This window comes from Phalacrocorax aristotelis, chromosome 8 (genome assembly GCF_949628215.1).
Source record: "Phalacrocorax aristotelis chromosome 8, bGulAri2.1, whole genome shotgun sequence".
In the NCBI taxonomy this organism is placed as follows: domain Eukaryota; kingdom Metazoa; phylum Chordata; class Aves; order Suliformes; family Phalacrocoracidae; genus Phalacrocorax; species Phalacrocorax aristotelis.
The window spans coordinates 28,267,818-29,293,279 of NC_134283.1; the positions used below are offsets into that span (position 1 = coordinate 28,267,818).

The 1,025,462-nt window shown below is 39.1% G+C and overlaps 5 protein-coding genes and 1 non-coding gene across 17 annotated transcripts; 3 read left to right on the forward strand and 3 right to left on the reverse strand.

Annotated features, from left to right (window-relative positions):
* The first annotated feature begins 170,945 nt into the window (after window positions 1-170,945).
* TENM2 (teneurin transmembrane protein 2) lies at window positions 170,946-803,008 on the forward strand. 2 transcript variants are annotated; one of them, XM_075102131.1, is made up of 31 exons: window positions 170,946-171,054; window positions 262,321-262,611; window positions 311,181-311,456; window positions 485,653-485,736; window positions 566,747-566,956; window positions 618,533-618,767; window positions 631,812-632,050; window positions 671,830-671,952; window positions 682,800-683,005; window positions 690,828-691,023; window positions 692,773-692,874; window positions 712,311-712,505; window positions 718,510-718,710; window positions 720,206-720,391; window positions 748,214-748,360; window positions 759,189-759,399; window positions 763,970-764,089; window positions 765,605-765,866; window positions 766,740-767,007; window positions 768,155-768,298; window positions 769,834-770,083; window positions 773,016-773,036; window positions 777,035-777,267; window positions 778,676-778,830; window positions 779,325-780,199; window positions 786,925-787,100; window positions 788,678-788,913; window positions 793,501-793,797; window positions 794,706-796,320; window positions 799,754-799,884; window positions 801,117-803,008. In XM_075102131.1, the coding sequence occupies exons 2-31, from the start codon at window positions 262,386-262,388 to the stop codon at window positions 801,876-801,878; spliced, it is 8,382 nt and encodes a 2,793-aa protein (XP_074958232.1). In that variant the 5' UTR covers window positions 170,946-171,054; window positions 262,321-262,385; the 3' UTR covers window positions 801,879-803,008. The 2 variants fall into 2 exon arrangements, with proteins under 2 accessions (XP_074958232.1, XP_074958233.1); XM_075102132.1 differs by lacking the exon at window positions 485,653-485,736.
* Window positions 803,009-818,727: 15,719 nt separating this feature from the next.
* Window positions 818,728-893,265, forward strand: WWC1 (WW and C2 domain containing 1). Of its 3 annotated transcripts, none has more exons than XM_075102134.1 (23): window positions 818,728-819,214; window positions 854,294-854,403; window positions 860,231-860,434; window positions 862,116-862,192; window positions 863,105-863,184; window positions 864,119-864,248; window positions 864,793-864,939; window positions 865,995-866,068; window positions 871,267-871,509; window positions 872,978-873,067; window positions 875,428-875,957; window positions 880,089-880,197; window positions 881,985-882,065; window positions 882,989-883,075; window positions 883,837-884,029; window positions 885,377-885,529; window positions 886,125-886,225; window positions 887,030-887,177; window positions 887,877-888,041; window positions 889,484-889,576; window positions 890,436-890,666; window positions 891,865-891,986; window positions 892,521-893,265. In XM_075102134.1, exons 1-23 carry the CDS (start codon window positions 819,096-819,098, stop codon window positions 892,585-892,587), a joined length of 3,354 nt encoding a protein of 1,117 aa, XP_074958235.1. In that variant the 5' UTR covers window positions 818,728-819,095; the 3' UTR covers window positions 892,588-893,265. The 3 variants fall into 3 exon arrangements, with proteins under 3 accessions (XP_074958235.1, XP_074958234.1, XP_074958237.1); XM_075102133.1 differs by having other exon boundaries at window positions 819,007-819,214; window positions 875,464-875,957; XM_075102136.1 differs by lacking the exons at window positions 818,728-819,214; window positions 854,294-854,403; window positions 860,231-860,434; window positions 862,116-862,192; window positions 863,105-863,184 and adding an exon at window positions 863,423-863,441.
* Window positions 893,266-894,081: 816 nt separating this feature from the next.
* Window positions 894,082-912,541, forward strand: RARS1 (arginyl-tRNA synthetase 1). Of its 4 annotated transcripts, XM_075102143.1 has the most exons (17): window positions 894,095-894,191; window positions 895,886-895,985; window positions 897,351-897,487; window positions 899,599-899,733; window positions 900,225-900,413; window positions 904,125-904,236; window positions 905,237-905,337; window positions 905,827-905,948; window positions 906,249-906,369; window positions 906,682-906,811; window positions 907,132-907,236; window positions 908,172-908,350; window positions 908,891-909,000; window positions 909,714-909,819; window positions 910,923-911,095; window positions 911,763-912,010; window positions 912,394-912,541. In XM_075102143.1, exons 3-17 carry the CDS (start codon window positions 897,437-897,439, stop codon window positions 912,501-912,503), a joined length of 1,992 nt encoding a protein of 663 aa, XP_074958244.1. In that variant the 5' UTR covers window positions 894,095-894,191; window positions 895,886-895,985; window positions 897,351-897,436; the 3' UTR covers window positions 912,504-912,541. The 4 variants fall into 4 exon arrangements, with proteins under 4 accessions (XP_074958247.1, XP_074958244.1, XP_074958248.1 ...); XM_075102147.1 differs by lacking the exon at window positions 897,351-897,487; XM_075102144.1 differs by lacking the exon at window positions 895,886-895,985 and having other exon boundaries at window positions 894,127-894,191.
* Window positions 911,062-965,953, reverse strand: LOC142061300 (rho GTPase-activating protein 7-like). 6 transcript variants are annotated; one of them, XM_075102139.1, is made up of 12 exons: window positions 965,849-965,953; window positions 928,537-928,608; window positions 926,991-927,072; window positions 925,566-925,629; window positions 922,973-924,321; window positions 922,340-922,510; window positions 921,471-921,630; window positions 919,873-920,071; window positions 917,945-918,164; window positions 915,935-916,049; window positions 912,963-913,134; window positions 911,062-911,149 (listed from the first exon to the last, which is right to left on the reverse strand). In XM_075102139.1, exons 1-11 carry the CDS (start codon window positions 965,853-965,855, stop codon window positions 913,006-913,008), a joined length of 2,568 nt encoding a protein of 855 aa, XP_074958240.1. In that variant the 5' UTR covers window positions 965,856-965,953; the 3' UTR covers window positions 911,062-911,149; window positions 912,963-913,005. The 6 variants fall into 6 exon arrangements, with proteins under 6 accessions (XP_074958240.1, XP_074958239.1, XP_074958238.1 ...); XM_075102138.1 differs by lacking the exon at window positions 911,062-911,149 and adding an exon at window positions 912,110-912,183; XM_075102137.1 differs by lacking the exon at window positions 911,062-911,149 and adding an exon at window positions 912,396-912,510.
* Window positions 965,954-986,025: 20,072 nt separating this feature from the next.
* TRNAD-GUC (transfer RNA aspartic acid (anticodon GUC)) lies at window positions 986,026-986,097 on the reverse strand. The gene has a single exon. It is a non-coding gene; the product is annotated as a tRNA-Asp (tRNA).
* Window positions 986,098-991,649: 5,552 nt separating this feature from the next.
* On the reverse strand, window positions 991,650-1,017,744 carry PANK3 (pantothenate kinase 3). Its single transcript, XM_075102148.1, has 7 exons — window positions 1,017,027-1,017,744; window positions 1,007,276-1,007,628; window positions 1,005,167-1,005,420; window positions 1,004,353-1,004,529; window positions 1,002,628-1,002,751; window positions 999,383-999,508; window positions 991,650-998,103 (listed from the first exon to the last, which is right to left on the reverse strand). The coding sequence occupies exons 1-7, from the start codon at window positions 1,017,052-1,017,054 to the stop codon at window positions 998,053-998,055; spliced, it is 1,113 nt and encodes a 370-aa protein (XP_074958249.1). The 5' UTR covers window positions 1,017,055-1,017,744; the 3' UTR covers window positions 991,650-998,052.
* Between the last annotated feature and the right edge of the window lie 7,718 nt (window positions 1,017,745-1,025,462).

A 1,025,462-nucleotide genomic window follows, 5' to 3' on the forward strand; every position in this document is an offset into this window, starting at 1 on the left:
ATTGGCTCTGTTCTGTTTTCCCTGAGATGTGCAGGTTTCATAGCCCCCAGCACTGTATGGCATATAATAGATAGTTCAGAAGAGTAGCAGCTCAACAAGATTCAGCCTCTCCAAAATCAGCCAGCCATGGAGCTGTGTGTGGTGATGACACTTCATCTTAGCAAAGTGTTTTCCTAGTGGTTTACAACTCTTGTATCTGTAGGAGCCTTATCTAATTGCTCTCCACAGAGTGTCTGCGTGTGTATCTATTTCTTTCACCCCAAATATCTTCACTAATGGCTGGTCCCTTTGTTTCTCAGTAGTAGAGACAACAGCATACTTTTGATCTTTGCTGCTTGTATGATGATTTGTTTTCCTGTGAGCTTTCTGGCTCTTGCATATATGATATCTTTAAATCACAAACCTCTGAGAGGACTGTGAAATTGTTGAAGACATCCAACATTAAAACCAGCCTTTGTGATTTTATGATACCAGGGTCTCTCCCTCTTTTTTTTCTTTTCTTTTTTCCTTTTCCCTTTCCCTATTCCCTTTTCCCTTTTTACTTTCCCTTGGGGTTTTTTTTCCCTATTCTTTTTCCTTTTCCTATTTTGTTTTTTGCCAGAAACCATATCTCTCTTTGATTTTCCATCACATCTGTCCTTTTTGGCATTGTCAATATGACGAGTGTGATCATGGAACAGGAATCTGTACCATGAACTGATCAGAAAAAATAAGCAACTTTATAATGGGGAGAACCTTGCCATTTTTTTAACCTACAGTACTCTGTTAGTAACTGACTTGAAGTTAGCCTGAATTTCACTGAGGGTATTCCTGAAGGGTTTGAGTCTGTTCACCATTGCTGATATTCTCAATGCATTACCTGACTCTTGTTTCAACCTGTGGGTGACATACTGGCCCCAAAGCAATTAATTCAGGCACACAGCATTATGATTGCTGTTCTGCAAAATATATGTTTTCTGTTCATAACCTGCTCTATCAAACTCCTTCCAAATGCTAAAGTCTGTATTTTGTCCTGCATGGATATCCCAATAACAGAGATTTCTCTTGCTGCATTTCTAGTATTGGTTTCCTATAACCTTAAGGAACTTTCCACAGCTTTGGATATTTCTTTTTAGACTTTGGATTTGCCAGGTGTAGCTGCATGGTTTTGAGAGTGCCTAGCATAGGGGTTTTTTTCATTTCTTACTTAGCTTTTGTTGAGACAGTGACATCCCATCTAAAAAGTACCGTAAGTACAAACTCCATGTGCCAAGTTGTTACAGCCTAAGACAAACAGGAGATTTGTACAGCAAAAATCACATGGCTCCATGACTTCTTTCATGGCAGAGTGGTTTTTTGCTCTTGTCTTAAATATAAGACAACCTTGAGTCAGCTAAGTATGCTTTTTAGTTTGTGAACACACTGTTATATGTCAGCTGCCCTGCTTTGCCAGCCCCCCCATTTACAGTCTGCATCTTGTCCACAGAAAAACTTGTGTAGTATGCACCACTCCCCACCCATTCATGATAATAAATTTTGAATAGCTTAGCCATGAAGGCTTTTTTATGATCCTTGCATTTCTGTTACAACAAGTTTAAACAGTATCTCATTAATTTCACTCTCTTGATCATCTGTTCAGCCTCTGAATTAATTTTGTTGAATTGCCTCTTCCATCTCAGGAAGCACATGGACAGAGACAGTGTCAGGCCCCGTCCACATGTGATGGGGTCCTGCTCCGACTCTCTCACTAGAAATCAGTAGTATTAACTGTGTGTATAAAACTTGACAGGTATAAAATATTGACTTGTAGATGCTTTTGTTGAAAATGTCAAAAGCACAGAACTCTTTTCCTCTGAATGAATGTTGTACTATGTAACTTGTGCCCAAATAGGTGACAAAGCTTTTTAAAGAGGCAGATTTATCAATTATGGAAACTGTAGTGGTGTCTAAACGTGAGGAGGAGGATCTGAAGTATTGTGGGGCTACTGTAAAATGGAAAAAAAAAATTTGGCAAACTTCTTAAAACTAACAGTGTGCACTGGAAAGAAAAGCATCTGTGTGTTTCACAGTAATCTGGTCCCTGGCAGTAATTTAAGGTCGTGGAAGTGAATCTGTTAATCTAGATGGTATATGAATGATGAAAATGTGATCCAGTTGAATTTTATTTAAAAGAATGAGTCAGTGGGCCAACTTTAAAAGATCCTCAGGAGTTATTATGAAACATGATCTATATAATTTGTAAATACATAATTTTTATCTGGCAGTTTGACATGAGAAATAGATATGCTAAAATGTTACCATTGAGAGACCCACAGATAATGTGCAGAAAGTCTACAGGGGTGTGGTCTCAGCTGGTGTTTATATTCTTCACTTTCTATTCAGTGAAGTTCCTTTATCCTCTGTTTGGCTAGTAATGGAACATAAATTTTAAGTGAGAAGAAGGCAAAGCAAGTTGTGTTTTTAACTATTTGAAATAGAATTGGTGTTATTTTAAGTTATTCCTGCAATTTGTGTAGACGTGGTTTGGCAGGTCTTTTTTGTATGTCAGATACTGTAGAACTGCTGGAAAATGATTATTCCAGGCTTTGGAGAGGTTTGTTCCTGGAATGACAGGGGCAGGATTTCAGCTTGTAGTGAAAAGAGAAAGTAATGGTTACAGGAATGTTTATACTTCCATGTATTTTAAGGGAAATCTGAAATTCTGCAAGATCTTTTTAAAACAAAAAAGTCTTAGAAGTACGTTTTTCTTTAACTGGTAACTTGGCAAATGTGTTGATGATACTAATTTTCAAATAAGTTTTCAGGTAGCTTTCTGTATTGTTTACATTACAAGAATTTTGTAAATTGAGTTTTCATACAATGACTGCTTTGTGGTCAGGCAAAAAATAGTATAAAAGCATTGAGAAAAGCTCTAGTGCTTTAGTAGGTCAAATCAGACTCCCATTAACACTGAGTTTAGAGTTAAACCTTTGGACATTATTAATATTTTAATTAATTTCCTGCTAAAATAATACTAATAATATTCATAAGACAGCATGTGCAGGAAACACAAGCTTTTTCTTAACTTTCAAAACCAAAATAACAATGCATAGGCAATATAGTAAGGGTTATTTTTGAATTTTGACAAAGGAATGAAACAATCTACTACCTTATGTGTATAATATATACTATTAATATTTACTGTTGCAGTTTTTGTTTTAACAGTGTTTGTATTGATGTCACATGCAAGGTGAAGTTATATTGTTGGACTGGACTCTTTTCAGTGGTGCCCAATGACAGGCCAAGGGGCAATGGGCACAAGTTGGAACACTACAAGTTCCAGCTAAACATGAGAAAAAAAATTCTTTCCTGTGAGGCTGACAGAGCAGTGGCACAGGCTGCCCAGGGAGGTTGTGGAGTCTCCTTCCCTAGAGACATTCAAACCCCACGTGGACACATCCCTGTGTGCCTGCTCAAGCAGGGGGGCTGGACAAGGTGATCTCCAGAGGTCCCTCCAAACCCTACCATTCTGTGATTCTGTGATATTGTCCTCAAGGATAACAATAGACTCCTCTTATTTCAGTGTTTGTGTAAGCTTCCACAAGAGCAAGTTTTAGATTTTGCTTTTTTTTGCTGATAACAAACAAAATTAAATTCATGAAATGTCATTGAAAAAAGTATAATGCTAACGCACCCAAGCTGTGGATTGTAGAGTTCAGTGTTTTGTGAGTTTAAAGTGAATTGTTCAAACCTGTTTTCTCCAGGACTGGGAAGGAGTACTCATCGATAGGATTTTGCATGTCTAGAGAATATTGATAGCAGAGCTTTAGTTTTTTCTTCTCAGTTTAAATAAAACATATCAAAAAAAGCAAAGCAAGCCAAATTCAGTTGAAGGAAGAAAAATACAGTGAAAAGAGTGGACCATAGGTTCTGTTATGATTAATGATCTGGGGCATCTTTCCCAAATAACTGTCTGCAAGTTAATATTATACAATAATGGAAAGAACCAGTTATTTACAGTCTGTGCTGTCTATTAGGTTTTCGTGTAACCAGTTGCACAGATGAATTGAAGTGTGTTTGGAATTTTCTAATTCTTTTTCTCCACAGTAGAGCTATGAAGTACAACTATAGATAGAAGAAGATCATAAATCAATATATTATTATTCCATGTATCAACTGGTTTCCTTTCTGCTGATCTGTGAATACAAACATTTTAGGATTATACCTAATTGGTAAGAATGCATTGAAATGATTAGCAGCATGATACTTGACTTTATATTTAATAGAGTTGCTTATAAGACTCTTCTTGCCATACTGTTGCGCAAAGAGAAATCACATGAGCATGGTGTTGGGATCTTTTTTTCACAAAAGCATATTTTGTTATTTAGTATGAGGATTTTTTATACCAAGTAATTACGTACAAACCATTCATTCAGTGTTATCCAGATTTTCAGAGCTGCTGAACACAATAATTTTTCAGTGAAACTGAAGAGAATGCTCTGTTTTAGTTATTTTTGAACGTATAGCACAGTGGAATGATACTGCTGTACAATACTGCACTTTTTACTCAGCTTTCGCTTTTTGCAGTTCAGAAGTGGCTCTTGCTGGCTTATATCAGTTGTCCTGCAGGAGGATTTGAGCAGTCATCTGTTTCATAATTGCCATTCTTTCCTAAATCATTTGCATCTGGGTTGAAGAAATTCTTCTTTTTAAATGTTCTGCAAGACATGTGGTTTAAAATCAGATATTGTCATGTTAAAGTGTAAATACCCACAGGTGAGTAAGAGCATCAATTCGCTCTCCAGTTTATGTCCAATCACATAGCATTTACTTTGCAAAAAGGAAAAAAGCCCAAAGGCCCAAAATAATAAAAAAATAAAGGTATCCACCAGAAAACAAAACCACTGTCTGTATTACCCCTAATTACATACCATGTGCTTTGAAAACCACCCACAAAAATATTACACTGGAATTACAAAGAAACCTGTCCTCTTTATCTCTCTTATGGAATTAAAGGAATAGCAGTTTGCACAAAACCATACAAATTTAAGTAGCATTTTAAACACATCAAAAAGGGAAAAACTAACAAACTTCTTTCATATTGTGATATTCAGAAAATGACGAAAGTTGCAAAACACTTCCTTCCTTCTGTGAACCTATGTTTCTTTTTCAAAAGTGACTTGTATAAAAAAAAATTTATGGTGTGTAAAGGATTGGTTAGTGGATTCTCAAAAGTGCTTATATACTAACTTCCTTTGAAACAAATGTAGTTTGGAACTGCTGAACATCACTGTCATTGCCTGTCTGCTTCTTCAGAACTATCTTTAAAAATATCTGGTCAGTGGATATTTAGAAGACTACTGCTTAAATCATTTGGGACGGTAGGAGGGGAAGACTTTTTCTTCTCAGTCAAGTGAATGCTTTTGATTTCTTTCTCTGTGCCAATAAGTACAGTCCTCAGATGTCTGTCTGTGATACAGTTTTCTTCTGATTTTTTCCCTGTTATTTTGAGTCTTCTCCTTAAAAATTAGCAGACTGGGATGTGTCTGCTCCGAAACTGTGGTTAGATTGAACAGCAAACTTCACCGTGTAAGCCTAGATGGGAGTTGGGGAAGTTTGATAGCTAGGAGTAGAGCTGCTAATTTTTATGTTCCCAGCTGTTAAAGAATTCATAGCCACAAGGTGTGTGGGAAAGTTCTCCAGTCAGCGCCTGGAGGGTCAAGCAGCTTGGGAAGGGGGTCAGTGGGAATTTCTGCAGCAGCAGAAAGATGAAGATGACAACAAGAGCATATCTTGAACTTTTCTTCATGTGGAATAGAGTTCTTCAGTTGAAGGATGAATTTATAACAGCTTTGTCACATGAGAATGGACAAGGGCATGTGTGTGAGGATCAGCTCCCATGTCCTCTCAGAGGGGTGGTATTTGGAAAGGATAGTGCAGTAGCTGCCTGGTTTGGCATCGAGCCTGGGCCAATGAACTTCACACTTCTGATCCAACAAAATGTCATCTTCCTCTTTTCCTGCTTATGTTTTACACTTAGAGATTTTATGTTTGCCTGATCTGGGGCTCACGTGTAGCAGGGAGAATTAATGAAATAAAACTACTTTACTGACTGCTATTTAAAGACAATTTAATGATTAAATTAATGACATTTTCTCTGAAGCCTTCCCCCATTACTTCTTCCAAGTATTTTTGATTTTCTTTACCACGACCTAATTCTCAAAAAAGAATCATTGTAAACTGTACTATATTTTTTTGGCACAAGAAATATGCTTACATTTGTTTCTTCAAAGATGTAGTTGCTGATTTTGGGCTCTTTATATTAAATACCATAAGGTTTTCAGATTTTAAAATAACAGGCACGTTCAAAATTCGAGCGACTACTCCTCCCATGTGTTGTTGTTTAGCCCCAGTCAGCAACTAAGCACAACCCAGCCACTTGCTCACTCCCTCCACCCCAGTGGGATGAGGGAGACAATCAAAAGAGCAAAAGCAAGAAAACTTGTGGGTTGAGATAAGAACAATTTAATAATTAAAACAAAATAGTAATAATGGTAATGATAATAATAATGATTATGATAATAATAATAATAATATAATGAAAAGGAAAATAATGAGAGAGAGAAATTAAACCTGGGGGAAGCGGAAAAAAAATGCAACAAGTGATGCAACTGCTCATCACCCACCAATCGACACCACCAGTCCCTGAGCCGTGATTGTTGCTTCCCATGACCAGCTCCCCCCAGTCAATATACTGGGCATGATGTCATATGATATGGAACATCCCTTTGGCCAGTTTGGATCAGCTCTCTTGGCTGTGCCCCCTCCCTCCTGGTTTCTTGTGCACTTGGCAGAGCATGGGAAGCTGGAAAAGTCCCTGACGAGATAGGCACTACTTAGCAACAACTAAAACATCAGTGTGTTATCAATATTATTTTCATACTAAGTCCAAAGCACAGCACTGTACCAGCTACAGTGAAGAAAATTAACTCTATCTCAGATGAAACCATGACACAATGTAATAAAGGATGTGCAAATAATTCAAAGGTAATTCAATATATATTTGTCTCTCACAGTGATGCTGAAGACTTTCTCCAGTCAGCATGGCTTCAAGCATGTACATCTGAGATTCTTAAGTTTTCATCTCACTTTTTCCATTCAATTTTTATCCACTTCTTTTCTCTCCCTTCTTTCTTTCCATTAACAAATAAGATAATATAGAAAAGTCACCTTTCCTGTGGGTTCTCTGGGATTATTTGGTTATAACAGCAAGATTGAAATTTCTGTTGAGCCTTTTTAGAACTAATGAAAATTATCAACATGTCACACAGCTGCATTTCAGTTTTGTTTGTCAGAGCCCAGAACATAACTGATTTTATAAATAGATTCTAAATGTGAGCATGGAATATGCATACTGATGAGTTCATTATAAGATTTTGTTTAGAAATACTTTTACAATTTACCCAGGAAGATGAAAAAGAATTATATGTCAAACAGAACAATGTAAAGCAGTTTTTTCCTAAGTCATTTATGCAACTCCATATCCTTCACAAAATATCCTACATAAGTGGTTTTTGCTTTATGCTCATTGATGAGATAGAAGGTTTCACGTGTGTTAGAAAGAAATCAAATGCTCTGGAAAATGTAACATCTTGTTTTGCTGTAACACAGATTCAATGAGTCTGACAGGGCTTTTTTAGATAAAGTTAATTAAAATCAAATTGATCTGGGCTCCTTTTGCCTACTTGAAGTTTTTTATGATCATATTAATGATGGTGAATGAGAAAAGAGGGAAAAAAGAATAGCTCTAGCGGGAGGTCAGAGGTTTCCTACATCTTCTCTAAGAACAGCTCCTTTTCTGCCATTGACTTTCCTCAGCACAGAGGTGTGGTAGCGGCTCGTTCTGATGTCTGAGGAGCACTCGCTTTTTAGTGATTTGGGGGGCTCAGCTAGTCAGGTAGCTAATAAAATGTTACGGTGGTACCCTTATGTAAGCCTTTTTATCTCCATTTGCAAACTAGTTTGAGCGCTGATTGTTTTTCCCATTAAACTGAACTGTGCAGGTTCATAACTGACAAGCCTTTCATTCTGCCAAGCTCCAGCAGAGCTTGCATATGCAATACACAGTTCTGCAGAGTCTGAATAGGGGGTGGCAATACAGTTCTTAAGGTCATGTGAAGACCCTGCTCTTCATATTAAAATATTCATCCCGCGACAGCATCACTATGCAGGAGTTACATTAATCTACAGCTGTAAGGAATTTGCTACATTTATATACCCAGCCTGAAGGAGAAAGTAAGAAGAAACTAAAGATTCTTCAGCAAACAGATTTCGTTTAGACACCCACAGGACGGTGAAGAGATTTGTCTGTTGTTGTGTCTGTTGCAACCCAACCAGGGTCCCAAGCTTGTTCTGGTGTATCTCCTCAGGAAATGAGCCTTTCCCTGCAGGTGGACTGTAGCATTCCCGCGCATAGGATGGCCACCCTAGTTCACAAGTTTGTTCTGGTATTTAAACCATGTATACCTCATGGTTCCAGTCTTCACATACCCACACTTTTTTGTTTAGTTTTGGGTTGGTTTTTTGTTTGTTTGTTTGGTGGTTTTTTGTTTGTGGGGTTTTTTTTATTGTTGTTTTTTAACATCTTGAGCAGTTCTCTTGACAGTTTCATTGCATTTTTCAGAATTGGAATCCAGCTCTTTTTTTCTGATATTGTGGAGCCTGACACAGGCTGTGGAGCCATGTTGTAGTCCACAGAGAAAAGTTCAGAACTTCCAGGTTTGGGGGGTTATGCTGTGCTTTTACCAGAGGTGGGGGTACTTGTAAACTAGTTTGCCAGCTGGAGTTATGCCCTCTGCAGTATTTCATATTAGATTTTGGCCAGCTGGTCTACCTTCTTTAAGGAGCAGATCGCTCCATCCCGCTCAGCTTGGATCCAACTTTGAAGAGGTTAGACTAGATGACCTCCTTTGGTCTTTTCCAACTTAAATTATTACATGACTGGATGATTCCTACTGCTCATAGAATGATTTAATTTCTAATAAGCAACAGAGGAGGGTGAGTACTGTTCTTTCAAAGCCTGGATGATGCTGGTTTCCAGCATTCTCTTCATAATGTTAATACTCAGATTGCTGTATCTGTTTGGTACAACTTTCAGGGGTGTCTTTAGGATTATCCAAATTCATGGTCTGCAGTGACCTGGAAATCGTTTCTTTCTCGTTTTCTTATAATAATCATATTATATTGATCGTCAAAATATAAAAGCTGATTGGATCATGATAATTTGGTTCTGGTTATCAAAGCCATTTGTATTGAAGGAAAAGAAGCAAAAATCAGATATATAGCACACTTTCCATCAAAGCTGAAATGTGCTTTGCTGTTTTGAATTATAGAGCAGGTGTACCCCCACTATGTGTCATCCAATTGCCAAGGTATGGCCTCACTGAATACGTAAAACATGACTTTAGAGAAACTGTGCACATGATCCACCTATGAAATAGCATGGTAGCACAGCTTAAATCAGTGGTATCACTCTGAAGAGCGTGTACAATCCACCTAATGCTGAGTGGCTTCTACAGCTTGGCTGACATGAAAGTATTATTCTCTAAATCAGTGATTGTAATAACCATTTTGGTTTGCAATGTTCAGAAAATAATATTTGTGCCATAGAACGGTTGTGGATATATTTGAAAAATCAGCATCTGATCACTGATGGGAAAGTAAAATTACCTGTTTAGATTCCTAGGTATTGATATTTGTATTGAACATAACCAGTATGGCCGACGTCGCTAGTAGTAACATAAGGAGCAAAAAACAGACACATAAAACATTGGATCAGAGCTGAAATGATGTTTGTAGCACGTGTACGTGTTGTATTAAAGCTAAAATAATTTTCTTGGGGTTTTTTTGTTTGTTTTAAAAATTCATGCTGCCTTAATCTATTTTCCCATTAGTTTCCATATTATCCTAGCAAGAACAGTCATTCATTTTTCTTTAAGTTATAATTTGTCAACTACATTTCTCTACCAGATTATTTTGTCACTGTTGTGCTATGTAGTCCTCTTAAAGTGATTTACCTTTCTAGTAAGCACTCAAAAAGAAAATGCATTGCAGAAAATTTTGATTCAGCCACCCTGCAGAAGTGAGCATTGTCCATGGCTTTGATTTTGACAGATTAATACTTCTGCCTTCATCTCTCTAAATATAGTGTTGACACCATAGCTGAGAGATTAGTCCTCTTCTTAATTCTGTTCCGAAAACATCATTGCTAGCTATGAATTTATATGTTGTACAAAATTAATATATAGAACAAAGGTTGTCAGATCGTCAAGGACTAATTTGGGTCCTTTTACTTCAGTTTCTTTGAGAGATAAAATGCATTTTGTGTTTTTGAAGGAAAATTATTTTTAAGTGCATTCTCTTACTTTAAAGATCTCATTCTTAGTAGTTTAGGCCTGGGTGGGTAAGGGTAAATAGATGCACTGATGCAAATCCATGGTTTGATTTCGAGTTGGATCAGTCCTTGTAATTCTGTGCCACAGATTTAACAGAAGGTGCCTTATACAAATTACAGCTTGTTCAAAATGTAGCTGCCAGAATATTAATTTGAACAAAATATTCACAACCCACATTTTTTCCAACTTCTGGATCTTCTGCTGAGTTTTCCAATCTGTTGATTTTGTGCTTCTGTGTATTTCTTGATTAACTGGCAAGTTCTTGAAAAAAGCCATTTTAGGGATTCCTTGTGTTCCTCTGAACCCAGGCTGATTCCTGGCTTTTTGGTCATGCTCTTTTGAACGTCTGCTTCTTCGTCCAGCACATATAAATGAATGGCTTGTATGACTCTGTTTATTTGTGAGTTATTTTATTTTGATACAGACTGAATCGATTCATTCTGGCTAATCTACAAGAGATCATTCCAGTCTCACTTAACTAGACCTGCTGGCCTGACTTAAATTTTCCATGGGATTGAAGTGTTTTTAAGTGGCAGATCATGGAAGCAGATGTGACTTTCATATCTAAGCTGGACATATCCCCCCCCTTCCACATTTTCAGAAATATGCTCTCCTGGAGAATGGCTCTGAATACAGACCAGGAGCCTCATCCTGCCTTCCTGTCTGTCCAGGCTTTCAGGTGAGATTCCTAATTTGCAGAGGGCTCACAGAAAGGCTGTTTGAAAGTAAACAGAAAGAATAAAGAAGAGGTTAAAGCTGAAGAATAATGTCTAAGCACGTGTCATAGGCTGGCTGGCGGAGAGATACCTCTGCCTTCTGCAACAAAGTAATACAAGGTATAACAAAGCTGTCATAGCAGTGCGTGGTCTGTGCAGGCGGATGTGATGTATGGCTGCTGCCTCGTGTCTGTGTCCAGTTTGTTATAGTCTCTCACAAAATGGAGTTCTAAAACAGTTACAAAGTTGAAGATTACCTTAAAGGATATTAATATACTGGTTTGATTGTATTTGGATTGCTTCCTAAGGAGAAAGTGTTATTTATATTATAACTGTCAGAGAATGGAAGAAGAATTGCATTAACAAATGCATTACATCCATGCGTTTATAGATCCAGACTCCTTTAGGGAATGCTGCCAAACATGATATTCCTCACACTTGGTTTGTAAGTTGCATCTTACAGTAGAAAAGTATATGCTGTAAATGGATTTTTATCCTCATATCTGTGGCCTTGATTGAATAGAAAATTTAAATGCACCCTTAAATCTCACTGAGGCTGGGTGGGGCATAAAAATAAGCTGAATACTAAGTGTACGTTCAATGTTTTTAATGGCTTGGCTATTTTATATTGCTGGGCCCAGAATTTTAAGAAATGTATTTTGAAATTATTCTGATGTGGTGCAGTGTATTTATAAAGTAAACATCCTTTTTCTGCTTTTTTTTTGTCTCAGATATACTCATTTCACAGGTCTGATTTACTCTTTCCTATTGCTAAGTCTTTTGACTGCAGTGTGTGTCCTGTATTTGAATAATAGGAAATAAATGTATAGGAGTGCTATCTTTAGGCCAGAATCTGACATGTCCACATTTCAAAAGATGACCTACTCTTAAGAGTACCTTATTAAATTTATCTTATTCTCAGGATAAGATATTTCTCAGTATGATCAAGAACAGCAAAATCTGATATATACATTTGTTGTACCTTAGAAACATAGGCTCATCCAAGTGGCCATCTCAAGACAAGGCTTGTAGCTCTTAGTGCTGCAGAGGCCAGTGTCAAGGGTCCTGGTTTTAGTTTTGCTTTTCTTATAGTTGCCTTTTGAAAGTTAATTTCTGTGAAGGACATTTCTGTAAAGATATTTGGGGAATGGCAGTGGCTACTAAAGTTAAAGCTTCATGTTGTCAATATGAGACTTAGTCTCATGAAATTGTGATGCAATTTTCCAGGGTGCTTTGAAATCCAATATCCAGCTGAAGCAACTTTTGACTGTGAGGTGAGTACTAAGTTAAGGAAATACACATAAAGCAATCTTTTTATAACATATAAATGAGAAACGTTCCTTACATAATTGATCTTTCCACATAGTTTAAATAAGATTTCCATATGCTTAATTAAAATAAGATCAACTGTGGAGAAAAAAAAATTAAAAACATGGAACATGTGAGTTCAACACTAGCTTGAGTGAGAGAAAATCACATTTAAACTGAAAATATAAACCCACTCTGACATAAACTTATATTGTACCAGAAATAATAGTCCATGCTTTACAGAAATTGTGGAAGTCTGCTGATTTTCAGTCTTGCAAAACATGTGCAGTAATTTAAAAGAATTAGGTGTTAATCTGTGCTCTGCATATTTGGCGTACAAATAATTGTTTTAACCACTGTCAGGTGCTGCATCTCTGGAGGGTAAGATGTTTCTAAAAAAGAGTCCTGATCACTTGCAAACAGGTTGCCCCAAGAGCAATGACGCAGTGAAACAGGATTGCTGCTGTGTTTCTGCTCTGGGTCCCCACAGCCTCCATCACAGTAACTGTTGTCTCCTCATTTGTCCCCACATGAGCATACTACTCCCCACTAGACACATAGTGTATCCTTGGGATGTCTGTCCTGCTTGGCCACCGGTAACGGGCATGCCTACTGCAGTGCAAACATCTGCTCACAATGGCAGCGATTTAAAATTTTCTTGGCTACTAGGTGAAATATTATAAAACTTACAAATATATCATTATAAATGAAGCCTCAGATTTAACCAAACTTGATTCTAGAAACAGAGATTTTTGAGGAGGAGCAAAGGTGGCTGGCAGCTTTCTGCAGCTCAGTGCCTATGCATTATTGCTTCAGCAACTGAGAGTAAAGCAGCATTTTCCCACCCTCTAATTAGGAAGTTATTATCTATAGGTGCTTAAAAAGGAAGCAGCTCTAAAACTTCAGGGGCATCTTCTGCATTCATCTTTTCAAGCGTTCTTTTCCCTGTTTCATCAAGGAGGGTATCATCGTAAATATCAATACAAGTTACATGAAAACTCCTCTTAGGACAGCAGTAATGTATTAATGGAGTCAACAGGTGAATTTTCATGCAGTGCTGGGTAGTTTAAGGTTGAAGGAAACTTATCATGAAGACCTGCAAGAAAAAAACAGAGGCTTAAGGCAACTCTTAACTTTAGGTGTGGAAGGTGTTGTTAGGAACTCTAGTCTTTAGCAATAAGGCAGATGTCTATTTTTGGTTTATGGTATGAAGTGTGTTTCAAATCATTTGGAAAGCATTAACTGATGAATAAGCAGCTTTTACCGGAAGCTTTTAATGTGGATTTTTTGATCGTGTATTACAAGCAGTGAAAATCTCATAACACTGGAATGCAAAAAGCAATGTACCTTATCAGCTTTTGTGAAAAATAAACCATATTACATGTATTTACACTAATTGTATAATTAGACATTCAAATTACAGTATGTAAATACTTAGTAATCAGCTGAAATTTGCTTTGAAAAACAAGATAATTCCCTCAACACAGGTTACCTTAAAAGAATGTTAAGTTGGGAGAAACCCCATGAAAGTACAATGAGAAAATTAGCCTGCAGTAATGAAAGCCTCAATAACTGGGGAGCCATGTGTAATTCCATCATTTCCTTTTGTGCACAGCTATATTTAACGATTCAAAGCCTAATCAGGTGATGTGTTGAGCACAGTGAAATAAATAGTTCTCAAGAGCCTGTATTGTTAGAGCCTAGCTCACTTTAAGGGTTTGCCTTATTTCCCCCAAAAAAGGGGAATCTCTCTTTTCTCTTTAGAAGACCTCTTGCTCTTTAGAAGATCTCTTGGAAGGTACATGGAGTGAAGAGTTGAAAGTATCAGTGAGCCACATAGTGAAACTACTGCCAAACATACTTAAAAAGGCAGTACTGGGCCTGGGGAGTTTTGCTAAGTTAACAAAACCCTTAATATTTGTTATGGTTATTCCATCTCAGCCTGTACCTGTTCTAGCTACAGCGTGTAAATAAAAACATTTCTCCCCATGGAACCTTACTCTTCCAGTGTTAAATAATCGAGCATCATTTTTGTAAATTGCTGGTTGTTGTCCTTGACTGACATGTTTACTCAGATAATGTAACAGTTTTTTCTCAAAGAAATCTACTTAGTGTCTAGATGACATAAACATGGAGGGTTTTGTGGAAGAAATAATTTCCAAGTGTTCTTTACAGTTCTGCCTAATTCTCTTTCAGGCTTACAGCCTCATTTAATATTTTCCTTTCCTTAATACTGGTTCAATTACAGTCTATATTTGCCTATATCTGTGAAATGGTTTCGGTGAGACTAGGGATGGTGTCTGCTTAAACACCTTCCTCATGGGTAGACTGAACCTCATGAATCAATTATAGCTTGTGCTGCTGCTGCCGCTACTGGTTTTGCTGGCTGGCACAAGGGCATGTGATAAGCCACACACTTTGCTTGACACTGATCTTACCTAACGCTAGCTTGCTTTACTTTTGTAAATGTGGACCTTGCGGCAGTGAAATGAGAGGCAAGGGACTACAGTCGAATGACACAAATCAGCATGGCTTTCATATGGGAAAGTGTTCTTCAGGTTTAGTGACTCAGAAAATGATGGTTAAATCCTGACCTGTGTGCTGACACTTCTTCACTTCTGGTATAATAGTAAATGCTAGGAGTGAGAGGCTGGGATAATTTGGAGATGTTGAGAATTTTGGGAAAAAGAGAAGTACGGGAGAGTGTCATGAGATGTACCCCCATGTCAGGTTTTCTTAGCAGATGGAAAGCTTTGAAATTTACTGCTGTATTAGAATTAAATTTGGAGCAGCAGTAAAACTGAGCCAGTACAATAACAAAGAGCAATAATACTTTACTAAAATGTTTAAGCCATCATATAACTACTATTATTAATTTATACTATCATAAAATAATATATAACCCGTTACTATTATAATTGTTGATACTTAAAACCTTTGTCTGGTTGGTCCCCAAGACCTAAGTGGAGAGGTTTTGCTTTTTGTGACAAAACTGGTTGATCTCAGACTATTTAACAAAGAGGGAACAACTGTGTGTTCCTTCCTGGCTATCCACAGTAGGGAAAAAGAACCAGTAAATAGGGCCATCAGGTCTATCATCTCATTGCCTGAATTGCTGAGGAACTCCTGGCAGGTACTGCAGCAAAATTGGGTTTTCAGCCACTGAAGGGCAGTGTGCTGGATCATAGGTTTCTTTCCCAAACATAAAGTGTGCTGGTAAAGAAATTTAGCATGCAGTGAGAAACGCTGCTTTACACAGAATTAGGATGGTAAGTGGATCAGCGTTGTCCCCAGCCCAGCTGAGTCTGGACTGCAGCAGGAGCCAGGAGCTGAGAGCAGCTGCTCGGCCCCAGCTCCAACCCCACCAGGAGCCTCGGCTATGCCTTTGCTCTGGCACCTGGGTTTCAGGGTGCTGAGCATCTGGTTATAATAGAGCATAAGATTATGTGCAGTAACAACTTGAAAATGTTGAATAATGGTCATCTTGACCAGCTACAGCCAGCCTGCTCTTGCAGCTTATGATTATATACTTACAGGTTATATGTTCAAAAGCTTGAATTAGGTAAATCTACTGGTAAATTGAAGTAATCCAAGCATGGCAAGGGCGCATCCTTTGTAATCCAAACACATGGTTGGAATAACCATGAATATGTTTTGCACTGAATACATAATGAAAGAGCTTAGAACATAGACTTACTGCGAAGATAGCCATGATGAGCAAATTATTGACTACAGCTGATGGACACTTGGAATTCAATGGTTACTGAGGGGGTAGTGATAATACTGTATTGTATTGCAAAGTTATTTTGCTTTAATACTTCAGTGAAGACAACCTTAATGAAAACCAGCAAATTACCTCTGTAGCCATAAATTGACCCAAGTTTCCAAATTGATTCACAGGAAGACATTTTTGGAAAAGCGATTGCTGGTGTAGGAGACATGACAAGGATAGTGATGATAGAGATGGGAAAGACTATCAGTGCTGTGATCTCAAGACAACTCACAGAGGCTGACAAGACTGAGTCATTCCAATTAAAAACAGTGTAGTCATTACTACTGATAAAGATACTAAAAAGATTCCTTTGACGTTCCCAATATTTGAAATTTCCTAACCATCCACTCTTAAAGAAGGTCCCTAACTTTATAAAACCAATAGGCTTCTGTGTTCCATACATTCCCCAGTTCTACTAGGAAAAAACTGAATTGTCACTCACTAGAAGAAAGAACTACAGTAAAGTATTGTAATATCCAAATGAATCCCTAGGGATTTCCAGGAAACAAAAATTAAACCCAACAGTCAAGATGGCAGTGCTGTTAAAAGAACTGTCTTTCGTTACAAGATGGGAAAAATTCCCAAGATGACAGTGACAGTTTCTCCAGTAACTCACTTGAAGGCAATTTAGATCATTTGATCTGAGACAAAAGAGCATATTTGAGCATACCATAGTCACAGATCCAGGTACAAAGCAAAAGATGTGTCAGCTCTAAAATCCAGTGTAGTTTTTCAAGTCTATGCTCTTAGAGGGTCTCTTGCATACAATATTTTTCTTCTTATATCACCAGCCATCAAGTACCTAAACTGTAGTCTCCTTAGTTTGTCACATACTGGAAATACACACAGCAAAATACTCCAGTACTTATCAAAGATTTATTTAAAATTAATAGCAATTCAACACTACAAAAGCCAAAATTTGCCATAGTATTTTATTTCTGTGTATGAAACAGGACTTTCTGCAAGCGTTTATTTCTGACCAATACATATTGTCTTATCATGACCATCAGGATAATGGTTCTGTGTTGCTTTCCCTCATCTGAGGGCATATATTTGATCAAAAAATCTCTTTAAGCATTCTTATGTTAACACTTTCTGTCTAAAGGAAAACTGATAGCTTAGTTTTCAAGGAGAGTTTTTTATTAACCCCAATATATGGACATTTATTAATGGGTTTCCCTTGAGCTTTGCTTTTTTTTAACAGAACAAAATGCTTCAAATGATAGCAATTTGAAAAACCTGATTCTCCTTCTTGTAATTTAAGGTGTCTTCTTGTCATATATGTATTTGGACAAATACTGTTTAGAATTTGGATTCAGATCAGTTCTATGAAAAGCGGTGTCTTTAATATTTCTTCCAACAATGTTGCTCCATTACCTATTGTTGCTTTTTCATGTACATAGCTGTCAATGTTACTGCTGGCACGTTTCTTTAGGGAGACTTGATTAAAATCAATAAGTTATTGGGAAGTGCTCAATTAGCAGTCTTTCACTTCTGGTGGTGATGCCTGCTAAGCCTCCTGTGCTTTTAGCACAATATTTCTGCATGACTTTTCAGTCCAGGTGTACACATTAATTGAATGAAGAGTAAAACAAGAAACCCTGAGTGTACTACTGTGTCTTTGATTAGGACACCCGACTGGACGATGGTAGGCACAGGTGTACATGGAAGTGGCAGGCTGAAATCTTGTTAGTATAAGATACCAATCACTCCAGTGGATCAGTAAGACAATAATTAGGTCCCCACAGTAAAATAAAAGAGAATGAAAGGGAATCAAGTTTTTTTTTTCCTTCACTTTCAGTTCAGTCTTTTGGATTTCCCCATCCCTTTTGTCTTCTATGCTTGCCCTGATAATACTACAAAGACAAAAGACACACACAGAATACACACAGAATCGTTTAACTTGGAAAAGACCTTCAAGGTCACTGAGTCCAACCATAAACCTAACACTGCCAGTTCACCACTAAACCGTGTCCCTAAGCACCGCATCTACACATCTTTTAAATGCCTCCAGGGATGGTGATTCAACCACTTCCTTGGGCAGCCTGTTCCAATGCCTGACAACCCTTTCAGTGAAGTAATATTTCTTAATATCCAGTCTAAACCTCCCCTGGCACAACTTGAGGCTGTTTCATCTTTTCCTATCAACTGGCACTTGGGAAAGGAGACTGACCCCCACCTCACTACAACCTCCATTCAGGTAGTTGCAGAGAGCGATAAGGTCTCCCCTCAGACTCCTCCAGACTAAACAAACCCAGTTCTCAGCCACTCCTCATAAGACTTGCTCTCCAGACCCTTCACCAGTTTCGTTGCCCTTCTCTGGACACGCTCCAGCATCTCAAGGCCCTCCTTGTAGAGGGGGGCCCAAAACTGAACACAATATTCAAGGTGTGGCCTCACCAGTGCCGAGTACAGGGGCACGATCACTGCCCTGCTCCTGCTGCCCACACTATTCCTGATACAAGCCAGGATGCCATTGGCCTTCCTGGCCACCTGGGCACCCTGCTGGCTCATGTTCAGCCAGCTGCCGACAAGTCCTTTGCCACTGGGCAGTTCTCCAGCCGTTCATCCCCAAGATAGTGGTGTAGATTTAAATCTTTTTTTCTTCCACTAGGTTCAAGTCCACTGTGAAATCCAGGTTCTTCTTCTGTGAGATTAAATTTTAGGAATTCATTTTCATAGGCAGAACCATAAGGTGCTGCCACTAAGAATTCATGCCAGTTATTTGTACCAACCAATAATCCTCTTCTGTGTCACTGTGTTTCTGTGTTCCAATGCAAAATTTTTCTTCCAAATTTCCCTTTTTTAACCAAACCCTAAACCTCATTCTAACTAAACAAAAAGGACAAATTACTCAGAAATGCAGTCTCTGTCAAACTGTCAAGCGGTTATGGGAAGATAGCAATTAAGAAAAGCTAGAAGCAATTTGAAGGCAGAGTTTCAGATCGATAGGCAAATGAGCAATCAGCTTTCACAGACCTTTGGCTGGCCATGAGATGTTAACACTGTGCAAGGCAAGTGCCTGCTTTATGTTTTTGAGCATGCGTATTCTTTCCATGCTTCTTGGAGGTGTCCATCACCTGGTATCAATTCCTCCATCTCAGGAGATGCTTGGTTGACACATTGTTATTTTTTCTAAATTCTAGATTATATAGTACATGTACATAGCTTGCCATACTTGGATGGGGAAAAGAGAGTATTCAGAATGAGTAATTCACAGTTCCAGCTGTTTTTCACAGCACTGACTACATTTTTTTTTTTTTTTAATATCTATTACCCTGGACCTGGAAAGAGCCACTAACTGCTTATTTGTGGGTGTGGTACAGACTCACTTCAGTAGCATTTGTTACTAGAAAGTACATGGACCTTGAATTAAAGTAACTTTTTTGTGCACTATTAAAAATTAAATTAATAAAGGCTTTCAAGCATCTACATGTACTTCTTTAGCTTGTCAAAATATTAGCATTGCCCTGTTTTTGGCAATTTCCAAATACATTACTGTGCAATGTGTGCCATCTGCTCACTGTTTTGTAGAGCATTGCAGTGAAACATTGAGATTGGTATGAAAGGTCTCAGCTGAGCTTCTTCACCAGTGCCATTGGCACCCCAGCACAGTCCTCTGAGCACTTCCCCAGGCCTCCTTCATGGCCTGGAGGCTTTCTGAGGCCATCAGCCCTCCTGCCCTGCTACTTCTTGAGCGCTGCCATGGAGCTGCATGACTGCATTTGTGGGTTTGGGTGAGTTGGGGATTGAGTGAAAAGAAGAGTCATGATGCCAGACTGAGGAAGAGCACGTGTCCATTATACCTCCTCTGACCCATTGTGGTGAAAGGCAGTAAAGGCAGGGACAATGCATGTATCTTCTTCCTGGGGTCCCACCCCAAGGGTCTGAAGAGCAGCTGTTTCAGGATGTGTTCCTGATGGCACAGTCTTGTCACAACCCAGCTCTGAAAGCCAAAGAGATCACACATTTCAGAGTTGTTGTTGCAGCATAAAAATCATGTAGATATGTCTTGGAAGCCTCAGGGATATCCCACAGGTTTTCTTATGGATGTGGTGAAGGGAGGGAAAGTCACAGTGTTTTCTATGATGAATTACATTTACACTTCTCCTCTAATTGAAAAAAGTAGTGATTACATGTAGAAAGAAATCTTCTAAGAATTTATGCTCAGTGGAAATGAAAAACGTTGTTTTAGTTCAGATTAGGTACCACTGTAATTTTTCTTGGCCACTCATTTCCCTTTGTCTTTCTCACTGCTATGTTGAACTTCCCTGTTCAAAATTTTAGGCTTCATTCTCTGTTCTACAATAATCCCTCCTCCAATAATCGACCCTTTTCCAAATTGGTTTTCCTTTCTTCTTCTTTCACTACAATGCAATGCTGTTTCTTTGTTGACCTTATTTTTGGTTTCTCACCATTCTTTTTTCCTTCACTTGCCATGTCTGCCAAATGTTCTGTAAGATACTCGTGGTCACAAACACTCCCTCTCTGCTCTTTTTTAACTGCTATTCCTTCTGAATTCTTCCAGTTCTCACCTCCCTATTCTGAGCCCCATATTTCATCTGTTCCAGGTTTTATTACTGCCAGTGTTTATTACTGCCACTTTTATCTGTGCCTCCTTCAAGCTTCCATCACCCTTTGTGTTACAGCAAACTAATGATAAAGTGGGAAATATATCTGCTTTTTTGTTCTTTCAACACCGGTGTGAATAATCCTAGACTTTCTGATTGGCCCATGCAATGATGATTGAGCTGTCGCTCACACTTTCACCCTGTCTTACCATTGGTATGAAATTGAACTTCAAACCATGAAGAGCATTTAGCGCTGTCAGGAAAACGTGAGACATTAATTTACAAAGTGGTTCTGCATTTCATGCAATATCTCACCTTAGGGATGCAGAAAATACTCTGTAGGACTTCTTAATGAATCAGGATGCAGCAATGCCACTACGTTACGTAATCTTGCATCCCTCAAGATGAATGAATTATGGATACAAAACCATTATCGCTCCTTTTTGGCAATATTTTCACTTTCTTTCATACTCTATACCTGTAACTTGTTGCCAATGCTTCATTTCCTCCTTCCCCCAGTATATTGCAAAAGTCCTGGAAGCTTTGTATTTTTATTATTTTGTAGAAGTGCTTTCATTGTTTTTTGCACTGAATTTCCTTTCCTTTTACTATTATGTCATTAACCTCTTAAAGCTTACATTTATTGCTTTATTCATTTAATAAATTTAATTTGATGAATGAGAAACATCATATAATGCAAAGCATTCTCAAAATCACTGACAAATACAATTGATACCATTAAGGTTCTTCTGTGTTTATACTGGAACTTCTAATGCAGAAAATTCAGAAATCTGGGAAGACCACAAGGAAAACTGTCTTTGTCAAAAGTATGGGTACCTAAATATGAACATGCGGTCCAGGCTCCCTTTAAAATTCTGCTCACGATGCTGGAAGAAGAATCTTATGGAAATGAAACTTCTCGTATTAATAAGTGAACTAAATTTTTTGACATCTGCAACTCAGATTTGAGACATTTTTTCTTTTAATGCAAATGTCCTCTTTTTCTGATCAAAAAGCCCATACGTGAGGTTCCTTCAATGGCATCTTTTCAAATGTATCATCGTGCATATTCAGTATAATTTATAAATAATGTGGTGTGTTAGGTCAAATCATCTTATAATGTTACATCAAGAAATGGGGACGTGGCAACTTTCAAGGCAGAGCTTCTGTAGAGGCAAGGCAGTGTATTAATCTCTTCTCGTTTTTGATTCCACTCTTCCCTCTCAGGCTTTATAATCCACTTTCACAAATGGAGTCAGTAAAATGAACAGAAAATGGGAATATACCTTTAAAAAGCACAGTGAATCGGTTTCTATTAAACCTCACTGTGTAAGAATGGGCCAGTGAAACTGGCACAAAGTTGGATGAGCGAGAGAGATTAATTCATCTTCTGTCACTTCTGAAAGCAGAGTTCAAACCAATCTAAGGAGACAAAAAAAGACTTTTTGCATGTGTGCTTAATGTGTATAGTTGTCAGCAGTGAGGTACTTCAAACAGCTCTGCCCTAGTTTCCAGTTTATAGAAGTATCACAACCCCAACTGCAAGGTCTTGGTTTTGGAAACAGCCCAGGAGCTCAACTCAACAATCTGTTACTTTGTTAGCAGCACATGGGTAAGTTAAGGTGCTGCTGGAAGGGCCTGATTAAGGGATGCTATGCCAGCAGACAAGCTTATTCTTTCAAAGACTCTGAAATTGCTGTTTAAGAGAGGCATTTGGATGCTGTGTGCTAGGAGGATGTCTTTTTTAAAGAAAGTAAACTCAGAATAAGAAGTGAAAATAATGTCAGTCATTTGATAATTAATTGTCTACTTGTTGACCATTCTAACACAATCAATAACACATAATGCAAATCTGGCCATGGACCATTTATAGTTTCTGAACAATATGATCTCAGCTGTGGCTCTGACCTGTGGCCCTGGGAGAGTTTAAGCAGAGACCAGAGAGGTCCCCTGTGGCACAGGGTGCCTGAGGCAGCTTCAGTGAGCCTCAAACCGGAGCAGGAGGGAGCGTGACTCCTGCTACATCTTTTAAAAGTGTACATATTATGCTTCTTTACATGTGAGACCAGACTGGGGAAGTTAGTGCTATTATCAGTGCAAGGCTAATCCAGGCTTGCACGCAGATATTATTTCCGTTCCCCGAAAAAAGTACTTGAATGTGTGTATACACAGAAAAGGTTACATGTGTCCTCCAGCTTCCCTCTCTGCCAGCCACAATCAGGTACTGTCAGTACATGCAGGAACTGCCTCATAAATTTGGTTTATGGCAATTTTGTGATACAATCCTATAGAATTTAATACTTCTAAATCAAATAGCTTTTGATAAAATGCATTTGATAGTTTTCAATAAATGTTTCTAACACTTATAGAAAGCAATAAAAATATTATTTTAAACTTTTTAAACTACAAGACACATTTCTGTAATAATTTCTATAGGTTTAATATTTTACTTTTGTCCATTGTCTTCCATAGAATACTCAAATGAAGGCCGTAATACGGCAGTTTCAAAGCAAAAATAAAGTGGAGGATATGTCAGTAGAATTTAACTGGATGCCATGAGTAGCAGGCTAGCTTTCTGCAGCAAAACAAAGGACATGAGGCTGAATTTTTTTGTTATGGCAATGTTAACATTGCCACTTTTTACAACCCCTAAACAAGATGTAATCTCTAATGACAAATATCTCTAATACTGTGTTAGGACATTAGATCAGTGTTATTTCCAAGAGAAATATACTGTTCACTGAATTTCTGTAGCAACTTCTGATAACAGTTATTTTGGTTAAAGCAAAAACTGAGGCAAGAAAATTCAGATTTTTATTGCAAGCCAGCCAGTAACTCACTCTGTACAGCTCAGGAGCTGGACTGACACAAAGCACCGATGCAGCTTTCATTAGTGGTATGTGGGAAGATTGAATGATTAGTCTCCATATTTCAAGTCCAAAGATTCTAGTTCTTTAACAGCCTTGTAAGTGTAAACAGTTACCTTTTATTGTTGTTTTACATGTTGCAGACATGAAAGCACAAAAAAAAGATATATCTTGCACTTCTATTCTTGCAAAAAATGTGCGGGTTTTAATCTGCTGACCGGATTATGTACAATGCATCTCGTGTGCCCAGCTGTACTTTACTTGAGCTTGGCTAAGGAGGCTGTGACTAGGCTATGGACCCCACAAAGCTCCAAGAATAAGGAAAAGGCACATGATTTAGTCATAAGGCATATCTTGGACCCATTCTTGCTTTGTTCTAAGAGCATCTACCTCCATTGTTTTTCTCTTCTTTTTGATATATTCTTGAATGAATGAACTTTGCCTGAATTCATAGAAGTAGCCTCACCAAGTCTGTCTGGATTTACTTTGTTCTTTTACCAAGAATTGTCAGATTGTGTCAAACAAGTTCAGCAGTGAGTCTGCATACGTATTTCTGCTCAGCATTTTGCCTGTAATTTTTCTTCTCTCCATCTGTTAATTATATGTAGTGGCTTATGAAGGATTACATTAAAACACTTTAAATAATTGATATGATAGGGGATACTATTAGTCACCATTATCACCAATAGGTGATAATTTTCTGCTCTGTCCCTTCTGTTTGGGGAAAATGTAGGGCAAGTCTGCTAACAGGGAAAAGAAATGCTGGGTAGATTAAAGAAATGTTGGACTGGATTCATTTCTCACACGCACTGTATCTCCACTGATTTCACAGAATTGCTCCTGATTTATATCTCTGTAATGTAGAGGAAAATCAGTCCCTTAAACTACACTACTGTATGTGATTCGTTTTGTGTTTTGTCATCCTATAACATATATTTTGTATTTTTGATATTACACTACAGTCTTTCAGATCAAAATCAAGTTATATGTAAACTCCTAACTACAGTATTATCTATCAAAATACAATGGTGTTTCTTAATATTTTAGACTCCTGTATGATATGATTTTAAATATGGTGGTCTTCATCTTTTCTGTAAGATGTGAGATTTTACATATATATGTTTAATATTCTTTGAGCAAAGTATTTAATTCTCAGTATCCATTAGGCATTCTGACTGATGAGAGCAGAGTTTTGGATTTAAAATATGTCCTCTAGTATACTTGAAAATATAGAATGTAATACAAATATTGTTAAATAAAAGTAGAACTGCACTGTTCAGAAACAAAAAGATTTCTAAACAAGAACAGATTATAAAGAGAGCTCTATAGAGTTTTATTAAGATTCTCTAATTGGTGGGAAAAGTGAAAATTGCAATTGTGGATGAATAAATAAACAACTATTGCACACTTTTCCTTAAAAAAACAAGACACCTCCCCCTTAGGTTTTCCTCTAAAAACTTTTATCGTTAGAGGAGTGGGTGTGATCTTAAGCTATTGCAGAAAGCCTCAGAGATAGGCACATGGAAAGTGTGTTGGAAAATTCACCTTCTGAAGCCATGGTATATCGGTCTAGAAAAAAAACCCTAAAGCAATTGCATAGCCATTAATAGCTGTCCAATACATCAAAGAGCTTAAAGAGTGGAAATAGGTTCGTGATGTCTTAGACATCACCAGTTATTTCTTTATTCAGCTCACATTTTTCAATAGCATAGCAGGGTTTGCATAGATGTTTCATTCACATATAACCTTGAAGTCCTGAAGGATCAGGCTACCTTGTATTGTATTTAACCTTGAGGCTAGCCCTGCTTTCAGTGAGGGGCTGGATCGGATGATTTCCAGAGGTTCTTTCCAGTCTGAATTATTCTGTATGATAATATGATGCAGAGACTTGTTAATCAGCTTCTGTTGCCCAATTCTACAGGCAACATAATTATTAAGGTGCAACATCCCACTGAAGGGCTGAGTACATAATGAGAAACTAATGATTAATAAACAAGTTCTGTCTGAAATACAAATTGCAAAATATCACTGTGTGGATGTTAATGTACAGATGTTCCAGAACACTTTTCACATTTGATGAAAAAAGTCTCCTGATCCTAAAAGAACCCTAACTTTTAGCATAGTTACTAAAGTGAAAGTGTACAGCAGCTTTGAACTTAGATTATTTATTATTCGATCACGCGATTACCAAAGAAATAATAATGTGGAGTGACTGGCTATTGAAATAGCAAGCATCCTATAGTTTGGAAAAGCATAAGCAGTTTATGAGAGAGTGACAGAAGAGGGATATATTTGTAGTTAATGCTGTTCACCACAAAGAGCTTTGACAGATCCAGTTAAAAAAAGGAAAGAAGCTATGTTTAGGATAAGGATTATGCAGAACCAGTATACTGCACTTAAATATTCCTAATCTCCCTTCCCTATTCTTCTCTCAATCAAAAAAAAAAAAAAAACCCAAACCACCAACAAATGCACAAAAAAAACCAAAAAGCCCCAATGAAATTCTTCAGCATCTGTGGAAACCGGCATCAGAAGAGAGTAAAATTACAGGAGGAGGGACTGGGTGGAGGGTATGAATCTGAACAAAGAGTCAGAAAGGTAAAGGCTCCAAATGAGGTACCATTAGCAAACTATGTAAAAGGCAGAAAGAGCATGCTTTTAACATGCATAAGAAGCCAGGGAATAACAAAAGGAATTGTCGGGTCCTCTGCTTAAGAGGGTGGAAGAAAAAAAAAGGTATGTAGAAAGCTGAAAAGCTTAATAGCTACTTTGTGTTAGCCCTCCACTAAAAAGATAATAGTTACGGGCTTAATGCACTAATAGTAGTGAAGTAAAGGTGAGATGGAATCAGGAAGGAACAGGTTAAAAAGTGCCTACCGATTTAAGATGGAACACATTAAAATAATCTCTGGAGAGCCAGGCAAAATTCTCCCTGGAGTGATGCAGCATTAGTATCAGAGCCATTGGCAATTTAATTAGTGAATTCATGGAGAGGAGGGAATTTCACTGGGGCTGGAAATGAATGGCATAGGATGAAATCAAGCAGGTGTAAGATTCTCATACTCAAATTCTGCTTTTTCAGTTCAGATCGTTAGACCCAAGGGAATATTCTGCTGCTCTGAAAATCTATTGTTCAATATGGTATATGGCCCTGACTGAACAGCCTGCGAACCTGTCTCGCTAATTAGTACTTATTTTGGCAGTGGTCATTACATGGCCAACAGCCAGTCTTACAGGATGCAGGGACACATTCTGCAAAGACATGGGCTTTGAGTGGCAAATATTACATGATTTCCTACAATAGTAAGTCAACCTCTCAGTCTGCAATGGTACTAACTGATTGATAACTCTCATTATTTTTCAAAGCTGAGGGACTCAACAACATTGTGCTAAACACACACGAAGAGGAAGCATGAAATCACTGGTTGCTGTCCAATCTTTTCTTTATAATTGTTTCATAAGCTGCCATATATAATTAAGTTTAAACTGCCAGTGGTTCCATAGCATAGTGGTGTCATTGATAATAACGTACACAATTAAATAATCCTTTCTATTGGTAAACATCAAAAAATCATGGCTGGGAATATATAATGCTTTTTTCAAACAAGAGAGCAGATAAAAAAGAAATTTCAATGGAGTCTTATACACCCATATTCTTAACTGTTGTCATCCTTCCTTTTTTCTTTTTAATCTCTGCAAACAGGATATTTTTGGATCTAGAATATGTCTACATTTTGTTTGTTAAACAATCATCCTCAGTTAAGTTCAGGTTCCGATTTCAGAATGCAAAGCAAACAGCAGCAGAGTTCAGGTAGGATTCGCCTTTCAGAATATTGCATGTGTCATTTGCTCTTTGAAAATTCCTCCAGATAGTCAAGTCTCCTACCTTTTCCAGTTTTCCTATGTTGAGGAGGTATTAAAATCTGTCCCTCCTTTGGGGAAAGCTTATGCAACCAAGCGTGCAATTCTTATGACCCCTTAGGCTGTCTCTATTAAAAACCTAAAGCAGCTGTGTACCAAGCAATGGTAGAAGCATAGATGGAGATCAGAAATATTGCCGAATAAGACAGCATGTTCAGTAACAGGAGAATGACTAATTTCTCCAGGCACCCCTCGCCCATGGGGTCCCTGGGGCAAGTCTGCCATGCAGGAGTGGTTCTTACTCTGTGGGTGAATCCTCCCATTGATCAGCAGAGCACAGGAGCAGTGAAGTGTAACTTGCTTCACCCAATGTCTATAAAAGATGATGTAAAAATCCTGGGTTTATAGTCTATACATAACAGGCACAATAATCATCTATTTATATATGGTGTATATATGGGTATATATTTACCCGTATATTTGTACACTATCGATGACTGCAGTCTCTTATAGTTTCTATTGAAACACCTATACCACACACATGATCCTTCCTCCTCCTTCCCACCCTCAAAATCTCTGGCTAAGACTATTTGTATTCATCTTATCCAACTTTAGAGGCCACATATTGTCATACCCCATTGCCGTGATTCTCCTTGTAGATGGGACAGTTATGCTCCCTGTCCAAATAAAAGGAGAAAAAAAAGCCCTTCCAGGATGTCTCTAGTGACATCTCAGTCTTGTGCCCTCTTCTCAGCAATCATTTCTGTCTGCCTCTCATTCTGTTTGTGAACCCATCTGGGATTATGTGTTATGTTAACATAGCACACAGTTATATGTGTGCCAAATCCTTTCTAATATTTCTGTAAGTGATTCAATAGATCTTCAGCTGTACAGCAGCAGCTTGGGACCAGATGGGATGCAGTCAAAGGTGTGGAGGGAGTAGGCCCATGTCATTGTGAGGCTGTTGTTTACTGTCCTTGAAAGGTTGTGGTGAATGGGGAAGGTTCCTCGTTGTAGGAAGAAGCAAATGTTACATCCAGCTAGGTAGAAGAAAGGAGGAGGGTCCCCCAAGAAGGATCTGGGGGTCCTAGTGGAAATGAAATTAATTATGAGACAACTTAGCCCTTCTTTTAAAAGGAGATTTTAGTGGATGGTGGCAAGGCAACCTTTTAACCTTAATTCTTCTATGACTTTTTGCATTTCTCTGACTTTGGTATATATAGGATTCCCAGCTCTGGCCTTGTATGACTTCATGGGTTCATCCATCCTTACACCCTTTTCCGATAGCTCCCACATTGGCCATTAGAAATCCCAGAGCTCTATGTGCTCCGCAGCAAGCACGGGGGAACCCTGTGGAGGGTCACTTTGTTTGTTCCTTGCTACCCAGGGGGGCTGCGGGGTCCCCAGAGATGGCATCAGGAAGACGCCTGCTATCTTGCTTCTTTGTATGGTTCTGATGAAGGTGCTGAAAAAGTCTATCAGCTGTGCACAGAGAAAGTGTCATCCCCTGCAAGCGGTCTCCAAAATATGGGGGCGGGGGAACGTTCAGTCATTTGTTCCAATTGGATTCATCTGTTATTCATGTTTGCCGATACCATAAATCCTGGCTGTAGACATTTGGCTCTTTTATTGCTACTTGGACGGGCACCTGTGTTGCATAATGGGAGTTGGATTGCAGAACAAGAAGTTTTTGAGTGTGGTCTGTTTAATGTTTGTCGATTTTTTAAAAATATTTTTTTTATTCTGCCAGCAATGTACCATTTTTTGACTACTGTTACGGAATATTTGGGGAGTGGCTGTAGTAACACTTTTTCTAAAGAGGTAAAAGCAAGGGGTCTCATATATCTGCAATATATATGTGATAGTAGGTATGTGAGTTATATGTTGCAGTGTAGATAGCAGTTTCCCTGGAGACAGCATGGGTGACTGTGAGGGCAGGGTGGCCTAAAGATAAGGGCTATCTGCTATCTTGGCATGAAATATTAGTAGTGAGCATTTAATGTGGTTTTGTTTTCCCACTTTTTTTCAAAGCAGAATTAAAAGGCTTTTGTTGCATTAAAACAAAAACTTTTGCAAATTAATATCCCTGTCAATGCTTGCATTTCATATAACTTTCCCAGTCTGACAGTGAACAACGACAGTGAGGGCAGACCATTTTTAGGAAGTTGCTTTAAAGAAAAAGCAGAGAGAGAGACCTTTGTAATTATAAACCCTGATTATGTAAAGTAGTCAGATATGTGCTTTTTCACTTGGGTTGTGTGTTTCTCTTTTAAGATGTCTTGTTTAGAAATCCAAGTGCTGAAATGGAGGATTTTCATTTAACATTTAAAATGAAAATAAATATCTGCTTCCTTATTGTGTAGCGCTCTGCTTATAATCTTTAGAGTTAGCTTATTTAGCTTTGTAGCAGCATTCCTGTATGCTGTTTGGGTCTTTGAACCTCGTTGCTCTCCGTCCTCATTTTATTATCATAAAATTCAAAATACTTGACAAGGGAAAGGACTTCAGAGACTACAGCACAATCATACTTCCCCAAGATCAAAGTGAGAAAAGACTGTGAGACGAGCCATCTTGACCAACATGAAACAGGACTTTGACATTGTAATGCACTGACATCACTCTTGTTTAACCTTTTCTTTTTCCTTGTTTTTTAATTTTATTTTTTTATTTAGGGCAGTAAAAAGGGGATATCCTAAGGACACTTATGACTTATGCAACCCATAAGCGAGCAGAGGTGTAAAAAGCTTCTGTAACCCCACTTTGCTTTGAAAAGAGAATCAAATCTGCCAAATAATATAGGGATTGCCTGGCTGAATGTCATATACAGTGCTTAATGCTCTGATATTTCCTTCCTGGCCACTAAAATATAAAATAAGAAATTGATTTATTATACCATCTTAGCAGCGAATAAATAGCACTTGATGCTGATAATACACTGGAACCTAAAAACACACAAGCCTTATGGTATGCCAGATAAATGTGACTCTTTTTTTTAATTATTTTTAATAATGGGAAAACATGAAAATCCTATTCTTTGGTATCCTAAATTCAACCCCAATAAGCTAATGGTATTATTACTGAAAAATAGTTCCTTAGATATAAGTTGGAAAAGAGTTACAAGAATCATATTGTCATTATAAGAAAATGTAGTTCTTTAGAACCTGGGAAATATATGTGCTTGAAATGCAGTTCATTGAAGGCATACAATTACACACTCAGGAAAACTCTGTTTGTAAACCAGTTAAGTGCTTTATACAGTACATCTTATAGTTTCACAGCTACTGGAAGATTATTGCACTTTTGTGTTACCTTGCCTGAGGACAAGGGCTCTTTGCTAAATTCTAAATTATTTGACTTATTGTGCTTAAATATATTTTGTTGGGATTATTCAATAGATGAATATGCAAAATTGTTTTTTATCCTCAGTGTGACACTGATAAGCAAAGTCTATGTGCTATATTTTGAAAGTGTCAAAGTATTAAGAGTAAAATCTTGAAAAAACAAGAAAAAATAAATTTAAAACATGAAAAAAGAAAACAAAAAGCCTATTGGGGTATTTTCTGATACTGTCTGCAGCACATCATGATGTTATGCTGTTACTCTAGGTAGAATGTGAGCAGAGCTGTAAGCAAAAATGAAATAAGTGCATTTGAGGAAAAAAAATAGAATTTTAGAATTATTGTAGTTTTAACACTTAAGAAATAAGTTTAATGAAAATATACGTCACTGACAGCATGCCTTTGAGCTACAGTATATATTTATGGACACAATTGTATTTACTAAACATTGGATAGAATATATTAATGGACATAGTACGACTGGTGCTATAATTACATTATTATATTTTATTTTTCTTAGGTTCCTGATGTTTCTTATTAAATAAACATTTCTTGATTAATTAAATAGAAATTTCTTTTAAATAGAATATGGTTTGCTGTATATTGAATATGAAGTCACAGTAACATATGAAGCCTTTAAATAAGAGTGTAGATATCCAGCATAAGTCAGCTTTGAATGTGCAACCTTTATATCAATAAATTAGGTATTTTTTTTTCTCGACTGCTTTGCTTCTGATTGCATCTCTCTAGCACCATTATGATAAGTAATTATCTATTGAATCATTTGGAGCTAGTGCAGGGAAAGTAGCACATAGTGTACTTACCTGGCTAAACTGATAGGGAGTGCTTTATAAAAGTAAGGCATTGCAGAAAAGTAATGATATTTGTGCTCTGGTTTTTTATGAGAAGTAGCTGTCTTTCATCATCTCATCAGAATGTTTATTTTATATTATCCTATGCCATAAATCAGACACAATGCTGTGCATTATGACAGGCTGAAAAAAGATGTTAAAAGGGTAGGAAATTAAGACAAAAAAAATATTTGAATTGTCAGTGATTACTGAAAAGGATATTACACCTGTTCTCTCTGGTATAGTCAGGAATAAGCAAGTTCTGCTGTATTTCTGAAATAGTCTGCTGGTGTGCGTGGAGAGAAGACAAGGACACTGATGTACAGACAAGTGGTCGCTGATTTTTCTCTAAAAGGGACTTAGAGCAAGCACAGGAGGAAAGTCTTTTCCTGCAGTAATGCAGTGAAGTCTGTTGTTGCCATGGTCTCAATTGGGTGCCTGGAAGCACTGATGTATGTGTGAAATGTTTTCATATCACAAACATATTAGCAACTTACTTGATAACAAGCACAGAAAAAGAAACCCGTACTGTTCATGCATACCCTTGTTTTCCTCTTTTTTGTATGATAGTAAAGTGAGGGTGGTTTTGGCAGCCAATTTGATGTCAGGTCTTTCTGTGATTCTTTCTTAGTGCTCATCAGGGTGCCGATAGACTAAAGCCATCCAGCATGAAGAGATTTTTCACATCACAGTAGCAGAAGCAAACTACTTCTTGCCAAGCACAGAAAATACCAATAAACATTACATATTCACATTTCCCTTTTGTTGTTTAATAAGGGAAAGGTGTCCTGGTGATTGCTCAGCCATCAAGCAGGAAAAATTACAACTTCTTTTCTTCTCTTTTTGCTCTTTTGTCAACAGAGTCCCCTTTCCTCAGCCTTCTGATGTAAACTATAGAGTGCATATAGAGAGTCTCAATAGGAAACATAATGGGAAAATATGAAATTGCACAGCTCGGTTGCCAATCGCAAATGAAGGAGCCTCTCTTCTTGGCTGTTCCTGGGTTTCTTTGTTAGCCAGAATTGTTTCCCTGATTTTCAGAGGCCTGTTTATATATTTGGGATATGTCTGCTTTCTCCGAACACTCTACTGTAAGATTTATTATTGAGAGTTGTAAGCGTGCAACCTAGATTTCCCCCTTTGTCTTTTTAGTAGGTGGGGGGTTTTTTGGTGGGGTTTTGTTTTTTTGGTTGTTATTTTCTTTCCCCTCTGTAACAGCTACCTCTTCTGTTGTGTCAGGTATTATACAGCACTGCTCTGCAAAGCACTGCCCAAATACAGAATAGTCTGAGGAGCTGCCAATTTATTATATTAACCAATTAATGAAGTGTGTGTGTGTGTAAACAAAATTATTTGCTTTAAAGTCCCATTTGCTTAATTTTAGTGCCACCACTGACAACTGTCATCTTCTCCTCACTACTTACACTGTAAGTTTCTGCTCAGGGTGAGAAAGAAAATTTGCCCAAGATTTTTTGGTCCCACCCCTTTTTCTATTTTCCCCCAAAGATGACAGAATCCAGATCCTTCTGCAAAATAGCTATGGAAATTCCTTCTTCCTTAGGCTTGAAATATCTTTACTAATCTTCAAGTCTGCTAATTTACTCTGTCTGCCAACAAGAATTTGGCTCAGTTCCTTACATGACACTAAACCACTACTAAACTACTGTTACTATCTTAATCTATTTTGTATACCAGTAGTCATAATAAACCAGCGATAATAAATACCATCAGTAGACATAAATACTAATATTCCAGCATGATATTATCTTTTTTTGTTTTGGTTCACTCATAGTAACAACGAAAGAAAATTGAAAAAAACATGAACCCTTCCCATTATTCTGAAAAGGTTTGCTATTAGCCTTTGTGGCCATTCAGTAACTTCTGTGGTAGGCATGTACTTCTGTTGTACATGAACTGAAGGGTGCAGCAAATGCATATACTTTTGTCTTTCATTTAAATGGTGACTCCAGCTTAAAATCATCTGGTCCTTTCAGGCACTTGGTTTTTTTCCTAGTATTTTGGGCTTAATTTATGTCTTACAGGTAACAAAATGTGTATATGTTGAAAATAAGACAGAGTTCCCACAGTGCTGTTCATGAACAGTAGTCCAGTGTTTTACTTAATGTCTGCTTCTATGTCTCCTTAAATATGCAAGTCAGGCCTGACCTCCATAGCTGGCAAACCCTTTAGAAAGTAATACATCTCAATGCTTGTAAAAGTACTGATGTAATTTTACTTCTGTAGCAAATGTAATACCTATTATATAGTATATATAAAATTTAACATTTGTTTTGTAACACCTGTACCAAAAGTATCTTGGAAATACATAAGAAACATACAGATCAACTCTCAGGGAGTCATCTAGTGTGCTGTATTTTTCTCAAATTCCAGTCATTTTCCCAATAATTTCTGATAGCAATTTTGGTTTAGTATGCTAATTTAGAAAGTAATCATACAAAAATTATATACTCTGGTATATAATATTTAGAATACTAGGAAGCATCCTTATGTAGCTTCATATTAGAATACAGACTGATTGCTCTTAATTCTGAGATACTAATTTATATGACTGGCTGCTCCGGGAAGTTCTGGTAAGAGTTTTCTAATATATTGCTTGGTAAAATAATCATACTGTATTGAATGAATTCATACATTAGCATGACTCACATATAAGGCTGAGCAGTTGTACGGTTAAGCCAGCCACTTTCAAGAAATAGAATTAAAAATCTCATGTTTATTTTAATTTACTGTATTGAATATGCATTATTTCCATGTTATTCCAAGAAAACGTGATTGCTCGCCCCACCCCACTCTCTAATTGGCAGGTAGGAGTGACACCTTCTCAGGTGGCTAAAAAAAAAACAACCAACTTTCACATGTGGAGTCATATTTTTATGAAACTACATATCTTTTAGAAAACAGGTCCCTGGATGCAAATCAGTATGGAAAGACAAGTATGGACTTGATGAGCTTAGAGGTCTTTTCCAACCTTAATGATTCTATGATTCTATGACAATGCCGAAAACCTGCCTGGTAGAAAACAGTTAAAGCTGTTTGACCAGGAGGTCTCGTCAAACTACAATTGTTTGGTTGTAGGTTTGTACCTTAAAAAATAATATTTTTTTTTTTTAAAAAGTAAAAAAAAAAAAAAGGAAATATTAAGAGAGAGAAAACTGAGCAAATGACACCAACACAATTAGAGCCTCTGAAAGTGTCCTATTCTCTTTAGAAAATAATGTAAGTCTTGTTGAAAGAAGTGCTTTTCATATCACTGTATACAAAGAGGTTTCAGATACTGAAATCAACTCTAAATGTTTTTCAAGATGCAGAGGTACCCTGAATCTCTTTAAACTAATCTTTAATACCTTAAAAATTCTGATTTAGAAAGTTATTTTAGAAAGTGGCTTAAGCTTTTTACTTTGGACATTTATCTTTCCACTGAATTGGGCACAAAGAGTTCTCATGCATCTTCAATTATCTAGTTGTTTTCAGCCCATTATCTTGTACAGGGTGGGATATTTTGTTTTGTCATCATTCACTCTTACCATCCGCCCTGCCTGAAGGGGAGTTACAGGCCAGTATCTGGCAATTCACTGCATGGAGATTTGGATTGTAAAATTACATTCAGTATAGGTAAGCATAGCTAATGTGAGGGTGAGTTAGGGTGAGATGTAAGTATAGCACACCTGATTTACTTCTCTGCATTACAGCCATGCAGGTTTATGTTTAGCTTTTTGTTTTCAACAGTTAAAGCAAAGAGCAGTAAGGAGGTGACTTTTTACCTTCTGTGAAGTCTTTCATTATACTCCAGTGGAATTCCATTCATATTATTCTTCTAATGGACTTTTCCTGCTGTGCTGAAAAGCAAGCTTGTTAAATAAGATCATATAGAAATACAGGACAAGTGGAAATTATTCTGTAATTTTTTTAATTGATGTGTAGGGAGAATCTTTTACTGTAGTGCACATTGTGGAGTTTATGACACAATTCCTAACTGATGGGGAGGTGCAAAATAGCATTGGAGTAGGGGAAACTGTAAGTTTCAGGGAAGGGAAGGTTCTCCTGGTATAATTGTATCATTGCTGGGGATTAGAAACTTGCATTTTAGTCTCCAATCAGAACATTGTTTTCAGTTCATCTGCAGGTAAAGTTAATTTGGGGCAGTAAGTGCTATCAAAAACATGGATTTCTTAAATTTGCTTCTTCTTCATTTACCTTTTGCCATAATATCTTGCATCTCACAGAGTCTTTTTTGTGCCCGTTTTCACATCATCAGATAATAGCATCACAGGATATTTTAGGCCAGAAGGGACCTCAGAAGGTTGCAAGTCCAAACCTCCTGGTTAGAGCAGGGACAGCTCTAAGGTCAGCCCAGGCTGCTCAGGGCTTTCTCCAGTTTAGTCTTGAAAACCTCCAAGGACAGGGACTGCACTACCTCTCTGGGCAACCTGTTCAATGCCTGAACATCCTGTGACCCTGAGGTTCTGCTGTCCCTATTGAATAAGTGGGAATAGAAAAATTCGAACTTTCTTTGCTGAAGGTAACTCAAGTTACAGTGTCGTCTCTGACAGCTTCTCTGCAAGTAAAAATCGCATTTAAGAAAGCTGTTGTATCAGGAAATAGAAGACACAGATCAAATTAACGGAGTCCAATAATAACATACCATACAGTAATCAATTCGTGTACGGTATTAGTTTGCAGTGTGGTTGTTTCACTTGAACTTGACTCTACTGAAGTTATTCAGATTGACTCTGTAATGAAGTTGTAGCCCAAATTATTAGTCGTGGATGACCTAAAAAGCCTGGGATGGAAGGGAAGACATCCTCTGGTTAAGAGTCTGAATTTAGGAGCATCTTAACCAGTGAATTGGCATACTCCTTCATAGCAGGAACTGTGGTGAGACTTCTTGGTGGGTTTTGGCTGTCTGACAACTTTCCAGCCTTCTTTTATCAGGAAAATTAGGAACAATTCAGTAGTCCCTAAAGGTATTTGTCCTGAGAACTGATAACTATCATAAAGCATTAGCACTATAGAAGAAGAGGAATAACAAGTAGCCTGAGAAGTATGCAAACAAAATGTATATGTGAGAAGTGGTTTCCATGCTAAATACATTAAAATGTTTTAGGATACGTTTATAACCTCATCCTTAGATTTGTGTGTGTGTGTGCGCGTGTTTTTTCATGCCAGAAACTCAAAATGGATGGACCACTTTCTTACAGCAGGGCGCACATCACAGCATGCATTAGAAATGGTTTGAACTAATTGGAGGCATCAGTCCTTAACTCCAAGTCCCCAAAATTCACCCAAGGTGATTTATGAGCAGCCAGTTGATGCATACCCTTCCTTAGGTGCATTGCTGCTGTAGCACTGGTGCGTGGATTATCTGCCAAGGTAGTTGTCCGCACTTCACCTGTCGGTAGCCAATGCTTCTGTATTTCACTGTCATTTTCAGACATATTAAAAATTTATCACAAACATTTAAAGAAGAAAATGCATTGACTTTTCTGAAAGCAATTTGTTAATTAACATCAAAGGGATGAAATTTGCCTTACATTGCCTGGTGAGTGGCATTCTTCCATCGTCTTGGTTGCTATGGAGATGAAGGAAACTCGTTTGTTCCGGGTCACTCCTAAATTTGCACATGAAAGCATTAGAGATTACTGCTGTCTAATCAAGTTATATGGAAAAGTTTAAAGGGAGGTACAATGTTTTACAGCCAGCAACCCTCAACAGAATAAAACACAATAGCTAAGAAAAAGGATTATTTCGTGCTTTTAAAAACATACTAGGAAAGTTCAAAATGGTATGAAAGCTTTTTTAGCCAAACATCTCGATTTTTTTTTAAATGCTATTTTCTAAATGAGGAATGTAGAATCACATTTCTAATAGAGAATTAGTGTATGCATTGCCCAACACCAGGGCTGGATTCAGCATAATGAATAAGGCATGTGCTATGCATACATTAAATTATTTTAATTTTGAACTCCAGAGTCTTCTGTGTCACAGTCCTTGGTATCGTTGCATCACTACTGAAGTACAAAAAAAATATTGTTACTCTGAGTATGAACTGAAGTCAGGACTGACACCGAACTTCCAAGAGGAAGCCTCAGGAGTAGCCCACATCTTGCTGCAGACACTTATTGGCAGCAGAGCCTGCGTGCAGCACATGTGGACTGTATTGTGATGGCATGTTCGAAGATGTTCTGCAATGCTTTAGGAAATACCAGATGCATACCATGGTAGGGATTGCATTTTTGAATGAGCTTGTATTTTCTTGTATGCATTAGGTTTTTTCTCCATTTTTTAGCCATTTTAAAATTTAGTTTTGTTGATTATTAGATCATGTGTCAGTCATATTAAATGCTGTTTAAACAGAAAAAAAGTAGACCTTTAACAGCAGTTTGAAAACAGGTCCATTACAGAACAGAACATTAAGTTCCCTTAATTCTTAATATTTATGATTTAGCAGTACTGTTGAGAGTCCACAACTGAAAAAAACCATAATGGGTTCTTCAAGCTGTCTTTTAAATTCAATATAAACAGACATATAGCATCCTGTATCTTAATTATATATGAGGATATTTTTGCTATAAAATAGCATTGTTGTCATGGAAGCAATCAAGACTTAGCAACAAGGAAACTATGTTTGATTGACCAAGGCTGTTTTTAACAATACAAAGTAAAAAAAAAAATCTGTTTTAAAGTAACTGCTGAAGAAATGTATCTGCTTAAATGTTGGCTTATTTTTCAGTACTAAACTGGGATTTTTTACTAGTGAGACAAAGTATAAGATATGTTTTATGATGGTACAAATTAGTAGCACAAAAATGTAGAAGGAGATTTTGTGTACACATATGTCCTTACTAAGGAGGGATTAACTATAGTAAAAGAACATTGAGGTATGCATCCATGTTTGCCTATATATGAGGAAAGATCAGTTAAGAATGATATATCAGTTACATACATCTATTAATCTGTAACTTTGTCACATCCCATACTGCTAGGAAACTCACATCTAGGACGCTCTTGATTCTCAATTTGAGATTTTTCTGTGTGATTTCACCCCTAGCATTTTCCTATGGAGCAGAAACATGCTTATGTTGTGTATTAATCTGTCTGATCTATTTGTTTTATAACCTAGGTCCAGATACCCGTCAGTGTTTGAGGAGCACACTCTATAAATATGATGGAAAGAGTTAGTATGTATGGGAGTCTGAGATTGATAAATTTTTCCATGGCTCAGGTGAAATCCAAAATTACAAAGACTTAATCACATACTTTGTAGCCAATTTATTATTTTTTGATCTGCTGTCTTCTGCTTTCTAGCAAAAGACTTATCACTTCCTAAGTTTCTAGGTTTTAAGGTATAAGAAGCGCATGTATCCCCTCTTATGCACGAGGTATATAAATTCATCCAGGATTGCATGTGCAACATAGAAGTCCATATAGATACCTGATTTCCTTACACTTGCCTAACGAAGAAATCTGCTGTGTGCCGATATTGACAACCGTTCTGCTCTGCAGCCTCTCACAAGGAAACACCTGGTAGCTCTTACCCTCTGCCCCACAGCAGAGGCCCACCACACAGCGGGGAGGTAGTTGAACATTGGAGCTCTCCATTACTTTCCAGTTTGTCTAACCATCACTTCAAGATTATTAGGTTCCAATATATGGCAAAAAGAGCATTTTACTGAAGCCAATAGTAATCTTTTCAGCAAAGTGATTAAGTGTGTGTTTAAGTGCCTCACTAGACCAGTATCTTCAATATCACTGCTGACTCTAGTGGAGCTGTGGTTAATCCTCATATGCTAATATTTATGTGGAAGGGCACTTCTGACTCATAGTTCTAAAAAATCAAACTCAAGTTAATAAAAAAGAATAAAATGAATGTAAAAAGGAAGGTTAGCTATATAAATTTTTCTCTCAAGGCTTAGTGGTGACATTATCCATCCGTCAAAAAACCTAACTGACACGCATGATGTCACCCATTTTTTAGGACTCATTGTTTGTAATTACATATAAAATTGTAAACATGGATTATCAAATAGTGAAAAAAAATCACAAACATTACTTGAATTTGAGAGGGCTTTTCTATTCTTTATTGTATTGGCTATTTTTAAACAGGGTTTGCTGGTGGAATGACTGTTCTTTGTAAAAAAATGGCCCCAACCACTTACAAGCAAAGATATTCACACATGAGTAGGCATATTTTCTATTCTCCAGTTTAAAAGTGTTTCGTCTACACCAGGAACAAAAGCGATACTGTGATTTTAGCTGACCAATTGCACATCATGAATAATGCAGAGTAAAATGAATAACTCATCAGCAACTGTGATGCTGAGATATGTTCTCACCCAGGGTCCACTAATTGTGATCAGATTCATACAAAATAGCCTGCTTATAAATGCATTGTGAACAGATAAAGGAATACATTCTCAACAAACAGTATTTTCAATAATTCTACCAGCTTCAGTCACAACTTTTCATTTCAATTCAAAATCTAGCTCCTTATGCGGTACCCTATTTTGATTTGAAACCATAGAATTAATTTATTTCCTTATTCAGCATTTTAAAAGCATCCATTTCCTAACTCAGCTTCACAGCAAATCTCTCTGTTGGTTACTTTTTAAGCATACAAGAAAAAGAGTACTTTATGAAAATGAAGAAAGTATCAGAAGGACCCCATATTTACTGTGATTGTGCTCCCTTTCTCTGACTGACTTAAGGGAGAAAAAGAGAAAAGTGTGCTATGTTCTCTTTAGCCCTTTTCACATCCTTTAAATATACAATCTTATATAATAAGCAATTGGCAATTTTAAGAAAATACTGCAGTTAGGAATTATAAGTATCCATTGCATCATCTTGCATTTTCATTTTTATTTTGGAATTGTGATTCTACACTCAAAACTGACTCAAAACTGGACGTATCAATAATTTAATAGGAGATGGAAATAGTATTGCTTTTCTCCTAAATCAGTGCAAGTAAGAAAGATTCATTACTTAATGAATGACTTTTAGAAGATGCATTGTGAAGGAATGGAGCCTGAGCAGCTGCCTAAACAAATAGAGAGCAAAAGAGATGAAAAAGTTATTGAGAAGAAAGGTGGGGGTTGAAATATAAGGAACAGAAAGCTGACAGCTGAGGGCCCAGGTTTTCCTTCGAGGAGCCTTCCAGATATGGCTTTTTGAATACTCACATGGGAGAATGAGCCATCTCTCTTCTCTCTCCCTGTGCTATCTTCCATAGTAGCAGGGCATGGGGAGATTTTCAAGAGGTGGTTACCATTCACAGCATCCAATGGTAAGGGACTTAGCTGGTGAGTCTTCAGAGGCTGCTCAAGGATCAGCAGAATGACATAGTTTGCTCCAGAGGTCACTCGGCTCCTCTTGCACTGAAGTCGGGTGATCAAAATATATATCTCCACAGAAATTACAAGATTTTAAGCATCTTTCATCCCCCTTTATCCATATTCAGGGCAGTTTTCACAATGTCAGTGTGGATACATCATCAGAAAAAAGAATGAGAGAATGTGGAGACCTTGTTTCTGTGCTGAATGACACCAGCCTCTGCTGTCCTGCCTTCACACCCCCCTTGTGGGTGCTCCAGCTGGAGCAGCTCAGAGTGTTTCATCTTTCCCATACAGATGGTAATGGTGCCACACTGATCCTATTCTGAAAATAAAATTAAGTAAGAGTAGTAATGTTTAGAGACCTTGGTGACAAGTGACAGGTAGAAATGTAAGGATTTCTGCTTCTTCATCATTGTTTTAAAGCTGGTACAGGTTTGCAGCAGTGTGAAAGTTCATTCCTAATAGGCAAGTGCTCACATCCCAAGCCTCAGGCTACAGTCAGATATAATTAACACCCTTTGACAGTTGCAGAAGGGAGTACAAAGACCATCTGAGCTGGGGAGGTTGAAAAACCCTGTTTCCATTGCAGCTGAGATATTCAAGGCAGAAGCACTTTGCTGAGAGAAGTGTGGAGAAGTCAGCATTGCTGCTGTCTGAGCTTTAGCTCTTCTGCTGATAATCTGGGTATTGTGGACTGTGACTGTGGAATATTTCAGTAGCCTAAAAAGAAAACCTTTTCCCTAATGTTAAGTGAAGTATTAGAAAAATAAAAACGTGGCATATAAGTATCAAATGCATGAGAACATTCACAGTTCTTATTTAAATTAGTTTTGATTCTCTTAAAAAAAAAAGGCAGAAAAAATAGAAGCAGCACTGTCTTACAGTATGAAATCTTTCTGGCATTGGTGGAGCGGTCTGTTTTCTAGCTCTTCCAGTACTCATTGTTTGTTCCAGATTTGTTACAGTAATATTGCTTTTTCTAGTGCTATATTGTTGTGATAAATGCATGTGTATTTTCTTCAGCCCTGAACTCTGGCTTCAAGGAATCAATTCAGACTAGTATTTTTCACAAATAAGCTATTATAAGAACTTCAGAGAGAAAAAATAATTTTAGCTTTCAAAATGAATTGGTTGCTGATATCAGGAGCTGGAAATGTCAGGTGTGGCAGCTGTAGTTACCTTGGACTTTTGGGGTCATGTGGAGGTGTGGAAGTGAGGAGGGGCCTGACTTCCAAAGATGCTGGAGTTCCTGAGAGTTGTTAGCATTTCTGATAATTATGCCTATTTTATTTCTAGTTATTTCTTTAGGACTGAATTTTTAGCTTTTCAAAATATTTTATATTAAATTTTATTATTGAAAATAAAGCATAACTTAGTTTTTCGATTTCATCTAAATGTTAATAAATTTTGAGAGGCATACTAATATTTCTGAAATGCTCAGAAAGCCAAAATAGTCTCTAGGAGCAGTTTACCTTCTGAAACGGTTATTTACCTGCTAAAAATCAGGTGGAATATCCAGATTTCTAAAGGTTTAATGGAATATAATCACTAATGATTTGGTAAATTTTCCCTTAAGCATTTGGTTATACTTCAGGCCATGAGACAGAAATCAAATGGAAACAGAAATATAAGGGAGTGCAGTGAAATGACAACTGTTGCTATACTGTACTATGCATATGCATACTGCACATATTGAGTTTCCTGTCTATGAATTTCCTGACTTGGGTTACATATTTCAGTTATTTTGGTTTCCTCAGTTCATTGGTCTGAAAAGTCGAAATAAAGCATCCAGCTTTGCATAGTAGGAGCAAGAATCATAAGTTGCCAAATGCTGCACTAACTTTTGAGTTACTTCCAGCTATCACAGCTACATGTATCATTTCAGAGGCATCCTCCCCTTTTTTAGCTCTGAACTCTTCTCAACTCATTCCTAATGAAAATTACTAGAAGCACACTCGTGAATGTTAATAAAATACAATACAGTGTTAAGAGCTAATCCAGTTAAATCTCCATTAGACTCTGTAGTTCTATCTATTTGTCATTCATGCAAAAGCAGATTTTACTGGCGTATCTTTTACAATGCTTCAGGTTCATTTTGTGCCCTTCCTTAGCTCATGGCCTCAGAATAAAGAAGGAAAAGTGTTGGTAATATAGACTGAAATGAAATATGTTTGTTTCCCTCTGCTTTTTTTTTTCTATACTGCGTGGCTCACAAACTGCTGTGTACTTGGCACTAAATCCACATGAGAAAGTAGAGTTATATTGTGAAATGGCAGCAGTTACTGCAGCATGGTTTCAGGACAAACTCACAGCTGTCAGCTTTTGGATCAGTCAAGTGTGGAGTTAGTGCAGGGAAAATGTTTAGCCTCAAGGGGGAGAAAGCCAGCTGCCATGTCCATTAGCACCCTTTGTTGACCATCCAAGAACACCGGCGTCATCCAAGGCAGCTTTGTCCCAGCTCTCTTTGCTGGAGGAAATTATTGGAGGATGCCCAGTATGGGGGCAGAAAATGGCATAGGTAAAAATAATGGAGGGGTAGAAATGCATTTAGATTTTGAGGTATAGGTTGTTTGATCCTTTGGGTATCCTCAAACAGAGACATAATTTGTACCTGTCCTTTCAAAAAGAAAGGGATTAATGAAACACAACAGAAGAAAAGACCATTAGCCCTTTTGCCTTGCATGGTGGGTACAGAAAAAACAGGGCCCTCAAAAGGATAATCAACAGAGTGTGCTAATATTTGAGCCAGCACTTTCAAAATCCTCAATTAATTTTGGGGCTGAGGATATTGGGTGCTCAATCTGAGCACTCCAGCTGCACTTGAATTATCTGAGAGTGTAGATGCTTGGGATCTCCTGAAATGAGATCCCAGCTGTTTCTGGTTGATAAGTCTAAAATTAGTAATCACTTTTGACAATTTTATTTTAAATTAAAAATTAAGTCCTTTCATTCATTATTTGTATTACATCATAGCACTTGGGAGCCCAGTCACAAATCAGGACCCTACATTATTCAGTACATGCAAAGAACCAAAAGATTATCCTTGTCCCAGAGACCTTATAGGTTAAATATAAGACCATGTATAAGAAACAAAACAAAGAGTACAAGGATACTATGAGATATAATTCATCAGCATTGTCTCAACAGTATCAGGAGCCTAAACAGTGGCAACTTGTTGCTTTTTTTGTGAAAATAAATATTTAAAAAAACAAGGAGCAAAGATTTAAGGGAAGATTGAAAAGAAAGGAAAGCAGCAGCTCTTTTAAATTAACCATCAAGCTATACTTCACAGTCACTGTGTATATGGTGCTGCAGTTGGTATGGAAAGTTTTTCTTATACCTGCAATGGATGGATGTCTCTGTGTTAGTATTTCAATACGCTACCATTTGTTCTTGTTCTAAACTTATTGTTTCCTCTTTTTTTTTTTTTGTGGCTATTCTTCCTGGGACTATAATCAACAGATAAAGCATTATTTCTGTATAGATTATTTCTGAATAACTACTTAACATAAGGCAGGACAGAGAAATTACCATTGATGTCCAGATGAATATCACCCAATGAACTTTCTCAACTTTAAGAGTTACGAGAAGTACCAATCAGAAAAAGGTACAGTTGACACTGATGAAAACTCACACAATAATGCAGTGTGTTTATACTTTATAGTAATTTCCTCATAAAAGCTTTAATATTTGTGTGTACGTTGAGTTGTGTGCTTTCCTGTATTGCATGGATGGATGAAAATAAAACATACAGGAAAATATTGGAGTACTTTGTTCTCCTTTTGTATGTGCACTGCTATTATTCCCTAACTAATTCTTATTATAAGACTGAAGCACTGCATTTCAATCTGTGAAAAATACGCCATTGTTTAAATAAACAATGTAGAGGCAAGAATTTGTTTGAGTCATTACAGAACGATGTATATGCAAAGAACAAAATCCTTAGAACGTAGCTTGAGAGTAGTTATGTCAAGTCTGCCTAGCACGGATGGTGAATCCACAGTAGATAAAGAGTATTTATATGTGTACTTACTGATGGCAGAAGGAGAAACCGTATTGACAATGCAGACAAAGAATTTTTGAAGAATTGTTTACAGTTTGCTGGAAGAAAGGAATAGTACAAAGCCAAAGGATAGTAAACCTATACAGTCGCCATTTCTGTCCACATTTTTACTTTTTAATTCATTTTTATATATGAGACTGAGCCAAAATACTGAATCTGATCATCCTATTTGGAGAAGACTACAAAACAGATGTGGATTTTAGCATCCAGGTATATCCTAGCTATCTGACTGGCTGTCTGCTGGTTATTTTTTATCATTTTAATCACTTCCTCAACTACATCACATATGTTTGATCTGGGCCACCAACGTTTTTCCATCTTGGCGTTAAGTGATAAGGAAGTATTCCTCTGCATAGATGCAGGTGCAATGAAGAATTATCCTGACTGCTTATGGCTTTCTAATTCAAATGAGATAATCATAGAAGGTTGTGGAAATCTAGTAACAGCTGAGAATATGCCCAAAAATATCCATGCAAACATCTTACAGGAAATGTTCTCTCATGGACCCCAAAAGTGAATTTTTTAAAATCTGGAAGTTTCTTGCAAAGCTCCATTTAAACTATTATATTTACCTCAGACTTTCTTGTCTTCTGCAGGACCCTCTAGCCCTGAAAACCTTTCTTATCCTCCTACACTCCACATTCAGCTTGTTCTTGATTACAGTTATTTTACCACTGTAAGAATTCTACTTCCAAAAATACATAAAAAAGCTTTTTTTTTTCTGTGCTATTCAGCAGAAAATAACCACAGCATGAAGGCCACAGAAAACTGTGGATCTTTTTCCTGCCTACTTGCATTAAGCAGTAAAGAACTGAGGCCACCAAACCATTTCCATCCACCTGTGTGTGTATCTCCTCTGGAGACCTGATATTGAGCTTTCTGTCTCTAATAAGCCCTTCCACATGATATACTGGTCATCTCCACACTCCAAAACAGTATTTTGCTTAATTACTTAGGCAAAGATAGGCTGAATGTCTTCCAGTGAGGGCTTGTCCTGTTGCAGGGTGGGGCGGGGAGGGTGCAGCGGTGCCAAAAAGCAGGAAAAGCCATTTTGGCTTTAGATTCCCGGCTTTCACAATCAGGATGGTCACAATAATTTTAAAATAATTCTATTCCAGATTATCAAAGGTTTGTTTGCAGTCATGGGTGGTGAACCTTGAGCCAGTCTTAAAACATTTCTAGGAACATTTACCAATATCATTTGATTTGGTCATTTCCCCAGAATTTCCGGAGAAGATACTAATCCTGACTGTTTTCCATTAATGGACAAGGGGATGAAGATTAGGTACAATATTAAACTGCCAAAAGGGCAGGTTCATTGATTTGATTTTTTTTCCTTCATGAATTAGTATTTCTAGAATTATATTTAGCTGGTGAATCGAGGAGGGGTACTGTTACAGAGTCTCTCAGTAGGGCTGAAAGGAGACATTCTGTATCCTTGATTTCCAGGGAGTGGTTGTTATTAGCTCAAAATAAAACCAGTGTTAACAACAGGACAATGTGTCTGTAGTTAGATATAACTTTAGTGAAAATTATTTTCAGTTAGGTGATCAGACTGTTTATATTTGGGTACACTTTAATGGAATTAGATTTAAATATTTATTGTGAAGGTGCTGTTAATAGAACAAATGATAAGAGAATAAAACTGCATGAAAATCTTGCCATGCTTATAATAATTAATGTTTTTATAAATTAGAAATGCAGTAAGTGTTTTTGGGTTTGGGTTTTGGGGGTTTTTTTTGGCCATTCAACCAACCCTAACAGCAAACCTCTCTCTTTTAAAAAACTACTTAAAATATCGACATTTTGCAGCAGTAAAATGAAATGGTGTTTTTCTCTATGGAGTTTAATATTCAGCAATTTCATAATAATGGATTAAAGTTTTCCCTCAGGATGGATCTTAAGCATCACTGAAGCCCAGTTTTAAGAGTACAAGCTTGATTTGTGACATTCACATCTCTTAATATACAAAGAAATTTTGTGAAAGATTGTTTGTTTTTTTCTACTTGCATCATTTTGAAATGTTCACAACTAGTCACCTTGGGAGCCTGTTAAAGACTTCCCCTTGTTCCACAGCTGTTTACCAGCATTTCTAGAAAGTTAATCTACTTGCCTGCCTTACTCCAGTTCAGCGACGCTTCCCCAGCCATCACAGACCTTTCACAACACACTCAGTGGTCTGTGTTTCACAAAGTAACATAGGTGCCACAACAATGCAGAGGGTATGATGAATGAGGCTTTCTGTGGACTCCGCTTTTCTGCATGCTTAGTTCATCATTTTGATAGAGTCGGATACATGAATTTATGTCAGAAAGGTCATGTAATCTGATTTCTAGGTCTGTGCACAGAGCTAGGTCTTTATCTAAATTACTCCTGTATAAGAGGAATTACTTATTTTTATGAATAGTATACTTTGGAAATCCATTCAGTCTGGGTTTAAAGATTTTAGGAAATGAGAATATACAAATTCAGTTGGTAGTTCTTTCCAATGATTAATTGATGTTAATGTAACATGTCTTTGGATTAGAAAAGGAAAAAAGATTCTGACATGATTATAATAGGAAAATTCTCAGCTTCAGAAATGACAGATATTTCATTGTGTTTAATTTTCCTTTCATGTATGAGTTTCTGCAAATTTGCTGATAAACTGAATAGAAATTGGAATAGGTCCTAGTAGCTCAAGTGTTTAATGAATAATAAAGTCTGTTAACTATTCTGTTTACTATAGAAATACATTAGAACAAGGTGCTGTGTGTTCTTTTTTTTGTTGTTATTTTATTTCTGGGTTTAGAGTTTGCGGGTTTTCACTTTTGTTTTCTGTAATAGGAGTGACAGAATTAAGTGATATCTGTGGGGTTTTTTTTGTATTTTTTACTATCTTGTACGCATGTTTTTAATACAAGGATGTAAATATACACCAACACTAGGAAACTGCAGTTTCTGCAGAGCAGAGTCCTCTGAGATTTCAAAATCTAAGTGGAATGTTTAGGTTTTGAACTAAGTCTTTGCATGGAATAAATTTCTCTGCCAGAGATGTGGAGCTCCAGGTGGAATCCAGTGTACAACTAGGAGTGTTTAATAAATAAAATAAAAAATGTTTAGTGTGTCATTCTTAATTTGAAAAAAAACCCCACCACAGTGTCAGAAGAGTTTATTGCCTTAAATTTGATGATGCCTTCCTTACAGACTTAATTTTTTCCATTTGAATGAAAAAATATCATGTATTCCCCCAATTCAAAACTTGTGAGACCAAACAATTTTGTGGATTTTCTTCATCTTCTCATCTTTTAATAATTTTCTTGCTGCTGTAGAGAAGATGGTAATATAATGGGCAAAACATTACGGGCAAAGCATATAAAATTTCAAATAGCGATAGAAAACCCCTGAGGAAAAATATTTCCATCACAAAGTGTTCTCTTTTCAAGGGATCTTTGAAGTCTGTCATACGACTCCATATTCAAAAATATTCCTGCTTTGTTTCTTTTTTAAATTAATCATTTGAACATTTTTGGGGGCTTCAAATGTTTACTGGGTGATTATTAAGACACTGAAGTACTGAAGAAGACTCATGAGGCTACATATTCACCCTCATAGCCTTTTTATATTTTATTTTGACAAACCATCAATTGGAATTTTTAATTCAAACTATTCTCAAATGTTACAGCATTTTTACACAGTATTTTATCAAAGTATCAAGTCCTTTGATAAGGGTAATTAAACACGCCAAGTTTGTTTCCATAGCCCTAAGTCTGCAGTTGCTTAGTCTTTCATTATATTACACAACTTCAGCTCAGTCTATTTACAGCAAAGCCAATGGCAATGCTGCATCCAGTTCTAAATGGTGGTATATTTATCATCAGAGTTAATTATAAAGAATCATTTTGGAATGGAGAATAAAACAATAGATGTTAGAAAAGTTCATTCACAGAGAAATAAGTGTCAGTTTTACACTGATTATTGATGAGAGTTGTCTGGCTAGAACAGGAGTTTTATCTTTGGGAAGACAGAAGAAGAAATAAAACGGACATCCTTATTTCTCAGTAAAAAAATGTAATGGGTTATATGAAGGAATAATATTTTTTTTGTTAAACATATTTTTAGATTTAATTAAATCCACAAAGTCTGTAGATTGCGTGGATCTTAATGTAGTATAAACATAGGTTTTGTGAGGTTTTACAAACCCATACCTGCCACATAGTAAGTGTCATGAGCTTCATCTCCTAACCGGACCTGAAAATGCCAACCCAAGGAAATACTTGCTTTTGCATGGTCTCCACTGTTGAAGCTGGAAACCTACTGTAAGGTGTGGCCATCCTGCAGACAGCTTCTGCACTTAGTATGAACGTTTGGCTATGTGAGAAAAAGCACATTTCAAGTATTCTTCACCACTGGTAATAAGAGTATATCTGTGTTTTGAAAAAAAAAAACCAAAACACTTTGTATTAGAACCCAAATGTTATTCTAGTGGGATTGTTTTCCCTGTCCTCAAGTTGGCACTGAGTGAGGCGGTTTTCTTCTTTTTTCTAGCCAGGTAATGAAGAAGAAATCTCTAATGGTCTCTGATTGCCTTGTTTTCACAACATAGTATCTGCTTTGTGACACATATGCTGGCTGATCCTTTTTATTTTCCTTCTCCTTGTCTGAGAGTGATGGAATTTCCCACTGTTGTGCCCCTGTTTTTGTCATTGGAATACATCCTAGCAGAAATTTCAATTCATGGAGCAAGGTCCTCTTTATTTTAGACTTGTGTAAAAGTTAACAAATTACAAGTGTTTTAATAAAGGCAGTGGTGATAGCTCAGGAATAAGGTTTAGACTTAATGTCTGTGCCAGGGAGTACATTAAGTCTAGTCAAAAATAAAAGCATGTGAAATGGCATACTACTGGCATGAGCTGATTATGATAATGCCTTAGTACAAATTTTTGAAAATCAGATACTATAAAAATATACCATTAACTTTATGTTAATAAAATATTTTGCTTAATGCCTTTTAAATTATTCATTTGGAGTAGTCTAAAAATATAAAAGAACTCTTATTATCATTCAATTTACATGATTACTTTAAGTTCACTTTTTTGGTTTAACATAAACAGAGTATAAAATTCCCATCAAGCTTTTGGATATTTAAAATGTATCATTTTTATGCAAAAATTGGAGCCTGCTAGGATGTTAAGGTTGTCATTAGTATAAATATAACTTCAATTTCTGATTTGAAACTATTTTACACATAGAAATTACTGCGTTTGCTGATTTGACTCATTATTTCTGCTTTGATTATTCATGTGCTCTTTTGAAAAACAGTTTTAAAAAATGAAAGCTAAAAAGCTGTATCAATTGACTGAAAATATTATTATGAGAATTTCTTCTAAGTAACGCAGGAATCAAGGTAGCCATGGAAAGAGACATTTGGCTTATTAAATATGTGAGTTGTTATTTTTTAAGTAAGCTGAGCTTTGTATGAGCAGCGGCATTAATCCAAGTATTAGTAAAGCGCTTTCGGACTCTCCAAAGCAATTAAAGTGAAGCAGGTGTTTTTTCTTGAGATGGAAGCCTCCATCAGCCCTTGCAGGGAGGCTGAGCGACCTCTCTGTTTTATTTGCCAGTGGCTGAAATTTGGAGGTGTTACCTGATTCTCCGCTGTCTCTGGTTATGTGAGATGAGGGAGTCGTACAACCTGCTGACTTTTATGATCACTGTTGTTTCCCAGACATAGTGGCAACTTCTAGAGCCTCAGCTAATTTTTTTTGTTTTCCCTTATCTATTTCTATTTGACTCTAAAGTCTATTTCCTTTGACTGTAAATGCAATTTTAACAGTGCAGACTTGTCGTCAGACTTTTGAGTCTGGTTCAGCCATCTTCATGAACACTCAGTGACTTTAATACCATGACCCACCCGGAGTCTCCATCTCAGCACTGCATTTAAACGTATACCTGAAGCAAGCCACCCTGACTGAGCGAGCTATTCCCCAGTGCCACAAGTACACTTTGTCATGTGAACACAAAACTGTGGAAAAGGGTTGATGGTTGCAAAAGTCAGCTCTCAGCACTTAGTTTTATGATGATGAAGGGAATTTTATTTGGGACTTCCTATGGAGAGCTGTGTGCACAAAGGATTGCAAGACTGGGGAGATAAACCTTGACAACTGGAATAAGGCCACAAAATTAATAAGCCAGCTTTTCAGTAATTCACAAGGGATACAGCTTGAAATCAAGTCAGTCCTGGATTGCCATCAGCCAGCATATGCAGGGGATTCTCACAGCTGCTGTCAAGCCTTGTTTGTTGTAGGAGGTCACAGAAAATAGATGGTTTCATTTCTTATTTCTAAGAGTCACCTCCATTTTCTGTGCTATAGACCTAATCCACACCAAAGCCACTCTGGCTGGGAAACACTAGACAATGTTATTTCCTTCTGATTCTTTTTCCCAAATGGTTGTTTAATCTCCATATCTAGGTTAATCTGAAATAGCAACTGAGAACACAGAGACATCCAAGAAGGAAGGAAATATATTGCAGTGCTTTGCTGAAAAATTATCTTGACAAAGTAAAGGCATTTGGATGTGGTGGTTGCTATTAAAAGGCACTTTCCATCATTGATACCGTTTGCATGAGTACAGGACTGTCTTAGGCTTTCTTTCTAGAGTGCCTGTGGAAACTGAAGTTAATGTGATGGGAGTTTTGCAGGTAGCCATAGAGTCTAATCTGAGGAATTCAAATGATCTTCCCAAGACAGGCAGCTTGTGTCATTGGCTATCTGGATACTTAAGGTGGGAGAGGAAGATAATCTTTGAAGCAATCCAGGGAAGTCTAAGTCAAGACTTCTCTAAGTCAAGGCTCTTTCACCCTTTTTTATTGCTATACAGAGGACCCAATGGTTAACTTAGGGGTTTCTACTGGATATAAGGCTAAGTAGTATAAATATTCCTCCCTCCCCTTGTTGTAGTTTAGCCATGAAGCATGATTAAAACAGCTGATTTTTGGGTTGTCTTTGACTGATGCCCCTAGAGGTTTGTTAGTGAAAGAGAACTTCCAAACAAAGTTTGACAGAAAATTCATTGCATGAAAACACTTAAATCCCAAAGATCTCATGAACGGGGGTTCCGTAATGTAATAATCCATGTCTTTAAATCTTTTGTTACCTTCAGGAGCTTGCAGAGCCAATAAGCACTGCATATTATCCTAGATATTTTCTTTGTAATTATATCATTGTGTTTCTCTGGTTTAAGCTGGTAAATGGCTGCTGGGTTTGATGACAGCCTGTACCTCAAAGGTGTCAGCTACTAAAACACAACTTAATTTAGAACTGCAAGGTTTAGAGAAAGGTTTTCCCCTAACTTGTAAATACAGAAACAGTAGTAAAGGTTTTGGGTTTTTTTCCTAGGTACCATTATGTAGGCATCCAAGTAAGGAACTGTCAGTCAAGTGCTTGGTAGATGCTTTTGTTTTTCTCATTCCCCCAAATTATGTAGCCCAAACTACAGAATATAAAAATTATCTTCATTGGCATTCTAACCAACAAATGTATTGCATTACATAGAAATACAACTAAAACTTGTTATCTGGTTGCATTTTTGAAGATTTAACATAACCAAAGCATCAGGGATTTGAAAAGATTTGATAGAGGCATAACAGTTAATCATTTTTCACTAGTATGCAGTTTGGCACGACTATGTTAATGACATTCCTGAGATCCATAGCTTCATATGCAGTGTGGACATTAATGTGTCACAGAAGCGAGAAGGCAAGTTATGTTTGGAACCTGGGGCAGTAATTACTCACAAGAAGTTACAGACAGAGAAAATGTAGCCTAAAACCTCTTCCAGGTAGTAATTCCTAACAGAAGGGTTAGAAGCAAGTTTGTGTAATATATGAGGCTCTGAAACTGAGAAAGCCTGTTGGGGATGTTTTCTTTCTTTAAGTTGGTAAGTCATCTTGTGATGCATAGTATTAGGTCATGTCAAATAGACAGGTGAAGTGACAAAATGACCATCAGTTCAGCAGTGTAAAACAAAGTGGTTTTCTTAAATTGTCTTTTGTTTAACCTTGTTAAAAGCAGTGATATAGAGAAAAAGTGCCTCCATTATTCAGTCTTTTCTATAGAATCAGACTAATTTTTTGTGTAATGAAATTCAGGATAGAGCTATTAGCTCCTTCCATAATTGTAAAAATTGCTTGAAATGTGACTGTGCTACTTGGAACCATAAAATCAACTTAGAGATGATTGATCAATAGATATGTAATGGATGTCTGTTGAACCAGCTGAAGAGAAGTGTTGTGACCTACCAAGCATACATCAGTATAGCTCTCCTTTCTCACAAAAAAGACCATAACTCTTCCCTTCAGGAAGAGATAGGGAGTACAACTCTTTTGTCTCCTAAATAAATCTGTACTCTTAATTTACAAATGTCAGGTTTTGGTGAAGGGTGTGCCACAAAACTCTCTTCCCTCTGAGTTCATCAGTGTCTGTTGTTGAGCCAGTGTGTGCCCCTGGGACCTCCTGGGTAGACTGTATCACTAAATTGACTGAGGTGAGAATTTGCCAAAATCACTTAACTTTTCTGAAGAACTAATTATGATGGGTCTTCAGGGGTTCCAGGGCAGGTGCAGTCTGTGGAGTCAGAAATGTGATGCGGAGGTCAATGATAAACCTGTCTTCTCCCAGCAGTTGGAGTGAAGCGCTATCTGGACTCCCTCCTCACCAAAAGCCAGGGAAACTTGTGAGCCTTTCACAGTTCTGACTCTTACATGTTCATTATGAGGAGCAGCTTATGAGCACAAGTCATACGAGGAGCGGCTGAGAACTGGGGTTGTTTAGCCTGGAGAAAAGGAGGCTGAGGGGAGATCGTATTGCTTTCTACAGCTACGTGAAAGGAGGTTGTATCAATGTGGGGGTCAGTCTCCTCTCCCAAGTAACAAGCAATAGGACGAGAGGAAATGGCCTCATGTTGTGCCAAGGGAGGTTTAGATTGGATGTTGAGAAAAAATTCTTCATCAAAAGGGCTGTAAAGCTTTGGAACAGGCTGCCCAGGGAAGTGGTTGAGTCAGCATCCCTTGATGTATTCAAAAGACGTGTAGATGTGGTGCTTAGGGACATGGATTACTGGTAGACTTGGCAGTGCTGGACTTGATCTTAAAGGTCTTTTCCAACCTAAATGATTCTATAATTATTCCCTGTGATACAAGTTTGGACCCATCAGCAATTCTAAAAAACTTTGACATCATTAGAAAAGTTAAAAAAGCAAAGGGATTTCATACCAGTTTCCACATTCCATTTTTATCTTGCATTGTCCAAATGTCTTAGCTGAAAGTACAAAATGTTAAATTTGGCACTCGTGTACTTACAGAACTGTCTTGTACAATATGTAGCCTTACTAGCTGGAGACAAAGCAGGACGTTATGCAATGAAAGTGTTTTTACTTTGTGCATTAGTTTCTAGCTTGAGGGGTTTTTTAAAGTTTAGTTTAGTTTCCAGTTTCTTTGTTACTTTATCCTCCCCTTTTGGTCAGCTCTCACAAGACTCGTGCCAAGGTGTGAAACATTCTGCATTGTTTTGCAGCAGCATTTGTCTCTCTGGGAGGAATCAGAGTTTGTTTCACTGGCAACTATGAAATCACCACTGGGTCTGTCATATGGTTAAGGTGCAGATGGTTTGCATGAGTTGCTTGTTTCAACTGTACGAAATGTCCCTCTGGACTCTGCTGTGATTCTGAGGAATATATGCACTATCAGCCACATGAAAACAAAATAATGTTTTACTTTCCTGTGACGTTAATCCTCACTAGCTGTAGGTTTAGTTGTACAGTTCAGCTGCTTCTTCAGGTGAGGGAAGGAAGATGCACCAGTGGGATGCAATAGTAAGCTATAACGAACCTTTCACAGGCATCACACAGCCTGGTTTAACCTCAGGAGATACCATTGCTGATAGTCAGGGATGGATGGGAAGGAAAATCCTCACATAGAAGTTTATATCTAATATCATATCAGAAAGGAAAGGGTTTTTTTCCCTCAATGCATGGCGAATACAAAAAGGTTTCAAGTAAATCTAATAAACAGTTTTCTCCTTTACAGTAATTTCTAAAGGATACATTCTCTTTTTCAGAAGAGAATATAGAAAACAGAGGCAGTGGTGGACAAGCTACTTTCCTCAATAATGTAACATTTTTATATGCAGCCATGCTTCATGTGAAAGCCACAGGCAGTGCTGCAGCTTGTTGTTGATGGTTTGTCACTCATCTAGTTTCCCTGGCACAATTTATGTATATGCAAATACAAATTCTTGTCATGCTGCTAGATATTTTAAATGTCAAAAAACTCTGGTTACCCTGTACAAGAGCAGAGGCTTACAGTGCTTGCATGTGCATCATGGTTCAGGAGATTACAGGTCAGCTGAAATTATAGTAATATTTCACATAGTAAATACTGAATACATTGAGGAGGAGATGTTATTGTCTTTATGAATTTAAGGCTCATGAAAGGTGTTCAGTTCTCACACCTGAAGTTTCATATCTAATTATTGTTAACCTAAGACACCAGCACATTGTGGTTAGAGACAGCAGGGCAATGTTTTCAAAAAGTTTGTTCATCATTTAGATACTGAAAGAAATGGCCACACTTTCATATATTCTCCTGATGTGAGATACTGACTGGGTAGAAGTAGCAGGAGGGGAAATTTGAATGTTGAATCTTTCTGAAAATCTCCCATTTATTCTTATCAAACTTTAAAGATCCCCAAATATATTATTTTGTTACTCATATGCATTATTTAGCTGGCTCATAGAATTTAAATGAATGTATTTCATACTATTTTTAAAATACTGAATAATATTTTAGATTCCAGAGATGGACACTCTAACTGAATATTTGGATCTCATTAAAATGAGATGTTTAATTTGACACAACATGCAGAGATGGTCTGAACAGAAGGGCAGGAGACTAGCCTGGTCAGCCTCTAGGTAAATAAGATGATAAAGAAACTACAAATGTATCTCAGGTGAATAGGATTTTGATATGTCAAAGCTGTAGATGGGATGCAGAAGTCTATTACTGAAGAGTTGTTTTCATTAAAAAGAAACAGCTTGTGGGTGAAAGACCTTAAAAAATTTTACTTTCATCTTGTGGCACGACACTCAATCTGTAAGACAGAGAGTCACATTTGCTCCTCAGATTCTCATGCAAGACCCAACCTGATGCTTTCAGCATTAGGTATCAGTCGTCTGCGTCAGAGGCAAACTGTGGTCAGTTGTCAGACTTCTGTGATGTTCTGGTGAGAGGATATGAAACCATAGGCTGTAACAAAATACAAGATATGAATGTTGCATCTTCCCTATTTCCTTTTTCTCTACTTGAAAGACAAAGTTACAAACTAAATAGGAAAAAGAGAACCTCTGCATTTTCTTGTTAAGTAGAAGTTCCTGTCTTGAACCCTTTAGTTTGTGAAAGGGGTACGGGGTGTGGAAGACACTTTGAAGTGTTAAGCTTTGTATTCCTGGGGAGTAACTACATGTAAAGGCAGAGCTGCGATATTGGCTTGCCGAGTGTTGTGCCACCTGCTCTCCATGTAAGTGACCTTGGGATTGTAACACAGTCACACAGCAGTAGTCTGACGCTTCATGTCTGAAACTGTTTGCTGATGGAAGCTTTATTTTATTTGTGTGGAAATTGCTCAGCTCTGACATTTATAGCATGATTGTTGCTCTGCTCAGAGCCTTCTCTGATCTATTGATCTGTGCTTTCTTTTCTAGTGACAAAGTATTCCATACTCATTTATAAATCCTTGAAATTAGCAAAAGTCATCACCAGAATGTGTTATATAAATTGAGCATTCACAAACTGCTGAAAGGTCATGCTGCCGGTAGGAAAAAATGTGACCCAACCCCCAACCTTAGCAGCAATTGTATACAAGCTTACAGTATAGACTCACATTCTCAATTTTTGTTTTCCCCTTTCATTAGTACGATTGGAAAAGTAGCCAGATTTGGGAAAAAGTTGTCTTGCACAGTGCCGGAGAGTGCAGCTTTTGATTGCATCCCACACCCTTCTGGGTGTGAAATATGAGAGGCTGAAACTATCCCACGTTAGCTGTGTTCAGCTGATGAGTGTCCTGTGCTGCACTACCACTAAGCTCAGCATGGGTAGGTCTGTCTTGAGGAAGAGTCCCTGTACATTCCTCTTCTGCACCAGAAAGAAATGTGGAAAAGCAGATAAGGGAGGAATGATACCAGCAGTTTGTATGTCTAAAACAGTTATACTGTTAAATATAACAGTAAATAATTTTTAATTGCTAAAAGAATTGATTAATAATTGCTTGCAGATGTTGTGTCAAATGCAGACCAAGTTGGCAGTGGCTAAAATTTTCTAATTTGAGCACTTGAGATGTTTAGTGGCAACTTGAAATTGTTTTGAGAGCTATAGTCCATCTCCCTGTTGATACATGTCTACATTACTAATCATAATTACATGTATTTTTTCATATTTGCCAAGAATAGAACCGGAAAAGCGCTCAACAGTGAGATAATGATTTCCATTCCAGTTCACATAGATTATCCTTTCACTTCATTTGGAGAAGTGAAATTTCTCACTCATAAGAGACCAGGCTGTTGGGACTTACAAAATCTGTGCTGATCATGATGATAACGTACTGTTCAATATACAGAAAAATATTTTGCCAAAAGCTTCACTAGCAAAAAGAGATTTGCTTTATTTATAAAGTTTCAGGCCTAGGACATGACTAACACTCTCTTAAGAAAAGAGATCCTGTTTGAAATACAACATGGATTTCTTCAAACAACATAGAGAGTTAAGATGGTAGGAGCAAAGAGAAGTTTTACAGGAACTGTTTACTTATTAACCAAGGCACATAGCCTGACTCATGTACTTTGGAAATAGATCAGACACGCTGGCAAAAGATCAAGGATCATATAGAAGCTTAATGTGATTTGTCATTTTTACATAGGATTCTGTCTCATAACTATTGAGAAGTAGTCATTGATTGCTGCCATAAAGGAAAAGAACAGCCACTCCCCATGAAGCACAAATTAACAGTCATATGCAGAAAATATTGGAATTCATGTTGGATGCCAGCAAGTAAGAATAACAAAAAAGCATGACTGCGTGAATAAGAACTTCTTATTGCTCTTTAAATAACACTTCTAGAGCAATTTGGAACTGCGTTAGTGTACTGACAAATGCTTCCTGGAAAGAGTAAAAATTGTAAAGGTTTTTGTGGCATTGTTTAAACATGTCTGAATTTTAAGGATAGAATGTATATATGAAGAGAAGAATAATTCAAGAATTCATGTACAGGAAGAAGAAAAAAAACCAAGAAACTGGTGCTAAAGAGAAAAACTCATGAGAATTAGATTGAAAATTATCTTTAGCATTTGCCATTTCTCCTATGAACTTACCATTCTTTCCAGCTGGTGTTTTTATTAAAGGCTTTGAACAATGCAAAACATTGGGAAAACTTGCGACATATTTTTCCACTCTTTGTTCCTCCTAATGTAGTTGTTCAGTCATAAACAGAAAAGGATGCATAACTTTAGCTCAAACTTTAGATACAAGCAAAAATTGATGATTGGGAAAATTCTCATAGAATTTCTATACACCATCCTTATTTCCAGAGGATCAATAAAACTAAGGAAATAAAGGAATCCAGTGGCTACTATAATTGGTAATAAAAAGGCTTTTGTGACTCTCAGTGACTTATTCATTGCATCAGTGACTGTCAAGTGTCAGGTGCACAACAATTTCTCTCTTCCTCAGACTAATACATTCACAATCAATAGTTGGTGTTTGTGGAAGGATTATAGAGTTTGCAGATCAGGCAAAACATGAGAGGAGGCATTCCTAACCTGGCTTGACAAATGCCATTATATCTTAAAAAATCAAGTCCGGGATGAGCATTACCTGGTGCACCTTGGTCTGGGGCATGCTCAGAGACCCCAGTTGTCTGCAGTCAGTAATAACATAAACTTTTCCTCTGTTACGTTTTCATGTCATCTTTCTATACATAAGTTGTCATGAATGAGGTGGATGGATTTCACAGGAGTGATGGATGTTATCCATCCTTTTGGATAATCCAAGTTATCCTGCTACCTTTATTGTCTTAGATACTTGTGCCTGCAGTCCATTCTCCTGGCGTTGGAATAGATGTTTTGTCTGGATGTAGAATATTCTTAAAGGTATTTTCATCCCCCTGGTGTCAACGTGGTGGATCCATCCCTTGTTGGAGAAGGAAGGCCTTTTATAAGTAACAATAGAAGACATTAACTGTCATTTGAATAAATTCCTAAATAGAAACATTTGAAATTACACTTTGTGTTAGCTACAAAATACTTCCTCAGCTCTTAATGTTGAAGTTCAGCTATGTAAGGCCTTGTCATTTTTTTCAGAGAAGATTCCCATTCTTCCAGAAAGACTAGGTATTAATTTTTAAAGTCATATTTACAAGTAACCTACATCAAACCTACTGATATATTGAATTTTCATAAGGCATTCTGTTATGAATTACAGATTCATAAAATGACTCAGTAACTGTAGCTTGGGAATTTGAATGTGTCATGGCTACTCCTGGTGCAATGCATTTTCCATTATAAATAATATTCTGCTTATAAGGCCTGTCCCCCAGTAAACTGCAGTAAACAAGATATTGTCTCTATTTGAAAGACATTCAGCTGCAAAACAAAATGGATGATAGAGGCCTGCTTGCTTTTCCTTTTTTTTCCCTTTTTTTTTTTTAACTGTGACAAAATTTCTTATGGTTCATTCTTCATCCACTCCTAATGCACTTTAATATTTTAATATATTTAAGGCCCCTAAAAATACTGAACTGCACAATATTCAGAAATTTTAGCTGAATACAGTGAGCAGAAGTCTCAACTTGAATATATAACTGAATAGAAAGTATTAAAACAGTAGCACTCAGATGAGTGTTAGAGTCAGAAATGACTTATGCTGTTAGGGTTCATAAAGTCTTGGCCATCAGATGAGGAGCCCTTCATCATAAATGTAACACAAATAGGATCTAAGCTATTTAACGTTACCAGTCCCTTAAATGCACTTTAAAGAAGCATCTGCTTCTTAACTGTTTTATAACCTGTATCAGAATTGAATAGCCACACTCATGTACGTTCAGTTTCTGCTTAGTATTTTCACTCAGTATATTTGAATGTGGTTTATATACGTAGTAAAAAAACTGTTTATCATTTATACTCCTTTTGAAGGTTTGGTTTTTTTACAATTTAGAACTCATTCTTAAGTATGTTGAGGAAGAAAACTTATGTAATATGAACACAATTACTTCAATAGCATATGCCATTGTCATCTACTTGCATGCAAGTTAATTTGCAAGAGTAGTTTAACTGATAATTGAACTTTTTAAAACAGATGTACATATGCTGTGTGTATGTCACAAAAGAATGAAAGTCCTCATCCCAGTTCTTGGAGAACTGAATGTGTCTGATTCAGATGGCTCAATTTTTCACATGCAAGGATTCATCAGAAACCTCATGAAATCCTTAAGTTCCTCTGTAAAATGTCACAAATAAATTTTATTGCAAAAATGGCTGATCCAAATCAAAATCTCAGATGTTTATCCTTAATAAAAGGACCCTAAAAAATTCAGGTTGTTAAAATGTTGTGACTTTGAGGGGGAGAGGGTGATTATCTTTGTGAGAAAAAGCAGAAAAACTCCGCTGCCTCCATATTTGGTTTATATACTTTCTTTCCTAAGATGAAGTATCCTTCTCTGTTAAGAAAAAATATTTGTCTAAAAAATTTAGAAAAGAAAGAAAACGATCAAACCCCCAGCAACTCTTATATGGGTAGCTACAGAGAAGGGATCAAATTCCTATGAGCTCCAGAATATTTATTAAATCTGCTAATGTCTTCTCTATTTAGAATCATATAAAATAAACAACACACCAAATTTAATATATATGTGCAATCAGTGATCTGATAAAAACTGTAGCCCTTATGCCAAATTTGTATGCATTATCCCCCCTTTTGCAATTATACCGATATTCTCCGTTGTGAAACACAATAGAAACTCTCATATTATTAAAAAAAACCCAAACCTATCAAATTTGTAGAACAATTATTCACTGTAGTTGCCTGTAATCTTCCAGAATCTTTTCTTTGTGTGTAGATACTTTCTTATAAGTACATTAATAAAAAATAAATCTAAACAAGATAAGAAGAGAAAATTGGAAGCATTCTCAATACATTTTCTTCCCCACAGCAGGAATTACAAAATAATTTTGTTTCTTTTTTCCAGTTCTTTGTTGTTGCCCAGCCAACACCTGAGGGATCACGAACAAACCTGGGAGGAAGTAATTAAAATTCAAAGCTTCAGCATTCAGATGCTTTTTACACTTTTTTTTGCTTCCAACTAGCAAGGAATTTTCCAGACAAGCTTTTAATTAACAGGTGAGTTTAACTGATATGTGAGTTTTCTGTAAATGGAAAGGATATCAGTGAGAAGTATGGGAGGACTCTTTCATACTCACAGTTTAAGACCATTAGTTTATTTGCACATTGATGTTTTTGATGCATCAATTTTCTTTTGTGAATGAAGAAAACAGAAGATATAAATATTGGAAAGAGCTGAGGAATAGTTAACTGGAATGATGGCTAACTTTCATAGCACCTCCAAACATGAAACTCTACCTGAACTCTACCTGACAGAGATTAGACTGCTGTCTCTATTAAAAAATAAGTGATGGAAATTCATAGGCACCATCAGTAATCTTATGCTTAAATAAGCTTTATGTGATTTCATTAGGTTGGGACTAATTTCACCTAACTTTGCCATCTAAAATACAGGTGTCAACTGGACTTGTATTCCAGTGAGTGAAGAGTGGGAAGTATTGTTGAACCCACATTAGAATGAGGAGAGTCACCTTCTGTAGGTGACTAAAAGCCTTGCTTCAAAATGCCTTGATTTAGACAACAGAAATTAATTCCTTAAAGTTAACATGAATCTTCATCGCTGCAATTTAAAACTGTTGGAAACTGTTGGGTTGTTTGGTAGTTTGATTTTTGGTTGGTGTTTTTTTGTTGTTGGTTAGTTGTGGGGGTTTTTTTGTTTTGGTTTGTTTGGTGGGTTTTGGTTTCTTGGGTGTGGTTTTTTTTTGCTTACCAGGGGTATGGAATTGTAAGCCTGGCTTGGGCTTTTTGCCGCTTTTTAAATGGTTGCTTTCTGAAAGATCCATATGAGTCTGGTTGGGGAGAAAACAATGGTATAGGGTAGTTAACATGCTCTTGACGCTGAGTTCCATATTTTCATCCTACTGTCACACTTTTTGAGTATTTGTTGCCATATTTATTTGACTCAATATACTTATGTGTATAAGCGTTTTCTACCTTGAGCAAGAGTGACCTAATGGAGCATTTGATATAAAATTGTCTTGTAATTGGATTGTGCAAGCTCCTACAAGAATGTTTATAAATTCTTGTGTTCGTATGAAGACAGCCTAGCTTTTCTCTGAGAGTATTTGATCTGTCGTTGTGAAATATGATCTTTCAAGGAAGAAAAATGTGGAGATTATTGTTTTAAAAAAAGTTTTTCAGTGAGGTACATTTTTCATAATAAACATTAAAGTGACTCCAGCCTTTCAAATAATTTTTACAATTTCCCACCTTATGAGCATTTTATAACACCTTTCAGGTGAAACTGAGGGTATGGTTAAATACAACATTTATTGTATTTGTAAGGAGTGACCAAGCAGTTTTCTGCTGCAGAAAATACCAGGTGTATGTTATAGGAAAAAACGCCAAGTTGTCTTTCCAAAGGTATGGGTATCCCTTACAAACTCCTTTCTACACAGGCAGTGAAAATGAATAGGCTTTCTGATATGATGGAAACAGGATACAACTTTTCTCTGTGTGTGTTAATCAGTAAAGGACTACATCTCATATACAGCCCACTTAAGCTCTCCTGGTATCACCTTGCAATCACTGTAGGGTAGACTGTGTTGGTTGCACTGGTTGCACTTGGCATACTGTAGCTTCGCTGGTTATGTTTGACAGTGAGGCACAGTTTTTGGTTCATTTAGTTGGCTTGGGTTTGGTTTTTTTTTTAGTGTACAGTTGTGTCTATGGATTAATTGGAGTAAGCAAAGGTGAGAATTATGTTAATTTGCATTTATGACTTCTGAAATAGGTTTAGGATGTTGCCTTTCTGTCTTGATGGCTTTCTTTTGTTTGGCATCAATTACCTTTTTTTTCTCCTGTTCAACATGTATAACACGCTGCTCAGACAGATTCTTTATTAAAAAAAAAAAAAGGCCAAGTGGGAATAAAATGGTATGCAATATAATATGCTGATGCTACTTAACTCCGTTTCTCAATATATGAAAATGTGCCTGCTTCATGAACAGAACAACTTGTTTAATTAGGCCCTCATTTCCATGAATACCATAGTCCAAATGTATCCTCCTGTCAAATGGGCTTGCCTTTATAACCTCGCAATGCATCATGGACATGTTAGAGGAAGGGAAGTTCTAGCTAGAGAAGCATTTTGTTCTCCAATTCCTAATGTCTACTAAACGAACTTCCATCTTTTTAATTTGCTATGTGTACTTATTTCTTTAGAATTAAACGTGAGCAATGATCCCTACAACAAAGCTGTACATGTATAATTAATCTTCTATTTCAGTACATAAACTTAAAAATGTGAGGTTTCAATAGGAACTGGAGAGCTCAACTACCAGGCTAATTACCAAAACGCTTGTCTCCATGCACTGACCAGCTAGAGAACATGGTTCTTTTTTCTTCTAAAACAGATGGTGCTTTCAGCGTACTGTAAGGTCACCAAATTCAAGCTGTTACAAACCAAAAACCAATTCCAAAGTTTTGCAGTTCTCACAGAGATGGCTTTGCCAAGCAACCCACTCTGTTATAATGTGGGGGAACGAGTGTACTAGGCGCACTAGTGGCAGAATGTCACTGAGCATCTGGGAGGCTGATCTAAGTCACTCTTTGGGACTGATCCAAGGATCAGAGAGTAAAGGCTTAAAGCCACCTTTAACTTCCCAGGAGCTGAATTGGGCGTCATAATACTAACCCAAAGAACTGGCTCAAAGCTTTATGAAATTGTAGAATATGTGAAAGCAAGCTGTGAAGGCTTAATCCAGATAATATCACAGTGGTATAACGATGGGCTGGGGCAGCAACTGGAAGATTTGGCAGGGGCTATGCCACAAAATGGCCAGCATTTTTTTCTTCACGGTTCTTACTTCTCTGTTAAAATAAAAGATAGGTTGTTAAAATGAATATTTTGAAAGTATTTCACCGTACAGTGAACAGTGAGCACTGCTGTTCACTGAGAAACAAATTAATGAATCAAACATTGTGGCACTATCCACAGGGGCTCGTTTAAAACCAAATGCATGACAGAGCTGGAAACCAGCTTAAATGCAAATGAGCCAATGTGACGAAATCTGTAATGTTTGATTCATTAATTTGCCTCTCATTGTACAGCAGTGATCATTGTTTAGTGTGTGCTACTAATGAAAGACCCTTAAAGACAAGGACTTCCAACTTTCTAGGTGAGTTGTACTTTAACAGAGAAGTTGTTACAAAACCTGTTATGATCATGTGAGATTCTTTCAGCATCTGTACTAACTGGTTTCATATAAAAGTAATATTTAATATATATTTTAGTTTCTTATGATGCAGGCTAGCAGATGGAAAGAAGGAGAGCCAGCGTCACATGATCTGCTAGTTTTCCAAAGGCCACCAGCAGCTAATATGTTATAGTTTAAAGGAGGAAAATACTGGAAAAATAAAATCTTGGCTATGTGATAAAACAAAAGAGCCACCCTTCCCCACCAATCTTTAGATGCACTTACTTTTCAGAAGGTTTTAATCCACTGTAAAAACATGATTGAATAGCCAAAAAGGGAGGGTGGTGATGGTGGCAGTGGTCAACTTTATTGTTTACCTTTTATAGGATTTAAATGTCAGTTTTGATAGATATTCTGGTACTGGATATTCAGTTTTGTATAACACTGACATCAGCCTCTATTTGTTAGCTCTTTAACTCTCAGCCTATGGTCCTGTTTCTGTTCTCAGTTGTTCACGGGACTATAAGATTGGGGAAGGCAGAATAGAAAAGGATTATCAAATTCAGTGGCCGCTGTAAAGCATATCATAAAATGTAGCAATCTGGGCTCCAATGACAAAAAAAATTCTACCTGGGTCAGTCTCAGCATTTACAGCCATAAATACAGGAATTTGTAGAGGTTTGCTTTTGTTAGGATTCATCAGTATGATGATGTCTTTGATTAGTAAGGATCTCCACATATAATTTTTGAGAGATGGGTGGCACTAGCTTCACAGTGTACCAGGAAGAAAAAAGAAAGAGAGAAGCCTTTTGCAGCTTATCAGCAGCACATAATAAAAAATTGGCTGGGTTAGGATTCATATTTTTCAGATTCTTGTTCCAAATCCAAACAACATGCACTAGGCCAATCTGTCTATTTATTTCCATTCTGTATTTACAATGCGGTGACATTTAGGCAAGTACAGCGTTAACTGCCTTGCAGGTACCTCTAGGTATTGAAATCTACAATTAATCATAAAGTGGGTACACTCATGATTCAAACATACCGATTTTTATCACATCACCATAGAAATGTGGTTTATTTACCAGATTCTGAAGCCAGTTTTTTTCTGATAGGACAGTTTCTGTTCTCTTGGCTTTTTTTCTGAAATGGATGTCAGATATTGTCTGCTACAGAACAGCTAGGTCTTGAGGGCAACTAGAGAAGGTTGTCATGTCACAGATCTTTTCTGTGGAAATGACTGTCTGAAATCAAATCATAGAAAACCTGGCCCTGCTGTAAACAGAATTTGGTTTTCATGACATACTTTATGCTGACCGAAACAATACACCCTTTTTTAATGGCTACCAAAATCATGGGAAAAAGGGGATTGAAATAGTTGTTTAGGAGTGTATGAATCATGATCAAGATTTTATCAGTGAAAAGTTTCTGTAGTCTTCTGTCCTTAGATGTCTTAGATGTGAAGTAAGCTGTCATGGTGAAGTTTTGGAAAACTAGCCAACCAACAAAAAGAAACCCATGTCTAAAGACAGTGGAAGTAAATTCCATGAAAATTTAATTTCTGTTTTCATGTAGCATTAAACATGTGTTACACTTTGATATTTTGCTTAAATCTCTTTTTCTATGCATAGTTTTCTGTGTGGTAGCCACTTAGTTTTCAGCTTCCCCAGCACCATTTAAACTCCATTTCTGCCTACCATCCTATCTTACTGTAGATTAATTGTCTTATATATCTTCTCTGGATTAAAAATTATTTTGAAATTTCTGGGAAGAAGATAGCTAATTTTTTAGTCCACTAGTTCTGTCCTGCTAAAGCCAGTGGCAAAAATCCTTCTTGTGTCAATCACTCAGAACCAAGACCAAAGAATGCTGCAGTGCACTTTGCATAAACCATAGCTTTACTTGCCTGTTTCCTTTAACCCAGTTAAAAATAATTTTTGTGGGTGTTTTTGAATTTAGCAAATCACTATTTCCTGAAAAAGCAGCAGCATCTACCCTGGAACTGGGGTGACATTTAATTATCTATGTCCCTCTTTTGCATGCATTGTCTCCTATTCTCTCTGATTAGAAATACAATATCTAGTGGGCTTTCCACCCAGGGCACAATGATTTGTGTGGCTTCTTTCTGAAAAGGCAATTGTGCATTCTGTGGGTAGGCATGGGAGCAGTGTGATAAAGAGCTGGGCAAGGTAGCTGTTGTGCCTTCCAGCCAAGAAGCAAACTGCAGGTGTGCTGCTAGAGATATATAGTGGGGTGAAACACAGGATGGAGGGTTGAAGAGGCAGGCTCAGGAGAAGAACTGTGGAGCTGACTGAAGACAGCTGACTGCTGTGTTGTTGAAATATCTATTCTCTTTAATCACTAAACTGGTTCCACAGTGTCGGCACCAAAGGGTTAACAGACTAATACCAGGGACATAGATTAAGTCAATCTTGTGCTTAGTATAACTTTTTTGGTCTCTCTTCTTTTGTAATTTTTGTATTGCTAATTTGTGTCTACTAGGACTTTTCCAGTCTTTGAAGTCCTACCTAGCATGCTGGGTTTTCTTCTTCAAAAAAAATTTTTGCTTGTCTTGAGATTCACAGCTTTGTTGTGACTCTCATGTTGATGAAACATTTTCTTATGGTTATGTTTATTTCGATTAACAAACTATTGTGGGTCTATTGCTTCACTTCTGAATGTTGTTCCATTTCCTAACAGCCTTTTTCACCATCTCTTTTAGCATGTCCAATCCTTCACATCAGCCTTTCAGATGGTTTTAATGCCTCGCTTCTTCAAGTGATGGTATCAGACCTGTTTATGTTACTAGGCACAGCCAACGAGTTATAACTTGTATGCGCCGTTCCGCTTCATGTACGTGTTTATTAGTAAGCTAGTAATGTTATAAGAAGTTGCGCTAGCCATTGCCTGATGTAGTGTACAAAAGTTACAGTACAATAATTAAAAAATGTGTTATCTCAGAAAAAGGTTGCGCTTATGAACTTTTACTTTCTAGTCAAGCTACAGCAGGTGGTTTTAGTTAGTTAGAACTTTTAAAACTTTTTTTAAGGTTACTTTAAGATATTGTAAAAGCTTCACAAATCTAAAGATGTTGTTGCTAAACAACTGAATACTTCACAAGCCACTAGAGATTTTATTTCAGCATTTTCCAAAGTGTTTCTATTGAACAACAAAATGTTGTGCCTTTCTCTTTACTCACATTCTATTTTAATGTTATGTAAAGCAGCTGTCAAAAGTGACAGTCACTGCTCCTAGTTCACAGTCTATATCCAAGAACATTTTTAGTTTTTCCCTTAAGTGTTTAGGAAATAACTTTGTAGTTTAAGTAAAGGCATGAGAAAACAAAGAAACTGGAGATAACAGAGGAGATTTAATATCAATTAAAAAGCTGCAGCTGCTTAAAACTATTTCCAAGGTCACTGACCCTTATGTTTAAGATCTTGAAATAACAAGCATTGGCATGGTGTGAAGGCTCAGATGTGGTCTGAGCAGTGCCCTGGTCACTACACCACACTGCAGACATGGTCAGTCAGAGGAGCGCAGTGCAGAGGGAGTTTCTGAGATAACTGAATGGGTGCCGCTGAGCATATGAGACAGGGCGGGATTCCTGGCAAGGCTACAGCTGCCTCTGTACAGCGCTGTCTGAGTGCCACTGTGCCCTGAGTGATGTAAAAGAGATTCTGTAAGCTAATTCTGTTGCACTGAGTCCCAAATGGCAGAGCCATGTATTAGTTTTATTCTTGTCAGACTTTTTAAGGATTCTGCACTAAACAGACTGACAAGCATATGACAGAAAGGTTGACTGAGTAGTTTGCTTGGAGTGTAAATGAAAATAGAACAATCTTGAATTTAAGAAGATTTTTTTAATTGGAGCTGAGCTGTAAAAGAAGATGATGAGTAACATCTAAACCCTACTGAGAAATTCTGCTGTCATGGCCGCCTTCTCCACAGCCATAGCCATTCCTTGACACAGCGAAAAAATCCTCATGCTGAAGAACAGTCCAGCACCGGAGCAGGTTGCCCGGAGAGGTTGTGGAGTCTCTATCCTTAAGTTTTTCAAGTCTGGAACAACCCCTGTGTTGAGCTCAGGGTTGGGACAGACTTCCTGAGGTCCCATCCAACCTCAGTTGTTGTCCTCTTCTCTGATTGTAAACCCCGTACATTGACCATACTGCCTTTTCCATTTAGTGGACTATTCAGAAATAATAATACTGGTTAACTCGCAGTTAGCACCTTTCCATGAACAAATCTCAAAGTACATCTAAAAAGGGATACAGGTGTTTTGGGGGATTACTGGGACAGAGTGAGCTGAAGCAACTTGTTAAAGGTTACCCAGCTGGCAGTTCTAGAGCTGCTGACAGCCAACAAATCTCCTGCTTTCCAGTGCTGTTCCCTTTGCACATTGCACACACTTGCACAATTGTAGGGATGCACCAACTGGCTGAAGGCATGTTCCTGAACTACATGGCATTGTAATGCAGAACTAAGAAGAGAGCAGCTGCCAAAGCATGGTCTTGCGTCCATGTTCACACATACCACTCATGATCAGGGCTGATTAGTCTGGAGGCAGCATCAGGCTGACACAGGCAGACTGGGTCTGGTTCTGGGGCTGGCTACCTTGGGCCGGGGTAACACAGGTCCACCACACCATACTCAGTTGTGAGTCCTGGACTTGCCCACTGCTTTTCCACGACAGGGGTAATGTTGGTTTGCAACCATATCATACAGATGTTATTAGAGGTTTTTTTATTATATTTTACAGAGTGTTTCTGAGAAAACATGGAAACCTGATCAGTATTAGAAAGAAAATCTCCTGTCTGTCAGAGAGAGCATGGGAGCCAGTCCTGGCCTCTGAACCAGTCAGCTGAGAAGCTTAAACTGCATAAAGGAAACACTTATAAAGTGAAGTCCCCCATGAAGTTTGTAAAATTAGATGAGCCGTAGCACCCTTTGACATTATTCTTAGTGCCTTCTAGATATTTCAGGAGAGCACACAGGAGCTATCCTGTCACTGTTATAAAACCAAGTGCTCACAGCATGCGAGGCTGTGTTAGGATGAGGTACATTTGGTGCATGGCACTTCTTAAAGGTTGGTTCGACCCTTTGTGTAAGTTATGTGTGTTATTAGCAATAGAAATTGATCCCATGAAAGCAGCATAACATAAATAGATCAGTTCTGAAGACTCATTACCAGGATAAGCGAATATCATTTATTATGTTTTGTAATGTATTCTTTTATTTCATTTTTAAGTACCACATAGCTGATTAATCAAAAAGCAGTAGTACTGTCCATTTTCCTCTTGTGTAAAATTTAATTTCATTCTTGTGAAGAATCTTTAAGAAATAACATCAGGAATTGCAGTACATGTCAAAAGACATTGTACAGAAAAACCTCACTGACTTCCTAGTTAGTTAACTGGTCTTTCTTTAGACCTGAGTTTCCCCTCTTTGTGTTGTACAACATATGACTAAACCAATTTGGTCTTTAATCCATAGAACATGCTGTCAACCTCGCCTGTCTGTTTTTGTGTCATTGCTTACTTGACTATGACTACAGATGTGAAAAATTGAATAGTAATAAGCCTCTTGCTTATATTTGATATGCAATTTTTCAATGTTTTATGCTATTTCCATATATACATTTGTTGCAAACTAGTCTTTAAAATTACTTTTTACTTATCTTCATGACTGAAGTAATACTTCAATGACAGCTGAACTAAGACATTTTAACAGTTCCTGAACAGGGTCTGAACAGACCTCTCGGTATTCTGTACCATGCTAAAGAACTCCTTCCCTCTTGAAAGTTTTATCATGTAGGAGGCTATTAAAGTTATGAGTTCAGGCTGAGGCATGAATAAATCCTGAGTCTTACTGATGATGTCATTATAGGGGTCAATAAAATACATAGAAGCAAACGCTTTTCATCCTACTAAGATCAGCTAACCAAATCAGGATACACGAGCAATTAACTCTTTAATTAAGATGAATGGATGACATTAGCCCTCCTTAAACCCTGCTCGTCAGCATTTACAAATAGAAAAAGATGGATGTCTCCTTCCCAAGAAATCTAGCTTTTATTTTTCATTCTTTGACAGCATCTCATTCTTTCCACTTTGTAAACAAATTCACTGATGAACACTGCCAACCGCAGAGATTTAAACAGCCCTGTTCAATCAGTGCTATTTTGCATTGCTCAGGGGTAATGTATATGAATTTAATTTATTTTCAAGGCAAGGTGCATTGAATCTGTGTTTCTAATTAAGAAAAATAAAGGGCTTTTGATGCCCAAATATATAAGATCATATTAATTCAATCAGCATGACGTGTTAGAGGCCACATAATTAAGTACTATGAAACTTCTTGCATTTGAACTGGGTTATTACTTCTCACAAAGGTGTGCATAAATTGTAGGAATAAAGTCTCCCAGTTCTCTGTCCTTGCAAATCAGAATAATCTGTCTGGAACCGGAGAGATTATCTCGCCCTACATTTAATACGCATATTGCAGTGTATTTTCAGAAACATTCAAATTTCCCAGTGATTGAGGTATTATTTTCTTTTGTAATCCTACAAAATTGTAGGTTTCCTACTAATAAAGTCAACTTATTGCTACTTTCTGCTTTTAATGATATTCATATGCAAATTCTGGAAAGGAGTAGTCTGTTCTCCTACTACGTATATTCAAATACCATACCCCACATGTGTAGGACACAATTGGAATCAACATAACTGCGGGAAATGGGAAGTTGGTATTGTTTTCACTAATAATTCTCCATGTGTGTAATGTTTTGGGTACAGCTTTTATCTGTATTGATGTTGCTGTTGGTAATTTCTGTGTAGCAGAATTTTGTGAGGCAATATTAGGATATTGCTTTCTACTCCTGTAACAAGTTCTTTGTTCAGAGTCAGAAATGCTGAACATTTATTTAAACCCAGCCTCTGAAGAATGGAAATGTGTGATCTTTCCTCCCACAGTTGCACCATCAACTGGAAAAAAAGGGTTCACTGCATCTATTATGTTTCTGGTAGAGCAGTATAGGGTTGCAGCAAAGAAACAGAAAAGTTCTTCTTTGAACGCAGACAGGTTTTTGCATAGTCATTGGTTTAACGGCAGTTAAGAATAATGCATTTTCAGATTTCATGTACACTTAGCCACACATTAAAAGAAGTAGTCCAAACATTTTCCTGAAATATGTTAGCCCTCTGTCCTGACCTAATGCATCTATATCCTGCTGCTGGTGTCAGGTGCATGAAATTATTCAGGTCATTTTCTCATCCCTATTGTCTGATGTTCTGTTAACCACAAGCCCCATCCACAAGATGATTCTTATGATATGCTCTGCCAAGATTATTTTGGTTTCTTTTTACTTAGGGAAAAAAAAAAGTTCAAGAAGGTGTAGACATGTATATATAGGAACTAAGTGGGAAGTACAAGAATTAAAACCAAAGCTAAGATTAAACATATGATTACACAACATGTGTCTATATCAGGATGTGGAGAAGTTGACAGGAGTCGATGTCCTCGTGACTTTGTACCAGAGGTGTGACAGAGGGCTTTTCCATTCAGGAAGTCCTTAATGGTTCGGATGCATCCACAGAACTGGCTTTAACTTTGCTTAGCTAGGTCCAGTGAAGGTGAATTGACATTTTGTCCCAATTTAAATAGCTGAAACAGAATGGCATGGTAGCAGAAGAGTATTTTTTATTTCCTTTTCTAGGTTCACAGGCTATGGAGCCTTCTATGAAATCATGTTGCTTTTTGATCTCTGCGCCATGGTTACATGGAGTGTGGCTAGGTGGGACTTAGGGTAAGGAAGGACAAGGAAAGGTGAGCAAGGGTGCCATTTGCCAAGTGCAAACAGAAGTTCCTGTGTCTGTCAGGGTTATGATTTCCCCAGCTGTCTGCAGGGGAAAGATCCCTCTTTTCTTGCACAAGCAAGCTCTGGCTCCAGTATTTTCCCTGCTCTGTGGCTGCCACCATGCAAGGCTGGAACATGAGGACATAATCCCTACAAGCTATTTTTGTCATGCTGTACTCATGGCAGAAGGCCTGGTGGTACCTGTGATATATATGACGTTGTTACTTGCAATACCTGGAGCCTGAGGCAGTCACCTAGTGTGTTATCCAGCGGTGTGGTTTTCAGTAAGACATTCTCATATACAGTCAAAACATCCTCACTTAGCAGTTTGTAGCTCTGTTCTCTTAAAGAGGAAGGTGCAAAAGCTTCCATACTCAGGGAAAACTGTTATGGAGAATGAGGTTGAAATGGTGAGGAGATGAGCTGAGGAGCTAGATGATGACAGGGAAATAGCCATCTGCGTTTCAAGCAGATTTTTTGGCTTCCTGACAGAAAATTGAAATAATGCAGCTATTTGAACTGCCCCACGATTGCCTTACCCACAGGTCCAGTCAGGTAAGATACTCTTTCAAAAGCTTCAGATGATACAAATCTACATGTACAGAGAAAGATACAGGGATGTAATTGTAAAGGGCACAAGCCCAAACAACACAGATTTTATAAGTGAACTCTTGCAGCTATTAAAATGTTTTGGCTTCGTAGCAGAATACAAATCTGCAGTTTTGCCAAAACCTAGACGTGAGGCCTCTGCGGAGGTGACACTGTCACTTTTTACAACTTCGGGAGCAGTTTGGCTTACAGGGTGCTGCCTGCCTGGCACCCAGCTGGCCAGGCCACACCCGCCCATGTGTGGCTTCCTTTGCAATGGCAGGGCATGGTGAGGAAGGGTACCTGGGGGCTCTGGTCACCGCACATGCTTCTCTGTGTTTCCTTTTATCGTGCCATTGCACTAGAGTACTGAAATTTCTAGCAAACTATTTAAAACAAGGAATGAAAACAATGCTTTATGAGTATTAGTCACACAGGTATCAAAGAAAGAACATAAGAAAGGAGTCAGACACGAGGCGGTTTGAAAGCATGCAGCTATGCTGCAGCAGCAAGGCTGCTACATGTAGTAAATCAGTACATGCTGCTCTTCCTGTTGCTCTGGCTGGTGCTGCTACTTGTACCCAAGCAAGCTAGTTTAAAGTTTAGCTTTGCATCTCTGTGTTACACTGCCGCCTACTCTTTGATGCACCCTGAGAGCTTGAGCCAAGTCCCACAGACTTCAGTGCAAGCTGGATTGCTGGCCGCACAGGGATGGGAAAACGTGACATTAAAACATCTCCAGCGGAGAGGTGAGGGGGCAAGGGCCCAGGGACTGTGGAGGCTGTATCACCACCAATGCACGCGAGGCCAGACGCTGGGCGGGCATCAGCCTGCATGACTGCACTGCTGCCAGCTGAGCTGCACTGTATCAAACCCGAGGTGGGAAGGGCTGGGAGCCTCACACCTGCTCCTCAGCCCAGCCACGCAAGCTGAGTTGGTGCAAGGTGAACTCCTGCACTCACCTCCACTCCAGCAGAGAGGGGCTGTTTCCGTTTCCATAGTAATGGGCCCCTCTCATGGCCATTGGCTCCTGGGAAAACTTCCTACCCACTGCACAGGACAGTTCATGGCAAGCCTTTCACTTCGATCATTGCTTCTGGTGTGGATGTAATTTTACAGCATGTCGGTATGATGGCTTTTGATACTTCTGGTGCTTATTTATCATTAAACTTACCATCATGTTCCCACATTTTGATTATAATTTTAGTCATTTCGGTTTTAGAAGGCTTAAGGCGATTGCACTGGGATGTGAGGATGCTTTTATCCTCCACGTCAGCCTTCTAGGGCTGACACAAATTGCTTGTGTTATTGCTTGGTACGTGATCAGTTCTGCTGAAATGATAGGCTGACCACTTGCCACAGAGCTGTGGTTATCTGCATTGATATATTAGCTTTACTACTGATAGCTCAGATATAAATAACAGTGAAGACACAGCAGCGTAGGTGGGTGTAGAGCACAGGCTGGCTCCCCCAGCATGCGGCAAGGAGCCCAGCTGTGCTGGCACGGCCTGCACTGCTGCCTGGGCAGGAAGACTGCCACCAGCTCTGGGTGCCTCCGGGTGCACCGCTTGTGTGGCCTGCTTCCAGCATGAACATGGGCAAAGGACTGATTTGGTAAAATAATTCTCTGTAGTTGTAACTTTGCTTTGAATATTAAGTGCCAATCACTGCTTCTAATAAGGACCATACCTTCAAGATTAGTTTGAAATGTTAGGCCTCTACATCCATGTAGGCATGTATGTAAAGTGATCAGATTGCTAACTTCTAGGCATCAGTCTCAATTTGAAGTCATTCTGCTTCTTGAAGTCTTAAGAAGAAAACTGCTGGAAACTTTACACACAAGTCTTCTTTAACAGGGTCTTTAACATTGCTGACAATGAAAGGAGATAGGACTGTCAAAGCCCAAGCAACTTAGGTAAGAAAACCTGTTCAGAGATGAATGTAACTTATGCATCTGTATCTTAAACAATTTTTGACTATTCCATTACATTTTAAAGCAGGAATTAAAATGATTTTCATATATACCTAAGCATATGTTGAAATATAGAGATGTGCATACAAAATTATTTTCAAATACATATATATGTCTCTGTAGTTATGGGGGAAAGAAACTCAACTCTTCAAATTTTGCATCCAGTTGGTTGAGATATTAGTGCTTATGAAAAGGCAGCATTCAACGCTTATATGTTTGTAAAAAAAATAAAGTAGTGCTATGTAAAAGGTTAGAGGACATTAAGAGGGAAGACATGAAATAAATAAAAAGTCCATAGTGGATATGGAGAATAATCAGAAATAAAGTTGATTACTTCATTTTGCAACTGACAGTTCAGTGAAGTTTCTGTTTTAATATTATGTGCAAGCCAAACTGCCAGGTTTTATTTATCATCTGATATAACTCTAGCTCTAGTCTAGGATACTGGAAAACCTCTCTTGTAGAGTTTTACCTCTTTAACCTCAAATGAAAACTGGCATTCCATCTGGATAGTGTCCAATGTGTCACATTTTGGTAGTCATCAACTAGCTCGCCTTATAAATCAAGAGCACTGATTAAATAATCAAGATTTTTGAAATGCCTTGAGGGAGCTGTACGTTTTTTGCATCAGTGATTAGTATGCAGTGGTAATACTGAAATCTATTTGAGCTGCAGATATAAAACTGCTTTTTGCATACTAGGCATAATCAGAGAGATTATATTCAGAATGTGTGCTTCCCATAAGACAGCAGAAGGTTATGACTTTTGCCATGGCTCCATTGTTAGTTTAAGTGAGCTTTGTCCTTGCCGTTGTACAGCCCTTCATTCACCAGAATAAAATCTTTTCTGCAGCTGTGTACTGGGAAAATGAAAACTCTAGGTAATAACTTTCATAGGGCAGCTGGTTAAATAAAACTCTAGCCCCTGAATGGGAAGCAATTTTAATTAAAGATCTTCTCAGTTATTAAAACTTAGCTTATATTGTATCATTTCTTTTGTTGTTACAAGTAAGCATTTTGCCATTTAAATAAATCCCCCAAAACACATATTACTGGCAATGAGGGGGACCGCAGTTTACAAAAGAGACAATAGTTATTCATTGCAAAAGAGACTGGTTAAGAAATAAATAGTTGTTCATAAATAGACCTAGAACCTAAGCCCTAAATCCAATAATGAAATTAAAAGAAGTATAAGGAGTATAAATTGAAAAATGCTTTCCTGAAAACCCACATGCAGGTTGTGCAAATCTTTGCAGCTTGTGTCCATTGTTTTTACCCCCTTCCTCCTTTCTAATGTGTCAGCCCTGCATGTCTGGGTACCCACTCAGATCTGAGTGATGAGAGCAAACTCTGCACAAAATGTAGTAGTGACTGAGAGCTAAGCTGCCCAGAGCCTGTGAGTTCAGGTGTATTCCCCACAGTCCTGCTGCCAGCTACAGGGTTTTCCTGGGCAACACTAAGCAGTGGGAGATTCTCCCACTTTGCAGACTCATCTTCCCACCTCCCAGACTGACCAGTTGTAGCTAAATGGACGTGTATTGTGTTACCCTTTAGATAGGTTGGAGAAACTGTCTGGAGAGCGCTACATTTCCCCAGGTTTAAGACCACTTCTTTTGTTAGGATAGCATGCCCTGATGTTAAGCAATTATATTTAAATTACCTTTACCTCAAAAATTTAAACAGTAAAAAAAAATCCTTGCAACTGTCAAAAGAATGTTTGAGCCACGATACATTGATCCATAAACTTCCTATAACCTTGCAGTGTAATGTGTAATCATACTTAATACAGTCTGCATAAGTGGCCTTAATGCATGCTCATCACTGGCCTGGAGGTGATTAGAGATGATGATGTATAATCATTTGGAAGGGGGGAAGGAATGATGATTTGGGGCCGATCTGTCCTGCTTCCTAGCCCTGTCCTTGATGGCTCTGACAGCCTTCCGTATTCATTCATAGCCCACTGAAAGATAACGGTAGTAGTACCAGTGCTCATCCTGCCTACCAGCAACCCTCTAGACCTGAAAAAAAAGGTGGGGTTTTTTGTTTCACTGCATCAGTTGGCCTTAGAAACACAATAACTTTTCCTTCAAACTTTGCTTGCTTTATCTGCTATAAAAGAGGGCTCTCTCCCAGGAAATGGAGGGCCTGAGTTCACAGTCTTTTTTGATGGGGAATTTTCCCCTCTCACATTTTTCTCACACTCCAGTTGAAATTCTGCTATGATGCAGAAGGGAATTCAAGCCTTATCCCACTCATGAGTACGGGCACAAGAAGTAGCACGGACTCTGGTGCAGGAAGCCCTTCCATTCAGCTTTCATATCTCTGCGCTGTTTTTGTATTTTATGTTAAACAGTTATTGGGTAAAAATGCGTTACATGACAATAGGGTTCTGTCTAGTAAAGAAAATGGGGCAGAATCTGGCATGACATTGTGCTCATGCATACAGCTAGATTTTTGTATATCCAAAACAGGCAGGGTGGGAGTGGTCTTTGGCCAATGCTATCACCTCAACTGCATGCAAGAGTCGTCTGGGAGAGTGCTGGCTGACTTACGCCAAAAACACATTGAGGATCACACTCCTGCCTGTGCCTGGCCCAGGTGTAACCTCTAGCTTCCTGTCTAGTGAAATCCTTACAAATTAGGCATGTAACTACTTTTCTGAATCTAGCCTTAAGGCAGAAAGCACTACTGTGCACACTTCTGTAGATGTGAGACTAAATTAAAGCATGGGAAATATTTTCAGATTCCTGGATGACAGAAACTGTGTAACTGAAAGGTGTTATTGCTGCATTGTTTTGGTAGGTATAAATACATAAAAATATTGACAAAGACACACACAAAATACTGACTAAAACCAGAAAAAGGCTTAAGATAAAAGAGTGGCTGTTAATAGCCCTACCTTCTCTTGGTCTTGTGCTAGGAGTGGCATTGCTTAATAATCCCTGTTGTGGTAAAAATTTTATAGTCATTAAGATCCAGTATCTGCAGAACTTAAGCAAAGCTAGATGTTAGGTGGGAATGAAAAAAAAGAAAGGATTTGGGTGTAAATGTAGACACTCTGTAATTTTAAGCACATACTATTTTTTTCTAGGTCAGGTTCATAGCTAATTCCACCGACATTTCATACGCTAGAGTATGTGGACTGTGATCTCTGCATGTTCCATCTGAATGCTTCTTTATTTCATACAGTAAATTGGAGATTAAAGATGTTTGACCCTACCATACCATACTAGTTTTGGTGTTTGATTAATATACTGTCCTTCAGTTGCTGTGTCAGTCAGTTATCTGTTATTGGTGAAGGCTTTGCTTGTCTTACTTTCAAAGACAGCTACATTTTAACCCCCATTTCTCACTGATTTTTAATAATAAATAGCATACCCTGTGAGAAGTTCAGCTGCTTACTTTTTAAGTATACTATTATCCAGCCCTGGTAGCTTCTAAGCTACTGCGATTACCTATTTATTGTCAATCAGTTCAGTATCTTCTGGTATGGCTAAAACTTCTTCATCTTTATTTTCATGAAAATAATATCATAAAATAATTTGTTGTTGACCATGGCTTCATAGTATTGCAGGTCCTTTTCCTTTAGTTGATTTCAACCTAATTCCTACTGTTGGCATAAAAAAAAAGTTTGGGACCATTAGCTCTCGAGGTATGTATTTTTTTTCAACTATTTTTGGGGCAGACCTCTACAGAATTGTCATTTCGCTACTCTGCGATGCCACTTTTCTATGTAGTAGGTTCCTTTCCGTTCCTGTTGGTCTCCCTTACAGGCTTGTTGCTTGGTAGCCTGGAAGCATTTTTTACTAGTAGTCTGATGGCTGTGACTCCAAATTTCAGTCTTCTATTTCACCTGAAATATAAGCACTTCTCTTTGGTTTTATTTAAGTCTCTTTTTTAAAGATGAAATTTTTGCTTTGCATTAAACTCTGGTATTTTCATTCTTCAGGTTTAATAGCTGGACTTACATCTTGGCATATACAGAGAGACACATAACATGGGCAGAGAGGATTCTTAACAGAAGAAGGAGAGAAAGACAGTTTTGTGGTTTGGTAGACAAAAATCAACTTTAGAGATTTAAGGGCTCATTTGCAGGGTACAATGCATTATTAGCTGATCTTCTCAGGAAAATTCCCTGCTGAGGTTTGTGAATGTTTTGGTGGGAGTGAGTAGGGAATACTGAACAGAGCCCATTGATATGGGTATTTTAATCCATGTGCCTCTTAGCTTAATACAGAACATTAAATTACTCTGCTGAATAATTAGGCATTTATCAAAGAAAATAGATACTTATTAATGGATGATTTGCCATGTTTCATCCTCTCCACAGAAGACATGCTTACTATTCTATTTGTTAGAGAGTGCAAAAAGTTCTCTGTATTCATCTACTCAGTTATGAACCTGAAATCTCATTCCCTTCATTCAGTGATGTTTGTATTTAGAAACTTCTGACTCCACTTCTCTTAGTTTTTTTCAAACTGTAAGTTCTCATAGTTCTTTTACATTATGCTTTAGTTTATGTATTTTTGTGAATAAATGTTTCTCAGACTTGATCTCTGCACTGTGCACTGGAGCACTGTGTCCAGTTCTGGCTCCCCAGTACAAAAGAGATCTGGAGCTACTAGAGAGAATCCATTAAAGGGCTGCTAAGACAATGAAGGGTCTGGAACATCTCACGTATGAGGAAAGGCTGAGAGAGCTGGGACTGTTCAGCCTATTCAGCCTAGAGAAAAGAATGCTCAGGGAGGGATCTCATCAATGTGTACAAATCCCTGAAGGGAAGGTGTAAAGAAGATGGACCCAGGCTGTTTTCAGTGGTGTCCAGTGACAGGACCAGAGGCAATGAAACACACACTGAACACACTGAAACACACCAGGCTCTGTCAAAACATCAGGAAATGACTTACTGTGAGGGTGACCGAGCACTGGAGCAGGTTGCCCAGAGAGGCTGTGGAGTCTCTGCCTTTGGAGATATTCAAAAGCCATCTGGGCATGGTCCTGGGCAACCAGCTCTAGGTGGCCTTGATTGAGCAGGGGAGTAGGACCAGATGACGTCCAGAGGTCCCTGCTTACCTCAGCCATTCTGTGATTCTGTGTGATTGTGTATGATGATCTTGAGTGAGCTCTCCAGGCCAAGTGCAGGAGAACCAGGGGATCAGGGCCAGCCAGCACAGCTTCATGAAAGGCAGGTCATGCCTGACCAACCTGATCTCCTTCTCTGACCAGGTGACCCACCTAGTGGATGAGAGAAAGTCTGTGGATGTTGCCTACCTGGACTTCATTAAAGCCTTTGACAATGTCTCCCACAGCATCCTCCTAGAGAGCTCGCAGCTCATGGCTTGGATGGGTGTACTCTTCACTGGATAAAAAACTGGCTGGATGGCTGAGCCCAGAGAGTTGTGGTGAACGGAGCTAAACCTAGTTGGCGGCTGGTCACTAGCGGGGTTCCCCAGGGCTCAGCGTTGGGGCCAGTCTTGTTTAATATCTTTATCAATGATCTGGATGAGGCGATTGAGTGCACCCTCAGTAAGTTTGCAGATGACACCAAGCTGGGTGGAAGTGTTGATCTGCTCAAGGGTAGGAAGGCTCTGCAGAGGGACCTGGACAGGCTGGATTGATGGGCCGAGGTCAGTATGAGGTTTAACAAGGCCAAGTGCCAGGTCCTGCACTTGGGTCACAACAACCCCATGCAACACTACAGGTTTGGGGAGGAGTGGCTGGAGAGCTGCCTGTGGGGAGCAGGACCTGGGGATGCTGTCTGACAGCCAGCTGAACATGAGCGAGCAGCGTGCCCAGGCGGCCAAGAAGGCCAATGGCATCCTGGTTTGTATCAGGAATAGTGCGGCCAGCAGGAGTAGGGCAGTGATCGTGCCCCTATACTCGGCACTGGTGAGGCCTCACTTGGCCGAATACTGTGTTCAGTTTTGGGCCCCTCAGTACAAGAGGGACATCGAGGTGCTGGAGCATGTCCAGAGAAGGGCAGTGAAGCTGGTGAAGGGTCTGGAGAGTAAGTCTTATGATGAGAGGTTGAGGGAACTGGGTTTGTTTAGTCTGGAGAAGAGGAGTCTGAGGGGAGACCTTATCGCTCTCTACAACTACCTGAAAGGAGGTGTAGTGACATGGGTGTTGCTCTCTTCTCCCAGGTCACTAGTGACAACGACAGGAAATGGCACCAGGGGAGGTTTAGATTGGATATTAGGAAAAAATTCTTTACTGAGAGAGTAGTCAGGCATTGGAACAGGCTGCCCAGAGAGGTGGTAGAGTCACCATCCCTGGAGGTATTTAAAAGACATGTAGACGTGGCACTTCAGGGCATGGTTAAGGAGGCCTGGTGGTGTTGGGTTGATGGTTGGACTTGGTCATCCTCGAGGTTTTTTCCAACCTTAATGATTCTATGGTTCTGTGAAGGTCAAATTCACCATGCCTGGACAAATGTAGTTTAAAAAAGCTGATGCCACCTTCATGTGGACCTGCATGAATATATTGTGTACCTGTATTTCAGAGTAAAATATGGCCATGCTGCAGCAGTTAATAAAATACCAGTTGCTAAAATATCATTTTCTGAAATGAACAGAAGAGATGTGGTATACTGTAACTAAAAGTGTGTGAAAGTCTTTCACAATGATATAAGTATTTCTTGTTACAGGAGAAGCACTATTTTCTGCTGATACTAGTGAGAGCAGAAGCAGGAGGCAGTAATAAATAGGATTTGAAAGAGTTTAAAAGGAAAACAACAAAAACAACTAGTCTGATATTTTTGGCTGCTCTACCTATTAGTGGCTACATGTAAAGAATTATCTAAGAAATAATATATTCAGAAAGTGACGTAAGTAATTGAATTATAGAAGGGTAAAGTGCTCAGTTTCATCAGGGGTTGAACTCCATGCCCACTGAATGCAGTTGCCAGACTCTCATGGGCTTTAGATCAAAACTCAAATAAAACAGTTTGATTAGTGCTGTTTGACGAGTATAACAGCAAGTCTGTGTGAACTTAGTCTCATGCTGTGTTTTTAGCATATTCAAACTGATTCTAACATAATGACCAACGTGCTGTATGCCTTCAGTCTAATAAACCCAGTGTATGCAATTTTCATTAATAAAAAGGCTCTCTTGCACTTATTTTAGTTATTGATGGATGTTTGGATCTCCTTTTTTAATTCATGCAATACTAGTTTTTATTGCCTCGCAAACTAATGTTCTCCAGGATAACCTGACAAGGTAAATTGTAAATGGGATGTAATGGGAAGTTTCTCATCACAAATGTAGATGCTCAGGACACATAAAATTCCCAGCCATTCAATTCCCTATCAGAACTAGGAGAAAATTCTGCAGTTTATACCCAGACAGTACACTGACCACACAGCTGTAACGGGCACTCATAACGGGGATAAAAAAAACCCCAACAACTGATAATGTTTATAAAAAGCTTGCAGTGATAGAAGACTACACTTTATCAGCATGCTCCAGACTGGCCAGTCACTTCTCTGGCAACACTGCCATAAAGTGGTCTGACATGCTTCTGTCTCTGAGATTCATTCCAGTAATAAAATCCCATACCATTTTGTGCATTTATGCTCACTTAGCTGCGTTGTTTCTCCACGCAGAGAGGAGGGATATCTCACCTCCCTCTCAGAACAACTGCACTCCAGCTGGCAAACACTGTTCTAGCTGAACAATTCTGATAAGTATTTATAATAAGCTATTGCAGCTGCTCCAACTCATTCTTTGCTTTTGTATATCAGATTTTGCATTTCATATTTTCTTTTATGATTTCATGTTATACTAGCTAGATTCCTCACAGATTCACTCCAAATAGTAACAACAAATTATACTACCATTAACAGAATTGTGTTACGTTTCTAGTAATAACGGAATATTTTCCACAATTTAGGCTACATAAAGTGGAATAAACAGATAATCTGCTATTCCTTAGCGGCCTTGTTTCTTCTCTATAGGAGGCAGCAAGTCTTTCATTTCAGCATGCTGTCCTCAAAGTTCATGCCATTTGGAGGCTAAGCTGCGGATGACAAACTGCAAAGCTGACAGGAAAACATGCAAAGTTGATATATAAAACAAGTTACGCTGCTCGTGCTTTGACTGTCATCACTGCTTTCAGGAAAATAAATAATACTGCCTTGGCCTGTGCAACACTCTTCAACAGTTTCTTCAGCTTACGGGGGCAGTACTGCAAATTTCTGTGGTGTAAATTTGGAATCTAAGAGCTGTAGTTTTCTAAATCAAATTCAGAAGGAGAAATATTTTTCCCCCCAAACAAATTCAGAAAAGAAAAAAAGCTTGAATAACTTGTTCCCAAATTGAGCAAAGCTAACGGAAAAGTGATGGTCCCTTTCATGAACTGTGAGAAGTGCTGTAGATATTTCTCTGGCTTATCAACCAAACAAAACCATTCTCTATTCGCCACTAGCTCTGCAAATTTTGCTGCAAGCTCCAACAGCTTTACACCACAAAGACCCAAAGGAATTTTCCATCAAAGCAGAAGTGTGCACCACATGAGCAGGTGAAAATGTGATGGAGAAAGGCGTGATGTCTCTGTGTTTGCTGTGAGCTTAACCCATGCCAGCCTTCATCTAATATACAATATTTTGTTTTATTTCCAAATTCTTGTGGATTTAGGAGATGAATATTATTTTTGTGAGAAATTTATTATTTGGCATTGATGGACATAATGATATGTTAATATATCCTTAAAAACTCTGAATTCATCTTGTCTGTTAACATGCTGCAAACTGTACATGTAATAGAAAGGGATATTTAATACATCTTTATTTCATTATCTCATTTATTATGTTGTAGGTTGGCAACTAATTAATATAGATATTTGAAGTTACAGATTGAGAGAAACTAAATTACTGCGCTATAGTATAATTAATCACAGAAAACTTTTGTTCAGCAGCTAATCTTCTATTAGCTACTTCTTCGCTTCTTGTTGATATTCATAACTTTGATTAAGATTTTTGGTGCTTTATTTCACGTCATAGCTTATAAATATGAGATTCAGTGTAGTATCTACCACCTCTGGAATAACATTCCCAGAGATATTTGGAATGAAAATCCTCCTGGTGCTAGAATTCAACAAGAAATAGCACACACAAACCACCAAGGGTTAATGTACGCTAACAGTCCATTGGAGAAGAATGCCTCGGGGTATCAGACATTCTTTCTGTTCATGCCCCTCCCTCCAGTTACTCTCCTGTGCTTTCAGATGTTTGGCCTACTAAGTATACAGCCACAGCTAAAAGTGATGGAAGAAAGTAGTAACCCAAACCAAGACCAAGATTCTTGGTGTAGCCCCTTTAGCACCCTGTAGCAGAGATACTGCAAGGGCAGAACTCGGTGGCATTTTGTCAGTTATCATTGAACCGTTCGCATGTACATGAGAGAGTGGGACAGGGTCTGCGTCCTGTATCTGATTCGGCCTGATTTAAATACCTGATCTTACTTTAGTCCTTGAGATGGTATGCTGTTCAGCACTATTTCCTATCCTTTCATTTACCTAGACAAATTATCTCTGAGAAGCAGAAATATCTGGTAATATTTCAGAAGTGGAAATAAATTATCCCATAATAAAGTTCAGTAACATTGTACTGTTGTTATGATTTTCTTTTTGGCTGAAAAACTGACAGGATATATTGGCCTATGTTATTTCACGACATAACCTATCCTTGAAAAAAATATAAAGCCACTTTCAAGAAGTACTTGCACATACTTCAGTCTGTGCCTGTATTCTGGCTCAGATCATTTCAACAGGAATGCAGGAAGCTCTAGGAAACTTCGAATTTACAGTCCCTGCTTCCTAAAACCTTCCTGATTGCAGTCCCTCTACTGCTAAGAGATCATGAAGGAGTTTCCTCCTCATTACAGTTACAGGTTGTGTTGGCCAGTTTTTGCTTTACAGTCTCCAACGCAACTGCAGGTTTATCACACATCTGTACGCAGGTCTGTCTTTCTAAGATGATCTGCTCATAAATTCCTTTGGAAATATGTGGCAAGCATAGACTATAGACTGTCATGGTGTGGAAGAAGAGATAATATCATTTATTAGGCCAACTAGCAATGTTAGCTTTTTGTGGTTTGGAATCTGAAAAAAAACACACTTGTGTGTCCGCATGCTTGTCAAGTTTTTCAAATAATGTTTGCTGGTCTAATTGAAAATACTGTTTCCAAAACAGGTCTTGCCATTACTTTCATTGCCAGTGAAATTATAAAGAGGTATTAAATTATGAAAGTAAACATGTAAATGCTTAATCTGTAAGTTTCTTAACCTAAAGGAACTTATCTAGTCAAATGGTTACTAATGGCACTTGACATATGAATAAAATATATGAGCAATCCTTTAGAAATGCCAACTGAACCAGATGACAAGCCATTGACCAGTCATTTGGGAGACACACTTTAGTCATTTTACTAAATGTCAGACTATTTTAAAAAATAATTGTTTTTACTGTAACAAGGCATTACGTAGAATACACCAACAGAAGATAACTGGTGTTAAAATAATACCTTTTGTTGGGGTAACGTATTGGTAAACATTTTAAAATTCCTAGTTTTTAATTGATTTCACTGTGCGTATGAGTCTTTTGGTGTAATTTGACACAAGTGTAACCTATATTCTTACGCTAACCATGTATTAACGTTCAATAGTTACTTGCAGTTCATGCTTTAGTGGCCATTTATATAGTTTTACTTATCATGTCAGCCAGCTCTGACATTATCACATTATTCCTATTTGTTATATGCTTTAAATAATGAATAGCAAATAGACAAGGACTAAGCAAAGCAAACACCATTTTAAGAAAAACCATAAACTGATACAGTAGTAATAATGTATGTATAGCGAACACTTTCTTTTAACCAAAATCCACTTCATGGCATGTTTGCAAATAGGAGGACAGAAAAGTTATTGGACAGATGGCCTGCTAAAATAATATTTATGGCTCAAATAATTATATTAATACCATTGAACGTGGAAGTTTGTTATAGGAGATAAAAATATACTTAGAAGGTAAACACAGTTTTCCTCATTTTCTTGTAGTAAGTGGATAAGTTTTCTGGTATATACCCTAAGGGTTTTTTTCCCCAAATATCATTATACTGGGATTAATTATAGTAAAAAGTAGGAAATGTCATATGAATAACAATTGTGTATGGCTGAACAGCTTCCGGTATCTTTCAGGATTTTATTTTGGAAAATTTCATAATGAGAAAAAGCTGTTAGAGCTCAACTCCCCAAATATTTGTAAGAGCAGAAGAATATACATATATAAATGCAAGACACTCCCTTTTTTATATTCTGATGGATTTTTAATTGCATTTTGTTCTTATCCAAAATTAAGATTTTATATTACAAGTTTAAGTGACACATTTCTTTAGACACTAGTTTTATATATGTACATATAAAAAGAAACGCACAAATGTAGAGCACTGGGCACTACTAGGCTATAATACTTTATGGTTAGTGCTCCCTTGTATTTATGTAGTAATTTACTACTTTTCTTATTTTCTTAATGATGCTTGAAAACAAAAAGCCAGCTGCATCGTTCTATGAAGTACAAAATAAATGCCCATTTTACAGAATCGGGAGTCGGAATCAGAGACGTGTGATTGTGGTCACACTGTATTACACCGCTTGATTGCTTTTTAAGAATTTGTTTGATTTGCATGGAGATCATCTGTAAATTGCTATGAGACAACACGTTAATGGACTTTTTCTTATCAAAATCCCCAGTGATATCACCAGTCCATATCTAGTGAGAGCGATGATGTGAATGTTAACACTCAGAGAAGTGCCAGTATTTGGTGCAAGTCTCTGGAAAAAACATGTTTTGGATGTTACTGTGACAGCATCTGAGACTCTTTCTGTTCCAGCTCTCTTTGTTGCTACAGAGAAGCTGTGTTGGTACTAACAACAGTGGGAAACGGTGAACACAAAAATTCACTTTGTGCTTTCCCTTTAGGAAATTAATATGCCTGTTCTCCTCCTTAGGCCTTGATCTCACCAAGAAATTAAAACCATGCAAGTCATAATTCTACTTAAACACATTTTTGCTGGCATAATTCATGGACAAATACTATGAATAATCATACACAGGTATTATTACTGTGTATGGTCTCTTATAAATAAATCAATAGTAGTGCACGAATTACAGACTTCCAGCAGGAGTAGGGTTTCACACAACCACAGGCTTTAAGGCCAAAGGGGATCATTAGATTGTGTAACCTGACCTTCTCTATAGCATATCACATAATTTCATCCATTTACTCTGTACTGAGTCCAATAACTTATGTTTGACTAACACATCTCTTCTATATTTGCCTTTATATTGAGTTTCTTGACCAAAAATCCATTACCATTTTTGTCAGTTCTACCATCACCTGAAAGAACTTTTGAGGATTTCTTTTACAGTACTAGAAACCTGTTGTTGAGAACGTGGCGCTAAGCTCCTTTAAATGGCAGCAATTATCCCAGAGTCTACAGTTTTGCATGATGAGTAGTGTTTGTGTTGGGCTTCTGAGTGAAATATGCATCAAAAGTATACTACCACCTGCTCTATTTTCTTATTTATAGTTTTAACAATTTTTAAGAAGGTTGGTACATTAGTAAAAAGACAACGTTTCTGCCATTTTCAAAAGAAACATTGGATACTAAAAATGCATTCTACCACCATCCAGACCCTTCCCCTCAATCTTTTTTTATCCTATATAATTCCTAACAACATCTGATCTGTTCTTGCTAGCATTGTAGCACAGATGATTAGAGAAGGATTTTTAAACAGGAAAGGGAGATTTGGGAAAACATACATTTGAACTGTGTGGCTGTTGCTCCCAAGGTGGACATTGCCAGCATTCTTCAGCCTCCCAGATGTAAACTGGCATGCACAAATAACGGTATTGTATTTAAATCATCCATCTCCTCTAGGCTGTTAGAGATTTGCATTCCCAGAATTTGTCTGTTTGTACTCAGCTATATTTTGAAGAGATGTTTAAAGACATGGTTTTACTTTACGTCAGGGATTGTTCATCAAGTCTTTTTTTCAGGGGAATTTTTAGGCTAAACAAAAATTATTTTGGATCATCAACATGTAAAACTACTCTAAAGTATTTCTATAAATTTGATTCCTGTAACATGTTCCTTAAGGTATTACTTATCCTCTTTGTAAAAAACAAATAAAACCCCAAAGGAAAAAAAAAAAACAAAAAAACCTCCCTCAAAACAAAAAATGAAGAGTGGGTATTCCTCCTGTAGATCTCCTTGGAACTGAATAGAGGAGGCTTTTTGCTTGCTGGCTATCTTAGAGCTTTAAGAGGACTCCCAGTAAAGCTAATGAAGACTCAAAAATTCAGTCGGATCGTTTAATTTAGGAGCCTTATTCTCTTCCTCACAATATCACTTATGTTCCTACAGATACTTTAGTGTCAAGTCCGATGGTGTGAATACCTGTGTGTGGGCTGTGTTCCTGAATGCATTCTGATGGTACCCAGACCCAGTTGTACTAAATGCACTGAAAGCATGAAATGAAGTCCATGAACTTAAATTCTTTATAACTTGGTTCAACAACTGTATGATATTTTCAACAGCAATAAGGAAAACAACAGTAACTTCATGCACAGACTGGAAGGATTTATCTTCATAGATTAGCATATAAGGTTTAAGCATCTTGTAAAATTAATTGGAGGGGAGCTAGCGGTTACTGAAGATGTCTCATGCCTGCCATTACTTCTAAGATTTTGTTTTGTTACTTATCTAAAGGTGATCGTATGTTTTTGGCAAACCCAGTGCTTTCAGATTCTTTTAACTAATTCACAGTACCAAGTATCTGAAGTACAGAGATTTTATAATGAGCAGCAAAAATGAGAGATATTTTATTAGGCTGTGTAACTACTGCTTGCCGATTACTTTTAATTGGTGAAATAACAAATTGCCGTTTTATCTCTTTACGCTTTTGACCTAATAACTGCACTGTTTTTCATTAAACATCTCCTTTGGATGTGGCTAGAGGCTTTCTCAGTGTTTTCATTCATAAACATATAAATTACTCTCTGGTAACAGTTATTAGCTAATATACTTTTCTAACACTGTACTTATGATTCTCTAGTAACATACTACGGTTCTCTTACAGCTTTTTGTGTGACTTTTCAAATGAAAAGATCTTTGTCAACCAACTCCTAGGCACCGCGTCACACACAAAGACTTGCATTGGCTGTACTATGAATTGCATAGCAGCGTTGGTCCTGTCTGTCCCCTCTCCTTCCCCCCCGTCCTTGCAACCTGGTCTTTGCCATGTCCAAACATACAATTCAGTTTAAAAAAAGAAAGAAAGAAAGAGAGAGAGAAAGAGAGAAAGAGAGAAAGAAAGAAAGAAAGAAAGACAGACAGACAGACAGACAATCTCGGCACCATATCGCAATGTATTAATACTACTGATATTCTCTTATTAGAAGATAAATATTAGTATAAAACTACAGGAATAGCCAAAAAAATTATGTAATCGTGTCATTAACTCTTTCACTTCTAAACTATAAAAGAACAAAAAGGAATAGATACCCAGATATTTTGTTACTATTTATTACGCACTCAAGATACCTTTGCAATTTTTACTGAAGTAACCATTGAGTATGGGTTTCTGGTTTAATAAATGTAAGTGATTTGATAATTTTTTTGGCTACCCCTTTTTTTGAGGATTTTTTTAAACAGGGATAGGTTTGCTGCTTTGTCAGTGTTCATCGCTTCTGATTGGTTATTCCCTGCATGGCCAAATGCAGCCCTTGGGTAAGCGATATAGATTCTTCCAAATGAAGTGATTGCTCACTGATTTGTAGCTGCTGTGAGCTACACTGACCTGTTTCCAGCTACATGTGATGTTAAAGCTGGAGGTTAAAACAACTTATTGGACAGGAAGACAGACAGAATGACTCACAAGAAAAATTCTATTATCAGATAAATATTTTTAGTAATGAGAGAGCAGGATATAGTCATGCTAGATGCTTAATCTGAATGCCAACAACTCTTCAGATCACAATACCTTTGTAACATTTTCCATTTCCAAACAATAAGCAATCAAATATTAGCTAATTAAAATGCCTCCATTGTCAAAGAAAATACAAAAACACATGAAATTATCCAATTAAAAAAAACAAACAAGAGACTGATTTGTCAGCCTCACCACCACTTTACAAGTAGCAGGAGCTAAGGTATCCCTACATTGCATATCAATCCATTTTACTTTTTACAGTGGATAAGATATTCTCTAATTAAATTATCCTTTAATTGCCTTTGACTTTTAATGCAAGGAAAATGGCAATATGCTTTCCATTAAAACACTCCTTACTCATTTCTGTATACTGTGATTGTCATTATGCAGTTAAACAGTTGTTCCACAATTATATCAAGACTCCACATTTTCTCCTTACACAAGGATCCTGAAATAAATGCGGGGTTATTTTCTATGTCCTAATATAATTCTTTTAAATTGTTGGCAATATTGAGTAATGCCCACTTATACTCCGTTGTCATTTTCAGAGTTACTCAAATAGCATCTTCAAAAGCATTTGATTCCATGTGTGACTGCATTTACAATTAGAGTGCCGGTCCTGGAAAACACATTCTCCCTACTTCTCGCACTGAGTTACTAATTACCTTTCAAAATATTTGGGTTTTATAAGACTGTCATGAAGCACATAGATAGAAGTCATATTCCTGCTTTATGCTCTGAGAATTAAAGTTAATTATAGTACAAAAATGTGTGTCAGTAAGAACATGCCAGAATTAAGACTGTAGATCCAGTTCAGCCTCTCAGCACCAGTGTGGCTGTACCGATGAATAGAACAGATCCAAGATGTAAAGTTTAAAGAGGACTCTTCGCCAAGTATCTCTTCTGCATCTGCAAAGCAAAGAGTGGGAAAGAAGCAGGCAATTTCTTGACAGTTCCTATTCTTCAATTCAGAAAACACAGGAGTGTTTGGGGGGCTGGTATTTTGGACGATTCAAACCATAACTTCATTTTAATTCAGCTCAGAAGTGAAGAAAGGTAAGCAAGCTATGAACAGGCACTGCTGCGAGATATGAAAGCAAACCCAGAAAAAACAACAAAAAAGAGACAACTTGTTTCTCTGAGCTTTGAGATAACCAGACTGGAAGAAGTGTGGCCATACTGCATCTAGTTTACTGTCTGACCCAAAAGTTAATTTCTACAGCAGTTGCAAAGAAAACATCACCTCACTTGTACGTGAAGGCTTCTGTCACACAATTACTTGACACTCGGCATTCACTCAGTGCCATGCGGACCTAATGCTATGCCCCTTGCACCTGGTTTACAAACAAAGAAAGAAGTACTGCGGTTATATTTTCCAGCCATTTGTTCGGTGAACAGGTGAAGTTATAGCCAATGCTGAGACATCTGATGCGAGTAGTGGACATTTTAGTCCCTGCACGAGTCCTTAATCTTCCTAGGATCCACAGGAAGAAAATAATTTGATATGAGAACCTTTGATATTACAAGTTGTATTTAACATTTCAAGGCTCATTTGAACCAGCTCAGCTCACTGAACTGCGAAAGCATACAGGACAACACATCCTGCAGAGAGGAGAAATCTATAGATCTGTATTGTAGTCGAAAGGAATATTACAGAAAAATGAGTTGCTAAAGATAAGGCCCAAATTTTTATAGGTACCATTCATATGTGAAGTAATCTGACAGCCCAGGCCTTGTGCATTACAGAGCAGAAGGGTAGGTGGATCAGGAACAAAAAGTAGTACTGAGATTTCCATGACACACTGGGGAACTTCTTAAGACAGAAATTCTGTTATGACCCATGAATACCTGTAGAGCATGAGTTAATGAAATTTCGTTTTGATGCAAAAAGTACTATAGCATAAAACTGTCATGATTCCTTTCCCCTGTTGTAATCTATTAAGTTGCTAGAAAATTGGATTTTTCAGTAGAGATGGGCAGGCAGTAACATCTACCTACAGTGCCTTGACAATGTGCAAATGGCTACTGCCAAACACCGACTGCAAGCGTTCAACCAGGTTTGTACCCACAGCAGAAATAAAGGAATAAATATGCTTTTACCCGTTTGTGCTACTCGTGTTAACACATTGTTTTATAACCTCAGTATAAAATAGAATAAAAAACAAATCATGTCAGGGGTTATGTATTTTGTGGTACATTGAAGATGGAATCCTAAACAGAAGGTTTTATGCCTTTAGAAAAGTGTGTCTTTGTACTACTCAAAGTGCTTGGCTTCTAAGTCTAGCACTATAAAAAGAGTGCTTTCTGCAGATCTGTCTTTTTAACGAAATATGTATGCCGATAATGTTGAATTGATTCTGAGGCCTTTACTCAGGTGGCATTCTCAGTGATCCAGTGGGACAGATTTGGCAGGGGGGCATTTCTGTTAACAGGCCTGAAGGATTAAACTTCCATTTAATTTCTAAGAGCAGCACAGTTTTTGACAAGACACTTATACTTCTAGGATGGCATAAAGTTATTGCAAAGAATGCATGATATAATGTGCACATTTTCTTCTCGCTGTGTTTATTGGAGACAATGCGAGTCAGTGGTCAAAGAATGAAAAAGTCAGAAAAGTCAGTGAAAAAAGATGTAATTTAGAGGAAATCAAACTGCCTGCTATCTAAGCTTGGAGGTGTAGTAATAATAATCATATACCACCAAAGTGGTACCTCCTAGGAAGCACGAAAGGACGCAGCGATACATTGCCCAGCTACTGTAGGGGAAGGTCTGGTGTAGGCTCTCAAAAGTCAGTGCAATTCTCTGTGTTCATTCCAGTTGATTGTGGGTCATGTCCTAGTTTTATAGCAATTACATTAAAAGTATTGTGATTAAAAACAAACCCTAGCTTTTTCAATATATATAAATACATCAGGAATTAACATATGCCTTACAAGATCTTTCACAAGTGCAGTTAATTTCCATGTTGGTTTTTTTTTTTTTTAAATATACTAAGCAATACTCAAAATCCAGAGGAAGAGGTTGCAATCTGCGGGAAGCTGGGAGGTCAAATTTTAAAATTATATAAACTTTAGTATAATCAGGCTGACAAAAAAGATATAAGCGGTAAGGTAATGAAACTTGCACTTACCGGGTATTCAAAGAATATGCAAAATCATTTAAATTCACATACTGAGGGGGAGACAATGTGGTTTAGCAGAGGCAATTAACATGAGAAAGTAAGACAGATGCTGTGCAAATAATTCATAATGAATAATTTCTTTGCTCCATTTTGTGTTTGCAAGTTTTCCAAACAAACTAGTTTTTCTGATGTATATGTTCACACTGCTTGCTGAATAATATCTATGCATAATTTTTTGCCTGTAATTCATTCATAAGCACAGCTCTTTGAATATTCAAGCATTTTTGAATGGGTATGTAGACTGTACAACGCATTTCTCTTTTCCAATTGGAGAAACATAACTTATAGGTTCTGCTATGAATAATCACAATATTTAACAATATTTGCTTCATTATTTTACCAAACATTCCTGCTAGTAAACTCATTTGTTAAAATCAGCACCGAAAAAGAGATGCAAACAAAAGCAAATAAATTAGCTTGGCATCCCCTCTTTTGTTACTCATTTGAGAAAAAATAATTGCACTGTCCATAATTCCATTTGTCTTTAATTAAAATATATGAGGAAGCTGAAAATACAAAATCATAGTCTTAAAGATACTCAGATGCTGTATCTCTATGCTGTAGCGCAGAGTTAGACTTAAACACATGGAGTTCCTTCCCCAAATGGGTGTGCTCTAATTTACTCCCTATGTTCCTGGTGGCTGCGTTTCTGCCAGTCGTGCAGATCCACTACATGACAAAGTGGTGTTTCAGAACTGCGGCCTCCTCTGCCAGCTCCCTCGCTGGGCAGCCGACGGGATGGGCAGCTTGCGCCTCCACTTACGTTACGGCTGCATTTCTGTCCGTTCTGTAGCCCAACACGGTATCAGCTTCTGCGGTACAGCATGAAGGAAAGATTCATGTGTAGGAAGATAATGAAGATAAATATACTATTTGTTGGCAGTCAAGGTGATTAATTGCGAGAGAGGCAAGCTTAATTATGCCAGTAGTAATCATTGGTGTCATGGACAGACAGCAAGTTTTTTATGGCCCATTTTTAGAAATGTGTTCAAGTTTGAATCTGAACGCATTGATGAATTAGTACAAATTGTGTCTTCTTACATAACAGGCATATATTCTTAATTACATTTAGAGTCATATTTATTTGGAATGCTGGGAAAGTCAGTTTTTACTCTTTCTGTAAGAGAAGCAGGTCATGAGACCTGAGATACTGCAGCATTCTTATGATAGCTTGTGTAAGATGAACTCAATGATGAATGAATTTCATTTGCAGAATCTTATTTTACATTAAAAAATGTATTTGATTTTATATATTTATTTCATAGATGTCTTTATATTTAATACATTTATATTGCAGAGTTTCAATTTTAGTTTACTATTTCAATAGTGGTAATAAAAAAAATCTGTAATCTTGGTATTAGTAAGCTAAGTTTCACATTCCTAAGGAAACAGTGGGAGCATTTTAAGTTCTCTTTTTGAGGTACTTTTATACCCCATTTGTGCACTGGCACTGAGGATCTGACAGTCTCAGCTTACACCTTTTTTCCGTGAGATCAGAAGTTAGCCTGGGAATAGCTTATGACATGAGAGGCACAGAGGATCCCCCAAACCTTTCTAACACTAATAGGACAGGAGAATGCAGAGACCATATAAATATGGTTTCACAAATGTCAATTCTGCAAACATGTAGCAGGGTGAAAGTTCTGCCATTCTAATATTTTACACTGAATAATGTGAGACCACCCAGACAATTATGATAAGTAGCTGACGTATACCTATATGTCTTGGGCAGAGAATGGAAGTAATAGAATAACCGCCTCACCAAGTCCTGGTGCAGCAGTGCATTAACCAGCAATTACAAGTTCCTTTGGGTACAAAGAAATGATGTCTTTATGAGCATAGCAAACTAAACAATTGTTTGAAAATGCAGAAAAATAACAGTGAAGTGACACTAAAACTAGAAGGAAATCATACTTCACTAATGTGGCAGTTTTTATATAACAAACATGACTTCATTTTTTTAAATGAGGTACATAAATTAATGTAAGAAAACATCAGAAAAGAGAACATCCATTAAACTGATCCGGTTGAGTATATATTCTCATTGTTCCTTGGCTTTATTTGCCTTCTCTTCTCTTACCTTTTTCAACACTTGAAATTTCAACTTCATAAAACAGCTAGACATAGTAAACCTTACAATGATTATGTTTTATTGTGTTTTTTCCTATCTATCTACAGTTTAAAAGAACATGTTTTGGAACCTAGGTATTTTGTTAGCAATTGCTGTAATACTTTATTTTTGTAATCTTAAAACAGACAGTCTAGATTACACATCTCTGCAAATATAAATCGTGCTCTAACTTCCTGTTCTTCTAAGGCTGCTTTCATTTCTTTGTGCACTGCAGGAGTTCTTACTGGTAGGAGTGATAAATGAACATGTTTCTTTGCATTATACACATTTACAGCAAATAAACTGTGTATACCATATCACTTTATAAATCTATTGCCTGGTGCTGTTATAGCCAATGCATTAAATATCGGGCTTCTTGTGGACAGCTCGCTGCAGTTTAACACAACAGATAATGAAAGGAGATCAGGCATGAAAACTTCCTCTTTATCTTGCACCTTTTGTCACACAAAGTAACTGATAACAGCTAAGTTCATCATCCTTCTTTCATACAATATTCAGGAAATTAGGCACTTAAACCATGACCTTCACAGAGAAAGGACTGTGTCATCTTGTTTAGTCAGTAGCAAAAACAGGGCCCTGATCCCGAATGGGGTTGTTGGATTTTTTCAGAAGATAAATAAAGCAAGTGAGTACTTTTGTGTGCTTGTGTGGAACTTCTGTTGAAGGAAAATATTTTGCATTAAAAGAGGGTAGAAGGCGGCACAGACTATAACAATTACTCATGAAAGATGGGGCTAAATTAAGGTTAAGGAAATAAAAGTAAAGCTGTTTAACAAATAGCTTACTTAATAATTTGTTACATAGTCTCTATTATTTCATTATTTTATTAAAAATGCTATGCAATAACACAGAATTTATTCTATCTGTTGGAAAAGTTATTCTAATCCTCAGAATTTTATGTGCTTTATTATTATGTAGTGTTTCTCATTGTCTTGGTAATTCTTGCATACTAAGAAAATGAAAAAATATTGTTGTTTTCTGATGAATTCTAATTCTTAGAATTCTAGGAATTTCTAACTCTTTTTTTTTTTTGTTCTCCTCCGTCTTTCCCCAGTCATTCTTTGCATTTTTATGTGCACCTTCCAGAGACGATTTGTCTGCACCTTTTACCTGCTTACTGCTGAAGCAGGCTGCTAACTTCATACTGCTTTTGAGCCAGACTTTAAGTCTTGTACTGACTGAATTAATGTCAATATTACGCAAAATAGCTACTGTATCCTCTATAACTTGCTAGTTTCTTTTTCTCTGCTCTTTCTCTATGTGTTGTTCCAGATCCATTATTCTACCACTTTTTGTGCCTATAACAGTTTAACTGATCTTTCACCTAGACTAGATACTAGACCTGTCTGTGTGTGTTGCCATCTACCTAAACTTAGTTTCATTTACTGTCTTGTGCAGAGTATGTATGTGTGGTGTACCTCATCCACAGCAATACCACTTCACGCAGAGCTGAGAAAAAAATACTTCTGTTATCAGAAATGGTTGGTTTTATTCCCGGTTCACTTTGTCAATGAACTCATTGTTACTAACCAGAACGCTCCCTGACACTCGTGGTTTTCTTCCTAATCACCTCGTAGTATTTTCTCCCAGACCAAAAATGCAAAGGCACTTCCATATACAGACAACTACATAAAGCACATACTACTTCTTTAATGTAATGGTTACAACCTCTCAGCAATTACTGGAGGAAGGCAAGTGAAAGTGTTCATCCTCTGTGGTGTCAGAGCCATTAAAAAAAAAATAGCAAAGAGAATTAACATTGTAATAGCTTGCAGTTACACTCAGTAGCAGTCAGTAGCTTGCAAAACCAAACTAAGGAGTAGTTAACAACTGGATCTTCCATTTATGTTACAACAGCAACGCAAATAGAGGTTTCAGTATTCAGGAACTGGAATCTAAAATGTGTATCAGAAACCAGTATGACTCCAGTAACTGGATGCGCCAGAAGAAGTTAAGAGACCTGGGTCCTGATTCACATGAGTAAGAATTGCTCCGATACTCAAGTATTTAGTTTAACATCTGTATTAGCGGTTTAGGATTATCACATAAGCATTTTTAGCACAGTAGCTCCGTGGAAAGAGTGTGTTCCACCAACTCTTCAGCAGTGACACCCAACTGCAGCACCCACAAGGTGATGTTCCCTGGGAGCTGGACAATCAGGACACAAAACTTCTTCTCAGAGCCCAGTGAATTCTCCTCTTGATCTGCCAGATGAGGAAAGGTTCATCGTTTGCTTAGAGATGGCACTAGTCCACTTCAGCAACATGTTGGCAGCCATATTCTTCAGCATGCATTTGAAATATTTGTTGTCAGCAAAGATAATATAGGGGAGAAGGGGTTTAGGCATGTGAGTCTGGAGTTTCGTGTATGTAGAACATGCTGTTGACATGCACTGGGACAGATAGGTGGTATTCTACTGAATTTTGGGTGGGGATGGGGGTTTTATTCGGGATGGCTGTGCATACTGAATGTGCTCATTTGTAGACAGCAATTTCTCTAAAGAAAAATGATCCCTCTTTCAGTACAACGGTGTTCTGTGCCTATAAAAGTGCACATTTTCTTTACTTTCCACTAGGCAGGTATTACCTACAAAGACTTTCCATCTTTTTTTCCTCCTCTTCTTCTTCCAGAACTGCAAGCTTGTTGATGGCTTTGAATTGTTCAGAGCCGTTCAAGCATATAGCAAGTAGCTTTCTACCTGCTCGGTACTTCCATTTGAGCCATTTCAAAGACAGGCTATAATTCTTACAAGGTAGATGGGCTGGCTGTGGAAGAGAAAAAAAAAAAAAAAGGCTAAAGGGACTGGAAACTACCTGAAAATACTAGTACAATTTCAACACCTTTCTCTTCTTTTGGTTTGACAAATTATGGACAGCTTCTGGCAATATTTAAAAGGTGACACAAGCTCCCTTATTTTAATGTCAAACATGTACCGCATCTACTGTATTACCAAAAATGGTAATTCCAGTGAGTTAAAATTCTGTATCTTGCTGCTGCTCCTCCTCTGTTGGTAGCTCACTGCAAAATACTTGGATATTTCTCCCCTACCACTGTGCAGTTACTTCCTCAGAACAGATACTCCCATGCCTATTTTTCTTATTATTTAAAAAAAAAAATATTAATAATTCAGACAGCTGTTTGGAGGATGTATTTCTTACTATGCAACTGTAGGCATAGGATTAGGAATGAAAAGAGGCCATCTAAATCAGGTGCAAGTAATGATATTCCAGTATATATAATAAATGTGGGAAACTGTACCAATTAAAATAATCCTCTTTACAACGTGTTAAAGCATTTGAGAGGCATTGTTCACTAAGATAAGCTCTCTAGTCTGAAGAGTCGAGTTCTATGTTGCTATGGTGGATCATTGCATATCATGATTTATAACTTACAGGTTGAAAAAACCTATGGTTATCAGCTGGTGTGACCTCCTGTGTAACGCCAGAAAGTGAACTTCACCCAAGTAACCACTCCATCAATCTATAACTAACATCTGAGATGCAACATATCTTTCAGAGATATTTTTGGTTCTATTTAAAGACTCCAAACAACAGGGAATTCACTTTCCATAGGTAAAATGTTCCAGTCATTAATTAGATGCAGTATTAAAATTTCACCTTCATTGTACAATGCATTTACATAGCACCAGCTTCCAGAAACTGTCTTTAATTATGGCTGTTTTGATCAAACTATAGCAATGTGTGTGGTGGAGCAGCTACAGAGTAACAGAGGAATAATGATATATAGGGGCACACTGGAAAAACAGCAGTTCCAGTTTAGAAAATTCAAACACATGCTTAAAAGGCAAGGGGACAAGTATCCAGCATTTATCTCCAGTAAACTGCAAATCATTTTTGTTGTCTCCTTTTTCCTTTCCCTTCAAATCACACCAAAGGTCAATTTTCCAAAGAACTGTGAGAAAGAGAGGCACGGCCATTCTGAAAGTGGACAAGGTGTTCCCATGTCAGCAGGTTCTGTAAGTGACCAGGTAATACCAAGAGAGACTCTAAAGGTATGAGGGACTGAAGCTAATAAGGTGCACAGGTTCTGGGCTGTGCATCACATGCCTGCATTTTCAGCATCTCAGGCATGGAGCAGTCACTAATAGAGCCAACGGGAAATGCTTGTAGCCCAACTCCTCAGGCACCTGCCTAAAGGCTGATGAATATGCTTAAGTTCACCTGGGAGTCATTGCTTGGAACTTGTTCTTGAAGGGACGCACTAACATTCTTTCCTCTAAAGAGCTAAACAGAGCTAAAGGATTTAAAACATGCTACAGGAGGAGTAGCAGACTGTGGTCACCATGTATTTACTAATCCAGTAGTTAAAGAGTTCTAACCCAAGAAATGAGGTATTTGGTTTATTTTCCTCAGCCTCATGCATATTCAGTCCCATGTCTCCCATTCCCAAGAGAATACCCTTACCACCAGATTAAAGAGATGGGAGCAAACCTCCCTTCCATCAAAGTAGAATCACCACATGTAAAAGAATCCAAGATCAATTTAAATAGAGATGAGGAGGAAGAGAGAGCATGGCTCCCTGCCTTCTATTTAGGACTCTCCCTTTAGGCAGAAGGCATGGTTACCCTTCTAAAACATACATTAACTGTCTCTTAGATGTTCTAATTTTTGAATGGTTATTGTTTATCCTAAGCATGGACATAAAGCCAGTATTCCCACATTGGTCTTACTAATAATGCCCAGGCACATAACTTTTGTTTATTTTTGCTTTGATACTCTCTCCGCTACCCAGCCACCCACGGCCGTCACCTTTATGAGCCTGTAACAGTGGGAGCATGCATTCATTTATTCACCTGGACTAACTAATGCTGTTCTCTGTGAACTGCCTTCCAGAAAACAATCCCCCAACCTGAAATGTAGCCCGCCACCTTTTTCACTAGACATCTGACCTTGGCTTCAACACTTCTGTTGAACAAATGAGGCCACCTTGTCACGGCACCTGGATTGGTCTGTGCCACTAACCCATATCCATCATAATTGACCATCAACAAATCTTTGTTGTGTGGCATTTAATCAGCCATTTGTTTGTTCTCCCTCAAATCATCAGTATATTAAGTAGCTTTGGAATATTCTATATAGCGCTACTAGGAATACTTCAATGAGATGATGATTTACAAATACGTTTAGATTGTATGGGCTAAATGTATTTTATTTTTTGCTAATTTCTGTTTAATCGTCATAAGGATCAAGTCACGTGCTTTATGGACTATTACAGACATTCCATTACCTTTTCCACTGAAACTTGGCATTGTATCAAAATGTAGGTTGATAGGATTTGTTTCCCATCTGGGTGTAATTCTCATGCTTTCTGCCTGATAGGGACAAGTCATTACTTAACTGCAACAATCTTTTTAATACATCTCTAGCATTCGTTTTTGCAATATAGTTTATTTTCAGGCAGAGAGATTATTGCCAGTAAAATGACTATCACGGTATCTCTGTACAGACGTCTCTCTGCAGGATCAAGACATCACCACGCACATTACATTAAAATTTAGACCACAGCATTTGAGACAAGGACACATCTTGAAATCTGTGAAACACCACAAAGATGAGGCCAGGGAGAAGTTGTGGCTACATGGATCTTCTTCACCCCTGTGAATAGATGCAGTCCTCAAGCTACAGCATTGTATATAATTTACCAAGTGCTACTAGTATGCTTGGCTCTCCCCTCTTCTCAATTAACCTTGAAAAGCTGAGAGATACACCCCTGCTGATTTCTGGATTGCCCCTTAAAACTCCTGCTCTTTGTTGACAGTTACAATAGTTGCAGTTGGAAAATTAACTCTGCTGTAGCTTCTCTCTAATCAGACATTTACAGTACACTCTTCTCTGCTACCGGTATTCCAATGTGCTCTAGTTTACTTCATTTCTCCACACAGATCTTCTATTTTATGGAATATAAAGATTGTTGTGTTTTAGCAGCACTGTTAGCCCCGCCGCTGTGCGTTACCCGTGCCTAAGGCTCGCCGTTGCTGTTTCTGTACATCCCGGATAATTTAAGTTGCTGCTTTCCCCTAGCTTTGCCAAGAATCTGTGCAAACTTCTGTAGGTAGACATCAGCTTGTGTCTAGCAGTTCACCATCCTCTCGTTTCCTGATCTACTTTTGTTCAGCTCTCCTTTCTTTGGTGCCATTTTCACAGATGTGTAGCAAGGGCGGGGGGGGGGGGGGGGAATTTAAAGTTAAATCACAATGAACACTTAATTACACTGTACAGAAAAGGTAAGTATTCCGTACGCGGCATTTGGAACACGGTGTCTGAGGCTCACCCGCTACCACGTCATTGAGAAGGGGAAGGTTATAGCTAAAGTGATTTCTTTCTGAGGAGCGCAGAACTGTTTGTCGAAACGCTTCTAACTCGCGGCAAAAAGACGGAAGCAATTTTTTAACCCTTTGTTCCCGTGAGGAGGTTCTGTCGTTGCCGCCGTCGCCGCTCCCTGCCGGGCCCGGCCAGCCGGCAGGGTCACCCCGCCGCGGGGGCAGCCCGACCTCTGAGCTGGCGGTGCGGGGGGCGGCAGTGGGGCCGCATCCGCCCTCGCCTCAGTGCCGCCGCATGCCCGCGGCTCCGGCGGGGAGGGGCCGGGCCGGGCCGGGCCGGCGGGGGCCGCGGCCCTCCGCAGGGGCGGCGTCCGTACTTCCCTCCCAGTCCGCGTCCTCTGGCCGGGGCGGCGGGACGGGCATCCCGACGCTGGCCTCGCCCCCCGCAGCCGTCAGCCCGGCGGGAGGCGAGGGGGCCTTCTCCCGCTCCCGCACCTGGGCGGCAGCGCTCGGGCCAGGGCAGCGCGGCCGCTCCGCCGAGGGACGGCCGCGGCGGGAAGCGCTGCCGCCCGCTTGGCGCAGTGGCGCTGGGGACGCCCGGACACTGGCGGCGGGGGCCGAGGGCGGGCTGACGGCGGGGCGCTGCCCACCCGTCCCCGTCCCCGCGCGGCAGCCCTCAGCGCCGCCCGCCACCAGCAGCGCGCGGGGGGGACCGGCGGCGCGAGCACGGGCGGGCGCGCGCGGACGAGCGCGGGGATTGGCTGCCGGCCCCGGCCGCGGCGCGTGCAGCCGGGTGCCGGCGGGGCTGCAGCCAGAGCGCGGCTGGCGCGCGCGCTGGCGGGCGGGCGCGGGGCCCGCGCTCCCTCCGCCTGGCCTGCCCGTCCTTCTGCCTGCCTGTCCGTCCATCCGTCCTTCTGCCTGCCCGCCCGCCCACCGCCTCGGCGGCTTCTCTGCGCCCCGCCGCTCCGCACCGCTCCCTTCCCCGGGGGCGGTGGGAGGCTGCTGCTCCCTCTGCTCCGCTCCTCCCGGGAGGGACGGGACGGGAAGGGAAGGGAGAGGAAAGGAGAGCAGAGCAAGGGAAGGGAAAGGGAAGGGAAGGGGTGCCCCTCGTCAGTGAAGGAATCCGCACCGGTGCTAAGTTATCTCCCAGAGACGGTGTGAGGCATTCGGGCTGCTCAACCTGCTGCTGCTGCTGCTGCTGGTAAATGCTCTTCACTTCTTACTTGCCTACGTGCTCAGGGCTCTCCTTGCCGCTTTTCATTCGGCAACAGCGCCTAAAGCTGCAGCGTTTCTGTCTCTGTCGCTCCTTTCCTTCCTACCTTCCCCCCCCCCCCCCCCCCCTTCCCTTAGCGGAGTTGACAACTTCTGATATCCGTCTTAAAACCAGGCAGTAAGTGTTTTGTTTACTGGAGCCGTTTAATTCAGCAGTTGGAGAGGTCATTAGTTGCGTGAGTTCCAGGAAAAGAGGGTTCTCTGCGCCTCTGCAATAAGTGCTGCTGCTGCCTTTCTGCCCGTTAATTTTCATCCTTGATCGCTGGTATTTCTTTTATTTTCACGGTGTTTTAATGATGCCTTTGTTCTTTAAGCTGCTTCTTTTTATGTTTTTTCCTTTTCCCTTTCTTCTGGGATTGAAGTACAATATATTTTTTTTCAGCTTTTGCCAACAGTCTGGAAAGGTATCGCCGATTCAGAAACTATTGTCCACAGCGTGTCTTGGTTAGGAACAGGCAGAAATAAGAGAAGGCAGGCATTGGTATTCCGAAAGGGAATTAAAAAAAAAAAAAATGCTGCTTTGCATCATTGCTGCAGATTTGCAGGAAGCAGTAAGGGACAATAATACTATGTTGTTTGCAAAAATAATAAACACAGAAGCGCTTTGGTGTTTCACGTATAACCCTGCGTTTGAGCTGTTTCGACATTGCACTTAATAATAAATTCATTGCTGTGGAGGAAGAGATTGCTGGCATGTATTGCATACATTGCTGAGATAATGTACCGACGTATGCTAAACACCAGACCAAGTCCCTGTGTTAGACCTTACGTGGAGTGGCAGTTTGACAAGATGCTATTTTGTTTCTTGCATACTCCCAAACGGAAATTAAAATAAGGTGGCTTAATGGATGCAAATTGAGCTCTTAACTCTTTATCTCCGAACCAGACTCCTTTTTCAACAGTCCTTGCTAGGGTGCTTGTAAATGCTAGTTTGAACGTTTATCTGTAGCAATTTCAGGCGTTTTATTACTGCTGATGTCTTAATGTGTGCCTTTTACGTTGGTTTTTTGTTGTTGTTTTTTTCTTCTTCCATATTTAAGTGTTCTGTCCTTTTAAAAGGCTCAAAATGTAATGGCAAGTATTGTCGCTGTGTGTAAATGTGTGTATGTAAATATTTATGTATATAGACTTTGGCTCGTACTTGTTTAAATTTACCAAACCACGTATTACATGGAGAAAACAGGCATTATACCAGAATTGAGATGTAGGAACGCAGAATTAAAGGAGACCGTGTTTATAATATTTAATTCTATAGTTAAAACATAAGATCAAAGAAATTCAAAATGCATGCGTTCTAAAGAGGTAAAGCCTAGAAGTAGTGGTATTGTAGCAATTTAAGAAAATACACCTTGACTGAAGCAATACGGAATGCAAGCTGTCCCTAAATATGTGTAGTTATCTGACATCCTCATAGAGTGCTTTATGGAATGCTGTTTAAAATCTGATAAATTTAAGAGTGTAGTCTTTGTTAAGTGCAGGGTTAATGAAAAAAGTAATATCACCTGTTAATGTGGTTACTTTATGCAAGTTTAATAGTTAATTCTGCTTGTACAGTCTCAAAAGTTTTTCTTCAAACTTCAGAAGAACTGAGAGAGGGGTGATTCTTTCTTCAAGACATTTGTATTATCATTCACATTGTACTGGGATGAGAAACCTGTGAATCTCCACCGTGTAGAACGATGACAGGTATTTTTCTAAGGGGCTTGTGTAAGTGCTAGGTAAAGTGGATTTTTACAAGGGCCTGACAGCCTAAAGATTGGTGGCATTTCTTGCATTGTCAAGGTTTAAAAGATATACAAACAATGTATTTGGGCATCATTTTCCTGTTCATTGGCAAATCGGTAACTAGGTTGACGATTAATTTAGTTTGGCCCATGTGCTGAGGTTTCTAGTTGCTGAGTAATAAATAAAAACTGTTCATATATTACGCTGATATAGATTGTGTTGTATTCAAAAAGCCAGCTGTGAGGTCTGAGCTTTAATTCATTTCAAGAGGAAAACTTTTTTAGCTGTGGTTTCTTAGTGTTCTGGCAATGTCGAAGAACTCACAAAATTAAATTCTTCCATTTGATAACACACTTTCAGCATTAAAAACTTTGATCCGGAAAATCTGTTTGAATTTTTATTTTACTTACTTTTAAACACTTCCTACTAAGACAGTGCTTATATGAAAACAATAATCTTTTAATACTCATGTGCTTATTTTTCATGTGGATAATGGAAATAAAGTAATCGTGTTTCTGTGTCATTAGATTTCACCTATTTCTGTAGCTTGGGGAAAATTAACACATGAGCATCACTAGTGATTTTTTCCTCTAATTAAATTGAACTGTATTTTCGTTTTTAATATTTTGTACGAAAAGTCAAAGAGCTGCATGAGAAAATAGAGGAGGCAGTTACTCTTGTTAGGTCATGGAGATTAACAGTCATAGGAGCATTGATTTGGGAGGGCTAATAGTTTAATTTCTTTGCCTTTCTAAAGAACATTTTTATTTCTGGGAGAAAGATGGAGAGATATCAACTTGTGATATATTACAGTCATGGCTTTGGCATCTTCCTGTCAAATACTGTCATTTTTGTTTCTGCAGTCAAAGAATATTTGTTGTGAAACAGTATTACTGTTAGAGTAAGTAATGGTGTAAGCTTTATTAGTGATCTTGTGCTAAAAATTATTTAGAACAACATAGAAAAGGCAAAATGTTTCTTCAGTTCAATCAAGGTCAATGTCTAGACTTTCTTGCCTGAGAGGTCAAACTAAACTGAAGGTCAAATTAGATGGAGACAAAGCTTAAGCCACTGCTAGACCACTCAAGTCAATATACTGATGTTTGAAAAGCTGTTTTGTGTTTGTTTGCAGTTTCCTGTGAATTTAATCCCTCAGTCTTTAACGTTTTTGGCAAAAGGCATGCATAGGAGCAGCACCTCTGAAGTCCGTGCTTATAGATAAGACCAAAAAAATTTTAGACTGATCCTTTAAATAATAGAAGTATCCATTTATACAAAAGAATAAGAAGTCTGCCCTCCCCTGCCCTGGATCTGTGAAAGGAAATACCACTTTAGAATATAAATTTAATTTATTTCTACTAAACTGTTGATAAGAGATGTCTTAGTCCTGACTTGTTTTTTTTCAGAAGATTAGTATTTAACAGAAATGGCAAGTTTTTTCCAGGCTTTTTTTCTTTTTAACTGTTCTTTACTTAAAACTACACAAGATCTTTATCAGGAAGAATAGTTTTGTATAATACTTACTGTGCTACAATAGAAAAGGTAGTTTTGCTGATACTAAACATGTGCAGAACTGGTCCTTACTTCCTGACCTGAGGTGTCCCATCCCAGAGCCTTCATACCAACTGATAGTGACTCATCTTTCTAATTTCTTACTGCACAAACCAGCTTCTGTACCATGTACTTTTAGTTTATGTAGGAGACAGTGTGAAATGACTCCGCCTCAGACTGTTCCAACCACAGACCAGACCAAATTTGTGTCCCGGTTGTCTTGTCGCTTCAGAGAGCCCCTTGTTCTGATTCTTATTCAGGCACTTAGCTGAGCAGCTACAGTGAGGTGTAAAATGTTTCCTGCAATATAGTTTCACCTAATCCACATACAGATTTAAAAGATACTTTTGGGGCATTGTCTGTTAACTGAATTTTGTTTCACAGTTATTGGTCTGCGTTGGGATCTCATAATGCTCTTGAAGTTCAAGTACATTGTTTTAAATCCACCTTGCCGATTAACTCAATATTATCAGGAAGACTTTTCAGATAAGCAGCAAGCATGCTAAGATTAGGTATTACTCATTTTTTATTATTTTTTAAAATAGATTCCTTTTGGTTGCATTGCTTGACATTCAGTGCCAAATAGTAATAAATTATCTACTTTTATGTTTATTGCTGAACATTAATAGCCTAGTAGTCATCCAAATAGGGATGTAATTATAAGATTTTTAGCAACAGGCTGCACAACACTGAATTCTAATCTTATGTTTAGCTGAGCAGGTTGTGAATGGATACGTGATGCATGTACTGCCGTACCTATTCAGACACATTCAGGGGTAGTGGTTAAGGAAACAACTCACGCTTCTTTCACGCTTAACTCACACTTCTTTAAGTCAGGAACAGGTTTTGTAGAGGCTATGTTTTATTGTCTGATGGATAGAAAGCAAAGTTGCACTGAATAAGAGGTTTGGCTTTGGAGTTTGTGGATTTTTTTTGTTGTTTTGTGTTTGTTTTGGTGTTTGTGTTTTGGTCGTGTGTTTGTTTTGTTTTGTTTTTTAAACTGTACTGCCAGTCAAGCAGTATGGGGAAATGACCGACAAGGTATCACCCTTTTTGGTTTTGGATAATAGTGTCTTTATTCTAGTTTTGTTCTAAAGGGACTTTTTTGGTATGTAAATGTCTAAATTTAGCCAAAACACTAACTATAACCCTTCAGAATTACAAATTGTGTTAAAACTGTGTAAAATAGGTGAGTAGCTGCTCTTGAAGGATCTTCGCGATAGTTTGGGGTACATGGTAGCTGCCCTTGTGTCTTTAGTAGAAGCATTTAAAGCTTTCAGTCAGTCTCAATTCTCCAGATTTATCTGTTGTTTTTCAGCCCACATAGGCACAGAAAGCACCAGGGATCAGTCAGAGGGGTATGCGAGCCTATCAAAATCATTAAGGAACATATCAGTGAAACGCTTTAAGAGTGTGGAAATGACTTCTCTATAAAGTCCTTGTGGAAGATACTGTGTGAAGTATGTGGAGAGGCAGCAACTGAAGCCCAGAGCTGTACCTGCACTGTAGCTGTGCATGCAGAGTAAGCACGGCAGGCAAGAGCAGCGTATAGTTTTATGCTGATGTGCTGTGTGGGGGAAGCAGTGTAAGTGGTAGGAACAACACTGTCTTCTCTTGCTTATCCTTGTTCTTGTATGGCTTTTGTGGGCACAGGGATATCAGCTAGCGTAAATTTTTTGAACCACAGTCTGAGAGATCCAGAGAAGCTTTTAGTGCGGATGTGTGTGCAGGTCTGCCGAATTCTAGCATAGCACCTTAATATTGCGAGTCATCTTTTTATATTAGTGTGGATATGTACAAGAGCAAACAGAGCCCGTTTTCCCCATGTGTGTGCTTCTGTGGTTAGCTATGTAATAATCTAGATGCCTCCTGGGAAGTTTTATGTGTGTTCCCTTAACTCTGAACACAAAAATCTGTTTTTTTGAATTATTTTTTTAGAGGAGGAAAATGAGAATGTTTAGGAAAGTCACTTTGCCTAAACTAATGAAGTTAGGAGCGTCGGTTCTGTTGTATTTTTGAATGGCTCGGTACACTGCTCCAAGTAAACTATACTGTGGAAAATAGAAGTTTAAATAGGTGTGGATGAACAGATGTAAGCGGAAATGATACAATTCTGTTCTGAAGTAGTTCTTACATAGTAGCGTAGGGCTTACGTGTAAACACATGTAAAAACAGTGAAATATAGAAAGTTCTATTAAATGTAAACAACAGATTTTTCCAAAGCTTTTTGCGAGTATAGATTTCCTAGTGACTTTTCTAATCTCTCTTTCATCTATGGTGAAATAAGTTGTCATGATAGTGTGCTCCAACATTGTACTGCATACTGAAAATAAATAATGCTAAGCACCCTTTTCAACCGAACAAATATAGTTGAGTATTTAGAAAGGCAGAGTACTTGATGTTGAAATGTAACAGTGACACTAGAGGCAAGATTTTTGATCTTGAAAATAAAGTTCACTTTACTTCCCACACTTATCTTGCCAATGTTGTAGGAAGTACTGTGTTTGAATCAGATTCTGGGGGGAAAATTAGGTGTTGGCTTTAGAGTGATTGAAATAAAGTACAAAGGTAAATATTAATTGCATCATAGTATATAAAAATGTATTCTCTAGGAAGGAATGTTATACAGTTCAGACTTGCAACATCGAGTTTTCTGAACCAAATTACAAGTGATATGCAGCTTAATACACTTAAAGAAAATTTAAAAAATTAAATTTCATTAAAAATGCCTATCAGTGTTGCTGTGTAGATACCTACATTAAGCATTACTGAAGAATTAGGCATTTAAAGAAAAGAACTTCTTATCTCAGTTCACATTTACATAGAGCACAGGTTTGGATGTGCACATGTGCAGGATCTTGGTGCATTCGGTTTTGGTTTTGTACCTAGGGATGTTCAGAAAGCCATGCTCCACTGGGAGTTGGCGAGAGTATGGTCTGGAACACAGAACTTTCTCCTAAGGCATGCTTTCTTGCCTAGGCATTTCTTCGAACTTTTTGCTACATAGCTGTGACACAGAGAAAATGTTTTTATTGTTGACTGGTTTTTAAGAGAGTGAGCTATAGCTGCTATACTAGTTTTGCGTAAGAACGTACAAACATGAACATCCACAAAAACATTAGCTCGTAAAAGGGTAGGGAAATAGTTTCCTCTTCCACTTTGGCACAGCTGACTGGGCACTAAAATCAAAAGGATTATTAATGAATCTCATAGAAAAAATAATTGTTTCAGCAGATTCCTTACAATCAAGGGGAAGTTTTAGAGAAATCTTAAATTAGAGAAGAATATTTGAATGAGTTGAAACTTTATACTTGTAACTGTAGCTCTAAGCAAACACAACAGTACCATGAAAGTGGATCTGTAATTTTAATAATCTTATAATAGTTTGATTTGTCTGAGTGTTTATATTACATGTATACAGTTACCTAAAACATGATAGAGTTTATGTAAACATTCATGTGACACATGAAGATCTGCTAGCAATGAAGATACAGAAGATTTCCACAGTGAATGGCTTCAATGAGTTCCTTCTGTTTTGGGAACATGTGGCCTAAATATCAGCTAAAGAACACCGACAAACACTGTTGAGGGAAACTGTAAATGTGCAGATTGCTATTGGAAGTGAAGCAATAGAGAACAGATTTTTAAAGGTTGACTGTTTAGAGATGAGTGGGTGCCTATAAGATGATCAGAACTTCCTATTAGCTTTATTCGCTTTCAGATCAATTCTTAATGTCCCTCTGGACTTCATTCTGCATCTGTACCTGCAGAAAATCCTTGAGGAAAAAAACCTGCATCTCGGTATTTCAGTTGAGGCACCAGAAATAAATGCGTGGTTTTGGTTGTTAAGACTTTTTAGGAAAGATATATGAGAAGTAGACTGCCAGGTAGATTACTAATAATCTAAAAAGCAAGGTATGGTAATGAAGACTTGTATATAGACTTGGTCACAAAAGGAACTAAACCTGATTTTTTTGCTGAGAAGTGAGCTAGCTTTAGTTGTCTCCCTGCATAGAGACTAACCTAAATCTTCTCCTTTTCCCTTTCTCTCCAGCTGCTTGTTGTGGGCACAGAGCAGTCTGAGGAAAAGTCTCTTAGTGCAATGCTAAATTTGGAGGTTGCAGCTTTATTAACCAATACTGAAGTACATGGTATTCTAGTGCAAATCTTAGCTGACACGAGTGGCCCCAGCTACAGAATAAAGAATGAGCTGTGCGGCTGTCTTTCTTCCAGCTTTCCTGCCTGCCAAGGGATGCTGACTGAAATCCAGAACACTGTCACCTTCTTTCTTCTGTGGAACCTACTTGAGGTTGAGAGATGACATGAGAGTGAAGCAGTACAGGACATACCTTTTTAGAAAATCATGTCAGTGGTCAGGACCAATGCCTGACTGACTCACTGTGTAGCAGAACTTGCTGCAGCATTTTTCTAGGGAATCAAAGTCACAATTATTTCAGTAATCCTTCTAAAACAGGCCCTCTGGAAGGTGGAAATATCTTCATGGTGCTTTGACTGTTTCATCCTTGCAGGGCAAAGGAGAGAAGTAGTCTCTTTCAGATCACAATGCTGATAACCGACATGCCTCCTCTTGGTAACTGATCTTACGGTCACAGAAAAAAGGCAGAAATAGTGAATCCTCAGTGGATCACTGTCATTGCTCTCTTCCTCCTGCTCATTTAGGATCATTCCCTTGCAAGGCGCTACCTCCTGCTTCAGGACCCTGGCTACAAACAGCAGCCTCTTTCCCTCTGGGGCATGAAGAGCGGAGAGCAGGAGAGTAATGCAGGAAAACAGTGACCTGAATATTGCCTTGCCTGCCCTGGGGTGTGTCTTTTCCCTTTCAAAAGTGTATTCATGGCCTTTAGCTCCACCACTGCTTCACTGTTGCTACAGTGAGTGCCTACAAGACCTCAAGCCCTGCATTCTGCCTCGGAGCAGTGGAGGGAAGGGCTGGCAGCTCCTCCTGGTATTGTGCTCCTTGTTTTATTACTAGTGAGGATTACTAACTAATGAGTTGAATGAGAGAGACCTTTACCTTTGCTTTCACAAGCAGCTGTCACTGCTGGAGAGAAGAAGTGGTGAGAGGTGAGAAGAACCTGTGGATTGCCTGTGGTGTATTTATTCTTTTATTGAAGCTCTAATTACCTAACTGAAACTCTTCTTCCATCTCTCCAGCAAGCCCAGGGGCCTCCATAGGTTCCTCTAGTTTAGCCGGTGTTCTATATCAGCTACCTCCTGGCTTAAATTGTCTTTCTTTTTCCTGCATTGTTCCTTTAAAGGAGCAGTAATCACTTCCCCCTGTGTTACTCAAACCATCCAAAATATAAGCCCTTAAGAGTGCTTTTTTACAGAGCAGCTTATGCATCTCCTTAATGCCTGTCACTCTTTGCCCATAACCTTAACTGACTGCAAGTATTGGAGTTTATACATTGTCAGTTCTGTAGGTCTTGAGTTTAGTGTGTGTTACAGGATTGAGATTTACAATTGTACCCCAGTTAGTTTAAGGCCAGCTTCTGGATGGCCTTTCCCCTATGCGCAAGGGTACTGGGATAGGGAGAGCTGTGTCATTCTGTTTGCCTCAGCAGTTGTCTTGGGGAAAGTCAGAATTCTGATTCTGTAGATACTCGCAACACAGATGGTCATTCCCTTCTTCCCTGGTGATGCCATGCAAAGGAGACAGCTGCAATACTTTTTAATTCCCTTGCTCCTATAGAAAAGAAGCAGTATGAGGTGTGGGGTTTTGATCTTTTGAAAAGCAGCTCTGATTGCTGCATTGTACTACCTCCATTTGCCAAAGGTTTTCCATGTAGCCCTGGATACCAAAGAGTCTGATTACTGAAAATTTCCTGGCCCCTAGAATGAAGAGTTAGAAGCCCTACGTATAGTCAGGTTGGGTTAGTCCTGGGAAGGCTGAAACCTGGTGGGTATTCCAAAAATCTCTAAGCAGTTTCCATGAAAACAAATAATTTGTCCCTATGAATTGTAATGTAGGAGGGTCTTAAAATTTGCAACAATACAATGCTTAGCTACAATGACAGGTAAGCCTGACTTAGCTATGTTTGAATATTAGGGTCTGATCCTGTGAATAGTCATTATTGTCCTGCTGTTAAAATGACTGTGTGTGAGAAAGGATCACCTACTTAAGGCAAGCTCTGCTAGAACTTGTTTTTCCCACTGTCATCCATTTGCAGTTTAGTTTAATTGATGTATTTGAAAGACAGACACTTAAAAGATGTCACTTTTAAATTTTGTTAGTGAAATGCTGTTTAGTACTTAGTAGGCCATAATAATGGCACAGCAGAACCTATAATTTATAGCTTGCAATTTTTATTTTCAAGATAAGCAGCAACAAACATATATATGAGCTTGAATTTGTGACAGTTGAAGTTAAAGATGGGGTACCACACATTACATGAACAATTGCAGAGGTTAAATTAGAAATACCCAATCCTTGGTTTAAGATTGCTCTCCATTCAGGCAGTGCAGACAGAAGAAAGACCAGGGAGTCTCCTGGTAGTTCAAGAGCAACTCCAGTAGTTCAAGACATTCCATCTGTGTCTTGCCTTGTTTGCAAAAAAGAATATTGGCAGGCATGGCAGGCTGGAAGGACTATGGCTGGTGTGCTGTTTCCTGGGTCCAGGTAGTGAGCTAGCAAAAACGTGGATGAAAATCTTTCTTGTTGCCCTGCTTCTCATTTCACTTATCTGCTCTAAACTTAACTCTGGTACAGCTGTATTTCAGGGTACAAGACATAAGCTCCATGACCAAGGGTTATTTGACTTGGTTTGGTCAGTTAATGAATATTTTGGAGTCTAGTTTCCCAGATTTATTATGAAAAGTCTGCCTGTGTCAGAAGTCAGGGTATGCATATCACTGTGTATTTTAAAAAAATGCTTTCTGTTTCAGGTGGTTGGGTGGTGAATTTGCCCACAACCCTAAAAGGGATCTCTTTGGTTGGATGGTGGTACTTTTTCTCCCTTCCACCTTCCTTCCTTCCCCTTCCCTACCTTGCTCCCTTCAGGCATGCCACTGATGGGTAAGGTTTTACAGGTATAGTTTAATATTTGTAGTTGACTAATTATCTTACTGCCCGAAGTTGTATGAATACTTGGTGCCATCTCTTCTGTTGTGTACAAAATCTTATTTGTGTCCATTACCAGTGATTATAGCTAAACGTTGAATGTTATAAATGAATGTTTATTTCCACTTTGATTACTTTGGAAGTCCATAGAGCTATTATTCATCTTCCCTACTTAGCAGTTATTCAACATATCAGTTTGCTCACATAGTGAATCTGTAATAGCTTTTTGTATTATGGAAAACAATCCTTCCTTTAGTAGGAAGCAGTGGTGCAGGATAAGCTAATGCACTGAAAAATAGGTTTATTCTTCACATAGGAAAAGAACTGTTGCAGTCCCACAGATAAGGGTCTGGATCCATTGCTTCTGAAGAGAAGACAAAATTCTGCTGCTCGCTGCACCCGCTCAGCTTACAGACTGCACCTTCCTGCCAGACCTGCTGTAGTAGATCCATTTGGGAACTGGATTTACTGCCTGAAATATATCAGCCTGGTGGAAAGATGCATGTCCTTAGGTCTGCTAATTGCACACCTTTTGCCCATGTTATTTCTTTTTTATCACAAATGTTTCAATTAAAGTGTTTTGGAAGATGACCAAAGTTGGATGAGGTTCCAGTAGTGTAGGAGGGAAAGAAAAACTAATCCTATTTTTAATTTCAGACAAACAGCTTTATTGTAGAGGCTGCCTTCTCCCTTTGTGATTAGTCTGAACATGTACAAGAGTCTTTTGAAATAACTAAAATAGCTATATTTGAAATATATGGTAGCTAGCAGACCTCTTCACTGGTTGCTTTTAGCACATTATGGGACCATATTCTTCTTTCAGTTACTGAGGCTCAGGTTCAGTAGAATGAGTGCCCTGTTTAGCCCTTCTCTTTAAACTTCTGGAAGACTGAAGTCCTCTGAGCCGGGCAGAACTACCTCACTGGTGCCCATGACTATGTGATATAGAGCAGAAGCACCTGTGCCTCTCCTGAACGAAAACTGCATGGCAGCACTAAAATCCTGCTGTCGTCTTGTTTCCCCTTTCCTTGGGATCTTTGAAGATTTATGTTGACTAAAAGCTGAATTTCTGGAATGCAAGAGCTGAGCTCCTCTTACTCCAGGGACACACCTGGCAAGGACTATTTCAGTCTTCTCATGTGACCTGATCCATTATACCTGTGAGTAATGGAATACAGAGGCTCACAGTGGAATACAGTGGCTCAACGGGAAGCATGTTTTTGGGAAAACTGAGTCAGTTATACCTTGGAGCTACCTGCTTTTCTTTGGTGGTTTATTTGTAGATGCCTCCAAGTCTGTTGTATATGAGTTATTCAAGACTTTGCAAGAGGAATTTGCACAGTTTTATTAGCAGAGTAGCTTCTTTCACCATTAGATTTCCCCTCCCACCCCCCATCGTGTGCATGTGTTACAGTTTAAGCTTGTTTCCAGGGCACTGTTGTCTTCTGAGTGCCGTGACTTATAATGGCAAAGACTTTATACCTACATACAAAACATAGCCACAAAGGAACTCTTAACCTGGCTCCCCAGTTCCTAGCTACCACTTCAACAACCTCTGAGTTATGTTCATCTTAGTTTTGAGGTCCACGGCACTTCTCCTCAGACCTTCTCATCTGTGTTCCCATGTCCTGGCAGAAAGGAGCCTTCAGGCCCAGAAAGAGTATTTGTTCTTTCCCACAGTTGCCACAGTGCTTCACTTCACGTACCCTTTGCACAACCCTGCTTTCACTTAGGACTTCCTTAAAGCTTGAATTGTTTTCACCAAGAGGGATTAGTTAGAGAAAACAAACAAAACCAAACCCCCAAATCTTCTTTCAAATGATAAAAATAGTGAAGCGTTGGAATAGTATTCTGCAGAGGCCATGAAATCCTCACCATTACGGGTATTACAGTACAAACTAGATGAGCATCCATCTAGGGTGATAGCATTACCATTGATACTGTTTTGCATTTAGGGGACAGATTAGACAACTTTGCAGTGGCCTTCTCTGCCACCTGTTTTTCTACAATGTACTGGACTAGCACTTTGTAATAGAAATAGGTGGATCTAAACAGATGTTTACCAAAAACGCTCCAATTTATTTCCAAGTATGTATCTTAGAAATTTAATGTAATTTCCAAGGTACTGAACTGGAATTTTGATTTAGGACAACTGCAAATTTAGGTAATTTGAGAATGGTAAGAATGGATTATAGCAGTTAGTGCTATTTGAGATTAAATAGGTATACAATATGTATCTATGCATGCATGCACGTGTAAGGGTGATTACAAGGTGGGGATGTTGTGTTGTTCTTGTTAGTGTTTTTCCCGTTTAAGGCTTCCTATCTAAGCAAGCCCTTAATGTATGGAAAGAGGCTAAGATCGTGAATAAGGTAGCTGTTTTGCTGAGCTGTTCTGTAAGTGCTGTAGCAAACTTCTAATTCCATAGTTGAAATTTTGCACTGAAGAGTATTTGTATATTCCAGGCAATTCATTTGGCATCATGTATTCTAAGAATTGCACCCAAATAGCTAATGAGACTTCATCAAATAACATGTAAAGAAAATGAAAGTGTCCTTATTTGGTAAATGAACCTGACATGAGAAAAATAAAAGCAGAGGAAAATAGATCATGCTTTAGATCATACAGAAATGCTGTGAGGAGAGGATAACAGGAACAAAGTCTTCATGGTAGTCCCTAGAATGCACATGAAATAGAGTAAGATGAAAGATTTAAGCTATAATAGATTTGTGAGGGAATGCCCTGCCTCTCTCCTTGTTTCCCAGTATTGCATCAGTACTGATCTCTTTAAATGTGGAAATAGGTGCCCTCTGCGACTACCACTATCAGTACTACAGAACAGCCCCTTGAACTCTGAATTCCACTGAGGTATCCCAGATGCCCTAGATACTGTTGAAGCTTTCCCTAGGAAACAAAATGGTTCAGAAAAAATGACTGATCGTTCAGGCTGGCATAACCCTCCTGCATGCTTTTATAATATAAATTGCAGTGGAATTAGAGAGTAAAATATTAAATATTGTCTCTTTTAATACTATCCTTTGAAATTAATGGTAATGATTCCTGAGTTTGGGGAACACGGTAGTGGCTTTCTAGTGACTAATAGCTTCAGTCAGTAATGTAATAGATTTTTGCAACAATAATGAAAAAAAAATTCTAATGAAGGTCAGACAGCAAATGGCTACTAAATTGTCAGTTTTAAAAATCTGTCAAACTTTGCAATAATTTTTTCAGGTTTTGTTAAACAGGCTTTTTCACCCCTAATGACAGAGCTGTGATCATTACAGATACTTCAGTGAATTTGTTGGAAGAACAGACCTAGTCTACTAGGCTCTTGAAGATAATTGGTGCTGCTTAGCTTGATGCATGATGTCAAAGCCCAGTTCAGTTTGCAGACTTGTTAGGTGAGATGGCACTGTTGAGTCTGACAGTTAAAACAAGAGAGTGCAAAGTCGCATTTTGCCTATTTACTTGCTGGTTGGATAGCCGTCCTAGATAACCCGATGGCATGATGCGCCATGAATATATTGCTGTGGAACTAGTAAATGCTTTCCGCTATATGTCTCTACTGTAGATGACTAAATCAGTTACTCAGTGATGCAAGAATATCTAACTTTTAGACAGAGGTTGTAGCTTTGTAAGTTCGCAGGTTTTTTGTTTGTAGTGGTAGTGTTGCTGATTTGGGTTAGTGGGTGAGGCTTTTTGTGTTAGACAGGTAGAGGACTGTTACAAGGGCATTGGAAGGGTTGTGTCTTGTCTTAGAGCATCTTGTAAACACGTTTCTATATTGTGGCTAAGATTAAGTGTGTTTTCTTTTTTCTATAATTTTTTTTCTCATTTGCATTTGTGAATCATTCATCTGTGTGTCATCAGCCAGTGATCTTTCTAAAGTAAGGGAATGTCTGTTAGCTACCTACAAAGTAATTTTTTTCTACAGCATACTGATTCCTGTTATGGCCTAGTTATGTTAGCTACATAACATTTATCCATGAAGCATTAGGTAATTGTGATTATTTCCTTCAGTGACAGAAAGCAAATGCAGAATATAAGTTTAAAGAAATAGTCTCAAATCTTTGAGTATGAACAAAAAATGATGGAACTGCCTTCTCCTGTAAATCAGTAGTTTAAAGTGAGGGTAATACTACAAAAGTATAGTTCAAGTTAAGACTTGGCAGACAATAAAATCTTTGCTGCTCAGAATCTATTTTGGAGAAAGCACAACACCATACAGGCTGTTATTTTGTTCCTGTGTTGAGATAAATTTGTTTAACTTTTGGAAGGATATGCATGTATACATACGATTTCCTTCAGAAAAGTAAGTGTGGGAAGCTAAATTTCTGATTACTGGTTATGTGAAGATGGAAGAGAAAGTCTGAAAGGAATTCTTCTTAAGGGGAGGTATTTGACTATAGAATTATTATTGAATTAAATTATTCTGATAATGTCTGACCTTTTTAATACCCAAATATTAATTGTTTCCCAGTTTAAGATCTGTATGTGAAAACTGGAAAGGAATACAGATACTGACATTTTAAAAAACCCTAAATCTTCATAAGATATTAAAAGGCTTCTGATGACTGATCTGAAAAAAATTTTTTTCCATTCAGTATATTGGAGAAGGGGCTTATATATTGTTTCAGAATTTAAAAGCAAAACACAGTATAGTACTTGATTGTACTAAACATGCATAATATTGTCCTAATATTAAATTTTTTAAAATTAAAAAGAAAACAAGTTAGAACTGCTGTGGAAAAAGAAAGCATCAGTGTGTCCCTCGTTAGGCTGCATTTAACTGCTATAACAAAACCAGACAAATACAAGCAGTCAGCATCTCTTACTGTGTCAGAGAAATAAAAAAATACTCTTAAAGCTTTATTAAATTATTTGTCATTTTCAAAAACATTTGTCTCTTTAATTTGCATCTCTGTTACCCTTTCACAATATGCATTTTTGGGGCAAAACCTATCCAAACAGGTTTCTCATACATCTTCAGTGTAGCGATTATTTTTGCGCAATGACTGTTAAATCCTTGATTATGTTGTGGGAGAAATGTAATGAAGTTATCTAGCACCTTGTCTGAGAAGGAATAGCTGTTGTGGTGTTAATATGTTCAGCTTGGTGCTTATGGAGCTTTCTGCAGTAAGATTTTTAAGAGGAAATTTGTATGTTGTTCAGCTGATGCACTGAAGATTATAAATTCATAGCTGATGCTAGGTGCATTTGGTTCTTTGGCCGTACAGGATGACAGAAATGCAGGCTAGAGGGCAGAGTTAGTGGTCTTGCTGGCTCTGAATTCGTTATAGTCCTAATCTCTGTGATTTTTCTTCTGTGTAATGCAGAAAACTGCAGAACTTGTTTTGCCTGAGCAGTTCACACTGCTTCCTAATGACCAAGGCACATCAAAACCAATTGCATAACATGGTGTCATCACCTAATATTTACCTTTTGCTGGTACAGCATGAGCCAGGCATGGATGTTGGCAGAACTGCTTGGGTCAGTCCTGTGTGACAGCAGGATTCACTTTATTTTGCCTTTACAATATGTGCCCTTTGTAAGAGAAATGGCTGCCATGCTGCAGCTGGGGTCTAGCCCTCTAATGGATCTATGACGTGAAGTACTAAGTGAATGAATTATGCTGATTCAGAAGGGTAGGAATTCTTAGATTTGTTACCAGGGTGAGTTGTTCTCTCCTCTTGCTTGATGCAGTAGTGCTGTCCATCATCATTTTATCGGTGTGGTACCCTGCATGAGAAATTAAAGAGTGGATGCTTAATACCTACAAACAGATTTTTCATTTTGTAATCTGTGACAAACTGACAGAACATGAGAAAATGTGATGGCCTTTCTGCTTCAGACATATCTATCTGTCTAGGTTGCAAGTACCTTGTCTGTGACAGCAGCCAGTGCAGAGAAAGTACCTGTGATGGTTAGATATGCATGGATATGCCTGTGCATCTCCAAATTAGATGCAGAAGGTATTGTGGATGAACTTTTTAAACCAAAGTGTGTTGTAACAGGCCTTTCCTGAACAGTTTATGAACTTTCATACTTGATCTCAATCTACCGGCACTTTGAATTCTGGGCTTTTCCAAGCTGTATGGAATGGTGAAGCAAGGTTTATTCCATTATTCTCATTGCCATATCCTCTGGAAGTGGGCCATTTGTTTATTATGTGTTATTAGAAGTGAAATATTGAAGCCCAGGTAAGTGGTACTCTGATACCCTTCCACAATCGAAAATGCAAGCTTCCTGTTAGCCATGATTTCTCTCCCACAAAGGATGTGGTAAGTGGAGCAAATACCATGAATGGACTTAAAATTCTAATCTCACCTGCAGCCAACTCTTTTGGTAGATCTGAAGAAAATGAGGTGTTTCTTTATCCTGGCCACTTGCAAGTATCATCTCAATTTTGCATAGTAAGCACATCATTTCAGAGGAGCTTGGTGATAAAAGGTGGGTGGTTTATCACCTTGGTTAAAGGTGAGGAAGTTCAGAAACAAAAAGTTACAAGAAATATGAATTCTGTGTGTGACTCAGACTGCGAGTGCTACGTATTTCTTTCATTCTTTCACAGTTCTCAGAAAATATATTCTAAAAGGGACTGTATTTCATAATACTTAAAAATCCAATATAGCTATCATAGCTTTTTCTTCTTTTTCTTCTTTTTTTTTTTTAAAGTCAGCTTTGATTCCTGCCCTGCTGAACAGAAATGAGCAGCCTAATGTGGAGTTTTCAGACTGCTTACCAAGTGGTGTTCAAACACCTGGTGTTACATCTAAATAGATGGAAATAGCTCTGCCTCAGACTCAATGAAAATGGATTAAATCCAGTATTAAATAAACCACTACAAGATCAGACTTCCCTGTCTTTCATGTATGAACAGTAAAGACTGGGTCTACTCCCTTCTTGTAAGTTCTCTATTGTTTTCTTCTACGTCATTATTTTTTTTAACAACGTTACCAGTGTATTATACTTTTAACCAGTCTATTGGTGAAAATGAAGTCAGGCTATATCTGGACCAGTTTTGGCAACTTGCATCCCTTTGATAGCTAGGAGTTGTGAATACTGTGTTAAAGTGTTCTTTTCCACCCTGTGCTTTGTGAAGATCCATTAGTAACCCTCCATTTGGGATGTCCTGCTTCTGACTTTATCCACCGACTTCTCCATTAATTGGAAGATATCTTTGCTTATGTGACTTGAATTCATACAGTATAAATGCCTTAGTGTTTCAAGTCAATTCACTATGTATGATAGCATGATAGCATTTTATTTCTCTCTAATGGTAACACTTTATTCTCTTCAGCTCTTTAACAGCACACAGAGATGATGAAGAGAACTTGCCATTCTATAGTCCTGTACGCTCATGACTCTTCTCCAAACTTCTCCCATTTAGTTCTGTGGATGAGCTAATCTCCTGGTAGAACTTGGGAGGAACAGCTCAGATTTAGTGTGTTAAGTTACCACTTTGAAAATTAGTTAATATCACAGAATGGTAGGGGTTGGAAGGGACCTCTGGAGATCATCTTGTCCAACCCCCCTGCTTGAGCAGGCAGACCTAGAGCAGGGGGCACAGTAATGTGTCCAGGCAGGTTTGAACGTCTCCAGGGAAGGAGACTCCACAGCCTCCCTGGGCAGCCTGTGCCCCTGCTCTGTCATCCTCACAGGAAAGAATTTTTTTCTCATGTTTAGCTGGAACTTGCAGTGTTCCAACTTGTGCCCATTGCCCCTTGGCCTGTCATTGGGCACCACTGAAGAGAGTCCACTCCCATCCTCTTGACACCCACCCTTCAGATATTTATAAGCACTGATGAGATCCCCCCTCAGGCTTCTCTTCTCCAGGCTGAACAAACCCAGGTCTCTCAGCCTTTCCTCATAAGGGAGATGCTCCAGTCCCTGATTGTCCTGGTAGCTCTCCGCTGGACTTGCTTGAGCAGTTCCCTGACCTTAAACCGGGGAGCCCAAAACTGGACACAGCACTCCAGATGTGGTCTCACTGGGGCAGACTAGAGGGGGAGGATAACCTCTCTCAATCTGCTGGCCACACTCCTTTCTATGCAGCCCAGGGTACTGTTGGCCTTCTTGGCCACAAGGGCACATTGCTGGGTCATGGCCAACCTGCTGTCCACCTGAACTCCCAGGTCTTCCTCGGCAGAGCTGCTTTCCAGCAGGTCAGCCCCCAGCCTCTGCTGGTGCATGGGGTTGTTCTTCCCCAGGTGCCGGACCTTACACTTGCTTTTGTTGAATTTCATGAGGTTCCCCTCGGCCCAGCTCTCCAGCCTGTCCAGGTCTCGCTGGATGGCAGCACAGCCTTCTGGTGTGTCAGCCACTCCTCCCAGCTTAGTATCATCAGCAAACTTGCTGAAGGTTACACTCTATGCCTTCATCCAGGTCATTGATGAATATGTTGAACAGGATTGGACCCGGTACAGACCCCTGGGGAACACCACTAGTGACAGGCCTCCATCCAGAGTCTGTCCTGTTGATCACAACCCTCTGAGCTCTGTTGTTCAGGCAGTTAAATCACATATCTTGACTATAGTTTTCATATTATATGGGTTAAACTGATTTTTAAAACATCAAAATGTTTCTTGACCTGCAGATGTCAACAGACAATTGCATTGTCTTCAGGAAGACAAATGTGTATGCTCTCACCATACACAAGAAACTTTACAGTTTAATTTTAGCAAAGTAAATGTAAAATTGAGTCACCAAAGAGAAAACAAACAAGTACTCCTTATTTGACAAAAGAGGATATGTTTTGGTATGCATAATTTTTGAGAAACGTGAGAAAAAGTTTCTCTTTCAGATTCCTTTCCCAATATTTGAGACAGATGATAGAGAAGCTAACATTTCATGATCTCACTACAGTTATTGTTGTAAAAGATTTGAAAGGATTGCATGCACATCTGGTTATTTGATGGAAACTTTTTGACAGTCAGTTTAGGTTCTATAACACATCAGCTTTGAGGGATCTTCCCCAGCATTATTGTCCTATCTGATTGAGTCTGCATTTACTAGAGATTACAGCTGTAATTATATAACCAAGAGATATGGGCAGATAGATAAGGATGAAAATCCTTTGTATTTGGCTTTGATTTTGTTTTGTTGTGGGTTATTTTGCTTTGGGTTTCCCTCCGAGATTTGAGTTGAACATAGAAACTTTAGAGAAAGTAGAACACCACAGATGTGGGAAAAGAGGGCAGTGCATTGCAGTTAGAAACTCTATAAATCAGGGTTCTTGAGAAGATGTGTCACCTTTATTATACATATATTTTCTGTATGTGTCTATACATATGTATGTGGAAAGGCTTACAGTGCTGATGCCCTTGCTATGAACTCAATAACAACAGTATTTTTTTTCCGATGAAATGTAAGTGGTTCTTTGTTAGTTCTTAATTTTTATCTGACCATTTTTTATTTGGGTGAAGGTGATAGTGCTAAGTAGTTGTTTTGCAGTAGAAGAATTCAAACTTCATTAGCAAGATGCACAGCTATCTTCTTTGCCATCTCACTCTTTATGGAAGTAGGATTTTACACACAGCAGTGTTAACTACAATTAACTATAGCATTCTAATTTGTTGACTTTATTTATTCAGAACACTATTAGCATTAAACAATTAATGTAAGTTGAACTTTAAAGTGGATAAGAATGTCATTCTAAGCTGTAATAGCTTAGTGGATGAGCGTATTGTCCTAAATTGGCTTAGCAACATCATTAAATGGTTGCTGTATACAGTGCACGTAATTATACGATGACTGAATGCTGTTAAATGTATCGCTCTTTTAGGTACACGTCACAATATTGTAGCAAATGTTTCTAAAAGTTCCAGTTACAAAAATTTGTTGTTTTAAGCACTGTCCTTAAGTGTTTACTGGATGAATTCTAGATCAATTTACAAAAATATACAGGTCAGAGGATTTGATTTATTACCTAAATGTGGTTTTGCAGGTATTTTTACTTTTTTGGCAACATTACTTTTCATTTGTGCTGGTAGAAAAACTATTTTAGACTTTGCTCAATAGGTTAATTCTGTTTCCATACACTTTCATTTATAGAGGATTTGCATTCATAACACATTTTTCCATTTAACATGCTTTATATTATAGTAGGAAATGGAGGCGAGAAATTGCCAGGCTGTTTAAAAATTCAAATAAATACATATTTGTCTTGTGACTTACATCTGAATTCATACTTTTGGGCATTTTTTTGAATTGCTAAGTTCAGTAAGAATACAATCCAATGACAAAGTAACCAGTTTTCTAAAATAAAAATATGCTAGCACACATACTTTAAAATAAATATACGTAGGAAGGATATTTTCTCTTTACTTTTGCATTAATGTGTGTGGGAAGGATATTTTCTCCTTACTTTTGCATTATAACCAGATGCACACAGACATATCGATTTATCTCTCTATATTTATAAATCTAGGCTATTCCTTTCAGGCTGTAGTAAGGCAGTGTATGAAGTGGGAGCAGTCCAAGGCAGAAATAGTGTGACTGAAAACAGCTGTTGCATCCTGGTTCTCCCACTTGCTCCCTGGAGAAATAATATGTTGCTTATCTCCAGACAGTAGTTGATTATTTTCTCCTACGCATTCCTTGGCTGTTAGTCGGCTCATGGATGAGACGAGGCAGAATCACAGCACCATGTGACTCTACGTAACTCTGAGAGAAGAAATAGTGTCCTTTGTCCTCTGTTCTTTGCCATCAGAGAGCCAGCAGTGGCCTACACAGGAGAGTAACTGATTCATGCTCTCTGACCTTCTGCATGTAAAACAAGAAATGTTATCATCCTCGTTTGCACTTCTGTATTATTTACTATAGTGATAAAATCAGAGGACCACAGACACGTTTGCAGTGCTGTTGTCATGGGTTCTGCATATGTAGAAACTGGTAGCAGTTACCAGGAGGATGAGGTTTCAGCACTGATAACGACAAAGTCCGAGGGACTTTGGGGCTCAGGTGTGCTCCTGCTACCTTGCTTGATGCCCCAGTGCTGTGGTGCTTCACCCCTGCTCTCCAGAATGCACTGGCTGCTCTCCTGTTCCCTGGTATGCCAGCTCCCCTCCAGACCTGCAGGCCTCCTGCACAGGCATTCTTAGCCTCTAGTTTCATGGATTAGCGTGTGGAATATTGTGTTCTTGGGAGTTAAGAGGTGTCTTAGCTCCTGCCTCATTTCATCAACTGCCACAGCCTTGAGAGGGGCTTATTTTGTGTTTAACCTGCTGTCTTGAAGCCACCCTTAGCTCCGGTCAGGCAAAAGACAAAAAGCCAACTGAAAGTAGTTACAGCATCCAAATGAAACAACATAAATATTGCTGCAAACAGTGTGAGGAATAAAATTCTTAATTCTTACAAAAAATAATTCAGTAATTTCTTCCTCACCTTCCTACTGTCAACTGACCTGTAGGTTTTCCTGGCAGTCTCTCCTTTTGCATCCAGTATGTCTTAAACGCCTGTTGCAGAGAACAACAACTTAGTGAAATGTAGCATTTACTGCCAATACTGTTGTGAAGTCCTTGGCCTTAAAGGAGAAAGCTGTTTTCTTTCTTTCCAAAATGACCTTATTTTCTTATACCAGAAAATAGTGCAGCTGTTCCTATAAATTATTGGGTGTTGTCACTTTCTTGAGGATCCCTGTCTGTGACTCCATGTTTTGTTCCCTGTACTTACCTGGCTGTTGGTCACTCCTCCCCTTCCCCTTTTGGTGATTCAGTTGTTTGTTTCCCAGCATGAACTCTGGTGGGTTTTCTTCTGAACTTAATACTTCTGTGTCTATTCATCCTTAAACAAGCATAGTTGACACAAATGTCTAAAGTGGGTGAGGATAGGTGGCTCACTGCTGACTCCTCCAGCTTGAGACTAAGCACCATGGTAATCACCATTTTGTGAACACTAGGGTCTTGGAGCAATTGACCTCCATCATCTGGCGTTCAGTGGTACAGAAACACAGGGTTCTAGAGGCAAGCCAGAAGCACAGACCAACGGGTCTGAATTAATTGGCATTTTAAATGATACCTTTCCAAATTTTATTTTGATTCTGACCCTCCCTGGACTTTGTTAAGCAGCTATCAAGAGCGCTCTATCAGTGTGACTAATGATGTTGAACATCATCTTTACTACTTTACTAAATTGGTTGTAATGAACCTGTTTGAACAGATTACCCTAAACTATGAAGGCAGTTACACTCCATTTTCAGTGGTCTGTCAAGACCACCTTCAGTAGCAAACATTTTTTTGTCAGGGTTTAAGTGTGGTTTTTTGTTTGTCTATTTAGAAGCGGCACAACAGCTCTGCTTTTTACTTTGGACTCATATAGCATATTATAAAAAAAGTTATTCTTGAGGCTCAAGATTGAGCTGATTTTGCCCCACCACAAGTATTTTGTGGTCTAAAATCAGTCTGTGTTGATCCACAGCCAGTCTGCGGGTTCTCTCTGTGGATTCAGTTTTGGAGGAAAAGGCAGGCTAGATGTGGCATTATGACCCCGCACTCCTTTATTGCATAAGAGAGGGACTAAGCATGTGTGCTCTGAGGGAACAGATGTGGACAGTTAATTCTCTTGCCCTGACCAAGTGATTAAGGGAATTAAACCTGGCCCATTCCATTATGCTGAGTGTCCTTACACCCACTCCTGTTTAGAAGCAAAATACTGCTTAAAGTGAAGAGTTATTGAAAAGCAGAGCACAAAACAAACATTATCAATCACAGATGTGACATCTAACCTCTGTGCCTAAACACATGCCATCATGAATATGAGATTCCATTGCTGTGACCAATTGAATTAGACTACTCAAAAAAAGAATACTGTGAGACACCCATTTGAGTTGTGCATTGTGATTAGATTTCATGAAAATTGCACCTATTAAAAAGGGCTAGGGTAGTATATGCACACAGAAAAATTACAGTGTGTTTTCTCTATAGTGTTGGGATATATTTTGTTACTGGTTTTAAACAATATTGCTCTACGCTTCTCTATCAAGCTTTGCCCTAGGGTGACAGTTTAGAATTTTTAATTTAACTTTGTCTGTTATGACAAATGTAGAGAACTAGGCAGCTGGGAAATCGTGAAAGTTGGTTTAAAAGGGAATTATCAAGTCCTTCCACTCCAGTGAATTTAGCAAACCAAATTTTACAAGAACACTATTGATTATACTTGCAGAAGTAAGAGCACAATCTTATTCTTAAAATATGGCCATGATAATCATTACTAATTTTTCATAACTAAAGGACTGTAGTGTTCTAGAACTGGAAGATTAAACATGGGCTGCAACCTTGAACTTGAAGCTTCATCTTCAATGTTTTGAACGTTGTATAATGTGGTAAATAGAAAAGGAAAGGTTACCAAGAGCTTGACTGGGTTTTCAAGACCTGAAATAATATTAGTTAAACCCTGAATTCCAATAACTGCATAATTTATGAGGTACTCTTATTTATTGGTATAGAAAATTGACATACTTGGCCAAAAATAGATGAAAGGGGAGAAAAGGGTGAAAGTGGATGGCAAGTAAGTTCAGAAGCAGTACTGTATAAAGAATTTTACCTCTCACAGCATGCTCTCTTCTGATGGGGTGTTTCTACTGTACCACACCCTTGGACATGTCTTGTGCTGTCTGTGAAGACAAGAGTTCAACCTTTATAGCCACTTCAGGCAGGAAGGTATTCAAGAAATGTGATGATTCAAGAAAAGCACAATGGCCTCTCTTACTTCAACTCCAAATCTGTAAGGATGCAAAACTACTCCTATGTCTTTACCCTCTCCTTCAAAGCTTCCTGTCTATAGGTGAGGGGAAGAAAAGATAGATATGCTATTCTTTCTGTTCCTCATATTCTCTGCTTCTCTCAAGGAAAAGTTTGAGTCCAGCCCTATGACTTTCTGAAGCAGTAGCTGCAGCATAAAAAATAAACTGCAGAACTTCCTGCGAGTTTCCGAACAAGAGCTATGAAGCTAGTCTTTGCCAGTTGTTTGATTCTAATGTTCATCAGTATCCTGAGCTAGGGGAGAAGTGCTGAAATAGCCTATAGATTGAGGAAGGCAATGTTGTAGCTGTTAACTTCCTGAGCCGTTAGAACTAAGTCCTGTCATTGAAACTCTGTGCATAGAGGTGTCGGTGTTTGAATTTTACAGAAGCTGATAGCTTAGACCACTGCTCACTAGGGAAGTATGTTCAAGTGTATTTTTCAAGTGTTGATACATTAGGCTGCTTAATTTTATGGTCCTGTGACTGAATGTAATTAATATTTTTAAATTAATTTCAAGCAACCTACTTAGCATTCTGTAGTAGTAGGAATTAATGCTAGTACCTATTTTGTTTTCTTACGCACAGTTATTTTGCAAATATTTGCTTTTGTCACTGCTGTTTGAAAACAAAATGAAAGCTTTTTATTTTAATTGAAAACAAAATGTGTCTTTTCAAAACTAAAATTTTATGAAAGTTTTTGAACTGCATTTCAGCATTAAGAAACTTAAGAAAATTACTCTTTTCCCCCTTGTTTATGATATGTTGCAGAGTATTTAATGTCAACTATATTTTCTTCAAGACCTTCAACCATTTTGGTTCTCTTTTAGTATGGCATGCCTACAGCCTCAGTCTTTTGGGCATATCTTAGACTTCTTGTTATCATCATGTTAGATGGAGCTGGGGTTTTTGCCTTTTGAGCACTTGAAGGTGCAATGTTATTTGTGAATCTTTGAATAAAAAACTTTTCTAAACAAAATTATAACTATATATCAAGTGCAATTGTACTCTAACATAGTTGGGTTCTTGCTGATTTTGGGGCTCATCTGTTTTAGTTCTGGCTATCCTTTATTTCTGCAAGTTTTGCAGCAGCACATATGTTCTTGCATGACCTCTGAGCCTACTGCTTGCAGAAAAACTGGTAGAGGGAAGATTGCATTAAATAATGATGAATGGAAGTGCAATGGGCTGTTCCTCTCTGTTCTTAAATGGAGGATTTGTGAGACTGAATCAGCTCCTCCATACTCTTCCCCTTCTTTCCCTTGCTGTACCCATGGCTGGAACAAACTAGAGAACCCCTTGACTTTCTTCCAGTAGGCCTCGAAGAATGGGCCGTGACTACCCCTGGTTTCTGACACTGAAGAGGTCTAAAAGCTCTCCCTGTCCTTGCATTTGTTACTACTTCCAAGTCAGCAGAGTTTGCTGCAGCCAGTAGTCTGTGGCTGCAGTGTTAATGAAAAGACCTGGAATGGCATACAAATTCTGTCCATTCTGCCATTTACGTGAGGGCTGAAGAGCAAGCAGAAGAGTTGTACAGGGAATTGATCAGAATAGGAAAAAATTGAAGTAAGATTAGGAAGTATGATTTTTGGGGGGGTTTAACCTGTGAAACAGTATGGAGTTATTTCTCTTTCTTCTGGGGCAGACTTTTAGATTATATTCCTGGATGTTTTCTAACAGAGTAGAATGACCCAGTAAGCCTGACAGCGGCCCAGCAGGCACATGCCTTCCAGTTTCTGCGTTCCCTGGGAAGGTGGGAGTATTAGTGAAGCTGTACGTAATGATTAGTATAGAAAGATGGAAATATTAGGAGGGCACATTTGTGTGTAAATGTATTTACTTTTGATAACGTGAGTTGTCATGTAAAAGGTTAAAATTCTTTAGTATAAATTCTAGGGGTTTTTGGTTTAATTACCAACTTTTTCCGATGTCGTACAATTTCACTTTGAATTAAGTGTCCAGCTGATTTTACACAAGGATGGTCTTTCCTAACTTTAGTTGCTGTCTTTTGCCGTACGATTGTTGATGTGTTCTATTAATCTTGCAGTCATTGCCCTTCTGGTGGTATGCTGTTTGATTTGTATCCTGCAGTATCTTGGAAAGAATGATAGAAGGAAAGACAAAATGCAAAGTTATAAGAACAAGATGAAAGCAGAATTCGGGATCAAATGCTGCAATAGCAAGCAGCATTTCTTTTTATGTCATCCTGAGTCAAACACAAGATAGAAATACCTGGGATACTTCTTGTCTAATAAACTAAACCATGAAACTAGTGTGGATCCATTCATCAGCTGCAAAGAACCCTCTCTGCTGGTTATTGTTACTATACTGGGAAAAGGAAGGAAAAAGAAAAGAGAAAATGCTTCATTTTTTTCACTGCTGTCATCACTCATCCTAATGAGGACAAAAAAGGTTACCTCTATGAGGAGCATGATGCTTTCATGTACTCTGAAACCCACCTGCTCACTTCTTAATGAGAATGTAAGGTTTGGAGGTGCTGTGATCGTGTTAGGTTATTTCTGAAATACATTACACAAGAAATAACTGTCAGCTGTCTATTTGGTAACCATGACTTTTTAAATTCAGACATCTTATGAAATGCTCCTGAAATGAATTTTGGAATCCTTTATTCTGACTGTTTTAGACCTTGTCAAGTGTCAGACATCAGCAGTAACTGTGTCTTGGGGGTTTTTAGGTTGCATTTTACACAAACATATTTCAGCATCTGCACATATAATATGCAATATATATGTATGTATATCTAAATATCCAGATCAGCACTGTGGTTTGAATATAGAAAATATCTGACAATGCCTATGAGCTTTCAGAGACTGTTAGTAAGAGGAAATGATTTTTTCATAAGGTATTTTTGACATATCTGACCCACAAATTTCATCTAGTGTTCTGCTTCAGAGTTTGTGTGTGTACCTTGAAGTGCCATCACCGTCCTGTGCTTTACAGCTGGGGTGTAAAGGGGAGTCTAAAATTATGAAGATCAGAAGGAGATGGTTTTATTTTGAGATTGAAAGCTGCAGGTGAATTTAGAGCTGTGTGGGGGTTTTTTGTGTGGTGGTTCCCGCCCCCCCGCCGCCTTTGGAAGTCAGGGCATAATGCATATCATATTTCATATACCACAAGGCATACAGCTTGAGTTTTCTCCTGTACCTATTTGCTAGGTATATAAAACAGAAGTAGTATATCTGTAAACTTCAGTGGTTAAAACCTACTCGAAACTGATAGGAACAAGGTGTTACCACCTTATTTGTGGTCACTTGAACAAAACAACCAAGAGAAAATACCAGCTTTGGAGCTTTGCGAGTGATCATAAAATTAACCAGCTTTCTCAAGTGCTGACTGAATATAGAATCATAGAATGTGCTGAGTTGGGAGGGACCCACAAGGATCAAGTCCAGCTCCCGTCCCTGCACAGGACAACCCCAAATTCACACCATATCTCTGAGGGCGTTGTCCAAGTGCTTCTTGAATAGCGTCAGGCTTGGCGCCATGGTGCCTTCCTGGGGAGCCTGTTCCAGTGCTCCACCACCTGCTGGGTGAAGAACCTTTTCCTAATATTCAACCTAAACCTCCCCTGGCACATCTTCCTGCCATTCCAATATAGTCAAGCACAGAAAGCTTTACTCCAGTCTCTCCATTTTGTTCATTTGAGTATTGCTATTGTTAAAAGCTGTGCACAGAGGGAGAAATAGATCCTCTATGGCCAGCTGCCAAATCATTTCAACACTGCTGGGGAAAAAGCAACACTTGGACTTACATATGCGTTTTTACTTACTGTACATTTGGATTGGGACTGGTTAGTATCTTTACTTCTCAGTGTAATTTAGATTAGGTAGTTCAGAGTTGCTTTTAGTATTTATATTTTTCCTTGATTTAATTAATCTGCTTTATAATCTAACCTTGTGACTTTCAGTAAAATATAATATTTTATTTTTTGCTTGCTTGATAACAGATAGATCTGGTTATCCAGAACCAGCATGTGGGGTTTTTGTTTGTTTGCTTTTTCATTACTTAAATTGTGCATGAAAAGAAATCAGCTTGCCTCGGAGGTGCAGGTTTACAGTAGCAATCAATTGCTTCCTCTAACACAATATGGTTAAACTTGATGGAAGGATTGCTTAAGTTGATTTGTGCTGAATAGTTGTCCGTTGTCAAAAATTCATTATGGTCATTGGTCTGCTAATAAAAGTAGCTCATAGAGCAAAGCAATCTTGAGTTAGAGGAACAGACGTAGGCTCATTAGTGTCAAGGAGTTCACCATCAGGAGTTCAAGCTGAGTAATGATTAGCCAATGGAAAGTATGACTTAAAATTCTTTTAACCCTTGCAAATACATATCTTTTGAGGGCTAAATTGGCGTGATAATTTACAGTGCAGTCGGGGTATATCAGACTGTAAAAGCTACATGAGAGCTGACAGGTGGGGTGAACTGATCCTTGAAAAGGGCAGGTTAATGCTCAGTGAGGGGGAAAACAAGAGGGGCACATGGTCATGTCTGTTCTTCCCCCTCCCCCCCCCCCCCCCATTTTATCAAGAATTGGGAGGGGGATTTCTGTTCTTTATCCCTTTAATTCTCCAAATGTCCTTAAGCAGCAGCCATGGGCTTCACCCTAACTCTGAAAGTGGAGTAATCTGTCTTCGTGCTTTGGGATTGTTCGTTTCATTTGAAGGGAGTAGAAGGAAGAAGTGCTTACATGGCAAGAATTATGTGTTACAGGGTTGAAAATCTGTCCTTGCTATGGTTGCTATTATTTAACAGATTTTTAGCCTGATTCCAGATCCTTGACCTGATGTTTCTAGTACAAGAGCTCTTCTCTTGCCTCTTGAGTCTTTTACTAGCTGCCCAGCATTTAGAAAGAAGCATGCCCTCAGTGCTGGAGCTCCTACTGACTTAACGCTCGATGATGCAACAACTTTGCTGTGACCTTAGGATGACAGGTGAATGGTTGCAATACTGTGATAGTTTCTTTCAGAGGGTATTAGTTTCCCCCAGTAAGTGAGTGGTGCTGTTGGTCTGTGTAGGGGAAGTTAAAAGGGCATGGCATAATGCCCGTATAAGTATAATTTTTTAAGTCATTTAATTCTGTTTAAACCAGGACATCATCTTTGAATCACTGAATGAAGAAACAAATGAAGATTTCTAATATTATTACAGTATATTCCCTCAGGTCATAAAAGAAAGATTAGTGTTACATAAAGACTTTCATCATAAAAATTCATATTCGGATGAAAAAGAGATTGTGTTAATGACATGAAACTACTGCAAGATAGTGCTACACAATCATACGTTACAGAAATCTAACATTTTGTCCTTCAACTTGTTTACCTTCCTGTTGCATATTGTTAATATTTCCTGTATCTGACAAGTGAACTCAATAAGATGTTTGATAGCTATTCACTGGACAAAAATGGTTGAATTTTTGTAACATAAGCATAACTATATCTTCTCACCTGCCTTTTAACTGTGATTTAGCTGAGAGTTGAAGCATGGTTGGTCAATCAACATTGAATCAAGTCTGTAAGATTTATACTAAGATGTAAGTGTAAAAACCTTTATTTTAAAGCTTGCCAATCTCCACCCCGAATTTTCTTACTCTTGTAGGAGCTGATAACATCGCTAACACGTCAGTAGAATTGGAACAGTATTTCTGGTGGTGATTTAAGTGATAGTGATAATCTCTTCTCTTGCTAGAGAGACAATGCTCTAAGCTTAGGTCTGCACATGAAAACAAAAAAAGAATGTTTCTAATACATTGTTTGGAAATATATGGGGTTTGTTTTAAATTTTCTTCTATAAGGTTTTAGTATAGTTTTTCTAGAAATAGAAAGTTATTTTGGGTTATACAAGCTATGAACCAATGATGAAGAGTGACACAGCAATGGGAGGTTTATTTGGTACTTGCTGAAAATGGAAATTATTACAATTCCCATTATTAGAAAACTGCAAAAGGAAACAATAAGTACATAGCAAAATACATTTGCCAAAAAAAAATGCTGTGGACTGCAAAGTAGATAAATATTCAGGATGGTTGTAGATAGAGTTGGAGTTCGTTTTTTTTGAGGAAAAGGTTATCTTAGAGCACAGAGATGTGACAAATGACATTATGATTTCCTCCCCTCCACTGAACTGGTAGGTCTGTATTTCTCTCTGTGAATGTATGTGCAAATATCTTCCTTTTTTAAAAATTATTTTTCTGGCAGAAAATACACAATGCTTTATCCACACTTGTGTCCATATGTGGTCATCTACCTGTCTTTTTGTAAGTGCTTGATGTTTCACTTCTGTGACAACCATCTATATTGATTTATTATACAAAAAGAATACTTACTGTAAGATGATGGTTTTGTAAGAAATGTCTGTTCTTCAGTCTACTTTGTAAACACAGTGCAAATTAATTTTACATTTCAAAAAAGGCCATTTGTTGGCCCAGAATAAAACTGTCATGAGCACAGGTGGTGAAATGAATCTTTGAAAAAATAAGGCAGATCTTGATCTTTTTCTACCTAGCTAGTAAAAACATCACTCCATTCCATTCTGCTGGTCTCCAAGTCTTCCTCTCTGGTCTCTGCTGTAAGGGTATAACAGGATGGAAGTTTTATAGGACAGAGAGACCCCATTTTTTATTTTTTCCCATTTTAACTTCTAGAGGGGCAATGTGGGAAATGTTACGGAGGAGAAATTATGGGGGCACTGGAGAAATTCCTGTAACAAGATTTTCTGATGTAAGTATAAACCCATCATCTTCCAGGCATAACAAAAATCAAACAATAAAATTAATGAGTAAGAAATTGCTTTACTCTCTCCTGTCTTTTTAATAATTTCTCAATTTTCATCCCGGGCTCCTCTAGCTTATACATCGTTAACTGTTAAATAAAATGAAGAATAGCATTAATGTACAGTACTGTTATAATGTTAAGAAATATTTCGCTCAATAAATGAACTGTCATCTATCACAGTATCTGTTGAAGGTAGGGTTGAATGTGTTTCACCTACTGGTTTGTGTGTGGTGCTCCAAAGAGTATTCCAAACATGCATGTGCTCAAACTTTTAATTCTCTTTTAGATGTCTGAATTTGTTCGGTTAGTTTTTTTAAACTAGCAAAAAAGTGTGAGTACATTAATATTTTAATGATATTTTTATAGACTAAGTTTTCAACATATAGTCAGGCTAAAATTCTGTATTCACTTTTCTATTTTTATTAAAGCAGAGAGAACTGTGTAAACCACAGGTAGATGCTCAGTTTACCCCTGTAAGATCAACGCATCACACTGAAGTGCACCTGAAATCCATATGCTCTACGTTTACTTGCTGAACCTGTACTGCTTTATGTAGTGTCTGTCTTGCCTGTGACAATTTATTTAGTTCTTATACCTGCTATGTTCACCTTGGGGCTGCTGGGCAGGTGGGAACAGACTCAGTTTGCAAGGGCACACAGATACAAGGCGCCAGTCCTGCTCGCAGTTCTGTTTTTTGTGTGGAGGCCCATCTTTTAAGGATCCTGCACTTTACAGAACAGCCAGACTGCTCAGTGACTAAAAGGGCAGGCTGTGTTACCTTTGCAAAGTTGGAGTTTTCTTCTGTGAAAAAGGCTTTTTATTTTGTGATGATTGGCAGATCTGGTGAATAAGATGGTGTCAGGAATATGCTTCTGGTTGTCTAAAATCCAACTGGTGTTTGTTGGAATATTAATAAGCTTTTTGAAAAAGTACACTGTGGAAGTACAAGCTTGATATGTAAAATTGTCAAGGATTTGACAATCAATCCCACTTGACTTTTTTAGACTTGGTAGGCCTGTGCATGTGCCACCTTCCTTGGGCTTGGGGCAATGGCTACTCTCTGAGGTGGCTACTTCCAAATGCTCTAGGCTGGTATAGCCAGAGCAAAATTAGGCTTACTTGTGCTACTGTAGATGTCGGATTTATCTGTGACTGCTGGCTGCAGTCAGGGAAGCAGTGGTCTGGCAGTACAGAGCTCCTTAAGGTTTAGTTTCTATGAATTCTTTGCAGAGCATGCTGTGTTGCTGTGCTCCGAAGCAACTAATACTGGAATTAGATAATTTAAAGTTTGTACTAGCTACACTCAACTGTAGGTAGATGCTGATGAAATTATTTCCTGCATTCCTGGTCCCAGACAAATGTCCATTACAAATATCTAGCCATCCACCCTGAAAAAAGGACAGATTCTGAGATACGTTGGGGCTGAAAGCCATTTACAGACTGTATCATTCTAAATGGTGGACTTGTTTAGGGTAATACATAGAGCTTTATTTTTCTCAGTCTTCCTTCTTGAGTCTCGGCAATACTTTTCTGCATAATTTCATGCTTGTTGATTGTACTGTGCTGCTGTTTCATTAATAAAGAAATGGATATTATTCGTGGTACAAAGAGAGCTGAAGTCTTCTACGGGTTATAAATCCTATTGCTGTTTCTAGAATTCAAACCTAGTTGTCAGATCAAAGCATTTAAATCCTACCAAGGCACTCCTCACCTCCTTAACTTTGACTTCCTTGTTTCTGCAAAGGCTGCATATATAGTATCACAGAATCACAGAATGGCAGGGGTTGGAAGTCAATTCACTATGTATGATAGCATGATAGCATTTTATTTCTCTCTAATGGTAACACTTTATTCTCTTCAGCTCTTTAACAGCACACAGAGATGATGAAGAGAACTTGCCATTCTATAGTCCTGTACGCTCATGACTCTTCTCCAAACTTCTCCCATTTAGTTCTGTGGATGAGCTAATCTCCTGGTAGAACTTGGGAGGAACAGCTCAGATTTAGTGTGTTAAGTTACCACTTTGAAAATTAGTTAATATCACAGAATGGTAGGGGTCGGAAGGGACCTCTGGAGATCATCTTGTCCAACCCCCCTGCTTGAGCAGGCAGACCTAGAGCAGGGGGCACAGTAATGTGTCCAGGCAGGTTTGAACGTCTCCAGGGAAGGAGACTCCACAACCTCCCTGGGCAGCCTGTGCCACTGCTCGGTCACCCTCACAGGAAAGAAGTTTTTTCTCATGTTTAGCTGGAACTTGCAGTGTTCCAACTTGTGCCCATTGCCCCTTGGCCTGTCATTGGGCACCACTGAAGAGAGTCCACTCCCATCCTCTTGACACCCACCCTTCAGATATTTATAAGCACTGATGAGATCCCCCCTCAGGCTTCTCTTCTCCAGGCTGAACAAACCCAGGTCTCTCAGCCTTTCCTCATAAGGGAGATGCTCCAGTCCCTGATTGTCCTGGTAGCTCTCCGCTGGACTTGCTCGAGCAGTTCCCTGACCTTAAACCGGGGGGCCCAAAACTGGACACAGCACTCCAGATGTGGTCTCACTAGGGCATCATGCTAGACTATTTGGATATTTTTTCACTAAATGTTGATAGTGATCCATGTTAGCTGATATTTACATATTTGTATTTAAATTTTGTTAATATCTTGCTCTCTTAATCTATCTACCAACTCAACTGAGAAGTTTCTGTATTCCTGTTGCTTTATTTTACACCTTATTCAGCTTTTAATTTTTATTTCAAACAAATCCTTTCTTTCTTTAAGCAGTACTGTAACAGTATGTAGAACGCTATATAAATATACAGCTAGTTAAGTTAGCCCAGTGCAGTAAGACCTGAAAATATAAGTTCCCATTTTGTTTTTCAACACACTTTCTTCTAGTTGTTAATAAACATAAATAGTATGTTGTGTTCAGTAGCATCACAGATTTGCTGGCAGTATTCAAAATCCTTCATGAGATGAATAGGAATACACACATAGGAAATACGAAACCTTGTTGATGGCTACCCATATAAAAAATGTGTAGCTGTAGTAGGAGTTTTTACCCATATTCTTAACTACTGTTTTTCTGAGAGGCCGTTTTTGTAGAAGAATAGACCTGTACCGTACCAACTTGATGGTGTAATGTCCTGCTTCCTGTGTGCGCTTTTTAAAATGTTAGCTTAATCCTGCAAGCAGTGGTTTGCATCTGATGGTGTGTTACCATCTGAGGTGAGCTGCCCCTGCTGCTTTCTAGGACAGCTCATGATAGAAGGGTTTGGCTTGGTATGTGGGTGGGTTTCAAGTTCAGTACTCCTGCCTCATTCCGTGGTCCTGATGTCTTTGTGTATAACCAAAACTGTAATTTGGCAGTCCAGCAACATTCACAAAATCCTCGCTAATTGATTATTAACATTGTATGCCAAAGACTTGTGGAACTTAATTCTCACCACCGAAACGAAAGGTGCCTCTAGGACAGTTTTTAAGACAAGTATATTTGCACTTTTCCTTCCTCCATTCAGATATCTTTCTGAATTGGTTTGGATAGTGGTTTCTGAGGAAAGAATGGGATTTTTAGTGTTATTTCTATGGTTAATAGAAAATAATTGTTTCATCATTAAAATATTTTACTCCTTGATTTCAAATGCTTTTTTCCTGGTAATATTAAAAGTGATGAGGTGATCTTCAAATGAAGCAAAAAATGTAATTTGAAGTTGAGATTCGATTCACTTCACACTGCCATGAATCCTTACTTTTTCCTTTTGTGCAAAAAATACAGCTAGTATCAACATAAACCTCTCCCCCCATGAGTCAGACACTGACCCCCTTCATACCTCCCAGCCCCCCATGAAAGTGTTTTTCTTACAGACCTACTCAAGAGGCTTTAGCCACTGTATGGTGCTCAGACAGCAGAGCAATGATATCAGTTTCTGAGCAAGAGCTCAGGTAGTTGTGGTTGTCAAGATACTGTTTGTTGTTTGTAGCTGCCAAGAAAGTTTTATTTTTTAATTAAAAATAAAAAATTCTTGGTTGGACATTCTGCACTTCCATTACAGGCAGCAACTAATGGAGGGTATTTTTCTAAGACATTACATTTTAGAATATCTAGAAGAAAAAGATCTTCGAGTAGCTCTGGCTTTAATGTAAACAGTTAGGATCTCAGCTACCTCATATCTTTGTGTGTTTCTCCAGCGGTGGAGGTGTTATTCTTAATAAAACTTCCAACTGGTGGCAACTGAATGCCTTTATCTCTCCTGTTTAAACTCGTTTTACTTCTTTGAAAGTCGTTTGATCAAGAGGGCATAAAGTGCTAGCTCTTTCTTTCCCCTTACTGAGGGGGCTGGCTGTCCTTTGGGGAGGAGAATGGAACTTGGTCAAATTTTGGAGACCTGGTGTAAAATGTTTTCTGGCTCTGGGATGACTCTGAGCTACTCGTCTCTTAAACTTAATGTAACACTGTATTTGCACAAATATATTGAAGGTAACAGAAAAAAAAAGTTTTAAAAGTAAATGTAGATTATTTATGATTAATAATTCTGCACTTTAATAGTAGAAGACTATTGTCTATTGATGAGGTAGCAAAGCAGATGATCATATAAATAAGCATAAAATGATTGATAGAGATGTTTATCTGAAAGCTGTGGTAACATATGCGTGCTTTTTTCAGAATGAAATTTTCTTCCTGATGAGTTGAGATGAATAACCAGATTTCTTTGGGATAGTAAATTAAGTATCTTACTACTTCTGTTAACACAATGTGCCAAACTCTGCTCTGGCAGTTTATCGTATGCTTCTGTGGTGCTGAATATTTTTCTCTAAGGTTCAGTATTGTTAACATGGGTTATGCTGGTATAATTTTCATTAAATGATTGTGTAGCGATTTCAGATATTCAATAATGAAAAATCAAGTTATTGAATCTCCTCAACAGTAGGTTTAATTTACACATGTATTTTATATATTTCTGTCAAATGAATACCTATGCATTAATGTGCTCATTAATGACATTATAAAGAAATTATATATTTGTATATTTTACATTCCTAGAGTTTTACTTTACATTGTTCTCTGCATTAACCATGTTAAAAGCGATGAAGTTGTGCATAATAGTTCTATTGTTGTAATGCATTATGTTAAGTAATAAGTATCTGTTTGTTTTAGAGGAATTGAACTACTAACTGTAGGTAGCTTTTCAGGCTGAAGTTTCTTAAGTACCTATGTATATGGCAGTGCACCAATGCACAGTCCTCAGCCTTGTAATTTTAGAATTCATCATAATTTTAAAAGGCATCTTAATAAGATCAAATGGGTAATTATGTACAGCTCAGTCTGCTGCCTTCACTCACGTTGAGTTGCAGTCTACTCTAGGATTGATTGTAGGGGAGGAAGATGCAGTGCGGCATTAAGAGGGATGGCATGTTTTGGGGTCTTTGTTTAAAAATTTAGTGGTGCTGGGTAAAGAGAACTTGATTGTAGCTGTTAAAATCAATCAAATTAATGAAATACGGATAGCTTCATGGTATTTTTTCTTTTCGTACTTACTGATGTTTTCAAAGAAAACTCTTTGTGCTGTTCTTTTATTAAACTGGAAGTGTGTATAGCCCTCTGGGAGAGGTGGGAAGACAACAGCCTTAGCTCTGTCACAAAGATGTTTGGTTTGTAGATGGAGGGTGTGACTACCCAAGTGCTATCATCAGGATCACTACTACTAACCTAGGCTATTACCTACAGTTAGATAAGGAGTAGGGCTAAATGGGCTGCCATGTCTGGGGTTTTTTTTAGGTAGAACGTTACTTGAGCTATGTTGCTGGCGTTTTGGCGTATGCATGACCCTTTGGGTGGTCAGTACCCATAGGCAGTGTGTTTAATCTACAGCCTTTCTCTGAACAATGTTTTTCTGCCTTACATCAGTCCTTGACTTCAGCACAATGTAAGGAGTTTACTCTGGCAGTTCTCTTCCCTGGGATCATCACAGCAGTACAGAATGGAATACAATGGTGAGAAATGAATGAATGGGAAGTGGCACTAAAAAGCAGTGTTTGGATATTATTTGGTATCTGAAGCTCAGAAAAGTGAGGAGCATTCAGATCTTACAGTATTTGTTGCTGAGTTACCACAGTAAGATGTTAAAATCCTATAGTTTCCTCTGTATAGGGCTCAAAAAGTTTGGTCAGAAGGAGAAGGGGAACTTGCTTTGTCTACAGCAGACATAAATTTGAAAGGCATTTTTCTGTATCCTAAGACTTAACCAAAACAATCATGTCATTAACTGTGTTAATGCATCAGCACTTGCATCATGAACTGTTCTTACCATGTCTGTTTCTGGTCAGGAGATGACATGGTAAGAACAGTTAATGGGAAGAACATGGTTAAATCAGTTATTCAATCTGTAGTTATTCCAAGTCTCTCTGTGTCTGTTTCTGCTCAGAAACCTTCTGTTCCGGAGTCAGATATGGAGAGACTTGGAATAACTACAGATAGAACATCCAGACACCAGTCCTGGGAAGGATATTGGGAATCTTTCTAAAGACTGATTTACAAAGAAATCAGCAATAGGGATGTAATTCTGGGTATGCGTAGCTTTACAGGAAATGAATCTTGAGCAAGCTCTGTTTTAGTATTTAAAGAAGTTCAGAAGTTTGGCTGATAAAGGTGAAGGTGTAGCTGTAACAGCCCTTTTAGAAAGACAGTTCTTCACATTGCATGACATTGCAGTTTGAAAAATAGCACTGCCCTGTATCAGTGAAGCACAAGTTAAAGGGATTAAGGACTGGCTAACTGACAAACCTAAAAAATTAGTCATAATAATAGAGTGCAGCTCCATAGGGATCAGCACTGTGCTTGACACCATTTAACAGTTTCATCATTGATCTGAAGTACATGGAACTGTGATAAAATTTGCAGATGACACAAAGATTACCAAAGCAGTAAATAATGAGGGCAGGGAATAATATAGAACTATCTATACTGATCTTGCCTGTATTCAAACATAATGTATTCTGATTCAGTCAGATGCTAAGCTTTACAGCTAAGATGTAAAAGCTTATTAAGAGAAGCTAATAAGAAATGGAAGAAATGAGAAACCTCAGGACTCAGAAACTGACAAATAAGGACTACTTCTACAAATCCAAGGAAGAGCCCAATCCTCACCTACGTAGACAGAGAAATAGTGAGTAATAGACTGATCTGCAAGCATTAGGATAAAGTACCAAAGGAAGTAGTGAATTATCTGCCTCTCTGAACCTTTACATAAAGACTAGGAGTTCTGCCACAGTTTAACATGGTTTATTGGGCTCAAACCAGGAGTAATCAATTGTAGTGTCACAGCATTTTGATGTACAAGAGGTTGGGCTGTATGAACTAGGATTGCCCCTTGGCTGAAGTGTATCTATAAAAAGTACTAAGTTGACTTGCAAAACTGTTTGAAAAACGTTTCTGGACAAGCTGTTGTACTTCTTGTAGGAAATTACTTGTCCTTTTAATTAAGGGTTGAAGCTATATTTTTAGGCTGCTCTAAAATGTGCTGTTTCCCACATGCTAAATCTAGATAAATTAAATTGTCAATTTTTCTGGCACAATAACATGCTAGTCTGGAATGTTGGGGATTTTTTAATTTGTTTTTCCTTTTAAGTTTGAGGCAAAATGTCTATAGAAATTAAAGGCTTCCCAGAATGAGATACATTTTTCATACTGCTTCTGTGACTTGTGATAAGAAGCCATTCTGGCCTAAAAAGTTTATTTTTGACATAGGGAGGGAACTTCTTTCTAGATGTGGAAAGTAGGAATACTTATTTCAAAAGGTTTTAAGGGCGGATTTGGAGTTGAATCCTGGACACCTGTTGTCAGGCTTAAACTAATCACCTGTGAACTTGTAAGTAGGGTGACACAGTGCTGTGTTGTGATGTTCATGTTTCTTAAAGAACTGGTTAATGTTCACAGGGACTGAAATTCTGTTGTGGCAGCACTGGAAACGTGGAGGCTCTTTCCGCTCTTTTCCTAACATATTTTGAAGCAGCAGATATGCTCCACAGTCCCTGCTGTTTCAGTATTTTATCTTTACCTTGCACTTTCTGTGTGTCAGTACCTATATGGAGCCTTCACAGTACTTGGGACGCAGGAGCGTTGCTGAAGGATTGGCAAGTCCCAGACCAGTCTCAATCTCAGCAGCGCTCACTGTCTGTGCAAATGTAGAAGTACCTTCTGAGGAGCAGAGAGGGAGGATCTGCGTTCTTTCCCCTCTTATCCCATTACTTTTCCCACTTCCCTTTGGGCTTGTGATCCCTCATCTTGCTTAGTAATTCCTAGTATTGAGAGGCATTCATGTCCACTAACAAGAAGCTGCCAACTTCAGTGCCCTTGCTAAAAGGTTACATTTTCTTCTGTAGTCAGTCAAATATGTCAAGAATGATTCAGACTTGGATGTAGGTTAAGGAAATACTTGTTAGCAATTTTACAGGGAGTTTAAGTGCCTATGTCTTGTCTTTCTTTAAACTCCTAACACTTGCATTACCATTACATCCAGTATAAAAAGTTTTCTGTTAAAGTAGGGGTTATATTTTTAGATACAAAGATAAAATGATTTCATCTCAGACTTGAAAATTTTTTGTACTCCTTGAAGAAAGCAAAAATAAAGACTGCTGTATTCACCTTTCTGCGTGTTTTGCTTTGTTGTGGGTTTTTTTTGAAGTGTGGCCTGGATTTGTGTTTTCCAGCCCTGCCAAAATTTTAATTTCCTTTTTAAGTTAAATTGCAATGCTGTTTCAAATCACCTTCCAAAAAAAGGTGATAGCAGCTCTTCAGAGAGATTCTGTGTGTGACAGTGGTGTTGGTGGAAGAAGGGAGTGGCAGGATGGGGAGTGATGTGTTCTCTTTTTCTTGTGAGTTAATTTTAGTCCTTGGTATAAGTAAATTTCTATTAAAAGTGATGAATAGGGCTGCTATGGACAACAAAATTGTGTCCAAGTATTGCAGGACTATTAGCAGAACGATGGTGTCCTGCTGTTGAAACCCAGAGGTGGGATGTTGTGGAGGTCATTAACTTAGCATCCTTTAAGTGAAGTGCATGGTAATGACACATGCTTTGTCTTCTATAGAATGCATAGATGCACAAAGAAGTATTTGAAGCCATAAAAGTGAGATGACAAATACATGAGGAGATTAGTATTATGTTCAGAAAAACAGCAAAAAAAAAACAAACTTCCTCAGGAAAATTGGGGTTGCGTAGTGTGAGATTGTAATACAGCCATGAAAAAGCAGAGCCAAGTAGGAATTTTCTGCTCTCATTGAATAAGGCTCTACACATCTTTTATCTGGATTCAGGCTCAGGCATATTATTATTATGCTTACTCACTTGGTAGTCATATCATGTGAGGCCTGTTAATATTAATCCAGACATGTAAACGCATTTGAGTTTTTCTTAAATGTAGGGGGAACTTGGGACATAAAAGTCGGTAACAACAAAGCACCGACTTTAGGATGAAGGTGTAGAGTTGGGTGGGAGAGGCCAGGAGAATATTCTTGGTTCTTTTGTATGAATTAGGGCAAAAAGAGAGAAAAATGTTGGAAATGGGACACTGGAAATTATGTCTTTGAGAAGAAGTTTTTCAAAGTATTCCAGTAAAGAGCATAAAATAAATCTTGCTTGGAGTGCTTGTGTCTAACATAGCAGCATGGAGGTGTCTGGAGTGTAGTCTGAGAAATTTGTGACATTCACGCCCAGACTAGGGGTTTGAAGGTCAGCTACACCTGAACATTTGAAAATAAAGAGACAGCATGAGTAGTAAGAGGAAGTTATTTCACATGTGGAGACCCCAGATGAAGAAAGCGTATGAGCTTGCGCAGAAGAGCCATACTGCTGCTGCACGTGTTCCAAGTTGCAGTCCTAACCAGTGAACTGTCTCTTACTGCGGAGTCCACATAATGCTTGAAAGGCAGAGCACAGTATTGCGCTCATGACTACCTGAAAATCAGAAATAAACCAGAAACAAACAAAGCAGTGATTCACACCCAATGCTCCAATGCTGTTATACTTACTGTTGCAAAAAATACGTGGTTGAATGCTGAAGAGAATATAGCTCTCTGTGGGCGCGCAGCTGCCTTCATGTTCACATGAAGCAAATGCGGGACACCCAGGGGATCGGGCTCAGCCAGCATGGGTTTATGAAAGGGAGGTAGGTCCTGCCTCACTAATCTGGTCTCCTTCTATGATAAGGTGACCTGCTTAGTGGATGAGGGGAAGGCTGTGGACGTTGTCTACTTGGACTTTAGTAAGGCCTTTGACACTGTCTCCCACAGCATTCTCCTGGAGAAGCTGGCTGCTCACGGCTTGGACAAGTGCACTTTGCGCTGGGTTAAAAACTGGCTGGACGGCCGAGCCCAGAGAGTGAATGGAGTCACATCTAGCTGGTGGCCAGTCACAAGAGGTGTTCCCCAGGGCTCAGTGTTGGGGCCGGTCCTGTTCAGTATCTTCATTGATGATCTGGATGAGGGGATTGAGTGCACCCTCAGTAAGTTTGCAGATGACACCAAGCTGGGTGGAAGTATTGATATGCTGGAGGGCAGGAAGGCCCTACAGAGGGACCTGGACAGGCTGGATCGATGGGCCGAGGTCAATTGTATGAGGTTTAACCAAGGCCAAGTGCTGGGTCCTGCACTTGGGCCACAACAACCCCATGCAACGCTACAGGCTTGGGGAGGAGTGGCTGGAAAGCTGCCTGAAGGGAAAGGACCTGGGGGTGTTGGTTGACAGCTGGCTGAACATGAGCCAGCAGTGTGCTCAGGTGGCCAAGAAGGCCAATGGCATCCTGGCTTGGATCAGGAATAGTGTGGCCAGCAGGAGCAGGGAGGTGATCGTGCCCCCGTACTGGGCACTGGTGAGGCCGCACCTTGAATATTGTGTTTAGTTTTGGGCCCCTCAGTACAAGGAGGACACTGAGGTGCTGGAGCGTGTCCGGAGAAGGGCAACAAAGTTGGTGAAGGGTCTGGAGAACAAGTCTTATGAGGAGCAGCTGAGAGAACTGGGTTTGTTTAGTCTGGTGAAGAGGAGTCTGAGGGGAGACCTTATCACTCTCTACAACTACCTGAAAGGAGGTTGTGTTGAGGCAGGGGTCGGTCTCTTCTCCCAAGTAACAAGTGATAGGATGAGAGGAAGTGGCCTCAAGCTGCGCCAGGGGAAGTTTAGGAAGGATATTAGGAAAAACTTCTTCACCAAAAGGGTTGTCAAGCATTGGCACAGGCTGCCCAGGGAGGTGGTGGAGTCTCCATCCCTGGAGGTATTTAAAAGAAGGGTAGATGTGGTGCTTGAGGATATGGTTTAGTGGTGGACTTGGCAGTGATAGGTTAGCGGCTGGACTCAATGATCTTAAGGGTCTCTTGCAACCTTAACAATACTATGATTCTATGTGCCTCCGTTCCCACATCCAGGGTGTGGGGAGGGTAACTCGAATCTTTGAATCACTGCCATTGAGTTAAAGTTATAATGGTTTTGAAAAGAAGTAATAAATCATACATTTTTCCACTGATTAAAGCTAAATACTTAATTAGTGTCAGTGGGAAACAATATGTAAATTTTATTGATATAGTAACTTTTTTTAACCTAAGGACTTCATAATGGAATAATATGATTTCTGTGAAATACCAGACCGTACGTGAGGTGGTCTGATGCTTTGGAGCAGACCGAATCCTTAACCAGGTGTGCTTACAGCTGAACTGGTTTGAGATTAATGTTGTCAGAACCAAAACCCCCACCATTTTAATGCAAATTGTTGCAGGAATTAAGGGGAAAAGGGGAATATTCTGATTTTCTTAAATATTTTTATAAAGACTATAAAAGATTCAGTCTCTGCATGATCCCTTTATAACTGAGAGATAAGTGTGATAGACCTTCCAATCCCCTGCCACATGTACACCTGTACAACACTCTGAGATGGTATAAAATCCTCATGCTGAACTTGGGCATTTGGCTATTCTGCAGACCAGGGCTGATCCAAAAATGCACAATCGTGTGTTTTACCAGCCAGCACCATTCTCCAAGTTTTAGGATGTGACTTCAGTGGGCTTTACATTGGACTTCACCTGTTAACCTCTCTCTGCATGAGGACTGCTGCTGGTTTATTGGGATTCAGAGCATGCTTGAATGACATCGAAGGCAGGAAGACCCTCTGTTGGAGGTAAGGATTTTAAGGGCAGTGAGTTGCAAGGAAAACCAAATAATGTTTGCGGGTATGAGAGTCATACAATGTTAGATAACACTGCTCCAGCCAAGCAGAAATGATAGGATCATATAAAAATAGGGCTGGAGATGACTTTAAGAGGGACGCTGGTTCACTTCTTGCCTGAGGACAGGATACAGTCTCCTTAATGTCATTCTTATCAGGTACTTGGTGAAGCCATATTTAAAGGCTTCCAATGGTTAATCTATGAAACCTCTATCCCACCTACCCAAGTCATTTTCTACCTCTATCATTAAAAAATATTTCTTGGTCTCAACCTTTGCTTCAGTTTGTGCTGTTAGATTTCTTACTGTTGATAACTTAGTAGTCACATGAATATGAATAAAACTCTTCCTTTTCTTTTTGCTTTTGCATTATATTCAGTTGAAAGTGTATTATCTTGTCCTATCCCCTTCCTCTATTGTGTCAACTCCTCTTTAGAGTAAACAATCGAGATTTCTTTCAGTCTGGTTTTATGTAGGCCATGTTTTCTCTGATTATCCTTGTAGCTCTCTTCTGGACCCTGTCTGGCCTTCCTCATTCTTGAAGTGCAATGCTGCAGACTATGTGCGGAACTGAGACTGAGCAGAGTTGGAAGGATTATTTGAGAGTCTGTTTTGTTTATACAGGCCTATATAAATATAAACATATATTTAGAGAGTGAGGAACATTATGATATTGTTGATGCATGTGCAGCTTGTGATCTGCCACAGCCAACAGCTTTTTTTTTTTTAGCGCAGAATTGCTTGTTTCTCATCTGTTGGTGTGCAGTGGAGTATTTTTGCATAAAGGAAAAATCTTGCCCTTTTTCTCACTGTTACGGATTCTTCTTTTCAGAAATATTTTGCCCATATGTCAAGCTGAATTTTCATTTGAACCCCGTCAGGTAGTGCACTACTTCCTCATCTTTATTTTGTTTCTAGATTTAGATATTGTAGATCTTAGTTTGTAAGATAGAATAATTTCATTTGGAAGGGACCTTGGGAGGTCATTTGGTCCAACCCCTTGCTGCAGCTTCTCAATCAAGGTGTTTGTTGCACTACAGCCAGCATATGTCCCTACAGATCTCGCCACAATGAATTCTTGTATTTTGACTGTGATCCCTTAGAGTATTCTGGGATAGAGTATTCTGGAAATAGCTTTCTCCCTTTACCCCTTACGTGTATAACTAGGCTGTGCTTCACTAACTTGGTCAGATTGTCCCTTCTGTTGTCAGATAGACGGTCAAATTGTGAGATTTTTAGAAGAAAATACTCTTTAATTTCTCACTACTACTTTACTTCAGGGTTAAACAAAAGCTTTAGGTGGTCTGTGTAAGCATTAACTGGCTCATAAGTGAGGTTACTAATTTGGCTTTTCCTTGAAGCAGTACCTGGTTGTTAGTTGCATATTCTCAGGGCATGGTCTTATTATTTTGAGAAATAAAGCAATTTTAGCTGCATCCTGCACTAAGATGGGAGAAGCCAGCCCCTTTCAGAATGCCAGGTTTTGACATTATGAGGCGAAAGGCCATTTTGAAAAACGTGTATTATTGGTAGTAGTTGTTGCTATATATCCCTATCTGTGGTGAGCTGATTTTGGGAAAAGATGCAAATCCTTGTTTTGATCAAGTGCCTGTTAGAGATAAATTGAGAGCTGCCTGATGACTTTGGCATGAATTTACCTATAAGAGGTTGGTGCTATGTTCTGAGGGAGCTATGTCAAAAAATGGTAGAGAGAAGCAGAGCTGTGATTAGATTTGTCGCAGCCTGGCCTTACGCTGCAAGGAGAGGTGAGGTTATACAGCTTTAACTGCAGGAATAATTATCAAAAACCATTAATGACTTGAGAAAAGATTTGGCCACATGTGCTATGATTGACTGAGTTAGGGCCTGTAGGGTTAGGATTTGGTCCTGAGGCTGTAGGGGACAGTGGGGCAGGTTTTGATGGTGGTATTGGGCTAGATAAGCAAATTCATTTAAAATCAAGATTTCAAATTTCTTTAACAAAGACCAAGTGGTTTAGAGCTACTTAATGGATTAAACCAACGTCTACTGCTGTGTTTTTCTTTTTGTGCAAGATATTCTGGGTTCTAAGCATGTAAAAGGAGCTTAATGGCAAGGTTCAATTTAAAAAAAAACTTTTTTTAATAAGGTGTGAATCATATTTGCTATTCTGTAGTCCAATTAAAGCTAAAAATCTGCAACAGAATACAAAATTGTAACACCATCCTACAATTGCATAATTCCGTAGCAGCTTAAAAAGCATCGTTACCAGTTCTTACCCTGTAAGTAAAGTATTTGGATGAGTATGATCATCCTGTACTGCTCCACAGTATGGCCAGCGGTGCTCATGCTTTTTTCAGGTCCAGTTCCCTGGTAACATTGCTGCCTTAGTCTTATGTGTAAGTCCAGTGGACTTGTGGAAAGGCCTGTAAGTACCTTAGGAAGTTTTGGGTCAGGTTCAAAAAGCACAACCCTTAATCATGTATGTACCTGTGTGTACAGAACAAATGGCTGCTTTGAATTTCTAGAAACTTGGCAAATTCTTGCCAATGCAAGGTGGTAAATGCTGTCTCTGAATAACTATGAGGTTACTAGGTGATCTCACAGCGAAACAGGGGTGTGACCTTTAAAAGTAATACCTGCAGATTTAGCAAACTCAGTATTGATGTGTTTTAGGGCTGGGGAGGAATGCTCAAAAGAGAAAAGCTAAGTGTTCTAGTGAAATGATTAGTCTTTGCAGCCTGTATCTTTCTTTGAAAGACTGTTCTGAGAAACTTAGTTGTGTTGTATATGCCGTGCTCTATTCTAGCACGGTCTTGTAAGGAGATCCTTTTTTGCTAAATCTGAAATACTAAATTTTGCAGAGGAGGTCATCAGTCCTTGTAAATGAAAAGGTTTTTTTAATGGCTGAGTGGGCAAAAGAGGTGGAATATATATATTTTTTAAAAAACATTATAGATAGTAATGTGTATCATTCAGCCAGCCAGAGAGCCTTTCTACAGACATCATAACAAAAAGCCCCAATAATATTTTTAAAGCAGATTAGAAATAATCTTTCTGCATGACCTTGCCCAGGTGACCTCCAGGTTGGTTGCTTTTTACTTAGTTGGGCACTGCATCATCAAAGCAACATTTTGCTGTTTAAGGTGCTGCACATGAAGTGGCATTGTAGCTTTACCTATACTTCATCACTGGAGAGAGGAGTAAGGCAGTACACTACATTGTACGAAGTCTGCCTGCTTTGTGTAAAACACATTCAGAGAGCAATGTCACTCGGATAATGATATGCTCAATGACACTGCAGCAGACACGAGCAAAAGAGGAAAATACAATACAGAGAATCTTGAAAACTTCTTTTAGTTTAATTTAATATGAACTCTATGTATAATTATTTAGTATGATTCCCTTGTTTACCAAGTAATTATAGCTTTAAAATCTGTTTGGGTTAGCATTTAGCTTCTCTCCATCCAAGGGGATCATAATATTGATGGAATATGTATTAGCCTGTTCTTGTGAGCAAAAGTAATTAAAAATATATCTTTATTATTCTCGGTATGATAGTAACCTATAATAAATTTTGAAATGAGCTGTTCAAACAAAATATCCAAGTAATGTACTTCTCTTCCTTTGCATATAGAAAATGAAGTCGAACCTGCTTCATTTTACAAGGTTTTAATTAAATTAAGGGCTTCTAAAATGACACAAATTATGAAAGTGAAGCATGAGTGGTTTAGTATTGGGGAAAAAAAAAGACTTGACACCAAAATTTAAAGTGTAACACAAACATTGAAGTGGCCTTCAACAATGACTTGAGGATTAGAACAGTGGATATCAAGAATTAAAGGATTTCAAAGGAATAATCTTTCTGTTTTGATTGTTACAAGCTACTACTGATATATTTGACCTAAAGGAAAAGCTTTTTCCTTTAGCTATGTACCATCTAATAGCTTTTATTGTTTATTGTTGTTCTCATTATAAAGAACATATCTGTAAATGAGTGCTTGAATGTTAGCTTTTTTCTTACTTGGCTGTAGTAACATTGGGAGACAAATATATAAAAGTATTTATTTTTCCAGCTCAATAGTACCATCTTGTTTTTAATGTACATACTTTCTAGATTCCAGTAGATGAAGACTTATATTCTAAAATACTGATTGAAGTAAATAGTCTTTTGAGGCTTCAAACACGGTATGAAATGTAGACAATCCAGAAAACCACCTGATTTTGTTCTAACTTACATTGTAAGTAGCTGAAGTGATAAGGTAGATTCATAGATATTCTTATCTTCTAAGCTCCTGTAATATATGGAATCTTAACGTTCTTAAACTGATAGTAATCGTTTTACAAGAGTGTGTATATTAGGCTTTCTGAAGTGTTTTAATACCCCACATCTGCATATTCAGAAATAGAAGCATGCCGTAGGAGAAAATACTAAATATAAATCTTAATGAAATGTTTTTATAGATGGAAAAAATACATAAGGTCAGTTTCTGGCCATTAAAGCTGAACAAGAATTTGGGACTTGAGATACAATTCTGAACATTCTGAGGAAGGAGAGTGTACAGTGTCCCAGAAGTCATGATAAATTGCCAAATATTTTTACAAGTTCTATAGTACTCATAGGTTTTGTGTTTTAGTTTTTTTCTTTAAAAAATCACTAATAATGTTACTACCTTTATGAAAGTGTCATCTATAAAATATACATATACACAGAAATATTTAAAGGGATGATGTTTTGTTGTCAGAAGAGCATACTGAATTACATGTATTCCAAAAGCACTTTGTTCAATCCTAATGTTTAAAAAACATGAAGTATCGACAAATCATTTTAGTATCTTGTATTTCGGCAGATAGGTTAATCTGTAAAGTGCTTAAAAGAAGAAAAAAATTAGGAAGTGACACTGTACAGGCACTCTCTTTCTCTCTTGTATTGTTGGTGCCTCCTTTCTATACTCGGCCTTCCAAGGAAACCCGACTTGAAGGTCAGATATTTTCTCCATTTTCCCTAATGGTCAGGAGATATACATGCAAATGAAAGGGTTTTTGAATGTTATTTAAGAGTAAGGATAATATCGGTATAAAGCTGACCCAGTGTCATCTTTATTAGTTTGAAGTATTGATCGAGATAAAACCAGCTTGATCTTTCTGAAGGTTATTTTTGACTGGTTGTTACCAAAAATGAATTAATCTTGTTTGGTCATTCCTCAGATACTATGTTTCAAGTTTCCTGTAGCTTTATGTGGTATCAAACTCATGCATCTATAAACATTCAAGCAGGTCACAGCTGTGACCACAAGATACGCAGGTCAGGAAGTTTGTATTACATATAGAAAGTTGGCCATTTTGGTTCAGCACCCAGCATCTTGCTCTAGGGACAAATGGCCTGATGCAAAAGTACATTCAGTGATGCCTTCAGACATGGGCACATGCTGGCCAGGGCAATCATCTGGTGTTAAATAAATGCATGCATCAGCCCGATCTCTGCTCAAGGACATGGAGGGCTGCAGAGACGAGGCTCTCTGAATGCACCAAGAACAGATGAGGATCTTCATGGAGCAGCCAATGTCCTCCACAGTAGTTGGATTGAGGAGGTGATAGAAATTGCTCCCATTGGTGATGTGCAGCCAGTATTGTACTGCACTCTTAGTAGCCAGTCCATGCTCTTGCAAACCATGACCAAGTGCTGTAGACTTTGGGTGCAAAATCAAGCCTTTGTGTTGCTTTGTTATTTTTGAAAGAGGTTTATTGTTTTGTTTTTGTTTCCCATGAAGAGGGCTGCTGTTAATGGAAAAAAATAACTTCCATGTGAATGTCATAAGAAAAAATAATCATTATTTCTAGTGAGGCAGCGGTTAGAAAGTATTAGCTTTTCTGTTGTTTTTTAATTTTCTTTTGTCTCTTGAGGGAGGTGGCAGAGACATGGTCATTTAAGTGTTATCTTTACTGATTATGCAGTAGCCAGAGGAGTGCTCAGCAACTCTGTTTTGCTTATTCTGTGGCTTCCCCCCACTCTGCCCCCCATAATGATATTCAGGCTGTGAAGGGGTTGAAATATCAACCTCGTATCTGAAGACAAATTTACATTTCACTCCAAACACCATAATTTAATGAAGGTTTTATGCTGTTGTGGGTACTTAATTATGCTAGAGGCAGAGCTGAAATTTAATATTGTTCCACACACAGGGAAGATTTACTAGTAGCTTATTTTCAAAAGTTCTCTAAAAGGCTATTGTTTATGCAGTCTACTCTTGTTGTGTTTTAAAGCAGATTGGAATAACCCAAACTTTCGTCAATAAAATTTCATTTTAATTGCTCAATGAAGGTAATGTATGTCTTTTTAGTTTACAGGGTTTTGAGAAAGAGATATCTGGATTAGCTGGCTTTGCAGCAGTGATAAATGCAACGTTTACTGCCCTTAGCAGCTCAGCCTTGATGATCTACATGTAATCATTCAAGACATGTAATGCTGTACATGCTCACGTATAAATCAAGATGACAATTTAAAAGTTGTTAAACAGCATACCTGTTGGTATCTCCTGTAACAGTTCTTCTCTTGCACAACAGAAACCTGCCTTTTCAATCTTAACCTACTGTGTTCCTCATAATAAATGAGAGTATGCTTCTCTGAGACATTCCTTTCTCAGTTTTGAGTCACGACATCATCTAACTGTACAGCGCTATGAGTCAGTGGGGTAGAAGATGTGGTAGCTGTTGTTATTAGGGGACTCGGGGTCACTGTGATGGGAGCTTTCTGAGAGACCTAGACACCAGGGAAATTTCCAGGCCTCAGACAAGTGTGTGTTTATGTACAACTACTAGGAAATCTGTCTGACTGCAATAAAAAGCAATCAGTAATGACATATATTAGTTCAGCGAGTGTGAGCTGTATTATACCATGTTGGTGATTTGATACCGTGTTGCTGAACTTGAAATGTCCAGGTTCAAGAGCTCTTGGAGGGAGCTGGAGCCAAAGTGGGTGTCGTTGCTCTACCACAGGCTTTACTGGTTGGCACACACATCGTCTGCAGATCAAGACCAGCCTTTCTCTTTTCATGGATCTGTTCTGGCATTGGGATGGATGGTACCTCCTGACTGTTGGTCAGTTCCACCTGCTGCAGATGTGCATTACCGACTTGCAGCCTGAGTGCCAGTCATCTGAGTGCTTTAAGTAGTCGCAGACTGGATACTGTTGTCATAGGTTTCCTGTGTTTATACACCTATGCCAAGTTTACTCTACTTCTGGCACTAACTGAAGCTGTCTTGAGGTATGTCTGGGACCAGGGCAATCAGAATGTGTTAGATTATGGTACAAAGACACAGCTGAAACATATACAGGACTGTATTGTGACAATATAAATTGGAACTCTAGTGGTAAATGTATTAGTAGGATTTATTGCTGACATACGGGCAATGTAACTGAGAACTCAATGAAATGACAATTGTTGTGATTAATGTCAGGTATTAGTAAATTTATCTTAATTAAAAATAACAGTTTCTGCCCAGTGCATGAAGATACTATATGGGGTTGTTGGGTTTTTTCCTGTACACATTGGCTGCTGATACTCTGTTAGCCAGACAGCAAGATGTCTTGACTGTTTGTTTTCCTTTGTTCAACTGGTGTTGAAAGAACTGAGCATTTCTGCAGTTCAGACTTTTTCTAATGAAGCCTTTAAAACAAAATCTGCTGCCCTTTTTGGGGGAACATTTTTCATTCAAAGCTATCATCTCATTTAAATGTGAAACATTTTCATGCCTGATAATTTTTCTAGTAGTAATTCCATGTCACTGAGAACCTAAATATGACGTTCTTGAGTCTTAGATGTCCTGCTTCTTGTCACTGAGTAAGAGAATTAGACTGAGTGACTTCAGCTGGGGAAACATCTGCTGTAGTTATGAGCTGATTGCTGGCTTTTGGCTAAGCTCAACTCTAAATCATTCTGTAGTTAAAATAATCCATTCTGGTTATTTAGAATTGAAATCATTAAATGAGTACCAAGTCATAAAGCAAGCTTGTTTTTTCTTAAAGGTGAGAAAACTCTCTAGCAATTTCGTGTATGTTTTATTATTATTGAAGCTGTTTATATTTGGAGGATTTCTTGGCAGAAGGCATCTTTCAGCACAGCAGAGCTTGGAGTCAATGTTTCTTAGATCACAGTGAGAATCCCCAAGTTTTGTACAACAAGGGAGGTGCTATTATATTTGGGTTGCATCCCCTCTGCTTAAAAACTTATTTACTTTTTGCCTTCTGCCAGTTGGGGAAGCAAAGAAGTTCTACTAAATGTTTGGCTGTTGCTCCAAAAGAGAAAGTATATGCTATGTGCTTCAATTAAAAGAAGCCCTGTAGCAAAATGTGTTAGTCACAGGCAGAGGTCAAGTGTATCATTATTCTGTAGGAACAGCAGTCAAGGTAATGAACGGCTAAGGACAGCGGACAATGGAAAGTGAAGCATGTTGTGTCAGTGCACTGTCAGCGGAGTCTGGGCATGCTTTGCATTAGAAAGTGCTGTGAAATTGCAGGGATGTGGCTGATCTCTGGAGAAAGAGTAGAAGGTTGCTTAACGGCATGTAGTAGTTTTAAGACTGATTTAATACTTTTGCCATAATAACGAGAAGACTTAAGAAAATAACTTTGGTGTTTAATTCTTTCCTTGCTTTGAGACAAACAGAAGCTGTTTCTTGCTTCCAGTGTGTTTTACTTTGAAACAGTAGACATTAAAATCCAAGAGAGTCTGGTATACTTTCCTGTCCTAGGAAGTATATCCCATACGTAAACAGCTTAGGTGAGAAGCATGTTATATTGGAGTCAGGACTTCAGCAATTACACTGGAGAAGTGGCAAATCTCAAAACCAATGTTACGTACATGATCAGTCTAGTAAATACCGAGCTCAGGATTCTGACTCTGTGTTGCAGCTGTTAAGCATCTTTCCAAAATCAGGACTGCAGAGCCAGCATACCACTAGTGGAAGAGATAGCAGCATGTAGAGTGAATGTTACACAGAGAAGGAAACTGGTGAGTTTGGAAGAAAGAAGAAAGAGAAAGGTGGTCAACAAGTTGAAGGGGGAGAGTAGCAAAGTGCCTGTTTCGCAAGATAAGAGGATGTGTTGTTTGCCAACCCTGCATATTATATACAAATCTGGGGAAATATGGAAAATGAAGGAAAAAATAGTAATATTACGTATTTTAACAGGTCACAAAAAGGTAGCTGCAAGTGCTGAAAGAATACCTATTTTAAAACTGTGTTTTGTTTTGGTGGTTTTTTTAAGATGTTAATATTATCGTACAGGTTGCTGGAGCATGTAGCATGTTTATCTGCTTGCCACTTGTGGCAAATAACATACTCTTCAAAACAATAACAACATATTTCTAAGGAGTTTCTAACTGTTATAAAAATGCATTTGAGCATTATTATGGTTTAAAACAGAAAACAAAGCAACTGCAAGATGTGATTTATGTTCTGTTTAGGGGAAACAGAAAGGAAAATAATTTTAGCCACATTGCTCTGCAGATGTTCCACTTGAATATAGAACATGGTGCACAATAGATATTTAAGTGGTATTTGATAGTGCCACCTATTGCTAGAAAAGCAGAACTGAAATTAGTGGGTTTTCTTTCACATATGTCAAAGTTGAGCAGAAAAATGAATGGTAACTGTTCATCTTCTAACTATTTCAGGGTCATTTTAGCTATGAGGATATAAGTTTGACCTTGTTTTTATGGCTATGAAATGGACTATACTTTTAGAAAATGAATTTATCGTACAGTACGATAAGAGAGGGTGTGGTAAGTTTCTGTTCCAGAAAGCTTGCAACTGTTGGCACATGGTGCGGTGCCAGTGTCTGTATTTGGGCTAAACCTATTACGCCTGATTATTCCCCCCTTCCCGCTTTAATTGATGACATTAAAGTTCATGTAATGCACTAGAAGATTGAGCCTAATAATCCTAAAATTGCTTTAGATTTAGCAAAACACTGAATGTTAGTTTTCTCTAGTGCTTAAGTTTTAGTTTTATGTTACATCTGAAGAGAATAAAATGTTTTTTAACATGCCTCCAAAAATTCTCTGAAAGGGACCTGGCTAATGATGAGAATTTTTTGAAGACAAAGACTTAATGATCTAGATGCACCTTAATACTTAGTACCCTTTATCAGGTCTTTCAATTAATAAGCATGAAAGCTGATTTCTCCACCTGCCCTTTGAAGGATGATATGTGTGTTGCTATAGAAGTCTAACTAATGCTAAGAATAATGAAAGATTTACAAGGGCAGCCTGAAATCAATTTTAAGTTTTAATTGTGGTTCTTAGCATTACTGATCCTTCTTACTGCCTCAGCCCTGTTGTTCGTCTCTACTAGTGAAACACTGTACCCTAAAAAAGCACATATTTTTGCCTTGTAATCTTTAAGGGAAAGAAAACATGTCTCCTCTGCGTTGTTCTCCTCATGAAGGATCTAGATGGCAAGGTAAGAGCAGGAAAAGGTGGAGGAGCTTGGGAACAATTTGTTCTTTCTTAGGTCCAGGCAGCTATCTCTCAGGAGTTTATTGCTGCTTCATATAACTGATATTCTTTGGCTGAAGCTGTTCTCCTTCAAAGATAGACAAGTCTGTTACTCTTCCTGAGCTTCTGAAGAACTAGGTTACTGCAAAGCTTGAGGGAATCAAAGGAAGCAGCTCTTGAGTATATAGGCATCTGTAGATTTAGAGAAGGTTCAGAAGGAGAAATAAAGGATGACCTACCCATCTCCTGATCAGAGAAATCTGACTTCATCATCCTAGTTAAGTTCAGGGCTGAAATCTAATTTAGCCAAATGGAAAGTCTTTATTGATCTTTTTTTTTAAATTATTTTTTCTAACTTCCTTTTCTCCTAGTTGCGTCTTGGACCTGAATTTGGGGTCACTTGTATACTTTGTCCCTTTCTCTACTGATCCAAGATATACTTTCTCTTCCAAAACCTGTTATAACGTCTTTTTCCCTGTGTGTTTGTGTTTAGTGCCTCCCTCTTTCTCATTCTGAATGCTCTAACAGCCAAAAGAAGCATAAAGCCTTTAGCAACCACACTGTGCGGTATGGAGAAGGATGTAGCTGCCTAACAGTTTACTTCATGGATGGATTTTGTATGCTCTCTCTTCTTGAAACTCCATGCTGTATAAGTTCCTATACATTTAATCTTCTATGTTGTGTTTGTAGCTACCTGCTCTCTTGGTGTTCCTTAGCATTGGTCCACCTATTTAGTTCTTTTCCTGTCCATTCACCTGCCTGCCATCTATCCACAGAACTAGAGCATCTAGGCAAAGCAAACAAAGTTTAAATTGGTGGTGCAAAATTATAATTCTCCCTAATGCAGATCCTGTTGATGTAGAAAGGAAAATAATTTTCAACAGTTGAATTGTATGTCTCTGTAGTAGTCTGTATGCCCTCTTCTGATGAAGTTCCATATTTTACAAAAGTTGCATACGAAATGTATGAGAAGGCATCTGGAATCGCATCTGTATGGGTGAGCCGTGGGGCACTTCAGCTTGAAAATGAGAATAGTGCTGAAAGCTGTACCTTTAAATTGGATGTCTTTGTTTAAAAATGGAATGTATTTAAAAACTGTTAATGAGAATCATTTAGGAAAGGGGCATTTGCATTGTGATTGCTGCTTTGTTGGCGCTGTCTTCTACAAACTATGTATCTGTGGCCAAACACCATTGTACCGTAGAAGAACTTGGGAACTGAAGGAGAAAAAATGCTCTCCATAGAGTTTAAGGTGTGACTTGACTGAAAGAAATTATATGCTTGTTGTGACCTTGTGTCATCTAAAATGGAACATAATAGTGTATGTTAAAGCCATCCTTTAAAAACTTTTTTCCCCAAAGTGGGTACTTCTGATTTCTTTTTAGTTGTGATTTGATTTATTCTTTTAATTAAAAAGCAACTGAAATAGGAGAATACTGCAAGTTATTAGTTGATTTTTGTGAATGACGGTGTAAATTATTTAACAGCAAATAGTAATCTATTTCCCCTTTAAATCCAGTGCCGGTATTGTTATCTTGTAATACAATACTAACATATGATTATATCTGCCATTAATGCATTTAACAGTAGATGACAAATTTTATTAAGATAAGAAGGGCCTCATGCTCTCCCACTCGCCCTGGTGTAAATTAGGAGTTACTGCCTGGAATTGAGAAGATTTATTCTTGTGTAAGAATTTACGGGTGTAAATTAGGAAAGTCAAGCCTGACATGCGGTGATGTACCAAATTATATTACAGGATATTTAAATTCTGTCTCCCACTGTGAACAGCAGGATACCGTTTTTATCCTTCCTGTTGAATGCAGAATCACTTTTCCATTTACAAATTGGGCCTGAACAGAGTGCTCTCAGTATTGGCTGTTCCTCAGTTACTCCACATACAGAATGTATTAAGACACCTGTTCATCCTTGTAAGGCAAGCAACAAACAAACCAAAATACTTTCCTGTAAACAAATTGTTCTGTGATTAGTGGAACTAATGAATCTTCACTGCCTGCAGATTTCTGTCCTTCATCCCTGATCCCCTCAGCAACCCTCCCACCAGAGGGATTACCAGTTTCTCTCTGCTCATATTCTCTATGATCTTCCCCTTGTCCTTTTCCCCCTACAGTAATGCCAGTTCCTGTTTTCCTCCATCCTTTAAACCTTCCTGCAAAACCTTCTGCAGGTTCCTCCTGCCCCCTGTAACCATCAACAGCACTTCTGCCTGGCCCTGGGTGATGCGGGTGCTGAGTGGCAGCTGGTCTACTTGCAAACAGTTGTTAGCCTCAGATTTCTCTTCTCAGAGGTGATGCTAATTTGAGTCTCTTGTTTTACTCTCTGACAGATTTTCCTGGAGCTCAGGGGAATTTAATATCTTCAAGACAACTGCCCTCTGATAAATTTCATAGAAATGCATCAATAGATATTAAAAGCATGTCTTTATTCCCTCTTCCTTGTTCCAGTGATTGGTCTGTCTTAGACTAATTTTGATTTGTTTTTGCTAAACTGCTGCTCTTTCTCCTCTCTTGCTCTCTCTTGTTTCACAAATCAAGTGCAGTGGTTACCACCCTTGTAATGAAATTATTAACTGGATAGAAAGCAAGCACAGATCAGGAAAGGAATGCTGAGCCCTTTTTAAGGGCATGGATGCAACTTCTATTAGTAAACTTCTAGATCTTGCACTTGAGGACAGTATGAAATGACAGCCTTTAAGCATACCAAGAAGAAAAGAGGAAGATGAATACTGAAAAACTAGCTTCAAAAAAGAAAAAATAGCAGATCACACATTTACATCATATAAGTGATATAAATGTTGTAAATAATGATGGAATGTATCAGGCTGGAAGGAAATTCTGAAATTCTACCAGTTCCTCTTGCTTCCAGAGTCCCTCTGAAGTTCTTGTCTGGCTCCCTGCTCAAACAGGGGCAACCAGGGCAGGTTGCTCAGGACTGTGTCCACTTGGGTTTTGAGTATCTCCACAGATGGAGACACCACCACCTCTCTGGGCAACCCGTTCTGGTGCTGGAAAGCAGCATTTAACCGCAATGTCCTGTGTCTCAGTTTGTGCCCATTGCTTCTTGTCCTGCCAGTGGGCTCTTTTCAGTTACACCCTCCCTTTGGGTACACGTGCACGTGGGCGAGATCTCCCCTGAGCCCTCTCTTCTTCAAGCTGAATGGTCCCAGCTCTCTCAGCCTGTCATATGCTGTATTACACAGAAGTGTGTGCAATGTACAAATGAATATAATTTGACCACCATAGTATTAAGGGGTAAATGTCACAGATTAAAGATTCTTACCTGAGAAGGAACAGTTCTGAATAATAGCCTAGAGGTGAACATTTACTTTTCTGGTGAAAGCAGAAAAAGATGTAAAAGTCTGAGAGCTGAGCATCACTATGTGAGAATAAAAGTTGGATGACAGATTCTCCTCAAGATGGTTTCTTGAGGATTCTTTGCAAGTAGCATGATAATGTAGAAATTATTTAAAAAAACTTAAACCCAGCAGACATTCAGACAGAATTTGTTAGCCATAGCTACAGAAGGTACAATTCTGGTATATTTTTTTTTTTCCCATCGTGGGATGAATGGTTAGCCATTATGTTTATAAACACTTTGTATATAATACTTTTTTATATCAGCAATATTTGCTTTGGATTACTGAACACCTAGGTGCAACTCGAGTATTCTTTTATAAACCAAGTATTTTTTCAAAAGGTTGTTTGAAATTCTGTACTCTGAAACGTAGATACTCTTATGTTTTCCAGAGGTTTACTGCCTAAAAGTTGACCTGCCTGTGTAGGTATAGATATTTGAGGTTACCATTTTCATTGTAAAGGGGAAACTGTTCAAACTTCTTGCCTGTTATTGTTTCAAGTTAGCAAAGCCAGGAGCTATCATTGTCTTTTTAGGCTCTGCTTTTATCAGTGGCTATGTATAGATTCCTTGTCTTAGCTTTTAATGCTTGAAAATCCTATCTAAGTGTATTTATGCTCACTTAGGTGCTCTCCAGTATTTGGTATCCGAGTGTCAATATTCTCAATCGAGGCCTTTAAGCTCGTTTGTTGCGTTGAGTCTTTTCTGTGTTTTGTAAAAATGAAAGCTTGCATCGTATTTTTTATCAATATCTATTTAATGAAACCATGTGTGAGTTTTAAAGTTGTCCTGTTTGCTCAGTGCAGAGCACTGGCCATAGAAATAGCTGGGAGCAGAAGAATTACACTGTGCTTGGCAAGATGACTTTTTGCTTACTCTCACAGCACCAAATCTCCTGGTGAATATAAAGTTGTTTTCTCCATGCATTACTTTCCCAAAGGTGTCTTTAAAAAAGAAAAAAATACATTTTTTTTCTCAGTAAATATATTTTTTAAAAAAATCTGAGATTTTTAGACTGTAATGGTTACCATGTAAATGTACCGAGCAGAAATTTTTTGCGGACGAATAAACCAGAGTCAGTGAATCCTGCACAGGCAAAAAATGTACACGTGGCTCTTTAGGGACTAATGAAAAAAATGAAATTTTTTCCATTAATGAGGGACTACTGATAAGCCACGAGCATTTACACATATGCATGTTTTATTGCTGTGTTGTATCAAGGTCCTGCCTTGAGCTGTAAGCTAAGAAGTTAACAGGTATTGTAAGAGGTAAGGACTAGAAAAAATAAACAGAACCTACACAAAAAAAGGCAAATCTGCCTTTTAAACTACGGTCTGTAAAAGTAAGTTGGCTTCAGTCTTATGATAAATATTACCCTTACCTAAAAGGCAACTGGCAACTCGATTCTATTTGGTACTGCTTACTTTGAAATTATTTTGGAAGCAACATCCAATATATATGCCAGATTTTTTTAATCATTGTTGTGTTGTTTGGTTTTTAAATGAACTGTGAAGGCTCTTGCCTTTTCCACTTTCATAGCCGAGAGATGATAGGACTTGAAAATATGTAATATTAAAATATTTTATGATTTAGAAGTGCTGTATTTTTGTTTATGTATTTATGTACAACATTCTGCAAAGGTAACTAGGTAAAAAAACCCCACACAATAAAAAGATCTATGAATTTCTCTAAACTGCTTAATGAAGCCTAATATAAAATCTGAATTTCAAATCACATTAGGGTTGTTGTATGCCCTAATTTCAGATGACAGTTCTGGCTTGCCACTCAGTTGGCCTTTTATTTTGTGTCACAAATTAACCAACCATGTAGTTTTATGTCACTGTTTTATTAGAGCAGCGCTATACTTAGAGATGGGGAAATTTCATTACAGTAGTTTTGTTAGAACACAATTCACATTCTGTGAGGAGGGGGAAATACAGGCAGTTTCAGGCCATAGTTAGGTATTTTTAATGTGGATAAACATAGAGGAGTGAAAAATTTCTTCCAGTTTCCACACTTCCTAAGAATATGGTTTAGTGCAAAGTGCAGTTTATGCTCATTAGCAGCAATGTATCAGCATCAAGGTGCTACATTGCTTTTCAGCAGCGTTGCTGTTAATGGATGACTAATACTGTAGACAGTAGAGAACATATTTACAGGTGAAACAGTTCTTGAAAATATATGGTGTTTGTTACACTTTGTGAAATGGTGTCTGTAACTGAAGAAAGATGATCTACTAAAATTGTGAAAGGACAGAAAGCAACTGTGAACTGTGTGGGGTTTTTCTGAATCTGCTGTTTGCTGAAGGGGGTTAGCACTTCATAATGCCTTTTGTTTTTTGTTCTGTGGCTTAATTCTGTGCCTCTAAGTCATACTATCCTGTGGTGCTAGGTAAATAAGGTAATGCATAGAGTTTGATGCACTGAATTAATGTTCTGGGATCGGATTAATAATCTGGGGAAAATGTACCTTCTTGTCGTCATTTGCCTGTGCAAAAGGCATTAGCAAGATGAACTGGTAGGTATCAAGCCAAATAATGCTTTTCTGTCTCTGTCTAGAGGTAGAGAGACACTAGAAGGAACAATAAATAGAGTGTAGGCCATACTGGTTCACATCAATGGCCGTGAGTGGATACCTGGGGACAGTAAACGAGGCAGTCATAATTGAAATGCCACTTACTCTTTCCCAGGCTTTCAGCCCTTTTGGTCCTGGGACTTCCTAAGCTGGATGTAGTCTTGGCTTCTTGGGAAACCTCAGTGGGGTTCTCTTCTGTGGATCTTTCTTGCTTTGCTTAAATCCTTGTAAACCTGTGGCCTCACCAGCATCCTCCAGCAAATGCGCATTTGCTGTGTAACAAACCACCCTTTTTTAAGGAGGGGGGAAGTAAGAGAAATAAAAAAGAAAAAAACAAACCAAACTGTTTTGAACCAGACTACTGCTAGTTCTATTTGATGTCCCCTGGTTCTTGTATGGAAAGAGTCAGGAAGGTCGGGATAACATACCTTGCAGCTTTCACTGTGGTGCCTTTTCCTCTGAGTGGTATGATTTTGTCAAAGGGGAATATGTTAAGTGCATTCCACGCTGTTTGCTGTATTGCTGTTTTCAGTGCTGTTCACAGCGTGGGATGAGGAGGCTCTGCCCTGTGGCTTTGGGAGGGGAAGCATTCCCCCTAGATGCCCAGGCAGGGGAAGGGAAGGTGATCGCTGCTGTGTTGCTCATTCTATTCACATCCGGTGAAAGCACACTGGGATTTTGACCACTTCATGTAAAGAGCTGTGAATCATGGCGTTCTGTTGTTGTGGTCTAGATGGTTTATAGGAATGCATACCTGTGCAGGATCAGGTAAATGACAGAGGCAGTTTTCAGGCTTTCATATGCATGTGCCTCCAGAAACTCAGTTTAGCTGCTTTTCGTATATAGAGTGTGATGTGTGTGTAACCCTTTGAAAAAAAAAAAATATATATGTTTATACACACACGCACTTATGTCTCTGAATGAGAGACAGAGTCTCCTGGAGTAACTTTATTCATCCCTTTTAAAGAGACAATCTACTGGTTGTCGCAGTGTGCATGTAAATGATAACTCTTAGCCGAAGACAGTGTTTGGGATTGCAGTTACTACTGATTTTTCATAAAATAGTGTTGGAATAGTTCTTCGTTTATTGCAATGTTAAATTTGCTTATATCCACACCAATTTCACTTGTAGTTCTAGTGGTGCCTGATGATGGTGCTGTGAATGGTTGCAGAGCTTCCTTCATCCCACCAAAAGAATGTTTCTCCATGCGTGAAGCTCCTTCGGGCATAATGTGAAGAAGAAAAGACAAGGACTTGATTTGCAGGGTGTGTTATGATTCAAGGCTGCAGATCCATTTAGGTGTTGACCAGCCATCACCGTGTGCCAGCTGCTAGTAGCAGCACTAAATGGCTGATAAAGACAGGGCTTCTGCCTCCCCTGCTGAGGTTCCCTTCACTTTCGGATAGCCTTAGTTCCTTTCATCCTCAGGTGAGTTGTGCTTGGACTATAGGATTATCCACCTCTTCTGTTCCCTCTCCCCCTCCCCTGATGGTTGCAGTTTCACCTAAGTAACTGTTGCTGTTTGAATCCAGTTACTGTGATGACCATCTTTGATGCTTTGTTGCAGATTTGAGTGTTAATTATATTCTGGTGTTTCCACTGTATGTTTTATTCTTTTCTCCATTTTATCCTTTGTAATTGGAAACTCTCAGTGTAAAGTAATAGTAAATACAGTCTTATATTTATTTTTATGCTTATAAGTGAAACCCCTGATTCATTTGCTCTGGTCATTATCTACTTGGCTGTTTATATCTGAATTGATATAATCCATTGGACTCAGCTGAGTCAGACTGCTAGTTGTTGTGGTTCTGTGTGCACATATATACATTAACACTTTGCACCCTTTAGTAATTGCTTAGGTTTATTCTGTCATCTGTACTCTGCAGTGACATTGATTAATGCTTTGCTTAGTTGAGCTACTTAAAAAGCAGAACTAAACCAAAACTAAATATCAAGAGGATAGTGGTTTTCTCGTTGGTTGGACAGATACAGGCTTTACTGAGCCACAGGCTGTGGTGGGCACAGCCCGGAATCTGTTTCTTGCTGGTCTCCTGCACAGCACCAGAGTGCCTTTCATGAATCTTACTCAGACACTTTGCTTTCTCCTTCCAACTCTTTTTTCTTCCTCTTGAGAAACTAGTGAATTCTTCACAAGTGGCCTTTTCTTCACTCTCCAAATTATTGATAGATGTTTTGTGTTTACCTGATGCTTTTTTCATTCCTTTGCTTTGTTTTATTTGCTAGCAAGAAGTATTACTTGTAGGTGTTAAGTACACACTGTACCTGTTCTTGAAAAATTTAATAAGCTTTCCTTTCAGATTTATCTTTTTAAATTCCCAGGAAAATGTTTGGTTTCATTTTTTCTCCCCTAGAGTTTTTTGGGTCTTTTTCTTTCAGGTTCTTCTCATTGCAGTTTTAGGAACTTGTGATACCCTGGAACAGGACAGAATCTTTGAAGTTTGTTATGCAGGGGTTTGTAGTCTATCTAAAGCACTGTTTGTAACTAGATATAGACCATGGATAAATCACCCAGCAGTGGTGGTGAATGATTTTTTTCACTGAGCATAATTTTGTTTTATTAGTGTCAGTTCTCCTGATTTGTATGCTAGAAGAGGCTTCTTCCTGCAGGGATGGTACTACAGCTGTTGCTTGTTAAGCACCAATTTTTAGTGTTACTCCATTGTAGCATTTTTAATTTATCTGTGGAATCATGGCCTCTTTCGTGTTTTGGATGACCAGATTGTTTCACTTCAGCTTCTGCATTCTTTCTCCCTGCTCCTCTTGATACATATTTCAGTAGATATGTCACAAAGGCTGGTATATTTTTCATTTTTACTGCTTTTCTTTTTATTTGGATTAAGGTTGCTGTGTTTCTGAAGATGTGAGCAAAGTTACTTCTCTCGTGTATTGTGTTTTGTATTCTGCTATGATTCAGCTGCGATTTTCATTCTCTGCCTCTTGCAAGCAGTGCTGTTAGATTTCTGCCATGATCTTTTCTCTTACCGTCAAGGACTGCATTCCTGTTCTTGTTGACTTTGGTCAGTACTTCTCTTGAAAATTTAAACTCTTATCTTCAACTATTACTAATATTAATTAGAAAAACAGATTTATTTTTTTTTAAGCCAGAGGTTTGTAAAGATGTCAGTTATGAAGTGGTACAGAACTTACTTGAGAAATCTGTAATTTCTTCTTTTTTGTAATTTCTTTTTTTTTTTTGTTCTACAGCTGTAATATATTGAAAAAAACTTGTGTTTATAAATTCGTGGCTGTGAAGCTGCTATTATGATTATTATAATTATTAGTAGTATTATTTACCAAAAATTCAGTTAATTTCTATTTACTAATCTACCACTGTCATATCTGTTGCTGGCTAATAGGATGAAGAAATCACGTTTTTTCTTTCCAGTTTTGCCTAAAGCTCATAAACATAATTTTCATTATAGGTAGTGATGTTGGGAGGAGGAAGAAGGTATCTTGACAGTTTTACTATCATTTGTCAAAGGTGTTAGGTTTTGATCAATATCACTTTCAGTAATTGGCATCCATGTTAAATAAAAAATTTTAAGTATTCCTTGATTTGTTGGAATGTTTGGTATTTTATAAAGCGTTGATTTCTTGAGGATGATAGTGCTATACATTGAATATAAAGTTTGTACTGTACATTCAAAGTAAGCTGACATAAAAGTACTAGATTTCTTAATTTTTTAAATGATGTGTACTGTTTTTACTTAAAAGTAGGCTTTCTGCAAGCATCTATTGTCTTTATTGAAACATGGGCTATATTAGAGTACAATTATTCAAGCTGCCAAGAAAAAAAGGGGAGGGGGCGGAAAGTAGAGGATTCAAAGAATAGCAAAACTAAAATCTTTAGCTTGAATTTGTCCTGGCCTTTGGGTGAAGTTGCCTGATGATATCTTTTCCTCAGGACACTTCCTTTATGCAGTACTTTGATCAGATGCTATGAACATATTAGTCTTGCGAACACAAGTATAGCGTCATTTTTAAGGTCACTGGTTTGGGGATTTTTTGCTGCTAGGGTGAAGTCAATAGAACAAAGAGCTCAGGAGGAGGGTCATAATCTTGTAATGTAAATTGTGTGTGTTCTCTTACACTACAATTCCACCATCAATCATCAGCACCTGATCAGGACATCCCTGCGTGCTCATTCCTGCCCCATGCACTCCCTACAGCCCCATGTGCTGGCATTATGTACTTACATGGCAAGGCACTGATCCAGGTTAAAGAACTGATGGAAACTATTTTAGTAAAGTGCCCCATCAGGTTCTCTGAGTAGCAGCATCAGCTCCTGTCCTGGCTCCGAGGAGGGGAGATGTTCCAAAACTAGAAGCCACTTGCTGAGGGAAGGAGGTAATTGCCTCTGGTAGCAGTATGGCCTCTTTTAGCCTGCACACAAAGATGATGACTGCTACTAATGTATTCACGTGGCTGCAGTGTTGAGGAGAGATGCAAGCGGGAATCTGTGTCCCATAGCCTTCTGTATGGTGATAGATACCTGTATTAAACAGACCATGGCATAGCCAGTAAATGCTTACTTGTTCCTTATTTACTGGATACCTTCATTTATAAAAATGGTTATCATTCTCATCTTACAGCTGAAGTCGTTCTGAGCTGTCCTATAGCACACAAAGTGCTGTATAATGCTAAGTGCTGTGAAAATTGGACACATGGTGTTAGTGGATGCTTCAAGTCTTCCTGTGCCAAGATCCCAGCCAATTAAATGGGAATAGTGACCTCTCAGGTGTGGTGAATGTCGAGTGGTTGGTGCTGCGTGACACTGGGCGCTGTTGTGATGAGTTAGGGAGGCTGCCTGGCCTGGGGCTGCAGTTTCAAAAAGGAGCAGGAAATCTTCTAGTGATGCTCCGTGGGTACATACCTTGCATGAAATGATCTAGTGACTTTAAAAAAAAAAAAAAATTAATACTAGACTACAATATAAAGTAGGTACTGACCAGGATGAAATATAAATTGGCTGTGTTAGGTAGATTTTGCAGTTCCTGGTCTTCTATACGCTTGCACCTGTGATGCTCCATTCTTATCATTACTCTGTGTGTAATCTATAAGGTTCATCTAAGAAACAAGACTAATTAATCTTTAACAAGGGTGAGACATGCAACAGCATGAAGTGCGCTAATTCCTCTCTCAAAGTTTAAGTGCCTGACTGCAAGTAGATACCATCTCAGTAGTACTGGCAGGTTACTCTATAAGGATCAGATCTTGCAGTATATAGTAAATTTATGGATTTTTTTGTATCAATTACTCCAGTGGCACTTGAAGTAATTTTCAACCTTTCTTTACATTTAATTAACCCTCTTTGTACTGTTATTAGGTGCACTGTTACTGTAGTTACTAGCACTGTTGGTATTAGCTGAAATCTAAATGGCAGCATAGACAGTGGCCTAAGCATGGTAAGTGTTTGTACACATGGGCACCCACTGGAATTTTTACATCTTTACACATGCCTCATTCTCACTGACATAGAGAAGGATTATGGAAGTGTGCAAACCCCACTGCAGTGGCGTGTCCTCACAGAGGCCCCTGCAGCCCCACTGCTAGCGCCTGGGTGTGGGCACCCCATATAATTAACAGAACGTAACTGGCAAAATTACCCTTTTTTACTTTTTTCAGTACATACTTAATTCTCATTTCTCTTCCTCACTGATTAATTGACTGTTTGATGACATTTCTGTCATAAAGTTGCAGTATGGCTGTGAAGCAAATAGGTACTGGGAAGGTATTCCCCTGTTCCTCCTGCTGCTTAGAAAATAATCATCTCTCATCATTAGATGCTGATCAATTAGGAGATAGAGTCAGACTCCAGAAATGCTTGGTGTCAGTGACAGGCTGTTCCATGGGACATGCCTTCTCTTTTGAGAAATAGTGTACTCTATTTTTATGTTGGTTGTGTAGTATTTGCAAAAATTATTTTTAAAGAAACTGGTATTATTTGTTGTTGTAAGAGGAGCCTGAAAGGAGCAACTCTATCCTGTCTATTTTTGCTTCTTTTCTTGCTTGGTTTCTGTTATTTGTAAATGCTGGTAGATGCATACAAATATTTCTCGCCTGTCCTCTTAGAGAAAGGCACGTGAAGGTAAAAAATTATATGTTAGGATTTAGAGAGGCATTTCAGCTTGTCAGAATCCATTTTTAACCAGTCTTGGTAACAAGTAGCTTACTAAAGAACCCTGTAATGAAACATGGAACTTGTTTTTATTTTTGTTAGTTAATTAATTTACTACATGGATTTAGGGTGGTTTTTTGTGTGGTTTTTTTTTTTTCTTTCCACTTATGGCTAGACTGTTTTGTTTTTTGTTTTTGTTTTTCTTTGGACCTCTCGCATGTAAAACAGGCCAAAGGAGAAGCTGAAACAGTAATTGGGGCTCTACTGCAGTTTTTTACAGTGTGAGAGGACAAAGAAAATCAAATGCTTTTAAATCTCCTGTGAGTTTGAAAAACTCTGTACTTACTTTAGGCTTCTTTCAAAGTCATTTTTGCATAATTTCTTGTCTCTTCCCTACAAATTGCTGCATGAGAAGCCATGATGCCAGCAGCGCAGTGGGAGTCAAATCAGAGCCAGTGTGTGCAGCTGGGTTCCAGGGAGACACTCCCTTGGCGGAGCGGTGGGTGGGGGCCGGTGGGCTGCAGGGCATCTCCTGGTGAAGGGCTCGGCCGCAGCTCAGGCCTGAGCAGGGGCGCTGGGGGCTCCCATTACATTGGCTTTCAAAGTCAAAATACTGCTCAACTTTAGCTAGGAGAGGCCACGCGTGTCTTTCTGTTAAGCGATGGCTCCCCATAGTCAGTTTTAAAAGCCAGTATAAGATGGTCGGTCTTGAGGATTAAAATGCGATCCCACATGTCCAGTTGCTAGTTTTTGTGTGAGTCTGACTTGAGGCGGATTTTAGTTCTCCCAAAGTACTTGCTGTTCTTTTTCTTGGTAGATTGTCAGTGTTTGTATCTCGGTGTAATCTGATGCTGCCCTTCTGAATGTTTCTGTTCCAAATTCAGCAGTTCCTGAAATAGTGGTATACAAATAGGGAAGGTATGAAAGAATTAGTAATTTTAAGCAAATAGAATTACCAAAGCGGGAGGTATGTAATAGAAGTGTAATTTGCATTGAGACATAGGTTGGTAGGATTGCATAAAAGAAAGTAAGCATAATAGTGAAAATAAGGAGATTATGAAAGTAAAGACTGCATTCCAACCCCTAATTAGTGAGGTTATCTGTATTTCAGCTTTCATACTTGTGAATTAAAAGCACTGACGGTTTTTTTTCATTGATTCATATTCTTAGAAGATCTTATGCCATGATTCTGGCCTTAAAGATTTTACATGATACTAATGTACAATGTCTATCGAATTCTTTGTCTTATTTAAATAATTGATGCTTTATGGAAAGCTCTTGGCCTGAAATACAATTATGCCGATTCATTTCCAGGGAGATAGACCTCAGCAGTTAAGTAGTGCTAGTACATCAAGCTTCTTTTTTAACCAAAAATAAGTACCATTAATTTAAATTCAGTGAAAGCAATAGATAAAGCTGGCAGTGTTAAATACTCCCAACGTTAACAGAAAATTGCTTAAAAGTTGCATGTGTAACAGTGGAAAGCATTAGCTTGTCTTTATAGGTTTTTGTAGGTATTTATGAAATATTTGGCTCTAGTGTTGATGGTTTGCTTGCCTGTGGTGATTTTGTATTTTTTTGAGCGGGTGGGTGTCAGCTGTTCAAATGTCTTCTGCAGCATGATCAATCACTTCTTTGCTGTTGTTTCTTATTGTTTAGTTTCATAATGCAAGGTGAAACCTATGTTTCTTCCAGGTCCTATGTTTTCTCCAAATAGCTATGGCTCTACCTGGATCATTTCATTGACCAGGTGAAAAATAAATCAATTGCTGAGGCTGTGGACATGTTAGGCAATTTCTCTTGTCCAAAAATACTTTTAAGGATAATGAAAATTCTGAAGAAAATGTGGGAACCAACAGGTAGTATAAAGCATTGCATACTGAGGGAAAAAAAAATTGACAGAGGAAGCAAGAAGTGATCTGTGAAGTGGTGACATCTAGGAATACTTTAATTTAAACTTTTTGCAGTGAAGATTCCTGGAGGAGAAAATGTCTTGAACCAAAAGCTTTGAGTACTCTCTGAGGTTAACATGTCTTCTTTCTGTGGGAATTTTGTAGGGAGGACATGGTCCATTCCTATCTGTTAGTTTAGCAGCGTAGAAATTAAATGACTAAGCAATTTCATTGCTTGGGTGTCTGCATTTGGGGCAGAAAGGAGGGAAAATGAGAGGCATGAGGAAAGATGCATCTAGAAGATTATTTTTTACATCCTGGAATAGGTAGATTATGTTGCCCTTTTGGTAGGTAAAAACAGTGAGATAAGTACCAAAGTACTTTTAAAGTCTCTGCTTATTACTAGTATTTTACAGTTCATTTTTGTTGAAGGTTATACTTTTTCTTTCTTCCTGACAGATCCTTCTTGCTTTTCATTGCCCAGCACATTAAGAATTCTCTCTCACCTGATGCGCTAAAGACTCGACCCATAACGACTGCAAAAGAGAGCATTGCCGACCTCCCCTTTCAGTGAGTAGTCACAACTTCAGTTTTGTATGTTGTTTTGCTCTGAGATGTGTTTATATTCGGCCAAAGTGCTTCCATCTATGCTTGAAAAATGCCTAGAAAGATCTCTGCGGGAAAGTGTTTTTGTAGAAGAAAGCAATTTGTCTCAGCACTTTCCTTTACAGAATCTACTTCAGTCTTTTCCAGCCCAACTGAATTACTTCAGAATGCTTCACTAAAAGAAATACGCCTTTTTCCTACCTACCTGCATTTTCATTTGCTGGAGTTGCCCATCCTGACAAATTCAGGAATAAATGAGGATCTTAGGAATTTATTGCTTCTGTCATAAAAAAAAATTTTTCTTCACTCAAGTGGGACTTTTATTCAGATTCTTAACACAAAAACTGTTTGGTCTTTCTGAATGGCTGCGCACCATGAAGTTGTAAATCTGCGTGTCCTAGAATATACGCTGTGCAAAGAAAAGATAAACACAGAAAAGAACCTTTCAAATTATCTGTTGTCTTGTTGTGTCTCTAACTGCTGGACAGAATGCTCATGAGATACCCTATAATTTAATGTTGTACATACGCCCTGGGAATTCACGTAATTACATACAGTAACACACTTACCCCAATGTGTCCAGCAGAGGAAGTAGGCTATCCTGCCTAGGAGTAGCTCAGGAGTAAAGGAAATATAACCTTCAGTTCATCAATTCCGGTAAAATTTTAAAGCTTTGATTTTTTTTTTTTTAAATTTAGAGCTTTTTATTTTCATGTGGATTTTAATTTTACCAAATACAGTTTTTGTGATACACCTGAGAATTCTTACTCAAGCTATTTAATTCAGTGGCAGTATTTCTTAAAAACTACTTCTAGATTATGCCCTTTGTAAAAATAAATAGTTTAATTGCAGTTGTTTTAATATAACATTTTTAATTGTATCACATCTCTTCCAAAGCATGGCAAAATTGTGGGTTTTTTACATATGGAAAGCACCAAATTCCAGGTGAATTCTTTCACTTGCACTGGAAAAGTCAGCACATCCTTCTGCATTCTTTGCAGAAGGTTATTTTCTGACTCCATGACTCTATTTCTTCCGTTATTAGACCATTAAAATCTGTGCTCCCTACTTGTAAAGTTATTCTAAGTGCCTGAATCTTTGAATTTTCAAAATTTATGTAGTATAGGAAAATTAAAATGAGAAAAACAGAAATGCTACAGTATAAGTAAGTCTTTATATTGGGAAGGAAAATCTGATGGGATCGTGGAGGGGTTTTTTAATTTCTTACAAGTCTGAGTTTTCTGCCAATTCTGTATAATTAGAAAAATGAAATAGGGATTCCTGAAAATTGTTTTTACCTATTACAAATGTATCCATATACTCTATGTAAAAGTTCATATATTGGTTTTAAGGGATCTTCATAGCACGTCTTCAAATAGTCAAAAAACAGATTGACAAGTACTTCTCATATCAAAATCTTGGGGAACAAACATTAAGTGATAAAAGATATTGGTCTAGAAGCTCTTGCTTTTGCTCTGTATCTCAGCTGCAGTTTGTCAGAAAAAGGTTGCAGAAGTAGGTCCTCAGTGCAAATTTCAAAACACCTGATAGCTCAATCTCAAAATCCCCTGCTGTAGTCTTGGTTTGTTTGGTTTTGCTGCCGGGTTTTTTGCTGGTTTTTTTTTGAGGGAACCTGAATAGCACCGAGTGATCTCCCAAGGTCAGACAGCAGGTCAGGAGCAAAGCTGAATGTGAAATCGCATTCATAATTTGCTTCAGTAATTGAGGTTGAGAATGTGTCCATTTAAACCTTTTTTACATTGCTCTGGAAAATACTGAGGCCAGGAAGGATTTACAGGTACAGAGGGGAAAAAAAAAAACCTTCTTACTGACAATGAAATCGGGAATAAACCTTGTAACACCAATGTAGTGTTAAAAGGCAGGCATTCTTTATTTACAGTGCCGGATGCATGGGGGATCGCTCCACCTAACGTGCATACCTTACACACCTTTCCTATGTGATTTATATAGACCAAAAATATACATATTCATTTTAGCCGTACATATTCAATATTATTCTCTTTGGTGATTGGTACAAACTTGCTCGCTTCACCTGTAAGTTATTGTGCAGACTCAGTTGTTCTTTCCCATTGTTCTCTTTTGAGTAGGTGGCATTACTTGGGTAGGTGGTCCGTGAGTCGGTGGTCGCGATCTCCCCCTGCCAGAATTACCTTCTACCTACTTGGCTCTTAATCTTGGCAGTGCTGGCCAGTTTTTTTATTCCACTACATGAAACCATATGTTGTCATCCTCTTCTGACAGAAACACATTCTCTATTGTTTGGTTCGCATTAATGATTACCTAGAGACTAAAATACAGATCAAGGAATCCACTGATTTTTATACTCCATGTCCCCAGACTTAATGTCCAGTTGGATAGGGCTGTACAAGGAGTATAGCAACATCCATGGTTGGTTAATTCCATCACCCTGGTGACACTACTGCTTCTCATTGTACGGCTGTGGGAGTTTGCTAGACACATGCTAGGACAAGAGAGCTTAGTGCTGTTTGTGTGGAGCAGAGCCTTCATTCGGTAGCAGAGAGGTCATTGCTTAAGAGGATTTCAACCAATTCCTTCAGCTTAGAGAGGAGTCCTCACAGACCCCCAGGACAGGGGGAGAATATAAGTACCACAGGAAGATCGCACACAGTGTATTACTTCAGCTGATTTGGGGTTTTACTTTGTGGGCTTTGGGGTTTTGGGAGATGTTCTGTCTTTACACACCACAGTGAATTTTCCTTAGCTGCGGGTTTGGGGTTGGGAATTTGTCCTGGGTTTTGTCCTGGGTGCTGGTGACGTCTCTTGTTTTCAGCCTGTCCTAGGCTCTGCTGTTGACTTCGCAGTGTTGAACCAGTACCTTCGCTTCTTTATTTCCCTCATTAAATTTGTGTTCTTGTGGAGTTGCTTGTGTGATGAAGTGCTGCTAACTTCTCAATGACTTCCCTTTTGTGTTGTTTGCCCACCCTCTGAGCACTGCCTGTTTCTGTCTTTTGATTTGTTCCTCTTTATACAACTGACAAAGACTTGCCGTCAGTTCCCAAGAAAATAACGAGACTCATTTCCCTCCATTGTATCCTTCTCCAACATCTTCTGTGGTATTCAGTGGCAGTTGCTGTGACATCAGTGTTTCAGCATATTTGTTAGGTTTCCTTTTTGTTTTGGGGTTTATTTGTTTTCTTTTCAACAAAGGCTGCTATCATCCCTTCATCGTGGATCAAAGCCTTTAGAAAGTCACTACCTTAAAGAAAAAACAAGTTTAACTTCTTGAACAAAACCCTCCTGGCCTTATCCTCAGGGGAGGATTCAGTTTCTTAGCTTTATGCATCTTGACTGTAAATTCCCTTCTTCTGTGGGAGTGGGAAGAAAACAGCCTCTGGATCACTCCCATTTTCAGTTCTCTTCTTAGTCCTAGGTCTGGAGGATGCAGAATTTTTTGCATCTTTATGGGTGCCGCTCTGTATAAAAGAGCATATTCTGTATGGTTGGAAAACTTTCTGTAAAGTCACGTTGGTACGAATAATCAAAACTACAGAAAATTGCTGAAGTAGCCCTCTTTTTACTGTCAGGCTTACATGCCTCTCTGCTGTGTTTGATTTGTTAGTTTTCAATGATTTTTTAAGGGAACAGAAGTATACAAAATAATGTGAAAAATTCTTGGATCTTCTAGAGTGACAGCGTCCATCACCAACAGTAATGCTCTGGTTTTGAGCATATAGATCAAAGATTTATTTGTGTGGTTTATACCAAATTCCAGGGCTACTTCTGCCCTTCACACATACCTTTGTATCCTGTTATGTTTTGGCCAGCTCTTGAGGGGTACCTCCAGTGAGAGTTAACAGTGATTTCTAGTGTGCTTGTGCTTAATGCTTTTCATAATTGTTTAATTTTCTGTCTCCTTTCCCTTTTCTAGTGTAGTTCTGTGCTCACAGCTGCACTGTCCCCACCACTCCCCACTCCTGCAAAAAAAAAAGCAAACCCCCAAACCCCAAATGAAAACACAACCACCAAAAAACAGCCCTCCTGCAAAAATCCAAATGCCACATCCATTGAACAGATTCACTTCCATGAGATTGCATAAATGCATTTCTTTGTACCTTTTAAAGATACAAGATATCGTTGTGCTGAAATAGTAGTCAATAGATGTGAGGAAGAAGTCTATATTTTCTAAATAAGTAGTCTTGTAAACAATTTTATTTTTAAGTATGCTCTTATCCATCCCTAAAGCAAATTATTTCCTTTCCATTGATTTTTTTTTTTAAATTCATTGTGTTTTTGAATAGTTGTCTTTTATTTCCTAAGCAGCAAACTCACAATCAGAACTTGATAAATAAAATATTTGCACTCAGAAATGGAACCACAAAACCAGTGTAACTTCTGCTATTGATTTTTCTCCTACTTAACTGTTTTGGCAGCAAAGGCAGAATACCATCCCGTGTAAGCATAAAACTTATTTAGAGTAAATTACTCTAAATTATAAACTAACCCATAAATCAGTCGTGCTACATTGTTCTCCCTTTCTCCACCCGTCACCTAAAAGCTGTATCCCAAATCAGAAACAATGCATTGCAAAATTTTTTTTTAATTAATTCAGTAAAATGGATACTTCCTAGATTATCAGCAGTAGTTCAGCATGATGACTGAGCAAGGATAGGGACTGTAGTAGTATCGTTGATGGTTATGGAAGTAGAATTAATGTTACCCATACTTTTGTGTATTATGCCATATCACCAATTACTTGTTACATATGTTAAGTAAGAAGAAACACTATTTCTTTACATTTCTATCTTTGTTATGGAGTTTAGTAGAATATTAATGGGGTTTAACCTACTTAGTTTTATGAGCAGCTTTAAATTTATCAGGACATATGCCCACACATTGGCCTTAGCACTGCGAAAAATACTTGATGGGAGAGAAATTTATTTAGCCGCATTTCTTAAGACCCAATATTTGATTTGAGAAAATAAATGAGACACTGTCATTTCTCAAGTCCTGCATGAAAAGATGAGAAATTGAATCTTATTTTGGATAAATTCAGGGCTCTGTCAGATGTATGGAAGATGGGAATAATTCAAGCAGAACAGCAAGTCTAGGATTACTTCAAAAAAAGGATTGCTGTATCTCAAAATATTTTTAGTGGACTCTAGATATGAGTATTCAGACTGAGAGGCAGTAATGAGAAAAACTAACTATATAAAACCCCAAAATTATCATTAAATGTCAAGTAAGAATGTACTGGCAAAGATAACTAGATGCTTTAAGTCCTGGATTTTTGAGTAATTACTATGTAGCATAAAAAGTTGAGTGTAGATAAATAAATGCTGCTAGTATTTGGTATTTTATAAGGATTCTCTTGGAGTTAGGTACAGATTTTACTAACAATAATCTGCATTCTGTGCCATGAAGTTGTATAATTCATATACTTTTTCATATACTTCAGTATAATTTTGTGAAAAAAAGGCTCTGGGGGGGAAAAAAACCAAAACAACACATTTGAGCTTGGACCTTTGATTTTTCTAACTAAGGGCAGGTTTTAATAATGTTGTAATTTTAAAAAGAAAACTAATCTTTTTGTTTCTATGGGAATATGGGACTGTGGGTGAAAGGGTGGGGGGAAAATGCTGTACACATTCAGGCTGACCTACAATGCAAGCTTGAGGGAAATGTTAGGATAACTACCTGACTAAAGCAAGGCTGGAATGGACAGATCTTGACTAGAAACTGAAATGGCATTCTGTGTCTGTTCTTGGAGAGCCCAAAGAAGAGTTACAGCTCATCACAGATGATACTCTCTGAAATACTTCCATGTAACCTGCTACAAGTGCTGAACAAGGTATCTGACATGAAGGAAAATGTAAAATCCAGTCTGTGGTGCTCTTGGTAACCTCTCTTTTATCTATGGTTTTATCCGTTCTTTCCTGTACTGAAAACTCAGTGCTGGCAATTCTAGTTTTTTGTGGAACCAATTCTGAAGTCTTACTGGAAACTTGGTGTGATTTTGAAAGAAATTCTTTGTGCTTGAGAATGATGTAGCCCTTCATGTTTGATGATGAATGCTGAGCTGAGTTGTTTCAGAGCTACCTCGTGAAAAAGAAAAGGTTTGGAGTCAGCATCCTTCATGGAAGCAACCCTCTGTAATTACTTTGTGACTGGGGTTTGAGGTAGTGTGACTATGTAGGTGTCTGAATAAATGGCTTTGGTAGAATGGAGCACACATGTGAGGAATGAGTGGATAAAGCTGCATTTCAGTTCGGGTTCATTCCAGTCCAGGCTGGTGCCTTTGCCCTCATGAACAGCTTATTTTTGTGTGTTAAGGAAAATCTTTAAGATAAGGGAATCTTGTATAAGTAGACAATTTCTTCCAGGTTTTTCCTTTGCTTTTCCTTGCACCATGTGTGTTTATAGATGTAGGAGGTGTAAACTGGTTTGTTAGAGTTTGAATGCCTGTTATAATATACAGTCCAGTTCTGAATCTGTCTGAAATCAAATCACAAGTTAACTTATAGTCGGCAAGCTATGTCTGCTTGGATAGTACCTTCAAAAATCAGGTTTTAGAGAAAGAAAAAAGAAGTAGATAGAGGTAAACTGCCATCACAGTGAGAAATCAAAATGTTCAGCGCTTACAGACATTTTGGTATCAGGAAGAACTACCACCATCAGTACTCCATCTGACAGCTATATATATTTGCCACTGAAGGTGGGACATGAATCAGTTACAATAAGCCTGAAAACAGGCTCAGATGTCATCCTGGAGATGGCTGCTATTGACTCCAGGAAAGGAGATATTAGAGTGAGCAAGATACCTTGCAAGAATAAATCAGTTTTGAGTAATAGGGAAGTCCTCCAAGGGTGCTAATAGTGCAGTAGAAAAACATGTCAGTAGGGCATTGGAGAGTGACAAGATTACGCTGTGCCATAGCAGTGTTGCAATTCCAGTAGGTATATGAGGCAAGATGATTCATAGCACAAATAATTTTTGTTCTACACTTTATTCTTCTTTTAAATTTGAAGTTGTATGCAGGGAAGGTTGTGGTTTGCTAGTTGTCGTCAAGCTATTATTTAGTCTCAGTTTCACTGTGCCTTATACAAGTTTGTCTTTTACATAAACATTTCTCATAATGTTAGTATGTTTACAGTGTCTTGAAGTGGAAGACAGTAGGACTAGCATTGTCTTACATGATCTCCTATAGAAAACCAAAATATACCTCACTTTCAGCAGAAAAATTTAAAAATTATAATTTTGATAAAATAAACTGAATAAACTGGGTTTTTATTTTATTTTTTTTAACCTAGCACCTGCTCACCTGTTTTACTGGCAGATGGGTATAATCTTGCCTTTTGAGCATGAACAGTAGAAGCAGCTTTGCTTCATACAGGTCTTTACTGACCTAGCTTTTTATAGCCCCTGGCAATCTGGTCTGTGCTTGTACAACATGAGGTTAATTACACTAATGTGAGCATGTACATTAAAACAGCCTACTTACTGGTAGAGACATTTTTTTGTTCTACAAGATTGCGTCTTTCTTCTTATTTTTTAATATTAGCTTTGTCATAACTGTAATGTGGCACATTTCACGGATAGTTGAAGTTTCCCTCACTTTAGTAGAATTCGAGCTTATTATGCAGATACCCGCTTTTGACAATGAGCATCTGCAGCTACTCAAGACATAGAGTTGCTGGTGTATGTGTCTAGGCATCTTCATTTGTTATGCTATGTTGTCCCAGAATAAATACGCAGAATATATTGCAGTAGAACAATCACAATGCAAAAAAAGAAACACACTGGTGTTTTATGTGATAGCTGGCAGTGCTGCTGGTTATAAAGCAAGTAGTTTAATCCGAGTGGAAGGAATTTTCCTTTCCAAAAAAATATTCTAAATATTTGCTTTATCTCATTTTTTCTTATTCAATCTCCTTAGCAACAGAAACATCTGTTTCTTTTCTCTTAGTCATTACATTCAAAGAAAGTAGCTGTTTCAAAAATAATGAAAGCAATTTCTGTGAATTGGGTAGCTATTAATTGTTGCCAAGATGCTTTAGTATGATAATAAGACATGCAACAACTGGCGCTTTTCTGTAATTGAAATATAGCTACCTAGTTAACCTGTGCTGGTTATGTTAGCTATAACCTATCAGCTCTTACAGTGCATTTATTGTGTGATTTTTTTTTTCTGTGTGACAGAGACAAGAGTGAGCTTGACTATTTCAGGTTTATTTAGGATTAGGAGATACTTAATATCAATGTGTGTATTGTTGCTGCACCTAATGTTTTATTAATTTGTAACTTCAAAGCATGTTGATGAAGAGTTTGCCTTGAAGTCAGAGATATAAATAAATATGCATGGCCTTACAAATATATGTTTTTGTACGTCAGTCTACAATATGAAACAGTATAATTAATTCAAAATACGAGCTTGGTTTTATAGCGATGCTCTTTTCAAATTACTGTATATTTTCCTGTATATTTTATAACCTAATTTAAAGCAATTATTTGGTTTCAAAAAGGCTTACTGATCCATAATCTGTGTCTGTACGGCCAAGAGTGCATTCCTAAATTACAAGAAATTGGCACGTGCAAGTGAGGTTTAGAAATAAATGAGTTAGGACTGCAGGATCAGGATATGAACTGGTCTCTCCAAGCCAAAAGAAACAGACTTACCTTTACAGTGTTGAGAGGGAAGGCCCTTTGCTACTACCATAGTCTTGAAGTGACTGTTGTTTAGAGCTAACTGCACATGGACGGACCTGCACACATGCTTGAGAAGTAGTGCAAAAAAAAGGAATTTATTTCTTGCTAGCGTGAACCTACTTAGCTTCTCACATGGAGATTAGTAACAGTGTTGGGTTGGGGGGGAATGTTTAGATGGGTGAAATTGGAAAGGCTTAAGTTCAACTGGAGCTAAACTAGCAAAAGCTAGCAAGAATAACAAGGAGGGGCCTTGCAGGAGAAGACTTAATGATGGACACTATGGAAAAAATGTAAATACCTGATGCCAGTTTTGCCTTGTTTGTCACAAGCAAAGTCTAACTCCAGACCTGTGTGTGCCATCTTGGTTTGAGGAGAGAGGTGCAGCCAGACTGATAAAAGGCTATTTTTATGCCTGTTATACACGATGACCAGTCTAACCTCAGTCCTGGGAAAGATCATGACTGAAGATTGGAAAGCCAGTTGCAAAGACGTCAAGCATATATCTTCTGTGCAGTTGGTGGTAGTGTGGATTTACTAAAGGGCTACTAGCATTTTACCAATTTGTTTACCTTCTGCAATGAAGTTAATAGCAATGCCAGTCATTTTACACATTAGTACCAAGTTCTTCTTCAGTGCACTTGCACACTGAAGCCACACAATAGATTTTCTCGGATACTTCTACAGCATATGTATCTTGTGGTTTCTCTTCTGTGTTTTTTTTTTTTGTGTGTTTTTTTTTTGTTTATGTTTGGGTTTTGTTTGTTTGTTTTGGTTTTTTGTTTGTTTGGGGTGGTTTTTTGTGTTTTGTTTTGTTTTTTTGGCAGGGTGGGGTCATATTCTCTTATTTCTTGTAGTGCTCGCTGACTATAGCATGTGTACAGCATGACAAAGCCAATAAAGCCTTTGACCTGAATTTTCCTCAAAGGACTAGCCAAACTTTGAATTAGAGAGGGAAAAACTAAAGAAAATGACTGTTATGCTACAACCTTCTATCACGTTTGTACTCTCCCAGATGCTTTCTTTTTCTTTGTCTCTCTCCAACCCTGAAAATTCTGCATGAGACTACTTCTGGCACATGTAGGTGGCAAAAATGGTTTTGAGAAGCTTTACCAAAGAACCATCTGGTGCCTGTATGAGGGCCAAGAACACTGACAACTTCGTCTGTGGAAGAACTGATGAGCTGGGTGGAGTAGTGAGCAGTAAACTATGGCTGTAACCCTTTTAACTGGCCAGCACACCAGACAGATGGGCAGGCTGCCCAAATGCCATTTCCCTGGGAGTTTTAGATACCAGGCCATGCTCTGATTCACCCCTTAGGTTGTGCTAAAGCAATAATGGAAGCCATCTGCATTCACATTAGATGTGCAGAGTGGTCCAAAACACAAACACTAAAACATTCCTGATTCCTCAGTAAGTGCGTGGTCTTTGTATCCATTGTACGCTGAGAGTAGAGCTGGTTATCAGAGCTCCTCAGGGATGAGGTTGCTGTAGACAGGTAAAGAGAGATGGTTTTGGAAAGGCTGGGAGGGGAGAGGCTAAATTTTAGTGAAGATGGGCACCATTGTTTATTCATTCTACTGTAACTTTTGTGGATGGAGGAGGAGGAGGAAAGGTATGTGCAGGAGGACCTCAGAAGGGAAGACTTTAATCAGCTGTGGTCAGGGACAGCATTACAAAAATGACAGGTATTGTTGCAGGGCAGAGCCTTACAAAAGTACCAAACCCTGGGGTCCTGCTATGTAGGCAGGGACACATGACAGGCTGCCACAATAGATGTCCGCTTCTCTGTAGGCAGTGTCTTCTGCCTGATCCAGGCTGTTAAAGTGGGTGGTTATTCCTGCTGGGTGTGGATTTTATTCAAAGTGAAACAAATATTAATCCTATAAAATAAGAGTAGCTAAATAATTGAAATCTTACTGCCAGTATCAACTTCTATCAATATAAGTAGAACAGGTATATTAAATCGGTGGTCATGTATTTCCTGTGAACTTGCATGTGTAGTTCTTTAGGTTAGCTTCCGAATCTCTTCTAGTTGAATTGTTGGAATAGGAGGCCTTTTCTTGGAAGTAGATGATGTGATCTCTTTTGTGATCTCTGTAAATCAGGCAGCGAGGAAATATGTTGTCACTTGGAGAAATAATACAGTCCTCAGTACGGTTCTTTGCAAGATGCCATAGTTCTGTAGGAGTGCCTGGAAGTTTATGACTGCAAGGTGGGAAAAGAAGTAGTTGGTCTGAGATAAGAAAGGCAGAAGCTTCAGTTACCTGATGTCTCCTGGGATGACCATCCAGCCATTTCAAATATGAAAGTTTTTTTTGTCATTGTTGTTGTTGCATTTTCCTGCTTTATCCTTCACTAAAAGGCAAAACTTCCCATGGCACCAGCTGTCTCGGTGTTTCCTGGATTTTGGAAAAACATTGCTTACATATTGATGCTCTTTGTAAATAAATGTAGATTATTCCTTCAGAGTATTTTGGAGTAAACTCTGCATTTTCTTTCATGCTTTGTATGTTTAGGTTTCATGTGCACACTATCTGTTACTGCCATGGGTTTGCTTACTTGGTTACGATGGGATTTATTTAGGTGAAAATGACTAATTCTTTTTTCATTCAAGTGAAGTAAAAAAGTAACACTGGGTGAAAAAGAAATAGCAAACAGGGTGCTTGACAAAGATAGCATTCTGGGTGGCAGTGCTTCCATGTATGTTTAATGGATATAACTTTTCAAATGCTTCCGATAGCAAATAGGTGTCTTTTTAACCTTCTCGGTAAATTACTACTAAGGGTAATAGCTAATAATTCTGCAGCTCTTTGTGATGTCTGTCCAGAGTTATTTTTAAAGGCAGACTTCTCATGAAGAATAATTCTTTGATATTCAGAGAAAGAATCCCAGTCTGCTTAATGCTAATGTGAATAAGGCATGTTTTTTCATGTTTCAAGTTTAATTCTGATTTAACTTGAAATTACTACAGTTGGTAACAGAGGAGAAAATATACATATAAAGGTAATATTTTTGAAGTAGGTGTTAGAATATAGGTATTAAAATGCGTACTTTAACTGGATTGAATATTCAGAATTAGTTGTTTGTTTTTTTTTTTTCCCTGAACTGTTGTCACAACTGCATGCAAAATATGTGAACACAAATTATTTAATCAGTATTCTTGCAAGGACTGTTTCATCTGTGGTTTCTGTGTGGTTTGGGGAGGGCCAGGAGGGTTGGTTTGGATTTCTGTGGGTTTTTTTGTTTGTTAAAACTAGCCTAAGAACAGTCTGAAGTAATCACCTTAAGTTGGATCTAGGTTCTGTCACAATGTTAGAACAGGTTCTTTGTCTGATAAAGTGACACTGTACTCCTGTAATAAAAGAAAATATTTCAGAAAGAAAGCAATGAAAAGTAATTGTTTTCAAATGTTTGGCAGTTACTGCTCTAAGACCTCATACTTATTTTGACTTGAGGGTAAATTTTCAGTAAAACTACCGCATAAGTTAGAATTACAGAACCCAAAAGTACTTAGCTATTGATTTTTTTTTTAACCTTACTGTAATGGTTATTCAGTACTGTGAGAGATCACAGTCACACACATATCAATACTGAAAGCCATTTTTTATTATATATTCCAGGTATTCTTTTAAAGAATCATACTATTTTTAACAAATTTATATTATAAGCACCTTCTCTGTAGAACCTACTGTTGTGTGGAATCCATTGTGCTCTCCGGAGAAGTTTAGAATCTGTGGAAAAATACTTTTCATCCACCAAAGGAAACAGGGTATTTGACAACATGCATTTGTCTACAAAATGTGAAGCAATATCTGATGAAATACACTTTGTCAATAAAATAAATCGCCAAACAAAATCTAATCCTTCCTCAAAATACGTTTAGCCTACACAGTGAAATAAGCTACTTCCACAAAGTGCATTTTGTTGCTTGAATTATTTTGATTTGCTGTCGCTCAGAATCTGTAGATAAAGTGGTTTTTTGTCAGACACTGTATATCAACCTTATTTTATTATATATAGATAAAATACATTTAATTTGAAGGTAGACATTTGATAGGACACCTTAAACTGGTATTGGTTTAGTTGAAATGATAAACCGCGGACATGCACTGTTTGTGGTGTGAGATGCTCGCTTCTCTTCCTAACTCTGCATATAAAATAATGCCTCTGTAGTTTGTAATTCAGCTACTGTTGCTGTGACTTAGGTGCATTTAGCTTTCCTGTGGTGAATAGTTTCCGTGAATTGCTCACCGTACTAAAGCAAAGTATGTAACTGTTTGGCTGATTGACGCAAATGTTGGTACTTGTTCACATTTTCATGCTCTGTCAGTCATATAGCTTGCATTACCTATGCCAACACGTGAGCCTCGGGTCCTCAGCTAAGCCTTTCCCTGACTTTTACGGAGATTCTTATCTAAGGATTTGCAGGATGGGAAGAGGGAATGTCTGAGCTGAGGAATAGCTCCTCAATTTTAAATTAATGAAAAGTTTTTGCATTATTATAATTCCGTTAGAAGATACAATAAATTTTTCTTTTTCAGTGAGAATTTCTTACTGATTTCAAAAATTTAAAAAGATCTTCATTGTGTATAGGCAAAGCTGCTTTAGCTCTTATGTAGCTGTGAAGACAGACATAATTCTTCTTGGAAAAGGTTGCCAAAAAGTTAAATATCTCTAGAGAAATACAAGGCTCCTGTTGAGTTTTTGAACACTAATGTATGTTGAAGTTTGTACTATGGGGTCTAGAGTTCAGCTCTGTAACATAATGTTCGGAAAAAGGATTACAGGGCTTCCTATTCATAGTTCTTGTTAAAGTTAAAATCACATATGAGGACTCTGAATTTTCATATAAAGCAATAAAAGTTAAGTTACTTCGAGGCTATCTTTGTATCAATCGAAGAAGCACTAGTTGTTGTGATAAGTAGATGTGCAAATTTTTAATTTTTAGTTTGGAGGTACAGAACTGAAGGTGAAAGCAAAGGAAAAGTCTCCAACCCAGCTGAAGTATCTCCTGAATAGAGCTACTGAACCTCTACTCAAGTTAGGAAAATCGTTGCTTGCTTTCCTGATTGCAAGAGTAATAAAAGAAAATGTCTGGAGAGTGCAAAGGCTTTAGTTCAGCTAAATAAGTGTCTACTCAAAAGTTAAGTTTGCGCTACAGTGTTTTGAATGAGAAAGGAATTACTTATAAATGTAAAGAAAAGTTGAGGTCTGTTTAAAAATAAATGTATTTGGCTAAATAGAAATTAATGCTAAGCTTTTGCATCTTGTGGAAACAAGAATACACAGTGCTACAAGTGAAAACACATCACAGGTCTGGTTCCTTCACCTTCCATACAGGTAATTTTCCAGTTGTTTCAGGAAGAGCTGCATGGATATAATCGTGTTTATTTTTGTGTGCAACACAGTAGAAATTACATTTTTTGAAAATGTTATTTCATGTACAAGAAAATAGAAGCTTTCTAACTATGAAAATGCATGTGTATGTAGAAATGGGAAAACTGGACTATTAATATTATCTGAACATTGTTAGGAAGTGCATGCCTTCTTCCTTTCCCCTTCAAACCAGTGTGCTTCTGTTGTTAACATTATTTGAGTGAAGTGTGCCTACCTGAATGAAATTATTAATACGATATTTGTTCTGATATTTTCACCTTAATTTGGAGGATATTATTTCCTTTTCCCTTTCAATGCCATGTTTCTCAGCTAACACAATAATCAGACATTATAAAATACACATTAGCTTGGGACATGAGAAAGATTTGACAGAGGGCTCGCTTGGCAAGAAGCAGACTAATCTATAAATGGCATGTAGGAGCTGTTTTTCTCTGAACAACTTCATCGCTAAAATGAGAGATGAGCCCAAGTACCTGAGGATAACTCGGGTACTTGGGTAAATGTCAGAGCTGTTGCATTTCTATTTTAATGTAAATCAGGATTGCTCCCTCTTTCCTTGTGTGATTTAATGCAGTAAATCTTTATAGGAGCTGTCTGAAGATTAATAGCTGTTGTAGAAGAAACTCTGTAATAGATTTTTAAATTACGTGTTTGAATTATGTATAATTTCATATTTTATTACATAATTGTATATAGCACAACTAATGAAATACCAATTAAGAAAAATACAGTTGGTTTTTGAATATGTAGCGCTCAAACATCAATCCATTCTTTTTGCTTCAGCTCGTTAGTGCACCAGGTGTTCCAGAGCTGAAGTGTAAAAGTGGTCTATTATGGTTTCTTTTCATTGCTTAAATTCATGGTTGGTCCTGTCATGTTGCTGCTTTCATTGAAGATACTTCTTTAGACATAGGCCGAAGATCTGTCTCTGTTATTGCATGTGTCCGTGTGGACTTTGAAGACAAACTTCTTACAATTGCCCTCATGCAACCTTATGCTGCATTTTCACATATACATCTTGCCATAGGTCTGAATCCATGTTATTCATGTAGAGTTTTATGTTCCTTGAAAGGAAGGGTCCTTTGAGTCAGTCATACATATTATTTCTAGCTTGTTTCTGTTTAGGGCCATAGACAAAGGAAGATAGATGTTTAAGGACTGAAAATCAGGCATATGGGAAGGTAAAGAGCCACTTCATTGGCAGAACTCAGAGCCTATTATGCACGTAGGGGAATGCTACTGGAAGAATGAGGACCGTCTGCAGGTACAAATATGAGAAATAAGCAGGTACTGTAAAAATGAGTAACTAATGTTTAATATGGAGATAATACTTTTACTGCATAGAATGCTAGCCTGGTTGCAGATAGGAGTAAGTGAAATGCCCAGAAAATAGTTAAGTCTTTTTAAGTTGCTGGAAAATATTCCTTCCGTGCTATAAAAAAAGGAAGTAAAACTGGGTGAAACAGTATAATAGTAGAAATAATCTGTTAGCTTTAATGCTAGACCTTCATACTGACATGAGAAGCCAACCATTAGACTTTTACTTTGGAAAGTTCTCATTAAAGAATGCGCAAAGTAGTCTCACTCTTGCTCATTAAGCTGCTAGAAGTATGTGTACAACTCATAGTTATGCTCCTTTTTATTCTGTTGAGTGTACAATTTGCATTCAGTTTGGGGAAAAAAGGTAATTTCAGAAAGCTGCTTCTTGTGTGGTTAGATTACAATTATGCTTCCCACTTAATGTATTTTACAGTTTAAATAACCTGATGCACATTATTCCATGTGAAATTGGAGGATGGGGTGCTATCAGAGATCAGGACTGCAAAGTTGTTCTTGAGGCATTTTTAGCTGCTGCATATGATAACAAGGCTTATGAGACCATGTTTTCTGCATCTCGTGTCAACCTGTTCAACCTGAATTTTGACCTTGTTCACCATGTCCACTGACTTTGATTAACAGCTAAGAGATCTCAGAGATAACTAATCTCCTGCAAAATGACACAGAACTTTCACATGCTTGTATTACAGGGAGCCCTCTGAAGAGAGAATTCATTTCAAAATGCCTCAGCTACAGAAAAGTGTCCATCAGTGAACGTACCTTGTAAGGCACCAAAGTCGATCAACACCCCCTTTCCCCCCTGTCCCCAGTTATCTTATGTATCTTATCAGCAACAGAATTTCATTAGTTCCATTGCTCACGGAATTAATAGTTTTTATTAAGAAATCAACAATGCAAGGTTTCATCATCAGGGATTTAAAAATAGTTTGGGTTTGGGTTTTTTTTGTAGTTTACACATCTTATTTTCTATTATTGTTTCTGGCAATATCTCTTTTCAAATGGGTATGTTGAGTTTTCATGCAAAATTAATTAAAATACTGGGAAAAAATACGTGAAAATGTATATGGACCTGATAAAATTTGGTGAGGTTGTAGTGTAAATGTAGATAATTCTATATCCAGTCTCTGAAGTGGTTTCTTGTCCTATATATTTGCACTTATATGAAGATATATAGTATCAAATTCTTTCCCAATACACTGATATTGATTAGAGATAAACAATATTTGAGTTTAATTACTTTTGAAGAGGCCTCATAGTTGGAAGCCAAAAATGAGTATTTCAGTCCCAATGTTCAGAGTACATAGACGGTGCTGGAGTTTTCTTCAGGTTACATTGCATACTTCCGATTTAAGCACTCTAATAGTTTTAAAAAGAGGAAAGGAAATGCGCATGTTCATTTGGATACTTTTATAAGGTGGCATTACACACAGAAAAATGAAAACACTTCAGGAGAAAAATGCCCTGCATCAATTTTTAGAGTAAGTTTCTAAAATCTTGAAATGGCAATTATTAAAACAGACTTATACATGCTGCTTTAGTGGTTTTTAAAAGCTGGCTGAAGTGATATAAACCAATTTTGCGTGTGTGTGTGTCTCTTGTCATTCTGTGTTAGTGTGTGGTTTCGAGGCTTTCACTGTCAATTGATTCCCTCTAGCAACAGTTCCTTACACTTGGGTTATTTTTTTTGAAGGAAATGAAGCAGTCAGTTTCTCACTGATAACTAGCTATATCTCTTGTTGATCATGAATATCAACTCCATGAATTATATTAACAATTGTTGGTCCTGAGTGTCATTGCTCAGGGTGAGCAAAAAGTGAGGGGCAGTCGGTGGTGTTAGTTTTGGCCTCCTGCATCACATCATGTGCTCTCATAGTCCATCCTCAGCCAGTCCAAAACCTTGAGCTAATGAGAGGACAAACTGACTTGTAAATCTTGGTTGCCAGGAGAACCAGGATCTTTCATTTGTTTGAGGGATAGAAACCACTTTAGTTATTCAATTTCGGTTCAAATGCACTGTTGCCGTTCCCTTTGCAGTTCAGGTTTTCCATGTCCTTTTGCATTTGTTGTTGACCTGTCATCTTAAAAGACTGTTTAGGATGTGGTAAGCCAGTAATGCAGCTGAGATTCAGATGAGCACTAGTGCGATGGAATTAGACATCCATGTTTGGGTTACATTTCTCTTGTGTGCAAACACTGTGTTAAATTTGCACAAGTCAATTTTAAGGGTAAAGATATTCCCGTGAGTTCCTCACCGCACCTCTCTATATAGGAATTGTTGGAAGTAAATATTATTTTGTTCATGTTCATAGATTTGTAATGTAAAATATTTGCTTCAGTATCTGTCTCTTGCCATTTCTTTCACTTTACATAGATTAACTGATGGGAACAGAATGAGATATGAACATTCCTAGTTACCAGCAAAGCGTGTAACAGTGTTGTGTGGATAAAACATAACTTGGATTTTTCTGGTATTTCATAGAAAAGCCAGTGTTGTTGAGCAAGCAGAGGTATTTCTTGGAGCTGCCACTTAAAGATTAGCAACAGTTTCTTATTTTCAATTAATAATTAGTCAGTTACTGAGTTTGTTTGTATTACTGTAAGAGTAATAACATTTCTAGACGGATTTGTGTCAGACTTTGCAGTTGACATAAAGAAAGTCTGTCCTCGAACACTTGGATAGGATCCTGCAAGGATTTTGGCATTGAAAAATACTGTGGACATATTTCTGTCTGGGTTTTAGTACATTTTTCATTACCCTAAGTGCCAGAGTCACTTCTGTCAGTTAAACAATTCTGTCAGGTATTTCTGAGTAGTGTTTCTCTGTGCTTTATTACACTGCATCTTCCTGAAGCCTTTAGTCAGCTCTTTTAATCAGAGCTTTTCACTATGATGGTCTTGCAGCTTCTTCGGACGTGAACTGTGTTGACATGGACAACTTGCTTTTGCAGTACAAGCCCGTATTTGCTCCACAGTAGCGAGCAAATCATTGCATGATGTGGAAAGTGCCTTATACTGAAATTTTCGGTGTGAACTTAAGATTTTCTTCTTTCCTGTGACTGTGGCATTTTTTGTCACAAAAGTTGTCAGGGACCAGTGGTCCTCAAAGTGATGGAGCTTAGTGCTTTGGTTTGCTCCTCTGACTGAACAGGCTTCCGATATCCGTTGTGGATACAGGAATTATATGCCATCAAACTGGCACAGTGATAATACATGCCTTTCGAAATTCTCTCTTTCCGTATTGTACATGTCATGCTTCAGTTGCTGCAGTTCTTCAAAAATTGTTCTGAAGTGTACTTTACGTGGCTGCTTTTTTTTCAAATGGCTTTTTTTTTTTAAATTTCTCATTTCTGTGTGACTGTGTATATGTAGGAAAGAGGCCTAAAGAGCTGTGCCTCGTAACATAATGTATGTGATGTCCCCTGACTTTATTTCTCATTATTAGTTGACAGAGTTTGTTTGGAAAGAGCTACCAAAACCAGGAATTACAGATAGCACAACTGAGATTGAAAATGAAACTTTTTTTTGTCAGTCGTGGGCCTCTGACTACACTGGAGTAAAATTTACATGATAGTTTTCTTAATATAAACCTTCGCATATGTTTTGGTAGACATTATGTTAGTGCTGAAATTCTGAGGCAATTGGATTTGTCCTTTATATAAACACCCTTAATGCAAAATAGTTGGTTAAAAGTTGAGAAAATGTAAAATATTTGTGGAATTCAAATGGTCCTTGATAGAGTTGGGAGGATTCAGTTCTTGGGAAGGGCAACTGCAGTCTCAATCTGTAACATAAAAAGAAGAATAATTTTCAAGAGAAGGTCATAATAAGCATTCATTTAATTAGTTTTGCAGAGGAACAAAATATAGGAAAAAAACCCACTGACATTAAAAAAAGTATGATTTTAACAGTATGATTTTAAATTAAGCTGTAAATGAGAATTGCAGTATTGGTAAGTTGAACAAAATCAACTGTCTAAGGAGGATTAAAAAAGCAACGTGTAAATTTTACCAGTAAAATAGCTTTATGCAAACATGTGTTTTGACAAATTGTTGTGAAGTATTATGAATGGTTTTTGAATTGAGTAATATGCAAGCCTTCATCCAGGGGTGAATATATCACCTGGAAAAAGGACCACATAATGTCCATGCAATTTTTGACTATATGAATATAATTGCAAAATGACTAAAACATAACCTTAAAATTAAGTCAGGGAACTTACAAGAAAAATTAAACAACCAGAAGATAAACGGATTAACAGAAGGGAAGAACTTAAATGCATAGGAATGGAAATGATTAATTCAGCTAACATGAGATTGCTCATTATATTAGTTTTATACTAATATGAGATTATTATATACTGATTAGTACATATGCTTATTTGTTTTTTTAAAAAAAGAAATCTGATCTGAAGGAGTTCTATTGACCTTATGTCCTGAATTATTGCGTGTTGTATTCCTTTAACTGTGAGAATGTACGAGCAGTCTGATGCAAGCCTGCAGTTAAGTTCTCGAGAAAGCACTTTGTTAAACTAAGCAAGAATTTCTAGTGGTTTGTTTTTTAAAATACAGGGCCAAGATAGCACATGGTACCAGTTTATTCTTAAGCCAGTGAAACTTTGAATTTATCTTCCTAGCCTGAATGTTTCAATGCAGAGTGTACAGCAGAGTTCTGTTCTATGTGCAAGAGTTATTAAAAGTATACTCAGGATTTAGGATAAATTTAGAGCGAAGTCATGGCTAATTCATGCGCGTCAATGAGGTCAGATTTTATCCATGATATCAAAATCTAGATTCTCTGGACCACAAAGGGCAAAAGATTTCTTAATTTATGTGATGGCCTTAAAAGTTCTTGTGAGGTTTTTCCGCTTCAGAAGAGGGGAGCAGGAGGGTAAAAGCTGTCAACTGATGCAATATTGCAGTGTGATTATTCAAGAAGGAATTTCTTTTGTTAGGGAGTTGCAATATTTTTTTTTATTTCTATAAAGTAGATACAATTCGTATTTCTCAAATGTATTATAATCAGTGCATCAAAATATACCAAAGAACATAAATATTTACCAAGACTTGCTATTCTGGTCCATATGGTTTTGGTCCATTTTTTAAAGAAATAAACCATGTCAATATTTACATGTAAGAAAGAACCCAGGTGTGTCTCCTGCACAGTCCAGTAAATGACATGTTCAGGTGAAGCATCTCAGTTTGCATCCCTAATTTAAAAAAAAATTTTGTCAACTCAAAGTCAAATTCCTTGTAATATGGCTAATTAAGTTCATGGCTGCAGATGACAAATACTCAACTAAAACAAGACATTTGTGAACATAGCGTATCTGAAATTCTGCCAAAGTAAAAGGAAGCAATGAAATAACAGCTGCCCTGTGTAATAGAAGAGAAGGAAGCTTGAACTCTTAAAAGCAGGAGATATGTGAAATAGTTATTGATGTGAATGAATAATTGATTGATCAGGTAATAACTATCCTAATTTAAACCTGACAAGGAAATTGATAGTTGATATTGTTACATATCCTCTAATGAGGCAGAAAGGGGACAAAAGAAATCCTAGAGTTGTACGAGTATGGCATGAGCGTTGCTTTGATAAACAAATGCAATATGGAATGACTGGGAAACAATAAGAGATGATAAAAGGTACAATTTTCTAGTCGTTTTTCAGACTATAAGCATTATGTCTAGCATGTACAATGGAGGAAAATGAGGGAAATTACTGAAGCTAGAAAAACATGGCATTATCCTTTGTTTACAGTGAGTTTGCGTGTGCCCTACGTTGTTATTACATCCTAATTATTTTAAATGAGCTCTATAGAAGCATTATGTCATTCCTAAATTTCCTGGGAAGCTTAAGCATCTGAGTTCTGTGAATTTTTTGTTGTGTTTTTGTCCTGTGTTTTTGTTTGTTTTTCTCACATCAGATATGTGGGATTTGCAAATAATTAATAGATTTAACACATTTAACAATGTCAGTATGTAATTTCCACTTCTAGGTAAATTCTCGCAGAGACCCCACTGTGCCTGTGAAAGAGGTCATAAAAACCCCACAACAACCTAAATTCACAGGTGATTTACTTTCACTTACATTATTGTTTGTGTACTTTTAAAATACCTAATTGAAGGCAGAAAAAAAGAAGACACAAGTTATTGCTTTTTGCAATTGTCTAACATATGCTTGTAATTTGGTAATCTGCTCTCCTGGGCAGTCAAAAATATACTTTATCCGCAGAATTCTAAGGGAGAACATCAGAAAAATTTCAGTGAAGGACCAGACTATATGGATTAGCCCTTAAGTATGGGGAAATAAATTTATGGCTTGTGACATATTGTGACAATTGTGACAATTGTTGCACTCGAGTAGCTAAGGAACCCTTTATTGACCATGTTAATTATTAACAGCTATTGAAAATGCATTCTGAAAATGTGCACAAAGTTAGTCTCATATCAGGTTTCAGTCTTCTGGATTTTTTAATTTTTTTAAATGAAAATAATTTCAAGGAATGTTCAAGGTAAAACCAAATATCGTTTGAATTACCCTAAAACCAAAGTATTCTATTGCGTAAATTAAGGACTAAAGAGCCTGTGCTATGTGAGAATTGGTGCATAGGTGGCAAAATGAAAGCGAACAGTAGTCCTAATTAAGATGATCCTTTCTCCCATGTGATTAGAAATTTTTCTTTTTTGTGCCTAATGTAAATTCTACTTGCTTGAAATTGAAGGGGGTTTTTTTTGTTTCCAAAATGAACCAAAGCTAAACTGTGTTTTTCTAAGACAGAACACTTAGCGAGTTATCACACTATAATTTTTTGTAACTATTGCTTTGGAAAAATGAGAATTTTGAGTGGTTCTTTTGGAAGTATTCCACCGGGGCTTAATGTAATTAAGAAACATCACTGTGATGCAGATGCCGCTCTGTTACAATAGTGACCAATATGGAGGTAGAGTATGCTAAAAATAAAGTAGTTAAGCTCCATCCTTATGTTCATAGCAGAAAGAATAAATAGCATGGAGGTAGTATGTACACATACTATTTTGAAATATTATTTGATAATAATTGAAATATGCTCTGGCAAAGTTACTGAAGATTTTCATGTGTGTCACAGAACTTTATAATTTGGATTAAGAAAGTCTTAGTATTTTGGGTGTTTTATATAGAAATTTGTGTGCAACAAGTATGAGAGGTTACTGATATGTTTAGCAGGCCTCTTGCTTCAACGTTTCTAACTCTTATCCATAAAGCAGTGACTTTCTACTGTGCTAACTTGCAGATGTCTTGTGAATATTCAGAAGTAAATGGAGTAATCACAGTGTGTTGGAAATCTTTGTAGGATTTGAACCTGAAGTGTTTTCTTAGGTCAGTAAAAACACCTGGCAAATGAAGTACCATTAAGACACTGTTGAAGACTTATGAAGTGGGCTCTTTATACTTCACTTTAGATTCCTAGGATTTTTGTACGGATTAAGTGATACTGACTACCTGTAGGGGCTGTCAGTGCTGAGCATAAAGCCAGCTGATGGCTCTCCATCCAGCTGCTATTTTCAGAGCTTCTGGGCAGACGAATATCCTTCGACTCTTGCCCCATTTCAGGATACACATGGCTGAATAAAAGGTCCAGGGTGCCTCTGTCAACTTAAAAAACCAAGAGTATAGTCCTCTGATAAGGTTACCTATTACTGTGTGAAACATCAGCGTTACTGTCACTATTGTTTTCTCCTTCCCTCTGTCTTACTTTTTAAGGAGAATTAATGACAGGTACCTGGTTTGTGCTGTATTTGTTGCCGCACAGAGGTGCAGCACGTGTTCTGGGTGGAGGCAGCAGCGCTATTGCCCCATTCCTTAGTCGCCGTGAACCTGAGGTGTAAACAAACGCTGGGGCAGAAGGGCAGAATAGGAAAAGGCTAGTTAGTGAATTTTATTTTCTCCTACGTTGAGCACTATGGAGCATGGGGTATGGTATCGCTTCTTTAACTGAGCTCTGTAAGTGCAAGAAAAGGGTATTACTGTAAAATGAATTGTGCTTACTTGAGCAGTATACCAGATATGTGAACTTTAATAGAAATACTCATGAAAGAGAAAAAGGATGTTCTTGTAAAAGTGAAGCCACTCAAGTGATGAAACACACGCTCAAATATGTGCATCATTGGGAATTAGATGAATGAGGAAAAATTTATGGTGATATATCGGTTACTTCCGTCAGCTCTTGGTCTGAAATGATCCTCTTTTGTCAATACATTTATTCAGAGATAATGACATCACTTGAACCAATCACCTCCTATTGCCAGTAGCACTTAGCTCCTGTTAGCTCTCTGTGGAACCATCAGATCAAGTGAATTAATCTGACATGCACAGTAAAGAACAGCAGCATTTATCATCTCTAAGGTCATCCCTCACAGCAGCAGTCCCTTCTCATAGCAGGACTTTTCACTAAATAAGTGACCTTGATAGCCCATATGTTCCTGCTTTATTTGTTTCAGATGTATAGCTTTCAAAGCACATGATAATGAGGATTGTACAGAAGCGGCATGGAAAAATATTATGGTAGTGATGGCATAGCAGACCAGACTGCTATGAATAGATGGGGGGGCAGGTGGGGTTTGGTGTTTTTTTTTTTCTGTTGTTCTGATTATGTTTGGTTTTTACTTTTGGAATGGAATGTCCTGTTGGAACATGAAATTTTGGAACTGGAAGTCAGAAAATTCAGGCGATAGATAAAATGACATATCTTCCAGAACTGCGGCAGTAGGAATGGAAAAAAAACCCAAAACCAAATCAAACCCAAATGAACAAACAAAAAAACCCAACAAAAATTTCTGAATATGGTAGAAAACACCATGGGTAGGTTAGCTGACTTTGAAAGAAGCTAGTATACTAGAATTCATGACAGTAATAACTACTTAAATAGGCAAAATTGACATTGACTTGAAAAGACCATGAGTTTGCCATCTACTCGCTAGGAAAATCTTGTATTTCTTTTGCTCAACCTTGTAGCTGGGGAGCTTTTGACAGCAGAGGGGAGGGATGTTTGTTTTATGAGGGATGTTTGTTTTATTAAGAATGTTTATCCTTTGGTCTTAATGTGATGATGCTGTCAGTCCATCCCTGTTTTCCCTGCTTCTGCCTCTTCCTTTCTGTCCTCACTCACTTTTAAACTTTAGACCGACTTCTTCCAAATTTGACAAAAAGGTGAATGTCTTAAACATAGATAGATTCTGCCAGGCTATAGGATAGACAATCCTATAAGCTTGAGGGAGGACTGGAATTGTTTTGCCCATTGCTGGAAAACGGAAAATTTATCGTAAGTTTCCTGGACATTCTCTCTTTTTCTTCACAAGGATTTTGTTTGGGTGGGTCTTTTAAGGCATCCTTTCTATGGCGGAGGTTTCAGACACCTGGCAGCACTGTGTCTGAGGTTGTGATTGCCCAAGGTCAGCAGCTGCAGCCTGCAGGCATGCACAGCCACTTTGGAACCTGCACCAAGGGACTTGCAGACCAAGATCAAGTCTAATGTGTTGGAAGTATGCATACCAACAGTTTAAAACAGAAAGAGTATTGAGACTGTGCTACATTTTATATGTGCAATGTGAATTTCCTTTGGAGATGCTGTGGTAGAAAGGCTCCCAGCTCCCTTATCCACAGGAACCCTGGACTGAAGCCTTTTTTTCCTGGATTACTAGCTCTCTGGATTTTATTTTATTTATTTTTCCCCCCTTTTTCTTTTTTCCCGTGTGGTTGGAGCATTTATATGGCTTCCCTCTCAAAGGACATGCCTGATTCTTCTTAACAGGACAAGAAGAATCAAGTCTAACGTGATTATCATCATGGGAAAATCTGCGATTAGAAAAGTGTTTGTACCATTTGTACTTAATGGTCTGCTTCTCCTAATGATTTCTTTTACAAAAAAAAGATAAGAACAACAAAAAAGGCACCTGCATGGGTATGCATAAGTTTCAAAGACAGAAATCAAACTACACTGTAATTTATTTGTGTCTCCTATATTACAGAGAGTTCAGTTGTAATGTAGCTGTCTTGTTAAAACTATGCTTTTTGGTAGAAATTTTAGCATTTGAAATATAATGTCAGAAGATAAAAGATGAGAAAAGATGAGGTAAAGTTACTGTTTTCCTTGACATTCTTTTTATGGTTTTGTCTTGTTACAGCAGGACTTTGGGACAGTGAGAGAGAGCAATGGACTTCTTCAGCATCTGTTATACCTGTGCTTTTTCCTTACAGATCCCACATACGGTGCCAGTATCTGTCTTTTGTTTTTATATGTTCCTTAACTTGTATGCTTTATTTCAGTCTGGTGGCTGAAATAGGTGTTTGGTCTTTGTATTTATTTAGTCCTCCTTACACAGCAGAAGTTTTATTGTTAGTATAGTTACTCTTTTTAGATGAAAGACGACTGCAGTCTGCAGCTGTTCCAGAGCACTCTTGTATCTCATTGAATATTGTACATCGGTGAATATAGGTGAGACTCACAGAGCTGACGACTATCTTCACCAGTAATGATACCTCATATGATTGTTTTTTACAGGAATACCTATCTATATAATGATTTAATTATATTTTTGTTCAAGGTCTGTCAGTCGAGTGATTTGCCACTCTAATGTCAAATATTTGAATACTAGTTCAGTATCTCCTAAGTAGATAATGTCAAAGTAGCAGACTTGTAATCAAGCTGAACTGAACAAATGATCAAAATCAAAATGCCTTTAAGTCACTCTGTCAAGGGACACTTAAAATTCAATATAAAAAAAATTAGGCTGGGTCAATTTTTATGGTATAGTCTTTAAAGGATACAGTCCATTTTTATGTGCTTCGTTTTCTTCCTGTGTTTGGGTGGGGTGTGGGTTTGGTTTTTGTTGTTTGTTTTTTTAAAAGACCGTCTCTTTGACATTTATAAGCTTATTAGCAGGGCTCTTAAGAGGTTGATGGTAGTTTGACTGTTACCTTTCCAGGCCTGTGTTTTCACCCCTAGCTGCCAAGTGCACAGAAATTAGAAAGAATATAAAATAAATGGTTCTTTTGTTTGTAATTATCTTTGGCTCTCATACTTCAATGACGTGTGAAACACTGTAGCCTTTGGTATAGCTGTAGCCTGAATTTAACATAGTATTCAAGTAGGTGATTTAAAGCTGGTGGAGATGCCTGTATTCTGCAAAACCCTGAAATATGGTGTTAAGTTTGTTTTCAGCAGGATGTTACTCTGTTCATGAGTTAAAACTGTTGTTCGTATTCTGAAGAGAGTTTGGTGTAAAGACTGGCAGTAATTACAGTTGTAACAAATGGATATATGATTTGCAGTGGCCTTGTGTGGTAGGGCCAAATAATAATGAAAGCAAACTGAGAAACAATAGTGCCTCAACTTCAATGGATGCAGTCACTGTCATAATAAAAGGAACTAAATGGAGCTCATTTATTTCGAGAGAACTTGAGAAGGGATATTGCTGGCAGAGTATTGCCTTTTCCTACACTGATAATGGCAGTTGAAAAACCTTGCATTGAGGTGCCTACATCTGAGTCCTTCGTTGGCTGAAATACAAACAGTACAGATATTTTAGTAAAACTGAAACTAACTTGATTTTTTTTTTGTTCATAAGCATCTTACACCTTTATTATATGTAATTGTGGACTTTCTTCAGTAGTGCAGATAGCTTGGATTAGGCTCTCTGCCATGATATTGAGGGGCATTCATTTTGTGTGTAACATTTTGCATGTTCATAGTGTCTTAAATGGTTTATCAGGTTTGAAGTTAAATATTTGGTGTTTTTAAATATTTTTTGATTTGAGTCAAGACATTTAATACTCTCTTATTTTTCCTAATCCTTCTCGCTAGGGTTAAGCAGGCAGAGGATGAAGGCTGTAAATATCCATCTGTATTCACAGCAGGATTTGCTTGGCCATAGCGTAGGGTTCTAGGCCAAATGGCCAACAGCAGTTTAAAGGAAGCTATATACATCAAAGAATTTGCATGTATAAAGGCAGGTCACAATTTTTTTTTAAATGTATTTTGGGGTACAAATTATCTTCCATTTCTGAGTTTGACATTTCAGCCATGTGATCCATGTCTTGGGCAGTGCCAAAATCACTCAGTGCAAGTTGAATAGAAGGAAGGAAGGAGGGAAATTGTGCCTAAAGAAGTCTATGCTCTTCTGTTTACCAAACCCTGTGTTGATGGGTAGTTACTCCCATGGGTTGGTATTTTTCCCTGTATCAAGCTTGCCCAGTCTGCCTAACATCACTTCTTACTGAGCCCTGGGCACAGAGGTAATTGATTGTGCTCAGCCTTTTGCAATTAAATGTCAGATGTCACGAAGTATGACATGTCCAAGAGGCAGTATGCAGTCAGTACCTGCTCTTGAATCCAGCCACATAATGAATCTTTTACTTCATTAATGGATACCAAAACAGCTGTGAATTAATGTATTGTTCAATAGTGGTGTTTAAATACCATACTGCGGACATACAGAACAACTCTTGTGAATTTATAATTGTGTGATTTTGCTTTGATATGACTAGGTTAGTATAGAGCCATTTCATCAGGCAAAGAAAGGATATGTTTGGCCGCGTGAACCTTAGTCTTTTATAGAAAAAATTTTAAAACTAGGTGAGAGTTGACCTGTAAGTAGTCCTTAGGTTGTCTTCTCCCACTTAAGGAGTAACAATAGCAAGTGATTCCTAGCTCCTTGTTTCTTTATAGAGATAAAATCCACAGTATGCACTGTTTCCAAACACCTCTGCCTTTGCTGAGCTGCTACAGTATACCTTAACACCAGTGATAAAGCTAGGTATAATTGGCTCTGTCTTCTTTCTGCTATTTTGTGAGTTTGATTTAGCAAGTGTTCATATATCCTCACTATTGATTTCTCATAGGTGAAGGTCTGCAACAAAGGAGGCACAAGTGCATGGTCAAATGGAAAGGATAGTTAAATAAAGGGAAAAGCATCTAGGTAGCAGGTGTGAATCAAGTGGTAGTTGCTGATTTTTTTGAAGGGTCTGATCAACGGAATCTGATTTTTGACCCGTCTCTGCTGAGGAAGGCAAACAGAAACCCTCATGATGCAAGAGTCAAGTAGTGATGACACTGAAACTAACAACTGTCTGAAAAACTTACTCTCTTGCTGTCGACTAGAAACCGGTTAGTGAGTTAAGTGAACAAAATTTTAATTTCTGTTAAATTTCACAAACTGGCCAATCTATGTATCTTGCTGAACTTATTTTAAAAACATGTTGAGACAAATGCACTTGCCTGGAAAGGTTTGAGAAGGAAGTCAGGAAGACTGCATGAAATAAATAGTTTGTTATCTATATCTAATCTAATCTAATACCTATTATCTATAAAGAGCAACATATAAAAGAATTCACCCTCACCCTTCTCATCAGGCATTTGTGTCATTTACACATGCAAATCAACTATGTGAATTACTAAGCAATATGACATGAAAGCCTGCATTTAGAGTAATATTTCTTTTTTTGATGGAAACCTCCTACCTTACAGAAAGACATTCGTTTCCCAGTTTCCAATGCTGGGCATGAATGGTCATGGACTCCCAGGAACCACTGAGTGCCAGATTTCTAACTCTGTTCTCTGAAAGAAGGACAGATAATCTGCTCAGCTGTTTTTCAGGAGCAGCATATGCACAGCACAAAAACCAGAATGTTATATCATGGCCAGGGAAGCAGAGTCTTCACTGACCATATGGCCCTCTGGGGACTTGACTGTTTGCCTTTTGATTCTGTATACTACTACACTGCTTGCCACACCATAAATTAACCTACCTTTTCTGAAAGTCTTCCAACTATATTTGTTCGTAGATTGGAGAAGAATTCTGATAAGGATATGTATTTTTTAATGCCTGCTTCCTTCCACGATTCTGAGCTTGTTGGCATTTCTTTAAAAGAAAGATCAAGTAGAAGCCCTCAGGCACATCCTGCCAAGCCTTTAGTGCTCCTGTCTGTCACAATCTGAAGAGCATACTGACATCCCTTTAAAGTGGTCCTTTCTTCCGGTGCTAGCGGTTCTCATAGAGTGACATGCTTCCTCCCTGGCAATGGTGGCTCCTGTTAGCAAAAATTTACCTGGGGCAGTTGCTCTGAATATCTGTGCTTGTTCGAATGTGATTTTGAAGCTTCTTTTACCTCATGACTCAAGGACCAAAGAACATCTCTGTTATCCTGAGAGAAAGCAAAAGGTACTTAGCCTGGCGTTTAGCTTGAGTCTGAAGTCAGTCAATGTATAGGCTCTTCTGGGTATTTTTATTAATGAACCTTTTGTTGCATCTCTTCCAATCTTGAAGGCAGATGAGAGACTGTCAGGTTGCCAGTTCGCTTGCCTGCAAACAGAATATTGCTGGGTAATGAGCTACCTGCTGTAATCTCACTCTCTGAGTGCCACTACTGTTGTTTTGTGTAATAAAACACAGTATAGACGTGTGTAACCCAGAGCTACAGCCTGGGAATGTCTGGGTGGCAAGAGGGGCCAAAGTCATTGAAGTTTACTCAGCACTGTGTTATCTTGTAGTCTGGGTTGGATGATACCTTGTGCCTCAGTTTCTGTGTTGATTTAGATGAAAAAATAGCTCTAACATATGACTGTGGATTTCAGAATGGCCTGAAAGAATCTGTACTTTTTAAATATGAAGGTCTACCAAAAAAATCAAAGTGTTTTTGGAGATTTAGTCTCTGAATTGCCAGTCTTCATTTATGTCTGTCTCTCTTATTTGCTTTCCCTGGAGGCACTCCTGAAACCCACTTGCCATTCTCACTTCTCTCTCTGGGCCGTTGGTGCCCCAAGCTCCGACACCCTGCGACAGGAATGCCTCACTGCTTCATCTCTGGGTCCTGGGGTGTGCCAAGCGAATGAAGCTCTCTGGCTCAGCCAGCTGTTCCTGCTCTCCCTGACATTCCCCCACTTGCCAAACTTGCACTAGGCAACGAATGGCCTTTTGAGATCTGCAGCCATTCGCTGCATAGGCGGCTGTGTTTATCAGTGCTTATAGACAATGCTGCATCTTCAAAGAAAAATGGGAATTGTTTCTAAAGCACTATTAACTAGGCGATACCCGTTCTCTAAAACACCACTCACTCAGGGACATCCTTAGCCATTTTCCTTGCCTTTCCTGTGTGAATTCGCAGAGGACATAAGGTAAGGCAATGTTGATTGCTCGTGCTCTGGGAAACATGTTAGATATTAAAACTGAGGATAGTATTCTTGCCTAAACTTCCATTTGGATAGATCAACTTACCCTCTCCAAGTACTTCAATGAAATATGCATTGGGTTTGTTTGGGTGGCTCTTCTTGTTTTGTTTTTTTTTGTTGTTGTTGCTGTTAAATGTTAGAAAAGTGAAGGAATAACCTCTGTGGCATAATTAGAAATAGTTATACTTCTTATTGCGACGTTGGAAGGAGAAGTGTAAGTATTGCTTGTCTAATAAAAATTGGCAGCCCCTCTGGTGCTGTATTTTAAGTCTGTTTTACTTTAAGTCAGACTGAAAATAAAACTAAGGGATATTCCAACAAATATCCACAAATACCAAAATTTCCTACAAACATGAAGAAAAAACTTCAACAGAATTTCAGTGCCCTCACATTTTAAATTTTTTTTTCTTTGAAAGGGAGAGGGGTCCATTCTGTATAATTAAATGTATTTTAATTGAAATTACTTTAAAAAAAAGAAAAAGTGAAAAAAAAAAGCCTGCTTTAAAAGATTAGGTTTCTGGGAAGAACATAGGCTAACATCTTATATTCAGGTAAACTGATTTTATGAGGGCAATGAGCTTTCTCACTAAGAATTAAATTAATTTATCACTTATGTTTCATCAGTCGCTATTCTGTTGTGTCTAAAATTCTCATTTTGTTAAAGAAATACCTGTGTGTATATGCAGGTTTGCATGCATAGCCACCTAATTCTGTTAGTAATAACTTCACATAGAAATGTTCAAGAGAAATTTCTTTGTTCTTTCTGGAGTGTTACAATCAAATGTGCTCAGGTAATATTTGTGTATCATGGAATTTCTCATACTTGCAAAGATTATTTCTACTTCTTTTTTTTTTTTCCCCAAAAAACTTATTTCAGGGAACCTGGGTTCTCTTGGTAGACAGAATTACCTTATTTTGGAGCCTTCCAAATATACAAATAAAAAAAGAAAATAGCAGGTATTGTAGACACAACATAAACTCATTTTGACTCCTTAAAAAACCTTACTCTGTATGCTGAATGAAGATTGACTAGTATGGTAGTGTCTCTTTAAGATTATTGTTAAGAGTAAGGATGTATGAAAATGATTCACCAGGGCTGCCGCTTGTCTCCAGGTTCCTGTAACAGGGAGATGATCTTAATCTGCCTTCATGCTGTTAAAATGATGCATAAGCCTACCGGCATCCTCAAATGATGGAGTATTATTGCAGCCTCTTAAAAGTTGGGCACTGAGATAATTTGGCTGATGTTGGAGAAAGAATGTACCATAACCCCTGTGGCTCAACTTTCATTGAATAAATATGGCATGCTGCTGCTTTTGTTCTCCTTGCGTATGGAAGAACGATTAACATGTCAAAAAAGAAGAATCACGGATTTTTCTGGTTCCTTCCTGTAAAAGCGCAATTCCACACTGAGCTGTGTTTTTGAAGTTATTGCACAAAATTCAAGATTTTATCTCCAAAATATCAGAGGTAGTCAGTCTTATGCTTCTTATGGAAAGATATGTTACTGAAGTTGGAAGAACTAATGAATACCATATTACTTTAGTACATCTCATATGTTTTAAGAATAGGGTGTATTTTTATTGTGAGATGTAAACAGGATCTGCAATATGACTACAGCACTAGAGTTGTAAAAAGATGGGTTTTATGTAGAGGTAGAAGATGCCTATGATCATAGTTGCCTTTTGTTTTAATTAAATAAAAATAAGCTTCATCGGTTGTCCACAATACCTTGTTGTGGGAATTTGTTGAGCTGAGGGTTTCCATTCTTCTCTTTGGCTGTAGGAGAGATACTGTAAGAGATACTAAAACCTTTTTAAGCCTTCATTACAGATTTACATATTTTTCAGGCTTTTGGCAGTTATGACCTTAACTTACTTTTAAAAGTAGAAAATTATGCCTTCTTTCTGTGTTTTCTTTTTTTTGGCCTTTTGTTTTTGTTTTGTTAGCCCCTTACCCCTTATTATTGATGAAACTTTGCTTATTTGTCCAGCAGTTTAAAAAAGCTTTGGTGAAATATAACTATTTAGAGTTTCTAGAGAAATTTGATCTTTCTAGTTTATAGTCTGAAATTTGCATGAGAAAAGCTGTGAAGAGCAGATTCATTAGCTGTTTTTATTGAAAAACTTGTTAATTTTGGGGTACATATTTCTGAATGTGGAAAACTGCATTTCTGACAACAATATGGAAACTTAAATTCAGTAGAACACAAAATAAATGGAAAGCAACTTTTATAATTTCTAATTCTCTATGTGAGAATAAACACCGATTAGTTCTTCTTAGGGTTGTTTGGATTTTATTCTGTCTAAACCAGATACAGCTTGCTGATACCAAAATAATGATTGGAAGATAAGTGGTAACAGATGAGAAGCAAGCATAGTTTCCTATTAGTATATGTTTTGCAGAAGGCAAGTGCAATAGCCTGCTTTTTGTGATTAGAGCTTCTTTAAAGCAATTTGCAAATCAAACGGTTGCAAAATGCCCTATTTTGTAAAAAATAGGAAACTAAAAATATTAGAATTTGCAAACAGGCAACAGTAATACTAAATATTTGTTACATCTTTAAATAATCTGTGCAAAATGATAAGTATCTAATAGCAGAACAGCAATCTTTTAAGACAGTATTTCAGGACAGGTTTGTGTAACTTTGCAGCATACTCTTCTTTGGTAACACCTCTGTATTGAAGCATACTTTCTAAATAATTTAGGAGTTCACATTTTTCTTCTGAAATACATTATAAGATACTTTTTAACCTTTATTTCTACTTGTGTTTAAGGGGGAACCCTGAGAATCATAATTTCAATAAACCAGGACATAAATTTTAACACTAACATGATTGCACCTACCTTGAGAAAGATTTGTTACCTCTTAAGGGTTTTCTTAGTGCGAGTGCAGCATATAGGTGACTGCAAATTGCCTTTGCGGCTGTATGTTGTATCTTGCTACTGGTGAAGCTGAAGTGCTCAGTGCCATGAAAAGAGAGAGAGATAGGCATGACCTTAGTTTATATTGTTCTGTCACTGAAAAAAACGCAAGATAAATATGTGCCTCTGTACTGATAAGAACACATCTATAACAGATACTCAATCTTTAACTTGACTGCTATGACGTATCCTGCTTATTAGGTCTTACCCTTTCTCTGGCCTCAGTGCAATTCTGAAATCCAATAGTTTTGCCTAAGATGAATTGGGTGATTCTGAATTCCTGTGGCAATGCTATAACTTCTGTTTTGTGAGGAAGTATTTCCCATTGTACCATGTTTCAGTCTGAGGAAGAACATGAGATGATATAATCATGCTGAATAAAAATATCCTTCATCTTCTTTTAGTAACATCCCTTTCTGCATCCTATGCATGGTAAAACTTAGGTTCTAGAGTCTTGAAAATACAAAGTGTTTGGAGATACTGTGATCAAACGCTGTAGATCCAGTGCTGCCGCATCAACCACCTTGTATCCAGATGGGTATACTTTAAGACTGCAATACACTGCTTCCGAAGAGCTTCATGTTTCCCCTGTGTCCTGCTGTACTGATCGTTTCTGCACTTCGTAGTGATCATGTACTTTTTTATCTGCTTAGTAGTTTTTGGCAGTCCTCATAGGTTCATGCCACTCACACAAACTGTTGTTCTGAAATGTAGCCTGAAAACTCCCAACCTCAGAACTGTGCCTCAGAGTGTTGTGCTTTGCAAGAGTCAAGGATTTGCCTCTTCATTTCTAGAGGAATGTAGATTCCTAAGAGTTTCCTCTACAGTCTGATCACAAATTTCTCCCTCACTGGATTTCTTGACTTATGTATTTCCTACCCTTGATTGCTTGGAGGGCAAATGTTGCAGCTGCTGGCACTGATTGGTTTTTAAATATAGGGAAATCTTGCTACAGGATCTTTTGAGACAGATCTGATAAAAGAAAAGGTGAGAAACTCCTCTCTGTTATCAGAAAGTGGTAGTTCGAGATAAATTTTATGTGGGCCTCTGTAATTTATCTCGCTGCTACAACCTAGATGAAAGATGAAATTTACCCTTTTCTGTGTAGGTCTCAAGTACTCAGTCTTTGGGTGAGGAATTAGACTAGATTTGTAGCGTTAGCGTTTATCTTTTCACCTTTCATTAAGGTGGACTGCTAAGTAGCACTGTAATTCCTCTGTGATTCAAACCGTAACACTAGTGACGATGCTTTTCCATTTTCCCCATGAGATCTCTCAGGGTTGTAGGTCACCTAGTGTTGACTTTTAGGGTGGACCCTGCGTCGTCTGTTCTTGTTCTCCACAAAGCTTTAACTCTGCACGAGTTAAATTTGCAATGATTTATAACTTTTTTCTCAGTGTGCTTTTTTCCCCTCAGCTGAAGTCACTGCCCTTGCAGCAAATGTCTGTGGGGCTAGCATTGCAGAAATGTCTAGTTAGGTGTGAAATCATTACCCCAATGTGATAATTTGACAATCTGTTGTGGCAGGAGAAAATCTTATGCGCTAGCCCCAGTGGCTATGTTACATCATGTGAAACATACCCTTCATACTGAGGCTGCTTCTCCATGTTTCAGAGGTCTTGTTTTGCAGGTGAGAGAGGTGCCATTTATTCACAAAGAATAGATGAGAATTAAATTCACATGGCTTATATACAGAAAACCACAACAATGACATGTTACTTTAGCCATGTCACAGCTTGGAAGCTTGATTGCAATTATTCTGTACTTAACTACGAAATGTCATCCCATTATTTATCTTGTATGATGGAAACATAAAAATAAATATATGAGCACCTAAATATGCAAGGAGAGAAAAATATTCAAAAATAAGCCTATTGCATGAGGACTAGAACCCTCTCATTCCTTCTCATTTTGGCTTTTCGTGGCATCACTGGGCACAGGAACTGTGAAAGCAGTCTTTTCTTCTGTTCTGTAATTTAAGGGACACTTGGAACAGTTCACATCCAGACTTTCAAACACAGAGACTTTTGAATTAGGAGCTTTGAAGGAGCTCACCATAGTGGATCAGTGCAAATTAACCGCTTTCTGGGAAATACATCATAAAGCTTACTTTAAGGGTTTAGAATGTAATGTAGTCTGGTGCTCAGGACAGTTTTGATGTGTGTGGCCTTATGAAAGGTAGCCTTAATCAGAAAGAGGTGTCAACTCTGGAAGATGACTAGGATGAGAACTAGAAGATAAGGATTATTTTAAGTGCTGAGGAGTTGCTATTGTTATAAAAGTAGAAAACCCAGGCACAGGGTTGGTTTTTATCTTGAATGTTAAAGCTTGAAATTTGCTATAATTTGATTAGAAGTGAGCTTTAAAAACTCTAAATGAGGTGGACACGACAGATACCTGTGATCTATGTGTTGCTACTGAGGAAGAGTCAAGCCAAGTTTAAAAAAACCATTGGAATGTTTTCTGAAACTGTTGGAGAATATTTAAATATGGTCCTTTGCTAAATTGTTTGTTTCCTGGCTTTTAAATGTGATTTTCTTTTTGAAAGATAGAGCAAGCTATTTCATGTTGTAACTTTAATGTTAATTCTTGATTATATTTTTTTCTTTATTGTTCAGTTATGTGCCTTTTTAAAGTATATTATGCTTTCAGTCCCTAGTGCTGTTTCGTTTGTTGGGGACTAAGGTACATTCTGTCAAAAAAGACGTATAATACCCTCATAATTGAAGTAATAACACAGACTAGAGGAGCAAGATTGATGGAAATGGTGTTATCCAGGGTATTTTCTGCCACAAATTTCTGTATTTGTCAATTCATATTTTTATTTAGAGAAATAAAAGGCTTCACACATTTGCAGGGAAAAAGAGGAAAAAGATGGGTCTGTATGACCATAAATACATATGAATTAAAGACTGAGATAAACAAGTGACAAGCATTGTGAATAAACTTCTAAGTAAAGCTTAAAAACAGAGTCATGAGTGCCACCGTTATTCCCTTCACATTGCTTTTTATCTTCCTTTTTTTGTCCTCTGCCAGAAATGTTTGGTACCTAACACCAGATCTTAATGATTTATTTTAGATAAGACTCTTTAATGTCAATAATGTTTGACAGTTTGTCATGGCTGCAAAAGGAATGTAAACATCTTTGATTTAGTCACAGTTTTGATCTGCTTCCTTTTTTGTAAATTTTCCCTAAAACACCATGCAGTCCTTTCTGTGTATTTTTTCACCCCCAGGAGCAAATGTTTCAGTGTTCCTTTTTCTGTTATAAAGATCAATGCCAGAAGCCTGATGCTCATGAGCAATCCTATTATAGTAAACCAGTATTCACATACACTGCAAGAGAACAGTTTAGTAAAGAAAAAGATTTAAGTTTAAAGCTTGCAAAGGATTACAACAAACAGCATAGAAAAAGAATTTTTTGGAAAATAATTACAAGTATCATAAAATTATCCCTTTAATGTGATTTAAACATGCCTTTGTGTCTGTAATAAGTATACATTTACTTTTGATGAGCTACTTGCAAATAAATTTACGAATGCTAGAAATGAGGATGCTTTTTTCAGTCACTTGTGTCAATTGCAGGGTAATTGGCTGGTTTTTCAGAGGACTTGTGGGAAAAGCATTGGAGTACTGTCAGCATTTGACTATGCTTTTTTATTTCCTTACTATAAAGTACCCATAATTCAGCATAAGTTGCAGGCTCTAACCACAAAGATTACTGTATGCTAAAGAGCCTCTAAAAGGAAGATCAAAATGCTGCTATGTGGACTAGGTGGAAATGTCAGCTACAACCTGTGTAAAAGCTGAAGAGGAGAGTGAAATTAAATGTATGCTAAATAGATCCTCTTATTGTATGTAGCGTGCTCACATTGATAGAATGAATGCATTAATCAGTGTCATGGTCTAACCCTAGCCAGCAACTCAGCCGCTCACTCACTCCCCGGTGGGGTTGGGGAGAGAATCAGAAGAGTAAAAGTGAGAAAAATCATGGGCTGAGATAAAGACAGTTTAGTGAGTAAAGCAAAAGCCGCACACGCCAGCAAAGAAAACAAGGAATTCATTCACTCCTTCCCATGGGCAGCAGGTGTTCAGCGTCTCCAGGAAAGCAGGGCTCCATCATGTGTAACAGTGACTTGGGAAGACAAGCACCATCACTCCCAATGTCCCTCCATTTCCTCCTCCTTCTCCCAGCTCTATATGCTGAGCGTGACGTTATATGGTGTGGGACATCCCTTGGGTCAGTTGGGGTCAGCTGTCCCGGCTGTGTCCCCTCCCAGCCCCTTGTTCCCCCCCAGCCCCTCACTGGTGGGGTGGGGTGAGGGGCAGGAAAGGTCTTGGTGCTGTGTAAGCCCTGCTCAGCAGGAACAAAAGCATCCCTGGGTTATCAACACTGTTTCCAGCACAAATCCAAAACACAGCCCCATACTAGCTACTGTGGAGAAAATTAACTCTACCCCAGCCCAAACCAGCACAATGAGACTATATGTATATCTCTCTCTCTGAACTAACGTGTGGTGGGGTTTTTGTGTGTGTGTGTTTTAAACTAGCTGTTGTGCTTCTATGTGAAAGTGATGGTTAACACAGCTAAAAAGTGAAAATTATGCATCTCATCTTTAAATCCAGACCTGCTCCTTGAAGACAGACAGGCATCTACAGAAAATGTTAAGGTGAAGGTGTTAGGTGCTTGTGTACCTGTGGTACAGCAAGAGCATTTTGGGTAAAGGTTACAAATTCAGACAGATACTCTTGTTTTAATCTAAGCTATTGTGTCTGGTAGAGGCAGGGGTGTGTATGTTGCATGGCAGAAGGTGACCATAATAAAGTGTCAGCATGTGGTTTTTTTTGTCTCTACTTTTATCTGGCTTAGGGTTAAAGGCAGACCATTAACGTTATTCTAATATAGCGTTCTGTGTTTGCATGTTCTGTTACAAATGCAAGTTGAAATACACTGTGATATAGTGTACTCTGTAAGAATTTGAAATGGATGGATAAGCTTGGCTACTCAGAAACAATTTTTCTTCCATTCTGAATTTGAGAAGAATACTGCTAAATAAGGCCTTCATTAGCTGTTAGTTAATTTGTGACAAAATACTGCACTTAATATTTAGTAAATGGAAATGAAGGTGTCTCATGCTGATTGATTTTTATTTCCCTCATACATTTTGCCCATTGCTCAAGCCGTGGCATTTTTGATACCAGCTAATTAGGTTCATTTGGTGTAGATGGACAGCCAAAGTGACTCAGCAGGGCAGAGTTAAATTACTTCTGTCCATCCTGCTATGCTTGTTAGCAAGTCATGAATATCCTGAAACTGGTTTTTTATTATTGGTTGGTAAGTTTCAGTATTTTCTTCAGAGAAATTGTGAATCATGGGTTAAGAATTACTGTACAAGAAGATTTTAGATATGTTGAAGGTGATTATCTTTTTCCTCATAAATATCCTATAACCTAGTTTTGCCTAAAAAGTTTTGTTGTTCTAATAACTGTACTGACTCTTTGAAGTACGGCAGCTTTGCACAAAAACTCTTTGCAAACATTTGCCATATGAAGACCAGTAACATAATTAATTTGCCTTAGTATAAATTCTATATTTCCGAACTGTGTAATGAGATGAACTGTTGCAGAGTTGTTAATACTGGAAAAATATTTGAGACCTAGAATCCTTTGGAACGAGGAAAAGGTACAAAGGCAGAGGATTACACGTCATTCTTGTCTACGTTAGTGACTCCAGGAAAAGAACAGGTTTTATTAGGAACGTAACTAAATAGATGCATCTCAGGGACAAAACTGGTATAATGTTCTTATATTTAGCATAAACATAGTTGACATAGACAGACTGGTCTGACAAAGCATGCCATGATGTTAATTTTTTTTTCATGAGAGGCTTTTATCTTTTTACATTGTGTTTGGTTTTAGCATTCATCTAAGACACTTCCAGCATCTTGGACACTAATTGTTCAATAAGCAGCAGCTGTTCCAAATGAATACTGATCCAAAAACATTAATTTATATTTACCATTTCTTCCTGGATCTTGATAGCTAACTGGTTATGCTGTTTGCTGAGCAGTCTTCTTGATTCCTCCATGTATTACCTTAAACATCATTTGGGTAAGGAAAGCTGTAGTGGTGCCTCAGATGTTCCTCTCTACTGAGATATAAGATTGTTTGTGGACCGTGGAATCAACTGTAGATGTGTCTCTGACTGAATTTCCTGTTCGCTTTAATTAGGCAGAGACGCGAGGTTAGCTGGTGCTAAATGAGTAAGCACTGGTCTTCAGCATACAGCTTCCTGTGAAAAATCCCATTCTGCTGATGGGAACTTAGTAAACTAAAGGATTTTTCTTCTGAGTGGAAAGTTTTCTGCTTTTTCAAGTGTGACTCAGTAAACTTCCAAAGCAGCTGAGTGTAAGGCTCACCCATATAAGCACACAGGCCTATCTGTTAAACAGCATTTGCATAATGTCTGTATGTTCAAAGCCTACTTCATGATCTTTTAAGATGATGAGGGGTTTTATTTTAAACTAAATATAAAGCCACCTTAAACTACAAACATAAAATATTTAATCAAACTGAAATGCCTGGTATGATAGATTCTACAGGCATAAAGCACGTTTGCCTGGATGCTAGTTTATGTTCACAGGTAGAAATTTCTTTTAAAACAGTGTTGTTGTCTTGAAAATATGGTTGGTTTTTTTTCAGCAAACTTTCCCAAATACATAATCTTTGAGAGTTTCAGTGAAATGTTAACTATTTCCAGAATCCTAACTTAAAGAAATCCTAGTTTAAAGAATCTTCAGTGAAAGTACTTTTTTTAAACATCTCTAGCACACTGGTAGGTGCTGTGCGTGCACATTTGCTTTGGAAACCTCTGATTACATGAAACAGACTGGCTTGCTACAAACTGCTCAACTAATGGGTCTTAATATTATTAATCCCAGGGTGTTAAACATCTTGCTTACTCTGGGGTAGATCTTTCTCCTGCTTTTAAGATGAGACTGGCAAGAGCGAGAGATGTGCACACAGTCAGAATGCATGTAAAGCTTTGGATAACATAATTGAACTGCAAATACAGACATAGAAATGGCTACACTGCTATGTATGTTTCAGTGGTTTGAAGATATTATCTCTAGTATACATTGAGCAATGTATTTAGGAATTACAAAGATAGATAACTGAGATAATTTCATGTTTTTTTCAGTTTATCTTTATCTCAGCTACATAACCAACACTGAGTGGTTTTTTTCCCCCACAATTTTCTTTGTTGCAGTAGGATTGAAGAAATCTGATGAAATATTACTCAGCCCAATTTCAATAATGAGCCTCTGATAATTGCTTTGGTTACTAAATAAGTGACATGAACTTTTTGTTTCCCAAATGGATTCCCTCTGGGCATTGAATTTTTCAGCTGATTTCCATCTTGATTTTAATGCTTTTGTAACAATGAATAAAGTTGGTTGAGCTTAAAATGATTGATATGACCAGAAGAACGTCTGAACGTTGGAGGTGGGTTGGTTTGTTTGTTTGTTCTGGGGTTTTGGTGGGGTTTTTTTGTGTGTGTGGTTGTTTGTTTTTTTTTTTTAAGCTTCTTACTTGGCTATATCAGAAATATCTGCTAGAGTTAATGAAGGAAAAGTGAAGCTCTAAAGCTTATCATATTAATACTGCTTTGGGTTTCCCAAGAGAGAATTTCTCATTTGTCTCAAGGTGATTTTTTTTCTGTTGTACTTAAGTTGTCTGAATGATAAATAGTGCCCTAGGTAAGTTGCAGGCTGTATATGTAACGAAAAATAATATTGCATTGAAAAGTTTTCTGATAAAGTGGAATCCAATTTTTCATTGAAAAGCTACGATGAATTTTAACCACTAGTAGGCTGAAATTTCATCAGTCAGTCTGGGCTTATTAGGAAATGAGCAATTATTCATTTACATTTTTAGTAATCAAGGACTAGCAAGATAATTTTATTAAAATAATGTTTTTCAAGTAAAGTTATAAATTATTCTAATTTATTTACCTTGCTTTAGAGGCATCTATATTTACATAAATATCTATTACATATAGTTATATTTTATATACATAAAATATAAATGCATACACAGCAATATATATAGCTTTATATATATTTCTGCGTTGTTTAGCGTAAGAAAAACTGCAGAATAACTCTGAAGTTTAATTGTGTGGGTGCTAACATTAATATGAAGTTATTTCAGTCATCAACACATTTACAGATAACTTCCTTATTTTAATGGGTTCCACTTTGTATCAAGATGCAGTGAATAGAGCTTTACTAGTACTTCTGGCTTAGTTTTGTAGTTCATTTTCAGCAAGACCATGGCACTCAATTCCATACATAAACTGTATCATACATACAATTTTGCAATAGCTCCAAAGAAAGCTGCTTATCCCACCTGCGCTTAGCTGGGTGGGAAGTTTAACAGTTGGCTGATAAACTGAGAGTTCTGCATCTCAGTAAATGACAAATTATTCTCTAGCAATCTGACAGCACAAGTAAGAAGTCATAGGGCAGGTTAAAAAGGACAAAACTGTTTCATGTGTGCAGTATCTAAATATATTTCCCACAGCTAAAGCCAGCAAGAGGAGGAGTATAGTAGCTGTTTTACAACACTTAGCAAAAGACCTGGGTTCATAAATAACTTCACTTTCCGTTGTTTCAAAGGGGTGTGTGTACTGAACATGAGTAAATATGGTGTATATATTAAAAATACTTACTTTGAGCATGAACAAAATTTGTCCTCTTACCCTATTTTTATTACCCCTGTGTAATAAAAGCACTTACATATATCATTAGATAGGCAATATTTTTACATGTAATTACACTTATTTTTCCAGATTACTTTATTCACCAATTGCTTTGGGTAACTAGCTCAAATCTGTATTCATAAGTCTGTTCTGAATATGTTTAGAGCAGAAACACCTGTTAATGAAGATGTCTTACAGGATTGTTGAGTATAAAACAAGGTGGTTTGGTTTTTTTTATTATATTTGTGGAAGGTTTTGCTTATGGGGTGACAAAGTTGTTGGCAGGAGCACTGGGTACTGTGGGAGAACTGAGGTTTGGAAAGTCTTCAGTTCACTGGGAGCCATTCGGTATTGTACCCTGGCTGGCTGACTTACCCCTGGGACTGGATGAATTTCTTCTCCTACCGCTAAACCCTGGGGGCTGATTCACAGCCTGTTGGTGCCAATGGAAAGACTCCTGTCGAGTTTTGGATCAAGCCTGAGATCTTACCGGGTGGTTAGTCAAAGGGGCAGGGTTGTGCTCAAATATCGCCCACCCTCGGGAGCACTGGGGCCTCTTGGCCTCCTGAGTATTTAAACATCTCACCATCTGTTTTGTTGTCTGGAGATAAAAGGTTGTCTGTTTTGTGGCCTGAGGGGAAGAAGTTGTTACAGGGTGAGAACTCCAGTTGTTGGTTCCATGTGGTACCTGCACAGACCTCTGGTAAACGACACTGCCCGTTTCACTAACGATGGAAACAAATGAAATGCGTTTCCTTAATAAACACTTATTTGGATTTATTTGAAATACTAAAAGCAATACATTCAAACTAATATTCCAGAAAATTTCAAAAGTCATGTACATTATCTCTGTATCATGAACAAATATGTCGTGTCTGCATCATATGAGGTTCTTTCAGAAGGGTTTCTATCCACTTAATCATTTATAAGGCTTTTCCCTGCCAAGAAAGACCATGCTTGGTTTGTCTTCCGTGTTACTCAGACTCATAGCTAATTGCTGTTTAAAAGGAAAAAAAGCAACCAACAAACAATTCAAAACAAAAGTCTGCTCCCAAACAAAGTAAAACAGCACACAGAAAGGTTACAATTCTGAAGTCCAGACAGGCAGTGTACTTATATCAGGTAGGCTTTCACATCCTGTAGCTTGACTGGAAGTTTGTCTTATGAAGTTGTTAACGTGTACATACTTTAAAATTGTGCAGTTCGGGAAACATCCTTCTAACACAATTAGTTGTTCTTGAGAGTTTATTTGGAAAAAATTTTTTTTAATCCCTTTTTTTATTTCATTAAAATGACTAGTTTAGACTTTGTGGGAGAGGTGTGGCAGTTTATGTTCCTCCGTTGGGCTGTTCATATTGCACCAGTTGCACACTGTCACGTTGACATTTTATAAATTCCCTTTAGGAGGCAGAGTATTGTCATTCTGCTGTTAGGAAATGTAGAGGCATCAAAATAGACCACTGGAAAAAAAAATCAGACCTGTATAGTCTTTCTCCACACATGCTTCCCTTTCTCCCCCAAAATGCTCATGTTTGACTGCTGTAATTGTCCACAGATCACTGCTTTGAGGTACATACCCATTGTGCCCAGACACACCTTCAGGTATAACCTCTTGGGATTTAGTTGGTTGCAGGTAAAGGTGGAAGAGAGAAGGGTGAAGAGATGCAAGTAGTTGATTTGCTGATGTGGGAGGAAAAAATAAGAGGGGAAACAACAATTTCCTACAGTTGGTGAAAGCAGAGAGGCATACTTACATGATAGCTTTCCGATCAAATTCAGTGGCTTTAGGGCCTCTTCAGTTAATCAGTGTTATTTCCATGCCTCCTTTGACTCAAACAGCTTTGGGATTTGTCTGTCTGTGTCTCCAAATGGGTCATTTACTTTTTCCACGTGCTGCTATCACCTGTTTTTTAACTCTTCTGCTTGTGATTTCATGCCTACCTCGCCGCTACATTTCATTCTTTATTAGTTTTCACTGTTTGAGAAACGCAAAGGAAGTTTCTTATCTCAAGCTCCAAATAGTCTGAGCAAGAATAGCAGACATATATTATGTGCCCCTTTTCAAGGACTCGCTGTACGAGTGGCTCACTGTAATCGGTTCTAGAATGCTTTAATGTTTTAAAGGGCGCAGAGATCTTGATAGTTGACTTTGTTTCTATATGTGTGTATTTATATTTCTAGCACATTTGATAAAGTACTGTTACACAACTGCCTCTTGGCTCCAGTGTTAGTCTTTGTATCAATGTGTTTTTTTTTAATGCTTTGCAATGTGATTCTGTAGCAATCTGTGTGTGTATTAAAAGAAGGTTCTCTTTCTGCTATACTAGCTATGTCATCTCCACTTTTGTATCCTCTACCTGTCAGACCCTTCATGTCTGACTCAAGTTTAAAACACTTGTCCTAATTTCTGAAACTTTTATTCCAAACTCTATTTAAAACTTCATATGTTTTAGCATCCCCCTCTTTTCTTCTCTGCTGATTTTGTGCCAGTCTTCATCTTATGGCTGACCCACTTAAGTACCTGTGACTTTTTCCATGCTAGTACTTACAACTGAAGCTGTTTACTTTGCTTTGTGTTCAAAATACATGTCTCTCCAGATCTTTTTTCAGAGATCAAGAACCCTCTTTACTTATAAGTCAGATTCTCCTATAGAGAACTTGTCATCAATATAGCCTACTGGCCTCACTAAAATGACCCGCACATGATTTCTCAAAGTCCAATTTGTACTGAAGCAGAAGCTCTCTCATGTTATATGCTTCTATAATACCAAAGCAAGTTGCCATTTGGTAAAATTCACAGTGATAATATATAGCTCTCTGGCACCATTTTTTTCTCTTTAATTGTACTGCTAAGAGTATATTTTTGTCTTAATAAACAAACCCTGTAAATTAACAGAATATTTTTTATTTTATGGCTCTTACAGAAAGGTAGCAACTGTAGGGCAGGAACAAGAGGGGAATTTTTACACACCACCTCTTGTCTTGTTACTCCATTACTATGTTTTAGCCCATTCTCCCAGTGGGAAAGTGTGAAGCATAAGTGCAGGCAACAGAGTTAAGCTGGAATGTCCTGCAGAGATTCACTATCACAAAGGGTAATACTGCTTTATCGATCCTTTCCATACTGTCTCCCACAGTTGTGTTAAGCCTGTAGCAAGTACAACCTTTACAAAACAAGATCAAGAGATATGCTTTACCATTTAAGTTGAATACTGGCTTTAAAATAGGATAAAAGGATGTTTCCTAGGCATGACATATTGTTGGCATTTTAGTATACACATGATAAAAAATCCACAGAGTGGAAGTTCACATTTATTGGAATAATTATTTATTTTTGAGCCCTATATCTGTGGATGCAAGTGATAGGGCCAACTTCACTTTATATAAAGCATAACAAAAAACCAAACCAAAACCAAAAACCAATGGATTTTCAACTCTGACCAGACAGCTTTTCTAGAGAACTCAGTTCCCCATTCCTCCCCATATTCTGGGATATATTACTTAGTCATTATTTGGTTATTTGTACTGTAGGAGAGAAAAAGATTGTCTAAGTTTTAACAAAAAGCATCAGACATCTTTTCATAAATATTTGTGTTATTCCCACTTCTCTGTTACACACGGTTCCATTGCTGCAGCACTTGCAAAAGACGCTTATAAAATTTTTCACTAATATTTGCTTACTAAAGCACTAGTACCCCAGGCTTTCAAAAGAAAGCTGAAGGTCTTTCAGTTCAGGAGTGCAGATCCTTGCTTCAAATGTTGGCCTGTACTTATCGAGAAATATATTAATATGATAGATCTTAATTTCTATTTTGAAAATCACCAGAAAAGCGTTGAGTGCTGTAGATCTGACTGGATGCTGAGATCTGTTATTCTGTGCCCTACTGGATGGCACATTATCTTCAGATGATTGAGGCAGAGCTGGGATCAGAAAAAAACCAAATGAAATTGGCTGTTCTGTTCAGGCAGGCACTAGTAGTGGTGTTTTGTCATGTCCTCTGCCCCATAGCCGAAGTGCCTCATCTCTAGAACCAAAGGTCATTTGTCCTTGAATGCGATGCACAGGCTTTGCTTTGCAGCTTTTGCTTGTATGCAGCTTTGCAGGCCTTTATGGAAGGAGTTCTTCCACAGCTTTGCCTTGATGGTTCAGCCAAGCCTAAGTGCCTTGTGCTAAACTTCAATTTATCTTAAAGTTATTTCTGTGACCCACTTGAAGAGAATACTCTTTAAAAAAAGAAACAAGTCCAAACCCATACCAAAACCAACAGCAGCAACATAAAAAATGACAAAAAAAACACAACCTGAAACAAAAAGCCACCTCAAAACCACGAAAAATCCCACCAAATCCCATGTCCTGCATACCAGGGTATCTTTACTTCTCCATTTTCTTTACCAGAATAATGTTACCACTTGTACTCTCGAACAGTGTGGTAACAACTATTACGTGACCTGTATTTTGAGGAAGTTACGGATTTTCTGTTTTGGTGATGTGGAAGCAAGAATACAAAGACTTCCGGAAAATAGCAGAGTTGCAAATAAAACCCTGCTCATCTCAGTCAGTCCTGTGTCTTGTGATAAAGACTGCTTGCCCCATAGATGATTTGTCCAGATGGGAAGTTCAGCAATTAATTGGGAAGAAGCCAGTAGCTGCCAGTAGCTACCTTTAGACAGGAGTAATAGAAAATAACTCCAGGGAAACAGTGCCTCAGATAACCCCCTACTGCTCTGCTTTTCAGGATGGTTCAGCCTTAGACTCTTCTGCCTGTACGTTGTTATAATGAATAACATAAATAAACTTTTAAATCCCTTATATTCAATTTTAGATGTAATAAAAATGGTTAAGTACATTGACTATATTGCAGTGATCCACTGAATGTATTGTTTACATAGATTACTATTCACCAGCAAAGCAATAGGACTGCAAACGTGTAGTTGATTGTCACTGAAGCCGGACCTAACGCTGTACTCTGTTCTTTTTGTTTCATGTAGTATAGGTATATTTTTAGAAAAAAAAGTATTCAAGACAAAATGAGTTGTTATAAAAATCAATTTTGAGGGCAAAAACCAGGTAATTGTAATTTTTTCCATTATTTTGATAGCGAATAGATTAAAAAATATCTCTGGTATGCACAGGCCACATGAATGGAATTCACAGAGCTTAGGAAGTACAATATATGCCATGAAGTATCTGATAAATAAAAGCAGAATTCTTTATTTCCTTAAGTAATTTTAACACTGTAGAGAAGTGCTTCATTGTTTTGAAGATCCTGATTCTCTGGTGCTAATGACATACTTCAGTATTGATTTAATGATTATCTAGCTAACTTTTATTATTGTTGTATAGTATGAAACTAATAATGTTAAAATACTTCATTTCTATGTTTAAGTAAAGAAAATATGCACCTTAATAAAGCACTGCTTTTTCATGATCTAGATTGCAGGTCTGATAAATTCCAGTATAATTAATTAAAGTCTGAGGATGAACCCAGGCCCGGAAGGGTGGACTGGAGAGGTATTGGCTTAAAATACAACGTGTACTTGGAAGATAAATTCCGTGCTAATTTAGATAGTTGAAACCCTTTAGGGGGTGGTTGATAGCAAAAATGAAAATCTGCTTATAAACAGACTACTAGCAAGCATGGGTACTTACGTAAAAAATAATTCTGAGGATGTACTCATTTTTACCACTGTTTATAAATGATGAATGTCTGTTATCTCTTTCGAAGTTCATTTTTCTACCTGTGAGATGTAATCAAGAATATTTATAGAGGGAAAAAAAGGTGGTAAGATGTTTGGGTTGATAAACTGCAACTGGAACAGTTGTTGCCTTTGCTACTGATATATCAAAAAGTTATGGGTAAGCCAGTTAATAGGACTGTGCCTGAAAAGTAAAAATAAATATATGAAAAGCCCATATACTTTTCACTCTAAACTATATTGACACTCTGGATAAAAAAATCTTCATGTGGTAATTTTAGCAAAAGTCATTACACTGGTGTCACTGCATTAAACACAGTCATACAGTCCAGCATAGTCACAATAGAGTAGTTGCTCAAATACAGGAATTCAGGTTTTAGGGAAAAAAAATTTACTGTGTTGTTATGTATGCATTTGGTAATGCACAGTAATGTGCTGTACTTTCTTCATCACCTTGAGCACCACCCTGTGCCCCCGGAGTATAGAGCTACCAAGATGATGAGGGGACTGGAGTATCTCCCATATGAGGAAAGGCTGAGACCTGGGTTTGTTCAGCCTGGAGAAGAGAATCCTGAGGGGGGATCTTATCAATACCTATAAATATCTGAAGGGTGGGTGTCAAGAGGATGGGACTGGACTTGTTTCAGTGGTGCCCAATGACAGGCCAAGGGGCAATGGGCACAAGTTGGAACACTGCAAGTTCCAACTACACATGAGAGAATGCTTCTTTCCTGCAAGGGTGACAGAGCAGTGGCACAGGCTGCCCAGGGAGGCTGTGCGGTCTTTTTCCCTGGAGACATTCAAAACCTGCCTGGATGCGTTCCTGTGCCCCCTGCTCTAGGTGTGCCTGCTCAAGCAGGGGGGTTGGACAAGATGATCTCCAGAGGTCCCTTCCAACCCCTACCATTCTGTGATGTCTTAGAAGCTTTGTATTGAGCCATTGTTTTTTAATTGCATTATAGGAGAGCCACACACAGGAGTTGTTTTGCTAATCCATAGCTGGAAAATATTGTACCTTAAAGTACTTGGTGTATTGCCCATGTGCACGTAGAATATACTGCACATTTTGTGTACTTCAGTTGCTTTGTGAAAGACAGTAGCTGGGAGTAAGTAGCTGACACCAGGAACTTTATCCATCCTATTTCCCAGCATGTTGTTTCCCAGAGGCTCATTGCCATCCCCTCCCAGATTTGTAAGGGAGACGCTGCAGTGAAAGATGTCCCTTGTGAATGGGCAGATACTGGTGCTGGTCCATTAATCTGTACTTCTGACCTTCCCTGTCCTGAAAAAAATAAGCTTCCCAAGTGAAGATCACAGGCTGAGATTAATAATTCTAGCAGACTGAAGGCAGCACATGTTCTACAAGTTAAGCACTTCTCTACAAGGGTTGTTCCATAGCCACTGGCAGTGCTTCAGGTGTGTATTTAGGAAGTGATGTGGTTTATGTGGAGCTACGTTGAGGGTTTGGGCCTTTATTTTTGATTGATAGCCATAACATTAAAAAGTATTAATGATTCTTTGGTAAACTGAGAGGTGGTAATCATTGGGTAAATGATATACTTGTGTTCCAGAGATGCATTCTGAATAATTATTCAGTTCTGATATTCTGGTTAATTCCAGTTTGGGTTTTTTCCATCTGAATTATTTATAGCTAGCACGAGGCACATCCTTTTAGACATTTCAGTCTATTGTGTATGTATTATGCTTTTATGTATGAAAGGCATAGATATACTAATAATCCTCTAAATTTGTGTAAATTTGTCTATAGTCATGATGTTGAAAGCATGTTTGGGGTTTTGTGATGGTGATGGCTTTCAGAGAGCTATGTGTATATGTTTGTATGTCAAGGATTGCAAAAAAATATATAAGGCAGAAGAACTGATGCATGCGTACCCTTAAAGCTCATCCTGACCCATGAGTCAACTGCTTTTGAGATTTGGAGGGGAAAAGAAAGTTCTGTATTGCCATTTTTGCACAGCTTTGCTATTTGGTTCCATTAGGGATAGGGAACGTGGAAATATTATGGAATAGTGTCTGTCAATCTGAGCAAAACCTAGTAGTAGTGGAAATCTCATTAGCCTGTCTGTCAGGTGAGATCTGAAACTGAGGTCTTGACCACTTGTGGTCATTAAAGAATTCGCTCACTGTTCACAGGAGTAAAGGTGTTAAATGCAGTGTCTTGGATAAATTCCAACTTGTGAAATTAGATTTGGTCTAAATTTCCTACCAGTTTAATTCTTTGCAGCTTGTTCTTAACTACAGTATAATAATGCATTGAGTTATTAAACAGCTGCTCACTTGTATCCTAAGCATGTCTGCTTTGCATTGAGAGGAGAAGTTTTATAACTGTGTATGTTATACCTTAATGAAGTAACGTAGAAAAAAAGTTACAAGCAATCTCAAGTGGAAACTACAGTGTTACAACTTTAACATGTAACAGCTTGCTCATATATTGCCAAAAATATATATGCTGTGCTTATTACTGGCTCTTAATTTTGAAGCCAGACCCCACAGGTTAGTAGCAAGCCATCTGAACACTGTGGTAGGATTGATGCAGAACCAATCTGTGGCATATAGTGCAATCTTACTCTCAAAACACACCCTTCTGACACATAGCATGTAAAAATGTATAATGGAAAGATCCACGTAACTGTAGAATACATCCATTTTCTGATCAGGTTCACTTCCATGTTCTGCATTGCTTTCTAGGTCTGCCTGTAGAGCTGAACTGTTGGCTGCTAAAGCCATGTCCAGCTTGTAGGCATCTATAATTCCTGCTTAGGGGTGTGTATTTAAATACTGCATCTGTAGTGATTAAAGATATATTTGTTCATATACATATTTGTCCCTATATACTAACATTAATTTGTTCTCTCAGTCAATTTGCCTTCTCTGTGTTTGTTCTCATTTAGCACACTGTGGGGCTCAGATACCCAGCAATACCTATAGAAGACATAGGCATTCTCCCTGTGGCGGAGAATGGGGACAGCACAGCAGGCCTCGGTGTCTTCCAGTAACCTCACAGATTACAGTAGCACTGAAGAATCTTTCCAGTCTGCAGAATAAGGCAGTCATAAATTATCTTTTCCCCTCCTTTCAACTCCTTGGCCGATGGCAGTTAGCCGTATATGCAAAGTCCTAGTTCTCAGAGTGCAATCTGCACTCATTCATTCAGATTTCATCAAATATCTAAGGACTTCATCAGGTTTCGTTTTGTAAATGTTCTCTGCACAGATTGATAACACTGTCTTATTTAAGACATAGACACTTTCCCTCTCATCTGCCAGGGACTAGGGGAATAAATGTACCTGGATTTCAGCTTATTCTTTTTTTCTGAACCTCAGTTAAGTTAGACCTATAGGAAGTGCCAGAAGCAACATATAGTGAAGTGATAGTTTACAAGTGGATGAGCAGAATTATTGCATTCGGGATTGAGGGAGTGGCATAACTGCATCCCCTTATGTATGCAGTGAAAGGAAAGAGCTATCTCATTTCAAGTATTTAGAAATGTATGAAACCTGTGTGTTTAAGCATCTCCTTGTATTTCCTCTCCACAGGTCGCATTTCAGACATGGGCACGTTTTCAGGTTATTGCAGAGTAAGTCAGGCTGTTTTCACAAGTCATCTGCTCTGCGGTGACTGACTAATCGTGTTCTTAGACTACATCAGATGGTTTTGTCACTTACACGCAAACTACCTTATATTCATGGAGTACAAGGAGTCACACAGTCATATAGGCATGTTGATGCAGCATGTTTACAACAGACTTTACTTTCCTTAGTTTGAGTGTCCCTTTCCATTAGTTGTATGAGACGTGTTTTTTTCCTGTTATTTTGTTAAAAAAAGCGCATATCCTCATTTTTCATATGCTGCCTATTTCCTATATTCATCCAAGTACTCTTTAGTTTAGGCTAGTACTAGCCTCTGAATTATGCATACTCAGCTTGTCATTCAGTGCAGCACTTAGAACATTTCTGTGGAAATTACATTTCGAAGTCCTTTCCTCAAAGACATATTTCTGGAACATTAGTGTGCTTTGAAATCCAGTGAGAATACACTCTAGAACCAGGAGGGAAACACATAGATAAGTAAAAAAATTATGTATGAGTATTTGTTGTTAATAGTAGTCATTCTGCAATGCTCATAGGAATCCAAACTGTTGTTTCTCACACATGTGCAAAATGTCATGTATTTCCTTTTAAATCTTTATTCTTTAATCTTAAAAAGTGTGCTTACAAACATATATAATACAGACATCTAGTTTATTCAATATGTTACTGTTCTCCTCATCTCTTTGTACTTTAATAACAAGGTAAAGCAGGTGAAAAATAAATAGATACTATTAGGAGGGCTATAAAGTATTATTTATTTTATGAAGTTTTCAGGTTTGTTTGCAATTAATCAAATACTACAGTTATCAAGGGGAACAAATCTTTACATTTGTTGTGGTTCAGCCTCAGTTGGCATCTAAACACCACGCAGCCGCTCACTCACTCCCCCCACCCCTGTGGGATGGGGAAGAGAATCAGAAGAGCAAAAGGAAAAAAACTTGTGGGTTAAGATAAGAACAGTTTCAAATAATTAAAATAAGATAATAGTGGTGGTTATTATAGTAATAACAGTAATGATAATATAATAAAAAGGAAAAGGAAAAGAGGGGAAAAAACCAGAAACACAAACGATAAAACTGCTCACCACCTGCCGACTGATGCTGTCAGTCCCCGAGCCGTGATTGCTGCCTCCCTCCCCCGGCCAGCTCCTCCCAGTTACATACTGGGCATGACGTTACACGATATGGAATATCCCTTTGGTCAGTTTGAATCTTCTGTCTTAGCTGTGCCCCCTGCCCTCTCGGCTTCTTGTGCACCCAGCAGAGCATGGGAAGCTGGAAAAGTCCTTGACTAGCACAAGCCCTACCCAGCAACAGCCAAAACATCTGTGTGTTATCTCAACATTGTTTTCCTGCTAAGTTCAAAGCACAGCACTATGGCAGCTGCAGTGAAGAAAATTACCTCTATCCCAGCTAAAACCATGACAACACTGATGATGTATAGTTTATAAAACTACACATATTTTATGTCCTCCACTGATCAAGGTACAAGGGCTTTGCATTGTGAATTATGAGGAATACCATTTAAGACAGGAACTACGTGTCAGTAGAGTTTTGTCTGTGTTTAAGTGTTTGCAGGGTCAGCACTTACATATGCTTCTCTCTTACTCGGGTAGATAACAGTATGAAAGCAACTTATTCAACTCTTAAAGGATTTTGTAATCCGACCAGGGAATACAAAAAACATGTCTTTATTTCAGTACTTTGCTTTTTTGTGGCAACTCAAATATTAGCCTATTTTGCATATGTATCTTGGCATGTGAGTAACTTTATTAATATTTTGTCTCGTTAATGCATTGTCCAGTAATACCTACCTCATGTTGACATATCTCAGTAGAATGGTAACCAGTTCCTGTCAAAAGAAAGCCACGTGGAATAAGAGCCTGTTTCCTTTTATTGAGTTTGTGGATGCGTCACCAGTTTAGTTGAAGCCTGTACAGGTGATGGGAATCAAACAGAAAGGAATCTAGCAAATGTCTTTTTATTAAAATTATTGCAAGTGGAGTGAATTCTGTAAAGGATCTACATGCTTTTATATGGATGCCAGCTTGCTTTCTTCTTTCTGCTTTCTTGCAGTTTGAGTTATCTTTTAATTTTACTCTTAACTTAATGTTTCAAACAAACGGGAGAATGAAGTGGTTGTGGGGTTTGGGGATGGGAAGGAAAAAGTTCAGTGGCTCCTTTTTTCCCTGGCATGGGTGATCACTGAATGTCATGGCAGGTCCTGGGCTGGTTCACTTGCAAAAGTGAGAATTACTGTACTTTTATTGTACAGCCACCCAGCTACTTAGTAAGCATCTCAAAGATACAGAGTAAAAACTAGGGAAACCATCAGTCAGGTCTCCCTAAATGCAGTGAGAATTTTACTATTCTGAGGGATGGAAAATATGCCCCTGAACCTCTGCCCAGGTAGGAATTAATGATGATAGATCTCCAAGGAGAATTGCAGCCTCCCCTCATAGGATCAACTCAGACATTATGCCCATATTTTGTTGGATTTAAAGCTGGTCTGTTGCTAGAAGAAAACATTTTCTTAGTAATTCCTTTTCCTGTTCGATAAGCAGAATAGCAAATATAGTGTAGGATTTAGGAAGCTTTGGGTATTTAAATTGATGAAAATTTGTCTTGCTCAGGCATCTGTTAATTCACAACAACTACGTCTGACTGTGCTGGGTTTCAGTCTGCAACTCAAAAAGCTTCAACTTTAACCAAGGGAGGTTTAGTTCTGTGCTTCCAGGAACTGTTGTGTTACTGCCGATATAAATCATGTTGTCTACAGCCAGGCAAATGAAAATGCTTGCGCATAATTTTCCAGGTACTCTGTTGGAAACTAGACTCTTTTTTTTCCCCCAATATATTATTGATTGATTTTTTTAAAATAGCTGTCTCCTGATATATTTTTGTCTGATTATCTGTTGCAAGAAGATTCTTTTTTTTTTTCCCATTTAAAATTCTAAACTATATCCAGGGCTTTTTTGTTTAGGAAAACAATCTTATTTAAGCTACAGTCTATATAATTGACCCACTACAAGTTGAAGTCATACTGCCTTTCCTAAATTTATGAATAAAATCCTGCCATAGACAGATTTTCACTTATGAATTGCCAGCACCTGTAAAAGCAGGGAGAAATGTTGGATGTTCAAGGTAAGCTGGGTTTAAAGTGAAGGTATCTTCCAAAACATAATCATAAAGTCTTTGCTATTTTTTATCCTGTAAATGGATGAAGATGGTAAATGGCAGTGTTACATCGTAGGAATTGTATTTCTGGTATTTCTTATCAAAAATGATGGAAAGACATTTTTATTAATTTAAATAAATTTAATTTAATGTTGAATTCAGGAAATAATTGATCACATGCTTAAGACGGTGAGTAGTCCTGCTAGCTTACCTGGGCCTATTAATTGATTTAAATTTCAAGAAATATGTAAATGTTTATGTGATCGCATCCCTAGGCAGAAATAAAATAATTTGGCAATAAATTTTCCCGTTAAAATAATGTAGGCATTGAATAGCTAAACAAATTTGTGTTAATCTTGGAACTAACTCATTAAGACCAGGGATAGGTCTTCCTAAGGCTATTCATATGAGTGTATAGCTGGCAGAATTGGTGGGCTAGAAAACAAAATAGACAAGAAGTTTTCTACACACCAGCAACAGAGAGTACTGTGAAACACATCAGTGAAATTACGTTCTCCTGCCTTTAATTCTGGTTTGAGTGACCAGGTACCATGTGTTGATGCTTCCTCATTTATTCCTCACGCATCTTATGTGACGTGTTATGATACCTTCTGTTTAAGTACATCAAATATTAAAGGAAAAATATTAGGATGTAATTTTTGAGACTGCATTCTTTTTGGGTGAGGAATATATTGGGTATAAACAGCTTGGAAGAACTCTTATGTAAATCTTCAAGGCAGGAATTGGTTACTCAGTAAGCTTGTACTCTAAACCTGCTCGTGGTTCTGCTGTATAACAAATTAAACATAATTGGTGTTCAGTGCCTAGGCAGGCCTTTGGTTAAATGTGTGAGAAAATGGAAGTGTCTATTATCTATAAACAGGTAATCTCATTAGATTAATTATATTCTTTGCTGATGATGTTAGTATTTCTGTAAAGCCTGCGTTACTTCAAGATACATGCTTTGCTGTGAATATGTGTTCTGTGGTAACAATTTCTGCTCTTAATGTTCTTTTTGTAAAAAGCATCAGACAGGTAGTACAGGCCAAATAAGTCTAAACTCAGACCTTCGTATCTGTTCGTAAATGAAACTAGTTAAGTCCCTAAACCTGTGGTCTTGTTTGTCCTGTGTAGGAGGTCGTACTGACTATATTGCTGAAGCTTTGTGTTAAAGATTTTGACTGTAGAACTGTGCAGTCTCGAATCTTCTGACATAAAAGCACAGAATCATAGAATAGAATCATAGTATAATTTAGTTTGGAAAAGACCTTTAAGATGATTGAGTCCCACTGTTAACCTAGCACTGCCAGGCCCAGCACTAAACTGTGTCCCTAAGCTCCACGTCTACATGTCTTTTGAATACCTCCAGGGGTGGTGACTCAATCACTTCCCTGGGCAGCCTGTTCCAATGCCTGACAGCTCTTTTGGTGAAGAATTTTTTCCTAACATCCAATCCAAATCTCCCCTAGTGTAACTTGAGGCCATTTCCTCTTGTCTTACCGCGTTTTACTTGGAAGAAGAGACCAATACCCACCCATGTCATAGTTTTTCCATGCAGAAAAATTCTCATCGAGGCAGAGATCCCTAAGTTAAGTAACTAAAGTAACTAGAAAGTTTGGCTAGATTGCTCCCCTTGCCTCCCCCCTCTCCCCCCAAGTTTTTATGTGTATACAGTGAATTATGCAGGTGTTACTTTATTTCACTTTTGGAAATAGTGGAAGCTGAAGGATAAAGGTTATGTCTTGGGTTTGATATAATATCTGCTGACTAGGATACCTGATGTTATTTGGTTAGTCACTGAGATTCCTTGACTGATTTGGGAAACATGGCTCAAAAATTAGATTATGTGGAATAACTTGTCAGCATCAGAGTAGTGGATCCCAAGTCTCTTCACTTCTTGACTGCACAGATTAGACATGGATACAGCAGGCCGATAGAATGATTTTAGCACACAAGTGGCAATAATGATAGGTTAATTTTAAATGTATTAAATAATCATTAAAATCTGGGAATTTCATTATGCTTGCGATCAATATTTTCTCATCAAAACCTGAAATGGAAATTACATGGGATAGCGTGTTGTCATCCTTGATTGCCAGCCTGCAGGACAGTAGCTAAGTTTGTGGACTGTGAATGGATGGACCAAGATGGGTTTTAATATGGTTGAGTTACAAAATCCTACTTCAAGGACCATGTGTGGCTTTAAAGGTTACTGTAGTGCAGTAGCATGGAGCTGCACACCATCCCTGTCTTTCTGCTTCTCCTCCTGGTTACTAAAGCTTTCCTGCTTCCGTATTTCATACTTCCTTTCTACCCTCTTTAGGATTCTGCCTCTGTTCTCTAGTGATAGTGACTGATAGCAAAGAGGATACGTGGCTGCTCTCCACAGCAAACCGACCACAAGTTTTTTTCCCCAAGTCTGTGATGCTTTTTGACCATGTCCTAAAATGGTGGCGTTATTCCATTTGATGAGTAATTACTCTTATGTTGTGTTTGGTTAAAAAAGTATGGGTGGACAGCAGGAGGCTGTATCTTTACATTTTTCTGGGTGCTGGGTACTAAGAGGGAGGAGAAGATATGGCTCCGGAGGAGGGAATGCCTTTTTCCTTTGGTGAAACCGAGCATGCTTGGTAACAGGAGCTTATAGATCAGAGGGTGCACCTGGTGTATATTTTCTGTATTCAGAAACCCAGAAAACCATACCCTGTTCCTTGTCATAATACACAGTCTTTCTAGTGTGCTCACATAAGCTGGCGAAGGTACATTTCACAATGCAAACCAGCTTCTATCAGGCTTTTAGAGTCTAAGCCAGGGATACGTCTCTTCTGGCTGAAAACAACCAGTCAGCACATACACTTTCTGCTCATCTGTTGATCTTAGAGATGCCTGATTTTTTTTTTTTTTTTTAATTATTGCTTAAATGCTCAAAGGGTAGTTCATAAGCCCCAGGACAAACTAAACATACACAATCTGCCTTCTTTGCTGGCAAGATGATCAAATAGCTGTTGTGATTGGTTAGTTAGGTTGCAATCACTGAAGGTCTCTACTGCACACTACTAACAGGTCATGTGTTCATTCAAGCTTGATGCAGGGGCTTGATTTATCTTCAACTTTATGTAGTCACACTTGGAATTAATAAGAGCTTAAATTCAATAATGACCGATAGCTACCCACAAAGGAGTGTCTGATTTTGCAGTCTGGAAGGTGATAGCTGAGCCTTTGCTGTTTGTCAGGCTGGGTTGTATCTGTTTTTGTCAGGGGTCTTTCTCAAGTTATGTAAACCTACCTTTAAAATCCTTTTCTGTCTATAAAATACTTAATGCTTATTATAAAGCTTGTGAAGGGAGGCAAGCAGAAAGAAGGATTTACTTGGTGATTTTTCTCTTTTACTACAGTTTTTTAATACTCTTCTGTGAAACATACAGGAAACAATTAGCAACTCCCTCAAACAAGTAATTGTTAGTTTTTAAGTTCCATTCCACCCCATCTTCTTTCCTCCTCCCATTTAGTATTTGGCCTAATGTAAAATCTAAGAGGATGTACATACAACTAGCGAGTCTCTTGTCATTCTACCTGCATGCTTTGGTTTTTGTACATTTGACTGGCAGCATCTTTCTGACTTGTTCTGGGGCCTTTTACAACATCAGGCTAAACGCCAAATATTCAGGATCTGCTTGTACTCCCCAAAAGAAGGGAAAGTAAATTTCTTACCTTTACTATTTATATTGTATACCCACCTTGTTTATATAAAGATGAAAATCACAGAATAACAGAATGGTAGGGGTTGGAAAGGACCTCTGGAGAGCATCTTGTCCAACCCCCTTGCTTGAGCAGACACACCTAGAGCAGGGGGCACAGGGATGCATCCACGTGGGTTTTTTAATGTCTCCAGAGAAGGTGACTCCACAGCCTCCCTGGGCAGCCTGTGCCACTGCTCTGGCACCCTCACAGGAAAGAATTTTTTTCTCATGTTTAGCTGGAACTTGCAGTGTTCCAACTTGTGCCCATTGCCCCTTCTCCTGTCATTGGGCACCACTGAAAAGAGTCCAGTCCCATCCTCTTGACACCCACCCTTCAGATATTTATAGGTATTGATAAGATCCCCCCTCAGGATTCTCTTCTCCAGGCTGAACAAACCCAGGTCTCAGCCTTTCCTCATAAGGGAGACGCTCCAGTCCCCTGATCATCTTGGTAGCTCTCCGCTGGACTTACTTGAGCACTCCGCTGTCCTTCTTAAACCGGGGGCCTCAAAACTGGACACAGCGCTCCAAATATGGTCTCACTAGGGCAGAGTAGATGGGTGCCTGGTTTGTGCAGCAGAAATAAAATCCTAGTTCAGAATGTGTAGTCAGCCACAGTGTGCTGCTGTGGCCAAGAAGGCCAACAGGATGCTGGGTTGCATCAAAAAGGGCATCGCCAGCAGAGATAAAGAAGTCATCATCCCACTCTACTCGGTGCTTGTCAGGCCACACCTGGGGTACTGTGTACAGTTCTGGTCCCCGCTATACAAAAAGGATGTGGACAGGCTGGAAGGGGTCCAGAGAAGGGCCACCAGGATGATCAGAGGACTGGGAAGCTGCCATACAAGGATAGGCTGGGAGGGCTGCGTTTATTCATCCTTGAGAAAAGGATGCTCAGAGGGGATCTCATCCCCATGTTCCAGTACTTGAGGGGCAGCTGCAAAGAAGATGGAGCCTCCCTTTTTACAAGGAGTCACATGGAGAGGACAAGGGGGAATGGACACAAGTTGCTCTTGGGGAGATGCCCAATGGACATGAGAGGGAAATTTTTCACAGTGAGGACAGTCAACGTTTGGAATAATCTCCCCAGGGAAGTGGTTGACTCGGCCACGTTGGACACCTTCAAGAGTCATCTGGACAGGGTGCTGGGCATATTGTCTAGAGTGTGCTTTTCCCAGGAAGCTTGGACTAGATGATCCCTGAGGTCCCTTCCAACCTGTGATTCTGTAATAGAAAGTTGGTTTTATTTTAACTGGAGTTTTGATGCCTGCGGAATAAAAATAAGTCTGTAGTGTTTCTGTGATTTTGGGGGAGTACTGGGGGGAGATTTTTAGACAGTAGTCGTTTTTCAATAATTATGCAAGGAGTGGGATAATTTATGGAAAATAATCATTTGGTGTTTTGAAGAATAATAGAATCTGCTGTTAAATTGCTGCTCTACAATGGATTACTTTTTAAAATAAGACAGTTTACCACATTTAAAAATTGTAGGAGAAGCATCTTGAAAGCAAACATATAAGTTGGTCTTTAAAAAGTAATAGCTTTGTATTTTCCCAAACGTAATAATTTTTTTGATTTTTCCTTTTGCTCCCCAAAATATAGCATACGTTCTGATGGATTTCTGGGGACTGTATTTGACTTCAGAAATGTAATATTACAGAACAAAAACCAATAAGCATGTTTGAATAAGGATACGTCAATACGCATAAATTGGACAGTGGCTTGGGGACTAAATTAGCCTAATAATTTTCAGGAAGTCTTAAATGCTAAATAATTCTGTTAATTTGTGGTCTTTACAACATGTGTAGCATCTTTGACAAAGTTTTACAACAAAGAACTTGCTTTGGCTACAATGGCAATTCAGAAGGAAACGGGAATGATCAGAAGCTCCTGAAAGGTTTGCAAGGGGTATTGTAGCTTTACAATTTCTACCAGATGCAGCGCTGTCGTCAGCTTATTTGTATGAGAGGTTTGGTTGGTTTGTTCTTCTAGTGTGTCCTTTTTTTTTTTTTTTTTGTGAGTGTGTAAATGTTAGTGCATCATTTATATATATGCCTGTAACACCTAAGTGGTCCCTGTTTTATCCTCTTTTCCTGTTAAGTTCTACTGACTCATTTTTAAATATTGACTAAATTTCAAATATTGCTGGATCATAGTTTTTGAGACACATAATTTATTTTGTGATTAGAAGGTCAATTATAGCTAATGCTTTACTGCCAGGCCTTATTGGGCTTTGTGTCTTTTCATTGTTATCATGCTTATGAAATAAAACTAAATGTCCAGAAACTTGTAATTAGTCTTTCTCCCCTGTATCAAACAGGTGTTGCTGTTGCATTCTAAGGGAGGGTGGCATATTGCTGCCTTGGAGACACAGTGGAACAATGGATGGAGTTAGTGGTCAGGAAAAGGATGATCATCAATTGATGTCAGATATCATAGGGAAGATACCTTTGAAAGACTGGGACTGGTGAACTGCTTCAGAAAGGCTTAAAAGTACCAGAGACTGGAAACTGTAAGCTCTCGATATGCATGCAATGAGGTGCATAAAACATAAAGCAGTATTACTTTGTATCGTCACTCTTCTACAAACTACTTTGTCATACCCACCCCGAGCTCCAAGGGAAAGCTTGTGGTCCCAGCTGTCTCATTGATCATATGCCACTAGTCGTTGCAGCACACACAATTGAATTGCTTTTCCCTCAGGGAAACAATGTCTCCAGGTGTGCTAATAATAAAATTAATAGCTTAGAGAAACTGCTTGCCACAGCAGCCGTGGCTCTACAATGAGAGGATCGATTCTAGTGTTTAACTGTCCTAATTCCATAGTGGATACCCGACTCAGCCACCGCTGAGATACGTTCAGCCTCACAGTTAATCAATACATCCCTGATTTAAAACAAAGAACCAAGATTCGGGATTAGAAGTCTTTCTGAATAAAAGGATGTAGGTTAAAACTGTCAACACCCTTCAACTATCATCCTAACATAAAAGTTAGGAGTGCTTTAGCTAGTGCCTCCACAGGCAGTAAGTGTGATGCTACTGAATATATCCTTCTCATTTTGTGAAACATTAGCTTGTAAATATTAGAATATAAAATGGCACTTAAATCATACTGAGCTGGCATTTTGTAGAGCTTCATGAATTTTGATTGTAATTGATAACATTACTTTAGTGTGGATAGTGTATGTAGTCGTACACTGTAGTTATTACTCTGTCACATAGTGCTGCTCTCAGTAGCCACAGATTTGATTGCCAGGAATGTGTCTTGAGGGGCACACGTACTTTTCATATTGGATTTTGAGAAGATCTCAATTCTGAATGCTTATAAATGTCAAGGTTTGACCTGTATATGAAAGAAAATATGCATTTTTATAAGTTGATAGTGGGAAGTGAAAGAGCATTACACAGTACTGTGTGGGACAGGGGTCTGAAATTTCAGTGACAGCTTTTCAGTTGTAAGAGGAATGAGAAATTTGTGAAAAATTGCAACTTGTTTGCCAGACTTTTTTTTTTTACCTATAATTTGGTCTAATGACAGCCATTATTGTTACTTGTCTTGCTTATATCCTTAGATGATTACAGCTCCACTGTAGCTACCTACCACAACTTAGTAGTTAGGGAGGGAGGCAGCTGAAGAGGTCTGAGACATTTCTGTTAGCCATTAAGCATGGCAGTTCCCTGCAGAGGGAAAATAAATTCTCCTTTCCTCTCCATCAGATTTCAGTGAAAGGAATCGAAATCAGCTCTCCCTATTGCATTCAATACCACCAGAGGAGTGTGGCTTCATTTGATTCTTTAGAGTTTAAGAAATCTAACGCTAACCATTAGCAGAAGTTTGAGAGTGCTGCCCTAATCTGGTGGAGGCTTTGTAGGTAATGGGCAATTAGAGATGGTACCAGACCTGAAAAAAGAAATGAGTTATGGACAGAAAGGCTTCTAAACAAACCTAAGTATTAAAATGCTTTTCATAACCTAGAAAAGATTGATGTATGTGATATGAAACGTGCAGAGGTATTGCTGTTACTTGCTTTATGTCACATGGCAGAGAGGATAGGGAAAAAACTCTCCTGTAACAGAAGTATAACTGAGCTCTGAGCTATACCATGACATCATCTCCCAGAAGATCTCACCACCACACTCATACCTCAGCCACTGTACTTGGCAGTAATGTGGCTTGGCGGGGACAGATGAGAGCAATGAGAAAATCCCTTAGAAAAGCATGTTTAAAAGAGGACTTCAGCCACCTCCTATTTACACTGGCAGGTAAAATATCGCTTGTATAGCTGGGAAGCATCAGCACTGAAGAAGTGCTGGCGGGATTTGCAGGCCTGAGGCGCACGCTGCGCTTTGTTTCAGACCTGTTGCTTTTTGTCTCAACTGCCCTTCTTTTGCATTAGTTATTATGACAGATGTGGGAGAGGCCTGTGCTTCTGTTTTGATCAAGTGTGTTTCAGTGATTTTGCTTCATAATAAATTGCTGTAGTTTTTTAGTCTCTTAATGAATGAAACAATGTCCAGAGATAAAGTGTCTCAAGATAAATAGTTTCAAGAGAGTATCTAGGGCCATGACTGGATCGCTAATTAGTTGTTTCTTCTTTTCTCCTCTGTGTCCCAGTGTCATACACTTTGTACACAAAGGTTAAGGGCAAGAGATAAAGATAAATTTGTTAAGCATCAACAAACTTTTTCCTAACTGGGGAGCATGGCCTAGTTATGAGGGCAGGGAGAGTCTGAGAATGAGGCTATATGGCATATTTCAGAGGCAGTTAACTTTAAATGATTGTGGGGAGCAATTGATAGGAATGAAAGCAATCCTTTGTGGTTTTGATTGTTTGAATAAATAAATTTGTTAGGAAAACTGTGCTTTGAGTTATTCAGATACGCTGCTGGACACAGGCTTCCAATGGGGAAGCTCTTAAAGGTGTAAATTAGAGTTTGGTCTGTTGTTTCAATGCATTTGCAAATAGTGGGGCTGAGACTCTGAGTAACGTTAGGAGATCTGTAGGATTATGTTCTGGAAGAAGTCCAATGAATTGGTTTTATCTGAAGAACAGAGTTCAGATGGGAGATTAAAGAAATCATGCTTCTCCTACCATATGAGGGTGTTGGTCTAAATAAGCCTACATTAGGTGAGAAACTTAGAGGTCTTACTCACGGAGACAATTCTTTTTTTTTAGTGGGTGTCATTACAGGTGAAGTTTTTCATGGATCTATGAAAAATCTGGATTGTATTTTCAGTCTTTCCCTAACAGCTGCAAGCATTCAGCTCTTTATTAAAAACTGTCATTTTCAAGAACTGAGTGTATGCTGCAGTAGTATACCTAAATTGTCTATTGTTCTGTCTTCTGAACTCGTGTGCTGAGGCAGGAGACCTACTGACCAAAGGGGTACATGATTGGACATTTAGCAGTGTAATGTAAGAAAAAAAATTCTTCATGCAGTATCACAACAGCTATTTTGTCCTTGGTTATTTCCATTTTCATTAGTTCTTTTCAGAACATGCATATTAAGTGAAATGTTCTCTAAAACTGTCAGGTAAAGCATATCCTTCCAATGTATGACTACAAGTTGATTGCTCGCTCCAAGATATGTTGATTTTTATTAAGATTAATATACCTGTTAAGCATCCTAGTTATGTGAGTATAGTTTTTGCATCTGTATTTTTGGTATAAGATAAGGCGGATGGTCCAGAAGCGGTGTGTAAGTCACATAGCAGTAGAGCCTGTGGATGGTATTGGCCTAACCATTTTGTGTTGCATTAGAAAATGAGAGGGTTTTGTTGTTTTAAAGTATATTCAGCTTTAAGAGAACTAGTTCCATAAGCTGCAGTAGAGCATCAGCAACTGAATAATAAAGCGACGCCATTTAGTTTTCATGAATATTAGACTTGCTGGATTAAAACAATGAATTTTTATTAAATAGGCTTGTATAAGAAGTCATTTCGATTAAGATGCCATCTTTTCATATAACGGATGTTGGTTCCATACAGAGTAACAGATGAAAATTGCCTCTAGAAAAAAATAAAAAGAATGGAGAGAGAGAGGGAAGCAAACGTTTTTCTTCATGGCTTGCCAATATTCACAAACATGATTTAACAATTATTTTGTCTGCTTTTAATTTTACAGACTTAATAGTTGGGTTAGGGTCATGATACATATTTATCGTGTTAAAGCACTTCTTTTGATGTTCTGCTTTATACTTAATAATTTTTCTTACATTTTTGAAAATAAATTTCAACTAACTAGAGAGTTTTAATATTGTGGTGTAGACTTGAAAGATGCTACCAGTATGTTTAAAAGCACAACAAAGAAACTAATGAGTTGCATTGGTACATCGGGATTGAATATGTCTAGCTGTAAATAAGAATCAGTGTGTGGATGTGCTTTTAAGTTGGTTTCAAAGAAATTCCAAAAAGCATAGCACGTTGTATCATACATATCTGTAGTAAACCCTATCAAGATTCTCATCATAAATTGAAACTTGAATTTTCTTTGCAGTTGAGCTGGAGTTAGGCTAGCTGGCATGGAAGGAGGGTGTGTGAGCTCGGCAGCAAGCGCAGTGCAGATGCCAAGTTCAGGGGGTATCTGCAGTCCAGAAAGTGCACTGCTTTGTATGTTGTATGGAGCGGGAAGAGGAAGAACAGGTGGTGCAGCTGCTGGTGCAGAGCTGTGAGTTCAGTTCTTACATTTTCAATTTAGAGAAGGCTGCAGCTCTGTGGGAAGCTTTTCCCTACTATCTTCCTCTATCTCTTTGTACCCCTTCTGCATTCACAGGGCCTCAGTTAGGGCAGCAAAGAGGGGACCTGTCTCGAGAAAGTTCATCCTAAGTTGTCACTATTGCTACTGTACTGACATCTGTGCACAGCCAAGAGAAGGGGGTGGCGAGGGGGAAACAAAATTCTGTGCTAAAGCTCTGCTCAAACTAAATAAACTCTCATAAGGGGAAAAGGCATGTTTTCTTTAACCCTTAGGCTATCTCCTTCATAAATTTCAAAGGTTTACTGTGAGCAACAGAGGTTTTAGTACTTCCTAAGTAGCTTGTAAAATGTGAAGCTAAGCCTTGAATTAAGATGTTAAGCTTTGTACAAGTTGTCTTATCAGTCCCTCCTGTAACTTCCCAGTATAACTTCCCAAAATGGGAAGTTTTGATTTGTGATGGCATTAAGAAGATAGTGCCACACAAGTGCAGATCCGTGTCTTCGGTTTTTTTTTTTTTTAATAATTTATTTAACGATAATGTAAGTGCATTTTCTGGTGTGAGAGAACAAGCGTGTTGTATAAAAAAGAACATTTCCTTTCATTCCTAGGCTTGGGCTCTAGTAAGGAAAAGGTGTTGTCAGGGATTAATTGAAATCATATTCAGATTCTCATCTCTTAAGAATTAATTCAACAAATTAATCCGGGACAGGCAATATATTCAGTCATTCCTATAAAATGTAGCTTTGTGTTACCATTCGAAGTATAAATATCTACAAGCTACAGTTCTAGAACACAGGCATGGAAAAGAAATATAAATGCATAATAATTCAAAGGCCATGGTATTTATTATCCTTTTAATGAATAGCTGAATTACACTGCAAGGTTATAAGCCTTCTGTGAATATTTTGCTTTCTTGCACAATGACTGTTTAGTCTCACTTGACCTCAATGAAATTATATGAGAGGTGAATCTGATTATTAGTTACAATCTGAAATACTCTTTGATTAATTTTGTCAGCTTTACTTTTTCCTGTGGGATAGAACCGTGTTCCTGAAAATGGCTATAATACTTTTATAGGTTTTCCTTTTCCTTTTTTTTTTCTCTCCCAGATTCAGAACTTAGGAGAAGGAGGATCTTCTCTCCATCCCTAATTTCTTTGCCAATGTTTTATTTTTATTCTGTGATAGCCAAATGCTATTGTTTGATAGCATATTTGAGCTTTTGTCCATCAAAATTAAAGGATGTGTAATACATACTGTGCCGGAATACTTACAGGAAAAACAACATTACAAACATGGGTGCCCAAAAGGCAGAGATCCGAGCTGCTAAGCGTTGCTGCATTCAGTTACTAGGACGAGTCTTTTTTAGACAGTTACAGAAAGAGAAGACTGTAAAAGTAATTTTGAAAGAATAGTAATATTTATTCCATACTGAATGTAGACAAGATAAGGCTGGCATTTCATTTTGTAGATGCTTTCCTAAGACTGTAGAACATCAACATCTTAGGAAGGGAAAATCATTTATGTAAGCTTTAGGTCATGAATGTGAAAAAACCCCCTCTATCATTAATACCAGGTGATGTCAATCACTTCTCTCATGCAAATAATCACTATAAATAGAGCAATTACTACATAAGCAGTCAATTATAAACTGTTGCATTGTAGAAAAAAACACAGTACATTGGTTTGCTGTCATTTCCAGAAAGGGTTTAACCTTTTACTAAAAAATAAGTGATTATGATTCAGTGGGAAAGATCTAGAAAAGCTGCTAAAAAGGAAGAAGAAAGTGGTGTTGCTTTCACTTACACAGGAGTTAGAAATTTCAGTGTTCCTTAGCTGAGTTCCTTTTCTTTCTGAGATTATTTAGTTTGAGATGCTAGATTGAAATGAAGATCCTTTGTCTTTGCAGGGCACAGGGGCCACAGTTACTATTTGACTAGTGAGAAGGAAAGAGTTTTTTGAGAAGAATGTTCACAGCTGCAGTTTAGTTCTTCAGGCATTCCTTCAGCAGGGTGGCACAACACCAGGCATTACAGGACTGACTCAGCTCTTCAGCAGATGTGGATTGTTTACAAACCACTTTTCTTTTGTTCCTGAGTAACTTCCCCTGTGTGCCTTAGAAGAATTCAGGCAGGCATTAAAATTACTGAGTGATGGGCCACAGTTACAGAAATTAGCATTCTTAAATGTAAATGGTAATATGATACACCAAAATAGAACCGCCCTCTCTATTATTTAACATTTCTGCAGATTATAATTTTGTTACGGATAGGTAGTGTCATGGTAAGTCTTACTCTGTTCCAGTGACACAATTAGTTTCTTCACTCTGTTGGAGTTAGAAAAAACCCGACGTGTATTTGAAACATTCGGACTCTGTGATTGTAGAGGATTTGTTAGATATGTTTGGACACCAAAGTGTCCACGTTCTGCACCAGAAAACCCCAAAGTAAACAGAATTTTTGATTAATGTAATGTGGAGTGATGGTCAAAACTGGAAAGAAAGAGAAATGTGATATGAGTACTGGAACATTAAGTTAACCTCCTAGAAATAAGTGGTAAGGTCAATTGGACAAGAAGAGAGTTTACATGGGCAGGCAATGGAAGCAATGACATCAGATGTGTTTGCAACTACACCAAGAACTTTTGGGCAAGTTTACCTCTGATAGCGAGGGAGCAGCCATGTGTCCTCTACTTTCATCTCTAAGCCTCAGTGCTGTAATTTTGAGGGCTGTTAATTGACTACTCTGCTTTTTTTATTGAGTTGGGACTCTGTACATCTCAGTTAATACTCTGTAATGAATACAGTAAATGTATGTGCATCATTAGTAAAATCTGGGAAGAGAGATTTGATACCTCTTCATACATAATCAGTGATTCTCAGGTCCTTAGCAGTCTGTTTCACAGCAAAAACAAATATGTTGTTCTTGTATTAATATTATAGTAAGAGCTCCTATGTATCCCCATTTGGTTATGTGTTTAAATGAAGAAGAAATCCTCACTGTATTATTTACATACACTGCATAATATATAAGCAGTACTCGCTGTTGAATAAGCTGAATTTAACTGACATTGTATGTTATTGTAATTACTGTAGTCATAACAATACTGAAACTTTTCCTCACAGCTTTCTGTCACTGATGGTTTTTGAATAGGCTGACTTACCTTGGGAAAGCTTTTCTGAATTGTCATTGAAGTGACTGTGTGAACTGCACAAGTTTTTGTCTGGAAATAAACATTGAACAAAGTGAGACACATTCCCAAAATTCTGTGTAGGAAACTATGTGTAACCCTTGGTCATCTGTGGTAGCTACAAATAATTACAACTACTCTGTGGTGAACATGAAACTTGTTAAAAGCAGTAGCATTTAAAGGGATCAAATGATTAGAAGTGAGCTCTTCAATCAAATACATCTTGAGACTAAAACAGGCTTTAAAAGTACATACCTCAAACACTAGCTAATTCTGTTTCTGCGATGAAGAGAAAAGCGAGGTCAGAACCTACATAGAAGTTAGAAATTGTGTGATATCAAAGAATAGGGGTGTAATACTGCAGGATGGAAACAAAGTCTGGCTTGTATTTTGTGAGCTGTTTCATATAATGCTGCTGTGCTAGAACACAGGTTTATGGATAAGAAATTTAATTTTGAGACCTTTTATATATAAAGAATATAGTTCTCAGGAGGTGAAACTAAAGGAAAAAAGAGATCTGTTTGTCATTTAAATTATTATTCAAAGTGTTCAAGTTGGTTGTTTTGAAAAATGCCTGAAGTGAATCAGATACAGTGAAGAAATCTTCGGTGTTTAATTACACAGTACTGCCACCTAGCATCAACTCACAGATTTGTGTGTGTGTTTGTGGATTTACAACTATATCACTGTCAGGCTTTTACTTAAATTTATTTTTCTGTTCAACCTGGTTATGACCTTTAAGAGTATAAGCATCTGTGCTGAAAAAGACATTTCTTCAAGCCTCGAATATTAATGTGAAAAGCTTTTTAATTCAGACAAATGGACATGGGGTAGTAAAAGCTTTTTTTATTAAATAGATAAAATAATATTGTAGCTAATATTAATGGTTTCCACGTTTTTCTTGGTAAATGCCATGTTAACAAATGTTACTGTTTTAGCAGCTCTCAAAATAAAATGTTGCATTTTCAGTTAGTGATGTCCTTCCAAGATCAAGTAGAAAATGGAAAAATGAAGAAATCTTCTCATGTTTTTAGTGTATGTAGATTTACATGTTCCTAAAAGGAAACATGTCTGTGGGGTGGTAATAAACAGGGTCACAGTAATCAAGACAAGACTTATTCTGTATGTGGCAGCAGCTAGATACTTTGTTTCTGGAAGATTGTGAGATTTGTTGAGATATTTCATGCTGACTTAGAAAGGAAGTACCAGCTTTCTTAGTCATATATCCTTTTAGTATAGCACAGTGTGAAGTCTTCCATCGTACTACTCTCAAGTGTAGTGAGAAGTTAACACATCCAATCAAAAAACTGCTTTACCTTAATAGTCTTTTAGTGCTTTGTTCTATTTTATTTCACTTTATAATAAATTTTAAAAAAATCAAATACCAAAATATTACATTTAAATTGATGCTGTATTTAATGAGTCCTTTATAGGTTGTAATACCAAGTATTAATCAACAGACATGCTAGAATAACTTCCAATACAACCTTGTAGAGTTTTTAAAATTAATTCTTGGTAAAATTATTGACTTGTTGTGACTTACTGGGGTTGCAACTGGAGCAGTTTTTCATCCTAATTAGGAGGTTAGGTTCCACTGCTCAAACTGCAGATAATAGTGTAATGATTGTCATCCTGAAACATAAAAATCAATGTGCGATGCTATCAAAATCTGCTGACTGTCACAGATTGTGGGTATTATTCAGGGTTTTAAAAATACTGCTAAATAGTGTTCCCTTTAATTCTTTATAACATATTCAAGCACAACTACTCAAGACAAGGTCTATTAATATAAAGCAAATATCAAGTGGTGCTCAGATAGTTAGGTCCACCTCTTAATCTGTGATGTAATTGACAAATATTTTAGGAGAGGTATGGAATAGTCGTATTTTTAGTACTATTAAAAAATAAAATATCTTATTACAAATTATGTAGCAGGAGTTTATATTGTAATTAACACTGTGCTCTGTTTTCTGGTCAATTTTATTTGTTTATGCAAAAAAGAAACTGGAATGTGAAGGTAATGACCACATACATGCTTGTACATTTCCTTCTCTGCTAACATAATGAGAATTAGAAAATTTTAGGTCATTCAATAGATATATATTCCATCTTTTACTGTTTTCACACTGCTATGTCGAGGGGCAAAAATGAGAGAAAAAGGAAAAAAAAAAAGGTTAGTTGTCACTGGAGCTGTGCTTCAGTTACAGGTTATTTATAGTGAGTTTGTTTTTAATATTTGATGTACACAGACCTTTCCATCTCAGTCAGGTGTAAATCTGAAAAACTCCTCTGCTATAATTGCCTTTGGAGGTCTATGGGAGGTTTTAAAGCCTCCCATAGATTCTGAAAATAATCTGAAGATAATATTTTCTACCTATTCAGATTAAAAAACCATCAAGTAATAACAAACTGGAAGGTTTTTTACTAAAACTACCCAGAATATTTGCTTGTAGAAATAAACATCCAAACACATGAAATGCACAGAATTTATTCTCATATCTTCTAATGTTCCATGATGGAAAAGTGTTCTGCATGTTTTAAATGTTTGTGTATGTTATGTGTAAGGGGAAATGAGGAGCAAAACCTTTGGTTCCAGAAGAAAACTACGGTAAAGCTTGCATGTGAAATTCACCAAGTTGCCTTCGTGTTGGTCCTTGCCTTCTTGGGAAGTACCTTAAAGCAACTAATTTCAAGTTTTGTAATCACAGAATCACGGGTTGGAAGGGACCTCAGGGATCATCTAGTTCAACTTTATGAAGCATTTACAAGTTCTGGGTCCAAATCTTACATCTTATTTTGTGTTTTTTTCTCCATCATCTATATATACAGGGAATTGCTGACAATTCTTCATAATGGTCCTTTAAAAAAAGTTATTATTTTAGAGATAAAAAAGCATAGAATCACAGAGTAGTTGAGGTTGGAAGGGATCTCTGGAGGTCACCTTGCCCACCCCCTAGATTATGTAAGATATCTCAGTTTTCTTCTTTTCTTTTTGAAGACTTTTTATTAAAAAAATAAAGCCCATGCCGTTTTCAAGCATGTTCAGTCCCCACACGGCCAAGTATGGGTTCCAGCTGGAGTTAAAATGAACAAATGAAAACGGTTCTTCATACAGCAGATGTGGAGGCTCACAAGCCCAGGCTGCCAACGCATACTGTGGCTGCAAAAAATTGATGTAGGCTCCAGAGGAGACTTTCAACTTGAGTTACCTCACATCAGTTTGAGTAAATCCTGACTCTGAGTTTGGACGCATGAGACCTACATCCTCTCTACTTCCTTTTCCCTGGAATTCTACTTACTGTTACTGCTGTAAACAGGGTACTGGGTGGGATGGACCCATTGTCAGAAACCCTTCGTCCTCCTGGGAAGCAGTAAGTGTGGGGCAGAAAGGGAGGAGGCCCCGGGCGTGACAACTGCAGGTTTGAGAATTTTTTTGAGAATTTGAGAATTACCAGCTGCCTTAATTTTACATTTCAATTGTCTATGATCTAACAGTGTCCTGTAGAGAGAGAATTTGGGAAACTTTCTGTTGCTAATGGTAGGATATCAGCATTGTTTTGCTGTGGTTTAAGTATGTTTGAAGTTTAAGAAACAGAAGGGCCTTTTACAGAATTGTAGACTGGGATGTGATACAGATCTCTTTCCTGAGAAGTATACCTCTTCTTAGATGATCATACACCCGAGATGTGCATACACCCGAGACTGCAGATACAGTGTGAACGTGGCATACATGTCCAACACCATTTTATTGTTCACTCTTGCTCAGACATTTAGAATCAGCTGGTATGTAACTCTGTTCTGTGTTGAACTGACCGAAAGTCTAAATGATGTATTTAAATTTTAATGCAAACATATTTTTGACAAAACCAAAACTTTTACTGGTATGCAACTTTGCATTTTCACTGAAAAAGAGCTTTCAAAATGGTGATGCAAACCCTGCTTGGGAGCAGAGACTGGCAGAATTCTCAGCTGATGCAAATCAACATATCTCCATCAACTCAGTGGAGGTGAAGTGATTTATAGGAGCTACAGAGCTGATAATCATAGTGATCTTTGTGTGAAGATGATAAAATAGGCACTGAAGATCTACCCAGTAGATAATGACATTATTTGAAAAGTGTTTATTAACCTTGCGCTGTTAACTAGAAAGTATCTTCTGGTGTGTCTTACAAGAAAATGCAAGATTTATAAGACTTGAAAATGAAACAATAACTTTGGCCTTCTCATCAACATTACTTATAGCTTGAAACAGCTATGTCTATGGTTTTGTAGGCTTTTGAAAACATGCAGTTGTGTCCATATCTGGATTTAAACCTGCACACTGCTCGCACTAACCTCTCAATAATTCTTTGAATTACTTGGATGATGAAACAGAATTTGTTGGAAGAAAGCCTGTTCTATCAGCATTAATGCCCTATTCCAAAATTTAGGTCTTATTAAATTCTTTCTAACACAAAACAAGGAGAATTGTGACTACAGTAATTAAAATCATATTAACTAGCACAGGCTGCTTTTCTCTATTATAGTGTCAAATTCAATCCTCAGTGTGAAAACAAAGCAAAACATAATTTTAGTTAAATGTTTGTTGAATAAGAAAAGAAATATTTTCCTTTGTAGACTCTTTAGAAACAATTAAGCATTAGCTCTGTCAAATACTGAATTATAAGTGAATTCAGTTTAAAGTATGTGAACCATACATTCTTTGAAATTTGCCTGAAAAGACTCATTATAAAAGTAATGCGTGAAAAAGCACTCGTTTTCAAACTGGGTAAAGTACCTGAATAGTTTTTATGAGTGGCTGCACATGTTTTGAAAGCATTCTTGTAATGCCTAAAAACCTTCCAAAGTACCTTTCAACCAGTAAATTTCATATTCAGCTATTCAGCACATCTGTGTTCCTACAAGACTTGTAGTAGTAATCAGATTGGTTAACTATGCTTTTTTTTTTTAAGATTGATTTTAATGCTGTTATCGATTTGAGGCAGATAAACTCAATTGTGCATGAAATCTTATTTATTTTAGGACAAAATGGAATTGTGTCTTGGTAGAAAAGAACCTTACTTTCCAGGGAGGAAAAGTCTTCAGACTTGACTTTTTAACGCATGTTCAGCATACTTAAAAATTCATAATTTTGTCAGTATTACTTGTTGGATATAGAGTTTAGTCTGTCGGTGCATTTTGGAACAAGGGCAAGTTACAAGTATTAATGAATTGTACTGCAGATACTGGGATAGCGGATTAGCTATTTTTCTTTTATCAACCCATTCCTCCAAGTGACTTTTACTGGCTAGTAATGATTACTTCAAAGAGTTGCATATAAATATACACAGTAGAAACTGATTAATTTTCAGTAATTTTGGAAATGCACATGAGGAATAGCTGCATTTTGCAAATCTGTGCTGTTGCCCCGTGCTGGATTCATTTATAAAGAGGACTGTAGATTGTTTCAAGTGCAACTCCACCTAGAATTTGTGAAATGAAGAGAAATGAAGGAGTAGGATTTCCAGAAATGCAGATGGGTTTAGGGAACAGTCAAAATTAAGAAGCTTATAAAAGCTGAGAGGCAAAAATGGGTCAAAATCAAGTAGCTGAAACCCAAGGAATGTTAATGAAGTTCTGATTATAAATGGAAAAGAGAAAAGTCTTACAGTATTGGCAGTATAGTCTCTGAAATGTGTGCACTGTACTCTGACCTTTATTGGTTTCCTTTTATTTCTTTTTATCTTTTAGTATCGCTTACTGCTCTACAAATTTCATACTTAGTTGTCCATTAAATCTGTTTTGGGCACTTTCAGTGTGACTTGTTTTGCTTTTTGTCACGCTGTGATCTAGAGCAAAGTTCTCTGCTGCCCTGAATTCTTTTCCATTGTTGTTACTCTGGCTTTTATTACTGTACAGGGCTCTAACATGAGTCGGAGAGGTTTGGTTTAGCTGTGGAGCTTGAACACAGCGCTTATAATCTAATGCCTGTACAGTTTAGTAGAAATTGTGGGTGGTTTTCATGATATGACACCTTGCTTTTCCATAGTTAAGTTCTTCCTGGGAATGATAAGGAAACATGCTTTTGGTCCTTCTGGTAAATTACGTTACTTAGTAAAATGAGGATTAGCCTGGTGCTGCATACATAAGTAGAGTTATCCTTAGACTTATCTGATTTCTGGAATTCTTATGAAGTATGGATAAGTCTCTACATATGAAGAAATGACTTTTAAAAGCATTTTTATTCTTCATTTAATAAATCTAATTAACTCATATGTCATAATTTCATGTTGAATTACAATTTTTAAATCATACCCATTTGAAGCACTGATCTGACCGTCTATCCGGTGATGCGCTTGCACTGCATCAGAACTAATATTATTGCAGTCTAAATGGAGTCATGGAACTACAGACCAATTTGTATTTCATTCTTATCACTTAAAACTCAATTTCTAAATGGGACATTTCCTAATTCAGTAGTTTCGATTATCGGAAAATATTCCAGTAGCCTCATGGAAGTTGGTGGTTTTTTTGTTTTGTTTTGTTTTTTAAATACTGACTATAAAAACATTTCAGATGGCTAAATGACTTCAAGAAAGGCAGATATCTATCAGTTTTCACCTCTGCAAAACAGAGAGGAAAGATTGCTTGTTCAGGCTACAATTTCTGAGAACTAATATTAGTTCTGAAAACTTAAGCCAATCCAACAAGAAAACTGAGGGTTCCTTCAAGATATTCTGTGAGTACCTAGATTTCCTTTGAAGATATTTACAGGAAATGAGATAATTAGTTTTATTTTCTGCTTAAGAATCACTATTTTCAAATAAAGGTTATTCTACCTACATAAATTGTGTTGCAATTCAGGTTACTACAGGTGTGTCTTCTGGGGAGTTGCCCAAGTCTTGGGCATTGAGATTTGTGTGTTATAGAACCTCTCCTCTGCAGATCTTGTAATATATAAATGTAACCTGCAAATATAAATTGCAGAGAGATAAACCCGATCTGAAAGCTACACTTGAGGAATCATATTTATTTCTTGTGCTCTTTTTATACATGTTATTATTTTAGTGTGTGACCATGTTATTACACTATTTAAAATAAAAAGTTGAAAGTTGACTTAAAAATAACATTAAATGATTCTTTTTAAAAAATTAAAGGAATAAGGGTTCATGCAAACTGTTTTGTCCTTGAGAATATATCAATGAGAATGAGGAATGGGACTTACAACCAAAGTAAATAAATAACTTGTTTATTTATTTGGAGGAATACCCTATGCAAAAATTAAAGCAGGGAAATTTGTAAGTTGCATATGTATATCAGATCTTGACTAAATCTTAATTTTCAATCACAGTTGTGGAGCTGGACTGTTCTGTTAAATTGCTGAAGCTTGATTTCTTTTGCTTCTGTTCTCAGTTGTTGACTCGTAGTGTGCTCACTCAGGCTGGAGGTTGTCATTCTTTTAGCTTGCCTCTCAGGAAATGGGAAATAAACAGGGGATGCTCGGTGATCTAAATGGAAAATCCTTTGTTCTTACGGTAGCTGAAATTTTAAAAAAATTGATCATGGAACCTTTAATGGTGTTAGAATTGAAAGTGGCTTAGTGGTTTATTCACAAATTCTCGGTTTGTTTTTTAGTCTAATTGCATATGATTGAACAAATACTTGTTTCCTTTTTCTGGTTTACATTCTAGCTGCTTGCATAAGCACAAAACTCTTGTCTGTAGAAAGTTGGCTGTATGGTTCAGGTAGCAGCTTTTTCTAGAATAAAGCCAGGGTGAATTACTAACAAAGGAGGTATTCTTGCTGCCTAACGCACTGCATTTGGATACAGTCTTCTATGTCACCTGTTATTCTGTGTTACTGGAAAGACAGAAATAAAGTTGTCCAGAGTCCTGCAATAATTTCTGTCTTGCAGTAAATCTTTACAGTAGTGCGATAAGAGAAGTTGCTTTAAGTGGCTTTGGCTATGCCACTTACGGAATACTCAAATGTACACTTTTCAATCCTGCTCTTTTTTGGGTAGGAGGCTCTGTTTTGGGGGAATATGAGAGGTCTAAGGTTTGTAAGAAGCTCTTTAATTCTATGCTACCTGGAGTTCTCTTGTCAGTACCTGAGGACCACCGCCTTACCTGGTCACAGGCTGAGCTCGCGGATCTGGCATCTCTGGGAGTTGGTGGTCACAGTCTCAACACCTGCTTGTGCAGAATTTACTTTCAAAGAGCAACATAAACATACCACCAAAATCAGCATCAAGATAGATAATTCTTTTCTCTCCTTTACTTTTTGCTTTTTATTTTTGATTTTAATACTTCGTAGAAGATTTCATGCAAGTCAGAAATTACTGAGGTCATTTGGACACCTGAGTGAAGTGGTAATGGTATGTGGATCATTGTACCTGTAGGTCATTGTGTGTCCAGGTATTGACCTAAATGTACAATCTGATGGCTCTTAATGCATATGAAAAGCTTTGTCAGTTATCTTTCCTATCCTGTTTCCTAGCAAATTAGGTTAAAATTGTTCATAGCTTATTGATTTCTATTTAGGATAATAAAGCACTTATAGTGTTTATTTCCAGTTTGCTTCCTGCTCTCAGAGGTACAGAGATAGGAGACTATTTTTCCCACTGCATGTAAGGCAGAACAACCTACTGAAGCTTAAGGGAGGCTTTAAATAGCAGGGTTGCCCTGCAACTTCGCTCTTCTCTTTGCCTCAGTAACTTTATGTATTAAGATAAGGGATTGCAGCGCTTTTCTTTGTGAAGAGGAGAAAAGCTTTAAAGGTGGAGCATTAGTAAAATCATTTGTGAAAGATGTAGTAGGATGTTACTTAGTATTTGTCTGGGGGATTGAGGTGTTTCATGAACATAGGAAAATATAGCTTGAAATCCTAGACCTACCCACATCGATGGCAACTTGTCTCAGACTTAAGTGCAAAAAAGGCAAGTTACAAAGGAGATGGTTAATTAGGACACTTTATTGACTCTGCATATCTCAAGAACTACCAACAGTAGTTCATGTAATGTACAGAAGTATTCCTTCCTTCACAATTTCTACTGGTAGAAATTGTCCCTCATCCTGCAGACGGTCTGCAGCTCTTTGAAGAACTTGTAGGAAAGTGAAGATGCTGGGAGAAAAGTTGAGTATTTAGTTAGTTTGTTTGCTTTTTACAGTAAAGCAATCACAACTTTTTGATGCAGTTACTGTAGGTGATGCTCTCTCTAGAGATCAGCTCCAATTCTGTTGTGTTTCCTCCAGAACAAGACTGTGTGGTGTGTAAAAACTGGAAAATAGAACAAAAAAGCCCAGATAACTTTAATGGGTTTTCTGCCCTACTCAGAGGACGACAACTCCTCCTCTGACAAAAACTAAAAACTACCACTGTTAACAATGGACAAACTTCCTCCTGGTTCACCAGGACACCTGGGTGGTCCTGGGAGACCAAACCTTTCCTATGCTAATTCCAGGAATGCAGTTATGTGACTGTGCCGTCTGTATATGCAGGCCTAGTAGCTTGTGTTGTCCACATACAGAGAATAACTTACGCTTTGAATTAAATACAGCAGAGAGGAAATGTTAGGCTCCCATTAGGGGGGCTAAAATTATATATTGGCTAAAATTAACAAGCCTTTTGCAGTTGGGCAGACAGGGTTCTACAGGAAGAGGAACCACCACTGACTTTTGTGGGGTCATGGGTTCATACCTGCTATCTGTGCTATATTCTGCAGTGGAAATAGAAATGGAAGAATTTGGTAGGTAAATCGCTATAACAACTTCAGCTTTTGATATTTTTTTTTTTGTTTTATGACAATATATAGCTTTCCAGACAGAATAATATACCATATATCAGGGTATCATGCACACACATCTAAAGTCGGTAATTGGCCACATATCTGTAGCATAGGCACAGATGAGTACCATGCTTGCTGGGCTGCCAAACAAAAGACAAAATCCTCAGTGGAAAAAGAACATGTCTGCATTGATTTACATGACATGGGAACGTGGCTGTGACTAGTGGAGAGGTGGACTCTCGGGTGTTAGAGGTTACAGTTCCTTTTCATGCTTTTTTTCTCATTAGATTTATGGGATGGTGGTGTCATAACATATGGCACAGTTGTTTTCTTTTGGATTTATCTTCATTTTTTTAAGTGACTGTTTCAAAGTCAGCACTGTCAAATGAAATGTTTGGAAACGTATGAGCTTGCAGAAATGTATTGGGAGTTTCGATAGAGCTTCTGCTTGTTACTTTTGTTAAACTCTGCTTTTAGTTCCTGTAGATTTTCTTCACTCTAGAACTGCATTTCAGGCATTTTCTGTTCCCTCGCGTGGTCTGTATTGTGAAACTGGAGAAACAACAAAGCCCATTCTGCTTTCTGTGCCATACCATTTCCGTGTGGCTTCCTTTTCTGTCATCAGCATGACTGTGTAGCAAGGACCCTGCTGCAGTGATGTTACTGGTCCTCTGCAATCTGCCCGTGTGTGCAGACATAATGTAGCCTCTGCCTTATTGTGCTGTTGAAGCTTTGAACTCAGCTTTAAACCTGCCAGCTGAGATGAATTTTCAAATTTAAAAAGCTCTGACTTTTTAACCTGCGTGCTCAGCTTACAAACTTCCATCATGTGTTCGCTTTATGGTCTTGTTGCCTAAATAAATAAGTTTTTTTGATTTTTCTTTGTTTAATAATTATGGAACTTTTCCTAAATTAAGCCTATCACAGAGTCACAGTCCATCGAGGCTGGAAGGGGCCTCTGGAGCTCACCTAATCCAAGCTTCAAAGCTGAACTGAGGCCAGGTTTCTAAGGGCTTTGTGCATTTGTCTTGAAAAGCGTGCAAAATCCGCCAGCCTCTGCAGCAGACCTCTTCGAGTGCATATTTGTCCTCACAGTGTTTTTTACACACCTCATTTCTGATCGGAACTAACTTCCTGTACTTCAGCTTGCACCTGTTTTCTCCCTTGCCTGTGGTTCCCCTCACTAAAGACCCTGGCACCCTTTTCTCCATAGCCGCCTAGGTACAGGAAGGCCACTGCTAGGTCCCACTTAGCCATCTGTTCAGCAGGTTAAACAAGCCCCCTTCCTTCATTTCTCCATGCAGATCATGTGCATCAGTCCCTTGAGACACTGGCATCCTTCCCTGGACTTGTTCTAGTTCATGGACAACATTCTTGTTTTGTGGAGGAGCATAACTCAATGCAATATTGTTACCATCTGTAAAGTACTGCTAAAAATACTATTAAGAAATCATTTACCTAGGTAGATAATACAGCATTGGAACAAAGACAGCATTTTAAGACTTGTGTTTAACTTTTAACGAGTTGGTTATGACTGTAGAAAATTCTAGTTTCATGATGTAGTTTTTGTTAAAGTGTATTATTTATTTTTGTTCTCTGTACATATCATCTAATCCTTAGTAGGAGAATCAGCTAAGTTTTGGACCTCTAGTTATTTTTCTGTTTTGAAAAACAAAGCTATAAACTTTATCAATTCCAAACCCTTTAGAGAATAAGTAATTTTAATAGCAATTTAAAAATATTTAATATTTCATATACTGTAGATGTAGAACAGGTGTCTGTATAGCTGTACAGATACAATAGATAGCTAAAACCAAGTGTCTTCATTGACATTATAAATTTTATGGTGCAGGAGTCAGTGATACAGCTGAATAGTAGGTGAACTAACATTGGTTTGAAATTAGTTTTCAATCTTTTTTGCCAGGTTCCCTTAGGTTTTATCTCTATGCTTGTCATAAAATGCTGATACTTTTGCCTGGAAGGTTTGTCCGTGGCAGTCGAAGAATGTAGGCATGTCTGTTCTGGATACATGGCAGTCTAGGTACCAGATGGCAAAATTGTGGGGGCTGGCTTTAACGCAGTGAGCTTAGTCTTGAGAAGAAATTAGACATTGCAGCTTTGTTATTGTTCTTTCTGTGAAATAGCAGTGAAGAAAAGGGCAAAATGGATTTTGTAAAGATTCCTTGCAATTTTGAGAGTGTTTTTAAACTGGTTAATTCCTTGTGGCTGTTCTTACTTTCTTAAATTCAGCCATGCATGGTGAATAGGAGATGGTTGTTTGCATTTCTCATGCGATAACTTATCTGAGAATATCCCCATGCGAGCTCCTGTGTTCCGTGCTGGTACAGCTTAAGACCTTGCTGTCTCCAGGTGCCCTCAGGCACCTCCTGCTTAGGTGTTGGATGAAGATCACATACAGGGTTGAGAATTGTGGCAGCTGAGGAGCCAGGATGGGCTTGCTTCTGACAACTCAGTCACGTGAGCAGTGACTGCTGACAAAGCGACACAGAGGAAACCTCTTCTCTACCAGCAAATGCCAGGATTTCTTTGGAGATACCCACAGATAGAGGATACTAAGCAAAATGATGGTCCTATCCAAAAAGTCTGCAGAAGGAAGTTGCAGTATGAGAGTGCGTGTTAGGTTACACCTACTGTCCTAAAAAACCTGTTGCTAACATGTCTTGAGGCATGTGGCTTTTCTTCTAGAGTCATTTTCCTCCAGTGTGATGTGGCCTTTTTCTTGGTGATTCGGAGATGGAACAGAGTATGTAGTAATGTCTGCACAGTGACTATGCAGTATTGTGAGGTGTTTGCTGCTTCTTGTTGTCTTGGACTGGTTGATCTCCTAGACGTGTTTTTTTCTTAAGTTATTAAAAAGATTTCCATTAAGCAAGATAACCCTTTCTGTCCTCTTCTGCTATGATAATATGCAAGCAAACCTTGCACTGCAGGTTTGGGTGGACCAGCTTTCAGGGTGACATGACCTCAATTCTGCTCCTGCCAACCCCTTGCTGTGTGGATACTGGAAATTTACATCAGAGATTTTGAGTTACAGTTGGTCATTTTATACAGTAGTTGTATTCATCTTATCCTTTGCTGTGAGGTTTAATTAATTTTTATAAAGCAATTACTTTTCCTTCATTGAAAGATGCAACAACACTTGAGGTGTAGTTGTAGCTGAGAAACTCGGTGCAGCCTTCTTACTTTGTTATGCCAAGTTTCATGGCTGGCTGAGGCAATATAGAATTTAAAATGCCTCAGAAAATTCTTTTATGGAAGCCATTGAGATAGTGTGTCATCTATTTCCTGTGTGTTAACATGATGTTCCATTCATATTTCTTTGTTCCCTTTAACTTTCTCTTAGCTCACTTTGAACATTTAAAACAAAGGATTGCTTTGAGAAGTTATTTCTGATAAAACCTATGTGTTTACAAAGGCAGAGAGGTCCCAAGGAGTAAGGCTAATAGTTTACACACAAAAAAAGGACTCTTTTTTTCGTTTTTTTTTTTTTTTTTTCCTCTTTCCTTTTTTCTGCCCAATAGAGAGGAGTATCAGAGCTTATCTGAGTGGGTTATTTACTTGTGTAACTGGGAATAGTTGTCTTTACTGAAATTCTACAAAATACTATTAGGCATTTAAAAATATTGTTGCATTTTATTACCATGATAAGCTTATACAGCCTTAATAATGGTCTCTAGTAAAACCTTCCTCAAAGAATACTTTCCTACTTTGACACTGCTAGCAGGGAGAAAGCACATTAAAGCATCTTGTTAATGAACGTATGAAAATTGTTAGTATCGAATTGAGGCAGGAAAGATCCTATGGAAGTTTTAAAGAAAGAAGGGGAGTATTTCTTACACAGAATGAGGGAGAATGATGTAAGTTTCGAGTCAAAAGCAGGTGGTCTCAACTGAAATGACCAGTAAAGTACATAAACTCATAACTGTTGGCATGTTTACTACATTTGATGAGTTCTGAGAATACTCTTGTAAAGGTTTGAAAATAGCTGAGAAACCTCTTCAGCAACATCATCTTATAATAACATCCTCTGAAGAGATGTACATGGGAACTTTGCTTGATCTCACGTTCTGGAAAAGTTCCCCTTTAACAGTGTGTTCATCTGTTAATATTAAGCAGGAATGAAATGTGCGTTCTTAATGGTTTTATTTTGGCTGATCTTTTACCCAGAGATACAGCTTCTGCTATAGCCAGCAGCAATGAAGGTGCTCAACAGGTGTAGAATTAAAGAATGGTCTTATATATGGAAGTGGAGAAGAATTAGGAGGGAACTGTCTTTAAATTCTTGGCATTGGACCTGCTTGGTGCAGGAAAAGTCCTTTCCTGTCAGTTACATTTCTCCAACTGTATAGCACAGTCATATGTTTAAAATCAAAACCAGTGAGTCTAATGTGGAAGCACAGTGACCAGGAGTTCTCAGAGACCGCGGATGGATTAGCCTGGGTGGAAAGGAAGAGCATTCAAATCAGTAACTGAAACTATGGGAATAAATAAGATTTTTGAGAAAATTGAAAGGCAGAGGAGCCTGACAAGAGGACAGAGTAGTGGAAAACGTGTGTAAAAAATTAAACGAACTAATGACTAAGCGTTGGTGAGAGCAAAAGAGAGAGGGAATGGCTGGAGCGCAGCTTGTGCTCCAACCAGCTTGGTGTCTTGGCTCTATTGCTAGTAAGGTGAAAAATCCCATTAACTTAATTAAAGATAGCATTCTACCCTATGATTAGAGGGGGAAAAAGAACATCACCAATGGACAATTAGATAAAGTAAGTTGTCATTCATTGCATTTAGATCTATCTCCCTTCTATAAATGTTGATCAGTTTGATCAAAGACTTAATAAAAAATTATTTAGACAATTATTTCCTGATTTAAAAGTATTCTCTAGTGATAGGAAACTATTATACAGAATCGTTAAAGCATGCTTAACTGCATTGTGTTAATTATGCAATGATAAATTATTCTACCTTTCTTTATTCACAGCATTTTACCAGTAGATTATAGTACTATTTGTCCTTTCTAGGCAATAGAAGAGTAATGATATTCTTTAGGTAGTTATTTTTAGCAAACAGTCTTTTGAAGTGGACAGTTCATATTTGATCTTCAAATCTATTTTGTGAACTTGCTTAGCTATACTAATTTTAAGTAATTATATTAAGAAGTTGACTTTTCTTTTTTATCTGACTGTGTAGAGTGATGCAACTATGTAGATAGGAATTATACTGTGAGCAGGAAACCAGAAACTGGGTCTCGTGACTCCCAGTGTGCAGCAAACTCGTTGTATGACCTCAGCTTGGACACTTATCTTTCCAGTGTTTAACTTCTGTAGAATAAGAATAATACAGATTTATCTCTCATGGCTGTCCTAAAGCCTAATCACAGAATCACAGGTTGGAAGGGACCTCAGGGATCATCTAGTCCAAGCTTCCTGGGAAAAGCACACTCTAGACAAGATGGCCCAGCACCCTGTCCAGATGACTCTTGAAGGTGTCCAACGTGGCCGAGTCAACCACTTCCCTGGGGAGATTATTCCAATGGTGACTGTCCTCACTGTGAAAAATTTCCCTCTCATGTCCATTGGGAATCTCCCCAAGAGCAACTTGTGTCCATTCCCCCTTGTCCTCTCCGTGTGACTCCTTGTAAAAAGGGAGGCTCCATCTTCTTTGCAGCTGCCCCTCAAGTACTGGTACATGGGGATGAGATCCCCTCTGAGCATCCTTTTCTCAAGGATGAATAAACGCAGCCCTCCCAGCCTATCCTTGTATGGCAGCTTCCCAGTCCTCTGATCATCTTGGTGGCCCTTCTCTGAACCCCTTCCAGCCTGTCCACATCCTTTTTGTATCGCGGGGACCAGAACTGCACACAGTACCCCAGGTGTGGCTTGACAAGCACCGAGTAGAGTGGGATGATGACTTCTTTATCTCTGCTGGCAATGCCCTTTTTGATGCAACCCAGCATCCTGTTGGCCTTCTTGGCTGCAGCAGCACACTGTTCGCTCATGTTGAGCTTTCTGTCCACCAGGACCCCCAGGTCCCTTTCCACAGAGCTGCTCTCCAGCCAGGTGGATCCCAGTCTGTGCTGCACTCCTGGATTATGTTTTCCCAGGTGCATGACCTTCCACTTCTCCTTGTTGAACTAATGAATATTTGTAAATAGAATCACAGAATCCCAGGCTGGAAGGGACCTCAAGGATTATCTGTTCCAACCTTTCTTAGCAAAAGCACCATCTAGACAGCCCAGCACCCTGTCCAGCCAAGTCTTAAAAGTGTCCAATGTTGGGGAATCCACCAGTTCCCTGGGGAGATTATTCCAATGGCTGACTGTTCTCACTGTGAAAAATTTTCCTCTTCTGTCCAGTCGGAATCTCTCCAGGAGTAACTCATAGCCGTTACCCCTCATCATTTCCCTGTGAATCCTTGTAAAAAGGGAGTCTCCGTCATCTTTGTAGCCACCTTTTAAATAGGTTTGAGTTAGGAGTGGACCTATGTTATCCCAGGGTAAAACATCTACTTTTTTTATTTGGACGGTGTTTGGAATAGGGGGGGATATTAATGCCTCATTCAGAAAAGAAGGAAACACTCTCTGAAAGGAAAAACTTGAAAAAAATCACACGGCTGAGAAACTCCAGGAAACAAAAAAGTTTTTACTGTCGCTTTCTGTTCTTTATTTCTCCTTCAACTCTTTCTACTGTTTTACCCCTGTGCATCTAGGACGTAGCTGTCATTTCATCCTCATTTATATGACTAATAATGTTCTAATAAGTACTAATTTGAGTGAGTTTATAAGCCCTTATAAGGAAAAATGAGTTAAACTTTTTGCTATTTGTAGATGTCTGTACTTTTTTGATTGTTTGTGTCACGTGTTTTTAAAAAACATGGCCACCTTTCTGAATCAGTATGATGCAATCTACTTCTAAGGCTGGTGTAACATCTAGGACAGGAATCAACATGATAGTTGCCATACTCTTTTGATGACCAGCTACTGAAATATATAGAATGCAAATAATATTTTAGTGAGTATAAAATAAAAATAAAATAAAAATAAAAAATAAATAAATAAAATAAAAACTTTTCAGGAAAAATCATGTAAATACACTGTGTGGGCTAATAGAGGCACTAAATTGGTTTTGTGTGATGGAGGCTTAAAGGCTGATGTTTTTCTTCCTTCTCTGGAACCTATCACATGTGTTTGTGAAGCTTGCTATTTCTCGTGTCGTTCTCAGGCGGGGAAGCTCACAGTTCATAGCAGATAAAATGAAAATGAAGAATTGGTTAATTCATTTGTGCCACATTCTACCTCAGACCTTGAACACTGGCAGATGCTTAGCTAATAGTGAGATTTTACAGGTACAGTTTCTGAATCTCTGGTCATCCCCAACTTATGAGGTTCATAAATCAGAAGCCACATTTAATAACATTTAGGAATTTGTATCCAAGTGTGTTGAGCTGCTTTTTCAACCGACAAAGTATCGTTAAGAAAGAAACTCCCCATTTTTCTTCACTGTCAACTGGTTAACTGTGATTCTGAAGGCACTCGGTATGGAGAAGAGGATGTGCTCACATGTATCAACCATGACTGCCCAACACTCAGTGGAAAATAAGGGGTTAATCCTTCACAGTCAGTGACTGATGTGAGACTAAGATTGTTAGCTGTCTCATAGCTCTTGGGCTTTTCATCAGTTCTTGATGGCATGTTATTTTCTTAATGGGATGTTATTTTAATCATAGATTTAAACAGTTCTGGGATTTATAAGAAGTTCCTGGAGTACAGAAATACCAGAAGATAGTCTGGAAATAAAAATATGTATATTTAAGTAGATAAAAATACATATATAATCTAAATATTTGGCACAGTGTTTGATTCTGTTGTTGTGTTTACAATTTTGACTGCCCTTAGTCTGAAAATACTTTCTATAGCTTTTATTTACTAAGAAACAAAAAAAAAGGAAAAAAGCTGGTTTTCTCTGCAGTAAAACAACACAGAATGCCTATAAGCACTGTATGTATTCTATTGCTTAAACTTGAATCATTCATCAAAACTGTTCTGAAATAGCTATTTCACATGTCATACTAAATACATCTAATTTGCAACACAGTACATAGCGTAGTTACACTAAAAGGAAAATTCAGTATTTGGAGAGGGGGAAAAAATGCAAAAACTCAGAAGAAAGACTTATCAGTGGAAAATGAGATTACATTATTACGTTACACTAAATGGACTGTCCAAGTACTTCGACTTTTGGCCCGAATCAAAACCACCATACTTGTTCACCAACATTATTTCATCTAACAAAGTATACATACTATACCAGTATTTCATTTTAAAATTGATTTTTATTTATTGCCTTTTTTAAAAAAGTAGAAGTGATCCAGATGTAGAGATGTACTTTTTCACTAATACTAAAATCAGCAAAAAATACAGCTGTTAAATAACCCTTTTATTTATTCCCTGAAAACTTATACTGTGCCAAAGCTGAATTATTGAATTTTCTCATTTCAAAAATAGTCTTTGCATAAAATAATGAGAACAGCATTTGAATCTCTAAATCACAAGCCTGTTTCCAATTGTTGATGATGAAAAGAAGTACAGGCTTTGAGAGACCTGTTTTTTAATGAACAGATTGGTACATGGTGTACTACTTCTTTTAAAAGAAAAAAAAAAGAAAAAAAGACTGTTTCTAATATCGTATGCACTATTGTAATGTTTTGATCTAGTTGTGCTAGGTTATTTAGGGGCACAAAGTAAATGTGAAGTGCTTTGTTTTCTCTTGAACTTCCAAGTGATTACTGCATTCTGTCTATTGTGAGTGGCAGTTCTAATGGCCATGTATGCTTTAATAGTATAAAGGATCATTAGAAAATGCAAGAAACACACATAACTTAACTAAGATCAGTGTACAAATCAACTTCAGATTTAAAAGGAGTTTTAGCGTAGGCTTTGCTAAGCCATTAAAATTCTTTTTGAGTCCTCCCTTCATGCCTCCTATTGATTTGACTTTGCTAACACAAAAAGAAGTGGTCAATTTTTAAAAAAACCCTAAACAAAAAAAATGTTTTTCCTGCCTCTCCCTCTTTTCCCTCTCTCCTCTTCCTCTTTTCTCCTCTCCTCATACAACTTTTTAATGACCTTGGAGTACCCCATGGTTACCCCTTATGCTGTTGTTATCACTGCTGTAGTTGTGTCCAGGTAAAGAGTTACTGCACATGAACACAAGAAAACTTGCATTTGGTGAATAGTGAGTCCAAAGTTTATTAGACACATGTAACTTGCACCACATGCGACATATGTCTGTGCACCAGCAGCAAATATGGCATGTCCCATTTATTGCTTTAGGTTTACTATCCTTGGAAGGTCTAGATCAACTGAGACTGCACACCTTGGAAACTTGTCCAACCCTTTTGCAATCCATAAATACCTTATTCAGAAAGTTAGATGGGGCTCCTGTTAGTGCTTCATACATAACTAAAACAATGACAGATGAGAAAAACAGTTGTCAGTTGTTAGTGGTTGTACTACTCTGTACTGTAAGTGGGTGAATTTAAGCAGCTGTAGTGGAATCCTTTGAAACAAAAGAAATTATTAAATCAGTTACTCTTTAGGTCAGTTACTCAAAATAAGCCATTCACAGAGTGCCCTTGAGACAGGCAAGTCAAAGAGTACTAGGAATTTTAAACTCAAATTGAATATCACCATTATTTTTGCTTAACCAAAGCTATCGCGTTTTACCTTTCCTGGAATACATTACATAAAGGTTTGACTGTCTAACAGGGAAGGTGTTTAACGTTGAATTGAAACAGTATTTCATCTAGTTAAGATAAGTATGAGCAAAATGTGAAACAAATTTTCTAGGAGTGTTACAACTTCATCATATTTTAAGGCACAGATGGTGACATTCTTGTCTGATTTTTAAGAGTGGTTTGTTGACAATGTTATGGAACTGTTTTTTGCTGGACTGTTTTGTTCATACAAATCCCCAAAGCAAAGATGAGGAGGAGAGAAGAATCTATGAGAATACTTTGTTGCATTTAGGTAAATGTATTAACTCTCGGGTGCTTGGGGTTTGTCCTCAAGTAATAGAAAAATCAGAAAAAAACATAGAGGTACTGTAATAAATATGAACAGGTCATTGGATAAAAACCCCAATAAAAATGTTTTTCAAATTATCTATAATATTTTTAAGCATCTTTTAAAATTTAGTAAAGTTCAAGATATTTTTAATAGTATAGCATTATAAAGATCAAGTTATTCACCAAATTATTACGATGACTGATTCTTGTAACGAGATTTTCCTTAAGAAAGGTCAAAGTAAAGCTGTATTTTTCATATTTCTAGATTGGTTTTCTTGTGTTAACCTGTTGGACTTGTCACGGTAATGACAGTGCAGACATTGTGCCTTGCATTCTGCATGAGGGTGGCTGAGGGATAGTTCTTGGCATTATCAACAGTTAGAGCATTGTCTTACTATTTCCTTTTATTTTTATATTTGTAGGGTAATTGCACAAAACTCTACAAAAGAATGTTTATTGAAGGAACAATTTTGAAGAAATCTTGTCTGCCTGAGAAGATGCTTTAATAAGCTAATATCATGGAAATACTCAGAAGTTCTGTCTTGGTCACAGTAAATCCTTCTTTTAACTATAGTAACAAGTAATTAAATGTTCTTTCAAAAAACATAGAAATCAGGCCAGACAGCTTGAATTTAGCAATCATAAAAACAAAAAGCTGTTTGTTTTTCTGAACTGATAGACAATACTTTCATATGGAATAATAGGCTTTTGTATTGAACAGTAGAGTGAAGACATCCAGACAGTAATTGGCAGGTTTTGCTCAATACTGTACTGTATATTATCTGTTTATGTGTTTTATAGTTGTGATGTATTGATATCTGAATTTGATGAGATAATATTGAACAGGGATCAAAGAGTCAGGTGTTGTTAATCTAAACCATCATATATCTCCTCAAACTTCAAGCAAGTGTTTGTGCCACCACTGTTAACATGCTTGACAGTTAACATACTTTACAGTTTAATAAATATTACAGGACCAAAGAATTGAACTGAATAATTCAGATATAGAGAAGTCAGCTTAGCCACTAGATGTTCAGAGAGGTGAGAAATGGGAGTGTATACGGAGGCTGCCTTTCCCTTTAATCTAAAATTCAAAACTAACCCTCCCAGTTTTAAGTGCTGAACATTTTCGGGTTTTGTTTTGGCTTTTCTGTGTGTGGTGTTTTTTGGGGTGTTTTTTTCTCCCCCTCTGAAATGTACCATCATAGTTAAAAATAAGAGAAAAAGGAGGGAAAAGTAAGCATGTTTACACTTTTTATTGCTCACAGATTGCAGAATACCAGTGGGTGTCTTAAAGCAGCTGTTTCTCCTGGTTACCTAACTTTCTTCTTTAAAATAAAGAAAATAAATTAAAAAAAAACCAACAAACCACAACAAGTCTAAATGTCAGAGTCTAAATGAAGCCAAGAAACCTCTTCTCAAGTTCACTAGCTCCTCTGGCCAAGTACATTTATTCTATCTCAGGGGCATAATCTATTCCACCCAAAAAGCAATGATTTAGCCAATACTTACACCAGTGTTATGACCTCCTCTCCTACGGGTGCAAACAACTACAGCAGCGAACGACATGACTGTCTTCTGGGTTTTTTATCATCTTTTGCTGGAGTTTGTTACGTTGGTTGCAGAGGCGGCAGAAGAAATTGTGAAATTGTACTGTTGCAGTGCTTTGGGTAGTGTAAGACTGGCCTGGGACTGGGTATAGCTGGCTTGCAGGACCTGCTCCTGTTCTGCTGGGAGGGCTTTCGTGTAGGCACATGAACTGAGAGGGGACAATGAGAAAGAAAATGTCTTCAACTCTCCCAGCTACATTTGCCAAAACCATTTTTTCACCTGTTTAGCCATGCATGTATAGAAAAGCAGAGGTTTTGTTCCAAGTTGTGCTTGTTAGCAAATCTGGGTGGTTTTTGCATGGGAAGATTTAATTTCCAGCAAAAAATTTTGTCACGAGGATTCCTCAGGACTCATAAAGACCTGGGCATAGGATGCCATGAGAGAAAGATATACATACAAATACCAACTCAAAATAATTAGTACCCCAGTGGTTAGGGTGCTCATGCTTAGTGTATTTCTTGCTTTCCACACTTTCTTTCATTTTGCAGTTTATGCATGCTAACTGTGCATATATTAAAGCATATATGCCACAGTAAGGGCATCCTAATTAAGCAGACTGTTAAGAATCGATCTCTTTCTGGTCCAGTGAGCAAGAAGATATTTGCACAATTTTGAAGAACTCCAACTGCTGAGATGGATAAACTGGTCATCTTAAGGGACTGTGAAGAAGAGCATCTAGTCATGTTCTGTGGTGCCCAAGAACAGCCCATTCCCAAAGCATGTTCAGATAATCATAAAAATGCAGGAATGTCAAGGCTGGAAAGGACCTCTGGAGATACCTTGTTCAACCTTTTGTTCAGAACAGGGCCTTGGATTATGTTATCCATATTTTATGAATAAAATCAGTTGCCTCCTCATGTGAACGCGTTGTTAAAGGATAATGTACGCCTTTGTAATGCATTAATGCTGAATAGGTATAATGTCCTCTATGCAACAATCCTGCATGCTTCATTCTTAATTGCAAGTCTGCCTGCAGGAAGAACGGAAATAATTAAAGCTGTTTTTCTTTGTACTATTGCAAAGCAGGAACAAATGTTATTCTGTCAGTTCCATGTTGTTATCACTTCTCATTCAAAAATCAAAAGATAACAGTGTTTTTGTTTTAACATTATTTTTTAAACTCTTCAATGAGATGATAATTTAGATAGAATGCAGTTCTTCTACAGCATTTGATTTTCTTCCCCCTTCCCACTGAGGTCAATTATATCAATTTCTAAGGATGCATCATGTGGGTCTTCTCTTTCTTCTTGATCTGTGCTGCATTGTTCTTCAAGGATAAGTCAGGGAAAGTAGATTTAAAAAAAAAAATAGTAGCAACACTGCTCACTCTTTTGTTATCCTTTCCTGGTTTTAGGTGGCAGTGACTTACCCCAAATACAAGAGTGGCTTTTTTGAAAACGTCCTACCTGACTCAGAATAATGGATATAAAAGATAGAAGACACCGTTCTCTGACGAGGGGCCGATGCGGAAAGGAATGTCGCTATACAAGTTCTTCACTGGACAGTGAAGACTGCAGAGTACCAACTCAGAAGTCTTACAGCTCAAGTGAGACACTGAAGGCGTATGATCATGACACCAGGATGCACTACGGAAATCGAGTTTCTGACCTGGTTCACAGGGAGTCAGATGAGTTTCCAAGGCAAGGTATGTTTGAAGTCAGAACTGGTTTCTTTTACAGTAATTCTGTTATAAGGGGCTTGAATGAAAGAACTGTAGGAGAATGGATGCCATTTGACCATTATTTCAACTGTTTTGTGTTAAATTAGGAAGCTATTTCTCTTCTCAGATTTCTGATGCTGTCGGAATTCACTGTTTGTAAATGGGTCAAACCAGGATACACCGTTCAGAACATCTGAGAAACACAAATGCTGGTGACCCTTAACCAGGTGTTATATTGGTCATGGATCTTAGGGTTGGCCAACATGCTACCTCCGTATTCTGTTTCCTAGGTTCATTTTAGAAATAATAACGGCATTTTCACCTCAACTTGCCTGTCTTAAACAGAGTACCTGTACTGAAAAGATAACTAAAACACTGTTATGGTAAAACCCCATATGGCTAACACATACTCATTTTTAATCAGGTGCCTCAGAATTCCTTTGCTGTTCTTAATTGCTCTGTACTCGAAATGGGGGGATGGGAATTGTGTTTGCTCTGACTTCATTTTGTCACCGCTTACCCTTACTGCTTACCCTTCACCTCATAAAAACCGGAAGGAGGAAACCCATCTAATTACTTTTATAATGGGCTGTAATACGTTATTGCAGCATCGAGATCTTAGAAATAATATTGGAAGTAAACTGCCTGTGTGAACTTGTAAGAGAGGTGAAGTAATCTCTTAGTTTGTAAGATGTTCCTCTCTTTAAATACCTGTTATGTCCAATAAATTAATGAATTAACAATCTAAATGGTTTTGGTTGAAAAAAACTGTGATTATGCCTTTGCACTGTAACACACATTCTTACTCTCATTCCGGTATTTACTTGTTTGAATAAATCATAAGTCTGTGTCTTGAAACCATTAGTGAACATTGCTTCATAGGAACCATGTTTAATCATCTGGTTAACTTGACCAAATAGCCTGGTTAAATTGTCACTCAGTCGACAACTAGATATGTTTCTTAAAATAAATTACTTGGTTTAGTTTCAGTTGAAGAGTCAGATGTGGTTTGTATCAAGCAAGATATAGGCAGTTTTGAGGCATAAACGTATAGCCCTTTGTGGCCCTCTCAATGGAAGGTAAATTATCTAGTACATCTTTAATTGCTGAAACTACATTTTTATGTATGTGCTTGTTAATGGCGTATATTAGTTCTCTACTACACATTTCTAATATTGTGACTCAGGCTATTCTAAGTTATCAGCTCTTTGGAGATCATTCAATGAAAGGTCATTTTTTATACTTCATACCATGTCATGCAACTTGTTCAAAGCATTCTGCCAGCAGTCAGTGTCTGTCTTCACCTTTAAAGCAAAATATCTATTAATTAGCATCACTAATTAAACCCTTGTCTAATCCCTTGTTTCTCTAACATTTGTGTACTGACATTTGGAAGTGTTTGCGTTGTGCTTGGTCCCTCAAACACCCAGCTCTATTTTCTGAGATAACCTCTGTTCTTGTTAGGGTCTTTCTTTGGTTGTAGGGATTTATCTACAGATAATGCATCAAACTGTAACTAGATCATATGAGCTACTGGAGCCATTTGCACTGTGGTTTGTTCAGCCTTTGTGTACAGGAGTCATCTAAATATTACTTTTCCGTATCTGGATGATTGATGCTTCAGCTCAAGTGCCTCATTTTATTTTCCAGGTCATTATTCGGCATTTCATGAGGGTGTTCTTTTTCTCTTGATTACTGATTTGACGACTGTTCATCCTCCTCCTGCTCTTAATGTGTTCTTATCTGCCCTCTTTATGAAGGGGAGTGCAAATTGTTGGTGACTGAATTGAAATGCTCTGAAGATTTTATTTTCCCCCACCCCCGCCTTCTAGTCTGTGTTGTTATGTCTAGATGAATAATGTTTATTTTAGAGAGCTAAAGTAGGTTTTGTGTTAAATAATATGAGCAGTAACTCCTTATTTTCCTGCTTTTAGTTAAGTTCAGAAAGCAAATTTCTTTAGAAAATAAGTCTGTATGATGATTCTTCACATTTGAAAACTTGGTATCTTTCCGATGGTAAAGTTCCTCTACTGACATGAAATTTGAGGTAATGGGGAAAGTAGATCTAGGTTAAGACTTGGTACACGTTCTCACTTTCTACATTAATATTATATGGATAAAAATGTGGTTAATATAGTAGGAAATACTGTTCATTACATCTTATGCATGCAGTTTCCATCTGCAGACATCTAGGAATTTATGCATGTAAATTTATTCTAAATTTGAGTGGGTGTTTTGATGGGATTAAATTCTGTAGGAAATAAACATGCTTAAAATAAATAGTCTTTAGAGAATTTTGTATTCTTCTATTATAAAAAAAACCTTGACATATTTTTTTAAGCAATCATAGATATTTTCTGCAATATTTTGTCTCTTCTGTTAGTAAAACTATATGCAGTTGACTTATTGAAAAGGATCTGGTTTAACCATGGCACTGGAACTGCCCAAAGCAGTTGGTTTTAGCTGCTGCCTGCTCATATGTTACTTGGTTTTGAAAATCTGTTAAGTGCAAGACCGAGTTGTACTACTTCCATTTTTGTTTATGATGGTTCAACAGTGAAATGCTAATAACAAAAACTGTATTCAGAGCTCAGAAGTTTGAAACAGATCTTCTTGGTTCGCTTTAGTGTTTTATTGTCCTTCTGTTCTGACTTGTTTGTCTCATTCTTCACGAAAAAGCAGATCTACAAAGCATAAATAACTCTTTGAGCTAGTGTGAATAAAGCATTGGATAGGAAAATTGAATAGTGGTAGAAGTTTAGCTCTGAATATACAATTTAAAAATGTTGTCATTGTTTGCATGTTTTGAAATAAGATTTTTGTGCTAATCATTGACAAATGTGCCTACCCAAGAAAGTTCCTCTTGGACGTAGATGCCACTTTCTGGTGTGGCATTTGGAAGTTTTGGTATAAAGGCATGAAGGATGACATGAATATATATTACATGAAGCAGTTTAGTCTGGCATTACATCTGCTGTGCTTTTCCTAAGATGTTTACCTGTAATTTTTCTAAGTAATAAAATTCCCCTTTTAAAGTCTGTTTCTAATGAACCCATAATAGTATTTGTACAAAGTCATTCAGAATAGGTGCAGTATTTTTGTGTCAAGCTTATTTTCTGATCGTCTTTAAAACAGGTTTTCAGATTCTTGGCTAAAATGACAGGTCCAGTGCATGCTCGACCTACTAATTTGTCTTACATTCTACCTAATATAGATGGAAATGTATTTGTAATTCAATACCTGCACTGGATATTCATTAGTCACTTGATCTGAAAAATAGTCCTTTGGTGGATCTGAGAGAGCATTCAAACATTACAAGTTTTATTGAAAGTTGAGGAGTCCTTTTTGAATATTGTATTTTAAGATTAATAGAAGCTTTCTTACTTTTGGCTAGGCTATGTCAAAAGCTTGACAATAGTTCTGACACCTCTGAATATTTGCAATATTTTACAGTCATCTGGTAATATGTGAATTTCTCTGTAGGCCGTGTATTTTTCCACCAAAGAGAATCAATTATCAGACTTTATAATTTTTTTATTTTTTAAAGAAAATACCTTCTTTCTGACCTTGTCTGCTGATGCAGCATGATAAAGGTAGATGTCCTTTAAGGCAAAAAAAGGATTTTGGAAAACCATTTTTTAAAGAGGTTGCTTTGAAAGGTGACGTTTCTTCAAATATACTTTGTAACCAAATTGTGCTTAAAAGAACACTCTACTGAGTTACCAAGGGTTTTAAAGCCAGTTTCAAAGGGGCGATTCCAGAGTTCCTCACTTGGTGTTCATAGCTCATGGATTTTTTCTGCCTGAGCCAAATGCCAGGCTTCAGCTAATGCAAAATTTATTTGCCAATAGTTATACTGAATTGACTGCTTTCTCATTCTCAGGTCAGATCTAGTTTGGCAGTAAATCTCTTCTGTGATATGGTATAAAAACTAGAGTATATGATTGAAGTTATTATTAATAAGTCTAAAAAATCCAATCATATTTAACTGGACCCAACAGTATTCTGAAATATTTTGAATTTTTTTTACCACAGTTGAATTGCTTTGTGTATGTCACAGCATCTCTTTTGTATGGCAGGATAATTTCAGTAAAGAACAACAGCCAAAACCTCTCTGTATATCAGCTCAAATTCAATTTTCTTATTGTTTTATACCTAAAAATGAGTGCTTTTTGTATCCTGTTTAACACTATAGGTATGCTAACAGGAGTTAGAATTGGTGAGAATTATTATAATAAATCCCTTATAACGTCCCTTAAGGTTGTCCAGTATTTTTATTAACATCAAATAGAAAATTAAGCTATCACAGTACAGTCCTCAGAGAGGGGCCCTTGGGAAGGCAGTGCACTCAGTTTTCTTCCACATGAAGTTGTGTTACTATGCCTTACTACTCATCACCTCTTAGGAATTTCATACTGCATCTTTTCTATGTATATATATGTTGAAGAGGTTTCTTGGAAAAAGAAGAAAAATAGCAACACCCCTGGCCATGCTCCAAACCCAAAGCAACCTAAACCAGTTTGATGAATCTAGGGCAGCTCTGATAGCTGAGACGAACAAATACTGTTTTCTCTTCTTGTTCTTCACATCATAAATCTGTCACCAAAGAATTTACTGGGACTCATTCGAAGAACCACACTGCAGTAAGAACATTTCATGAGTGTGATTAAGCTTGTTCAAATTTAAAGTTATTGTGGTCAGGTATGCTGTGTTCAGCAACGACTAATGGGCTGCTCTATAGAGGGGATAGTTGCTGTTAAAAGTTCTTAGGCTAACTAGACTTTGTCTCGCTGCTTGTATTCTCAATAACACCAAGATGAAGTTTTCGTCACCTTGTCATCAAACATGAGTCATACTCAACTTTTAAGCTCAAATTAGTGTATCCCTTCCAAATCCAACTGAGTTTTACTACCTTTAGTTTTAATGTTTCTTTCCAGAACCTGTGACCTTTTGAAAATTAAATAGTGTATATATAGATTTGGATTAAAGTCGCTAGAGAAAAGTTTTCCATGTGCTCTGGTTAGAGTGGGAGCACATTCTTAGTTTTCCTTTGTCACATTAGGTTTTGAGTGGCATTCTGCAATATGTTTCTTTTCAGTACATCCGTGCACTTACATAATCAAACAAAATCCAAGGTTAGAGGCAGGTGGCAGAATCTTAAGGAGGAAGCCCTTGATGTGGAATCAGATGTAGGGTAGCTTGTGTGGGGAAAAAGACCTCAAGGCAAATTTCCTGTTATAATCGGTACACATATGTAACTTGCATTGCTGTTGAATCAAGATTTACTTTGGTTTTAATGGTTACCTAAGAGATCCGCAATCCAGTGTAAAGTATTTATTAAGGTGAGACAACTGCATTCAGTTTCTCTTCTCTAGAAAGCACGGTATTAATGACAAATAAAAATTTATCTTTTAATACGTATACTTTATTTGCTAAAGCAAAGATGTTGAATAAAAACTCCCTCCCCTACCTTCTCCCTCCCCAGTTCATAAAAGATTATATGGTTCTTATTGTTACATGGTTTAAAAACATGAAAACACTTTTCATCTGTGATTTAATCTGTGTTGATTTTGTTAATAAGGGAGCTAAGTGGCAGCATTACTAGACTGGCAAATAAATAAAAGTACAAACCTTTATTGCATGCTTCCCCCAGTGTGCTTTTAGGAAGGGAAAACGTAAGAAAGTCTAACCCAAAAATCTAACGTGCCTCCTTTCATTTATACTCTAGATTCAGTCAAGTGGCCTTTTAAGCTGTAGTATTAAAATCTGCTGATAAATAGGAATTAAGCTAAAACTGTGTATATTAGAGTCACAGGAAATCTCTTTAGAAGTGGCTTTTTAGGGAAACATCATGGAATAGACTCTAAGTCTTTGGGATACTTCCAAGTACATATGCATAAATAATTTCCTCTTGCTCTTTGGTGGGTTTTGTGGTGGTTTTGTTAGGGTTGTTTTTGTTTGGTTGGTTAGTTTTGGGTTTTTTTTATTGTTGTTGTTGGTTTTGGTTTTTTGTTTCGCCCCTCCCCTTGAGCAGCAAGCTCCCTGATTTGTAAATGGTAGTTTAAATCGGTTGTTCTGATAATCTCTTGCTTTCCATTTACCTTTCAATCCCCTCTAATCCTCCTTTCTTGGTGTTTCACCATTTTATATCTTCATACATTGGGACTTAATTTGCCTCCTGTGGTTGGTTGCTCAGATCTGCTGGAACTAACCATTGGGAAGTCAGACCGCCTGACCCGGCCTTGTTGAATGAAGATGTAACTCTTGCTCTGTTAGCTGTTTGCCTAGTTGAACCAGCTTCTAGATCAGCATCTTGGCCATCGGTCCAAGGTATTCCAACCTAGCAATTCAGAGGTGGCCATTGCAATACAACATGTTGAAGTATTTCAGATGTCATTGCTATGGAAAGAATGTAATCAACTAGGAAGCTAAATACACAATGTAATCAATTAAAGTATTACTGGCAATCTGGTTCTAGGTGACCATAATAAAGATGCGCTTGGAATTTAATAAAACACTGTCTTCTGAAACTTTATATAGAGAAGCTATGATGCTGACAGAGGACTCTAGTAATAATTAATATGGCCAGTGCTGAAAAGCGCAGTGCTACTCTAATATTAATATGTATTTGTAGAATAAACAACAAACAGCTAGACATAATATGCGAATTCTGTGTACACACACAGTTTCTCTCAGGAAATAATTTTTATTCTTGGCAGTTTCTCTCTAGTGATCCTTATTAAAAATCAGTATTTGCTTACAGTTTAAATTAGAGAATCAGAATGCAGGGATTTCTGATGCAAATATATAGGTATGTATAGATTTATGCTCCTTTTCTTCTAAACAGTTATTTAACTTCCAAAAAGAGCTTTGGTTTTTTTTTTTACTGCTGCTCTACTGGACTCCTCATTAGTTGATGATTAAGTTAAACTAGATTCTATTTTTTTAACCATTTACAAAATTACATGAACATTATATGAACTAGATATAAAAGGGCAACTTCTAAAAAGTAGATGTTACCAACTCAGGTAGTTAGTGCACGCTAAATTTTTTTTAAAACTGCAGTTCTGCTCTAGAATAGGCTTAGTAACCATTTTAATGGAAATACCTTTTCAAAAGCACTTCAAAATTAAGAAGAATTATACTTTCTATACTTTTTAATTACAAATTTGTATCAAGCAAGAAGATCTTGAGCTTCAAAATAGTGTTTGCTCTCCTTATAATGCTAGGACCTATGTGAATGTTGAAGAAATCCTGTTCTTCATATACTTTTTTTCCTCCTCATCCCTTGGCTCTGCTATGTAATAGAAGTCTAAGACTTTGGATATTGAAAATAGTAATTTCTGATCCTATAAAACCTTCCCCATTTTCTCAGACACACATGTGCACACTCTTCTAAGAAGTTTATAATATTTAGGCACATCCATGTGGATGTTCTTTCTCATATTAAAATCCATCATAAAGGGAAATAAGGTACTCTAAGAAGCTGAAATAATATTTTTCTTTTTAAAATAACATCCTCTAAATGAAAATACTTGATTAATCCTACTAACAAAAATGGCTAACTTGCACAAATTCTGCAAATATTCCACCTTCTCTGGATTCCTGTCTTCATAAGGATCTGCAGTTTAACATAGATATTTTTAGGGTATATTTTTCAGCAAGAAGAGTTTGGAAGGGAGGCTGATTACTTGTAAGTGTTCTCAAACTGATGAAAGGAAGAGAGTCAGATGCTTTTCTAGTACACCTGTTACTCTGGAAATCTCAGATTTAAAAAGATTTAACACTTAATCTGGGTTTGAATTGGGCATCTTTGTCCTTGCATCCTAGGCATGTACCAGAAAATTAGTCTTCACAAGTCATGAGGTCCAGAATTTGCATTAGTGAGTATCACTTTGTTACTGCTGTGAACATGGGAACCCCTCCAAAGCTTGTTTTCTGGTAAAAAGAAATTAGGCCATTTGCTTCTCCTCTTCCTTTCTCATAACAGAGGTAAAAAAAAATATTTAAAATTGAAATCTGAAAATTTTTTTTGTCAATTTAAAATGTAAAATTATTTTCTGGATACATTGTTGAACTCTTCAATACCAGATGTTTTTGAGGGCCACATCTTCAGGAAAATAAGGAAAAGATTAGACATTTGTATATTTTTGGAGTGTGTGGAAGATGGCTTAAGCACCAGAGTGCTCTGCACTGCTTCAGTGTGCAAGTCAGTTTTCAGCTCAAATGCATTGGGAACAGGTTTTAGGTGTTTGTTGTGTTTATTCTGTAATTGTCTTTTACACCTTATTTTTTTCCCCAGGTTCTTTTGAAATATCTTACTATTGTTGGGAACTAAAGTCTAGACTCAGTTGGATAACTGTTTGGTCTGTGGTGATGATTACTATGTTTATATTTGTTTTCTTGTCCCTGTTTGTTCTCCTAATACCTCAATGGATTATGTGATTTTCAGAAGCTTTTCAAATACTGTGACTGGACCCAAATACACACAGTTTACTTAGTAAGAAAAACATAAGGAGATGTCCAAACAAACAAACAAACCACACCCAAAACTCATTTTCTTCCTTAGAGAACCATGGGTGTTTTGGAATTGGGTCAAAGTGCTGATGACCAATTAATTTAAAACCTATAAATAGGGATCAAAATTAGTAGAAAAGAAAATGAGCCACAAGTATAATTGGGTAAGCAGGACCCAGCATTTTTTATTTGTTCTTTTTGTTTTATATTGTCTCTGGATTCAGAGTTTAAGGTCAAAAGCTTTACCAGTTATCTTGTTTGGCCTCCTATTCAGCGGCTCATTAACTTTAATCAGATTATTTCCACATTAACCCCAGTAATCTCTCCTTGAATGAAGCACATTCTGGAGTCTTAAAAACATCAACAGGCAGAAAGTCCGTGATTTCCACTGGTGAGCAGTGTCTGTGGGGAGTTCACCTCCACATTAAAAGTAGATACCAGCTTCTTTTTGGATTTTGGAAACTCGCTTTAATTGCAAGCCATTTGCTCTGGTGATGTCCTTTTCTGTTTTATTGGAACACACATAAACCCACTGTTTTTTCTTCACAGATTTGATTAGATGCTACAGTTAAGACAGTCATCTTTCCTATGAGCTCTACCTGTCTATCGAGGTAGAGCTCTTCAAGCCTCTGCCTGTATAGTGTCATCGTCTGTCCTGAATTCAGATTTGTTGCTCATTTCTAAGCACTTTCCTAACTTGTTTTTCTCGGAAGGAAGCAAAAGGTACCATAGCAATGCCATATATTTCTCAGTGACGTGGATAAAGACATGTTGAAGAGACAGTGACATGTATAAAGATAGCCCTTTCATGCTACTTTCATGTTAGCTTTTTCTGGTAGCAGTCAGGTCCTGTTGAGCAAGGTTCCTAACTTATTTCAGTCTAGATAGCTGACTAGACAAAACAGCATGCAGATATATTTTATATATAGCTATTTTTTTTATATGAGCGCTTAGCTGGAAGTGTCTTACAGTCAATGCCAAAGTACATGTCTGTGAATGTAGACCATATTGGAAACAGAGATTTACTGTCCCAAAGCGTAATGCTTACTCAGCCATCTGATTAGATTTGAGCACTAAACAGTTTGAGAAGGATGCATAAAGCTGTTTTATTACAAGATGCTGTTATGAATTGTAGCAGCTTTCCTTATGGTATACTGCTGTTGCCAAACAAGTTGCATGCATGTAAGCAGTTTTATTTGTAATTACTTGCTTACACTTCCTTAGAATATTTGGGTTATAGCTGTTTGTGACTTCTACTTCTCTGCTGGTGGCAATCCCTACATCCGGTTTAATTCAGAATCCAAAGATATCTTTTAAAACTGTTTGGAGAAAAGCCTCTCTGAGGAATGCCATTTCTTTTACATGATATAGAATGGGTCTCAGATGTTTGTGTGTGTGTGTGATAGAACCTTGTTAAAATGGATGCAGAAAGCTTATGCATTAAAACTCAAAAAGAGAGTTCTCTGTTTCCTCTTAAAGCAGTGAAAAGGAAAGTAAGAGATTTAATTTTAGCTGAATTTGAGCAAGTCCAGGAAATTGAGAGAGGAATTATCCACCTAAGGAAATGTTATGGAAAACACAGTAAAGAACTAGGCTATTTTCTGAACTTTAGTCAAAAACTGGATGTTGCAAACTGAATTTGACACTTGAAAATGTTCTTGACATAATACTAAAAACAGTGCCTGTTGTCTTGCTTACGATTTTCTAATTTGAGCTCTGTGTAACTACCGTCAGGTTCAATGGTGCTAGTTAGCTCTGTTTTCCTTATGACAGTCAAATGTTTTCACAGTCATTACTTTCAAAGTAAGATACTTGCTTGAAGTAGATCACAAGAGCAGAACAGTTTGATCATCAGTGCTGAAATGTCTCTTCACTGCAGTTTGCCCGGTGTAATTTTGAAAGTCAAACTTTGGTCTTCTGTTGATTACCATGCAAGATGCTTCTTCAGCTTAATAAACATTTTGCTTGGAAGATCTTGCCAATATCCATCCTGTTCTACTCCTTGCATCCTTCATTTATCCACGTTATCAGCCCAGGTATGCCTTGCCACTCCTAGTGTTGTAAACATCTTTTAGCTGCATGCCTGTCACTGTCCTATTCCTTCTTTCCTTATCAGCTCATTTATCCACTCTTAAATTCTGAATCTTCATACTTACTGTCACTGTGTTTCCTCTCTTAGCACCTTTTGAATGTATTCATGTGTGACCTAAACTTCATTGGAAGTTTCACGTATGATGGGATTACACAAAGAGCTATAGCTAAGGTTTTTTTAGTTTGGCAGTTCTACCAGGTGTTGTAAAATGTAAAGAAATATCTGATGTTAAGAAAATTTAAACAACTATCCAACATCAGTAGTATTTTTTCCGGTATTGCATGTGAAAAAGGTAGAATAGCAATTGATCAGTTTTAGCTAGAAATCAGCAAGTTGTTTGCTGACTGCTGGCTAGAAAGAAGTTTAGATTTTCATTATATGAAATAGTAATTGCTCAGTTGCAGGATGATTCAGTTTGGTACAACTTTGTCTTCTGAAATACACTAATCGCTCCAGTTTGTATAAATAGTGAAGTAAAAAATACCAATATTTTAGGTTTTGCTACTTAAGCCAGAGACAATGTCTCTGATAACTAAGTCTCTGATTATCAAGTGTGATAATCTTAAAAAAACAAAACAAAACAAAACAAAAACAACACAAAGAGAAACAGACAAAAAAAAAACACAAAAAAAACCCCAAACAACCATCAGGTTGCAAATGTGGTAGCTGGTCTAGCACAGTATTCTAGCTTTTTTTGACTGACTTCTAATAGAATACGGTTTTAAAGATGGCAGTTTAAGATGATGTATTAAATATTATAAACATATTAATATTTCAAATTATGTAGTTACAGGAACAAAAAGCTTTTTTATAAGTAATATTCCATTTGATTTCTTAGCAATATCCAATTGTATCTTGGATTTTTTTCAATGCCTGAGGCATTTGAACAGTATTGAAGCAAAGCTAAAATGGTGCTTAATCTTTGTGGGAAACTATTACCTTTGAAAATTATTCACAATATGCTAAAAGTTGACGACACAAACAGTGATAATCTGGACATCATTCTCGCTTAAGTGATCCTACCAAAGAGTTGGAGAGATGGGGAGGGTTGTAATAGTCAGATAGTTTCTTGGTTTGGGTTTTAGTTTCTAACGAGTCTGCTAAATTTGGTGCAATTATATTTTGGCACTAATTTTAAAATCATGACAGTGAACAAAAATTTGTGTATGGATAGCCAACTAAGTGTGTGTGCTCCTATTAATTTCTTTTCTGAATTCTTACAAACACAAAGAGAAAGCTCTTAAGACGTTATTACCCACATCTGCTTCAAACACTGAGTTTATAAAGTAGGTTGTTAATAATGTGAGGAATGATACATCATAGCTGTAATGCTGTGTCTTCCAAAGTTAATGAACATTATAATTTTCATAATGAAAAGTTAAAATAAGGTTAAGGTGGTTTATAAGACTGGCTACAGATCTAGCAGCAGCCTAATTAGAAAAAATAACCTTGGACTTGGAAATATATGTTATCTTGGAAATATACATCAAAAATCTTGTACTTGTGTTTAGGATTGTTGGAATGTGGACGATTCAACCAGAACACAGCACAGAAAAATGAAATGTTATTTGCTCTCTGAAATCACTGTGTACACAACAGATTGTGGCTTTAGATGTCTTCAGTACTTCAGTTACGTGATTCTGTCTTGTTGACTCAGTGCAACAATCTCTCATCTGTGTTTGCCCATTTCTCTACCGTTTCTTAAGTGAAATGAACCTTTGTGCTTGCTTTTACTATTAAAAAACTGTAATGAGGCTTTTGTTACTGTGCATTGGCTATTCTGGGGTAATTGCAACAAAGCAACACAGATGAGGTGCTGGATTAATATATTAAGGTCTTCTCAAAAAAGTCCACTACCCACAAGTATTTGCCTTTGAGAGACAGTATTGCACAGGTAAGACTTAGCTTGATTTTTAGAATTGACCCTTCAAGAAGACGTCTAACTTCCATGATGACATTCAGCTTCAAACCACAAGAAGCTGTTGTGACATGTTTTCTGTGTTCTTGCATTGCCCCAGGTATCAGTGCAGGGGTGGAATATGTGCTGCGTGATTGGAAGCTGTGAAACTGCCTCTCTTACCACAAGTGTTTGCCCAGGCGAGAGACTGGGGAGACTCCACTGCATGTAGGGATGCTTTGAGACATTGACAGGATAGAAACTGAGACAAGCGTTGTAATACTGCGCTTTCCTAAACTTGTTTTTTCATTTTGTGTAATCCAGAATGACTGTAATTGAAAGTATATTTGGAATAAGCAGGCTTTGTGGTTATCAAGTATGTCAGCTTTGCTTTTTATGTTTATATGTCGGTTTTCTAATTCGTATAAGCTGTTATTGCATGACAGACTCCTCCATCTTAAATTCAGTCTCTTGAATTCATCTTCATCCTTCTTTTTTTTTGACAGCATAACAATGTTATACCTGATCCAAGTGTATCTGTCCCACACGGGGTTTTCTGTTTGGTGGGGTTTTTTTTTGTGGACATCACTATACTAGGCAGAGCAGTCATTGTTAATAAAATTCCTCTGAAGTATTGTTTGAGTGAATTTTCTCTTGATCTGTGTGTTTTCTCATTATTTCTACAGCTTGCAAAAACATAATGGGATAGGATTTATCCAATTTTTCTCCCCTGTCTCTTTTACTGCTGAGGATCTTAGTATCCAGTTTAAGAAAAAGTATACAAAAAAAACCCCCACAAAACCAAAAAACCCAAATCAGAAGTGTGGCAACGTATCCTGTAACCATACAGATGTGATATTTCTATAACAGAAACTGTGGCATTCTGAAATGTGATGATTACCTGTCGAACAAGATGAGGTATATGTGCACAGGTACAACTTAGAATAAATAGAATGACTTGGCAAATTAAAGAACCCCAAAATTAAGAGGTGATTTTCACAGTTGTAATATTCTGTTGTTAAATATACAAATATTGTTTAATAGTACTGATTCAGTTACTGAATCTAAAGTATCAATTTGTTCAGCTGTGGAGTAATGGATTGGGAGAATACAAATTTAATTTAGGTTCAAATTTGTTTTCCTGAAAATTATGCTTTTCCTAACATATAGTGGTTTTGAAGGCTGTTCTAAGAATATTTTCATTATTTAAGCTATACTTGGAGAAGGAGAAGTTGATGCTCTTTTTCTCTGTTGCTTTCAGTTTCTTCCAGATAACAGAGGCATTATAGTAGTTAGTGTATTTGTCAGGCTTGGGAAAGACAAATACACTTGCATTCACACCATGAATGTGCAAACATTAAACAAATGGCTCAAATTGATAGAGATTTACTTTAGATCCTCTTCATGTGACTTAAATAATGTTCTACAAGAGAAAAGATATGGTAGCATATTGAAAAATGCTGTTACCAAAATGCACAGTAAATTTCCACAAAATGATTGAATAAATTAAGGCCCTGGACATGTTTACGGTACTGTTGTTTCTGAATAGGAATTAAAATCTATGTCTCTGGAGGTCATATGACTATTTAGTAAGGAAACAGACTCGTGGCTATTGGTAGCATCAGTGAATATCAAGTAAGCTTTTCAAAATAAGAAGTATTGTACCTAAAGTGTTTAAAGCCTACATTAAGTCCAGCAGTATAATTTACTTAGAGCTATGCTTATACAATATGCCTGAAAAAAATTGCGAAATTGTTGTTTACATTAATCTCATTCATGTCTAAAGAGATGTTTAAAAGAAGAACATACATTGTTTGCTCATGTAAGAGAAATTCTCCCCTACAGAGATGACATATCTAAACGGCCTTTATCACTTCAGCTTTCAAGAGAGAAGGTGAAGTTGAGCTAAATCTCTGTACAAACTTTACCTTCCTACAGCCTTTTTATTAAAATATAATTTTCTGTTGTCAGCAGCTCTGAGAAGAGAGTATTGTGGTTTAATTCTGTGTATGATCTTTGGCAGCCACAAACCTCCCCCCCAAAAAAACCCCAAAGGAAATCTGTTAGCAGTTCGAGCAACTGAAGTAGTAAGTAGACCCTGTTGTGTTAGAGGGCAAACTGTGTATCCTTATCATTTAACTCCCTCCTGTTCCACTTAAAAACATCTTTGTATGGACTATCTTAAATTTCTGATGACTCGAGGTTGTAAATTAACATACAGCATAATCTGAAATGCAGATGAGGGGAGAGAGGGCACTTGTGGAAAGTGGCTTCTTGTCTTACTGTCAAGGAGACTGTTTTGCTTGAAGTTTTATATTTCTGCTGAAATCTGTAGATATTTTTGGACATGCAGGTGGTAGAGTATGTCAGATTTTCTAGTTCTTTTTCCTGTCAAGGAATTCTTTGCAAGAATATTTAGATTCTTGGCAAATGCATTTGTGGTTTCTTTTTTTTCTCTGCACTTACCAACCAATTACACGATTTTCTTATGTTGGTTGTCCTTTCTTAAGGACTCCTAACCTCTGCAGACTGATACTGGTAAACAAAGGCTTTTAAAATCCCAGAAAAAAGTTTTCTAGTGAAGCTAAATGAAGCGGCAGTATCTTCAGTGTTGAAAAGGCAAGGTAAATTTTGAGGTATGAGGATTGATAAAGAGAGTTGCCAAGTTAAAGAGAAAGTGAATAAGGCTAGTCAGGAGCAATGTCGAAAGAGGGATGAAGAAAGAAAGGTATCAGTACGGGCTTTAGGGTCCTAACTCTGGACAGAAGCACCAAGAAGAGAAGGCATTAGCAGAATTTTTGGAACTAGCTCTTATCTGGAAAGTCTTATCAATACAATGGCCATCCCAACCATGGAGAGAACTGGAAGAATGGCTTTGCAAAACAGCCTAGAAGGAGATAAAAGGAAAAGCATGTGCCAAATCTATCAGTTGGCATTGCTCTGTACACCTTGGGAATATCAGCTGGTGGTGGTGATACAAGATTGGGTTTTGCTTCTTGCCTACATAGTAGAATTACTATGGACAGCATTGACTTCTTGTGGGGGACTTCAACCACCCTGATGTTTGCTGGAAAAGCGACACGGTGAGCCATGCATGATCCAGGAGGTTCCTGCAGACCATCAGGGATAACTTCTTGATGCAGGTCGTAGAGGAGCCAACAAAGCATGATGTGCTGCTCGACCTTACACTAACGAACAAGGAAGGGCTGGTTGAAGATGTGAGAGTTGGGGTAGCCTTGGCTGCAGTGATCACGAGATTGTAGAGTTCAGGATCCTGCATGGTTGCAGGGCAGGGCAACAAGTACGATTACAGCCTTGGACTTCAGGAGAGCCAACTGTAGCCTCTTTAAACACCTGCTTGAAGGAATCCCATGGGTGAGGGCTCTAGAAGGCAGGAGAGTCCAAGAGAGCTGGGCAGTGTTCAAGAACCACTTCCTCCGAGCTCAAGATCAGTGCATCCCCAGGAGGAAGAAGTCGGGCAGAAGAGCCAGGAGACCCGCATGGATGAGCAAAGAGCTTCTAGAGAAACTCAAATCGAAGAGGGAGGCCCACAGTATGTGGAAAAAGGGACTTACTACTTGGGAGGAATACAGGAATGTCAGGGTATGCAGAGATGCGACGAGGAAGGCCAAGACCCACTTGGAACTAAATCTGGCAAGGGATTTCAAAGATAACAAGAAGGGCTTTAAATATATCAGCAGTAAAAGGAAGACTGGGGACGCAGTGGGCCCACTGCTGAACAAGGAAGGGGCCCTGGTGACACAGGATGCAGAGAAGGCAGAGTTACTGAATGCGTTCTTTTCTTCAGTCTTTACTGGTAAGGCTGGCCCTCAGGCATGCCAGCTCCCAGAGGAGAGAGAAAATCTGGAGAAAGGAGGAATTCCTCTTCATTGAGAAGGATTGAGTCAGAGATCACCTAGGCAAACTGGATCCTCACAAATCCATGGGCCCCGGTGGGATGCACTCACAAGGGCTGAAGGAGCTGGTGGATGTTCTTGCTGAGCCACCCTCCAACATCTTTGAAAGGTCAGGGAGGACAGGAGAGGTGCCCAAGGACTGGAGGAAAGCAAATGTCACTCCAGTCTTCAAAAAGGGCAAGAAGGAGGACCTGGGAAACTATACGCCAGTCAGCCTCACCTCCATCTCCTGGAAAGGTGATGGAGCAGATCACCCCGGAGGTCATCTCCAGGCGTGTGGAGGAAAAGATGGTTATCAGAAATAGTCAGCGTGGATTCACCAAGGGAAGATTGTGCTTGACCAACGTGATAGCCTTCTATGATGGCGTGACTGGCTGGGTCGACAAAGGGAGAGCAGTGGATGTTGTCTATCTTGACTTCAATAAGGCATTCGACATTGTCTCCCATAACATCCTAATACAAAAGCTAAGGAAGTGTGGGTTAGATGAGAGGACAGTGAGGAGGACAGAGAACTGGCTGAACAACAGAACTCAGAGGGTCGTGATCAATGGGACAGAGTCTGGATGGAGGCCTGTCAGTAGTGGTGTTCCCAAGGGCCCTGTACTGGGTCCATTCCTGTTCAATATATTCATCAATGACCTGGATGATGGGATAGAGTGTAACCTCAGCACGTTTGCTGATGATACCAAGCTGGGAAGAATGGCTTGTACGCCAGAAGGCTGTGCTGCCATCCAACGAGACCTGGACAGGCTGGAGAGCTGGGCCGAGGGGAACCTCATGAAATTCAACAAAAGCAAGTGTAAGGTCCAGCACCTGGGGAAGAACAACCCCATGCACCAGTACATGTTGTGGGTGACCTGCTGGAAAGCAGCTCTGCTGAGGAGGACCTGGGAGCGCCGGTGGGCAGCAAGTTGAGCATGAGCCAGCACTGTGCCCTTGTGGCCAAGAAGGCCAATGGTATCCTGGGGTGCATTAAAAGGAGTGTGGCCAGCAGGTGGAGGGAGGTTATCCTCCCCCTCTAGTCTGCCCTAGTAAGACCACATTTGGAGTGCTGTGTCCAGTTTTGGGCTCCCCGGTTTAAGAAGGATGTGGAACTGCTGGAGCAAGTCCAGCGGAGAGCTACCAAGATGATCAGGGGACTGGAGCACCTCCCTTATGAGGAAAGGCTGAGAGACCTGGGTTTGTTCAGCCTGGAGAAGAGAAGCCTGAGGGGGGATCTCATCAGTGCTTATAAATATCTGAAGGGTGGGTGTCAAGAGGATGGGAGTGGACTCTCTTCAGTGGTGCCCAATGACAGGCCAAGGGGCAATGGGCTCAAGTTGGAACACTGCAAGTTCCAGCTAAACATGAGAAAAACCTTCTTTCCTGTGAGGATGACAGAGCAGTGGCACAGGCTGCCCAGGGAGGCTGTGGAGTCTCCTTCCCTGGAGACGTTCAAACCTGCCTGGACACATTACTGTGCCCCCTGCTCTAGGTCTGCCTGCTCAAGCAGGGGGGTTGGACAAGATGATCTCCAGAGGTCCCTTCCAACCCCTACCATTTTGTGGTTCTGTGGATCTGCAGCCCACGTGGTGGTGTGCTGAGACCCTTTTTGCTCATGTGAAAGGTAGGGTACCTTGGTAGGGTATCTGTACAGGGGAGTCGTTGCTGGCATCTTGGGAAACAGTTCTACCTAACTAAGTAGAGTTCAAAAAAAAAAAGCTTTCCTTGTTAACTGTGATCTTTAAGTATTACACTAGGTCATTAAAGAAGAATTTAGTAGGAATGTTGAACTGTTGAATGGAATCCAATGTTTTCCTAGCAGTATATGTTCTTTCAATTTTTTTGTCAAGCAACAATGCATTAATATTATAGAAAACCAAGGAATTAAAATAACAAAATATTATGAAGTAGGTATGATGATTCCACCTTCCAGGTAATTTTGTGTTCATTTTGTAGGATAGATACAGCTAAGAGTGCTACGCTTGTAAGTGGCATGTTAAAATGTTGATATATTAAAAAGCTCTGTATGTACAAGTTGATCTGCTAAAGTTGCTCATTGGGTGAACGCGAAGTTGAAGGTAAATGGGTTTTTTTTTGTAGCTAGATGAAGTTTCAGTACATCTTGCTGACAGGTGAAAAGACAATGATGTTTATATTATATGGAGATTATTTTTTTGTTTGTTTGTTTTCCAGAACAAATCATAGTAAGACTTTCAAAAGCAATTTGGACAAAAAAGTAAATTGGAGACTGGAAAAGGAAAAATTGTGGAAATAAAGCAAAAGATCAGAAAGCAATGATGTTCTATGTGTGAACACAACAATTGAAATGCTGTATATATTTTTACATCAGTGTTTTATCATTGTGTTTTATCAACCGCAAAGGTTCGGTCTTTTTTTAAAAGACTTTATGATCTGAGAACACATTGTTCTTTAAGCAGGATAAGGATTTCTGTGGTCACCTGACACCCTTTGCAGAGTTTAGGGATTTTTATTTGATGATTAAATTTTCAAGTGCATTTAAAAATACAGTATGAAATCACATACAGTGATAAGCAACATAAAAATTATTTTTGAGAGTGCTGTTGTAGTAGGTGGTGGAAAAATATATTTCTTTTACACACACACCACTGCCCACCACCCCCACCCCCCAAAAAAAAAAATAAAAATTGAAGAATATGTTTAAAGATGTTTCTTAAAGAACTTCAGTGGAGGTCTAAGTTAATAGTACTGGGAAAAAAAATTTTAAAAATCCCGAGGTACCTGAGTTTGGGGGCAGAGTTAGTGTGTGGTGCATTATTAGGTGCTCTTCTGAAGCTCAGGCAATGCTGAACTCAACAGGCAGCATTTGCATAGACTTCCATGGATTTTGAATTGCTCTTGTCGTATCATCTTTCCTCACCTCAGTTTTTTTTTTTCTCCACAATCCATACTTGTCATGTCTGTGACTGAGCTGAGTGAGACTACTTCAGAGCTTGAAGTACCGTGCTGCTGCAGGGCCTATAGGAAGAATGCTGCCTGTTTCCCACCTCCCTTTTCATCCCCCCACCCCTTTTCGTCCCCCCACCCTTTTTTGTCCCCCCCTCTCGTCCCCCTTTTCATTTCCCCCCCCCTTTTCATTTCCCCCCCCTTTTCATTTCCCCCCCCCTTTTCATTTCCCCCCCCCTTTTCATTTCCCCCCCCCTTTTCATTTCCCCCCCCCTTTTCATTTCCCCCCCCCTTTTCATTTCCCCCCCCCTTTTCATTTCCCCCCCCTTTTCATTTCCCCCCCCTTTTCATTTCCCCCCCCTTTTCATTTCCCCCCCCTTTTCATTTCCCCCCCCTTTTCATTTCCCCCCCCTTTTCATTTCCCCCCCTTTTCATTTCCCCCCTTTTCATTTCCCCCCTTTTCATTTCCCCCCTTTTCATTTCCCCCCCTTTTCATTTCCCCCCCTTTTCATTTCCCCCCCCTTTTCATTTCCCCCCCCTTTTCATTTCCCCCCCCTTTTCATTTCCCCCCCTTTTCATTTCCCCCCCTTTTCATTTCCCGCCCTTTTCATTTCCCGCCCTTTTCATTTCCCGCCCTTTTCATTTCCCACCCTTTTCATTTCCCCCCCTTTTCATTTCCCCCCCTTTTCATTTCCCCCCCTTTTCATTCCCCCCCTTTTCATTTTTCCTCCTTTTGCTCCCCCCTTCTCCCCCTTCTACCCCCCTTTTTCTTCCCTTCCCCCCCTTTTTCTTCCCTTCCCCCTTTTTCTTCCCTTCCCCCCCTTTTTCTTCCCTTCCCCCCCTTTTTCTTCCCTTCCCCCCCTTTTTCTTCCCTTCCCCCCCTTTTTCTTCCCTTCCCCCCCTTTTTTCTTCCCTTCCCCCTTTATTTCCCCCCCTTTTTCTTCCCTTCCCCTCTTTTTTATTTCCCCCCTTTTTTCTTAATTTCCCCCTTTTTTTCTTCATTTCCCCCCCTTTTTTTCTTCCCTTCCCCCCTTTTTTCTTTCCCTCCCCCTTTTTTTTTTTCTCTTTTTTTTTTTTTCCCAAACACTTAATAATTAGCAGACATGGTATATCTGAGTTCACTGTAAAAAAGCAGCTTTACAGTTTTCATTATGACATTATTAATGCTTGCTTGCAATGATTTTGTGACAGTTTTGCCACCACTACTTTTCATGTACTTGAACGCTCTTTCACTTCATGGTTCTGCATTGGGGCTGTGTATAAAGCAACTGTCACTTTGCTAATGTGAAATGGAATTTCATGTCAGCAGGACAATCCTATGCTAACTTGGTTTTATTTGTTCCAGAAGAATGTCATGTATTATTCTCCTAGGTAGTGTACAAATATTTTAAATGTTATTAATAATGGAACTTTTATATAAATCCATAAGATGCAGGTAACATTTTTATCTGAATTAAGATTTTTACATGTTAAGAGTAATTTTTCAACTACAGAGCCCAAAGTATTGTATTTTTTTCCTTTTGCAAAATGCATTCATGTAATAGATCTATTAATAGAATTGTGTTTATTTTATATAGACATCATTCCTACCTTCAGAAAACAAATGTACTTTCCAACAATGAACATTTATTTACTTAGAATGTAGGTTTTACTTTCAGAGCTTTTTGATTAGAAAGGAAGAAAAGCAAACTAATTATTATGAACTAAAAAATTACACAGAACTGATTTTATTAAGCAGTAGGTAAGCCAGGACACTTTAAGTTGCAATTCTTTTTTCATCTTTTTAACAAGCCTCAAAATGATAATGAACTTGCCTTGATGTGCATGCTAATTTGTGGTGAAAGGTGGTAAATGTGAAGAGTTACCCAAGATTTAAAGTCTAAGGAAAACAACTTGAAATCCATCTACTTCATCTTTTGTGTAGCTGAAAATGATATAAAATGGAAAAAGGCAACGACTTAGTTGAATGCTTAAGAGTGAAAAATGTATGCATTTTAAGTAATTCATAGGTGGTGGTTTTTTTTTTTCCCGGAGAGAACAAAAGCTAAGATTCTGTATGTCATACTGCTGTACTAAATCCTATTTAAATAATTATGAGATGTTTGGATTTTGTTATTTTTTTTGTCTTATTCTAACTCACGTATTATACCATTGGGATAAATTATGTTGGTTCATTCCCATTTTACAGAGAAAGTGTGAGAGAAAAAAAGAAGTGAGTTGCTTAGGGGCATGAATAACATTGTGAGCAAAAAAAGGGAAAAAAAATCTTGCACTTAGATTAGTAATCCATTTTTATTTATATTAGCTAATACTTTCACTGTTTTTTCTTCCTTATCTATTTTCTAGCTAGCATGTATTCTTAACAGATCAAAAATTATTTTGATTCTAAGCAAAATTCTCTGATTAGTGAAACTTCAAGCCATTCATCACAAGGGAGAATTTCAGTTCAGTTAATTCCATGTTTCTTGCCTTTGTATAATTTTCTGGTGTTTCTGGCAAATACATACTGCCTTTATCCATCACAGAAATTAAATAATCATTTAGGAAAATAAAGCTTAGAGTGCTTTATTTGTTGATGCAAAACAGAATTTAAAAATATGGAAGTGAAGTCAAAGACACACTTCTACTCAGTTTTATTAACATAGGAATTACTCATGTTCAAGCAGTTTGACAGCTTTATTAATATAATTTATTTAATAAAGAGGTCTGACACTGCTGGGTAGGGGAAAACAAAAGATAGTCAAAGAAATGGGAAATGTAGGCTTCAAGAGAAACAACAGTAGAGGCTGAATGACAACTCTAACATCTTAGAGTTGAATGCTAAAATTAAAGGAAAAGAAAATTAAAGGAAGGAGGGAAGAAAAAAATTAGCTGAATTTGCCAAAATTTTTAGAAGACATCTAGCTCTGACTTTTAAGTGGGACTAGGATCTCCGAAGTCAGTGATAACTGTGCCTTTCATTGTGAATCAAAGTTCATTTTCTCACTGTGGTGACTCCACAAAAGATATAAATACTACTTGGCTGAGCATGTTTTAAGACGACTTTTGCCTTGCTGGCTAAACCTGGTATTCACTATGCAGGATCTTTCCAGAGATAAGATTTTTTTATTGATGCTTTGAGTGATACTGTAAATGAAAATTTACCCCAGCCTCCATTACATTAATACTCTCTTATTTATTAGAGTCTTGTGGTGTCAGGAGATCTAATCATAAATCAGCTTACCACGGGGAAAAGGCAGCAGGCAAAATGCAGCCCCTGATCTGAGCATGGGTGGGTGTCCCTGCATCACAAGGGAGGAAAAAAAACAACGTTTAACATGGCACAGATATGGCCCCTTTCATATTTGGAAGCCCTAGCACAAATATTTCAGCCGCCCTTTTAGTCTAAATCTGAGGGATTTTCGTTATTCTAGCAGAGAAGTGCTTTTGTGGTTGAAGTGCAGAAGGAAAATTATGCTTCAAGTATGCTGTTGTGGTCACTTGATTCTTTGCAATACTAGTGTTGATAACAACTTGTATTGCTTGTGCCAGTATAATTTGTAGTCCCAGCTGCAATATTTTCAGTGTTTAGCAAAAAATGAAGTCGCTTAGACTTCCAGACTGGCTTATGCAGACTATCTCTTCCTTCTAAGCAATATAAATCATGCACTGCATTCATTAAAAACCTGAAACAAGATAATTTGCTGTTTTTCTGAAATTTAGGATGTATCTCATTGTCAAAAATAAATACTCATTTTAGAGAATTATCTAGCCAACCTTGATTTAAAACATGAAGTTAAAATGCAGGGTTTGAGGAGTTGTACTTTGGCCAATAATCCTTCTAAGTTTCAGGCAAGCACTCGTTTAAGAGCTCTGTTTTGCTCTCTGTAACACAGAGGGCAATGGTATGAGTCACTTCTCTGTGTGATACTTCGGTAAATTTGCAAAGTATGAGGTACCTTAAACATGGGCAGTGCTGAATGTACACGTAGAGATTATACGTGTGGTGACCAGCCTCATCTGTCCCTGGAAAACAGGAGTTTCTTTACCCACCCATTTATATTGAGAAAGCAAGAAAATATGAGTTACCCTCAGGTAACTGTAAAGTGCAGGATAAAATCTTAAGAATTCATGGAACTTTAGAAAAAATGCATGCAATAAGTATTTTAAATTCCAGGTAATTTTAAATGTACATGGTGAAACAAAACAAACCCATCCATACATAATCTTGAGTAACTTAAAAATCCATTCACAAAAGTAAAAAAATTTTATATGGAGACAAGGCTTGTAATTATCATTGCCTCCAAGAACATTAGCAGTATCCAAGTGAAGACACTGAGAAAAAAAAAAATCATTGGAGTTTAAAACTGCATTAACTCACTCTGTGGGCACTCTTATTCAGAATTTTAGTGACCTTACTTCAGTTTTGTTAGTTGATTTTTTTGGAAGCCATTACATCGAAGTAAAGCTATTACATTTCTATAAAATTGGAGTTTGTATAGGTATATTTATTAGTTTAATCATCTAATTTTCTTCTTAACATTTCTGGGTTTGTGCAGTTAAATTCATACCCAGACATATTTATATAGATAATTCAGTTGTTATGAAGATTTTGGCTCTCAAGCATTTTAAGGTAGTGATCCAATGCAGAAGTCCCAGCAGAAGTCAAGCTTCTGTTCCCATGTCACAGTTGTGGCTGCAAATGGTGTTCAGCTACAGCACTGATATCACAGAATGAGGGGGGTGAATATTTTGTTCAGGAGCTTCCAAATAATAATGAGAAATGTTCTGAGTAAAACTAAGTGTTCTATATAAATAAGCACTTTAATGGCACTGTTCTATGAAGAATGTATGTTCTGACCTATTTTATGAGACATTTGATGATGATTCTTTTTTCTGTTCAGAACAGGTGTAGCAAAACCAAGAAACCTAAACCAGAGTCTTCTGTCATGCCCTTTCCATTGTAATTTACCATTAGTTTCTGTTCTAGTCTGAAAAAAAAAACCTTGTTACTATTCCAGTTTGGAGGTGCCATTAACAAATTTAGGTCCAAGGGTCACTGTCTCTTTTCAGTTCATGTACACGAAGCAGAAAGAATCAAGGCACATCTGATACTGTCTAGACCCAGTCTTACATTAGTTTTGCCTTGCATGTAATGCAGTTTTCAATTCACAGCGGTCATTAGCCTGTTCTTTCCCGGCCGTGAAACTGCGTCACGGTGAAGGTGAGGCTGTGGTAGTAGGGTACAGAAGTTAAGTTTCTGGTTTAATGCTGATCTACTTTTCGGTCTTGAACCATACCCTTCATGTTACATATAAGTGGTATGTTGTGAATCATTATTGTGTTTTCTGATAACTGAACCAATAGACTGGAATTATGCAGCTGTTTTTTCCAGTCTTTCTCATGCTGGAATTATATTTTCCTTGGGCTTACGGTTTTCTGATGGTCAGGGCTATGACTATTTCAGTCCTAATGATGAACGTGATATAGCTGGTCACAACACGACTATTTCTACACCATATTGCTTTTAAAATGTATGCATAATATGTTGCCAGTTAGGAATTTTGTCTAAATGTGGCCTTTCAGTAAACAATTAATCGGGTAAAAACTGATCTAATTGATTCCTTACATTTTTATACCAGGGTTTATTTTAATTCTAAAGCAGGAGAGAAGCTTTACACAGTGCTTGGTAATGTTCCTTCCTCACTTGAGAGGATAGCAGGTAAGTGGGAAGAGAGCCAGCTGCAGCTTTACATGCTTGCAATTTCAGCTGGACTGTTCCTCTCTGGATCTCTTAACATAGCAGATATTGTCATACATAAATGGGATTCAAATCAAATAGAAATTACTTCAGGTTTTTTTTTTATTAGTATAATTCACAACACAGAGTCCCTATAAACTCCTATTAAATTTTGAAGTCTTTTTTTATATATATACTGATACATAGGGCATTACTAGCCTTCATTTTTTATAATAGGAAAATGTTTGGGGAGATAAAACCATAAGCTGTAACTGATCAAGCAATGGCAGATGAGGATTTTGTTTCCTAGTTGATTCACCTCCCTTTCCCTTTTTCAGGCTGGGAAATCACTTAGAGGTGGCTTGAGTAGAATATGGCTCATTGATAGGGAGGATTTTGTGGAATTTATGGAGGGAAACTGAAAATATGCTTCAACAAGTGAGGAAAACTAAGGGGAGTAAGGAGAGTAGACTGAGGTGTAGGAGTAGACTTGTCTTTACTTGGCTTTGTCCAGGCATTAATAAATGCAGACTTCAGCCCCACCTGACTTTAATTAATAGCTCTTTGCTGTGAAAAGTAGACTTGCTAAACAAGTGGATAACAACTCCAAAGGAAAAAGAGCTAATCTGACATAATATCTCTATAGGCACACAGAAAAATAAATGTTTTGTTTTAAGAAATATACCATAAGTAATTTGTGATCTTCCTTAATCAAGTGACAGTCTAGGGAGGTAATTTCTGACTCTCAAAATGAATGTAGTACTGTTGTAATTACTGCTTATTGTGCTGCAGTTCACAAGGCTTGTTTCTTAACATGATTTTACTTATAAAAGAAATGGAGTAAGCTGTTCTTGAAGTTAGCTTAATGGAATAAAACAGATAGCATGCCCTTGAATTTTGTAGTGTTACCAGGGTTTGCCTATAGTTATACTAGGAAAGACAATTAGAATCCTTAATCATTTCATCTTGATGAAATCTCTACCACTGAAGTTTAAGTAATAAACACATAACACTTTATTCTTTGTAACTGAAGATGGTGTTCTGGTTTTCCAGCTTTATAGTTAAAGTAAGGCAAGACTTAAGCTATATTGACTATAACTGTATCACGCAAATGAAATGAGGGCTATTTACCCCTATATGCCTGTTCTTTTACAATATGTTTAAAATTCTTTTAAGAGGAGGAAATATTGAATTTATTCTATTAAGAAATTGCACGGTGTATTTTCTCTTTGTGCTTTATTTTTTGCAGAATATTTTCGCTGTGCTTTTTCATATTTAGAACATGTTTGAGTTTGAAATGGAAGCCTAAAGGTTTTTCTGATGAATTGCTGGGGTCTGTTAATTTATATGGTTCATTTCTGCTCTCCATAGCAAAGCTGAATTTGCTGGTGCATACTTTGGTTTTGTCAGAAATGCAGTTATATTTTAAAGCGATATTTAGTCCCTGTAATATTTTTTTCTATCACTGTCAAGGTATTTGGAAGGCTGAGTCTCTGTAAGGTTGAATAGAGTCACTTCAGGAAATAAAAATAAATCGTATGTAAGAATTTTGCGAAGGGAAGCTTCAGTGGCTGGTGAAGGCTGTTACAGGAGTACTGAGGGGACGAGAGGAGCTGTTTAATACCGACTCTTCCTGTAGCCTGTCAATTTATTCATGCAGTGGACCTTGCAAGCCCAATCCACAGATGCTATTTTCTGCTCCTTACTGAATAAAACTCAGTGCTAGGTCCTGAGTGTAAAGATTAATTAGTCAGTGAGTGTTAAAGGTCTGTTAAAGCCATTATGGTGTATGTCCACAGAGACAAATAGGGGCTATAAAACATTGTGTTTGAAACCTAATTTTACATGTGTATTTTTCATTAATAATAATGATGGTAGTAGACGGTAGTCTTTTCATCCTGAAAGCTCTCAAAGGACTAAATGTGTGGTACAGTGCATACTGTGTAGGAAGGATCATGCCTTCCATCACTGAAACGCAGTCTTTCTGAAGGCATCCTTCAAGTTAAGTTGAGCTCAGCCATTGCTGAGCAAGTTGGCCATTGCGCAGACAGCTGTGCAGTGCAGGTCATCCAAGTAAGTGCTTTTTATCCAAAAATAATTGTTTCCTGAGTTGAGGGTACTAGAATATATATGTCACTGTTGAAAATGGCAAGCAAAGTGCATATAGTTTTCTATATTTTACTTTTTTTAGTTTGACTTCAAAAACATTTTCTTCCAATTGGTTGCCTGCTTTCATATAAGCTCTGAGTTACAACATCCTTGAATGTTTGACTATTCATCAGAAATTTTTAGCTAATTTAATAATTTTTAGCTACTGGCATAAATGTGAAGATTTTTTTGTAAATATAAACATATGCATGAGTTGAAAATACTCTTGCTCATTACTCTAGACTAAGCTGCAACTGTTCTGTGTGTAATGAAAATGAATGCCTGCATTACCAGCAGCTTGACAAGTGAAGCACTCCTCTTTGCATGTTTTCCAGACTTCTGTGGGCTTTTGCGGCATTTTTGTGTATGCTCTTTGGTTTGGTTCGCTTTTTGAAAACTGCGGAAGCTTAAGCCCATTGAGATGAGTGAAGTAGCAGGTATGGCCTCTCTCTTACGGTTATAGCTGTTCCAGTATGTAAAACTAGAATTGACTATAACACATGTGAAAACATTCCTCCTTTCCTCTCTACAGAATGACATTTAAGCAGGGATGGAAGTCCCTAAAGATGCTTCCAAAATATGTTGTGGATTTGTTTACCCCAATAAGTGCAGCTACGTGGAGCTTGTTTGATTAACATAAGCCACATTTGCGAAACTTAAGAAGGAATCCAAACAGGCTATGTATATTCCCTGTCTGGTTAGAAATGAAAAAAGATTGTCACCATGATTGGCAGAGAACATCCTCTTCTAGGTTGGACACTTGTGTTGATTAGTATTTTCATCACAGTGCAATATTTGGATCAGAAGATGCCAAGGTATATTATATGTTACATATAGAATACAAAAGATGGCATTTTTCGTGTCACAGCAATGGACTGTCAAGTCAGATTCCCAGATTTTTATGTCAGAATGCTTTCCAGACTCCTTGTTATACATTGATATAATAGGTAATTTTAAATATTTGTTGGTTCTCTCCAGTAATGGAGGGAAAGGCTTGCATTCACCAGCACATGCATAAGAGTTCTGGGTTTTTTTCCTCGCTTTTTAAATTCTCAAACTCCTGCAGTATTTAATGGAAATCTTGTTCCTTTAGGACCAACAGTAAGCTACTGTTTAAGCAGTTGTATTGATGTCAAACCTGGAAAACGTGGACAAGAAATAAAAACATGATGATTAGTTGTACAATAACTGCATAAAAACAGAGATCACAGAATCACAGGATGGTAGGGGTTGGAAGGGACCTCTGGAGATCACCTTGTCCAACCCCCCTGCTTGAGCGAGGACACCCAGAGCAGGGGGCACAGGAACGCATCCAGGCAGGTTTTGAATATCTCCAGGGAAAAAGACCGCACAGCCTCCCTGGGCAGCCTGTGCCACTGCTCTGTCATCCTCATAGGAAAGAAGGTTTTTCCTCATATTTAAGTGGAACTTGCAGTGTTCCAAATTGTGCCCATTGTCCCTTGGCCTGTCATTGGGCACCACTGAAGACAGCCCACTCCCATCCTTTTGACGCCCGCCCTTTAGATATTTATAAGCACTGATGAGATCCCCCCTCAGGCTTCTCTTCTCCAGGCTGAACAAACCCAGGTCTCTCAGCCTTTCCTCATAAGGGAGGTGCTCCAGTCCCCTGATCATCTTGGTAGCTCTCCGCTGGACTTGCTCCAGCAGTTCCACATCCTTCTTAAACCAGGGAGCCCAAAACTGGACACAGCACTCCAAATGTGGTCTTACTAGGGCAGACTAGAGGGGGAGGATAACCTCCCTCCACCTGCTGGCCACACTCCTTTTAATGCACCCCAGGATACCATTGGCCTTCTTGGCCACAAGGGCACATTGCTGGCTCATGCTCAACTTGCTGCCCACCGGCGCTCCCAGGTCCTCCTCAGCAGAGCTGCTTTCCAGCAGGTCACCCACAACATGTACTGGTGCATGGGGTTGTTCTTCCCCAGGTGCTGGACCTTACACTTGCCTTTGTTGAATTTTGTTGTATGATGCTTAGTTTAGTGTCTGTATTAAATGAAACTATGGTGCAGTAAGGAAAGGGTGTTTCTAGAGGGAGGGTGAAAAGAAAAAAATTTAAAACTTAGTGGCTCTTACTAGACTTCTAACTGCAATTCCATAATTAATAATTAATTATGTAAATGTTTTGGAGCCTCTGTGGATAGTCATACCAGAGGCTTCAAGAATTTAGCACTCTCTCTAAAGAAATTGAATTAATCACTCACTTCAATGATGTGTTTATATTAGCTAGTGAATGAATGAAGTCAAAGGGCTAATAGATCTAGTGAGTGAAGAACTTGCTGTTGAGCTGTAGGTCAAGCAGCAACTGCAGATCTCTGAGGAGCACTTATCCTGGAGACAACTTGGTTTCAGTGTGCTGAAGTGACTGACAGAGCCAAGGGTATGACTGACAGTTGTGCTTTTTGGACCTCACCAGAATACCTAATGCTGCTTGAAGCCCTTTCTAAATATTTCAAATCTTGTAATGAAAGCTAGTATCAGAGGTATAATCTGTTAAAATAACATTAGTTTTTAGAAACACATGTTATTTCTAACATAGCTATCATCAGTAAGACTTGTTTATTTTAGGGGCTAGCTCTTTTTTGAAGTATCTAATTTTACTAATATGTCTAATATTAATTAAATTGCATATGAATTTTGAGTGCTGCAGAAGATCTTGTGAAGACTTTCAGTAATTCAGAACATTTCAGATTCCTCATTTACCTTTCAGCGTGGCAAGCTATCAACAGTACCCTGGAATAATACATGTGTCAAAATTAATACTTGTGCACAGCAGTTTTTTCACAGAAATGCCAAGATGCATGCCTGTAATTCCTTAGTTGTATGTATGATAATGATTCCTCACAAATAGTCAAAACAATTACAAACAGTTGCAATTTGGGCCAAAGATTTTTAATAGATAGAATGGGCAATCTATAATCAAAAATTTCAAAATTGGAGAACGGCTGTTTATAGTCATAAGCTTTGATTTAGTTTTTGGCTTTTTCAGTACTTCCCCATTTTGCTCAGTAGTTGCAATTCACGTATTTGTATTTTGATGTAAATATATATTGCTTCCTAGTGATTAGAAAAGCCAGTGCAGACTATTGACTTTTAAGATGGGAATGATCATGTACAGCAGAGAAGGAAGAGTGCTCGCAATATATAGGGCAGGGTCAAAATGTGTTTGCAGTTTGCAAACAATAAGCAACAACAGTAAAAGTTTTTAACAATGAATGTTTGAGAGGGAAAAATAATGTCTTAGTAACCTCAGTCACTGAGGACTGACAAGAAGCAGCAGCGTTCTTTGTAGATGGATGGCGATACCACATTGTGCCTTTTTCACCTTCTTAGGCTTCTAAATCTCCCTTTCAGCCTTTTGCTGCAAAACTAGGCTTGAATGTTTCATTATTTACATGTAATATGAATTCAGTTCTTTTAATATTTTGTCTTCTCATCATTTCATTGTTCCACTGTATGCTTTTTTATAGATACTAGCCTTTTTAATTTTGTTGGCAAAATAAAAATATTTTAAAGTGCATTTGAACATCACAAATTAAGCTAATTTCTTACTGTTGCTTTTTAAATCTTAATGATGCATGTATTATTGTATAAATTATGTGAATCGCTTATGTCTAGTAGCACTACCAGTAACAAAAGAAAGTGAAGTTGTGAGTGGTGGGTGTTGTATGCTTTATGCACGGTTATTTCATAGGGAGTAGCTACTAACAAAAGCCAGTAACGATGTATAATTTAATGCATACAGTATGGCTAGCAAATAAAGTGCCAGAAGCTGCATCTCAGTTTAGGCAGATATTTGTTGGATTCATTGTAAAAACCTCCACAAATACTACAAATGAGGTTATGAATATAACATTGTAGGGCAGCAATTTATTACACCATAATTTTTTTTTATAACTTTACTGCTTAGCAGTTTCACTGTGGTGGCTTAAAGCTCGACTTTTTGTGGAATAGCAATGGCTAGCAATTGCACATGCCATAGTTTTTGTCATTTTCGTATGGATATAATTTATTAACAGAAATATCTACATTAGCATTACAGAGGTTTTTCAGGCTACATGATTTTGACTGCTCCTTCTCTCATGAAAGTCTTAATCTCCTTCAGAGCATAGACCTGTTAGGTATGGGAAATGACTATAGGGGGGTTGTACCTGATAAATATGCCTTCTAATGAGGGTCATAGCAATATGGGCTTCCTCACGGTGCTAGCATTCTCTGGCCATCCCTCTCCCTCTATTCTCACTCGGAGGAGAGACAAGTCTAGCAGGTAAAGCAAAGCAGTAAAGGGCTCTTGTGTTGTACATGTGTGTGATGAGGTTTTGAAGTCAGGAGCTGCTTGTGCAAACATCAAAGGGGACATGTGAGGCGTGGTACTGGACTAGCCCAAGCCAAAAGAGCTCACCTGTTTCTTCATGAAGCTCTATTAGCTGTTCCTGAATGGGTGGGAATGGAGCTGTTACTCCCCAAACTCACAAAGAGGCCCTGGGGGTGTGCAGATCCCTGCAGTGGCAGGGCACAGTACCCAGCTCCGTGAGGGCTCTCTCTGGCTTGAAGAGTCTTCCTTTGTTTGCAGAACCAAGGCTTGTGTTGCCGTGTCAGTGATAACTAGATACAATATACATCTTTTCTTTGTCCTCCTTAAAAAGGCTTAGATGCTGGGGCCTGTTCATGGCTTTGGAATCAATCTTTGACATATGTCATAGTTGTTAAAGTAGGTATTAATACAAAATAATAAATTTTTGTAGTGTTCAACTTTTCGTAGCTGTCTATCAGGAAGTTCTGAAGTGGATTTCTTTAAAGACTCCCTGTCTCCTGAGGAAAAGGGGATAAGGCAGTGTGTCCCTGGACAGGATCTATGACTCATTACGTCAATCAAACTCCACTTCAGAGGGGAATAAAGAGATTTGTATCTCAAAGCTGTGCATAACGACTTCTCGGCTTTTCATTTCATATTTATGAGCGGTTTACTTTGAAGTGTTTATCAGGCAATACGCAGAAACATGAGAGAGCATTGCCTGAAACCATGTTCAAGTGTCTAATCTGTTAAATGCTTGCTGAGCAGGCTACTTCGTCAGTGCATGCAATGCAAAAAGGAGAGAAAAAAATAAACTTTCTGGGTTTTTGAGGTTTTGAAGTACAATCTTTATATTAACAATATAAAAAGGATTAATAATGCCAAGCATTTTGAAATAAATGTAATATATAAAACTTACAAAAGTTGCCTGTGTCCTGTGTTAAGTAGATACATAGTTCTTTGCTTGAAAGGAAGCTTGACAGTACTTAATACCAAAACTATACAGTGACACATCTGCTCTTAAGACAGGAGCATATAGTGACCACAGGATTCTCACTGTTTATTTTAAAGGCTTGAGGTATCCATAAAAGCAGCCTTCTCTAGGTACTTTTCCCCCTCCAAAAAGGGCAGTTTGCTGATAACAGAATTGTAAAAGCTGATAAAAGAATAGCAGTGACATCAGCCTGCAATGGAAACAAATTTTCAGCAGTATTACCATTTGCCATGTGCTGCGCCTGCAGTAGAACTCTGAGGAGGCAGGTATTGTGAAATAGGTCAAAGATCAAAAGCCAAATTTTTAGGTAAAGTGGAAGCTAAATGACAATGTTTTTGTCATTTTAATATAGCTCCGGTGGGTTAGCTAGAAGACAGCTTATGCCTGATAATCATTGTTTCAGGATCGCAAATTTTTGGCTACCAGTCCTCTGAAGCCAGGTTTTACTAATTCTGGATAGATGTGACTGGTCAAGCCGGTCTTATGAGATGGCAGACATACAGACGGCAGTGCTAGCAAGGGCGCTCCAACCCTCAAAACCACATTGGAAAATTCTGGTATGTACGTGGTAAGTGCACAGTATTTACTTGGGTGAGTAGTTCCTGAGGGTGTCTCCATGCACATTATCCTGCATTTAATTTTAAAAGCAACTTTACTTTAAAGCTCATTTTCAAACATATTCTTAGATATTAGTAGTTTTAAAAAGAATCAACAGGAATATGATTAGTTCAGGGCTTGATTTTAACCAGGCCATATTTCATAACATTTTATGATTTTGTACAGATCATTTTTGCTTTAAAAAGAAAAAAAACATCTTTCCCTGCTATAGAGAACATAGTTGATTTTGAATGTCTTGATTTGTGGATCCCCAGTTTTGGACTTCTTAAAGTTATTCCTAAAATGACTTATGGGACCGCAGTTAACCAGTACTGTACACTTCTGATTATCTAGCTATAGATTTCTCTTTTGACTTTCCAGATCAGAAATCCCTGGAAACTTTTGGGTTGTTACTTTTGGCTTTCCCCTTGAAGACTGAATGAAATGGCTTTCTCCTTGATTATATATCCACTCGCATTGTTTACCAAATTACCAGTTTAAAAAAAAACATAAACCAGAAAAACCCAAAACAAAACAAGAAACCCAACCAACCAACCAACCAAACAAACAAAAACCCAAAACAAACAGCCCAAAAAAGTTATAAAATATAGGCTGTGTTCAGTTTCCATGATGGAAGTTGTAGCATAACTTAAATCAAGGGTAGTTTTCCAACACGTATGCCTCTTCCCTGTTCTAAAGTAATTAAAAAGATGACAAAGAAGAAAATAGAACAACCAAATGCCTTTGAGAACCACAAATCTGAAATTTAAATAGATGTGCTAATGAGTTTTAATATGCTTAACTGAATCAGAAGTTCATCAGGCTGAAAGTGATGGATAAATCTGTGAAGTATCCAGAGTCTGTCATGGTATTTAAGCCATCTGAAGCTACAGGCCAGCTTAGCTCATGTGCTCTATCACACCTATAATTAAGAAAAATTTTTTCAGACAGGGCAGTGAGTGAAAGGCCACAGGCATGAGTTGTACAACAGTATCACACAGCCGCAGTATTTCTGACAGTATTCACATAATGGAAAAAGAGACAGAATGGGCGAGTTCTCTCATGTAAGGTATCCTATGAGCAGGAGGGAGATGTTTTTACTTTCCCTAGTCTTCAGTGCTCTTCTTACTCACTCCATACCCCTTTCAAAACAAACCTGATTTTAGGTTGAAAACAGCTCTGACTTCCATATAGCCAAAAAAAAAATACGTGAACTAGCCTAAAATGCTTCTTTGCAAATGATTGGCAACTGGAAAAAGTGTGAACTAGCGTGAGGATTAATGAATAATCCAATCTAATCTTGCTTTTGTTAAAGCCAAGGAATTATATAATTCGGGTCAGCAATGTAAAAAAAAAAAAAAAAGGCATCATATAATACCTAGTTATACTTGACCTTTATCAGTGAGATGTGAATTTATCATTTCACCTGATCTGCAAGGCACTTACGAAGCAAGTAAAAAGCACTTACAAAGTGAAATGACGTGTGTGTTAAAAATAGTCAGATTCACAGCCTGCACAGTAACGCTCTTTCAAATGAACCAGATTTTGGTCTGGCTTTCTCTGTAGCATTTACTGTGTTATCTTCTAATAATGTCTCACTAAGATTTTCATTTTAGATGAAGATTTTTAATGCAGAACTAAGCAATAAAGAAGGGCTAGGCAGTAAAATGTTTTTTTATTACAGTTGGTTCTTGTGTAGAATAGTTGACCTAGAGGGAGGAAATTAGTTTTTAAAAAGTTTTTAAAAGTCAGGTCAACATTTTCCCACACATAAAAGATGATTTGACAAAACCAGTTTTAGTTGAGGTACCTTGATATTGCCTTGTCAGAGAATCAATGCTGAAGTGGTGGTTGGAGCTTAACTTACTGCTTGCCACATTTGCATCTTCATTCTGTTATTAACCAGATTAAAGTCAGTGCCAGCAGTCCTTCAAATCTGAGACAAAAATAGAAGGGAAAGGACAATGGAAGGGCAACAACTGGCCTTATTGTTAAAATGGAGTTTTATAAAAACAAAGACATAGTTTCAAACAGCAGAAAGTTAGAATAAGCATAATCTATAATCTGTTTATTGGCACATACCACAGATCTTCACTTCTGTTCATTGAAGAAGAAAAAAGAGAAAGTAATCTAAATTAAAATTAAAACACTGGAACTGAAATTCTATATCACTGGAACAGATAGAAATTGTGATAAAATAGAGAAACAGATTGCATTACCAAAACAGAGCTGTGCTTCTAAGGTAGAAAGAGAATGTTCGGAACAGCAGGTGCCTGCCAACACAGCAGCCCAAGTGCAACAGGCTGAAATGAAGATGTTGCAGTTGCCTATACAGCGACTAGCAAAAAGGGAATCAGAATAGCAGCTTGTTTTGCGTGTGTGGAGAATGCCACTGTAGGGAAGGAAAAGAACTGCATGGAAGGAGGTCATATTTTTTCCAGTTGCATGAGGTTTAACAAGGCCAAGTGCCAGGTCCTGTTCTTTGGTCACAACAACCCCATGCAGTGCTACAGGCCTGGGGAGGAGTGGCTGGGGAGCTGCCTGGCGGAGAAGGACCTGGGGGTGTTGGCTGACAGTCGGCTGGACATGAGCCAGCAGTGTGCCCAGGTGGCCAAGAAGGCCAACAGCATCCTGGCTTGGATCAGGAATAGTGTGGGCAGCAGGAGCAGGGAGGTGATCGTGCCCCTGCACTGGGCACTGGTGAGGCCGCACCTTGAATGTTGTGTTCAGTTTTGGGCATCTCAGTACAGGAAGGACATTGAGGTGCTGGAGCGTGTCCAGAGAAGGGCAATGAAGCTGGTGAAGGGTCTGGAGAGCAAGTCTTATGATGAGAGGTTGAGGGAACTGGGTTTGTTTAGTCTGGAGAAGAGGAGGCTGAGGGGAGACCTTACCACTCTCTACAACTACCTGAAAGGAGGTTGTAGTGAAGTGGGGGTCGGTCTCTTCTCCCAAGTGACAAGTGGAAACAAGAGGAAATGGCCTCAAGTTGTGCCAGGGAAGGTTTATCTTGGATGTTAGGAAGAAATTCTTTACTGAAAGAGTGTCCAGGCATTGGAACAGGCTGCCCAGAGAGGTGGTGGAGTCGCCATCCATGGAGGTGTTCAAAAAACATGTAGACGTGGCATTTCAGGGCATGGTCTAGAAGGCCTGGTAGTATTGGGTTGATGGTTGGACTTGACGATCCTAGAGGTCTTTTCCAACCTTAATGATTCTATGATTCCTTCCATAGTTCTGCAGAAACCTAGTATGACCAGTCACTTCCAGTGATGGAACTGGTGGATCTGCTGCACTGTTGCCTATAGCATTGCAGCTATGGCACATGCCAGAAAAGCCAGGATGCACTCAGTTTCTGTGTTCGTGATTGTATATGCAGTCTACAAATTATAGTCATTGGTAGATAGAAGAAATCCTGTATTAAGGGTGTATATTTCATCTGGAGCAAAGTTCAGGACCCATAATAGTCTGAATTGGTGCCAACTGTTGCATTTATAATACCACAACTGACTGGCCATGAAAGTAACTGATTATTTTACTGGGATTAAAAATTAAAAGCTTTAAGCAATTTATAATTCAATCAAATAAATAAAGAAGTTTCCTGATCTCTTCATAAGATGAACGCAAATGATGAATAAAAGAAAATGTGGTTGTGTCTGTTTCTTAGTAGGTACACTGTCTCAAAGAGCTTAATCTGTTTTCCTTGATACCTGATCATTTTATATATATATATATATCTTTGTTTTCAAAATTACATTGCTCAAATGATTTTAGTTTCATCATTCTTCAAGTTTGGCATAAAGTTTATCTGGATTTGTTCAATATAATTTTTTAGTTCATATGGTGGTGCATTTAAATTGTTTTAATTTTTTGAGAAGCTCTTTCCATTTTAGATTAATTCCTTTATCAGTCCGCAAAGTCATTCATGTTAGTCTGCTGATTGTCCTCGTAGCCGGATTAGAAATGCAGAGTTAAAGGCTGGCATCTCTGGCATTTCTAAAACCTGTTATGAGCAACATCATTCAGAATGTAAACATAGAAGTTCTGAGTCAAATAATGGTTTAAACTTCCTTTATTCTACTGTACAGGATACAATTTACATTACCATTATTTTTAGGTGACATGATGTTTGCAGTGAAGAAGCACCTTGTGACTAAACAGCTGACAGCTGCTAGTGCTAAGGAATCTTTATATTTGCCTGGGGACCTTCATAAAATATAGAGTATCCATGTTCCTAACTTGTGAAGCAAGGTATAAACGAAAACAATTAACATTTTGTCTGTGATGACAGCCAATTCAGGTTTTTGGAGAGCTCCCAATTAAAAAGTTATGAAAGTATGAAAGCTTTTTCCTTGTGACTTCTATTGTTTCTTGAGAGCACAATTTATTTATCAAGTCATGAGCAGTGTTTTTTTTTTTTTTTAACTGTTTTTAAATCTTGATTTAACAGTATAAAAATAGGAAAAAGCTTTTCATGAATTCAGCAAATTATCAGCAGCTAATTTATCCCCTGGTAGTTTCCTACAGATTTTCCTAGAAATCTTCTTTATAATTGAACTCAGAGTCATGTATCAATGAAGATTAGTAGCTGTACAGTGATTTTATCCAAAAGTACTCATATCTTTATATTTATGGTCAACTGAGGGTTTTTTTTCTGGAGACCAAGGACAGCTCACTGTCCTTTTCTATGATAACTAAAATGCTTTTTCAACAGAAGACCAGCATCTTCGTGAGCTAGACTAGAATGCAGATGGCTCATACTGTTATTTAGTGGTGAAAACTGAGATCTTAGATTATGTGGATATCGTAGTCTAATTTTTGTACCTCTTTGTGCCAAATGCATCTAACTGTGCATTTCAGACATGGAGAGTCAATACAGATACTAAATGCGCACTCTTCTCTGGTGGGATGGCACTCCATTCTCTCCTTATACCATCTTTAAAACTGACTCCTCTTCAAAGTTTGCATTTTCCATGGAGCCATAGTTGTCATTCCTTCAAAGGAAAATACTATTTTAGTGTGACAGGAGATATTATCAGGTGTGCAGCAGGTGGTTTAATATGAAAAAGCAATTTGAAAATAATCCTTTTCATTTTCCTTTATGGTAGCTATTACTTTATGTATACAAATCCAGTATATTCTTAATCTTTTTGGTGCTTCTGTGGTGAATTTTATTTAGCAATTCATGATCTCTAAAAAGGAAACTGGCATATAACAAAACTATGCCACAGTTTGAGTCATTTTGGACTGGGAATAGAAAATATACACCCTAATTCCTTTTCATAAGATTCCATCCAAAAATCCTCAACCGACAGCCCCTCCAAAAACCACTGTTACTTTGATGGAGTTTGGACTGGAGCTGGGAAGTTTACAGCAAGAACATCATGACTTGCTATGAAGCTTCATGTTCTGTTCTTTCTCTGCTGCTTGTAAAATAAAAAGTAATAGGAACTGGATTTTAGTCATTGATAACCACATTCTTGTTGGAGTGTATCACAGTACACAGCTGTGAATTGGTACAGATTTTATCGCCAAAATGCGCTATTTGTTACTACAGAGGTATGTTAGATCATTTGGACAGTTGTGTTAGCACTAGGTTGTCGTCTACAGTTTACAGATGAAAAGAACAGAATTCGTGCCCTTTTTCCCCAGTCACAGTTCTTGTGGGTTGCCTTCAGCCTTTTTTTTTTTTCATTATGTGGAAGTTAGTTTCTGCTAGCCCCCAACGCTGCACAACAACCCAGTTGTTAACTCTGTGCTTTAGTATTTTGGCATGAGTAATGTGGCACAACTAATTTCAGAATGCTAAAATGTCTACTATCACATCTGCAGAAGCATTTCCAGTCTTGTTCACATAGGAAAAAAGTATTCTCTTGTATTTTTAAATATAAAACATTTATCATGTTTTCTTCTCATTTTAGCAAAAAGTGCAGAAAATTGGACTAGAGTTGTTTTAGATTACTGGTCATATTCATGGTCTCAGTAGATTCTAAGTAGCCCTAAAAAGAGCAGATTTTTTTTGCCATTATGCTGGAGGTTGCCCAGGAAGCCATCACTGATATGGGACATACTTACGCAAATACAGGTGCGCATTGTGCATGTTTAGCACACAAAACCCTGTGGATTTTTAATTTGATTTTGATCACAAAGCAGTCATTCCCTTCTAAATGATAGCTAGCGAGGTGGGGGTCGGTCTCTTCTCACTAGTAACAAGCGATAGGACGAGAGGAAATGGCCTCAAGCTGCGCCAGGGGAAGTTTAGGTTGGACATTAGGAAAAACTTCTTCACCGAAAGGGTCGCAAACATTGGGACAGGCTGCCCAGGGAGGTGGTGGAGTCTCCATCCCTGGAGGTATTTAAAAGAAGGGTAGATGTGGTGCTTGAGGATATGGTTTAGTGGTGGACTTGGCAGTGACAGGTTAGCAGTTGGACTCGATGACCTTAAGGGTCTTTTCCAACCTTAATGATACTGTGATTCTATGATTCTATGATAATGCATTTTATTAGAGATAAGTAGATACACAGAGAAGCGTAAAGTTGCTTTGAGAAAGGAAGATCTTATTTGCATGTTGATGTGTCATGTATATTTGTATTTGCATACAATTCTTATAATAACACCTCAAAACTTCGATAGATTGAACTATTCAGGTTGAAACTTGCCATTAATACTTTGGGTTGATCTGTTTGGAGATGGACGGGGACTATCTGACTGGTTCTAAGAATGACGCTAGAGAAAATATGTGATTTTGCCTGCAGTGAAAACATCATGTGACCATTGTGTTGATCAAATTAAAGTATCTCCATCCTTTGAATCAGAATTTCCCAGTTTGGAAAAAACTTTTCTTGCTCTCTGTCTATAATCTCTGCTGAAATATGGTAAAGTTACTGGCGTTTGACTGGAGAACAGATGAAAGCTTGCATGCATGCCGAGGAGCTGCTGCCAGCCTGTGGGGTCAGGTCTGAGCAGGACTTTCCCATAGCTGTTCTTCCTGCACTGCTGCTGAGCACCGGCACAGGGAATAATAGGGGAGGCTCAGCCCTGAATTTGCCTTCTGCTGGCACTTAATCAGCGAGGAGGAGAAGTGTGCCTAGCCAGAATGCATGAGGGTGAAGCAGCAGAGGAGAGCAGAGTAATTGCTTCTAAAATTCCATACTTCTTTTTCCTGTCTCCTTCAGGTTTCGGAATAGACAGATCTGTAGGAATAACAGATCCCTTTGTAATAAATGAAGCTGTTCTCCTTTTACCATTCCTCAGAGCTTGGAAAAGTTGGAAAGATTACAATAAATGAAAGACTGCCTAAGAAAGTAAAATGTTAGCCTGAAGAATTACATTTTAACCTGGGCTGTGTTGGGTAAATAAATATAGTAAATAAATAATAATCATGCTTGCCACCTTGCTCCATCCTCTTGACCTCCCAAATCTGATTTTGTCCTTAATTAACATCATCATTTGAGGAGAAAATGATAGATACATACTTTGCACTAAACCAGCATATCATTAAAAAGAAGTTCATCACCATAAAGTGATGCCAGAAATACAATTTTTAGATGGCACTTGTTCTGCCAAAATTAGCATGTGCTCCGGAAAGAGGCTGTTCTGTTCTCCCTTTCCTTAGTTTAAAAGCTATAAAATGGGGATGATAAAAGCTCACCTCACAAGGAGGTGAAGATAAATAAAGTAGTGCTTGTGATGTTCTCAGAGACTACATTAAGCATAACTGTAGAAAATGCATATGAAGTAGTTAAAAACATTGTATTCTCTATTTCCTACATAAAGACTGAATGAAGAAGGTTAAAAAAAATGAGAGCAGCTCCACAGTCACTGAAGGAGGAAATTTTACTGCAAAAATAGAATACAATCACGTAACTGAAGATTATATAATATTGTGAGCTAGAATGAAGTCTTTTTAGATGCTAGATTTTATAAACCTTGTAATTTTTTTTAATGGATATGAATCTACTGTATTAATACTGTCAACAGACTTAATGTCAAAAAGAGAAACATCTGTATCCTGGTATTACGCTGGGGGATCTCCGAATCATTTCCGCTGCTAGAAAGAAGCAAGGCAGAAGAGGATTATGAAAAAGACAATTAAAGGATTTTGCTGTCATTGATGAGAGAAGCTAGAAAATTTATTTCAAATTCAAACCACGTGTTGTAATTTGTGTATGGATTTCTGTTTGCTGCTTCTAGCCTTCTTTGCTGCAGAAGGGACCAAGGCTACCAGAGTGTAACTTTTAAGAAAACCATTGTGTTTCAGTTCAATTTGAGAATTTGTTGTCCGCATACCGCTGTGTTTGTATTTGTCACAAAATTTCACAATGTACATGTATATTCTAAATGGTAGTAAGTGTTACTGGAGCGGGGTGTGTATGTATATACACACGTGTGGGTTGGGTGACAGCACATCGGAGATAGGCATCAAGACCTCCATGGTATTCTCATATTTCTCAGTAACATCTATAATGCATTTCCTGATGTCTTTGTCACAAATGTGATCTACAAAAGTAAGGTTTTTCATCATTAAATGTTAACATTTGCTTAGTTATAAAATGTTTAAATTTCCTGACTAGCAATTCCTGGAATTTAATAATCTTAAATGAAAATGTCATCTGCAAATCTTCTTAGTAGGCAGTAACAGAAACTTGTAGTTAATCCCCAGCTATAGATTTTAAAACTTAAAAGAAGGTATAACTTGTTCATTACTGTGATTTGTCTAATTTCTAAGGAATCCATGCTCTGGTATTTTTACTGTTTGATCAGTGGTGAGTTTGTTCCACAGGAGCTTACACTGCCCCTTCCCCATGGTACCAAGGGACTATTATTAGGGAAAATGAATAGAGAATTAGGAGTAAGCATGTTAGCCGAATTCAGGTAAACGGTTCAGTTTATGTAGTAACGTTTGTGGCTATTATAACGGGGAGGAAAAGCTACCCCAGTAACATGCTGTACGTTGGTGAGTCTCATGGCTAGAGCGGCTGGTTTCTCTCTCTTACCTGGCCTCCCGAGCTATGGGGTGTTTCCTCTACTTGGAGGGATCACAGCTAAAGAGGAACTTAGCTTTTCCTTGTGCTTTCCTTGTTGAGTTTGTGCTTTCTTCAGAGATGGAATATTGCAGTCATTGTAATATCAATGATGTTAAGAGAAAGAATTTTCCAGTAATGTTTTATGCTAATATTAAACTTGCCACAGAGGCTAGTCATTGTAGTTAAAATTCCTGTATGTGGAAAATATACTTCTGATTTAAGTATATTTAAACCACCAGAAAGAGGCAGTATATTTTAGAATCATGTATAATCATGCTTGGAGGAATCCCATGGGCTAGGACTCTAGAAGGCGGGAGAGTCTAAGAGAGCTGGACAGTGTTCGAGAACCACTTCCTCAGAGCTCAAGATCGGTGCATCCCCAGGAGGAAGAAATCGGGCAGAAGAGCCCGGAGACCCGCATGGATGTGGGTGACCTGCTGGAAAGCAGCTCTGCTGAGGAGGACCTGGGAGCGCCGGTGGGCAGCAAGTTGAGCATGAGCCAGCAATGTGCCCTTGTGGCCAAGAAGGCCAATGGTATCCTGGGGTGCATTAAAAGGAGTGTGGCCAGCAGGTGGAGGAAGGTTATTCTCCCCCTCTAGTCTGCCCTAGTAAGACCACATTTGGAGTGCTGTGTCCAGTTTTGGGCTCCCCGGTTTAAGAAGGATGTGGAACTGCTGGAGCAAGTCCAGCGGAGAGCTACCAAGATGATCAGGGGACTGGAGCACCTCCCTTATGAGGAAAGGCTGAGAGACCTGGGTTTGTTCAGCCTGGAGAAGAGAAGCCTGAGGGGGGATCTCATCAGTGCTTATAAATATCTAAAGGGCGGGCGTCAAGAGGATGGGAGTGGGCTGTCTTCAGTGGTGCCCAATGACAGGCCAAGGGACAATGGGCACAATTTGGAACACTGCAAGTTCCACTTAAATATGAGGAAAAACCTTCTTTCCTGTGAGGATGACAGAGCAGTGGCACAGGCTGCCCAGGGAGGCTGTGCGGTCTTTTTCCCTGGAGATATTCAAAACCTGCCTGGATGCGTTCCTGTGCCCCCTGCTCTGGGTGTCCTCGCTCAAGCAGGGGGGTTGGACAAGGTGATCTCCAGAGGTCCCTTCCAACCCCTACCAGTCTTCAATTCTGTATCAAGGAGGGGTGAGGTAGGGGAGGAGAACATTTACAAAGAAAGGGCTTACATTAATATAATTTTTTTCAAAAGTTGTAAATAAAATATTTGAGAAGCTTAAAAAATTCAGGAAGACAGTAGTGTATCCCCCACCTTAGGTTTGGAGTCTCAGTTTGAGTATCTGGTAGGGCAGAATTAGAAGCAAAATTAAGTGAAACATTTTGTTGTTCAGGATTTTTATCCATGGGAAAACGGTATTGAAACAGGTGAAATACAAAGAACTCTTGTTTATTGGATGGGGAGAAGAGTAAAAGGGACAAATGATAAAAATGTGTACAATGAGTGGTTAAAAAATGAGGTTGTAATCATCTGTTCTTCCTGTCATTATAATAAATGAGAATAATATATAATAAATTCATAAAGAATTGAGAAAAATTGAGTGTCCATCAGAGTTTGTTAAAAAGGATGGCCTCTTCATATACCACAGATTGGAGCTAAATTGTCGTAGTTATGCCAGCAAAAATCATTATAGCTATGAACATAACAAAAATTTGAGAAGGGATGGAATGTGTTAAATAAATGTATTCTTATTAGTCTTACTTCTTGTAATTGATTATAGTAGCAAAGAACGTAAGTGGTATTTATCCTTTTGATTTTAGAGTTAGCCCAGTTTTGAACTGCTGATCTAGTGTTGAAGGCCAATTTATCATATCTCTGCATTACTGGTTTCAGATATCTTCCTCTGAGGCATCTTGTAGTGTTCACAGCTGGATTAGATTAGTCTTCAGAAGGGCAATTCTTGCAGTTTGTAATTACCCAAATGAGACCTCTTCCTAGAGGTTGGGTGAAAATAACCTTTGCTTATATGGTTAGTGCTTTTTAGTCTTAGCTGAGATAATGAGTAGAATTGTGCATCATTCAATTAAACACTTTTAGTAAGCATTTATATACCAAATAACTTAAGTAGTAAATTTCTGTAAAATGAAATGTGCTCAAGAGATAATACAGTAATGTATTCATTAAAAGGAAAACATCTTTTCTAGTCTATTGAGAGACTATTCACAGCATGTAGATTATGGGCAATCATGATCAAGTGCATAACATTATATTACACCTCTAAACTAGTATGCTACTTGTCTATTTTTGTGTGAGAGATTACATACACCTTAAGGGAACAGCTGGTATTAACTGCTTTTCTTTAATGAAAATGGTCTAGTGATTTCTGCAGGTGGGGAAGAAGGGACTGGGAATCATAGAATCTTAGAATCATTAAGGTTGGAAGAGACCTCTAGGATCATCAAGTTCAACCATCAACCCAACACTACCATGTCTCCTAAACCATGTCCTGAAGTGCTGTGTCTGCACATCTTTTAAATACCTCCAGGGATGGTGACTCTACCACCTCACTGGGCAGCCTGTTCCAGTGCCTGAGCGCTCTTTCAGTGAATTGGAGGGTAGTAAGCTCTGCTGCATATGAAAAAGCAAAAAACCTTGTGACCTTTTTTTTTGTGGTGTGTTCTACAAGAGAAAGATGTTTCTTTCTTTTCCCCCAATAAGGATCTGATATTATTTATCTCTTTTCACTTAGTGTCACCAGCAGTGTAGCAGGTGCTACAAGAACCTGAAAGAAAACACCCTTAAGTTTTGAATGTGCAAGAATGGATTCTGCCTGCACATTTTCATCCTACTCTGCAAGTGAAGTTTCAGTTTAATGCAGTTACTCTCACCCCCATGCAAGCCCTAGATATAGAGTGTGCTGTATAAACTGTAAGAAGCCATCCATCTGCCTTGATGGCTAGAGCTAGTAGCACATTTTAGCTCATGGACCAGATTTCTCTCTCTGAATACACAGCAGGACAATTTTAATTCCCAGGGTGTTGCAAGCAACAGGTACTGCTGCCCTCCTTCCTTTGCTTTCCTTCTAGGAGGCCTTGAGTTGCTTGATTTCCAAATCACCTGAAGAGCTGTAAGGACGATGCTTCTTGAAGGAGATGCTTAACCCTAGGCCAGGCTGTATCTGTGTTTGCTTCCTCCAGTTTATAGTTTCTACTGACAGTGGGGCCAAGGAAGGCTGCATTGTTCTTGGTGACCTTTCTGTCATCAGGATCCCATACGGAGTATTCTGCCAGTATGAATGGATATGAAATGGTTTATACATTTTCTTATTTTTTGTGAGACTGTACTTTATTTGAAAAGTAATAGTAGGGTTTTTTCTGCTGTGAATTATTGGATAAATTATTTCTGTGCATCCAGAACTATATCTCTTCTCTATCTGAATTTACAAGAGTGGTCTACTAATGCCATTAATACCTGAATGCGCAATAATGGCTAGGCAAATAAAACAATATTACATTAGTGAAAGCAGTTCATATGTTATCCAAGAGATGTGGACGGTTTCATTTTAGGGAAACAAGGCATGTAGGAGAATATGATCCAGATCAAGAAAAAGTTTAGAAAAAACACCTCCAAAATATGTTCTTATGTGGTTATCCAAGGACAAGTTATTCTGCCATTGTATGCTGTCTTACAGAACACTCTCAAATAATATTTTGCAGAAGCAAACACTGAAAATCAATAAATAAAACTAATTTAGAGTCTACCAGAGAAGAACATGTTTTTGCTAGAGAGGGAAATCTCTAGAATATTTCATATTGATCATCAGAATGCTTGAGATTTTCTGTTGTAAGGCTGTAAGGAGATTTCCAAGAAGCAGAATATAAAATCCTCTCCCAGAAGCTTATCAGCTGATTCCATCTTTTTTTCTTGAGTTGATCTGATCCACTTCTAAAATTTTTAAAATTTGGTCAGTTTTCAAGTATTTTTCTATACGTTTCTGGAAGATGCCAAGTTACCAGATAATGCAACTCAAACGGATGAATGAATTCTGTGCATACTATATTTTCCTTCCACTTTCAGGGCCTTTACTATTTTCCTCAGACAAGTGAAGTAAGAATTTCTCTGAAGATTGCTTTTTGCATCAGATGTTATAGTCAGATTTTGACATCAATACGGGATGCTAATCAGAGTGAAATCATCTGGGCTTTTAATGGCTGTTAAAATCCACAGAATATCATTAAAATGTTTTACTGTGTATGTAAAACAGCTTAATTAAGCTAATATATTCATAATCAGTGTGTATTTATAGACATTGGTGCCACCAGCAAACAAAAAAAACTTGAAAAACTTCACTTTCATGATGAGTTTTGTGATTTTCATGTGTATCTAATGTCAACATGCACTCTATCTGTGTAGGTCAGAAACTGTGGGGCCAGTAGGCTTCAGTTGACTCATTTTTTTATAGATACTTTATATTTTGGGTTGATTTTGACCTATTTTTAAATGAGTCTAAGGTTAGTTTGTTAATATGGCTAAAACAAAACTCTACTCAATCGATCTGTTTTTGTTTAATGTCTTCTACTAAAATTGCACTTGATTAAAATCTATGTTTTCTTTAAAAGTAACTTTGTTTCATCTAAGTGTCATGCTAGAGCTCTTTAGTTATTTTAAAAAAGAAAAAGGGCAAAAAATCTCTAGACTGAAGTGCACTTGAGAAGCTCATTTTTAGGACTATTCAGATCATTGCTTTTGACTAAACCACAAAATTTCTGATTACTAGAATAAATATTATAAGGCAGGATAAAATATCCTCCTAACTAGGAGGGTTTGGGTTAATTTAGTGTTGATGAAAGAGAGCTTGACATTTTTATTTTCAGCTGTTTTATATATGTTTTTTTGAACATTGCCACTAAATGCTTCATTCTTCTCATCATGCTCTATGTTGCTCTCTAGCTGTAACTGGATTAAGATGGAGCTCAGTCTTCCAGAAGAAATCAACCATCTTCCTTGAACTGATGAGCTCTAGGAATAAATGCTAAGTAGGATGTGTGCATACAGCCCATATCAAAAAAATAGTTTAACAGCTAGGTGCGAGACTGGAGAGGGCTGATACAGATAGATGACCCAGATAGGTTTCATACTGTATAATCTTCCCTGGCTAATCTGTGAAAGAAGTTGTAATACTTCACTGGATTTTTTTTTAGCATCTTTACTAATGAAAGACACTTAAGTATGATTTTTCTTTAGTATTTGAACTTCCACTGTATAGCTTCATTCTGATAAATATATAGAGGAAGAGGAGAAAATATAAACTGCTTGTGGACAAAATAAAACTACCATTTTAGAAAACAGACCAGAAATCTAGGTTCCCTGTGAGTTAAGAAATTAATTAAATAATTGGCAGATTCAGTGTTTGTTCTTCATTTGTAGCCCAATGTAACAAAGCTTTTAAAGTAAACTAAAAAAAAATTAGCTAGGTAAAATCACTTTGCTTTTCAAAACCTTTGAAAGTCCTAGAGACCAATGTATATTTCCCTATCCTTTTTTTCTTTTTTTTTTTTGCCATCCTGTTCATTACTGTAGGACACAAAGACATAAGCAGAAATCAGCCAGCAAGTCCATACTTTCTGGGAACCCCAGGGGTCTCCATGTTTTTTAAAAATGTATGAGACTTTGTCCACTGAGTCATTATTAGCCACTAAAGGTCACATGTTTTGACAATGTTCCTGAAAGTTTTGCCTTTAAACCCAGTGACCTCTTGATTTTGGTGTCGATGCATGCCTTCTTCTTGAATATGGTAAAAAAGGTAGAAAACAATTACAGTGATTATGAGGTCTCTCTTCATTTCTATAGCAGATATTAAACTACCAATCTTACCAAAGGTAAAAGTGCAGAACTGCTGACAAGGTTTCGAGTTATATCACTGATAGGTTTGCATTCTTTCAAGTTCTGTATCTGGAAACTGTTCCCAAATAAGTGTTTATTTTCTGTGGAATAGGAAACTATAAGAAAACTAGAATAAAAAATCCTATCTCTGTGGAAGATTCGTGTGTGAGAAAATTAGCTTCCTAAGGAAAAAACCTCCTCTTTTCAAGTAAGCAAACGTTCGACTTCAAAGCTCATGCTCTGGTCCTGCAAATACAGGGTTAGACACATAATAAAGAAGGTCATGTCATTAGGACTTGTCATGAGCTTTATGTTAATCCCATACCTAAGTGATTAATTATTCGGGGCCAAAAGAGTAACCTAAAATTTAGAGACCTTTCTTAACTTTGTGTTTCATCCATGTTAACTACATTCAATATGTTTTAGTTGAGTCTTGCTATGTATGTGCACCAGAGATCTCTGTATGTAGTTCATTACAAAGGTTTAGCATACAGCATAGTTAAGACAAATTAAAAAGGTCTGTTATTTTTCAAACTTAAAATAAATCCCCTAACTTTTAAACTTTTTTTTATTTGATTTTAAATGCCCTTCTAGGAACAAACTTCACCCTTGCAGAACTAGGAATTTGTGAGCCCTCTCCCCATCGAAGTGGCTACTGCTCAGACATAGGAATACTCCATCAAGGCTATTCCTTGAGCACTGGCTCTGATGCTGACTCAGACACGGAGGGAGGAATGTCTCCGGAGCACGCCATCAGGCTGTGGGGAAGAGGGATCAAGTCCAGGAGAAGTTCCGGTCTGTCAAGTCGTGAAAACTCAGCACTCACGCTTACCGACTCCGACAATGAAAATAAGTCAGATGAGGAAAATGGTAGGCCTTTTTCTTCAATATATTCTTAAAGCACATGTATGAGAATGTGATCATCCTTAAAAATACATGAGTATTCCTTTAAAGATGAATTTTTCAGTTTTCTTTCTCAGTCTGACTAAAGCTGCATTTTAATGTTGGTGTGGAGTTTATTTTTTTTTTATCATCAATATCAGGAAACTCTATTAAATGTATATCATATAATACAATATATATTGTGTTGTAGCATAAAATTTACTTTCCATGAAATAATCTTCCACAGGAGTTTGTGCTCAGAGTACATTAAATTAAACTTAATGATGATAAGCAGAAAGAAATTTCTTAAGAGAAATAGTTTCTCGTATGTGATTTTTGGACACAGCTTGAAGTAATATTAATAATCTACAATATGCTAATAGCTTTAACAGTGGTGCTAATTTGTAACAATCACATTTAATTTTGTATGGTTTTTCACATTTTTGAAGTTGTAAAAAAACAAAAACAAAAAACCCACCCCATTAATTTGCCTTTTGCTTATTGGTAAGTATTGGGGGGCTTTTAGAAAGCAAACCTATGCATCAGACTGAGGCGAAGCACTTCTGTTTAGTATAGTTTAAGCTCATAGAGATGAGACTTTAGACAGCGCAATAATAATTTGTGACAAAACTCCTGTACATTGGTTGATTCTCAAAGTAAGCTGCGTTAAGCTAGCTGTCCTTTCAAATGCATGTAACCCAGATTCGTGTTCTTCAGCTAAAAATTTTTACCTGGGGAATTTTCTGTGCTCACATATTTTTAAATTAAACCAAAGAGGAAAAATAATAAAAATGGATTTGCAGGAATTTGTCCTCCATCCTGTAGGGTGATGAAGGTGTGAACTCAGCTTAGTTAAAATATGAACTAAAGGTTTTGCTGCTTGCCATTCTGAGAAGGTGAAGAGGAATCTCCCAAGCATTATGCCCTCAGAGCAACTATCCAGGCAGCTGATACCAACTAGTGAAGCCAGGTCTCTGCTGCATATATTACTTGTGATAAAATTTAATTTTTTACATGTTGGGTGCCTCTCTGAAGAGGATTTTTTTAGATGTTTATTTTAGGCTCCTCCCCACGCTTACTGACAGTTGTCTCAGTTCAGCAAAGCCAGTTTGCCAGGCACTAGAAACACAGTCGACTGCTTGTCAAAGCAAAGAAGGCAAAACTGAATTACAGTTTTTATATTGATAGAAAAAACTCCAGAAAAGTGCAATTGATTTTGTTTATAATCCCGTCTTTTTTTGTTTTAAATTGAATCTTCAAGTAATGTGCCCTCTCCCTAGGCATAGCAGGATGCATTTCCTCATCAAACCGAAGAGGAAATGTATGTTTACTAATAGTGATGCATACAAGGAAGCCAGTACTTGAAAAAGAATCAGTGACTGATTAATTGATTTTTTTTTTGTCCTTTTTTTTAATGATACCATTTACAGAAAATATGACAACTTCCCTTGACTTTCATATAGTTTTGATAAGGCTACTGTGCATAATTTGAAATAAAAAGCCTGACTACTGAAATTCTGGCACCGTGGAATGATTTGGATTTATTTCTGTAGCATGAATTCACTTCTCTGAATGTGATTATCTCCCATTTCAGTGGAAGCACTGTGCCACACCTTTTGTCTGAGAAAATTTAATCTCAGGACCTACTTTCATTCGTACTGTTGCAGACATTGATAAAAGAATGGGTCCGTTTGCTTGCATTTCATTTTCTTGCTTATATGAAGTGAATTATTAAGTAATTGGAAACACAGTGCAGTGAATCCATTTTGAATAGGTAATGTTTCTAACAACGGTGTTCATAGGAGAAAGGAGGGCATGATGAAATGTCACACAAGAAACAAACTAGTATGTGGAATTCATTTTTACTTGGACAGGTTTTGTGATAAGGGTTTCTGTATGCTTGGTTGTTTTAAAAAAACACGCAAGTATGAAGCAACTATTATAAACACAGAGGTGTTAACTTCAGTAAACTTTTTAGTCTTACTCTCTCACAAATCCTGGTTAGCTCAAAAATCAATGCTTCTTCACATCACTGATTTTATGAAGTTTGGGGATGCATTATCATATAGATTGACAGTTGCCCCACTGGTTCAGCACCACAGTGTGGACACTTACAAAGCCATGATTAATTTCTCACGCTTGTGCCCAGCAGTGGTTTCCTACATAATAAACACTGTGTCCTTCAGCAGCAGATCAATAGCCTGCTAGGTATTTGTCTTGAAGAGGAAGTAACAAGAATCTGTACCTCAAGAGGAATTCACTCTCTGATGTGGTTTCTGATTTGCAGGATGCTAGCACAAAACAAGACATTTCTTGGTATGAGATTTTATCCATTTATATGTAGCAGTATTAGAAGGAACTCATGATGCATAGACCACTGCATTTATTTAAGGTACTGCTGAGGCTTTTTTCCTGTTACAGTTCAACTGTTGTGTTACAAAACACTAGTTCAACTCCAAAAGGTGATTTTTTTTTTTCTTTAATATTGAGGTTCTATCACAATTTATATCATTGTACTTAAATTAAAAAAACCAAGACCAACAAAACATACCTCTCACTTTTCTTGTAATATTAAATCTATTTTGTCACAACTAGTACATCTCTAGGTAGCACAGAGGAGGCTTCATTTCTAGAAATTGCTCTAACAGTATTATTTTGTTCCTATTCAAATCCATTCATAAAGCATATGACCATTTTCTGCACCTCTAGATTTAAGATGATTTAATTTTATCATAAATTAGAATTCTGTGAACCTTGGAATATTAGCAGGTAGAAAGTTTGGACTAGATGATCCCTGAGGTCCTTTCCAACCTGTGATTCTGTGAAATGCTTATAGATAAATTGAAATACTGGAAACTCATTTAAATTCAATGTTTTACTTTGTATATTAAAATCCTTCTTGACAAACCACCTTATTGACAATCCAGTTTGAAAATCAACACTCTTGTTTTCACAAGTCTGATTAGGCTCTAAATTTTTATCATATCTCACAGCTTTTACTGCTGTCTTGATCTGGCCATCTCTTCTTTAGGCATGGCAATGTGAATGTATAACAGCACATCTGTCACCAAATTGTAATTCAACGTGATGTATTGAGTTGTGAGACTTAAGATAATTAATCTTTTTGTGATACATACGAATGTAAGAAGTCAATTAGAAATATAGCTCACCTCTGATGTCGTGTGCCAGCTTTTAGAGGGAATTATTTGTGGGACCCACAGGTACAGAGTATAGGGAATAAACCAGAGGGTTCCTGAATGCTTACTTTTAATTTCCTTTTATTCAATCCTGTAAATGCTTATTCCAAAACATCACAAAAAACTTTTCAAAAGTGGTGTTTGCCATCAGTTGTCATGTGTTTTTTCCTAAGCCTACAGTATTCTTTTTTCCGGAGTAAAGCTTACGTGCTGATTATATTTAGGTAGTGAGCTTGAAGCAAATACTCTTCCAGGGCATTTTTTTTTTTTTTAAGTAGAGCAGTTGTTCTTTTTTTATAAGTTGAGTTGAAAATTATGTTCTTCTCAAAAATATAAGACCTGTTGTAAAATAAAGTAACTTTCAGTTTAAAAATCTGTGAAAACAGAATTGATGTTCAGAATGCTTTTGCAACAGATCTGCAATCTTCTCTTTTCCTGGTTTCACTGTTATTGAATGACCAGTTACGAGCTGTTGAGGAGGCAGTTAACTCAACCGACATTAGACAGATGAGAGTGAAAAGCTGAACAAACCAGTAATACAGAAGAGGAAACATAGTCCTAGGTAGAAGAAAGGAGAACAGAAAAGTAGCATGTAAACTCAGAGCAGATCTCGGTAATATTTCAGAGTGCTGAAATGAACCAGTAGACCAAATGGAAATCCACGAGGAGGGCTTTCTATTTGATATGAATTTAGATCAGGTTAATTCTCCTATTGTAAAAGAGAAAGCATCTGGAATGGTGTTGGTGACTGTTTTTTGTCTTTAGTAGAAGGTTGTTACCTTGGCACTTTTTGTATTAGTATCATTGTTGTATATAATGAGTAATATCACTGGTAGAATGGGACGTAACAAAATGCTCATGATGAGATTTCTACTCTGATATTATAATATTAAACAGTCGAGATGTTTCTGGTTTACATTTGCGTGTCAGGAAAGAAAAAAAAATCATGTCTTGGGGGAGGAGGAGAACTTCCAGGACTGAAACCATGTTATTAAAATGGTGTCAGACCAAAAAATGATCAAGGGATGCTGTTATCTTCCTAGTAGTGATTCTGAATTGAGCAGCAAGACAAGAATGAATGGGAAGAAATAAAGCAATCTCAAGTTTCAGCAAAACAAGAGAAATAGTTCAAGGTCATACTGTGTCAGTCTGTGTGTGTTTAAAGAAATCAGCAATAAAACACTGTGATTTTGGTAGCTCTGTGTAGATAATGCCTATGAAAAGCAAATAATTGTGAATATACAGAACCACTTCTATGTTGATGGCCCAGCTGTACCTGGTGCGGTCTGGAAAAGTGATGCATTATTGGAATGAACCTAGAGAGTCCTGACGTTGAATCCGGTAGTGCCATGCACTTTCCCTTTCCTCCCTTCATCTCCCTTTCTTCCTGGAGAGCTTCCCTACTCCACTGCAGCCAGCCTGTCTCCAGCATCAGGTGTGAGGATTCAAGTCACAGAGAAAGGTCTTGTAAGATGCTTCGCAGATATTTTCAGGTTCAGTATCCACCAATATTTGCTGTGCTAGACATATTGGTGACAATGAATTCTATTATTTTTTCCACATTACGTTGATGGTGTTTATATTGTAGTAATTAAAAGTTTGGATACCAGACAATACCATGTGTGCATATCACTTATAAAAAATACAGAGTACCATGAATAAAGTAAATTGAAGCTGGGAAAATTATAAGATAAAATATGAGCAACTGTATTCATGTGTTGTACTTCTGATTGAATCTTATGAAAAAATAGGGAAATTAATTTTCGGGGTTTTTTTCCCTCTTCCTATGAAGTTTTCAGTAGCTATTTCATATAGTAATTTCTCAAGTGCAAATGTAAAGTAAATCTTAAAAAATAAAAACAACAAACACAACAAACCATACCACATAATTCAAACTGACCTCATATTTTATTGTTGCTTCAATTTTATGAGCAGTAGAATCTGGGCTTTTCCTGGGATGTTGTTGAATAACAGACTTAGATGTACAATGGCAAAGAAAAGATATTACTGCGTCAGAGGAGTGTACAGAGAGGCACTGGACTTTCACAGGACAGCCGAGGAGTTTATTTTCTTATTTTTACTGTTTCAATTTTGACATGTTGTTCTCAATATTTTATTTCTTGAATTTTTATTCAGCTCCCTATTTCATACTTCATAATTTGCAGAAAAGGTTATGGTGAAACTGATTCTGCTCTTGAGAAGATTTTGGTTTTGTTGTATGCACGCTAATGTCTGGGAGTGGCAAAACCAGTTTAAAAGTAGAAGGTTTTAACCTTCCCGGTGACAGAATTCTGTTTGGGTTTAAAAAGTGGGTGATTAAGCTTGCTTCCTAAATATTCCTACTAACAGATATTCACTTTCGCCTATAGGAAGTACATTCCTTGCGAAAATGGGGTGTGTAAACGGTGGTGATACAGTGAAAGCAGATCTGTGAAGTCTTTAATTTGGGGGAAAAGGAGAATATGACCTTACCATTTTGAGACAGAATATCTATGTTTTGTGTACAAGAAGAAGCAGGGCAGCTGTGGACGTACTGCACGTTGCATAGCAGAGTGCTCATTTCAGCTGTTAGTACTGTCTGGGAATGTAAGTTCCCATTTCCTTCCCAGATCAACCCAGGTAGCTTGGAAACAGCAGGAGAGACAGATATGAAAGAGAAGAGAGGAAGAACCACCACAGTTGTACGATCTGTTCATAACTGAGAAAGTGTCCAGATGGTCCTAAGGAAATGATGAGATTTAAATGAAATGTCATATACTCAGAAAATGGAATCGCATACGTCATACATCAACTAGACTTCTTAAGAAGGAGTGCTAGGGAGGTTAGCTCATGCATGGGCATACTTTATCTCTTCTTTAGGAAAGCTTGTTAAGTACTTTGTAAATGACAAATTTAGAAAGTCATTAAGCACAGTATCAAAGCTCGGTTGCTTAAGTGGATCCAATTTTGATGTGCTCTCAAAACCTGAGGGCACTTCTGATAGGAAGTGGTTTCCTAATGAGGGAATTGACTACCAGGGATGACTTTTAAAGACTTAACTACACATCAGCTACAATCTTGTCCAGGTAAATGGCTTATGCATTCAGTGTAGGGGGAGGCTATATGATGGGGTTAAGGACAAAAAATGGATACGTAGTACTGGTAACTTTAAAGCCTTGTGGAAGACAAGAATATGAAATGACAATATACAAATTCTTAAACATTTGTTACAATTTTAATATAACCCAATAACACTGTAGTGTGGGTCGGCAGGATGATGCGATGGAAGTAGTGCTAAACATACAGGTATATTGAAAGAGCTAAGTAAATACTACCTGGAACACAGGGTTTGGTTATATTCTGGAGATTAACATGCAGATGTGGTAAGAGTGACAGTTCTGCTTAAGCAACCTAAAAGGGTTTTAAAAAAAAAAAAAAAAAGCCATTTGACATTCAGTTGCTTATAGCTTGCATTCAGCAATTTGGCAGCCATTAGATCTTCCATTCAGTCCAGTGTTGACCAGAGAGATGTACACCAGGATCCCAGGTTTAATTTTCCCAGAGATATACATATTTCTAGCCCTCATTAATATAGAAGAAATGGATGGAGTGTAAATAATAAAAAAAAAAGAAAAAGAAAAAACCCTCTTATGCATAGTGTGGTGAGGTCATATACCATGGGTGTCTGTAATCTTCTCGCCCATTCATTTGAATCTGGGCTTCAGTGTCTGTGGAACTTGTAAATTGTCATTTCTCTGAGGTGTCAGTGATTTCAGTACCTCTGCCACTGTCCATGCCATGCTGGGGTAGCGTGCTAGCAGCATGCTCTGGCTGCTGGGCCTTGGCCATTGTGCTTTTTATCTATCTACTATACCAGGATCTGGCTGAAGCTGTGTCCTGTTCTGCAGTCTCTCTCTTCAGAATGACTTTTTTGGATTATATGAAATCCCCCTACATAACTGCATGAACCAAGGCAACCAGGAATTGAGACCTTGGAGATGAAATCCAGCATTTAGCCAGGAAACTGAGGAAAACAGAAATATAGGGTGGTGAATTAAGACTACCTGGAAAATACTGCAGTAGCTGGGTTCATAAACTGCTAAGGCTAGCTGTGATCTTCCTTCTTCCTGAATTCATAGGGAAAGAGCTTTTGCATGTAACTGTATCTACATCATTGTGTGAAGGTCACAACATGGAGAGATTTAAAAAAAACCTCTCAAAATAACCATGAGATTTTTCAGTTAATATTTTAATGATGAGTCTTTCCATCTACTAGAGAGAAATTATGAAACTATGTTTAACAAGAACTCCATTACAGCACATCATTCAGTTTGTCAATTATTAGTTTTAGTAAAGCAAACTTAGATGATATAGGTCACCCAGGTAAGCAAGCGGCAGTGCCTTTGTTCGAAGTATAACTGAGTTAGAATAATGCCTTTTTATGCTTCTCTGTAACAGAGATGTGTATTTGATAAAGTTAATCCTGCTTGGTAATAAGTGCATTGTGAGTGGCTGATGAGCGATAAAACCTTCACAGGAAGGTTTGCCTGTATGTGGTGTTTAACAAAATTTAACAAAAAAACACGTATAACAAAAAAACATGAAACAAAAAAAAAATGTATTTCACATTTCTGTTGTAAACTGAAGCACACATCACAGGAAACCATACACTGAATTTGTTTTCTGTCTTCCTTTTCAAAAGACTGAAATTCTACCAAAAGCCTTCTCTAAATTTCTCAAGCCACATATTGGCACCTTTGCTTACGTAGCATAATCCCCTATTAATAATCTTCCTAATTACAAAGACTTGCCTATTTCACTGATTAGTGCATAATTAGGTCAAGTTACATACTGGTTTTCCTAGTCAACCCTTCATTTATGAAGCTTGGCCTGAGTGACCAATTAACTCTGTTTGATAGTACAGTGAATGCCTGTTTGCCATACACATATATGGCTGCTTAGGTATTACAACTCTTTCTAATTATTTCATTTGATATGCTTTGTGTTTACACTCTGCACACTGTTCTTTTCAAGTAACCTGGAAGCTCGTTGAAGACAATGTATTTGAATTGATCGTTAATCCGATTCTGAAATGTAACATTCTATTTAGGTAGAATAGAATTCATCTTCAGTTAGAAAATGGATAGGAAACTATACTTTAGCTCTTCTATTGCCAAAATTTTAATATGTATGTATTAGGATAAGCAGAACTCGTTAAAAACTAAATAATCCCATAATTACTGAGTTTCAAGAGGGGTAATTAATTTACTCTCTTTTATTAAAAAACTTTTTTTTTATTTACTTCTTAAGTAGTAAATGTTAAAGATGTGCCATAAGTTCTGTTCCTTAGACCAGAAGAGAGGAAATCTAATTCATGAGGCCAAGTTTTATGTTTTCACCCATGAAGTTTTTTTGCAACTCATCTTTTTGCAGAAGCTCCTGGCAGAATTGGACGACTTCTGTCAGATATTATAGGAGCAATCTGGAAATCAACTGCTTTCTTTACTTTTAATTTCACTATATTTCACATGGATTAAAGACAACTTTCTGCTTAATTTAAGCTTTTCCTCATTCTATGACAGTCTCCTTCCTTGACATTGATAAGGGAAAAACTTTTATATATTTGTTCAGTCTTTCTGAGCATCTGAAACTGCTGACTCTCTGACATTCTTGCTTTAAGAAGCTATGGGGATGATTGGCAGTGCTTCAGAAAGGCTGAAGTTCTGCCTCTTGAATCAAGTGAAAGATTTTCTATGAGCAGCTGTTTGTCCACTTCCAAAACACTCGCCTGTTAAGTCTTTGGATCACAGACCTCCCATCAGTGTTCTTCAACATCTCAAAAGCTGTTGGTAGCACTACAGAGACCATGCTGAAATCTTAAACGAATGTGAACATGAAATACTATCTATGCTAAAAATAAAGGACCGGTTTTCCAATTTATAGTTTGTCTGTCTGATGGTTAAAGAACATCAGGTTAGACTAGAAACCATAAAAGGAAGATATGATGATACCAGAGAGACGAAGGTATTTTGAAGAACTTGCCTTTTCAGTAAAGTTACCTGCTACTGAAGGCTAGTTATCATTGTTCTTAAAAATAACCATCTACATTTTGCAACGCTGTACAAATGCTTTCCATGTGAATAGGTTTACATGAAGCAGTAGCTTTAAAAGTTTTTCCAGGCTGAATAATTTATCTCATTATTATGTGTTACTCTCTGTCACCAGAGGGTGCCATTGCTGTGATCTTCCACATTCTTGTGCTAAAACCGACTGAATTTTGGAGGAGGTACTGCTTCTAAACGGTACCTTTTCCTTCAGTTGTGTAAAGGAAGGGCAAGAAAAAGTGGCCTTATGGAGAATACTTTGCACAACTGGCATCAGAACTCTGTGTAGATTCAATTCTACGGATGCTGTTGCTTTCAGGAAATCAATCAGTCCTTGGAACAACCAAGTCCTAAAAAGGGGCTGTTTCTTGGTTATCCACTTGGGTTTGTTATGTAAATACCTTTAACTAGCACCACTTACACTGCACTTGTGTAGAAACTCTACCTCGCTCATTCCTTACCGAGAAAATCACCTCAAGTTTCTAGTTACTTAGTACTGAGCAGCAGAACATCACTGGTGTCAGAAGAGGAGGCAGTTTTATTTGTGAATTAAGTCACAGAAAATGGTACGGTTACTGCAAAATAAGTTGCTGATACACTTTGTGCTGGCTGTTCAAGGCGTCCAGGTCAAGGTCCCTTTCCTAATATTAAAAATGTGTAAGAGTCTTAGGCTTGTATGTCCTATCTGTCCACCTAAGTCTGTGGTTGCGCAGTGATTATCCATCTGTGGTCAGGTGATGGGCTCTGAAAGGGAGGTTTACACAAGCTGGATTTTAAGACGCTTAGTTGATTCATGGAATATATCAGAGGTACAGTCTATTCACAGAGTATGTCAGACTGTATTTAGGTGCAATATGAACTCGTATTTATACCTTCCATCCTTTGGTATTTTCTCTGCGATCCCACATACACAATGCAGCTATCCAGGTAAATGAAATAAAAATACGAATTATCAAACTTCTTTTCCTATAGGCTAAGGTGGAAGAGGAAGTTTTGGTAGGTTTTTTAGTTTTTAATTTTTCAAAACCATGCTGGTGTTATTGAGGACCTTCAAATAACATCTCTCTGGGACCAATTCTAGAGCTGAGCAACAATTCAGTGGAAAGGATGGGGTTTGTGATTTCTGAAACTATTATAAATATCTCAGAATTTGCTGACTGTTCAAGTCATTCTAAAAGCTTTCCAGTAGCATGTTGCTGATACAGAGAGGAAGACCATTCAGTTGATAAAATTGTATTTGCCAGGAAGTTCAAGACGCCTGTGGAAGCTGATACTTCCTTGCCTATTGAAAATGAGATACCATCTTGTAAGAAGGCATAATATCATTCAATTATATCAACATGCCTGTAGGCAAGACACAATATGTGAGCATCATTTGTTTGCTTAGAGCCATGACTGTCATTCAGGAATACTGAATGGTAGCAGTTGGATTTTTTCACACAAATGGTTAAGGAACTTTTCTCAACATCAAATTAGCGTTCAAGAGTGAAAATATAGCTTCTGTTTCCTCAGACGCTGAGCTGTAAGAATGAATAACCATGATTCCGGTGGGGAAAAAATTGGGGGGGGGTGGGTATTTTGTTTTGGGTTTTTTTTTCTTTTTAAATTGGGTGGTACTAGATAAGAACTGGGTTTATCAGTTTTCTATAGAACACTTTTGTTTCGTGAACTTCAAATAAGAAGAATTACAGTGAAGTTACCCCTCTCTCTAGTTTTCTTTCAAAAGAGGGGAATTATATTTAAGGAGTCGTATGCTATTTTTGTATCTCCCACATAATGCTGTAGCTTTAAGCTGTATTACACAGTCTGAATAAGGACAAAACAAAGGAATGGATATAACTGCTGAAAAGAGTAGAGTTTGTCTTTTGTAGCTCTTTTTTCTCCTTTTTAAACTTCTTTTTTCTAAGTGAAACAACATCACTAACACTTGTGCTAAAAAGTTGTTTATGAACAGGTTTGTACAATGCACAGAAAGAAGGTGTGGGGTAGGAAGGATTAGCTGAAGGCTAAGACCGTGACCTGCAGTGTGAAAAGATGAGTGGGTGAGAACAGGCAGTGGGACATGAGGTGCAAAGGAAGGAGAGTAGTCCAAGGAGGCTGCAGAGAGCTCATCGAATGTTAGGTTTAGGACAGCCAATGAAACGACACACCTGTGCAAGGAAGTAGGAATGTGCCATCAAAAATTATTTTACTAATCATGTGTGTATGCGGTTTTTCAAAAGCATGCTGTAGCAATACAGAGAGTAAGTTTTGATGGTTTTCATCTGTATATAAGTGCTGATGTTTACTTTAATAACCTATTTTACTATAGTAAAGCTTCTAAGCTGCTGGCCTTCAAGGGTTAATGTGTCAGTGAATGCCACAAGTTTGTGTTATCTGATTGTGAATGAGATACAAATATTTGGAGGTTCATCTTCTTTCTCATTTTTATGCATTTCATAGTTATTTCTAAAGCTAACAATATATGTAAATAATTCAGTTTGTTTCCTTCCTTTGTGGACTTCTCTACCTTTTCAGTATTAAACAGTGAAATAATAAACCTTATCTGCCCAGTCCTGTCAATATATCCCTGGGGACCTTCTCAAAGACTCCTTGAGTCTTGGTTGTCTAGATTGATTTGCCAGCTCTAATTTTCAGGATAATTACTGCATACTTCAAGACTGCTTCTATTGTTGTACTTAGCCAGTTTTTATTCTTTGAGATACTTTTTTTCTTGAGCTATAATTTGACTTCCCTAAGAGTACCTGAAGATGGGTATCCATACTTAGTTTAATCCTGAATTTTTGGGGATTGGATCACACTCCAAGCCTGTCCTCTGTCTGACTCAATCAGGACTCATTGTCCTCTCCACTGTGGACACTCTATTTGTGGACTTAATGTCCTTACCCAGAAGTAAGGGCATTCTATACTTAACAGAGCTCTGTATTGACTCTCTTAGGTGACAGAATGCCATCTAATATTTTCAAATGAATGTTTCTGTTAATTTAAAAGCAGAATTTCTCCTATGTGTTCGGGTTTTTGAGTGGTTTTAATTAATTCATTACATTCTACTTCCACAGATATCAAGAAGATGAAGGCAGCTGGGTGTGATTACAATTATGATATTTTGTGTGGCACTTTTTTTTTTTTTAAGAGAGGAAGATAAATAAGAGACATATGAAAAATGTTAGAAGACAGACCTAAAATGACAAAAGGGACATTAATAATCACTGTGTTCTGTCTTATCCTCAGTCTAGTTGTTTTGCTAAAGATCCTGAGGAAACATTCTGGGAGCAATCAGTACTGCAGCCTTTTAAATTGAAAGCTGGAGTTGGGGGAGGATGATGTGAACATAATTCTGAGGCCTTCACGGTCAGCATCGTTAAGAAAAATAATTGTACATGGTGCAGTGTAAAGGAGGTAGACTGGGTAGCTAGCTGTACACTTTCTATGGCTTTGGTCAAACCCTTGATAATTTGTATTAACTTTTTTTCATGTATTTCAATTTTTTTACTGGTATTTTTCACCATATTTTTCTCCTATCATTTTCAGTCTTCATAAAAATACTGTGGCATTTGCTAGTCTTTGCCTGAAAGACCATTTATTCTCCCTTTCTGCATTTTTTTTCTTTTAATATATCATAGTGCCTTGAGCTTAAGACTTTAATGTGGTTCCAGATAATCTCCTAGTTTTGTTTGACACGTGGTGGCTTAAAAGCACTCTTTATAAAGCAGAATATTACAGTAGGAATGTGCAAAGTGAGGGTTATTTTTTTTCCTACATATGATGAATTCTTTGCATGGCTTAAAAAAAATGGAGGAATAGATCATCTTACAGAAATAATGATCATCTTAGAAAAACAATCTGAGGAAATCAATATTTTTTTTCTCCACTTTTGTCCCCCCTTATTTGAGTCTACTTCACAAAATAACTGCATGTTAGAAATGCTTCAAATCACTTCTGTGGTGATAAATTTTGACATTCTTTCAAACACTGGTTTTATGTATTTCCTTTTTGTTAGTCTTCTTGTGCCACATGTACTGCAATAGTACTCTCATTTTTCTTAGCATGAAAGAAATGGGATTCTTTTAACAAACAAAAACTTTTCAAACAATTTTAAATGTGATTTGAAGCTTCTAAAGTCTTACGTGAGCTCTACTGTTATGTCTCAGAGGAGTAGAACATACGTGGCAACTTCTCCAGAAAGATCCTCTCAAAAGAACATATTAAAGATGAAATACAAGGATTTTTAGATCAAAAGGCTAATGATTTTTTAAAATCTTTACCATGTGATAAATTAATCAGAAGGTATTATAAAGATGTACAAACTTGCACAAGAAGAGAGAAGAGAAAGTAGACAGTGGCTTTGAAATGACTGTAGACATAGACCTAAAGACATACTTTCAGAAGTTTGTTATAAACCAGCAGACAAGCCTGTGGCATATGCCCTTGTGAGGAATCTGATTTGCGTCAGGGTGAGTGTGATGAGAAAAATTATTGATATGATCACATTTTGTCAGATACTGGTATGATCTTATTTTATCAGATATTTATTTGTATTTACAGAGGTGTTAGAATGCTCTGACATAAAATAATCAGGAGTAATGCAATGACTGTTCAGAAGCCCAGCATTAGCCTTTGGTGTCACTCAAGTCTTCCTGTGCAGTGTAAGCTGTATACCAAGCAGCATGAATAAAATTATACCTTCTTGTAATGTCTTTTTTTTTTTTTTAAAAAAAAAAGATTCTTAAAATGGAAAGTAATTAGCTAACATACATCAGTATGGACAGAAGTTGCATATTTCTGACAGGAATTATAACCAACAGACTTGACTCTGTAATTATGAAAAAGTTCTGCTATTTGATAAAATCCCAACAGACTTTCATAGCAATGAGACATATGTATCCAATGGCAGATGCTGGACCAAAACACCTAATAATTTCTGTTTCACATTTCCTATGTGAGCACGTTTATGATTCATTCATGCTTAAAATGCATTTGTGAATGGATTTATCATTTGGTTAATATTTTTTACATCAGAATACAAGTATAGTGAAACCTGTTCTAACAGATCAGCTGCGAAAAAAGGTAGCAGCAGGAAATGAGAGTTTGTATTGTAGCTTTCCATATGAGACTCATAAATAAGCCTTACCTGCCTGTTCCCCCCAAAAGAAAGATGCACTGTAATTAAATTTAGTTTCTTCATTGCAATTTATCTAATTTTACTTATTCGTGGAAGGCAAGGTAAATTCTACAACGCTGTGAGCTGTTATGATGCTTATGTAAGTAGAATATGTTGTCATCAAGTTTACTACATCTTAACATTCAAAGGAGTTTTTCAGGAATTAGAAACAAAAAGCTTGCTTCTGCAAGTCCATTTAAGTTTTAATTAAATAATACTAATGCTATTTTAAGATGGATTTTGAGAAATGACCCAAGAGTAAATTCATTGTTATGATTTATCAATAATAATGAAGGGAAGTTCCAGGTAGCCTGCATACAAACTGTGAATTTATGGCAATGCTATAAAAATGTGATGATTGTAGATATGGAACCTAGAATAACCATGCACCGTTCTAGCAGTGCTGAGTGTACTAATGTGTAGTCCGTGCTCCATTTATTTGTGAACAAAAACGTATTCATCAGTCTAGGAGACGGTTGCAAACCTGATTAAATTAGTCCTGTATACTGGAGGTCTCAAAATACTTACCTTCTGAAGAGTTTCTGAAGTCTGAGGAATGAAAATGAGGGAGGCAACATTTTTACAGTCTCTTTCTTATGCTATTGAAACATAAAGTTCAGTAAGTGAATTCTGATCGTTTTGTACAAGAATTTCTATGGCAGATCCATCCCGTTAGGTAAATTCATTTCAGCTGCTAGTATTAAAGAGGTAATTTAAAGCCCTTGCCAAGCAGCCTTTATTTAGCAATAGCAAGATCATCAGGCAGGTGGAACAGGTGCTTGAGTACTGGTTCATACTCTAAATCAAATATTGGGAAGAAAAATTATCTCATGGTAATTTCGTTATGTAAAAATTATTACTTGTCACCCAGGCATACTCTCACATGGGACCATAACAGGCAGCACATGAAATGCATTCTCACCATGTGCTTGATTCAAACCTAAAGCTGTGTCTAGAGAGTCTCTGAGCATCCGTGCTTTTTATGTCCCGATTAAGGATGCCCTTTGATGACGTGATGGTGTTGCACAGCCCCTCAGCTGAGGCTCTCCCAGCGTTGTGCTGCACCTTGTCTCTTTTTATCTTGTTCTGCCTTAGAAGAGAGGTACCTGCACAGTCTGTACCATGCACTGAGCTGAGCTTCCTCGTGTTAGTGTGTGGTGACCATCACTTCCCAGCTGCGACTGCCGAACTCCCGGTGCGAACAGCCTTCTGTATTGAAACTGAATGTCAGCTGAAGTGTGTTTATTTACCAGTTAGGGTAGTGTTGGAAAGAGCAGCCAGTTTGAAAGTTCAAAATGAGACTCTACCAGATTGATATTCATTAGCAATAAACATCTAGTAGTTGATCACAGTTCACTCCACACGTGGGGAGCTGGTGCTCCCCAGTCTCACGCCGAGCCAGCGGTGCATGTGCAGTACCCAGGGCTGAGCTGGTGCCCGAGCCCCCCCGCGCTCTCTGCTGCCGAGGGCGGGCCGCCGGCTGCAGGGATCGTGGGAGTGAGGAGCTTGAACCAAAGCGAGTAACTTGATCTTCCCTGTTTTACCGCTCTTTGGTTTTATGTTTCTTGTCCCCTTCCCCCTAAAGCAAGGATCTCATTTGCTCCCAACATAGTGTATCTTATTTGAAGTACCATGCTCCTCTGGACACCCTTCCTGCTTTTTCGACAGGCCTTGTTCTTATCTTGCAGATTTTACTTCTGGCATGTTTTCCTGTGCCCCATTTGTCCAACTCTATCACAACTCTCCTTTTGCCCCTTTGTGGTTATACATTATTTATGTACTTAATTTTGCAGTGTTACCAAACGCTTCGGCGCTCTGGCCGGGTGTGCTTCTTGCAGTGTTACAATGTTAAAAGACGTTCATACGCTGTTGCAAGTTGTGCAGGCTTTATCCAGAGCCCTTCTGTCCGGGCGGAGGGCAGGCGTCCAGCCGCAGGGGTACAGCAGCCTCTGCTTCGGCTGCGTTGCCTCAGGACAAAATAAAATAAGAATAAAAAAAAAGATTAGCTTAAAATGCAACCTTTAAAACTTTCGTCTTTACATCATTACAACCTTCATATAACCCATTTCTGTCCACAGTGTCCCGGAAAGGGAGCCGTTAGAGCTGCCTGCGGCTGCCGCACGCTGCCCTGCCGCGTGGCGATAAGCGGGGGCACACGGGCAGCGCCACGCCGACCTTTCACTGTTTGAAGAGCCGTCGGTTAGGAGTCAAGCTCTGGTTTAAAAGTTGCTTTGATTAATACAGTTATTAAAACAGCAGAAAAGTGTTGTAGCAACAAATCAGTTCTGTAGCATACACAGGACTTGGGTGGTGAAACCGGTTTTTTTTGTTTATGTTGGGGGTTTTTGCCACTTGTGATTATCCACCACAGCTTTGACTATATCTAGGATTTATTTTTGCTCAGCTTCTGTTGTAATGTCCTGAACATAATATACCCCAGAGTCCCAAGTGAAGCTTCATGTGATTAAAATGGACAGTGATACTCGCCTTGTGAGCCAGGACCAAACAGTACAGTATTGCCGCGGTAGCGATGGCTGTGTTGTCTTCTTGGCCCCTATGACTGATTAGGGGCCAATAGTCCATTGATCGCTGCTCCTGGGCTTCTCTCCCACTTCACGCTGGATGTGAAAAGAGACACTTGGTAGCTTAAGAAGTAGATGCATAATCTATACATTTATAAGTGGGAATGAAATAATCATTTTAGTTCAGACACAGGTGAGTTACTGCTTGCGTTGGCTTGAAGGCTACTAGAAAAAAGATTTCCCTAGAAAATAACTAGACAGGAAAATGAGTTGGACTTCTGAGGAGTTGATGTATAAAATATGTAAATTACAATAATTTGGCATACTGTCGGGCTTACATTTTTTCCCTTGGTATACAGAATTTGTGTGATCTGCCTAATCCAGCATCTTATTTGTGATATATATTTTTACAATGAAATTTGTGAGTGGCTTCCTTTTTTATTTTCTTTTTAAACGTGAGCATTTTATGACAGAAATTCTAAGTCCGGTTTGGAGTGTTATGCTTTAGACATCTGTCTCCTTAAAACTTGAGTGAAAATACAAGATGCCTATTTGAATAACATGGTGTCACCAGCAGTGCTTGAAAGTGATGCAAGAGGTGATGGTGCTTCCTTATGGTTCTCTCATCGTATATCTGCATGTGTGCAGGGAGTTCTTTGAAAACGAATAATAAGCAGGTCCAAGATGTGATGTCAGATCTGGTTAATCAGTGTACTAGAAATACATTACCCTAAATCTTGGTTAGAAAAATAGTAATCAAACTCTTGAGTTTCATTTCGTTTGGGGAGGCAGATGGCATATCTGCTTAACGGCAAATATCCAAAAGAAATTTTTTTAAAATCCTATCTTTCAAAACATGGCAATCAGAATCATCTTGGAAAGGAACTATTAAATTTAATAAGCCATATGTTCAGTGAATTTACTTATTTTGTTCTGAGATGTAGACATAAAATTCACCTCTGTGTCCTTTTCTGTAAATTAACTGCCTTATTTTCTGCTACACAATTAAGGTATTTAACAAAGTTCCAAACGTGCAATGTATTATTAGCCAAATAGAGCAACTGGTTTTCATGTTGCTAGAATAAATGCATCTAGGTGAACAGTCTGCAGTTTACCAGAGTTCCCTCTGTGGAGTTCAGCGTGTTTGAAGATCAGATTGACTGGCAGCTTCCTTGGTATACATAAAACAGATCTAAAATTATTTCAAATAGAAATTCTCTGAGGATTGTATCATCTTTGCTGTTCTGTTGTACTGAAGATGCAGATGTGCCAGACTGTTCTGCTGGATTATAAATGCATTAGTGAAACCCTAATACACTCCCTAACAAATATATGCAGTGCAAGAGGTTTTCTTAGCCATCTTGTACCCACTCATTTTATTTATTTCATGTAATTGGCATGTCGTTCTGCTTTTATAGCTTGTTAAAATGAGATGTGAAAATGGCTGGAGCTAATGGCTGCTGGAAAATCTTTTCCCATGGTAGGCAGGAAGAACATTTCAGAAAAAATACATTGCAGATTTTAAAGCACAGTGCTCTCCCTGTGAGAAGGAGAGATTAAAAAGATGGATGTAATGCGTTGGTATTTATAGCAGAAGCAAGTTTTAATGACCTTGGATATATAAACGAACATCATATACAAATGCTCAAGTGCTGAAGCAGCATCCTACTGTAGGTGCAAGGATACTGGCATAAGCCAGGGCTCCTCTGCACTGTGGTGCTAATACTGAGTGAGGCATAGGTGCAGTGTGAAGAGTCTGGCAGTAGTGGAGGGGATTTTTTTCCTTTCCTCCTTCAGAGAAAATGGTAAGAGAATACCTGGAATGAGGTTTTTCTGAGCATCTTCCTGCTCTCCCTTTCTAGCCAACAGAGTGTGTTCCCACCTCTCCTTCTCGGGTGCAAAGTCTGTGTCACCTGATGATTCTTTAAAAGCTGGTCCTTGCTGCCAGCCACTGGGCAGGTGTGATCCAGAGCGGGAGTGTGGAGGAATCATTTCTCTTGACTTTTCTGACCTATATTCCCTTGCTCCGTGTAAGTCACTGTGTTGATCTGTTCTAGCCCTATCCTTTCCTAGAGAGTTTGGTTTCTTGGTTTGCCAAGGGCTAGCTTGTTCAGCAAAGTTTGTGGTTTAGAAAGGGGTTGGTTTTGTTGCTGCTGTTTGTTCAGGTTTCTTTTTTCCCTGCCAGTATAAAAAAAATTGGAAATATGCTGCACAGATCATCTTTTTATCCTCCAGGAGTCTGCTGCCTTTGTTTCTCCCCTTGGCCTGTTAAAATATGGGCTATTGGTACGCCGGTGAAACCTGCCCAAAACTTTTTTTTCTGAAGAAATAAGGCAGAAATGGACCCTGTAGGTTAATGTTTTCAATAAAGTCATATTTCCATATTATCATCTCTCTTCCACCCCTTGCCCTCTCTCACTTCTGTGTCTCCACGAGATGACTTTTAGCTGGACGTTTACCTTAGCTGTTAACATAAAATGAAGTTTTTCATCAAAGGAAAATTGCCACAGTCCTCATGATGCTGTTCTGTAGGCTTTAGTCAACCAACAAGTTGCTTCAGTTCTAAGGAATCCTTTCCATAAATTACCGTGGCAGTGAACTCCTTCAACTTACCAGATACAATGAATAAAAACATTTCTCATTTAGAGAGAGATAATTATATAACATACTTTGTAGTGCGCTCTCCTTTTTTTCCTTCTCTTTAAATATTTTCCACTTCCCACTGTCAAAATATAAATCTGTATGTGGTTTGTGCAGAGAAAATCAGGACTCAGGATTGTAGTGAAAATTGGAAGATAAGAGCATCTAATTTTGCTTGCCAGCATGTTGTTGTGTTTTAGAAAAAAATACCACAAAAGAATACAAGTACCACAGTATATATAGTAAACTCTACAACAGCTAATTTGAGTATGATTATCTTTCTTATCAGTCATTTGGAATTTCTTAGCAATTGTTGCTGTTGTGGTTGTTTTTTCTCTGTGTGTACAGTGCACTTGATAGTGTTTGATCACTGTTCCAAAAGGAAAGGAAGGTCCTGTGGACCTCCAAAACTACAGAGCCCTCTGCACTGATGCATCTTCTAGAATAGATAGATCCTACCCCCAGGAGAATTTATTCTTAATTCCTAGCACCAGATGATGAGAGTTTGCTAGCAGAAACAAGACAAATCGAATGCCACCATATATTTTAATAATGCATAGCATAAACTGTATTTTAGCTTCACAATAAATTCCAAGCAGCCTTAATAATAAATCTCCTACCACAAGATGTTTGCAGACCTAGTCAATAAAAGTTGTACTGAAAGAATTCATGGCATCAGGACTTGTATATGGTAGTTATCCTAGTGCATAGGCAAAGGCTGTGTAGGCAGTAACAGAATACGTTGTCGTCGCCTTCCTCTAACAAGGCCAAGTGGCTTTATCTGTGATTCTTAACTCACCCAAACTCGACCTGTGGAGTCATTCTGTATTTATTAACAAAAGCAACTAACGAAAATAAGTTCAAAAATGAAACCAAGTCGGTATAAAATATGAGGTCTGATAAACCAAGCTTACTTGCCTATTCTAAGTCATGCAAACCCAAATCAGTTGTTTGACAGTGCCTCATTTAATACATTTCATGGTTCGTTTATGTTTAGCTTTTATTACTGTAGTGGCAGGGCTAATTCTGAACTGTAAAGTGCAGCACATAATGGAATATAGATCTAACATGTAATTCAGAAAATGTAGGGGTTAACTCCAAGAAACTTTGACAGAGTAAACGGTGGGCAGATGAGTACAGTGCTGCCTCCCCCAGAGTCAGGACACTCCAGCCCACTGGGATGATGTAAATTAACACCTTTTTGTTCTGCTATAGCAGTTGCTGAGGTATCTTTAGATAGGAATCCATGCAAAGGCCCAGTGTATATATTACTAGCTTTAAAGAAAAGCTTTCTTGTTTTTCTCCTGGATTACACTGTAGATACTGTTAGATTATCTTCCATGATTCGAATCGCTGTCAGGAGAAACACAGAGTCTTTCCTGTGATTCTTATCCATTTAGTTTTTAAGCTATAGTGGCATGAAAAAAAAAATTCCAGTGCGGCACACCATGATTTTAAATTGCCTTTTTCCAATCTTGGAACATGAAAAAGGTTTTGGGTTTCAGGATGTCACCTGAGAAGGTGGGCAACCATAGAGGAGGTCTGGTGTAACTGTAGTGTCCTCTGTCACTAAGGGCTCTACACTGTGTCGCTGCTGGCTCATCGTTTGATCTGGAAATTTGCCAGACTGGGAAAATCTGGTAGTGCTGGTCAGTTCAGTGGTATGTGAGGCTGTTTTGTACCTGTTTCAGGAACGAGTCATTCACCCACTGCCCCCAAGCACGATGGGGAAAAGAGTCAGAAGAGTAAAACTGAGAAAAACTGTGGGCTGAGATAAAGACAGTTTAGTGAGTAAAGCAAAAGCCGCACACGCGAGCAAAACAAACCAAGGAATTAATTCACTCCTTCCCATGGGCAGCAGGTGTTCAGCCATCTCCAGGAAAGCAGGGCTCCATCATGTGTAATGGTGACTTGGGAAGACAGCCACCATCACTCCCAATGTCCCCCCCTTTCTCCTCCTTCCCCCAGCTCTATATGCTGAGCGTGACGCCATATGGTGTGGGACACCCCTTGGGTCAGTTGGGGTCGGCTGTCCCGGCTGTGTCCCCTCCCAGCCCCTTGTGCCCCCCAGCCTGCTTGCTGGTGAGTCACTGTGAGAAACAGAGGAGGGCTTGACACTGTGTGAGCACTGTTCAGCAAAAGCTAAAACACTGTTTAGGCCACAGATCCAAAACACAACACCGTACAAGCTGTTATGAAGAAAATTAACTCTACCCCAACCCAAAGCAGTACAATGATGAAGGGAAGAACAATTCTCAAATTAACAGATTTGACACTATTCAGGTAAATTTCCTGTGTGACAGGAACAGTCGTTATGGATGACAATTATTTTGAAATATATTGAATAAGCAGTGACAGTACCATTGCATGAAAAAAATATGGTATAAAATGCTGAAAGGAAGCCATATTTAATGAAACGAGCAAAAAAATCTTTATATTGCCATGTGGTCTAGGAGACTGTGATTTGTTTCATGGTAAGAAATTAAATTGCAAATTGGAAGAAAAATAAAATTTCCACTTACCAAAAAACAATACCTTGCAGTGTACTGGTTTTCTGGCTTCTAGTGCAAAAGAAAGTTTATTTAGGTACTTCAAAAAAATAATAACATAAGAAAACTTTTTCTGTTATTAAAACAACATAGAAGTTGCTGGGAAAGGGCTTGGTTTTCATTCTTTATACCAATACCAATTTTTAGAAAAAACATTTACAATATAGCATTTGATTTCTAGACAATAGCATAGCACCTGCTAGATGTGTTACAAAGAATGATCAACCGTTGTGTGCCTGTTCCAGTGTAAAATGTTGGTAAGATGAAGTATATCAAACACATTTATCTGCTGCAAATCAGTTTGTCTCAGAAGAGACTCAGTTAAATTTTATGGAGCCTAATTTTGTTACTGATACACCTTCTGAAATTTGTCTGATATACTGTATTTTTCTTCCCTGATAGGTCAAATGAATCATCCTTTTCTTTCTCTTCCAGAATGGACAGTAAAAATAAAGCCACCATGTGCCATTTGTGTATAACTGGCGTGATTTACTGCATGTCTGAATATAAAATCATAAAACTTACAGGACATGGTTAATACATAACCATCAAAATAACAGAGTGCAATTCTAAATTTATGAGGCTGAACTTAACACTGAATATCAAATAAGAACCACATTGATTTCTGTAGCGCATGGCTTAAAAACACATTAGGTGGCATAACTGCAAGACAGTACATTGATTTAAACGTAAAATGCATAGCACTCAATACTTCACCACCTAACGTTTCCCAGTAATGAACAAAGCTGTTGTATATTGATGAAAGGAAAATTATTTGTTTTGTTAGATTATGGTACTCAAGCAGATGCCTTGCTTTTAGACTAGGTAGGAATAATTTGAATCATGCTTAGTAACAAGTGACGTTGGACACCTTAAAGAAAGAGTCCACAGTGATCTCTGCATAATGTGTTTTAAGAAATATATATTTAGTCTGGCCTTAATGTAAGTCTGAATTCAGGCACCCTCATTTCAGGGAGAGTGCTTTGGCAGGTACAGAAGATTCATTGCATTTTGGAGGCCTCTAATCGCTTTTAGAATGTTAAAGATCTGGCTTCCTGAATCACGGCCAGAGAGTAAGTCTATAAATCTCTATCACCCTTGCTCACTGAGTTTTGCCAAAATGAACTCTGTTTACATCAGGAAACATGCTTTTGCCCTGTTTTAGGCCCCAATACACAAAATGCCTTAGCAAGTGGAGAGATTCATTGACTTTAGTCTAAGCTCCCCAAAGATTAATTGGATTGACTTTGGCAATTCATCTAGATTTAATCTTAAGTAGAAAATTCTACATTGGGGTTGAAATCAGGTCTGTTGAACATGGTTTCCTCACAACACACCATATCCAGAGTGGCATCCTTGTCCTATTTAAATCCTTTTGAAGCTCCAATAGCGCAAACACGACCTGAAGCAGCTCAGTCAGCAGCTTCAGGTAAGTGCAGTCCCTGGTCCCTGCCAGGACTGGGGAACAGCCACCCACGCAGTTAGTGCTCGACTGCTCCATGCGGCCATGCACGAGAGCTCTGCTTCTCCTCTTGTGAGGACAGCAAAGCAAAACTCTGTTGATGATGAAGGGTACAGCTACTTTGAACATACACTTATGTATTTTAGGTACACTTGTGCACCCACACATGCACACTTTTATATATATATATCAGACTATTTTTGAGAGCTGGTAGCACCTTTTGAAGTATGACAAATTTTTACAGGCCTATAAAGTATGTCTGTCCCTACGTTAGGCCTGTGGCATCTTGCTGGATGTGCCCTTTGGACTGTGTAGAACTCTTAGCTAAAGTGAGCAGATACTAGATCAGAGTCTGTGTTGCATACTTGAGAATTTCACAGAGTACTACTTCGGTCATCAGTGTTTTAGAAGCAAAAATTGGATGCAGTCTGCATTTCAGTTCTGCCTACATTTTGGGGTCCTTCTTTTTTTTTAGCATACAATGTTTAAGTATTAGTCTGCATGGCATGCAAAATGGACTGAGATGTTAGAGAATAATGTTTTTAATCATCATTGACATTTTCAGAGAAGATTAAAATTTAATAAAATTAATTGTCCATGTTTGAATGGCTTGCTTTGCAGTTAATCATACACCTTTAGCTTCCTCTACAGATATATGTTTCTTTCCTGCAGTGTTTTTTTACCTTGAAACTTACCTACACTAATTATGATACTTTATTAAATAGCTGTTTGTAATTTTTTCTTCAAATTAATGCAATATAAATTATGCTTAGTGTGAAATAAACTGCTTTGTTAATCTTGTTGAAAAAGAACTTTTCTGAACTTCCACAAATATTTTTTCTTTTCCCTTTAAATGAAAAACTCCAACTTACTAGAACAAATATAACTTATTGGGGTTATATTTAATGCCAAGTACAGAATACGTTGCTTTCACTGCTGTGCGTCTCTAGTAATATAATTTGAAGTGCTAGGCCCCTTTGCATCCATTTCTGAATCTATTATTAGTTGATTAAATTAACTGGCTGGATCAGTACAGTGAGAAGAGACACAGTAATGATATTACAGAATTAGTATGCTATGATGAATTGTCAAGAAAAGTAACTGTGACAGCCCTGTGGCCATATGCACTTAGCCGTGCAATTTATAGTCATTTGAAAAGCCAAGGACTTTTCAGTTTTGGTTAGGAAATTTGTTCTTGCTTTTGACAGAAGTTGAGGGATATGTGTGTATCGAACAAGAGGGGGTTTACAGTGCCAACATGAAAAGAAATCAAAGGCTCTCTTCAGCTGCTAGCATTTGGGTGATTTGCAAAGAACAAGCTACGGAAAAGGATGACTTTTATTGTAGCTGTGCCAGTTCTTTTAAATAGATTTTGATAGGGTAGTGCATAGTATATGATGGTGCAGTTCCTTTACAGTTGTAGAAAATAGTATTACTTAGGCTAAGATAAAAGTGAATGTGATCTTGTATCACAGTTTCAGTAGTCATAAAGCACCACAAATTTTGATACAGCAGCAGGGCCCTTTTAGGAGGACAGTAAATACAGCTGGTTTTTATTCGTACAACTGATTTAAGGCTATTTAAAATGCCTTATTTTGCCTTTGTGCAAATATTTGTAAGTAAAATAAAGATTGCCAAACACCATCAAAATTCCTAGTAGTTACAGTAGGTAATCAGCATGTAAAAATTGATTCAGGGCCAACGTTGTAGTGATTCCCACTCTTTTCAGCTTGCCCTGCTTAGTTGCTGGACACTTGGAATTTAAATTTAAAATCTTGCCACTGTAACATTTACCATATTGTGGGTTGGCACGCTCTGTAATATTCTTAAACATTAAAGCCAATTCTACAAATATATTTTCAAAGTAGTAACAGGCAGAGCCTGAATATAAAAGCAAGCAGACTACACCAAAAGACAACAGATTGTACAGTTAACTCATTCTTTTTGTGAGCCTAATAAATGACATGTCAGTAGTACTATGGATATATAATACTTGCTGAACAGCAGCCTAAGATTCTTGTTGACCTTTATTAAGTGCAGTATTAAGTAATTTTTCTTAATAATGGTTATGTCAGTTAAAACCCTTGTGAGGAAAGGTAAAGCATGAAATACTCTGTTATAGTTTTACTGGGTATATGATGAGCGGTAAAAGGAATTCTTAATTTTATAGGTAATCGTTACATAATTTTCAGCCCCACCTGGGATCACTTCCTGGTGCATACGTGTTGGAGATGATTCTCCTCACTTCTGTATTTGCTACCTAGCGCCCAGATAGCAGAACTGCTTTTGTCTTTGTGTCTACTCAGGCAGATTTTTCTCTATGCCTGTTGTTAGACAGCTGTAAGAACAAACACAATTTTTCATTTTCATAAAACAATTTCACATTCTAATTTGACATTAGAGAAACATTTTCATAGCTGTAGTCTGAAGTTGACCTCTAAAGATTACTTAGTCCATAGGCAAGGCATATCAGTTTATGCGCATGATGAAGACCTGACCGCTTCTAGTCCTTCTAGTTCCTCTGTTTTGTTATCTTTGTCATTAGAAAAATTTTCTTAATGTTCAATTTAAGCCTTTTTTACCACAGTTGAAGCCCGCTCTTGGTTGGTTGCCTTTTAATGAAGAATGGACTATACCTTCGGCTTAATATTTTCTGTCTTCATTTAATTATTAGGTAAATTTCAAATCTTGTGTTTGAGTCATATATATTAATGTTTTAGAGTTAATATCTTAAGCAAAACATGTATTATAATGTAGTCATAAACATAATGTCCCCACCACAGTTTTCAGTAACATGAACTGGCATCGATTTTGTTATTTTACTGGTAGAAATCTTAGTAGTAGTAAAGTGCTGAATACTAATGTTAATACTGGTCTTATTTAAGAAAACTATTTATACAGTTCTTTAGTTTAAGCAAATAGACCCTTGACTTCAATGTAAAATAGCTCGAATACTCATACATTTAAAAGTTAGTACCATACATAGATATTTTTGTAGACTGAGATAAAATACTTGTCACCTAACAAAACGGGTTCTTAGGGCTATGTGATTTTTTGGACTGATCTGGACAGAATCTTCCCTGAAGTTTTGACCTAATAATAATAATAATGTTGCTTGCTGGTGGTTTGTTTCTGTGTTTTGCCTTTACCTTTGTCATAGAGATACTAAAAAATATGATCTGGTAAGCTGGTGTTTTCATAATTATTTCATCTATTTAGCTCTTCAGGTGTCAGTTAGTCTGTGTTTCAGTGAGATTTTGGCTTGGTCTCATGCATTATTCCTGCAGCATTGCGAACTGTGTATTGCTATCTGCATGCAGTCTAGGAAATGAACACTACAGTCACACAGTAATTTCCAAATCTTCCTGATCTAGGTACTGATAACAATTAGTATGAAGTTACTCTCATGGTAATATGCAACAGAAAACTGTGAATATGTTAAAAAGAACCTAAGCAACAAAAAAACCCCACCCAAAACCTCCTACACATAAATTAAAACAGACAACATAATATTTCCAGTTGTTCTTTTTGCCATATTTACAGCATCATTGTTTAAAAATACTTTTTTTGCTATTTCAATAGAAGAAGCAGCTTCTGAGAATGGATGAATAAAAGCTGCCATTGTGAAATAAAGCACACTTCTGTTGATTTTAGTGAGTATCAGTGAGTGTAGGACTAGGTCAAACATTTAAGTAAAATTGAAGAGATACATGAGATGAAAATAATTTCTTTTATTTGCCTTGCTGTATGTGGCGGGGAGTTTTTATGGTTTGGCTGTTGGATCTGGGGACGTGTTACACTTGGGTGAACTGGAGTGATTAAACTTTGGCTCTGATCTCTGAGTCACCCAATACATAAGAAGGTAAGCATTTAAGATCTTGCTTCTAAGTATGTATACAAAAGTGCTTGGTCCCTCTCGTAGTGTGTAGTCAGACTTTTGAATATTTGTGTTTGACAGCAACTTTTCAGAGACACAGATCATCAGCTGGACTAAGCAAAAGCTTATTTTATTTAAAAGGAAAACAAAAAAAAGCTTTGCTAGTAGAAGCTGTTGGGAACATGGACAGTGAAAGATAGGAAGCTGTCGTTCTGTAACATGCATCTTTTCCATATTGAGGGATATCACGTGGATATCTTGACCCAGTGAAGGGCCTCTCGACTCTCCAGTGCCCGGACCACTATGCTAAATACTCCTCAGAAATAACAGCAAGTGAGAATGATCTGAAAAATGTTGCCCAGAATATTTTGTCTCCATATTCCGTATTTGGAATCTAAAGATCACTTAAACCTGAGCGGGATAACAATAGTTGCACTGAAGAGTCCGCTCTTGCTACCCGTGGAAATGAATGCCTTTGATGTCCGTTCACTGCAGAGAAACGCAGTAAGCAGCTAAATGCCTTAATGCATCCTGCCACTGAGCGATCTAAAAGCTTCCATGTGCATCGTGGAGCTTGTGCAGTAAGGTTTTCACTGTCAGCAAAGGAAAATGAATGCCTTTAGCTTTAAAGTTTAAATGCCTTGCTCAGCAGGGAGCCCAGAGAGATTTGTTCAACTGAAATGAGCTTATAATAAGGCTTTCATCCTAAGATAAGTAAGGACAACATTCAGTAGCTTTGTGCTCCCTTACCAGAAAATACAAATAGCTTTCTCTATGTGTTATGATGCTGTTATTGTCTTTCGTGTGATATGTTGCAATTCATGCTAATAGACATTTTCCATCGTACACTGTGGTAAGGCCACGTTGTAACTACTTTCTATTTAGAAATGCAGAAAAACCAGAGTTGCAGCTTACCTATTAATTTGTTTGTTTGTTTATTTTAACCCCCAAAAATGAGCATTAGGATATCTACAGAAAGACTGGCAAGAGCAAGATATTTTAAACCATTTAATTATGCTCAAACTTTACAGAGGTTCAAACTGCATTTAGAGGGGTTCATAGCAGAAGAAAATCCATCAGTGGCTATTAAACATGAAACACCACTCCTGGCTTAGGCAGTCCCAGAGCTGCAGATTGCTTGCGGCTGAGAGAGTGTGCTGGAGCTACCCCTGTGCTTGCTGCTGTTGGAGACAAGAAACGAGGCTGGACAGACCATTAGTCAGACCCGGTGTGGCTGTTCTTATATTCTTGCTCCTGTATCTGCTGATTTACTAGCTCCACCCCGATCATCATTATTTCTCATGCAATCAAGATACAGTTTTTGACCTGCGGGTTTCGGTTGGGATTGTTACATAGAATTTATAACTAGAGTCTCTGTCCACTGTTGTTTTGTGTGTGGTGTTTGTTACAAGGTTTCAGAGTCCCTAATAAGCTGTTAACAAGCTGTCAATTATAGTGCTCATGCAAATTAGTGAAACAGACAGTGAGGGACTGATGTGTACAGTATGCGATCTCAGAGGATGTAAACTAAACCCTTCCAATTTTCATCACTGTCCTTGCCGACACCGTCTTCTTAATGTCTGTAAAGCATTCATCTTGTCTTTTCCTTTATATCGTGTTTACAAATTGAATACAGTAGTTGAATATCAATTAGTACAGGTCATATTTTGTGTTAAATGCCAGACACCTAAAATTAGAACAATGGCATTTAGATACCAAGGACTTCAATGAATCTATCTTCATGATGGTTTAAATGTGTTATTTACAATTTGCTAGTTTTCTGTAGATTGACTGGAATCACCTTGTTTTCATTTTCAACATTCCCCCTTTGGATTTTTGAATCAATTCTTTTCTGTAGACCTTATTTTTGCTTGGAAATCCATTATTTCTTGGGCTCTCTTTTTTAACTCTTCCCCAAGGGTTGCAAGTCAGGTATAAGTCTCCATACACCAGTCATCAAAACTTCTGTGGCTGCTTATTTATTTATTTTCTAAGTAATTCTCAGAAATGAAGTCTCATAGCTCATACTTCTTATCTTAGTCATGGTTCCCTCAGGAGCATGCCATGAACCTAATCTCTTTCAAATTCTCCATCAAAATATCAACATAAATTTATTTGTGTCCCCCTTGGTATTCATTAACTCTTGGAATATTCACCTAATGTCATTTCATACCCCATGTTACTAGACTTGGCTACGTAAGCACAGATCATTTTGACCTTACCAGTTCCAGTTAAAATTCAAATGCTTCTTTTTTGTGCTTACCACTGCAATATTTTTTTCATCTGTTTTGAGCAAGTGGAACAAAGTAGCAATTGGTTGACTTTGCTGTTAGACCATTGAAAGTGAAATTACTGATAGACTGCAAGTATCTTAACATCTGACTGTGATGTTTAGCAAGATTTTAATTTAGTAAAAATGTCTGGAAGATTTTTAAGGGAGTCTTGCAGAGCAAAAGCTACTTTTGTGGTGAATTTTAAAGCTAAAATGATCATCAAAAGCCTTTTAACGTGTGAGTTTCTCTTAAGTATGCAACAATTTTACTGTGAGCAGAATTAAGTCCATTCCTGATTGTTTGCATCTCAATTGGAAGTGGGACTTCTCTGGGACTTCACCGAGGATTATGTTTTATGAGGGACTGCATAAATAAAACAAATCAGATTTCAAAATGCACAGTTGTATTCTGGCTTTGTAAAGTTCCCTTGAACAACCAGCTCTCTTTTGTGGGCTCGTACTAGGAGCTACCGAGCTATTTTTATTTATTTATTAATGTTTTAAAAAGACAGTTGCTGTCCTGGCCTTAAGTCTGCGTTAGGGAACCATAGAACATTTTATATTGGAACGAGAGGAGATCATATAGAGGTCACTATCTTGCTTATAAAGTGCTTTATTCATCTTGCCTTGTGTTTCCCTAGCATTGTACAGTCTGTCTACTGTCTTCCACGTGGTGATTGCAGAGGAAGGTCCTAGACACCTCAGGAAGTAGAATGATCCAATTTCCTTGACTCAAGCCTGTCAACAGTTGCATGACAGCTGGATCAGAAGGAAGTGAGCTTTCACCATGTAATATTTGGCTCTTGAATTTCAAATATTTAAACCCAATTTTAGGAGTGCAGAGGCATCTACTTAACTGGAGTTAAATACTCTTAACTGAGCGTTCTGCGGAAATTGAGTGGGTTACGTGCCTACCAACTTGATTCTGCTGCATTAATATCAAGGACTGTTTTCCTTCTGTGAGCTGAATGGAATCAGGATCAAGTGCTAAGTAAAGTTAAATAGGCATTCATATTCATTCAGGAGCAGTACAAAGTATGTATTCAACATGGTGCCATAATTTTCGTGTGATATCTGTTAAGCTTATTACTTAGCAAGAGCTATTAGATGAAGTTAGGCTCACAATTACAAGGAGACCCAATCAGGCTTTTGCTTCGCAGAGCATGTATGACTGTAGGAAGCTGATTAGGATATTTGTAGGATATTAGTGGGAGGCTGAGGAGTTTGTCATTCCCTTTTGTGAAAAGATGGATTTATTCAAAAAGCTATCTAATTGGATAGATAATTGATTATCTGAGAAATTATATTTTCAACAAAAAGCTCTCACCCGCCTGATAAAAAGCTTGTCCTTTATGGATTTTTGGAATATAAGATGTAAGGACAGATGTCTTCCAGTTATAATTTCCCAGCTGGAACTCTGTAAGAAACATAAGAGTTGTAAGCAAGCGTTGTACTGTCAGGATGTGTTCGAATTTACATTTTCTTTTGAATAGTCAACAACAACTGGCTGCAGCATCTGGCATTACTGTACATTTTTAGTATTGTTAATTCTACCAACTCTGGGAATGTTCGATTACACCTACAGGCAAAGGTTTAGAGGAATTTGTTTTCTTTTTAAAAATCTCTTTAATCTAAGCATTACCATTAAGACAATGCTTTTGGATTTCTTTTACTGTAAAATGAAGTGAAGAACAGGCTGCTTCAAAGAAAAAAAAAATGCTAAGGCTATTTTATTACCATGTAGGTTAACCACACAAAATTAAAGAAAAAGCATTACAGCCTAAAAACAATACAGCTTCTCATTGCTTTTCTTTTGTCTCGAAGACTTTATTTTTATTGGTTCAAATGTGCATTTTGTAGTTAAAACAGGAACCTTAGAGATACTGATTATATGTTTTGGGGCAACTGAAGAGAACTAGGTATGGTGATAGTCTTGCTCATGTGTAGAATAAAGCAGCAGGAATTATGTGTCTCCTCTCCTCCCTCACGGATGGAGCCCCCAGAGAACTGCTGCAAGAAATGAGTGGCAACACTTTACCCTTTTAACTGGTTTAATGTTCACTCAGCATCTCGAAAGGCTTGCTTTAATTATGATTGCCCTGGGGTTTTTTTTTGGGGGGTGGTGTTTGTGTAGATTTTAGGGTGCTGGTTACAAAGATTTCTGACCCTACTAATGATTTTAGAACTGTACAGAATGCATGACATACTAGAATTAAATTTATGACTGGGTAGGTCTTATAGTACTCTGCAAAAAAAAAAAAAAAAGATCCAATGATACTTTTGGGGGGGATTCCACTTCCCTTTTGAGTAATCCAAGCTACCGATCCTGTTTATGATGAGGCTGTAGGGTATAGTGCTGCATATTTCTATGTTCTATATACTGTGATACCTGGCTGCTTTTCATGCATATGCTACTACCCATTTTCAGACCCAGCCATCAAATATGTATATAGTTAAAGGCACAAATTGAAAGGCCAGATTTGAATGTTTTGGGTGTTTTTTGGAGTTGTTTTTTGTTTTCCTGTTAATCCATCAGAGTTGGTTTAAAATTTCACATGTGGAGTCTGATTACCTTGCTGTAAATCAAAAGTAGCTGCATTGAATTGAAAGAAGTTGTGAATGGAGGTTAAAGTAAGTAGTAGCAAGCATTAAAAGCATTCTAAAAAATAATTGTTATAAAGTCTTCCTCTAATTTTGTGCAGAAGAGTACTTATTTCTTAAGCCATTTACAGAAAAAATATATAAAGGTAACTTGACTACATTGGGGTTTTTGCATGTTTTACCATTCATGGACATGGTCTAAATCAGCTGTGCTAAACATAGTTGCTAATATTAAATTTATTTTTCAGTGTCTTTGAAAGAACCATGCAAATGTTTGGGCTTCTTATTTTGTTTTGATTTCTTAGTGGAAAATTGTATCCACATAAGTAAGCATGCACTGAACAGCAATAAATCATTATTTCTCAGATGACCAATATCAGCAGGAATTTCATATGCTTCACTGCTGGTGCTGATTTCTAAATTCATTGAATAATTATTGGTGCTGCTTTTCATATGTGACAAACATTCTTCTCTCTCTGATTTGGTTAAGTCTTACAATGATGTTCACACACACACAAGCACACACCGCAACATGCAAGGGTTCTTGGTTTTAGGCATGGGAAAAGGAAAGATAGGGAACCAATATACATGTTAAAAGAACAATTTATATCGGGAACTTTTTACTATGTGGATTAAGAAAATAACCTGATCCACGTTATTTTAATAACTTTTTACATTTTTTGTTTTATCTTGTCAAAGTGAAGATATTTTATTGCAGTGTTAATATTCATGTAACATCATGAATTGTTTCTGTCACAAAAAATGTCGTCCATTTTAAATTACCGAAACAAAAAAGCAGTGGTACGGGATAAAGTGCCTCTGCTGAATACAAAATTTGGTGAAGCTCCCGAGGATTTAGCAACAATTATGCAGACGGGTTCTGATCAGTGGTTGCATGAAATTTTATCTTTTGCTGTAGATCTAACACCAAGTGTATCAGTGTATTTTGGAGAACAGCTATTGTTTTTATAATTTCTGGATCAGGAAACCAACATGAATTCCTGCAGATCTGCTCTACCCACAGAAGTTGTGCTGTGTGTCAATGGGATTATTTACACAAAGCGAGCAGATCGAGAAGTGAGGGTCTCTGGAGTTGGTGCTGAAAAGGCTGATCTTACAAGGATCTGAGGGATATTCATTCACTTTAGCTGAAGTTAATGTCACCTCATCAGCACCACTGATGCAATACCAGGCAATATAGGGAAAAAAAAGTGATTGATTCTCAAAATAAAATTAAAAGGAAAGTTCTTTATAATTTAAAAATAGATCTGTTATATCTGTTAGTTAAGTCTATAACACCTTTGCTTGTCAGAACAGTACGACAAATTACTGTTTCATTCATCAAAGGGTTAATTGAATTTTTAAATAAAACACTGCAGAAATTCTCTACAGCAGTGAGACATCAATTCGTTAGAGGAGAGAAAGCCTTTAATAGCCTGTAACTTATATAGTTTGCCACCAAAATGAATTTATTGGGTATTGATTGGCTCCCAACTCAGTTTTACTACCGATTAAATATTGCAGCTTCATTTCAATGCCCCTGCTAGCTTTTTCCTTTTTTTTCTTCCTTTTTTTTTTTTTTTTTTCCTCGTATAGAAACCTGGGTAATTGGGCTCAATTAACTTTAGAAGTTAAGTTCAGGATAAGATAGGTTCACTGAAAAAAAGCCAGTGTGTTTGCAATGACTTTCCTTTCTTGCTTGTGAAATATTGTTCCCTTCTTAGCCCATGGCGGATGCCTTCCAACCAGAGATAGCAGTTCTAAGATTTCCTCTTCCAGAAGCTGCTGCCCTTAAAATAACTCCAGATTTTTTCCATTTATTTACCATATTATCTTTTGCTGGTATCAAAGCCAAATCTTTTGTAAACAAATCAATGTTTAATTTTCTCAAAGATCCAAAATGTTGTACATTTCAGGATTTTAAACTGACTTGCATAAACTGAAATGTTCTGAAGTTGGTTTATCATCAGTTAATGTGACACCCTCCTGAGTGGCAGAGCTGAAATGCTGGCCCCTATGTTTTATTATCCCTCACTCAGCCGTATATCCTGTGTTGCTAGCATCATTAGTCGATATGCAACTAACTCATAAAGTATAAAAAATAAATCTTATTTCCTTTCTCAGATTATTTATTGAATTTCCAAATGCAGCTTTCTAGTCAGTCTTTGGGAACAAGGAGAGAAAAGAGAAGGAATATATATATATACACATATGTAAAACATCCACACAGATGCGTGCCTGCCAACTTCAGGCAAATTTTATCAATTAACAAAGTTGAAACTAACTTTGCCTCCATACCTCCCGAAGCAGTAAAGCCTACAATGCCAAAAAGGTGAGAAGTAGTCTCCACACTGCATAGCCAGACAGCACAGTTGGTAATCCAGAAACTGGAGACCTTGTATTGAGCTGTTAAGTAATGAAAGCATACTGCATCTCAGTGTTGATGGGAATTGATCTTAATAAGAAACTAGTTTGAACTGAAATTCTACCAAGTTTGGTAAGGCTGGTCAATGATGCTGGGTACATAAAATATGTGTCTTTGCCTCCTCAAGCTTCCTTTGTGCAAATACATCCTCATTTGAAACACTGCTTTGGTTACATTATACTTTATTAAAAGCCAGTAAGTAATGTCAGTGGAACTGAGGGTTGGTTGGCTGGTTGGTTGGTTTTTTGTTTTGTTTTTTTTTTTTTTTGTAATGATCTGTAGCAGGCATGGATGTGTTTGTTACGAAAAGCTGTAATTGTTAAAACGTTAACTGAATCATACTGGAGAGTATTTGTATTTGATGGTCTGTTAGGTTAATAATGACTCAAAATGAATGTCATTGTTTGTTCCTTGAGAATTCAGCATAATGTGAATATATTTTTTCTTCAGCTGGTCAGCCTCCAAGACACACTTTTAGTATTGGATGGTGGTTAAGGCTTCTGGTAAAGGTAAAATAAGTTACCAACTTCCTTACTGTTCATTTTAGAAGAGGGAAAGGAGAGCAATGTGACGTAAAATCTGTTCATTTTGCCCACAAATGATTGAACCTGTCACCCTGGCTCAGTGTTACCATCACCTCAGTAGCTGACTATGCACAGATAGATAAGTTAGTGTTACCAACATCAGCTCGTTGAACCAGCTAAGAAGCTATATGAGGCAGCCAACAAAGTCGACAGCTAAATAGTCATGATTGAAAGGTTCACATTTAATGTTGTGCTGTGATGAACAGCGGTGTTTTACGTCTCTAAGTGCTGTCATTCTGGGTGACTGTATTCAAGAAAATATTCTTGCACCTCGATAATGTGAAAGGTTAGCCCTTCTGGTGGTGATCACAAAGAATTTTTCAGAGTTATACTTTGTAGTACAGTTATACAGGAAATTTTAAAAAAAGCTTCAGATACATTGTAATGTGCATCTGCTTCTGCCCACAGTACATTTAATTTTTATTAGGTATTATTAAAACGTTAGCTATTCAGATAGCACTAGCTTATGCAATTTATATATATGCATTTTTGTTGCTTTTTGCCTATGTTTATATGACTCTGCATTTCCATTACACATTTAATAAGTTGCACCTAAATAATGCTTAGAAAGAGCTCTGAAGTAAAAGGTTTAGCATAAATTCCAGCACCCTACAAGACTCCCCAAAGAGAGTCTATGGCTTCTTCTTCCTTTGGCCTCACAGTAGTTGCTAAAAAGTTGTGGGATTTTTGTTTGGTTGGTTTTTGTGAAAGAGAGATTTAATATTTACACTTTCCTTTATTTCATGCAGGCAGATAAACATATATAATGGCATTTCTTATCTCCTTTACATACAGCCGTATTGCAGACTCTCAATGTTCCTGGGGTGTTCAGGTTTGTGATACTTTTGGAAATAAATTTGGCAGCATTTCTTCATACATCTTTTCCAGTAACAGCTGCAGCTTCTTTGCCTGTTGTGTTTTCCTTCTGTGATGGGTTGCAGTCAAGTGTGGTTATGGGAGATGGCTGCTTCCTCTTGTAAGTGTCTAAGCCAAGCAAGTTTGGCTAAGATTTTACTCTTCTTTCTGCTTTCTCTTTCCTCTCATTCTCTCCTCTCTTGTCCTGTTGGCAGTGTGCCATGGGAGCAATAGCTATAGCAAAGCTGATACAGGGAAAAGACAGAAGCTGCTATTACTGAGTACTTTTTTTGACAGTAAGTGAGCATTTCACATGTTAAATCTGTCCTGCGGTTCTAGAAATATTTGTGGGTTTGAGTGGATGCTCAGGGTCTTTTTCATATGCTCAAGTTTCTGTTGGTAGGACTAGATGCTCAATAGTGGATGCAAAACAACGGACCTGTCAGATTAGTGTGTTTTGCAGGCTCCTTTCTTCACAGGGTGCCCCATTCCGTGGAAGGAGAGGGAGTCAGGGGTGAGTGTGGCTGTGCTGAAGGGCTGCTAGTGTAGCCCAGCTTACTGCAGGATGCTGGTGGGGACGGGGGTTTGCTCATGCCAGAAATCTTTGCATCCTGTCTGAGCTCAGACTGGATGATGTGAAAGCAGTGACCTTCAGAAGGGTGCATGGGTTTGAAGGCTGGGTGCTGGTGCCTGATATTTAGGGCGGCGTCAAGGTTGAAGGAAGGCATTGCTGCAGATGGTGATTTGCAGTCCCTGCTAGGAAGGATACTCAACTCAATTTAATATCTGATGCTTTTAGCTTTGGAGATGTGTAATTCAGCCATGTGTGTAAACCAGGATGGTGACCTTCACAAAACCCTAAGCCATTAGTTAATTTAAACAAACATAAATGTTTGACCAGTCATAAATACCACAAAGGTTGAATGGTGAAAAGAAAGGAAAGGAGATTAGAAGCTTTATGTGTATATAGAAACCACCAAGTTTAGAATCTTAATGGTATTTAAATGATTCATTTACATCCAGATGGAAAGATACTTCTTTTTTATGCATGATTATAAAGTTATTGCAACATACCAATTTTTACCTGCAGGCACAGTTCTGACAGGCAGCACCAGGTTCATGGTGTTTTCATTGCTATAGAGGTCTGTTTATTTTAGTTTTGCATTTTTTTCACTTAAAATACAAATAATATGTACAGAAGTCTTTATCAGTGACTAGGGTGTCTTAACAATGCTACAGTTTTTAATCCAAGAATTAAGAAATCCAGTAGTGTTCTTTTTGTTACATACATAGCAAGCTAAATAGATATATTTATTTTTTAAATATACTGTACCAGAAGATATGAAATCAAGCTCACCTTCTGGTTCAGATTTAATGGTTTACAAGAAGATAAAATTTTCACAGGACTTAAGTGAGATTTTTACATACCATCAGATGCAGACAGGAATTTCAGACTCCCACTAAAACTGGTCTGTTTCCAAAATGAAGATTGCCAAGTCATGTAGGTGCTTCAGAGTATTTTACCCTGTTCTTTCCCATATTTTAATTGTTCATGTGCAGTGACTTGCCTGAATAAATCTATTTGTGTGAATTCTCCTTTTTTCCAGAAATATCTCTGTCAAAGGGCTGTCTCTTGTCCAGTGCCATTATTCCAGAGCAGCTTCCCTCTTTCCTGCACAGCATAAACAGGGAATATCTCCCCAAAACCATGGCTCCGAAGCAGTTTGGATCTATACGAGCAGCCCTTCTCCCTTGTGTAAGCTCTGCCCTTTTTTACCCAGCTCTCCGACAGGGCAAAGCCGGTGGTCCCCTTCTATTTCTCTGCTGCACGCATGTACTCAGCTCCCACTCTCACCAGTGGAGGCTGAACTGGACCAGTGGTTCTGCTGCTCACCTGTTGGCAGTGGTCAGTGGATCGCAGTTAGCTCTCACTCCCAGGGAGCCCCTGAAGCATCACAACCCCTGACTTGCCTCCCGGGGTAGCATCTCCCCTGACCTAGTGGATCAAACAGGCTGCATTCATCTCGCAGTGGAAGAGGAGTCAGTGCATGTAGATCTTCACAGCCAGCCTCAAAGGATGGGAACCCGTAAGGCAGAGTTTTGTAATAACTGGTATTTACTCGTTGCCATTTTAGGGTGGGCAGATATTACAGTGATCAGTGACTGGGAAGAGGCTGCACAGTTACAATGACGGTGATGAAGACCTCTGGCAATTTAAAACAGCCGCCTTTTACCTGCATTACACTTGAAGATTTTGGCAATGTAGGTTATGCCATTAGATAATGGCTTGTAGAATTTTTTTTTCTGGTGTTTAGCTTAATGTTAAAAATTTGTCCCTAATGTCCTGTAACACCTGCCATTTTTATGCTAGCAATTAAATAAATTAAAGAAATTGTACTCTTAAAATAAAATTTTACATGTTAACATTCCTCTGCAACTAAATTTTAATAAATGTTAAATATTTTCTGACCACAAAACTAGCAGCCTAATGATATGGAAATATCTTGAAAAGCCTCACAGTATTCAGGAGTCCTTACATTTTCAGCAAGCTCTTGTCACTATAATCAGTAACCTACAGTCTGCCTTTGATTTACTTTCTCTAACTACATTGATTTCTGTAGGCTAATATATATTTAATTAGTAGGGATGTGATTGCAACTAATATTATAGAGCTTTTAAAGGACAATAAATTCCAGAGTGTGTTTTATAGATTTTTAGTATTTCTTTCTACTTCAAGTATTTTAACCACTGAGGAAGGTATAATTTATCTTATTGTTAGACTTCCGTGCATTTTTTATGATTGTACCTCAGGTTGCAATGGGATTGAGTCGTGTGTTCAAATCTTCCAGAATGCATTCCAGCATAGTTCCCTATCTGTAAACTGTTATCTAATTTATAAACTAATGTAAGGGAAAGGGTTGTCTTCCCTTTAAATTAAGCTGATACACAATTCCTAAAGCTCTGCATAGCTCAGCTGACTTCCAAAAATTTGGGATGTACAGCTAACACGGGCCATTCCCTGTGGGGAACGAGAGGAAAACTGCAGAGATACTAAAAAAATAATTTGTCTTTTAAGTTAATGTTTGCAATGTCACCTACAAGGAGGGGTTTATTCCCAAATCTAAACAATGATCAGAGAAAAGTGGAGGGAACTACACCATCCAGGACAACTGTAACCTGTGTGGCTATCCAAAGTCATGTCATAAGGGCAGTAGGGAAAGTTACTGCTTTATAGAAGGGACTCCACAAGCAGGCATGTAATGTGAGACCACAGCAATGTAGACTGTGTTATTTCTTCAGGGATAGGGGTGGATAAGTGATTAACCTTTTTCTATCTACCTCTTCTCTCAGATGACAAAACACCAGGGAAGTACACACAGGGCTGGCATAAGTACCTTTCCCATGCCTCTCCGACATATGTTGCTGTCCATAGCTGTCAAGTGGGAGAGTATAGAGATGATGAGACAGCCTGTTCTTCAAGATGCACAGCTATGGGACAAGGTGCAATAGATGCAGGTTGAAATGCAAGCCGTTTCAATTGATATCGGATAAATTTTGTTCAATGTGGCCAAATGCTTGAATAACAGTACAGAGAAGATATGGAGTCTCCGTGCTTGGAGATATTGAGAACTTAACTGGGCAGCCAGGTCTTACTAGATCTGCTTTGAGCTGGGGGGGTTGGACTAGATGACCTCTAGAGGTCTCATCCAATATAAACTATTCTATAAATTTAGGGTAGCTTTTGTAGCAACCTACCTGTTTTGCTCATTTTCAGAATGAGGTTTCAATTACCTTAGTTCTGGCTTGTAATGCTAGTCTTTAGTTTTGACTATTCATGCTGTGGTGGATTTAACAAATACTGTGAATATGGCAGGGTATAATTACAATTTTATAGAATTGTGCTGACACTTGCATTTTGTAATTCAGATGTCTTAGCAATAAGATAATGTATGCCTTAGATTGTAGATTCCCATTGTATGTGAATTTTTATAGCTGTGTTGATAAATAGTGTTGACATAGGCAGAGTCTTTCCCTCTTAAATCCCTAAGAAAGGATAACCAAAAGAAAGTTAAATACCCCTATCTGATAGCAAGAGAGAGCTCCCGATTGGAGGAGTAGGAAGGAGCTTTGAAATGAGGAGGTTTGTGGTTTAGCATGACTAATGCTAATTTGGATTTATGGAAAGCGATGAGGAAGTCTACAGCAAGCAGAGTGGCTGCACATGGCAAATGTACTAGATCAGTTATTGCCAAGTATGGTAGAGAAAATGAAGGAAAAAGAAAAAGTGGCTTAGAAATTTCTTTTCCAGTCTCTGCTTATCAACATGAAACATCTGCTTCAGCTGCACTGGCTCCCACTGACAGTCAACATTACTGATACGGTGAAATTCCTACCTGCATGCCACACAACACCACTGCGCTTCCCTGAGCCGCTTTGTAATAATTTATTATTGTATGCATGTGATGTAGGGTATGTTGCAGGTTAAAATGTAAATGGTTCCAATGCACTTGGATGAGCATCACATATGGAAATTAGCATTGGCACAATTAATTTTTGTTTGTTATAGTCTTAATGTTGCTAAGCTACAGAAGGAAATGGATCATGCTGAGGAAATCTACAAGTTGCTGACTGTTTGCACAGAATCTTTTAAATGTTATACTAATCGTGTGCTGTAGCTTAGCTTTTATTTAGTGTAAAGAAAATGGGCACTTTTTTTAAAGCCACCATCTTAGATTTAAAATATTCCTGTCTTTACTTGTTATGAGAATACTTGTACCTATAAATAGCAAAACAGCTATGCTTAGATCAGCTTCTTTGTCAAAGCAGCTTATCGGTCAGACATGTACAGACGTGAATATGACCAACTCCTGTATAGTACAAAAGAACAATACATTTTTATTTAAGAATTGCAGTTACTTCCATTTGTGTCTAAATAAAGTAGTTTCACAGACAATACAGCCCAGGTTCGTACCCACAAATAAATACAAGCTGAAATACTTCATGTTAATGATATTGCTTCCTAAATTGAAGTGCTTAACTTATTCCCCTCATGAATTCCCAGGGCAACCATGGATTATTAGAGCTTGAAATATAAAAGTTAAGTGCTTATAGTGTCATGGGCTGATGAAATGGCTAACACTGTTCAACAGAAGAAAGGTGAAATCGGGATGGAATAGAAGCAATCTATGAATTCTTCTTTCCCTATATATCTCTGCCCCCCTCCTCAGAATATCTTGTGCTACTTTCGTAAAACTAAAAAGTGGGGCTTGATTTTCTTTGGATTTTTTCTTCTTGCTTTCACCATAGATTTAGTTTATTTGTGTGATAACACAAGCCCATTTGATGTTAAAGATGAAAAACATTTTAGGGGAGGAATAAGGACAGACCTTTGACTCTATGTTTTTACTTAATCCTCTTGTTTTGAACTGTTTATTAAAACATTACAAAATCTTATTTTAGATAGCAGAATCTGTCATGTGAGAATAAAAGAAGCTTAAATGTCAGATGTTTAGTAGTAAATGCTTCAACTGCATGAAATATTTTTATTGTTTATGAACAATTACAAAAAAAGCAAGATTTGAGCCTGAAAGTGTAGTACTTTTTCTGAAAACCTCTCGCTGTTCTCAGGTCAAAATTTACAGCTTTTTTGCACTGCAGAGACCTGTATCTTTGTATTTTTCTGCTGCTTCAGCTTACTTGGCAGTACCTTACTTTAGAGGACAAGGGGTATTTTGAACAGTTACAGACTTTTCACCTATATTTCCTGAATGAAAGTTTAATCCTGTAACACACTGAAGCTAATGAGTAAAGTCTAACAAAATAGATACAATTGTGTTGAATTCTACAAAAGTCATGTTATCAGATGTTAATTTTATATGTTGTGTAAAATATATGGGTTTCATTTCAGGGCATATTAGAGGAGATACTTAGATGGTATCTCCTCCAGACGTAATTAAAATTATACTTAATAATAAAATCACATATTAATTATTTCTAGGCAAGGTATTTCATTCCAAAATGGATGCATTCTTTTTAGCAGTGAAAAGCTATTACTCAGCAAATAAGGATTTGCAGTAAACTTATTTATCATATAGCAAAGTATTACGAATCAATTATTTAAACCGTTGTTATATTTTAAGTCTATGAATATAATATCTTCACAGATTATTTATGTTATGGATGCTTAGACATGCCACTCAGTATCACATGGGAGTTGGACTCAGAAATCAATTTGTGGCTCTTAAATATTAGATAGTTTTAATTTCCTAGAAGGAATAAGAACCCATATTGCTAACAAATACATAGCTGAAGAGTTCTTGACCCTAAGGATGCAAAAAATCAGTACATGGTTAGCACATGAGACAACTCAGTTGGAGCCAGTAATGAACCCACTACACACACCGCATGGTTTCAATTACAGCTTTATATGACTAGACGGCATGGTGCCAGAAACAAAAGATTGAAACAATTTAAATGATTCTCTTCTCCATGGTTCAGATGCTTGAGCCTCTGGTTTCTGTTCTCTTATTAACGTTCACTTTTATCTGTGCGGAACTCGGACTTGGAAAATAGGAATTCACTGCTTGAATATGTAGAATGTCATCTTGTTAAAGGACGCTATAGTATGATCTGGTAATATATCAGTTAATTATTTGCTGTGTGATAGCTGCCTTCAAGGTTTATGCGCTGAAGGTCAAGAACTATTTCTGGAAATAGTCTAATTTGTCCCAGTCAAAATCAGAGAAGTTCTTCTAATAGACAGTTAGCAAAATAAAGGTTGTAGTCCCCTCTTCATATAATTGCTTAGCAGTTAAATCATTTACACCTCCAGTGGTGTCATCTCTTCACCTCCTCCACAACCTGAGGGAGAGAGGCAAACACTTGTGTCGCTTTGTAGGATACTGTAGTCTCTGTTCCTCTTGTTGAACATGTCTCACTGTCCGGTGCTCCTCTGAGAAATAAAAATAATCGTTGTTTTAGCATGTGGAGATCCACTGGCCAACCACTTGTCGTAGGATTCCTTGCTGCTCGCTTGTGAGACTGCCAGCTGACACACCGGGTGTAGGTTCACCTCAGGTCAGGTCAGCAGGCAGTGGTAGCAAGTTGCCGTAGTGCTCCATTTCAGCTACTGCAGATTATTTTGATAATGACTTATGAGAAAGCCTGGAATTGTAACATCTTTGCAAGCTCTTTGCCCTAAACAACTAGCTTTTTCAAGCTTATACGTCATCTGCTTCTGTTGGTGTGAAGGATACTGAGGTTGCATAGCAACTGATTTTTTGGCATTGCCATACGATTTATGAAAGAGACTGTGTGCAGAGCCATCTGTCCTAGGATGCCCAACAAAGAGGGACATCATGGCATTCAGGGTATGCAGACCCATCCTACGGACCTCTTCTGTAGGGATTCATCTCTATTACAGATCCAATGGCTGAGGAAAGGAAAGAGAATGAATCACTTTATCAAGTATTATTAAGTGTTTTCTAAAGCCTTTGAGCACACTTTTAAAGGAAGCAGTGCTTTCTAATATCCTCAGATTTTTTTCATTTATGTTTTTATACAGGCTGTTTAGGCATAATAGATTTTCATTTGTAAAGCTTATTAAAATGGAAGAATAATAAGTCAGCTCCACTGAATTATTGTTCTAATGATTAAGCAAAATAGGGTATTTGGTACTTTTCTTAAAATGACACCATCTAATGTAATGGAAGGTATGCAGACGTGAGCGGAAGGTATGCTATGATGTGTAGGTTGCTAGATTTTGTTTTACATAAAGCTTATTTTGTTTGTACAGTTGGAGCAAAGAAATAAACAAATATTGAAAAGGTAATTCCCTACTTATCTGCCTGTATTAACATTTTACATTTTGCTTTATAAAATAACATATGTTGATGTTTATTAAATCCAGTGATACATATTTGCTTTTAAAAAGTTATATTAGATGGTATTTCATCAAACTCATTTTGCCAGTCACTTAAGAGTTGTGTCTGTTTAATTGCCACGACTATAAGGGACGGCATCTTAAGGATTTTATAGGACTCGGTCGTGGTTTTACAATGTTTTGCAATGAGCCATTCTCAACATGCATTCTATTACCACTATTGCATTTGTTTGTCTTCTCATCCTGGAAGATTTGTCTGCCATAAATAACCTATCTAACATAAGCATTTGACATTTTTGAGCTAGCCTTTTTTGTCCAATACGCATCTTAACTACATATAAAATGGTTCATCTCTTGCTTCCAGAAAGTCATTGTTCCTTAAAATACTTATTCCTCCCTGCCCCAAACAGGAGTAAAATATCATAAATGCCTGGATAAATATGGGTTTGGGGATGCAGTCTATAGTAAATGTTAATGCTGCCAAAAATAATCTAATCTTTTCTATATCTAATTTCCATTTTATTAACCTTGCAACAGTATGCCTTCTCTTTAATATTGCCTTCCTTTTTCTTTTTTTTTTTGTAAGACCAGACCATAACCTGACACCTAAATTTTTCCAGTCTTGATGTCTTCTATTTTTGTTATCACAATTATTTTTTATTTTCTTGAAATCAAATCACAACAGTCAGTTTCTTGAGCTTATTCAGCCTATTTCTTAAATTGACAGCTATCATTTTTAAGTAACATAACTTCAATTTTATATTAACTTTCATATCTTGAAATGTGGGATCAGGATGAGAACTGTTGTTTCATCTTTGCTAATTTAAACTAGATCTAACTGCTTTTTTTCTGGCTCTCCTATGTTAAACAAAAAATAAGTCATTTAACTATGTGGTTCCTTCCTTTCTGTAAAATAGTTTTGACTTCTGGAAAAGGTCGAGAATGAAATTATGTAAGGTGAAGGCAAGTCCTTGTGGAACATGAAGTGCTTTTGGACCTTCATATCAAACTTATGTCTACACTTCCTACAATAACTTTCTTTCACAGTGTTTATCGCAGTCATGCAAAAAAGTTCTACATATAATATGTAATTCTCAGCTTATGTATAACTTTGGGAAAAAATGGCACTTTAAAAAACTTTTTATAAAGTAAATAATCAGTTTAATTTTTACTACAAATACCAAATTAAGATAAAATCAATTCATCTGTATTTCCTAAAACAAAAGAGAAGACAATAACAGAGAAACAAGTCTCTTTGTTCTGTGTGAAAGAGAATACTTAATCACACATCAGCAGAGAATTAAAACACATAGCAATACATGAAAGTGTTCTTTTTTTCTTCACTGAACAAATTAATTGCCTGCAACGGAAAAAACTACAAAGTGCTGTTTAAAAATAAAACATACATATCTTAAATTTAATAAACAGGAGCTAACACAGCTAAAATGAAGCTCCAAAAATCAACTAGCAACTGGCGATTGGTTTTGGGTCTCATCAGCTTGAAATACATATCAAACAACTTCCTTGCAAAAGCAAATTTGCAAGAGTATTTCTACATGCATGATTTTCGGAGACAGACTCGTCACAAAAGCTTCTGTATAAATGTCAAATGGACACTCTCTCCAGTTTAATTCATTTTATAGCTGAAATCGGGCCAGACATGGAAGTCTTAAACCACCTAATAATATTCCTCGTAATGTTCCTCATAATATTGTTGTTATGCTTTTGTGAAATAGGTAGGAATAATATTCAGTATTCGCTAGGAAGTAGCATTTGTCTATCACTAGATATGCTGACAAGTATAGAAAGGGGATGAAGAGAAGAAATTATTAGCAGCTGGGTGAGAAGAATGCAGGATAATTACCTCCTTATCCCCTTATACTGACCTACAAGAGAGCAATGTGTTGCAGAAGTATAAGGGATATAAGCTTATCTTGCAACTGGAGGTCTCTGAGAAATTGCAATATTTACGCTGTGCCCTTTTTGGGGGTAGGATGACCTTAAACATGATAGTCAAGGAATAATCACGGAAATTAATTCTATACTGTAGATACGTTAATTCAAGTCCACTTTTAAAAAATACAGTGCTGGTTTTGTTTTCCAAGATTGTCTAAATACCCAAGCCCAAAATATAGCAAAAAATGTTTCACAGAATGCAGGAGAATGGACAGGGCTGAAAGGCCCTCCAGGGGAAAAAACCCTCCTTCAAAATTTCTGATGAGCATGTTGCTGGTACTTACTGAATACCTCCCACTTCCCAAAAGGGGACAATAATGAGAGAGGAGGTATAGCGAGGGCACGTCTGGCCTCAGAAGCATTGAGTGTATAATAACCCGAGGGAGAACCATTACCAGCCCACACAAGCAGGGAGTTAGTCTGCAATTTATGGAGATGAAAATTAGAGTTGAGTATTGAAAAATTCTGGAATTTGTCCTTCTTTCTATATCTTATTGATTATTTTGGGAGTAAGTTCTCAGCCACATTTGTCTGCAGGTTTTATTAAAATGAAGAGAACACCTGTCAATACGTTGCCCTGTAATGTCTGACATGTACGTAAAAAGAATTTGGGCTGCTGCAGGTTTTCCCCAAAATACAAGAAACAGAGAAATGCACATTTTAATAACTTTCTCATTTTTTTTGTTGCTTTGTGTGGCTTAAATGCTTATCTCTAACATGGTCCTGGTATTTTTAGCAGCATAGTAAGGGGATTTTCATTCACTGTCATAGTACACACAGTTCATCAGACTGTAATAGATTGGAATAGATCAAATCTAGTCACATAACTAAAATTTTGTGCTAAGTTAGCCTATCTGAGATGGCAATTTAATTGTCCTGAACCACCTTAATACTTGAAGGTAGTAGTTTATTTTAAAAGTATGGTAAAATGGAGCTTTATGTGTTGCTCACAGGCTGGATGACTAATGGGGATTCACCTTTCTGACTATTTTAATCTGTTTCTCTTCACTGAGCAAGACCCATCAGCTTCCAAGGCAGGTTTTTGTGGTCTTCTGTCAATATTGTTTATAGCAAATCAAAATTTTACTGTATGCTTTAGTTTCAGGTATTTATTTTAACCCAGCAAGTGGGTGGTTTTGGCTTCTACTAGTCAGGGCTGGTAGCAATTGATGAAAATAAGTATTAGATTACTGCTTAATGATTATGTCTTCAAAAGCCCTGGAGTGACTGAGGAAGATAAGTCCCATGGAAAATCAATGAAGCTTAGGCTCCGAAGACAGTTAGGTGAGTAGAAAATGTTGCTCTAATGACCTGAATGGTCATTCTCATTCACATTCTCTCAGTTGTAATATACAAGACAGAATGGGTCTGTGTGAAAATATCCGGCATCTCTGAACATTTTTAGGCTGTTAAAAAACTGAGTGCTAGATCTTTATCCAATTACTATCTCTAGTTCTTACCTAACTTAAGCAGCAATGGGCTAAAGCATTTCTAAAGTAGACAATGGGAGAAGGGGAAAAAAAAACTAAAACAAAAAGAAAAAACCCAAACAAAACAAAAAATACCCCTTTGAAAGAAGTAGTGGGTATTCAGATAGCCAAGAAAATATGTATTTTAAACCATCCACATTATTAGCTAGTTGTATTCTTTAAGTTCTTGGTTTTATCATCCATAAATGGTTGCTCTTTAGTACTGATGCTCATTTCATATATGTATTTGATGTTTGTTCACATCATACAAAGAGGACACGATTTTCTCTTACAGCTTGCAATCACAGATTTCCAATTTCTAGGCGGTGCTTTTAAGTTCAATCCCCTTAATCATTTATTTGGTTATTAGGTTGCTATTCTGTGAACCCTTTTGGGAATCTGTTGTTCTCCTTTCTGGCCTCTTACGTATCAAGAATGTGTTTGCTGCTACTGGTCCGATGGCACAGCGTCACATAACAAGGAGGAGGAGGAAGGGGAAGGAGCTAGATTTCAGTCCTGGTAATGTTTTTCAAGACAGAAATGATCAGTCACAATACGATGCTGGCCAGCAATTCAACAGTTACGTTATCTTGTTATTTATCTCTGTCTCACGAGGTGTTTCTTGAGCCATACTCCAGTGTTACAGAAGTTGAACAAATAACAGGTTAGAGCCTTTTCTGCCCTATTATAAGGCGGTATACACAGAAACTGTTCCTAGTCTTACATGTTCTGACAATTTCTGCCTTTTTCTTCTTTTATAACTATAATATATTTTTGTCCCATGTTGATTTCCTATTATAACTCATGGGTGTTTAAGAGTACATCAACCAGTGACTTACCCGACATGTGGCTGTGACAAATCTGATGCATGAAGAAGAAAATTAGTATCAGAGATACAGGAGCAAGAGCCACACCTTTTAAAAATATTTAATCCTTTTTGTTAGCAGGCCTTGTAGCAATTAAAGTGACTCAATGACAGAGTGACATATCATTCAGCTGAAGCTCTAATTTCAGTCAGACTCTGTTTAAGGCAAAAGACAAAGGCCACACCAGAGAAGTCTCACAGATCTGATCACTATTCTTGCAACTGAGATGCTGTCTATAACCAAGGCAAGATATGCACACAGTAGCTCCATCTAGTGCATGTCTGGAGCGTGTGACATTAGAAAAGAGACTGAGAATTGGATTTGTTCTCCCTAATAGAAGACCTTATTTCTACTGGCAGCTACCTAATGGAAGAGTGAGGGGAACAAACCTCTTCTCAGAGTTGTACAGTCGTAGGACAAGAGGCAATAGATGCAAACTGCAACATGGGAAATTCCAATTCAATAGAAAGAAAAAGTTTTTACCATAAGGGTGGTCAAGTACTGGAACATGTTGCCCGGAGAGGTACCTCATTTTCCATCCTGAGCATCCTGGTGTATATGGACCTGATTATGAGCAGCAAGTTGGACTAGATGACCTCTGGAGTTCTCCAGTATACAGGATTCTATGAATCTTTGGCATATCCATTTATTTGAGGAAGGTTAAAGTCTAGACTTACTTATACTAGGCAGTGTGACCTTTTACTGCTTTGGGTTAGGTTTTTTTAAGCCTATATTTGAACTCATGCTGTGTGATTTTTCTTCCATTACAATGACACAGAAAAGCTCAGTAGGCAGATTTAATACAAATTCATTGGTTTCTCAGTAGGGTTAGAAACAAGGGGATGGGGCCTTTGCTGAGTAACTACCTCTACTGGAATACTGGGGTTTGCATATATAAGAAATGCCCATACATTGGGTGATAGTTGTCCCCATTCAGTGGTGGTTAAATAGCATTAAAATTAATTAATACATTTTCTTCCTTTATTACCACTTTGATGCCATTATTGTGAACACACTTGCATTATAGACTGGAGAGGACGACACATACAGGAAGGTATTTGTCTAAGGCTGCGTGAGGCTGTCATTGAGTTGGGAAGTAAAGCTGGGAGTCTTGAATTGTAGCTGAGTGCACTGCTGCTCAGACCATCCTCTCTGTCCTTGATTCAGACCAGCTCTGTGACAGAATGAAACAACTGTATTTTCTGATAGTGTTTAATGTATTTTTGTGCTGAACGTTCTGAAATGATGCTTCAAACAATAGGGGGAAAGTGTGTGCAGCTACACAGATCAAACTAAAGGACTTGATGCATAAGAGTAAATCTTATCTTAATTGCAGTTTGCTTGTCAAGGATGGATGCTTGAAATAGAATATTCCATGTCTGTTCAGGCGTCTTCTTTTTTGTCTGGCTTGGTACATTGACCTTTTTATTCCTTTTGTTATGAATTCAAATTCAACTGAGATATGAATTGTAGTGAAGATTGCAATGAATTTCATGATCTTGACCGTAGAAGTCATTCTGTGTCATTACCAAGGGATGAAAGCATCATAATTCGTAATTTTAATCTATGTATCAAGTCATTTTGCTACCTGAGTATTAGCTTGCTGTTATTGCATTGTTGCTCTTCTATAATTTTTTGTATGCAGTTGTATTAAAGATACATGCGGTTACAAAAGTGGGCACAAAGTGGAAAAGAATTTTTAATGATTTTATTTTTTTAGAAGAAATGCTTGAAACTTTTCTTTCTGGGTTAAAAGTTATCTTTGTTATTTAAGTTTGTGGGGACAAATTTATTTTGGGGGTAACTACAGTCTGTTTTAGATAAAAGGTGGCTCTGGACAAATACTTCTGGTAAAAGTAGGGATTCCTCTTAAATGAAGAATACAAAAGCTAACATTTGTTGAAATGTAATGATTCATTCGAATGACCAATTTTTTTAATAGTTTTTTTTTTTACTACGATCACAAAATGATTAATAGGTTGATCCAGCCTGCATTTATATTACATTCTAATTCTGCGTTATATATTCTCCAATGTCAAAGAGCTAAAAGTTCAAATTGGACTCATTTTCATTATCAAGTTAGGGGTGGGGAACTGTAAATTACTCATCTTCACTGAGGAGACAAGATTTAGAAATCTGTTCTAAGGAAAGTGAAGAAAAGTGTCTAACATGTTTTGAAGATACTAATTCATATCATAATTTCAGTATGTGGAGTTTACAGCCAATAGCTGTTTTCAGACTAAGGCTAGATATCCCTTCACCGTTCGTATTCCTTTCACTGGTGTTAGCAAGAGACTAGTTTCTTTCAAAGTAAGTTCTCCTCAAATGCCTATAACTCTGCTTTTGCTGGAAATATGAAAAACTAGTTGAATTCAATAAGAGAATCAGTACGGATACTCTGTGTATGTGAGCAAGGTCCTGTGATCCATAACATGATCCTCTGTAATGGCATGCGTTATGGCTTTCATATGGAATGGTGATCATGTACCTTCCTGGGTTTTTATGTAGATATAAAAATATGTGCTGTGAAAGTAGTAAGAACATGAGCCTTATTTTGACAGTTTGTAAGTCCTTTTAAGAATACCTGATGTGTATGTGGAAGAGGAGAAAGGAATTAAAACTGGAGTTTGTATATGTTGTCCTTCATTTCCCTTGAAACATTTATCCTATTTTGTCAGAATTAAAACATGAGTTAAATGCTCTGCATCCTTGCAAATCAGGCAAGCGAAGCATGCAGATTTGTTTTTTACCATGTACATTTTTCTGACCGTCATCAACATGTTTAAACTGCGCTTCATGTTGGATTGGAGATTATATTAATATATAACAGTGAGATCAGTTAGACTGAATTCTGAGCTCAAATTTTCATAAGACTTTGAATAATTCTGTTGATTCAGTCCAGAAAATTTGGAGAAAAATTGGTCAGTTTATCTTAGACCACAGATGGGCATTGTAGAATCATCCGAAGCCATATAGAGAAGACATTTAATAGAATGATAAGCTCTGAAATAAAAACAAAACAAAAAAGGCCTAATTTTCCCAAGATAAGGTGAGCTATGAATTTATTCTTACGCGCGTGATGTTTTAAATACCTGACTATTCAGCTTTAAGTGACTCACTTAACTGTTCTGTTCCAGCTTTGAATATCAATAATGACATGTTTCCTGACATCTGGGTTAAGGTGAAGCTATTGTATCTGTCAGTTAACCTCTTTTTTGTCAGCCTGCCATGCTGGTAATTTTGTGTATATGGTAGAGTTGTTAAAGTATTCTCTGTCCTCTGGCAGAATGTAAATTTAGGTTTCCCATGCAGTATGAAGACTTTTTTTATTTTCTACACAAATATCTATGCTGGAATGCTTCTAATGTATAAACCCTATCGCAAGATGTCCAGCGGAGGCATTGCCGATGTAGAGAGCTCCCTTTCTTACAAGTGATTTAATTTTTGCAAACTTTATTACTAAGTACAGCAATAACTATTTATTTAGCAGGTATTATGCAAAATTCATTACAGTGACAATGTTCATGAGAAAGGAATGCTGTAAGTACATTGTAAGGTATTTCATAAAGATATAAAATACTGTGTCACTATATGCTTGTTTTCAACGTGCTTCACTTCTGTACAGCTTGAATATTAAATTAGTGACATTTAAAGTGTGTTCTGCCATAGCTTGTGGCATCTTTTAGGTTATTTGGTTTAAAGTAATTACGCTTCATCACAGATTTATGTTCCAGTCAGAGATTCAAACGCTATTGAGCTCTACGGTATGTGAATGATTGCACATTTACAAAAGAGGAGAGTTTTTGAAGGTATCTGCGTGTTAAGTTAAATTTTTGAATTAATAGGAACATCAGAGATATAGCATCTGGGTCAGAGAAGGACCTCAGCAGAACTGCTGTTTGTAGCCTTTCATTCTTGACCTCCAGGACTGTAATAAACTTTTAAATAATTTTCAAGGGCACTTCATATACCCTGTCAATTAAACTGCCATGCAAGCCCTTTTCCTGTTGGCCTGTAGCCATTATTTAATACAGTCATTAAAATTTAGTTTTAGGAGATATTATATTGCACATGAAGTTTTTTCATCACTTGGCTTTCCCTACAAAAAAGCCAAAATAAAGGGAGGTAGAATATTTTTAACAAAAAATTACTGTGATTTTTTTTAAAGGAGCATTGTGAGAGAATATACACTGTACTTTTTTATTCAAGTGTTTAGCCTGTGTAGGGCAGATGTGATGAAAGCATGCAATGAGCTTAGGAGGACATGTAATACTAAAAAAACCCCCAAAATTAGAAATTTAAAAACTAATAGTGAATTCTTTTGACATTCTGGAAATCCTTGTGTAGAGCATGCAGCACTGTAGACACAATCTAGGGTAGGCCTGCTGAAGACTCAGTTGTTTTGAGATGTATTTCCAGTATTATAAAACAGAATTTTGTGATGAAAACAGAATTATCTCTTCTGAAAGAAAAATTTGTGAAGTGATGTATGCAGTAGCGAAGGGTGGAAGGAAGCGTTTTCTCACAGGGTGTTTTTGCAAGAAATGATAACGACCAAAGAAGAGGAGGACTTGAGTGCTGTTGCTTGTTTTGTGACTGCTGTGACATTGGGGATAATTTTTAGTCTTCTTATTTATTTTTTTCCTTGCCTGAATTGTAGGATGGCAGTAATAGCAGTGAGACCTGCTAACCACAAGAACACTTTGAGCTATAAGACATTTGTGTGTAAATCTGTTCAGTGTCCTTCAATGAAGCGTACTGCGTATCTACACAATATCGTTGTTGGACATAGCTAAAGGGCTTCAAATGCCATTTACAAATGGGGGCTGATGTGCTGGTTCCACTCATAAGCCTGTAGTTGTTCTCTGTGATATTACGACTAAATCTGCAGTTCACTTTTGTCAGTAGTTAGGATTTCTTCAGCTCAAACATTGATGACGCTATGCAAATAAAGAGGTGGGGACATTTGATAACATACCAGTAACGCTACCTGCACTCCACTTCCAGCAGAAATTGAGTTTTAATCAGGCTTCATGTTGCTTGGCCAGATAGCTCCATCTAAACAGTGATAGAGGTAATATCATCATGAAGAGAATGAGTAGTATCGTGTGACACATAGCTGAGATACTTATTTCAGCACCTGTTCCTTTTGTCCTCTTGGGGGAAAAAACCAAACCAAACAAACAAACTCACAAAAAACCCCACAACACTGGCATTGCCTTGCTGTCACAATTTAGCCATAATTTTTGGCCACAGTTCGCAGCATGTATGAAGACAAGTCTTACAAGCTTGCGCTGTCTTAGGATCTTGATACAGTTCTTCAGTTGAGCTTAATGTTTATGTGTTTATGAAGGTCACAGTTTCTAAACTTTAAAATTAAAATCAATAAAGCTATTTCCGTAGTTCTGAAATAGCAACAGCTGATATCCTGTTTATTTAGGAATGGAAATTTTACTTCCTTTCTGGCTCTAGCAGAGCTTTAGGGAACTCTTGAACCCTGAACTGTGTTGCAGTGATCTCCTTAGGTAGACTTCCAAGTTTAGGCCCTGTGTTTTATTCCCTGTACCTTACACTTAAATTTGTTGTGCAGGATAGCAAAGGATATACACTCAAGATACCAAGATTTGTGTCATATTGTTATGCATTGCCTTCCTTTCTCTCTCTTCTATACACAGAGACTCAGATACTTAGATCCTACCTTCTAGAATAAGTTTAACCTTTAGTCATTTGCTATAGAGCAGAAAATCTGCCTAACAGCAGATACTCTACAATGAATTTTTTTTTTGTTTGCTGCTCAGTCAGTTGATTTTTCAAAGAAGCAAGAGTATGAAGTGTCACTTTGTCCGTATTTATATATTTATGACTGCAGGCATTAATATATTGCTTTGTTTAGTCTAGTTCACAATAGTCTGTCTCTCCATGAAGTTATCTTTCCTTAAGCGATTAGGTTCTGCAATCTGTTGCTTATTGCATCTTGAAAAGCATGATATAAATTCAAGTCAGGGACAATGTAGTATAGTTAAAGGACTGAGAGGATCATAAAGAAAAATGAGAAGTATAGCAAATGTGTTTCCAATCTCTGTAGTACATATAATAGAAGGTTTTATTCTGCAGTTGTCAGAGAGGATCTCATTAGAGTTCAGACTTTCCTGTTCCTGAAAAAGTTCTCATGTTGGGTACTTTAAAGGAAAGAGTTCACAGAGTTAAGATTTAAGGGCATAGGCTCCCTTCTAATACAGGGAACTGTGATCACGATGGACTGAAAAGTTCATAAGCTATTTTGAAGACAGTAGTAATATGTACAATTTGCTTTATTCAGAAGCTCCTTCATGATGCAAGTGCACCTGCAGAGCTGCAGAAGGAAAGGAATTTTCCATTCTGTTGGCATCCACTGGCCTCCAAAGGTAGCTGCCTAAAAATAATGGACTGGATCAGCTTTAACTGATTTTTCTTTTTTTTTTGTTTTTGTTTAAATAAGAAACCTATCCAGGACAGGCTGAGAAACTTAGGAGCACAAAACCCTCAATTTGAGTAACCCAGTTGTGGGAAATTTTAGCCACTGCTGAGTGAGGCATCCAGAGCTGTCTGTTAACAACTGTTGAAACTCATGTGCTCTACGTTAAACCCCCCTCTCCAGCTGCTTGTGGGAAATTACCCTCATCTCTATACTTGCAGCCTTGGAGAAGGCTTCCACAGCCTTCCTGTGGTTTTGCTAACTTGCACCCATTGTATGTGCCAAAAGTATTAATAAAGACGTTGTTATACATTTTAGAAAACCAGGAAAGACTAATAGAGAAATCTGAAAAATCTGTGTTTGGAATTTTAGTTCTAAGCCTGACAACTGAAATAAATAAATTGTCCCTTAGAATCTATCTCCCAACATTGTTTCTAGCAGAGGTCCCCAAACGGTACAGGTTTGAGTCCTTAAAAAAAACATCTTGAAATGTAAGTTAACAAACAGATACATAAAGCAAAAGGAAAATGATGGTGGAAGTTTCTGGTTCAGGTTGAACTAGGCTCCTAACTTTGGAAATTGTGTTCTTCCATTTTTATCATCATAGGCTACTATTTTTTTTTGCTTTCCTTTTATGTTCTCTGTCTCTTCTATTGACCGGCTGAAATGAAATGGTTTATTGATAATATTTTTCCCTTTTTTTTGAAAAGCACAGAGTTACATTTTTAAAAACCTTGTATTTTTAGTACTAGAATTATTAAAGCTCTCTGTCCCAAAACACACTCTCCTTTCGCAGGTGGGTGCATGCATGTTTTAGAGGGAAGATGCTTTTTGCTGGTGCCGCTGTCTGAGAGGGATGCTGTTCCTGGGAGCCGACAAGGAGCTTGGGCAGCGGCACGGCCCACAGCCTCCTGTGCGGTGCAGGCAGCGCTGCCAGCACATTGTGCACTCAAGGACGTCTTTATGTGAGCTTCTTAGCCCCGCTAGAGAGAGAAAGGAAAAGGAAGAAAGAGGCTGCTTGCATTCAGGCAAAGGAAGTGCATGCTTGCTCGCTCGCGCTCTCTCTCTCTGTCCCCCCGTCTCTCCCCTAATACATTAGATTTTGGGGGGGGATATTTCCCACTAGGCTTTTTATTTCCTCCACGTGGATATCAGAGGTATTGGTCTCAGGGCCTATGGAGCGATTCACAGAAGGATTGAGACCCCACTTTTCTATTTCCTGCTAACTGTGTTCTAAGTGTATCATTTGGAATTGGTTCAGATCATAACACAGCAAAATATTACTGAGTAAGCTGAGTAGCTGAGCCTTTTCCTTTAGTTTGGCTGTTCTTCAAAAAAAACCTTTAAAACATCCATTTTTTCCTAATAATAAGCAGCCTTTTATCAGTATGGTGTTTTATTTTTCTAAATTGAAAATAAAACTAAACCCACACTTTTCTGATCTGCATTTAAAATGAAACGTTCTTAAATTATTCTTTCAGATCTTACACATATTCCTGTTGAACTCGTTAAACCTTTGCAACAGATTAAAAAAAAGAAAAAAAAACACTTGAAATTGGTCAGATGTGGAGAGGCCCAGCTACTGGAGAAATTACCTCAAGCCTGACATAGTGAACACTTACCATATGTTTGATTTTAAGGAACATTTTGATAGTTGCCTTTATTTTAATTCACAGATGGGTATCATATATAGCCAGTGTGAGAATAATCTTTGAAAAATCTGTTGCTTTTAAAATAAAATTTCTGAATTTGAAATCTACTGACAACACAGTAGACAGAATCCTGAAAGCTGTTCCTGGTGGATTAGGTTGTCTTGTTTTAATATGAGGAATATTTAAAAAATTCCTAATCCAGTGTAATTTGGGGTAATTATTAAACGCTTTTTAGGCTTACAGTGATATAGCTAATTATTTACTTAGACATCTTTCAGATTGTTCTCCTAAATACAGAATGGTTATGTATGAAGCCATTATTTCATTGATTTCTGGAATGCTAAAAGACAATTTTCACTTTTTTAACTTATTTGTTTTAATTACAATTTCATGCCATAATACCTTTAAAACAACAACAAAATACTGCTGTTTGGAGGAATGAGCTAATCTTAGTTGCTTTATGGTCATAGCTACTGAGGTGAGTTTTGAAATATGACAAGCTTAACTTGTGGTAGAAAGCACATAATTGCTTCTACCTTCTAGATGTCGTGAAAGCTGGAGATGTGAGCTGGAGCAGATTCTACTGTCCATTTTGAATAAACATGTGACAGCCTACTAGGATATGTGGCTTGTTTTTGTAACGGGTGAGACAGATGGATGTGTAAACTGGGTGGCTCTGCTGAGAGGTTTCCCCATGTAAAATATATGCATATATATAATTTCCATATAAAGACAGATGATGTAAAGATCTTCCTTGCTCCACATTTCCCAATATTGCAAATTGATCTCGAGTAAATATATCCTTTTAGCTAAAGAAGTGAAGTCTCAGAATGTTACTGTAAACATTGTATTGGTTAGCAAGTGTCAAACTCATCGCTATTAGAAATTACTTCTGTTAGTAATTACTGAATGCAGATAGAAGAGCCTGGACTCAAACCAAGATTGACATTTGGACTTAATAATATAATGAGGCTTTAATAAGCCAGTAATAGGCAGCCTCACGAAATGAAATGAGCAAAGATTACAAACACACAGATCAGTTCCTTGGATCTTAAATACATAAATTGTATTAATCTGTATCGATAAAAATTAATTGCTTATTTTATATGGTCCAGATGTAATTATAGATCAAGATAACATTTCTTAATAAGGCAACATAGCCTTTCAAATTTCAAACTTTGTGAACTATGCAACCATGACTTCAGGAGACCTGGAGCGTAAGTTCTATTTGCTTCTTTATTCTGGCTTTTTTTCCTGCCTCTCTCCCTTCTTGTGTGGTGCCTTTGCCCTTTCTGCCTTAACTCCGTTTGTTCTGAACTGTTGTGCTGTCTCTGGTGTTGTTATATTTAGGCCTGAGTTTGAAAGTCTCTCTGTATTGGAGGTTTATGTTATAGTGATGTGGTGGACATTATCAGGCCTCTAGGAACTTTTATTTTCCAATTCAAGTTTAGTAAACTGAGCATAGGAACAATCCAGTTAACTTTATTGCAACATGTGTATAAATATGTGCAGGTTTATGGTTGGAAATTTGCTCTGCAGTCTCAAGTTTACTGCAGTCCCATCGAAGACAGCAATACTGGAATCCTCCCATGTGACAGGGTCTTAAATAAGCAGAAATAAGGAAAATAAGGAGGTGAAACTTTTTGTTATGATGTACTGATTCTTACCTATTAATTTCTGATGGTTCTCTGTCATTTTTTTAAAATGTTATTTTATCATACCATTTTTAGTGTGGAATATATAGGAAGACTACAGTGTGAGCTTTCAATATTTTTTTTTTTTAATAATACTTGAATTTTTTTTCTGGCCAAGAATCAAGTCTTCCAATTCAGGTCTTGTCTGCTCTGTAGATTTGGTTTATCTAGATGACCACTCATGGGGTTGCAGATAGGCTTATTGTGTAAGCATAGCTCATGAAAAACCAAAGAGGTCTTTTAAAAAAAAAAAATAAAAATCCAAAATTTAGGTATTAATTTATACCAAACAGGCCTAAGCAAAACAACAAACAGATGCCCTATATTCAGGATTACTGAAGGTCCTTTTTCCTCTCTGTTGCTCAGCTTCAATTTTCTATGAAGTCACTGTTACACTTCTTTTCCAATTGCCATAGTATTTTAAGCTTTTGCCAAAACAGATGCTAAGGATCTTTGGTAAAACAGAACCTGAAAGAAAAACAACACTTAGACATATACTAAAGAAGAAAAAAGATCAGAGCCAGTACTTTACTGATCTTGAAAAAGAGCCTTTTTTGTGCACATTACCCTCAATACACACCGTATGCCAATGTAAGTGAGCTCTTATGTAGTATTTTTTCAAAAGGCTCTGTCTGGGATTTTTTGCAATATGTATTTTACATGTAATGGCCTTGAGTTAGTGTGCTTCCTACATGTATAAAAGCTGTATCTGAAAAACCAGGAAGGATATATTCTATATGAAAAAAAAAAATCCCTGTTAATTTAATTTGGATTCCATGTTATTTTGAAATTTATGTAAAAATTGCATCTTCACAGTCACACATTTATTTGACAGTCCTGTTAAGACATCTTCACTCTGAAACTGTAAACATGTGTAACAAGGAAAAAAATAGGGATTTTGTACATGACCAATATATTTTTGAATTTATAGAATTAATGGATACTTGTTTTTTTCTAAAATCTTGTCAGACCTCTCTGACTTTGTCAAATAAATTGAGAGACATGTCCTGGGGAAAAGAAAAGCTTATGAAAAAAGAAGTGATGTGACACATGACTTTTACTAGTGAGAGAAGAACAATTATAAATCACTGTTTTCAGAGAGGCTTTTTACTGTTTTTTACTTGCCTACATATACAGCTATTTTTTGTCAATGTTGTAACTAGCAACCTCTAGCATGCTAAAGCTAACTTGGTGGATTGGAGGTAAAAGCAATGATCAACTAATGGTAAGATGGGCATATTTTAATGATGTTGGGAATATATAAAACTGAATATATTGTTGGCTCTGGTCACTAATGCATCTCATGTTGCTGTTTTCCTTGCTTTGTTTTGTGGAAAACTCTGCATTGTTTCTTCTCATTAACATAAGATAACTAGAGTAAGTTTCATATCACCATTCACCATTCCCACTTGACTTGACATTTTCGTAGTTCAGATGAGGCTCTAATAACCTTTCTGAGCTCTGCTTGCTCTAATGATGTCCATTCAATAAATGAGATTTGAGCACTGCTGCCATGGTAAATAGTACACTTGTAACTAATTACAAAAAAAAAAAAAAGGATGCCATAAGAATGAATATTTTAGGCAAAAAATACAATCAAAATACAGTCAAATGTATAATTTTTGAGAACAAGTACAGTTGCTTTGGTTGAATTTTTTTTTCCTTTGGAACTTGATTGTTTTTCTGTACAGCCTTATTTGGCCCTTTGTCTTAAAGTGATAGCAATCCAGAAAATTTGCTCATGTGATAACTCAGTTTCCTGTTGAAATTACCTTCATCTGTGGCAAATGGTGTCAGGAGTTATTCTGAGTTTTAGTATGGCATAGTTTATGAGTATAACTGCAGAGCATTGCAGAAAGGATGGTGAGACAGGCTTACATCCTGCAAGATTTACTTGTGGGGGCCATAGCTAATGGCGTGTGTCAACTCTAAGGGTGTAAGTAGTAAAAAAGAAAAGGGGAGAGAGACGGCAAAAAGGACAACTTCCCAGTGGTGAGCTGGGCAGAGGAAAGGCAGGGTCTCCCAGGCAAGTGCCTTCTCCAGTGCTGCGGGTGGTCCCCCTCCATGTACATGTCCCACAGGGGCTATATAATTCTCATCAGGACCTGCTAATCCCTGTGCTCATTCCTGCTTAAAATGCCCTTATTAGTTGCAGTGTGTGATGTGACCAGGGCGGGTGTTGCACACTCTCTGGCTGTTAAGCTTTCTGCAGGCATATTATTGGGTCATGCTTATCACCTACTTAAATGACTATTATCTACCTCGTTATTCATTAAGTCTTGTTTTCCTTTCTACAGAAAGGAGAAGCTACAAAACAAGGGGTAGAAAAAGTGGGAGGAAAGAAGTAGTGATTTTCATGCCATGAGGAACACAACATAACAACAATATCAGGATTTGCAGCTGCAAAGCGGTGAGAATAACAGGATAGGAACATCAGCATGGGAGCAGGGGGCAAAACTCTGCCCTGCCGTTGTGAGGTGAAGTCAGGGGGCAGCTACAGAACTGCAGAAGGAAGACCCTTAGCATTGCAAAGGTTAAGGCCCATTGAGCCCTGTGGAAAAGGAGACTAAAAGTTAGCATAGCCATGACAAGCAAAATATTCTAAGGGAAAATATAGTAGTCCTGCACAGTTATTTTTATTCTTTTTTAGTAATTTTTAGATTTTTGTTTCAATCCTTTTCCATGCTTTACTGCACGACGGCTTGAGGAAAGATAGCAAAAGATATTTTTACTGTACAATGTGTAAATGTGGGAAGAATCTAAATGGCAGAGAATACTCCTGGAGAGAAAATGAGAGTAGATGCTCCATCTGTGAGGAATTTCTTGTTTGCCACAGCACTCTCTTGGGCCTTTTTATTTCTGATGTTCTGTGTTTGTAAACTGGTAACTTTCTGCAAATCATTCAATTGAAGCAAAGAACCCTTTAGCCAATATTTGTTGCCAAACACCAAGAGCTGATGGTGAGCATGTTGGTAACCTTTAATGGATCCTGAAAAAGCATAAGCTGAGTGTACGCTGAATGGCAGAGACACTGTGGAATACACTCACGGTATGGAGAGAAAGTGTGAAAGCATGTGCTCCAAGCATCTGAGCTAAAGGATACCTACAGTGATGGCATTTTCTAGTCCCTATGTTATTGTTGTAATGAGAGTTAAATGCAGGAAAACTGTTACTTGGAGGGAGTGGAAGAAACCTGGCTCTCATACAAGCAATGTCCCCTTGCCCCCATTGCACTGTTTGCCAGACTGATGAAAGAGACTTGTATGTTTCATGAGCACTGCTGTAGCAGTACCTGGAGCCATGTTCAATCCAGCATACTAGTCACGCTATTCTCTGGCTTAAGCTTTTCTCCAGTGTAAGATGGTACATATATATTCTTGGACCCCCTGCAGTCTTGGGAAGATGTTCTCATTGTGCTCTCCAAACAAACAAAATGTGCATTTACATGGTGACTTTTATAGCTCTATTTTCTCTTCAATCTCTCAGAACACTGAATTAATTACATGTTGAGGAGGCAGAAGTCCTCCTATCCCTGCAATTGTAGAAAATTTCTGTAAACACTGATTTTCCCCTGATCACAAGATAAGAGAAAACAGAGTTCTGTTCATAATTAGGGAAAAGCCAATGACATGAAAGACCTGTCATGGTTTAACCCCAGCTGGCAATCAAGCACCACAAAGCCACTCGCTCACCCCCCCACCCCCACAGTGGGATGGGGGAGAGAATCAGAAGGGCAGAAGTAAGTAAACCTGTGGATTGAGATAAGAACAGTTTAATAATTGAAATATAATAATAATAATAATTAATGATGATGAAATGAAAAGGAAAACAGCAAGGAGGGGAGAGACAGAAACAAAACCCAGGAAAAAGCAGTGATGCAACAGCTCACCACCAGATGACTGATGCCCAGCAGTCCCTGCCCCACCACCAACTCCCCCCAGTTCATATACTGAGCATGACCTCATATGGTACGGAATATCCCTTTGGCCAGTTTGGATCAGCTCTCTTGGCTGGGCCCCCTCCCCTCCTGGCTTCTTGTGTACCTGGCAGAGCATGGGAAGCTGAAGTCCTTGACTACTGTAAGCATGACTTAGCAACAACTAAAGCATCAGTGTGTTATCACATTATTGTCATCTTAAATCCAGAACACAGCACTGTACCAGCTACTGGGAAGAAAATTAACTCTATCCCAGCCAAAACCAGGACAAGGCCACATTCCCTTTCTGACACTAGGTCTTATCTCAGCAGAATCAATGCCAAAAGTAGGCCATTTTAAATGGGAACTCCCAACCAGAGCAAAAGCAGCAGCATGCAGAGAACCCAGCGTGGAAGCAGGCTGGAAATTTCACATTCCGCTTGACATGGAAACTTTGTCAGTTCTGGGGACTGAGAGGCAGGGGGAGGACCTTCAAATCACAAAGTCTGTGTATGGAAATAACCAGTGTAGGCATTATGTGAGGTGAACCCAACCATGTTATCCTTTCTATCTAAAATAGCACCTTGTGCATTTTAGTGTAATTAATTAATTTGGGCTTGAATGGCTGTGTTTGAATAGAACGGGCATACCAGTTGGCACCTAGCTATTTGAGAATCTCTAAAGGTATGGCAATATTAAGGCAGACCTAAGCTTCAAATCGTAAGTAGTATCTCTTTGCAAAGAGAAAGACAAACTCGGAGACAATTCATGTGTTTGTTTAATAGAAGGAACAAATAATTTTTAACAGTCAGTGGATTAGCATCTTGCTTAGAACACAGCTGTTTTTTACATCCTCTGGCTGGCTATGGTAGCAGCTTCTCCCACCAATATTTATATGTTAATAAAATGGTGAAATAATAAAACAAATCCAAGAGTGCATTTTTAACTTCTATTGCTCATATTAGATCCTGCTTAAACACAGTTAATGTTTTTTTCCCCCTCTCCAGCTTTATACACTGAAAAAATAGTTATAACAATAATAAGAAAGCTTCCTTAAATTTGTTTTCAGTAAGTTATGTTCACCATTTTAAAAAATGTTGTATAATTTGTTAATCTGTTTTCCCTGCCAAACTGGTTGTCTTATTCAACAATAAATTGAATACAAAGCTTCCCCCCAGGCAGAGAGACAGAATACCAACCCCTGAAAGTCTGGCAGTTTAATTGACATTTGGTAGTAGCCTTAGGCGGAAGTTAATTTCTACCCTGTTTGTATATACACATATACTTTTCATAAAGTGTGCAGGCAGTACTGCAGATAAATTAAGACTAATTCATATCGTAGTTCCCAGGTATACATTTCCTGAAATGACATGAAGCCATTTCATTTTATGAGTGAGGGAGTTCCTCACAGTTAACCAAATCTGTCAGCCTTGTAGGAGCAGTATGTTTCCAGGCAGTTGTATGAGGTTTTCGGAGAGTTATTTTTATTCAGTTGCTGTCCAGTGAATACAGCAATCTCAAGAAGTAAAGCTAAGGGTTTCAGACCTTATTCCTGTAAGATGTCCCACCTGCTGGAATGCTGCTATTCATGACTAATAGTTACCAGACAGGCTGTTAGGGCAAAGGTAAACTTTATTCATAAAAGCAGTGCTACGTGCGTCTAACTCACTGTTTCAATAAGTGCCAGGCAAGCCTCCTTAATGATGCGTAATCCACAATCGGGGAAGAATAGAAATATCAGGCCATTAAAAGGGAAACGGGGGATTTGTTTAAATTATTTGGTTTAAGTTTAATTTTTAATTGTGGTCTATTTCCTTTGTCTATGTAAGTTGAAGTCAATGAATGAAGTCCAAGCTCCAGTAGTAAAACTTCTGGCTTTGTAAAGAAGTGGTTTTGCTTAATACCAGCTGTGGAGTTGGTCCATTTCTCTTACTGTACCAGGCCCTCATATATATCATGACGAAAGTTCTGGCTTTGTAAGGCTAATCCATTACAGCTATTTGATTATACCTATCAGTGCTATAGGCAAAGAAAATATTTATAAAACTAATGATCTAAAGTGCAGTATTTGAAATAGATGTTTGTGTCTATAAAACAGTATGGGAAAAGGGGAGAAAAAAAACCCAAATCTATTTTTTCAAGTACGTTAAGGTACATACCATTGAATATCACATTCCTAACTGACAAGCAAGTAACTGCTTTGAATTGCCCTTGTTCTTAAAGTGAACTTAGTTTTTTTCTTTGATTTCACAATACATATTCTCTTATTTTGAAAATATTCTGTGTGAGAAAACTGTTTGGATGATACAAATCATCAGCTACAATAAAAATCTTTAATAAAGTCATCATGGAGTTTGGGCTTTTTAGAACTATTCAGGAATTACAGAAGGCAGGTATTACAGACACTCAGTAGGAGCATTACTTTTACCCAGACACAAGGCATGGAGCTGAAAAACTGCTTGATGATCAGAGACTCAATAGTAGCAGCTAATTTCAAGCAACTTGCTCATAAGTAAGGTCACAGGAAATCGGATGTGCTTTAAGCATGTGTGGCAACTGTTGGGGTTTGAGTCTCCCACTGAAGACAGTGGGACCAGGTGTCATCCCACATGCAGAGTTACGGTCCCAGGTACAGAGCGTTAACTGCATCATTACAATATATCACCAAAAGTTCTCCTTTCGTTCTTGCTTTTTATAACACACATACTCTGATTATCATAGTAAGATCAGCACACCTTTGACCAGTGTTGCTCAAAGATGAAAAAAAACCTGTTCTCTAAACGTGGCATACAATAAAAAGAGAAGTTGGGCAGTTACCTGCAACTGATGTGGTGCCAGCTGCTTTATGAGCTCTCACTGTATTTAGCCCTTTTCTACATCTGAATATATAGAACAGGGTGGCACAAATAGGCTACTCCCCTGAGTTCATGTTGTCCATGAATTTTAGTTGCTCGTCGGTGATGCTGTTCCTCAAGGAAACGTGTCAGCAGTATGTGTGATTGTTAGATACCCAGAGAGCTACCCCTAGCAAACCACCTGCAGGTGATATGCAAAACCCTTCTATGCTTAGTTGCTAAAATTAAGTTTATGGATAATTTATTGCCTACTTGTCTCTTGAATAAATAACACATACAAATGAAGACAGGAAAACTCTAACAAGTGTTGCTTTTAGCTCTGGTAAATAGGCATGTGAGACTCATCTCACGCTGTTCTATTTAGCAGTTCATGATTGTGAGCAAATGATTCATTCTTGTAGCTATTGTTTTTGCAGTACAAACATTAACTATTCTTTCACTTCCATGATAACTTAGAAATTATCTATTATATTTGACATGTCAAAACAAACTCTGATTTATTAAAAAAAAAAAACACAAACAAACCAGAATTTGGTTTCAGTGAAACTGTAGCTGTGTTAAAAATTTCACAGTTGTTTTGCTTTCAGATACTGTCAATTGCAACTCTCCAATGTGTCTTTAATATAAAGAAGTTACATTATGTTGTAAATATAATACTTGTTTCCTAAGATGGGTTTTTTTCAGTTTCCCCAGTTTCTTCTCAAAGAGGATTTTCTGATATTTTGGTGGTCTTTTTCTTGTTTACAAATACTATTGTAGGTTTCTTAAATGTAAAGAATGGCAAAGGAACCAAATGGAATGAACTTTGGAAATTGCCATGAGAATAAATGCCCCATTGATTTTGTATTAAACTACACATGTACATTCTGTAGTACTGCATGCATTAATCAATAGATCTTTTTTTTTAATTTCACTTTTATAAAATCTACCTTCTCGTAGATATTCATGTGCTACCCCTGAGAGTTTGCTTTAACTCCCTGGTCCTGCACTAGGTCTGTCATCTATGTTAAAAGGCTGTTCAGAGGCCCTGAGGCATGTTGAAATCTGCATGTATTTTATTCTTCTACAGTGGAAGGATGAGAAACACAAAAGGAATGCCTGATATTCCAGAGGTAGGTAGAAGATTGGATCCCTTTCTTTGCTGAAAACTTGAGATAATTTTCTTCATTTTGAGGATTTTAAGGATTCTTTAAATTTAAAGATTTTTTTCTTTAATTTTGATTGCATCTGGCCAGTTCAGGTGTTTGAGCTCATTGTTCAAATCTGCTGGACTGATGCTGTTGCCCCCTGCAGTGCAGCTCTGCAGTCTTGCTCCTTGCCAGCCACGTATGCAGTGATAGGAACTATTATTTTAAGCTCTCAGGAAAGTTAGTACAGCTGTTCACCTGCACATTACCCTCCCACTCACTCATTTCATTCCAAAATGTCAAAAATCATGGGGAGCTTTCAAAAAAACCTTCAAAATAATGGACTCAGATTCTTGCTGTGACAAATACACAAAGTTAATGATTAGTTTCTACAAATAATTATACTGTTAATGGAGCAGAGGGGGGAAAAAAAACCCCACCTTATACAACTGGAGCAAATTACCTTAGTTTTAAAGAACATTGATGTTCCTGAAGTACCCCATGCTGTTGTGGTTTTTTGGGGGGAGAAAAAAACCACAACACACAAACCCATCAACTATTAACCAAATTTAGTTATTTGTGATTAATACTTAGATTTTTAAGTGATTAATATTCATGTTCCTGTACATTATTTTTGTTTGCATTTTGCATTTCACTTTCTTTGTGTTTTAAGAGAAGCCCAATTTTGGTTTTATGTCTTATTTTTAATTTACTTTAGTTACCAGAATGATACTACATTTGAGTTTCAGTATAGCAAAGGAGTTTCACCTGAGATGATTTTGTGTATCGTGCAAGTCAATCTCTTTTAGAAACCCCAAAGAATTCAAAGAGAGATACTACTAATACTCTTCACTTCATTAAAACAAGTTGCCTTAAAGATAGAGTATGTCTTTCCTTTTCCAAAAACGGTCTTTTACACAAGTTTTCTGCTTGGATGATTCTGTCTGCCCAACGCCTAATGTAAAAATATCCTGCTGATGGTCATGAGCAGCCATAAGAGACAGCTTCCCTTCCCATGATCATATCTAGAAAATCATTCCTGCTTTTTACAACTAATCTTTTTATAGCCCTTTAAGGAGACTCCTAAAGCTGGTAAAATTAGAACTGTTTACATCAGGTTTGATGACTTCAGTTTTCTGTTAAATAGACAGAAATAGAAATATCAGGATAGGAATACTTTTGACAAGCTCTTTCATGGAATTCATTCAGAAGAAAAAAGTGCATTTTCTTTTGAGTTTATCATTTTGATACAGATTTTATAATAAAGCTTAATCCATAAGTGGATGAGTAGAAAGTACATCATAAATAATCACGATTATTCAAAGTAAATATTCTTATGAAAAATGGCATTACAGTATCTTTGAGAAAATATCTTTGTAATATTTTAATCTATGCAGAAAACCTGAAATTTTAGCTTTTTATCATAAATCATACTTAAGAGGAATCTTAAGATGCTACATTTTTCCATTACTTAAAAAGTAATGTACTAATTATCTACAGTAAAAAACTTTTATTAGTACCATCTGTATGTTCAAAGTGAAATAATGTGATTACATATTCAGTACCTTGTTCTTGTAAAAGACGGTCTCAAATATAGTAAAAGTTGTAAGATAGACTGAACGAAAATGTATACCATTTCTTTTCAGTATGGCTAGAAGTTTTGTAGAGAATCACTCAGTTGCTATGTAGTAACAGTATCTTGTGTCTATTGGAATTTTAGAAATGGAATTTAAAAAAAAGTTTAAAAATGAAAGTTTTTAATGACAAAAAGGTTTCTATGCACTCTGCTAGTGGCGAGGGGGGAGACTAGCAGTTTAAAAAAAATCCAATTATGTGTCATTTGTGTTATTGCCAATATAACTGTTATGAGTAGGATTTGAAGCTGAGGCCATGCAGTATGCTACAGTCAAATATAGCTAACATATTTATGTGAGAGAAGTATTCAGAGAGTTTAAACTGTGCTGAGGTTGATAATCATAAAATTCCTAATAAAAGAGGGTTCAGTGTTATAAGATTTCCTGAGCAGGAGTTTGTATAATATTTAGAAGTAGGGATTTGTCTGCTGATGAGTTCATGAAGCTTTTTCTACAGTGTAGTGGTACTTCTCAAAATCGTAGTAATCCACAAGTGTAGAACGATCTGGGATTTTAATAAAAATCATAATACCAGGATTAACTTTTGCTTGACTCTTCAAGCAATGCATTTTTAAAAACAAATCAAAGGTAACCACCTGGTAAAAATACTGGTCAACATACTAGACCACAACTGTGATCCTCAAAGCTGAATCTTGGTGTGGTGTTTTCTTTCTGTTTTTTTTTCCTTGGTGATTTGAAGATTAGGGTAAAGACTTGTGTAACTAATGATCTCCCTTCTTCATGTAAGGAGGAAGATTTCTATTGTAATGCATGTGGGGTTATCAGTCCTGTCCCTAAAAAATATCCTGCCTCAAACCTGGATAGAGATGTTCTCTATCTCTAAAGTGCTGTAAGTGCTTTGGCTTCCCTTGGGATACAAAGCTTTACAAGATCAAACTGTCTTATAGTAAGTGCAAAAGCTACCATAAGATTAATGCAGTTTTAGGGTTGAGAAATTAAGCAGGTCAGTGTGGGAGAATTCTAAATTTATAATCTCTTCAGCCTTTAACAGAGGCACCATATGCATAACTATACCCTGCGCGCCTATACAATGTGTTTCTCAAGTGTCAACATTTGAGATACATGGAGTATTTATGTTGCTTCCTTCTTAATTTTTCAGTAAGTATGAAAACTTTGTAAAGTTTGTCTTAACTGCAGAGTCTGGTCAAAGAAGGCACAAGCAAGGTAAGTAATTTGATTTCAGTGTTACTTTTTTATTTGTGACTGTATTATTTAGAGCAAGGATTATGCACGATTTTCAGAGAAATATACTGAGGCAGTCATCTTGAATCAGTTTAAGGAATGGTATCAGTTTCATGTATGTACCATTTCTATCAGTCATCGTAATTGGGGACTGGAAAGTCTTGGCAAGGAAAAACTATAAATTTTTCTCTTGTTTGGTTTTTTGTTTTGTTTTGTTTTCTCCCCTAAAATTCAGTTTGCTCAGTTTTTCTTCCTCGATAAAGTAAAAACTCCCACTGAGAAATCCTGACTGCAGAATGCTTGTGCTCAGGTAGCTCTTTAGGTAGGAGGCACTAGGCTCCTTTGTTGAAAAGATCCAGGAAAAGGTTGCCCAAAAAAGACTGGGGAAATCTCTACCCCTGCAGGTCCTTAGAAGCAACTGCAGGAAGCCCTGGGCAGTCTGGTCTCCAGTCTGTGTTGAACCTGATCTGAGCAGCAGCTCCGAGTAGGTAATCTCTGGAGGTCCCTTGTAACCCAAGTGGTTCTGCAATTCTCTTATCTCAGTTTTGTCAATGGGAGAGCAAGAAAAAGGAGGATTAAATAATCAACAACAAAATAAATCGGAACCCAAATCAACTGGAAATAAATATTTAAGTTCTTTTACCATTATAATATGCTACTTGGTGTGTACCTAGTGAGGTTGCCCTATTCTATCAATTTTAGTTTAAAGTCATTACTTTTCTAGGTGCTTCTCTGTCACCTTGCTGAGCAAAACTTTTTATCTGAAATTGGCCACCTCTGCATTTCTAGTAATTTTTTAATGGGTGCTAGTTCTGTGTTTCTGTAGTTCCGATTTTTTTGTTATATTTGTAGATAGCGGCATTGGTTTGTATGGTTTCTTCCTTTTTTTTTCACACTGTCAGGCTTTTTGTAGCATGAATAATATTCCTTTTCAATTCCTAGTTTTGTGTCTTCATTTTACCTTTTAAAAGACTCTTCCATCATATAAAAATAACAATGCTGGGCATTCCAGTCATCTGTAAAGACTGAGCTGGGGAATTGTATCACTAGAGATCCTGAAGTGTCTTCTGTTTTTTTGGACTCTACAAAATTTCAGAGGCAAAGAAAATAGATTTGCATGCGACTTAACCCTGTACGCTCTCTTCCCAGTTTGAGAGACAACTTAATTTCCTTTATGAAGAGAAATCAAAGAAACAAATTTCAAAACGAAGTGGAGTAAGATCTCCTTTTCCAAACAGCTAGTTGGTTTTTGGGGTGGTATTTTTAGTTTCAAGTACACTGAGTATATTAGAGCTGCTGCAACTGTCCCACAAGCTTTCCCAGTCCCTCTGGCCTATCTGAGGCCCTGCTCTCAAAGATGAATTCTTTAATCTTCAGGAGGAATCAGGATAGTTTAACCGCTTCACAGCCATGCCTTTGTAACTAAACATCCTTGGGTTTTTGCCGCTCTGGGCCGTTACGGAAGCTGATCAGTGTGGCCTGTCACTGAGGGGCACTGGGAGAGCTCAGTCAGCTTTCCTGGATGTCTTACCTGCATTTTGTACAGTTATGGTTCACAGTTAATCACAAAGTCTGTGATACTGACTTTGCATGCTGGCTGGTGTTACTTATCACGTCTTGGTGTGAAATGAATCCATTACAAATCACTTAAGTGTATAGACCATATAATTTGTTTTCTATTCTTGTTATCAGTTCAGGGAAAAAGGACTCAGGCAAAAATGTCACAGAAAATGTGCTATTGTTAATGACATTGCTGTCTAGTTATGGGAAGTGTGGAACCTGGAAAATCACTGATGTTGGTGAATTCACTTTAATGTCTCGTGCCCAATGTTTGAAATTATGTGTGTTTGACAGGTATGTTAGAAATGGAGCATCAGGTACGGAGTACTGATTCCTAGTATTTGTTCATAACAGTTAGCCTTTTCTTACATGTTGTAACACACTCTCCTACCTCAGAAATAAAGCTAAAATACGGACAAGCAGGAGTTGTCATTGGGGGTAGAGTAAAAGTGCAGAACATGAGTTGAGAAAGGCCAAGGATTTAGAAGACTGTCAGAGAAAATAGTGGTCTGAATAGACACAGAATACAGCTATGGCAGAAAAGGAATGTGGTCATGAGGCTGTTCAAGGGAGGATGTATCTCACCAAAAGCAATGCTGTTTGTCAGACTCTGTATTTGCTGGAGCTCATTCAGTGTTCATGATGATATATGGAAATAATAGTAGAGGGAAGAGGAACACTTAACCTGTTTTTATATAAATGAATGGGAAACCCTGCCATGTGGTAGACTTCTCAGATGAGCTTCACACGAATTACTTAGTACTCCATAACTTAGTACTGGTGAAATAAGAATTTCTTTAAAAGCAATTATTTGTATGCTTAAAAGTGTCAGCAGCTGGTGATGTGCTATAGGCGAAATTAGTGTACTGCTAACAGGAGTTAGCGTACCGAATTAGCTAGACAGAGCGGTGTGCAAGCTGGTGTGACCTATTTCTGCATTTCTTGTGGGAATTAAAACAGGAGAATAGTTGTAAGAAAATCTTTGACCCCAGCATTGCTTCCATAATCATCTCCCAAGTAGTGGGATACTTAAAATACCAGCTTACCAAGGAAAAAGGACAATAAACAAGATTTGTGCGTGTCACTTGTAATAGTAGCTGTCAGGCGTACTTTTTTCTGATTCCATTCTGCTTCTCATTTTCAAGAGATTAAGTTGTTGTTAATATGTTAACATCTACTGCTTTATTTATTTTGCTCCAGTACTTAAGCTACAAATTTCATGTCTCCTTCATTGTCTGTGTTGTCTGGAGTGAAAACAGTATTTTATAAGAGACCTTTTTGTTGTGTGATGCATTTCTGCATGGATTTCAGGACAGATGATTAAAAAAGTATCAGCTTACCCGCTCTAATGTAATCTTCCATAGGTAAGAACCAAGGTAATAATGAGTTGCAAGTAAAAGTAAAAATAGTGCTACTGTTGTAGTTTCTAGGTGTTAAGTTGCAAAATCTTTATTAGTATAATACTATGAGAGATTTACAAATTTTTTTTTAAAAGAGAAAAACCAAAAAAGTTATTATAAGACAAAGTGGAATTGCGCAGCAGGATTGCATCTTGCAGGGTTTTTTCCTGTAATTTTGAAAGGACTGTTATTTTTTCCATTTTCCTGTTGCAGGATTCAGAGTAGTGAATGCTATAGGTGGAGGTCTTTTGGCACGTCTCTGACGACATATGCATGTTTCCTGTGCTTGACTGTAGTAGAAAAATGGATTGGGATAGAGCAAATTCTTTGGGATTATTATAGGGTGAAAATACATTTGAAAAACATTTTATGCATCTCTTAAATTAATCAAGAACTCAGAAACAGATGATGAAAATGTCTTCCAATCTACACATGTGATTAAATAATCCTTAATGAGAAGTAGGTCCTCCGTTAGACACTATGTCTAGCTAATTGAAGAAATCATTTTTTTAATACACTCCAAAGCACATGAATGAGCAAGCATGGCCTATACATGAAGATGTTTATTACTTATTGATATTTGAAAGTTGCTAAGTTAGTCTTATTTAACTGACTGTGTACAGCCAAAACAGTGTTATAATAACTGTATTGTATAACTTCAATGTAAAATATGAAAGTTTGATGTATTTCTTGATCTCCCCCCCAGTTCATTGTTGCTATGATTGATTCATCATTGCTACTTAGATATGCAGAATCTAAATACTATACAACGTTGATTTTTCTTTTTTTTTGTTTTGTTTTTTGTTTCCTGAATATGAAGCTTGTCTTAAAACCATAGTATGAAAATTCATGTGCATCCTGCAGGAGAAAAATATTTCTTTAACCTGCCAGTGAGAGACAGTGACTAAGGGCTCCAATACAGCACTGGGCTGTAGAAATACTGAAGTGAGACAAATCTGGGACACCCTCCTTCCCTCCCCCTTGCAATCTCTGGTTAAAATCAAGATTTAATTTTTCTTCCGTGTCCATGCTTTTGAACAGAAAAAATTGCCTTTGGGTTTCCTTTCCCCTTTGGTTGTTTCATATAATTGAATTCCACTTCTTTATTTCTTCCCACAACTGTGTGGATTGGAAAATTCGGTATGTCCTGAAGTATGGTTTTGGATGTGGTATGGTTGTTTCTATGGTCGTATAACTGTGATTCCACCAATAACCAAAATTGTGTGGCTGTGCAGGAGACGATGACTGGGCCAGCAAATCCTAAGCAAGTCACAAAATGGAGAAAAGTTTTTAAGCACAAGCATGCGCTCTCTTTGCTGCACTGTTTTGTCACTTGACCAATAGCTTCCACTGATAAGAGCCCCTGAACACCTGATATGAAAACGTAAGTTTGAAGACACACCAGGAAAAAGCAATCAAGTGTTTCTCATCTCCTGCTTGACAAGTAGGTGGGGAAGGTGTACAGGTAGGCACAGGTTAATACCCACCTCTGAGTTTGGTGGCTGCCTTGAGTACACCGCTGAACCATCTGAGGAGGCATCAGCTACTTGTCAGAAAAAACTGCCTGGCCTGGTCTGCTAAAAGTAGCTGAAATTGCGTTTTAGATAAATCTGTAAACTTCTCAACCCATACTTACAATTGGTTTATTTTCTGCATTTCTATGGAACATGGCGCTTTGTTTTTGCAAAATCAGAGGGGTGAAGAACCCCTGGGCCAAGAGGCATATCTGTCCCTCTGGGCTGAATCTCCCCTCCCTGACACTCTCACCCCCAAAGGGGGGACCTCTCTGAGGTGGGTGAGGAGGGGCTTGGAGGGGCTGTCACTGCTTGTTTACCCGAAGATCCACATTGTGGCAGAAGTGCATCAGTGCTGTAACCTGAGCATGGGCACCTTCATCACGTGCTTCAGCATCACGAAGGAGGAGTGGAGCTGGGTGACTTTTCTCCAAGCTCTTCCGTAAGAAACGATGGGATGTCGACACACCTCACTGTCATCTGCTGGTTACTTTGGTGTGATTTGTACAGAGCCAGTGGTTTCTGACTAGCAGTCTGTGCAAGGGGAATTCCTCGCACCAAACTTTCGACGGCTGGGATAATCACCAAGACCATTGCAGATACTCCATACGGAACACTTGCACTAATACTTAATAACTATCACAGTGGTTAAGCAAAATTTGTGACTACCACTGACAGACTGGTATTTCCCTGATGAAAGATGCAGGGGTGAGGTTGAGAGTTTAATCTCATACAAGCGGAGTTTAAACCAAGATCCTTATTAAAATAGAATATAATTAACTTGTTGCAACAATGCTAGTACCTAGCTTTATTGAAAAGCAAAACACTGTAAGAAAAGACAATGCAAGAGTGAGAAAAATAAACCCTTGCTTATCCAGGGAAATGCAGTGACCATACTTGCTCACGCAGGAACATTGGGTGGCGTAAGTATTAGACTTTTCCTCATGAGTGATTGTTACCAGAGGTCATGTTCAGGAGTTGTGTGTGCGCAGGGGAAAGGAGAAGAGCAACGAGCAGTCTCATCTCGAAGGTGCTCCTTTCCCTTGCCTGGAGGGGAATAAGCAGGTGGTGTTAATTATCTATTAATATGCAAAGATTCTTCCTCGGAGGAAGAATTGCCAGGCCAAAGTGACACCTTGCTTCCATTTCTCATGCAGCATGATGAAACCCCGTTGTTTGGAGCAGCTGAAAAGGTAGCCAAAACAGGGAGCTTTTGCCATTGAAGCACTGTTTCTGAAGTTTTGATGGGACTCTCTCTGCCCTGCAGCTAGTTCAGTCAGTTCTAGCTGGATCCTTTCCTGCTCTCATTATCTTGGCTTCCTTCTAGCCTTGCCTTGGCCTCTTAATACTGACACTTTTCTGGGTTTCTTTCCTTTGACTTTTCATGGCTATTCCATTCTTAAATAAACGTTTGCCCTTTCTCAGAAAAGGCAGTCAGAGAGGAGCACGGAGGCCAGTGCTGTGTCACGCTCTTCTTCCTCTCATGTGCTGTGCTTCTTCCCCTGTAGCAACATGACTCCAGAAGTGCTGTGATGGATATTTCGGTGTCCTGGTACAGGGAGGTACCAGCAGTTTCTTGATATGCTGCTTTTAAATTTCATTTTCTGCATGTATAAATGTTGGATGCTCTTCTGAAGTGAGTATCACTTAGCAAAGAAGGGGCAACAGATGGTTATTTTCTTTTAAAGACATCTGTCCTTTGTACAGTGAGCAGGTTCTAATGTTACTTGGTCCTAGAGAAAATACCCTGATGAATATGAATAGAGATTGAAGCAACTGATGATGTGAGAATTATTTGGTATTTTTATTGACATGTCAAGCAGAATAGTGCCTGTAATTCCTCTCATCCTCACACACTACCTACAGATTCAAGTTATACTTTTTCCAGCTCTCATACACACGATGATATGAAGTACGTGCAAAGCTTTGTGAGAGTGTGGGAAAATGTTTTCCTTCTGGGATCCCAGAAGAATATGGGCAGTTGGTGTCTCCCAGTCCTTTTCTGAATACAATTTTTGCAAGTGTTTCAGAAAGTCCCCAGAAATAAATGGGGATCCTGTGTCCAGGTTCTTCTGCTACTGGTTGCTCAGATTAGTTCTAAGTATGTAAACCTGACGTTTTACATGAACTGGGGATTGTAAGAAGTCTGAATCAACTAGCTGCAATTTCCTGAGAAAGCTGCTTTCTAATCTGAAGTGTTTTGGCAAATACTAATTTAGTTTGGAAAATAAATAAACAAAAATAATCAAGCGACTGATTTCCTGATATCAAATTTGCTTCATATAACAAGAGTCAATGATTCTCTTGAATACAAGGGATTTTAACAGTGCCTAGCTTGGTATTAAGATAAGTGTTTATATTTCAGTGCAAAAAGAATAGTTGCTCTTAAAGCTGCCAGTTTAATGGTTTTGTCTAATTGAATTCTTGTTTAATTTTTAGGAGTAAGAAGTGATTGGCTTAGGTTAATTGTGCAAAATGTTACTCTTTGAAACCATTTTAAGATTTTATTTTCCCATTTCTAATTAGCATTTTGAAAGTTATAAATGCTCTTGATTCTAAATTAAGTAAAATAATGAATGCTAAGTTAAATTTGTTTAAGTTTGGTCCTGCACCTGTTTAATTATTCAGTCAGAAGATGTATATGGTTTTTATTTCTTTTATAATCTCTACTTAATTATTAATACTACTAAAATGCTATTAAAACATAGCACGTTGCTAGAAGCCCTTTCAAAAGGTGTTATGGGATCTTTAAAAAAATGGGATAAGTAAAAAAGTTTGGATTGTGCTCTGCTCATTTGATTTCAGTGTAGTGAAGCCTGATACTGCTTTCAGGCAGGAAAATTGCTAGTCATCTCTGAAGAAGTTTCTAATACTATGAAAGGATCACTGGTGATAATGTTCCACTATCTACAATTTCTAGTACAGTACAAAGAACAAGGAAAGGACAGTAGGATGGTGATTTTGATTATCTGTATAAATTAATCTCTTTGCTAGAGTCCTGTGATTGAAACTCATTACTCTAACTTTATTGTTTGGGTTATGAGTGTAAACTACAACCCAGTTAAATTAGAAAGGAAGGCTTGATAGATGTTCACAATCTCAGGCTGTTAGAAGGGGGAAAACCCTGTCAAATACTTCAAGATGATCTTGTTGGCTGTGCTTTTTTGTCTCTAAACCGAAACATGCTATTGGATTTAATATTTGCAGCAGGAAAAATACTTCTGTGTTGTATAGGATGCGATGTACTGGAACCTTCAAGGAAGTAGACTGTATCATTTTTTCTGTCTGTGTGGAATTGTGCTGTATGTTTTCTTATGAGGCTGGATGTGACCTTCTCAAATTGACACAAATAATGACTGGTTTGGGATGTCAAACTTCACGTTGGTCAGCATCACGTCTTTCTGTGGTATAGGAGCATGAAGCTCTGACATGTATCCCAGTAGGACTGGCCAGGCCATTCTTAGATTATTTTTTTTTTTCCATATGTGATTTTTTCTGGATGTAAGTGCTACAGAGCAGTGCTGGCTTTTCCATCAATGTATTCCACAAACCATTACTGAACGAATTCCCCTGAGTGGCTCCAGAGGCATATCGCACATCTGTAAGGATGTACAAGTTTGTAAGTACTCGGGGCACATGACTATTAGAAAACCTACAGAGCTCCTTCTGCAAAACAAAGTGATAAAATAGACCCTTAGTCCTAACAATCCGTGGAAGTGTAGTGTCTTGTTCAGTTGGAAGGTCTTTCACCGATTTCGGTTGGCTAAAGAAACCATCTGTCTGTCACTATTGCCCAGACTCCTCTATGGGTAGGGTAGTTTCACTACAAGGATGATGAGGTCAGTTTTTTGCAGTATGTGCTTGGGGACCTACTGTGAGGTCCTTGTTTGTGTGCAATTTTCTGTGGATAGGTGTTGCTTGCTATGTGTGGACAACGTGCTGGCTTTGTAGATATGATATGCGATTTCACACATTAGTAATTTCTTTGAAAAGATGCAAGATGTTGCTAAAGCCTTGTACTACTACTGTTATGGGGTGACTGGCACGGGCAGAGTGAGCTCCTCCCCGCCTTTCTCTCTTTCTCAGACCTATGCCTTTGGTGACACCAAACTTCTTGTCATTAAGGTTGGTGGAGAATTACTTTTTAAAAATTAGCTGATTCCTTCACTGAATCTGTTTCTAGTCTCCTTCTGCTGGAGACTAGTACCAGTTCTTGTTATGGTTGTAAAGGTATTTGAACTCCAGATTTCTTCCTTTTTAGACAAAAATGTTGATAATATGCGGCTACACTCAGGGATCAGTTCATATGGGGTTCCTCTGCAAGCAAAGTCCTCATTAAGATGTGACGACCACATTGATCTTTGTGTCAACTCAGAATATTGCTCAAAGGAAGTTGTACAAGGCTTCTCTAGTTTTAGCCCACCAACAATAATTAAAAAATGTAATTTCTCACTCTCCTGAATGACTCTGATATGCCAGGCATATGTTCTGCACATGATTTTTATTTGTAGTGCCTTGAAGGATGTATCAATTTACTTGTGAAATAAGTAGTTCAGAAATAATGAACTCCAAATACTTCTATAAATAAAAAGTACTTGGTTGTTTATGAAGAGTATTGGGTTTAATGCTTTTTACCAGTTTGCAAACTTTCAAACCATTTTTTTTAATCATAACCATCTCTGCTTCCTCAATGGATTCATTCCTCAATCCCATTGTCTAAAGTACTTCCATTTCAGTAGTCTTTTAAAACATGCATTTATCTCAAGCTTACGGATGGGTTTACAAATATGATCTCCCTCATATTCTAAACAGTCTCTGCTACCTACTGCATATTTTAAGGAATTAAATTCTCCTATGTGGATCTGTTCCTTTTAAGGTAGAAGTGAATATGTAGTTAAAAGAAATCATTCCTAGAAATGACAGAGGAATTTGTAGCATCTAGTAACCATAAACAGCTCAATATTGCAATTGTACATCCAAGAAGCCTGAGGAAGAAAATATTTTAAGTGCAACGCCTATTCATGGCATTGCAGGAATGATGACAATAATTGCAGCAAAGGAGAATAATAGAGCCTATCACAGATATAAGCCAGTTGCAGCATGAGTGATGGTAATATGTGTATGATGATACTTTTGGAAACAAAGCACCATGTTTCTGTTGGATTTTTAAGATTTTCTGAGTGATGCTAATATAAGCAAGTAGCAGGGAGAAGATTGTGACAACAAATGAAGCCCTTATGCTGAAAACGTTTACATCTTTCAGCAGACTTGCTTAGCTCCATTGAATATAGTCACATACAAATCTTGTTTGCAGTAGGGTTGCCAGATGCTTTAATAATCAGGCCTGAAGTCTGGCAAAGCAATTAAGCATATATTTTGTTCAAGCATTTCTACAGTCCCTTTGTAGTCCATTGTAGGCTTTGGAGGTTAAGCACATGCTTTTACACCTTGCAGGATCAGAGCACTCAGTATCTCTGTCCTGTTGTCCCAAAGAATTTTCTAGCTATGTGTCTCTGTGCGAACTGTCTAGCATTTATCCTGAACGGTGTTTCAGCTGTAGTCGCCACTGCACAGCAATCCCGACTGCCTAATGTTAGGCTGAAGGACATCAGCTTTCATGATATAGTTTATAGGTGTTTGGATATAGTTACCTTGGCGACTGTTTCATTTCCTGTTTTGCTCTGGCATAAGAAAAGCTTGTTGTATGATTTTTTAAATTTGAAAATGGCATATTGTTTCTAAATAAGCTCCAGAAAAGCATATACTGTTTTCAGTTTGTTCGTGTGTATTAGCCATGCAGGATTATCTGAGGAGCAGGTTTACATTTGTCCTGCGTATTTAGGTGAAAATAAGAAGTATGAAACATCTGACACTTAGGAGAAGAAAAGAAAATATGAACTTCTTAAATGCTAGCATCCACTGAGAGAAGGCAGAGCTGATCTTTCTATAAATAATTTGAAAACATTTTAGTATTTAATATGTACCTCTCTATTCTTCTATGCTGCTTTTCTGAGTTTTCTAGGGCTGAAAAATTGTACATTCAATGGAAATAGATTAGAGCACATGTTGGTATATGCTTTGCAGACCTTGTGGATTTTTTTGTAACCCAAGTGAGAACTTGAAGTTGTCGCTAGATACACAACATGCACTAATTAATGTACTGTAAAGTCAGTTACTTTCTCAATTGACGGTTTTCCAGGAGAGATGATAGAAGGTAGAGAGAGGCCTATTTTTACTAGATATTAGTAGTACACACCAGTCTGTGCTACTGCACAATAGAATTCACAGCCAAATCTGTCTTTACTTATTGCAGTCTTGATTCTCCTCTTTCTTCTACATTATTGCTGTGTAATTTTTATTAGTCTTTTGTGCATACTTCTTTTTAGAGTACTGGAAAATAATGAAGTTGTTCCTAATTTCATTGCTGTGACTGCTCTGTCTAATCGTGAAGCTGGGCCAACTTAATCTCAATTCTAAAGGGGCTTTTCTTTTTAACAGCTACCCAAGGAAGACCTACATACAATCTCTATTGGAAGCTTTCACATCATTCCGTTGTTTCATGAAGAATTTATTAATTTTCTAAAGTATGTCTAAGCAATGCATCAGTAATTTATGAAGCCTCCATCATCATTTTTGTAGACTGAGGGCATGTGGGAAATATCATTTGTGCCACTGGAATGATGCTCAGAAAACAAAAATGAATACATCTAACGGGCTGTGTTACAGCTGTTTCCTACTGTACCATTTTTGGCTGTACTTCAAATATGGAAATCCTCTGAAAGTGTTTTGTGCTTGCAGGTGAAATCTCTGCAAAAAAAAAAAAAAAAGAGAGGGGTGGGTTTTTTTACATCTTACTCTATGTTTTCCTTCATTTAAGGACAAAGTTTGGTGGACCATTTAGTGCATTAATGACTAGAATAGGGAGCTTTGTATGCTTACTAGTCTGTAGACATTATTACAGCAACGTCAGTGACTGTTGCCTCTACCTCTTTTCTAAGTCATTGAAATCCAGACAAAATGCCCTACATGGCCAGGTGATGCTGTGCTGTGCCTATCTGTGGTCCAAGGGGAGATCTCGGGGTTCCTGTTTCCCACCTGAGCTGTACAGCTCCCACCTGGAGCTCTGGCTGGCAGGAAATTATTTTATGCGGATGAGGGAAAGATGATACAGTTCTGATGTTAATTGTAAATTGATCTCTATGGCTATACTGTTTTTTACAAGACCAGCAACTGATAAATTTGTTATTGGAAATTAGGTGCATATTTGTGCAATTTTCAGTTTTATCATTGTGGGGAAGGGAAGAAAAGCTAAAGATTCCTTTGAGGCAATTAAACATTTCTCTTTAGTTAGTTGCCTGGAATAAGTCTTTGAAGCAATTGATTTAAAGACCTGCTCATGCACTGGTTATTGCCAAGGAATCAGCTTTAAAAAAAAAGAAAAAAAAAATCAAAGGTATATGGTCCTTTTGCTTTGACTGTTCTTCTAGGTGCTATGGAAGACATTATAGAATGAAATGGAAGTGCTTTAACAAGATTATTTCCTTGAAGATCTGAGCATTCTGAACTGAATTAGGGAATTGGCAGAGTGTAAACTATTAAACGTCAGCCTTTTGATTTTAAAGGGTCGTTGCACTAGTATTGTCATTTAAATATTTTAAATGCTTTGTTCTCAAACCTAAAGAGTTAACTTTCAGTTACTGATTATTAGATGTTTACCACACAAAAGCTCTAACTTATGGGTAATAATTAGAAGGGTTATTGTTCTCCAACCGTAAATTTAGGCACCTAGTTTTCATTTACTGGCATTTTTTTGGCAACACTGTTGAACTCCTACCTACTCTCCATAGGCAAGAGATTAATATGCAACGTTTACAACAGAGTTATTTTAAAATGTAACTTAAACGGTATCTATAGCACACTAATGCTAAAACTTTAGAACGTTTACGTGCTCTGAAACTGGGCTTTACTACCGGTAACTTTTGTTGCTGAAACCAGTAAGAATACAATCTAAGTATGCATTTTCCATCAGGCTGGTGTTAGGGCTTTCTTTCCTTTCATTCACCTTGACGCTAAAAAACAGAAACCTGGAAGAAGTTGTTAGAGCAGGTTCGCATTTGAATGTGAGACTGGAAAAAAGTATTCATGGAAGCCGTTTGTTGATAATTGAAACAATAATATCTATTCCTAATGGCAATGGCTACACACTTTAGCTGGATTATACTAATAGAGATTTTGAATGATTTTGAGAGACCAGGGAGTTAAGTGAAACAGGTTTGGAAGCAGAGGTATTTATTCTTCTAAAGAAAGCTTGTCAAATCTCAATTTGTATAATTCATTCTACAAATTGAAATAAGAAAATCCTAGTGAAAATAAAGTCCATGGTACAAAGACATCCATGAAGCTTCTTTTATTTTCATCAAAAAAAGATACAATTCTAATGCTCCTGTTTTATGGCTGGGCGAGTGCCAATAGGCGCCTTGAAAATGTCCAGTATCTACAGGAATATCCAGATAGGAACTGTTGCTGAGGTGACCAAAATACCCATTCAAGCTATTCTTTAATACCTTTTTAGAACATATGTTTTGCACTAGATTGTGAAGTGCTAACAAGTATCCTCTCAGTGCAGAAATCCCTAACTATACATTAAAAAGCTTCTTAAGAGAAAAATCCTGCAAAGTGCTCAGAGATGATCTTGCGTTCATGGCTGAATGAGTATCCTTGGCACCACCGATCTTCAGCTGGCTGAAGGGGGAAATCAGGAGCGCTAAAGAATTAGCTAAAGGTGCTTGGCAGTTTATAGATGGAATACTTGTGATACAGATGTACCCGCTGCCTGTGTTGTATTGTTCATGAGCATTGCAAATAAGTCGTATAAATTGTATTTTTAGTGCAGAAAGTGTGTTCGGGTCACAGGTTTTCTGCATCATGAATTGTTTTGAATATGATTGGGAGAGGTGGGTGTGTGGAATAATTTAGAGGCATTCATCCCGATGTACTCTTGTTTTTCCAGTTTCTTGTTGTTGTGTTTTTTTTTCTTTTTAAGAAAGACCAGAGTATATGGCCAAGGAAAATGAAACTCACAGTCACCTTTGCCACCGCCTACATGTATGCTTTAAGCTATAATAGAGACATTTTATGTGTGGGCTGGCACTTCAGTGTAAGCCAGTGTAGTTTCATTGTATTCATACTTACTAAGGCGTCGGTGCATAGATTTTAGTTATAGGTCCTTCCTCTGTTTACTAGGATATAAACTGGAATTTCAACATACTTTCTCTTTCAATCACTTGTTTTCTCTCTTTAATGCACTTTTTTGACTTTAGGATTTTCTCAAGAGGCTTTACCAAGTTTATTTCCATCTATTTTTTTCAGAGCTGTAATAGCAGGGAGAAGAATGAAAGTTAAAAGGAAACATCCTTAAAGTTTTTATAAGCTTATCTAAATATGGAGAAATTTAATTTGACATAGTTCTAAAAAATATGTAAATCTATCCAGAAGAACAACAAAAGTAAAACAACTCTGACAGAAAATAACACAAAGTTAAAGGCTTAATGAGAGGATTACTCCTAGGAGTATTCTGTATGCACCTGCCCTATGTTTTATGAGTTCTGCTGTTGAGACCTCCACTCCAGGTTTACCCCTGCTAGAGGACACTTTGTGTGGAAGCTGAAGCTGTCATTTTTATATCCATAGGATATATATTCTCACATGCATAGGATACATACTCTCACACATGCATAAATATATAAACATGCACACTCTTTTGTACATCTGTATGTCCACAAGGACACCAGAAGAGCACAGTCCCCCCCTCAGACAACATGTGACCCCATTTTCCAAGCACCTTTTGACATTTTGGGTTTCAAACCTTGTCCTGGCATTCTGGATTTTTACAGTTTCTAGGTCTTGAAGGCGACAGCTAGCCCAGCCAGTAAAGCTGCCAGCAGGCTGGGAGCAGGCTGGCAGCCTGGTTTTCCCAAGGGTGTCTGTTATTCAGGCTTCCTGAAAGTTCTCCCCTGGATTTTCCATACCCTTTCTGGGGTATCCCCATCATTTGGCCATTTTACCTTCTGTGCTTCAGGAAAATAGTAAAATCCTTGTCCCTTCTCTTGCAAACCAGTACAGCCCAGTTGATCAGACTGTTCTGCATTTGTATTTGAGACTGTGGATCCTCACTCCATGTTACAAATCATGTATCCAGTGTCGTCAAAAGAGATTGTCCATTGGTGTTATAATGAACTTTATGAAGGGAGACTGCTGCTCTTTTTCTTGGTCTGACTTATATACCGGGTTTTTTTCAATGTAGGTCTTGCAGTAATGAGTAGCTCCTTCCCTCTACTGTTAATGCTTTGCCATTTCTCATTAGCTTCCAACATCAGAAACCCAAGTGGATGTTGCTTCTAAGGCTGAGCTAAAGAAGTCCTCTCTGTGTAGAAGTAATTTTCTATGCTCACTTTTTGGAGTTTCAGAAGTAAACAGCATATGTCCAAGAGTGTGTGGGAGGCAAAAAATGCATACACTTAACAACTTGTGTGCTTGACAAAGCATGGACTAGATAGCTGGAGAAACATGGTACTGATACTGATAGTATGTGCTTGACAGAAATTTGTAGGAAGATAATAACCTTAATAAAGTGCGTGGTTAATTAACAGTCTTATGGAATTTTACTAAAATAGTTAATTCATATAAGAAAAAAGTCATATTTTTGCTTAAAATATTTTTTCTCTATATTTTGCACATGGATTTATATCTGACACAGTCCTCTTACTATTACTGAAAGATCCACTCCTGTATTTACATTCATGCTTAACTTGAATCTCACAGATATGGAAACAAATGCTTTCACAAAACTGAGTATTTGTGCAAGTGCTCATTTAAACTGTGCACAGGTGTGCCTTTTTTTTTTTCTTCTATTCTTTCCTGTGGTTTAATTGCGTGAGTAAAACTTATCTAAAGGGCAATGGGTGTGGTGTCAATTTGAAAGACCACTTTGTCCTTTTCATTCACGCCCACCCAGATTTGCTCCTTTTAGTAATGCCTGTGTTTGGTTTCTCAGCCAGCAGTTTTGTTATCAGTCAGAAAAAACTTTCCTGAGATACCAGGCTTGCAAGACTGATTTAATTTTTTTTTCCCAAATTACTTTATTCCTAAATGTCAATCACAGAATGTCTTTGTTTATAATCTTTTAAAACTGTTGGAGTGGCTCTGTGTGAATGTAACGATAGGAGTGATTTGAATGGTTATCTGATGTGATAAGGACGCTTTTAGCTCCTGTTTTGGGAAGGTCTCAGAGCTAGCGTCAGCAAGCCCACACGGAGGCTCTGTGCCATCTGCTGCTAGTACAGGAGAGAATGGAGACTGGAGGCTGGGTTAGGTGCTCAGTGAAGGTTTTTCTGGTATTGTTACTATAACGTCAGACTGGACCTTCACTTAGCCGAGCAAATCATTAAGAAATTTGCATGTTTTAGCAGCAGGAGTCAGATGGACCAAAGGCGAAAATGATGAATCCCGCTTTGAACCAGCCAACCCCACCTCTGAGGGACTTGTCCGGCGCGTCTGACTCCTCTACCGCAGACCTTGCAGTAATCAGCTCCACTGACACCTTACAAAACCTGACTTAATGACTTTCTATATCACATTCGCTTGGTGTACATTAATGAGGATTTTTTTTTAGTTGTGTTCCTGCTATTTGTCTCTTTTAAGACTACTTTCAGTGTTTTAGCATCGTGTTCAAAAGGCTAGTCAGACTTCTGCGCTCGCAGCCTCATTAAAATTCTGTTCTGCACATCCTCTGACTCACACTTTATAATCTATCAGAACACCTGTTTTCTTTACAATGGCCACAAGGCAGCTCAAAACACTGTGGTATTTAGCATTTAATAATGAGCACAAGATAGGTATTTTTTGACACTTAAAATTTCCTTTAGTAAAGCGTATGGAAAAAATCCAGGTTTGAATGAATTATCTGAATTCTCTAGTCTTCCCTCCCCTCCTCCCCTTGTTTCATTATTTGAATTTTGACAAAACTCAGTAATTCTGTAGCAAATGGAGAATTCCTGCATGACATTAGGCAATGGTCATGGCTTGACCTGTGGTGGAATCCACCTAGGAATCCCTTCACCCGGCAGTATTAGCAATTTTTAAATTTGTTAGGGCAGGAAGTGATTGAGATTTGTATCTACATTTAAATAAGAGCCCTTCACAAGCAGTTCATTGTAACTCTGCCACTATGAGGATGCGTAGAAGCTTAAGTATATTGTTAACATCTGTCTCTTTATCGTTCCATTACTTAAATCAATAGTGGGCATTGCAAACAATTTTTCTTTTAGTTGCAGGCTTTTAGAATGGTAGGATTTAGCTTAATATTAGTCACTTGATACTGAAGCAGTTTGAGGGCTCAGCATGGGGTGAAAAACGTGATCTCAAAGGGCGAAAGCCTGCCACTGTTATGTAAGCGAAGAATCATTTCCCAGTGGATAGGAAATGCCGTATCTTTAGTGCCCTAATAGAGGACATACTGCAAGTTGATTATTGTAATCCTACAGTGTTATCTCATCAGTGAGTGGATTAAGGGAATTCTTGCTGCTGAGGGGTCAGAATAAACATTTTCATTTACTCCCTGCTGTGTCACAGACAAATAGGGGTGTTATCTAAGAACGTTTTACCGCACATGGTAAACAAAACTGTAGTAACGTACCAGTGATCCTTCCAGTTTTCCACTGTCATATCAGATAGAAGGGATGCTGTAACTGAAGTCAAGAAATTGTCACTAAAAAGGAAAAAGGAATTATTATACTTAATGAAGAAGCCTGCATTCCTCTCTAAATAAATTAGCTCACCTTGTTTCAGGTTAGTAAAGTTTCAGGTGCAGAATAATGCATGTCATTTTTAATGGGGAAGTGAGTTCACTTTCTGAGCTGGTCCAAGAATCAGGGATGTTGTAAAGTGTTTTAAAGAAGCAAGTTGAAAAGATGAGATAAGGAAATAAATGTGCAAGCAGAGGAGACACATAACATAGGCAGATTTAACATTCTGTGTGTTGGAGAAGAAAATTTCCAAGGAATCCTATGCTTAAAGAGACATTGTGCTTTAGTTGCTTACCCATATACTCTGCAAGGGACTTTTCATAAAATAGCATAAAGGAATAGCGATTTTTCTTTTCCTGCTAAATGTTGCTCTTTTTGAAAACTACTATTCCCAGGATGAAACCTCCTTCTCTGAATGAAATTATTGTAGGGCACATTTTATGATAAGAACTGTTCTTGGTAAGCCAGCAGCCTAATTGCATGTGGTGTCAGAGTACTGGGAAGATCAAGGGTGGCAGCAGATGCAAAGGAAGAACCAGTATCACATTAAAGTAAAAGACCTGGAGGTGCCTAATGCAGAGGGTTCCTGAGTCCTGTAAAGCAGGTGTCAGCTTAGCTCTGTGGTCTGAATCACTCAGTGGCTATTGCAGGGATTTTGTAAATGGAAGAACACTTCTCTCGGATGACGGTGTTAGCTTCCAGTAATTCTTAGAATGGATTTCTTCCCTTTATGGCATGTATTTCTGAAAATTATTTTTAAAAAAATAGATGGGTAATAGTAATGGACAATATGTAGAGGAAAAACATGATAAAAATGCAAAATTGCCATGGAATATTTCAAAGATTCCATAACTGCAGAGTGTACCCATATTTCTTTGAACACAGTGTAAAATAATGGATGGATGACATGATACATACTGAACAAAATATACAAAGGAAACTGAGCTCAAATTTGAAATTGCCTTTCTGTAGAGGAAGAAATCTTCAGCATAATTATCTTCTTTGGGGAATGTATAGGATCATGACCTCTCCCTTCTAATATGCATGTTGTCCCCCATCACCTTCTTGTCCTCCAGGCAGAGGTCTATGCTAAGGATCTCTTCCAGCAAGGCTGATTTAAGGGCCACCTGCCCAGTTTCCTCTCAGCTTCTCACTCCTGCCCCCTATGACAGTTCCTGTACTTGTGCAGGCAAAATTGCACAGGTTAAATTTCCAGATCAGTTTATAAATGACACTCAGCATGTTTTGGTTTGTTGTTTTTTGGTTTTTTTTTTTTTTGGGGGGGGGGGGGAGGGGTGTGTGTGTGTTTGATTTGGGTTTTTGTTTGTTTGTTTAGGGGTTTTTTTGCTTTGTTTTATTTTGTTTTCGAGGATACAGCAGTTATTCTGTTTAAGTCAGATCCTCAGCTAATATGTTTGCCATTGTCTCCCCTTCTCCTGCCACTTTCATCAGCATAAATAGCTGAGTGTGCTGAGCGGGGGAGAGCTGGCAGGACAGGCAGGGATGAGTGGGTGCGAGAGGAGGCGGGCAGGATCTGTTTACATTGGGTTTACCACCAGCAAAAATTACAGCATGGCACTGCACTCTCAGCAGACAATTTGATTACTGAGGCAGTGCTCCAAGCACGATTTATCCATGTAGCTCAAAACAGATATAATAGAGCCAGTGTGCTAATGCAAAGTAAGAGTTTCAAACAGAGGTTAATCAGATGTGACAAAATAGAGTAAAATATAAACAGAATTAAACAAAACATGTGAGTGTCATATAAAAGAGTGAACTTAAAACACAAAATATAAGATAAAATAAGTTACTTGGCGTACTAAAATCTGTTTGAGTGTGGTTTGCTATATAATGGTAATATGTCATATAATTTCTGTAGCATTATAGACAGGTTTTATTGTATCATTTGACAAAAACCAAGAAGTTTTCTCCAGACCCTAAAAGCAGAAGTATTACCAAGGTCAACATGTATTAGATTTGCTAGTACATGATGCAGAAACAGTGCTTCACTTCACTGGCAAGAGTAGCAACAATGTATTATATTGATATAAGGCAGTGAGTTAACAAAGTTCAGTGGTAAACGTGACAGTGGTTTAGAAATATTCAAAGGCAAGGTACACTTGATTATCTACTGCACAGAGGACAGGGTTAGACAAAACTCTTAGGGAGACCCTCCTGCTGAGTCATGAGGTTCAGAGAGGACCCTCTTGCATTCTAAACCCCTTCTCAGAGAGGAGTCTAGGTGTGGCTGGATCCAGACTTAGTCTCAGACTTAGTCAATGGTTTATGTCTAAAGGATTATCTACGTGTAACAGTCCTTTATATCACTTATCTAAGATTACACAGTTTCAGCACGCTTATTCCCAAATTACTTACCGAGTATCTGACATGATAAGGATTCTCTCAACCTCGAGTCATCCCTATTTGAGGGGAGATCCTGGTGTGCAGCCTGCTGCCGTGCAGGAGGGCTCAATGCACCCTGGGCTGTCCACTATTTATGGAGTCAGATGATTGACTTATAATCATACTTGCACACCAGCAAGACATCTGGGTCACTGTGCCAGACAGCCTTTGGCTACTGGGTTGCTGTCCCTCTCCCCGAAGTCCAGTTTAAGGCGGATGCAGCCATCACAACCCCACTGATGGTTATTGCTTGTGGGGGGCGGACACTGCCACAGTGCAGCAGAACATAGCCATGACCACTGGGGTTGCTGAAGCTCTCAGGACATGACACGCTTGTTACTGGGTAAGCACCGAGGCTCCAGCAACGACTGGTGCAATAGTTTGCTGGGTAACTTCTGTATGTGATGTAGGAATCAAAACTGTACCTAAGCTGATCTAGCTGCCAGCTCTTGGTCTTCCCAGTTCCCATCAGAGCAATGCTTATGGAGTGCTTGTGTTGGCATAAAACAAACCTTGACAAGATATCTCTGTGTGAGATTTATGCAGAGTGAAATAAAAGTGTGACATGGACACCTGATGCGTGAGTCTTCTGTATGAAGCATGACACTTGGCAACAGAGGTAGTGCTGAGCTCTGCAGACCTGCCAATTCACACTCACTTGGAGTGACTCAGTCATTTTTTCCTGTTGGTTGTACGCAAATATCTAGCTAAATATCTTCTGAAGTTAGAGATTTTTTTTAAGGAATGAAACATTTTTCTGAAGTATTTTTTTTAACAGTGCTTCTTTAGACATATGTTTTCCTTCTGTTCCTTAATCACACTGTTAGCCTTTCAAAACAAAATCTATATGGATTTTGAACATGAATAATTAAAAGAATACATCTGCTTTTGTCTCCTCCTCTTATAGAAGCATAAGATGATTTGGATCTTGTTTTTGTTAAAGCTCACAGTTCCACTGCAGAACTGGGGACCTAGCCTTAACTGCAGGTTAGCTCCTTACTTTTATCACCCAAGTCTTTGTTATGGACAAAAAAGAAACACAACCATATGTAAAGTCAAGAATTTACTGTAAATGTGATTGAGATAGTAACAGGCTAATCAAAAAAAGTACTCTTAGACCAGATGTATCTATTACAGAAAAAGAAGGAAAGGGGAGGGGGAGAAAGCTATTGCAGGGAAAGTCTCAACAAAAGCATTAAATAATACAAGTCTCGATAATAATGCAATTAAATTTTTTGCACACACTATGTAGCATCTGCCTCTTCCTTTTTTGCTTTATGCTGTACTTCCACTGCCCCTGGAAGCTGCGGACCTCAGTCTGGGAAGGAGATTTTGGTGAGTCGGTTGTGCTGGAGGAGAGGTATGGCACTGCTGCCGAGGAGTTCAGCTTTCTCTTTTGCTGGGAGGAGCATGACGCTGCTGTCAGTGGTTTTTCATCCTCCTCACTCTAGGGAATGCTTGGGGCTTCTTTTAATTTTCTGATATGCTTTTTGCACCTTGCTCCTTCTTCACTGATCTGCAGCGCTGTGTAACTTCCGAATTCATTGTATATGCAGCGTCTCTCATATGTGGTATAGACTCGTTCATTTTCTTCGTTACCCTTAAAAACAGTTTTGCCCGCCTCCCAGGGCTGTTTGTCTTTAAGTGACCCCTGGAGCGTTTATAGTGCTGGGGTTTCCCTTGTCACCTTGTGCCCCTCTTTTTGCAGTCATGCCTGCGCTGCAGCATGCTGTGTCATAACGCTAGGGTCAGGAATACTAAATGCTGCCGAGTCTAACCACTTGTTACTACAGTTCTTTAAAAATTACAGTTATTTCACAAAAGTACACAAAGCTAAGGAAAAGTAAATCAAATTAGTCAATAGCCACTTGGTTATTAAGAAAATCATTGTTAGAGTTAAAAGCAAAGCTCCAGCAAGGCCAGGACAAGTGCAGACAAAGGCTGGCATGGCCAGAGGCCCGTGCTGTTGGGTTAGCATGAAGCCTGGTGCCTTCACGGGCACTGGCGTCGTCTTTTTTACTGGCATCCATGTCTGCACTAATAAACAAGACAGCAAGAGCTCTGCTGCCTGATTTTGATAGCATTGTACATTGCTTGTCTTCCCTACCTGCATTTATTTATACTGATGATGGCATTGATGGTAGTATGAATACTTACAATGTGATAAGGATATTTTTCACAGATGTTTTGCAGAGATGGAAGGTGACTGTATATGTTTTCTTAAATTCAAATAATTTGTGAATGGAGGCTGAGGTTAATCCTTTGGGTGTAGTGAATGTAAAAACAGTAAAGGAAAAATAAATTAGAAATAGCAAAAAAGCCATGAGAAATATCTATTGATCACCTGAGTGGCTCTTTCAAATCTATCACATTGAAGTTACAAAAGGAAAATCAGTCACGTTATGAGAAACATTATGTCAATATGCTTGTATTTTATAATCCTAGCGCTGCCGAAACTCCTTTGTGCAGTTTGTAGCTACTGTCTTTAAGCCATGTCTCCACAGCTGGTTTAGGGGCCAATTTTGGTCTTGCCGTTTATTACCATTCTACTGTTAGGTTAGGTAGGAGTTCGGTGCAACTAGTCAAGCTTCTCATTCTACCACTGAGGACAGCAATTATGTCATAGGAAGCTTTAAAAAGTTTTTTTATATATATATCTAAAGCCCTAAAATTATGTAAATTATTAAATAGAAAAATCTAAGCCTTAGAGAGTTACTAGTGGTAGCATGAAGGTGTATACAATATACCATTTTTTATTCTTTGTAATATTACTGTGATTGTGGTTGTTTCTGTTTGGTGTTTCCATATCAAGTGGATTTCAGCATTCAGGCATTTTATCCCAGTGACAGTGTGGCAAAAAGTTCCACAGGGTAACAGTACATTAACATTAGTTGTTCAACAACTGCCTTACAGTTTATTCAAATGTCCCAGTTTCTTTCTTGAGCTGGGCAAATGTATAAGCAGGAGTATGCAACTGAACTCCCCACCTCCTTTGCTGTCGTATTTCCTATTACTCGGTAGGTACTGAACAGCACAATTGCCTGGGCGCTCTGCAGCACATCTGTGCAATGGGTTGTATGTGCCTTTTTTGTACTGCTGCCCCTCTCCTCTTCCCCAGGACTTCAGTCTCCCACAACAGATTAATATTATTTAGCAAATATTACTGTATATAAAGGGATAACTAAAGAACAGAAAAACAAGATGAAAATAAATACTAAAAGCATGAATTTATGTGTACTTAAAGAGTCTATTTAATAAAACTTCTGAACTCCTTACAGCAATACATATTATCTCATGAATGAGATTGCAGAGGGACCTGGACAGGCTGGATCGATGGGCCAAGGCCAATTGTATGAGGTTTAACAAGGCCAAGTGCCGGGTCCTGCACTTGGGTCACAACAACCCCATGCAGCACTACAGGCTTGGGGAGGGGTGGCTGGAAAGCTGCCTGGCAGAGAGGACCTGGGGGTGTTGGTTGACAGCTGGCTGAACATGAGCCAGCAGCGTGCCCAGGTGGCCAAGAAGGCCAACAGCATCCTGGCTTGGATCAGGAATAGTGTGGCCAGCAGGAGCAGGGAGGTGATCGTGCCCCTGTACTGGTCGCTGGTGAGGCCGCACCTTGGATATTGTGTTCAGTTTTGGGCCCCTCAGTACAAGGACATTGAGGTGCTGGAGCGTGTCCAGAGAAGGGCAACGAAGCTGGTGAAGGGTCTGAAGAACAAGTCTTATGAGGAGCAGCTGAGGGACCTGGGGTTGTTTAGCCTGGAGAAGAGGAGGCTGAGGGAGACCTTATCGCTCTCTACAACTGCCTGAAAGGAGGTTGTAGTGGGGTGGGTGTTGGTCTCTTCTCCCAAGCTACTAGGGATAGAATGAGAGGAAACAGCTTCAAGCAGTATCAGGGGAGGTTTAGATTGGATATTGGGGCATATTTCTTTACTGAAAGAGTGGTGAGGCACTGGCACAGGCTGCCCAGAGAGGTGGTGGAGTCACCATCCCTGGAGGTATTTAGAAGATGTGCAGATGTGGCACTTCAGGGCATGGTTTAGGAGATGTGGTAGTGTTGGGTTGATGGTTGGACTTGATGATCTCAGAGGTCTTTTCCAACTGTAATGATTCTATGATTCTATGAAATATTTTATCATTGTTATGCTCTGTACACTCATGCATATAAATATAATTTGAATGTATGTGATTTTTATTCAGTTTCTCTTTTTCTCCGGAACATTTCCTACCACCGACCCTTCATGAAAAATCCATGTGAATATGATAGAACAGTCTCACAGATCCATGGGGTTAAACTACATGAGATCAGTCTTAGAAACAGTTGTGGTTATAAGGGGCAGAGAAATTTGTTTAATTTCCTGAGCGCAGGACCTTTCTGCAACAAACTTTCTAAGGACTGGTGGAGGAGAGCATGCGGATATTGGCTCTGTGGGGTTTGGTGATGATACTACTGTACAGCTTATCAACCAGCTCTTACCTGTCATTTGCACTGTCTTCTGGGGTTTAGGTTTGGCTGGGTTTTGTTGAAGGTTGAGGGGGGTATTTTTTTTTGTGGGTTTTTTGTTTGTTTTTTTTTTAACACATTCTCTATTTGATCCATTAGGAGGAACATTAAAGCAGAATGTTTGGCTCATTAAATTTCAGTCATACAAGACTTTCATTCTTGGAATAAAAGCTCATGCACTTGGAAATATTTGAAAAAAAAAACAAAAACAGAATGTAGAAAGTTGAACAGCTCAAAAGTACAATGGAATTGTGTGAAAGACCAAAATCCATTTGATAAAAAATAGCAGGTTCCATGTGCCAGGAAACATTAGGAGAGCATGCAAATGCAATTGGGTTTTCAGGCTTTCTACCATGGTGTAGAAAGATCTGCAGCTACATGAATCCAAGGCTATTAAATACTTTTAATACCTACTAAGAATATGTTCCCGTTATTCTTTGACAGCTGTATAAAATCAATCTTCTGACTGATAAAAATCAGTCTGTATAAAGTCAGTCTTCTGACAAATTCTTCTCCATTTTTTATTTAGATAAAAAGTTCAATAATTAAACTTTTCCAACAGAAGTCAAATTTCAGTTAGTGAAAAAGAGAGAAAATGCAGAAACAATCATTTATTACACAGTATAATACCATTTCATTTTCATAGAAAGTGAGTTTCACTATATTAAAATTTAAGCTATTACTCTTTCTCCAGACATTGAAATGAATAAATGTTTGGTCATAACAGAAGAACTTTGAAAAATTTGTTTTGATTTTAAGTAAAGGCTGGAATTTTTTTCTGCTGTGATTTTCTTTATGTTCTTTAGGAAAAAATTCTCTGCTAGATAAGTGAAGCACAAGAAGATTCAGTTAATTCAGTATATTGCAAAGAAATGGTAGAAATAGCACAGAAAGCTCTGAACTGCTATGTGTTACTAGACAAGCTTTTTCCTAATCATATAGATGATGGCTCACAAAATAAGTCTTATCAAAGATTAATTTTAATCAGTGGATTTTTTTAAAGCCATACAGTGAGGTTGATTAGCCCTACACTAGGATCCCATACGTTTGCGCTGTAAGAGTGTCAAGAAAGCAGTTGAAATTAGAAGAATTAGATATTGAATATGAAATACTTTTAATATATTATGAAATATCTTTAATAGGTTGAAACCAATGAAAAACAGAAGAACACAAAGGTGCAGATTATTAGTATTCTACACATTGATGATGTAGGTTTTCTTTGAAGTTACCTATTAAAAAAAATAGAGCTTGTTGCTTGAACTACATGTTCTCTGAACATAGATACATTCCTGCCCTTCCAAGACTTCTGCTATTTTTACATAAGTAAAAGTAGCTTGAAGGAAAATCTGATTTGTCCCTTGATCATCCCTGGTAAAAAGGTTTCTTACAGACTGCTTCAGGACAGCAGTTGCTACTACTCTATTGATGACAGAGTAGGTAAATTTTAGCACTAAGCATACAATCAATCTTTTTAGGACCATAATGATTTCTACAAGAAATAGCAACTTGTGCTTACCTCAGATAGCACACTTTCTTGACTTCAATTCTCACTGAGGCAGCTGTATAACCTAACTGAACTCTAAATGTATTGGCAAAACTTTCATCAAAAATATGCTAGCACAGATGTTTTATATTATTTTATTATACTGGAACATGCCCAGTGATGCCTTTCAGTTTTGGAAGTGATGTGTTTGAACCAGAATCCATTTCTGTATTTTGTTGGAAAGATGTCCTCATTGTACCCTGAGCAGTGGAAAATTGGATTACAGGCATGCTTGGTATCAGTTTGAACTTCCCCGAACACAGCAACTTGTTAAAGCTGAGTGGCTCTACACTCTTTTTTTACTAACAATTTAAACATTGTTAGTGCCTAAATTTTCTTGTCTTTTTTCTTGCTAGTAGATGCACCATAAATCCTGTATTCGTGAGACATTTGGCTCTAACCAGTCATTTATTTTGCAGATCTAAGAAACAAAAAAGCAGTAGCTTTTTCACTCCTTTACAATATCAGCAGAGCACAACTAGATTAATATGTGTAGAACTCACAAATGTAAAGTTTAATTATTTGCAAGCCTTTTAGCCCACATTTTTAATTGGCAGCTGAGAGTGCAACACCTGCCTTCCCCAGCCAAACAAGTCTTGAATCTAAAAGTAAAGTAACTAATGGTTTAGTTGCCTTCGGTGACTCTGTCACTTTTGTCATGGACTTGGAAAGAGCATGATTCCTAAGGCAAAGCTGAGGAAGGTTTGCTACACATAAGGGAGCATGTAATAGGAACCCTGGAACTCTTGAGTTTGGTATACCAAAATGCAGGGGGAAAAAAAAGTATATGGATGTACCATATCATGTCAAAGTCACCTGTCTCGACTGGTTCTTGCTTATCTGTGTAATCACAGAAAATGTGGTCATCTTCTGTCTCAGACTTCTTTCTGTCTGCCTCCGTGGACCACTTGTATGTAGATTTAATCAGAACTGTGTTGATTTGCTTTGATCCCTATCACTGTCTGTTACAGAAGTGATCTTTAGGGTTGTAAATGACAAAATATTTCAGTATGTTTTAGAAGATAACCCATAATGTTTGTTAAAGAAGGAAAAGTAATTAAAGGTAGACGGCATAGCTATTGTAGTTGACGTTAATATGTTTACATCAGTAAGCAAACAAATTTCAGTGAAATCAGAATTTTCCCTGAATATCAGTGCAAATAATATTGTGATGCTTTAATTATGGAAGTTAGATAAACGTATCAAACCAACGTGAAGTATAAATTACTGTCTCAGGATAAATAAGACATTGAGGAACCTATTTTTCTGTTGAATATGTGAAACGTGAAAAGCATATTGTATTGGTAGAAAAGGTGGTATCTATTTCAGAAACACCTTTGGGACTAATGAACTGCCTAACTTCAAGCTGAAACAAATAAATTTCATTGAAAAAGGTGTAATGCAGAATTGTAGCGTCACTTGCCATATATTATCTTGCCTGTGTCTGTTTTATTCGGGTTCTTAAACTTGCCTTTTATTATCGTTTTAATCATCTTGATCGGTATTATTCTAATCACAAAATGTCAGCCAGAGGAAAGTGGTAACCCAGTCGTTATTATGTTTCAATGTCACCTTTGTCAATTCATGCTTAGCTACCATTTAAAATTTCGGTATCAATCCTGTGATTAGATATCATTGGTGATATGGCCGGTATTTACAAGTGAGCAGTTACAATGAATGAAGCAGCACTTCAGTATTCCTGTTCAGAATTAACTTCCTCATCTGAAGTTATTCAACTGTGTGACCTTAATGACTTTTTTTCCCCTTTGAAACTCATTCATGGATCTAAATATTTATAATCTGATAGACAAATAGTTTTTTATCATTTAGTGACACTGGCAACTCCCTGGCAGTTTAGAACAATTTTCTATGCATGATCAAAGACAGATATTGTTCAAACATCTGTAGTGTAAATGTATAAGTTACTTTTGAAGAAACTGTTACATTTTAATTATCCTAACATTCCAAAGTATTTCCTAGAAATGACCAGCAGAGACGCTAATTTGATGGTCTCGGTATCTGCTTAAGGAAAAAACCTATTTCATCATTTATATTGTATTTTAGATACATTTGAAATGAGATAAATTTAGCAAGATTTTTCAGAAATGTAAAGGATTATTCACTACGGTTTTGCATTCTTCATTTCAGTGCAATAAAGATAAACTATTAAAAAGAGAGACCAGTTAATGCAGCATAAAAATGATGCATGAAATGTGACATCTCTTTAACATTGAGAGAAAACACTTCCCTCAATTGAATGCTTTACACTAAATGCAAAATATTGACACAGGCCCATTATACCAAACAATAGACTTCTTTCAGAAAGATAATTTTATAGAAGGGGTAGTATCATGTGATCTTATTAATATTTATGAAATATGATAACAGAAAAAAGGGAATTGGGATAGCGCTGCTATCTTTATAGACCCTATCCATTTCAGCTTCAAAATGTTTTTCATTTCACACATCAGACACTAATTAGCAAATATCTAATTAGTGTTAGAAGAGTAATCGCTCATGGGAGTTGTTGAGGCGTTGAGCTTTCATGCATGCAAAAATAGTGCCACTTTAGGTACATTTGTACTGTAACTTTAACTTTTATTTTTCCCTGAACTGCGTGAATTAAAATAAAAAGCAAAATTAAGCTCCAGTAATTGGGGTGGGAAAATGGCTGTATTGAAAGACACTGAGGCAAGATCCAGAAAACTTAAAATATAGGTATTTTGAAACTTCTGCAGTTGCTGGTAAATTCACTAGACAGAACAGAATAGAATATTAATTTGATTTGTTTTTGCTTTCCAGGTGAAAAACTATTTGTAATGTTCCTACTTACAAAATAGATAACTACACATACCCTAAATCAGTTGAACACACAATACAACTAAGGATGGAATACTCAAAATGCTGTAGGAGTTCTACCATTTTGAAGTGTTATAGTTCAAGTATGTCTTGTTGATAAGTTTCTTGTTATGATAGTTAATTATTAAGTTATGTGGAGTTTATTTTGCATTTTTCTTTTATGAGAGACATTAATTCTATATAAACAAAATTTACCTTCCTAGTAATTTTGTCACAGAGCAGATAAATGCGTTTTAGCTAGAACCAGATAGTGCTCAGTATATAGCATTGTGCTTCTGTCAGCATCAAAATTACAAACATGAAGGATGAAATAAACCCAGCTATTTTTCATTCCTTGTTATCATCCGGGTTTTGGCAACACTTCTAAGTTCACCCTAAAATAGTATAAGGAAGAGCATAATTTTGAAAATAACCCTACTGTAGGAAATGTGTGAAAATAATGTTAACAATAAAATACTTGTACACTGTTTAAATATGCAACAAAATATTTAAAAGTGCTGGAGGACTGAAGAATTAGGCTTTTTTGATTCTACTGAATTTGATAATGCAACCCTTTTTGCTCAACTTTCTGAAAACGAAATGTCTGTCTATCGAATCTGGGTGCCTTCTAAGTCATATTCACAAACGTTTTTCAATAACTGTTTACCATCAGTTGAATTTTAAAGATAATGTGGGTTCAAAATATTGCTTTTCGATGGATAGAGAAAAAAACAATTCATCTGTGATCTTTACTAAGTTGATTTCCATTTCATTGGAAATGGCTTGTACTGAAGTTTCAACTGTCCTCAGCAGAATGTTTCCTCCAAATGATGCAATATTTGTACAATAGCAACTTGTCATACTATCCATAATCTGGTTCCTAAATATTAGAGAAATTGGGTAGTCTATTTTGTTGAAGGAGCTGAATGGAAAACAGATGTAAATAAATAGCATAAAGGCTGGATGTCTGCTTTTTTTTTTTTTTTTTAATTTTTTCTCTGTTCAGGCAGCCAGATCTGCATGGGGTTTACACCTACACCCCAGTTTTATTAATAAAGCCATCAATAGGTCAACAACACCTACTGTACAACAGGAGCAAGTGACTAACAACTGTGTGATCAAGTGTCAGCTTTTTAAAACTCTTATCCATTATACTGCTGAGCAAAGCATTTATTCCCCATATTCAATCCCAGTGAACTCTTAATTTCAAGTTTTTATTTTACATTGCTTTCTGTCTTAGCTTCTTTTCAAAACCACTGCGTATTCCTAAATTATGGGTCACTGAGTACAGCTGAAATTTTGAAACATGTGAATGAAAATGTAATGTGAAAATGGTGTTTAGATTATAAAGGTTGTGTGAGGACTTAATAAAAATATTGGGAAAAATTGGAAGTTTAGAAGGAGACCTCTGGACAATGAAGCATGTTTAGGAGATGGTATTTCTCTGCACTGAATCCATGAAAATGGCAAAATGAGTGTGTTTAGGGACGCTTCCATGCATGGCTTAACAGCATTATTGGAAATGGACTGATTTACACCGGTATGGTCTGCTGATGTTTCTTAGAACTTAAGGGGGCATATCAGCACATCTTTTTCTTCATCAAAATGCTGCACAAATCGTTTGCATAATGGTAGTTTTCCATATCTTGTGACTTTTCTAATTTCAGCTACTGTTTACAATAATGATACTTAGCTATTGCATACAGCTTGTAGTCAGTTGTTGCAAAGTGTTTCTATGGGAAAGGTTAGTGTCGTTATCTCCATTTACAGATGAGAATGTTGAGGAAGAGGGAGGCAAATGACTTGAAGCAAGTTTGAGAATACAACCTCCTTTTCCAAACTCCAGTTCATTTCTCTAGTCACTTGTCCTCACTACTGTATTTTCTGAACTAGAAATAAGAGTTTCTGAACCTTACTAAAATGTTAAAGTGTATACTGGTGGTTTTAGGTAAACAGTCTTGCTTTACAGGTTTTTTCCATGTTTTTAAGGCTGTACTGGGTCAGGAAATGCTACGCAATAGATAGCGTACACAATGCATTTTACCATTTTGAACTTTTTTTTTTTTTAATATAAGTGTCTCTAGCTTAAATTTAGTAGATGTATAGAAAATTTCAACCCAGGAGGGTTTTCTTTTATTGAATAATAATTTTTTGGTTGGGTTGTGGGTTTTACTTTTGTGTTTGTTTAAACGTGGGGGAGTCTTTTATTTCTCTTGAATGCCTCATGACCGTCAGAGCAGAGTATGTTTGTCAGGACAAGAATTTTGTCATACTTTTGGAGAATATCTGTCTTAAAACACCCCTTAAAGGTGAAAGAAGAATCAGTTGATAGCGGGTATTCTATAGGACTCTATGTCTTTCTTCTTTCCTCAAAGACTGAGCTAATCTCTCTGTCAACTCGAGTGTCCTAATTTCTAACTCGACACCCTTAGGCTTTATTCCTTCTCCCCTTCCAAGTAATTGACATGTCAATGAAAATGCAAAAGCAACCCACCCCCCCAGCCCCCCATGGGTGATAGGGTTACTGAGACACTGCTGTTATCTTCTCTTCAAAGGATCTCTAGAAATGCCTTCAATTGATCCGTTCCTGTATGCCATCTTTTAGTTTGTGTCAATCCAGGAGCAAGGCGGGGTTGTTTTAATTTAAGCCCAGTTTCTCTTTGTGATCAGCTTAAGAAGTGCTACATATACAAAGATTTATTTTTCTGTATTGATTTTTTTGTAGCAGAAAAATAAGCAAAATGAAAATAGTCGGTATTGTATCATTAAAGTAGAACGTTTTCTAGTATTTGTAAAAAGACTTCTGTTAAGTGAAGCAGATGGAATCAAGCTTGTAAAGATCAATTTATCGTAGATTTTGCAGGTGTTTGACATCTGTCTCAAACATTTGATGGTATTTCCACATAGCCTAATTAGCAAGGTCAAAAATCAAAGACGTGTATATAAAGCAACAATGACCAGACCATAAGTGTGAATCATAAGCAGATTCTTTATATCCCATGATGATTTACTACTTGAGGGAAACCTTCATATCCATGTTTTATTTCATTTTTCTCCTTCCTACTCTAAAGATACACTAAACAAACAAAAAAGGATATTTTGTGCTTGATATAGTGACATATGTAAGAGGGAGAGCAGCTCTACAGAGAGAGACCTGGCGGTTCTGGTCGATGGCAAGTTGAACATGAGCCACCAGTGTGCCCTGGCAGCCAAGAGGGCCAGCTGTGTCCTGGGGTGCATCAAGCCCTGCATTGCAGCTGGTCGAGGGAGGGGATTGTCCCGCTTTGCTCCATGCTGGTGCGGCCTCACCTCTAGTGCTATGTGCAGATTTGGGTGCCACAGTACATTAAGGATATAAAAATACTAGTGTCCAGAGGAGGGCCACAAAGTTGGTGAAGGGTTTAGAGGAGGAACCATACGAGGAGTGGCTAAGGTCACTTGGTTTGTTCAGCCTGGAGAAGAGGAGGCTGAGGGGAGACTGCATTGCGGTCTACAGCTTCCTCGCAAAGGAGGAGGAGGGGCAGGCGCTGATCTCTTCTCTCTGGTGACCAATGATAGGACCCGAGGGAATGGCAGGAAGATGTGCCAGGGGAGGTTTAGGTTGGGTATTAGGAAAAGGTTCTTCACCCAGCAGGTGGTGGAGCCCTGGAACAGGCTCCCCAGGGAGGCATCATGGCGCCGAGCCTGGCGCTATTGAAGAAGCACTTGGACAGTGCCCTCAGATACATGGTGTGAATTTGGGGTTATCCTGTGCAGGGACAGGAGTTGGACTTGATGATCGTTGTGGGTCCCCTCCAACTCAGGACATCCTATGATTCTTCTGTGAAGATACGTATGCAAACCCATTCTTTTGGCTTCTTCATTGACTGTATTTCCTACTTTTTAGCTTGTAGTGTCCCTGTGTTTTTAACCTTTCTCTGTTGTAAAGAGTGATTCAGTAAAAGCATTTCCATAAATTCCAACACCTTTTTCAAGTCACTTCAGAGTGTGGCTTCACCAGCGAAAGAAACGTCATTCCTTTAACCTGACATTTAAATTTTGATTCTTGACAAAATTGGTTGTGCACAATCTGAATTATACTTAGAATTTTTCCATTCTGTTTATGTTAAAGAAAACAAAAATCTTAGAAATAAGCTATTTTATCTTCCAGAATTTCTTGAGTTATCATTAATATTATTCAGCTTGTATAAATCATGTGCTGCCATATTTTTTCTTAATCAAATAAATGGGACATATTCCCAAATAACAGAAAACTGTAAAGATTCAACCCAAATGCTTCTTTAAAAAAGAGTTAAAGCTGAGTCAGGTTCATGAAATAACATGTATTTACTTAGTAAAAGGTGACAAACTTGATAAAGAATCTAGAACAGCGAAAAGTTGTTTGTGGAGAAGCGTATTTTCCATTTTCGAAACTGCAGATTTTAAGGCTGGATTCAATTTCACAAATATACTGGCTTGCCACAAGATTCAGATCACAACTAGAACAGGTAAATGCAATTTATATCAGCATATAAATCAGAGAATGTAATTTTAAGTACCCTTTCATGAATTAGATTTGCCTCATAATATTCCTATTAAGTAGGTCAATATCGTTGATCCTCATTATTAAGAGATCAGGCAGCATTAGCAAACACACATTACATTTCAGCAACAGATTTTCAAGGTTGTCAGTTGAATGTTAGGATCTTTTCTCAATCAGTAGTAAGTAGTTCCTGGTCGCCCACATAATTTAATCTCTTTATTTTCTGTTTCCTCTTCTGTAAAATGGGAACAATAACACTATATGCAAATTCAATATAAAAATGCACAGAACAATTTTTGCCACTTGTGAGATCCAAAATGGATACAGCCAACTGTGCTGTACTGTTTCTAGGAAAATTTCTCACTGTGTGAAACTTATTTTATGCAGTATAACCCACTGAAGTCATGAAACCATCAAAATGGTTTTTATGATGATGATTGAATCCCAAAGCTTCCTAAGACTGTAGGTAATGGTGCTAGCATCAACAGCTTTAGTTAAGCTATAGTTATTTCACTTTCTTCTACAACCAATATAAAACCAGAATTAAACTCTTTTACAGATATATATGGAGTATGACAGTATACTCAACATACAAAACATTTATTTAAGATACACAAAGCAAAATAAAGAAAAAAGAATCCTACTTTCATATTTAGCCATATGATAATTAGATTTGCAAGAATCTATATGGGTTTTAGGAGACCATCTAATTTATTTCTCTCATGTAAATTAATGTTTTTAACATGTAGTCTCAAATAATATTCTTTTATTCCAGACTGTAATGTAAATGATAGTGTATAAGTTTTATTATACCTGGATGTGTTTACTTGCTTGATCAGAGTTACAACCAGGTGGTACCATCTTCTCACAACAATTTTACTTTCCTTTGAATGAGAATGGCTCATTTGAAGTTTGTGAAAGGCATGTCCGTATGGAATTCATAGAATTTCATGTTGTGATACAGCAAGGAGACTTGCTAGAAATTGCCTGTTTCAGGCTGATGATGCAAAACTAGACATCTGTTAAATTAACATCTATCTAACATTTTTGCCTTTCAGTCAAATGCATTCAAAAAATTTAAATCTTTTTAGCTGTCAAAACAATCTGTCACAAGATATTTATTTTTTTGTATAACGGGTTACTTAAGGAAAGCAGCATATGGTTGAGTGAGCTGCACCTATGCTGCAGCTTTCCCAGATCTGTATTACCTATGAACTACTGGAAAATGTACATTCTTAAATGCTTACTTTTGAAAACTTAAATAAATAAAGTAGAACTCTATGTGCTTTTTAACCTATTGGATCCCTTTCCAATTTGTGTTTCAAAAAAAAAAAAAAAAACCAAAACCCAAACTTTGAATGTTTGGTAAAAAAAGTCAGAAAATTGTCTTTTTGTCTTAAAACTGTCCATAAGATGATAAATACTTCCCTGCAATAAATCACAATGTGAACAACCCTGCATTCACCTACAAGTTTGTTTCCTTGCTTAATTTCCGACATTAATTACTTCTCACATAGAGGAGGATATAATAACACATTATCAATTACAATTATGTGTGATTTTAATAAAAACCAGTCATAATAGATCCTAATAATGACCAAAGCTAAAAAGCCTTCAAGGCAATATATAGCACTGCATTGTGCTGGATTCTCATTCCATCAAAATATGACTTGTGTATCTTGATGACATACTTTTATGCTTTTATGTACCCCTTTCAATCATGTAGCAGTCTGCCCTGCCCTATCCTGCAAGAATCCTACTGCAGTATTTCCTGATTAAATTCATAGTGAAATCCTGGCCTCATTAAAGTCAATGGGCCTGCTGCCTCTAAGTCAGTGAAACCTAAACTGACTGCTTGCTTTACTCTATTTTCTAACACACACACTAGAAGTCCAGTGTTAAAGCTGTTTAAATTATTTCTTCTAGATGAATTTATTTTTATACATTTCTTCTACTTTTAGGTTTTGATTTATGTATGCTTGAAAAATGGGGTTTTGTTTTGCTTTGCTTTTGTTAGTCCCACAGCACATAAGAAGTGTGTGTGAATATGAGCTATTTTGCTCTGGGAACAGACAGTAGCTTGTAGATGGGCGAGATGGGAAGTACCGAGGATGTGACATACTTCACCTCTGGGGAGACAAGAAATGTGTCACCCACACCACTACAGCCCTTCAGGGAGCATCTTATGTTTCTCATTCATGGTGTAGTTTTGGATTTAGTTTCAAAGCAGGAAGTGCATTGTATAAAAATATTGCAGGAAGTCGCTGTATTTCATTAGTTATTAATAGAAAACTTTTAAGTGCCCTGAAAGGAATCTCTGTGGGCTTCTATGTCAGTATGATACCTTCAGAAAGACAGCACTTGAACACTGACAACATATGAGCACGTAGCCTATGGAAATCATTCACTTAAATGTCACTTTTATCTTAGATTTGTCATCTAATTTTAATATGTTGAAGGCCATGAATATGTTTAATTGTATTTTCCCTTACAGTAAGATGTATTTCTTACTACTGACTGCAGCCAAAATACATATGTGTTAATTACAATTTGTTTTTTTTTTTTTAAAAGCTAGTTATTTTATTTTTGCTCTGAGAAATATGCTATGTGTATAACAGGCTGCAGAAACTATTTTAGGGTTTTGGGAAGAGTTTAGAAACAAGTTTACTCTAGTAAAGACTTGATTAGATTGACTTAAGTGAAGACTTAATTACTTAATTGCTACAGCCCTGCTGACTTCAGTGGAGCGTATAGCATTTTCAGATTTTGGCACATAGGAATAAAAAGGAAAACCAAGCCATGCCTGGGTATCACCAGCCAGCAGCACCCTCTGTTTCCCTGTACCCGCTCACAGTAGTCCTCCCTTCCACCTCCCTCTTCTTACCCCCAGTCTGTTGGCGGGATGCCAGCTGTCGGGTTTGGCACAGGTCGTATGCGGATCGGTACGTGCACGCCAGCGTGCCAGGTCTAATAGAACGGACAGTTCTTGGATTGCGTCAAAAGCCTTCTGTCAGAGGGACAACTTTGGTACTTGTTCTGTACTCACAGTTTTTGTGAAACTTTGGGGAATTTCAGAACTTTGAGATTCACACAAATTTGTGTGTACCTAGCTGGCTAAATATTTCAAGGAAGGACTGACAGAAAAGAGGATTTTCTCAGAGAGACAGAGTAAAAATGTGCCAGTGTTAATGCTTGATTTCTAAAGCTGTTGGCCTTCATTATAGAAACTAGGATTTTCTTACTTTTAAAGTGTTGGTATTTTTAGGTGCAACAGACCGTGACATGCTGAAGTATGAGCCTCACCTTTTCTGGGCAGAGTTAGCTTGGCTATGATCTTTAGTAAAGGTGACAATCACCCGTACAGCCTCAGGGCTATACTAAAGTCCAGTAGAGGAGCAACAAGTGTAGATATTAAGTTTTTTTTTCTGCACTGCTTAATGAAATGAAACCTGTGCTTTGGTTTGATATGCTAGTAGCAGTCCCTTTTTGTTTCTTAGGGAAATCCTTATTATGTTGAAGCTTCATTCTGATCTGACATGGCCATAAGCTAATCAATGGAAAGTTGATCCTAATACCCCGTGATGCAAGCACTGCCAGTCAGTCCCTGTAAGAGTGAAGGGTCACTGAACGTCTCCAGCTTACCAGTGCTGAGCCACACGTGCTCCCATTCTGGTCTGCGGCTGTCACCCTGCCTTGTCTCTTACTCTGCCCTCGTAAACCTTAGTCTCTAGCTTCCTCTTTACGTTCCTCCCACCACTGCAGAAGGTCCTACGGGCCAAAGGCAGATAGATAGCTGGCTTTTCTGACTGCTCCACTGGGAAATGGATGGTGTGGTTTTTTGCCCAACTTGAAACGGCAAACACGTCATTCCTAACTGCAGCTGAACACTCACTGTTACCTACAGCTGGGAACACGTGTTCTGAGCAGCAAGCTGCACCTAAGAGGTATATATATTTTCACCGGTTGGCTGCCCCCATAAGCACCAGGACAGACTGTATAGGATGTGTTGTCCTTTAGCTACTGGCAGGCTAATCAATGGAATTCTTTTTTGCTGAATACAAAATTGTGCTGGCCCTGTTAGGAAATACTGTTTTAGCTAGCGTGAAAACCATGCAAGCAGCAAAGCTGTAGAACCCCTGGTGTTTAGGAGTGTGTGCCTCCAGGCATAGGTGCAAAAAGAGTAAGAAAATTATTTTAAAGTGGTTTTTTTACTTAAAATGGATTCTTGGCTTTCCCTTTATCAATCTCTTCCTTTTTTAATTTTTTTTTTTGTTTGGTTTGGTTTTTTTTTTGTTGTTGTTAGATGAATACTGTTCTGAAGAAGCAGATTTTGGGAGCATTGTGCTGGGAACAAAAGGACTCTTTCAAAGACTTGTTGCTCAATCTTGTGTACAGGATTTTTTCTGTTCCCTGGGCCGTCTGAAGTCTTCTCAATTATTTGCTTCCCTAATGTATTCATATTTGCTAGAATAAAACCTTGCTCTGTTTTGAGGAGGACTGTGCCAAGTGCAGTGGTTCCCAGTCTTTTCTGGTTGAAACATTACCTGAGAAAACCGGCAGTGACATTTCTTTCCCCAGATTTCTCCCAGTGTCCTTCCATTTTCACCAGGACTCCTGCTACATCCTCACTTCTTCCTCTGTCTCAGGATTGCTGCAGCTGCTTCCTTGGTTGCCTGTGCTAGGACTCCTGCTGCTTTCTCCTTGACCTCACAGGTCTGCTGCTGCCTGACAACAGAGTTAGCAAGTCACAATGCAAAGTCTAAATGATTCAGGTTGACTCTAGTTGGGCTTTTTCAGGCATTTCAGAACTCTGCTTGCTAGCATAGTTTCCTTCCAGCATATCCTTTTCTAGCATAGTTTCCACGCATTATGGCTTTTAAGTTGGCCAAAGCAATTTGCATAGGTGCACCACACCATGCCTTTCCTGTCAGGTACCCATAATGTCATACAAACATCATGCCTTGGCAGGTGAGGAATGATTGCACTTGTGCATGTGGCATTAATAATAATTATTATCATAATCATCTTTGGGAATACATTAATATTGTTTTCTTACATATGTATTAGGTTAGCACTTAGCTAAATAATCATAATTAGCAACTTGAAAATTTTGTGTAAACATTAGTTATTAAACCCTTAAATGGGTCCTATGAGGTATCATTACCACTATTATATAAACAGAAAACATTGACCACATCAAAGATAATTGTCTTTCCTAAGTTCCAGCAGTGAATCACAAACTGAGTTGCAATTTGATCTCCAAAGCTCTATTTCAGCTATGGATTTTGCATGCTTTAACACACTGACTCCCAGGAGTTCAATGTAACTTGTCTGAACAATAAAAAATTATTGCTTACATTTTATTTTCTAGTCATCACACCAGAAATAAGGTGTCAGTACTAGCCCTGTGTTTTCTGGAGGGTGCCTATTGCAAATCAAAAAATACATTTTTTGTATTTGCGACGACTTCTATAACTGTATTTGTAGTTGTGACCTTCGGTGTTGTTTTCTACTTTGAAATAAAGTTACTAAAGCAAGATAATACCTGAAAAATGAAAAGCTATGTTAAGAGTGCTGTTGGAAGTTAACCCAAATGGCACAGAAATGTCATACATAGCTGATTCTAATCATGCTTCTGTGTAGAATGTTATTTTTGTATATTGCTCTGGTCTGTTTATAACCATTAAGAAGAGAATTATGCACAGTAGCATGTCTAGATTCCAAGGAAGTTATTTGGCCTGTACATTACAATTTTTATTTGTTGTTTGGCTGCAGGACAGCATATGGAGTCATTATCCACTTAATAAACGAAATAGATGCAACCTCCCTTTCTACTCGGTGACTGTTGGTATGGGAGTAGGTAGCATCTGTCACCTGTGCAGACAGACTGAGAGGTGGAAGGTCAGCCAGGGCTCTCGTTTCTCTCTTTTCCAGGAAGTGTTGATTGGTTTCGTGGGGTTTTTTTTGTTTGTTTGTTTTAATTTCTTTTACGGCCTAGAATAACGATCCTTGCCTAGGAACATGTAGGTGATGCAATGGCAACGTGCATTTGCACTGGTAAAGACAGCACACTCCTGTCCCTCATGGCCCATATACATAAGGCCGTATGGTGTACAGTGGGGATGGTATGTTGCATGTCTAGAATCTGGGATATCCGTATGCAAGAGAGATACAACTGAGGAATTAACTTCACTGTACTTTGTGGGCATACGGGAACTGGCTGAGGTAAGAGTCCAAGTGCTTTTCTTAACGACTGAAACACCCAGATATTGAGTGAGGTCTTCATGGCCGCAGCAAAAACATTTCCATGTTTGCATATTGTTCTTTGGAACATGCTCCGATTCCGCGTGTCCCTGTCTCCCTCTGTTGTTCAGTTTCCTACTCCTTTTTTTTTGTGTGCTTTTTAATGGTTTTTTTGGTTTTGATTTGTAACTGAGTGGCTAACAGGGCGACTGAATTTTAATATGGCTTTATTTGATTATAACTTAACGTTTTCAGTTCTGCTTGGACTCATGTACAGAGTAGGGTTTTTTTCATTCAGCAGCGGTGGAGTTAAAAATTCACAGGAATCCTGTGTTTAAAATTGTTAATCTAAGGTGAAAACTATACACCTTAATTGTTCACGTTACGAGGAGCTATCAGTCATGCAAATTTTGGGTTTTATGCGTGAGCAAAGCCCGCAGTCTGTGCCTGGCTCTCTAAGAAAACAGAAGATCTGTTTCTGCAGGCACCTGCAGCATCAGCCTTGTCACGCTGATGACTGTGGCTAACCAGGACTGCCATTAGCGTTAGCCCTTTGGCATCTCTTTCCGATCCGCCAGCCCTGCCGAGCTGTTCTGGTATTCCTCCCGCGTCACGGCCCCAACGGGTATGCAAAGGCTCTCTGCCTTCTTCCCGGAGCCTCTTCTCCGTTCAGTCGTTGTCGGCTCCGGTTTGTATCCGGTGCTGCTCCTCGCCCTCCCTCAGAAGGGCCGTCCTGGCCGGCGCATGCCGTCCCGCTCTCGGTCGGGCCCGGCACCCCGCGGCCGCCTCAGGCTCGGAGCACCCCCTGTGCCGGGCCGCCACCCGGCACGCTCCTGCCGGCTTCGCTCGCGCCACTTTTCCTGGCACAGGATTCTTTTTCTCTTGTTCCACAGAAAACCTCGCTGCTGGAAACCCCCCCTCAGGTAGGCGTTGAGCTCGGGGCACCCGCCCGCTGTTCGCCTTCCCTCCCTCGGCGGTGCCAGGGCGCCGTCCCGAACAGGAGCCAAGGCGGGCGGCGGGGACCGAGCTGAGGGGAGCCCCCGCCCCGACTTAGTGCCTCGTCTTACCGGGGGCCGTGCCGCGGCCGGCCAGGGCCGGGGCCCCCGCGGGGCTTTTCCCCGGTGTCGTGTGGGCTCCTGCGGCAGGGGGCCGGGCGGCCGCGCTCTTGCCGGCCGGGGAGCGGCGGGTCCCGCCTCGCTGGGGGCGGGGGTGTTTCTCGGGAGCGAGGCCGCGCTCGCAGCTCCGGTGTCCGAGTCCGAGATAAAAACAACTATACCCCACAACAACTAAAAAAAAAAACCGCAAAACCCCCTCCACAACCAAAGCAAGACTCAGGATTTTTTTCTTTCTTCCTTTTTCATCCTTTCTTTTCTCCCTGTTTAAAGAGCTACAGAGCTCGGACGGACGCCAAGGCGCCGGGGAGGGGAGGCGGCGGCGGCGCGGGGCCGCCGGGCGCGGCTGGGGAAGAGCTTTGGTTTCTTGCGGCCAGAGCACCTTTACCCGGAGAGGCTCCCTCTTCAAGGAGTTTCAGTGTCTCAGTGAGCGCTGTGTTAGAGATGAAAGCGTCTGGAGTGAATCCTCCAGCCCTCTGCATGGATGCCACCAGTACAGCTGTGTTAAACGTAAATTCAGTTCTAACGGTTTGGGGGGCAGAACACTGTGGTTGTAGCTGAATAGCTTGAGCCCTAGCATCCTCCTTACCTGCTGATTTAGTAAATATCAGGTGTCAAAACTTGTAAGTGCCTTCTGGACCTAGTGATTAATACAACTCTAGTTTGGCAGGCTTGCTCATTCTGTAGAGGTAAGTCACTCTATTACATCTCGGTATACTTCATCTTCGTAAGAAGAGGTTACTCACAGTGTGACATAGCAAAGCACTTCGGTGCTTGCCTAACTTTGTGAGCTGCTTTGAGACCTTCAGGCAAGGCAGTGTAGTTCTACACCTGCCCTCCTCATGGGTGGCACCTGTGGAGCAGGGATGGGCAGTGGTTTCCCTGTCCAGGTGTCCCTGTGACCAAGGGCTGTGATTGCTCTTGCTCAGGACAACACCCTCACGCCACCGAGGGAAGGAAAGCTGATGTGGGGTAGGTATCACTTTCCTGATTTCCACTCCTGTGGTCTAGGCATCACCAGAGGTGCTCTCTGCAGTCCAAATGCAGGTGGGTCATTTAATCACATTTAGAGCTACCTGAGGATAGCAGCTAGCTCCGGAAATGCTGGGCTGCAGATTGATTTTGCGTGGCCGTTGTTTCAGTGGCATATGTTAGAGAAATGCATCTATGTCTTTAGTGTCAGGTGGCTTATCCTGGACTAACATTTTCTTCCTGCTACCTTTATGGTAAACACTTATTTTATCGTGTGAGGTTTACATATCAGTAGGAGTTGAAAGTATTTCGATAACACCCTTTCATTGCTCTTAAAGGACTTCTTGACAAGCATAAAGATATGTTTCTTTTTTAGTGAATACCAGAAAATGTGTTGGAACTACTTAGGCCTTGATTCAGACATTACTTATGACGATAGAATGGGTTTGGCTGATTCTTATCAAACTGAGAAGCATTTTTAAAGTGAAATCCACGGTGTTATATGTTCTTTCACACTTTTTTTTTCTTTGTCATGAACATGTATCAGTTGATATCAATTAATGCCCTGTGAATTTGGTTAGCAGAAAATCTGTTAGAATTGAGACAAAGACTAGGTGATACAATAGAGGTAAGCAGGGCGACAGAATGTTTAAAACATCCTTTAGATTTAGGCATTGCATGACTGCAGTCATATCCTTTATACTGGGAAAAAAAAAAGATAGCATAGTATTGCTTTACATTATTATAGTTGCTGTGAAACCTTAATCAGCAGAAAATCTATCATGAATAAGGAGTAAGATTATTTAAAAGTCCATCAGGGATCCAAACGTTTTCCCATTGAGGTCAACAAGCACAGTTTTAATGGAGAAAAATGGAGTATTGGGGGGGGGGGGGGCTAAAAAAGTTGTGGTGGTGTTTATGTCTCTGATGTCTTCAACAGTATTTTTTAATGTACCCCTACAAACCAGCTGTTATCTCTATATTCTCTTCATAGATAGGGGTACTGAGTCACAGAGAGAGGAAGTGTATTTTAAAAAGCCCTGAAAAAAAGGAACCAGGAGATTCAGAGAAAGAGGAGATGGAGGTTACTGAACAGTTTGAGCATTTGTAATGTAGTCACTCTGTTTTCTTCCCTAGATTGGACCCCTTGACTGTCATGCTTTTGGTGTCATGCATTAACAAAAGCACTTTCCAGGAAACGTGTGGTGACTCTGTGTTGTATAGTGTAGTTCATGTCTATTCCTGGTGGCTTCCAGAGGTTTTTTTAGGTATTCAGCATCTGAAATTGTACCATTTTATTCCAGATTTCACAAGTAAGAATCAGATTATTGTAAAAGACAGTTGGGTGATAAGTAAAGTTTGAGTTGCTTCTGTGATTGTCGCAGGAGAGTATGTCAAACAATTACAATGGCTGTAATGAACTGGTCGGCTGAAAAACATTACAAGTAAAACTAGTTAACGCTTTTTTTTTTTTAACTACTTTCTTCACTTTGGCAGAAAGTGTTTGCTGGAGAGCTTTTGCTCTGATGTCTGTGACTTCATAAGGTTGAAAAACATTTCAAATAACAACCAGAGAGTTCACTAGTGCTTTTAGTCAGCTGAGTGGAAGAAATGACACAGTCTCAGTTGAGTTTCCATGGAATCAAAATCTGTATCTTCTAAAGTAAAAAAGATATGGAAAAAACCCATTGAATGTTACTATTAAATTTTGTTTATTTTTAAATACAGCAAATTACTTATGGATATTTTTAAGGGAATGAGCACACCTAAAGAGCCACATCTGGCTATTTATAATGTGATCTGGTTGCGTTTCAGAACTGTGAAACAGTTGTCTTAAAACCAAAACTAAAATGTGTATTTAAATATTTTTTTTAGTTTTAACCATTTCTAATGTAATGTCATCTTCGCTTTTTATAGAACTTCTAATATATGTCTGCTTTTTTTGAACATTTCTGTCACTTTTTAACAATTTGCTTAAAATACTGTGTCTTAAAGTTCTCAGGAGTCAATCATGTCAAGTTCTTGCTGTTCTCAACATTATAATCAGTACTTTACATTTACCAAATTTTTTTTAGTCTTTTGCTTCACTGTGCGTTCTCTGTTAGTGGTGTGACAGGGATAAAGACAGGAGCAGCTGTTCTGGTTCATACCAAAGGTTCATCGAAACCAAAATCCTGTGTCTGATGAGAGCTGATGGCATGCCAAGAAAAGAGTTTTAACGATGCTTTTATATGCCACGTCAAGCCGCCTTGGTGGAATTTTAGTCTATATGCGAACCACAACAGACGGATAGTAAACCAGACTTTCTTGAAACTACCCACCCTTTTTCTTATCTACTCATTTGCTTGAGTCATACTATAGATACAGCATGAAACTGTTTAATAAAAGAACCCTCATGACTCGTGTTATAAGTAGGACTCCGCACATATGCAGGCAGCAAGTGGAGACTGTGCAGTTGTTTTTATATAGTGTTTTATGGGGTTTGTTTAGCAGTCTCTCCAGCATTTCTTACATCATCACTACTGTAGTAACTGTTGGTCTAAAGTTAACTGTTCATCATGGGTCTGTTATAAACATGCAGCAATGGAAGTCTTTGGAATTCTCTAGGGGTCTTTCAGTTGACCTAGTAGACTTAAAGGGCTTTACAGTTCCCCACCTACAACCCACCTTCATTTTTTGCTCATCTCTTCCAGGCTTATTTCCCCTTTTTAGGGAAGCCTTCCCCCTTTGAAAGAGTTTAAGGCAACTGTGGCACATGGCACAGAGCAAGCACAGCTCCAGGCAAGGCAGCAGGTCTTTGTACCCTGGCATGACAAAAAATAATTTAGGCAGGTTTCTGGATTTGGTTCTGTCCTTCCACATTATCAAGGAAATACGCTTGTGCCAAGGTCAGCTCACAAAAAAGCATGTTTTTTGACGAGCCCCAGTATTAGGTTATGATAGCAGTGGACTTTTACTTTGTTGACATCCTTCTGCTTTTTGGCATCTGTATCATAGGTGTAGCAAAGCAACATATATAGCATCTGGAATTTAATTCATAGCAGAAATAATCTCAGAATAGAAGTCAGCCTGAATATAGGTCAAGTTAGTGCATAGGAAACCAACACATCTTCAAAGCTGTGGCTCAGAGAAGTACTGAATGCTCGAGGGTATACTTAAGGCATGAATGTTGCATATTAATTCAGAGGACTGGGCAGTAAAACTAGGCTTTGTTCAGTTTTTAAGTGTGTTGCCCAGTACTCTAAAATAAATTGCATGCTCTGGGAAGCTATGTACTCTATTGACTCAGTGTAGATTTGTACTTCATGTAGAGAACATAAATTACCGAGTAGTGAAGAAAATCCTTTATGAGCCATACAGCGCTCTCCTGGAAGCTGGCCTTTGTCTTTGCAAGCAGAATGTATCTATTCAGTGTGAAAGAGCTCTCAGCCCATGTTAGAGGAAGAAATCATGGCAGGCAAACCTGTACCTTGTAGGTAAGTTATTCTTTCCATCCCTAATGTTAATTGAGGCACAGGAGGTTCACATGGACTGGCTGCTATTTAGGCACAGATAAAGGTAATCAGTTTCCTGCCCTTTAAAAAAATGTAAATCTTCGGTGGGAGATAGTTCAGGAATTGTTTGACGTACTGATGACAGTCTTAAAAGGCCTTAGCTTGTGTGACTATTCAGAGCTGTAGTTGGAGCAAAAATTCTAAATGGAAAAGTACAAAGCAGACAGTAGTACAAGTGGGTGCCACAGAAGACTGAATTCTGAAATGTCATTTTAATGCATATCCCTCTATGGTTTTACATGTAAATACAATGGGGGAGGCAGGGAATTACATGTCCTTTGGATTAGTATTCCCAAATAACTAGGAACATACAAATTATCTCCTATTTTAGTTCTTCTGTCAGACAAAATTTACAAAAGTACTGATTTCCTGTCATTCATGAAATGACTGATTTAATAATAACGCTTATTTTATGAAATAGAGAAAACTAAAAATAACTATAAACAAGTAATAACCTAGGTATTAGTTATTATCACTTACTGAGTTGACAGTGGTAAGAACCAAAGACTATTTTCAGTGGCCATTAAGAAATCCATATGACTCAGAGCCAAATTACAAGCGGCTTCTGCTGGTATTTTCTCTTTGTTTCCTTTGCATGACACTTGGCTATTTCTTCCATGGTATAATACCAGCAGCCATAGATAAATTTGTTCAAATGTGCATATAGTGAGTAAGGTTGTAGTGTTTGGACCAAATGGAGGTCATGAACTATCTTAATTCATAATGGTGCTACCACATGTATTCAGTTATGCTCAAAAGGCAGTATTTGGGTGGTTTTATAATTCATAACAGCAATAGTATCACGTTTTCCTTCATCCTGCCAGGATGTTACATGTAGCTTATCCTTGTGCAAGGTCTTTAACTTGTGCCTCTCACCAGTAACGTCATGTCTGATCATGACACTTCTTTTACCACGCCAATTTCATTTCTTGTCGTAAATTGGATGCTGGGAAGTTAATCCCTTGTGTCTTATATTGTCTATACTTTTCTTATATGCTCTGCCTCTGTTCTAGCCCTTGTGCTGCTCTGTTGTATTTCCTCTGAGCACTGAACAAATCGCAGTCTAGGGAATGGTGGTTGGGGAGGGATAAAGGGCCACACAGTGCTCTTCTACTTTTACAGTGGTTGTGAGAAAGATCCAAAGGTATTGCTGAAACAAGTTTTGTGGGGGGGAAAGGTGGTATGTTTTATTAAACCAACTGATATAACTGAAAAAAATAGATGCTTTCAGACACAGTCTTTCTTCAGGTCTGAAACAGAAGAAACAAAAGGTTGGAAAAATTAGTTCTGTGTTCACGCCATCTAGCTAGATAATTGGCAAAGAAGTCGTCTTTGCTAGATGTAAAATACGGAAGGATATTGGTAAGAAGTGATCATTAGGTTTTGTGCATAGCCAGAGGCTTTCCTTTAGCTCCAAAGGATATGTAGTGCATGAGTATTTCTGGCCAGTAGTCACTTTAATAGGCACAATACTTTTGTAGTCTTTTGCCACTTTATTTCCCCATAATTTGCTGTCATGATGGTCCATGTTATATATGGCACTGTCGATACATTTTCCCGGGAGGGGGATTCAGCATCACTGAAACAATGCAATGTGGTGAAAGTTCTTCACTGTTCTATTACTACGCAAGTTCTAAGTCAGAGGCATAGGGTATGCATTTGCATGAAGGCTAATGAAATCCTAGACCCTACAACAAACAGAAGAATGATCCAGATTTCTAGTAGAGTAGAGAAGTAAGGGGTCAAGAGGTTTTCTGTGATTAAACTTGGCTTGGCTTCCTGAGGTAAGATTGAGGGGAAGCTCTGATGTCTTGTTTTCTCTGTAATGGTGACAGTATAAAAAATGGGCTGGAAACCAGTTATTTATATCTCTGCACAAAATGACATTGCTAGTACATTTCGTTGTGTAGTTATTTTTGAAAGTTCTGTGGTGTGGTGCCCGTATGCTACTGGAGTACTGCTTGAGGAAGCTTAAGTGGAAGCATGTTTAACAGCAGCAAAATACAGTTTTTGCATTCATGTTAGTCAAAGACCTAGTGTGTCTTGTGGAAATGTGGCCGATTTATAGAATAACTTAGTTCCATAGGAGAATAACTTGCTTTGCTCACTGGAGCTGTCAGGACTCAAGCAGTTCAGTGTCCAAACATTTTTAGTTCAAAGACAAGGTCAGCTCCTGTAGAAGAGAAATAATTTAGTATAGCATGTAAGCTTATGCTTAGTTTTAGCCACACAATCTTGTATCTTTCGTGAAAACAAACCAACCAACTGCACGTCTGTTTTCAAGTGTTTGGTTGACCTTGGATGTAAATACAGGGTTTTGACTGCATTGTGAATTTGCAGATAAGCCTGTGAGGATGAATAAATTCTAGACTTCTAGAAGTATGTATGTGTGTGTTTGCTTTTTTTGTAAATTGTTGTCATGAATATAATCTAGTACATTGTAAGATATATGGAAACTGCTTGTCAGGGCTTCCATGAGAAAAGCAATTTACCAATAAGGGTGAGAAAATAGAAAATGAAGTGGGAAACAGACAGGAAAGAACTCTTCCCTAATTGTTAGTTACTCATTCTGAGTTAAGTGTGCACAGGCACGTTCCTATGCACACAGTGCATAAGCAGAGTGAGCTCCTTACGGGGACTTGGGACTTCTTTATTTTTCTTTTTTTTTGTCTTTTTAAAAGGTAGCTAGGCAATTCCATTGGAGTATTTACTAATAATACTCTGGAACAATTTGCAATAACTGAACACATAGATGTCTTTCTCCTTTCCCCTTCTGTCCCCCAGAATCTTCAGGTGGTGTTTATTTCCTTCATGTCTGGAAAGACAAAACAGGAAGCCTTTAAAGCAGCTACACTGCTTCAGTTAGATTCCTTACATCAGCAAGGAGAAATACTTGGTGTAAATCATCACACAAAATGCTCTTTCGTTAGGTCAGGCTAAAGCTGCATCAGAACCCCTATGGAGAAAGGTTTAAAAGCCCCATGTTCATATGAATATTTTTCTCCCTATGGTAAATCTTACTCTAAGCTCATGAGCTGCAGGTTGCTCAAGAAGATTAGTGAGAATCTGATTTTAATGGATCTGTATTTAATAAGTGCATTGCCAACCCCCAGGGGACAAAAAATAATAGGTGAAACACTGTAACAATCACAAATTTAGCAAAAAGTGTGGAGTTCGGGACAGTTTTCAGGCTTCAAGGGTTGTTTTTCAAGCTTTACTTTACAACTATGAAAAGTGGATTCTGTCTGCCCAGTGCTTGACCTGGCAGTTTGTGGTGAGCTTCTGGAGGTTAACATTCATTGAAAAACATCAATTCTTGTAAAACTTGTGGTGCGATAATGATACATAAGTACTCAGTGTTGAAATTGGCCACCGATTCCCTGATAATCATTCATTAATTCATCTTCATAACCTCCTGTCTGGAATTGGGAAATCCTTCCAAAAGAGGATAGCGAGTTGTGTAGAGCTGTTAAAACTTTTTTTTTTTTTAAAGCTAGCGAGGTACCTTAAGATGCAGCTGCCTGGATGTAGCTCTGTGTGGCTTGCATAAGCTAACACAGAAGTACACAATACCATTGAGATCTAGATCCAGATCTCCAGAATCTTATGTCACTGACATAATCCTTCCTTTTCCCTAATAGAGTCGAGATGTTAGGATCCAAGGGGAGGCCCAAACAGGGTACTGCAGCAAAGAGAAAATATGTTCTTTTTCAGGTTTATTTACATTGCTGCTGCCCCCTTAACCTTACATCTCCATGTAATGATCAATCTCATTGTGAACTTGCGCTGGTTCTGCAGGCAAGTACTATTCCTTTTGGCCAGCTGAAGAATTGCCTAAAAACCTATTTGTCTTTACCTTAGAAAGATAAAAGGTATAAACAAAGCAAAGTACAAAAATCTAATGTTAAAAAAAGCCAACCCCCATAAAACCCCACAGCAACCCAAAACAAACAAAAAGCCAATCAACAAAAAAACTAAAAAAAAAAAAAACCCAAACAAAAAACCAACCAAAACCCAAAAAACCCAACAAACAAACAAAAAAACACCCTCCATCATTGCCTGAAAATGAACCCTACTTGCTCAAGGACTTAGTGTATGGACCTTTTTGAAATGACTAGAAATTCATCATTAAATCTGAAATTTAAAATTTAGTCCTTAGCTTCCATTGCTTCTAAAAAATTTCATATCCGATTTTATCTCTGATTCCTTTAAAAATGTGAGTTCTAGGTCGGGTTTTTTTGCCTCCTACTGCTTCGTGCAACTTCATATAGAAATAACAAGATAAATAGAAGAAAGCGTCTATAATACCTCTTTTTTAAACACATTTATCAATGCTAATATGTTTTGTTGCTATGAAAACTCAGTTATCAACATTAAACATTTGTTCAGTCATTTGTTTATCAGTGGCAGTTTGTTAGTAGTTATAAGTAGAATTCCATCTGCCAGTTAAACTATATTGTAAATTGATGTAGAAATTAGCAGCTCCTGTTTTTTGGGGGCTGGGGGGAGGTGCCTTTCCTAATGAATATATGAACTTAATTGCACATAAATGCATCTCTAGGAGATGGTTGAGGGGAATCGCAGGTATACCACACGCAAGTATGCCAATCAGGCAAAAACAGGCACACACTGTGATTATCTCAGTTTTCAAACCTGGAAGAGACAAGAATGTGTTGCTAAATGAGAGAGGCAGTATGTCATGCTCACTGAGATAAAAACAGAAGCTGCCAGACACTTTGGCTTTATTCTGTGAATTCCTTGCTTCAAAACTCTCCTATCTTTTCTTCATGCTTATTCTCCCTCACATTCTTATTCTTTCTCTTTCTATCATTGCTGTCTCGATCCCTCTCTTATTGTTCTCTCCCTCTTTTCCCGTCTTTGATGCACATACGTTGTCACATTTCATTGACTCTCCCCTCTTCTCTGTTCTTACACTTACGCCTAGTGGTGCTTTAGCCAGAGCTTGCAGCCTCTCAGGCGAGTTTTAGTCATGTGTGAAGCTCAGTTTGATCGAGCGCTCCTTTTCTGCCTTTTCACTCTTGCAAAAGATTAAAAGGTGGCATCACATCGCTCCCCTGCTCTTTCCCGCAGGAGGGACTTAAAAGGGACAACAAAAACTAATCACTTTCAATAAGCGTTTTCTTGCAAAAAGGGGACTTAGCTGTGCAATTTGAGGCTGGTGGTGAGAATTGGGAAGGCTAGAGGATGCTTCATACTGCTAACAAGGGAAGGAAGCCTTCAACTGAGGCAGGTAAGAAGTGCCTGAATCCGAATGTTTTATGGAGTGTCTTGGTCAGAGCAGTAGATTTTCAGCGTTTTGTAACTGAGGCAAGCAACTGCAGCAAGAGGCAGCATCGGTGTTGTATCAGATTCCTTTTGTTTAAGATGTAAAGTATGTGCTATAAATTGAATTAGAAATGGGTTTGTGAAGATGCTGTATTCACACTGAATGATTGTTTTCCCCCTTTTCTCTCTGTATCAAAATCAGAGAACCAGCTTTTGTGAAAGCTGGACTTTGCTTAAGGTTAAATTCAGTGCTTAAATCTCCATATAAGAAAAGCTTTTGAGTCTTATAACCCTCGAGGAGCTTGGCTTTCTGCAATTTGGTTGCAAGAGCTGAACTGGAATTAATTGTACTTATTTGCTATTTATTTAGTGAGGTGAAACCTAGCACTGGGTTTAGGTCTAGGTGAATATGGTTTGTTTGCCTAGCATTTCATCGGATTAATAGCTATACCGTTTTAGATATACTGTAAAACCTATTTCGTGTTTATGTTTTGTAAATTGAGATTAAGTAGCATCCTGAATGAAATACGTGACTAAAACTCATAAACTGCATCTGTGTTTAGTAAAGCAATCACCAAATTAGAATAATGGATTTATGTCAGTTGTCAAATGGAGTTAACTCTGAAAGTGCTGTCCACAAGTGCACTTGGATTACAATAAAGGGCTTTCTGTTTAGCAGTTATTGAGATGGGCTAATTTATCAGGCAAAGCCTATGAACTTCAGTCTTGTGATAATATAAAATTATATGGCGTAAAGCGTTTGTGGTTTTGGGAAACATGCCCTTTTATTCTCTATAAAAATACATTGAGGCTCTGTGGGGATTCTAAAGGGAAAAATAATTTTAATTACTTTTAAAACGTTGCATGCCACTAAGTGCTTTTTATTCACAACTGGAGTTTTTAGCTATTGGGACTTCTGATTCTGGTCTTTGCTGGCTTTGGTGCCTTTATTTCTCTCCCTATGTTTCTGCGCTTATATTTTACAGTTGCTCTCTGTATGAGCAAACTAAGACTCTAAATAGAAGGAAGGGATTCTGTGAGCAGCAGTGATGTTCTGAATTTCATTGCCATACTGAAAAGTGAACAAGCTCTCTAGGATAGTAGGACTATTATTAGGGATTTAAAGGACAGCAAATAATATTGCAGTGATCAGAGTTATTTGTAAAAGCAGAGTACTAATTAACAGGTTCTGAAAGCAGAGCTATGAAAAGCTAACTTTATAATATGTCCTAGAGTAAACATTGTTTGATAGGCAGATTTTAGTGTTGCAGACCTACAAATGAGCATACTGCATATAGAGTTTATTATGTTTACCTGATAACTTTTGTCTTTATGCAAGTTTATCCTAATGACTCAATCCTGCATGCAGGTGTATGAATGTGCAGTGCTATGTACCTCAGTGGCAGTGATTTCTGTGTACATTGGCGGTAACTGATTTTACAAGATAGGGAGTGACAAGCCACCACACAGCTGAATGGGATCAAGCCCCCAGGGAAGCCTATCCCAGTCTCCCATCAGTGTAGAGGGAGCTCATACATTACTACTTTTACCTTCAGGGGTAGTTAATTGTACAAATTCATCCTCATATAAAGGGACAGATTTTTCTTCTGAGGACTTAGACAAAAGAACTTGTAAATGTTTCACTGATTCGCAGTGGACATTTTTGCTTTTTAACTGTAGTTTCGATGAACTTATTGTTTATTACTTGGCGTTGGAATTGCCATTACACCCCTCTTCCACCTTTCGAAATGTTTCTATACATTCTTCCCAGCTCTTTTTCTGCTTCAGATCTGTTTAAGCGTGTGTTGGATCAAACTGAAATGGGGAGAAACTTGCCTGACAAAAATGGAAGTCCTGAATGTAATGTGGTATTTTAAATGATATTTTGTGACTTAAATAAAGTACGTGTAAGTGTAAATGGTAGGTGACTTTCGATATGAATTAGTCATAAAGAATTTTTCTCATGAAATGGCAGAAAACTAGAAGGTTGAAGACGAGCTAACTTGATCTGTTTGAGCCCAGAATGCAGGAGCTGAATTGCAGATCATTTATCTCTTATTTTGGCATTTGCTAGCTCTGCCCTACTAGATGTTAAATGGGTGACTAATATAAATAGCAGCATTTTACTGATGTTCCAGTAGATGTTGCTGGAGAGCAAAGTAAAGATTATTTCATAGACAAAAAGAAATGCAGTGAGATTACAAAAGCCAAAGAAAAATCTCAAGGCAAATGGTTATACTGGCTGTTGGTAGTTTAATAATAGGAGATTAATATTTTTTACGTCATCATCCGAGGTTCTATTCAATCTGAAAATCTGAAGAGGTACATGTGCTGAAATGAGGCACGTGTAGAGGCAACTGTCCATCGCCTTTTAAGGTTTTTAGTTTTGACTTGCCACTTTTAATATTTTATCACTGGTATTAACACTGTTTCATATGCATGTTTTCTCAGAGGAAGGGCTGAAAGAGTAACTGTTGAAGTTTGGGGTTTTCTTAAAATACACTCACAAAATACAAATATTTAATTATAAGTTAAGAAATTAAATGCATGCAACCTCAAAATTATAACTCCAATGCAGTGAAGCTGCTTTCCTTTGAGAACAGTAAGAGCTTACCAGATCAATGCATAACATGACTAAAAGCAAAAAACCCACCCTCTTTTTTAATTTGCACGTTATTTTATTTGTACATTTTTTTTAGCTATGAACAATTGTGAGTTACCATCTTCTTCTGTGCTTAATTTCTGAGAGAAATCCTACAATCCTATAATTGTAGAGTAACTAATGGCAAATGTGTGGACAGAAAACTTGATGTCCTATGCTAAAACTACTGTTTTACTAATTAATCTGATACAGCAGTCCCAAAGGAGTGGAGGATTCTAGTATACAGGCGCTAACTGATGCAATTTCAGGAAACCACTGACCTCTATCTGTGGGAATATTTGCTTTTGGAGATGATCATCAACCAGAAATGATGTCAAATTCAAAACAGTAACGTATGTTCTGTTGTTTTTATCATTCTAGCTTTCCATGTAAAGTAGGATAAACATGCGAAACTTGGGCTAGTCATAATAAAAATGTGATTTATCTGCATTCAGCTGGTTTGTACCTACCTGTACCTTAAATAAAAAAGGAAAACCAAGAATTAGTAGAACACCTCTTAGAGAAGAGATTTCAGGTTTTAGAATTAAAATTACTATGTTTCACTGAATTTTGTAATGCATAGCAGTATGGCTTTATTTAGTTTGCTACTTACTATGTAAGAAAATTTCAGCTATGCTTATAATTGGAAAAAACGCAGATAGAAAAATATGTGGCAGATCTCTATAGTCATCTCCCATGTCATTTGCATTGTAAATTATTTACTGTAGTTTGGTTTTAGTAGTTTTATGGGGTTTTGCAGATGTGTGCGCCAAAATTTCTTTAACCCAACAAGCTTTAGGTTGATGTTTTTTCCTATACAGATTTGCTGTTGCCAGTAGGGGTTTTCCTTTAACATTCTGCTTCCTTAATTTATTGTTGAATTTGTGCATGCGTACAACTGTGTACATACTAAGGTAATTCCTTAACCTTCAGAAGACTACATACTTTAAACGTGGTAGAAGCAAAATCTTCCTGTTTCATGAGTATGGTTTAGGAAACCTCAGTGCTATATGTATTTACTGAGTAGTCATGTGTCATTTTTTGCAGGTTTTTTTTGCTCAAACTTAGAAGTTCCTAGGACTTTAGAGACAAATAGCAATTGATATTGACCATTGTGCATCTCAGCTGGGCATTACCAAAAGTTCAGGAGCACTTTTACATTTTTACAGTTCTATGTCATTCCGAAAAATAAGCCTGACTGTTACCAGTGAGAGAATATTACCAGGATTACATTCTTGTACCTTCCCTACTTCGGTTTACTTTCAGACTTGTCAGTTCAATGAAATGGTACGTAATTTAGTTTAAAAGATCGTAATATGTCATCAGTTTCTAAAGAGAATTCCCTGTTGAAAACATTGGCAAATTCAGTTTAAAGGCTTATGACACAATATAGCCCTAAGGAATAAACTTTTATCTTTGTATTTCTCTGTTCTCAAAGTCATGAAGAGAAAAGCAAGCACACTTGTACAGTGGAATTCTATTTATGAGTACACTACAAAAAGCTCAGAATAGCTGAATGGGGTAAATAATTCTGGCCACAATTGAGCCTAGTTGCCACATTTCTCTGTAGCAGCAATGTTGTGTTTCTAGGTTCGTCTGTGGATGCTTACATATGTATAAACAAACACACAAATTTGAAGCCATGTATTTTAATTTAAGCCCATTTCAAATTTAAAAATACATACCTAGTCTCACATTATTGGAACAAAGGAGGAATGGATGTTTAGCAGTTTGCAGTTATTTACTGAAATGTAAAGCTGTGATGTGTACATAGGAAAATATACTGCAGATAATAGTGATTTAATGACTTATTTGGGAAGCTTTTTTCAAATGTATCTATATAATTTGTTTCATTACTTTGATGGTTTAATTGAAATTTGATATAGTTGAATAAAAATAATTTTAAAAAATAGAAATAGGATTTGGCAATGAAGTTGTTTTAAGGATATTAGCTCTAAAGGAAAAGACATGGTTGTATATATTTTCCTCACTTATGCTAAAGTAACTCCTGAATAACTTGAACTAGTGGATGTAGGTTCTCTTTTAGCTGTATTGTGTAAAATACATTTAGCCAATGCAGTTCTTACTCTATCTTTATGCAATTTTTGAAAGATACAGAGTTCAGTCAGTTGCTATCTATAGTCTATATTGATTTAATAAAATTCAACCTGTAGTTCATCGCTGATTCTAAATCAAATAAAATTTATGTTCTGTTACTATGTGCAATATAACAGTGTAAAACATTGTATTAAAAAGCTTTATCCATCCCACCCCCAAAGTAAAAAAATAAAAAAGCTAAAAGCTTTTCAGCTAAAGCTTTTTGAAGTAGGACATTTTTTCAGATCATTTTCCTAAACTTATCTTTGTGAGATTCCAGAGGATAAAGTCATATGAAGATATCTTCTGAGTCGTCCTTCTCTATGAAACATTAGCAGAATTAGAAGCCCCTTTGTATGTTTTCCTGGGCGTTTTGATATGAAACATAATTAAAAGTATTTTCAGTTGGAAAATGCACCTTTAAATTTCACATGTTAATTTTGCATATATTTATGGTAATGTTTTTTGTTATACTTGGGCACATATTATTACCAAGTAATGGCTCATAACAATGTCAGTTACGCTAACACTGTTATGGAGGAACATAGTCTTTTCTGTTGTCCTCGTTTCTCTTTATTATTGGATTAATGTCTATTTTGAATAGGTTTTAGATGACAAATTCGAGTCCTTCAGCTCTTTCTGTTTGGTCTAAATGTCAAACTCAACAGAGGCTTTTGTACAGGTTTTTTTTGTGGCAGCAAATTGAGGCAGTGCTGCAAGATGTTAGTTGGTGGGGGGAAGAAGTGTCAACACCGAGTTGAGGGAGACTTTCTTCTCTCCCTACATACAATAATGACTATTTTCCAATAACTATGAGCTTCTGGTTTTGTGACACTCCTCCCTGGCAGGTGTTCATGCTTAACTGAAACCTGGATTATCTCAATATTTGCACTGGTAGTCATACTTGTAGCTTAATAGATAACGAAGGCTATGGTGTTGGAACAACACAGAGAGGAAAGGGAAAAAACCAGCAAGAATTTTGTTATGTCTAGAAAACACAGGGAAGAAGAAAATGTTTCTAAGAACAATTTGTGATCAGTGTAAAAGCTGTAACATCAAATACTGCATACAGATTTCTCTAAAGTCAACCTATTTTGACATTGCTTTAGTATGTGTACATGCACATAAATAATGTATATGTGCTATATATATACATACAGTCTCTAGAGGTCAGTAGAATGTAAGGAATGGGCAGATGTTCAGTTTTCTAATATGAGACTTTGATATGCAGCATATCAGTTGTTGCTACCTAGAAAAGATGAATATGTTTCTAATGAAATTTGGAAGTGAAGTAATTAATCAGAGTTAACAAAGAGCTGAATGAAAGAGAATCATGTCTGTCTTGTTGCGGAAATGAGTGTAAATTATTTGTTTGGGGAAAATTCCTGATAAATGCTCATTTACATTCTAAGAAACTTGACAGAAGTCCAAACCATGATTATTGTATTATAGTTCATTATATCGCATCTCCTTACTACCTTTTTTGAGAGGATATTTAAAATGACTGAAATAAAAATTAAAATGGTCTTTTGAGACAGCATAGGTCAAATGCTAAGCAAATTGGGACTACAGTGCAGGCAACACATTTTCTTTTCATGTTTACCCAGTTACCCTTGGCCAGCCTTAACAAATTAATCATTTTACCCTTGTTCACCACATTCCAAAATGAAATCTTCCGAATTAAATGGTCGCTTATGGTTTAAGGTTCTATTTTCTTTTGTAAAAATTGTGGGATTTTTACAAGCTGCAAGTTCTGGGTTTTTTTAATATTCCGTGACTTGATTTTGTTTTGTTGTGTTTTCTGGGAAACTAAGCAGATGTAGAGCTTTTATCTCTGAAGGAGTTGATTCGAATTCTAATTTATGCTACAAATGAAAAGGAGTTTTGTATTTCTAGTGGTGTTTTATAGATCTAACATCAAAATTTAAAACAACTATAATTCTGTGCTGAAGAGTAGTTGAGAAAGGTAGGAAAGGGTATTATAGATGAAGTGTGAATTAACACTGATATGGTGCTTTCAAGGAGATCTGCAATGGAGCAGGCAAGCAGGGTGTGCAGGGTTTTTAATTTGTTGTTCATTTGCTTGATTCATGCTTCATGTGGTTTGGGTGCAGAATTTTGAATGATACATTGAAAAAAGTCAACTTAGACTGTTCTGAACAATAAAAGTATGCGAGCTAGCTGCATGAAAAAGTAGATGTTATAATAGATTTATTGATTCTGGAAAGTACATGAGAACATTGTTTTATGTTTCCATCCTTTCTGGAGGAGAATGATAAGTACATTACATTATGGAAGTTGGTTGTTTTTTTAGTCAGTTTTAGACCAAAAAGATACTGGAATCTGAGTCCACTGTAGTGAACATAGATGTAATAAGTTTTATTAATCTGATAGCATTCTGCTAGCAACAATTCCGTTCTGTGTCCATTCATAGAGCTGATCCCGTGGTGGCACCTGCTGGGCGTGTTTGGTTTCAGTACTGTCTACACTGTGGGGTTTTATTTCATTGGTTTTACTAACTTCATATTTTTCCTCATCTTTTTAAGAAACCTCTGAAAAGAAAACAAAATGCTTCTAAAACACACTTATACTCACCAAGCATTAATTCACCAACCACTGATGAAATGTTTTTCATCTTTAGTACAAAAAGAAAACACAATAATTCTTAAAAGGTGGAACTGGCTAGTATGTATCCATAACACACAAATTATTTTTCAGTTTGATAAATTATTCTGATGCAACACAGGTCCTTTGGAGGCATACTTGCATGAGAAAGTGTACTAAGGTAGCTTTAGTGCTCTCTTTACACCACTGTGATTACATGTCGCTTTTATTATCTTTGAAGATGCTTGCAGTTGCTACCTAACCACCTAAACTACCTAAACTCAAAAATAAATCTGGTTCTAGAGCCAGTCTATGTTACAGTGACACATATATATTGTTGTATAAGCAAATCCTTATAAATTATTGGTCCGTGTGCTCTGTTTTTCTCTTCAGAAAGGCTGCTCCTCTGGCATTTGATCTCTTTCTTCTCTTCAGGTTGTATTTTTGTTTTGTATTGTAAAATACAGATAGGACAATTCCTTTCCTAGAATTAGTTAGGTCATCAATTCTCTTTTTACTTGGCTTCTAGTTATTTCTGTTAGTTTGCCTGGAAGGTATGCTTTAGAGCTCTCTGTGATGTCCTTATTGAAGACTGGTGGCTTTCCACATAAACGGTACAGAAAAGTTTGAAGATCAGCTTGCTCCTGGTACGTGAAGTTGCAATATCTGAATATGTGAAAACATCACCTCAGAAAAGAAGACTGGGTAACACGTCTGCATGAAGGAGGTCTAGGTGCAGTGCCTTTGCACAGCTAAACATAACCGTTTCTTATTGTCCATTGCTTGGGTTCCTAGTGACAGACATGCTGAGAAGGCAAGAGACTTGTGGAAAAGCCTGTGTTTTCAGTCTGTTGCAAAGGAATGTGCAGTCAGTTTGGCATTAAACCCCGGCATTCCTATTCATGCCTCTACTATTTTTCAGGGAGCTGGCTAGGGTGTTTTTTAAGTAATCTGGTGAGATGACACTCCAAAGAAGTACCTTACTGAAGTGTGGGACAAGATGACATTTTTAGAAAGAAAGCTGGGCTGAATTCAGTTTCCCTTGGATGCTCTGCTGGATTCTAAGAGGGGGACTTACTAGGTGACTAATATCTGAAGAACCACTAATTTGGGGATTACCTGCTTGTTTTCTATTTTAGGCAAAAAGAAACTGGTATGGCCCCTCAGAATTTTATATTGTGGCCTTTAGTACAGAGTTCTTTCATGTGCTTGAATGAATGCTGAAGAGCCTGATCTCCCAGTTTATCTATATAACACTGAAGACCAACTGAAGTTGATATAAGGAAAAGAGAAATATTACCTCTGTAAATGAATATTTATTAAAGTTCAGAAATGTGACAAAGTTGTCAGAGCTATTGAAAATAAATGGTGAAGAATCAGTTTCAGCAGTTTGAAATTATGACAGGCATTTGTTTTTGTGTCTTATGTCTGTATATTTCATTTTGCTTACCTGTTATTGTGTTTATATGATTATGAGCTTTCAGACACAAAATTATTTTACTATACCAGCAGTGGTCCAGATTTTTAGATACACTGGCTCTTGTCTATCTCATTGAGAATTGTATGAGTGTTTGTGGGGACAAAACTGAGTCTCAGAATTATCACTTCTAGAAAGACCATCCATTTTCATTGGGTTTTTTGGGTTTTTTTCCCCCCATCAGAAAAGTAAACAAAAGAATGGTGGAAAGGGGGGTTTTAGATCCAGCAGCACTTATGGTGGGTATCCAAATGAGCCATATTTCTGCTTTCAGGAATGTAAGGAGTGGATTGGATCTTCTGAGGACTGCCCTTTATGTCCTCAGTCAGTTACATGAGAGAATGGGGAATAACTGGATACAGCAAAAATATAGATAATAAGATTCCATCTTAAAAGGACCTAAGAAGATATTCAGCACATTCACCTTTCAAAAATATATAAAAAGGTGTTTTGAAAGAATAGTTAGGGTGCCAGCAGACAGAGTAAGTATGTATTTTACACCTTACACTTCAAGACATGGTATCGGAGAATGATAGGTTCTTTTGAGTCTACAGCCTAGCAGACCATCCTTTTATCAGTAATTATAATATTAATAAATTGTGTGATTATCTATGATTGTGGAGAACTTAATTTCCTGACTCAGTTTGTCTCTTCTAGTTCTGTGTTCACTGTTTTATTTCTTTGTGACAACGGTATATGCTTAGAAAACAGGACAGAAGTGCTTGCCTTCTAAAACAAACATCACAGAACTCAGACAATTATGTGCAAACTTGAGTAACCATGACATTTGGATGTAAAGACATCTGAAATGACAGTAATAACCAGTATCACTGTAAAATTACAAATTATTTCAATTTAAGTGGTTTCATTTTTTCTACACACATTTTAAAATCTGTCACCATAAGCTGCTGACTTCATCTCAAATGCATTCTGCAGTCTTGACAGTTGTTGTGGATTTGTTAATACTAAATCAGTAATTGTTGGCTTTGAAAAGGGATCCAGTGTCTTCAGCAAGAGCTTATTAAACTGTAAAATATGGATTGCCTTTACCCTAATGGCCTCTGAATCCTATTACCATCCCATTAGAGAGTGTGGGATTTTAGTAATTCTGTTGTTGTTTCCAGTGGGCAGCAAGTACAATGGGGAAGGGCAGGGGTTAATGCAATTCATCTCCTGTAATAGTGTAACAGTGAGTCCTTTATCATTCAATGGGAGTCTTTTCCTTAATGCTGGGAGAGTGGCTTCAACAGACCCGCCCTCCGGCCTCCCCAAAACCCACCAAAACCCCTTGATATTTCCTTCATTACCTCCACTTTGTAAACAGAATAGAAATTAATAAGTTGATAAATAAGGAAGTACCAAGGAGACTGCAGTCTAGAAGGGTTTTCAATTGCTGTCGTGCCATGAGGTATATTGAAATATGTCTTCAGTCAAGATCATTATATTTTTTAATTGCATTGGTACTGTAGTATTCTGGTTGGTTTCCAAAAACATGAAAGTACTTTATTCCTTTCCTCATAAATGTACAGTGTGAAAAGTGTAAACCAAAATATAAAGCAAATGAGGAAAATAAGTGGTGTAAGTGGTAAGAGTGAAACTTTTGTACATGGAATGGTAGCTGATTTTGATCTGTATAAACTACCTCCAGTGACAGTATGTCTTACTAGAGGAATGATTTTGTAAAAGTTCATAGTAGAAAGGAACATGAAGTGTTAATAGTTATTGGGTGGGGGTAGAAAAAGTAATGTATAGAGGTTCTGTCAGCCTTCAGTAGTGAATGAGGCCACTATGTAACTTTTTCAGCACCTGATACGATTTTTTTTTTTAAAGTGGAGGTTTATTTCACAGCTTAATTCCAAATGCTACAGGCAACTTGCTTCTGATTTCAGAACAGGATCAAAAAGGGGAAGATTTCAAAAAGATACTGAAAGATACGTTGAGAGAGACTTGTCAGTGTAACTTTTCAGATAAACAATATCTGATACACCGAAGTGCATACCATATTGAGTTGAGATTAGCTTATTTCATGAAATGTTTCTAACTAATACTTTTCTTTTTAAATAAAGACAAAAGGGATAATTATTTAAGGCAGTTACTTTACCATTATTTATTTATTTATTTTAGGAATCATAAGAGACTTGCAGGGGTTGGATTCTTCGTAATGGATTTTTCTTTTTCTTCAATGTTTTTCAATGTTTGTGCTTTGTTCTACCATAGTGTTGCCTATAAATACAGCAGTTCACTTTATTATGAATAGCTAGGGTCTTGGGTGCAAGTAGTAAGAAGGGCTAGTGGAGGATCTGATAGGAGAGAAATGGACTATGTTTTCTTAAAGCACAATCAGTATAGTCATATGAGTAGCTTTTTATGTCCTACCTGTATTTATGGATGCCTCCTGCGTGTTTGATAACAGAACCCAAGAAAGGAAAAGACAGAGAGATCTTTAAAGAAGCACTTGAGATTGAGTGCTCTATAAATACTAATTAATTTATCTTTGCAGTATTCCCGCCGTTAAGTTTGTGGGGCCTTGCAGTTGTTATGTACTCATGCTTGCTCACATGTGACAGGCCTTAGATATGTTTTATGTCACTGGTAGTACTGGGTCTTTGAGAAAAGAGACTGGATACCTTCTTGTCTTTCTGGATTCATTACTTCCTAGACTGGAATATCACAATTGCTCATCCTTCCTATGAATGTTGGAAAGAGAAAGCCTGAATTCATATGCTGTAAGAATTATACCTAAGTCATCTGCTCATTTAAAATATAAAATCAGGAAACAGTAACCCAGTTTCTTCATTGTGGAATAGATAGGTTGTCCTCTCTTTTACAAGTAGTAGTGAAATTTTATGTTATATAAGTAGGTCAATGTTATAGCTGGAACCAAATCAACTGATTTCAGCAACCTATTTTCCCTGCTGAAACCACCTTCTTCCTGATTTACATTGGGTAGGGTCCGATGTCTCAGTAGGTCAAATTCTAGTTGTGTTAAGTGCTGAACAAATGTGTGGGAAGGTGTGATCCATGCATTGTTGTGTTAATAATCTAATTATAACCTACTTACATAAATATGTATTATCTGGGTATTTTAAGGGTTTTCTTCTTGCTTATGAGAAATTTGAAATAAGAAATCCCAGCATGATGATATTCATGGTGTTACTGGGATAAAGACGTCCCAAAACCAGGACATAGGCTACTAACAGAAATGTGCTTACTTTAGAAAATTACTTTGTTCTAGTAAATCTCAGAATTAGTCTTTGTTCTAATGAGTGGGATCTAGATGATAATGATAGAATGAGGAAGCATATATTACATTTCTTTTTTCGAATTTTGTATTAGTTTCAGAATTTTGCTACATCCTTTCAGAACATACTTAGTAAAACAAAACTTCAGTAAGTAGCAGTTCTGATACAGTTCCGCATAGAATCGTGGAACAGTTTGGGTTGGAAGGGACCTTTAAAGGTCATCTAGTCCAACCTCACCCTGCAATGAGGAGGGACACCTTCAACAAGATCAGGTTTCTCAGAGCCCTGTCCAACCTGACCTCAAATGTTTCCAGGGATGGAGCAAGTGTAAAATCAACTGAGGTCAATTAACAACATTTGTCAGTACAGGTATTGCAAAAAAAATAAAAACCATTTTAATGGCAAAATTGTAACAAAGGGCAATGTTACAGGACTTTCGCTCACACTTTTGTGTGAACAATGGAGATATGCATGATGACCGTTGCCAGAGTAAGAAGGGTTTGAGTCTGCATTGTGTAGGTGCAAAGCTTAGTGCATCCACAAAAGAATGAGTGGAGTGAAATATGACCGTTTGAAGATTAAATTTTTTTCAGGGATGTGATGACTATATATAGATGAATTATCTAACTGCTGTTATCTTTGGACCCTTTAGCCTTACTGCATTTGGTTAAAGCTATTTTGTGGATCTAACAGTGTGGTTCAGCCACTAGTCTACTGATATGTCACAAGTGAGCACACTACAGTTTGATTGCTTCCTATGATATAACCAACTTTTAATTGAAACCTTTATTTCATACTGGGTTGTGTTCTGTAGCGCTACAGCTTTTTTTACAGGAGGTGTGTCATTACAACTTTTTGGTTTGAAACCTACACTACTATATTTTTGTATATGCTTCTATGTATGTTTTTGTATGCTTCTAAACTGCTGTTTTAGAATGTACTGTAAACTGGAAAGAGCTGGTGTGGATTTATGGGGTTTGGGTTTTGTTTTGTGTTTTTTTTTCAAATGTGAGTTTTATTTTCATTTAAATATATTGTGCTTAAAGTAATTTGTTTTAAAAAAAGGTTTAAAACAGTTACATTTTCTCAGCTTGCTTTTTGCATTGGAAAGCTGACCTTGTACATTAAGTACTAACATTAATCTGCCATCAAGATCATATTGTTTAAATGTTTGACATATGCCAGAGAGGTGGAGGGGGAAACAACAAGCAAATAAAACGTTTGTGCCAAGGAGCTGCATTTTACATTGACAAACAACATTGGTCTCTTAGCCCAAATGTAATTACAAGAGAGCTGAACCTAATAAAGCATGCAGTATTTTCATTTTAATCTGTAAAACAAAAATGCAGTGCTTAGGGGAAACACTTAGGGAAGGTGAAGTAGCTAAACATAGAGGTAAAGAATTGCACAGTCATGAATGAAATAACTTTCATGCAGGTTTAGTGGTCACTTCTTAAATCCTGGGCAAATAATTTAGGAGAAAAGTCACAGTCTAGTTTCTATGATGTAGTAAAGTAAAATAGTGTATCTGACTATTGAAGATCATTGATTCTACTTAGTAACTGTTTGGGGTTTTTTTTAATTGAAATTCGATCATCTCTGGACTCAGTAACACTTTTGTTTTACTTCAATTTGGCTCAAAAGGAAGATTGAAGTCTAAAAAGTAGTCTAGTCCCTTTAAACCAAAATAAATTTTGAATGCCAGAAAGTTTTCTACAGCTAACATTATTCTCTATATTTCTGTTATGAAACAGTTCTGTATTTCAAATGGCAAAAAATGTATTTCCAAATATGGTTTCAGTTGAGTGGGTTTGAATGAAGAATTGAGAATGAAATGCATGAATGCTATACACAGAGGACTATAATCTGCAGCATCCATTTATATTTAAAGAGCTAGATTATGCCCTTTTGTGTGTACTTGGTTGAGTAATTTTGTCTGCATAGGACATTTAAGCTAAGCAAGATGATTTGTTCTTGTTTGGATCACAGGTTGTGTCTTGGTCACATCTGAAATAACTTCCTTAGAAGAACTAATCTGGGAAGGGTAGAGCCTTGTTATGGGAAGGCAAATAACCTGAAAGGTTGAGCTTAATATCTAAAAATAACTGTAAATTAATTAATTCTTTCTTGCAATTTTGTGATACTGGCATACTACGTGGGGGGAAAGCCAAGAAGCTAATTGAGGTAGGATTAGCTTTGTTCTAACTGTAATCCAGCAGATATTTCTGTTATTTTTCAAAAAACGCTAACTAAGCAAATATCAGGAGCCCAGCAGTTTGAAAGGTGTCATTCTCCTCCTACCTCTCACCCCCAGTGTTTTAAACAGCAGGAACTGCAGTTTCAAATTGATCCATTGAAGAATCCATCCTCGAAAGTTTGAGAGAAAGCTACTTCCAGGAACATTTATTTGAAATGCATATATTTTGAGAGCAGGAAATAACCCATCCACCTATAATTCCATTATTAAAAAGTGGTGATTAGTTCTTGAGATTTTCTTGTGTGTTGGTGACCAGCTAAGCATCCTTTCACAGTGATGTGCAAAAGGTAGTTCTGCTGATTTCAAGTTAGCTGAACAGTGTGATTGGAATTTTTAGATAGTTAAGGCTGGCATGGCAGAGGACAGCAGTCTCTGTTCATGTTTTTCCGTGTCAAACTCCAATAATTTTCTACCCGATACCACATTTTCCGTTATGGGAACTTTGGGATTGCTGCCTTTACCAGCCATACTTATCCCAAGTGCAAGTCATTTTATTTCTTGCTAAGATGAGCTTGCATAAGCAGTGAGCCTTTTTTGACCTCACTAGTGGGATTGGTAGTATTCATGATGATCTGAATTCATTTAATATTGTGAAATGTAATCTCTTTTTTGCAAAGTAGGAGTGCTTTCTGTGCAATCTTGGCACTGTATTTCAAACCCACACTAAAATGCAGGTTTGTACAGTGTGTTTGCAATAGCTGTATATTAAACTAGAGCTATTCAGGTATCAATAATTTGTGGTGGCACGTGTAGAGTTTTTTAGTATTTATTCCTTCCCTGCCTTCTGATGAAAAAAGAACCTTTCATCTACATTAACAAAAAGCCTATCTGCATCAGAATACCTGCTTTTTGAATTAAAACATTCAGTTTAGTTTGTGAATGAATTTGTACCCTGGTAGCTCTGGTGTTTGTGAGAGACACAAGTGACGCTGACTGAAGCAAGCATCTGATTCAAATTGAAGATTTGAATGTCCTAGAGACTTCTGACTCTGTAAAAGCAGGCATTGCATATGGCTTTTATGCACTTGATACCAATGTTCTGACCATCGGAATGCTGGAAGTGGCACAGTCACTGTTGGTTCCCCTACCCCTTGCTATAATCTTTCTCCTTGCCCCCCCCCCCCCCAATATATCTTAAGCAGAAGTACTGCTGCAACTAATACATCATTGTAAAACAATATTCTAATAAATTCCATTTACTTTCTTAAGAAAAATGTCAGCACAAGTTTACATTGACCACTGACAAAATTATTCTGTGTGTACATGGAGAGAGTGGAACACACAAATTGGAAATGAAATTTGTAAAATGAGAATTGAGGGAATTGGCATTTTCACATTGAAGTCTGCTAATTCAGAATCACTCAGTACTAGACGGAGTTAAATCCCTTTTTTGGCTTTCGCAATATAACATTTTCATTCTTTGAGATTTCGAATGTGTCTTTCAACTAGTACAGAATTAGCTTGTCTTTTTGTGTGTATAGGCATTGGAATGATACGTAATCTGTTTTCCCCCTCTGTCCTGCTTGCTGACTACAAAAGAACCTAATGTATCTGTGGCTGGTTTGATACCAGTAAAAAGAAAACCTGCAGTTGTACTGGCACTACCGTAAATTTGAAGGGAGGGTGCTCTTTGTTTATATCTTGACCTGCATGGCTTAGTAGTATTTTCTTCTGGGATATGTTGTCACTGTTGTCTGTATGGTACTTGGCCTTCGGGAGATACTCCAGTGCTGTGTTGGCTTTCTACAGAAAGGCTAGTTTAAAAGTTTGGAGCAGTACTGCATTCACTGCAGGACATTTCATTTGTATTGCTATGAGGTTTTGAGTGATTGTGTTGTCTATTAGATTACTGATATAATCCTGATAAAAGGTGTCCCTTGTCTCCCTGACACAGTTTAGGGAAGGGAAAAAAAAGGAAGAAGCAAACAACCAACCCCCAAACGTAGGCATTGTCGGGCTGGGCAGCAGCAATACAGGTTTCTGCATGTGTTGTGGTTGTAGAGAAAGCTTTGTTGCATGCCTGAATCTAAAATCTAAAGGGATCTGAAGAACTCCAGATTTTTTTTTTTCTCAAGCTTTGTTTTCATGTGGGTTGTTTTTCTTTCCTCCAATGCTTTGGTAGCACTTTCATACATATCCAACTACTAACTGTAGGACCTTGCTTTTTTGTGTAAGTAAACTGGATTTCACCTTGAAATACTAAACTCATTAGCTATTTTGTTTGTTCAGGAAAGTGTATGCTTCTAAGGTTTTTTTGGTTGGATTGGTTTTTTTTCCCCAACTTCTTTAACATCAAATTAGCAAAACTAAAAGGTATATTAAAATCATTAGAGTGAGTGAGTTCCTGCTTTTACGTGAGCTCAATTTTCTCCTGTGCTAAGTCTCCTGAGATCTGTAGACAGTTAGTGCCAAGATAACATTGGCACCATTTTCTTATTGCCATGGTGATCTTCAGCTCTGCTGAATACTCAAGGGAGACTATGGTATTTTAAAGCAAGTGGAATTTTGGTAATTAAAAAGGCTGGAAGGAATAATCTTTCTAAATTTTGCCAGCTTGGGTAAATAAGGATAATGAATTATATCTGAATAGGAAAGTTATTAGTCTGCTTTACTTGATTAGTACAGAATAACAGTCAACTAAAAAGACACCGAGGGTCAGAGGCGGGGGCAGGTAGTACCTCCAGTGTACCATCAGTTTTCAGAGTCTCTGGGCTGAGATCTTCAGAAATTTTCCCCACAAGTGCACCGGGAAGCAGCTGTGGCTGCCTGCAGGGAAACAACGCTCCCCTTTGTTGGAGGGTGACTAGTAAGAGGGCTGCCGCCCTGCTCCTCTTGTCTGTAGTCTGCACAAGGAATTAAGGACAGGAATGCATCCCACATCATTTTCCAATTATGGCTATTGCTTGAAAGTTGGACTCCTCCTTTTATGCTGTTTTATCAAATATGAATTTTAAACATTACTGAAGGCAGTGAATTTTTCAGACTTACCCACATTTTCTCTGCAGTGGCCTATTTTTCAGCTTTGTATTGTTACAGCATGAGTCAGCACTTCAGGTTGTTTTCTGATATTCTCAGATATTCCCTCCACTTTTTTTCTTTTTGTCATTTTTCTTTTATGACCTTTCCAAGCATACCAGTCAGTGCACAAAGGCAGTGTAAAGCATGCTGACAGGAAGGACAGTGACACACCTGCTATGCTAATATGTTTGGGTGTTTTTTTTTTAAATAAAAAGTTATGAAATCTTTGTACTCACATGGTTTTAACCCATTGTTTCAGGTCAAATTTAGCCCTTCAGCCATAGTAGCTATTTTTGCAAAGCTGTGTATTGTCTTCAATGTTTGTGTAAAATATGCTTTTGGCAAGAAAATAAACATTTAAAATGAAAATTAAATTGGTTTGTGTTAAACTTCTTGGATATTGTGTCAAAAAACAGAAATGATTGCATCAATTCTTTTTAACTGCCTCTATCCATATGCTTTTGCTCATTGTTATCTGTCAAGAGTTATCTGTTAATACTGCTTGTAGTTTGGGGGCAGGGTAGAATTTTTAAATACTTCATAATATATGAAATTTAAGTTTCTTAAGTTGCAAAGTAGAAAAAGAAAGCGGGATTCTCCTTCAGCATACAGCTTAATCATGTCACATCTGAAAGACCCCCATTATGCTTATTAAGTGTTAAAAGAGATTTCAGCCTATTTTGTGTGTTAAAAACCAATTTCCTTATCAGGCCAGATTTTAAGGCTTGCTGAAGCAGAGCTCCCACTGCCCTGGTGGCTTTAGAAATGTGGTTACTTCAAAATAGGATCAGGGTGCATCCCACTGTTCATCGTAGTTAGTTTAAAAACTTTAGGCGATCCTAACTGGAGTGGTGCACGCTGACTCTCTAGAAGGAAATTCCTTTTTGAGTATGTGAAGCAGGGAACATAGAGCCATGTTTGAGCAAGTCATTGCTGGGACCAGTCTTTGAGATAACTCTTGTATCTCTTCTCCCTACTGTTACATTCCGATACTGAGGTAAATTGTGAAGAAATCAGATTTGGAAGGTTTGGGATTAAACAGGAAATTTGTCTTTGGTGTCGGATGAGTACATGGATATTCACTGGTTTCCTTTTCTGTATGTGTCAAGAAAAATAGCTTTATTCAGGGGATAGACTATTATTTCCTTCAGCCATCTTCATATGGAGCTATGGAACAGCATTGCGACTGTGGAAGCAAAGGTTTGGCAGCTTTGCACGCTCTCCAGCACAGTCAGCTAATGAAGAAAAATATTGCCTTTCTGGGGGGAATACAAAGCAGGTGTTGTGCATGTGTACATACACCCACCCTTTATCCCCCAGTTCATCTGTAATCCTCCTGATTCGTATTGGACGCTATTGCCTGATCCTACTCTGTGCCAATATGTATAACAACACAATTTCACTTTTGGAGAGGTAGGTGGATTTGGACAGCTCTGTATCAATTCCTGAGGACACAGAGTAACTTTCCCCAAATGGTTCAGTCTCTAATTAGTGGGCACAGAGCCTTGCCAAGAAATGTATTTCTGGCAGAACTCCACTTTCACTGGGTGGGTCAGGATTTTCCTGATTATTATTACTGTACTTCTTATGTGATTGATTTTGTTCAGCTGAATGAACCCTCTAATTTGCTTGTTTTCTCGTATTAGTGTAAGTGAAATTAGTCTTTGGTGGGCTGATCTTTTCAAATTTTTTGTTTGTTTTGTGGGTTTTTTTGGCTTGTTTTCTCTTTTGCTTTTCTGTATTTCAAAATGTTTTAATGAAAGCACCGTTTAGGTAGATTAGAAGCACGCCAGCTTCTCTAGTTATTTCCATTACTTTTTTGGTCTTTAAAGACCATAATCCTAGCCATGGTCTAAATTTACCTCCCTTGAAATAGGACAAACCTGTTCCTTACCTCTCTGAGGTACTCAGAAGTACCTCGCTTACTTACTCTGAGCAAGAAGTACCATAAATAAATAAGCAAAAGTCCCTGTCTAGTTATTTTTAGCTTAACTGTACTTCTTTTCTTCTTATTTCAGTTCAAGACGAGATGAGAACTGCAAATAGCCTAAATTAGTCCTAGCATTTATATCTTCTTAAGTTTCCTGCTTTGGAAAATATGCAGGAAAATGATTATACATGGTATTCATCTAGAGCCTGATGAGTTTGTTATAATTATGAAGGTAGGTGTAATGAGATGAAAACATCTCTTTAGGCTCTCTAAGGAATTCCTTCTCTCCATATTGCTGTTGGGTTAACTGTTTTCTAACCAAAGAGTTCTTCAGCATTCACTTTTGATATTTTTGGGAGTTTCCTCAATTACTATATAGGAGATTGGCAGCTCTGGTATTAGCATTTATAGGTGATAACTAATTAAATTCTACATGCACATGGCTGGATAATAAAGACCCCTTCGCATCTCATTTATTAAGACAAATCTCCAGTGTAATTATCATTTTACCATTATTTAGCATGCTTAATAACTCTTCTTTGTCTGTTGAATAATTATCTAGTTCCTCCTAAAATATAGAGTGAACTGATATATAAGTATATCTCAACTCGTCATCTTGTACAAAGTTACAGTTTAGTATTTTTAGTTTTGGTTTATGCTTACTTTTATCTTTCAGTAAGTAAATATTTTGTTGTTTCAGCCTGAAGTTTTTCAAATAATGTGGGAATTCCTAGACTATCTTCAAATATTTAATAGTTGCTATGAAGCATTTAGCTAAGGAAACTGGAAGACATACATGGGTTAAATTTATCACTTTCTGTTCAGGGAGTACTGTTAGCAAGGAATCTGGGAGAATGAGACTATGAATATTTACTATTTGATGAGGAATGCTGAAAATTTCCTTGATACCAGCATAAGAGTAGATTAGGAATTCCTCTCTTTTTTGTTTTGATGGTGATAATTTTTGTGTGGTCTTTTTTTTTTTTTTTTTTTTTGTGTTGGTCTTTTTCTTATTGAAGCCTTTGCATTCTTTATTACTTTGTAGTGTGATGAGGTATTAATTTTGCTGACAGATACTGTATGCAACGATGAAACTTAAATTATTTTAGGGTTGTTCTCAAGTAAAATTTCAAACACTTTAACTTTTAGATCTTAAATTGCTGCTGTTCTGTCTCCAGAGTCCTCCGTCCCCAAAGGATTGTCTGTATTTTTTTCCGTGTGCATTTATTTATGTGTTAGTATTGCATATATGTATGTTTATATATGATTGTCCAACTGTAATCTGTGCAAGTGCTTGTGTCTTGGAATTGGTTATGATACCCATATTTTCACCTGAGGAGAGATCTGGAGAGATTAAACTGAGACTGGCAAAAGCTTTCCATCGTGGTTGATCAACTTGAAACATTTTTATTATAGGGTTTGCATATGTATTTCTATAAATTAGGGAGATGTATATACATAGTCATACCTACATCCTGAATGCACAGTTTCATTAATCTTTGCTGCAGTTAGATTTTTGCATTTTCCACCTGTCAATGTTTTTATTTTCCCTTTATCATATTTTTTTCCCCATGCTGCTTCTCAAGTCATTTCATTCAAGCTCAGCTGCTTTCTTATTTTTTATCTTCTGGGCATCCACAACTTAAAGTACAGCAGCACAGATATTCTTTTCTGTCCCATGCCTATTGTTACTGTGGTTTCACAAAGGTTTGGTTGGCTTTCATGTGGCAATACTGTTTTCTAAAGGAACACAGGGTTTGGGGATATCTTTCTGCTATTCTTTTGTACATCTCTACTGTACCTGTACAAGTGATAATTTCTGGAGTCTCATACATTGACTATTTTGGTATGAACTTTTATAACAGCAGAAGTTTCACCCAGAATTGTAGGATGACTCTCTCTTTGTCTAACGTAAAGGTATTCCAGATTTCAACGGAAGAAACAGAACAGTTTAGGCCTTTGCAAGAAATTGTATTTTCCGTTACTATATTCCTAGATGCTGCTGTTACATTATTCTGAAGCTTCCCAGAAATTTGACTTTGAATAAAATGTTCTTGATAACATTAACTAGGTAGATGTTTACTTGTTACTTACCTTCTATGTTCATAGTAATGCTAAGCCACAGTTTGCAGCCAAAGGTCTTCTGGCACAGAAGGCATGTTTACCTTTGTCACAACAAGTTGAAATCGCTACCCGATCCAAACTTTTATTACAGAAATGGTCAGAAGAAAAGCAGGAGACCTTTACAGAGAGACTAGTCAAATGTCCTGGTAGGCTTTTAACATGTTTTATATGAGACAGCCATTCTAGGGATAGATCAATTTCTAAATAAAACGTAAATGGTATCTATCTTTTTTGGTTTCTTGACTTTCGAGCATCCCTTTTCCTTAATCCTTAAGTCTCTCTTGATTTGAAGTGATGATATGCTATAGAAAAAGGGAGAGAGAAGTTTTACTATGATCACTAAAACAGTAAATGTATATTTGCTTTACAGTCATACAATGAATGTTCACTCAAGTTCAAGATAATGCATTCACAGTATATGAAGGTTTGATAAAACAACTCAGTGGTGCTCGCAGTTTAGAATGCGAGTAGGAGCATTGTGAGTTCCTTTGCAGTAGTAGAGGTTTTCTAAGCTGTTGTCAGTTCGTTTGGGGCTTTGGAGGAATGCAGAGCTAAAAAGGATGTAGCATCAGTGTTTGTGGGCTAAAGTCTCTTTATTTCATCTTTCCAATCCTTGAAAACAAAAATAATTGCCAATAGGATTGGAGTGGATGTAGCTGTGAGAGTAACTGCGCAGGGCTGCCCACACCATTTGGGTTTTTGCAGTAGGCAAAAGATTCATGTGGTTTGATTTATCTCATTTTCTGTTATTTCAGCTACTTTCTGCCTGTGTATATTACAGCTTTTTACCTTGAATGATATTTTCTTACAGGCTTTGCTTTTTGTCAGTAAATACTCAAGATTTAGGATGGAGTTGTAGGCAAGTGTGTGTGCGCTGATTTGTATTCTGCCTCATGGATAAACTTGTATTATGTTTAAGTGATAGGAATGATATGACTTACCTATTGCATTCTGGGTTGGCCAGCTGTTTGGTGCTGATTTTTTGTGGGGTTTGTTTCCCCCCCGCCCGTTACTTCAAAAATGCCTTTGGTATAACTTTTCTCTCAATTTTGCATTAAGGTCACCAACTAAGTCCTTTAAATTCCTTAGTCGCTGAAGACCAGGTTTTTTATATAAGTGACTGAAGATATAGATAGAAGTTCTGTAAAATGCGGAACCATCTAAATCCCATTGGTGTGCTCATATTTTTGAGTGTTGGCACAAACAAATAGAAAAATGTGTTAAAAAAAAAAATAATGCTTAAGAATTGGAGGCTGCTACATTTTATGTGGTGGAGAGTAAAGCTTGTACTGTTCTCTGGATTTCTGAATCTTTTGTTTTTGGAGACACCAGTTTAGCCAAATTTCATGATGATACACAGACATATTTTGTAGACTTTTTGTTTTGGTCTTTTAATCCTTGTTCCATGCTGTGTTGTCTCTGTATTTTCAGGTGTTCCGTTGGCAAAAGTCCTTGGATTCTTAAATAATTCTTAAATTAAGTCTGTCTTTTGAGAACTTGACAAGCAGGAAGTTACAATAAGTCCGCATTTCTGAAACTCCAAAGTTGTGTTGTTAGCTAGCTGTGCAACTTTTTCTTCAATGTGCTTTTATTTTTATATTTTAATTTAGTATTTAGTAACAAGGACATTTTGCAAGAACTTTTAAGGACTGCCTAAAATAAACTAAATGCTGTGAAGACCAGGCCATTCACATAGGCAGTAAAGATGAAAATTTCATTGGAGAGTTCTCCTGTCCCTGCCAAAGTGACCTTGGTTGGTGGAAAGATGACAGAGTGCTTTCCTGGCTGTGCCTGACAGCAGTGCGATAGCAGCACATTTGACAAATCGCTCACATTAAAATGGGGGGCACTTTCGGCAGCACTGGCGTCCCTATCCATCAGTCCTGATTACTACACAAACGTCAGCCATGGCACAGAGCACATTTGTCAGAGGGAGTAAAAAGCAGTTGTTAGTAAGAGCACTACCTGTCATACTAATGGACTAAAGCTTGCTACGTTGTGACTTGCAGGAGCCAGCAGATTTGCAAAATGGCTTGACCAGTACTTTGAGAAAACACTTTCTATTGCACAGTGCAATGGGATAATTAAAAAGGGAGAATTACAAACTTTGGATATGGATGATTGAAAAGTTTCTTGAGTGCTTTGGCTACCTGAAGCATATTTGACAGACTGTATTCTATAGAATGCATAATGTGGCAGGGAAGCAAAATGCATGTTGTAAAAATTCTTCGAAATGCCTAATTCAGGTGGTTTGTGGGGTTTCTTTATGCTAATGGAGAAACTATAGACTAGAAATTCACTCAAATATATAACTAATTGAGGAACTGGATATGGACTGATATTTTCTACTTATTCTTGCATCTTTCACCAATCTTTCTTGAGGGTTGTGTATGCGTGTCCAACCATTGGAAAGTTAGAAACCTTAAAATAAAAGGACAATTTCTTTATCATAAAAGGTGAAGTAAATATGGAACTGATTTATTTCATTGGAAAACAGATCTGCCTTAACTTACTGTTGTTTACAAAATTTACAGTTTGTTTAAACAACTTAGTTGTTTAATTTTGTCAAGAAAGCTGTTCTGAATACTTATTTACATAATTCATCTTCAGATATGACCTGCACTGCTCCATTTTTCACCTTTAGTCATCTTCAAAAACATTTTCCTTCTTCAACACAGGTGGAATAAACCTTAGCAAAAACAAATGCATGTAAATCTGAACACCCCATCCAGTATAGCAGGTACATCAACCTTCAGAGGTAGATTGAGAGAGTTAGTACATCCATTTCTGCCTGTAAGACAGTAGAAGCACCAATGAACATGATTGACTTTTCAGAAGGATCCTGTGTCTTGAATGTTCATAATCCATAAGCAAGTTTACGAATACCCTTAAACCAGATAAGCAATATAGTGATTTCTTCATATCTTGGTTGTACGCATAGCTTCTAATCTAAGAAGTAGAAGACCAGGAGAGCATTTACTGAAAATTTCTTCTATCACATGATGTAGAACAATTTTTGGTGATTGCTGATGTACCTGTGGTTTGCTTTTATTTGGTTCTACTATTCTGTATCATTCATAAATGATAAAGCCCCTGAAGATTTCTGTATCCAGAATTAAGGAATTCAACAGAAAGATCATCATTTTATGGTAAAACAAATCACTGGAAATAGTGGTTTCCATACAGACCATCTGATTTTATCCTTAGGCCTCTCCAATAATGAAACAGCAGAACTCTGGTATGACTTCTATATTGTAAAACTGCCACGCCTAAGGGCTTATTAGAACCAGAATTATTCTGCTTTTCACTCATTCATTAGTCAGTATTCAATGGATAATAGATTTAATAAATCTCCAAATAATTATTCCAGAAAGAGTGACTCATTTAAGTTCAAATGTGTTGGCATTTGAACTGTTTGGGCATTTTTCTGGAATCAGTACTTTATTTTTTTGGTGATGCCAACACTGTTTCCAACACAGCTTTTTCTGTAGAAGAATTTCCATTTCATGTTTCAAACCTCTCATTTGACTTGAAAAAGAATGCAAAATATGTGATAGAGAACACCTCACAGTGAATGAATAAAATAATATTGCAGCTAAGAAATCTCAAAAACCATCAACTGCTGATTTATTTGCCCATGTGGAGTTTTTGTGATCTGGTTTTTTTTCAAGGCTTCACCTCTCAGTTGTCCTACCCTGAGTATTACCAATCTAAACAACAAAGCCTTTCTCCAAACACTATAGATTGAAAAGGAAAGTTAGCCTGGGGGAAAGCTGCATTTGATTTTTCAGTTGCACATAGGTTCTTGTGTGGGAATTTTTCTTAGATATTAGTTTTCTTTTTGTGAATGGTTAAACTTGCATTCATCAGGAAAGAGAAAAGGAAATTGTTCTGAAGTGGGAAATACATTAGTGTTTCTGTGGGTCTCCTTGATATACTTTTGACTTTGTAGTATGGATGAGAAGCTCAGTATACAGAAGTCACTCTATACATTGGTCCAGCTGACTGACATCTTTGATTATTCACATGTAATTGTTGGATATGCTCTCTGTTTTGAGTTTAAACATCTTTTCTGCAAAACAGAAATTATCGATTTCGTACATTGAGAGATCTCCCAGTTTATCATGCACCCTTCCTCCAGTAATTTAAACTACATTTAGAGAGTTTGATGCAGTGCAGCATTTGCTACCAAGTTGAAACAATGGGGAGATAAGTTTGAAATGTGGACGTACATGTGTTAACCTGGGCACACCATTGCTTTATTTCTTTATAATCTTCCTGCTTTGAGAAGTATTCGCGTATGTATGTTCCCTGTCTCAATTAAATTAAGAATGGATTACTAGAATCACATCTTTTCTTAAAAAGGTAGTTGCAGTGTGTTTCAAAATGTGACACTAACTCTTCTTTTAGTTACTGAGGTTCCATTGGATCATAGTGTTCTAAGCCTTTCTCACATCTGCAGATGTGTGGTAGTAATCCTGTACCAAAACATTCAAACAGCTTTTTTCATGTGGCTTTTTTTTTTCTTTCTAGAAACATCCCATTAAAATTAGATCTTAGTGGTAAAAAATGATTACTTAAGTTTATTTTGAACCTATGAAACGAAGTGAAAGATTGTCTAGATATTACGTATTTCTCGCTATAATATCCTGGTATGCATGAAAATGTGGATTTCTGTGCTTTTTTATTGATAAAACAGTGTCTTGAGAAGATAAACGTTCCTTCCATTATCATGGCTTTGTTGCTGTGCCCTTCTCTGTTTTTGTTCTGAGTAGATGTCACCCGTTGTATTTACAGTACCAAATGTAGCCCATGTTTAGCTCACCGAGCTTGATAAAGAATGTCTCTAAATGTTATTTAGGATTGGGATTTGCACACAACCAAGAGCATAAGACATAAAATGTTCAATAAGCTAATCAAAATCTGCAGTTAGCTCTTTGAATTTGATCTTCTTCCAAAACAGTGTAAAAGTCAGGTCGTTTTTAATTTTTCTGGAAAATAGAAATTTCCATAACATTTCTCTGCCCAGAACACACCAGTGCAGGTAAGAAATGCAATTCCCAGCAGTTTCATGACTACTCGGCAGGAACCCTGAGCAGTCTTGTCAGGTTCTCAGATCAGCTGTTGTCTTAAGAAGGTATGGTGGAGTTCGAAACCTGTAGGCATTTTCTGGAGTGTTTCTCTCTTAAGGCAGTGTGGAACAATTTGTAAGGCAAGTTCTGGCAGGCTGTCATGGAATCTGTTGAAAATAATTAACTGTGACAGCTGGGTTTTCCAGCTAACTCTAATCTTCTCTAGTGAGCTCCTCTAACAATATTTTTACTGCATTCCACTGCATATTGGAATACAATTACAGGGATATATGAGGAAAGGCTAACTTAATGATTGTTCTGTGGACTGTTAAAGAAGCCCTGAGGTTTATAGATTACAGCATCAGTATGTCTCAGAAGTTAATAAGGGAGGGGTGTGGTCGATAGACCATTTCAAAGGCTTTTAAAGTAAGTTCACTAGGGCAGGAAGGAAACACAATGATAGGCTACGCTTCCAATTTTGTTACCGACAAGTATTCATATGGCAGAATAGGAGTAGAGCTGTATGAAACCGGTGAAGGGGAATGCTATGTAAAATAGTGGGATACTTAGAACTGTTCTGCTACAGTAATGGGAGGAGTCTTTACAGATACAAAACTTTGTGTTAAAGAAGCTGTACTTCATCTGATTCTATGATTATTTATTTCAGAGTATTTTCTTTACATGTAGTTTATGGATACTGTCGCTTGCATATTTCATCCCAGTTTTGCATGTGCCTTATGCATTTGCCTACTCTCCATGGAGTGCAGATGTGTTCTCCATTTGCACATGGTTCAGATGGATAAATGTGTTCTTTCATTGCAATTCTATCTCTGGCAGAACCAGCAATGGTGCGCTAAAATGTGAGAGACTATGTTCATTCAGCTGTCAAAACTGGAGAATTAGGCCTTAGCTGATCTTCCTTACACTAAATCTGTACGTGTGTCTGCTTTTTCAGACTTTTCCTGTCTCCTTGAAATTTTAATATAAATAGAAGATACTGAAAGTATCAGAGTTGACTGTTAAAAATCGATACTTTGTAGAGGACAAGCCCTTTTTTCAATATACTATGTTTTGAACAAACATTAGTAGAGTCACAAAAATTTGCACACTTCTGTACATAACTTTGATGTTTCCTTAAAAGGAAGGCCCCTTTCTTGGAGGCCTTTCATTATTTAGTTTGGAAAATTCACTTATCCTTTACCTTGCTAGTGTACTTCTCTTTTTGTCATAGGCCACCTGAAAATAGTGAAACAATAGTGTCTGTAACTGTGTGTATTCAACTTCTCTAGGTTTTGATGAAAAATGCTGCTTGCTTATGTAAAGAATATCATGCTGTGTTCAGAATACTCCATACAGGACTATTAAAGCTGATAGAGAAAAGTGAGATGAAATTGAAACTTCAGAAAGTTGAAATGAGACATTCCAACCAACAAGTATGTTCTCTAAACTATTTACATACTTGTTCTTAGTCACATTATATTACTTTGCTATGTCTTACAACAGTATAAGTTTATACTTTATTAACATGGTGAATTAAGGCAGTTGATAATGCTGTCTTTTTCTTGTATAAGTTGACCTATCTGATTAGATAATAGTAAGATACTACTTCAAGATAAATGCTTTATTTATCTGTATTTTAAAATGTAGTGTATGAAGGAATTTTGTTAATACATTTAAGATTCAGTGACAATTTTGCTGTATTTTCTACTGTTCTAGTTCAAGCTTTTTAGCACATTTTGTTAAAAAGAGGGTAGGGGAGAGACAGATCTTCAGACATGACAATTGCTTAAAGTGGTGTTTGCAGTGATGGAAAAGACAGCAGTTCCCCAAGGAAGGAAAAACAGCCTTACAGTTATTTTCTGTATGTACACAACTGAACAGCTGGAGAGAGCTTGAGTTGGGAATCATCACTTTTTTTGGTGATTGTTTTGTCTTTTATTTATCTCTGTCTGTATTGAAACTGGTGCTAATTTGCCAGTATCTTTGTTATAGTTCTTGTAATGAGATAGTATGGAATGTTTATTTTTGTCCCCACAAGATAGAATATACTGGAAAAGAAGACATTAAATTGCATTTGAATACTGATTTCTTGAATATTCAGAATTATTTTGCTCATCATTTGATAAGATGTACATTGCTGTGATGAGATATTGCCAGCTATTGCATCCTTAACATTTGTCCTTACTGAATTTCAACTGAAAAAAAATCAGAGATTCTGTGCAGAATATTCTAAAACAAGTATCAAGCAATAATTCCAAAAAAAGAGAATTGTAATCTTATAGTTAATATAGGAATATTAGTTTCATAGGCTGTTATTAAAATTATGAGAACTCTTTGGTGAAAAGAATATCTTCCTGCACAATGAAAAACCCCCTCTTTCTCCTCCTCTCTGGTCAGATAGGTTTTTTGCTGTTGTGGTGGGACATTTTGTTCCAATTACTTTTATTCTGGTGAAGTTATATGCATTTGCCCATCACAAAAGAGCCTGTATTTTTCTTTAGTCTGTCTAGTTTTTGTTTATCCTGCAATGGGGTCTAAGATTGCTAAATTCAAGTTTATTTTTCTCAAAACAATAAGGAAATAAAATATGATTTTCAGCTCAATAGAGTAATATTCTGTTAAGGATGCAGAATTACCTCTATGCTCATTTCTCTTCCCATCTGTTCCTTACTCTCCGTTAGTTCTTGTCCTGATTGTGTTGTAAGTATATGTGGAAGAAAAAAGATAACCTCTGTTTCCTTCTGCTAGAGATACACAGCAGTGGTAGCCCTAAGTTACAGAGCTTTCTGAGTCTGTACAATGACAGCAGGGATCTGGTGGGTGAAGTCATCTTCCCACTGAATTAAATTACAAACTTTTACATCAGCAGATAAGAATTTTGCATTCAATGAAGTTAGATGTCATTGCAGAAGTTTATGCTCTTTGACCATGTTTCAAAATATTTCCTGGTGGGCAAACTCTTAGCTGCTTCTTGGATTTGGCAGAATGTGGTTACAGTGGAAAGTACTGGTGTGCAATATGGGGTAATAGAAGAGCCTGGAAATGGGGCAAACAAATTGAGGTTACTCTCCACAAGCCATGCGAAACAGAAGGCTGTTCAAAATCAAGCGAGCTGGTGCCTGAGCTTTTTCGTAGAAATTTAATGCACATATAAAGGGACAGGCACCATAAGAGTTACTTCATCTGTGAAAGCAGTGATGCAACTACAAGGTGGCTTTGCTATTAATATAGAATCACAACTGGGATTTTTTCACTCTGCATATGGTATTGCCTTTGAAATCTCGCTAAATGAAACAGTTTCTTTAATAAAGATCAATACTCCATTTTTGCAGAGCTCACTGCAGCCCTTTCTGGCTGCACACACCTGCTCTGGCGATTGCTGTGTATGGAGCTGACCAACAGAAGACATTGCTCCTGCTTTACCTGTCATTCAAACTGAGGTATCCCAGTTGAGTTAGAGGAGTCATTTATATCTGGATGAGCAAACTATGATCAAAGATGACTGACAATAAAGGCCTCTTTTTTTTTTTTTATTTCACAGATTTGCATCTCAAGAAATGACAGATGTTTAAAATGTGAAAACAATGTTTTCGTTTGATGCTTGATAAACTAATGAGAAGCAAGGAATAATGAATGAAATAGCTCAGCACAAGTGTGTCTCTAAATGAGCATTAACAAAACAGGGTGATAGAAGTTTTTGCAGGTGCAGTCTTATTTCATTGGGTTAGCAAACATCTATCTGTAACGGTATCAAAATTCAGATTTTCTGAACTCTTGTTGAAAACTACAACATCTAATTTAAAATTTAATTAAATAATAGTTTGGTTATGAATGAGGAGCTTTGGTACTAAAATATTTTGGTGCCCATTTGACATAACATAAGCATTCATCGTTTAACTTTGGCAACAGTACAGTGTAAGGTGACTAGCTGCCAGCAGGGGTGACTTGACTGAGGTATCAGAGTGGGGCAAGAGGACTTCATACTGACTCATCTGAGACTATGTATTCTGCAGCGACACACTTAATCCCTCTGTATAGGGTACTTGGCAGTGCAGTTTATATATTCCCTCCTAGTAATCTGAAAAATAGCCATGACATTGGCTCCAGAGGGAGTTGCTTGGCAGCTTTCCCTGTGTGCGTGCATGTGTGTGTGTGAGAGAGAGAGAGAGAAAGGTGCTATAATTGGTGACAATAGAATGTGGAGAGGGAATACAGAGGAAAAGGCTGAATTTTATTAAATGTTTTCATCAATAGCTAAGCAACAAACCACATGTAACACTGAATTAATTATGGAAAATATTTGTTCTTCTGCAGTACGCTTGCTGTGTAAATACTACTAACAACGGTAAAGGCAGTTTTATGTTATGTATAATATTGCTATGAAATAAAGGTATATGAAAACAGGATAGTATAATTTCTGTTAATTTTATTTCTTTCCTCAATACTTTTTCTTTCTCTTCCAAAAGGAGAGGATAATCTTGAGGCTCTTTGCCTTTCAAAGATGTACACCACAGATAGTTGATATATGTATTAGTATCATGGTTTTAGCTGGGTAGTGCTTGTACTATACGTAAGAGTTAAAGGATCTCTTTCATTTCGTTGGGGTTTTTTTTATTTTGGGGTTTGTTTTTTTTTGTTTTACTTTAGGCATGCTAAATAGCATGTAGGTGTTTGTAAATAACTTTTCCCCTGACAGAAGTCCTAAAAATACAGTGTAATTCATGAGAAAAGCTGGCAATGATTTTCACAGTAGGAAAATAGAAATGGCTTATAAGCTAATTTAGCATTAAAATATACTTGAGATTTGAGGGCTGCTAAAGCTGTGGTAGTGATGTCATTGCATGTATACTCAAATATTGTTCATCTCTATTTTCCTCATTTTTAAATACAGAGTGCATTTTGTTAAAGTAACATCTGCACGGCAGGCCATGTATTTTTATGATGATTATTTCACTTCCCAGGCTATATAATGCTACCCAAAGGCATGCTGTGCTAACCTAGAAATGAACTTTTTATATCTTGTTGGTTCTGAATAACAAGATGAACTAATAACAGCCTGAAAGTATATCAAAAGTGTGCTTAGGTTGGGCAAGGTAATGGTGTATTTATATTTTATTTGAAAATTTTCATTTGTGAATTAAGCAAGTAAATAGTATCTAGGATGTTTTTTAGCAGGAGATCTGTGAGCATCTAATGTGGTGACTGGATGTACAGCACAGTAGGAGAGGGGTGCTTTACACCTGCTAGAAGTCTCAGTGCAATGAAGAAATGGGATTCTCATTCTTCAGAGAAAGTGTCAAGTCTGCCTTGTAATAACTGCATAGTATCACTTATTTGTATGTTAAGAATTGGCTTACTTTTCAGGCAATCCCTTCATCACCACCTGAGAAAACAGAGAAGGTAATGCATGTGAAAGGTCAGAATGTCTCAGTTCCGTTCCACACCCAACGGTTCTGTTTCTGGGATTTCCCATCCAGGCCAAAGTTATTATTTTACCATTGCAACAAGGACTCCCCCTATTTATGACAAATAGTAAAATACGAAATAAAAAATCCTTAATGCTGTTCTCCACAGATGTGGAGGGAAGCTTTTTTAGCATGTTCCTGAAATGGTTGCTGTCTGTGGCTTTTTGAAGGATGCATTCCTCTTCACCTGGTCTGTTCGGTAACAATTTAAAAATGGCACATCATCTGTTTCCCTGTCACTTCAAAATAAGTTTGAGAAATGCAGGGGAGTGGGGATTGCTTTCCTGCTAAGGCTTCTCTAGCAAGTCTTATTTTTCTTCATGTTTTTCTGAAACACTTCTTTCTTCTTTTCACTTGAAAATCTCAACTGTAGGAACTGTCATAAATAATACTTATAATACTCATAGAGTTTAAATGTATTGTATGTTCATGGTATGCATGATTGAAATGTACACCTGGGTTTTATTCCCTTTCTTTGAGTTGGGTCAGATGTTTACTTGATGATTTCTGGAAGACTTACTGTCAATTTTTAAAAAAGTGTAAAATAAAATCTACATACCAAAGGCTTTAAGGATAACCAGCTCTGAAGTTTGTAGTCCTTAAGGGTAAAAACACTTTACAGTATCGTTTATGAATGACTTGTTAGTTCTGCCTTGGGCCAGGCATCTCTTCATGGTGAAGATGAAATTGCTATAAAACATATCATCTGGTACATCATATTGAAATCCTTTCCAAGAGTACCACATCCCTTTTAGCTAGAGATACAAAGTTGAATTGGTTCTTAATTCACTTGTAACAAATCTGTGTTGACTGTTCCTTATCTTCAGTTCTTATTTTCATAAAATTCATGTTTAGCAATTGATTCCATGTCATTTGATATCAGTCAAGCCAACAGGTCTGTTAATTTCCTTTTCTTCTCCCTACCCATCGCTTTGAGGAGGTAGATACTGCTTTCCGTTCATCTGGGACACTTCTTCCTCTCTGAGTGTTCTGAGATAACCACTAACTGGTTAGAGATTTTTTGGGGTTTTTTGGTGTGTGGTGGGATTTCTTTGTTGTGGGTTTTTTTGTTTGTTTTTCTCAAGTATGTCATTGAAAGCTGTAAGCTCAACTTTTGTTATTCTTGACATGAATGTGTGTGATACCGAAATGTTCTTTAAGTCATTGATTTTTACAAAAAATATTACTGTACACAATTTTTATTTTATAAGTTTTAATCATAATGTATTTCCTTTTTGAAGATAAAGGCAAAATCAGCATTTAATAATTCATCCAGTTTTAGCACAGCTTTGCTCCTTTTTTCCCCTCCCTTATATTTAAGGAGGGTTTTCCCTCCCTTACAGTTTCTGGTTCATGTTGTGCTTTACTTTTGTAATGATCAGGAATAAAAGTACAGTGTATACCCTGACTCTGTTATTAACAGAACTAGCATTAAAAACCCTGAAAAAATCCAGAACAAATTAATATATAAGTTGTCAGGATTGAAAAGGTGTTCCAATAATTATAGTACCTAACAAACAGCATGAATGTATCAATTGTTCTGTTATGGCAGCTGACTTGACTTGATGTACATACAATTAAAACCCTGAAAACTTAATTTTTAAACATTCTTCATGTGCATGAAATAGTGTGCTACCCATAGTGCTTTTGTTTGTACGTGCTAAAAATTATTGTATATAGTAAGAATATCTTTAATGGTAAAAAATAAAACCCAGAAAATTATATTTTTAATTTTTTTATCCAAGTACCAAACACGCACATTTAAACCCCTTTTGATTAAAACACTTAAAACATGCACTTACCTTTGTGTGTGAGTATTCTGATTCACTGAAATGAGGCTGCTTATGCTTAAAATCTTTAGCAAGGCCATATGAAAGAGGTTTTGTGCATTGGTAACTAAATAGTGCTGAAGACTCTGTTAAAATAAACATGCATACAATATCTTTAAGTTTACGTCCTTATTGCTCCCATTTTTCAAATTTAGCTTTGCCTTTGTTTTAATATTCTATCTGCAGCCTTTGGAGTAAAGCAAAAGAAGCCTCTCATCATAAATCTGATTACTTCAATTGTGTCCTTCCATCCAACTAGATAATTCGAAAGACAAGTAATACAACTTGTACAAAGGATCAGAAGTAAAAAACAAAGGTTTTGGTTTGTTGTTCCCAGCTGAATGACAGTAGTTTTTAAGGTCATATTTTACAATATATAAGTCTGCTGACTGGTATTTAAAGCTTACGTAGTGTAATAAGCTTTGCATGCAGCTTCAGTGAGGTGTTGCACGGCTCAGTTCTCTCATACTGCACCTACTACAAGTTGAAAGTTTTAATTTTTCTTTACCTTTTTTTAAGGGTATTGGTACCATATTCTTTAAAAATACTCACAACAGTGCTCAAGTACTTGCTGAGTGCCACTTAGGCATTGAGATAGTATTTTTGTTATTTACTGAATAAGCATAAAGTGTTCTCAGGTCTTATCAGAAGAATACGTAGTATTTATTCTGTAACTAAACTGTCAGAATATATACAAGGAAAATGTAAATCACCTGTACTTGTTTTTGGCAGCATGGTTAGGCTTTTTTAAAAATCCATTCACTGTGAAGGTTTTTGCATTAAGTTCTTAATATAATTTTTAGTCTGTCAGTTGGTAGTAATTATAGTATAACTGTAGCAATCCATGTGCAGGCTTATAAATCCAGTCCCTATACCATCACCCTTCTGCAATAACTTAACATTCTGAATACGTGAGTGATTTCCATGTGATTTTCCCCCTTAATTATTTTTTGGAGTCGTGTTTATAACAACTAGTGAGGGTCTTGAAGTATCAGTGGCAAGAGCAGACTGAGTACTCTAAAACAATATTTTACCATATGCATTCATGCAACTTCTTAAGCCACACTGGAATTTTCTGTTCTTGGCCTATTGTTCTTTCTTACAGACTCTGAAGTTTTGCCTCAGCCATGCCAACAGTGAGGCCACACTGTAAGCTGAAGGGCTGAAGTGTTGAGGTCTTTAGGTGATTGCTAAATTGGCTAATATTCTCTAGTGAATTATGGCTTCATATTAACCATCCAGTTATACAAGGTAGGTAAGAGATCTTAGCACTGGTTTGAGAAGGTTAATCTCATGCTGAAAAGTTAAATCTCATAACTTTTCTTTTTAAGGATTTGCCTCATGTTTAAATATACAACAAATATGCCTGGAGAGTAAGATTTCTATTATAATTTTAATGGTGCTTACTTTCCTTGTGCTGCTGTATGTGCCTGTAGGTAGCAGCAGTTCAGCATCGTGATGGATTTTTCAGTATACTGAGAGGCCTAAGCAGCAGAAGAGGTAGTGGACTCATTTCATACCACTCCATTTCCTACATAACATTGAGTAACACTGATGGTGCAGTGAAGAGAGCGCTATCTGGCCTATATGTCATTCATGCACCAGATGGCTCTTAGAAAAATACTCCAAAAGATCATGATATATTGACAGCAATATCACTGTTAGAAACCTTTTGGGTCATTGGTGTTTTCTTGTTTTGCACTCTGAATTGTGGAAGCACGCTCTTACTTAGGCATTCCAGTTTCCAGCAGCTTGTGGTTATTAGTTTTATCCCACGTTCTTATCTCAAAGCCTTAAATATTTTTGCTAATAGTTCTTATTAGGGCATGGAAGCAGACGATTTTTAAAGGTCCCTTCCAACTCAAACCATTCTATGGCTATTTGTCTGAAAAGAGGTTCTTAAAGTTGTCAATCCTCATCTCATTTCTGTTAGCAAAACCTGAAAGACACTGTCAGGAAACCGCAGGGCAGAGAAAAGGGCTTCGCCCTTTTGAAACAGGCTTGCTTCCTTATTTTTTGGTGTCAACAATCAGAAATTCTTAAACTCCTATCAATCACCTGGGTGAAAGAAAAGCACCGCTTTTGCCATAAGATTTTAGTCCCAGATGATAACATCCTTAATGGGATGCAATTCACAGAGGTACAGAAATGACCACAAAATTGAACAGACTTCTGTAAATCTTTTTACTTTTTCATGACTAGGGCAGTTGTTCAGTGGGGAAGTAACCTGTCATGCCTGCTGAATTTTAGAATCACTGTGTCATTTGGAAGAGCTCAAATGTCATTGTAAGGAAATAAACAGGAAGATGTGCTATAGAGGAGCAATATCGAATTAAAATTGGCTAAGATGATATAAATGTAATTAGTGAAACACATTTTCATGACTAGTAAAATTAGCACCCATTTATACATGTTATACACTTGAACCCTTGTTGACACCTGAGGCTGGGAAAATATATCTGCTAATCAAAACATGTAATTATATCCTATGAAGCTGAAGTAACGTGCTGAATCCTTGCTCTTCATGGTGTTAATGATTTGGGAAACTCATTTACCCGATCATTTCAGTTTGTCCTTTCCTGCTGTATTTCTGTTCCCCAAAATAGTAAGGTCAGGGACATGCTAAAGCGACTAAACATTAAATCTGTGGAAGAGTGAACATCACGTAGATTGTTAGATAGTATTGATATCATTAGAGAAGGAGGTGCTCTCAACAGTAGGGAAAAAACCCTCTGGTTGGAAAATAAGCAAAGCAAGATAAATTAAGTATTAACTTGCTGGAAAATTAAAATTCCTACAGACCTTTTAGTATAGCTGGGGAGTTGGTAACTTGTAATTTCCCACTGGCATGGCCTTAGGTAGCTGCCTTCAGAGTCCATATCTACATTTAATTGAAGGAGATGATGGTCTGACACAAAAAGCGTAAAGGGAAAAAAGTATTAATGATTAGTTTTTTAGGGGTTTGGGCCTAAATAGGAGAGTTACTGAGGAAAATGAGATATTAAAAAAGCTTACTAAGTTTAATGGTAGAATTGTGGAGATGTGAGACACAAATAATCCTAATGTAGAAAAACAATTTAGTTACTCTGCAAATAGTGAAGTATGTCACTGTCAATGAAAGGTATGCAGCCATAGCTATAGATACAGTTCTCTCTCATCTTTTGTCTTTTGTGTGCAGTTAGCACAAATTAGAATTGGGGCGTGTGGGGGGGGTGTGTGTTGTAGATATAATTGTTTGATGATGAAAAGGAGAACCAAAAATTAATTGATTCACAGTACCATCAAAATCATCTTTAAATTCTGTTCTTGCAGTTCAACAGAATATTCAGGCTAGTTAAATTATAAAGGGGATTGTAAAAAGCAGAAATGCTTCTGCTGTAGGACAGATTTTATCCATCTTGATTATGCAGCTCTGGCAGGTACGTCTGAATAACTGGTCCTAAATATTCTTTTTATTCACTGTTTTTTGTATATCTAGCTGTCTTAGATGAACCAAACAAAAAGAAAACAAGGAGAGTTTATAACAGTGGTACTTTACCATCCCTCACTTGCATAGTTTTTAGACTAAGTGACATTCAATGAGAACACTTTCTTTATTTTTCTGAAAACCAAGATTATTAACATTTAAAACTGAATAAACATAATATACATAATGTTTATTAACCACAAGGTCTTGCAAAGAACATTGTAGTATAAAAATGCATTAACAAGTACAGATACATTAACATATTTAGTATTAAAGTGATTCTTAGAAAGATGGAAATGAGCAGAAAGTTTACTACTTCTAATATTTGAGGGTAAATTAATTCAGTATCTCATAGTTCTGTTGATAGAATCGTCCCTTGTACCCTAATTTCATGTAAGGGAGACTGCAGCAATATTTGCGTATTGTATTTGCTATATGCAATGTAGTTACTGTCCTAAATTTCCCACTTAGACCATTAATCTCATATTTCTAGGTGAAGACATAGTTGTTCCGGAAAAAAACACAACTCATGTCCTCAGAAGTTATATTAAGAAACTTCCCGTGTGTAACTTGAAACAAAACTGGGCAGTGTAAATAAATTGTCTAAATAAATAGAACTCGTGCAATAATACATAATACTGCATTGCATCTGTACATACACGAGTAGTCTAGCATGTGAATGTTCTGTTAGTTACTATTACTTATCTACTAGAATTGTAATGAATGTTCTCTCAGTATATTCTCTGATGGGATATATGGCAAATCCTGTGTATAAGTTGTCACAATTACTCAAAAAGTTGATGCGTTACTTCACTATCAAGAACATTCTACTTCTCCATTTAAAAAGCCATTTGATATGATTTTCAAGCATGAATTTTCAAAATTTTGTGGCCATTTGTACGCATCTTACCGCAAACTGGTGATGTGTTGTGGAACCCAGATACCTGTGCAGTGAGTGGACTTCCTTGGATGTTCAGAATCCAGGAACAAAGCAACAGGAATTTGGTGAAAAGTAGTCAAAGTGGGTCTCTCTAGAATTTTCTGACATAGTGGAGATTTAGGGTCAGTCACAGGCCTTGAGTTCTCTTTGTAGTGTATTGTTGCCTGGGTGGAACAACTCATACCTTAATACAACCAAGGGTTGTTCATGCTTAGCGACATTTAAATTTAACATTTTTCCCTGTCTGCTCTATCAATTTATATTACCCAGTCATGCAAGAACTTTTTTTTAGCAAGGTTGTTTTTACACTCTGTTCTGGAGATTAAAAGAACAAAGTGTCCAAAGCACAAGTTTAGACTGCATAATTCTGTGCCTAGCTTGTGCTTAATGAAGCAATTTTGCAACTCTAGCACTTGATTTAATCATTGAGTCAGTAGAGGGTGGTAGATGCTTTTGGATACTTGCCAGAGGAAGACCATTCCGTCTGGAGTTCACTTATTTAAGTTAGGTAGACAAGATCTACCCCCTGAACATGACTCTGGAGTGTTTATTTCTTTCCACTGACTGTAGAGAATAGGAGGTTTGGCATCACTGTCAAGAATTTGGGTATGGTCTACCTTAAGTAAACAAGATCCTACCCATAATTTTTTCTAATGCATGGTGGAAATGTTGACCAGTAAGTAACAGCTTTAAAAGGTTTTGTCAGCGTCAGCTTGTAAAAGGAAAGGTCAAAGATGAATCTGACATACTTGTTTTTGAAAAGGCTGCTTCGGCTGTGACACTGCTTACTTGCACCTTTCAGAAGTAATATGTTCGGCCTTGTAGTTGTACCTTTTGTGGAGTACTGTTGTTGTAGGTGTGATTTTCCTCATGGACTCTCTGTACCAGATGATTATCTAGGGTCTGTCTTTATTGAAAAATATAATTTGATATGTGGAAACTTAAATAGTTGCAAATACTTTTGATGAAGTAATAAGGCTGAGTAATTCCAGAAAAAGCTAAGAGGAAAAAGGCCTTTCAGTTGTAAAAGACTAGTTAAAATGTCCGAGTGCCATTGTTTGCTTTGTCAATGAATGTATGAATTGTATCATGCCATGTAACTTTGTTAAATTCTTGTGTCCAGAGGTGAATTAGTGCATTTGAAACTTCATTTATAAAGCAGAGGTTCTCCTTTGTCATAATTGCCAAACTCTGTTTGCTCCCTAGTTCAGAAGAGTGCTGGTTTTACAAGTTTTTCAGCATTGGAACGTGGTCAGCAGCTGTATAGACTTTATGAACTATAAACAGAATTGCATACAGTAAAGATTGGTTTTATCTCATATTTTCTAATATATGCCTTTACTCCCAGATGATTTAATAACTTTAATGCTCCAAACAGCAGCCCAACTCCTTGTACAGCTCGTGGGCCATGGGTGACTGGTGAAATATTTAACATCCCAGTTTAATAACCACTCAGTCCCTAGCTAGCCACATTAGAGGTATTGTGGTAAAAAGAATGAAGAAATGACAATTAGGGGATTACTGCTGGGCTGAGGCACAGTCTGTCCACTGTTGAGAAAATGGGTTTCTGATGACCCATTCACTCCCTTGAATTGTCTTTCCCTGTCTGTGTTCTTGTATTTCTGTATATCCTTCTAAGAAGTCTGGAATACATTACTATTACCTTTTCTCTAATCTTTCCTGCAAAACTAAACAAGGACCAGTGGTCATCTTGCTGGCAGTGCTTAAGTAACATCTGTTTTTGGAAGAGGCCTGTTACTGCATCTCTTCATTCTGCTTTCTTGACAATTATATAAAAATTTCTGTCATACTGTCCACATTAATCCTGTGTTCATTTTTATGCACAGTCTAGAAAATACATTTTAGTATGCCTGTTTCCGAGGGGAGATACTGTGTCATCTTCTCTTATGTGGGAGATAGTGCATACATTGAAAGTGGAAAGTTATTTTTCAAAGCAACTATTCCTTTTTTCAGACTGATGTATATTGGTCTGATGGCTAGTATTAAATAGAAAATGTAAAAAAAGAAATTACTGACATGTGAAAGATTCTTTTATTATGTTATTAAATTTATCTCTTGGCATATTTATTTTTACATTAGCTGGCAAACTAGAAGTTCCATGTACTATTTTATACATGAAGTGTGCTTTCCATCCTAATGCATTCTTGGGATCCACTGAAAAATGGTAATGTGTTCAGTATTTGTGTCCAACACCAAAAGAAGGTAGAAGCTTGTACCGAAAGTGCTATCCCTTGGATATTTCCCTGACCTGTTCTTGGAAGCATTCAGCGACACTGGCTCTACAAATTTCTTGGTAATCTGTTTCATCTGTTAACCTCCTGGTTAGAAGATATTTTGGAGCACTCAATATCAATCTGTCTTGCTAAAATTTAAATCATTATTTCTCCTACTGTTAATGAGCATGCTGAGTGATTGATCACTAATATAGCTTTTTTTTTCTAACCTACAGTTGACTTTTGCAGACTAAGCAACCCTTTTGCAAGTCTTGTTTTATAAATACTTTAATGTTCAAGTTATTTCCTTCCATATCTTCTTAAATTATCTACATCATTAAACTTCAAATCTGATATAGATTCTTCAGCTGGCGTCTTTTTACTTTTGGTGTGTTATGTACAAACTTTTGCTAATACTACTAGCAGTACCTTCCTTGCGATGTTACTTTGTATTCTATTTGTGGCTTTACCATTACACCTTCATCTGTTCCTGCAGTATGCCTCAGACTAATTCCTTTACATTGCTGAACATTAGATCTCTTCTGCCTCACCCTCTAATCTAGAATTTGTTTTAACTTATTTTTTTCTTGCTTATCACAGACCATTTTTTCCATTTGAAATGTAATAGAGCAAAGATGTAAATCCTGGTTTTAATTTATGGAGTATTATACATGTTATAATGGAAGATTGTTGAAAGGCGGAAGGGCAATAGCTAGGAGGTATCATAAAATGCTTCTCTTGCTCTTTCACTCTTTTGTAGGTGTCCAAAATGGCAACTGTAGGACACACAACACTGAGTTAGATATAGAACTTTATAGGTATGGTTACTAGGATAAGTCTCTCACTGATACAATGAGTGATAAAAGGTGAAAATTTTTTGTTTTACGTGAATAGCCAAGTTCACTTGAAAGAGGCAGAGTCATGCCATCACTGGGATGACTTATTGACAGTCAAACTTCTTGTTCCTGTTTGCATAGCTTTACTCCTGCATTAGTTTTAAATACTGGGATTTTGTCTGTCTGTTAAGTGCATACCTGAGCTACTGGAGAGGCAGAAGTTCTTTCTGTGGAATACTGGACCTTACTACTTTCTCCATGCTCTACCTTGTGTAGTTCAAGATATAACTGGCTTTCTCCTTCCTTATTCTTCTAGGCAGACTAGCTAACTTGGGGGCACCCATTCTACCACTAGTTTTAGACAGATTTACTTGTCGTCTGTGGTGGGGATGAACAAGGTTGTCAAGCCAGAGTAACATTGTGTGCCCTCAGTTTCCCACTTGTAAAAGTAAGTGTGATGGTACTTACTCTAAGGAAATGGTTTGAATCTTAAATAAATAGATTCATAAGAATGTTTAGTTTTGTAGAAATAGGTTCTGTTTGACTGAGCTATTCCTGAAGCAAAACATCAGAGACAAAACAAAACAACAAAAAAAACCCACCAAACCAAAAAAAAACCCCCACAAACCTCACCAAAAGCACACAGTCGCCCCACCCCCCCCCGCCCTACCCCCCAAAGTCCTCATGGCTTTTATTCAACTTAGCTTTTTTTCACACCCTACTGGCCTGAACCCCCAAAGCTGTTGCAACAGATTGCAGAATTGGAATAACGTTCTGGTCACTTTTTTCCCTTAACTATTTCCTCTGCCACTCAAGCTACAGCTGATATAGGTGTCCTGAATATAAGAATTTGAGGCACAGAGATGGATTTTTTTCCTACCCTCTCAGAAAGCTATTTGACTGTAGTTACATTTTTGTGCTCTTTGAGCTACTGTAAGAAATCCAGCAGAGCTGTTTATCCAACATCAGAGTTAACTTTTGAAGTATTGTTATCAGATGTAGTAACTACATATTTATTTAATCTATTTTAGGTCGCCATTTGTAAACTTTCCAGTCTTGCCCCTTGCCAGTAGCTACCTGGGAATAGATATTTCTTCTGGGTTAACAAATTCTAATTGTGTCACCTGATAGGGACATTGGTAAGCTAATGAATTTGGACATTATCTTGTCCATTGTGCACATCCAGAGTCATATTGTCTAAATAAGTATGTCAGACAAAGACTGTTAGAACAATAAAAAGAAGAAAGAGGTAACTTTGGCTTAGTATTGAAAATAAGACAAGTTGAGAATAGACTTGTGAATCTGTAAAAATTAATCAATATCAAAAAATGAACTAAGGGGTTTTATCTATAATATGTCAGAGATGATAAAGGCAATGCTGAGTTTCTGCAAAAACGAATGAACGAGAACCATTTAGAGTATATAATACCCACAGTGATAGAGGAAGAGACAGTTCCATGAAATAACTAGTACATGAATATATGTCCTTCTGCCTTTAGTAGACATTTAGCAGCTTATTCTAGTGGGAAAACACTTACCTTTGTATAGACACACAACAATGTTAATAAGCAAACAAAAGAGAGAAAACTACTTAGAAACATCTGATTCTTCTCTGTAAAGCTGAAAACCACAAAATTTGTCATTTACATGTTCTTGATTTTTTGTTAGTGCTTTTATTTCAATGTCCTGTACGTTATACACATCCTGCTAGTCAGTATAACTGAAATATTAACAGTTTCTGTGAGTTGGTCAGATGTACTGACAAGGGTTGGTCCTGTTTGATTGTAAGATCATCTTAGTCTTTCAGTAAGGACAGCCACCATCATTTTGCCCTCAGACTTTCACAGTTCTGGGAATAACTTGTTACATTATGAACTCTGAACATTGTCTGCATTATGTTCACAGACATCCAAAATCTTAATGCAGTTGTGTGATGCAATGAAATGCACCATTAAATAGGTGGAAGAGATTCTTTTTAAAATGGCAAAACGCCCCTGCTCACCTGTTCCAATTTTTTCTCCAAGATAGTTGAGGATATACGGTATAAATGAAACTTAAATACTCTCATTTGCTTTATGGTTTCCTTTCTCTGGGACCTTTAGAATCGTAATACAAAAATAGCTGCCATAAGAGGGAGTTAGGGAATGTTGCTAAGATGCAACAGTCTTTGTGTACTTCTGATTTTGGTTTGGTCTGTCACAAAAACGATATACAGTGCTACGAAACAGCATCTGGCCAGCTATTCCCAAGCTACTTATTGACGTATTTGCATGCTGTGATCCTATCTCTGAGTTCTTCCTGCACCCTCGTTCTTGCCTCTAGCTCAGTTTCTAACCTTCACTCATGCTAGGGTTGGCAATGAGACATTGTTTTAATGGTGTCTCCTGGTCATATCCTCATTATGTTTCTCTTAGTTTTGAGACTACTCTGGCCCATTTATGGCTTTTTTTCCTTTTTATATGGCATAAATGGACAATGATGCACACTTAAAAGATGGACAATAATTGAAAATTTTGTCCTAAGTCCATATTAGGTCTATTTTCAAATGCCAGACTGTTTCGAGTGCTATTTTCTGTTAACCTCAACTGGTGCAGGAAATATTCAGCACTTCTAAAATCCATGTCACTACTCCACCTTTTTCTTGCTTCCTCTTTAATGAAGACTGAAACTTTCTCCATTCTGTTCCCCTTAAAGCAGAAGGACTTGATATAGATTAACACTGGAACTACTTTTCAAATGCCTCCCTTCATCCCACAACAGACCACATACAGTATCAAATGGCACTCATTTTGATTAACTAAAATTTTTGGAGATAAGCTGTCTGTGTAGAGTCTTATGCTTATGGTATTTCCATGATAGTAACTGGGGGGCAGATTTATACATTTTTTTCCCAGTCATGATTTGTCATTACAAGTGAACATTCTTTTAGGTAATATAGTCAATAACACAATTAAAGCTAAAAGGCAAGTTTGGCATAATCCCAGTTTTAGCCTTTATGAAATATCTCTTACAACATTTATACAGAGTAAGATGCTGTAAAATTCTTAATTGCCAGGATTTAAAAGAAAATACCTCAGTATGTACTGATTTTTCACTATATGTACAACTAGTGGTATATGCTGTCATCTTTTTTTTTTTTTGTGTGTGTGTGTGTAACAGAGGCCAAAATTTTGTCTGGAATGCTTTGTGGGGAATTTGGCAATTCTGTGTAATAGCTCTGTCTTCTGCTATGGTTTAGATGGCTTTTATCTATCCACTAGAGGCTATTTCGGGATAAATTGACAACCTGCACTGTATCTTCTTACTCAATCACTTCTATGTGCAGAGTGCCAGTAGTATTTTCAGAATAGCACTTATGATAAGAAAAAAGGAGGCATAAATGGGCTGCTGAGAATTTATTGGTACTCCTAGTTCTGTTGATCAGGAGCCTTGCCAACATAGTGACTCAACTGCCTGTTTAGTGAACAGGTAGAGCCTTTCTGAGCCAGAGTATTTCTCCTCCTCAGAGATAAAAATAAGAGTTGGTGACTTAAGGATAGAATGAACAGGAGCCAAGACAGCTTGTCATTGCTGAATCTTGTCCTGACAGCTGCCTTAGCAGAATGCATTTGTAAACTGTGATTGACAAAATACTTGAAAACTGCAGCTTAAAACTGAATTTGTAGAGCATGTTAAAGTAGGCAGGATAAGGTAAGAGTAGGCTTATGAGGACACATTGCTGTCATCATGCACATAATTCTCTTTACATTAGAAAAATAGAGAGCTGTAGGGAAGCCTAGACTGTCCTAATATAATTATCAAGATCATTACTGTAATTGAGCCTTCATTTGAAGCTAGGTCATTACGCAATATTTTGTCCTTGTTTATTACACAAAATCTAATATTGTAACTTAATTCACTGTTAAAGAAAGGCAAAACAAAAAATTTGGATACTAATTACTCTGAACTTTGCAAGTCCATACATAAATTCTAAAGCTTTATGGTCCTTTTTGATACAAAAAAAAATATTACAACAGTGGGCTTCATTTCACTGACGTTACATTTCTGGTTTGAGAAAAATTAGAAGTTTCCACTTATTTAACATTAAGTTCAGAATTTACAAAAAATGAAATCCTTTAACGCATCTTCTGCATGATTGGAGGCACTCAGAGGGCTTTTTTCTTAGGTGGGTTGTCTTTTTCTATTTCAGATCAATATAACCTCCTTAGCTGTCGACATAAAATGTTATATGCCATTCCACAAGGTTACAGAAATTAATTACACCACTTCTGTATAAATTCTGGGATGATTTTCAAAGTATTTCTATATAAATTCAGTTGCAAAAATAAGTTATGCAGAACACTGCTAGTACTGCCAGCTGCAGAATGCTGTGGCGCTAAGCAGAGACCACAGTATTCTCCTTTCCTTTGTTGACTGTAGTCATTAGACTGCACTAGCAGTTGATGCATTTGTTGGTGTTCCTTCGGTTTCACATTTGCATTTAAATTCCTGTGAAGGAAAGATAAGATAAAGTGGTAAACAAATGATGCTTATTTGCTCTTCAACTGAGCTTCTATTAGAAGTATGACTTTAAAACAGAGAGACCATTGGCAAAAAATGCTTAGGTATTCTTTAAAGAGCATCATATGTCCATTCAGTCTCCAGCAGACTTCAAAAGGACGTATCCCATAGGTTTTAATGAAAACATAAATCAACAGGGAATAACTAAAAATACACTGAAAAATGAAAAGGAAACTAGGTCACTCACCACATGACTCAATATTTGTAGCTTAGAATATATTGCAGTGTTTTTCACATCCTAAATAACATTCTGGTATATGTAGAAAGTAGTGTGTATGTTTATTTACTCTGAAATGTTATCCCTTTTGAGTCATTGTGTCTAACGCTTTTTCTCTAATAGTGCACGGCATGAACTGGTGCTACGTTTATGTATGTCTGTCTTGTCCAGTCAATTCTTGCTCTTGTATAAACTGCTTGGTTTGTGGAAACCAGGCAGAGTCCTTACGGCTAGATTCTATCTATCAGAAAACACATGAGTATATCTGTTACTAGCCTGTCTTGTATGCAGAGGGAATCAGCTACGATGCTGTGGAAGGTAAACATACATTGTTACATAAAAGAGCTGAATTTGTCTGGTTTTTTGAGTGTAGTACAGCTGCCTCCTGTGATTTTTGCTGTCCCATTCATGGGGCAAATTCAATTTTGGTGCCTTTTTAAGTGAGCTGGGAAAACAGATGTGTACTGAGGTGATTGTTTTCTGTATGCCAAATGTTATCCAGGTGCCGTAGTTTAACCCCAGCTGGCAACCAAGCACTGCACAGCTGCTTGCTCACCCTCCTCCTCCCTGGTGGGATGGGTGAGAGAATCAGAAGAGCAGAAGTATGAAAGCGTCATGGGTTAAGATAAGAACAATTTAATGATTGAAGTGAAATATAACAACAGTGATGACAATGATGAAAAGGAAAACATCAAAAAGAGAGAGAGAAACTAAACCCACGAAAACCAAGTGATGCAACCACTCACCACCTACTGACCAATGCCTAGCGTGTCCCTGAGCAGCAATTGTTGCCCCCTGGCCAGCTCCCCTCCAGTTAATATACTGAGCATGACCTCATATGGTGTGGGATATCCCTTTGGCCAGTTGGGGTCAGCTGTCCTGGCTGTGCCCCCCTCCCAGCTCCCTGTGCACCTCCTTGGTGTCCAAGCATGGGAAGCTGAAAAGTCCTTTCATTAGTTGTCATTAAGCAGTGCTTACACTAAAACATCAGTGTGTTATCACATTATGCTCATGCTAAATCCAAAACACAGCACTGTACCAGCTACTAGGAGGAAAATTAACTCTATCCCGGTCCAAACCAGGACACCAGGGTAGTGAAGACAGACAGTGACAAATTTCCTGAAGAATCTCGTGATGCAGAGCGGGTGGGAGAGAAATCAGCAGGTGAAATTGATAATCGATGAGGAAATATGGTGGGCTCTGAATTTTCTATTATTATTCAGGAAAGTGATGTTAGTGTGACAGTGGACAATCCTAAGAAAGGTTATCCATACGATATTACAATAATGTAAACAACCCCCTTCTTACAATAGGCAAGAGAAACCAGCAGAAAGCTGATGTAAAGAACAAACCGGAAAATATCATTAGTGCCATTCTGTAAAGGTGTGGGATGTCCATACCTTGAACGATACACTGAATTCTCATTCTTCCATTTAAAGAACGATGTTGTAGAACTGCAAGAGGTAAGAGCCAGTGAGATGGGTCACCCAAAGTATGGCATAGTTTCCTTGTGAAGAATGACTGTAATAGCTTCATATTTTTTAGTGTAAAAAAAAACTTGTCCTTACAATTTTTTCCCAACAAACAACACAGTACGACCATAAGTTTGTCTACTTGTCTCTTGTTAATTGTGTGCCAGTTCTTAGTTCTTCAAAATTGTTACAGGCACAGATGACAAATTAGATTTTACCAATTAAATAACTTCAAAACTGTAATTTGATTTCTCCCCCCCGCCCCCCCCCCCACTAATAGAACTTGCTACAGAAAGAGGAGATCAGTAGGTAAAAGTAGGTCTAAATGTGATCGAGGCTTATCAATTAATTAACTTGCCTTTGTTAAAAAACAATAAATCTCTAAAAGTGAAGAACATAACTGTAATGAGAAAGTCGGATGCTGAAGTTACTACTTTAAGAGCTTTTTTGTTTTGTTTTGTAAGGCATTATCATCACTAGTACATTGATCCCAATTCCCACCTCTCTAGGAACACAACTGTATGTATTTGTTTTAAGTTTTCTTTGTATTTTTAGGGTTGCCTAAATTTTAAATGCGCAATTGTTTACAGTGTTAGAAACATACAGTATGTTGTAGGGCCTGTGGAATATTCAGGTCATTGAAAAAAATACCCAATGTGTCAGTAGAACTAATGTTGTAGCACTTTGGTCCTTCTTACCTTTTTTGTCCATGTCTTAGCTTTACAGTGTTCTTTTGATGGAAGAAATCAAGTTTTGGTGGTTTGCTTTTTAGTTTGTTTTGGAGGAGGGGTGGGGTGACACAAGACCCAACATGTAGTTACAATAATTCACCACTATTAGAATTGCGTGCTTGTACCAGAAAACCTTCTTTCCATTGCTTTATGAATCCCTTAATGTTTATTTCACAGTGCTCCATTCTGCTGATATTAGTTGCTAAATAAAAACAAGTGCAATCTTATCAAGAGCAGCTAACTTAGGTTTATTCCCTTACTCACAAAAGAAGCAGCAAAGTAGTATGTGGAAGATAATTTTTAGTGCATGGCAGATAATTTTTACTGTAGCATTATGGTTGATTTTTTTCCTTTCTTTACACTTTCAAGCTGAAAAAATACAGGGTATCAATATGTATTCCCCAAAAAGGAGAAAAATTCTTTCTAAGGAATTCTTTAGAATTCTTTAAATTCTTTTTAGCTTTCTCTCTACAGTTTTTATTTACACAGTTTTGTGTGCTGCCAAAAATAACAAAGAACAGCAGTGGGTGCTTTAACTGAAGTGTTGATGGGTTGCAGTACAATGCATATAATCCCCTCTAAATTTAAGCTTTGTACCTAACCACTTTTGTTGTAAAACATGGTTAATGTGATTTTTTTTGTCACCGTATTTATGTAGTGATACTGGTTTTAATTAGTGGGTGGGTTGTTTGTTTGTTTTTCAAATAGCTTTTACCAGTAGCTGTTTAGTTTGTTAGCTAGCCTAATAATTCAACTATTGGTCTTTCCAGGCATAAGTTTTTGATTTAAAAACATAGTCATTGGATCAGAGGCTGAACTAATAATTAAGTATTATTTTGGAGAAAGACTTGCATGAAAGAGGTATTAAAGAAAGAGAAAACAACCTTAGAGTATCTGTAGTTGCTGCTTAAGGCTGAAGCTTCTCTTAGTTTTTAATAAATTATTCCCATGAGAGTTGTGGCTTATGTTTTGATAAATTACGGAGATATTGACCTGTAGCTGTCATTGACCCATGTGGGGATAACTAACCCATTTCTAACAGCATGAAGTAATGGTTGTTAAATTGACCCTTACTTTACAGAGCAGAGCAGAACAAAACCAGAAGGAAACAGCATGAAAAGGAGAGAAAAATGTTATGAAGTCTCACTTAGAGTTTTTCTTTTGATGTGAGTCAATGACCATGTTGAATTGAGGGGCAATTATGGGTATTTTAGATGTTAGGGCTTGACTGTTCAGGGGCATTTGAGAAGATTCATCCAAATTTGGAAATACGACAAGTTGAGACCATTTAATTTGACTGAAATAAATCCACTTGAAATTTAGTTCCAGTTCACTTTAAGTTCATAGGTGTAGACAGACTTCTGCACAAAGAAATAGACAGGTCTGTGCTCTCAACTAAGTGCTGATCTGAATTACTCATCTCCCTGTGATTCTTAGGGTAGTAGCACATCCTAATTCTTTTATTAGTCCATAGGAAATTAAAATACAGAATGAAGGTATTTGGCATTTTATGTCTTGTACCATTGTCTCTAATGTAGTGAGTTGCTTAGTTGATTCTGTGTAAGAGGCATGGGCAATGCACTTGGAAAACCCAGGTCTTGGTGCAGTAGATTTGTTGCTGGTCATGTTTGGTAATATTTAGGACATCATGAATAGCAACGTGAACCAAAAATTCTTCTGACTCCCATCAGTACTTACCTTTGGTAGACAGAGGACAGTGAAAATGGTTTATTTGACGTTAAGTTCACTTAATTATAATAGGCTTCAAATGTACTTGAACTAATAATAGAGCATTTTCCTTTGTAGCATTTGTCATTCTTGCATGAATATTTGGTGGTGTGTTAACATTTAAATGTATGCTCTCAAAAAATAAAATATATGTTGCTGGCGCTTTGATTGGAGAATAATTCTGCTTGAGAGCTGCTAGTATACTATGCAGCTGCAGCATTTTTAAGTTTAATTGGCTTGCTGAATGTGCTTCAAAGGAGAGAAAAATTAATACAACTTTCGTAAAAGATCAAACGAAACATTGAGTATAAAATGTGCAATAGAACATAATAGAGTAAAACAGCAGACAATATAGGAAAAGAAAAATGATGTGACTCTTTTATTACAGATTGGTTCATATTCCCATACTTTTCTGCATGATATTTAGTAATACTGATTCTTAACCTCTATGTATATAATTTCTGGAAGCAAAAAATGAATATGATGAAATTAGAAAAGAGTATCACATTTGTTATGTCTGTCCAGTGTGCTTGATCCAAAATGTTAGCGGAGAATGTGAACAAAACCAGAAAAGATTATTTGCGGAAAACGTAGAGGTTTGACTTGCCCAGTAGTGAGAGAGTGTTCTGTCAGTTGTTACAGTTTTTGTCCTATTCCTCAAAACCCACAATGATCAGTACTAAACAGTAAGAAAATACCAATGAAAACATGCTTAAGGTATTAACAGGGGCGGAACATCTGCTCATTGAAAATGTTCAGTAGAGAAGAGGTCAGAGACACCTGGGACAAGCCTCAGATGCGGAGGTGTGACCAGAAATGGAGCAAGTGTTTGTTACTGGATCTTTTTGTGTGAATATTGAGAGAGAGTGGAAGCAGCATGAGAAATTAAGGGTATTGTTTTTGTAAGACCTTTTTTGAAATGCAACCATCTTTGTATTGTATATTACCAGTAAAAATTGGTTTATGTCCTTGGATAAATAGAAGAGGGAAAAATGAGAATAGACCTTAGGGAGGATATTTAGGCTCTGGTAATGTTTGAAGTTCCAGTTATTTTCTAGATGAATGTTGGCAGAGAGGCATAAGAATTATGAGTGGAGAAAGCAAGCCTTATAAAATGCAAAAAGACTTCATACTGTAAACAAAAAATCATAAACATTGTGTTATCATATTAAAGGGTGGAGCATGTACTATATGACTGGTAGCAAGCTTTTAGTGATGCTTGCTAGGAAATGTTAAAAAGTGAAATTCCCGAATACCTGACTAAACTAAAGGGTGAAAATTTGTAGTGCATAGTTGGAAGCATCCATTCAGACAGGACTATGAAGGGGAAAATACCAAAGGAAGGAAACAGCTGGGGATGGGGTGGGAGAGAGAAAGAAGAGATAGGAGTGATACTTGTTCCTGGATAGGTAACAGTTGCGAGTCATTGTTAGGCCAGCTCAAAAGAGGAACCATGAATTAAGAACAACATGGTATTTAGTAATCAGCCTCTTTGCTGTGAGAAAGACATGTCCTGTGGGGCCCAGGAATGCTCTGCGGTGGGATCCTGACGAGCAGGACCTCTGACTGCATGGTGTTCCGAGGTGCCTCCTGGTTTCTGGTTACACGGCACAGCAATAGAGAGGGAATGAAAATGGTGAGAGTGATTACAACCTTTCCCTGTTAGCCTTTCTGTTGGACAGCAAGAAGATGTCGTGTAGGTCTTGTCAGAGTGCCAGGCCTCGTGGGAGACTGTTGGGGTGTGAGGGAAATTAGATAAATGTTAAAAAATAATAGAACGATGGAAGCAGAGTGTCAGTTTCTGAAAAGGCTGCTCTGAGGAAAGGAGAAGGAAATTAGTTTGCTGAATACCATGCAGAAGACACACAGCTAGTCTGAACATTGTATACCTCACGGGAGACTGGGTTAGGAATTGTAGTATTTGTTTTCTCAAATTTCAAAAAGTGTTGCTAATATTTATACTATTATTTAAAATTAGCAGTATCAGGATTGATTTTTAACCTAAACTGGGACTTGAGACAGAAAGCTGAAAACTGCTACTCATTTTTTAGTTCAAAAGTAAGGTGCAGAAAGCAGATTTATTTCTCTCTGTCAATTACTGTAGGAGCAAACAGACCTGTGGACATTGTGGCATTTGTGTTTTAGAGGAGTGTGTAAGAGGAAAGCTTAGCAAATTCACACAGGCTTTTCTTTTTCTGGATGTGAAGTGTGGTGTCTGATAGGGACTGAAATTCACTTAATGATCTAAAGATTTACTTACAAAAGATTATTTTTCTGAATTTTTGACAAGGCCAAAGATTGTAGGTTGTAGTCTGTTCTTTCCTGGCTGATAATTGCAAAATCCATTACTATCCCTTTGAGATGTTGTTTTTTTTTTTTTTATAAAAGACTGTACTAAATCTGAATAAAAGCCTAATAAGTAGATTAGTTAGAACAATAGTCCTCATGAGGATGTTTGATTCTGAGTGTAGCTGCTAGAGATAACCCTAAATGCAATTAGGTTTAACTCCCTGTGAGGGTCAAAGGAAGGTAATACCCATGGAGGCTTCCCTTCGGATGACGCTATTTTTAAAGTGTCTCAACATTTAAATTATCCTTTCCTTTGGGCAATGGTAGCAAACTTTTTTTAAAAAAATTGTTGGAAAAACAGAACTTGAAAACCTAGTTTTAGATGTTTTGCATCAAAAAGAGGGATGGCTCAGCTTCTTTGGGGGAACAGTTTGTGGTCCTCCTCCTTTGTAATTGTAAGGATCAAATATCCCAAGGTGGCCACAGACAGGTAAAAATAGAGAACAGCAGATTCAGTGACATACACAAGCTTAAAGGGTAATGTGATAAAATGTCAACAGATAAACTGTTGATGGATTAATTCTGTCTTTTCGCCTTGAAAAAGAAATTAAAACTTTTAAAACAAAAACAGAGACAGTAAAGATTTCAAAAATTTGCATATTACAGGGTGGGATAGAAACTGTAAAATTGCAAGCTACTAAAATTGTTTCGTTTGATTTTAAGTACCACAGAAGAATTACACTGTATTTAAGAATTTGGTCCATTTTATCTATTTGGTCCATTTTGTCCATATTAAGATGAAAAGGGAAAAAGAAAAAGAAAAAAAAAAGCTTATTGAAACAATTACATGACTTCCTATTTGATATATTCCTGTGTATGTATGTGTTTACTTATATTTAATTTCTCCTATTTTTAAAATACGAAAAATATGAAAATAATATAATCAAATTTAGTATTATATTTTGGGGAAAATTGCTGGTAACACCAAAATGAAGAAATTTGCAGTGATTTTTTTCTTTTTTTAATTATTCATTTACCAAAGTTTTTATGTTGACAGTCGTGTTTGCACTTCATGTATCTTTGCTTCACTTGCATGTGGTTCTTCGAATTATCTTTCAGTGGAGCATTCCTGAAAATCTCTTGTTTTTAAATCAAAAGACTGTATCATCAAAAGTAAAGCTGAACTAATTAGACATGACCCAAAAGACCTGAAAAAAGACTTACAGTCACAGCACATCAAACTTGAATTTCATCAGTGGCAAGGAGACATTTAGGCAGGGCAAACTTAATCTGTTTTTTGTTTGTAAAAGTATAACTTGTCTCCTTAAAATTACTTTTTCCCCCCAAACCGGCAATGAAAGACTCAGGAGCTGTTATTCTTTCAAATTCTTTCTGTTGCAGGCATTTTAGGTCCAAAATATTTGTGCTCCTAACAAATAGCTATGTTGCTGTCTTACATCTTTACCCTGCATCTTTACGTTACGTCTTTACCAGTTTATTTTCTATATTTTTGGGCAGCTGTTTTTATAACTTAAGTGTCAATGCATTGCCTTTTTCTTCTTTGCATATAACAAATTACTGTGGTATACAGATCACATTTTCATTGTTGATTCTGGTGAGTCTTGGGTGGGTGCAAGATTGAATAATTATCTTATAAAAATGATTAAGGATTTGAGACTGAGATGTACCAAGTAAAATAATTTCCCAGTGAAGCCTGAAAGGCAGTGAAGAACAAGAATTGAAGTGACCATGCATCAATTACTAGGCGGCTTCTTTTACTGGTTTGTGCAAGGAAGTTCACATAAATAAATAAAAATAGGTTTTACGTTTCCTGTTTATTACATCTGAAAACTCTCCTGTTGCTATTATGAAATTCAATAACAATTTTCAATTGATTTTCTGCTTTTCATATATAAGAGGACTCCCTAATTACTTTGTTTTCAAAATCCAGGTATATTTAAATTAGTTGTACGACCAAGAGAAACCAGTTTTCTTTTTAGTCAAAGAGAGAGACTATTCAAAGCTACACAATTATTTTTTGATATATATATATATCATATATAAATATGTCTTCCTAAAGCTGGAGAGTTTTTACGAGACAGAAGAAAATTGTCATCCTTGCAAGAGTGCAGTTTCACTGGTTCATGTCTAGTTGAGATGAAGCAGAATGAGCCTGATTATGTTGATAGTCAATGTAAAAGTCATCATCCTGCTGCAATAAACATGTGAGAAGTGATTCATTACAACTGAAAGTGTCCATTTCCAAATGTATCTTAAAAGTCTGGTTTGAGATAAAAATTATCTTTTAGAAGGATGTAATGATAAATACTTGGCTATAGGAATAATAGGTAATACTTGGAAAAGAAGTTAATATGATCTTAAATAGCTACTGTACAGCATGCATGGAAACTCTCATGGACTTCAACTTAAATTCTAACACATGTATTATAGCCAGATTTTTTCTGCACTCTGTCCTTTTTCATGGTTAATGATACCGACAGTGGCATGTGTACCTCCTGCAAAGCAAGATTTCACCGGTACTACTGCTACTCAATATGCTTTTTTATACGTCATTGATAACAAGATAAAAGAAGTCTCAATCTCTATATAATAATGAGTAATGTATTTTTTTTTTATTTAGAAATGCGTTGGGTGGGAGGAGGTGAAACATTCTATAGGCAATATTACACCAAAGGTGAATGGAATGGAAGAAAAGGAGGAAAAGAACCATCTCTAAAATGTATTTGTTTTATTTCATTTAGATTTTCACACACACCTTTCTGAGAAATTGAAAGACAGACAGACAAGCTGGCAGCAGCTGGCTGAGACAAAGAACTCTCTAATACGTAAGGTTTTTTCCTTGCTTAAACTGTATTCCTTGTAAACTTAGAACCTAGTTTAGAATTTGTGGGTTTTGCAGTGATTAATCTCATTCTGTTTATGTTCTGCGTGTTATATATTGTGGGATTTTTTTGTTTGGTTGGGTTTTTTTTCCTCCTGGGTATTTATATTCTGTTAAATAAACCTAATCTCTCTGTACTACTTATTTTTATGTCATTGCTGAGTATTACCTTCCTGATTTGTTTGAACTAAGTAAGGGTGGGTTTTTTTTATTGGGAGTCTTCACTGGGTGGTGAAGGAGCTGCGCTTTCCCTGAGCTGATGTTGCTTCACAGGATGGGGCTCATTATTTGGAGAGAAAGAGAGCTAAGACACATAAGAGATGCCAAATCTGGTTACACAGAGGCATAATTTAAAAATAATATGATACCTGTATCTAGCAATATTTTCGCAAAGGCAATTATATATGGTTTATCCCATTGGTAAAAGTTTGCATATGATACATGTTGCTTCAGTGATTCTTAAATCTGACTTTCTAATGAAAGAGTCAGTGATCAATCTGTTCATCTTTAGTCTTGATTTTGAATTTTTTTGATCTGAGAGGTCCAGATTCAGACAGTCACACTTGGTGTGACAGTAAAGTTTTGTATCTTAGGGGCTGCAGAAAACAATCAGGGGTCTGTTGGGTTTTTTTAGTTTTGTAGGGAATCACCTCATTTGTAGACTGGTTTTTTTTTAAGTACCACTACTCCCTCTCCCCTGACACACGTATACCATTTGTTTCCCCAAGAGCAAAACTCCTTCGGGAGGAGGAGGATGTTTGGGGAAAAAAGCTTGCAATGTACTTTTTACCAAAAGAAAAAATTGACAAGGCATATTAATATAAATCCAAAGACATCTCAAGGAATTTTAGTACAAAGATAATGATTCAGTGACACCTTCCTCTTGATGTTTCTTGAATTCAAAAAATTATCTCATTCATTGGGTACGTACACATATACTAAACAGAATGTCACTATGTGCCCTTACTAATTTATCATAGGCCATTTTTTATTAAGTCTTTTGTCCTCAACACTGCAGTTTTTGCCTTGTATTTGACTGCCTAATGAGATAAAAGACTTATTTTGATATTTCATTCTTTTTTTACATTGCAACTGTTACCTAGTACATACATGAAAGATACCTTTTCAGATGGGATTTTCATTTAAGCACTTAAGTAAATGCTTTGCTGAATTAGGGCCCTAACCAGGAATAATTCTGCTTGCTCAATATTTAAATGAGATATAAAACAAGGTTTTCTGATCACCCCAAGTTTGATTTTCTGATATACTTCTTTCCATAATTGCTTGATTGTTGGTAAAAACTAGTGAATGGCATTATGCCTGGAACCTCAGTGTCTGAGCAAATACTGGGACTGTTTCTTACATCAAATTCTGGACAGTAGTGAGCATCTGTGACCATTTTGTAGTTAATGCAGCCCAAGAATGCTCAGTGTGTTTTCAAAGTGGAGATAAGGACCATTTTTTTGTATTTCCATGCTTCTTAGAGGAGTGGGAGCCAGAGTGTTTGGTAGAGCAATTAAATTTCCATAATGCTGGCATATAATACTAAAAATTGCCCAAGGTGGCATGTGTATGGCTGGTAATAAAGATGAAATTAAAAAAGAATGGAAATGATCTTGTAAATATCTCTGCATTTCTGAAGCTTTCGTGATTATTAGTGTTGCAGAAGGGATTTTGGCACAGGTCAAATGAATGGGTTATGCTATTTAGGCCTTACTAAATCTCAAAGCATAGTACTTGAGTGCATTTCCCAGGATCACAGAAAGGTTTTGCCCTGCAGATTGCATCCATCTGAGCAATGTCTTTCTCATTTGAAGCGTTGAGGCTTTTCATTAAATATTGTCTCTCTTTGGTTTAGTTCTTTTCCCTGAAAACCTCATACCCTTCCCAATTCCAACAAATTTAATTTATATATAGCTTTTAATTTTTAGGATTGCGATTGTTCAGGGCTCTAGAAATTATGAAGAGCATGAGAATGTATTAATAACTATATAGCAACTCAAAAATATTTGATGGTACTATTAATTCTCACCTCTGGCTTACAGTAACATGCACTTAAGAAAATAAGAACTGAGACAAGCAATAGAAAAACTCTGTACTTTTTTACTTTTATGAGGCTAATCACTTGGGCATACTAAATCTGATATAGCTGGTAAGATAGTTCGTTGAATGCTCTAAAATTGGTAAGAAACATGCCGTGAACTTACAGATCCAGATGTGCTGACTGGCATTGATGTCAGCCAAATCTGTTACCTTCATAATTGAAGGGAATTGACCAAAACCAAGTTTTATGTCTTGTTCCTTTTTAAAAGTGTCATAGGATTTTTTTACATCAATCTGGATGCTGCCAGAACCAGACAGATGGCACTAACCTTGGTTTAAAGCTTTGGCTGGCTGAGAACGCATCCAAATAGTGTTGCAAAGCTTTCAGTGTGCATGTTGTGTCAACAGAAGAGGACTCTTTGTGTCACCATAAGTAGAGCCCTCAGACTTCATTTTAAAGGTAGCCAGTTATTGAGTGTGCTCATTTAGTGGGTGGATTCCTTTGTTGTGTTATGATAAAATGTTAGGCTTCTTGATCTATTCAGCCTTTGGTTTGCTAAGGATAAGGATGCCACTGGTGCAGACCACGTGATAATGGGAAAAAGAAGGTTAAGTGCTGAACAAGGGTATTATAATGGTCAGTGCTTCAGCAATACAGACGGAAGGATTGTTGTCAGATCCACGTTCAGACTCTGGAACAAAAAAGGATAAAAGCCTCCTATAGGAAAACATCTGCCCTACACAGTATTTGGAGTAGACCTAAATCTCACCTTTTCTGACTATTTCTTCCTATTGTCATAGAAGAATTCTTAATGGATTAGAATTGGGGAAAAAAAACAACCAACCAAAACAAAAACAAAAACCCACCCCAAAAATCTCAAATCTATCTCATACTAAATGTCCAGATTTAAAACAAACAAAAAAGCCCAAACAAACAAAACCAGCGTGGGTGTCTTTTTATAGCTGTAAAATAATGTAGCAAAAGCTCAGAGATTTATCAAAACCATTCATTAATGCTTTTAAAGCATTCCGATAGTGTAATGTTCTGCAATATATAAACGTAAAAGAAGACATTTAATAGTGCTCAGCTTAGAGTATGATTTGAATAGGATACAAACAGAAGCCTGTGCTTCTCATTAAATAGTGCAGATAAAAGCACTGTTTCCTTGTATAGTGTGTGCAAGCCCACCTGAACTTCAAGTGCAACAGAAGACTTGACAGGGAGGGAGAAAGAATTGAGTGAAGCAATTAAAAAACATATTGCAGCGCAGCAACAGTAGTTGTCCCAGCAGCCTTTTTCCTATCATTTTCTGTCTTTTTGTTCACTTTGCAGCTATTGTAGTGCAGTTAAAGCATCTTTTCTGTTTGTTTCAACATGGTGATCCTTGAGTAAGCTGTGAACATACAAATGTGGACATTGTGGTGGAGTCCATAGTCTCTGAATTCACGTGTAATCCTGTCAATACCAAAAGGAGTTTTGAATGACTACAGTTAATAAGCTATATATTTGATATGTTGTTCCAGCAAGCATACAACTCTCTCAGAGATCTACAGTAATCTCTGATGTGCAAGCAAGTTCTTAAAGTAATTTTGGGATGTTATCAATTGAACTGTAATTTAATTAAGATAGGGATTATGCCTTTTCTGGGGGAAGAAAATGGATTTATGTGCTTATGACGTTTAGATACAAAATGCAAGTGGTTGTATGTGGATTTTATTTAGGAGGATGATCTTTCTATGGCTTGACACTTAAAATCATCAGTGAAAATGGTAGACAGCTGTCCAGAAGCCTTCAGATATAAATAAGTTATTTTCCTTTGTTGAAAACTGTATTTAAATACTACGTATGGATACTGCGGATAGTGTTTGTAGTAATTCTTTTAAAGTTACAGTAGTGAGGAATTCAGTTCACTCTGCTGCTTTCATTGTAGGTTTGCCTTACTGAGGATTATATGCGTTTATGGGGTTTCCATTTTAATGGAAATTCTCTCAAAAATACATGAACAAAAACTGGTTCTATCATGGGATTTTAGTAATGATTTCCTTAAGTAGCCAAGTCCAGGTTGTACAATTGCTCTCTGTGCAACAAACTGTTTTGTTAAGAAACAATCAACCAGAGAATGTAAACCACATAACCAAAAGTATGTGATAATATAAAATAATGAGAATGTGGGAAATTCTGAAGGGGAAATAAAGCTTTTTCATATTGGGTCCTAGAAGAAAACAAGCTGACAGTTCTACCAGGTGCCTCTCCTAGGAGCAGATTTAACACTTGTTACAGAATTTGTCTTGAAAACACTGGTATTCAAACTAAAGAATTTGCAAATTTGCTTGAGAAACAAAACAGATTGTGTGTTGAAAGACTGAGCTGCTAGCAAAATACTCGATCTTGTCAGATTTATACAAACTGATCTCCTGTGTATTGCACCATGTCCTAGAAAACTGGGAGCCATGAAAACAAGAGCTTATATTTTAAGTTCTATGACAGCTTTTAAAAAATAGCTTTTCCACTTTTTGCGTGAAGCTTCTACCTTAAAGAAACTGATTAAATAAGTGGTAATTTTTAACACAAGCAGTAACAAAATATACACCATCTGCTGGTGTTGACTTATTCCATAGTATTCTCATGCTGGGTGATTTTATTTCACTTTTTTTCAGAAATAGTTAATGACACATTTGCTGGGTGGTGGAGGTGCATTTTGGGTGATGCAATGTGGACATAAGTTTAGGGAAAGCAATAACTAGACTTTCTCAGGAAACTGAAGGAAATATTAAACAACTAAAAGGAACTTAGAAAATATATTGCTATGTTGATGCCTTTTATTTATGTTTTTATTTTCATCCAATTTATTGTAGGATCAAAAGTGTTAAATATATATTTATTCTTTCAAAATACCAGGTTATCATGGAAAACTTCTCATTTAGTCTTTCTTTTACCAAAGCAAAAATTTTTCCGCTATGGCATTCTTGGACCTCTAAGCAAACCTTGTTTTCTGTCATGTCCATGAATCTGGGGCTGTGAAGACAGAGCAGCTTCAGGTATTGTGTGGGATCAGTATCAGATTTGTTTACATGGGAGAAAGTATTTAAGGGAGCATCATGTATAACGCCATCATTACAACCGCAGAACAAAATAATGAAGTTTATCTCAAGATCCGGTTGAATACCGTACAATAAGAAATTCTACATATATGCACCATGGTTTAGTTTTATAGAGTATGTCTTCATCCTGTAAAGTTCTGTGAAGCTGTCCTTCCTCCCAAGCAAGGTTGTAAGACAAGATGTAATCGTCTAGTGTCCCTGGGTTTTTCAGACAAAGACATAATTCATGATGTTTTGTGTTGTGACACGTTTTCTTCCCTTTGGTTGAGCTTGGTAGTCCTGCTGGTTTGAAGATTCCTCTCCTGTGTCCCTGAAGGGCAGTCTCTTCCCAAATTACCCCAGTATGTCCTACCTTTTCTGTCTTAGTCAGCAATTAGAAGTCTTTGTTGCGGGAATTCCCATTTAGTGCTTTACTGCAGAGGCTTTAACATAATGATCCACTATACAAAATCCAAGCAATTAGGCTGTTAAACCCATGTTTACCATGCAAATCATACGTCCCTATGCTGTTATCAGTATAAGTAGACTTTAATAAATCCAAAAAACTAAATGTCTGGACCTCCATGTGGATGGGTGGATATTACTGTCAAAACTTTGAGATTGAGATTAAAGCCATGAATTGGAAACCTTAGGGGAAAAAAAAAAAACACCAAAAAACAAAAACCACTTTTGCTACTTTATTCTCCATCAGGTGAAAAACCAGGATGGACTCCACAGTGACATGAATTCAGACGCTTCATCTACAACTTTAAAAATCTCAAGTAAAACCAAATTCAATGTCTTCCCTTACTGCCTGTTTAATGGTATGAAATCCTTGTCCTCCTTTTATCGTTTCACAAACTGTTTTGACAAGTTATGTAAGTAAAAGAGTATGCAGAAAATTATGTCTGGAAAAAACATAATATAAACAATTTTAAAAGGATTTGCTATCTCATTTTTTGTTGTTTGTTTGGAGTCCTGAAACCTATAGTGAGTATAAATGAAGCTTTGCATTACCTCCTTATGAACACTGGCTAGGGAAATATTGGTAGAAATATGTTTAAAAGTAACCTTTTGTGCTTGCCGTGGTTTTAATGCTTTTACTCAAGCTTCATTCAATTTTTTATTTAAACTTCATTCAACTTTTTATTTTAGTAATGAATGTGTAGAAAAGCAGCGCCTGTGAAGTAATACACGATTAATGTTAATTGTTCTGATAAAAGAAAAAAAGAGCAATCTGACTTAGTGCATTTTTGTCTCTGCAGACTGCATAGTAATTAAAAATTGGAATGAGAATTCATGCGAGTTGCACTAAATGTGTACTGCATGTATTAGATAGTGAGCATTTGAAGTCATCCCATGTTCCCTAGCAGTGATAAACTGATTTATGTAAGTTAAAGACTTATATTACAAATCTTTTGACTTGACCTGATCTATGTAAACATTGCATTTATGGATTATCAAACCCCTTTGAAAGACAGCCTTGTGTATGTGTATTATCATTTATGTTAATCTGAAACATTTCTCAAGCTGCTGTGGATGAAGTTAGGGTGAAGAATCCCTTACTTATTCATACCCATATGTATGCTGTGAAACTTACGTAAGGAGGAATACACAAAAACTGATTTAAAAACAATAAATTATATACGTATTAGTTATGCTAGTGACCTAATTCCTTAGGTTAGGTTTACTTAACTCCACTGCTAGGCTAAAAGTGCAAGATGCCTGACTATAGTGCTTTCTTTGTGAATTTTCATAGCTTGCTTTTATAAGCACTTTCTTTTCTTTGGATTATGAACTGGAAATACAATGTGCTTTATTCCAAACTGGATCTGCATGTGGGGCAAAATTTTTGTAGTCTCTGATGCCATAATAGTAAGTAAAGCAAAATTGATTACATTATGTTTTTTAATATGGAGAAGCAATGAGGAAATTATGACAGTAAATTATTTGAAGCTGTTATTTGCAAACTCTTCCCCATATTAAATATTTTTCTGTTGATGTTGCATAACTACATTCAGTTGTCAGTGGAAGGCCAAGCATTTTGATAGACATATAGATAGTGGATGGGATTATTGTATCTGAAGAATTAAATATGCTTGGGATAAAAAGCAGAGGTGAAAAGCTGAGACTTACACAGCACACTTCTTGCTATCCATTTCCTTACCGGGACAAGTGAGTTCACTATCTTCAACCAACTTCAGGGTATTTCTCCTGCCAGTAAGACTTATAGACATACCTGATAGTACGTTTTCATGCTGCTTCCAAATTTATTTCCTTAAACAGCATCATTAGGAGTTCATATCTGATCCCAATGTGATTGTTTAGATTATGAGTGAAGGTTCAGTAGGGTGCACGTGCTTTAGAGGCAGGTTTTTCTGTAGTGTGTATGCTCAGAATCTGGCCATACTTGATTGCACCTCACTCGTTTTTTATTTAGAATGAAAGCTTTGTTTTCTCAGTCAAAGTCTGGGGTAGGAAAATACTGTGCCTCAAATCCCTCATGGCTTGAACTCCCTGATCCTGATTAATGAAAATATTGAATGTGGTGGTAATGCTGGGAGGGCTGAAAGGACTTACTGAACCTTACTGATGTAATCTTTTTTTTAAAATAAAGCATTATATTTATTTGATTAAATAGCATGTGGAAGTGGGAAATTGACTGCATTTTGGAAAACTAAATTATCTGCAACTAGGAAGAAAAATCAGGTGGCCTCTTTCTCTTTGGATACCAGAAATCTTCATCTGTTACCTAACTTGCAAAATCTTCAGCATTCTTTGAGCACTGTAGTATATTCATTCCTAGGGCAAAACTCTACTGCTGCCCTTCTCCTCTTTCCACTCAAAGGACACTTGGTGATTCTTGGGATTTGTTGTAGATGTTGCCCCTGGGTTTTGACTCTGAAATTTGACTTTGTGTATCATAAGATCATCATTTTGAGGAACATATGTTGGTGCTTCTCTTCAATAGCAAAAACAGCTTGTGCAACCTGCCTGACAGCTTATTACACAATGCAGCCTGAACAGCCACATGTTCTAATTTACAAGTGCCTGGTTTAGTCCCTAGAATTGACATATTCAGAGTAATAAAAGGCATCTCTTCTTTCAGCCACTGTCAGGCCTCACTCTCTTTATAGAAAGCATTGTCAAAAGTAACAGCACTGCACTTGCAGTCAAACTTTGCATTTGAGTTATGAAGTTCAACAGTTCACTGGGACTTCACAGTGGATTAGCTCTCCAGAATGAGAAGTTGAGGTGGGAAGATGTATTTGGATTGGTAAAGCTTTAGAATAGTTCTGTAATTGATCTGTTGGAGTAGATAGTTGGGGTAGAGACATTACTATAGCCTCAAACCTTCCTCATGTGATCATTCCTCCATGATTTAGCTCTGTTGTAACAACATAAAAGGACTGAATTTATTCAGTATTGAGGCTTTTAATTAAATTTTAAACTGTTTTCTTAGAAAATTGAGAGAATTTATGTTAACAATATGGAGGCAGCACAATTATAGAATGCTTCTACCTCTGTTTTCCTTGTCAAATTAATACAGAAAAAAATAGTTTTAAACTTTGTATGCTGAATATGCGTACTTCGCTGAATTCCTTAGTCTGCTTTAATTAATTTAAATGCAGTTCTAAATTTGGTTGCTTGACCAGGTCAGGCTTCTGAGCAGTATTTTACATGAGAATCAAATCAGCATTTAGAAATTCTCTTTCCTTCACCTTCATTGTTCTCATTGTAGAAATATCTACTTCAGTATTCGTATGTTTTTCTAACCTCAACCTGAGGTAGGAATTCCAGGTGAGAGTTCCTGAAATTCCTGTTAAATACAAGTTTTCCAGAGGAATGGGATGATATTAGGTATTAAGACTTTTTCAGTAATCCCTTTCAAGTGTTGTCTCTTATCATTCACTTTCTGTTACATTGTGGATCTTGAGAAATTGCAATTTCTCAAATGTGTCTTTTTCTCTTTCACCCTAAAGTGTGTTGCAAAGACTTGACTTCTCATTTGCAATGAGTTATCCAGCTAAGACTAGTGGTAGTTGTAGTCATAGTTTCATTAATAAATATTTACCTAACTTCAAGATTGTATCCTTTGGCTAGACAGACCACTGGAACGTAGAATGCATTCAACCTCTGGAAAACTGTGCAGTGTTTTTAATAACACGGTTTTAATAACATATTTTTAATGTGTTTCAACTAAAACTGCCAAAAAAAACCCAATAAAAAAATAAAGACTGAGGTTGTTTATTCTTCCTTCCAAGCCCTGTTGACTCAAGGATTTATTAAGCCGCCTTGTCAAGGTGGCATCTAAGCACAGGATTCTATGGGAAGATTATTATTTATACATACTCTGTAGCTTTAAAAGATACAGTAAGTCTTTTTTTTTCCCTACATGTAAGTCCTTTATGGTTACCTGTTTTCTGAAATTATAAGGGCTTCTACAAAAGTGTCATCATTAAGGTGCTGTTACTTTCAGAAGTGCCCTACCCAATACACCAGGGATCCCCCAAGAGTGTAATACAGGGCAGACCACTATGCTTATTCTCTTAACATAGTGACCTACTCTTCTTCTATTTTTCCCATATCTGCCATAAATTTATACTGCCCAAGTTGAAGTCTCTTGACAATAACATAAGCCGGCTAGAAATATGTTTAAAACTGACTCCCAAACTAAGATGAATAGCGCAGCATGTGTGGTTTTGCCTGTATCATCAGAACTATGGATATGTGTTAAAAAACTGTTCATTCCTACAAGCACCCTTTCTGGTGTTGATGTCCACTGCTATTTGCAATTATATACTTCTATCAGTCACAGGCATTTTTGTCTTTTTCAGTTACATCAAAACATTTTTGAAAATTATGGTAGAGTAGAACCGGTATTTTCATAAACCCCTAGATTTCCTTTTAGTATTTCGTTGCGATGTATTTCGTTTGGGCTGTGTAGAAAGCCATTTCATATATAGAGAGGAGGAAGTCCTCTTAATTTCACTGTTTGATCCTTTGGAGCTCAACTGAGGCAAACCTAGAATATGATCAATTTCAGAAAATTAAAAAGCTACATTTACCTGATCTCTTTAAAGATCTGGAAATCCTAGAATTTATTAAAATATCTACTTAGCTGTCTTCAACTGTTTACATACAGGTGTTTCCTAAAAACTGTTCTTGCACTAGATTTTAATTAGCTATTGAGGTTGTCTTTAAAAGAAATAAAACAAAAAAACCCAGACAAACTTATTTTCTACAAGGTTCCTACTACATGAATTTAGAAAACTTCGAGTAACCACATATGTATCTTTTCAACTTGTAACAGCAAAATATGAGAGAAGTTGAGTCTGGATAACTTTTCCTACCCAACTTCAGTTTTGTATACTTTCACTGCAGTTTCCCATTTGCTTAGTTAGACGTCCCAGTCAAATATCTTTAATTTATAGATGAAAAATATTCTGTATGTGCAAATTACAGAAGAGTGTGTGTATATTTGTAGCATGTCAAGAAGGTGATGTGCGTAGCCATGGTTTTGTGTAATACATATTATTACATATACAGAAATATATCCTTGAATTATATTTATCCCAGACTTGGAAACACAGTGGAATAATACATACACCCCTGTGTCTCTGAACTCTGTGGCATAGTTCCTGTCGACTTCAGCAGGGCCAGCCCTTCAGCTATTATTATCTGAGGAAGGTGGGAGATGACTGCAGAGCAGTATTTCATAGCTGGCTGCAGGACAATACTTAGAGGTACTTGTCTGAGAAGATTCCAGGCACAGTCAAGAGGCCTCTAACAAATGATACACAGTTTCTTATTGTGTAGAAGACAAAATGATTTCTTTAAACCCTTCTGTTCTTAGGCTACTTAAATTTACAGCCATTATTAAGCTAAAGGAACATAGCCAATGAATATTCTGTGCAGTTGAAAGATTATAGGTCATAAAATGATAGGAGAAAAAGCTTATTGAAATGCAAAATTTAGTAGTAATCATAATATGTATTTAATAAAATGAATCTTTTCAGAATAACATCTTAACCCTTTCATTTCTGAAGTGTCATGTATACGAGACCTTTTTGTCTCGCTTATTGTAATGTACAGGACTTGGGTAGCCTTATGTCCTTGTCTTAATATCCATCTATCATCTGTGGTGCAACTCCCTCTGAGCCTTCTTTACATTCAGATTGTACAAACAGCGTAACATAAGTATTGTGTTTTGGGTTGGTTTTTTTTTCACACTAGTCTGATCGGTATTCTATGTACTGTGTGAATCTGTGGCTAGAACAACTCTCCTTGCCTTACCTGCCTAGAGTAGAAAATGCAGATACTACTTTTGAAGTGGTATCAGTTAATAAAAGAGTGACAGATGACTGCTGATTTTAGTTGAAGGGGCACGTATACCTTATTTTCAGTTTTGTTTTATAGACGCATATGCAATGGATTCCATTCTTCTGTTATTTCTGGTAGAAAAACAGACAGAATTTAACTTTCTGAATTCCCAGAATGATGTCAACTTTTGAACTTAATCTCTGTCAGCTTTTTCGCTTTACTCCAAAGTAACAGTATGTCTCCTTTTCCTCTGTATCTTGTATGTGGCAACTATTACTGTCTGTGTCATGATACGTTACATTTATTTTTGAGGGTTATTAGCTAAAAATTAAAACCAATTTGATTTCATAATCCACATCTTGGTAAGGTCCAGTTGTCAAAAGTCAGGGTTATTTTTTTTCTATTTCACCTTGCATTTTTAGATTCCCATGTGTCATCCCGTAGCTGGGTGTTCTTTTGCAAAGCTCAGCTATCTACTCCTCTCCAGGCAGTGCGTCTTGCAAGCAAACGCTTGCTAGTGTCAGCAGACGTGTGGCTGTGGTTCACTGCACAGTTAATTCTTATTAGTTTGCTGAAGTAATGTTTGAATCTATCAGCTTAAAGGTAAATCACTTCTGAAGTGTGTTACATCAGAAGGTGTGACTAAAGAGGTAGTAAAATATTAGTTTTAAACTGTTGTTTCTTTATAACTTAGATACAAACCCAAAGTTTTTCTTCTCTTATGGGAAAAGGTTACATGTCCAGAAACTGGGGGAAAAATACACTGAAGAGCATCATACTGTAGCAGTGGGATAGATAGACACACTTTACATGTATCTATACATCTTCTATATAGTAATGGGTACTGATGGAGAGATTGGCTGCTAGGAACCTAGAGAAACAATGACAGAAGCCGAGAATGCTTCCTAAAGAAGGCAGAGTAGTTGAGAAAGGTAGTTTTTCAAGATCTTAACGTTCCTGATGTGTTCTTTGAGTTTTTTGATGAATACTATAAAAATGCAGTTTTAAAGTAAATTAGGCTGTTGAACAGGTACTTGACTGGAGGAGAATAAAACCTGTGCTAAGCTCACACCACCCTGTCTTTACTAGAATGCCTGTCATACTTGGGCATTTTTTTCTTAGTTGAAAACCTGTATCAGCTTAGAATCCAAAAGACTGTAAGCACCCTGACATGAAAAATAAATTCCATTAATGGGAAACTAAGTTGTGTTTCTAGTGAATTTGTGTTTTAAAATAATAATGATAAGCATGTACTTTATGAAGTGTTTATGTATATCTCACAGAATCCACTGCTTTCACAGTGGTTTGTCACTGTTGTTGCTAAGTATGGTTTGTACTATGCAAAAGTTCACGAGTGGTAGCATGAACAGATGTTTATTGTTCCGAAATGCACATGCAAGTGAAGACAAAGGACTGTAAATCTGGACTGCAACACACGTTGTGCCTTCCTGAGTGACCGTGCTAATAGGCATAGTGTATAATTATGCTAAACATGCACAAGATGTAGATGAGCAAACTAAGTACTAAAAATACTTTAGCAGCTGTTTCAACATAATTTCTTTTTCAATAAACTGAAGAATTTCTTGAAAAGGAGTCCAGCATACACTTTGTATTGGATTCTAATCAGCCGGTTCAGGGACTCAACAATTAGTACCCTAGAGGTGAAAATTAATCAAAAGCTAACAGAACTGTGTTGAAAGAAGGCACTTTATACATTGATTGAAACAGTACTTAGGGGTTTTTTTAGCTGGGAATATAATATGCATGGTTCTTTCAGTTCAGTGTAAAAGCAAAGCACATAAATCAGTAGGATTCTCCTGGATGCATTTTAGGATTGCACCTGTCCTTCCTGTATAATGCTGCCTAATATAGTTTTATCTGCACTGCTTTTCTGGTGTTGCAGAAGCCTCTGAAACGTACGATATTTGATTTCCATGAGTCTTAACTATCGGCCAGATCTTAAGTTATCCCAAGGTGTCTTGTTTCTGCAGCTGGGTCAGGATATGGTTTTCCTTGGCAGATTTTTTTTTAAATTATTATTAATTTTTAAATTTTATTTTATAAGCCAGTTAAGCTATGATAGCTAGAGACCTCTTTGAAATAATTCTAAGTGTATATTTGTAAGGCATGGAAACTCTTTAACCAATGGTTAAGGGCTAAAAGATAATTAAAATACAAATATCCTATTATTGTTTATAGCGCAAAATGAGAGGATGTCATATTTGCTTGCTCAAAAGCAAGACTCTGAATTTAAGACCTGCATTTCCTGATGGTAAGAACAATTTATTCTGTAGATGTACATTTTGGGCTGGGTTATTTTATTTTTCTGGCTGGGTTTTTTTGTGTGTTTGTCTTCTTTTTTTTTTTTTTCTTTTTTTTACTTTTTTCCACAAGAAGCTTAGCCCCAGTCAGCATCATGGTAACCTCTAATAGCTTGATTGTTGGTTTTTTTGAGAGAGAGACCCCAGTTGTTCTTAAAGTGGAAGAAGACATTAGCCATGCGGAGGTTTGTGTCATAGCAAGTACATACAGAAGAAGATGTAGTGGTGATTTTGAGCTTCTCTTATTTGTGTAGATACAAGTTCTGTAACTTAGTCCTTGGATTAAAGTATTATTTTACATGCAGCATGACCTTCACTTTTCTTACACATGAGAAATAAATGCTAGTGAAGTTTCAGTAAAGGAGATTTTGTGTATATGTATAGTGTGATGCTAATTATATTTGAGTTTAGAGTTTTAATCTAAAATCTTCTTCTTAAATTCAGCTCAGGCATTAGTTTATACTTCTCCAGATTGATTTGCTCCCAGCTGAGATTTTCTATGTAGCACTGAGATATTCATACACTCAGTTATGTTTGAGATGTAGTATACCATACTTTGAGCTTTCACATATCTTAGGCAGTGTTTTGAATAATTTTTTTTAGGATGTTGCTATTTAAAATATTCCTATGATGTTGCATCAGTTGGCTTTTGACAGATTAATATGTTTTATATAAATGTGATTTTAATCATCTTTCTTCTAAATTTGTCTGTACTTAAACATCTGCAACCCTGGGGTTCCACAGCTTGGTAACGTCATTCAATCCCACTTTTAATTTTCATCTTGATATATTATAAATTTTACCTTGCAACTAGTAGCAGAAGGGAGTACTTCATGCAGCAGTGCACCTGCTGATCTGTGTTGGTGCAAGTGGCACATATTTCAGTCAAGTGATGTGACAAAGTACTTTATTATTGTTTCGTCATTTCTTTTTAAAGAAAAAAAAATCTGACCTCAAGAAAATGTCAGTATTTCTTGTAAATGTAAGTTGCTATTCATAATTAATATTGAAAAAATGCATGATTTGCATTTAGATACGAATAAAAAATTGAAAAGAGAATATTAGTTAATGTACAAGAGTTGTTAAAAACATCAGAAGAAATGGAGAAGGCAGGTCCTTATTTTTAAATCACAATTTTTGAAGTTATTTTATTTTACAAAAATGCCAACTAGTTCTTTAATATATGCTCATATTCATATATGTTCACTTTTCTTTTTTTCTCCCATACCCCCCTCCCATCCATATCACACATGGATTGGGAGAGTCAGGATTACTCACAGATTTTTTCTTAATGAAAAGTCCTGACACTGGCTTTATTCTTCACTGAAGGCTTTTTTCTGACGGAGATAAATGAGATGCTTGGGGTTACCGGGAAAATGTGATTTCATCATTGAATGGGGGAGCTTTGAAACAGTCTTCCCAATTTACAAATAAGTTATGAATGTGCCTGATCTGACAAAGAGAAACATTTATTCTAGTGCCTGAAACTCTGACAGTGGAGTCGCTTGAACATTGTGCCTTGCTGTCATATGTTTCTTATAGGTTTCAGTAAATAATAAATATTTAAGTGCTAGAAATAATCTCCATTATTCATGTAAAAGCACATTGCATAATTTGTCTAAACATAGAAACATAGTGTACGTAAAGTAGAAAACTGCTCATTGTTTAAGTCTGCATGTGTGAGAGGTTCCAATATGCTTGTGCCAACAAAATTTAGACCCCCTTATGTAGTCAGTAGCAAAGGTAAGGGCTCTAAGCTTCTTTCTTCCTCTTTCTGCCCCTATTTGAGCACCAAAAATAGGTTTCTGAAGTTACAAAATGTGGGTATTGCTATCAAGAGTGAAAATGGGCAAGAAGTTAACCTTATCTAACTTGGAGATTAGCTCTTGAGGTTGGTGTATTAGACCAAATGACATCAATAGGTCCCTTTTAACCTGAATTGTTCTACAAGTATGTATTAATATCTCCCTATGCATCTCTGTGGCATAGAAAGATAATTAATTTGTGTCAGCCCTGTAATTTGTTTCCTGAAATCATAATAATCTTGATGTAAGTATAGGCACTTACGCTACTAAGCATTTTGAAATCACTTTTGGAACTTCCCATCTCTTCAGAACCCAGATCATTGCTTGGTCCACTGTATCGCTGCGGGTTTGTTCCAGTGGCATGAACAGCAAAGGAACAGAGACCCACCAGTCTGAAATAAATGACACATGTGCCCCAAATTTCAGGTGTTTCCCGGAATTGATCTTATAAAATACCATTAAAAAAATCTTATCTGACCACAAAGTGCTCTGTTGCACATGAGACAGCAGTACTTCAGCTTCTGCATTAGTTAAACATTAAAAAGTATGAGGATGCCAGATGATAAACAATTTTTCCTATACTCACAAACATTAAAGGCAGGTCTGTTACAGCCCTGTTGCTATTTATAACAAAAGGTTCATTGCCTCATAACATGGTGTCGGTTCCAAACATAAAAAAGAAGTAAAATACTAGAAATTACCATGTAAGTAAGTAATGACAAGATCTAAATCCTCCTGTACCTCCCATCTTGTATTTGAGAGAATTGGCTGATCTTTTTCTGCATGGCATATATTCAGCAAATCTACGAGGTGCAAGGAAAGGTCAGCAGTAACAATTGCGTTAAGAACTGGCAGTCTGCCAGCGCTGATCAAAATTTTAGTCTTAGACTGTCTTGTGCAAACGTGCAATGGAGAATCTGGTGCTGTGCTAGGTTTCACAAGACTGCAACTAACAGTTTTCATCATTCTCTTCACATTAAGTTCTCTATTGGAGATGTTACTTTACGTACCAGAATGTACCAGGATTATGAAAAGAATTTCACATTTCTTGTTGTTTATCTGACAACAATACACAGCTTGTAAATTCTCCTGCTTGTGTTCTGTCCAAAAGCGTTGAAATGGATGCCTGTGTGTACTTTTGGAATATGTTACTGAAGAGATAAATTTGTCCACGGGAAGTCAAACCAAAAAGCTGGCTGTTTTGCACATGTTCTTCGCCCTTACATTAAGATGATTTTCTTAGCTTTCAGGATTTGGTGTGGCTCTTCATAATGTGTTTTATGGTTACATTGTTATTCATTGCTACTTCTTTTCATTTTCATTGAAATGAGTAGCTATGGTTACTGTATGGCTACTGCAGTCCCATGCAGTGAGGTTGTGAGGGTTTTTAATTGCTGTATGATGTATGTTTTCAGACTGTAGTAGGAATCCTTCAGCTTCCAGCCCTAACTCTTATTTCTTGGGAAAATAAAATTTGATCACAAAAGTTCCATAAGCCTGCCTGAAACAAGGAAATTTTGTAAAAGGTGATGTTTAAATAATGATGTTAAGCCTTTAGAGAAGCAGCGTGTATTCATTTTGTCAAGGGAATGGAATATGGAGAGAGAAACTGTTTTAGTGAATCCTGTCACAGTTGCAGGTTACTCTGAAAAACTGAAAACTTGTTCAAGATAAATGCTGTAGTGGTTAGGCTACAGTGGGCCAGCATGTTTGGGAGAACTCAAACAATATCTGATGGCGAAGGGACATACGAGAAAAGCGAAGCAACAATACCCATGAGACATTTCTCAGTGCTGGATAAGTTTACTAGGTATTCACCAAGATAAAATTGGACGTTAATAGCTGGACTTCTGTTCACTGTAATCAAGTGTAAAACAATGGTTATGCATACTGTAGGCAAAGGGTTGGAATCAACTGTGTGTGCTCCTGTGTCCTGTCTTGCATTTTGTTTACAGGGCCATGAGGTCTATTTAAAAAGAAAACTGGGAATACTACTTAAACCACTAGGGCTCCGCTGCATTTCTTTGTGAGCAAAGCAGCAGCAAACATCTAGCATCCGTATGGGGGTGTCTGATAACATTGGGTATTTTCCAGGATTACTCGTGTGTTCTCATGGTGAGCGCAAGACTACCATTCTGTGCCAGCCTGTTCTATGCCACTGCTGCTTCTGGCATAAGGTGGCATGGCATGGAAACAGGGTTTGTCTGAGACTTAACAATATCATGTTAATGTCTGGCTGCTGGAGCAACTTGTTTGAGCCACAGGAGTCTACATTTAAATCAAGAAAGTCATTAAGCTATTTCACATTAGAAGAGAAGCTAGTGATTTCAGTGAATTTTATAATATTTTCATGCTGTGCATGTACACTCATACAAAAGTCTCACTAATCTAGTTACTTTTATATTATTTTTATACATATTCCTGATTTGTATGAAAAAAACCCATGAATAGTTAGTATAAATAATTTTATTCTTGTTCTTTGATTAGTAGCTAAAAAAAGCAAAGTAAACAAGAAGATTAGCTTGCTTCTTTTTGATAACAGCTATTTGTTGATTTATTGGTAATCAGCAAAGCAAATGTTTAAAAGTATATTTGTTGACAAATAACCTAAATTGTAGTTTTGATGCATCAGTTCATGTGTAGTGCTTTGCTGCAGTCTTCCCTGTACATTCTGGTTTGGTTTTTTAAACATGTACAATACAATGAAAAAGGAAGAAATTAAGGAAAGGAGATACATGTATGCTGAAGAGACATAGATAATCTTGAGTTCATGGGAGGGATGACTATTCAGAAATAGAGTGTGTTAGATGTGGGACCTTTTATCAAAGGTAACGGTTACAACAGCTATTGAGAAGAACACAAAGCTGACTGGAACAAATAGTAGAAGGGTTTTTATAGTGTTAGAAAATCTTCCCATTAACTGAACACAATATGCAGGAGCAAACATATGGATCAGTCTCATTAAGAACAAAGACAGTTGTTTGAGATGAACCTCAAAGGGAAGAAGAGAAGTGGCATTTCACTTTGGGAAAGACAAGAGAATAATGGGGTTAAATTAGAGCAACATCACATCTCACTGGTGGAGCTTAGACAAAGACAGAGAGTACAATAGCCGGCCTTGCTCTTTGTGGAAAAATAGGAAAAAGTAAGGACTGAGTCTGTTACAGGCATAATAAAGTTTTGTTTGTTTGTGTTTCAGTATTAGCTCTCTCCAATTTGGTGTTATGATTCTGTGCGGTTTGGGCAGTGTTGGTTCTGTAGACGGTGCTGTCACACAGAATATCCAGAAGAAACCCTCAGCATTGAGTATAATGTTCCTTTTACTCCTCTCATGAATTTGCTTTTCTTTTCCTTTTTTAAATACCTTGGTTGCGAAAATCTTTTGGTCCTCATTCCTCAGGCTGAATGCTTGGATTTTAATTGATGAACTGCAGGCATTCAGCTGTCTTACTTGCTCTGCTTTTTAGGTACAGTAGCTTGGAGATGTTGGTAACCTGTATGTCAAAATATATCGGCTGTTCTTGTTGAAACTCATATTTCTGTGCCTGACTGGATGGCACCTGACTATACAGTGTGTGTGTGTGTATATATATCTACAGTATACAGGGAGTATGAGTGCCTGAGCATTCTTTAAGTGGCACCTTTAACACAAAGTACAGCAAAAGCCCAGTTACAGGTTAGCATCTGAATTTCTGCTGATGCTCCTTCTGTACTAATTGGTTGTCTGGATGTTAGTAAATAAAACAGGTGAAATAAATAATAAAATGAAAATATAGAAGAAGTTTCTGTGTCTTCTTTTTGTCTCCTTCCCTTCAACAGGTCTGTGAATGCTGTTAGATATTTGTAGGGGCACAGCAAGACAGGTTTGCAGCGTCTGATGTAAGACAATTTCTCAGACAGGTAGGCTTGTATTTTTCACACTGATCCCTAAATCAAGCAGACAAGTAATCTTTATCATCCTTTGGTTAAAATAAATAAGTTAGTCACAGCTTTTTCTTCATTGTGCTTCTGAGCTCCCTTGTCAACAAGTCTGGTTATTTTACGCACCATGTTCCTTTCTTTTGTTAAACCCGCTAGTTCACTTCTCTTCTTTCTCTCCTGCTCCCCTGCAATTGTTTCCCCCCTGCATCTTAAGTAGTTCATTTAAGAAGTAGCAGACTTCCAGAGGAATTTTGATATGATCTCCCATTATGGAGATTTCAATCTGTTGTACAATCATGACTCAATCTGTTAGCTAGATAAGAGTTTAAGAAATTTTTTAGGCTTTAAGAAATTTTTAACAAAATGAAGTGATTTAATATGAAGTTAACAATACAGTATAATATTTACAGTAATGTTTTAGTAAAAATGTGATTATATGCCAAGGAAAGATATGACTCAAACCGAGATGATAAAGGACCCAAAAATAAAAATTAAAAATTGCAAAAAATCAGGGTTACATCTAAGCCTTACAAGAAATATGTGCCTTAATATTAAGAAGAAAAGAGGGGAATGGGGGAAGAGAAATCCATTCTTTTAGGTCCTGAGAATCCTGTCATGTGCAAAATCACTCTTCTGTAGCTGTAGTACCTGTTGTACCATTATACTGCCAGGTGCTGCATTATCATGCTGCATTCCGTAGTACTGGACTGTGCAGAACAAGGGAAAATGACACCTGTGCACAAGTATTTATAGTGCTAGCATAGGATCTACTGCCTGGCCTGAGATTACATTGTGCCTGTCAGGAATGATAAAATTTCTTTTCTTTTTTTAAATGACAAAAGCCAGTAAGTTGGTTTGGAAGTATTAAGCACAGTAGGAAACCAATGAAGTCAAACTTCAGAAAAAGTCTCTGAAATAACTTCACTTTTCATTTTCACATAATGATAGCATATAAATGTCTTAAGTATATGTTAAGAGATTAATGTTTGATCATTTTGATATCATAAGAATTAGTTGGCTACATGGTTACTTTGTCCCTAGCACATGAACAGATTGACAAGACAGAACCAAGTATTTAGATAAATAAACTTTATTAACCTTGTCTCAGAGTCAGGGGCATTCACAGTCCGTGATGAGACAGAGAGCCTGGAATCAGTCAATTAACAAATCTTTGTTTAAAATCACAACTTCTGGAAAACTTCTAAAACAGGTTAATCCAGAATGTATTTCTGACGAAAGAAAGCAGGAACTGAATATTGGCATTATGAAGGCCAAGTCCTCCTGTCTGTAGCCAAGAGTGATTGATGAAGTTAAACCTGTGAACTGGAGTGGTAGTCTGGAAGGTATACGTTTCAGAACGGGGTACCAAGTGTTTGATCCTGAAGGGGGGAAAAAAAAAAGGAGTTCAAGTGCATGTCTTCAATGTAGTGCTATCTTGGTCATGAATGTGAGGCCAGTCTGAAGTTACTCTAGCCTCTCTCATGTTGCCCTCACCGCTATATATGCCTAGTATGTCTGGCATAATAAAATGAGCTGGGATTCCTTTTGGGGAATTGTGTTGGAGAATTTTGTCTTTCCAAAGAATATACAGAGAATTGCAGGAAGGTACAGGGAAGCACTGGATGCCAGATTTAGGGAATAAATATATATTTTTTTGTCATTTTGGTTGGAGCAGTTTAAGAAGGTATGGCTTCAGTTATACCTTATCCGTTGTCAGGAGGCCACTGCTGCATTGTGCGTGGGGCACTAAGGAAGCGTACGAGTGCTCCAAGTTTATTTCTATAAATGTTTGATGAGGTTAACTCAGATGCAATCAGATTTTAAAAATATCATCTATAGTTCGTATGTTATAACACTCCATTGTTTTAATGTATTTCAGCAAATTACGTGACACAGCTGTCTTGCATCTAAATGATTCATAGTTCTTTTTCCCAAGTTTACTCTGTACCTGCAGCCATTCTCATGCACCAGAGGCAGAGCTTTTCTGCATAAGGGCATTGAGCTTGATTTTCTTCTGTTAAGTACAATGATAAGCTTCATTTCCTTTGTTGATTCATGAGAAATATTTTGAAATATCGTGATCTCAGTTCAAGTGAAAAATATTTTTATGACACTGTTTGCCATCCTCCTTATAGCTCTGACAGTATGTATTGTGAGCTAGGAGGAAAAATGAGTAGTTATGGCTGGGTCAGATAGAAGGAATTTACAGAGAACTCAGTGTTCCGTGTTGCATTCAATGAGGTCTGTCTTCTTTTGAATCAGGAGTGAACTCTCTGACTGAATACCAAGGAAATTCAAAAACCTCTAATTTTCCTTGAAATCTATTTTTAGCATGATCAGGGGTGGGCAAAGTTAAAAAGTACAAGACTGGCAGTGCAGAAGGAAAAAATGCCTTTACTGAATGGTGCAGATACTCAGTAGAGGCGTTTAAAATGCCTCTGGTTTTTTGGGGCTTCGTCATTTTTATGGTGTGCAGCATGTTACTGAGGAATGCTTAATTATTCAATTCCATTTCTAAAAGGAATTATAGTAATTTATGAATCCCACTGCAAAATCTTGAAGTTTAATTAGCATCAGTGGCTGTTACTGTCATTGGCAATACCATTAGTGTTGAAAGAAGAACATATACTTAACAAAGAGAAAATATTTCAAATATGAATTCAAAAGCATATGTAAAACATATAGGTAAATGCGTGTAGCTGTGTATAATGATGTGTAAAAAATAATTATTTTATATGAACCCAGATGTACAACCAAGGGTCTCTTTGGGTGCGTTAGATAAAATCACTTTCTGTGATTCACATTTTAAAGTTAAGGACTGACCTACTGTCCAGAAGCATTTTAGAAGTTCTGAGGAAAATTAATACAATGTCCATTTTGTGTAATGCCATAAGACCTTTTGGAAGGCGTGCACAAAGTCTGTTAGGTACAGTTTTAGTACTGCACTTCTGCAAATACTGTATGCTGCACCCTGAGAAAAATTGCTGTACTGACTCAGCTATATCAATAGTTGATGCACCGATCCTGCGTCTATGCCAGATCCCTCTTAGGTTTGTAAACAGTCCCAACTGGGAATTTGCACTTGCATAGGAAAAAATAGAAGTAAGGAAGAAATTGCTTTAACACTTGAAAATTTTGCAGATTTTCCCAAGGCCTCCTACTGCAAAGAATAACAACATTAAAGAAGGTAGGGTGTTAAAATATTTTCGGTGCTGCCCCGGTTAAATCTGTCAATCATGTTGATTCTTTCCAGTTTTTAGCAGTTCTGTTGTAAATGAAGAAGATACTATTTGCACATTTTATACCATCCATCAACTGAAATGTGCCCATTGATTCCAAAAAGGTATTTGACCCTCAAAAGGCAATTACTGCTACTTAAATTGAAAGACAAATGTGGAGGTGGTTTCATGAGTAAAATAACATTTTAAAACATTATAAAGAGGAGATAAGAAGGCAGCAATAAACACACATTTTAAAAGACATATATTTTTAAGCACTTGTCAGAAACGTTAACCTGGTGAGATGTGGAAATGTCAGACACATTACATGTGCAGGACGTGCATCTGGCATTTTGCTGTCAGCAGGGGAGTTCTTCTACAACTAATTCCTCAGGAACCACATGCTGAGAGTGTCTGCAGGGAGGAAGAAGGGCTAGGGGTAGAAGCATATATTGTTTATTTTGTGGAGGTGTATTACAGGATTTTTTCTGTTTAAGGGAAGACCATGGGTTGTGCCAGTCATGCTGTATGATAATTTTTTGGACCTGGAATAAAATCCATGTTTTATGCAAAACATGAATCAAACTCTGCAGCTCACTAGTCTTACAGGTACAAATAGGCAAATAGTAGTATTCTACATTTAAAATTGGTTTAAAATCTCTTCTCTTGCGAATCAGATGTGTTTAATAAGTATCGACTGCTGAATTATGACTGTTGTAGGGGGACCTGTATAGCATTGTTTTATTGGGTTCTCTTTTCAGACAAAGAAAAGGGGGATGGAATTGATTCCCTGGTTTAGCCATTTTAGTTACTTTCCCTCCTCTCCCCTCAGTTCCGCCAGAGAGTACCGCAAACAGGTTTTTTTATTATCAAATTTAAATGGAAATCTTGGCCCCCATAACATGCACTATCCCAGCAGTACTATTGATAATGTTACAGTTGTTTATTTCAGCTACGGTCGTTTAATTTAACACTATTGGTATAGTATGTAAGCTTAAGAGCATGGAAGAGAAATGGAATTTAAGTACCACTATAAACTCAGAACCAAATCTCCTGCAGGATAGTATCATATAAAATCAATATATTAATGAATACACAGAATATAGTAGGTAGTTATAATTTAAGTTTATACACCAGTGTTTCCCACAGAGGGCTTCATAGGTACACCATAAATGCAAAGAGTTACGATTTTTAATGTGGTTTAGACTATAAACTCTAAAGATTGGAATCAATATTATCCAAATTTAACAGTAATATTAAAAGAGGAGCAATGTTGATTGGAATGTCAGATTCATAGCAAATGGTTTCCTGTCTTTATTGCAGTTTGTTCAAATTTTTAATGTTTCTTATGGTTATTTGATATAGTCTTGGTTATCGCTGATAGATGAGCCTTTTAAAAATATGGTCAGAATGCAGTGGAAAAAATAACGGACCTAGTTTATGTTACATATGCCATATTTTATGCCATATGTATTACATATGACATTTTAAGTATGCCTTTGATTCAGGTAGATATAGTTTTAAATTTTACCCTGCATGAAAAACAATTATATAGACTTTAGAGTTGGAAAAATGTCATCTTCAAGTTAGCAAGGTGTGTTCTGTTGTTAATTTTGTTCTCATTAAGACAATTTTTTTTATGTGAATAAACTGCAGTAACTGAGTGCAACTTCTTATGAATCCAGAGAAGAAAGAAACAAAACAAAACAGAAAAGATTACTTTTTTGTTTCATCTAAATAAAAGAATTCTGCCTCATTCCTCCAGGAAGAAGAAAGACACGAAGTTTCCTCACAGACTTTTGTGGAATCATGTTTTATTTTTCTACATAGGAAAAATTATTTCTGGAACTTAAGATCCTTAAATTTCTTTTAAAAGTGTTTTAAGACCCTTAAATTTCTCTTAAAAATGTATAGTTTTTCCTCACGGACAAATGTTCCATTAATTTTTTTCAGGATTAGGCTAAAATTCTGATTACTGTGCATTGCAGCTTCACTGACAGCAAATAGTCACAAATACTGCACCACATTTAATCTCCAGTAGTAATCATTATGTGATTTTAAATGTTATGCAGCAAAACTGTATTTCTGTGTCCTTAGCTGTAGCTAACAAGAAGGAGATAGTGGAGCTCTTTTTTAATCTTGAGAAATAGTTCATCAGTAGATGAAGGATAAAAGCCTGTTTTCAGAGGTTTTCAAAGTAGATATTCAAAGATCTTTGACTTAGTGGCCTACATATTATTGTCAAAAAAGATATAAAAGCTGGATTATTACTGTCTTTCAACTGAGACGGCACAGTTGGTCCATATTAGTAAAATAGTTAGTTGTTCTTTATGAAGTCACCAGTTTGTCATCAAACACTGAAGTTTGTTATGTTTTCTTCAGCTGAGATCTCTTTCAGTATCTGCTTCTAGTCCCCATACATCCATATTCCTGATCCTGTCTCTGCTACACCAGCATATGTGGAAAATAACAGATTGTGATGGTTTATTGCGCTGCTATATCAGCTTCTCCCTGTGAAACCTACTCTGTCATTCCACTGTTTGAATATCTCTTACGACTGGTGAACATCAGCAGTAATGCCTTCTTAAATTATAAGCTTATTACATTATAATAAGCTTAAAAGCCTCCTTCTGAGGATGTAACTGTATTTGTACTGTATGCAGCCCTTCTTCCCCGATTTGTAGCTCCATGTTCTTTCCACCATCTTACATACAAAAGTGGCTGCATAGTGAGTGTGCCTTCTAAGGCAAAGGTGACTCAAATAACGATACATTTGATTTTTATAGTATGTTGCAGCCATAGATTTCTGAGCAACTGGGAGTTTTGTGTCATTATGGATTGCATGAAACTAGCAAAGAAAACTGCAGGACAGTGAAATAGCTGATGATAAACCCCCATGTTAAAATGATGGTGAAATGTGGCTGTCCATTTCCTATCAGGGAGACTTATGAGATTTTTGTTTTGTAAGGACTAACTGCTGCCACTCAACGTGGAGGAAAAATAACCTTTTGTTTGTTTGTTTAAAGAGGAAAAACAGTTTTAACGTCTCTGTGTTCTTAACTGAAAACAAACCACACTTTCTATAGAACACAGTAATTATTTGTAGCCTTACTGAAGAATAGAATTAAGTTAATTAGGAAAATAGCTTGAAAAGTATCACAAATATCCTTGGGCTTATTCTTAAGTTTTCTTAAATGGAAAGCAGTAATAATTATTAATACCTCTCATTCTTTTGTCACATGAAGTTGTCGCATGATTCAAGCTCAGTTGTGTAAACACTTGATTAAATGTAAAGCTGAAGATTCTGACTGTAAACTTTTTAACTGTGTCTGAGCAGAGAAGGAGGTACAATGACATGTAAGAGAATGTGGGGAAAAGTTCTGGTGATCGCATTTGATTTATAAGATAGTAGTTTAATGGAAACACATTTTTATTAAAAAAAAAAAAAAAAAAGAAACTGCAGAACTTTGGTTTATAATCTTTCTCAAATGAAACCTAAGCACAACTGTAACTAGTGCACCTATCAAGGAAAAAAAATTCAACAGCTGTAGTTCTTCAGTGTGCTTGGGGCTAGCCTGAGGACCTTACTGTTCCTCTGAACCATACTTTGATTCCCACTCTGTCTGTTGGGTTGGGAAATGAAAGTGATTTTGACCATTTAAACTTCTGGATAGAGAAAAGTCTTTCTTCTTTAGTGTCGTAAAAAAAGGAAGACAATTTGATAGTTTTGGGATGCTTGCAGAGAATTTCAGTTACACCTCTAGATCCTTTCAGGTTTTTTATCTTGGTGTTGAAATTTTTCGTTGGAATCTTAATGTTTGTTACAATGTGGAAATATGCTCCGACTTATATTAAGAAACAAATGGTCATGTATAGAACTAGGCTTTACTTTTTTAGTAATTGGTTCTAGTCATTTTGGTTTCTTGTTTTTGAGAAAAATAGCTAGCACTCCATCTGAATGCAAAAGGCTGTATCAGCTTGTAGGTGTATTTCTCCCATAATCTCATGTAGTAGATGATTTAAAAGAAAAAAAAGTATCTGCTTCTTTTATTCTTTTTGTATTTTCCTCATCAGAAATATTTCAACATTCCTGATGGAACTTTATGCCTCGGTGGTTCCAGAGGTATCTGCATTAAGTTTTTTCATTTTGACTGAAGATTGAAACATCCAGTAATGATGGTTAATAAAGCATCAGTGATACTGTGGGGCTGTCCATATTATTCATATTCATTACCAAGTGTTTTATTAAACCACTGTAAAGCCCTTGTCGTTCTCTTTGACTAACCATTAGCATATATGGGCAAAGTCACAACTTCTGATCAAAATTCAGTATGACAAAAGCTCAAGTTGTTATATGGTTCTATTTGTTTTCCTTTTACAAGAAATTATTAAAATATCTTGGCCTAAGAGGAAGTCTACTTTCACTTCAGGTTTTTTCCTCGTCTGTAGTTTGATTAATAAAATGGTACTCCCAAAGCTGAGCTATTTAAACATGGAATCAGGCATAGCTTAGAAAGCCATGCAAACCCATTTTTTGTCTCCCATACTGATGTATCAGCACTGAAATGCACCTGTGGCTACGTACCGGTAATGGAAACTGAGCAGCAATGAAGAGAAGGAACAAATGGAAAAGTATTTTGAATCCTTTAATGTTTAAAAATAATGTCATTTTCCTGAAGCTTTCTGTAACACTTTCTGAATGATGGTCTGAGTCAGCGTTAATGGGATTTGAAGATGTGATTCCATGGTGCTCTAATTATTTTAATCCTGATTTTCAGACAATGTTTTATTAATGGCATTGTGTTAAAAGCCTGGTAAGTTACTCTTAAGTGTGGCAGGAAGAAGGGCCTAATTAAAAAAAAGAGAATTATTGTTTACACTGAAGATTTCATGGAGGTTTTTTAATGGGAAACATTAGCATTTAAGACATTCAGTGCTGGAGTAAAGAACTTCAGTGAGTACAACTTATCCCTAGTGCTTGATCCTTCACTTTCTCATGCTATGGGTACAGTTGTCTCAAGTTAATTAACCGAGTGGTAGCCTGGCTTCTCTGTTTCTCCAGCCTCATGGGGCTGGTATTTGGTTTTTCCTTCCTTAGCTTTGTCTTTCTGCAACTTAGAATTTGCAGCATTCAGCTTACTAGGTGATCAGTAAATGTCAAACAAATCAAAGTGTTGCTGCCAGCAGAGCTATTGAAGTGCTGCTTTCTGAATGTGACTTTTAAAAATTGATTTCTGAGAGGTCAAAACAGAAAGTGCCAATGCATGAGCATCAGGGATTCACAGAAACAGGGCCTCAGCATTCCAGCCTTTGTTCTCCATGTACTTAACAGTGCCCTCCTCATCTTGGGCAGGTGTGAGCACCTCCTTGAGCTCTAACATATTATCACCCTAGGAACTGTTAAACATGTAATATAATTTTAGTTTTGCTGGGAACTAGCTTATCTTATACATGGGAAGATATTTCAGGAAAACATATCCTAAAACTGAGACGGGAAGACTTGTAGCTGACTAGCGTCTATCCTTCAGAAGCAGCACTGGCATATTGCAAGCTCTAAGCTACCAACATAAGGTGTCACTAGTGGTCACCCACTTTCCCTCTTTCCCTCTTCCCCTGCTTTTTTTACCCTTTCATCTTACTGATGGCTGCTTCCTCTTTGCTTGTGTGTTGAGCTGAGAAGTACTGCATGTGCTACTTGGGCCGAATTTTCTCCCTCGCACCAATCTGTATGTTTTTTTGATAGGTCAGCTCTCAAGGAGCACCCTATTGAATGTAGTGGTACTTGTGTGTTCCAGCCAGTAGGAGTCCAGCAGAGTCCCATCAGCTTTGCCCAGCCAAGAGATGTGTCTTGTGGGTCAACCCACTTTCCAGTTCTGTGAAATGTGACATAATTATGACTCAGCAGAGAAACAGGGACAAGGAAGGGATGGCATTTACTCTTCTTTACATTGAATTAATGGCAAATGGCTTCTCGGTTGTTTTTTTTCTAGACTCATTTCAAGATTTAACCCCTTTTCCTCTCACCTGGCGCTCTCAATTCTTCTTTCTCTTTTAAATTACATATAAAACTTTGCTTTCCCCAAGGTCACAAACATAATAGTCCTAGGAAGTTTTAGTATAAAGGGAAGGGTTTTTGACCCACTCTGCAAAGCATGGTTTGCATGTTTTACATCTCCATTTTGCAACCTGTCTGCAGAGCAGCAGATAAATACAGTTAATCACAGCTTCCTTGCTAAAAACTTGGTCAAATCAATTTAGGCTTAAATACAACTTTTGGTGTTATACTGTGCTGCTTCCTACTCTGATTTATCAGAATAGTTACATTTACATGTCAGATGCAGAATGAAGATGATCCCCAAAATCAGGCTTGCTCATCTGTATAATCATTTTTGAGCCTTTTCTAATCAAAGATGCCTTCTACATTAGCATTGATGATTTTCAGTTGCACCGATATGTTTGTTCTGTATTTGTGATTAATAAGTTGCTTGGAATATTTTTCCACTTGACTGAGTGAATATGTTTTCACCTGCACAAAAAGCCAGCATTGTTACAGAGGCTTCAGTGAATGTCCTGTGTTTGCCTGTTCTTAGTGATTTCATGTTCCTGGAAAATACTTGGAAACCGTGGGTTTCTGAGGGTGTATTTCACTGCTGTTTGCTATTCTGGTCTCCACTTGCATATACTGGGATGGAAGAACATTTTCAGAATACATATTAATGATCGCTGGATAAATGTTCATGCTCAGTATGTCAACCAATCCTATTCTCTTCTGTTATTTTTTCTCCAACTGACTGATATGCACATGCAAATAGATATGTAGATGAACTCTTCGGCTTTCACAGTAAACATCCACAGTGAGGTTTATCTAGTACAGACATAGAATGATAAAGCTTTGAGAGGTAAATTCTACCCACAGCCTGAGATTAACATCTTGGCACTTGCGCAATGTCATGTGTATGCCCGATCTCTAAAGGTGATGATGAAAGGAGCTAGTTTTGTATTTGCTGTTTTAGCAGACCAGTCTTTTCATACAGCCAATATGTCCTCAGTACTGCAGTAAAGTTAGGCAAGCGGGTAGAACTCTGCCTGTTAGAAGCTTCCCCTCTCAGGAAAGCAACTGAATTAAAGAATGACCTAAAGAAATACAGAGATGTCACTGGTATGGTATCATACCAGCTGGGAAGTTACTGGGGAGTAGTCCTCATCTTTCAATGTATAATGCTAGTAAACATGCAAATTAGATGTTGGTGTTTTGTCTGGATGATTCTGTGGCTGTCATTTTCCTTTCCATCAACAAGGTTAAAATATATGTATAGTTAAATAACAGGTCTAAAAATAAGGAGAATTTTGAAGCACAGGTTATGGGCTAAGTCTGACAATATCATAAGCTTATTTTCTATAAATGGATTATTTTTAGAAGCCTTTTTATTTTAAATCCTTAGACTGCACCCACATCCTTTTTTGAAAAGTCTTTTCCTGAAGCTAGGAGGATTGTAACGCCGAGGCTTTTAAATAATCAGCTCCTTCTAGGAGTGGGAGCTTGAAGCAAAATACCAAATAAGGAGGTTAGTCACATTAACAGAATAGAACATACATGACTCAGTAGACATAAATAGCGCCAAATTCAACAGGGTAATAAAGAGTAGCATATGCTAATATGTTAGAGATTAAAGGGAGGTGGCACAAGTGACACGCTAAGGCAAATTACGTTGTTTTACCATTCTATAGGCTCCAAATAACCTCTGGCCTGAGGGCTTATCTTATCACTTGAAAATAAGAAAATAAAGATAGGATTCATCTTGTCTAATTTGAACTAATATAAAAGATATGCTATTAATCAAAGTTAATAATCAGTAAAACTGATAGGCACAGAGTGATCCCTCCTGCATGCTTCATCTGAGGGTGGCATGGGAAAAATATCCCTGTTGTGGTGCGTATCCCTGTTCATTAACCTCAGAGGTAACTAGTTGACTAGTTACAGTTAAATATCTCTTTTTAAATTGTTAGAATTAGTTGAAGCCCATCCTAAATGTCTGACTTAAGACAGAAGAGTGTGTTTCCTTTGAAATTCCCTCACTAGTTAATTGCTCCGCTCTGTCCTTTGGCATCAGTTGTCTTGTTGCCACCTGTCCCTTCATGGAGGGCACTGGGAGACACTTTGGACACACAGCCCAAATATGGGTATTCTCAAGATTTGCACATATTCTTAAGAAACTGGATAAGAAACAGTAACCCTATTCTTAACCTTCCCTTGACGTAGCTTTTATTTAGGTAAGTTTAACAATGGCTAATAAACAATTTTCAAAGCAACAGCATTCCTAACCTAGAAGCAGAGCTATAAAAGGGAGGCATTAGAATGTTATTAAACTACTTCTGGACAACAGCATTTGTCACAGTTGTCATTTAAAGATTTCTTTGAAACAAATCTTGACCACAGAAGTGAATATCTTGATAGTACTTCAAAAAGTACCATGCTGGGGCACACGCTTCACAGTTATGCTTCTCGAAAGAGCACTGAAGCAGATGCAGGTAAGTTCTTTTGAAGGAATTTTTTTGCAGCTTGAAGACAACGTAGAGACAAAGAAACATTCTTGAGTTTATCTGAAATTGACTCTCCTTAAGTTTAGCTGGGAATTCTTCGAAAAGGTATTTTCAGTGGTTTGGTTTTGCTTTGTTTTTCAGATGTTTACCTTTTGGATCTGGAAGTCAAATTGTAGTTATGAACTCAAATTACGTGTTGTATGAGTCTGTGGATTTTCTGTATTACTACAGAAAGCTTTGTGACAGAGTCTGTACCTGACATCTCAGTAAAAGAGACGGCAGTTTTGGGAATACAGTACTTGAAGTAAATATATTGTGGTAGGCAGTATATTGCTTGGTGTATACCACCACTGGTTTCTGTATTAGTGGCACTTATGCTACTTTGTAATTTACAAATGTGATTAATTTGAATTGCTGGCATCCATGGAATTTAACTGTATTTTGTCATTATGTGTAGTTAATTCTAGATTCATATATACTTATATTTTGATGAAAATGTGAAGATTATTCTTTGGAGCCAGGGTTACTTGTTTTTATAAAACACATGCAGTTTTACATCTCATACGACTGGTATTCATCTCAGTCTCCATTATTAGTACTTTTTATTTATGATTACGCTCTAACTGCCTATTTACACTTTTTATTTTGGGGTTTGTTTTTTTTTTTTTTTAAATCCCATTTTTGTAGGTTGGGTTTTGGATTAAGTGTTCCCAGCTTGTAAATGTAAACATTCAGAAGTCTAGATCCTAGACGCGCATCCTGCAACACTGACTAGCGTGCCTGTGCTTTGCAGGGAAGGAGAGGTAGGATGGGATTTGGATACTTTAGGCTGCTCCGTGCTTCCTGTTGACTAACTCAAGGCAGTTCTATGAGAAGCCTCTGGAGTTTTGTTGCTGCTTCTACTCACACTTCTGAGTTATCTAGTTCTTGCTATATTATCTATGGAGAATCGCAGGTACCTAGCTGGAAGCAAGAGCTGCAGTGCTTAACTGCAAGTCCTTTTTCGTTTTATTGCATCTAGTTGTAAATAGCTACCAAGGCAATCGTCCAGTCTTTGGAGTCAATTTAAAAATGAAGACTGCCGGATATTGCTGAAACTGATATTTGCTAATTGATTGGTATAAAGGGCAAGAATTAAATGAAGGTAATGATTTTTTTTTTTTAAACCAACCTGCATACCACTGTATTCCTAATATGTTATGATATTTGAAAATGGAAGTTCATTTAATTTTTCCTTGCTTACTGAGAGTAACAGAGAGGATTCTCCCTTGCCTGCAAAGGCTCAGGTCACAGAGTAGATTTTAGTGAATTTTACAGAACTAGACAGTAGACATTAGCAAGGCTGCCACTCAGCTGTTCACTTCCCAGCTTGTATTGGTTCTTGGGATTATTCCACCACCTTTGGGGACCTATGTGTTTTCCTGCAAAACATCATGATGCCTCTGTGGGCTATTCCCTGAGTTTAAAGGTTCCTCTGGATTGATATTCTGCAATTTGTTGTGTCAGCCAGTCCCCCAATTTAACACCAACCAAAAATATACTGACAGTGTACTCTCTTCCAGGCCTCTGATGAAGATGTTGAATGACACAGGCTCTAGTACCCCTGCAGTATTTTGCTTGTTATTGGGTGCCAGCTGGACACTGAGTCATTAATTCCTGCCCTTTGAGCCCAGCAATTCAGCCAGTTTTTGGCTCATCAAAAAGTCCATTTGTCCAAACAGTATTTCTTCAGCTGACAGTTGAGAATGCTGTGGGAGAGGGCGTAAAAAGGTTCATTAAAATTAAGTGCAACATCAGTTGCTTTCTTCTCACTTCCATAGCCAGTCATTTCATTGTAGAATGTAATTATTTTGGTCAAGCATGGTGTGTCCTCTGGTATACCTGGGTTAACTGTTCCTGATAATCTTCTTGTCATTGATGTTCTTGGAAAAGGTCTTCAAAGACACACAGTTCAAATTCTTTCCAGGCATGATTCTAGGTGAAGCTGATCAGCCTATAGTTGCCCAGGTTCTCCTTGTTGCCTTTCTTAGATGAACATAATGCTAGCAAAGGCTTGCCCGCATGACAATGACTTTTCACAAGTGAGTGTCACCTTATGACATTATCCATCAGTTGTTTCAGCACCCTTGCAAACCCTATCCAGTCCTCTGCATCCATCCCTGACTCACTGCTCCCTCACTGTATGCCACACTTCCTAGGCATGTCCTCCATGGCTGTGCCCCAGGAGGTTCTGTCTCGCAATTCCTTGACTACATCAAAGCCTACTGTCAAGTTCAGAGTCCAAATTTTTTCTACTTGCCTTCCCAGGCTTTCTCAGGATTGCAAATTTAGTCATTTCTTAATCTCTTCAAACTGGTACTCTCTGCAGCCGAGCGATAATCCCTCTCCTTCTCACCCTTGCTTGTCCTCTGTAAATCAGTGGTCCTTTTTCCAGTCATACATGCTTTTCTACTATGTCTCTGTGATCCTGATCATGTCACAAATTTCTGACTGAACTTGAATTTTTTCCTGATCGTAACCCAACTCTGCACAGTAGAGGGCAGACACCTGAGGAAAGTGTCTGAATGTCCTCACTTCTGAGCGGGAATGTGGAAAGTGCCTCTTGTGGTTTTCCCTCTTACCACTCCTCCTTTACTTCTGAGTTTCACTCTGTGTTGCGTGCTTGTACTCCTACAGCTATGTTAATATATTCTCTCACAGCTTTGGTAAAAATCTAGTTTTACAGGTGTGCATAGCATATATGCATGTAGAACATTATACTGTATTACTTCTTCAGTTATTAATTTTCAGCCTTGTTTTATAGATATACAAACATATAGCTCATACTTGGTTGTCTGACAAATTTTGGTTGCAGTTAAAAAGCATAAAAGTAATTGTAATATAATCTTGGCTATGAATTTTTAAGGCAGGTGTCAGCCACCGCTAGTGCCTTCCCTCTGCCCTAACCAGCCAGAGCTCTTGGGTTTGAGTTGTGTATCAGAAACAGTGACAGCATTTCCATCTGCTGCTCTGGAGCCTTTTAGAACTTACAGAAGTTATATCACTGGGAATTAAGTTTTGAAAATCCAAAGGAGAAATTGTATTTTATTTCAAAGTCATTCAGTGCATTTAAAAGTCTGAAATAATTATTTGCCGTTCAATAAAAAAGAAATATTCCTGCTTTGTGAACCTACTGCAGGCGTTTTTTGTTTGGGTCTTTTCCCCGCTCTCAACATTCCCTTTGAAGCTTACCACTTGACAGATTAGCCCAGTGCTAAATAAAATGCCCTTTTTTATGTGTGGAAGCTTGGTAATTGCTGCAAAAAGATTCTTAGTGCCTCATAATACACATATAATCAGATTAGTTTTGAATTCTATCTTAGCTGAGAATGTAGGAGTAATCCAATTCGTGGATGTTTACCTCTGCTTTTTCTGATGCCTCATATCAGCATCTGAGTAAGGAGGGCAGCTAGTTTTGTGGTGCAGAGAAGCAGTAGATTTAAGCCTCTAAGGAAGACATGTTTGCAACTCTTGAGACAAATCACAATGGTTTTGGTATATACTACTTAAAACTTAAAAGCCTGGCTGTGCAGTTAAACTCTCAAGTCTAATACGATTGCATAGTGAGAAATCTTTTCCCAAGCTGTACGTGCATGGCTACCTCTGGTACTTCAATTGATGCCATCTTGTAGGACTTCTAAATACTGCTCTTCGATAGAACAACTGTCATGCAGCTGAGGTGTGCAGGTTTCAAATACACCTAAGCAGAGATTAAACTGCTGAAGTTTCTGGACACTCTGTATGTAACATAGAAGCTTGGGTAAAGACCAAACCCATGGGGTGTCTGGGTCTTTCAATAACACTTTTTTCTCCTACTTTCACCTTTCATGGCATTTATTCCTCTATGATAATTGCTAATTATGAGATTGGAGGGAACTCAAATGTCAGTTACAGCTTTTAAAGTATTTTATTTCATTCTCTGATGCCTTCAAATGAGTCCCGTACTTCATTGTCATTGAAACAATTTAACAATTCTTTCTTTTAGTCATTCGCTCACGTCTTGCCCAAGCAGCCTTTTACCATGTTTTGTTATAGTTTCAGCTTCATCTGTTGTAGCACAATGGGAGACCTGATTGGTTCAGGTGCTGATCTTATAATAAAATTAAATTATGTTCAGAGCAGGGGAGAGAAAGGCAGGAACTAGCCATTTTCATATGATAGTGTGTGTATATATATAATTGATCTATATGAATTTCAAATTCTAAGTCTTAATCATTAAAGAGTAATTCTGCCTTCAGTGATAATCAAATATACATATATGTATAAAATGTAATATGCGTGAATTAGTATGTGTCAGTACATGTATAACATGATATTTAATGCCTTTTGAAAGTTACATATTGGGAATCTGTTCCCACTATCCCAGGGTTATGTCACAAGGAGTATTTTTATATACTTGGAGTATTTTTATATACTTGGTATATTTTTATATACTTCAATTCTTTGTCTTTGTAATTTTTTATAAAACATTTAATAAAAGAACAGCTCTCTGGTTCCAGTGTGTAACTGTGAGGTGTTCCTGTCCTCCTTGATACAGATTGTACCTGTACTGGCCACCTGGCCACAAGGCCCGTACAGGTATATATACTAGCAAAGCTTGCAGCACAGGGTCTATTAAGAATTCTAAAAATAAAATATTTTCTTGTTCTTTGTATTACACATATTTTTTAGAGTGCCAACGGGTCTTTTATTTATAAGCTTTATTTAACTGTAGACTTGAGGGGTAAGTTTTAAAGCATTTAAAATTTTAGCTGCTACCAAGTTAGAAACTAAAATCACAAAATACAAAAATAAAATGTCATGGTAACGATTTGCTTCCTTGTATTTACTATTCATTAAGAGATAAAAGAATTGTTGTTTGTAAGGATAAAAGGATGCATTGTTTCAGTTTCCTTGTTTTGTCAACAAAAAAATGAGATACTTATTATAAAGAATGTTTTCCTGTTTCAAGGGGTGTTTTCTGTAGCAGAATTCTGTTTTTGAAACTTGGTTAGACTGCTTGGATAATTTGGAGTTATTTAAATTGGGTTTTAAAAGTACAGAAGTTGATATTCTGCCTACTTGAACTATATTTTAAAGATCCCAACACTTCAAAGGAAACTACTGAAAGGAAATCAGATGCAACCAATTCTGTATCCAGCCTAGCAAAATTAGTTCAAGGTATCCTGGGGTAATGCTAAATTAAAATGGCGTTTGTGGTGTCAGAGCACACAGAAATGGTATTAATGTGTTCTTTTTTTTTTTTTTTTGGTCAGAATAGAAGGAAAGATGTAAAGGTATTTCCTCATATATAGGAAGATAACTGTAAACAGTGTAACTTGATAGATATTTGGTTAGGATACTTGATGTAAAATCTCTCCTTCTCACTGACTAAAGACATACTGATTTTCAGTCTGCTGGAATTGCCATGTCTGACAGAAGGGTCCAATATCTCTTCTCTTACTGCAGGATAAATTAGATCCTAGAAAGAGTGATGTTTGCACAAGGTCTAGATGTGGGAAGCATTTTGGGGGTAGAGTGAGGAGTAAGGTTTTGTGTTGTTTTTTTTTTTAAATGAAGCCAGAGAGATGGAGTGATCTGCTTGATAATAAAGCTTAACTTCGATGCCAGCTCCATGCTGTTAGAGCATATTACTAAACAGCAAGAAATGTGGCACAGATGTTGTGGCAGCCATATTTTACACCCTCCAAAAGGTCATGTCGCTTGTTATTACATTCAGAATCAATATTAAGTGAGCGTTCCAAATTTCAGATGTCAGTTGAATTTATTGCTGCAAACCAAGGCTGAAAGGTTTTCAACTGTGATTTGAGCAAGCTAACAAATTAATAATACAGAAGTATGCATGGTGGAGCAGGTGATCCATGTTGCAACAGAAAAGGAAGTTTAATTGAAAATCATAGAAAACAGAGCTGGGATATTTAGTCTGTTCCCTCCACTGCAGTGGACTTGTAGTGTCTGTGCAAGTGCATTGTAATGGTCACTGCTAGGGAAGATCTGCAAACAGATAAAATTGTATGCGGTACGGTGAGATACTACGTATATGTGTGTGGTACCTTTAAGTACCTGTCTTGTAAAATATTTTGATCTCTGACATGTGAAAAACATTTGCAAATGCCTGTGTTCTGTATGTGTATGACAATTGTGCTTTTCTGTCATTGTCTCCGGTAACAAGAAAACTGAATATGTGTGAGTGCGGAAAGTGGCCGCAGTGGTCAGGAGGGCTGCTGCGGAGGGCCTGAAGGCTGAGTTTGCACCTGTGTTTTCACTTTCTCCAGGGTAAAGATAAGTTGCAATATCAAAACGGATTTTGGAACGGGAAAGTAAATGTCATTCAATGGGGATGGCTTTGTGGGAAACGGTCTTGTGCTTTTCAGTAGCCACAGTGCTCACAATTCAAACCTTTCTAGTTTTGGAAGATGTTGGTTTTTCTTAAAGTTTCTAGATGTTTGGTGTTGTTAATGCTGCTTACAGAGCAGCTCAAAGAACAAAATGAAGAAACACTCTTGCAGTTTAGAATTTCTCTTTTGTTTTCAATAGGTATTAAAATTACTTTAGTTAGATGAAAAGTATGATTTAAAATCTGATCTGTGTATCTCATGTTTCGTTTGTTCTTCCCTATATTCAGATAGTTTGATTCCGCCAGATTTGCATTTGCTTAAGGGCTTTTCCACAATAACTACAGCATCTCTGACTGCCATGCTTTGCTGCTTTTCCTCCTTCTGTTCCAGAAATGGTAGATTTTGCTTCTCGCATATCTGTGAAGGAATTTCCTCCATTTTGGAGTATAACTGGTCAAAATTTCAGCTAATCTGCAGAATTTCTTTAAACATTCTTCATCCTAGATAATGTAAATTCTTCAGATAGATATTTATGGCTCTTGAAGTTAAACGTGAAAACAAGGAAAAATTACAAAAGAGCAGTCAAACTGAAATGAGAGCAATAAGAGAGACAACTTGTCTCCACATCTGCCTTTTGTGTACTTTTTCACTCAAATTTGGGGATGCGTGTGGTGTGTGTTCAGCTTTCAGTTTTGAAATACCTTCTCATTTGTGCTAGTGCCAAGAGAAAAGGAACAATGCAAAAGTGTAAACCCTTCTGGCTTCAGTAGACATCTGATGGACAAGAAAAAAAAATTTCCTTAAAAATCATTGACGGAATAGGGAAAATATAGTGTCCTTTTATTCGGTACAGATTTTGGAGAAATAAGGGGTTAACACGAATGGGATTAAAGACTACAGGGGGGAGCAATGGGGCAAATGTATTAATATGCCAAAGGTATTTTGCTGCACCACTGTATACTATTTCTGAACAAAGCATAAATCATGGCCACTTAAAATAGACTGTGAGGTTTATAGAGCTGATTGAAGTTATCCTCAGTCTACCACATGACTTCTTATTGCAAAATAGAACTAGATTCCAGCTTCCCTGCTGCAAGGAAGACCGCATATCTTGTTTCTTGTCCTCACTGCTACTGCCATTCTTATTCTTCTCATTGTTTCTGTTTCCTCAGTAACAACTATAGGAATTTGCATTTGCAGTGGTCTTTTGAGACTACAAGCCCTGAAAGGATCAGACATTTGTATGTACCTTCAGTTTTAGTGAGATGGCATTTTCAAGGCCGTTGTAAAAATCCACATACTTGTTTTCTTCTAAAATGCAGAAAATAAGCCAAGGAGACATCAAAAGACAATCAGTGCTTTTTTTCATCAGAACATCTCTATATGGTTGTGAAATTTGCTTCAGTGCTTAAGTTTAAACAGTTAAACTGTAGCATAAACTGATTTTATCAAGTGCTGCCAGCTTAAATCTAGATAAAAACTTCTTGTGTCCTTTTTGCTGTCTGTGTACCTCAGTGAAGTAAATGCTTTAGGTTGCATGGCAGCCAAAATCTGGCGCATTAAAATTTACAGATGGTAAAAGGCATGTCTTTTCATCTGCCAATGTGTGATTCAGATAGTGCAAGCAGACTTCAATCCACTTGACCCCAATAGAGTTGGCACAGCCTTCTTCCCCACTGTATTCCCAGGCTCATTTGATAAAGCAAAGTCAGTGATGCTTCTGTGTGAAGAGAGAGTGTAGCTTTTAGATCTAAGGTAATTAAAAAATACTTAAGAAGTATTTATAGAAAAGTTTCATTTTTGTGTATATGCGGTTGAATTCTGTGGATACCAGGAGTGTATGTTGACTAGCGACGTCTGTCTTAGAAGATAATACTAGCTTCTAAATAATTTACATGTCAGCATCTGAGGGCAGGTACACATTAAAATGGATAGAACATCTTAATTCCACCAAATTAAGGCAACATTTTAGAGCTGAAACTGTAAAAATATTAAATTACTTCATTTGTGTCAGCAGATTATAGAATGTATATATTTAATGCTATATGAGTAAGCAGACTGATGCAGCATCCTATTATGAAGCTACAAAAAGAAAAGTTTGTGGCGGGGTTTTATTTCTCTGGTTTTTTAAGAAATTATTTTGATAGAAATCTTGTGGGAACCCTTTACTCCACTGGGTATGGGTGGGTTTTTTGCTTGTATATTTAGAATAAAAATTTGCTTAAGCACTGGAGGGTAAGCACATGGATTATTGTCGTTTCAAATGACTCTGCATGCCATAATACTTTCTTAAAGCCCTTTGGTTCTTAACACAAAGGTCAATTTCTCGTTCAGCACTCCACATCACTCTCTATAGTCTGACAGCCAGATTTGTTTCAAGGAACTGAGATTTTTAAGATATAGACTTTTATTTGATGGAGCCCAATATGGTGCTTGTATCGTGTAGAGCAGTACTTCTCAAAATTTAAGATTCAGCATGCCACATGAAAAATTAAGAAGTACTTATTATACTGCCTGTAAGATTTTGATTAGTTTAATTATAAATCTTTCTTGTTCTGATTTTTACTAACCTGCACACAGCCTGATTGCAGCTCACCAATAGTATATGTAATACAGTATTACGTTGTACTCTAAACTTTGATAACCCCTTATGCAAAAAGATCTGTCTGCCTGCTTTGGACAGTTCTGTATGTTGGTAATCTCCTCTTTCTGTGTTTCTTATTGTTACTTAAATACCTCTGTAATAACAGTGATATTTTAGTAGATCATAGATGTAACTAAGTGGCAGTAGGATCAGGAGCAGGAAAGCTTGCGAAAATTAGACTAAGCTGACTTTTAAAAGTCAAAAAGTTAAGAGGACTGACATGTGTACAGTCCTGGTCATGTTGAATCTAGGGGCAGGACCCCGAGTTCATGCTGCTTCCTCCATTTGTAGAGCTCTTCAGGGAAAAAGTGTTCTCCTTCCTCATGCCAACCAGCATCGGCCTTCCTGCATCTCCTTTTATGTTGAAAAGCTGTGTTGGTTAATCATTCCCCCTACACTCTCCAAGCAAAGCACTCGTTTCTACCTGTTTTTACACAGTCCTAGGGCTAGTAATTCTTCTCTTCATGACAGAGTTTGATAGAGGTTGGTCTGCGCTTCAGTCAAACCATTTTGGCACAGGATGGAATAAACACTGGTAAGACTGAAGTTTTGACTGAAGTCCAGTACTTACTCGAATGACAGAAACTGTGCATCAACACTTCCCCCCTCCATCCCCCTCTCTTCTACACGTTCTCTGAAGACAATCCAGGTACCAGTTTCAACTGGGCTCTTTAGGTATATTCTGGAAGCAGATTCTGGTTTTACAGGTTTTTCTAAGAGCTAAATGACAACCCAGAAGCTGATTGTTCACAGTAGCAGACTGCTTCTTGATAGTTTTTCTTCCCTTCAAGAGTTCTGTGATTAAAGATAACTCTTTAGGAAGACTTGATAAGCATGGCACTTAATATGGTGAGATTTGCATAGGGCTTTCAAAGAGGGAATTTTGGGATTCTATACATGAATAACGAGAATGCACAGGTGTCAGAAAAATTGTGGAATTTACTGCATGCCTCCATGTTACATGCCCAAAAGCATAACAAAACAGAGAAGGAAAACCCTTTTACAGTTAATGTCAAGACTAGTGATTTCTTTTTGTTAATGAGTAGCTTGCTTCTGTTTTATGCTGATGAGTTACCGTATTTAGGACAATCTGCTCTGAAACTTCTGTCTCTTGTAGCCCACTCTCCTGCCATTGACTAGCATCATTGTTACAGTAGGTGGTTAAGGAGGATCATAAATTTATGGGAACTTGTGAACTTTCTGGAGTATCCTGTAGCTGACATATGTAAACGATTGAGAGAAAAATTTTGAGGAGAAAATATTTTCTGTTTACCTGGGGGGCCAAAGTGGAAAGCATCACAGAAAGGTTACTTTCTTATAGCAGCATATATTCATATATGCATTTCCGTGGTTTACTCTTTTCCCATGTGATTTATTTATTTGTTCAAATTCTTTCTCTTCCTACATTTGTGTTACACACACACCCACCCCCACCCACCCCCACCCACCCTCCTGACTACAAAATACTGTAAGCTGGTGGAGACTGGAAACATGTTTTTGGGAAAGCTAGCTATATACTCGTCTTACTCATATACCTTTTTTTCTAGGCATACTTGGTGCTGTTGATGTAGTGTTCTGGAGTTTCCTGTGTTTGTACACTCCCATGCTAATTTTGACTATTCTGGAGGTTTTTAATTTTTGTGGTTTTTTTATTTTCTATTTTCTCAAATTCAGTCAATGTTTTCTCAACTAAATCACACAAACATTGCACTTTTGACCATTCAGATCTAGGCATTCACTTCATTTCTTGAGGTGCTTACAGGCAACATTCTAAGTCAAGCCTCTAGCAGTCTGAGTTGTGGCAGTAGTAGCTTTCTTGCCAAAAGGTTCACCACTGTCAGCCTGTCAAGAGCAACATGAGATTGCTCATGATTCCCTCTCTGTAGGAAAGTCAAAGATCACAGGGAGGATTTGGAAGGAGAAGGGAAAGCAAGTGTCCACTTTTCAATTACAATTTAATAAGAAAGGATGCTAAACAAGACAGAAGGAACAAAGTTTTTTACTAGAAACAACCTATGGAAAATGCAGATGTCTCTTCACAGGGGGCAGAAATCTAGTAGTAGCTAGGACACTACATTGAAAATGGTCAATGACCATTGGTTGCAATTAAATAGAAAATCTAACAGTGTGGTGGTAAAAGTATATATAATATATGGGGAAGAGGGAAAGAAATCTGTCAAAACCTGTAAGAAATGTCTGGGGAAGAAAGGGAAAGAAATTAAGCTTGCTGCCAGTAATGTTGTTATTCAGAGACAGTCCAAAATTCTTTCTGTCCCCAGATTACATTAAAGGACTCATAAAAGCAATTAACATGTAGACTATTTTTCTAAGTCACTAGAAGATTCAACATCTAATTACCCATTATGTAGTAGCTGGAAGCCAGCAGATAAACTACAAATTGTTGATGCTCTAGGATAATTTAAAATACTTTGGTAGTAGTTGTGTCTAAAAAAAAATCGTAAAATATGTGGACATCCCATTAGCATGAATGTGTTCCTATGAAATTATTCAGTCTCAGATTGAACATAAATTATTCTGATTATCTTGGTGTCACTGTTTTTTGATCTTGTTCTGGTAAATTAGGACTGATGCCATGTCAAAATGGACTGCTTATGTATGAAAGAGACAAGAAAGATGAGTTTGATAAAATTATATCAGAAATTGATAACATGCAGGTATTGATCAGTTGGGGAAAAATTATTGTGTCCAGTCTATTTATGACCTGGAAAAAGGTAAGAGATTTTGTGCTGTTATTCTTGCTTTAAGTTTTAGATTAGTGGTGCCGCCATTATATGGTAGACCTTAACTCTCTACAGACTGAAAAGAGAGACACAGAAATGATCTAGTGGAAAACGCTGTAAATCAATAAGGGAACTGAAATGATAAAATTATTTTTGTGATTTTTTTTGTGATATTTGTAGTCCAATTTTCTAGCCTTCCTTAGCGCATTTTTGTTATGAAACTATTAGTCTCCATAATAGGTGAAATACTATTTTGTTGGTTTCATTCTAAAGAACAATTTGTCATCTCAGTGCTTGTAAACATTATTTTTGAAATTGCCTATAGTTTGTGTGATATTTTCATTAGTGCCACTGTTGACCTTTTTCACTGAAACATTTAAACATAATTTAAATATATTCCAAAATTTTAACAAATGCTTATATTCTTGCTGAATATGACTGAAAGCTATACTTGTTAATTAATTTAATATTTAAGAAGGAAAAAATTAATCCTGAACTCCCAAGAACTGAAGTCCTTCTTTGTCTTTATGGGGTTTTTACCTCTAGCATTTTTGTGAGGTATCAAATTAAATTCCCCTTTTTTTTTTATCTAAACATAAAGCTTTTAAAACATTGAAGGCAAATGAGCTTGATAGTGGCCATTTATATTCTATTTAAAACCTTTTTTTTTTTTAAATTAAATTTCTAATACAGTACAATGAAGAGCATAGAGCATATGATGTCCAAAGATTAAGGTACTTGTCTGGGAGACTTAAACCAAAATATTCTACCCAACTCTGCGTACCGGTATTAGTCATGGTCGCTAGTGGCATGATATGTGTGGGGGCTTGACAGTCACAGTGCTCAGCAGCAGCATACAAAACACTTCTTATCAGGATCTACAAGGTTCTCAACGGCATTTTATAAGTGTGTGAAGAAGGTAGTTTTTCAGGTAAGCTCTTTGTAGGGTCAGCCAAGGATTGCTGGCGTTACAAATGTCTCTGTGAATGTCCTGGAGACAGCTGAAGAGCAAGTGCCTGTGTTGGCACGTGGGTTGGCCACTCTGTATCTGCACGTTTTTGTAAAAAGGGGACGTGAACACTTCAGTACTTAACTGAGATGTCTGAAGAACAGTAGGAGAACAAGCACATCTTGCAGGTTTTGTGTGTTCATTGGAGAAGTCAGTGATAAGTTTCTAAAGTCAGAATATCAGGTATTTAATTTCAATTGGATTCCAGTTCAGTTTGGGTTTGGCACAGTTAGAATACCAGCACAGTATACCTTTGGTGAAGGCTAATATTCTTACAGGAACATAAGCATATTCTTCTGTCAAATTGCTGTCTTTCTACTCACCATATTAGCTTCCATATAAATATCTGTATACTAAATTGGTATTACTCTCTAATAAAGTCCGTCATTAGATTATGTGTTATGGGTACCCATCAGAAAAGTTTATCTAGTGGTTACCAAAGAAAGTTCCTTCTAAACAAGAGACCTCTTATCATTAGTTTTCACTGGGGATGTGAAAGGCAGGTATTGATGGATTTAGGCCAGCCCATTAGGTTGCATGGAGTTAGTGTTGTAAAAGATTATATGATGCAAAAGCTGAAGATATATTAAGAGTAAAGGCTGGTTTATTTAAGAACTTAAATAATTCTAAACAAGTGTGGAAAAGATTGTGAAGACACCAATCAGCCAATAAATGTAGCACTAGAGGAATATAGCTTAAAACCAGAAAGGAGCACCATTTTCCAATCATACTTGCAAAATGTGAAGTGCATTATAATTTTTCAAGGAAGCACGTAATAATATGATAATTCCATATGCAACCATTGACTAGTGCAAGTATAGCGTGAGAAATGTATTACTGTTAGGCCTATTTCTACTCTTTGGTAGAGTTAAAAAAGATCATGGTAAGCATGGATGGAGAAATTTGCAATTCCAGAGTTTAAACAGAAAAAAGTAATGCTGTATTAGCACCTACAAAAACAAATGTATGGGTATGTAGAGATAGAGGTAAAAAAAATTAGCAACAAGTTTCTGAGAAGAAAACAGATTTTACCATCCAGCCAAAGGTGGATCTCACAACTGGAACAGGTATATGTACAACTTGAGATTTTTTTTTCCCCACACATACATCATCAAATGAGAGAAGTGGTTTATATTTTGCTTTTGATCATCCAGGATTAGTCTTTTTTATATTTACTGGACATTGAGGTGGGTTTTGGTTTGGTTTTTTTTCCCCCCGATCACTTTTTGACCTCAGGTAAACTCTAGCATTTACAATATCTTTTGGGAAGGAATTCTACCACTTAGCTATAGGTACTGCAAGGAATCCCTTATTTTATTTGTTTTTAATTTCTCACCTGCTATTTTCATTTTGAGATGCCTTAAGTTCTGCTATACCTGTGCAACCTCTAGCAGAAGACATAAAAGGCTATGAAGAAATGCAGATTTTGTCCAAAATTATTAATGGTTATTTTACAATTAAACATCTAGTTAGTGATTTGTATTTAAGATGTATATAGTATGTATTTATCTATACAATAGATATGTGATATTACTATACGCAATAATATGCTTCACTGTTGTGATTTAGCCGGCAACTCAGCCCCACACAGCCGCTCGCTCGCTCCCCCACTGGTGGATGGGGAAGAGAATCAGAAGGGTAACGCTTGTGGGTTTGGATAGAAAGAGTTTAATAATTAAAATAAAACAACAACAAAAATGCAATGGAAAGCAAAACCATGAGAGGTGCGAAACCCAGGGTGCAGGGGAAGGGGAATGAACCACCAAAACAAACAGCACGTGACGCAGCTGCCCACTGACCCGACACCACCACCAGTCCCCAAGCCACAACTTCCCCCTCCCCACACCCCGACTGCCCCGTTAATGTACCGGTCATGGCGTCACATGGTATGGAATGAGCATCCCATTGGCCAGTCGGGGCCGCCGCCTTGGCCGTGGCCCCGCCCCTCCCAGCCCCCGCCCACATGGCAAAGCGCAGGAAGCTGGAAGGGTCCCTGACCACCACAGGCACTACAGTGAAGAGAATTAGCCCCTTCTCAGCCAAAACAGCGCATTCACATACCTATAGCAATGCTTTTCATATATAAAACATAATATGCTTATACAATATACATATGTACATTTAATATGCTTATATGTATGCTTGTGTATATATGTAGTGTTGTCTATGAAAAGCATGTTTTACATATACATTAGGGCACATACCTGAACACCATTAGTTTGCATTATGGGAATCCCAAATCAGTTTGGCATGCACATTTGCATCCCAAATGCTGTTTTTTTTCTGAGCTGGTTCCTAAATAATGGAACAGTGTGTGGTTAAATACAGTTTTCACTGAGATAAGCATACAGAAGCCTGAGAAAAAAGAACAGGTCCTCAATGAAAGAATCTAGGCCAAACATAGTCTAAAAAGCTCAAGGCCTTTTAATTCATCTTTATACGGTCAGTCTGCAACAAGTTGCTCCAGGTCATGGGGATTAGTGGTCGTGGCCGAGAATGTTTCATTTGTAAGAGATTTACTCTGCAGTGTTTTGCTCGTTGCAAAGCCTGCTGTTCATGAGGCACAGCAGAAGTTTGTTGTGTCCTAGGTACACATTGTAGAATTACATTTAGTACTTGAGACTTTCCTCTTCCTTCTGAAACACAGAAGAAAGATTGTGTTCGCATTCTTAATATACCACTTCATTAGGAGTAAAGCAGTAATCTTCTCTACGTTACACACAAACCAGTCAGCTCTAGCTGTCAGAACTGATGGAGAGTATTAAGAATACTCTGAATTCTCTTAGGAAGACTCTGCAGTAGTTTTCTGGTCTCTGCACTTGTATTTGAAACGTGTTCAACCTGATTACCTTATTTATTGATTAATTCGCATCAAATGAGGGCTTTTTAAATATTTTGCTTATCAGTTACATTTAAAGATATTTTAAGAAATGGTTGATTTCTCCACTGCATTGCTTAGTCTTTGTAATATAGAGAATGTACTCAAAAGATGGCTATTAACTTTGACCTCACAGCAGCTTTTGCAGCAATTTTAACTCCTAACATATGGTTGTGCGATAGTAATTCATTACTTGCCAAATTCATTAAGTTTTATTGAATACTTGAACTGATACTGCAGCGTGCACATTTAATCTAGGTCACCAGTGAGAAGGTCAGCCATCAACAGACTGATTTGCTTTGAGTTTTCCTAAAACCCTGCGCAGGTGTCTCTGACCAGCTGGGGAAGTGACGGTTACCTTCTTTTGTTGCTTTCAGGTCTTACTTGCATTTTAAGGCCCATTTTAGCTTCAGGTTCAATTCTTCCATTTTCCTCATGCTTTCTGGTTTGCTTCTGGTTTTATTCATTGTCTTCGTAAATGTTTATCAAAAGAGAGTATCTCCGCTGCATGCTTTCAACTTTGTGTTACAGAAGTCTTATAAATTTCATCCAGTATTAATTGGTCTATGAAACAGACTCTTGTCACAACAAAGGGGTCTTTTCTTTTTGCTTTGGTCAGTTTAAGTTTACCTCTGCGTTGGAACATAATGGTGTTAAAACTTAAATATGACCTACTGATTTTGAGTGGGCAGCATTTGACTTACTGGAATTCAGTAAAGAAATGTTTTTGTGCTCCATGCGCTGATCAGCCAGAGAATCTCTTCTGCATTGCCTATGAGCTTGGGTCTCTGAATAGGTATTAGTGTGTTCTAGTGCAACTAGAGGTATGCGAACAAGGTGCTTGCCTGTCACCTGTATTCTCAGACATGAGAAGAATGGTCGTACATATTAGCTTTCAAATACGTTATATATTTAAATATATATTTTTCATCAGCTCAAGTGAAAAGTAGGAGACTTTTGAAGTAATGCATAATGATTAAGATTTATTGTAACGCTTAAAGTCATTCTGTGACTTAACATTTGGGCTTGGATTGTATACTCTAGGTCAGTTCATTAAATCAGTTCATTCCTTTCTGCTTCTCCTTATTTCTTGGGCATCTTCACACAACTGAACTTCCGAAAGGCAGAATGCTAATGGAAAATTCCCACTTACCTTTCTGAAGTATGTATCGTCTTACATGTTTGATAGCACATGCAAAAGAGGTCCAGAACTCTTACTTCCTCAGGTTCTGAAGAGCATCTTCAACCTTCCTAAACTAAATATTTGTGAACAAGTGTATGGGTTTACTTGTTGATCCAGTGAAGTGCTGATGGCTGTTGCTGAAAACAGTATCAGCATACAGTTTACGCTGAGAAATACATTATGAGGATAGGCACTTACTTGAAGGAAAAAGCAGTCAGGGGAATAAGGTATATTTGTGAAGTAGCTCAGAAAGGCCTAAGTGAATCATAGTACCATTACAATTCCTCATTCAAGAGCTAAGGGATAGGAATTAGTGTAAATATTGATTTATTTTTTTTTTTTAAACCATTCTCCTGAAAGGTGTCCATACTCACACAGTTTTCATCTTGACATGCTATTTTTTCATCACCTCTACTTCATAAAGGCTATGTCTTGTTTTCACCTTTTGACCTTGAGAATTGTTGCACTATTTATTCATCATGTATACAGTATTAAGTGCTTTTCAGTGGCTGATCCTAGCCCTGATGGGCTTGTGGCCTATGTTGGACATAGGGACAGCAAGGAAGAGGACAGGTTCCCAAACTACCTAGGAGAATAAATAATTGATTTTCAGTTTCGTAACAGAAGGTTTGAAGGAGTTGTTTTATTTGTTTCTGTGTTTCTTTGGCTTTGATGGGTGCTTTTTGGAAACAGTTGTGTTAGTTTCTGGCAGCAGAAGTCAGGCAGAAAGGTTTAAGAGAAAATATTTTCCTCTTGAATAGATATGACCTCACTGTGTGCAGCTTTTTGATTTCATAAAGCCGCAGGTTGTTTTTCTTTTAACTCAGTGCTGTTCAGCAGCATACAACCCAAGTTATGCATGCTAAAGCCTATGCAAAGTAGACAGTCTCACTTTCTGCCTAACAAACAGAGAAATGTCTGAACAGCGTTAAACTTCATTTAATTAACGGTCAAATCAGAAATTAAATTAATCCCCATATTTAAAATACAGGAGTATTGCCAACTGCAAACATAACAATAGAGTTGTTTTGTGTCTTCCTGGAGCTGCAAGACACTAGTATAGGTTAGTATATCTTAGTCACAGATTATGATGTTATGCTCAAAGGTGTACACATGTAGAAGCAAGCTGTGACCTGTTCAGGGCAGGTGATGTTAGTCCTACACAAAAATTAAAATTTATGACTAGAGCAAGAAACTTGTAGTTGAGCTGGAAATTTATAGTTCATATGAAACCAAACATGCAAGGAAAATTTTGAGACTAGATTTTGAGTTGGTAGAGAGGGATTGCAATATGGAGGCAGTAAACATTCTTGGATATAAGCTGTGAAAGATGCAAAAGAAGAAAATAAGTCCCTAGAAGCAAAATAAAATGCATATTTGAGAACGTTGGTAATTATTACATTAATTATGCCGAGCGCCACGTTACAAGTTCCTCTCCCATATGGGAGTAGTGGAGGTAGACATGCAGGTCAGATCTCTAGCAGACAGCAACTCTCAGGAACCAGTAATCCTCTCTGTCACCCTTCTCTAAATGCTATTGTTCATGTAAATGGTACTAAACTACATGCTGCTGGCATATAAAATATAAAGATGATCAAAAGATCTTAAGCTAAAGAATGGAAAAGATTGACAAGTGCAAAAGCACACGTCATTCAGGGTTCGTTCCTCCAGGCGTTCAGTCATAAACTATTTTCTATTTAAAAAGTGAAACATAAATTGACAACATGAAGACAGGAAAAGGCATGGATAAGAAAAACAAATGAAGCCCAAATGACAAAGGTACATATGCATTAATAGGGAGATCAAGAGGAAGCGTATAAGTATTTCTGTATAAATCTTAGAGGCCTACATTGAGAACACTGAGAACATTTTTTGAAATTACAGTATCAGCCTCTTTGTAAACAGATACAGATACTGCCTTGATGGAAGGGAATAGGGGGCTTTCCAGATGAGTCATAAAAGGCCAGACTTGAGAAGGACCACCTGTGCACAGTGTGACTGGGACAAAGTATCCACCAAGGCTCAAGAGTTAGAAGGCCAGTTCCTCCCGGATCCCAACAAACAGTAAACTTGCCTCTCAAAGGCAAGTGAGGCGTGTGCTGCATGTTACTGAAGATGCAATTTTCTGATATACAGTTTCAAGTCATGACGGGGTTGTGACAACCAGGAGGTTCTTTTGGTCTTTATTATGGTTTAACCTTAGGGGAGATGGAGAAACTAGTATATTTATCTATGCAAGTCTTCTGCAACATCAACGTACAGAACAGACAATTATATTCAAGATCTAGTTTTGAGCAGAAAAAGAGTAGCATGATAGTAGACAGAGAGTAAGGTTTGACTGGAATAAGGCACGTTGGTTAGTTTTTTGTTTTGTTTTGGGTTTGGTTTGGTTTTTTTTAAGGGGGGACAGGTAGCTAAGATGTTAACAAACCTGAATCTCCTACCTAATCTAGTCTGTGACTGGTTTAAAGTATTTTGGTATGTCCAATATTAGAATCAGTTTATGCTTGAAAAACAAGAGTTGCATGGAGGTCACATCCTGTAATCCAAATCAAAAGCAGGGGCCTTATCATCCTTTTGCTTGTCGTTGTCAATAGGCATCTTGGAAACTGTGAGAGAAAGTAATCAGCAGTACGCTACAATGTCAGGGGATAAATAGAGTAACAAGAAAGTATCGTATGAAAGGGAGAGCAGCTCTGTAAAGCACTATAAAGCAAATGCAGCATGTAACCAGGTAAAGAAGTCCAGTTTGTGTCATCAGATCTTTGTGGCTCGAAATTCCTTGCTTAAGTTGGAAGAACACAGTCTGAAGGCTCTACTTTTGACCGTCTGACTAGGATGGGGATTGACTGTTAAATGTCAAGGAAGATCAGAGACTTTTGTGCAGGTGGAAAGTACTCTAGTGGCAGCTTATAACACACTCTGTAGATTAAGTCTCGAATGATACAACGACTCCATTTTTAGATACCTCAGGTTACTGCTTCTTGGAATTTACTAAAGCTTTTGCTTTAGCTTGGAGTTGCATTTGAACTGCCCCAAGATACAGGTATGATCGGGAAGCTTTCTATAATGGTGACCATAACTTGCTGAAGCTGTCTTAATTTCAGGATGGTGTTACATGTTCCCAAAATAATTTTACAGATTCACAGACGTTTAAGTGTCTTAGTTTGGAGAATCATTCGCTGCTTGATGGGGAAAGGGAAGGCACGGCATGGGGTTACTAGCAGTGGTTGTGTAGGGAGGGGATAGACTAGATGGCTTCTGATGGCCAACTCTAGTCCACTTTTCTGTCACCAATTACTCCCTGAGCTAAAGGAATTGAAACTTAAGAAGTAAAGGTGATACACCTGAAGTACAGCAGATCTTTTGTACTTCCTCATAGCTGTATTGGCAGCGCCACTGAATAAATCGGCTATGACTGTAAACACTTTTGTGGAGGTGAGCAGGATAAAATATGCGCATATTTCTGACAATCACATTTCAGTACAAAGCCCTTTAGAGAAAAGTATGCTCTGTGTTTTTATGAGGACTTTATGACAGGTTTTTTGAAGAAATGGGCAACTCAGCTTTCTGTTACCTTCCTGTCTTTCTACTAGGTATGTCTCTAAATAGTATTGGCTTCAAGTGGCTGCAGTGCGAAGTAGGGCTTCTCAGCTCGTTGTCAAAAGGTTGAACTTTGATGGTTAAAATCATTTAATCCAAATCCAAACATGTTGCTGTGCTTCTCCTAGAATACAGAGGGTGAAATAAAATAAATAAGATTTCATGCGATTTTTTTATAGCGGTGACACTAATAGCACTTTATCATTAATACATCTCCTAATGAAGATATTAGATTTAGTACTTTAAAAGGGAGTTTATTCCTGCGGGATACTTTGCAGTATAAATTCACTTGCCTTTTATTATGTTTCTAACAAATCCTTGATGTATATGCTAATTATGTAATGGGGCTGATATTCAAATCAAGTAGTCTCACCTCTTGTGCTACTCCTTAACATGGGAAAAATAAGAAGGGGCCACAGCGAGGCTGTAACACTTTAGAGTACATCCAGTGCAATAGTTGGTTCTCTCTGTGTCTTTTCGGTATAAGCTTTGTGTGGCTGTGACCATATCTTTCCCTGGTGTACAGCTTTGAGCATGCGTGTTTTTAACACACCTCTTATCAGCTAAGTGTCAGTTTTTGAGTGTAAGACATTTCAAATGCAAGATTTTGCTCAGCTGTATGATGAAATCAAATAACATGCCTTAGAAATAATGATGTTAAATGCATTCTTTGAAAATTTGAGGTAATGGGGTGACAGTTATTTGCTGTCAATTGCTATTACTGTAGGAAAACACATTTCTTCCTGGATATTTTTCACTTATTTTTTCCAGTGTGTATATAAATTTATGAAGCAAAAGTTGTCATTATGAAATATAGTGTGAAATTAATACCAAAATATTATCAGAAAAAATTAAGATATTAATATGCAACACAGCTTTAGAAAGACAGGACTGGTCAGGTCTTCTGTTCATTATGGCACAGGGTTGTTTTGCGTTCTTGACCTAGTCTTGTTCCTTTTCACACAAAGCTAAGGCAGCAAAATGTACTTACCAGAGGGCTACAGAAATAGCTGCACTTGAAAGACTTTAAAGCAGAAGAATGGAAACAGCTTCAGTACTTTTTAAACTAAAGTACCATTCTACTGCAATACTTCGGCTGAAGAGAGGAAAAACATTTTTCTTTAAAAGGAGTAGGAAGAGTAATTCTCCTTTCTGAGTAGAGTTGGTTGGAAAATTATGAAACCTTGTCAGTTAGATGCACTTTATTCTTTTGAATAATACAATACCATACAATTTCTTTGTCCCCCTGTATTTCCAAGAGCTGCTACTAAAGAGCAAAATCGGTACTTCTATCTAGTATTAACTAATTTGTTAGTAATTGTGTGGAAGTACTAATTAAATACAGTCTAAAGAGTTTAATATTTATTTTACACAGACACACAGAATCACAGAATCCCAGGTTGGAAGGGACCTCAGGGATCATCTAGCCTAACCTTTCTGGGAAGAGAGCACTCTAGACAAGATGGCCCGGCACCCTGTCCAGATGACTCTTGAAGGTGTCCAACGTGGCCGAGTCAACCACTTCCCTGGGGAGATTATTGCAATGGTTGACTGTCGTCACTGTGAAAAATTTCCCTATGGTGTCCAATCAGAATCTTCCCAAGAGCAACTTGTGTCTGAGCCTCCTTTTCTCAAGGCTGAACAAACCCAGCTCTCCCAGTCTGTCCTCGTATGGCAGCTTCCCAGTCCTCTGATCATCTTGGTGGCCCTTCTCTGGACCCCTTCCAGCCTGTCCACATCCTTTTTGTAGAGCAGGGACCGGAACTGTACACAGTACCCCAGGTGTGGCCTGACAAGCACTCAGTAGAGCGGTATGATGACTTCTTTCTCTCTGCTGGCGATGCCCTTTTTGATGCAACCCAGCATCCTGTTGGCCTTCTTGGCCGCAGCAGCACACTGTTCGCTCATGCTGAGCTTTCTGTCCACCAGGACCCCCAGGTCCCTTTCAACAGAGCTGCTCTCCAGCCAGGTGGATCCCAGTCTGTGCTGCACTCCCGGATTATGTTTTCCCAGGTGCATGACCTTCCACTTCTCCTTGTTGAACTTCATAAGGTTGTTGCTGGCCCACTCTTCCAGCCTGTCCAGATCTCCCTGCAGAGCAGCTCTCCCTTCTGGAGTGTCTACTTCCCCACTCAACTTGGTGTCATCAGCAAACTTCATCAGGCTACATATCCCTTAGTAACTTTTTTAAAAACTTGTGATGCACAGCATGAGAAAGCACTGCTTATGTCAGCAGAGCAGTGACCTCATCGGTGGTGTGAAATTGAATAATTGTTTGTTTTATTTACAAAACCCATTTCTGTTTGCAGGTTTTCTGGCAGATATATATTTGCCTTGTTACATTTTGACCATAAAAATCTAGACAATTGATAAGTAATGAGAAAAGTACAAATAACATGGAAAAAAATACAAAAAACCCCTGTTGTAATATAGTTGTATTAGTGCTGTTGTATTGCTATGTCCTTGAACCACAGAAAACAGAGCTTACGTATTTGACTGTGAATTGCTATGTAGCTTTTACTATCCAACAAATACTTGCCTTTCAAATATTCATGTTTTAGTTTTGCATTTCTTTGTGCTTTCTGACTCACGGAAAAGAAGGTGGTATGTATATGTGCAATATGGGAAGGTATCCATGTGGCTCTCATTTCTTTTCAATGAAGAGTGGGGGGCAGGCAGAAAAAAGAAGGAATAAATGAATAAAGCTTTATTCTCCTGTTAGAGTCACAGCGAAATACCTATGAAACTAGCTCATCATTATTCTTTCAACTGAAGTAACATGTTTATAGGATAATAGAACTACTCTAGGTTGGACTTGGGGTGACGAGGGAACCCCCACTGTCCCATGTTATGTAAGGAGATCAGCGCCATTTTGGGTAGGAACCATAATGAAAGTTCTGTCTCAGATATATATTTGTCACTAAAAGATAAAGTCTAATGTACATGTTTCTTCAAAAGGCATATCAAGCTCTGTTGGTTTCAGGAAGAAAAACCATTGCTTTTGAACCTGGCATACCTTACTTTTCAAATCGTGGCAGTGTATACTGGAGAGAGGTTTTTTTGCCTGATAATTGTAATTGAAAAATGCCCTTGACATGGAGAATTCTGAAAATTGATATTGCTGAGATTTGGAGCATGTGGCTCCTGCACCTTCTGCTGAACCTAGAATGTGTTGACATTCGGAGTGTATTTTCTATCTGATGTGCTCCTTATCACGTGCCCTCCTCTCTGTAATGGTCCGGCATTAGCAAGATCCTAGATTATGCAAACAGAGTAGCAATTAGTTTAAAAAAAAAAATCACAATTTTCCAGTTTCGAGGCATTCCTTATAAAAATAGAGGTTCTTATGTTTATGCTGTAGTGGTTTGCAGAGCCATCTGGAGTAACACTGCATTCCTCCTTTGAAGTTTCAGGAGGAATTTTGAGTGAGCAAAGGGTGATCATTGTGGTATAACTTTAATTTACTTCAGTCGGTCTCACAGATACAGAATGAGATATCTAAGTCTCAGGGGTTATAAACAGCTGCAGAAATGTTGCAAAGATATTGTTGTATCTTAATTAAAACTGTAATTAATAAATAAACATTTTGCTAATAACATGCTAACAGATTTCTGAAAGATAATATGATCAGAGACTTGATTCTTACTTTTCATACCCTTTACAGTGGTTTGTTTCCATTGACAGATTAAAAGACTTGTAGGGTTGGTTTTGCTCTTTTTGTTTGGGTGTGGGTTGGGTTTTGTTTGTGGGGTGGGTTTGGGTTTTTTTTTTTTTTTGATGTTATTGTAGTTAGAATCAGGACCCGAATTTGTAATTACAGATATACAAGTTAGTTTCTTGGACCTGGAACAACTGTTGGCTTTATTTCTCTTCAATGATTTTTTTCTATTAGTAGTAAGTATTCTGTCTGCACTGGCTATCTGCAGACTAAAGTTAGAATACAACCTTTTTACATACTTTTGACAGAAATAGAAAGACTAAGTATCTGTCCTGCACTACAATAATAGTAAAGTATTCCAAGGTGGCTTATAGTCAAATAACAGCTAGAAAATAATAGCCCTTATTAAAAAGAAAGGTGTTCTGTTCCAAAATATTTTTACATTTATTGTATTTTGAAACAGTAGAAGACTTTGATAATATGATGCATGTGTACAGCTACTGCAAACACAAATCGGTAAAATAGATTTTTTTCATAATACAGTATTATCTAATTTTCACCGATTATTTACTTTTAAAAATATGATTGTTCAGTGAAGCCACTTATAACTGTTTATTTTTAAAATCCTTTATATTTGTAAATTGCTTTGTGATTCTGAGTAAATTGGAGCTCTGGGAGTGTAAAGCATGTTTAATAAATGTTTTGGCCTGTAGAAAACATTTTTCAAAGGCTTTGTTCACCCACATCATTCTGAAAGTACACACCAAGAGCATCATCCTTTGACTGCATGGAGTTAAGTTCTCTAATGAAATAAGTCCCCTGGAGGAATTAGAAGAGGTGATAGAAGGACATATTTTGGCTGGCAAAGTCAGGGCTTCATGTTTAATTTAAAAAAACATTAAACTTTTCATGTTTAATTTAAGGAAACAGTAGAACGTTGGGATTTATAAGCCTAATGATGCTATGTCAGTGCTACATGATGTTAGTGGCATGCCTGCTGTACAGACTGCAGATGTATAGAAACATTTTACTAAAAATGCCTTTTTTGTTACTGAGAAAAAAAGGAGAAAACAGCTAAGGCAGCAACAACAAAAACAACACATTAGGCATGCACTACTAGTCTAGCTAATTCTAGGGGTGCTATTAGCAGACATTTAGGCAAATCTATTAACATTTAGCATCAGCACAAACGCAATTGCATTCCTACTTCTCATGTTTCTGGCAAAATATGCATGGCTATTCAAGGGAGGAAAAGGACATTGAAGCCATTTGTTAGGTAGTACAGCCTAAATGGGGAAAGAAGTTTTAGGGAAATTGTTAAACTGAAAAAGAGGAGTGACTCAAAAAATGTTACTTAAAAAAAGAGCCAGATTTTTTTTTTAAATTAATGCTGATCAAGTGTTTGGTTGGCATTTTCTGTGCATCACCACTGATTTTAATTTTTAAACAAATCTAAAGCTTTTAACACACTTTTATATTTAACTCTTCAGTTTTTAATTCCTGAAATCTGGGAATACTTTCTGAAACAGGTAGACAAAGTAGTCCTTTGGAGGTGTATCCATTGAGCAGTTCAAGTCAAAAATATCTAAAAATATAATTTTCATCTTTAAGATATACCAGACAACTTTTCAGCAGAGCAGGCTGAAGGGGTAGCTACAGTAATTTACTTATTTTTGACAGTGACAAAGGACAAATGCTTTATTATAAGTCACAAAATATTGATAGGGTACACATATTGTAATGTGATGCTGTAAATGGGAAAATCCTTCTTAACTCTAGCTTAGGTTTTGTGTAGGTTGACTAATATAAAAAATTATATGATAGAAAATTTCTCTTCAACTTTACAATTAAAGTAAAATATTTTTTAAAAAAACTGGCATGGATTCTATTATATATTGTTTCTTTTTTTTAAGCACTGAAGTTTATCGTGTACCTTTTACTCAAGGGCTCAACATTTTTTAGATGTCTGGCTGTAGAGTCCTTATAAATTTGCCATCACTGATATTACAGGGGTTCCCTGTTTAAAAAAGAGAGCAAACAATTCATCATTACTCAACTGTTTATGTTTTTTAAAAAATTCAGTTTGTACTTTACTGGTTATCTTGTTCTTTGAGCTGTCCAAGTTGCAACAACTTGGTATCAGCAAGGAGAATTTCTGAATAGAAGAGGCCCTATGTGTACTTAATTATTATAAATACTTCTGTTACCTGCTCTGCCTCATCCGCTCCTCAGTTCCTCTAAATGGTACTAATTTGTTATGGCCTCTTGGTCCTTTGGAGACCCCAGAGCTCCCAGAGGCATTCATAATGCTTGTTGCCTGTTCAGGCCCTTTTGTTTCTTCCAACTATGCAAAGCAGTAATGAATGGAGAAAAGATTTCTGACAAAGTGTAGCATTAGTCCTTTTTCTGTTTTGAGAGTTGTCTATATTAACTTTTACTATTTTTCTCTGTCTCCCACTCCAGTACATGGGTAGGCCTGATTTTTATCTTAATTTCAGTGTTGTATATTGAGTTTAATTGTATCGAATCAGTGGAGTTATAGCAAGTGAAATACTAAGTCTTGTCCAGGGTTTTGATTATATTGGTTTATAAATACTTTCTGTTGTAGGGTTGTGCTGTTAGAATGTCTAAGATGTATTACGGTAGAAAGTCATGGGGTTTTGACTGATTTTACAACTCTAGGCTTTTGTTCTGTCCTTTTCAACTTTACCATTGTGTTTTGAAAGTCTTTCCGACACGCCCCCACCCAGTGCCCCTTGCATCCTTCCGTCCCCAAGGAAAGTTTTATAATTCAGGATAAACCAGGTCTCAAAGAGCTGTGACCTGGAATGGCCTGTGGCCAGGAAAGTCGAAACCTGTTTGACGCTGTCACTGCTTCCCCTCCGCGTGTTGGCTGCTTGGTCCTTTCTCACACCTATTGGTTGTCAGCCTGGGGATCCAGCTGTGGGGAGGAAGAGGTGGTACCTAACATGGTGGAAACGGGCAGAAACTCATAGGTGTGTTTGTGAGCCCTTGTTGGTCTCAAGTTTCCTGGATCCACTGAAGAATACAGTGGCGTTGACAGCTAGAGGAAGAGATGAGGAATTGGAATGAGGAATCAGTCCCTTCGAGCTGAAATGAGGGGCCGTGCATCCCCTCCATTGTCCTTCACTTGAGGCTTCTCCAGGTGAGCCCCCTGCTTAGGTATTTATTCACCTTTTTAAACTTTCTTCTTTGCTACTAAAATTCTGTTAGGGCTTCTAGGTATGAAATTCCTTTAGCCATTCTAATATTTTTTCAGTAAATACACTGCACTTGTTTGTTTAGTTATTTTATTCCTTAAGCAGTTGCTTTGTTGTATACTACTACTTTTTTTTTTCTTTTAATAACTTCTCTTTCAATGAGGAAGGCAAAAATCACATTTGTATTAACCAGGTACTTTGTTATGCTGACACCTGTTTTGAACTTAACATGTACAGACTTAAGTGATTATTTATATAAAATGTGTGAGAATAAAATCTTCCTCTGCTTGTCTGTTGAGACTTAAATTCAAGATTCTGAATTTTTCTACACACAGCAGCTAATGATTTAATTTGTATTGGTGGCAGCTTAAATCCTGTCACTGCTCAAATGGCATTGACTGCTGCTACAGAAATACACAACCGTGAAATAAATCCCAGATTGTGGGTTAAAAAAAAAAAGTAAATCAGCTTTAAATACTTCATTTCTCAATTATATAATAATCTTGTAAACTAAACTGCTTAAATGTAAAAGAAGAGTAAACTATTCTTCTTACAGAATCATTCAATGTATCACTCAAAATTCAAATTTCAGCTGGAATACTAATGTAGTTGTGGGTTTCAGAGGATTTGGGACCTTTATAAGCTGTCTTTTAAACTTCTACCTTTTGACACATTTTGGGAAGGCATAATGAGCTTCTGTTGAAGGCAGCAGAATCACAAAGTGTTCAGCAGTATCAAACATGATGCCAGAAAGAGTGCAGTGTCCTTTAAGTGATCATAATAAAAGTTGATCTAGAAGCCCGCCAGTTCTTTTCTTATTTTTTTTCTGAGGCATACTTCACTTAGGAGCTGATTTTCTTCCAGCTTATCATAATGTATTTCAAGAATTGTGCTGACAGCATCATAAAGACCCCAGAAATTAAAACCCACCATAAAGCATGCCACTGAAGTGGTTGCTAGTTTTAAAATCATCGAAGAATTAAGAAAAGGGTTTGGAGAAAAATACTCATTATAATGAGAACACAGTAAATGCAGTCTTCCTCATGCTGCTGAATCACAGCACCCAGTTAAACCTCTGCATGTAGGTTAATTGTTGACAGAGGGAGCAACAACTTGAATTATCACAATGTCGTAACGGCTTTCAGCTCCTTGCCTGAACCTGCTTGTTGTCTACAGGCAAAAAAAATGTTAAAACAGTAATTTTCCTGGATGAGAACTCAATGTATAAAATTTTAACCACATAGAAAGTTTGAAATGTCAACTTGATTCTGTTGTTTAGATCACTTGGGACCTGGGCAGACACAAAGATGGTGATGTTACCCTGCGTTGTAACTGCGTTCTCTACTGAGAGGGTGGTGAAGCACTGGAACAGGCTTCCTGGGGAAGTGGTCAATGCCCCAAGCCAGTCAGTGTTTAAGAGGCATTTGGACAATGCCCTTAACCAACATGGTTTAACTTGGTCAGCCTTGAATTGCTGGGGCAATTGGACTGGATGATTGTTGTAGGTCCCTTCCAACTGAAATAGTCTATTCTATTCTAGTCTAACTCCTAAACCAAGAAAACCAAACTTTGTGGTAAACTCTACAAAAGTTTGTTCTTTGAACACAGCCCTCAAGAAATTAGTCCTCTAGGTCTGGGAAGATGGAACTACAGTCATAATATGCAATAACGTGGCTGAAACCATCCATTGGTAAGTGAAAATGTTGAATTTGTGGAACACAGCGATAACTTCTGCTAAGGCTGTTTCTTCTTTGGGTATTGAAGGCAGATCTGGGGTCTAACAGAGTCAGTACTACGCATATTGGCATAACAGTGAAACGATAACCAGTGTCCCATGTGCCCAGAAGGCAAACTGTAGCAAAGCTGAAAACTTTTGTCAACCTGTGTAATGGGTGACTTGGCAACTTCTTTGAAACAGATGGGAGTATTTCTTCATTTTGAGTCACCTTTCTAATAGTGACAAAGCAACGTACCTCATGTTTTAAATAACTGTCGAGAAGAAACAACGAAGAATAGGCTAATGCGGAAAAGGCATCCCCAAATTACTTTTAGGTTGCAGAAACGCTGTAAATGGGCTTGTTCCAGAAAAATATTGCCAATATTCTTTGTGTAGATATTTAAATTTGAGTGTTGCTCTGTTAGAGGTTGTTGAAATTGATGGAATAAACTGAGCTCTGACTCAAATCATAGAGACAGACTCCTGCCTTATTTTATCAATCTAAATATTCTAATATCAGAATAGTTATGCAATCAATTATGTCAGCTTTTCCTCAGTGATGCACCTGTAATATTGAACATAATACTCTTTTAAGAATTAAGACTCTTTTCTGCCTGCTGTCTTTGACCTAGCTGCTGTACCAAGTCTATGGTAGTGGCAGAAGATAAATATGCATGGATAACTTCTGTTATTACTGGGCGAAGAATGGAATGGATACAATAAACGTTTTCAGTCTTAGTAATTTCTATAGGAAGGATATAGCAATTCATGTAGCTGTTGATTAGTTTGGTTTTTTAAACCATTCTCAGGGGTATCGTTACTCTAACAAAATTTTAATCAAGTCTTCTAGTGGCAATACTGAATTTTAAGAGTAGTTACTGGTTACAGCATGACTTCATTAGTATATAGGAAAATCCTTCTGTGGTGATTAACATCTATTCGCATCTTGGAATGCATTATGGGCTCCAAATTATCATAGAAATTAATGCAATCTTCTTAAAAGGGCTTAAAATATGGTAATAGATACAGCATACTAGCACCTGCAGCTCAAGGTACCAAAGTTATTAAAGTTGGATATAATTATATTTATTTTGCAAGCATCTAAATGAGGGGGAGAATGAGAAACAAAGTTTAATAAAAATTAAAAAGGTAGGCAGTCAATGTGAAGTCAATTTAGAGTTTTAAAATTTTCTTTTATTTAAGAAGTATATTGCTATTTCTGATGCATGTGAAATACTTTGTAAAGTCCATTTTAAAGTTCAAAACCTGTGGCAGAATTGTGACATTCTTTGTACCGACTTGATATGAATGAATTCAGTCACCTGGGTTGCTTGTGGTTTACACCAGTAAATCAAGAAGGAGAGAAATTTGTTACACAAGTTTAATTTTTCAAGGCTGCTTCTTCTTACCTGTGTGCTGTGCTTGTATATTTTTTTTAAGGGTCACTTGCAGATTAATTTTCTAGTAGTCTAACAGAACAGGAGGTATGAAAAAACAAAATACGGCAGCTGTTTGTAACTGAGTTTCTGGTTTACACCTACGCATGTATCCTGTGAGAATAGGCTAGCAGAGAGCATTGGTGGTGCCTGGAAATGAGCAGGTACAATTAACTCGGGGCTCATATAGTGTAGTAGTTTGCTGATTTAGAGACACAATACACGGATAAATAAGTAACTGATCTGAACTTGACTTCAGGTCCCATTCTGTAATTAAATCAATGGAGCTGGCCACGAAATAAGTGTGGTTTTTTTTTCAAATGGTTATGATTATTTTCCCAATGTAAAAGATTATAAATACAGGTATGTTTCTACTGAATACTTGTGACATAATAAGTATGTCCTTATTCCTTATCTCCTTATTCGTTAGATGTTTTATTGAATGAATCCCTGCCTATCTTTAAGATAACAAGAAGACACATTGACATTGATGGGAGTGTTCATTATGCATAAAGTGAAGCGTGTGCAGCACATTAAGTGCAGAGTTGGAGCGCCAAGAGAGATTTAGAGATAACAGAAATTAGCACGAAATGCTTCTTATTATTAGTACAGAAAAGCTGTATTTTAAATGACAGCCAGATGCTTGTTTACTATGATTATAATGTTAATGGTAATATTCTGTTTGCAGTTCTGTGTGCATAGCAGCTACTGAGGTCATTGGGAATTCTGGGAGACTTTAACCCCTACTTTTTTTTTTCCTACCTTTTAATTTTTGAAGTAAAATGATGGCTGCTGCTCATAGTGCCTAACAGTATGAAGTAACATAAAAATGGTAGCTATCTAATAAAGTCTTTAGTTTGTTTCTGGGGGGAGGTTTTTTGGGGGTATGTGTGTTTTGCTAGACATAGCACAGGAAAGCAAAATCTTGCAGACAGAAAAATTATCATTCATCAGCACTTTTGTTTCAATTCTCTCAACAGTTCTTTCAGCACTAGATGCCTTTAAGCATCTGTCGGAATTGTATGATGATCATAATGAGATAGAAAACCAAGGTTTTACCACATAGGAATGAATTCAGCATCTTTTTCCCCCATTTGGAATGAAGTTAAAATTACAATCTAGTCCTTATGGAGATATCCTTGTCCAGCTGTAACACTTGAGATTTACTTTAGCTTTTAAATTTGAGACTAGTGAAAAAGAAAATGGAATAAAAAAGAAGGGATTGAAAAAAACCCCACAAGTGCCCCCAGCAAAACAAAAAAACCCCAAGGGAAGTCAATAAACAGTGTAATTACTAATTCATCTAGAAATGCGAGTAATGGTTTTCTAAAGTGAAACGACCAAATGCAATAACTAACAGTTTGTTGGGGCAATAATAATGGTATTTGTATCTCTTCTAATTGGCTTTAACCTTTCTCTTTGTGTGGAACTATTAAAAAATTAACGGGTAAAGTATTTAGAGAGACAGATTTATGTCAGCTCACGGTTAGCACCATTTTAATGAGGTCAATGCGATAGAGAGTCTCAACAGATCCTAAGGTCTGGATGATGAATGTCTGCCACTGCTGATTCAGTGTTGTGCTCAAGTCTTTGAGTTGCTGTTTAAATAGGAAAATATAAATTTCTTTTGTTAGGAACTATTCTTGAATGATTTACTCCTTCTCAGGAGTATGTATGCAAATGTCTTTGAATAAAAATGAAGGGAGTTTTGCTTCTTGGCAGGAGGAAGATTAAATTGGTTGGGTTAGAGAAAAATGTTTTTAAGGTGTGGTTGATTTTGAAATAAATAAATAAAACATATGTGCGCATGTGAGTTTAAACATATATACTTAGGGTATTCAGGCATGTCTCCAGTAAATTGGTCATTAATCATATGTAGTAAAGTTATGATGAGAATTTAGAAATTGCTAAATGTGCCATTTTCCTAATGCAAGGTTACACATGTGGTGGGTAAGAAAGTGGTAGTTTTAGTGGAAGTGTGGATAGTAATTATTGCCTATTGATCTTCCCTTAGTGGCTTCATTTATTAAAGCTGTTTGTTTTATTTGGTTTGATGGAAATCTGTGGTGCATCAAGCTTATAACAATGATCCTTAGGACTTCTTGGTTTTATTTTAGGCCTTAATTTTTCTATTTTTTTCTTTTGGTCAATTTTATTCCCTTGAAAAAATATCTGAAGCAAAATCTGAAAGTGGACAAGCAGCGAGTGCCCTGGTTCATGTCCATATATGCATTAAATTCTGTATAGTGAGCTGCAATACCTAAAAATAGGATTGATAGAGAGATGCATGATTGCTCACTCTATTCCTAAGTGAAACTAAAGTTGCTTGAGAAAAGAATATAGCTCCTCTTGCACTTAGGAGCACTATGACATATAAATCCCATGTAGTTCCCTTCCTTTCACTAACAATATCTTCACATATCATTCACAAGAGAAAAAAACACTATAGAAGTAAAATAAGTATTACTTTCTGTGACAAGCAACTACATTGTTGGTCTGAAAGTTTGATTAACAGCTTACATTTATATATTTTTATGATACTTTTAAAGTAGTGAATTATGAATGGTTGAAAATACCCTCCAGCTTAATTGAGAACTATTATGTCTAGTAATTGCCAGTGATTTCAGAAACAGCCGTTGTTGTCTGGCCTATTAACATAATTTGAATTTTTTATTGCACTTCATAATTATCTGTTGGAGTTAACAAACAGACCCATTTACTGAAGTGTTTAAGAACAAAAGCCCCAAATGGACTGGATTGTGATGTATTATTTCTATTAACTGACCTTGCCAGAACAGTTTTGTGCATCAGTTTTTGATGGGGTCATGGCTTCTGATAGGAGTGTGGGTTTTCTAGTTTTCACTTCATTAAGTGTAGGTAAAACAGCATCTTTTAAAATTGTCTTTGCCTCTTTCTTACATACCTACTCCATTTACTCGTCAGTACCACTTTAATATGATCTCCATGATAGCTGGAGAGAAGCACTATTTCAGCCTCATATATTTAACAAATTTCATATGTTTACCATGGCAAGTTAGCAAAGACAGAAGAAACTTGACCCCTGCTTAGATTATAATATTTTTAGATCAAGACTCCTTTTTAGTTCTGTGATTTGTAGTGAAAACAAGCTCTTTATATATCAATTATATTTCGATGTACTGCAATAAATCACCAAAACTCACTGTCTTATTACCAGTTTTCCCAGCACATGATCACATACAGCATACCATCATTTGTAATATAAAAACCTCCAGTGACAGAAAGATCTCCTAGTTGTTCCTATTTCTGTCATTCTTCTTTGTAGAAATCATTTTAAGCAGGTTTTTCTTTCCTTGAGAGTTTAGACCTCGAGCCTTCAGGTAATCTTCTCAATTAGTCCCTGGGGCTGTAGAGAGACAGGAAAGTACAATTCTTTTAGCAGCTAAAATTGCAGGTTCAGGTTAAAATTAAGGTACAGGCTTTAAACTATCTGGTTTCGGGGGGAAATATAGGAATAGAGAAATCCTAGACTTTTGGCTAACAGTAAGGTTAGTGAAATGACTTTTCGGAGAGAATTGTAACTAACTCTTCCTTTGTAACCCTCTGGCAGGTGATATGTCAGGCTGTGTATGCTGCTTCTCTCTGTATCAATCTTCTCTGCACTACTAACTTCATCGGCATTCCCTTAAAACCCATCAAATGTTGTGATCAGTCTTTCTAGGGTCCTAATGGAAAGTCTGAAAAGATCTGGGGGGCAGAGGGCCTGGGGGCGGGAGCAGGCAGAAAGGAGACAGCCTTCAAACCGTTTTGACCTAAGCCAATTGCTTATTTAGGGTGTTCAGCTGTCAAATAATTTCAGCCATCATTATTGCTTATTTCTATGGCAGAAATATTTTATATTCCCTTTCACATTCATAACCAGAAAGAATATACCAAGAAATTGGTATAACTGTTTGGAAAAATATATTAGTGATGAAAAGACAATCTCTGCTATGAGCAAAGAGAACCAGTTTATAAGCAGGTGTAAGGTACTTTATTTGTTGTATTTGTTTTTATTTTGGAGGAAACACCTTTCCAATAAATTGACGGAGCCCAGTGTAAACCTAGATTCCAGACTCCAGCTTTCTGCTAGCTCTGAATGACTTCCACAGAGCTGAGAGGGCTGTAAAAATACTATGCATGCCTTGGCCAGCGGCAAAGTTTAGATTTGAATAAGCCCAGAGCTTTCTGAGGATTAAAATGACTTTTTTTTTCTTCAGGGATGTTTTAGATGTGTGAGGTGGAATGAATGGAAAATTTCTTAATGCGTAAGTGTTCTCCTATCATTGAAAATGATAAAATAAATGTTATGTAAGTGTGTTTCTTTGTGCTTTAGTGTGGGAGGCATCCTTCTGAAGACTAGGCAAGAAAATCACCCATTATCTTTTGTCATGAGTTCAGCCGAAACAAGGAATCTGGAATTGTTATAGTACCTGTATGATAATTTTTATTGTGGGCTACCAGAATAGCTGGTACTGAAGCATATACTTACATCATATTTGCATGAATCAGGCTAACTGCTTTTGCCTTGCAGGAAGTAACTTTTTCTTATCTCTGTCTTTCTGGCTGCTTGGTTGGTTTTCCTTAGTGGCATCAATATAAAGTAAAACACACATTTTCCTTCTGAAGAGTAATGAGTAATTTCTTGAGAAGGTAACTTAAAGGTCAACTCTTGGTAAGGTTAGAGTTAGGACACCACATATCCTAGTGTGCAGACATATATACTTTTGTGTGCACATATATATTTATATGTGTTTATATAATATCACCATCTGTGGTATACGCCTAACTCTCGTATATTATATGGGTTTTATTTCTATCACTTGCAGCAGCCTAAGGGGGAGGATCCTTAAATTGGGGAAAGCCTCACCCCTGGTGAGGATAAACAGCAAGAGGTTTTTGCTTCTTGTGAGACTAATGTCCTAAAATTTTTAACATTTCTTCTTTTATAATTAAAGTAATACATTCTTTATCAAAAGATAGTGAGATGCATCCCTTCTTAGTTGAATTATGCATTATGTTCACCAAAAAGATCGCTGTAAGGATTTTTAAATACTGCCCACAACAGGACTGCTGATTGTATACACCTTACAATATGCTTGCTTTATTTTTCAGTCAGTCTTTGACTCCATTGTAGGTTTGTTATGGATTTTAACATGTGTGCTACGGATTGAGAAGATATTAGGTCTATATTAAAGTACTGGCAAATGAGCAGGGACATTGCTGTCATGAAATTTTACAAGGTGTTAACTACAGGCAAATTTGAGACCTTTACATCAGGCATAATTTTTAATAGTCTAAGCTCTTTTTATGGTTTTATGATAGCTGTAAACTGTTGATCAGAAAAGGAACTGATAATTTTTGTCTCTTTCAAAAGCCATTCATTTTCTAGCACATATGTATAGCGATTTATTTTCTAGCATATATATATATAAACATATAAAAATAGTATATATATGGTATTGAGCTGGGGGGAAGTCTTGACACGCTTGCATCATTTAAAATTAAAAAGGGGAGGAATGGATAATCTTATTAATAAGAACAGTAACAACCGAAGACATAGCTGCTCTCTTTACCTCTCTGTTATTAAAGGAATATGGCCTCTGTTTCTCTTATGAGATTATGACTTGTGGGATCTGAAGGGTTGACCTGACTTGCATTTTCTTTTGTTGCTGTTGTACATCATTGGATGCAGTGTATGTGGGTCTAATAAATAACAAGATTAAACTGAATAAACTGTTGTTGTCAGTCTATATAGCTGTAGCACTAAGTGCATACTTCAGGTATTTAATTGTCATTCTAACTCAGAAGACAGTAGTTTTATGCTCCACTGTTGTGAATGATCATGTGTTTAATTTTGCAGTCCATGGTGAACCTAAAAATTGAAATAGCATTGTGCACAGAAGAGAAGCTACATAGCTTCTCTTGTTTGTGAAATCAGGTTTTACCATGCAGAAAGAAGTCAAAGTTTTTAAAATGTGCTAAGCATTATGTATAATAATTGCATATTGTTTCAGTTGTACACCCAGTAATATTATGTATTGCAAAGGAAGTTGTTTCTGCAGTATTTGTCTACCTCACTGCTTACAGGTTGTGCTAAAGGTAAATGTGATGTGAGCTGGGGTTGCTGTGGGATTATTTTGTCTGGATGTGAGAGGGAAGATGTCAGTGTATTTAACATAGTGCCAAGTTTTTAGTTGGGAGACTTGATTTTCTTCATACTTTTATTTGTGACATACAGTTATAAATATAGTAATTGATCTCCTTCTTACCTTAAAATTGCAGCGTAAATGAATATTTGAAATAATTATCCTGAGTTAAGAAGTTCAGACAAGTTAGAACTTGCTTTTATGGCGTGGAGACCAGACTTCAAACAAGAATGAAAAAAAACACAATCCCATGTTACCTAAGTACTTTCTAATGTTCTCTGTCTCCTTTGATAGACTGAATTTTTGACAGTGAAAGCATATATAGTTATATTCAGTTCATATTCCCTGACTGTTTTCTCCATAAGCCTTTGGCTGAGTTTAGTTATGACTTATAGCTTGAGCATGGCATTTGGGAAAAACAGAGAAAGTAGTATAAATGTAAATGTGAAAAGCTACAGCTCATCCTGGTTTTGAAATTGTTGGTGTGAGAAGAACTCAACAGTGTTTTATTTAAACAAGGTCTGCTTCAACCTTGATTGACTTGTAGTAAATTGCCTGGTACGAGAGGCAAAAGGAAGTGGATAGAAAAATGGCAATCAGCACCAAATGTTCACATATTGATTGACAAGCACCAGAGATGTGCTAGAGTAAGATAAATTGGCTAACAGAGCCCATCTTGACAGCTCCTGAGATGGGAAAATTGTTCCTGTTAATTTGCTGCTGGGACCTTGTCATTTATGGGGATATATATTTGAGTGCCTTCTAATGGTGTAAACAAACTTTGGATTCCTAAGTAGCATATTTCAGCTTCAGTTGCTTTAATTCTTCTCTGTCCATGTGTTTCTGAGCTGTAGTTACAAAGTGCTTTAAGATTGAAAAGATGAGAGAAACTGTCATTATTTTAAAACAAAGTTCATGGTGAAATACAGAATAGCACATTCAAGTGATTCCAGAGCCTGTTTGGTTTTCAGTGGGGTTCTTGCTTTACTCAAAGCTGTGGAACAGAGCCTGTTTGCTTTTAGGAGAACAACACGTATCTTTCTTCCTTTGTTCTGGCAAATTTAACTCTAACTATAATGAAAAGACTTCTTACCTTTTTAACATATATAATTTTGTGCTTGCAAATGCCTTTTAATCAGATTACAGGTGTTCGTAGTACTGCAAAGTGATGCTCCCTTTTCCATAAAGTAGTCTTTCATGTCTGTGATTTCTTTTCATTAAAAGGAAATTTATCTTTTTAACTTCCTGTACTGTTCTCCCAGAGTGCCGTTATGGCGATGAACCACAGTAGTAAAATAGTTAACGGTCTGATAGCTGTTGTGTTGCAATCTGCCACTCAGATGTTATTTTGGCTAAATCTTTTCAAATAAAGTTAAATTTGATGTAAACCTCCCTTAAGAAATCAACAGGTTTTTAGCTTTTATGTAAGTACAGTGAGCAGATTCCAGTGTTCATTTAAGGTGTGGCCCACAAACAGTAAATGATGTTGTCCTTGCTTCCATAATTTATATTTCCATATTTTTTCCATATTTATATTCTGTTTCTTTATTTGAATCTACTTCCCAAACTCTGAGCTGGAAATCAGCTTTACAAAGACAGAAGTATTTCAAACCTTTTCCAATACTGGGAGTAAATAAATTTTTTTCTGCACTTAAATTGCCCATTTGCAAGTAGTTTAGTAGTTTTGTCAATAATCCTGTATTTGGATACTTTCTGTATTCCGTGCTTTCTTCAGGGAATAGTCAGCTTTACCAGAAGACATCAGAGAGATTTTTAAGGGGCTAAATAGGCCTAGCTCCACATTAGTGATGGTATTTCATTTCCCCCTCTGATTTTGAACTGCAGTTTAGCTCCAAGCTGTATTTCTAGATCTGAGCGCAGTGGACCATCCTAAATTGAAAGAACAGCAGCAGCCCGGCATTCCAGTCAGGAGAAGAGTGCTATTAGGGGAGCTTCTCTCTGTGCAAAAGCTTTTTAGGACTCTAGGGTGAAATCCTGGCTGTGCTGAAGGCAAAAATACAATTTGTATTGACTTATATAGAGCTGAGATTCTGCTGTGGTTTGCTATGAAATGGTGGAATGTTTGTTCTTGAAGCAGGATCTGTTAGGGGGCCAATAACTTCTTGTCAGGGCATGCAAATGTTCAGTGTAAAATATCACAACAGTCATAAACATTTGTAACACTTGTTAAATGTTTAGGAAAAAAAGATGTTTAGCTGTCTGAAGATGCAGTAAGACGCAGGGAAGTTAAATGCTTACATGCTTTTGTGCTTTGGAAAATCCCGCCAGTGACATACAAGCCTTTTGTTTCCTTGTACACCCAATACTTCTGATAATATCAATATGGGTTTTGTAAGAAATGCAAGATTGGATCTTGAGAGAAGAAACCAGATGAAGCAAGAAAAAAGTAAATATCAGGATAATATTATGTAAATGTAAGTATGAGTATCAAGAGTAATGGAAGATTAATTCCCATCATGCTGATACTTTTCTTACTGCACCTTGGTGTCTCCCAGTGCTAAAATACAAACTTCTCTAGAGTGTATCACAGCAGATGTTTAGCACTAGTTCAGAAGTGCATTCTACACACATTTAGAAAGCAAATAGGAACACCATTTTCAAACTGTAGGTGTGAGAAAAGCAGGCTCTAATAACCTGAAGCAGAATTAGCCAGAATATAGCACTGGCCCTGCACTATATGATAGATCAGATTTTAAGCATATTGGTTAAGTTATTTATCCCTTTACATAATAATACATAATACATACATAATAATATATAATAATGATCATGTGAAACCTTGTGTTCGTTTCACATTTGTTCACCATAAATCAGAGCTGCTTTTTTAGAGCTAACACAGACTCTCTAATCGTTATCCAACTCCCACCAGTTAGTGTTATCTATGTATGACTTTCACAGGCACTTGAATCACTATGTGTTTCAACATTCCTGGAATAAATTTCTATAATAGAAATAAAGCCAACATCATTCAGGGGGATATGTAGTGGAGATGGCATGAGTGGTTGTTGAAGAGTATTTAGACTTTCAGTAAACTAAGGTGAAGGTAAACAGGAGGTGTTTGGATGGTGGAAACAAGTTTGTAGCACAGCATAGTCTGAACTCTCTGTGTCACTAGAATAAATATCAAATAATGTGCTTGTAGATTTATCTAAAGAGGTGGATTTCATAGGATGCCTGGTAATTACCTGGTTAGGGCCTAATAACAACCTTTGCACTAGTTGAATTCCCTGGCATGAAACCTTAGCTGGTAAAATTGATAAATAGGAAATTTTCTTTCTTCCCAATATTTAAAAGCTGCACATATTATTAAGTTACTGCAAAGGTGGATATTCAGTCACATATGATGATGGTTGTGAATCTTCCAATAAGTTTCTAGTAAATACATTCCTAACCTTAGAATGTTATTTTTGTCCCACAAGGAACAGGCAATTGATGAACTGTTATAATTTAATGTAAGTTATAGTTAGTTCCGTAGAACCTTTTTTAGGGAAGATAAGTTAATGCAGGTTCATGTGAGTTATGTGTATTTGTCTGTTTCTTCTCATTCTGATTTTACTGGCTAAATCAGAGGTATGGTAAGATTAGAGAAACCATTTTGACTTTATGAGTGATGGGAAAAAAATCGTTGAAACAAATTACTGTTTTCCAGCTACAAAGGTATCAAACATATGCCAAGTAATCAGCTTGCTAGTGTAATAGGTTCACGAAGGAAAAGAGTTTTCTAATCTTATTCACCGATGTTTTTCCCAAGACAGCAACAGCTTTTATAAAATGAGGCTTATAACTTCTCATTACAGAATCTAATCTGCCCAAAAGACATTTAACAGCTGCAAAACCCTAACATCATCTAGCTGTAAATTGTTTTTATTATTTATCTTTGTTTAACTAAAAAAGAAAGGGGCATCAGATGATTTAACAAGACAGGAATTAAGTGACATAAGCTTTTGACAGCAGCAAATTATTCCTTTACATACTGAATTGGTTTAGATAATTTTTAAGTCATGACTGTCTACTTATTTTTAATATCCAAATTCCATAAAACTGATACATTTTGTAGATGGATTGCTTAGGAAAATTAATTTAACACTGAAAGTCAGAAGTGATTGATTTCCAAGATAGTCTTATTCTGCTGTATAGACTGTAGTAATGATAGTATCTTGCATTAGTACAGTGATTTTCATATTCAAGAATTACACATGTGCGGTGCTTCAGGAAATACTAACCTCCTACAGAAGTCAGATGGTTTACCGAAGATAACAAAACTGGAACAAGCTTGTGGAATGCATCTGTAATAAAAAATGGAGACCAGGACTTGCTTGTTCTTCTTCATTTGTCCCTTTTCTATTATCTACACTTCTCAAACTGTATTCCTTGGTGAGCATTAAATGGTTCTACTTCAGAGGAGTGGGAAGAGGAACGTATTAAATATGAATATATTTTAATGCTTTCTTTTTTCTTTTTTTTTGGTAACAGAAACTGGCTGCCATTTTGAAGTTTTTCTTTTTTCCTGTCATATAGAATACCTTATAAACAATATCTTGCCCTGCTGACAAAATTTAACTAGAACTACAACAGTGCTAAACCAATGAGACTTTATGCATTACTGTCATGAAGAATCTAGGATTATTTTGTTTTGTTTGGGATTTTCTTGATTTATCTCTACACACACACACACACACACACGCACACACATATCCACCCCCACCCCCCTCCACAGGATTGCTTGGAAATGTAAACATAAATTATAACATGTACCTAAGAAGAAATAGCCTTGAATTTTAGGATAATTTTATTTAAACAACATTTTAACTTCTAGACTATTAAAATGCTCTACCTACTTTTGCTTTTACAAAATGAATTTAAGAACCTTTCAAAACTAGAATTTATGCTGCAGCAGATCATCCTATGTTACTGTGTTTCATATTTTTTTATAAAGGAGGTAGAGATTTAGGCAGGTACGTGTTAATTTCTTCAGTGTCCTTTTCCTGAGGGCTTTGGTCCCCTTAGAGTTGATTTTGCTTTTTGATGTTTCACAGAAAGGCCCTAGGAAAACCTGGGTGTGGTTGAGACAAGAGTTTGTTCCATTGCCTGCTTGAGAGAGGAGGGAATGCCTGTTGCTTGCACTAAGTTTGGCGTCAGTATTCTTTGGAGATCTTGCCAGCATAAATGCTTTCACTCACCCTGAATGGAGCAGGAGTTCATGTGTTGATGATGGGATGGAGCTGTGCCTCAGCAGCACTGACGCTTGGCTCCTGCTGCTCTGGGGAACTGCAACACGAGTCTTTCAACATTTCAGCCACCTTGAAATGAAAAACCCACCAGAGAAGAAGAAGAAAAAAATAAAAAAAAAAGGAAGAAAGGTCTTGGGGCTTAAGGGGCCTGAGTGAAGTCCTTCTGAAGGAACATAGCTCCAGGCAGCCCCGGGGAGCAGAGTGGACAGTAGCCAATCTGTGATACCTGCAGTCCGCAAAGATGTAGTTGAGTTCTAGGCATAGACATCTCACTCCACAAACGGCTCCACTGTTTCTTACTGGGCAGAGCAGAACATACAAAGTGTAACCAGGCTCTCTGTGTGCCATGCAGGGCTCTGCCATTCTACACTCAGAGGAGCTACTGATCAAAGATACAAACCTGTCTTACGCATTGATAGAAATTACCTTTTTGGGCATAATCTTGCCTATACCACCTTTACATAGTTATCACTTTTTTATTATCTTCACTCTGTTCATGCTATTGCTTGGATTTTATGCTTTTTGTGCATAACAAAAGTTTTGAAAAAATTAAACACGGCACATAGGGGGTTATTAATTTTGCTAAATGGGAAAGCTACAAACCCATAGTACTGATTTGTCACTGTTACGTAAATCACAGATGATGACTTATTGTGTCTAGATCGCTTTTTCGGTATTCTCTTTTAATTGTTTCAAAGCCAGAATCTGTCTTTGCCTGGTATGATACAATGGTATCAACTTCATCCCTATTTGTTCTGACTATCATTTTTGATGCAGAGAAATATCTAAAAAAACATCAATAAACAAGTCTGTGCAGGAATATCAGCCCTATGCTTTTTTTTCCTTGGACTCTTGTGAAAACACTTTTCTTAGCTTGGCTGGTTTTGTTCATTTGTACTTTCAGAGAGATAGGAGCTTGAGAAGCACTAGAAGTACCTTTCTTCAGCGATAACTCTCTATCATCCAAATCCTGATTAATAACTTTCTTTTTTGCTGTTTCAAAGCTTGTTTGCCTCAGAGAAAAAAAAATGCGACAGGAGTTTAGGCAACAGAAAGCAACTTGGTGCTGAAGGAAATGATCACAAATTGTCAGATTTCTTTCCCTTTTTTTCTTGCATACTTCATTTTGGGCTTGCGTTTTGTCTTGTTGACTTGAAATGCACTCTGATGAATGAAGGGTTAAATGAGTCCTCTTTACAGATAAATTAGCATTCATCCTTGCCAGATGAGGAAACTCTTAGGTGGTGTGTCTTGTCTTTCTCCTGAAAGCTCGCGTTACGGGCTGCTTAGCTCTGGGGGAAAATGACTTTCTCCCCTGAGAAAAGTTTTGCCTGCTGGGGCTCTGCACTGGCCTCCAGTGCACTGAAGTACAAATGCCATTTTAGCTACAAAAAATAATAGATGCTGTTATTATACAGGAAACAGGTGGTTTTTCCTGTTGTCAGTTAACTAGTAATTTCATCAATACAAAATATTTATATTCCTTATGCCAGTTGAGGCAATATATACTTAATTTATTAAATATGAGACTGCTTGAGAGTACCCAGCCCATTGGCAAGACATGCTTTTCACAAATATTTGAAGGACAGTGTTTTTTCTTGTAGAAAGCAGTTATTCTGAGGAGGAATAGGAGTCTGCTGAATGTGCCGTACCTCAGGGAGGTTTCACCTTCATCAGCCACCTGCTTAATTTATAGTGCTTTGTACTGCGGAAACATGCATCTTATGTTATCTAGTTGTTTTCTGACACATTTAGCAACATTTCTCAATCTTTAAGGTGAACTTAACATTGCTGACAGCATAGGTGCTTTGGTTAGGCTGACTTGGAAACGTAGGGAGAATGTGTGTGTGCTTTAGGAGGAGGTGAGGCATCGTGTTACCCCTGACAGCAGGGTCACAGAACCATGGAGCCATAGGACAGCCGGGGTCCTGGCTGTGTTCCTTGTATTGATTCCGTTTGGCTTTTCAGCTCTGTTTCCTGAGGTAAAGGAGAAAAGGAGGGGGATATCTGATCCTTCGCTTTTGTCATCTGTAGGTAATGTCCAGCCAATGCCAGTACTAGACAGCCTTCCTTTTATAATTTCAGTAAATATGAGCAACAGAGCAACTGCTGCTAATGATACTGTCCGTCATTTAAGTCACTAACATAGTTTTATGGGATTACATTATATAGGGTTCTATACTTCGTATTGGTGTAACATGAATATCAGCTTCAATCAGTGAATGTCAAAATCTTAATTGCCAATTAAGTGTTATACAGTTTCTGTTATGATGCCATCAGTTGTGTAGAAACAAGTCATCTCCTTTCACTTTTTACTTCTCTCACTTCCTGCATTAGTACTTGAATGCTACTACATCTTCCAAACAGTTGTTTTAAAAAGAACAGTTTATAAAGTTTCCCGTCTTTCTGCAGTCTAATAATGTTATGGATTGCACAGTGAGTTTTTGGCTTGTGTGTATCTTTTCTCTTTAAGTCCTGGTCCTTTTGACCAGAGCTGTAGAACAAAGATATAAGTGACTTTATTGATAGCATTATATGTGACTGTAGTTATTACAGACCATTTGGATACATGAAATTCTCAGTGAGACGTGCTGAAAATGCATGGGGTTGAAAATCTACCCAGATTTTTGCTACATATGTGCTAACCTTCAAAGTGAGATTCTCCTGATGGGAAGAACTTGAGAATTCCACTGCAGGGACAATTAGCTTTGAGATCTGTATTTACCACCTCTGGGATTCAGAGCTTTTCTAACAAAATAAGTTTTTATATTGAAGTGGATAGCATAGGAGTGTGCAAACACAACAAACAAGTTTGGTCTCCCCTGTGCCTAAGTTAATGGCAGAATGGCTATTTAAGAAGTCTGGATTGATCCTTTACACCTCTTAAAATAATCTTTTTGGGGTATTAAGTGTATCTATCTAAATGTGTGTGGGTAAATTTATTTAAATATAAAAATATTTATATAAATATATAATTATGTTTCTTATATGTTGTTAGGCAGCAATACTATACTATAGTACAGTTGGCCGAAAGGTTACTTAACAGCTCTTCAAGATGTATTTTTGTGACGCATAGTCCCACAGTGACTGGTTATAGGTCAAAATTCTTAAATTTTGGTTATTTTTGTCATGTTTGTTCCCTGCTTCCTGTCATGCACCATGGTGCAATGTAGAGGCCAGGGTTTCACACACACATGGGCTTTATTCACTCACAAAACTCCATGGCCCTTTGCAAGAGGAGGAAGAAGGGGGAGTATGGAAAATGCATTGCAAAATTCCTTCAGTAACTGATAAGCAGCCTGCTTTTCTTCTTTGATTGTGTCTTTTATTTATGTGTATTAATGCTAGGAGTGATTGCAGGCAGTCCTCTTTTTTAACACCCACCCACCCAGTGATGGTTTTTGGTCTTTCAGACTAAAAGCAACCAGACTATCCCTTTCCCAAATGCATTACTGTGATGAAGATGAACAGAACTCTCCTTAGCTGTCCTGTAAGTGTCTGGGCTTGAGACAGCCTGCTCTGTCACCCCCTTGCTGTGTTACACCATGACCACACATGGCAGGTACATACTGGTAAGCTTGTGCCTATTTTAACCTCTGTCTGGCTGTGAAGCTGTCCTTAACACGGAGAATAAAGGAATTCCTCACACCTACGTCTGACCTGCGTACTCAGCTTTTGTGGATGTCTTCCTGAGGCTGGTTGTGGAGCTGTGGCATCATTACCAGCTACAAGCGTGGCACGATTTTTGAATGTTGATTCTATGGCAGATTTTAAGCCTTAGGGACTTAAAGTGTAGCAGTAATTGAGGAATGGTTTCATAAAAGTTTCTGGGTGATGAAGAAAGATGTGACTATTTAAAAGAAAAAAATGGAAGTAATAAGTCTCTGCTGTCTGCTATATAATCTTAAGGGAGAAAAGGGAATATAAGTGATAAGAGGGTAAAAACGGCCCTTGCAGAATGAGGTGCCTTGTGGCATGGAAGCCTAAAGCTATCCCAAACCAGAATGCCCTCCAGAAGGAGAGTTATCAAGTTTTTCCCTTCACTCCAAGTAGTAAGATAAGAAAAATGACAGGAGAAAGCAATGAGGGGAAAAAAAAAGGCAAAGGTTTTTTTGTTTTTCTCTGCTTGCTTTGTTTGAAAAGTGCCTTAGAAATACTGTATTCAGTATCTGTATGAGTACTTGCCATGCATGAGTATATGCATTATGAACACGCATACGAACAGATATTTGAAGAAAAACTAATATTAACTTGCTGTTGAAATTGTAATATATCAGCTTTTAGACTTCGGGTTCCCTTTCTAGCAGTTGTCTGATATGTTTCTTTGTGTATGTTACACAGTTACATTATTGCTGTCAATAGACGTAAGTATCCATTACATAGGGTTTCTGTCAAAGCACAACTAGATAAAAATCTTATTCGTAGAAGCTTTATCGTATTAACATATGAAGAGTAGATAGAGTAGATGCAAATTGTACAAACTCCTGTTTACATTATGGATTTAACTTTTCAAAACAGCAGTGTAATAGAATACTGAAGTTACCATATATCGCAGTATGTTTTATAATACTGTAGGGTATTGCAAGTCCCAATTTGAAGTAATGGAAATCTAGAATAATTTCAAGAGATGGGAGGTTTCAAAATACGACTGTTAAGGTATCTGCAGACACGTGAATGGGTCTGGCAAAAAGCTCAGGTTTACAAAATCTGTAAAGCTTAATCTGTTATTTTAAATGGTACAATAATACATTGAACTTACTTGACCAAGATAATAGTATTCAACAGTATGAATTGAACCCCTTATTTCTAACTTAAGAGTATGTAATAACAAATAAATTGAGTTTATCATGCTCTTTATAGCCTAACTCCGTACGTTCAATTCTCTTTGGTAGTTTCACAACCATTCTGTCAACTGTGTTACTGCAGATAGTTAACCTCTAGATTCATTTCCTAAGGCAACAAAGCTTAATAGTATCTTCCTGTTCCTCTTCAGTAATTTTTCAACTCACTTCCCACCAAATTTTACAAAAGGTTGGGTGTCTTAAGGTATTCCTGTGTGTTTTGGGGAGCATGGGTGGAAAGCCATACAGAGAGAAGTTCTATTAAAGCCCCACTACTTTAGAGGGAAAGGTTGTAGTGGGAGCTTAATGTTTAGTTGATGCCAAAACCCGACCTCACAAAAAGATCAAGAATGCCCAACCACAAGAAAAGTTTTAAACAAATTTGGCAGCTGACGAGGAAATCTAACCACAGGACAGATTGGCAATAGGTTCTGTGTCTCACAGACATCTATGTTTTTCAATTAACACGTGCTTATGGACAAATCTTCCTCAAGAGCCAACTTTCCACCAAAATAATGCAACGTTTAAACAACTCGATACCTTCTGTTTCCTCTAAGCTACAGACAGAGTTGTAGTAATTGGACGTTTTACCTTGTCTTCAGGGATCTGGGCTGTATTGTTTCATGATGGTAACAATGTGATTAGCTTTCCTGGCAAAAGAATTCTTGGTTTCTTCATTTCTCTCAATGATTTTGCAAAAACGTACCTAAATTTCTCTGATATGTAGTTTAGACAGAAGGCAAAATCTTTTTCGCTTCATCTCATCACCTGACACATCCAACATTTTTGTAACACACTAGTATTTCCATATGATACAGTAAATGCAGATTTTTAATTTATAAGCTGCTGCTTTTAACTTCTTATTGTTGAAGCAGAGCCAGAATATGTGAAAATTAAATACACACAATGGGCACAATGTCACATTCCTGTCTGAGGTATGTCAAACCCCAGCCTCTCTGCTTGTTTCCAACACATTGCAAAGAAACAATTAGAAACTGGTTTTGCTCAATCACTTCCCTTGAATGTTTAGGATAGTCACTGTAGTTTTTAATAAGAATAACATAATCAGCATTATTCCTGTCATCAACAGTAGAACTATTTCATCGTAAGTGCTAGTCCACAATGAAAATATTCAATGCATATTGAATTTTCCCTAGCATAAAAGACAGTAGATGGGGATTACTATGGAGTAGCTGAAACCCATTTCTGTCATATGATAACCTGGTCATTTAGGCATATCGTCAATTTATCCAGAGCTAAAAATATAATTAAAAATAAACAGAATAGTCACTTGCCTGTCTCCAGGTATTTATTTTATTTTTAACTTTTTGAAGGTATGAAAGTAGTTCATGCTATGTGCTGGTACCATGAAGTAGAAGGGGTTTTTTTTTCATTTTCTGTGGGTACCTTTGGTTGATTTCTGCTCCCCAGATATAATTTATATGTGATGGCCAGAATTTTTTACTTTTCTCTTTTTTTTTTTTTTCTCCTTTGGAATTTGATGACTCTAGAAGATCACCTAATGGTATAGACCTTAGTGTAACTCCTATAAAGGGAGGGGTTCTTTATTCCAAAAATGAAGATGTAACTAATGAGAAAGCCAGTGTATATTTGCTCTGCTACTGTTTCTTTACAATGATGGAAATAAGGATGCACCATTTTATGTAGTTGTGCTGCGTTTTAACATTTGTAACGGCATGCAGCAGATCTCTCTTTGCCTCACAGACTTTGGCAGTATCACAGAGGTCATATTTTCCTATGTATAAATTATTCATGAACAAGTTCTCCAATGCACTAGATAAACTTGCAGAGATTAGAATGTGTGTTTCTCTCCTTCCTCTTATCCCTACAACCGGTCATATTCTAATAGGCAATGCAAAAAAAAAACCGAAAAAAAACCAAACAAACAAAAAAAAAAAACACCAACCCCAAACCTGTCTTCATCTGTGTGCATTTGCTGAAGTGGATTGACACAACATTATGAGGGGAAAGTTCACAAAGGTAAAGAATAAATAAATATGAACGGGTTTTCCTGTTGACTCAATACCACTAGTTTAGCTGACCAAAAATATGTTGTTACAAGGGGCTGAGGTGTGTCATACACATTAAGGACGGGGTTTCAGAGTTGAAATTAATCTGTCTGGTGAGCTAGGCAGGAAATTCTGTCCCTACAGCACCAGTGCAGAAAGCAATGAGGGGGGAAGTACAGAAAAACTCAGAGTTTCTAACTCATATTCCTGCTTAGCCCATCTGTACAAATGGAAAAATTCCCTTTCAGCAATGCTGTCCCCTGTGTTTCCTGTCACATCTGTCTGTGGGTTTTGGAAAGATCTACAACAATACAGGAGGGACCTCAGCTTGGAGGTAGCCTTCATATGGTTCTTTTTACATGCCTCTAATAGATTCCTGTATGGGACCAATTTCCCTGGTAGAAAAAGAAAATAAAAATTGGACCACCACCATCTTTTTAATAGATGGTTACAGACAGGTGTTCTAATTCCAGGAATCAACTCATTATAGTCCCCTTCCACATTGGTCTTATTTAGCCCAAAAAACCTATCTCTGTCAAAATTCATCTAGTAAAATACGTAGCCAATTCACTTGCATTTTTAAGGATCTGAGAATGCAGCTTGGGGCCTTTCAGCGTTGGCTGCTCTGTGTGTCAGTGCCCAGGCAGACGGACTGCTTCCAATCCAGTGGTGTGCCCTTGCTCTCATTCATCCAGCGTCTGGTCACCTGATGGGCTACAAGCTGATGCTGTGGAGAGATTTTTGGAATGAGTTCACAACATAGCTGCTCACAATGCCTTGAATGTGATGTAAAGGGACAAGTTTGTACCAGTGGAGAGATTTTGTGGCTCTGCGCAGCAGTAATCATATGTAACGATGGACAGTTACTGTGCAATTACTTGGCTGTTTGGTTTTTTTCATTACATTCATTGCTGATCTTTGATCCCTGTGTCCTCTTTCCCAGGTCGTCCCATTCCACCTACATCCTCGTCTAGCCTTCTCCCATCTGCTCAGCTGCCCAGTTCTCATAATCCTCCACCCGTTAGCTGCCAGATGCCATTGCTAGACAGCAATACGTCCCATCAAATCATGGACACCAACCCTGATGAGGAGTTCTCTCCTAATTCTTATCTGCTAAGAGCGTGTTCAGGGCCACAGCAGGCTTCCAGCAGTGGTAAGAAAATTGCAAACATATGGAGTTTGTTTGTGACATGTTTGTGCTGGTTTTATGCATTTTTTTTTTTTCCAATGTGTTCTTACATCACCAAAAAATTGAGAGCGTATATGGAAATGAGGCAAACAAAAATCTCACTGTTTTATTTCAAGGAAACTTTTTTTGAAACACCATAAATCATACATGTTTTTCCTTCATTTTACTGTAGAGAGCTTTTTCTTTTTAGAAGTGTTATTTATAAGTAGTATAAAAATATTATTAAATTCTTATAATCAGAAGGATTTTTTTGAAATGGGTTTCCTGCTCCTTGATGCATCTTCTAAAAGAGAGGTGGATGCACAAAGGTTCTTTGCTCTGCATAGGCTAGTCCAATATTTCATGTAGGTGGTGAGGTTCTCTATGTAAAAATGTGAGTTGCTTCTGCCGTTCTATCTCCATTCTTGTTTCAGAATCTGTCTGATTCTATACTCCCAATGTCACATGTAACTAAGATACTGCTATTTTTCAGCAAATGAATTCTTGTCTTTCAGGCTACTGTTTTAAAACATTTGCAACTCAGCTATCAGTCATATAATCAGTAGCGGTTAGGGTTTTTCTTTCTTTGCTTTTCTTAATTGTTATTAACAGATACTGACTTTTCATTTTGACAGCCAAAAATTGAGAAATGAAGATGCAATCCTTTTTTAGAAATACAGGCAAAACAAAAGAAGGCTATTACAGCTCCGTATTTTTTGCCTTTTTTTTTTTTTTTAACATAGTTATCTATTGTGCAACTTATAACTTATAACTTTATAACTTCTAGTTATAAACTAGTTTGTGGTCTGCTCAAGGTCACTCTTTCCTCTAACAATACATGTCTGAACAGTATTGGAGGTAGTATGAGGTGTGGGACTGTTGATCTCTGTGGGGGCATAGAGTACACTTGAATGGTGCCCTTTAAACAGTGGCCAGTGGTGCCTGGTGGGAAGATGAGGCAATGACTTGAAGTTGAAACATAAGATTCAGAGTCGATATACGGTAAAACTTTTTCCCTAAGCATTGGATTGGAATAGGCTGCCCAGTGAGCCTGTGCAGTCTCTACCCTTGGATGTTTTCCAGAACAGGTTGGTTAAAATCCTGAGCTACTTGGTCTGACCTCAGAGCTACCCTTGCTTGTCAGGAGACTGGTCTAGGGACCTCCTGGGGTTGCCTTCATCCTGAGTTATCCTTTAACTTTATGATCCATTCAGATATGTTAAAATATAATTACACAAAGAAATAATAATTCAGAGATGGAGCATGCTTCTTTGGTACTTGAGGTTTGAGGGTGAAAAATATACTAGTTTTGACTTTTTTTTTTTTAAGAGGTTCAGGGGCCTCTGGGGAGCTGCACACCTCAAAATCTATAATGGACAACTCAACAGAAACGATAGAAATGGGGGAAAAAAGTGGGTATGATCTGTCTTTGATGAGTCAGTAAACTTCTGTAAAGGGTAGTCCTGCCTTAGAAACATTCAACTGTTTTTTGAAGGGGTCAGCCATTTCCAGATGAGGGTGATCTAGTTGATGAAGGGTCTTTGTATTTTCAAAAGGGTCTCAGCAAAATCTGTCACTAAGTGCTTTTAAGGAAACTAAACAACCAGGGTAAGAGGGAAGATTCCTGCATGGTAAGTAATTATTTGAAAGATGGTAAGCAGAAGCTGGAGCTCCCCAATGAATCTTCATGGGACATGAGGATACTTGAAGATTTCTTTTTTTTCTTTTTTTTTTTGGTGTAGTCTCACAATGTTTCCTTTAGAGAGTTTATAAGAAAATACCACAAAGTGACATATAGCTTAAATTGGAAAAGCTCACCTTTTTTTGTGTAGCTCATCCATATTCCTGAAAGATTTTCCGAGTAGCTTTTACCGCCTACATTAGATGGAAAGGTAGACAATGCTTTGATTATTTTTTTTTAATATTTAAAAAAATCTATTCTAGTTTCTGTGGAAACTTAGCGACATAGATCCAGACATTTGGGAGAGAGTAAATAAATTTAAATATTTTTTTAAAATTTGGGGTTGGGTTAAAAAGGAAGATTTGAAGCTATTTAGATTTAAGGCTTAGATTCCAGATAATCTTTGATCATTAATAAATATTTCCTAGCGCTTTCTAGGTTCTTCTTTAAACGTGTCTATCACAGTCTTCAAAGTACATGCTGAAGATGAAATGTTTGCAGAAGTCTCATACTGATTACATTATATAATAAGTGTCCTCTTGTTTGATTGTACACTTATGCTTGCTTCAACCTCTACAATTACAAGATAGCTCCTCAACAAGTTTAAGATGAGTCTTCTTGGATATGAGGTGATAGTCATCCACATGGACTGCCCTCTGCCCTTCACAATAGCCATTCTTGATATATCTGGAAAACTCATTTGCCTAAAAAAATTACCTAATCAAATCTTCCATCAAATGAGCAATCTATTGTTGATATTATGAAGGCCTTTAATCTACAATAAATCTTTGTTAGAACTCATCAGAGCTTCCAGTCTGAGAGAAATGTGATTATAGCACTCTTAAAATGGCATTACATCACCGGGGTGATTGGTTTATCATTTAGAGAAGCGACATCAATCATAACTAGCATAACCACACAGTAAATGAATTCAACCTTTCTCCTGCAGAACAATGACACAATAATTGCTCAAAATCAGACTTAAAATGAAATCACAAAATGCACTTTCTTAAATATGATGTTAACCTAATGGAATATATTATTAAAAATCATGTTTGAGGAAATTCTATGTAATTAAAAATATGTGAAAATGTATTCATTTTTTCTCTCATTAGAACTTGATTTCAGTTGCAGAATCATTTTCTATGCCACGGATATTATGCTGTGTTTAGCTGAACTCCCATCACTTACATTCCTCTGCTTGCATTTCTTAATATAATATGCAGCACAATTATATGTGATGAAGGACAAGAGGTTTTTGAAATCTGGTGCACCTGCTGTGATAGTGTTTTGAAAAACACAAATATTTTAAAAGAAACAAGACCCTTTACCAATGAAAAGCTAGTGGACTTTTAATTTTTCCCCTTTAAAAGTAGTTCAGTTCGTGTTACACCATTTTCTAGGATGGTTTCTTACAGCTAGCTGTAAGAATATGTTTATTTCTTGTTCTTCTAAACATTGTATGTATTTTCTTTCTTGTAACAATAAGGTGACTCATCTTGTTGGAATGCCATTTTAATGGCTTCAATCATAATACAATATAACAGGGTGGTTTTCAGTCTTACATAAAAAAAAAAAAAAGGTAAGGGCTTTTGTTGCCAGCACCTTTGTCTTGACTTTTTATATAGGAATTACTCCTATTAAACCAAATTTTGGAATCCCAACAGAAAAACTCTTTGTTTTGTTTTTCAACATGAGTAAAACACATAGGATATACCTACTTGCTCAATAGTTTTTCATATAATGATCCATAATTAGAAACATTCATCATCTTCATCCATTCTAACAATGAGAAAGTAGATGCAGAATGACTTGGAATATTTTGATTTTGGGAAAATTCTAAACTGTGCATTAGATATTGTCATGATTCCCAAGAAGTTACTGGCATTTAACTGGAAGGGGGATCATTCCCAGTTTTTCAGTGTTAACCTGTCTTTTTGGCTTAGAGACAATAATACAAAGCAGTTGGCTCAGTGTAACAATATTTGCCCACAGAGTAGTTTGGACACTGCTTAGAAGACAGGGTTTGCTTTGATTTTTTTCATAGGCAGTTACTGGCAGCAAGGAGAGGGGAATGGAGATATTCAAGGGTTGGCTTAAATGAAATTATTGTTGTTTAGTGTTGTTTGTGAGTTAGAGTTGAAATAAAAAATAAGACTAAGAATTCTTATGCTTATCACCCTAATTTGTCGCAATTTATTATGTAAAATATAGACATTCTTTATATTCAGTGTAAATATCTAGAAGAATCTCCTGTGTTCAACAGATATTACCTGTTGCATTTTAATCTAGTATGTAAAAATCTTTTTTTCTGAAGGAAGCTAGAACTTTCGCGAATGCATTGTAGCTGGAAGTCGTCTTTTGAGATCCTCTGCTGAGAATGCTTGGAAGTGTATGTTTTATAATCCTCTACAAGCTGGCATCAAATAAACAGATATTTCCAGTTTCTGGTGTATAATGCAAACCCATAGAGAAGATAGTAATCTTTAAGGAATAAATGAATCCTATAGAAAAATAATTACATCTCTTTCAGATGATCAAGTATCACCCCGTACTGAACGGAGAAAGTAGTTTCTGTATCTGCCAACTTACATGATAGAACATAAAGTAGCAACAACAAAAATCTAGAATCCATAGCTCATTTTTTTTTTTCCTCATAAAGGATTGACTTTGCTTTCTTAAGAGACTAAATAAAAGTGTTTGGATATCTCAGTAGGTAGCACCTTCATCTTATTGCCAGAATGACATGGATTTAAACTGTAGATAAGAAACCGAGGCATGCATAGCTGTCCCAGCATGATATCCAGTTGCTGGGTTGCTGGAGGAACAATTCCGCAATTAACCAGGCTCAATACTGAGCATTAAGTATTCTGACAGGAATCTCATGGAGTTCAACAAAGGGAAATGCAAAGTCCTGCTCATAGGGAGGAGTAACCCCCTGTACCAGTACATGCTGGGGCTGACTGGCTGGGAAGCAGCTACTCAGAAGTGCACCTTGGGATCCTGGGGGACAAGAGATTGACCATGAGCCAGCAACGTGCCCTGGGGCAATGAAGGCCAGGAGCACCCTAGGGTGCATTAGGCAAGCACTGCCAGCAGGGCTGAGGGAGGTGATGCTTCCCCTCTGCTCAGCACTGGTGAGACAGGTTGGGAGTGCTGGGCTCCACAGTACAAGAGACATGGACTTACTGGAGCATGTCCAGTGAAGGACCAATAAGGTAATCCGTGGACTGGAGCACCTAACAGACCAGGAGAGGCTGAGAGAGCTGGGACTATTCAGTCTGGAAAATAAAAGGCTCAGGGGGATCTTATCCCAATGGGGAAAAATAATGACAAGGGAGACAGGCTCTTCTCAGTGGTGTCCACCGACAGAGTGAGAGGCAACGGGCTTAAACTGAAATACAGAAAATTCAGTTTAAACCTAAGAAGAAACTTTTCATATCATGAAGAGAGGTCAAGCATTGGAACAGTTTGCCCAGAGAGGCTGTAAAGTCTGCATCCTTGGAAATGCTCAAAAACATCCACCGTAACAATTTCAGCAGCTAGTACCTTTTAGAGGTGTGGAAGACCTACAGGTTCTTTGCATGGCACAAGGCTGGCCAGAACTTAGTGAGTAGGTTTGTGGTAGCTCCTTGTGCAGCCCCAGCAAAAGGTACAGATTGCTCCATTCCACACTCCATGCTCCCAGAGGTTTTGTAGTTTCCCAGTGTTGACTATTAAAATGGTGAAATTTGATTCTGCACAGATTCAAAGGAATTGTCTCATGGTGACTCCAAGTCCATGGACATTCTTTTTTGATCCACACAGTATGGCATCATCAAACATGTGCTCATATACTGTTATTGCGGGTGGTAGAGGTCTTGCCCACATACTTGCACAGAAATTAAGCATAGGATGTTTGATATTTTTTAAAAATTTGCAGAAAGTTTTTTGTTTTGTTTGTTTTTTGCCTTTGAAATACCATAAGCAATGTTTTTCTGATTACATTTTACAACAATGCAGGAAAAAAAGAGTTGCAGTTTAACATTTTAATTTCTTTTTCCAAATTGAGAGGAATTTATATATGTTTGTGTCTGGGTCCATCATTGTTGTTGTTATTATAATTGAGGATTTCAGTGCTATTGGCTTTTTTTCTATCTTGGCACACATAGCTGTTATGTGCTGCCCAAGAAGTAGAAGAAAGCAATGCCAATTTGAAGAATTCTGCCCTTATTGCTTAATGTAGCTGAAAAACATAAACCACTCTATATTTTTCAAAGGCTTCTCTTCAGCAGATGACAATGTCCAAAAAAGACGCCTCTGTTACAGTAGATAAGATTGAATAGAAATACTAAAACCTGTTGGTTTCTAGTGTTTGTGCTATGAAGACTAGCTCCTAGGTTAGAAGTTTTAAGCTTTGAAGTTTTAATAGTCTCTTTAAGTGCATATTGTTTTAAACAGTGTAGAGATTTAGCAGCAAGGTCTTTAAATAGGTTGGTTTTTTCCTATATGTTTTTAATACTTAAATTCTCTAAATCCCTAATGGCCAGTCACATCCTAATTCTGTTGCATCTCTTGAGCACTAGGTCTAATTTTAGAGCTTTGGACTGGAATTAGAAACAGAGGGAACAGCATGAACTATGTTTTCCCATTGAAACTGAAGGGTGTACTTTTTCTTAAGTATTTGCTCCATGTTGCTGCAACTATTACTGATATTATTGCTGCTGCTAATCTGTGTAGCTTATGTTGACAATGCCAGCAGATGTCTGAATTTAAGCAGAAGACATGATTCTAGATATTAAGATATTGCAGAAATATTAGATTTATTAACTTATAAATTCATAATTGTAACAGACAAATCAGAAACAGAAGGTTCTATGGTAATAAAAATTATAATGCGTTACAAAAAGATATAGAATTGAGAACAGGTTCTAATTCTGTTGTTTCTCTATTTTTCTTAAGCTCACCATGGTTTTGAGAGCTTCGGAGATTTTTCTTAGCTGCTTTTACATAATTTTTGTTTAGGGTTTTAAATGTGTTAAGCTGGCAGCCTCTGTAGTGATAAAAGCAGCAGAACAAAGCAGCTGCAGTACTAACTTCCCAAGGTTCCTTTTCTCCAGCATGTTACGCTGCTTTTTTCTGAGATCTACCATAACAGTTGGGAAACAACTTAAGTTACTATGGCCAGTTAGGCCTTGTTTTTTCTCATTACCAATCCTTATTTTGTCTCCTAGCAGCTGGTTTGAGATCACCAATTAATGTCATGCGTTTGAAACCTAAAGACTGGATAATGGTGCTCCATGCCATTGTGCCAAGAAAATGGGTGCCTAGACTTGGTACCTTGCTTGAAAACCAAAAGATTCTGGGGATATTACAATTGTAAGCAGGAAAACTCTCTCTTTTTTTTTTTTTTTTTCTTTTCTTCCATATGCTGAGCCCAGATGCTGTTCGTGTGTTTTTCCTTTGTGTGTAGAAAAAACAAAAATTGTTCTTGCTAATGCTCGCTGCTGTAGGTTGTACTGCATGTGAAAGAATTTCTCAGAATTTCTCAAAATACTTTTGTCTTTTGATACAGAGTTTTGAATCTTCTGAACTACACCTCCCTTTTCATTGGCAATAACATAGCCCTAACAACTTCCAAAGTGGATTTTGCACCTGTTTATGTGGAAAGGCAACATTTAGAAAACCTTTCATGTTTTTAACCATCACCAACAATTCAGTAGCTGATTCAAAATGAAGAGTCAAGCCCATGCAAGCCTGTGCACTTCACAGATGATAAAATTGAGAACCTAAAATTTAGGATGTGATTTGATCAGAACTCTGCAATATTTGTGCACAGGATTTTCTGTGTGGTGAGTGTTTGTTTGATTTTGTAATAACAAAAACTTTAATCACTTCATTCTTTCTCCCTGCAAATCCAAGTAAGTGCTGTTATAAACACGTAAAGGCAAGGAGACACTCTTCATCTGAGTCAATATCTTGTCTTATGGATTTCCTGATTTTGATAAGTCAAAGCCATACACTTCTTCTTTCTTTAAATAAAAAATTATCAATTTATTTAGTGCTTAATTGTTGTTCCTGGTTATAGAATTGCTCCAATAGATTTTATAGTTATATAATACCTACTTCTAATACGCTTATAAATATTAGCATCTTATCAGGCAAATCTGTAAATATGTCATCTACCAATCATGTTAACATCTTCAGAAACCGAGTTTATCTTCATATAATGCATGATTAAATCAATACAAATTAGTATTTCTTTTCTGTTGGAAGATGTTCAATCTTACTCTAAAAACTACAAGAGATGGAGAGCTCTTACTACATTGCTGGAGAAACTGCTTAGTGGTTATTAGTTATTCTCACTGTTGTTTGGGTTCCCCCCCACCCCAATTCACACCTGACTCTGCCTGACAGTTCTCCCATGCATCTTTTATATCCCTTCAGCATAAACAGGAAGAAACCTGAACTCTGTCATTTTGCTCTGAATATTTTTCCCTTTCTATTCCCCTGTTACAGCCCAGTTGCCTCCTGGGAGTATGTACACTAAAACGGTTTGCACATACAGCTTTATTGATGAAACCCTCCACTGAAAATACAGCTCACCTAAGCAAAATATACTTTCCTGTTACTTCCTAATCCAATTCCTCGAGTGGATTAGGCCATGTTTTAAAGAGGACTCCTTGGCTTGCATCACTGCATCTTCTGCTGGATTTTGCTGATGCATGCTTTTGTAGACCAGAATTTTGTCTTACAATTTCAACTTCAGCAGCAACCTTGTGCAGCCACTGTTACAGTGGAAATGTAATAAAAGTATGTGGTTCCTCCGTTAAACAGCTGCTTTATTTTGATGCAGATTTACAAATGTTTCCTGTAGAGGGAGCATGATGAAGGTGCACAACATGGGGTTTATGTTGGGAAGCTGAGTAAATGTTCAGAGGCTTTGATGTTGTGACATGCCTTCAGAGCTGAGCATAGCATTTCAGCTTGGTTCTGTTTGTGGTGATGCTCTTTACTTGCATCATGTTTGTCCTGATACTGCCTGTGGGTAGCTGGCTTATGCCACTCTAAAGATTCAGGAACTGAAGGAGTTTGAGTGCAAACCTTGATCTGACCAGTTCCTTTCTAGTCTGTAATTCCTATGTTGTTTATAATAATTACATACTGAAACTACAGGTGAGGGGCTATTTCTCTCATGTAAGATAACCATCCAAACAATATGCCCTTCTTTATTACATTACAAATATACATATTTTATTTTTTCTGCCAGATTCATACACAGTAAAGCTGAGGACTCTGAATGTTTGTAAAAGTTACCTAAATTACTGGCCTGAGTAAATGCTTACTCTTTTATCTTGACGTCAAGGCATAGAGGGAATCCTGTTCCATTTTGTCAGGTCCCCAAATGTTTCCACAACTCAATCTGTGGCATTCACACATGAATGAAATTGTATCTCTCTGTTCCATTTGTTTGGATTCTGTGTTTTATTCCAGACTGTAGCAATGCTGAACTTGCTCCTGGTTCCCTAGGTTGCTTTTATTGCAGTGACCTTTTCCATCTATGTAGGGTGCTATTTGTCATTCAGCTCTCCTTCAGTCCCTACCTCACCCCACCAAGGCATTGCCTTACATGCTGCTCTTTTACAATAGTTCCTTTCCATTTAATGCATTTGTGTTGGATATCATAGGGCTGTAACAGTCTGATTTTCAGTAACTGAGCTTTTCATCTGTTTAATCAGGTCAGGTCTAACAATTTGTGAAAGAAATAAATAAATGCATACATACAAGCAGAAACATGATGGCATCTTTGTCACTATAGTGATAGCTGGTACTTCTCTTGCATATCTGGGATCTGATAAAAAAACCTAGTAAATCAGAAGGAAAAAGAATTGGCAACTTAATGTGGAAGTTGTATTGTTTTGAGAAGACTCCTTGTGCTTGATGCTCTGTTAATTGAGGAGCAATAACTAGAACACTGTAGAAATTGAGAATGACCTTTTATAAAAGGTAAAAAGCAATGTGTGGCTGTAGAAGCCTGTATATACCAAAACCCTAAAAGCTAGGGACTCTTGCTCTGCTGCTAGATCTTTCAAAATCTGCCAAAGGACTGGCTTACTGTGAACTACCATGCCCCGAAACTTCCATTCATAACAATAGCAGAAAAATTCAGCATTATCTCAGTACACCCTAAGAAATTATTTATGACATTGTTATTTTGAAACATCCTTCTTGGTCTTGAATCTTCAAACCTGGGGACAGTTGTTAGTATATTATAAAATGGGAAGTCCCAGCTGCTAATTCACATGATTTGGGGAGAACTTTGGGATCTGAACTTCAACATTGCACACTGGATTACTTAAATCTGTAATCTATAGGCCATGGTAATTATTTTGGGTTTTACAAATCACTTTTTCTACTGGAGTCACTGGGAGTTTTGCACACCAAACACCAGGCTAACTCCTTAGTTAAAACACACTGTAAGGAAGTGTGAAATATTCTGCCTAACAAAACACAGGGTTTGAGGATGTTTGTTAATATTTATTCCCACACACAGGCGGATAATTATTTCACTTGACAGAAATTATAGGGACTACCAAACATGAAAAGGTGTAAAATCTTCGTAAGTTTGTGAGCTCCAGGATTACAAAGTCAAGAGAAGGGAGTTTGGGGACAAAGCTCAGGTGGTTAACGGTGGCTTGGAATTTATACTATCAAGTGCTGAGAATGAGGATAGGGATTGGGATGGTGTGGGAGTGCATATAAATCCTAGTGACCCTGCGATACAAGTTTTATCAACTCCTGGTGCCTTCATTTCCATTGTAGCTGAAAACTTGCTACAAAAGCAAAAGGGAGTAACGTGGGGGGGGGAATGCAACTGATAAGGCTTATGTGGAATGAAAGAAGAAATTTGGACTGTTTCAGTTTTCAAATTTGGTCAGAAAGAGCAATATGAATTACTTCAACCTAAAGCAAAATGTAGGTTGGGTGTGTTTTTTCCGTTTTAAGTTTCAACCTTTTTGTTTAACTTTATTTTCATGTGGGTTAAAAAAAAATGCCAAGGCAGACATAATCCTCAAAATGAAAGGTGAAAACATTTGCTTAAAAATCTTCCAAATGAAATGGTTCAACATTTCAACAATGAAATTATTGTTTTAATTAGATGTTTCTGCATTTTGCAAATCTCTTCTCCCTTCCACCCCTATCTTTTTCAGCTAAAAACATAGAAAAATTTAATTACGTATTAATGAATAGTTTGTCTCCTTGTGGTGCGAAGCAGGCACGAGGCAGAAACCTGTTAAAGAATAACTATTTATTCTAAAATCCATTAACTTAGTAGACGTGGTAAGGCCAGTCAATCATACTTGTGAGTGCTCTATGCAGCTGGAGAAGAGGATGCAGAGAAAAACAGACCACCTTTAGAAAAGGAGGAATTTCCAAGACTGAGTTTCTGATTTGAGACTGACTTGAAAGGATGATGAGACTGTGGAGATGGATGTGTATGAACAGACTGAGAATTGGTGGTTCTGGTAATGCAGAAAGGCTGGTGAGGGACTGTACTTACAAAACTAATCTGAGGAAAAGACTCAAGAGACTCACTAGAAAGCAAACTTTTAAAACTGTACTGTCAGCAACTAAAGCCCAGTCCATCTACACAGCTAGCAGAGCCGTTTCTTCCAAATCATTTACAGAAAAAAGTTAGGTAATACAAATCACTGGAAATCATCATCTAGAAGTATATAGATGGCCACAAAACATATTTCTTCACCTGTATGTCCAAGCACACACCAGTTCTTCTAAATATCTTTCCTTTTCTTTCTTTTCTTTTTTATTTTTGACGGCTGGAAAGATTCCACATTCTTCAGTTCCTCTGAGATCATGTCTGAAACACAAATTATTTAGTCTTGCTTCATTTTCTCTTTTTTTGAACAATTTCTATTAATCCTGCTGTCACAAAGCAACTGGTACTGTTTCACACCTCTTTATCATGGCAGTTTTATTCTGGGGAGCTACAGCGGTTGCTCATTGAGACCCAGAACCCCAACAGCATAGCTGACTCTTCTGGATAACATGGAAGTTAAACTCTTCACTCAAGTGTAGTTTAAATGATAGCAACTTCTTATTATTTAACTTTTAAATTTCTTTGGGGAAATAAGTACAGGTGGGTCCTGCTGGATCAGCAGCCTTTGCATTCAATGGTTTCTTCATAGGATAGTATAGGCTAGTTTATAGAATAATATCTTCTCCATAGAATAGGCAGATTCAGTTCAAATTCCCAAAATCCTAAGTGGTCTGCAGGCCCAAATTCAGTTTCTGCATAGCTGCTTTGATGTTTGTCCTCTCTAGGTGTTTGGGTTTTGTTTGGTTTGGGGGAAGGATGCATGTGGTTATGGGTTGGGTTTTTGGTGGGTGGTGGCTTTTTTTGTGTGCCTTTTTTTCTTTTTTTTTTTTTTAACTAGGTGTTTAAATATATACATTGAATACTTTGTCATCTTTCTGGGAATCTTAATTTTGAACTGTTTTTTAATAACCAATATGTTAGGATCCTTTGACTAACAAAAAAGTACATTACAGTTGGTTCTTTTAAGAAATTAATGCTTTAGCATGCTGACTTATATTAATAGGATCTACCGAAATAATCACCATTAGGTTTCAGTCTGTGCAAAAATTTTGCAGTTTAATTATTTCTGGTTCACAGAAAATCCTCTCAGGTGGTTTTATGAGAAAACATCTAAACAGTTTGAGAAAACTGTGGTGAAATTATATAATTTCAGATTTTGGTTTAAGCATAGTGTTATCAAAGAACGGAGAAATAAACTAAAAAATAAATTAATAAATAACAGAAAAGAACAAAGAGAGCGTTCCTCTTTGTAGTTGTTCTAACTCACCCGCCATGTGTTTTCCAACACCAAAATTCTCCATATCTCCCCACCATTAATCTTCAGTCTGAGCTACTGTTAGACTTCTGTTCCTTTTTTCAGATAATAGTTTATATCACTGCAAAGCAAACAAACACAGAGCAGATGTCATAGAGGCAGTTAGTACTTCCCAAAGCAACCCAAGCATGAAAGCAGGATTCACCAGCCCACCATGTTCCTATAAAAATTGCCGAGTTCTGTATGAAATGTACATATTTTTGTAAGACTTTATGCTTTTTCCACCTTCAGTTTGCATTTTTGAAATCTGTTGAAGGTAGGAAACATTGTTAATTTAATAGTATAATAACAATATGTGAATGTTGCTAGATATCTCCATGAGTAAAATCCACAGCAATGGAGAATGTTTAGAGCAGACATACAGCAAATTGCGCAAACATGGTACAACTTGTGGCACAAATCCGCCTGCTCTAACAGGCTTCACAAAATCAAAGTTAACGTATTTTCTTAGTGTTTTCCCAGCTGCTTTTTATTAATCTTTGTTATTAGATGATGGTAAAAGGCTCTCAAATGATTTCGTGTTTGTACCCTATTCATCAAAATTCCTGTAATGAAACTTTTCCTGCTTTTATTTGTTCTTAAATCTTGTTTGAGCCACTAACTCAATGCCTAGTGCTACTTTCAGCACTTTTCCATGTGCCAATCTCTGTTTCACAACTACAAGATATAAACCAACAATAGAATGTGCTTTACAGCTGTATTTTCATTTACAAGTGATCCATATCTGAATATTGATAGTTTTTATGCTGTCTTGATGTAAACCTTGGGATTTTTGCAGAAATTTTTAGGCCATGTTTCATTAGGAGAAAGTGTTAAAAGCTTGCTTAAAGGATTCAAAAAAGAGTGGATAATCAAGCTTAAAATAGTATTTTAGTGTATACTAATATACTCTAACAATATAGTGATGTATTGGCTGGTCCACTGCAGATGTTATATATTTAGTCAAGACATCAAGGCAGTGCTGTGAAGAAGTTTTTGAATTTAGAATCAAACATGAGGGTCCTGCACTTCCATTTATCTTTGTTGAATCCTTTTCATGAGACATTTGGGATTCAATATTGATGAAAATTTAATTACCAGGAAAAAAAAAAAGTTGAATGTTCACAAAGATTAGACAAGTAAAAGAAATATAATGCTGTTGCTTTCAATTATAGTAAAGTTAGGCTGCTTTTTTGAGTACTGGAAGAGCTCCAAAAAACCAATTGGTACTTACTTTGGGAGTACTTAAATATCAGTGGCTCAGAGCAATATATAGCTTTGCTATATCATTACAGAGAATAGTTATGCCTCACATAGGCATTATTGGACTAATCAATTCATCAAGAATTTGCATAGAATTAAAACAGCATAGTAAAGATTTCAGGAAATAACATTGCCTATCAACTCACAACACACTTCTGATTTAAAAAAAAAATTTTGAAAGTTGTTTAATGAAGCAAATTAAAATAGCAGTGGATTACTAATTGAACTTGGAATATTCAGGTTTCTTCTGTGAAAGTAATGGAATACACAAGTGAAATTCACTCACATAATTTGGATGGCCATCACTATGCTCAAATATCAATTTACCCAGTGTGTCACATGATGAACTGTACATTTTGTGCCCTCTGGAGATCTTAATGGAATATTCTGACAGCTGTCAGTAAAGCCAATGTTATTGTCCAATGGAAAAAATGATCATTATGAAGAACAGGGTAATTAACACCTATGCATACCTGCTTCACTGCTCCAGATTGTTCCAATAGACATGATACATATGCAGGGGCTGAACTAGCAATTAAATAAGTACACATAAGTATTGTCTTTATTTCATAAATCTTCAAAATCTTCCAGCCCTTACCTTTTATGGTGATCATTACCTTAAAACTTTTATCTGTAATGTGACAGACATTTTGAAAGAATTTGACAGAATTATTCCACAGAAAACAAAAAATTTTGTGTCCCGTAGAACAGTTATTGTGTTAAAATGTTCTCACTGTTGTATTTGCCTGTTAAGAATATGTTTGAGGAGTCTCTGAAGATGAGTTTACTCTCAAATATGATGGACTTCATAGCACTGATCTTACATGTGGCCATTATTTTAGGAAAAAACCCCTATTTTGAATAATTACTATTTTTTTAATGGGGAAAATAATTCAATCTCTCTTTTTAAACCACTAACCACTAATTATAACCCCATTGTGAAACTATTGCAAGGCTGTTATAATATTTTGCCATTAGTAATATTTCAGCAGATATTATTTAAGATAATTATATTGCTATTTGTGTTTGGTTATTGCCCATATCCAGCCTGGAGACCTAAGTAGTTTATAGGTGATTTTCAGACCGAGCATGCATCTATACATGCATATAATCGCTGTGAGTCACGCTCTCCTTCCCATATATACATATATATGTACTTAGGTGATGTTACCTGGAGTGGGAGAAACAGGATCTACTGATCAGTTTACTTGTCCTGTATTTTGTCAGTGCTCAGCAGATGGTAGGCACCGTATGTCTAAGTTTTAAATTTCATGAAAAATACTATGTCTAGAAAAACAGAGTCATGTAAACTTTAAAAAAAAAAAAATTTAATACAAGCCAAGAAATGATGTAAAGGTGCGTAATGACTGAGACATTAGTGATGGCAGGACTTTGAGGCATTTTTAAAAATTATATTCTGTGCCAGATTTCTCAGGATGTCCAGCTGTCATTTAATCACTCAAATCAGCTTTTAGAGTTTCAGACGGTCAGAGGAGACAGAATTATAGTTCATTTTGAAAATGTGCTCATTGTCCAGGTTACCAAAAGAGGATTTACTCTTAAAAAGCCTTACTCCACAATATTGAATAAGCTGATATTTGCAATTTTCAGATTTCTGTCTGAAATACTCTTTTGAGGAGTTATATTGTTCTTTATTGAGGGGATTAAGGAGTCATGTAAACTTGTTCCCAGATCTTTTTCATGCCAGAAATAGTGTGACATCTTATACATGTCTTATTTCTGTTGTCTGATGTTGGCTAGAAATTATATCTTACACTTGGTAATATAACCTTGAAATTCATTAGGCTGGTAGCTGGGACATGTACAGATGGCGGGATTTGGCAAGCCAGTGTTTTTGGTAAATGTCTTCTCTGTTTGAAGTCAGTGATTTGATCGTTGATTTATTTATCACTGGTTTATTGTAATTTAAATGAAAACTTAATTAAGCGAGCTTTGATTAAAATTCCACGTGAAGAATGTAAACGTTGGTAAATGATAATTACTCTCAGAATTGCTGAAGTATTGAAAATGCTTGGAACGTCTCCTGTTACCTGTCTGGCTGTTTTGTTTCAGCAGTTCCTTTCCAACAACTCCGCTGTGTTTCTGAGTGTACTTTTGTGCAATAGTGTTCTGTCTTACGAGATTATAGAATGGCTTAATTACAAACAGCCTCTTCAAAATCCAGGAGTGAACATCAGATTTTAACAATTATATACATTAGTTCTTAGAAATTTCTGCTGTTGCCATTTATCAAGTACTTGAGCTTATTCAGCATCAGTAAATCAGGGCTGTAAATTTGGGGGTTTTGATATTTAGGTCTAATGATGGAAAGAACTGAAGGCTTAAGGAAAGAGAGCCAAAGACCTTGAGTTTATTAAAGAGGAAGGTTGACCAGAAATAAGGAAATGTTGTTTGGGGCAATGTGGGACAGAATTAGAACAGGTGTAGAGTGCATTTGTAATACATTTGAAGTTACCTCCGAGGATCGATCAGTGAGTAAAATCCTTACATAGAGTGAGTACAGCATAGTGGTGTTTACATTTATAGCTAAGCTAGCATTGACTGAACCTGTATCAATTGTAAATTATATCGGTATATATTGATGTACCTATACACACATGCCCACGCTCACATGTGGTACAAATATATAATGTGCAGTATATATAAACATACTAGATACATAATAGTATATGTATGAAAAAAAGTGAACGTGGAGAAATTGGTTACTTTTTTAATTAGGAAGAGTCTGGGTATTTGAGAAATTCTTCTGGACAAAAGCAAGGAAAAGGGCATTATCTGTAATTAGAAATAATAATGTATAATTGGTTCATTTGCCATATTTCTACAGTTCTGATTTAGTTGAACAACGTGATCATTATGCCACCAGTTTTCAATGGAGGTGTCACAATGAAAAATAATTGCAATATTCCACAATATTAACTGTACCCTAATTGCAAAAGTTTTGAAATATAATTACCATGAAAGCTAATGCGACAGGGAACATTAAGCATAATTAGTGTATTTTAAAAAAGGGAAAAACTGTTAGAAGCTTGTTATTGTCTCGTAAGGTAGCTTCAAATTAGCTGGATGCGGAGCACTTTCATCTAGGTTTTCTATAATTTTTGTTATTAGCACAGATTGCAATAAATTTATTTGACATAGCCTGCACCTGCTAACCCTGCAGGAAGGAATTTCTAATGTGCACAAGTCCCAGGTTTCTTGCAGAATCTGTCACAATTTGTAGAGACAGCAGTGGGTAAGATTGAGGTGTGGGTTGGTTGGGGTGGGGGTGGTGTTGGTTTCGGGTTTGGTTTTTTCGGTTTGTTTCTTTTGGGTTTTCTTTTTTGATGTTTTTTAAACGGTCAGTCATGCTGCACTGCTCAAACTGCACCATGTTTTAAGAAATTTTTGCAAAAAGATGTGCAAAAATGCTATTATGAAGCATTTCAAACAGAGCATTCATTGCACACCGTAACCATGTTCTGAAAACATATATAGTATATGATCGGTTTTCTTTACAGAACAACTACATGCTTTCACATAGAGCATGGAAGTTCACCCATATGATTAGAATTTTTTTTGAAGTAAAAAACCCCAATATATCACACCAATTGCATACTAGAAATGTTTCTGTGCCCATATAGCGGGGATAGGATCCAGGCTGTAAGAAGCAGTGCTGATTTTCTGTAAGATCAAATTTGCAGTAAGAAACTTCTAAGAGATTTTCCTGTGTTTTTTGGGGAACATTTTGCAGGTAGAAACTAATGTTTTTCTGGTTTTGCTGTGTTTCAAAATTTTTGAAATGTTTTGGAATAAGCTAGATCCAAACAAAAGTATACAAAGGAACACAATTAGTTTCAGTGTTGTCAGCGGACACAGTTTTTTAAAACACCTCTATTGCTTGGTCTTAAATTATTATTAACCACTGAGGCTACTTTTTATCATCAATATATGCTGTTATTGCAGATGTGTAACAGATTTACTTTTGGAAAGAAATAAGGTCATACATTAGATAAAATCTCAGATTGGCTAAGTGCAACTCATTTTTTCCCTAGAATCATCTCAGGGGAAAAAAGGCATCTGAAGCTAAATTTTGGAAGTGTAATTTATGAAAACATTTTGTTTTCAGTTCAACTTCTGTGATTTTTAATCTATCTGATGTCTGTCCATTGACAGCAAATGCTCTGACATTGTTGCTAGGACAATTTAAGGTCTTATGGAAACTTGTAAGAAAGGTTCTTGTTTTTCTCCCTCAAAAGTAATTCTAATTTAATTCAAGTGCAGGGCAGAGGTTGTTTCTGCAGACGTAATGGAAAGTTTAAAACTGAGGGAAGACATTAAGGTATGGAAATCCAAACAGTATTTACATTGTGCATTGTGGAAGTCAGCCATTAGAAGGGAAGTAGAAAGAAGGGGAAGCTATTCTTTTCTTTCAAAAGGTAAACTGATGCATTTATTCAACCTAATGCCATTTTCAATAAAATTCTGTTCTGCAAGGTGTGAGGTGGGTTTCTTAAGACCTATTAAACTGTGGACATGGAAATCCCTTTATATAATCTTTCATAATCACTTATGTTTTGAAGAGCTACACTAATTTGAAACGTGTGCAGATATTTCTGACCAGCCACTTAGTATATATGATCTGTAGGTTATCAAGTCTTACTAGAATACTTCCAGTTAGGAAACAACATTGCAGAGCTGTCGAATCAGGGGGCCAGAACAAGATGTGGGATTGTGTGGTGTAACACGCCAAACCAATGGCCAGCCCACAGAAGAATTAAGATAGATAATACTAGGAATCATACTGTGTTCTCACTTATGTCCATTATGCTTACATAAAAAGAAGAGATTACAGTCTGTTCAGTATTTTGTTCAGAGAAATTTAGCCACCCTAATTTTTAATTTATAGTAAAAGACAGAAAAAACATTAGACCTGAGCTACAGGAGAGTACGTGTACATTATCTAAAACGAAGAACATGAGCTTTTATGTGGAGAGCTGGAACACCTTTATTCCTTTGTTTTATTGGATATATCCCCAGTTTATTTATTAGTGCAACCCTTACACTATTTCCCTCAGCATGGAGAAATACAAACCCAATTCAAAGGGTAGGTCTGCATAGTTCCTTGCCATCCTGCTCCACCCATGCTCCTACCTGACCAGGAGCTGTGGTACCGCAGCACGAAGGTGTGTTCAGGTTAATCAGTGTGGTTGAGAAGCCTCTGTAGGTGCTGCCTTGCAGCACACCTCAGCTCCAGCCGTTTCTAAAAAGCCTCCTTTTCCGAGTGTCTCGGTAATGATGATGCCTTCATATATATATATACAAAATCAAAAGCCTTTTCTGTTGATTATTCACTGGTGCTGAGACTTATGGGCAAAATAATGCCTTCGTTTGGCAGCACAAGTCAGTTCTGTTCTCGGCTCAAACTGAGCTGATTGCTATGAGCAGCCAGAGCTGAACATGCAGAGCTGAGCTTCCCTGCCCAACTAGGAAAGAGCTGACTGATGTCACTTCTACGGGAGACTGACACCTTTTCTTGAAATGCATTAATGTTTTTAACGTCCCTCGTTTTCGTAAACTTGATATACAGCTTCATGGTATTATACCTGTAAATGCAGCCTGCGTGTGTCTCCTGTTAAAGTGCAGCACAATATTGTCCAAAGATCGTTTTTGGTAAAGTTCAGAGAGTTTTTACGATGACTTAAAGAGAGTGCTGTAGCCAGCTGTGAAAGGGCTCATGTATAAAGGTTATTTCAGTCTTAGTTTAGTGTCTTACAAAAGCACACATTATTATCCAACCCTTTTACTACTAAAATAGGTACTTTACAGATGCCATAAATTTTAATTATCAATATCCTATTATTAAATAGGGCCTCATCTACACAGTGAAGTAATCTCTAATATTAATTCGGAATTAAAATATGACCCTTTTTAGCAAACTAAACTACTCAGGAATTAGTAAAACTATAGAACACACTGAGTGTGCACACACATGCAAGTGTCTGAATACACCATCATGCCAGAAGATTTTTGTCTGCTTGTACAAATGCCTTAAGTCAATGGAGTTAATGAATATATGTACTTCAGTCATAAGACCACTGGCAAAATGTTAATCCTTCAAAATGTGTTAAATGTATTTACTATAATGTTTATTAGAATATTATTTTCTTCTTTCCCCTCCCTAAAACTGTGATTAAGATAACTTAGAATTATTTTTGGAGGGCTGGAGAAAACTCTTTTCTTGTTAATGTTTTACTGAAAAGCCTAGGTCTTCTGTAAATAGAACTTAATAGAGCAAGTGAAATAACAGTACATGCAATTAGTTATATATGATCTCCTATGCTATGTATTTTTTCTAAGCTCCTGCATGTGGCTTGAGAATTTCTGACTCTCTTCTGGCTTTGGCAGGGCATCAGGATGTGGTTTGACAGCAGCTCAGGGAGCTGCATCTCTGCTGCTGAGGTCAGTGCCTGCGCTTGCCCGTGGGCTGTGTGTTCCTGTCGCCATCGCCACCTTGTATCATCACCAGTACTCCCAAGAAAGGGCTGAGCCATGTAGATGATAGGAAAATTAATCTCACCCCCAGGGAAAAAAAATCAGTGCTTCATTCACAAGCTGGTAGCTCCTGGCACCAATTTCCCACACAGTTGCACAAATATTAAGCATGGTGCAGGAGCGGGTGGAGTTTGGTAGCAATCCAATGTTAATCAGCTGTTGGCCAGGGAATCCCGTTGCTGATCCATACCTTGGGGTACATTTTCATCATCGGTTACCACCAGCCGAAGGCTGTGCTTCTTGCAAAAGCCTCAACCCTGTTTCCTCTGGCCTCTGGCTTCACGCTGCTGCCGCTCTCCTCTCCTTTGTGCCAGCTCTAGAAAGCGTCCAGTTAGTTGGTTCATCAAAATGGTCTGACTGACAACTATGCCAGTCCAGATAGCAAGATTTAGTTTCAGTTTCAGGCTGCTTTGACTCAAAGCATGCTGGCAGTATCACTTGCCAACAGAAAGGAAAGAGGGTGTGGGGGAGGGGCTGGGAGCAAACTGCCTCTTTTGGCAGCAGTCTGATAAAGTTTGGACTTTATCAAAACAAGCTGGAAAGCTGCACTCTTATAGATATTTGTGCAAAGATGAGCTTGCAATTACCTCTGCTTTGGGTCTACTGTCAGTGTCACCTTTGGAGTATGTTTTAGTGTGCTGAGAGGTGCTGCTCCTTATTTGCCTTTTCATGTGTAAGTCTAAACTGATTTTCACTGCTGAGCTCTCTGGGCCGCATGTCAGAAACATGCCGTGCCTGTTGCTAGTCCTTTTTCTGATAAAGGACTTCATACTTTACTCCATCTCTTCTAATTTTTGCCTTTCTGCACTGTTTTTGATTTTTCTTTATTCTTGCCTCCTCTTTTCTTCCTTTTCCTAGCTATCTTGAACCTTAGTAGACAGTTCAGTTCTTCCTTACAGCAGCCATGGCAGAATCACAGGGCCTTCAACCAGCAGGTACAAAATGGGAGTGACCACCTTTCCCAAACACCTTAGGGTTCTGCTTCATTTTTAAAGATCAAATATAATGTATCTATTCTTTTGCAAACACCTCTAAGCTATGTGTTTTGCAAGAATTGCAATGTTCATTGTTTAATGCTTACTGTTAACTCCTTGGCTTAATTTCCCTGTTATTTATTATATAAAACATTATTTCATTAACTAGATTGAAACAGATGAGGGTGGAGAACAGAGCTCCGACAGACACATTTAAATATATATTCAATATCCAAAATGAAGCTTTAGATTTTCAGGAATTAATCTCCATTTTGGATCCTATATGAAAAAGAGAGATTCATTTCCTTTTTTCCTTCTCTGTCAAACACGTACACAACTACTCATGCATACAAAGAAGCATGTAAATACTGAAAAGTGTAGATTTTTAAAAATAGACTGCATATAGCATAGAAATTGTGCCTCTCATTACCACCATGACAAACATTTGTTCTTACTACTGTTCAGCATATCTATAAATGAGACATGCACATTCTTGCCTTTTGAAATTGTCTTTGAAAGTGAACATTATCAATCGTGGTGCTAAGAGCTTAAATTTGCAAAAAGATTGCTTTGGTGGGGAGCAGCAGCCCTGATAGATGCAGTGCCTGCAGAAATGCTCGCAGCACTGTTGCCGCCTTCTTGCATTCTCTGTTGGTAGCATTTTGGACAAAGTAAAAAAATTCTCAGATGTATATTTTGTTCTTGATATATATGGGGGTGTGGATTTTTAACTCTATCTCAGCTTGCTCAATGATTTGGAACAAAAGAACAGGGCGGGGGGAGGAATCACGTTAAATCTGTGAGTCAGTCACCTATACCTGCTGTTCCCCACAAAATCTTTGCCAGTGGGTCACTGAGATTATCAGTCCTGGTGGGCATGTATAGGGATGTTCGTGACTTCAGTTCCTTGATGAACTAACTGTGCGTCCCTCCTATTTGCAGCAAACCAAAAATTAGATATCCAAATCTTCTTTGATCTCCCCTTTCTTTTGTCCCTTTGCTGCATAGTTTACATCGAGAGGGTATTAAATTAAGACACCAAGCCCAGCTTGCTTCATTCTTTTTGTTGAGCAGGGAGGGTACCTTCATTAGTTAACATGAGAATTAGTTTAGTCATAGTAACAGTTGTGTTTCAGAGATTACTCTTAGCCCCTAAAACATACAAATATAAGGGAAATATCAGTAACTAATTTGTGTTCTGTGCTTCACAATGTAAAGGGATGCATGTTCCTCTCCTCATTAGGCCTTTCTATTTATTTTTCATGTATGTTTAAAGTCAGACATTTCCTGTTGGAATTTACTGCCATAAATAGCTGTCCATTTTTTATTCCCACCAGCTGTGCATTTGAGTAGCGCTCAGCAAAGTTTATGAATCACTTCTCCTTGACAGATCGTAACAATCACAATATTCTACCACATAGCCAACAGCAGCAAGTGAATGATATTAGCACTTAACCCTGCAGAAAACTCTGTTCAGTAATTAAACATTAAGCCTCTGATGCGTATCATCATTCAGTGCCCAGACCCTTTACGATACAGGTTTGCTATATTCAGGTAATGATGTTAAAGATGATAATTTATTCTGGAGATGTAGCTATCTGAGAAGAATGAAGTTTACTGAAATCAGAATTTCATTTATAAGCTGGCTTTTCATGACTTTTCTCCTAATTCTGACATTCACCGTGCAGGAATATTTGTTTAGTTTAAAAATCCTCTGAATGTAGGATAATTGACAAAGAGTGATGAAAAGAACAATATTTAAAACTGTGGCACCAGCAGCAGCATGTAATATAATGCAGAAATCTGCCTTCATTCAATAAGGACAAATGATCCAGCAGCACTTCAAGCTTTGGGCATTGTTTCCAAGTTAATCTGCTCTGCTTTGGTGTCAAGGTAAAATTGAGATCAACCCACTAGCTAACAAAGAAGCCCAGGAAGCTTCAAATAAAGATTAAAACTTATAACAAATACAGCACTGCTGACAGAAACTGTGAAGTCTGTTTTCCATCAGTGTATGTTCATAGCTTATTTAATATTATTGTGATGAGAAATAATAAGGATAACCCTCAAATTAATTGATAGCTGTCTGTTGTTTGGTAGCAGCTGCAGCTCCTGCTCACCAGCTGAAGCTGTAATGCTCTGTTCACTGTGAGTAATTTTCTGTTTTACAACTAAATGGCCAAAGTAAATAAACCACACAGAACTTAAAAAGATCTTAAGGTTAAAGTTGCAAAATCAAGCATGTATAAGCTCGCTAATTGTCAGTAGTAAGGCTGTCTATGAAATCTAAATGTGCCCAGTCTTTTACATTATATCGCAGTGCACAGAAAGCTGGAGCACTATTCTGGTCCCCACAGCCCCAGCAGCTTTGTGGCCAGCCCCAGCTTGTGTCCAAGGGGAGCAGGGCTCTCTTCCCACCATTCTTAATGCAGTCTTTTTCCAGTTTCCTAGTTATTTAGTACACAGTCTGCTTGTCTATCCAGTCCTAATTCTCATTTTCCTTGCTAATCTTCTAGTGTTTCTTATGAACTGATTTCCACTCTTTTCTTTGTTGGGCTCCATGTGGGGATTTTTGTTGTTCTTGTTTTGGTTTTTTCCTCCTCTCTCAAGTTTTCAGTCCCTCTTTCCTTTACTGGGACCTTCAAACGTGTCTGTCTTTCTCCACTTTCTTTGTTAGGTCTGTCTTTCTGTCTTGTTTCTTCCAGCACCTCGATGTGTGGTTCTCTCATTGCCTCCATCACCCTGACCGACAGCTTTCCATTTCCCAACTCCTCATTCCACCTCAACCTCTTGTAGCCCTTGGTCCAGGCCTCCTATATTCTAACCAGTCCAAGACCAGTCCCAGCTTCTGTCCAGGCTATTTCAGTGTCCTGTCCCCACATCCTGGCATCCCTTGGTGGCTTCCTCTGCAGGTCTGGTTCTCACCTCTGGGTTGCATTGCACAGTAGGATGTTTTATCTCTGCCCAGCATGAAATGCTTTGGAGAGCGCACAGTGTGCAGCAGTGTCGTCTGCAGCACTGACAGCGGCAAAAGTTTTGCATGGCTATCGAGTCTCATGATACCATTAGAACACTTGGACAAGGGCTCATTGCAAGTGGAGACCCTCTTCTCTAACTCTTACTCTCCCGTCCATAACCCCAGTCCTCCCGATCTCTTCTGTGGGTGGAGGTGTAGCAGGACTTGAATACAGAGGACTTCACTCCATGCAGTGACTGCAGTGTAAGATAGAAATGGGAAGCACTAACGACACCACTCTGGGAGATGGCCATATCTCTACCCCTGCATCACCCCATCCAAGACCCTCAGACCCTGCGGATTCCACATTTAGGTGCTCCTGCCTGCTACAGTTGATGGCTGAAGAAAAAGGAGTGCTGCTTTTGGAGCAGGTAGTAACGAAAGGTTAGCCACTTCTGGTCTTTCCTCTTTGTGCCATCACTGCTGCAGAGATGCACTGACGGTAATTTCATCACCAGTCCATGTGAGCAGAGACACTGGAAGTCAAGACAGTGCAGAGGAGGGTATGGTGCTAGTACTGCCAGTTCCTAATGATTTTGATAGCATTTGTTGTCACATTGAAAAATGTGATACTAGTGTGGTGTTTTTGTATTTTCTGTCATAAACATGTGGTTTACAGTAGCTTGGAGCCCCACTTGCAGGGGAGAGAGGAAAGCCCTTCTTTGATCCACGCAGGCAACTGACTGCAGACAGAGTCTTTGAAAATGTGAAATTTTCAAAGCAAAATAAAGCTATTGTGTACATGGACACAGGGGTGGCAAGAAACATTTCCCTGATACAGAGTCACCGCACTTCCACATGCCTTATCTCTGCCGCAGAGCACAGGGTATTGTAGCTGTTCAAACAGAAAGTTCCCCTGTTTTCTTTAATACAGGCTAAACGAAAATATTCCTGCTGCCTGTCTTCCAGAAAAAGTGTAAGCCTTTTGCCTGACATTTTCCAAAACAAGACTAGGCCAATATGTTTTTTGTAGAATGATGACTATGCAGTTCTAAGGAAGAAAAATAGAATATTCGAATAGGCAATACAGGGCAAGATTAATAATTGGTGCAGTTAGTAGTGCATTGGATGTATGTACAGATGGAAGATTGTCAAAAATGTTGAGGACACGTAAACTTATGTATTTCTTCATTCAAATTCTTTTATCAATTTGATTAATCTTTAGGAAAATGGCATAGGAACAGCTACATTGAAATTAATCTTTATTTACATCTTTAAGAATAAGACAAATATTAAAAAATCACTGTGCAGAAAATAATAGAATGTTTACAAAATAAATATACAGTTTTGCTTGGAAAAACAATGAATAAATGCAGTATTTGAAACAGCTGTATTGCATATTGAGATTTCCTTTTAATGTATCTCTATTATACAAGTAAAAATTAAAATACTGAAAATACAAAATATCAGTGCTGTTTGGTTATAAACAAAAAGGAAGTTTATGTTACTAGAATAAAGAGTACTTGTGAATGGAAACCTTATGCTACAAGGCAGATTCAGACAGAAGCAGCTCACATTTCTGAAAAGAACACTGGAAAGAACAGTATTACTTCTGTCATAGTATGAGATTAATACAGCTAATTCTTAATAATCAAAAGTGTGTTTGGCTTGCAAGATGTTAGATGTTAGGCACTATAATTGCCTAATCCCAGAGTTTTGAAACAGTAACTTCCACTAGTTTTAGAGAGCCTTCTGAAGGACTCAAATGCAACAGCAGTGATGCCATATTATATTATTCCAAATTTTTTCACCTAATATTTAGAGACTATATTTCAAATAGGAGTTGCATTTCAGACTTGGAGAAATAAAATGTCTGCCTGTAAGTTTTCTTTCCCACCTCCTCTCATCTCTCATGTTTGAAGGTAAGACTTTGAAATGTTAAACTTAGAAGAGAGTTGAGTCATCAAGGAACTGTATCGTTTGGTGCTGCAGTCTGTAGCAGGGTACCACCTCCAAGCATCCTGAATATAGGAGTATTAAATTCACAACTCGATAGAGCGGCAATTCTGTTATAGCTATCGTGTAATTACACTGAGGGAATGCGTTTGCATGGAGCTATGTATGTCTGTATGTGCGCATTTTTTAGTTAATTTAGTTTTGTGTTGATTTTTGTTCACATCAAAAAATTGATCTTGACAGGTTGATGTGTGTCTGCAGACAGCCCCAAATATAGGTCAAAATCATAAATAAGCTGTCTCCCACTTTGGTGGTACCATGGAAATTTTTGTTGCAGTACTGTGCAGAAACTGGTAATTAACACATAGCTTTTGATAATTTTGTGTGTTTGAACTTTTTTTATTGAGTTAAATTTCACCTCCTTAGATGTCTTATGTTCTCATAACAAAATAAAGTTTTGCATCATCCAACGGTATCAGGTAGAATGTAGCAATATTACTACCAAGGAGGACTGTGACAAGTGAATTTTGGATAGGTCTTTTGATATATCTGTGGGACTAGTTGTTAGGTTATAGTCTGGAGGAAAATATTCTGTTTTCTTCACCAAGGCTAGAATAAGCAGAAGATTATTTAAATGAGCTTTGAAACCTTAATTCATCTGACAAACTGCTGTAGGGTAGTAGAAAATGTTAAGGGGAAGAGGAGAGGAAATTCTGAAAGCAATTAGAGAAACCTTTTGACAGCTCTTTTCAGCAGATAAAAACCCAGCTTCTTGCGAGAGAGAATCTCCTGGTATTGGTTTCAGTGTCTTATGGACAGTTGTGCCTTCAATATGCAAATGCAGGGTGTAGGGGAAGGCGTGCTGAGATATTTGTGGATTATTCAAAATTAAAACAAAATTACCAAGAGTATAAACAAGATTTTTTTTTTCCTTCAAACCTAGCAGTCAAACTTTTTTGAAATTGTTCAGTATTTTAATTTGAAAGCTAGTTTCTTGAGCAATCAACCCTGTGATCTGAATTTTTCCATATGCATATTCATGTGTGTTTACATATTTGTTTGTTTATTGCATCTGGTACTTCAGTAACATGTAATTTCTATTTCTTCCTTTTGTCTGGAGGCCTCTCGTATTACATTTAGATTGTATCCTTTATCATCCCAAATTGACATTTATGCTTTTACTGCTATTGTTTGCCTAGCTCTTCCCTGGTATGGATCAACAATTTGTTTTAATCTATGTCACTTCTCTTATCTCCCTCTACACAGAGATGCAGTCATTTTGCACTAGCGTACGCCTACGGAGATTGTGTTAGCAACAGAGCGGTGGCTGCCCCCTCCCCTCTCCAAAATGCCGAGGAATCTTAATTGCTTTTCCAGTTCGTTTATAAGAACGCAGAGAGAACAGTATGTCCAAGACCAGTTTTGACAAAAATAATGGTATGCCAGTGCCTATGAATAAATAAATACGATTTACATAGAGGAATACTGTGGCAATAGAAGGGAAGTCACAGAATGGAAGGAAATGATGGTTTAAAGACATTATTCCTTATTCTTAGCAGGGAGCTGAGTAAAGTCCAGGGTGCTGTTGAGCTTTCTGTGGTATTTTGCTTTGCACATATGGTAGTAAACAATAGTTTTTTATGTTTTAATTTTCTAAAGTGGCTAGCTTGAAAACTTCGAGGTATAAATGCAAATTAAACAAGAAATGTTTGCATTTCCAGAGGCCTCAGGAAACTTAATGTTTCCTGTGGATTTTTTGCTTTCTAATAATCATTTTAGCAGTTTGTGTTCAATTCCTTCCCTAAAGCTGTGATGTGAAATAGTTTAGTAGGTAAGAAATACTAGCATAGTGTGTGTTTAGTGACAGATTTGGAGCTATAAACAAAGGGTTGAAATGAGTCAGATTTATGGACGGAGTAATGAATATCTCTCTGTTGGACATAAGGAATAACAAGGGCAATCAGAACAGCCTAGCAGAGATCAGGCATGGAAAAATGGGTTCTGCAATAGTTGATAGATCAATTTCAGTATGAAGACTGATAATGGGAACCTAACAAAGCAAACAGAGGTGGGCAGCGGTATGGAAGCGGGATAGCTAGGGCACCCGCCTGCTCCTTTTTTCCTGTCTATGGACTAATGACTGTGACCTGCTATGCAGCCTTCGAGGGCTTTGGTGGCCCTTCTGTCTTGCTTGGGGTAAATTTCATGCTCCATGAGTTTGCCATTTGTTACAAACTATGATGGTGGTGCACGGTGCCTTCCCAGGAGGAAAACATGCACCGTATGGAGGAACATGGTCTGGAAGGAAAAGGTTGTTTGCATTCATGTACATCCAGGGATAAATACTGTCTGATTTGTAGATGGCAATCTTCAGCTTTGTAGGAAACGGTACTGATGGATAAGTTTAGGAAAGATAATCTCTGGTTCAAAAGTTGATAGAGGAACAGGAGAAATGTCATAAGGAAGCACATTGTGCTTTTAAACGGTTTATTGTTATATATTTACTTTATAATAGCAGAAATATATATATCTACATAAAGACAAAGATAATATTCACCTGCCTCATTTAACTTCAGAAGCTCTAACTTCGTTAAACATCAAAACAAGTGAAGTTTGTGTTTCCTTCAGCAGTGTCCTTGTCAGTGATAGCATTTCCCACTTCTAGTTCTCCTTCCCTTTTTTTTTTTAATTCTCTCATGTAATGGTTATTGTTGGTTTTACTTCAAGAAAATAACCACAGTTTTGGAGAGTACATGGTGTTTAGAAAGAAAAATACAAGGGAAATAGATTTTCCTTTTTCAGAGGTCTCCTGTTCTGCGGGATGGGAGTGAAAGCAGCCAAGCAGTATGCCTGCACAAGCCTGACAGTGACAGTGCCAGATAGATAATTCAGGGACCACAAATAAACGATGAGCTATTTCTAGCTTTTATGAATCATGTGATTCTTTTTTTTTTCCACATCCCCCATAAAACCGGAGGCGGACAGCATGCCTGTCTCTTACAGTCTTATCAAATGTGAATAAACAACGCCTGTAGCACTGTAGCTCTTTAATTTATGATGAAGAGAACCCTTATTCTGTTTTTAATCTGCAACATCTCCTAGACCAGCAGCTTTGTTTGCAGTTGCACTGGGCTTCTAATTGCTTGGAGTTGGAAAATCATATGTGTAAACTAATAATATCTGAAGAACAAATGTGTTATACTTGCATCTGGACTGGCTAGTATGAATCTTGTGAATTACCAAAAAAAGAGAGCAGAAGAGTACTGCCTCTTTCACTGAAGAATTATGAAGTGTTAGAAAACTGAAGACAGTGTATTATTGTGTATCATTTATGACAGTAATGCAAGTACTTAAGCTGTGCCTAAGCAATGCTTTTGTTTTTATTTTGCTCTGTTGATGCTGCAGTTCGTTTGGGCAACATACACCAATAACTGGCTTGACTCGGAAGTGAAAAGAATAATATCTAATGCAAAGTAGTTGGATTGAACAGGAAGCTCCAACTGCATTTATGCAGTTTATCCAGTCATAAACTGTGCTTATAACATGGGCACAGGACTCCTCCATTTGGAGCTGGGGATGCCTCAGTCCCTTTGACAAGTTAGGGATCTTTTGGGATGAACCAGAGGGACACTGAACCACCCGATGTCTGGCACTTGTAGAACTCAAAGTGTCCCAGCCTGGCCTCTGGCCTCCCCGCTGGACACTGGTTCTTGACTGTACTGCCCACACTTGAAAAGCCACAGGAGTGGTGGGTGCTGCACAGCCACACCTTCCAGGATATGTTGCAGCTGAACCATCTGCAGAGACACTCAGTTAGGTACCATCCGGCCAGGAATCTGATCTCTGCGCACTGGATGTGTATGCAATCTTTCTTAAGCAGCTCTGAACACTTACAAAATATATTGGGCTGGATCAACGGATATGTTATTGTAACTTAGTGGTTTGCGTTCCCACATAATTGGTTAATATATGTCAGTAGAGGTATTTCTGCATCTGTTTCGGCAGCATAGGTGATCTCACAACAGAAATGCTGGGCCATGACTGCTAAAAGTATGCCTGTCCTTCTAAGCAATAGCAGTGTACCTGATTGTCAGGTCTGAAACCAAATGATTGTATTCATGGCTTCCTGCTGTGTCCAGGGAGTCAATCAGAAGCCATCTCTTGGCTACCTGAGCCTTTGGGTACGTTTTGTTCCTTTATTAGTCCAAGACATATCACTTCACCAAGCCAAATTCTGTGCTTGTCACCTGGCAGCGATGCTACAGTAAGTGCCTGTTTTGAACCACCATAGTCAGATATTCACACACATCTCACTAAAACACTAGTATAAGAATTCACTGGAAGAGATGACTGACTTTTAAATACTGGCTTCACTCAGCTGAGACTTGAGCATCAAAAATGTGTGTTTACGCACCTTGTGGTTTTTCTAATTCTTAGTTCTCTAACAGAATCTGGAAGATTTCTTACCTAAGTCCACATATAGATAGAGAGAACAAACTTTTCAAGGGCATAGTCAATAAAGAAGTGGTGGGTTTGTGTTCAGTAATGCACAGATGGAAATGCAGAGAGCTCTGGGAGATTTTGGGAAGGCATTTGGCACCGTGACCAACAGCCTGTGTGCCAGCCAGCGGCATGCGGTAAGGTTCTTGTTAGTTCTGAGTTTACATCGCTCCCAGCAAGTGTGGATCAGCTCTGCAGCAGAGGGTGCCGTGAGGTTCACATTCTAAACACTAAGTTTACAGAGAACAGTTGTGTTAAGTAGACATTTTAAATCTTTTTACTATTTTTTTTGCAACACTAAGCATGAATGAGGCAGGACGGATGTAGGAGAACACATAACACCTTCCACGCAATGTGAGCGAATGATGTGGCACCTCCTAACTTGGCATATTCGTGCATGTTAACACAAGGTGTGTCATAAGTCAGGTGATGATTGCTTTCACTTTGATAATAAGGATGCAGCGTACAATCACTTGATGTCAGAGCTTAGCAGATATGCTGCATTTTTATTTTCATCCATTCTTATGCATTTAGAATGTTATTCTGGAATATCTACTGTATTACAGTTACTTTTATCGATCTGTTTACTAAAATTCATCCCTCCATACCTTTTTCTTCTTGGAGTTCATTTAAGTAGTTTATAACCCATAGTTAACAGAAGACTTTCAGGTTGCTCTTGCATTTGTCAACACTGAATTGCATCTCCTATCCCACCACCTGTTACATAGCTTTACTTCCTTTTGAAGCACCACATAGTATATTATATTTTAATTATTTTTAACTTCTAGACTTAGCAATATTTTTTTCCTGTGTATCTTCTCAATTTTCAAGACCTCCTTCATTAAGCACTCTCTACTAGACTTTTTTCATTCTATAACATTTTCCAAATAATGAAAGTATGTAATTCATTGTCCCATTATTACCTTTTTCTTTAACAACCATCTATTCCTATCAAAATTAGTTGGCATTACAACTCCTGTATTGATACAGAAGGAGAGCTCCTCAGTCTCCAAAATTCCCACTTTTTTATTTTTTTATATGCTAATGCATGTAATATATCTCTGCTCTATGATGTAATAGCTGATTTTAATTATGCAGTCCTTAATTCTTATTCTTGGAGCAGCTTAGCCCTCTTGTTCTCAAACTTGCTCAATAGTCTTGGTTTTAAGAATGTATAGGCCCTTTGACATGCTTCTCAAATTGTCAGTGGTACGCCAGCTATGTTGTGTAATCTAGCTTAGTTTTTAATGTATCTTGAATTTCTGTTTCCCGTTGAGTGCTACTTAAAAAAAATAAAAATTGTGGAATTCTGAATGTTGGTGTTTAGGAATTAAATTAATGCAATACCTAATATTTTCTGAAAGCGTTAGCATTCAGAATGCATAAATAATGACATCTAATGGCTTTCCTGTTTCTATACCTGTATGCTAAGGGACAAATAACATTTGCACTAGTCATTGAAGTTTGTGAATGCAGTTGTCACATTACTCGGTCATGGTATGGTTTCCTTATGATTATATCTATTCGCTTGCTCATGTCTGTCAAGTATATGGATTTACAAACCCTGTATTTCTTGGCCTTCTAATACAAAACCTGATTTGGAACCTGGAGTTCCTGCAAGATTTATTTTTCATAATATTTAACCTGATTTATTTGTGATGTGGAGCAATCTTGTGGTGTTCCTTGCATGTTTGACCTGTCATTTAGAACTGCAGTATCACCAGTACAAACAAAATCTGCTATTAACTCTTAGACCATGAAATATTTCTATTGTTCCAGTCTACAATTTCTTCTCATAATGAAACAATGGCAGTGACAAACAAGAGAAGAGATTGCATTCTCAGTTTGACACCAGAAGCTGTATTAGACTCTTTGCTTAAGTTTGCATTTTGTTTAACCATAGAAGCCGTACCTTGAAATACAGTTTGGTGAACTTAATTGGTTTTGCTTGCTTCCTGTAATATTTTGAGTTACGTGAAAATGAATCACAATGGGGGTGATCATATGGTTTCCTAAAATCTATAAAGTTTAAAACGGGGAGATATTGCTTTGTTGTGTTATACCATTTATTATCCTCTGTTCGTGCCGTAAGTCCTTTTATTTCTTTCGTTGTGACTTTAGGGGTTCTGCCTAGCTTGAATTATTTTATTTAAACCTTACTTTATTTCCTTCATCAGAGTTATAATTAATTTTCATTCTAGTTGTTGAGAGGTTTGGGTTGTAAACAGCTTGATACCACCTATTTTGGGTGATACAGGAATACAGAGCATACTGAAATACAATCCCATTTACTGAATCCCACTTGTTATTGAATACAGCTCAGAAAACTCAAATGGCGGTAAAACTATATGCTAACAGCCAAGCTTTCAACAGCACAGAACTTCACAGTAAATCTTGCTTTCAAACCAGGGCTACTTCCTCCCCAACCTGCCTGCCACTCACTCCACGTCCCCTTCACGGAGCAGCAAATGTCCCAGACCACCCTGTGAGATTGAGGAGGCTCCTTTCAGGTGGGAGATGGGGCAGTTCCTGGCTGCTGCCTGGATTTCCCAGCGACAAAGACTGCCCCCACCCCTGCCTGCCCCAGGGCTGTGGAAGAGCTGGAGGCCCCAGGCAGAAAAGCAAGAATGGGGCAGGGAATGCTGGAAGGGAAAAAAGTCAGGGGTTAGTGAGGGGGCATGAAACACAGGGTTTGCAGGATACTGCAGTGAGTTAGGATATAGCTACCATGAACTTCGTGTGAAATAATGTTCAAATGTCTTTAAGGAAAAATAGACAATTCATACATACAACATATATAAATAGGTATGTAACTTCTGGAGGGAAGGAGAAATACATTTACCGTAGGAAACTTTTTAAATATCATTTCATATGAACAAAGACCTGGAAGGAATCTTCTAGCCTACGGAATGGAGTTCCCCGTGATTTGAACACATGCCTTTGCATGGGGGAACACAGATTGCACACTGGGAAAGGAGGAAACCAAGTAGATGTTGTTAGTCCTCATCAGAACCATACAGTCACGATCAAGTAAAATACTGTAGACATATATGTTATTAGTAGTTAGCCCCACAGATGCAGTTTTTGCATTCAACCCTCAAGAAAATTTCTTTTACTATCCAATTATTTTATTTCTAGCAAAGATTCATAATATTAATTACCAACATAAAACCAAAGATGCAGTGCACTGAAACAAAAGGATGCATTTTTATGCCTAGATTAAAATATTACTTGTAATTGTTTACAGTGAAATGTCCTTGCTGTCATAGTGGTTTTGTGTAGTGTTAACAGGGTTATAAACTTTTAAGTTCTTAAAAGGAAACAAAAAAGTATATTATCTTCTATCTATGGTGTAATCTACCATTAGTTACCCAAATATTGCTGCATTTATACTGTATCATGTACTTATCAAACATCTACATGACTCCTTAACTATTTCCAAAACAAAAGAGTCATTATTTACCCACTGTGAAAATAGCCTTGTGTTAGCGGTATTAGAAATCATTAGCTCTATTAAGTCCGTTATCAGCTATGCTAGCAGCTGGAAATATCCTGCCGCTCAGGAGGGCTCCAAAATGTTCCCCAGTCATTATATTCTGGATCACTTTGTTTTCTTGTATGGTGAAAACAGATTATAATCACATTCAGCCACAGGCAAAAATAGAAGCTGACAACACTGGTAGAAGAAGATTTATGAAACTTTTCATTGCTTGGGGCAGTATTTTGTAACAAGAAAACAGTGTTGTCCCTTAGATAGGAGCATGAGTGAACAGTTCAGCTATGTCTTTCTATCATCTTGGTGCACTGTGTCTCAAAATGACACAGTTATCACACTATAAATACAGCCCAAAGCATTACAGATGTCTATAAGCAGGGCTCATATTAATTGTTGATGCGTAAAGAAGAGACGGATCTGTTTATGTTACCTTAGGAAATAAAAATCTATTTTTTTGAAGAGTATAGAAGTATCAATTTTGTCTGGTCATTGCTTGCTTTGAACAGGATTGACTCAGAAGTTGGTATCTGGAAGTGTTGGGGTTAAAATAATACCTTTACCAGTCTTTGTTTTGGGTGAGGCTGACCCTTCAAACAGCATGTCTAAGCGGCAGGATTAAAACAATTTCTTCGACATGGTTTAGGATCATGGGTTTGTTTTTTTTTTTTTCCTTAGCAGAAGCACACTTTGCAAAAACTCCTCCTTGAGAAAGAAAAATAATTTAGTTTTCAAAAGCTACAGTGTTGAAAAAACAATGTGTCCATGAAAGTATCTTCTAAATTTACTATACTACAGGTGTATAGTATAGCTATTGGATCCCTATTTTTAAAACCCTCTGGCATAGTACTGAGGTTTAAGAAATATGCGTCATAGGACTTCCCAGTAACATCTCGGAACTTGGAAACAAGATAGTATTACTAGGGCTAAGGAAAAAAGTGTATGTTAACACAAGCTGCTGCACGTTTGTAGCACTAATCAATGAAAGACGGGTATGTATTTATGAGTAATTACAGGTATAGGTATGTCTACAGTATGTGATATAGCTGTATGTGATACAGCTATATAGATACATCTAAAGTGTGTACTTAGAGTTTACCGTGTCAATACTGCATTATTCCTGCCTACGCAATTCCCTTGTCCCATCTTTGACAGCTCTCTTGGTTGTTTCCCTTTTAATTTACCCTGAATCTTGCCTGAAGAGGAATGCAAACTGTCTTGGAGGAGCTCTGCACCTTTTTATTTTCCTCCTCTTTCAACTTGCTCTCATGGTTCCCCATCTCCTTGTAGCTGCCTCTCACCTGAGAAAGGTGCAGGAGGCGGCTCCTGGGCTGCCTTTGCCACCCTGCTCCTCCCCTCCTCCTCCCAGCAGTGTTCCTGCTAACTCCTCTTTCCTCCCCTGATGCCTCTGTGGCTCTGGGCCGTCGGGGCCTGATGCTGTCCAAAGCCGGGGGGATGCCTGTCGCCTGCCCGGGCAGCCCAGTGTCTGCGGCTGGGCACAGCGGCTCTGCTGGGAGCCCAGCTCAGGGCCAGCAGGATTATTTTGCTTCGCCTGCTCAGCGTTTTTTCCTGAGCAGGTCAGGATCGTTGTGTGTCAGGGTATTGTCCTATGTACTCCTGAATGCCCAGTACAGGTATGTGCCCAGATAACTGTGTGTACCTAATAAATTGTTAACACGAGATGGATAACCTCCACCACTTTAGAAATTCAACTTTCTCTATGCTTCCTTTTTCTTTGACAATCTAGGGTAAATTAATATAGGACCAAGTCAAACTGAATCAGTAACTCTCCCTGCTGTTCATGTGAAGAGCTGAAATCTTCGTCACTTGAGTTCCTGTCTAGAGCATCATCGGAAGTGTTTATAACTAAGGCCCTAAAAATGTTACAAAGATAGTAGCATGCTATTTCTTTTTATGCAAAACCCACGTCATTATGACATATCTGGAGCCGTCGGAAAGGCAAAAATGTATATTTTGCCATCTGACCCAAGTGAACAAGTAGGTGCAGAAAAATCGGTGTGGAAATTGTTACATTTTATATGATGAATCAGGTTTTGAAACAGGCTGAGACTAACTTGGTGCTACGCAGGGATGTCAGAATTCTTGCCAGGTAAGCAAGATGTTTGAGTCTTATGCAAGAACTGTCATAGCACTCCACACACATGGGGAAATATAGGAAAGAAGAGGATGGCATTTAGGGAGGAAAATTCTTAGCAGTGTTTTATCTAACTAGGAAGTAAAATCGTACAAAATTAAGATGAAGTATCTAATTTTGCATTTCAGTCACCAAAAAATTAAAGACCTTTATGTCGTTTGAAAAAGTTTCTCAAATGTATAGAACAAGGTGTGCCAGTGAGTGGAAATTTCATGTTTCAGCAGATGCTACAGAAAGCTTTTATTGCTGTAGACATGTGTAAGGATACTCTCTTTAAAGAACACAAATCATACTTGTCACCAATTATGTATTTCAGCAATGGAGTTATACAAATTAATAAGTCCTTTGTGATGCTCTGGTGAGAGATGGGCTATTTTTTTTTTTTTTTTACTAGGAGTTTAAGGTTGATATCTTTGAGGACAGACTGTAAAAGATGATGAGCCGGGGAGTACAAAAGCAAAGTATGATAAACCCCACAACCTAAAGCTAGTAGGTAGCAGAAAGAGAGGGATGAGAAAGAATGGGGAGCAATGGTATTTAATGATGAGTTTTTCAGACGCCTTCGGAGCTCTGGCACTATGAACCAGTCTGTTAGGGCAGGATGGTGCTGTATTTGCTTGTGCTGCTTCGCTCTGTAGAAGGCACTGGGCCACAGTGCTGTCTTTCTCTTCCCTTTCTGATTCCTTTTCCTTTTTCCATGTTACTAACTTTGTACAGTTCTTTTTGTATTTACCCACCCGGTGCTGCTTTGGGGCCTGCGGAGTGCTTTTCTATTTGATAAACAAGGAATATGAAGCAGGAGTGCCGAGTGACTCAGTGACTCAGACACCATCCTCGCCACTAGATTATGGAATGCTCAGCTAAGGGTTTATTCAGTGCAAATAGTATCTTTCCTAGAATTTTGTGCTTACTTCAGGGTGTTTTCACATGGCAGCACAAAGCTGCCCAGTGGCTGAGGTGGCTACCGTCTAACGTTGTGGCTCCAAAGTGCAATACAATCACAGCACCCTTTTGCCAAAAGCAGGGGGTATGCAGCTTGCACCAGCCACACAGTGATACCCAGAGAATACCCACCTTACTCTTCACAAGAGTCTGTCTTTGTCACTTGCCCCTAAATTTGACTCTGAGGCTGCTTTAGCAGCAGGTTCCCTCTGTTCAGAAGATATTTTCCTGCCAAAACATATTTTTAATGACAGGGCCAGCTGTTCTCCCTCAGGACCAAGCTTCCACTTGGTCCTTAGTTTGCTTCTTAATTGTCTTATTGCTGATGAATAATTTAATAATTTTTCTTGAGTATTTAATAAATTTAGATTTTTGTGAAGTTTCAGTTAATAAAAAGACAACATACAACAGCAGAGAGTTAGTTCTCTTCCCCTCCATTCATGGCACAGATTGCCGTATTTCCCTGAGCTTGTATCAAACGATATGCAAGTAAATTGAAATAGTGAAACTGTAGCAATATGTCTGTCAGCATCCTACACAGATGTGGAGTTTGGGTTTTATTCCAGACTACTTTTTTATGATGCAGAAAATATGCATCGAATGGTCTTTAAGCTTTAACAATAACTGACTTGCATGCCCTGTGGAGGGTAGCTTTTGCTCTTACATTTCTGTTAAAAAGTACTAATTAGATATTAGCTTAAAAATGTAAACCTCTCCACGGGGTAGGACTTGTGGTGTGTATAATTTGGAAAATCTGAGGTCAGCTGTGGGGTTTTTGTTTGTGGTTTTTTTGTTGTTTTTTAACAGGTAGCTAAAAGGTCAAGTGGAAGGATATCGCATTTCTAGATCTTTATCCAATGTAGAAGTTGTCCTATTTGTTTCTGCTTACTGAAATACAATATTCAAATATCTGCGGGGTGGGGGGTGTGTGGGGAGAATAAAACAAACCTGTTTGGAATAATAGTTTAACTTAAACATGGGTTACCTCCTGTTAGCACCCACAGGAATTAGTTTTCATGTTTTTTAATTTGTTATGACTGAAGAAACATATGTGGCAGGTGAGGAAGGCCTGTTGTAAGAAGAAAAAGACCAGGGTGAAACCAGGGGTCTAGGGTTCGGTCATGCAATTCAATATTAATTTACTGCTCTCTGTGTTTCAGTTTATGTGCCTGTAAAATTCTGACAACATTCTTACCTTATGAGGCTTCATTTATGAAGAATCTTAAAACGAACACAGGGCAGATATTTTAGAGAACACTAAGTATTATTATTATTACATTGGTGTTGTTGGTGTTGATCAATTCAGTGTATGTAACATGGACTACAATCAGTTTTGACAGATAAAAACTCCTTAGTCTATGTTGCCAGAGTACAACGTTACTGCTTTTTATGATCCCTTTCTATACCATGTTTTACTATTCAGTTTCACATCTCTTCTGCCTTCCCATGTTAGTGAGTATTTCTTTTAGAAACACGAATTTAAAATAAAATATTTGCTCTCTGGGCACCCATCTCCCTTTGTGACTATGTCAAAAATAACCATAATTCCAAAAGTTGTGTTTGATAAAAGATCATACTTATTCCTGATGCAGGTGCCGTATGCATGTACCCACCAGTGATACCCTTCTCAAGGTGCAGTTTGATTCTTTGTTATCAGAATAAATTTCCCCATTAGTGAAGTTGTCTGAGTTGATAAATGAGTGTAAAGGAAAATCTTTCACACATACCAGTAGCAAGAGAATTACTAAAAATGAACGGATATATTAAATTTTTTTTTTTTTTTTTTAATTTAAGATAACTGTTATTGGCATGGAGCATCACAGCTACCTAACAACAACAATTCAGCTAGCTAAGGTTTATTTTTTAAAGTAATTTGATTTTGGTTAATTTCATGTTAAGTAGGAACACCTAATAAGTATCCCACTACCTAAAAGTGTAGATAGCTGTAATTTACTGGTGGTAATATAATGAAAATAACTGTCACTTCAAATACTAGAGATGTTTAGGAAAAAAAAAATCCCCTTGACTTTGGAATTTCTTAAGCTTGACTTTTCTGTTTCTGAATGATCCTTAGAAATTGTGGCTGATAAAAGGTCCTTGCAGAAAAGCCTTGACGTACTGAACATGTCTCTATAGATAGCTGTGAAGACTTAACCCAGATTTTTCTGACATATTAATTTAGAAATAGGAAGCTTGTGTGCTGTAATTCTGTATCATAGCTTTGATATCATAGAATCATAGAATAATTACGGTTGGAAAAGACCTCTAGGATCATCAAGTCCAACCATCAACCCCACACTACCACATCTCCTAAACCATGCCCTGAAGTGCCACATCTACACATCTTCTAAATACCTCCAGGGATGGTGACTCCACCACCTCTCTGGGCAGCCTGTTCCAATGTCTGAACACCCTTTCAGTAAAGAAATTTTCCCTAGTATCCAATCTAAACCTCCCCTGACGCAGCTTGAGGCCACCTCCTCTCACTCTATCACTAGTAGCTTGGGAGGAGAGACCAACACCCACCTCACTACAACCTCCTTTCAGGTAGTTGTAGAGAGTGATAAGGTCTCCTTTCAGACTCCTCCAGGATAAACAACCCCAGTTCCCTCCACCTCTCATCATAAGATTTGCTCTCCAGACCCTTCACCAGCTTCGTTGCCCTTCTCTGGATACACTCCAGCACCTCAGTGTCCTTGTACTGAAGGGCCCAAAACTGAACACAACATTCAAGGTGTGGCCTCACCAGTGCCCAGTACAGGGGCACGATCACCTCCCTGCCCCTGCTGCCCACACTATCCCTGATCCAAGCCAGGATGCTGTTGGCCTTCTTGGCCACCTGGGCACGCTGCTGGCTCGTGTTCAGCCAGCTGTCAGCCAGCATCCCCAGGTCCTCTCTGCCAGGGCAGCTCTCCAGCCACTCCTCCCCAGGCCTGTAGCGTTGCATGGGATTGTTGTGACTCAAGCGCAGGACCTGGCACTTGGCCTTGTTAAACCTCATACAATTGGCCTCAGCCCATCGATCCAGCCTGTCCAGGTCCCTCTGTAGAGCCTTCCTACTGTCAAGCAGATCCCCGCCCAACTTGGTGTCATCTGCAAACAAAACTAATCTTATTGGATTTTTCAATTACAGAATTGCAATTTAACATATACTAAACTATTAGTGTCCTGCCAAATTGATGCAAATGGGCTCCCTATTCTAGTGGGGACATAAAAGGTGAAAACAATGACTAGTCCTCGAGACTGCTTCAAAGTACATGGATAGTGAGGACTCTTATCCAGGTGTATCAAGCTAAATCTAGTCCAAATTCACCACCCTACTATCCAAACATCATATTGTGTAGAAGATGGGGTCTAGGACCTTCTGCTTTCCTCTACTGATCTCTTTGTATTGTGCCAAATTACTTGCTAATCTGCACATAACCTATACATGTAACGCACACAATCATCAAGAAGCTTCCTTTCTATGTAGAAGACTACTATCACACTTTAAGAGATCATAGGACATATTTATTTATTGTCTTTTTCCTTCATTTCTGCTGACTCTTTCCTTGCCCCCGTGTCTCAGAGGAGTGGAATTCTTTGACTGCCTTCAGAATCCTCCTTATGTCCTTTTCTTCTCTGTCACAATTTCACAAGTCAACTTTTGTATCAAAAAGTTTTCTGAAATTCATCTATCGCATTATGGCTTTAACTGCTGTGAACCTTTTCTGTCTAAGGGATTTCAGCAATCCACACACATTTTAAAGCAGAGATTTCAAAGAGAGCTTTTGATTACTTCTTATCATTAGAAGGAAACTGTTATCAATGTTTGCAGGGTGGCAGATATTTATCCAGAGGTTTTAGCCAAACTGCAGTCCTGGTATTTATCTACTTTCTAGTCTCCTATGAGCACAAAATATTGGGGTCATCCTCTTTTCTTATTTTTATATTCTTATTTAATATTGCTACTATCATTATTGTGAATACAGCATTGCACCTGAGAGCTGTTATCTTTCTTTTCACAGTACTAAGCTCCACTTAGTACTGTGGTGATCTCAGACATTCTGAAGGAAGAAACACTATATAATTGCATTATCATAGCTGCTTTTATACCGTAAATAAAAAATGGAATCTGTTCCCTCATTGCTCAATTACTACCATATTTCTGTGGCTCTTTACTTCAGCCTCTTTGCATTGCTGGTCTCAGAAAAATAAAATCATGGCCTTGAGACAAAGAAGGACAGGTAAAGATGATGTGGAACTGAGCACCCAGGATGAAGCTGTGTTTTCAAAAATGTATGCCATATAAATAATGGGTAGGACTGTGCTATTTGCTCTCCCCTTGACACTGGGAACAAGAAGCATTGCCAGAAGACATTACACTTCCCCTGCCTTCTGTTTGTTCTGGTAAAATGGGGCCACTTCATTTTTTGGTGTCTGCCACTATGATTACACAGTCTCTTCAGGTTGTAAATTCGATTGCCTTCTCCATGCTGGGAATTAAGAACAGCACATATTTAAAGTGGCAGCCCAAAGCTTATAGTTGCATTGTAATTATGGTATCAGAGGTAGCTGGGTAAACTGGGCAGAGGATGTCAGATAAGTCAGCAGCAAAGTCCCGGCAGGGGAATGAGTAGTGACGGTGTTTTCTTTTTCACTGATTATAAGTGATTTGACAGCTGTATTTTATAAAAGAAAAAAAAGAAAAAAGACCCACAGCCTTGTTCTGAGAGCCTCTTCAAGCTCACATAATAGAGAGTTGCACTGAGGTTTAAAGTCTTGATGGGAATTAAGTTTCTGCAAGATGTTGGTAATGCTTTTTAAATAAGACGGCACTTGGTCTTCTCCAGCTGGTCAAAGTTTTCAGTGGGCTGCTTAATTTCTTCTTTGCTAGAGAGCATTTTTCTAGCTTGCAGTAAATTTGTTCATGGAAAATGCAGCAGTAGTGAAGTATTTGATGGGGTATTATCGAGAGGATTGCTAGACAGCCTAAACTCAGTGGGTGCCTCATCACAGTGGTGTTAGGCAGTTAATTTTCCTGGCCTCCAAGCTGACCGTAAGCCAGCTGCAGCCTGAAAGCTATTTTGCCGTTAGCATGGAACAGTGCCTGAAGCAGCACACCTTGCCCCTCGGGCACTAGTGGGAACGCAGCGTGGAGTCCGTGCAGGGAAGTAGTTCCCAGACCAGCGCTGAGGTTCCCTCATGCTGGCCTGGCCTCAGCTCAGCTGCATTGGCAGGTCCATTCTGCCCTGCACTCGGAGTCCTTTGGTCCCTGGGCAATGCCTGCTGGCATCCGCTGGGGCTTCGCTTTCCCTTAGCTCTGCCATGTTGAGGGTCAAGGTCTGTAGGCACCTGCCAGGCACCTGCACGACACCAAGGCTGTAGGTGATGGGGATTGGAATCAGCCCCTGGAAGCTGGTCTCATCAGACATCATATTTTGAGAATTTATAGCCTGGCTGCAGCACCCAGTGACACAGACCGATCATTTACATAGCTGATATTCTCCTGTATTGATTTTTCTGTTTCATCATGTGTGACTGTGGGGGTATTGTTGTTTTTTAGTTTAGGGTTTTTTTTCCCTTCACACACGAAAAACTCCAATTAAAAACTTATGTAAGAACTGCTAGCTTAATGTTGGCTCATATGCTGCCGAGTGATAACCTGTATGAGGGCTGTCATAGACCACCTTACGATACCCTGTATTTTTACTCATTAACCCATGGATTCTTATTCTGAATAACAGAACCTGTTAGCTGAAGTTAACCTCTCTGGTACCTTGAAAAGCCAGGCAACTTTGCCAGGACTTCTTATTTGAATCAGTTGTGACTTTCTTTTCTGTTTAATACCAACCAGTAAAGAATTCAACCCAAATTCCACTGCGTATGGAAGAAATGCCAGTCATATAGTATTGCACCTTGTGGTACCCTGGAGGCAGAGAAATGCTCATTTTTTTCTTGTACTTATTTGTATCTTGCCTGCTTTTAAAAAGAGAAATAACCTGTTGAAAAGTTTGATTCAATGCAACAGATACATTACATTACATTTGCTTTTCTTTACTCCAGCATTATGCAACTTTCCTCTTACTTTTTCCGTATAGTCTACACAAAGTATTTTTACCTGTTCTGCATGTTGGGAAACAGATGGTCCAGGCAGTAAATAACTGGCTTCCCAGGAGCTGTGAAATTGCATTATGCCAGGAAGCTCCTCCAGGAACCTTGTATTTGCTGGTATATATAAGTCTTCATGTTACCGATTCTTATGTATCAGTGTTTAATTCCACCATTTGATTATCAGGTGGTTCAGCCTAAAGGAAAAACTGTACTTGATTATTATTTTCATGCTTTCTTTGGGCTGAAGGGGTAATATGGTAAATATTTCTGAAAAAATGCTCTAACCCTGAAAACCTGTGGAAGGACAGTGTAGTAAGAAAAAACTTTGTTTTTTTCTTTTAAGCGAGAAAACTAGTGTATTTTCATTGATACTGCTGTTGAACTGAAGAAATTTTAGGTTGGTGTTCAGTATGCATTATGTTGAATCATCCCAAGGCAGTGGTATAAGATGGAATAAGAAAAAAATTCAGCAGTTGACAAAAGTTAGCGCTGCTGGGAAGTGATAACATTGCCTGAGAAACAGAGAAATTACTTCATGCTGAAAGCCATGTTCAATATATTTAGTTTCATTAATAGTTCAGCTGCCAAACTTCTCAGTGGTGAGACTAGACATTACAGACTCTTGGAACAACAGAAGAATTCAAAATCGTTACTCTGCTGATAGACCTTTCCTTCTTAAAGGATCTGCATTACCTGGAAGGCTGATTTATTAAAAAGCTCACCTAGGCATTGCTGAGATCTCAGTCTCCGATTCGATCTTCTCTCTGACGCAATTACTTTCAGTAATTTATTTTAGAGACTCTTTTTTTGTATAAAGTTTTTATGAGGTTAGGTTTAACAACAACAAAAAGTATTATTTTGGACAATGTGTAATACATTCTGTGATGTTTTTGAAATAATCAAGATAACGTATTGCATTAAAACACCTGTGCCTAGCATTTCTTTTGCCCCCTTGGAAGGCAGATTTGTGTGCTAGCTGAGTGGTTTATGTAACATCCAAAGTACTCCTGTAATAGCTTCGGGGATGACTTTCTATTGCACCTGACTCCAGACTCACAATGAATTGGAAATTACAGTGCAATTATTCTTATGTCACTATGAAAATTTTCTGGCTCCCCCTTGGACTGTCCAGGGAAACAGAAGTTTTCAAGCTGTTGTCTGATCCAGAAAATGGCACCAGGCTTATAATGCTGGCCTAAATATTTCTGTTCAAAAGTTTCTGTACATTGTTCAGAAAAATGTGTGTCTTCAGTTTCTCTTTGCTGTGATTCTCGGTGTATCAGATTGTGTAAGCTCTGGAGAGGGTTTGTGTAAGTCTCTAGATAGGGTTCAACTCTTTCCCATTCTGCAGAACCAAGTCCATAGAGCAACCTTTAGCATTCTGCACTGAACTGTTCCATGGTAATGATGATGGTAATGATGAACTGTACTGCTTAGAAATATATATGTATGCTTTTCTTTTTAGTTCTTCTTACATCAGTGCCTTCTTGAGACAAAAGTCATATATCTAAGCTAAAGAAGATAAATACACCCTTAGTTTCTCTGAAATATGTTTTATATCTATTTCATTACTGGAAAACTAAATTAAAAGATTCATTAGAAAAGACGTGAAATGCATGGATTGTTTTTAAATTGGAAAGAAGACTCTTTAACTTCTGACTCATTTTGGTAATATGTAAAAATGGAAATAGTGTACCTATATATATGTATGTACACACACACACATATATACATATATAAAAGTATCACAGGACACTGACTCCACATAAAGAATTGTTATTAAAGTGATCTGTTTTGCCATTGACTAGCCATTGTTTTATGCAGCCAGTGCACCTCATGCAGTGTGATAATGAATACTTAAGTGATGTATTTCAGCAAATATAATTAGTACATGGTACCTCAGAGAATGCTATTTTGTAGGGCAGTGGATTTTTACCTCTTTTTATGTGACCCTCACTTGAGAAAGTTGGTTACATGACTGTAAACCCCCAGGTAATACTCCTGGTGAAAGGTGCTAATTCTTTGCCTTTGCTTGCATGAGTATGCACACCATTTTTTCACAGCCAACCAACCCATCGGGTACAGAAACCAAATCTGCCATTTCTTTGGCTCCAGCAATGCTGAGAACAAGCTAATATTTCTGCTCCAAGCAGACTGATGCATGTGGACGTCTGCACAGAGCGTCTCAGCACCTCTGCTTTCAGGAGCATGACAGAGGAGCAGTCATGCTCTGTGTACACAGCAACAACTCAGGTCTGGCAGAGTTAATTTGGTTGCTGCTGCTTCTGCCTCCCATGAGATGAACTCCTGCCCTGCAGGCTGGGAGCCGCAGACACAAAGCATTTGCCTGGCTCATGCTGCGGTGGTATCTGATTGCCTTGTAAGTGGTAAGGTAATTTACCTTCAGCACTCCTGCGAAGGATATGGATAAAGACGCTTATAGATAACAAGTGATTCGGCCGCAATCGCTCAAGGGTTGCCTCAGTCGGAGTAGGATATAAAAAGTACGACAAAGTCCTAGACTTTATCCATTAAACCACCTTTCCCCTTTTCTGTGATTATCTGGATATTGTGGGTAAGCAGTGGGGTATTTTTGTTTGGTTTTTGCTGTTTCTTTTTTGCCACAGAGACATTTAATTTTCTATTCTAATATTGTGCTGAGGAGATGGCTGCAGTGCACTGGCAGAGACTGATAAGTGACTTACAATTTTATACCACACGTTTACTGAATTTTCAGTTTGAAGTGTACCGTCTGGGATGACAGCCAGTCATTCAACCTATTCTTGCCTCAAACATTTTAAAAACATGTGGACAAAAGAAGGAACACCTGGCAAATGTTTTGAGTTTACCATAACAAGAGAGAGGGTTAATGATATCCGTGGTTACGAGCAAGATAACTTGCTTCTTTACAGCATATGTTGGAAACATTTTCAGAATATTTAGATTCTGGTTAACTGTGGCCTTGCATAAAATAATTTAGATAATTAAAGCAAATGAACAGAGCTGAAGCAGACATAAGCATAAAACAGAGTCTGTGTTGCTTGGGAAGGAGCCCTGGTCCCACCCCACCAAACTCAAACGAAAGGTGAAAGCTGGCCATGGAGAAGGCAGCTCCTGGTGATACTGTATTATATTCTTGGGTGTTTCAATGCTTTCTCCCTGACTCTGAGTAATGTGATCTGCCTTTGAAGATGAATTTAGCTTGGAAGGTGGTCCTGTGGTTCTGTGAAAAACCTGTTACTCATTGTGACAGCAGATGATGCGGTTTCCTTGAGAAAAGAGTGTGGTAGAGTTATTTGAATAAAGAGCTAGGAAAACTGAAGATTGGGTTTCTAATGCCGACTAACAAGGACTTTCTGTGGATTTACTTAATTAATTTTTTCTTACAATGCATCAGCTTCATTATCTTTTTGCTTTCAGTATTTGTATTGTTTAGGTGTATAAGGAAATAGTTGCATCATTGTTCATTTCAGAAAAATAATATGTTTGGTTTTTTCTTTTAGTTCTTTTGTGAAAAGGATTGAAGAGGAGGTGTTCATGTGTCTATTTAGCATTTAATCATGGCACAGAGGCTAATTCAGCACAACTAAGATACAATCTACATTACTTTTTTGAGGTAGTAAAGACAAAGAACTGGGATGCAGGGAATGATTGCTTTGCTTAGAATAGGGATGCTGCTGATTCTGCTTTGTGTTTAATCTCTGAGGTGGCAGATTAAGTTGTTCTCCTCAGATCGCTGTGTTGCGTGGGTTTAGTGCATGTGTTGAGTGTACCAAAGCCTTGGAAGAACTTTGGAAAATAATGTGACCATGTTAAAGCAGATCTGAAGTTTCACTTCATATTCTAGGCAATATTTGAATGGCAAAAACAGCTGAGAAGTGGCGTTTGGAAGCATGTGCTCAGGAGCACGCAGCTGTCGCTGTTGTACCTGTGATGCTGTGACATCCCGTGGCTTTTCCTGATCCCTGAGGTTGCCAGGCTCGTGCCAGAATAAGACTCTTACGATGCAGCAGCACAGGCTCATGAAGGATCTGCAGCCACTGCCCGTTACACAGCACTTCCCATGGCACCCCTGCTTCCAACCTGCGCCGTGCACAGCGGGGCCGCAGCCACGGGGCTGTAATTTGGGCTGCAGATCCTTTACTCTCTCCTGTGTATGCAAAAGACAGGAAGGCCATAGTGACAGGATTATGCTCAGGGCTAGTTTTTTGGTGGTTTTTTGTTTGTTTGTTTTTAAGGAGAGAAGTGCTATTTTACATCATCTTTAGCTGTTTTTACCTCTGTGCTAGCCTGATTTGTTTAATTGTTTTACTGGATAAAAGAATGAACAGAGCAAAACATTTTTTTTCTGTTTTTAGCATTTTGGTTCTGATTAAACTCAAATAAGTCAATTGGATAGTTTACGATTACTTTAAGGATATGTAGATCAGACTTTATATTCTCAGATTACTTAATTAGAACACAATTTATCCTCACTCAGCTTCTAATTTGCACATTTGAAATGAGCATTGCTGATATTTTTGACTGCTATAAGATCTCTTGAAGAATTGCGTGTTGATTATATGGTCATCAGGCCCTGATTTTTCAGAAGTGCTCAGCACAATCAATGTGTGCTAAAATTCTTTAGAATTAGGTATGTTTGTCTATTTGTGAATTTAAATAAAAAATAAAAAATAAAAAAAGCCAAAACATGGAAGGTACCAGTATTTCAGATTTCCAATTCTCTGATTTTCATTGTGGTTTTAAGAGACTTCTCCTTAAATCCTGAATGTTTGAGATTAGATAGTGTATTCTGGCGAAACCCTTATTTCAAGTAATAATTGAGAAAATGCATAATTTCCTCAGTGTTTTTCCCCAAACCAGTTTTGGCAACTGCTCTATCAAAAATAAAATCTCTTCCCTGATGTAAAATGACAGATGTACTCCATGAAGACACGTATTGTGTTTGAGCTTCCAAATAATAAAACAATCGGCAAGAGGCCGCAGAGCATGTCCTATTGTAAGATACGTTGTGCCAGTCCTTAAGGCTGCTGATCTTTTATTACGGGACAAATTATTTACTTCTCTGAACTTGCGAGCTCAGCAGATTTGCAGGTACTGATGTTGAAGTTTTTAGGCAAAGATGCTCATAAAGAAGTGCTCAGACATTCAGATGTGAATCCAGTTTTATACCCCTGGCAAGTTCAATGGTGTTCAGCTTCTGCTTTTCATTCATGTAAACAGGTTTATAAAGAAGCAGCATATTAAGCTTTTATCTTTCTCATATATACATGAGTGTGTGTGCATGCTCCCTAGTTAGTACTTCTTTTTTATATATATAAGCTTTTATATGCTTTACTATACGCTATATAAAATCTATGTAACGGTGATATTGTTATTTGTTTTATTATTCTATATTAAATGCTACATTCATCTTACACCAGATTTCTGGGGCTTTGCAGCTGCAGTATATGTTCAGTTACTTCTGCACAGCTTATTTTGTGCAGTACATTTTATTTACTGTGTGAAAACTGAGTCTTGAGGAAGATTAAATTAATTCGTGGTAACTTGAATTCAGTTCTTGCTTTCTTAATCTTACAGAAATTCTCTTCATTTTTACTGATGTGCAGTTGGCTCATGTTTAAGAACAGCCTCTATGATTTTGTGGTTGCAAGATTCAGAGTCTTTATATTGCTGGCACTACTGTGTCTCCCAGAGCAAAACTTTTTTGTTTATGTGGGTATAACTTTTCCATATTTATCCTCAAAAAGGAAAAGCTGCATCCAAAGTAAGCTGAGAAAATATGAAGCACATTAAACTTCTGAAGTAATTTTTAACACAAGGGCACAAGCTTGTATTTTATCCTTCATAAATATCCACTTATTGAAATCCAAACATGCTTTGTTTAAAGCCAGAACACAGACTAGGAGAGTAATTCCACTTAAGCTTCTATGCGTGTGGATATTGTCCAAACACATTTCCTTCCTGCTGGGTCTTACTCCACATGCTGTTCAGGAATGGCACAGGACTGAGTGTAGATTAGACATTTATGTTCTAGGAGGTCCAAATGGGGGTTTTAAACACGAAGTTTGCTGGGTTGAACAGTCTCTTTCAAGCCTAGGTATAAGGCATAGCCAAGTCAAGAATAGTAAGGAAAGCAGCACATATGATGACCCTAAAATTTAGGATGTGTTCATGGAAGGTGTCTTTGTATTTAAAGCAGTTGACAGTATCGTAGGGTAAGCATTCAGACAACAGACATTCAAAAAAGAAACTTCTGTGCAGATTCAAAGCAGCATGGAAAGGATGTAGAATTTATCATCATTCCCTCCTTAAAGTTTCTTGTCATGGGACAACTTCTACTTGCCTTCACAAGTCCCACTAAGCCTCTGTCTCTTCTTCATCAGCCTCTGCTTCCCCAGATCCACAAAAATGCTTAAGAAGATTAATGCTTAGTCTCCAAAACACTCTGTTCTCTTTCTGTTCCCTGGTTGTATTGACACTTTCATTCCTTTTCCCTGGGGCGGGCAGTCAGCAGAGCAGTGCCGGGGAGGAGCTGGTCCCAGGGATGCTGGGGATCAGGCAGGACACAGTCACCGCTGCAGCTCAGGGTGCCCTGCCAGCTTGCCCCTCTGATCACCAACATTTGAGCTGCAACACTGGGTGGTTTTCCCTTTACAAAAGAAAAGAGATGGTTATTTCTCCTCTCTTGGATGGCTTAACGTGAGAGTCTAAAATATCCCCCTGATTATGAAAGGTGTTTTGATAAGAACTTTAGCATTCAGAAGCCTGAAGTGATGCACCGATTTCAGTCCCTGGGTGCATGGCCTGATTCTCAATTGCGATTAGCCTCCCTGGAATGGTTTGTTGGTTTTTTGGGTGGGTTTGGTTTACTTTGGTTTGGTTTTTAAATATTGACCTTAATTAACTTATATTAATTGATCAGCAGTTTTTCTATACTTCATTGTTTTGTATAAAAATAGACCAGTCTAGCTGCAAATGGTTTCCCCTTGTGATTTTTTATTTTGCTGTTTGATTCATTAAGTACAGAATGTGCTTTAGTTTCTAAAAACAAACATACATCATTATAATTATAATGTCACTAATATTACTTTTTCTGATTGTTGTTCACTAGAAAACTACAACTTGATATAATGACTAAAGCGTGCGGTTCATAATCCACTTACAGTGTTTGTTTTCTTTAATCTCTTTTGCTATTTTTATTAGAAGTAAATTATTGCAACATATGGAATTGCACTTAAACTTATCTATCATTCTGCATTTATGTTTAGAAAAGTGACTATGCTAGAATGACACCTGCTTATTCTATTTTCTTCTCATGTACTTTTTATTTTAATCCACTTGCCTTATAGATTAGAAAAATATATTTTCATTATCAGTGTTGACATGTCAGTACTCAAAGAATGAGAAAAGTATATATCCTTCTTTGTCTTTAAAAAACATCACCTATCATTTTTTAATGAAAGAGGCTGAAAGAGTAGCATAATTTTCAGATTCTGGTGTGCGTTTGAGGAATTGCTAAATAGAAAAATACAGGCCAAATCCTGATCACATGGAAGAACGTGAAAGATATCATCATTGCATTGTTGCTCTGTTTTCATATTTGGAGTTCAGTCTTCTTTCACTGGCACAAATACTGTTTGTTTGAAGCTGATTGGTAAAATTTCTGTTGGAGTTTTACAGAAGCCTAAAGACTGTATTCTCAAAAGCTGTTTTTAATCTATTAAGGTTCATGTCCTTAAAGTCCCTCATAGAAACAGGATGGAAAAAGTTCCTCTGGGTGGCTGTACAGAAAGGTCAAGCTAGACTGCTGTCCTGGCTCCTCCAAGAGGAGCCTTTCTCCAGGGAGAATCCATGAAGGAGTATTTTTAAATCTAAATATAGTCTTTGAGAACATCCCAACTTTGCAATCTCAAAATGCTGGTTTAGATCTCTAATATAATCACTGATGTGATTTAACCATGTTTTAATGCCTACAGGTCCAAAAGGCATGCAGGCTTGCGTGGTTTGGCTTTTTTTCCAGGCAGCGGTCCACTGAAAATGGCAAAGAGAATAATACCATCAACATGCATTTGTGATTTATTTTTCTTTTCTATTTTAGGCCCTTCAAATCATCATAGCCAGTCAACGCTGAGGCCGCCTCTCCCGCCTCCTCACAACCATTCACTGTCCCATCATCATTCCTCTGCCAACTCCCTCAACAGGAACTCGCTCACAAATCGCCGGAACCAGATCCATGCGCCTGCTCCGGCACCCAACGACCTGGCCACCACCCCTGAGTCTGTGCAGCTCCAGGACAGCTGGGTGCTCAACAGCAACGTCCCACTTGAGACCAGGTGGGTCACATGGACGGACACCCCGGGGGATGCCATTGCACTGAAATGCACAGAGAAAACTGTTCAGCTCGTTAGAAGATGGGGTTTAGTTCACTTTGTGTCAATGAAGGTTTTGGCTGACACAGCATTGGGAATTATTGGCATTAGAATAACTACAACCCTCTGATGTGCTTTGCATTGCGTGGTAGACAGGTGGGAATCTCTCTGCTCACATGTCCCATTTTTAAAGACTTCTATTCATTTGGACCATCCCTGCATACACAACTCATGGTATTAGTACAGCATATTTTACTCACAGGCTCAGGGACAACTTATAATTCATATTGACTGTGTTGCTGAAAAATTATACATTTTGCCTTTCCTGAAGTAACAAACAGAGGCTCATTTGAAATTATGCATTTTGGGAGACCTTGAGAAACAATCTCAGATTCAAGACTGACAGCACTATAATTTTAATTTATATTTCATCCAACATGCAAGCTCATTTTAATCTCTTCTGTACGTGTTAACAGCTTGATGCCCGTGGGGCAAACAGTTGCATATAAATGACAAGGTGCAGCACTTAGGCCTGCCAGATTAAAAAAAAATAAATAAATGCCTGACATGCTGCTGTTCTAAATATTCCAGTTTGTTGTCATTTGGGGTATGGAATGTCAAACATATTTAACTTCTGTTTTAAATAGCGGAGCTGGCAGAGCTGATCTCCCAGCATTTAAAATTAGCCATTGCAGTGCTGAAAAAAGTGATTGGAACAGTAGAATATTCTTGCTTGCCCAGATAGCTGTAAAGACAGTGTACAGGTAGAAGAGCTGGGCTGCTTGTAACACTGACTCATACTGTGGTTTCAGCTGCTTGGTTGCCACAGCTTCTGAGATGCTACATTTGAATTGCAACCTTCCAGGAATTTCATGCCGCTCTGCTGGATTACACCCAGAGCAGCTAGGTATGGTATAGTTGCACTGCCGTGCAGCCTCAGTCCAGTCCCTCCCTGAGTTTGATTAAAGACTGCCTTCTGGTTTGGAGCTTTGGGAGCTGTTGGTATAGCTGGATTGAAGCTTACAACATCCAGGCTGCTGTTATCCAGCAGTTAATCTGCGGTTGTAGCACCATGGGGAACAAATGAGACTGAGAGACTGAAAGGAGCGGGGAGTCTGTGCCCAGCCTGTGCTCCTGTGCCCAGTTTCGGAACTCTCACAAGGGGCTTCATTCACATTGCCCTACTTTGCTAAAGTGGCAACATGGGTGCCATGAATAAGTGGCGGGGCTGAAAAGGAAATACATGTATCTGAAGCCTGAAATGTCCAAAAAGAGAAAAGAAGGGGATTCTCACTTACTGAAGGTTTGGAGCTATCTTTGGACAAAAAAAATAAAATAAAATTAAAGTGAAGCTCTGCTCTTAACTGCTGCTTCTGTGAGAGCATCTGCTACTATTTAGAATTAATTTTGGTATCCTGGATTTGGTATTTATTCCTAAGAACAACAAGATAAAAATGTCGGTCCTATTCAGCCGGTCCAGTTGTTTGCTGTATGGTTCATTGCCCACAGGATTATACCATACTTTTAATTCCAGTGTAGAGTAATCCCCCTACTGTGCCTTGTCGATCTGTTTTTATATGAAGTTGGTTTTGGGTACAACAGTACCTGGAATATGTCATTTCTGGTTGTCCTATTTTACCAACCACTTTATAGGGAGGGTATTCCTTGGGATATTCACAAATGATACTGCATCCCTGAGAAACAGGACTGGGTGTTTGCCTGGCTGTTTGTCTTTTACTGTCTGATTTTGTGCCTATTCCCTCTATATGGAGTCTTTCAATTCCATTACTGACTTTGGTTCTTTCCCTTCTCTACTTTTTATCATAAAACCTCTGGGAATATGTATGTATTCATGCTGATGACAAAAGGTTACTTTGTGAATACTGTTATTTTTGGAGATTGAAAGGTACCCGGCAGTTAATCAGAGCTTTTCCATAGATAGGTTTGTCATAGGCAAGCATTAAGATATTAGTAAACATCCTGACAGGATTGCTGTGTTCTAAAACTATTCCAGAGTTGCTTCAGGATCGATTTTTCTTCTTTTCTGAAATTACACACCTGACAGGACTTGATGACAAGTTTCATCACAAGAATATTAACTCAGAAGATGATGATTTTTTTTTTTCTGGTTTACAGTGAGTTTTGCTGAAATTGATGCCTGCAGAATCATTGAGACTTTCAGAATTGGCTTGTAATTCTTGCACTTTAAAACTGGTATTTCATCTAAATTCATACCAGTAGTCACAAAAAAGAATGACACCTTTTTGCTCACTTTTTAGTTCAGCATTTACTTTATAGCTTTGCATTGTTGTGAAACATTGATTCCTCTAATAATGCCTCTTCGCAGTACACTACTCTTTAAATTTTTTTTCTTGTTGTCAGTGTATTAATCTCAGTAGTGAAATGCTCAGGAGGCAAAGCCAGCACTGACAGCACCTTGCTTTATCAGGAAGGAGTTTCACAACTTTCAGTTTTCACCTTTCTGTTAACTTTAGTAGATTCTGCTTTCAAATGAAATTAATGCACAAGTGGTCACATTACTGATTATGAAACAAAAAGTGGTATCTGAGCTGTCTGGAGGGAATGCTTTATGTCAGCACTACAAAACTCAGATCACAATTTAGATTCCAGACGTCTTTTTATCTAACACTACCGAGCACTGAAATAATTGAATAATGCAACGTGTGTCTGCATGTTGTTATTTTTTTCTCTGGTAAGGATGTGTTTCCTTTCCCTTCTTTCCTTTGCTGTCTTAGGCAGTTTGGGTGAAGTTCAGGCGGTTTGGAGACAGCTCATTTTCCAAATATATCCTTTCTCCACCTCTTGTTTCAATATTGATGGGGGGCTTAATCACATTTATTATATTTTCTTTGTGATGTAGAGTAAGCTTTTACTGCTTACACATGTTTTCATGTACCCTCCTCAGGCAACTATACCCCAGCTCTCCATGTACCCTGTGTTGTTCTATACTTTTTACAGAATTATGCTTAGTTGTATTGCAGTAGCTTGTTGATTTTGGTGGAGTTACAAGATTGCAAAATACTTATATGGAGATGCTAATTACATTTCTTTAGAATCATAGCATCATAGAATGGTTTAGGTTGGAAGGTACCTTTCAAAATCACCTGGTCCAACCCCCCAGCCGTGGGGAGGGACATCTTTGACTAGATCAAGTTGCTCAGAGCCCCGACCCAACTGACCTCAAACATGTCCAATGATGTGTGCTTGATTTTAGTACACTTGTTTCTGGTTCAAGGCAAACAAATATGGACTATATCTTCTGTACTCTGCTGCTTCTTTATGGCTGCAGCAGACCCCCAGGCTGGCTATGTAATTGTTCTGTTTTCTTTGAAATAAGGGTCCTAATGGAGGGGTTGAAATATCTTTAACTAAGGATGCACTAATGCATTGCCCAGCATTTTTATGGTGGGATCTTTATGGTTCATTTCTGCAGTACTTAGATGCTTTACCTTTAGGCTCGGAGCTGCTGTTTAATACTCTTTAACTTTTGTTGTCCTCTTGCAGTCTGTTTCAAACCATCTCCTCCCCCTCCTTTCCAAAGTGCTGGTTTCTACATTTTCCAGTTAAGAGGTGTTCCTTTATTGCTTCTTTAATCATTGCTTTCGAAGGGGATGAATGATGAAAATACTACCTTTGAACATCCTGGTGTGGGTCTCATTACTTCCAGACAGCTCGAGAGGCAGCGCTCTGCTTTAAAGCTTGAAATGCTTTGAGTGCTCAGGGAGAAAAGTATGGCTTTGCAAGGAAGGTTTGCATCACTCTTTGCACTGCAAGAGTCCTCTCTAGTACAGGAACCTCACACGGGGCCATCTGCAGGCACCGGTCAGAAACGGAATGACTCATAAGCGAGGATAACAGAAGAGCTTTCATGGATGGATATTTGACTGAGATTGCCTAATGTACTAATGCCTTTTCCGGTACTTTATATTGATATTAATTTAGTTGATACCATTATAATTAATAATACTTAATCTAGGAGGAAAAAAAGACAAAATTAAATAGAAATTAGTCTTATTCTTTAGTCTCATAATTAGTCTCACACTTTGAAATATTTTCAGTCCAAATCTTTTAGTTGTAAAGATAATTTTGTATGTATAATTTCTTTGAGCTTGCTCACAGGGACCTGTTACTAGATTCAATCAAGAATGTAACATACTGATGTTTCTTCCTGTATTTCAGGAGATAGGATAATGGTCATTCTTGTAGTGATTATGAAATCTGTTTCCTTAGAAGATCTTGTGGGCTGTAGTATAAGACCAGTGGTCCAAATATGGGATCATTTGAGCAAAGTTCATTTTAAAGATTGAGCAATTTGAAAATTAGCCTTAAAAAAAAAAAAAGTTGCTCTTCAAAATATTTGCCTGCTCCTGGGGGTCAAGCTATATTTCTTCCTTTGCCAGTCTGACGGGCAGAGAGAGTCGGGACAGAAATGGGAGATTAATGGGTGGAGTAGCCATGTGAGCGGTATCCCAGTCTGTACCAATGCAGTGCATGAACTAAAAATCATGGGGCATCATAGCAGGGGAACACCTGAGCTCAGCATTTCTGTAGCTGCAGCCTTCCACGCACTGAAGAAGTGAATGTGGTACACAGTGGCGATGAATGAGCTAGAGCAGTCATGCCAAAAAAGCCAAGAATAGAGTACATGAAGAGCAGGATTTAATGCTGAGGTGTTTGGGGTTTGTTTGGGGTTTTTTGTTTTTGTGGTGGGTTTTTTATTTGTTTTGCTTTTTTTTTTTTAAAGAAAGAAATTAAATATCTGAAATGTTGTTAATACTGAACTCAGATGCTGTACCGTGTTAGGGTGTCAAGATGAGCTACTGAACTTCTGAACTGAATATATAAACTTGACGTTTCTGGATGTGTAGAAGTTCCCAGTTACAGCTGCTCTCCACAATTGTTTGCCTATTTTGAATAATGTCTCAATATTTTGATATCTTTATACATGATGCAAAATGTTCTGGAACAGAATAGTGAAACAAAATTTCTTTTCCTTTTGTTGCTGCAAATTGCTAGGATATATTCAGCATAACAAACAGCTACTTGGAACAGTGAAAGAACTCCTCACTCTAATTCTGTTTTGTCTTATGTGGCTTTCACTTACCACTTAAACTAGGCGGCTACAGGCAGATAAGCTACAGCAGTTTAGTCCTCTAAGTTTGAGGGCTAGGGCAGGAACTGACTCCTTCATTCTCTTTTTCCTGCATGTGAAAGTTGCAGGAAGGGTGTGTAGACTTTCCAAATAAATGGGAACTGTATAGGTGGATTCTGCACCTATCTAAAAATCAAAATTAAAGAGTCGAGTAAAGCACAGTCAAAGTCATCCCCAAGGACTTCACACACATTTGGCCTGTGTACTTGGAGGAATTCCAAAAACAGTGTAGAAAGGTCATTTTCAGCAGGCTACTGTAGTATCATTTTCCTAACAAATGTAGATGCTGATAGGAGAGAAAAAAAGGAGGGAAAACACTACAAAAGCTGGATATGTAATGATGGTTCAGAAAATCAATCTAGATATACTCCCACTCACATACACATAAGCTCAAAGAAGTTTTTCAAGATTGCAGATAATTGCATGTTTTGACAATCTTGTTGGTTTGCATTTTTAAGTTTCGGGTTGTGCAGAATGAACAGGCAGCGTGAATGACTGTACAAGGAGAGGCAGATACGTTTAGGGTGTTACTTTTTATTTAAAAAAAATATAATCTCAAATGATGTGATATAGGTTTCTATTTTTAAAGTTTACATGAAGACTGATAACAAAATTATTTTAGAGATTTTATTTTATTATTCTATTCTATTATTTCTAGTTATTATATATAGACTTGAAAAAGCACTGGTGCTAGTACTTTTTCTTTTTGTCTTGTTAAATGAGTAGCTGAACTAAGTGAAAAGCTTACATGTATGCCTTTTAAAATAGAAGTGTTTTGAAATTACATTCATTAATTGATGTAGAAAGCTAAAAATGAACCGACCTATTGTAATGCACAATACTGTTGTCATTATCATCAATACCTTAATAACAAATGAAGGCATTATTGGATTTCATCACTTTGACTGCACTGTGCAACATACCACTCGGAACTTTACAGCAGAAAAGAGTTTTTCTCCTTAAGAAGGGAAAGGTCCTATAGTCTGAGCTGATTTAGACCTGCCTGAATCTTCCTATATCTGCATTATTGATCCTGCTCCCATTTAATGAAAGTACATATGCAGAGTAACTGATTTTTTGTGTTTATGCCTGTAGCTATTCCTGTTAGTTTTTACTAGCTGCTACCTAGCAGTTTCATTGCTACACTCCTGGAGAATAAACAGTAGTGTAAGAAAGAGATGCATAAATGTAAAGGGTAAAGCAATTATTTACTGGCTGACTCATACAAAAGGTAACGAGGATTTAAGCTGACAGGCTGTGTGAGCGTGAGATTCTGTGTGTGGGCACCCAGAATCTTTTTTGGCCACACAGGCACCAGTCAGGAAGGTAGTAGATGGCTCCTGTAGCTCCCTGGGGTGGGTGAGCTGCCGTGTGCCACCAACTCCATCAACACCAGCCATTCAACCCAATGCACCCTTGCCAGGCTTTCCAGGTTTTCCTCTTTCAGATTTTATGCCTTTCCATGCTGGTGTTCTCCCTCTCAAATTCTTGAGCTACTAATGATCCGCATCTCAGCAACTCACCCTTTCTCCATATTTTTCACCGTATCTTTCTATAGACTCTCTCACAGCTCTTTGTCACAACTCAGCAGCTTTCGGAGCAGCCTAGGCCAAGGCTGTGCCATTGGGATGTACCAGACCCAGGCCTGGAACACAGGCAGCGAGAGCCCCAGGACGGTGCTGGAGGGGGGCAGCTTACAGCGGGGCTTAGAGAGAGAGAGAGAAGGTTGTAAAAGCTTATCCAACAGTGTCTCAGTTGACATCTTCCAGATCAAATGCAAGTTGTCCTGGGAAAAGGTATCTAGTACACAGCTAACGCTGCAGCTGTGGTACTATGCAGATGCTTTGCCTTTTTTTTTGCTACTCTGTTTTCAACTGCGGCTTTGTGAACGTTGCCTATTTGTTTTTGTTTAGTAATATGACAGATCAGGGTGCCCAAATGCTGGCACCTGCGTCTGTACAACATCCTACCTTCCTGTCAGGCAGCTTTCAATTACTGTGCTTTCGTGTGTCCAATTGTCTTTGTTGAGAGCGTGGAGATGGCAGTGACAAGCTAGTCTGGTACTTAAGGCAACATCCATGACACTCTGCTTAACACTGCATTTTTTAGAGGTCTCTGCCTGGGGATGTGAAGAACCCAGCCTTTAAGGAATCATGAACCTTTTGAGAGCTGGGAAGCTGGTATTAGAGCTGTGCTGGATGCTGGGTGGCTGCTGCAAGGTTCAGAGTTACATTACAGTGGATACAAGTGTCCCATTGGTATTGATGTGTTGATTCTGAATTATTGTTTCCCTGCCTAATAGAGTGTCCTCAGTTCCTGCACCAGGCGCAGTTACTTACAAATTGATTGTCTGCAGCAGGCTGAAAAACACTGAAATAGTGTGTTGTCATGAGAGCTGTCCTCTGTTTGCAACAGGCATTTGCGTATGAGGGTGCCCATAGGTACGCTAGTGTAAAATGGCCGGTTCATTTATGTAAGTGTGTATTTTAAATAGCTTCCCACTGAAAAATCTGTCTTACTGAGTTTAGTCTGTCGATTTTAAGTGATTGAGACAATTTCTTGTAACATTTCAATAATAACAATTTCAACATGCATAGAGAACATTTTAAACCTTTATTGCTAACTTTAGTGCATTTGGGGAATACCTAAGTCCCTGTGTTTTAGACACTAAAAAGGGTGCAAAGTTCTGTGTAATTTTGCCATAGCAGAGAGCCCTCAGCTGTGTAAACCTGGCTGATAATCCTGTGTTTCTCTGCAAGAAACTGCGAGGAAAAACATTCAATCAAAGCTTATTTGGGGAAAGACTGAGACACCCTTACGCAGGTAACCAGAGCTTGCACCAGTCTAACACTCAAGGGTTCATTTTAGCATAAAAGGCATAAGAACAGCTTGTAGTTTTCCTCAGTGATGGGTTTGGTTTTTTGTTTTTGGTTTGGGTTTTTCAATGGAAGTAAGAAAACTGCCATAAAACTTCACTGTCTGAAATTGGCAGCCACTTTGAAGCTTCCACTGGCAGAAAATGACTCATGGCTACTTTTTTGGAGGACTTGGGAGACCACAGACGATTCCTGCCCCCCCACCAGGGAAAGCCAGCATGTTATGTTCTATATTTCATTGGTTTTTTCTGCTAAGAATAAATGTCCAATAAAATTACAGACAGATGTGATTTTACCACAGCTTGAAGATACTTTTTAAGTCCTAGAACCACTAAATTGAGCTGTTACTATTCTCTTGGTGTGTATCTTTTCTATTTATTAATTACTATGAAAAAACTATGAAAAAGACAATTTAAGCATTACATCACATCTCTATTTCTTTCTCACACAGAATAAGCTTAGGGGACAGTATGAGGAGGTAAAGAAGCAATTTATGTTAGCAAGTAGCTTGTTCTTCCTTTCTATTACAGTTTTTCATCACAAAAACCAATTTTTTTTTCCCAACTGATTCTTGCAGTGTGCTGCCATGACAATCTGGCCAGAAAGGAGGGAGAAAAAAAAGATTGTTCTCTCAAAGAATATGGAAGTTAATGCAGTCTCTGTCAGATCACTATTCCCTGAACACCACAGGTCCTTTTGACCTGTGGGAAAATAAATGCTATAGAGAGCTCTGAATTAATGAAGAAAGCAAAATATAGCTTTTTCCATTTACCATTAGTCCACAGAATTGTGGGCAAATGTCCCCTTGCAAGTTTGGCTTTCATAGATGTCACCTTTCTCCTGGTGTCAGTGATGAGGTCCCTGTCTGTGATCCAGCACATCAGCAGCACATGCTGCTTAAAACAAAGGGGGGTTCATTTTACAGGTCAGAAAGCTGCAGAGCAGTGAAGGAGAGACCTGAGCAAGCTACAAGGCTAATTTATTTTGTCTGAGCAGCATGCAAGCTCCTTTCATAGGTTTTGTGGATGCTTAAATTACTGAATCGTTGTATACTGGCAATCATATTTTGTAGTTTTCCAGTTTAGGAATGTCTTCATGATGCATGGAAATTAGGGAGACTGGGCTGAGACTTAGCAAATTTAGTCCCATGCTTTCAAATAGAAATTTAGTCCCAATCTAAATCAAATTATTAGTATTAACTCTGAGGTAGAGAATGTGTTTTTCTTAATAGCATTTGACAGGTGAACAGGTAAGACGGAGAATATACAAGTTTTTAATTTAAATTTGTTTGAAATTAAGTGAATGGGTACAAATAAGATAATTTCTTTTCATAAGCAGTGATTGTACAATACCTCCCAGTCTTACAGCTGTGAGACTGTAATTAATGTTGATAAATGCTCATGGTCTCTCTGTACAGCTTGGGCCCACAGACAATTGGTTGTACCAGAGCATGTCAAATCCCAGATAAAAATATAGCTGTAGATCATTGGCTTTAGGAATAGAGTTGAGACAAGTAAATTTATTTCCATTAGTAGTTGAATCTAGACTTAAAACTCAGGGGGTCCCAGTATTTTGTCTGTTATGTTCTCAGTCTTTTTCATGATCTTTACTATAACTTAAGGTATTTCTGCTAATCCGGTCTCCAACTTCTGAATGCAGTGCCAATTTTCCAAAATGGCTTGGTGGATATTTAACATATATTTAGTTAAATGTCTTTTTTAAACTTTTGAAGGCAGAATTTCTGTACTTCAAGATGGGGTGCTATCTTCTAATGGCTGCCACTTTGCCAGAAATCCTCATATGGAGACAGTGAACTTTCAGCTTTCAAAATGCTGTCCCACATGGGTGGGACTTGCAGGTGTGACAAAATTCAGAGTTTATCCAAGGATATTTTTTCTTTTTTTGCTTTGAGAATAACACCATTCCATGTAGCCATTTCAATTGGCCTTTTATGCTTCTATCAAGTTCTGATCAGTTTTAACAATATGTTAGAGATTGTGTTTGCATGGATAAGTATTTTGGTTTTCTTTATATACTTCATGTATCACAAAGTGGATAACAGTGGAACTTTTTTCTTTTTTTTTTGTTCTCACTTGAAACAGTATATGATTGACATGTTCTATTAACACATATCTAGTTATTCATTAATTCAATTTTAATAGGAACAGAGTTTCATTATATATCTGAGTTTACTTTAACAATGCTTATATTAAAATTTCTGTTGGTACTGTAGCTGCCTTCTCAGCTAAAGAGGACATAAAATTCCTGGATTTAAAAACCTTGACAATTCAGATAAAGACAGTGCCAAGGACTGCAATTTCCAGTTTGGTTCCGTGAGATCTGCTGTTGGGCAGGAAAAAGGAAAGACCTGTAAGAACTCTCTGTTGCAGACCCTTAAGTCCAAACCTGAAAGAGCCGCTCATGCCATGAGGATTTAGGAAGAGGGTCCTGGGCTGAGGCAGATGCAGTTCGCTTGAAGGAAAGAAGAGCCTCCGTACGTGTCTTTGTCTCACCAGCTCTCTCTGCCTTCTGTCCTTCCTCCGTTCCTCATACTCCACGCCACTTCAATCTCTAGTTCCTATCATGGAAGTGGTATTCTGTTCCCAACACCAGAGAGCAAGCAGGAAAGACTAAAACGGCTTCTGCTAACCAGTGTTAATCAGTTTTTAATGAGACAAAAGGAAAAGAGTGTCAATAGATCTAGTGTAACACAACCAGTCTGATAACGTCATTTTCCCAACAGTTATTTTAATTGAATTGTTGCAAAGTAAAGAAACATTTGAAATGAAGTGTTCATGAAATCAGACTTTCGTTGTTTCCTGCTTTCTTGTAACTGGAAGGTGTGTTTTTTTAATTTAAAAGGCTAGGTAATTTTGAGGGAAGAACCCTTTTAGCATTCTTCTTTACTGTGTTTTCTCATAGATCATGTACATTGTGCAGAAAAGAAGCAATTCTAATGTCTAATGAGCTTCGCTAATAAGGAAAAAAGGAGGGTAACTTTATTTGAAAAAAATGGCAGCATGTTTCTGTTAAGTAACTGGTTAGATTATTCCCTTTTTATTTGACTTCTCTCTTTGTTTTACAAATACTGCATCTTAAAAAAACAAAATCCCAAAACACACAATTAATCTGGTTGAGTTAGGCTTTGAAAGCCATTTATAATTGTGTCCTTGAGTGTATGAATTATTTTCTGCGGTGTCTCCAAAGCACAAAGAAAAAGTTATGACAGTGAATACTACCACTACCTTAGGTGACTGAAATATTTTCTGAAACAAACTCAATTTTGATCAGTTGCAAGGGATGTCCAAGGTCATTTGGGGTTTAAAAAAATAATAACAAAGGCAGTGTCAAACTAAGTGATTTTTCATGTTCATTAATAGAGTTTATTAATGATTGCATTTTAAAAAAACCCTTATTTTCGGAGACTGTCTTCAAATGTGAATGTTTAGTCATAAAACTGAGAAACCTAGCCAGGCTCCCTTTTATGGTCTTTTACCTGTATGCAAATTCTATTCAATTTATTATGCTCTGGGTTTCATTTCAAAACAAATGCTTTAATACTCTTTAAAATCACTTCGGCTATTCTGTATAATAAGTATATAGTAAACTCTACGTTTGGAAGTATGCATATGCATGATGACGGGTTGGAAAATGTACTTAGGAAACATTTCCGTTTCAAACTTCTGAATCATTGTTGTAATTAACGGTGACTGAATTGATTTTCAAGATCTGACAGTTGATTTGAGAGTGACATACTGGATTCTGATTGGAATAGAAATGTTAAACATTTTTACTTTTTAAGCAAGGCTTGGGTTGCTTTAGGCTATGGTTTTTGTTTTGGAGATTACTGAGTATCTCCGTCCTCATTGAAGAATTCACTGTATTCATTTCTCATACAAGAAGCACTTTTTTTCAGAGCTGTCAAGGGATAGGGTGTGGAACGCATCTTCAAAGCTCTTTTGTCTCAAAACAAGTGGCCTTCTGGAAGATGACTGCCTTTATTCTGTGCTTCTCTTTTTATCATTGACTGGGAACATGCTTGTAGTCAGTTCTTCCTGACTGTGAGAAGTTGATCTAGAGAAGCCCGTCTTCTAGTTTGCTTTCTCCATTTCCTCTGTCTGGAATGTGTTGGCAGCATTATCTGAGATTTTTTTTAGGTAGCCTATTTTGTCTCTTATTTTCTTCCAAACAAATGTATGGGCAGTTGAAGTCCTCTTTCATTCTGCTGAGTCGTGTGCTTTTGGTGAGTGTCTTAGTTGTTCAAACCAAACCTGTGTACCATTAAAGAAAATAGAATGGTTAATTCTAATTCTGGCAAGATCTTTTCTTACAGGACTATGGTTTTTGCTCAATATGTTCTTAATGTTTTTTGCTGGCAGCTTTTGCCAGGAGCATTGATGAGACTCATAATTTTTTTGCCTTAGGATATTTGTTGGGTAGTGTATTCCACAGGCAAATAATGTAAACCTGTGAACTCAAAGCATGTTTTCTTGTGAAGTTACGTGTTCTGTTATATTAATAAATGTTACATGTATTTTGTAGTGCAATTAGTTGCTTTGTCCTAATCAAACACAGGCAAAAAGGAATGATAGTGACATCACTTCTGAAAATGAGCTCTGTCACTAGACTGCTCGCGCTTCTAAGAGGGGCAGACTCAACTGGTACACAAAGACTCTTCATCGGTCATGCTGGTGTTTTAGCTAGTATCTGGTCAAGTTGCACCTAATTACAGAAAGGATGAAGCAGATATCCTGAGGCTGTGTTTTAGTGACAGTTGTTAAGCTTTGGTAGCAAAAAGACTGAGAATTTTCATCTCCATATTTCTTCACACAAAATTCTTTTTCTTTTTAGTTGAATTTAACACATTGTGCAGCTGGAATGGAATGGGAGTAGGAGATATTCTTTCTTAACTACACGACTTGCCATTTTCAACTATGTTCCATTTTATTTTTTTTTCAGGCACTTCTTGTTTAAGACGTCTTCTGGAACTACTCCACTGTTCAGTAGTTCTTCCCCTGGTTACCCGTTGACCTCAGGAACAGTTTATACTCCACCTCCCAGACTGTTACCTAGAAATACATTCTCCAGGAATGCGTTCAAGCTGAAAAAACCCTCAAAGTATTGTAGCTGGAAATGTGCTGCTTTATCTGCAATTGCTGCTGCAGTCCTGCTTGCCATCCTACTAGCATATTTCATAGGTAAGGCTGTGGTTTTTATGTCAAATCACATGGCTATGTCAGCAAATGAAAATTCAGCAGATAAAAGGATGGTCAATCTGTTTCACAAATTTGTATTCTTAATGAGCAAAGAAAATAATCATTCCTTACACTGATGGATCAGGGAAAATAAAATGTTCAAGTCCTGTTCACTGTCCTAAGAGCAGTGGAAGCAAGGAGTCGACTGAGGATTCTCAATGTGCAGTGTTAACGCTAGGTGTCGGATATGCATGTCTCATAGATGGTCCAAACAGAGGGCGGTAAAATGATTTTTTGATGTACTACCATATGCTTAAAAATATTTAGGAAAAAAATGTGGTAAGTGGTGAATCCATATAAGTTACAGAAGATACTGGCATTTTAATTCATTTATTCTCATCACATGCTGCCTTTAGATAAAAAACGCAAATTCATTTTGATTAATAAGTCTCAGTCAATATGTGTCTGTGTCCCTAAATTCCTGGTGGTGTTAGATCTAAATAGTTAGATAGTTCCATTTTGTGTTCTGTTATGTTTTATATTCCACACATCCTTAGTATTTTGTAAGCAAAGATATAGAAAGGTGTCGTGGTTTAGCCGGCAGCTCAGCCCCACACAGCCGCTCGCTCACTCCCCCACCGGTAGATGGGGGAGAGAATCAGAAGGGTAACGCTCGTGGGTTGGAATAAGAACAGTTTAATAATTAAAATTAAAAGAAACAACAGTAGAAATGCAGTGTAAAGGAGAACAACGAGAGGCGCAAAGCCCCGGGGGAGGGGGAACGAACCGCCGAAACGAACCGCACGCGCCGCAGCCGCTCACCGCCCGACGACCCGGCGCCGCGCCGCTCCCGCGCTGCCACTGCCCCCCCTCAATATACTGGTCATGGTGTCACATGGTATGGAATGAACCTGCCATTGGCCAGTCGGGGTCAGCCGCCCCCACCATGGCCCTGCCCCTCCCAGCCCCCCCGCCGCCACGCGGCAGAGCGCGGGAAGCTGGAAAGGTAGCCGGCCCCCACAGTGAGGAGAATTAACCCCTTCTCAGCCAAAACCAGCACAAAAGGAAACTCTAAATGTTGTGCTTATTTCCCATGATTAATATATTAATACTGACCATACCATGTCCTAGTTCTTTCTGTGGTCTTTTGAGATTTTTTTAACATGCTTCTGTTGTTTTGTCTGTCTTAATTTAACTAATTTCTAATATCTCCCCCCCCTCCAGTGTCCCCCTCATTGTCCATTGTTTTGGAGGTTTTTCTAAGTGTCTACACAAACCAGCTGTGTATTTTGTACTTTTTACAGTGCTTTTGGCAACATGTTGATGACAATGGCGTGCTGCACAAACTCTCTAGCTTCTCTGAGTATATTGAAAAATTATGGTAGCTCATCAATATTTTCTGTTAATATTTTCCAGACCTGCTCTGTGTGAGTTTTAGTTCATCTCTGAAACTATTCTCACCTACAGTGCTCAAAAGACCTATAAAGATGTACTGAATTTTCTCCCTATTCTCTCCATTTGAAGATAATATTTTGTGGTTTTTGGGGGGATTCAATATAATCTGATTCAACAAGATAAGACACTGTTTTCTAAGAAAAGCCCGTTTTTCATACTAATGAACTTCCATATGTAATATATATACACAGTAGTAAGAGAGAACTGACTGGCTACTTTACTGGTGCTGTCTCTTTAGGCCAGGCCTACATCCCAGCTTACTCAGTACTACAGAGCTAACCATCTTTCTATATTTCTTCTGTAGAAAACCTCAGAAGAATAACAGGCTTAGTCTGATATATAAATAAAAAGATAGGAAAGCGCATGATTTATTGAACTTGACAGTTATCATACAACAGCTCTCTGTTTGAGTGATTATGCACATGGGAAATGATATACTGCAAGTTGAATATTTTGATCGTGTGCATAACTTTGAAGTGATGGATTATGAAATGTATTTTTCCTTGGTATTTAGGTTACTGTAATCTAAGGCAAAGCTTTGCAATGTGGTTATTGCTTTGTACACTTTCATATACTAAGACAAGAGAGAATGTAAGGCAATGCGTTGACTCAATAATTGATGAATGATCTATCATTTCAAGTAATGACATAAGTGATCCATTTTGACAAAAGTTTTTGAAATCTTCTTTCCTGAATAAAGAGTGATGAGCACAATAAAGTTGGCTAATGAACACGAGAAAGCAGGTTTTAGGAAGACAGTGTTGGATCAAGGATTAAATAATGAGAAGTTACCTGACAAGCTTCATGCCATACACAGGGAAGAATAAGTATATTGAAAAGTAGCTGTCAAAACCAGAAAATAGATGCAATTAATCCTGTGAATAAATTTGATGGGTCCACTGTGATCATCTTCTAAAGTGTTTGGAAAGAAAGAAAAGAAAACAAAAAAGAAGTTGCATCGCCTTAGGTGCATGAGAACAACAGAAAGGTAAAAGGGATGTGCTTTAGTTATTTAGTCATTAATTTAATTCCTTCACTCTCAGCAAAAGCTCATAAAATTCATTCAACATGACAAAGAGCAGGCATGAGACCATCAGCTATAACTAATACACCCATTAATTTGCTGGGACTTGCTGTCCTCCAATAGTATGACTTAAGGTGCTTGGTACTTAAGGTGCCAAATCATCTTACTTAAAACAAACAAAAAAACCTACTCAATTTAAGAACCTTTCCTTGTTCTGCAGTTCTCTAGAGGGTTGCCTTGTCCTGGGTTTGCACAGAACTTGACTCCTGACAAAACTAAATATCCTCTCTCCTGTGGAAAGAGCAGCAATGCAAAATACCAGCTGTCCCACTCTACTGCAGCTCTTTTGGAGCTCCTGACATGCTAATCCCTGAACTGCTGTAAAGACAAAACAACTCTCTCTTGCTCTGTCAGGAGGAAAAATGTTTTTCTGTTTTCAAAATGAGTGACCAGAATAATGTTCAGATCAGACCAAAATCCCAAGTCTGTCCTAATCATTGAGGCAGTGGTAAAGTGAGAGCTGTTAATCTACCAGGAGAGCTGGCAGTCTCGGGATGAAGAAAGATGTTATGTTCCCCCAAGATGTGCAGGAGGAAGGGCAATACTCCATATTGCAGTAACTCCTCTTGGTGTACTTTGCTGTCAGAGCTTCAAGCACAGGAGAGGCTTGAAAGGTGCTAATAATGTTTTTCTGCTATGTCCACACAGAAATGTAACCCCAGTGATATAACTGTAGCAGAGGTTATATCACTGGGGTTACATTAGCTAAAAGTAATAGTTCTGAAAAAACTAATCAAAATTTGCAGTAAATGGTTCTGCTACTTAGGTCTGTCAATATATCTAGGCTGGGTGAAGATGATCATATCAGTGCTAATCAAGACTATTGCAGGACTAAATGAAAAAGACGATGGCAAATATGAGGTAAATTATATCAAAAGAATACTTTGAAGTTCTTATAGTCTTCAGGATTTCTCAATGGATTGTCCTATAATAAGAGAGATGGGGAAATTGATACAGATAGGTATATCATTGAAAACATGCTGTTTTCATGTTGAAGCATGGGACTTTCAGAGGACTGTCAAAGATTACAGGTGGCATGAAAGAATTTCTAATGAGGGGTGATTTAAAGAGACAAGCAAAAAAAGTATCATAACAGGTAGAAAAGGATAAATATTTAAAAGTTATTTAGTGTTCCTATTGCCTTTCCATCAACACACAAGTAAAAACACAATGAATGGAATGAAATGAAAAGGCAGTATGTTTAAAGCTTTAAAAATAAATTCATAGTATATAATAACCTTTGGAACTTTTTGCCACACTACAAAACTAATGTTAAATAAAGATACTACTGAGATTTTAAGAAGTTAAACATTTGTCAAAATAATGACAGTATGTCTTGTTAGAAGGAAACTTTGGGGTTTATTTTCTGAGATCCATGTATATTGATGGTTTAGATCATAAAATTCCATGGAATTTTGGCTATTTAGATAGACTCTTCCTTTACAGGCCAGTCAGTATAATTGTTATCTGAGTTTTCCTAAATCTTCCTCTGAAACTTATCCTGACTGATGTCTGGGAAGAAGTTGCTGCAGGTCTTCATGGCACTGGTTCACTGTAGTATGGCATGTGTATGTGCAAAATATGCTTTGTTTTGTATGTGTATAGTTTGCTATCTTAGACTTACTGTCCTATACCTGAATTAATTTACCCTGAAGGAGTTTCTGCAGAAACTTTGACGCACATCAGATTTACCAGGTTGAAAATAAATAACTTTGGGGTTTTTTGTTAAAGGAATAGACAGAGGCAAAAAAAAATCAGATCATTTCCATAAAAGAGAGCACTATAAGATGTTTCTATGGCTGATTGTTACACTATTTTTAATAGTAGAGAATAGGAAAAATTCACTTCAGTTACCTTTTTCCTTACATGGTATACAAAATGTTGTCTGCTTATTTAAAGCCAGCTTTATCACTTCTCCCTGTTTCTTCAGTAGTCAGATGTAAATGAAATGCAGAGTATAAGTTTGTAGTATTGCACAATGTTTTGGTAAATTCCAGAATGCAGTATGTAAATAAAATTGTCCTACAATCCTCCCTGAGGCATATATCATTTCACAAAGCCCAGGCGTTATTCCTAATATCCTGGGGTGACATATGAAGAATGTAGAACCAGCCAAACAAATGAGGACATCCTGAAGATATTGGACTGGTGGTAAAACCCACTTACAAGAAAGTAATTTATAAAGTGTCAAAAGGAAAGCATATACCACACATATTGTCTTTGTCAGAGTGTTCACTTCAGAGGTTAAGGGAGTGATGAAAGCATTTGTCATGTTAAAATAGTTTTTAGCTCTTTAGATTCATGCCAAACTTGGAATGGAAAAAAAATATAAAGAAGAAGAAAGGAGGAGAGGAAAAAGAGTCACCTTGTGTTTTTCACAAAGTAATTGCTGCCAAATATAAACACCACATTTGTGTAAGCCCCTACACTGCTCTGATTTCTGCCAATCTAACTTTGAGCATCAAAGAACATCTGACCATCAACATGTCAGTACATTAAAAATGTGGTAAATTAAAGTATGTAGACTTTCCTTTGAAAAATGAAATCCAGAATTGTTACTTCCTGTGGAAATTAAAAGCTACAATGGGTTTAAGGACGCTCCACTTGAAAATAGTATCTTGAGGCTCATGCTGATAACTTTTGGAGTATTGACGCTATTTTCTCTAATTCTAACGTATGCAAGAAGATACAGGAAAAATAAAAGCAAAATGACAGAAAGAAATTCAGAGTATTGCATGTACACACTACATCTTTAGTGCATATATTGCACATGAAAATGTTATTACTCATTTATTCTTCAACATTATTTGGCCTTAAAAATACATGAGGTTTAAGATAAATTCCAGTTTTGTGCATAAACTTAAAAAAATATATGCACTTCTGTGCTAAATGAAAATGTCTTTTTTTTTTAATTCCCTATATATAATTAAAATTAGAGCCTGAAAAATAGCTCCACCCAGAACAAATATTTTGGTAGATTTCCTGCTGTTAGAAAGCATCATAGTAGGTGTTTTAAGGACAAAAGACTTATAGGCAAATAAATGGTTAATTTATTTGGTTATCCCTCCTGTATCCACAAAAGTATTCATTTCTGACACAGACAACAACATTTGTGGGGTTTCTAAAAAAATTAGACTTGGAACTACAAGTCTCATCTTTACTCTGCATCGAATATGTGTGGAAACCACAATTTGCACAAAATTATATTCTTCAGGTGTTGATATGAACTCAAATTATTTTCTTCCCACAAATGAGTCAGATATTTGCTAATATAAGTGCTTGTGTGAAGTTTCTTTTTCATTCATATTTGTAATTTTTTCCACTCATAAGTCCAATTGTCTTTTTGACCCTGATTCCACAGATTGGGATTAATCAAAACAGTTTGCTCGAGTGGCTATCTTATATATCAATTGATTTTTTTCTCTCTCTTGAGTTGTTTTTGACAAATGGCAACCTACATTTCATTTGATTTCTTTTGTTGCATTTGTCGTTTTTTACTTGTACAGTTAGAAAACCACTGACTTTGTCTTGTCTAGACTTCACTGAAATCAAATACACTAGACATTCTGGAAACCAAGACTGAAAAAAGGGAAAATCATGCAAAGATGGGACCTCTGAGAGGCAGAGGTCATCTGACTGCCAATCACTGCTTTCAGATTCATTTGAAATCAATGTAAACTGAGGGAGCTCTGCATCTTGCAAGATTAGCTGATGACAGAACATTCTGTTCTTAAATTTGCATTGAAAATAGGTGTCAGTTAAGGGGCAATAATTAATTTTTAGAATATGCTGTCATATTCTAAATGTCACACATTCAGTGATTCTTGTTGAATGATATCTGTCAATCTGAAAGGAGTAGTAGCTCAATAAGTTTGTCTGATGCTACCTCTGAGAAGAGAGGCTTTGAGCCTCTCAGGGAGAAGCATCTGGCCCCATTCTATAAGAAAACTATGCCTGGCTCCAGGAACTTTAGATGTGGCTTTCTAGCCTAGCAAGTGTCTTATTTCACCGTCCAAAGGTGTGAGAGATTCATTAGGTGAAGGAGACAATTTTCATAGAGACAGAATGCTCCAGCTGCTGTATCTGTATAATGCCACAAAGAACGGGAGGATTTTTATGTGAAGCTATTTGGGTATAGTTTGCCTGTGCTTTTCCTGAGTCAAAAATAAAAGCTTGATCTACAGATTTGTTTCAAGAAAAGCCAAGGTACTTATTGTTTTGCCTAACAGAGATCTCAGAGATAATGCAAGTAGCTACCTTTCAGTGTGAAGGGGCAGTCTTATCAGCCTGTTCAATTCTCTTTGTCTTTGTAGAGGATTTTCATACAGTAAACATCAGCACTTGAAACTAGAGTGAGTCTAATGTTTCCATAACTCAAAAAGTGCTATCAGGTGCTTAGCACCTGAAATTGAAAACCCTTTCTGTTTAGCTACCAAGTGGAACAAACATACTCTGAAACCTTGGCAAGAAACAGGATAGCAAGATGGATGTTTTCATTTGTGTGTTCTTGGGGTTATGCTTTGTGGGGTGCATTTTTGTTTGGGGTTTGTTGGTTTTTTTTTACTGCATATTGCACACCACAGTCTAGGATTTGTCTGAGAAAACATTTTTCACAGATGCTGATAGTGCTCCCCAGAAGCTGGTAAAATATATTGCTGTGAACTTGAGTAAAGTAATGTAACTGCCTAGCCAATGCTGGCTATACTAGCTGATGCTGCGCTACTCAAAACATGCGGTGTGATAGAGATTAGTATCACAAAAACTAGCAATGTGATGTTATAGCATAGCAATGGCTAACTGGAAATTAGTAGTTTAGTAGTACAGTTGTTATTTAAACAGTACAGGTTTTGTCCGTTTCTACTCAAAGCTGCAAGACTGGCTTCCTCAGAAATGCTTGCTTTCCCCCAGCCCCCACCCCTCAATTGCAATGCCCATGCTGTGCTTCACATGCACTGTTGTTGTCCTACCATGCACAAACTAGAAAATATCCTGGGTTTCATAATGTCTGGGAACAGAGTCTATTCTCACTTTCATCAGTGCAAATACTGTATGTTATGGATTTTTTCGTAGTCTAGAATTTAATCCCAGAATCACAGGTATGAAGTCTTGTCAGGGCAAAGAGGTAGCAGAGATAAGTAGATGCAAAACACATCTTGCAGGAAGTCAGGGGGGAAAATGATGAAAAAGCTTTGAGATACGTTAGTAAGACATGCTTCATAACCTAGCCCAACATACCGAGATGACACCATTTTTCAGGGGAAGGGTGAGCATAAGGGATATTGAAGATTAAATTTTGCAAATATAATACCAAATCAGAGATAACTATCAAATAAACCTGTGGTCATTCTCTCTGAAAAGTCAAGGTTCAATATCAGTGTTAAATGTCTCATTTCTCCCTAGGGAAACATTGGTCTGTTAGCAGCTATTTATATTGAGATCACCCGTTGATCATTTAAGGATGCATTTACAGTGATTATTTGTTGCTGTGCTTCTTTGTTAACTCATTGTGTTGTTTTGCACTTAGCGTGCTTATGGCTTTTATTCAATTAAGTGTAGAAGTACATGTTTGCCTTTAGGAATATAACTATTGCCCAATGGGGTAATAGCAGATTGAAAGATGTGACATGGATTTTGTAAGTGTGGCTGATGTAGCTCTTACAACAGTATTGTGAAAGCCATGAGAAAACCACAAGTAAAAAATACTTAAGTGTACTGAAGAGACAAGAGAATATTCAAGGAATATTCAAGGAACTTGGAGGAAGACAAAATATAAAAATAGGAATTAAATTCAAGTTGTGAAAGTAATAAGACAGAACAACAGACTACAGAAATTATGGAGCAAAAGAAGTCGAACAGTGGGGAAAGAAATGGCACATCCCTATGAAATGACAGAAAACTTTACTCACCATATACATGGTGAAATTACCTCCTTTCAGTAAATTAGAAAACTGTTTAAGAAACATTTTTCAGATTCATTTCAGCTTTTGCTTATTCAGGCTTTAATTCTATGTAGTCTTACTGCCTCATACTTTAAGCTACCTTCTCACTTCACTATTCAGATACAAAAAAATCCCAGCTATCTTATATATTCTATATGCCCAGTAATAAAGCCATTGACTTGCCAAGGTCAGTGAGTTTGAATACCTAGCACACCATATGCATGTTACGTTGTGCCTTGATATTAATTCTTTATATGATAGCCTTGTAATATTATCAGGAAAAAATAGCATCTTCCATGTTGACCTGTCTGACTCCTGGGGCAAATTTTGCACTCTAGATTTAGGTTTGAATTCAGGTTGGAAGGGACCTCTGGAGGTCTCTAGTCCAATCTTCTGCTCAAACCTGGGTAATCTATGAAGTCCAGTCTGGTCTTGAAGACCTCCAAGGACAGAGATTGAGCAATGTGTTCCACTGCTTGACTATCCTCATGGGAAAAGTATTTCCTTCTGTCCAGGTTGAGCCTTGTTTCAATATATAGCTTTTGTCTCTCATTCTCTTACCATATACCAGTGTAAAGAGCCTGGCTCTATCTTCTTGATCAGCAGGCTGCTTTTAAGCCCCCATAGCCATCTCTTCCCCAGGGTAGATAAACCCAGGTCCCTCAGCTCCTTGTCCTAGGACAAATGCTCTAGACCCCATCAGGATGGCTTCCCCTGGACTTGCTCCAGTTTATTGATGTCTTTGTTGTATTGGGAGGCCCAAAACTGGATGCAATTATTCTAGAAGCAGACTGATTAGTGCTGAGCAGATGGGCGTAATCGTGTCCCCCAGTCTCCTGGCCGTACTTCTGTTCCTACAGCCCAGGATACTGCTGGAGTTCTTTGCTGCCAGGGCATATTGCTGGCTCGTGTTTGACACACTGTCCACTGGGACCACAGGGCCTTTCCCACAGAGCTGCTCCCCAGCCGGTCAGTCCCCAGTTTGTACCGCTGCATGGAGTTATTGCCACTTCTAGTGATTTGAGGCATTGTTGCCGGAATAATGATGAGTGCTGAACTCTAAGACATGTAGTCCTTTCACTGAGTGTGGATGAATGTTTGTTTTCCACAACAGAATTTGACCATGACAGGTATAGATGAGCCAAAGACTCTTTTATTTAATAGAGTAAGGGGTGTAGGAAGGAGAGGCTCCTTTTTTGACTGATGCATGTATACTTTCTTAATATTCAGGGAATTCTGTCCTACTCCATTTCTCTTCTTTTTTTCCTGACATAAGAAGCTTGAACTACAATGCCAAAATGAAGAATGTAATTGCTTAGAAAAATCATGTTTTGACTTGTGTGTTGAGCAGATTTGATAATGAGAGAATCACTACTGAGCCCCACTGTGTGATTATTAGACACTATTAATGTCTTCATCTTGGCTATTGCTAAATAATTACTAGAAAAGACAAGCTTTTGTATCAATATAGTTCCTGAATGGAAAAGGAATTTCATTCTCTTACATTGATCTTACAGGATCTTACCTAGAACTTTAAATATGCTCTGGGTTTAGTTTGTTTTATTCTCTGGGATGTCCAGATTTATCCCCATGACATGTTTAATTTTTAAAAGTCAATATACATAATACATAACAGTGCTGCAGTTAATTTAATTTTAACCTTTTTTTAATCTGCTGGTTGGTTGATCAGCTGATTTCTTCCAACATTTTTCTTACTAAATACTTTCTGAGGAAAGCCACAGAACAGAAGATGTTTTCACATACTAATGCCAGTGTGGCAGAATAGGTTCCCCATTTGTTGGGTGAGAAGGGGTACCCTGTTTCTGCAGCACTTTATTTGCCTTGCAGGAGTTGACCTCCATTAGACAAGACTCTTTGAAAGGTCAGAGTCCACTGTATATATGCTGCCTGTACCTGTATGTTAACAGTTGTTTTGTTTAAATCTGAGTGTACAGCACTATTTTTGTAGTTATGTTTTATACTTTGTATATTTACGTCTTCTCCTTTCAGTTTGTTCATTCCTCCTGCAAGAGACTTCCTACTTACCGTGAGGTGCAGATGACTGCATGTAACTAATGTAGTAATGAGAGGCTGAAGAATTATATGAGGAAGGCAGGAGATTATCAGAAGGCCCTATCCATGTCTACTTCAGCAGGAGGCAAGGCATGAACTGCTGGTTCTCATTATCCTAATTTGGGCACATAAACCAACTTTAGTGCAACTGTACCAACAGCAAGTACAAAGCCAACCTGCTACTATCAAAAGGTTTGGCTATATAGCTGAAATAATTCTGTGTAGTCAGAAGAATAAAATTACAAATTTTCAATTTCAAATCAGGAATTTTGTGCTACAGCTATGCCTCCTAAATACAGAAACCATGAAACCCCTGTGTAACTCTAGGGGAGCTAGTTTGATCCCAGGAATGTGGTTTACCACCAGACTCAGTTTCTGCTCCTGATGGTTGCAATTGGCCTCAACTAAATTGGAGTTGTGATGATAATATTTTCTTTTGCAGAAGAAAGGAGATTCTTCTTCTGTAAGAACGTACTGTTACTAGATGATTTCTCTGTTCAGTTATTAAAATGGTCTTTAAAAGAGAGGAAAACAGTACTTGATATGCTGAGAAAATTAATAGATGCTGGATGAATGTCAGGAGTACATAGCAAGTATCCCAAGGTAATATAAGGGCAGGTGTGAACTTGTGACATCTCTGCTGGTCTGCGGTAAATGCAAAATACTTTAAAGTGAAATAGAAATTAAACAATTTCACAGCAGGCTTGCTAACAGTTACCAGAGAAAGGCAATGGAACATGGTAGTTGCATTTACCTTGCAATAATGGGTTAGTATGCCTATAGCATATAAGGTTTCTTCCGAGGACAGAACCGTGCATGTTTATAAGAATGAGATGCAGAGCTGGGACCTAAAAATAGAGAATCATGGTAAAACTGGCCACAAGGCAGCAGGGAGCACAAAGAGAAAGGAGATACAATTTAGACCCATAGGATTTATTGAGTCAAACGTTTATTTCACCTGTTGTTTCTTTCTTCAAATATATTGCCTTCTACATCTTGAGACTTCATTAATCGCTGAAATGCAAAACCCCAGCCACATGATAAAAGAGAAGGGAAGAGCCTATAATGGAGCCTGCTCATTAAGAAAAGCTGTGGGATCTGATTGGTCTTACTCTTGCATGGGGAGTTGTTAACCTTTTTTTGACATTTTAATGTCATTTTAACTCTTAAAATAATGTTATTGTCTTTATAGCCAGAATTCATTTTGAACCTTAAAAATATCAATGTTCTTTAACATGGGTCAGGGATTTGGGCTTGGTTCATTAAGAGTATTAGGGTCTTCTTCACAAGAAGAATTTTTCTGCACCTCTGGAGACTTCCTGAAAATCCTAAAATAAATAATAGAAAAATAGTGATTTAAAACCTAATTTCTAATACAAACCAGACCTGGCTGTCTAGATGAAGAATAAGCTTCAATAAATGGGAGACAGACGCAAGCCTCTTCAGTATGAAGAGTAGCGAGGATGCAGAAATAGAAATAGGTTTTTCATTACATGAGGGATTATGCTTGGGCCAGAAATGCCAAATATTCTGTGGACCGCAGCTGCACTTTCTGTCTGCTGTTGTATTAGCTGGTAATAGTAAAACAATGATGTGATGGTAGAGGCAGCTATTTGTTCTCAGAAATACAGAAAAGTTGTTTTCCTTTCCTTTGCTTGGATTGCCATATTGTACTCCATGGCATATCTTAAACTTTTCTCCTTTTGCAGCAAATGGGCTACAAATTATAATATACATTCTCCTTGAGCACCACCTGAGGATACACATACAGCTGCTGATGTGCTCCCGTAGCCAATTTTTCCTTCTGTAGTTCTGACACTCCTTAGTCAATTCAGGGACTCTTATTTGCTTGCACAACCTGGGTCATTGCAATTGCCTAAGCAGCCATGGGCAAGTGCCACCAATTAGGCCTGCGGGTAAGAAAGTGTGTTACTGCTACTGAAAGCAGGGAATTTATAGACATTCAAGAAAACAGCAAGATGCATCTTGCTACTTGATTGGTTTTCTGTCATTTGATCAGCACTACCCACTCTCATGTTAACAGAGACTGGAAATAGTATCGTTTTTCAGGATGTAGTTTGGTGAAGGGTTTCATTCAATCTTAGAATATTTATAAAGGGAAATTACTGAGGTTGAAAAGCTGTGATTTTTATCTCTTCTTTTAGATTTTATATAGATCTCTGACAGAACCAGTTTTATCTTTTGTTTTAGGACAAATAAAGGTTTAACAACATATAGTACATGCAGTTCTCTTCATCTTCAGCTATTTTTTTTCCTGTCAAAAATCTATGCATGACTTTCTATAAAAATCACTGTGAAAACAGTCTGCTTTACTCTATTTCTCCATGCTATGAAGTATTGTTTTAATGTCATTTGACTTTTTAAAGTGAGCATTCATAAATCACTCATCTTTTCTCCCATATTTTCCAGTAGAAAACTGTAAACAGCTAGAACAGAACAAGGCTTTTAAACACGGTGCAATTTGCTTAACGTCGTTTTGAAGTTCCTGGACTACTAGATAAAATACTAATACAGGTAAATTGAAAGAGTGGGAATTTTCTTTGCTTCACCTGTGTGTACATTTGAAAATGTGCGGTTTTGGATATGGTTTCCATGATTTGAGGAACAGATATTTATTATGGAATTCACCGTTTTGGAATACCTGGATACCAGTTTCAAAGCTGTCCGCATCCCAACCTGCATTTCAACCTGAGTCTGAAATAGGAGACCTTTTAGTAGCTACTTTTAGTAGAGTAGCCTTTTGCTGATGAGTAGTCCTTAGCACAGCACAGCTGAGTGGTTTCGGTCATTGGACAGGTGTAGCCTGTTACAACAATCCATGAAGTCCCTGGGCTTATTCTGGGACTGTCTTTATCAAGGCCCCCAGAGACATAGGAAAAGAGTGAACTGCAGCTTGTGGATTGTGCTACCAACCCAGCCATACACTGACAGCTCTGTGGCCTGGACCGTGTCCTGTCAGTTCACATGGTGGATGCCTTTGCCCTGTACCTGTGACCAGCGCTCACTCAGTCATCTCCCAGGGAAGGGGCAGCACATGGCCTTGGGCTGACTTCATAAAATCCATTCTATTTTTGACCTTTTGATTATGGAGCCTTATCCTGAGCAGAGATCTTAGCTTTCCCTAATAGAAAGGTCCTAACCAAATCTCAGGGCCCAAAGCTTAGGAATTCTAGCTCTCTTAACAAGTAGATTAATTTTTTGTCAGCTATCCTTTGCATACTTTCAGCAAATTTTGTTTTAAATGCTCTCCATTAACGGCTTCTGCTGCATGCTACAACTTGTATACTCTGACAATCCCAGAGCAGTTTGCAAAAGAGGTAATGGTTGCATATATTGCATACCTTGCTTTTTCTTTAGTGTAGTCATCACTCTGGAATCATATATATATTTTATAGTTGTACAAAGCAGTTTCCTAAGTTCAGTACCCAGGGGTTTGACACACGGGTAATTTACTGAGCACAGCAGATCACCAGTAAGTTTCTGTGTGGATGCTTTTAGCCAAAACTTGCAATTTTTCTTACTCAGTTTTACTGCGTGACCCCAAATCTTTCTGTTTTCAGAGGCAAAGGACTTTTGTATTCTTGTGAGGCAAAACAGGCTTCAAATACCAAGGGTAAGATACAGGGGGGTGGGGGGTTTGGAGGTGGCAGTAACTCAGTCTTTTACTTTGCTCAGTTAGGTTGCTCATTTCTTCAGATGAAAGATTTACTGATTTGATCAGAGGCCTGGTGACAGGCTCTGAATGTAAGTTGATTCTTTTAAGCAGGCACTGTTGAGCTAGTTCCATCATAATGGTTAGGCATGCAGGTACTTGTAGATAAAGGTGAAGGCATGCTATTGTCTTGAAGATAACAGTGAGTCTTTGTTTCCCTTGGCTGGAAATGTAAACACAGTCATGTCCTTTCTTGGCTGAAGGAAAATACAAAATCCTAGATGCTTTCTCCTCACTTGAAGTGTCTGTAGGGCTGTGGGGCATCTTCCCACCCTCTTGTCCTGCAATATCTTTTGTTAAACACAATTTACGTCAACATGTATGTGTAATACGCAACGTGCATTCAGTCTTTAGTAAGTCATGCTACTTATCAGTGCCAGCTGTGGACTAGGGGAGGCCTTTGAAACCCATGTGTGTCACCTTTGTGAAAATATTCCCTTTGTCAACTCGGAAACTGGAAATCCTGCAGTCATTATCCCTGGTTTTTAGTAATATAGATGCCCTGCGTGCCATTTACAAATTGAGACATACTGCTCTAGTAAAAAATGCCATTTCAGTTTGAACTTTCTGACTAGCCTGGTATGATAAAGATAGTATTATTCTGTGATAGTTTTACATTTTAAAGCTTTATCTAAATATAAACAGAGTTTTTCCCTAAAGCCTTTTCTTGGAAGTCAAAGGTCCAGACTGAAATGGCAAGCTTATAATAGAGTTTGGCCTGCAGATTATGAAAAGGCCAAATTTGTACTAGGCAGAATTATATTATACATGTCTCTGGTTTGCTTATTGTTTGTGTGTATATGTATAGATAACTACAAATTCAACTGATTTCTATGTATATTTTTTACTTTCTATATATATATTTTACTGATTTCTTTCACCTGCTTTTTGTTGTGTGTTACTAGATGCACTTAAGTCATATGTAGGTAATCTTTTGTGCTCTACTACAAATAACTAATGTTACTATAAATTGATGGAAACAACGAAAATATTTCCCCTATTTTTGAGCTTGCTTATTTTATTTATTTGTTAGAATTCTACCCATGGCCCATTCTTGAAAATATTGCACGTGTTCCTTTCTGAAGTTTGTTGAAAATGCACGTGTAAGTAAAGTCAGGAATGGGAAAATTACTTTGTAAAAAGTAATCACACTTCGTGTAGGTTTTTCTGTGGCAGGGGAGCAGTGTACAAATATAGCTGAGGCAGTAACTGGAGATAATTTTATTTTCTTTGGTGAAATTCACAGCGTCACAGTTTAAAATTTTGGAGTAATCTAGTACATATTGGCCACCAATACTTACTAAAAATTAATTGTAAAATTATACTCTTTTATAACAAGAAATGTGACTTAGACCCATCATTGCTACAGGGTTGGCTGTATTTTCAGTGCAATGTTTTGTATAAGTTTTACTATAGCATACGTAAAGTTCACTGAATACTAAATCTAGATTCTCCCAACAGATTTACAGATCAGCTGGGTCTGTAGAAAACTGCCCTTCCCTGTGTACATTTTAGTGAATGAGGGTACTAGACAAAGTCTTTAGGTAAAACCCATTTAGGACAAAGGAGTTTGTCCTGGATATGAAGTTGGGGAAGATCTCTCTAACCCTCATTTTGACAGTACAGATTTAAAACCAGCTCATGGTTGGGCAAAACTCAAGCTGAAAGTATTCTTAGGCACCTCTAAAGCTTTAAAGCAAAGTTTTCTCTCTGTTTTGCTGGCTGAAGGTTAGTTGCAATCTCTGGTGAGCAGGGGAGGGGGGGTGGGGGGACAGTGCAGATTTTTCACTTCCTCCTCTCTTAATGTAATATCATCTGGATTTGACCATCCGTTTCTTCCCTGCCCTTGGCAGTGGTGCAGGCACCACTTCATACTGTCTGTCAGGCACCACCAATCTATTGTATGAGGTTGCAAGTCAGAAATGGGCTGGGATGCCATGCTAGGAGAACAAAGAGCACTAGTGTCCTCGCCAAGGACTAACAGATGGGGCTAAATTCTGCTGTCCTCTTAGTAAAAATTAATAACCAGCTTTTTCAACTTAAACTGAAATAAACTAAGTCCCAGGTCTACAAAAGGAATTCCGTGTACCACCTCATAGCACTTACTTCTGTGGTTGAAGTTGAGTTGCTAGATTTCTTTTAATCATAATTTTTTTTCCTCCTTCCCCCCCCAAATTTTATTTCCTTATGGGCGTTTTAATTCTTGACACTCTGAATGACCCAGGTATTGTCGATCTTTCAAGAAAATGCAGTTATAATTATGTACTTGGATTTTATTAAGGGAAAACGCATATTCTGTAGCACTCTCATAATTAAACAAAAGTTCATGTAGAAGCCATTATTCTAAATCTTATTTTCTTTAAGAAAAAGTGAGCATCTTATTTAGGAGCAGTAAAAACTTTGTAGGTTTTAGCAATAGCTGTTTTGATTGAAGTTAAACATGGAATCATGCTGCTTCTGATTAATTCTAGCACAGAAAAGCCGAAAGAAGGACTTGATTTTTCTGTAAATAGGCTAAATTAGCTTCAGTAAATAATGATAGTTGGAGGAATTGAAAAGAAAGACAAAAGTTTTATTTCCTGCATAGTGAAATTGCTTATTAATTTTTAAAAAATAATGCTTGAAGTTAAGGCTATGATTCACTGTTTTCTAGAATTGAGATGAATAATAGTTAATGCTAATTTAGCTTATAAGCACTTTACTGTGGACAAAGTAAATGTTATTATTCCTACATTCCAGATGATTAAATTGAGTTTCAGTGATGTACATGTTTTACATTACTGTAAAAAATGGATCTTGCGTCTTCTGGTTTTGCATGTCTCTTTTGAGTCATACCAGGCTCTATATTATGGTATTAAAAGTCATGTAATAACTAGATCTAATGAAGAGCACTGGATTTCAGAAAGAAATCATAGCACAAGGTGGTAATGTATGATAGACAATTCATGCCTGGTTTCAGGTAGTTCAGGAGGAGAGATCTGTGTGTGCGAAAGTTTGTGTCTGTTGGTAATGAAGTGAATTCTTCACCAAGTGCTGGAATGGTAACATGAGATTCACTGCGCTCACTTCCCAAAGATGGTAACATCACATTTGGAGCAATGTTTTAACATTGTTTTCCCTTACAGCAGGCAAAATAATTTGTTCTAGCGAACACCTCAACACGGTTGCTTGTGAATAACTAATATTTTGTTACTTCTTTTAATGAAGAATATTTGTATCTATTTAAGATGAGTTCTGATGTTCTATTAAAACTTAATATGAGGGTCAGCTGAGCTTTGGGGATCTGTGTGTCAGAGTGTTTTTCTCACTGTCCTGCTCCACGTAACGACTTGTACCCCAGCTAGTTTGATTTTCCAGATAACTTTATGCAAGGACAGGGCTCTAGCCTTGGGTGCTACCAAAGCAATTAAAATCTTCCTCTGGTCTTTTAGGATGCATGACTTGTTCTCCCAGCAACAAGTCCCTTATCTATCCATTTTTATTTCAGGACCCCAAATTATTGTCCCTGTGGGGCAAAGTGTTGCTTTTCAGGCCGTTTGCGGGGGAGGCACTGCTCCTTGGGCAAGTGCAGCTATTTCTGCACTCAAAAGAAAAATCCTCCTGTAAGCTGAGCAGAGGGGAAATAGAAATTGGCACTGCCCAGCTCTGAGAAGGCTCTGTTGAGGGGAACCAAGCCCATGATGTTAAGTGAATCCATTGGTTGTTGCCAGGATATCAGGTATTACATCTTTTGCCCACATTCAGTGCTAAGTAACTTTTTACCATTATTTTAGCTGAGATATATTATTTTTCTAGAATAGACAATGATGGAGGAACAATTTCTTCAGAGTGGGGGTAAAGTTGGACCGCTTGGGAATCTTTCAGTGCTACTCCTATTCTGAGAATAAATGGCAAATACCAGGTTCTGGGGATATCAGTCCAGTGTCTTTTATTAGCAGGATATTCACCTTAACAAATAAAATAGATTAAAGTACAATCTAATGTGGTGGAAGTTGTAACAATAATAATTAAATATTTTACATTAATGCTCTGGTCTGAAGGGAAGAAGACAAGTTTTATTCTATTTCCCATACAACTTGGTGAAAAGAACTTTACTGAACAAGGAAAAAGCTCAGTATGTTATTTCTGCTTTCTGGTTGATTTTCTTTTGGAGGGAGCGGGTCGCAACCCCCCAGTGAAGTTTTCAAAATTACTCTGCACTGTGATCTGCCCTTTCCCACCTCTGCTTTACTCATACATCTTCTAATGCTGATACTACACATTCCTTCTTTCAATGCTATGACTTGTAGGAGTAGTTCTGATTTGTCTGTGTTGCTGTTAGTGGCAATAATGTGTTGTCTCATTTAAGAATCTGCAGGAATCTTGAGTCTGATTCCAAGGAAAGTAATTTGTATGTTGCTACTGAAAAAAAATTAAAAGGCCTTGCAAAAGAAAGATAAAATATAAGGAGATGTGAATGTTAGTGGTACCTATTTGTAATGTCGACAACTCTGCCAACATTTCCAAATTGCTTTAAAAAATTTTAATAGTTGTTTTGTGCAGAAGACTGAATATTTTGATCTTGACAGTAAGATCATGATTTCATCCAAATAACCTGATACAGGCTAATTAGGAGAGATGTTGCAAAGCTGCTTTAAATCACTTGTGTTTCCTTGATACAGGTTAATAGCTGTTAAAGTTTGACTCTCGAATGTTGTTCATTTTTTTGTTAGCTTTTTATTCTTTGATTTCTCTGCGGAATTAGTATAGAAAAGTACAAGTTTTCTTGTTGACGTAAATGAATTGAAACACAGCTGGCTACATCTTATTTTACTGCTTTGAAGGTTGTTCTTTAAGTGCTTGTATTCTGGTGCAACAGCAATGGTATGCAGCGTATTGCGCTACTAAAAAATTCAATAGCTTCAATCTACAGAATTCGTATGCCACTGCATGAGAGTTACTGCCAATGTCGCATGTGGAAAGATAGTCAGAGTCCTCCTCCTTCCTGTCTTTCCCTCATCTTCTCCCCAGGTTCCATATATTTTGTCAGTTATCACCACAGCAGGTGTCTTATGTCAGATAGAGGCCTGAAATAATGTGAATGAAGTAGCACATAATTTAGCAATTGATTTACAAAGCGGACACTGAAGGGAAAAATGCTTCTCTCTCTGATACCAGCGGGCAACCACTAAATCATCAGCCTACACGAATACATAGTACAGCCATCTGCAGGGAAATTTTAAGGTAAACTAAGCTAAGCAGCATGCCATGGCTAGCAGCTGGAAGATGTCAAAGGAGGGTAACCAAGCGGAGCCTGTTTCTGTGTCGGGGTTAGTCCCAGGGACTGGGTCCAGGACCGTGCACCTCCCGCCCGGCTGCCCTCCCAGCAGCTCCCAGGCAGGTGTCCCATCCCTGTCACAGCTAGTTGTCCTCTCCAATGCTTGTGTTCAGAAAACTTTTTAGTAATGATAAATTAATATTTGTTTTTTAGAAAAAAAAGGAAGAAACACAGCAGTATTATGCTTTGTCTTCTAACTTTTTGCCAACTCAGTCTCCAGGATGCCAGTGCCTCAGGTACACCAGAGTAAGGTTGCTGTGGCCATGTGAGAACTGTTCAGATTTTTAGTTGCAGCATTTGACAGTAATTCTGACAAATCCAATGTGAGGATATTGAACAGGGGATGTTGCTAAAATTGCTCTTCCATGTCTACCGCATCGATATTTACATTTACTGAATCACTTGCACTCCTTCCCACATTTGTTGTACGTGGTTTTGGTTACAGTGTTTCTCAGGTGTCTGGGGCCTTGTTTCTCCCATTTCTCTTGGGGAACCCAGAGCCTTTGGCACTGCTTGAGGCAGTGCAGAGAAAGCCGGGGCGTGGGGTTGCAGGCAGCAGGGCAGCCAAGGGAGAGCCAGCGGGGGCCAGGCGGCTGAGTGGGATGCCCTGAGGTCTGTGAGGAACAAGGTGGTGACCAGGAACATCTGTGATGTCAACCTAGCGCTAATACAGAAAGCAATTAAGTTTCCCAGCTCACAAAACATTTGTTTTGCCCACAACAGATAAGGAGCCCCAAAGGCTCAAGCAGAGACGATCTGGCCCTTTTTGTAGTTGAGTGAAGACCCAGGCTTTCTGAACTGTTTTTCTTTTCACAATACTGAGCTCAGGGTTAGAAGCTTTAATTTAAACTCTAAATCATGCAGAAGCTGATGAAAAGGTATGGAGGAAACAATCCTGAGTTAAGAATACAGGGTTTAACCCCAGATTTCTTACTTTGATCTAATTATCAATTAGATGCAGGTCTATTGACACTGCATTCTCCCTCATTTCACAAAGCTGACAGTGGTTACAACCTTCATGTGCAGAGTTATGTTGCTTCTTGGCTCTTACAAGGGAAAACTGCAGGTTGCTTTAGTGTAAAACAAATTTTCCTTGCAAATACTGAGGATTTATTAGCATCTCTCTAGAGATATGACTAAAACTGGTGCAGACCAGCTCCTGCAGTTTTCATACAGTTCCACTGCATTTTTCCATGAGGAATTAAGTTTCATTTCCCTACTCTGCATGGAGCTGTTGAACTTCAGTTAGACAGTACTGTTCTTGGCTCTCTAGCAATGTGTTCATATTAAGGTATAGCATGTACGTTAGACTTTGTTGGCCATAGGTGGTCACAGAGCATAAAACTGGTGCTGTGAAGGATGCTGGAACCCAAGATGCAGTGCTGTAGGGCATGTTCTTTCCTCCAACTCACTTTGGGGTCTGTTACTGAAATCAGTGGAAACCATAAAGCATGTGACAAGAAGACATGGAACACTTAAGCTATTAGGGATACTTTTATTTTTATATCTCCTGTAATGAAACCTTAATATCCTTGCCATTGAATTTACATGACAGATCTAATGAATAGCCTAGAAAATAATATAACTAATTAAGAGATACCTTAAGGACTGGGTGCAGATACAGGTAAAATGTGTGTGTTGTGGCCTCATTCTTCAAAATGTATTCTCGCTATTATGGCCATCAATTCTGACGCAGCTATTCTCAAAAGTAAAGTCTGCATTTGTAGTTAAGATTTTGGAGGTTTGTTCCCAGTGTTCTGATATTTTAAGGGTTGGCAAGTTGCTAAGATACAGGCAGAAAGGTAAGTTTATTTAATTCACTTTGTTGAATAAATTTTATAAAATATTACTGTGATCTGTGGTTCACTAGGTTATATCTGAGGCTTTGCTGAAGTAGAATTGTCATGAAAAATAGTATGGACTTGATTGACGATTGCATTATTCCTTTTTCACACTGATATAACTACATTGAAAATAATAGGCTTACACCAATGGGGCATGAAAAAGATGCAGGGATGATTTTGGCCCCGTATCTTGAAATGAAATATGTGCAGTTCTCTGTTCAGCATTTGCTGTACCTTAAGAAAAATGGTAAGGCAAATTACATCAAATCACACTATTAAAAGAAACATTTTCTTGTTCTGTGCAGAACTGATCTGAAACATTTATGTGTTCAGAATTTTCTCAAAAGCACACTTTTTTTCTTGCCCTGTATTTAAAAATTGATAACCAAGGGGAAAAGACGGCTGACTTATAAAAACAGATTTTTTCTTGTAATTGTGTCATCCACTGGTAGAACATAATTGAACTCAAGGTTTGCATTTGCAAATGACCTTGACTAAAGTTTTACAATTCAAAGAATCCATTTAATGACTTAGACTATCTAGAACACCAGAATCACTTTACGGGGCAAAACCTGTGTAGCTCCCACTGAGGACCCTCTATTTGGCAAAGTCAGAAAGTGACTCTGCATCTTATGGGATGATTTTAGGCTCTGTTTACAAAGAAAAGCAGTATGAGACAGCAGTTCAGAGTGAGGCTGAATGATGTTAGGAGTCTTGTTCTCACCTTTGCCTCAAAGAACCAGCTTGTAAACTCTCTGGGGGTACCTGGCTGGCCAGTCTCCTGGAACTGGTAGCCCTTTATTAGCCCAGCTTTGGCAATAATCTTTGCTCCACTGTTTTCTGCTTATGGGGGCTGGTTTATGTCACGAGGATGACATTGCTGGGTTGTGCATGCTGTATGTTCTGGGTACTGAAACAGTTCCTACAAGGGCAAAGATGGCGGTAGCCTGTGTGCTTAGTGGATGTAATTCCCTGGCTCGCTCCGCTGTACTATATTGGTTATGGAAAGAATATGTAACATTTTTCTGTCTGTCAGCCCCCTATGGTCCCTCCTCTCTTCTCCCTCCCCAAAGGGAGGCTGCAGGCTCAAGTTTTTTCCTTGATTCAAGTTTTTAAACTTTATTGGATATTTCTGAGTGCAAGAGGAGGGAAAAGAGCAAGAGGATGATTACATACCTTTGAGTGCCTGAACATTAAAATCCTCAGTCTTAATTTCTCACCTTTAAGCCACTATTCATTTTCTTCTTGAGTAAATACTTTCCCAGAAGCATTAGTGACAAAAGCGGTTGTCTGCATGCATGTCCCCCTTATAAGCATGTCTTTGGTTTTATCCCAGTGGTGCTTACCCAGATTTGCATGATGTGCTGAATATAGCATAAAGCACTTTGGAGAGTGAATGTTCATTGCAGATTTGAAGTACAATCACAAGTTGATTGGAATATATGTTGTTCTTTCTAGCAAGTTCTTAACAGTTTGTTCTTCAGGGATCTTTTAAAAGGCATAAGTCATTGGCTTATGGTTGCTATTCAAAGCTGCCTGATTGTACGTGGCAGTACCCTTCCCCAGACTCCCCTTTTCTGTCTCTAGCTCCCTCACCAAGCTGTATCTTCCTGTGAGTATACTCAGGTAGAACAACAGAAGAGGGAGAAGAAAAAGATAAAAATAATTTCTCTCTCTAAGAATACTGATCCCCAAATAGGGTACTTGCTCATACAAATAATACAGGTGCTGTTAAAACCTACAGACAAGAGAAGCAGGTACTAGTAATCTGCTACATCATTGCCCTGGAATGGGCTGTGTATACAGACACAGTCAGGGCAATGGAACAACAGAAACCAATATGCAGCTCGCTGACTCTCTGTTCAGTGTGAAGTGAGGAAGCGCAAGGTGCCAGGCTGGGACCCCAACCACCTCAACAGAGTTCTTGCAAAGGACTTTGGCTGACACGCTCTGCTTCCTCTGGCTCAGGTCTGGTTCCTGGTTTGATAGCCGGTTAGGTATATGTCCTAGTAGTTTTCGAGCTTGTGCCTGTCGATCAGGCATATTCTAAATGGACTGTGGGTGTGGACAGCTACTAGATAAGGAGTTTAATCTTTTGCCTCTGCTTGCTGGGAGAAGAATTGGTTGGCATTATGAGTGGGAAGCATAAGTGGTTTCCTAGCTGGCAGATCTGGGTTATGTCAGCAGTGCAGAATCTGTAGGAGACTCAGCTCAGTGTAACTACATACGTCCCTGGACGCCAAGGTATCTTCCCCCCCCCCCCCCCCCCCCCGCCTTTTTTTAAAATTAATTATTATTCTGCCCTTTCTGGATGTTTAGAATTCTGCTGTTTTGTAAAAAAAAGTTCTAAACAAAGGACCTTGGTCAAAAAGTAGTAACAGTTTACTGTAGTCTTGCTGTTAGACTCTGTGTCCCTGCAGGACTTAAACAATGCTGTGTATACATATAATTCAACATCTTCTGGGATATTTAAGGGTATTGAATATGATCAAGCAATGGGCATTATTAAAAATATTATTTGAAGAGTGTGTGTATATATAAGTATATAGTACTTGAAGTTATAATCATGCCTTTGGATTTCGTCCTTTAGGGCAACCCATGTTTTAATGACCTCATTGGAGTTTCATAAACTGGAAAGAGACCTCAACCACCTACATGTTGGTTTCTGGATTTCTTAATAGACCCTTTTGTTAAGAGTTCATGTTCTTCATAGTCTGCTCTTTATTTCCACTCATATAGATGCTTTAAAGCAGATGAAAGTCAGCGATCAAATAAATGCTTCCTTTTTAACCTGGAAAAATATACAGGATTTGAAAAATAATTTGAAGTAGAACTTCCCATTATTACCAGTGCTATTGTGAGAATTGGGCTGAAAGCCACACAGTTCCTTCCTTGCCAAAACGGGGCATAACCAAGTTTGTTTAGCAGGCTTTTCATGAGTGTCAGTCCTTACATTGAAAGCTCCTATCCTGTCACCTGTTTTTAAATGCTTCAAATTTAGGAAGCCTGCTGCAGATGGTATCAGTAGTTTTACTGATCTGAGGCCTTGGGCAAATTCATTTGAATCGCTTTGAAACTGCATATTCAAAATTCAATAAAATAAGAGGGTCTGATGGTGCAGCTGCCGCATATCCCCTCCAGCTGGGTAAGCTGAGATGTTTCAAGGCCCTGGCCTAGCAAAGCCTGGGTGTGATATACAGATTATACAGATAGCTGCCAGGGAAGAGGGTTTGGCAGGCTGGGTGCAGCAATAACCCCTGCCAGCAGACTTGGGAGTAACAGTGGCGTTCGTGCTATGTGGCATCTTTTGCTGGCTTTCCTAGACAGAAATTTGTTGGTGCAATAGTGGCAGCAGGCCAGTGGGAGGGGATTGCCTCAAGGGTAAAGGGATGGAATGTAGGAAAAACAATAAAATCAAAATGCTCCAGTTGTTTTGAAAGTGATTGGCTATCCTGAAAGCCTTGGTATGGATCCAAAATGATCTGCTCCATAGGCCGGTTTTGTTAAATTGCATTCAGAAATCATATTTGCCCTTGGGCAAATACCCTTGCTTTTATGCATACTAGGCAAGTCACGTGCACCAAAATAGAATTCACATGGTGCTTTAGTCAAAAAGCTAATGTCAGTCATCATACCTTTTATGCATATCCAGTTCCTTGGTTCTTTATGCCCATTTAAATATGCAGAAGTGCTTTTTATTATTACCTTGCCTGTAAAGCACCGATATATATATGTAGGTAGGCCATGTAATTTATTGCAGTATAAAGTCTTCTCTGCATATGTATTCCGCACTTACAAATATAAATTAAAATCATGAGGCATAAAATATTTTGGTTGTTGGGTTCCGATTTTCTGAGATTTCTGCTGTTAATATGTGGAAGTAATTCCTTTGCTCGCTGTGCGTCCATGCTTTCAAAATAACTACTTCAGTAGCAGTAGATGGCTCATCTTTGCAGCAGTGTAGTGCCAGTATCCTTGTGAGCTTCGCAGTTCTGGCACAATCAGCACAGTGCCGAAAGGTGAGATAATCAGAGAATACATGCAGGGACGTTACTTGAGCACCATATCGTTGGACTGCACAGTGTGTCAGTGTGTCCCTAGTTACTGAAAGGGCTACCATGAAATTTAATTTAGAATTTTACAGACACATTTTGAATTTGAAATCTCTGTAATAACTTTCCCTTTGCTCAGCCTTTTAACTGTGAAATCCAGTTGGGGAGTTTTGAAGCAGCAGGTAGTGTCGCAGCACTCTAGAGGGATTTTGCCAGAATTCAGCTAAAGTGCTTGCAAGTGTCATTTCCATATTTAACTAATTTCAGTTTTTAATTAGCTCCGTGTGAAAAATGAGATTCACGCTGAGCTAAGCTGTCAGCATAGAGTCTTGTTTCCTTTCTAGCCTCTCAGGACAATTATTGCAGCATCCTCTGGTTTTTTCAATGAGAGTGCTTAGCCACTGCATGCTCAGTCCCTCCCATTGTTCCCTGGCAGGAGTCAGTGAGTGTGTTGTGTCTAGCTTGCTAAAATGGAGAAGATAAGTTCTGAAAATATTTCAAATACAAAATTGGTTTAGTAAAGGTTCAAAGGACTTCATAGGCCTGACTCAGAAATGTACAGCAGAATATAATGCATTCCTTCCTCAGACCTCACTGGTACTGTGCAGTCGGGTACATCGTTCAGAACAATATCCGATCATTTCAGCTTCATTACTTATTGCATCAGGTAACATTACATTTTAGAAAGCACAGTGTGAAAGCAGGTTTTTTACATGGTGCTTTCTGCAACCTGAGTGCTAACAATGCAATGCTCCAGAGACCTTTTTGTCCCAAAGTCCTGTGGTCCCCTATAAAAATTGAAATGATTTTGCATGAAATCCCATACTGTAGTCTAAGGATGTTAATTTGTTTATCCTGCATCTGTACTGAAAATTTACCTCTGAGGACTTGAATGCAAATATTAAAATTCTTTTCAAGAATGAAGTGAGAGCTGTAGTTTATGTAAACTCTGCAAAAACATGGGATGCGAATAGATTTCTGAAATAGTTTTATGTACTGATAGCAATCCTGAGTTACATTTATGTGACAATCACATAATACCATTGTTATTTTTGAAAGAATGCAGTCATTAAATTGACAAAATCACATCTAAGTGGAAAAATTGGTGAAATAACTCTGTAGGTATTATCACAGGGTTGGTCTTGGTTTTGGTGTTGTTTTTTTTTTTCTAAACCTGCCCTAGAAGGTGAGAGTTGTAGACTTATGAATAGGTTTGGTAGTGTCTTTGCTTTAATTTCTCTTCATATCCTAGCAAAGTAAAGGTTGTGTGTATTTTATTTCTCACTAATTAGTATGGACAGCCACTTCCAGTAGACAGAAGCAGATTTTCTCTATTAGACCATAAAATCAAATGCATCTTTTTCAAATTTAAGTTGGTGGAAAAAATCTCAGCTGTAGAACTTTCTGGGTACTTAAATGTTAGCAATTTTGTAAAAGAAGAAGGTAAATACATTGCAGAAATTTGTCAGATACAGTGACACTGAGGACTTTCTAGTAATTTTAAGTTGTCAAGGAGCACTTTGATACCTGCTTCCAAGATGAAGCAAATTCTTGAAAGGAAAAAAAAAAGGTAAATAAATTTCAAAGTGAAGAGTGAGGCTGAAATGCTAGATGGATTTTCAATATAGTTTGGGGTTTGTTGTTTGGTTTTTTTTAATATAGTATTTACTGTTTCATCTGTCAAAGAAAAAAGATATATAATCCTGATTTGTTGCTGGCAACTAGGTGTTACAGACATGAAGAAGTAGAACTTGAGCGTTAGCTATGAAGTACTAATGTGTAGTTGTATCTGCCCTGTATCGCTTTTTGCCCCTTGTAGTGTAAGTTGTCTTCTCTTTGAAAGACCATTCCTGGTTATTCTATTGGTATTATTAAGTAATATTGTTACATATGTTAAAATTTATTGTATTAATCATTTAACACAATTCAGTTATGTTTTACAAAGTGTATGTAATTGAAGCCAAAGATTTTTGAGGGTATGTAATCTAGCTCATATTTTATTCTATGATTCATTAATTAATTGTATTCAGTGATGCATATGCTAGTGCATTATCACTAATGTACAATTCACCCTCCAAATTAAACTGGTGACTTTGGAGGGTAAAGTTTTTTATGGGTTACATTGCTGTTGCCTGTACAAAACACTATTTTTCAGGCATTGTTATGATATTCGCAGTCTCAAATACTTAAAATAAATAGACAAGTTCTGAAGTGAAGCTGTCTCCACTGAAGTCAGTGACAATTTTGACCTTGATTACAATGATCCTTGATTTTTAACAGCTCTAAACTGACTGATAATAAGCATTCTGCATTGCTGACCTCAGACAGTGGAATTGGCTTCTGCACCATTTTGTATGCAAGGCAGAAAGCTTAATTAAAATTATCAGGTATCAGATGCTCTGTACAATAAGCTGGCTTCATTTTTCTGTTGTGGACAGCAGCTCCATCTGTAACAGCGTTTTTCACTGTATCTGCTGTGAATTTTGTTATATCAAGAAGATCAAAATGAGCTAGTCTTAAAAACCCATATTATAAAGGCAATTTAAGACATAATAGATAAAGAACAGTAATACAAATATTAATATTTCATTAAATGTATATTGTGGTGGTGTTCCTTAGATGAATAGGGGTGTAGGTATCCAAATTAAATATAATTTTCTTCCATTATGCATGATGCACAGTGCTTGAAATGGCCTTCTGTAGACTGGTGTGCTATCATGATGTTTCTCGGGACCTAAAATGCATATGCAAGCTTTTTTTCATTCCTGTATTGGCTGACGAAATTGTATAACCGCATGTTTTGCTGATGCAACTGGTAGTCATATATGAACACACACACACACACACACAGGAAGAAATTCTTTGTAAAATATATATTGCTGCAGTCTGAAAACTTGCAACCCTGCCACTTCAAAATAAAGCAGTGATCTGAAACTAAAATCCTGACACCATATAAACCCTTCATTGATTTCTCTCTTTTCTAATGTACTTCCATATTGGCGTGGTCACACTGAAATCATGTCCTCAATTGCAGCTTGCACTTCCTTACCTGCTCCAGAATTCTAGATGGGAAGATGAGAAGGCATAGATACAGGAGAGCTAGCTTTGTTAGAAAAATTATTTTTCCTGTGAAGGCAAAATAAGCAAACTTCAGACTTGGAAACCTGCCAAGAATAAGACAGGTATAAGTTTAAAAATAAAGTATATTCCAGTTATATCAAACTCTTTACGGGAAATGCTTAACAGAAATCACGCAAGGACAATGGGAAAAAAATTTCTCAAAAACATAACTGAAGTCCAATTTGATAATTGTTTAGTTTTAAAAAGCTACCTTTAAAAGAAAACACAAAGGAATATGAGTTGCAAGGCTGTAACTGACTGTTGTAGAAGATATTTATATTTGTATATTTGATTTTCATATATGTTTCTATTCTGGATCAGTAGGACATCTAATCCACAATACATTAATAATGTCAGCTTTGCAAGGCATACAGGAGGTCTAAATCTGCCTAGATGCTAAATATAATCTGTACCTTTATCTCAATATCAAGATATGATCTAGGCTATGTTTATATATACCTTTTGAAGCATATTGGGAAAGAAGTATAAACAGTTTTTAGTGTTGAAAATGAATGAGAAGCTTTGGGGGAAGAAATCGTATTTACTTTTCACCTTCAGACATTTCCTCTTTGTAATGAACTTTTAACTCAATGATTACTTTGTGTAGAGAGTAAAACTTTAAAATGTATCACTCATACAAGGTTTTACAGTCAGGTGATTAAATTAAACTATTCTGTATAATTTCTGTTAAAGGAAGAATATACTCTGAGATTAACAATTATACTTTTTTGCACTGTGGGCAGAAATTTGGCCATTCATAATCATGCAGTTGCACTTCATTTAGTGTATGCTAAGGGGTAACAAGGGTAAGAAGAATTTTCATATCAATGTGGCTAACAATCAGAGGTTGAGTAAAGGTCTGAATGCTTTGGAACAGTTAGATTATGAAAATCTTGTTCAACATGTTTGTAGAGATTAGGGAAGTTGCAGTTTTGGAAGATGAATGTAGTTGAATAAATGTTTGACATGGTATCCCTTAGGGTTACAATCAGTATTAAAAGTAAAGCAGTTATTCTAATTCTTGTAAGTTCAGGCATCAGTAATTTAAGAGAGTATATTTATGTCTATATTCCTTGAAACACCAGTTTCAAGTCTCAGCTAGGTTATTCCTCCTCTTGGAAACAGAATAAAGACGAGCTGGGTACTATGTTCACGATAATGGTGTCTTTTAGGTGTGAAATTAAAATTGGATTCAATTTGCTCTGTATTAACATTAAATGCTCACAATTGCTACAGAAAAAAAGAGGTTTTCTGTTGTGCTTTAGTCAAGAGCATCCCTTTCTGCTATTCTAAGTGTATTTTAAATGTGACCATGTTTTGGCAAGGCTGGCAGAGTGGATATTGTATAATGTGATTTGGGACCTTACAGGCTGAAAGATGCTGTGTTAGGTAAATAAAAACATAAACACTTTTCTTGTTAGTGACGTCCATCTAGTTCAGATGCAAGACCAAAAAGATTGCAGACATGACTCTTAAAATTGCCAGAAGAAGTTATTTCATTTCATACAGTCTCAGGAACTGATTAATCTTGTGCCAGTTTTCTACACTCTGTACAATCTAAGGCCTGTCACGAGAATAAATGAATAGTGCACTGTATTCGCTTCTCTTTTGAGGTCTTTGTCGTGAGATTCCAGATTTTGAATGTAACATGCAGTGCTGTTACCCTTTCTGTGACAAAAAGATTGCTCAAAGTGGCACAAAATCAAAACATTTCAGTAAAGAGGACTGAAACAAGAAAAGTCGAAAAGTCTAAACCAAGGATTCTTTCTCAGTCCCAGTCTGAATGGTGACTGGGGAACTAACAACCACTCAAGGTACAATTCTTGTTCCTGCAGTCCGAAGCTCTGCTTGCCTGTTGTTATCCCTGTAATTAGGAGCCAGGTCTTCGCATCCTCCAGTTTTCCCACCCCAAAAGTAACTGCAAGTTTGTGTAAGCTTTTCAAGTATTTTTGGAAGCAGAAAGACTGAAGCTGGACATAGAGGAATGAACTTTGAAAGCACCACATTACAGATAAGCACAAAAATCACACTACTACTGGGATTTGTGGGTGTATCTTTCATGCTGTGCTTGGAAAATTCATTCCATTCAGTTTACTGATGTGCATGGGGAAGGAAATCGGTCAGCTTGGAGGGGGTGTGTGACCAATTTAAAAAACAAAAAATAGCTTTTTTGGGGTCCCCTGAATTCTTCCATATGAGCACAGTGACAATGAACTATTTTTTAGCTCTCCTTCCATCTCCTTTTTCATCTTTAATGACATTTAGTCAAAAGAAAGCAATTAATAAATATCAGCAGAAGTTTTGCTGCTGATTATAACAATACACTAATTCATAGATCCTTTATGGTATTTCTATAAAATGCTGCTTGGGCTGGATGCTTCATAAAGCAAAAGCCCTGTTCTAAACAGTTTATTGTCTAAAGGAGTTTACATGCTGAGGGTGAAATTATGCCTAAGGATAGCTTATGTTTAAGATTGTGTGAAGTCAGCTTTCCTTTCCACTGTGTTTTCAAAAAGGCACAATATCTCCTGTGTCTCCCTGGTGAGCAGAAAGAGCATGCCTGACGTCTCTGCCATAGCAGGGAGGCACCGTGCGTTCCACTCTTGCACAGCAAGCACTAGCCTTTCAAACAACGCAGCAAGAAAGGGGTCTGCCTCTGTTTCCCTCTCCTAATGTCCCAGAAAGTGAGGTGCTGAAGTTCAAGTTTTACTGTGACTGCGTTTATAGGATCACTCTTGGATTAGTGAAGCACAGAGCTGTATGCTGTCCGCAGCTGAGAGGACTAGCAGAACGGGTAGCCTAGTATCTATTACATTCATTGTTTCATAAACTTACAGGGTAATCAGTCCTCGTGGCTTTCCTCATGTAGTCAGAAAATACACTCTGCCTTTCTCTTTGGAAAGTTACAAGAAGTTGTTTTTGTCATTATTTTAAGTAAAGCTATTGAAGAGCTCAGGCACAGTTAACAAGAGTAGAAACTTGTCGATGGGTAATGTATAGAAGTTTGTATGTGGATAACAGTATCAGCTTAATTCGGTTGATGGAGAAGTGGAAAAACCACATTACAGCATATAAAACCATGCATCAGTGCCATTGTAGTTAATGGAATTCTCCATTTTTAACATTGTAAACAAAAAAAGTGACTCTGAGAAGTGACAGGCCTTGCTCAATGTTATGTGTAGGATAAATAAGACAGAAAAATGGTTCTTTATTGTGGTCTCCAGCCATAATACAGGCAAACATATTGTCTTAATGAAGAAAGTTCTGTTAATTCTTAAAGTTGTGTATTTTGGTAATGCTTTAAACGGAGTTCCCAAATGTACTTTTAATTTAAATTTATTAGGAGAAAGTAGTGCATACCAGATAGAACACTGATGATTAAGATGATTTACTGAGAATGAATGACCTTGATAGTAAGCCATCTATTTGTTGTTGAGCTTCAGTGGTCACAGTCAATAAGCTGTACTTTTTGCATACATTCTACAACAGTAATATTAAATTTAGATCAAGTGAGCTATTTTTGAAGCACTACTTTTTCTGCAAACAATTGAATCTTAGTCATTAATATTACAACAAGAGTTCATAAATTCCCTAAGTACTGGTAGTCCAAAGAATTTTTTTTTTAACCTGACCTTTAACATCTGGTATCAAATGTAGAAGTTACATTCTTATCTCCTGTGTCCCTGAGACCTCCAACAAGATATTTTGAAGATTCATCTCTCATAATCATAAGGGACTCAGCTTTGCTATTAGTTAGAGTATTTACTGGTGTGCTGGTGAATAACTACACTAGGTTGAGAAACCTGCACAAACTTTGTGGCTTGTCAGCAACTGCCATTTTATATACTACATCCTCAGCCTATTTAGTTGTACTGAAGCGTATGCCCTAGGGTACCTAAAAATCATACTGCTTCTAGGAATTGCTTTGTGGCATAAAAATTCAAGGGTTTGCCTGTGATGCATTGGTCTAAACATTCCTTAAATTGTCTGGGCTGGTGCATAGGTAGGGACATGCTATGGCACAGTGTAGAACATAAAAATGCATCAAATGCTTCGAGAAACGTTGGGACTACACCAAGGAGTCTTGTATATGTGTAGCAGCAGCTGTGTTGGGTGGAATAAAAGTCAAATAATTCATTAACTTATTTCCAGCATCCAAAAGTGGATGTCTTGTACAAAAGGATGAATCATATATGTACTTTTCTCTACTGGTCTTCCAGCCTCTGGTTCTTCTAGGTCCTTTCTGAGATGAGGGCAGGTGGCATAACAATGTTCCTTGCTTTGGTCACTCTTGTCATAATGATTCAATATTGGCTTTGCTTGAAATTTTCAGGGAACATTATCATCTAGCCCAAAATTTCCCTTCAGTTTGATAATACTCAGCTCAGAGCTCATTATCTGATATGTGGAGTTAAGATTACTCCTCTCCAGCATATGTTATTTTATCTTAACCAGGTTTATTTCATCTGCCATTTTCTGGCCCCATCCACTCAGTTGTGCTTTGTCCTTATGCAGTTCTCAGTCAGCCCTCTTCTTGAATCATGCAGGATCAGCAGCAGACTCTGTCACCATCCTTCATGGTCTGTTTTCCTTATGAAATTCTGTTACGTCATATATGATGGGCTTGGGGTTTTTTTAAATCCTATTTTAAACTTTCCTGTGGATAATATATCAAAAATGGCAGATGTCCACACAGCAAGCCATACGGCTTTTGTTTTGCTTTTAGAAAAAGGCCTGGGAATTTGATGAATTTTTCTGAGTTCTCTTGGATACCCTCAGGAGGACTCTGGCATCCTGGCCACAGTGACGCTAGATATTCAAGGAAGAACAGAAAGTTCTGGCAGTTAGTCATGAATTTTAGGAGAAACATCATTGTTTCTCTAGCAAGGAAAGGTGATACTTGTTCACATTGTTTGTTTTAAGACTGCTTCTTTTAAGTAACAAAGACTCGTATTCTTTGGTAATGATTTTCCAAACACTTTAATATATGTTAAAATGGAGGAATCACAGATTAGAGCTTCCCGGAGAAACTGTCCCTTTCTGCTGGTAACAGAATATGAAAGGGCATTAGTATAACTGTGAGTCCAGGTCCTGGGATTCAGCAGTTTTCTCTGAGACAACTGCCTCAGCCACCATTTAATACAAGGAGTCATATATTCCATTCTAGCTGCATACTTACAGCGCTTGTATTCCTCCTGCTGCAAACGCGGCTGAAGGCTGGCCAACAATATTACCAAGCAGCGGATGGTGTCAGCCTCTGTGAAACATATACCACTTAGTGAAATCTGACTTTGCCAGGCATATTTGTTGCCAAGGCCAAATTTTGTGGAAGAGGACTTTTACTGATGTCCACAATGATGAGATACCTTGTACATAAATAATGCTTGCAGAATTGCCCGTCTGACAAAGCCTATCTGTCCTCTCTGTTCAGTTTGCTTTAATCCTAAAACATGTTCACAAAATACTGATCTCAATGGAGATTTAGTTCAGCAAATTCTGATTGTGTGTGTATTTGTGAACTGCCTCGTAACCTCTTCAGACTGAGAGGAGCTTGGGAAGGCTTCTTACTGTTCTTGTTACAGCTACCCAATAATCCGTGCTCCTCAGATAGAGTCATGAAAGCACTAGTAAGAATCAAGTGTAGTGTTTTCAGGCGCCATGCAAGTTTTATCCATGCAGCTCCTCCATTGCTCTTTTCTGACCTTCAGATCCATGCTATTCCTGTCTTGGTCATCTCTTGAGGAGAGGTTGTCAGTTGTGATGAATTGTGTGTTCATTTTGTAATGGGGGCAAGTAATCACTAGGGATTAGGCCTAACACACTCATTTCACTTGTGACTTGGATTGAACTGAACCTGTTTCTCCAGAGGAATAGTAGTAGAACATTAAACTACTACATTCCTCATCTTTTAAGTAACTGTTATTTTATGAATACTAATTGATATCAGTAGGATCAATTTCTGATATCCCTGAGGTTCTGTTGGATGATCAAGAAGTAGTAACTAGTAAAGAACCATGAGTCTCAGCTGAATAACATTTAATACAAAGTAAGCATGCAATAATATTTAATTATTTTTTTAACTTTTTGGCATACATTTATTAAATTTATCCAGGTTCCCCATATATATGTACCCAGAAGTGTAAAACACTGAACTTCTTTTGCTTCATACAAATATGGTAGTGCATTAAAACAATATACAGACCATATTAAATAAAAAACAGAGATGCAGATAGTTATTTGAATATATATGCTATAAAATTACATGCTCCTAAGATTTATTAGGTACCTTTTGTTTCATCATGTCTGCGATCGTTAGGCCTGATTTGGAAATCACACTGATGTTGCTCAAGACTAAGTATACTGGAATAACAAGAGTTAGATCATTGTTCATCTCATGAGTGGGTGGAAAGGAAACTTCAGGTGTTTCCACTCCCCTATAATACAATAGCCTACGTATAGCAAATGTGCTTTTAGTGTTTATTTGCTAATGTTGTTCATGATATAATGGACCAATTTCTTTTTACCTGAAAAGAGGCTGGCCTGGTACCGTTAATATGACTACATATATCCTGACAAAGTGAGATCATAGTTTGATGGGTTCGTTTTGGATGACAATAATTTAGGGTTTAGTAAGCATGACAAGTTGGAAAATGAATATGTGGAAACATTCTGAATTCTGTTCACTTTTGTAATCTTCCCATCTTTTTGAGTCAATTGGATCGATTGAGTCAATAGGGAATACTGAATTTTCTAACAAGCAAGCGGTGCATATCTCCCAGACCTCAGCTGGGAAGATGCAGTAGGAATGGGGAAAATGGTGGACTGTTAATCTGTATATTTCTCCCTCTAAGAAGGAATGCCATAGTGTAAAGGGAAAAGTGCAAAACCTGATTGTGCCCTGCCTGATGGCAGGCACCGAGTTGTACTACAGGGAGATCTCCAGCACATGAAGATATCAGAGGTGTCTCATTTTAAAAATACATGGTCAAAAGTGACAGGAGAGCACAAAGGGAAGACAGAGAGGTTTTTGAGCTTGGAAAACATTGTTCATTTGACTAAACTCTGGATGGAGTGAGCATTGGGTTTATGGACAAATGAGAGAAGACTCAACGAAAGAGAAATGTAGGGACACTACTGAGTCTTAGAGAGCATTCAAGAAAATTTTGTGTGTAAGTTTTGTCATTTTTCTGTGGATTTGTATACCTTTTGGGATTTCTTAAAATAATGTGTGATTCACTCTAGCAACCTCTATCTTATGTAAGTCTTAGATTGATCCATGACAGCTCTACCACCTGGAGTGACAAACTAGTTCTCTGCTTTTGTTCCTGATGGGCATGCAGGTTTAGCTTCCCAAATGAGGCGCCTTCACTCTGTGTGTATGTGTGTGTTGCTGGGTTGGGAGTGAAAGGCTGATTATTACTTTTTACATAAACCCCGAAGGGTTTACTTCAGAATGTATTGTTTTTATATTCTCATTTTTTAGAGAATATAAATACACAATTCACTACCCTAGATGTTAGTGTTGAATGAACCAGATAAATTCTGACAAGCTCAATGTTTAAAACTCAGGTATTAGAAACAAGAACTGAGAAAATATGCTTAAATGTTGAGGGGAAAAAAGCAAACAAACCCAAATAATACCTACAAAACATACGTAACTGCTTTGTAAAATATAATTTATTAATATACTGTACATGTAGCAGATAAAATGACGCTTTTTTGTGTTTTAAATCTTCAGAAATCTGTTTGTCCCTGAAAGTTAGTCTATAAAATCAGGGAGCTCTGGAAATGTATTTGAGTAAGTGGGCTGTTTTGGAAAATCAGTGCTCATCTTGACAATCAGCTTTGGATCTAACTGAGTATCCCAACTCAGCTGTCTGGTGAATACCCTTTGGGGAAAATGTGGCCAGTACTGTACTATCTGATGAAAGTGTGTCATTGGGGAAGAAGACAAAGCCACAGCATCAGAGATTATTTAGTTGTAGTTTCAAATCTAAAAAATAATAAAAAACAGTAAACCAATAGAAAAAATAGGAAACAGGCACAAATTCACTAGCCCAAATTTCTCTTCTGACACACATGCACTCAACTTCTGAGTGGATCCCCATATTTCTAATTAAACAGGCTTCTACTTATTCCTTTGCCGGAGGCATTTTTGTTTGATTAACAGAACAAAAGGTTAATCATACAAATTTGCCATCTCATAGCGTTCTGAAGCAGGAGAGAATAGGTAGCTCCTTGTTCTCCCTGCTCAGCTGCCAGTCAGGTTTGCTGTATGCAATGCAAACACGGAGCTTTCCCCTCAGGTCCCTGTGACATACTTTTCTCGAGGTATTCTTGGTAAAAGGTGAACGTTCCTCATGTTTCAGTTGTCTTAGTGGAAGTTTGTAGATCACGTAATGGATACGTGAGCTGTGCAGGGTATTGTCATCTTTTCTCTGTCTCTGTAAGGGACTATAGCAGATGTACAAATCCCTGCCCCGTTAGGAAGGAGCTCTAATTGCTCCTACCTAATGTGCATCTATGATTAAAACACAGAGCAGTGGAGTTATTAATGAAATTATGGCATACTTGGAAGCAGATGGATCAAAGTTTTTCTTAATACCATGTTAATAAGATCTTTTTTAATTCCTTCTCTGAATTTACCTGGTAATTATAAGTTAGCAACTCTAATTCTCGTGGACAGACTATTAGTTATGATTTCCTTACCTCTTTGTTGTAAGGAATGGTTCACACTTGAAGCAGCAGACTTTCATCTCTGCAAACGACCTACATTTATGGTTACACTTGGAATAAAATTTAAAATAAAAAAATGGCAACTTCGAATAGACAAACTGAGAGTGTAAAACACAAAAGTCTAATTCTCCTCTATGACTTGTTTTCATTTTGGGGTCTGGAATTCACGTAATCTTTATGCACTCTTTGCTTACGGGGGTGGGCTAGCTGAACTCTGTCTTTGGAGCCCTGGTGTGCGCGCATCACGTGGGAATTGCTGACAGCACACACACGCCACAAGCTGCTCTGCTACCTAGCGTCCCCCGGCCCTCTCATGTCTACAGCACAGATGATGTCTCTCACTCGATGGGGAGAGTCTGTATGAGCTAGCGACTTGTTTGTTGTTTGAGCTTTATGAATAATTTTTCAGTTTCATTGCACTACTGAAAAGAAAATCAGTTACTTAAGAATAGACTGAAAAGCTGTTTAAAATGTTTGTTTTGGCAAAACAAAAAAAGTTGTAATTTAATAAAACATTTGATCCTACATAAAATTTTTGTATATTTTTCCAGGAATTCTTCAACATTCCCTAGAAATAGATTTGAGTAGTTTCTTGGCAAAGCATCCTTTTTCAGGTTCATACTTCGTATTTTTTAAAATACCAGATGCATTAATGTATTTTCAAATCTTTTTTTCCTAATAGGAAAAAATTTCACAAATTCAGCATGAATGCAAAATCCAGCAACTGCTCTCTTCACACAAAATATCTCCTGATTTTTGTTGTTATTCTTAGACATCTGCTTGGTCTGTAGGTATGTCTAGGGGAAGGTGATGTTATGGAAGCTGTCTTGCTTCTCAGCTGCTTTTGTCAAAAATATGGAGGTTAAACTCTGCACAGATTGTGTGCTGAGGGATTTCCAGGAGTTGGGATAGATGGATTCTGAGGTGGGAGGTGCTTTGTTTTGTTTTCTTGGGTTTTATGAATATGTATATGAATCGATCACATCTAAACGGATTCCCTGTATTCAGAGTTTTCTGAGTGATTGTCTCAAGCACTGTAAATTGCAGTTCCTGTGAAAAGTCTTCTGCCTTTACCTATCCCTAATATTTAATCTCTGAACACTTAGCTGTGTGGCCGCTGACAGTCCATTTATGACCACACCAGCTCTTCTACAATTGCTTGTAATTTAATACAAAATATCTGCAAATCTTACGTGGATCTGACACTGCAGAAGCAAACAATTATAAGGGTGCTCACAATCTTACAAATTTTCTGTCCCTAAACCAACAGTGGATCGCCTCAAATGCCATTGTAGTATATAACTGAAAATGCTGTTCTCTGTGGTGTGTAGGTTTATATACATCCTGCATAAACAGGAAGAGTGCTGCTAGTGGACGCAGAGAAGGTGAATAAAAACAGCTTTGAGGGCTTTTTTTGTCCCTCACCATTCCTCTGTATTGGGAGGATGCCATAGGGATAATATGATGAAAGTATGGAGATGTATTCAGGTATCTTCTGTTTATACAAGGTGAAGATGCACATAAATCCACTAGCTGAATGATTCAGACCTGTCAAGTCTCATGCATTATGCACAGGACTTACTCAATTAACCCCTACCACAGTGCCTATAACTCATGCACTTGCGAAGGTGGTGCCACAGCCTTTCTCCAGCTCCATATCTTACGTGTCAGGCACAGCTGCACGGCCTCGGCCGTACCTGCGGGCTTAGGGATGGCCAGAGAGGCCACGACGCTGTGCTGCTGCCAGAAAGCTCTGCTGGCAGGCAAACCAGCCTTCCCTGGCCGGGACTGCATGTGGCTCTTCGTTGTGTGTGTGGCCCAGGCGGCCGAGTTCCGTGCACTGGATTAGAAAAAACTGTGGGTTCAAGGGATTGGCAAAGGCCTGGATTTGTAGGGAAAGTTTAATCTACAAGATGAAGACAGAGGCTGATAAATCTGTCGATTTAAGTAAGTTGTAATAACACAAAATAATTGCATTACAATGTGATTAGTATACATAGGCCTAAGCTAATTTTATAATCAACGTATAAATTATCACGTATTATTCGAAGCCAGAGCTAGCAGTCGCGGCAGCGCTTTGTTTCCGCAAACTTATCCCCTTGTAATGCGTGAATCGGCAAGGCAGTACGCGATGCCAGAGCCCGAACAGAGTGCTCGCCCCTCTGCTTCGATACCCTGGATTGTCAGCGGTTTTCCTTTTGTGTTTCAGTAGTTTAGAAGATCTGATAACTGAAAATAAGACAGATTTATGTGAGTCATCGGGGCTTTCTTCTGTTTTTTGTTGCTGTCATTGTTGTTGCTTTTTTTCCTCAGCACGTTAACATTCCTCTAAGCAAGTCGCTTTCCCGTGTTTTCCACGAGACGCTTAACTGACATTAGCTGTGTTCTCTCCCCCACCATTCTCACCTGTGCGGCTTGTGTCTCGGCAGCGATGCACCTCCTGGGGCTGAACTGGCAGCTGCAGCCGGCGGACGGACACGCCTTCGCCAACGGGCTGCGGCCGGGCCTGCCGGGCGCCGAGGACGGCGCGACGCTGCCACCTGGCGGCAGAGGTGAGCCTGCGCGCGCGCCCCTCCGCGCGCCCCGCCTTGCCGTGCCGGCGCGCGCGTGCGTGCAGCATCTCCGACGGCTGGGTTTCAGCGTTGCTGGTTTTCCCGCGTTCTGCCGCGCGCGGTTGCTGGTCGCCGCCCGGGTTCGGCTCTGCTTTGCCCCTCTACTTGTTAGTGCACAAAGTCATGTAACTCCTAGAACCTCACCGACTAATGAAGACGTGTTCCCTCAGACGCTAACGGAGAAGTGCTCAGTCAAAAACCGTACGTTTTGCTGGCTCTGTGTCCTGTCTCAGGGATGGCTTGGAGATCTCAAAGAAAGAGAAAAAGCTTGACTTAGCAGAAGTACGTTGTAATGCCTGGGAGAAGTCAAGAAATTTGGCCTGCAGCCGGGACCAAATCCCTGTTTTTTCTTCTTTCTCAGATATAATTCTAACAGAAAACATGAAGGACAGCAGAATTTGACCCACAGTAAATAATCTGACCTGGGATATTAGTATGAGCAATGTAGGCAACAACTGGATTCTTTTAATGAAAAACCGTGTGGCAGTGGAGGATGACAGACAGAGCAATGAGAAGAATGAGGAAAAATCTGGAAAATGAAACACTTTCTTAAACTAAGAAAGTTACAGGGAAATTACGTGTCATGGAATGGATTTTAATAATTTAAATTGAATGCTTTTTACTGGTGAGGTTCAGGTCTATTCTTTGCTACAATGCAATAATGTTTTCCCTGATTATTAGAAAAATTACAATAAGAAGGCAGAACAGAGCATTTCAATTAGTCAAAGCACCTCACAGGCCTTAGTGTGCCGTGAAGGTGGGATGGGGTGGCTGAGATGGGAATGAAGGACGAGCATCTGCTGTTGGTCAACACAAGAGGTTTTTTCGGAGCTGAGCATCGCCTTGCTCTCAAGAAATATGGCTTGTGTTAAACTTGCCAATTGCTGAAGCAAGCGTTAGAACCAAATGCTAGGATACTTGCATTGGATGTATTGGGGAAAGAAAAAAAAAATGAAAAAAAAACCCCAACCAGTGAAAACAGAGCTGGGGAAGGAAGCTGAGTTGTTCTTTGGTGTGCCCGATCATTTCATGGATTTGCTTCTTTTTCAATAAATTATGCTCCTGCACCTCAGCTTCTTCATATTTTCTGTGGAGGGACTAATTTTGGCTTCTTCCTTTTCATGAAATCCCACATCCTAGTGGTGGCAAAAAACTGTAGATTTTCAGACAGTGGTTTGTTGGCTTGGCTTTCATCGCTGACTGTAGGTCAAACTGGATGAACTGCACATCCCTAAGTACAAGGCAGAATGTTTATATTACTGCTGAACTTCTTCCAGATTGTGCACAGGTGAGGGACCCTATGGTTTTAGGCAGGAACCTGAACAGCTCAAGTCTGCAATTATGGTCACTTAGCAGACAACTGCAGTGTTTAACACATTTCCAAATTCCCTCCCCTGCAGCTTTTTGTTGCCATCTCTGTGGAAATATAGGGCAGCAGGATTGTTGAATCAGAATGTGCTCATCTGCCTGGGGCACTTCAGTGCAAATCCTGGCAGTTTATCCCAGCCCCACTCTAATTAGCTTTGCACGCTTAAAGAGGCTGAGATGCCGGCAAGGAGACAAGGAGACAGAACTGCTAGTTATGTCTTAGATTGCTGCAGTTAGCTTTCCTCAGAGCATGTTGGAAAAGTTTACTTGTTCTTCTGACATTTTGTAGAAGGTTTCTGAAATGTTGGTAATCTGGGCTGAAGCGGCAAGAACAATATTTAGGCAAATAATCTTCCACAGTGGAATAATATGAATGACAGCTTTGGATGAACACAAGGAATATCTAAAAGACAAATCCTCATAGCAGGGAAAGGTGAAAAGTTTTTCAACCTCACCTTTCCTTTTATTACGTCCAAGTTAATATTGCTATCCCAGCAGTTTTTAGGAAAGCCTCTGACAGCTTTTAACACAACATCCATTTCAGGGCTCAGGGCTCTGGCTGTGGAGAGTGACCTTTCTATAATTGACACAACTCAGGATGAAGCCATTCTTTTCAAAACATGGGTCTCCCAAAGAAACCTTTAACCCCCAGACTGAGAACGGCCACTTAAACACAAGCTGTGCCTACTCAGCAAGCAAGGCATTTTAAAGTAGAGCAATTTGGAAGGAAAAAAGAAAAAAAAGCAGATGTTTCAATTTGCTCTACTTGTTCCTTATTAAGAGACTAAATTCTGGTATGAAATAATAAAACTGCAATTTAAGAGGAATGTAAATTACTTTATTACTGCATTTTCTATCTGAATGAAAACAAAATTCACTATTAAGATAACTCAGTTGCAGGTTTTTTTGTAATTACACACTACATCTCACTAATACCGGGGATGGCTGAAAGGAGTAGGCAAGTGCAATGGGTAGAAAAAATCCTCAGTGATGCTGTAAAACTGGAAGTGAAGTCCACTGCGTTCTGACTGTAAACAAAGCACGAGATAGCTGGTTTGGGTTTGGGGGTTTTTTCCTGGTTTGTTTTTTTTTTTTTTTTCCTTTAGGATCTGGAAGTGGTGCTGAACTAGGAGTTTAGATTAAGAGACAAAAGTAAAGAACAATTCCTTTCCTAATACAAATTATAAGGTAGTATCCCTTCACAGTACATAAAAACCAGAAAGTTGGCACCACTGTGGAATTGTGGAATTGCCACAGGGATGAGATAGATAATAATGGCATTGGAAAAAATTTTCTGAGAGTGCAGCCCATTTGTCTGTTACAGTTGCGTATGGGTAATGTTAGAATTTCGGTGTAATAAATCTAAATTAGGAGGAAAAGTGCGGGGGGGAAAATGCATGTTTGGGAATAATTGCTTCTTCACAAAGAAGTGTATTAGATGACCTTATGGGATTTTTCTGTGCCTAGATTCCATTAATCTGTGCCAAAAATATATTCTACATTTAAAATTATGTAGTAAGCTAGACACACATTTCCATAAAATATGTGAGTATCTGTGTGCTGTTTCCTTTCTAATTGACAGAATATACTATAAAAGTCAACTTTAATCATTTCAGAGGACATCTAAGATAAAGTATCATTTATGTGGAAATATCCAAAGTAACTCCAGCTGCAAATCCATGTAAAGAATGCTTCAGTGTAGGCGTTTTTGTTTATGACACATTGTCTTTGGTGTGCTCACAAAGTTAGCAGATTTTCTACTAATTCAGAATTTACTTAGTATTTTTTATCTTGATTATTTGCTATAGTAAGGGCCTATCAAGCTGCAAAACACAGTAAGAGATGGTGACCTCTGGTCCTAGAAACCCACATTTTAAAAGACACCAAAGTTAATTATGGGCAAGGATTGTGGACCTGAAAGATCACCTCAGTTACCATAAATATACTGACTAATTGGAAAAGGTAGATTTGAATGTGTGTTCTGATACTCACATAATCCAGGGTTTGTGTCTCTTTGGACCAACCAGCTTGATCCAGCTTCATGCTCAGTTTATGAGATATTTCACTAAGTCTACTATAGTGTGTGGATTTTGAAAAGACAATTACATTTAATTAAATGGTAAAGTATTGAAGTGTAATGAAAAACACTTGTTTCCAGTTGTCAAGCTAAGCATTTTAAATATAATGGCAATAAGGAAGTGAAGAAAGTTAAATTTGCTGGTAAATTTGACACCATCTTGCTTGAGATGAGAGAGGGGAAAAACATATTTTTACTAATCTAGCAGAAATTTGCCTTGAATAGATATGGAAAGCTAAACTCAGTGGTCATTGCAAAGCTGTATAGACTGTCTTCAGCTCTCTCCATGTGATGTTGAGACCTCTACCAGATGCCACAGCTCCGAGTCACATTTTGGTTTGCAGAGAGGAATTATTACTTTCTAATAGTTAGATATTTTATTAGCAATGCAGCAGACAGGAAACGTTAAAGGAATAACAGAATTATTAAATGGGAAGACTCGCCACCTTTACATATTGATGAGCTGGCCTTCAGGTGCCAATCGAATAGGCCCTGACTTGACTGCCTGAGACACTGTTGCTACCCACAACTGTGTTCCTGCTGAAACCTGCTCCTACTCATCAGGCAGTGTAAGGACTCTGGAACAACTGGAGGGATGTCTTTGTCTGTTGCAAAAGATAAAAAGATGAAACCCTCATACCTCATTAATAATGTAAACAACGTGAATCTTTTGGTTTCTACTATTTCCTTTTAGACGCTTTGAAACAGATGATCAAAATGTAATAACAATCAATGTATTTTAAATGTCACTTCCATTACCTTCATTCAATTTAATCAAGACATGCCATCATTTTCCAGGTGGATTAATCTTATTAAGTAGTTATGTGGCTAATGTAATGTAGATCTTAATTAACACATTAGCAAGCAGAAGTATTAATATGGACGCTATGAAGGCTTGCAGATGTGGTCTTCTGAAAATACACCAGGCTCTAGGGCTGTCTTAGCAGAAGCGAAGTATTTGACTAAGTTCAACACAACAGAAGAGGAGTTTTATTTTTGTGGTTGTGTTGATGATGATAGTACAAGTTGCTGTGTTTAAAGTTAGGTGATGAGGTGTATTATATACCATCAAGGTGATTGTTATGTTGATGTCGAAATTCATGCTAGTATGTGTTTGTTCCTTGTGAAACACAGTGAACTAACCGATCTTTATTTCATTTCTGATATAATTTGCTTTTGCTTCTGAAAACAATGAACCTTGTGAAGGCATGCCCACACAAACGTGAAGATGTGCCTAAATTTTCAGATGTATCAGGGTATTAAGGCATGTCTTTTAAATGTACCTGCGGGGCCAGATCGTTTGACTGCAGCTGAGCCAGATCAGTGGTCTTAAGCAGACACTCTCTTTGCAGAATTTCTTTCCTTTCACCACAATAGAACTATGGAATACTGACCAGCAAACGTAAGATTTTGACTTTGTTTCAGAAGCTGTTTTACTGGACTCCTGAAAGCTCATACAAATTCAGAAGCTTCCTTCTTCCTCACTTCACAAAATAGAGCTCATTAGTACCCCAGCATCTTCAGCATAACTGAAGCACAAGATGTGTCATAGCAGCTTCTCCAGACAAACTCTCATTTTCTGGTTTTTACTTTATTATAGCTGTGGGAATTTGTTTTGCATAAGCAGTCAATCTATTGTACACATTTCAGAAAGAATCTGTTTTCACTTGGGACCGAGGGCACTTAGGTATTAGTAGATATTTTGAAGCCTAAGTTCACAGAGGAAGTGATCGATGTGGTAACAGTGCATAGCACTGGTTTTTCAAATGAAGAAATTTGTACAGAAAAGGCATTTTCTACATTTTTTGTTTGCTTTTCTGAAACAGTAAGGAAACTGGTCATATAAGTAGCAAATTTACTTGAGGAAAAAATCAAGCTAGCATTGAAAACCATAGTCATTCCCACGTATTCTTTTTTGGCAGAAAGTCAGTGGAGTGTATTTTTATGTTGGATGGTTTCCTTTACACAGCTGTACCATAAATTTCTTTGCAATTCTAAGTCATCTGTGCAAATCCCTAACTATACAAACAACAACAGGAAAAAAAGTTCAATGAAAAGGAAAGCTATGTCTGCAGCAGTGATTTGTAAGAGATGCAGAGGTACAGGAAAAGAAGTGAAAGAGAATTCTCTTTAACCAACATTGGTGAAATTGTCCAAATTATATTGGTAGTTCATTGGATCCATTGGAATGGTTATTCTGCTAGATATTTTTCAAGAGTGTTTTCAAGACGCAATTCACAGTCATCACCGTTATTAAGGGCACACAGTCAAAGCGCTGGACTTAATTGCTATTTAAATGTGATGTCTGTAGCGTGACACCACTGGTAGCCAGATTTCATTTTTATTTTTTAATTTTAACTACAGTATGGGAGAGGAGCCTATAATGTATACTCAATAATATCTGGTTTCAGTGTAGATACAGTTCTGCCTCCATAGCTGACACTGCTTGACATCAGTTAAATTAAAGGCTGACTGGGCAAGTCCTATCAGCTACCACCTTGAAACTGACCTCCAGCTCAAAGATGAGGCCTGCTGACAAGTTAGCAGGGAGAGTTTGCATTGCTGTTGTCATGTATTGCCTGTTTCATAGCTTCAAAAGCAAATATACTTGAGCGCTAAAACAGTCTTTTCAAATGTATATGCCAAAATAGTAATTCAACTGGGTAAATAATGCAGCAGTTTAAATGAATAAGTGTTATTTAGTTGATAAATATATGTTTGACTGAGCGATTGAAGTGGCTCCCCTGGGTATGATGAAGAAGCATGGTTTTAAAACTCTCTTTTGTAGATGTTTATAGAGAGAAAATCACAGAAAAGAAGTCACGTATCCATGGCATTATGAGACAAACAGATGAAACTCTAAAAGAGTCACCCACAGCAGAGATAATGATGTCGGGATTTATTTGTTCACAATAGTATGAGTTGTTTGGGCTAGTCTTTCTTCCCAGATTTGTCAGTTTGTCACATCTGTAACTTCACTTAAATGCAGTTGATGTTCTTTGAATGTGATCTGCCGTGGTCCGTCAAAATGGAAAAGCTTCTAAAGATAGCTGGAGGGAGCGGCTCAGGTGGCAAGATACATTCTCTACATTAGGAGGTGAAGACTGAAGGGAACTGTAAAAAAAGTTTACTTTAGGAGTCTCTAGAGACAGAGCTTATAAGTGAAGCTGTTAGTGCAGAAAAAGCCATTGCAAATATAAAACTAGGATGATGTTCTGCTTTTCACGTTTAAAAAATAAACAAGCCTGTTGACTAATAAAAGAGGTTCAGCGGTCATACCTACTTTGCATTTCATTTCTCTATTTCTAACTTGGGGAGGAAGGAACATGAAGAGGCCAATGTTGACACACCTCCTGTAATATTTTTATGTGGCTGCTCTGCATCACTCATTTTCAAGGTGAGAATTTTTAATAGGTCATTGTTAATATTTCTACTTTATCTGAGAACATCAAGATCATGACCAGCTCAGGTGCACTGGCTGTGTAATAGCAAAGACTAGAACCAAGAGGGTCTCACTAGTTTTGTGTCTCATACCAACAAGGGTAACTCAGCAAGAATTTATGAGAGTGTGATTCAATAATGCATAATCTTCAGAGCTCTGAAAGCTTGCTAGACTTAAAACTCCGGAAGTTGTTAGTTAAATTTGCAAATATAAAACTTGTATTTTAGTACAACTTCAAGCATTTCTAAATTGTATTATTCCAGCATTGTAATGTAGAGCCATTAAAAACAGAATCTCATGTATTAAATTCTTAGAAGCAAAAATAAGGATCCTTTTCAGCATGCTGGAGGTGAGGCAGCAGCTGTTTCTCACAGACATGGCACAGGCTGGGTATAAAGCTAAGGCATGCCGTACTACAAAAATATAGACTTGAAAATAAGGGGTCATCCATCTGTTCCATTCTTTGTGGTAGGTTAAGTACATCTCGATCACTTGTGATGGTTGCTTTCCTAACCCGCTTTTAAAACCCTCTGCTGTGTTGAACCCCTACAGCTGTCACAGTTCTCTTCCTAGATAGATTTTCCTGAGACACTGAAATGTTCCAGAAGGATTGGTTTGGACAACTACAGACCAGGTCGTTTATGTGGTAGAGCAAAAAAGAGGGATCTATGAGGAGATTCTTCTGAAGACAATGTCAAACTGAACTGAATCATTCCAGTATTAGGAACCTGAATCATGCCTCTAGGATGATTGATCATTACAAATTCAGTTGTCTCATCTGCAGTTTTAACCTATTTTTGAGTTAATAACTTCAAAATTTCATGAGAAATATAAAGGAAAGATCTTTTTCTAACAACTTCTTGTTGGAGAAGTTTGACATCCAATGTATTTGTTTACCTGTGAAGTGCATGCTGAAGTAGTGTGAATGTAACTCTGGTTCTCTTAATGACTGGAATATTATCTTTTTAGCTTAATTGATGTATTTGAGGATTCTTGACTCCATAAAAATACCCTTTCCCAAACAGAAATAGAAAACAGATTTCTGGAAAACCAAAGGAAGCTAACGCTAAATTCAACCAGAAATACTGAAACTTGAGCCTGTATAAGATTTAATTTACAAAGTTTTAATTCCAGGGAATATATACCTAGCAGACTTGGAAGTAATGTAATTAGCAAAAGTCATTAATTGATGGTGGTGTTTTGGAGCTGTTTTAATAGCCAATGAAACCATAATCTCCAACAGAGGCTATGGTGCCCTTGCCATTTGCATGCTCAGTAAGCTTGCAGCACTGGATAAAAGTGAGGCACAATGGCTGACGCACTATTCAGTCTAATTTCTATTTGTTGTAAGTGAAAAACATGTGACTCAGTAATCTGTAAAGCAGATGTATGCGTGAGGACATTCTAACACCACATCACTTCTTAAAGTGTTCTGACAAGGATTTGTTTTTCTAAAACTTATTCTGTGGCATAGTGTGTCAGTATGTGTGTCAGTAGCCATTTCAGTACTTAATACCCTTCAGATATATATATGTGTCTATATATATATGTTATATGGATGTTCATGACATGAGGTAAGTGACTATAAGCTGTTTATTTTTTAACTAATTGGAATATTAAATTTGTGCTGCTAATACAAGCCATATGTCTGAATGTACATGACCACTGCTCCACTGAATTCTAGAACTGTATTAAAAAGTATAAACTATTCTATATATACCGTATTAAAAAGTATGATGATAAAGTATTGCTTAAAAAGAAACTAAATGAGAAGCAGATTCCAACTTCGGGGGGAGGCTTCTGATTTCAAACAGATCTAAACTCCAGATTCCCACCAATTTTACATGTGAATTTCAATTATAGATTACACTGACTTCAGTAATCTTTATGTCAATGATTTCCACCAGCTTCCATGGACTGGAGCCACTTTATTGTAGTTGTGAAATTAACCAAATTGAAAAAAATATATAATGCAGATAATTCATTGAGTATAAGGAGTCTATGGACAGAGTCATAATACTGGAAGAGCCACTGGTCTATTAATCATAGAATTATTAAGGTTGGAAAAGACCTCTAGGGTCATCAAGTCCAACCATCATCCCAACACCACCATGTCTCCTAAGCCATGCCCTGAAGTGCCACATCTACATGTTTTTTGAACACCTCCAGGGATGGTGACTCCACCACCTCTCTGGGCAGCCTGTTCCAAAGCCTGAACACTCTTTCAGTGAAGAAATTTTTCCTAATATCCAATCTGAACCTCCCCTGATGTGATTTGAGGCCATTTCCTCTCATCCTAAAGATGGCTCTAAAAGCCTAAAGGCCTAAAGGTGGCTCTAAACGCACACTGCTTGACATTCTTAGCCACTTTTCCTTTCTTTGCAGCCTGTGCTTGACCTTCTTCTGCTTGCTTTTTTTCCTTAGTGCTGTGATGTTGTTGTAGACCCATTAACACAGAAAATGAAGAAACAAACAAGTTGCCAAAAACTGCATAGGAGTCGGTATTCAGAGCATTCTTTTACAATTGCAAAACACTGCTAACATAATATCTGTTTCATTATGTACAAGCGTAAGTGCCGCCAACATAGATAATTTGGAATCTATAATTGAAACCATGCTATTGCAGCTCTCAATTAAAGACAGTCAAGACAGAAAGGCTGTTATGTACTTACCTGCTGGAATTATATGTCATTCTGTGCCATCCTGTTACGTTCATACAGTGCTGGAATATATTTCAAAAGTAACTTGCCATTTATTGAAAATTGCATTGCACCATGAAAAAAAAAAAAGTAAACATTGAGTATTTAACAAATACTGTCAGGTTGTATCAGAGTTACTGCTACCATCCAGTGTGTATTAATGGTTATATTAATGATACCTTTAATTTTCTGTGATTGTTAACAGATATTTCCTGTGGTTTTCTGGTCTTTGTAGTGTCTGTTGTAATAATTTTAAAATGGATTTATCACCATGTTGGTTGAGAGTACGGAACACAAAACCAAACATCGCTACATACTGTAGCTTGAAAGCACTGCTAACTCTTCACGCATCACACTCCATGTTTAAAACGTGTAGCCTCAGAACTGTCCTGTTCAGCTTAGAACAGAAGGGATTTTCACCATGTTTTAAAGGTTGACTGTTTCATGGGCTGGAAGCCAGAGCACTCAACCAGAAAGGTCTTGTATCTTATCTTCAATAATGCATGGTGAAGAACCGTCAAATGATGGATTTTAACTAACCACAGCACGAGGGAGAGAGACTTGTAGATAGTCCCTGCTTCAGGCAGAGAGAACTTAAAAGGCAGCACATTGAGTTACACTAACTTTCTTTCAAGAGGGAGAAGGCGCATGTTAGAGTACTGACACTGTCCTCTCAATCCTTTTCTGAGCATTTCATTTCTTCTGTCAACTCTCTTGTCTATGACCTGGAGTTTATTTGACGACTTTACTGTATAAAAGAATGGTAATAAAAGTTTGCAATGAGTTCATTTAGAACGAAGCTACCTCTACAGTTCACTTTCTGATAACTTTTTATACCCTGGTTGCGTACAAGATGCGGCTGGAAAGAGCACAGAGAGATTCATACGTGCTTAATTGACTCTCTACTGTTACTATATTTGATCAGTAACGAGCAATTGCAGAACTAAAGGGTTGGAGGGATTAGAAGATTGCAGATGCTCCACAGAAAAATGTTCACAGCATTCTTATTTCAAATATAGGGGCCAAATTCTTATATATTGATTGAAACAGCAGGCAAATTGCATGAGAAAAAGAAAAAAGAAAAACACTTACAGTGGGATTTAAAAGCTGGCATTGCCACAGATGATCAGCTTGAATGAATAAAAATACCTGTATTAAAAACAGTTATCTCATTTGATTTCTATTTGCTTTTATTTTATAGGACCATGGGTCACTAGGAATAGCAGCATAGATAGCGGAGAAACAGAAGTTGGCCGCAGGGTCACCCAGGAAGTGCCCCCTGGAGTTTTTTGGCGGTCTCAGATCCATATCAGCCAGCCACAGTTCCTGAAGTTCAACATATCCTTAGGGAAGGATGCTCTTTTTGGTGTTTATATAAGAAGAGGACTCCCACCATCACATGCCCAGGTACTTTATCAGCGAATTTGTTGACTTTAAATATCAAAATGCAAAAGTTTGGAGCATCTGTGTTAGATTTGTGTTGGAGCTTACGGAGCTCAAGTTTAGGGATTCTGTGCACTATCGTGGGAATTGCTTAATTTGTGATATTTGACTGAACGCTCTGATACCAAGATTTCTAGGTTATTACATACCTTAAGAGTACATTGATAAAAAAGTAATCAGTGATGCTGTTTTTGCCATTCAGGTTTTTAAAATAAGTTGCGGTTGGGCACTCAAGGTTTTGAGACAAAAAAACCTCTGACAAAATGTTGGCACTAACTGGGATAAACCTATTCAGTTGTACAGCAGTCAAAAACCATGAGTGATGATGGTCAAACTCACAGTATCAAAGCACTGCATACAGTTGGAATGCATGCACAGCTAGATGTGTTAACATATAATTTGCTATATTCATAGAAGTTCTAATTGCTACAGGGTGTTGGAATGGTATTGCTGGGGTATGCAACAGACTTCGGCATCACTGCTACCCGTCCATATTAGAGAAGATAATGCAGTGGCCATGTATTTGAGAGCTTTAACTCTGTTTCCCTCAATCACAGTACTTAGGTACAATATCTGACTCAGACATGGGGAAAGTCTTGCAGTTGGGAAACCCAATTCTTTGTGATTTCTAACCAGCCTCCGAGATGAAAACTCAATAACACCACATTTTTATAGTGACCCTGTAGTACAGAGCTAAGGGCTGTAGGTAAAGATAGTCTTAAAGTTAGTGAGACCAAACTTAAGTATCTTTTCTTCTAGGCTGTGCAGTGGTTGTTTTAATTTCTTTGCTGTGAGAAGATATAGCTATATTTTCTATTATGGAGATATTTTTTTATTATATTAAAAAGTCATTAATGTGAATCAAAGGGTTCCCATTTACTTAGGTTAGAACTGTATGAGAAATAATATATTTGCAGTTACATATACTAAAAGGAAAGAGCCTCCATTGTTTAGAGAGCAAGGGAAGCAGAAATAACAATCAGCTTTTGGAAAGCCCCCCTTCGTGCATATCCTTTCTGCTAAAAATTGGTTCTTCATTCAGAAATGGTCGTCTAAACTTAAAATGCTTCATTTAGTACATGATTTCCAAAAAGCAAATGTAGAACTCCGTGATCCCTTTTGGGAAAGCCCTATTTAACATTTAACATTTCTAGATGCCTTGCCCTGATTTGCAAAGAAGTGCTACTACATCTTTTTTTCATTTGGCCAAGCAGACTGCAGTTACATAAATGGTTAAAATGTAGTACCTAAGCTAAAAGCCCAGAGACTTTTACATAATTGCATTGCTACATATTGCCTGCAAGGAGATTTCAACCTAAGTGAACTGTGTCCATGTGCATGCACAAACTCATGGTACAAACAGTGAACAATTAATTTTCTGGGGAAAACTAATATTAACTGAATTTTGGATCTGCTGCCCAGTGCGAGGCACATTTGTAGAACTATTCTGCATTGCCTCTTGTTCCTTGGTGTTTATTACTGCCTGTAGCCTGAATTGAGAATGAAAATCTTTAAACAGAGTTGCAGGAAAGGAGAAAAGAGGTTTACATGGGTTTATGACCTCTGCTTCTCAGAATTTGTGAACAAGGAGCTTTACTATCCAACTCCATCAAATTCCTATAGTACGCTGTTTTAAAATGTTCTGTGAGTTATCGAATGGATATAACCAACTGGTAAGAAATAAGGACCCCCCAAGGAGGGGAGAGCAAGTGGTCAGTTTTCCATAGAGATAGAGGTAGCATCAGCATCCTGAAGTTCCGTACAAAGACTAGATAAATGGGGGAAATTGTAGAGGGCTGTTGACTAATTTTCAGCCATTGCCAGACATCCATGCAACACAGAAGAGACCTAAAGAGACTGTGTTCCAGGGTGGGAGCCTTTCTTAAGAACGTTTTGATTTTTGTTGTAATACTTCAATATGCTGTCTTGAGGGCGAAATAATGTCTATGGATCTTTAACTGTTGCAATGAGGTAATGGTATACTTCGTTGAGCACGTCTCATTTGATTCAGAATTTTGACACTCACTTCCCCTATCATTCCACCATGAAAAACCCAGCAATTTAGTTGAGGAAAACAAACAGAAGTATAAATCATGAAGTGAAAATGTCTTCGGGCAACCAAAGCTCCTAAGCAATCATCAAGGTTTGCTATAAATACAGGTTAATTATAATTGTCTGACGAAGACATGATGGAGGTATGCCTGTATCTTTTACAAGAAATCCAGTTGGATGTAACTGGTAGTACAAAATATATTTTTAATTCAAGCTGAACTTTAATTTCTATTGCACTGTGATCAAATGTATTTGTTCTAGGTTTCATTATGATGTTCTCATCTGAGAAGGCAAAGTTTATCTTCTTTCAATCTGCCTTACGTGGATAGGATATAAATTTAGTGACCTTTCTGTTAAATTAAATAATGAGAAATATCAACTGTGTTTCCTACTGATCTATATTCCTCCTCAGAGAACCTGTTTTCCAGTCTTTGGAGGAAGCAATTCCAACCTTCTTCCATAACTGGAGTTAATGAAATCCACCAGTATAATTTGCAGAGTTACTTTCCCATATTCATGCAGGGTCCTGATGCTTGTCAACAGGCAGTTTTGCCCAGCAATCAAAATTCAGCCAAGCTGCTACCAATAGAAATAATTTTAGAAAAAGAAAGGCAAGCTGTTATAGACCTGAGTTAGTGAAAAGAAGCCTTGTTCTGACAGAAAGGAGCAGAATGGTTTTGTATTAATGAAAATAGTCTTGATAGTTGACACCAGATGATACTTTAAAATTGAAATTTAAAATCCTTGTTTCTGCAGGTTAGGGACAAGAGCTGTAAAGCAATGAACAGCTACGCTTGACAGTTCATCACTGATCAGTGCTGGTATGTCAAGCCAAGTAAAATCCTTTGTGGGAGCAAGTCAATAATCAGCAAATTAGGTACATGATTAACCTAAGACAACAAGATGCAGTTCCTGTCTGAGAGCCCTGCTGAGATTTAACCTTCTCAGTATTACTGTTTAGCAAATATTCCAAATGCCTGGTTTAGTCAGTCAAACTGATGTAGCTGTAAACTTGTCTAGAAGGAGCCGTGTGTGCCATGTGCATAGGGAATGGAGCTCTAGAGGAGAGGTAAAAATGCAGTTTTGAGTGGCAAGCAGACTAGAAACAGGAATGCATTGCTTTCAAGTAAAATGCTTCCAACCTGTATAGTACTACATAGAAATAACCAAATGCACATCGCAGGCTTGAATGACCGACAGGAAATTAGTAAAGGATAGTCATATTAATTAAATCGATAATGTATAGAAAATCAACTGTAAATGTCAAATAATGCATGAAGTGACTCTACAGAGATTACAGCAATTATGATGTTACTACACGTTGGTAGAACATTCCAAATGATGCATGAAATAAGGTAACCTTATAGAAGCATCACAGTAATGTCTGGAGAAGGCAGTGCATGGAGTTGTATTGTTTTCATCTCCAGCAGAGTGTTTCATACTTACAAATTTTTTATTTCAAAATGCAAATGGTTTTCATTTAGAATAGGAAATGGCTTTATTTGAAACAACTTGAATAGCTGAGGAGCTGCAGTGTTACCTTGTTTTTTAGCCAGTGCTCAAACACGTGTAGGTGCTCTGACCACCTTAAAGTTATCTGATGGCAACTGTGCTGTTATTACTGAATGCCGTGCTGCGTTGTGCGGGTTAGTGTTGCGTCACATTCAAATGTTGAAACAAATTGGTTGGCTGTCACTTGCGGGTATCAGATGTTTCACGGGTGTATTTTAATGAATAATTACCAACTGGATTTTATGAAGAACTAATTTTAAAGCACTTTGCAAATAAGTTTCCCTGACATATGTTTTCTTGGATGCTTAGGATTTACAGGGCTTTGGCATAAAGACTAATGCTAGCCACAATGCCAAATGTGTTTTTTCCTTCCCCCACCACCCCCATTTGAACATGCATCCATTATTAAGACAAGAGCTCTAAGAAATCTTTCTTTTCAATTCCTAATTTCAAGCAAGCTCTCTTTGCTTCACTGTGCTTTCCCAGCTAGCTCACTTCCTGTATGCAACTGGGCTCAGCCAATCCATGCTATATGGGGATGGCACTGTGCAGTGTCATCACTACCATATACATAAAGTTTCAAAACTGTTTTGCCGACTCCCCATGGTTACTGGAAAAAGAAAGTTCTTATTAGCCTATGAATAAAGTGCATCACAGGAGGGTAGAAAGCACTGAATGGAGAAATTAAAGAAAACAAATTGCCCAGAAAGAACCTAGTATGAGATTTGGGTTTGTAAATAAAAGCATGCAGTAGAGTTTTGGTATGCTGTGTACTAAAAATAAACAAACTCACTGAGAATGTGATTTTGGAATTTGTTTAGAGAAATAGGCTGGCAACTCACTTGCTTATATGGAGCTTTAATCACAGTAAGTACTCCCCCCTGCAAAATTGAACTCTGAAAATGTAGTCATTCGGGATTTCTGGTGCATTTGTTTCTGAGCAGTTTTTGCCATCTTTTGTGTGACTTTCAGGATGAAGCCATGAAATACAAAGGATCATAAAAACCAAAAAAGTCAGTGAAATTTCCAAATTACTTCAGATATTTAGTTTGGTTTGGCAGATTCATTCCCTAATTCATGTGATTTAGTTGTCTCTTCTTTAGCAGTTGTGTGTGTTAGAATAAAAATTCCACAGTTGCTCCTTAATGGCCATGAAAGTACTTCCATACTTTTCCTAGATGAGTCTTTTAATCTAGGCATGCTTGTCAATAAGTAGCTTTAAAGCAAGAGTGATATCTTCAGCACAACATTGTATAAAAGTAATTAATCATGCAAGTGTGGTAAATCGGAAAATTAACTGGGTCAAAAGAAGCAAAATTATGAATCTGCCAACCATGTGAAGAAATCTTATCCAGTTATGAATTCACTGTATGATCTTGGTGACACTTCGGTCATGAATTTTAGATTTTGGGGTATATATACCTAATACTTGCTGACAGATTGAGATTTGTACACCCGGGGAATCACCAGCAGATACATTGCCTTCCTTCTTTTTTCCTCAGTCCTGAGGAATCCAAAGAGGGATAAAAATCTGTTGTTATATTCTGTATTAGTTTGCACCAGTACTTCACCATTCCTAAAGTTATTCAGTTTTGCTTTTGCCTGAGCATGCAATGTTTCTTCATAGTTTGATTAAAGGGGGGCAATACCAGTCTCAACTTTACTAAAGTTAAAATTGTAGCCTTACGGGGAGTCATGCCAAGGGACCTGCTCTCGCTGGGTCACACCCCATCATTGTGAAAAGAGATTCTGCAGCTAAAACTACTTCAGGTGGTTTCAGCCTGAATACTCTTCCCCTTCGATCTTGCCAACTGCTGAGCCTTCTCTGCTATATGAGGGAGAATCAGCATCAAACAGAGGGGAGGCAGAGGAACCTGCCAGCACAAGCAGAGACAAACAGCATGTTGCCAGTGAGAAATGTCAGCTTTTATTGCTACTTCCTTGGTTGACCCTTTATGAACGATTGTTCAAGATTTCTTTTTCCCAAGATGTTGCTCAAGTAATAACGTTTCCCAAGGAGGTGATGAGTCTGTCCTTAACCTCTGACTGTTAGACGATAGGTTTTAGCAATATTTCCAAATGTCATTGATTTGAGAGAGAGATATATGTGTTTGGCACCTCCGATTGTCTGAAAGTTACTGATATGCCAGAATTCTCTAAATCTGTGGTGTGAGTTGGCTTAAATGTTACTAATTTACCTGATTTACCTTCTCCTGCAAAAATCCTGTGTGAAAAGAACTCAAGTGGATGGCAATCTGATATTAACAGTTTGGTGACACTTTTTATTCCACTTCTCCTACTCTGTCCCATGATTAAAGGCATAGGAAAATGTGGACAATGCACTTTACTGTGACAATAGCTTTCAACATTAGTAGACCTGCGTTCAAATTCCTACCCTGCTATGGATTTCCTTTCTGGCTGCATATTGGTGTCATAGTTCCATATGTTTAACAGGAAGGTAATAGTATTTCCATACTTTGTCCTTTGTTGTAAGGCTAAGTGTATCAAAGACTCTATATTGCTCATATATAACTGTTACAAAATTTCAAACAGAAAGGTCAGCTTTTATACCCTGGTTTTAGGGGTATGTACCCATATGTAGCATGACACTAAAGTGTTAAATCAGCCCATTTGTCTGTCTCTTCTACTAGAAGGGAGAATCATAATTATTTTATTCCATGTTGTGTATTATTTGCTAGAACTCACTGTTAGTGGAATACAGTGTACAAGACAACCCTCTCTCGATGTTTGGTCTGTTTAGGATGCAAGATTGCAGTTTTCTATTTAAACTGAAAGCAAGTGAAGGAGTATGTTTCCTCAGAGCTGTCACAAGCACAGACTGTATGTGCTAGAGATAATGGAGGGAAATGCAATGAAACTACTGACAAGCAAGCACATACTATTACTGTATTTTATTGAACATACACATCTTTCTTTAGACATGTCTATCTCGATCTACTCCTACATAGATAAATGTGTCTAAAACAAGATGTGTTTTCATAGGGGACTTGTTATACAACTATCAAAAGATTAGATATATTGTTTTTTCTTGTTTCTTAAGGGCTTCCCTTAGATAGGGACTATGAAAGCTAGTAAGTTGAGTATAGCATCAGCTTGAGAGCTTCAGAATCACAGACAGAAAAGACAGGGAAAAAAGCCTATTAAGACAGCTAGTCCAGCTGCTTTGTTATGCAGAGTTATTCCCTGTTGTAGATTAACCAATATTTCTTCCAGTCCTGTTTAATTGTGTGATGCAGTGGCATCTCCACTGGGAGGCTATTGCTGAGCGTAATAGATGGGAAGCTTATCTGACATTCATCTTAAATTTCTTTCTTTCTTTTTTTAGTTTCATGCCATTAATGGTGCCATCCCTCTTATACTCTAAATAATCGCTTGCTCTGTTTGATCCCTTTTCCAAAGATTAATGTAATGTTCTGCCTTACTTGGAAGCCATCCAACCAGAAATTCTCAGTTTTCCTTAATATAAGTTCAATTCCTTCAGCCACTTGATTTGTGTTATTCCTTTCCATGCCTCCTCTGGTTTTTGTATCCTACTTGCCCCTGATTGTTCCACATACAAACTCAGGTAAGCAACTCCTCCTCTATGATGTAAAACTTGTACAGTGTATTTGTATCGGGTGCTGAGTTACCTAGCATTAGGCAAACACATTTCCTGTTTGTGCTGTTCCTGTTTGTTTTCACATTCTGGGGGCTTCCGTGCAATTTTGTGTCTGGAGCTACATCTGAGACTTCTGTTCCTCTTGCAGCAAGAATTTACCATAGAAAATTGCTTAGAAAAGGGTGTGTCTCATAGGTTGAAGGCTTCCAGCTTTGAAGGCTGTGTAGGAACCTAAAATTCGATGGGTCAGATCACTGATTTCAACTTCTTTCTCAAAACCCAGCCTGACAAGAAATACAATTTGTACATTTTTTAATCATCTATGCTGAGCAAAGATGCATCATTCTATGTCACTGTTTAAGAAAGGATAAGAGCCACAGAATCTCTGTGTGTTCCATGCTCAACTAGTAAATATTAGTTTAACATTGACATATCTTCCAGCAATACCATTTTATGACAAGGTAGAAGAGAAAATATAGAGTCAGATTTTGAGCTGAAGTACCATTCTGTATTCAGGTCTGTTTGTTTGGGGTTTTGTTTGTTTGTCTTTTTTTTTTCCCCCCTTTTTTTTTTTTTCCCCTGTTTTTTTTTTTTACCCTGCAGTATGATTTCATGGAACGCTTGGATGGGAAAGAGAAATGGAGTGTGGTGGAGTCCCCACGGGAACGTCGAAGTATTCAAACCCTTGTTCAGAACGAGGCGGTGTTTGTTCAATACTTGGATGTGGGTTTGTGGCACCTGGCGTTTTACAATGATGGCAAGGACAAAGAAGTGGTCTCTTTCAGTACAGTTATTTTGGGTAGGTACCTCCACAAGCTGAGTACTTTTCCCCTCTGTTTATGCCTTCCCTTACTTAAAGCCATAATACTTTCATGTAGTCTTCAGCATCTGGCCTGTTTATCTTTATGTTATGTTGTGCGTGTTTTTTTTCTCAACGCTACTCTGTCAAAAGGTCTGTAATGGGGTGCTGATTTTAATTTGCTGATTTCTCTTTTAAGATTCTAGCACTCAGTTCCAATGCATTAGCATTTAGATCTTGAGATGTAGAGAAAAGTATAATGTTTTATCCAGTTCAGAGGTTCTTCTACACACACCTAGTATCAGATGTTTCATAATCAAAGGATCTGAGACAGCTGAAAGTTTCTCTGATGTGGAAGAGGAGAAAGAGTAACAGAAATTATGTTAACTCCCAGACAATACTAAATTTACCATGATTTTGAATACACAGAAAATGCTTTTGTGTGCTGTGAAGCAAAATAATAACTAAATCTATAGACAAGCTTCTTCATGAGACAAATTGGTATCTTTGAGCATTATGTTTCAGTTTTTTCTTTTCATTGTTTACATGAATAATTTCAAGAGGCCAAGCTAATGACATCTCTTTGTAAAATTTCTGTAGGTTTTTTTTTATTTAGTGTCCTGCAACTGTGAAATTAGATTTAAAGTTATGCTTGAATCTTTTTCCTCTTTTCAGCTTAATTTGACAGGAAAACACTCTGTATGGTTCTGCGAGTTCCAAATCCAAAATTCATTGGCTGTGTTGTACAGCTGCTATTTGTTTGGTGTCTGGGACTGACAAACCCATTTGGTTTCAGAGCACAGGTCCCACAACAGGGAGTAATAGCGAAGAGTAACAACATTCCAATTAGATTTTTCTTCAAATAATTCAGTGTTGAAAATATGTTCTACTGAAATCCAACAGGTTTCAAATTAAAGTGATTTTAACAATTAGTTTCAAAATTGGAATTTTATTTCTAGGTTGTTATTATGCAAAGTAGAATATGTGTTATCCAACTAATAGCAAAAATTGTGGAAAACTAATATTTTGGTACAACTAAAATTTTATCATCAGGCTGGTGTGCTTACTCTTCTCAGATTATTGAAGTCATCAACACTTCAGTCAGTCACTTAAACTGTAGTGTTAAACCTTATCCTCTGTTTTTACAGACCTCTTCCTCATCCTCTTGCATAGCTACTTGCACCTTTTTTATTAGTTTTTTTATTATAAAGAATATTTGCCAGAGCAAAAGAGCTCCTCTTTGTCATGTTCAGCAGATATTTCTGTCATCTTAATTAATGAGGCTTTAAATGTCTGTAAAAGGAAAAGAAGATACACTCCTTGAGATAATCGGTTTCACATGCAAAAGTGGTTGTGCAAGATCAAAGTCTCATTGCAAAGGGAGATTGTCGATTTTCCTGATGAAGCGTTATGTTTGCTACATAATATGAATTCACACATAACTGTAGAGGTCTTAAGAGGTGGTCCTGTCTATCTGTTTGAACAGAGGACCTGAGCACTACCAGAAGACTTTGAGTTCTAATGGTGCTTGGAGCCTTCATATGTGACTTCAGTATCTCACTAGATCTCTACACTTACTCATGCTGCCGTAAAACTTGATACCTTTCTGCTTCACCTGAACTTGGTGTTGATGTTATTAGGGATCGTTCTACTAAGCACTGAAGAGAAAATAAACTGAAGAAAAATTAAGCAAAGAATTTGTAGCCTAAATAGGAATGAACTAATGTGCCTGTAATGCTTGTATTTCAGATTCAGTGCAAGACTGCCCACGTAATTGTCATGGGAATGGCGAGTGTGTGTCCGGTGTCTGCCACTGTTTTCCAGGATTTCATGGAGCAGATTGTGCTAAAGGTATCATTTTCCCTGTGTTTACAAATAACCACAGTATGTGTTTGTGATGTGTGGATCTAGAGTGCCTGCTAGTTAGCATGGCTCCAAGCTAGATTCAAATAGATCAATAAGCATTTTCTTTCTTAGATCTTTTAGAGAAATATGATCAGATGGAAGTATTGCTACATTGCTGATAAGCTTGCATAACTACAGCTTTTTTGTGTCAAAGGTAGTAGGCAGAAATGGCACAAAAGATGTATTTTCTGTGAAAGTGGATGAATTATCATCAGTGCTTTCTGATAATCATTAATTGTCTGCAATAGAATACTGATTATCGTCATCTATAGGCTGTAATGTATATTCTGGCTTGGCTGAGCCTTACTTCTAGTTCATAGCATCTTTCTTGCTTATACAATTACTCTTTGACCAAAGACAGTTCATCTTTTTTAGGAAAATAAGTAGGACTTGATAAAGTCTTAGAATAAACCTTTTCTTAAGTGTTGATTGTAAATTTTAACAACTAAAAGTAGAAGATGCATGATTATCAAGGAATAAACAGAAATCTAATATGGATTGACAGTATGTGTTCACTAAGTTTTTCTGAGAGTTGAGGTAGCTGTCATGGAGAAGAGATTCATAAAGGAGGGCCTTTTCAGTTTATACAGCTAGTAACACATATGTTGTCTAATCAATGACTTGATTGTATTCCCTGCTGTTCCTGAGCGCAGTCATAACATTTTACAGTTCGCTTACTACTTAGTTTGTGTGAGTTTTATGGCATACTATCAATATCAATATGCCTACCATTGTTTTCTACAGGGTTAGGGTTGTTCGTGTTCAAAGGGCAAAGCCTGGTGTTTGAAATGCCTTGAAGGACTTTAGGAATGTGCTCATTTCTTCTTAGACTCCTGATCCAGTCCTGAGGACAGTTTTTTGTGCCCCACCTCTTTCACTGGTATAGCAGGGTGGCATCCAGCATACCCATTCTGTCTATGAAATACTCCTTGAATAGCTATTATAGCCATACTGGAGTAATTTCCATTTTGTGTCTCTGTATTTGGCTTTTGAAGGTGCCCCAGTTAAAAAAAAAAAAAAAAAAGTTATTTCAGTGCTCATTCAGTACTCATTTTAAAGAATGCTTCAAATACAGCCAGCATGTTGATTACCTGAGAAACTAAGACACTTGGCAAATACATAGAAGAAATATTTTCATATTACAAAGTAAATGGTGTGATAATGTGTGCTATAAATACACATTGACAGCTATATGCATTTCTGTGGTGTTAACCTGTGAAACTATGCATGCAGTGACTGTGTGCTTCACTGCCACTTCACACATACATGGCCATTAAATCACCTTATTTGCATTTTGAGTTGTGGAGCAATGCTGCATTGTGTACTGAATCTCTGTGTAACACTGTATTCTCTGTTAATGCTAGAAAATACTTCATTCAGGCTATGTCACATAAATACCTTTCTATTGGTACTTGTCAGAGTGTATCTGTCAGGCTTCTCCTACCCCTCTAGTACATTCCCTCTGCTTCCTGCTTTGTCCTTTCTGTGTTGCCTTCCCCCTCAGAAATAGAAATGATTTCTAGGAAGCTTCTTTCTTCTACTGTTTTTTGTCAGACATCATGGTATTTCGAAAGAACAAAAAAGATTTTAAAACTACATAAAATGACAAAATGGGTGTGTTGACAGAATTCTCATGTTTCTGTACATAGCTGCACATCTTTATACTCTAAGGCATACCCAGAAGTGTGCAGCTGAGTTAGAGTGTAAGGGCTGTATGCCTCACCCATTTCACAGGCACTGTCATGCCTGTCCTCATGACCACAGATTTTTCTGCTTACCTGAATGCTGATTATATGTGGGAGCAGTTTTGGAAGACAGAAAACAAAATTGGGATTATATGCATGGTAAAACACAGTAAAATGAGAAGAGAATTAAATCTTTTCCAGCATATTATATGTGTGGACACATGTTTAATATACGTTTACTGTAATGTTGAATTTATATTTAAGCTGTCACAAGTATGAGAGGATAATGATTTTCTTTCCATCTGATTTTTTTTTTATTATTTCCCTAGCAACACATCTTTCAATGTCTCAGTTCTCCACTGTAAAATAATTTGAGGCAAGGCTTAAATACTGAAATGGGGGGAAAATGTGAATAAGCTCCTCAGATGGCTTTTAGAACTTGATTCATGCAACAACACAGCAGTCTAAGAGCTTCACACTAGGTGAAACCCAAGTTTGATAGATACGAAGCATGACCCTTTGTACCACTGTACAGTGTACCAGGGCTGATCTTGAGGACATCAGAGGCAGGGAATCTTGAGAGGAGCCATCTGCAGACCATGTGCAGACAGTGCACAGGTACTCTCTCTGTTACTTTACTCCATCCATGTAGTTCTATAAGATAAACATGAAGGAAATCTATGAGCAACAGCACAGATTTGACTTCAGACCCATTAGCTCCAGGAAAATACCATGACAATTCTTAGAACGATGAACTTTTTGCCCAACCCATGGGCTGAAATACACTTTCATACCCCGACTGAAGTGGAGGAAATTTCACCCCCTCAAACACTCTTGTCAGATACTGGGGGGTTTTATTTCTCACCCTTATTTGTGGAAATAACTTATTCTCAGGTAGCTAGCGTCAACAGATTTACCCCATCCTTGCTCAGGGAAGATTCCCTTTGAAATCATTTGGAGTTTAACCTAATCAAGAACTCTATCTAACACACAAAAAAAGGTAACGATGCATTTTAATCTCACATGGATAAAATATAGCATATAAAGAAGAAGAAAGCATGATAATCAAAAGATAATTCAGTGGGTCGAGATGTATCCTGATAAAGGAAATGTGTAGAGTTAAAGCCAGTGGAAGATTTGCTGTAAATTGAACTGCACTGTGAGTAACCTTCTGTCCGCAATTATCTGTAGGAGTTATTGATAAGAAGCAATGCTAAGGCCAAGGATCGATTAAAGGATCAGACTTGCAGCTATGATTGTTATTTTGGTGTGTTGTCACTTTTTCATATTCATCTCTATATTTTTCTGTAACCTTTATGACATAACCACCCAAGTATATAAAGATGTCATTCTTATTTAGTGTTCCCACTGTTAATGTCTGATATTAGTTTGGTCTTTCAGCTGCCAAGTTCTGTGGTAAATCTGTAAGCAGGCATCCTTTGTCATGTCCTGCTTTTCACCGTTTGTAGAGTTCAGTGTTACAATGAGTTGGGTTCCCAGAAGTAACTCAGAGTTGGCTATAATTTTGTTTCATCTCATAATATTTATGAAGGGCATGCAACTCTTCCACTCCTTTAACAAAAAATTTCCAAAGACAATGTCATATAGTGTTTGGCAAATGTGCTCAGAGCCTCCTTTAATTTTGCATTTTAGAGTATTAGGATTTGCATCATAAGCATATTTAGCTCATCTGAAAATGTGAAACAATGTACCATCACATGGGATTTCTACATTGACATGATGAGCATAGCCTGTCAAGAGATGGTGTCCGATTTGTAAAAGAAGGAAAAAAATTGAGTTGAGTAGCTCATGTCAGCTGCCATGGAGTTGCCTTTTAGCAGATACTTTTAGCTGATTATGTAATGTAATAAGAAACATGTTTAATATTTTAATCTAAATGGGGCTTTTGGATTTTTTAAACCAGAAATTTGTACCATGTTTGATCAGTTGACTTTTTAATCTGATTTTAAGAACTCTAATGATTCAGATTTATGTTATTAGCAGGGTTTTTTTCCTGTTCTCCTTGTGTGGGTTTTTCATTATTTTATTTTCATTCTGTTTGTTTTTGGCTTACTGGCAAAGGACGGCGCCACTTTAATAAGTATAAAAAGAAGGGTAGGTTTTTTAAAATTTCTTTTTATTTCTTTTGCAACATCTATTTAGTTTGAAATAGTTACTAAGCTGTAAAGTGTAGTCTGTGTCTTTTAAAATTTATTCTAATGGATTTGCTGTTTCTGATGATTGCCCGCACCACAATAAGAGTTCCTACCGCTGCCATTTCCTTTGTTATGTGTGTACTGTTAATCTCTGTATAAAAATGTAAAAAGCTGCCAATTATTAGGTAAGTAAGGTGTAATCGCTAGAAGTAGCAACTCTTGCTTTTTCTCAGTTATTATTCAAATTTCAGTTGTTTGGGACTCTTACTCTGAGGTTATTCAGAGGCTTGTTGCTTGGACAATAGTGCATAATGTTTTTCATCCACTCAACACTCTGCTTGAAACTATTTTCTTAGTACCATGTCCAGAATGCTCCCAGTGGCATAAGAGGTTCTGGGAGTGATTGCAGTGGGGAAAACATTAATTTTGGAGTGCATCTTGCTGAATGGTTCAGTACTCGGTTCATTGCTGTAGAGCACATGGCCCACATGAATGAAAAGTGTCCAGCATATGCTGGTAATGTATAGGAGTTCATATTTCCTCTCTGTGTAAGGAAAACAATTTTTGCCTTCATAAGTTGGCTACAAATTTTAGGAACTGAAAGTAGTGCAAGCAGACAGAAGCTCACTGGACTTTGAAGGGAAAGGTGAGAGCTGATACTGAATAGCCTTTCTCCTTTGCCTGTCCTGTGCATGTTGGTAGCCTGACAGAAGAGAGGGGACTCGTGGTGAGGCAGCACTTCAGGTCTTCTGTGGCACAAACTGGTGAATGTGTGTCTTGTACTATTCAAGTGACTCATCGCAAATTTATGCAATAACAGATTATAGCGAAGTATGGATGAAGTGAAGTAGGCTGGATTAAACATGATGGTACCAAAAGCAGTTTGGTTTGGCAGAAAAAAGAGCAGGAGAGGAACAATAGTATAGGAAAAATGCCATTTTTATGGCATTATAAAGAGGTAGTCATGAGCAATAGTACTTATTAAAGCTAATCTATTGTGATTAGAACTTTTCAACCAAAAGAAAGACATAAAACGAGCACCTACCTCCAGGAATCTATCATGTCAATACAAGTTGAAAGGGAATGAATGGGAACCAGCTGACAGATGTGGAGATATAAGGAAAAAATGTGATACACAGTGTTACAAACACACTAGCAGTGTGACTGTTGTCAGTTTAGGGTAACACTGTGGTAAAAAGCAGTTTTAAAGAAGGATAATGGGGCAGATAGATAATATCCTGTGGATAATGGAGGGCAAATGGAGCCTCCAAAGAAGACAGGGCATAGGAAAGAGCTCAGAAAAGTTCTTTTAAAATTTGACTTTCAAAAGAATTGTAAGTCACAGAGAGGTTGAAGTCAGAATTCTGGCAGTGAGCAGTCCAGGGTGAAATGGGTGTGTAAATGAAGTCGGAGCATGAAGTTCATGTTCCACAATATAAGAGGAACGACCTGAAACAGGACTAGGAAAGAAAAGCCACATAGCTGAAGGTTAGATTAACAGATTAATAGCAGGATTTTTGCAGTACTGTTGCACACAGACATGACTGAATTTATCAACGCTGGCGAAAAAGGTGTTGATTTAATGTAGATTCTATTTTCTGAAAGGTAGGACAAGAATTCTGACAAAGAGATGCAATGCAGAATAAATCTGTAAAACTTTGTCAAGGCCTGAATGTGAGGCAAGGAAATGGATGAGTCAAAAATAACATCCAGATTATGAACCTTAATGACAGGTAGAACAATGGTATTGTCCACTGTGGCAGAGCAAGAATGCTGGGGAGGGCTGAGAAGTAGTGGGCTAGAGAGAAAAGAGAAATTAGAGAAAAAACAACTTTATTGGCAAGCATTTTATGTGTTCATCATCATAGCATGTCTCATGACTTACACCATACTCAGAAAAAAACAAAAGTGTGCTTTTCTTTGGAAATACTGCGTTCATAACTCGCCACCCACACATATCTTGCATCCTTTCTTGCAGTTGACAAAATTCAGCATGTTCAGCTTCTTTCTTACTACCTCTTGCTGGCTGGGTTTGTTTTTGGGTTTTGTGTGTTTATGTGTGTATGTGTGCCAACTTATGTGCAGCAGCAGCAGAGCCCTGGCTTGTCACTCAAATCTTCCACAGTGGGTGGAAGCACCGTTTTGATACTTGAACACGCTAGGCTGTCTTTGGCAATGTTCCTCTCCAGCAGTTCCCACCTCTCTGACTCAGTACCTTAAAATGCCTTTGTTACAAATTTTCTTCTCATTTTCCCAGTCTCATATTTTATTAGCAGATGTTTTTCATTTCTGGCAAACTGATCACGTCCTTCATTCCTTCCAATGAGTTCTATGTACGGGGCAGTGCTTGCGTGTCTGCTCTCAGTTTTCGTAGTTTTACAAAACCACAGTATGCTCTGAAAAGGGTGTTGTGCCATCAACTGTGTCTAAAATAATTACAGAATAAATAAATGGACATGTAACCTATTTTGACAATGATTGACAGTCCTTGCTGTCTATCAGCTGCTAGCTTGCCTGAATGAAATGATATAGAAGCTTTAATCCAGTGTCAGGTAGACAAGTAGAGCCAACATAAAATCCACCACTAACTCTTTCTAATTGGCAAGTGAAACAGGAGCCAAGAACAGAAGGGGTCATAGGCTGAATTCTTTCTGATTGTTAGTGGTCATGGCTCCAAAAGGGGCTGAAGGCTCACAGTCAGTAGTGCGACAAGGAACAGAATACAGGAACCATCGTTTCTCCTCTGCAGCTTTCCTCATCAATCCTCATGAACTCTGTTGGAGATCAGAGTTAAAAACAGGGAACTGGAGAGTATGGACTCCTGAATTCTGCAACCGATACCTTGTTAAATTTCTGTTACAGCACAAGTCATTTAGCTTCCTAACATTTCATTACTCTTTAAAAACATGTACCTCTCCCTGTAGTACATTGTAGATTAAATGTGAGGATTAGCAGACGTTTGCAAGGCATGTGCTATTAGTAACACGATGGTGACAGAAGAGTACTCAGATTACTGCCTAGGTGGCACCAGGCTAAAAACTGGTGCTTTGTATCCGTTGCATTCTTTGTAAGGAAATATTTACAGAGTTGAAATAGGACCCAGGAGCTACTTTTAGCACTGTTAATATTTCAGAAAACAGACTTTAAAAATATGGATTTCAATAAGCAAAATATTAACTTCTCATTGTTCTTAAAGTTTTTATGGCTTCTGCTGATTCCAGCATTGAATTCAGGGTTATAAAGAATTTCTCTGCAAAGAGCTTGTCCTGAATAATTTCAAGTTGGGATGCTCCTGTTGTTTAGAAGCACGACCTTCCTTCTGTTTGCTGCCTTTAAGGGCAGCAAAAATGCTTTAAAATTTTTTAAGATACTTACTTAATGTTGTTAAATATACCCAATACTTACATCTAATATAGCAACTTAATTAGCATCTGTTTTTTATATTAAACCACCAGTAAACATACAGTCAAATCTGTGCCTGTGTATTGCATTGCCCTTTCACATGTTTCTAGACTTCTTTTCCCAAAGAGCTTGCAAGAGAGTGACGCAGCTAAGGAGGTAGACTTATTTCTGTAAGAGAAAATTTTGAAGACAAGGCTAAAAGGATTAAGAAAAAAAGGGGAATGTTGGGGAATTCAGTAATGAGGGAGGAAGGAAGTAACTGAGAGAAGTTACTAATGCTACTGCTGGGCAAAACATGATTGGTAAAAAGAAGTGGGCATGTAAGTAATTATAAGCCTCTGATTTCAGGGAGCACTAGTGCAGCTTTATCTGATCACTCATTACTCAACCTGTAGAAATTCAGAGACCAAAGGCAGAGCCACAGGCAGTACTGTAGCTGAGGCCTGCAAACTGGAACCAAGTTTTGTTGGCTTAGTATGATAAAGAAATTTGCTTTGCTTATGTCCAAGATGGAAGGCATATGGAAACACAGTAAAATCTTAATGGATTTTTCTTCAACAACATAATAGTAATTTTTTCATACTTATTAGAACTGGGGTACATTCATTTGATCTCTCACAGCTGCTTTTGAAGACTGCTCTATTATCAGTTACTTCGCTTTATCTTTCTTCCCTTATGCTTGGGCAGCAACAGCACATCTATTTGCACAAATATTTTCTGTTTCAATGGAATGCCAATGAATAGAATATTTCAAAAGGTTCTCAGTGCAGCAAGGAGGTGGACGTGCATACAAATACATGCAGGATGCAAACCATTGTGCAGCTTACTTTCTGGCAAGCCAAAATCTTTCTTCCAATCTTATAACATTTCAGTTGGTGGCTCTCTGCAATAACTATGCTCTGCTGAGCTGAATTGTGCTTGCTCTGATGTATGCTTTGTAATTTGTTTTTGCGTTTAATTGGTTAGCTTATTTAATTGTGTTGCAATCTACATTTTGTTTTTAGATTGCATTGTCTCCATGGGCTTGTACTCGTATTTGTTTATCTCATTAAGTTCTAAGAGTTCGTCTTTGCAGTTGTGTTGGGATCATCTTGGAGTCCTTGCGATGATGGTAAATGTCATTGAAGCTACTATGATTAAGTAGCGTTGTAAATCTATATTTAGACCCTATTTACGTGAGATTAAATTCAGTTAGCTCCCATCCCCCTTCACTTTCTCAAACAAACAAATTTCTAATTCAAAAGTAGAAAAATGTTTAAATATCTGCAGCTAACATGAAACTGTGTAATTAATCATGTTATGATTTAAATATTTTCTGGTACATTTAATAAGGCAAATAGTAGTAACTAAAATGAAAATAAAGCAGTCTGGGTTTTAAATACTCTGAATGCTGCAGCCTATGGGTGCAGTCCTACATCTACTGCACCGCTATTTAGCCAGAGCTAAACCAGTTACAGAGAAGTAATACATCTTACACCATCACTGGGAATTGCGTAAAATCTTACCAAAAATATTTGAAGAAATGTTTCACTTTTTCATTTATTTTTCTAGATGCATAAATGACTTCATGCTGTTAGTGCCACTCAGTTATGAATCACAACACGTATGTTTGGAAGGATAATTCTGGTGTTTGGTGTTTATCCTTAACACTGCTTTTTCTGAGCTTGAAGCATCACCTCTTTGATTTCTCACTGGCTCTTTCCATTGAGATAGCTACTGAAACCACTGGAATAGTTTAGTTTTCCTTTTCTCCTCATTTTTTTAAGTGATGAAGTTATCAAGACATACAAATGAAGATCTACATTCTTGTCTATGACAGTAGTTGATTTCAACATCTGTTTATTTCCATCTGTTGGTATAAACAAAAATTTATTTCTCTGCATGTTCTTGTAGTTTTATCAGCTTCACTGCTTGTATGTAAACCAGGAACTTCACAGCTCTGGTTCTGTGTTACTAGGTCCCACAGCAAAAGAGTTTTAGATTGCAAGGCAAGGTTTTCAGGACATTTGTATCCACCATCTACATATTCCTCCAATCCCATGTATCATGCAGAGACTTGAAAAGAATTCTTCCCTCTTTTTTCTTTTTTTTTTTTTTTTTTTTTTTTTGCCTTTATTTTTGAAGGCACAAAGTAGATGGCAAACTGATCAGTCACATTCTCCTGTGGTAAAACAGAACCAGTAAAAGGTAACTTCCATTTCCTTGAATGCATTGATGCATATGAAAAAGAAAATGAACTGTGCTGCTCTTTAATAATGTAATAGAGAGGGAGGACCCTAACTGGATTGGGTGCAAATCAGTCTACCATTTTGCAAATCATCTTTGTGTACTGCATGGAGAACTACAATCTTTTCTTTAATATAGGTAGTGATAGTTGCACAGTTTCTGCAATAGTGGAGGGGGAACAAACAAGCTGATGAAGTGTTGAATCCAGAATGTACTGGCAAGAGAAAGTCCCCAAGACACTTGAACCCTGGCACAGCTAGATGATTTTTCAAGTGTCTAGCTGAACTCAAATGTCCTCTTTTTGCTCTGTTTCCAATTTGTAGTTTGTTTTATACCACTTGAAAAATCTTTTTTTATGTTCAGCTGTGGCTTTTCCAGTGAGACAGTACAGTGGCCTTTTTCTCTCCTCCCTCAGGACTCCAATATCTTTAGAGAACTAAGACTCAGGTCTTTGTTGATGGCTAGATAAGTTGTCTAAGCTCATCTTCACATAGGCAGTAATGGGGCTTCAGCCCTTTCAATCTACCACCAAATTAATTCCAATGTATCTGATGTATGCTTAATTTTTATTTTCCCTATTCTTACAGACTGCATTGTTATTGTTATTAAAAATTTTATTAGGGTCTATTCATGAAGCAACATTTTTTTGTAGCAAGTGACCAACCCCAAAGAAATAATTTTTAAAATTTGCTGTGGTTCTGGAAATTGCTTCTAGATAGTGTGGGAAGACATCGTCATCTTTCTTACATAGACTTTTTTGTAATAGTTGTAAGCAGAATGTTTATCTAATGGAAATATATAATTTGTAGAAAGGCAGAGGAGAGAACAGCAAGTGTTGTCTTTTTAAGAGATAAGGTCACACTGAAGGCAATGAGGAAATCTATGACCTTTTTGATAAATTTTGGCCAAAGCAAAAGTTTGCTGAGTGTTCAGAAGAATGTAAATATTCATTGTGCAAATAATGCTGTTCATGTTCAGTCACTTCTATAAAAATCTGGCCATTTTTTTTGTAGAACAGCTTAAGTACTTATCGATTGAGAACTTCTATAACTCCCAAAATGGAGGCATCCCCATATCTCTACAGGTATTTTAAATGAATTGAATTAATCATAGGCTTAAAAGTCTCTAGTGATCTTCGTTAACTTTCCTGGGTTTAATTAAAACATCTGTGCGCTTTTAATTTATCGATTCATCCAACTCATATGTCATGTTTTTAACACACCCCAGCATGCTCTGCATCATTTTTAACCCGATTTCCACTTAACTAAAGCAATTAAATTCACCCCGGATTAATTAAAGCATCCATACTTTAATGCTTAAGTCAGCATGTGCTGCTTTCCCCAAATGGTTTCTGAATGTCAGAGATTTGACACACCTGATGGGTTTTTTGTCCTTCTGGAAATTCTTCTGTGAATTTCCTTCTTGCTTACTAATGTGCAGTTTGACAGAGCTAGACAAGGGAGCTTGGTAAGGCTCGGGTTTGGGCAACTGAAGTAAGGATTGTAGAGTATGACTATTATGAAGGGCTGTACATTTCCTCTTAATACTGACATGATGCCTGCAAGCATAGAGTAACGCTACTATTACATCATTTAAATTATTTGTGTGTTCTGTAGTCAAAGTAAAGAGTTTCATGAAGTAACTAATAAAGCATATAAAGTCAGTAACAGTTATTTGTAGTTGTTCATTCTTCTGCTTCTGTGTGAATTTCTACAAGACGACTTCTGCTTGGAAGAGTACGAGGTCTTAGAGCAACTGAAAAGGTGTTCTTTTAGATCTTCCTAATTGTCACTGTTCTTAAGAACATTTCAGTCTGACGGAAGTTAGTGATCTCTGAAGAACAGGCAGTCTAGTCAAACACCATTCTTCCTGACCATGCAAATATCATGTTTGTGGGGCGTAAAGAACAGATGAGAGAAAATGGGCCTGGATTCATTCAATCTCCCATTCCAGAATTATTTTCTGGGGGCTAAGTTTGCTAGGGGTGGGCAGCTTGTTACCAGGAAAGTAGCATAAAAATAGCATCAACTAGTAAAAGTGAAACAGCGTAAATTATGGAGTGGTCTTAGAAGTTATTTCAGATTTTCATATCCATAAGTGAACTCCATTTAAAACTAATGGACATGCAGACAAGCAGTTAAATGTGCACCCATCTGATTAAGTAAGTTTAAACTTAAAATATGAGGGAAAGTGTTGTCAAACAAAACAATTCTATTTTTAAACTATAAATAAGAGTACTCATATATTTAATGTTTCCTAATTTTTAGAAATTACTTATGGGCAAACACTTGGCATAACAAGGGATATGATAATTTGTTGTGTTTCAGTACTGTTTTGTTTGAAATAATAAAAATGTAAAGACTAGAGCCAACATTTTGAATCAGGTGGTCAGAAATTTATTTCTTAAATAACTGGTCTGATTTTTCTAAAATGCAAATGTTTGCAATTCCTTTGTTGTTAGCGGTTTTGTGGATTTTAAACCATTTAGAAAATAAGATTTTTTTATATCTAAACAGACAGAGCTTCACTTCAGGAAGTTGTCTATAGGCAAGTACTTGGTTGTAGCTTTTGGAGTGAATCTAAAATTATTCAGGGCTTTGGTATACATTTGCAGTAGGGTTCAGCTCTAGCATCAGTAAAATACATCTTCACCTGCTTACATCTTAAGCTAATTTGTCTATTGAAGAGAAATTAGCATTTGTAGACTAAATGCTACAGATATATCACCAAGATAAAGACCAAAAAGAGAAAAACATCAGTACAATGTAACTCCATTTATATTTTTTAGGTATTTGGAACCAGGCAGTGTAGATGACATTGGTTTTGGATCTTTCCTGTATTTCTACTCCATTTTGGAGCTGACCTGGAATGCATTTATTGGTTTCAGATTAGACTGTCATAAACAGTAATCCTTCTTCTTTATATACTGGCAAAATCATGCATAATCTCTCAGCAGTGGCAAAATCATGCTTAATGGCAAAATCATGCTTAATCTCTGCTAAAAGGAAGTCCAGATGTGAGCTGTTATAGAGTCTGAATTAATTATCTCCTAGAGGAACTGCACCCAGAAGGTCCGCTGGTATGGTTCATTGGTAAGAAGTTTGACCTCCATCTGTCTTCAGTACAATTCCTGGTGGTCAGTGTAACAAAGAAAAACTTGATTTCTGTTATGTTAGTGTGTATTTCATTTTTTTATGTAACTAGAAATTTGTGCAACTCTGTCCAAAGAGCGTATCAAAACTGCTCAATCTATACATTCAGACAATTTTTGAGACACAACTATAAAGTAGTAATATGGTTGTATTAAAGACCTGAAAAACATGTACTCTGTTTTATGAATCATAATTACTTCCCACAGTCTTAGGGATGTGGCTGACTTGCACTAATGAGTATGGAGAAGAATTGCTTGGACAAAACCGGACTCAAAAAATTTATAAATTCTTCTTGATGAGAAGACTCAAAATGTGTTCATATGTTTGGAAGTCGAATCAAGTTTTTGCCTGACCCCAAGCAAACTTTTTGTAAACCTCAACAAGGGCTATGGATGCTGATATTAGTGTGTAGCGTCCACTGTTGGATCATACCAGTTACAGCAGACCAATTAGACATACAAGTATGTGACCATGTGTACGAAACAGGTGATCTGTATGCGGTTTTGTAAGTGCGTATGCTGTCAGGGACATTTCTTCTAATCCGTGTTCTTTAGCAAAAGTTTCAAGACTGAAACTCATTTCCTCCTCCTAAACAGGAACATCTACAGATAAAAATAAACTTTATTTCTCTTAGGTCTGACATAGTTCTGTACAAGCCAACAAGGGCTGAACATATCTTACACAGGAGTATAAATAATGTCTCTTCAGAATGTTTTTTTCTGAATGTGTTCGTTTGTATAGAGGTTATATTATGGAAGTAAAGCTGTAATGGCTCAGGCCAAATTTCCATTTTACCTAGGATTTCAGGTCTGATGGTGGCATATAGCAGGCAGTTGAGGAAGAGTAAAAATTGTACCTCTCTGATGCTTCTCCAGTAAATTCTTTTGGTTCTAGAGATAACTTATGTTAGGACTTCCTTCAGTAGATGGTATCTTTTTTTGTGTAGTAGCATTTGTAGATTCTCATTCCACGTATTTGTCTAATTATGTGTTTAATCAGGGAATGTTCTTCCACGAGTTTGAAGTTTTCAGATAACCTTGTTAAAACTGGTTGATGGAACAGTTAGCAGTACTTAGGATGTAAGGGTACTTTAGGTGGTGTCTAAGTGCTCTGTTAGTGCAGCCTTAAACTTGCACTTCAACACTCAGTCCTAATTTTCCTTACTGCTTACATTGTGAATAGGCAGTGAAGCTCATCTTTTATGCACACCAATCTGTGGTGAGAAGAATCTGGTTTATGTGCAAGATTAGGGCTTACAGGCATTATGGATACAACCATTCTGGTCCTTACTCAAACAGCACCCCAACAGCCTTGATGCAGTTTTGTCCATCCAGACCAGCGACTTCCCTCACCAACCTGCCATGAGCATCTCACCACAAAATTCTGTGGTACATATGTTGAAAATTTTTTACTTGTTATGGGGTGACTCCTAACAGCTTGTCTGGGCTCTGAATAAGCCTGCAGATGGCACAAAGGAAGCTAACCTTCTTATGCCCCATTTGAAAATTTATGTTTGGATATAAAATTGAGCTGCTTGCAAAATAAGGACAATTTAAGGACATTGCTTGTGAGCTGGTCCAGGACAGGGAAGCATTGCAGATGCAAGTTCAAAAACCTTTCAAGTCTGCATATTTTTGTGCCCAGAAACTCAAATAACTTTCAAGAGAAGTATACCAATTGGCCTATTTTATGAGGAGGAACTGAAAACTGTCTGTAGTAGAGAACTGACAGGCTAGGTCCCAGTGGTACAGGACTCTCTCTGCACCAGGGTAATGTTTGCTCTACAGCAAGTGGAATCAAGCCAGAACTCTGCCTTCAAATCCTGTTTGGAACTTCAAGTAGCAGGGGAAGGCCTCTCAACCAAGCAGCTGTGTAACTAAACCAAGTTCTGCAAGAGCCTCCAAGAGTTTGACTCCTCAGATATCCTTTACTGGTTTCTTGCCGTGCTCTAGAAGAACACCTCTGGTGAGTATGTACGTGTGAATAACATAAGGGCGGGTGAAAGCAGCGTGTACACAGACTGCAGCTGGGATACCTATGTGTTAAATGTCACTGGACAAAATGGTGGCTTTTGATGCCAGACTGTTTGGGCATTATCCCTTACCATCTCCCCTCCTAGTCCATGTGTAACAGGCTGTTATCAAATCACCTTTCTTCATGCATCAGGAAATAGTAACATTACTCCAAAATACTTATCCAAAGATAGCCTTTAGAGAGAGAATTTTTAGAGGGATGTTCGCCTGATCTCTCCTGCTCAATTCATGCTCTTAAATGTGTGCAGCCTGCAGGACTCAAAGGTCTACTATCCATTGATCGACTGAGACCTATGTTAAGAATTTAGTTTGATTTTGTTCAAATACTGGTAAAGGGCAGAATCACATCATCAAAACCACAAATAGGGTTAATACCTGTTGTGCTCATTCAAACTTCACTCAGGACATGTACCCTTGTGCTTAACTTACTTGAGTCTTGCCACAACTACTCCTGAAGACTTCTATCCACTTTTTGACAGTGCTGGTGTGTGATACGCAGTTGTCTTTATGCAACCTATCTGTCCACAGAAATTAGATGAAACTTAATCGTTCTGTGACATAAACCAACCTTCCTTCACACTCCTTCAGCAGACTTTGAGCAATCAATTCTGTCCTGGGATAGAGGCCATCCACTTCACGTTGGGAAAATAAGCAGTCCTAGATAACAAGAACTCCAGATGACTCTTGAGTTGTTTGCACATTAATTGAAGCCACCTGGATATAAAATTAGAGTGGACTGTTTTGGGTCTCATCCTGCAGCAACATGGTCCAGCAAAGCAGCATAGCAGACTCCTTTTTAGACTGCCTGGTTCTGTTTTCTGTGGAAAAGCAGCTTGATTCTCTCTCTATTCCTCACTTAGGACAGCCTATAAATCCATAGAAGTAACATAAATGAAGAGGTATTTATTACAGCAGTTAGAAGCCAGCTTCTTATACTCTATGTTTGCTTGCATTCTTACGTGTTTCTCCTGTAATCTGAGTGATGTGGCAGTCTTGGAAATGCCAAAATCTGATCAAGAACCTCTTCTCATTTTTCTTATACGCAAAGTGATATTCCTGTTATATAGTTTGTAGAATAACCCCAGCAGAGGGTTGTAGATTAAACTTTGTGGCTTTAGGTTGCAAGTGTCTTAATCTTAACTGTATTCATTTCATCCCTGAGATTAAATGACAGATTCTCTCATTTGTCCAAAGCCAGTTCTGGTGTCACTAACATCTTGGCAACACATAATGCAGTGACAGACCACTGGAGGCAGATTACTGTTCAACTTATATACAAGCTTCACAAGGACTGAATAGATTTATGAACCATAGCAAGACCTCTGACCTGGTAGAAGCACGAAGAGAAGAATGAACAGCTGTGACATGGCTTTCAGCTTTTCTTAAATTCCTGAAGCACCACAGCAGAGTAAGGGAAAGACTAAAAAACTACTATAGGAACTCTTTAGCCCAAGACCCAGCACCATTTAGTAATCTTTCTTCTGCTGTGTCAGTCTATGGTGTCCCAGAAGTTGAACTCTGCAAATTCAGATCAAAAGTGGAGCTAAGAATGGCCTTCCCATAGACACGTTCCAAAAAGCAGATGTACATCTCTTTTAGCTGAAACACAATCGCCCATTGCTCAATGAGACTTAGGGGCAAGGTGAGGAGAGAAGCAATCTTACGGCAGGTGGCTGGCACAGTATTATCTAGCTAGGTCTGGAGTCATCACATCTAAGTTTCTTGTTGGTTTTTCGTGTTGATTTTTTATTTATTTTAATAGTTGATTTATCTCTGCTCAGTCCCTCTTGCAGGGGACTGTGCTGTTCAAATAGAGTTATTGCCTTTATTTGAGTTTTGACTCCAGAGGAAAAGTTTGCAGAACAGAAGTCCTTTCAGGTGTTGAGTATTATGTTGACCTGAAAAACAACAAAACAAAACAAAAAAAGCTATTCCTTGCTTGTATGCAGCTTGTAAGTCAACTCTAGCATTTTGTCTCTATACCTACTTGAACAAATGTGATTTGTCTGAAGAAACTGTCTGCTGCCTACTGATTCATTTAGCTTTTCTGGGACCTTTTCTTTCTATGCAGCTTTATCACAACATGGTGAGGAGGTTGATGGGCAAAAGCAAGCCATATGCTGGTGTGTCCCCGTGCAGTTAGAGAATCCACATTGAGCAACAATTAATAATGGTAACAATGAGTCTCTGCAATGGCTCAGAAGCATGTAGAGAATTTGCATCTAATCATATTACTTCCTTCTGTGGTGGACTTGAACAAAAGGACTGCCAGCGTAAACACCACATATAAGAGCTGAGAGGTGCCTTATTGTAGAGAGAAATTTTTGTCTTAAGATGTGGCCCAGATAAAGGGATAATGTCTCTACAATATATCAGGGTGTGGAAGGTGGCACCAAGAAGCTTGCCAGTCATGTTTACTCCAGGACTTCAGGACAAGCTGCCTTCTGATCACTCACCTGCAGATCCTCTAGACCATGGCAAGTAAAGAGGTCAGGACAGAAGTGATTACCTTTCTTACAGTGATTTGGGAAAATGTATCAATGTCAGCCCAAACAAGACTTTTAATTGCAGTGAAAGGGAGAGTAATGGAAAAAGGAATTGTTTGTGTCCCCAGGTTTTCAGACCTAAAGAGGGGAATTGGTCCTAGTTTGATCGCTTTCTTTATGGCTCACCTACATGACTTGCAGTAGCAGCAATTAGCATACCTAGGCAGTGAAAAGCAGTGCATGCTGAGGAACTGAGATAGCCTCCATGATGTAATGCATGGAGAGAAAAGGAATAGTTAGTCATACAGCATTCAAGTTCCTACTAGTTCAGTGTGGTGTGTATCATGGAAGGGTGTTTCATGATTACATAGAAAAAATATGTAAAATAGGCTGTCCTAGAGTGCAGCGTACACATAATGGATATTTGTCTGTATTGTAATTCAATCCAGCTGGTTCAGTAAACTTAATTCTAAAACCAGCTGCAAAAAGCAAGACAGGCAGAACTTTTAGCATAAACTTTTTCGCTGAACTCAGTAATGCACTTATGAACATATGTCATGTCTGAAATCAGAAAGTTGCTGCTGGAAGTTATATTTTATTCAGACTTGTATTAATTTTTGGAGTGAGGAAGAAAAAGAGTGAACAGGACTCATAGTAAGAGAGAACACCAGGAATAAAGTAGAGTGAAGTTCTATTGCTACCAAAGGATGGACAATATGGCCCTAAGACAGAGGAGGTGTAGCTAAAAAAACCCCAAACTTCTGCATACTGATTTTATTGTTATTCTGCTGTAGAAAAAATAGGCTAAAAAAAGGTTATACATGTGGCCCATCAACCTGTAGTTTTAACTGAAATAATTCTCAGCACTCTGAATTTTAGCTAACATCTCGGGTTACAAATCTGAATATATTTTTTTCTGACCAATTTTTTCCCATTTCAAATCAGAAAATTATTGAAAAAATCTACCCTGAAATGTGTTTTTGCAGCAGATCAATGGGACGGCTAAGATTAAGAACTCAACAGTGGAGAAGCTGTATAACTGGACAATTACACATTTCTTTGTAGGAAGTCAATTAGTTGCGTTCTTCTTGATCATTCAGGTTAAAGAGATAATAGAAGCAAGAAGACATTAGGACCTTTTAGTGATTAATTGTAGCTTTTGAGTATATTTTTGGCACTGTAACACTAGCTGTAAGTTTCTAATTACTTTGAAGGGTAAAAAGACAGGGAAATACTTTTCTGTCTTTATCAAACTGCATCAGAGAGAAGAGCACAAAAGTGTACCTTTTCTCAAAGATTCACTTCATTACTCCCATTTTCTGTTACTCCTCTGTTATTTTTTCCATTTCTCTGGCTAGTGACCACACATTCAGTCTTTGGCAGGCATGTAAGTTCACAGATTGCCAGGTTCACATGGGAGACGTGGGCGTATAGGAGTGTGAATATGCCCTAGTGTAGCATTTATGTGCAACTGGCTTTGAATAAACCACTTGTTTCTTTCCATTGCTCTGCATATGTACCACATCTGATTCCTGGCATCCAAGACCTACAGACTACCTTTATTATTCATAGGCTTCACTTCATTTGCCTACATGAATATTTGCTCAGAATCTGCCTTATGCCCTTAATAATACAAGAGGGAGGGATAAGGGTTAATGGTGCTTTCTTCCCAATACACACAGGCAGTCTCTCTGGGATTTGGGAAAACAGGGTTCAGCAGGGATATTGGTGGCAAGGTGCAGTAGATGAAAGCTTGTGTTATTCATGTGTTCAAGATTCTTCCACTGAAAGAAACAAGTCGAAGGATCTTAAAAAATTTTGGGACATTACATTAAAGACGTGTTACAGGAGAAGAAAGATGCTATATAATAAAATGTTCTGGGGACTGAATATTTTGTGTTCTGCTATCTGTGAAAATTGGGTGTTACTTAGTGGAACAAAGCAGAGTAATGTCAGACTCAAATCTATTCACATTACCTCATTAGTTATCCCAAACATCATCAATAGTCTATAAAGAATAGTAGTTGTATTCTCAGATTGCCCAATACACGCGTGCTTTATTAAATAGTAATCAAATGATTTCTTTGGGAAATGAAGAACTGGACTACTGCAAATTTTTTTCCCCAGTAAATTAACATATTGGAACATTTGTATAAGTATTTGGTAGCAGATTTTTAGTGCACTTCTACATGAATATATACATGACCCTGTATGCTGTTTTTTCTTTCGTTCGATTTTCCAGCTGCCTGCCCGGTTCTATGCAGTGGCAATGGTCAATACTCTAAAGGCACCTGCTTGTGCTACAGTGGCTGGAAAGGTCCAGAATGTGATGTACCCATCAGCCAGTGTATTGATCCCTCATGTGGAGGTCATGGTTCCTGCATCGAAGGGAACTGTGTCTGTTCTGTTGGCTATAAAGGAGAAAACTGTGAAGAAGGTAGGACATTTTCTTTCTATGTTGTGAGCTTGTTTTCTGGGTTTTGGAGTTATTTAACAGGTAGAAAAAAAGGAAAGAACAGAATAAAAATCTAAATGTAAAACTATTGTAGCAGATTATTGTAAAAGAGGGGAAAAATGTAATCTATCAAAATTTTACTGATCTATCAAAGTTCAGACAAAACTTCTGGCCTTCTGTGTACATTGTTTTGCAGTATTAAGAATGTCTGCCACAAGTAAACCTGAATAAGTTCTTTGTTGATAAGTGAAGATAAATCTTTTCTTACAGATTATATTTATGGAACAATTTAGATGTGAAACAGAGAGGAAAAAGGAGCAACAGTAGACAAAATTGGATAGCTGCAGCTCCATACAAAGCAAACATATCAGTCACTATTAAGACAGAAGTTCTCGAAACAAATTGGAAAGACTTAGGTATCCATGTTACTTACATACTTCATGTAGGGCAAATTACTCCTGTTAGCTGCAATCATGGGATTAAAGAAAGGTAGATGGCACACAAAACGATAACCGTCCTTTAAATGCAGAAAAAGTCTTCATGTTGAAAGTGTCCAATTCCTTGCATACATAGAATGGGCAAATTCAACAAAATAACCCACGCAAAATGTGGTCATAGATTAAACTCGGTATTGGTTTTATCACAGTGCTTTCTGTTAGAATGCACAACATAAATTGGACTGCTTTTCTTTTTAAAATACATTAGTATGGTTTTAAAAGGGAATTTAACTCCCCGGATGATTGCTAAATAGACAGTTCAGTATACCTTGGCACATTCTCAGAGCAGTAATGGTTCAAGCTGCTTTATGATGACATTCCAGAGCTTTTTAACCCTTCAAAAGGAGGAGCAGTTTGAGGACTAAAGAGACAGGACTGCAGCTGCATGGTTTTAGGACTAAAGAGTCTCTATGGAGTATCCTGAGTGGGTTGCAAACTGTCCACCATGTGTATCAATTTTTGTCTTACCCTATAGTAATCAGCTGTCTCTCCCACCAGAAAGCAAAGGGAAGAAAACTACAGGGACCTAAACCACTAAGGGTTTTATTCTTTGGGCGTGGACTGCAGTCCCATCGCCTTTAGGACAAGATCTTGCATTAGTCTGAGTGAATTTATTTTGCTAAAAGCAGAAGAAAAGCAAGGATCCTCACTAGTGGGACTGCCAACATTTGCAACTGTTTGTTCAGTTCATTTCCGTCGTCTCCTTCCAAGAAAGCCTCACAACACTAGTATTAAAGCTCTAATCCAGAACTAAATTGAAGTCAGTAGAGTTTTTCCATTGTTTCTAATGGCTTACGTTTTAAGCTATATCTGGAAAATTCTGTAATGTCCTTTTTGTGTGCTAGAATTGATAGTTCCCAGTTCACCATGAGTGTATGATTATAGGAAATTTTCAAAAATTGAATGAAATGCCTTGCTGTAGCTAGCATTCTCATTGAAATCAAAGGCGGCAAAGACTGTCTTTAGCATGCTCTACAACATCCAGTCTATTCCCTAGGAATGCAGAAGCTCTCTTTCTGGTACTAACTGCAATTGTTTGCTTAGTCTAATTAAGTTATAAAAATTCTGTTATGTTTTGTGTTGTGGTATAAATGCTGGTATTATTAGTGGGGCTATGGTAGAGGGCCTAAAATGATCTTTCTTCTATTTGATTCTGTAAATTTTACCTTGTAAGCAGTTCCTCCCTCATCTTGATTGTAATTTCCAGCTACTTGCATGGAATTCTCTCTCTGCTTTCAGTTGTCAAGAATGGCTGTGGTGTATCTGAGCTAGACATCTTGAATCCCCCATCACTCCTGTAAGAGGAATAGGCTCTTGTAGTGCTTAATTCAGCTTACCCTAAAGTGAATGTTTGAACTGGGTGAAACAAACACATCACCAGCTCCAGAGTTTATGGAACAAGCTAGTGCATATCTTTTTGTGAAGGTGTTGTTAACACCATTCAAAGTTGGAAACACTACAAAACACTGTCAGTCAACAAAGTTTTTGGGGAGGTGAATTACTAAGTGAGGTGAAAGGATATACATTATTTAATCAACAGTGTGCTTGAAAGGATAAGTTTTTTCTTAGCAAGATAAATGGATTGCAAAGGCAAGAGGTACTGACTGCAAACTTGGAAGGGGCCAATAACATGATAAGAAAGGTTACAATAACCTTTTGCATACATCATTGGGCAAGAGGTAAGTCAATAAATTAATTTACAAATAAATAAAGAACAACTGTCACATTTCTATTCTAAAATTCCATTTCTTCTGTACATACTTCTCACTTTAATTCAAGAGCTACAGGAAAAAGGGTATAATATGAAGTGGTGTCTCTCTAGTTGCAGGTACTAATCTGATCTTATTTAAAGATAAAGTGTCTTTCTTCAGCACAAGAAAGACATGGACCTTTTGGAGCAGGTCCAGAGGAGGGCCACAAAAATGATCCGAGGGCTGGAGCGCCTCTCCATTGAAGACAGGCTGAGAGAGTTGGGGTTGTTCAGCCTGGAGGAGAGAAGGTTGCGGGGAGACCTTATTGCGGCCTTTCAGTACTTAAAGAGGGACTATAGGAAGGATGGGCGCAACCTCTTTAGCAAGGCCTGTTGTGACAGGACAAGGGGCAACGGTTTTAAACTAAAAGAGGGTCGATTTAGACTGGATATAAGGAAAAAATTTTTTACAATTAGCGTGTTGAAACACTGGGACAGGTTGCCCAGAGAGGTAGAGGAGGCCCTATGCCTAGAGGCAGTCAAGGTCAGGTTGGACGGGGTTCTGAGCAATCTGATCTAGTTGAAGATGTCCCTGCTCACTGCAGGTGGGGTTGGACTGGATGACCTCTAAAGATCCCTTCCAACCCATACCATTCTATCATTCTAAGATTCTATAAAGTTTTTGCACAGATTAAAATTTTACCATCCTAATGGTAGAATGATACAAATAAATACATCTGTATTTACATATAATATATGAAATTTCGTCTGCTGATTTGAGCTTCCAAAAGGAAAGGCGAAGGTTGATTCATCTGCAATTTTCCAACTACGATATTGAATTAGAACAAGTGGGTCAGCATGGTTTTTTTCCCCGTTGAATTTTTATTTCTGATATTCATCATGGTCATATTGTTCAAAAAATTTACCTGAAATGAAAGTGGCACCAAAATCAATATTTGTGATGCACAATTTTTGCAGCATAAACACTGTTGTTCTATTAACAAATTTGCACACAAGATGAAGTGGCATATTTGTCAGCTTTCATTCAATCTGGTTTAGGTGGAGACAAGTGAAATTGCCAAACTGGGTTAAGTTAAGGGTGGTTTTCTTCTCAGTTTCACGGTCGAGTCATTTTTCAGTGACATTTAACTTTGTAAGTGTAATTCATGGCTCTTTGGGGGTTTTATGGTACATATTGTTCAGAAAACTCCTTGACCTCCTTTTTTGTCCTTTGGGATATAAATTGTTTTCAGTACCTTTTTTGTCAAATCTACAGAGGGCCCAATACTAAATGAGCTCTAATCATCTGAGCTGCCAGGGGACTATGAGTTCTGAGTCTAACGTACTTCCTTGCTAAGGCACATTCTCCTTTGTTTGAACACCAGAGAAGCTCCATTTATAAATCCTTATTAAATACCATTGCAAACCCTTCTAAAGACTCAGGGCCAGAACCCTTGCAGCATAAGTCATTGTAGTTCTATTGCAGGTAATCACGTTATGCTAATTTTAGCAACGGAGGATCTGGCCCAAGATGATAACTCTAAGAGCATGTATTAAAATAGAACAAGATTCGAGTTCAAAGTGAAAACTCTTTTCAATTTAAACTTTGAAAGCTATTACTTACCCATACTATAGAACAAGACAGCTATAAAGTATATTTGTCTAGAACAAAGGACAAAGGTGGTTAGTGTGTTATTCTATAAATCAAGGGAGATTGGGGGCTTAGGGTTATTGATAGGCTTATTCTGTGGAAATAAGTCTCGGCTGCATGAATACTGTAATTCAGGGTAAAGGAAAGACAATTTATGTAGCAGAAGGTGGTGGTTTTCATATGCTCCACATGGCTTTCATTAGTACATTCATTTGAGAAGGAAGATGATACATTTCAGACATGGCGGGTACATTAGGATGCATCAATATCTCCTAAAGTTAGCTGTCCTGCCACATATAATGTTATACATGTATTGCCCTTTTAAATTTTCCACTAAAATATCATCATCTAAAAAACTAGAGTAGGCTAAATTTGGGGGGGGAAGTAACCTTCATTCTAAAAGTAAATTGACCATTAAATCTTTGTGTTCTTTATTTCTTTATTCAATCAGATTGTTTTTTTCCCAGCTCTGTGTCTATTAGATTCAACAGAAATAGCGTGAAAGACACATTCTAGACTTTGGACTGTTTCTAATTTTGTTAAGCACCAAGAAGGAATAACTATACAGGACAAGCATTCGGTTGATTTTAAAACAATTTATGAATTTATCAAATCTTGTCTGAGCTGAACCACAAAACAATCATAGTTTATCTATAAATAAAAAATTGCATTCTAATATTTTCATGTCCAATTAACTAAGCATTAAATCTTAAAAAAGAAAATAAAACCTATAGCCAGTGTCATCATTAACATGAAAATCTTATAAGAAATTTTACAGTAATTTATTCCTGTGCCACTGTAATCTGAACTGAAATCAAAACTGTTCTGAAAACTCATGCTATTGTTATCTGTAAATGTGCCTGCCTCAATCCTCTGTGTCCTATCTAATCTATATACTTACTTTAAATGTTCTGCAACTACATAAAATAATTTGACAAGACTCTGTTTACAGAAAAGTTGAGATTTGAAAGATCAAGTATTGTTCACATAAGGTAGAGTGAAAATGTCTCTGCCTTAATTTAGAAGGATCAATTTGAAAAAGATGAGAGATAAATCACTCTCATTACAAACTCACATCTTCCTCAAGCTGCAAGAGAGAATGCCAATCATTCGTGGTCCTTCTGTTGTGAGCTAATACATACCAGTCACGAGGTGAATTTGTTTTATCTAGGACATGAATTTGACCTTGGCCCTCAATTCCACAGCACAAGGCAGTTAGTAATGCCTCTATGTTGGTATTTGCAGTAGAGAATAGTATACTTATACAAATCTGTGATATAAGATAAAAATTTGGAAAACCATAGTGTTACTGATAGATTTTTTTTTTTTAAAGACACGTCATAACATTCCTTCATTTATCAGGACTGAAATAGCAACTGAAATGTCATTGGATGATTTTCCATCATCATTATTTTCACTTTCTTATTCTGTTGTTTCTGGATCGGGAAAATATGAAATCCATATCTATATCTGGTTTTCTTTATTTCATTAAGAGGAATTATCTACTGGCTAGAATATGGGTTGAAGTAACTAGGACTCTCAGTTTCACAGCTCAGCTACTAATGGACCACGAATCAAACGTTCAGAATGCCTGAATAATTTAGGAGTCTAAATGAAGCTGAACACCGCTGATTTTTTGACTTCTGTTTACTTAAAGTGAATATCATAATGTTATTCTCACAATGCTTTGGCATTTCAAAAGTAATGGTAGTATTGATGAAGATACTCCAAAGAAAAATATCCTTTAAAAAGTGCAATTTATTCAGTTATTTTTCTATTTTGGTATTTAAATATAGTACATGAGTCATTGGAACTTCAGTGTATTTCGGAAGAAATGTCCCCAGGTGAAGGCTTATGTATGGAACTTCTATTATATATATTTAAGTGTTATTTTTAAGTCTTTGTGCTTCTTCACTACAGCATTTCCGCAGAAAGCTTTAATTGTTCAGTCACACCCTGTTTTATTTGGAGCTAATGTAAAACACACGACTTCACACTTCCCCATTCTCAGACCAGACTTGAAGAACTACATCAATTTTGCTTTATCACAGTGATATAAACTTTTCAAAGCACAGATCTATAGGTTTTCCAAACCTCATATTGTGTGAATTGACCTTTCTCTATACATTCTTTTTGTTTCTTCTGTAGTTGATTGCTTAGATCCAACGTGCTCCAACCACGGAGTCTGTGTGAACGGAGAATGCCTCTGTAGCCCGGGTTGGGGTGGAATAAATTGTGAGCTTCCCAGAGCCCAGTGTCCAGACCAGTGTAGTGGGCACGGTACCTACCTGTCTGACACAGGCCTTTGTAGCTGTGATCCCAACTGGATGGGTCCTGACTGCTCCGTTGGTAAGAAATACATTTTTTCGTGATTTTGCAATAATGTTCTATTTTGTTAAAATGTTAGTATCTATGGCAAGTTTGAAATGCAAATAATTTAGAAAACTGTCTTTGGAACATGTTTGGTCCTGTTTAGTTATGTTGGGAAGAAGTGTGTGGGTACCGTAGCTAATACATTTTGTGACATTCTCAGTTTGGGACTGTCAGCTGGGGGGTGAGGGGGATGCAGCTTAGGAGTTTGTATTTCATCCTAATACTGACCCTCGTTTGGACTGAAAAAGTTACTTAAGTGCTTCACATCTGTTTCCCGACTGTAAGTGAAAACTTCCATAATTTCTAAATATGTTTATAGCATTTGGGGAATGGAAAACACTACAATTAAGTACGTTTTGGGGGTTTGCTTTACTGTCCATCAAAATGCTACTCATTTATGAAAAATGTCACAAAGCAGAAAAATCTCTTTTCAAATGAAGGCTATTTCTCCCTTTTCAGTCATACATGGAATATTTTAAAAAATAGTTTTAGAGCAAGACACGCTAAAAAGCAGTCACAAAAGTGTATGCTAAAAACTTTCATCATCTCCAAAGCTACAGTTGTAAAACTTGATTATCCTAACAGAAGGAGCTAAAGAGAAAAAAAGAGTTTTGATGGGAAAGCAGATGTCCTATTCATGGGGAAAAAATACTGGGAATTTTGCATTTATATTGTAAGCTGAGCCTTGAGACAGAGCTGTAGGCCATAAGCAAGTCTCTCAAAATAATATTTACAGTTTTCACACTTGCTCAGTTATTGCTTAAGATTAATGACTTAGAATACCCCACCAGTGAAATTAATATCAAGATGTGTTTCTTCTGCTTCATGCATCAGCAGCCACAAAAATTCATGAATGAGAGTTTCACTGTCAATTTCTTTGGTGATGCATGGGGCAAAAGACCCCTCTGTTTGCTTCTGCTGGCAGAGAGCAGTAGAAGAATTGTTGGAGGAAGACACCAGATAACTGACCGTGTTAGTGGTAGGATTCAGAAATCTCTCCCTTCTACCTGTCACTCCTAGAGCCTAAGTGACCCTGAATTGTCACTATTCTCTGCTGAATGAGTTTTCAGTCTCATTCTTAGGAAATCAATGTCTGTATCAATATCACCAGAGATCCAGGTTTGAGTAAAACAGAGCTACAGGCTCCCCTTCTGCACTGCCGACAGGCATTGAGGAAGCTACCTCTGAAACCTGTTTGTATCTGTATAGAGGACACAGCTCTATAGCAGTTGGTCCAGCATACATTAGTAGATTTTTTTTTCAGCGACTTTTTAATATAATGCAGTTTGGTTTTAAGCAAAAGTTAAATGCTGGTTTTGATTGGTGATATGAACAGGCCAGCTTTTGACAGCATACAGTTTTCAGCAAAAGCGTACCTGTTCTACTCGCTTTCCCCTTCATGGCTAGGCTTCTTCCGCCACATTGCCACTGACATAAGCTAGCTATAATCTTTATTCTTTTCTTCTCCTAGAAGTGTGCTCTGTAGACTGTGGCACTCATGGGGTGTGCATTGGTGGAGCATGTCGCTGTGAAGAAGGGTGGACAGGAGTGGCGTGTGACCAGCGTGTGTGTCATCCCCGTTGTACGGAGCACGGAACTTGTAAAGATGGGAAATGTGAATGCAGAGAGGGCTGGAATGGGGAGCACTGCACCATTGGTAGGCAAACGACAGGCACCGAAACAGGCACATATTGCTTTCTTTTCATAAATCGTAGAAACATAGTTACTGTTGTGTACTGTAATAGGCTGTTCCTTTAAGGACCCTAGTGCTTTCAAATATTATCTCTGACTCAAAATGTGTAGGGCAAAAAGCAGATGAGCTCTTGGAATCATTTAAAATCAGTAACAAACTGATTTGTGGAGGAAAACAACCAACAACAAATTCCACAGCAAATGAACATTAGTACGTAAAGATGTAACAAATGGTCCATCACGGTATCGTCTGAGCCAAGATTTTCAAACTTAACTAAACATTCCTTTGCGCGAATGGCATCTTTTTTAATTTCCTGGTCTGATGCATCAGTGCTCTCCTGCTATTATACATCACATCTGAAACACATCAGCACCATCAACACACAGAGCAGGGGTCAAGTTGTGGAGGAATAAGTGTTCCTGGTGTTACAGAAATAGCTCCCTAGCATTCTCCTGTGTTGTGCTGTGACAGTGGGCATGGTGTTTGCATATAGACAATCCCAGCATGGGAGGGCCCTCTTGGTAGTGCAGCATGCTGCTGTACCCTTTCCTAATAGCGTGCTGCTCAGTACAGCACTGGCATCACGCAGAGTGCCGTGACTAACACGATTGCATCTCAGCTGTGATGTGTCAGCCTGGGAAGTTCAAAAAGGTTATACTTACACAAAGCAATGATGTTCTATCCTCTCGATTACCATGCTTGAAAATTTATTCTGAAGGGGAATTAGTTGTTCCTAAATGAAGTTCTTTATTTTGTCTCTACAAGCAATCAGGTAGTACATTTGGATTATTTTGTAAAGCTACTGAAAACAAAGGGAAAAAAAAGTTATTTTACCTATGCTGTAATAACAAATGTGAAATTCTAAGTGATAACGTCTCTTCTGAGAAGTCTGAGCAAAATTATCTGGAGCGCGAGTATCCAGCTGCTGAGGCAATGTGAGAATCAGGCAAGTGTATTTTTTCTCCAAAGAATTTCTGGAGGACTGAGGTATACCTTAAAAGAAACCTAGTGAGTCCAAGTCCAAGATCATATTGTTTTAATTATCTTAAAGCTGTAACTTTAACAAAGAAAATGAATAGGTCAATTGAGATTTTCATGGTAATCAGGGACCCTAATGGGACAGTCCTATTACAAGTGAATTGTTATTTCTTTACTTAAAAGTATGGTGAGATTCTTGCATCCCTCACGCTGTTTTTCATTCCCCTCTGATTTCCCCCTGGGTATACAAACCATTTCTGATACACACGAGTTGGAAACTAAAAGTATACTCTCACTGGAGAGAGGGAAAAAAAAGATACATATTTTTGGGGCATATCCTTTGATGTTGTGGTGCTGCATGCTTCCACCATGCTATGCTAATATGATTTAAATCAAAGCTTTTATGACTGAACACTTTGTCACCAGCATAGATGCAGAGTGTTTTTTCACAACTGCTTTCTGACTTCCATCATATCAACATACCCCTGCTAGATTAATTCAGGCATTTTGTTTTCATATTAAGTACTTCCAAGACATTTACAAAATGCCTAGTTTATAAGTTTTTTGCAGTAAATTGTGTAATAATTGCTTATTTTAAAAGTTGCTGCTTTGCACAAAATTTGTTTTGCTTTATAATCTTTTAGTAATATGCCTATGTTTAGAGGTAATTAGTGTACTTAAAGTCTTCATTACTGTGCACACAGAAAGATGCCTTGTACTCAGATCTTAAAAGAAATCTGAAAATTCCAAGCTGAACTAGTGAACTCTGAAGTGAGATTTTTTTGTCTAATTTTCATAGCTGTGAAATAAATATTTTCCCTATTATTGATGTATATAATCAATTCTTATTTTCAGAGGAAGGGTGATACTGCTGAAGTGATTAAAATATACATAAGTTTTTTTTTTTGTTTGGTATGTATTAGAAAGATTTCCTTGAAACATAATGTGAGCCTGCCTGCAGCAAAGATGAGACAAGGACAAAAAATTTTTTTGCCCTTCTAGTTACCGTACATTTAATTTATGCAGTTATAAATTGCCTGTTGCATGTAGACAGATACATAATCTTCTGACAGGCCCGTATTAGTAAGACTTTTCATAAGCTCATATCACGAGGTCTGATTGTGAGGCCATTTACATAAGCAGAAAGCATTATGCCAGCAATGGAATTCAGTTCAGAGGGACAGCTCAGCTTGATTCTCTTGGTTCATGTTATATGGGGCTGAAACAGAGAGAGAATTTGGAAGATAAGGGTGGTAAAACTAATTTTTCTCTGTATTTGTACAAAAAATGCTGGAAATTACCACTGGAAAAATTGACCTTAGAGTAAAATGATACTTTGGAACAAGGATGAGTTGCTCAAGATGTTTTAAACATTAGTGTGAAGAACTAAAGTGTACTTAAATTTTATGGAAACTCATTTTAATCTAGAGTACTCCCTTTATGGTTTAGCTTTCAACTGAAAGGTTGACAGACCATTTAATGTCAGAATTACTCACTGGGGAGTGTCCATCTAAAGAGAGTGTTCAGGAATTTTATTTTATTTTTTTAATCCAAAGCCATTGTTTCAGTCCGGTTTGGAAGGTACCTGGCAAACTGCACAGTCTGTTCGTCTTAAGGCAAAGCCAGGCCAGACCAGAGTAAAATAGCATATGAGCAGAGGTTGACTCTGTCCCTTCCCGGTACATAGTTTGAATTTTCGAATACCCGTATTAGGTCTCCAGGAGCAATGAAAGGCCAGGCTTACCTCACAAGACATTTGAGAATTTCTCCTTATGGACTTCAAGTAGAAAAATGTGAATCCCGTAGGAGAGTTTATTTACTCTAAATTTCTATTTATTGCTCCATGTAGTCTGAAATCTCTTGAAGTCAGTAGAAAAACTTGCTTTGAGTCCACTGACTTTAGGCCAAGCCCACTGAGAACAAATCAGTCTAGTTTGTGAGAAAAAAAATGCAGGTTCCTATACACAAACCAAGATACATTTTCTTTTGTTTGTGTTTCTCTACCAGTTTCATGTGCTATATTCACATGGCAGTGGAAAAGAAATCATTATAGCAACCTGCAGGTATCCAAGTTCATTCAGGATATTTTATTCTATTTAATATCAAATTAGGCCTTTATAGAAAGTTGACAAATGCACACTCTTTGGCATTTCCATGTTGAGTATCTACGCTCAAAAAATTTAGGAAAAAAATGCAGTTTCTCTCTGCATTTTAAGAAAAGCACTCTGAAAAGTCTCCCAGAATGCTGCTATTAGCTCAGTGGTAACAAGTTGTTTGTGCAAAGCAGCTTTTACCTACGTGCAGCAATAGAACTACGTTTAAAAATCGGAGAATGCAAATTCCAAGTCACACATTTTGATAAATACAAATAATATAAAATCCAAATAATACAAAAATGAAAGGAGTGGTGTCTGGTCTTGCTCAAATGCTGTACATAGCACGGCAGAACTCTACACCAGGCACTACGTTTCACTTTGCTACTTCAGGTAAGAAGAAAAATTGCTTACTGGAGTGGTGATAAAGAAAATTAATCTTTTCCCAGTGCAAAATTAGACCTGTCAGGATATGTTTATTAAGTGATTACTATTCATTGATTGCAATTATGGAGGAAGTTATAACTAAATAATAGAGAGTAATCTAGATGAGGAAAAAATATTGGAAAACTAATAAACAAAGCAAAAGGCTAAGAAACAGCAGTTGCTAAATCTTGAACCAATTTCATGCCAGAATTTAAAGATTGAGGATTTGGCTTTTTCTTGAATCATCTCAGTGTTGTTAAAGCATGCTGTTATAAAACAGATCTGTTACTTTCACTGAAAATATTATTCAGATGTTTAAAACTGTTGGTTTTAAATAGTTGTGAATGGTGTTCTCATATAAACTACCAGGACTGGGTACTAAGGACAGTGTGATATATATGGAGATCTCAAGAAGCATTCAAAAATACCAACTTAAAAGCATAATTCCATCTGTAATTTATACCCCTGCAGCATGGAATACAGCTGTTATTAAGTCTTTGGTAAAAATCTCACTGAGACACCAGTGAAACTAGGATTTAATCCTAAATATTTATGAGTAAATTTTAAAAGTCTGGAAACTTATTGTATCTTGTAAGGTAAGCTCTCACCAGAAGGCAACATATGAGGTTTTCTTTGTGGCAGCCTGTCATATTCCCAAAGCCTTGCTCTTATCTGCTCGTGTCCTACATTAGATGTAGGTTAAGCGCTCCTGCTTTCACACAGAAAGTGGCAAAAGGTTGTAATAAAGGATATTTGATAATACAGATATTCTGCTGCAGATCACGATCAAGACAATTCTTATCTTCTCTGTTCCTTTTTTTTTTATTATTTTCAATGCAAATGAGCTGTACCCCCTTTGACAGCCATAGAAGCTGAACCTCCAACTATCTACGTGCTAGGCAGAACACAAACGGGTGATGTGTGCAGCTCTGCCGACTCTGCTTCCTGGCCTTTGTACTGCTTTGCAGAATCTTAACGCCAGCAGTGGGGATCTGCTGCTCCCTTTCCTCCACTGAGTCCTCGACCTCTGCACTGAAAAAGTCAAATGGCAGGTCATGTTCCTTAGTAAATAACGAATTTGGAAAACTGTATTAGCCCCATACCTTATCTTCTATGTTTTCAGGGCCTTGAATAAAGAAAAAAAGATTTGAAAGAACCACGATCCTGTCATCTACATGGTGGGAAATAACCTAGCATTTTCACATACATAATAATGTGCAGGAAAAAGAGAGGACTGTCTATGTCCGGGGTGATTAAGATAAGAAGTTTAAGTTACAGTATGGGAGACTTGGGTTAGGTGTTAGGAAAAATCTTGTAACAGTAAATGAAAAACTGAAGTAGGTTGTCTGAGGAAGTTCTTGAATCCTCATCAGTGGAGCTTTTAACAACAATTCAGACAAATGTCTGTCAGGAAGAACAGAGAGGCAATTCATGCCACCATGGGGCAGAGGGCCGACTGGAAAATCATTGAACTATAGGACCCCTCTTCCAGTCTGATTTTAAATGAGATTGAAGGGGAGCATTCCTCCTAAGTACCGTATTTTATAATAGCCTCTGTTAAGATTTGAACTGTCATCCTCTTTAAGAATCTATTGCTGCTCTCAGAAGTAGAATGGATCATTTATCCAACCAAGGAGACTAATCTACGTGTTCTGTATTTGCAGAACAATGGGTTGTCAATGTACATATTGAGCCACTCTGAAACATCCAAACAAAGAGCAAATATTACATCCAATAGGTAAATATTTCAAATCCCCTTCCTTTGAAGTACCAAGACTCACCCAACTGAACATTAGATGGATAGTATTCTACCTCCGTTTTTACTAAAAAAAAATGTTTACTAAAATTTTTTTCCCCCAAGTGTTTTGGGATGAGTACTCCCTTTTAGACATGTTTAGAATTTTTGTAGACTGGAAGAATACCACATATAAAGTGTAAAGATTTAGATTTTTACCTTATCATGAAGTCAATAATCGATAGAAACATTAATAATGCAGCATTGTGTTATCTTTGGATAGAACAGGATATTTTTGTCCCATGGTAATATTCTTTGTGTCAAAGTTTTTTTTCTTCTACTACTGATTTTTCTTGTTGTAATTACAAGAGTAATGATTCAAAGATGAGGCAATTTTCAGGAGAGATGGAAAGTGTGTGGGAGGATACAGTGGAAAGACATCATATCTGACAAAGAGCAATTTAGAAGGAGCTAGATATATTAGACTTCTCCAATGCACTTCTAACTTAAAATTCATTTGTAACAGTCTATAACCTATCAAGGCATAAAAAAACCTCTAACGACGATGATAGAAATTTAGATTGCGTGCTCTGTAGAAGGAGGAACACATCCTTTCATTTCATTTGAAAAATGCATAGAATATTTGGGTCATGACCACTTCTCACTACTGATGATATAGAGATATGTTAGTAATATATATGATGACATGATCAAAAATGTTAGAGACATTGGCTGTTTCTGTATCTGCAGATTCAGGTTCATCACCTGTACAATACAATGATCCTATTGTCTCTACACCTGGTAGCAGGTTTCTTGATAAGCATCTCTGTGTTGCAGTCTTTTAGGTATGGAATCAAGCTTTCATTTGGAGTGTGATAAGGTGGTTTGCCCCCATGGATTTCTTCAGCAATACAGAAGAGTAGCAGATGCCTCTTGAATTAATCTGAGAGATTCTCGATGCTTTCTGCCATTCTCTGCAGATAATTTACATTTTCATTTCTGTCATGCAAGTATAGAGAGGCTCATAAGGTAGAAGTTTTTCTTATAAAGTGATGTTTTGGTCACGTGTGTTATAACATGTTATGTTTTACAAACAAAAGCAAGGAAATGTACTGTTCAATTAGAACAGTGATCATCTAGTCCAATATCACTGTGTTTCAGTGTAGATACAAGTACCTGGTAAATAAGCAATCAGACATTTCTTCCTGGAAGGATAATGCTTTTCATATTAGAATCGTAGAATCATTTAGGTTGGAAAAGACCTTTAAGATCATCGAGCCCAACCATTAACCAAGCACTGCAAAGTCCACCACTAAACCATGTCCCTAAGCACCACATCTACACATCTTTTAAATACTTCCAGGGATGCTGACTCAACCACTTCCCTGGGCAGCCTGTTCCAATGCTTGACAGCCCTTTTGGTGAAGAAATTTTTCCTAACATCCAATGTAGATGTCACCTGGCACGACCTGAGGCCGTTTCCTTTTGTCCTATCACTAGTAACTTGGGAAAAGAGACCAACACCGACCTCACTACAACCTCCTTTCAGGTAGTTGTAGAGAGCGATAAGGTCACCCCTCGGCCTCCTCTTCTCCAGACTAAACCACCCCAGGTCCCTCAGCAGTTCCTCATCAGACTTGTTCTCCAGACCCTTCACCAGCTTCATTGCCCTTCTCTGGACACGCTCCAGCACCTCGATGTCTTTCTTGTGCTGAGGGGCCCAAAATCAAACACAGTATTCAAGGTGCGGCCTCACCAGTGACGAGTACAGGGGCACAATCACTTCCCTGCTCCTGCTGGCCACACTATTCCTGATACAAGCCAGGATGCTGTTGGCCTTCTTGGCCACCTGGGCATACTGCTGGCTCATGTCCAGCCAGCTGTCAACCAGCATCCCCAGTTCATTTTCCACTGAGCAGCTTTCCACCCACTCATCCCCATGCCAATCTTTTCCAACTACATTTGCTGTTGGGGTGCTTTGTTGGTTTTGCAAATATGTCATCTTTTATTTCACCTCCAAAACTTCCAAATAAAATCTCTTGGCTCTAAAGTCCCCAGATTACACACTGTGTAAATAGCTCTTGTTTTGAATATCATGCTAATTTTTGTTTCTGATTTGTAACTCTGTAAAGACCTATCCTCATAACTAAAATATACTTTGCTACTTTTCTGTATCAGGGATGAGTAAACTTTCTAAACAATTTTTTTAGAGCTAAGGGATCCAGAACTACCATATGCATCCTCTTACTTTATCATACCTGAGCAAGATAGCTGATTATATATTTGGAAGAAAATATTCTGTGTAGAGATTTGTATAAAGGGAGAGCAGTTTAACTTTCAGGGAATTTAGAAACAGAATTTGTTTTCATCTGCAGAATTTACATAGGGCAGCTGGGGATCTTTTTTGGCTAAAAGGCAAGCTTATTCATGAGGAAGAACTTTCCTGTTTGCATTCTTTGCTGAGGGCTTCCTGAAAATGATTGAAATATGTCACAGTGCAGTGTCAGAACACTTGAACAGCTTTTTTCTTTCTCTGTATATAGGATATTTGCAGAACATGACCTTACTTCTCCCTTTCTAGTGCAAAAAAAAATTTATGAGAGTGTTTTCAGCAAAGCTTCCTGCATTTTGTCTGGTACTTCAAAGATGCACCCAGCAGATACTGGTGAATAGTTTCCCAAACTAAAATCACGTTTCTTTTTTCTCCTTTTGGAGGGTCTTTAACACAAGTTATATTGATTTTCTGGCCAATTCTTGAACTCTTTAAAGACCACAAAAAGAGGGGGAGGGCAATCAATCAGGCAGCTGATCTAACTTTTGAAAGGGCAAAGCTGACTTTGCTGTTCATAGGAGTATTCACAGCATCAGGCAATGTCCTCCTCTTCCACACATAATGTTTTCTGTGTTATTTTGTACCCTGTGGTGTCAAGCACAGCTTCAGCAAGTGAGTGAATTACATGGTGTTGCCGGATACAAAGCAACAAAGACACGGGAATGCTTGTGAGAGGTCAGTGACATAGATTGTATAGAGATAGAAAGGTAGTACCAATCTTGAGATATATACACGTATATACATAGATATAGTAATTATACTGGCTAAGAAACAAATACAAAAAAGAAAAATATCTGCCCATACTTTCGAGGCCTGCTTGTTAAAGATATCTTTTCCTTAATCACTTGCGTTCTTGCTTATACATTCTCAAGGTATAATTCTTGTATCTTTAAATCTATTTCACATAATCTTTCATGCTTGAAGATGTAAACGAAGCCAAGTGCATTTTGCCTGACTGCTGCAAATTCTATGGAATAACAATTCAGACACAAGGTTTTACCTTTCCAGCTTCTTGTCAATTTTGTCTCTAATTCCTACATAATATCAAATTAACAGTAGGATGCATCAGAAGTTAGAGGCTTGTCTTCTTCCTAAAATATTTGATGCTTTGGGAATTCTCTGCTTAAGTTTTTCTTAGTTTAATGTTGTATTAAAAATACTAGTGTCAAAAAGAAAAAGACAAAAATGGTCTCTGTAGCATCTCTGAAGTGTCAGTTCAGGATTTTGCCTTGTGATCTCTTTAGGGCTTTGGGGAAGAAATGAAACTATTGAAAGCTTTCACTTTAAACCGGCAGTTCTCTTGTGCAGTAACTACTCACTGAGGATGAAATACACACTGAATATTGATAGATCCTTCTCTCACTAAGGAAAGTGAAAGCCCTTTCACCCTTACTAAGACAATTTTTTTAAGATCTTAAGGACCGAATATGGGGACTTGTTCAGAGCACCAGCTATAAAGTGTCTTGAGCCATTCTTACTGAACCAAGTTTTTACAAAATTTATGTTGATCAGCTCTTTTCTCTTGTTCTTTCTTTCCATTCCTATTCTGATCTGCTTATGAAATGCTTATTAGGATAACCTTGCTTCTGAAGATTATTCCTGTAGGTAGCCTCAGACTATTTCATTTTAGATACACTTTTTCTATACATACAAAAAGAAGCAAAGTTTTCTGTTCAACAGAAATTATCATATAATGTAGTATATCTCATTTGCCCCCCAAAATTACAGACATCATTAAGGTAACTGAACTGTAAGAACTAAATACAACCTGGAGTGTTCTTGAAGGTGTTCAGATCTGAGGTTATGGTCCATGTTCATCTCTGTAGGTTGAAAGTGCAGATAATTGAGTAATATTGGGGTCATTATTACCTGATTTATACCCGCCATGAAAATTGTAACTAAGTATTTATAATTCTGCAGTTTCCAGGATGTACTTCTGTAGTGTTTTCGGTGACATAGTATTGATTGACATATAACTGTTCATCTCATTCTGTCATTTGTATTCAAAACACATCCATGCTGGGATAGAGAAAGACAAAGCAGTACTGGTGTCTCATTAGTCTAGCAGCAGTTCACAGTCATAGTCCTAAAAGGTGAAGGAAAAGTGGGACATGAGAAATTAAGGTTACTGAATTTATCCTCATTCTCTCTTCATTCAACAACAGGATTAGAGCAGAGAGGATTCATGGTCCAGCTGTCTGCCTGAAGATTTTCAAATCTGAGCGCTGACCCTTAACACTGGGTGCCACACATTTGACTTAAATATTTCACTCTAAATAAGTACCGCTCTTAAACAGTTCAGCAGTTTTCATGGAGAAGTGGTAACTTCTACCTTCACAAAGACTTCAGTGTGATGTGGACCATAACATTATACCTAATGAAAATTTAGGCAGAGGAGATATGTTTGTCTGCTTATCCATGTAAAGCTTTTCTCCCTCTCATTCTACTAAACTTAAAAGATACTTTTACTCCCATCTTACTGTATTCTGCCAGTTCTATGGCCCATGACCGATGTCTAACATCTGGGATGCATTGCCTTTTCTTGTGCTGTCTCACTGGTTATTGGGAGCCGTGCAGTAAGTCCCAGATGTTCAAGTGTAAAACAATTTCTGTGTTCTCTCCAACACAGCTTACATAATGGCACCAATGTCTACCCAACTCATTTGTATTTTCTCTGCTGTACAATGTCTTTTAAAGGGCTGTGGGTTTCCTGCATCCTGCAAATAGGGAGCCATAATTGTGCCAAACTGCCAATCAACATCAGGGTTTATTGCTTTTTCCTAATCCCATTGTATTTTTAGTTTCCATTCACAGTTTTTAACAGTCCAGCATGGAGGAGGTTGATCAACTTGGCATCAATAGATTGTGGCTTGCTTTTAAAATGCTGTAAAATAAGATATCATACAAAATAGCTGCAAGGAGAGGTTTAAGTAAATGCTCTGGAGTGATTAGGGTAGACAGAACTACATGAGCTGATAGTTAATTTTTCATATAATTAAAAGGTATATATACTTTTTACGGTTTAGTATATTTTTACGGAATCCCATATAAAGTAAAGATGAATCTCTTCTGTATTCATTCCAGTTAATTATAAAACTGCAGATGAGATTTTTTTAGGTAGATGTTAAAAGAGTAAAGTTATTCATGAGTGTGACAAATGAGTAAGATTCATAATGCATCTAGACCACATATGTTTTAATTTGCCTTCAAATAGGCAGTTTTTCAGAGAATTGAACAACTGAGCTAAAGAACCACAGTGCATCAAGATGCAGTCCCTGTTCTGAAGCAAAATAGTAGTGATAATAGCTTTGTTATCTAGGAAATAACTATAATGGTGTAATTATGATTAAAACCCATTCTTTTTAAGTAAAACCTAAATCTGTTTGTAGTGAAATATATTACTAGGTTGTGATCTTAGGCTAGAAATGAAACTAAGAGGACAATTATCCAAAAGAACAAATCAGCAACAACAACAACAACAAAAAGATCCGTTTAGGAATGACATGTTTACTTAGAACAGCTTCAAATACTGTGATTTTCTAATTGTTAGGAATAAAAAGGGATTGCTCAGCTTCTTGTGGAATGAGTTCCTCAAGAATAGCACTGAAGCTATTTTTGAAAATTCAGCATGCACAAACACAAGCCCTAAATGTTCCAGAAGATGTTGATTCTTTTAAAACAAGAGGCACATTAGTACAGATGAGCAAACTGACTTTTTGTTTTAACTCCTGGGAACACCAACGAGTAGAACTTAGTTCCTAATGTAGCATGGTGCCACCAACTTTTCAGCACATTGTAAACATAAAACAGTCTGACTTCTTTGCTTTCCCTTCAATAAAGCAAGGCAGTTTTACAATGCAAGATAGTGTGCCCTGAATTAAGCTATTATAGGAAAGGAGGTTGGGTGTTTCTCTCCCTCTTCCCTGTTTTCTTTTATTTTTAAATTGCAGAGCCACTTGCATTTGTAAGTGAATGCAGGAAGCCATGAATCATTATTTAGTGCTGAAAAGTGAAAGCACAATATGAATTTGTTAAAATGTTAACAGATTCTGATTAATTCTACTCCTTCTTTTTTCAGAGTAATTTGATAACAGTACAGGAAAAATAATGGCAATATGCCTTTTCTTGTTTCAAAAAAAATTGAAAAGATATTTTAGACTTAAGGCAGAAAATCACTGCATAGAAGTTTGTTAGGAATATGAAACGAAGGTTGACATTGCTCACCATGCAGCATTGTTAATCAATAGTTGAATTTGCGGGGGGGGAAAGTATAGCGACATAGATTTTTATATCCAATCTATCTTTTTGTTGGCTTCTTTGGAAACTAGGGGTAAAATTGCTTTTTGTTACTGCCTCCCTTGGATCATTATTAATTGATTCTTTATCATGAAGCCAATCCATATATATCTTCATTGTGTCCCCTGAATGTTTGAACCTTTTTTCTTCCAAAATAAGTCAGAAATACTGATTTAGAATGGAAAAAGCCTTCCATATTTAAAGAATGGGTTATTAGAGTCAAGGTCACTTTGTCTGTGAGGGTTAAGAGGGCAACAGTTGCTTGAAGGAAATACTAGGTTAGTGTTACCTATAGAAAATTTTAAGCTTGCATAAACAGGTCTGCACTCATTGTTTCTGCATCATTCCTCTAGAGATAGTTATGAAACAGAAGCCAAACCGATGTATATACTGTGTTACTCTTGCATATGTAGCTAGAAGGCTGAAGGGGAAACTAAAGAAGTCTATATTGATGGCCAAGCATTAGCTTGCAGTTGCAGCTTTCCTTAATTCAAATCCAAGGGGTCTGTAGAGATTATCAGTTTTATGATGTTTCATTTGAATCTTTTGTTATATATTCTATAACAATTTTGATTGCTTATACGCAGAAGAAAAAAGCGAATCAAAATTGGCCAGGCCCCCCCTTATTTTCAAACAGTTCATATCCTTTATCAAAAGACTTAATTACATATAAGATATCGCTCAGAATCTCTGTGGAGGTACTGAAATGCCTCCTGAAATTGTTTATATTTTCACTCGACATGAAATTTTGTTAAAATAAAAGGAAGGCAGTGCTTATTAGAACCCGATGATTTCTCCATTCCTTTTAATCTTTCCGTCTTCTGTGCAGAGAATTTGGTAAGTCACATCTGTCTTCTTTCACCTGTATTGTACTTCTAGTTACTGTGAAATTCTGAAAATCCTTATTACCTAATTTAAAAGTGTTACTGCATGGAAAGTTTTAAGTATGAGATGCTTTGTAAAGGGAAATGTTTATTCAGCAGAACTGAGGTAATTTAACACATTTGCCTCCCATTTAAAACTGCATCTGTTTATTCAACCTTTGTAGTTATGGTTTCCCCTGCTATAGTAAGGATTTTTGTCAGCATATTTAAAAATTTCTAGTGAGGTGTGTATAATGTATCTGTTTTTTTAAGATCAAGGTTCCTATCAATATTAAATGGGAGCTTTCTTGAAAGTTATTTGCAGAATACGCCTCTAGATCTTAATTATTTTATTTTCTCTGTTTCATTGCTTGAGATAAGGTGTTATAAAATGTGAGGAGATATATCATTCAAATGTGAACAAATGTGAAGCAAAAAGGAAGTTGTCTGGTCTTTTGAGCATTGCTTCCTTTTTTTTTTTTTTGTCCTATGACTAAAAATTACAAGTTTACTAAAGATAAGGTTTCACAGGGCTGCTGCTGCTGCTGATCCCTTACTTGATTTAGGTAACTTCATTCCAGCTTAGGAAATAATTAACATTAGTAAGTTGTTTCATTCAGAAAGAGAAGCAGGTATGCATGCTGAAAAATGCACTTAAGTGTCTTCAGTTTGCTGATTTGTACCTTGAGGAGAAAGTCATTAAACTGCAGGATAGTTTGTCCAGTAAATGATACCCAGTTAAGAAGTATCTGTGCAAAAACTTCCTAACCACTTACAGAAGTTATTACAGTAAATTAACTGGATATGCACTATGGCTGATTAAACTTATTCCCACACACGTATTTACTCTGAAACCTAAAGCCATTCCAAAGTTCACTTTGCTTGATTAACAGCCATGGAGATTTCATAAACTCAACAGAGTCAAACTGCATCAATCCTCAGGTGAGAGACCTTCAACTAACATTTTCATGTTGCAAGGTGTTTTTTCGTTAGCTAGTCATGGAATATAGAGGGGGGTATTATGGAAGTCCTCTGCAGTTCAAGTGCGGTAAGCAACGTCAAAATTTTATTTGAATACTGAGGGTAAATAATGCTAATTAATAAGCTGGATAGAAAACAGAAAAGTAAAATTTCTTTGATATCTATTTGATATTCTAAACATATCAATTACTATTGATACTATTAGCTACTCGTGCTGTATTTCAGTGTTGCAAAGAAAAAGCAAATTGCATCAAACTTTAGCATATTGTCCTTTAGATGTCCCATGCATAGATTTTTTGTTGTTGTTGTTTTGGGGGAGTTTTTTGTTATTGGAAATTCCTTTTGAATGGTCTTAGTTTTTAATAATATTAAATCTGTCTTTCCCTGTTGTTTTTTTTTTTTCTTAAACTGAAGCAAATACCATGACAATACATAGCTGTGCATCTCTTCACCTGACAAGAATCAGTGACTAAAGCAGATTAATCCAACGTATTGATCTTACAGTCATATTGCAGTCAAGGTGGAATGATCTCTAGATTTTTTGGCTGCATCTCTAACTTGCTTAGATATCGTGTTTCTCCTCCTGAGAGACGTGCTCCTAGCAAGCAGTCCCATTATAACTGATAACATCCTGCCTATACCAGCACAGATTAAAAACTCTGTCGAATATAGATGCAAGGCAACCAAGTTAAAAGCGGGGTTGGTGCTTTTGATAGCTTCAGTGGAGAAATGGAAAAGAAATACTCTGTCTATAAGCAGAAGGACCTAAGTATTTGTTCCAGGGAATTAAGGTCACTTGTCGTGAGGCTAGGGGAGGAGCAGAGCTATTAGTTGCCAGGTAGTAAATATATTTAATATAAAGCAAGCAGAGCTTAAAGAGTCTTTTCTCTTTCAAATTTCTTCCAAGTGCAGATTAGATACTCTTGGCTTTCTCCCTAGTAATTCCAAATCAGTTTCCCAAATTTATTTTGTGTTTAAATATCAAGGCAACTGGCTATATTTGAATGATTATGAGGGTTTTTTTCCCTACCACTTAGGCAGATGAAGAAGGAACAAAACGAGAGCTATCCTATGCTTTGTCTGTGCATGCAGGATTAAAAACAGTTTGTTTGTGAAAACAACATTTTTATTTCTGTAGCTTTTATTAGTTATTTGTGCAGCTGGTAGATATAAAAATTGGAAAATTGCATGATATTCATGAGACATGTATACTGAAAAGGGATGCAGAATGGATGCCTAGCACTTTAGAATTAAAGGCATGTTTATAAAATATATTTTATGTAGTGAAATATTAATCTTCTATTCTTCATCTGCCAAACACCTCAGCATACACGAACACGTAACTCAGAATGCATTGTTTATGTATTTTAATTAGTTTTACATATGATATCTATGTGGCAGAATACTGCTCCTGTGTTTTGGGCATTATTTCATCCTTTACATTTTTATAATATTTAAACTCCCTAAATTCTAGCTCTAACAGACATGTGAGATATATTTATTTTAATATTCAAATATCCAGTATTTTCTGTCATACCTTAATCATATTAAGATATGAAGATTTAGGATTCCTGGAAGCCAGAAGATGTATGAGAAGCATTTGGTGTATGTTGCCAAGGCTTTTTTCATTCCAAGCTATTCCACAGGACTTCCTCAAAACTTCTTTTTTCTCTTCAGTGTTTTCTTTTCATTTTCCTTTGGGACAGCTGAAATGTTTGGACTCCGTAGCCTGAAACCATACAGTGTATAGCCATTTATTGGAATCCATGTAATTAATACTTTAAGATCAGCTGCAAAACATATCTGTCTATATAGCACTTTTCATCCTGAAGGGGTTCCAAATTTCTGTATCAAATGAAGGGATATTTATCCACAGAGCATACTAATCTGTTGCACAGGAATGGAGGAAAATGCATATTTATGTTAAGGCTCATATTTATTCTTCTGATAGAGAAAACCTGCACACTAACACAGTATCTGCATTTGCATATCTGAAAGTTAATTGCTAAATTATAAACTCTATGCAGACATCAATATCTGATGAATAGCAAGTAATCATTGTGTAATAATGCCTGAGAAAACTGGGATTTCCTGCCCTGAGAACTGTTAATTATAAAGATCTAAAACTGAAGGTTTCATAGGTAATTCAGGTTGAAAGGATTTTAGGAGGTCATCTAGTCCAGCCTCTTCCTCAAAGCAGCGTTAGTTATGAGGTCAACCATTAGACTCTGGCCCATGGTTTTTAAGGATGACTTCCTACTGCCCTCTTTTCTGTACATTGGATAGGCTGCTACGCGCCACTCAGTGCCCTAGCTAAGCATCTTCTATGGCATATTGAGCAACACACGTGTAAAATATCTGCTTGTTCTCACTACACTGCCCTACTTCTGTTGTCATGTGTGTGCACACATCACACTCCCTCACATCTCTGAATTCAAATAGGATTAGAAATACCAGTGTAAACTACTGTTAAGTAGTACAGGCATAAGGGAAACAGTTCTGTTTGGTCACTGTAAATGCTGGCTTAGCTTACTAGAGCATTTTGGTTGACTTAAACTCTCTGCTTTGTAAAGCTACTTGTGTATTAAAGGAGTTATGGTCACAGGAGTGCAATTTGTATTTGGAGCAAAAGTGGATAATATGTGATTTTTGTGTGTGTATATATATCTATATATATATATGTAAGTTCTTATTTATGGAGTGAAGGAATTCATTCCACAGTCTTAAATTGGGTTCTTAAAATCTCTACCTCCTGCACAGATAAGATTAGCTTTTGTCAGCTTAGCAGAGCTCTTGACCCGTTTCCATTCCTCTACCTTAGACAGTCTCTTAAATATCCTGAGCCTACCAGATAAGGCGTAAGGCCTTAAATTTGATTTTGAATTTCTTTAGTAAGCCATTGATGAGAGAATTAAAATAATACTTTATGTACCTGTTCTTGTTAAGAAAAAATGCTTCAGTATTCACTTAGCTGAATTTGGCTTACACCCATATATATTGCATTGCTGAATGGACTGTAAGGGAGGTATGAAATGGAGTCTGACAGTCCCTCAGAAGTGGCTGAGAGCACAGCTCCTGTATGCCCTGTGTGTAGGATTTGTGAAGAGAAGTATTCTGAAGCTAATGACTGAACTGAGAACTGTGTCTTCCCCAAAAAATAAAAAATTAAATTAGGCTAGAATGTTAGTTTAGTTTTAGCAGGACTTTATACAAATGTTTGGAAATGGAAAATTTGATGCTAGTGATATTTGGCTAGAATGGATGCATCCAAGGGTTGCTTCTTTGTGGAATGGTCAGGCTCATGCTAGTCTGATGAAAGGAAATCCCCATTTCTAAGGGATTCATTGCCTTTCAGACAGGAGAAGCACCAGTTATCCAGGACCCTTTCACAGAGGATGAAGGGCTGTAAAAACCACCAGCAGCGGTTTACAACCCAAGGGTTTTCACCATGATTGGTAGTCAGTTAACGCATAGAGAAAATCCATGCTTTTCTGAACAGCAACCAATATGTTAATTATTATATGAAGGGCCCAGGTACAGCAAACTGCCAGGAACCTTGAGGCTGTACAGTAGCTGATTGAAATAATGTAATTCTGTTGAATGTGGCTGAATTTTGCCAATGTGGACCAGCTTGTGTCCTGGCCCTCAGCTGATACAACCAAGAAGATTGAAGAGTCAGTCTGGTCAGTGAAGAAGGATGTGATCCCAAGAAGCCTAGCCACTTCAGATTTAACAGTTAATTTTACATTACAGCGAGTCAGTTTTTCTCAGACAGATAAACTTTTCAACATTTGCAGTATACCTTGTGTTTGACAGGGCTAATGCCAAGGCCTTGTCTGTAGTGTCAGCTTCATGTTCCGCACAGCATCGCTGTTGGTGGTTTTGTTCTCCCTGTTTCTGTCCGTGCATTGCTTCTGAAGCGACTGGAGTTTGAAAGCTTGCCTTCTTAACATTTTGTGTTAGGCCATCATTGTTTGCAGAATGCTAGAAATAATTTCATTGTTGCCAAATCTGAGTTAGAGACCTAGGTTCAGACGTAAATGTGTGAACACAGCAGAGGACAATGATTCGCACTTAATTACAAATATCCTATTTGTAGGATACTTTTAGGTCTACATAAGTATGAAAGAATTATTTTCATGTGGTTATATTTAATGTATCTACACATTTAGCACGCTAGAAAATGTCTGATTTAACTTGGTTTGGCATTTACATTCCCTGCCTCTGCACTGCAACTTTGTTGCAAAAAATAATGTTTCTTAAAAATATTTACTGAGCAATAAAGCTACTGACTGTGATTTTCCTTTAAAATTGAAAGTAGGAGAAATGCTGGGTGGCATTTGTGTCTTGAGAAAAGCTAGCTAGTGACAGTGTAGTCTCCTCTGCACTGACCCATCGGGGCATTCATAGAGAAAAAGTACATCTGCCTCACTGGAGGGTTTTCAATCAAATGGGAGGTCTGGGAGCACTCTCTACTACCAGACAAAGCCTTGGTAGCAACAAGCGATGCTGCCCTTTTCAAGCTTGATCTTCTACTTTTTATATCTGCAGGGTCTTAGATTGTAAATATTTGAAATTAAGTCCTACCTTTGTGGCATCTTGATGTGTGCATGGATTTTAAAAGTTCGTATCTGAGCAGGTGAAGGATAGGGCTTATCTCTAGATTTATACAGGCTGCATTCAGAATATCATTAAATTGGGTTCAACTTTGGATAAGCATGGCACCATGCCACCTCCACCGGTAAGCTTAGTCTGGCTGGGAGCATGGGATGGATGGAGTAGCAGCATCCTTTGTTGTCTGGGCTCTGTATGAAAACTGCATAAAGGAACATGAAACCAGGAAAACCTTTAAAACCAACCACATAACTTGCTTTCCCCCAAAGTTAGAATAGAATACCACAGGTACTTCAGTTATCGGGGAATGATTCTGAATTCGTATATCATCTTAGCTGTTAACAATTGCAAAACTAGGGCTTTGCATTGTTTTCTCTCTGAAATAAGGAAAAAATAGGTAATTTACGTTGAATTTTATAAATTTCAGTTAGCCAAATGAAACTGAGCTTTTGAAATCTAATGTCTGGGATTTGACAGCGCAATATCAAATATCCTTTTGCCAGATACAGATATCACTTAACCTAAGAATTATGTTGTATTTTTTCCTCTTTGTCTCTTCCTATGACATGGAGAGGATAGAATGGGTAAGGAGTATAGAAATGTGACACAACTTTGTGTGTTAGCATATATGAGACTCTTGAAGCTTTGTCATTAATAAGTATGTCTAAAAGTGGACTTTACCAAAACATTTATTCAAAAAAGTTCAAATGCATATTTTTGAAAAGCTATGGCTGCCACATATTCCAAATAATAAAAAAGCAAATTGCACTGTGTGCAAGGAGGTTGAGTAGCAATTACTGCGTGAATCCTAATTTTTATGAATGAATGACTGAAACTCCCTGCCATAACACTGTGATTAACGTAGGGATTTTAGTTATTACATTTTAATTAGGTTATATATTCTTTTAAATAAGAGGTCAATATTTTGCTTGTTACTCTTCAATTGACTGAATTTACACATCCTGTCTTGATAGGTCACTATCATTACACTGCCACTAAACTATTTATAGAGACGTTATTTTAGAGATTAATCGAACTTGAGAAGACTTCTTTTGCAGAAATGATATTACATATTACAAAGGATGATGCCAGTCCATGTATCCCATCCAGAAACATTAATGCAATAAAAGATTATGGTTGTGCTACTGGTTTTATGAATGCAATTTCACCCGGAATAATATTCTAAATGGATTTTGTTACAGTCAAATTAATTTGAAAGAACCGGCTATCTTAAATACAAATTTTACTGCATCTTTTATGTATCTTTTTATTGGGTATACGAATATGAGTTGAATATGAGACTTGTTTGAAAGGAATACATTGTGTAACTTGAATGTGCTACTAGGGTCAAATTTTAGCTCTTGCTCAAAATCTCAGCAAATAATCTGCTTAGGCTGTAGAAGAAACTATATAGCTATGCTGTAGCTTTTGGGCTGCAGCAGTGTCTTTACTTATGTCCGTATGTTTTGTGTAACTACTTTGCTTATGCTGGTACACATCTGAAATGATCATCACCTGATCATCGATAAGCACCGTGCACAGAGTTGGTTTCTGTGCAGGATGTGATGCATCTTCTATGTTAAGGTCAGCAATGTCGGGGTGTGCAGACAGCACGCTGCCTGCACACCACACTCACGCCATCCCTTACCCCTGCCTGCAGTCTCTGGATGCTGTGGGGGCTGTGTGGAGACAGAATCCCATAAATATCCCACATTTGCAGGACTAGATCTGGCCTCCTGGCTACAGCAGAGCACTTGGTGTCTTAGCATTGCAGAAGCTTCTCAGTCTTATGACTAAAGTTCCCATCAATGCAATCTCCCTTCCTTCTTGAAACCACCCTTTGTATAAAAATAGCCCAAATTTTTGGACTCAGCTTAATCTCTTTAGGTATAGTCAACCTTCTGAGCAGACATGGATTTTTTGATTATTGTTCTGTTTGGTTTCCTCAAGTCTCAGGACAGCGTAGAACAAACTGTCACCCTCTTTTCCCTGTCCAGCTGTTGGCAGCTTGAAGGGAGGTCACACCAAAAACTGGTGATAGTTAGAGAATGCTGTTGGTTGTGCACAAGAGGGAGACCTCAAGGGTGTTACCCTCCAAGAAAGTAATGGGAGCCCATCTGCTTGAGTAGCTTAAAATGAAGTTGGATAAAACAGAATGTACTGCTGGGAAAAATCCCTTGTTAACAAGGCATGATGCTCTGACGCCCGTGGGGTTTTTTCAGTCTCAAATTTTTGTGGCCTATGTTGTAACATGAGTTTTCCTCTGTCTTTTTTTTGTGTGTGTCTGTCTGTCTGTATCTTTTTTATAGTATTTTCTTTTTCTTCAGAAAGATGCAAGTGACTTTTCTTGAGACTTCCTTTTTAATACCAGGAGTTCCCCTTTGTGTGAGGTTTGCTTCTTTTCTTCTAAACAGTCACATTGTTTTTTTCTTACATTTTCCTATTTTGTTTGGAAAGCTGGATGTTCTCTGAATTCTTACCTTTACAGGTGAAAGACAGAAATAGCATAGATATATAGCAAATAGAATTTAGAAGGACATTCTGTTATGTCTTACATATCCCAGGCAATTTAAGGAACCTTACTTAATATTCATAATTGTCTGCCTGCAAAGAAAGTATTAGGGTGGTGGAAATCAGGATTCTGGATTCTTGAAACTTGCATCTTGGCCTTTCCATTCTTTTCAGCCTGTTCAATAAATAAAATTGTAGCTGGACCATTCTTTAATTTTAACTCGGGCATGTATTCATCTCCCCAAACACATCTGCAAATAATTATTTATTCCATACATTCCTTTGATATCTGGCTTAAAGAAATACTTAGTGTATTGGGTAATTTTAAAAAAAGTTTTCTCTAAAAACTAAAAATAATAAAAAAAAACCAACCCAAGGAGTCCAGTCATGTCATCTTGGTTAGAAATGCTTCAGTGCCGGGGAGAAGCTCCTGCTCTGTGTGAGCGCTCTCTGGAACCACAAGCAGCACTGCTGTGGTATTTGAGCAGTGAAATTTGGCTTTTTATTACACTGAAAGGCTGGGCTAATTCTTAACAATTTGTCAATCTGTGTGACTGTCCTGCTTCGACGACCTGAGCTAGTGCTTCTGCATGGCTCTCGCCTGTTCTGGAACTGTACAAACTCACTCAAGGGGGTCTCACCTCTCACTCAGCCAATATTATATTGCGTTGACCTATGTTTAGTTACGTGTTTTGGATTTGAGTTTATTTTAGTTGAAATATTACTCTGTAACTTGTGTGTGCCTACCATAATACTGTCTGTCATTTTCATTTGTGTGCCCTTTCTTTGGCTTTAACTAAGCCCTGTAGGCTTTGGAATGGAAGGATTAAAAATAACAATAGCAAATAAAAAGCATAATTTTATTTTCAGTGTTGCTAGGTACCTCATTCTATGTACCTCATTTATTATTTGCTAGATAGCTATAGGCATACCAGCACCTTGTTGAAGGAATGAACAGAAAATATTAAAACAGTGATTATAATCTAAAATCCAAATTAAACAGGCTGTTTATAATTACTGCTTTTATGTCATTTCTCTATATTTTGTAGGTACCATCATATCCTTGACTACTTTTATGTGCTACAGTTCTGTAGTTAACAGCTATAATGAAGAGGATTTAGCTGTAATTTAAATGTTCCCCTTGAAACTCATGTGTATCCTGTGAGTGAGAGAACTGTGCTGTACAACATACTCTACTGCAGGGCATCTTCACTCAGAGGACCACCTGGTCCAGTGTCAATTCAAGTCAATGAAAAGACTCAACTGACTGCCAGCAGGCTTTGGATAAGGATGTGTAAAATGGGGTTAGGCAGAAAGATAAACAGGAGATGCTACATTCCAGGCTATAGTTGCACTGTATGTGCGCCAAATGGGGAAAGGTGCTGGGAACACATTCTATCTGCTTGAAGGTATTGTTTGGAGGATAGATGACTGATAGACAGCTATGGATCAGAAGGACTCAGAAGATGTAACATCTTGATTTACATCTAATTTTCCATGTACAAACTGACTAGAGGCTAGAAACATTATCTGCTTCTCTAAGTGGTTACAAGATATCACCTAGAGACATTTTACTTTTTTCCCCTCCATCTCTCCTATTCCCCTTCTTCTTTAATTATGCTAGGAGGCTACCTATTCCTTCAAAGTTTGAAAACTTTAAAAAGAACAAGATTTCTGTAACTTCTTTCCCCCTGGTTGCCCTTTCCCTTCCTTCTTTATCAGAGTGATTGGCCCCACCATAACTGGGAGTTCTGATGATTATTGTTTAGACTGAAACCACAAATTCATTGGACTGTGTGTCTTTATATTTTGATCTACTTAAAATGTTTTGTTTAGAATTTTAAAGTAGTTTATGCAAAGGAAAATCTATGTATGCCTGGGTGGCTGGGTACATTTGTATTTGTATACCTAGAGTTTGTGAATATCAGTAAAATGGAAAGGAACTCTGTGCAGAATTTACCCAAAATCAGCTTAGAATTTTTGATGTAATGTCTAGATACTGGAAATTAATTTACTGAGTTAAAAATTAATCACCTTATGCTTTAGTCTCAGAATAATTTAATTTTAGGTAAAACCTGTGAGTATTCTCTCGTAAATATATCCAGCACTATCACTTTCTTAGAAACAAGCATTGTCCATGTTGATTTTGTTTACTATTCATAATGATTCTGCAGACTTTCTTGTTAAATTTAGTTTTTAATAAATCTCTCAGATAAAACTTACATAGGCCTGGAGGAATCAGTAGACTTAATTTTGCTCACAAAGACCTCAGTGACAGCGATGTTTGTTGTTTTCTAGACTATCTTGCTATTGTTGATATGAAAATCACTTTGATTTGTATCGTTACAGCATCATGGACTGTGGCAATGTGGAGCTCTATGAACAAATATAAAAAAACCTAATATGTTAAGCTCATTTTCTCTCCTGGTTTATAAGGGCTTTCAGACAGGAACTTTCTTTTCCTATTGTGTCTAACCAAAGGTCTCAAACCTTTTGATCCCTTTTCTCATGAATATTAATAATGAGAAATAAGATTAATGTAATAATTGTAGATACGTAGTAGTAGTTGACTAAATACTCCCCCTTATATTGACGTGTTCTCATTTCTCCTAGTGTTTTGTTAAATAGTGTCCGGTTCTTCTGACACTACATTATTTACTTAGCGTTTGTGGTAGATCCTCTTCCTCTTAGTAACAGGCACAGTCAAGAGACAGAAATCTAGTTCATTCCTAGAAGGAGGACATCACCTACTTTATGAAAAAAAGATACTAGGCTCTTTTTTCTTAAGCCACAGTCCTCTCATGTTGTTACTGAGTATTCATTTGTACTATGCATCACCAAAGTTCCTTTCACTGTAATGTACTGTCATCAATGTGCATTGGAATGGATAAGCTGAAGAAATGTAAGTGAAGAGCTTTCAAGTAGTGAGAAACAATGTAGGTATATAGGGGGCAAGTGTCCCTGTGCACCGAAACAGATAAATTTGCTGAATCTCTGCGTACCAAATTTCAGAGTTGTCTTTAAGCCCTTGTTGTGATCTATGAGAGTCAGCGTTCTCATGCTACTTACTGCTGTAGATGTGGTATATTAACTTGCCAAGAAATAGGCTTTTTAAACTGTGAGCAAGTTAAGAATGTAACAGCCTGTTTGAAAAAAGACAAGCAAGAAACACCATAAAATCCATTAATGTATTTGTTCTGTTACTCTAATTTAGTTGGGTAGTTGGAAAAAAATCTGAGAGAGGAAGTAAATTCAAGCATTAAACACTAGCCCTAGTGTTCCAGAACTGCAAGATTATAGAGATTGTTCTGTTCCGTGAGAATGCTAAAAAGTGTTCTGGGATCTCATGTACAAAACACCAGTTTACATCATTCTCTGTTAGATCCAGAGATATAATGCCTTTATTTTCTCATTTTCCTTTACCGCTGCCTTCCAGCATTCACTTTACTTGAATGCCGGGCATTTTATCTGTCTGTGGTATGGAGAGGGATGAATTTTAGTATTTTGATTTTGAAACCTTCTTACAATGGTGGTCCCTCACAATGCTGGTCACGGATTCCTGACACTACACTGCAAAAAGTACTGAAACCTTTCTTGCTGCTTTAATTGTAAATGCATATGTACCTGTATTTTATATATATATTTTATATGTACCAGCCCCACAGGCAAGTTGGAGACTGAAAGAGAAAGGAGGTTGCATTAGTGTTCACCTCTAGCAGCAGCAGCCTGTGCAGAGACATCGCTAGAAAAGCATGAGACACTTGAACTGCTGTTGCCCATACTCTGCCTGTTCTGTGAATAAATAGGTTGTCAACATAGCACTTTAAACAAGCATTTTCTTCTTTCTTAACCTAGCTTTTTGACATTTTCCATTAGGCATACTGTCATAGAAAAGATGAGTAGCATGAAGGGCCCTTTTCTGTGCTGTGGCTGAGAGCGTCATACCATGGTGGATTACTTCTTAAGGTTAGATATTGATAGCCCTTCCCTCTGTGACTACCTTACTCTCTCTTTGACTACCTTACTCTGTGAGAGAATTCATAAGACAGCCAGGAGGTAATACACTGTGCAGTGTGAGCTAGGACTGGAGAATGAAAGCAAGCTTTAACAATGCACTTTTAGTGTCAGGATATGCTTCGCACAGTGTGCGTTTCCAGCAAAGCCCATATGTCTAGCTGTGAGCACTGAGCATCTGCTGAGTCTCGGAAGGCTCCTCAGTTAGGCATTTTGTACTTTGTGCACTGTCAAACCTGCTGAAGTGCATCAAGGCGCATTAGCCACATGCAAATGTTGTGTGTGTGGAGGTTGCTCATCAGCACTAATCACTGCACACGTGCATGTGTAGTGATATTTAAATGCACTGCCTAAATACAAAGTTTTTTAGAATAAAACTTGTTAGTAATAGACCAAAATGGAGCTCCATTGTCTAGTTGGTCAACAGGCTGTTAGAACAAATTTTGATCTAACAGACTATAATGCTATGTACATATTTGTCCAACATAAAGCCAACTGTGTGTTTATAGTCACAATTAGTATTTTTTCTCAATTAAAACAAATAGTTTGTCCTACAGTATGATGCCTCCCCTCAAACATTATCATTTTGGTCATTCAAACAACCTGACAAGTGAAAGAGATAAAATAAATGCCTTGAAAATATATTATCTGTGCTGCAAAAGTAAATGCAATTTTTTGTAGCTAAGATATGCAATGCCAAAATAACCAAACAGTTAAGTGAAGGGACCCTGTATTTTTTTAATACACAACAGCATTGAAATAAAACTTCTAGGTCTTGTTTCTATCTGCTGATAGCTTTCTATGTAAAATTAACTGAATGGTCTTGGATCTGTTCACAGAGGTTTGGTATCTTACTCTACAGAGCATTGGTGGAGAACAAGCTGCTGTGCCAGTGCTAGAAACAATGCAAGTTCAGGCACCTTGGTAGGACAATGCACAGGAACTTTGGTTGCTGTTATCTATAAAGAAACTTTTCTGTGGGACAGCTGAGGTCTCAGAGGTCTCAGTCCAGCACCTTCCACAAGACCAGCATTAATTTAAAAAAAAAAAAGTAAAGGAAACTTTCAGAATTACATCAAAAATTAATGTGGCTGTGAACTACTTAGTCCTATTAACATTTAATTAATCACTATGAATGTATCAGGCAACAACCCAACGAGGAAAAGTAAAAGTGAATGCTTACATTTTTGTCATACCAGTTGTATGAGTACCAGGAATAGAAAGCAGCTTGCTTTCCCAACTTGGACACTCCTGCAGCAGTGTGAAAACCAGTATGGGGTCAGAGGAACTTCTCTCTAACATCACCTGGCTACAGCAAAGGCAGCTGGGAGGCAGAGGAAGAGGCAAACTCATAGCTGTGGCGTTCTGAACAGCTTTGTTGAAACACACAGGCAGTCTAAATTAGTGATTTCTGGAAGGCTGTTCAACCTTTCAGCACTAGTGTGAAGGCTGTGCAGTTTGACAGTTGCCTCTATTGCTGGTCACCTGCAGAGGCCAAGGGGCACAAAAGCAACATACTGTGCTCTTAGTCTTTCTCCAGTGCTGCACATCTGAAGTGGTGCTGCTCAGACAAAGAAAATATTTTTATTCACTTTCAGGATATTTCTCACTGCTGCCTTCCTCACTCACAGCTGGTGAAAAGTGTACACGCTCTTACTCATTAGTTCCTTGGTGCTCTTAAAGTGCCTGGGGAAGGGAATGGAATACTTAATTAGTCACAGCTTGGGGTCACAGTGGCAGATGCATAGGACTAACCCATCCAGTTGCAGATCTTGATGCTGACAGTGACCCATCACTGCTGGTGGAGGGGAAAATGAGAGACCATAAAGCTTTGTGAGCTGTTTTGAGATTAAATTTTTTGCCCAATACCAACAGCAATGAGATTAATTATTCCACGTTCGCTGGTGGTTGTAGAGATGGCAGGATTAGACTGTATTGACAACCCGAACAAGAGAGTTTGTCAGTGATTGGGATCCAACATCTATTGTCAGTATGGTAACACAGCCTTCTCCTCCTGCTTAGACTAATGAAAAGGTGCTATGAGAGGTCTGGTGCAGGACTCTCAAAACATCTGTCACTTACACAGGCAAATACATATGCTTGTGTGGATTGGGTGTTGATGGATTTGTTTGTATATACCAAGGCTGGAATTTGGGTTTCTTACCCATTTTCATAATGACTATTCGGTAAGATACAGTAGTGCCTCCTGAGACTCATTTAGTTTCAGGAAAAAACAGTCGCGGTTTTCTATTACCTATGGACATTTTGTCAGAACGTATAAGCACCTTAGCTAATTAATATTTTTGTTCCTAATTCAGCTCTTGCTGTACAATAAGCCACGTCATATCCATAGTCAATTCAAAACATACATATTTTGTGGGATATCTATTCTAAGGTGCCTTTCAGAAAGCATGAAATGTTATGTCATAATGTAAGTAAACAGTGTTAAATAAGTAGATCTTTTAAAATTACTGTTGAAGAAGGAAAATAGTTTCAAAACTACTTATTTAAAATTTGTGTTTAGAGAAGCTCTGGAGAACTAGGGAATACACAATACAAAAGGCACTCTGCATGCCTGTTGAAGAAGACATTCTCCCTCATATATGTGTATCACACACATACAGTGGGGGGAAATAACGGACTGTGATCTTCTGTCGGCAGACTGTAATTTCTGCTAACTCAAGAACCTTTACAGGGTTCTTAAAACGTGCTATGGCTGATGGTAGTACTTCTCCTGCCTTTTGGCTTGAGTTAAATCCCCATTTCTCTGAGGCATCCCCTTTCTTTACCCTCCTCCACCCAGGGCTGTGGCTCTGGGCCAGGAGAGTGTTCGTCCCACCAGCAGGAATGAGCCTTTTTGTCTGCACAGTAATATTGTCAGAAGTCTGAGTGGCAGTGTGAATGAGTGCGTCTTGTACTTATCTTCTCCGTTTCTTCAACCAGATGGCTGCCCTGATTTGTGCAATGGCAATGGGAGATGCACGCTGGGTCAGAACAGCTGGCAGTGTGTCTGCCAGACCGGCTGGAGGGGGCCTGGATGCAACGTTGCCATGGAAACTGCGTGTGCCGATAACAAGGATAACGAGGGAGGTGAGCAAAAGTCTTTCAATTCCCGGTCCCTAAAGAACAGAGGGTTATACACACTTTCTTCGTGAGTCATTTTCCTTCAGAAAGACTTCAGCTGTCATTGTTGTCAAGTGTTGTTGTTACATTTCTTTTGAAACAAACGAGTCTCAGCGAGCTGTGGCCTTCTGGAGAGACGTGGTGACCCACAACGCCTGCGTCAGGAGCAAACAGGCAGTCTCAGTCCCACTCCACATCCCACTGAAGCCCACGGTGGAGAGCATGGCCCAGCAGACCAGAACTTTCTCCTGTGGGCTCTTGGTGCATGTGAATTGCAAAACAACTTACTGTGCCTGTGTGCACAAGCATAGAGGCCGACTGAGGAGGGTATTTAGCAATATTTTTTCTGCTCTGTGCTAAAGGCCAGGGTCATGCTCTCACGTACACAGCCTGTGTAAATGGTTGCAACTTGCAATCGTATTGCACAGTTCATGTGCCAGGCTTTAAAGGGCTGAGTGAGGTGTGCTGAACAGTCGTATATGGTAAGACCCTGAGATCCCAGTTCAATTTTCCCTCTCCTTTATCAGTCATATCCCTATTAAATATAGAATTTGTATTCTGTGTTTACTTTCAAAGATGGCTTTAGTTCATCTTGTTTTGTAGAGCCTTCCATGGTGTATTAGGCTTTGCTGGGCTGGAAGCAGTTCTGAGAAGTTATGCCATCTAAATAGGATTGCTTGATCTATCTCATTCTTTTAAAGTAGCTTTCTTATACCCTTCATTACAATGTCTTTAGTAGGTCACGTAGAGTCTTTTTCATTTATTCTGCTCTTCATTAAAAGTCAAACATCAAGCACAGTTTTGAGAATCCTTCACTTTTCTTTGTCCAATAATTAACTTAAAGAGCACGTGTTGTTTGCTGATTAATAAAAGTTTTACTCATGGTATTTCCTAAAACTGCAAAGAAACATTTTGCTCGTTTAAATAGCTGCTTCTAGGGTAAAATTGTCATTAAGATGAATGCTTTAATTTTATATAAAATTTCAGGATTAGATTACATGATCTTAACCACATCCGAATATCATCCACTAGTTTTAATCTGTAAAACCTCTCTTAGTTCCTTGTTTTCACACCTGATCAGTGCTTACAGAAATATTTTAAAAGAGCCACTGGAACTTGCTTTATAGCTCTTACGGAATTGTAAGGAGCAGAATCTAACTTCCAAATGACATTATTTGGCATTTCACTAAATAGCACGACCCACTAAACTTGTGTTAAATGCAGTGTAAGAAACTAAAAGGTAAACTGCTTAGTTTTGCAGTTTTTACAGGCTCTGAAGGAAAATTTGAAAATGTATATATAATCAGATTTTACTATAAACAAGACCTTAGTTTCAAAAAAAATTATTAGAAATACTGGAATAATTTGTTTACTTATCCAAGGCAATATTCTGCACTTGTAAAACAGGCAATGACTAGTGAGACCATTCAGCTGGTCACACCGATTTAAAAATGCAGAATTCTAAAACTTAGTTCATGAAAGGCAAATGGTAGTTCATTGAAGTCAAAGAATACATAGAATAAATATGCCGTACAACAGACATATAATATTCATCAGCATTACCATGCATGGTGCATGGTTGCTGGTTTACCATAGTGGCACCTGAAAGAAAACTGTTTGGCCTAGCCAAGAGAAAGGTAGAAAGATTAAGGGGAGAACTCTTCAGACCTTCTCAACATTTGCTTGAAGTTGTTTTTTCTAGAGGCTAGAGACATTACTCCATATTGCTTCTTGTGGGATTGTAGATAGTTTGAAAATCTCTACCTGTTCCAAGGTCCAAACAACCTGAAAAGTCCATTTAATCCACACATTTCTACATGGGGATTTTACGATAAAGGCAGAAATTAATCTCTTGTCTTCTGACACTTAGCTCAGTACTTCAATCCGACATTCATTACTACTCTCTAACAGTTTCATCCTTATTACGTTTCTGTAGGGTTTCCTCTGTAAGGGAGCTTAGGTGATGTTCAGCACCTGTTCAGCTAGCTGTTTCTTGCAAGGTATATCTGAAAAACTGACAAACCCTTTGATTCAGCCACACTGTGTTTTGGACACAGTGCAGGTGCCACAGGCTGAGAGTCACCCACAGGCTGTGTGGCACTGCAGTACTCTTCTCTTTCTTGTGCCTTTGTGATTTTTGCTGTTTCAGTTTGCTTGATTATATTTTGAGTTTCAGGTTTCTTTGAGATGGCATGAGGTCCTTTCCAATATGCGCTGTAAAGGCAGAGTCGTCGTCATTCCCATCAGTTTATCAAATTGTCAGTCACAAGAGGTGCAACAAAACTCAAAACTGAACGTTAATCACTTTAGTATATCAGAGAGCAGTTCTGCCTTTGCCTTAAGCTGTACTACTGTATATAAAGTGTCTGCTTCGCTACACATTTGGCCAGGAACATGTTCTGTGACCTATATGTTTATTAATGCTATCGCAAGGGAGACCACGGGAGAGTGCAGGAATGGAGAGGAAGGAAGTGATGTGTGCTATGCGCTTCAAGATGCCCCTTTATGTAATTGTGACTGTGTATGTAAAGGAACAGATAAAATTAAGTTTTTTAATTAGACAAAGCTGAAAACTGTACTGTGGGAATCAATGTTAAAGATTCAGCTAGTTGCCAGAACCCCAAGTTTCACATAAATCACAAGATTATTGAAAGTTAAACAAATCACCTCTCCTCCCAGTCTCTCTTTTCATTTGAAACTCAACTGAGTTTATGTGCAGCAAAATGTTGAACTCATTTGCTGCTCCATTACCAACATTGCTCTATTAACATAAGCAAGTAGTTCTGGAGTAGTACCAAAGACGCAAGCTGTTCTTTGGAAAGGCAGTAGGGTAGCTAAAAATACAATTTTTTGCCTAAATTAGATCCTTTTCTGGACAGCCCAATCTCCTCCCTTTTCCATCCATCTATTCTTGTTGTTAAAATAGAGTTGCTTCAGTGTGTCACTGAAACATATCTATAATTTTCTGTTTTCCATTCTTCCCCATGCGGCAACAGATTTAACATATTTTGGTGCTCTTCCGCTGTTCAGCCATTCTTATTGCAATTGCATCGCACAATCAGATTCAAAAGCCTTAGGCCAAGTCTTCATCTCATGAATGTCAAGAAGAGCATTGCCACTGACTCCAAAGGGATTCCCATTTGTCCTGTTTTGTCTTATTATCTGCCACAATGCGAGTTCCATGCCATAGTTCAAAAAGAGAAAAATGAAATATTATACTTAATATTTTCTTTCAATTTTAGATTAATGCCCTTTAGCTGGTTTATTCCTAGAAGAGGGAGATGTGTCCCTGTCTTGTTGAGACTTACAAATCTTCATTTTAAATGTGATGTCAGCGTGTGTTACTCACATAAATAAAACAGGATTCCAGAGCAGGGACAGGAGAGAACATCCAGAGCTGTTTGCTCATCTTAGAGCTGTTCAAGTAGAGCTGTGCCTGATCCAAGGTAGCACTGGCAAAGTCACCTGTATTTGTCCTTACCATCACCTGTCAAATCTAGCTTTGGCCTTAACAGGGTCTTCATAAACCCATCTAGGGTCGCTATGGTGCATAGGCTACTTTGCCGAAAAAGCTTGGAAGTTTCTTATTTAAGTATTTGTCTATTTATCTATTTATTTATTTATTTTTAAGGGGGAAGCCTAACTGAAAGGTAAGGGTTTTCTGGCATTGACTCACTTTTAAGGTCTCTTTTAATTGGAAAATGCTTCTGTTTTACAAAACATGTTTGGATTACATAATTTACTTACTGTGGCCACTTCTAAATCTAATCCCTTTCCTTAATCAGTCCCTCAGTAGTCTAATAGTTATTAAGCATCTTTTGGAGGGATTAGAAATAGCTTTATTTTAAGACCTATACTTGTGATTACAATGTATAATCCTCCCAACAGACATGTATAACCCATTTAATTCACCATGGATTTATTTTAGGAAAGTAAGGGATTAAAAATGCTATTTTGAGGAATGGGAGAAGGTACATTACTTTTTAAGTTCATATTCCTTTTGACATATTGCTTAAGGAATTCACCACAGGGACAACTTATAGCCATCTTTTTACAATAACTATTTTATAATAGTTTAGTTGTTCCTAAATTGCAAAATGCTTTTAGTATCTTGGAAGAATATTCATAAATGGTGTATGTTTAACTAGATTTCACCTTAGACCTTACAGTGCTTCCAAGTAAAGTGGACAACGTAATGCAGAACAAACATCATATTTCTTTCCTAAAGTACAGTTTCACTAGATGTTGGGTGCAGTTGATACCAGGAACTCATGTTTGAGGGGCCTTTGTGCTGAATTCTGTAGGATGATTTGAGAGAGGTATTTAAGAACTCTGACTTCTGCAGAAGCAGCCCTGGCAGAAGTCCTGTATCCCCCACTTGGATTACTCTTTCTAGGCTTTCTTTTCCCTCTTTGTCTCTTCTCCCGCCTTTCGCATCCTTTCAAAATTACTCTTCTCAGGTTTATAATTTTTATTGACAAGACAGTCATATGATGTAATCTCAGAGAAAGGAAGATAGCTAAAATTTTGCTAAATTGGTTTGTTTCAGATTTGTCCGGGATGGAGAGGGCAGGTGCAGGCTAGGTAAAGGGAAAAAAAAAAACAAACCCAAAACCAAAAAGCTTAAACACAGTCACTGCTTATATCACTTCACAGATAACATTTCTCCTCAAAATGTAATTATCAGGACTAAAATTGGGTGGGGAAGGAAAGGAAGCAACACATAGCAGTATAGAATACTAAGCTAAATAGAATGAGGAATTCCTTGTTTGTTATACAAAACGGGACAATCTTTTTAGAAAACATTTTAATTTATTTCCACTTGGCTTTCCAAAGAGAGTTGTGCATATCTCAGAAGGCAAATTATGCCCTTCCATTTGTTACTATATAGCTGTAACCCACCAAGAAGTACAGTTGGCAGTAATTCTGTTTGGCACAATACATTAAAGATAATGAATGAGAGAAAGCCAACTATCTGCTCCAGTATGAATTCTCTTCACTTCACAAGAAAAAATACAGTTCTAGAGAAGTTCACTGTCAGGACAGTGCACTTGATTGATTGAAAGGCTGTTTATTTGAGTTGGCTTAGAAAACTCATCTCTGAAATTAGACAGAAAGAAAATGGAAAGAAAGAGGACTGTCTTCCTGCAATAAACATTTAGAAAAAAATTGCTTTTAGAAAATTACCAATCCTGTGGCTTGATACTGCATCAGTCTCGTGACATTTAAGATAATACAAGTATTTCACAGCACAAAAGCAAATCATGTAATTTAGCTTGCCTCAACAAGCATTGCCTCAGCAGGGGTCTCTAATTCAGCACAGACAAAAGATTTTATGAAGTTCTCACTATAAATACCCAGAATACTCTTGGTGCAGAAAATACCTTTCCAGAGCCGTACAATAGTCAGCTTTAGAACATAAAATGTAATGAGTAGTTGAAATCTATTGTGGATGGGGGCCAGTGTGAGTCATGTAGGCTCGAGTATAAAATCCATATCAAAACTAGACATTATGTAATTTTGACAAGAGCTAATGAGTGTGCTTGTATGCGATTTTGTTAAAACTTCATGTCAGCCTCTAATCGCCTTTACACACATTAGCCAGCTTATCCTTACACTGTCCCTCACGGGATATGTTACTACAGTAACATGGTCTTATAACCCATGGAGAAGCGAAAGCAAGAAATTCAGTGACGGCAAATTCCGTGATTTAAAAAGCCACTAGTTGCTGCATCGGTATCCATGTGTACACTGGAACTGAACAAACATTTTTTTCAAGATTGTTTTCATCTTCGAGCCCTCTAGGTCAACTCTGCTCTATGCGATGTGTAGTCTGAAGTTGGCACATCAATAATCCACCAGTATTCACAGGTTCTGAAGGCCCACCAGGCGCTCAGTGCGTAGCTGGAGCTACCCCTCCAGCAGTTCCTTCCAGCTGGGGCTCTTAGGGATGAGGGTTTTCCTGACTGCCAGAGCCCTGGGCAGCACAGGGATCCTGAGGGGGCAAGGGATGTGGGGCTGTTGCTCTACCAATGTCATATTCCAGGGTACTTTAAAACCTCATTGGGGAGCTTTTTGGACAGAGGCACACACAATTTACACAGAAGACAGGATTATTCTACTTTACCACAATTTGGGATTTACAATCCAGCTTTCCCTGAAAGGCATCTTTGATTTAGGTTTATTGTTCCGAAAATACTCTGTTGTGCTCACAGCTCGCTATAAAATCCAGTGGTATGATGGATATCCTGACAGTTTATGGAGAGGTTTTCCAGTTTGGCTAATTGAGGAGCAGGGCTGGAACAGGGTTAGAAGCCTTTCCTTTCTTGTTAGCACCAGGAACTTCTGAGGAATTATTTTGAATGATGCATGCCAATATAGCTAACAGTAATTAGGTCAAGCTACAGAAGTGAAAATTTGGGTTCAATATTAGATAAAGCTTCCTGGTAATAAGATATACTAGGCTGTGGAATAGCCTGTCTGTGGAAACAGTTCTGCATGCAGCTTTAGAGCTCAATTAAAATATTTCTGTGTTGGCAGAGAGAAGGCCTACTCTTCTGATAATCTGATAGAGCATCTCTAATTCCTTCACCTTGGGTATATTAATACTACACATAATTAAAATCAGATCATGATAAATTAACTAATTTGCCCTTAGAGTGATCAAAGGCCCTTTTGCCCTCAGGGTTTGTAGTAGCTGCTGTTCCCTCTCTCCCCACCTCCATTTTAATCATCAGTCTGAAATGTTTATTGGAGAAAGAAAAATTTCCAGGAATTACACTCTGAAAGTCACCAGCTCCTGAAGCTAGTGAAGTGTAAGGATGCCCTCTACTGAGTGTGTGCTCGGTTTTGTTTTGGAAACAAAATTGTCCCCTGCTGGGTACAGAAAGCAGCTGGATGTCAGCTCAAAGTTGGCTCATTCTAATGTGTATCATGAATTGAACCTGAAACACAACCTGCAAGTATTTGATGAAGAGGGGAAACTAAAGATCATTTACTCATCAGAGTTTAAAAAACCCCAATAGCTCAAGCCTCAACTTTCCAAAGAAAGGTTTAGCAAAATTCTGGAATCCAGTCACCTGAACATGATGAGAAAAATATTCAGTGGTAAAGGAAAACTGATGATAAGAGGTTCTAAATACATTAGCAGTAAAATAAATTCCTATTTCTACTGAGAGCTTTTTAGGCCTTGCAATGATGTTCAAGAGGAACACAATAATAGGCCCGTCTTAAAATATGGCGTACATGAGTAGATTATTCTACATACATGTAGTACTTTAAAATTTTCTTTTTGCTGTTAAGTCTGTCAAAATCTTGTGGAGCAGTTCATGGAAACTCAAGAGATGTATGTGTATTCATTAGCAGAAGTGAAGTCTTCAAGAGGAATACCATGTCACTTGATTTGTTTCTGAAAAGATTTGGGAATTCAGAAGAACTACAAACAGCAACAGAGAGCTAATCCTGTGGTGCTAGTTTAAATCAGATCAAAATTTCCTATTTCTTTCTTCTCAGTTAAGTCAGGACTTCTTTTGGTCTCAAATTGTTGGAGGACGTTCAGCACCATCTTAACTCCCGCTACAGTCTCTTCCCTTTAGCATACAGAGTTTCAGAGAGCTGCTAACTGGCTGGTTTAAACTCAGATGTGTATGCTATGAAAAGCAGCAATATCTTGGTGAGGGTAATGGTGAGGTTTTTGTCATTGAATTAACCATATAAATAATTCAGTGTGCTTGAGGAAATCTGGAAGACGACAAGCTCTGAAATATATATTAAAAACCAAAGTACTGAATTCTAATTAAAATTCATGCTTATGGCAGAGTTTTCTCTTACAGAAGGTACATTTTTTTCAGCCCTTGTTTTAATCAACTGAGTCTAACGCAACTAAATGATTCTGTAACAATTTACTTCACTTTGTATGTAATGGTACCTATGGCTGGAGAAATGGGCTGATAAAAACTCATGAAGTGCAAGGTCCTGTACCTGGGGAGGAACAACCCCAGGCACAGATGTATGCTGGGAAACACTTTTTAGTCATGAGGATGACCGATCACTGGAGCAGGCTGCCCAGAGAGGCTGTGGAATCTCCATCCTTGGAGATACCCAAAAGCCGCCTGGGCATGGTCCTGGGCAATTGGCTTTGGTAGCCTTGCTTGAGCAGTGGCATTGGACTGGATGACCTCCAGAGGTCCCTGCAAACCTCAGCCATTCTGTGGTAATATGTCTGGATAGCAAATTAGGCAAACATGAACTAGAAACAAATATATTCTGACAGTAATCAATACTCTTCGTACATAGAGATTTCAGAGCAGCAAAGTAAATAATAGCAGCAATGCAACTATGCATGCAAACAGTATAGCAGTGTATAAGCCTTTGACACCAAAGAGCAGCGCCCAGGTTCTCACTGCATAGGCTGAACAGATCCATATCTTAGTTCTGCTGCTACGACAAGCTGGATCAACTAGTTGACATAAGGTAAAAATATCCTAACTCCCAAGTCTTGTCATCTGGGAAAAAATTAGTATGGGCAAATATAGCCATATATTATAAGTCATAATGTTTCCAACAAATAAATCATGTGTAATTATGTTACAGTATATGCCTGTATTGGCTAAATATTCTTGTAAGCATCTGAAAGTGTGCAACCCTGAATTCACATAATTGCACAAAAACCTTCCATCGTGAAAGGAATCATGCACAGGTTTCTCCCTGGTATTGAACGGAGATGTTTCTAGCCTCCCAGGTCCTGAACTGGCAATTCAGAGCCGTTTGATTGCCTGCTTGATTGTTTGTGAGATAACAGTGAGATTGGCAGTGACAGGGTAATTTACTGAAGATTGCAATGTCAGACTATATCCAAGGGGGCTTGCGAGCATAAAGATGTGATTCGCATGACTGACAGGACACTGAAAGATTGGTATGCCAATTGAAAGTTCATGGTGTCATCAGAAGTGTTCGGTCACAGCATCCCATAATCTGCTGCATGATGAGGTCATTAGAGACATAACATACGCTCACCTCTAATAACAGGTATAGCAAAAATACCATGCAGCTTGAACAAGTAAATGTAAATTTGTCAAAGGGAGTAATTTATATCCTGTCTTTTGCTTCTGTTATTTCTAATGTGATGATAGGATTCTCTTGGCTGGTGATTGTTTGAATAAAAGAATTGAGCGGACTAAACAGTGGGCAGCTTTAAGTTCGTAGTTAGAGAGGTGTCACAAACTGAGAAAGAACATAGGATGCTGAGAAAAAGTTCTCAGAGCTTAGTAAGTAAACTGCCTTGAGTTATAATCTGAAGCTAATGGTGTCCTCACAATGATTATATAAAGTGGGTGGAAAATGGACTGTAGCAAAAAAGAAAATTCCTGCCACCACATTGGAAAGGATTTCAAGATGAATGGAACTCTTAATATGAATAGGTGACTGACCTTAAAGCATCGTATAGCTCTCGCAACAAGGTAGTTTGCCTAACATAAATGTCCTTAGAGGGCTGAATGGAACATTGTCAGCATACCCTGGCAATTTTCTTTTTAAATCAGGAGACATTTCAGGCACACATAACCCATTGGAAATGCATAGCTAATTGTAAAATAAGAAAGCTTTTTATAGGTTTGGGTTGGTTTTTTTGTTGTTGTTTTTCCAGTTATCGCTGTGTAGGGTAATGGTCTGTTGTGCATTTGAAAATCTTGAAAACACATAAGTCATGATCTTACTGTAAGGTACTTTTGTCAACTGACTTACTGGAATGTTCTCTCCTGTGTATGATATTCAGTATGTGCCCAGACCATAGTTGTATCCAAAAATCAGATTAATATGCCTTGGGGAGTCTCTGAAAGTTCACAGACCTAAGTAGATAGAATGCCTGCAGGTTGATTGCCTGATTCTTGCCAGAGTAGATGAACAAATGTTTCTAAATTGTTAGAGATTATAATATTTTAAAGTAAATTGTTATTAGTTCCTAAATTACAGTAGAACTCCATTGAGAAAATATATTTCAGTTAAATGAGATACCAAAGGAAAGGATGATGGTAGAGGTTGTTACTGTATGTGCTAAAACCAGCTGTGATTTATCTAAGTATACAGATCAATCTGCCCATTGAGGATTCCATTTTAATTTATGGTGTTTAAATTTTAATTTTTCTTAAAAATACTTCTTAAGAAATATTCTTGATGGGCAACCTAATATGTAATATAATCACTGAACCCACCAGCTTTGTGACTGATCCTTCCTTATCCAAGCATGCAAACAAGTTCTGATTCAGGTATCTATGGGAGGTGGGAGTTCCAGCAGTACTGCCATATGAATTGCCTCAACAGGTACAATGTAATTTTAATTTTACTTGGGTAATGATAACTTGCCCTGTCACCCCTCACTTATCTCCCAAAATAGAACAAATTAAATTCTCAAGACTCTTACAGCCCAGCAAGGAAATCTAAAAACATTGTTGGAAAGATTTTTTAAAAATCACAAACCAAACAAACAAAAAACCTAAACGAAAAACCCTGTACTCCTTCCACTATTCCTTCTTACTAATTTCAACCCTTAACAAATTTCTTTGGGATTGATTCTCATCTAACATTGGATTAAATTAGTTGTAGCAGTAGTGGTGTTTAACCAGTGTATCTGAGAAAGTCTCATCCTCATTGCATTATTGCTTCAATTACCAGTTTTATGGTATAGAGATGTTATGAAGAGTAAGCGTTAACATTTTTTCCCAGTGCCTTAAGATGTCCATTAGATATTGCTTGATAGCACTTTGCAGCCAGCTGAATCTTAATGATTCTTCCCTTTCAGATGGCTTGGTTGACTGCCTAGACCCAGACTGCTGCCTCCAGTCTACTTGTCAAAATAGCCTGCTGTGCCGGGGCTCACGTGATCCTCTTGACATCATACAACAGAGCCATTCTGGTTCACCAGCTGTGAAGTCATTCTATGATCGAATCAAGCTCTTAGTGGGGAAGGACAGCACTCATATCATCCCAGGAGAAAATCCCTTCAACAGCAGGTAGCAGCTATAAATATGACGCTGTATCTATGCAGTTGCACTAAATGGGAAAATTTCTTCCAGAGTTTTTACTCATGTTTTAACATGAGATACCATTTGCAGGTGCTTCATGTGTTTGCATCTTGGGCATTATTCCCACTGAGGGCATGCTGTTGCCATTTGTGATGTGGCCTTTATTTTATAACACTGATTTTATTAGCATTTTAACATATAGACAACACCTAGAAGGTTCCTTCCACTGAGTAGGAGCTTCTGAGGTTTACATTTTATGAAGACTGCAATCTGGAACAAGGGAAAACGCAGACTAGTTTACAGTTAGAAGGAGATTGCATTTTATTTAGTGCCATTAGCACAAGTTTCAATAATGGAATAACATTTCAAATTATTTTAAAGATACATTAACTTAGGGGATTTTATTATTTATTCCTTACATAAAACTGATTTACTTGCTATTTTACTTGCTTTATCAATGTATCTGACTGGGTTTTCATTTTCTTCTTGTTTTTTTTTTCTATGTCTGTTCTTCCTATGATTATTAATTATATATTTATAATTAATCTAAAAGCCAGCACATAATTAATTGATATTTGATGTCATTGTATGCTTACAAGAAGAGTGGTGTTCCTATTTATCAATATTACTTAAATATCTCTCTACGGAAAGATGCTAAGAAATTGAGGAGTATGTTAATTATGTTCATATTGCCAAAGTTAAGACTGAAGAAAGAACTTTATTTGAGATAACACCCAAAAGATTGGACCTCATTACAGGAAACTGTTTTCTCAGTCAGGATTTCATTATAGGCTTACTGGGTGATGTAGAGCAAGTCACTAAATATTTGTCTGCAAAATGAGGATCATAATGTTTCTGGATACACCAGGCAGGTCCCCATTGTAGTCATCCCTGTGATGCTCAAATAGCACAGTGATTTCCATATTCTATCAGAAAAGCCCTGTTGGATCCTATTCTGTATAATAGAGACTTTATTCTATTTTATAAAATACTCTATGTGTACACACATGGAGTTGTTTGGAAAAATGGAAGAAAATGGTTTTGTTTTCATCTAAATTTGTTATTGTTTTTCTCATCATGTCTGTAAAAACAAAATGGGGGAATTCTTGCAATTTTCTGCAATGTTGCATGAAAAATAAAACTAGACAAGAGAGAGGCTTCCTAATTCATGAGGCTGAATAGTTTGTCCAAAAAGTAATATAGGCTACAGCATAAAAAGCTGTAGTCCACAGTCCACAGGCTGGTTGGTACATGCGGCTCTATATAGGCTACAGTCAGCAAAATTTCCTTGTGTGAAGAGGAGCAGGCACTTTCCTGTTACATATTATATGCTAACCGGTGCTTGAGCGTTGCCTCATTAAGGCACCCAGAATGAAAATGAGCTTATTCCCTGTATCTGTATTCCACTATCATCTGCTAATGTTTAGTTGTGCCGTTAACATGATCCAACACTTTATTCCTGGATCTTGAAGTATTTCACAACAGCAGGTGATTATCATTCCAAATTTCTGGATAAGTATAGTGATATGGAGACATTGCGCCATCCAAGAAATATTAGAAATTAAATTAGAAATAATCAAGCTGTTTATGTATGGATATGGGTTGGAGTCTTCAAGACAGCCTAAGAATCAGACCTCTAGACTAAGTGGGAGCTGGGCCCTTCAATCCTGAGGCTCCTTTGAAAAAATCTTATTTGAAATTTTAGATTTTTTAAAAATATACATTTTCTAGGATTGCTGGTGGCAGGAGTCTTAGTTCTGTTTTATTAATCTAATGTACGTCATGTATTTTAACATATCTTTGCAAATGGCATATTAATGACACTTTAAAATTGGCCTTAGCCTCTAAGTTGTGGAGGTGCTTTTGAGAATTCTACAGCTCAGCTATTATTTTTGGTACCAATTTTAGGTAAATCTAATGTATAGTGTCAAAATGAAACTTTTAAGACTAAAGTTTTTGACTTTTAATAAGTGTGACAGGGTTAGACTCAAAGTTTCACATATACTGAAACTGCCATAGTCTCAAGAAGTAGCTACCATGAAAGATAACGGCCTCTCTCTTTTCTTAGCTTATTCCATTGAAAGAGATGAAACAGTGGGATATATAGTGGTTATGATTTCTTTTTCCAGCATTAGTTTAAGAAAAAGAAGTTATTTCCTACCCTGCTAAAACAATAAATAACAAAATGTATTGATTGCAAAACTATTTTCATAAAATTATGATCATTTCTGTGCAGAAACGAAATGAAATGAGGATTTTAGGAAAAAGAATAGCTATGTGTTTTTACACATATAACTTCCGTGTTCAAAAAAAAGGAATTAATATATCAGCTTAATTTGTCAGTTACACTTTTAAAAAATCACAAAAAACCCCACTGTCCTATGTGTGGCTGTTAGTCAACATATTGCATCTTTTAAATCCAGATTTTAGCTACAAATTTTAATATCCATTGTGTTCCATGTTTGGCATTTTAGAAGTGAAAAGGGAGATTACTGGCCAAAGTGTTCTTATTCAGATTATTTCCTGAAATAATAAAATGGAAGGTAGAAAACTGTAAGTCATGAACATGATTAGTTCTCTTCTGCCATACGATGATTTCTTTCTAAATCTGCTTTCTGCACCGTTCCCCTATAGAAGTTTGAGTGACTATCTTCCTACAACTATTTCTGTATGTTTGTAACATTAAATAATTCAAGCAAAATGAATAATGCCAAGAGAATTATCTTGGTCCTATGTACTCCCAAGTAGAGTTTCTGAACAGGTGTCGATTTTTAGTAAATTCCATATTCTGTTTGGAATTGAATGGAATGGATCCAATAGAAGTAATGGAATCCAAATCTAAAATGTTGATTTTGGAAATTAATATTTGACCTGCGGTTCAAGAAATCATTGAAAGTTCTAAAAGAAAAATAACAGAAATGACTCATTTTCATTAATTAGTTTCTTTTGTATGATATATTGAAGCAAATATTACACCTTGTTTGGAATACAAATATGAGGAAGTAGTTGTTAAATAGCCAGTATAATACAGCCAGAAATTTACGTCACAGCATCCTGAACATTTCAGAGTTAGTAGAAAAGACCTGAAAACAACCCCTGCTATTATGAATGAAAACAGATGTTCTCAGATATGTATGTCGCTTTAGAAATGCAAGCACAGGAGATAATGCAAGTGTTATAGGCATCCCAGAAGTCAACTGCATTTTGTCAGTTTTCAGCAAAACAGAGCTCACTTTAATCCCCTTGTCCTACAGCTCGGGCTGGGCCCAGAAGCCTGCAGAGTCAGGATGCTGTGCCTGTTGGCATGCCTGAAGCCTGCTAAGGCTCAGGGGCAGCTCCAGTCCTGCCAGCACAGAGCCAATTTGGAAATGGGGCTTTTCATTTTCTGGCTCTCCATAGCTACAGATGAGAGTTGGTGCATCATGCTGGAAGCACAAAGCACTGAAATAGAAACCTTTTCACCTGGAGCTACACCAAAATGCAATTTTGCAGTCCCTGAGGTTATGGGTTGCAGCGGGTTTTAACTTTCTCCCTGTTTCCCAAGATCACCTTCTCCTTTTTTTCACGCTTCAAATGTAGAAATGGAAACCATCTGCAAGGCGCTTCTCTTTTTCCATCTCCCTTTGGCCGTGCAGCTTCCCCCACTCACCAATCTGCTTCTCTCAGGGTACAGGGAAGGTGGAAGGGAAAGGAGCCAGGGGATGGAGACTCCTCTCCAGCTGTGAAAGGAGAGGGGCAGGATCAGACTGACCATGCCAGAGAGCAGCAGAGCAGGGAGAAGTGGGGCTTGCTACTTCCAGTGCTCTGGAGGCTGAGAATGCAGCCAGGCAGGCAGCAGCAGCAATTTCTGCCCACTGTGCACTTAGCAGCAGCAAAGCACTTTCAAAAGAGAAAAAGACTGACTGTGCCTCTTACGGAATAACCCGTCTTGATCTCTGTTAGCTAAGAAGATTCTTTATTTTCCTGGTGCATAAAGCTGGCCTTAAAGTCAAATCCTTTCTCCTGTTGACAAAGCGAAAAGCAAGGGTTGCAAATCAGGACCAAATGCAGTGTATAAACATCAGTCACTCCCTAAGATGAAGGAACATGAATCTTAATTTGGAAAATTGGTTTTATAAAAAAGAGGTATGCATTACACTCTATTTTTCAAGTGTATTAGGCATCCACAGACACGGTATTGTACCCAGGGAGGTTTTTGAGAAGTGCCCAATCATCATTTCAGTGGGACTTCAGGGTCACACTTCTGGCTTGGCTGAATGTGAGGTAGCTTTCTACTCTGCAAGGCCTTGTTAGACAATAACACAAAGCCTCATTAGGCAAGGATGGCACTAACTACCATTCCGTATACGCAGACCTCACTGCATAGATAAGCAGTTTCTTGATTTATGTGTATAGGGGGAGCTGGGCAATATTGTGGTATGTTCAGTATTCTAAAAATCTTTGGAGTCAATTGGATTTGGAGTAAATGAGGCACAAGAGTTCTACTACTCATTTTATAAACAATGTAACGTTGCTTTTGTAACTGACTTCAGTACCTTTAATTGTCTGTCTTTTTCAGTCTTGTGTCCCTTATAAGAGGTCAAGTAGTGACTACAGATGGAACTCCTCTAGTTGGGGTCAATGTGTCATTTGTCAAGTATCCAAAGTATGGCTATACCATCACTCGCCAGGATGGCACGTGAGTTTGCTTGCTTCATTGAGTACCTATGTTGTATGCAGTATCTTTGCTGATTAACAGATAGTGTGATCGAATGGAACCATGTGGTACCATGCATTGCATTCCTCCCAGGGCAAAGAGCTATTAAGTAAACACAAAAGTAATTTTTCACATGGCATTTTGAATACTAACTGCAAGTATATGTGAAAGGCTCACTTCTGATAATAATGTGCTAGCAGGCAGACTCCTTTCAAATAAATTGCTCTGTATCTATGAAGACATTTGTGGACTACAGTAATATCCAGCTGAGACCAGAAATATTTTACTTTAAAATGCAAGGCAGGCTAACAGTGCTAGAGAAAAAGAAAAAGTACTGTCATTATAGAATAGTATACTTTGTTAAAAGTTCCCTTCTGCCTCTCTTTCCTTTTGAAGATCCACTATCCTTTGAGTTTCTTCAGGGTAGAATCTAATAAAAAGATTCTAATTGAATCTATTTAGACAATTTCCTGCTGTGCGAAAAGTGCTTTTTTCCCCCTTGTATCAGCTGATTTGAAATGCACACAAATTCAGATAAACCGAAATCAGTGTGTCATGGTTTATCTAGTTTACTGGCTGTGGTAACTAAAACAGTGTATCTGTGACACATGTATTGTAAACATGTGCCGTTTTATCTTGATCTTGCAGGCAAACAATTGAATTGAAATAATTAATATGAGTCAGCTGAACTTAGGGAGTATTTCATTTCCACATTTCCCAGAATATTATTCTGTTATAATGAAAGTACAATATTGTTGATTTCGGTGGTTTACTACTACAGTAAATGGTGAGCTGAACTGTATTTAGATCTGAATAGATTATTGAAATAATTGAGTAATTTGTTACATTGCCAGCATTTACATGAAACAACTGATATCTACTTCTGTTGTCAGAATAACCCAGAAATATTTTACTCATTTAGGCCAGATTTCAAAATGCCTGCACAGTTCCACATTACTGCTATGATTATGTAGGGAGTTGGGAGTAAGTACCTAATCTGTCTGAAAAATGGTAGATCAGTTGTCCTGGGGACAGGACTTCTTATCTTATTTGTAGAACACAAACAACAAAACTTTTCATTACTATTCTCTTACTGCCCTGTGTCCCATTCTGTGGTTGATGGACAGCATCTTTTAGGAAAGGGATAAGTCAGTGCCCAGCTCAGTATGAACTTGGCTTCTCTTCTGATTTTATATGTAAAGGTGATTTGTAATAATAAATGTGGTGATTTGTTTGTTGGGTATTTTTTAATTATTTAGTGCAGATTGTAAAATATATAGGAACAAGGTTTGTCCGGGTGACTTCAATCATTGCTTCTCTTGGCTGGATTTCAGTTGTCTAGTTGCCAAGTTTCACATCCCCTTACTGATCATTTGAAGCGTGACACTTCAAGTATACCTATTGCTAAAGGTATACCTATATACCTATTTCATTAGCCAGGAATGCTATTACTGGAATTATTCAGTCTTGTCACTTCTAAAGCCCACATTTTTCTAGATTTGACTTGGTTGCAAATGGTGGAGCTTCCCTAACCTTGCACTTTGAACGGGCCCCGTTTATGAGTCAGGAAAGGACAGTATGGTTGCCGTGGAATAGCTTCTATGCCATGGACACACTTGTGATGAAGACAGAGGAGAACTCCATTCCCAGCTGTGATCTAAGTGGTTTTGTCCGTCCTGATCCAGTCATCATTTCATCACCACTTTCAACTTTCTTCAGTGATGCTCCTGGCCGGAATCCCATTGTACCAGAAACTCAGGTAAGAACAGTGTGAGTGAAAAGCATACAGAAATATGTAGTCAGATGCTGACACTGAGCTGGCAGCCATGAGGGGAGGAAGCAGGAAGGAGCCCAGGAATCCACAAAGCTCTTGCAGGGGGCTCTTATATCTGCTATAAGCCTCCTCCAGCAGATTTCTGCAAGGCCCCAGGACTCACCCACCCCAATAAGCTTAACATCAGGGCTTGGCCCAGCACCGATGAAACTCCAGGCAGGAGGGTTTGGGCATGAGTGCCGCCATGACATTTGTCCCTTGGAATTGCTGGAGCAATGCATGAGGTCTGCGGGAGATATCCTAGGTTTATGTCACCCAGACACATTTATCTTTGGCTACCTTGCACCTTCCCATTATCATGCAATATATCAAGTATATCTCTGTATTTCAGTTGACAGCTCGGGTGTTTCAAGAGAATTTTGCAAAGGCTTGGTGTGTGCTGCTATAAGCACAGGCTGTTTTCTTGTATGTTACTTAGGACAAAGGAAAACTCTACTGGTGTTATTGTTTCTCTACTTCATTCAGTTCATCTTTACTTTATACTAACTGTTAGTGGAAGTGGCGGGCTTTATTTCTTATGTTCCCCTTGCATACAACTTGCAGTAAAAATACTTGTACTTATTTGCACTTTTGCCAGGAGTGAGTTCTTAAAAAGAAGTGTACACAGATGCCAAATAATTATTTGTTCAGAAATGCCAGCTGAACTGCATGACTGCACTGATTTGAGGATAACCATTCCCAGTCATAAGTTCAGGAAGTCGTAAGTTCATAAGGGTTCATGAGAATAGGCAAGGCGATATTACTCTAAAAAAAATAACAAAGCAGTAATGTAAAATGTTTGATCTTTTTCCTATTTAGGTTCTTCATGAAGAAATTGAGATCCCTGGCTCTAGTATAAAGCTCAGCTACCTGAGTTCCCGTACAGCTGGATACAAATCCTTACTTAAGATCGCCATGACTCAGTCACTCGTGCCGCTGAATCTAATCAAAGTTCATTTGATGGTAGCAGTAGAAGGACATCTGTTTCAAAAATCATTTCAGGCATCTCCCAACTTGGCATATACATTTATCTGGGACAAAACAGATGCATATGGTCAGAAAGTTTATGGGTTGTCAGATGCTGTAGGTAAGTCAGCATTTATAAGCTCAAAACCTTTCCAAATAACAACTGTAATTCTTAATAAGAAAACTGCAATGATTTCTTACAGTGAAGCAAATATAGACTAAACAGTTCTTGTCTTCCTGACACATTTTATCTTTGTCTTATGTTTCTTTTACACATTAAAGATCCCATTCAGAGGGTCTGAACTCCATCAACATGCCTGTGTTTCCTGATCGGTAGCTGACTTAGAAGGTTTAGATCAGACAATAGGAAAAACTAGCCACAGGAACTTAGGTGAAACCTAGTCTAGCGCTATGTTTTTATTTTCTTTCAGTTAACAAATGAACCTCATGCTGGACTGGCTGGCATTCTTCAGTGCATTTGGATTTTCATGCATGCTGTTATTATAGCCTCTTGTGGTATAATACATTTGAAATGAAAATGGTGTTTTTCTAATGCTGTTCAGTCTTGTAGTTCTATAGCTGCTTTTAGTTCGCTTGGTTCTAGTGGGTGGGAAAAAGATGGATCATAATATTTTTAAGTTATCATTTTCCTTTGCAAATCAGAACAGTTTTGATACAACAGTGCTAAAACTGGGCATCAGAGCTGTGCCATCATGGAAAGAAAAACTAACTTCTAAAGTCTTATTTCTTTTCTGTATCTTCTAAAATCTTCTTTGCTATAGTTTTTCTTTCTTACATTACTGCATAAGGTATTGCTTTCCTGAGTAATCCTTACAATGTGTGTGTGCTTCAAAGCGCACAAAGTTTTCACCACTCCTTGCCTTATGGTATGTAAAATGAACACACTAAATAACTGCTGTGAACATCTGGCAAATTAAGAGTTTGGTCTTGTCCTGTTATCTAACAGAATAATTTTATTGTATTTTAAAAATTATATTTCTCACTTTCTCTCACCAAACCAGTCACTTCCCAATGACAGCTATTCAAGGTGAAGTGATCAGATCCCTGAAGAGTACATGTGGATGAAGTTTCAAACTTGTGTATAGTCCAAGATCTGAATTTAATAATGTAGAATAAAAGGAACATAATCACTCCATCTTCTTGAGGGGGCTGGGGAAGTGTAATGCTGAATGGTTTAAATGTGCTCTGGACATTTAAGTCAGTGTTTGTTCAGCAAGTATATGGGATTTTATTTTATTTTCTTTCAGTTTCTGTGGGTTTTGAGTATGAGACTTGCCCCAGTCTCATTTTGTGGGAGAAGAGGACAGCACTGCTGCAAGGATTTGAACTAGACCCTTCAAATTTAGGAGGATGGTCTTTGGATAAACATCATGTACTTAATGTCAAGAGTGGTGAGTTAGTTAATTCCTTGTGTTTTCTGTGCTATATAGAGATTTGTCTGTGAACACTTTTTATTTGCATTATATTTACACTTCAGAAAATGCAATTTCTCCACTCTTTTGGTTTCACCTTTATCTCAGTAAGGTTTGGGACATGTTTCAGTTGCCAGAAAATTTCAACAGATATTTTACTGTTCTGCACAGCATGACTTTCTTAAAGTCTGAATCTTTATTCTGTTGTTCCTTCATTCCCTTATAATGTCTTTCTGTCTTTCTTCCCTGTTTTTCTGATCTTAACCACACCTGTTCCTGGTTCCTCTTTTTTGACCTTTTTCCCTCTAATCTGAGATAGAGCTCAAAAGGAGTATGAGTCTGTGACGAGATACTGAGTCTCATTTGTCTTTTTCTTTTGTCAGCTGTTTTTTTTTCCTCATTTCTCTGTCTTTGCATATCCTAGGCTGAACATTCCTAGTCTTCATATTTTACAAGAGACTGTTAGGGAGCTGAATGCTTAGCATATATTTCATTTGTTCCCTATAAAGTGTTTTCTACAGCCTCCCTGCTGATCTCTGCATTAACAAATTGCAAACGATATTGTTGCTCAAAAAATCTAAAGTAGTGCTCAGAATAGGCAAGATTCAAACACAATTTAAGTACTGTGCAGTGGATCAAACACTATTGAGGTAGCCATTTGGATAGCGCATGATATTCACTGTCATCACCAGTGGGGAGCCAGATACTTTACATTAGGATCATACAACTGTATTTCTAAAAGAATATGGGGCTAAAAGTTTCTGTCCAGATATCTACAAACTTTGAAAATGGTCACTCTGTTGGAGAATCCGCTGCCTTCTTGGGGCAGGGATCTGCTCTTTGAACAAATGTTTTGAAAATAAATCCTATCTTAAGGGCATTTCTTGAAGCCTAATAAGGATCCTTACCACTAGCTTCCCTCTTGCCTTTCATCACTGGTCCTTTAGCGGCCTAGATTCTAGGAGTTTCATCTTTCTCTTATCTCTTAATTTTCTGTGCTACCCTTTTCTCTGGCATCTCCATTTCTCATTTTTCATTTACCATGAAAAAAGTCTGAAAGACTGAGAGGTGGAAAGAGAACCGTAAGGTCGGCACAAAATTCCAAACAAAATGTAACATAGCAAACTAGAGTGAGAGAATCCAGGGACACAAATAAGGAATGCGTCCTCTCCACTGTTTGCCTTCTCACTTCTCAGTTAATAAGACAGTCTAAACCATTGTGCCAGGCCAGAAGGATGTGTGGCAGTGTTTTCTTTCATAATGAATGCCAAAGGACTCTGGGTTTGTGTTTGGGTCTATGGTTGTGTATGTGTGTGGTTTTTAACAGAGAATCTTCGTTACACTTTTCATTTTCCTACTGCAAAGCTCTTTCACTCTTTTTGTGCCATTGAAGGACCAAGTGCTGGAGTCATTTCAGTGTACTGTCCTTAACAGCAGCAGTTGAAAAGAGAACTACCTGAAGGCCCCTGCAATAAATTATTGTAATAACCACATCTTCCTCTCTTCATTATTAGGTATATTGCACAAAGGCAATGGAGAAAATCAGTTTCTAACTCAGCAGCCAGCTGTGATAACCAGCATTATGGGGAATGGGCGCCGAAGAAGCATATCCTGTCCTAGCTGCAATGGTCTGGCAGAAGGAAATAAGCTTTTGGCCCCTGTAGCACTGGCAGTGGGTATTGATGGAAGTCTCTTTGTTGGAGATTTTAACTATATTCGACGTATCTTCCCATCCAGGAATGTTACTAGTATATTGGAGCTGAGGTAAGGTGTTAATCTTAGCACGTCATTTCTGTAGCCTGTGCTCAAATCAGCCTTTACCATTACTTTTTATAATTTTGTAAAACATTGTCACTTTCAACCTATTTAAATTCCAGTGGAGAAATGGGGCACAGAAATGCATAGTTCAAAGTCTGTAGCTTATCAGAGCAATGACTATAGAGAAGGACTAAAGAGTACGAACCAACTTGTACAAAAAGTACAAACCACCTCCTTCTGTCCTGCTGGTGATCATTTGATATAATCTCCCCTCAGTACTATACATCATTTAGTTTTATTTGAAAACTACAGAATTGACTGCCCTTAGGTATTGAGCCACGGTGATAACTGCAGGTATAGCAGTCTTACAAGGTTAGAAGGAAGGTTTTCCTACCAATGGTTTTGAAAGCCATTTTCCCACTTCTTTCCCATACTCATAAGTCTATTTCTGTAGGTTGGCAAGCGCAGTTAAGAGTGACATATAGAGTCGCTTTGCATCATCAGAACTCTCTCGAAGATTGTATCTCTGTCCCCCTGTCCTGCACCCTGACCCCAACATTAAGATTTGGTAACTTAGTAGGGAAGGCATGAGTGTAGAGTGTACCACTTCACCCATTTCTGTTCCGTCTCCTTTTTTCATTCTAGGAGAGGCAAAAGCTATTGCTTCAAATCATAACTCATGTAACTGGATCTTATAGTTACAGCACTGTTGAGTATTTGCAGGAAAATGAGGAAAAATAGTTTGCATTGGCTGTCTACTGATATTTCTGCAGCCCACTCAGGCAATAGGATTAGTGCTCCTGTAAATGGGATATATACATCTGCAAAGTACCTTCAGTGAATTTAGGTCATTAGCACTTTTTTTAATGGTATGACCAATAACCAATTCCTCGGTTTCCACCATACTTTTAGTTAGTGGGGAAAAGTGCAAAATTATTGGACTGTTAGGGAATAGGAGGCCTAGCTCTATTTTACACCTCTCTTCCATTTGTGTCATTCTGTTGATGTCACTGTTGTGAACTCTGATTTATATAAAAGAGATCTGATTCAGGCCAATTCTACTCTGAAATCCTTCTCTTGACACCTACCTCACACACCATCAGGCTGCCTCATTATATTAAAAAAAAAAAGCCATAGGTCATCTAGTGCTTTCTGCTAGCAGCTCCGTATAAACAACAGAAGGTAGCTGGTGTGGATGTGTGACCTGCTATAAATATTTATATCAATATACACTATAACTCTGCATTATATAGAATATGCTGATTTTTTTTCTAATTTGTACAGTTCTGTTTAGCTTTCTAGTAAATGGTGAAGATAAATATTTTCAAATTAGGATACTTATATAAGGCAGTTATACGCACCTCACTTCCTAATATCAGGCAGTGACAAAGTTTCCTAGCACACCTGATATTTGAAAATGCTCTCTCCAAATTTACAACAGTATTAGTCTGAGTATTTTGCCTTCTCTCTATGTAAGAGAAAACTTGGGCTTTTTCAGCACATGTGAGGGGAAAATGGGAAAGGACATCATTAAAGAAACAGAAGATGGACTTTTTAATCTGGTTTTGTCCACTTTCTCTTTGCTCTGATGAAAGTCTGTTTTCCATAGTGTAGTTTCTTTAGCTTCTGTTATAACTATTAGCAATGAAGAATAAAGCTACTGTATTTTGAGTGACGTTGGACAGCTGCAAATGACTTGATGCACAGAATTTTAGGATTTGCAGTGATGTCTTTTGCTCCCTGTTCCTCTAAAGGGAATTAAGGTCCATTCTAGCAGACATCATCTATAGCAGTAATTGTGATTCAGTGGTCATCTTAAAATCTGGATGAGTTACATGGGTAAGAGTTTGAAGAGTTGAGCCATTTAAGTATAAATGAGAGCAGAGTCTTCAGCTAGGATCAGGTAGCTTGAATTATGTTGCAAATAGTATGTCCATAGGTATTACAAAACAAATACATTGCTTTATTTAGATTTCATGACAGATATAATTTTGCTTTTACATAAGCCAATATAAATCTTGAGTAACTATATAAGTCAGAATATCCTAGTGTGCATATCTGCTTCACACTGTCAAAGATGCCTGATCTGAGTGGCTAATAGGAATTTTGACTCAAGAGTGTTACATGTCACACTTAACGTTGGTATTGCAAGTTTGGGTCTGTGCATTGAATGCTGGAGCTCAGGAGTCATGCAGCTCTTTGTTTCATTCAGTGAGTACTCCTAAATCCAAGTGACACAAACACAGTGAAACACTGTGGTTTGGAGAATGTATTCATTTACTTCTGGGAAGTAGAGGACACTTTTCCTTTGACTTTGTGTCTAGACAGTAAATAAGGATTCATTAATGCTAATGTATCTCCCATTGTATAGTATCTTGCTGCTCACTTAGAAGGTGTTTTTTACCCTAAGATTTGCTTTGATGGGCTTAAGCATATACCAAGTAGCATCCAAACTTGCTTTAAGCAATTATTTTAGAAACCAGGGGAGAGGAAAATAAACTGTGTAGTAGAAATTTGTTTAGAAAGAGCCTGTCGGAAAACTATTTTTACTAAAGAGGGTGCCTCCAGCTGGTGGACAATATGCTAAGCCCAGTGCTTCTCCCTTCCTAGTTCTGTGTTCAGAAAAATCCCGGTATCTCTTGCTCCTAGCCCACAAGCCACACATATTTCCATGTGAAAACTCTTTCATTGGTCCCTAAAGTTTCTTATAAAATATATGGGGGGTGGGGGCTGGGGGCGGGGGTATCCTACTAGGGAACTAGCTTGGAACTCTGTCGTTCCCCATCACTTCATCCGTAAACCAAGCTAAGGCTAGTGCTGAAAAGAGATATCTTCTCCTATGTCCTTTTGTAAAATAAAACAAATACTATGTTTGCTTTACCATCTATTCTTCAGCTAACTGTTTGTTCTTTTTTTCTTCTGTTCCCTTTCTATAAAGAAATAAAGAGTTTAAACATAGGTAAGACACGAGCTCTTTCCCATATAATTTGATATGGTTTGTTTGCCTCATTGTGTTTGCTTTTTGTGTTGTGCTTCTTGTGTAATGTTATGTTCTTCATGTACCATATATAGAAACATTTTTATGTGCTAATTGTGTGTTATGAATATGATAAGCATTAGCAATTATGAAATGCAGTCAAAAAGCAACCAAATAAGTTCTGACAGTAATTAGAAATTTCTAGTAGAATGCAAGTATAATGAACCCCAAGCTAACTTCTATATAACCACTTCTCCCTGCTGTCTATTATTGGTCTGAATGGTTGAGGTAAACTACAACAGCAGTTTTACAAATGCCAGAAAGGTTCACAAAAGCACTAATGACTGCAAATAGGTCAAAAACTCATTTTCCGGTCATTAAGGATTTTCTGAACCCTCTGTCCTTTTTCATAATTTAGTTTCTATTTTCTTTCATCAAACACAATTAACAGTCAGTCAACCTGTGGGGCTGGTTGTACACACCCGCTTGATGCAGTCACTGTAAGATTCATGAAGGAGGCATAAGTTTTCCAGACATTAGGAGAAAAGATTTTTCATCGCCTTACCTGAACACTAAGCCTTCTGGATGGCAGCAGCATAGGAAATGCTCGTGCCTTCTTCCATGCCATACCTGGGACGGGGGGGATGTTTACCCTGGAGAATATCAAGGGCAAGAACAGGAAGAGCTGTTGTAAACTGTTCCATAGTGTCCTGTGGATCACCCTTTTAAAACCACATTTTCCATTTCTATAATACAAGTTAGATGCAAAAGATGTTTGGACTAAACCATATAATTTCCCCTTTACAATGTATTTTGGCATAGCAAGTGTAAGTCTACTAGATTTTCTTTTCTGGATGGATTCATTCACACTTTGCTAATGATTATTGGTGATGCTGGAGGCTCCTCACTTGCAGCAATAAGCTTATTTAATTTTTCAGGCACTTGGAGATTTGCTCTGGGCAGCTTCTCTTTTTGGTTAAATTTAAGGAAAAGCTATTGTTGCACTGTTGTGAATTTGATGCGCGTATGAGAAGAATAGGGAGGACAGGCAGATCCTGCCTGTACTTGCTATCAGGCACCAGGCACCCTCACAGGCCAGAGTAAGGCTGCATGTGGTGGTAACTGCTGCATCCATCTGGCAGGGCCAGAGGAGGAGACAGCATTGGCAGAGGCTTCTGAGCTGAATGTAATGGAAAATCTTTCAAAACAAGGTACATTCCTTGGTTTCCTGTAACTTGAATAAAAGATTACATTGGCACTGAGAAAAGAGAAGCAGAGGGCTTTAATTGCTCAGATGCCAGTTTGAGAAATATTTACGACTCATTTATAAAATACATTCCTGTTTGAGGTAATAATCTGGTAGTTTCTATGGGGACACGGTGAGTGCATGTCGCCTTCCACCAGCCATTTTCTGCCAAAGTCCCTCAAATATTTCATGTGGAGAGTCTTCCACTACCTGTTCTCTTACTGAGCTCAGGACAAACCTTTGCTTACTGAGCAAAGTTGTATACAGCAGGTCTGCAGCTCCAGTGAGTTGCTCCCTGATCTGGAACAAAAAAGCTCATGACTGACTCCCTGGTAAAACTGCCTTGAGAGAGATTCCAGACAGAAAGGCATGGTGAGCTCCATGGACACACCAAGGACTGCAGCAGAGGAGAGGGAAATAAGGCCATGTTCTGCTATTGCTCTTTACCCTGACTCATACCTTATCCCATCCTGGTAACAGTGGGACATACCCAAGGCTAGCTGCGGGCAGAAGGGAAGCAGGGGTGAGCTCGCTCAGGAAGGCAGGCACAGGCTGGCAAGATTGTGTCCAAAAAGAGACCCTTCCAGTCTCGCTGAGTGGCTGCTGCTCTGTGTCACGCACTGTTGTGATCAGCTCCCATCACTGAGACTAAGCAAGGCCCCTGCCTCTGGCAGCAAGCAGCTATGTCTGTGCCCAGCTCCAGTTTGTACCTGCCTCAGGTCTCCCCATTTGGCCAAGGTGGGGGTGCCGTATGTTTTAGAAGGGCCAGGTAAAAGGCTCTATGGGCCAGAGCCCAGCAAGGAGGCAGCAGCAGCAAGGCTGCCGCAACAGCACTCAGTTGTCGGCTCATCTGCTACTGTTGCAAGCCTTGAGCTAGGTTTGGGTGTATTTGTGAAGTACGGCACACTAGTCACAGCAAAGTTTGTTCTTCAGTGTGAAGGTGGAAGAAGAGAGCAGACTTTCAGAACAGTGACAAATGTGCAGATGATTGTATGGCTCAGATACGCAAGAGACTGGAGAAATCTTGTAAATGGAAAAAATAATTTTATATGTGGCAAAGAAGCTGGAGCTTTGTTTTGGAGGGATGAGAAGGAATGTGATAAGGGTCTAGTGAAGAGGTGTAGTTTGCTGCTGAAGATAAGGAGAACAACTTGGGAAATAAAGAGAATGTGCTCTAATCTCAAGCATGTCACTAGTCTCCCTGCATAACTTTGTCTATACCACTTAACCTCTCTGTGCCTCAGTTTCCTCCTCTGTAAAATGGGTATAATACCCATCTTTTTAAAGTACTTTGAGATCCATGCATGAAATAAACCTGCCAAGTATTTTTTGTTTACTGTATTTTTTTCATCTCTAATTTCTACACTCCTAGACCTCAGCAGATGGTATTACCTCTGCCTACTGAATTTTCATCAAACCAATCTCCTTCCTACTTTCTACAGTTTTAGAACAAACTGTTATTGACCTAAAATAATGACATGTCAAAGACTGGCATAGAGGAAGATAACTGTAGAAAGCTATATTTTTGGGCCTCCTCGTTCCTCCAAATCTGGTCATGACCACATGAACGCAGTTGTCTTTGTGCTGCTGATAATCCATCTGCCGAAAGTGGCTTTACTATAGTTTCAGCGAGTCTGATCAAGAAATGGCTTATGTCCGTCATAACTTACCTCTGTGTATCCTCACTCTTGGAGATGGGCACTTTTGCCACGTGAAACTAGGAGTGTGGATATTTGGAGGCAAATATCTCTGGTTACTGGTAAGTAACCGTCATTTTTTTTCTTCCTGTCTTCATTTGTCTTCTATGCTTTGAAACCACCATTGACCTTATTTACGCTCACCCATGGGCTCCAAAGGCTGGAAAATTCACATCATGCTTAAAATCCAACTAAATTGAGTTAAACTAGCCAGGCAAGAGTTTGAAAATATTTCTGCACTGCAGTTCTCTGTGTGTGAATGTATATATATTGTGAAGATTGACATTTCTCAATTTGCAGATGATTTGCTAAAGTAGTTCCAAAATGTGACAAGCTGTCAAAAAACATATATTGCAGAAAAGAAGCAGCTTTCCATATGAGCACCCGTTCTAATCGCAAACTAAGGACCAGTTTTTCAATAACAGAAGGTTTGGAGTTAAAGTCAGACACTTGGGGTATTTGGTTTTAGTTATATAACCAACTTCATCTGCCGTAAATGAGATTTTTGGTAAGAATGAATGAGAACAAATTTGCTTTAGAAATAATTTGTTATGCTTCTGCCTCCTATTTATACAAGACTTCACAAATCTTGTGGCATAATATAAGTAGCTCAGAAGCTGATTCTTTGATCTTACTCCTATGACTTTTGCTTTCAAGGGAAGTTAAACAAGGTGGCGGGGAGTGGGGGGCAACAGGTAGAGAGGTAAGCCGAAGAGAATTGACCTGGAGCAGATCTAAAGGTCTAAACAGATCAAGAGGAAAGTCTGCTGTGCAGCTTTGGCTTATTGGGCTCTGCTGTGCAGGGTTTGGTGTAGCAGGATGAATGAGATTTAAACTGACAATCCTTCTGAAACATTGACCAGGCCCTAATCAAGTTAGGTCCTTGGATGGTAGTCCTGCAGACCCCACCTCTATTTGAAGGTGTCAGACTTTCTTTCCAGATCTCTCTGTGCCTGATAAGTATCTAAGCTCTGAAAGCCTGTGAAGTTTCTGGACTGCTCAGCTATTTCTGTTTTATGCTTTCTTTTTCTCTAAAGCAACAATCCCGCTCATAAATACTATCTGGCCGTGGACCCTGTTTCAGGCTCACTGTACGTATCAGATACCAATAGTCGACGGATATACAAAGTCAAGTCCCTCACTGGCATGAAAGACCTAGCTGGTAACTCTGAAGTGGTAGCAGGGACTGGAGAGCAATGCCTGCCCTTTGACGAAGCCAGATGTGGGGATGGAGGGAAGGCAGTGGACGCAACCCTAATGAGCCCGCGAGGTAAAGTAGTAAAGGAAGCTGGAGAAAATGACTGCATGAGGCTTGGCTGGATGTGGAAATAATTGTCTGGCAATTAAATCACTCCTTGCTTGGTAATTTTTATTCTGGGCTTTAATTACAGTGGATTGGCAAGTGTTCGTGCCTTGTTTAGTTAAAGCAAACTTTATTACCCCAACACTAAATGCTGCAGAAAGAGAACAGAACACAAATTAGCAGGGTACTGCTCACTCCAAGAACCAAGTGTGTAAACTGGGAAGCAAATTACTGTTTGAGATACAGTCTTTGGGGAGAAAAACTGCCTGCTGTGGCTTTTTTCTGAGTTTTTATTCTAGGTATCCCCTTTTTCTTCAGAGGTGGAGGAAAACTAGAAAGATTTTTGCCCTTTCCAGTTTCTAATTTTTAACAAAAAGTTTTCAAGGCGATGTGGAGATCTGGGCATATGTTTCTTTCTAAGATTTTTTTTTTTTCCGTTGTTTCATCTTAATTATAAGGATGAATTAATCAGGTGTATTGCCAGGTGTTTCAAACATCTTTGGGTCTTATTTCAATGGTTAAAAATAACCTGATGATTGTTAGAAGTGAATAAAAATGAAAGGTCCTGTTTCTTTGTATAGGTAATAGTTTCAGTTAATACATACAGAGTAAATGATTTTATTTTCAGCCCAAGAAACAGCCGAGGCAGTGCGCCAAATCAAAGCAGGAAAGGCAAGTGAGAAAAAGCCTGCCCTCCTTCACAACAGGCAGCAGCATCCTTCTGTTCCTCCAAGGCAGCACCCTTTCATTCTGTGTCTTTCCTCTCTAAGGACTCCCAATGTGACAGTCATTGAACCTTTCCTTTTTTTCTAGGCTGGAAACCCCTGTGTCTTCATCTGGAAACACCAGATGTTCTTCCCATATTCTTTACCCAAGAATTAAAGAAACATCCTGAATTAAAGAAACATCCTGAAAGAATATAATGTCCTTTCAATTTTTTCAAAGCTTTTACAGCCATTTTAAAAGATTTCTAAAAATTCTTCATCCTCATTAGATTCTTCAGTTGAAGAAAGCAATGCCTCAGATTTCTGAGATGAAAACTTAGGAGATTTTTTTAATTGAGTTTATGTAATATATCATACAGAGTTTGAATTTAGAAATATGCTCATGCATTCTGCTGGGTCTTTGGCATGTTTTGGGGATTTCTGGGTTTTCTTTTCTTTAAAGCCCCAAAGGATAAACCTGCTTGATGCCATTTATTCAGCAGAACTACAGGTACTTGGAGTATTCCAGGACCTGTGCTCAGGTTGGAAGGAAGGAAAGAACAGGGGAAGTGAACAAACCTCACCATCTTGTAAACTTGTCAGTAAGATGAAGCCTGCCGTGAAGCTAGGAGCCTCGCTGCTTCACTGATGCCTGGTTTTTATATTTGCAGGAGTTGCAGTGGATAAGTATGGACTCATGTATTTTGTTGATGCCACTATGATTAGAAAAGTGGATCAGAACGGAATTATATCAACCCTGCTGGGCTCCAATGACCTCACTGCTGTTCGGCCTCTCAGTTGTGATTCCAGCATGGATGTCACCCAGGTAGACTCTTACTGCATTTATTTTTTTCTCTGCCTTGGAAGAGATGGACATCTATTTTGGATGACTGCCTGGCCACTTAAGAAATGCATTATGCAGTACAAGATGATAGCATATTTGATTCATTACTGAAATGAGTGAACCATCTTTTTACTGTGGCTAACACAGGTTATTTATGCAACTATAGAGAAATAAGGTTGAGATAATGGGAGTTATTGTCTTAATTGCCTGTTTTTCTGTAATTATTGTAGAGCTTCCACAATGTAGCATTCATTCTTTGCACAGAAACACAATTAGTCAAAGTTACCACTGCACGTAGCTTTAATATTTCCAAAAAACAAAATCATTGTTTGAAATAGTTGCCGTTCATGACTTGGTTTCATGATTTACGCTGATAAACCCCTCACTAATTTGCTGTTGTTACACATGGAATTTTAAACACTGGAAGTGTACTTTTCAGTTATGAGTTTTACAGTAATAATTTGTGCAACTCATAGGTACGGCTGGAGTGGCCTACTGATCTCGCTGTCAATCCCATGGACAACTCACTTTATGTCCTAGAGAACAATGTTATTTTACGGATCACAGAAAATCATCAAGTTAGCATTATTGCTGGACGCCCCATGCACTGCCAGGTTCCTGGTATAGACTACTCTCTTAGCAAACTGGCTATTCATTCTGCACTTGAATCAGCCAGTGCCATTGCCATCTCACACACAGGAGTTCTTTACATCAGTGAGACAGATGAAAAAAAAATTAATCGGCTACGTCAGGTAACTACCAATGGAGAAATATGCCTTCTTGCAGGGGCAGCTTCAGACTGTGATTGCAAAAATGATGTCAACTGTAATTGCTATTCTGGGGATGATGGGTATGCCACTGATGCCATCTTAAATTCACCATCTTCCTTAGCTGTGGCCCCAGATGGTACCATCTACATAGCTGATCTTGGAAATATCCGCATTAGGGCTGTCAGTAAAAACAGGCCCATTCTTAATTCTTTTAACCAATATGAAGCTGCATCTCCAGGAGAACAGGAGCTGTATGTCTTCAATGCTGATGGGATTCACCAGTACACTCTCAGCCTTGTTACCGGGGAGTACTTGTACAATTTCACCTATAGCAGCGATAACGATGTCACGGAGGTGATGGACAACAATGGCAACTCCTTGAAGGTCCGTCGGGATGCCAGTGGGATGCCCCGCCATTTACTGATGCCGGATAATCAGATTGTCACGCTGGCTGTTGGCACTAATGGTGGACTCAAGCTAGTCTCAACACAGACCCTGGAGCTCGGATTAATGACATATAACGGAAACAGTGGTCTCTTAGCAACGAAGAGTGATGAAACAGGATGGACAACATTTTATGAGTAAGAATGTTTTTGGATATATTAAGCATACATTTATTTTTCAAATGGTAGCGAGTAGGCCCTAAACTGACCCTACTGAATTTTGTTGTAGGCTTTTCACTGATACTGAATAAGGCCATTACATCTCAGTCTAGTATGATACTGGAAATGATTAAGTAGCTTCTTGATTTCATCAGTTTTGCCAGGTCCTTTGGGTAGGTACCGAACCACCTAAGTTCCTGCCCACAGTTTGAGGCCAGTGGGGAAGCTCACCCACCTCCAGCATGAAGGACTGTGTACCACATTCAGAAACCTGTGTTTGATTTACCAGATTGGGCCCCTGCTCTTAGCCGTCAGCAAGGCTGCAGATAACTCACATCCAGACCAGCCCCCAGCAATATACGGCTCCTACTGAGCTGCCTTTCTCTAGGAATCCTAATGCTGCAGTTTCTTTTGGAACTTCAATTATGTATCTTTCTGTTCAGACTCATATATTACTCATGGTTGTTAAAATGTTGATTAACTTCACTGATTGTTCATTCTTGAGACAAGTGAGGAAATTAGATCTCCAGCTATCTGTCAGACTCCTGGTGTAACTTCCAGAATTTGTGGCTAACCCAAAAGCACACTGGTGTTCATGAGCATATAGATTAAAAAAGATAGAACGTCCTCTTTAAATTAAAATCGTCAGAGATTAAGTTCAAAAGTATATTAAAAAACTAGAAAAGCTAGTCAGATTTTTATTAATACTTATTCTATTCTTAGTAGTCTTATTGCCATTTATTGATCAAAGAAATTTTAAAAATAGAAGCTAAACGATACATTGAAAATAGATGTAACTTTTAAGTATGGCAATCCTGATGTCATATATTTTGTTTGAAATAGTTAATTAGTGATAACTAAATACCATTTCTCAAATGAGTGTGTAGAAGGTATGAATAGTGCTTTATATTAAATTTTAAATTGTAGGCTTCTTTTTAAAGTTAAGGACTAGCAATGACACATACCTATTTTAGTTTACTAATGCGTTCATCTTGGCCACCACTTTCTTTCTTTTTAGAGAAAACATAACTAATGCAGGAGTTAAAAAAACTGCACTCAATCTGCTCAGAATGTATCTGAATCCGCATGGCACATCAGTATTTTGTCCATTGTGTTTCATTTCTGTAAAAAGGAAAGCAGTGCCCTCTCGTGGTCCCCTTCTGATGTGCCACTGGAAATTGAACCACTGATTTTTCATCTAGACTGTAGGTAGAAATGTGGAGGTTTTTTCTCCATAATATTTTGCGAAGGTATATCTTTAAGACACATTAGTTACAAAAATAATCCAGTTATGTGAATGTATGACACTATTACCTGCTGATTACAAGATCAAGTAAAAGCTCACTGTACTAGATGGTGGCAAAACCTCACATTATTGCTGATGAGGTGTAGATGCCCTTCTAGGTGGGTTTTTCTGTTGTTTTTTCCTCAATAGCTATCTTGAGATTCAGATCAGATGTAATATAAACTAGTTATTTCTTAAAGCACCAGTAATTAACTGTAGAAAATTAAATAGCAAAGTAATTTAAAACTCTACAGTAAAATCAATGAAACATTAAAAAAGTCATCGGGAAGTTGAAAGTTACAAAACTGGTATCACCAGTGGCTGAGAATCACTGGAAGGACTAAGTTAGCATCATTTATCAGAAAAGTTGTACTACGATTCCTAGGTAAATACAGAAGTTAAATGCTTTGATGTCTTACTGAGATGCATCGAAAATATACTTTAATGTGTATATATTGCTGACATGTTGACTAGATTTTTTTTTCCCAAGATCAAATAAGAAAAGATGCGCAACCCTTGCCCCAGGTCACTGGAAGTTAAGTACCATATTTAGGTCTAAATAGTACAGCCTGAGGGGCTGTCTTAGATGATTAGTAACTTTGATGAGGTGGCAGAAATAACTTACTTTCTCCCAGGTTTGTACATAAAATCTCATAAGCATAGAGCCCATAGATGAGAGGACAGTGTAGGCATTTTTTTGCATTAAAAATGCATTTACTTTGTAGCGTATGTATAAAATAAACTATACATGGTGACTGTTATCTAGGTTAGAAAAGAAGCCACAAAATGCCATTCACAAAGATGTTAAAAGAAGATACATATCTCTATACATGCATGGAAAACCCTATGTGAGGACTAGAAGTTAGCTATATGCACTGGTGATACTCATTAAAAATATGACAAAAAACAGAGGCATCTCTGTTAGGCTGATCCTAAGCACCTGACTTACAGTAACACCTTTGTCATCTCATGTACACCCACAGTTGAGGGGTTTATTAATAAGATTATGAGAATTATTTAAATCAAATTTACAAACCTAAACAATCACAGTCCACAGTCACTCAAAACTGATTTCTGGTTTCTATTTGTTCTTCAAAGCAGCTCCAAGGGGGAAATTCTGTATTCATCATTATGCAGTTTATTTTGGTAACAATAAGTTAATACCAACTGAAGATCAAAGAAACACTTAACCAATGAGAGTTTATAAGGACAACAAAATAGTTTTCTGTGCCATTATATTCATGCATTCATACAGAGACAATCAATACCCAAAACTGTTAATATGGCAGGAGAACTGGAAAACAACAAATGTCTTTTAAGTAGTAAAATACTACAGAAACTGAAGTTCTGACGAAAAATTTATTTCAGTGCATTTATATCAACCAGCCATTGAAGTGCCATGCTATCTTATTGGGTATATTACTTTCTTTTATCTGAAACTGTACCCTGAAAATGCTCACAGAATGAAATTTGTGCAGTGTATCTAGGTATGCATTTGTATATGCAGAGGAATGCATACACAAACTATTTTTATATGTGTGTTTGTGTGTATACACACTCCATGTGTATATTATAGAGAGAGTGCATGTGTATATACACGCAGTTCATTTGCAATAGGTACAGGCAAGGCTCTTAAATAATATAACAGCTACCGGGAGGCTCACCTGGGGTAATTTAAGCTTGGTTTTGGGCATGAAACACAGATCTTTGAAGTGGTCCTCAGTGATATTCCACTTGGTCGTGGGAGCACCCTAAGAGAATGCTGCAGTTTTTTCCTTCTTGAATTAGCTTGATTTTCATAAGGGAGAGAAAATGGGGATATATGTAGATGTATGTGGATCTGTACCTTGCCCTGCTCTATGTTAAGTCAAAAGCTGCTGCTACTCCTTCCTGCAGTACTGTATATGGCACTATCCTACCTACTCCCACCTACAAGCTGTTGAGCAGTACAACGCCTCAAACCTCAAAGACCAGAAAGCTAGCAATAAAAATTGCATAAGATATAAAGGTGCCAGTATATTGGACACAGCAGAACAGCCTTCTGTGCATTATCATAAGCCCGCTGCAGGGTGCACAGGTCAGATATTTGTAGTAGCTGAGAAGGTGCCAAACAGGTGCTCAGCGGTGTCTCACGGTTGAGCTATAGCTGTGTCGGGTGGCCCAGCACACGCCAGCTGGCGGTGGCCAGCTCAGAGCTGCCGGGCTGTCAGGCACCATCTCCAGGCTGCAGGCAGAATTGGCCAACAGCTTTCGTATCTGCTTGGGGCGCCGGTGGCTGGTGTTACCCAGAGCTTTCTGGGTGGAACTACAGTCTTGGAAACCTTTGCGTGCTCGGGCAGACTTGGATGCAATTAGCAATATGTTAGCGAGTTAGTAGCGCACACAGGGAGATGCTGGTTTTTTAAGATACTTGGATTGAGAAAGGATGTCTCCCCTTGTAATTGTATTAGCAGAAAAAGTTGGGATGAAACCTTACTCTAAGTGAAGCAACAAAAGCTCAGGAATTTCAATGTATTCAGAGCCCACCTCATTTGAAGAAACAAAGATTGCCTTATCAGATCCGATTCATCTAGCTTGATTCTGTGTCATAGACTGGGATATGTAGTGGCTGCTTCTGAAGAAGATACCAAGAAGTCCTAGGCTGATTAGTATATTGCAAAATTTTCTTTTTTTTTACTTCATTAGACCCGGGTTCATGTCATGAAGAAGGCAGGCATGTAACCATTTTACTCCTATATAGCTTTATTCTTAATATTTAGATAAATGTCTGGGTGTTGTATTCTACTAAGCACTTGCTCTCACATAATATGTAATTTTTTTAAAACACCCTCAATAATACGTCGCTTCTAAATTTTGTAATACATAAAAGGTTTCTGGTTTATTAATTTTAATTTTTTTTTACCTTTAAGGTATTTTTTTTAATAGGATTTTATTGATGCAATGGACAAAGTAGAAATGCCTGCTTTATACATTGGTGTTACAGTGTATATATATAATTTAGGCAGCGAATTCTTTTATACATCTAGCTAGTAAAATAAATGGTCTGCAGACCTTCAGAGAGAGTGATTCTGTACATATGACTTTAAGTGTGTCCATCTCTTGCATATAAACCCTTATAATCTCTGCCGTTGCTGATTTCAAAAATTGTGACCAGCACTTGGAAACGTGCCCTGTAGCAGGGGGCAAAACACTGATTTCTAGAAACAGCATTAGAATATTTTCATTTTTCTGTTTCAGTCTTTGTACATCCTCATCCATATTTACTTTGAGACTGCCCGTGCACTTTGAATGGAGATTTTCAGTGAGTAGCCCACAGCAATCCCCAGGAATTTTTCCTGGCTTAATTAAAAACCCAGCAATGTGAATGAAGACTTTAAATTAATGTCTCATTTGCATTGCCTAAAATATATTTGCTGGTGGGGAATTTTGCTGACCATTTTTCTGGATGTTCACCAAGCTCTGCATAGTCACGCTGAAGCCACTCATAGACTTTTCTAGTTTGTCCTAAATAACATTGTATCTTCTGTAATATTTGACACCTCTGTATCCTCTTCATCACTCTGCTAATCACTGAACGTACTAACGTAGCATATTTCATTATTAACCTTTGAGATTTTTGAAACTGTTTTTAATACTTTTTGTTTTTCTCTGCTAGATGGATGTTTGACTGGATAAAGTTCTTCCCTCGTCCATACTTTATGAGTACTTTTCAATATTTTTTTGTGAAGACCTTTATATAGACTTAACCAAACCCCCTTTTATAGATTATCTCAATATATTTTCTTTTATCCAGCATCTTCAGGATATGGTAAAAAAAGTAAATAAACAAATGGGTAGAAACTTGTGACCTTAAATAAAAGAAATCATGCTGCTTAATCTTTATTTGATCCTGAACTGCTTAAATGAACACAATGTATTATTGGTCCCTTTTAGGTTGCATGATGCTTTCTTTTATTGATTTACTTTGCCTAATACTTCCATTGGTTCTGTTAAGGCTTGTCGCTCCACAGGTGATTTTTTTTTTCCTTCCCCCCCATATTCAGTTGAATGGGTGCAACCATTTGCAATGGATTTGAAAGGCATATTTTATAGTTGTATTCACTGAGGAGCCAATCTGTGTATTAATTTTGGAGATATGCTATACAGTTCAGGTCGCCTACTTTGAGGTGTCTAAATGATTTAACTGTAAAAAGTCATGTTGAAAGCACTGATTTTTTTTCATCTTTACAGCTAACCACGACGTTCAAAGAACTCAGCTAGCTCCATGATACTAAATGTGCTCCTCTTCTCTTCTGTTACTCTCAGGCAGTGCAATGGATTTACCAGTTCTCTTCCAGGCTTCCTGCTCCCTGGATTTCTACATTCGAAGGATGACCAGTTGGTTTCAATCTCTACCTAAACTTTTCCCTTTATCTACACAGGACATTTTTTCTTGCCTTTCTGCTGTTTAGAAGCATGTGCGCTTTGGTAGCGGCTGGGTGAGAGACTTTTGCGCAAGTAGAGAATTGCAGCAAGCAGACTGTCAGACTGGAATACTGATTTTGTTTCAGGTCCCCATTTCTTGCCCTTAAGATCCAAGGGATTGCTTCTTTAGCATATGTATGCACACAAATATAGCATACTAAAGGAAAGGGAGAAACAGTATGATTTGATTTCAGGCAGCATTCCTTCTTTCCCCCCTCCTCAGTCTTTATACCTCTAAATAAATTTAACTCAATAAACTCATGGAGAGCCCTTTTTCTTTTTTTTTTGTTTTTATCTTTATGCCTCGGGAGCACTTAATTCATCTTCTGAGGTATATTCTGAGTGCTGATTGCTGCACTTTGTGCTACTCCAAACTATTCTGTGCTTTAACTTTTCTTCCTTCATCTTTATAAGCCAAAATGCAGTACAATACCACAGATAGGATCTAAATGAAATTATTATGTTCCTAAGCTGATGTCTTCTCTTACGGCAAGTTTATTCCTTGATATGTCACTTAAGACCATACTTAGTACTGCCTGCACTAAGTATTCAATTGCAAATGTGCAGCATATGCAAGTGTATATTGTAGTATGTATCATAAGTCCACTTCCTTAGAGTGAAATGCAACTATTAAAATACAGATTAATTTACTAATTATAATTGTTTGAGCCAAATATCACTCTGTATATCCGTAACATTTTAATTAATTACTTAAATACTTAAAAAGATGCTAGCCTGGATTTACACTCATGTAGTTGAGAACAGCATCTCTAAAAATTATTATTTCATCATTATAGAATCTTTCAAGAACAGAGAAATAGGTGTGGCCAGGATGTTCTTGAAAATCTGTTTCATTCTGGGGTTTTTGCACAAATGTGGTGAATTATTAATACATTGGGTATTGAAATGAACATATATCCTCATGCTTTTTTGCTCTCAATAACTTTTCTATTAGCTATGATCATGAAGGGCGTCTGACCAATGTAACACGTCCCACTGGAGTGGTAACTAGCCTTCATCGAGAAATGGAAAAGTCTATTACCATCGACATTGAGAATTCTAATCGGGATGACGATGTCACGGTCATCACAAATCTTTCCTCTGTGGAGGCTTCCTATACAGTTGTTCAAGGTACCAAAGCACACTTCTCAGCACATCTTCTAACCACACACACAACTTGAGAAAGCAATTCACAAAAGATTAATGTCATTAGTACACTCACGAGCAGGGGAAAACGTATAAGATTTGCAAGAAAAACTCCTATAAAGTTCCTAAAATGACAGGTCTTCAGGACAGGTAAGACACATTTTACAGTCAGTCATGTTTGTGTCAAATAAGTATGGTCATTAGCTGCTGGCGTAAGTTAGTCCTGCCGTTGCCTCTTGGGTCAGGCTCACTTTACCCATTCGCATATTTCTCTGTACCTCGGTGCAAAATTGGTTCTGACTTCATTGCCACAGAGATGCAGTCTGATTGCTGAATGTTGGCTGCCTGGGTAGAGAACCTTTTGGAGAGAGACGCTCAGGTAGCCTCTTACTATTAGAAATGAAATTTTCCAAATTTATACACTACTATTAAACAAAATGTAGCACAATCGAGGGCAATGGATGGTCCTGTGCCACAGCTAGCACTTCAGAGAACAATGTTACAGCCCAAGCGTGGCAGGAGAGATAAGCAACAAAGTGGTTAAATGTTTGCATAGAGCTTTCCAGACATTGTATCTGGTAAAGCAAAAATAGTCAGTTATCAAAGATAGACTGAAAGGAATTTGGTGAGTGATTGAGTTTTTTTAATTAAGGTATAATATCACTGGAATAAGAATATCATCATCAAACAATAGTCTCCTCCTGGCATAAATTTATAGACTATTATACTGTGACAGATCTGGTTACAATGGCTTCATTTCTCTTACACCAGATGATTAATTATGTAGATGCTGTCCTTCTGTCAGACAAATATTGATGCGTTGGTGACAGCTGCACACTGTTGCACTCCATTCTGGCTGAGGATGGACCTGGCTGTGTCAAACAGCTGGAGAACTGCACAGCCATGAAAGTACAGGATTATTTTAATAACTTTTCTCTGACAGCCAAAAGGCCAGGTGCACACATCAGGCTAGTGCATATGTGGTGGGGTGGCAGGAAGGCAGGCAAGTAAAGCACTGTGGCTGCCAGCTTGCATTGCTGGAGCTTCACACCTTGAGGGTTTAAAGCCAAACTGTAATTCTGTTCAAAGCCTCTGCTTGGAGACAGTTTTTAAACAGAGGGAAAGAAAAAGAAGAGGCGCTTTCTTCTTCCCACTCATAAAAAGTCCAGCAGTCATTGGTTTGTTTTTTTTTTTCTTTCTGTCCTAGAGTTTAATCGTTTGTTGTTTATCCAGCAGTTCAGTTTTTCAGGAGTTTTTTTTAATATTAGAAATAAATTACGTGGTCGAACACATATCACTGTGCATTTTGATTCACAATTAAGACTAAAGGGAAAACATAATGAAATAAACAAAGTATCTCTCTGCAGGCTCACTGCTACACTACTGTTCTTCACATGAATCGGTAACATCTGTGATTTCCACCATAGTACCACGCAAATGGTAATTGCAGGCTGACTTCATTTAACATCAACAGGAGTGCAATAAAAAGCCAATCAAATTAAGCTATATGTTTTCTTTATGACTGGAGTAGCTAAATTATTTTCTTTTCATTATTGCTGTAGATCAAGTGAGGAACAGCTACCAGCTCTGTAATAATGGTACCTTGAGAGTGATGTATGCCAATGGCATGAGCATTAGCTTTCACAGCGAACCTCATGTCCTGGCTGGGACTGTGACTCCCACCATAGGACGATGTAATATTTCTCTACCAATGGAAAATGGTTTAAACTCAATTGAATGGCGTCTGAGGAAGGAACAGATTAAAGGCAAAGTGACTGTGTTTGGAAGAAAGCTCAGGGTAAGTAGAAATTGTCATTACAATAATGATCTTTTCTTCTGTGGGCAGAAAACTAATTTTCCATTTAGAAGGACATGTCTTTCCTATTTTTACTTGTTAAAAATGTAGAACTCCAGGACAATCCTTTCTTTATTTGAGAGGTCAGTTAACTGCATGGGATCACCTGCTGCAATCACCTATAGAAGCTTCATTACTAAAAGTATTCCGAAAGAGGTTGGTAAAAATACCCAGAATATTGCTGCCAGTCACTCTGCTTCTGAAGGTGGGGGAAAAAAAATCTGACCACTCACCATTTGTAAAAATGGCAGACTTACCACAGTTAGTCCTGGGGAGCAAGCACAATTACAGCCTGAGCAGTTATGTTCTGCGTCTGTAAAATCCCCCTACAGATTCATTGAGACAGGCATATTGTGTTTATTCCCGTTCCCAAATGGTGCGACTGGAAAATAATTGCCATAATTACAAAGCCGCAAGCATGGGATAAGAAAGACATTCAGCTCATGTAATCCATCCCTTGCCAAATTAAAGATCTGCTTCATCCCATTCTGTGCTTAGCTGGCCTGTTTTTCACTGCTTAAGTATCAAAACTTTCACTGGCTGCTTCAGTATATACAGTTTTGGAAGGGCTTTGAGATACTGGGCAGAAAACAAATCTAGTGCTGATAAGATGCTGGTTCTTTTAATAATTCTTTCAACATCATTGGACATGAGATCCTGTTCTCTCTGTTCAAGATGATACATTAAATGCAATATATGTAAACAATTATGCAGTAATTTACAAAAAAATAAGACTCAGATGTTAAACTTTGGTATTTTCCTATTGCTTAACATCTAATTCACAGTGTTGAATTAACAAGTCTTTCCTTATTCTCACAAATGCTCAAAATGCACTATTGGGGAGAGGGGGAAGGTTAGACAAAAAAATTGAATTAAATTAGCAACTAATCCTTAATGACCAAATTTCATGGCTGTGTAATTAATTTTTGATGTGTTGACCTGAAGAAGTTGATTGTAAGTAGAAAATAGATCAGCTCTACATTTTGACTAGATGTTCAAAATAAAAATAAATAGGACCTTGAAATGCAATTGCTGTAATCCTAACTCTTGATACTACAAATTTAATAGAGGTACTTGTGGTAATTAGCTGAAGTTAAACACGTCTTAGAGCTGAAACCTTGCCTGAGATGTGTTTTCTTGCATCATGTTTATGCAAATCAAAACACTGCTTTATCTAGCAACACCTCAACATTTAATTGTTTGGTGTTAGTTCCTGTAACAATAATCACATATCCATTTAGCTCTTTTAAATGAAAATCACTATGAGATTATAACAGGTTGAGTGGGCTGAAAATGAAATTTGAAAATGAGGGAGAAAGCAAAGAATTTCTTTGCATCTAATTTATACTAATTTATCTTTATAAATTGTTTAGTGAATGAAATAGAGGATGTGCATTGGAATGTTGGGGGGAGCAGGTGGCCGGCAGGGTGGGCTACAGCAGCTGGGACAGCTGTGGCACATAGCTGTATAGACCAGGGGGCACTGCTGCAGAACTAATGCATCACCGAGATGACTGGTGAGAGAGTTTGGAGCCATCTCCTGAATCCCCAATTCAGAATCAAGTATTACTGAAAGAGATTTTTATTATATGGGATTTGCCTCTTAAAAGTACTTACTGGGGCCCATACCCCTTTTCTTCAGTACTTAAAGGGGGCTTGTAAGAAAGATGAGGAGAGACTCTTTAGTAAGGCTTGTTGTGATACGACTAGGAGTAATGGCTTTAAACTAAAGGAGGGTAGTTTTAGACTAGATATAAAGAAGAAATTTTTTACAATGAGAGCGGTAAAACACTGGAACAGATTGCCTGAAGAGGTGGCAGATGCTCCATCCCCAGAAACATTCCAGGTCAGGTTGGACGGGGCTCTGAGCAACCTGAACTAGTTGAAGATGTCCCTGCTCACTGCAGCGGGGTTGCACTAGTTGACCTTTAAAGGTTTCTTCCAACCCAAACTATTCAATGATTATATGATTCTTCAGGTAGTGCTGCTACCTGTGCCTCCCAGCTCTGCTCATCAGTGCTGTATACACACCACAGCTGTACATGTCGGCCTCTGCAAACATGCCTGGGCAGATGTCATTAAGCCGAGAAAGGAAGACCTACATTCTACCTTTATTATCCCACTTACTGTCCGCTACAATTTTATGTACCACACATTGTGTCTTGCGGTAGCTTCAGATAAAGTCTTGATAAGATTCCCTTCTGAAGAGTTTTTGTTACAGTGCAGCATCCTGTAAAGTGATTTTTGTTGCAAGACCTTTACGCAAGGCACAAAAGGCTCGCCCGCACTACCACTTGGTCAGCAGCAGCCAAGGGGAAACCAGATGTGCATGTAGGGAGTGGAACAAAAGAGAAAGAGCTTGTTTGTTAGGTAATCTTCAGTCCTGATACTTGAATAGTGTTGTTAGTGCTTCCAGGAAGAGTGGGAATTAGTCATTCTGTTTGGGTTTCTATATAATTAATATGACACTACAATTACACTCTGTGGTTTTTCTTATTTTACAAATGAAAATTAGGTTACTGAATTATCCAAGCAGGTGCTTCTTTATTCTCCAAGTGATGTTTGTGTGTGTGCATAGCTCTTGTCTGCGTAATCATTAAGAAAAACCTAAAACTTTAGTTTTCTATGGCAAAAAAAACCCTAATAACCTTTATAACATTTTTGAGAAAAGGGAGGATACCTGGATCCAGACTTGCCTATGTGCAGATTACAGTTGTAGTTACTGTAGTGGAGGGAAGAAACCCCAGAAATTCCAACTGCTTTATGAAGCTTCAGAAATTAAAAAACAAACAAACAAACAAAACCCCAAAAGCTAAAATTCAGTTTGTAATCTTTCTGAAAGACTTTTTTTTTCTTTTTAGAAAATCCACCTGTCCTTAAGAAATAGGGATCTTTCAGTCATACACCATCCCTTTAACGTTACAGCAAAAGCTCTCTTCTGCTTCCCCAAGGAAAGGGTTTTGATATGTCTCTGTCATCAGGATTGAGCCTACATTTATAAAACTAGAGTAACCAGTTGAGAAAGTACTGATGTTAAGTTTGGCTTCCCTGGCTTTGTTTCGATTACAATGGGAGCGCAGAATATGATTTATTTTGCCAAGGTGTTTTTAAAAAAAACAACCCTATCTTTTCTTTGAATCACAGTACTTGTTGCTGGGATAACCTTTGGGAAACCCTACAGAAAATAGCTTTTTCTAGTAATTGCCCACTGAGGAAATGCGAACTGTTAAAGAGCTAAACTTTATTAATGGAAAAAATTAGGATAATGAGTGATAATTTGAAAGAACTATTTCTTTACAAACACAAAATTGTATTAATTTTAAATTTGCTTTCTGTATAACTGAATTCCTACAGAGTTGGTTGGGATGGGAATTGGGTTTACCCTGCCAGTGAAAATATCTCAGAATAACTTTTATGTCCTTCAGAAAGGCTCAGGGTTAATTTACATATTGTTTGATGTGCAGTTTAATTTTGGATAAGAGAAAACGTTCCGTAATCAAAGCTACTGTAAAATGTAAGCTGAAGAACAAATTCCCAGAAACTGATGAATACCTTTTAAGTAGTCATTGCTCTCAAATTATATCTAATTTACAGACTTCTACTTTATTAATGATGCATCTACAATTAAATTACCTAAGGAGCTTTATCAGATTACAGCATTAGCCTGAATTTTGTGGCTTAGCCTCCAATGAATATATTTCTGTATCTCTCATTATAGCACTCTCACTAGAAGCCTCTCCATTTGACATTCTTACGCTCCTTTTTTCCTGTTTTGCTCTTTTATTAAAAAAAAAAAATCTGGGACTGAAACACTTCATGCTGTACTTTGATTTGAAAATTGTAACTGAAAAAATTTTTAAAAAAGATAACTATTTAAACTAATTATTTAGCACTTTTGTTTCTCAAAACTAGAAGTCTATCTTTCCCAGCCTGCATGATAAGGATTTTTAATGTGAAGAAATGAAACTCATCCAAGTGACTGGGTTGTTGGGGGATCTATTGAATATTTGGAAAGTAAACAAAAAAAAAAACATTAAATGAATGAATTCATAAGCAGGGTGTTGCAGCTGCAGAACCTAAGTGGCTAAATCTCAGTGAAGACACAAAACTAAAATTTCTTCTTGTTCTTGGAGTCACTGTAGGGGAAAAGGCTAAGAATTTCTAATGGCAGCAGTAGAAAAATTAGTTCCATGCAAAATAATTCATTTCTCTGCTAAGTGCTAACACTCTGCACTTTAAGGCCTGAATGTGCAGTATGTCTCTCTATTCTGACAATAAGGGACGCCTTTTTCTGTAAGATTACAGCTCCATGTTTCAGGGAGATGGGAAATATCCCAGTAAAACACTCAAAGCTACATATTGGAATAGACCAAGAAATAGAAAGCAAAAACCAGTTAATAAGAAGATGTCCTACACTTTTCAAAGTGTGGGGAAATGGAGTTCTCCATTGTGCATGCTATTTTCACGCTGAAGATCCGCAGAGGCGTAGTGTCCACTGCTTGCTGAATGCAGCCTTCTTTCATTCAATAGGTGCATGGAAGGAATTTACTGTCCATTGATTACGACCGGAACATACGCACAGAAAAAATCTATGATGATCACCGGAAATTTACACTGAGGATAATTTACGATCAGCTAGGACGGCCTTTCCTTTGGCTACCTAGCAGCGGCCTGGCTGCTGTCAACGTGTCTTACTTCTTCAACGGGCGCTTGGCTGGGCTTCAGCGCGGTGCCATGAGTGAAAGAACAGATATCGATAAGCAAGGCAGGATCATATCACGTGTGTTTGCAGATGGGAAGGTTTGGAGCTACACCTATCTAGAAAAAGTAGGTGATGTTGTTTTACCTTCTGACATTAGCTACAAAGAGACAAAGTACTGTTTGGCTTCATTTTAAGCTCTGTATATAATACACACACACACACACAAATTATCCAAAATTTTATGTATTCCAGCTGTTAGGAATCCCTTTGTACCTGGTCTCAAAATTCCTTATTTTTCAATTAGTCAACTGAATTTGCCTAATTTTTAATGGAAAATACTCTTTTCATGGCTTGTGTCTTTTGATATTTTCCTGAAAGCAGTTAGACTGCCATATAATGGCATAAACTAACACAATGAATTGTGCTTAATTAAGACGAAAAATGCATGACTAAACCTAACAAAAGGTTCAGGTAGAAACAGGTAATTCATCTCTAATCATTATTTATTAAATGAAAATGTGGTAATGCATTTTTACTTAGCTTGATTAAGACACTTCAATCATAACAGTCTCTTAAATACTTCAAAATTGCATTTTATTTTCCCTTTCCCCTTCTTTCAATCTGTTGCTTTAAGCAATCCAGAGCTGATGTTCTCTGCTTGGTTTCTCACATGTTTCACGGTAATAGTTGTGAATTGCAACTGCTAGCAGAAAGTTAATTCAAGTTATTTATCTAACTCTTCTGCATCCCTCAGAAAAAAAAGAAGAAAATAAGTCCTACTAAAACAAGGGTAGCGAAGAGGTTGCTAACCTACACTTTCTCTGGAGTGTCAGCCTATTGATTTCCAAGTAGCAGATCCTCTCATCTGGCAATCTGACAATATTCCTAAGCAGCTTTGTGCCCGTAACTAATGTACCTAATTCTCTTTTTATTCATTTAACATTAGTGCCTCTTCAGTAAACATTTCTTTAATGCCCTCTCAGAGGTCACGTGCTGAAAGCTAGTAACGGTGTATTAATTTTTTTCCCTATAGTCGATGGTACTATTGCTTCAGAGTCAACGACAGTACATCTTTGAGTATGATTCTTCAGACCGACTTCATGCTGTTACCATGCCGAGCGTTGCTCGGCACAGCATGTCAACTCATACCTCTGTTGGCTACATTAGAAATATTTATAATCCTCCTGAAAGCAATGCATCAGTGATTTTTGATTACAGTGATGATGGGAGGATTTTGAAAACATCATTTTTAGGTACTGGCCGACAAGTCTTCTACAAGTATGGAAAGCTATCCAAATTATCTGAAATTGTTTATGACAGCACTGCAGTTACTTTTGGATACGATGAAACTACAGGTGTCCTAAAAATGGTAAATTTGCAAAGTGGAGGATTTTCTTGTACAATCCGCTATCGTAAAATTGGTCCTCTCGTTGACAAACAAATCTACAGATTCTCTGAAGAAGGTATGGTCAATGCAAGGTTCGATTATACATATCATGACAATAGCTTTCGAATCGCAAGCATCAAACCCATAATAAGTGAGACACCTCTTCCGGTCGATCTTTACCGTTACGATGAGATTTCTGGCAAAGTAGAGCATTTTGGCAAATTTGGAGTTATTTATTATGATATAAATCAAATTATTACTACAGCAGTTATGACACTGAGTAAGCACTTTGATACTCACGGACGCATTAAAGAAGTTCAATATGAAATGTTCAGATCCCTGATGTACTGGATGACTGTACAATATGACAGCATGGGAAGGGTAACTAAAAGAGAACTGAAACTTGGTCCATATGCCAACACAACCAAGTATACCTATGATTATGATGGAGACGGGCAACTGCAAAGCGTAGCAGTAAATGATAGGCCAACCTGGCGTTACAGTTACGATCTGAATGGTAACCTTCATCTCTTGAATCCTGGAAACAGTGTCCGGTTGATGCCTCTGCGCTATGACCTAAGAGACAGGATTACGCGCTTAGGTGACATACCATACAAAATTGATGAGGATGGATTCCTGTGTCAGCGAGGCTCAGATGTATTTGAGTACAACTCCAAAGGACTCTTAACAAGAGCCTACAACAAAGCAAATGGGTGGAGTGTTCAGTACCGTTACGATGGACTCGGCCGAAGGGCTTCCTGTAAGACTAACCTGGGGCATCATTTACAGTACTTTTATGCTGATCTTCACAATCCAACAAGGGTTACTCATGTCTACAATCATTCCAATTCAGAAATTACCTCTTTGTACTACGATCTGCAAGGCCACCTCTTTGCAATGGAGAGTAGCAGCGGAGAAGAATATTACGTCGCCTCTGATAACACAGGCACTCCATTAGCCGTGTTCAGCATCAATGGCCTCATGATCAAACAGCTTCAGTACACAGCATATGGGGAAATTTATTATGACTCTAACCCTGATTTCCAGCTGGTTATTGGATTCCATGGAGGGCTGTATGATCCTTTAACCAAACTCGTCCATTTTACCCAAAGAGACTATGATGTCCTGGCTGGGCGCTGGACATCTCCTGATTATACCATGTGGAAAACCATTGGTAAAGAACCTGCTCCTTTCAATCTGTACATGTTCAAGAGTAACAACCCTCTCAGCAATGAACTGGATCTAAAGAATTATGTAACAGGTGAGACTTCATTACATTCCTTATAAATAACATTACAGTTTGGAAGTTGATTTGGGAAGGAAATCAGACTTCTCATTACTAGCCATTCACTGAATCTTCCCATCAAGGTTGGGCCATTTTCCTTTTTGTGCTATGAATAGGGCTGGCTAGTCCTGATTCTTTGATACTGCTCTTTCCTGAATGAAGAGCACTACATGAGAAGCCACAATGACTTATGGGGGGGGAATAAAATTTGCCTAAATATTAAATTTCAGCACAGCCATAGCACTCTTCCTATTGAACTACTACTGTATGAAGATGTGTTCATTCTAATTTTATATAAAGAAAAGTGAAGTCACCTACAAGAATCACTGGCAGGTTAGTTGCAGAATCAGGAACCAGAACTGCTCAGCATGTCTTCTCTTCAGGGCTGCTTTCGAAAATAACTGCTGACTGAGCCCATGGGCACGTTATGAATTAGCACCAAGAATACAATTAATTAAACCTTCTCCCATTTAACTTTTAATATGCAAACAGTCCTTAGTCTTTAAAACAAAAATCTTGATTTTTTAAAAAATTTATTTGCTCCCAAAAGGCTAAGAAATTTTATGGAATATAGAATCATAGAATGGTTTAGGTTGGAAGGGACCTTTAGAGGTCATCTAGTGCAACCCCGCTGCAGTGAGCAGAGACATCTTCAACTAGACCAGGTCGCTCAGAGCCCCGTCCAACCTGACCTTGAATGTTTCTAGGGATGGGGCATCTGCCACCTCTCTGGGCAACCTGTCCCGGTGTTTCACCACCCTCATTGTAAAAAATTTTTTCCTAATATCCAGTCTAAATCTACCCTCCTTTAGTTTAAAGCCATTATGCCTTGTCCTGTCACAACAGGCCTTGCTAAAGAGGTTACCCCCATCCTTCCTCTAGTCCCCATTTAAGTACTAAAAGGCTGCAATAAGGTCTCCCCTCAGCCTTTTCTTCTCCAGGCTGAACAACCCCAACTCTCTCTGCCTGTCCTCATGGGAGAGGTGCTCCAGCCCTCGGATCATTTTTGTAGAGCTGAGAAAGAAAAACAATAAAGTAGTTTTGATCCTGTTTCTTAGAATTGGGTAAAACTTGTAACTTCGTCTTAAATAGTAATAATTTTTCACTTAGTAAGATCACACAGTACTTGAACTAGCTGCTGGCAATTTCTAAAAGGAAAGGTAATTAATATGTCTTCAGGAAAAGCTTTTTTCAGAATTGAATAAGCAGTATACAATAATTAGAGCAGTGGTATCATTTTTAAAAATGAGCTATCTTAATTTGAGCAGTAATTTGAATATCAAGAAAAATGTGCATTTACTTCAGAGAAAATCATAGCAAGTTTCATTAGTACGTTTGGACCTAATCCTATGTGTAACACACCATAGGTTCTACTGTAGCTGCTTTGCAATTTGAAGATAGTGCGATCTGTATCTGATAGCGTGAAAATATTGGTGACCTAAATTACCTTGGGACCAAATCTTCTTGTCCTAAATATAACAGAAGTCTTATTTTCATCCACCACTGTTCAACTTAGATTTTAGGTGTCATCTTATGAGATTTTGCTATGTTCTGAAATTGCATTCATTTACTTTATCCATCCACTGGATGAAATCTAGGAAGATATATTGCATTTTAGTGTAACATGCACCTTTTAGTCTGTAAAAATACTTCATTGGTCATTAATATATTTGTTGCTGTATGGACTAGACAGATTATTTTGCACAAGAAGTGATTATGGTGGCACCTTGGCTGTCATCATTTAAAAAAAAAACAGAAAACAAACAAAAAAACATCCAATCCATTCTTACTGTTAACCCCGACACTGATTTATTCACAGATTTTGCTGAAAAGGAATTCCTATAGCAAGTGAAAAGCACATTAGCTAAGCAAAACAGTAACTACTTTGTATATAGGTCCTCCTCTTTTTTGCAGAATTAGGGCAGCTGAAGTGAATTGTTTAGGAGATACCATTATGCCGTAAAAAAAAATTGAAACCTTAAAAAGGAGCAATAACCCTGTGCTGTCCAAAGCTAGGGGGAAAATATGGTAGGCACTGTGTGGTGGGAAATAATACAAATATCTTTGTAGAAGCAGAGTATTTTACTACTTATTTTAGTGTCAGAATGGCTGAGAAAAGACGAGTTTTGCTGTCAAATGTCCACAACTAAGAATGATTACACTTCTTATGATGTAACATTACCTCTGCTAAAAATTTTGGGAGAACAGGCATTGCAACAGCAAGCAGGTGCATGTTGTGACTAGGCATGTCCCAGAGGTCTGTATGTACAGGTGGGTGCTCTGCAGGCACTCTGCATGCCTGTGGGCAGCAAGCACAGCCTGCTGTGCACCCACCTGCTGCAGACACCGTGCTTGGAGCAGTCTAAATTCAGCCAGAGACCCTTGCATAGAGAATGCCTTGCCACAGACATGCCTCTTTTCAAAGATGGTGTTTGGCTCACACGAAGAGGTGGCCATAGCAGCACCAGGAGCCATTGTAGGCCAGTGAGGAGAGAAGGCCACTGGAAAAGGCAGGAGAGGTTTTTAAATAAAAATCGTCATGAACATAGGTCCAAATCAAACAAGTGCCCATGGTCCCACACTGCTTCTTATCTCCATCACAGACAGAAAAGAGAAGCAGCAAACAGAAATGTGAAAGGGGGTCATGGGCATTTTTTTGGTTAAAAATATCATTTTGATAACTAAAATACACCATTAGTTCTTCATACCTGCTGAGTGAGAATTACTGTTATTAATTTAGTTCCTGAGCTTTTACAGCTAGATATGAAGACAGAGTTTTACTGGTCGAACCCAGAGCTGGAACTTCCCGAAGCTCACCCTAGAGCTAAGCTGTAACCATCCCATACAGCTCCTGCTTTTCCGTACTGAGCCTGGAAGGATGGGAAGGATATTCATGGTACCTAAATTTAGACATCTGAATTACAAGTCTAGCTTCTCACTGCATTTAATGGAGCCTCCTGAGACCTGATGACAGCTAATAGAAGTAGGACACAGAAGAGAAGCTGTGTGTTTTCCCGAAGGACTTTGCAGATGTTTCTAGGGGTACTAACCTAGCAAAATATCATTTTACAATACAGTTTATATGTTACAGTAGCCACATCAGAAGGTGTCAGAGATGGAACAAGTACTGCATACAGTAAAATGTTTGTATAGTCCATGTGTTGTAATGAAAAAAGGGTTAAAGAGGTAGTATACCCCTGATGAACTGCTTAGGGCAAATTTAAAGCAATATTTCCCATGCCTGTTTATGGTGGATTATTACACTTCTGTAAAGTGCCAGGCTGTAATATAAATTCTGAGTTCCACTGCTACTTGAAATTAAGGAGGTCAAGGATGGATTTCCTAATTTTTTTTCTTGTATTTATTACACACATTTATTTCTCACTTTCCTTCCTACTTTTGATTTTAGATGTCAAAAGCTGGTTGGTAATGTTTGGATTTCAGCTTAGCAACATTATTCCTGGTTTCCCCAGAGCAAAAATGTACTTTGTGTCACCGCCGTATGAGTTGTCCGAGAGTCAAGCATGTGAAAATGGACAGGTAGGTGGAAATATGAAGTTATTTTTCTTGATAAATTTGCCTCACTCTATGGACAGAACTGTTGGGCTCTTCTGTAGTTACAGCAGAAGGCCAAGTATTTATTTCAGTGTAAAATGAAGTGGGTATAGCTAGATTTTATACTAATGAACATATGCCTTTCTTGCCAGCCTTCATTGTTACCATAATTACAGTGTCATTAGTTTGTCTTTTATTGAGTACTTTCTTGATTAACAAGTTGTAACTCGATTAACTTGATTAGCAATGACAAAGGAAGACTTTGTCAGGGAAATTTATCATCTGTTGTACCTTTGGTAAAATCATCCTAACATATGTGGTACAATAAACTTAGGTTGGTATTTGCTGTACTGCTAAGAAATGGTTCTACTTCTCACCCTGTAACAGGATTTCTCATTATTTTTTGTCTGACACTTTTCATAGAGGCTTTGATTTGCTACTCTAATTGATTACAGTTAACTTCAGTTACAACATTCATACTTAGTCGTCAGGTTAAGGTGGAAAATGGTATATGCTTTCAACGTTTATAATAAATTCTAACCCGTTTATTAAACTTAAAAGGAGTAGTAGGCCAATTTCAAACTAAGTCTATGCTAGGCTTACTTCACATTTGTGGCAGCACAACTGAAATGGTCATATAAACCTGAACATACCGCTTTCACAGGCTTCTAAGTCAGCTGAGAATCTCAATCCCCCTTCAGGAATTGCTTTAGTATTTTGGATCCCAAATCTCATCTATTTTCAAAAAGGCTTAAATTCACACGTGTTTTAGTCATATATACTGGTTGAAAACTCTGGGCAGAGGTGTCCAGACGTTAAGTGCTGTCTTTTTATAAATTGATTCTGTTTGGTTTAAGCTCTGATTAAAATTGTGCTAGGCATGGGTCTTACTTATTCTTGTAACAGACATCATATAATTCACCAAGACTGAGATTTGTGGTACATGTATACTACAAAGGGTGATTAATGAGAAGTATTTTATTTGGTATTACTGATAGCAAAATAATTTGCCAAATGAGTATTCACCTGATTCTGAATATGTACATATTTGAGATATGTATAGGGATGGGTAACTGAGGGTGGTCTTCCCATAGCATAGAATTTTTCACTGCGTGGCTTTCCTTTAAAAAAGCAAAGATTAGTATTGGTCTCTGAAATTATTATTTTCAAATCTATATCTTCTTTGGTGTTTTTTTGTTCTGTTTTGTTTTTCTCAGCTAATTACAGGAGTTCAGCAGACGACGGAAAGACACAACCAAGCTTTCATGGCTCTCGAGGGACAGGTCATATCTAAAAGATTACATGCCAATATTAGAGAAAAAGCAGGTCACTGGTTCGCAACAACCACTCCTATCATTGGGAAAGGAATCATGTTTGCTGTGAAGGAAGGCCGTGTAACCACTGGCATTTCCAGCATAGCTACAGATGACAGCAGAAAGATTGCCTCTGTCCTTAACAGTGCTCACTACCTGGAAAAAATGCACTACAGCATCGAGGGGAAGGATACCCATTACTTTGTCAAGATAGGCTCAGCTGACAGCGACCTTGTCACCCTCGCAATGACCAGCGGGCGGAAGGTCCTGGAGAGTGGAGTCAATGTCACCGTCTCCCAGCCCACTCTCCTCGTCAATGGGAGGACTCGAAGGTTTACGAATATTGAGTTTCAGTATTCCACCCTGCTGATCAACATCCGCTACGGACTGACCCCTGACACCCTGGACGAGGAAAAGGCGAGAGTGTTAGACCAGGCTCGGCAGCGAGCCCTGGGATCAGCCTGGACCAAAGAGCAGCAGAAGGCACGGGATGGCCGAGAGGGCAGCCGCGTATGGACAGACGGAGAGAAGCAGCAGCTTCTGAACACGGGAAGGGTTCAAGGTTACGAGGGATATTATGTCCTGCCTGTGGAGCAGTACCCAGAGCTAGCAGACAGTAGCAGCAACATCCAGTTTTTAAGACAGAATGAAATGGGAAAGAGGTAACAAATTAACCTGCTGTCATCCTTTGCTGGATGAATCAGTAGTCATAACTGTTATCTCCTCTCCTAAGGAGATGAAGACCTAAATGGGGGCACTAGGCTGAGCTACTTTGGGATAGTAAGTGGCAAAAAAGCTCATATTTTTTGAGTTAAATGCTACTGCTTAAGTGATTAAAACCTACATCCTGAAGTGGACTAAAGCCAGACTGAAAACTCTAACCATAAAAATTAAAAAGTACCCCTGAAATATTACCCACTTGTTCTGGGTCTAACGAAAAACAAAAAGAAGGCCTCGTATTGTATTACCTCACTCCATTCACACGTGAGCAAACTAAGAAATCCAAGTGGGCCACTTTCACTAACCAGCTGATGAAACACAGATGATTCAGACTGCTTGTTTGATAAATATCCAAGAGGTTTTCATTTAAAGCAAAATACAGGTGCATTTAAAACATGACTTTGGGGTGATTTGTGTGTAGCAACTGGAGGACAATGAGAATGCAAGTGAGAGCGCACTGGAAATAGTAAAGAAAAATATATTTAAAAGTAACAAAACCACACTTGCACTCTGACCCTCCACTTGTCTGGCCTGAAGCTTAACTTATTCAAAGAGGGCAGAGTGTAAAGTTACATTCAAAATGGTGGCTATAAATCACTACAAATAAATTTCATACTCTGTTTGTCTTTGAAGATTTCCATTGTGGACAGTATAACACAGTTACAGGGTGTAGTCTGTTTAGATTCAGTAGTTTGTTGGTATCAGTTCCAGTAGAGCTGTGGGCATTGTGTTACACTATTGCAAATGGGCACCACGTCAGATCACCCTGTACATACATCAGCCAGAAGGCACAATCACTGTTTCAGATTTAAAAATTATTAGTGTGTTTGTTTGGTCGAGAAACTGAGACAATCACATTACAGTCACCACAAAAAAAAAAAAGAAAAAAAAAGAAAATGTCTAATAAGAACTTTGGTACAAGAACTTTTTTGTAATATACATGTATGAATTGTTCATTGAGTTTTTATATTAATTTTAATTTGCTGCTAAGCAAAGACTAGAGACAGGCAAAGATAATTTATGGCAAAGTGTTTAAATTGTTTATACATAAATAAAGTCTCTAAAACTCCTGTGAACTACTTGTCTTCCATTGTGAAATCTTTTGAAAATTAAAAAATATTAGTGTCTCACTGTTACCTAACGCACACAGCACCTTATATGGCAAAATGACCTGCTGTTGTACCGAGGATCCTACAGAGGGCTGGTCCTTTGATCTCTGGGTAAGCAAACTCCTACATACACATCACCCAAAAGTCTGTTTAGGAGACAGCGGAAAATTGATAAATGCTATAGAAATTCCCTCCTCACACCTCATGACTCGCAACCCTCAAACTGCCATGTTTCAATCCTGGAATTGGTTTAATTGCACTAAAGCAACATCCAAACGGTTTGAAAATGCAGTAACATAATATTAAATGGAACATGGAAGGCCGTGCTGTGAGCGAGGATGTCTCCATGAAATCTGTCTTCTTTAGGAGATTGCTTATTTCTACCACATTTAAAAATTGGAGGTAAGATCAAAGACCCTCTCCTAAGCAGTCACTCCTGAGGATGTTAAAAGGGACTCATCCATCAACAAGAGCCCTGCTGCTTTTATCTCATTTAAGCATGTAACTAGGGAGCTCTACTTAATTTTGAGAACAGTTTTGCTTTTGGGGTTGTAAATGAGGTTTTTAGTGATTCATGATATCGACAGAGATGCTCACGTTGATTATGGGCATTAATTCACTCCAGGGCATTTTTAAAGCAGAACAGTTCAGTGGCTGTGTTGTGTAACACCGACAGCACTCCAAAAGTGCATCTGATTTTTGCTGTGCAAACAAAAGCCATCCCATTCTGACTGGAGCGTGACACCTATGTGTTTGCCCTAAGCAGCACATGCGCTGGAACCCCAAGCACTGTTACTCATTCTCCGAAGGATGCGTCTGGGTCCATTTTCAGATGAAGTCCTGTATGTCTGTCACCGCAGATGTTTTTCTCTGCTGATGGCTTTGAAGTGCTGTTATGTTATCAGACCGTTCATTACAGGTGAAACCTCTTTAAGAAGTATTGTAACTTTTTTTAATGGAGGCATAAAACATGAAATCACAAGGTGGAGACACTTTCCATTATCACGGTTTTTGTGGATTACCCTTGCCCTGTACTGGTAAGCTTCTTAGGTCATTTTTTGGAATGGAATTTTTCTTGCAGTTGAGAGGCTTGAAATGAGAACCTGTTGCACAGTCCCTGATGTCCTTTATTCTGTTACCATTCTCCTAAAGCTGAAGCTTTTCAGAATTAGAGATTCTGCTACTTGAAAAGGAAACATGGTTAAACTAAAAGTGAAGTACCCTTTTTAATATTACTATGGGAAGAGATGTAACAGATTTGCACGGGACGCACTCTCTACCCAGCTCCTTTGCAAATAACATATACATTATCAGGATGTTCTTAAATACAACTTTTGAACGTGGTCCAGTCATGCTAGCTAAGCATTCACCAGAGACGATTTATCCAGGGCTATCTATGGTTTCCAAAGCCCGTGTGCAACTTAGGACAGGTCTCGTGGCAAGCCGTAGCCATGCACTTAGGCTCTTAGATCGAGCTAACTATTATGCTGGACCTGACCAAGGTCGTTCCCAACCTTACCTCTTGGCTCAGCCACTACATTTTCTTTGCGTTTCCATACAGAGCCCCTGCAACATTGAACAGCATATCTACATGGACAAACTCTCCCAGCCTGTCCTTTTGGCAAATAAACTGTAGTCTGTCCAGTTACTTAGAAAACCCTTGCATGGTGCATCAAAGAGATTAGAAGAATTACTGTATTTTGTAATTATGACAAAGAGATGCTTTCATGTCTTGAAAAATAGCTGACGCTTAGAGGCCATACTAAAGAGCTTTTCACTTTAAGGAATGGGGGAGATAACTGGGCTGATGTGGCCATGGCCAACCACTTATTGCCTCCTCTCCTGTGGGCCTGTTTTCCCTGTTTCTTGATGTATCTTTTTCTCCCTTTTCCTTTCTACAACCCTCCCTTTCCTCACTCCCCTCAAATTGGTATCTCCTGTTCCTCTCACAGCTCTTGCTTTTCCTCTCTCCTCCTTGCTACACTTTTCCATATGGAATAGGTGATTAACTTAAAGCAACACTGAGGAGACATGACCTGGGATCTTTCTTACGGCAGAGTAGTTAACTGGTGGCTCTAACAGTGACACTGTGGCTGTGTCCCCAACAGTGTTGTGACCAGGACAGGCTGAGGGCAGCCATGTAAGAACCTAGCCTGAGAAGAACATCTCGTCATGGGAAGGCACAGTGCATGACCCCAGGCCAGCCTAAGAGCTACGAATCTAGGTTTGCTCTTCTAACTCACTCAAGCACAAGCTGAGGTGTCTGCAAAGGGAACACAAATTTAAGAACAGGCTTCTATTTAAAGCTAAAACCAGATGGAGAATCAGCATTAGAATATGTTTCCTTTTTTCCTATTGGATTACTGCAACTGAAGGAATTTGGTATTTATAACCTTTCACTTCAGCTTGAAAAAATTGGTTTTCTTCCTGACTTAACCTGAAGCCTGGGACTTGGCTTTCGGTGTAGGCATGTGTCTCAGCACACCCTGCTCCTCACCACCACTGGTGTTTTGCCTTTCGACGGCATTTTGGCCACATGATGGCAGTTCTGCCCATGAGACGCTCAGAGGTACTGGCTTTTGCCTCCTTGCACTGCCTTGCCCACACCAGCGCCCCAGCAGTGCCATGTTAGCCTTCCTTTGTGGCTTCAGTATATGCCAAATAAAGGCACCAACAGAAGCTCCTCTTAAAGCTGGGCCAGACCAATGGATCCACAATACAATCATGGGAACAATTGTAGGGACGAAAGCATTTAGAGCCTTTTTTTTTTCTTTGCTAACTCTAGTGCATGGGCTGACACACACACGTTGGGCTGTGAGAATGCACAGAGCCACTCACACCTGCGTGGGAGCCCGGCTCTGATATTGTTAGTTTTCACTTCCCATCCCTTGGGTAATGTAGACTCTCAGAGGTTTCCTGCCAGAAATGAATGTGCCAACAGCATTCTGCCTCTGTAGTATTACCCTGTAAGCCCCTGAGCTTCATGTAGCCCAGGCTCATCATTGCTGTAAGAGCAGAAGAGCTAGGTATCCCTCATCTGCACTGGACATGACCATAGCACCGCCTCCCAAGGCTCTCTCATGCTTGTTGCTCAAGAGTTTTCTGTGCAAACAAGCGTCAGCCTTCCCCAGGAATCCAAGAAAACCACATCAGAGCTGAGTGCCATTGAACACTTTGCACTGCTTTGTGCTATAATTTCTGTCAGGTTGACCCTTTTGCCAAGAGTCTTGCAAATACTTCTAAAGCACTCAGTGATGATCGAACATAGGAATATGTTTGACATTCAGCTTGAGGCTACAGCCCTAGGAAACTCAAAAGGTAAAGTTTCTGTCACACTATTGTACTGTCCTGTGTTCATCTGGTCATCTTGCATGAAAACCACATTAAGGTCAGTCACATACTCAGGTGGCCTTTATTTTAACTGTGCATCTGTTCAAAAGTGAGATCTTAGCTTACAAGCTAAGGAAGGATGGCCTTACAATCCTACACCATCCAAATGTTAAGCACAAGGCCCTTAATCTCAGGAAATACAGATTTGTATCTGGAAGACAAGTCCTTCTATAGCTACAAATTTTTCTCCAAAGAGGAGCTAAGAGTAGGTGTCCCTGGGAAATTTTGAATGAGGGAATGGGGCTTTACTAGCCAGATGTAGAGTATAACACACTCCCTGGCTTTATCTAAGCCGGGTAATGAAGAGGTACTGGAACCCCTCTGCCTCTGACCTTTTTTGCCAACAAGGAATGTTCCTTCTTCAGGCACATCCTTCAATATAGAGGATTCTTATTTACAAGGATTACTTAGTTTAAACCTTACTCGTTGCATTTGAAAGCTGCCACTCCTCTGGAATCAAACTCACTTCTTCACCTCAGTGGCACCAAGTGCCAAGGGCTGCATGCTCACAGAAGAGTTTAAGACAGGGTTGTCATCCATCAAGGGACAATTGCTGAGGCATCTGCAAAAGGTATTTTACTCACCAGATCTCTGAATTAGCAGAGACAACTTACAGCCTTACAGTCGCTTTCAGCCCATGGAAAATAGCAAAGGAGTGCTGGCTTTAGCATTAGGCAGAGGCTGTCACAGGAGGCCCCTCATGTTGGAAGGTACCATACATTATATGCAGTAACCGCTGGACCCATCACACTAATGGGCTAAGTTGGTCCTGAGAAGAAACTTCTTTCCTGTGAGGGTGACAGAGCAGTGGAACAGGCTGTCCAGAGAGGTGGTGGAGTCTCCTTCCCTGGAGACATTAAAAACCTGCCTGGATGCGTTCCTGAGCCCCCTGCTGTAGGTGTCCCTGCTCAAGCAGGGGGGTTGGACAAGATGATCTCCAGAAGTCCCTTCCAACCCCCACCATTCTGTGATTCTGTGATTTTAATCTCAGCTGACCAAGAGTTCGCTATGTCAGCTCAGCCTTCCCACTACTGCCACCAAAAATAAAGAAAAACCCAGAAGTGGAAGGACTGGTGTGATGTGCTCAGGTATCCAAGTCAGGCATTCAGCCACATGACCCAGGCAAGGAAACAGCTTGGCAGAGAAGGCAGGGACTCAACCCTGCCAGCCTCTACGACATCTTGTTTGGGTGGCAGCCTGCGAGCACCCTGCATGCTGCAGGCTGCTCAACCTCTACAACCACCGGCCCCAAGAGCCACTTCTTAATCTGGGGAATGTGGGGTTTACATCAAGGCAAGGGTCAGTGCCCCAGCAGATGCCTTGCACCCACTCTTGTGTTTCAGTTCACCTACAGCTCAGCAAGTGCCACCAGCACGGTCCAGCCTTCCCCACACCCCCTGCGTCAGGAGTAGGGTGTTCCTTTTTCCAGAAGTTCTGCAGTAGCTCTTCAAAATACGTATCTAATGTAACAGGTTAGGCATGCCCTTATTTCCTTGTTTGTTAAAATATTTGTGTACCGTCTTAGCCTCTAGAAAGGATTTAATGGTTCTGGTGTTAGAGTCAGGCTACTTCTGTGTGCTTCTGAGCCAAGGAGAAAAAAAAAAAAGCAAGTAATAAAGTCAAATGTGGTAAAAACACCATGGGAGAGAGCTGTGTGCCAACCTTCAGAGAGAAGCAAGTGAATGCAGCCAATTTATAAATCCTTAACAAATAGGATTTACAATGGAAGTGGCAGTTAAGCCATCACGAGTACAGAAGGTGGCAGGCAGTATACTGTAATGCTGTCCATGCTGTGTTACAGCAGCTCAACAGCATCACTACTGAAGAAATTATATTTACAGAAGTTTTACATCTTTAGATGACAGCTTCTGGCAGGCATTAGTCTAATTTCGTGGTTGCATGTAAAAAGAAATCTGCCAGCAGAATTATGTTGGCTGTGCTACTGCCTATTCTGCTAAAACCCAGGCCTCGTGACTGTTTCAAATACTTCTTCCACCCCAAACTTCATTAACTGAAGCAATCATGCAAATGAAAGTAAAATATTAAGAAATACTATGAGTTGCTATAAATTGGTAACCCAACTATCTCACTTCCAGTGGTCAGCAATAACCAATGACTCAAAAGGCTCTTCTTGATAAATCAGAGGTTTTCATTTGTCAAAAGCTCTTCCTAGAGATTAAAAATCAAATTCCTGTTTGCCTCTGTGGGCTATAGTGATCTTTTTGAAAACGTCCCCATCTTAATACTTTGGTCTCTGCCAAAGTGGGGAAGGCAGGCAGGGCATTAAAAAGCCCATGGCAAAGCACCTGAGAGGAGACTTTTCACACCTGACACAGCACAGGGCATTTAACAAAGAGAAGTGGGTGGGGTGGGTTGAGGCTGATGGAGGGCTTGGAGTCCAGCTCCTTTCTTTAAGTGTTACAAAGTTACAGGATGGGGGAGGCTAACCTGCTGTTAAAAGCAGGGGCTTCAGAGCCATGTCCAGCTGGGTTTTTAGTACCTTCAAGGATGGAGACCCCAACCTCTCTGGGCAACCTGTTCCAGTGCTCAGTCACCCTCACAGTAAAATTAGTATTTTTTATGTTTAACTTGAATTTTCTGTATTTCTACCTGTGTTGGTGGCCCCTTGCCCTGTCACTAGGCACCACTGAGGTGACCTTAGTTCCCTCATCATTGATCCTCCTTTCAGATGTTCATAGACACTGATAAGATCCCCCCTGAGCCATCTTCTCTCCAGGCTGAACAGTCTCAGCTCCCTCAGCCTGTCCCCCTACCTCAGATGTTACAGTCCCTTCATCATCTTCATGGCCCTTCGCAGGATTCTCTCCAGTATGTCCACGTCTGTCTTGTACAGGGTCACCCCAAACCAGACCTAGCACTCCAGATGTGTCTCACTAGTGCTGAGCAGAGGGGAAGGATCACCTCCTCAACCTGCTGGTGACGCTCTGCCTAATGCAATCCAAGATGCTGCTGACCTCCTTTGCCACAAAAGCACTTTGCTGGCTCATGGTCAACTTGCTGTCCCCCGGGTCCTTTTCTGGAAAGCTGCTTCCCAGCTGTGTGACCCCCCAGCTTGTACTGGTACTTGGGGTTGTTCCTTTCCAGGTCCAGGACTCTGTGCTTCCCTTTGCTGAACTTCATGAGGTTCCCATCAACCCCTTCCTCCAGCCTATACCCCTGGACAGCAGAAGACCCTCTGGTTTATCAGCCACTCTGCCCAGAACCTCCCCCAGTTGCTATGACTCTTCAAAGACAGCAGGGAATGGCCTGGAATTGCCATCAGGCAGCTCCCTCAGCTCTCCTGGGTGCATCCCAGCAAGTCCCAGGGACTTGGCCATGTCCCATTTGTTGCTCCCTTTCCTGATCCTGCCCCACCAAGGGTAAGTCTTCCTTGCTCCAGATTTTCTCCCTGGCCAAGCTGAAGGCAGATCATTCAAGGAAAGACCAGAGGCCATGAAGGCATTGAGTATCTCAGCCTTTTCCATATCACCAAGTCCCTCACTACAGCTGTGTGGAGAGTTCACGCTACGGTGCTGATCTTTACATAAATATGAAGTGTCTGCACTGCCATGTTGCCCGGTGCTGAGCCTCATAGCAAATCAGGCAAAGCACCTTCAGCTTTGGGGGGTGGCTGAAAGCCCCAGCTCGGCATCTGTGTGTTCAGCACAGCTGCAATCATGACAGCCTTCGCTCCTCCTGGCTGGGTGCTGACCAGAGCAGCTGGGCACCGCCGGGCAGCGGGGCCGCTCTCACCCACCCCTGCACAGGGAGCACTGCCTAGTCAGCAGGACACATGACTGCTGCACTGCTGTGGTTTCCACAGCCCCATTACTCTCCGTAAAGGTCAAAGGAAAAATATTGTTCTCAGTTATATCTGACGTCAGGTAATGTAACTGCAAAACTCACCATAGTTTAAAATTTATGCCTGTTTGCCTGAGGAAATGGGTCTAGTTTGTCAGGTTTGTAGTTTGTGCTTCCACCTGCCCCACTGACTGCCTCCATCTCCCCTGCCGCCTGCAGCTCCCCGCAACCCCCGACAGGAGCAGCCGGGTGGATTGCAGCCAGCTGTTGCATCCAGTTCAGCTGCCAGTACCTAGCTGGAGGTGTGGCAGGTACAGGAAGCTGCCCTCTTACCACTGGTAGGAGATAAACACTGGTGTCCCTGTGGTCACAGGCCTCACCTGGCTTCACAAGACGTCTCCTCTTCAGCTACAGGGGCCCTTGAGAGGAAAAGTGGCTCAATAGCCACACCACTGGTAAAGCTCAGTGCTGCAGTCCCCGTTGGATGGCGGAGAGCAGCAGCTCTAAAGCAGCATTTAGATTACTAAAGCGTGGAATAAGTGGTCCTTAGAGTCCTAGCCACTTGTTAAGTATTTTGTAAGTAAGTGAAACTAAGCTGCTTTAAATGGACGGTTGTTTCTTTAGTGTCTCTGATTTATGTAGTAAAGTAACTAGGTGGGGCTTGTTGGGGGTGGGTTTATTTTTTTCTGTCTTTGCTGCTGCAGCTGTGAGGATGCTGTGTGTTGGCCAGGAGCAGCACTATGACTCCACAGGGCTGTGGACATGCATTTATCCAGCAACACCATCACTGCTGCACTGCCACACAGCCATTCAGCCTCTCACAGCCTGCCCCATGCAGCACAGGGTATAAATCCCTGCTGCTCCACAGGTATCAGCACCACCTCACCAGCCTCTGGGTGTCAAATTCAAGTTCATGTCTGACCAAAACTGCGTATTGCTGAGCAAGTGAGATGCACATAGGTGAGAAGGGAAAGGCTTGGAGAGCTTGCTTCTGTCTTCATGGTACTTTGCCCTTTGCTGGAACAAGTGCTTTTGACCCCTTTGGGACCTGCCATGCCACAGACAGCAATGGCACCCTGTGGTGGGCACATCCCTGTGCTGCTCCTGCACTTGGCAGCTGCAGACGTGCCACTGGAGAGAATACTGAGGCAGCAGGACAAACTACTAAGGCATCTGGCTCCCTTCCCACTGCTGCCTTGCTGAGCAGCAACCAGCTCACAAGAGCAGCATTGGCATCCCTTGCCTGGCTGCTTCCCACTTTCAGACGTGATGGCACCTGTCCCTTCACCATTCATTGCTACCATCTGCTGCCCCCAACTCGACCACTGAAACTGTTTGTTAACATTAACAGGGGGCAGAGGTTTTGCAGCAGCTCATGCTAGACCACAGAAATCCCACCTGCAGTGCCCTGTTGTTACCATAGTGTAAAAGGAGCCTCAACAGAAAAACCACATCCATCACATTAGAAACATAATGCGTGTTGGCAAAACTAAATATGTTTTGCTCCCCTTGCCTTGGGTCAGGCACGTGATGCCATCCCAGTGGCACCTGTGCAGCTCCAGTCCACGGTGGTGCTTGGCCAGCACGTTTTGACATGGCGTGAAGATGGCACTGTGGTGTTTTTACTGGTATCAGTTCACATGGATACATTTCCTTTTACAAACCTGCACACGTGCAGGCTATTCCCTCCTTGTGCACAGTGAAAGGCACTTGTCGCACTTGATAAGGACGAGCTCTGGCCGTGCTGCATCCCGTGCACATCCCACCACCCCACTCTACTGCCACAGGACACCTTCACAGGGTTGTCAATGCCTCTGGGTTTGGGAGTCACAAGCCATGCTGGCAGTAATGTGAAAGTTCATATTTTCAGGCCAGAAAGGTGGACTGCTGTGGCCGCTCCGTGGCTGGTTAGCTGACAAATGACCAAGAGGAACCTTCTTGTGGGAGGGGGTCTCCTTACCTTCTGAACAAATAATGGGCCAGTGAAAATAGCAATTGATACCAAATAGATTTTTCTCTCATATGTGTCCTAAACATTTTTTTTCTTTAACAACAGAGAGTGACTGAGTGTTTGGCCCCATTCCAAACTCCCACCTGCAGCCCCAGGGCTGGCTGCCAAGGGCAGACCTACCTCTGCCTTCGCTGAGGAGCTCAGCACTGGTGCTGTGGCCTCAGCTCCCACCGAGCTTGACAGAGCCATGCTGAGCAGCTGGGTGGGCAGCTGGGAGGCAGCTGCCAAGCTGCCAAGCAGATGCACTGCACGGGACAACCACGTGCCTGGAGATTGGCACAGGGGTTACGCTGGGACCGGAGACTGTCACGGCTATGGGAACAGCTCCAGCTTTGCTGGGGTGGTCTCCCATTTATGTTAAGCAGCTCCCAATTATTGCAAGGTAGAAAACACACATTTGAGTCCTAGTGTATGTTGTGAGGGATGTCCATGTGCTTGGGGAGGACGGAGGCCTGATCTTCCTGGCAATGTCAAGGAAAGATTGCAGTGCAGTGCTTCCACTGGGAGCACACGGGTGTAATAAAACAACAGAGATAAGGGTTGTTTGGGGAGAAAAAAAATAATCCTGTCTTGTTTGTGGATGTAAAAAATTTCAGAGCACCCAAAGGTCATAGTCAGGAATGTATTCCCTCACTGCAGGCTTGTTTGCTGACAGATAGAGATCTTTGGCACAGGTGTACATAGTGCCAAGGATTGTGAAGGCACCACACAGTAAACCTGTGCGTGAGAGACATGCCAGTGGCAGCACCAAGAGCCCCAGGAATCACGAGGACTGTCCCTATCACAGGTGTCCTGTGACGTATCACTTTCTTCTGAGGCAGAGCTCTGCTGATGGAGGGTTTTCCTGCCTTTGGGCGTTAATGATGCTGCCATGTTAGAGCCTGCGGCAGGGGATGGCCTGAAAATTTGCAATGGTGTAAATATTGACCCGTGGCTTGGGAGAACCCTGATTCAGCAGTGGCTGGGGACTGTCCTGCAGACTGCAGTATCTCACCCTGTTTCATAAACAGCCCTGTGTAATGGCCCCATCACACACTCGCTCACAGCTCCCAATTATGGCAAGCTACTCCTAAACAGAGTAACCAAAAAAACCACCCAGAGCAAAGGTCTGGAAAAAAAATTTATTTCAGACCTGACAAGCTGTTGTTCAAGTGTGCAGTGATGCGGCTGTAGCTCAAAGAGCATCTGGTCAGTGCAAGCCTGAGAACTCCTGTATCCTCCTGTGTCGCATGAGGCGGTCAAGGCTTGACGGTTGGGGAGGGTTCACTCTGGACAGAGCCCTACACACTTGGTGCTGCAAATGGACTTTGTATTTTCACAAAGCTTGCAGTGGCTGAGGCTTCTTAAGGCTTCCAGACTCACCCCTAGGTTTCCTGCCTTCACTTTTCCGTCTTGTTTTAGCTGCCACGTGCCATATTCTTGACTTTTCCCTTAGATACACAATTTTATCCTATGCACTCACAAAAGCAAGTACTATATTTACTACTTAATAAACAAATTGTGGGGGATTCTGTTTAATTTTTTTTCAATGCTTAGGGTAGCATAAAGAACTGCATTATGTTTATGTTTATCATGCTGTTCATGATAAACAGGATGACAAAGGTAGCTTGAAATTTAACATTAGAAATCCAGAATCCGCTGCCTGAGGCTTTGATAAAAGAAGGCTGAATTAAACTTTCCTCTTTGTCAGAAATCTTTATTTAGTTTTATTGGCTTATGACAAGCAGGTCTTACACCTTCCCACACTTATTTTCCACCTGCCCTTTTTATTTTATTTAGTTTTAAAAAAATTCTTTATTGATCGTTCTTTCTCTTCCACTCTCTGCTAGTTTTGACACAGGCCCATTGAAGAAGCCTGTGTGGTTTAAGTCAGTTTGTTGGCTGCTTCACTGTGCAGGGGTCTGGTGGGTCATGCTGCAACCTGGGCTGATGGGATAAAGGAAAAAATAAGCAACTCCTGAAGGGGAGATCAGGGCCTGGGTGGTCAGTCTGGCGGAGCAGCACAGCTGTGCTAGGGTGGCCAGAGCTGTCAGTAAGGGTGAGAAGAGCAACAAAAGGTGGAGAGATAGGAGCTTCTTAACCCTGTGTTCAGGTGCTGCCACCAAAGCCAGACACCAATGGGACTGTGAGCGCCTCGCTCGGGAAGAACACAGCTTTCTGAGTCTGGTTTCCTGATGCCTGGGCTACCGGTGCCTCTGTACATTTTAGGCTTCTTCTTCTTCTATGGTGAGCTTGGGAGTCAGATACAAGAGCCTTTTTACACAAGAGTACCTCAGATATTATCAAGAATATTTGCTAACAACTACTGCTACATTTTATTTCCTGAAAAGACCCCTAAGAATGTATGAAACCATAAACATAATAAAAGTGTTTTTAATGCAGCAGGATGGTTGTACACTCTCCCAAAACATTTTGGGGGACTAACAAATTCCCCTGGGGTTTGATCAGTGCCCCCAGCTCTGCTCCTCAGTAATGCGATGTGAGAAACAGGAGAAAAATAAAATTGTCAGAAAGTAAGACCTTAACTATAGCTTAAAGGGACAAAATATCCCAGAGCTTTGTTTTACATACAACCAAGTCAAAGAGTTAAGCAGCCTTGTTGGATCACGAAAGATGTGCCCATGCAGCAAACCTGTCCAGAGCAGCAGCACCTCCCTCCATGGATGCACTTTGTGGGAGAGAGGTCAGCACATTTCCTAAAGAGCAAGTCCCAGGTGAAATGATTTGTTCCAGACAGTGCCCAGTTAGAGCATAGTTAAATAGGGACACGGTGGTGGACTTAGCAGTGCTAAGTCAATGGCTGGACTAGATGATCTTAAAGGTTTTTTCCTAACCCAAACGGTTCTATGAATTTATGATTCTATAGCATCTTGTTTCACAAACTAGTCAGGGACATCTTATGACCCTCTTGTGTGAGGACAAAAAACAGCAGAAATCCAGCCGGAAGACTTCCTGAGGTAGTGGGAAACCCAGCCTGCTGCACAGGTCCTGTTTAATAATCACCTTGCTAGACAAACCTGACACTCTCACTGTTCCTCACATGGAGGAACCCTAGGCTACATGCCACTATGGGTGAGGAAGCATTATACCAAACGCTGCATGCATACAGAACAAAAGGGAACAAGGGGTTCCCTTGTCTGGAACAAGGGGTGCAGGGACCAGTGGGATGCCGGGCAAGATGCAGCCAATACCTACCAGAGCAACAGGACGGCTTTGAGGGCGTCAGCTGCTTTTTTTTTTTTCCTTTAAAAGCCTCCAGCAATGGGTCTTTTAGGAAGTACTTTGAAAAAAGCAATGAAGCAGCTTTGCCAAGGTTTACAGAAAGTTCCTTTCATGTTGGGACTGGAAAGTACAGCAGGTTGTGTGCGCTCTTCCCTGCCTTGTGGGCACCTCTGCTTTTCCTGCCGGGCTGGAAACAGCTTTGGGTTACTTCCAAAATGGAATGTTCCATCTTTCCAAACCTGGTTTTGACTTTTTAAAAACTAAAATGCCATTTGGAAACTGAAAAAAATTGACATACAGGTTGGGGGTGGGCAGGGAAGAGGCTTTCTAGAAGGATGAGGTAACATGTCACAGAAATTATATGATTGCTTCAAGTTGAACGATGCTGGACGTTTTAACCAAAATGTGGTATTTCAGGTAAATGTAACTGTTCCCTGGCAATTAAATTCAAACCCAATTTTTTGTCCTATTTCAGTTCAGAGACCTGAAGATATAAGCTAAGAGACCAGTATTGTGCTTTAGTACCTTTTGATATTTGTGTTTGTGTTATTTGCGGTCAATCAAGAATAGAGCTTTAAGTGTCGAGTACAAAAATACAGACTTTCAAATGTATTAGGATAAAAAACCCCAAGCAGCAAGCAACCAGCTTCTCCAAAACAGGACTCACCAACAGAAAATGGCTGCTCTTGTTACTGAATAATTTGTTACCCAGCCCATTATGGACTCTGCAAAGCTGGATGGGACGGCAACATGCAGCACATGAGGTCATGCTGGAGACATTGGCCCCAGGGTGAAAAAAAATTAGGTTTCTGCAGACTTTGTTCTCTGCTCTGTTCTTCCTTTTCACATAGGTAACAGCTTACCTACAAACCAAACCTTCCCTTTCTTTGCTCATGAGAAAATAATCACCTGTTTGTTTATTGCTTTACAGTTCAAACAGACTCTGATAACTCTGAATTCTTTTGTTGTGAGTGTAAGTGGTCAAAGTGAGTAAGTTGCCATATGCATATTCCTGATTACATTCATAAATTCATACGGTTCAGTTAGAGGTTTTTTTTTTTATTAAATCAAGATAAAAAATAAAGAGGAGTGGAAAAATAAGATCTTTCGACTTGAGTCAGAACTACCTGCAAATATTTTCTGAGGTATTTATTTCACAAGCAATTACCTTTTTTAAAAAATACACAATTACTTTCTTCATAAACACAGTTGATGACATCTGGAAAAGATTTGGTCGGCTTCTTTACATATAGCCTTTCTTTATATGATCTCCACTCATCCTGAAAATTTGAAAAAACATTTTAAAATGAAACATGCCTTTTGGAAGTATCTCTGCGCTTGAACATAAGACCACAAATACAGGAACATGAAAACACACATAAATTTGTTATCCCTTTGTTATTTGCTTCTTCTCTTGTAACATTTAATAACATCAGTTGTTGCTGATTTTTTCCCATTGTTAGAGTTCCCCCTTTTAAATGTCTTAAGTACTTTCCTGAGTGTTTTACAAAGAGAGAAACACCATTATCCATGATTAAAAGCAGTAAAGAGAAAATGACGGCCGCGGTGACTAGCCCAGTGCCCTGCAGAAATCCATTGCACGCTGCTGGCGTTGGCCCAGGACTCCGGGCGGTCCTGGTGTCTGCTCGCTGGAGCGGCACTGCTCCCGGTGCTCTGAGCCTTTGCTTCTGAAAGAAACCACAAGCTTCGTTCAGAGTTGTGGACATATACAGTGTTTATTCCCTTATGCTTGCTTTATTATTAATTTAAAAGCCTTGTTTATGGTCCTATTCATAAAAACAACACCTCTAGTGGCCCCCTCCAAGTTTGGCTTCAGATAAACTGGGGTTAAATCAGGCTATTTTCCAAATGCTTCACTTTCAGTTTTACTTGTCTTCATTTTCTTCCCTGCTCAACCACTTCATCAGCCAACTGCTACTGCATGCTTCTTCAGCCTCTGGAGAATTAGCAGTTCTGATTCCCAGCAGGTTGTCAGAAAGCCTGGAAGAAGTTATCTTACCCTCAAAATCTGGCACAAAAATGAGATGTTATTTCTAACTGTCTTTCTCACGTTTACTTTTCCTCTCCAGCCCTTCATGGCTCCCCCCTTCCCATCCTCCAGTTTTCTTTTCCACCCTTGCCCTTGGCAGGGATCCCTGCTCCATTCTGCTGTTTCAATGGCTGAAGCACTACAAAACTTCTTTCTTTCCCCCCACCCTTGACAGTAGGAAACCGGTGTTGGCTGGTGCTCCGCAGGGAAAATGCTACCTCACACAGAACTCCCCCCATCGCCACGCTGTGCAGGTCATCCGCATTAGCTCATCCGATCGCATGCCATTGCATGAGCCTTTATTGTGACATTCTGTCATGGGCAGTCTGTTCAAGCCTAAATTACTGAAATCTGGGGACAGAAGGCTGGGGAGGGCGTGTCCTCACAGCTCCTTCCATAGTGCAGCTGTGTCAGAGCCATGTTTGCGTACTGGCGACAGCTGAACCACGGCCGTGGCTGCTCTTTTGGAAAGCGTAACGTGCCATGCAGCATGGACACGGTCACCCACCCTCCAGCTTATGGCTTGTACCTGGGACTTCCGTGTGCTACCTTAACTTGTTTTTATAATCCTGCCTTCTGGCGATGGACTGACTGAATCTACGCACCCAGCTGCAAAGAGGTTACGCTCTTAAAGCCACATAAATGGAAAAGTCACCAATGTCACCCTGGTGGAGACCTGTGCGGGCAGGTCTGCTGGCTGTTCGCTTATGGCCAACAAACGGCCTGGCAGAGGCAATGCCCGTAGGGAGCCCCGCTGGCCGCCAGGTCCCTGCGTGGCCGGGGTCCAGGGACATGTTGCAGCCAGAGGGGTGTCCCCCAGGTCCAGGAGGAGTGTCCGTGCTCATCCGAGTGGAGCCAGCACCCCTGACACCCAACGGCCCGGGTCTCCCCGGAGGCACCGGGCAGACCCTGACCCCTGTTTTCGGCCATCCTCCACATTTTGTGGTTCTCCTCAGAGGGGCCGAGCTGAGTCCTCGTGTGCAAGGGAGGGGTTGTACCGGCAGCCCTCTGGTGTTGGCCCCGTAGTCCCCCACCCCGGGGACTCGCGGTGCCGCCGCCGCGCACCGCTCCAACCCCGCAGGTGCCCCGCCCTCCTCGCCGGCAAGGGGCGCCCTCGTGCGGGGCGGGCTGAGCCTCTCCGAACCGGCGTCCCCCGCCCGGGGCGCCGGTGGTGGGCGGGGCTAAGGGGCGGGGCCGCCCCGGGAGTCGCCGGGCGGCCGCCGCCGGAGCAGGAAGTGGAGGCGCGAGGAGCCGGGCGGGCCGGGGCTTCCCGCGCTGCAGGGCTGACCGCGGGCTCGCTCGCCGCCCTCCCCGCACCGCCCCCGCCGCGGCTCCGCCTCAGCCCGGCCCGCCTCGGCCGGCCCCGCGCCCCGCCCCCGCCTCGGGGCCGGCATGTGAGGCTGCCCGGCGGCGGCGGTGCCTCCCTGCGCGGCTGGGCCGGCGCGGGCCCCGCACCGCTCTTCGCCGCCCGCCGGAGGGGAGGACCGGCCCGGCTCTGCCCTGCCCTGCCCCGGGGCCGGCCCCCGCCGCCGCCGCGGAGCGGTGGATGGGGCAGGGCGGCGCGGCCGGTGGTGGGGACGATGCCGCGGAAGGAGCTGCCGCTACCCGAGGGATGGGAGGAGGCGCGGGACTACGACGGGAAGGTGTACTACATTGACCACGGCAGCCGCACCACCAGCTGGGTGGACCCCCGCGACAGGTGGGCAGCGGGGCCGGCGGGCGGGGCGGGGGGCGCCGCCGCTCCGAGGCCCTCTGCTCCCCGGCCGGGGGTCGGCGTGGCGGCAGCCGGAGGCGTGCCTGCCGCCCGGCCCGGTCCCGCAGCGCGGCCGCTCCTTGCTCCCGCGCTGCCCGGCCGGTCACTGCTGCGGTCCCCGGCTCCAGACGGCCCCGCGGGACGGGGCGGTCACTACCCTCCGGGACGGTCACTGCCGTACCCGCTGCCCTGGCAGGGCGCTGGGCGCCCGCCTGCTGCTCGGGCGGCGAGGGATGGAGGGAGGTCAGTGAGGGGTTTTTTTCGTTGTTGTTTTGTCCTCTCATCTGCCTACCCACCTCCTTTCCCGTCTCCAGACCTCCTGCAGGTCTGCGTCGCACGCTGCCCGTCACGCGTGACTGTAATGCGGCTCGCATCGGCGCTGCTGCCTGACCGGGGCGCGGGTGGGAGCCCGGCAGGGTTGGGGCGCCCAGCCGGCTTTGCCTCAGGAGAGCAGCGGAGGCTCACTGGAGTAGGGAGCCCAGGGGGACTGACGGAGTAGCGTCAGGGAGGCGTCTGTGGGTTGCACCCTGCATCATGGCCCGCTGCTGCCAGCAGGTCTGCGGCCTTGGTGAGCGTGGCGATTACGGAGGTCGGGACTTCAGGGTGTGTTTCTGATCACCCCTGTCTGCCTCCTCCTTCCCAGCACCTACCTCTTGCTCCTACTTGCTCTGAGGAGCTCTTTCTCTGTTATTGCTCGCTTTAAAAAGTAAGAGAGAAACAGAAAATGGTCTACTGTTCAAGACCCAGGTCATTTTCCAAGCAATGCTCTGTCCTAGCACGTCCTAGTTCCATGCTTGAGGCAGTTATGGTAAGCCAGCATACAGTAGCTCAGGCATGCAGGAAGCTCAACAACTGGATGGCTGTTAAAATCAGAAGTGTCGAAATTTCCCGTTTAATGCCCTGTTAGCTAAAGTTCCTGGACACAGCAGCTCAGAGATCCATCCTGATAAGCTGGAAATTCCAGCAATCTAAATATGGGGTTTGTTGTTGATAAATTTTACACACTTTCCCCATCTGATGGTGAGTGTTCCCCTTTGTTATGGGGCACCTAGTGTAATTTCTGAATTTGTTTTTGCTTCTTCCCTTGCCCCAGAAATTGGTTCTTTGATGGGGCTTCCATTGTTGGCGGGATGTCAGTACTTTGCCTTCTTTCCAGTTCTACTTTGATGCTTTTTTGTTAAGCATAGAAGTGAATGAGTGTCTGCTTTTACAGGATTTCAAGGAGTGTTTTGCATTCCAGGAATAATTCTTGTGTATACTGCTCACAAATGTAACCTGCTGCTGGCTGGGGATTTGGAACTTGGTTTGAGGCTTCTGTTTTGATGATGTGGTCAAGAAGAGCTAATAACATGGTGTTTCAATGTGTGTTTTTTAACCTTCACAAGTCGATACCAACTTAAATTAGGAGTGCTTTCCTGGCATCTTTATTTTGATACAGAGAATGAAGACAAGTGAGAAATCTAATAGGCCTAATAGTGGCTTCTAAAAATTCTCATCTGTCCTTATTTAGTGATTCAAAACCAACAGAAACAACTAACTGGGTGCCTCATTTATGCATGTGTACTGAGCTGTCCTGCTCACTGCTGTTGAAGGAGAATATTCAAACGCATACTGATAATTCGTATCACGTGACATATTCGTTGTGTGCATAAATACACCTGAATACACATGGCCCTGACAAGCTTCGCATCTGAGTCATCTTCCAGTAGGGCTACCAAGAAAACAAGCTGAGTTAGACACTCCCGCTGAAAATGCTCAAGGTTTTGAAGAGTTCATTGGTCTGACACTAGAACAGTTATGTGACACAACACTTACTCGTCACCTGGGGGACCATGTGCTTGCATGAGTTGAAACCCTGCCCTGACATACAGGAAAGAAATTTCACTTCCAACTAATTCCCACTGTCTGTGGAAACCAGCTGATGGGGAATTTCTGATCAGCTCAAGTCATAAGATAACTGCTCCCTGAGGTAGGGAGCTTGGATTTATGCACTGATCATTGATCTTTGTCAGTCTATTTAAAGTTTAAACGTTTGTAAGCCTAGCCTTTTACAAGTCATCTTTAAAATTGCTGTAGCTGAGAGATTGGTTTGTGTATTTGCTACAGTGCTTTCTATGCTGTGCTTGCACGTGCTGTCTTTTACCCAGCAAAAAGCAATAGACACTAGAAACGTGGCTGTAAAACTATGAGTTTGAGGGATGTGGAGGAAGATGTATGTGTTGGGGCTCGTTCTGAACCCAGTTGCTTCTTGGTGGGACTGTACCTTTGTGGTACCTGATGAATTTATTCGGGGAGCAACAGCTGGTAGATAAAGATAGGACACACGGGTTTTTAAACCTTCCCTAAATCTTTCATTCTGGCTTAATTTAGTGGAAACAAATGTGAACAGGGATACCATCTAGCTTCAGGGCATGGGCTTGCCCATTGTTTTTGTGACAAGAGTTGGTGTCAAGTTGTCATGCTAACTGAGGTTGGTTTAGTAGGCTGCTAGGGGAGCTGGCCTGGCTGGCGGCATATGGCAGGGGTGGGGTGGGGGAGGTGTTGGCAGCAGGGGGTGGCAGGGAGTGTAAGGTGGGACCTCAGCTGGCCTTGGACTGTAAGAAATCAAAAGCTGGGCTGGTGAAGCCGGTGGGGCTCGTGGTTTTCCAGCTTTCGTGTAATGCATGACACCAGTCCTGCAGATGGGCTGTTGGTAAGAGGGGCCATTAGACTTTGCTAGTAGGCAGTCACTGGCACCTGGTAGCATCTCACTTTCCTGTGAAGCTGACTTGAGTGATGCTCAGATGCCTGAAATCTTGACTGAAGCAACTGCATGTCAAAGCACTTTTACCTCATACCTTTTTAAGGGTATATTAGACTCCAGGGCAGTCCTGGCAAGCCTGTGGATGTTAGAGCATTTTGGGAAATCATCTAAAGTTAAATAATCTGAAGGATTTTGTGACTTAACTTTTACTGCACCTGTGGTATGGTGTAACAGAAAAGAATGAAGGTACCCTGTAAGCAAGAATTTTGGGTTAAAAAGCTGTAAGGTGGTTCTAGTGACCAGGTGCGGGGTGTGTGAATAAAACCCTTACTGTGTTTTTCCCTGTGTGAAAGGATTCGTTTGAAATTAGATAAATCAGGACACGGATGCTATGTAATAGGAGATCAAACCTTACTGAGCTAGGGGAAGGGATTTGTCATTTGTCATCAGACATGAGGTTTAGAGGTGGGTGTCTGGGTTCCCAGAGGGTGTGCCATCCTACGGTGCTTTACATTGGGTTTAGGGGAACCTGTACTCTTGTAATCTTGTACTCTTTCTACTGGCATAGTGGTATAAGCATTTTTTTTTTCCTAGGTTATTTTAGGTAGAGCTGACTGAACTTCTCACTTTACCCCAATCACGGGACTCTTGTTGTGAGTGAAAGCTGGTGAAAACAGGGGCACTTCTAGCTTAAGTTTGGTGGAGCTACTAAACAGCAGGAGATGTTTTCAGTTTTGGGAGGCAGCAGTGCCTCAGTTGATGGCCCTTCTTTTCTTGACAGCTCTTGGTGACTTAAAGGGTTGGAGACATTTATTAACTGAAAGCCCATATTCTGTGAAATCCCTTCCCGCTCCATATGGAGGTATTCCTAGTCTGAACCTCCAAAGTAGAGCTTTAGTAAAGAGAATTGGTGAAGAGGTTTGGCAAGGTTCAGGGCCAATTAATGTGTTGTCACATTTGGAAGTCTTTGTGCATTTAAAACAGTTAGGGCCACCTATTTACTCAGGAATATTTGTTTGCTGAGCCTGAGGATCTTACTGACGAAAAGCTAGGCATGTGATAAAGAGAGCACAGTCATCTAGCTGTGCCCTTCTAGGTCTGCCTTCTAGGCTTGATGTGAAATACTGCAGAGTATTTTGTCTTATTCTGATCTTGAAGCTTTTTATCACCAGTCTGCTCTACACACTTGGTCTCCAAACATTCTATATTAAAGATACAGAAATGTGAGCATCATGCTAAAATTTCATATGTAACTGTCCACTACTTGGATTGTTTGCCTATAGTGTAACTATAATCACTGGAATAAAGCTAAATATAGAAAATTAAATGTGGGAATTCTCCAAAATAAAAAGGCTAGAAGAAGGGAGGGCAGTGAAAAAGGAGCAAGAGTGAAAGGAACTGTGCTTGTCTGTAAATGAAAACTAGTAAGCGTAAGGAGAGAAAAATTCTCAAAGATGGAGTGTTTCTCTTCCCTAGCGTTTTCTTTCATCACTGGCAGCAGTGTAGGTCATGCAGCTGAAGGCTGCTAGTTTGATGCCTGCTGTTGCCTTTCTTTACTGATAGATAGCTAGCCAAACACCCTGTCATGTATGTGAATCCATTGCTTTCTCGTGTTTACATTCCCCAAAATAGCTGAATATTTTATAAAGAACAGGCAGTTCAGCATGTGCCCACAGAAGCAGTTGATAACCATTTTCCATGAGTACAGAAGTGAGTGACAGAAATGCAGTCTTCATAATCATCTAAGTGCCATCTCTGGGAACAGGTGTCTTAATGTGTAGGACTGATGCTGTTCTTAAATTTTTTTTTCCCCAGTAAATGAAAATTGCTTTATATATAGGGAGACAAGGACAGCAGCTAAGATTATTGTGACACTTGATGCTTTTTTTTAAAATTTATTAATATCAAGAGTCTTCCAAGATGTATTAACACAGGCCACATCTGCAATTGGAAAAAGTGGGTTGGAACTGAAATCAGTCAGACCTCTTCAGTTATTAAAAATCAAGCTTTATTTCATTTGTGGTTTTTTTCCCCCCTGCATTCTGTAAACTCACTTTGAACTGGGGAGGGTAGCTGGAAACAACAGCTATGATGCTTTTTAACAAGGGCATCACTGCTAAAAGTGTGGTACGCACATATTGTGTAGTGAGAGGATGTTGGCAATGACTTTAGAGCTACTAAAAGCGTTATATTCTCTATGGAACATGAAAAAAAAACTTGAAGATTTGTTGAGCTCTGGAGCTTTTTTCATGCATCTTGGGGAATTCTGAGTCTTAAAAGATCAGAGTTGCTTTTGAAGAAATCTCTGTAAATCACATTGTTTAGAAATATGTAGGTTGAGCTTCATCTTCTGCTCTGGCAAGGTGTCTTGCTTACAAGATCATCCCTTTAATTTTGCCTCAGACTGAGGGACTGTGAACTTAGCGACACTGCCAATGACTGTAAACTTATTTGGCAAGGGGATCAACAATTTCACCCCTAGGTAGGTCACGTATTTTCATATTGAAGTAGTTTTCTTGATCTCTATCCGGTGGAATGGCAGAAAATTGGCTAGTAAATCCCAGAAGATGTGGGTATGGCAGGTGAGAGGTGGCTGCTGTGTTGGTCACCTGGGGAGGGTGCTCAGTGGTGGTGGTGCTGATGGGGCACCTTAAGCACTGCTGCCAGAGTAAAATTCTGTATTACTGCAGGGAGTGAAGTCCAGAAGCAGGTCTGGCCAAAAAATGTGATTTTACTGTCTGGGTTTATTTTACAGAAACAGTTGATCCAGGTTGTGTATGCTTGTGCAGAAACTTGTGCTGGCATAGCTGGGGCTGAGCAGGAGGTGTGGGAGTAGGGCTGGCTCTGGTGGCAACCTGGGAATGCTGCTGAGGGTGCGCTTGTGAAGTTGTCCCCAGGCACTTAACCTGGTTGGGCGCTCTGCCAGCTGGAGGTGCTTAGCTTTGCCCTGTGATTTCTGATCGAGTTTTACAGGAAGAGTGGATTTTCTCTTGCTAGAGCCCAGATGAAACCAGCAGTGCTGTAGAGTACTAAAGTTGTAATTCGCACTGTTGCCTTCATAGCTAGCACACTTATGGGAAGATGAGTTTGCAGTGAGTTTTTCTGATTTAATCTGATTTAAATTCCTCTAACTTGTGCCAAAAAATTTCTTCGAAGACATGGGAAGACTTACCAAAAAAACTTTAATGAAATAAGTTGTACATAAAGTAGTGATGTGTGCTAGGTGGCTGAGGATGGTCTTATCACTGACCTGCCACACTGCCTTTTCAGACTGGGCTCTTATTTCAGTTACTGGTTGAATCTATTAGTAAATGATTGATTCATATTCTGTGCTCCTGAAGGTGACTGCACACTGCCAAGGGCTAGCCTTGCACTCTGCTCAGCATGCCGAGGAGTGTCACCGCCCCACAACACGTTCCTGCATGCCTTATGGAGTCTCTGCTGATCTTGCTCTCTGCCAGGATTGAAATGTTCTGGGCTTGACTTGACATTCGCTTGTGCCAAATATGGAACAACTTCAAGTCTTTCTGAAAGAGGGGGGAGAAATCATACAGCTGACTTGGGAAAGCCTTGCTGATGTTCTCCCTGGGCAGGGGCTGGCTGCCTGAACCTGGTGGCCTTGAGTGCCCCACCAGCAGGGCAAGGGCTAGCTGAAAAAATAAATTAATAAAGGGGGATCGTAGCAGCTAGGCAAAGTCAGGTGGAGGTATGTGGGCTAATGCTACTAGATACACATATGAGAGCTATGTTGATTGACCACTTCCTTGGAGAGAAGTAATTTTAATGCTGGCTGGTTGCCATTCATGAGACCTGTTTAGTAGGGTTACGTGCTTTGCTTGTGGTAATGAAGACTTAGCTTTAACTGCGTGAATAAAGCCCAGAGTTCTTGTTCACAGAGCCTAAGGTTACTGCTCCCCCCTCACTTTTAAGGTACATGCATAGATAATTGGCTGAACAAACAACAGACAAAACTGCTCCCAGTAGAATAATAACTGCTTTTCACTGCCACTCATCCAGTCAAGTGACATCTGGAAGACTCTCTGAATAGTCACAGGAGGTTTGGTGTGTAACAGGAAGATGCAAAGAAGCCAAATCCTACAGCTGTCAGTATTCTCTGGTTTTTTGTGCGTTTGGATGGGTTCTGCTGGCTTGGTTTGTTCTCTGTTTATACTGGTTCTTACAGCTTCCACCCCAGCCACGATGTTTTGCAACATAAGTACCCAACACATTTAAAAAACAGATGAATTGCTTTCTCAATCTTATAGAGGTGCTGTGGGGATTAATTAGTTCTGACAAAGTGCTTTCTGGCTGGGATGTGAAGCTGATGTTTCAGGACTAATGGTATTGTTCAGTGAAACTATTTAGTTTTCCTCAAATGCCTAATCAGTGTTTTAGAAGAACTTACTCTGTGGAGGAAAGCTTTATTGATTTAAAGCACACAATAAACAGTATTGACTTGCGAGAGGCAGTCATTCATGTCTGCTCCATGCAGAGTTGACATATAAGGTGGTCACATAACTATTTTGAACTAAAATATAAGTGTAACTATTGCTTAAATGACCCTGCACCAACTTGCAAATTTCTCGTATGTGATTTGCAACTGCCTTAACAGCCTTGTACTCAGAACACGGGCAGTCCCCGGCCAAGGAGGGGGCTCTCTGCTATTTCATCCTTCACAACCCTATGACAGGGAGGATGCCCTGCAGAACAGCAGTGAGCAAAATAATCTTCTGAACCCTTAGAGCAGCACAAGAAAACATAGGTAAGTCCAAGAACTGCTCTATGAAGCTGTGCTGTGGATAACTCTGCATGTAATTTTGCTTGTGCCAGGCACAACTTTTGATTTCACATGGCATCTGAGCCGCTGCAGCTGCTAGAAGACTGGTGGCCTAGCTGTGCAGGTTGTCCCCTTGCCCATGCAGCCTCCAAACCATGCAGTGCACGAAACCTGTGGGACATCCTTCAAGGTGCTCAGGCAGGTTGGCATCACAGGTTGGTAGCAGCAGTCTGTTGGACCGTGGCACCTAAACCTGACCAATTGAAGTTCTCATAGTTGGACTGTTTGAAAGATTGAATATGTTTGAGCTGCGTATCCAAATTATCTCAAAGGGAATTTGGGTGGGGTTGATAATGTAAAGTATTTGACTCTCACATGTGATGCAGCTCTGCAAATTATCCAGTCTGTTTCCTGTGAAGTGTGTCAGGTTGGTGGCCTGTCCTGGGTAGTGCTGGGTCAGTCAGCCTGACTCAGGCTACAGAGAAGCTCTTAGTAACCCCTTTGGGAGGTGGAGTTTATCATATTCAATTGGTAGAATCAGCTTGCTCTGCAGCTACTGAAATGCAAGGGAGGAGGTATGTGGATGGGAGTGGGTAGCAGGCAGCTCTTGTTCTGGGCTGGCAGGGAGGGGTGGTCAGGTGAGGGTGGGCTCCTCATTGCTTGCATTGCAGTAGTGCACCTGATGTTTCATTGTGTTCTAAAGGCGAAACCTCTGCTAACCCCTGTGCTGCTTTCCCTGAGGGCAGATCTTCAGCCATCTCCATAGGGCTCCTGTAGTTCACTGAGGGTCTATTAGGATTTCAGAGGCAGCGTGTGTGTGCTGTGCTGTGCTTCTGCGTCTTATGTCACTGATCACAAAATCAGAGAATGGTAGGGGTTGGAAGGGACCTCTGGAGATCATCCTGTCCAACCCCCCTGCTTGAGCAAGGACACCTAGAGCAGGGGGCACAGGAATGCATCCAGGTGGGTTTCGAATGTCTCCAGGGTAGGAGACCCCACAACCTCCCTGGGCAGCCTGTGCCACTGCTCTGTCACCCTTGCAGGAAAGAAGTTTTTTCTCATATTTAAGTGGAACTTGCAGTGTTCCAACTTGTGCCCATTGCCCCTTCTCCTGTCATTGGGCACTGTTGAAAAGAGTCCAGTTCCATCCTCTTGACACCCACCCTTTAGATATTTATAAGTATTGATGAGATCCCCCTTCAGTCTTCTCTTGTCCAGGCTAAACAAACCCAGGTCTCTCAGCCTTTCCTCATAAGGGAGATGCCCCAGTCCCCTGATCATCTTGGTAGCTCTCTGCTAGACTTGCTCCAGCAGTTCCACATACTTCTTAAACTGTAGGGCCCAGAACTGCACACAGTATTACAGGTGTGGCCTCACTAAGGCAGAGTAGAGGCCCTGCTGGCCATACTCCTTTTAATGCACCCAGGGACCCCGTTGGCCTTCTTGGCCACAAGGGCACATTGCTGGCTCATGGTCATCTTGCTGTCCACCAGCACCTCCAGGTCCTCCTCAACAGAGCTGCTTTCCAGCAGGTCAGCCCCGAGCCTGCACTGGTGCATGGGGTTGTTCCCCAGGTGCAGGACCTTGCACTTGCCCTTGTTGAATTTCATCAGGTTCCCCTCGGCCCAGCTGTCTCCAGCTGGTCCAGGTCTTGCTGGATGGCAGCACAGCCTTCTGGTGTACCAGCCACTCCTCCCAGCTTGGTATCATCAGCGAACTTGCTGAGGTTACACTGTATGCCTTCATCCAGGTCACTGATGAATATATTGAACAGGACTGGACCCAGCACAGACCCCTGGGGAACACCATTAGTGACAGGCCTCCATCCAGACTCTGCCCCATTGATCACAGTCCTCTGAGTTCTGTTGTTCAGCCAGTTCTCTGCCCACCTCACTGTCCTCTCATCTAACCCACACTTCCTTAGCTTGCCTGTGAGGATGCTATGGGAGACAGTGTCGAATGCCTTACTGAAGTCAAGATAGACAACATCCACTGCTCTCCCTTCGTTGACCCAGCCAGTCACGCCATCATAGAAGGCTATCAGGTTGGTCAAGCATGATCTTCCCTTGGTGAATCCATGTTGACTGTTTCTGATAACCTTCTTGTCTTCTACATGCCTGGAGATGACCTCCAGGATGAACTGCTCCATCACCTTTCCAGCAATGGAGGTGAGGCTGACTGGCCTGTAGTTTTCGGGGTCGTCCTCCTTGCCCTTTTTGAAGATTAGAGTGATGTAAGATATGTGACAGTACCACTGCAACAGTGCACACAGGGTAAGGTACATGCTCAATTAACCAAAATAGCTTGTCAGCCAGCAAGGCAGTAAGCTTTGCAATTTTTCTTTTCTGATGTCACTAGCAAGTCTCACACCGCAAGATCTAAGCATCAGAGTTAAACAACCTGTAGCCTTGGTGGGACATTGACTCATTATTTCTTATGTGGACACACACATAGAAGGTTTTAGGCTGTTTAACAGCTACTTCTGAAAAAGTAAGTTTTCCAGTGTTCTAGAAATAGGCAGATTTGTCTGGTAAAGAGGTCGCCTTAAGTCCTCAGTGACTGTCTTATTTTACCCTATTTATGCAGGAAAGTGAAATGTCATGGGTGCTACTATATCCCATGGCTTTCTGTGGTACCAAGGTTTTGCAAGATATCTTAGACTTCTGGACTTCTGTATTTTTTGCCTTTTAAATTTGAATGTAGAAGCTTCCAGACTTAATTAAATCCAGTTTGTCAAGTATCAATGTGGTATCTTCTCAGCTGAGGTGGTCTATAATTCTGAATAAAGGTAGATCTAATGTCATATATAATCTGTTAATTATTCAGACACTATCATATGGCATTGCAAGTTTCTCATGTAACTGGCACACTGGTAATTCAGTTCAGAAGGTATCTGCCACCATGGTCTTTGCTTGATGCTAAGGGAAGCATAACCTGAATGTAAATACTTTCTTAAAGCATATGTTGTTTGCTTGCCTGATCTCTTATTCTCCTTGGGCACTACTTCTCACTGTCTTTTAAAGACTTCTTTTTAGGAGAAGAATGTGTGGGTGGAAAGAGAGGAATGTGGCCAAGGAACCTGGCTCAGTCATTTGCAAAAGGGCTGCATGGAAAAAAATGTCAGTTTGCAAAGACAAACTTGCAACTGAACTGGTGACAGTGTCATCCACTCAGGCTTTTCACACATCCTTTGTAAATGCCACTCTTATCCCTAAAGCAAATGTTCTGTGTTGAATTTTCGCTTCTTTATTCTCTACTTGTCCAGCAGTCTGTAGCTAATATCCCATAGTGCTTCCTGGTTTATTTTGTTTCCCAGAGACAGGCTCCTGAAGTTTTGACGGTGGTCCTGACAAGTTGTGTTGCATCTTCAGTAGATTAGATGGGCTGGCGGCCTTTTCCAGTGTGGTTACTGTGGGTTTTGAGTGGTTCTGCTGTGGTGGTTCTTCCTTCCCATCAGGAAAAGATACCTCAGCTGTTGGATGAAGACATTGTTGCAGCTGAACATGCTGCAGTTCGCAGCCTGGTTTAGATATGTGAACAGGCAGTGACTATTTGGGGGTGGGAGGAATTGGTCTTGTCAGGCCACATCCCATCGTGTCTCTGTGGCTGCTGCTAGAGCCCTTGTGCTCTCTACTGCAAGGCAGTGAGATGGGGACTGGGACTTGAGGCCACTCTGGTTTTCTGGACAGAGCCATGTGACACCAAGTCCTTGAAAGAGAGGCAGCTGGTGTAGTTAACTCCTTGGTGTTTAGGGTTTTTTGTGTAGTAACAAAAATGAGAAGAGTCCCAGTGGTAATTCACACCCGTAATCATTCTACATTGAAATATGCCTGTGACACTTGCTTCTGATGGAGTGCTGCATGTTGGTAAGTGTTTCTTCGCAATCAGATTTATTACAGAATAGATTTGCAGCGAAATAAATTAAATAATTTTAACAATGACCTTTAAAGGTATTATTGTTTGAATTACTTCCCTGGAGTAGTTGGGCAGATGTGTGGCAACACCTCTCTGAATGATAGTAGTGCCTCTTACCAAATATGTTGAAGACAGGCTGAAATGCTGCTTTGATCCAGCTGTTTCATGACCAGCCTAGATATCTGGTGAAAGGTGCAGGGAATAATAGACTTATGTCAGTAGGAATTAAGGATTTTACAATAAGAGCTTTATTTATGTTGCCTTCTGGATGCTTATGGAGGGTTTACTTTCCCTCAGCTAGTGTCTTTGCAGTTGAAGGAAGCTGTTGACCTGTCATTTTTCATGCCTTTGTGGCCCCAGCATTGATGCTCAGAGCATGCCTTTTGCCAGTGGTTGTTGCTTCTACTTTTTATCTCACAGCTGTATAATGTTGTTGCTTAGTTCTCTTATGGCTATGCTTAGAGGCTCTTTAAGGCCTTTTGTAAGGTAAGCATTTTGCCTGATGGGAGAAGCTGGTTTAGAGAATTTAAAAAAAAAAAAAAGGGCAAGAAATACACTGTAGATAATAGATTCCAAAAATGCAAATTTGTTTAAGCAACTCCTTGAAAAGAAGGGATGGAGGAAAGAATTGAAGATTAAAACCTGTGTTTATATAAATGTAGAAGCTAGAGGCAAAGCAATCCATTCATAAATATACAATAGGATTTATGTCATGGTGAGAAGTGCTACATGCATATTCATGTGTAATTTGCAAATCCTTTAGCGATTAAATACTTTACTCCAAACTCCAGAACTAAATAACCTTCTTGTTGAAATGAGATGTCCAAAGGCTCTAATGCATCTCCAGTGGAGGGGAAAGGCTGGGTGGTGTAATAGATCTGATACTCTAATTTTCACTCTGTTAAAAGATTTTTAGTGTGCTTTGGGCATTATTTTGTTAGGATAATCAGTAAGTCTTGAGAAAAATGTGAAGCAGAGACTTGCAAGAAATATTGTAAAGCTTATCATGATAATAGACTCGGAAACTTGTTAGGATGTTTTTTCTCAACTGATTTTAATGTCAAATACCTTTGTCTAAGTTTTTATATTCTTTAGGTGAGGGAGGAGGCAGATGAGTAATATAGTTTGGAGTGCCGATGTCTGAAAGAAAATAGCCTTTGTACAAGTGAAGTGAATCGCCTTTAAAGGACGTAGCCTCAGTTCTTCATGTAACACTAAAAAAAAAGTGTACTGTTGCTGATGCTTTTGGTTTTCAAAAGTTTAAGTATTGTAGGAAAAGTATACATCTTCCAACATCATGAATGGCGAAAAATACTGCTATAGAATAACTGTTTCTTGCAGCTTGGGTTGTTATGGCTGGTGAGCGCTCTGTGACAATGCAGAGTTTCTGCATAGGGTGGGATGATGCAACTATTTACCTTGCTCTTCAGTCATCGAACTAAATGATACTCTGGAAATGGGACAGAGACTGACAGGCAGCTTGCTGAAAAATGGAGTTCAACGTATGCCTCTCACACTAGCATGATAAGATAAGGCTGGGACTTGTTATGCGATTGTGTTATGTGCTCTGTGCCTGCCCTTGCCTTCCTCGGGGTCCTTTCCCAGGAGGCCTGTGTCCTCTTTAGAATCACCAGCTGCTTTGCTTGTGCAGCAGACTGGCGGCCAGGTAGTACTGGACTTCTCTGATGGCAGGTTTTTCTGTATTGCTAGGGTCAGCTACTAAAGAACCATATTTGGTTTTTTGGATTAAAGTTCTGCTCAGTTCTTACAACTGGACCTAAGTGTGTTCAGTTAATCAACCTAAATTCTCTGTTTAGCCTTTGAGAAAGCTGTGGTTTGTTCTTGTATGTGGACCATCACAAAGTGTTTCTTACTATGTTTTCCCTTGGTGTTCCTGATGGCTCATTTTGGAATCGCTCCTTTTTATGGCTTTATGAGCTCTTTCTCCTTTGTGCATCAGTTTTGCATTGGGACGAATATAAAGTACTTCCATGCTGGATGGGAGAAGCTGGCAAAGTTCTCATGTTCTTTCCTCCCCGCTGGGCTTAGTCCCTCTTTGAAAGTTGTGTTGTCTGATTTAGCTTTCCTGCTCCTGTTTTGTAACAGCCCACTTCTGGGATGCTTTGATTCAACTGAACACGAAAACAGGGCAGTGCACTCAATTCACTAAGGACTGTACATGCATTTTTCTGTCTGGTATGGGTGTAACAAATTGCCCTTTTAGTCCTGTCTACTTGTTTTTCTCATCTGGTCATAGGTAGGTTCTGCTTGTTGGTGATCAGAGGAGCCCTAGATTCCCTATTGCTGTCTTGATCAGGGAGGCACGTAGCAGAGGTGATGTCCCTTTGGTGCTTGGGGGCTCTGCTGCACAAAGCTGTACTTCAGTTGATTTGAAATAACGTTTCCAGGTAACTGTGAAAAGTTGTTGCTTTTGCAAAGAGCACTGAGAATTTGTTGTCGTCTGCCATGTTAGAGCATCAGTGCATCTAAGCTGGTGGCTAGTCGTGTAAGGAGATGAAAATGCAGCACTGGCTACTTGAAGAATATAAATTAGTTTAGTTCCATAGAAAGGACAAAACTGGGGTAAACAAATCCAGTCCTCCTTTGACTGAACCCTGCGTGGGTGACTTCTTGGCTTTATATGGTAGGCACTTGGCCCATCAAGCAGTTCAGGTGCAGACAGAGAAATAGCTGATGTGTGAGGCATAATGTTTCTGATTACTGTGAGGCTGTATCAGCTGGTTTTATGCCAATATTTTGTATTATATGTTAATAAGGAAAAATAGAAGGGTTTAATTTATTAATAAACCTCACTTTTAAAATGAGCATTGCTCAGATAGAGGCTGGATGGGATGTGAATTTTATTCCTCCCCCACCCTCCTGTTTTAGTAGCCATAAGTGATTTGCCTCTGGATCCATCTCAAAAGAGAACAGTGAACCATTGCTTGCAGTATTGTAACCACTTGTACATTTACTGGTGGAAAAAGCTAAAAAGCTTTGCCCTAGAGCTTGGTTGTGGCTGTGGTGCATCATTTAATCTTGCCCTCTCATGCTGCTGGAGGTCTAGCTGTGGGGCTGAGCTCAAGCCCCACTGGCAGGGCTGGAGCAGGCTGGGGAGTGACTGAGCTTTCCCACCACAGCAGGTGGCCATTCCTCCAGCCCTGGTCCACATCAGTCTCCTCACTAAGCTAGCTGGCACACAGAAAAATGCTCTCCCTTTTTCTGGACACAGTTTCTGCTGTTACAGTAATTTGAAATGGCCCAAGGACAATCTTTTGCAGCAGTGACCTGTTGGGTTGGAGTGACCTTCCTGCAAAACACTGTTCCCCTAGCTAGAAGTCATGGCTTGCTCCTGAGCTGCAGTCAAGAGCATTTATGCTGTGCTTGCCTGGCACTGCAGGTGAGCATGGGTTCAGCAAGGCAGACGTGTCACTTGCAGTTTCTTTCAAAGCAGACAGCTTAAATATCAGATTGATGCCTTCTTAGTGCTGTGCTGTGGGCTGTAATTCCATCTGCTGTGACACTGCAAAGGTGACACCTAAAAAGATGTATGTTTCCTTCTGAATGTCCTCCCTGTATCTTCTGCATGCATAACTGAAGGCACCGTTTTACCTGAGTGCTAGCCTTGCTCAGCATGTTGTTGCTTGGTAGCCTAGCAAAACACTCAACATTTTGCACTGAAATACTGTTACAGAATTTCAGTGTCTCATTTCCTTCATCCCAGGTGCTCCAGTTTCTGCAGTATCACTGTCCTTTTTCTCCTCTGGTCTGGAACAGTAGAAGCATCTGTTTATCCCATTGATTTGGCAATTATTAGAAGGACATTGAATAAAAGATATTAGTGATGCAAAGGAGGAGTGTTCAAAGACCTCTACCAATAGTCTTGCAGTTTCATCACTGATTTTGTAATCTATCAGGTTGGTCCTCTGGATCAGTCTGTAGGTTAGCTTAAAGATACTAGACAAGGGCAACAGGAATATTTTGTTTGCCAGAGAATTTCAGCTTGTTCTTTGCAGACAAGCTGAACTATGGGTAATGATTTATTTAGCTGAGCTAGTATACATGTTGAGAACTCTGCATTGATGGTATAGACTAGTTTTTGGGTAGAAATGAATAAAAAGGATAATACAGTGAGACTCTGAAAAAATTACTGGTATGACAGTTGCATCTTATTCAGGTGCTGATGGTGAAGTAGCACTTAGTGAAGCAGAAAATTTCAAACCTCTGAGCTCTTGCGATGGCTTGCTTAAGACCATCTGTATGGTGCTATAAGGCACAATGTCAGATCCATTAAACATAGTTTTGACTGAAAAAGAGGGGTGTAAATGAATAGCTGAGATTTTATGCAATTGCCTTGAGCAACAGTGATGACTGTGTTCTAACAGCTTCAGTAAGTTATAAACAAGGCTGAGGCGAGATCAGGCAACTGGTTGTTTGCACAGTGCCCAGCATAATTTGATAGGAGAGCAGTGCATACGGTATGTGCAGGCTGTACTCCTTGGTGTCTGCCCCAAGCCCTCTTGCAGGGGGTATGTGTACCTGCAGAGGTCTGGTTCCGGTAACTATTCCCACCTCCACAGCTACTTTAGTTTTACCTGAAGTATCTTGCTACAAATACTGGGTTTTACTGAGAAAGACTTAATATGGGATTTTTACTCATTCAGTTGCTTCTCATCCTTTGGCAGCTACAAAGGCTATGAAAGCTGATAGTTATGGGGAAAAAATGTTATTGAGGGATCACAGAGGGGAAGAAAGTATTTTACACTGTCTAAAAACAAAAACGAAAACACATTTTTCCTTTTTTTTGGATGGGTGGAAGAAGGGAAAACATGACTGACGTAAGCTGGGCAAGGGTGTCTTTTCTAACAATGTCAGCTACACAGGATTTGGATTGTGCATAGAGAAGGCTGGCCCTGAAGTAATTTGTTTTTCAGAACCTTGCTCTCTAAATTTCAAGACAAGGTCCTGTTTAAGGTAACTGGAGATGAGATCACCCTAAATGTATAGAGAGAAATCCTGTTCTGGAATTTGACACCTCTTGACGTGTCAGCATCTCCTTGTGGAGGTGTTAGCTTGGAAATCCAACGGTGGTGATTTAAATAGTCAAAGTTGTTATACTTCCTTGTGTGAGCAAGGTGGATGTATAAAAAAAAAAAGTTGCACATAGCAACTGAGTTGCTAATTAACTTGGCTCTTAAGTGTGGCTTTTTGGAAAGTAATGTTGCCTCGTGTCCCATTCCTCCTGGCAAGTCAGGGTGTGCCCTGGCTGATGTCCCTGGTGACCCGGGGCATTTCGTCCCCTGCAAGAAAATCTCAGGAGTGAAATGTCTTGTGCCTTAAAGCGCCTGCAGATCCTGTGACTTCTTTGCTAGGTTGCTCTACAAGGAGGGCTTATTTTGTGAGATCATAGGGATATGTACACAATTTTCTTTTCCTAGTTACATACCCTGCATTGAAAACTGAAAGAAAATACCCTGTTACAGATGAGCAGATGCTGAGGCTCAATAAGGCATAAAGATATGATTTCCTACTGTACCTTGCTAGGTTTTTGTGGGCTTTACTAGATTTTAAGAGCTTATTTTGTCCAACTCATATTTTCCAAGAAAAACCTGAAACTCTTGGTGTGGTGCCTTCTGTTCCTTCCCCTGACTTGAAGGGGAAAATGGAAGTGTGTGAAAATGGAGGTGATTTGGCTTGACTTATTACAAAGCCCCTAAATATTTTGTGCCTTATGCACCAAATGCTTAAAATCCTTCTATTCTGATTTTAATGTTAAATAACGAGGTTAAATGGCAATGCATAGAAGATAAAAATGGAAAATCCAGTGCTGAGTACATCCCTTTGAAAGTGTAACATAAGGTATGGAATTCCTTCAAATAGGTCTTCCCTTAGGATAGAGACATGCTATGGGGATGAAGCCAATTGAATTAGGGGGAGTAGATCTCACCTGCCGGTAATATTGGACATTTGGAGATCTGGGAAGCTAAAGTGAAATCCTCAGCAGAAGAATTATTTTAAAAATAAGAAATGCCAGAATCATATAATCCATGAAAAACAGACGTTGCTCTCAGTTTTTACATGAAAAGTACCCAAATGCTTTGTTAATGAGTACAGGAAGAAAAAGAGAAGCCAACTGAAGTGCTGAGTGCAGGTGGATCCATGCAGCCCCATGGTTATGTGCTGCGTGCCACTTGTTGTTAGCCTTGCTAGCTGCTGCTGTGTGAGGCCACAGGCCATGGGGAAGGGAGCCCTGCTCTGAGCTGCAGCCCTGGGGCTGCTGGGTGCCTCGCCTGGGGGGCTCTGGAGAGAGCTGTTGCATCACAGTCGATCTGCCTGGGATCGGTGGGAGTAAAATCGGGCACTAGTAAATGAAGACAAAAGGACTGAAGGAAGAGACTGCATCGCTGATGTGCCATAGCACTATCTGTTCAGCAAACACCTAGGACAGGGATCTCCATCTGGCGTGGGCAGGGCCATCGAGGAGCGGCTGCTGCCATAGGAACAGAGGCCCCTGCCTGCCCGAGCACCAGGGCCTTTCTGCTGGGATTAAACCTGGGACAGCTGCATTATGGCAGGCAGAGCTGCTGGCTCTGATGTTGAGCTCTGTGTCTTTACAACCCATCACCTGCACTGCTGCTTTTTGCTTGCTAACATCACTGTTACAGCTTCAGAATATGGCTTAAACATTATGCCGTACTCTGCTTACAGATGCTCAGAGTGGTTAAAAAGGGAATAGGGATTTTAAATATCGTTGGGGGAGCAATATGTGCAACTGGGGTCACACACAGCTAGTCACTCTCGCAGGGCTCAGCTTTGTATTCAGATGCGCTGGCTGGCGACTGCAGACATTCCAGATACTTGTGTTCATTTTGGCTGTATCCAGGCACGCACTCACAAAGAGCAAGATGCGTGCAGTGAAGTATAAATCCCGTCCTCTAATGACTCAAAGCACCGTTGTGTGAGCATACATGCTTAACAGATTGTATAATTAGCTGGCTTTGTAAGCAGGCAGCATGTATGCTTCTTCAGTAGTTATCTAGAAATCTTACGTGGTGTGAGGAGTGTCTTTGGGCCCTTAAACTTGTTGTACCCATGCACCGATGACTGGGTGGAGGAGAGGGGACTGCATCCCCTGTGCCCGGAGGAGAGGAGCTTCCCAGGGCCAGCACCATCACCTCTGCTCTTCCTCCGAGTCCTGGGCTGGCAGGCAGCTCTTCCTCCTTGGTTGCTGATGCTGGGCTGGTTTGGCTGTCAGCGGGTGTGGGGACAGGGTGACAGGGGCTGCCCCCAAAGGCAGCCTCCCCCCTTGAAGACAGGCTCACCAGATTGTATAGCCATGTGCTTTAGTGTGCACAGTATGAGTTACGACTAGAGCCCTTCTCTTGGCCCGTGAGTTTGATTAGGCTTTGGCCCAGTCTGCAACCTGGTTTTATTTGAAATATTTAATTTAGAAATGTTAATCCTGGAGGTCACAAGCCTCATTGCAGAGTTATTCTTCCCCTGCAGTATGGGAACTGCTGGGCCTGCTGGCGAAGCAGCTGCTGCTGCTGCGGTGCTATGCCTGCTTGCTCTTGTGAAAGAGGTGTTTGCTAACCCCAGGGAGCTGGCTGCGAGCAAGTAGGAAGGCTGGGGTTTGCTGCTGCAGAGGAATGCGACAGGTTGTGCCGGTGTCTGGGAGACGCGGAGGGTGGGAACATGTAGCAGGACCCAGGGCTGCGTGCTTGGGATTTCACTGGAGCCAGGGAGGAGCTGGGAGGGAAGTGAACATGACCTTGAAAATCATTATCGAGTTGAAAAGGTGCAGTCAGCGAGCACATGCCTTCGCTGGCTGCGCTGGGCTGACAGCAAATGCTGTGGCTGCACAGAGCTCCAACAAACAGCTCCTTGTAATGTCTTCAGGAGATTGCTTCCTGCAGTCAGCAGCAGGGCATCCATCGATCCTGCAGCAGGGCTGGCGTGGTCTAAGGGACTGGCTTCTAAAGTTGACCGTTTCTATGCATTTCATAAGTAATAATGAGTCTGAAAGCAGTAGCAAGGCAAAGCCTGGCAGCTGGAGAAGATGGGCCACTTGAGAGGACCAGTTCTAATTATGATTCCATGGCAGATGAAGCTCATCTGCGAGTTTGGTGCCCAGAAATCTGGTGAGCAGTCAGACAGCTCATTACCACCAACAAGGGAGGTTGCGGTTTTCCCCAGCACTGCTTCTGTTCCTGACACTCCTCTGTTGCTGGTGTGCTATTGACTGCTGAGTCCTGCTAACCCAACTGTAAATTCACTCGGCAGAAATGTCTGGGTACTCTTGTTTGTGTTACTGAAAGGAAGCAGTTTTGGGAAGGCTTGGAGGGTGTGACAGGAAAGCAGAGCTGCTGGACTGGGAAGAGGAGCAAGGAAAGGGTGTGCGAGGTGGAAGGTGGTAGAGATGCTTTTTTCATGGGAGTAGCAAACCATTAGCCTGGCTCAGCTGCTGATATCTTTGTGCTGTGGATCTGGTATAGTTCTCTCTTCCCTGTACTAATATGTGTCCTTGTACAGTCACATGCTGATTCAGGTTAAGAAACTGCATTGCCTAGGAATCAATCCTTTTGTAAAAAGCTTTTTTGGGTGCATTTAATCCTGAAGCACGTCCCAGGAAAGTATCACGGTGCAGATAAAGAAACTCTTGTAGTGCAGAAAAGAAACCAATGCTTACTCCTATGGCTATGAATGTGCTGCAAAATGATAAATGCTGCATTTCTCAAGAAATCTAAGTATCATTACAGCTTGACCGTGACTGGCACTTTTATTGTTGAGGCTGTGCTGCAACTTTGGGAGCAGATACTTAAAATTTGTTGTGTGCGTGTGTTCGGTTTTTTTCTTGACAAGGATAGAATAAAACCCTCTCTCTTTCTCCATGGCTATATAAACTTAGTTGCGTGGTATGTGTTTTTTTGTTAGAGGAATTCAGTTGTTTGCCACTGTGTTTTAGATAATTCCTTTCTAAATGCTTAGCTTAGAGCATTGGGGCAAAATCTTGTCCTGCTAATCAAATTCAGATTCTCTTCAGTTTTGGAGGATCTAGGTGTGTGCTAATGATCTTGGGAAGTCTCTTTTAAGCTAGTGTGGAACAGGGTGGCCTCTGCTCAGGGAGACAAAGCTTGGCTTGCTCCTGCTGGCTGGGGCAGTCCATTTGCTCTAGTATGTGTAGACTTGTCTCCCAGTTGAATGAGTTGAATTAACTTGCTGAGGAGTGCAATGAGTAGTCTTGCCATCACCTCTGATGCTCTCGTGGAAGTAGTATTTGATCCTGTTGAGTGGCAGAGCAGTCAGGATTGGTAGGCTGGCATCTGCTATGTCTAGTTGAGTTACAGAGAATATGCTGCATGTCCACAGCCTGCTCCTGGGCAAAGCACAGCATGGCGTGAATGCGCTGTTTCTCTCAAAACTGGTGGACTTGCTAGCCAGCTTCCTTGCTGGTCCAAGATTGATGCCATAACCTCAGCTTTTGTTTGCCATAATACTTAAGATGACTCTAGTATCACTGAGTTTTTTCTTGGAAGTTATTCAGCTTCTAAGGCCAGGATGAAATGCAGCCTGTTCTGTTGTGATTTACCTCCTTCACTTCTTAATGTGGAGCAATTAGTATGGTGGTACTGAAGCTGGTGCCTCTGCTGTCGTATGAGCCAGGAACTTGAATGAAGTACAGAATCTTTAGAGACTTGAAGCTAACTTTTTTGGCAGGCTATCATTATAAACCTTGAAACCACTAGTGATGAAACAAGAACCACCAGGCATTCAGTTACGATGAAAACTGAGGGGAGAGGATTGTTAAGTGCCAATCCACCTACATTTTTCCAGTGCAGAGTTTGTGACCTGGTTTTCTGAGGAGTTGAATTGCCTGCAGGACCACTGGCTTGCTCTCTGCTTGACTTAGCAGAATGCTGGTTGTCTTCTCACAAGGAGCTGTGTCTCAGTCACTTAATGTGGGTGTAGAAGACCTTGGCTGTTCTCATTAGCTCTGTGACTTCCAGCAGTGAATGGTCAGTACTGTTGAGGTGAAACTTTCCTATACTATAGCATCAGTGCCAGTAACGTTGTAATGTCATCACCAAAACCAGAATTTAGTCTTCAGGGGCTACTCTGATTTGATTTTATTTTATAAAAAGTTGCAATCTTTTGCTCTTCCCTGAGAGGGACTGCTGTAAATCTAGATTTTTTTTTTTTTTTAATAAAATGTGGAAGAAGGTTGCTACTTTCACCAAAGTTTGGAGGCATTGCTCTCTGGAAGAGCAAGAGACTATGGAGGGAAGCGAATTTGGTAAGTGAGAAGCTTCAGCACATCAAAGCAAAGATAATATGCTAAGACCATTGACAATTGATTTCTTTTGTCTCTAATGAGAAATATTTCAAAGTACGTTTTATTGCTTCCAAAGGGATTTAGAGTAGTTGACTTAACTTTGCAGTCAGGAGTTGATAATCATTCAAGGTCCAAACGAGTTTTGCACGACTGTCGTATGAGGAAGAAGTGGAGAGGGGAGAAGTAGGAATACAGAGATATCAAAAAGACACAACTGGTCAAGGGTGTTTTTAGTCACCTTCACCGGAGTGTATTGGAAAGAGGAAGACTGTTCCTTTGAAGGAGGTTCCTGTGCTTGTTTCTTATATACTAAAGTAAAATAGTAGCTGAATATTAATAGTAAGACAATATAAGGTGTGTCTCTCGTGCCTCATAGTCTTGGTATGTGTCAGTAGCAGTGTTGAAATGGTACCTATGCTGAGTCATTGTTTAGTGGGAAGAAGCACTGTGCATTTTGAACTGAGGAATAAATAAAGTTTTTGATACCTGGTACCTCTGTAAAGGTCTGTTGGACACTTAAAAAATTAATGATACACTGCATTAGGTAGAAACTTGATTAACTGCCTCAGGCCAAAACATAAGCATCTCTTCTCCATAAGGTCTTTACAGAAAAATAACTCAGTCACCACATGGTAAAAGATGACACTTTAAACATGTGCACACGTGTGTGAAAGACGCCACCCTGCTTTTTTGGCAACTAGTTATAATTTGTGATCAGGATAAAGCTTATTGCTTGTACATAACTGCTGAACCCTTCTACTTACATCCTCTTTGAACAATTGATACCAATTGCATACATGAGCTTGCGTTCAGAGATCCTCAGATAATATTCCCTGCATTAATATTTGAGTTGTAAACAGTCTTGGCAAACAAATTTTTCATGAGGAGTTTTCCCCTGAATTCTGAAAAATTACATGTTGCTTCTGGGATCTGTCTCAAGTATTTTAAATTTTGAGTAAGACTAAAATGCTCCTCCTTGTCAGGAGACAAGGCAACTCAGTGTAATAAAACTTGTGCTGAATTCAAGAGTTACTGTTCCCTTTCTCAGTCTCATACACTGATCTAGAATGCTTTAGGAAAACTCATTTATTTTTCCTGTGGTTGAGAAGTTCCGTGCAAAGGAGAAGGAAAGGGTCTTCCACGATCACAGTGTCCCTGGAGGAGGCGGCTGGGCTGGTGGTTCAGGAGGGAGTGGGCAGTGCTCCTGGTGTCACACATGTTCCAGCTGTGGAGACTCCCTGTGCATGGGCATCTCCTTCACCACCCCCAGACCTGGCAGCTGGGAATTGCAAGGGGTTCTACGAGCAGTATCCCAGTTTCAAGATACCATGGTGCTGATATGTTTGGCTTTGTCTGTGAAGAAGGCTTTTGCCTTAATGGCACTGTACCAGAGTCTTGAAAGTAGACGATACCAAAACTGGTCCTTCTCCCAATTTCATCTGAACTGTGGTCCCTGAGTCTCTGGCCTGTGCCTCTGTGCAGATGGACTATTTTCTTTCTTCCTGAGTCAAGTGCTGGGCATGCTGCTTGTGCCACTTTGGAGCTGGCAGGAGGACTGCAAGTGGGATTTAAGCTGTGTGAGATAGGTGGGGAAGTGGAATGCAAGGAGCAAGTGGCATTATAAGTTCTATGTTAACACAAATTTAATCTGTTGGCAAAATATATTGGTAGTGGATCATTCAAAATAAATTGTAGATAAGAGTAAATCAGCTAAACTCATTTTTGCTGTCCTCAAATGAGCGAGCAAACTTGAATGGTTGTTGATTTGTATTGTGTTGGCTCCCTTGCAATGCGTATTGAGCTACATTTTGTGCTTGTACAGTTCTGTCTATAAATGCAGTTTGGAATAATTTTTGTGGCTTAAATATACAGTAAATCAAGGCTTTGTTACTTTGGCTGAAAAACATACTAAACCCATTAGCTTTATACACTTGTCTTATGCTTCTAACTCTTTACATCTACTAAAGTTTTACTCTCCTGAGGTTGTTCTAGACATCTGTTCCTGTTTTGACATTTCTGTTTATTTTTATACAGAATGACTTTTCAGGAACTGGGAAGGCATTGCATCAACACAAATGACAACAGTAGAAGATATTAAAGCTGATATTGTGAATTCCAGCTGCTCATGTGCTTCAGCAGTTGCTGTATCCACGAGCTGAGTGCTGTGTAACCTGGGCTTTCTCCTCGTCAGAGAAGTGAGGTGCCATACCTTCATTTCCAAAGGCTGTCTCCAGTGCTAACCTGCAAGGCTGAGTCTGTTGAAATAGTTCTGGTTTGCCCCTCTTGAAAGATTGGCATGGATTACAGTTTGCAGGGCAATGCTTATGCTTAAGTATGTGTTCTGTATCTTGAATTCACAATTGCTTTGCAACAAGAAGGTTTTTTGTTCTTCTGTGTTCTCGACTGCTCCAAGATCATCTTGACCAGACACCTCCTCTGATTTTTACAGAGAGCCAGAAATATTTCTGTTCATAGCGAGTACTGCTGAGATTTTACTGTGGCATTGAAGGGGCCCATGTCCTCCTATGACTGCACTTAGGGCTCTTTGGGATGCACTTGACTTGGTAGCTTCTTGTGTGTAGCTGGATTCGTCTCCATCTGGCCAAGATTTCCAAGCTGAGAGGCTGCTGTCAGATCAGAGAGCAATGAAGTAATGTTTCCAGAACAGACCGAAGCATTGTATAAAAGCAGAGTGCCTGCAGCTAATCTGTCTCGGGGCAAAGAGCAGAAGAGGCTGTGGTGATGCCATGCTGCTTGCCTAGACTGTGTTCTACAAGTGATTCAGAACAAAGAGCCTGCTAATGTTGCGGTTTGGGATCAGGAACATCAAATAGCTATATAACTCAATAAGAACATTTATAATGCAGAAATAGCAAGCAGGCAGTCCTACTAAAGCTACTGTACAGAGTTAGGAATTAGCCCAGTGCTAGTAGGTGGACCAGGGAGGAGCATACAGACTACATGCATGTAAAAAGTGTCATCTGTGTTTCCCTTGCCCCTTTCTAAATACACTTCCATACTAGCAATGCTTGGTGTCTTCACTGGGTATACTAGGGAGCCTAGATGAGCCCAGTGATGCCATACTAGAGTTGTCTATTTTCCCACTTCAAATGCCATAAAAATAAAGGACACAGGAGCTGGTAGTGTTGCAGGAGGTATTTGCTGTCATGCTGTTCTTTTTCACAGTAGAGATAGAACATGCTGGTAAGAAATATAGCAACATGCATTGCTTCTCAAACAATTCAGGTTTTTAGTCACCATACACGAAGTGAAAATTCAGTGCCTGATGAAGTCATATTGTGGGGTGAACCACAAATCCATTCCCCTTCAGACATCCAAACAGTCAGCCCAGTGCTTGCTCTACTGCCACTGCCTGCCTCTGCATGCCGTCCGTGGGATAACATGTTCCTGAATGCTGAGGTACAGCAATTGTTCAATACTTGCCTCATTGCCAAAATCTCAAATATTTATGCTTTTCTGACAGTAGCTATCGGCTCCCTGCTATAGGAGCTATGTTGTAGTGGGGGGAGTCTGTCCTATACACATCTTTATCTTGAGGCATCTTGCCAATGTAAACTGCTGCCACCCACACTAGAGGCAGCCTTTCAGAGAAGTGTAGGCTGCCGGAACAGAGACAAGCCTTCCAGTTCATAATCTCCCAAATATGTCAAGAAACTAGTCTAACTACTCTGTCTGGATGTTTGGTAGATAGTTTACCCCTTACTGTGAAGTGACAAGTCCCCGTCTTTGAGAACAGTCAAACCTCCAAGTGAAGAGAGAGCTGACTTGGTTTTAGTTAATCTATTCAGGCTGGGCAGGTAGCAAGGCTGCTTCTCATCCTAGAAGAACTAAAGGCAAACTTAAACAACTTCAACTATTTAAAACAAGACATTCAAATTACTTGCATGGTTAAATTTAAACTCTTGCATGCATTTTGTTGACAGCCAGCTGAATATGAGCCTGGCAGTGTGCCCAGGTGGCCAAGAAGGCCATCCTGGCTTGTATCAGGAATAGTGTGGCCAGCAGGACTAGGGAAGTGATTGTGCCCCTGTACTCGTAACTGGTGAGGCTGCACCTTGAATACTGTGTTTGATTTTGGGTCCCTCAGCACAAGAAAGACATCGAGGTGCTGGAGTGTGTCCAGAGAAGGGCAATGAAGCTGGTGAAGGGTCTGGAGAACAAGTCTGATGAGGAACTGCTGAGGGACCTGGGGTGGTTTAGTCTGGAGAAGAGGAGGCCGAGGGGTGACCTTATCGCTCTCTACAACTACCTGAAAGGAGGTTGTAGTGAGGTCGGTGTTGGTCTCTTTTCCCAAGTTACTAGTGATAGGACAAAAGGAAACGGCCTCAGGTTGTGCCAGGTGACATCTACATTGGATGTTAGGAAAAACTTCTTCACCAAAAGGGCTGTCAAGCATTGGAACAGGCTGCCCAGGGAAGTGGTTGAGTCAGCATCCCTGGAAGTATTTAAAAGATGTGTAGATGTGGTGCTTAGGGACATGGTTTAGTGGTGGACTTCGCAGTGCTGGGTTAATGGTTGGACTCGATGGTCTTAGAGGTCTTTTCCAACCTAAATGATTCTATGATTTTAGTTTAGTAGTGTTGCACTGTTCTCATGAAGTTGTACCTTACTCTTTTACATCTTTTCTGCTTAATTGGTTCAGGAAAGCATGCAGGATATACAGGCTGGCAGGCAAGTTAATGTTGTGAGAAGCCTTAACTACCATTTCCTGACTTTTTAACCTTGAACTATCCTAGGAATTTTGCATTTGAGTGATTAAGAAGGTATGACTGACCTCTTGCCTCTCTCCTGCTAGCAGAACCAGTTTGTTAATCTCTGGGAATGATCTAAAACCTTTAAGTGGTTTTTGATAGTCTTCTCCTTGCAAATAACTTAGTAGTTCTTTCCTTCCAGGGGTAAATGATCTGTACTGAAAGAAATGCATTGGCAAACAGACTGTCACTGTGTGCAAAGTAGAGCTTGTAAACATGCAAGCCTTTTCAAAAGTGGATAGAACAAGCTAACTGTTACTGATATGTACTAGACATGCTCGTTGTGGCTGGTGGGGTGGCAAATTGTGTATTGTTATAGCTCGATGCTTCCATGAATCTGAGTAATAGAAATTTATTACTGTTAAAGGTATAAATGCACGTTTGGAATGCTCAAAATACAGGCTATTGCCTGACTTCAGGTGTCTTTGTTGTCTCCTGATCTGCTTTGTAGAATCTACTTGGGCAGCATATGATGAATTTCTGTAGAAAAATAATAATGTGGATGTTACATGCTCATGTGAAAGAAGCAGAGGGTCTAAATTGGCAAATTACATACAACTGAATATCATCTTAATGAGGTGCAGGGATTATTCTCATGTGCTGGCCAAAGAGCAGTAGAGGACATCATTGAGTGTCAATAACATGGTTTAAGGTAGGTTGGAAAACTACAGCTCTGAGGATAGATGTTGGGCTTGCTTATCCCAGAGGTGGCCTAATGCCTGGAGCATCAGGGGCTAGGGGGAGATGCAAGCTGAGATCTTTGGGAGACTGAGAATATGCTCAATAACCATGGTAACAAAGGAAACCACTTCTGAAAAGAGCTCTGCATTCTGAGTTGAGATGTTTTGTTGGTTCTTTAGGGCATTGTTATTGGTGATATTTAGGTTGTAGTTTAAGTAAATGTGTTGGTTTACAGCAACAACTTCAAATAAGCTGTTTTTCTCAGACTTGGCCCCATGTTTACTCTAAGGGGTGTAGTTCTGTTCCTAGTTACCCTTTATTGCAGCAAGACCAGGACCAGGCTGCAGTGCCGTACACACTAACAGTCATTGAAATGATATCTGTTTGGGGTAACCAGAAGTTCAGGGTGACTGTGCCTTTGTGTGGGTTGTGGAATGATGTCTGGATTCCAAAACTTTGAAATGTTGTATTTGATCTCTCATCAAATTCCTTGGAGCACAGTTAAGATGATTCCCAAATTTGTGGTCACTTCAGGGCTTCTCCCTGTTACCTGGGAAGCACGTTCCCATTCATAGTTCTTATCTGGTCATGGTGGTCCTTTCTTTTCACCTCAGTGTGGAGGTCTCCCTTTCTAAAACCAGGGTGGTTGCTGAGGTTTTGGTGCAGTTGAAGGTGTTTGGCCCAGAGCTGCCTGTTGTGTCTCTGCTGAGGATACTGGCCTGTTAAGAATGAGCTGTTCTCATCACCTTTTCCCTAAATTGCAGTTGGAGTGGGAATCCAAGGGAGTGTTTCATCATGCCCAGGTGTGTGGCGGTGGGGTGAGGAAAGCTTTGCCAGCAAGATCATAAAACGGCCTTTTCACTACCACACTTCCAGCCTCCAAGGGCAATTCTCCCTGCAGTGAGAGAAGATGCTCCCAGGGAAAATAGTTACTATAGTGACGGATAGCCCTGGTGTGTTTGAGGGCTGGATCACCAAGTTGAGTAATAAATGTGTGGGAGTCTGTTTTTAAAAGCTTTTGTGAGGAAGAGATTGCTGTGGTCCTAGAAAATTTGTCTCCAAAGTGATAGGTTTTTCTGTGCTGAGGTTTAAAAATAGTCTGTCTTGAGAATGAGATGACCTCATTAAGAACAAAGAAGCTTGTACGTCGTCATGTCGAGTCCTGGCAGTGATTCTTGCAGCAGCCTTCTGAGTTACAGTAGGAGCTCTACCCATTAACAGGTTCCTCAAAACCCAGACCCACGGGGATCTTGTGTACAGCTACCCCAGTGTCACAGCTGGAATCGAGGTGCTTTTAGCCTGTTCTCTGTCCTGGTCTGTGTAGCGCATCCTGGCACATAATAAGCTGTGAGTTTTATTCAAATGAGAAATGAAGAAATGCTGAGGGGTGGGGTAGGGAAGTAGAAGCCACTGAAAATCTGACTCCAAGTGTCTCCTACAATATGCTGGGTTTGAAAACTACTTGGTTTTGTAAGAGAAATGGTATGAGTGGAAATATCTGCCAGAACTCATAATTTTTTTTATCTTGCTTGACTTCTTGCCCGTGAAACCTGTATGCCTTGGACACTTGCTGTGTACCTGTGAGTGCAGGAGGTAAGGGGAAAAATGAATGGACCTGTTAAGCTGTTAGGTTTTTGTGGCTAATGCTGTAGCTGTACGAGGAGCTGACATGGAGGTCCTGAGTGACCCAGGTGCTACCTTTGTTCCTTATGCTGCTGTCAGTACAGTAAACTAGGAAATCCCCTGGTCTATACTTTCACCCATATAAGAGTTGTGAAGGATTTTGTATAAGGCCCTGTGATCTGTACTGGACTGATTAAAATACAGCTCTGCTGTTTAAAAGTCTTTACTGCATTGTGGGGGTTTGAGGAACCCTGCAAATGTAGGGATTGAGTGAGTTTATGTACAGCATAGAAACTTGGCCATCCACTGTTGCTTTTCAAATGCTTAATGTCTTGGTGACCCAAGCACGCTGTCTGCACATACATGTACAGGCACATATGTACTTACAGCCATGACCCTAACTAAAAAGCTTGATATGGGTTTGCTAGATTGCTGTGGGCCACCATTTGGCACTGAAATCCAATAATTACAGAAATAACATTTCCTGTTTTAAGAAGTTCAGAATTGATTTCTGTTACCTTTGTAGTATTAAATCCAGATTTGTAAGTGGCATAGTTCACCCATCTCCTGCTCATGTCAGGAACCTCTGTGATCTTAGAGCTGTGTTTAACAAACCATCTGTCAATCAAAAACTTGTTATACAAGGATTATTTGCCTTCAGTTTCCTGTGTAATGAGGTTTTTGATTGACAGCGGTGGAGTTAGACTATAGAAAGGCTTTCCAAATCTGAGATGTGCAAGTTTCCTTTTAATAGTGTTTGCACATGATAACATTGGCTTACAGTTTTATCTGTGAAAGCTGAAGGTGATAGATCAAAAATTATAAGAAACATGGAAACCCTTCTCATTTAAAAATGCTGTGACTTATAAACTAGAGCTAGGGAACTAACTTTCTATTTCCTACTGTGGGAGTGGGATTTGAACATGATTTGCTGTACAAATACTTGAAGTATTGGGGGCAAATGTTCCGCAGAGATGGAAGTTTCTCAGTGCATTCAGGGGCTGGTGGGTAGGCAATGGCTTTCCCCCTCAGCCTGCCTCTGCCTGAAGACTGTAAGATAATCCTCAGGTTAGGAAGTTGGGTGATGCTGTTATCTTTACCTCTGTTATCAGGATTAGTTTCTGAAATGATGTCCTTGACTTGCTATGTGTGGTGGTTGCTTGAGGGTACCTGGTTTCCAGGTGTCTTAATGAGCAATTGCACTTGATTAAGTAAATTTGATTTTCTTGAATGAAATAAAATGAAAAAATAACATACTGAAAACTAAGAAAATGACAAACTGATAAATCTAGGTTGATGTATCTTTTTTCAGAACACTAGATATTCCTAAAAATTACCCTGATTAAAACTTAGCTAATGGGGGAAGGGCAGTCACAGGTAAGATGAACATGAGATACAAGCGAGTTGATATGAGATGAACATGTGAGTTACTTTATGATGTGCTAGAAGGCCAGAGTTAGGCTATGATTACAAACATCATCTGCAGCTCAAGCTGGTTTCTCTCATAGGGGCTCCACACCAAGTTTAACCTCCAGCTTAGAAGCAGATGAAGCACTGCAGGGGTAGTTCTGGTCTAACTGACTCGCTAATGGGCATTAGAGCAAAGCAAGCCTGGCTGGAAGATGCAAACTCATGTCTGAAAGTGTTGTCCCTTTTAACTAGACAACTTAGGTATAACATTTTTATTAAACCCACAGACTTTACGTTTTCCAAGTTTTCCCTCTTGGTGACTGGAGATCAGATGTCAGTCAGGATTTTCTGAATTTTTGGGTGCATTGCTTTCTTTTGAAAGCTGGATTAACGTATCTGCAGGTTTCCCTAACGGAGGAGGGTAAGGAATGCATAAAACACTTGGTAGGTTTTCTTCCACAGTGGGTTAAAGGGGTCCATTTTTCTAGATTGCTGCTTTGAGTCTAGCTACAGAGAGGACCTGTTATGTGATAACATGGTTTGACTGAACTGATGAGATTTTTCCAAGGCTGCTAGGAAGCTTTGTGAATTGCAAAGGAGATGTTTCAAAAGAAATAGTTCTTCAGATATGCCCTAGCTTTAACTTCCCAAATGCAGAAACAGTCTTGTTTTATGCAGAAATAATACACTGACTGAATCATATCTTGCTGTGAGAAAGGAACGTCGCCTTTTGTTCATTTAGTCCATTGTGAGTGTGCTCAGGGAGGTGCTTGATTTTGGACCCCTTCTGGAAAATTGTTTTATTTCAGTCTTCATAACAACCCCTAAAATCATATCTTAAAACAAGGAGACAATCTCCTTTTTCTTTTTATGCTTTATTCATAGTCTGGCTACACAAAATATTGCATGTCTTTCATCTGTAATTGTAGCATTGCTGCTTTGATTTGTGCCAGTTTTTCCCACAACAGCAAGGGAAAGGATTTTAGAAGAGTAAGTAATTTGGTTATGAAGCTGCAGTTATTTGGGGTAATAGCTATATGACATATGTTGTCTGTAATAAATGCAATTACTTTCTTAATTCTAAAACTAATTACTCTTCTGTTAGCTGAATGACAGATTTCTCCTTTAATGGATACTTCTCTGTATAAATGGGATAGTTGCAAGCTTGTGGTCAGCCAGGGATGACAGCACTAGTCCATGCTTGGTGGTGGGTTCTCCTTGTGAGAGATGTTGAAAGTTGGAATCTCAGAGGTGAAATTATTGTCTGTTTCTGAGCCCTGGTAACTGGCAAGTTTTCAGTTGGCTGTGTCATTGCTATACCACACTGATCCTGCCTTGCTCTCTTTCTCCTTTTTCCAAAACTCCAACTGAAAGAACTGATTGGATGTAGTTCATGCATTAGACTTCCTATGGAAAATGGGAATAATGATCCTTCAGTTGCTTGGTTCTGGCTTCCTACTGAGTCTGACAGTTCCTGAGCACATCTAGAAGGAATTTGGCTGCTTCTAGCAAAATAGAAATGGACAAAAGCTGAGCAGAAGCTTTGAGTTCGGTATTAAACTTTGGAGCATCGAAGTTGGCCATTCCCTGATGAAAGCAGTCCCAAGTCCTGGGGTTGATAGTGCAGCTCAACACTGTTTTTAGAAAAACGTTTGGGTTTTTTTTCATCTTAGCTGTAGTTCTTGAGCAGAATTCTGCTGCAGAACATCCCGCTCAGTGTGTAATACAAGTTAAGCCACTGAGATGCCTTATACCTGCAGCACGCCCTCACCTAATATGCTTTAAGTATGGGTTTAGTTACTGCCCTATGTTGGGGGATGTTTGCTTGGATCACTTGCCAAAAACATCTAGCATGGTAGCTGGGAGGTGGGAAATGCATAGTTTCTGGTTTAATCGATCCATAGGGCTGAATGGAAGCTGGTGTACAAAGTTAGACCGTGCAAACCCAGGATGAAATGACACCTCTTCTGACAAAGCTCTGTGTAGAAATAGCAAAACAGCAATCATAAAACCAATTCATAGCAATATTTTGAGTGTTACTAATCAAATGATGCACCTGAAAAGACCACATGGACTTTGCATGGCATAGATGGCACACTGTATTCCTGTTGATTTTAAATATATTTTTATGAATAAATGCTAACTTTTCCTCCTTTCCCTTGTCCAAATAATATCTGATAAGCATTAATTCTAGGCTTTATCATGGGCTATAGGTGAGAATTTTTCACTGAATTTTTTAATAAAAGAGTTGGCCATGGAAGAAAAATGTCATGCTTATCAGGACAATCAAATAATTACTAGAACACAAGTCCTCAACAGTTATGTTGGAAGCTGGGTTTCCTGATGTGTTGAGACCAGCCCTTAGACAGCTTTTAAAAATCAGCTTGATTCTTAAGTTGCAAGAAAATAAGCGAGAACAGTTTTTGTGTTTTTTTTTTTTCTCAAATGCATGACTATCCTGAAGACACTGAGGTCCTTCTGCATTTGTTTTGATGGGCTTTGAGAGGTGGCACCCTCAGGAGCACCCCTATGTCTGCAGGCAGCACCCTGCTTTGCCCAGGGGAGCTCAGCTGTGGCTGTGCCCCGCTGTGTGGCACAGCGGAGGTGCTGGGGCAGCCAGGGCAGGGCAAGCGGTGTTCCCTGGTACCTGCTGTGTTGTCCCAGCATGTCTGTGCCTCTCTAAGGGATGAGAGCAGGTCCTCTGGCGTCCAGTGTTCAGTGCTGCACTGTCCCTCTTCTCTACCTGTCCGGCTTCCAATTGCTTTTGTTTAATGTTAGCAGCTCAGTTTTCAGAGAGGTGAAAGTGCTAAGCCTAGTGTTGAATTTAAAATTGCTAACACATTTACAACTGCACTTTCCTCTGTGTTATCTCTAGAGGGTTGCTTGTATCTGACCTTGCTCTGCATTTTTACCCTTATGCATCTTTGACTTGATCAATTCAGAGCAGCACATACTGGGTTCTCTTGGGCTGAGGAAGCAGCTTGATCCACAGGGAAAAACATGGAATAAGGGATAGCAATCAGAAGTATTGAGATTCTGTTTTGCTTTCAGGTAATCTGTTTTCTATACAAACATGCTTTAGGTACACAGTGGTCTAGATTAAGAACAGTAGAAATAAACCCATTGGTAAACATTTATTGAGAAAGTTTTACAGTTCTTTGAAGCTCTGAGTTCTCTTTTGCACTGCAGGGCTTTAAATGAATTTAAAATTTTCTGAGAAAATAGTGGTGTAAGCACTGCTTCAGATGGCAAAGGCAATGTGTTGAAAGTGAAATGCAGCAGCAGGTAAGTAGAGATCTTTAGTGGCTTATGTAGCTTTTATAAGAACACCTTGTTCTTATCGTGTACCAGACTTCTGGGTCGTGTTTTGCATGGGGAATTATGTTAGTCATTAAATGTTGATTTTTATGTTGACCCTCTAATAGTTGGAGGCTTTTTCTGAAAATTCCCCTTTACACTTTACACTAATGAGTGACTATAAGATGTTAATGTGAGGCTACCAGTTTGTTGCTGAGTGTCTACAGATGAAGTATGCTCAAGTGTGCTCAAAACTTGATAAAACTCGATATCTAACTTCCAGCCCTGATGAATTACCTTTGGATATGAAAGACTTCCTGCAAATCTGTTCAGTCTCTTACATTGGGTTGGAAAACTGCTTTCTTAACCTCCTTACCTTCCTCTGCCACTTGTAAGTGACAGTTCAGTACAGTTCCATGGCTGCTTTTTGACTGAGTTGCTCTTACTATGTGCAGTACAACTGCTGGAGAGGGGCTGTGGTGGTTTACGGTGTGTCCTGTGCTTTCTGCCCAAAGGGCTCTTCTGCTAAGATGACTCATGGGCCCCAACATGAAGTCATGGCCCTCCTTCCAGATAAGCCACAGGTGGTGCATTGGGTTGTGTGATGGATCTGCAGGCCTGTGGCATATTATGCTATTGGCAACTGGATATGTGAGGTACCTGCAGGCTTAATTCTTCCTGTCTTGTGCCTCCTTGCCATGGTATGCTTGGTTAGTAGTTTTGTTGGTGCCAGCTGAACCTCATTAGCTCAGAGTCACAGGGAAGAAAGGGGCATGGTTTTGGTGACTAAAATCTGTGGGGTCACTCAAGGAGTGGGTACTCTAAGCTTTGTATTTAGCCATATGAGCCTTCAGACTGTTGCTGGATGTGGCCTGTAATAGAAAAAACTCATCAGAGCAATATTGCAGAAATAATTCCTCATTCGGACGGAGTGGGTTGCACACTTTTGTGATACTGAGAAACTAATCTAGTTTGTCATTAATGAAACAGAACATATTGCAATGCAAATTAGTGGAGTTGCATGACAAGTGGTCCCACAGTCCTCAGCACTTGCTATTGATTGTGCAGTCTTAATTATTCATGCTATGCAAATTGCATTTCTCATCTTGCTCCTTCTTGTCTACATATTTTTGATACAGGACTTGCCTGCAAACAGTTGTGTTCTTTCAGTTGAGAGGCGAGGATTGTTTCTGGCAAAGTTCTTAATGTTCCTTTGTCAAGGGAGTACTGGCTGAGCTGGGCAAGGCTTGGGAGCTCTGTCAAAATGATTCCATCTTGCTGTAATTTCAGATGAAGAAAGGGAAGAATTTGGGGAGTATTATTTGATAAGAACAAAAGCTCTAAAATAGTTTTCAATTTTCTTTGTTTTCTATACTGAAGCCTTTGGGGTACGTACTTGTTTTCTGGTCAGTTGTTTGGAACAGACATGTGGCAGTGTTCTTTTATTCATCCTAAATATTATTTTGCATTTCAGGTATACTAAACCACTAACCTTTGCAGACTGCATTAGTGATGAATTGCCATTAGGATGGGAAGAAGCTTATGACCCTCAGGTTGGAGTTTATTACATAGACCACAACACCAGTAAGTGACATGTTATTGTATTTTTACAGAGTGATTGTTCTGTGCCTGTGTTAAAATACACTGAACACAAAACCACAAAATCATTAATAACTTCAGAGTAGATGAGATCTGCAGCTCATGAAATCAAATCCTGTCCTCCTTCATGCAAGTTACTTCTGTCTCTAAAACAGGAATTTGAGACCTTCTGGTTTTCAGTCTTTGAATCAGCAGTCATGTTCAAGCTGATAGGCTATGGAGAACACCTCTGTAAGGTTTGGCTCTACTGAGGAGTCGGACCAGGTAGCAGTGATCTGGAGTTTGTTCTTAGCCTGGAATTTGTCCTTGTGGCAAGATCATTGGAAACAGTGCAAAGGTCTTGTGTTCATTCCCCTAGCAGGGATAAACTGAATGACTGCATGTAGCAGTTCCTGCTGCCTTTACCAAAGAGGAAACTCTTGAGTAGGCTTGGGATATCCTGAGAGGTGTGCATATTGGAAAAGAGTTAAGTTCAGGCTTGTGGCTTGTTTATTCCTCAAACTAAGCCACTGTTTATTGTCTTTGTTAGATTGCCTGATTACCCAGAAGTGTTGAGTTTATAAGCTCATTTGAATTATAAGAAAATACAGAACTTGGTGTAGGTTTACAGATGTTAGAAAACGTGTATTGGGTTGTGCTAGAACAAATCACCTGAAAAAAGTGATAAACAAAATAAGTCTGTGATTTCGATTCTCTCTAAAGAACAGCTCCAACTGCAGTCCAGAAGTTCACAGCAGAACCATGCCCAGGCCCTTTTGGGGCTGTCTGTAACTCATGCAAAGAGAAAAACTTAGACAAAACTGCCTTGAAGTTTTTTGGGGGTTTTGTTGTTTGGGGGTGGGTGTGTGTGTTTGTTTTTAAATCTGCTTCTAGGACTTCAGCTGAGAACTTTGGTTTTTTAGCAAGTTACAAGGTTTGTGGTGGGGTTTTGGTTTTGGTTCTTTTTTCTTAATAAAAGTCGAAGTCTGACTTTTTTTTTCTTGGCTATCTTCATACCCTTCCGTTTTTCAGAAAAGCCACATTTTTCACCTGGCCTGAGACTGTACCTTCCAGGTTTTGGCAACTTCTTGGTTTTTAAAAACATAGAATGAAAAAAGTCTATTCTCAAAAAGCACTAACTGCCCTCTGCAATACAAAGACCAAATGTCTCCAGATGTGAAAGTCACACAAGTATTTTTAATTTGAGTTTATGTCACCCCAATATCACAGTATTTACATATCTTTAAATGGCTTTGTCCTATTTATTTCTCTGTGAGGCAGGGAATACTGGTTTTTCCTCTTACAAGGAAGGATAGTGGGGAAGAAAGACAAGCATAGAGGATCACACAAGGGAGATCTGCAGGGGAGACGACTGGACAAACATTGCTTGAGAAAGGGCTAAATTGCAAAACAAACCGGGGTCTCCTATTGGTCCGAAACACCATGTCTTGTGTCCATTTCACTTCTACCAGAAAGCATGCTGGAGAGTTAATGATGAGGTTGCTTTTTAAAGAGTGAATCTTAATGCTTTTTCTAGTCTCACCTGGTGAGACTTATCGTTCCAGTTATTCCTGTGCTGACCACACTTACAAAAGGAGTAAAAGCTGGATGTAGAATTCTTGTTAAGACTCCTTTTTACCTCCTTCTAAATGATTAATGTTTTCATGACTGTGTGAAGCCAGGCAGGGAGAAGTCTGGGCAGAAGAGTCTGGGCAAGCTCTCCAGAGGGGTCAAAAAATATGGTTGGACTTCCTTTCTCTGTTGGTTGGAATTTTGCTGTATTGGGTTCTGGGATGTGGGAGCTGCCTATCAGGGTGCTCCAGGCCTGGAGACGGGGCATGCCACTTTCCAGTGACTCTGAAGGGCTTTACTCTGTCAGGGAGCGGTGTTGGCTTAAGAGGTTCCTGCCGATTCAGTTTTACCTGTACAATGCTTTCGGGGAAGCTGTTTGTTCCTGGTCCATTCCTAGGGAAACATCTGTGGAGCTTGGTGGTTTTTCCTTTGGATCAGTTCCCTCCTTTGGTTTATTAGGCAGTGACATGGACTGTTGCAGTAGATATAAGCCACAGCACCTGCTGTGGGAGCTGGCATTGTCCCCGAAAGAAAGAATTTTCAGCCCACCTTCTGAAGTGAACATCAGGGTCATTTCTGACCACAGGAAAAATGTGGCTCAAGTAAAATGAGAGGGTGTTTCTAAGACTCTTTTCTTTGTCCTGTCTGAACTTTCTCTACAGTCCGAGATGTATTTTTGTCTTCTCATTTGTCTTCCTCTCCTATCCACACTGAAGGAAGCTGAGTACTTGTCATTGTGGCCCATCCCAGCCAAAGTTGGGGCACTAACTTCTAGTCCTGGGGCACACAGTTCACATATAGGAAAAAAACCCTTGATCTGAAGGCTGCTGTGGGACATGGAAGCTGCTTTGACCTCCTGAGTGTTTCAGCTAGGAGAAACTGCAGCATGTAGGTGGGACAAACCAAACATGATCTTATTTGTACATTTGAGTTGGCCCCAGGATGACTGCGCAAAGATACGTTGCAGATCGGAGCCCTGTGTGGTCCAGGGAAGTTACCCTTGGTCTCTGCTATCAGAAAGCACCACAGGCTTCGAGGGCACACAGAGAAGGCTTCAAACCATGCTCACACCAGCTTAATAGCAGTTGCTCTGAAAAGTTTCACTTCTCTGGGATGCCAGAGACTGTAAGACCTGACCTAGAATTTCAATTAAAAGGTTAAAAAGGAGAGAAACAAAATAATGACTGTTTCTTATGCCAGCTCTAATCCAAATTGTGATAAAGCAAACCACATCCACTTACCTTCAGCTAATCAAGAGGCTCATCTTCGTGGTTTATGTTGAAGTATCCTCTGGAGAGTGTCCAAAGCCGCCTTCCTCTCCAACGTCTCTTGCAGATTCACTGTGCAGGAAAGAACCATCATCAGAGGGTGTGAAGGCGATAGAGGCATGTTGGTTCTTGCTGCACACTTGAAGTATTTGAGACTAATTATCAGAAACAAGCCCAAGGACAGACCTAAATTAAATCTAAAGCCAGGAGCCATTAAAAAAGTGAGATGGAGAACACTTCTAACCTTCTCTCTGAGGCAAAATAAATACAATTAAATTTAATTGAGTACCCAGAATATTCCTAATACAGCATTAATGCATAGCCCTGAGTGTCTCTCTCTGGGAGAACTTCTTTGGAATTTGATTTGCACAAAGAAACGATGATTTTCTTACCAGATGCTGATGCAAGCATATTAAGACTACATTCTTCAAACATGAAATAATCAGATTTATTTATGACAAGCTCAACGTTGAATTAAAAATTCACAAGACAACAAATGATGTAACAGCCTGCATTTCTGTAGTCCTTTCATCTGACTTTTGAAGGTATTTTGCATTTCTCAGTAGCTGGGACAGATTGAGAGCCCTTGGCCAACATTTTCATAGATTGTTATTACACATTTGAAAATCAAAGCTGCAATCAAGGGGATACAGTTAGTGCTGTGATTACTGAAAAGGTTGATGTGCATATTTAGAAAAATGGGAACAAAGCAGTTTCAGTACGTGTGTTGCCCATCCTTGCTGTGAACTGGCTGCTGAGTGTTCACTTAGTTGGGTGGTGTGTGTGTTTGGGGCAGTGTCACTGTTTCACCACCTAATGGAGGTGTTCAGGATGATGTCGGTTTTTATAAGCTTCCTCCTGGTTGCTTATAACAGAGGGATTTCCCTGCAGCAGCTTCCACTGCCCTTCTTGTGATTATAGGAAGAATGGGCTGCTAGTTTAAGGGAAAACTGGAAGTAACCAAGCTTGAAGAAGCCATAGGTACAGATGGGCCTATGACCCAGTGTCCTGAATTAGACTGAGTCATGGGTACTTTGCCAACAAACTTGTTAAGCTTGAAAATAAGAGTCTGGAGCCATGGTTGCTGGTGCTTGTTCTTGCCGTCTGGTCCAGGGAAGCTGCATGTCTGGGAACCTGGGAGGCAGCTCTCTGAGTGACTCGCAGCAGACTTTCCCCTTCTGGTTCAACTATGGAGTAAAGGGAATTAGTCTATCTGGGCGTGGGTAACGGTTATCTGGAAAATGGGATCTGGGGACAAGAACAGAGGCAGGAGCCTGGGGTCTTCAGACTCTTACAGTTGATATGGTGCTGGGTCTTCCTGACTTCTCTTTTGCTCCCTCTAAGTGAGACCATAGTGCTGTCTGGGAGGGCACCAGCAGCTACAGTTGGCACAAGTAGCTGCTTTTTTCTCAAGTTATTTTGGAGTAGTTTTTAGGTCCAGGCTTAACTTAAATATTACATCTCCTGAAATGTCGCTTCTGCTAGTGGGGACGTATAGAGGGCTTTTTGTTGAAATGCTTCTACAAACTATACTGTTAGGGTCTTAAAAGGTTTTTTTAATCATCTTTTGCAGCTTCTCTTAAGTTTTGCTTTGTAACTAGAAGTGCCATATGTTCTTTTGGGTCTTGAGATACTGTTAGAACAGGTTATTGCTGGAGTATCCTGTTAACTTTCTCCCCAGCATGATCATGGACAGCTTGTGAAAATGGTTGAGTGTCCATCCCTTGGGAAAAATCCTTTATTTCAAATTCTGCTCCTAGGATTGTTGTCAAACTGTTCTTTTCCCTACATCCTGTGTGTTGCTCTGTTAGTCTTATGCCTGACTTGCTTAAGAGCTGCTTATACCTTTCACCATGGCAGCTTTTACTAAATATTTAAAGAGGCTCTTAAGATATGCATATTAGATTCCTACTGATAGTTTCAAGCAGCTCCTTTTGATTAATTATTCATTATGTGTTAACTAGGCATCCTTATTCAAGCATGGTAGTTTAGACAGTTCAGAGCACTTAGCTGAATAGTGGAACCTGTTCTAAGCAAGAACATATAATAGCCTTGAAAGAAAAATGAAAAATATTTTGGACACTTCTTCACAAAACCAAGACAAATACTGACAAGAAATTTGCCTAATTAGTATTAGGACTAGCTGCGTGTCTGTGACCTTATGCCTTTTTCATTATTAGAAATGTTAAAGCAATGTATTCGTTGTGTTGGGGTAATGGAGATGGAAATGGTGTAGCTGTTCATGACTGCGTTGCCTAAGTTACCAAAAAATATTTTTCCTAAACTCCGCCTCCTGTATACTGCAGTGATTTACTGCTGTGCCTGCTTTCAGTGAAGATGTTTACTCCCCTTCTGAGCTGCTGTTTATATAATGTCATTTGAGATGCCTTCATGAATACATTTTGTGATTTAATGAGTCTTTATTGTTACTTACCTATGGAATCTGAGTCAGAAGGTTTTCTTTCCCCTTTTTAATAAAAGCCACTTGGCAGGCAAAGAGGACGGGCAGAGTTGTAATTGCTTGCATGTTGTCAGATGCAATATAATGCAGTCATGTGGCAATGATGTTTTCTGAAAGTTTTTATCAGTGAAATAGTAGAGGTATTTTATTAGTAATGTTCTAAAGCAGTTACAATAAAGATAAGTCTAACAGTCAGTGTCAGTATCTTAGAGCTTGTATGCACATATACTTGTGTGAATGTTTTTAGGAGGCAGAAGCCAGATGGCTTCAGCAGCAGAGAAGTTGGAGAATTGTGCAATGATTTTGTCATGAATTCTTCAGTGTGGTGATTCAGTGTGGCAGAGCTTGTTGGAGTTCATTGTGGATCAATGGTCACCTCCTAAGAAGAAGGAAAATGCCCTTGTTCTGCTTTCTTATTAGGGGATGGGGTAAGGGGCTATTTTAAATTATTGCAATAAATGGCGGAGCTTCTCCAGGCAGCAGTGCAAACCTGCTTTCTATTGATCTTGCCTCCCTCTGTTTTCTCTCTAAGAAACTACACAGATAGAAGACCCTCGAGTGCAATGGCGGCGGGAGCAGGAGCATATGCTGAAAGACTATCTTGTCCTGGCCCAGGAGGCAATTGCTGCACAGAAGGAGATCTATCAAGTGAAACAGCAGAGGCTTGAATTGGCCCAGCAAGAATATCGGCAGCTGCATGATGTTTGGGAGCACAAACTGGGCTCTCAGACTAGCTGTGAGTAGTCAGTGAACTCTTACCCAGTGACTCTCTCACTGATGAACCCATTAGGACAGTAAACTGCTTGAAGCTGGTCCTCTGATAGAGCACTGGAATATGTTATGCCATGTCACTCTCCGTGTTTGCTAAGTTTGTCTCAAAAGCAATAGCTGCCTAGCACCTATTTGGTAAAGGATAATTGTTATGAAACACACTTGCGGTTGGATCAGTCACTGGAGACAGTGTGCAGATTTTCAGCATGGGCTTCAACAAATGTGAAAAAATGAGGTTCTGTGGTATTTTCCTGGATTCCCCTGTCCAAAGTATAGAAAGAAGGCTCATCTCAGATAGCACTTCCAGGCCCTTTTGGAGTTTAACATCCCAGGTAGTTGAGTGACTGTCTTGGGGAGCTAAGGGTCTGTATTTTATGCCACATGCAAGCTAACATTGGTGGATTGTCTCTCTGTCTATGAAGAACGTTGTGCTCCATATTCTTTGTCACGCAGGAAATATCAATACCTGTTGCTTCAAGAGTTGGTGCAGAAATGTTTATAGAAGGCCAAATTTCCTCCTTATTGTTACCTAGTTAGGAGCTGGAAAATGTCCAGAGGAGGATTTATTTCCTGCAAGTCTTCTAGAATTATTTTTATAACCCTTATATTGCAAACTCTTTGTTCTTGCTAGACGTGTCAATGGACTGACCTCCCCCTGCTGTAGTCTTGCTGGGTTATATCTTACGGTGGTGAATTCCACTAGCTAATCCTGGGTCTGATATTAAAAAGTATTTAAGTAGTTTTCTGTTAACTGAAGGGTTCTTACTTGATGAGAGGGTCCTGTCCGTCAACTCTGCAGTATGGTTTTTGGTCTTTTCTTAAGAGCACTCTAACTATTGGTATACAAGAGCACTACATTATGAACACTGTGAATATGAACTACATTGTCATGATGCAATCTGTCTTTAAAAATACAACTAAGCATAAAGAACTAGAAGAGCTTTCCCATGTTTTATAGGGCATAAACTGATGGCTGCAAGGAACAAAACTTCTCCCTTGCCTACAGCTACCTCTAACAACATTGTATATTGTACCTTCTGAAGCAGAAGGGTTTTAACCACTGCTGAGAAGAGAATTCTGCTCTTGGGGGGCATTGATTTAATACAGGGTGACACATTGTGTGATTGGTTGTGTCCTCAAGGCAGTGAGAAGGCTTGCATCCCATTTTTCAGTTTCTTCTCATTCTTTGCTTTTTGTTGTTTGTAAACATTCAGTGGATTGTTTACTCAATGAGACAGTGAGAAAGTAAAAAAAGAAAAAAATATAAAAATAACCCTTTATGCAATGCATATCCCTTCAGTTCTGTTAAATGCCTTTGGAAATGCAGGAAGCCACACTATTGAATGGAGTGAATGTGTTTGGGAGTCTGAGTTAAGTGTGTTAACCTGGAACAAATCAAGACTTTGGAGATGCAGGACATGTTCTGGCCTCTTTAGTGTAGACTTTTTGTGGAGTACTTGACTGCGCTGTTGCCTTTCCCTGCCTTTGAGGGGTGAGAAGAGATGTGGAAATGAGTAAAAGGCCTATACCAGCAATGTGTCGATCTGGGCGTGCAGGAGTGATGAGAGGCCCTGATTTGTGATGGGGCTGGTAGAAAAGTAGGGAGGAAGGTAGCGCTGCTAAACTGGGTGTTGTATTTGTTCTAGTGCTCTCTGGTTCATCGTCAAGTTCCAAGTATGACCCAGAGATCCTCAAAGCAGAGATTGCTACTACAAAATCGAGGGTAAGTCTTATGAATTGACCTTTGCTTGCCGCAAGTAATCTTCAGGTATTTCCAAACCTCATGGCAAATACTAAAAGGAGATGCCAGAGCAGTTGAAAGAGCTAACATTGCCATTCTTAATCTAGGAGATAATTTATCAGAATTCTCAAACGTTGCTGTCTTAAGAGTTTGAAAGGCTTTTTTTAGCTTAGACTTCAGACTTCCTTGGAAGCCAGCAGTACATACTGCTGTGCAGATACTCTATGGGATATTTAGCTGCATGCTGACTCCTTGGTGTGTCACAGTGCTGGGAGCTGTGAGTTCTCTCCAGAGACTGGCAGCTGTTTTGTCCTGGGCTTAGTGCAGTTGTTAGCAGCGGCAGTGTGCGCTCTCATGCAGAGCTCAGTTTGGGAAGAAGAAAGGACTACCGTAAAGTAGGTCAGTCTGGCCTCTGTAGAGGAATATAAAACAGCAAGCTGTAGGTCAGCGGATTTACAATATATATTATCATCCTGCTGTGTTACTCATGCAGTGGGCCTTTAGGTTTGGTATCTTGGAGGATGACTTCTATTGCTGCAGCGTAACTCCTCTCCTCATGCTTATTTTTTTTTAATAACTGGGAAGGTTTTAAACATTACTGAGTAAAATTGACACGTGTTTCATTCCTGTCTTCCTTGAATTTTTCTCAGCTTTTCTGCTTATGAGGTTGGAACTTCCCTTGAGCCCCTTATTAAGTGGTGTAATATCTGGGTACTGGATAAATCCCTAGCCAGGGATAATGTCCTGAGGAGGATGCAGTCAGGGCTGTTAGCTGCTGTTGAGATGAACTGATTATCTGGAAGCTTTGTTCAGAGTGCTATCTATACTGAATGGGTACCTGTACCTAAATATTCATATAAAGTACTATTCTAAAAGTGTGACACCTTGTTACAGGTTAATAAACTCAAGAGAGAAGTAGCTCACTTAAAGCAAGAGCTCCAGTACAAAGAGCATGGATTTCAAACACTGAAGAAGTAAGTTTGTTCTCAAGACCTTATTTTCAGTGTAGAACATCTCTGGCTTGTAATGCCTCCCCCTCTACATTTATAAATAGCTGCCTAAATAACGTAAGCTGAAATATGTTGCTGATGATATCTTTAGGCATATGCAACTGAAAGCAGTACACAGCCATGGGGATAGTTCTCTCAAATCAATGACTGTATGTGATTGACCACATCAGAACTGACTTCTTGGCATAAAGATTTTGAACCAGGATCTCGCCAGTTAAATGGTATTCTGTTTTACTCAGTATTGCTCGATATGGATGACACAGTACAGCCTATTGTCTTAACCATAAGAGCTATTATTTTAGGGCACTGAGGAAAAATTTGGGGTGGAGTGAAAGGGGAGGAAAAGTTTCAGGTACTTACCCTTGTATGAATAGATATCTGGCATGTTTTAAGTAATGTCACTGGTTAATATCTTATTTATTATAAACGTCAGCTGTGGTAGAATTCCTTTGAGAAGAGGGACAGATGAGGCAGCTTGTAATTAGGTTGTGCAAGCAAATCTGTGCATGTGAGGTCTGTGCCTGGTTTCTGAAATCACGACTGAAAATAAGGTAACTGATAGATGGCGAAGTTGATGCTCTCTGGGTTAGAAGCAAGGTAACTAGTAACGATCTGCCCAAACATACTGTTTTCGGGGTTTTGTGTGCATCTTTGTTCTCCCTAAGGAGTCAAAGAGATGATATGGCTAAAATCAGAGTGCTGAAGTCTAGTGTACTTGAGTGGAGTAACTTAGGCGATGATGAGTGGGATTCTGTGTTCCTTCTGTTGTCTGTTATACTTTAGAGTGTGTTTTTTCTTAAAAGTTAATGTTAAGACGCATGCATCTAGGATGATTAAATTAACTGGACTTTATAAAGTGCTAGCTTACTGTATATTTTTTTTTTAAATTTCCATGCAGAATTGACATGAAAATGTCTGATACTCAAGGTGGCTACAAACTTGATGAGGCACAAGCCATTTTAAGTGAAATGAAAGCTCTCAAGAAGGCTATCACATCAGGGGAGAAGGAAAAACAAGACCTCATTCAGGTATTGAAACAGGATCACTTTGTAGTATTTTGTCACCATTGCTATCAGGTTGAATTTCTGAGAAATAATGTAAGCTTTTTGTATTTCAGATATTTGAGATTTTTATTAATGTAAATTAGTTCCGTGTTATGGTGGACTGCAGCCTTTTTTCTTTGGATCCTGGAAATAAGAAGTATAAAATATAGCAACTAAGCACTTGCTTAGACATGAGTGTTTGTTTTAGGGTTTATTGGCCAAGAACGAGCAAGTGCGACTGTACTGCTGTCAAAGAGCAGATCTGGAGAAGCCGTGAAAACACTGTGGCCCACTTGCACAGGCTCTGTGCTGGACATGGCAGACCGGGTTAGACAGTGTGCTAATGCCTGTGGGCTGCTTTATGCTGTGGGTGGTGCAGTTCAGCCATGCCTGACCTCATGTTTGCAGGGTCTGAGTGTGCATAGTAAACACAGTCAGATCTTAATCGTATAGTTTAGGCTAAAGTTATGTAGCTGCTGAAGTACTTTGAGCAGAAGTGAGCTCACCTCATGACTTTTTATGGTTTTAGAGTTTAGCCAAGTTAAAAGACAGCTTTGTGAATGACAGAGGATCCCAGTCAGACCTGTGGGCCAGCAGCATGACCATGGAAAGCTCCAGCCCTTTGTTATCCCGGCAGTACCTGGATGTCAGCTCTCAGACAGAGGTTTCGGGAAATGTGAGTAATGCATGACAAACCAAGCGTACATGGAGACAGTCCTCTGACCTGTATGTAGTACAGCCTTAGTACGAGTTTCCAAACATGGGCTCAGTATCTGTGAAATGATATCTTCTCCTGGTTTAAACTTCAGTGTGACCTTCGTTTTTGTGTGCAATATTAATGTATCTCTAAAGGCAAGCCCTGTTTCCCCACACTGTCTACATTAGAACAACCCAGGTGGGAATAAAAGGGAAGTAAGTTTTATTTTGCCTGTAGGTGTAGCTTCTTGTGATACAAATATTCCTGTAGCTCTTCATAGCAGTGATATGCTAATATACAAGAAACATTCAGCAGCTATGTATGGACTAAGCTCTAATGAGGACTTCCCTTCAGAGTGCATTTGGCTTTTAGTGTGTTATGATTGAGAGTGATAGCGCATGTGCAGATATTTTGATGCCACTGACCATGCATAGTACTTGTAAACCTTCAGTCCCACATGTGCAACAAGATGGTAACTGTCAGGTGAGTGCCAGCCTCAGCAAGGACTCGATCGGTGCTGTGGGTACATCATGTGTCTCACAGGACATCACAAAAGCCTCTCCTGTGAACTTTTACTTAAATGTCTGCAGCCACTTTCAGTCAGGGCCACACCTCTGACTAAAGATCTGCAGATTTGGGCATGATGGGCGGCCCCTTGTCTTTAAGACTTGTCAACCAAAGCAAGATGTCATCGAAAACAAAATGCAATGCAGCACTTAAAGACTGCGAACAGCATTTAAAAAGAAAGATTACAAAGCTATTTGTGTGTGCATGAAAACAGAAGCCTGAGATAGAACTGGTAGACTTTTTTTCTGATAAACTAGGCCAAAAAGGGCCTCTGATTCTTGTGGGTTTTTAAGTATCTGAAGCAATCATGAAAAATTTAATCAAAGGCAATATTTTCTATTGAATGATTGGTTTAACTAGTAAATGAGTTTTACAAGTTACGCTTGCTCTTGTCACATCATCAATTTCAATATGCAATATCAAAAGAGGAGTGGTTACTAAGTTGCTGATTTTGTTTTGTGTCTCAGTTTATTACCAGCAGCAATAACCAGTTGGCTGAGAAAGTGAGATTACGCCTTCAGTATGAAGAAGCAAAGAGAAGGTAATTCTTTGGACTATTGTACCTGTTGGCTGTCACTCAGCTTATCCTGAAGATATATTTCACTAGAAAATGTGCCACTCAGATTGAAACCCAGTGTTACTGTTAAGTAAACATGGTAATTTTTGAGCAGGTGAGGCAATAGGCTTTCTGGGCCAACGTTATCATTCAAGAAATAAATAACCATACTAGAAATTACTATGGAGTGACTAATACATGAAGAATTCAGTCTGGCCACACCTGTGGGGACATAAGTGGTTTTGCTGCATGTTGCCAATGCTTCCCTGTTCCTAATAAGGAGACTGTACTGCAAGGCATCTCCTTACCCTATTCATAAATGAAACGAATGTTTGCATGGCCTTAAGTCAGATAAGGAGAAATGTATATTGTGTTAACACCTAACATATCAAAATATGGTCGATGGCTACAATTTCAGAGCTCATCTGCTTATCTGTAAGATTGTAAGTTTTCACCCTTGCCCTCTGATCTGAGATGAATGGAGAATAGATTTTTAAGATTCATATCTACTTAGCAGACTAATTCAGGCAAAAGTTTTCTGGGCTGTACTTTTTCAATAGATAATAGCTAACGCAAGTGTTTAGCAAGTACCTTTATTTTTATGGAGAAATAGTCTACCTAAAAACTGCTAAGCAATATTTAGACTTTGGCTGGGCTAGCCCTTGTTCAGCAATGTAATCCTCAGTGGTGGTGAGTGATTTCAATTTTAACTGCTCTGAAGGGACATCGCAATTCTAGAAAAACAAACTTCAGAAGCATGGTACAATATGTACTTGCAATATATGCAGAGAAGGATTTTTTTCCCAGTCTCTGGTTAGGGATAAGAGCTTTAAGGATGAGGTTGCTCATAAAGTTCTCATTTTAGTATATTGGCATGGTCAGTAGGCCATGTTTCTTGGCGGTATAAAATTTGATCTGTATCTGTGACAGTTGTCAAAGACTGTGTGTACCTAGCTGCTTTTTGACATGATCTTACACTTTTCTTTCTACGTGGAGCAGTTTTATTAGAACTGTCTATTTTGCCAATCCAAGATGAACATTGACCTTGACATTCAAATGTATCTGTGTCTTTTTAAAACAACATTAATATTATCAGCCCCCCAGATGCAGCAGTTAATTTTTCAATGTTAAAACTGCTTTTTACTTTTAAGCATTGCTCAAGATAGCAGTTTAATTCACACTGACTTCACATCTTCAGATTGAAGTGGAGCACTCTCACTTTAGCCTGTATCTTTTCCAAGAAGGGACAAGTGAATAATGACAAACCTGAGAATACAATTAACATGCTTTTTAAAAAGAGACAGAATTTTATAAAGGCAATACAGTACTTCAGATGAAGTAATGCTGAAGGGCATACAACACTCTTGCAGTTGAAGGCAGCTTGATATCTCATGCCTGTCTTAGATTATCCAGATATTTTCTCAGAGTTTAAACAAACATTTTCATGAGGAAAGATGGGTCTGAATAGGCATGAATAATTGATGTTAAAATGAAAAGATTTCTAGCTATCGGAGTACTGTGGTTTTGGCATAGCCTTTAGCAGGAGCTGCAGAAACAAATACCTTCACTGGTTTTAAGCTGGAACAATACTATGGATATAGTGACTCACAAGGAACCTTATGCTCCTTTGAAAATTTCTCCTTGTGATTTTAGAAGTTTCCTGTCCCCTCAGCACAATATTAGTGTTCCAAAAACACAATAGAAGAGCAAGTACTTTGCCCATGCGTGTATTACGAAGGGAGCCAAATGGTAGAAATAAATCTCTTATTAGCTCTGCATTACCTGAAAAGGTAGAACTTAATCCCTTGAAATCAAGTTGATCCCATATTAATTAGGTTAGAGCTACTAGATATATAAGGGCTGATGATTTTGAAAGTGAACTGTAGGAGAAACTGTTTATGGTATTGTGCACCAGACTAAAGCCACAGAAGCTGGTGAATATTTTGCTGAACTTCATCACACCAGAACTGTCAGGGTGCAATTCTGTGTGTTCCGTTACCCACCCCACCAATAAGTCCTTTTCTTTCACAACTGAGTGAGATGAGAACCCTACACTCTCAGCAGGTAACGCTAAACATGTGAAAAAGAACAAAGGGCAATCGCAGTGACAAACCTTTAGCATAATTGGTTATCATGTCAAACAAGATGTCAGTGCTACATCTCTACAAGGAGATAGCTACTGCAGCATAAACATAATCAGAGATGTAACTAAATTATGTTGTACAATTTCAGATGTAGTAGTAACTCAGTTGTGTAGCACTTGTGCTCTGTGCACTGTTTTAGTTCCTTCAACAGTTAAACTTCCAGCTTGGGTTTTGTGTGACTGGTGGTAACTCTGGGCTTTTAAAAGTATATTTTATAATTTCCTAAGATGGAATATTTCAATGTCACATTTAGCAGCATTGCAACAATGGTGGGTATTTGACTGGTCAGTTTTTAGACCACACCTCCCACTTTGATACTTTTTTTCCTGAAGAACAGAGGCTGATCTGATACAGGATTGTTAATTACTGGTTGTGGATGCACATCTTAATGTACACTTCTGTGGAGATGCATGTGTCTGAACGATGTCCACAGAGACTAAAAACGTTGTTATGCCCAAATCACAGATCATTACCAGCTTTCCTCAGTCAAAAAAAAAAAAGATATGATAATGAATAAATCATCTAACTACCTTTCTGAGGTAAAAAGAAAACAGTTAAATAAACTTGAGCCTCCTGTTCTGTCTTTTGTTCAGTCTTGCATGCTAGCAGCCATTCAGGAAGACTGAGCCCTGTATTGCTGGTTTCTTTGCATTGCAAACCTAGCAGGGCTCAGCAATGATATAGTTCAGACTCGGTCAGTGAATGCTGAAGGCTGGAGTTTTCAGCCAAATGCCAGACAGTCTGCGAAGCATTTCTTTTGTAACAGTGCTGTTTTATTGGAAAAACAGGATACATAAACCTCCTTTTAATGGAGAAGGGGAAAAAGAATGATCATTTACAAAGGGTAAAACTTGAGGTTAGTTTAACAAAGTTGTGAGACTCGGAAACGCATAGAGAACAAATTCCAGTGGAAAAGCCATATCCATGCAAATGTGTGCCAAAAGTGATCAGATTAATGCCAACCAATCCTCTTAAACTCATATCCCTTCAAAATGCGCAGAGGAATTCTTGGATTATGAATTAATGCACCGTTAATTCTTCATTGGAGCACAGTGTTGCACTTAAGCAGGCACTCGAAAAACAAAACAGCTCCTAAGACCTAAAAATAGTTGAGCTAATTATCTATCAGTTATGGAACTTCAATTAGAGTAAGCAACCTGCTGTGGGAAATGGGTTTACAGAAAGTGAGGCTTCTCTTCAGAAAGGTGATCTTTAGTCTGTCTCCTGTGATGGAGGAGGCAGGTCAGTCTGTGTGAGCCTAATCCTTCACAGGCTCTCTTGGGGCTCAAGTTCCTCTTGGCCTCCGGAGCTTGGAAGACAAAGCTTTATTCTTCAAGGCCATTCAGCAGTCATGTAGCTGCCGCTGCCTGGATCTGCATCTTATTACTCCACACACTTTGATTTTGCTAGTTGGCATTCAGTTTGCTCTGTGCCTGCATGTGTGCTGGTTTGCTGGAAGAAGTGTGCACCATCCTGTGCGCTTCTGTAGCATAAACCAAATTTTACAGATTGATCCAGATTAGTACCCACAACTATTGGTCGTGCCCAATTTAAGTCCAGTAATTCTGTCACCAGATCATAAAGCCCTTTTCAAAGGGAGATGAATATTGGACTTCCATTTTACATGTACAGCACTTCACTTCCATTTCTTATGTAATTGCTAAACATGAGTGAGAGATTAACCTGAGTTAATCACATGAAGGGGCATGTATGCCTTGCCTCTCTGGTCTTCGGTCAGGTGACTTATTTTTGCAAACATCTTGCCTTATATCGCAAGATATTTTTTCTCCTTGTTTGCCTTCTAAGATTTTGTAATTTCTCCACCCCAGCCCATTCTGCCCTCCGCATTCCCACTCAATCATTTTTGGTTGTTCGAGTTCCAGAAATGCAAGTCCTGGGGTGACTCTTATTCTACTTTAGCTGTACTTTTGTTTCACACCAAACTACTGTGATCACCCTGTCAGGTCATGAAGAGTTGTAGGTCGATGAGTCCAAAGGATGCAGCTTCGTTTGGGAAGACTGACGTTACTGCCCTTGGTTCTGTACCCTGGCCTGCTCCTGGTGTTTTTGCTTCCCTCTGCATGTTGCACTGCAAAGTTAATGACTTGTGGAGCGAACTGCTGAGCAGTTCAGATACTTGGGAAATTAGGAATGGGCAGATAGTTGAAGTGAGCAGCCTTCTTACCTGCCATAAGCTGTGCTATCCTCTGCTGTCAGTCAAAGCTCTTGCTAAATTCTACATCTGTATTGTTGCTTTTAGTAATCATCTTCCTGCCTGAGATAATGTGGTGCTGAAGGATTAGTGGTAGACTTTGAACTGAAATCTGGAATGATACCTCTAATGAAAATAGACTTTAAATGTCACGTAAATAAGTGGCTCTGGATTTAGGTAGGATTGTATTGCCTCTTCCACTCCTCACATCCTCAGTTGCATGTTGCACCAGAAGTAGCCTAGCTCTTTAATGTGTCCAAAATGCTTAGTGTTGAGTCACCAGTTGGATTCTTCCAGTAGCAGCACGCATATGATTAACTTCTTTATTCTAAAGATAAGATTAGCTTCTAAACTTCTGAGTAACCACTGATCTTTATCAGCCAATCTGAATTGTATACGGAGTTCTTTTCTGTAAAACTGATTAAAGATCAGATATTTACCACATGATACTCTCCACACCAAGTACTGTGAGGTCGTTAGCTGCAAGGCATATGAAACATCCTATAGTATATCTGACAGCTTTTTTTGAGATCCAGAATTTCTGTTATGCCATTACCTGACTGGTGGACACTGCAGGTTAGCTAGAGACTTAACTTACCATTAGGAGCAAACCTGAGTTAAAATCTCATTCTGCATGTCAGCCTCCTGGCAGTGCCATCACTTGACAGCGCCCTGGTAAGGAGGGCATGAGGGTTGAGTGTAGTTGTACCTGAGCGGAGAGCCTTCAGGGCAGTGGAAGATACGATTGGTCATGATTCACTTTAGTGCATCTGTGGAGCAATAGCTCAGAAACTCCTTATGGAATAACTGCTTTCTTTTTGCTGCAGAATAGCAAACCTGAAAATACAATTGGCCAAGCTTGACAGCGAGGCCTGGCCTGGCGTGCTGGACTCTGAGCGGGATCGTCTAATATTAATTAATGAGAAAGAGGAGCTCTTAAAAGAAATGCGATTCATTAGCCCCAGAAAATGGACTCGAGGAGAGGTGGAGAGACTGGAGACAGAGAGAAGGCATCTAGAGGAAGACCTTCAGGCTGCTAGAGACACTCAGAGCAAAGCGCTGACTGAGAGGTAGGTTACTGGGCATAGGACAGAGCTTGCCTTGTTGGACAAGAGGTAATCGTGAGCAAGCAGCAACATCCCCTGGCTGAATGCTGATAGCAGTGTGCCCTGAGATTTCCAAGGAGACAGTTTCTACTTACAAGGCTTCTGAAATCCTGAATTTCAGAATTTCAGAAATTCTGAAACCACCTGCAAGTCTTCCTCCCCAAGTGGGTAAAGGTGGTTGTTCCTACAAACGGGGACTCTATGAGAATATAACAAATGCTCAAAATAGCCCAGTTTAATGTTAGCATACTATAATGTTTCTGTATGCAGCCAGCTCCTCACGGCAGCTTCTACAGTTGCTGTGCAGTCTGGAGCTTGGTAAATGTCAACAGATGGAATTTTAAATTTTTAAAATTTGTTGTTTGTTCTCAGCATCCTTGTATGTGATTCCTGTAGGAACTGGCATTTGTCAGTGCTGTGGGAGTTGCATGGAATATCTTGTGAATCTGAACTACCTGAAAAAAATACCAACTATCCTCCCTAATTTTACATGTGTTGCAGGGGGAGATCTCATGGGAATGTACAGTGAGGATGAATACTGCATTAGGCATTGCCTACAAGCACTTTATAGTCTGGATGTATTAATGTGGGTGGCTATGGCGATGTTACTTTTAGCTGCAGTCTCTTGAATATATATGGAATAGGCCTGTTGCATTTACTCTCTCTGCCCTATATTTTCATTCCTTCTACATGCTCAGTGTCCAGACCACACCCATTTTCTACATAGCCTTTTCATGATTTATCATGCTGAAAAAATTACAGGCTTATCCGATGCTTCAGCTGAAGGATTTTTACCACCCTGAAATATCTGTGGTTTGACAAATGTTTCAGGTCTTGCCATAAGAGGAACACCTTTGTTTGTGAGTTTTAGGAATATGGTCCTTTTCTAGTGTGCCAAAGAAACACCATGTTTCTGGAGAAGGATTTCTTGTCTGGAGACTTGCTAAATTAGAGAACGAACATCCAAGTGCACATGTTTGTGAAATAAAACTGAGATGATGCTACAGTCCATAATTCATGTAAAGCTGTAATGAGATGGTTAATAACTAAATCACGTAAGCCTTAGTTCATCCATGGGCCTTACTGAAAGCACATGAAAGCATTTAAACCTTTATTAGCACAGTAAGTATAAGAATGCAACAGTGTATAGCAAAGTCTGCCAGACTCTTTTTGAAGCCTGATCCTAGAAACATTAACTTCTATAGTACCAGCTATTTTCCCTGTTATGAATGTTTTCAGTATTGAGTTGCATATTTTAAGAGTATTGGAAGTTGGTAAACACCTATGCATGGTGACCAAATTCTGTCCCACATTATATTGTGTATTCTTATTAACTTTTGTAGGATTTCATAGAAAAAATAAATTTTCCTTTTACTCCTGACTTTAAATAGTAAATGCTCCTTTAGCTCATCTTTTTCTTCTGTCTTCTTAGATTGAAGTTGAATAGCAAAAGAAACCACCTAGTCCGAGAACTGGAAGAAACAACGCGATTAGTTGCAATGTTGCACACTCAGCTGAAAAGGTATATAACCATTTACAGAAGTTGTAGGTGCTTTAACTGCACATGGTGTAACTGACTTTCTCTGGTAACAATTTTATCTCCCATCTGAGAGGTCTAAAAGGCCTTTCAGTTAGAGTAATAACTGAAGACCTCTGTGTAGTCAAGGGAAGGAGAAGCCTTGAGTATTATACGTCCCGCTCAGTTTAGATGGGTGCTTTAGAATGGGATAAATAACCTTGTGGCAGTGTCTCCATCCACCGCCTCTGCAATCCCTTCTATTTTGGACATGTAACATTTAGGTGACTTAGGATAGCTGAGATTTTTTTACTAATGTTTGAATTACTGAGGTATTATATTAATAAAATATGTTAAAGACAGCTTAACACACAGCAAGTAAAGTGAACCTTAGCAATGCAACTGCACGTTAATGTATGAGTATTATGGTAATGTTTCTCTAAGTTAATTCCAAGTGTGCTGTTGCTTGCAATGTAGACAATCAATTGAGATATCCTTGAATCTGGTTGTGGTTCATATGGGGTATAGAAATGTTTCTGCAGTCGTAATGTGGTCTGCCGGCTGTAGTTCTGGAAGAGCATAGGATCGCTGTTTCTAGGCACATCCATGACTGTAAGCAATAAGGCCAAATCATCATTAGCTAAAACTGTTTGTCTTTTGATTAGGAAGAGAATTTGGTGGGGTTTTTGTTTGGTTGAGATTTTTCCTATCAGTGTGTACTGAATTTACTCTGTTTGTAGCTTCTACTCCACTTGGATTCTGTTTCATTTTGTGAAGATGACAACGAAAAGCCTGGAAAGAAATCATAGTGCAAGACTGACATGTAAATAAGCCACCTTGGAGAATAGCTATCTGTGATACTCTTATGCAGTGGAAATGCATCATGTTTTCATTTCATCTAGCTGATTAGGGATCTTTTGAGGTGACCAAGAAGCATGTGAAACTAATTTCTTCCTAACTATGTGCCCAGTGTTCTTGGCATGCTCCTTCCTTGTTATTAACCCCGTAATGCAAAAGGTTTGGCATTCAAAGGTATGCACAAAATGAAATTGAGTCCAGTTTGTTGATAGGGAAAAGATTAATTAAACCCCCTTCCTTTTTGATAGTGAAATACACTGAAAAGCTGAAAATTCATTAGTCTTCGCCAGATCTATATATACTGCCAAAATGCAAAAACATTTATCATGTTTCAGTTATGTTTCACTGAAAAGCTTTTTTGAACAAACGTGATGCAGTGCACATCTGTCATACAAATGCAGAAGCTGTTTTGTGCCAAAATTATACTAAATTCTGCATAGTTGCATTTTTCTGCATAAGGTCATGGGCATAATTATAAGAATCCAGCTTCTAGCTTTTACGCCATAAATAATAAGTAAGGGATTATTAGGCTTACTAATATCATCACTGTTTTTCAGTGGGGCAACTTAAGCCACTTACGCATATGCAGAAATTTTTCAATAGCTAATCCATATCTGAAGTGAGGGTTAAGGGTCTTTGAACAGTCAGTAACAAGCAAGGTATTTAATATCTGGATCAGGAATGTTGGTTTAAATGGAATTTCTAGGGATCATATATGTTGTAGTTGGTACTGGAGGATTTATTGGGTCTTCTGAGCAGAAAAGTGTGCTGTGGTGTCTGGGCTTTCTCATCTGAACAGACTTCTATTCAGCACCTGCTTAAAATTAATTTTGCTGTCAGTTATGTTCTGAAATTAGATCTCTAGGGGAAAATAACTTGTGTAAACTGATTTCACAGCCCAGCTCCAACTCTTCCCCTTGCTCTCTTGGCCCTGGATTCCATGTAGCAGTCTTTCACATAGGTAAATCCTGCCAGTTTTTTGGTAACTGCTGGCTGTTGTGATCTCTGAGGGCCAGCTCCAGGCGGCTGTGATACTGCCTTTTGGCTGGGGGTGCAAGATTGAGGCAAATAGAAGAAAATTTCCATACAGACAGACGGTTGGCTGCAATAATTTCACGTTCTTGCATGGGCCTTGTTGGTTTTTGTGGTCTGCTTTGGAGATTAACAGCAACTATAGATTTTTTTCTTCAGACAGATGTGGGAGGAGAATGTCACTAACTTTAATTGATTTGAAATTATTCATTAGAGTTGTTTTGGCTAAACAGACTCTTATGAGGTTGATACAGTGAGTAGAAAAATGTGTATGAACTATATTTTCTTTATTGAAAAGTGACCTGACTTTTCCACTGAGTAGACTGTGGTTCTGGATTGTTGTGGGGACTAATGCATATGGCCTGAGCTAATGAAGAAAAATGTACCACATGGGTTTAGAGATTTGGTGACATTGCAGTGTTTCTCTGAGAAATCAGGAGATGCAGTATAATGGTTTTCTGACTTGTTTCCTTCAGTCTCTCCACCAGCATGCTTTCCCTCTCCTCAAGCAGCAGCCCCGGTTCTCTTGCATCTAGCAGAGGATCACTTGCCACCTCCAGCCAGGACTCATCCACGTCAGCCAGTTTCACTGATCTCTACTATGAGCACTTGGAGCAGTTGGACACGGACTACCAAAACAAGCTTGACTTGCTCTTAGAAGGAGCCACTGGATTTAGACCATCGGGCTGTATCACCACTATTCATGAAAACGAAGTAGCGAAAACTCACAAAGCAGATACCACCAGTCGCGTACAGGCTCTGAGATCATTGTCTGGTACTCCAAAATCCATGACATCGCTATCTCCAAGGTCATCTCTTTCTTCTCCATCTCCACCTTGCTCTCCACTGGTGATAGACCCACTCCTAACTGGTGATGCCTTTTCAAGCCATATGGATTTTGATGACACAGAGATAAGTAGAAATCTCTCAGAACTCACCCTAAACTCTGGGAGTGGCAGCTGTAGACTGGAAGAGCCTAGAGCAGGAGATAAACATCTAGGTCAAGGTATGGTAACAAATTATTTGCATGCACATGCATGCATTTATTTTTAATGTAGTTTCTAAAGCATTGAGAAGCAAGTATTTCAAAACCTGTCAGTCAACTTGATATCTTCATGTTGAAAAGTGTATTCCACTGTGTTCCATCTTGCTTGGATGAAAAGGCTGGAATTTTAATTTGTACACAAAAAGTAGTGCTGATCTGATGAGTTTTACAGAAGACTGTATCTAGTTGTATTTTTAGTATATTTATAGGCATGTGTACACAAATTACAGGGATTTCATGTGCAAATAAAAATGGTTGTGGTGGAATGCCTGGTTTAATTTGGCACTTAACTATTCAGAATGTCATCTAGTGCTATGGGTCTGAAACTGGGAGGCATGTACTGACACATACTGAGAGGCATACTGACACAAACTTTTTGGCCAAGCTTTTGAGGAAGACTGGGAAAGGCATTTAGTTTAATAGTTAACAAATGACAATAAAAATCCTCCCTGCTACTTCAGCATACACCCTGTCTTGCTCTGGTTCCCAGTAAATCAGTGGCAATGAATTTATTAACTTCAGCTGAGCAGACATGTCAAGGCTGTGCTTGAATTTCTGCTAGTTTGAGGGGAATGGTCTCTTAGCAACAAAACATGTTTAGATTGTGAGCATGATAAAATAAGACATTTAAGATAGTAGATGTTCTCATACATGCATATGGCTTATTGGTAGGTGGAAAGGATTCATCCCTTTTTAGAATGATGACTGGGCTGAAGTGGATGGAAAGCAGTAGGCAGCAGTCAGGGCATTTGTGCTAGGGCCTGTCTGAAGCCCTTGCCGACTGTTAGTTGGGTTAAATCCAGTGGAGATGAGTGAAATGACTGGATTTGTAACTGCAGTGAAGAGGAGCTTTAAAGGCAATATAAACTTGTAAGCTGTAGTCGTATGAACCAGCAGTGCAGTTTGTTTCTGTTGTTCACAGGATTATAAAACAGCCTGTGTGAAGAAAGGGAACTAGCACCATGGTATCACTGCTTCTGCATTAGGAAGGCTGATACCATTTATTAAGACATGTGCGCAGTTCTTCCCCTTTAGGCTACCATATTCCTACAAACAAAAGGTATTATGCATTTTAGTAGGAAACAGTAATTATTCGTATTAGAACTGGGTACTGATTAGTTTTAACCTTTTTAGTGCTTCAAGATTTGTCAGGGCTGTTGAAGTGAAAGCTCAGGTGTTAAGCAGATTAAGTGATTACTGCTGTTAGCCAGTCAGCAGACAAAATAATCACCATAAGTAGTTTACTTCAGAGCAATAACGAGATGAGATTTTACTCCTCAGGTATTTTGCCGGGGGTTCAGTGTAACACCCAAAATGTGGTGGCTGGATCTGGGGTGGTCGGTACTTGGCCTCATGGGCAAAGCACGCTCACGTGTTCTGTAAGAAGAGCTGAACAGTATATACCTGAGGGATTTGCTTTTTATTTCTGTTAGAATAGAACCTCTGATACTTTTGAAGCTAAAATAAGGTTTCCTTTCTCACTTGAGAGATATCCGAGCCATGTAGGTCAAACTAATAGCAAAACCTGGAATCTGGCAGAGTCTGGCATTCTCTGAGGAAATGGCATGGATGTGAGGACAGTGCATGACATGGATCTTCAAGGCCTTGTCATGGTGTGTCCAGGAGAGCCTATGGAAGGGGACATGGCAGGAGGTGAAGAGTAAACTTTAAATTCTTGATATGAGTGGAAAAAGAGGTAAAAAAGCACAGGAAGTGCTATATGCCTGCTTGGAATATAGAAGAGAGTTGAGTAATTTCTGAATTCTTCCATAAACTTAGTGTGATACCTCTTTAGAGACTCAAAACAGAAAATCCAAATTTTGTGTTAGCCACATGCAAAAGTTACATGTTCAGCATGTAAGAATTGCAGGGCTGAGCTTCCATGTTTTCAGGTTTACCCATTCAGGTTTACACTTTAGCATTCTGCTGTACAAGCAGATACTGATGTCGTTGCTGGGGTTTGTGCACCCTCTGTATTTGCCCCCCCCCTTGGCTGCAAGGTGCTCAGGTGAAGTGGACAAAAACGAATACATTCTGGGTTGAAATGACTAAATGGCATTGGCAACTGAAGGAGAAAGAGGTTGAGCCTGCTGGAGTCTTACCTGCGGTGTTCTTCCTGGTGAGGAAGCCCTGTGCTGAGGGATTCTCGGAGTGGTGTTTCTGGGAGCGGCGCATAAAACTCAAATAAGTTGATCTAGGAAGCCAGCCAGTGGGGAGGAAATTATTTTCATATTAAAACCATAGGATGGAGGGTACAAAGCAGCACTAGGGGAAGAAGAGACATAGTTTTGACCCTGCCCACATACCTCCAGCATAGCCCAGAGTATGTGGAGTGCAGCAGGGGCCAGGCCCTTACACATAACAGGTGGGAGAATGGATTAAACTGTGAATGCCATTATTAAATGCACCCATTTGTTTCAGTTAATGACTGATATATTGTGTTACAGGTGCTAACTTTTATTCATGTGGTTTGGTCTATGGGGGAAAGGTCTGGACATTTATTTCTGCTCAACAGTTCCATGGGAATACCAAGATGAGAAAGTACCATTCAGTGGTGTCAAAAAAAATACATGGATTAATGGGCCCAAATGCTACATGTGCACTCAATATGTTGGTGTCACCTGTAGCACCCTCTACTGTTGGTTGTAGAACAAGTCCTTATGTTATTCCATAACCATATGTTGAGCTTGCACACTTTTTGCACCAATGTTTTTTTTAAAACTTAACTCTTTAAGTGGCTTTGAGACTGTGCAGAAAAAAAACCCCACAAACTCCTTAGTAATAAAGAAAATATGGGACGGAAACCATATATTGGTTTGGGGGCATATGCTTTCCTAAGGCTATGGGAGAGAGCGACCACTTCTGAAGGATGAAAGCCCCTTAGAGAGGAGTGCGTTGCCACACTTCTGCTGCAGGGTCACAGCTGCTGCCAGTGTGACAGCACAGCACCTCCTCACTCTTGGAGCAGGTGCCCCAAAGCACTGCCAGAGAGGGAGAGCCAAGAGCTGGGTACGTCCCAGCCCTTGTTAGACACCTTGGCAGACAGAGTTCTCCAGACTTACAGCTGAAGCGTATCTCTGCAGAAATGTGATGCATCAAGTGAAAAGGTGCAGAATTTGCAGAAGTTTCCAGGACATATCAACCTGTTTTGTAGCACAAGAAATCTGAGGCAGGCAACACCTCCATGCTAAACTCTTTGCTTCAGCTTTATCAGTTTCTCTTCCCTATGTCCTTTTCTCTGCATTTCTGCATGTGGCTGCTACTTTGAATCCTATAATCTCTCTTTCTTTCCATGTTTAGCCGGTTAACATGGTCTTGACCCATCTTCTGTCCTGTGTACACTAATCTTTTGGATTCAGGGCTATGCAGGTGGTGGGTTTTTGCTGTTTCCCCTCCTTGAAGCTAAACTTTTGGTATAAGCTCTGCAGGTGGGATATAGCCCTCAGGATAATCTATGCTTGGTCAGTAGTGTTTGCCTTGCTGCTGCTCTCTGGGGTAGCTAGAACCAGAAGGCCTACTGCCTGCTTGAGGGTAACTTGCAGCAGAATCTGTTCTATTGGTTCAAATTTGTAACTCTGTTGGGATTCACAAGTTCTGCTGCTTCTGCACGTTGCCCATCTTGTCATGGGTACCTGTCTGCCATTCAGGTGCTCTGAAAGCCTCTCCTCGCATTGCCTGTGAGGACCTGCTCCCATGGAGGTGCTGGGGGTAGCCAGTTGCAACACACTCAGCACAACTGGGGTGTAACCTCAACCGTTGGTATGCTACCGCAGGACCCAAGTTTTAAATGGGCATTGACTATGCAACAAAACCCTGCTCTCACCCCTAGCACATAGGCTGTTCCTTAGTTGTCCAGGGGCTTTTTGCTCTCTAGGGCAGTCCAGCAGCACGTTCCTGAAGCACTGACTTGATGGTGGCTATTGAGCACAGCCCGCCCTACCTGTGTCCTCTCTCTCTTCAGAAATGTGCTGTTGCTTAACAATACTTGGGTGGGGAAAAAATGCAATTCAATGGGAGGATAAAAGCTGTGCCTGATCCAGACAGTTTTTCATTAACACCTGTTTTTGATTTTCCTCTGTGCTTTTCTGATAGGTATAAATACAGCTGGAGGGACAGCGCTGAAGGTGGCATGTGTGTCAGCTGCAGTGTCTGATGAATCTGTTGCTGGCGATAGCGGGGTATATGAGGCGTCTGTACAAAGGTAGACATCAGACCTATCTAGGAAGAAGCCAATGACTCAGCTTTGCACACAGGAGTCAGCTGGAATAATGCTGGTTATGATCTTTTTTCTAATGTGGTGGCTAAAGTTCTCAATCTCAGATTTCTTAATACTTCTGAAAAAACTGTAAGCAGGTTAAATTTGATTATCAAAGTGACCCATGCTTCCTGTAATAGAAGTAGCTGAAAGCAAGCTCTCAGAACCGTTTGAACAGCTGGTCTGTTTGTGAAGGTGCTGGCAAGCTGTGACTGCTGCATTGATGGGGATAGCAGAGCCATCTGGCAGGTGTAAAGTTCCCCTCCTGTCAGTCGGCCATTCTGGTGTCAATGACAGTCCTCAGTCAGCATGAGGGGACTTTGGGATCTTTAAGGAAGATAGCAGAAGCACCTTGAACTGCCTCGTGGATGTGTTCGTGCTGCAATGCAGTTCCCAATCTCTTGGACCCAGGACATGATTTCTGCAGACTTTCCCCCTAAGTGCATAGCTTATAGCCAGAGCTGGGCATTGCTGCTCTTGACGGGTTTCTGGACCTCCCTTACTGCTTGCTAAAGCTATCTGGGATGGTTTGACAAAAAGTTCACTGGAAGGTACTGATCTTATTGATACCTTGTTTGGCTGCATCTAACATGGATTTTTCTTACCATTTTATTGTCCTTGAAATGAATTATTGGGTCTTTTGTTGCAGGACAGGATTGTAAAGGTGAAAAATTGCTCGTCTCGTATCCCCCCCATTTATTCATTATCTTTGTTAATTCTCTCGATAAATGAGTAATTTTTTATGTTTACAGCACAATTCACTTTGACAAGAACGTGTAATGCTTCTGTAAAGTGGACCTCATTGGCACAAGCCAGGCAGTCAGAGAGCTGGGTGTCTTAGGGCCCCTGCGTCCCCTCAATGGGATAGGGAGCTCTGCGGAGAGGGGAGGAGGGATAATGTGTGACAGTTACAGAAGACACCCCATGGACCACTCACATGTTTGTTACTTAATGTTTTCCGAGTTGTTGGCACACCATCCTTTGTAATGACTGCAGTATCATTTTGATGCCTGTAATAAATGGTGAGGGTAGGATGAGCAATATGTTTGTCCTCTGTAGCTGAAATACAATGAAATACAAGAGAGTGCTAAGTAATATGGAAAATACTTAGAAGAAAGGAATGCTAATCCTGTTTTAATGTGCTACAGCAGAGCCTCTGAGACAATTAGACAATGTAGTTTTGGGGACTTTCAGTGCATGAAACTTTGGCAGAGGGCACGCTGGGAGGAAAATAATGTGGGTAGCTGTTTCAAGGAAGACCAGTCAGTGTAGTACATCACTTTTAATGTGCTTAGGGAAGTTTGATTTCTTAAAGAAACAAAGGAATTACTTAAATCTAATAAAACTTGAGAATTTTTGCTGTGTCAGTGCAGGATAAGATTGCAGTTGTTAAGTCTTATTTCTGTTGCTGGGCAGTCAGCTCTCTTTACTAAAAGCCAGTCAAGGGAACCCTTTAAAAATCCCCCACTGCCTTATTTTTGCAGTCTTTTGTGTGGCGCTTTTTTTTTGGCAGTGAAGGGGAAAGGCATATGACTTTCTGCTGATAAGCACTGTAATACATACCTATAAGGATGATTGCACTTACTTCTTAAATGGGCTTTCTTTTAACTGCTAATTTTACAAAATCCATATACCCAACCCCTGAATGGAAGGGAAAAGATCTTGTATCACCTAAATGCTAGCACTTCAGTAAGAGGGAAATCAAGTCCTTAATTGCCTTTGATTTCTTTCAGACCATGTGTGTCGGAAGTGATGGTGTTTGACAGCGATGATACAGAAGCAGTTGGGACTGCTAAAGTGCAAATTGCAATGAGGTAAGCACTACACATTTTTACTGGATTTTTCTTTCCAGTGGAAAGAATGATATATAGGATATAAAAGACAGTGCTTTCTGTTTTCTTATCCTGTTTATCCTGCCCTATTATTATTAGTATTATTATATCCTAGCGTTAACTAACTAATGCCCTCTTTGTTGTGTAATTGAGAATTAGGATTGACTCTGAGGTCCTTGGCCCAGTTATCCTCTTTCATGTCAGTGAAAATCAACTGGTGATAGTGTAGTATGAGGGTGCAAACTAGCAATGGGAGCACTACTAGTGCTGGGCTGGAGAGAGCCTTTTGCTGGCTTGTAGTCTCCTTTAGTGTGCAGCTTGGCAGGGAAAAACTGCTGAGAGTAAATGGCAATCATAATCATTGACCAAACCTGAATCCCACAAGTAGTAGAAGGTAGGAACAGAGGCATATTCCTTAAATGACTTAGTGGAAGATTATTTACAATTTGAGGGAAAAATAAGTAGCACAAAACTCTCTTGTCACGGCCATCAACGGTAAAACAATGCTTACCTGCAATGTTTTCACTGCTGTACTTCAAGTATTCCTCCTTTTTAAGTTTTTTTTATATTACAGTCATTACATAAAGCCTTTCAAAAGGTTTTAGTTATATTCAGCAATTTAGCTAGATCTCAAAAAAAAAAATGTGTGTTAGGTCAAATATGTAGTTCATTGCATCTGAATTCCTATGTTCTGGATGTTCTGGACTGTTCTAGTAGCAAAACTCCATGTAATATGAATCTGGTTTTGTTTTAAACTATAGGCAAGCCATGGTCCCATTATAGTTTTGTCATGTTTGTAAATTAAGGTTGGTTTTTTGTGTTAATGAAACAAGTGGAACACTCATTCATAGAGTCCAAGGCAGACTTCTCTAATAATAATGCCTTTTTGTGTCTTTCCAATTCAGATATGACGACAAAAATAAACAATTTGCAATACTGGTCATCCAGCTGAGTAATGTTCCAGCACTGCTGTTACAACAAGATCAAAAAGTGTAAGTGGGTGAAATAAAAACAGTTGAAGTATTTGTATGAGATTCCAGTGGGAATTAAACAGATCTTGGGTTTTGTTTTTTCACTCTTAAAAACTTACCCTTTCTGAAATGCTTCTACACTTTGTGTTGCAACATTTATGAACTAATAAACTCACAAAATGAAATAAGATACATTTTTTTCCTCAAACATCTGTATTTGCTAGGAAAAGACTTGCCTAGAATTAGTAAGTACTAGCCAGCAAGTTTCTTAACTGTAGCAGTGCCCAGAGCAACTGCATCAAGTGGGGAGAGGGCATTTGTTCTGCTACAGAACTCATCCTTGGACACCTGCACAGATGTATGTGTGGGGAAATGTACAGCTTCTACTAGACTCATTCTAGGAACAAGTTCTTTTACATTGAACTGTGTGCTGAATAAAGCAAGATTTGATTTATTTTTGCATGTTTGTTTCTACCTACAAAAGGGTATGTTAGCAGGGTGATAAGTTGCACAGGCAGACATAAACAACCATGTAAAACATAATCCCATGATGTTCAATTACAAGTTTAGAAGGATGAAATCTACAGCAATTCATGCCACTTCATGTCTCTGATGTTGTGGTGTTCGTTTTTTCTCAGTTGACTGATGTTCCAAAGGATAGGGTAGGGCAGTAGTGTCCGCAGTGCTTAGGATGAATTTCACTTACAGATTTATGGAGCTCTTGAAATGGAGGGAACTAGAAACCCATGCGCTAGTACTGATTGCGGCGCTTTTTTCAATAGGAACATTCGCGTGGCTATCCTGCCCTGCTCAGAAAGCACAAGCTGCTTGTTTCGCACAAGACCGGTGGAAGCTTCAGACAATCTTGTGTACAATGAAGTATTCTGGGTTTCTATCTCTTACCCGGCCTTACGCCAGAAGACTTTAAGAGTCGATGTTTGCACTGTAGATAAGTCTCACCTTGAAGAATGCTTGGTTAGTATTAATCTCTAATGTAATGTCTTTGTGTTTGTTTCCTCTTTCGAATTAGACAAAACTTTGAAATATGGCAATTTCTGTGAAAGCTTTCTTGATAACCCTTAGCTATATGAGCTCTCTGTTCTTTGTTTTTCCCCTGATCAAAATCGTTATTGCAATCTGTTACGTGTTTTGTTACAGAACTACTGGTGACTGTCAGACTACTAGGTTTTCCTTCTCTCATGATTTAATGTGAAACCCTACCTCTTTTTCTTCCTTTTGGAAACATTAGCTGTAATGTAGTTGAGAATGGCCACCTTAGAGGAATTTGGAAGCCACTGTAGAATATGAAAGATCTCTAAAGAATTTTTTAAAAACTGCTATTACTCTACACTGATAAAATCTATATGAGTATAGTTTTTTGAGTGCTCATATTGCCATAGCCAGCCACCTCATGGTGTTAGAGCTTTTTCGTTGTTCAGTATTACCTGAGCAAGTTGATTTTAGTAGAACCATTTCTGGAGTATTGTACTCCAGACCATGAGTAGGGTGTGTTGAGCTGGGACATTAGCAACCATTAAGTTATAGAAAAGGTGATGTTTTGTCCTGCACATGTTCTGTAGTATCTCCACGGGCTGGAGGGGTACGTGTTGTATGGTCCTTCTGTGTTTCTTCCTCCACTTGCTTTGCAAAGCACACTTTGGTTCACGACAGCATATGTTTTCCAAATGGGGTTTTTCTCTTTTGGCAGCATGTACAGTCCTACAGTACCTGAGTTCCCAGTGGGCGCATGCTAACTTGCAGGAGGTGTGCTCAGGACGCAGTCTGCTGGACTGAGCTGGTGCAATGGAGTCCACCTGGGGATTAAATAAATTGCAAATCAGTTTTACTTCGGGTTTTAAATATGTCAGGATGTGTACTAAATATAACGCAGTAAAAAATGACAAGGCAGATGAAGAGGAATGGAATATACAAAACTAAAGCACCTCAGTGTGATGCAGTGATTTTTGTCAGCCTTGCAGATTTCTTGAAAGGGAGTCTTCATCTCCTGTTCCTTTCTCCTTTTCTTTGAAGCTCTGGCTATAGTTTATCCTGGCTGCAGTAGCCATGTTCATACTCCTGGATTCTTGTACACAGAAGCTGTAGTGAAGCACTTGCTACTTAGATTGGAAGTCCTAGACGATGTTAAAAATAATTAAACATAAAGCATTACTAGTGCTGTTGAAATGGGGATAAACTGGGTGATTTTTCTTTGTCAAACTTGCCAAAGTTGAGTAGTCCTGGATTTTCACTGTCACTACTTCTTACTGGTATGGTACTGGTTCATTTTAGTATTACACTAAAATGTGGTTTTGCTCTCACTAGGGTGGGGCACAAATTAGCCTTGCTGAAATATGTAGGTCCGGAGAGAAATCAACCCGCTGGTATAACCTCCTTAGTCATAAGTATCTGCAGAAGCAAAACAGGAGAAGTAAACAAGGAGACGTTCATTCTGAAGTACCCCGCACTGAAAAAACAGTAAGAAAAACTGCTTAAATCAAACAAATCTCTTCTAAACAGTACTAATGAGAGGGCTGAAGGACTGTTACAACAGATGAGAAGTGAAGGCTGTTGTGTTTATATTTAGATCTTGAAAATGTCATTAAGTGCTGCAAAATAATTAACATGTCAATTACAGATATGCCCATGTCCTGGGCTAAATACTTAATGAAATCTCCTCACGAAGCTGAGGGATGTGGTATGTGGTCTGGTGTAAGTGATGTGAGAGCTCTTGCCTTTCTTCCCACTAGAGAGTTCACTTTGTTGCAATGGTCTTGCCGAACAAGTCCAGATACAGACTTACCTTTGCATGTGCACAGCATGCAATATGCTCAGCTTATAGCTGCACAAGTGTGTATGCTAGTGTAACTGGGGGAGGTGGGCCGGGTATGCTCACACAGGCTTGACTGAGCACTGTGTGCACAATAGGCTGCTTGAACAACGTGGGTGTAGAAACTATGACTCTCTCCTGCCACCTGAGGAAAGCTGGTTGCAGCTCTTCTGACCAGAGGGGCTGGGTGCTTTGCAGTTTGTGAGAGTCATATCTTCACAAGAAGCCTCTTGCTCTCCTCAGGACTCTGTCTCAGCGCTTTTAGAGCAGACAGCTGTTGAACTGGAAGCTGTGGAGAAGAAACTGGAGGAAAGCAGAAGCACTTTAACTAGTGGAGAGAGCTGGTAGGTAGCATCCCACCATCTTAGCACTGATGGTGGGATCAAATGATCAGAGCATTTAGGGGTCCATGTGCAGAGAAAAAAGCAGATGATAGAGCTGTGGGAAGCTGCTTCTGTCTTTCTGTTTCGGTGAAAAATCATGTTTCTTCTGTTCTGGAGGTTGTGCTTGGGAAATGAGAACAAAGCTGATAAATGTTGAAAATGGTCAACAGCACTATACTAATTTTCTTATTTGTACAATGTTCTATGGACATTCATTAAAGCTCCGCTGTATGGTGCAAGGCTTTGCTTGAATATTAATTTTGGCTGTTGTTTAAATGGTCCAGATCTGGATTTTATTAATGAAGCCTAACATTTGAAATAAAAAGCAAGCCTGACCAATAGGTTTGATGGAGGAGAAGCCAGCTGTGAGTTCAAACAAGCTGAAAAGGATGTTAAAACAATGCTTCAATTTTGTCCAGTGTCGTTTTTTAAACTAAGATTAATGGCACCCTGAGAGCGCCCCTTAAGATGCACTCACCTTAAGCTCAGACTACATGGCTGAACCCTCAGCTTGCTTCTTTTGAGGCAAGATCAATAATGAAGTTTTTGGCTGTAATAGTTGCCTTCTGGTACAGCTTCACTCCAGTTTCATTTTTTCCCTTATAAGCCTGTGTTTGTGTAATCTCGGTGGCCACAGGACCTGCCAGGTACAACTGGCTGCTTTGGGGATGCTTCTGTCCAGCAGCTTACAGGAGGTAACCCCTGTTGCAACACCAGGGTATTGTGCACTATAGGTCAGTTCAGTAACAAAGCTGTACTTAACAGGCAAGACGAAGAGGTTCCTGATCAGGAAGAACAGGATGAGATCAGTGAAAATGAAGCAGAGGAGGAGGAAGAATTCTGTGCTGGAAAATTGCTGTGGGAAACAGAAGAAAGTCTGAATTCCCAGTTGCACATGGAAATAGCAGTGAAGGTAAAGTCAAGGGCCTTTTGAACAGAAAGATGAGTTAAGCTTCCCATTGCTCAGCTGGGTTGCTGTTGAGCTGAGCAAGGCTACAGCAGTTATTTGAAAATTCATCACTGATGTTTAAATGTTTACCTACCTAAAATATTTTTAAATAACTCTGCATGACCGTTTGTGCCACAGTTAATATTGTTTCATGCCTTCTTTTTGCTGCTCACAAAAACTGTTTCCATTAATGTGACTGTGGCTTTGACCTTGTGTAATTCTGAATGTAGTTGCAGTCTAACAAACACGTGCTGTACACGTGCTCTCTGTGCATGTACGTACAGCAATTTGGATCTTTGCCGCAGATGCACAACAAGTAAGGGAATGGTCTTTAAAATCATACCTCTGTTCTGTGTGAGATTGCCAGGTCACATTGATGTACTGGATCAACAGGCAAAGCTCATTGTAATCAATTATGTTGTCCAGCAATCAATGGATGCGGAGCCCTTAGGGAGCGATACAGTTAATGTAGCAGCTGCTGAGTTCAAAGAGTGAAGTGTCAGGACACCCTTTATGGAAATGGCTAAAGAATACCTGGTTTTGAATGTGGTGCCTCTGGGACTGAAAGCGGAGATGTATCACAGGTGACTGTCAGACAGCCCTGTATATGTGTCATCAGTAAGATGGCAAGCTGGCATTTACACTGCAGTATATGTCTTTCAGGTGGATAAAGAGACAAACACAGAAAGTCTTGCACAGTCTTCTACCGTAGTTCGTCCAAAAGACAAAAGAGCAGCCAATCCACCCCAAACTCAGTTTGTCAGAGGTAGCACTATCATCCGCTCAAAAACATTTTCACCAGGACCACAAAGTCAGTATGTGTGTCGGGTAAGGAAATGCAATCCTGAGGTTACGAATGCTATTTTCCATTAATGAATGCATGATACCAATGTTCACTTAGTCTGAATTTTTCAGTAATGTGGCACTGCTTCCTTCTCTTCCCCTTTGACTTTAGAAGTTGCTCTGTCCTCACCTCCTAGACAGTATCGCTTCTTGGAACTAATAGTATTAAGCACAAATTTATAAAATATGTATGTGTTTGTGGTAAATGCACCATGTTGAGGTGCCCAAGCTAACCTGGAAGGGCTGCTGTAAGACAGTGATGAATAAGCTGTGTAGCACACACTTTCCTGCTGCTTTGACTGTTCTGTACTAACTTGAATTGAGTTATCTGTGTCCACCTGACTTTAGATGAGGTGAATGTGAATGCTTGATAGAAATAGAAAGCTGACCTGATAGTGTCAGCAAAAATACTGCAAAAGCTTGAAAATCTCCAGTGTGCTTTTTCTGAAGGTAACTGAACAGGCCACGGACTGGGTCAGGGTGCTGCTTTGAAATGTTTGCTCACAATTATTTCCTGGATTGAGGGTGAGCCTAAACTATAACTAACTCATCTTTTAAATTGAATTGGCAAACAAGCAATCACTGCCTTTTATCATGCACGACCTGTTCTAAGTGAGTGTGCTCTTAATACAGCTGAGCCTGATTTGATGTGCACGTTTTCTCCAATTCAGAAGCAGGTGCCTCCCTCCATAGAAACAAACCTTATTTAACTTGCAGCAGTGGCCTGTGCTTGGATGGTAGAGGTACTGTGTCCCAGCACATGCAGATCGCACATGCCTGTCCCCCTTCCCCACCCCCAACTTTGAGAAGGAATATGAGAAGGGAATTAAACCCTACTTGAGCTGAGCCCTTTTTAAGGGTCTACAGACAATCACCAAAGAAGGCAGGCTGTATGTGTGTAACGTGACAACTCTAAAGTTGAAAGCCCGGGGGATAGCTTACAGGTAAACCTACCTTGCACCACTAGCTTAAAATACAGATGATTTTAGGAAAGAGAAATCTCTAGTAAAATAGCCCCATGTTTTAGAGATGCTAGAAAAGAGTAAAAATTATTTAAATTACTTAGACCATATTTTTCTAGGCTGTTTTGTCCAGCCTAGTTACTTGCACAGGAGAAGGGCAGTGGTGGGGTAGAGTCCCATATTACACCCTAACTTAGTGTCTCTCTTTCCATGCAGTCTATTCCAAAAAAAAAGGACAGAGTTCAAGGCTTGTGGCAGGATCTGGCTATGCCAAATGGATTGCATGTTGTCCACTCAGATTGGGGTGGCAGCTGTCCGCTGTAGCTGTTCACAAAACTTCATAGGTCTGCTTACATCACTGCTTATAATCACTTACAGAACCCTCTGATCTTGCTAGTAATGTGTATATGCATTGCTTGTATTTCTTTCATGAAAAAAATACGTGGGTTTTGCTTTCGTTTTCAGCTGAATCGCAGTGATAGTGACAGTTCAACGTTATCCAAAAAGCCCCCCTTCATTCGAAATGCAATGGAGAGACGAAGTGTCAGAGTGAAACGGGTAAAAGCATCACCACTTTTTTTTCCTCTAGCAAAGACACTTGCAAAAAAATGAAAAACTGTTTTAAAGGAAGGATTTGCAAACATAAATCAGTTGCCACGTGATTTCATTCACAACCTTTTCTTCATGCATGAGAAGTCTTTCAAGGCTACTTTGATAGATCAGAATATGACAGGAACATTTAAGTTGGAACTCATTTAGAACAATCAATTTAGGACGATGGTTCCTGGTGTTTTCCATCTTGTCAGAGCAGAAGTAGCACAAATAGTTCTGCTGTGTTTATGGCTGCAAGATTCTTAAGTACTTGTAATAAATGTGAGGAGCTGGGGAAGAGGGTGAGGAGAATGATGCCTCTGATGCTCAGGTGACCCTATTGTAGTGACTCTGTGGCACACAATGAACCCTTGTGCCTTTTGTGATGCTAATCACTGAAATTCCCCCAGGATACTAATGCTGAGCTTCTAAGGCATTGGTTTTCTTGAGGCAGCTTGTGTTTGAAACCAGTAGAAGGCAACATAATATGTTACTGGAAAAAACACACAGGTTTTATTGCTGCATTATGGATTCATCTGAAGATGGGACATTAAACTTAGGAGCAAGGTGTGCAAGAAAGACCTGTTTGATTTCGAGAAGCTGCCAAGAAGGAAATTCAGTGGAAATGGCAAAATCAAAAGGCTTACCTATAAGACTTGCTTGAGTTTGTGCTTTCTGTCTTGAGACGTGTTGGAAAGCAGGATGAGTAGAGATGCTTTGTGCTAAGAGAAGTTCTGGAAAAATGGGTCTCATGATGTATTTGGCCCTTCGGGGTAGTGGTGGGGACAGTTCTGGTCACTCTGTTCATACACCCCTTCTGTTCTAGCCTTCAATCAAGTCCGTTGGTACAGAGCGCCTAATCCGCACTTCGCTAGACCTGGAGCTGGACCTGCAAGCTTCAAAAACTTGGCATGATCGGCTGGTTCAGGAGATCTCGGTGCTGAGAGAACTGAAGGAACAGCTGGAACAAGCTCAAAGTCAGGGTGAAAAAGAGTTGCCGCAGTGGGTGAAGGATGATGAGAGATTTCGACTGCTGCTGAGGCTAGTGGAAAAACGAGTGAGTAATACCTGCCCTTGGATTTTATTCAAGATGCTTGAGAAGCATGATCTGAGAAACAGGGTGCTTTAGACAGTCAGGAAATGAAGCCTTAGCACTACAGTCGTTCGTGTCTTCCACTTAACAGCTCCATCAAGCAGGCGATTGGTAATGGAAGCTGCAGTCCTTGAGTGTCTGGCTATTCTCAGGTGTGGCACTTCTAATCTGCAGAGTCTGTGCCTGCCTTAGCACAGATACACAAGGGTTAGGAAGATAGCAGTTATGTCTCTTACTACTTCTAAGCGAAATAATGGCTACATAAAACTTGTGTATGAATGACACTTGGCTTTAGAATAGGATCTGTGTGCATATGAAGTGATAACGTAAGTCAGATCATAGCAGACTTTCTGGCTGTAAGAGCTTAATAGTATCTATCTTTCTGCTTTTGAAGGCTGGACTGCAGGGCAGGGATGGAAAGACAGAACTAATTATCAAGAATTTCAACAAACAGTTCATTAAACAATTTTGTTTTCTTTTATGACAGTTGTCTTTCAGCTTTGAAAGTGTTATCACTTTTGCTGGGGTTTGATCCCCTTTTAAACTTCCTGTAGAGTTCTGTTAGTCCCAAACCTATGCGTTTCCTAGCACAGATATTTCTTGCCTTAGTACAGGTGCAAACATGAGAAGTCACAAATGCCATCTGTTTTGTGAAGTGCAGCCTCCCGGTCTATAGTAGCTGTGGTGTGTCATGGTTAGCACTTACCTCACTCTGTCTACATTGTACTCTCCCTTGTGTACAGGGCTCCTTATCAACTTCTGCAATTTATCAGTGTCAGCACCTCTTCTAACACCAGGCAGAAACTAAGTTGTTAGGGCACTGGCTATAGGAGTGAGCTGTTAGAAGGTGCTCTTTGGGGCACAGCTGGAACATGGGTTGCCACATTCTTGCGTGAGCTGGTCTGCTGGCTTAAATATGTCAAGAAGGTAGAAAGAATGTGATTCTTACCAAAGAGCTGGAAGGAGACCTTACAAAAAGCTGTCTCCATTACAATGGTTAGCTGACAAGCTTTCAGTTTAGCTTCTGTGGTTTGTGATTCCAGAGTCAACAGTTTCCAAGCCCCTCAGACCTGCAGCTGAAATACCGTTATGTCGGGAGATTAGTTGGGATAAAATGACTCCTCCTGGAAACACAAACAGCTTGCTTCCATTATTTGTTTAGGTGGAAAAAACAGAACACAAGTGTGAGCTGAAAGCTGATAAAATGATGAGAGCTGCTGCCAAGGATGTCCACAGGTTGCGAGGGCAGAGTCGGAAGGAGCCTCTGGAAGTACAGTCATTCAGGTAAGTACAGGTCACTGGTAAAGGAAAGGAAAAATTGACAGCTACCATGATTTTTCTATGGGTGATGAAGATGCTGATGAGGCAAGGTAATCTTTGTAGAAGTAGTTAACCATTCTGCTTTAAAAAAAAAAAAATCCGTATTTTTATATCTAAGTATAAGGTCTGAGAGTCAGGGAAGCTAGCTGCAGCATCGCACGTGACCTCAAAGCAACCAGCAGCACTCCAGATCGTTCCCCAGCTGCCAACACATTCACAAATCCTTTGTTTAGTACAGAAGCAACCCTTTGCTTCCCTAAGTAGCATGCCTAGAAAGCCAAAAACCCGAGCCTTTCTGAAATGGCTTTTTGATAAGGTCAGTGTTGCGAGTTTAACTGTAAGGGTGCCTCATGATGTCTGATAGGTAAATAAGAGGTGTAGGTTGTGACAGGATGTGCCTCTGCTCCTTGTGACAGCTGGTGGGGTAAATTTTAATGCGGATGATGGAGATTTCTGGCAAGACTTCTGTTGCATTAACAATGGATCATCTTTTTTTAGAGAGAAAATGGCATTTTTCACACGGCCAAGGATAAACATTCCAACACTCTCTGCAGACGACGTGTGATCACCATAAAGTATTTGCTTTGCGGACAATTCTACACATGCAGTTTGGGTTTTGAAGTTATTTATGTGATTTTATGAAGGTACCAAGGCATTTGTATATTAGAGCTTTTGTCAGTATGTGAATGTTTTGAAGATTTTTAGGTTAAAGTTATATCATCACAGAAACCAGCATTAAAGTGACAAGATTGTATAGTTTGTATATTTAGGAATGTATTTTTGGGAAATAGAATTTTAAATAAGAACAAATGCAGCGTAAGGTGCTGTTATTCTTAAATAATGCTGTTTAGACTTTTTGTACAGCTCTACCTTTTAGAGGTTTTACTGCAATAAAATAAATCTGAAGGAACCTCACCCCTACCTTCTATATAATGTTCTGCATCAGACTCTCCTCCGAGTGATGTATTTTGTATCCTGTGGGGAATGCAGGGAGCCAGTTGTGTTTCCCAAGTGCTGTGAACGAATTCTGTGAGCTGTGAAGCATTTTTGTTTCCTGCCAGGTCATAAAAGTGGGTGTGAAGTTCAGAATACTTGCACTTTTAACATTTGTACTGCAGCTCATGTCTGTAATGGGTCTGTTAAGGTAGCTTGGGGAGCCCATTGAAACCACTGCTGTGGGAGGAGGGCTGCAGGTTTTAAGTCCATTTTAGGTTTTTCCAATAAAGTGACCTTTCTGGACAAACATGCCTTCTTGCTTTTTGTCATGTGTGAATCTCCTCATCACCTGGTACCTAAATTGTGTTTTTTTTTTCTGTTGCTAGCTGCGAGTATATAACTCTTATTAATGTGTCTTGCTCTGGAAATCCTTCAGACCAGGCATTTTTGAGAAGTAGCTGGTGGATTTCTCTTGAGTAAGCGAAATCTTGATTATTTTTTTTTTTCCCTTTTCTTCTAAATATAGGTTTTTATTAGAGGTGCTTGAGATGTAGCTCACCTGCTCCCTGGTTTCTTATGGAAAAAAATGTTATTTTGCACATACTGGGGTAAGAGCCAGCTGACTCATTGCTAACCGCAGCCCACCATCTCTGCCCCACGGATCTCCCTGCTGTGCCCCTGGGTATCTTGGAGGGAGCGTTACCCACCACCACCCCCTGAAGACATGGCATAGCAATAGCAAAACCGGCACAAGTGGTTGGGTTTCCTCCTTCCCCTGTGCATTTACTGCCTTTTCCCAGGAGTTTGCTGCACCTCAACGACAGGCCTTGGGCCCTGCCTGCTCGGCATGCAGGCCTTTGCTGCAGTGCCAAGGTGGGTCAGCCAAGGCTGGGGGCCATTTTCCACCCCATGCTGGGGTGGCGCGTGTATCATCCACGGTAACTGCGGGGCGGGGGCCTTTCCCTAACGCAAAGCTGCGTGTTGCTCCGTCCCTTGGAACTGTAGCGGCAGCACCGGGGGCGCGAGAGCCGCTGACGGAATCGGGCGTCCCAGCTCTGACGCGTGGGCTGTGACGTCAGACCCCGGGCGGTGCTGGGGTCCTCCCCGCCGGCCGGGGGCGCCGTCTGCCCCGCGCCCGGCTTCCCGCCGCTTCCGCTGGCGCCGCTTCCGCTTTCCGGCCGCTGGAGGATGGAGGGGCGCGTGGCGCAGTCCGCAGCGCGGCTGGCGCGGCAGGTGTGGGGCGGGGAACGGCGGGGCACGGCACGGTGGGGCCGGGGACGCACCGGGGCCACCCCGCACCGCCCGCGGGCAGAGCGGCGCCCGGCGGCGCGGCGCGGCCCGGAGGCCCCCGCCGGGGAGCCCCTGAGGGGGCTGGGCTCGGGAGTGCGGCGGGGGGGCGGCTCCCGAGCGAGTGGCCCGGGCAGGCGGGAAACCTGAGCCGTGCGCGGAGCCCGGGGCGGGCTGCTGGCCAGTGCTGGGGGGCGGGGGGCTGGGCTCGGGCCGAAAGGCCGAAAGCAGGCGGGGGCTGCAGCCCGTTCCTCGTTTCTTTCATTTCTCTTCAGGCAAAAAGTAGCTTTACTGTAGATCCTCCTCGTCCCCGAGCCCCTGTGCCGTGGGGTGCAGCTCCCGGCACGCTCAGCGAGGGTGAGGGGCTCAAGGTGAAGTTCTGCAAAAACTTCCCCCCAAAAAAGGGCAGCGGGAGGATGTCGGGCGCGGGTCCGTGTGTTACCGCCCTAGCTCTTTGTGCCGTTATCTAGCTGGCTGTGGTTGCCCTGCGGCCCGGCCGGGCGATGGGCAGCGGGGCAGCACCGGGCCCGCGGGCCGGGGAGCCCTGGGCGGCGGGAGGGCCTGCTGGAGGGCGGGCGCCACCACGGCCGCCCTGGCTCCTCCAACAGGTTCGTTGCGCACCCATAAGGTGCCGAGGGGCGGGAAAAAGGTGGCAATATCCCTTTCCCTTTTCAGTGCCTAAAAAGTTTAATCACAACCGTCAGGTTTGTCATAACTAATGGCTGATATTGACAGTAGAGTACAGAGGCAGCTTCAGGAAAACTTTGAGTCCTACAGGTTAACTTCTCATATAGTGCCCCAAGAGCACAGAACTGAGAGATTCTGGGCACTTGGCTTGTGTTTTTTTGCCTACCACACATGTGCTCCTAAGCAACTTTTCAGTATGTTTTCTACCCACAATTCAAACATACAATAAGTACTCCATAAAATACTGAGACAATAAATCTGGCTGTTGAATCTCTGCAACTCTTTTTGCCTTTATTTTTCCGTTTCTCCTTTGTAGCTGCCAGGAGAGGAAGGGCATCTAGGGCATTCTGGCAAGGTGGTTCGCCCTTTGTCATCACTGCTATCTGGTCTTTAGTCCATAAACAAATTCCACTCACCCTGAAGCAAAGGAAGAGGGATGGTGTTGAGCTCTCATTCCAGGAGGCTGAAAGAGGCCATGTGGAATTACTGAGCCTGAATCTGCCTGTCACTTTGCTCCCAGCCATGTGCTTCCTGGTGCCAGCTCCAGTATGCCCTGGAGACCCTTGTGAGCTGGCTGGCAGGAATCATTACCTCTTTGGGAAAGTAACCCAATGAAGAGTAGAGAGTGTGTGCTGAGTTATTACACGGAGCCAGCTCAGCAAAGGCTTGGCAGAGTAGTAGCAGAGATAAAACCGTGCAGGAGGCAAGAAGGAGGGGAAGGAAGAGAGGTGCTGTGACGCCTTTGCCATGCTTTCTAAGCCCATTTTCTCTCTTTTGGATTTTTTTTAATGTGATGGAGAAAAGCTCGGTCACATTAAAGCCCAGAGGCAGAAGCTTATGCCGGTTTCCTGTTAATTCAGCGGGGTCTTTGGAAGGCATTCTTGTGTCCTAAGGGAAAATGTAAGGATGATTTTGGTCCTATTGAAAAAGCTATAGTTTTTTTGTATTCACAGGTGAGGGGAAGATTTCTAGTACTCAGCTGACCAAAGAGCCCTTGGAGATGTCAGCATGGCCTCATGTAATTCGTGCAGCTTCTCATGAGGTGGTCATCAGGTATGACCCTTTACTGACAAGTTGTGATATGTCCAGGGCTGTGCAGGTAGAATAATCCAGCGGGTGAAACTTTATGTCCTGAACAGCAGCTTTTTCCTTCCTTTTCTCAGTTAACATGTTTTGTAGATCACAGGTGTATTGGATGGTACTGTGAGAGAGGAGTTACAAGAGGTATCTGTAGTTTAATGTAGTTTGTTTTTCAGAAAAAATGTAGAATTTATAATATCCCTTTAATAACATCTAGCATTCATAGGTGATTTGCTAGAGAATTAGGTTTATCACAGGTTGCTGTGAAAAGGGGCGTTTATAACATGAATGTCTGAAGACCTTTTTTCAGACAAGCTTGGAACATGCTTATGGGTGCGGGGGCCATAGAATCATAGGGTATCTCAAGTTGGAAGGGACCCATAAGGATCATCGAGTCCAACTCCTTGCTACTTACAGGACTACCTAAAACTATACCATATGACAAGGAGGGTCATCCAGACGCTCCTTGAACTCTTGACAGGCTTGGTGCCGTGACTACTTCTGTGGGGAGCCTGTTCCAATGACTGACCACCAGTCATTCAGTGAAGAACCTTTTCCTAATGTTCAATCTGAACTTTCCCTGATGTGGCTTCATTCCGTTTTCCCGTGTCCTATTGCTGGTCACCAGAGAGGAGGGTTGTGAGTGGTGTTCCCCTCACTACTAGCCCATGAACCAGGGTGCCCTTGTTGCCAGTTTTGGAGCTGTTAGCTCTACTCAGCTGTGTGGCTGTCCCAACCCGGCTGTTGTGATCTTAACCCCATCAGTTCTGGAACTCAGTCTAATCATTGCTGAGTTCAGGCTTTTCTGCTGGGTGGTTTTGAATGAAAAGTTCATTTTATCATCTGTATTAACTGTTGATGAGCACAAAAGGGAGACTTAAATGGCAGCAGCAATATTGGGATGGGCAGCTAGACCACCATGGTGAAACCTTTCGCTTTCAGTTCACACTGAAGTAGCATAAAGACTGCTACTGAAACTTTCTGCAGAAGAGCAGCACAAAACATTGTAGGAAAATGTACCAGTCTGGGCTGTCACGTTGGGCTTGGCCGAATCTGAAATGGGGCCAGCCTGGATGCCTCCTATCTGCAGGTGTCTGTGCCACGAATTTACTATTTTGGTGCAGTCACGGGAAAGAAGCAGATGAGACCTACTGAACTGTGGCATTGTTTTAGAGTTCTTTACCTCCTGGCCAAATCCAAGTGATTAGGATACTAGTTGTCACCCCGTATTTGTGTTGGAAAAGCTGTTTGCCCCAGGGGTTGATGATTCCTGACAACCCTTGTTCTGGGTTCTGGCCATGCATGTGGATAAACCTCTTTCCTCATCCTCTCTTGTAGTCTAACAATATGGAAAGAAGCTCCAGTAAGATACTGGTCATCTTGCCTCCAGCAAGTCTTCACTTGGGTGGCCAGAGGCATCTGTGATGATGAAGGAAAATCCAAATCAAATTGCTGTTCTGAAAAGTTTGCCAATGGTACTGAAATATCTCGGTGGCTGTAGTTTTGGGGGAATCTTTTAATGCAGGAGGAGTGAGTGTGAGCTTGGATATGTAGCGATTTTAATTTCAAAAGCAGAATCCAAATTTCTGCATCTGGACAATGTTTGTCCTCAGTGCAAAGCTCCCCTTAAGGACTGACTTGCTAACCTGCTTTGAATCTGGTGACTTTGTTAGAGAGAAGATAATACTGGGTGGACACAGAATTTACAGATAATGTGATATTAAGAGTAGAACACATCTCTGCTTTTCTTAAAGCACATTCTAGGGTGGGGGTGGGTGAGTTATGCATGTTGCTGCTCTGATGTTCCTTTAAGTCAGTTTGTAGCAATAATGCTTACTTTTAACTTACAGTAAAACAACTGTAAAACAATGTAATGAAATCTCTCTTGTGCTATTTTAAACTTGAAGTTCAGTCTGAAAATTTTTCAAATGGATTGTAAGTTACATGAAATGCCACCAGGTCAGGCCAGTCAGAAGAGTCAAAAATAAATATATTTTCGGTTGGTTTATGGGGGAAGGTATGTATATGTATGTGAAAGAAAAATAGTCTGATTTTTCGAGGGTCTGCCTTGGGTTAAAAGAATAGGCTGCAAAAGGAAAATCTGTGATGGACTATTTGAAGTGAGGTATTCCTGAGATACAGCTGTGCTGTTCAATGATTTTAGTTTGTTAAATGCCAAAGCAGAGGTTCAGATAAAGGTGGTTTTTTTTCTCAGAGTCATATTCCTTCACATCTGAACCTGCAGGAAGCATCCTGTTCTCCTGTAGCAGAGGAGACCTTGAGGCTGTAAAATGTGCTGGAAGCTGAAGCAAAAATGAAGAATGATCTCAAAAGTACTCATTTTGAGCTTGTTCCACAAACAGCCCAATCTTAAGATTGTTTTGGTTCAGCTTAGGGTTTTTGAGCATCTACAGTTATTACAGTGGCATTTGTGGGAGCTGTTGTTCAGGCAGACATATAAGACCAGAAGGCTTGATGGCCCATGTTTTTTTCCTTAATTAAATATTCTGTTTGTTTCAAGAGCAACAATGTAAATGAGCCCTTTCTAATAAAGTTTGGTGGCCTATGTGACTAAATAATAGCCTGAACTACCTCCTCCTGTGGGGGTTCTGGTAGAGGAGGGCCTGAATGAGTCTGGTGACAGGCTGGTGAGCCAGGGTGTGGAGTGCTCGCTGCCTCTCCCTCATAGTGGCGTTGAGTCACTTCACTTTTCAATAGCCTCTGGACTTCTGTTCATGAGCCAGGTTTGTGGCTGATGGGCACAAAGCCTGTTATGGGGGAGGACAAGAGATGGAGAGCAGAGATGAAGTTTCAGATGTTTGGCTTCTGTAGGCAATGGAGTGAAGAAAATTACTGCTCCTTGCAGCAGTTTCCAACCATTGGACTAAGACTGCCTGTTGAAGCATTTGGCTGTGAAGTCTGGAGGGACACAGGGAAGCGAGGGGAAGTTTGCTTATTTGGAGCATAGAGGTCCACCTGAAATTCGTGATTGTTCCTGAATGCTTTATGTCAGTTTTAAGGGAGAAGCCGTGCTGGAGGTGGGAGTGCACGCTGCAGGAAAGGCCCTATGAATTCCCTTCCACAGCACGCTGTGTTTCTTGGCATTCCTGTCTCCATTTGGTGTTTGAGCATGCGGGGGTTGTGTGAATGATTGTGGTTTCACCCTCTGGAGGAGAAATGGTGGCATGGGAGATGGTGAAACTGGCTGAAGGAGGCTTTAGGGAATTTTGAGTCAAAACATTTTACATCTTTATTAGATTAAAAAAGCTGGAGAAAGTACTTTTTCTGGGAATATGTTTTATTAGCATGACTTGTTTGCAAGTAATGCTAATATCAAGCACTTCTGTCTTGATATTAGTGAGGTTATTATCTCACTGACCATTTTTAAGAATGTTTCAGAATCCCAGTTTTTGACACAAATAGAAACCACCTTTAAACATTAATTGTTTGGAACTATTCAACTTACATATCATTGCTGTTACCTTTATGAGGCAAAACTAGAACTGTATCTGAGATCTTGCAGCTCCTCGCCTTCTGTCTCCCCACTCCCAAGAATTACTGTGTGATAATTTGATTTGTTTTTCAGGAAAACGAGATCAAGTTGTTAACTGCAGAAATTGAGCATCTGAAGAACTTTGGATGCTTGGGAGTCTCCCCAAGTTTGGAAGGGTTGCGAGACGAAAACGCAAAACTTAAGTATCGGTTAAATTTCCTTCGAAAGGTAAGGTAATAATTAATGCTGTAGCATGTGGTTTTGTTCTCATTAAGACAAGCTAAATGAATGATGTCAGTTTGTTACAGCTAGTGATGTGTGACAGCATGGTCACTCTGTTCTGACGCCTTAATTGATGGTGGCACATCAGATAGTTCTTGGTTCCTGAAACAGAAACCTACTTTATGAAAAATGGCAGTAGGTTAATAAGCCCACACCGAATAGTCTTGGCTAGTCACATAAGGGGCAGCCCAGCTGAGATCTCTACTAAAGGTGTGAGAAGTAATGCAACCCTGTGTTCAGGGGAAGTGGGAGGTTCAAAGGGAGAAGCAGCTCCTGAATCACATGATTTTTATGTTGTATATGTTGAGCCTCTGCCTAGAGGTGTCAGCCAAATCTGTCAGCAATGCTTTGCTAGGAAGCCAAGGAAGAAATTGGGGTGTAAAGGCTCCTCAGATGCTGTGAATTTAGCCTTCTGGATTTTGTTTTTTTTTTTTCAGAGCCTTCAGGAGGAAAGAAGTAAAACAGCAAAAAGCATGATTAATATCAACAGCTGTCTTCAGGAGATCTTTGGAGCTGCTATTCAGGCTGCCTACCCAGATTTAGAAAACCCTCCACTAGTAGTGACACCAAGTCAGCAGCCCAAATTTGGGGATTACCAGTGTAACAGCGCCATGGGCATAACACAGGTAAATCTGAACAGTCTTGGAAAAAGAGGAAAAAATGGGGATGTTGTCTGTTGGAAGCTAAGTGATGAACAGCACAGTGAGAGCTGCAAGATTGCACCTCTTTCAGGCTTGTTGCGGGCCTCTGGTCTGAGAATTCCCTGAGTATCTAATGGCATTTTAGCGGAAGCCTTGGCCCTCACAGACTAGACCTTTAAACCTCTGATTAGATGACTTGTTACATGTGTATCACGCAGAAGAACTGCTCAGTTCATGGGATCTAAATCAAATCAGGATTTAAGTGCTGCATTGATTTCCTAATGATGTGCAATTAACTACCAGTTAATGAGCTATATGTTTGGAACTAGTATCAGCAAAAAAATTAATCACAGTTCTTGACAGTTACAAAATGACAATAGACACGTACAAATCTCTGAATGGTCTCCTGTAACACCAGGAAAGTATGACATCCCCACACGCATTTGCAGTTATGTGCACACCCCCCATTCTCCCAGGGCAGGTGGGTTACAGACACACGCCCGGTCTCTGGGAGCGCGGGTGGGTTCCCCTCGTTGCACACACCTCCTGTGGGTGTGGGTGCTGCAGCTTCCTAGCGCCCACTAGCGCACACGGCAGTGAGAAGGGGCCCAGGCGCTCCCCTGTGCGGCCAAGTGGGGCACAGGTGCCTGCGTGCTGCATCCTGAACTGCCCTCCACGAGCTCCGGTGTGGGCCACTCACAGCATCTGATGGCATGGGCCATTGTACGGCCCGTGCAGAGGCTGTGGTGTGCACGAAGCACCTGCTCACAGTGTCCAACGAGGTGTAGAGTACTGCTCAGGCATTGTCCTGCATGCTGCTCTAGGTGACTCCCGTGTTTCAAAAGTCTCTCTTTAACTCCCTGGTTACAGCTGAATTTGGCTGATTGTTGTTGCATTCCTTTAAGCATTTTCAGTTTTGTGACAAATGCTCTTTCAGACAGATTTGAGTGCACTACTCTACACACTTTATGCTCATGTTCCTATCTTAATGGCTGGTTTTATCCAAGCATTTGTTGAGGGGAGGCTGTGTGAACAACCCCACATCTATGGTTGGTGGCATCTATATTTTCTTTTAACTGAGCAAAAGGCAGGAAATGTGGGGTTTTTGTTATGATGTTCTGATCTTGGAGGTTTTCAGGCAACTGTAAGAATGGTTCCACTTTACAGAACACCTGTTAAGTGTGTGCAAAGGAAGGAGTGGGGCTTTTTTTTAACCTGGCTAGTATCAACAGTTATTTTGGAAATTATGGCATTGCTGCTTTCTGGGAGATATTTGGCCAAAGAGGACCCAAACAGAATAAGAGACACTTCAGGAATGCTGAGTGGGCTGGGACTATGCTGAAGTAAAACCAGGAGATGGGGAAGAAAGAAGGTAGTGCATTCTAGCTCAGGTGCTGAAGTGCCCAAACTTTCAATACACTGATGCCTTTGAGTGAAGAGATAGGCTGTTTCTAATTACAAATCTTTTATTTTTCAGTCTCAACAGAAGCAACATTTTTTATTTTTTAAGTGTTGCATTGTCAGTTCACCTTTATTTTAATCTATTAGACGGGTAATCTTGACATCAAATTTGCACCAGCACACGTGGAATTTTACTCTCCCCAGTTGCCATCAGCAGCCACTATGTCTGTTGTCCTGTCGCAATGAGTTTGACTCCCAGGCCACGTCAATACGTGCCAGCCAGCAGGCTCTTCGTCTAAAGTGCCAAGGCGGAAACAGCCCTCACAAATACTTGTCGTCTTCCCTTGGTCTTGTTAGCATATTGTGACTGGGCTTCAGCCAGAGGAGCACCCTGGGTGACTGCACTCACACAGGCTTTCAGAGCTTTGCCATTTTTTTTTGACCGCTGCTTTACCCCAATTAAGTCACGGTTGGGATTCTTGAGCAGTCCTGGCTTCTCAGTGTCAACGTTGTTCACATAACTCGGTGTCTGGGTTTCAGGTTCCAGATTGTCAGCTGTACTGGTGAATAAGGTTTCCTGGGACTGGGCTTGGCTATAGAGTTTGTTCCCTGGAAAGCCACACAGTGTAAACTGGCCCTGAGCTTGGCAGTCCTCACACATGCAGCGCACTCAGAGCCTATCAGCACAGCAGAGCCAGGGATTGCAGTGCAGTCATCTCCCTCTGAGAGCAGCAGGTTATAGGGACTTGACTGCGGTGCATGTCTCCCGGTAGAGCCTTGTTCCCCGAGGCTGCCAGAGGAGCAGGAAGTGCCCTGAGTCCCGGCCAGCACTAGTACGTGCCAGGCAGCAACCTCTCCCTGCAATGCACTGATGCGGAAACAGCCCTCACAAATGCATATTGTTTTCCTGGGAGCTCGTTAGCATATTAATGCCTGGGGTTTGAGCCAGGAGCTCTGCTTGCTCCTTAGAGTAATAGGAGTATGGCAGCTGTTTCTGGAATGGTTTAGATACATGCCTGGAATCTGGTGTAACATGCTATAACATGCTTGTAATCTGGGTTTGCATTTATTTTTCATGTAGTCTGCACTCTGAGTACCGTTAAAGGCTACGGAGGTTTTCTTTTGTTGCTCATTCTAAGCCTTTACCATCTTGTAAAGATCCTGTTATGATCAACCGTATATGTTAAACAGGAAGCTGAAACTTAAGAAGAAGCCACATTTTACAGCAGACTGCAAGTTAGCAAATACAAGCAGTACTTGCAAGTGAGTATAAATTCTGAATTGACAAAGAGGTAGCTGCTCTTTGTTGTGGCCTTGGTGGGAACGAGGTAATAGGTTATTTTCAAACATGTCACAGTAAGAAAGGAAAATCATGTGCTCGAAAACAAATAGTTGTGGTAATTTTACACAGTGTGAATGTAGTGTTTTGCAAGGGATGGGTTCAGCTAGCTCAGAGAATCCTCCTAAAGGGTGTTTTTCTGATTTGCAAAAAAGCTATGTGAGAAGATGCTTTGGGAATGGGCAGAGAAATCATGGACTAGGTGATCTTTGAAGGTGCTTCCAGCCCAAACTGTTCTGATTTGTATGTGAACCTGCATCATGTTGCTGGAGTTCCTCACAGTGGGCCATTTATGTCTGGGGAGAAAAAGAGAGCTACTTTACCAGCAGTTTTTCTGATGCTCTTCAAAGAAAATTGGGCAATATTGGGATTATTTATTTATTCATTTATTTATTTATTAAGTTTGAGTCTAAGGCAGAACTGAAGGCAGTTTGCTTTGGTTGCTTTTAATCATAAATCGGCAGACTTGTTCTGAAACCACACTCAGCACATACTGTAGACACAGTTCAAAACTTCAAATATGGATGCTGGCAGAGCTGAGGATACCCGTGAGGCTGATGAACAGGATTTTGAAGCAGTGTGAAGGACTGTGCCAGCTATGTTGATTTTTAAAAAGTTTGTCTCTTTTGCTAGCTTAGAGAAATACAAATTTGCCAAACCACTTAACAGGTTTTGAAAAATGGCCTGGAAGATTTTCTCCTGATATAGGGACTACCCTTGAGTTGCCCTTAGCAGAAGGGAGTGAACATGTTGGGTCTAATTACGTTTCTGCTGTGTAGAAAGAGTTGATCTAATCTGCAAAAATTTGTTAGAGGTGTTTTGCTTTGTGTGTGTCTCTGCATTATGAAGCTAAAGGATCACAAGGATCTTACAATGCCACAGTTTCTATGCTTTCTGTTTCACTCTAGAATGTTTTGGAGGATTGAATTTTACTTGATCTTTTTGTTGTGTTTCAGATACTGCTCAAAACCAAGGAACAGAAGGTTAGCCCAAGAGAAATTGCTGAGAAAATATCAAAAAATATTCCTGCCAATGAATGTATCGAAAAGGTCGAAATTGCTGGTCCTGGTAAGATAGTTTCGTGTTACATGGTTTGTGTGTTTTAAAGCTGATAGGGCGATTTTATACTAGATGGCGATCAGGGAAGCAGAGTTGAGTTCAACTATTTTGTGATTTAAAACTGCAGTTATGGGGTGAAGTAACTTCTGTCTTGGTGAGCTTTGTAGCCCTCAGACTGGTGCAGTGGCAGAAAATCTACCTCTCTTAGAATTGTCAGGTAGCAATCCTGAGCCCTTTAATTAGCAATTTTTCCACTGATCCTTAAAGGACCAGCTTTTCCCCTTTGAATATTGGTGATGGGTATGAGGCCAAAATCATGAAATCACAGCAAAAATCGATATGTCCTTCTTGCTGTTGCTTGCATGGTGAGGAGCCTTGTCCTCTCAGCACTGAGATGCTGGAGTAGCAAGGTGGTTATTAAATGCTGCATCTGTTTTGTCCCTGGGATCCAGAAAGAAATAGATGGGCTCATATTCCTTGGGGCTGTAGCATAAACACAAAAATCACATGGCACAGCCCTTCAGGTGCTTGGGCAGAAGTTTGTTCATTAGCTCTGTGAAGGAGGAGAAGTAAAACATTGTTTTTCCACAAGCATTGATTATCCCAGGTGTAACAACCTTTTAGAATATTAGTTCTAAAAAAGGAGACAAAGTAGGATATTGCTTTGCATTCTGCAAATCTGGCAAGATCATTTATTTTCTCATTAAAAAATGCTTTTATAAATTCACCTTTGAGTGACAGTGTGCAAAAAGGAGTTATGTCAGTAGACTAGCTTGCAGAATCTAACTCCTGTGGTAAAGGCTACAGTGTTGTGAAACAGACATTTGTAATCTGGGAACAGAAACTGGCTTTGTTGTCCTGTTGCTGAAGGAATTTTTTGTTTGTCAAGCTAACTTCATATGCTCTTGTCCTTGGTGTGAGGAAACAGAAATCCAAGAGAGAAGGAAACAAAAAGTGCTTTGAGGCACTTCTGCATCCCCAGCACTCATTGCTAGTTTCTCCTCTAAAGGTTTTATCAATGTCCACTTGAGGAAGGATTTTGTATCGAAGCAGCTGAGCAGTTTATTGATGAATGGAGTTCAACCACCAGCTGTTGGCAAAAGGAAAAAGGTACAGCAGTAAGCACGTAGGCATCCTGCTTCCATATAGATGAAACGTGCTGGACTGCAGGTAGCTTTGAAATTCCCCCCCAAAGTGATTTCTGGAGGAGATGTCCATGTCAGCTGGTTGTTACAGCGGAGAAAATGGGATGTGACTTGGGGACTGGGGTCCATGGGGTAGGCCACGTGTACCTGGTGTGGTGTCTGGTGAGGTGAGGGACAGGGCTGCCTGGGGATGACGTGTTGTGCCAAGGTCAGTCTGGGAGCGATCCCTGCCCCTCCGCTGGGTGGGTGCAGCTGGGCCCCAGGCTGGAAGCCTGCTCTGGTGTCCCTGCTGGGCCTTCCCTGTTACTGTGTGCTGCCAGCAGCAAAGAGGGGGAGAGGGTCAATGGAAGCAAGCTTTGTTCCCCCCTGCCCCCAACAAAATCTGGATTAAACACATGGGATGTGCTAATGACTGCTGCCTTTTATTAATTTTTCCTTTGATACTGTGTCCAAGGTGGTGGTGGATTTTTCATCCCCTAACATTGCAAAGGAGATGCATGTTGGCCACCTGCGGTCTACCATCATTGGAGAAAGCATGTGTCGCCTGTTCGAATTTGCAGGTTATGATGTTCTGAGGTGAGAGTTGGCTTTTGGGTAGGGTGGGCTTGTCTGACTAAATTTATGCAATGCCTGTCTCTGTGATTTGGTATGTATTGGTCTTTTTTTATAAGCTCAGAACAAATAATACTTTATAGGTAGTAAGAAACTAAGCTGAGCAAGTGTAGCAGGGTTAGGAATCAAGACGGGCACAACTTTATTGCAGTGAAACTGGCGGGGCTTGCCTGTGTTTGGTTTCTGATATGTGTGTTTCTTCTTTTAGAATATATATTTTTAAACTGTTGGAGAAATCACTGCTATTGTGCTCTTTGCTTCAAGGTTAAACCATTTAGGAGATTGGGGCACCCAGTTTGGAATGCTCATTGCTCACCTCCAAGACAAATTTCCGGATTACTTAACTGTTTCTCCTCCCATTGGGGATCTCCAAGCTTTTTACAAGGTATTTGTAGCAAATAAGTGTGAGATTTATGTCAGCATCTGAAAAGCAGATTGAGGGTCTTTACAAATTGCAGCGTAATTTTGGAGAAACAAGAACTGAATCACTGTTAATAGGTTATTACAGTAACCTGCCACTGGGTAATGAATTGCAGTATCTGATATTGAGTTGTTGGTATGGGGCACGATTAAAGGACTTTGTAAGCATGCTGCCTCTCTGTCTTTTGAGGTGCGTATGCTTGGAGAACCTGTTACGAATGTTAGCTTGTTTCAGGGGAGGAAGAGGTACATTTTCATGTAGTGTGTTTTACCGTAGGAATCCAAGAGGAGGTTTGACACAGAGGAGGAATTTAAGAAACGTGCCTATCAATGTGTGGTGCTGCTGCAGAGCAAAAACCCAGACTTCATTAAAGCGTGGGAACTGATCTGTGATGTGTCGCGGAAAGGTGACTTTGCCGGATATGGAAACATGTCTCAGCAGTAGAACAGTGTCGCTTTCTTCACCTTTATGTCTGAGTCCATCCTCTAGTTTTCTTTTGAAAATCACTGCCACCCTGCTGCGAGAAGCTTAAAGAAAAAAGCTGATACAACCAAAGTACTGGGCTGTCTGTGGAGGCTTGCAGCTAAATCTTTTGTCTCCTGAGTCTTGGCTTCACCAAGAGATGGAGAATGCCTTTAGGGACTTTCTGTGCCTGTTGGTAAACATGCTGCTAGTTCCCACTGTGTGCATTTAATGGAAGTATTTTATTCTTTTTTTCTCCTCAAGAGTTCCAGAAAATCTACAACTGCTTGGACATCACACTCATAGAGAGAGGGGAATCATTCTACCATGAGATGATGAAAGACATCGTGAAAGAATTTGAAGATAAAGGTGAGGCTTTTGGTCTCAGACTCAGAAATTCTGCAGCTGTCAGGATGAGTGAGGTAACCTCACTCCTCTCGAGCAAGGCTTAGGACTGACGTTTTTGAAGTTGCGTGTTCCCCACCCTTGCTCTTTCTCTCAGCCACATTTCCTGAGTGGATCTTCTGTGGCATTTCCTCACAGAGAAGCATTAGCAGAATTGATTCTTGCATGTTTCATTCCAGAAAGCTTGAATCTTCTTTGTTGACACCAAAAGCAGTTTATCTGTGATATTTGTAGGCAATAGCGTGAGGTACTACTGGATTTTATTGTAACCTTAGTGAATAGTCAAGGAGTGATATATGACAAACTTCCTGGTCTTAGTGTTGTGCCTGTATGGGAACTTCCTCTGAGAAGTCTCTGTGAAGACAGAGGCATTTTTGGATCATGTTGACTTTGAGACTGGCAAGAAGCCAGATGGAGCATAAAAAGTCTCTGGTTTTAAGTGCTTCCTGTCTGGATTTGGCAGTTGTTTAATCACACCATCTGAGGTGTTCTGACTAGCCCTATCTCTGAAAGACTTTGTGCTAAGTCATCATTGCATCTCTGTAGAGTTTCTGTTGCCTTCAGTGCCATACTTTGTGATGCTGGTTTTGTGGCTGTAAAGGTGGTTCTGGATGCCGATGACATAAGTTTTTAAATCCACTTTGGTCTCTTCTGGTAAGGCCAGATCTGTAGAGATGTGCTTCCTTGTGCACAGTCTGAGTTCTGGAAGTGCAGTGACTTGGTTGGCAAAGGAGTTCTCATTTAGGTTTTTTTGTATTTTGAGCCATTAATTACTTGATAACGTGAGTGCATGGCCTTTTCTTTCTGGTAGCATCCCGGAAGGCAAGTGTTTCTGCCTGTGCTGGCCCACAAACCTCCCCATTCAGTACAACACAGAATGTTTTCCATTGCTTTTCTAGGATTTGTCCAGGTCGATGACGGCCGGAAGATTGTGTTTGTTCCAGGTTTCCCTGTCCCATTGACAATCATGAAATCGGATGGAGGTTACACGTACGACACGTCTGACTTAGCTGCTCTTAAACACAGGGTGTGCGAAGAGAAGGCTGATATCCTTATTTATGTTGTTGATAGCGGCCAGGTGAGTATGCCAACCTCTGCTGTCACTGCTGGTACAGATCACCAGAAAGTGTGTTAAATGACAGATGCAACAGTAACATAGGTAGAACACCACAGGGTTCTTAGTATGGTATATTTGCTCTTGTCCTTATCAGTGTAGTGGTGAATCTAGCTTGGTGGCTGGTGGTCTCCATGAAGAGCCTCTAAAACTGATAAATTAGGAAGAGAGCCAGTTACCACTGGAGATGGGTGAAGCCTAAGTCTCAGTAGGTCTGGAATGGGATTTGTACTGCTTATACTTATGTCTCTCCTTAGCTGAGGAAATGCAAGGTTGTCAGCTCTGTATCTCAGCAGTGATGGGAATTTACTGGTTGCTGCTTCTGTGAGCCAGGAAAGCTCTTTGAAATGTTGAACTTTCTGAAGTGGAATTTTTCTGAGGAGCTAGAATGACTTTTTAAGTCTCATTGTGAGAGCAGCATTGTGAAGAAGATAAAGCTGGGAAGAAAGCTGTACCTGGAGGAGTGGGTTGAGAAACCCATTTGTTGCTATTTGTTCCTTGCAGTCTGTGCATTTACAAACAGTGTTTGCAGCTGGACAGATGATCGGTTGGTATGATCCCAAAGTAACCAGAGTGGCCCATGCTGCGTTCGGAGTGGTGCTGGGAGAAGACAAGTAAGTCTTTGGATATAGTTTTTCCTCTGTATGTGCTCTGCAGAGGATGATTGAGTGAATGCAGAAGACTTGTTCTTGTTTGTTGGTAAGTATGTGTATGTGGCATGCCAAAAAAACCCCCAAAGCACCGCGTCCATGCTGTTATTCCTAACTGTGTCATTTAATTGCGTGTCATGGTCCTTGATCCACATAGTCATTGATGCTGTGGTCAGGTTCTCTCTTGGGCCTGGCTTCTGCTGCCTGTATTTGGGTAGGGGCACTGGGAACGGCTGGTGGAAGTGCAGTGGAAGCTGATGTGAATACTGGGAGATGGCAACAGTAAAGGCCATGATTTCCATTATTGTCTACCTGCCTCACAGTGGATGAAATGAACATTGGGAAAATAACCTCTGAGTCCTGGTCTGTAATCCAGGCCCTTGTGCTCCAGAGTCATTCTTGTGTCTGTGAAGGTGCGGCTAAAACAGTGTGCTCTGATGGTGACGTGCCGTTGTGGACTGGCTGTTCTTGCTATAGCTTTGTTATAAAAGTTACTTGTTGGGCTGGGCAGGGGTCTGGCACTGGTATTGCGTCCTGCCTAATATCTGGAACTGGGACAGTTTTGACTGTTGGAGCCTTCCCTCCCGGCCACCCCGTGGGTGTTCTCTGATATTCCCATGTTTTGTGGGAGTATTTTGCTTCTTACGCAGGTGGACATTTTGACTGTGTGTTTTCAGGAAGAAGTTCAAAACTCGTTCAGGGGATACAGTACGTCTTATGGATCTGCTGGAAGAAGGGCTGAAACGAGCCATGGAAAAGCTGAAAGACAAGGAACGGGACAAGGTAGCTGTGACAAATTGCTTATCTTTCCTGAGAACTTCCCAGGTTTGTGCATAGACCTGCGGTTTTCACATTCTGGATGTGAGCTGAGAATATGGACACTGTCAAACCGTTCGGGAGATGCTGTGGGTTGTGTACAAAATCAGTGTGATTATTTGATAGCAGTTCGGGCAAGGGGCTGTTATGGGGAAAGAAAAGTATCCCTGAGGACACAACAGTGAGGAAACATGAGCTGTGGGCAGCATGCTGGCCTCTGGCTGGTACTGCAGAGCTTTTTGAGGACAGGAGAGGAGAGTTGGGCCTGGCAGGGTAGCTGGCCTTGCAGGCACCATCAGGTCTCACTGGTGTGATGGCATCAGTGGTGAATCCCATGGGATGCCACCGGAGGTGGTGGCAGAATATAGAGTTGCAGCCTTGGCCTGCTGGGCTAGTGGTGACTTCTGGTGCTGGATGGTTGAGGATCTGCAGGGGACTTTGGCATCAGTCTTCACCCTTTCCCTTGGAGGCTGTGGCAGAGTTTGCTGGAGGCCCTTTGCTTAATGAGATTTCTGTCCTGGATCCTGATGGCCTGGAGAGAACTGGACAGTGTGCGACTTGGAATGGAACAGAAGGACCAAACTTTGTCCAAGCACTGTGTGAGGCAGTGGAAATAGGAAGTGCAGTTCCTTGGTGCTGTGCAGCGTACAGTGAAAATGAAATGTCACTTTTAAACAGGAAAATGAGAAAGCATAGAAAAAAAACACCTTGAAAATCTCCCAAGGGCTCATATGAGTCAGACACAATGTGCTTTGCCATGCTGACAGGGTGCTGATCCACCAGAGAGGGGTTTTGTGAGCGTTTGGACTGCGGTGTCAGCCTTAACATGGGCAGGGCTGCAGTGCCATTTGATTGCAGGAGAAGTGAGGGGGGGATGTGGGGGTTATCTGCGGTCTTGAGGTGGGAAAGTGGGTGTGAGCCTTTCACTGAGTACCACATGGGTAAAATCCCCTCAGCAGCCTGGGCTTTCCTCTTGACCCATGTTGAGTGGCCAAGGCTGTGTGTTGTGGTTTGTGATGCCAACGTAGCACTCTTCCTCATAAGTGTTACCTGTTTTGAAATTGCAACAGGTCCTCACAGCAGAAGAGCTGAAAGCTGCCCAGACATCAGTTGCTTTTGGATGTATTAAGTATGCAGATCTCTCCCACAACAGACTAAACGATTACGTATTCTCCTTCGACAAGATGCTAGATGACCGAGGAAACACAGCTGCATATTTGCTGTATGCCTTTACACGGATCAGGTAGGTTGAGTGTGCTGGGAGTTGCTTGGAGTTGGTCTCTGGTGCTCTCTGCATCTTTATCTCAAAGGAACATGTGGGGAAAGGGGTGACTTAGTGCTGTTAAGGGGTAGCTGGTAAAAGAAGCCAGCTACACCAGTATGTGCCATAGGCAAGATTTTATTTGTCATTGGAAATGGTGTCCTCTGCTATCTGAAACAGGGCTCTTCCATGCAACGTGCATCCTGGGCTTTTAGCTATCAGGGAGGGAACTCTGGGAGTGTCTGGTAATGCCATTAGAGGTTTTAGGTGGTTGGAGAGGGGTGATCCTTTGTTCCAGCAGCTTCTCACCTCAGGTGTTGCCGTACCCCGCACAGATTTTGTGGCATCCTGAGCCCTGGTCTGCTTGGCAGCATCAGCTGTCCTTGCCGACACCTGTGCCCAGAGCACATCCCTCCCTCTTCCTCTGCAGTGCCTGGTTGGATCGCTCTGAGGGCAGCACCTCCCCAGGCATTCCCAGGGCTGATTGCTCTCTTCTAGCCTGGTAACCCAGGATTGGTGAGCAAGGAGATCAGCGGGTGGCCTGTGGTAGTCCTGATAACAGCCAGACACGTGACCAGCTGCAGGCTGGCCCTGGGGCAGGTTAAGCTGTGGGACCCTCACAAGCATACTGTGGTTTGGATCATTCCAGGGCTATTGCTCGCCTGGCCAATATTGATGAGCAGATGCTGCGGAAGGCAGCCAAGGAGGAGGTGCTCATCCTTGACCATGAGAAGGAGTGGAAACTGGGCAAGTGCATCCTGAGGTTCCCTGAGATCCTGCAGAAGATCCTGGAGGACTTGTTATTGCACACGCTCTGTGACTACCTTTATGAGCTGGCCACTACCTTCACCGAGTTCTACGACAACTGCTACTGCGTTGAGAAGGACAGGCAGAGTGGTGAGTGTTGGCCGTGGGGTGCTACATGTGCCTGTGTCACACACCACGGTACAGGCAATCTGTGGGGTGTTTCCCTGTGCTGGGAAGGCCATTGTCACACTACTTGATGCTGCAGAACAAATGCTGTCCATGTGGGAGTACTGAAGGTGGCTGGCACAGCCTGTGTCACCATCCTGTGAAGCAGGAGGGTTGAGAAGAGACTTGTGAGCAACCAGGCACCTGGAAACAGGAGAGCTGATCAGTCTGCCTGGCTTGGGGAGAACTGGATGGGGCTCAGTGTGCCCAGCCCCGGGGCCAGTTTGTGGACAGATGGGCTTCCCCTGGGGAAGACAGCATTAGCTGTTCTGAGCAGGTGCTCCAGCTCCTCCCTTGGTGTTTTGCAGGCCAGATCGTGAAGGTGAACATGTGGAGGCTGCTGCTGTGCGAAGCCACTGCCACCGTCATGGCCAAAGGATTTGACATCCTGGGGATTAAGCCTGTGCAGAGGATGTAGCTGTTCCCTGTGGGGTGACAATAAAGGGACTAAACGACTGGAGGTGTCTGTGTCTGTTAGGGTGGAGTTGTGGTAAGGGAAGATGCTCCAGGGGAGCAGCACCCTCTTAGGAGAGAAAGGAAGGAAGAAATGAAAGGCAAGGAGGAAGTAAGGGAAGAAGGAAAGAAGGGAGGGGGGAGGGAGGAAGGAAAGTAAGAAAGGAGCAGAACAGGAGCGTGGCTTCAGAAGCCACAGGTGCAGAGGCAGGCCATGGGCACAGCTCAGAGCAATTCTGTGTGCAGAACCAAACCCCACGGGCCCATGACAGGGCTGCTCTGCTTCAGTCTGCAGAGTTTAAGGACTGAATATTCGGAACACCCAAGAATACCTCCAGGAAACCCTCCAACCTTGCACAGTACAGTCACCCACACTCCCAGAGCCAACCTTACTCTGATGACTCCCACCATCCTTTTTACCTACCTGAGCAGATCACATAGCTTTTGATGTCATCTTCTGGCATCTCTCAGCAAAGCCCAGAGCTCTCAAGGGAGCCAGGCAGTCTCATCCCAGCCCAGCAGTGCAAGGCCCTGGTGCTTAGGATGCTTGTCTCATGGAAGTCATTAGTGACCTGATCAAGGCGACAGTCAGGTAACTGCAAAAGAGATCACACATCACACTCATGGACTGAACATTAATGTAACACCCCAGGGAGTTGTGAAACAACTTGCAGTTACCAGGACAGTGGAGTACAAGCTGTGGGGTGTACCAGCTACGAGCAAACACACACATCCACATCACTGCCCTGTGCAGGTGGTCTGTACCAGCCCTCAAAAAAGGGCTGGCTTCCTGAGTGCCTCTCAGGACAGCAGTGTTTGGCTGCAAGCCGTGGGAGCAGCACCACCAGCTGCCAGCAGTGCTGGTGCAGGCAGGCAGCAGTTTTACCTGGAGGAACTAGAAGCCCAGGGGAGGAGCAAGAAGCCCAGGGGAGGAGCAGATCAATTAACTACATTCCCTCAGAGGACGACACAAGGGAAATGCCTTTCCCTGCAGCAGCAATGTTTTGGATCCCTACAGAGTCGGCAAACCCCTTTGCTGGGTGTGTGTCAGTCTCGAGCAACCACAAGGCCAGCTGCAAGGCAGCAGGCCATGGCTCCTGCCTTCGCTGTGGGATTTGTTGGAAGCTCTGCTGTGCAAGGTAAAGCAGCGCAGAAATGAGGCTTTGCTACCATTAGGGAGTAGGTGTTGCACTTGATTTAGGTGCTTGCTGGCATATGCATGTGTGTGTATATATACATACACATATATATCTTTACGTGTATATATAGAGAAAAAAAAAGATACACATATCTATTAATCTGATGTCCCAAGTTCTTTCCCATATAGATGGGGGTAGGGCTTGGCTACGATAGCTAGGCAGTGCCTAGCACTTCGTGGGCATGGGTCTGGCACTTAAGCACACATATGTGTAAGCATGTGCTCCTGATGGCTGGCTGAACAATGCCCACAAACAAAACTAGACTTAGCTCTAGTGCAGTCCTGCCAACAGCATGACGGCCATATGTGCTGGGGGCTTCTCCAGCTGCCCAAATCACATGCTGTGCTGCCAGACCATCTCCTGTGCACCCACTCCTGCTGTGGTCATTCCCTCCCTCCTCCCAGTGCTGGGCTGGATGCAGGCAGAAGGCCAGGCCCCTCTGGAGCATCCACCATGGGGTCAGGGAGCAGCAGGGGCTGGCTGCTCCAGGGGCTGGGGTGCTGAGTGCAGTACCATGGGACAGGTCTAGCAGCGCCTCCCCAGCCAGGACCCCCTCCCACCATACCTGAGGGAGGTGCAGGGCAGGTCTGGGAATGCCAGTGGTGACCAACCAAGAGTCCCAGTCACAGGAGCAACTGGGTGCTGCGGCAGGGCCAAGGCCAGGCCAGGCAGGGCCAGGTTCAGTGACGGTAACAGCGTCAGCCACAGTCCAACGATGGCCACAGTGACCAGGCAGAGCCAAGCATCAGGGTCCAGGTCCAGAGCAGCGGGTGCATGTCCAGGCACTGTCATGGCTGAGGCCACCCTGTGGAGCTGCCTGCAGGCTCTCCTTGAGCAGAAGTGGGACAGCCCTCTCCAGGTGGTCCCTGGGTGCTGGCACCAAACCCTACCCTGGCAGGGGAGGCAGGCACAGCAGCAGGGTCCTGGCACCCCTCGGTGAGGGGCAGCCCCTCAGGCCTGGCATCAGTAGTGCTTGTGAAGCACCTTTGTTGTAGCAGGAGTGTGCAGGATGTCCAGGGGCAGCTCAGAGTCCCTGTGGGGCTATTTTGGGGGACGTGCAGCCAGGGATGGGGCCAGCTCCCATGTTGCCAGGGCTGACTGTAGGGTGTGGGGCAGGCAGCAGGTGCCAGGGCACCCCAAGGGGCCTCAGGGCAGGGCAGAGGGATTCAGGCCACCACTGAGGAAATGGGGACCCACAGCTGGGCTGGGGGTGAAGCAGGTCACTGAGGAGCCCTGGCCAGGTTGGGGACTGATGCCTTGGGGAGGTCGGAGCCCAGGCTGGGCTGGGGGTGGGTATCACTCAGAAGTAAGGGGCTGGTTGGGGGAGCCCTGGGATGGGGCTGCATGTCAGTTCAGGGGAGACATGGGGAATCAGCTCCTGCCCAGCCATGGTGCTGGAGTGGAGTGTGAGATGGCCCGAGCTGACTGTCGGGGTGCTCAAGTGTAAGTGGTGCCCCGAGGGAAAGGGGCCGGGAGTTGAGTGGGATAACAGGGCTGGCAGGGCAGCTGCTCGGCCCCACAGTACCTGAGCTGGGCCAGGGGTGGGAGCCAGGGTCAGCCAAGAGTCCAGATCATCAGACACATCCACAGGGATGCGGTCCGAGGTTGAGCCGGGAAGGTGAGTCATCAAGGGAAGTCAGGATCAGGTCCAGTGACAGCAACCAGGGTCAGCCACAATCTAGCGATCGCCAGGCAAGTCCATAATGACGAAAGGCTGAGGTCAAGCCGGGAAGTCAGTCTGTGGGTCAAGGTCCAGGTCTGGATTACTGCGGTCCATGGCCAGGCACAGGCATGGCTGTTGCTCCAGCCAGGCCCCAGCAGCAAAACCTCAACTTGAACCGGCTCCCACAAGAAGGGATGGTCGGCCTTGGCCAGGGCCTCCCTGCAAGACTTTATGGCAACCTCTCTACGGTTGCTTTCTAAGTTGGCCTCAAGCCCAGGGAGTCAAACCCCCATAGCAGCTGGAGGGAGAAATGGAGGCATGCTCTCACAGCCCTTACAAATAGTTGCGGTAAAATCTTCAGTTACGTTCATTTTCTCTGTACTGGGGTCAGTGGGACTCAGGCCTATCAGAGGCTGAGAGAAACAGCTGGGCTGGCAGCGACCTCTGCAGGGCTCTGTCCCAAACTGATGCTCAAAGCGCACCACCTACATCAGGCTGCTCAGGGCTTTTGCTTCGCTACAGCAAGTGACGTACCTGGAAGAGTCTGTTGCACTCCATTATCATGTGGGCCAAGCCCTGCGTTGCTGCCAGATTCTCACTCAGCTCCCTCTGATCTGGCTTCCCCAAGCTGCACTTCCTCTGACTAGCTCTGCGGAGAGGGGAAGGTGAAAGGAAGGCTGTGTAAGTGAGATGCTGTAAACCACAAGTACAATGTGCCTACTTGGCTGGCCTGCCTGTGGGGCTGGAAACCAGTGGCTTCAGCAAAAACACATCTCACTGAAGGCCCCTTACAGGCCATGTAAAGGCTCATGTTATGTTACTGCAGCAAGGTCTGTAGCAAACACTCCCTCTCAGCACACTCTGAAAGTGCCCGGGGCAGTACTGACCAGTAGTAACATATGTCCAAGAAAGGCAAGTCAAAGCGTTTTATTCCCCAAACACATCATCACACATTGACCAAAGACAGTCATGACTCCAAACTGATTTGTGTGTAGCCTTCAAATAGCAAGCTCTTTTGCAGAACCTTTTAAATCCTTTGGCCCAAACCACACCAAACATGTTTCAAAAACAGTCCCCTCTTTTAATTCATAATCATTCTATGACATCATTAATCCTGGCTTCTAATACTTTTATCTATGTGCATTCCTGCCAAATGGCTTGAAAATAGGGTGGAAGATAAGCGTCCTGAGCTCTGCTCTTCAAAGTCAGACCTGTCAGCTTCTACCCTTTGAAGTCAGAACCCTGCACTATGGTATTAATGCCCAGTTACAAAAAAGCTAAAGCTTCAAAGCACCCTGGCTTCTAAACAGTGACAACAAAGAGAAAACTCAGTTTCTATTTTTGGTCCTAGTATTTCAGCCTAATGTTTATGTAAAATAAAGTACATGCATTGTAATGTATTTTACATTATGTATTTTACATTTATGTAAAATAATGTACATGTTGAGGTACAACTCTCAAAGTATGATTCCCAGGTACTCAAACAGAACCACAACCCAAGAAGGACCTGCTGCCACTACAGCTATGTCACATCCCCAGCTGCCCTCGCAGTGACCACACAGCTCCCGGCCATGTGCCGGCTCAGCCCAAGGAGAGCTGGGCAGACCTAGGCTCCAGGCATTTCCAGATGTTTTGTGCCAGTCAAAAGAAAAGTCCTTAGTGTGTCCTTTTCCCTCTTTGTGCTAGCCAGAGCCTGTGTTATTATCCTGAAAGATGCCAACAGCACCTCTGACGGCTTCTGCTTTGGAACTAGACCTCATCTGTAGCTCCCCATGTGAGGTGATGAACTTGCTACTCTGATGGGTGCACAATGTTTCCATCAAAGTCAGCTGTCCTTTTCTACCCTGATATGTGTCTGTCCATACACAGAAGCATGGAGTAAAGCAAACAGCCATGCCTCAGGAGACCAGATAAGGCATGAATGCTCTCAGAGATTATTTGTCTACTTTGGCCCAAGGGCACCTTTCTCCCTGCACGTACAAACAGGGGATGTTATGCAACCCAGATACTTTTACTCATTAAGATAAATTTACAGAATCCCTGTGGCTCAGTTTGGCAGGAACAAGCCCTTTATCACCCAGCAGAACTAGTGCCAGCAAATGCTACAATCTGCCAGATATCTGCAGGGCCTTAAAGCTGCACCTGGGCTTAGGTTGCCCGTGCTGGAGCTACATTTTCAATGATCAGCACCACCTTAATGCAAACAGCGGGCTGCATGCTGCGTTCCTGGGCAGCTGGACCTGTGGCAACCGCAAAGAGTACAGGAGTTGTGAGGGAGGCAGGCTGGCTTGCATGCAGACTAGCCAGCAGCATAACAACGGGGCCTTACCATTGTTACCACTGGGCAATGAGCTGCTGGATCGCTGCATGCACTGTGGTCAGCTCTTGCTGGACCTGAACATCTGTATTTGATACAAATGCCAAGACACATGCAGTATTTCCCCCTTAAAAGCAGACACCTATCCTATGCCAGCAACAGAAGACATATTGTTCCAGCAAAGAACACTATGGACAGCAGCAATGCCAGCATTAAGATGCTAATACCTAGTGGAGGAGGAGGAACTATCCCGTCTCAGGGTGTTCAGGTGAAACAAAGAAGGTGCAAGACAGACAGCAATGTTGGTTGGGGTCATCTGGTTTTCCTCAACAAATGCAACCACATCTCGTAGAAAGAACAGGAGGATTTTCAAAGCTTCTCGGTTTTCCTTTGGGAGAAGGAGAATAGCAGCCTGGACAGCCTGAAACTGCTGATCCTTTGGCACATCTGAAAACAGAAAAAAAATTATGAAAATCACATGCAACTTGCAGAGGAAGCATCCATCAACAGTGTCTCAAGCATGGCATTGAAACTGTAGGTTCATCCATTTTCCTGACACGCTAGCTCACAACAGAGACCACGAAGGCCATTATCTCAGTCACATCACCCAAGTACAGTTTTCTCCTATTGCCTGTCAAGATGCACATTCACACCCAGTGGTGCTGGTGCTTGACTTGCAATTTATCTTGAACAACGTGCTAACGAACTTATCCTGAACCGGCTCTGGTTGCAACCCAAATAAGGGCTTGTCTCCCCATAAAATATTACTATGGAATGTTACTTTGGAACAGATAGTGATTCTACTGTCTTCCTGTCAGCTTGAGGCATGAGGAGAACAGATGCTCAATAGAGAGCACAATGTTTTGCCAACAGATTTTCATACACACCAAAACCCAGTGTGGGACTGTGTGCCCAAACAGGTCCTGTGGGAGTGTAGGTATGATTCAACCTGCCATGCATCCTCCTATCATGAGGATTTCTCCAGTTTACACTACTACAAAGGGTAGAAGATCACTTCAAGTAGAAGCGCATATGCAGAACACGCAAAACTTGCTTCTTGGTGAAAGCAGTATATTTCATATTTCCAAAAGATAGTAATTTAATCTGGGCACTGGCTCAAGCCATGCGTGGCACAAAATGGGTGAGTAGAATTCCATTATTTGCTGTTTCTATCCCAAAACGGGAGGTAGACATGTCCAGGTTATAATAAATGGAAGAAAATGGGTCCACATCCATTGGCCATAGGAATTGTGGACCTCCTCACAGAAAGGATTTGCGGATGCAAGAAGACAACTTGCTTCAAAAAAATAAACAAACCATTTTAAGACAAATTTCTAAAAGCCTAACAGGTTAAAAAATAAAACCCAACCAAACTTTCACAAACCTGCACCACACATAGGACAGCAGCAGCTTATGTACTCATGTCAATAAAAGTCATATAAAACAGGCTGAAAACCAGTCCACTCAGAAATCCTATACTTTGACTTTCAAAACCTTTTCCCAAAAGAAGAAGAAACTTGCCTGTAGCAACATCATCATAAGTCCCTACAGCAAGGTTCTTCCCCAACCTAGCTGTGTCTTGAAAGCGAATTTCTTGAGGGCAAAGTACTGGAGACAGACCTGTTTAAAACTATATTCAATGCCTGATTTCAGCTTTGTTTCCAGGTTGAGCCTCAAGGATAATTAACAGTGAGAGCACAGGCAAAAAGTTGCTGGCGTTACCAGGCAATGATGTTGTTTCACAGCAATTGTGCTTAGGCACCTTAATAAAGACATTTCATCAATATAAAGTGGCTTCTTGCACAAGGAGCTGCTTCATACCATGAACAAGGGTACTGGATTCTTTCTTGATTTTGCATAAGGAAATGACCATCTGAAAACACAGTTTAGGAAAGCTGCTACAAGATATGTTATTGCACTCATCCTTCAAAGAACAGAAAAGATACAATGTTAGAAAATAGCTGGCCGATAGGATGCAGATGTGAAACTCTTAAGTCTGGAGTCACAATGAACTCATCTTTTCAGAAGCGTCCTGCCTGACTTATCTCCTCTGACTACAAGAGGACACAACGCTAGTCCTAGTCTGGCCAATGCCTTGTACAGCTGAATATTAAGATATTCAAGGAACTGGAAAACTGCAGCTTTTGTGACGTACATTGGTAGATGTGGAGGAAGGATTCACAGAGCCTGCTAGTAAATATAGGCTCAGGAAGGTCTCGGAAATACTGCTTCACCATATCAGCCACATCAAATGCTGACTGCCCTTCGTAACATACGTTGTTTGGATTGGTTTCATTCATTTCTCTTAAAGACAGAATCCTGGATTTGACACCGGATTTTCGGAACAGGCCAACCTACAGATAGAAGAAAATATTAAAGGCAGAGAGGACTTATCAGGATTCAAAACTCTGACAAATTGATTCTTCACTTTCCTTTTGACAGCTAAGACCCTGGTGTGGGTCTAGTCTGTGGTAGGAGGATCTAACACCAAAATATTTTTGTATCATTAAAAGCGGCACAGCTATTCCTCCCAGGCAAACCATGACTGACACCCACTGTGTCACCAGAACCAGCTGTGAAAGGCTTACCAATTTTCATGTTTGTTTGCTTGCTTTTTATTTAATGCTAAATTACTCTTTTTTACTTTTAAAATCATTACTATTGACATCTGTCAGTTTGCTTGAGGAGGCTATATTCACACATTAGAACTGCAAGTTTCTAGTACACCGGTGCATGTTCTTCCTGAAGCAAATGTACATTGATGCCCATATCGGAGCAAACAAACTCAGACTGTAAGATCCACATGGTTTGGGTTTAGCATCTGATATGCCTGATACATCTAATGTATCTGCAGGCTAGCAAAGGGCAATGCCATTCTGATGGAAATTATGATTTTATTTTTAATATGAATGTCAGTCCAGTTTCAGACAAAACCTAGATTTAGAAGTTTCCCATAAACTTGACCTCAGGAAAGTGCCTGCTGAAAGTTTCACTGTGTGGCACTGAGACAGCATTTATATTCATCAGTTTATTTATATGAACTGAATGTATACCATGATCTCAAAAATGAAATGCACTGCCTTCATAAGAAACTGACTGCTCACTCTCCAGTATGTGCCACCAAACTGCGCTGTAACTTCACAGGATGCACACATTTTTGTACTTTGGCACAATATTACACATATATACAATTGCAAAGCACAGAAAAAAGAAAGCCCTTAAGTAATATGTGTCATGTCACAGGGACTCTCATTTCTGTACCTATGCTATGGAAATAGTATGTGCAACACACACTTTCACTGCCATGCATACATCTCCCCTTATTGGATAAAAACAGATTTGAGATCCAGAAAAAGATGTTACAGGCATTGTAACATATTTTAGTGGTGCGTTTCAGCTAAAACGAGATTAATTATCACACTACCAGCAACCACAGAACAGAGTACTTCCCAAGGTAGCAGAGACATGCTAGCTCACCAGGAGAAGACAGCTTGACTGCCTGCACCGAGGGAACTGACTGCAGATGATTTCAGTGAGGTAAAGCACAGAAATACAATATAGAACTAAAGGCATTCCCAGAAGTAAACAGCCTTAGTATTTCTTTGCAGGCCACCTGCTCAGACCTACTCCTTTCTGCCTATTCAGAGCCTTAGGAGGCAAGAAAATCCCTCACAAAGGCTGGAAGCAGAGATTGGTTCCCTGAAGACGATCCGTAATGGAACAGAGCTGCTCTGGGCTGCCTCAAGTTCACACCTGGTCAAGAAAGTGGCTTCTTAGATAGTCCAGTGCTTGCAGTATGCCGTTAGGCAGCGGATGGCTTGTTCGCTGAACATTCAGAAGCAAAGGAACCCCAAAGACATTTTTGTCCTTGTAGTCAGAGGCTTTTGTTTTTTTAATGAACTTTGGTATAGTCCTGAAAAAAAAAAAAAAGTGCATCCAACTTACTAGCTCTCCAGCACAGTTCCGCCTGCTACTTTAGTTACATGTATGGGAAAGGATTTAGCAATACTTTTCACATCCCCAAATTCTGCCACATACCTGTACACATACCACCAAAAGATAGAGAGAAAATCATCAAGGGCAATTACAGGAATTACTTCCTCATTTCAAAACTGAAATTAGCTTTACTAAAACATCCTTGTGGGAAATATGTTCTATCCCTTTAGGACACTGCAGCCTTTATTTCACTTCTTTTTCTATATTCAAGTACCAGATCCCTACCACAAGATGCTAACTGGTATTTCTAAGTGCTATGAGTGAGCGACTTTGTCATTTTTTCAGTTCAAACCAGGACTTGACACTGAAGAGATGAATTCTCAGCCCAGCCAGTTCTCACCTCAGGTCCTGCAATTTCTGTGAAGAACCTCTGACAAAGCCCTAAAACCAGGCAAATTTAAAGAGAAAACTATAAAGTGCTTTAAAATCAGTAACAATATGACCACCAGCAAGGAGCAAAGGTGCAGTCCGTAGCAGATGAAGTCCTGGAGCCATTGAAATAACGACAAATTGCCAGCTATTTAACGGGATGAAATTCCTCATCTTGAATATGTGTAATCTAGGCAGACCTGCTTACATCAATCCTCTCTTTTCAGCACAGGTTGCTTTAATATTAGACAACTTACCAGTTCCAGCCCTGCTTACTGGAAGGGGAGTATCTGTCCATCAAAGCAGTGAGTTTCAACAAAGCCAGCTTTTGTGTCCGGGCTAGCTGGGCAGCTGACTGGCTATCAGTCTGGATGGAAAGGCTTTCCAAGTTCACGTTCTCTTCCACAGATCCATGTTGCTTCCCCTGCCTATGGGATAAATATTATTTAAGCTTAGGACTATTTCCATTGTCCCTGTTAGTTTTCTGCCTGCATCTGTGAAGCACTTAAGAATCTAAATGACCTGCAGTTCCCAACCACCATATGGTTAGTTGCATTTAAACAAGGTACTTCTCATCCAGGAGGTACCCTGGCAATACAAAATGTTTCAATAAGAAACACAGCAAGCTAGCCGTAAAGTCTGATTCTGAATGTCTAAGTGCTCATGCAGATGGTGAGCAGCCTACTTCCAACAGAGGTCAGAGCAGATGTAGATACCAGAGTGCCTACAGACCAGCAGTACCTGCCACCAGCAGTGCAGACCCTGCTATCCAGAACAGACTTACTTAAGAACACCCTGTTCTGGAAAAGCAATTACATTTTGAGGGAGGAGAATCAATAGGGAAGGGTTCCCAAGTGGCAGTCTACTAGGGAGACCCAAGGATGGCTGACCTGTTGGTCTTTTTAGAGTCTGTCGTGTATGCCAGGTCTGCAGAAGTGAACTCCTTGCCTAGTTCACAGCTGCTCTCTCCCTTAGGGGCTGGGAGGTTTGCTGTTGAGTCCTCTGTTTCAAGACAGATTTCTTTAGGTGGGGATGGATACAAAGAGGTCAAGTCACTGGCAAAGTCTGAATCCCCATCGTCTGAGAACTTCTCTGTCCACTGCTCAACCAACTTTTTGAGACCATTGACATCTTCTATAACATTGTTCATTTCTGTAAAAACATCATCATCACCAACTTCTATTGCCTCCAACTGATCAAGTTCAACATTGGGCATGTTGTCATATACACTTAGCCTGTTATCTGTGCATGAAAGGGGGTTCCTGGGGCCTTTGGAGTCCTTGGAATTGCTTCTGCTCTGGCTCCTTCTGCACCCATGAAAACTCCCAGTCCGCCAGTTGATGGAAGAGTTGTCTATTGGAGACAGGGAACAGTTTGTAAGTGCTTTAGGGAAAGTGCCAGGTTTATGGCCTTGTGGTATTTGAAACATCTGGTTCACTCGTAACTTCATGTCATTTTTTAGATTTGGCTGAGAGAGGTCATTCCACAGCAAGAGCTTGTTAGAATCCAAGTCCTCTGCATACACCCCCCTTCCTTCACAGTGGCTTTGTGGTTTTATAACTGGACTTGGAGCGCTCACTGTGCTGCTATTTTCAGACTGATTGCTGCTATTGCAACTCTGGGGAGAAAAGGAATAATTGTTCTTTGTTTGGACACCAGAGAGGTCAGAAATATTTATACAGTTCAGCATCTTCATCTTTTCTTCATTAAGTCCTTCCAGAAGAACAGGTTCACTTATTATGGGTTTGGCCTTTGGCTGACCACTCCTTAAGTTGCAGCTCCTTAAGTGCAACTTCTCCATTTTCTTTAGAAGGCTCTTCCTCTTTTTATATGGTGATTTATCAAAAAGCTTCTCCTCAGTGGTGGTATTTAAAAAATCACTGGGGGGAGGAGAGCAACTAAAGGTAGAGTCCAGTGAGGGCACCTTAATTGAGGAACACCTCGGGGAACTCGTGCTGTTTTCCACATCTTCAAAAGGTTTTGGGAAGCTAACAACATCACTGTCACCACTGCTAGTACTGTGAATTGAGGATACATCATGTTTCTCGCCATGATCCAGAAAGACAGTAGCCTCATTGCTGCTGCTCTTCAGTATTGGGCTGCCTGGGACTGATGCGCTAGCACCTTCGTCTCCTGGGAAACCTTCTAGGCTCTCGATACGAGACCATCTCTGACTGCACCTCTCATAAGCCCATTTGTTACTTATTGCACAGGGTTCATCTTCTTCGGAATCATCACTCTTAGAAGGAAAAAAAAAAGTACAGTTCAAGGGCAAAGTTTGGCAAACTTTACATTATCAAAAAATGTAACAAAAAGGAGACTTAATTTTTCTGCCTACCTCCAAAATCCCCAAGACCAACATATGGAAATGTAACCATTCAGTTACAGGGCAGGTCTGCCCTGAGCTTTGTTCTGTTAGTTGAAGACTATGCTGACAAATTACATGCTGCTGACAAATCTGGTTTACCACAGGAAAAGACAACAGATTTGATCTGAGGATGAAAAATTCTGTTTTGTGGCAAATCCAGAAGTTTTGAAAGATAATTGTATTGGGTTTACATGGCCTTTCCTAAAACCAAACAAATCAAACACTCTTTCACACTTCTGTGACCAAAACTCATCCATTTTCAGGTAAAGAAGCATTTGGCTGTGGGACTGTGGCAGCATCAATATCTGACACACCCTCTTGGAGACCTCAGCCTCACCGGCCATTTGCCCCAGGTGGTCCATTTGCTGTATTGTCCACACTCCAAGTGAGTGCCGGGCCAGCAAACTGTTAGAGAGATGGGAATGACCTGTCTCTTTCCTGTGGACCCTCTCTTGCCCCATTCTTTTCTGATGGCAGAGTGGAACTTTCCAGAAAACTAGACATTTTTCCAAAAGATGACATTATTTTCTTGCTAGTCCTGCAGTTAATCCACGGTACCTAAAAGCTTTTACTATCCTGGTGTTAATCAGCCAAGATGTGGTTATAACTCTGTTTTATCTACAATACTTTTTTTTGCAGGAGAGGCTAAAGCCAGCACCTACCCAGCTTCTATTGGCTGGACATTTGGCATTGACACTAGTTACATTGTCCATCTTAATTTCTTGTCCTTTGTTTAGTCAATAAGAGTGAAATTTCACTTTCGGGCCTTAAATAAGATGCGAAACTACTTAGGAAAGCAATAAAAGACATGCTGAGGTGGAGCCTTGGTGCAATTATTGGACAGTAATATGGGTCAAATTATTTTTTAAAACTGTTTCAAAACCCGCCCCTAACCTACCTTACAAAGGTGCAAAATGAACATTACAGAATTTCAACCTCCATTACTATGTTTTTCAGCAGAAAATGCAAATGGAAGAGCTTTGCAGGGTGGAAAAGAATAGAAACTAAAGTTCAGAAATTGCTAATCCTTTGTAGACCTTTTAAAAGCAGGTTTTTTTTATATAATAGCTAAACAGATTTTTAATAAGAAAATTAACCATGTTTTATGAAAATACCTGTTTCCTCTGACAGCTTATTTCCACTTTCATTGATGCATACTTGTTCAATGTGTTCAATCTTCTAGGGTATAAGGAAAAAGACAGACGTTTTAAATTTAAACTATTTTATTTCTTGACAACAAACATGCACCAAACTAGTTGTGAACTTCTACCATGGAGTCTTCATTATTGGTGTCAAAGACTGACCTTCTCTTAGAGGTTCTCCATACATTTTGCCAAAAACAGCGCCAACTAACAATCCCGTCTTAAAATTAGAGAAGAGGGACATAATTAATCAGTTAATTAAAATAATATTATGAGATTTAATGATTTGAAAATGAAAGAAACTGTTAGTGGGCTTCTTAAAAAAATTTAGAAAAAAAAATGAAGACATTAGCCTGTATCCTCGGAAGGAATTTATTATGGTTCATTTTAATTAAAACTTGTGGAATCAATAAAGCCCCAAACTAGTCAGTCACTTAACTGTTAAACAAATATGTGGCACCAACAGGGAGGCACACTGACAGCCTTCAAGGAACACACAAGACAGAAGTCAAATCAAGAAACAAAATATATACAAAGTTTTCTAATATCTGCTGTACATTTCAGAGGCAAACAGCTCCTGCTGGTGCTCCCACTACAAGCAGAATTTGAATTCAGGTGACCTAATATCACAGAAAAGGATGAAACCACTTTGCCAGAACTTAAGAGTTAGAAATTCTTATTGCATCCCTTGGATCAGCCAACCGTTGTGGCATGGATAGTCGGGAGTACACTTCACTGGCTAAACAATCTCACCATGAAAAGGCTTCAATAACTGCAGTACATAGTAAAGTAGAATGCCTCTATCCTGGCACTCCTACATGGGGAAAGTCCAAAGAGCAATGAGTTTGTCTTTGCAGTGATGATGCAATTTCAATTCTGTGCTGTGAACAGCTGTGGCAAAACAATAACTTCAAATCAATACCTTTGCTTCTCAAAAAAAATATTCAGGAAAACAAAACAGAAACTGTATCTCTTGTGCAGATCACTTGCTGCTTACCTCTTGGAACAGCTCTGGGGAAGTGCACTAGTCAGAGGAAATCCCTGCACTCTGTAATATGCAATTCTAAAGATCAAACTGTCATGCTACCACATGCTTGCAGGGAGCCAATTATTCTTTCTCAGCCTGCAGACATTTCACATTACAGAAAATACAGATTTGATACTTAGTATGTCACTGAGAGCTTGGCTGAAGAAGATGGGCAGACACATGCTTACTTTACCTTTAAATTCTTAAAACAGCCAACCTCGTTGGTACTAAAAGTATGTGCTTAAGTGTTTTCCTTCAGTGTTAGCATTAGTGACTTTGCTAGTCTCTGACAAAAACTAAGCATGAAAAGATGAATGACAAATAACTGTGGAGCCTGGAGGTATTAAAGATGATTCATAATTAATGTTTACCTGAATAGTGATTCAATCGCATCTCCATCTAAAAATTCATGATCTTTCCTCACAGTTTTTACATCAATAGGAAACTGCATATCTGTAAACAAAGAAGTTGAATCTGAAATCTGAGTTACAGTCGCAAAGACTTTGAATCTTGCAACATATTTAGCAGATGTGAAATAAACCTAAATCTATTTCTGTAGCTGTATATTCACACAAATACCCTCCAAGTAAGAAAGGATCAGTTCCTTAGAGCAAGTGGGAGAATAAATGTAGCTATTAGCTACAGGTAGACAAGCATTTGCTGCATTTCCAGGAGCTTGCAGTGACTAAGTACTATAGCCAAGAAATAAAAAATTAAAGTTTTACTTTGGTTAGATTCTCTGCACCTTCTGCCTTCAAGTACAGTATAAAACGAGGAGTATTTACATGAGCTTTTGCTGATGGTAAGGTACAATGCAGCACATGACGTGCCCTTTGAGCACAGCAGCTGAAGAGTTCAGTGACCCACTTTCTGAGATTTAGCCTTGCAGATGAGGGAACCAGTGAGATCCATCAGTATTTTCTTGGCTTACTTTTTAAACTTAATTTACCTAGTCAAGTCAGGACACTGCATGGCCAGCAAGGTAATACAGGGGATTCATTCTCTAGAAGCATGGCAATGTAAATTTCTACCAAACAGTAAGACTGACACCTTATGTAATAAAATCTGCTGTAGTCAAATGGGAAGCATTTCCGTACGGCATCATGTTTCGCAGTATACAGCTTTCTAATTTGGCTCTATGGCTTGACTTCCAATTTTTAATTTTGCAATGAACAAGGGAGGTGGGAATGAGAGCAGGCAGAAGTTATTGTTTGTTCTTTTAACTGTAGCTCTTTGATAAAATCTCTCTTAAAAATACATTTTCTTTGGTTACCTTCAATATTTGTAACAATAAACCTATTTTAAAGAACATCTTAAGGTATAAGCACAAATGTCTGAAAATTATATAAGTTCTCAACAAATCCCTATCTCCCCCACAAGTAATAAGCACTCTTTGTAGCTTTAACAACATGAAAACCTGCTGAAATTGCATTGTTTGGCTGTGGCTGGCTGCTTCTGAGTATCTGTTGTAAAAACTTGTGATTGCAAGATGATTTCTCCAACATTCTTTTTCAACAGAAACCAGTCTTGCTCAAGACCACCGGCTGAGGAGCCTTAGAAGAGTTTTGGTTGCAGTCATCGAGTTGGGAAAAAAACCCCAACACGCCAAGGGAAAGAGCCTGAGAAAATCATAAGCAACTAAAAATGACAGAAGCAGAAATTTGACTGAATTACAGTCTAACAATAACCAGGAAAGATTTGGTCCTTTACAGAGTTCTACTGAGTCCATGCAAACTAATTAAGATGTCACTTCCGCAAGAACACACACCAGGTTATTATTTTTCTACAGGTCTGCATGATGATATTACAGAATTCAGAAGTTCTTCCATCAAAAGTGTCAGGTTCTGAAAGAGTATTTATGTAAACCACTGTACTTGAATTCAGTGTCAGCTGCTTGACAAGTCTTTGGGATCATACCTTCAAATAGCTGGGCGTACTGGGGAAAACCAGCAGCTCTCAGCCAGTCGCAGGCTTCTCTGGCTTCAATTTCTGCAATGAGAACATAAAATGTTCACTTACAGTCCTCACAAGAGTTACGCTTTCACAATATAAGCAAGCTAGTTTACTGGTGGCTTCTCAGAGGATCTTGTATATGAATGTTTTGTTGGTATATTACTAAAAAGAAACAAATTCTTGTATCCGATGCACTTAAATGTACATAGCTCTGGAGTAGTCATTCCAGCATAGGATAGATAGCAAACATACGGGAGTCTGGATATGAGCACATACTTAACGCTGTCATACATAGGTGTACATCAACCACCCCTGAGATTTGGACAGGGAATCATCTGTTATATGTCGAAATGAGTCACCAGAGGAGGGTGTATGATACACATGTCTATGCTCTCGCACAGCAAAGCCCATTCATGCATTCCAGTTCTGAGAGATGGTGATAAGACACAAACAAATCCTATAAATAAACTTAAAATGCTATCACAACATTAATAACACTGGACACAGCCTAAGCATTCCCAGAACAAGAGTTCTCAGGAGTACCTGTTGCTAGGGTCTATCAATATTTATTTCCTTGCCAACTACCAATGCAACTTGGCAGTCACTTTAGCACAGCAGATGTCAAGAATTAACTGCTCATTTTGGGACAATTCATAAAGCCCTATGGCCAATACTGTAATATTCCTACAGGAGCAGGAGCAGAATATAACTTTGCAGAATTACAGAACACTCACCAGATGCCTCAAAAACATAAGCATGTTTAGTATGGGTACATGCCAGCAGGGGCTAAACTCTGCAAATCCTGGAACTAATGCATCTATTGAAGAGGAGAGGGTTCCCATACTACAGGTTTTGTACGTCTGCATGTACTCCAGCACATCTTACCACAGACACCAAGCAAAAGACAAAGACTTCTTTGAAATAAATGTTTTAAAAGTACCTTATAATCAAACATGCTCAGTAGAGAGAAATGTTTTTAAAGCACCTTAAAATGCAGCTACTAGGAGAGAGGAACAGACCTGTTTCTTAAAACTATTTTCTTTACATGTACACTCAAAGATTAGGATTCCAAGGTACTTCAAATACATACCTTTTCAAATTCACTGCTTGCTTTGCTCTAACTTCTCAGTTGTAAGTCATCAGTGCTACAGACTCAAGAAACTTGTCAAAAAACTTACAGAACTTCCATGATGTTATTATTCTACTTCTAAACTTTAAATTATTTCCATTATCACTTGATTCATTTGGACAATGCCATCATAACAAAAGCTTTCCTGCACAAAACTCTATGGCTTTTTAATCTGAGAATAAAGTGATACCACAGGATGATAAGACTATTTCTACATAAAACAGATGCATGACACTTTTTTTTTTCAAACTGCAGAACAGAAACTAATTTCTTCCACAATAGCCTATATAGACTATGCCTACATTTATTACTGTACTTAGTGCCATAATTTATCATAATCTTTATCATAACACAGCATTTGCTGAATACCAAGCCAGGGGACTGATAAAATGCAAGCACTGTACTCACAGAGCAAAAAAGGAGAGGAAAAAAAATCTGTAGAAGAGAGCCAGGAGGATGACCAGTCTAACACAAAGTCTTCACAAAGACAAAGTGATTTTCAGTTTAGAAAAACCCAGTAGACTCACACAACCAGCTCAGCTGTGGAGAAGCTATAGCTGTCCTCATTCCAGACCTCACTTTAAACTAGTCAACTTGAGCCTGTGCACAGCTTTCCTGAGCTCACAGAGGAGAGTGACCATGTAAGAGGCGAAGCTTACCCAGTTCCCAACATGTTAAAAGTACAATCCTATTTTTAGAGCAAACCAAGCCATGAACAGTGCTGCAAATCAGAACAGGCTAGAAAATATTTTGCAGCTATTGATGACATTTTCAATGAATGTGACTGAAAATACAATGACATTCTCACACTTAGAGGTGGCCTTTTCCATAGGACAAGGACACAGGAGCTGGGGGAATTTTCTGTGCTAACATAAATCTTCAGGCCTTTTAACATACCATTGCACAGCCACATGTTACAATGCCACTGCTGTGTTAGGAGACAACACATGAAGCACTAATAAGTTCTTGAACTGCATGTCTACAATTATTTGCCATTAGATTTGCTGCCATTATTTCACTCTTAGAATAACAATCAAAAGTGTCCTATGGCTACCACTATAGCTGAGGCACATCCATGCTGCCTCCTCCCAATCTTACTGGAAATTGAAATCATAAAGGGAAAATGGATGCCTAGGAATTTTACTCTAATGAAAGGAAATTCCCAGACCAGCTTGTATTACTATGATAATGATCAATATGAGAGGAGGAAATAAAAAGGAAATAAATAATTCCTGAAAAGGAAGTAACTGCTCTCTATAGGGCTGTACTCAGGACAGACATGCAAGACTGCTTTGCTTTTACGGCATGTGCAGCCTGAAAGACAAGTGAAAACTCATTAGATAGCAGTGGCAGGATACAGAGGAAGCACCCCAGCAGTGCTTTCTGTTAGGGACCCCAGAGAGGTCTCAAGATCTGGGAATAAAAGTCAGAGATATGTAAAGAAGAGCAATAATCATGAGTAGCATTAATGGCTAATGCTAACATACCCACCTTGCGCAGCAACTATTATAAATGTGTAACAGATACTTATAAACCCTGCCCTAATGGAGTTGCTAAAGTCAAGATCACAGTTCTGGCAACTTGCGTGATGCTTTAAGGGATGCATTTAAAAGCAGCCAAGGTTCAGTTTCCTGTGTAAGGTTCCCTCACGAAAAGCAGAGACAATCTTCTTGAAGACTCTTTGGGGCTATTCCCTCACACTATTTTTTTGGCAAGACAAATAGTACAGATGAGTTATTTATGCAGAAGATCCTTTCCTAGCTTCTGATCCTAGCTTGGCTTCACAGCCTGTCTTCTCTGCCTTGCCATGCAATGATGACATGTACCTTCCCAGCCAGCCTCACTGGCTGGTTACAATTTGCTTTCCCATTTCTGTAGTCACACAGTCACTACAAAAGAATCTTTCAGGTTTACTGACTGACTTTTAAAATAGAGGTACTAATAAACACAAGCTGATAGCAATTGCTTTGTTCTTCTTGATGTTAGAATAGCTGCTCAGGTGCTTGTATGAGAGAAGTTAGCTCTTCCTGAACAGAAACTGAAAATGGGGAAGCCTTCAAAAAGCTGAAGCATCCCCAAACGCTATTGCAATTGTAGCGTATCTGCCTGTGAGCTAGATGTCATACAAGACCATGACAACTTTTAACAGATCTTTTGGGCACTATCACCACAACCGAAAGAACGGAGCAACCTAAACATGCCACCTCCTTCTCATGAACTGGTTTCATAATAAAGCAGATGAAAAAAATTTATTTGCTCCAAAGCTTAATATTCTATTGTAGATTAGAGGCTGCCAGCAAAATTTTCATGCCAAGCCAGCTGTCTCCCCGTGGCCTATGGGTGATAAGTTACTACCAGATGTCTATGAGGAACAATGCACAAGTACGGGACATGTGCAATCCTGTGGCTGTACTATGTTACACAGGTCTGTTCTGGGCTGAAGACTCAGTCCAACCCCACTGAAAGCAGCATTCAGAGTGATGGCTGTCCCAAAGGCCACCAGCAAACCTTGCCTTCCCCGGCCGCTCCTCCTTTTTCTCCACTGTGGTGCCATTCTGGGCTCCACCACCTCCTTCTCTCAGGGGCCCCAGCATCTAGATCAGCTTGGCTGACACCTCCTTTCCTTCACCCACTTGGGTTTAAGACCTGAAAAACTGTGTTCCCCCATCTGAGCACTGTCCTGTTTGCAGACTGGAGAGCAAACCCAGGCTCATCAGGTACTTAGAAACCAGATGCTAAAACGTGTATTAAAACCCTATCAGAATGAACAGCAATGTTAACAGGAATGTTTGCAATAACGAAAAGACATCTGTGCTTGAGATTTAGGCATTCTTTCTGAGATTTTTTTCCTCACAAGTACCACCTTCCTAACAACAAGGAAGAGGCAGCAACTGAAACCAGCAAGAAGCTGTATATGAAAAAGGCCAGTCAGTCTTACTACAAGATGATCACAAATTTCAACTAAAGAAGAGCATCAAATTGAACTTCAAATTTTTAAAAATACCTCCTTTAAATGAAATGGGAGGATACAAATCTCTGTTTGAAAGCATAAGTACAATGAACCTTACTCTCAGGATGCAGCATGACTTTTCAGTTGCACAGATCTGCTGCCAAAGCAGGATTCCCCTGACTGTATGTTCCTACCCTTTCTCACCGACATGGCCGAGCTTGTGGGAGCAGGCCCGGCCAGCCAATCTGGCAGGAAACTACTCATTTTTTTTGACATGATAAGGATTATGATGCTTTAGCTTTCTGAGTTGGCTACCACACGTTCAGATGAGCACCAGTGGCAAGACAAGGGCAGTGGTGGGCACATGCAGGGAGATGCATGGGAATATGCAACTGCCCACCGATGGCCAGCAGCCCTTACGGCAGCTCAGCGCAGTACGGAACCTTGGCCTAATTGTATCATTTTTAACAGAGCTGTCATTGTAGCTCCCCTATTTTCAAAGTATGTTTTTAGGATATTTTTAAAAATCGTGGTAGATGCATTACTTCTATCTTCACACAAAATAGTTTTCTAGTTTTGAAAGATAGGAATCACATGATGATCTGGTCTTAATTCATCAGAGGGATTTGTTTTTAAGTCTGAATCATCCAAAACCATGCCAGTGAGCAAACAGTTTGAGAGGTTTTCTTGCTGTTTGCAGCACCCCTACATTAGTTACTCCAGGATCCTACCTGTCCACTTTTCTGTAGTATGCATGTGCAGTGCTTGCAAAAAGGAACAGATTTTCTCAACATGCCCAGTTAGGAGGCACTCACATAGCCTCTCCTCCCCATGCCATATGAGCACAGACAGGAGAACAGAAAGGAGGGAAGGACTGACACTGACTTTATTTGACTTCGTATTACAGCAATCTGAAAGGAAACAAAAAAAAATCCAAAGAATTTTGTTCTTTCCCAGTCTCTGTCATTATATAGGAAGATTTTTCTTTCCACATGGCACTAGTCCTCATACAAGGGCAACAGACAAGCAGACACCCAGAGCCCCGGCCTCAAAACCTGCTTGATTTGGCACAGCGCAGCCAACTGTTCCAGCACAGCAAGATGCTGCTGCCTCCTCTCATCACCAGCAACCTTGAACTACCGTCCCCTCAGCCTCCTCCAGAACTGGAGCCAACAAGCACTGGGCATGCTTGGCAAACTCTGCCATGCATTTTTCCTATAGCTCACAAGCCATCGTCTGTGAGCTGGCAAGTCCTTTATGCAGTGACTTGGATCCTGTCATTATTGGTTGTGCTGGCAGTGGTGGAAGCAACAAGGCTATTTCAGGGTCCATTTGAAGATAAAATTAACAGTTTCCCATTGCATCTTTCTGGTCTGTGTATCTTCCTGGGGCTATACAAGTCTGTATTACTTCCCTGTGACTTACAGCTGCTAATAAGGTAATCCATTTTATACACACTCTATGAAAAATGTATTTGCTGCTCTAGAACAATGATCTCCTGAGGATGTTCAGAACTGCATTATACCTGCAACAGGATTTTCAAGAACTTTTTTTTCTTAAGACGTCTCCTCTTACTTAAAGAGAGAGTCTGAATGTGTTCTGTACTCAATGTTGAAGGCTCAAATGTGATGCTTTCCAAGCAGGGTGTTTACACTGACCAGGGTAAGCAATGAGGGACTTGTAAAAGTGTCAAACTCTCCAAAAGCTAAGATGGATCATAAGTGGAAATGTTTATTCTGTTGTCCCTTGTGCAATGCAAAATAGAAAAGCATAACTGTAGTTTATTAACCTACTGGAGAAAGAGAAAACAAAAGGATCATTGCTTGGAATTTTTCCAGGATAATTTAGGCTGCGTGCAGATAGTGAGTATAAATGTCTGGAAAATGAAAAGGCCAAAATATTTGTCCTTTCGTTCCTACTTTACTATCATGCTGGTCTTTTGGAACCACAGCCAACTCTTCAGTTATCACAGCTGGGAACTGCAATGTGTCTCAGTACTTTGTGGCAACCTTAATTGCATCTTTATCCAGCTCCTTGGCATTAGCTTCCCAAGCTGATTACTAGGACTCCCAGGCTGACATTAGGATTTTTACTCAGGTCCTTGTCATTAGCCTCTCATGTCAGTTGCTGAGTCCTACACAAGTTTAAAGGCATTTTCTTTGCAGACCATATTAACTAAATTGACAGTGTTGGCTGATCTTTTAATTGCTTCTACATAAGTTAGAAAGGGTAGTGTTTGCTCTACAAGAATTTCAAAGGGCACAAGGGACTTAGGTATCTAACTCCCATTGACTTTAGGTGAAATGGGAGCATAACTCTAATTTTCAAATCCACACTTGAAAATTCTTATCCAAGTAAATGGAGCAAGAGACAGGGGATTTAGCTCCCTGCAGTGTAATCCCAGATATGTTGCTTCTCTATGCTTCGGTCCTGCTGGCTGTAAAACAGGAACAGATACAACATTCCTCTGACGCAGCAGCTCCTTATGGCTGATTTTTTTTATAGGACCCTTGTACGTGATTGAGAAATATTCAGTGTAGTATTCCTAGAAGGAACTGTAACAGGAAGGGTAACTGCTTGCTTCCAATAAAGGCAATATCAATAAACCTATAGCACAGAAATAAGAAAACCCAAAACAAAAGTATTGTCCATGCTCTTTTATCATGTAGCACTAAGTTTTCCTTAATTCTGCAAAATGCCAATAATACCTCTGCGTGTGACATGGGTTCAATCTACATATTAGGAGCTATTTAACCCAACAGAGGCTGGCCAGTAAGTGATTATATTTAAAAGAAATCTACCTTATCAGCCCTGCTGTGGGTATGCTGTGCTGAGCCTGCTTACAGCTGTTGAGTCCAGGTCACTGGAAAATCTTTTTCTTGGTCAATATACCCTGACTAAGCTTGTTGATGTTCAAAGATATGCAGCAAAGTCAGAAAACCTACTAAGTGGTTCCTAAATGCATCCAGCTATGAAGCAAAAGCAGCAGCTACTAGAAGTGCATGATGTGAAGTGAGACAGCCCAGGAACTATCGGCATACTAACGAAGTAGCAATATTGAAGAGGAACAGAAGGTCTCTGCAGCACCCACTTCAATTCTCACCCAAGGACATCACCTACCACAGCACAGCCGGCTGAGCCCATCACTGCAGGCCTCTCCTCTTAGGTAAGTGAGCTGGCCTTTAGCAGTTGGACCCTTTCGCCTCCTCCTCACAGCCCTGCCCTGCCCCATCCCACCCTGCTCCATGGGAGAGCGCTGCCACAGTGCCCCGCCATCCCGTGCCTCTCTGGTCCTCACCCATGGACTAGGGTAGCTGTGCGCTGTAGGATTGTAATGGCAGGGGCTTTCGGGCAGCCTCTGCAGAGTCAGGCACCAACATCGGTACTGTTCTCCCACACGGCACAGCTAGCTAGGCTGGCCTGCAGCTGCCTCCTGGGCTCTAGATCACACCTTTCCTCGCAGTGTGAACACACTGTATGGCACCCTGTTGCACTGTCTGTACCGCAGGATGGATGGCTCATAGATATCCACCTACATAGGATAGTTATCTCATTCCAATTACCTGCGTTCATTCAGAGTGAAGGAGTAACTGAAGGCAAATCAACACTTCATGGTTAAGTTGCTGGCTTACCTCAATGTTTTAATGTTTTGCCAATGTCATTTTGATGGATTACTCAAATTTTTACAAAATTGGCTACTGTTCCATTTTTTCCTTCCTAACAAATACCTAGAACAATGATGCCTCTAGCCTGCACATGAAAAATTAAGAGATACTGTGCCTAGTAGGAGACATTTTCTTTTTGACTTTAGGTGGAACAGAACAGGAGCTGGGATCCATGATTAAAACCAATGTCTGATCCCAGCTACTGAGTGTGACACAGCCACACAATGTGGTTATTGTGTTGCAATTAGGTCCCTTGCCACAATAGTTTTCATGGAACAGACAGAACCTTTACTTTTATTTTGCTTATATAGACTTAGTCTAGACAAAAAGTAGTTTGTGGTCTGAAAAAATCATATGCAGTTGAGCAATGGATCTGTGTGCTAAAAAATCTAGCATGCTTTGTGACCTTTACGACTAACTAGATTTCTTTGCATTTGCTGTAGGTCATTGCTGCTATGATTTTATTTTCTGCTTTTAATGATGCTGTTTTACTGACCTAAACTAATATAGCCCCGTCTCCCCACAAGCTCTAAATGTAGATGGTCTATTTTGTCACTTTAAATTTAGGGCAGGGGGGGAAACCACCAACTTTTGAGCTGATTTTGAAGCCAAGATGAGCAATATAAAATTGTAAGTTTCTAATAAAAATACATGATGAGCCTTTACAACCTGAAAAACCATTGTGCGGGAATATTCAACAAGGTACAGAGTGTCATGAAGGCTGGTCTCAGCAGAACATACCAAAAGTATTAATACATTTGAAATTATTTCCCTGGAAGTAAAATTTAAATCAATAAGTTTATATCGGCTGGACAGTTACGCATTACAGTTCTATAGGGCAGAGAAAAGGGTGGGATGCTGTGTTAATTTACAGAGGTAAAAAGATAATTCAAACTCTCTGAAGCAATCCAGATAACCAGATCAGGCTTTAAATTTCTGTAGGACAACTTCTTGTAACGTTTATGCTTTTACAATTTGGAGCTTAAAACATGATGGGAAAAAAAGAGATCGAAGGCAGTAGATAAGCAAAAATTTTCTATTTAAAACAATGGTTCTTCTGGATGTGGTGGTTCTTTTTGTTGTTGTTGTTTTTCTAAACGAAGATTTAAAAAGTAATTCATTTTTCTGTTCATTTCATTTACCCCAATCTCATTTAGGATCATTATACCCTAATGAAGTTGCAATTTAGAGATGTGTTTCATTATCATTAGATTTGTTTTCTGTATAACAACCAAATGCAAAATTTGCACAGACTTATGATTTATTTTTCATGCAATTGGTTCCTAAACTGGCAATTTCTATGGCACAATAAAAATGATGTTTGATATCGGCACTGGGCTACGCATTAGAAAAGCAATTAAGGTAGTCTGATATATGATGTCTAGCAATGGTTAGCTAAGAAAATGCTTTTTGCCAGACCCACCCAAAGCAATATAAAAAGTACACACCCTGCACTGATTAAATTCTCAGCCATGTGTTTGGGTTAGGGAGACAGAATATATAATTTAAATCTGGGGATAACATCAGTAGACTGCTTCCATATGATAGAAATGCTCCAACTAGACCATGCAGTTTCGCTTTCCCACTCATTTTCCTTTGGGCCTTTGCCATGAAATGACAATGCATAGACCTAAAATGCTCATTTTCTCTCTCTTTTAGGTACTTAAGTTACTTTAACACTAAATTTACGGCAAGCTTCCTAGTGTTGTATGGGTAACTGGTCAAGAAAAGGCCTACAGAAAATTTTATGGGGAGACTACTTCAGTATGACATAGCATTAAGTAAAGAATTGCTGAAGGCATTTCAGGAAGGAACCACATTCCCCTCTTTTGATCATTTTATCCATCCTATAGTACAAAGAACCTGGGGGATCCTTGCATCAGCCTCTGATTAGAGGAGGTTCAGCCCACGCAGCAAGTTTACACTACAGAAGCTGGTCCTTAGAACCTATATCTGAAGTAGGACTTACTGTTTTCACAAGGATGTCTAGAATAATGATGGTTCAGAAGAGGCATTTGGGTAGTTTCAGTGTGTCAAACCCACCACAGCCAGGCACCTGACCCCAGACTTCTGGGGCTGCTGGTGGAGGTTCCCATGATGAGGGAAAGATGACAAGAAAATCTATTTCTTATTCACCTGGGCTTTTCTGTTCCCAGCTCTGCAGCTCACCAAGGACCATCCAATAACATCACTAAAGTCCCAAAGCTTACACCATTGTTTGGGACTGAAGCCTGGAAAATGGGATCTTTTCCCCAAAATGGTCATTGGTGCTTGACCTCCTCTTTTCTGAAACCACTTACTTTTGCTGAGGACTCTCCAGAACCTTTCTGACATGTTGCATTGCAAGCTGACTTGACCAAAAACCCTAGCCATCAGCCTACTGTAAGTCAGCACATGTAGGGATTCTGTACACAGCATCTCCAAACCAGTTACATTCCACCTTCCTCAAATATGGTGAAAGAAAATCCCAGAGCGGGTCATTTTAAACAACTTAAAAAAATACTGCATGAACACAATTAATCATTTTTATAAATGAGCCCGATGCTTCTAAATCCCTTACTTATTCTTAACCAAAACTGTACAAAAGCCCCAAGTTACTGAGGTTATTTCAGACAGGCACTGTGCCGAGAAATGGAGACACATCTCATTAAAGCCAAAATTCTTACATATTTTAATTCTGATGTCACTGGAATATTTCCCATGCAAATACATTTACCAGAGATCACCTCGCTTCTTTCTTCCCATCACTCCCTTTTACTGTTTCCCACAACAAACGCCTTTCAGGAATCAAAGCTGAATGGAAGTTCATTTCTGACTTTCTCTTAGTAAGATCCCAAAGTAATTGCTTGCCATTTTCCTTGCTGATGGTCTTGAGTTAACATAGGACATCAAGAAATCTAACTTCAGCCATGACTATACTGGTAGGCATCAAGAAAGATATTTTTATCAGAACAAGTTGTTCAGAGAAAAGCTGCATGATTAGTTAAGGAGTTAGAACAATTGGGAGGAAAATGCAGAACAAAACACAGACAATACATTAAGACAGAGTTAAAAGAGATTAATATTAAAGGTAGTGGGGAAGAATTGTCAGTTATAAAGAAGAAAATAAGCTCAATAGAAAAGGATTTTAAATAGGCAATAATCAGATAAAATTAAGAAAAAAAAACAGGTTAATGAAAACAAAAACCTCTTGACAAGGAAATCCACTGATTGAAAAGTATTTTCCCAAGGACAAAGACTGAAACTTTATCATCTAAGACACAAGGCAGATTAGACAAACTGCTAGTATATGCATTTCAGGGAGCAAGATGTACGAGTGGAAACCTGGACTGGGTGACTATTTTTCTTCTCTTGTGACAAGAGTAAGCTGAATAAAGCCTTTAACCTTGCTTAAACAGAGGAAAATAATATTGTCAAAAACAGATTCTTGGATACACTAAAGTGATGTTGAGGTAAAGACAAAACATTAACCCATCATATTATAAAAGTAGCATCTAGTTATCATGCTGGTCTTTCTGTCAGAAAGCATCTGTACAAGAACAGAAGTATGAGAAAATAAGCACATTCAGTGGCCCCCCGAAATTAGCAGCCGATTTTCCCTGCAAATCAAAATAAAATGCTGTGGCTCCAAGTCAGTCAAAAAGCTGTTGGATTACAGCAAACATATCCTCATGGTTTGTCCAGGCTGTAGTCATTCAAAACTATGCAGATGTTATTTTTACAGTCTTCACCATCAAAATCTTAAAACATGATTAAAATATTTTAAATAGTTTTCATAGTATTCCATAATATTTTCTCCATCTCCCAGTGAAGTTTGCTTGGCTGGGACCTGCCAAGTGAAACCTGCAGCAGATAAAGCTCTCACATTTCCAAGCTTACCTCAGAAATATGGACCTGAAATGTGGAGACACTCCTGCTATGGATTTTGGTCCATAACAAGATCAGGTAATCATTAATTCTTATTTTTATATCTTCCTTTCAAAACTCAGCCTTCAACAATTAGGTGACAACAACCCACAGTGGTATGAAATGTACCCCTTACCTCTTCAGAAATCCCTGCAAAATAAAAACCAAGGACAATTCACCTTCTAATACCAGATATCAGAATCGAGAATAAAACATAAACCCCTTTTTTAAAGGAAATAAGTGAAGCATCCTTGTTATTCCCGGAACCCTTAGAAGAAGCTGGTCCTTTCATGTGGCTGTTTACCTGCTGCTGCAATAATCACAACCTCTCTATGGAAATATTGTGGAATTGCTGAGCCTGGAAAACAGCATGGAGTGTTGACTTGTCCAGCAGATGACAATTACTTGGTTTGATCTTCACTCCTTTAAATCTGTATGCCCCTATTTCCATTAAAATGGTGCAATCTGCTTCTCATTAGAGCAGGTCAAATCTCAAGCTGGAACTTAGCTTTTGTCTTCTGCTGTTAAAAGTAAATCATTTTTAAAGAGGAAAACGCTATGCTATCACAGTGAATTCCAGGGATTTTCTCCAGGAAGTTTTATAGTTGGACTAAACAAATTGAAGAGTTCGTCCAGAACTAGTGAAGTTCCTAAAATGTGGGTGAGAGAATGTAGTAACAAAGTACATAACATCTTGTTTCATAAATTCACCGAGAACATTTCACTTGAAAAACCCCAGGAGAAATATGCTTGTAGTGGGCACATGGAGTTCCCTGAGGAGTCTCCCCTCCAGGGATGTATATCCACATCAAACCTTCCTGCCTGGGAACAGTGCACAGAAGAGTTTAACTCTGGTGCAGAGAACAGAGTACCCAGAGCAAAATCACAACCCTGACCTGCTGACAACCAAGAAAAATGAGCGGAGTAAACACTTTGATTTTCTTGATCACTTATCTTTTTCTCCTATCTCAAGAGCCAATGACAAAGGCAAAGATAACACTAAAAGCAAAGCCACCAGTACTGATGAAGGCTCTACATAAAAGCATTAACACCATAGAGTATTGGCCCAGATGCCTGAGGAACACAGCTCCACAGTATCTGTCTTCACAGACAGAAGCCTCTGAGGAAGGAAAGCACTCAATTACCTGATAATGCAACTTTGTAGGCTTAATTTCAGTTCTTTCTACCAAAATGTAGTCAATGTTTTGCTAAAATAGAATTAGTTTCAAAGCATACTGAATCCAAATTAACACCAGCTTCTAACTGTTAAACCTTAAAAAATAATTTTGCATAACTTGCAGAAAATAAAATGGTTGTTGCTTGTATTTCTTACTTTTTCCACTCCCAGTAAATTATCCTCTCCAAAAAGTTTTGCCATCTGTTATTGAAGTGCTTTTCTAAAATCATAAGAATACTTGTGCTTGGATTATTTACACTCCAGCTGGAGGAGGCTCTGCATAGTGGAACGAATAAGCAGTTGAAACGGTCCTGAGGAAGCTTTTGGATCACACCTATTTATATTTGGACCTCAGATATTTGGGAATAGATAACTCCACTCTTTTCACATATACCACACACAGGCCCTTACAGATTCCCTGTCATTAATGTTTGGGTTTTTTTCAAAGTAGTATTATTTCACAAATGACAAAATGCTTTTCCCAGGCTGGGATCTGCTACTCTCCATAGTAAACTTTTGAAGCAATAACATATTCCCTAGAAGGAAACTGTAGAAGGGTTTCATGTGAGAAACAAATCCAAAATAGCAAGCCACAGCATAGCCTTGGAGATGTGTGCCAGGTCCTGGTCAGGCATTAGTAAACACAGTGTCCTGCCTTGGACAGTGGTGATCATTGCCAAAGACATTATGTAAAAATGCATGGGAGGAGGCAAAATGTCAAGAAATATATGAAGCTCCGCTACTTAAGATATGTGGAATTGTATGGAAAAGTATCTTCTTTCAACTCTTCTCACATAAGAAGCCAACAGATTGTAATCAGCTTTGATTCACAAAGCCTTCTTTCACAATCCCTCTGCCCACTGCTAACTACCTCCTTGGATACAGAATCTGCTTCTGTCAGTCCGGTGGGACTCTGACGTGGAAGTGGTGATGAGTGATTTGCCAGATACCTGGGCATGCCAGTTCTGAACAGAGATGGGGATTGTTGCATTTCCTTGGCACAACTGCTCAGGTTTTCAGTATAGTGCCCCACTGCTTGTGAAAGTTGCTCATGCTGGTTATGAATTTAAGTCCACCAGACACAGTTCAAAAAAAAAAAAAAAAAAAAAAAGGAAGAAAATCCACCAGCAAGTGGTAATTCCTTGCCCAGATCACCAAAATCACTTTGATTACCTAAAATACACACGCTCACTTAAATGGTACTGAACTGGGACTGGGGGTGGGAATTAATAATAATAGTTTTAAAAATCACAGCTTCTGGTGAACTAAATGGAGTTCAACATAGCACTCAGATGCCACTGTTCAACATTTAAATTCTTATAGAGGAAGAAGTTAGGGAAAGAAACAGGTTGTCTTTGTCTCAAATCTGAGATGCAGTCTATAGTCAGCAATGTCCCATGTCTTCTGAAGTGAATCTGAAATCTATCCACCCACTGGCTTTTCCCAGGAGCAAGCACCCAGCCAACAGCACTTTTTTTCAACTTGGAGTGATTGTCATTTTAGCAGCACATAGAACAAACTCACCAGGACATTTTGCGCTATTTAAGTAAATAAACCAGACTGCCCACTCTGTGTCTTACCAACATGCCTCCAAAATGGCAGAGACTTAAGCATGAATGGATAATCCATTTTAGAAATGACACTTTGACACTTGGGCTATATAACTTTTGGTACAAAATAACTAACAAGAAACAATTCTATGCCGCTGAGTCCCTTTGCCACATAGACCAGGCCTGAAGGTGTAAGGTTTTTCAAAAGTCCATTCTAAACTGTTCCTTTCCCAATGCAGAGGCCGCACGAACTGTGTGCCTCCAGCACTGATGCTGCAGGTGATGCACGCAGACACTAACCCTTTGGATGGCAGCACTGCCACTGTGCAGGAGTTTGGCTTGGTATGGAGGGAAATGGTGTCACAGATGAAAATGTCTCAAGAAATTGCAGCCTGCCACCACTTAAGCCTGCCACCATGTTAAGCATGTAACATACAGACTGACAGACAGCCAAGTCTTTCCCTCTGGAGTTCAGACATTGCTGTGATATTGCTGTGAACCAAGACCGAGTTAAATAGGATCGGTATCCAAACTCTGGATCCTCTGTCAGTCACCATTCTTGAAAAACAGCTGTTTCTTGCCTGATCAGAAAAGCAGAATAGTACCTTGTGCTTATTTTTCTTCCTATCCTCATTATACCTAAGCAGTTGAACAAAGCAGCTGGACAGAGGATTCCTCAAAGATCCAGCGGATGCTCATTCCAGCAATAAATCAAAGCAGCTGGACAGGTCAATTTTTTGCCAATCAGCCAAAGTTAGTACCTCCTAATTTCAGCGGATTCATTTTACACATGACAGTTACACAAGACAGTTGCTGGTTTCTAACATTATGGCTTAACAGCTCAGGAAGCAGCAATAGGCAAGAGCCATAGTAGACCAAAGATTATCCCAAGTTCACCTGTACATGCATTCAGAACTGCTTGGTTGGAAATCTCCTGAGAACAGGTTTGCTGGTGAATTTTTCCAAGAACTCCTTGCTTTTGAGCTAAATAAATGATACAGAATTAAAAAGACATCTGAATTTCAGTATTTTGGAACTGGTAGTCCAGTGGTATTACCATCAACATGTTGCCACCAACGTGAGCAACGTGACACAAAGGAACTTGTAGTATTTTATTACAAGAGAGCTAGATACAACAGCACACATGAATAAGAAGCAATAGAACATATAAACTTTGGAAATCTTGGTAATTTACTGGTGAAATTGCTTATTAGAATAGTAAAATCTGAAAGGTAATTAGGTTTTGATAGAATACTGACTGAACTGGTTTAACAAATACTTGCTTGACTTCTCCACAGTAGTTTGGCTTGGCCAAATTCACATCCTGTTTCATTATTTGCAAGCATTTGGAAATCATAATTTCGATCAGCTGAATAACTGGGGACCAATAGATCTTACCTACAGCTAGCATATTTGCTGTTTGGTATGAACAACTAATACCACAGCAACTTTGAGCAGTTTGCATTGCCCCCATATGTTGAAACTATTTTCAAAGATATTTGGTGAGTGTTTGCTGATCTATTTCCAGGTATGTGTCAACAGAAGAGAAGGAAAAAGGTGTGGTGTTTAGCTTGAGCCAAATCTATCATTATACATTATGGACAGATTTTATGCTCTAATTTATGTCATTTGCTATTTTCCTGGCTCAAGTTTATCATCAACAGATAATTCTTTAAAATCTTTGAGACCTTTCCAGAAAACTCTACAGTTCTTTTTCTGTGGTTTTTTTTTTTTTCTATGCACTCTTTTTTACAATATATGCTTAAAATTTTCATTTGAATCACTAATGTTAGGCCTATAGTGAACTTCTGAAAATGCAATTGTCGTTTGGGAGAAATAATAGCCAAAATATTTCAATAAATAGCCTCAATAAATTCCACAAGTAGATGTAGCATTTTCTTCCAAAAAGCAGAACAGCTTGTATCTGGACCTTAGAGAAGCTGAGACTCATTTTGGCTTTTCACTTTGGCACTTTAAATGAGAAGATGTCAAAGAGAACAAGTATAAAGCAACCAAGGCAGGAGGAGGGTCGGGGGGGGGAAGAGACTACAGATCAGAATCTGTAAGGCAAAGTGTAAAATTGCAGTAGTCACTTGTAAATCTGTTTTGAAAATGTACAAAATGTGCTGTCTAGGCAGGTAACTACAGAGATTCTCCCATTGCGCTCATTATATGAATTGTGACAACAGCCAAGAAACAGGCCCATATTCTGGATGCTTTAAAAATCATTTCCTTTGCAGTAATTCCAAAAAGTGGAAAAACCTTGGAAAGATGACAGTGGTGCTCTAATCATGTATCTCACTTTTACAACAGGTCTGGAATTGGCATCAAATCAATTTAAAGGCAACATAAAACTAGATTCAAATGTTATAGTAGACTCAGCCTCTTTAACAGACTACAATGTATCTCAGCAATGCCTAGTACTTTTCATCTCTACAGGGTAGTTGTTTATTGAAAGAAGAGACTTCATATAAAAACAGCTTTTAAAACATCTTATGAATATTTTAAAGCTCATAAAAATATTTAATATAATTAATAGATAAGGTGCAGATCTCACATCTAACACAGGAACCCCATTTCCCCTCTGCCCAGCACCCACCTGTCCTGACCTAAAATGCTCCACCTAATAATATTGAGAAGAAATTGCCAAAAGTCCTTAATCAGGTTGGATTGCAAATTCATTCCCTTGAGCTTCCTAAAATTTAGTTCCCTAAAAATGCAGATGGGCACCAAGCAGGGGGAAGTATTAAGAGAACCTAAATATCTCAAAACTGGGGCAGAGATGCCTGGCAGCCCCAGCACAGTTTGCTTGTCCTCCAGGTCCCAGAGAGCATTTCCGCTTGCACAACCGTACTCCCCTAAATACCAAGCACCAGGATGTGCTGAAACACCAGGCGGCTGTCCCCTGCCAGCTGTGGACCCGCCAAAGGATGGCTGAGCATCCCTCCAGCCAGGCTTGAGCCCAGCTGCGGCTGCTCAGCACCACTGAACTCCCTCACCTCGGGCCCCACATGCACTGGGGCTTTCCGACGAGAACTAGTTTTGCTCTGTGTTTTATAGATCCAGCATGTCTCTCGTCAGAGTTTAAGCTGTGTACATAACTCATGCTGACCTCTTCCTTCTTCACCGAAGCACTCGTCTGAGCCAGATATCTGTCGGGCGTCACAAGGCTGCTTAGTTGACTCACTATTTTTAAATAACTCACAAATATTTAAACAAAATTTCTATCAGCACTACATATCTAGAAGACATCCAGAAATGTGAAGAGTACCCAAGCTGGTTGTCCCAAAGTGAGCACACCATTGCAGCAGCTTACGGAGTGGCCTGCGGCTCCCACCAGCTAATGCAAAGGCCCTGGCAAGCACCTTGGAGGCTCTTAGCAGCTGGCAAAAAGTCCTTTGTGAGTCAAGCTAGGTACTCACAGTGCAATGGCCTGAGACACCAAGCCTTAAGCAGGGTTTAGTAGTGATTTGTGTTTTAGGGGACAACAAAGAACCCAAAGTCACTACCAAAGACATCAACACCCAATTTTGGTTCTGTGATCTCCGTCAGGCCCTTCAGCCTCTCCCAGATCCTCTCCTGGAGATGCTGAAAGGGCTTATTCTGGCTAACAAACCTTTGCCAGTTCTAAGAAAGGCTATAAGCCTAGGTCTGAAGACTAACTGAGCCAATGGTCCTATCCCACACAGCAGCGTGAAGTCAAGACAAAAGCCCAGTTGGATTTTAGTTCTAATTTAATATACATTTAAGATACATGGCTGTATCTTCCATAACATCTCTAGCTGGCCACAAGGTGCCCACTACCAGATGATAGGTGTAAAAGGCATCCGCTATCTAGGCACTACAATAAACCAACTTTATAATCAGTTTCTGCTCTGAAAACAGCAAGGCCAGTAAAATTGGGTTTAAGGCCTCTGGGTTGTTACTGCTATTTCAGACTTTCAAAACTCAAAAGAAAAGTATTTCACACATTTTGGATTTTAAAAAGATTGCTGTTAAAATGTTCAAAATAGAAATACTGATGCTAAAACATCCAAAGCACTAAAACCCATTAATAAAAGCACTTCAGATCAAAATATCTTGATCTGCCTTAGCTCACTTCAGATTTCAGTAGTACTCAGTCCTTGCTTAAGACTGAAGTAAAGCTTGGTGCCAGCCTACTTATGATGGGAGGTTGTGTACGTTCTTATTTGTGTCCAGGCATAACACAACTCCTAGCTTATTGAGCCAAACAGTTTTTCCTTAGATGGCTTGGCTGTGTAGGCTATTATAGGATGTGGAGCTGGCAGGTCACAACAGCATGTGTTGTCCTGGGGGAGGGCTGGCAAGAAGTATGAAGCAGACTTCAATTCTTCACCTTCTTTTTTAAGCAATGAGGCAGATAAAGGTGGCTAAATCAGCATAGCAGAAAATACACATGCCATTTCCTCTGCTGGCCAAACATCTAGAAAATTACTTGAGCCAAATGTCATAGGTTGGTGCGGAGTAAGATTTGGAAGGTATAAGGTACATGTTAGCTACCTAGTCAAGGTTAACAAGTCTTTTATGCATTCCATACATAAAAGGCTTTAGTAGGATCATGAAAAAAGATGCATTACCCTTTCAATACTAGGATGTCAGCACATGCAATCAGCTTGTAAGTTGTGCCAGGCAGAAGAGCTCAGTTTCTCACTTTCCGCAAAACATCTTGACCTAATATTTTGGACAATACAAGCCTTTTACATATTTCTCAGTAAGATCTAAATCTGTTTTGCAAAGAAGGTACCATCTTTATATCTACCATTGGCAGTGAAGTAAAAGGATTCAGGCCCCCTGAATCCAAATGCCCTTTCCAACACATTGCCCCTGCGTACAAAGTAGGAACCCAGACCTCGGCGCAGGTCAGTTGTTAGATGTGCCATTTTCTGTAGGTGTAAACCTGCCAAGAATGAAAGGGAATACAAGTGTGTACTGCAGCTCATGTTGCTAAAAGTTTAGGGACATTTACCTATGACCAAAAAGCACTGCCACGTATTTCAGTGACAGGAGGATTTATTTTCCGACATTTAAGAATAACTGTTGCTGTCAGTTTCCAGCTGGACCCAGGGAATGCTGTGCAGTTTCTAGCTGTGTCATTCAGATAGTCCTTACCTCTCTGATAACACAGTGAGGGAGTGTCTGGGCTTATAGGAGCTGATGGGTTGGTTTACATCAATATCACTTACTCAACTTCACTATAATTTTTTGCAGTTCTTGTAAAGGAGACAGTATAGAAATACAAAGTACTCACACACTCCCTCTTTTCTCCTCTCCAGAAATGCCCCACTTCATCTTTAAGAAGTAAAAACAGCAAAGGAAAAAAAAATGGGCATCGCTCCCTTGCAACTTCAAGCCAGCATAAGCAATGACAGCACCCACATGAAATATTTTACCATTAATGGCTCCAATGGAAAGCTTTCCAGATGATCTATGGAAGCCCTGCAATCAGAAATATTATAAGCTTTGCTCAGCCCCATTTCAAATAGATGGTTCTCAGATGAGAGGGGAGTTGCCCTCACTTGTACCATCACATTTAGAAATCCATTTAAGTCCTTTTGATGTTATTTGAATGATCACTTCTGAAAGGTTATAAAAATGCAGCTAAGCCATATTTGTTTTTTATGTGATATTTGGAAAGTGTAAACACTTAAATCATCAACCAAGTGCATAGCATTCATATTCACCATACCTTTTAAAAGCATACTTAGCATACCACTGAGAAAGATTACTCTGCTGACAGAAATCAAGCGTCTGGATTAATTTAAAGGAGTGCATTTCACAATCCATCATTCCAGAATAGGAGAACAAGGAACTGCTCAGTTAAATTAAATGGTGAGTTACTCTGGAACAAATTAAAGGAAATTAATCTCTGCACTGTGTCTAGTCCAGACGTGTAATTCAGGGCTGATGTTAGTAAAAGCCAAGCAGTCTAGCTGGATTTCATAGACTGCATCATTTTACAACCAATATTTATTTATTTGCACACTTGCACAACATGAGAAGTAGCAGGATTTGTGGTTTATAATATGAGTTGGCAGTTTCAGTGAGCACTCTTCAAGGACTTCTTGAAGGAGAACAGGTGTGGGAAACCAGCCTGGGAATGGCGGACCAGAAGCAAAACCCTCGCAAACCAAGTGGAAGGCAAATACAGAGGATGCTTGCTGCTCCCACTGCGGTGTGTTTGAACTGGCAGCAGGGCCTTCTTACAGCACATTCTTTTCCTGGGACACTTTGGTGGCCATCACTGGCTGGATTTGGTCCATGTCTGTGAGCTAAAGGGCTCTCCATTAGACCCTGCCCAGCCCATGTCCAGCTGGTTCAACGGGGGCATTATGGACTGAAGGCTTGTTTTCTTCTTAGAAAAGGATTTACCTGAAAACCCTAGAGCCCACATGCAGAGGCAATCAGGCTCAGCAGAACATATGATCTACTAAGAAAATTTTACAAATGGTAGAAGGAATGAAGAAACTTAATAGAAGAGTGTAATAAGGAATATACATCTGTGTAAAATTCCTTGTGGTGCCAGTTGGTTCTGGCTTTGCGGATATTACCCAAAGGCTAAATTTCTCAAAGTGTATTTTTAACCTTTTTTTTTTTTTTTTGTATCTTTAAATAAGCAATCCCTGTTCTATTTTCTATTAACTCGTCTCCTTAATTTTCATTTTAATTTTTCAACTTTTTGTCCCTGGACCTGTATAGATATATTTAACCCAACATAGAGATAGTAGTGTGAAAAAGAATGCTCCAATGAGATGCAAACTCCTATATAACCATTTAGTCTTCAAAAGTAAATCAGATTATCCTCACAGAGCTACGCTCAACAACATTCCAGGCAAAAAAGTAGCATATTTCATTTACATTGATTTCCCCAACTAGGTCTCATTTAGGCAGTAAACTGCAGAGTCATGGCAATACAACTGATCATACAGAAAGGCGAACTGGCTCTCCACACTTGAAGATATTGAAACCTTGGTAAAAAAGGTGCTTCAAAATAGAAAGGAGCTTAGCACCTTCCAGAAACCACAGGCACTGGTGACTGGGATGTGGCTGGTACAAGGAGATGAGTGGTTTCTACACAGCTTTGGTGTGCTTGCAAGCCAGCATCTCTCTGTCCACTAGGTAAGAGTGCTGCCACTCTGCTGGGCAGTGCCATATTGCCCTAGCTCCCAAATCTGCAACCCCCTCTTGGCACCCATATCCCTTCAGGGCTGCGGGCTCCTACCAGGAGCTGTGGCTGTGCTCTTTAGGGAGCAGTCTTCCTACTTTCCCATCTGCTTTGCTCTCCTGCTTCCTTTTTCTCACCACATAATGCCAAGAAGCAATAGGGAGAGCAAGCAAGAAAACAAACTCTCTCACACACACATATACATCCTGGTGTAGAGGAAATTTCTCGCACCCCCACACTTTCCATGTCAGCTTGCAGGCAGTAGCTTCTGCTGGTGGAGGAGCGAGAAGATGTATGTCTACCCATTGGTGACCTTAAAGGTATATAATGGGAGAGCAAGATTTCAGCCAGCTTGAAGTGTTAGAGAAATCCTCAGAGCATAAAGCTCCATTTTTCCAGGTGGGGCAGACACTGGAAGGCCAGTGGAACCACCCTTTAGACTGGCAAATGGACGTCTAAGGAAACAGCCAGAGATGAAGTGACTTGTTCAGAGGAAACCTGCAAGAGTCAGCAGCACTGCTCTGGCTTCTCTCCCTGTAGACTGTGTAACTTTTCACTAAAGCAATGTATGCCTACAGGCTAGCGTGCTTTTGAGAGGCTGTCTCTCCAAGCCGAGAAGTCAGGCTGTGAGTCGGTCCTCCTACAACCTTACAAACATGAAGTAACAGCCACAAGCCATTACCTGAAGCTTGTCCAGATGCTGCAATTAGCAAACATGCCAAGTGGGTTTCGTATTTAGTAGCAGTAGCTTATTCCTCTACTTGCTTCCAACCTAATGCATTTAGGCGTATCTCGTAAATACACTAATCAGCTTGAGAGTTAATATTTCCATAAATTCTGATCTCCAAAGTTCTGTGCTTTACCATAGTAAAAGAGGCATCTCAGTTCCCCAGGTTCTGCCTGCACATTCTAGAAAGTAACAAAATATGGAAGGAAGGTATTGCTCTGAAAAGCTATGCTGAATCGGAGAAGGCAGAGCAAGAGAGGAGATATGCTGCCATTGCTCAAGGTCACTCAGCAGGTGTGTGGGCAATGCCAAATGCAAAACCTCCTTACAAACCTCACCCTTTAGGGCCAGCTTGCTGCCACCCACTGTTTTTTTCTGAAATCATCTTGGAATATAATTTCCACCATCTTAGTGTGGTTAATCCTACTGTCTTGTAAATGGGAACTTCTGCTGAAATACCAACCATTTGTTTTTATACATTTGGCAAAACACCTTTTCCTTGTATTGCCTTGGCCAAAATCAGCCCAATTTTTCAGGTTGATTGGGCATTTGGCAGTAATGCACCTAAATGGCTCTGTACCGCTGTATGATAACCGAGCATTGGCACAGGAAGATTTATAGCAGCAAGCCCCAGGTAAGGATGCTCCATTTTCCTGCAGACTGATTAGTACTGTCTATTCCAGTGATTTAAGTGTTTTTTCAAAGAACACATCTGAAGAGCTGAAATGGATACATATTGTCAGCTTCTGGCAGTTTAAGTGCAAAAAGCTGCCCTGAAAGCTCTGTGCAGTACCACGAAGAGATGAGCCTCTATGAAAGCTAGTCAATCAAAGAAGATAAATCTTTGTGTCAGTTCCAATTACTGAGATACTCCAGTTAACTTGGGGAATCATAGACATTAGACTGGCTTTAAATGCCCATGTGGTTGGGACTATACCATTGCTCTTGGGAGGCAATTTCACTGTCTGACAGATCAAGAGGCTTTTCTCAGCTAGTTAATTCCAATTAAGTTTTTCCTCTCAACCTCATCCTACTATCCATTATCCTCAGTCAGCTACCCTTAGCAATTCCTCTCATGTCATGCTAAGGGTCCTGGAAATGGTGACATTATTACAAGTACCTGGTGATGACACCCATGAGACCTCCTAGTGCTACAGCCTCAGAGTAAGGATGGTTTCTGTATTAAAGAGCTTATTCCAGCTGCTAAGGCCCTTAAATAAAGCTATACACTTTAATTCAGGTACACCAGTAACCTCCCCTCCTTGTGTTTTGCCTCTTTTTTCCTCTGATAAGTTTTGTTTCTTCTGGCTACCCTGCCTTCAAATACACAAGTGTGAAGATAAGTTTAGATGGTGTAACACTAGAAGAGAGCTGCTGCAGAAATATCTCCCAATATTTTGCTAGAATGCTACAAGCACCAGTGACCTGGAAGACATTGCAAGTATAAATAACATAATACAAAGAATATATTTTTTTCTGGCATATTGCTGTGTCATGAACCTTATATAAAGGAAAAAATTACAGGGGATTCCATTAAATAATTCCTTTCCTTACACCTTCAAAAATTAATGGGAATTACAAAGTGGATGGGAACCATTGGTATCTTATCTCTGATCTTCAAGGGGGCTGGTCATACAGCTCCCCCGCTCCCATTCCCTTAACCACACTGGCATCTCTCTCACACACTTAGGAAGACAAAAGAAATTAAACACTCCATAAAAATATTCCTGCAGCTCAAGAAGATCAAGAGTTTTAAAAGTTTATTTCAAAAAACAAGAGGGATTCAGCCCTTTTTTCAACACAGCAGTGAGCATCAAAGGGTGACCTACTCCTCTGTGGAAGCAGCTCCCCTTACCAGAGGGCAGGTGGAGAAAGCCCAGGGAACTGGGCCTGAGGAGTATTGAGGGTACGAACACACCTTCAGCTGGGGCCATGAACAATGGGGGACCTAAGCATCTCAGCTTCCTGGCCAGAGGGTTGTGCTCTTTGTTTACTCAGGAGAACACAGGATACCAGCCTGGCATGTAGAAATAACTAGTGTTCACCCTGGCTCTCAGGAGTTGAGAGTAGGAGCCACTGCTGTCATGATAATTTTCAGACCATGGTTGGTGGTTCCTGGGCCACGAACTGCATGCTCCCCAGGGGTCCTTGCTGCTGCTCAAAGCTCAGCTAAGCAGCAGCAGAGTCTAAAAGGATCAATACAGTAAGCACCAACTGTAGGAAATGTAAAGAAAGATGTCTCCACGTGAGAACCGGTGTTAGGGCATGACACAAGTCGTGAAGATCGCCATATTCTCACGTGAGTACAGCCTCCCCCTAATTCACTGCAAACTTGAGTCGTCACTGCTTATAACAGATTTTTCTAGGCACGAGGTGAAGCCAGCGTATGTGAATGAGTGGGCTGTACTGCAGGGCCTGGTCACTTCATGGTTTTCTATGTAGAGTTTTTATTATTCTGCTTACTTTTTTGCATCAAAACAAATTGAAGAGATGACTTTTAAAAAGCAGAGTCAGGCTTCCCCAAACTCTAAAAAATGTTTAGAAAAGGGTGGGTTGGATCAGAAAATATCTCTGAAACTGATGTTTCCTCTGACTGCACCTAGAGGAAAGCCTGGTGGGCTGCAAGAACACCAGCCCCACAAGGCCAGCATCATGTCATGGTTAGCACGGTGCATCCTGGCCTTGGCATGCCAGGCAGCTCTCAAGGTGGCAGGGAGAAGACAGCCTGGCCTCCTCAGCATGGCCACATTTTGATCTAGCATGTGGACCTCAGAGAGCCCCCAACTACCCAGAAACTCTTCCCTGCTGCCAGTCTTCAAAACCAGACATTACTCTTTAGTTGCGTTTTCAGCATCTTCACTTAACCATCAGTACAATTTTAAATTGGCCACCTTATGATAATACCCCATCTCCAGCATGCTCGCACCACATCTTAAATGTTCACTAGTCTTGCTTGAACCATGAGGGCATGGGCTTGGAGAAAGGAGATAATGCAAGGAGGAGATAAGTGTTCTACTCATCATCTGCAAAAATAACATCTAATTTAGCCATTCAAAATGCATAATTAATTCAGCAGGCCAATAAGCTGATTATGAAACCTGCTGGTATTTTCTCTGGCAGGACAGACAGACATATTACTAAGAAAAAGAAAACTGGATTAATTTCAAAATTATTAGTTTATTACCAAATAACTGCTCTTGGCTAGAACTTCCGTGGTGGGTACAGCAGAATCTACTAAAGCAAATTCAGCCTGTGTCGTGCCAGCTAAAGACCAGAGGAGCTGCTCTGAGGTCATCTGAAGTCAAATTCACAGAACTGGGCAGAAGTCCTGCATGGCTTTACACCAGTGATTAATTTTATACCCCATGCTGTCCTGCTGAGATCCCAGGGATAAAGCATGTGCGTGGTCAAGTCAAGATTTGAGCTCCAACCTAGATTTACATAAGTGTAAAGGAAAGCACTACCCAGCCCAGTATTTATGTTATTCAGGCCAAGGAAAAAATGTAGTGGCAGCTGTGAACAGCCTGAAAAACAAAACCCTGATGGGACGACCTTCATGCAGAGGTTTGGTTTGTTGTTGCAGCTGACTCTCTGCATCTCCTTTATCTTCTTTTTTTTTTTTTTCTCCTTTCAGAGATGCTTGACTTTAAATGCAAAAGGATAACATGGGTCAGGGGGAGTGCTTATTATGTATGAGCTATTTTTCTTTCATGTTAGCAAAATCCTTTTGTAAAAGTTGGCAGAAGTCCTTGCTACAGCTAAATTTCAGACCCATGGGTGATCTGGAATTTAACATTATTTATGTCTTGGTATAAAAAAAGCAATGAAAAGGAAGCAAATTCAAAGAAAATAATCAGAACACAGCTGAGGTCTCATAGCTTTACTTTTTTAAACCAATTAAGTCTATCACTGCCCTTGTCTTCACTGATGTCGTATAACTATTTCAGTGGTTTGAGGGCTTGCTATGTAGAAGCTGGAATATTTGTAGGAATTACACATCACACATTTCTATGTTGTTTCACAGGCAAAGAGCATGAAGCAATTTACAGATTCAAAGAAGTAACTTGTACAGCAGAGCTCCTATTCATGGGTGTGCCAACACTAGCTGCTGACAATACTAACACATTAATAGCAGTGCAGATATTTTACAGTTTAAATCCTTTGCGATACAGGTACGGAGAGGAACACTGAGTGGGGATGAAATCCTGCTGCTGCCATCACTGAGATCCCCCTCCAACCTCTCATCCCCCAGCCAATGGCTTTTCATTGGGTTGGGATGACAAGCAGCCAGACTCTGCAATCCTCACTCACACTACGTGGTACGTGGTTCCTCAGCCATTCACCTCCTGGCTCCAGGGAGCTATGTGTACTGTAAGAGTAACTGCTGAGTATGAATGAGAGCTGAAGTTCAGGCCTGGACTGCCAATGTTGTCCAGACTTGCAACATTGCAGAGAAGCGCACTCCTGAAGGGTGAGGTTGCAAAGAACATTTTTAGGAAAGGGTTATTTGTGTTTGCTTATTCCCAGAATGGTCCCAGGGTCAAATCATACTGAGTGCTTTTCCAAACCTCGTTTACCTTCAATTAACATTCACAAAAAACTAAGGCACGTGTTCTTAAATTATTCAGAAAACAGGTTTGCTTCTTGTCCACGTTATTTCACAGTGATCTTCCGACGAAGTTAAAGAAAACCACAGTTGCTCCTAATACAAACATGCACGAGAGAAAACACACTCAAAAACTTTGAATCATCACAGGCAGGGGCCAATCCTAGTGATGGGGCAAGGTCTACCCATACTTCTCCCTTGGCCTCTCATTCTTCCAGAAGACCTCTCTTCAAACAGACACCACTCCTTGATTCAATAGCTTATTTTCCCAATGCACAGAACATATAGGTGACTAAAATAAGAAAGCAAGCAGCACCAGACAGCCCCTCCAAAATGGCTCCCCAGGAGCTGGAGGAAGCTGTTATTACTCAGCTTGGGGTTGAGATGAGCTTTGAAGAAGAACACATTTAAATGCACAATAGTTTTCTCTTTGAGGCGTCCTCCCCCTCCAGCAGACATTAAATATGTGCATACTTAATGCTTTGCAAGCTCCGCAGCAATAGATTGGATCAGCAAAAGCAACTTGCCTTAGTAATTCAGGTATCTGTGTAATGTCAGACCCTGGAGGTACATCTAGGGTGACATTTTCAGAAGTATCTAAATTTCTTAGTCTCTTCAAGCTCCATTGAAACTTGCTTGAGGTGAATTTGAATGGAACCTAGGCTCCCAAATCTCTTTTAGAAGAGGTTAGCTTCTGTCTTTAAACTTTGCAATAAATAACAAGCAGAGTCTGCTTGAAAAGTTGGGTATAGAGCAGGTGTTTGGATAGTGTGATCATGAGCATAAATGAGCACAATTCCTTTGAATATTAAAAGTATATTTGATGCAGTGCTCAAGGTCACACAGCAAATCAATGGGAAAAACTGAATCATAGCCCTAAGGGCATATTACTTGCAATCAGATGCAGGAGTAATTGAGTAATTGCACAGACTTAAAAGCAGCATTACTTCAGCTTAACATATAGCTAGAAAGGGGCTTGGGGAGGTTCAGTGATTTGCCGAAGGGGAGAAAGAGTCAAGAGCAGGGCTGACATTCGATGTGAACAGCTAATTTCATCACACAGGTAACACAGCACTGGGAAGTCTGCTACTAACTTACACTCCGTAAAACTTCTGATTTTAGTGTCACAGTTTTCAGTATCCACTGCCGGAAATAGTAAGAGTTCCCCACTTGAAAGACACATCTTCCTGACTATTGGCACTATGTTGGGAGAACCCAAGATGAAAGACACTCAGTGACTTGGCTCTGACAGCCAAGCTGGCACAACACTAGCAATGACTGCTGAGCAGGTGTGTCCCTGTGTGTGGCAGTGAGAGTATGTCCTTTGGCTGCTGAGATTCAGCATGAGCTGCTGGCCCAGCAGCATGCTTATCATCCCTACCTGACAACGACTTGTCTCTCATTTCAGCTGTCAAAATTATATTTATGCTAGTGCAGTATTTCCTGTTTTCAAGTTTAGATGGTTCCCTCAGTCATTTTTCCACTAAAATGCTCAAGCATTTTTTTAAAACATCTAAACAGGAAGAGACCTGACCTCTTCTCCCTGAACATCATGTGCTCTTTTCTCCTGGCAACAGGAGATCACTCCTGTGCCAACTGCTGTGGTGACTCCAGGACAAACTGAGGGGTGGATCCCATACCTTGGGACTGCATGTGGGCTCTGCTTGTGTGCACTAAAAAGCATGGCACAGCTTGTCTTGAAACATTCAGCAGTCTCGGAATTTCAGTCAAAGTTTTTCCTATTCACACCCAGCTTGCCCCCCTCATTCCACCTCACTGCTGTGCCTGACCGTGCAGACAGATCCTGGGGTCTGCTCAGCAGGTTGTGGAGGAACCACCCCACAGCTCTGAAATCAAAGGAAAAATGGCCATTGATCAGTTGGTCTGATGTTGAGCCACATACTTAATTCAGGTGGATATTGGGCAGCTCCTCTCTGGTACAATTTCACTGGGCACAGAATGGTTTTGGGGGTTGTTTCCACTTGGAGACCTACTGGCTCTGGGGCATCATCGCTGCCTCCTCCTCTGGAAAGGTACAGACCCTGAAGCAGAGCTGTTGTGTTCCCTCCCATCCAACCACTTCCAGTAAAGGCCGCGGGGAGGAATTTCTTTCCCCGAGATGGACAAGGGGTACACCTCAGGAGCCTGAGCTGTGCTAGAAGACCCTTGCAGTTGAGACAACAGACACAGCAGCCCTGTTTGCTGTGCATGCACCAAGCCCAGCTCCAGCCAGGCTGCAGGACCCATGGGGGTGCGTGGGGTGCCGGGCGGGGGGCCAGGGGCACTGCCCACTACCAGGATCCAAAACCTCTCCTCAGAAAGGCAGTGTTTGCCTCAACAGACGCCATGCACAAGGGTGTTTATATTAGGCAAACTCCCTGGCACATTGCATTAAAATATTAAAAAGTTGGGCAGCTCTGAAGGTAGAGCCTAGAAGCAAACCAAAAAGGCAGCTTCATTACAACTAGCAAGTGCAGACTGTCCTGGCACCAACAGACCACAGCTTCAGGGCACCATGCTCAGCCACAGGGAAACCAGCATGAATCTGTATGAATCCAGCCAACATGGGAGCAGGATAAATGGAAAAAAGTCAGGTCTGACTTCAAGAGAAGTGCACTTCACCTCCAGGAGTATGCACATAGCCTTAGGAAAGGAGCAAAGCAATGTTAAAGCCTCTGTCAAACCATCTGGCTGTGAGGATGGCTGCTCAGGGCAAGCCACTGGGACAGTGAGTTTCTCACCTTGCAGCCCGCAGTGCCAGGTCTTCCCCTCACCACCCTCCTTCTGGCAGCTGCTCTGGGAGCTGCTCTTTAATGTACCCGAGGCTTTCCTTGGTGAGTTTTAATTGCCAGGCTCCAGATACAGCTCTTTTGCTGGCGTAAATCAAATGCTGACACATCTGAGGGTGACAGAACAGCACAAGAGTGGAAGGAAAACCCACAAGTGAAGGGAAACTTCGGGCCCTGTGTGCTTCTGTGCCCACACATTCTTCCCACAGAGCACTTGTGACAGCTGCCTTCCAGCCACTCCTAATCTGCACTCCCCTTGAGAAGCCCTAACGTGTCTGGAAATAACATTTAATATATACACTAGTATATATGAAACATAGGAGTGTGAGGGTCTTGCAGCAGTTTGGTCATGCTGCAGAATTAATCTGAGATTGGTGATAACTACAGAAAATTAGTTTTATATTAAAGTGTTGGGTTTTTTCTCCCCAAAAGTTGCTGTCCTAAGTCGCAGCATCCTACAGAATAAAACATGTTAGACAGTGCCACCCTCCCACACCACCTGCATCTCCACGCAGAAGACTTCCTTCCCCACACTCCAGCAGTAATTGAGGCTTGGGCAGGTGGTCTCACCTGGTGTAGGCTGCTTGGAGCAGGAGCCAGGCTGTAGCTGCCAGCTGTTGCCCCATGGGCTGATGCTGATTCCCTGGCCACTAGCTCCCATCTCTGCCCACGCCTCAGACATGGGTGAGCACGTGGAGCTGACACTGGGCTGCTCCCGCCCACTGCAGGGATGCTGTGTTCACCAGATTGGGATGTTTCCTCCCACGCAGGGGAACACAGCCCAGGCCAGCCCCTGAGAACTGCCAATGGGCCACAGAAGTTGCACCACTGCCTCCTCCACAAGGACCTTGTTCAGCCTTAAGACACTCAGGCGGAAAGTTTTCTTGGTGTTTATATTGCATCTCACCTTTTCTCCTCTCTGCATGTATTCTGAGCATCCATCCTTCCACACCCACCAAAACAGGGAAGCATTGCTCTTCTGAAACGCGCTGAGGCTATGGCATTTCCCCAGAGACAGAGCTGGACTCTGACATCCCAGCCCTGAAGGGTGGCCCCTAACCAAACCTCCTTCTTCTCCAGAGGAGCAACCTGCTCTGCTCAATGCACCTTTTGCTGTTATGGTTATTGCAGGTGGATGGGAATGATAGCATGGCTCCAGTCTCATTCTCTAAGAAAGCAGAACAGTAAGTATTTTGGGAGACTCCTAATATTAAGGCACAGTCATTAATTGTGACTAAATAAGATTGGTGTGTATTCTGGACTGGTGCCATGGTGGAGAGAGGAGGAAGGCAATCCCAGACAAATGATAATGTGTTATTGGTCAGAAAGATTCATGTGGTGAAAATGAATAGTAGTAAGTAGTTTGCAGCTATATCCCATCCATCTTGTCTGTTGTAGAGAGAACACGCTCCTCAGTGTGTATGCAGCTTGCTCTCTGACATTCAGGTCACAAGCTGTAATTTAAATTTCTCCAAGTTCTTCTTTGTTTAATGTCCTATCAGTCTGGAAGCAGCTCAAGGAAAACCCCTGTGATTTCTCCTTCCAGCTGCTTTAAACAACTCTCTAGCTTCTGTAATTAGTAGCCTAATCAGTTAAAGCATTGAACATATAGAGCCTTCCGCTACGCTGGTTTGATGAGACTCACTGGGTCTGCAGCCTTAGTGGTGACTGCAAGGATGAATCTGCTATGGATTGAAGGGCATTGAGGTTCAAGATAAGTTTTCTTTCTAGATAAATTCTAAAAACCACAGCCTTTTTAGGAATGTTTTTATTAAATTATGGACCCTTTTGAAAAACCCTTACACCCTATGAGAGCATCTCCACATGCTGACATAGCAGGTAGAGACAGCATGGGAACAGCCATGTTTTCTGGACATGCAGAGAAGAAAATAATTGGATACATACATACACTTGAAAAAAAAACAAAAAGTGTGATTTATGAAGTAAAACATTGCTTTGCCCTTTTCCTTTTTGACAGTTGTGTCTGATGGGGAACTGCTCACCATGGCCAGCCTGGGAGTAGACACTCGGTCTTTCAAGGTCACTTGTAGAGCACCTTCTGTGGCACAGAAGTGTGCAAGCTGGGGTTGGTGTGCAGCTGCTGTTTGGACATATAAATCTACTACTCATATACACATACTCCCTTAGGTAGCTCCTCACAGACTCTGGGGCACCTAGAATCATAGAATCATTAAGGTTGGAAAAGACCTCTAAGAACATCAAGTCCAACCATCAAGACTAGTAAGAGCACTACTAGACTAGTAAGTCTAAAGCACTACTAGACTACTAAGCGCTCTGCTATGTGTGAAGGTCCCCACATCTGTTCTGGCGGGAGGAGACCAAGGGCACACACACTGTGATCCAGGGGAATGCGGGCAGCAACTCATTTCCCCATGGTGTGCAAATCCTGCCTCCCCCCGGAGTAAGCCTGCATCTGTCCAACTTCCCTGTATGCAAGGAGGGAGCAGGGAGGGAGCAGTGTCCTGTCCAGGGAGCTGCTCTCCAGGTTAAAGCACAAGAACCCCACTCAGACTGGGCAGAGCCTAGTCTCAAGATCAGCGATGCTACTGAACACGAGGAAAGAATACCACTGTCTATCCCAGCTAACACCTGGATGTGTCATTTGTTCAGTTTGAGACTGTCAAAAACATGCGCATTTCTGATGGTGAATGAATGTAGCGGAGTGATGCCATCATTACTTCAATAGCTACACTTCACTGAAGAACAGCCTGGGTATGAGTGCTGGTATGGCCTCACCAGTCTGGGTCTGTACATAAATCACTTCCACCAGAAGGCCTTAAATGCCACCATTCCTTTATTTATTCAGCAAACATATCATACCCTAATCTACTTCTAGTCTTTTAACAATATACTAATTTTTTTAATAAAACTGTAACAAGGTTAGAAGATATGTTTCCTATCTCGTCCCCAGCCTGCCCAAACCCAACCATGTACACGTTCTATCACTGCTCAGTGCAATGTTCAATGAAAAAGCATATAAAATTAATGTTCCCTGGGCTGCCAAGCTGATTAAAGATCCATCAGATTCCTCTCAGATGAGAGAGGAAGCACAGGGCTCAGCGCAGTTTCCTGTGTGCCTAAAAATAGCTGTTTGATATGGTTTAGGCAGAGGTCAGTACCAGACAGCTGCATGAGCTCTGGTCTCCATTTGCCTCGTGCTGGTGGGAACAGGACTGATGGCAAAACATGTCCCCCTTAGTGCAAGAGCTTTTGAAACACATACAGTGTGCTCCTGCAAAAATAACAGAAGCTAATGAGAGTTTGCTGTCTGCTGCAGTGGGAGAAGGGCTACTAGATACCTGCCAGGGGAGGGGTCCCACCGGGGTCATCCCCGTGGGCTGGCAGCAGGTGAACCTCTTTATTCACCTGGTGCTCTCTCTGACTTTGCTGAATGACATATGAAATCTAAGAACGTTTCCAAAATGCTCTAGAAGAAAAGAATGGTCATAAAGATGTTATTTATTTGCTTCAGTCCAACTGAGGGACTTTAGGGAATAGCTTCGCCCCCACTCTGCGTGGGTTGGCTGGGGTCCTGAGCACTGGTGGCACACCTGGGCCCCAGCAGCAAACCCAAGCATGCTGTGACATCTAGTGGCAAGCTACCCTGAGAGCCTAGAGAAAGCTGGGTTGGACAGGTCTTTCCCACAGTCCCTGGACAACCAGTCACAGACATGTCTGCATTTATTATACACTCTTCAGACCCATCTTTATGTGTAATGTCAAGTATGATGACTATTTCTACTTAGTCCAAGATGTGCTGGTGAAAGGGACAGTATATCCACCTTGGCAGACAGCTCTCATCTTCCTTGCACTAGGTGGGAAAGGTCCCCTCTTTCTCTCGTCCCAGGTAGTCATCAAGTGAACCACTCTGCCAGCATCAGCCCCAGACCCACATCTGCAGCTGCAGTGGCACAGGAGCTAGCTGAGGTTGGATACAAGTTTGGCCATTCACTATTTGACATGGCTTCCAATCCATGTCCCTCAGCAGCACCCAGTGCTGGTGTTTGACCAGCTCAGGTGGCCCTGCCAATGTCTCCCAGAAGCCGAAGGCACTAACAGCCTGCGTGCAGCTGGAGGGGTGGAGCAGCAGCCACAGCACCGTGTAACTTTATTGCAACTCCACCTCCTTGTCCTTCAGCAAGGATTTATTTAATATTTCACCCTTTTTTTTAGACTCTGTTTGATTTCACGCACCATCATCAGTGATATACTCAATATTAACTTGAATAATGATACAGAAATTAAATCAATAGGCTTTGCCTAACAAATAGAAAGGCCCCATCATGCAAGGCCAGGTAGCAGAGTCAGGGACATCATCTGATTACTGTGCTGCTTTGTGAAAGAAAGGAGAAACAATTACCAAACACAATGAGTAAAACTGAGAAAAAAAGTCAAAGCTGGGAGTTGGGAAGGAGAGGAGGAAGCTGCCATGCAGCACATGAGCACTGGCCTCTTCATAAAACCACCCTCTGTGCACCCACCACAGATATCTGCCCCTTCAAATGCCCTGCTCCTGCTCTGTTTCTGGAAGATGATGGAATCAGCAGTGAGGTCTGAAGTACCATAGCCCTGGAAAGCTGAAACCAGGGTGGCCAGCACCAATCCTACTTCACATGCTTAAGGTCACTGAACCAAGCTGAGACTCACAAGTGGTCCCCAGGCTCCAGCAGCGAGAAGACGTCCGGCACCACAGTAAAACCTACTGAGCTGTCAGCTAGGCCTTTCCTTTGTATTTTGCCTTTCAGAATGCTTCATTTTAATGCATAAAACAGCTACTTATTTGATATTATTTATTCACCAGAGAAGCCAAGTTCCCTTCCCACACAAGCATGCCTTCCAACAGCTCCAGGTCCTGCCTTTTCCCAGGAGCATCAAGGGAAACAGGAAGAGGCAGAGGAGGGACGGGTACAGTGGACAGTGTGTGCACTCAGCCCCTGTTACACAGGTCTTGCCAGACCACGAGGGCCGGGTTTTTGGTATGTGTCAGATAATGCTAACCCTGGCAGTGCTCCTAAATGATGGACTTCAGAAGCTGTAATGGCAAATTTATACCAAAGAGAACAGCAATCCACATGAAAACACTTCCAGAACCAGCTCCCCATCTCTTAATAGCTCTCTGACCACAGGACAAGCACTGTGGACAGGGGGATAGCCCCACTCATGGCTGGGAGCGCTGACCCCAGCAGCCCCATGATTGCTTGGGGGGCTTTTGCAGCACCCCAGCAGGTTTCCACACCACCACACACCCCAAACAGGCACTGCCAGGACCTGGGTCACCCTACTGCCCGCCTCAGGCTTGTGCTTCATGCCGGGCACTTCTACTGGCTTTACAAGCAGCTTTCATCAGTGAATGCAATGCATAGGAGAGCAGATAGATGGTGGCTCCTCCCTCCTCAGCACCCCTGAGGCACAGCAGCCATGGGGCACAGTGTGTCCTTCCTTGCCGCTGCGCATGGCATGGCCAGCAGCTTTGCCCTTCCTGCCCTCCAGCCAGTATCCCCCTGGGTCACTTCCCACCGCATTTGTTGTATCAGCACTCAAGTGCATGCTGTTCTTATGGTGAATATCTGGCAACGCAACCCATTCTCCTCTTATGACTTTTAGCTTATGTCAACAATTTATTCATTTCCAAAAGACAAGTAATTTTCTACCTTAAAAAATACACATTTTCCACTGCCTGGAAGACCTGTGTGTACCAATGGAGGGATGCTCAGCCCTGGCCTCAAATGCAGCAAACTAATTGTGTTTCTTCCCAGCTCTTGTGCTCAGCACATTGCCAGGGTGACGAAAAGCAATGAGAAATAAATTGACTCAAAACTTGGCCAGAGAGCATCAGCAAACAGAGGGTTGAAAACTCAGCTTGATTTATTTTATAGAGAGGCAAAGGACAAGAAATGCGGTGTTATTCCCAGTTGTGGTTCTGACAAACAATCCTCAAAGCCCATGTGAAAGCAGAGCTGCCGGCAAGGCCAGGCAGCTGCAGCCCCAGTGGCCGTCTGTCAGGGGAGTGTCACTGGGAAGGGACGACATGACACTAATTCATTTTCTGAAAACATTCACTGTAACACTTCCATCCCCTGCCCAGAGAATACAAAATATTTTACATGGAGTGATAAAATGAAAGCCACCATCTGACATGTAGACACTTAATATGCTCCTACAGATCCGTCAGAGTTACTGTAGGATTGTTTCAGCATTACAAAGCAAGCCTTTGGCAAAGGCGGGAGCTGAAGCTGGCCCAGCTGATGGCGAGAGTAATGCCAGGATTGCCCCAGCATGGGGGCACAAGCTCCCGCAGGCTGGGGCTGCTGCTGAGGGGCTCCAGCCCTGCCGAGGGCACCCAGACACAGCAGGAGGGAGGTGGGAGAGCAAGTGCTCCCCCAAGCAACCAAGGGGTTGAACCAGCTGAAACAGCAAACATGCTCAGCCTGTATCCAAGAACCTCCTCCTGCTCTGGGGAGGATGGGAAGGACCCAGGAGCATGGCTGAGCACTGAAGCCCAGAGCAGCACCAGCTGCCCCTCTCCAGCCCCTGCTCCTCACCCAGCCCCGGGTGCTGGGACACCCACTCCACTGCTGCAGGCTTAGGGCACCCATTGCAAAGGTCCTCCTTTCAGCTTTTTACCTCGTGGTAAACAGATCACTTTTGCCATTACTTTTCAGGAAGAGGCATCAGTGTTTATGGTGACTTCTCCTCTGATGCTGATGTTTTCCCATCATGGGAAGTGGACATGCTTTCCCCACCATGACACCCTGCTTCCACTTTCGCATCTCCCATGCTGCCAGCCAACCCAACCGTCCCCTGCGGGAAAGCTTTCTCCTGCCCTGCTGGTGCACACACAGTCAGGGGTGAGACTTCGGTGGCAAGCACTAAGGGTCCTGGTGATCCCTGTGAGGAGCATCCAGTGCCCTCTCCTGCTGCCCTGCCCACCCTGGGCTGACACTCACAGTGAGACACAGAAGTTTTATCTAACAAAAACCTCCATTTCTTGGCCAGCACGTGGAATTTCATGACTAATGATCCGTGAGACGTACAACAAAATAAACCACACGCATGTGCATATATATATTCATGCACACATGCGTGCCCCCCCCCCAAAGGGCTCTGTAGTCCTCGCAGGGCACCTCCGTCGCTGCAGGGCAGCGGGCAGCTGAAGCCGTGCCCCTAAGGCGGTTGCAAAGGGCGCCGCGGGTCCGGCTGCAGCAGCGCAGGTAGCTGCTACCCTCTAGAGGAGAAACCTCTGCCGAGCACGAAACCCTCAGCTGTACTGCCTCCTTTCAGAGAGCAGGCTTTGCTGTAGCATTAAATGCCCTGCGTGTCACAAGGCTGCTTAAGCATTAGTTTGCAAAATTTATAATAACTGCATTTTTCCCTAAATCCCAAACAAAATGTATCAATGTAAAACTTTCTGTTTTCTGTCTAAACGAGCACAGGCAGAAGCAGCACATCCCAGGACAGAACAGCGAGACCCACACCTTTGCTGTTCCAACCCCAAAACAGCTCACGCCCTCTTTTCTGGTAATAACATTAAAGAAATAGAATAATCAAGGAAAGAAAATAAACCTCCTCCTACCTTCCATGGGGAGAGTGAACTGCAATGTATCACTGTCGTGTGCAGAAGTTATTCCTGTGTCCCTGCAAGCGAGCAAGTCCTGCCCGGGGCAACTGAACTCCAACCCTGTCTGCTCGGCTTTAAGCAGGACTGCTGAGATCCCACCCAGGACGGGGTGGAGAATCCTCCCTGGGAAAGAGCAGCTTGGACACAGCCCCCTCCAGCTGTTCTTCGCACCCCCGCGGGGCTCTGACATGCTGTTTCCTTTCTCTTTCCCTCAGTATCCATCAGCAGTCACTTTGGCTGCCGTCTCACATCAGCATTGACAACTGAGTTTGCAACAGGGACTGAGTTTGACAGCGCCAAAGGTGTGGGTGGCACGGGTCCCAGCAAGAAATACTGTTAAGGCATAAATGCAGGGTACATATAGTTTAAATCATCTGTGGGACAGAGACGAATGAAACACACAGAGGTACTAGAAGCACTAGAGTTACGACAGTGAGAAATCCTCGATAAACTGGAGCATGGCCCAGCTGAATGAGCTCAGTGCAAAGCCCATTGCTGAGTGCCCTAGTGTGGACACCACACTGAACACTCTGCTCAGCTTTGCCAGAGGCAATGGGAAAAGTAAGCTGAATCTAGTGCTCTTACACTGGAACTCTTTCACACAACAAAGGTTATTTCCTTTAAAACAATCTCTATAGCAAATTCATTTGGGTTGGAGAAGAGGCAGCTGATCACAGTGTGAATTTATTTCACAGTGAACAGTCTGTACGGTCAGTGTGGCCAGGCGCTGTTGCAGGTAGGCAACGGGCTCACGGTGAGACTGGCTGCAGGAAGGCAGCCACGTGAGAGAAAAGCACCCACCTCCACACCAACCCACCAGAGTGCTGGGCGGTTTGGGGTTTCACTGGGTTTTCGGGCAGGCAGAGACTAGAGAACGCTAGTAGCACATTTGGGCGTTTAATTCCCACCATGTGCGTTTATTCAGTTGTGGACCTATTCCCTTTTTGTTTGAGATGGAACTGCCCAGGACCAGGCAGTTGCCACAGGCCCAGGGAGAGGAGCCGATCTCTGGCTTCCACTGCCACAGCTCATGTAGGGGAAATGCTAAATTTACAAGGACAATGGAGAGACAGAGGGAGAAGCCAGGCAGTGTACAACAGCAGAGATCTCTGCTGGAAGACCAGAGCTGATCCTTGGTCTCCATTTTCAGCTGCTCACAGCACACAACAGATGCCTGTTGGGGCACCAGAGCTCATTACTAATTAACTCTGCGTTGCACAATCTTGCACCAGGTAACAAGGTTAAGCGCTAATGAAGGAAAACCCAAAAGCGTTCCAGGTCCCTGTGGCTGCCAGACGTACATAGCAAACTGAAACAACTCCTGGTGAGTTTCTAGTTGGAATATACTTCTGCATCTTTTGTGGAGGGAGACATCCAGACATGGGTCCTGGTTATCCTGACTGGGATGTGATTAGGATAGTCATGGACTTCAGCAAGGTACACTGGTGTGATGAGAACAGAAACTAGCTTTTAATTGCTTCTAAAATAGGATGTCTGAAAGAATAGTCTTTTCTGACTCCAGAAATCAGAGGAAATGCAGACACAAGCCTCTTACAGGGCACCCTTCAGAAATGGGGCCCCTGGTTGACTGGGGGTAGCACCACCTGGAGAAAGCAGTGTTTTGCAGGATGCTGGTACTTGCACCACTGAACCCGGTGAATGCAGTGATACAGAAAAGAGAACAAACACTCTTCAGAAGAGGAGCAGAACCAAAGCCAAGCTTTGTGAGCAGTCGCACCACCCAGGCTGCTCCCCGCTGCCACACTGGGCTTCTCATGCAGCTTTGGGGCTTTCCAAGTCACACCTCCTGCACTCTCGCACAATTAGCACTAACCCAAGGAGACCTGGCACCACTGACTCGCATGGGCTGGGGCAGCAGGACACCAGCACTGTGTCTGACACACTGGGTCTCTTCTAGCCAGTCCCTGTTTCTGCAGGGCCAGAGGGGACTGTCCCATGGCTCCGTGCCTAAGTGTGATGCCTGCGCCTAGTCCCTGGAGGCAGCCTGACCCCAGCTTCCTTCCCAGCCTCTCTGAACTCCCAGGCCCTCAGAGGAACAGCACCATGATATTTTTAGCCTGTTTACAAAGACAGAGCAGTACACTTCCGTGTGGCTTGCAGTGAGCAACCACGAGTTGTGTAGTCGGTGGGTCAACTGGCAGCCATCTAGGCAGCAGTGCAGTGGTGGTTTGCCTGGGTTGATGTTGGCACCAGAGAAGGAAAGAGAACCAGAAAGAATGCAACCATTTTGCCTTTCCTTTAATAAACTTTTCTGTCTCAGGATCCTCTGAGTGCCAGAAGTTTCAGCCTCCTTCCTGCCAGACACCTGGCTCTGCAAGAGCAGCGGCACCACGGGAGCACCACAGGCTCCTGCTGCTCCCCTCTATCATTGCTGGAGGCAATGAAGCCAGAAGGGACTGCAGGGATCCAGTAGCTGGATCTCCTATGCAGCCTCCAGTGAGAGCATTATCCACCTTACCAATTCCTTTTTTTGAATCGTGAAGCTTGGGTTAAGCACAGCAGCCCAGGAGCAACAGCAGTTGTCAGAAAAGTAACCAGCCTTCTTCAGCTCCTCCTTAAAGTCAACTGGAGTGTGTGTGCACACATTAGCGTTTTTGGCCATACTGTCATACACGGAGCAGTGTACCATCTTCCCCTTTCTTTGCAGACCTTTTCAGGGTCACTGATGCCCATATCCTCACATCTTACTTTTTAAATTGTAGTTGTACTGGCATATGTTACTTGCATGCAGGTGTGCTTCTGCAGGCTTGGAGTCCCCATGCCTCTGCATCTGGCCAGTGCTGGGGAGTGAACACCAGGCAGGCGCCACCTGGTCCGGTTCAGTATGAGTGCACTAAAGCTTGCGCTGTAACAGCAGTGAATGCCATTTGTCCTTCTCCCAGCACTTCCAAGTGGTGAGGTTTTGTTCCAGCTAGCAGGTTTTGGTACAGACAACATTATAGTTCCTTCACCTAATGCCACTTTAGTCCACTTGTAACACTTGCCTGTGTTGCAAGGGATGGGAGCTGTGCATGGAAGAACACTGGCTTATGTTCATCATGATGCCCTGCTGCCCCTACCCTCAGACCCTGAACTTCTCCTTAAAGCTAATGAAGGGTGTCTCCAGGCTTCCAGCCAGGTACACAGCAAAACCTGCTCTGCTCTGCTCTGCAGCCAGGAGGGGAGACAGCCCAGGTAGCCATCGCTTGCTCTTCTTCACAGAGTATGGGGCAAGCTGAGAACCAGCCATATTAGAGCTCTTGCATCTCCTGTGGAGTAGTAAATACTACCCACGGCTCTGTCCCTTATATTTAGGAAAAACTTGTCCGTGTTACTTTCTCACAGCCCAGCATCACTCACGTGCAACTGCCTGTTCTGGAAGGTCGTCTATGTCAAAAAGAGTCAACACAAGATGTTTCATCTCAAAGCAGGGCTCGGCAGAGCTGTGTGCTCAGACACAAGCCCACTGCTGATATGTACAGGAGAGGAAAGAATGCCTTGGAGTGAGACTTGAGCCAACACAAGTCTCTGGTGGTGACTGCAAGAACAGAAAGGTGGGGAAATCTGAACCCATACAGAGCCAAATCACCCTACAAGTCCCTAAAAAATATAGAGACCCTGGTCCTAATGCTCTTGGCAGGGAGAGCTGGGCAGGTCAGAAGTGCTTGGTGCTGTGCTGAGATGAGCAGGAGCAGCATGGGCTCACCTGGGGAGAGCATCTCTCCCCATTGCTCAGCCAGCCACGGCAGAGTTCTGCCCTGCTCAGCAAGAGCCCCAGGAGTGGCTTCAGCAAGACAGTTCCTGCTGGGAGAGGAGGCAGTGACCTGGTTCAGTGGGGTAACAGCCTCATCCCACCCCTGGGTATGGACTGACTGCCTCCTGCAGCACTCTGAGCATCTCCAGCCCAGGCCAGGTCCGACCTCCCTGCCACTCCCACCAGACACGTTTAGGGCTCCACATTAGTTAGGGCTCTGCAATGTGCCCTGCTGCCCACAGAGCTGGCAGCACAGCAAAAAATGCTGCTCCTACCCACTCTGTTTTGTACAGGCAAGGCAGGAGAACAGAGCACCAGGTCACGATGCAGATATAAAGCCTGTGGTGACCTCCCTTGAAGACAAGCAACTTCTGGCAATGCCCATGGGGGAGCTCCCCCAGTCCAGGGTCTGTCAAACCCTGGGAGAGGATCTTGTGCATTCGGGGCTGCGGAGCACTATGCAGAGGCAGTGTGGGCAAGGGGACAAGCATCTACGCCTGGCCTGGGTGGTTGCAGGCCAGGTCCTGCTGGGGAAAAGGGAGGCAGCTCCACACAAACTGGAGGGAACCCTGCCTCCAGCCAGCGTTGCCTCTCAGCCACCAGCCAACATCAGGGTGGTGGGCAGGGAGGCAGCATGGGCAGGGATGTAGCACGGGCTATGGCATGCTTCATTTTTTTAGGATTATGTACAGCTTCACCAGGCTTTGGGCAGAAGGGGAGGGACTGCTTTCTCCCTGGGTGCTTGTGACAACACTGCAAAATATTTGTCAAGGCAATCAGCGTTCCGGAAAAAGCCCCTGACAGACCACAGGAGGAGAGCCAACGTGTGCACCTGTCCCCCCCACCCCTTCCTGGAATGGCAGACGAGTGTCTCGGTCCCTCTGCTCCTGTGAGCCCAGGGGAGACACCTGGGAGACTCCCAGCACAGAGCACAACCAGCCATCCAGGTAAAAGGATTGGAGCCAGCCCCAAACGCACTGCAAAATCTTTATTTCCCAGCCCTTTGTAATACACACTGGCTGGACTGGCACAATGTGGTTTGTTTCAAAAAGCTCTGGCTTGTCTCCCCCTTGAAAGCTCTCGGTGTGGTTTATATTATATCCCAAAATAGAAACAAATGGTTGAAAGTGCAGCTCTCTGCAGGAGTTTCTTCCCTTTCCAAACACAGCCCAGACCTCAAGGTGCAACAGAGGGACGCCAGGACCAAACACAGCTCTGAACGAGGGGTCACTCAATGCACCAAGTGACTGCAGCGTTTGGTGTCCTGCTGGGCTCTTACTCTTGCTGAAGGATCCCCATGGCCATGCTCGCTGTAATGCCCTGTGCCCCCTGAGCCTGGGGGTGCTGGGGAATGCAGCTGCTGGGAAGCGCTTGCACAGCTCCCCTTCCAGGGACCCAGCTAAGAGCAGGTTTGATACCATTCTTGGGGCTTTATTTTCTTCTCATCTGCATTGACTGATAAATACAAGTGTACTGAAGAATTTCCTGATTCCTTCATTGGAAAACCTTATCACAACATCATTTTCAGAAGAGAACAGATGCAGTAATATTAGGCGGAAGAAAATGTATCTTTTGCTCTACTCAATAGAGTTGCTTTCTTGGTGTTAGCTTTGGTTTTAACCTCATTAAGTATAAGAACTAATAGTATCTCAGGCGTGATGGAACTCAGTCACAATAACTTATAATGTCTCTATTGTTGTACAGAAAACAATAGAGTATGAAGAATTACTTTGACAAAGCAAGGAGTTTGCCATGCCTAATTTTCCCCCATCGTTCTCTAATGTAAATCTATCACACTAGGTGAAAAATAATTTTCTCCTCTGACAAATAAGAGATCATGTTTGATATCTACAGAAACCAGAAAAAAATGACGCTCTAACCCATACCACCACCAACGCACGAGTACCAGCACAGCCTTCGGGACAAAGGCCCATGCTTCTGGGGCACATACTATGGTAGTAGGGAACAGCTTTGGCCAAATGAAACACCAGAACAGCTGTTGTGAACGGCTTAGTAGAATTAAAATACCTTAAAGAGCTGAGGTCCAGATTGCCAAAAGCCCATTATCTTGTATTTGAAATAAGAGATGATCTCTATGGATTTTTAAAAGAACTATAGCTTTGGTTTTTAAGAATTACCTAAATTGTGTCACCTTGGGAAGGGATAGTCTGAGTTCAGTCAGAGGTATGCACTTTTTCATAGGAAAATATTGAAAAAATTTCTATTTTTTGATGTGTTATTTTCAAACAGATTTTGATATAGGATTTCTTTCAACATGTGTATGTGTGTATATTTTGCAATTAATATCAGGAATACTATTCTACAACTTCTTTATGAGAAACCCAGAATTGCAATAAACTGTAGTCCTGAAGGCTGATCTTTGCTCCAGGACCAGTAGTGTGAGTTCATTCCTTTACACCACCTGAGGACAGAGGGATAACGCAAACCTTCTTGAGAAACAGCAAATGCCTGAACTCTGAGCTCCTCGAAAGGCTTCCTGATTGTGTTGAGTCTTATTCATACCACCTGAAAGACTTGCAATTTAAGTTCTGGCTATTGTTTTACAGAAGAAAGAGGCCATCCTCCTTGCAGAGTTTGTGTTACTTCTGCTCCTCAATAACATCCATGCTTGAAACTACTACTGACAAACGCATATTGTGTGTACACGTGATAAACCCTCGCCGGTTCCAATGGACTGTGATGCTACTCTGGCGTGATGGGCTCCACAAATGCAAGCAATGACTATGGGTTTGGTGCTACGATTCAGTCCAGCTCAGACTCCTTTGTGCTTCAATGCCAGAGTCATGATCAGCCCATACAAATTAAAGCTAGGATTTTCAAAGTGGTCTGAGGACCTTGGAGACCCCCAAGTCATAGATCTTACATACAAATACAGTCCCCAATGTCCTATTCCTCCACTGAAAGTCCCAAACTAATCTGACAGCCTCTTTGCTCCATCCCTGAAGAGGAGCGTATTGTGCCTCGCTCACAGCATCAATAAACTTCCAAACTGAAACCTAACTTCAGCCCACAGAATAACTTGCTGCTTCTTTTGAAAGAGGAACAGGATTGTTTGCAATAACAGTTAAGCCCCTTGGCACCCTGAAAGGTCTTCTTATAAAGAGCAAAGTGCCTGTAGGCTCAGGGGAAAAAAGAAATACCTCAGTTTGGTGGTCACAGCTTTGTCTTACTTTGAACACAGTCTTGGGGCTGGAGAGAGGGATCCCCCATTAGCAAGAGAACAGTGGATTGCTGGGTGGAAATCTGCTTCTGCAAAGATAAATGCAAGCCACAGGTGGGAAGGGCTATGTGCAACCCTGAGCTTCTTAGAAAAAAAAATCTAGAAAGCCATTTTCAGTAACTAGAACAATTATTACTCTTACCCTGCCTGAGATGCTGCCTGTTGAGGATGGGGACCACGAGCCGGACCAGAGGAACACCACAGGCACTTTGCTTAGTGAGCCCAGTGTTCGCCTCTGTGCTATGCAGCACAGTGTTCCCAAGCGCAGTCCCAGACCTCACCACCCCCAGGCTGTCCTTGGGCCCTGTGAGTGGGCTGGCTGCCCGAGGCTTTGCTCTGTGCACATCTGCACTTGCTAACACATGGCCTGAGAGCTTGGAATATGAGACTTGTGGACAAATAGCTGGACAGCTAGGTGGACAGATAGAGGTATTATTTTTGACATCCTAGAAAGGCTTCCTGAAAAACCATGCAGGTTCAAGTTCATATCTTTCTGTAAACACCAAAAATTAAGAGGAGCCCAGAACTGACCCTTAGCCTTGTCAGCTAAGGCTGATTCCCTGAGCAGCAGCCTGCCCGAAATCCCACACTGCACCGACCACACCAGTCCCAGATTTCCTGACATCAGGTAGAAGAAAAAGAAGGAAAAAAAATCTTTAGAAAATGGGCTTTGTGGCAGTCCTTAAGAGCTTTCCAGTTATGCTTTGGCTTGTAGATACCAATTACACTTCAAGAAACACCAAGGAGATATTAGAGATGCTGATGTTCAGAAGTGAAATGGGAAAGTTGGCAGGTCACCACCCTGAAGGCAGGGTCAGGCTCCTGGATCCCAAGAGCCCTCTTGGGCCCAATTACTGTGGCTATTTTATTTTTTTAACTTTTTAAAGACTAGGCAATGTTAAGGTTAATAAAAACAATCAGTGGTGTTATTTATTTGTTTGTTTTTAAAAGACAAAACAAGATGAAGGTAAAAATCTGGACTTATCCAGGGAAGCAAACCATTTCTAAGGGTTTCTGTCATGCATTTGCATCTGTGAAGGACAACAACTTCTTGGTTCCAGCCAAAGAAAACATTATATGTATGTTTTTTTGTCGAACAGTTGCATGTGGCTGCTTCCATATGCTTTCATTACACAGTATACCAGAAACCTTCCTGCAAAGTACAGGCACTAGACAAGCCTCTCCAGGGGATGTAACAACATGTGTTCCCAGGTACCAAACCCACCTGTCTGGTCCTCCTAGGATTTGCCCACTTTGCAGCAGCGCTGATCAAGCAGGGCTGCAGCACAGCTACCCCAACTAGCGTGGCTCTCGCTGGGTGTGCAGCAGACCAGTCTGCCTTCGTGGGGCAACAACCCAGCCCCAGTAGACATTAAATGGTGCAAAACCCAGTGACCCTGGTGCGACAAAAGTTAGCTCTTGATCTAAACTCTTCATAGTATGATCAGAGCAGCCTCAGATTTTGTGCAAATATACAGAACAGTTGGGAAGCTTAGATCTAAAGTTGAAAGCTGACCTTCCCCACATGCTAAGGGTTGGCTTGACCCAGGCTTTGGTCTAGCTTCATGGCTGTAACAGAGCCAGTAATATTTGTTGTGGAGAACCAGCAGAATGAGGCTGGTCAGAGCTTTGCTCTGCCTTCACACCAGTCTTCAGGATCACCTGCTCCTTTCTAACCCCCCTCCTGCAGGTGTCTGTCCTTAATCTCAGTACTTCTCTGATGGGCACAGTTTTCCAGACTGAAAGGATTAAATTGGAGATTTCATGCTTCACTTCTTTTAGTCGAGCTACTCCCCACCACCTACTCTCTTATTTTTGCCCAGGGTGTTCATTAGAGTCCTTGTGAACACCAGCAACACCCAAAAGCATAATGGCAACAAACGGCAGAAGAAAGAAAATATGAACTGGAATAAAATATCCCTGGTCAGCCTTACATCACAGTAGCTCCTACTGCAGCCAGTGCAGGCAAAAGCTGAATAATGGATTATTTTTTTTTTAATCCTTCCATCCACTAAAAGTTTTGGAATTCAACTTAAAAATAACCTCAGCACTGCCTTCCAGTGCTGGGCTGCCCACAGTAGTTGTTAACAGGAAATGACAGTGCTACGTCCATCCAGAGATGCTCCGGAAAGGTTTACCTCCATCATATCTGGTTTTATCCAGAACTTCTCTATTGACTTCACTCTGAAAGTGTGCCAGATCTGAAATCAAAGCTCTGGAGGAAACTCCTTGTATTCACCAACAAAGTATTCCTTACTGCTCCCAAGAGCATATGTATTTTTACGACAATATACTGGGCTTGAAGTCCCCAAAGCTCTTTCCAGAAACACTGCTGTTCTGGAAGGAGGTTTTATTTAGCATGCATCTCATAAGCACTGATTTCATCTTGCCATGCAGCGCTCACACTCCCCCTCTCCGTGCAATAGGCCAGCAGCGTGTTAGACTATGCACTAACCAATTTCTCAGAACATGAATTTTTGCTATATTCTTCTGAGCTCTTTATACATCATTACCCAAAAGCTGGTATCTAAGGGGATATTTCTTTGTTTATTCCTTCAGGCTTATTTCCAGGCTTGTCCTCACAACTTCTTGCAATCATACAGCTTTAAGTGTTACTCGTGTGCCTTGAGAAGAGGCTGTTGTGCACTGCATAGCTGACTGACACCTTCATATTTTAAATGTCTACAAAACTCCAGCCAAAGAACAAGGATAAATACTGAAAGCTAGAAATCAAATTCTAGATAAATCTGAAAATTTGCAGTTCTATATACAAACCAGCTGTTCAAAAAACCCACTTTGTCCCACAGGTGAAAAAAGCAGCACAGGTGAAGGCAAGTACTCTGGTGCAAGACACCAGCAAGACACATAACGCACCAGCATTAAAAGGAGCACACTTACCAAAAAAGTAAAGGTACTTTGGTTCATTGATCAAGGCCACAGCCTTGTTTGATTCATGCCAGCACGGGATTAAATATGCCTTTGGACTGACCTGCGAGGCGTTTTTCCCTTGCGCTCTTCCAGAAGCCATCCCATGCCTTACTGGTGGAGCCCCTTGGGTGGTCACTGAGGCATCGCCTCAGGCGGAGCTTCCCTGGCACCTCCATCCTTGCCCATATAGATCCAGCGTCTTGGAGAGAAACTGCAGCACATTAGGACCACAGCAAATCCATTCTCCCAGCTTTTGCTCTTAAACTGGACTGGAAAAGTTTCTGCACAGAAGTCTGCAGGTAGTTCATGAATGTCCCACTGGCAAAAGCAGGGAGCAGAGCCCAGGGCAGTGGCCCCCGCCGGGGTCCCCACCACAGAGCTCAGCCCAGCTCTGAGGCTCAGCTCCCACCTCATATAAACACAGCCGTTCCCTACCGCACAGGGTAATAAATACAGAGCGAGGCTACGCACGTTTCTGGGAGCACTGGGAGCACAGCATCTTTGCATTCCCAACTGTACTGCATTAACCATCTGCATAACAGCTTCCTCCTCCTTTCAGAGCTTGCTAATTTACAGTCTCTGTACAGTAGGTCATGTCCCTGCCATCTCCTTTACGAATATACAGTCATTTGGGATGTTTTTTATTAGGTTTGGAGGTTTTTTTAATATTTATTTTGAACAGAGCAGCCTGGTCTAGAAGTAGAGTGGGACGTTCCTCCTGTGTTATAGGATTAACCTGAGTGAAGGTTTTGTGCAGAGATCATTCAAACAGAAGAGATCTCCAGGACTCAGATTAATGAGTTACCTGAGGAACATCCTCAGAGAAACTCTGCTCCAAAGGCACTTCTCTCCTGTGCTATCCACTCTCTAAGCAGTGACAGGAACATGTGAAAATCCTCTGCCACATACCTGTTCAGTTACATGTCTGGAAATAGCGCCCACATAAGTATATTATTATAAGAGAATGCTGGAAGACGCAGAGGCACACCCAGTCATTAAATTTAGGTTCCCTCCCCATGTGAGACGTGAGAATGAAATAGTTCTACAATGGAAGCTGCCGCACACATAAAAAAAGCAAATACCTGACATGTAGCTCAGTACTGATGAATCTCCTTGGCAAAATCAGTCCTGGAAAAGAAAAGCAATTAATGGGGAGATAACTTGAATGGAATGGGATCATGAATGACTGCTGGGCAGGCTTCACACATCCACCATTTCTATTTCTAGCAGCAGGTTTGGGTCTGATATCTCACAGGAACGAGGTTCAATGGTATTTATTGAAGCGAGTTCAGCGCACAGCAACGCTCGCCAGGCTGCTCCGCACACGTATCTCCAACACGTGCACTCGCCTGTACCTCAGCTGATAAATCACCAAACCCCCACAGCTGGATGCTCCTCACTGAGCACACAATTGCATCCAGGGTAGTTCTGAGAGCACCACGGGAGTCTTTAAAGCTCGTTCCTTATGCTGTGGACTGATGCTGCAAACCCGCATCCTGATTAAGACAACTTAATGTCCCTCAGCAGAAGGAAATCCAAGGACTGGAGGCGCAGCTGATGACAGGCACAGTGACTGCTCTGAGGCTGTGAACTGCAGCATTAAGCATCCCCTTCTCAGAGCCACTGCATGATTCAGACCTGTAGAGCAGGCCGGGTAGTTCCTGGCCATACGTAATGCATTTGATACAACAAACTTATATGCATATATGCTTTTTTGGCCTGTATTTCTAACACACTTGAAGTTAGTATCATGATGAAGAGAAAGCACCAAGCACATGCTTCCATTTGAAAAAGTTTTTTGGTTTTGGGCAAATGCAGTTCCCAGATATAATCGCAGGTGTATCTGGGCCATGCAAGCAGCCATTCTCCACTCCTCCCTGCCAGGGAAATAGTCGGAGCAGTGAGCTCATCCTGCACAGGACGGGTTGCAGACACCTCCCTGGCTGCTTTCAGGATGCATTACAGGGAATTACCTTTCCACAAAGATGAGACTTAACGTGATGTAGGCATTTAGGTTTAAAACCGACGTAAGCAGCCACCTGAAGAGTGATGGCAGACACACGTATTGCAACTTGTGCAAGAGGCTGGTTTCCATCCCAGTGCCTGGTGAGCTGTGTGGGGGGACACGGAGACCTCTGAGGGCAAAGCGGAGCTCCTTGTCACTTGGTTCACAGCAGCTGGGGGCATCACACAGCCCTTAGACATGGCTGCTGCTCAGAGGAAGGAAAAAGCATCATAGAAAGCTGGGACAAAGAGAGCAAAGTAACAAAATTATGTTCATTTCGGTCCATTTGATACATTTAATGTCACCTCCCACTGTAGGTATGCTAGCAATGCTTCTAACCAAAGCCAAAGCTTTTTAATATCAAAAAGCTGTTAAATGAATTTTGTGCCATCTGCAGAGCTCTGCTTCAAGCCTGATCCCGGGAAAGTGTAGTTTTCCTTCTGCTGATGAGAAAAGGTCATGTGAGTTTTAAAAGGGCAGGAACAAGTCAGCAGAGGAATACTGGTCATCGCTGACATGCCTCCTCCCCACAGCAGCTTTTCTTCCAGACCCATAAGGTGCCATGACCCTCTGGCAGCAGCTCTGTGCAGCCCCTCTGCTGCAGGCAGTGCCACGGGCATCACGGGGCTGTGGGCAGGTGCTGGCCATGGCTGCTGCCTGCACCAAGGGCTGCGCGCTGCTCAGATGTCTCCCGTGGACAGCTGACATCTCCCTGTGTGGAGACAGCAAGCAGTCCTTCCCAGAGCACAGAATGACCTTCGGTTTTGGCGCCTCTAGGCAATCCCAGACACAGCGGTGCTGGCACGCTCCTGGCATACTGCGCAAACTTGTTTTGCTTCGTTTCATTAACTTGATCCCTGATGAGTCTGTGGCAGTCACCTACAATTTCATGAAGATATCGCAGCTGTAAAGAAGAAAATCTGTTTCATAAAGCCAACAAAAAAAATCAAGAATGAACAGTCAGGCTATTCACATAAAAAAACTAAAGTACCTCCCGTTGTCTCCCAGACATGGCCCTTAAACACGAGGCATGTTAAAAATAAAGCTGTGGCTAGGAAAAAGCAGCAAAGTTGCTCCACATTCCTAGAAGCTTCTCACATTCACATCTCCGCCTTGGGACTCCTGCAAGGGCTGAAACATTTCCTGAAACATCAGGCCATTTCGAGATGAAGCAAACATCCTCGCTCAGCAGATGTGTTTAGGTAACATTGGCATTTTTAAATTATCCAGAATGGTAAAACAACATATTTGAACATAAAAAAGCCAACAACTAGTCATTAGAGTCTCTGCAAAAATAATCTGAACCTGTTCATAGTATTAAAGACCAAGATACAACTGTTTTTATGTACCATTTAGCATCTCCCTTGCGGAGAACTTGAGCATTTGTGCATCTGGATTTCGTCTGCACCCAAATGAGACTGTGGGTGTGATGTTTTAGCCTAAGCTGGCTGCAGCTGGTAACCATGTGTTTGGTTACTGCCACTCTCTCAGAAATATTTAAAGGGGTATGTGAGCACGTGCATACTGCTAAAAAAAGATAATTAATGACTTAACAGCTAACGTTAAACCTGAGTCATTCTTTTGCCCAGAGAGACAGCTTTATTAGCCAGCACAGAAGAGTATTTATTCACAGTGAAATAAAAAATATACAGTTTGAAGATAAGTGGCTTATCATTTAGCCAAAGGCCTCTTACAGCACTCAAGGCGTGCTGTCAGAGCGAGCCAAGAAATGTCCTGCGTCTGTCTGCAGTGGGCAGGCAGTGAGCAGCAGGCTGGGCATTGGCATCAAACCATGCTGATAGTCTCGAGTAAAAGGGATGTCAGATTTTTCTTGACATGCAGAATCTGGCCATCTCAATTGCTAGATACCAACGTAAGAGATTTCCTTCCCATCTCTAGTCTACCAGCTAAAGCTGTCATTTCCCAAAACAGACCACACCAAGGGAGAGGTTTCATTAGCAGAGGGAGGCTGTAACTAGATCAGATATCCCCAGTTAATGTTCACAGTCAGAGCAAAGAGCAAAGCTGCTATCCGTCATATGTAACATTATTTACAAACACCATGGTGGTAAAAGCAGCCTATGTCTTTCTTACCCCCAGTCATATTCCATAGCATCACGGAGGTCACTTCTTTCCTCCAGAAGAGGAGTGTTCAACCAAGATTTTAGGATTAATTATATAAGGCAGGAACAAAGAGCACTGTGTTACAGAACAGAGACAGATATAATGGCAATTGTGTTTTCCTGGGCAAGTCCGCTGTCACTGCTGAGGACTGCCTTTACAAAGAAATTAAAGTAGCAATTACTTTTAGGTAAACCAGTCTGAAATGTCCATGGGAAGACTTTGGTCACCTGTTGTAAGCTTATTACACTGAAATGAATAAACATCCTCCTGTGCTGCGGATGTGACCCCAATCATCCAGCTGCCGGCTGTCCTACAGATGCTGGTACCTACCACCCTCCACACAGACCCCCCGGACCATGGGAGGGGGGCTGGGGTGCCACACCCATCCAACTGCTCAAGTTGGTGTCTCCTATTTTGGATTTGTTGCTTCCATAAAACACAAGCCAGCACTTGCTGCCACCTGTATGCCAAACCAGGGGGGATGGCAGACATCAGCAGAGAGTCTGTGGAGAGCTGTAGGACCTAATGTCAGAAAGGACAGAAACAGGCAAACGGTCACACACAAGCTAACATTCCCACTTCTTCCCAAGCAAACACATGCTTCCCTGCTGGCAAAGGCGAGAGACCTTCCGGGAGCAATGAGCAAGAACCAAGCTACCGACTGCAGCAGTCACAACCCTCCCAGTTCTGGTACCTCTGCACGGGCCAGACGTTTCATGGCAGGGAAAGGGCAGACCTACATTAGCTTTACTCTAGGGAGCACATAGCCTGGAGCATCAATGGCTGGAAAAACAGGGTCCTGAAAAGACCCAGGGCCAGAGCTGCTAAAATGAGGAGCAGGCTCAGCCCATCCGCGTGAAGAGACCTACTGGCATGATGAACTTGCAGAGGTTTGTCTGCTTGTGCTACGATGAACTGTTCCTCCCGGAGCTGAGCTGCTGTCAGGAGCAAATGCTCACCTGCTTCCCATAAGCCTTCTCCCTGCTTCCTTCTTCCTTCACTCAGAAAAATTTATGTTACATATTACATTCCCAACATACAGAACCTGGCAATAGTGTAATTATTTGTGGTTTACATAAACAAAGTTTAATTTAATAACTCTGTGGAAAAATTGTGGAAATCAATGGTGCTCCTGTAATGGAGCCCACTGAAGTCAGGGTACTCACATGATGGACTACTTGTTGCTCATCAATTCTTATTTTTCAATCAACTTGTTATTCTGACATCCTTAAGTTATGGATTTCCTTTTGAATTATAGCTGTCATATAGGTTTGGTTATTTAAAATTTTGCTTCATCATAATTGTTCTGTGGAAGATATGAAACTTTTACACCAGAAGAGCAGACAGCCTTCCAGTAAGGCTGGGTGTCTGTGCCAGCACAGGGATTTTCACGCTATTCTAAGCATTTACAAGTTGTCTCAAGCCTTAAATAATAAAAACATCAAGTAGTGAGAGTGCACTGAACTCAATACTTTGCTATTCAGCTAGCCTAGTGGGAACATGCTAGTGCAAACATTTAAATGTAAGCACCAGCTGGAGGCATTTCCTTCAGCTGCTGCCACGAGGCATTTACCGGGTGTTAACCAGAACCACTGGATGCGCGCGAAGCCGAGACCCAGGAGCTGCTGCCCTAGAAGGAAAGGTATTAGCTACAGCCAGGGTGCTGTTATGGTGAAGGAACACAGATCCACTTTAATAATAGCACCAGGGCTGGAGGTGACAACAGATGACTTAAAAGGCCAGCAGCAGGTTTTGCAGAAAAAAATTAGAGGCTTGAGGAAGATTTTATTAAGCCTAAATCATAAAAGAAAACCTGTTTGAGCTGTTTCACTTCATCACCCTGCCAAGGACGGGATCTGTGGGGAGGAGAGGTACCTATTGCCCAGGGTTACAGAAGAGCCCATCGCAGGTCTGCTATACTTCCCTCTGCTCTTTCAGCCTATTTATGCTCATGAAGTTAGGCTCACAAGTGCTTTTACTGGCACCACTGGATAAATAATTTATTTGCATGTGATATAAACACAGCCATACCAAACACATGGGGCTTCAAAGGGCATTTAGTCCTGGCTGGACCAGCTTGCCCACCTACAAACCATGCTCACCCCGGCTCAGCCCACCCGCGGGGCTCGGCTGCAGCCTGGCTCTGCAGGCACTGCTGCAGGTGCTGCAAGAAGCACTGAGCTCCAGCTGGACCACGCCTGAATTCAACAAAACGCTTACATGCCTGATGAGCACCGGGTTGCATGTGCTGCCAGGGCCAAGCTGAAAACTGCAGCACTGCAGGCACTCAGCCTTTGCAGGCTTTCAGGAGTGTCTCAGGTAGAGATAAGAAACTGGAACAGATGTAGTGCTCACCAGACCCACAGCAGCAATACTGCACACTGAGGAATGACTACTGATGTGCCAGAAAGAGACTGTGCCCTGCAGAGCTGCTCCATGGGGGTGCGAGGGAGTCACCTGATTAAAAACCCCAACACCTTTTTTAAAAAATAGGGATTGGAAAATAATATTTTAAAAATGAAGGCATTTTTTTAAAGAAGCAATTTACCCAAAGATTACCCATAGTCAAGTAGCAGTGAAAGCAGAGTCCAGAGCTGAAGGAATGATTTCTTTAATTTATTTTTAAAATAAGATGTTCTCAGTTTCCCAGGAAATTCACTAAAAGGACAGTATTGTGCCAAAAACACCCTGCTTTATTTTTCATAGTCTCAGAATGATACATTTATAAGCTTATACCAGGCTAAAAATTGACAGCTCAAGAGGATTACCATATCTCTGAAGACAGAGAATGAAGACCTGAGAAGCAAGTTATTAGACCCTGAAAAAGATATTCCCTTCAAGTAAAATACTGTTGCTGTTATGCATGGGAGTAGGAGAGGGTAGGACAGCAGTCACATATTTCTTCAGAGGACACAGGCATTTGAATGAAATAATGAATACTATAAACTAAAATCATATTTCAAATAAACATGTAAGTGAGAAATGTTATTTCAACACGTCTAGTTCTGCATCTGTTGAAAGAGCCGTTAAGAAGCCTCTCTAAAAGTGCCGGAATTCTTTTGCTCCAGCAACACTTTCCATCAGCGCGAGCTGCAGTGACTGGGCAGGAGGCTTTTAGGTGTGACATTTCTTTTAGTATTTTGTTGACACCCTCTGATTTGGAAAAATCCAATAACTAAAGTGACTAGAGACCAGCAATGTGTTAATCAAATATTGCCAAGAGTGACCAAAAGCCTTACTCTGCCATCAAATTGCACTCTAATACAAGTTTTTTGATGTTAAACAGTATGTCCCAAACATGAGAGCCAACAAAGTGTGAAACCCAACTTTACCTTCAATGTTGTGTCTGTTCATGAAGGGTGATCTCTACACCAGTGGTTCACCTTTCAAGAAGCAAAGGCTTAACCTTTCTTATAGAGCCACCCCATCGGTTTACACGCATGTCATACAGAGCTTGCTGACAGCAGGAACATGAACAGCACCACACACCACGCTTACTTACACATCCTGCAGTAGCTGCATAAGCCTTCTGTGAAAAGAAATTAAACACATTTCTTTAAGTCACTTCAGGTTTCAGGTCATACGCTCACAGGCAGGATCATTAATGAGCATCTGCTACTGTTGCTGCTCTACCTGAGACGGTGGTAGAAGTTCCCCAGGGCCAGCTCAGGGTTGCAGCACCTGTGGGCTGCAGGGTGGGGTCACGTCCCGGGGATACCCCAAACCCCAGTGTCCATGGTAGTGCTCCAGATCAAGCAAGTGTCCCAGAGTACTGTTTAAGTTGGCTACGACATAGTTTAACAAAACTTTGCATAACCTTAGAATTAAGCTGAGATAAGTTCACTTTAGTGGTTTCAACCTCCCAGTGAAACCCACCTAGAACCAACGACCACTTCTATGAGAAAGTGTTGCAGAAGCTGGCACAAACTAACAGACGATCACTAACATGGTGATCGAAGCAGGTTTGGATTTCCTTGCTCCAGAAGAGCTAGATCAACCTCTGCAAGTATAGATGAGGGACATGCAAATTTTCAGGGAGAAAATTTGCTCTAGAACTGGGGTTTTAATTGTGACCCCTATTGCAAATACATTGCTTAGAGTAAAACAATCAATCAAACTCACTCTTGGTCACCAAGAAACTTAAATGTAAGTATTCTTTCTATACAAGATGTTTAATAATTCTCTGAAAGTTACCAAAAAATAGTTGACAAGAAGCCTGTGAGCTTTAGACCCCACACACAAGTGGGACCTGCAGCTAACCCAGCCCAGATTTGCACTTTCAGTTCCAGAATCTCACATTTTCAGTCCCACATAGCGGTATTAGTCACTGCTAGCAAAGGTGATGAAAACTCTAGAAGAAAAAAACTCAAGAAAACTTTAAAAGGGGTGGTAGGATTAGCTCAGGCACATGGATGTTCGCAGCCACCAAACACACAACCTGACAATTGTCACCCTCCCCTGCAGTACCCACAGGGTCAGGCACCAGGACCTTGCCGAGAGCCATGCCCCGCTCCTTCAGCCTCACAGACTGGCACCAAAGGTTTTGTATACAGCACTGTCTGGGCTTCACGGCAGAGGCCATCGCTGTTTTACCAAGTTTATATTCCCAGGATCCAGCTCAGAACCAACGTCAGCTCTGGGACTGCAGTGGCAACTTCTGCAGCTGCCAGAAGCCAGAGTAGCACAGACCAGGGTTTGCTCTGAAAGCAGAGGCAGCCATGCAGGTTTCACAATGGGCAGCTCACTTCTGGTAACAGCTAAGCTACTGAAGCAGGGTGGCTTCTTTATTTTTTAGAAGAACCTCTTTGAACTATCAGGACTCGTGTATGTTTACTGGGATGGTTAAAAAAAGCTAGAGTTTTCATGTGGAAGTTTGGTTTCAAGAATGTTTTCTGGTCAAAATTTAAATACTTCTGATGGTTAGCATATACATTTAATAACATAGATGATGATAAGGGGGAGGGAGGTTATCCTCCCTCTACTCTGCCCTAATGAGGCCACACCTGGAGTACTGTGTCCAGTTGCGGGCTTCCCAGTTCAAGAAAGACAGGGAGTTACTGGAGAGAGCCCAGTGGAGAGTGATGAAGATGATGAGGGGACTGGAGCATCTCCTTAGGAGGAAAGGCTGAGAGACCTGGGTTTGTTCAGCCTGGAGAAGAGAAGCCTGAGGGGGGATCTTCTCAATGCTCATAAATCTCTAAAGGGTGGGTGTGGGTGGGACTGGACTGTTTTCAGTGGTGCCCAATGACAGGAGAAGGGGCAATGGGCACAAGTTGGAACACGGGATGTTCCACCTGAATATGAGGAAAAAATTATTTCCTGTGAGGGTGACAGAGCAGTGGCACAGGCAGCCCAGGGAGGCTGTGGTGTCTCCTTCTCTGGAAATATTCAAACCCCACTTGGACGCATTCCTGTGCCCCCTGCTCTAGGTGTGCCTGCTCAAGCAGGGGGTTGGATAGGATGATCTCTAGAGGTCCTTCCAACTCCTGCCATTCTGTGATTCTGTGATAAGGAGGTGCAGTCTTGAAATAAGGTACCAAATTGTAGCAATAAGGGCAATTTAGGTCTCTCAAAATTTATCAAGGGTTGTAATAGATCACTGGATACTTTTACAATTATTTTTTAATTAATTTTATTAAAATTCAATTTAATTTAATTAATTAGGGTATTTCTTCTAGAACAGGCACTAGGGGCAGCTAAATCAGAACTTCCTGCAGGGGAATGTTACCGCCTCTGTGGGGCAGCATTCGTACCGCGGCCCCCAACGCCGCCTGCTCGCGCGCGGCCGCGCCGCGGCCCGGCTCTCGCGGCTGGGCCTCACGGGGCCCCGCCCCTCGCCCTCCTCCGCCACCCGCCGCCTGGCTCGCCTCCCTGCCAAGGGCCGCCGGCATTGCGATGGGAGCGCGGGGAGGGCTGCTCCCTGCCGCGGGCACGGCGCGCCGCCCCTCCCTGCTCCCGGTACGGAGATCTCTTCTGTCTCACGCACCGGATCCGTTACGGGAGGGACAGAAGGACAAATAAAAACCGACCGCAGAGCGCCGGTCCCCCCCGCCGCCGGGGAGGAAAAGGAAGCTCGCAGTCTCCCCGTCGGGGAATCGAACCCCGGTCTCCCGCGTGACAGGCGGGGATACTCACCACTATACTAACGAGGAGTAGGAGCAACCGCCCCCAGCTCGCTGTTTGGCGGGCCCTCCCGCAGCGCCCCCCCCCGCCCTTCTGCTGGAGGTCACTGCCGTTGCTCTGGCTGGTGCGATCCAATCTTGGGAGCCCTCACCACAAAGCTTCCTCTGTAAGGGCCATACTTAAATACTTCTATACTTACATATAAATACATATTTAAACATGTACGTAGGACATACTTTAAAGAACATGTAAACTCGGCTCCAATACTTATTGCAACAGTCCCAGTCCAGTATCACTGCTTTGTTAGTATCAAAGCAAGTCAGGAGACTGCATTTATGTACATAAGAACATGATGCTGCATTTCATCCACTTCCATGGAAGTGGCATGTCAAGAGTCTGAGTTATGACCCACCCTTAACAGCAAAAAGTTAGAAATTTTCTTTTTCTTTTTTGAAGATTCAGAAACTTTTCTCTCCCCATACAAACTGCTGCCAATTCTGGAAAACTAGGAAATACACACTGAGAATACTCTATAGAACACTTCATTTCCAGATTTCACTAGAGCTGAAAAAGTTAAAGGAAAACATGGTGATAGAGCTGGAGCTGTTGTGACTAAAACTTGTTGCTTTGGGGGAGTCAGAAAGGCTTCAAGACAAGAAGCACCTAGACAACATTTGACCTTAGAAGAAGCAGATGTACAAAACCATAAAGATAAGGAACTGCAGAGCAAAACACTAAACCAGAACAGACTATCCCTCAAGGACAGTATATATGTAATCTCAGAACTGAGTTTGCGCAAAAGCAAAAGTTAACTAGCGGATGCAGTGAGGAAGTGTATATCCTTCATCCAGAGAGCCCTGACGACCACCTGGAAACACCAACAGGCACATGCAAAGTACATTTGCATATGATAATGAGTTCTTGGAAAATAATGAATATGCATAACTTTTCTCAGAAAACTAATGAATATTTATGTAAGTTTGTATAAATTATGCAACTAATCCTGTGCGGGCACGCACATTAGGAGTGAACCCCTGCGCGTCCAGCGCTGCAATAAAGAATACGTGCTTAATAGTCGTTCAGGCTATTGAGTCCTGATTTAGGCTTTTCATGGCATCAGTAGAATCAAGAATCATGTAGGTTGGAAAAGACTCTTAAGATCGAGTGCAACCATAAACCTGACACTGCCAAGTCCACCACTATAAACCATGTCCCTAAGCACCCATCTACTCGATACAAAACCACATGGGGTGAACATCTACTATCATGGGCTACAGGCAAGAGGGGAGTCCCACCCATCCTGATCAATCATATCCAGCTGCAGGTAGGGGAAATCACCACACTGAGGCATCTCCTATAGAGCCATGTGTGGGAAATGAGCCATTATTTTTGTGTCAAGATTAATTTTGGGTTTGTTAGTTGATACAGAGGAAACTGACACAGAGCTGAAGCACAACCACAGCTAGTGAACTGTCACCAAACAGCTTAAAATTAATACTACATTAATTTCCCAGGCTAGAACATGCTGAGGAGTGTTTTGTAACTGTATCTGTGTGCTGAGGGAGCCTCCAGCGTACTGCAATGTTTGCCTAAAGCTCCTCTATTGGTCTGACAGCAGAGCTGTTTGCATTGGCAACTCTTTGCCCCCCTTCCCCGTGAAAGGTCCCAGTATGAGGGAGAAGAGCAGCTGAAAATGGAGAACTCAAAATCACACACCTTTTATGAGATCCCCAGAGGTCCTGTTCTCACCCCATCAAAGCAAGGGGCAGTGGTATTTGGTGTGAAAGATGCTTATAACATCTACAATACATTCTTGGTGGAAGCTGGAACTTCTTTATTGAAGCGTCCGATAGCAGAACTTAATATCTGTTTGAGGGTTTTTTTTACTCCATCCTTCTCCATGTTGCCCGTTTTCCTGTGGTAGCATAATCAAACTCTAATAATCCTCAAAGGATGTGAGAACTACAGAACTGAAGTGTTTTCCCATCTCTTGTAGGTCTCAGTTTGAGCAGACAAATAAATACCCATTAAATACCAGAGACAAATGATGTGTTAACTCAGGGATAGTAACAGATTAAGAAAAGCTGTAACAGCTACAGCCTCCAGCTGTCAGCTCTACACCTCATGCAAATGATGGCTAAAGAGGCTGGAAGGCTTCTGAACTGATCCTGTTTATAAGCAAAAGGTCTTGTACTGTTGAAATTCATTCACCTTTCCCAGTATATCAGAAACTGATGTTAAGCCTCAGCCTAGAGCAGGACCTCTGGCCAGAAGGCCCTACCTGCACGCCACCCACACCAACACCTGAGAGAGAATGAATTTGGGAAGGGCAGGAAGGTAACAAAGCAGACTGCTTTCCAGAGGATGGGGAATGGCGGCTTTCTTAAACTGGCTGCCATTAAATACCCCAAACTGAAAGATGAATCAATTGCAATTTTAAAATAAATTTAATGGCCAGAAAAGGGAAGTCAAATGCAGTGATAAGCTATAATAAATTGGTCACAAGAGAAAAGCGATATGGGTCTATAAACTCAAAACAAAGTCAAATACTGCAGATGATGTCAGTTCTGGAGTTAACACCTAGCATTGCTTCCAGGTCAATGATGCTGGCCTAGAGGACTTTCTAAAAGCAGCAAATAATCTGCTGCAGCCAGTTCCTCCAGTGTCACCTCTCTTCTACATCTCTAATGCCACTGATTTGGGTATTAGCTCTTTGCATCTATGCAAAGCACCTCTCCTTGCATTCCCTTGCTAGCAACACCTGCTCCCTTGCTGCTTCCAGGCTTGCATTCCTCTGCTGCCACCAGTCTGATAACCAGTCTCCAGCCAAACCTCAGGGCCATTTGCCTTGATACCACTCACCCTGATACACCGCTCTCCTTCAACAATACCACCCCCTTTTGTTTATTAAGCCCCGAGATCCCCAGTAACAAGAGAAACAGAAAAGGCTATGGTAGTCAGTACCTTCTTTGCCTCAGGTTCTCACCTCTAAGATTTTCCCTCAGGAGCAGAAGCATTGGCAGCGAGGCATTCCCCACTGGAGAAGAAGAGAGTTAAGGAGCCCTGAAGCTGGCTGGCCACACATGATGCCATGGGACCAGACAGGCTCTGTCTGAGGGCAAGGATAGAGTGGACCACTGGCAGGTCACGGCCACCAAGGAAGGTTCCTGATGGTGGAAGAAAGGCAGATGTCACACCCATCCTCAGGAAGGTGTACGTGGGGTGGCACAAGCTGCTCAGCCTCACCCCTACAGAGCAAGTCTTACTGGATGACACATCCGGGCATGCAAAGCACAAGGCAGTGATTAGGAACAGCATGGCTTTACCAAGGGCAAATTGACTGAGAGCTGTCTGTGATGACTGGCTCTGGAGCTAACAGAGGAGAACTGGATGTAGTTTATCCTGGCTTTAGCAAGGCCCTTGACATCATCTGTCGTAGTTAACAGAGCCAAATTGGCAAAAGAGTGAGTAGGTGGACAATAGGGTAGTTGGAAACTTGGGTGAACAACCAAACTCAAAGGGCTATGACAAGCAGTACAGAAACTACTCAAATTTTAATTTGCAAGTACTTTCTAAGGTGCTTACTCTGCTTTAATATCACACAGGCTGCAGGCCCTTTACCTTTCAGGACTTGCAGAGTCTGGAGTTTGGCTGCGAATCTTCACTCTTTGTATTTCTTCCCCCTCAGTTGATGGAATGTATTTCACCATCTGCTTGAAAAACACTGTCATTTCGGATTTCTCTTCTATTCAGGTTTCATCATGCAAAAATCTGCTAGAACTCTCAGAACACTTCCCCTACTCATTGCTCAACGTGTAAGCTGCTTTAGGACAAAAAAAAAAAACCCAAACCAGCAAATCTCCTTTATAACTACATGAAGAAAAAACAATGCAGAATGCTGCAATAAACCATGGCCAAAAGCTTCTCTCAGTCAATGCTGCTCAGGCAGAATCTAAAGGGTGGAGAGGATAAAGTGTTCATCCTCCATGGAAGTATCTGTCCCCATGTTAGAAACTTGCCAAGTTGCTCATCAGCTCAAGCATGTTTCTGAGACCTTAAGCACTCTCAGTGCACAGTTCCTTTCTACATGGCATAGCTTTATGCCCTTCCCAAGAAAGGAACCTTCAGATGCATAAAAATTATCTCCCCATCCTGCCTGCAGACAGAGCAACCCAACTGCTCTGTAACCCTAACGATGCACGAGCACACACACCCACCCCCCGAGGCAGAGGGATGCTCATGGTGCAGATGTGGTGCTGACTCCCCAGGGAGCAGCGCTCTGCCTGCTCCCTCCAAACTGGAAACAGGAAAACGAGGTCAACCACACTGGTACCTCCCACACGCTGTCTACAAGGGGGGTGCTACTACTTTTTCGTGCTACAGCCTGAAATGGCAGAAAGTTAATATACTTAGTGGACCCCTACTGATGTACAGAAATGCCTTTAGAGCAGGAGGATTTCAGTATGGGACAAAAGGCAAGCTTCGTTTTTAATCTACAGTTCTAAAAAGAGGGAAGTTACAAGGATTATTAAATTAGAGGTTTGCATTTGAGTCCACTAAAAATTAAAATACAGCTGCTGAATAATCTTGCCATAAGAGGAAATCACTTCTTTCATACAAACCATTTTTTTTAAAATCAGATCCACAGATAAGACAACTAAATGAAGCTCACACAGCTTACCCAAAGGCTGCACCAGGAAGCAGTTAAGAACCCCAGCTGAAAAGCAAACCAGCTTCCACAGAAGGCCACTACAGTTCACTCAAAGAAGAAATATTTCTGCATAAAACAAATGGCAAACCAAACAAATTGACACCCTATAAACTTGTAAAGCAACTTGTGTTTCTTCCAAGCTCATTTCCCCTCGGTAAAAAAGAATCACTGTGGTGCAGAGCTCCTCCTCAGTAGAGATACAACGCAGAATGGAATTTTCAGGGTTTCTTTTTTGGCAGTTTAAAGCAAAAGATTTGTAGTTTGGATGGCTGAAGTATTTGTACAGTGAACCCTGAAGAATAGCCTCTGACACAGCAAGCTTGTCACAAGATGCATTGCCAGCGTACTGTCATGGCCCAGACTTTGTAAGAACTTCTTGCCCATTAGGCATCCAGTCAGAACAACTTCAGGACAATGTAATTGGCTTCTCCAAATCATGAGGAAAGAACAATTCCAAGAGGAGTAACTTCAGTTTACATGTAACAGTTTATACATGAGGTATTTTATTCAACATGAAAATATCACTGAGTCACCCCTGCGCATGAATCAGCATGCGCTCTCAAGTTAATTTGTAAAGGCAAAAGCTTACAGTAGCTTCATGGCATGCTTTCTACTTCAAGACTGTAAAACTAACATTTTTTAGGTAATCAAATTTTTTTAAAAAAGGATCTGGATTTAAGAACAGTGAAGTATAGGCTTTTATTAAAGGAGAGGAAGAAAAGAGCATGAAAACCATACCAGTCATGTTTCCTTAGTATAAAGTGTTATGCAACAACCCCCAGTACTAAGTAGCACAGCAATTTATGATGCTGAGGGAGAAAACCACACCCAGAACTCCCTCCTACAAAACCTACAAACGTAGGCAAACAATGAACAATCTCAAATTATTTATTAGGAAAAGACAAAGTACTGTTTCAACATTCATACAGAACAAATGGTAATAAAACCAGGAAAATAACAAGTAGGCCCATCACAGAGGAGTTGGCTTATGATAAAGTAAACGAAATCCAAACTTCATTCATGCAAACAAGCAGGAAAGAATTATTTACAGTTTTGATGGGATGAATTACAGCATTGGCCATATTTGGGCCCCAATCAAATTACTCAGTGACATACTGAAGGGATCTAATCTGTACATTCAGTAACGAGAATCTCTAAAAAGAAAAATAATTTAAACAATTTACAAGAGCTGTATTACAGATGGCATAAAGGTATCATTTACAAGACCTATATTAACAGGTGACACAAAGGTATTGATCAGTAATTTATGAAAATTTGTATCACATTTTAACATCACATCTTCAGTGTCTGAACAGTAAACAAGGAAGTGGAGACATACCATGAGTGCAGTGTAATAGAATAAGGCAACTTAACCAAATGGCTCTTCGGAGAACTTCCATCCTATAGGGGTTTACAATTTATAAATTTGCCTGTCCGTTGTGCTAACTAAAACAAATATGTGAAGACAGCAGTTGGTGATTAGAAGGCCTGCATAGGGTGAGACAGTAGATGGAAAATTAAATGCTCGTTTGTTAAAATGCCACAACTCAAGAAATGTAAAAAAGTACAGGTTATCAAAAGCCCTCTATATCCTATCTCTGTAACATCAACACGCTAATTTTCAGGTTCTAGATGTCATAATTTAATACTTCTCAAAACACTAATTCACTAGTCTTATACTTCTTTTGAAATCCACAATCTGAAACTAATATACGTCCTCCCAAAGCTTGTATTTACAGTGTTCTTAAATTGATGCTAGAATTATGAAATACTAGCAATTTATAGAGAAGATTAGCAACGGAAACACCATATTCCAGTTTGTTTTATGGGCAAGACTAATTACTACATTTAACTTTTAAAGTTATCTTCAATGCGTATTTTTGCGTTTTCAACAACTTCCCCAAATCCTCACAGTAATGACAGATTTTCTTGCAGTTTTAGCAGAGAGCAAATGCCAGTCGTGTTCTACTTAATACTGTTTGTTTAAACAGCTACAATGACAAAACAAGATGAAGGATAACACTGAAATCCAGCAATGAAAAGTAATCCGTATTGTAATGCACAATGGGAATGCTAAGGGCAGGGCCTTACAGAAAGCAGCACCAGAAGCCAAACCTGCGAATAACTTGTCACATTAACAAAAACAGTCCTCATACTCTAAACAAGAAAAAAAAGGAAACTTGAATTAAGGCAAAAAAGTATTTGCAAATTATAACTTTTAAGTCTGTCAAAAGGACCAGGCCGTAAATATTTTATTTACAATTTCTATTTAGAATCTTTATTTTCCACAAATGATTTAGCACCAGCAGGATTATGCAAAGTAGCATTACTGTGTTCCCCGGGCAGAAGACCGAGGCCAAATCCTGCTTATTAGTTTAAAACAGTCCCCATTTAAGAGAATCATCTACTCAAGTAACTAAAGTGAGCAGGATTTGGCACTCAGTTATGCAAACCTAGACTGCTCAAACATATTCCATTAGCACATTAATAGTTACAAATACATTACAGCATCTTTTGAGATGCTCTCAGGAAGTGTGGTTTTAAGAATACTTAGTATGTTTCACATGTGTGAAGTAAACAAAACTAATAAAACAGGCTTCTTTGCAGACTTCTTTTAAAGTTAAAGTATTAGTAATTTTATCACAGATTACAATACTGGCAATGTACTTTGGAATATACCAGCAAAACTTAAAGAACGTAAGCAGGGAATTATCTCTCTATACTCTGATAAAGCTTTTTTTTTTTAAAATCTCCCATGGTCATGTTGGAGGACTTAATTCACCCATTTTATCTACAGTGATTGTTAAGTCTGCTGCCTCTAACTGTGCATTAGCAGGAAATGGAAAAATACAACCAAAACAGTAACTGTATGTATCAAGCATGTTCCTAGCTCTGCACTGTGACCTACAGGTCTTGGTCAAATACTTCCTATCTGACCCACAGATTTTTGTTCACCTTTTAATCTAAGCAAAGCTCTGTTACATATTACATGTTTCTTAAGCCTACATAAATCCAAAAAAAGGATGTAGAAAACTCTGTCACAAGGAAAACACCAATCTCATTACGTATGCAAATAGCCTGAGGATAAAAAGCTGACCACAACTAACTCAACAGAACCACACTGACCTTCAGCTCTGACCTCAACTAAACTTCCCCCAGCATTATAGCCATCTAGTATCCAGAATGTGAATAGTGAGTGATATATAAAAATAGGTGGAACATAAATTTAGGCATTAACCTAAGTTAATGACTGAATGCACAAGACACCATCTAGCCTTTACAAAGCACAGACTTGCTCTAGAGAAAAGACACACTGATTATTTCCAAAGGTTAAAATCCCAATGTAATTCTGAAACATTTAGAAATGAGAAGTTATTGCAACTGATCTGCAAGTAGGTATTTTCTGAAGACCTATACTGGATAGAGACAAAGAGTTAGTATTACAACTCTTAAAAGGCAGTAAAATCAACTTGCACGTGTACTACCAACTACTCAAATGCAAGTAGGAATCTCACAGTACTACTGAAGGAATATTTAATCCATTATGAGAAGCCAGAACTGAACTTCTGTTCTTAATATACAGGCTGAGAGTAAGTGGGACAGCACACTCTCATTCTTTCCATGCCGTAACTCTCAAATTATGAATGGAGGTGTTGGTAGAATCACACGGGTGCTTGCTTGCAGAACACTACAAAGAGAGGGAAAGATCTTCAAAAGGCAGGTCAGACATCTGAAGACCCTTTGAAAATCTGGACCAAACCATAGGACAAAGTGTTATCAGTGCTGCTTCTCTCCAAACTGTTAAATTTCTTGAGGCTTTACTAAAAGAATTAGAAAGTCTTTATAACTTAAACCTCTGCTAGCTTCAGTAAAGAAAACTGAGGATGTGTTCATTCCAGCTTGCTATATATTAAAAATGTATAGTAGAAGTTCCTTTCCCATTCAAATTAAAGTTACCCTAGTAGAACTAGAAAAGTGAAAGTGGTTAAGTTTAATAGCCACACCAATTTGGAATAGGTTCATCTAAAAATGAACTTATTTGGCCAGAAATAAGCTATATTTATCTGACTAAAAACTTGCATGATTTTTAGGGAGATACTGACATATAAAGCTGTGTGTAACAAAGACCAAGCTGGAGAGATGAGACCAAGAAATGCAAAAGCATTACCCCAAGATACGGGCTACCAGGGACAGAAAGCCAGAAACACGATGCTGTTTTCCTGGCATCTCTAGCTACACTGGATTGAAGGGATCATCTCCATGGCGAATAAAATTATCTGCCATTTCTCTGAAAAGCAACACTGCTTAGGAAGCCTCCTGGATAAAGTCCTGGTACCAGCAAAATTGGCATTATATGAAAAAAATGAAAAGGCACTCACATGGCTGATTGAGTTGAAAATGATTACACATTCAAAATGAGCTTTACGTTTTACTTTAGAAGAAGAAATATCGCACCACTTGCCTCTAGAGAAGTGGTTCCACTTCAGAAGACAACAGCAGCCCTGAGAAACCCCCAAATTTTCTCTACTGTAGTATATCACATTGAATCAATTCACTCTAAAGCTGCCTCAACCAGTTAGCTTTGAGGAAAAGAAATGGCAAGGGTCAAAGTAAAACCAGAAAAGATCAGGAAAAACAAGTTACTTCAGTGATTTATATAAAAGAAACAAACCTTTTCAATCTATTCAGAAGACAACTTAGACGAAAAGACTTTAAGGTTTATCTTGCAACTATTTGTGATGCCTAGCGTTTCTACTCACGGTAGAGTCAATCTTTGGAGACTGTAGTAACAAGTTCCAAGTTGAGAGAAAATGAGATGAAACCCAAAGATGTGGTTTAAATACAGGACCCCTGGGCTCTACAGCAAGGCTTGAAAACTCTGGTTGCTCTTGTAAGGAAGAAACAATTGTGCTGATAAAACTAGCAAAAGGAAGCCGCTTTTAGAAGCTCAAGGAAAGTAAAATAGAGGTAGGGCATACATTTTGATTCTCACAGTAGTTTCTGTACAGTACAGTTACTCAAGAATTACTCCATTACTTCATTCTGTAACTCTGTACAAATTACTTCAAAAATGTATCTTAGGTCGTATCAACTTCAAGTGGTTTAAATCAACCATTGTCATTAGGTAATCATCTTCTACATGTGCTTCTGGTTAAATATACAAGTAACAACTACTGCTTCAAGAACAGCTCTCTTTCAGTATCACAAAATGACAAGTGAAGTAGCAATAAATAGGGTCTAAAGGAACTGTTTCTAATCAGGCTATAGTATGTGTCTTAAAGTACTTTGCAAAAAATCTGCAGTTGGTTTGCAAAATTTTCAGGAGGCTGTCAAAACATTCAGAAAATTAAGTTTTTTTACAAAGTTTTATAACCAAATAAAGGTTACTTTCTATAGTAAATCATAACTTAAAAGGAAGACTAAACAGTATTTATAAAGACATTCTATAAAAACCATACTCACTTATTTTCTGAAGTGCTATGATTTAGCATTAGATCAGTTGAACTGTAAGTGTAATTTTTGTTTGGTTTTAAGTGTGAAATGAAACATCAAAGCAAGCATAATGGCTATGTAGCATAAGTACCAGGAAAACCAACAATAAATGGAACTGTGTTTGCAATTGGCATTGGGCTTAATGAGTTGGCTACTCTAAGTTACTGTACTCTTCAAGGACCAAAGATCTTTAACATATAATGTTAGTAATGGGCTTTGAATTTTAAGAAAAGAAAAGAGAAGACTAAAAATAGCACACAGAGGTTTCTAACACACTAGGTGGATGTGTCTGTGAATACAACACAGCCATGCTGTGGAATACTTGCGCAATCAGTTTTAAAAATACCTTAAAACCCAAGATATGAATGTGTTCTAGTCTGGTTGCTCCTCATGCACTTACAGGAAATATTTAACATTAAAATGGTATCATAAAATTGGGTAGCTCTTTAGTCCACAAAAAGTCATATAGTTAATGACTGTATAATATTCTTACCAGTTTAAGATCTCATGCCCTGGCTTCAGGACTAAACTTATTACAGTAATCACAACTGTAAATTTTAAAAGTATACAGAAAAACCCAAAGATCAGTTCCAGAGTACGGATTTTATCCCAAGGCCACATTTTGATGAATGGTTCCATATTGCAAGTGCACTAAATATTGGTCCATTTGGTGCTGCAATACAAACTCTGATGCTGTCCTCAACATTCAAAAACAAACTTCCAAATCGAAAAGCAAGCCAACTTCATTTTCAACATCTAATTAGATTCTAATCAACTCCTTTGAAATTAAGGAGAATCACATTTTCAAATTAGTAGGATGGGGCAGAAATTTTCTAAACCTCCACAGAAAAGAGCCAAAGCATCAGAATTATGAGGTCCCACATTTAGTCTATTTCATAAAGGTTTCTTCAATGCTCTCAGGCTTTGTGGTACCTTTACAAATAGTGATGCATTATGTCAGAATTTATAAGACAGACAAAAAAAACTCAGAATGCATTTGGGAAGTCATGTCCACAAAGAAATCCCAACCCCAAAACCTGCCTTCATTAATCATTAAGTTCTTTTCCAAATCCAACCAAAGACAGAGAGGATGTTTCCCAAAGTACCAGCTGCACCTTCAAATGAATGAAGAGGGCAAGTGAATATATTCACAAAACCTTCAAAACATCAACTGCTCAGTCTGCTGCTTTGGCCGATTTTTTGTGTTTCTATTCTTCCCACTGAAAATTAAATAATTAATATTAATTTCCATTACACAAAATAATTACTATTTGTACTGTGGAAAGCAATCATCTACAGACCCCTCATCTTGTAGATAGTACCTTACTGTTTTTAGAGTTGTTTTCTGTAAGTACACATGGGAAATTGTGCTCGTAATGTAGTATAACTAATGAAAAATTATTTTTCATTCATCAATTATATAAAAAAGTGATGGGTCTAAAGCCTCAGGAGTAAACTTGCAGTATTTTCATGCTGAGCACTTAACAGTTTGGCATTCCTTCTCCTGGAAGCTTGTTTTCAGAGGATGTATTGCGTATTAAAAGTTCAATACTGGCTACATGTACCAAAGAACATAAACGATATCCCCAAACAGTTCACTTTTCAATGCCCAACAGAGTGAAAACCCCTTTCTTATAATGGCAATATTCAGTAGCGAATCACTTCTTAAAGAGTTACAGGAAATCTCTATTTTCTTCTCCCCTGCCCAGATTTAGTTCCCATTGGCACAAACAAGTGTCATTCAGGTGGAAAACAGTTCAGTGTAGTGACATCTGGTATCTCAACTGAAATTTGGCAGCCCAAGAAGAGCACCAACAGCTCCGAAGTATCCCTGTTCAAAACAAACAAAATCATATTTCAGGTTCAGGTAGGGTATTAAATTCTGCACTAGTCACACTTCAATGACAAAGCACCTGGTGCTACAGAAAGAACACCATACACTTTTAATATATCATATTTCATAAGAATTTTTTAAAGCTTTGTGAAACAAACATTTTATCCTTCTTATCTGGCTTAACTTTAGGAGCTTTCAACCAAGTCTCCCCATACACTGCAGGACTTCAAAGACATGTATCAGTGACTCCTAAACCATGGAAATCAGTTTTGGTTTGGTTTTCCTAGTGGAGCTGCACATTGTGGTTGCCAAATGATCGTCAGTATCCATAGAAACACTATTCCTAAGGTACAAGTCAAATTTCTAAAATGGCACCTCATATTCTTAAAGAATTATGTCCAAGCTTCAACATAATTTTTTCGACTGCACACTTACCTGCATATCAAGAACCATGTTCTCCTGTTGGATTACTCTTCCTCTCTGGGGAAGTGAGTTGTTCCCCCCTCCCTATAACTATGAAATACAGAAGTGCTTGGAATCTACACTTGACCAAACGCAAGAATTTCAAATTTATCCATGAAAAATCTGAAGGGGGTAAAGCTAGCAAGGAACCATTCTGCTCATTCTGCTATTAATGCAGACACTGGCACCAAAAGAGACTACTGTCAGTCTCAGGGTAAGCAATAAAGGAAAAAAGTTGTGAGAATCAGCTGAAGACGAATAGATGTAATGCTGTAATATTTGCAGACTGACAGATCCAGGACAGAAACTATCAGCCCATTGCCAAAAGTTACAAGTCTTCCAACTGTTGCACCTGTAATTAATACCGATTGCCTGTGTGTTAATCAAAACAGGTCAACTCTCTCAGCATTACATACTGATCTAGACTGCAGAAGCTGCCCAAAAGCAGGTTAGTCTTGGAGCATAAAATCACTAAAACAACTTTAAGGTGTATCTATGGTGGTATGAAAGCAGTCCTTGTTGAAAGCAGTCCTTGTTAAAAGCAGTCTCGACTTTTGGGGTGTTGCTCAAGCTCCACTGAGAACAATATAAGTATTTTAAAGATCTACAGCGTGAACTGAGGTGCCCCAAAGTGACTTAAGTACTTCCCTGGCATAGAGAGCTGTCTCCAGAGAAGCAGTACAATATGACAAACCTTGTATTTTCAATATTTACTGAGTATGTGGTGTCTCAGGATATCACACGAGAGGTACTCAACACATGCATTTTTGATTTATGGTAAAACAATCATACAGATAAATGAACCATAGCATACCTCATGTTCTAGGAACAAGGCCTTCAGCTGGCCTTTTGACCAGTAATCCAGTGCATATGCAAGAAGCTTCATTGACAAAGTATTCACACGTAAAAAATTCCCAACAAACACAACTCTGTTTATTTTCTAAAAAGAAGAAAAACAGCAAAGGATTAAGTCTTTTCACTGTTTAACACAGCTTTGAAAAATTAAGCTAGGAAAGAACAGATTGTCTCAAGCAAGAAGAAAAAACCCACCCCAAAAAACCCAAAACACAAATAGCCTACAATTAAAACATGGTTCCAAAATTTAAAACACAGCATACTTGGAGAAAAGGAAAAACCATACAACCCTGAAGAATTAAAAGGCTTAATTTACAGAGAAGTAGCATTTGTGTTTCAAGTTAAGTGAGCATTTTCAGTAATTAAGCCAAAGAAACAGCCCAGCTAAAAGTGAAATTAAACAAAAAATACTTATATTTGGTAGAGAAGACTCAATGCCTTCATAGCCCTGTACAATGCTGCTTGATCCATATGCAACAAGGCAGCACTGTAAAGAAGCCGAAGACAGTAAGACATAACAGATGTTCCTTTCATCTTCAGACCTTAATGTACCTCAGCATAACATTAGATGACTTAAATACTTGAAGCGAGCTGTGAATTTTAATAAAGTCAAATGTAAAAAGTGAAAATCGTTTAATTTTCCCCATTCACTGAAATAAATCCAACATTAAGTGGAAGCAACATTAAACAGCGGTTTAATGATATGAGAGCAGGAACCAAGGAAATTTAATTGTGTTAGTGCTTAATTATCTTAGATGAATACTCATATCCAAGTTGTTACAAAAACTAGTATGACAATTCAACCTGTAGTCAAATGACTAACACGCAATTGTTTTTCACCATCTTGATTAGTTCACAGTGAAGACAAAGTAAACACACTGTTAAGACACTCAAACATAATTCTGCTCTATAGCAGGAAGCTCAAATCATTAAATCCATTTTATCTTTATACATAGTTCAAGACACTAGTTTGTGTATGCCTATTAACTATTTATTACGATTTGTAGTTCTGTGACATAGTTGGAGCTAGACCAAAAAAACTGGGAATAAAGCTGATCTGCGTTTCACGAGTTCTTATTTGTACTTATTTACCCCACCCTTATATATAAATTGCACACATTTGGTTCAGACTCAGACTATTAGCACATACTTTCAACTTCACCCTCATTTTAACTCTTTTGTTATCAAGCTTTGCCATAAAGCAAAAAAGGCAAAATTAACTTAATAACGACAAAATTAACTTTCTTCTCCAAGACAGATATGAGAGAAAGACAAAGAAGGAAATTGAGGGAAAACTTGCAATATTAAAACCAGAAAAATATTAGTCTGGTTCCTAGGCAAAAGAAGAGCTACTGCCGCTAACAAGGTTGTTGATATTTTTGAGACTATTGCATCCACAGATTTTTAAGCAGAGGTCTAAATACAGTTACCCTTAGTCTTCTCTACAAAAGCTGTTACTAAACCTCACTTTATCCAAATTTTGTTGATAATGAATGTGGAAATGCCAGGTGCTCAGGCACCCATACCTTCTACGCTTAATGCTCAGGCACCCATATCTATGCTTAAGTTCAGTATTCTTCCATAGGTTCTTGACTGTCCATGCTAATCACATTGAAATGGAAAGTAGATTGGTTCTGTTTAGCAGAGCTTTGAGAAACAGAAGATAGCAGGAAACTGTCTCTGTATCAACCAGTAAGAAGACAGGTGTCAAAATAATCTGAAGTCTCAAGAGCTGTTAAAAATTAAAAATAATGCTTAGCTAGAAGCAATGCTTTCTACGAGCTTTAGCCAGAGAATAATTTCAGCTTGAAAAACTGCTGGAGGCCATCAGGTCCTATGCACTGCTCAAAGCAGGTCTTTCAGCAGCTGAAATGTTGAAGTTGCTCAAGCCACGTTTTGAAACTCTCCAAGGACTGAGTCCACAGTCTCTTTCTGAGTCCATGTTTCAGGGCTTAACCACTCACTGTGAGCATCTTTTTTCCCTTATACCAATCAGAATTCTCTTTGCTACAAGTTGTGTTCATTGTTTCCCCACCCTCCTGCTGTGCATGGCTGCACCTGGCCGTGCCTTCCCTGTAACCCTCTCCAGATAGCAACAACCATTCCAGGCTTCAGCTTCTTCAGGCTTAACCCAAATTCCTTGGTGTCTGCTCATATGTTAGGTGCTCCACGACAGGGCCCTGTCTTGGTAACCTGCCTGTTACACTTGTTCCAGTTTGCCAGTGCTTCTCTTTTGGTGATGGTGGTGGTTGGGGAGGAGGGGGAAAGAGGTCATGCCCAAAAGTATCACCACCTCTGACCTACTGGCCATGTCCAGCTAAGGCATCTCAGTACAAGGTCAGCCTTCGTCCGTGCACATGCACACTGCTGATTTGTGTTGTGTTCGGCTTATAAGCCAGCACCCTCCTCTCTTCTGCAATGCTACTCCCTAGTCAGGCTGTATCCCACCTTCTGATTTTGCCATGAGGATGCTATCCTGGAAGATCAATGAGCTATTCTGGGCTCCTTATGCCATTGAAACAACCTCCCACAAGATGTTGCTTCCTAAATCCCCTTCATTGCCTTCTTCATTTTCTTTAGGATCTTTAACTCTGCTGCTGTCACTCAAATCCCTGATCAGTTCTCCACTCATCAACAGCAGGTCCAGCACCATGCTTGCCTAGTTAGTCTGCCTAGCACTTGTGTCAGAAAACTGTCCCCAGCACACTGAGAAAAGCATGGATTGCTTGTGATCTGCCATATTACCCTTCCAATAGAGGTCGGTATAGTCCCTCAGGAGAACCAGGACTTACAGGTCCTCTTGTATCCCATGCTGCATGTGTTTGTGTACAGAGACTTAATTTGGGCCCACAATCATCCTGTTTTCACAAGGGAACTTTCAAGTCCTTTCATCGCAACATCCTGTGCTCCCTTGCTCCCTCACTTATCTGCAGGCTTTGGGCTCCATTCCCTAACAAAGCTAGTTTGAAGCCCTCCTCATTAGATTACCCTCCCCACTGGCAAAGAATATCCTTTCCCCACTTCTCCAAAGGCAGTCAAAATATTCTGAACCAATTCCCAGTTCTTTTAACACTACACTCATTTCTTCATTTCATTTGAGAACATACTAAAAGGTTTAAAATGATACATCATTTTAGCAGTCATTTAATCTGAAACCAAATAATAGACCTATAGATAGATCATTTCCTTGTCAAATGTTTTTACCTCATTTACTGCACACATCCGGGCAATAGACCCAATGTTATTGGTGATGGTGACCAATATGGCTCTTGCAAGATCTTCTTTACTAACAGACTCTCTCTTCTCTTTGTAGATCATATTCCCAAAACTAGAACAGGAAAAGTTTCCATTAAATACAAAACAATTCATGTGCATTTGAAGTAATTTCATACTGTCATTTTTATGCTATAACAGAACTTAAGTCTCATGTTTGTTCTTAAGGAGCTCCCTTTTCAAATCTGTATTAAATACAGCAATTAGACAACTGACACTACAACATGTGTATTTATTCCTTCACAGGAAAGAGTCAATCTTTTTACAATAATGACCTCCAACAAAATATTTTTGTTTAGATTAACTTCCATGAAGAAGCATCTACAGCAAAAAGTAGTCTTATTCTTAGGCAAGACTACTCTGCAAATCTAGTCACTCTAAATTAAGTCAATGCTTAAGTCTGACTGGTAAATCCTCAAACTCCTCATGCTTGCCTCCTCACTCACAGTATCTATCCAATCCTCTAGTCTCAAAGTAGAAATAAACCAGAGATGACTTGAATGATTTCATGATGGAACACAATCCTCTGAAACAGAAAACAAACAGCTGACAGGCTGCAATTTAGGTTGTATAGATGAAGAGTTCTAGATTAGAAGTGCATTTCCATTACAATAGACAGTAGATAATTTCTTACAAATTGTAAGAAAAAACAGGACAATAATCCACAGCTATGCATGATATTTTACCACTAGGGACTCTGTCATATCTAAGGCAGTTCAGAGAGCCAGAATCCTGATTATTCTAAAACTCAAATAGTCATTAAAGATCCTAAGGGACTTAAAAAGTAAACAAGAACAAGTACCACCTATATACAGAGCGAGTTAAGATGTATTGACTAAAAGTGTAAAGTTTGCGCATATTAAAACCTCTTAGGATATGCTCTCTCAAGAGGTTTGGCCTCAGCTGGCTGAAGAGGGATAAGAATTAAGTCACCTCTTACTACTGAGTAACAGCAAAGATTTAATGAACTTAATCTTATGTACATATTAGTTTCACTCCCAAAGTTTATTCTTCTTATGTTCTTTATGGGTAGAGAAGCTGTAACATCACCAATGATCTTTCCCAATGGAAATAAAACTTGAAGTTATGACAAAAATCCTGTCATTGGCAATAAAATAGTTTGCACTATGAGGATGAATGTCTGTCCAACAGCCTTCATAAGTGAGAAAAGTAGGTAAAACATTACACCAGATGCCTGTACTGACAACCATGTATCAAAAAAAGCAATGCCTTTTCAAAAAAGTGAAGAGAGACTGCTGTGAGAGCAACACAAACGCCATCTTCCACGCACCTTCTCTCTGGACAACAGCCCTACTAAAAGATTCTAGGAAGTCAAAAAGTAAATGGCTTTGTTTTCCCTCTGCACTTTGCTCTTACCACTCCTGTGATCACCTCACATTCTCTCAGATTCACGTAAAGCTGGATACAGCACAACACATGAGGTTTTTTTCAATACTGCAGTGGGCAGCTGCAGTTGCACGTGGTTTAAACCTTCAGGAAAACTGAGTATATATACTTCTAGGATAAAAATGTAACTTGACTACAATGAAAGTTTGCAAAAAGCAGTTTTCTGTGTCAATAGTTTAATTCTTGTTTTGAAGCCCCAAACCAGCAAAGGAACCAGCAAAAGAAACAACAAAAAGTTCTCTTGCTTACCTGGATGCTACAGCCCATCCTGGCAAGCCAAATCTTTCATAGTCTCCTCCATAAATATCTCGAACCAGTTTGTCAGCATGTGTGCTGTCTCCTTTGGATGCCATTTCCAGAGCTTCCTCAAAGCTTTCACAGCCTGTCAACAAACTGCATAAACCAAGAAAGGTCCCTCCACCTAGACTAAGAAGAAAGAAAACTAGTTGTTTTGAAATAGTATTTCCTCACATCAAAGATTCTTACATTTGACTAACAAAATGAACAAATGAAGCCCTCCAACTTACGTATCAAGCTGTCTGCTTTCTTGCTCAACGTTCACTACACAAACAGATGTCAATCGATTTAACATTCATGTAAGTCACAAGAAGCTAACCATAGAGTAAGTGCTATAGTTATAAGTAGTTATAAACTCTCAACATATAAGCTGGAAAACAATCAGAGACAAAATGCCTAAATACCCACATCATACAACTGACTGATCCTTGATCATTTACTGTAAAACATGTGTGGACGTATTTACTCTTATGGAGCAGGAGAAACACAGGTTCACGGGACACATTATCAAAACTTAAGACAAAACTCTCACTGTTGAGCACTTCTAGCACTCATCAATTGCTAAGATACTAGCTGAATGTCCTCAATAACAGAATTATGGGAATGGGCTTCAATGAATGCAGCTGTAAATTAAAGATAAAATACTTCCCCATACTACAACATGAGGGAAGGGACAGGTGGGGGGTGTCAGGGAAAGGAACCACCTTCCAACCAGAAGGCTCATTGTTCCATAGAATAACAAGCTCAACTTAGGTTTTTAAGTTACCTTGTTCCAGTTACTCTTTTATAGTTGTCTTTAGAATGGACTGATAAAATACTGACTCCTGAACCAATGTTAACAACCAGCAACGGGTAGGGATCATCCAGGTTAAAAGGCATCTTTTGGCATCTCTCAGGATCGGAGGCATTTTCAAAATAATAGCACTCTGCCTGGCCATTGAAGCTGACAGAGTCAATATACAATAAGCCTTTGACAAGGCAGTCAAGCTCATCCAGTTTGTGCAGTTGGAGGTTTCCAATCTGTGTTTTAAAAAAAAAAACCACAACAAAAAAAGAAAGTGTCAGTGTGTTCTAACATTGCTTAATCATGCTACAAAATTTGTGGGTATATTTGTACTGCTAACTTTGAGAAGCTATCTCAGGCAACTAATTCAGGAACTGCAATCCCACTATAAAGCCAACGAAGAGCTAAATTCTGAATACATTCATTAGCAGATTATTCTGACTATAAATCTAGATGTCAGACTTGAATCAAAAACAGATAGGCAGTATAAATATCTGCTTTGGTAAGCCCAAAGATAACTTCTGAGATACTCAGACATTAGTCCATTGAAAAATTAGCAACATTTTTAATCAATCAAAAAAAAAGTTGCCAAATATGCTAGAGGACCCATCTAGTGTCATCTTGGTGACACTCACACATCTGCGCATTTTTTCAAGGTTTGTGGGTTTCCTTCTCCAACTTACAAGACAAACAGTCATTTCTAAGATGTCAGCAGATAAAAACTAAAATAAAAACCTCAGTGGCATTGTAACAACTATCCTCGCAACTTCATTAATACTCGAAGGATCACAAGAAAACCACAGATCAGAAATCCTACAGAACTTTAGGCTCATTACAGTTCTTCCTCAGTTTTGCACATGGCATTTAAGCTGCTGTTCTCATAAAGCTGAAAGACAATTAACAGGTGCTGTGGATTCCAGGAAGGCTGTAATTTCACACCATACCTAACGCAATTTAACTCTGGGCTTTCACAAAAAGAGTGATCACATTCTCTCCCTCACCACAGCAGAGAGTTCCAACAGTTAGAGTGTCCAATGAGGCAGCTAATCAAATTAAAAACACCCATGAAGTCTATCCCTGAATCAGGGGAGCTCACATTTAAAAAAGCAGTCTGCTGGTAGATTACAAAGTTGCACAATCAGACCTGACTGCACACTGCTGACTGACATCGGAAACAGATCACAGCACTGCCAGTCCCCTCCTCTTCCCCCAGGTCCCTTCAGCTCTTCTTGCCATGGCATAACTGTGAAGCTTCACCATTCAGCAGATCAGGGAGCTGTTCCAACATAAAATATTTCTGTGGGGTTTCAGATAATAAATTAGTTCTCCTGTACATATTGTGACCCTACCCCACAAACAGTTGTATCAGCTCAACACAAGACTGGCACAGAAACGGATATACAAGCAGATTATTTGAAACTGGATGTTCTGTGCTACTGAAAAGTGCTACTGAAAAGTCTCCTTGTCTCTAGAAGGGCAAGAGGTCTGTAGCCACTTTAAAACTAGGACATGCGCACACTGGACACTGTGATAAGATTCTTAGTAACTACTAAATTTGCATAGAAACTTCAACTAAATAAACGATCAATTTTGATCATCAAGGTAAGAGTCAAAATACCTCAAGAAAATCCCAAACAGCTCTGGAGCTGAAAAAAGACTGCCTTTGAGATACACATTTTGTCACAGATCTCTAAACAATGCACTGGAATAAGTTAACAAGGATAATCCCCTCCACAAACATTGAAAACCTATCATCAAAGACTGCTTAGGAAAGAAAATCCAAAGTGACTCAAGCACCTCATCAGTTTAAACACACTTCCCATCAGACAGAACACGGATTACACAATTTAACTTCCACAAAGGTGTCCTGCACTTCACTGCATTAATGGAAGTTTCTAATTAGCTGTTAGCATTAGATCTTCATGTTTATTATGATGTCACAAAGCATTATTTCTAGATTATCATACTTAAGACTGAAAATGATTAATAATCTTTGAGCATGCCACAGTTTTTCAAAATACTGCTTATTTTAACCCATCATCAGCAATGCTTTTAGCGTCAGCTTCAGTATGAGGAAGATAGGCTACCTACTGTGCGAAAGTCTTCTTCAAATTTGTAAGCGCCACCGCCGGTGGCACAGAGCACCGTATGCAGTGTTGAAAAGTTTTTATTTCTTCCCATTTGGATAAAAGTAGGCAAATCATGAGTTGGGAATCGAATAAAGTGCAAGTTTCCTCTTCGAGCAAAAATCGTTAAGTCTTTCAGCTCAAGGTGGACATCTCGAATGCCAGTGGATCCATAGGCTACATTGGAAGTCAGATATTTCCGGATGCTCTTCAAGCTTTCAACTTCCTCCTGCTCCTCTTCTGCAGTGATATCAATAGGTTCAAAATATGCAAGTTTCACCAAAGTTCCCCCAATGTCCATACCAAACCATGGAAAAGCTGTGAAGACAAAAGAATTGATCTATTAGCTTTGTTAAAGAGCAAAAGCAATACATGTAACTTAAGACTAAACCGACACTATACTTTTCAACAGGTAAGGCAAAAATCCTCACAGGAACAAAGAATTTGTGCTCATTTCCATTACATTATCTTAAATATCCCTCTAGCCACAGGTAAAAATTAAAAAAAAGAGCAACTCCATTTACACATTTAAATGCTGTCACACATGCTCAGAAAGCCCAGCTAAAAACTCCCCAAACCATACCATATCTTTCATACCAACTCAAACAAAATTCAACCACTTTTTTTTTTTTGAGAACAAAGGATTAAAATAACCTTCCCTCCTCAAACAACAGTTTTGACATAGTTTAGCACAAAGACTGCAATGCACTCTCCTGAGAAAGCAGGATACACATTACAGCTGACAGCAGCAGCAGGACAAGTATTCCTCCTCTAACAGTTATCCAGTTATCTTTTGCTCACATAACATGTTTCATTTGAGAGGGAAGGATTAATTTATTTGCATGTATTTTAAAAACTGGCACAGTTAAGATGCCCAATTTACAGAGCTGAAGATTTTCATAAATCCCTTGAAGTTAAAGGGCTAACAAAAATTACTATTAAGAAATACATGCAAAATTACTGAATATAGGTTCCAATTTTTTAATTTTATTTTAGATAGGAAGAAGGAATTTCTATACTAGAAAATAACACTAAAATATAAGTATTTTGTCTCTGTCACTTTTGTGGGATGACTGCAATTCCTAACAGGGATTTCTATGGTTTATGTCATCTAGGACCGTGATTTGAAGTACACCTGTATCAACAAATCTTCCTAACCATGCATGGTAAAACAGATAGTCAGCAACCCTACAGCAAAGACATTATCTTCATCTGAGAGTTTCCCTACTGTCATCTCCCAGAAACAGTGTTTAAAACTTAATTGGAGATTTAAGACAGAACTTGAACATCCAACTGGGAAGTTTGTATTTTTATTTGCTAATTGACAACATCACTAGGTTGGTTTTTTGTGTTGTGGTTTGTTTTTTTTTTAATATTATGTAGAGTTCCAAGTTAATTCTTCAGTTGCAATTCATATATTATAGAAGCATGAATCTCAGGAACAAAAACGGAAAGATATTAACACGTTCAGCATGAGCAAGACGTAATTACATTGGATTTACATTACCAGTGAGGATATATCCTTGCGAAGAACGGCCTACCAAAATATTTTAATGTATTTAGTCAAGGATGGCTGCATGCCAGTTCATTTATAACATGAGTGCAAAAGTTAAAAAGAAAAGAAACTTAGAAGTTGCCTCAACTTTCAGGAATGGATGTCTGGAGAATATTGTCAGATATTAACAAAAAGATCGAGTCAGTAACCTCATTCACCTTGAAAAACAAAAATTTAAATATAAGTGTAAATTCTGTGAGTCAAATCTAGCTCCCAGTGGGAATAAAGAGGTTCTTTAAAACTTATATCTGTTCTATAAAGCTGAGATCTAAGCATAAGGCTAAGCATAAAGTCATATATGAATTGACCTTACAACTGCATACCCAACTTCTCTGCATTGTGACTCTGGACACAGGAAAACTTGTCATCTTACTGTTTGACCACAATGATTGATTAAACAATCTCACTCAGTTTCAGTCTCTTGGCTGTAAACAACATCACAAGACCAAAACCGAAGGAGGGAAGTTGATTCACCCAGCAGAGCAGAAAGTGTCTGTAGGAGTCAATCCAACACATTCAGAATTTAACTAGGACATAGCAAGCCAAGTACTACCTAAAATACTTGGGATTCTTCCTGCTCAGTGGGCCTCCTGAATAACTAGGATCTAGTCTTCCACAACAAGAAAGAGGGGGAAACAGCTGAAAGTTCAAGCAATGAGCTTAAGGAAGACTTGGTGCAAGTCACGCCTGTTTGTCAGAAGATCCACTACATCCCACGTTAAATGATCCAGAAGGCTTTTGCAAATATAGCATTAGACACGTGTCTCAATCTGAAAGTTTATGAAACTTGTATAGCAAGTAAAATAACAGTTGAACTGTAAGGAAGTTTATTCATAATTCAAATGCGAACATATGCTGAAAAATGGGATCATGCTGTATAGTATCAATTTTCTGGGTCAACTGAGTGATCTTAACAGCAATTTTAAAGATTTCAGGACTGAAGAAATAGGTCAGTTTTCACCTCTGTGACAAACCTTGAGAAGTTTCACATCTTCCTATGCAAAATTTGTCAATATTTGGCTGGTGAGTACATAGCTCAAGCTTCATTTGCAAGGTGGAGGAGTTCTGACAAGCAACTGGGCCCACGCACTGTTAACTTACTCCTTATACCAGCAACCCAGAAGACGACATTACAATGATTCTTGTGCATATAACCCACTCCATTTATATACAGTTCTAGCCAGGAAAATTAAAGCCATTTTGTTTTCCAAACACAGAAGGGGATACACATACATGTATATGGCAAGCACACAACCAGTTGAACCACAGCTATGATTTTAGGACTGCAAAGATAGAAGAATTATCCATGCTTGAGCTACATTTAAATATTAGAAATACACTGATTCTACAGAGTTTGAATGTAATTGTATGTGGACACAACACAGAAGCCTTGTGAACTCTCATTCTGTTGCCTCAGCCTTCAGATCAGTTTGTTTTGATTGGATCTTGGCTCAGAACCCATCCTATCTAGATACAGAGGGAATGGAGAAAACACCAGTTCCTCCTCCAATTACTGAAAAGGTGATTTCATTTGTAAGGTTAAAGTAAGGCCACAGAAAGATTCAGGATGAAGGACTACTCAGAAAACATACTGTGGAGAGCATGCTTGAGTTTCCTATACAACTTCCCCTCCACAGGGCAGCCAGGCTAATCGTGGCAATGACTGAAGATGACATTAATTTTTACATCATGCCTCACATACAAGGAACCTGTCCGTTACTTTACACCATATATATGAGCACTCTTAAGGTGATGTTGCTACTCTTTGAGGCATGTTCAAAGCATGACAGTTTTCACTCATACGGTATCCGCAGCATATATGCCAGCATCTAAGCTGGTATAGTCTCTCAAATCCATTAAAAGATTAATTCTGAGACAGCCTTGTATTTGAAAGCTGTCTTGTTCCAAAAACAAAAATAACATGGCACGTACTTCAGGCTGAGGATATATAAATTATTCTATTAAAAGTATTTTTATACTGATATCTGTGGGTCATGCTTCTGAGTGAAAGATTTAGGAGCAGAATGACGGCAGCACAATCTTCTGAAAAAAAAATCCTCAGACATCAGCTTGATCCTTACACAGTCATAATTAAAGAAACGTGCCTGGATGAGACCAATACCAATTGCACAGCCTTCATTCCAAGCTTATAGCTCTGCAGATATCAGGTTTGAGGACTTGTGCAACTGCAACCATCATTGCGCAGCTTCAATTCATATGGAGAGTCAATGCACCTGAATTAAAACTGGGCTGCTTCTGGGGATTTGGTCATTAAAATATTTTTTCCTCAGCTCTTCCTCTTTGTAACTGTTCTTATTCCTAGGAAGACTCTACAAAAAGTGATGTACAGCTCAGAAATATTCCTTGCTGAGAATTTAACCGCTATTCACAGAACAAATCCGGTGCCCTGTCTTTTCAAAGTTCAGCTCCTCTCAGCAGAGGTCAGGTGCTATTTGAAAAGTGAGAAGCAGGAATAGAGCCTTTTACTCAACAAGCCCAATTGCCTTAAAACTACTTCAAAAAGATGCATTCCGATTTTAGGAAGTCAAGCCAGGCTCTATTTAAGAATACATAAAATACATATTTTTACTATCTGCGAAGAGACAAATATGCAAAGTATAACACAAACTGGAAATTCAAATTTAATGTGATACTTCACACCAAAATGAACCATCTCCAACAGGACAGCAAGAGGAGTATCACAACAAACAACCTCCCTAATTCCAAATCCAGATTTTTCTTTCATTTCCCTGCTCTGCCAGGAGCCGCTGTGGTCCCTACACAGACACAGCAACCAGAAACCTTTCCTATAAAGCAACAGAGTGTTCTACTTCCTGCAATGTAGAAAAGCGCTTGCTGCATGGGAAGACTGCAGTCACAAGGTGCTGTGGTCAAGTAATGACATAGCAGTTCTGCCTAGTAAGAAAACCCAAGCTCATGGCTGCTGGTTGTTCTCTTAAGTTATTCTTCAGAGCTACACAGGGAGGCCTCATTCTCTTATGTTTGCACTTCTCAAGTTCTTGGCATACATAGTTTCTGGCAGAAATCTTATGGTTACTTATATCTTATCATACAAGGTCTTTTTACTGTAATTATTTCCTTTTGGCATATAAAGTCTTTCTCACACCAATACAAGCACAAAGGTTGTTTTCCTTTTCTATAGGTTCTGCTTCAGTGGAACAGAGGACCTTCAAAGTTCTCCACCCAGACTACATACTAATATTTTGTCTTTGTAGACCCATTTTTAGATCCAAAACTGCAGGAAGTACATGCTCAAAAACGTAGCTACTTCCCCTTCATTCAGTCAAGCATAAGATGCTTCAGTTTAATGCTGTATTTGTATTTCGCTTTTAAAGACTGGGAAACAGATTACTGGTAAACTCTTTCCTATGAAAGTAATGATACATTTGAAACACACAAACACCTTTAAAATGCTTCCTTCTCACTGTAAGATAAAATAACAGTCTGGGTCAATCCTGCATTAAACTAACAAGAACTAACCTTCAAAGAAGAGTAGCTACCTCCTAATTTAAGTGGGGATTTTTGCACCATTAAAAAAAATTGCATCTGTCAGTGTCAGAGAACAGGCTACCAGATTTTATGTCATCTTTGTAAGAAAGTTTACATATTATTAGAACTTAGACTGTTGCACTTCAAGTACAAACGTGGCTTGGGGAACAACTGCCAAAGTGTGCTGCAGTTCGTGATTCTGTATTGGCTTGAAAGACAAGAAAGGAAAATTATCATAAAATCACATGAAAACTTAAGTTTACTTCTGCCAGCACTGCAATAGTTCTTTATGAAAATACACAGCATCACCAGTTCTGATGCACAAAACTTATCTTTTAATTCAGCTCAGCATACAGCCTTTGATAACAAAACTAACCTTGACCCCATTCTTACCTGATTACTGACAACACAAACAAGTCAACCTTATAAAGTTATACTGAACTATTACACACTTAGTGTTTATAAACATAGAAACTTAAACTGAATGTATCTTGCAGAGGAAAATGCATTTGGAGAAACTATGTACATGCATACCTTCTTACACTTCTAGTATTTCCCTAAAACATCTGCACAAAGCAGAATTAATGGTAAACTCTAACACTGAAACCAGCTAGCAGTCTAAGGTAGCTCATGTGTCCAATGGGACAAGTTAAGAGAAAACACAAAGGCTGCTGAACTGCTAAGTGGGATTAGCCTGATGGCTAGGCAGCAAAGAGCCTTTGCTGTACCCATGTTACACAGATGTGTGCCTATGAGCCTCTATAGAGCAAAACTGCACATCAAGTGTACTTAGCTCCTGAGACATGGGAGAGTTTCTCTGCTTAACTAGTTTTCTAACAGGTTTTTGGTTCAAATATCTCAGGTTCAGCTCAAAATAGATTCGGGCTGGACAGAATCAACATTCAGATTAAATGTACCAGACATACACTGTCACATCATCCCATTTCCCACATGGGAAAGCTTCTCCATCAAACTCTGTAAACTCACCACACTTTCCCACTCAGCCACCTCTAATCACACTACAGAGAGGCCACGTTCACCAGTGGGAGAACAGGTGGCAATCGGCAATTACTGTAACTGCTCTTCATCAGGTTTATCACATCTACAAGAGGATACCATGTATAGCTAACACAAGACAAAGTATCACTGCTTTCATCTTCTCCCTCCTTGCTCATTCTGTTAATTTTGTTGACATTTCAGCAGCATCTCTTTGGGCAGAGGTGTTTTTATTAGTGAGATACAGCATGCAGAGGCATAATCTAACACTTACAGATGTGTAATCTAACACAGATGCAAACACAGTATAAACTGTGCCTGGCAGTATTAACACATCATTAGAGATGCTTTTTTCAACTGCAGTGAAATGAGAGCCTGTAACACCAGCTATGGGCTAACAATCAGCTTTCAAGGACTAATAAGAAAATGCTAGGATACCACAAGATAAGCAGCAAGTTCTATGAACAGAAAAATCAATTTAAATAAAGATTCTCCAGCAACCTAAATGGATTTTTCATCCATTTTACTACACAAATCCTGCATGGGATCACTGTGTCCACAGTGACTACATGTGTCCATAAAACCACATCGGAGAAAATAAGCTTCATCTTTTCTTTACATTGATACATCTTTCTGCAAGTCTCTCCTATGTACTTTCATACATTAATGTGTCTCAATTCACCTAAAGGGAAATGTAGGCATTTGTTCTCAAACTGTTTTTAACAAAAGAAAAACTGTAAAAAGTAACATACGCTGCGTACTAAATGTTAAAAGCCTTTGCCTTTCCTTCAGCAGTCTGTTACACTTCAGAGCCAAGGTGAAGCACTCCACCTCCCCTGAAGAGCACAGCACACTGCCACTTTCCTCCTCTCCCCCGCCAACAAGAAGAGTCCTCTCTGAATGAGTGGCTCCTTTCTTCCCTTTAGGCAGATCTCACGCAGGAGCCATTCTGCAAGACTCTCTGCTCTCACATTTATCACCTCCACCCCCAAAAAACCTTTAGAAGTTTCTCTTAGGAGAGCCAGCCATTCTTCCCTATAGCCATTCCTCACAAGAGCTATTGCACAACTGCTGGCTGGAAGGGTCCTCCAGAGGTCATCTAGCCCAACCTCTCAGTCACATTAGCAGGAAAATTGCCAACACTAGATGAGGTCAGCTGCAACTTTGTCCAGCCAAGACTTGAAGACCTCTGAAGTTTTTAAAGAATCCTTCAAGGATGGAGACTCCACAACCTCTCCAGCTTCCACTGCTACACTAACCACTTCATATAAGGTTTCCCTAATTTGAATTTCTGTTATCCTCCTTTAAAATACCTGTCACCTCCCATCACCTGCAGAAGAAATTTAAATAACCCTTTGCTAGACTCTTTCAAGACAGTCAATCTCAGAAGCCACGTTCCATAAATTCAGCTGCATTTTGCACTGTTCTTACAACAACGAAGTAGCATCAGCACTAGGTGGGTGAAAAGATTTGAAAGGGATGACTGCAGAAGCATGTCTAGGCAGTGTATCCCCACCAGAAATTCTGAACTTTCTAGATGTGTCCCTTTCATCCTCACCACTCTTATGACAGACATGGCACTTAGTCAGTGCAATCACACTTTCTTCCATGATGCTAAACATCCCAGACAGAAGTACAGGTAGGCTAAAGCAATCTTCTCAGTTCCACTCTGCAGGCTCTTAGAACAGACTAATGACCTCTTGTTAAGTAACGATTAACCATTTCTCCCCTGCATCAAATTTGGCTGCAACACAGATGATTAAATACTCACTTCACCTAAGGAATGTATACCCATTCAGCAATTGTATTGAAAAGCATCTACAACTGTCTTAGCCAAATAATTTGTAACTAGACAGTCTAAAAGTGGTATTTTGAGCCCAACTCAGATTTCAGGTCAATTTGAGCATATAAGCCAAATGGACAGCAGTATTTGGGCACCAAAGTCCCTGAAAACCAATGGACTTTTCCATCTTCAGTCTTCTGTGGATCTGCTCCTCTTCAAACATTCAGGGGCTCTCCCACTTCAGTCAGTGTGGCTGACCACAAGCAGAGATCTGCAGAATGAGTCTAAAGTTCATTACCCTAAGAAACCAAGTGCTATGACCTTTAAAAAAGCCACTGGCTTCAAAATATGTGAAAGAGTCAAGATGAAATGAACAAGGTAGTTTGACACTGTATTCTTCCCCTCCACTTTTTGCACAGTTCCAATTGTTTCTGATTCCCATCGTAAAACCAACATCGAAGTTCAGATTCAAGAACTGGAAGAGTGCAACTACAAATTTAGCATATTTAAGCAGTTGAAACTTTTTGGTAACATTTGGCATTGTTATTTAAACATGAGGTTGAAATCCACCACGACAGATCAGAGTCCTTGAGGCCCAGCAGAGACACTCCCAAAATCAGGTTTCTGTAGTAGAAGCAGCCATACTCCCACCATTTTACATTACCAAACCACTACAACATCTTACAGCCAATTACTGCTTCAGAATCTTGGTATCACTCCTTAAGTATTATACCGGGGAAAAAAATGCTGTCTGAACTGTATTATTCATAAACATGATTACAGTCAATTCAGCAATTCCCACACACTGGCACTAATAAGAGATGATGGCTGTGTGCTACAAGATACATATTTAGGGTTTCCTTAACGCACCATAAGGAATAAGGTATTTTCACGGCCAAACTCGATTTGATGTTTACAGCTATTTCTAGAGCTACTTGCATCAAATATTGTTGGTGATTTTCTTCTTGCTGGGATGCCCAAACAATATATCTAAAATATAAACTTTCAATACACTTAGCTGTATACTCTTCATTAGGCAGGCATGTCATGTGACTGAGGATAAGCATAGGCCTAGCTCTTTAGGGCTAGCCATTTTTTCCATACAGTAACTCACCCTGAAAATAAGCCTTTAAGTATGATGACTAATTAAAAACAGCCCAAGTTAGTGGAGTAATACTTGCATCCCTTTCAGCTAAGGTACACCTGTGGAAGTTTGAGAGGTGTGTTGACTTGTACAGCTGTATATCTGTTATACTGGGAAAACACTGCTTGTATGTAGACTAACTCTACCCAACCCAAATCCCTCTTCCTGCAAAAAAGTGCCAGTAGTCTTAGACATTTTGTTTGCATTCACTTGAGCCTGACCCATGTTTGTGCCCTCCAAAAAACCATACAGTAATCCAAATAAACAGAAAGATGTATTATTGCAGCTGTGCTGACTAGAGGGGAGCATTCAGTATACTATAATGAAAAACTCGTGGCCAATTATTAACTAATATTCTAAGAAAAAAAAATCAAAAGATGATCAGTCCTTAAAAAACAAAACTGTAGCAACTGCAGCAGCCTGCACACGTGTTCAATACACTGGTTCGCTGCCATCTTCACTAAAACCAGCACCCATCCTCCAAACACCGACAATATTACTCTCTATTCAGAAAGAAGCCCTTCCAACGCCACCACCGAAGGTGACCCGAACTCCGAACCCCAACTTCCACAGGAGGCGCAGGAGCGAGCAGCGCCTGGGCCGGCGGCTCCCCCGCCCCGCCGGCTCCCTGGGCCGCCGCACCCCACCCAGCCCCGACGGCTCCCCGGGCCGCTCCCGGCCCCGACCCCGACCCCGACGGGGCGCCCAGCGGCAGTCCGCGGCCTTACACGGCTTCTTGGCATCCTTGATCTTCATGGCGCGGCGGCGGCCCGGTGCGCCTGCCGGCAGGGGCGGGCGGGGCGCGGCGCCGCGCTCGGGCTGGGCCTCCTGCCAGTCGCCTGATGGGGCGGGCAGCGGCGGCGGCGGCTCCGGAGGGCTGGCCCTCGGTCTCCTGATCCGCGGCCGGTGGGCGGCGGGCACCCGCCTCCTCGGGAGCGCCGCTGGCAGCGCCCACCGCTACGCCCGGGGCCCGGGCAGGTGCTGGTCCAGCGGCGGCATCGGCTTCCGGGCTGAGGCGGAGAGACGGGGCGGCCGGCGGCGCGCAGGGGCCCTCAGGCCCAGCCGGGCGCGGCGGATGCCTCCCGCCGCCAGAGGCCGAGCATCAGTCCCACGGCCGCCGCGGCTCGCCTCGACGCGGAGGGCAGCTCTTCCCGCCGCCTCGAGGCAACGGCAGCGGCCGGGGAGATCGGCCTCCGGGGACGGAGGCGCGGGGGAGGCCCCGCTGGGGCGCGGCCGGCGCGCAGGGGCTGCCCACCGCGGCTCCTCTCGGCAGGAGGGCGGCCCTGGGGCCCCTGCCGAGACGGACGCGGGGTCCCGGCGCGGACCCCCTCCGGCACAAGATGGCGGCCGGCACCGGGGAGCCGCGGCCGCGCCACACAATGGGGGCGAGGCGGCGCCCGGCTCCCGCGTGCCCGCCCCGCCGCGCCGCTCCCGCTGCTGCTGCTGCTGCTGCTGCTGCTGCTGCCGCAGCGCTGCCCCCCACCCCGTCACGGGGCGGTGCCGGGAGCCGCAGTCCTGCCCCGCCCCGCCCCGCCCCGCCCCGCCGCACCGTGCCGCGCCTACAGCTCCCGGCGCGCTGCGCGGCGCCTCCGCCCGTCCGTCCGCCCGTCACCCCATGGGCCTGCCGCCAATCGGGAGCCGCCACGGCCGGACGCGGGGCGGGGCCCGCGCTGAGGCGGGAGCGCGGTTCCTCTCAGTTTTGAGGCGGCCGGGGCTCCCCGCCGTCCCTTCGCCAGACTGGTCGCGGCCACCGCGCCACGACGGTCGCCTTGGTAGTCTGGAAGCGGGGCGCGCAAGAGGGGGCCCCCAAAGAGGGGACAGGGCGAGAGACACCTGTGCTGCCAGGGCAGCTGCCTCTGGGGGACCGGGATGTCAGACTAAGCTGGTGCCGCCCCAGAGCTCGTCCTCGGCCTGCCTCTGAGGTATAGGTACCACATGAACGCGCTTTGGCGGTAAATAAAGGACGCTGAAGTTTGCTTTTCATTTCCCTCGACTGTGACTGGAAGTGCTTACGCAGTTACACACCCGAAGCAGTTTAGGAAATTGCTCTTTTTATTTGCCGGTGACTGGACTCCAAAAACTACACTAATAACTTCAGTCCTTAGGAAGTTTTTCCTCACACAGTGCAAAGATAGGCTGACATTTAATGCCCCGTTACGAGTGTTATGGAGTCTCTTGTTACTGTCGGCAGCTGGAGGGAAGCCTGCTGATGGTGGCAGGACACGGCAAGTTGTCTGACTACTGCTCACGACTCAGTTTTCCAGCAAGAACCCATAATGGAGCAGACAGCCATTCCCACCCCCCAGCTTTGTGATAAGGTGCCATGTAATTCTAGATCAATTCCTGTGACCTAGGGCGGATCTAAAAGCTATGATCCAGAAGGAGGGTTTGGGCAGTTTGTCTTGGAAGCTGAAGTTTCCTGATGTGTCTGGAGTTCTGCTTCAGCAAAGGTCTCTGTTGAAGCCACCCTTCACAAACCAAGGAAAGACTAAATCCTCAAATCCTGGGCAAGTGGTTTACTCACGAACCTATTGTGTAGAAAGAAGAACCACCACTTCTTCATCCTCCATTCCCCTACTGCCCCTAAATACATATCAGAAAACTTTTTACGCCATACCAAGTGACCATTGCTTAGTCCTGGTCACTACCTTTCTTCAGGAAAGGGTCCCAGAAGAGGACAGCGTTTGCTCACAGCCCTAGAAGAGTTCAGATGTAGACCTGTCCTCAGTTCCTGCTCAGTAGATCCAGCAGAGTTTTTCTCCCATGCTGACCACCTTTGAGCACAATGAGGGAGCCCAGATGCCTCATTTTGGGGTTCTGCGGCTGCTTTGAGCATTGGTATTTTGTTGGGTGTCATCCTAAAACCTGTCATAAAAGGATTTCTTCTTCATTTTCATCTGGAATCTTACATTTAAAAAAGCTGAAATTCTCACGTGGATGCCATCTCTCATTTATCATGTTTCCTTTCTGAAATGCCTGTATTTGGAAAACTTAGTCTGAAGTCTTCTTAATTTTCACTTCTTGTCCTTTAAAGGAAGTTAAGAGGCTATTAACAAGGCTGCAAAACTCTCTTCCTGTAACCTGCATGTAATTGTGGAAATTACCATGTGTTATTCTTAAAGAGAGGAAATTTTGGTGTGGCTTTGCGGTTTTTCACTGCAATGTAGTTTACTATTGAAATTTTAAACACAAGCATTTACATACATATGAGGGAATACAAGAATTGAGCTGCTACCTGGAAGTTAACTACTGCCTGTTCATAAACATACACTGTGATTGTAAGACAGAGTCTTTAATTTCCTGTCACCAGACTATGCAGTGTGGAATGTTTTGTGTAAAATGAGCTATCTGGTGTCGTGCAGACATCTCTGGTGGTGGTGGGGAACAAATCTGCAGTGAGATTTATCTGTACCTTAATTCTGAGGCATTTTTTCCAGCGCCTGCACTCTGTGTTTCCTACACACCTTCCAACTCCAGGAGAAATGAAATGCCGTCACACGGAAGTGCCAGTAATAAACATATACATGCAACCCAGAAAAACAAGAAAAACCTAGTCTACAGCCTTAGAGCTGCCCAATTCCTGCTCTCCTGAAACAGGCAGAAAACTTCCTGGCCCAGCCTTCCACTGCAGAAATTATAATCTTCCCTTTCCAGCAATGCAATTTGGTGATTGCTTTCCTAGTCTCTGACTTTGGTCAGGGACAAAACCAAATATTTTGTACCTGGGTTTCTGAGGAGCAAGTTCTGAATTTGAATACACTGGTTGTCTACTTTAAGCTATTTATCTAGTCAACCTTAATTCATATCCCCGTGTAAAAAATGTGAATAAATAACGGACTCTGGTAATTAATGACCAGAGGGCTGTTCAATTAAAAACAAGCTCAGCAAATCTGAAAGGTCAGTTTAAGTACTGCTTCACAAGAAGGTGACATGCTTTAGCTGAACCTCATCGCAGCTAAGGCAGAATATGTGAAACAAACAAGCCAAGCTCAACTCCTACCTATCTTTAGTCCACCTCAGAGCAAAGGTTTAGCTCAAACTAGAAGTTTGGCCTGTGAGAGGCTCAGAACATTCCTTAATTTGCAGATCAAGTTGATTTATAGGTTACGAGCACTTTTAGATTGCAGTCATTTGTACATCAGCCAGCATGTTGTGTTGAATACCCCATAAGTAAGAATAAATAAATCTGAAGGTGAATGTATGAATGGCTATATACATACATATATTTATATAACCAGTTCCAAGCTATACTTGTTAATGACCATCCTGAAGTACTACACAGTGTCTGTGTGGAATGAAACCATGTGAGAAGGTTCCATATGAATGACATACCTGAAGGCGAGCACTTTTTGTTTTAAACTAGTATTACTTACAAAGATGTTTGGGGGCAAGACAAAAATTGTTTTATTGCTATATTAGAATCTCATTTATTTATTGTTATGGCCAACTTGACCTCTCTGGATCTTAATGCCTTAAACCATACTTTGGTATTTACCTCTATATAGTGTAAAAAAAACCAAAGTACCCCCTCCCCAAGCCCCCAACAATTCATAGAATCGTAAAATCATAGAATGGTTTAGGTTGGAAGGGACCTTTAGAGGTCATCTAGTCCAACCCCCCTGCAGTGAGCAGGGACATCTTCAACTAGACCAGGTTGCTCAGAGCCCCGTCCAACCTGACCTTGAATGTTTCCAGGGATGGGACATCTACCACCTCTCCAGGCAATCTGTTCCAGTGTTTCACCACCCTCACTGTAAAAAATTTCTTGCTTACATCTAACATAAATCTACTCTCTTTTAGTTTATAGCCATTACCCCTTGTCCTGTTGCTACAGGCCCTGCTAAAAACTCTGTCCCCATCTTTCTTAGAAGCCCTCTAAGTACTGAAAGGCCGCAATAAGGTCGCCCCGGAACCTTCTCTTATCCAGGCTGAACAACGCCAACTCTCTCTGCCTGTCCTCGTAGAGGAGGTTCCCCAGCCCTTGCATCATTTTTGTGGTCCTCCTCTGGACGTGCTCCAACAGCTCCATGTCCTTCCTGTGCTGAGGGCTCCAGAGCTGGATGCAGCACTCCAGGTGGGGTCTCACCAGAGCAGAGTAGAGGGGCAGAATCACCTCCCTCGACCTGCTGGCCACGCTTCTTTTGATGCAGCCCAGGGTACGGTTGGCCTTCTGAGCTGCAAGCGCACATTTGTTCATGTCTACCTTTTCATCCACCAGTACCCCTAAGTCCTTCTCTGCAGGACTGTTCTCGATCTTTTCATCCCCCAGCCTGTATTGATATTGGAGGTTGCCCTGACCCAGGTGCAGGACCCTGCACTTGGCCTTGTTGGACCTCATGAGGTTCTCACAGGCCCAACTCTCCAGCTTGTCCAGGTCTCTCTGGATGACACCCTCTCCTTCTGGTGTGTCAACTGCACTACTCAGCTTGGTGTCATCTGCAAAATTGCTGAGGGTGTACTTGATCCCTCTATGTCATTGATAAAGATATTAAATAGTACTGGTCCCAGTACGGACCCCTGAGGGACACCACTCATCACCGGTCTCCATGTGAACATTGAGCCATTGACCACTATCCTCTGGATGTGACCAGCCAGCCAGTTCCTCATCCACTGAACAGTCCACGCATCAAATCCGTATGTCTCCAGTTTAGAGAGAAAGATGCTGTGGGGGGCTGTGTCAAAGGCCTTACAGAAGTCCCAATAGATGACATCCATAGCTCTTCCCTTGTCCACTGATGCAGTCACTCCATCATAGAAGGCCACTAGGTTGGTCAGGCAGGACTTGCTCTCTGTGAAGCCGTGCTGGCTGTCTCAGATCACCTCCCTGTTCTGCATGTGCTTTAGCATAGCTTCTAGGAGGGTCTGTTCCATGACCTTCCCAAGAACAGAGGTGAGGCTGACAGGACGGTAGTTCCCCCAGTCCTCCTTTCTACCCTTTTTAAAGGTGGGCACAATGTTTCCCTTCTTCCAGTCCCCAGGGACTTCACCTGACTGCCACGACTTCTCAAATATCATGGAGAGTGGCTTGGCAACTACACCAGCCAATTCCCTCAGGACTCTGGGATGCATCTCATCAGGTCCCATAGGCTTGTGTATATCCAGGTTCCTCGGGCAGTTACGACCTGATCTTCCCTTACAGTGGGAGGGGCTTTATCCCCCTGGTCTCTATCCTGTGGTCCATCAGCTTGGGAGGGGTGAGGAGAGAGGTGAACAGTGAAGACTGAGGGGGAAAAAAGGTATTGAGTTCCTCAGCCTTCTCCTTGCCTGCTGATACTAGGCCACCATTCTTGTTCATCAGCGGGGGGTACACTTTCTTTGACTTCCCTTTTCTGGTTGATGTACCTGTAGAAGCCTTTCTTGTTATTCTTTGCATCCCTTGCCAAATTCAGTCCAATGACTACTTTACTCAGAAGACACTAGGGCAGTTTAAGAGGTGCAAAATATACCTGTGTCTAATTAAGGCAATTTAAGCTCCTCTATAGTAACTACCTATTGCGCATGCGCTTATCACATGGTAGGTGAAAGCATGCTAGTATCTGTGCGCTGCAAAGCCTCGGTGTAAATTACCTTGTGGTATTTGGTTCCTGTAACCTGGCTCTGAGTGCAAAGTGTTGTCATTGACAACCTTCTCAGTGGAGGACTGCGGCTTCAGTTGCTTGTCACTTCTCAAATTTCTGTTTCCTCGAGTGAGAAGTTTCATGTTCATTGTCTGCCGTGTGTAATTTCTTCTGCTGTATTTTTAAGTTTCAGATGAAACAGTTTCCAAGGATGAGGCTAGGAATAGCCCTGTGCTGGGCCAAAGCCTCGTGCTGTTTTGCCAGGGTGGTGAAACCTGTACCTAAGTTCTGGCTTTTTCTGTTTTTGCAGAAATTCATCCCCTGCGCTAGTGCAGGATGTGGCCCGCAGTGCTGGAGGCAAGGTTGTGGGGCAGGATAAAGGTGCCAGTGCAGGAGCACAGGATAGCAGCGCACAGCTGGCTGCCTGGAGTGGCGCAGGGTCCAGGTTCACCTGTCCTCTGCAGGTGAGGCACAGCAGGGGAGTGACCTGGTTAAATGCTGCTGGTAGAAGATTTGCTGGGAGACTGTGGACCACTGAAAACATAGTGGACTGATTTCCTGTGAGTTTCGAGCTATCCTCTGAGCACAAAAGCTGTTGATCCTGTGGGACTCATTTAAACCTCTTTCCTCCTTTCTGCACATCTCTGAGGCAAGGTGTGCACTGCTCCCCAGGTAAGACACAGCAGTTGCAAAAGATTATTTTTACAGAAAGGGAGTGATCCTTGTGCCACAGGGACAAGAGTTGTAGACAGTAGGAGAAGGCAGTGTCATCCACAGACTGGCTTGAGCACCACTTTGCTTTGCAAGCACAGAAGCCTGGGAAAGGAGAAGGAAGAAGGTGCCAAACTGTGCACGTCTCGCAGCAACTGCTGTTCCTCCTGCTTGTGAGACTACGGGATGCCCCAATGCTTCATGGGGTAAATTTAAGATTCTTCATACTGGTAAGTACTGCTTGTACTGTGTGTGCTCTGCTACATGCTGGCTGCAGGGCTTGCTGAGGGCTGGAGGTACTTGGGGGAACAGCTGACCTTTCTTGCATAGACAAGAGGTATCAGGGGCTGCATGGGTGTGCACCTTCCAGCCTGGAGTAGAGCACTGCAGGGTAACAAACGCCACAGGCCCACGGTGCTTATGCCTCAGCGTGTGTGCACAAACAGCAGCAGAATTAAGCTAGAAATAGCAGAATCAGTTGTTATTCTGTAAGCGTTGGCACCAACAACCGCAGCCTCATGACACTGCGGTTGTAAGGCTGTCCTGAGGCCGCTGCAGTGTGTAGGCACTGGCTGCCCCGTGTGCCAGCACACAAAGCCATCGTCCTGCCGCCGTGGGATAGTGCCCATGGAGTGCCGGACCCCCTCAGATCTCGCACATGCCCTCCTGGGGCTCGGTAGGGTCATCCTCCTGCTGCCAATTCCTGCAGATTCCTGGGGTGAAATGCGGGCTTCTGAGGGCAGTGACCCCACACTGAGCTGCAGTTCATGGGGACAGTGGGGGCTCCTTCCCTCACAGGACCAACATGAACAACGCTAGGAAGTCAATGGCACAGGATCAGTAAACCCCAAGAAATTATTATTTAAAACTCCCCAGAAACAAACATGTATCACATATACATACGCTCCTATGAGGAGCAGCTGAGGACCTGGCCTTCTCTAGTTTGGAGCAAAGGTGCTGCAGGGCGACCTCATTGCTCTCCACAGCTTCCTGAGGAGGGGATGTGGGGAGGGAGGTGCTGAGCTCTTCTCCCTGGGATCCAGGGACGGGGTGCATGGGAATGCTTCAAAGCTGCACCAGGGAAGGTTCAGGCGGGACGTTAGGAAGCATTTCTGTACCGGGAGGGGGGCCAAGCAGTGGAATAGGCTTCTTAGCAAGGCGGTTGATGCCTCAAGCCTGCCAGGGCATAAGGGGCATTTGGACAGTGCCCTTCCTGACACGCTGTGACTTTTGGTCAGCCCTGAAGGGGTCGGGTGGTTGGACTGGATGATGGCTGTAGGCTCCTTCCAACTGAAACAGGCTATTCCATCCCGCTCCATCCCGCTTCATGCCGGCCCGTCCCGCTCCGTTCCGCTCCATCCCGCTTCATGCCGGCCCGGCCCGCTCCAAGCCAGCCCGTCTCGCTCCGTCCCGCTTTCATGCCGGCCCGTCCCGCTCTAAGCCCGCCCGTCTCGCTCCGTCCCGCTCCATGCCGGCCCGTCTCGCTCCGTCCCGCTTCATGCTGGCCCGTCCTGCTCCGGCCAGCCCCGTGCCAGCCCGTCCCGCTTCACGCCGGCCCGTCCTGCTTCACGCCGCTCCGTCCCGCTTCCCGCCGGCCCGGCCCGGCCCCAGCCCCACGCCGAGCGGAGCGGGACGCGCCGCGCCCTGCGGCGCCACCTGCTGGCGGGCCCCGCGCAGCGCCGCGCCCCGCGCCGGGGGGATGGAGGGGCTGCCCGGTCGCGGCGGTTTCCCGCGCTCTGTGTCCCTAGCACCCCTACCGACACGTGAGGGACAAGCGGCCGCCCGCCCGGCAGTGGCAGCGGGACAGAGCTTCGCCAAGCCGGGGGACGTGACTCGCCTGGGGCCCGCGGCAAGGGTGGCAGAGGCCACGCCAGCAGGGCCTGCAGCAATGCCAGG

Bases quoted from the DNA above. Each gene is read 5' to 3' on its own strand.
- TENM2 (XM_075102131.1), top strand. From the start codon at position 262,386: ATGGATATAAAAGATAGAAGACACCGTTCTCTGACGAGGGGCCGATGC. The intron at 262,612-311,180 runs GTATGTTTGAAG...ATGCCCTTCTAG, and splicing joins AGATGAGTTTCCAAGGCAAG to GAACAAACTTCACCCTTGCA. The intron at 718,711-720,205 runs GTAAGAAATACA...TTCTTCTCCTAG, and splicing joins GGGTCCTGACTGCTCCGTTG to AAGTGTGCTCTGTAGACTGT.
- WWC1 (XM_075102134.1), top strand. From the start codon at position 819,096: ATGCCGCGGAAGGAGCTGCCGCTACCCGAGGGATGGGAGGAGGCGCGG. The intron at 880,198-881,984 runs GTAGACATCAGA...GATTTCTTTCAG, and splicing joins TATGAGGCGTCTGTACAAAG to ACCATGTGTGTCGGAAGTGA. The intron at 885,530-886,124 runs GTAAGAAAAACT...TGCTCTCCTCAG, and splicing joins TACCCCGCACTGAAAAAACA to GACTCTGTCTCAGCGCTTTT.
- RARS1 (XM_075102143.1), top strand. From the start codon at position 897,437: ATGATGAAGGAAAATCCAAATCAAATTGCTGTTCTGAAAAGTTTGCCA. The intron at 909,001-909,713 runs GTAAGTCTTTGG...GTGTGTTTTCAG, and splicing joins GTGGTGCTGGGAGAAGACAA to GAAGAAGTTCAAAACTCGTT. The intron at 912,011-912,393 runs GTGAGTGTTGGC...GGTGTTTTGCAG, and splicing joins TGAGAAGGACAGGCAGAGTG to GCCAGATCGTGAAGGTGAAC.
- LOC142061300 (XM_075102139.1), bottom strand. The intron at 927,073-928,536 runs GTATGATCCCAA...CTTTGTTTACAG, and splicing joins GTACGCCCAGCTATTTGAAG to ATATGCAGTTTCCTATTGAT. The intron at 920,072-921,470 runs GTGTGAACTTGA...TTCTATCTGTAG, and splicing joins GAAGCCACTTTCTTGACCAG to GTTGGCCTGTTCCGAAAATC.
- PANK3 (XM_075102148.1), bottom strand. From the start codon at position 1,017,054: ATGAAGATCAAGGATGCCAAGAAGCCGT. The intron at 1,004,530-1,005,166 runs GTAACTTAAAAA...CTTTCTTCTTAG, and splicing joins AAAAGAGTAACTGGAACAAG to TCTAGGTGGAGGGACCTTTC. The intron at 999,509-1,002,627 runs GTAAAAACATTT...TCTTCTTTTTAG, and splicing joins GGATGTGTGCAGTAAATGAG to AAAATAAACAGAGTTGTGTT.